At 31.9% G+C, this 1,148,792-nt stretch overlaps 33 protein-coding genes, 10 long non-coding RNA genes and 5 other non-coding genes across 82 annotated transcripts; 28 read left to right on the top strand and 20 right to left on the bottom strand.

Annotated features, from left to right (window-relative positions):
- Positions 1 to 3,234: 3,234 nt before the first annotated feature.
- On the top strand, positions 3,235 to 9,795 carry LOC143198606 (sensory neuron membrane protein 2). The gene is made up of 10 exons (XM_076407941.1): positions 3,235 to 3,278; positions 4,859 to 5,066; positions 5,368 to 5,528; positions 5,656 to 5,800; positions 5,858 to 6,139; positions 6,305 to 6,567; positions 8,737 to 8,936; positions 8,998 to 9,116; positions 9,200 to 9,331; positions 9,389 to 9,795. Exons 2-10 carry the CDS (start codon positions 4,941 to 4,943, stop codon positions 9,560 to 9,562), a joined length of 1,602 nt encoding a protein of 533 aa, XP_076264056.1. The 5' UTR covers positions 3,235 to 3,278; positions 4,859 to 4,940; the 3' UTR covers positions 9,563 to 9,795.
- On the bottom strand, positions 6,649 to 7,495 carry LOC143198610 (uncharacterized). Its single transcript, XM_076407947.1, has 2 exons — positions 7,114 to 7,495; positions 6,649 to 7,064 (listed from the first exon to the last, which is right to left on the bottom strand). The coding sequence occupies exons 1-2, from the start codon at positions 7,409 to 7,411 to the stop codon at positions 6,772 to 6,774; spliced, it is 591 nt and encodes a 196-aa protein (XP_076264062.1). The 5' UTR covers positions 7,412 to 7,495; the 3' UTR covers positions 6,649 to 6,771.
- On the bottom strand, positions 7,532 to 8,623 carry LOC143198609 (uncharacterized). Its single transcript, XM_076407946.1, has one exon. The coding sequence runs from the start codon at positions 8,562 to 8,564 to the stop codon at positions 7,743 to 7,745; it is 822 nt and encodes a 273-aa protein (XP_076264061.1). The 5' UTR covers positions 8,565 to 8,623; the 3' UTR covers positions 7,532 to 7,742.
- A 646-nt stretch (positions 9,796 to 10,441) lies between the features above and the next one.
- LOC143198605 (proton-coupled amino acid transporter-like protein pathetic) lies at positions 10,442 to 110,033 on the bottom strand. 6 transcript variants are annotated; one of them, XR_013006253.1, is made up of 6 exons: positions 29,300 to 29,507; positions 21,786 to 21,847; positions 18,136 to 18,279; positions 15,050 to 15,868; positions 11,241 to 12,359; positions 10,442 to 11,183 (listed from the first exon to the last, which is right to left on the bottom strand). XR_013006253.1 is itself a non-coding variant. In XM_076407937.1 (5 exons), the coding sequence occupies exons 2-5, from the start codon at positions 21,791 to 21,793 to the stop codon at positions 11,948 to 11,950; spliced, it is 1,383 nt and encodes a 460-aa protein (XP_076264052.1). In that variant the 5' UTR covers positions 21,794 to 21,847; positions 109,710 to 110,033; the 3' UTR covers positions 10,442 to 11,947. The 6 variants fall into 6 exon arrangements, 5 of the variants coding, with proteins under 5 accessions (XP_076264052.1, XP_076264051.1, XP_076264055.1 ...); XM_076407937.1 differs by lacking the exon at positions 29,300 to 29,507 and adding an exon at positions 109,710 to 110,033 and having other exon boundaries at positions 10,442 to 12,359; XM_076407936.1 differs by lacking the exon at positions 29,300 to 29,507 and adding an exon at positions 67,217 to 67,358 and having other exon boundaries at positions 10,442 to 12,359.
- LOC143198612 (uncharacterized) lies at positions 43,951 to 44,399 on the top strand. Its single transcript, XR_013006254.1, has 3 exons — positions 43,951 to 44,089; positions 44,152 to 44,230; positions 44,290 to 44,399. It is a non-coding gene; the product is annotated as an uncharacterized LOC143198612 (long non-coding RNA).
- On the top strand, positions 67,237 to 69,906 carry LOC143198613 (uncharacterized). The gene is made up of 3 exons (XR_013006255.1): positions 67,237 to 68,107; positions 68,699 to 69,717; positions 69,780 to 69,906. It is a non-coding gene; the product is annotated as an uncharacterized LOC143198613 (long non-coding RNA).
- A 4,148-nt stretch (positions 110,034 to 114,181) lies between the features above and the next one.
- LOC143198607 (proton-coupled amino acid transporter-like protein acs) lies at positions 114,182 to 172,689 on the top strand. 3 transcript variants are annotated; one of them, XM_076407943.1, is made up of 7 exons: positions 114,182 to 114,327; positions 154,204 to 154,347; positions 161,382 to 161,654; positions 170,981 to 171,341; positions 171,403 to 171,581; positions 171,838 to 172,013; positions 172,073 to 172,689. In XM_076407943.1, exons 1-7 carry the CDS (start codon positions 114,275 to 114,277, stop codon positions 172,327 to 172,329), a joined length of 1,443 nt encoding a protein of 480 aa, XP_076264058.1. In that variant the 5' UTR covers positions 114,182 to 114,274; the 3' UTR covers positions 172,330 to 172,689. The 3 variants fall into 3 exon arrangements, with proteins under 3 accessions (XP_076264058.1, XP_076264057.1, XP_076264059.1); XM_076407942.1 differs by lacking the exon at positions 114,182 to 114,327 and adding an exon at positions 145,310 to 145,653; XM_076407944.1 differs by lacking the exons at positions 114,182 to 114,327; positions 170,981 to 171,341; positions 171,403 to 171,581; positions 171,838 to 172,013; positions 172,073 to 172,689 and adding exons at positions 145,400 to 145,653; positions 166,118 to 166,472; positions 166,542 to 166,720; positions 170,164 to 170,339; positions 170,402 to 170,737.
- A 3,000-nt stretch (positions 172,690 to 175,689) lies between these two features.
- Positions 175,690 to 205,186, bottom strand: LOC143198601 (proton-coupled amino acid transporter-like protein acs). Of its 12 annotated transcripts, none has more exons than XM_076407923.1 (10): positions 205,047 to 205,184; positions 187,454 to 187,579; positions 186,971 to 187,006; positions 183,660 to 183,734; positions 181,291 to 181,441; positions 178,407 to 178,528; positions 177,995 to 178,355; positions 177,760 to 177,938; positions 176,830 to 177,011; positions 175,690 to 176,363 (listed from the first exon to the last, which is right to left on the bottom strand). In XM_076407923.1, the coding sequence occupies exons 2-10, from the start codon at positions 187,495 to 187,497 to the stop codon at positions 176,110 to 176,112; spliced, it is 1,404 nt and encodes a 467-aa protein (XP_076264038.1). In that variant the 5' UTR covers positions 187,498 to 187,579; positions 205,047 to 205,184; the 3' UTR covers positions 175,690 to 176,109. The 12 variants fall into 12 exon arrangements, with proteins under 12 accessions (XP_076264038.1, XP_076264040.1, XP_076264036.1 ...); XM_076407925.1 differs by lacking the exon at positions 205,047 to 205,184 and adding an exon at positions 189,636 to 189,747; XM_076407921.1 differs by lacking the exon at positions 205,047 to 205,184 and adding an exon at positions 188,711 to 188,920.
- Positions 188,508 to 188,579, top strand: TRNAA-UGC (transfer RNA alanine (anticodon UGC)). The gene has a single exon. It is a non-coding gene; the product is annotated as a tRNA-Ala (tRNA).
- Positions 205,187 to 205,718: 532 nt separating the features above from the next.
- On the top strand, positions 205,719 to 205,881 carry LOC143199204 (U1 spliceosomal RNA). Its single transcript, XR_013006378.1, has one exon. It is a non-coding gene; the product is annotated as a U1 spliceosomal RNA (small nuclear RNA).
- A 464-nt stretch (positions 205,882 to 206,345) lies between these two features.
- LOC143199236 (U1 spliceosomal RNA) lies at positions 206,346 to 206,507 on the top strand. Its single transcript, XR_013006406.1, has one exon. It is a non-coding gene; the product is annotated as a U1 spliceosomal RNA (small nuclear RNA).
- Positions 206,508 to 209,542: 3,035 nt separating this feature from the next.
- LOC143199227 (U1 spliceosomal RNA) lies at positions 209,543 to 209,705 on the bottom strand. Its single transcript, XR_013006399.1, has one exon. It is a non-coding gene; the product is annotated as a U1 spliceosomal RNA (small nuclear RNA).
- Positions 209,706 to 212,513: 2,808 nt separating this feature from the next.
- Positions 212,514 to 212,676, bottom strand: LOC143199216 (U1 spliceosomal RNA). The gene has a single exon (XR_013006389.1). It is a non-coding gene; the product is annotated as a U1 spliceosomal RNA (small nuclear RNA).
- Positions 212,677 to 213,436: 760 nt separating this feature from the next.
- On the top strand, positions 213,437 to 238,442 carry LOC143198600 (uncharacterized). 4 transcript variants are annotated; one of them, XM_076407918.1, is made up of 5 exons: positions 213,437 to 213,688; positions 234,689 to 234,889; positions 235,432 to 235,610; positions 235,665 to 235,934; positions 237,741 to 238,442. In XM_076407918.1, the coding sequence occupies exons 2-5, from the start codon at positions 234,731 to 234,733 to the stop codon at positions 238,012 to 238,014; spliced, it is 882 nt and encodes a 293-aa protein (XP_076264033.1). In that variant the 5' UTR covers positions 213,437 to 213,688; positions 234,689 to 234,730; the 3' UTR covers positions 238,015 to 238,442. The 4 variants fall into 4 exon arrangements, with proteins under 4 accessions (XP_076264033.1, XP_076264032.1, XP_076264035.1 ...); XM_076407917.1 differs by having other exon boundaries at positions 213,439 to 213,732; XM_076407920.1 differs by having other exon boundaries at positions 213,547 to 213,688; positions 234,731 to 234,889.
- A 6,356-nt stretch (positions 238,443 to 244,798) lies between these two features.
- On the bottom strand, positions 244,799 to 248,071 carry LOC143198599 (uncharacterized). The gene is made up of 2 exons (XR_013006252.1): positions 247,965 to 248,071; positions 244,799 to 245,141 (listed from the first exon to the last, which is right to left on the bottom strand). It is a non-coding gene; the product is annotated as an uncharacterized LOC143198599 (long non-coding RNA).
- A 58-nt stretch (positions 248,072 to 248,129) lies between these two features.
- Sec71 (ADP ribosylation factor guanine nucleotide exchange factor Sec71) lies at positions 248,130 to 256,346 on the top strand. The gene is made up of 10 exons (XM_076407915.1): positions 248,130 to 248,245; positions 248,316 to 248,559; positions 248,697 to 249,014; positions 249,067 to 249,562; positions 249,615 to 250,207; positions 250,401 to 250,693; positions 250,758 to 251,053; positions 251,487 to 253,985; positions 254,883 to 255,195; positions 255,254 to 256,346. The coding sequence occupies exons 2-10, from the start codon at positions 248,436 to 248,438 to the stop codon at positions 255,386 to 255,388; spliced, it is 5,067 nt and encodes a 1,688-aa protein (XP_076264030.1). The 5' UTR covers positions 248,130 to 248,245; positions 248,316 to 248,435; the 3' UTR covers positions 255,389 to 256,346.
- Positions 256,347 to 256,594: 248 nt separating this feature from the next.
- On the bottom strand, positions 256,595 to 259,224 carry Cp110 (Centriolar coiled coil protein 110kDa). Its single transcript, XM_076407914.1, has 6 exons — positions 259,122 to 259,224; positions 258,814 to 258,970; positions 257,727 to 258,754; positions 257,274 to 257,619; positions 257,010 to 257,195; positions 256,595 to 256,956 (listed from the first exon to the last, which is right to left on the bottom strand). The coding sequence occupies exons 2-6, from the start codon at positions 258,883 to 258,885 to the stop codon at positions 256,738 to 256,740; spliced, it is 1,851 nt and encodes a 616-aa protein (XP_076264029.1). The 5' UTR covers positions 258,886 to 258,970; positions 259,122 to 259,224; the 3' UTR covers positions 256,595 to 256,737.
- Positions 259,101 to 262,406, top strand: LOC143198595 (protein-lysine N-methyltransferase SMYD4). Of its 3 annotated transcripts, none has more exons than XM_076407912.1 (12): positions 259,101 to 259,233; positions 259,286 to 259,446; positions 259,512 to 259,743; positions 259,797 to 259,971; positions 260,026 to 260,176; positions 260,232 to 260,399; positions 260,462 to 260,756; positions 260,817 to 261,103; positions 261,159 to 261,339; positions 261,698 to 261,848; positions 261,909 to 262,197; positions 262,255 to 262,406. In XM_076407912.1, exons 2-12 carry the CDS (start codon positions 259,355 to 259,357, stop codon positions 262,373 to 262,375), a joined length of 2,142 nt encoding a protein of 713 aa, XP_076264027.1. In that variant the 5' UTR covers positions 259,101 to 259,233; positions 259,286 to 259,354; the 3' UTR covers positions 262,376 to 262,406. The 3 variants fall into 3 exon arrangements, with proteins under 3 accessions (XP_076264027.1, XP_076264026.1, XP_076264028.1); XM_076407913.1 differs by having other exon boundaries at positions 259,144 to 259,233; positions 259,319 to 259,446; XM_076407911.1 differs by having other exon boundaries at positions 259,139 to 259,446.
- Positions 262,407 to 263,812: 1,406 nt separating this feature from the next.
- On the top strand, positions 263,813 to 268,089 carry LOC143198594 (UDP-glucosyltransferase 2-like). The gene is made up of 5 exons (XM_076407910.1): positions 263,813 to 263,986; positions 264,771 to 265,156; positions 265,215 to 265,511; positions 267,161 to 267,383; positions 267,439 to 268,089. Exons 1-5 carry the CDS (start codon positions 263,833 to 263,835, stop codon positions 267,978 to 267,980), a joined length of 1,602 nt encoding a protein of 533 aa, XP_076264025.1. The 5' UTR covers positions 263,813 to 263,832; the 3' UTR covers positions 267,981 to 268,089.
- Positions 268,090 to 268,648: 559 nt separating this feature from the next.
- Positions 268,649 to 278,729, bottom strand: LOC143198593 (UDP-glycosyltransferase UGT5). Its single transcript, XM_076407909.1, has 6 exons — positions 278,439 to 278,729; positions 274,978 to 275,184; positions 272,607 to 272,977; positions 272,336 to 272,552; positions 269,833 to 270,052; positions 268,649 to 269,778 (listed from the first exon to the last, which is right to left on the bottom strand). The coding sequence occupies exons 1-6, from the start codon at positions 278,698 to 278,700 to the stop codon at positions 269,484 to 269,486; spliced, it is 1,572 nt and encodes a 523-aa protein (XP_076264024.1). The 5' UTR covers positions 278,701 to 278,729; the 3' UTR covers positions 268,649 to 269,483.
- Positions 278,730 to 280,412: 1,683 nt separating this feature from the next.
- Positions 280,413 to 284,810, bottom strand: LOC143198592 (lysophosphatidylserine lipase ABHD12). The gene is made up of 8 exons (XM_076407908.1): positions 284,654 to 284,810; positions 284,499 to 284,599; positions 284,335 to 284,435; positions 283,481 to 283,789; positions 282,178 to 282,431; positions 281,958 to 282,119; positions 280,575 to 280,705; positions 280,413 to 280,514 (listed from the first exon to the last, which is right to left on the bottom strand). The coding sequence occupies exons 1-8, from the start codon at positions 284,672 to 284,674 to the stop codon at positions 280,463 to 280,465; spliced, it is 1,131 nt and encodes a 376-aa protein (XP_076264023.1). The 5' UTR covers positions 284,675 to 284,810; the 3' UTR covers positions 280,413 to 280,462.
- An 800-nt stretch (positions 284,811 to 285,610) lies between these two features.
- Positions 285,611 to 288,410, bottom strand: LOC143199014 (uncharacterized). Of its 2 annotated transcripts, XM_076408728.1 has the most exons (3): positions 288,155 to 288,410; positions 287,928 to 288,101; positions 285,611 to 287,860 (listed from the first exon to the last, which is right to left on the bottom strand). In XM_076408728.1, exons 1-3 carry the CDS (start codon positions 288,345 to 288,347, stop codon positions 285,666 to 285,668), a joined length of 2,562 nt encoding a protein of 853 aa, XP_076264843.1. In that variant the 5' UTR covers positions 288,348 to 288,410; the 3' UTR covers positions 285,611 to 285,665. The 2 variants fall into 2 exon arrangements, with proteins under 2 accessions (XP_076264843.1, XP_076264844.1); XM_076408729.1 differs by lacking the exon at positions 288,155 to 288,410 and having other exon boundaries at positions 285,611 to 287,852; positions 287,928 to 288,048.
- A 924-nt stretch (positions 288,411 to 289,334) lies between these two features.
- On the top strand, positions 289,335 to 289,716 carry LOC143198589 (uncharacterized). Its single transcript, XR_013006249.1, has 2 exons — positions 289,335 to 289,468; positions 289,521 to 289,716. It is a non-coding gene; the product is annotated as an uncharacterized LOC143198589 (long non-coding RNA).
- An 80-nt stretch (positions 289,717 to 289,796) lies between these two features.
- Positions 289,797 to 293,477, top strand: LOC143198590 (uncharacterized). The gene is made up of 3 exons (XR_013006250.1): positions 289,797 to 289,926; positions 290,788 to 290,855; positions 293,340 to 293,477. It is a non-coding gene; the product is annotated as an uncharacterized LOC143198590 (long non-coding RNA).
- Positions 291,846 to 976,837, bottom strand: LOC143198586 (kin of IRRE-like protein 1). 2 transcript variants are annotated; one of them, XM_076407904.1, is made up of 13 exons: positions 976,647 to 976,837; positions 627,196 to 627,323; positions 550,872 to 551,058; positions 410,964 to 411,107; positions 394,583 to 394,777; positions 374,986 to 375,246; positions 345,559 to 345,849; positions 340,021 to 340,176; positions 337,104 to 337,265; positions 332,313 to 332,426; positions 314,776 to 314,809; positions 300,096 to 300,237; positions 291,846 to 292,410 (listed from the first exon to the last, which is right to left on the bottom strand). In XM_076407904.1, the coding sequence occupies exons 1-13, from the start codon at positions 976,699 to 976,701 to the stop codon at positions 291,988 to 291,990; spliced, it is 2,292 nt and encodes a 763-aa protein (XP_076264019.1). In that variant the 5' UTR covers positions 976,702 to 976,837; the 3' UTR covers positions 291,846 to 291,987. The 2 variants fall into 2 exon arrangements, with proteins under 2 accessions (XP_076264019.1, XP_076264020.1); XM_076407905.1 differs by lacking the exon at positions 291,846 to 292,410 and adding an exon at positions 294,391 to 294,570.
- LOC143198591 (uncharacterized) lies at positions 638,303 to 650,452 on the top strand. The gene is made up of 3 exons (XR_013006251.1): positions 638,303 to 638,318; positions 650,124 to 650,227; positions 650,323 to 650,452. It is a non-coding gene; the product is annotated as an uncharacterized LOC143198591 (long non-coding RNA).
- LOC143198588 (uncharacterized) lies at positions 950,064 to 951,865 on the top strand. The gene is made up of 2 exons (XR_013006248.1): positions 950,064 to 950,645; positions 950,702 to 951,865. It is a non-coding gene; the product is annotated as an uncharacterized LOC143198588 (long non-coding RNA).
- A 6,778-nt stretch (positions 976,838 to 983,615) lies between the features above and the next one.
- Tim10 (Translocase of inner membrane 10) lies at positions 983,616 to 984,119 on the top strand. The gene has a single exon (XM_076407906.1). It carries the CDS (start codon positions 983,763 to 983,765, stop codon positions 984,015 to 984,017), a length of 255 nt encoding a protein of 84 aa, XP_076264021.1. The 5' UTR covers positions 983,616 to 983,762; the 3' UTR covers positions 984,018 to 984,119.
- A 55-nt stretch (positions 984,120 to 984,174) lies between these two features.
- LOC143198584 (putative RNA-binding protein 19) lies at positions 984,175 to 987,567 on the bottom strand. Its single transcript, XM_076407903.1, has 13 exons — positions 987,474 to 987,567; positions 987,218 to 987,422; positions 987,017 to 987,165; positions 986,626 to 986,958; positions 986,403 to 986,571; positions 986,144 to 986,347; positions 985,893 to 986,084; positions 985,561 to 985,823; positions 985,368 to 985,503; positions 984,999 to 985,315; positions 984,742 to 984,944; positions 984,451 to 984,676; positions 984,175 to 984,390 (listed from the first exon to the last, which is right to left on the bottom strand). Exons 1-13 carry the CDS (start codon positions 987,507 to 987,509, stop codon positions 984,223 to 984,225), a joined length of 2,601 nt encoding a protein of 866 aa, XP_076264018.1. The 5' UTR covers positions 987,510 to 987,567; the 3' UTR covers positions 984,175 to 984,222.
- Positions 987,568 to 988,088: 521 nt separating this feature from the next.
- Positions 988,089 to 1,016,993, top strand: LOC143198583 (lysosomal alpha-mannosidase). Its single transcript, XM_076407902.1, has 18 exons — positions 988,089 to 988,311; positions 992,471 to 992,573; positions 992,643 to 992,724; positions 992,788 to 992,973; positions 999,460 to 999,665; positions 1,001,195 to 1,001,331; positions 1,001,381 to 1,001,517; positions 1,002,629 to 1,002,860; positions 1,004,091 to 1,004,290; positions 1,005,746 to 1,005,927; positions 1,005,987 to 1,006,192; positions 1,006,245 to 1,006,399; positions 1,010,929 to 1,011,111; positions 1,011,164 to 1,011,437; positions 1,012,681 to 1,012,816; positions 1,012,871 to 1,012,992; positions 1,016,553 to 1,016,702; positions 1,016,759 to 1,016,993. The coding sequence occupies exons 1-18, from the start codon at positions 988,204 to 988,206 to the stop codon at positions 1,016,981 to 1,016,983; spliced, it is 3,024 nt and encodes a 1,007-aa protein (XP_076264017.1). The 5' UTR covers positions 988,089 to 988,203; the 3' UTR covers positions 1,016,984 to 1,016,993.
- Positions 1,016,994 to 1,017,355: 362 nt separating this feature from the next.
- LOC143198247 (uncharacterized) lies at positions 1,017,356 to 1,018,724 on the top strand. The gene is made up of 2 exons (XR_013006186.1): positions 1,017,356 to 1,018,333; positions 1,018,396 to 1,018,724. It is a non-coding gene; the product is annotated as an uncharacterized LOC143198247 (long non-coding RNA).
- Positions 1,018,725 to 1,019,536: 812 nt separating this feature from the next.
- On the bottom strand, positions 1,019,537 to 1,019,887 carry LOC143198582 (uncharacterized). Its single transcript, XR_013006247.1, has 2 exons — positions 1,019,755 to 1,019,887; positions 1,019,537 to 1,019,695 (listed from the first exon to the last, which is right to left on the bottom strand). It is a non-coding gene; the product is annotated as an uncharacterized LOC143198582 (long non-coding RNA).
- A 1,305-nt stretch (positions 1,019,888 to 1,021,192) lies between these two features.
- On the top strand, positions 1,021,193 to 1,036,306 carry LOC143198581 (lysosomal alpha-mannosidase). The gene is made up of 18 exons (XM_076407901.1): positions 1,021,193 to 1,021,351; positions 1,021,412 to 1,021,514; positions 1,025,083 to 1,025,164; positions 1,025,223 to 1,025,408; positions 1,025,461 to 1,025,666; positions 1,026,536 to 1,026,672; positions 1,026,730 to 1,026,866; positions 1,028,731 to 1,028,962; positions 1,029,023 to 1,029,222; positions 1,031,736 to 1,031,920; positions 1,031,995 to 1,032,203; positions 1,033,184 to 1,033,326; positions 1,034,274 to 1,034,447; positions 1,034,507 to 1,034,777; positions 1,034,841 to 1,034,976; positions 1,035,622 to 1,035,743; positions 1,035,794 to 1,035,943; positions 1,036,060 to 1,036,306. Exons 1-18 carry the CDS (start codon positions 1,021,265 to 1,021,267, stop codon positions 1,036,282 to 1,036,284), a joined length of 2,985 nt encoding a protein of 994 aa, XP_076264016.1. The 5' UTR covers positions 1,021,193 to 1,021,264; the 3' UTR covers positions 1,036,285 to 1,036,306.
- A 738-nt stretch (positions 1,036,307 to 1,037,044) lies between these two features.
- On the bottom strand, positions 1,037,045 to 1,037,645 carry LOC143198580 (uncharacterized). Its single transcript, XR_013006246.1, has 2 exons — positions 1,037,238 to 1,037,645; positions 1,037,045 to 1,037,168 (listed from the first exon to the last, which is right to left on the bottom strand). It is a non-coding gene; the product is annotated as an uncharacterized LOC143198580 (long non-coding RNA).
- An 8,012-nt stretch (positions 1,037,646 to 1,045,657) lies between these two features.
- Positions 1,045,658 to 1,057,345, top strand: LOC143198579 (phospholipid-transporting ATPase ABCA3). 2 transcript variants are annotated; one of them, XM_076407900.1, is made up of 21 exons: positions 1,045,658 to 1,045,792; positions 1,047,672 to 1,047,996; positions 1,048,164 to 1,048,391; positions 1,048,451 to 1,048,578; positions 1,048,639 to 1,048,931; positions 1,049,467 to 1,049,710; positions 1,049,768 to 1,049,947; positions 1,049,994 to 1,050,200; positions 1,050,267 to 1,050,712; positions 1,051,283 to 1,051,448; positions 1,051,532 to 1,051,749; positions 1,051,808 to 1,051,965; positions 1,052,028 to 1,052,119; positions 1,052,177 to 1,052,517; positions 1,052,684 to 1,052,923; positions 1,052,990 to 1,053,266; positions 1,053,324 to 1,053,449; positions 1,054,683 to 1,054,934; positions 1,055,820 to 1,056,557; positions 1,056,612 to 1,057,063; positions 1,057,123 to 1,057,345. In XM_076407900.1, exons 2-21 carry the CDS (start codon positions 1,047,677 to 1,047,679, stop codon positions 1,057,153 to 1,057,155), a joined length of 5,139 nt encoding a protein of 1,712 aa, XP_076264015.1. In that variant the 5' UTR covers positions 1,045,658 to 1,045,792; positions 1,047,672 to 1,047,676; the 3' UTR covers positions 1,057,156 to 1,057,345. The 2 variants fall into 2 exon arrangements, with proteins under 2 accessions (XP_076264015.1, XP_076264014.1); XM_076407899.1 differs by lacking the exon at positions 1,045,658 to 1,045,792 and adding an exon at positions 1,046,766 to 1,046,921.
- A 532-nt stretch (positions 1,057,346 to 1,057,877) lies between these two features.
- On the top strand, positions 1,057,878 to 1,059,853 carry LOC143198139 (uncharacterized). The gene is made up of 3 exons (XM_076407148.1): positions 1,057,878 to 1,058,013; positions 1,058,069 to 1,058,095; positions 1,059,155 to 1,059,853. Exons 1-3 carry the CDS (start codon positions 1,057,965 to 1,057,967, stop codon positions 1,059,745 to 1,059,747), a joined length of 669 nt encoding a protein of 222 aa, XP_076263263.1. The 5' UTR covers positions 1,057,878 to 1,057,964; the 3' UTR covers positions 1,059,748 to 1,059,853.
- Positions 1,059,854 to 1,063,266: 3,413 nt separating this feature from the next.
- LOC143198578 (uncharacterized) lies at positions 1,063,267 to 1,065,491 on the top strand. Of its 2 annotated transcripts, none has more exons than XR_013006245.1 (4): positions 1,063,267 to 1,063,407; positions 1,065,085 to 1,065,153; positions 1,065,203 to 1,065,292; positions 1,065,348 to 1,065,491. XR_013006245.1 is itself a non-coding variant. In XM_076407897.1 (4 exons), the coding sequence occupies exons 1-4, from the start codon at positions 1,063,541 to 1,063,543 to the stop codon at positions 1,065,414 to 1,065,416; spliced, it is 615 nt and encodes a 204-aa protein (XP_076264012.1). In that variant the 5' UTR covers positions 1,063,424 to 1,063,540; the 3' UTR covers positions 1,065,417 to 1,065,491. The 2 variants fall into 2 exon arrangements, 1 of the variants encoding a protein (XP_076264012.1); XM_076407897.1 differs by lacking the exon at positions 1,063,267 to 1,063,407 and adding an exon at positions 1,063,424 to 1,063,927.
- A 1,372-nt stretch (positions 1,065,492 to 1,066,863) lies between these two features.
- Positions 1,066,864 to 1,079,815, bottom strand: LOC143198568 (luciferin 4-monooxygenase). 2 transcript variants are annotated; one of them, XM_076407885.1, is made up of 8 exons: positions 1,076,789 to 1,076,897; positions 1,076,614 to 1,076,732; positions 1,074,436 to 1,074,702; positions 1,071,611 to 1,071,873; positions 1,071,393 to 1,071,558; positions 1,068,758 to 1,069,054; positions 1,067,430 to 1,067,675; positions 1,066,864 to 1,067,373 (listed from the first exon to the last, which is right to left on the bottom strand). In XM_076407885.1, the coding sequence occupies exons 1-8, from the start codon at positions 1,076,805 to 1,076,807 to the stop codon at positions 1,067,098 to 1,067,100; spliced, it is 1,653 nt and encodes a 550-aa protein (XP_076264000.1). In that variant the 5' UTR covers positions 1,076,808 to 1,076,897; the 3' UTR covers positions 1,066,864 to 1,067,097. The 2 variants fall into 2 exon arrangements, with proteins under 2 accessions (XP_076264000.1, XP_076264002.1); XM_076407887.1 differs by lacking the exons at positions 1,076,614 to 1,076,732; positions 1,076,789 to 1,076,897 and adding an exon at positions 1,079,694 to 1,079,815.
- A 978-nt stretch (positions 1,079,816 to 1,080,793) lies between these two features.
- RhoGAP68F (Rho GTPase activating protein at 68F) lies at positions 1,080,794 to 1,083,846 on the top strand. 2 transcript variants are annotated; one of them, XM_076407889.1, is made up of 10 exons: positions 1,080,794 to 1,081,120; positions 1,081,176 to 1,081,298; positions 1,081,417 to 1,081,562; positions 1,081,625 to 1,081,779; positions 1,081,833 to 1,082,031; positions 1,082,088 to 1,082,206; positions 1,082,261 to 1,082,436; positions 1,082,531 to 1,082,728; positions 1,082,788 to 1,082,894; positions 1,082,951 to 1,083,846. In XM_076407889.1, exons 1-10 carry the CDS (start codon positions 1,081,081 to 1,081,083, stop codon positions 1,083,119 to 1,083,121), a joined length of 1,434 nt encoding a protein of 477 aa, XP_076264004.1. In that variant the 5' UTR covers positions 1,080,794 to 1,081,080; the 3' UTR covers positions 1,083,122 to 1,083,846. The 2 variants fall into 2 exon arrangements, with proteins under 2 accessions (XP_076264004.1, XP_076264003.1); XM_076407888.1 differs by having other exon boundaries at positions 1,080,795 to 1,081,120; positions 1,081,417 to 1,081,568.
- Positions 1,083,847 to 1,084,203: 357 nt separating this feature from the next.
- On the bottom strand, positions 1,084,204 to 1,085,111 carry LOC143198576 (adenosine 5'-monophosphoramidase HINT3). The gene is made up of 4 exons (XM_076407895.1): positions 1,084,943 to 1,085,111; positions 1,084,701 to 1,084,887; positions 1,084,455 to 1,084,648; positions 1,084,204 to 1,084,403 (listed from the first exon to the last, which is right to left on the bottom strand). Exons 2-4 carry the CDS (start codon positions 1,084,885 to 1,084,887, stop codon positions 1,084,335 to 1,084,337), a joined length of 450 nt encoding a protein of 149 aa, XP_076264010.1. The 5' UTR covers positions 1,084,943 to 1,085,111; the 3' UTR covers positions 1,084,204 to 1,084,334.
- Positions 1,085,112 to 1,085,517: 406 nt separating this feature from the next.
- LOC143198565 (armadillo repeat-containing protein 8) lies at positions 1,085,518 to 1,089,989 on the top strand. 2 transcript variants are annotated; one of them, XM_076407880.1, is made up of 13 exons: positions 1,085,518 to 1,085,711; positions 1,085,771 to 1,086,188; positions 1,086,244 to 1,086,360; positions 1,086,414 to 1,086,606; positions 1,086,660 to 1,086,753; positions 1,086,805 to 1,086,971; positions 1,087,031 to 1,087,251; positions 1,087,306 to 1,087,401; positions 1,087,455 to 1,087,605; positions 1,087,680 to 1,087,836; positions 1,088,891 to 1,089,022; positions 1,089,084 to 1,089,226; positions 1,089,329 to 1,089,989. In XM_076407880.1, exons 1-13 carry the CDS (start codon positions 1,085,676 to 1,085,678, stop codon positions 1,089,363 to 1,089,365), a joined length of 1,962 nt encoding a protein of 653 aa, XP_076263995.1. In that variant the 5' UTR covers positions 1,085,518 to 1,085,675; the 3' UTR covers positions 1,089,366 to 1,089,989. The 2 variants fall into 2 exon arrangements, with proteins under 2 accessions (XP_076263995.1, XP_076263994.1); XM_076407879.1 differs by having other exon boundaries at positions 1,087,668 to 1,087,836.
- An 818-nt stretch (positions 1,089,990 to 1,090,807) lies between these two features.
- Positions 1,090,808 to 1,097,685, bottom strand: Vps8 (Vacuolar protein sorting 8). The gene is made up of 16 exons (XM_076407876.1): positions 1,097,486 to 1,097,685; positions 1,097,226 to 1,097,417; positions 1,096,973 to 1,097,169; positions 1,096,738 to 1,096,921; positions 1,096,552 to 1,096,686; positions 1,096,331 to 1,096,494; positions 1,095,874 to 1,096,274; positions 1,095,335 to 1,095,497; positions 1,095,078 to 1,095,277; positions 1,094,878 to 1,095,022; positions 1,094,640 to 1,094,825; positions 1,094,449 to 1,094,584; positions 1,093,716 to 1,094,396; positions 1,092,528 to 1,092,701; positions 1,091,553 to 1,091,754; positions 1,090,808 to 1,091,498 (listed from the first exon to the last, which is right to left on the bottom strand). Exons 1-16 carry the CDS (start codon positions 1,097,549 to 1,097,551, stop codon positions 1,091,203 to 1,091,205), a joined length of 3,522 nt encoding a protein of 1,173 aa, XP_076263991.1. The 5' UTR covers positions 1,097,552 to 1,097,685; the 3' UTR covers positions 1,090,808 to 1,091,202.
- A 603-nt stretch (positions 1,097,686 to 1,098,288) lies between these two features.
- Positions 1,098,289 to 1,099,601, top strand: LOC143198574 (uncharacterized). Its single transcript, XM_076407894.1, has 4 exons — positions 1,098,289 to 1,098,660; positions 1,098,714 to 1,098,849; positions 1,098,922 to 1,099,053; positions 1,099,106 to 1,099,601. Exons 1-4 carry the CDS (start codon positions 1,098,386 to 1,098,388, stop codon positions 1,099,286 to 1,099,288), a joined length of 726 nt encoding a protein of 241 aa, XP_076264009.1. The 5' UTR covers positions 1,098,289 to 1,098,385; the 3' UTR covers positions 1,099,289 to 1,099,601.
- Positions 1,099,602 to 1,100,340: 739 nt separating this feature from the next.
- Positions 1,100,341 to 1,106,398, bottom strand: Sk2 (Sphingosine kinase 2). Of its 4 annotated transcripts, none has more exons than XM_076407882.1 (8): positions 1,106,355 to 1,106,398; positions 1,105,497 to 1,106,210; positions 1,104,423 to 1,104,733; positions 1,104,133 to 1,104,329; positions 1,103,945 to 1,104,046; positions 1,103,675 to 1,103,793; positions 1,103,373 to 1,103,617; positions 1,100,341 to 1,101,407 (listed from the first exon to the last, which is right to left on the bottom strand). In XM_076407882.1, exons 2-8 carry the CDS (start codon positions 1,106,196 to 1,106,198, stop codon positions 1,101,320 to 1,101,322), a joined length of 1,764 nt encoding a protein of 587 aa, XP_076263997.1. In that variant the 5' UTR covers positions 1,106,199 to 1,106,210; positions 1,106,355 to 1,106,398; the 3' UTR covers positions 1,100,341 to 1,101,319. The 4 variants fall into 4 exon arrangements, with proteins under 4 accessions (XP_076263997.1, XP_076263998.1, XP_076263996.1 ...); XM_076407883.1 differs by having other exon boundaries at positions 1,106,286 to 1,106,356; XM_076407881.1 differs by lacking the exon at positions 1,106,355 to 1,106,398 and having other exon boundaries at positions 1,105,497 to 1,106,334.
- A 10-nt stretch (positions 1,106,399 to 1,106,408) lies between these two features.
- On the top strand, positions 1,106,409 to 1,107,688 carry LOC143198572 (uncharacterized). The gene has a single exon (XM_076407892.1). The coding sequence runs from the start codon at positions 1,106,506 to 1,106,508 to the stop codon at positions 1,107,607 to 1,107,609; it is 1,104 nt and encodes a 367-aa protein (XP_076264007.1). The 5' UTR covers positions 1,106,409 to 1,106,505; the 3' UTR covers positions 1,107,610 to 1,107,688.
- nonC (serine/threonine-protein kinase Smg1) lies at positions 1,107,680 to 1,146,732 on the bottom strand. Of its 2 annotated transcripts, none has more exons than XM_076407874.1 (16): positions 1,146,069 to 1,146,732; positions 1,145,837 to 1,146,016; positions 1,145,596 to 1,145,779; positions 1,145,399 to 1,145,533; positions 1,139,999 to 1,145,339; positions 1,139,794 to 1,139,926; positions 1,139,639 to 1,139,740; positions 1,139,325 to 1,139,582; positions 1,139,060 to 1,139,244; positions 1,113,753 to 1,114,021; positions 1,113,465 to 1,113,693; positions 1,113,211 to 1,113,414; positions 1,112,526 to 1,113,151; positions 1,112,174 to 1,112,423; positions 1,110,289 to 1,112,106; positions 1,107,680 to 1,109,275 (listed from the first exon to the last, which is right to left on the bottom strand). In XM_076407874.1, the coding sequence occupies exons 1-16, from the start codon at positions 1,146,223 to 1,146,225 to the stop codon at positions 1,109,198 to 1,109,200; spliced, it is 10,149 nt and encodes a 3,382-aa protein (XP_076263989.1). In that variant the 5' UTR covers positions 1,146,226 to 1,146,732; the 3' UTR covers positions 1,107,680 to 1,109,197. The 2 variants fall into 2 exon arrangements, with proteins under 2 accessions (XP_076263989.1, XP_076263990.1); XM_076407875.1 differs by having other exon boundaries at positions 1,146,075 to 1,146,558.
- LOC143198571 (histamine H2 receptor) lies at positions 1,130,005 to 1,137,702 on the top strand. The gene is made up of 2 exons (XM_076407891.1): positions 1,130,005 to 1,130,845; positions 1,137,179 to 1,137,702. Exons 1-2 carry the CDS (start codon positions 1,130,144 to 1,130,146, stop codon positions 1,137,581 to 1,137,583), a joined length of 1,107 nt encoding a protein of 368 aa, XP_076264006.1. The 5' UTR covers positions 1,130,005 to 1,130,143; the 3' UTR covers positions 1,137,584 to 1,137,702.
- A 62-nt stretch (positions 1,146,733 to 1,146,794) lies between the features above and the next one.
- Alg1 (ALG1, chitobiosyldiphosphodolichol beta-mannosyltransferase) lies at positions 1,146,795 to 1,148,471 on the top strand. The gene is made up of 5 exons (XM_076407890.1): positions 1,146,795 to 1,147,435; positions 1,147,491 to 1,147,735; positions 1,147,795 to 1,147,971; positions 1,148,021 to 1,148,135; positions 1,148,187 to 1,148,471. The coding sequence occupies exons 1-5, from the start codon at positions 1,146,894 to 1,146,896 to the stop codon at positions 1,148,395 to 1,148,397; spliced, it is 1,290 nt and encodes a 429-aa protein (XP_076264005.1). The 5' UTR covers positions 1,146,795 to 1,146,893; the 3' UTR covers positions 1,148,398 to 1,148,471.
- The last annotated feature ends 321 nt before the right edge of the window (positions 1,148,472 to 1,148,792 follow it).

The following is a 1,148,792-nucleotide window of genomic DNA, read 5'->3' as shown; positions in this document are numbered from 1 at the left end:
TATGACGATAAACTACTAAGTTATAACATGTCAATTGAAAAGTCCCCGGCCTACCATAGTAAAATACATTTTTTTTTTTTGGAAAATTGTTTTTTTTTAATTCAACAAAATTCCCTCCAAGAGTGATACACTGATTATAGCGACCCCGCAACTATTGGATACCATTTTTGTAGTACGATTTATCCTTTGCTTCAAAATACGCCTCAGTTTCGGCGACCACCTCTTCATTCGACGAACATTTCTTCCCATCGAGCATTCTTTTGAGATACGAGAACAGGAAATAGTCGCTGGGGGCCAGATCTGGAGAATACGGTGAATGAGGAAGCAATTCGAAGCCCAATTCATGGATTTTTGTCATCGTTTTCACTGACTTGTGACGATAGTCGCTGTTGATAGTCCTTACTTTTTCAAGGTAGTCAATGATAAATTATTTCATGCGCATCCCAAAATACAGACGCCATAACCTTGCCAGTCGACTTTTGCATTTTTCCACGCTTTGGAGCGGGTTCATTGTGTGCAGTCACTGCGTTCATCGTCTTCGGTCCTAATTGCACCACGTCTAAACTTAGCATACCAATCCTTGATGGTTGAGTTTTCTGGGACAGTGCCCAGAAACTCGGCATCAAGCCAATCAAGTTTTTGCGTCAACTATATTTTTTCCCTTCAAAAAGCAACATTTTATCAACACGCAAAATTCCTTTTTATCCATTTTTTTCACAATAACAAAAGTTGCTTCACTCAAAATGGTATAATTCACAAACTAATGATCCGACAGCTGTCAAATACACGCATATTTTGAGGGTTAGGGCTAACTAAAAAATATATGGAGCATATGTTTATTATAAAAAACATACATTTAATTCTAGTAGCGTCATCTACCTGTCAGGCCGGCGACTTTTCAATTGACCTGTTAAACATAATTGAAGAATTTTGAGGTTATTTTTACGAGTTTCGTATTAAGGTACATTATTTAAGTTTCACGTGAGTCATTTTCCAATATTTTTTTCTTTAATTCGCAAGCCTCAACATTTATATCAGGGAATAAAATATATAGAAAAAGACGGAGACAATTGCTTGGAGCTGTTTTAATATGTTAATTGCTATTTTCAAATAATATACTATAATAAATTATGTTAAGATCGCGGTTAGGGCAACAGCCAAAACGTTAAAAATCAGTCGAATGAAACTAGTAGAACAAAACATAGTAACTAAAAGTACACGACTGAAACAGCCGAGAGTAAATAGTAATATAATCAGTCGGACCGAAAATAGCGACAGAAAACAGTCGATAGTAAAAGGTAGTCAATTACTAAACAGTCGATAGTTGATTTCAGTCGATAGTTCCCAACACTAGCTAAAATCCTCCATTTGCGCGTGACTTATTTGTTTTGGTCGCACTGGACGGTTTGTATGGGTACAGGTTTTATTTACAATATTATGTTATAATTAGACATTATATCGTTTATCGATGGTATCAGGTCCACTAATGTAATTCTAACATGACTAAAAACTCTCAAACGTGTATTTTCGTTCCAATTCGAATCTTGTAAGGTGGAAACCTACCAGTATAGTCTGAACATCATTAATTTATTCATAACATACCTTTATTATCCCTAAAGTATAAATGCCATAATATCGAGGTACATAACACTGTAACACTTAAGGTTAAGCCTCATTTGTTTGTTTATTATGTATATGGACCCTAATAATTTTGTTCTTTTTTCAGTTACCAAATAATTTTAGTGTAGTAATATAAGTGTGCATGAAATCAGTATATGTTCCTACAAGATTTAAATGCCAACTAGACAGAAGGAAATGGGCTTTTAACTGTACCCACTAAACATTAATTGTGCCATATATTCTCAAAATACAAAGAAAAATATTAATTAAATTGGCTTGGATTAGCATGGCCCCTACGCAAGGATGACTGTATTTGGATTTGTATTTAATCCATGGCTATCTCTTTGCAGAAACTTCTTCCCACCTAGCACCAAATTCAACTTCTCTAGAAATCAACACAAAGTCTCATCACAGATTTCATATAATTTGTAACCACTTGTCGCTAGTTTCTCCATCAACATACATTTCCAAAGATAGATTACCTACATAGCAAGACATCTCCATGAGGAGTCTACCAAAGGATAATTTTAGCTCTAGCAATATCTTCACCCTATTGAATCAAGTAAAAACCGAAAAATATAAATATCAATACCTTTTCGTATTCTCTGACGGCTCCAAGAGCATTGACTACCTAGGGGCAGCATTTACATCAGTGATATCAGAAGGACACTTCAAATTCCCCACCTCATCGAGCATATTGACGACCAAACTGTTGGCCATATATAACGCCCTGATCTCAGTACAAAATATACAAGATAAACAAGTAATGATCGCCTATGATTCAATGAGCTCCTTAAAGAGCCTCAAACCATCTTAACATTTTCACCCAATAGGAATACTTATCCGTGAATCAAGCTCTGAATTGGAAAAGTGTGTATGTGTTTCTTCGGGAAAACTGGTCATATTGCCTTTAGAGGATCGTAGAACAGTAAATTCTGATTGGTACACAACTATTTGTTTGCTAGAAGTCTTCGGAGAAATAAGGAAAACAAACAAGAGACGCCGGATTGTTCTTCATCATGGCAATGGGAGCTCTCACACATCAGCTCAAACAAGAGACTATTTGAGTACTCAAAACATTGAATTGATGGGTCGTTCACCGTACAGCGCTGATTTGGCACCCAATGACTTCTTTTTGTTTCCATCCGCGAAGAATAAACTGCGTGGTCGACGATTTTCATCGCCCGAAGAAACTATTGAAGCATTCAAAAATCAGGTTTTGAAGATAACTCATTCGGAATGGAATAAAAGCTTTGAGAAATGGTTTAAAAATATGTAAAAGTGTATCGATCACCGTCCTCAGTACTTTTAAAAACAATAAAAATACATTCGCAGCTTAACTATTGGTTTTTTCCTATTCCCGAAATATAAATAGTGACCCTCGTACTCGCTAGAACTTAATATTAAAGCAGAATATTAAAGGCATCCATACATTTTGTGCATATTTATGTTGTAGTACATCTGTGATATATGGCGCATTTAAAATAACAATTTGTTTTTATTTAAATAATTAAAAATATGACGTAACTTGTTTTATCGTTATGCAATACAATCAATTAAATAACAAAAATATAGCACTTATATCGCCATTCGTTCAACTTGTCCACGTTGAGTGATTGTGCTCTGAATATATATATTTTTTTGAGTGCTAAAGCTACGTTTTAATTTTATTTCAAAAGTGTTTATAGATTCACAAGTCATTACAATAAAATTTTTGATATACTGTTATTGTTATGTATTATATAATCACTCACAGAAAGAAGTTTGTACCTAGGCCAGTTTCTAACCTTTTGGATTAAAATTAATAACCAAGGACATGAGTAGCAGAATCAGTGAAGAGATTGTTGTAGATAATAAAGGGTTCAAAAAAATTGCTATCATAATATCAGCATCTGAAAATACATAATCTTTTAGCGCATGGAGTGAAGCTTTGTTTGATATACACCTTCTATTATATATGCACACCCAATGCACGTCATCAACACCGTCGAACCTATTGCCCAATTCAGTTTATGAAAACATAAAATCCCATCTAAACTCGTAGCATTTTCCTTCCTCATTTTACTAATTAGCATTACTATAGGTCTATAAAATTCGATTTCTGTGAACAATTCTAATCTACAAACTATTGTTGCTGTTTAATTAACTGTCGTTTAAGTGCTTCAACAAATATGCATTGTACTATAATGTTAAAATAAATTATATTTCATAGCATTACTTTTCTTTCATTATTTTATTTACATTAGTATTTTGTTGTCGGAGTCAAAATAAACGAAAACTTAAATTTGTTGTGGCAACGTTGCATTTTAAATGTCGATGACGTGCATTGGCTGTTGTATTGGAACGACTATATTTCTTTTACTAGGTGTTTCACAAAACTGTTAATGTCAACTGCGTAGTGGCGTTGTAAATAGTATCTATTAAATATGATTATCGGCTAAGTGTGTTAATTGAAACGCTTACTATCATTAAAGAATTAACATAAATCAATTAAATGTATCCACTAACGTTCTAACTAAAAAAGCCCAATCATTAAAAAAGCCTGCTTATTATTTCTTTCCTTGAACAGACATTGAGTTTACAATTGCCTCTTCATTTAATGAAATAACAACCCAACAAAACTATCAATTATCTCTAGAGAAGATTAGACGTCAAAATTAGACAAATAGATGAGAAATAATTGATTACGCCCACGGGATAATAATGGAATATATTTCATTATCAAATACGATACGTAATCTGCAGATAAAACATTTGAATTATATGTTATATATTGTCTAATTAGATAGGTCATAGGCATTATTTTAAAATAATAAGTTTATAAGGTTTTGATAACAGTAATATTTAAACCCTTTGAATCTAATAAATATAATTAAAATGTTGACTCATAAGAACCATTAATATTCTATTAACATAAAATATGCGACCCTCGCATCCGCCATATTGTCATCACATATTTTAATATCTATCATGGTTTTAATAAAATCTCAGTTTGATAATTAATTTCATTACAATATCAAGATTAACTTGTAATATATACCACAAAATTATATATGAAGAACAGAATTATTAATAAAGAAAAGCACGGATAGTGTGTATGAACAATAACATCATTTCTATTGAGACAGTCAAAATATAGAAGGCTTCACCTATCTAAACACATTCTTTATAGAAACAAATAAATCGCTGATAAATTTATATCTCTAAGAGGTATCTCGATAAAGATAATTCTTTGCAGGTGCAGAATTTTGTTTAGTCCTTCAATTGCTACTCGATCAGAACGTCAATCTAAACAGCCGCAACGAACAAAACAATTGAATATGAATTTGATTTGCTCTTTAAAATGTACGGTATGCTGGGCAGTACTGGCAGCTTTATTTTTTGGGGGATCCTTCCTATTTACCTTTTGGGGAGTTCAGAAAATAATACGCTCACAAATCATCAGCGTAAGTACAGATGAATAAAAAATAAAAACTGTATATGCTACAACATTAATTTATGCTATATCTGTCGGCTTTCAATTAATTAAAATGTTCTCAATGGCAGTGGAAGCCTGAATATATTATGAATTAAATTATTTTTTAAATACGTCACTTTATAAGTTATTTTAATTTTGCAGGAAAATTAACTAAATTAATCAAATTATAAGCACTGCTGTAAAATAAGTTATTTTTCTAAAATCAAACTTTCTTGAAATTGTGTAGTTAATTTTAAGACATTGTAAATAGTTAATAATTTGTGTTCCAGCAAACTGCTCTGATAAAAGACACCGACCAATGGGATCGGTTTCTAGAGCTTCCGTTTCCTGTTAGTTTTGTGGTTCGATTTTTCGAACCTATTAACATTGATGGTATATTATACAATAATGAAAAACCGATCTTAAACGAAAGTAAACCCTACATTTATAAGTAAGTATTTTGTTTATCAAATTTGTAACAAATATTCTCATATATATATATATATATATAATATGCGTTAGATAACTAGCATTACTATAACATAAAAATATATTTTCTATTTATCTCTTTATTGTAGATTGTACATCAAGAAGGAGAATCTTCGATACGATGACGATGAAGAGGATAGTGTTAACTACAATCGAAACATGATTTTTGAATTTGATAATTCCTCTGAAACTCTCGATACTGACGAAATCACCATTATAAATCCCATTCTACTAGTAAAATAAATATATTTAATAGTAAAATCTATCATATTGCTGAACAAATATTTTCAGGCATCCCTACAATTATCAAACAATATTGAGAGGTTAGCATTGGCAGGTTGTTTAGAAAAGCTCTATAAACCAGACTTGAAACCCGAAATATTTATCAGCGTTCAGGTTAAGAAGTTCCTTTTTGATGGTTTAAATTTTGCTTATGCCAATGATACAGATCTTGGAGTTGCTTGTAATTTTGTAAGAACGAAAATGATCAGCATGACCGCAGATTTGCGAAATATAGAACATATCGATGAAGGTGATGGCAACGATTACTTGAGGTTCACCGTTTTCAATTATGTAAGTTTTCTATACAAGACAGTAATGGAAATTGTACCTCAAATAATATGGTTCCATGGTATTTGCCAGATCCTAAAATTTATCTGCTAATTTTTAGTATGAATATTTCCCATATCTACTCTAAAAAAATATTAACACACAAATTTCTATTAAATAATTTTTTAGAAAACCCAAAACTATGCAAAATACAGTCCTGATGGTCGGTTTACAATAAACAGAGGTCAAACTGACATAAATCAACTGGGACAAATAATAAGATGGAGCTCCGGAACCCTCTCCATAGATGGAACTTCATTAAATATTTGGGGGACTAGAACATCCATCAATAATGAAAGCTGTGCGGCAATTAAAGGCACTGATTCAACAATATATAAACCACAAATTGAAGAGAATGAAAATATCTATGTATATAATACTGATATATGCAGGTATGTAATCACCAAATTTTACAAAGCAAACTATATTACTTAATAACTGAATAAAATCTATAATTATTTATAAAAATTAAATTAAACCATTTAGAGTTTATTATTAATACAAGACACTGTTTACTATATAGCTAACATTTAAATTAGTTATAATCCAAACCTGGCTAATTAATATATATTTAAGACAATTGTATATGAAGAAAGTTACCAATATTTTTCAAGATTCTTTACCAAATCTTTAGGATTAGTGCTTGGTCCATGTCTTTCAACAGGCTGTCCATTTTTGTCAATAATAAATTTTGTGAAATTCCACTTTACAAAGTTTCCCAATATTCCTCCTTGCTTGTGCTTTAAATATTGATACAAAGGATGAGAATTACTTCCATTAACATCGATTTTATCAAACATGTCAAATTTCACATTTCTCTGTGCCACAAATTGACAAATTTCCTCATTACTTCCTGATTCTTGGCCACCAAATTGATTACATGGAAAAGCTAAAATTAAAATGTACATGTAAAATGTATGTGAGTGTATATTATTTACCTAAAATTCGCAGCCCTTTAGATTCTGCATACTCATCGTACAGGTCAACCAACTCCGCGTAATTATTTTTTGTATAACCACACTGTGAAGCGACATTCACAATAATACAAACATGTCCCTTGTATTTCTCTAATGAAACAATGTTGCCCTTAATATCTTTGGCTGAAAACTCGTAAATAGATTTTGCCTCTTTATAATTCTCTGGATTTGTCATCACGAAAGTTGATGAAGCTGCCGTTACTAAGTAACCGAGTTGTTTAACCGTGTTTCGAACAAGCCGAAATGCTGGTAAAATCATTAACGATTCGTATTATAAACGTACGTTTAGACGTATAGTTCAGAGGTCAATTATAGACATCCTGAAGCTTTTTTTTGAGGTTATGTATCATACTAGCCTAACTACCAAATAAAGAACTAATTAATTTTTTATTTTTATTAAATAAATTTGAAGATAATTTTAAATGTTATTTTCATACAAACACTTTTTAAGTTAAAACAAAAGTCAACTATTAGAATACCACACCAAATTTAAAAGAAAGAAAACCTTATATCAGATACAAAATTCAAGATTAAACTTAATTCATTTAAAAATTAGATAAGATAACTGAAAACTCATCAAAGGATACAGTTTACCAAATTTTTTCCAAATCTTTCAGCAAAGCGAGTGGTTTCACTGATGGTTTAAACCTTTCCACTACTTGTCCTTTTTGGTCAATTAAGAATTTTGTAAAATTCCAATCAATATTTTCTCCTTTTGGTCCTTGCTTGTTTGCTTTCAAGTATTTCCATAATGGATTTGCATTTTTTCCATTTACTTCAATTTTCTCAAACATGTCAAACTTCACATTTTTTTTCTTTGCAAACTCACATATTTTCTCATTGTCCCCTGGTTCTTGCTTACCAAATTGATTACAAGGAAAAGCCAGAATTCTTAAGCCTTTTTCTTTATTATACTTGTCATATAATTCTACAAATTCCTTGTAATTGGATGATGTGTGACCACACCGAGATGCTACATTGACTATAATACAAACATGACCTTTGTATTTCGTCAAAGAAACATTTTTGCCGGAAATGTCTTTGACTGTAAAGTCATAGATGGAACTCTTGGAATCAACTTCGTTATTTTCAACCCCAGAATCATCACTGCTTTTAAGACGCTTCACTGCTGGCTCATTTTCATCTTCAGTTTGCTGTTTGGTTTTTCTTCCTCGGCTAGCTGGCTTCGGTTCAGGTTTTGATATTTTTTGTTCATTGGTTTTATTCTGCTTAGCTTTTGGTATTGGCTTAGGTACAATTTCTTTATCTACTACTTCCACTGGTTTTCTTGTCCTTAATACTCTTGTGGAAGGTTCTTCAGTGGGTTTAGGTGCACTTTTCTTTGGTTTAGGTGACTTATGGTTAGATATTTCGTTATTTTCAACTTTAGAATCTTTCTTTTTAGGCGGCATTATGACTTCTTCGATATTTACTTTATCACCGCAATTAAGGTTATGTAGCTAATATGCCGCCAAAATATAATTTGACATCTAATATACAAGGTGTGCAAGACAAATGTTAAGAAAAATTATTAACTTTTTAATTTTTTTAATATCAATACTAATACTTATTTATTTATTTTAGAAGCGTTCAATTAGAATATAAAGGCAATAGAGACTCATACAACGGCTTACAAGCCTATCGCTACGAAGCCCCAGACACAATATTTAAATCATCAACCAATAATCCTGAAAATGATTGCTTTTGTACTAAGTCAACTAGAGATATAAATAATGAAGAAAATTGTTACTTAAACGGAGTTGTAGATTTTAAACCATGCATAGGTATATTTTTGTGAAACCGTTACATTAAAAATATATATAAATATATAAACATATTTTACAGGGTCGCCTATATTAGTTGCTCAACCACATTTTTTAAACGCTGATAATAGTTATCTAGAAATGGTAGATGGTCTTTCACCAGATAAAGAATCACATGGAATATATCTTCTTCTAGAACCGGTAAGATTGATTTGTATAATATTTTGTTCTTAACAAATTTAGGATATCATATACCTTCCTATGTGTTCATTTGAATAATTTAGAACACGGGAACTCCATTGAAAGCAAGAAAGCGAATGCAGTTAAACTGTGTTTTGAAAAAGGAATCTCTTCTGTCTAGTATAACTCCCCAAAATATGACGGAGGTGGTGTTCCCGTTTCTTTGGTTAGAGGAGGTATAATATAAGATTTGTGTAATTATTATTTAATATAAAATTGTTTATTTATCTTAGGGAGCCGATTTACCTCAGAAATACGTCGATATGGTACAAAACCAATATTTTGATAAAGTGAAATTGGCACACATAATAAGCTATGTATTAATAGGAGTTTCAACCGGTACTTTAACTATATGTGTGTTCTTCCTTTTACGAAAGGCATGTGTTAAAACAAACCCAACTGTTTAGTTAAAACATTTGGTACACCCTGAAAGACTGCTGTTAATAGTGATAGTATATTGATAAGAGTTCCGGTATCTGAAACTATTTTGTTTTGTTATATTTATTAATTTTTGTAATAAAATATTATAAAAATGAGAAAAAATTGTTTATTATAAGAGTATATGACGAATTGTGAATTATTGCAATAATAAGTGTATACTTTATTTTTTAATAAATTTTATAATACGATTTTCACTAGGTTTAATTATGATAGCTCCCTGAAAATATATATAAGTGTATTCTTAACATTAGCTTAAGTAGGGTTGGATATATACATAATACATAATGGGGTGGGGGCGACTAATTTGGTCACCATGCCTCATGTATATACAGTTGCATAAATTAATGTTAGAATAGTTGCCTTGAAATATAAAATTGTATGGACGTTACGGCACATACTCTTGCTAAAGCCCCCAGGGATTACCCCGCCATCTTGATTTATTCGATGTTGTTGCTTTAATTACAGAACAATTAAAAAGAAAAGAAAGATTTTCTGTATTTCGTGGCATTAATAGAATTGCTTGTAAAGTATAAACATAGAGCGGCTCAGTTGGAACCAGTGTTTTAATTGCACTGGCACCTTCACCATATCGATTCTAACAGTAGATTAGTATTATTTTTATCTGGGAAATACACACTGATGAATTGATCCCATACTCGTCTTGCTTGTGTATTGATACAAGTACAACAGTACAGTAATAATAAACTAAGATTGTACTAAGCATACCTAATGAAAGATGTAATTAATTTTAAAAAATACCATGTCATATGCCTCAAAAATTATAGCTGATTAATTTTGCTAAGGGCACTACTACTTGATTATGGGTTTAGAAATGAAAAGCATACAATTGAAAACAGTTTTTTATTTTAAAAAATATTTTTAAGAAACTAGAACTAGTAAACTTTTACTAGCGATACAAAAAAGTCACTCCCCAATACTTATTCTATGTTAGGATCCATGTTCAAAATGTTTCATCTGATGATTGTGTATAATAATAATAATAAATACATTTTAATGTAAAGAAATGTATTATGACGAGAAAGATGTTGAAAATGAACCCTGTTTCTGTCCATTGTGTTGGCTTGGCGGTAATTTTTGATAAAAATAAACGCAGCTAAGCCAATGGAACTTGATTTTTGGCTGAAGCACACACAGAAACTTTTATTCGAACTATGAATTTTTATCATTCTATGAAAAAAACTATTTTATTGTCATTTTTTCAATTGACCCGAGTTTAAATATCAACACTTGGTATAAATTATCAACAAAGCGGGGGATGAGTGTTTGTGCTTCGATTTCTGTGTGCTATAGCGCTTTTTTTAAGGAACATATCCGAAAATGTCCATCACACCAATCATCAAGGCCGTGCAATAAGGCACCATGTCATACATAGTTCCTTTGGAACCAATTCCGTTTAAATCGTAACGCCTCAACAATTGGTTTCCTTAGTTCTAATAATACTGGTGCTACTAATATATATTTTCAGCTTAATAAAAGAAATTAGTATGATATAATAAAAACACTTTTAGTCTGTGGAAACCAATAGTTGAGTCATCACGATCCGAGCTTATGTAGAAACGCCTAAACCTAGAAAAATCACAATCACATCAAATAGATATAAATTATGGCCGATGAAATTCTCACTACGTTAGATGCAAAAATGAAACGGAGACAACATCGCCAATTTTTTTTCTTTGCGATTGATTGCCGGTTGTCAAAAACTGTCAAAGCAAATCCGACTTGATGATGCGTATTGCTGGTCATCTAACCTACGGATAATAATACTAGGTTTAAAACTAATTTGCCTTGACGTTTCAGTGTTTTTTTAATTAATAAATTATATGAAATAATCATTGAAGATGGCGATGTTCTTTGAGATGAACGTTACTCTGTGTTGAATGTCACATTGTAAAAAAGAAACTGTAACAGCTATGAAAATTGTTCTACTTGAAAATAAATCACAGATCAAACTACGATCTTGTAGTCTAAAGCTGCTCCTAATTTATGAGACGCATAGCGTTATCTAAACGTCACTTTGGATACTTTTTGGCATGGAGATTATGTTGCTATGCTCTGTTTCCGATGGTTTGGTTTGAAGGTGTGTTCATTTAGCGGTTAATCAAATTTGATCAGTTCTATACCTACTGCCGTCCAATCGAGACTCGATCGTGTTAGCTCGCGTACTGATCAAATCCGACAAACGTTTGCAGACAGGGAGTCGTAGAACCACGTTCCCGTAGGAGCGGATATATATAATCGAGTTTACCGGGGGTTTCAGCCACGATTTTAAATCGCTGGTCGATACGACTCCCCGCGGGTGACTTCCGAACAACGCCAGTCTATTAAGTTCGTCAATACGATTCGATGATTTCGATGATGCTGACGTAGGTGCCAGTCACGAACCCGACCAAACCGAAAACGATGAGGAAGATGTTCTTGTACAGCCTCCAGTTGAAACGGCCCAATCCGGGATTCTCGTAGAAGGTGATTAGATCGATGGTGGCGGGGAAAATGAGACCTAACATAGAGAGGCAGACGGCGCCCACGAGGGAGATGAATGCGCCAAGGTTGGGGATGAGGATCGCGAGGACCACGGTTAAGATGACCAGAACGATTCTGATCGTGTAATTGGCAAAGTTCTGTTTGTCTGCGCTGAAATTGTTCTTCAGCGCTTTCCAGATGATTTCCATGGGTACGTAGAATTGGAGGGCGTAGGTGAAGAAAATTGCTACGGCAATCATTATTTTAACGGACTGAGCCAATCTGGAAATAAAAGAAAAATAGTTAGATAAGAAACATTCTGATATGTTAATACTTTAATACTATCCTAAACTCTACTCAATATTTGAATTTAAATGTGTTGACAATTAAAACAAACTATTTCGATTCGTTCTGCGCATGCGCATTACTACATTCTATATCTAGTTGTGTTTATTTTTAGCTAATTTTATGGTTATGTTTTCACTTTGTTGTTAATTTAATATCTTAAATTCCGAAAAATATAACAGAACACTAGTTTTTTTATTGGTAATCGACGAAATAATCAAATTATAGTGAATCTGACTCGACAAATTGAATTTATGAATATATATTAATCCCAGTAAACATCTGTTACTATATTATATATTACTCAAAGTTCGTAACAAAAATTAAACTATGAATAAAGATTACAATATATTCTAGAAGTGTAATATCAACAAAGTTATCAGGATAAGGTAATTTACAAAGTTCATATAATGGCAGGCAATGTAAAATGTAACTAGTTATCCAACACCCTTAGGCATATTTAATTTGTATATACCAATATTAATATAATGGTTCCTAGAGGTTACTAAAAAAAATGATGTATAATAGCATGTACATTTGATAAAAATATGTATGGAATGGGTAATAATACTGTTGCAGATAATATTGTACATGTTTGAAGTATGAAAAGTATGTACTAGAACAAAAATGAAGTTGAAAAGTTACAGAAGAATCTAGATGTACATAGAATATTTAAAGCCCATTTGTGTACTGAAATATATAAATACAGAGGAAATACATGAATACTATATGAATATACATAATTAAATATATCGATGATGTTACTTCTTATATATTGTGCATTTTTTACATTGATATGTCAGGATTTGCGATCAAAAATAATTTTAAATAGGCATTAAAAGATTAATGAAACAGTTTATAATTGAAGTTTCAACAAATTTTAGTTCATTAAAATAATACATTTTTAGTTTTATCTTGTGTCATTTTTTCTTAACTTGTTCTACATACTATAAGATCAAAATATCTTTCATCGCTATATATACATATATATTGATATATTTAATCTTCTATATAGAATTCATAATCGAATAACACTAAACAATATGCTGAATGGATTTTTAAACATCAAACATTTAAATAAATACATTTTTAAATAAATGTTTGAAATTTAATTCATAAGTTAAATAAACTTTAGGACACCCTAGTTGTAATAAAAATATATACTTTAATATGGTAAAAACTTTTCATCAACAACATTTAAAATTTAAAATATTTACTATACGCTGATTATTTTTCTTATAAATATTTAGCATAACGTTGTTGATAAAAGTGACTAAATAGCTATTGTTTCATTATTTCTTCACAAGCTTAAATTGTTTTTATTTCTGTATATTTTTTGTAAGTTGGCGAAAGAGTAGTTTCAAGTTGTTTTCCATCGCAAGAATGCTTCACCACAAACATTTTTAATGGCTTTGCAAACATTGAAAGACATAAGACACTTTTGATGCATGTATAGACCACATCTTGCCTCGTCCGATTATTATTTGTACCAATCTCTGCAAAATTTAGTTAATGGTATTAATCGGTTATTGTGAAAATCCCTTTGTTGAATTTCTGGTTTTACAGTAACGGAATTGTATTTAACAGAAATGTGATGAAGGCACATATACGAGGGTAACTATTTATATTTCGGGAATTGGCAACACTGTTGTCATGTGAGTCCATCTGACGGTTCCATTGTAAAGTTTGACATTTTTGACGCTATACGTACCATAGAAAATACGTACTTAGATTATTTTCTCGCACGGACGCTATTTGTTTATTTTATATTTAGTTAAAAGTTTCGTCTCGACAAAAAATGGAACTGAATCGTGAACATTTGCGTGCGATGATTTTTTACGATTTTCGATGTGGATTATCACAACAAGAGTACATCAATCAACTTAATTTGACTTTTGGCGATGAAGCTCCATCAAAAACCACCGTGTATCGCTGGTTTAGTGAATTCCATCGTGGTCGTAGTTCGCAGTTTGACGAGTTTCGTGAAGATCCGTGCCAGAAAATATCGAAGCTGTGCGAAATGATTAAGCAAGATCGTCATGTCACCTATTGTGAGATTGAGACATCCCTAAGCATTAGTTCCACCAGCATATATGCGATTTTACATGAACAGTTAGCTGTGCGAAAGTTATGTTCGCGTTGGATCCCACACAATTTGATAATCGGCTCGTGCAAAGAAATGCTTCTTCGAGAGACGTTTATAAAATCGTAACAGGTGACGAATCATGGATATATTCGTATGAGTCCGAAAATAAGCAGCAGTCGACTGTATGGGTGTTCCAAGATGAACCGAATCCAACAAAAGTTATTCGCGCACGAAGCACTTCAAAGAAAATGGAGGCCTATTCCTTAGGGAAAACTGGTCATATTGCAACAGTGCCTCTAGAGGATCGTATAATGTATAATATGAAAAAACCCGAAATTACCTTTCCTCTAACCTATTATTTGTTATATATGATTCAATTTTTTGTTTCAATTCAATTTCTAATGGTATGTAAATCACCGAAATATTACTATAAAATTAGTCTAGCTAATTTATTTATATATATGATACTTTCAGAATATGATATTTCTCTAAAATAAGCGCTTGTAATATTTTTTTAAATTGTAAACATGAAAGTACTTACATTTCATCTTGAGGCAGATTTAGAGTAACACTACCCTCGGTTTCTTCCCCATATTTCAAAAATCCAAAGAATCCAGTGGAAGCGTAGAGGATTACGACAAAAGTCATACCGGTATTAAGAACTCCAGGGCATCCGATGAAGTGTTGGGGAGTTTTCATGTTGTTTTCTAGCGGCATTACTACACCAATACCTTCCAAAGCGAAGATAGCGGTTCCGAAGAAGATGGGTAGTTTGGTAACGCTTTCAAAAGCCGGTTGAGAATCGATAGATGGAAGATCGGTGAAAATATAGTAGAAGGTGATGCCCATGCCGGTTGCTACTAGAACGTTGGCCATCATTGATAGGGGAGAGAGATATTTCAAGTTTCTGATTAGGTTTATGACGATGAGTAGCGGAAGCATTGCGGCCATGTAGTATCTCAGATCGTAGTGCTGTTCGGCTATCGTATAGTAATCAACTACCTGCTTGAGATTCTTAGCGACAAACACCACGTATACGCAGCAGCAACCCAGCAAGTCGATGACCAAGAATAAGTTAATACTAGCTTTGGCAAATTTGGCCCAAGGACGGAAGGCGGCGGGCCCTTCCAAGAAGGCGGCCTCGGCAACTTCGGCAAAACCCAGACTAGGTACCTTGGTACGACGACTTAGCTCGTGCGCACTTTTAACCAGTATGTGTACGCAGTAAGTGCAGATCGCTCCAATAGCAAACGTACTGATTAGTCCCAGAAAGAGTCCAGCATTGGCAAATGCGAGTGGCATAGCGAGAATACCACTACCCAAGCTGCCTTTGAGTAAGTGGATAAGAGTATCCCAGTCCCTAGAAAAGAAAAAAAGTATTAAAATTTATGTTTCATCACGTATATTTCTTCTAGCAATCATCTTTCATTTATTGAAAACCAATATATAACAGGTCAATTGAAAAATCCCCGGCCTACCATAGTGAAACACATTTTTTTGTAAAAATTAGTTTTCTTATTCAAGATAATTCCCTTCAAGGACGATGCACTGATTATGGCGACCCTCCAACTTTTCGATACCATTTTTGTAGTACTATTTGTTCTTTGCTTCAAAATAGGCCTCAGTTTCGGCGATCACCTCTTCATTTGACGAAAATTTCTTCCCAGCGATCATTCTTTTGAGATCTGAGAACAGGAAATAGTCGCTGGGGGCCAGATCTGAAGAATACGGTGATGAGGAAGCAATTCGAAGCCCAATTTGTGGATTTTTGCCATCGTTTTCACTGACTTATGACATGGTGCATTGTCTTGGTGAAGCAGTACTTTCTTTTTCTTCAAATGCGGCCGTTTTTCGGCGATTTAGTCCTTCAAACGGTCCAATAACTCTATGTAATAGTCGCTGTTGATGGTCCTTCCTTTTTCAAGGTAGTCAATGAAAATTATTCTATGCGCATCCCAAAATACAGACGCCATAACCTTGGTAGCCTACTGTTGCGTTTTCCCACGCTTTGGAGCGGGTTCATCGTGTGCAGTCTACTCGAGTGCCTGTCTATTGGACTTCGGAGTGAAATGAAGGATGTTTCATCCATTGTTACATATCGACGCAAAACTCTGGTTTATTACGCTTCAACTTTCAAAACTTTGGCTAAAAATGAGCTTGCGCGGCACTCACTTGGTAAAGAGCTTTCTCATACCCAAATATTCTTGAAAGATATGATGTACACGTTCAATTGATATTTTTAGAGTGTCTGCTATTTCACTCAATTTTAATTTACGGTCATTCAAAATCATTTTGTGGATTTTTTTAATGTTTTCGTCGGTAACAACCTCTTTTGGGCGTCCACTGCGTTCACCGTCTTCGATATTCATTTCACCACTTCTAAACTCAACATACCAATCCTTGATGGTTAATTTTATTGGGGCAGTGTCCGGAAACTCGGCATCAATCATCATATTGCTTCAAAAAGCAATATTTTATCAACAGGCGAAATTTTTTATCAATTTTTTTCGCTATAACAAAAGTTGCTTCACTCAAAATGCTGTAATTCATAAACTAATGATCCGACAGCTGTCAAATTTATACACGCATCTTCTGAGGGTTAGGGCTAACTAAAAAACTTGGATTTCATTCTGATAGCGGGGACTTTTCAATTGACCTATTAACTAGGCTATAACAATTGACAAGAGTCGAAAAATTCTAATGGAACTTCCGGATATTGCTTTTAAAATGAAAGAATAATTATTATTTCAATTTATATATTTAGATGAGACGTGAATATTTCAGAATGAGAGTTCAATATGTTAATAAAAATGGTATATACAACAAAAGTTGATGGAAAAAGCTAAACGCTGGAATAACAATTGATTAGGATATATTAGTCATAACATTTATTAATAATTCATTGCAGATATTTCTTGTACTTCATGCTGGAAACAGGACTGGTTAATAACACCATCAGTTTGAACGAACTGGATTAGACATATTGAAAAAGAAATTGACAAATGATGGAATAGTGAACAAATGTTAAATAGATTAGAAATTAATAGCTTAGTTAGACACCTGAATGAAACTTTCTGAATATATATATGATTCAATGCTGCTAACTTCTATGATGAGAGTGGAAACAACTAAAGGTGAATATATAATTAATATATGTTAATTGTAGGAAATATTATTGTAGAGTGTAAACGATTTATGTGTACAGATATGTGTGTAATTGTTTAGAATATACATGAGCATTTGGTTAAAATGTATCAGGGGAGCATAAGTAATAAGGGGAGAATAAGTTTTGCAGATATGCCAAATGCATTAAGGAAAATGCAGTGATTAAATCTAGTTTTATCAAGAAAGATGTATACATGTATTAACAGAATAAACTAAGCAGAAATACAGTGATATCAAAATGTCTTTACAAACACTGTACGAAAGGACACAAGAACTAAGCATAAAAGGTAAATATGCTCTCTAATGAATGTAAAATATATTACTTGGATATACAATTGTTAACCTAGAACTCTAACCCATAGGTTGCATGGAAAAGAGTTCTATGTAAAAATAATCAAACACAACCCTAACCTATAAACTATTATAACTGTGTACTTATATATAATAACATAGATTACTTACGAAGTGGGATGTGCCACCTTCCTATGCTGGAACGGGTCATAATCTCCAACCTCTGGATCCTGTTTCCGGTTGTCAAACAGTGGAACGGTGGATCCATTAGCCGATGCTGTCTGTACGGGCACTCCGGCTTTGTCGGCTTTATAACTGTAATTTGAGACCGGATTAGACGGTGACCAAACGATAAAAGACCCTGTTTACACATATGCACAGTTCCCAGAACGAAAATCGACTTGACTGACCGGACAGATAATGAAAATGTACTGATGATAATGGGTAAAAAGCAGCATAAATACTTACGATTCTTGTAGCTGTGTAAACTGGGCCTTGGGACATCGAGGTTTTTTTTTAAACATAAAAGGGACTGATACAGTGTTAGTTAGAAAGAAACTGGTCTCTGTTTTTTGATCGCGCTCAGGGAGAAACGATTTTCGACGGGATGGGGGTATCTGGGGATGAGGGGATTGTTGTTGTTTGTTTGTTGAAAGGCGGCGAACGGGATCGATGGGAGATGGGCATGGACGATAGTACTGTTGAGACTATTATTTGAATTAAAATGGTTTGACTGTTTCTTGTGGTCAAATAAAAAATAAATAATAAAATAAAATTTGTGCAGTTGTACCGTAGACACTCCAACGAGAATTCCCGCAGCTCCCAATCAGCAGCATAACCTAGCTAGGCCTAGCTATGCCGCACACAACCACGAGGGCCGTACTTCGTATGAGGGCTCCGAAAACTAGTGTTGTGCCAATATTGATTGACTAAACTTACAAAATATTATCAAAACAACACTGGGCAACCATGTATAAACGCATTGGCATCGACGATTTCATATATTGCGAGTAACTGCGCAGGACGCACGGTTCAGACATCGTAAAAGAGGGGATTGCCGAAGATAAGAAAGCCGTCTTGATAGTTACGGCAACCATGAACACTTACTTTGACAGACAAACATCCCGATTAGCTTTACATGTTCATACTAGGTTTAATAAAACACATATTAGTGTTGAATAACCTTAATTGAATCGGCAATTACTTATTTCATAGATTCTAACTTTAAAGAAGTCAAAGTGTAAAGAAGATAAGGGAAATCTTTATTATCACTCAAGTTAATCATAAATATTTTTGATGAATTGCTTTGTTGTCGTCGAGTAACTTGACATTTTGGTTAATTCGTAACATAACCAAACATTTTCTTTTACATACAGACAGAGTTATAACCATAAAATATAAAAATATAATAGAATGGGTACTTAAATGGGACACTACATTTTGCGTGTTCGAATCACTAGAGGTTATAAGGAAATTTGCTGTGATAGTTGTTATTTTTGTAGCATTCAAGGTAAATATTACTTGTTTAAGTACAAAATCATAATATGCGTATTATATTTCAGGATGTGACGGTTCAAATAAAAATAATTATTTTTCAAAGTATAGGTCTAGCGCAGAAACGGTTTTTAAAAGTAAATAATGATAAACTTCGGGAAATCTTTTATGATCTACTACATGAGGTTTTCGAACAGGAACATAATTCATTTAAATTCATTAAAATATATAATTGTATTGAGATATATAAAATATATTTTCCAATTAAGTACCTATAGAAATAAATAAAGAAGAAAAGAAAGTTTGTAAAATATTGTATGTTTAAGTATGTCTTGGACTAATTGATTTTTTTTAATAAAATTTAAGGCAACAACAATGCACAATTAGAAAGTAAGTTATTAGTTGCCAGATTGGATTTTGTTTTTGATGTATTTTGAAAATGTTTTATACAAATATTATAACTAGTATGAAGTAGGAACAAAATTTGGATACAACTTTATACAGGGGAGAAAGCATTCTAAATTTGTCTGCTTTATGGGCATAACTTTTGTTTATTTTACAAGAAGTCTAATTGTGATATTATTTAAGTGCTTTTTTAAATTATACATATCCGAATAGTAATAATTAAATAACGGATACTGACGAATTTTAATTAAAATTATACATTTGAGGTGGTTTCCAAAACAATGATGTTTACATTTCAAAAAAGAAAAATTGGATCAACGAGTTCAGAATTCTAGAGTTATCACAGTTACTGATTATTTTCGATTGGATATTAGAGTTCAATTGGATATATTAATGCATATGTTTGTTTATTTTAGAATGCCAGAATTTTCTTGTCTCAGTGCGTTAAATTCTGTAATGTTATAATAAATTTCATTGTAACAGAAGAAAAAAGAGCTGAAGGAATTTCCAACATGTTTTTGAGCAACCTTGAAGCTGATGACATCGATATAAGTAACTGTATAGGTCAAATATATGATAATGCTGCTATTATGGCTGTAAGACATTCAGATTTTCACCACAGACCACCATCACCACAAAGCTGGTAGGATGTTTGAAAGAATTGAAAATTTTGAAAAGATCTGAAAAACAAGGCTGTTCCCTTCTGAAAAAGTCATTAAATTAAGTGGAATCAACTCCAATCCACCAAAGCCAAATTGCAATTGCTGGTAACTGGCCTGATCTACTGGAATTTGAACACAATCTTAATGTTCATGGTGTATCCTTTTGGCTGCTTCATCAGGAAGGAGCTGTTATATAAAGCGGCTGTCTGGAGATGTAATATATCCAGGATTAAAAGTTGAATAAGGAATTAAAAGTATTAAACAATTTCTTGGAACCTTAAACGTAATATTACGAGATCACTGGAAGTTATACTGCCTTTGAGCATAAATCATGTGACCCTGGTAGCCTATCTACAGCTGTTCTCACCGTGTATAAATCAACACTAGCTTTACATGTGTATGAGGACGAGACAAAACAATTCATCTCTTTAAAATAATCAACTTTTTTTTCTTATATTCGAATACAATTTAGTTCGAGTTTCAAGAATTCTGTTAAAATTTAGTTGATACTTTTTCAATAAACATTTTTTATACTATCGTTAACATTGTTTTTTTTAAACAAATCTTATTACAATTATAAAAATCAACGATGTACATAATCATCATTATGATGACATTATATGATTCGCCCCTGGCTTAGGTTCATGTTAACGATAACAGTTTAGTTCTGTCAGAAGTTGGTAATCGGTTCTCCATATCTTTTATGATGTCTATAGAGAAGACGAATTGTAGACGAGATTAGTAAAAATTATAGACAGTGTGGCAAAAAAAATTAAAAGGTATAAAAGGACCAGTAAGTGCTTGTGACTTACAATGCACTTTATCACGTGAAACTTAACAAAAGTAAATAGAACAAGCATAGATCATGCCGAAATGATTCGATGGAACATAATCTGATAATGATCGAAGCTTCTTTTTCAAAAAAAAAAAAAACAGCGTATCATAAGGTCAAGTACGTACGGGTCCCACAATAAAAGGAAGTAAAGCACCCTAACATATATAAATATATATGTACGCCTGCAGATATACATGGTTTTCAAAAATAATACTAATAAATCAACAATCAATAAATTTTTCTATCAAGTGTACATCAACAAAACACATTATCCTGTTGTAAAACAATGAACAAACTTTATATGAATATAATAATTCTAACTCGAAATACCTTGTTGAAAAAAGAAGCATTGCAATGTTCGATGGATGATATTTTTTAAGGTTTTAATTTGTGATAGAAAACAACATGGAACTCCGTTTACTTACTTTGCCATAACGACTACGTTTACACCGCCCGATTTTTCGTCTCTCTGGGCGATCAATTGCGCCTGAAATAAAAAAAAAGTTAATTAATCAATAATCTATTAAATTTTTATTAAAAATATCGATACTTTCTAACATTTTTAAAGAATATCGATATTTTTTATTTTCCGATATATCTATGGTCTACTTAAAAAGATACTTAACGTATTTCCTATCGCAATTTTTATTAATAATTAATTAATATATAATTTAGAATCAGACAGTATATCCCTTCTTATTTTATTCTTGTTAAAAAGAGATACAGTTTGTCTGATACGCTCGAATATGTAACCTAATCAGTCAATAAAAGCCATCTGTTAGTCAAACGTCTGCAAAAATTTTCAAAACATTAGTTATAAGCCTCAAACGTTGTTTGACGCTTTGCTTGTTTAAATCCATCTCAAATATTAGATAGTCAGTCAGAAACAGCGTCCCTTATTAGTTACTTTGAACACAATTGAGATAAATAGAGGTCAGATTTAAGGAATGTATAAAAAAGTGAGTAGTTTTTTTAATACAAACAAAATTTAATACAATTATTTCAGAGGAAACTGTTAGCCTGAAAGGCATCCACCTGGGATAGGATTATGCTAATGAGTGAACTAACTAGAGGAAACTAAGGAGAAATACAGTGATATCAAAATGATTTGGCAAGGAAACACTGCATCGAAGAAAACAAGAACTAAATGTAAAAAGATAAGTATGCTCGGTGGTAAAAGTAAAGAACATTACTTGGATATACCTATTGTTAATTAGATGGATAAAGCCTCCACGGTATATCACTACATGAAATAAATGCCCGACTTCATAGGTGGTGTGAGAAATAGTTTAATGTAGATAAAAAAATGTCAAACATTTCTCAAAGATCGTAGAGAACCAGATGACGTTTGCATCCTAGACTTGTAAAAATATTGAATAAAAATATATCTAATTTTTTTTCTAATATATTTTCTAGTCCAAGAACTATTTTTTCGTCTTCGACTTTTTTTTGGTTATATTTCCGGTTATATTTTATCAAATAAATTATCAATATCGTTATAAATACGAAAATAAAATCATAAATCCATTACAAAACGCAAACAGCTTGGGCTTAAACTAAACCAAATGTAATGGCTGACAGGGCGTAAATCTAAATTGTTATTAGATAACAAGGTTTTGCGGTATAAGTCAATACGTAGGCAAATTTAACATAGATATCCTATAGAGGTTAAAATAAAGTGTCGCGAGTGATCGTCGATGCCCCATAATACGTGTCCAATAAACTGATTCAACGCGATATCCTCTTAGAACCCATAACGAGTGTGACTCGAAGTATTCTGAAAGACTATTAGTGCATCCCAATGCACTCGCCAAACAGTTAAATGTGCGTGATGACAGTGAAGTGTGTAGGCTCAAACGCAAACTACCATAGAAACTGATTAATAGACACATAGAGTGAGATTTAATAATCTCTAGAATAAGTTAGAATAGTCTTTAGAATAAGTTAGGATAGATTTTAAAATAAGTTAAAAAGATTTAGAATATAAGTTGTACAGCAGGTCACTTACTGAAGTGATCTTCTACATGTTAGGATGGTTATATTATATAACGGAAATCATACAGTAATACTTATTGTCCACGGGCAGATTGTTGACATTCTAAGAGATTAATTTAAAAAAATCCATTAATTCCATTTCAGGCGATATTTTTGCGATTGTTGACTACTGTCATTGTCCCAATTATTAATAATAGAAATATTAATTAGAAATTTGCTTCGCCAGACGACTAATGTGAAAGTACACAATCTGTACGTTCACAATAAGATATTATGCATTTCTAATCTGCATTGTCCCGTGCTAAAACGCTGTCTACATTTACTAGATTCTTTAAGATATTATCACCGATTATAATACACAGGAAGAGGATAAGGTCTGAGTTACTTGGTGGGTAGATCGGAAACATTCCGAACTAGGATGGGCACGAAGATCTATTCACTTCTATCTATTTTTAACTATAAGAAAATTTGCAAAACGTTGCTCAGGTTGCCTGTAGATATGTCTAATTTTAACCGGAAATTAGTCGCCTATTTATAAACTAAATTGGGTCAACAATATTATGGTTTTGTAGACTCGAATTTATGTTGTGTTTATATTTTGTAAATTGTTTTGTTTTTGTTTCATGGTCAATTTTTTTAGACGCAGCCAACATAGAACTTTACTCTCTATTAACGGTAATATGTACTAAGCTGTAATTTGTTGATGTTGTTATTTGTTATTAATATTATTTATTGAAAATTAAGTATGCAAATGAGTTCTTTGATTGCCATTATAATTATGAACTTTGTACCATGAGAAAATAGATTTAGTAAAATATTGAGTGATAGCTTTGTAAAATTTTAGCGTTTTATGTTAATTTTATATGTGATTATTGTATTGTACTATTGTGTTGCTGCTATTACACTGATGATTGCAGAAAAGATGTTCAAATACTTCGATTTCTCTTAAATACACAAGATGATGGTGAAAGAAAGTGAATGAAATATCGTAGATTTATAGTCTCTTTAAATAATTTTCAGATATTCCATTGTCAGGGAAATATTAAGTGCTAATATTAAAATAAATAGTTATTCCTTTACTATGTCAAACACTGAATATAATTATTTAATTGCTTTGGATGTTGATTTTAGCACCAATATATCGTGAAACATTTTATGTTAGGTGGAAATACTTCTTTTATGAAGAAAAAGCATTTAGGTATATAGCGTATTAAATAGTATAACAAAAATAAAAAATATATTTTTTAATAATTCAGAAAAAAATAGATCTTAAGACATTTAGAAAAAGTATTTTATATTTTATATGCATATGGTGTTGAGACTTACTTAGATTTAGACTGTTTTATCGATCATACAGGTTTTTTGTGATAATGTGTGGCGTAACTCTAAAGACGCAAAACAAATGAAGATTGGGTGTGGTGTATTACCACACCCATACAGTACTCTAAACATTTCTCCATACGGTTATTATTTTTAGTTAAATTTTTGATAATTAATTCTGACGAAGCAGTCAAAACCGTATTGTTCTGTTGTTAAGATTGTTCGTTCCAATCTACTAATGACCACAATCCTGATATTATTGCCAATATCAAATGGAAACAATATGCATTCTATTTCGACTGTTATCACTTGCATTCCCAACGATGTTGGTACCTTTAATGGTAAAGAGAATCTACCCAGAACCAGTTATGCAATGGGCGGCCTTTCACTTGGATATTCGCGTCATCAGTGGCGTACCGTGGCGTTATCACATCGAGTCTCGACCATGTTAAAGAGAAAAAGCATTAGAGAAAGCCGAGGAACATTTGCAATTCTAAATTCTGCGACGGGTCATATCGTTTTGCGTCGCATAAATTAATACGGCCAAAGTCTACCATTTTCAAACGTTCAGACGGAATCAGCTTAATTTACAAATGGTGCTATTTGGAAATATTTACGTGCCATTAAAGCGAATTCGAACACGCGTCGTATCAGCAATACAGGTGCGATTTTTTTCGCGTTGTTGCCACAAACAATAACCATTATAATTTAACAACATAAACATTATAGTGGAATGTTTTTGTCTGATCAATCTTTTATATGTGTTGTGCATAAACGGTCGCTAGATGGCGCCGGATGTACGGGTTATGACTAACGGTAATTGTTAGCGAAGATAAACTCCATAATGCTTTTTGAAATTCTATATAATGCTACGAGAAAGTAAAAGTTGCCTTGGAACCAGTTTCTTGGAATAAGAACGTTTGGTCAATAGGGATTGATACTGAATAGAAACGGGTCCATAAATAGGTATAGAAGACCGTTTCATATTTATTCTTGTGAAAACAGGTTTAACCATCCTGTGAAAGGAATGTCGGTTATTCTCTCAGCAAGATATTGAATGGGTAACTTTTTTTTACCTGAATCTATTTCACGGAAAAATCCACATGAAAAGGAATGTTCGGATAATGCTTCTTTGGTCAGTGATTAATGATGAGAAAATATTTTAATGGGATTGGAGAATTCCCAGAAAACAGAATATCGGGTACCGACGTATATGCTCGGCGACACTACGGTGTATGAATCCTCTATTGTGTCATGCATTTGTGCGTGTGGAATTTTGCATAACGTTAGTATTCAGTCTATGAAATGTGTTAAACAGTGGCTTACATACTTAACGCAATGCTGTCTAGAATATTTTAAATAATAATTGGCGACATGTTCGTTATTATTTTGTCTTAATGAAACCACATCGGCTCGTTATAAGATCTAAATAAAAAAGTTAATGGATATAACGACGCCACTGACCTAGCACTAGGTTAGTTCGCATACTATTTAGCCGATCACGTGATCCAAGGTTGATCACATGGAAATTAGTCACGGTGGCTGCTTTTTTGCTTTTCTACTGTAGTCTATTTTTAAATCCATTTAGGATCGGCCAGACGAGATTCTTCCAGCTTTTCCATCTGATTCAGGAAAAGGTACGTTACACTCTCCTTCGATTTATCCACGTCGTTGCCGATTACGCGGCTTGTTTAGCTCAAACGAATGAATTAATTTACACAGTGTCAATTATTAAAGCACTGGCGTGGCTGTTTTTTTACAGATATATGCATTCAAGGTAAGGTACATTTGATAAATAAAGTTCCGACATAAGCGGCAATAAACGAGCCACCGTAGTTTCCTTACAACAAGAGACCACGAAGAAGAAAGTAGAAATGCTAGATTGAAGCTGTAACGTATTTCCTGGTTTAACGATATAATTTTCAGGAAACCGAATGATGCGGAACCAAAACGAATGATGCAATGTACGAAATTTGAGTATTGCCATGACTCAAAGGGCGTGGTATCAATTTAAGTAACATAAAAGATAAATACTACTTAAACCATCCCGGACGGTTGATTTCTACCGGTCGAATTAGAATTATTTTGCCATTTCCTCCAAGTTTATTTACCGATGTCAATGATCGGTATGGTTAGAATTAACGGTATTGTTGATTTATATTAAGGTCATCTTCAGCGATGTAAAAAATGGTAGTGTCGGTGTTGATTTGCGGGATGGGACGTCAATGATGACCTTGGTCCGACGGCGAAAAGGAATTCCACACGCTATCAACTTACGCAAATATTACATAAGTTTTTGAATTACATGTTTCTATTTTTAGTTCACAGTTAAAATATATTACTTTAATGATCTGATAAAATATGTTATTAAATACATTCAATCTAAAATTAGACAACTACTGTCAAAAAGCTATTGCATTGCATTTTTGAGAATTAATCTTTATCCATATTAATTTAATTCATTTTATTAATAATTGACGCTACTTGTTTTTTCCAAGAAGAAGAAATCTATTATCGGTATTTTCCTAAAATTAATTTAGTATCTATGCAACTCAACAAACTACTACGTCTGCGGAACGATAGTCATAAAAATCGGCAATAAAGTTCAGTAACAATAACGATTGTACCTGAGCTTAAAAAAATAAATAAATAAAAAGTTCAATTATAATTTGCAGTTTTGTTTATTGACTCGATTCACATTAATTATACTGGGTTTTATTTCATCTGAATCCAATATAGTTTTAGCGAAAATGATTAACATTAAGAACATTTATTGCTACATATTCTATTGATTTTGGTTTTAGTTGACGTCATAGTTTTTCGTAAAAAGATGTACCAGGGATTCTACGAGATTATTGCCATATTATATTTTCAAAATATTTTGTCGTCATTCTGATTGACATATACTGTTGCATAAATACTCAATAATGGAAAAATATATATTTGATATATTTTGTCTGATGCTTATTCAACTTCTTCTTCTTGTTCAAAGGTAAACATGTATAAATAAAGTGTACAAATTTAACGTTAATTCTATTTGACTTGTCGACTGTTGTTGTAACTGTAAGTCAGAAATTTATTTTAATATAAATGTATCAGTAACCATACAACCGGTGGTAATCTCAACTGATAACAGAAGTAGTAACTCGTTTTCATAGTAGTTAGGATTATTCTTAGTCATTTTATTTCTCAAGTTATTTTGCTAAGTAAGTATGATGAAACTATTATCATTTATCAGTTTCTAATAAAAATTAATTTTAATGAATCAAAATATTTCTGATAAGATGTTTTAGTCTACTATGGCAATAACATATTGATTTGCATTCAATATTTGCAATTTTACAGAAAACCACAACATTGGCGTAGAATTCATTTAATATAAAGCATAATTAAACGATATTAAAATGAGAAATTAAAAAATTACTAATTTCAACGAACGACACTGGTTTGAAAGTTCCGCGATAGATTCTTCTTTACTTTTAAGGATCGTTTTAGGATAAAATTCACTGATTTTTACATGAAAATTTAGAATAACCACGTTTATTGTTATTGTTTAGCAACTCTTTTGGCTTTTGCTTGAACTGTAATTCCCTAATTAACTAATTTTATGACGGATTTCATATTATGGTTTTATTATATTAATTTCACTGTATTCAAAAACGAAAAATAAATCGATATTCTAGAATTGTCTAGATTAAAGATCGAAAAGAATTCGAATAAATTTCAAGTTTCAATTGAATATTGGGAGTCGCACGACCATGTACAGGCTGTCTACTTTACCCGGTACTTTTCCACTGCCACATGGGACTTTGATAAAGGTTTTTGCTGTTTTTTTTTGGTAGTTTGTATAGCGTCATATCTGAAAGTATTATGACTGCTTATCGCGAATGTGGGTTAGTTCTTCTATTTGTATTCGGAAGTTGATTTTGCCACAATGCCACAGTCTACTCGTTGGTTTTATTGGTATGTTACTGATAAAAGTTGGTAAAGTTTCGCGTAAATATTGTCTGTGAGTTGTTAACGTGCTGTTCGAAAATATTCACACGGTGCCAAAAAATAAAAAAAGCAACATTGTTGGAACTAACAGTGTGGAAGCGGCTAAAATATATATTATACAGTGTAAAACAAAATAAAAGGCAAAAAGAAAATGGCCGCCACTGAACCTCTCTTTTATTACCCAGTACTTTTCCACTCGCTTAAAGCCACCAGCCGGTAAAAACCTCGAGTTTCTATCAACTTGGGGTACGTTTTCGAATTTCTCTCTGTCCTGTTCGGTTTTGTTGAATGTTTTCTTTCTCAGGCGATAAAAATTTCGTAATTTAATAATTCCTTATCGAGGCTGATTATTAAATGGGCCTACGACCATCTGCTATGATATCGATTCTAGGGCTTATTGATAAAACAACCGGCTGATAAAAATTTAAAGTACGCGATTTTAAGAACATATAATTGATAATACTAATAATAACCGGCAAAAGCGGACACCGTATAAAATTTTGTACTGATGATGTGAAACTTTTGAAAGCACTGTACTTCTGGCGCAAAGCCTGGTGCGATTCTCGTTTCGTCCCCCCGCGAGAGGTTAAACTACAAACAATCCCCTGAAAAACTGTCATAAAGTTACCTTTTTACAAGCGCTTTGTAATGGTGCTGAACTGTTGGAGGTCTTTCCCATGTTGCCACTTTTGGAAGTCGTTCTTCGTTCACCAAAAAATTCACAGAGGACGCGAGTCGGCGCGGTGTTGTCGGCTTGAAAGACGAACTGAAAATAAATGGCGCGAGATTTGGCTCGACGGACCAAAACGTTGAAAAGGGAATGTGGCGGGGATATGAAGGCGCCACAGAGCTTAAACTTTATATATATGGGTTTGCGGGCACGTTTTTTTTTGCGTAAATATTGACACCAATCATTCCAATTTTCGACAATTAGCGATAGATTCATTGATTCGATGTAATGGCGGTTATTTTTAAAAAGGGTACTTGTAATAGGTGCAGTCCCACTTGAGAAATTAACCAAGTATAGTTTATTTACAATACGGCAGGTATAATACATAAATTTAAGTTATTATTTGTTTAATTAAGGAACCCTCTGTATATTTCAGATACAGTAATTATTATAAGAACAAAAAGTGATATTTTAATATTACTTTTTATTTGTTTAATGCTTAAAATGCCTAACATATAATTACCGAATAAGACTCAATATTCAATAATTATACTAGGTTCTAAATCATTATTCATTCTTTTAAAAACAATCTGTATATTCATAATGTGGTATTTTAATATTACTTTTTACTTGTTTTATGCTTAAGATGCCTAATATATACTTATCGACTCAAACATTATTTTTAATATTTTAAATATTATAACTCTCTATTATTTTTAAATAAGATTATTACGCCAATCATATATATATATATATATATATATATATATATATATATATACATATATATATATATATACATATATATCAGAAATGTCATTTTGTTGTCTACTGATAACTACTACTGCTACTAAAATTGTTGCTGTATCTTTCCTATTCCCATGCATGAGCATATATTTTGTTAATATGAACTAGAATTTGTCAATACGATTGTATTGTTTATTTGAACTTTTTTCTTTCATATTGCTGTGTTATTTTTGTTGATCATTATACATGTTCTCTTTGTTTCTTTGATTTATTGGTTCTTTAAGTTCATCCTTGCAAATTTTCCAGTTTCTTAACATCATTACTATTAGCGTTCTCTTGACGCTTTGCATAATTTTATGTTTTTGTTTTGATGATACCCTATTCGATAACCATTTATTTTGTTTTCACTTTCATGTTTCTATTTTCTTCTGTTTCTTTTTTGTTTTCAACAGCTGTGGTTAATTGTTATCGTTTATCTTGTCTGTTTTATTGTTTATATTTTTTAATACTTTCTTTTCTTCTTAGTTTCTTTTAATTTCATTTAACTTTTATCTTCTAAACTTTATCTTTATTATCTCCACTTGAGATTTTGTTGCCTAAAAAGCCTAATATATACCTATTAAATAAAACACTATTTTTAATGTTTTAAATATTAAAATTCTCTATTATTTATTAGGTTGTGTCATACCAACTTGTATGTTTGGAAAACATTTAGTACAATGAAAATTTAAGTTCGGAGTTAATTGCCGAGAGTTTTTGTTTAACTTCTTTAACTAGAACATATCTTCAGATGAGTCACATAGATGGCATTTTAAAAACACGTGGTAATTCTGGTTTAATTAAAAATAGTTTTCCAGAGATGCTTCAAAAGCTAATCACCCCTATGGTGTCACAAAACGGCGCTTCATTATCATAATGCAAGGCTTATGAATAAGAAAGTTGTAGCCAATGATAGACAGTATATATTGTATTAAATTGTCTCATAACGCTTAAAAATTAAGAGAAAACCCCAAAAGCTAACTGTGCAACCCTATAGCATTGAATTGTGACAAATATCAGTCAAAATCTTAACAATTTTAGATAATTAGACGTAAAATATAAAATAAACATAATAAAATTTTAAATAAACATAATAAAAATAAAATAAATAAATGTAATATCAAAAATAATTTATGTATTAAATAAACAATGTATAATACGAATATTATTCAATGTTTTATACTTTCATTTGATAACCATTTTTAATTTTTTATATTTTGCAAAGATATTTAACTCAACTAGAAAATATAACTATTGAAAAATAGTCGAAACATGTTATTAGATTCAAACTTATTTTCTTTGCGAATACAATTATGAAAATATTTTTTTTTCCGCATCATATTGATTTAAATTTCATCAGAAAGCTAGTGATTATGCCGATAAGAAATTCCATGTCATATCAAGTTATCAATATTTTGAACTGCTGTTTTTTCCACTTAAAATGTATATTCATTTTAAGACAGATAGTTAAAGGTCGACGAGTATTTTTCAGAATTTTCTATTACTGGTTATGATCAGTTTACAAGTGGGTCTCAAATTTATAAGATGATGACACCATAATAGAATCTTCAATGTAGATATGATAGAATCTATATTACAATAATTAATAACATAAACTGAAAGGAATTTTTTGCAAGTAAAAATGTACATTCGCACGAACTAAAAATAAATCGACACATTTTTAATGTAAATTCCTGTGTGGCTTCGTTACTCTAAAATATATTTGGTCGTTTTCTCTTGCAGCTTCACCCATATTATTTTTGTTATAACCCTGTACATTATTATTTTGTTGGTGAGATGAAAATTATGAAGCGGTGTATGCAAGTTTAGCAATGTAAAATTTTAAAAATTAGCGTTTTATCAGGATTTGGTTCACACGTTTTTTTTAAAATTTGATTGTTGTTATCTATATATTATTTAGCATAAGATCAATTAATATATACGTAAATATTGGAGATTAATATGATGTTGCATAAGCATTTTGCATTTGATGTTTATAGTCCATTCAAAGCTTTTTAGTAATGCGTCGTGGATATTTGTGACGTCGAAATATTGCAATGTTGCTGCACCAACTCTGAATTTCAGATCAGTTTGGCTTTGACGTAGAAAACATTCTAATTTAAATAAAATAATCGACCAAAATATCAAATATAATATCAATAATATAGTTTTAGTTTTGTTTGGTGCTATTAGCCTAGAATATATAACAGTTTTCCATCATAACGTCACACTTTGATATCCTTAATAGTTCTATTTATTCTTAATACAATATTTTAGATATTAGACATCTAGATTAGACATTTAGAATCTAGATTAGACATTTAGATATTAGTTACATCTGTCAGTATCAATACAATATAAGTAACTCAATATAATAATTTGTAAAAAATATTCTTCATATTTAATATTTTCTTATTATGTTATAACAATTATGGTTTATTGTATTTATCAAACTATTATTTTGGTTTATAAGTTACACTTTTTCTTAATAAAGTAAGGAATATACTGTTATAAAACAAAAAAATAAAATCAATTAAAATGAATCGATAAAAACATTAGGAATTATAAATGTGGCAACCCAATATACGTATAATTTATCATATAGATTTTCTGGGCTGATATTATGGTCTTTGTTGCTGAAACGGAGTATTAAGATATCATCTTTCCTTATTATCGTAAATTAAATGCATTGCATTGCTCGCCATTTTAGCCATGTGTGAGTGCGGTTTCCCAAGAAGGTTTTATATTGCACGGACCTGTTTTTCACCTTGTCCTATAAGGACGGCACGACTTTTTAACTACGGTGACCTACAGCGTTTTCATTCGGTTTTATATCTGGACCCGATTACCTTAACTTTAGAAAATCGATTTATTGGAAATTTGATTTATTTCGATCGTTACATTTCCGAACTGTACCGACGCTGTGTCAGGTGTTTGCGCAGGCCCAGTTGGTTGTTTTTCGTAAAAATCGTGAATAATTATCACAATAGCACTGAATAAATTTCTAATTAAGAACACAGAAGGTCGAATTCAAATTACAACCAATTTTTTCGAATATTTTTATAGTCGTTGCTTTGAGAAAACTTATCGTTTGTGTTTATTACAGGTTTTTCGACTAATTCTTGAGGAATTATTAACGATATTAAAGTATTAGAAAAGATTAAGTCGATTATGTTATTGTGACACCATAACAATAGTTGAGATTTATATTATATCATTCATCTGTTATAAATAGAAACAAAATGTTACCCCATAATACGTAATAGACAAGCAGAACGTCATTTGATGACTAATTGTGATAAATTAATGAGTACTATTAACACCCATAAAAGACGACATCAGCTCGATTCAGTCGAAAGTTGATGCTGTCGAGATGCATTATATATTATAGTATATTTATTTTGTGTCTTTAAGTAGCGAGTCCCGCAATTTTGGATAATCGAAATAGCTCTGGCATTTTTTATTATGGAGGAAATCTTTAGAAACTACTTTATTTAATATTCAACCTTTTCAAATGCTTATAAAAGTACACTATGCCTTGTTCGCAATTTTTCTGATAAGGAAATCATACGTCACGATTCATCAGTCATTGTTGTGTAAAAGGTTCAAATGGTATCGTGGTTAATGGCTAGATATATATCAACATCGACAGTGCTGATATACTTATCTCACTAGGCTTGTGAACTAGTGAAATAAACTCTAATGAAACTAGATATTTATTTTATTTTACTAGGTATTTATCTCTTGATAGTTGACCGCAGCGTATTTTATTTATCTCAATCAAACATTTTTTATTCAAACTACCAGAACAACAAATTGACTATTTAAGTTAAAATTAGAAGCAAAATATACAAATAAACACAAATATACACTATACAAGTTTATGTCATTTGGTACGTGTTGTCCAGTATTGGTATAGCTTCCACGTTGCTATGATTTAGCAACCTTGTTTCATATTTTAGGGAGATATCTTGGATAACCTCGTAAATTAATTTGATTTCGACGTCAGTGTTTAGTGCAAGTCCAAATAGATCTTGATTTTTCAATTTCATTTAAAGAAAAATGAAACGGAAATACTAGGATGTCACTGGATATTGTTAGAGCGTTCTAAAATATCTATATCCACACTATTGACACCAAAACACAATAAAAATATTCGACATGAAGAACTACACATCATGAGATTGTGATTTATTGATTGTAAACTGTAATCATCTCAACGCTTGTTAGCTGATGAGCACTTGGTATGATGATGGCGCGATGACGAGCAATTTCTAAAGATAGGTTGTTTCACTATTCGTAATATGAGAACTGATAACGTACATATATTTTCGCATGACGCCTTGAAATTGATTTAAAAATCTTTAAAATTAAGTTACAGTCTTAAAATATCACCTTGACAGTGTGACCAGTTACTAGCAAAGCTGTGATTGAACAAAACTCATGTCAAGTAGATGATTAACTTAGGAAATGCAGGAACCATGTGATTAAATCTTTGTAAATATATATCTTAAAAACTAATCTGTATAATAAAAAACTAGACACGATCTTGGTTGTAATTGGACGGTACTTCGATAATGCTGGTATAATTAGAATGAGTTACACAAGATTACCTTTTATGGATTCTTATTTAAATGAGATGGCTACGTCAAAAATCCTTATAATTTAAGGGACTGGATATTATATTTTATGTTTCATAATGTAATTTTTTAGTTAGTTTCTATAATTATCTAGTCTCCTTTGGTTGATTTTTTTTGTGCAACGACTAAATAATTTAAACGTTATAATCTTGCATCCCATCGATATAGGTATAGTTTTGTCTATATATATTTCAGAATTTAGATATGGAGGAGCCTTTTATTATCTGCTGACAACTATTACTGCTACTACGAATTTTTCAGTCTATTTTTATTGTTTATTTTGACTTTTTTTTTCTTCCATATTGCTGTGTTATTATTGTTCGTCATTACTCATAGTCTCTTTATTTATTTGTTTAATTTGTTCTTTAAATCCATTCTTGTAAATTTCATAATTCTTAAAATCATTCGTTCTCTTGACGGTTTGTATCATTTTCTGTTGGTGATAGCCTATTCGATAACCGTTGTTCTGTTTTTCACTTTCATGTTATTATTTTCTTTTGTTTCTTTCTTGTTCTGTGGTTAATTATTAACGTTTATCTTGTCTTGGTTATTGTGTATCTTCTTTTATTGCTTTCTTATCTTCTCTAACCCTTACTTCTAGTTATCCCATGGTTAGTTCCTTTTCATTTTAACCTATATAGTTTAAACGTGAGGTATTAAAAAGAACCACAGAAATAATATAGCGATAAAATAGCAGAATCTTTTTTATAATCTTAATACATATAAAGAAAGAAAAGGAAAGAGTGAGATAGGAGAATGGTACTAGTGTTCCGAATAGTATAAATAATGCAAAACGGGTTTGTATGACATACCACTTGATCTACATCAGGAGAAAATTCAACACGCCAGTCAATTAGTTTAAGGAGAAGTAAACAATTTAATTGGAGATCGCCACTCGTTGCATGCCCTATTAGTGTCAATAATGTTGACGTTTCAGATGTGTGCTGGCTTACACGCCAACATTATCGAACTTAACGATAAATGTTCTATATAGAAAAGGAGGTATGATATGAAATTATTAAAAAGTAATTGTTTGAAGTCAGAAAGTTTCAGTCTTATTCTTTCTGTATATCTTCAGGCTGTCCATTGTTTAACCTAATTTTATGATACAGAAATTGTTGTGACGATAGGTTAAGCCAAAACACAAATATAAATTTAGATGAGAATAATTCAGATCTACAGGATAAATAATCATATCTATAACATCATAGATATGGAAATAGTTCAATGTAAAGGTAATACAAAATGTTCGATGTTGAAATATACTATAACTGGTAACATCGATTTTATTCTATTAATGTTTTGGCTCAAAACAAACTCTTACTTAAGCTGTTACTTAAATATTAGTATTTAAAAATTATTTTAAGTTATTTAGTGATGAAAAGTAAGCTCAAGTGATAACGTAAACAATACCGTGAACCAAAATTTACTGGTTTACTTCTGTTTTAAATATACAAATATTAGGGATATTTATAAATAGAGAGAAACGATGTGACAAGTAATTAAAAATGCGGTTGGTTGACAAATTATTCTACAATTTAATTAAAATATAAATATTTTCTTCTATTTATTATAATGTCAGCAAGATTTGCTTTTTTTTCTGGTTATTGATGCTTTATTATCATGACTCACCATACATTTTTAATGATATTTCCTCTACAATATTTAGCTAGTCCAGTAAGTCAATGAGTGTAGTGAAAAAAATATTGCTTGATATTCAGCTGAAATATTAGAACGCATAATCATAAAGTTAAAGTTGTTATTCTTTCTGTATATTTTCAAGCTGTCTATTGTTTAACCTAATTTTATGATAGAGAAATTGTTGTGACGATAGGTTAAGCCAAAACAAGTGATAATCAGAAACAGCAATGTCATATATATAGCAGGCGAGGTCTTATCGAGGTTCTAATTGGACATTTTAGCGCAATAAAATTTTTGTTTGTGTTCGCTTTTGTTCGGAATGACTAATCGCAACTTATAATTATTAACTAACGTTTTCGAACTATCGACCGAAAACAGTCCAAATAGTTGATAGTCGCAAAACAGTCGAAACAGTTGATGTGAGATAGGAAAGGACGGAGATAAATGCTTGGAGCAGTTATTCTTTATATTCTCCAATGTTGTCTTTATATTCTCCAATGGCAGTATAAGCGAGACAGAGATGTATATATAGTCATTCACGTGATAACTTTAAAAGAGAAAAGAAAAAAACTAATTTCTATTATCATGTAATAAATAATATAATTTTAAAGGAAGTAGGATTACTTTTATACTGAATGTTCTGTGGATATGTAAAAAGGAATGGAATAATATCACCACAAATGTTTTATCGTGTTTTAATATATTAATTGCTATTTTTAAATAACATAGCATAATAAATATAAATAGTACAATATAACTTAAATAAAACCTAAGAAGTAATGATTTTCAATAACCATAACTACTAAATAAAATGTAAACATATACCTAATCATTGAAAAATCTAATCCATGGTGAAAAATGATCGTACAATAACTACCAGACCCTTTTTAAATAAAAGTTTTATTTATTTTTGAACAGAAATATTTAGTTATATAAGTTACTGTGAATATTATCATGTTCAACTTTTCTCCCTTGAGGCGGTTTCTTCGATCGTTAATTATTTGTCCAGATTTTGAAAAAGCTCGTTCCCAGGGGACAGATGTTGTGGGTATAGAGGAATATTTTACTTGTAACTGATATAATTCAGATAGTTTCATTTTATGGGTTTGCTAAAAATCCAATGGATTTTCTAAACGCCCAATAAATGGAATTTCCAAATACTGCTAAATCTGTAAAGTTGCTGCAGTACTTGGAGTAATTACTTCTTTCATTCTAGCCATTTTTTTATCAAAATATCTCCAGATGTCAATACATTCTTGGTCAGTAGTTTTGTCTTGAATTTCGAATTGTTGAACTATATTTGTATTTTTTGAAGTTGGAAGATGGAAGATACCTCTTTTGTGATAACATTTTGTATCGGCTCAGCATTATTTGCAATACCAAATCCTGCTTTTTTAAATCTAGGATCTAAAAATGTGGATTTCCCGTATATCGTATCCATTTCTAAAATTGCCAGTCTTTTATTGAGGACATCTAATAGACAATTTTGTAATTTTTTCCCCATTCACTTGTTAAAATCCTGAATTTGATGGAATCTTGCAGTGCTCTTATTAACCATATAATTAAAGATATGTTGGTATATCTTTCACCAGATAACTCGGTGGTCATTATTTCAATGGGCTTTAAAAGTTGAACACATTCTGTTAAGATAGTCCATTCGTTAACAAATAAAAACTGTGGTGCTCTTCTTAATAGCCAACAAAATATGAAAGTAGAGTATTCCTATCAGAAAATGTATTTATTACAAATATTTAAAATACTTTATTCACCACCTTATTGTTAACATTTTTAAAAGAAATTTGACAACTGCTACTGTAAAAACCTCTTCAAATCTTTTGGATCTATGCTATTTCTGAAACCATTGGAATCTAATTTTAGTTTTCAAGATTTTAGGAAAAAAGTTTCGACAAACAAGATGCTTGGACAAAAATCGTGAAAGTTTATCAAAAAACTATTACCTATTATACTAGACCAAAGTATTATCTGTTATGCCAGTCAAAAGTATCTTACTATTTATCATTTACAATTTAATTTTTCTGCCCTCGAAAACTAGCGTTCCAAAATGCCGCTATATTAATTTACAATATATAGTTATGCACAAGCAAACTACAAAAAAAAACATAAAACCACATATATTACATATAAATCTATATAAGCAAAAATGCGGCGCATTACTTTCAAGGTCGCGGCTAGGACGGAAGGCCAGAACGTTAAAAATCAGTCCAATGAATTAATAGAACCGAATATAGTAACTAAAAGTAAACGACTGAAACAGTCGATAGTAAATAGTAATAAAATCCGTCGGACCGAAAATAGCGACTGAAAACAGTTACTAGTGAAAACAGTCGAACCAAAAATAGCGACTGAAATAGTCGATAGTAAAAAGTAGTCAATTACTGAACAGTCGATAGTCGATTTCAGTCGATTGTTCCCACCACTAGTATTAACTAGTGTTGGTCATAATCGATATGTTATTGCTACCATCGAAGAACTGCATGATGACCTCGAGATTAAAATGATCTACGAAGTCATCCAAGATTTAGATATAAGAAGCAAACCACAAAACTTTTAAATTGGGAAATACATACTGATATTAACTTTAAATGACGTGTGGTTAATTAGTAAAAATAAACCAACAACTGTAACTTATCAATTCAATTAGGTTTTGGCAAATTTTAATTAGCTAAAAATATACGTTTTTAAATAAATACATTTTAAATGTACTGGAATTCTCAATTACCGTAACATATGGCAGTATAGCTGCAGTCCTACACATTTTAAATATATCTATGTTATAGATCTATGGAATCCAGTTCTCCATAACTGCGAGAAGTAATATAAATAAAAGGCAAAATTTTTAAAATAAAGAATAAAAGAGAATCGCAGACATAACCGAATAAAACTTTTTAATAGCATCTATCTTCATCACAATTCTACTAAAATGTGGTAATATAAGCCAGCCTATTAGAACACTGGTTTAGCAAGCAGATGTATATCTTAGGTGCTTTATAGAAACCCCTTAATTCAGAGAATATCACAAAATAGTCATAAATATTATAAATAATGATATTTGAAAAAATATTATAGAAAATATTAGGATTTATCGATGTCTTAGAACAATAAAAAGGTTTTCTGCTTGATACAATTGGAAACATTTAGGTATCTCAAGGAAATTCTCATTCATTAATTTAATTTGGAATGATTTGAAATAAAACTAATAGATAATTTTGTTTATGTAAATATGTTAGGACAAATAGTTTTAACTCGAAATTTTAGGCCAGAATAGCACCTTGAGAAAACTCCACTGTTACCTAAACAATAACAGTAGAATGATAATGTACTTAATATTGTTTGCTGACAACCTTCGGATTTTTTTATACCGATAAGAATATATATTGCAGCATAAGTAATAACTCTCTTTATTTATTGTTAAGCCAGACATAATATTGTTTATTCGTACATTCTATTAGTAATTTTATTTCTAAAAATAAATTATATGTTTCTTATGATTATATGTTCGTCCAATTTAACTACGTATTATGTAAGATGGTTAAAGAGCATGGAATAAAATTATTGTATATATTTATAAACAATAGTAATGATTCATTGATTTGATTTTCTTGCTTTATTGTTAATTTACTAAAATATTAAACTTATATAAGTTTGACAAAGAAACATGTTTAGTTTTATATTATATAAATTAACTGTACTTAGAAAGCTTGCTCATTTGCTGGTTTTCTCTAAAATATAGAAACGTGCTAAAAATTATGGTGTTAATAAGATATTAAAACAAAAGAGACAAAAATGGTATATGACATAGTTGTAATTAAAATTCAGAAATAAAATAAAAACACTATTTGCGTTAATAAAAGCAGAAATGGAAAACTATACTGTGACGATACATTTATGAAATTTAATAACATATAAACATATAAAATTGTACGAAATTTTGTGTGGTTTCTAAGTTTGTTAATGATTTCCCCATTTATTCATTATTATTTTTCTTTGATGCAACACAATTAACTGGAAGAGTCGCAGAAAGTGGCTGTGACTGAGACGTGGTGAAAGTTTTAAAGATAACTTTAGATGTTGAATCATTCTTGGCACATTTTTCCCCCATAATTAGGCTCTCTATGATGGGCGTGATTACGCCGCTGTCCTATTAAATTATTAAATTTGTATATATCAATATTATCGTTTATTATTAATTTAGGATTATTGTTAATATTTCCTCAAGACAAGCAAACTGAAGTGAGAAATGCTACTGTGTATGAGTAGTTTATTATATGAAAATTTTATAATTGAAGAGTAGGCAGGATTTCGTTCTGTTTTCCAGAAAGTATTGTGGTACAAACGTTTTGGGATATCTGACATTTACTGTTCGTGACATAGTTAACCTTGTATAGCCACATGGCTTGACAATTAGTGAAGAAAAGGCCAATATATTGACAATTGTCGATTTACTTAATATAGTAAATGTTAACGGCAGCCAAATAGAAGAAATTGAGGAGTTAAGGTACTTAAGATCAGTAACACAGGGGGAAGAAGGTGGGATATACAGCTGATGTACAATTGCATTTGTAAAAATACATGATAGGAAAGCACTATCCCAAGCCAGGATGGTTTTGGTCCATCATCAACAGTGGAGGAAGTTGGTGAATAATATTCGAAGCACTGTGACAACAGCAGCGTATAGCTTTAACAGAAGACCTATCTCCTCATTCTATTGTCCATACAGTATAGCGAAAAAATGGACAAGGGAAATTACACTGGACCATCAGGTAATATCGAGCTACGGATTAATGGCTATACGGAATATACATTTAGATGAGAAGAATTCAAATCTGCAGAATAAATAATCATTTCTATAACTTCATAGACGTGGAATTAGCTTAATGTAAAGGAAATGTTCGATGTTGAAATATACTATAACTGGTAACATCGATTTTGTTCCATTGTTTTGGCTATATCAGTTCGAAACAAACTCTTTCTTAAGCTGTTACTTAAATATTCGTATTTCAAAATTATTTTAAGTTATTTAGTGATGAAAAGTAAGCTAAAGTGATTTATAAATAGAGAGAAAAGATGTGACAAGTGAGGAAAAATGCAGTTGGTTGAAAATTATTCTATAATTTAATCAAAATATAAATCTTTATTTCTGTTCATTATAATGTCAGCAACTTTTGCTTTTTTTCTAGGTATTGATGCTTTATTATTATGACTCACTATACATTATTATTGATATTTCCTCTACGCTATTTGCTCTAGCTAGTCCAGTAAGTCAATGAGTGTAGTGCATATTATCAACAAAATATCCCTTGAAGTTCTTTAAAAAAATATAGCTTGATATTCAGCTGAAATCTTTGGACGCAGAATCATAAAGTTAAGGTTGTTTACGACAATAATAAACTTGTTAGGCGTCAAAAAAGAGAGATAAAATCGTTGAAACTTGAATAGTGATAGTGGAAGTGGCTAGTGCGTAATATAGTCACGTGAAAAAGGTGATTATGATGTAGAACGTGTTACAAGATGTTCGTTTTCTATTTTCAGATGAAAATATTTTTTGTTTACATGTGACGCGAGAATAATTAAATCATGAATAATTTAATAACCAGCTAAAATGTTTTTTTTGGGTATAATTACAGTCCTATTAAACCAGATGATTAATAGTGAACAGTTTTCCGTGAGAGTAAAATAAATATTTCACTTGTTTTAAGTTTAGTAATTGTATTTCACGTAAGGTTCATGAATTATTACCATTAGACATTTTTCATTTCTTAGATGAGTGGAAAATGACTTTGAAAATATGCCAAAATATGGTAAAATATGCCGAAATGTGTTGTTGATTTGTAACCGTCTTTTTATGTCGCCCAAAAATAACATTTTCTCGATATTAAAGCACGGCTTTAAGATAAATTGTTAAGTATTTGAGAAAACGTGTCAAGGTACTCTGGAATAATGATATATTTGATTTGATATAAATAATAGTGAGTTGGATTAATATTGTTTAGTTTTTTTTTGGGTTAGGGTTGACATAACCTGGAAAAGTTAAGTTTATTGTTGCTTTTTTTGCTTTAATGTAGTTTTAAATATATCGAGACACTTATAAATAAACAACATATAGTCTGTTCAAAGATATTTTGTACATACGTCATCTGAATTTGTGACATAGTTTATACTGTTTTTACTATGACAGTTTAGCTTTGACAAATAACAAAATTCTAATCTACATAAAATAATTGAACAAAGATGTTATCAAATATAATTTATTTTAACATTATAGTACATCTAAAAACTACAGCTTTATACAGCCAAAATAGTTTATAGGTTAGAGTTATAACCTCTTATTACTATTGATTTCAAGAATTTTGAATACGTCTGACAACCGGACGACTTTGACAGGTTTATTCATTTAGGCGTTCGAACTAATCATAAAAACATTGAGTCACCTTTTAACTAGAATAAAATGAGAAGGAAAATATTGTCTGATTCTAAAACGAATTTACAAATTGCGGTAGGCAATACATTAAACATCTTGATGGCCTATGTACAAAAAACTTTGAATAGACTATATGTAAACAGTATCTGTTAGATGAATTTCATTATTATATATACTGAGCTTAAAATTTGAAAGAAATGTTTGTCAGTTAATGTTTAATTAATTTAATGTTTTATTTTGCTATATATATAAGAAAATGAAACATAACCAGATTACGGAGAAAATAGAGATTTAACTTTATAGGCAATTCTGGAGAAATGTTTCGAGACTTCCAACATCTAGATGTTAGTACTTTGAATTTATTACTTGTTTTAATCTCCATGTTAAGAGCCACGAAGGCGTTTTATTGGTTCAGTTTCTATGGTGTGTGTTTTTATTTTGAGTATTATTTTTTGAGTGCAGAAATAAAGATTAGTGCTTTTAGCATTTTTCTATGCTTCCGCGGTTAAAACTTATATCAAAGCTAGTTCGTTATAACTAGAGTACAGAAATTATACTGAAATTATATTATATTATACTGCAGATGCATTGAACTAAACTTTCTCAAATTAAAGAAATTTAATATAATTTTGGATTCACCGAAAAGATACTTTCTACATACCTTGATGGTAACTCTAATCAAGATAAAATTTATGAACCGTATGATGATCGAAAACGGTGAGTAGTTTAAGATAAAAATAATTGATTACAATTTCTTATCTGTGAATCTGTTAGTATGGAAAGTATCCATAGAAAACCTAGAGATATGTGGTTCTTTGAGGGATATAAGTCATCACTTCAAACACTGTTAGGAAACATAGGACTTAACTAGTATAAAGATACAACTCATATAATAATATTAAGGGAGACTTATTTCGATATATGTACAGACACAGGTATTTCAAAGGGATCCAATTTGTTCAGTTTTGGCAAGACGCTAATTAAAAAGTAAATTGTTATTATGTGATTCATTAGGTTTTATCAATCATATTTTTTTAATAATTAATTGCAGATATATTGTTCTTCATGCTAAAAACAGGAATCCAGCAAGAAGAGACCAGCAAGTGGTCGGCAAAGGCTGTAATTAAGAAATTGGCAAATGGTGGAATTGTGAACCAGTATTAGACTGGAAATTAAAGGCTTAGTTATTAACCTGAATAGTGGCTCAGAATGTGACAGTTATGAGAGTGGAAACAATTAAAGGTAAGTATATAATTAATATAGATAAACTGTATGTACAATTTTATAAAGAAAAAAGTACACAGATAGTAACAGAGCAAACTAAGAAAAAATATACTGATGTCACGAAAATGCAGTAACGAAGGAGACAAGAAACACAAAAAGGTAAATATGTTCTCTAATGAAAATAAAATACATTACTTGGATGTACAATTATTAATTAGGTCGATTAAGCCTCCAAGACACACTATAAGTTGTTTAGAAAAGAGTTCAATCTTAATAGAATAAAATAACTCTAACCTATAAACTATTGTGGCTGTTTAATTAACTGTGGTTTAAGTCGTTCGATAATATATGTATTAGATATATTGTAATGTTAAAATAAATTATATTTTATAACATGTTTTAAAATTATTTCATTTATATTAGTATGTTGTTACATATCGAAGCTAAAATAAACTAAAATTCCTAAAATATCAACGTATCAATAAAGTGAGATGACGTAGGTTCACTGCTATTTTGGATAAATATGTATATATAAAATCATTAAATATGTTGTAAAAATATTTGTCCACCATGTGAACCTCACCCTTCCCTCGAAGATACAACAAAAAAAAAAACTTGGGAGTTGACTGTCGACGCCACCACCACCTAGTTGTTTGGCATTTTTTATAAACAAAATTTTTTGGGACGTAGCCAGAACAGACGACGCCGGTTCTACGTTTTCGTGTGGCGGTGACGTAGTCCGACGTCATCCCACGCACATCTCCATTATTCCCGAATAGGTCCAAAGACGGTCTAGTTGAATTAATGTTGTTTTCGATGGGATAGAAGACAAATGTGGGTCAAAGGAGTGTGGGAGTCGACGGTATGAGATATTTCCGATGGTAGGATATTTATTCATCGAGTTTTATATTTTATATAGTTCTTATTTTATTTTTATTGGAAATATATATTTTATGTTCTACTTTATTAGATAGTTTGTCAAACTTTTTATATTTTAATTGCAAGCAGACATTATAGTACAGTGTTATCTTCTAACAGGTCAATTGAAAAGATCCCTGCCTGACACATAGATGGCGCTACTAGAATTAAATCCATATATTTTTAGTTAGACCTAACCCTTAAAAGATGCGTGTATACATTTGACAGATAAAAAGAATTTCGCGAGTTGATAAAATATTGCTTTTTGAAGGGAAAAAATACAGTTGAAGCAAAAATTTGCCTTGATGCCGAGTTTCCGGATACTGCCCCAGTAAAATCAACCATCAAGTATTGGTATGCTAAGTTTAGAACTGGTGAAATGAGCACCGGAGACGGTGAACGCAGTGGACACCCAAAAGAGGTTGTTACCGACGAAAACATTAAAAAAGTCCACAAAATGATTTTGAATGACCGTAAATTAAAATAGAATGAAATAGCAGACACTCTAGAGATATCAACTGAACGTATACATCATATCATTCACGAATATTTGGGTATGAGAAAGCTCTCTGCAAAGTGGGTGCCGCGCGAGCTCACTTTTGACCAAAAACAACGACGAGTTGATAATTCAGAGCAGTGTTTGAAGATGATCAAGCGTAATAAACCCGCGAGTTTTTGCGCCGATATGTGAATGAATGAAATTTGAAAGTCTCCTTTTACCAACTATGGGTATATCTGGACTGGGCCTAAAGTTTAACGTGGGCTCCGAACCACGGTTCTCAGCATTAAGTCTACCGACTGGCGAGTGACCAACTTTAGAAATCATCTTAGAAGACATCCGGTCTTACACAGCCTGGTTACTGGCGTGACTGGGATCATTTTCCTTGTCGGATTTTACACTCTTGCCTAGAATATTCACAAATTTTAAACAACCACAAACATAAATTTACGGCTATGCCCATCAGGATTCGAACCTGCGGCTATCGCAACAATAAGAGGACCGTCCCATTGCCTTTACCACTGCGCCACCAAGCCGGCTTGATTTAATTTGATGTTTGGTGAACACAGAACAACTACGAAACATTTTCTTGCTTAAAAACTAATAGTAATTGATATGGTGTTAGAGATATAGTGTATCGTTTTACTAGGGGTGGTACTCTACCCCTAGTACAATGGTGGTACCCTGGTGGTACTATAAGTTTTAACTCATTTTAGGTTTTATTAGTAAATGCAGTTCTTAACAAAACGCACTACCCACATGTTGCATGTAATAAATATGTTAATACACAGAATTGATAATTAAAATGAATGTTGCAAAGAATATAAATGATTGTAAATAGCATCATAGAATTTAAATTCCTCATTTCTTTGTGAGTTATTGGTTCGCACATGATAACCGCATGGAAATATCGACCACTAGGTGATCACTAGTATAATTTAACATTATATTATTGTTTAATATCTGTATTTGTGGTATACCACTAAATTGAAAATCTATAATTTATTAGAGCATACTCTAGAACTGTAGTTGAATTTTTTATTATATTTTCATTTATTTTTTCAACATGTTACTTATACATTAATTTATATTTAATATATTTTAATTTATTTTAAGTTGGGAACGGCTATTTCTATATTTTTGATTATTTTCAGTCATTCCAATGGATCATCAGCATTTATATAACATTGCTTATATAAACTTGCATAAATTTTCGCATAAATTCGTCATGTGATATCTTTAAGGTGAAGCAGATGACGTAAATTAATTTAGCGACTATTTCGAACTACTTTACAAACTCCTTTTTGTTTTCCAGAATAATTACAAGACAACCAGAGTATTCAGTGACGCTATCATTAGTATATTCGCGTTTAAATTATCATAATCATCAACGAGTCAATAATAGTTGAATTCTTTGGTATATTATTCCAACAAAAATGACTACTGTAATTTCTAAATAACTTTTGAATGGTTCTAAGGACCATGTTAAGACTTCTACCAAATCCATCGATTAATTTAATCAATCTAAGCCAAAACCATTATAAGGTACCTGCCTCCTTATTACAATTCCACACCAGATATTCTGATAAAAGACTTTTCGAAAAATTGATACATCTCAAAAAAACCAAAATAGTGGGTTTCTTCTGATGAACGTGGACTAAAGAGCGTGGCTAAAGCTGCGTTTGTCGCAATTTTTACGATTCCCGTGGTGTTATTCATATTTAATATCTTGAAGGGGGTAACGAGATTATCGGCAAATATTATACAGAGCTGAAGACAGACAGATTTCAAATAAGAACAACTGCATTTAACGAAACAAAAAGCGTATTTCCATCAAGACAATGCACGGATGCACATGTGTGTTCTTCAGATTTAGTCCCCTGGGATTATTTCCTGTTTCCAAACTCGAAGAATACGATGAGAAAATATCTCTTAAAAACAAACGCCTATTTTGAAGACCTTGAGAAAACTTATTATTTGGAAGGAATAAAAAAGTAGGACGCAATATATTGAGTTAAAGGGATATTATGTTGGGAAATCAGACGCTTAGCAAACAGCCCTTGTATATTTTAAGTATGTTATTTTGTTCAATGGAGGACTTGTGTAAAAGGGCACAAATGCAACCCTTTTATAATATAATATGCAGAAGACAAGGCTCTCTTTAACGTTCCGAAGAATTAACATTGATATTGTAGAATTGTATAATAGTAATTATTTTAATATTCTATCTTTTATAACAACATAATTTGATGATTAAATTTAATTTAATTTGAGAGTTTCAAAGACATCACACGTTATGTACCCGATAGGGATATCGGCTGCGGAGAAAAATATCGGTATTTCGATAAATGGAATAGAAAAAATCGATATTTCTTTTGCAACAACCAAGAAAAGTATCGATATTTTACTTCATTCATTTTATTAAAAAATAAAAATATTGATATATCGATATGGAAAACTAAAAACATTTTAAGAAGTAGCCGTATATTTAATAAACCTTAAAAACAGAAGTATGGAAGTGCAATTTTGCATCTATTTTAAAGACTAAAACTAATTAAAAGGTTTTTTAACACGTTTAATAATAATTTTTATTTTTTTCTCGAAAAAATATCGAAACATTTCGGCTAACAAAAATACAAATATATCAGTCAAAAAATATCTGCCAAAGACATCGGTATACCGAAATGTTTACGGCATTCCTAGTGTTCAATAACAATGGAACTAAAACCTATTTTGTGATTTTATATAAGATAATGTTCGTTAATAAATAATTAATAGTTCAAATATTGCCTATTTACTGATGGCTCTTCCTCTGGTCTTAATTCTAAGCCTTGTTGAAATTAGACATTTTAAAACCTCTATTTATTTATGGTAAAATAAGACAATGTCATCCGTGTATTTTGCGTTTTTTTATAACCGTCTAAAATATGCGAATTGCAATGTCAACGACCTGTTGAATAAATATAAAATGTTACAGTGAAATCTATTTTATGCGTTGGGTTTTTAAATTTCTAAAATCATCTCGGACCAATCCGATACCCGCTCTTGCCAAATAATTATAAATAAATCCTAAACTTTGAATCCTTGCAATTAAATTGTTCCATATTGTTTTTTTTTTCGTTAGCCAAAACACCGCTGATGCTCGTAGTGATCATAAATCAATCAAATTTTAATTGTTATATTTGTAGAGGTTGTATATATATAGTTTCTTCCTTCCATACGGTTTATATTTGCGCGTGTGGGCGTACTTTCGACGGAAATCCACAAATCGCACATACGTCATCACTATTCTCAACTAAAAAAAATATATGATGCTTTTCCGGATGAACGGGTAACGTCATAAGCATCTTGATCATGTACTTTGGACATCGTCCAAACTATTTCGCGGTTCAATGTTTAACTTCGCCATTTTGAATCATCACATGGATATGATCAAGCGACAATGTCTGGAGATGTTACATTAAAATACATGCCACATTCTGAGAAATATCACACTCATAAAACTGTATATAGGACAAGAAGATATACGATTATTAATAACAGCTGCAGTAAAAACAATAAATGTAGTAATATCTCTGTCACTATTTTTAATGTGCACTGAATTTGACATATAACTTCATTGAATTAGTTCAAATAATCTTACTACCTTTAATTTGAAGAACTGCAATATTGATGTGCTGGTGGAGCTTCTGTTTATAGTTTTTGATAACATTATTGACAGCTTTTTTAGGTCTCTATGGATCTGCCGTTACGAATGTACCATAGAGCATCAACAATACCTTGCAGTGCCTTGTTTTACAATCTTGGTATGATATTTCTATTGCTTTGGTTGGTACAACACCATTAGTCTACACTGGTTTCAAGACTTGCCAAAGTTTACCCTTAATATGCGATTGCATCTTTTAGACGGTCCAATTATTTACATTATAAGTTAAAAATATTTTTAACAAAAAAAACTTCGATTGCAAACGATGGCACCGACTTCAAAATGATTAGTTGATAGCGATTGAAATAATATTGCAAATAAATAAATAGGTGGGTATTAAGCTAAATGTGTGTATAGCCGGCTTGGTGGCGTAGTGGTAAAGGCGATGGTACGGTCCTCCTACTGTTGCGACAGCCGCGGGTTCGAATCCTGCTGGGGCATGGTCGTAAATTTATGTTTGTGATTGTTTAATATTTGTGAATGTTCTAGGCAAGAGTGTAAAATCCGACAAGGGAAATGATCCCAGTCACGCCAGTAACCAGGCCGGGTAAGACCGGATGTCTTCTCGGATGATTTCTAAAGTTGGTCTACTGTCGGTAGGCTTTAATGCTTGAGGACCGTGGTTCGGAGCCCACGTTAAACTTTAGGCCCAGTCCAGATAATATACTCCATAGTTGGTAAAAGGAGACTTTATAAAATATATATAAAAAAATGTGTGTATATAGTAGAATATAAAATACGTGTAGTAGTGGATAAGTTAAATAACGCTTTTGTTTATTATTATTTAGTTATTACAACGATTATTATGTTCATATTTTATTTTAAAATGCCCTTTTTGTGTTAAAAATCTACGTTTGATTATTTCTTAATCATTAGTGAGTTCCATATTAATTTTTTGAAGTCTGTTTATGGGTTAAAAATATTTTGTTTCTGTCTTTTTAGTGTTAGATATGTACTCGATAAACTGCTCAGTTATTTTATGTAATATTAGAATGGGTAGGCCAAGTGAAGGTGCAGCCCGTATGAGGAAAAATAGGAATAAAGAAACAATGCTTGAAAACAAGAAACGCTTCAGGCCCCATGGTCCGTTACCTAGCCTAGGTGATTTGACAAATATTCTAACTAAACAACAGCGAAAGTTATTGTCCCCGTCGGGAATCGAACCCTCGACCTTCTTTAAGGAGCTAAACGCTTTAACCATTACATCATAGAAACGTCTACAATATTTCTACGAGGTTTTATATGCTATAGTTAGTGTTTAAAAAGCAAACTGAAGGGCTTTTGCACTGAACGACTTCCGATTTTCCGTCACATTAGTTCCGCAATAACATTATACACAAATACCTGATTATTTTAGATAAAAATATGTGAAAAAAAAACAAATATATATATATATATATATATATATATATATATATGTATGTATATATATATATATATAGCCGAACATTGAACCTCCTCCACTTTCGAAGTCGGTTAAAAATGCTACTAAATCACAGCAACATTCAAACGTTAAAAGATTGAAGTAATCCAAATTACACGAGCTTGAATAAAGTATTAAAAGGGTATTGTTAATTTTAGATTATTAATTATAAATTTAAGTTAGCCTAACTTAAATTTAGATTCGAACATACATACTCTATTTATCTCGCATATTGTAGTAAGCATGTCTATTAAAAGATGTTATAAAAATGCATGGTATTCGCTTAATTATTAAATTCCTTTAGAAGCTTATTTATTTCGAATAATAATGTCGATATAAATGGTTTTAAACTATTTAGTTTGGTATGATACAAGTAAATAAAATGTTACCTACTTCTGTCACAGGGCACTAAACACGGAGGATCAAGGATACAAGATCGTCTGGTCTCTACAACGGTTCTTAATTAATTACCTTTATATAATGTGATTTTAATGATATTGGAGATTAGATACTTCCTTTCTGATAATAAGAACTACATTAAAAATATAATATCATACATACTTCAGATAATAATTTGTCCTCCATATGTTAATCATTGTTTATTTTCAATTTTATTGAGATGAAGAATGATGCTGAACAAAAACATTAAATAAATACATGTATTTTGCTTTTAAATTATTATTGAAATCACATGACGATTTATTTGGTTGATCTAGATTATTTATACAATTGTCTATTAATATTATAAGGTCAATTAACATTTAATCAGTGTGAAATGTTGAATATTGGGTAAAAACGTACCTTTTTGATGTTATAAATCTCAAGCACTTCTCTTAGACTAGACTGGATCGGGTTCTCGAATCTGATGAACTAACAATAGTTGTTTTTCTGTAGTATTGTTTCAACAACTTTAGGGACTAATTCAGGGATTATTTATCATAATATAACACATTGTTAAACATATACTTTTATTATATGATGATATTTAATATTATTAAGAAATAAGATAATGTCGAATCTTTTAATAACGGCTTCTTGTTTGAAATGTAAGAGCCTTGGAAATATTTTTTTTGTTTCTTGTATCCAGGTGATTATACTTGTGCTCAATTTTAATTTTAAGTCAATTTCTTTACAGTTTCAAATAACTGAAATCTTATCTAACCATCATCGTTGTCTAACCATTAGTTGTGGGTACGAAAAACATGCTTGGTGAGTATGTACGTTTGATAAAAATATATGAGGAGCATATAAGTACTGACAGTGTTAGAGGTAACATTAAGTTATTGAAGTTTGTGTTAAATACAATGACAATAAACGTCAATCAATCATGTTTAACTTAAAGTAACAAATTTGCTAACAATTTTCTTCGGTAATGTTTTTAGCAATCCAGTACAAACATCACAAGAAAGTTGAGTTTAGTTAAGTTGTTAAAAATCACATTGTAATAATATGGATAGACATAAACTATATAGTGGCAATCTGTTTGGTTTTATAAACAAACGTTCAACAAAGTACATAAAATCATAGACGTCGTTAGGAATTTGAATTAGGGAAAAACCTACGAAGATAAAACAGTTTACTCAGCTATATTACTAGATTTAAACAAAGTTTGGCATGTAGGATTTATCCAAATAGTGCAGAAAATATGAACAAATTAGCACGCACACATACTTCTAAACTCTTAAATGAGCCAGATTGTTCAGAATGAAACAAGAGGAAGTCAATAAAAGAAGCTAAAATAAGTGAATACAGGGTAATATGCTGGGACTAATCCTTATCAGTGTCAATGCCCAATGTCCAAACAATGTCACTAATAATGTATTAATAAAAAAATGTTTTATGTTATATTTATAAATTATTCATATCGTCAGATGACTTAAAGTGCTGATTTATATAATATTCAATATGATAAGGTTCAAACATATAAAGAAATATAAGAAATAAAACAATATAAAAACATTTAACTTTATCATTTTATTATAGCGACATTTCTTTATTCTTTTTTAATTGCAATGTACTCCATGAATATGTATTTTGCGATCCAGTAAAAACCTGTATATTTCAGTTTAGTAAGATTATCATAACCAATAGAAATTTGAATAAGCGTTGATTATTATTAGGAAATAAACACAATGATGCCTTTGAACTAACCTCCCTCGTAGCAACACCCCGCATACATTTAAACAGAAGAAACTGTCCGTATCGCGTGACCATTTTTAATCAACTGAACGTATTTGTTTTGGAAATAATGTGACTTTGAGATATGTTTGAAGATTAATGAGTGCACTTGTTCCATAGTACTTCCATTGAACAATGATAATTAGCATAGTTTAGATAAAGTGTCATATCGTATTAATTTAATAATTGTTGTCTATTTCAAAACAATTAAAACTACTTCAAAATTCTCTTTATACAAATTGTAATTTAGTGGTGCCATATAAAAAATAATAGTTTTTAACATCATCCTCAATCCATTGTCAGTAGTCTACTTCTCTAGAGTCTCTGCTTCTCTTCTTCATGTAATTTTCAGATCTTCCGCCCATCTTTCACTTCTTCCACTTATTGCAAATATTTGAAACAAATCGCTTCATTTCTAATACAATCTTAGATTACATCAGTCTGTAACAGTGCTCAACTCTCGAAAATGGATGATTTTAGTCATGGCTGTAATTTTTCCTCTTAAAAACGCAAAAACTCCTGCAACTTGGCCTAAACGTCTTACTAGTTTAGCAGTAGATGCCACTTTGTTCTCGCAATTGTATAACGTTGAGATTTACAATAACAGATGATCTGTCATTTGTCAATACTTTTAATTACTTTTAATTTTTATTTGTTATTCCTCAAGTCACATGGTTCTGCAATATGAACTACATCGAAAGTCAAAGTCACAAAATTTATATCATCAAAAATTATCATCATCAAAATATCTTAAGCCCAAAAAACCTGCAATGAACAAGACAACCTTCAAAAAATTGTTTATTCATATATTGCTTTTATATTTGTTTGTTCTAACGTATAGTCTATTCAAAGTTTTTTTGTACATACGTCATCAAGATGTTTAATGTATTGCCTGCCGCAATTTGTAAATTTGTTTTAGAATCAGTCACACTGTCACAATCAGAACCTGTCAAAGTCGTCCGGTTGTCAGACGTATGCAAAATTCTTGAAGGCAAAAGTGAGAAGAGGTTATAACCCTAACATATAAACTATTGAATTTTTATAATTAACTGTCGTTTTTAGATGTACAATAATGTTAAGATAAATTATATTTGATTGATGATTTTGTTCAATTATTTTATTTCGATTAGAATTTTCTTGGATGTCAAGGCCAAACTGAACTAAAACTCAGAGTTGATGCGACAACATTGCGACGTTGCAACAATGACGTATGTACAAAATAACTTTGGACAGACTATATATATCGTCATTTATATCCTTCATCATATTTTGCAGTTCTCACTTTTATAATTCAGTAATTGTCATCTGTATTTAGTAATTTGTTTATTTCAACATGTGAATGTAGGAAATGAGTTACCATGTAAATACGTACATTGGCTATTTGAAGACGATACACAATATAACGTTGGGAAAAGGTAATTTTGGTTTTTCTTACCGGAATTATTTGAAATATCATATATTCAGTAATACTTATTCATTATTTACTATATTTCTTACTTCCGGAATAGGATTATCGAAAATTGTGACTTCCGACTAAGAAATTAGATTTGTTTTGTTCGTGTTCGTATTTGTTTTGTTTGTGTGTAGATTCTTAATTATTTTTTGAAGGAGGTTCAATTTTTCTGTTAAAAGTATTGTATATTTTTCATTTTAATGTTAGATTACTGCCAAGTAAAATTATAGCCCGCATGAGGAAAAATAGGAATAAAGAAACATTGATTGAAAATAAGGAAGGTTTCAGGTCTTGGATACTGGATGCTTTCTAGTCTAGGTGATTTCACAAATGTTCCTATCAAACTAGAACAAAAAATATGCTGCTCTGTTAGGAATTGAATCATCAACCTCCACGTGTGAGCTCAACTTTCTAACCACTACACCATAGACATAGTTATCTACAACGTTTCTGCGACGTCTCATTTGATATGATTAGTGCTTAAAAAGCAAACTGACTTACTTTTACACTGAACTACTTCCGAATGTTCGTCACATCAGTTCAGCAATAACATTATATAGCAATATCTGATTATTTTAGATAAAAAATATGTGAAAACTTTGTACGTGTCTTTGAAATTTGAAAGTTTCCCTCTTTTTTGCCCCTTCACCCTATCAGATCTTGATTTGGTTCAAAAATAAAGAAATTATTTTAAAAATCCGTCCATAATTAACGCAGAAATCGGCGAATATACAGTTTCAGAGTTTCAATTTATGAATCGCTGCTGATACGAAGGAAAATTGAAGATTTTCTGAAAAGAATTATTATGGATGATAATTTAATAACGTAACCTATAACAATAATATGTTAAAAAAGTCTTGGTTGAAGCTAACGGACTTTTGCAAGGTCTGTATTGACCTGCCAAACAAGGTGAAATTTGTTAGAACATTTTTTAAATATTCTCTTAATGGAGTAAAGTTGGCTTCAAAAGAGAGTTATGAAAATCACTTCGCTTAGTTCCTCGTCCATACATTTCAGAAGTATTACAGTGATATCGGATTCTTGATCAATTTTGACAGAAAAGCGACAAGAGGCTTTGAATAACATAAAAAAAAGAAAACATATTTCATTAACCCAATATTCACTTATTGATTGAATAATGATAACTTTATTTAAATTTTATGTGAAAATACCTTGTTATGGCATTGCTGTTATTTGCTTTGTGTTCATTATCATTCTACATAGGATTTCATATATTTTTTCATGAAAATCTTTAATCAAATTAACATTTTACCGCTGAATATGAAAATTTACGTATTACTTAGTATTTTATATCACGAGATGATAATAGAAATGTTTATCATATTGCATTTGAACACGTGTTATATCATAATCGCTTTTTTGGTTATAATAATTAATAAGTTAAATAACAAAGTATTGCGTCAAAACAATTAATATTTATTACGGAAAGTTCTAAATAAATGATTGTTCACAATAACGTAGGGAAAATGTTACGTACATTTAGCTTTTAACTGTTCTCTAGACTTCATTCACTCAAGAAAATCATTCTTAATTACCAGAAGATGGATTACGTCCCAGTCAATTAACCGAGAGTTTCTTAAGACAATAAAGGAATAATTAGTAAAAACAGTTTAACATTTTAATTTGTTTCGAAAATATATTTTTAACGCTTGATTATCTGACTTAATTATCTCTGGAAGCAATAGTTTATATAATTCGATTCAGAACAGAAAACAAACGACGATTGATACAAAAACTGTTCGGAACTATGAAAGGAACGTCCTTCAGGATGCCAGTCTCTTTTTATTTGGTACAGAAAGGGAAAATTCGTAGACTCCTGGACGCCTCAGTGACGTCAAGAGCGTCCCGTTTCGTAATCGAGGTTAGTTACAATCGATGCAAGTCGGAGATGAACCGTTTTGAATGTAAAAAGTTTTGTATCAGTTATATGCTATTTTCATCCCTATTATATTGTGTTTTTAATTAATATTTTGTTCAATATATAGAAACTAGGCATATTATAATTTATTAGAGCTAATTAGATAAAACAGAGTTTTCAAATAACTTGACCATTGAACATTAATAACTTACTTAAAAGAAAATTTGAGTTTAAAAATGCCCCAAAAACAATATTTTAACTGCAATATATTTAAACACAACTTTTTAAAAATAAACACCACAAATTAGTTCTAACACCATATAGCATCGTCTAATGAGTGTGAAAATATTATTTATTATATTAAAAATTAGAAAAAGTTTACTTACTTAAACTTCGAACCCCTTAATTCGATTGTTTAAAAATATATTTTTGCTTTTTTTATATCTATCTGAACTGGATTTACTGTTTAACGTGGGTTCCGAACCAGGGTCCTCGGCAATAAGCCTACCGACTGGCGAGTGACCAACTTAGAAATCATCCCAGAAGACCAGGGACCTGGCCGGTAATCAGGCTGGGCCCTTACCTAGCCTGGTTACTAGCGTGATTGGGATCATTTTCCTTGTCGGATTTAACACTCTTGCCTAGGATAATCACAAATATTAAATAATCATAAACATAAATTTATGACTAGTTATGAAACATGTCCCAGCAGGATTCCAACACGCGACTATCGCAACAGTAGATGGGCCATTCTATCGCCTTCACCACTGCGCCAATCAAGCTGGCTATTTTTGATATTTAAATGTTAGATAATTTTTACAATTTCTAACTCTTCAATCTGTGTTTATTCAAATTCTTCTCTCTTCAAATTAGTGATGTAACAAAATAATTAAAATATTCGTACGATATATATACATAATAACAATACTAATTCTGTAATATGAATTTGGCGATGTTAATTTGTTTGATAGATTCAAAATTAAAATGTTTAGTAATGTTCGGCATGTTATATCGAGGCATTTTCACTCATCTAAAGTTGGAAAAGGGTTAAAAATACCTTTTTTTGTTATAAAACTTCATTGGTCAAGAATCGCTTTGTTCTTATTAGTGTAAGAGTAACTTAGAAGAAATATTGTCTCTGATTTTCATGTTTTACTAAATAACAGTAAGTTATTCAATGTAGTAAATTAACACTAATGTTTGTATCCTACAGTTTTAAAATTATAACGCACTTATTCTACGATAGACATTTTCGGCTTAACATCTACGTCATAGTTTTTAGTGTACTTTTATTAATAACTTCAATGAACTAGATCAAACTCTCTAGAACTGTCTTTAATCTTCTGACTAAGCCATCATTATCTAGGAGCTGGAGAACGTTAACAATGATGTTCTGATGTATTCTTTGTTTATGCCTTTGGGCATAGTCCTTGATAACGCTATCGACTATTTCTAGCCTTGGGTCCTTAAGTAGGTTCTCATTATGACGAATGTACCATGGAGCATCAACAATACCTCACGCCATAGTTCAACACTATAAGTGCACACTGGTTGCAAGACTTGTTGGTAAAGTAAAAGTTTGTTATATACTGACTGAATATCTACCATTATTAACCAGTATGCATTTCTGAGTTTAGCATCAATGGTCGTACCAAGATATTTGTTGATAATTTCTTATGCTTGATTCTTTTGTTGATAAAATCAGTATGCGCTGATTTATGTAAAAAAATAGTGAACATAATTATTAATCGTTTTATTTTAGTTTTTTATTATTAATGTACATAAAAATTGGAAACTATTTGTAAAACTTGTGTTATGCTTTAGAATGAGTTTTCCATTATGTAACGATTTCATTTACATTGTTACCTTTGTTCTATAAATTTTAGACCTTGGTGAATGCATCCCACCCTGTTTCTCACTACAGTTTCCTCGATTCTTATGAAATGTATCTAGGTGGCTATAGATAATGCGTGACTTTATGCTCATATTTGTTCCTAAAACACCAAATCTCTTGCTATAGTTACCTAGAGCTTCACAGTCAGAGTCAGTTTTGTTTATTTTGCTGTGTGTGTTATATTGATATTATATATTGTACTAGGATATGTTGTTTTCAGTTATATAACAAAATGTATTTAATGTAAAATGAATTTATTTAATTTTAATTAATGTGAATTGTAGGTAGTCTTGTTTGACAAACATATTTATTGAAAGAATTATTTTTAGAATTGTTAAATTATTATATATAGTCTATTAAAAAAAATTTTTATTCTAACGTCACCAAGATGTTTAATATATTGCCGGCTGCAATTTGTAAATTCGTTTCAGAATCGGACAATACTTTCCTCCTTATTTTATTCTAGTTAAAAAGAGTCACAATGCTCTCTGATTAGTCCGAACACGTGAATGAATGAACCTGTCAAAGTCGTTCGGTTGTAAGACGTATGCAATTTTCGTTATGCCTATTTCATTAACTCTAACCTATAAACTATTGTGGCTGTGTAATTAAATGTAGTTTTAGATATACTATAATGTTAAAATAAATTATATTTGATAACATTTTTGTTCAATTATTTTATTTATATAAGAATTTTGTTGCAGGTCTAAGCTCAACTGTACTAAAACTCAGAATTGATGCGGATGAACAGTTCTTGACTTTAGTGTCATTGATACTGATCCGAATAATAACAGAATCCTTGAAGATTTGCGACTAATTGTTATCAGTCAGATGGTATTTTTTGGAGAATGTAAAATATCTCCTAAATGATGATATCATATCTAAATTGTAGATTTTGTTTTACTTAAGATGCTATAGTGATTGGTACATTTATCTGATACTTGAATTTGAATTAATTTAGTTCATATGACAAGGTATTTTTGAAATAAACATGGCTGTTAATCTCGATCACAACCAAAATACAGACCGGCCTTCGTTATAAAAATAATTTATTTGTTTGTCAGTTTGCTATCGGCGATTTTCTTACTGAAGTTTGAGGGCGTGTACATTTCGTCATATTCGAATAGTTATAATTAGCGTTGGGAACTATCGACTGAAAACAGTCGAAACAGTCGATAGTTGATAAAATATAAAATAGCGACTGAAAATAGTAATTACAATTTTCAGTCAAATGCACGGTTCGACTGTTTTTTTCCATTATTGATGTCAGACGAAGATGTATGAATTCTTGTCAGTATAAAATGTGAGATAGAAAAGGACGGAGATAAATGCTTGGAGCAGTTAATTTTAAACGTCTTTATGTCCAATGGTAGTATAAGCGAGACAGAGAGGTATATATATTCATTCACGTGATATCTTAAAAAAAGGAATAAAAATTACTAATTTCTATTATCATGTAATAAATAATATAATTTTAAAGGAAGTAGGATTACCTTTATACTGAATATTCTGTGGATGTATAAAAAGGAATGGAATAATAACACCATAAATGTTTTATCCTGTTTAAAAATATTAATTGCTATTTTCAAATGACATTGCATAATAAATATAAATAGTAAAATACAACTTAAATAAAACCAAAAAAATAAAGATTTTCAATAACCATAACTACTAAATAAAATGTAAACGTATACCTAATCGTTAAAAAATCTAATCTATAATGAACCTAAAAATGATCGTACAATAACTACCAGACCCTTTTTAAATAAAAGTTTTTGTATTTTGAACGGAAATATTTTTAAATTACTGTGAATATCATCATGTTCAACTTTTCTCCCGTGAAGCGATTTCTTCTAAAAAACTCTTTCCAGCGGACATATGTTGCGAGTATAGAGGAATATTTTACGTGTAACTGATATAATTCAGGTAGTTTCATTTTATGGGTATGCCAAAAGTCGAATGAAATAGTAGAACCGAAAATGGTAACTAAAAGTAAACGACTGAAACAGTCGATCGTAAATAGTAATAAAATCAGTCAGACCGAAAATAGCGACTGAAAACAGTTACTAGTAAAAACAGCCGAACCAAAAATAGCGACTGAAATAGTGGATAGTAAAAAGTGGTTAATTACTGAACAGCCGATAGTCGATTTCAGTCGATTGTTCCCAACACTAGTTATAATATTAATCAGCGTGTATTATATTTTATTATGCATCATGACAATGAAACATTGGGTGTAATATTTATATATAAAACAAATAAAAATGATTGTCGATTTATATACGTTGATATGTTAGTGAGATAGTTAAAACGAATATGTAAAATACGAATTACAATCGTTTATTATGTGCTTGCATGTGTTCTGGTCATTTTTTTCAATTTAAAATGGTATTTATTAAGAAAAATTCGTACAATTTATATGAATAAAAATATGTCATTTTTAGAACTTTTCCTATTTGGTTCCTTGAACTGGTAATCTGGTGAATACATTTCCTATTCGAGCTGCAATAGTATATTCTCCACAGCTCTTGCAATGTGTGACCGAGAGTTATTATGTGAGATGATGACTGCGTATGTCATTAGTTTCTTCGTTCAATAAATCTTGGATTTGTCTTCTAACACTGACATCAATATCATAATATTTAACCAAAAACGACAATTGAGAAATGAACATCATTACCATAATTTTCTGAAACTGCCTAGTGGCTTCACCTGTAAATTTCTATAAATCAAACAATAAAAGTAATGAAATGACTGTTTCATGATTAGTATCTGTATACAATGAACATAGTTTAGTTATGTCAGAATATATAAACAATCGATTATAGAATATTAAGGCATTACATGTAATTAGGTGAAAAAATGAAGTGTTAATATTAAATAATTTAACCTAATTATTACATCTGACAATATAAATGATTGGACTCAAATTTGGAAAATAAAAATTAATGAAAGTAAATCTGGATGTGCAATTTACGTATAATTAGAGTTCACAAGCGCCAATAAAATATAAATAATACCATAATCACTTCCATATAGCAACAACGCTAAGTATCTCGGAATTAATCTAATAGTGAATCCTCCACAGCTCTTGCAATTTGCGACCGAGCGTTTTTATGTGAGATGATGACTGCGTCTGTTATTTTCTTATTTCTATTTTGGTGTAAACATTGCTGTTGCTCTGAATGAAAAACCAAAACATATCCAACCTTCACTATAAAAATAAATTATCTATTTTTCAAAATTGAAGTCGTTTCGAAGGTGTGTACACTTCGTCGTTCTGAAATAGTAAAAATACTTATTTCCTGTGATGTATCACACGCCAAAAACGTAGAATGTTTATAAATATCCACGTTTCTAGCAAAATAGCTATAATTAAACATATTTTTATATACCGTTTTAATTAATATCACCCTGATTGTTGATTTTGTTTGACAAACATGTTTATTAACGAATCGTCGGTTTGTAATATATTTGATTGTTTCTATTTTGACTTATTGATGGCTTAGTGTAAATTAAATTTCATGGGGGTATATTGGAATACGTCATCATCCTGTTAATTGGTGTTAAGCGACAAACAATCTAATAATGGAGCTATTGTGCAAGTGATCGTGAATCAATTTGCATCGAAGTGTAAGAAATCGTCACAACGTTAATGAAACTTTCTTTGAAATGGGAAAATATCAGTCATTTATCGTTAATATACAATTAGCGGTTTCTGGGTAGTGTTAATGTTACGACAGCAACAGTACTGCTTCTAAATACCGGACGTCATAAGATATTAATTATACACCTCATAGCAAATTTAATTAACAAAAGTATGTTTGTGTTTCTTCGTCAATATACTTGTTTTGATTAGCCATCTACCCATTTAATAACTTATATTCTTATGACTAAATGTGTACAAAATTGTTTTGATAGTAATAATGGTCATAATAAAAATACTTTGAGATAAGCAACCGTTTGAACGACGAGGTAATTGCAAGCCATACTGTGAATATTAGTTAGATACTTTTATTATACAAACAATACACAAAGAAATGTTTACCCTTCAATTTTTCGTATCATTTTGATTATATTTGCATCTCAGATCGAAAAGGTATGTTTTGAGGTTGTTAAAATGCCACTTAATACATTATAATCTCACAGAGTAGAAAAGGTTTTTGGACCTGATAATAGGAAGTAGATCCAAAACTGTTATCCGTATGATATCTGCTAATCAGCAATTTTTATGTTAATAAAAATTAGTTTTTATTGTCAAATTTATATTTGTATTTTTTCTTTAATGGGGCAGTAAAGATATTATTACGTACTATATACTGAAGAATTGTATAATTATATTAGGATTGTTCATATAAAATTTTAGATGCCAATTGATCTACTGTATGAATATGTGGTTATTCTAATTATTATGAAATATCATCTAAGACAGCTAATCGGAAGTTCAGTTATGTCAGAAGATATAAAAATCGATTATAGAATATTAAGGCATTACATGTATTTAGGTGAAATAATGAAGTGTTAATAAGAAATGATCTAACCTATTACATTTGCTATTTTTGTTTTTGGTATTATAATTTGATATTTGCTGATGATACTGCGATTCCTGCTGTAGGGGACAGACAAGTGACAATATAAATGATTGGGCCCAAATTTGGAAAATAAACATTAACGAAGGTAAATCTGTGCATGTGCAGTTTCACCAATAAAATATAAATAATACTATAGTCACTTCCATATAGCAACAACGCTAAGTATCTCGGAATGAATCTTGTTACAAAACTTAACTGGAAGGAACATATTAAAAAAGGAAAGAAAGAGTTTAAATATAGGAAAATATATTGGTTAATTGGAAGAAAATCCCGATAATAAATTGTAGGTTAATCGGCAACGACTAGTAACAATGTAAAAAATTAATTTAAAAAAATTAAATTTTTTGAAAGAATTAATGGTTTTGACATGAAACCCTTAAAATTGCATTTTCACGCATTCATAACTTCTGTTCTTCCGTTTCTAAACTGTGGAAATCTGTTGCTGAAGCCCATAAAACATTTTTAAATAGTTATGATGGTGATTCTGCTTCGTTACATTTAAATTCTTAGTTTTGGTTTGAATGACATAAAAGTTACAGTTTTGATGCCAAGGGCGAAGAACTGTCTAGACGACCAAGTTCGAAAATAAATTGTAAAACTTATTGGAGGAATCCCCAAGCCAAACTCTGAAAGAATCAACTATATTCAGATGATTACATATGATGGAAAATATCCAAAAACAGAGCTACCATCTATCATACAAAATGGCATCATGAATTGACTGAAATTGTTATATCGAATCGTCTCAATGTTTCAATTTTATTGTTTGCCATCAACAAAAGAAAAGTTCCATCCACGAAGGATTAAGCCCATATGATCCATCCATATTGTCATCCAAACGGAATATTCGTAACTAAAAAATCTTGCTGTGCATATTGTGGGATCAGCAATGTGTAGTGTAACATATTACGGCCTGCTAAAGCCGATGAAACTGTTAAGGCAGATGGTTAACGACGTCAATTGAACAAATTTAATTACTTATTGTTGCCAAAAAGACCAGCAATATAGTGAACAGACCCAAAATAATCCTCTTTAACATGTTGTAATTTGGAGAGTCAATATAAGAATCTGAAACTAACATAGCTAACTAACCCATAAGTACAAGGGTAAGGTAGACAGATCCTGAGTAAGGGCATTATATAATATGCAAAATATGTGAGGAAATAATTGAATAGTTTACTTGCAGCTGTACATCGTTTCTTGTATATTTATGCTTGTTACTATAATAAATCGGCGATTATATAAAAAATATTCTATAGAAAATAAAAAAGGACCTGTAGGAATAACGGAGAAAAAAAATCGATAATAAATAAGATAATGATTCCATTCCAGGTACGTATTACGCTATAACGGAATAAATAAGGCATTTGTATAATCAGTGTTGCTATTTCCAGTTGACTCCAAGAAAAAGAATTTGAACAAAAATACACGGTACGAAGACTTATAAATAAAACCCCAGTATTCGCGAAAAAATAAAATGCCAAAAGAGCATGCGAGGGAAGGTGGAAATAAATGTCCTACAAGATATAACAAGGTCTAGAGAGGTACATTTATTGGACTGGGAATTGAAATTGAAATAGTAAAGATAGTTATTGCAACGATTATTATGTACATATTTTATCTTAAAACTTTTTTTGTGTTAAAAATTTAAGTTTGTTTATTTTTATTTTTTTTAATGAGTTCTTTACTTATTTTTTGAAGTCGGTTCAATTTCTTTGTTAATTTTTTTTTCTCTTTTGTGTTAGATATTAACTCAATATATTACGCAGGTATTTTATGAAGTATTACAATGGATAGCCCAAGTAAAAGTACAGCCCGTATGAGGAAAAATAGGAATAAAGAAACAATAATTGAAAATGAGGAATGTTGAGGCCCTGGGATCTGCTACCTAGTCTAGGTGATTTCACAAATGTTTCAATCAAACTAGAACAAAAAAGTTACTGCCCTATTAGCAATCGAACTCGCGACCTTTGCGTGTAAGCTTAACGTTTTAACCATTACACCATATAAACAGTTGGGTATAACTTTTCGATAACTTCTCACATGATATGGTTAGTGTTTAAAAAGCAAACTGAATGGCTTTTACACTGATTACACCGATTTTTCCTCACATCAGTTCAGCAAACGTTATATACAATTACCTGATTATTTCATTACATTTTGATTATGGTTGTTTAAGAAATGTTAAGATGCTGCTAAATTGTTAGTTTTTGAAGAAAATTAGTTCTAGAATTTAATGAACAAACTAGTAAATAAAATAATCCATGTTAAAAACCAATAGTTACTTTAAAAGCAATATTTTCGTGCTAATTTACTCCAAATAATAAGGCAGTGTTTCAGTAATATCGTGAAATAAAATCAAAACACGATATCAATCTCCATTGACAATACTGTTTTATTATTTTTAGGTAAGGAAGAAGCACCAATTAAGCTGTGAACTTTAATTAACAGAATTAACGATTTGTGACGCTGTATAAAACTGAATGAGACCAAAATTGTACGTAGCAATTAGATGTATTAAAGAATCATATTATTTTTGTCCAATTTTGTAGCTCTTTAATATAAATCATGGTAAAATTTAGATATTCATTATTTAAAAAGGTAATGGTTGTATGTACGAAATTCAATGCTGTCAGCGTATAGAAAATTCTTTTTCATTCAATTTTATTAGATATATGACATCTAGCTGTGCAAATACGTAATGGTTACTCTAAATATAGTGGTGATGATATACAGTGGAGAAACGATATCATTATGTTAATGTTGTTTCCAAACTCTTCTCACTTCTCACCGTCACCACAAAGAAGATAAGTAAGTCCATACGATATTTTTTTATTGGAATAAATTGTTATTAATTGAGCAGATAATGATGACTGAATGATTAGAGTATATATAATTAAGATTAATATTTTATGAAGTTAAGTTATAGGGCATGGAAATTATATGATAAAAATAAACTGTTTTGTAATAAAATAGTGTTGATAAACATCTGACTATATTGCTGTTATGTTGTAAGTTATTTCATAAAGCTAACTGTAGGAAACGCTATCGGATTATCGATTTTTCTTGATGATAGCGCATATTATTCTTGTTTTTACCTATAAATAGGTGGTTTCATCTAGTTTGCTAGTAGTAATACGGTAATATCTCCTTTATTTGAGAGTTATAATAAATTTGTATTGGAAGTGTAAAAATCAATAATATAAAAGAATGTTATTAAGTGTTTTTGTTGTTAAAAAGAGTTTATTTGAAATACTATTTTAAACATATCGCTAGATACTACTTTTATTCGTCTTTCATATAATATGTGATTCCTGAATGGGAAGAAATGTTCATTTTTACCGCGTACGTCATCGATTCGAAAAGGCGTGTACTCTGATGGAGTCAGATATGGAAAGTGCGGCGGGTACAATAAAACTTCCCATCCAAGTGATTTCAACACTTCTTTGATTGTTATCATGTCTTTGAGCGTACTATGGACTTTTCGATTAATGCGTAGTTCAAATTAATGGGTTATTATAGGTAGCGATCAGTATTAACTGTTCTTTCAGGTTTTAACAGCTCATGATATACCACTCCTCCTTTATTCGTTTAGAACTTATAATTTGAGCATTTCTCAATATTTCATTGATCGGCTTTGAAGCAGCTTTGTAGTGTAATTGATCACAATAAAATATCGAGAATAAAAAAATATATTAGGGAGTAGATATTTTGTTTATTTTATATTTTTTATTATTTGTTTATTGCATATTAGTCAATATTTATTTATCATTCCTAGAGCCTCTAGAGATTTGACTACTGCTGATGAACTCCCAATGATTCAAATAATTTCTGAAGAGTTAATTGATATTGTGTAAAGTATCTGCACAGCAATGTCAATCCTATAATGTTGAGAGATACTAAATCATTTTCTAGCAAATATTCTGTAAATACATAGGTTTTGTGATACGCAATATATGGTGATGATAAGAAAAACAACAAATCAAAGGTTTATTCAGTCCTAATATTCGAGAAATGGCCACTAAATTTTAATTTATGAGTTAATGGTGAAGCCAAATTTCAGCACAACAGTTACGTCATCAACATCGATAACTAAATTAATGGGTAAAATAATAAACCAGTTTAAGGAGGATAGTGAATATGAAAAGCTGAAAACCGATGTCATCGATATGCTTCATATCCAACTTAGCAACGAATCGTTTACAAGCTTTCAATGCAGTTAATATCAATGTCCTCTAAAACAGTTTAATAACGGTGCAAGTCTCAAAGTCCGAGTCGAATAGATTCAATAAAAAGTGACGTTTCACGCTCGATGATTTCGAATAAATAGATTTCTAATAGGTTTATGTTCGGATTTTCGTGTTCGAAAGTTAGTGAATGCAAAATATACTATTTAAGCCTGTTAATAATCAAGAATGATAAAATACTGACCATAAATGCTCCTAATTTCATTTTAAAACTACAAGGCGCTCAATACAAACATGTCAGTGTCAAAATTGATCGGGTTTTAAATTAAAACTCACTTCTTATTAACATTAGGATAAATACAACGGCGTCAGCAATAAAAATTGTAAATCGTTCACCGGAAACATTGAAACAGTACCTTTTTAACGGGTATCTCCTGCAGTTCCATGGTGGCCTGCGTCTGGATCGGAGGTAGAATAGACGCTCGTCACCCTAACCTCACTGTGACGCGCGCCGTACACGGTTTCGCTTCGGGGGAGGCGGAAACAAATGAAAGACGGACCGAAAAGGGTCTGGACAAGTAGGGCCGGTCTGGATCACGCGAATCGCACGCCGTTTCCTACCGCAAGAACATTGCCAAACGACTAAATTTAAATGTCCACCGGCGTCGACTGATCATTTTAGATTCGGACGCGTCTAATATTAGACACGTGAGACCCTAATCATAATGGTCTTGGCCGTTTATGCAATACCACCGATCTGTTTTGTTCCTGACCGACTCTGGACGGTTATTCCGGGGAGAGGCGATTGTGTACGTCACGAACCGTCAGCCTTAATACGTTTTGTGTTTTGTTTTATATCGTCACTATGGAATTTTCCAGATTTCTTCGGAAAAAGATTAAATTTAATTAAAGTAGTTTTAGGATGAAGTCAAAAATGAAAAATAACTTCAATACACTCGTTGATCTGCAATTTACTACCTCATTCGTCGCCCATACCTTTATTTGTGTTTCACTGTTTGGCGGGGTGCAACTTGTATAGTTTTGAGCTTAATATCAGTAGAATAAAATCACATCTGATGAAAATCATAACATTGCATACTTATGGCTAATGAAATCTGTTAAAAAATGGAAAAGTAACTACCGGCAAGCCAGGTAAGTTCTTGGAATCTATGATTCGTCTGTTGGTGGGCTACAAAGTACTATCTCTTTTCTGGGAATTACCTTTTTTTCATTATTACTTTGGCGGACTGTAACTTGTATGGTTTTGATGGTAATATCAGTATAAAATCACATATGGCCTATTCAAAGTTTTTTTGTGCCTACGTCATCAAGATGTTTAACGTATTGACTGTCGCAATTTGTAAATTCGTTTTAGAACCAGAAAATATTTTACTTCTCATTCTATTCTAGTTAAAAAGAGACACGATGCTGTATGATCAGTTCGAACGCGTAAACGAATGAGACTGTCAACTTGGACCGGTTGTCAGACGTATGCAAAATTCTTAAAAGCAATAGTAATGAGAGGTTATAACTAACTCTAACCTATAAACTATTGTGGCTGTATAATTCATTGTAAAACTGTGTGTTAAAATAAATTATATTTAATAGTAATTTTGTTCAGTTATTTTATTTAGATTAGTATTTTGTTGTATGTCAAAGTCAAACTGAACTAAAACTCAGAGTTGCTGCGGCAACATTGCGACGTTTCGATGTCTATAACGTATATACGAAATAACTTTGAATAGAGTATATGTATGTATCAAATCATAATATTTCATACTTAATGGCTAACTAAACCTATTTAAGAAATGGACATATGCTTTGATGTTTCAGGAAAAATCTCACTATAAGTAGGAGCGTTTTCTTGATTAAAAAGTATTTTAAATTGTATTGGTTAGGGAAAGCGTCTAATGATGATTGTGATGTTCCTCAAACCAAAATTGAACCTTTTTTTCTGTGTGTATGAGTGCATTAACATCTTGGAATGTGACATTGTATGGTAGTAAAATGCTGGACATGCATGTAGGTAAAAATGTGTGGTTATTTAATAGCATTTTGTCTTTAGAATATGTTAGATTAATTTTATTAATGTTACTATCATTGTCCATATTGTGACCTAATTAAAATGTACATATACATTTTACACATGACACTATATATGACTCAAAATTAACTCGCAGCATTACTAAATTACCTTAAAATAAGAACTAAGTATGAAATAAACCAAATTTGCCGCTATCTAGACGAGACATAATAAAAGTGAATATTAATGATGTTGGGTAAGTGTTGCAAAATGGAGAGAAGTCCCGAAAATAAAATAATACTGAGCCAAAACTCTCATTTAATGCTTCACAAGAAATCGCACGAATTAATTGTGCCGCGGCAATTCTGATTTTCCGTCAAAATTACAATTTTATATATACCTAATTTATTCTTAAATCATTATAATTATTATGCTTTACGCATTCCAGGGAATTTTATTTTAATAATTGAGATTATATTTTAATTTAGTGTGGATTTAATGTAGAATGCTAATTTTAGATTTGGCAGGCCGCATTCCAACTTTCACATAGTAATTCAACTAATACAATGAATGAATTGTGCGGTTATGAAGTTATTTGGTGAATTGATACGATTTTATTTAAGTACGTTAATACCGTGCAAGAAATAATTATAATTTAATAATGATCTAAAAACTTCTTTCAATTTCAGTGGTATTTAAATTGTATAGATTTCGTATTGTTTTCTTTCAGATATGATTCAGAAAGAAATTCTAGAATATTTAGAAAAGAACTCACAGGAAACATTTTCCTAACAAACAAACTCCTTATCGTAATTTCTTATTCATCTTCGATATCACTATTTTCACTCGCCATTATTAGAGGCACTATAATACTTACGGAAATATATAACACTGGTAAAATTTAATATTAATTTTATTTATTATCAATATATCACTTCTTGAGATATATTAATGAGACAAAAGTCAAGTTTTTATTTTAATGTCCCTTTAACTCTTATTAAGTATTCATTACCATCTAAAATTGACTGATTGATTGATTTCCCTAGTGCAGAGTGTATATTATGCTTATCAAGTCACTGTTTGCTGTTAAAAGTATTTAGAAATAATATTTAATTCACACACAAATTAGGTATTTTTGACTATTTTGATATATACTGTTTGAAAGTATCACGAATTGCAGGCTAGTTGGCAAATACTATATGAAAACGTCTTTGGTTGTAAAAGAAAATAAAATTAAAGAGTAAAAAATACAGAAAAGTAAAAGTGGCTGCAGCCTGGATTAATATTAAAAAACAGGAGATATATTAAGGAGTTATTGCCCAAATAAATTTTGATTTTAACAAGTTAAACACAATTTTATAAAAATGTTAAAAATTATCATCCTTCAAAAAATTTAATAAAAACCTTTTTTAAACTTTTATGTTGTCAGTATTTCTCTTAGGGTTAAAAATAGTTTTCCATAGTTCAAGAGAATGGTTTAAAAACAAATTTAGATTTTTAACAAAAAAAAAGGTTTTTAAATCGTTGTAATAACTAAATAAAAATAAACAAAAAACTTATTTAATACATTTACACAATTTAGATTAATATGTTACCTACCTAAACCTATTTATCTATTTACAGTTTTATTTTAACTACTACCACCTGATAACTTTGAAGTTAGTGCCGAGCAAGAAATTACATTTGTTTTGTTCGAAATTTAATTTTCTGTATATGACTCAGTTGGTGGTAGTTAAAATAAAATTGTAAATAGATAAATATATTTAGGTACATATTAAGCTAAATTGTATGTATATAGTGGAATATAAAATACGTGTAGAAGGTAGATTAAATAAGTTTTTGTTTTTTTTAGTTATTATATCGACTATTATATACATATAATAAGTTTGTTATATAATAAGTTTGTTTATTCTTTAATTTTTAGTGAGTTGCTTACTTATTTCTTACTAAGTCGGTTCAATTTTTGTTAAAAATAGTAATAAAGAAACATTGATTGAAAATAAGGAATGTTTCAGGCCCTGGGGTCCGCTACCTAGTTTAGGTGATAACTTGATTCGAATGGGACTACCTCCGAAGTGCACTATTTGGAATAAAAAAAGAATTTTGAAAATCGGTCGGTTATAATTGACAGAGAACTCGGTGAACATACATTAAAAAAAATACACAACCAAACATAGAACCTCCTCTTTTTCATAACATAAAGTGCTCAATTATATGGTCTAACTTGAGAACTACTTTGATAGATTATTACTAATTATTACCAATGACTCTAACATATAGTTATGTCAATGATCAGTTGTTTTCATGCCATGCAAATTAACATATTCCTTCAAACCTAGCCAGGAGTCTTACTAGATCAATACGCTGTTGATTGTTAAAAAAATGAAAAACCTGTTCAATATCTGTTACCACTTAATTAGACTCAATATCACCATTTGGCATCAAAAAATTCTATTTCAAGTTTCATCAATTCAATTTTCGACCTAATATTTAACCATTTAAGTTGTATTACAACATTATTCATCCCATTTATTAAACTTAAATCACCAGTTATGTTTAAATCGCCAATGCATTTTTATATTGTTGAAATAATTCATCATATTAGCATTACCAATCAATACCTTTTCTTGTGCTTTATTTTATCAATATTACATCAAGTACCAGACGAATAGCGCTAACTGTAGACTAAATGTTGATGAAAAGATTTAAATGAAACATGAAATAAAGATTAAATAATTCAGAAAAGTACAATTTCATTGTTAGAATATTGTTTTCTTATTTATGAAACGCTGAACAACTGAATTTTTATCGCAAAAGTTCAAGTTCTTGACCCAGCAGTAAATACATATTGTTAAACTAATCACCGATTTGGAATAACTTTTGGCAACCGTTCCAACATGAGTGCCAAAAGAACATTAATGAGCTTTATTATACTAGATCTTTTTTGTCCTGATGGCAGTAAAAAATATCAAGAACGTCATATAGTTTTAGTTTAGTTTACTTTGATATGTATTACGTCTTATTTCTAGCTATTTATGTGTGTGTGTGTGTGTGGGATTTGGGGAGGCCACGTGATAAATTAAACGATAATGATTGTTTGTGGTTAATTTAGTTATTTTTCAAATTTACTTTAACCATTTTGAAGGATTCCCCCATATATAGAGTTTTGACACATTTATTCAATTCAATTTCTGGAATAAACCTTCTTACAGTTGGGATTAATCTCCATTGACTTAAGAGTTAAGTTTAGGTTCTAATCAAAGGTTCTAGATAACTTTTTTTATTAATATTTATTGGTAAGATCTGGGATAGACAAAATAAAAAAGTAACACTATTTTACACGAGTGTTGTGTTGATGTTTATTAATCACGTCCTGTTCATCCACTGTCACATATCGATGCAATCATTTCGATTTGTTACCTTTAATCATGGTCAAATACTGCTCAAAAAATGTTATTTTGTTATCTATACGATGTTAACAACTTCCCTTTTCGATCATTCAAAATGATTTTGTGGATTTTTTTTGATATTTTCCGGTGTTACCACCTCATTTGGACGTCTACTGCGTTCTACATCATCGGTGTCTCTACGACCACATTTGAAGTTAGCAAACCAACTTTTTATTGTTGTTTCTGATGAAGCGGGCTCCTTATAACTCTATTCAAGCCATTGCTTCGCTTAAACGGCATTTTTGACATCAAGAAGCCGTGCAACAAATTTAAACACAACAAAACAAAATAATTGTCACTCTTAACACAATAACTCACAAACTTATGTGCACTTAAGTGCTTCATGCCGTTCCGTACTATATTTCAAATAAAGTGATACAACGCGATATTCCTCTTGAACATACAACGAGTGTAATTCAACGCGTTTGTGTGAAGTACTTCGAAAGAGTGTCAGTACATCCCTACATAGTCGCTAACCAGCTAAATAAGCGAAGTGCGTAGACTAAAACGTTTAACACCGCCTGATCTGATTACTGGACATATATAGACTTTAGAATAATTAATTAAGATATTATTTTATACAGGAGATCGCTTAATGAAGTGATTTTCTACATGCCATGTAGATATAATATAGACATAAGAAATACTTATTGCCTATAGGGCAGATTGTGGAATCACAAAGAGTGAAAAAAAAGTTCATTCTAAAAACTATTGAGATGTATGTAAGGTAGTTGTCGGTTTTATTTTACTTTACTGTAGCTACCATTCAATGCATGTAAGATTTCTTTGCATCTGTATGGATGTAATTACGCATACTACACAACAAAATATTAATTGTGTAAATATTTGCATTTGAATCAAGTGTATGAGGATAGAATAAGTACTAACGTTGTTGGAAATTATATGGTAAGTAAATCAGGTGAAAATTAAGTCAGAAAGTAGAAAATAAATTCCTCCAGTTTTCTAACCTACTTGAAATTTAATTAGCGCTTTTATTTAATTATTTGAACTACAAAACATATTCAATATACCTCAACGAATCAAACTCAATTCCAACGAATTTCTAAAAATGTTTCTTTATATTTTAAACATACCAGTACAACTAAAATTGACAACCGGTAACGAGGCATCTAGTAACAAGTAAAGAGGAATTAACAAAGGTGACCCTTTCCAGTACCAAAGATATCGGTTTCACATTGGAATGTATATTAGGAGACAATCTTTAAAGGAATTTCTTAGAAAAACCCGCACCATTCACATCTTTAACCTGTGTGGTTAATATTTATGAATTACCATTGATAAAAAATGTGTTGAAACACTGTTGTCAAGTAGTTACACAATATGGGCAGTGTTATAAATGAAATATAAGTGATTGTTGAAAAGCATTTTTGTATCAAAATGTTTATAGTTTCAGTGAGTTGTATTGTTTGTATAAAATGTTTTCTATCAATTTTTACACACTTTTCTAACCAAAAATTTAAAAAAGTGTTTTGAACACGTTTATTTTGAAATATGCAATTTCTTGTTAAAAATAAATAAGTTGTTATAGAAAATGTCAAAAAGATAAAAAATAAATAATATAAAGGGTGAAGTGGGTAAATACAGAGAACATTTTATTTTCCTGCAGTATTAATGACGTAGGTGTTTCTGGTTGATTAACTGGGAATTCCTTAAGTGGTATAATTAAGTTTTCGTCTTTTTGCAGCAACATATAATTGACATGGACGGATTTAGAGCTATTAAATTGTATTTCCTAGTCTTGTTGACTGTCACTTGTAGTTTTTCTATAGCTCTATATAGATATGTATATATTTTGTCATAATGATTGTCACCTACAAATGTTCTGTAGTACTATTTCTTGAATTGTTAGGATATTGTCAAGTTATAACTGCTAAAGTCCAGCCGAAATTCGTTTAAAAAGTGAGAATACCTCTTCTTTTAATTTTTTTTTCGATACGAAGATACGACTCCAGAAAAAAAACAACAACAAAACGCCAAAAAGTGGCCCTAAAAGCTGCCCTAAAAAATTATTAATATTAATTTTAATTACTACTTTTATTACATGTAATTTACTTTTCATACGATATATATTAACATAAAATGAATGCAGGTGTATGAACATAGAGATAAAACAGGTTTAATTTGTTATTAAAGATGTTTTGAACAGAATATCCTTGAACATGACACTTGGCAACATTGTCTAGTAAAAGTTAGGCTCCGAACTAATATCAGTCAAATCAATTTTCAGATTAGGCTCAGGTAGAAGTCACGGGAACTACTGAGTGTATACCTCAGTCGCTTTCATTAGGTTACTACAGTGTCCGCGGACATTCCAGAACTAACACCATTTTCTTATGTTGAAGGTCATCATCCCATGTTATTTTTTTCATTATTAACTAGTAAAATTAACACATTACATATTCAAATTATAAATCCGTTATATTTCATAAGGAAGGAAAATAAATATTCTTTGTTGCGTTGGTTTACATAAATTATTTCCTTAATCTCAATAATGGTTTTAAAATATTTCGCTTGCAGTAAGAAAGCCTTAGTTCCTTCCTGAATATAGTGTTACAAATATATGTGTAGAAGTATCCTTCGCTCATTTGAATCGTAGTTATTTAATGAAAATAATTTGTTAACCGTTTATTATTATTATTATTTTGATAATATTATAATTATGTAGCTAAAATAATATTGTAAATAAATAAATAGGTTTAGGTAGGTATTAAGCTAAATTGTGTATATATAGTAGAATATAAAATATGTGTAGTAGATAGGTTAAATAAGGTTTTTGTTTATTTTTATTTGGTTATTAAGATGATTATTATGTACATATTTTGTATTATTTAATTATTCTTTACCTTTTAGCGAGTTCCTTATTTAAATTTTGAAGTCGGTTTAATTTTTTGTTAAAAATATTTTTAACTCTTATTCTATTTTGTTACTCAACAAATCAGTTACAGCATGAATTACTTATCTCTAATATAATATTATGGGTGTTTAATACGAACTACCTAACAGCTTGTAGCTGCTTATCTGAATAATGTACTATATATTTTCTGCGTTACATAAAATTTAATTTTCTTTGCAAATAATAAAATATGTTTAGAAGAAGATTAATTAATATAGTTATAAAGAGCGTAATAACATATATTGATATATATTATTATCGTTATTATGTGTTAATATTCTTTAAGTAGATTTATAAGCAATGACCAATTTATAACATACACTCACATACCTTTATGTCTGCCAAATTTGCATATTCATAGTCTTCGTCGTGGGTAGTTGTGTGTTATATTTCAGACAGATCTTTTCTCTTTTAATATTCCACATGCCAAGGACGTTTTTATAGCGGTTTCCTATTAAATATTAACAAATCCGAGTTGACTTTGCTATTGTGTGAAAATAAATTCATTTGTAGGATATAGTATTTAATTTGAAATAATTTGACTTTTATTATAAAATATTAAAACATCTATTGCTGTTAATAATAGTCTTCTAACCTTTGACACACTATTTCCACTTGAGTGAGAATGTGATGTATAAATATGTCCTGTAGATCAAAACAAGTGATAGACTGAGGCAGCTATGTCTGATACAGTACAATATGAGCCAAAGTCACAATGATCAACTATTATTTTAAATTAATTTTTTTTTATTTATTTTAGTGACATTTGAAAATATTTCTTTATTTTTCGTTATATGTCTAGGTCTATTTTTTACAATATCATGATGATCATGTGATTTTACGTCAATGTTAACGTGCCTTATACGAACTATTTAGCAGCTTGTACCTGTTTATCTGAATGAATATGTTCCTTGGATTAAATTGTTTGTTAATCAAAATTATACTTTTAATTTCTATATTTCTATTTGCAAAAATAAGTTAATTTTACATATAGTTGCCATGTTATATTGGTGTCATTATAGGTAAGAAAAGCTGTTTTTTAAGATGACAAATGGCAGTGAAATGCTTGGTTGTAAATGTGGTCAAATTTGCTTCCTAAAATTCAAACCAACTGCTCTCGCATGCCCGGTTACTTGGCCAGGTATAACCAGATATTAAGAAGATTAAGAATGCTATAAATATCAAATTTAACATTTTCTGTTTATATTTTTTCAGTATTGCTTTTTTTATTGATATATCATTTTTTATCTGTGATAGTTAAGGTTAAACGTGTCTCCATACTAATATCTGCATTATTTATATTTTTCGTCTTGATTATATATCATGCAAATCGTTTCTCATTTTAAATTCGTTCAACCAAGGACATTCGTTTCGAGTTCCTGTTAATATTAACGAGTCTAATATTATTTTGGAATAGACTATCTATTCTGTGATAAAATTAATCATTAAATATAATGTAAAACCATTAGCAAAATATATCAGATTTTATAATTATTATATTATTAGGTTTATATAAATAGGTGGTGGACGAGTATAGATTACAAATGATACAGAAATATACGGAAAAAATTACTGAAATAAGAGAAATTGTTTTGAGAGGTTTCAAAAGTTTGAGAATATTGAATTTAACATATAAGCCAAGAAAAAAGTGATAATCTAAAATGTATGTTGATGAAAAAAGCAGAAGTTAAACGAAATCATCATCGAGAGGAGCAATAATTCTTCTCGGCAAAAAGTGATATGATAACGTTTGACCACATCTTCCCTTGGCGCTACAGCCCAAACCGGGCCTTGGCCTCCTTTATCTTCTATATCCATGCCTCCTTCTGCCACTGTTCTTCATACTCGGATGTCCTAAAGCTCGCGTGAATCTTCCCAGAGTTTCCAGTCTTCCCACTGGCCTTTTTCCGTGCATTCGACTATCTAAAATTATTTTTGGTAACACCTTGTTTTTCCTTCTTAACACATGCCGTTACCACTGTAACCTGTAGTAATCTTATGAATTCTGAGAGTGGGAGTTCTTCAGATAGATTATATAATTTCTGATTGGAGCTAGATCTCCAAATGTTATTGTCCCTAATGCAATCTATTCTGGCCCCAGAATGGTCCCATTATCTTTAACAATACCTTTCTTTAAAAGACATTGAGTATGTTTTTGTTCTTTTCGTCATGGTCTACGGTTCATTTCTCTAGCTTGAGATGGGTCTTATTATTGTTTTGTAGACTCTCAGTTTGTTATTACCATGCAGGTTTTTACATTTTAGTACGTGGAACAATGCGAAATAGGTTTTATTGGCTATGTTTATTCTTCTGAGAATTTCTCCATCTTCCGTTGAGTTCAGTTCCACTCCCAGATATTTAAAGTCATCCAACTACTCAATGTTGTTGTTGAAAATTATATGGGAAGTAAATCAGGTGAAAATTAAGTCAGAAAGTATAGAAATTCCTCAGTTTTTTGACAAACTTGAAATTCAATTAGCGCTTATTTTAAAATAATTTGAACTACAAAACATATTCAATATACCTCAAGGAATCAAACTCATTTCCAACGAATTTCTAAAAATGCTTCTTTATATTTTGAACATACCAGTACAACTAAAATTGACAACAAGTAACGAGGCATCAGTAACATTTTATTTGCAGACCATTGTTTAGCAGGTAACAAGTAAAGAGAAATTAACAAGGTGACTCTTTCCAGAACCAAAGATATCGGTTTGACGTTCATGTATATAACGAGACAATCTTTAAAGGAATTTCTTAGAAAAACCCGCACCATTCACATCTTTAACCTGTGTGGTTAATATTTATGAATTACCATTGATAAAAAATGTGTTGAAACACTGTTGTTAAGTAGTTACACATTATGGGTAGTGAGAAATTTCAAATGTTAAAGTTATAAATAAGATACAAGTAATTGTTAAATAGCATTTTTATATCAAAGTGGCTTTATTAGCTATGTTTATTCTTCTGAGAATTTCTCCATCTTCCGTTGAGTTCAGATCCACTCCCAGATATGTAAAGTCATTCAACGACTCAATGTTTGACCACATGCACTATAAAAATATACTATTCGTCAGATATTGCTTATTTTGATTAATACTTCATATCACATCACGTGTAGAGGCTGTTAGTTGGGTATAACATGAGAAAAAATATATTATACCGACGATTTTTTGGACAAATGGATATCTATTAACAATATTCAAGTTCTGTTCCTTCAGGATAAACACTTAATGATATACATAGAAACGTTTCCGGGAAAATAGTTTACGGTGTAAACGTAACCAATTGCTAAAGTATAACCGCATGTAATTATTGAAGCCGTCATTAAACAAAAACAATGCCCCATACCATAAACGGTATTCGAACCAAGTTCTATTCGCGCGACCGGTTACCAAACCAGCTGTTTCTTACTCATCAGCGGAGGCGATGAACGCCATCATAAATGAATACGAATTACTAACGTCGAAGCTGCCTTTGAAGAGCAACGAATTGCCGTCTGAACTTTGGCCTAATAATCAGCGGTTTCCATAACACCAAACATAAATCATCGCCTAAGATCCAATTTTATCTCAACAATTCGAACCTCAAAACCTAGGCCAACGTTTTACAATTTGTGAAATCCAATCTCTGTTGTTGATTTATTTTTAGTTTATGTTACATCATTTCGAAAATATACATATACGCATACCCGAATACCAGGTTGCTCAATAAGTTCGCATAAACGAAACGACAAAAAAGAGACAATAGCATTGTTATTTTTTAGTATGATTTCTTTCAATTCTAATAGACTTATTGGAAGTATCCTGTAATTTACGAATCTTATCACTGCAGTCAGAGATGTGAATTAGTCTGTATGCAGTAGCAGCTTTTCACAAAACAAAAAGTTTAACATATAAAAACAACCACATGCCAGAAAAGGTTAATTTGGTGAAAATGTCGTCACTAACTTAGCTTACATTAGCTATGCTTAGTACAATCTCAATTTACAAATAATTTTTTGTTACTGTTCTGTTGTACTTGTATTACTAGACAAGCAGGCGAGTATGCGATTAATACATCAGCATGTATTTCCCAAATTAAAATAAAACTAATCAACTTAAGCTAAAATTAAGAATACAGTTATATACTAAACAAGTTCGTGTGGTTTGGTTCGCTTCAATCTTCTGATTTTCTGTGTCTTGTCCAGTAGCTGTATTGCCTCCACGTTGCCGTGATTTGGCAAACTTATTTCATGTTTTAAGAAGAAATCTTGGATCACTTCGTATATACATTTGATTTCGATATCATCATGCAGCCCTTCGTTGGTTACGTCGCTGTCAGCATTGGTAATTCATCGTAGAACTTTGTTTTGGGTGCGTTGGATTATTAGTTGGTTTGATGTTTTAGTCCAACCCCATATTTGCACCTCATATGCCCAAATTGGCTTCATTATTGACTGATAAACGAACCTCTTTGAGTTTAGTTCAAATTGAGAGTATAAGAACTGCGAAAATGATTATATTCTCTATAAACCGTCAATTTTTGCCTAAAATGTTGCCTTCAATTGATACAACAGATTACAATAATAACTCGAAAATTGGCATTTTACCTGTTTAAAGGTATTCAGATACTTCATCGAGCACATTGATGTTTTATTTTTGTACATGCTCGTTTCTAGCATCTTTAGTTGTGATTTCACTGAGTAGTCACATTATTATTTATTTACTTTTTTAAGTAATACGAGTATTTAATACGGAAGATTAATCAACTCGTCATTGTTTTTGGTCAAAAGTGAGCTCGCGCGGCACCCACTTTACACAGACCTTTCTCATACCGAAATATTCGTGAATAATATGATGTACACGTTCACTTGGTATCTTTGGAGTGTCTGCTATTTCATTCAATTTCAATTTACGGTCATTCAAAATCATTTTGTGGATTTTTAAATGTTTTTGTCGGTAACAACCTCTTTTGGGCGTCCACTGCGTCTCCCGCCTTCGGTGCTCACTTCACTACGTCTAAACATAGCATACCAATCCTTGATGCACGGCATCAAGCCAAGTTCTTGCCTCAACTGTATTTTTTCCTTTCAAAAAGCAATATTTTATCAACACGCGAAATTCCTTTCTATCCATTTTATACACAATAACAAAAATTCATTCATTCAAAATGCTATAATTCACAAACTAATGATCCGACAGCTGTCAAATTTATACACGCATCTTTTGAGGATTAGGGCTAACTAAAAACATATGGATTTAATTCTGGTAGCGCCATCTATGTGTCAGGCCGGGGACTTTTCAATTGACCTGTTACATTAAAAAATATATATGAGCAGATGAACACAGAACCTCTTCCTTTTTGAAGTCGATTAAAAAGGCCCAACATCCATTTGGTTCTGATATGATTAATTACCATAATAATAATTACTATTTAATTACTATTAATATCGAGATTTTTTATATTACTATGACTCTATATATACTGTATGTTATAAAACAATTCAAAAATTAACTGAAATCAATCCGTTGGTGTATTTTATTCTGGCATAAATGCATTATAAAGATGCAAATCTGATTCGTACTTTATTAGTTTTGGATATTAGGTGTCATTACTAAAAAAAAACGTTCCTCAATTATCGACAGGTATAACTTCTATTCAATTCGAATTTATATCATTGTGAATGGTTTTACATATTGTTTCTTTGACCGAGTTTATACTCAGCGGCTGACGCAACGTTAACAATCGAAAAACAATATTTATATATAAGACTGAAGATTCATTTTAATTAAAACACTCTAATAAATATTTATTTCCTAGAATTATTTATATTAACACACATAAATATTTAAATATCCCAATTATTAAGAGTCGGTTTAGTTTACAAACATAAATTTAGTTTAAAAAGAAACAATAGGTATTATTAATTTCTTTTGAACTATTATAAAAAATGAGCATGACATTTTACAGAAAAGTTATATTAATTAACACTTATGTGATAAATTTAATGTTGAACAACAAAAGTCAAGATAAAATTAGAAACATTAAGGACATAAAGAAAAATTTTATCTAATGAAGTATAAAATATTTAAAAGTGACATTAAAATTAAGTCACGAAATAATAATTGTTTGGGCCACAATAAATCGATTTCAAGAATAAGGTGACACGTTACCTAATCGTTTTTTTTTTCAATCAAGATTGTAATAGTTACGATATCCACGTGCCACTTGCAATACAATAACATATATTGTTTTGTCTTATTACTGGATACAATACAAAGAGATCTTTGTAGATGACGACTAAAATTCTCCGTCTTATATGAAATTACATAGTTTATTAATTAACTACAAATTTATATTGAATATTAACAGCATAATGGTGGCATAGTTTAGTGCATTAAGTACTTAGCAATCTTAAAAAATTTTCTTTTAACTTTTATTGAAGCATTTTTAAGAGTATGCTACAGCTCGCTTAGTTGTTTTTGTCGTTATACGTTTGTTATACCTTTCCAAATTATATATGTTATATCGCAGATACTGTATATTCGAAGAAACAAGACGGTCTGTTTATGTTAGGACTGGATGGTATGAGACGTCTAGACATAGCGATTTGGTTTATATTAAAGTAGACTTAAACTCAGTCAGTTCAACAGTCTTCACTTCCTTCCATAAAATAAAATATATTTTTAAAGTAAATTGAAATTATTTGTTATTTTAGACATTTCAAAACTTGTATAGGATGGCAATAAATCTTAGAGTAACGACACGTAATACTAACTGTTATCATATTCCAAAAAAGGTAGGTACTTCTTTGGAAAAGATAATGTAACATAAAGAAATGTTTGTTTCTGGTGGTTCCTAATAATAGAACAAAACTTTTTCGATCTATAATCGATTCACGTATTTTTGAAGAAAAAATCACATTCATAGCTTATTTCAAAGTTATATTTTGACTTACTTTTTATCACATAGTATATTTTATAACGAGAATTCAATAATACCTTATACCAGAAAAACCTAACAACCAAATACTAGTTTTTTATTGGTAATGAAAGAGGATACGCTAAATTTTTAAATATGGCGGCTTGGTTAGCGCAGTGATAAAGGTGACAGAACGGTTCACCTACTCTTGCGATAGTCGCGGGTTCGAATCCTGCTGGAGCATGGTCGTGAATTTATGTTTGTGATTGTTCTAGGCAAGAGTGTAAAATCCGACAAGGAAAATGATCCCAGTCACGCCAGTAACCAGGCTAGGTAAGACCGGATGTCTTCTGTGATGATTTTTAAGTTGGTCACTCTCGAGTCGGTAGGGTTAATGCTTTAACGTGGTTCGGAGCCGACGTTAAAATGTAGGTCCAGTCCAGATAAACCCCTAGTTGGTAACAATAATTACAGTATAATGTGTTAAAGTATTGTATTTCGTCTTTAGTTAAAATAAGGCTTCTGTGTCAAGTACAATAATGAAATGTTACCAGTTTATAGGGATGTTGAGTTATGTAGTTGTTAAATATATATAAGTATAAATCAAGAGAAAATAAACCACGTTGTCGTATACAGATTATTCATTAATTTGTTTATATAGAGTCTATAAAGTAATAAAGCTGTTTGTTGAAGTAATCTCAGAATATCAATTAATAACCTAAAATCTCAACACAATGTATTCTGGATGTTGAATGTCACAACAACTAAATTGCCAGAAAAACTCAGCTAGTAGTAATCAACAAATATTTTATTATTTACAAATGCACACGAATTAATACTTGTAATTTACCGATCAAATGTATAAAAACGAATGAAATAAAGGTGCAAAATGAAAGAAAACCATCCGGTACGCCTCTGTAGTCTAACAGTATGTCTACAAAAAGACAAGTAATGGAATATTCCACTCACTTCATTCGCACATACTGTACAGAGCGACAGTTGTGTTGATTTAGGTACGGTGCATGCTTTATTCGCGACTTTATTATACAGGGTCGAGTTTAAACAGCTTTCACCGACACCATCAAGGCTAACAAACGAACACTAGCGATTTCGTTGGAGTTTGATGTTCGCTTATGTCTTGACCTATCCTCGGCGAGCTCAGGAAATATTTTTTTTATCGTTTCTTGGCCAAAGTCGTCCCACAAAACATGTGGTTAAGCAGCACGCGTTTCCTGTGGGTTTCTGTTACTATTATTCGTAACGGTAGCTGTCTTATATAAAAACCATATAATATTTATAATTTTGTGAGTTTGTTTCTAGAAAACTAGTCTTCAAATTCAAAATGTCAAAATCAAGTGTACACTATAACTACGTATAGTCTATTCAAAGTAATGTTGTACATACGTCATCTAAATTTGTGACGTCAAAACGTCGCAATTTTGCCGCTTCAACCCTGAGTTTTAGTTCAGTTGGACTTTGATATACAACAAAATTCTAATCTAAATTTAATAATTGATAACAAAGATGTTATCAAATATAATTTATGTTAATATTATAGTAATCTAAGAACTACAGTTAATTATACAGCCACAATAGTTTATAGGTTAGAGTTATAACCTCTTACCACTATTGCTTTCAAGATTTTTGTATACGTCTGTCAACCGGACGACTTTGGCAGGCTCATTCGTTTACGTGTTTGAACTAATCGGACAGCATTTTGTCTCTTTTTAACTAGGCTTGATTCTTGTCTATATATATTCTTGACATATACATACAAAAAAACTTTGAATAGACTATATGAGTTTGTACACCATAAAAAAGTTTTAATATTATCTTGGACTCAAATTTAAATAGTCAAATGTTGCTTTAAGTGTAATCTATGCGCAATCAAAGGCAAAACACAGTCTACCTGAGAAATATAATGTCTGAACGGCGTGAAATTCTGCCACAAATAATAAATGAAGCAAAAAACAACTTCAGTAGCACAACTACAAAATTAAGAAACGATAACAGTAGCTACTACAGTTGAAAAAAGAAAGAAACTGGGTGGGAGTGGAACTCAAATGCAACTGTACATAGAACAAACACGAGAGATTATTTTTCTATATTGGAAACATTAAAAAAACATTTATTTGTTATAACAGGAACAGTAAAAAACAAGGGGGCAATTGAAATATAACTAGCTGGATTGTGAATGTACCTTTCAATGATATAGATTTTTCGCTTTTCTGCAACACTCATTTTTTTGTTTAGGTTTATTTTGTGTAAAGCAACATCTCTCACCTTTGCGTACTATATCTAGCTATCAACTCTTAATAGGTCAATTGGAAAGTCCCCGGCCTGATATATAGATAGAGCTACTAGAATTAAATCCAGATTTTTTTTTAGTTGGCCCTAACCCTCAAAAGAGTCGTGTATAAATTTGACAGCTGTCGGATCATTAGTTTGTGAATTATAGCATTTTGAGCGAAGCAACTTTTGTTGAGACGGAGACGGATATACAATCATCATAATGCACAATCTCAAAGGATTAGTGCATGGAAGTAGTAGCGAAAAATGATAACGAATTTTATATTAATTGTTTAGATAACAATAAGCCCCAAAGCCAAGATAATGAAATGAAATTATTTGTTTTTACTAAATTCGCTTTTCACATGACTTAATTTCCCGTAAAATAATTAAATTTACACGTGAGTGTTGTCTTTTATATTTCAGGATTTGAGATTTTTATTAAACTATGTATGTACTGATTTATTATTGAAGAACCTTTGTATGCATTTCTGTCAATTTTTGAAGCAGCTTTTTATTAGTCAGATTTACGCAATAATGATTTATAATTACAATAATATATATCAATAAATCACATAAGGATTTTAAAGTATCACTTTGGAGTACAGCATAGGTGTTCACTGGAAAAACATGAATAACTAAATAGAAAACGTTAGAATAGTTCTTTCTGGTGCTTTATCATTAAAAATTAAATTTTAAGTTATTAAATGTACCGATATTGAGTTAATCCACGTCAAAAATAGTGAAAAAAAAGTAACTGCATTTATATCGACCTTCATAATTAGATTTTTTTCAAGTTCTTCAATTCATTTTATCACAATCCAGAGATACAAATAACAATCGTATAAAACTATTAATATTCAAGCTTCCATAATATTGAGATTTCACCGTTTTGTAACTATAAAGCATATGGCACAATACATTCTATAGAAATTGGGATTTGAAACAAAAGAAACAGTCATGTCCTAAGTATATACAGTAAACCATCAAGCATTATTGCATATTATTTATGCATCATGTGAAATTGGTGATAAAATTATTTGAAATGCCATTTTTAGATGAATCATTTGACATTTCATATTATTACTTATTAAAATTATTAAAATTTCCTAAAAAAACTTCTCTAGTGACCAAAGACGGTTATATAGACAAATTAAAATTTTAAAACTAATCAAGGTCAAACCGAAGAAGTAAGACCCTCTAGAGATAAATCTAATATAATGTGATATTGTATGTAGGCTACTAGCTAGACAAAGACTGCATCTCTATCAACAAGAGGTTAAAAAGTTTATTAGGATATTGATTTGCGACTTACCAGTCTAGTGCCCAATTATAAAATAAGACAGCTGGTTTTTGTTATCTATAATTGCAGCTGTTATCAAGAAAATTATGTGTAAATTGCTGAAGGGATTCAAACCTATTGAATGATTTAAGAGTGACATTGAATTTGAATGACAGAGACACCAAAGATAAAACAGGTTTGAAGTTAATAATTGTAAATTTTAAAATATTATTGTTGTATCATAAAAAAATGATAGCATATTAATAATTCAATACCATAATTCCATTTTGTATACATTAATAAGTTTTTTATCTTGAATAATATGATGCATAAGAGAAGTTATTCATGTCCGAGCCTACTGTTTAACCTCAGAACCTCAGGAATCGATTATATTGGAATGAATAATGCAAATAAAATAAATATACTTAAGAATAAACTAAATATTTATATTTGACTGATTCTCCTCACCATTCTGATATAGCAATTTATTAACAATAAGAGTATTAATATTTTATATTAATTTTTTGACTCATTTAAAAGAACAAGTTGATGTTAAGATTTAAAGGGGATAGTTAATGTCGACAATTGATAGGCGCCAAATATATTAAAGGTAGATAATTACGAAAATAGGACAGTGGAAGTGAGAAAAAAAATAATGGTATATTCAAAGTTATTTTGTACATACGTCATCTAAATTTGTGACGTCATAACGTCGCAATGTTAGCGCATGAACTCTGAGTTTTAGTTCAGTCTGGTTTTGACATACAAAAAAATCTAATCTATATAAAATAATTCAATAAAAATGTTATCAAATATAATTTATTTTATCGTTATAGTACATCTAAAAACTACAGTTATAGGTTAGATTATAGGTTATCTAGGATAATAGGTTATAGGTTATCACTATTACTTACAAGAATTTTGCTTACGTCTGACAACTGGATGACTTTGACACGCTCATTCGTTTACGTGTTCGAATTAATCAGACAGCATTTTGTCTCTTTTTAACTAGAATAAAGTGAGAAGGAAAATATTCTCTGATCCTGAAACAAATTTACAAATTGCGGCCGACAATACATTAAACATCTTGATGACGTATGTACAAAAAACTTTGAATAAACTATAGTTTCATAACTTTCAGGCAAATTTAAGTGATTGTCTCAGTTATGACGCATGACAATGTGAATGGATTATTAAACTGTGAATTTTAATCATTTATAGTAAATTGACATTGGCCTTATTACAGAGTGAATAAAATTTGCCTATATTGGTACGAGTATCTGTGTAATTATATACAGGACTATAATACAAAAAATGTTTAAATATATTTATTTGGCTTATAGGTATAAGATAATGTTAGAACAAAAAGAAGAAATTCCTTTAAATGTTCAAGAAAAATTCATACAAGAAAATATGGAAACTATGGAAAATATGTTTTGCCATAATATATAAATAATTAAGAAAATAAATCTCAATGAGAAAAGTAAATGATAAGAATAAAACGAAAACACAAAATAAACAACCAAAATGTGCCTTTTGAAGATTATGAAATATGAACTTTTCCAGTTTTCAAGTTAACAGGATATAAAATCTGATGCAAAGCAAAGAAAGAAACTTAATCAATAAAATTGCAGTAGGACTAACACATTTATGATTTACTAGATTATTTAAGTGATCTATATCAATCAATAGTAATCATTTAAAAAGATAACTTATAACCAATCCTGAAAACTATATTAAGAAGTTTGCAAGCAAATAATAGATAGGGTAAAACCTGCTTAAATATTGCTAAAAGGTCAGTAGTAAGGATGTCGGTCACCGAGAAAAATATCGATAATTTTTTGCGAAATATATTAACCTTTTTATCAAATCCTTCCAATAAGCACTAAAATACACTAAATCTTTAAAATTAAGTATAATATAGATATAAGAGTATGTCGGTGAAAAAAATATCGTCCAAAAATATCGATATATCGATATATAGATATATCGATATTCTTCGGCATCCCTAGTCAGTAGTGACCTATAATTTTTTTTAAATTATATTAAAAAAACATTTAAATACACTTGACATTAGCGGCTTTAGTAAAGAGTTATGGCAATCTGTAGGCCATTCCAAATAATGACATTTATTAAATTACTTTCCTAGTTCACAATTGTAATAGAGATTTTAATAATCTTGATATTATTCTTGATATCAGTTGTCATCATAACATAGTATTTTAATATTCATCACTCTTCATTTTACGTTAAGGGTATTATTGGCACTAGAATAAGATGAGGTAATTTTCATCAACCAATGTAATATCAAAAACGATGTTGTTGTCCAACTCAAGGTATAATTTAAAATAATAACAAAATGAGCTTCCTCTCCTTACTATCGAGTCAATCGGTTATATAAAACCGTCGCTGCAGCCGCGATTCGATCTGATTGATGTCGTTATGTCATTACTAAGCGTCTCCACTTAATGAATAACTGGTGCCCTCTCAACAACACTGTCGCAGTTTCGTAATGGGTGCGTAATGCAAATAGGAAGATGACCGAAATAGATTTGGGTAGGTGATAGTAAATGGCCCCAATGATGACCTACTAAAAACAATTTGCTTTAATTTCGCTCAATCAGCCAGCAACGTTTTGGCACAATTGGTCGCCCGTGCAAATATTTGTGGATGGGAACCCTCAAAGTGCGTACGACGAGTAATCATTTTGTTCCGCTCGATTGGATAATAGTCAGAGATAATATTCCTGACCTTGGGAATCACCAACGCTCACGAATTGGACCAGAATACGTTTTTAAATCGCAGCGTTGAAATTATTCCTTATATCTGATTTAGTTAATCAATATGTAGTTATTAGAATTAGTAATGAACAGATTCTTCAGAGACTTCTATGGCGAGGTCGACCTTTTGGGTGGTGAACGCAACGAACGGCCCCAAAAAAGATATGGATCGAGATCAAAGAAAGTAATCGCCAGTCGCGGTCACAATACATCACAGAAAATTCAACTTTACTTGGCAAGTAATGAAACCGTGATATGTGTGACAATGAATCTTCAGTCAATTCGTTTGATAGCAATTTCCTATGATGCCTTATATCTGATTTAGTTAATCAATATGTAGTTATTAGAATTAGTAATGAACAGATTATTCTGAGACTTTTATCTCGTGGTCGACCTTTTGGGTGGTGAACGCAACGAACGGCCCCAAAAAAGATATGGATCGAGATCAAAGAAAGTAATCGCCAGTCACGGTCACAATAGATCACAGAAAATTCAACTTTACTTGGTAAGTAATAAAACCGTGATATGTGTGTCAATTAATCTTCAGTCAAATCGTTTGATATCAATTTCCTTATTTTTGGGTCTTTCTCATAGCATGTAAACATCTGGGTATAGTTTACTCATCAACTGCTAAGTTGTATAAAGGTTCATTGAGAGTTTGAGCAAAGTTTTCATCCAATAAGTCTTAAAAGTCATTGTCTCCGAACTGTTTTGTTCCTTCAGGCCATGCTTTCTCATTAATATCAAAATCGCAACTTTTAAATTGATGAAACAATAATTGATAATTAGGATATGACGAAGCAATGAATCGCCGTTAGTTCGTAATAGAGCTGGATAGATTTCGGCACCAAACTTCATCAAATCAAGCAGTAAAGTTAACGAATGTCGAAATTGAAATAGCATTTTCAATAAAACAACTTTTGTTATTTTGAAAAAAAAATTGATAAAAAGGAATTTCGCGTGTTGATAAATATTATTTTTTGAAGGGAAAAATACAGTTGAAGCAAAAACTTGGCTCCCAAACTTTTTTTCCGGATGCTGTCCCAGGAAAATCAGCCACCAAGGATTGGTATGCGAAGTTTAGATGTGGTGAAATGAGCACCGAAGACGGTGAACGCAGTGGCCGCCCAAAAGAAGTTCTTACCGACGATAATATTTAAAAAATCCACAAAATAATTTTAAATGACCGTAAATTGAAATTGGATGAAATAGCAGACACTCTAAAGATATCAACTGAACATATACATCATATCATTCACGAATATTTGGGTATGAGAAAGCTCTGTGCAAAGTGAGTGCCGCGCGAGTTCACTTTTGACGATTTGATGATTCGCAGCAGTGTTTGAAGATGATCAAGCGTAATAAACCCGAGTTTTTGCGTCGATATGTGACAATGGATGAAACATGGCTCCATCATTTCACTCCGAAGTCCAATCGACAGTCATCTGAGTTGACTGCACTCGATGAACCCGCTTCCTGTTCTCAGATCTTAAAAGAATGCTCGCTGGGAAGAAATTTTCGTCGAATGAAGAGGTGTCCGCGATCAAAGTGATGCCTATTTTGAAGCATGTTGAAAAAAAAACTAATTTTGCCAAAAAAATGTGTTTTATTATGGTAGGCCGGGGACTTTTCAATTGACCAGTTAAATGAGAAGGAAATACTGTTTGATTTTAAAACGAATTTACGCACTTCATCTCACGAGGCAATATGTTATACATCTTGATGACCGAGTTCGCTGTTATTTTGGATAGACTATATACCTGTCAAAAATGAATTCATTTATATGTTGTACCGTGTTATATATGGTTGAAAACTTGTACCCATATATGTTTATTGACTTATTTCTATCACACTCTATTATATCTTCATATAGTAAATAGGAACTAATTGAATATGTGAATCGTCATGTCTACTAGTTACAAAACCAAAACACAGACCGAAGGCATTTTGTGTAAATAGAACGTCACAATTGTATGGATCAATTTATCATTGGCTTTGCGTTAAGTCAATCAATCGTTTCGCAATGAAGAGAATTGGCCGGCTCATTTATGGGGTACAGATGTGCGGCTGACCTAGGACGCCTCTCAAATTAAATATCATCAGAGAGACCAAATATTTAGTTGACATCCGACACTGTCACGACATTTATCTCGTCGACGGAGTTACCCGAAAATTTTCGACGCCAATTTACTGGCTCTATTACGCACAAGACGGTCAAAGGAACCGGTTTGAACCACGACACCCATTTGGTTCAATTACTTTCCATTTATTTGATTCGTGTGTCGTCTGAAATGTTTTGCCAAGCTCGATAGTCTGTTTGCATCGTATTTGATAAAGAAAAATGCGACATTAATTTATTATTAATAACTTGTAATGGTAATCATATTAACTAGTGATTTCCTAGTGGTCGAAATTGTACCACAATTTATTAAGTTAATTATGTCCCTCACATAACAGTGTAAAGGGAATAAACTGTCAAAGTCACATATCTTGCTATATCAATCGTTAAACACCTTAATATTTATCAGTATTTTAAAATATTTACAAATTTACTGCTAATAATTCATGATTTATTTTATTTGTCGTATGTATTATGCTATCTATGTTTATGCAAATTATGTAGTTGGTTTAATTTTAAGTGCTGTATATTTTCATTAATTCATTTATGATTCACATAGCCTTTATTTTTATGTATGTTTCTTACCAAAAATATATATGGCAAAAACAATAAATACACCAGGCTGTAATCATTTCTTTACCTAAATTTTTAAATACATTTTCATCGTTCTTTGCCTTTACCTTCTATGCCTTTCACTTATTTACTGCCTTCAACTCTTTCTTATGTCCCACGTAAGAACCAACAACTCACCAACAACTGAGGAATTAGACATAAAGTCACATAAAATACAATTACATGATAGAAAGGTATCTGATTAATACAACAGGTGGAATAATTTCATAGACCTTGCATCATGCAAAATTAATTTTAAAAATGTTTTAAATGTCAATGATTTCATTTTCTTCAGTCTTCAGCTATGTTTTTTATCTTCAATTCAAATTCTTAAACATTTGAAAACTTTTACGACAACTTTTACAATTTACATCATTAAAAAAGTCATTTACTACAATTTTGAATGTTTCTTTATTTTGATTTTTGTTTATTGCTAACAAAATGTAAATGTCACTCACATAAAATAATTTAAATAATAATTTATTTTGTGTATAATATCAACCCATCAAAAATAATAATATGATGAAGTTTTATTACCTACATGTTTTTTATGATGTTATTTATTTAATTTATAATAGCAATAAAAATCATTTCGTTCATAAAAAGCTTGAAATTATATCAGAAAGGGACTGAACTCATAATACCTGATTACTATCTATCAAAGTTGAAACATATCTCTTAACTCTAATTATTTTATGACTCTTCAATGTCTTGATTACATAATATCAATATTATTAGAACCACAAGTAAACAATTAAGTAAATGAAGTTCATATGTATTCAATTAGATAATCCAGGGCTTTACAAATTTGCTAAATGTGTAACACAAATCCTTATTAACTAATTCACCATAAAAATTTCCGGATTTTTTGCAATATAATACCACTTATTTAATCTTAATTTATCTAAACAATGTTAATAGCTTTAGTACATAGTAACATCGATAATGCGTTGCTTCTATATAAACAATTTTAGTATGTTTTGTCAGTAGGACAATTGAACCATAAAAAGAGTCTCGTTAACTGTTTTATATCCATTATAAACCCGTAAGTCTATTGTTTTTTCCATTAATGCAATCTTGAATCTTTCTTTGATAACTTGATTCAGTGTATAGTTTTATTTCATTAGTTTTTCTTATTTTGGGCTTTTTCCTATTAATCGTTCATTTGAACAACTCGGGGTCTTCTGTATATTTTGAATTTCAGAATATCTGAAGTATTGGTAAGATAGATATCACAGTTTTGCGTGATGTTAAATATATTCTTCAATGCTGCACTCTGACAAATTTAGATATAGAGTAGTAAGTTTCCAAAATTATTACAAACCGCCTTGGTGAAGCTCGATTGCTTCTGATGCGATAGCCGTTAGTTCTTCATTAACACCTCACACGTAGTTTGTCTCATTCCATCCCAACATCGATCTCTCCAAATTGAACACACAACAACCAGTATCAGTTGTAGTAAAGGATCTAAAGGAATTTCTACATTTTCTGTGTATAAGACAAGAGCCAAACCACAATTATTGCAGAAGAAATGGTTGTTTGTTAAGAGGCCAATTGAAAAGTCTCCCGCCTACTATAGTAAAACACATTTTTTTTGGTAATATTAGTTTTTGTTATTCAACATAAATTCCTTCAAGGGTGATACACTGATTATAGCGACCTTCCAACTTTTCGATACCATTTTTGTAGTACTATTCGTCATTTACTTCAAAATAGGCCTGAGTTTCGGCAATCACTTCTTCATTCGACGAAAATTTCGTCCCAGCGAGCATTCTTTTGAGATCTGAGAACAGGAAATAGTCGCTGGGGGCCAGATCTGCAGAATACGGTTGATGAGGAAGCGATTCGAAGCCTAATTCAGGGATTTTTGCCATCGTATTCATTGACTTATGACACGATGTATTGTCTTGCTGAAGCAACACTTTCTTTTTCTTCAAATGCGGCCGTTTTCCGGCGATTTCGTCCTCATACGGTCCAATAACGCTATGTAATGTCGCCGAAATTTATTCCATGTGGATCCCAAAATACCGACGCCATAAACTTACGACTTTTGCGTTTTGTCACGCTTTGGAGCGGCCTCATCGTGGGCAGTCCAGTCGGATGACTGACGACTGGACTTCGGAGTAAAATGATGGAGCTATGTTTCATCCATTGTCATATATCGACGCAAAAACTCAGGTTTATTACGCTTGATCATCTTCAAACACTGCTCCGAAACACGACCTGTTAAATAGGACAGTTTGATCGGTCTATATTAGTTGTGATCATATCGTTCTCATTGAATTGGTAACTATTTTGGAGAAGGCGAAGAAAGGACAACATAATCTGCACACTATGGTTAGATACCACCATCAAACTTTATAAATGTTAGATGTTGAGGATCATTACCGAAGAAATTTTATTTTTAATGAAATTCATATAACTTTTTTAATACTTGCTTTTGATATTGATGATAAGAAAGTTTGGCAGCCCCAATCATATTTCGAGAGCACAGTTACGACTAAGTGCTATGTTAAAAATTGCTTGTATTCTCAGCGATATTCCAAGAAAAGGAATCAGATTGATAAAAACAAAGTCACAGTTATAGAACATCCCCCTTATCACAAATATCCATATTACCTCTTCTTTTAATGATATTCCTGATAGGCTGACTGATAATAAGTGGACAGAAATCTATTAAGTGTAACAATGAACGAAAATCACTTTTTTTCTAAATTTTAAAATAAACATTCTGCATCACTCTTTCTATTGTGGTGTTATAAATAATGAACCTTCCATGTATTTACATTCTGGACATTTATAAGTTTGATAATTGTGTTTTTAGCTTAGAATGACAACTTATTTTGTAAAAATTTATAATTATTAAGAAAAATTAATTAATACACGTTGTTTATTACATTATATTGAATATAATATTTCCTATTTGCCAAAGATCGAGAACTGAGTAATCAATCATGATTGATAGACTTTATCTATGATTTTTGTAAATTACCTGGAAACGGATTCTATTGATTGATTGATTCTTTTGGTTTTTTTACCGAGTAAATATGTCACACATCACATGTCACCCGAATCTTAATATTCGATAAGCAGTAGTTCCAATCCAGTCCAGATAAATCCTAGTTTGTAAAAAGGAAACTCTAAGATATCAAATGGCGGAAACTTTGTTGTGTTTCTTTTGTTAAAAAGTTGTTAAATTTCTTTTGTTCAAAGTAAGCTACAAGTTTTATTCGATTTATGGTCGTTTACGAGCTCTGATAGGTGTCTTATGATGATTCGATAAATCAAAATCTATTAGTGTAAAACAGTGCAACTGAATAAAACAAATTTGAGAAGCAAAATTGGTGAAGGTCACATTTAATTTAAAAACCAAGTTGAATTCAGTGAAAAACATCGTTCAGTCGCCGAAAACAGATGGAATCATACCGACGGTGGTAAATCGAGTAACTATTAAATCGAGTACAAAAATGTTTTCTTTGTGGCTTTCGCTCGATGTTTCTTCTTCGTCAAGGTCAATATTGTAGCCATCGAGATGTTTGGCTCAAGTCTAAAATAGTGTAATCTCGATATGGATAGCGAAGATGTGCTAAAAATTTCACGGTTCATGTATTTTATTATACAGGGTCGGACTTATAGTTAATATTGACCATGTTACATCCTATTTTTAGTAGATATAAAAAAATTCCGCAAGAAATATTTAAATAGACATGTTTGTATTGGAGTTTATTATTTTTGTGGCCGTTTAAATGGTATAAAAATAGTCAAAAAAATTAGTCGTTTCCTATCAATTGTCCCTTATATTGAAAAACGACAGTGGTTTATAACTACAAATATTACTACCCCCATTAATTTTTGATTACTTAGAATTGACGGCTTCAACTATTTCTTTTCAAAACGGCAACATATTTCTCTTGAACAGTTAAGTGCTATCTGTACTTTGACTAAAATTACCACTAATTTAAATGAAATGTAATAATCCAGTCTCCACTACAACTCTAAAGAGACGTTTACTATTTGCTAGCCTAAGATGCGACAAGCAGTCAAAACACCTATACTAAAAATATTTTGAACCAAAAAATTTAACCGACTTCAAAAAATAAATAAGGAACTCACTAAAAAGTAAAAAATAATCACACTTAGATTTTTAACATAAAAAAACGTTTTAAAATAAAATATGTACATAATAATCGTTGTAATAACTAAATTAAAATAAACAAAAAACTTATTTATATATATATAGACACAGTCGAATCTCCTCCTTTTTCGAAGTCGGTTAACAAGTATTTATTAAATAATATATATTAGAGGGGACTAAAACACATAAAAACTGGAATAATTACCATGGATAGATATGTCAAAATGTTTTTCTATTCAGATTCAGGATCTAATAGATGGTAGTACATTTATTAAATTTATATATTAAGTGTACTTACTTATTCTAAAATAAATCTTAAAAGTTAATCTGCAATGAATTGATGTAATTGAGAATGTCTAATTCTAACAACATAAGTATCACATCACATTTGTTTATTCCTTTTGCTTTTTCTTTATGTTATTTGGGAATAAATTTTATTTTATTTACTTAGCTTGAAGAAATATGTTGATAAAATACTTTAATTATATAAAAATACGTGGTAATGTTGACTTAAGTGAAACTATGTCTCAGGGATTCCTTAAAAGCTTAAGGAATTTAACAAACATGTATAAAGACACGGAAATTGATGTTTAAACCGAACTAAATCAACTTGCGAGATCGTTATAAATTAAACCTGATATGATTTACTCAAGAAGTTGATTAAGTTTCATTCGATTCACGGTCGTTTACGAGCTCTGATAGGTGCCTTGTGATGATATATATATATATATATATATATATATATATATATATATATATAGCCGAATCTCCTCCTTTTGTGAAGTCGGTTAACAAGTATTTATATACTAGAGTGGACTAAAACACATAAACACTGGAATAATTACCATGGATAGATATGCCAAAATAGTTTTCTATTCAGATTCAGGATCTAATAGATGGTAGTACATTTATTAAATTTATATATTAAGTGTACTTACTTACTCCAAAATAAATCTTAAAAGTTAATCTGCAATGAATTGATGTAATTGAGAATGTCAAATTCTAACAACATAAGTATCACATCACATTTGTTTATTCCTTTTGCTTTTTTTTAAATCAACTAAATCAAATCAACAACTGAACTAAATCAAATTGAGAGATCGTTATGAATTAAACCTGATTTGATTTACTCAAGAAGTTGATTAAGTTTCATTCGATTCACCGTCGTTTACGAGCTCTGATAGGTGCCTTGTGATGATTCGATGAATCAAAATTCATTAATGTAAAGCAGTACAATTGAATAAAACAAATTTGAGAAGCAAAATTGGTAAAGGTTTTTTTTAATTTAAAAACCAATTTGAATTCAATTAAAAACATCGTTCAGTCGCCGAAAACAGATGGAATCATACCGACAGTGGTAAATCAAGTACAAAACTGTTTTCTTTGCTTGTTTTTATTGCAATGATTTTGCAAATAACAACTTTCATTCACATCTTCAGGTCTATAAACAATTTAGTGAAATATCAACTGAAATTCTTGAATGGAGACTTATCCTATCAACTGTCTTCTCTGATTGAAGACAAAAATTATAACTAACTATGGACAAAGCTTTGAATTAAAATAACGTCATTACTACCAAAAAGCTTATCTCCATATACTTATTTCGAAGACAGAAATTCGATTTACACCAGTTAAGAGAGTCTCGCAGGTCAGAACAAATTGCAACCGTCTTGTCCAGCGGTTTAAGGTTCCGTCTCTATGATGGATGCGTCAAAACTTTATTCTTAATTATTGCCTAGTTACTAATCTAACAGTCTAGAGAAAACCTCTTTCCTATTAATCAGTCCTGGTGGTTTATTTAAATCACCTACCCCAGTAGCATTAGCTGTTGGCAGTAGAGAGTAGAATTAATGTTGTAGTCAGGCTCAAGCAGCTCCTGATGAATTCCTTTCCAATCCCACCAAAGACTTATCGTCACCATCCATGGAGTCAAAGTTAGCTCTAAACCCTTTTCTGAAGCTGCTTGGAGCTTCACCTATGATGCTTTTACTACATTAGTGTTATGCGTGATCCACTTTTCATCCTCCGTAATCATTCGTTTCCAAAATAGATTGACGTTCTTTTCTCTTTTCCGAAAAAAAAGCAAAATATTACGAAAAGAATCTTTTAGAATCTCAATTTTCAAAATTCAGTAACTTTTCGCTGAGTAAACAAATGAACTACCTTCATATATAGAATAGTTGTATGGATTGTTGCCTTTTCATTGGACTACATTATATTTTCAGTGAATACGTTTTATTTGAGATATGCGATTATAAATACATATTAACACATCTATAAAAACATTATTTAATTTTTGTTATCACAATTTTTTTAACAAAATAATTAAATTAATTTTTCTTATTAAGTGATTATGATCTAGCTTTAGGAATATATACCAACATACATAAATAGAAAACAATACAAAGCAAAATATAAAATAAGACATACAAATGCATTGTCTAACAAACATGTAAATATGATTTAATTAAAAAGTTACATTTGACATCCTAATCATCAATTTTATTTACTTTATCTAAATTCTCTACTAGGAATAAAACACAAATGAAATTTAGCTATTGCTTTCAAAATATATAAAAATATGTTATTTAATAAAAATATATAAAAAAATAAAAATTGATTAAAAATGTGTTTTTTGTCATTACTGCCAAGTGAAAGATGAATAGACCGTCTGGTATAAAAATAAATGATGTTCCATATGTAACAATTAAACAAAAGTAACTATGGAGTATTTTCGAAAGTTATGATGGTTTTAACCTTTATTTTTGTAACATTTATATAAAAACGTTGAAGTAACTGTTGAAGACTCGAAGTTAAAGAAGTCTACCATTGAAGAAGATTTTTCAAAGTTCCTCGATTTTGTACAAAAGTCATTTGCGATGTATAAAATAAATTAATCACGGCGCATTCGCCATTTGGAATTTTATTTATTTTTGGTTTTAGATGATACTGGTCCTTTGAGTATACATAAAATTATTACCATTGCTGGTAGCGTTACCGCGGCACTGGTTCTTGCGATTTTATTAACTGCGTATTATTCCATTGCTCTAGCCGGCGTAAGTTTGTTGATCCGGTGGTCAATTTCAATATTAAAAGTTTCACCTTACATAAAAAAACCGCTTACTTTGCCTTCCAACCTATTGTTTTACGAATCATTTGTTTCAACCAGTAGCGCACGCAAATTGTTAAAGTATCGTTCTGCAACTTTTTTATAATTACATCAGATATTTCTGTTTACATATACATGTAACTGCAACTGATATCGTTTTTGTACGTAACAGGTATCGCATCAGAATTGCGATTGTTATCTATCATATATTATCGTTTAATGTGACCCTCCTACGCCTACTTAGTAATGATTTAAACATTTGCAGGATGCCTAAAATTCGTTGAATAAACGTAAGCGCTGATGACACGATATTAAGTGAGGTTATTGCTATTTTTAAGTCTTATACGTAGTTAATTAATGAAAAATAGGACAACAGTTTAAAATTTAAGCATAATGACAACAATATAATGTTATTTCGGATAATATTGTGTAAATGCTTACGTAAACACATTATCCCTTTAAAAATACATTTACTAAGATTTTTTTTACAATATATGGTAATCGAAATACTTTCCATAACCATTTTCTTATCTTTCTGGTACAACAATATACTGTGTGGACAGAAGATATGCTGGTTTAGTAGCTATCCAATCTTCAATTCATTTTCGTTCTTCTCCAGGATTCATTCGTAATCATGTGCCAGCCAAGTTAAATGCATTGATCTTGACAACTGGTAATTTATTATGGGCGTTATGGGTGAATACACTGGGTATTATGCTGTACACTACACCTTGCTGATTCTGAGAACATCATATACAAAACAAAAGTTCATGGTCATGAATGTTCCACTTTGGTAAGATGAAGATGGCTCTTCTAACCCACTCCACGTTTCATCGCCAATCCCAATACGCCATAGGAAATGTTTCTTCTTTCTGACTGGCAAGCAATAGGATCATAATTTTCGAGATGATGATATTTTCAGTCTATTCGTGTGGCAGTATTCGTGTAACTTTCCTATCACACGTAAACATATGCAAGACACTTAATTAATTAACAAGTAAGCTGTCTGAATGTTCTTGGAGAATTTGGGCTCGTTCTTCCACATTGACATTAAAATGTTATACAGAAAAAAGTCAAAACTATTGCATTTAATAATTAGAGTATTTTATAGTTTTTTAATCACCTATTGTTTATATTACCAATAGATATCGGTGATAATAATATATTAACGTAGTTAAAGCAAATTTGCTAGGTATTTTGCTAGGTTATGTTATGTTATGTTATTAGAGGTCAGTATTAATTTTTTCTAGTTTTTATAAACTGGCTACGAAATTATAACATCACAAAATGTATGCGGCTTCTGCCTGTAAAGGTCTGATTTCCCTATTCTGGCAACTCACATTGCAACATACTTTATTTCAAGACGCTTGTACGATATAATACAACATCATGTTAGACAAAAAGCAAAACACATTAGAACCAAAATAAAACAACTATACTGGTTAGTCGGAAGATACTCTCAACATGATCTAAAATCAAAGAGGTTGATTTATAAGACAATAATAAAACCAATTTGGACCTATGGGGTAGCACTAAAAATTCAAATCAACAAGTCATCCAACGCTGTCAAGACAAGGTTCTTCGATTGATTACCAATGTTTATCGCTACTTAACCAACAAAGAGCTGCACGGTGACCTGTAAATCAAATGAATTTGCGAAGTTATCCAAGATTTCGCCTTGAAACCCGAAAGAAGATCACTAAATCGTACTAACGTGGAAGCAATACAAGTGCTGTGCAAGATGTGAGGAGATTGAAGAGAATCAAACCATACGAACTTATATAAAGTGAATACCTTTAGTGTAAACTGTAGCTATAAGTTATTATAATTTTATAATTGGGGAATACATACTGATATATTTTATCGCACTCGTCTTGCTTGTGAATTAATCCAAGTACATAGGAAAAGTAGTAATAAATTAATTTATAATTAAGATTGTACTAAGCGTATCTAATAAGGATGTTATAACAAAAAAAACGATATAATACGAGAAAACTGACAAAATAGTCTTCCGAACAGCAACAGAGTAGGTACAGATATTTGCCACTATATGTTTGATAATTTACTGTTACCGTTTCTTGAATAAATAATACACGGTGAAATAATCTTTGTATTGTTAGCTTCCTACTATCTTACTATATTTTTCACATCGAATTTCATAATGTAATCGTAAACTAAACTTAAAAAATACCATCTAACAATTACTCTCGCAAACTCCACGTTGTTGGAATCGTTTTACTCACTGAAATGACAACTAGGAATACAGAAAATTCGGAAAAATTAAAGCATGCACAAAAAGTAAATCGCCATTATGTCTGTGTGGTGCCCTTCAATGTATGCTGATTTTGAATATCTTCTTTTGGACGCTAGCCTCTGAGCTAGTGAAGTTAGTTAGTTAGTCAGTCTATTGATGGTCTGAGGGATACTCAGCGGGTATTCGATAAAATTCGGCATTCTCCGACTGATTTTGCGAAATATTTCTATACAAATTTTCTTCTATTCGTTTAAATATATTATAGATGATGATATTTATATCAATATACTTGTCGAACCTTTATCAATTGAAAATATTATATACAAACTTATTTGTAACTTTATATACAAAAAAAATATATTCTTAAAATATATATATAATTTACAGTAACTGGCAACGTGGAAAAACAAAATTTTAGTACGCAAGTCCCTATGCGTAGACTCTTGTTATTACGTGCAACTGTAATCGGTATAAAAGGGCGAAGTTCAAAATATACCCCTACAGCTTAAACTTTAGTATACTTGTATAAAGGGGCGTTTTGTTTAGTAAATAATAAGCGTGGAAAATAGTAAGAAATCAGTAGAAAGAACATTGAAGCAAGGTATATTCGAGCCTTGAGTATTTCGTTTTAACCGGAAATTGGTTTAGACCGCCTTCTAGTCTTCTTGATTATTTCGCAACGCCTCTGCTTACTTCCCTATGACTGACAGATTGAAAACTACGCAGTTTGCTATGTAATTTGGCAAGCTGCGGCGCCTAGTTTTAGTTCATTGTTAAAGGAGATCGCACACTGAACCGTTAAAGGTCATCAGTTTGTTTACATTGAAGTAGAAAGGATTGTATTAGCCTAAATACATTTGCGCATTACTAAAAAAGCAAAATCGCTTGACAAGCCTTTCTATTCGATGAAAGATGACCGACTAATTGATCGTAATTTTATTTTCATTTATTAGAAATTAGAACAGTTTTATATTGTCTTATAAAATTTTGGCCAGCTTAATAAATACATTTAAACTCTAGACTACTCTAGTCTAAAAATTGGAAAATATCGGATTTTTACCCCTTTATTATTTTTTTATTTCTTCCTTCTTACGATTATAGTTCATTTTAATATAACTTCAATAATATTCGGCTCAATTTTTATTTTAACTACACAATAGGTTATTTTATTTTTAATATAGTTTAAAGTCTCCTTATTACCAACTAGGGTTTATCTGGACTGGACCTATTGTTTAACGTGGGCTCTGAAGCAGGGTCCAGATTAAGCCTACCGACTAGCTAATTACTATTCCAGAAGATATCCGGTCTTACCCAGCCTGATTACTGGCGTGACTTGGAATTGTTATTCATTGTCGGATTTTGTACTGTTGTCTATAAAAACATTTACAATCACAAACATAACCATTCCCCAGCAGGATTCAAACCCGCGACTATCGCAACCTATCGCAGTACCGTCCTGTCGCCGTAACCACTGCGCCGCCAAGCAGGGACACAGGAGGTTATGTTTAGCTTCTTGGAATATCATTTTTACAAGTAGCATTATATTTGTTTTTAATATTAATTTTAGAGGAGTAAATAATTAAAATGTGCCTAAAAAATTTGAATTTATTAACTAAATTTTACTAATTTATATTTTATTTTAAAATATATAGATTGAAACTAGAATAAGGGAATAATGTAATTGGTTGTCCAACTTAATAGTTTACAGGAAAAATATGTATAGTCTATTCAAAGTATTTTTGTACAAATGTTATCAAGATGTTTAACATATTGCCGCAAATTCGTTTTCAAATCAGACGATATTTTCTTTCTCATTTCATTCTAGTTAAAAAGTGACACAATGCTGTCTGATTAGTTCGAACACATAAACGATTGAGCCTGTCGATATCGTCCGGTTGTCAGACGTATGCAAAATTCTGAAAAGTAATGGTGATAAGAGTTTATAACTCTAACCTATAAACTATTATGGCTGTATAATTAACTGTAGTTTTTAGATAACTATAATGTTAAAATAAATTATATTTGATAACATTTTGTTCAATTATTTTATTTAGATTAGGATTTTGTTGTATGTCAAAGGCAAACTGAACTAAAACTGCGAGTTGATGCGGCAACATTGCGACGATTTGATGGCACAAATTTAGATGACGTATGTACAAAATAGCTTTGAATAGATTATATATGCATTTAAGTAAAACGAATATCATTTCAATTTAATTTGGTCATGTATGACGTTTTAATTGTTTAAAGGTCCATATTTCGTTGAGAAGTAAGTTTAATTAACGGTATTGTTTAATTTATTATTCAAGCGGTTTCTTTTTTAGAAGGATTTCGTCACTATGAACTTACAATAATTAATGTTTGCAGGATATTTATTGAAATTAAAAAACTTAACTCAAAATGAGATCAAATTTATGTCAATAAATACTTATTAGGTTACTTAATTTTTTTATCTTCTTAGTGAAGAAAGACTAAATAACTTAAAATCATATAAATAAAATCCTTTAACTAGGGTGTCGAAAACATAAAAGAAAATGTCATCATGACATTTTCATTTGATAGCATCTATGTATTGTGCATATTCCAAAGATGAATAATGTTGTGTAAATAGTGCCTATATTTCTCTTATATTCTTAAATTAATTAGATATACCTTAGTGTTACATAACTTTTATATTTACGTTTTACGTTCTTTACCACTATGTGAAATTTAAAAATTGCCTTATCCTTATAATTTTATTGACATTATCTCCCCACCTTGAATATATTATTATTTTTATTCATATTTTTTTTATATATATTTTAAAGTCTCCTTTTACCAACTATGGGTTTATCTGGACTGGACCTAAAGTTTAACGTGGGCTCCGAATCACGGTCCTCAGCATTAAGCCTACCGACTGGCGAGTGACCAACTTTAGAAATCATCCCAGAACATATCCGATCTTACCCAGCCTGGTTACTGGCGTGACTGGGATCATTTTCCTTGTCGGATTTTACACTCTTGCCTAGAACATTCACAAATATTTAACAATCACAAATATAAATTTACGACCATGCCCCAGCAGGATTCGAACCCGCGGCTATCGCAACAGTAGGAGGACCGTCCGATCGCCTTTACTACTGCGCCACCAAGCCGGCTTATTCATATTTTAATATTGTCCTATGTACAATTTGACGTATCGCCTTCGCAGTGTTTTCTTATTCTTCAATCAAATCTAATTTCATCAGATTTCCACAACCATATATGGCAAAATAATAAATAAGTAAAAACATATCCATAGACTTAGTAAATAGCTCATTAAACTAGAGAAAATAATCAAAATACGCATGTACAGCACGAACCAATCAAATACTAAATCTTGTTCGTTTCCCTGTAGTTACAACATAATAGTCCATATAAAATGGTTGTTTTTTTAAATATTCGACTTTATCGAAGTGTCACTGTTATTGATTTTAATTATGTTCTTCGATGATCGAAACATGTAGAATGCCCAAAACGGTCAGAGAGTGGATGGTTGCATACGTCGACGGTATTACATCAGAAATTCGCGTCTAGGCATCAATTAAAACAAATCACGTCGTGTGTGGCGACCTTTCTCGAGTCTAATAAACTTGTTACGACAAGAATCAATTCCGTTGGCGGTGAGTTTAATGAAATGTTCTGGTTCAAACCGGATCTCTTGAAAGCTAAAAATATCCCAGTACTACCATCGCCTTAAGTCGGTCTAAATCAGAACCGTCTCGGCCTATGCGGATTTTTTTATTATAGCAAATAATTAAAGATTTATATATAGCGATAATAACTATATTCGGAGCGTGGACTAAATTTGTATGGGAATTGCAAATGTCAAATACCTAATTTTTCGTTATCTATTGGTTTTTAGTTTATTCAAACTGTTTATTTTTTAGTAAAAAAATTTTGACAGATATATATATATATTTGACAATATATTTTGTGTCAATATTAATATTATATGGCAATCTATAATATTTTATGGCAAAAATTAACAAATTAAAATTGTATTAGTACAAGTTTTGTTTAAATAATTCCATGACACAATTGAAATTATGAGTAATATTTAAATTAGAAACCTGATGATTCTAAAAAATTAACCAAATATGACAAATATATATTGTTGGTTGGAATAATATTACGAAAATATTTAAACATTGACTTTGAATATAATAAGAACACAAATTTACTCAATTAATTCAACTGACATATACGTTTGGTTTGGTTATGTTCAACTATACTTTTATTGAAGGGTTGCCTTTCAATATATTTGTATTTGTTTTCTTTTGTCTTTAAGAGCCGAAGTATATGTTATACAATTACATAATGAGTTTCAACAGGTCAATTGAAAAGTCCCCGGCTTGGCACATCGTTAGCCCTAACCCTCAAAAGATGCTTGTATAAATTTGACAGCTGTCTTATTATTAGTTTGTGAATTATAGCATTTTGAGTGAAGCAGCTTTTGTTATTGTGAAAAAAATTGAGAAAAAGGAATTTCGCGCGTTGATAATATATTTCTTTTTGAAGGGAAAAAATACAGTTGAAGCAGAAACTTGGCTTGATGCCCAGTTTCCGAACACTACCCCCGGAAAATCATCCATCAAGGATTGGTATGCTAAGTTTAGACGTGGTGAAATGAGCACCGAAGTCAATGAACGCAGTGGTGCCAAAAGAGATTGTTACCGACGAAATCATTTAAAAAATCTCCAATATAAAATTGAATGAAATAGCAGACACTCTAAAGATATCAATTGAACGTGAACATCATGTGCAAAATGGGTGCCGCGAGAGCTCACTTTTGACCAAAAACATCGACGAGATGATGATTCAGAGCAGAATTATGTTGGATAAAAAAAATTATTTTGTCAAAAAAGTGTTTTACTATGGTAGGCCGGGGACTTTTCAATTGTCCTGTTATACGACGGACCCAATAAGTAATATAGATAAAACTTTTAAATAACAAAGCCACGAAAGATGATATATTTTATAGTTGTCAAAATAGACGTCTGTTAATTAAAAATTAGTATTGTAGGATAAAGTTTCTGCTGAAATAATTCCATGACTATCGATATTAACGAGTGAGTAATAGAAATCTAAATAATAATAAGAATCACGAATTTCATAAAGTAACTAAACCAGTTAGTAAAATGTGATAAATAACCTATTAATATGTGTCATTAATTGACGTTTGTTAATGAACTTTGATACATATACAGAATTATTCGGAAAATAATCATAGGAAATAACAATTTTGATGTTTCTTTTCATGAAAATTGAATTAAAATTCAATTATGCCACGTAAAAATTTTACATTGTCTATTGTGGCTGTAAAATATAATATATAACATTTTACTGAAAACAGGTGTATTATATTGAAATAAATTCCAAGTAAAATTCGGCTGTGGGTTTTTTTTTGATGAATGATACTAGTTATTAGATTGTCTAACCGGTTATAACCAGATATTCGCACGCAAAATAATCAATAAGTTGCATTATCCCTGTACAATTCTTGATGGATTAAATTATAAAAACTACTTTAAAACAGTTATTTAACAGGCTCTGACTAGAAATTGTTTCGATTTTTTTCTTTCAGTTCCAATTAGAATCCTTGATGTTTTATTTTAAATGTCACTTTTTTCTTAAATTTGTGACAAAAAAGTTCTGATTTGTTAAATTGATTTTGTGTTATCGTTTTTTATTTTAGTCTATATTTTAGTAGAATAATTATATACATTTATTTTCGCCGCTATATAACGTAGGATTTTTAATGCAATTCTAGCCACAACATAATTATTTTTAACGAATTACTATATTTTATTCGAATTACTATTTTTATATTATATTTTATTCGGCGGTTTACAGTATAACTATTTATTTAGTCAGTATTTCATTATAATTATAATATTTGGAGAAGAGAACTCTCATAGTTGTAAAATTACCGTTGACTAAGAAGTTAAATTTGTTTTCTTCGATAGGTTTTGAGACACAGACTTTGATGATGTATGTTATTGAATGTACCTCGTCAATTGTTAAACATTCAACGAGCCAACTGATTGCTGAGATCCTCTTCAGCAAGGTAATGGTAATATTTCAGCTTTTGGGATTATGACAGTTTCAGCTATCCCCAAACAACTGGCACATGTTTTAATCGAAATACTACATTGATCGAATTATTATACAGGTGAATCCGTGTTGTATTATGTAGGTGTCCGTTTGAAAGAAGTTTTATGTGTATATCAAGATTTACCGAAAATGTATACCAAACTATTGGAGTAAAGCTTCGAACTATTATTGAATAATTAATCCATTCTCTAGTATAACAAGGAAAAATAGAAAACAATTTTATAACAATTTATATAAATACTATACTGCCCGTTAAATCCAACTTAAAACAATAATCAAAATTAAAAATACAGCATCATTGAAATGGAACATTCAATGACTGTAATTTTCGCAGTTCCACCCAGTTAATTATTTTTAGGTGGAACTAATGGCAAATAACTAATTTCACAAGCGAGCCGGTTCAAACCGGATTAGCGAAAGATAGCGCACACGTAATACCATGAAAAAAATTATAGGATTCTTTTGAAAGAGCGAGACCGTTTTTTTTTCTAATGTTGTATATCAAGGACAAGAGATATCGTTGTGATTGTTTGGTCAGATGCCCCGGGATAAGATTATGGTTGTTTAGTTACAATGTCTAGGGAAATTTCGTCATCTCGTGTCATCTTCTCCGATTGATTTTCATCTGTCTGTTTCTATATGTTTATTACAAAAAATTTTTAATTACCATCTTTTAAAATGTGTTACTGTAAACAGGTGCGAACATTATTGTTTTTCAAAATATTGTTTATGACTAACTACCGTTGCTAGGTTAGAGTTATAACCTCTTATTACTATTGTCTGACAACCGGGCGACTTTGACAGGCTGATTTGTTTACGTGTTCGAACTAATAAGACAGCATTGTGTCTCTTTTTAACTAGTATAAAATGAGAAGGAAAATATTGTCTGATTCTAAAACGAATTTACAAATTGTGGTAGGCAATACATTGACATCTTGATGACGTGTGTAAAAAACAAACTTTGAGTAGACTATATGTAGATTTCACTTACAGAAAAAATATTATTTGCCAGTTATAATTGGGCCTAGAATAATTCCCGACATGAATATATCGGAATATTTCGTCATGTTGCTGAATGCTACGTGCTAAGTGGAAAGACCATGTAAGATGGCGACAAGCAGAACTGTACACTGAGCCCAGAAAATGTGGTGCTTGCTCGGACGATAATCTCTATACAACAAATGTACGGATGTAATGACCTACAGTACGCAACTGAAGTAATATACAAATTTCAGTACCAATATGGTAAATTTATAAGAACAAGCCAATAAATTAAACTCTTTATTAAGTGGAATGTATAAAGCCATAGTTCTGAAAGAAGATCATTTTATATTCTGTAATTGCTCATTGGAATTCTGTTAACCTAAAAAGTTATTTAAATTAATAATTTAAGTTATTAATTTAAGAAAACATGAGATGAAAGAAAACAGCCATCATCATTCCGTACCTTAGAAAGTCTTTTTTATTTACTGATTAGAAATTACTTTATGAACAAAAATAGACTGTAAATTTCATTAATTTTTTTTTTCACAATAGTTTCATTAGTATCTATATGCATGTATTATCTTTTATACAGTATTAATTTCAATACTTCATATACATCTTGGGTATTTCAATGTTTTCGTAAGACCAATTAAACATTATTTTGCCACTTTCCTCCGCAAATCTGGAACCATGACTCATACGACAATCAAACATAAATTTCAAAATTTCCGCTTCCATCCACTTATCATGATTGTTTACATTTCCTGAATGATATTAAATAAACTCAGCAAATAATGTATGTTATATTTAAATATAATAAGGAAAATTCAAAACTGTTAACGAATATTGTACATAATAAGCAACTTAAATATAAAAAATACGTCATCAGTTCCATCTAAAGCGCCATCTCTCCGTTGGCATATATAATATTCGTGTCCTGTCTAACTAATTTTAATTTTGTTGGGCTATGTAAAAATTCTGCAATTTAGCGAACTATATTAGTGTAGTAGTTTTATAATTATTATTATTATTGTTTTCAATTTTCATTAAACGGAGCTGGGCATAATTACATTAACTAATCACTATGTAGTATGGAGGGTTGCATATCGTCTATATTACTTCTTTCATTTTAAATAATATTTAAGGAACTAATTTTACTTCCTTAATTAATTAATCTATTATTATTGTACAATTCTCCATGCAGCATTATATTCGATAATTTTGTATCGTTTAGTGTTGGGAACTGCAATTATATATAATAGGGTAATTAATAGATTATTTTGAAATATAGCGGGTGGTATATATAAATGTAAATATGACGTTTCATTACTAAGTTTTTGTTCACTGACATAGAATAATTGTATGTTATCTCATATTATTTAAGTCATTAGAACTTCATAATTAATGCAAATAAAAATAATGAATTATAATATTATATACCTAATTCAAGGCGACATCTATGGTCTCTCATAGTAATTTGTTGGGTTTCAGGTACTGTTTTACAGAAACCGAGAAGCGGTTTGCTGCTAGTTAGCGAATATGGAGCATAGAGGGCACCAGCTACTTGTTATTGAAAATTAGGTCTTCCATTGAACTAGGGTTCGGAAGAATTCTCATAGATGTCTCTTTAGATTGTTTAGGAGAAGATTTCTGTAAATGAGTGTTTTTATTTCAATTCGTAACTTTATATAATGTAATTTTCTTAACTTTGGTGCGCAGTTTCTCATAAAGAATGTGGTTTTTTCCTTGTGAAAACGTTGAAACATTTATCGGCGATAGTTTTCAGAATTTATTTATTTTACAGAAAAAATATTATGCGATATATTCCCGGTCGTCCAACTGAATTTCTCGCTGAATATAATTTCAAAATGCTGTGATTTTAGCATATTGACTGCATTAAATATATATTTGTTGTACTTACCGAAAAAAACAGATGCAAAATATATGGAGGTCAATGAGAGGAGCTCACAATAATCCGATTGGTCAAAATAGCATCCGCGGAGAGATTGAAGCAAAGAACTGCACCTGCAACATTCAGGAGGGCCAATAACGCGAAATTGGTCACCGAGAAAAAACACGGCGCAACAGCCGAGTGGTTTACAAGAACAGCCGTTGAATTTTCAGTTCGATATTTATTAAGTTTGCGGTAACCTGCGATGAAAAAGGAGAAGTGGCACTTTTCAGTTGAATCAACGATTTTTTTCCTGCCGACTTGTGGAAAGACTTGCGCTTTTCTATGACGACTGGACATCACGACACGATTCATGGTTTTTATTATGCGTTTTCCTTCATTCTACCTGCACCGACCACCGTCGGTTCATTAAAAATAACATTAACGTTTCAAGAACATCTTTCGAGGAATTCATTTAAAATGTTAAAGTACAGGTTTTATGATTCTTTTAACTATTTATTAATTTTTTAATAGTTGAGAAATACTGTTATTTTGTAGATTGGTTTTATTTATTTCGTTAATGTTCCAAAATATATCACTGTTTGCTCAGAATATCATTTTGTACTTAATTTTTTGAAAAATATATTTTAAAATCTAATTTTTGCCAACCAGGGATTATCTGAACTATATCTACAGTTTAACGTGGGCTCCGAACCACGGTCCTCGGCATTAAGCTTACAGACTAGTGAGTTACCTATTTAGAAATCATCCCAGAAGACATCCGGTAGGTATTACCCAGACTGGATACTGGCGTGACTGGGATTAGTTCCTTGTCGGATTTTCACCCTTGCCTAGAACAATCACAAATATTAAATAATCGAAAACATACATTCACGACCATGCCCCAGCAGGATTCGAACCCGCGACTATCGCAACAGTAGGTGGACCGTCCTGTTGCCTTTACCACTGCGCCAACCAAGCCAACAATTATTTAATTAATTTTAAGGTTAAATTAGTATACAATGCTAGTTATTAAATATGCAAATCAATAACTTGGATTATAAAATTTTGAAAGGTCATGTCGTATGATAGAGCCAGTCACCAAAATAACTTTCAAGTGGTTAACCGATTTTGTATTAGGTTTTTTTTGCATTTTTTTACACACTCAATCTCCAGATGGGGCACATGCAACGATGACTTAAGCAAATGTTTAAGCATGATACAAAAATTGCAACAACAGATATTTATAATTTTCTACAACTTTTTCCCATCTGTTTGGCAACATAACAATAAACTGTTGAAAACCTGATGATTTGACAACAATACAATCATTGAGGTAGATGAGCTATATCTAATAAGGACTCTGTAAGTAGTATACGCTGTAGTTTTTTATATACTTTCCAGTTTCGGCGATCACCTCTTAATTCAATCAAAATTTTTTCCCAGCGAGCATTGTTTTGAGATCTAAGAACAGGAAATAGTCGCTGGGGCCCAGATCTGGAGAATACTGATTGTGAGACCCTGACTTGCGACACGGTGCATTTCCTTGGTGAAGCAGCACGCTATGTAATAGTCGCTGTTGATGGTCCTTCCTTTTTCAAGGTAGTCAATGAAAATTATTCCATACGCATCCCAAAATATAGACGCCATAAATTTGCCAGCCGACTGTTACGTTTTTCCACGCTTTAGAGTGTGTTCATCGTGTGCAATCCACTCGGATGAGTGTCGATTTAACTTCGGAGTGAAATGATGGAGCCATGTTTCATCCATTCTGATATATCGACGTAAAATTTCGGGTTCATTATTCTTGATCATCTTCACTGCTCCAAATCATCAACTTGTCGTTGTTTTTGGTCAAAAGTGAGCTCGCGCGGCACCCACTTTGCACAGAGCTTTATCATACCCAAACATTCGTGAATGATATGACGTACACGTTCAGTTGATATCTTTGGAGTGTGTGCTATTTCATTCAATTTCAATTTACGGTCATTCAAAATCATTTTGTAGATTTTATAAATGTTTTCGTCGGTATCAACCTCTTTTGGGCGTCCACTGCGTTCACCACATCTAAACTTAGCATAGCAATCCTTGACGGTTGATTTTCCTGGGGTGGTGTCCGGAAAATCGGCATCAAACCAAGTTTTTGCTTCAACTGTATTTTTCTCTTCAAAAAGCAATGTTTTATCAACACGCAAAATTCCTTTTTATCCATTATTTTCACTATAACAAAAGTTGTTTCACTCAAAATGGTATAATTCACAAATGTTCACAAACTAATGATACGACAGCTGTCAAATTCATATTTTAATTTACAATGAACCAATTTCGAGTTCTTGTACTTGTGGGTTTCTTTGAGGTGTATAGAATGATGTAAAGGAATAGGAGAATAAAATCTACTGTTGCGAAGAAAAAGAAGAAGGAAAGAAGAGGACGAAGAAGAAGAATAAGAAGAAGAAGAGGTTTATTTTTCTTGAATCCGTGTAAAATGCCATTGTGTTGTGTTGTATTGTCCTGAAAGGAAGTCCTAGAAATCAGTTGAAAATATTCAAACAGATTTTTTGTTGCGGACTTGTGTAATAAATGGAGTGTGATCCACGTTAAAGAGTTTTTCTAATAACTATAAATAATGGAGCTTGAATATAAAGTGATATGGTATTTTAAAAGACTATTATATTATTATGACGACACTTTACTGTCTATAACTTTCCGTTGTTTTTCTGATAAGAAATAAATTTTGCGTGGAAAACTTTTAGATATTGTTTGGCTTATGATTCCCCTTTTCTTATTAATTTCTGATATTATGCTATACATGTCTAGAACCTTTACGTATTGTTTGTTTTATGAATCATAGTAATTACTCTTTTTACTAGGAATGTAATTGATATTAATAATTAATACGGCAACTGTTAGAACGTAATATATGTAAACAACATTTTTTAAAACTTATCTCTCTGTGATCTCGAATTCTGAATTAATGAAACACCATCTGCAGGAATTTTTATTGTATTTATTTTGTTTAATTAAGAAATAGGTGATCTATAGTTTAAGTCATAGAAATATCATCGATAATAATTCGCTATCTCAATATATTGATTTAATTATCTTCCATAAAGAATGTTAAAAATAATATGTACCATATACTTTTGGTTAAAACAGGTAAACAGAATTTTAACAAAGACTCAAATTTTGCTTTCGATACTGTTGCGATAGACGCGGGTTTGAATGTTGCTGGGGCATGGTCGCAAATTTATGTTTGTGATTGTTTAAAATTTGTGATGTAAATAGTGTAAAATCCGACAAGGAAACTAATCCCAGTCACGCCAGTAACCAGGCTGGGTAAGACCGGATATCTTCAGGGATGATTTCTAAAGTTGGTCACTCGCCAGTCGTTAGGCTTAATTCTGAGGACCGTGGTTAAACTGTAGGCCCAGTCCAGATAAACCCGTAGTTGGTAAAGGGAGACTTTAAAATATATTTTAAAAAAATGGCTTCCAGCTAATAGATCCTATTAAATTGATGGTCCTGAACAAATATGAAAAAAATAAAAAACAGAAGAGATTATTTGTTCCAAAGTTCTTTGTTTATGATATTATTTATATTTTATTGTTATATATTTTATTATTATATTTTATAGTTATATATATTTTTATACTATATTTATATTTTATACATAATTTGCAGTTTTGCAGATTATATTTATTTCATTCATTGAATTTTATTTAATAAATTTATTTCAAAAATTGAATTGTTTTTGTTTAAGTTTCATTGGTCAATTAAAGGTGACATCAAGGCAATCACGTGACAAAATTTATCAAATAGCCGATCAAAGGTCTTCACACCAAAATTTTTTCCGTACAGGTGCCTATAATGGAGATTTAAATTGACCAATCGAAGCGAATTTAGCCCCATCTAGATGTTGGGCAAAGCAATGCATTTCTCCAGAGGCCCCTATTAAGTTGACTCTCTATTACTCTATGTTTATATTTTACTCAACATGACACTAGAATATGAGCATTAAGACTAAAATACTTTTTGTTAAGATCTTTAGTATACTTGATAGCCTATAAGTTTATGAATAGGTTTTTAAGAATAAGATTAACATAATAGTTATGCACAAAACAATTCGTAAAAAGGTAATTTAGTGACTAATACTTATTTAACAAATAATTTTCCGTTCCCTAAAACATTATTTATCTTTTAAGTTTTATCTTACTTCCAATAATCGTTTCCTGGTAACATCATTTATCACAGAAACTTTTTTGGTGGAACTTTCCACTCCTAATTAATTAATCCGGTACACAGTATAGTTATTTATAAACATTTATAACACAAAAATCATGCAAAAGTGACGTACTATGTGAAACACGTAATTTAATTACTTAATAATACGTAAAGTGGCATCCACGAAGAAAATATGCCACCCATAACCTCTAAAATTACTTGTGTAAATACGCTTATGTTTGCACAGTGTCGAAAATAAATCAAAATTTGTTAAGTAGTGGATGAATTTATACCTTTTAAATAAAATAAGTCATCTCATAAAAGTTTTAGACGGATTAGTACTGTCGGAACGATAAGATACTTTAGTAGTGACTATGGCATCGGAATTGCATGGATTGTACCACAGGGTACCAGTACACGAAACGAAGTGAGTTACAAATAATTTTTTTTTATTCGTGTTTCTATATATAATGTTTTTTTCTGTTTATTTTTTCATTTTTCTTTTGTTACAAAAAATAGTTATATTATCATATTTAATTTAAATAGTTAAGTGATAAAGCTTTTAAAATATCAATTATATAATATTATAATATATATAGTAATCAGATTACTATAAAGACTGTTTTAATAAAAGAAAGAAGGGACGACTTGAACGACTGGACTTGAAGGGCTAAGAGTTCTTCCAACAACTTCTATCCATAGTCTCCAGGGCATTATGATAAGACATTTTTTGAATAACGTTTTCAATAACTGGTGATCTAACGTCAACCTGTTTTTATTTTTTAAAGTCTTGCTCAACTTCACTTAAATGGATGAACTGAAAAGTGAGCAGCTTTATGATCTCCTTGGTATAACACTACCGACTGCAGTGATACTGTTTATCCATATTTAAATCTTATCTATCTACTACCACCACGATTTGGAAAATCTCAAGTATTAACGTACTTTTAACTTCATAGAACTAAAAACATATCGACTGAGACTACCAAATATAGAGAAGAAAATTTAATTTATGTAACATTATAAAAATGATACGTATAACACTAATTTGCTCTATTTTCCTTGTAGAATTATCGCAATATTAGTGTAGGACTGAATTTCTTTGGAATTAAATTTTCGATAGGATATTTTTACAAATCATCTGAACTTTTCCACTAATGACTGATAAACTATATCGACTTACTCTTAATATTGTAATACCACTTCTTTTTAAGTGTTCTTGGACATGTTATTTGCCTGATTTTATTCAGAATTGCAATTTTTAGGTTATAGTACACACTAGACATAAGCGCCTTCTTTTAGAAATCCCTATAAAAGCTTAATTATGATTATAAATATAAAGATTAATTCATATAAAGATTAACATTATTACAGTTTAAGTAAGTTAATATCCGCAATGGTTTCTCACGGTTTTACCAAAACCATATTTTTATTACTATTTTATTTTACATTAAAAACATAAATGAATTATTAACTATTATAAACGAAAATGTATACATAATACAATTACTAACTAATGATAACTGCTAAATAATATACAACTACTAAAATAGAATAGTAAAAATAATAAAATAAATCATATCTATTTTTAGCTGTTAAAATAACATATCTTTTAGTGCTTTGTTAAAATTATAAATTAATAGCCAATTTTGCAAAATAATATATGACCACCGCATATATCAACTTAAAATATTATTATTAGCAACAGAGTAACTGATACAAATGTTGTCTTTTGTTATTTTTAGTCAAATTTATCACTCTACTATGAATATTGTATATATACGTTAATTGTTTATAATTTAATTATCAACAATTAGTCACTGATGTTTTGTTTTTTCACTGTTATTATTGTATGTACCTGTTAGATATGACAAGTCATTTATTAACTACAAATTATACTACATCCTTCTGAAAATATTGTATTTATTATTAATTTGCGTTATAGTGTATCTAAATCTATACATTATATTTGAAAAGCTGATAAGATTTATATTTCATACATATATAACTCGTAAATTTATTAAAATTAACCATTTTCCAATATTCCATATATCCGTCAAAATTGTGAATATATTAATAGTCGGAATTATTTTTTAATGTATTATTTATTAATAAATAAATAATGAATTTATAAAATATGTTTTCGCCGTCTTTCGAAGAGTGACAAGCACACCCCTTCAAACCAATGAAATGCATAGTTTATTTTGGTACAAGTTTTCCAGAAATTCACGATTTTCTACGTTTATGATTGTTTTAATGGATTAATATTAAAATATTTCTCATAACCAATAGCAACTTAAAAAATTCTTTTTTTGTTGTTAAAATAATAGATTATAAGTAAAGAAGTCTCTCATGGGTTATAATTTACAAATGAGCAAATATCTTCCTAGTTTACCATTGCCAATACTTTTAGTCATTTGCCTACACAGTTTGATAAAACAGTGACTTTAAGTGAAATATTTTTTACAAAAAGGCATTTACTTTTATAACCTAACCTCCTTTTAATTGAATACAATAATAGGTTTTCTCAAGGCCTGAAATAGGCGTTTGTTTCAGAGATGAGCACAGAGTTTCAGTCATGCACCGCTTTTTTTAGTTTTGGAGATAGAAAATCGCAGAGGGATAAATCTGGAAAATATGGTGAATGGTGTAGCAATTCGTAGTCCAATTCACCCACGTGTGAACCCGTGTATTATCTTGATGGGGCACTTTTTCTTCGCCAAATGTTTTTGCTTGAAATCGGTATCGAATCTGTCAAAAAGCCGGCTTGGTGGCGCAGTGGTAAAGGCGATAGGATGGTCCCCCTACTGTTGCGCAAGCCGCGGATTCGAATCCTGCTGGGGCGTGGTCGTAAATGTTTGTTTGTGATTGTTTAAAAATTTGAGATTGTTCTTGGGCAACAGTGTAAAATCCGACAAGGAATATGATCCCCAGTCACGCCAGTAACCAGGCTGGTAAAGTTGGTCACTCGCCAGTCGGTAGGCTTAATGCTGAGGACCGTGGTTCGGAGCCCACGTTAAACTGTAGGTCCAGTCCAGATAAACCCCTAGTTGGTAAAAGGAGACTTTAAAATATATATTTAAAAAAAGAATCTGTCAAAATGGCAAAACTTTTCATTTTTGTTAAAATCAATGTCAATTGCTGTCAAATACAAACTAAATGATGTGTCTTGTTGAAAATCTCATCCCAGTCCATTAATATATGGCAGAAATGGTATATTTAAAGAAGCATTGTCTTATTAAACTGCACACGTCTTAATATAGAGGAACTTCCACTTGGAACAATTTCGTGTGCATTCTTTGTAATGTGATATGAATTAATTCAGTAATATTGCACTATCTTGAAAACTTTTTAACATAACATGATTCATAGTATTTATAGAACATTTTACGAACAGACAATAACGATTTAATAGAAATGACGACAGTACTGCAACCACTAGAACAAACAGGAACACCAATTGAACGTTTACGTTGTTTCCATAACAGTTTTTACGTCTACGAAAGGTCATTTTACTTTACTACGGATTACTACAAATTCAATTGAACAACAACAAATGCCGTCCCCACTTTAATTTTTTTCAATTCCTACGTAGTGCTGCATGCATATTGTTTTATTAATATATTTTGCACTGACTTTATAACGCAACAATATGCTTAAGGAAATAACAAGCAATTCACCTCATTGAAAACAATTGAAATGATTGACAAGAAAGCAGTAATAGTTCTTGGTATTGCGTAGATTCGTTCTTCTAGCGTCATTGATGTCGAACTAAAAACAATTTTTATTTTTTTCAATCTTAAGGTTTACTTTTATATAAATAGGATTTCAAGTGCAACATACAAAATTTCAAAAATATGGTTAGGGTTGGGATTAGTAATATAATATATATATATATATATATATATATATATATATATATATATATATATATATATATATATATATATATATATATATATATATATATATATATATCAATAAGATATATAATAAGATAATAGGGCATAAGATAATAGTGGAGTACAGTTAATCCATTCAATCATTAATTTGTCAAAATACCGCCCAAAACTTTGTATTGTTTCTTTTTTATTGTTTTTTCGTAATTTTTTGGTTTAGTTCTTAGGCAGAGTAATACAAAAGTGGCGCAAAGTAAAGTCGGATCTTAAAATTGACCAACCGATCAAATTGGGAAGAACCAAAATTACGATATACTTGCTTTTGCAGATTATTTGGCGATTCTAACTCAAAACACTCAAATAGCTCAAAGATAAATAGATTTCAAAAGTAGATCTTCAAATTTTATTTGAGAAAACAGTGTTTATGACTGGCAACAAACTAGCACCAACATTTTTAGAAACTAAATAGGACTGAAAAGGATCGCTAATACTATCCGTTGTCAAATGTCAAATAACAAAACATGTATCTCTAAATATATAAAACTGAGACATTACAAAGCTGAAGCTCTCATTTTGAATAGGTGGGGCATTTCAGAGATCCAATAGAAATAAATAAAAATTATTAGAAAAAATTTAGGCACAAAACACACTGAAGAAGAAAAATGCAGGCAAAGAGCAAATGACGAGGTGGAAAAATTATTTTGCACACATGCTAAAGTTTTAGGAGCATTTTGAAAGATTGGAACCAAGCAGATTTACCAGACATGCAGTGGATCTGAAGGGAGTAAAAATAATACAATAATAAATACAGGATAGAAAGGTTTTTAGACGGAATGTTTGGGACTGGGTAGTGGACCAGACAGAGAAACCTAGGAAACCTGGAACCAAATGGTCAGATGAACGAAAAAGGGTCCATTCCGAGAGAATAAAAGCAATATGGACCAAAAGAAGAGGAAAACATACTGAAATGTGTGATAATTTATTAATATGATTGTTCAAAAGACAGACTGTCAAATCCCACCAGGAAAATGATCCCAGTTATGCTGGTAACCAAGATGGACAAGACCAGATGTCTTCTGGGATGATCTTCAAGTTAGTCAGACTCCTTCAAGTTAGTCAGATATAATCAGTATAATAATTATCAAATAAAATTGAATTAATGAAAATCAATAGTATTCCACAAAACAAACACAAAACCAGAAACTGTTGGATTATGGTAAATCAAGATGGTAAAATATCAGCGCTAAAAGGGGTTTGAAATTAATTTTTTCCAGCATCAATGAATACCGGATTATTTCAAAAATATTTTTCAAAATCAATGTTTTGAAATGTGATTATATTTATGCACTTTTCATCAATCAAAAAAAAAAGTGAAAAATCCAGTGACAAAACGTGCATACAATAGCAATTCGTCTTTCGTTTTCAGAAACTCAGAAGCCACCTTTCAAGAGTTCGATATAAACATATGGAAATAGTTATTTGGGTGATTTATCTGGAACTATTCCATTTATAAATTAATAAAATCAATCAATGGTAATGACAATTAATTAATATAGGCTGACGGTGGCGTCACGATTGATTAAGCTTTTATTAGATGATGAAATGACATGAACTTGACATATAAAGATATCAACGAGATTCTAAATACATTTTAATTAGAAAACAATAAATTAGTAGGTGATTAATAACACATGTACAATCGTTCTTTTACTACGTTGTAAATTTTTGATATGAAAATAAACTCGATTTATAAATATAATCATTTTAGGTTATGTCAGATTGTCCAAATATTATTTTGGCAAACATTCTGAGATCCTGTTCATCATTGTGATATAAATAGTATTGAAAATGCTAGTGATTAATTATTATTAATTAAAGTAATTATTCATATAGGTATGTAGAGAATTAAAAAAAAAACTTCAATTTTGTCCAACGATTGTTGTGAAACACGTGTAACCTTGGGATTATGGCCAAAATATTTGGTACGTACTGCATTTATTTATTATAATATATAATTTTTCTATAACCATAAAAATGAACTCATCCGAATGACATATATGAATACCATTTTCCCCGACGTGTTTTTATTGTTTGGTTGTCTTGAATGAAGTTTTGTTATGACGTAAATTGTAGATCAATTAAATAATTTAATCGACAATAACATATCCCAGAGACGTTAGCAATTTTTTAAAAAAATATTAGACTATAATATATGGTTTATTTTATGATTGTTCTAATTAATTAATTACAGATTATCAAAATAAACATATTAACCATAGGCTAGAAAATCCTTTTTCTACATCTTACTAGATGAGGATATAATTTCAAGCTATTTGATTGGCTACACTTACATGGCCAAGGCATTTGATTGATTCGTTTAATTTCTGTGGCATATTTGTTTGTTTTACGCCATTTTGAAAGAAATATACCATGTTCTGGACAAGACTGAGAAAAATACGTTTGGCATTTTAACACAAACAATGGATGGAGAAATGAAAGGAATACGCTCGGATATCGCTTTTTCTGCAGAAAGCAACGTATGCAAAAATATACTTCCCGACATAAAAGAAGGCGGAGCGCAGAAGAGATAAAAATTAAAAGTGTATTCCATAAAAGAAAAATCCCTGGCCAAGATAAAATAGTACCAGAAATATTGTGAAAATTAATCTCCCATTAATTTGTGTTTAACTTCTCTTATAGTAATTTTCTCATGAGACATGATACATTTAAAATTGAGAATTTAGGATATTTGTGATTTTATTTTCTTCATTTTTAGATAGCTCAAACGGGAATGGCATTTGTTTTCATAATGAATAATCTATAGGCTCATATATAGGGCTATAGGGGTCAGATTTTCCAAATATTCTTGAATTCCTTGGTTTTGTTCGGTTTGGATTACAATACTTGGCGTTTTTGTTCCTTGATTGATAGAAGAAGTTTCATTATTAAACTCTCACTGGTTGAGCTCTGGAATAGTTGAAAACGGATTATAATTCCAGACAGAAAATGATATTCAACTATTTTTGAATAAAATGTTACGTAAATTAGCACCTGCGATATGGTAGCTATGGCGATAGGCCTTTTCCGATCGATCCTAACGAGACGCAACTGTTTGGTATAATATATGTTTACGATAATATATCTGTACTCTGTAAAAAATTAATATGTTTACAGTCTAGTAAAACCGATTAGGATTTTAATTTTAAGTAGTCTAGCAAACATTATCGAGATAAATTAGAGATATAACACATTAAAAACAGTTCCTTTAGATCTAGGGTTCAAATACTAGAGGAAAATTAATGAAGTGTTTTGAAAACATATTATTGTAAATGATCTCCTAAATATTATTTGTAGAATGATTGAGATTTGACTTTCAACTGTCATCGTTTTTTGTTTTGTTCTAATCAACTTTCAGGGGTACTCCCGTTATTCCAGTTTTCTGAACCCTATCCAACAACAAATCAATGAAAGTCTACCAGTATAAAAAACAGTACATAAATCAGAGATAAAATTACCGAAACAATCAGCTAATGATTTTTCATAAAGCTTATGATATGGCGTAACATATATATTTTTTAATATACTCATTTAAAACAAACTTTATTATTAATGATCTTGTGATGGATTCTATGAAACGAAATATGCACAATAACAAAATAATTCTTGGATATAACGTGATAAGTATTTAAGCATCTTAACAATATCAAGTTATAAATTGACTATTAAATAACAACGATTATTATTATTCATTAAAGACCCGTCAGCCTCTCGGACTTTTTAGGTCGTTTTTCGTTGTTACATGTTTTATACTACGTATAATTTAATAATAACATTTATAAATTAAAACTAAAACTGCCGATTAAAACTAGGTACTTATCTAGGAAGAACCATTGGCCATTACTGAAGTCTCTAATAAAATTAAATAAAATAAAAGGTTATTGGCATATTTCAGTGTTTTTACCCTTTACTATACTTGACCAAAACATCCTAGTTCATTGTTAACTTCGGTATTAATGGGATGATATTTTGTAATGGGCATCAAAAGATCAAGCATTTTTTAGGAATTAATAAGAAAAGCCGTTGAAGGTCGTTGATATATATATATGTATGTATATATATAGTTGGTATTATCTGAAAATTTGAGGAATGCTTGATACTTAAAGAAATTAGAATATAATTTACTACAAACTATTGAATATAGAAATAAATTTTGATAAGAATCTGCTAAGTGTACCAGCAAATTCCTGTAATAGCGCTAGCGCAATAGAAATAAATGCAATATTTTATAGTAATCCATTTGTATTGACGTACCGATCGTTTGACATTGCAAAATTTAATTATACACCTTCAGTTACTGCTAATTACCGTAATTAGTTTTCACTTTTCAATCAGTAACTCCATCTATTTGTAAATAGTATGTGTTAAAAATTATCAATTAGAAAAAATAAGGTAATTCAAAATATTTTAGTTGCTGCATTTATTTTATTAATAAACATTGATTGATTGAAACTCTGCAGTATTTTGTAATACTGATGTGTACATAATATTATAAATGGTATTTAAATAAATACAGAGCAATAAGTATTGGGTGCTTAAAACTTGCTAATTGCTTCGCTGGATAGTTCTGAATTTTTCAAATTCGAATCATTCAATTCGAAATCTGCTACTGTAGTCCATCAAATACTTTTATGAACTTATGGTGACGCTATATTATAACCCAATTATCACCTTTGGTTTCAATGATTCAGATATTTTCAAGTCAATAGCAATAAACAGTGCGAAATATACATCTATATCTTGGATAGAAAATACTCGTACACCTAATTGTTTAATATGTCTTCAAAGTATTATTTATTCTTCAATAATTCACACGCCAAAAAGGATGAAAGGAATTTTATAAATATTTTCAATATTATAGATGATAATTAATTCTAGCATCTTGATTCTGAATTGAAAGAAGATTCCCGAAAGAAGGTCTTCCGCTCCAAAGCTAATTATTATGTTGAAAAATCGATTAGTGTAAATAGATGTTTCTATTGATTACCCTCAAACTTCAAAAATAGCGGCGTTATTAGAATAAATATGTTCAAGTGGGTGGTATTATACTGAAAAATAAAGTCATTGTCACAACTGCAAATTTTTTCAACATTTCTGTTATCGGGATTAATCCAAAAAATGAGCAAATTGTTACCTCGGAATTACTGTCGACTACTGGAATATTATCTTTTCAATAGAAAATTTCGCATGAACACTTAAACCTATTTCGGCTGGAGTTCCACAAGGTATTGTCTTGGGATCATTTCCATATCATTATCATATCTATACTGCTGATATTCCAACAACAAAGGAAACAGTACTTGGAACATTTGCTGACCATATAGTTATATTGGCAAAAGATATATCTTGGTCTAAAGCTACAGAACAAATACAAGTAGCGGTCAACAAGATCTACAAATGAACTAGAGACTGGAAAATATAGCTTAATAGCTCCAAATCTGTCCATGTTAATTTTGCGTTGCGGCGAATGGAAATGATTGATTGAGTGATTTCTCAAGCAGAATCAGCTAAATACTAACTGGTTAAACTGGAAACATCATGTGAGACAAAAATCAGAGTAAATTAGACTCAAAGTCAAGCAACTGTACTGGTTAGTCGGAAGATACTCTCAACTTGATCTAAAATCAAAGAGATTTGTTTATCAGTCAATCATAAAGTCTATTTGGACCTATGGGGTGCAAATATGGGGTCGCACTAAAACATCAAACCAACTAGTAGTCCAACGTATCCAAAACAAAGTTCTACGACTACATTCTTAATTTCCATTGTTTATCGCTACATAACCAACGAAGAGCTACACCATGATCTTGGAATCAAATTGATACACGAAATGATCCAAGATTTCGTCCTAAAACATGAAATAAGGTTGCTAAAAATCACAGCAATACGTGAAAGCAATACAACTACTGGACAACACGCAAGAAATCAGAAGATTGAAGCGAACCAAACTACATGAACTAGTTTAGTGTATAAATGTATTTCTAACTTTAGCTCAAGTAGATTACTTTTATTCTAATTTGCGAAATACATACTGATGTATTAATCCCGTACACTCCTTGCTTGTATATTAATGCAAGTGCGACAGAACAGCAATAATAATTTGTGAATTAAGATTGTACTAAGCAGATCGAATGTAATTATAAAAAAGTAATTAATAAAAATAATTGTTTCCACGTTGCTGTGATTTATTAGCTTGTTTTCATGTCTTGATGCCAAATCTTGAATAACTTCGTAACTCCATTTGTTTTCTTCTGTTCGTTGGTTACTTAGCGATATGCATCGGCAATCCATCAAGGAACTTTGTTTTAGTGTTTTAGCAGCGCTGGATTATTAATCGGTTTGATGTTTTCGTACAACCCCATACTTGTACCCCATAAAAATTTTAGTTGAAGCTTTGACTGATAAACCAATATCTTTAATCTTAGATCAAGTTGGGCGTATCTTCCGACGACTTCAATATTAAAATAAAATGGAAGCTATTATTAATTTGAAAAACCTCAAACATTAACCGATCAAATATAAATATAATTTTTTTATAAACAGACTGGCTATGCATTTATTTTGTTCGTTTAAAATCACGAACAAAAAATAATTGTTTTCGTAAAAGCGTTAGCGATGGATTCTCTGAAATGAAAAAAAATTGAAACATTGTTTGACTATAACGTCATGGGTTTTCGAATGTATTGGTCAAGTTATAAAACAACTGTTAAATTCCATACAAATATGGTAATTTACTGTAGATAATTTAGCAAATAAAATTTACACGATGAAATAACAAAAGGGTGTTAAAAATAATGGTATTATTGGATTAACTATGTAAAAATTGACTAGTATTATTTCCGTAAAGTCCGTAAATTTTTTTATGTGTATTAATTTTGTCCTTCCTTACACTGTATTTTATCATAATATATATTCAAGTTTTCCTTCATATTCAGATTGCATCCGCCATTATATTTTTATAACTGATATTTATAAACCTTCAACACGAAACACTACAAATAACGAATTCAGAAATTTTGAACCGAAAAATTATATTTTAATGATGTAAGATAAAGGATTTATGGTTTGTTGTTCGACCTTTTTACATTGCAAAGTCAAAGAAAGGTTCTGAGTTTCATATCCGACTTTTCGATCAAGAAATATGCCAGTTCATTGAACTTATGCTTAAGTCTGTATTTTCCTTTTAATAAAATACTTCATTTGAATACGTGCTTATTTAGAAAATTCATATACAATAAATACGAGGGTAACTAAATGTTAAGCCTGAGTAATGAAGGGACAGTAATTTATTAACGAAAGTGGCTTTATTGTTTTCCCATGTATTACCTATCCACTAAACCAAACCAAGTCAACATTTGTAATACACTTTCCAATTTGATTGAACATGGTTTGAAAAGTGACGTTCACGTAATAGATTAATCAAGGTTATTTTTGTCAATGTTTGTATATGTCCATGGTGTCTCTTATGCTTCGTCAATTTTATGTAATGTCATCTTAAAGACCTACACTACATCCTTTCTGATTTGCTTTGGACAACATTTTTTTACTATCCGCGATTTTTTAACAATGGCGATTAAGTGGCCAACTACAGCAGAGCCTCTGAACGTTTAACACTGCTGCTGCGACAATATTCTGAGAAAATATAGGATCTTAGTGATTCAGTAATTCAAAAAAAGTTTAAGATTTAAAAGAAAAAAGACAAGAGACAATTTAGTGAGACCAAAGGAATATGGATTTTTTTTTAAAATGATTTTATTATATTGTCAAAAAAGAACAACACGCTCATTGCTCATTACCGAGAAAATATGCAGATAGATATTATTACTAGATCTACAAAAAGATCTAGGTTAAGGCAAAATCACATTTCTATAGTATCAATTGTTTATATTTGATTTGTATTAACAAAATTACTTCATGGAACATAATTGAGATTATGAAGTTTCCATTTTTCATATTTGGTCCCTGCGTCACACAAACAAATGTGCATTATCAGAAAGCTAGAAAATTTAGTCGTTTCTAAGTATAATTTTCATATTATATCAGGCCTAATATCAAGCTTTAGATTTTTTCAATAAATAATAAGAAAATATAATAATATAAATACTATTTTCTGTCTGTGTGTTTAGCATCTTTCAAAGTGTTAGTCCAAAGACTAGTCAAAATGGTATGATTGTAAGTAAGTCACCGATAGCCACAGCCTCTCCAATATCAAAGATGGTAACATTAAGATTCAGAATTGTAAGTAGATGGCGTAATAATAGAAACATTTAAGGCGATATATTTGAACTTGGTACTAAATCGTACTTAAAATTCAAAGTGTAGTATTTCCAAATTCGAGTGAAGATGATCCTTAAAATTGTTTATGAACAAGGAGCTTTTCTAGGGCTTTCTTTTTTCTCTTTTTCTCCTTTCTATATTCTTTTTATCCTTCCCAGCTGAATAGAGTAAATCTTAAACATGCGATCCAATGTTATGGGTAAATGTTATAAGTTACGCCACTTACTGTGAATTTCTTCTTTCTCAACCAAACAAATAATTAATTAATAATTGAAAGATGAATGAAGGGACTCCTTTCTCCCCAGAAATTTGGTTTTTCCTGTTAAAACGTGGTTTTCCCTTACATATGTTAATACGAAACAAAAAACAAAATTGAAGAAATTACCTTTATAGATTGCTAATATTGTTATTGCTATTTGCATAATTGCTTTTAATATGACGTCAACATTCTATCGAAATATAGAAAAAACCTTTTCCAAACTCCCTCATTCAGATTCATTACACGCATAAGCTGTTTGTTATATATTTTACATGAATGATAAAGATAATAATGAACCAGATTTTGAATAACTGTGGAGCAGTAACCTGCAATATGTTTTTATTCCGTCCGTATGATGTAACAAAGATGATGATTTTCTTTTTGCTCATTTATTTTTTTCTTATACGGCAGCTGCCACAAGATCCTTAATAATATTTTGTCAAATATGTGGTACCCAAACAAAAACTAAACAAATAATTGATTAACTATTCAAAGACGAGTGACGGAACGTCACTCTCCCCAGATATTTGGGTTTACAAAATACAAAGTTGAAGAAATTACCTTTATAGGTCGCAATCATTGGTATTGCTCTTTGCATAATTGCTTTGAGTATGACGTAAACATTTTACCGAAATATAAAAAAAACCTTTTCCGAAGTCACTCATTCAGATTCATTAATTCATTACACATATAAACTGTTTGTTATATATATATTACATGTATGATAACGATAATGATGAACCAGATTTTGAATAAATGTGGGGCAGTAACCTGCAATATGTTTTCATTCCGTCCGTATGATGTAATTCCGCTAATATTTCGTGATATACTCGTGCCGAAACTTATTAAATATGGTTAAAAAACGCAGTAGATTATATTAAGGCAATTTTATCGCACACACGATGACTAAAAATAGCACCACGACAATAACCAAAATTTGCAAAAGTCCCAGGATCCGGTCTAAACCAGTAAAACGAATATATGTCCTCTAATTCGTCGAACTGTTATCGATATTTCAAAGGCAATCGACCAAATCTAAATATAAACTGGTTAAAAGTGGATTTCACCGACGGAATGTGTACATTATTTTGTAATATGACTTGTCATTAGCTTACTACTAGACAGCGCCTGATCATATCGAATGGTCAGGATTAGACTTGAGGTCAACCGCTGGAGTTTAGGTGCGTCGTTCCATACTTAATGAAGCGATGAAATGGAAAAGGTCACTAGGTCTCTTCTAGAGTACACACTCGTTGAGTTTTGATGTATCGCAATCAAATAAAGATTATTTATTTATCTGGGCAAATGTTAGAACTGAAACCAAACCGAAATTTATAATTTTCGCGTTTGATATTTAAGTTTTGCATCATTTTTGCCAAATAAAAAACATAATTTAATCAGTAACAGTGTAAATATTATAGGATTTCTTTCTATTTTTATTTAATAATGCAATATTGATAAAATAACAGGTAAATATATGTTTATTAGTTAGCCCTAACCCTCAAAAGATGCGTGTATAAATTTGGCTGTCGAATCATTAGTTTGTGAATTATAGCATTTTGAGTGAAGCAACTTTTGTTATTTTGAAAAAAATAAATAAAAAGGAATTTCGCGTGTTGATAAAATATTGATTTTTGGAGGGAAAAAAATACAGTTGAAGCAAAAACTTGGATTGATGTTGAGTTTCTGGACACTACCCCAGGAAAATCAACCGTCAATGATTGGTATGCTAAGTTTAGACGTGATGAAATGAGCACCTAAGACGATGAACGCAGTGGACGCCCAAAAGAGGTTATTACCGACGAAAAAATACACAAAATGATTTTGAATGACCGTCATAAATTGAAATTGAATGAAATAGCAGACACTCTAAAGATATAAACTGAATATGTACATCATGACTACTTTGAAAAAGAATGGACGATCAGCAGGGCCTATTACATAGCATTATTGGACCGTTTAAAAGACGAAATCGCCGAAAACGGCCGCATTTGAAGAAAAAGAAAGTGCTGCATCACCAAGAAAATGCCGTAACATATGTCAGTGAAAACGATGACAAATATCTGAATTGGGCTTCGAATTGCTTCCTCATCCACCGTATTCTCCCCTGATCTGGCCCCCACTGACTATTTCCTGTTTTAAGATCTTAAGAAAATGCTCGATGGGAAGAAATTTTCGTCGAATGAAGAGGTGATCGCCGGAAATGTGGCTTATTTTGAAGCAAAGGACAAATCGTACTACAAAAATGTTATAGAAAAGTTGGAAGGTCGCTATAATCAATGTATCATCTTTGAAGCAAATTATGTTGAATAAAAAAAATTGTAAAAAAAAAAGTGTTTTACTATAGTAGGCCGGGGACTTTTCAATTAAGCTGTTATATTAATAAAAATTATTAATTACAGTAATATAGCTAGTAGAAGTTGGAGGGGATTCAAATATAGCTCAGGGCATAAATAGTTTCGAAAAGGGAGAAAATTCTATGAATTCTGAAAATTTTCATATTTTAGAATCTCCTTTTCACCAACTAGAGTTTATCTGAACTGGAATTACCGCTTAACGTGGGCTCCCAACCATAGTCCTCAGCATTACGCCTACCGACTGGCCAATTTAGAGATCATCCAAAACACCCGATGATTAATCTCATGATTAGGATCATTATCCAGAGTTTACACACTTGTCTCATGGATAATCACAATTATAAACAATTACAAACATACATTTACCACCATGACCCAGCAGGGTTCGAATTCACGACTATCGTAAGAGTAGGAGGACCGTCCCCTCGCCTTGACCACTGCGGCCTCAACAGAACTGAAAATAAGCAGTAGCTAGCCTTGCATTTTTTAATTTGATTTCACTCTTAGGTGTAAAAAATAATTTTGATAGATTTTAAAATCCCATTGTAACTATATCAGATTAACTATTCTAAAAATGAATACATATTTTACTTAGATGGTAGTTAATTAAGTTTATTGATAGTTAATTGTTAAATTTGTATAATAAATTGTAGGAATTCACGACTCAGTTTCTTCGTTTCTTGTTAGTTAAAAAATAATTTTGGTTAATCCTGCAATAAAAGTGAAACTATTGAATAAGTATAACCGAAAGTTTGACCCCGATCGCATAAGTGTGATGCTTACTAAAAACAAACCATTTGAAGCCTTTCGGCTATATTCCAAAATATCTAAGGACTTATCCAATGACCCACATCCAACTGTGATTGCTCTAGCTTCACCAACATCCATGAAATTATTGTTCAATATTCATGATGGTTTTGGCCTTTTGAAAATTACGAATAAAATACATATCAAAATTCAACATTTTCATTGTTGAGAAAATATGAAACCTCTGTTTTATATAATTTGTTTACAGGTATTTACTATTTTTAAATCAAACATATGTTTGTTTATTCAAAATGAATAAAAAACAATAACTTTCGTATTATATAAACAAAAATATTACAAAAATATTTCCCTGTCATCAGAAAATATTTCTCCAGACTTCGCTATCACTAAAATAATATATGTAAAACAGTTTCAGCAGTAATGTCAATGTCATATGTCATGTCCTGGCCTCGCATACATTATTCTTTATTAATATATAATAATGAAAACATATCTAACGTCTACTTAATAAACAAATCTGTTTTAAAGAGACATAACGCTCTATTATTTGTTACAAGTTTCTGTTTGACTTATAATAAACATAAATAAATTACAAAATACATAATTTTTCGAAACTATAAGAAACAGCAGCTTACACCAGAGTTCAATGATCTGACATAATTTTTGGGCAGAAGAAAACTGACCACCTTTCCATTTTCGTTTGCAATCTAAAAAGGTCGACAAGTTTTGTTCATTTCAATAAAATACTTGTACAGTAAACGTAGCGGATAAAACGATCGTTAAATATTGCATATGCCATTCTATCTCGTTATTTATTAATAGTTTAATTATAATTACTTTAAAATCTTATTTTTATGTAGTTAATAGAAATTTTATTTACATTATAACAGGTCAATTGAAAAGACCCCGGCTGACCATAGTAAAACACATCTTTGGCAAAATTAGTTTAATTCCCTTGAAGGGTGATACACTGATTATAGCGACCCTCCAACTTTTCGATACCATTTTTGTAGTACGATTTGCCATTTTCTTCAAAATAGGCCTCACTTTCGGCGATTACCTTTTCATTTGACGAAAGTTTCTTCCCAGCGAGCATTCTTTTGAGATCAGAAAACAGTAAGTAATCGCTGGGGGCCAGATCTGGAGAATATGGTGAATGAGGAAGCAATTCGAAGCACGGTGCATTGTCTTGGGGTGAAGCGGGACTTTCGTTTTCTTCAAATGCGGTCGTTCTTCGGCGATTTCGTTCTTCAAACGGTCGAATGGCGCTAAGTAATAGTCGCTGTTGATCGTCCTTCCTTTTCAAGGTAGTCAATGGAAATTATTCCTTGCGTATCCCAAAATACAGACGCCATAAACTTGCCAGTCGATTGGACTGCGGAGTGAAATGATAGAGCCATGTTTCATCCATTGTCGCATATCGATGCAAAAACTCGGGTTTATTACGCTTGGTCACCTTCAATCACTGCTCCGAATCATCAACTGGTCGTTGTTTTTGGTTAAAAGTGAGCTCGCACGGCACCCAGTTTGCACAGAGCTTTCTCATACCCAAATATTCATGAATGATATAATGTCACGTTCAGTTGATATCTTTAAAGTGTCTGCTATTTCATTTAATTCCAATTTTCGATCATTCAAAATCATTTTGTGCATTTTTTTAAATGTTTTCGTCGGTAACAACCTCTTTTGGGCATCCACAGCGTTCGCCGTCTTCGGTGCTCATTTCATCACGTCTAAACTTAGCATATCAATTCTTGATGACATTTTCTTGGGGCAATGTCCGGAAACTTGGCATCAAGCCAAGTTTTTGCTTCAACTGTATTTTTTCCCTTCAAAAAGCAATATTTTATCAATACGCGAAATTCCTTTTTATCCATATTTTTCACAATAATAAAAGTTGCTTCATTCAAAATGCTATAACTCACAAACTGATGATCCGACAGCTATCATATTTATACACTCATCTTTTGAGGGTTAGGTCTAACTAAAAAACATGGATTTAATTCAAGTAGTATATATGCAATAATCTATGTATCACGCTGGAGACTTTTCAATTGACCTGTTAATTCAGTAACATTTATTCATAAAGAGTAAGATAATATTTATTTATGTAATACAGTTGATTATTTATTATAACAACCACAGCCAACTGAAGGAAATTCTTAATGATTATGTAAACTATCGGAACAATTATTGGCAATGAGTGAGTCAGAATACTGCAATATGATACAACTTAGAATTGATCGTCAATCTTTTTTACAAACTAAATTTAAGAATAATGTCTTAATATACATTAAAATGAAGAGAAACGCAAGGTATATAATTTGCCTTGATCTCAACGACCAAGCTCTGATGCTTGATTATATCACATGATTCCTAGATGTGCTATAAACAATATGGAAAATATAAAACTGATATTTTGATTTAATTGAAGACAAATGAAAGTGAAGTACAAGAAATTAATTCTTTGATATTTGGATATTTCCAGATTCGAAAGGAAGCATATGAACATTTTAGTGTTTTTAACAATTTAATTATAAATGAATAATTAAATTAATATTAAATTTATTGTTGTTTTCTTTTGGGCATAATATTTAAACAATCTTAACATGTACTCTTTCATTAAAAAAAATATACGCGATATTCAGGTTAAGGCAAGCAAGGTTTTTAATATTTAAAAATTCCTACTTTTAGAGACATCTGTGATGAAATAACAAAACTAAAAGTTAATGATTCACGCATAATTTAATGTTTCCATTGAAAACTTTTCATATCAACAACATAATAGTGAAAATATTCCATAGTTACGAAATGGTGAAAGAAAATGTAAACAAACAGGTTACGTTTGTTCGTATAAATCATTAAGTGAAATTCCTGCATATTTAACTCATACATACATATCTCATTAATACTAATAACTTCATACGAAATCAGTCGTTTTATTGATATGTTTAATTTAAGTTATATTAATTATAGTTATATTTACTAAATATTATATTTTGTTACAAAATTGAAACGATATCTATGATCAACCAAGACTATGCATTTATGCAATTTAACTAGAAAACTAACCTACTAGCCTTTTTTTCTTCTTTTGCAAGCTTGACCTAAAGACTTCTTTTAAGAACGGTTTTATCTAATCAATTGTTATTAGTAAGCTCTTGGCTCATTCACTCATTCATAAAATTTTTACGTGTAGTTATCAGTATTAGAGCTCAAAACCACATCGTGTTCCACAAAAACGTCAGTCGACTTGAACGGAATTCTTAATGAATTAAAAATGGTTCCAACGTTGGAATCATAATAACTAATAAACCGATATATATCGGTCCCTGAGCAAAGCCTACCTTGGCAAATGTCAAGGAATATTATAAATAAATATTATATTTAGGTTAGTTGTTAGGGACGACACCTTTGTTATTAGTATGCTAAATTTTCGTGCTCTGAGGTCATAGACGTTACTAAAAAGGTTTACCTTTTAACATTTACGTATATTTTTTGCAATGTAAAAACGCGACGTAGTGGTTGTTTTAAATTAATTTTCTGTAAAAAAGATGAAATTGTTCCTCAAAAATGCTCAAAACTATAATTAACACAAACAGTGATAGATCTCACTAGAAATACTAGATAGATTACTTAATATTAAAGTTGGTTCTCTTACTTGATCAATAGATGATAGATATATATTAGCAAGAAATAAAAATATTTGCAAATTTTACAATAGTTCAATGTAAATAATGTATTTGAACTAAATATATCCCTTCTTTCATATTTACAATATTTAGGGTAAATGATGTGGCTCGGTGAATGGAGGTAAAACGAAATGAAACAGTAGTGTTTACATTATGTGATCGTTATTTATTGGCTATATAAAAAAAAGTGAAAAATACAACTGATAAAACGGATGGCAGCGGTGTTACCTGAATACGAGGCTTGGGCAGTCGATGGTGGCACGTCTAAACCAAACGATGGTTGAGCAGAGAATAAATCGAAATACCCTTCAATAACATCCCCGATAAACGTCTCGGGGTTGCCGCCAGCTGTTTGTTATCGGGTTCTAGTTGGCGCTGCTGGCACCCCGCCCGTGTTCAACATCTGGGATTATATTTCTGGGTATTTTGTAGACCGTTATTCCACGATGTAAAATTCGACATGCCTCAAGGTCGCTACAAATATATTCATCAAAGAAACAGTAAATGTAATTAAAAGATTCTGTGAAAGTAAAAAGCTATATTTTAGATAGATAAGTCCTCAGATAAGATTCTTCGTAACATAAACCTTCGATAAGTTATTATATGGTAGCCTTGTTCATAAACATCTAAAAGCTGCTTGCTGATCTGCGATTTTTTTTGCAATAAGTATAAAAAATATCGAATTTTACAAAAAAAAATATATCGATAATTTTAAGGAAATATAAAAATTGTGAAAGATTAGCCTAGAAAAATATATTTTTTCCTAAATTTCTTAAAGAATAGTGATACTTTTGATAAACCTTTAAGATTAATTATCAAAATTCCCTAAATATTTAAAATTAAGTACAAATTTTAAAGATTTGTTAAAAACTGTATTTATTTTATTCTGAAAAAATATCGAAAAATATTCGCCAAAAAATATCGGCCAAAAATATCTGATATTTTTTCTGCATCCCTATTTCAGATACTATCACTCATGAAATATTATCACATCAATATCGAAGTAATATAACTCTTGTATAATACCAGAGCAGGAAACAAAATGAAAAGAATCAAACCATTTGATTTTATATAGAAGCATAGCAGTGTTAATACTTAACATTATTTCAGAGTCTAACCGAGGGCCGATATATACCTAGGTTTAAGTTATTGTAAAGACAAATTGTAGTTAAGTCGGCAACCAAGAGTAAAAGTGTAATAGATATTTTTTGTTTATATATATTTTTTGATATCGGAATCATTATATACGGATTTTCGATGTCTTTTGAAAAATATTCCTGTCATCCAATGAAATAATTAAAAAAATTACAAAAAATTGAAATAATACGAAAGAGTATATTAAAAATTGTGGAAATATATGATAAATTACGCCTTTATACATATATAATCTATTTAATCACTTGTGGGAAAATGTATTGAGTACTTTCTACATAATTGACTGTCCTCTGAAGAGTATGAAATTAATCACCAATCGATACGTGCCACAATGAGGAAATCATTCTATGACGTTCGAGTGGAGAGTGTTGAGCGAACAACGTTTTGACACTGTTACTTACTGACGTCTCGGACGTATTCAGAACACTTGAAATTCTACTCGAACCGATATCTAGATCACCATTTTCCATCACAGCTTACCTTTTATCAAGTTTACTCCACCTTTAGTCGAGCTAGGTACTCGAATTAATTTGTTTACTTTAAAAATGCAGCATATTGTGTTAACAAATCAACAAATAGCCGCAGATAAAACGAACACCTCTCTGTCTATACATCTCACGATGTTTATACAAAATTTACGCTAAACATATTTACGTTTAATTATTATAATGATAACGTTTTTGCGGTGAAGCAACCAGTATAGAAAAGATTTGTTAAGCGTTTGCAGATATATTGTTACATATAGACGAATGGATTTAAAATGTGTGTTATTTAGAATGCTCCATTCACATAATTTTTCTTTTTTTGATATATTTTTATCCATGGTTTAATTATCCATGTTGGCAATGTTTATATCAATTCCTTTAAAGTTAGTTTATAATTTCTGTCTTGTGATATTATTATTATTATTATTATTATTATTATGAGAAATAATAACGTATTATATTCTACTTTCGTTGGAACATATTTGTTGTTTAAAAGTATTTCCATTTTACGCTTTCTTACCTAATAACTTTTATGTTTCGTTCACCGAAATATTAAGCGTAGTTTATTAACGCTTTAGACTTGCGCTAAGTTCCATTGATTTCAAATTTCTAACATATGCCACATTTCGATATCGTTCTTCTTCTTGTTTATTACTTCTATGTACATTTTTCATGTAAAATTATACTTACAACAAAATCTACACTATTTAATATAACATGCTTTTATCCACCTATGAAAAATATGCTCAAATAAAGCACAATTCACCCTTTCACATACAAAAGAAGAAATTCACACTTCATTCTTGTATTGTATTTTGTAACAAATTTAATTAAATCTAATCAGACGTCCTAATTCTAAGAAAGGCATATCCGTTTTGTCATTCTTAACTTCCTTGGAGCATTGGTTTTTCTTACACCTGTCAACATTCTATCTGTTGTTACACCAAATTTTCATTTTTAACATATATAACATTTTCTCACGCGTAAAATATGATGGCATTTTAATCATAATTGATGGTCAGTATATGTTTCGAAATAATTTGCAGATAAACTACAAATTATCTATGAGATTTTAAAAACATTAGAAATAATATTACTACCTCTCTTTTTTTTTATTTGAGCAATGTACCACATAAATAGTCTCTATTCTGTATTCCCCTTAACTTTCATGCTTTTGGATGCTAGAAAAGATGCCCTCACTGTTAATTCTACATTTATTCCATAATTAATTAGTAACATTAAGTGTATTTTCATTTGGTTTAGATCTTCATGTAATGGAGAAAGGTTTTAATATATTTTGGTTGAAGCAACGGTAGTATTATGTGTTATTTGCATAAGCCTTTGGTGAAAATTAACCCAAAACACATTTGAAATAGATAGTTTTTCTTTTAAGATGACCGCAACTGAATTATTTATCACTGTAACAGTAAAAACAATACTAAATTCGAATAACACCAAAACTGCAACATCCTAACTTCAAGTCTTTTTTAATTAAACATAATTCCCTTCAAGGATCATACACTGATTATAGCGATCCTCCAACTTTTTGATACCATTTTTGTAGTACGATTTGTACTTCAAAATAGGCTTCACTTTCAGCGATCACCTCTTCATTCGACGAAAAGGTCTTCCCAGCGAGCGTTCCTTTGAGATCTGAGAACAGGAAATATTTGCTAGGGGCCAGATCTGGAGAATATGGTGGATAAGGAGCAATTCGAAGCCCATTCATAGATTTTTGCCATCGATTTTACTGACTTGTGACATGGTACACTGTCTTGGTGATACAGCATTTTCTTTTTCTTCATTATTCTTCGTAATAATAATTAAGTTTTGTGTGAGCTAGATAAAACTAAATAATGATGCAATATCTAATAATATATCTTAGAATTGTGCTGATGTTCTAGCAAGTTATTACTGAAAGTCATATTATATTGATAAGCATTGTCTTACTTTACATGTCTAAGTCATCCAAATTCATTAAATTAGACACCTGTGGTTTTTTATCGGTTTTCTATTATTCAATTCTGCGACCAGGGTGTTCAATGATAACCTTTAAAGTTTATTGTATACTAGGCTACACAATAATGCTACATAATTAGGTATCTAAAAGACAGACGCAAGAGGGTGACTCAATTATGCGGGAAAATGATATGACTATATGTAAAATCTATACCTAGTTGACGTAAAATTAATTCGTTTTGGTGGTTGTGGTAACAGGTTGTACGTCAATTTCCAAGATCTGTATCATGCTAAGTGAATTTCTTAAAAAAGAAAACCTTTCGGTAAATGTCTATTGTAATATACATTAATAAACAACCAATATGTTTCCAGAGGATTCTCTTTTTACCAATACGAGTTTTACTTATTTTTCTTTGAATTCAGACCAGCAAAAGAAGAACTATTTGCTAGAGCAATAATTATTCTGTACCATTTTTTTCAAAATATGAACCATCATTTCTAAATCGTTTTAAAATATCATAAGTAATGTATCCCTAATGTATAATATATTTTTAACAGAAAAATTGAACAGACTCATAAAATAAATAAGAAAGTCATTAAAACGTAAAAAATAACTTAGATTATTAACATAAAAAAAAACGTTTTAAAATAATATATGTACTTAATAATCGTTGTAATAACTAAAGTAATAAATAAAAATATACAAAAATCTCATTTAACCTATCTATTAAACGTATTTTATGTACACACAATTTAGCTTAATACCTACCTAAACCTATTTATCTATTTACAATATTATTTTAAGTACTACCAACTGATCATTTTGAAATCGGTATGAGCAACAAATTAGATTTAAGCTCCTACAGTTGCGATAGCCGCGGGTTCAAATTCTGCCGGGGCATGGTCCTAAATTTATGTTTTTGATTGTCCTACGCAAATGGTGTAAAATCCGATAAGCAAAATGATCCCAGCCACGCCAGTAACCAGGCTGTGTAAGACCGGATGTCTTCTGGGATAATCTCTAAGTAGGTCCCTCGCCAGTCGGTAGGCCTAATGCCGAGGCCCGTGGTTCAGAGTCCACGTTAAATAGTAGGTCCAGTCCAGACAAACCCATAGTTGGTAAAAAGAGACTTTAAAATATACAAAAAAACAAATTTTAGATTTGTTTTCTTCGTAATTTGATTTTGTGCATATGTCACAAAATTATATCATTATTTTTGCATTGCTTGGGCTCAAAAGAATGAACATACGTAAAAAATATACAGCCAAACATAGAACATATAAATAGGAAATTAATTCGTTTAAAATAACCGCAAAACTTTCTTAAAATGTCTTGAACTACTTCTTTTGTAATTATTTGCAATTATCTCCAATTATAAATTTAAATCAAACAGTGTAATATTTTATTTGTAAACACGACTACGTTTAGTTATTTTTTAACGTACGACACATACAACCGAAAGAATTTCAAAGCTTCAAATCTGACGTAAAACAATTAACGATTGATGTAACAACTGAACCAGCTTCAAATGTAATAGGTCGTGCGAAATCGTTTGATGTTTATTAACGTTATTCACTCCATATTGTCTTTGTTCATCTGCGCTACTATACTGAATGCCACAAAAACAGTATTTCGTGGTATTTTCCATTACAGATCTATTTAATTATAGTTCGCAGAGATAGAAAACACGAATCTCATTATTTGATTTAATTGTTGTTTTAATTGCAATAACAGCTGTAATTCATAAATAAATAACGTTATATTTTTTTATTGCAGCACAGCTCTAAGGATTTTTATTCAAAATAATCATTGTTTATTATTAGACAGTGACACAAAATATATACCCTAATATACATTGCTAGTATGATCAAAATATCTTAAGACTTTAGAAAGAAAATGCAAAGGAATTATTTATTTTCTAAATTCATCCATATAGATCATAATCATTCTCCCTGGATATTTCGGTTCTACTTTAGTCTCATAAGTTGATTCAAACTGATGTCCTCGATGTGCTTTTCAAGAGAATTTGATTTGTTGATAAAAAAATCATGAAGAATCAGTATTGGGTGAGACGGCAATCAATATAGTCTTCTTAGGACAAGTAGCTTACAATGCATAATTGAAAATTCATTATTAACACACTACGACTGTTATATATTATTATTTTTAGGTTATAGTAGTTCAAGACATCTTTAGTGTTTTTCATTTTGCAATCACAGCAACATTTTGCGAATCTGCGTCCTAGTTCAATATTATCAAAGAGTTGCAGTATTTGGCTATTATGGCGGAAGAGCCTTTCATCATATCTTCTTGCCAATCTCTTAATATCCTCTATGAGAGTTGAAATCCGAAGGTCTTGGTATAAATATTTGGTCCTATATTATCTGGGTGCATCCACAATACTTCCCAGGACATTATTGTGAAATATTTGTTATCTGGTGAATATGATCGATTGTATTTAATATTTCAAAACTTTTCCAATAAACATTTAACCAGTACCCTAAACTGGGGTTACTTTAGGCCACTTGAGAAAACAGATTATAAAAGTTCTCTATAATGCTACACTTTAGTAAACCAAACAAACTTGTGGCTCCACGTATTCTTAAGCTATTCTGGTGTGCTCATAAACATTTATGAGAGAAAAATAGTGTCACAAACGTTCTGAAAAAATCTAGATATATGTTAGTCATCTGTTGACATAGAACAAGTAAATATTTTTGCATCATGTATTTGATTTATTATTTAGTAACTACCACAATATTTTCTTTTTATAACAAGACATAACCATTGAAAAAGTAATAATTCCTTTAAGTGTCAAAATTCACAAGAGTTTGTTGATTACATTGACAAAGAAACATCACGCAAAAGAACAACTATTCTCAAATGTTTCAAGAGAAGTTGGACAATTTGTTGGGTTTACTTGTGAAGGGGAAATATTCCCAGGGGAAATAATCTGCTTCATGGACTAACAGCGACAATTAAGTGAATGCAAAAATCATTGAAAGCGTGGAAATGACCCCAAAAACTAGACCAAATGGCCTAGTCCTGGGACGACGTATTAACGTATGAGGACCCATAAACCATAAATAAAAATATCAAAAAAAAAGAAGATAAATTGCTTATCTATATAAGTCCAAGTAATGCAATATTACTGATGTAGATCCTTTTACACACCTTTGAATCTAATGGAGCAAAGTTATCCCTCCATTGGTATGGTTTGCGTCACATTCTAATAAAAAATAAAAATACCTGGATTACTTTTTTTTCAATTTTTTTCTCAAAATTTAGTTTTACGAACTCGCCTTCAGCATCTACTACAGTTCTGGAATTCCATTAATTTTCCTTCATGGCATTTTGTTTTATTTATCCCAAAAGTGGAACAAAGTAACTCCTCTAAAAATTAAAATTCTCTAATATTTAATAAAAAGTTTGATAGATATCTTTATCTGCGTGATGAAAAATATATGATCGCGACATCTTAAATATTTAATCTACTCCACTCTGTTGGTTGAATAATCATAATATTTTTTTTAGCTAATTGGAAAAAAAATCTATAAAATTTTTATATACTTCAATGTCTATTGATAAAAACCGATATTGATTTCTCTAAGTTGGCGTTTGATTAATGATAAATCCGTTTGTTTTATTGGCGCACAACATCCGGCATTCTTGATGACAGAATAAATAGTAATGTCAACGGCAAAAGAACTTAATAGCGGCGTCAGTAATCTTGAACTAATAATTTTTATTATATTGCACAGATCAGGTAAATACTTATATATATATATATATATATATATATATATATATATATATATATGATTACAATGAAATTACTAACTTTGAAATGATATAGACGGATTTATTTTCATTATTGACATAAATTAATAAAGTTGATTCTACTGCTACTGCTTACGAGCTAGTGGCTAATCTTAAAAGAAGAATATGAAATATTTGGGGCTCTTCCGAAGAAGCTTTGTTTAAATAAGTTAGCTATCAACTGAATATAATCAGTAACTTATATTATTTTGTTCATTTATTCCATTGTTTATCATTGGTTTTTTATCTAATATGTCCTTAAAATGTATCATTTGCCACACAGGTGAATTGAGACTATTAATATTGAATATGAGAATGAACTACAGCCTTAAATATATTCAAGTCATTATTGTCATTGAAGTCATTGAAGGTAGAAACACTGCCTTTCCAAAGTTGGTTCAAGATTAATTATTTAATAGCAGTTAAAAGTTTAATAGTAGAAAAAAAAATCTCATCGATCAACAATATAATGTGACCTGAAACAACTAAATGTTTTACTTTTCATTTATAACCAAAAATGTAAAACAGTTCACTTCTTGTAGCGACAGGCATAATAAGCATATCAACAAAATATCTACATTGCAACAAACGATGGTTTTCTGACTAAAATAGTGGCCAGAATAACAATAGTTATTATAAGTGTTTCATATATAGAAAAATTTTGTTTCAACACTTGTTATAGAATACCAATATCAAAAGAAGTAGCTTATTAAATGTACTTTCCTTATTACCTAAATTGCTTATTATACAGGTACTTTACTGCATACTTCTACAACATAGCATAGTTTTTCAAACAACCTCATAATATGTTATATTTAGATCAGGAAAGAACATTTGGTAACATAGTAGTAATAGTATCGTTTCCCATTATGAAAGTGTTCCTTACTACTAATCTAACCACTAAGAAAAATTACGCACTTCACGAAATTCCTCGAACTAAAATTACACTGTAAATAGTAAAATTCAGTATCTTCATTTTGATAGAAATATAACTAGATATATTACTATGGAATAAATTATGTTAGACAGGTCTTCCATAGACAGAAATAACTTTTTTACCTTATATCACTAAATTTGTTATTATTTATTATTTCAGGGTCATATAGAACTCTTTAAAAAATTAAATATTCAGAGTAAAATAATACTTTTAGGATAATAAATCTTATTTTAAGAAATAAGAAACATGCTTGTTATAATAATAGTTATTAATAAGTAAATATTTTAAAAAATAAGTAGTTATATTAAAAAAAATGTTATTATGGTAATTTAAATGGTATAAATCAAAAATTAAATACTTATTGCTACTTCTAGCTCTTCTAATTCTATTGCTATTTACTTTTTTAACATAATTTTTATAACTGGATCTGTTATAAAGTATTATATGTAGTAAGTATTGAGCAATGCAGTAAAATAACTTTTTATTGACCAAACAGATCATTAACCAAACAAGAATTATTACAGTAACAAACAACATAATTATAAACACGTAGCTGTCAGTGTTTTATGACAAAAAAAACTTTAACACAATTGATTACATTAACACAATTAATTGAAATTTGGAACAATTTGAAAAAATTGAAAACATTTTGTCAACAAATATGACATAAAATATTACATAATAAAATTTTATGTAGAATTTTTTCCAAAAATCCATTGTACTATACAACAAAAAGATAAGATAAAAAGCATAGATTTTTTATAACCTAAATATATCATATTTTTTAATTGAAAATTAGAGCTACTTTACGAATTTCTTTGATTACGTCAATATTTCATCATATATTTCATCATCATTATCATCATCATCATCGTCTGAACTACTAATGGTAGCTAATTAGTTTGTTTTCAACAGCTAGTTGTTTTCTTTTACCTGACAAACAAATCACGAACGCTTAAATATTGTATGTAAAACGAATTTGGCGCTCATTATTGATTAGTTTTCCAACGAGCATAATATCTGGATCATCAATTATTATTGCTACAATATCTCATTGAGAAGGCAACACGTTTGAGAAGCGAATACACATCTTGCCTGTTCAATCAGACAAGTCATTGAATGCGAATGAGTCCTAAATTCTAATGTTATTTTATCTAAATGAATATGTATATGCACATATATTTTATTTGAATTCAATGTCGAATTATCAAAAGCGAAGCAACACGATTATTGATTGTTGAATAAGATTTATTCTTGTTATTCAGAATTTGGAAGCTGTAAATACACTAAAGGAAAAGGCGCTGAAATAGCCCATTCAAGATCAAAACATCATAGAGTGCATGTGTTTTTTTATTCTGACCTAAAACCCTCTGGGCTTACCAATACACTAAACCAAAATTGACTCACCGTTGACCCATGTGGGTCGTTACTGCTACTGCATTAAATTTGGAGATATGGTACCCGTTGATCGGACAGCCGTTATTGGGCACGAGGACCCGGCGAAACAACAAATAGTGAAACTAACAATATGTCGTATGGGGGCAAAAGTTATGACTGCAGCGACGGATAGGGTGGCTTCAGCCTGGAAAAGGGGGAGGTTAGCGATGGCTCGGTGCTCCCAGAATGTCGACCAGCTTGCGAATAAGCGCGTTTTCAGAAGAACTTGAGGTCAGTTGTTGTTTGTGGAATGATTGAGATATGAAGTGCTTGATATCTGGAGTGTCAGTTTCCCTGTGGATTTGATTATTTCCGACAAACCATGGAGCGTTTAAGATTCTCCTGAGGAGCTTATTTTGGAAAACTTAACGTCGTTTCAGCTTGGTTGGTGTAAGAAACTTGAAGTAGACATTAGATCCGTAGAGGAAAACGGGCCGAATTAACATCTTGCAAAATAAGCATTTGATAGAGATGGCATCAGTTATTACGAAATAGTCCGCTATGGAAGTACTTTTTCGTTTTAAAGGTGATTCTCCGATACCTTTGACATTTAACAAATACGCCCTTGTATATAGCTAACAAATTGACAGGAAAATATAGAAAATTCAGTGGGAGCTTTTACAGATGACGTTATAATAATAACTGATACTAAGAGATGGATCTTAAACAGATGGATTATGACACTAAGAGAATGCAAAATGAGAATTCGGTATAAAAGCAAAACGAAAATGATGGTGATGAGAGAGCTAGAAATAATAAGTATCCAAATTAAGAATTAAAATTAGAACCAGTAAAATCCTATTAGATATCTGGATATAGAATTCGAAGGTGATGGAAGCCGGGAGAATGAAATGAATGATAGAAATAGAAAAACCTTGAAATTGTACTTTTCTATAGATAGCAAATCCGTTAACAAAAGTAAATATTGAGTAAAAATAAAATGGAATTGTGCAAAACAATTTAAACAGCAACTCTAACATTCGTTGAGACTAGTGTTTATTGCCAAGGACAGAAAAAAGTAAAATACAAGCAGCAGAAATGAAATCCCTCAGAATAATTTTGCTTATTATTCCATGGTTTATATTAGCGAGTTTTCATCTTCACAGATAGTTATTATTATTTTAAGTAAATATAACATGATTTAGCGTAGCATGTAGTCATGTAGCACTGATTCTTGATTATGATTATTATTCGACTGCTGAGATCCGTATCTTAAATCTTTTTTTTAATAAATTAGCTCATTGTTCTCAATTATATATTTTTTAGTAACAGCACTGGATTTTCACACACACATGTGCACTGCCAGTTGTAGTTGTGTTGTCTTGAAGCGGAGTTGGCGGACTAAAATGTTGTCGACTTGTTCGGTGTTTTTCATAAACCTCGCTTGTATTTTGGAAAATAATCGAACACCTATGAGGTACCGCTTTCCTCGTGAATTAGAGTGTTATTGATGAAGCAAAGGGCCATCGCGATCATTCGTAATATGATATTTGACCTCACCTTCGGAGGCTTTAAGTAGCCTGATGAAGTGAAACTATATCAAATTGAAACCCGTACAATTACACGGATCTGATTAGAGCTTTGTCCAGCAATGTATTGATGCAGTGGAGGGGCTACTGTTCCTACATATTAGGGAATAGGTATGATAAGCAATACTATTAAATTTGCATTACCCCAGAATAAGTCAGGGTTGTAACAAAGTTGGATAGGACAACAAGTAAAATGTACACAAGAACACACGCTGAAGTATACAAGACATATAAAGAAAATGCGAAAAGCCAGGACGAAGAAAAAAATCAGAGGACTATCTAGGAAGAATTTATCAGAGAAAAACCTCAGAAGAGAGGAAAACCTCATTTGAAGTAAGACTGAGAAAAAATAGACAATAAATAGAATTTATATATGGAACACTGAAAACAGAAAAACTATTAATTTACTTTAAAAACTGATAATGAGGGTTTTTATCTATTAGAAAACTGACCAAATCCTTCCAAACTCGTTCACCATTCAGGTCTTAGCTCACCTCCATCAAAACAAATGGCCACAGGGATGAACATGATTGTTATTCCGTCTGGACAGCTTATATTTGTTATGAAGATTGTGTTTAAGCATCTACTGTACCTTCGTTCTTCGTTCTAAAAAAATTAAAAAATCGTCAATCTCTATGATCTCGATATTTTTGGATATAGGGCCCAAATCCTTAATAAATAAATTGTTACCTATTTATTTAACTCGAATAAAAGTTATTTCAGGGAAGAATCATCAGAAATCGCGTTAGAATAATGACAGATTATAGGAAGTCAGAACTATTCATCGGTAGCGGCTAACCGATACTTGTATCAAAGGAGAGATGGAGAAAACGCCACTATATATTAAAAAGACTGGCGGCGATCGCGATTTAAACAGTTTCGTACGAGATTCCCGACGGATTCGCCAGTAGTAAAAACGCGGACAATTCGGCGAGCACCGTTTTTTCTCAGTCTCATGAAAATCCCGACTACCTTTAATAGTTTTTGGAGCTTTTCTTTTCGGAATCAAAATCAACGATTATAACGACGTATATACTGGCTTGTGTGAAAACTTTTTTAAAACATGAGTGATAAAAAAATTCACAGTTTGAGGGTGGAGGACAGAAATGACAGTTTCAATAGGTAGGTTCATCATTTATTTACTTTTTATATATAAATTATTAGTTTTCTTTGTCAAAATTATACATTTATATTAAATATTTTTAGCTTAACATGTTAAAATAATTCAGTAGCTTTCCACAATATAATAACAAATAAATTACAATTCTTATAAAATTTCTAACACAACTGTCAATAATTACACATTCTTATTTAATATATTTTCTTTAGCCTTTAGCTTTTATTAATGTTATTAAGATACTCAAACATTAGTTATTATTTTGTTTGTAGAAATTATAATATTTTAGATGATGCTTCACGTATCACAATCGAGCAATAGTAAAAATAAAAATTAAAATATTTACTTTTTTTATTTATTAATATTACTAAAATATCTAAAAAATAATTATTTTTCTCTGGTAACATTAAGAATTTATATTTAATATTTTATATGCTAGTTAAAAGCAATGAACAACTAAGAAACCATTCTTTTAAAATACCCAACACAAATTTTACATATATCTTTCTGGTTCTTCTAAATACAAAATTGAATTTTAATGAATGAATTGAATACTTGTTAAGACGTAAAAAAATATTTCTTCATTTTAATTAGCGTTAAGATTAAGCTTAATTATTAGCCTCTGGGAATTCTACAATCACGCACTGTTAAAATTTTGAACTTTTGATCATTTGGAGTATCACGCAACAAATAAATTATAACAATATTTTGTAGAAATTTTTTAACAATGAACAATGTCTTGTTTGTTAAGAACGTTTAATATTTTTTATATTTCAGATGCATTGAAATATTTTACAGTCAGACTTTATCATTTTAATGAATTCATATGTCAATAAACGTACATAATATTATTTTTGATAATGCTTGAGTGAAATAATAAAACAATTATAGCCTTTAATGTATATATAAATATTTTATATTTAAGTAAACAGTTCTAAATATACTGCTAGCCATAAATGAAAAACTTTTTGACATTAAAATTGTATATAAGAAAAAGTTTCAGTTGTCGTTCGACCTTCGTAGAGTAAAGACGTGTTTGGAGCGACGGTCAGTGTAATAAATTTGAAAGTGTACTACCTGTGCCACAAATGCGATTTTAAAAAATAAGTAAAAACCGTGACGACAATAACAGTGTTAAAACTGCGCGTTAAATGTTTAGTGAAAATGTGTTTAAAACGATGGTCACTGCAATAAAGTAACAAAGGTAAAATTTTGGGGGCTGTTAAGGGTCGGAGGTGCATCATCTGTACCACAAATGCGGCGTTATAACGGTTCTGAAACAAATACCGGTACTGAAATTTTTGTAAAAACGTGAATTAAACTATTCATTAAATAAAAATGATTAATAGAGAGAACCAGAGACTAAATGAGATGGAAACACAATCCTCAACGTCAGGTGAAGCTTATCTGGCACAACAGAATCAAATCTTTTGTCAAGAAAACCATAAGAGAACGCAAAATGAGCAAGCTCTCTATAATGCGTATATTAACGAAAAAACAGCCCGACGGAATCTGGAAATTGCACTAACAAATATGCAAAAACAATTAGATGCACTACAACTCCTAATAAAAAACCAAAACACATACAATCCAACTAGCATTCCCGTAGTGAACCAGTGCACTGAAAACAAATTGCCTGTAAACTATGAAACAGACGAGGAAGAATTGCAAAAAGAAGTAGGCTGGATAACAGTTAAAAGAAATAAGAAACGAAAAGCAAACTACACACCTGAAGCTTCACCACAACAACCAAAAACCATTAAAGTACAAGAATTGAATAAAGAAATAAAAGTGCCGAGACCACCTCCAATTATAGTAAGTAATGTCACAGACTTTGACTTGCTATATGAAACAATGAAAACAAATAATATACTATTTAGAGCAACAACATTAAACAATGGACAAATCAAATTAAACGCCGAATGTCGTAAAACTTTTACGAAAATTGCTGAGTGCTTGGAATTCCTAAAATTACAATGGCACTCGTATGAAGATAAGCAAACCAGAGACATTAAAGTAATGGCAAGAGGGCTTCCACCGACAGCTAAAACTACTAAAATAGTGGAAGAGTTAATAAAAAATGGACTTAAATGTACTGACGTCACAAATATCCTGAAAAAAGAACGAAATAAAAATAACAATGGAGAAATAGTTGTCCAGAAGAAGCCTTTACCACTGTTTATGTTATCATTCCAACATAACACGGACATAAAAGCAATTTATGAAATTAAACAAATTCTAGGAGTCGAAGTAAAAATAGAACCTCTTAGAAAGGCAAATCTTGTGCCACAGTGCAAGAGATGCCAATTACATGGACACACACAAAAATTCTGTAAAAGGGAACCAAGGTGTGTAAAATGCTCAGGAAAACACATCACGGGAGAATGCAAAAAACCCAAAGGAACAAAAGCGAAATGTGCGAATTGCAATGAAGCGCATCCAGCAAGCTACAGAGGATGCGTAGTTGCGAAAACATTCCAAGAGAGAAGAAATAAAATCAGTCAGGCTAAAGAGCAAAAAACAGTGACTCAAAATAAACAACCAAAAATGTACAACGAAATCAACGATGAAATGACCTATGCTCAAAGCATAAACCAAACCGCTCAAAAAGAAACAAAAAAAGAAGACGTTACAACCAACGAACTGCTATTGAAACTTATAGCAAAGCTGGACAACCAGGAAAAGATTATTGAATCGTTTTCTGAAAGATTACTTAAACTCGAAAACAATAGGGCGGTGGCCTCAAGAACTAAAAATGGCAAGTAAAGACATCCGCATCGCAATTTGGAATGCTAATGGGATTCAGAAACATCACGCTGACCTACAAGTATTCCTAGAATTGCAAAAAATAGATATTTGCTTAATATCTGAAACCCATTTGACAAAGGAATCCTTTATTAAATTTAGAGGATATTACTTTTACCACACCATTCATCCAGCTAACACAGCAAGAGGAGGAAGTGCAATAATAATAAAAAATAATATATGCCATCATCAAGAACCCGGACTCAGTTTAGCAGAAAATCAGGTAACGGCAGTAACTGTTATATCTAGCAAATACAGGGTTACATTAGCTTCCATATATAGCCCTCCAAGATACAACCAAAAAAAAGAAAATTACTTGAATGTTCTAAACAACCTAGGAGAAAAATTTATAATCGGTGGTGATTTCAATGCTAAAAATACAAGATGGGGATCTAGAATGACGACAACTAAAGGTAATGAATTACATAAAGCAGCTGCTGAGCTAGGGTGCAGTTACATGTCGACAGGAAAACCAACTTATTGGCCTACCGATCCAGAGAAAACTCCAGACCTGTTAGACTTCTTTATAGCTAGAAACATAACCACTAACTACATGGAAGTTGAAGAAAATTTTGACTTAAGTTCAGATCACACACCTGTGATTTTGACGCTGAGTGAAAACATTATAAGAAAACAACAAAATCCAACATTAACCAACAAGAGGACAGACTGGGAAGGATTTGTTGAAGAAATAAACAATCGAATTCAACTAAATGTTCCCCTTAAGACAGAAGACCAATTAAATTATGAAACCGAAAAATTCGTTGCAGACATCCAACAGGCTGCTTGGAATAACACTCCAGAAATTAAAACTTCAACCAAAGGAATAAATTACCCGAAAGAAATCAAGGAAATGGTAGCTGAAAAACGAAAACTACGGAAAAAATGGCAGCAAAATAGAACACCTGAAAATAAGAATATCTTAAACAACATAACACAAAGGTTGAAGAGGGAAATTTTGGAAATTAAAAACAATTCCATAAATAACTATCTACGAAATTTAACAGATGACAAGAACACAGACTACTCGCTCTGGAAAGCCACTAAATACCTAAAACGATCCTGTCTACATAGTCCTCCGATAAGAAACATGCATGGAAGTTGGGCACGCAGCAACCTGGAGAAAGCAGAAGCATTCGCTGACCATTTAGAGAAAACTTTCAAACCAAACGAAAGTGAAATTGAACATACTTTACCGGACATAGACGGCGAAAATTCGACAATTCAATTAACAACTCCGAAAGAAGTCACCAACGTTATTAAAACTAACATCAAGCCAAATAAATCACCAGGCTATGATTTAATAATAGGGCAATTGCTGCACAATCTGCCAAGAAAGGGTATTATAAAGCTCACTAACTTAATCAATGCAGCATTTCGACTGAAATATGTCCCAGACGTTTGGAAAATGGCTGAAATAATAATGGTTCCAAAACCTGGAAAATCACCAAATGATATAAAAGCTTATCGACCTATCTCACTGTTACCGATGATAGCTAAGGTATTTGAAAAGCTCCTCTTGAAAAGATTAAAACCAATTATAGAGAGAAAAAACCTAATACCAACACACCAGTTTGGGTTTATTACCAAACATTCAACGATTGATCAAGTGCATAGAATAACAGATGTTATTGAAAAAGCCTATGAAGATAATAAAGTATGCTCAGCTGTATTCTTAGATGTAGCACAAGCTTTCGACAAGGTATGGCACAAAGGCCTCGTCCATAAGCTACAGAAAATATTACCGAAGCAACACACCGAACTATTAAAATCTTACATCACAGCCAGAATGTTTAGAGTGAAACAAGAGGAAGCTTACTCTACAATAAAAGAAGCTAAAGCAGGTGTACCACAAGGAAGTGTACTGGGGCCAATTCTGTACCTACTTTATACATGTGATATACCACAAATCGAAAACATTACAATGGCTACATTTGCTGATGATACTGCTATTCTTGCTGTCGGAAACAATAGCGAAGAAGCAACCCGAAACCTACAACAGGCTACTGACGCTATAAATAAATGGACCCAAATCTGGAAAATACAAATTAACCAAAACAAATCTGTGCATGTTCAATTCACCTATAAACAGGCCGCGCTTACACCATTGACCATAAACCACACTGTCATACCATACAGCAATAATGCTAAGTATCTCGGAATGACACTTGATGCAAAACTACGGTGGAAGGAACATGTCAAAAAGAAAAGAAAAGAACTTGAGTTAAAATATAGAAAAATGTATTGGCTAATTGGAAGAAAATCTCAATTAACTATACATAATAAATTACTTCTATATAAACAAATATTAAAACCTATATGGACATACGGAATACAATTATGGGGATGTTCCGCAAAAAGCAACATAAATCTAATACAAGTTTTCCAGAACAAAGTCCTAAGAAGCATCGTAGGTGCACCCAGATATTACCGGACCATTTATTTACATCGAGATCTTCAGATACCGACTGTCAATCAAGAAATTAAAAGAATTGCAAAGAGACATGAGGAGAGACTTCACTCTCATGTTAATTTCGAAGTATTACAACTCTTGGACAACACCAAAACCGGACGCAGACTCAAAAGGACCAAACCATTTGAACTTGTGTAGTGTGTTGTAGTGTAGTGCAGTGAAGTGCATTAGAAAAAACTCAAAGTGTTAAAACAATTATTATTATGTTAGAGACTATGTAGGACTGATGAGTCCTATTAGATATATACCTAGATTTAAGCTATTATAAGGACAAATTGTAGGTTAGTCGGCAACGACTAGTAACAATGTATATAATTATAAAAAAAAAAAAAAAAAAAAAAAAAAAAAAAAAAAAAAAAAAAGAAAAAGTTTAACAAACTGCCAATTATTTAAGGTAGAATCACGTATATTTTCTACAATTACGAATATAAATGTTATTGTTTGGGTATCAACAAACAACACAACAATATGATAATTAAAAAAACAAAACAAAAATTAATATACAATAAACTATAGGCACGTGTTCGACATCTCTACAGGCAGACTTAGAAAATCATTCATTATTAAATATTTTATTATTTTATAGGTTTATCAGGTTATAATTGTCGTTTATTTTTAAATCGCCTACGCTCATTTATTTTTTGGAAAAATATCTATATTACGTAAGATTGTCCAATAAAAATAGAATATTTAAAAAAAGAACATTAGTATTGCTGGATTTTACTGGCTACTAATGTGACAGTTAGTTAAATTTGAAAGTATTTTTAATGTATAACATAGAAAATATTTTGAAAATTCTGGACACAATACACATTCGACATAATAAAAAAAAATATAAATAGCCTAGGACTATTTCGATCTCTATTCCAATAAATCATTTCAAGAACTGAAAGAAATCTGAAATAATCGACCTAGAACTCATTTTCATTACATAATTTTACTGAGAATTCTACTAAAAAGATGTACTTTCATTCGTCGCATAATTATTTAATGGATAATTAGATAGTTGGCTATGATTTATACATGAATGTTTTCATTTCGTATTTTTATCAAAATTGTAATTAATTAATTTTTGTAGTCAATGAATAAAACGCATGATATGAAGAAATTTGGACTTTTGATATACATTACACTAAAATGTGAAATGTCATCATAAAAAAAACTTTCCATGATATAGAATTTTTTTATTATCCGTACCGTGTACGACTCTGTCTCGATGTAAAACAAACATTATATCAAACAGTCGGGGAAACCAAATAAAACAGTTCATTACGCCGAGAACGTAAATAAAATCGAAGAAAAATTGGGTTTGTGTGTATTTTTGTTGTATCAAGGATAAGTATCGAAATCTGAATTACTTGTTCAGGTAAAATGTTTGGTGGAATTACCAGTTTGGATAAGTCCTAGTCTTTTTGAAATTTTTTATTTAAAATAAAAATATAGTTAATCATTATTTTCTGCCATCCTCTCTTAAAGCTTCAAACTAATGAAAAAAAAAACATCGGTTTAACAGCTGATATTTTAAGGTTTGTAAAAATGATGCACCATACGTAAGAATAAATTAAAAATTCTCGCATTTGGTGTTTAGGGAAGGCACATGCGATTATTGAAAAACACAAATGCAGCTACAATATGTCACTATTAAGTTTAGACGCATTCCACCATATTACGACAAAATAACCGAGTTATTTATGCTTAACTTGAATGATCACGATGTTGCTGAACTACGGTTGCAACACGGCTTTTCCACATACCATACAGCTCGTGCAATAATTCAGACAATAATCGTTTCGATAGTCAGAATTTACCCTCTATACCATATGATTCAACGTCATTTCATTTCATTTTATACGATTATTTGAAATCAAAGCCCTATGCCAACCAGCCTACAACTACCGCTATATAGCATGTATATAGTATACCATACTACCACGAAGTTTTTTCTCTCATGTGCTATTCTATACAGAATCCTAATTTATACACTACTAACATATGATGCTTCAACCATGTTTTAGAATGCGGACAGTGTTGTCTTTGATTTGATTTGATTTAAAACTATTTTTAGAGATTTGGTAGTCGCTTATAGTATTGGATCCCTGCTCTTATGGCATTTGATAAATAGTTGCTATATAATATTGATAGGCATTCTTATGTAAAGAGATGTAATGTGATATTATGTAATATGGTGATGAGTTCATTTCCTTGATTTACAAATTTGTATCATAGTTTATAATATATTTTATACGTCATTGTGTAACGAGTTACTAAAATTCCAATAAATATATCGATTTAACTGATTATAATTTGATATAACAATTAATTTCAATGTCAAGTTCAATGTTATACCCATTAAATTTATTTGATAATTTTTTGCAATGTCTTGATATCCATATTATGTAGCATTATTATTTGTAACTGAAATATGATGAAATAATCATTATCAAACAATAATCATTATCAAATGTGTAATACAATGAACTGATCAGTTATCTAATATTTTGTCAGAATAATGTCCTTATCAATAAATTTGATTGCTTCACTGTTATAATTCAATTATAATTGTTCAAAATTTGTTAAAAATTGCTACCTTTTAATAATATTAGTAACACATGGGCTGAAAAGTCCCGAACCTAACACATAGATGGGGCAAGGTTTATAGCATTCACCGCTTGTTCAGTTAATACAAACCTTCAAAGGAGAGCTGTTAAAATTTCATGATATTCTACCCATACGTTACACTGCTTCTTGATGGAAAAAAATGCCGTTCAAGCGAAGCAGTGCCTTAAAAAGTGTTATAAGGTCTGCGCTTCATCAGAAACAACAATCAAACATTGGTTTGTTGACTTCAAAGGTGATCGCAGAGACACCGATGAAGCAGAACGGAGTGGACGTCCATATGATGTGATAACACCAGAAAACATCAAAAAAAATCCATAGTATCGTTTTGAATGATCGAAAAGTGAAGTTGTATGACTGAGCTAACATCGTAAAAATATCGAGAGGACGTCTTGGTTTTATATTGCTTATTTTATGAGCATTTGATTATGAGAAAGCTCTGTTCACTCAGTGTTCACTTTTGACCAAAAACAAGAACGTGTTGATGATTGTGAGCAGTGTTTAGCCATGTTTAAACGTTTTTTTTTGCGTCGATATAATATACATTAGAAGATAGTATCAGTGTACATTCATATAATTCAGAATCTTAGGCATTATTCTACTTCTTACTAAATCTCTTAAGCCTTTAATTAATTCCATCAATGTTTATTTATTGTTTCAGTTTCTCTGCAGCTATCAACTCCAGAGAACAACTGACGCCTAAGGAAAATGCCCACACCTACGTACTGGAATTGAACGAATTGAAACGAAAAGAAGCCGGTGAATACAACCCCCATGAAAATATCGAAATAGAACATCCCACCACGTAAGTATCATTATCACTATTATTTTATTAATTCCTTTATTCGTGTAAATCTTCAAATTTTCAAAGCACTTTTGTGCTATATCGTTATCGAAACTACTTGAGTTCAAATGGAGCAAACAACAATTCAAGAATCATTCCGAGAAATTACTTGACGATAATTAAAATTCATTTGTCCAGCCAAAATGTATCAGGAATTTTCATATGAAGACCGAAAAAATAAACTGATAAGTGAACTCTAAAATGAATGTAATCTAATCAAAAAATATTGTTAATTAATTGTGTTTATCATTATCTTATTGTTTTCATATTATCAGATAATTAATTGAAATTTTTAGAAAAAATAAAATCATCGGATTCAAAACGTGAAACAAAAAAAACTAACGTAATTTGCGGGGGGTCTCCATATAAGTATTTTGACTAATTAAGATAAGATTATATAATGTTTTTAATTACTTTACTTACTACCAATATGAGGTGAATTTCGATAATATAACAGATGAATTGAAAAGTCCCCGGTCTACCATAGCAAAACACATTTTTGGACAAATTAATTTTTTTTTATTCAACACAATTCCCTTCAAGGGTGATACACTTATTATGCGACCCTCCAAATTTTCGTCGCTGGGGCCAGATCTGGAGAATACGGTGGATGAGAAAGCAATTCGAAGCACAATTCATTAATTTTTGCCATTGTTCAAGATAGTCAATGAAAGATATTTCATGCGCATCCCAAAATACAGAGGCTATAATCTTGCCAGCCGATTGTTGCGTTTTCCTGCGATCTGGAATGGATTCATCGTGCGCAGTCCACTCGGATGACTATCGATTGGACTTCGGAATGAAATAATGGAGCCACGTTTCAGCCATTGTCCCATATCGATGCAAAAACTCGGGTTTGTTACGCTTAATCATCTTCAAACACTGCTTCGAATCATCAATTCGTCGTTGTTTTTGATCAAAAGTGAGCTCGCGCGGCACCCACTTTGCACAGAGCTTTCTCATACCCAAATATTCTTGAATGATATGATGTACACGTTCAGTCGATACCTTTAGAGTATCTGCTATGTCATTAAATTTCAATTTACGGTTATACAAATTCATTTTGTGGATTTTTTAACTGTTTTCGTCGGTATCAACCTCCTTTGAGCGTCCACTGCGTTCACCGTCTAAGGCTGTCTAATGAAATTAAAGATTTTTCATCTAAATTGCTAATGAGCTATGAAGTCTATTTTTTTCTTAGTTGCCACGTCAATAAATAGAACAGTCAGTTTTGGGGAACACAGAATCCTCAGTTAATTCATGAAACATCATTGCATCCACTAAAAACAACTCTATGATGTGGTATTCATGCTGGAAACATTATTGGTCCCTATTTTTTTGAAAATGTCCAAAGTGTTGCAGCTACTGTTATTGCTGAACAGTACCAAGACATTATTCGAAATTTTCTAGCGCCTGAAATGGAAGAGTAAGGATTAGAGAACATGTGGTTTCAACAAGATGGGACCACAGTACACACAGCTCATTCAACAATTCAATTATTGAATGACGTTTTTTCATGAAGAATAATTTCGTGGTGATTTAGCATGGCCAGCCAGATCTCCGGATTTAACAACATTACACTTTTTCTTATGAGGTTTTTTAAAATCACAAATTTATGTGAATAAGCTCCAAATAATTCAACATCTGGAAAACAATATTCGTCACGAAATTGAGGAAATTCAGCCTCAGATGTTGCAGGATATCATGAAAAATGCCTTTAAAAGAGCGGAAAGTTGCAGAGCGAATCGCGGTCACCATTTAGCCGATTTAATTTTTCAATCATAACGAAAAAAAATACTAAGACCAGATAAACTTTTCATGAAAACCAAACTTACTTATCTTTTCTTTGAGCAAAGTTATAGGTAATCAAAATGGTATCGGGACTTTTGCCGCACGTTTTATATATGTTTTTCGAACATCTGTACACCATAATCTATTTTTATTTTAACGAATTTTTATTCGAAGATCAAAGTTTTCCCATTTTATTTCCTTGACCTCAATTTTATAACGTCTTAGCCAATTGTTTATTGAATTCTATTCTATTATATTGCTGTTTATATTTTCAATTTCTATATAATATTTTTGGGAACCAACAAGTTTATAAACACAATCAAATCTCATGAAAAAATCGAGCATTAATATTCCTTCCACCAAAAATTATTTATAGTAACGAGGATATGACATTGTAATACATTTTACAAGGTTACGAAACTACTAATAGTTTTTATGGACGTTATGGTAAATTTGTTAGATTAAAACGGAACGATAGATGGGCCTATACACTGTGAGCTTTACATTTATCACGGAACCTTTCTGAACAAGTAATCCTATTTAAAAAAATGTCGAAATATAGGGTTACGTGTTCCAAATTATTAATAAAAACCAAAAGTAATAGGTTATAGGTAATAAAATGTATCCAATTTAAACTTCTAAATATCGGAAACCGTGATGACATATAAAAATGAGGATAATATCAAAACACTTATTAAAAATCAATTAATTATTAACATTATGAAAGTTATGTGAGTTGATAAAAAATGTAAATATTATGTTTAAGTGCTAATATAGATAGGTTTTCTTAAATATACTTGATAACGTATATTGGATGAGATTGTATCATTAACACACATGGTTTCTATAAAAATCTTTAAAGTTATTAAGAAAAAAATTTTAGTGTGTTTTATTTTGTTAATATATTATTATTAGTCGTTGTCGATAAATTTACTATTCGTTTCTACAGTGACCTAAAACTAGGCACCTATCTAGGAAGACCCATAGGTCTTTGATTAGCGTCTAATAAAATAAAAGTTAGTGCCACTTATAAGATTAGATTAATTCCAAATTGGTTGGCACTGTTACTATGTGGGATAATAGTATTATTCATATATTAATGATATATCAACAATTTGGTTATAGGTACATTAATTCAATATGCATTGATTTGCTCTCGTTGACTTTTATTTCCATGGTTACTTCTTCGCTATTGTCTCCAATAGCAGTGTCATCAGCAAATGTAGCCATAGTAGCATTTTCTGTATATTATACATGTTTGTAATATCATATCTTATGAATAGAATATTTAAATTTAATTTAAATTAAAGTTGAATATTGAATATTATTTGTAGCGTTGGGAACTATCGATTGAAAACAGTGGAAATAGTCGATAGTCAAAAAACTAGCGATGGTAATTACTATTTTCAGTCAAATGCACGGTTCGACTGTTTTTTTTTTAATTCATGATGTCAGACGACGATGTACGAACCCTTTCCTGTATAAATTGTGAGAGAGGAAAGGACGGAGATAATCGCTTAGATCATTTAATTTTATATGTGCTTATATTTTCCTATGTAGATGTATATATTCCTTCACGTACTAACCTTAAAACAGAAACGGAAAAAAATAATTACTCAATACTATTAACATGCAATTAATAATTTCATTTTAAACGAAGTAGAATTACTTTTATATTTTAATATTCTGTGGATCTGTAAAAAGGAATGGAATTTTTCTATGGAATGGAATAATACCCCACAAATGTTTTATCGTATTTTAATATGTTAATTGATATTTTCAAATAATATACTATAGTAAATATTGATAGTACAATAGAACTTAAACAAAACCTAAAAATTAAAGATGTAGAACAACCATAAATACTAAATAAAAATTAAACATATACCTAATCATAGAAAAAAAACTAATTCATGACAAAATTAAAAATGATCGCATAATAATTACTAGAGATTTTTTAAATAAAGTAAATTCTTTATTTATTATTGAATGGAAATATTTTTTAACAAAAATCAAGAGACTACTCGAAATATTATAAGTATTGCCATAGAAACAGGCAAAAGTATTTTACTATTTATCATTCACAATTGTAATATTTTTACCCTATTACATTAACAATCTTGAAAGATCGTTCCAAGATGCTGCTATATTAACATACAATATATTGTTATTTACAAGCAAACTGCTAAAAAAATCATAAAACTATATATGTTACATATAAATCTATGTAAGCATAAGCTAGGACGACAGAGCCAGAACGTTGAAAATCAGTCGAATGAAACTAGTAGAACCAAAAATAGTAACTAAAAGTACACGACTGGAACAGTAATAGTAAATAGTAACAGAATCAGTCGGATCTAAAATAGCGACTGAAATAGTCGATAGTAAAAAGCAGTTAATTACTAAACAGTCTATAGTCCATTTCAGTCGATAGTTCCCAATATAAATTATTTATTATAGTATTAAAAAGACAAGTCTTCAATCTGTTTCTGTTTATATTACGACAATTTTTCTTTTAATGTTTAGCTGCTTTTAATATTAAATGCATTTAAGAGGCAGAATTTAATATAGTTGCCAAATATATGCATTGGATGCAACATAGTATAAATGATGCCACCGATTGTAAGTTTCTCGAAATTATTCAATAGTCCTAATTGTTCCTGCAGTCATTTTAAAACTTTTGGAACTCAACCTTGAATCTTTTGAGCCCTCTGTGATCTTCCATGAGATTTATTTTCTACTGAATAATTTCTTCGATTATAGATCAACTGCGTTTAGTATAATCATTATTATTATGATTTAGCTAGATGGACTTTAGCTAAAGGGAAACATTCATTTCAACAAAATATTTCGAAAGGTCAAAAATATTAAACTTCAATGGGTATCATCCCTGCTGTTCTTTACGAATTCGACAGGAAATTTCGGACTTTTTTGATCCTCCATCCTTTGATCCATTACCAGTCGTACATCAATAATTGTTAGCAGTTGATCAGGATTCAGACCTGTTGTTGATAAAATGATTTGGAAAGAGTAGGTATCTTTCATTTACTGCAGGCACTGCTTTTTATCCTTTAGACCTTAAATTTTTAAGTTTTTTAAATTGTACTTAATAAGTTATTGGAATTGCCATCAATCAGTTTTAGATTTTTACTATTCCCTTCAATAAATATAATGTTCGCAAACACCATACGGTACCAATATATTCGTTATACCTTGGTATAATATGAAAGTTTCTTTGCTTTGTTCTTAGTCAATGGTCGATGCAAAACGTCGGGCATCCGTTCGGATAGTTCATAGTACAAAGTTATAGAAATATTAGTGTTATTTAAAAGTATTTTTTCAACTAAAGTTTACCTGGTCTCGACCTACTACTTAATCTGGGCCACAAACTATGATAAAATATTAATTTATGAACTATTTCTCCAGGTGGTTTTTGTTTGAGAAAAGTCATTCATCACCATTTCAGTGGTAGCAGACTGAATATTAAGTCGCATATAATCTGCACTATGTTTTCAACCACTGGTACATTCTAATTCATGTTAATGAAATGAAAAACATTATTGAATACCAGTCTATCTGCTTAACAACAATAAATTAACACATCACACGAGACGCAGTACCGAACCAGCTTGGTGCAACTGAACGTTCATTGTTGTAATTGGTCGTGAACGATCTTTTTTCTTCTAAATTTAGTTTCGTTATTGATGGCGATTGTTTTAGTCTATTGGATAATCGAATAAACATCTATTAAACATAGTTGCATAATTTGACAACGAATTATTTTTCGTTAATAAAATTGCACGGACGGGGTACCAGTCGGTCATACATCAGTTTAAATTGGACACAATTTTTTAATTAAATTTATACGGAATACATTTATTCGTTGATTATTTGAATTTATTAATTGAATCTCTTGCGAATTGAATTACAAATAGAGTTGGCTAAGTACTTGTGATTGTTTTGTAGATGTCTAAATAAAAAGTGTTGATTTTTCATGACTGCACCCTAAAAGCTGGTCTAAGTACTTGGGTTTCACATGAACTAACAGTGTAAAAAAATCAGTGGGCTTAAATTTTCATTTATAAATCTCTTCTAAAATTAAATAAAATCAAATTATTTGTATATCCAAGCCTAGAGAAATAACCAAGGAAAATAATGCTAGTGTTTGGTGGCCTTGAAAAGGAATTGCTCATCATGAGCTGCGCAAAATGTAAAAAAAATGTATGTAAAGCCGGTTTTAAAGGAAGCTTTTGAAAATCAGAATCATTCAGTTCTTCGCTCAAGAACCGTCAGAAATCAGATCAGAACCGTTAGTGTCACTAGTAAAGTGGCAAAATTCATCGATTGAAACTGTATCTATATTATTAATGAATGTTTGAAATTTACAAGGGATAGACGAAATAATTGAACACCATGCAATATACTACACCTTGTTATATGTTGGCATCACAGTGTACGAGCAGCAGCATCCACAGTAATGACAGCTGGCACAAGACATGGTGAAACATCATCAGCGAAGAGGAATATTGGGCAAAACCCAAAATTGACCAACAGAAACATTAATTAAAATTAACAGTAATTGTGGCTAGAGAACATAAAACTAGTGCGGAAACTCACTTAAGTAATACTACTAAGCCAAAGCCAAAGCTAAACTGGGAGAAAAAACAATGGTACAATGTTCATAAAACTTAGGACACCTGATTAGTAGAATGTGATATGGCCCAATGAATCATCGTCTACATTGTTCCCTACGAAGCCTACTTTCTGGACTGCCTGTTTCCTACGGTCAAGCATGGATGAGGTTCTGTTATGATTTAGGCAGCAATATCGTGATATTCATCTAGTCTTCACATTCACATCACTGGCTAGTTTACTGAGAATGAATATTTAGAAATTATCTTACTATGACCAGCATATTGCTACCAAATACTGGCATATTCCAATATGACAATAGGCCCATACACTCTACTAAAAAAGTTCAGTCCTGGTTTGAGGAGTATTAAAATATCATCAAATCTCTTCCCTGACCAGCCCACTTGCCAGATCTCTACATAATTGAACCATGATGAGGAGTTTTTGATCTCCAACATATCCAATTCTTGTATATGAATAGATTGGTGTTGAAGAACATGAAAAATACCGAAATTACTTTTCGAACTGAACCAATATAAATGAGCATTTACAGATAATGATTTTTTTTTCAGATTCTTCGAAACTCTCATCCACTTGTTGAAGAGTAGTTTTGGTACCGGTATTCTGGCTATGCCATTGGCCTTCTCTCATTCCGGATGGGTGCTAGGAATCATTGGTACGGCAGCAATCGGCTTATTGTGTACGTACTGTATGCATATGCTCGTGAGGACTGAGTACGACTTGTGCAAAAAGAAACGAGTTCCTAGTTTGACGTACCCGGGAACGGCGGAGGCGGCTTTATTGGAGGGGCCCAGCTTCTTAGCGAAATTAGCACCATATTCTGGGTAAGTAGATTTTTTTTGGGATATCACCGTCAGTTTTTGGTGTATGCTTGGTTGGACAATTTTTAAAATTGTAATATAGTAATATATCACTATTAAAATGTGTAAGTTTTTTATAAATTCTGGTGAAAGCATCTGTGTTTTCAAATAAAAATTCGTGTATTGGTGATAAAAATTCTCTAAGCCTATGATACAATGGTATAAAGTATTCAAAACGATCAAGAAGCTCAAGCAATCTAGCACCTGATTATTTTATTACTTAATAATACAAGTTGTTGACAACAGATTATTTTGAATTCTTAACGTTAGCTTAAGTAGATTAGTTTTATGTTAATTTGGGAAATACATACTGATTGATGATACTGATAATCCCGCACTCGCCTGTGTATTAATTCAGAACAGTGGTAACAAATTAATTTGTAAATTAAGATTGTACTAAGCATATCTAATGTAAGATGTAATTAATAAAAAACAGATCATTTGTAGTGGAAGTTGGTAAAACGCTTGCCAGCTGTACAAACAAAAGGTGGAAAAAGTGGACGTTCTTTAGACATTGTTGCAAATCAAAAAAAATCAAATTCCGGAAAATTTCCGGCTCCTAATTGTTTCCTAATTTTTACAAGAAAGGTCCTAGTGTTTTATCACTGGCGAGACCTTAGCCTATCAATGAATCCCTATCAATATCTTTAATATTACCTCAATGTTAATACTTTGATATTCCCCAACAACAATATTTTAATGCCTCATTAACCACCAATGTTATCTACAAGGAAATTAATTGGGACATCCAATGTTAATGTTAATGAGAATAGAACAAAGACATGTCTTTTAGAAGTATTTTTAGTATTTAGCAAAAACTCATCGAATATGATCAATTTTGATTATATTAGATCTACGTCTATGCAAATCAATTTGACCCACCCAATTATAAGCAAAATAAGTCATCCGAGGTTATAAAAGAAAAATCAACCTGCGAAAAATACCTGAAAAATGTTATCCATTTTTGACATTCAGACATATTTCCGCGACAAAACTTTAGCACACCACGGATCTTACACTTCAATTAAAATTCTTAAGCTTTCGACGATTTGTATACAAATTACATGAAGACTGTTTTTGTCTACTTATAGGTTTCTCGTAACAAAAAAAAACGCGACAAAACTATAGCACTATTAGGCAAAAAAAAATAATTATAAAAGAAGTGATCAATACTTTAAACGTTTAATTCAATAATGGATATATTTTGCTCTCTTTTCACCACTTCAATCAGTCCCTTTAACTGCGTTCCACATAGATTCTTAACGTAATCTTGGTTCAACTTTCCTCACTCATCTTGGATAGCTCTTTAGTTGTCGAACACTGTTCAATTATTTACCATTGAGTATACAGTACGTGCTAGTGTACCCCAGGTATTTTCAATAATATTCGAATCAGGGAAGCACACTGGCTACTTTAAAATTTGAATATTGTGTTCTCAAAAATAGACTTTAAAGAGTTTTGCATTATGAACAACAGCATTGCCTTCAAAAATATAATTCTGACTTCTGAATTTATGTTCCATGTTCCAAGTGTTTATCGATCAATTTAATATGATTAATTTTTTTTCAGAAATGAATTTTAGCTCAGAATAACGGTCAAAACATAACACTTCCTCCGCCTATGTGAAACTTAAAATCATCTTAAAGTCTTTTCTTAAATTATCAGAGTAATACTTACAGATAGTAGATCACATGATGGGCCTACAATAAAGGCTACCAAATAAGTATTTATAAATAAATTAGTTATTTTGGGTTTTTAGATAATATTATAATCTATTAAGGGATAGGACACATTAAGCATTTCACAGCCTAATGTCAGTTATATTTATTTTTCAGTTCAAATCCTGAACTAATTATGAGCAAATGATATTTAGTAAAAAATAATACATAAGAAAATTACTGCATGTTATTAAACAATCTAAAACACATTTAAAATAGAAAAAATTGTTGGCAATCTCTATAGACTGTTTTTATTATCATTCGATGTGGTTGTTTTTCCATTCCAATATTTTTCTCAATAACATGTTGAACAAACATATTTGTCCACTTTGGCATACAGTATATATATTACGTTTGTTCTGACGAGGAAATATTTTTGGCAAAATAGCAACGAGTAAGCGACAGTACTAAAAGTGGTCATGTTTTAGACAGTTTTCATAATAGTTTCGGAAATAATATTGGAAGAAAAATTTAGACACAATCAATCTGTTTCTAAAATTCACTATGCTATCTCCTTTCTTCCAAATATTTTAAGTAATTGGTTATCATAAAATGAACTAATTAAGACAAAAATATGGATTTAATAGAGAAAATCGTCACCAAAAAATGAATACAAAAGCCAAATCGAGCAAATCTGAAAAAATTATTAGATATTTTTTTTTAATGATATTAAATCTTTCTCGCAAAAAAAAATAAATGTTACTGGACATCCTGAACATTACATTCTCATTTATACGTTTTTTGTCATATATTTGTCCAAATAATATAATATTCTGTCAGTTTTCTCTCATTTATATTTCTTTTTTTCGTCGTTTATCCCTCTTTTAAAGGATGAAGTTATGAGAATTACTTTCTTGCTCTTTATTTGCCATAAATTAATTTATAGACATTTTGTTCTTCTTGTTATGTAGGCTTAAATATTTTTCATGAAATTGTTATTCATTACACGGTATTACTACTTTTCTGTAGTAAAACTACATTTCAAACTCAAGCCCTAGCAAACACTATTTTTATAACAACAACATTCCCTTCAAAAAATATAATTCTGACTGGCAATTTATGTTCTGTATCTGGCTAAGTATTCTTCGGTCAATTTAATATTATTAATTTTTCCCAGAAATTAATTTTATTTCAGAATAACGGTCATAACATAACACATAAATTGTTATTCATTACACGGTATTACTATTTTTCTGTCATCAGTAACACTACATTTTGTAACTCAAGTTCTAGCAAACACTATTCTTTATAATAAGGTTTCATCAATTTAACATACAGATCAATCGTCTAACTTTCCATGATAATCTGACATCAACAACTGCAAAATCGACATGCTATTATTGGAAGAACCTATATTAGAAACATTATGTGTTACTCATTTGAGAGCTATATTCCCCCAAATATTTTCAAATAAAAATAGCATATAATTTTATAGTCAAGGAACCAATAATAAATTAGTTTTTATAAATATTTTTTTCATTTCTGAATTGCAAATTACAAAATAAGGGCATACTCAGTATTAATATCAATAGCAATATATAAAAGTTATATTTTGTGAAATTAACAAAACAAAAAATTATAATTATAGGGGTATTAAACAAAAATACTATTATTTTACATTAAAACCTGTTTTATTTTACGAAAAGTAGAATCAACTTGTTGAATGTCACTGAGGGTCTATTGGAAAACAGAACAAACCCGTCTCACTCGTTCCCCATTGGGGTATTTTTTTAAAACAGATGACCCGATAGTCGGAACCGTATAACATAACACCTCCTTCCTAAAGAAACGGCTACAAAGATGTACGTGGTCGTTATACATTCTGGACATTGTTATATCATCATCGATCAACATCGATTGTACCTTCGTCCGCCAATTTTCCTGTGAATATCTTCGAAATGGCACTGATTCTGCCCATATTTCCATGGTACCCCTCTACTGAATGGTTTTCCAATTGTTGGGAACTCCAGATTCCAATAGTCTACGGTTAAGAAACTGAACTACTGCAATCTGCTTTTGGTAGCCATTCACCATGAACAACAAGCAGCAATTCGGTGCGCCTTCGGCGGCCTTATACCTTGAACTATGATGCATGTACTGGAATCCCACTAGGGGTACCTTCAGTCCACCTTTTGTGGCCTTACAGCTTCAGCTGCCATACTTTTGCCCGAACTCCACTTAACTACATCAAGAAACACTTTGAGTAACTGCGGAACAATTACCAATTCAACGTCAACAAGTATTTTTTTATAATTAAATTTACTCCGGTTAAAAAAGTGGCCTTGCTAAACGGCGGTACAAATCGACACTGCAGGTCTATTAGAAAACAGACCAACCTGTGTCACTCGTTCACCATTAGGGTAGTTTTTAAAAACGGATGGCCGGATCGTCAGGTCCGTATTACATGATATAAATATATTGTTCTAAAACGAAATATGTCATTATTTATTAGTAACAGCTTTATTAGTTCTTCTTTTTGTGTAATTATTAATTATCATACGTAAAAGAAAACATGTTGTTTATAATTTACAGCTTAATTATTTGGGTTCTATTTTCCGTGAAGTTGCGTCCAGCTTAATAATGTTTCTTTTGTGATTTTTCTAATTTGTATAGTTTGTGATTGTGCTTCGTGTACTGGAACTATCCATTGTAAATGTATGCAACTATTCACAGCTTAAAATAGAATAGCTGACATAAACTATTTTTCAGGTTAATATCCAATACTTTCCTGTTGCTCTACCAACTAGGTTCTTGTTGCGTTTACACTGTGTTCATCGGTCAAAATATTTCCAACGTATTGAGCAACTATTACGATATAGATGAAAAACTGATAATGCTCGCTACCTTATTACCGTTAATTTTAATCAGCTTCGTCAAGAATTTAAAATTCCTCGCACCTTTAACAACCTTCGCCAACTGTATAACCGCGGTTTCCTTCGGAATCATCTATTACTACATATTCAGGCACGATTTCAATTTCCACGAAAGAAATGCAATAGGCCAAGTAAGCAACTTTCCTCTGTTCTTTGGTACGGTGTTGTTTGCTTTGGAGTCCATAGGAATGGTAAGTAAAACCGTTCAAATCAACGACACGAAGGTTCAAGGTTTTTTCATTTCATTTTATTACCTATAGATTATCCCGTTACAAAACGAGATGAAAAATCCAGAAAAATTTATCACGCCTTTGGGAGTATTAAACATCGGTATGGTTTGCGTGACCACCCTGTATGTCACGACAGGTCTATTTGGATACATTGCATATGGAGATAGTGTTGACGGTTCCATTTCGTATTCCATTGATAAGACAGAAATGTAAGATGTTTTTACCATTAAATTAATAAACATATTGGTCAATGCTAAAAATATTAACTAAATATTGCTTATATAAAAATTAACAAATGAATCACAATCATGATATCCAGCAATTATCCAAATATAGATGAACTAGAAAGTTATATAATCAAGGAAGATATAACACATTACTCATCTAGTTTCCGGCATGTTTCAACATGATTCCTGGCTTACATTAATCTTTAAACGATGAATGTTTGATACATGATAAATAGTTACAGTTATAGTAATGTTATTACTTTTAAAACAATAGTCAAAAACAATTTGGTCACTATGTAGTGACTTTATTTTAATACCACTTATAAAACAATTTTCAAAATCGAACTAACGAATCTAACCAAAAAACGATATATTAGAAGATATATGTTGTACTCTAGTTAAGATAACGCCACGCCATAACAATCATGACATAACATGAAGAAAAGAGAAAAGAGTGAAACTATTTCAAAAGTTGTGCTTATGATGAGTTGTGACCAATACAACGAATTGACATACTTGATATAGAAGAGCCTTTTGACCAGCTTGAATATGATACGTTGTTAACATTTTCGATATTGCTAAACTCTCGTTTCAAATTCTCGCATTTTATAAATCTGCAGCCGCATTAAATTCGATAAGATAAAGATAAGAAAAGATAAAGGTGAATTCGATTTTTGTTTCGAAACACCACCAATAACTTACACACAAACAAAAAGGAGAAAACCGATATTAAAGATGAACTTTCTTTATATCTTGCTGTAAGAACTTTTAAGAGTAAGAACTCCAAAAATAAATGTTTCTCGAAATGTGGCAAAAGATGCAACCTGTTTAAAGTTACTTACCAATTGTGACCTCAAGTGAGCCGTCCAAACGCCTTTCTTCAATTCATTTTTAAGTTCAATGGCTGGTAAAAAATGCCGAATTATGTGTTACATATTTTATTTATGTGTTATATATTTTATATATTTTTATTTATTCCAAATTATATAAGTGATTAACGCTTAAAAAAACTAAAAGGACATATTGGATTGATTTACGCTTAATAAAAAGAAATATCCGTATATGTCATTGTTCTAAACCAATAATTCGAGTTAATTAGATTTGAGCCATAGTTATGATATAATGAGATACTAGTTAATGCCATAGCTTCCAGAAAGACCCTAGCCACAAATCTGGAATCTACCGAAATATTCAACTCTCCATCTCTTAGTAAAATTGATAATTGCTTGGATATAGAAATGTTAACGAGCTCATCACACCGAATGATGCACCAAATGAAACCAAACCAAACACCAAACATCAGCACCAAATGATGATGATGAATGAGATGATGATATGAGTACATACTACTACACATCTGACTCAAAAAAAACTACAGCACCAATTCAAAGCAACCCAAAAGAAAATGCTCCACAAAAAAGGATATTCTAAAAAAACAATTTTCTTATTTAGAACTAGGACTTTTCACTAATATGTTAATATAATTTTAAAAGCACACTTTCAATCGCATTGGACATAGCCGGCATACTTATGTAAATATTTTACCAATAATTGTCAATACCACTTACGCTGCATATTATTCATATGTCCTCTACATTAATTTATCTGCTATTTGTTCTATCAAGGATTCATTTGTTTTAAAATGGTGTAACGAGTAATGGAATTTTTATCAAAAGCAGTTGTTATCGCTTTTTAAATTACACTATTATTATAGTACTATTACTACTGTAACAGCATGTTCTATGTTAAATTGTGTGGAAAATAAATTTTAATTTCGTCATAATTTTATATTTAATTCAATTTTAAACATTATATTAAAAATTTTGCTTTATTACTACAACACTGTATGAGTCAAGCAATATTACATATAATAAAATAATTGACATTTAGTGTATACCAATATGTCTTATTATATAGGATTTGAATAAGTTTTCTTGAATTATTTGAAAATATTTCACTCGATCTATGACTTTCGTTGTCAAAGAGACGGCATTACATAAAGATTCAAGAAAGATTCATAAAATAATTTAAAACGGACACCTTATGTACATTAAACTAGTTGAATTTAACTTGATTGAGACTATTTTGACAATTGTTTTAACGAATCTAATCCAAACACTGAAACAAAACGAACCCATACACAAACGTGCTATATGATTTGTTTAATACATTATTCTTTTTAATTTTTTTAAAAATCTGTCAGTAATTATGAAAACAAAAGCAATATAAACTTATTCAAGATCCTAGATAATTAATAGGTCAATTGAAAAGTCCCCGGCCTGACACATAGATGGCTAACACTTAGATGATACTACAATTCCATATGTTTTTTAATTAGACCTAACCCTCAAAAGATGCGTGTATAAATTTGACAGCTGTCGGATCATTAGTTTGTGAATTATAGCATTTTGAGTGAAGCAACTTTTGTTATTGCGAAAAAAAAATGGATAAAAAGGAATTTCGCGTACTGATAAAATATTGCTTTTTGAAGGGAAAAAATAAAATTGAAGCAAAAACTTGGCTTGATGCCGAGTTTCCGAACATTGCCCCAGGAAAATCAACCATCAAGGATTGGTATGCTAAGTTTAAATGTGGTGAAATGAGTACCGAAGACCGTGAACGCAGTGGGCGCCCAAAAGAGGTTGTTACTAAAGATATCAATTGAACGTGTACATCATATCATTCACGAATATTTGGGTATGAGAAAGCTCTGTGCAAACCTACCAAAAACAAAACAACCAAAAACAACGACGAGTTGATGATTCGGAGCAGTGTTTGAAGATGGTCAAGCGTAATAAACCCGAGTTTTTCATCGATATGTGGCAATGGATGAAACATGGCTCCAATCGACAGTCATCCGAGTGTACTGCACTCGATGAACCCGCTCCAAAGCGTGGGAAAACGCAACAGTCGGCTGGCAAGGTTATGCCGTCTGTATTTTGGGATTCGCATAGAATAATTTTCATTGACTATCTTGAAAATGGAAGGACAATCAACAGCGATTATTACATAGCGTTATTGGACCGTTTGAAGGACGAAATCGCCGAAAAACGGCCGCATTTGAAGGAAAATAAAGTGCTGCTTCACCAAGACAATGCACCCTGTCAAAAATCCATGAATTGGGCTTCTAATTGCTTCCTCATCCACCGTATTCTCCAGATATGGGCTTCAGCGACTATTTCCTGTTCTCAAATCTCAAAAGAATGCTCTCTGGGAAGAAAATGAAGAGGTGATCGACGAAACTGAGGCCTATTTTGATGCAAAGGAGAAACCATTCTACTGTATCACCCTTGAAGGGAATTATGTTGAATAAAAAAAACTAATTTTGCCAAAAATATGTGTTTCACTATGGTAGACCGGGGACTTTTCAATTGACCTGTTAATTAATAAATATACATTTCTGCTGCAATCGAACTCTTTTTTAGCCCAGCGCAAGTATGTAAACTGATGCTTGCTTTTGCTATCTACACATCTTATTCTCTTTATATGTACGTTTCTATTGAAATAATTTGGAACCAAGTCCTGAAGGACAAGTTTCAGGAAAGCAAGTATCTGTCATATTGGGAGTATGGCTGCAGAGTTTTCTTGGTACTTTTTACTTGTAAGTAATTTAATATATGCGATAGAAAGTATATATTTTCATCAACATATACATTCTTCCAGTTTCTCTAGCTATAGCAATACCCTACATAGACTTGTTCATATCGTTAGTAGGAGCTTTCTGCATATCAGCGTTGGGATTAGCTTTTCCCGCTATATTCGATTCAAGTTCTCGGTGGTACCAATTGAATGGATGGGAAAAAGTTTTCGTCCATACGAAAAATGTCCTCATCACTATATTTGCCTTGTTCGGTTTAGTTATTGGTAGTTACACAAGTATATTAGCAATAGTGGATAAGTTTTAACCATCTCAATGATTTAATATATTAATATATTTATTAAATATGACATTATAACATTATTTTTATATGACATTTAAAATATAATTGTTTTATTTTATTTTTAATACCTTTATTTTTTCCATTTATAATTTTAGTGATATTATTACGGTTAGAAAAATTGTTTTAATATGATCTTTCAGCAACTAAAATATCCTTTTCTTTGTTCTAAATAAACGTTAAAATAAGAAACTGTCAAAACAGTTGAAGATACTGAAACTAAAGAAATCCAACCAAGCAAGCCACTAAGAGTTAACGCAAAAAATTACTCATATCTTATATCTTACAATATTATTTCTTACAGGACTATAAGTAACACGTTTTTGCTCTTGTATCAGTTGGGAACCTGCTGCGTATACACAGTATTCGTAGCTGAGAATATTAATTTTGTCTGCAAGTACTATATGGCCACTCCCATCGATGAAAGATTAATTATGCTCATGATCTTGCTACCTTTGATTTTCATCAACTATATCAGGAACCTGAAATATTTAGCACCCCTTACTACCATAGCTAATTGCGTCACTCTGGTTTCTTTCGCAATAATATTTTACTATATAGCCATGGAAGGTATTACATTCCAAGACAGACTACCAGTTGGTAATTACAAAGATTATCCTCTTTACTTTGGCACGGTTTTGTTTGCACTCGAATCTATTGGAGTGGTAAGTTATTTGACAGGCTAAAAGTCGTGCAATGAAGACTATCCTCATATGAATGTTTTAGATCATGCCACTGAAGAATGAAATGAGGAATCCGCGACACTTTGGAAGTCCCTGCGGTGTACTGAATATTGGTATGGCTTCGGTGGTGACCCTGTATATCTTAACTGGACTTTTTGGATATCTAGCATACGGTGCAGCTGCTGGACCGTCAATTTCATATACAGTTGGAGTGGGACAAATGTAAGTCATACTACAGGATTAGTTTATTTCTTCAACACTTAAAGCATAATCCTTTCGATGTCGTTTCGAATTTTGTATATGTATTGACAATCCGTATAAAAACTACATGATATGAAATGCAATGAATAGGCCATTTATTCTCTATTTGTTCATTTAATTTTTAACTATCTTTAACAACTTCAAGCATGATAAGAAGAATGACTTGTAATGAGACTTTGAAATTTTGAAATATGTCATAATGTAACTTTGATTTCAGTGCTGGACAAGTGTGTAGGTTAATGCTTGCCTTCGCAATTTTCACTACACATGCTTTATCCATGTATGTGGCGGTTGATATAGTATGGACACAGAACTTGATGAAGAAATTCGAGAAGAACGACCATCAGCTGTTCTGGGAATATGCCATAAGGACAAGTCTAGTTGTTTTAACATGTAAGCCCTTGCTCCATACTCATTTTTGTACGAGATTCTAACTATTTATATTATTACAGTTTGTCTGGCAGTCGCAGTTCCTTACTTAGACTTGTTCATCTCTCTCGTGGGCGCTTTTTGTATATCATCACTAGGAGTCGCTTTTCCGGCCATAATGGATTCTTGCAACCGATGGAATGATCCATCAAGCTTGAAAACAGTTTTGCATCATGTTAAAAACATCGGAATTGTTTTATTTGCAGTGTTAGGTTTAGTTGTAGGTACCGCAACTAGTATAGAAAAAATTGTAGAAAAAATTACAGAGGCGGCTGCGTGATATAACAAGTGTGATATATACTTTCATATAGTATAGTATTTATTTCTGTATAATATTGTACATAGGCGACAGTTTCAAGGGAGCTATTGTCTAAATCCTGAATAGAAATAGTCTTTCGACTATGATAGTTGTTCTAAATAAGAACAACGATATTAAAAAAGACATTGTGATAACAGTAGTAACAAGTAAGCGAACAGTGTCTGTACATAGCTGATAAATGTTTAATAGTTTTTATGATGATCAAAATAGTATTTTGTCAAAACCAAGTATTTGTAATTAGGATAAATATCTTTGTTATGATTGTTATTATATAGTAAATATTTTGTAAATAAAGTTATTTAAAGTAGTGTTAGAAGATAATAGTGTTTGTATCATTCCTGTGACATCGGAAACTTAATATTAGGTGCTTTTTCTCTTTAACAAGGCATTTATTTAAAAAAATTAGACATTTTTAATACATTTTATCTATCTTGATAACACGAATGACAACGAAGTTATGTTACCTCGATCTGAAGAAGTCATAATTAAAAAGCATTATGTCTCGGGACTGCAGTTGGTGTAGCAAAACTTGCCATTCGGTAACAGTATAAGTAACAGTATATCTTTCCCAACGCTTGTAAACATACGGCCGAGTATTATCATGCAAGGGTTGATTTATCAACTGGTAAACTGTATTCAAGTTCATTGCGTGTTTGAGTTCAGTTTTGCTCCAAAAAGTCTTGCTATTAATTATCTTTCAATTGTCTTACTCCTTCTGGCCGTTCTTTGACACTGACATGAATATTATCATTTTTAAATTTTTAATCTCAAAACCCACCATTGGTATATCTTGAAGCAGCATCACCATAAGTTTCTAAAAGTGTTTAAATCAAGCAACACAAGTAATGAGTCTCGAGAATGCATTTTTTCATAATTAGCATCAGTATATCACCACATAGTATAAAACAAAGTCGCCTTTTCTGTCCCTATATCCCTATGTGCGCTTAAATCTTTAAAACTACGCAACGGATTTTGATGCGGTTTTTTTCAATAGATAGAGTGATTCAAGAGGAAGGTTTATATGTATAATACATGCATAATATACTAAGGCAACATTGCTAATTTTAGAGGTTTCTAACGTGATGTCTAACCCTACGAGTTAGATCAAATTAATGTACTACAGTATTGTACACCATAAAAAGGTCTACAAAAAAATAAAAGTCCGCGATGGTATATGTTTATCTTTTAGGGATAACCCACATTAACCATTTTTATTGTTTACTTTTTACGTGAGAAAATGGTTTATTTACGAAGCTATTTTAAGCAATACGGCATTAATCCTTATCGAATTAAGTACCTTAAATACAGTGTGCAATTAATATAGATCAATATGGTTCCTACAGCATGTAAATTAAACAAATATTTTCGGAGATATTACAAATTTAATTTTACGTTTAAAAATGTGTAATGTAATAAAAATTGTATGAATTTAGATATTCCAAAGATAGCAGGAAATCTTCATAGTAAGTATAGGGGAAGAGGAATTGTTTTACTCCAAATTTAATACGTGCAGGCCAAGGGCAGTAATGAATGAACCAAAAATACTGGATCGATTTTAATCATATTTTCATTGAGTGACATAGGCATATATATTTTATGCCCGTGCAAAGTCGGAGCGGGCCGCTATGTTTTTATATACAACGTTCATATTTTTTCTGTAGTGTATTTAATTTAGTATCAGCATTGCACCCGTGCGAAGCCGGGGCGGGTCGCTAGTACTGAATAACTCAATAACTCTAAATGAGAAACCGTTATTTTATGTAGAAAAATGTCATATTTTAATGTATATATAGCTTAGGTTGTTTAATAGTTGTTTACCTTTATACCTCGAAATTTCGCCAATAGATTTCGCTAACTAAGATGAATCAATACATCTAACCAAATAAAAATGAATAATTATTGATAAATAAACCTTCACTCTGTACTGTCACATACAATAGTTTCTTTATTCTGTTGCCTCAATATCTTTACTTGACGATACACTTTGTTTTAATTTATTGGCATTGTCCCTGTCTTTTAATAGCTAGATTGAGACTTTCTTTGGTGGTTTTCTTCTACGGTACATGTATATAAGCTATTCAACGTAGTTTTGATCCCCTCCTTCATCAAGCTGCCCGCGATGCAGCAACTATCCACCAGGCAATGATAAAAGGTCGAAAAACAGGAGCCATATTCTTAGATGTCTCCAAAGCTTTTGACCAAGTATGGCACCACGGCCTAATATTTAAAGCTAAAAAATTAGGTCTACCGGATGACTTAATATCCCTGATAGATTCATACTTGGATGGTAGGTCCTTTCAGGTGAGGATCGGTGACGCAGTCTCCTCTCGTAAACAAATCTCCGTAGGAGTTCCGCAAGGCGCTCCATTAGCCCCAGCCATATTCATCCTTTATATGGCTGATTTCCCGCTCTACAAACTTTCCCACACCGCATTTTATGCAAATGATACCGCTTTCTTCACAACCGGTTACTGTCCCGACGCAATCCGCAATAGACTCCAAGTACAATTGAACCAAGCGATAGCGTGGTACAAATTCTGGCGGCTTCAGATTAATCCGAGCAAAACTCAGGCTATTCTGTTCCACCACAAGAAGGAGTTTCGCGCCTATCGCCTCCAAATCGATAAAGTCCCTATCCCTTGGCTCCAAAAAGTCTCATACCTCGGTCTCCAGTTCGACCGCAGATTTCAATGGTCTGCCCAAATCCAGCACGCCATTTGCAAAGGAAATGGCGTGTACAGCCTCTTATTTCCTCTACTCTGCAAAAATAATAAACTCCCAATCCCACAGAAAGCGACTCTGTATAAAATGCTAGTCCGTCCAATCTGCCTCAATGGAGCACAGGTGTGGTACAGGTATGTCTCGGAGAGATAACTTGAACTGCTCCAAGTGGTCCAATCCAAAAAAGTCCGTGCGTTACTCAGAACCCATGGTTTATGAGGAACGTCAACACAAATCTCAAATCAGGCATCCCGTTTGTGAAAAATTTCATAAACATGCTCAGTGTGAGGTTCTCCATAGGAACCTTAGCCCACGTCAACACTTTAATAAAATCCCTACCCGTCCACAAACCCCGGTAGTAAACAAACTACGGTAGTCCCAGTCGTAACCCAGGGTCTCTGTCGCTCGCAAAACAAACATATCCCGACCCTGAAGCGACATCAGCCGAAGACCATTTAGTTTTAGCTGGTCAATCTAGAAAACGAAAAAAAAATTTTTGATCCCCTTCGAACCATTTTATTTCCTCCAGCCCTTCATTTAATTCGTCTTTCTTTATTGAATTAAACTCAAGCAAGTAACGAATTACAGTAAAACAATTGGTATATAAAAATCTTTATTTAAAAAATGTTTTCACATACTTATTAACATAAATAAAAACACAAAAAAAACAATTAACCAACAGTTAATTTTAACATGACTTAATTTCATCCTAAAGCTAACAACCTAATATAACTTGCTATTCGTTTTGTGAAAGCAGTCTCCTGCTAAATACCCAGCTATGTAAGCCAGAATTCCGAATAAGCCCGAAGATGCTATAAATAAATAATTAATTAATACATCTAAAGGTAATATGTAGTGAAAAAAATTAACACTGAAGTGCATTCGGTTTTGTTGGTGCTTCACAAATTCGAAACGTAGAAAAAAATGTTTTATTAGGCGTCGTTTTGTACTTCTAATAGTCGATTTAATAAAACTACCCTTGTCTTTTATCAGTTTTACATCTAATGGCCGGATGATTCGTTAATATTCTCCGGAAGCAAGTTTACCAGCGATGGCGTAGATGGCGCTGTAACTGCCGGCCGAAAGTCCTATGATACCGACCACAATCAAAAGCATGTCCTTCCAGAAAAGGGCGCTCTTTGGATGGGATTTTTCTGGCCAGTTGGCACATAATTCTATGATGGCTGGGAAAGCGATACCCAAAGCAGACAGGCAGAAGGATCCTACTAAGGATATGAAAAGGCCTAGAAGTGGAACGGTCATTGCCAAAACAACTGCAACAGAAAAATATTTGAATATAGTTAAATGCTGCACTGATTTATAACTCTTTCGCAAACTTAATAAAATATCCTTCACCATTTCATCGATTAATATTCAAATTAATTTATTTAATTAAATGTAAATAAGAATGACAACATATAAATATTAACTATCTTTCATCAAACTTATCATATAACATGTGTCACATGTTTCTACTAAAAAAATATAGTTTTGTCTATAACGAAGTAACACATTTGGTTAAAAATACCTTCACCATTACAACAATAAATAATTAGTTTAACAAATTTGAATATGAATAACAACTTTATTCACGTAGTACACAATGACATTATATTTGATTTACATAAATGCCATTAACTTTTCCCAGGCACAATATCCCCAGCGCGTCCACCATTTGTTTTGACAAAAAATTACAATTACTCATGTAAAATTTTAGATAAACCATAAAACAATACTTACACGTTATTATAACGCATATTATCCGCAACATATACTCATACAGAGTCTTCTTGGTCTCGCTGGCGTCTTCCAGTCTCTTAGCAATATAATTGGTCCACATAATTTGTACAGGAACATAACCTTGGAGACCGTAAGAAATATAGATGGCTATTGAGTAGGAGATAATAATAATCTGAGCCAAACTAAAATAAAAAAAATATATCAAAAACGTAAAAATAATCCAGCAATTATTTCATTTTCATATGATACGTGTGACTAATAATTTGAAATATACAAGGTGGAATATTTGTTTAAGTAATTAAAATATTGAAAGTTGTTTCCCTTTATTATTGCAGAGATTGTAAACACAAATACGTTTTTGCCGTTTTCTTGTCACAAACTAAATTATTTATGTATGAATTAACCCAAATTTTGGTACTTTCATATAAATTGAGATGCAGCTCAGTCATACATTTTCACTCGAAATCAGTAGCAGTAACAAAAGGGAGCAATATCCAGCGACATTTATAGGTGTAATCATTCTTTTGCTGTAAAATTATTTAATCATCTTTCTGATGTTAAAAACGGTTCCTTCCTATCAATGTCCAGCTCAAACATTTTAATAGCAATTTAGAGCATTCCCCATGATGATTTTGTTCGGTTTGAATTTTTCAACTTCGTATAGCATCAGTCTTCCACTATTTTTCTAGTTCTAGTTACTGTTCTGGTTTTTCTAGTCTCATTTTAGACATTTCTCACATTTTAGAAATTAATTTTTTGTTCTGTTTGTAAAACAATTCATATCTTATAGTGGAGGTTGTGCAATAACATATCTAACAACATCGAACACAGTATATGTCAAAATAACGTTATTTTGAACATAAACCAACAAATCATCCACCCTATATATTTTTCTGACTCGATCCCGATTTTTCAAGAATATTCACTTACAGTTCTTTGATAGGGAAATTCATCGTGATGCTGGACTCTATTTTTTCTCCATATTGCCAATAACCCATCATTCCCATTCCTACATAAACCACGGTCACTAATCCCATACCAACATTCAGCACACCACAAGGCTGACGGAAACTTTTCGGCGTAGCCATGTTGTTTTCCAAGGCTATTACCTAAAATCATTAAATAAATCTGAAATGATGTATCATGGTTGTTGAGGAATACTTACCACTCCGACGGCTTGTAGCGAGAAGAGGGTCGTACCAAAATAAAGCGGATAATCGACAATACTGCCAACCGCAGGTCTATCACTGAAACTATCCAGGTTCTGGAAAATGTAGTAACAAACAACGCCGAAAGTAATCAGCGTTATAATATTAGCCAAAATTGAAAATGGAGCCAGTAGTTTCAAGTTCTTGATGCAGATGATGAGGACAAACGGAACGAAGATCACTAACATGTATATATACAAACTCAGTTCCTTAGACGTGTACACGTCACCCACGTATTTCAAATTCTTTCCTACGAAGACCACGTACACGCAGCAAATGCCCATTTGATAGAAGATTAGGAAGAAATTGGTTAAACCCCTGCAAAAATTAGTGGTAAAGTGTGTTAAAGGATCTGGTAAATTTCCTTACGGTGCATATGGAGCAAATCCTCGAAGACATGATGGTCCCATTTCACAAGCTACTTTCATGGAATCAGGATAGGTAAGCAATGCCACTTTTAGCTTCTTGCATAAGATATATTGAGCTTTAACCTATAAAATAAACGTATGTAAGTATTCAATATTATTAACCATATTTGGTTTAATGAATGTTCGGTTATTCGATAGTTCGAAAGGAGTTATATATAATTCCGCAACTGCTCTATTGGCCTGATTAAGTTCCGTTGGATTTCTAGATATTTCCTGAATTCGAGAAATCACTTCAAAAGCACAGTTTTTAGTTGATTGAAGAAATTAAAACAAAAATAGAGAAGTATTTAAAGGACAATTAAGAAATCCAATTTAACAACTCTTTTGACAACTAGAAAAACATTGACATCATTTTGTTGGGCAAAATAAATCACTTGTTGTCGTTTTATTTCAAATATTTATCTGTTATTTTTACTAATCCCAATATGTTTTAATTTGGTAGCTCTAAATATAATATGTCTCATAAGAATGTTTATAATTATTTAGCATGAAACAAAAAATAGTGATTTTTATCTCTAGAATAGTAGAGGTAAGCAAGATCACTGGGAACTAGATGTGCCTTGAGAGAATACTTAATTGTTGCTAGAGCCAGTATAATTAATAAGCCATTGTTAAGTACAGAAGAAATCATGCTACCTTCACTACCTAGCAGGTTAGGTATGATATAGTACATCACAACGTTGCACAAGGAAGGATAATGCTTTAAATACTGAGTAAACTAAGTATGGAAAAATGAAAGCTCAAAGTATTTGATGGGATCATAAAGAAATTGTAGAAAAGATGTTGGGCAAGTTTTAAAATTATAAGAGAAAATATGAATAAGTTTCTAAGAACCCGGGAAATTATAGTAGGAATAGGAAGGTTTCCACTAGGATTCAAAAATAATGACAAAATGCATAATGGTCATATAATGACATATTACTACTAGTCATTAAAAAGAGATTGTTCTAAAAAAAATTGTGAAAGAAAATCTTCTAAACAGTATATAAATGTTTTCATTTCAACTTTTATATACATTGATTAAACATTTTAAAAAATCACTAAGTAACAGTTTTCTATTTTATTATTGTTTCTTCTCATAAATGCAACACTGCGGGCAAAATATAAGAGAAAAACTTGAAACAGATCAAGGTACTAAAGAGTGGTTTGAAACAGATAGTTAGTCCTCGATAAAGAGAGAGAGAGAGAGAGAGAGAGAGAGAGAGAGAGAGAGATAGAGATAGAGATAGAGATAGAGATAGAGAGAGAGAGTCTAAGAATAGTTTGATTAAAGAAAGTGTTATAATTATTTTTAACGATATAAAAGGCATGTTATTCCTAGTTTATCCTTACGCATTGATAAAACAATAAACTCAACTATTCTAAGTATATAATGGTAAAAAATATCCAATTACAAAACAAAACCAATTTTTATGCAGTTCAAAAAAACCCTCGGCCTGATTCTTCGCTGAACATTCACCCTATTCGCCAGACATAGTTCCTTCTTACTTCTGGCGGTTCCCACATCTCTATAACCATTTAATTATTAATAAAAATGAATTAACTATAATTCAACAGACAACGAGGAACAAAACGAATTTTTATTGCTGTTGTAAAAGGTCATACGAGGCAAATTTTAATAAATAATATGCCCGATAAATTCAAATTTTTAATTTCAATTTTATAAACGTGCTCAGAAAGATTCGTCATAGCACCAAATATTTTATTACATTCATTTAAAAACTTAAATTAAGAAAAGCAAATATTCTTGAATTCTGAATTAAGATATATAACCGATATAAATAAGTCAAACATTATTTTACAGAGATATCAAAGGATAACAAGTTTATTACATTTGATAGATCTTAATACCACTATATTTACTGTATTATGAGATATTTTTTATTACTGTACGTAATCCTATATAATGTATTAATATTTTAGTATTTTTAGATGTACAAATATTATTTCTTTTCTCTAAAGTAGGAGTCGTTATATTAAGAACACCGTTATTTGATGGGTTTACCAGCAGCCTTTCACTTTTAGTTATTTTAACCTGTGTTCCAAATATAAACAAGTACATATTTTACATTCATTAATTTTGGGTATGTGGGGTTAGGAAATTACGACCTATTACAAGTTGTTTGCAGTTGACATCTTGCGAGAAAATAAGACTATAGTCTATTCAAAGTACATACGTCATATAAATTTGTGACATCAAAACGTCGCAATGTTGCCCCATCAACTCTGAGTTTTAATTCAGTTTGGCTTTGAACAATAAAATTCCAATCTAAATAAAATAAAGGAACAAAAATGTTATCAAATATAATTTATTTTAACATTATAGTACATCTACAAACTACAGTTAATTATACAGCCACAATAGTTTATAGGTTAGAGTTATAACCTCTTATCACTATTCCTTTCAAGAATTTTGTATATATCTGACAACCGCGTTCGAACTAATCAGACAACATTGTGTCTCTTTTTCCGATTCTGAAACGAATTTACGAATTGTGGCAAGCAATAAATTAAACATTTTGATGACGTACAAAAATACTTTGAATAGACCATAGATTTCATGTTACTTAACTTAAAATTGTGTGCTCGAACATTGTATTTTCATCGTTATAACCGATTTAGTCAACTCTGTTCTGGAGAATGGTTATTCTTTTGAGTATTTCGAAATTTGGATGAATAATTTAACATAAATTCTCTTTAAACATATTTTTAGATGCCCAAGATTCAGCTTAAAACAACAAAAAAGCTCAAAAAGGTCAAAATAATATTTGTATATCCAGTGGATACATTAATTGAATGGGGTTGTTAATAAAGAAAATACTTACTAAAACATGTAAACAGTAAGCACAAAGAGCTCCTATAAGAAAAGTAGAGATAATCCCGTTGATCATTCCCGATAGTTTGAAGGCTTCTGGCATGGCCAAAATACCAGTTCCAAGACATCCTTTGAGCAGATGTATTAGCGTCTCGGTATTACTACAAATAATATCGTCAGTATAAAATAGTAAACTACAACAATAAGACTGTGATCAGAAAATAGTTAAGCTTTAAAAATCGTGATACTCATTATAAATTCCTGTGTGAGTGCTTTAAGAGGCTTTAAATGCTTTAAAATTAAGTTGCTAGACTATTGGGCCATTATTTTGGTTCTTTTATTATAATAATAATGTGCCATCCTAGACTGTTTTGATAGTTCCCGAATCATATCAATTGACAACCACTCTATTCAAAAAAATCGACGTACTCTCAAGATTGAGCTGCATTTAAACTACTTGTAATTAAAGTACATAATTGAAATACAATACATATTTGGTATTTGTAATTACATCAGTTCTAAAACATATAATTTGTAATTAGTATTTCAAATATCTGACGGTGAGGTATTTTGTAGTTAGTAATTCAAATATTTATAATTGCCTTTAGCGATCTTAATAGATAGTTTTCCTGAGAAAAATCGTGACTGTTAAATATATCAATCTTGCCATATGTCAATCAGTAAAGGTAACAACACTGCACCTGTATTGTACCTCAAATTGTCATGTGTCTTTTCAACCGCCATTTTCATTATAAGAACCAGATTAGATTGACTGCAAGATTTCAATATTACACCTAACTGTTATTGCATCGTAACTAAAAGGGAGCTATAAAAAAGGTTTGACACATTTTTTAAGTTGTCACCATTGGCGTCGTGCCATTATCTCAGTTACAAAACACGTTGGGTACTAGAAAGTATCACAACAGACGACAAGCAAATAATTTAATATCTGCTACTTCTATTAGTATAGTAAAGAAGATAATCATTTTATAGGGTGATAGTGGTTAACCACAAAGATCAAAAGTCCCAAAAGAAATAAAAGACTTAAGAATTAGCTAGCTTCCTAAGTGATGAAAGCAAAAATGAATTGACATAACTTATTATAATACACGTTTGTGCTCATCAGGATACGTAGAAAGATTTTTTTATTTGGCAGTTTTATTAGTTCCCCAACAAGAGGCTGTCTGTATGATAGTACATTTAAAAATCTAGTGTTCATGAAAGGAAATTCTTCATTTACTAATTATAGACTGGCTGGATTAGTTCTATTCTATTTACATTAACACCTGACTGTATTTTGTATTTTAAATGTCAAATACATGACTTAATAAAATATTTTTAAGAAAAAAACTGAACCGACTTCAAAAAATAAATAAGGAACCCACTAAAAATTAAAAAATTTAGATTTTTAGCACAAAAAACCTATTAAAATAAAATATGTACGTAATAATCGTTTGATTATTTTTTAATTTTTAGTGAGTTCCTTATTTATTTTTTGAAGTCGGTTGAATTTTTTTCTTAAAAATATTTTATTTTTCTCTTTTTAGTGTTAGATACTTACTCAACAAATTACGCGGTTATTTTACTTAATATTACAATGGGTAGGCCAACTTAAGGAGCAACCCGTATGTCAAAAAATAGGAATGGAGAAACAATAATTGAAAATAAGGAAAACTTCAGGCCCCGGGGTTCGCTATCTAGCCTAGATGATTTGACAAATGTTCTAACTAAACTGTTACAACAAAATACCCTCCGCGCCGGGAATCGAACCCGCGACTTCCGTTTGGAAGCTAAACATTTTAACCATTACACCATAGAAGCAGTAGTCTACAATATTTGTACATCGTATCCTACAGTAGTGCTTAAAAAGCAAACTGAATGGTTTTGCACTGAACGACTTCCGATTTTCCGCCACATCTGCACAGCGATAACATTATACACAAATATCTTATTATTTTAGATAAAAAATATGTGAAAACTTTGTACGTGCCTTTGAAATTTGAGTGTTCCCCCATCAGATCCTGACATGGTTCCAATGGGACCACCTCGGAAGTCCACTCTTTCGAATAAAAAAAGAATGTTAAAAATCGGTCCACAATTGGCGGAGAAATCGGCGAACATACATTTAAATATATATATATATATATATATATATATATATATATATATATATATAGAATATATATATAGAATATAGAACCTCTTCCTTTTTCGAATCCGGTTAAAAATGTTTTGTATATAGTATTTTAAATACATGTGAGATAGTATTTTGTAATTTGTATGTATTTGGCATATGTATTCACCAGCTCTGCTTACTATTTTCTGATCAGCAATTTAATAAAATAAACTTCCATTCTGCAAAAATAGTGTTGAACTTACGTGGTGGGATTCTCTATCTCTCTATGAAGATGGGGATCATAATCATCTAACCCTTTCTCTGTTTTATTGGGATCCCTAGAAATAGAACACATTATAGATGCATTATAATGATTACAAACATTTTATTCCTAGAAAATAAAAAGGCTGCATAAGATCCCCAACCCTTTACCCTCATCGAAAGCATTATACAACCTACGTAACATGAATTAATAACAGAGAAACATAAACTATGTGCTAACAGTTACTGTTATTTCTGTCCTATGAATTTAGTTAATAAGTCACTGATTGTGAATCACGTAAATATGTTCGTAGGCGCAGATCCAACACTTTCAATGAATTATAACTAGAAAATACATATAATTTCGGCGAAATACTAGCTAGACTATTTTTATATCGACCACTTAAATTCTCCTTTAGTCGCACTCAATATACAAATGTTTCGCGGTCTATTGAACGTATAAGATGTAAAATTTCGGAATATTTGTAGACCAGCCTATGAGAGATTCAAAATACGAGGGCGATCCGATAAGTACTTAGCATCACCGCCACATGGTGCCACTATCGCAAGATCATTTACTATCGTGTAGTAATTCTCGTAGCCGTCTACTGTCGAAATTTCAGCTGAATCGATCTCGTAGCTTTGATTTGACAGCGGGTGGAGGCAGACGCGTCCGCAGATTTTAGAAAAATGGAAAAAGAGTAATTTCGGTCGATGAATGGAACAACTGGAAAGACCTTGTTTGCAGCTCAACTAACATCTACCAAAACCACTAATGTTAGACACGTGAGCCATAAGGGAAAATGTTAAAAACTTGAAAGGCGTCTCTTGCATGTGTTGATCAAACACAACATACAAAGACGTGCATTTCAATGATGAACTTTTTTCTTGAACTTTCTGAAAATTTAAGTGATGATCTGACCGAAACGGTGAATGCATAACGCTACGGCCCACAGTTGAACAAACTGTACGAAAATATGATACAAAGAAAGCAAATCCCTTTAATGACGGCATTTATATGATACCTGAGAAATGGTGTATCGTCAAGGTTAAGTTCTTTGTTGATGAACGTATCTGCACGAATACATATATAAAATAAATTTGCTGAAAATCTGTATAAATTCAATTGAAGACCTAGTAAAATATGTTAAGGTGTATGTAACAACTCAGGTACTAACTTTAAAAATATCTGATGTATTTCAATAATTAATAATGAAGCACACTAATTTAGTTACTTTTATGTAAGTGTTCCACAGTCTAGCAAATAGTCTAAAGAACAATAGGTTACGAGCTTTGACAGAAAAATTATTTTTATAGGAAATATATAGACAGCTTGCTTAGAATTCTAACATATCGATAAATAAGCTACAATGATTGAGAATTTATAGTTTGATACAAGTTTTCAAAATGCTTATTTTAGAATATTTAGGACACTTAACCATTATCCCCCTTTATAGTTTCAAAAGTTTTAAAAGACTCTACATGCATTAATATCTTTTTCGTACTGATTTTATTCTATTAAAATCACACATTTCCAAATCTGATGAGTAAGAAGGATGTCCCATAACTATTTCCAGATATTATGTTTAATAGTTATATCTGCCGTATAAAGTGGTTTGTGCTTTATTTAATATATCAGGTAAATAATTTTCAATATGCCACTATATTTTGTTCTTCTCACCATCATATCAAAAAGTAGTTACCAGACCTAACAGGTTAATTGAGAAGTCCCCGGCCTCACACATAGATGGCGCTATCAGAATTAAATCCATATATTTTTTACTTAGCCCTAACCCTCAAACGGTGCGTGTATAAATTTTGACAGCTGTCGGATCATTAGTTTGTGAATTATAGCATTTTGAGTGAAGCAACTTTTGATAATGTGAAAAAAATCGATAAAAAGGAATTTCGCGTGTTGATAAAAGGAAAAAAATACAGTTAAAGCAAAATCTTGGCTTGATGCCGAGTTTCCGGACACTACCCCAGGAAAATTAACCATCAAATTACATAGCGTTATTGGACCGTTTGAAGGACGAAATCGCCGAAAAACGGACGCATTTGAAGAAAAAGAAAGTGCTACTTCACCAAGATAATGCGCCGTATCACAAGTCAGTGAAGACGATGGCAAGGAATCCATAAATTGGGCTTCGAATTGCTTCGTCATCCACCGTATTCTCCAGATCTGGCCCCTAGCGACTATTTCATGTTTTCAGATCTCAAAAGAATGCTCGTTGGGAAGAAATTTTCGTCGAATGAAGAGGTGATCGCCGAAACTGAGGCCTATTTTGAAGCAAAGGACAAATCGTACTACAAAAATGGTATCGAAAAGTTGGAGGGTCGCTATAATCAGTGTATCACCCTTGAAGGGAATTATGTTATGAATAAAAAAAACTAATTATTCCAATTTTTTTGGAATAATTAGTGTGTTTTATTATGGCAGGCCGGAGACTTTTCAATTAACCTGTTATACCTCTAAAGGTTAGGGATTAAATAAAGTCTTGACTTAATGAGTGTAAATAATATATCTATCGAACGATCAATAAGATCCAATGTTTATATATTAAGAAACAGGAAAAATAAGACCAAGACCACATTAAGTTCTTACTTATTAGTTCTCACTTCTTAGTTTCCTTAACAGTTCTGTTTCTTCTGGGAACACTAAGGAACTTAACATAGTACCAAAACCTTCTTCGAACCACATGCTGCTTAATCCCAACCTAAAGAGTTGCACCACAAACAGAAAAGAGCATGGGAGGTCCTTTATGAGTGTGGAAAAAGATAAGTGATAAGTAAATAAATCAAAGAACGTCAAAAATGTACGCTATATATAGCTGGGCAGTCGATAGAAACTGTGCAAGTCCAGTCAAAACTGAACAACCGAGCAACATTTAAAAAAAATGTGTCATAATACAGTTAAGACAGTCATCCAGTTCTAAAACATTCTTTATTGCACTAATATGTTCATAACTAACATCAGTTAAAAGAGTCATGAAGAAATCATAGTTCGTTTATCTTTAACACCCTAATTTCACAAATGCAGTCTATATGAACGGATAAAACATTCCAATATTTAATAAATAACTACTTATTTCGGCAGTTGACTATCTACATTTATTTATTCTCAATAACTTCAGCTTAAATCTTTTCTGTCAAAGTTCGCATTATTAAAACTACACAGTCTGGTAAAAGTGAGTCCAGAAATAAAATTCTAAGAACTAGACAAGAAGCAGGTGGAAAGAGAGCAAGCACTCAGACGTCTCACTGTTATACCCTTCACCAAATAAAATAGTAAATGAAAAATTGTATCTTTTACCCGTCGTCCAGAAGTTGCGAAGCCTCATTGGCATCTCTGAAAAAATCACCAGTCTTTGTCATATCTCAAAGACACAGAGTATAGACGTCTACTAGATATAATTCGAAGTTTATTTACAATAAATATTATTTATATTTATTCAATGAAACTAATTAATGTAAAAAATATGTCAAGTTTTGAATCACAACTATTTTTAACACTGATTTTATTTCAACAGTTAACTACTATTTTTTGTAGTAAGTAAATAAATAAACAAAATATATGATTTGAATAAAAAATTATACACATATTCACACACGTTTAGTATAAATAATATTAAGTTTCAAATATATATGGATACTATTTTCATTATTATCATTACTCATTATTATTCGATATAATTAACTGTAACTGAATTTTAAAAATATTTGTTTATTTGGTTATTTTCTCTTGACATATTTTCAACTTTTCTAACAGTACATCAAAGAACAATGTTTCTCTTACTTGTTAGCGCCAATGGGCTCCATCTTTAATGTTTCCTGTGTCATCTTGAATAATATTTCTCAAAAAGGTATATGAAAATAATGGTCTATATACCAAATATTACATATCTTGGGTCTATTCGTTTGTCTGTAAAAAATAAAATAAGTTAAACGATGTTGGTAAATAAATATACGCATGTAGAGATAGTTTTTATTAACAAATATTCTCAATTATCAATCAATTAAATTGTAATAGTAGATGACAAGTTCTAACCATATCAAATTTTATATTAAACGCACATTAATCAATATTTACGTATCAATAAATAACAATAATTTTAAACCAGTCAATTTATTAGTAGCTTATAAATGAATTAATTAAAATCCATAATAAGCTGTTAGACTTAATCGAATCTTCTATCATATAAAATAGTAATTATTTTATAAAATACACAAAATTAAGGCCAACATTATTAAACAATAAATAAAAAAAAACAATTGCATACATAAATAACTATTCCAATAATGCGTATAAAGGATATAATTATTTTTATAATCATATTAGTGTCTTATAGTAACAATTGTGAACATTACGTTGCCTTAAAATAGTATAATACTCATAAACAATTACCTTGAAATCTAGTCAAACTAAATGAAATAAAAGAAGTAAATTTTAAAAAATCATTTGTCAAAATGAATTATTACTCAGTCAAATATGACATATTATCGTGCATATTTCAGATTAAGTAATATATAACACTTAAAAAAGAATATCTTCAAATATTTTCAAACTAAATAACAGTGATAGAATAAAGAAACACCATATATCAAATATAAAATTATATTTATATAAAAATTATATATTTCTGTATATGTAATGTAATACCGGTGATACTTAAAAAGGATAACATTATTTTATTTTCAATAATAAAAGAAAAAAATCGTTGTAAAAACTTTAGTTAAAATTTAAATACGGTATTAAATTATTACTAGTATATACGTCCACAAAATACATATATTTCACAACTGTTTGAATATATTAGCTAATATAAATTGTTACATAATCACAACCTACAGGGGATGTAGCTCAGTGGTAGAGCGTTCGCTTTGCATGTGAAAGGCCCCGGGTTCGATCCCCGGCATCTCCAATTTTTTTTAATTAATTTAAATAAAAAATTTAAAAATTAAAATAGTTTAAAACTAAATTTTATTATAATATATAAAACATGAATTTTAAACAAATTGTGAATCCCATGCAACTACCATGCAATTTTAATACCTCTCGAAAACCGTTATGATTCTCGATTTACCCTAGTTTTAAACTAAAACACTCCCACTGACACTAAAAGACAATTAAACTTCAATTATTCACTTGTTCGGAACTTTTTTGAAGACCCGACGCTTATCGTACAGAGCAAAGCTCGTACGAGAATTACAGTAGATGTACAGTGCAACTTTAAACTCAGACTGAACTGAGGGACGGAGACGCGGGGAAGCCGGTGCAGTGTGGGACATAAATTGTTGAAAGATCTTGTCGATTTTTAGCCTATATTATTAATAAGCTTAAGTATTTATGATACGTGTAGTAAATATAAGGATATTGATAAAAGATAAGTGTTCTGTTTGGTTCAATAATTGCATAAAAATATAGGATCACAGTTTTTTAAACAGAACCAAACCGAAAACAGGTGTAAAAAAATTTATGGTAATATTCATCGGTCTTAAACAATATATAATTATATAGATAACAAATATATATAATTGTACTTACTACCTTAAATACTAAATAAAAAAATTAAAACTGTAAATTACTTCGATGTTTATTTTCAAAAAATGGTTCTGGCTGTTCTGGTAGATTTATAGTGACAGCAGATATGTCAGAAGGGTTAAACAGATGACAGTAAAGTCAGTATATATCACTTTGAGTTTCTTACAAAATCAGTATATTTTATTATTAAATTTTTGTGTTAACTAAGCAACATATATGCATTTTTCAATTTCTTGCTTTAATTGAAAGAAAAGCGTAGTGTAACAAATGCTTGTAGAAGCTTACGAAGTTCTTATAATAGTTCTGATGTTTCAAGAATAATAATAACTGTAATATTGAGGGCAAGCCTATGAACCAATAATTAAACGAAGAAAAAAAGTAAGCATTACTTGACAAAGATTTAAATTAAACCCGCAGAAAAAATACAATGACTTACCATGCATCTGATTCAAAGGCATTTTCTATTCTAGGATCATTTTCTATTCTAGGATCATCAAGAAAATCGAAAAATGTCTGAAAATACGTAAAACCAACATTTTTTTCTGAAATAAATGTATTTGTGATCATAAAGAGATTCAACTTGAAACTATAATCTGAATAGATAAATCCTTATACATGATTAAATTAATTAGATACCAATTTTTATAAATATATTTACACTACTGAAAAGTTGTTTAGAATATTTTCACAAATATAACACCAGTCAAGATGATTTTCATAAAATACCGTAAAAATTATAATATACTTTTGCTTTATATCATATCTCAGATATAAATGTGAGTTAATTTTGAAAAAACTGCGTGCATTACCATCCCCTCGCAAATTATTTCTTTCATCTGTTATCCTTCACTGATTTTCGTACATATTGATGTACTACCCAGCTTGAATCAGTCACGTCATTACCTTTTAGATTTTTTCATTAATAGTTTATCATTTCAAAAAAAAACATTAAAACAATACGATATGTATATGTTTTGTTTGATTATACAATATATAATCAAACAAAACTTTTAATTAAACAAAAGAAATAAATATATTGAGATCTGAGACAAAAAATTTCTTAACTGTACCATTCATAAATGGTAAATAAAGAGTTTTAATACGTTATAACAGAGTCCACATTTACAGTTCGAACGTCACATTACACTTAGAAAGACGAATGTTTTGAAATATCTCGAAATTACAATATATGTTATCATCATATTATTTTATATTGCTACTTAACATCAAAAACCGCATATATACATGTTATATAATGCCACGAAAACAAGCATCATCTGATTTCTATAAATATTTTTATATTTGGTAAACGAAAATTCCTAAAAATCGGATATTATTTTATACAGTGCTGCACGTAGACAAATAATAGTAGTTGAAAGAACCGCCTTATCTTAAAACGGCTGACCTTATATATATTTTTAATATAAAGAGTGGGGACTGTTTATATTCATCAGGATATTCAAAATTTATTAATAGACAGCCACCATCAGTTTTTTAACGTGACCTGATTTCATCGATGTTGATACAGAACGGGAACCGAAAAACCATGCAATAGGAAGTATTTGTAGTGTTCATATTCAAAACAGTTATATTTTTACACCATTATTCCATGCTATATTTTGACAACATGAACAAAGTCCCACTCTGCTCCCAATTCCCCTACAGACTTTACCCTACCCAGACCCAGCACCGGAACATCTTCGCATCGCATTGCAACTAACCTACTTGATTCTTCGAAGGGACAGACCTTTTTATGTTTTGGAAAGCTTTCGAACACCTAACAATATTCGCATTGGGATCCGTCCCGTTATATTTAGCGACGGGTATTACAAAATCGTTTTAATTTAGTTATTGGTCCAAGTCCAAACAGATAATTCTCTTGCAGTTTTTCCGTTATGCACCGTTGCATTTCGGGTCTGAGAATGTGCTGATAATGTTTCCAGTTGTTTTACTAAATAAGCTTGGTTATTGGAGTCCTACACACAATGGAATTTGATTATTGATATAAATAGAAGAGTTTGCGATAGTTTCCTGTATTTATTGATAACGCCGATTACGTAAAACTAAAACGCAGTCAAAACAATGAAAAAAAATATGCATGAATAAAACATTGTTTTCTTATGTATTCTCATATATTGTCAAGCGGTCCAGATAAACGTGATAAACTTAGATGAAAGTAGCGGAGATATTATAGATCACGATGAACGAAATTAATCAGATATGTCGTTTCGGACGCATAGAGAATTAATGAATTCAGGTTATATCAATTCGTAGTTTTAGCTAGACATGTGTGTAAGTTATATGATCAGGAATTTCTGATGAATTATTGCCCTTGGGTGTGTTTGTGTACGTTTCTATTTCATTGGCAAGAATTTGAAGACATTTATTATAGCGTAATTATATTTGCATGTGAAACAATGGGTGGTATTTTTGAAATAGCGAAAAACATCTGCTCCATATTCATATTAGGGATGCCGGCCGCCGATAAAAATATCGATATTTCGATATTTTTAAAAAAATATCGATATATTAGAGAAACGACAAATATCGACATTTTTTTGCAATATATATTAAGATTTTTTAATGAACCCTTACAATTAAGTACCGATTTAAAAGGTTAGCCGATTTGTTAGCCGAAAAAATATGGATATTTTTTCAGAACATTTTTCGACTTTCCTAATTCACATAATTGAAATTGAATTGTGCTGATTAACTAATCGAAGAGATTGGTTAGATATATTTATCCAATATACAAATCAAGTAATCAATTAATTTGTAAATTAAGATTATACTAATCATATTTAACGTAACATGTAATGAAGAAATCATATAACAACCAAACAAAATTAAAATAACTAATTATTCTTTATTCTCCATCAAAGCAGTGTAAGAATGGTTTCAATATTCAGCTTATTCGCCAGATTTAGTATCTCTTTTTCTTTTGTTTGACTCCTAGCACATCCCAAAAATGTGTGGGGAACGATTTTCAACAAACTTGATAATATGAATAAGGGACGTTTAAATAAACATGCGTTATAACTATATTAATGTGATGAAAAATGTGGTAACATAATGTAAAGATCGAACAGGCAGTACTGCTGGCTCAATTCTATGCTAATATAATTTTTTAAATATTTTATTAATTAACCATATCTAATGTAAAATGCATTAGATATACTTAGCACAATCTTAAGTTACAAATTGATTTATTACTATTGTTCTGCTGTACTTATATTAATAGACAAGCAAGGCGAGTACGGGACTAATATATCAGTAAGTATTTCCCAAAATAAAATAAAACTAAACTACTAAGTTAAAATTAAGAATAAGTGTATTCACTATACAAGTTCGTGTGGTTTGGTTCGGTTCTATCTTCTGATTTCTTGCGTATTGTCCAATAGCTGTAGCTTGCTTAGACATTACTGCGATTTAGTAGCTTTATTTCATGTTTTAGGTCAAATCTTGGATCACTTTGTATATCCATTTGATTTTGAGGTCATCTTGCAGCTCTTGCTTGGCTACATAGCGATAAGCATTGGTAAATAGTCGTAGAACTTTGTTTTAATTGTGTTGAATTACTAGTTTCACTGAATTCCGTATTCGATATTTTGAAATGTGGAAAGATGAAGTACCAAGAATATTGAAAGTACCAGGTTACTATCTGTAAGAGGTATCCGTAGGTAGTATCCCTCTGTTGCTAAAAATTTTAGCTCAAATGTTATACGTATATTACGACTGATATAAAGAGTGTATATATAAAGAAACAAGGTGTTGGTTTTATATTATGACTGAACGCAACGTCTAGAGATAAGGTTTTGACTTATATTACAATATATTTAAGCCTTCAATATTATTTCAAAAGTTTTGATTGCTTTCGACCCTACACATTTCATAACTCGTATAGATTTATTTGTCATCGATCAGGTATTTACAAGAATATATAAAAGGGTGAGGGACATTTTAAAAATCCTCATTAATATTAGTTTGTTTAAGTTACCTATATTTGTTTATTACATATATAAATTGTTGATATTACAAATAAATAATGCATCATTTTGTTAGAAACTATAGCGTCATGTCGTTCACCCTAAACCTTCAAAATTCCGAATGGTAAAACTCCCATTAAGTATAGTGACCTAGATTAGCACTAGGTTTCGTTTTTGCCACGAAGGATGAAAAGCTCTATAAAAATGGAGGTCAAAGAAATGAGAAAGAGGTCAAAAGGTCGTCGTACGAAACGGAAAACGATATTAATAGCCTAACAAAACGTTTGTTCGATAAGTTTCCTGCCGTATAAGAAATAGGACTATTGGGTACGTTATTAAGAAACAATGAAACAAAATTTATTCAGATACTAACAGGTCAATTGAAAAGTCCACGGCCTGATACATAGATGGCGCTAATAGAATTAAAAAATGTGAGTTACTATGGTAGGCCGGCGACCTTTCAATTGATCTGTTAAGTGTTGAAAAAAAGTTGATTTAACCATTATAATCCTGAAATGTTAAGAAAAACAAGTAACAAAATATTTCTTACTTATTTTATAAAAATTTATATAAAGTGTACATACTTTATATTTTATAAAGTTATTTTTAGTAAAATATGGTATGGATATAAAAGAATATCTTGACCTTTAAATGGAAGGGACAATCCAGTATCTCATTCAAGGATAGAAAAACATTTATTCTTGTTTACATTATGTTAGACAACAGCACAGCCAGTCAAAATCAAAGAACTGTACTGATTTGTCAAAAAATACTCCCAATATAAATATGAGGTTTCGCTAAAACATTACACCGATTAGACCGATCAAAATCGAATGGATTCACAAAGCAGTTCAACATTTTGCCTTAAAACATGAAATAAATTTACTAAATCACAACAATGTGGAAGCTACAAGTAATCTAATTTAATTTTATTTTGGGAAATACATACTAATGTATTTATCCTGTACTCGTCTTATGCAATAGAACAATAATAATATAATAATAAATTTATATATATATATATATATATATATATATATATATATATATATATATATAACAACTAATATAATATCCTAATAGAATTATAATATAGTCAAATTTCAGTCAGACCAAAACCGTATGAACCTAAAGCCCAAAACAAAAATACTTTTTTTGTACCACTCCATGCTTACACTTATCACAAAAATGGAACTGTCTATGTATTTGGTAGGAAATGCCTACAGAGACCTATCCACTAATATAAAATCGAAATTATAATACTCATCAGTATACTTCGGAAATATGCTTCAACGTTTCCTCATTGCCTCTTGGGTGATAGAAATGTTTATTACAAATATTATTATGAAGAATTTAACAGAATATTTACCAAAGTACTGTGCGATCTCCACAGTATTTCAGTAATAAAACAATGTTCAATCAACGCTATAGCTTTTGTACAACGTGGCGCAAAAGTCCCGCTACCATTTTGTTTGCCAATAACTTTGCTCAAAGAAAAGATAAGTAAGTTTGGTTTTCATAAAAAGTTTATTTAGTTTTTACATTTTTTATCGTTATAACTGAAAAATTATATCGGCTAAATGGTGACCGCGATTCGCTATGCAATTTTCGGCTCTTTTTTAAGAAATTTTTCATGACATCCTGCAATGTCTGAAGCTGAATGTTTTCCCAGCCTTAGGATTGCATTGTACTCAACCCGTTGATCAGGATATCTTGGTAGCAATTTTTGAACCAATTTAATTTTGTACTGGAACATATTCAAATCAGTTTTTAAAATTCGCCTTCAACAGCGTGCAAAAATGTGTAACTGGGAACCACGTCTCCAAATTGATGTTTCTGGAGACTCTGCAACACTATCGCACACCAGAGCTACTATTTTCAGCGTTACGAGACGTCCGTTGTCTTCCAGAACAAGGCCTGTCTACTGTCGTACCGTAGTGTCGAGAATTCACATGTATACCATAAATTGTGATTTTGTGATGCACTGGACGATTAGGGTATTTTTGACGCAATTTCCGTTGAATGGTAATAATGGAACAATTATTTTCAATAAATATATATTTCTGCTCGTTCGTATGGTATATATTTGTCCATAATAAAATTTGGACATCTACATAATACAATGGTTAAAGCGAAACTGAGCAAAACGTCACATAACCAAGATCGCATGCAATCAAAATAGTAGCAGGACTTTTATCCCACTTGTTACTAGCATTTTTCTGCTAAAGTTTAATACCACCTAAAAATCACATAATTTTCAATAGCGGTGTTATTTATATGTCAGATTGGAGACTTATTGAGTGAAAGAAGATCAAATGATTTAGTTTGTGCGATGATATTTACAGAAAGCCCTGTTGATGTTATTTATAGAATGTATATTCTCAGCAATCGTCTTCAGTATTCTTAAACTGCATAAGAACATTTATGTGCTTTTAATATTCTTTTATATGAAAGGGTAGAATTTATTTAACTTAATTATTTTTAATTTGTTTAAAATTATAAATATATTATATCACTTCTTAAGATTAAAATCTGCGTTGTGATAAAAATAATTCTTGGTAAACTCTGGTTATCTCTAGGAATAAATTACAACTCGACCTTATTCTATAGATTATAATAAGATGAAGAAGCTTATCACCATAGGTCCTGGTTACCACAAGCTAAACAGACATGGTAAAACTGAAAAGCCTAAATTACATCAACTATATGAACAAGAAAATTATTTTTTACAGACCATTGTCACCGAACCATAATCTATTGAACATTAAGTTAATATTAAAAAAATATATAGATTTAATGTAGTTTCATTAATTATCGCTCCTGTGGCATTTTAAATAAACGCACTTTTTATGAAACAAACCAAGCAATTATATGATATTAAATAATTAAGCGATGTTGGACCATAAGTAGGTGTATGACATTATCTTATTTAACAGTGAAATGTTGATCATTAAACTGGTCTGTCTAGAACAAAACGTTTGTCTGAGACATATACAAATGAAACAACACCAATTTGTTAACTTAATAGCAATTAGTAACAAAAATAACTATTAATTTCAAATACTAATGATGTAGTGAACATGTTAGTATAATAAAAAGCTATAGAAAAAGATACAGTTATTAAACATAAAAAGCTATACAGTGTGACAAAAAAATAATTAAAAATAGTGATAAAATATCATGAAGATTCGGCTAATTTTTCAGATTTAAACCACAATTATTTTCAAATAATAAAAGTGTAGACAACTATTATTCATTATCAATGACAATTTATAAGATAGAAACTAATCCATAGTATAGTCAATCAATCAATCATATTTTAATGGAAGTTGGCTAATATTGATTTTCCTGGTATTCACTTATAAGCGACAAAATTCCATATATATTAATTTTGAGGCATTCTAGATGATTTTCAATTACTATATATGACTCGTATTGTATATTTTCGAAAGAATATTTAGAGTCTCGCACAAAAAGGCATTCTCAACACTTCAAACCTATTTTAGCTTGAGTTCCCCAGGGTAGTGTCTTGGAACCACACCTGTATCTACTCTACACTTATGATATTATAAAAAGAACAGTACTTGGAATATTTGCCGACCACATAGTTATTATGACAAAAGATATATCTTTGCCGCCTAAAGATCTAGAAAAAGTGTAAGTAACAGTCAACAAGATCTCCAAATGGACTAGAGGCTGGAAAAAGCAGTTTAACAGCTCCATCCTATCCATGTTAATGTTAGGTTGCGACGAAATAACAAAACCTAATTACATCACTTGACGGAGGCCCGATTCCTCAAGTAGAATCAGCTAAATATCTCGGCACCCATCTCGATGATAAGCTAAATTGGAAACATCGTGTTAAACCAAAAGCAAGTCAAGCAACTGTCCTGGTTAGTCGGAAGATACTCTCAAAATTACCTAAAATTAAAAAGATGTTTATCCGTCAATTATGTCAAATACCTATGAGGTGCAAATATAAGCTTGCACTAAAACATAAAACCACCTAGTAACCCAACACCTCCAAAACAAAGTTCTACAATTAATTACTAAAGCTTATCGCTACATAACCAGCGAAGAGATGCGCTATGATCTCGAAATCAAATGGATTTACGAGTGATTCAAGATTTCACGTTAAAACATGAGATAAGGTTGCTAAATCATAGCAACGTGGAATCAATATATATACTGGACAATACGCAGGAAATCAAAAAATTGAAGCGAACCAAACCACAGGAACTTGTTCAGTGTATAAGTGTACTCTTAGCTATAGCAAAATACATACACACTGATGTATTAATCCCGTACTCGCCCTGCTTGTGTATTAATGCAAGTACAACAGAACAGTAGCAATATATTAATTTGTAAATGCAGAATGTTCTAAGCATGTAACATGTAATTAATAAAAAAATCACCAATAGATGTCGTTGCTCAGTATATATACAAGGACCTAATATAAATATCTGTGGAGTTACCTGAGCGTAATTTATTAATTAATTATAACGCAGATAGTATAATTACTGGGGTTCGTAATAAAATAATTCGTCAATAATAAGTTAATGTCGTGAATAGTGCGCGATAAAGACAATTAAATCAGCAATTCGAAACTTGTTGGCCGAGAATCGGTTACAACGTTGACAAATTAGACCTTTCGAAATGTCGCAGGTCAGTTATAACAATTTTGGACGATGCGCCGAACATTATACAATGCATTTTTCCACCGTCCGTGCCAATATTAATTTTCGCCGACGCTATCGACGATTAATTAGCCTCGGGGAAGTGAATTCGAAACGAAAACAGTCATAAAAAACACCGCTGATTAGTTAGCTTCAAAATATTGACGTCTGGCCACACTAAAAATCTCACATAACTTGGACTTTGGTGTGACCAGCAGCAGGCTTTTGCCAAATTCGCCTCAAAACGCCTCCTTTTTTGTTTCTTCCGTTAACTTAGACTTTGGTATTAGCATGTACGTTGCCAATTAGTAAACCGTATGACTGCACCGTGGGTAGCGTCAAGCAGCAGTTTATTTTTCATTGTTATCGAAGGATTTTCAATAATAGTGAGATAAAAAGAAAATAAAAGAGAAGGAAGCTACCGTTTACATTATTAGACGTAATCGTCAAACATTTTTAGCATAAAGCGGTCATCCACAGACTTTTATACATTTACGTATCAGCCAAGAAGTTTAGAATGAATCAAATATTTATTTTTCATTGTTACTAAAATATTTTCAATACTAGAATAAGGAATACTCAATACTAAGGAAGTTTACGAAGACAAAACACTGCTCACTCACATTCTTGGATGTGAATGTTAAAGTAAATATTTCTTCTTTAGTTAAAAGAAGGAATCTGCGTTAAGTACAGTAATGAAATGTTACTAATTTTCTAGGGACTTTCGAGTTATATAGTCAGATATATACAAGTCAAGAGAGAAACCACGTTGTCGTTGTTTGTTATTGTATATAGATTAATTCATTAGTTCGTTTATAAAGAGTCTTCAACTGTTTAGATAGGTGTACTAAATAAAGTTATTTGTTAAAACTAATCTCAGTATATCATTCAATGGCCGTAAAATCTCAACAGTGAACACTCTGAACCAATTATTGATCTTCTCTAACACACTGCTAGAACAGATGTAGCTGGGTTTAAGTATGCAATGTTATGATTTGACACATATAGTCTATTCAAAGTTTTTTTTATACATACGTCATCAAGATGTTTAACGTATTACCTGTCGCAATTTGTAAATTCATTTTAAAATCAGACATTATTTTCCTTCTCATTTTGTTCTCGCTAAAAAGAGACACAATGTTGTCTGAATAGTTCGAATACGTCAACGAATGAGCCTGTCAAAATCGTCCGGTTATCACACGTATGCGAATTGTTTTTTATTTTAAAAAGGTATATATGGTGATACATGTGTTGATCAAACATTTTTTGCGTCATCTTATGCAACATTTTCCCATTTTTCTGGCAAAATAACGATGCCGTGTCGAAAGAACAATGTTGGTTTGGAAGCAATAATCTCATTTATCCATTTTCGCACTTATGTGGCGTATCAAAGCAAATGAGACAAAACCTACCCATATGACAGTCACCCTTCATAGAAGAACATATCCCTCAGTAAAATTGAATAATCATGAACTTCCGCAAGCAGACAACGTTAAATATCCGGGCTTAAACTACACCAAAGGTATTGGCTGATAGGGCGTAAATCTAAATTATCATTAGATAACAAGGTATTGCTGTATAAGTCAATACTTAGATCCATTTGGACCTATGGTATTGAACTGTAGGGTACTACTAGCAAATATAACATAGATATCCTCCAGAGATTCCAGAATAAAGTGTTGCGAGTCATCGTCGATGCCCCATATTACGTGTCCAACAAACTGATTCAACGCGATATCCCCTTAAAACCCATAACGAATGTTTTTCGAAGTGTTAGTACGAAGTACTCTAAAAGATTATTAGTGCATTCCAATGCATTCGTTCGAACACGTAAACAAATGAGCCTGTCAAAATCGTCCAGTTGTCAGACGTATGCAAAATTCTTGAAAGCAGCAGTGATAAGAGGTTATAACTCTAACCTATAAACTATTGTGGCTGTATAATTAAATGTAATTTTTAGATGAACTATAATGTTAAAATAAATTGTATTTGATAATTTTTTGGTTCAATTATATTATTTAGATTAGAGCCAAACTGAATTAAAACTCAGAGTTGATGGAGCAACATTGCGAGGTTTTGATGTCACAAATTTAAATGACTTGTGCACAAAATAACTTTGAACAGATTATATGTATAAAGCACAAATTTGACTTTACTTGATTTACAGTATCGCAACCATCACTACAGTAACCATCATCTAATATCTAATTTCCACTAAATATAGGATATATATGCAATAATATTTAAACGTCTACTATGTCGATGAACAAATTCAAATTTTAATACAGAGTTTCTGATGTTGTCATCTGATTAATCACAAGCAATTTGTATGGTATTGGTTAAATTGTACTCTCAGTATTTTCTTGTTCTAAACTAAATGTTCCAACAAAACTAGAAAAGAGAAAATTACTGCTCTGTTGTGTTTCTCACCACTATCAACAAAAAAATCACTCAACAAACTATATTAGATTATATACTAAGAAATTAGAAGAGAAAAGCATTATATGGTACCGCTCCTGGATAACAACGCACAAACAGACTTTCGAAAACGAAAATAAAAGGTTAAGGTTTAGCCGTGACGCAAAATAAATGTTCGGTACAAACAAAAGCTATTTTTTTCTCGTTGTTTACTTATAAATATATCTATCCATCGGCTTAGTAAATAGCGAATCGAAGACCTCGATTAAAAACTGCAATTTCCTGCAACTGGCCCGAGAGAAGACATTAATGTGCAGATTGCATCGAATCTCTATAATTCGTGATTCGAGTGTGCGTTAATCAACGAGAAAAAAAACAATCGAACTTCATTAGATATCTAGATTAATGCGTAGTGAGTTTCCGCATACTATACATGTTGGAATGTTTTATGAAATTGTTTTTGATAGCATTTAAATAGAAATGTTCTGCGTCATTATCTACCAGTAATTCAATCAATCTAGATATGTTTAAATTATTATATAGGATGCTAATTAATAATAACGAAAAGTCAGGAAAATTAAATTCAGTAACTAAATCTAGTCGGCCGTTAATATGATATAACTTGTTGTTCCATGGCTTATGCGATTACGAAATCATGTTGTCATATTTATATCGTTTTTAATACCAAAGTTTGCCGTTTTATGTACAAGGCTTACGCGATATCATTTTAACATTGACCTAGTAGATAAAAACAATTATTTAATGATTTTTAATTTAATGTCGGGGTAATTAAAAGGTCGATATTAATATTGTATTGAAATAATACATTATAATATGATTAAATTAATTGTATGCCTTAGAATGTTGTCGGTCGCTGTATTGATGGAGTATATTTTGAAAACATATTTCGTTTTTTTTTCTTCTCAATGAAAAATCATTGTATCCATTGATAAACTTTTCTTAATAATCACTTGTTTTTTTGTTTTATCACTAGCATATGCTCCGATTATTTCCGAATTTTTTTACTTTAAAAAGGTATTTATGGTGGTACATTTGTTAATCAAACATTCTTTGCGTCATCTTCTGCAATATTTTCCAATTTTTTCTGGCAAAATAGCGACGCCGTATCGAAAGAACGATGTTGGTTTGGAAGCAATAATCTCATTTATCCATTTTCGCACTTATGCGTCGTATCAAAGCAAATGAGACAAAACCTACCCATATGACAGTCACCCTTCGTAGAAGAACATATCCCTCAGTAAAATTGAATAAACATGAACTTCCGCAAGCAGACAACGTTAAATATCTGGGAATGCATATTGATCGACGCTTGACATAGAAAATATATATAGTGACAAAACGCAAACAGCTTGTGCTTAAACTACACCAAACGTAATGGCTGATAGGGCGTAAATCTAAATTATCATTAGATAACAAAGTTTTGCTGTATAAGTCAATACTTAGACCCGTTTGGACCTATGGTATTGAACTGTAGGGTACTACTAGCACATCTAGCATAGATGTCCTCCAGAGATTCCAGAATAAAGTGTCGCGTGTCATCGTCGATGCCCCATATTACGTGTTCAACAAACTGATTCAACGCGATATCTCCTTAGAACCCATAACGAATGTTTTTCGAAGTGTTAGTGCGCAGTACTCTAAAAGACTATTAGTGCACCAACTGCATCAAACAGTTAAATGTGTGCGATGACAGTGAAGTGCGCAGGCTCAAACGCAAACTACCATACGAACTGATTAATAGACCCATAAAGTCAGATTTAGTAATCTCTAGAATAAGTTAGAATAGTGTTTAGAATAAGTTAGGACAGACTTTAAAATAAGCTTGAATAGTATCTCGAATGAGATTATAACTTATACAGTAGATCACTTACTGAAATGATCTTCTACGTGTTAGAATGGTTATATTATAAAACCGAAATCATATAATAATATATATTGCCCAGGGGCAGATTCTTGATGTTCTAGGAGATTAATAAAAATTAAAAAAAAATCACACTTCTTCAGCCACTAATCAAGTGGTAATTAAAAGGTGCTATGCCCGGTAAGTACGCTGGGTGTGGCAGAATCTGCTCCCAATTGAGCTGCTACATTGTACCGTTCTGTATGTCTGTTACGGTTAAATTAGTTCAATTGATATCTACACCATGCTTTGGTGTCGATGTTTATTACTATCCAGGACTAACCCATGACATATTGTACTTGGGATTGTAATAAAACAATTTTTCCTCGACAATGTCAATAGGTTAAAGGAAACGTTTCTTATTTGCCTTCAAGCAATAAAACCACGAGGTTAGAACCCTTCAAAATGGAATTTTCAGTCAATTCTTATGGAAGCTATTTTACCCCCTTTTTGATCTTTCCCATCTCATATAAACATCTGCAAATATTTGATTAATCAATTTCTAAGCTGTCTGAAAGTTTGTTGAGAGTCTGTGCTGGACCCATGGTGCAATAAATTTTGTAATTCATTGTATTCGAGCTTTTTTGTGTTTTCTAGGCCATTTTCTGTAACTGACATCAAAATCACAGCATTTTAAACCGGCAATAAAGATATGAGGGAGCAACATCACCATCTGCTTATAAAAGTGTGTAGCGACCTTGAGGCACGTCGAATTTTACAAAGTGGAATAACGGTTTACAAAATACCCAGAAATATAATCCCAGATGTTGAACACGGGCGGGGTGCCAGCAGCGCCAACTAGAATCCGATAGCGAATAGCTGACAACCCCAAGACGTTTATTTGGGATGTTATTGAAAGGTATTTCCAATGATTCAGTGACCGACCATCGTTTGGTTTAGACGTGCCACCATCGACTGCCCAGCCTCGTCTCCAGGTAACACCGCTGTCATCCATTTTATTTATTTTGTATTTTCTACATTTTTTACATTACCAATAAATAACGGTCACATCATGTAAACGCCACTGTTTTATTTCGTTTTACCTCCGTTCACCGAAACCCTAAAAGTTTTTTATGAATTTCAACAGCAAGTTCCCTCAAATCAAACAGCAAAAGTAATGAATGTCGGAAATGCAACGTTTGAGCATTGCCTGATTATCGTCTATACCCTCCGAATAACTCGATAGTACTAAATGAAAAATTGTACTTTTGTCAGAGAAATGTCAAAAACAACTAATTTAATAGTTATTTACATTGATAACTCGAATTTTCAGCAATATCGTTGATTACAATTAAAATTGACATGCTAGCACCTAATTCAACAAAGTCAAACTAGAGGTCCTTATTTAATCTCTACGATCGTAATATACGTATATAAATAGACACTGTTAAATGCACTTCACTGTATTACAGAAAATCAAACTATTTAATTACAAATGTAGATCTAGCAGGCCAAGCACTGAGGAGTATTTCATTCGAGAGTTTCAGTAAAAAATTAATAATAATGAGAATTAGATGGAATATCCTCAAAATATTTTTTTCGGAAGGTACTGAGATCTTATCAAAAGTCTTTTTTGTATCCAAAATATGTTTATATAAGAGAATAATATTAGGAAACCGTGATCATTAAAAGTACTTATTTGTAGTGCCTTTGGGTAAAATTGTGCCACGGGTAAGTCATGATTATTTTATTTATTTTGTTTTTGACTGCGTGTAAACTAAGAGTTAGGTATTAGATGAAATAAGATTATTGTAATTCTGTTGTAAGCGCCGATTCAATATTACAATATTTGATTTAACAAAAAGATAACACAAAATAAGAGCTCCTATGGTATTTTAGGGCATCGAAAAACAGTGACTAAGAGTGAATACACATAGAAAATAATTATTACCTGTACTTCAAACTAAAAACACAAACAATTGCGACTGTATCTTTTCATCTTTCATAATGAGATTTCAGCCAAAATTTCTTAATTATATTATATTTAACAAATTGGATGCTACAGTCACTGGATTCACACTACTTCATATAAGGTGTTAATTATTTTTTCCATCTGCTTTTTAGATTGGTTTGCATTTATCAAAGAAAAAAATGTAATAAACAACGATATTTGTCAATTGAGGAGTAAGAGCTATCATAGAGCAATGTATTATGAAGCAAATAGAAAATTTATGAAATTAAATTGATAATTGTCAATACCAAAAAAGTTCAATTATTTTATACAAAAACCTAAATTGCAAGCTTTCCAAATATTGAAATATATCCTGACTTTATAAATTATTTCTATTTTCTCTCCACAATTAAATTCGAAAAGCCGTATACATTCTGGATCAGTATCCAGATCAGGCCGGTTCTAATAAATCACCTAACCTAAAAACAGCCGAAATATAATGTGGGTCACAGACCTTTACACTTGTTCGTCTAACAGCTCTAACAACTTCGCATTTCTCCCCGCAGTTTATCCAACTTATTCAATTAAACTATGCTCTACAATTGCTACGTATTTGCGTATCTATTAATAGAATTAGGGCTGAACGAAACATTTTTGTCAATTACCAGATGACCTTGTTTCTCGTGGTTGGACGCTTCCACGGGCCTCTGGATTTGTTTATTAAAATTGTTAAAGTGATATTACGAGAAACGCTGGGAAATAAATAGTGGTTTTGTAGCTCTGATGACGGGATTAATTGTGGTTACCTAGAAAGCGGCCATAAATAAAGTGCGGCAAATAAATTAAGGCATCTAAATAGCTATGGGTAGACGCAAGCTGCGAACACATGCGGCTAATTGTTTATTAACTACGTATGCCGCGTGCGACATCTATCAGTACCCCGCACGCCACTTACCATGCATTCCTTAATTGCATTTTAAAATAACAAACGCTAAATATGGTTCCGTACTATTCAGACACACCTCCCATGAAAGAATAGACGCCGTCATGACGTCGTACAGTCGCCATTTTTATATGTTCAACTGGCTGTTTACTTACTATATAATTCACAGGATAACATATTTTGTCAGAACACCAGCAGCGCCATCTTTCAAATAAATATTCAAACATATCAAAATGCTAAAAATGTCAATCAAATAAATGTTACATTCACTACTATTCAATGATAAATAATCTCAAAATCACTCAAAATACAAGTATTTAGTCATCTACTGTATATATAAAGATCCATTAATTATGAAATGACTTAATCAATAAAAATGCAATAGTATAAGTTGAGATTATGCAACCAATAATTACTATATATGCACAGAGCTTTTTATATTTAAATAAACTGCATTTATTAGCCCAATTTTTTTTAAATGACAGAGATTTTTGTTAACAAAATTTTAAAATGATAATTATAAATCAATTATGAAACTAAATTTAATAATATGAAAAATAAATAATAACACGTAACAATTTTACGTAACAATATTAAACCACTTATAGATGTCGTGTAGATCGAAATACTACCCTTTGTATGCTATAGAATTTATTCAAAACCAAACGGCAATGTACAGAACACATACTTACCTGGCGTAGAGGTTACCGTGATCATGAAGGCGGTTCCTCCAGGGTGAGGCCCTACCATTGCACTACGGCTGGGCTGACCCCTGCGATTATCCCTAATGCGGATAACTCGGGCGCGTAATTTTTGGTAGTCGGGACTGCGTACGCGCTGTCCCGGTGTTTATTAATTTAAATTTAGTATTTTCTAATTTTTTTCTGTAAACTTTGAAAGTGTTATTTATTTTCATGTTTTGTTTTGTAGTATAATTCAATATAGTTACCGTTCATATTTTTATTCCCAAAAGCATATTTTTAATTTTTACTTTGCTTTTGAATAATGAAAAAAGTGCTTGTGCCTGATATTTAATTAATATTCGTTTACTTAGTTTATATTTAACCACACTTAACATACTTTACTCTTAACACACATTTTATCACAATCTATGAACGTTGAAATAAATCAATCAACGATGAAAACATTTTAAAGCGTTCTTAGCCGGTTTACTACAATACCGACCATTAATTTTACAGTACACTCTACCCTATAATACTTCGATGTACGGATAGAGGTCGCCATATAAAACAAGTCACCGTTTGTGATCTATCTGAAAATATAAAATCAGTTTGCTGATGCTCAAAACGCATACTTACTTGGCGTAGGGGTTACCGTGATCACGAAGGCGGTTCCCCCAGGGAGAGGGCTCTCCATTGCACCGAGGTTAGCTTGACCCCTGCGATTATCCCTAATGAGGATACTCGGGCGCGCAATTTTTGGTAGTCGGGACTGCGTTCGCGCTGTCCCGGTAGTCAATAATTAAACATAATTAATAGTAGTACCAATGTTATTTAAATCTAATTAATTTCCCTCTGACTAATTATGAAACTTTTTCTTATTCTATTTCTATTTTGTTTTTCTATTGCAATTGGCAATTTTTATCTTTTATATTGATCATATAGTACAGTACACCACACACAGTGTAGTAAATTTACAACACCATTTTTCCCTTTCTTAATACAAGTGAATACCCTCGCAAGGGCTGAAAATTTCCCAGTTTTGCGTCACAGTCAGTCGTTAAACAAAATTCTTACTCAGTGAGTAAGTAGGTTGAGGATTTCAAGGAATAAAGGGAACTTAGGTAGGTTTTCCGAGTTAAACAAGTCTGATATAGAAGTCTTGGAGAAGTTAAATTCGGTTCTCAATATGCTTTGCATTCCAAGAGTTATGACATATGGAATGGGTGAATTTACAATAATTCGGTAAAGAAAACTTGACAGGATCTTTTTATTAAAGTCTACTTTTGTCAACTAGCTGTTTATCTCGACTAAACCTACAGTTCAATGTGGGCTCCGAACGGTCCTCAGCATTAAGACTGGCGAGTGATCAACTTTAGAAATTATCCATCCCACAAGATATCTGGTCTTACCCAGCCTGGTTACTGGCGTGACCGAGATCATTTCCCTTGTCGGATTTTACAGTCTTGCCTAGGGCAATCACAAATTTTAAACAATCACAAACATAAATTTACGATCATGCCCCAGTAGGATTCGAATCCGCGGAATCGCAACAGTAAGATGACCGTCCTATCGCCTTTACCACTGCGCCACCAAGCCGGGTTGACAAGATCTATATAGGAAAGAAAAATAGAGAAGAAGAAATCGTGTTTTATTGTCCATAAACTGGTCTTTATGTCCTATTATGAATATATCTATATTGTATGACGTGCTGATACTAGCTGTCTAAATGAAATACATTTTCTTGCAGTATTAGTAGCTTTTGAAGCGAGTTATGTGCGTTTACAATTAATGGGTCACTATTAAACAAATGCATGAACAAATAAGAATTGCCACTTCTACAAGGTCGAGAAAAATGACAAGTCTTTACGAGGTTTTTAATTACAAACTTGGATTTGTGAATTATTTATTTACAATGAAGGGCAACTAATTGGTTGGGTTCCGATTGAACAAACGAACAATATCCGGAATCTGAGTTAAACATGAATATGGCTTTGTACAACATAACGTTGTATAAGACGTTAATACCACGGAAACACAATATTCTAATTCCCTGTGTATTATCTCCACCCTGCTCAAGTATATTTCCCCAAGCAATGCTAGATATCCTCCTGGGATTGATGTAACCTAATCTAACTTGAGATAATTAGATATTGTGTTTTTCTGGGAATTTTTATCAACAGCAATCAAACAAGCTAAGGGATCAAAGATACGTTATCTAGACTACTAACTGATGATTCCAAGAAAGTATTGCCGTTAAAGCTGAGGCATGCCGAATTTTACATCTTACAATAGTGTCCTACAAAATACTCAAAACACATTATGCCAGATGTTGCGGAAATATAACGTCCGGACGTTGATCTGGGATGTCCTTAAAGGGTACTGGCCATTATTCGGTACAGACGTGCTAGCCTCGTAATGTTTTCTATTCCTTTACATTTTATATACCGACAATAAATAAATTTCACACTCTGTAACCATCCCTGTTTTATTTTGTCCTACTTCCATTCACCAAGCTATAATCCCAAAAAGCAAAAATATTCTTCCTTGTTTAGACGTGCAGATGATTTAATAGAAATCTTCTATCGATTTAACTAATTAACAGGTCAATTGAAAAGTTCCCGGCCTACCATAGTAAAACACATTTTTTTGGCAAAATTTGTTTTTTTATTCAACATAATTCCCTTCAAGGAGTGATACACTGGTTATAGCGACCCTCCAACTTGTCGATACCATTTTTATAGTACGATTTGTCCTTTGCTTCAAAATAGGCCTCAGTTTCGGCGATCACCTCTTCATTTGATGAAAATTTCTTCCCAGCGAGCATTTTTTTGAGATCTGAGAACAGAAAATAGCCGCTGGGTGTCAGATCTAGAGAATACGGTGGATGGATGAGTTTTTGCTATCGTTTTCACTGACTTGGTGACACGGTACATTGGTCTTGGTGAAGCAGCACTTTTCGACTATTTCGTACTTCAAACGGTTCAATAACGCTAGGTAAGAGTCGATGTTGATGGTCCTTCCTTTTTCAAGATAGTCAATGAAAATTATTCCATGCGCATCCCAAAATTCAGACGACATGACCTTGTCAGCCGACTGTTGCGTTTTCCCGCGCATTCATTCCCACGGTTCATCGTGTGCAGTCCACTCGGGTGACTGTCGATTGGACTTCCGAGTGAAATGATGGAGCCATGTTTCACTCATCGACACATATCGACCCAAAAACTCGGGTTTATTCATCTTCAAACACTGTTCCGAATCATCAAACCCGTCGTTGTTTTTGGTCAAAAGTGAGCTCGCGCGGCACCCACTTTGCACAGAGCATTCCCATAGCCAAATATTCGTGAATGATATGATGTACACGTTCGTTGATATCTTTAGAATGTCTGCTATTTCATTCGATTTCAATTTACGGTCATCAAAATTATATCATTTTGTGGATTTTTTAAATGTTTTCGTCGGTAATAACCTCTTTTTGGGCGTCCACCGCCTTCGGTGCTAATTTCACCACGTCTAAACTTAGCATACCAATCCTTGATGATTTATTTTCCTGGGACAGTGTCGGGAAACCAGGCATCAAGCCAAGTTTTTGCTTCAAATGTATTTTTCTCTTCAAAAAGCATTGCTTTATCAACATGCGAAATTTTTTGTTGACCATCTTTTTCACAATAACAGAAGTTCTCTCACTCAAAATACAAGCTTTCCAATTCTGACTGACTGACTCAATCAATACTGATAAAAATAATTTCAAACTGTCTTGTGTCACAATCACCGACAAATAATGCCATTGAGAGAACCAGATAAGGACTTCATTTGGAGTTATATAACACCGGGACAGCGCGTACGCAGTCCCGACTACCAAAAATTACGCGCCCGAGTTATCCGCATTAGGGATAATCGCAGGGGTCAGCCCAGCCGTAGTGCAATGGTAGGGCCTCACCCTGGAGGAACCGCCTTGCTGATCACGGTAACCTCTACGCCAGGTAAGTATGAATGTAACTCCTTCCAGCGGCAACTCAAACTCGCATGAAAGATGTAATGGAGCGAAATGTAGACTAGAGCGCCCTCTAACATTAGTAATGTTAGTTACATCTTTCGAAAAATCTAGTCATCTGTACCTAAAAGTCTCTGAAAGTTATCCAAAGATACGTAGCAATTTAATAGTAAAACAATGAATATAATTTAAACTGTTGTATTAAAATTTCGTTGCGGCTGATTGATTAAAAAACTGACTTAAAAACTAATAAGGCTGTGTTCGTTTTTTATTTATGAACTAAAAGAAATCTGAACCAACACGCAACTCTTAAAATAATTGGCTAGCTTAACAACTAGTCAAATGTTAATGGACATTTATTACTGTCAATTAACGTTTTCTTCACAAATTAGACTACGAAAAATCCTCAAGGAGTTCCTTTTTCGTCTAGATTATTATTTGTACATGAGCATGCGACCTGTTAAATTTAAGAATAAGACAAAGAAAACGTTGAGGATACATTCCTCGGTACCATCTTGTTCATCGAAAAATTGTAAGTACTATCTGTTCATATTTTTAAAATAATCCAGAGTTTAAAAATATATTACACACATCTCAGGAAAATAGTGTTACTACGGATCTGGATCATTTGGATTAACCATGGATACTGTAGAAAAACAAATAAACATGATGGGCATTAAGGACATCAGTAAGATGATTAAGATCATTGGTGAAGATAATTATTAGTAGTGTAAATTAGCCTAGCACATTTGCATTTTGCTTCCAACTTAGTAGAAACAATTATACCAGTACAATAGTGTGCGCTACATGCTTTGTTTTTCAGCTATCTTTGCAGTATTAATACTATTAAGGTTTAAGTTGCACGTGTGTTATTGCTTTGAATGATTGTTGATTGCTTAATTGTTAAATGATGCATATATAGGCAAAGGTTTTATTTTGTAATAATAGTATTCTAACTACTATATCTGTAACCGTACTATTTAAGTATAATAATACCAAGAATATTAATCTGCTGCTAAGTATACGTGTGATTTATAATACTGGCCATCTTACCGTAATTCACAATTTGGCATATAACTTATATCCTTTAAAATTTCCAAGTAAATCAAAACATATTCAGCCATACATTGAACAAGTATTACATATCAAGCAACATAAACTAATTCGTACGGCTAAAATATACACTAAATAAATAAAGAAATGTCTCTTACAAAAGTAAATGTGAATGATTCTAGGTCAGACATTGGCAAATCATTTTAAGTGAACTGGTGGAGTGATTCGGTATCACTACTAGTGTCCTCAAGATGGATCCGTTATGCCGATCAATCCATTCTGCATCTATATGAGGAAGTTATAATTAGAAGGCGCTAGGTTTGATGAGTATGTTGGGTGTGCCAGAACTTCCGTTTCCAGCTGTAAAAGTGCTTCCTTCACAGTTCTTGAAACCTGTGGTCGAGTGTTATCACACAAGAGATTGACTTTTCGTCTGCTAGCCGCTATTGCTGGTCTTTCTTGCAACAACGTATAATTTAATTTGTTTGTACCTTGTACATCTACACCTAGTTGGATGCACCGTAGCAAGACTTTATGGGACATGCATGTTGCGCTTTGGTGTCACTGGTTATGGCTATGCCGGATGAACCTATGAAAACAGTCATAGGTTCTTGGAAATGTCGTAGCAGATATATTTTTCATCCACAATCAAAATGGAAATAGGAAACTCCTCTTCTTTACCAGGTAATTAATTTCAAACGATATTTGTTCTTTTAAAATGATTCCAATAATGATTCGTGTATACATATCGAGATATACAGAGGTAGATTTTTTGCAATTTGCATACTTTTCTAAAAAAAAATGGATATCTTACAAGTCAATTATTTCCATTCGAAATGAAGGCCTTGAAAGACTAAACCACTATGCTATAGATTCCGTTCATTTTACTTCAGCAGCACATCATAAGGCTATTTAAATTAAAAAAAAAGTTTTTCTCATTTTCCATATATATTAATACCTATATATATATATATATATATATATATATATATATATATATATATATATATATATATATATATATATATATATATATATACTGGCTACATGGTTATGTAACCGATTATTACCCAACCGTAAGACAGCATTCCAAAAACTCTATATCGTATGTACAAATAGACTTAAAATGCTAGGAAATGTTTACTAAGTTTTCTTCTTAATAAAATATATTCCGAGACACAAGACATGTGCAGTACCTGCATAAAGGGTATGAATTATAAGTTAAATTATTTAGAGCTTTTAATGTTGTTAATTATTATATAATTTTAATTCCCTCTGATATATAAAGACAAAAATAAACACTTTTTCCACTCCTAGGTAGTTGTTAATGAATCAATTAGATGACGAGAGGAGAAATTGTGGGTTTGGTGTATAGGCAACCTAACTAACTAACAGTAATCTTATACCAATTAAATATGTAACAAGCGCCAAATATATCTAAATTATAACTGTAAAAGGGAAAAGTTAAAAATATATATACGAGAATGAAATAAATAAGATTCTGAAAATTAAGTAAAAGCTAAGTAAAGGTATAAAATTATTACAATTAACACATATGCAATAACGGCTACCAAATAAATACTACTTACGATCGAAAGTTAAGAGTTATTAACAAACGAATTTTATAAGCTAACTATTGTTACTATATAAGCGACCAAATTAAATAGCATATTGTAAACCTACAAAACAAAACATAACACTTTCAAAGTTTACAGAAAAAAATTAGAAGATATTATAATTAAATTAATAAACACCGGGACAGCGCGTACGCAGTCCCGACTACCAAAAATTACGCGCCCGAGTTATCCGCATTAGGGATAATCGCAGGGGTCAGCCCAGCCTTAGTGCAATGGTAGGGCCTCACCCTGGAGGAACCGCCTTGTTGATCACGGTAACCTCTACGCCAGGTAAGTATGCTTTTGCCGCCTTCGTACGGCAACTCATGACCACGTTGTAGTATCAATAAGGCAACATATAAAACGCAGCGCTCTCTAGTAATGCCCGAACGAAATAAACGTATTCTTACTTAAAAGATTTTATAGTAATAGTAAAATTATTACACAAATAATTATAATATTTATTAAAGTTATTTCGATATTACATGTCAATATTAAATAATAATTAAGAGAGTTTTATTAATTGGCATCACATGATATAAGATTGTGACAAAGAAACTGTTCAATCAGATTCGAACGTACAATAGTAAGTAATGTTTCGAAATGTTATGTACAGAGGGCGTCCAATGCCCTCTACATAACATTCCCCTTCTATACGTCTTGGGAATTAGCTTATCTAATATTTTCCGGTTACAGGAAGTTTGTTTATTTAAAAATAGAGAGTATTTAAGAATGAATTGGCAACTAAATAGAATTATTTGAATATGAATATGAATATTATTTGAATATTTCAGGTTCAGATTTTTATTATTATTTCGAAAATAAACTTATATAAATGTAAGGACGTGATCTTTCGTCAAATGACAATCTACATGATGTCTATTGTACACCTGACCAGAAAGAATTCGCCAACGACCCGTAGCCATCGGTCGCCACTTCTACGAATCACTAGATCCACTTGGCAGCCTTCGTAGGCCATGACGTAACAAGAATAATTCCCCACGCTTAACCAGCACCAGGTAACCTCAACCATCATCAAACCTACCTTTGTAAGGTAAAGCACAGTCGATGGTTGACCACGCGTCTATATACCCACGCAGGTGTCGATTGTTTGTCGCGAAAAGTGAGAGTTCTTTTTTACCACACGGTGGTTCGGTTTGTCCATATCAGTGACATGTGCTTGCTGGTCTTGGCCGAAGGGCCGAACTCTTCCAGCTGATGGTGAATGCGCTTCACCGTTTCGTTTTACCTTTGTTGACATTTAAGTCACACAGCCTTCCACCCATTTCAGATTCGACGATGACGTGATACGTACGTATACGGAGTTCTGTACCGATTTGGAAGTTTGATAATCAGTACGTAATATTAACTAAATAATTAACTAACATCGTGAACAATCGAGACATAAAAATAACCTTCAGCTCACAGAAAGCAAAGCAAAGTCAGAAATTTAAATACGCGGAAACCAATTCAATTGTCTCCAACTCGTTAAAATTAACTATTATAACAATTAACTAACATTGTTAGCAATAGAAGAGTCGTGAAATACACAAACATTATAAATGCATATAATTTTAATAACATTGCAAATAGTTATATTTTTATATCTAATTAAAAACGTTAATATTAACAACTATCTATAAATATCTAATGTATACGCGGATAATGATTATACCCAAATTGTTTTAATTATGTGAATATAATCATAACTACGAAATAAAATATTGCAACCACTAGAACGAATTATTAATAATTTACCAAATTACAATATGACTAAGACAACAGAATGATTAAAATGACATTGAAAGTAACAAAATTAGGAAAAATAATATTCTTACCACTTAGTTTAAATATTAACTTCATTCCAAGCACTTTCAACTCATCCTAAGTGAAATTATGAGGATCAACGAAAGCCAGAAAGTCAAAACTATACTTACCAAGCGTTTTTTAAATAAAAAATAAATAAACCAATATCACCGCCAAATTTTGATAAGTAGAATAGGATTTAATATGTATCATCATAGACATAAACTGAAATAGCTATATTGACAATTAAAAATATATTAAACCTCAGGCAGAATATATTATATATCATGACACCACTACTTAAAATATAAAAACAACATAAAAGCGGTGAATAAACATTAAAGCTAATATATTAAGTCTTTCGCTAATAACAATTTCCAATCTCGAGTTTCACACCAAATAAAATTTACAATTATAAACATTCATTTGCAACTCGAATGCAAATCATTTGATTACATTCTACAACACTTACATTATTCATCTTATATACATAGGTATCTTATAAAAACCGTAATTAAAGAATTATTGATTACGGTGTCCCACTTAGAATAGATTGCATAACAGTACGAGTTTCACTTTTTATGTATTTCATTGACTCATTAACTGTTTTGCACTCAAACTTTCTTGGTCCGACATCAGCTCTGTATTAAATAATTCTGATTTAATACCATTGCCTTACATAATGTCAAACGGTTTTGGCATATATGCACCTTTCTAATTTTAACATTCCAATACTAAGCGTTCAATATAGAAAGAAATTATATTCCGAGAAAGATCAGGGTCAAAAATTAGCAATTCACATATAATACTGTCGATAAAAAGTTAGGTTAGGTACTGGGCTTAAAGAAAATTTAAATCGTTGTAATGAATAATGTCAAACACATGTTCTGATAATATGTAGAAATTTTATTTGACTAAATTGTATCATTGAATACATGTACTTACAGTTAAATTTACTAAAACAGTTAATAAGCTTCGGGTTTGACATATAACAAATGACACATGTCAAAGTTTAATGACAATCACAGAGTATATTACTCCATGATGATGATGATGTCAATTTAGCGTTTCTGCAATAATAAGGAAGTGATTGTTAAAGATCCTTTTGAACAAGAATATCTTAATGAATAAAGTTGAATATTGTATAAAAGTTTTTTTTTAGTTAAACACAATACTTATTGAAGGGTCTTTTGTTATTATTTTTTTGTAATGTTACTGAAGCTACATTGTTGCAAGCCAAAACAGTACAAATTTATCTATGCGAAGTGATAGTCAAAATTAGACCAAATCTCAATTGTTTTTATATAATTTTATAGTACGTACCATTTATGTTTTGAAAGGACTGAAAACATGCACAAAACAGTATTTTACTGAATGAAAATTTATTTTAGATGAAAATTATCTTTATCAAAAAATATATACATATACCGAGAATATAAAGTTTATAATAACTATATTTTTATGATTATATAAGAGCAATGATTTAATCATGACATATATTGACAATGTCAATGACAATAGTGTTGTCAATGCCGAAATAAAACGCAAAAATAAACCAATAGAGGGTATTGTAAACTGCTATCAATGACAAAAATTAGGTTAGCTATAAACCAAAATTGATATTTTACTGATGTTTGATGAGTTATATATAATGAGAAAATTAAATTTTTATTAATTTATCCAAACATATCTTTTTTCTTTAATTATATTTAGTGGAGAATAATATGTAGCTATTAACAAGGAATATCTACAGACAAAACATTTTGTACAGCCTTCAAGAACAGTCATTTTCCAAGAATTTCGATAGTAGGCAGCCCGAAAGAATGCAAAATAAGCTGAATGTTTTTTCAATGAAAAATAACCTTTTCAATCTTTATTAAAATATGGTAAATTTTCGGTATTATAACGTTTGTTAATCATTAAAATTATTTTTGAAAAAATAGTTTTAAAATTCATATAGTGAGTTATTTTAGTAATGTTAATTATCTTTTTCAAATAAAACTGTGTTGCCTCGCAGTTTGATACTTCGTATCGTTTCTAATCACCACCCACATTATTATTGTTCGTCGGCAGCGTAAAAGTCTGGCTACAACGGGTCTTTTCAGCAGAAAAATCAGCATTTGTAACGTTCGTAACAGTTCACCGTTATACCGGAATGATTAGAATTTTGATTCGTTCTAAGAGAAGGAAAAACTTGACATGGCCATAATGGGTATTACATTTTTAAATGTGATTAGGGATAATATATTAGTTTTAATTTAAAGCTTCATTGTGAAAAACACAATGTATTTTATTCAAAGTACTTTTTCTCACTTTTCAAGCAATTTGCAAATTCCTCGAAAGAACGATCGTGATCATTCATAAGAAGTGAAGCTGCACAGACAGGTTATGACTCGTATGCTGGAACAAATAGTAATCAGAAGGAGCGAGGTCTGAAGAATATGGCAGATGGGGTAACACTTGTAGGGTTGTTTTTAAACCTACTGCGTAAAATAAAATTATATAACATCTTAAATATATAAAAACAGAGATCAAAATAAATGATATAACAACTACTTACTCAATAATTTTTTTTATAACATCTTTATTAGATACGCTTAGTACAATTTTAATTATTATTATTATTACAATTAATTTATTACTACTTTTCCTATGTGCTTGGATTAATTAGCAAGCAAGACGAGTGCGAGAAAATACATCAGTATGTATTCCTCAATTATAAATTACGATTCTTCAATTCAATTACGATTATTTATTAATTATTAACTTACAGCTATAGTTTACAATAATAATACACACTAAATGTTCACACAAGTTCATATGGTTTTGTTCGTTTCAATCTCCTGACATCCTGTGCGCTGTCCAGCAGTTGTATTGCTTCCACGTTAGAATGATTTAGTAATCTTCTTTCGTGTTTCAAGGCGAAATCCTGCACAACTTCGCAAATCCATTTGATTTCCAGGTCATCGTGCAGTTCTTCATTGGTTACATAGCGATAGGCATTGGTAATCAATCGAAGAATCTTGTTTTGACAGCGCTGTATGACTAACTGATTCGAATTTTTAGTGCAACCCCATATTTGCACCCTATAGGTCCAAATTGGCTTTATAATTGTATTATAGATCAACCTCTTTGATTTTAGATCAAGTTGAGAGTATCTTCCGACTAACCAATATAGTTGTTTTATTTTGGTTCTAATGTGTTTTGCTTTTTGTCTAACGTGATGCTTCCAATTTACCGTCAAGATGAATTCCAAGGTATTTTGCTGATTCTGCTTGAGGAATCGGGCATCCATTGAGTGATATAATTAAGTTTTTATTATTTCGCCTTAATGCAAAATTAACGTGGACAGATTTGGAGCTATTAAGTTGAATTTTCCAATCTTTTGTCCATTTGTAGATTTTGTTGACTGCCACTTGCACTTTTTCTATTGCCCTAGGCAGAGATATATCTTTTGCCATAATAACTGTGTCATCAGCAAAGGTTCCAAGAAGTGTTTCTTTTGTTGTTGGAATGTCAGCAGTGTAGAGCAGATACAGGAGAGGTCCTAAGACGCTACCTTGTGGAACTCCAGCCGAGATATTTTTAAATGTCGAGGACGCCATTTCGTGCGATACTCTAAATTTTCTTCCGAATAAATATGACTCCAGCAATTGACAATAGTTACGCGGTAACAATTTGCTCATCTTACAGATTAATCCCAAATGCCAAACCCGATCAAAAGCTTACTCAATAAATGGCAAAATAAATAATGCAAATAGGCGTGCGAGATCTAGATGGTCGTGGTGGTCGGGTGATAATTCTGCAAACATAATAAAACGTACAAACGTGAAATTAAAATATAATTGACATATTACGTAGATAGGTGCTTCTATTGTCAGGTAATTAAAATATAACGGTACTGGTAGTCAATAGACTGGCATTTATATTAGTATAACAGTGACAAATAAAGACGATGACAATGGTAGGCAATAAAATGATAGATTAACCAGGATGGTTAGTATAAAACAGAGAATCCTTATAAAACAGACAATAACAGTAACTGACAGCAATGATAAAGTACATATGTAAATGTGTCAATCAATAAATAAGCAACTCCATTGCTATGTGCACTCACTTCTCCTAACTCCGACTATGATGAACGTGCAATGCGTACAAGGGAAAAAGCCAAAGGTAAACACGCTAGATACGCTGTCACCAAGAGCTGGCAGGAACCACATTTGGTGGTGTTTATGTATGCTTCAGATAGTCAATAAACCACATATAATGGATGTATATAGCCAACAAACAACAAATAATGGATAATAACGATAATTGATAGCAATGATTAACTGTGCTTGGATTAAGAATGACATGTGCATAACAATAATGACGTGCAAGAGATCAAGGGGAGTAACGCGCGAGATCTGCTGCCACTATGGTTAATAGGCCTCGCTAGGATTAAGCTAAATTCTCAAAATAAATAAATAAACAGTACAGTTAGCACACTTCTCTAGTTCCAGCTATGATCGACCTGCAATGCGTATAAGGAAAAAATACAAGCTAGATACGCTGCCACCAAGAGCCAGCAGAAACCACTTTCGGTAGCGTTTATGTATGTTTCAAGTTATCCATAGATCATAACTACGCATTAGTTACTTTAGCCACTTTGACGTTAGTTTAGCAACCATAAAACTATTATCCTTGATTTGCCATAGTCTAAGAATTATGAAATAATAAAATTGAGTAGAATAAAATATATAACGATGAATGGATAAATAAATAAATCAGTAGAGCATAATGAGTAGAGAATTATAAGTAAAAAGATTTAATCGAATTTAATTTGATAAAACTCAGCTTGGACGGCACAAAACACAATAAAATAAACTGGACGATGAGACCGTAGTGACCCTGGCCGTCGCGTCTTTAGGAATAGACTTTTATGAAGTTCCCTAGGTGAACATCCCTAGGATATGATCACATCTGGCAAATACAGCCCCCGAAGAAATATCAACATAAAAATTAAAACGTCTAAAACATAGAACTAAGAGAGGGAATTCTAAGTACTGGATATATTCGGAACGATTTATGATTTCCTTGAATCCTACATATCTGTATCATTCAAGTAAATTTATTGTCATATTTTAGGAAAAAAAACGATAAGATATCAATCGAACAAATAAAACTCGGTTTTACACACTTCACGACACTTCAACCACCCAAAAATTAAAAGGTCTAAAACATAGAACTAGGAGAGGGAATTCCAAGTACTGGATATATTCGGAATGATTTATGATTTCCTCGAATAATTTATGATTTCCTTGAATCCTAATCTGTAGCATTCAAGGAAATTTATTGTCATATTTTAGGAAAAAAAAATCGACAAAATATCAATCGAACAAATAAAACTCGGTTTTACACACTTCCCATTTTAATATTTCCAAGTATGTTTTCACTGATTTTGCAAGATGCTGAAGAATAACATTGTGGTATTTTTGCTCGTATTTTACGCAGGGCTTTTTTGGACTTTGCTTGGTCTGTGTCCAAGAACGCCCTTTGCCTTCGGTGTCAAAATCACCACTTGTAAAACAAAATATGTACATAATAATCGTTATAATAACAACATAAAAATAAACAAAAAACTTATTTAAACTATCTACTATACATATTTTATATTCTAATATATACACAAAATATAGCATAATACCTACTTGAACCTATTTACAATATTATTTTAACTACTACCAAATGATCAGTTTGAAGACTTCATCACATCTGGCAAATACAACCCCTGAAGAAAAATCAACAATGTTGCCATTCGTGGTTATTATTTCTGTTAATAAATATTCGCAAGGGTAACAATCATACAATTAAAAAGAAGCAGCAATCCCGCCTAGTTCCTTTACATTATCGTTCAAACTAGCGTTGGGAATTATCGACTGAAAACAGTCGAAACAGTCGATAGTCGCAAAACAGTCGAAACAGTCGATAGTCAACAAAAAAAGTGACTGAAAATAGTAATTACTATTATTGCACGGTTCGACTGTTTTTTTCCATTCGTGATGTCAGACCAAGATGTACGAATTCTTGAAAGAAAAGATTAAAAAAATTACTAATTTCTATTATCACGTAATAAATAATATAATTTTAAAGGAAGTAGGATTACTTTTATACTGAATGTTCTGTGGATGTGTAAAAAGTAATGGAATAATAACACCACAAATGTTTTTTCGTGTTTTAATATATTAATTGCTATTTTTAAATAACATAGCATAATAAATATAAATAGTACAATATAACTTAAATAAAACCTAAGAACTAATGATTTTCAATAACCATAACTACTAAATAAAATGTAAACGTATATCTAATCAATGAAAAATCTAATCCATGATGAACCTAAAAATGATCGTACAATAACTACCAGACCCTTTTTAAATAGTTTTATTTATTTTTGAACAAAAATATCTTTAAAGTACTGTGTATATTATCATGTTCAACTTTTCGCCCGTGAGGCGGTTTCTTCGATTGTTAATTATTTGCCCAGATTTTGAAAAAGCTCGTTCCCAGGGGACAGATGTTGCGGGTATTGAGGAATATTTTACGTGTAACTGATATAATTCAGGTAGTTTCATTTTATGGGTTTGCTAAAAATCCAATGGGTTTTCTAAACGCCCAATAAATGGTATTTCCAAATACTGCTAAATCTGTAAAGTTGCTGCAGTACTTGGAGTAATTACTTCTTTCATTCTAGCCATTTTTTTATCAAAATATCTCCAGATGTCAATACATCCTTGGTCAGTAGTTTTGTATTGAAATTCGAATTGTGGACCTATATTTGTATTTTTTGAAGTTAGAATGGAAGATACCTCTTTTGTGATAACTTTTTGTATCGCCTCAACATTATTTACAATACCAAATCCTGCATTTTTAAATCTAGGATCTAAAAATATGGATTTCCCGCATATCGTGTTCATTTCTAAAATTGCCAGTCTCATTGATGACATCTAATAGACAATTTTGTCATTTTTCCCCATTCACTTGTTAAAATCCTGGATTTGATGGAATGTTGCAGTCCTCTTATTAACCATCTAATTAAAGACATCGTTGGGATATCTTTATTTATTTATTTGTTATTACTGACCTTTTGCATTCGGTGAAGGTACGATAATCTCGAAGGTCATAAAAACAATACCAACAATTTAAATGCAAGATTGATAACCAGTCTTCTTAAAATACATACTAAATACATACCCTGCATTTAATGGTTTAGCGAGACTTAAATGTTCAGTCATAACGACTATCAAGGTTAACATGTGCTTCAGAGTGATGTCATCGCTACGGTTGTGGAAACATAATATTTATTTTGTTTTATACAAGACATTCGCTATATATGGTGCAATTTGCGACGCATATTATCAATTACATATATAGAACAGTTTAAAATCCTAAACAAATAAAAATACTGATCAAAATAAATTATAGTCGGTTGGTGGCGCAGTGGCAAAGGTAAGCTAGGTATTACATAAGTTTATGTAATACCTAGTTTACGATAGAATTTCCATTCATTTAAATAAACACGAAATGATTAATATTAATAAAGCTATAAAAATTGTCGACTTGACAGTCGCAGAGTAACAGCGATAAGACGATTCTCATACTGTTGCAGATTCGAATACCGTGTCTATACACAAAGTGTAAAGTGCGACAAGAAATAATAATCCTAGTCAGTAAATTTGGAGTTTCCTCTAGGATAGTTCCTAAATTGGTCAAGTTAAAGTGATAGTATCTAGCATTCCAACTTCAATAAAAATCAATATTTAGATTCCTCCTATAAGATAATCAAAGAATGCTGAGAACTAATCAATCGTGTCAATTTATATAAAATTTGGTTTTCGTTTTTTAAAATTTAAGTGACATTTTGACACCTGATAAGTTTACCTAGTTTCTTTTTTCAATTAAAATATTAATTTAAACAAGTATGAATTGATACCTATATATAATACTTGATATTTTGATGTTGGAAATCAAATAGAAGATAAATAATGAAAAACTGGAGCATACATTTAAACTAGGGGTATTGGCCACCGAAAAAATATCGATATTTCAATATTTAAAAAAATATCGATATATTGCTACATCGACTATTGCTATTGCTATATTTTTTTGCTACAAGTATAAGAAAAATAAATATATAAGAAAAAATAAAAATTGTGATAAACCTTTAATTTTAATTTTAATCTAATTCTTAATTTATTCAGAAAAAATATCGGCTAAAAGAAATCGATATATCGGCCAAAAATATCGATATTTTTTCTGCATCCCTAATTTAAACATCTTGTCTTCATAAAAGGAAATTATTCTTTTACTGATTATTAATCAGTTCGACAGGGATGTCTAAATATAATTAAGAGATATTGTATCTGTTAAATATATGATTTATATCGATACAAGAGACAGTGTAAAAGAGAAGAAGAAGAATGAGTAGAGGGCGGTGTAATTTGTATCGAGTCTGTTCAAAAATGTATAAAAGAGCATAGATGTAAATAAAGTTTCTCTTTTGTTTCAAAGTCATAAGTGGTGTTATTAATTCGTAACAGTATCTTTTATTTTATATTTTTTTAATAAATTTTGTTTTTCGAATTTTAAATATATACCAGATAGTGTTATGTAATTTGGAATTTAATTAAAAAATTACAAAGACTGTATTTTGGCCAGTTCTGCTCATAGGAAATAAATTCGAATTTTTCTATTAGCATTTGGTCTTCTATTGCATATTAAATGCCTTTATTCGATTTCATATATTTCTGTCTCGATATTAGTGTGCAACTTAACCAAGGTATTTCAAATAATGCTTTTTAGGGAGAGAAGGTTTCAAATAAGTAACAATTGGGCTTTCAGAGATAATTTTCTGTTTCATTTAGGAGAACAATTCCCAATTTCTTATTAAAAATACTAATTTTAGGGTAAATGATGTCGTAAATGATACAATATCTTTTAATTATATTTAGACATCCCTGTCGAACTGATTAATAATCAGTAAAAGAAATATATATGAAGACAAGATGTTAAATTTTTGGCCGATATATCGATTTTTTTAGCCGATATTTTTTCTGAATAGATTAAGAATTAGATTATTTAAAGGTTTATCACAATTTTTATTTTTTCTTATATATTTATTTTTCTTATACTTATAGCAAAAAAAATATCGATATTTTTTTAAAAATATCGAAAACAATATATCGATATCTTTTTTTATATTGAAATATCGATATTTTTTCGGTGGCCAATACCCCTAGTTTAAATGTATCCTCCAGTTTTTCATTATTTATCTTCTATTTGATTTTCAACATCAAAATATCAAGTATTATATATAGGTATCAATACATATTTGTTTAAATTAATATTTTAATTGAAAAAAGAAACTAGGTAAACTTATCAGGTGTCAAAATGTCACTTAAATTTTAAAAAATGAAAACAAAATTTTATATAAATTGACACGGTTGATTAGTTCTCAGCATTCTTTGATTATCTTATAGGAGGAATCTAAATATTGAGTTTTATTGAAGTTGGAATGCTAGATACTACCACTTTAACTTGACCATTTTAGGAACTATCCTAGAAGAAATTCGAAATTTACTGACTAGGATTATTATTTCTTGTCGCACTTTACAATTTGTGTATAGACACGGTATTCGAATCTGCAACAGTATGAGAATCGTCTTATCGCTGTGACTCTGCGACTGTCAGGTCGTCAATTTTTATAGCTTTATTAATATCATCGGTGAATGGAGGTAAAACGAAATGAAACAGTGGTGTTTACATTATGTGACCGTTATTTATTGGTTATATAAAAAAAAGTGAAAAATACAATTAGATAAAACGGATGGCAGCGGTGTTACCTGGAGACGAGGCTTGGGCAGTCGATGGTGGCACGTTTAAACCAAACGATGGTTGAGCACTGAATGAATCGAAATACCCTTCAATAACATCCCAGATAAACGTCTCGGGGTTGCCGCCAGCTATTCGTTATCGGGTTCTAATTGGTGCTGCTGGCACCCCGCCCGTGTTCAACATCTGGGATTATATTTCTGGGTATTTTGAAGACAGTTATTCCACGATGTAAAATTCGACATGCCCCAAGGTCGCTACATAATTATTTGTCACCTAACATTAATTGACCATCATTGTTTTATACTCCTATTGTTTTTTTATACTTTTATGACTATATTACTGACCACGCAAGATATTTGTTAGTGTTGAAATATTACATTATCTAATATTATATGACAATTTATCAAGCTATAGCTCTAATTATTTATTTAAAATCGTTTCAATTCACTGATGATATCTGTATACCATATCGATAAAAATGTTTTTCCTCATAAACCATTAATATTTTTAGGATTATTTATACATTCTTAGTGGTATAACTAAAGGTTAATCACCTGAAATGAATGAATATTTGTAAACAAGGGTTTAGCCAAAATCAGCAGTATGTATTATTACCTGAATATGATAAATAAATGGTGCCTTAATAAAACTCTTCAAAAGTCCTACTAATTATGATCGTAATAATATGATATATATATATATATATATATATATATATATATATATATATATATATAATATAAAATAATTAGATTTACTGGACAATATTTAAAACATCAATACATATAATTTCCATATATATGCATCCCCATATTTTTAGTTTTAAGAGAGTATGAATATTCTTATTTTAGAAACGTCGTTAAATATTTTTGCCCTTGCTTTGAATTGATTTCGTAAATTAGCATATATATGATTATTGATAAAATATTGATATTACCAGAACAAAAACTTTCAATTATTAGCAACCAATTGCCTTCTTTATTTGCATTAGATATGCTTAATATAATCTTAGTACTACTGTTCTGTTGTATTTGCATTAATACGCCAGCCAGACGAGTACGGGATTAATACAGTACAATAATCAGTATGTATTTCCCAAATTAAAATAAAACTAACCTGAGCTAAAGTTAAACACTAAATTATACACTAAATAATTTCGTGTGGTTTGGTTCGCTTCAACTTTCTGATTTCCTACCTGTTGTCCAGTAGCTGTGTTGCTTCCGCGTTGCTGTGATTTAGCAACATTATTTCATGTTTTAAGGCGAAATCTCGGAGCACTTCCTGTATCCATTTAATTCCGAGGTCATGGTGCATAGCAATAAGCATTGGTAATTAATCGTGGAACTTTGTTTTGAGTGCGTTAGATTACTATGGTTGGTTTGATGTTTTAGTTAACCCTATATTTGCACCCCATTTGGTCCAAATTGACTTTATGATTGACTGATAAACCAATCTCTTTGATTTTAGGTCAAGTTGAGGGTATCTTCCGGCTAACCGGTACAGTTGATTGACATTGAGTCTGATACTTATTCCTAAATATATTCGACATCAAAAATATATTCTATCAATTTTTCAAAAAATAGCTTCAAATGAAAAGAAATCATTCAAACTAATTTATAGGTCTAATATATTTGGCACAATTCGTATATTTCGAGAGAGGAAACGGAATAATTTCTGGTTTCGTAACCGCTTTTCTTCTTTTGTTCTTTCTCGGTCGAATTTCTCGAGCGAAAATGGTCGTCAACTAGACGAATTAACCCGCGAAAACCAAAACGATTTCTTTGGAAGGATGCTCCGACCCGTTTCACACGAACGCCTTTTCTTAGTTTTGCGTAACAACGTTTCCTAGAATCTGTTAATTCGGTAATGGGAAAACAAGAAAGAGTAAAGCTTGAGAATCTAGCCAGCAGTATCTTTTATGATGCCGTTTCCCAGGCTCCGTAAATACGTTATTTTTTTTTAACTGAAATATAATTTCATTTATTTTATCATTACTTTATATTATTATTTTTTATTTTAATTTTTTTATTTTTTATTTTTTCTGTCAGGTTGTTTATTTTATTAATTAGGATTCTTCCTTGATTCCTTGACGTATCACTCAATATCGTTTAAAATTCAATTTAACATATCAATATGGGATTAATATTGCAAAATATATAATATATAACATATTTTTACACAGTTAATTGTAAAGTTAATTTTACTTAACTAAACTAAATTTGAAATTAATCATATACATTATTCAACGATATAAATATGCAGTGATAAGATAAGATAAGAAATAACATACAAAAATAACATATTTTCCCTAGAAATAATTGTTTATATGTGAAAAGCCGAATTTATTTAGGTATTTTTATATTATAAAATCAACAAATATTTATAGTTTTGTAAATATATAATTAGTTATATAGTTATATTTAATAAATTTATTTTGCATCTTAAAATCTAATTTTAAAATAGAACCGAATTTAATATTGTTACCAAAAGTTTAACTCAAGAGATGATATTAAAATATCTATTACAATATAAAAGAAACAAAGGGTGCTATCGATTTTCAACAAAAAAATTGAAAATACTCTGTTCAACTCAACAATTGTTGGAATCAATGTGAATTCACTCACAATCATAAATATCTATTACCGTATCAGTTAGGGTCATTGGATCAGCTGATAGGGTGGGGTTTAGTGGGTAGCCCAGAGGCAGCCTCCACATAACCAGTCCAACTCGCTTATTCTTGCGGGTCTTCCCGACCAGGTATCCGTAACAGGATTGCCCTACCAGGTTCCAGGCCAAAAAAAAATATATCTATTACTTGAGTAATTCTAACCTGTAGAATTATGAATATGCATAAAAAAGCATTACTTGACCATAGAGTATCTTTCAATTTCCCTTGAAGAGAAGTGTTGGAGTTTGCAGCAGCAACACGTAAATTTAATTGATTTACAATAATAAAAACAGGCAATTCATCTTAATTTTCAATATTAGCAGTAGCTGTATTGCTTCTACGTTGTTGTGGATCACAAAATCTTGGATCACTTAGTGTATCCCATACTTATACTCCTTTTGGTCCAAATTGGCTTTATGACTGATAATCAACGACACAAATATGCAGTGAAAAGATAAATAATATATAATAAATAACATACTTTTCATAGAAATAGTTGTTTATATGTGAAAAGCCGAATTTATTTAGGTATTTTTATATTATAAAATCAACAAATATTTATAGTTTTGTAAATATATAATTAGTTATATAGTTACATTTAATAAATTTATTTTGCATCTTAAAATCTAATTTTAAAATAGAATCGAATTTGATATTGTTACCAAAAGTTTAGCTCAAGAGATGATATTAAAATATCTACTACAATATAAAAGAAACAAAGGGTGCTATTGATTTCCAACAAAAAAATTGAAAATACTCTGTCCAACTCAACAATTGTTGGAATCAGTGTGAATTCACTCACAATCATAAATATCTATTACTTGAGTAACTCTAACCTGTAGAATTATGAATATGCATAAAAAAGCATTACATGACCATAGAGTATCTTTCAATTTCCCTTGAAGAGAAGTGTTGGAGTTTGCAGCAGCAACACGTAAACTTAATTGATTTACAATAATAAAAACAGGCAATTCATCTTAATTTTCAATATTAGCAGTAGCTGTATTGCTTCTACGTTGTTGTGGATCACAAAATCTTGGGTCACTTAGTGTATCTTATACTTATACTCCTTTTGGTCCAAATTGGCTTTATGACTGATAATCAACGACACAAATATGCAGTGAAAAGATAAATAATATATAATAAATAACATATTTTTCATAGAAATAGTTGTTTATATGTGAAAAGCCGAATTTGTTTAAATATGTTTATATTGTGAAACCAACAAATATTTAGATCTACAATCATAAAAACAAAGGCAATTCATCTTCATTTTCAACGTTTACTGCAGCGGTATTAATCATATTACCAAATGTTGAGGGATGTGAAAGAAAACCTGCATTATAACAATATAATAAGGTTTTTTCTTCGAATAGTGAGAAAATTTTGTTAGATTCAATAATTGATTAGTTATTTAAAACATCTCGATATTTAATTACTTAGCGTTACATATTTGACCGTTCGAATATCCGTTTTTTTTTTCCACCGAATTGACCAGCTTTTTCACCAGCGAATCCTTCAGGTCTTCTAACTTATGAACCTTATGTCCTGTACTTACTAAACCACTAAAATAATTAAAACTAACTTCTAAACTGGCAAGAAGTATATCCAATTGCTAAGGAATGTCCACTGTATTCCACTGTTATTGTGAAAAAAATTTGATAAAAAGGAATTACGCGTGTTGATAAAATATTGCTATTTGTAGGGAAAAATATAGTTGAAGCAAAAACTTGGCTTGATACTGAGTTGCTAAGTTTAGACGTGGTGAAATGAGCACCGAAGACGGAGAACGTAGTGGACGCCCAAAAGAGGTTGTTACAGAAGAAAACATAAAAAAATCCACAAAAACATTTTGAATGACCATAAATCGGAATTGAATAAAATAGCAGACACTCTGAAGATATCAACTAAACCTGTACATCATATCATTCACGAATATTTGGGTATGAGACAGCTCTGTGCAAAGTGAGTGCCGCGCGAGCTCACTTTTGACCAAAGACAACGACGAGTTGATGATTCGGAACAGTGTTTGAAGATGATCAAGCGTAATAAACCCGAGTTTTTCTATCGATATGTGACAATGGATGAAACATGGCTCCATCGTTTCACTCCGAAGTCCAATGGACAGTCATCCGAGTGTCATCCAAAGCGTGGGAAAACGCAACAGTCAACTGGCAAGGTTATGGCGCCTATATTTTGGGATACGCATGGAATAATTTATTCAATTTCATTGACTACCTTGAAAAAGGAAGGACCATCAACAGCGATTATTACATAGCGCTTTTGAACCGTTTCAAGGACGAAATCGCCAAAAAATAACCGCATTTGAAGAAAAAGAAAGTGCTGCTTCACCAAGACAATGCACCATGTCACAAGTCAGTGAAAATAATGGAAAAAATACATGAATTGGGCTTCAAATTGCTTCCTCATCCACCGTATTCTCCAGATATGGCCCCCAGCGACTATTTTCTGTTCCCAAATTTCAAAAGAATGCTTGCTGGGAAGAAATTTTCGTCGAATGAATAGGTGATCGAGACCTATTTTGAAACAAAGGACAAATCATACTACAAAAATAGTATAGAAAAGTTGGAGGGTCGCTAAAATCAGTGTATCACCCTTGAAGGGAATTATGTTGAATAAAAAAAGCTTTGCCACTTAAAATTTGCCAAAAAAATGTGTTTTACTATGGTAGGCCGGGGACTTTTCAATTGGCCTGTTACTATATAATCTCATCAGTAACATTTCAATGCAAATAATATATTACCTCAGATTTGTTTTTAATATTTGCCAAATACTTTGGGAATACCATTGTTCTACATTAAACAATGGCCGTAGTACTTTCTAAGATTAAAGTGGAGTAAATGTCGGACTGTTTATCAGCATTACATATTGAAATATGAAATAACCGGTATAACCGGCGACGTAATAATCCATAAGACTTAGAATGTTAATGTTTTTTTTTCTCAGTCAACGAGAGTAGATTTAATTAACTGGGTCAAGAAATATTTTGTATTTTTTTATTGTTGAAGATCAGGTCGAGTCATTATTCTCTCAATGAATGATTTGTTTCTTTTTTTTTACCGACTTCAAAGAAAAGGGGGAGGTTCTATGTTCAACTGTATATATTTTTTATGTATGTTTTCTCAGTCAATTGTAGACCGATCTTCAAAATTGTTTTTTTATTCGAAAGAGTGAACTTCCGAAGTAGCTTTATTAAAACTAAATTAGATTCTGATGGCAGAATCCGATGAAATCGAGGGAAATGTAATGTTAATGCTGAGCTGATGTAATGGAAGACACAACTCCTCAACGGTTAAGAGTTAGAGGATTTTTCTTTAAATATTATGGGGGCGTACAGACTAATTAATTGTATACTTTGAAACTCAATTTAGTTAATCTGTCTTTGGGAAGTTTATAGTAAGAGTGTGCTTAACAAAGTCGTTCAGTGTAATAACCGTTGTTTGCTTTTTAAGCAGTAACCATATTATATGAGAAGCCGTAGAAACATTGTAGACATCTGCTTCTTTGGTAGTCGCGTTCAGCTCACACGCTGAGATAGCGGATTCGATTCCCGGCAGGAAGAACGACTTTTTGTTGTTATTCTACTCTGGCTAGAATAAATCTCAAATCAGCTAGACTAGGTAGCGAAAACCGAGGTTCAATTTTTTTAAATATTTTATCTTTATTGAGGAACTAAGACAATAGGTCTTTGGATGATCAATATAAATTAATCTTATTTGGAAATAATGGTATTCATCGCCATTTTAGAATGTTATCTGTCATATATAGGCATCGCTTTCACTAACAGTAGAACAAAACACAATCGAGTGTCATTTCAAAAAGAATATAAAAGATTTTATACGTTACTTGTAATTATACATGGGATTGAGGTTCTACAGGTGTGATCTTGTATTAAAATATCTACTACTGGAGGAGGAATGTGTCTACTTCTCAACCAATAAGCTGTTGTTGGTACCGCAAGACTTTCTTCATGAAATATCGTCACAGTTGGCGATCGATTTCAGGTGTTCGGGCTTCAAAATCCAAATTCTTTCAAATATTCGTTCGTAAAAAAAGATTAATTATTGTTGCTGAGTACTTTGAATGCCTTCCAAATTGAAGTATTAAACTGACGTAAATCATAACGAAAAAAGCACTTTTACAACTATAAATCCTTGTTTTATTTTCGATGTATCACTCTTACTTCTTCGAACTCAACATCCTACAAAATAAATGTTGTAAAAGAGAGTATTAATAGCAACTCTTTTGAAACCTGTCTCTTCAGAAATTAAAAATAATAGTATATTAGAAAACATTGTCAAATGCTTATTTTACGAGATGTTAATTCGGCCCGTACTCCTCTACGGACCTAATGTCTACTTCAAGTTTGTTACAGCCAACCAGATGAAACGGCTTCAAGTTTTCCGAAATAAGCTCCTCGGGAGAATCTTAAACGCTCCATGGTTTGCCGGAAATAATCAAATTCACAGGGAAGCTGACACTCCAGGAATCAAGCACTTTATATGTCAATTCTTCCACAAACTACAACTCAGATCAAGTTCTTATGAAAACGCGCTTGTTCGCGAACTGGTCGACATGCTGGACTTTCCAGGCTGAAACGACCTCATCCGTCGCTGCAGTCATAGCTTTTTCTCTCACACTACATTATCCAGTTGTGCGTTAACTCAAGTTCGCGAATCTATAGTTAGTTTCACTATCTATTTTTTCGCCGGGTCCTGGTGCCCAATATCGGCTTCCCGGTTAGCGAGTGTCATATCCCGCAGTAGCAGTAGCGACCGACAGGGCTCAACAATATAGCTCGGTCCAACTTGTCTCTCCAGGTCAAGTCTCCGTGACCAAGTATGCATCATGCATTCCACCCTTCTGGTTTTAGGCTAGAACAAAAAAAAAACATTGTGGAACAACCATACATTTGTAAATACCCTTACTGATCCAACAATCTATTCAATGCTCAATAAATATTTCTTATGATAATTATTATTAACATTAGTAACATGACAGGTAAAAGATTTTATATCTCTATTCTATTATAGATCATCAGATCGGATGATTAAAAACGTTTTAGTCTACTCACTTCCCTTCACTCAAAAACCGCTTTAAAATATCATAAGTCGTATGCAAAAAGTCAACGAATGTTAGAAAGGAAAACTGCTAATATATATTATTATTAATAGAAACGTTTGAGTCTATTTGTTTTATAAATTCATCGCATCTATAACATAATATTTTACAGTGAGAACTTGTTTCATCGTAGAGAGAAAAGAAATCAGATATGCTCTCCCAAAAAGAAAGCTTCGAGGAATATTATTATAAAAACTAAACAGAACGGCACAACAATTACAATTAATACAAGTTAAGAAACGTGATCCACTAGACAAAATTACATGCCTAACGAATAATAGAGCTATTATACTGTCATTACCCTTCAGAAACGTGCATTAAAATTTGAAGCAAACAACATTTTTGCATGTAAAAAGCATTAAAGTTAATCTCTGACCCAAAAAATATCGAGTCGTCGAACCCCATGTGTCATTACGGTTGCTATTCGATTGTTTATCAATTTATTCGGACGAGGGATAGCAGAAGTCACTTAGGAAGCATTAAATCACTTTCTCCTTCGCGACTTCTATTGTTTTATTTATATAAACATTTGCATTGCAAAAAAGATTAGTGAAATTATGGAACAGACGGAAAAGAAATACGGTTGGAAGCGCCAAAGCTATACATACTAAGAGAGAAATTGTCCTGAGACCTTTCATTATGATATGAATATAGATTTATTATTATTATATTAAACAAAGCAATAAATATGCTAATGTACATCCTATATATTCAGGCGTACCTCAGAATGTTATTGTAAGCTGGGAAGTCTAAAAGTCAGCACCAAGAGCAACAAGGAGCCAGTATGAGCGTTTAGAAAACCTCCAACCATCCTAAATAAAACATAAAATCAGCTAAAAATTTTAACATATCAAGATTAGTAAAAAACAACCAAAGCCTCCAAGTCACCTTTGAAATTCTTTACATTCCAATATATGTGAACTTATTCATATTCCATAAGGCAATGCATTAACCTATACCCATATTTTCTCCTGAGCTATAAACATTTTCATAACGTTTCAGTAAGTGATTTCGTGTGCAAATCAAATACAACCCAAATATTATTCTAGCCTAGAGTTGATATTTGTCCATTAATTCTATATAAAACTAACACTGGTTCGAAGTACTGTATGTCCGATACATCAAAATTGTTTGTTTTAAATTTACTACCTCATTACTTTTTAAAATTATTCTTAATATTTTCCCTCTACCAGGTTACAAAAATACATCTGATTTTGCTTAATTGGCTTTGTAACAATTTTTTTTATTAAGATGCGTTATCAGTATCTTTTTTGTGCCGGCTCGGTTGGCGCAGTGGTAAAGGTGACAAGACGGTCCACCTACTGTTGTGATAGTCAATGGTTCGAATCCTGTTGGGTTTAATATTTATGATTGTCCTAGACAAGTGTGCAAAATCCAACAAGGAAAATGATCCCAATCCCGCCAGTAACTTAGCTGGGTAAGACTGGATGTCTTCTGGGATGATTTCTAAGTTGGTCACTCGCCAGTCGATAGGCTTAATGCCGAGGACCGTGGTTCTGAGCCCACGTTAAACTGTACGTCCAGTCCAGATAAACCATCGTTGGTAAAAGGAGACTTTAAAACATGCAACTATGTTTTTTGTCATTGAGTACATATAACATGTATTCATTTCACTATTTAGTTGGTATTTATTTTAACGGATAAAGTTCAATTTTCTTATTTCATCTGTTATTTATTTGGAAACAAACAGCTAATATTCAGATAGTTGTTAAATATGCAGCGAAAATTGTCTTAAAATATACTTAACTTAATTGTAACAACCTGTAGTTTTTGTAGGTTTAACTTCGTTCATGCGTTGCAAATCTATTACTGTATTGCAGCATTTTTTGGGTAAAGGTCCACTAATGAGAAAGTATTTCCGATCAAAGAATAAAAACAAAACGCTTGTTAATTTCCATGACTTCCATTTTTTGTTGTGTTTATGTTCTGTTTATTTTATTTTCAAAAAGTACAATTAATTTGGTCACGTGAATATTGTGGAGCAGGATCCGTGTTTATTTTAATTCAAAATTCGTTTAGTTTTTATAAAAACAGTTAAAAACAGGGTTAATTTTGAGTTGTTTTTGTTTATTCAAGGCTTTATTACGAAATATTATATATATTATCATTTTTCAAAGTATTCCCCATCTTGGCCCTACTTTCTCTGCTTTTTTAGCAGTAACTGAATTCGATTTTAGATAAACGACGTGTTGTTTTAGTTTATTTGAGATTAATCTTCATAAACATTAAAATTCTACTCAGCTAATGTAAGAGTACAATGTATTATTGGCTCTAACAAAGAACGTCCCTCTTTCACTTAAGAACTATATTTATATAGCTATTGTAATAGATACCGATCTCACATGAGGTTCAATTGGATTGAAAACTACAATTATTTATGTTTTCAGTTTATATGGATGTACCTTGATATGGAAGTCCAACAAAATCGCTATGTTATAAACATACTAAGTTTTTGTTGTTGGGATTAATATACAGTTTTCACAACAAAAATCACATTAGCACATAGCATAAATATAATTTAAATAAAATATAATTTTCCACCAACGATGCTTTGTTATTTGTTGCTGTTTACACAAAATTGAGCAAAATAAAACACAAAAGAAATTCAAACCTTTAAAAAACTTTTATTTCACTAGAAAATTATTTTATTTTAATGGAAAAAAGTTGCAATTTATTGGAACGACTATACAAACCATGTTATTTACATTATATTTATATTATACTTATATTATAACCATTATATTATAACGTATAAAATAATCTGGAAAGATTTTTCTTAATAGAAACCTTCTTGATTTCAGAATATTAAGTAACACATAATTTTCTTGAAAATTTTATAAAAGATGGCTCGAAAAGTTGGAAAGAATCACTACATCGCTTCACCGTTCAGGCATAACGAGTCCCCAACGCCGGTACACGTGTCAAGAAGCGCTGCCTACTCTGATGGCGAGGAAAGCCACAGGGCACCATCCGAACGAACTCTATCCGAATATACTTCAGTGGTAAGTTGATTATTTTCAGTTTGCAAATGATCCTTGTAGTTTACTCCAAAAACAATAGAATTGCTTTCAGTTTTTATTATTGACATCTAAAACAAAAGAGAAATTAATTATCGTGGGCTTTCAAGCATTATTTTATACTTTGATACCTTAACTAAAGCGAACAGCATCAACATTTTATTATTTTTTAATAGGATGTATTTTCTTAATCGGAATCGAAAATAACAAAAATATGATTACCCAGACCAACAACTAATAGAATAATAAAAGGATAATTTTTAAACATATTGCTCAAGATGTGCAAAAAGTAATGGAAAACTGGATGTCCAGATTGCATTTTGATTTTGAGGTTTTATACCTTCATAGAATATACAAATGCACGTTTTCAGGGACAAAACTTCGTCATTTTCGAAGAGGTATAAATCTATGACGGTGTTAGTTTCGCAAAATATAAAATATATCATGTATAGCTTTGAAGCTTGATGTCATTTGAATAAAATGACTGGTAAATCTATTAAAAATAAATATGTTTCTATACGTTGCAGCCATACACGATAGTGAACGAACGAAATAGTAGAGGATATTTGAGTAACAGCAGCCCTAGACAGAACGGTTACACTTCATCGCGAGCGCCCTCTGCTCTAAGTAGAGGAAGCAGATATGATGACACCGGTTCTGATATTTACGTCACCAGTGGAGCGTACAGGGCACCTTCGGAAATTAGGTAATAAAATTACCGACATTGTATACGCTCACTCTAATCTTTGTTTTCTTCTAGTCGCACCTCCAGAGCCAGAGCGCCTAGTCATTACTCCTACAGATCTGGGGTTGCGCCGTCGGTGGTCAGCAGGACTAGCCGCAGCACGGTGAAGACGGGTAGGGGATCCAGGAAAGCGGGGATGACTGTAGAAGCTATGGCCGCCCCCAATCCTTTTTGTCCCAACATCAAGGGTATGTGTTGCCTGATGCTGTTGCTTAACTTGGGCATAATCCTGGTCACGCTCGGTTTCGTCATTGTCATTCAGTTCTTCGAGCCATTAATTGTCTGGTAAGTTTAATTTAAATACATATGAATAATAAATATTGTAGATACAGGGGATTGATAAAATAATACGAACATCTGACATATACCCAATATTTATTTATTGTTAAAATAGTGAGCCAACATTTACATTTAAAACAGCTGCCATTATTCACAAATTATATTCGTAGAGTGTCTGAGTAGTTTCCAAAGGAATGTTATCTCATTCTTGTACTAAAACATCCACTAATTGGTTCAAATATGTTGGAGACCTACTGTTTGTACAGTTGTACAGTTCGTCGCCCAATTTCACAGTAAATTATCTATCTGTGGCATATGATTTCAGTAGCTAGAAGTACAGATAACAGTTCAATTGAAAAGTATCCGGCCTGATACCTAGATGGCGTCACTAGAATTAAATCCATATATTTTATATTTAGCCCTAAGCCTCAAAAGATGTGTGTATAAATTTGACAGCTGTCGGATCATTATTTTGTGAATTATAGCATTTTGAGGGCACCAATTTTTGTTATTGCGAAAAAAAATGGATAAAAAGGAATTTTACGTGTTGATAAAATATTGGTTTTTGAAAGGAAAAAATACAGGAAAATCAAACATCAAGGATTGGTATGCTAAGTTTAGACGTGATGAAGTGAGCACCGAAGACAGTTAACGCAGTGAACGCACAAAAGAGGTTGTTACCGACGAAAACATTAAAAAAATCCACAAAATGATTTTTCATAACCGTAAATTGAAACTGAATGAAATAGAAGACACTCTGAACATATCAACTGAACGTCTACATCATATCATTTACGAATATTTGGGTATGAGAAAGCTCTGTGCAAAGTGGGTGCCCGCGAGCTCACTTTTGACCAAAAACAACCACGAGTTGATGATTTGGAGGAGTTTTTGAAGATAACGTAATAAGTAAAGCGTAATAAACCCGAGTTTTTGCATCGATATGTGACAATGGATGAAACCTGGCTCCATTATTTCACTCCAAAGTCCAATCAACAGTCATCCGAGTGGACTGCACACGATGCACCTGCTCCGAAGCGTGGAACAACGCAACAGTTGGCTGGCAAGGTTGTGGCGTCTGTATTTTGGCATGTGCATGGAATAATTTTCATTGACTATCTCGAAAAAGGAAGGACCGTTATTGGGCCGTTTGAGGGACGAAATCGGCGAAAAATGGCCGCATTTGAAGAAAAAGAAAGTGCTGCTTCACCTAGACAATGCACCGTGGCAAAAATCCATGAATTGGACTTCGAATTGCTTCCTCATCCAGCGTATTCTCCAGATCTGGATTTCAGCGACCATTTCTTGTTCTCAGATCTCAAAACAATGCTCGCTGGGAAGAAATTTTCGTCGAATGAAGAGGTGATCGCCGAAACTGAGGCCTATTTTGAAGCAAAGGACAAATCGTATTACAAAAATGGTATCGAAAATTTGAAGAGTCGCTATAATCAGTGTATCACGCTTGAAGGGAATTATGTTGAACAAAAAAACTAATTTTGCCAAAAAAATATGTTTTACTATGGTAGACCGGGGACTTTTCAATTGACCTGTTAGGTTTGAAAGCTTGATATATATCGAGAAATGCAACCGGAGACTATTTTTTATGACTTAAATATGCATTTATTTCACTGATAATATAAATTTGAAGAAATAACCATTTTATTTCAAGTCTTAATTATATTTTATTACAACAATATGCCAAAACGATGGATACATTAACACCACATCAAACAGCCTTTGTCGAACTATACTGAGCAACTTATGATTATTAATACATAGCGAATTTAATTAATATTATTTTATGTATTTTAGGATCTTCGGAATCATCTTCCTAATCTTCGGTTTCCTGACCCTGATCGGTAGCCTCGTCTACTGCGTAATGATCTTCCGCGATGCCAAATCCCCCAGTCAAGTAAACCCCGACGAGATGTACTGGACCCACCACTGGTCGAAATCGATAGGAGCGTCTCCCGAAATACATTATAAAGCTGAAGAAAAATATGGAGATGACCGGTACAGCGATCGCTATTCAGTTAGTAAATTATCTGGAAAATATTCAGATAGAGAAAAGAATGGACGCTATTGATCGAATTACATTGGACACTCTAATAAAACAATATAAAATGAATGCTAAAATTGTACATAATTTTATTGTGTATACTATATAAGATAACTAAACAAAAAACGTTAAATCACATAGGGTTTAGTCTAAGCTTTATTTAATTCCAATACAATCACTAATATTAGATCGAACATTAATACATTCATCAAGATGTATAATTGTTTTTATATATAGAAACTAAATCTAATTATATATGTGATTGTATGTTATACGAAACTGTCTTCATCGTACTTATCATCACTAAAAAGAGTGAAAATATACCCCTAACATTGCTTCAAAACCTAATTATCCTCTAATGTTACTTAGGTCGAATATAAATCTAATACCGATGTGATTTTTTAACGTATCTTATAAAATTATTGCTTAATTAAAATAAAATATATTTTTTACAATCTGACTTAATTATTTGTATGTGATTTGATTGCTTAGATACCGTTTACTATCTCTTCTCCAGCTAAATCACCAATTATTTTAGATTCTGGAGAGCGCGGGTCAATCAAACCGACCACAAGCAATTGTCTTTCATGGCAAGCGAGATATTCATATCTTGTGATCGAAAAACCCCATATTATTTTACTACAGAAGATTCAATATGTCAAATTAACAATTCTGTCCACCTCATAATCTGTAGAAAGAAACTGGATAGGCAATTATTTTGTCTTCTAAAATTGCACTATAATAACACACAAAGGAAAAACGAAATAATATGCAATAAGTAAAGGTACAATAAGTAAAAGTATAATAAAATCTTAATTTATAAAATTAATTAATTAGTATTGTTGAATTTGCTTCAATACACAATACTATATAAGTTCATGTTATTTAATTAGATTTATTCTTTTGATTTCCTCCTTGTCCAGTAGCTCTATTGCTTCCACGTTGCTGTGATTTATTGATTGTGAAGTCATTGTGCAGGTCTTCGTTGAAAACGTAACTATAAGCATTGGTAATTAATCGGAGAACTTCGTTTTAACAGCGTTGGATTGACAGATCAATTGGAAAGTCTCTGGCCTGACACATAGATGGCGCTACTAGAATTAAACCTCAAAAGATGCGTGTATAAATTTGACAGCTGTTGGATCATTAGGTTGTGAATTATAGCATTTTGAGTGAAGCAACTTTTGTTATTGAGAAAAAAATTGATAAAAGGAAATTTCGCGTGTTGATAAAACTTGTTTGACCAAGACAATGTACCGTGTCAGAAGTCAGTCATTTCTACAGTTCATTTCATTAGCAAACTTTATCTATCATTTCATCGAAAATTAATGTCGAAATATTTCTAATTATACCTACCAATACATTATCTACTTATCGTAAAGCTTCTACAGTTCATTTCATTAGCAAACTTTATCTATCATTTAATCGAAAATTAATGTCGAAATATTTCTAATTATACCTACCAATACATTATCTACTTATTGTAAAGCTTCTACAGTTCATTTCATTAGCAAACATTATCTATCATTTCATCGAAAATTAATGTTGAAATATTTCTAATTATACCTACCAATATAATATCTACTTATCGTAAAGCTTCTACAGTCGATTTCATTAGCAAACTTTATCTATCATTTCATCGAAAATTAATGTCGAACTATTTCAAATTATACCTACCAATATAATATCTACTTATCGTAAAGCTTCTACAGTCGATTTCATTAGCAAACTTTATCTATCATTTCATCGAAAATTAATGTCGAACTATTTCAAATTATACCTACCAATATAATATCTACTTATCGTAAAGCTTCTACAGTTCATTTCACTAGCAAACTTTATCCATTATTTCATCTATAAACATTCTTTTCAGTTAATTTCGACTAATTTAGTTACAATGTTCTTACCACACTTTATGACTACGATACTGTCAAGTTATCAGTGTTTTATTATTGTCACATATGTGAAATATTAAATATTTGCACAAATGATTAATAAGACAAGTAAATAATAAGTATTAAACGTTCCTTAGTGTAGTATCTTTTCATAGATGTTAAAAATATTAGTGAACTTTCATTGTTCATCATCAACAAATACGTTAATTTTCATTTTCAGGCTATTTTTGATGATCAGCCGCAAATAATATAATCCATCAAAAACCATATTCCTCCGCCGATTTTTCATATGTAAATGATGTAATGTTATAGTTAAGTTTTAGAACAATCCGATTCAGTTTACCTCAATATATCAAATTTGTGGTACATTCGATTCGTTTCCTAATGGTGATCGGTAGCCTGGTCTACTCCGTAATGATTTTCCGTGATGCCAAGTCACAATTGATCAAAATCTATAGAAACGTTTCCCAAAATACATTATAAAGCTGAAGAAATATATATGATTTGACGATGACTGATACAGCGATCTTTTTTCAGTTAACAAATTATATGGAAAGACTGAGATAGATAAAATAGTGGACGACAATGAATATTTGTACATAATGTTATTGTGTATACAATATAAGAACCTAAACAAAAAAATTTTAAACACACAAGGTTTAATTAATGGCTTTTAATGTATATATAATCACTAAGGTTAGATCTCAGAATATTAATAAATTCGTCAAAATATATAATAATTTTTATAATAACCGTGCTTTAAAATTTAAGATTATATTGAAATGTTACTTAAGTCGAATATAAATCTAATACTGATGTGATTATTAACGTATTATTTGCTAATTATATAGTTAGGTACTCTCTTATTTGTTAATTTCTTATATATCGTTGCGAAAATTTTAATGAAATTCAGAAAAAAATAACAAAATGTTTTTTTTTTGACAATCGAAGAAATGAAGAAATTTATAGCGAAGCTGAGACGACAAATATAGTGTATGATATGGAGTAATATTAATAAATGACTTATAAATATATTCTAGATGAATCAGTACTAACTTTATTTCACATAATATTGTACATGTTTACATACATACATTGTATATGCGTACATACAGAAATATAGTTTTTAATTATTTTTTGATAACCATTTAAAATTGGTCTTTAATTTTAAAAGTTTGTTAAAAATATCGCTATTTTTTAGTATGTATAGAAGATATACATATATTTTTGGATCGATATATGAATATTTTTATTATTTTCTTAAACATCTCCATATATCTTTTGTAAAATATCGATATGTTTTTAAATATCTATGTCATTGTAGATTCCTAATACAAGGTATATTTAGAGCACATTAGTGATGTGCCTAATGCAGATGAAATATATCAGTACTATGTGAATATACACATAATTGGGTATATCGATGATGTTAATTCAACGCTGAAATATACTATATTTGAGATCAACTATGTAATCAATATTAATAATATTTAGATTGTTAACCGAACGACTAAATAGTCAGGGTTGGACAGTATTTGAATTGCTTAATTTATGCGTCATTGCATCATGTCATTCAAAATCTTACAATTTATGCCTTGGAGGAAAAGAAGCTTAGAAAATTACGAAAAAAAACATGAAAAAATGCTTTAGAATAATACATGATGCAATAATATACATAATACAAGACTGTCAGTACTAGTAATGAAAATCATAGTTTTATTGTTTCTGTAGACAAAGAGAGTCATTAACCACATACATGACCAATGGAGTTACGCCAGCTTCCTAAAAGATAAGAGCAAAAAGCTTACCAAAACGTATTCTAAATTAAAAAGTCTTCATATAACACAATATTGTGCTCGTCAGTGGAAATATTGTTTTCTTTACCAAGTTTTATTCATTTCCCAACATTTTGCCTGTTTGTCTGATAGTACATTAAAAACCCAGTCTTCACGAAAGGAAATTCTATAATCTGACAGTATTTTGTAATTTGTATTTTAAATAAAAATAGTTAAAATAGTATCTTTTATATTTCAGATGCAGGACTTGTATATTAATTGTAAAATCTGAGATATTATTTTGTATTTTAAGTGTACCAAAACGTGTACTTTGTCCAGCTATGAACCTTATAAAACAATGATATTAGCGGACTATTTCATAGTTTAAATGAGCTTTGCTATTATTATTGATAGTTTTTACTTCTATATAAAATTAGTAATAAGAGCAATCAGCATAAATAGTTTTTTTTATTTTATTTTTTTTTAGTCACGTCAGCCTCTTGGATTTTTTAGTGACTAGACCTACAGCTTAATGTGGGTTCCGTACCAAGGTCCTCGTCATTAAGCGTATCCACTGGGGCGAGTGACCAACTTTAAAAAACATCCCAGGAGACATCCGGTCTTACACAGCCTGGTTACTGGCGTGACTGGAATCATTTTCCTTGTGGGATTTTACACTCTTGTCTATGACAATCACAAACATAAATTTACGACCATGCCTCAGCGGGATTCGAACCCGCGACTATCGCAACAGTAGGAGGGCCGTACTGTCGCCTCTACCACTCGCCACCAAGCCGGCACATAAATAGTTTTCAAATAATTTAATTAATTTAATTAATAGATGAATCGTTTATGCAAACAGGCATACGTAAATAATATTGTTAATTTTATTTAATTAATGATAAAATATACGCGTATTATATGATTGCAATATACAGTAAAACCAGTATACCGCAAATATGATAAAAATACTTGACGGATGTGATTTTGCATAATAGAAAAAGATGTGTAAAAACAAGTTTAATTAACAATATATGATTGAACAATAATTTCATCATTTTAAACGATGCTCTACCACACACAGATCCCAACAATTACCTCTTTCTCTCTCAAAATGGTTACGAGAAAGAAGTTAAATATATAGAATATATAAACATTAGAAGATTTCCATAATATTTAATGCACAATACATAGATTGTCATATGGGGGTTTAACTTAAATAGGCGAAACCGAGGAAATGTTTTGTGTGATCCTCGGATACAGGCACTGAGACCACTTTTTTGATTGGTTCGTTTGAATTGCCCTACAGGCATTTGATTGGCTCATTTCTATAACGCGACTAGCTAACCCGGCAGACTTATCGGCAGATAATCCGTAATTAATTAAAAAAATGGTCGGTATGAATGAATTTTTATTAATATTTTTCGATTAATTACACATGATGTTTCATACTTAAAAAACAGAGTTTTCCTGATATAATGGCTATTTATAAGGTTTCAATAAGATTTTTGCAGACACACACAGTTATGATACAGTTTGTTAATCAATTTTTTGTTTTGTTTTGTGGCGGTAAATAAATAAAGATGACGGTTTCCCGACGCGCGAACACTCGACGTTTAATTGTCCATGCGCGAAACAGGGAAACTCCAAGTTGATTCCCCAAACTTCCAACGACTGGCTTTGAGATTTATTTATGGTCATCGCAAAAGCCAGACCTACTGGAAATTGTAAACGATGAAAATCGAATGGTAAATCCGTTGGAATCATCGGTATACGCGGGATCAAGACATCCTTTCCTTTGTATTTTCCCTTTATGACTGCTGCCTCAATGACGTTATTCATCATCTTTTTCACAGCCAGTCCTGTTCCATTGCACAGTCGAGGTTGATTAATGTTACGCAGCATGATGACAACTGATCCTACTTTTAACTGTCATGTAACTGTAATTTTCTTGATCTGTCTCTTTCTGGTCATCAGTGCTGGTCATTGACGGCGATGACCTAAGTCAGGTCGTCTCCTCCGCGGCATCGTAAATTGTAATTAATCAAAGTGAGAAAAGTTCTCGCGCACTAACAGCAGTAAAACGTCACTATAACAAAAAATCAACAACAAAAAAGAGCACATAATTTGAAGTGTCACTAGAACAAAGTATTACCGAAGTTAAGAAAGTTCTCGCGTAGTTTGTCGGATTCGATCCTCGACATATATATATATATATATATATATATATATATATATATATATATATATATATATATATATATATATATATATCCGAGGTCATAGTGCAGCTCTTCGTTGGTTACGTAGCGATAAGCATTGGTAATTAATTGTAGAAAATTGTTTTGGGTGCGTTGGATTGCTAGTTGACTTGATGTTTTAGTACAATACATACATCCATATTTGCACCAATAGGTCCAAATAGGCTTTATAATTGACTGATAAACCAATCTCTTTGATTTTAGATCAACTTGAGATTATCCTCCGACTAACCAGTAAAGTAACTTGACTTTGAGTGTAATTTGTTCTGCTTTTTGTCTGACATGATGTTTCCAATATAACCTACCATCGAGATATATTCCGAGGTATTTAGCTGATTCTGCTTCAAGTGGTATAATTAAGTTTTTGTCAATTCGCCGCAACGCAAACATGGACAGATTTAGAGCTATTAAGCTGTATTTTCCAGCGTCTAGTCCATTTGTAGATCTTGTTGACCGCTACTTGTACTTTTTCTATAACCTTAGACAAAGAGATATATCTTTATCACTATTATTTGATTATAATGTTTCTTGAATCTCAAAAGTGTTGTATATAGTATATAAATAAGAAATAAATAAGACGTCGTTTTAATTGAAAGAAACAGCCCAAGCTGGCTAGATTAAGGATGGTTGTGTGTGACTTTGTAGAAGTTATGAAAATATTACCGACAATTTAATACCAATGGCAAAACTACATTGATAAATATCCAATTTTCAATATACACTGAGCCAAATGTTGTTGCCCTTTAAGCAGAGCCTTCTTGCTATGACCACATAAAATAATTCTGCAATTATATGTATTGAGTTAACCCTCAATGGCACGATATCCCAAGCTAATTTTAAACACGACTTGTTAACAAATGTTAAAATAAAAGAAGCGTTGTTTTTTGTTAAAAGTTATTTTATTTAAGATCAAAATTCTTATATTTTATTAGAATAATCGACACATTTTAAGATCATAAAAAACATTAGTAGAATTTTTCAATGCAAAAACTAGTACAAGATGAGGTAATGTTGATGATTGCTTGATTAAGATGGACTGTAGCCGCATGATGTGCAACGTCTCCTTCTTAAGCTGCAACAACAAATTATCCCTAATGGAAAGCATAGGAAGCACCACAACCATCCACAAACTGTGTATCTTGTAGACCATCCATTGTTATGACATACTGGACAGCTGCCAGGCAAATGCTGTTGTGGTGTTATAACAACGTCAGGCATTATGTCTGAAAACAAATAATATAGCTATTATTTTAACTATTATTTATTATTTTGAAATAACCAATATAAATTACTAGCGACCCGCCCCGGCTTCGCACGGGTGCAATGCTGATACTAAATTAAATACACTACAGAAAAAATATGAATGTTGTATATAAAAACATAGCGGCCCGCTCCGACTTTGCACGGGCATAAAATATATATGCCTATGTCACTCAATGAAAACATGATTAAAATCGATCCAGTATTTTTGGTTCATTCATTACTGCCCTTGGCCTGCACACATTAAATTTGGAGTAAAACAATTCCTCTTCCCCTATACTTACTATGAAGATTTCCTGCTATCTTTGGAATATCTAAATTCATACAATTTTTATTACATTACACATTCTTAAACGCAAATTTTAAATTTGTAATATCTCCGAAAATATTTGTTTAATTTACATGCTGTAAGGAACCATATTGATCTATATTAATTGCACACTGTATTTAAGGTACTTAATTCGATAAGGATTAATGCCGTATTGCTTAAAATAGCTTCGTAAATAAGCCATTTTCTCACGTAAAAAGTAAACAATAAAAATGGTTAATGTGGGTTATCCCTAAAAGATAAACATATACCATCGCGGACTTTTTTGTAGACCTTTTTATGGTGTACAATACTGTAGTACATTAATTTGATCTAACTCGTAGGGTTAGGCAGCGTTTTTGCTAATTGCTAAATAAGCCTAAAAAATAGGTTAATTTACGACATCACGTTAGAAACCTCTAAAATTAGCAATGTTGCCTTAGTATATTATGCATGTATTATACATATAAACCTTCCTCTTGAATCACTCTATCTATTGAAACCGTATCAAAATCCGTTGCGTAGTTTTAAAGATTTAAGCGCACATAGGGATATAGGGACAGAAAAGGCGACTTTGTTTTATACTATGTAGTGATACAGTAAACCTAATATAAAGAATCTCAATAAAACACATTTCTCAATTTAAGCAAGCTAGTAAGAACTAATGCAAAATATACATTACGAATCCTATTTTTAAAAACCTCTTTGTAAAGACTTTTTAATCATTGATAGAAAGAATTACACGGGTCTAAAATAAAATAAACATTTCTTGCACCTGGGTTTTGCTTAACATATTCTGATACATATAGAAGCAGAATTATATGAAAGGTGCGATTGGACATCGAAAATATTTGCATTCAGAAAAGTTATAGCGAGAGTTATAGGCCATTTTTGATTTTCGCGCCTAATTAACGTCAGCCTTTGCGCGCTTGTAACTGTCTGAAGAGACGTAAAGGGCGGGGGATAATGTTTTCGCATCGCTAATGTATACAACACTAAATTAAATTACGAACAAAAGAAATCTAATTTGATACCCGGCACCTTGACATTAATATACTTTTGTTCTAGTTTGGTCGATTTTCCGTCACATCAGCTTAGCAATAACATTATACCCAACTATATGATTATTTTAGAAAAAAAATATGTGAAAACTATGTACGTGCCATTGAAATTTTTCCCTCAATTTCTCCCCTTCCCCCCAACAGATCCTGATTTGGTTCTAATGAGACCACCACGGAAGTGCGTTCTTTCGAATAAAAAACGAATTTTGAAATTCGGTCCACAATTGACGGAGAAATCGGCGAACATACATTAAAAAAATGCATAGAGTCGAACATAGAACCTCCTCCTTTTTTGTCTGTTAAAAATATCGATATTTTTTCGGCATACCTATCTTTCTCTCGAATAGTATCTTGATGTAGTTTAAGGACGAATGTTATTGTACGAATGTACCTAGTATAATTCCACGAAAATAACCATTATAATGTTTTGTTGATTATATTTTATTTAGCAAGAAATAAAAGTATTTCTTACGACTGATACGTCTGAATAGTAAATGTGTAAGAGTATTCTTAAAATAATAATATATTAAAATTTTGATATCTATAAACAGACATCTGCCATTGAACAGAATGAACAACTTATGACAGATTGCTTTGTTTTCCGGTTAAATTCAATTGGACATTCAAAATCGACATTAATGTGAAAATACATTTTATAACCAATTAATTATTTCCTTAGAAAAATATATGAATAACAGCCGCGAATAAATTAAATATGTATTTTATAAAATTAACAACTGATAACGAAAGCCTGAAAAATGCTGATTAAATAAAATCTGCGATTACAGGAAGGCATTGTTTATATAAGCTCCAGTAAGTGAGTATAACAGAAAGATCATTTGCAATATAAAAAACGTTTATAACCATAGAGTTCTTGATATTATTACACGGGTTTTTGTTAACATTTATAAATAAATATAATTAAATATTAACCCAATAAATAATAGCAATTCCAATAATAAAAGCGCATTTCATTGATTGGTCAGTATTTTTAACTAAATTTAGGTGATTTTTTTTTCCTCATAAACTATATGATGGCATTATAACGGTTTGCAGAGTGATGTTAATTTGTTTTAGAAATATTTTGAATTATCGTCGACCATTTTGTCAACTTTATTATTTCATTTTAAACGGCGTAATGTAAAAGATTGATTTAAATGAATTAAATTCAAACTAATCAAATTAACATCAAACAAATTAAACATATTCAAATTTGAATCTATTAGAAACATGACATTTATAAATTACTTAAACACTAAATTATTAATCAACGGCTTATTCAAGGTTCCTCAATGTAAGTTAATCACTGGCTTAGCATGGCTATTAATACATTTTAAGAAAGTTTTATTTATATAGCAATTAAACTCAAAAAGTCCACCACAAGGTAATTATTAAGTTGCTTACTATTAATTACTTGCCTAGGTACTCTTAAACACCACACAAGAAACGTTAACAATTTAAGCTATCGATATATGTAACTGAGCGTCACAAAAAGCTTGGTGATATACACTAACAGCGGTTTTCAATATTTCAACTTTAAAAACCTTTGAAAATAAAGTAACCGAATATGTGGCGCCATCTAGTTGGACATTCGTTAAATATACTTTGGCAATATACAACACGTCGTATGTCAACTTCAAAGACGTTTACAAAATCATTGCTAAATAAACAATATTTTTCTACAAATTGATGATTTAAAGTAAGTTTTGATTTTACCGGATAAAAAAACTGTTTTTAAATAGTTCGTATTTTGTATTTGGTTCGTTTAGGTGTCGATACAGTTCGTGTGTAATTGTGTGAACAAATAAGCTACACGTCACAAGAAAATGTTTGCCCCTTTGATTTATTTAAAGGGTATTTTATGGTGATTATTGTTTCGTCGGTAAACAATGCAATCTAATAGCAAAACCAGAGAAATGTTCATTTTAAGAGCTTTAGAAAAGATACTTAATGATAAAGAAATTAGAAGGTCCCATCATTCACAGCTCAAAAGAGCATGTGAAGCTGCTTTAGGTATGTGTCAGTATAATGAAATATTTATATAAAGAAAATATGGAATGATTTTTAAATTGTTGGGCGAGCTATTATAACAAGTTTTAATTAGTGCATATCTTATAATATATGCATACATTATAATTATATATTTTTAGAGGAACTTAAAAATGAGACCAAAAATGTATCTTCGTCAGAAGATGAACAGTCAGATAAAGTATCTGATGTTTTACCATTACCAAAAAGTGGAGATGCAAATGTTCTCACTACTGAAAAATATTTTTTACCCTTTGAATTGGCATGCCAAAGCAAATCATCAAGAATTGTTACCACAGCATTGGATTGTTTGCAAAAACTGATTGCCTATGGTCATTTGACTGCAAATGTGCCTGATTCAACCACCCCGGGAAAATTACTCATTGATAGAATTGTTGAGACCATTTGTTCATGTTTCACTGGCCCCCAAACTGATGAAGGTCAGCTTTAATCAAATTATATTTGTCAATAGTTATAAATTTTTTTTTAAAGGAGTCCAATTGCAAATTATAAAGGCTCTTCTCACTGTTGTTACCAGTCAGCATGTTGAAGTTCATGAAGGTACAGTTTTGTTAGCTGTTCGAACTTGTTATAACATTTTTCTTGCGAGTAAAAATTTAATAAATCAAACAACTGCCCGTGCTACACTAACACAAATGTTAAATGTCATATTTACTCGAATGGAAAATCAAGCCCTAGAAGCAGAGGTACAAGCTGAATTGCAAGCAAATGAGAAAATAAATATGACAAATGGAGAAGCAAAATTTGTTAAAGATAATATAAAGTCTGAAAACGGAGAAGCTGAACAGAAATCAGAACTTAAAGCAGATATCAAAGAAAGTGAAAAAGTAGCTGTTGAAATATTAGACAGTATTTTGGATGGAGTGATAATGGATGTAGATAGAAAGATAAGTGTAGCTGTATCTGTAACATCAGTAAATAGTGTTGAAGAAACTGATAATAAAAGTGTATCTTCGTCAATAACAAGGTATGCTAAATTTAATTACATGAATACTTTTCTAATTGACTAATTTTTATAGAATACCATCTCAGGAAAGTTTAAACACCAATAGTGAAAATGATTCTGCAGTTACTGCAAAATTTACTCACATACTTCAAAAAGATGCCTTTTTAGTTTTTAGAGCTTTATGCAAACTTTCAATGAAGCCTCTACCTGATGGTACCCCAGATCCCAAGTCACATGAACTTAGATCAAAAATTCTTTCACTCCAATTGCTTCTCTCCATTTTACAAAATGCAGGACCTGTGTTTCGTTCAAATGAGATGTTTATCATTGCAATAAAACAATATCTTTGTGTTGCTTTGTCAAAGAATGGCGTTAGTTCAATTCCAAAAGTGTTTGAATTATCATTGGCCATCTTCTTGGCTCTATTATATAATTTTAAATTGCATCTCAAGATGCAAATTGAAGTATTCTTTAAAGAGATATTTTTGAATATACTAGAAACTTCAAACTCATCATTTGAACACAAGTGGATGGTAATACAGGCTCTAACTAAAATATGTAGTGATGCCCAGTCCGTAGTTGATATTTATGTAAATTATGACTGTGATCTTGCAGCTGCAAATTTATTTGAACGTCTAGTCAGTGATTTATTCAAAGTTGCTCAAGGTAAGTACATAATAACTAACAGTCTCTAAAATAAAGTATTTATTCAAGTAAGATTAATATATTTAGAAAGATGTATTTAAGGCCAGATTAATATAAATAATAAATATATTAAAAGAACAGTTATTTAAAATTAATCATGCCTATTGAATGTCTCGTGTTTCCTATTAATGTTTTCATTACAAATGTATTTTAGGAAGACATTCACAAGAATTGGGTGCTTCTCCAAATCAAGAAAGAACAATGAAACTTCGTGGCTTGGAATGTTTAGTCTCAATATTAAAATGTATGGTAGAATGGAGTAAAGATCTCTATGTAAATCCCAATCTTCAAAGTACTGTCGGAGAAACACAAGATCACAAAGAGAAGGATACTGCATCCCTAAAAAGCCATGGAGGTAGTATAGAAAGTTTAAATTCAAGCGACAGCGGAAATAAAGAAGTATTGGATTCGCCAGAGCAATTGGAGGTGTTGAAGCAGCAGAAAGAGGTTTGTTAATTGAAATAATGCATTAATTTAAATTTTATAAACATTTGTTCAATTTTATGTGTAGGTATGGGAAACTGGTATAGAAATATTTAATAGAAAACCCAGAAAAGGCATTGTCTATCTTCAAGAGCATGGCCTATTAGGGAGTACTGAAGAAGAGGTAGCTAAATTTTTGCACAACGAAGAGAGATTAGATAAAACCAATGTTGGCGATTTTCTTGGTGATAATGATGAATTCTGCAAGGAAGTTATGTACACATACGTTGATCAAATGGAATTTACCAATATGGATTTTGTAGCGGCATTGAGGCACTTCTTAGATGGCTTCCGTTTGCCTGGAGAAGCTCAAAAAATTGATAGGTAATATTTATTATGTATAGGCGTCCAAAAGAAAGTTAACCTTGATTACCTTACTGGCTGAATGCAACTAAGTGTTACATATGTGACGATTGGAATCTTTTGATTTAGAATCGAGTCCCAATAAAGATCTATAGTTGCAAGCATCTATAGCAATATACAAATTAAAGTACCATTATGTCAGTTAAAGACAGAGGACAATGAATGGTCAGATGAAAATCATTTTCATCCTAATGGACACAAAAATTAACTGCGATGTTGACGCCAAGAATTATCAACTCTAATATGATGGAAAATAAATAAATTCCCTAAATATGGGCGTAATTAATTGTTTTTTTAATCAGTATCCTAAATATGAACTTTCTTTTGAGACACTTTATTTAATGCATTAATTAAATGTTCTTTCTTAAATTTATTTTAACCCATTTTTTTATAGATTAATGGAAAAGTTTGCTAGTAGATACTGCGAGTGTAATCCAAATAATGGTCTTTTCTCCAGTGCCGATACAGCTTATGTTCTAGGCTTTTCGATTATCATGTTAACCACTGATCTGCATTCACCACAAGTCAAAAATAAAATGACAAAAGAACAATATATTAAATTAAACAGAGGTAATACAGATTGCAAAGAGGTGCCTGAGGAGTATCTATCTCAAATATATGACGAGATAGCTGGTCATGAGATTAAAATGAAAAATACAGTGAACAAACCGGGAAAACAACAAATTAATAGTGAAAAAAGGCGAAAAATTTTATTCAATATGGAGATGGAAGCCATTTCTACCGCGGCTAAAAATCTGATGGAGTCTGTGTCACATGTTCAAGCACCTTTTACGTTGGCGAAACATTTGGAGCACGTTAGACCTATGTTCAAGATGGCGTGGACATCTTTCTTAGCCGCGTTCAGCGTAGGTCTCCAAGACTGTGATGATCCTGAAGTAGCCTCATTGTGCCTTGATGGTATTAGATGTGCTATTAGAATTGCTTGCATTTTTCATATGAGTTTGGAAAGAGATGCTTATGTGCAAGCTTTGGCCCGATTTACGCTGTTAACCGCTAATTCTCCTATTATGGACATGAAAGCAAAAAATATTGATACTATTAAAACTTTGATAATGGTGGCACATACCGATGGGAATTACTTAGGGTCGTCCTGGCTAGATATTTTGAAGTGTATCTCGCAACTAGAGCTAGCTCAGCTTATAGGAACTGGCGTTCGTCCAGAATTTCTTTCAGGTCCAGGTCATAAGCCTCCTGATCCAAGCTATAAAGAGCATATAGGCCAAACCAGTTCCCAAAGCGTGGTTGTTGCGGTGGATAGAATCTTCACTGGTTCGACTAGGCTTGACGGTGACGCCATCGTAGATTTTGTTAAAGCTCTGTGTCAAGTGTCGCTTGACGAGTTGGCCCATCCAGGACATCCGAGAATGTTTTCCTTGCAAAAAATCGTTGAGATATCTTACTACAACATGGGTCGAATTCGATTGCAATGGTCAAGAATCTGGCAAGTGTTAGGAGAACATTTTAATGCTGTAGGATGTAGTAGAAACGAAGACGTGTGCTTTTTTGCAGTGGATAGTTTAAGACAGTTATCGATGAAATTTATAGAGAAAGGAGAGTTTTCAAATTTCCGTTTTCAAAAGGATTTTCTCCGTCCATTCGAACATATCATGAAGAAAAATGTTTCGCCGGCAATAAGAGACATGGTCGTACGCTGCGTGGCACAAATGGTTAATTCTCAAGCTAACAACATAAAATCTGGCTGGAAGAATATATTTTCTGTCTTTCATTTGGCCGCCGGCGATCAGGACGAAGCCATTGTCGAGTTGGCTTTCCAGACATCGGGAAAAATCATTACCGAACTGTACAAAAAGCAATTTCCTGCTATGATAGACTCTTTCCAAGATGCCGTCAAGTGTCTGTCTGAGTTTGCGTGCAATGCGAGATTTCCGGATACCTCCATGGAAGCGATACGTTTGGTGAGAGCGTGTGCTTGCAGTGTTGCTTCGGCGCCGAATTTGTTTGCTGAACATGGTGGAATGGAAACTGACGTAGCCATAAGTGAAGACGATCGAGTGTGGGTGAGGGGCTGGTTCCCACTATTGTTTTCATTATCCTGCGTTGTTAATAGATGTAAACTAGATGTTAGGACTCGTGCTTTAACGGTTTTGTTTGAGATAATAAAGACATATGGTGACACTTTCAAAGGTCATTGGTGGAAGGATCTCTTCAAAGTCTTATTCAGAATATTTGACAACATGAAACTACCGGAAAAACATACGGAGAAAGCCGAATGGATGACGACCACTTGTAACCACGCGCTATACGCCATTGTGGATGTTTTCACTCAATATTTTGATGTCCTGGGACCGTTGCTATTAGAAGATTTATACGCCCAGCTACATTGGTGCGTCCAACAAGACAACGAACAGTTAGCCAAATCCGGCACTAATTGTTTGGAAAATCTGGTAAACTCCAACGGGCACAAATTTACTGAAGCGACTTGGGAAAAGACCTGTCAATGCATGTTAGACATCTTCAACTCTACGATACCTTCAGCTTTGATGACCTGGAGACCAGATTCTATTAAAACGACAGCCATCATCGAACAAAACGGAGATGTTAACGTGAAAGGTATACTGAAACGTTCGGTAAGTTTCGCCGATCAACAGGCGCCGAATGCGGACGTGGCGCTATTTTTGAGTTTGGAAATCAAAAGTGTAGTTCAACTAGAATTAATACAAACTATCGACAATATAGTATTTTATCCGGCCACTTCACGAAAGGAGGATGCAGAAACTTTGGCTCTAGCCGCTGCCGATATGACCGGCAGCGGAAACTTGACGGAATTCCAAAGAGAAGAGCAGGGAATGTATAGGTTGCTTAGTTCTTCTCATTTGTTAAAGCTAACAGAATGCTTGCTTCAATCTCACAGGTAAGCTTTAAAGTAATAGGAATAAATAAGGCTTTAGCTTTTATATATGTGTGAATTCATATAACATATTAAATTGTGAATGGGTATTACCGCTTCTAAAAGGCCCTCTAGACTTTTTGAAGTGGATCAATTCGTCCCCGTGTTTAGTTTTGCTTAACACTTCATGCTTTTTCTCTTCTCCATCAAATGATACCAGTTATCTCATTCATACAGTTCAAAAGACAAATTTTACTCAGTATTTCTATCTATTTCCTTATGTCATAGTTCACTATTCTGAATTGGCAATTGAATTAGTTTGATAAACTTTTATTGTTGGTGATTTTACTTCATCTATGCTTGGGTAGATTTTCATGTGTCAACAATTTAATTTTTTTAAATTTTATTATCTTTATTATTGTTATTATAACATACAGTATATCTAAGATAACTATTTCCAAATGGTGAATAGGAATTATCTTCCATTGATGACCATCTATTGTTAAACAAACAGTTTTCTTTCATCTCATTATCTCTTGTCTTTTGAATATGTGCTAACACTATTGGAATCGCATTTTCTAAAGTGTACAAATTACTTCTAATTAAACGATGCATAGGAGAAGTCATGTATTTTATTCTTAGTTTTTCTTCAAGTTGTCATGTATTTGTAATCATACTATATTACTCTAATTACTATATTATATATTCTAATTTTTGTCTTTTATCTCGGTATCCATTTCCTAATACTGGTTTTGCTTTGAATTAGTATCATATTTATGAGTTTGACTGAATGAAAGAACTCAATTCCTATTACGTTCAGTAATTTACATTTGTTGGTGAAATAGAAAGGTTTCCTCAAATCGGCGTCTTTTGATGTAATCCTCTGTATTATTATTTCAAATTAAAATATATCTATTTCAGGTTTGCTAAAACATTTAATGTAAATCACGAACAACGAAATATATTATGGAAAGCCGGGTACAGAGGATCAGTCAAACCTAACCTATTGAAACAGGAAACTCAGAGCTTGGCCTGTTTACTGAGGATTCTCTTCAAGATGTATTGCGACGAGGGTAGAAGACAGGATTGGGATGTGATAGAGACAAAGTTGATCACTGTCTGTCAAGAAGGATTCGACTATTTTTTGCAGTTGCAAAGCGAAGCTCACAGGGAGGCGTGGACGTCTTTACTTCTTTTGGTCTTAACTAGAATGCTTAAAATGCCTGATAACAGAGTAAGTAACAATGTGTGTAATAATTCAAGTAGTCCCGATTCGAACCTAATTTTTCCAGTTTGCTGTGCATATATCAAAGTATTACCCCCATCTTTGCGAAATTGTATGTTTCGATCTTAAAGCCGAACTCCGATCCATTTTGCGCCGAGTTTTCCTGCGGATAGGACCAGTGTTTCATATAACTTCTACTTAGCTTGACTTCAATTTGGCCTTGTTCGAAAGTATTTTTCTTACATAAATAGTGCAAATAGGATTCATTGATCGACTGCTAGTTATGAGAGAGAATATTGTACGTTCAAGGTATAATATATATAAATAATAAAACCGATGCATATGAAGGTTGTATGACTTCCATAAGGTGTCGTTTATAATTAGGTGCAATCGAGTAGTTGTGTGTGATAAACATAAATATATTAAATTTTTATTGTTTGTAAGATTATCGTAAACATTTTAAATGATTGGTCATAAAGAAATAGTGTGATAATTATTTTATTGAAATTATTATATTATCTAATGCTATGAAAAGATACTATTTTCCATATTGTTATATTTCAATAGTGTTAACACTCACAGTTCTAACATCAGATTTATTTAACATTAATATACACACTATTCCTCAATAACCATCACATATTTTACCACATACTGTAAATTACCCGATAGAAATTTAAGTGAATATTGTATATAATTTAATAAATAGTGTAATAATCATTCCGTACTATGTACTCCCATTTTTTAGCGAATTAGTAATAAATCTGAAAAGGGATAAAATTTTACGTGCCTTCTAATAGTGGTTGTATGTTTATTAGATTTCGTTCAGTATTTTTAGCACTAATATGGAACACCTTAAAGTCTTAAAACGAACCAGGAAATACATACAAATTTAAAGTGTTCCATAATACACGTTATATTATATAGAAATTGAAAAAAATTATAATCCTGGGAAATTCTTTGTTTTCAATAGGCATTATTAATCCCAGACGTTCGAGCCTTGTATATGTTTCGTGTAGAAATAAAACTTGTAACTATTATTTATTGAAACACTTTTTTTATGTATGTTAAATTTTTTGTTGATTGTACCAGATTTGGACTATAACGTAATTGTTTTGTCATTATTAATTAAAACTGTAATAAACGCTTACATCAAATAATTAGTTCTTTTTTCTGTTGCAACTTGCCCTGTAGAGAACTAATTATAAAATAATATTTTATGGAACTATGATGGTGGAGTTCCATTACTCAGAAAGTTACTTGAAGTATTTAAACTTGACTTAAAGCTGGTTTAAAAAGGTATAACTGTTTAAAAATACAGTAAATTTTTAGACTTTCTAATACTATAAAAATGCATAGGATTGAAAATTTAGGAAGCACTAACTTGTGGTAAAGAGAATAAAATGTATTTTCTGGTATAAACTTTTATTTAGTTACATATATAAAAAAAGGCCACGGTACCGAAGACACTGTCGTAGTAAGGCCAACTATAATAATAAAATAAAATACTACTTACTCCTCAGCACTACTGAGTTGTCTATTTTTTGATTATTATACTTTGGTGGGGCTTGGCGTTTTCGAGCTATTCTGACTTAGAGTTAAGGACTTGGACGATCTACTGGAGTGAAGAGAGCGCGCTGAGTTTTTTGCTGAAAGAGCTTTTTTAAGTTTTTCTTGTTGACGTTGTCGATCAGCAGCTATAATCAACATTTTCTCTGGAATAGACAACTGGAAGAATATATCGTGAAACGAATATAGAGCAGCAGATAACTAAAAATTGCCATATTAAAATGATATATCTGATAATCGACTTATCAAACTACTTGATTTATTAATCTCCGATGAAGCTCTACATCTTTTTCGTCGATATTGTCGGAATTGTGTAGTTCTAAAGCACACAACAGTACTTCTTTTACTGTTGCTATTAAATCTTGGACTTTGTCAGTTTTCAAAAGTCTCCTTGTTAGATAACCGCGGACGTGTGCTCCTATAACACTTGCTGCCCATTCCTGTCAGTATGAAAAGTAATAAAAACAATAAAAAAAATAGAAATTTATAAATCTTTATTGGGTCATTAAAAAACTTACCTTTTTTAAATAATTCATAGTGACAGGATCAATCCCTGGAAACAATTCCTTGTTACAATTGTGTGAACTGTCATGGGTAATCACACCTTCCCAATATCCATTTTTATCTTTCATTACACCAATTTCTACCACTTCTTGTGCATCAGCCTCCAAATCTATTACCTTCAAGGAAGGTGTAGAGACTGCTGTTAGAGGTTCAGACTCACTACCAATACTATAATATAAAGATTGAGTGGGAGACATAGAAAAAGTACTACTACGAGTAAGCTTATCATTGCCACATGTACTGTAGGGTTCTTTTATATTACTTATGGCAGAATTTTGACTCTGAGACCTTTTGTAACTTCTGAAACACACCAATTGAAACTATTTTTAAAACACAAAATGTTCTTTATTACTTTTAAAATAACATGTGCTGCTAAATATAGCAAATTGTTAAAAAAACAGAATTACCTGTTACTTTTTGTTGATTCATTAGGACTTACAAAAACTTCAGAAACAGAAGATGATTTACGTGGAGTAACATTAAGTTGATCATATCTTTCCAATCTGTCTTTTTGTTCTTCATGCTGCTTCTTCAACAATTCAATGATCTGGTTTGCTGCACTCTCTGGTATATCCTTTAATATCTGAACTAACTCGCTATCAGGTTCAAAATTGTCAAATGGATCTTTTTTGAAAAATATTTCTTTCTTTTCTTCTTTCATAGATTTACTTTGATTTGCTATGTGTGTGTTAAGAGTTATTTGTTGCACTGATATATCAGTTTGATAAACTTCTATTGTTGGTGATTTTACTTCATCAATGCTTTGGCTAGATTTACATGTGTCAATAATTTCATTTTTTGTGGAATTTTGATTATCTTTAGTATTGTTAATAAAACATACAGTATTCATACTTCCAAAGTCGCTACTCTCAAATGGCGAGTAGGAATTATATTCCATTGATGCCCAATTGTTAGACAATAAACTATTTTCTTTAATCTCATTATCTCTTGTCTTTTGAATATGTGCTAAAAGTATTGGACTTGGATTTTCTAAAGTGTACGAATTACTTCTAATTAAACGAGGCTTGGGAGGAGTTACGCTGTTACTGTTACTTATTAATTCATTTTGAACAGCATTATTAGCACAAATCTCTTCATTACATCTTTCATTGCTTTTTACTCTATCACAGCTCAAATTATCCATATTAATTTTCTTTATTCCATTGTTATCATATTGTGATACATCTATAACATCCAATGTCAGTTTTGCTAATTTACTTTCTTTTTGTAATTTAGATTTATCAGGTATATTTAAAGCTTCTATGTGACTATTGTCTCCAAATGTAATTTGGGAGCAAGGGCTCATTCTTTCATTCAAACTTGCCAACAATTCATTTAAATCTTTCTTTAGTTTTTTGCAATTTTCTAAACGTTGTTCTAATTTAATAGCTTGATGTTTATATTGTAATAATTCTTTTCTTAATTGTGGAGTAATCTGGAATATATTAATAACTCTATTTTAAATTATTTAATTTATTGTAAATTAAAACATACCACAGGCGGAAGTATCGGAACGCCATTAAGTTTTATAAAAGAAATATACGTTGGTTTATTATCCTTACTCATTTTTTAAAACTAATAGTAATGAATTATCAATAAATTATTATTTTCCCTCAATTTGTTTGAAAATTTTGACATATCTTTGTTTAACCTATAATGAAAAATTAAATTATACTAATCTTTAAAATTTATTAATGAATTTTTAAAACATATTAATAGATTTTTGGAATATTAATAAAAGTATTAAAATATTTAATTATAAATTTAATATCAACAAAAAGTAGTAGTTCAATTGGACTCACGGAAAAATATCTGTCACACTGACGTCGTATAACCTACTTTATAATAAGGCCGTTTTGAGAAAGTAATTCAGGTTTTGGAAATACTAACTATTTTTATTAGTATACTCTCGTGGTATGATACAATTTACTTATCTTTATAAGAAAAAATAACCCTATAGTTTAAGTGTATGGTATTGGAAAGTTTTACTGTTTTTAAGGAATTCTTAAAATATTCTAAATAAAAGAAAAACAAAATGGATTGTCTTCTTACATATTATACAGAGAAATTGACCAAAATTGATGGGAATATTTTTGAAGTATTCAAGAAGTTTTATAGTCTTGACTTGTAAGGAGGCTTGTTTATTATGTGGACATTTGACACCCATGTACATTTGTTATGTGTATTTTTAGATCTCCAGTGGACTCTTGGTTAGAAACCCAGTTTAAAAACAAAGTTAAAAAGGATGATACATTATCTACCTACTATAGACAAGAAGGAAATAAGTGTTATGCAAGGAAAGATTTGTTAAAAAGTTTGGAGTTTTACACAAAGAGTTTGTGTTGTGCAACTCCCAATGGTAGAGAATATGGTCTGGCTTTGGCAAATAGATCTGCAGTTTCTTTTGAAATGAAAGAATTTGAAGTATTATAAAGTAAAAGTGTTTAATATTATAAATTATATTGGTCCATTTTTAGAATTGTTTAAAAGATATAGAGCTATGCTTTAAAACAAATTACCCTAAAGATTTAAAACCAAAAATTTATCTAAGAAAAGCAGAATGCTTTTATGAAATTGGGCAAAAAGAGAATTTAGATAAGTGTGTTAATGACGCTCTAAAATTTTTAACAACAGAGAATATGACAGAAAAAGGTTGCATTGCATGCATTAACTGGAAATTATTTTTTTCTCTGTGATTTATTGTAGATAAGCATATTTTAAAGTTAGAGCAAATGAAAAAGTCAAAGGTTAAAATGAAAATAGCTGATTTATACAGAGAGAGTTCTAGTGATCTTCCTGAATTTGACGAGGGTGAAAATGAACAATTTGTTTATGCTTCATCTAAAATTAAGATGCAGTAAATGTATATATGCTACCACCAATTTCAATAATTAACATTTTACAAATTTTAGTTATGATAAAACAAAAGGAAGGCATGTAGTAGCCAATAAAAATATCAGAAAAGGAGACGTCTTATTTATTGAAAAAGCATTTATCTTTGCACCAGTGTTTAAAGAAAATAAAGAGTTCTATTCATTTAAGTGTTACAATTGTTTGAAGGATATTATAAGTAGTATACCGTAAGTTGTATTCTATCTTTGTACACTGCACAATAGTTTTATTTTTAATTTATATTACAAAGTTGCCGAACATGTACATTATGTGTTTACTGTAATGAAAATTGTCGAATATCTTCATGGACTGAATGTCACAAATGGGAATGTGAGGGAATGCAAGCAAATATTTGGTATGACTTGGGTATTGGTTTCCCAGCATTTAAAGCTGTACTGAAGGGTGTAAAATCAGGATTCAAGAATGTAAAAGGTGGTTATGAAGAAGATCTGAAATATTTTGGATCTAAGGACGATAATTATCCATACTTTAATAGATTGGTTTCAAATATTTATAAAAGTAAAAATGCTGCCCCTTATATTGTAGTAAGTTCATACTAATTTTTCATTTATTTAATAATATGTGATACATCTTATTGATTACAGATGGCTGCAATTGTGGTAACATATCTAAAAAAGTACACAGATTTTTTTACATGGTTTTTGAAACAACAGAATTGTCCAAAAGATGATTTTAACAATTTGATTCAATATATTGGTGGCCTTATCACAAAACATATTGCTCAATTATCCTGCAATTCAAGTATCATTGAACATTGGACATATTCATCTACTGATTTATTGTTTCCTGACATTTTAATTACAATAGCTTGCGGTATGTTTCCGTCAGTTAGTATAATGAATCATTCGTGTCGGCCAAATGTTACAAACTTGTAAGTGGATGTAGCAGAGAAAAAATTAAAATAATTTTTTTAACTTACTTTTCAGTTTCATCTGTGATACAATAGTTGTAAAGGCTTTGGAAGATATACAGGAAAATGAAGAGATTTTCAACTGCTACGGCATAGATTATAGAGGTATGAATAGAGAACAGAGACAAATAGCCTGCAGAAGTTTGTACCATTTCGAGTGTAAATGTGTCATATGTAGCGATCAATCAAAGGAAGTTGTGAGTGTTGCGTTTTGTTTATTTTATTTTTAATATTGTGTTTTTTAATTTGAACGGGACGACGTGGTAGCTTCTGGCGTGTTTTCGTTATGTCCGTTTAACTTAATGTTTATGAAAACGACACGAAAAAATGTATCAAACACTTTTACATATTAGACAAAAAAGAAAATAGAGGGGGTACAGAACTTATTTCGTCACATTTCAATATCGACCCGCTTTTATTGAAAACCATAGATGAGAAGAAACCAACTATTTTTGCTTAAATATAAAGGATAAAAGTTGAATAAGTTAAAATTAGTGAACTGAAAATGAAAGTTTTGAATTATTTTAGAAAATATATTTTGTTATTTATTATTAGGAAATGCTTGATAGCTACTTATGCCCAAAATGCAAGGGACTTGTCCCAGAAATACCAAATGTTTCGTTTATGTTCTGTCTCACATGCGGTGAAGAATATTCTTTAAGACCTTTTAGGAAGATCAATGAGGAAGCTCAGAAATATTTAGAAAGTATGTTCAATAAGTTAAATAATTTTGTATATATTTTAATTTGATAATTTTTGATTTTAGGTGAGGATGCAAACCAAATAGATATCTTAATAAAGAGCTTGAAAATAAGGGAGAAAATATTATATAAACATCATAAAGACTTTGAGGAGGTTTATTATCGGTTGTACAGTTACTATGTGGAGATTGGAGATGCAGAGAATATGTTTAAGTATTTTCATCTGTGGTTGGAAAATGAAAAAGCCAGGAGGGGAGAGAACTCCCGAGGTATCGGCACCAAATTATACGAAGCAGCTTTAGCTATATTGCATTGCTTACAAAGTGGACACCCAAAAAATTGCACTAATCTTAAGTAAGTGAAAATTAATGGAAAAATATTTATGAATGTGATTGTTAACGTTATTTTCAGGGCTTTTTTGCAAAATGTAGAACATATGATTAGAGAAGCGAAAGTCGTATTAAATTTGTATTATCCAGCTTATATAACTAATAGACTGAGTAGGAAGATACAGTTTATATCAAATAAGTAATTTTTTTACAGTAATATACTTTTACTAACACTATTGGTATTTTATTTGATGTCCCCTATGTGATTTTATCGTTTAGTGTTTTTTTTTTAATCTAAAATCAAGTTGAAGCTATTTTTTCCTTTTTGATGATTCTTTATCCCATTTGTTATAGTTGCTTTAGTTTTATTCCTTGGATTTAAAGTTTTAATAATGCCAAATTTATTAACTGATTCTGAAATGATTTTATAGTTTTTACGAGAACAAAGGATGGGGCATAATAAGATACATATTTTCCAAACCGACGTCAATTCACAATATTTCCGTAATCAATCAAGTTGTTGATCTCATATAAAGGGATTTAATCCTCCGTGTATTATGAACGCTAAACTTTGTACACTTTATAATTAGATTTTTGTAATGTGAAATGTATGTAATTTTTACACAGTGTTATGAAATTATGTTTATATCTATTTGAAAATAGGTCTTCATGAGTTTAGTAAATTGAAAGCCTGTATCTGCTTCTCTATGAGATATTTTTTCAACATTCGGTAGTAATTTTCTATGATAGAAATGCTTTGTTTTAGTTCTAGTTTGTCGAGTAGCTGACGGTGTAGATGCATGGCTTACTCTGCGTTTTTTTTTACAAAGTTAGGATTCTATTTTTTCCACTGATGTTACTACAATGTTGAATGAGATGTCCTTGCGGGAACATACGACCTTTAAGCAATTTCATCGTCGATTTTTATGAAATTAAATATATTTTCTAATGAATATCATTGTCTGTGTAGTGTATCAGATCATCCTAAACTTCAACATTAAAACAGTTCTTTTCCACCAATTTATGCATTCTTTATTATATTTATTAAGTAAGCATAATTTCTCGCAAATAGTATATTCCCGGTATAAAAAGAACATGCTATTTGAACAGGCGTTAGAATGGTACTATATTTCGATGGTTATAGATTCCAATTAATTTATACATTAAAATATTATTATATGTATTCTATTATACTCATATGTACTTATTGACAACTTGTTGACCTTAAATATACTCTAAGTAAATAATGTATACCATATTATTGACTTTTTGATTATAATCAGTTTAGATTTTAATCTAAGTATAAATCAAATTGGTTTTTGATTGTTAATAATCATAAAATATCTTATCGATAAGATCTAATTTGATTTTATAAGATTGATATTTTAATTAAGATACTAAAAGGGTATTAAATCGCTCTATGTGGTATGAAAAATATCACTAAAAAAGTCAATAATTATAAATCAATGCTATTTATTAAATTATCATTATTAAAGAATCACGTTAACCTTGCCTAAATTAAAATAGTTCGTTCTGTAACCCCGTATATTATTTTAATCCCTTATTCAGGTAATCGCTTTGATAACATAGTTTCATATAAATTAAAATCAATGTTTGAATTGATGAAATGAACAGTTCAGCTGGCAACCGCATTAAAATAATGTTGCTGATTACTATTTGTATTCAAGTCTCCATGATTATTGGTTTTCTCTGTAATCAAACAGATTCGGCCAAAATTTTGGGAATTATTCCTACTGCAGCTTTTAGTCATCAAATTGCTTATATGAAATTTTGGCGAGAATTATCATCTAAAGGTAAGAGCAATATGTATTATTAAATCAAGAATAACATATTTTTGAAACGAATAATGGTCTTGATGTTTTTTAATTTTTATTACTGGTTCCGCCATGTGCCAGTTTTGGTTCCTATACTTGCATGATGTGAATAAATAAGTTTTGATAGTTTTTTACAATTTTGAAAATTTATTCAGACAATTTTGTATAATATGTATTTTATTAGAAGTATTACATATCGTTAATTACGATATACGTCCAGAAATACATTAAATTTTTGTTTACTTTTTGGTAAAAATGAAAGGATTAGTGGACAAGTCGTAGTCGGAAGGAAAATTGTCTGTGGCGGGTAGGGTATGGTATTTATTACAGATTTTCACGGATTTTACAAAATGTGACTTAACGCTCCCATGTTACTCTATTATTTTTGCTTTCTATGCCAGATCGTCTACAAGTTATTGAAACCATTCCCGATAACTTGTTTCATTTAAGTCAGCATTACCATATGCTTTCAAAATCAATGTACCAAAGTAGTAATGTAAACATTATTCCCAAATTATGTTTATCACATGGCCAAAGAAAAGAAACAAGTGATGCTCATTCAAGTATGAAGGTTATGTTGTTGAGAGATGTCGAATCTAATGCGTTTGAAATTAGACAGTTTTGTATTACTTAATTGGTGGATATTGACCTCTTGTTTTATCGAATTTAAACAGATTTATTTAAATACTTAATACTAACAACTCGTAATACTTGAATATATTTTGTAGATTTTTTAAATATTCATACGGTTTAATTTTTATAGGTCACCAAGTAACTGTGTTGACAACAGATCCTCAGAAAAACACATCTTTAACGAATTTAACAGAAATTGATTTGAGTATTGGATATAAATTCATCAAAGAAAAACACAATTGGCCAGAAGTAATAATGCAACAGACCAATCCCTATAAGTTTTTAAATCACATGTTGCAAATGATGTACGAAGCGACTGAGCTGTACTTACAGTTGCCTGAGGTTCAGAATTTAATCAACAATAAAAGTCTGCATTTTGATTTGGTAATGGTAGAGGCGGTTTTTCCGGAGTGGTTGATATTTGGAGAAATTTTCAATGCTCCTACTATTATGTTGATGTCGCTAGATGGCACTGTTCAGATTCACAGGATGTTCCAGAACCCAACTCATCCAGTTGTAGGCTCGCAATCATAATGTTTATGTTTATTCAAGTTTAAGGCAGATTTTTCTTTAGGTTTATCCAGAGATTTTTGTTCCGTTTGTTGGACATCTTTCTTTTACGGAACGGCTGATATCCACGGTACTTAGTTGGAGTTTTGATTACGTAAAATCGCAGTATATGGACAGACGTCAGCAGATTATAAACACATATTTCAGAAATATCTCTAATTCTATTGATACCTTCACGAATAAATCCAGTTTACTATTTTTATGTGTAAATCCAGTGTTATTACTACCAAGGCCATATACGCCGAGAACAATTGTTATTGGTGGTGGAACTACAATCCAAGAACCGAGAGAATTGCCTTCTGTAAGTTGTTCTGAAGAAAATTACTTCTACTTTGAATAAGTTTTTGCTGTTTTATGGAAATATATTCTTTATTAAAAAAAGGTCGTAAGAACATTAAAAGTATTTTCCGATATTAATTATCGTACTTTTTTCATATTTTTGAAGTCACGAAAACGATTCATAATTTGAAGACATATGAGGTATCTAATTTGGTGCTTTCTAGAATAGTTCGAGGTAATGTTTATGATTGAGCACGATACAGACATTTTTAACTGTAACAGGTGAATTGAAAAGTCCCCGGTCTACCATAGTAAAACACTTTTTTGGCAAAATTAGTTTTTTTCATTTAACATAATTCCTTTCAAGGGTGATACATTGATTATAGCCATCCTCCAACTTTTCGATGCCATTTTTATAGTACCATTTGTCCTTTGCTTCAAACTAGGCCTCAGTTTCGGCGACCACTTCTTTATTCCACGAAAAATTCTTCACAGCGAGCATTCTTTTGCTTGCTTTGAGATCTGAGAATAGGAAATAGTCGCTGGGGAGCAGATCTGGAGAATACGGAGGATGAGGAAGCAATTCGAAGCCCAGTTCATAGATTTTTGCCATCGCTTTCACTGACTTGTGACACGGTGCATTGTCTTGGTGAGTAGCAACAACGTCGAACGTATTGCCAAATTCAGTTTATAAAAACTTAAAAATCCCTTTTAATCTATTTCTCATTTTACAAATCAGCATTATTCTAGTTAAGAGACCGGACATGTAACCAATTCGGTCGATTTGTATTGGTCGACAGAGTTGTCATATGTAAATGTACATATATTAAAACAAGTCTAACCTACAAACTATTGTGGCTGTTCAATTAACTCGTAGTTCAAGTCGTTTAATAATATTATTATGCATTAGATGTACTATAATGTTATATTTCATAACATTATTTTTGTCTCATAATTTTTTTTACTTTAGTATTTTGTTGTCGGAGGAAAACTAAAACTTGGCGCAGCAACGTTGTATTATAGGTTTAATGACATTGGCTGTTTTATTGGACCACATTTACAGTATATTCAAAGTTATTTTGTGCATATGTCATCTAAATTTGTGACGTCAAAACGTCGCAATGTTGACGCATCAACTCTGAGTTTTAGATCAGCTTGGCCTTGACGTACAACAAAATTCTAATCTAAATAAATTAATTGAACAAAAATGTTATCAAATATAATTTATTTTTACATTATAGTATATCTAAAAATTACAGTTAATTATACAGCCACAATAGCTTATAGGGTAGAGTTGTAACCTCTTATCACTATTGCTTTCAAGAATTTTGTATACGTCTGACCACCGGACGACTTTGATAGGCTCATTAGTTTACGGATTCGAACTAATCAGACAGCATCGTATCTCTTTTTAACTAGAATAAAATGAGGAGGAAAATAGTGTCTGTCTGATTCTAAAACGAATTTCCAAATTACGACAGGCAATTTATTAAACATTTTGATGACGTATGTACAAAAAAAATTTGAATAGACTGTATATGTCGTATACCGAATTTCCAGTTAATTACCTTTTGAGTATTTGTAGCGCCCTCTATCGGAAAACAGCCAAAACTTATTGAAGGTTCCATACTAAATATATATAAAAGCAATTTTAAATCAATTTTGTTTTAGGATGTTAAACAATTTTTAGACTCATCTGAACATGGAGCAATTTTGTTCAGTTTAGGAAGTAATGTCCAATGCGAAGATCTTGGCGAGGATACTATTAAAGGTTTCCTAAAAGTATTAGGTGAATTACCCTACAATACATTGTGGAAATTTAAGAATAAGTTTAATTATGATATACCAAAAAATGTAAAGACCTACGACTGGCTTTTTCAACAAGATATCTTACGTATGCCTGGTAATATAACGTTAAGCAATAATATTTACTTTGAAAATATATTCAGGTCATCCAAAAGTGAAGCTATTCATTAATCAGGCAGGTATACAAAGCCTGGAAGAGGCAATATACTTCTCCGTTCCAATAATAGCTATACCGATTTATGCCGATCAGGAAAATAACGCTAAAAGGCTTCAACAGAAAGGTGTCTTAAAACGGATACTGTTAAAACCTGAGTTAAACTCGACTCATCTAAAAGAAATAATCGTTGACATGATGCAAAACAAACTATATATCGAAAAAATGCGAAAGTTAAGCCAGTTCTCAATGGACCAACCAATGGATGGTATTCAGAAGGCTATTTGGTGGACGGAATATGTTATAAGGCACGGGGGAAATGTCGAATACATGATTAACACTGCTGCAAGTCAAACACCATTTTACCAATACTATTTAATTGATGTAATTGGATTTTTCTTAGTGGTGGGACTTATTTTATTGGGATTATTGATAACTATCTGTAAGATTTTTAAACGTTTTATAATATTCATAATATTCAAGGTAACATTTAATAAAATCAAACTAGAATGTAAAATGAAACAATCTTGAGTTAGCTGCATTTAGTTTATAGTTTATCTATTAATTAAAATAAGAGTAATTTGTCTTGTGTGTAGTATATAAATTATTCAAAATCGCATTTTTTATTATAGAATTCTCATTAGAAAATAAGGGAATTAAATTGTATAAAATTAATAAAACAATATTGAGTTACAAAATCTTTTAATTACTTAATATTACAAAATAATATGCCTCTCAAATAAATATATATAGTCATTTCAATAAAGCATCCAATACCAGTCATCAGTACGGTCGAACGTATTGCCAAATTCAGTTTATAAAAACACTCTCATGTTACTCTATTATTTTTGTCTTCTCTGCCAGACCGTCCATAAGTTAAAAAATATTCCTAAATTATGTTTATCACATGGCCAAATAGAAGGAATGAAACAAGTGATGTTCATTCAAGTATGAAGGTTATGTAGTCGAGAGATGTCGAATCTAATGACATATGAATCAGATAATTTTGTATTACTTAATTGGTGGATATTGACGTCTTGTTTTATCGAATTTAAACAGACTTATTTAAATACTTAATACTGACAACTCGTAATACTTGAATATATTTTGTAGATTTTTTAAATTTTGATATGGTTTTTATTCTAGAATTCTCATTAGAAAATAAGGGAATTAAATTATATAAAATTAATAAAACAATATTGAGTTACAAAATCTTTTAATTACATAATATTACAAAATAATATGCCTTCCAAATAAATACATGCCAGTTATCAGTACGGTCAAACGTTTTATAAAAACGTAAAATCCCTTTTAAACTCTTAAGATATTTTAACACTTAACCAAATCGTTTTATAAAAGTCGATTTGTGTTGGTACTGGTCGACACCATTGTCATATGGCAATGGAAATATAATAAAACAACTCTAACCTACTACAAATTGTTGTGGCTGTAGTTTAAGTTCTTCAATAAATATGCATTAGATGTACTATTATGTTTCATAACGTTATTTTTGTTTCATTATTTTATTTAGTTTAGTATCTTGTTGTCAGAATTAAAATAAACGAAAATGTTTACTAACTAAACTATAAAACTCGATTTGTCTCTAAATGTCCGCAAAATTCTTCAAAATATTAGTGATAATAATTCGAGGTCATAAACTGGCAAACATTGTTAACCAAAAGTCAATTTTGATGACGTAAATTGAACGGGTTATATATAAGTTAGAATAAAAGTTTGAGTATGTTTTTGAAAAATTATTTTTTAGTGGTTTAATATTCCGTAAATGTTGAGGTTTTAATACCTTTGGGACATCAATCTTTGCTAGATTATTTATAATATTCTTGTAGATATCATTTGATTTACAATATTTTTAAAGAAATTACATTAGCCGCACTCTGGATATGGAATTTTTGTTATCTTAAATTAATACCACTGTATTATTACTATTATTTTTAAAGAGCTCAAACTTAAATTCTAGAATTTAGATTTATATTTTATGATAATAATGTTATTTTAAATGAATATGTTGGTTTTTTATTGATATTTCTTTTTCGGGTTTGTGGATTTTTTACTTCCACCCAGAAGACGCGTAAATAACAATTTAAATAATTTCCACAGCAAGTAGGTGACGATAGAAAGAACGCAAAGCAGTACAGCCAATACATCTAACATCCAGTACTCCCATAAAGGCATGTCTAGAGCTGGATTTCTGAAATGTTTTGCTCCTTTGTGTCTTATGACGTACTCTGTCCACCATACAGCTTTGTCCACGTTGGGTATATCTGTATCTCGAAATATATCGCCAAACTCTTCAGCTTTCTGCCGGTATCTACGAAAATTGCGTCTTTTATGAATTGGTGAGGTTGATTGATTGATTACTCACATTGGATTGGACATCACTTCCAATATAGCCTCACTGACAGACTCCTTAGTGATGTTGTGCTTGCTGATTTTCACACCATATCCTAAAGTAATCATTCTTTTGACGTTCATGTGTTGGTCACCAAAGAATGGTATTCCAATCATGGGTTTATTGAAATAAATTGATTCTTGCATTGACTGGAGTCCTCCTTGTGTTATAAAGACCTTCACATTTGGATGCCCTATCAAAATATAATGAATTAAATATATATAGTCTAGCCATTTTTTTTGTACATACGTCATCAAGATGTTTAAGGTATTGCCTGCTGCAATTTGAGTGACAATTGAGACACAATGCTCTCTGATAAGTACGAACGTGTGACCGAAGCAGTCAAATGTATGAAAAATTCTTTAAAATAATACCGATAAGAGGTTATCAACCTGCAAACGTTGTTTTAACGCTTTACTCTGACTGAAAATTTCGAAGCCGGGCAAAACAGATCGTGTCTCTAATTAGTCACTTTGAACAAGAAAAAGATAATGGAGACCACTCCCCTTGCCAGTAAAATTCGTTAGAGAGCATTTCTACTGTTAAATATTAATTTGCTGTGACTTTTATTGAAAATATTTTTAACGTGTTGCAACTGCACTGAATATTAGTATGGATACGGTCACTGAAATATCTCAAAACATGAACAGTATAATCAAGATCAGTTGACGTTAGCTCTATCAGATATTAAAAAGAGTGAGTAGATTTTCAATACAAACATAGTTTAATATAATTATTGTAAAGGAAACTGTTCGTCTGAAAAGAATCGAAGAGGTCTAATGGAACTGCCGGATATTGCTTTTAAAAGAATACAATTTTTAAAAGCATACAATGAAATGAAGGAAGACTTATTAAGACAATAAAATGAAGGATTATTTCAATTTATGTATTTAGATGGATAGAAAGACATGGATTAGAGAGATGGATATTTCAGAATGGGACCTATATACTCAATGGTCACTCATGACAAGATGATAATAAAAATAGTGTTATGATAACAAAAATGGATGGAAATTGTACTTCATGCTGGAAACAGGAAGGGTTAATAACAGCTTCGGTTTGGATGAACTTGATCAGACATATTGAAGAAAACATTGACAAATGATTGTGAACAAATGTTAGATTAGATATTAACAGTTTAGTTATTCACTTGAATGAAACTTTCTGAATAATATGACTCAATGCTGTCAATTTCTAAGACAGAGTAATGAGAGTGGAAAGAAGTAAAGGTGAGTATATAATTAATATATGATAAATGTAGGAAAGGTTATTGTAGTGTGTAAAATATTTGTGTGCAAAGATATGTGTATAATTATTAAGAATATACACGAGCATTTGGTTAAAATCTATTAGGAGGGAAAGAATAGTAACTGTTTTGTAGATCTGGCAAATGTATTAAAGAGAATGCAGTGATTAAATCTAGTTTTATCAAGAAAGATGTATACAGGTATTAACAGAACAAACGAAGGAGGAATACAGTGATATCATAATGTCTTTACAAGGAAACACTAAATGTCACAAGAACTAAGGGTAAAAGGTAAATATGCTCTTTAATGAAAGTAAAATATATCAGTTGGATATACAATAGGATGGATTAGGCCTCCAGGAGATATAACTACATACACGCCTAGAACTCTAACTCATAGGCGGTATGGAAATGAGTATAATGTAAATATAATTAAACTCAACCCTAACCTACAAACTATTATAGTCCTTTGATAATATATCCATTAGATTCAATATAATGTTAAAATAAATTATAAAACAATATGGTTGTTTAATTATTTTATTTAGATGAGAATGTTATTGTATGTCAAAGCCAAACTGAACTAAAACTCAGAGTTATATATATGGTCTGTCCAAAGTTATTTTGTACATACGTCATTTAAATTTATGACGTCAAACGTCGCAATGTTCCCGTATCAACTCTGAATAAACAAGAATAAAATGAGAAGGAAAATATTGTCTGATTCAAAAACGAATTTTCAAATTGCGGCAGGCAATACATTAAACATCTTGATGACTTATATACAAATAAACTTTGAATAGATTATATTTATGTTAGATATATGTCGTTCGATAAAAAATATTATACATTTTTAAAATTAAATTTGTCGGTAACATTTTTGTTTTTATTTCATTTCTTAAAAGGACTTTTCACAATTTAAATTATTTTCGGAGATATAGCCGTTTTAATGATGAAAAAATAGAAGCTACTTTTTTGGAAGCCTTGGACATATCTCCAGTTCTACTAAATCAATTTATTCGAAATTTGGTAAGCTTTCTCTGTATATTCTTCTATTGTATAAAGTAACACTATAATAAAAATGAAAGCTCATCATCGGCCTGTAGCTTTTTAGATTGTTAGTTTTTCACTTTTCTTTCCTTTTTTTAGCCAACCCTTATCTAAAACTTATCCAGACAACTGTCGAACAAATATACAATACCTCTGTCTAGTAGTATATTTGTTACTTACTTAGTATATCTTGTTGAGGTAACCACTTCACAATTTTAACATTGTCGGGTATATTGGGTACTGTGTGATCCAATTTCCACAATACCCGATATGGAATCCTTTTAAAACCATTCACCAGTTCGGATTTGACAGAATCATTTAAAAGCTTTCCCTTAATGTTACTTCCCAAGCTGAAGTACACAACACCTTTTGTATCATTCAAAAATTCTTCTATTTCCTAAAATAAATATTTTTTTTTATCATTATCATCTTCATAATAAGATTTCCTTACCTTCGGTAATGCCTTTGGTGGCGATATATGCATACCATTTCCTATTGTAATAGTGTTGGGCATCAAGGCTCTTACGTTGTGGAATATTGGATTGGTAGCCACGAACAGCATGCTCATGTTGTTTTGTATCTCCACCATAGATGGCAAATCGTTTCCGAAATATTTAGACAACATATCGTGATCGCGTTTGTAAGAAACTACGTAAATATAGTATTTGTAGACGATCGCCGATAGGAAACACATCAGTCGTTCGTAAAACGACATATTGTTGATATCCTCAATGTAAAAGTTGGGATCCGGGTTTATTAAGGGATGGGTGGGGTTACCAACTACATCGTGGAATTGTATAGAGCAATCTAGAGACGCTACACCTAAAAATGTATTATTTGTTGGATCAGTGAGAATGTATTTTCGATTTTTTCTATACAGGGTTTTTCATTAAGGGAGTTCGAACTTGTTGCAAAGCAAGTTGTAAAGATACCGGTTTTATTTTATGATCTGACATTTTTTAGAAATTTGACAGCTATCGGATCATTAGTTTGTGAATTATAGCATTTTGAGTGAAGGAACTTTTGTTATTGTGAAAAAAAAATGGATAAAAGGAATTTCGCGTGTTGATAAAATATTGCTTTTTGAAGGGAAAAAATACAGTTGAAGCAAAAACTTGACTTGATGCCGAGATTTCGGACTCTGCCCCAGGAAAATCAACCATCAAGGTATGCTAAGTTTAGACGTAGTGAAATGAGCACAGAAGACGGTGAATGCAGTGAACGCCCAAAAGAGGTTGTTACCGACGAAAACATTTAAAAAATCGACAAAATGATTATGAAGGACCGTAAATTAAAATTGAATGAAATAGCAGACACTCTAAAGATATCAACTGAACGTGTACATTATATCAGTCACGAATATTTGGGTATGAGAAAGTTCTGTGCAAAGTGGGTGCCGCGCGATATCACTTTTGACCAAAAACAACGACGAGTTGATGATTTGGAACAGTTTTTGAAGATGATTAAGCGTAATAAACCCGAGTTTTTGCGTCGATATGTGATAATGGATGAAACATGGCTCTATAATTTCACTCCACAGTCCAATCGACAGTCATCCGAGTGCACTGCACACGATGAACCCGCTCTAAAGCACGGGAAAACGCAACAGTCGGCTCGCAAGGTTATGGCGGCTGTATTTTGGGATGAGGATAGAATAATTTTATTGATTCATACCTTGAAAAAGGAAGGACCATCAACAGCGACTATTACATAGCGTTATTGTACCATTTGAAGGACGAAATCGCCGAAAAACGGCCGCACAAAAAAAATGTGCTGTTTCACCAAGACAATGCACCGTGTCACAAGTCAGTGAAAACGATGGCAAAAATCCATCAATTGGGCTTCGAATTTCTTCCCCATCCACCGTATTCCCCAGATCTGACCATCAGTGACTATTTCCTGTTCTCAGATCTCAAAAGAACGCTCGCTGGAAAGACATTTTCGTCGAATGAAGAGGTGATCGCCCAAACTGAGGCCTATTTTGAAGCAAAGCTATAATCAGTGCATCACCCTTGAAGGGAATTATGTTGAATAAAAAAAAGCTAATTTGGTCAAAAAATGTATTTTACTATGGTAGGCCGGGGACTTTTTAATTGACCTGTTATCAATAATTGTGAACTCCCGAAAGCAGAGCATGTTAAATATCTTGGCATGCACTTAGATCGACACCTAAATTGGAAGAAGCACATATTCGCCAAACGGAAACAACTTGGACTTAAACTCTACCAAATGGGCGCAAATCTAAATTATCATTAAATAACAAGATATTATTGTATAATACAACGGTTCTATTCATCATACAACGGTTCTAAAATAAAGTATTGCGTACCATGGTCGATTTTCCGTTTTAAATGAAGTGATATAACGCGATATTCCTCTAGAACCAATAACGAGTGTAATTCAACGTGTTTGTGTGAAGTATTTCGAAAGAGTGTCAGTGCAAATATGTCTAACACCATCCGATTTGATTATTGGACATATGTAGACTTTAGAATAAACTTTAAAATAAGACTAATTAATTAAAATAGTATTTTGTACAGGATATCACTTAATGAAGTGATTTTCTACAGGCCATGTATATATAATGTAAACGTAACAAATACTTATTGTCCTTTAGGCAGATTATGGAACTAGTAAATGAATGGAAAGAATAGTAATAATAAAAAAGCTGCATCAATGAAATTAATCAACATTTGTGCAAAACGGTCATGGATCATGACGCTATGCGCTTCATGATTCATGTAATACATGTCTAATGTAAATTTTGGGATACGCTCTATATCTATATGGCACTGCAATTAATATAACATAACGCAACTCACCGATAAACGGAATTTGATATTTCCAACTAAACGACATCATATCTACCAACAAGGCTTCCACTATCAATAGATCAAAGCGGTTATCCTTGTTATTAAGCAAATTTTGACCTTCAGGACTTTGGAGGAATTTTTCCATAACTTCAGTAGCTGCTAACCTAACTGCCCTTGCGGTTTCAATTAAACTAATCGAGTCATTAGCGGCAGTCTCTATAACGTTAAGTACCTTATAAGAATGTTGTTATATCATTAAATAAATTATGAAGATATTTTAAACGAATATCTTAAGTTAAGTTATAGATTTTTATTACTTTATTTTAAAAATAAAATCGGCCTTAAACATTTTGATAGTCTCGCTAACTTAAATGACGATGAAATTAACTTCAATCCCAATGATGCTGCAATATCCCCAAACATATAAAACCAGGCGTGTTAATTAATTTCCGATTTTTGCGACAGATTTCACTAGCCCTAAGTATGCAATGTTATGGCCATAGAGAAATGGAGATTTAACTTTATATGAAAATTTGGGGAAAAGCTTCGCGACGTCCAACATGTTGACGTCGTTACTTTTAACTTATTACTTGTTTTAATCGCTATGCTACGATTCGATTGGTTCCCTTTGTCTCTAAAGCGCCTTTATTGTTTTTTCGTGCGCCATTTTCAGTGTGCCGAACCTAAGGAACAGAGCATTTGGATTTTTAAAACGTTTAGAGATTAAATTATTTGTTGAGATGCGGGAGAGAAAACAAGGTTGTAAATTAAATTCAATTTATTTTCTCTCTACCTTGAGTAAATATTTTATATTTTATAGATAATTTACAGTTTTACGGATTATATTTATTTCATTCCTTGAATTTTATTTTATAAATTTATCTCATAATTATTAGTCAGGTGCCAAATTTTATCAACGAGCCAATCAAATGTCTTCTCAGCTAAATGCTTTCCTTACAGGTTTCTATAATGGAGATTTAAATTGACCAATCAAATTAGTTGGGCAAAGCAAAACTTTTCTTCAGACCCCCTATTGAGTTGTCTCTCTATTACTCTATGGTTATGACATATGTGATTTTATTTTACCGACATTAATCTCAAAACTATACAGGTTAAGTTATATCAAAATAACAGCGCTATAGATTTCTTTTTGGTTTCATAAAAGGAAAAAGTCATTCAAAGTTATCGTTTGCTTGTAGATACCATAGAATAAAGAATTTTAGAAGTGAAAGTTATATGGAAAAATCGGGTACCACGTTTAAGCTTTTCGGAATCCCCGTTACGTGGCTAAATTTAAATGTGTGTTTCTCTCTCGTTCGCCTTCGGTATTAATAATTCTAACCTAAGCAGTTAACGGTCACAAGTTTTTCGGTATGTGTTTTTATATATATTTGACAATTACATTAGATTATTCTGTGTATTTTAATTTATTAGTGTAATAATAAGAAAACCTTAAGGAGATCTCTTACGATCTCCTATCTAAGTCCAGAAAAGTTTGTAATCATTTTAAAGATGAAAACTATAGACCAAAATGTGGAAAGCAATGACTGAAACAAGATGTAATTCCTACTAGTAATTTAAATAGTAAGTAGTTTATTTAGTAATGATTTATTGCATTGAAATAATTATGCAATATTTATTGAGATTCCTTACGCTTACTACAAGACAAGGTAAATATGCCCCCAATGGCAATATTACAACCACGTAAGTTTTTTTGAGATTTATAGATATATAGGAGATTCTTCTACCCCAACAAGACCTAGAAGTAAGTACATAATAAGAAACTTATGTTTATTATTAGAGAACGGAGGTTCTAACTTGAAATTTATATGTTCATTTACAGATAACTCAGCCTGTCCCATCAGCTTCGTTTCAGGTTGGATGAAGAACTAATGGCTTTATCCTTATTGAAATGCAGTGGCAGAGGATATAAACAATTATGGAAGATATTCTGCTTGCCTTCTAGAAGAACATTAATGCAGTTACTGAATAAGATTCCTTTTTGTTGCTGGAGTGGTAACCTCTAATTTTGGTCGTCAGTTCAGAAACTTGAGAAACGTTATGACTGTATAGACCGAGCCGCAATTGTCATTTTTGATAAAATGTACCTCAATTTAGGTAGGTTGTTAATTTACTTGATTCTAAAAAATAATACAACAGAACCATTAATAGTTATATTATCTTACACAGAAAATAATATCAGTAGATTACGTGTTTTGGGTAGTGGAGATATCTCTGTGATTATATTAATGTCTTTATGGTCAGGGAAAATTAATGTAATTGTAATATATCAATAAAGTATATTTAAATATGTTTATTTCTCTATTTTCCAAGTAAAATTAAAATAATTTTTCTTAATTTCCCGCTAACATTTTTTACTATATATTTTTAAATTTCCCGCCGTAACTAACTGTCATACAGCGCATGCGTAAGCGCCCTCACATGGGGATTCCGAGCGTAACTTAGAACTAACTTTAACATAGGAGATGCGCTTCTAAGTTTCTTTATTCTATGGTTTCTTCTATTCTACTGTTCAAATGTGGTGATTTCAACGCTGAACACCAAGAAAATCTTAGTAGAGCGAAAACGCTTGGAATTTGAACGATTGAAGATACGGAATTGTATAAGTACTTGAATGAAGACACAACACAAAAACTCAAAAAGAATTTTGATGTTAGTCTAGTTGCAATTTGTGGAGAATTATAAGCCATGGGAAAGGTTCAAAAGATAGGAAGATGGGAGCCACATTAATCGAACGATAGTCAATCAAAGGTATGAAAGGAAGTCATTTCTCAGTGATCCCAAGAGAAAAAACCTGGCTAAGCTAGCCCGTCGACTGCAAGTCCCAATCACTTTTATCGTCAAGACCTTGTTCTATATCAGGTGGGACTAAGTTGGTGCCGTATATTATGGATTGATCACACCTGCATAAACAGTTAATGCCAATGGGTATCGACAGCAAATGATCTGTTAGTGACGTCTTCTCATACAACAAAACCAGTCAAAAAGTGCTGCAGTAACTTGGATGGGAATATCTATCGCACCTGCAGTACTCTCCAGACCTGACTCCATCAGAGGACAAGTTTAAAAGTGATTCGATGAATGGTTTAGCTAAAGGAGAAACTGTTCTTTTGGATTGGTATCCCTAAATAGCCTGAGAAATGGGTAAAATGTATCAATCCATTTGAATAATAATTATCCATTGTAAATAACGCGTGTCCTTTAGAGAACAAAAACGGAAATGAATTATCGACACGCCTGGTATGAGATATTGAGGAATTCTTATATTTTAGGTACTTGTTAGGTACTGAACTTTACCTATTTAACCCAACTGACTTTTATTCTCATTTCAATCTATTCAATTGATTCTCAATAACTTTACAGCATATTATAAACAATATGGAACGCTCACCGAGGTTACTAATGGAAGATATGTATGTTGTAACATTTTATTTGCGTTGGAATCTTACCTACGCACTTATAATCTTCTAATACTTTGTACCCATAACTTATATCAATTTCTTGAAAGTTCTTAAGTGCGGGATCCTTCAAAGGGTCACTCGTAATTAAGGTGATGTTATGTCCTCTCGCTGATAGAGCCCTCCATAGTGGCCTGAAGGGGATTTGATGACTGTAAGAAGGCACCGATATTACAGCGAGTATATTCGCAGCTAAACAAACATTTTTCAAGTAAATCAAACCGAGCAAACAAGTCAACGTTAACCGCAACATGTCGGGGAACGAACTACGGTGTAGATTTAATTTGTTTAACGTTAATTGTAATTTATCTAGAGATAATATTTACAGTACGCTAGAAACTGTCAGGTTGTGTATTACAACAGGTATTTAGGCGAGAGAAAAATAGTAACAAGCAGCTGAATAATGACACTTGAGTTTTATCGCTTAATGACTTATCTGGCTTTTAAGTGAGGCGATCATTATTCTACCTAATCTTTAGGGAGAATCTTCACTTTTCTTGATCACTTTTAAGACGGAAATATTCATGCAAGACATTGTTACTTAATTGTATTTATATAGCAATTTAAAACAATCATGGGTAAAATTAAAATTTAAAAGTAAATTTAAAGTAAAGTCTCCTTTTTACTAACGAGAGTTTATCTGGACTGGACCTACTGTTTAACGTGGGCTCCGAACCACGGTTCTTGTTAATGCCAAGAACCGTGGTTTGGAGCCCACAGCCTACCGACTGACGAGTAACCTACTTTAGAAATCGTTCCAGAAGACATCCGGTCTTACCCTGCCTGGTTACTGCCGTGACTGGGATCATTTTCCTTGTCGGATTTTAAACTCTTGCCTAGGACAATCATAAATATTAAACTCATCAAATATTAGGAAATTCATAAGACAACGAAAAGTGGAAAAATAATTTTCCTACGCAAAAACTTGTAATTAAAGTATAATGTGAATTATTTTTTAGTGCTGGTTAGGCTCTTTTATCTCTTAGTGAAATATTTTAGCTATTATGTTCTCATCATGATGTTTTTGAATATTTGTTCAATATTGAGGATTTTTCCAAGCATATTGACCAAGACCAATTTATTTTTTGTAGAAAGCTTGAAATACTTACAATGTTGAAACGAAAATGATGTAGACAATGATAATCATATCTAGTACTACTTAATGGGTAAAATGTATCCATCCATTTGAATAATAATTATCCATTGTAAATAACGCGTTTTCTTTAGAGAATAAAAATGCCTGACAGTAGAATGAAATAATGCCTAACAATAATGTTAGGCATTATTTCACTCTACTGTTAGGCATTATTTAACATTTTTTGTAATTCGCCTTTAAGGTATACATTGCAAGATTTTGAGTTATTTTGTAATCGCACATAGTCTATCTGAGCAGTAGTTTCATTCTTTTATTGAAGATATCACATCTTGGGGCGGTTGTTGCATCGCCTTCAAATAATACAATACGAAATCGGACCCAGTTACCGAAAGATAGGCCAAGGTTGAGGATAGTATCTCCTCATTAACAATTCCAGCGGCGGTTTTAAATTTGTACTCATAATACTTTTGTTTATTTATATTTTTTGTCTTATAATACTAACAACATGGCTTGGTGTTGCCAATATACAAACACTACTAAGCAAGCAATAATGATAACGCTATACAAATTTAAATCTAAAGCTTAAAGATGACTCTAGGACTGAAACGTTGACATAATTGAAAAATGACATAAACATTAATGTATCAAGAACAAGAATTAAAAAAATAGCGAACCAGGCTAGATTTACTAAAACTATTAAATTTAAACTTTCTATAAATTATCTCACGGTAGTTGAGGCTCTTATTGGCCATTAACAATTTTGTTTGTATCTAAAGTAATACCAGAAGAAACCAAGAGTATAACTTTTAGCAGTTTATTAAAACACCAATCTTTGCACATGTTTGACAGATAGAAGGGAAAACTAATACTTATTTTAATACATATATTTATTTTACAAAGATAAATACAAATTATATATCTAGCTTAATCTATTATTTTGATTGAATTCATTGCACATTTGAATAAAATCCCTAAAAATTAAATGTTTCGATTATTCATTATATATTTATCCTAATAATAGTCCTTCTTACTCTATTAGGTGCGGTACCGATGGATCAGTTGTAACATCATTGTGTCCATAAGCCTTGTCAGCAGGAAATGAGTGAAATGTTATGTTACCTTGTTTATTTAAATTTCTCTTTTCTATAGCTGTGTGATAAAGCTAAAAAAATCATTATTATTAAAGAAATTTGATTGATTGCACAAAACAAGTCACCAAAAAATTGTGTGTAAAATATTTTTTTAAACCAATTTTATGCTTGACTCTAAATATTCTGGTTGTAATGTATGATTTTAATAGTTCGGTGTGTTGTTTTGGTAGCATTTTCTGTAGTTTATGAACAAGGCCTTCATTTCAAACCTTATCGAAGGCTTGTACTATATCTAAAAATATAGGTGAGAATACTTTTTGACTTTCGTAGGCTTTTTCAATAACATCTGTTATTCTATGGACCTGGTCAATTGTTGAGTGTTTGTTAATAAACCCAAACTGGTGTGTTGGTATTAGGTTTTTTCTCTCTATGATCGGTTTTATTCTTTTCAACAGCAGTTTTTCAAAACCCTTAGATATTACTGGCAGCAGTAATATAGGTCTATAGGATTTTATTTCGTTTCGTGACTTTCCAGGTTTTAGGATCATTATAATTTCCCCCATCTTCCAAATGTCTAGGACATGTTTTAATCTAAATGCTGTATTGATCAAGTTGGTGAGTTTTATAATTCCCTTTCTTGGTAGTTTTTGTAGTAATTCTCCTGTTATTAAATCGTAACCTGGTGATTTCCTGGGGTTAATTTTCTCGATTTCTAAGATAGTTATTTATGGTTTTGTTTTTTATTTCCACTATTTCTCTTTTCAGTCTTTGGGTTATATTGCTTAAACTACTTTTATTTTCAGGTGTTCTGTTTTGTTGCCATTTTTTTCGTAATTTACGTTTTTCAGCTACCATTTCCTTCACTTCTTTTGGATAATTAATTCCTTCAGTTGTACTCTTAATTTCTGGTGAAATATTATGTCTGTTTAATATGTACTGAATGACCAGAGGGTTTAGTTAAAATTATCGAAAAAACGTTTTCATCATTGGCCTTTCTTATTAAATGTAACTATTTTTTTAAATAGTCATATTTTTCTGTTGGATAGTGTACATAATCAGAATAAAAACTTGTTAGACTTGATTCTTATAAAGATAATGTCCTTTTTTAACTAATAAGGTAGTAATTTATTTTACTATTATCTAGAATCCTTTTCTATCGCTCTGAATAACTTCAATAGATCTTGCATCTCGCTATAGCTTTAATATGTTTACATGAAACAATATCGTTTTAAATTAACTGTGTTTTTATTTAATTAAAATTTCGATGATGCTTTTAACTTAGGTATTTTTGAAATTTTTAAATGTAATAAAAGCTATTCTTACTCTTTCTCCAAAAGTCCATGGTATAACACCGTCATCCTTAGCATTCATTATCATGATAGGGCAGTTTATGTTTAGGATGTTTCTTGATGATTCGAAAAGAATACCATTTTCTCCCACCGGTCTTACTATAGTGGCATTAAAGTATGCAAGCCATCCGAAGACCTAAAGCAAATAATTAAACGGTATTGTTATAAGGTACTCATTTGAAGTTTTATCGGACCTTCCCCATGACATGTGCTATTTCGTCCGCCATCGAGGTGAACGGTGCTTCCAAAACCAACCCGTGGGGGACGAAGTCTTTTTTCTCCTTTAAGGAGCTTACGGTGTGACAGCTTATTCCCGTACCTAAAGAGTGTCCCCAGTAGTATATGTTCGATTTACTGTTGATTTTTCGCAACCAATCAAAAATGTGTAGATTATCGCTAACAATAGCATCTTCGGATAACTCCACATCTTCTCCAGAATCTCCATAACCTAAAAATAGTAATTTTATATCATATCACCAATAGCCTTGATAATACTGTCCAACAAAAGTATATTGAATATTTCCTCCACTCAATGAGTCAATTATTAGACATTTCATCAGTTCCTTTGAATTGTAATGATAATACATTCAACAGGAACCTTTATCATGGAAAATCTGTTTGACGTTTAATATTTTTCTGTTTTTTTTTTGTTTTAGATATTGTTACAAAATTGATAGATGTAAACTGCTCGATCGTTGCGTTTGTTGAAGCTCTTCTAAAAATTTCGTTCATTCTGGACAAAATCGAGGTCTTTCGGACTAATTACTATTCGCTATACGATAATGGTTAATTATGTACTCTTCAACTATCAAATAATTTACAAGAACTTAGAAGATTGTTATTGTTATGTATATATTGATAAATAATTACATATTATTTAATTTTCTCTTTTTTCCTTTCAAAATTATTTTAAAATGAAATGTGCTTATAAACGGTTCTTTATACTACATGTTTTATATTATAGGATGTCAAAAATGCACCAAAAAAATTGTAACTTGAGTCTCAACGGAAATGTTAGGCATATAATAGGGTAATTTGCGAATTCAAGATGATTTATTCTTTTTAAATTACATTCTTCAAATATATGTATAATTTGCAAGAACTGACAACGTTGCAAATTCAAATACTTTTGCCCATACAATAATTCTCTAGAACTCACAAATTTTACAACTCAACAAAAATTGATCATTGTTCTATCCCTCCCCTGCCCTTGGTATCAGCAGTATTATCACATAGGGATTAAAATGTTACAGACTTTGACCAGAATCTTTTACGCACATCATTATGATACAGAATCCACTTTTCATTATTACAAAATGTTGAGAAAAAAAATTATCTTCGTCAAACTCCATTATTCGAGGGCAATAATTTCGAACTCACTGTAGTAGGGCTTCATTGAATAAACATTACTAGAAATATGCGACTTAAAGCAATCTATTAGGAAAAACCGAAATCACTTTTTCGTAACTATATAATATATTATCGATCATCTCTTACCTCTATGATCTATGGCGATTACTAAAAAATATTTTCTGAACAAAGTGTACTGACTAATTGGTTTTGCTCTGTTGGCCGCTACACCATGTAAATAGAACAATATGTCGCTTGATGTATTCTGAAGAATTTCGGTGATGTTGATGGCATTACTAATTGTCGTTGGATAATTCTCCGGAAGAATTAGCCAAGCACCGATTTTGGTAAGTTTTTCTGTGTCATAATAATCCGGCACAGTGATGTAGAAATTCTGGACGTTCTGAATTCCGTAAGACCCAGGATCGTTGAAATTGGGATTCTTGGGCGAATTAACTGAAAATTAATTTTAAATTACTTTTTTAACACCTCGTTATATTGCTAATCATCTGATATTGTTCTATTATACATTTTTCAAGTAGTATTTCGTCGAATAAGTCATTTCAAAATTTTACCTTACATCACTTGTCAAGCCTTCTTAAAAGCTATGTAAACAAGTGTTCCTGGTCAAATGGAAATTTTAGAGAAGCAGAAACTGATAATACATGACGTTTTATTATTATTAAAGTTGTTATTTTTCATAATATTTAAATAAAATTCATTTATTATTTTCACTCATATATTTTAATGTATTGATAATATGGACTCAATTTATATTATCGGTACTCTTTAATGTCCAACAGACAGTCGTCAATCAATCATACATTAATTAATGACTACATACTTTTTAGATAAAATATTCTCTTTGTTTATTTTAATAGGGAATTTTAAAATATATCGTTTATTATTTTCTCAAAATCAATAAATTTAATTAAAATATGATCGTCAAACCAATTTTATATTATACTCGTATCATTATAACAATAAATTAAAGTACTTACTCGGTATAAAAGTCATAAATCTCTGTAATGTGTAGCATAACCAAAATGTAATGGGGAATACCACAAAAATCAGCAAGAATACCAAAAGAACTAAGGCGAAACTGCGAATCAAATAAATGTCATGATAATAAAATATATAAGCGTCCTGTTACTTTATAACATACAGTGCTACAAGACTCCATACCAGTATCATTTTCCAGAGAGGCCACTTGCGATCATTACTAGGTGAATCTATAGAATTATACGAGTCCTCCGAACTTCTCTTCTAAAATAGATTTAAATAATTTTTGCACAATATTCTTTTATGCTTTTGAATTACCTTGCGTTTAAACCAACACATGTATAAACTGTGAAAAAAAAAACGAAAGTAAAGTTACTTGCACGAACCCTTAAAATACAATCAAAGAATAAACATGATACTTATCGAGACCTGCTCATGATCTAATAATATAACGTCTGCGAAAATTATCTAAACATTTAGGATATAACGTATGTAGTAAAGCGGTTATCGGGAATCTGATAGCCCAAATCAATGATTCAATTTTTTCCGATTATGGCAGATTTTGAACAAAACCGCAAATATTGTTTAATGATTAGAAACACGAATATTCACTTAAAACATATTTCTTTTAAAACAATTACTCATTATATAAACAACTAAGTCATCTTAATATACAGTTCTTAATTATACAGAATAAAGTACAACAATAAACATCTCGTAAAAAATATTTTGAATTGTTAACACAGATGTATATGAAACGTTATTATCTAATTCTAAAATTATAGGTTAAGGAGTAAACAGTAATAAGTAAATAATATATAGTACTTCGTCGTAACTAGAAGACTTGATTTCCTTAACATTTTATAAGTAAAACATCTGAAGATCACAAAAGAAATAAATTATAAGGCCCTAGTAGTAGTAAAATAGGCATAATTTATCACGTTATCTATTATTTAATTGAAATTATACATTATATATAAGAAAGCCATGATACCAATATTAACATACCGCGAAAAACAGTTTTTTTTTCAATAAATTGAATACTCATGTTTGAAAGAAATATAAATTTAGTTTTGTTTTCAGTACTGTCAATAAAATACCAAAATTTTATATTAATATTTACCTAGTCATAACATTAATAAATTGCGAAAAAAAATTAAATTAAGTAATCATGTTACTGTCAATAAAATCCAAAAATATTTATGGTTTTAATGATTTTTATTCAATATAGTGAACGAAATTATTATCAGGAATTAACATAAACTAAAATAAAGCTTAAAGTATTAAAAATATTTATTTATGTGAAAATCATAAAACAATACATTTGTGTCTAAACATTAGGATTTCTTCTATGCCTACTATCAAGTGAATTCAGTTCTTCAAGGTAAATTTTCTGCTGTATAAAATTTCTAATAGATGTCATTTGGTTTTCCCAACTATAATAAAACCAGTCATCAAAACTATTGACATTATCAAATTGTAAACCATTTTGCCACAAATTATCACTAGCCTGTTGATAGTAATGATTATATTGTTCATGATAATGTAAAGATCCCCTTTGTCTTCCTAGATTTTCACCACTTGAAGAATATGGTTCAAGTTTTTGATTATTTATGTTTGATACTGATGAAGGCACATTTTCTGGGATGTTTTTCATTGCAGGTTCAACAGGAATCCATTTCATGAAGCTATAATCATCTTGATCTTCTTTACTCTGTATTACATTTTGTCCAATATGTACTTCTATGTCTTTCTCCATTTCAAAATCATAATCCTCTTCATAATCATCCTCTGCGCAATATTCATTATCTCCTTCTTCTAATTTAGTGTTAGTTTTCTCTAATTTCCATTTCTCATCCGCTGGAATTAATTCCTGCCACGCTACTGAACTGCTGATTGTCTGTGATTTATATGCTGTTAAAAATATATTTTCCAAATCCAAAGTTTCCTGTTTTTTATCCACATCAAATACTTGATGATATTCTTCGTTTTCTTTTGCTTTTAATACACTCAAATACTGAGCTAAATATTCGGTATCATTATTATCAGTTTCGGCGTTGCAGATTGATTTTGTTACACCAAACAGTGCTTTATTTCTATAAAATAACTCTTGCTGGTTTGGTTCATTCTGCGGAACTCCGAAACTTACCGACCTTTTTCTCTTTTTTTCTTCTTTAATATTATCACTGAAACCCTCAAATGTTTGGTTGGCTAGTTGTTGTAATATAGATATGGTATCGATATTATCTTTCGATATTTCGGCGTTATCTACCCCACTTTCAGATGATTCTGATTGATCATCTTTTTTCTTTAATTCTGAATCTAAATTATCACTACTTGTTACTTCTTCCTGAGTTAATTTTGTTTCATTTTCTTCATCTGTTATATGTTTTAGCTCTTGGTTAGCGGATTCTGTAGAATTACATGTAGTTAAATCAAGTGTACCAGAAGCCAATTGTTGTAATATGTCTCCAGCATCAACAGTAGAAAGTTTGCTTAAAACAGCTTCTTCACAATTTTGCTCATGATCATTTGATTTTGGTTTCAAAGTCTTCTTCAACTTTGTTAACTTCTTCTTCATTTTAATAACTGCAGTTTTACATTTTTCTGTAAAGTCCTTTACATCAACAGGAACTATACTAGTCAAACTCTCATGACTGGAATTTTCTATAGTCAACTCATCATTTAATACTGGTATTGATAAATTTGGTCCACCAATGATTCCCAGAATGTTTTGTAAAATATCTAATTCCTTTCCTAATAGTGCTAAATTTATGCATATTCCAGAGGATCCATATCGACCTGCCCTACCCATTCGATGTAAATAGGTGGGTGCATCAACAGGAATGTCATAATTAATTATTAAATCTATATTAGCTGAATCGATACCTCGTGAAGATAGATCAGTAGATACCATTATTCTACATTTAAAATCTTTAAGGCTGTTCAATGAATTTAACCTGTCATCTTGCCTTTGTGATGAGGAAATATATATGCTCTTCCAACCATTTCTATTAAGGAAATTACTAAGAGTTTCTGCTCGTGACTGATAATTTGAAAATACAATGCACTGTTTGAATGGTATAGTAGACAATACACGTAGTATCTCAGCATTTTTACGTATGATTTGAGGAACAATACACGGGTTTGCTATTACTATTCTTACAAAGTGTTTTAAACCCAATAATAGTGGATTGTCAGACTCTATAGATGCACAGGTTGGGCTCAGCATATAATTTTTTAAAAACTCTTTTAACTCATCAGAATATGTCGCACTACTCATTATAATTTGTTTTCTATCTGGTAAAGAGTTATAAATCTCATTAACATCATTTTGAAAAGAATCTTCAATTAATTTATCAGCTTCATCTACTATAAATAATTTAATTGATGTGGTACATAAATATCCATTTTGAATCAAATGTTTAATACGTCCCGGTGTACCAACGGCTACATGACAAGATTTACAGTTAACCTTGTCCAGTTCTATGGAGAGACCACCAATAAAACTCATAACCTGTAACTCTAAAAATTGTATCATATAATTTGTCAATTGTCAATATTAAAATTGTGATATAAGTTAATACTATACCTTCAAAATATTTTCCAAGAGTTTTTATTACATCTTGTATTTGTACAGCAATTTCCCTTGTAGGGGAGAGTATCAAGACCTGAGGTTCCTTTTTATTTAATTTAATCGTTTCCAATGCAATGATACTAAAAACTAATGTTTTTCCGGTGCCAGATTTAGATTGAACTATTAAATCTAGAATGTTTTATGTGAAAATTATAAACATATATAAATATTCTGATTATTACCAAAACCACAACGACCCATAGGAAGTGCTTTTTTTTGAATAGGCGATGGTTTTTGGAAACCTGCATCTGATAAACCTTTTAATATATTTTCAGGCAAAAACAATGACTGAAATGATATATTTTCATCTAAAACTACATCTTTGGTTCTTGGTGTGTTCTCTAAAGAATGTGCTAATTGCACGTGTTCACTCATAATTATATAAATTAACCGAAAAATCAACACAGCTAACTTTAGAAACTGAATGTTTATTTTGAAAGACTTTAAGGTTAAAAATTAACATGAAGTTAGATACAAACAATAACGCTAACCATAGCACAAAGATTCAATCACCAAATTTTAAGATAATATTTCGGACTTCAAAGAAACATTACAATTTAATGCTCCATCGAAGTTTAATTAAACTAGTTAAAGTTAATAATAAAGGAAGAAATAAAAGGCAAAATTAGAATATCAAAGCATTAATATATCCAATATATATGATGAATATAAAAAACAATAGAAAAATACCATGGCAAACTGGCAACATTGCGGATCGTCAAATGGTATCAATAAATACCATTTATACCAGCGGCTATTTTCTGGATACATTTATATATTTGAGATATCATGAGAAAATAAAACATTTAAGTTCTAGTTCAGAAATTCAATATACCATATATATAATATGGAATCCATTTTACACACAGAATACATTCTAGATACAACTTGTTTTTTGGCAGGCTGAGAAAACAAACGAGGGGATTGATTGTTTTAAATATATTTTTCTGTTTGATTAAATAATAAGGAGCTGATTAAAATAAAGGAAATGATATTTTGTTTGTTTTTATTTGAAATTGAACTTTGGTTGTTAGGCCGCTATGATAGTACTTATGGATCTTGGTTTTCTAAATTTTATATTTTTGAGTTTTGTAGAAATTATTAAGTTATTAATTTATCCTCGAACTATTTTTTTGTTATTGCAGATAATTTAAATTAATTAAATTAAGAACGATTTAATTTAGCTTTCATGAACTTTCTGTAACTATACTTTTAAGAAGTAAAATAATTATTTATTGATAAAATAAATTTAATTATAAATCAATTAGATTTTAAAAAATCAGAAAACCTTTAAATAATTAATAACCGGTTAGTTATATTTGCAAATGTGTTTATTTTCTTGATAAAAATGAGTCTGAAATACCACAATTAGTTTTTATAAAGTTTTTGTGCCCAAACGGTTTTTGTCATAAATAAATTCCTACTGTTAAATGTTACAATATTGTGTTGCTAGAATACAATTTGTTGAAGTAAGTTTTACCTTTAACAACAATAATGTTAGTTGCTACTTCTCTATATATGCCTGTTCCTCAAAATTATATATTTTAGTTTGAATAACATCGAATATAATGGAGAAACCAAAGATAACAAAAAAAGAAGATAATGTTGTTAAATCTAAAGAAGCTCCAGCATCTCTAGCGTATATTCAACCGATTTACGGGCGTGGTTTGGAAAGAAGAACAAAGTCTGTTTCAGACCTACGTAACACAGATGAAGAGACAAAAAAGAAGCAGCATTGAAGATATAAGTGTAGTGTTTATAATCAACTAAAAATTGATCTGTTGATATAAATACAGCAAATGCTAAAAGCTTTTGCTGGTTATCTTGGTGCAATATTTGCTATAATGACTTTTTTAATGTGACTTATAGTTTTTCTTTGTTCATATATATATACAGCTATTACAATAACAAATTATGACTTGATAGACAAATACCATGAAATGTTAAATAAATGGTAAGTTGTTATTTTACTGAATTTCATTTGTCTAATATTACATTCTAATATTTCTTACATTTGTTTAATATTCTCTTTTGATTCACATTTAATCATGACAAAGGTGAATGCATTTCTATGTTGCTTCATTCGTTTTAATAAGATGCGAATATATATTTTGAGCTTTTATAGTGATCTTTGGATTCATTTTGTTTTAGTCTACTGAATATACAGTTTTCATAAAATTTACATATAATTACATTAAATTTGCATCAAAACGTACAATGCGGTCTTAATAAATAAATCTCAAATTATTATTGCATTTTTATACAATTTTGTATGGCAAAATTATTTAGTGTTAGGTATTAGTTAATCTATCTGTTTTTGTTTGTATCTGTATATATTTCTGCATAATAGAGTTATTCAGTGTATGAGTAGTATTAAAGTAATTCGATGTATAAATATTTATATTTACAATTAGATATCTTGTTCTTTCTAATTTAGGTAGATTAATTATTTCTAAAAAAATTATAAAAATATATAACTCTTAATCACCTAAGATTTCCAAATTTATAGAATTGGATTTAGTTCATGTTAGAAACGTATTTTTTGGTATTTTTAACATAAAAATGCCAGATATAATTAGAGTAAAATATAGACATTAGTATTAGAATAATTATTGTAAAGTTTATCGAGAAAATTAAAAGAATACTCTTACAGAATGCTTGTTTAATTTTCTTAAATATGCTTTTTTGATTCACATTGATTTCCTTAATCTTGACAAAAGGTGAATGCGCTACACTGTGGTCTTAGATGGGCTTGACCAGGACATAGATATAATAACTTTACGGCTACAAAATGTAATCTTGATTTTTTTTTTAGGAAAATAGTATCACATTTTGTTTTAGAGCAGTTACTGCCTGTACGTCCCATCTGATGAGTTTATAAAGGTAATTATTTGGTTTACTCTATAAAGAGTAATTAAATTAAACTACATCTTACTTCGTTAATTTATTGTACATATAGGTTACCATCTAGACTTTACAGAATATAATTAACATTAATCAAAATTAACGAAACAATTTTAATCATATAAAATATGCTTATAAGAAACATGTTATGACACAAAATATTAATATATACCAATCTCGAACAAAATGTTAGATTTATATTATTAGACTTGATTCGATTTGTTATTAAACTTTTTTTAGAAGTATTCATTTATTTAGATTTACATTTAAAGCCTATAATAATAACATTATTATAAGTATTTATTGTAACATCACATATAAGAAAATCTAATATTTCTAACAATTATTTTATTTAGCTTAAATTCGATCCTACATTTTATAATATATTTAAACATATTAACGTAAACAGAGACACCTAAGGATAGGTAGTTTTTTTACAAAAATATAAATATGTAGACCTTAACTCATAAAAATATTTTACATAAATAACTGAACTGTTAGATGGGTTGTGTTGCGTTGAATTCAGGGCATTTGAAAATATTGATTTTTATTTTTTAAAAACCCAACTTATTACAAGGTGATCGTTTTAATGAATGTATGCTGCCTTCTTTACTGCATTATTGATGACATAACAGTTATACATACAAGTCTATCTCACTGTTTTTATAACTGTACATCATAAGAAAAATAAAAGCAATATATTAAAATATATATATTTACAAGCATAATTACTAATTTCATTTTGGTCTAAAGACATATTACAACAGCACTGTCGAAACCAAGAAATCTAATTTGTTGAATATTGTTAGTGGAAATATATAGCCCCTGTTATCGATAAGTAGTATGAGTACATAACAGCATAAATACAGCAGATGGTGGTTAGTAGTCAGCGGGTTTACATAAGATTTTTGTTTAGTAGGTAAAACGAAATTTTCAGTCTTTAAAATACTTAAAACTATAGAGAAATGTTAGTTAAATGTTCACAAATCTTCGAAAACCCCCCGAATCATATTGTACTCATTCTACCTTTTGATAATGTTTTTTGTTCACCAACTCGTGAATCATATTTCGCTCCCATTCACCATGGTTAGGCAGTAATCTAGCTCAATATTTACAATTCTGCATGATCTAAACTGTTAGTCTGATAGTAATAACCTTCCGTTCCCATGCTGTATCTTTTAGGAAACACGTGATCGTAGTACTTTTCGTTTTCGGGTTGCAAAGGTTTTGGTCTGGCTTTGGTTTTTCGTCCTGTTCCCGATCTTCTCCTGTATTTACTCTCGATCGGAAGGCTGCGCCCCATGGTCATTGTCGATGCGTAGGACCAGTTGTCGTTGGGCTCCGGCAGTTCGTAGCGGCTGAAGCTTCGATATTTTGCTGATTGGTATGGTTCCAGGTCATCGGCCAGGTTGAGATCGTTTTGTTTTATTGTAGTTGTGGTGGTGGTGGGGGTAAGGGCGCGTAGGTATCGTTGATGGGAAGTTTCTCCTAAACTACTTCTACCATTGAATGTGTGTGTGGTGGAGGGATGATGCTACATATATTTACAGCTGAGTTAATTTTGGTGTTAGTTATTCTGTTACATAGTTTTTAAAAATAGCCGTACAAAAGTAACAATGAATAATGAGTAATAGATTATAGCCTAAGATACAATGTTGATTATATTTAAGTATTTTATCGATGATGTATCCATTGTTATTTTTGCGGTTGCACTAAAATACGATTTGCCGAAGACAAACCTTTTAAACATACATTCAAATCGATTCGTTTACAATATTCTTTGGACAAAATAAAGAAATAATCTACTTAAATACCAGATAACAACCGGGACATTCCAATCTCACAACAGTCACCACTTAATATCGAACCTAGTTATACCAACACCAACAAAGCAAGAACGCAATTATCTAGCTAATAACTATAATGTATGTATAGTCAATCCGAAGTAGCAGTGACCTTACATCATCAAGATTTATAATGTATTGCCTATAGCAATTTGTAAATTTGTCTTAATACCACACAATATTTTCTTTCTCATTTTATTTTAGTTAAAAATAGATGGAATGCTTCCTGATAAGTTTGAACATGTAATCGAACCATATACATTTAAAATTGCAGTTAATATTTTTGATTACTCTGGTTGAAATTGTCGAGGCCAAATAAATAGTCAGAAACAGATTAAATCTCTAATAAATAACTTTGAACAGAAGCAAGGTCATGCAGGCCCGTTCTTACCAGTAAAATGAGACAGAGAGGTAATTATATATTAAGCTGTTGGGGTTTTTATTGGAAAGATTTTTATTGTGTGTGTTGCAACTGCACTGAATATTATTATGGTCACTTATTAATATGGATTCATCGAAAATATCTACATACCTTGCTCTATTCAAGATTAAATTTTTGAAATCTATAAAAGGGTGAGTGGCTTTTTAATGTAAAAATAATTTAATGCAATCATTTCAGAGATAATTGCTTCTGTGGAAAGTATCCATAAAAACATAGAGATTGCAGCTTTTTGATCAGAAATAAGTCATCACTTGTATATAGACATAGGTATTTCAAAATGGAACATTATCCCCTTGGCAAGACGCTAATAAAAAGAGTGAAACAAAGCAGAAGTTGATGGAAAAACATAAAAGTTAGTAAGTAAATCATAATATTTTTTAATAATTCATAATTTTAATAATATTCAATAATACCAAGAAAAAGTGATGAGAGTGAAAACAACTAAAGGTGAGTATATAATTAATATAGAATAACTATAGAAAGTCGTATTGTAGAGTGTCAAAGATTTATGTGCATAGATATGTGAGTAATTGTCCAGAATATATATGATCACTTGGTTAAAATGTATGAGGGGAAAATGGATATTAACTGTTTTGCAGATGTGACAAAGATATTAGAGAGAATGCAGTGATTAAATTTAATTTTATTAAGAAATATATACTCAGGCATTAACAGAAAAAAATTAAGGAGAAATACAGTTATATTATAATGATTTGACAAGAAAACACAGCAGCGAAGGAAACAAGAACTAAACTAATAAAGGTAAATATGTTCTCCAATGAAAATAAAATACATTACTTCAATAAATAATCGTTAATCAGGTGGATTAAGCCTCCAGGGGATACCATTCTGAACCAAGAACAGACTGCAATGAAATATAATAAAATCTCTCTAACCTACAAACTATTACGGCTGTTTAATTAACTGTAGTTTAAATATTTCGATAATATATGCATTAAATGTACTGTAACCTTAAAATATCGAATTTTTGTTTCATTATATTATTTACATTAGAATGTTGTTATATATCAATACTAAAATAAACAAAAATGCGTAAAATGTCAATATAAAATGTGGCGACATTGCATTGTTTTGACGTCCTAAATTGGGATGACGCGAGGTCACTGCTACTTCGGATAGACTATACATAACATTTGTTCTTTCAGCATCTATACATATAGTACTAATATTCCTCGCAAATCTCTGAATAAAATGATGAATAGTTTTCGCTATATGTCGCTCGTGATTAAAGGGAGATTGGATTGGCCTCAGCGTATCCAGAAATGGATGATGGGTGACGTGTTTTGTCGGATGTGATAGCGCTGCCTCCAGATTCCGAAGCGACGGACTGGATCCGGTTTTAGAATCATGTGAGGTGGTGGTTTGAGAAAGTGCTGAGGACTGGGGTCTGTGTGAAAAGAAAGTGTCAGTGTCAGAGAATCGGTGTATGTACATAAGTCGAGTTTTTGTTATTGGGATTCTCGTGGACCAAGTTTCAGTTGGGTTATACGATTATTTTAAGGCAATCTTACTTAGATTATTAATTAGAAACAGTTGAGTAAGTGTTACATTCCATTTGACTGAGTTTTAGTTAATATACGGATGATTTTGAGCACTTACATTTTTAATTCATAAAAGAGTCTATAGTCCTTCTAATTATACAGTCAATACACGTCATGAATCCGTCATCAAATATAAAAAGGCAAAATTACTTTTAAACTCTAAGCATTTTAGTTTTTATTTTACTAATTATTATTATCCTAGCTAAAAAGAGACTGATGGGTCCGAACATATAAATAAACAGGGCTATTAAATTCGATTTGTGTTGGTACTGGTTGACACTGTTGTCATATGTAAATGTAAATATAGTAAAACAACTCTAAATTGCAAACTATTGTGGCTTTTAATTAATTGTAGTTTAAGTCATTCGATAATATATGCATTACATGTAATATAATGTTAAAGTAAATTATATCTTATAACTTTTTTCTGCTTTATATGTAATTGTGTAAGGACTATAGATTGATGCTATGACAATTAAGGAAAAGTGAACATATCTTTTTGCTTGTATAAATTGCTAGAAATTATTTTATGTTTTTATATTTATATTCTTAATTGTAGTAAGAGTTTAATTTATATTTAGTGTTGTTTTAAATATGACTTAAGTATAACAATTACATAATTATTTAAAGGGTGATTATTATTAGAAACTTGGACCACGAATCAATTAAAAAAGCTCTCAAGTTAAATCCAATGTCCTTTTTGTGATAATAGCTCTTTTTCGCCTTTAACACGGTAACATTTTTACCAATCCGAGTCCTTTTTCAAATTTTTGACATCCGACTACGACTTCAATTATGATTTTTATTAAATTCTCACGGCCAAATTTATTCTACCTCGGATGCGATGGACCAAGAAAGCTAGGGAGACGTTTTTTCCAAGCCACTGGAAAGAATATACTAATAAGGAAATCTACGCGACTTCCTTGAGAAAATCCATTTTCTTTCAGCTTCGTATCGGTTAATTTATGAACGGTTTATTTGGTTGGGATGATTTATTTTAGTTTCAATTCTTTTGGTCAATTTTTAAAATACCGAATATTAAAAGTAAATTAAGAATTGCTTTTAGATGCTTTTCAATTGAATATTCAAAGTAAAATAATATTTTAATGGCAACATTGAAGAATGGATTAATTGAATTACGCAACTGAAGGCACGTTGTTTTGTTCAATAAAATTTTTCACATCACCGGGAACTGGTGAGACATTTCAATAAAACTCCTATTTTCATTTAATTAGAATATGATGGTGAATGCGTCGGTAGACAATTAAAAATAATGAAAACTAAGTTTTTCACTAGTTGGAGTTGGAATTTCACATATGAATACCAGTTTTTATTTTCAATAACCTAATCTACGTTCCTGTTACTGTTTAGATTCTATGCAATAAAAATAACAATTAGCTAATTGGCTATAATAATATTATAGAGTAAAATGGCGAATGCGACGGGTAAAGCTGACAAAACCTATTTAATATATTGGAGCTATTAATACATTTCAAGTTATAAAAAGACTCTGGATTACTTTGGATTTGCTTTTTCATGTATTTTTCTCACTCAGGTTAATTAATCGATTGTTATTTGTTAATAAATTCAAAATTTACTTAAAATAAAAACAGACAAAATCACACGTTGTTAGTAAAGAGTGCAGAGGTGCGTATGTACAAGGTGCAAAATGTAGTGCAAAAAATGGTATCATATCTACTTGTTTATGTACATTTTTGATCAGCTAAGGTTTCCAATTAAGTTCTAGAATTGGATTTAGTTGATAATATAAACTTCGCTTTTTTTGGTATTTTTAAGTACATCATACAAAGGTATTAGAGATTCTTCAACCCTGTTTCACATAATAGCGGTGGAATGAAAGGTGGCGAACAATTATTGTCAAGTTTATCCCGGAAATTAAAAGAAAACTCTTGTACAGGGTAACACTATGTAATTATTTAACATAATATTTTATAAAAACTACATAACATGACAAGTTAAATGTCAATTATTGTATTACAACATTTATAGCAGTTAACGTGTAACATGTTATAGGTTCACAGTAACCAGCTTTTAGTGAATACCCTGTACAAAATTACTTTTCACGGAAAAGAAAAATCTCTAATTTGGAGTTTATATTTATATATAAATCAACATCTAAAACGCAAAACAACAATTTACATTAAGTCAAAAACAAAAAAAATATCGTGTTAATGGAAAAACATGATTTAAAAAACGTAGGGAACAGTTTGGACAGAAACTAAAAATTCTACCAAATGTTCGGAAATGTACATCGGATATGTGACAAAAAATCGGGCCTACTCTATTGTATCCTCTCTTATTTAAATGAATGTACAAAATGAAAAATAAAACACAACTAATTTACAAAATAAAATTGTTTTTTGGTTGACGCTTTGGCATTGGTGCAAAAATGGTGACAAAAGTAGGCATAGATAACCAGTGCTAACTTGATCCTTATTTTGTTTGGTAACTATCATTTCTTATATATATTTTCGAATATGATCCACTTTGACAGTGTTTTTTTTACATTTTTATTTTTCTAAAAATAAAATTAGGGAAACAAGCACTTTTGCTGTTGCTTAAAGTATATTTTTATCCTATATTTGACCAATGAAAGGTTTATTATTTTGATGAATGAACATTTACAAATTTGATTCATGGCTCATTGTGATTAATTTGATAATAACTTATATGGAATCTGATTTAACTAACAACTAATTAGGTTCACTGTTTGGCTTCTTTTTGAAAATCTCTTAATGTGATTATTATTTTACAATGTTAGTTTTAATCATTGAGAATTTAGTTTGGTTTTTGTGTTTCTCATTCTCTAATTTGTATGTTATCGAAACATTTATTCAATCCTAAACAATAAGTGCATATTTACGCCATAATTTAGAACGTGGTTGGGATCCCCCAACCAAATTTTGTGTAATAATTTCAAGAATTATGACGAGATGGCATCCGCAGCTGCGCTTACGCTCGAATGACACACAATACGTTTGTATTAACCCGCAAAATTCGCCCAATACAGTTTACACTGCTAATGCGTTGATATATTTTCGCGAATATACAGATTCAATTCGTGAACGGATTAACGAAATTATGCTTTTAACCCTTGATGTCGTTAGGATTCTTGCGATTTATACGATTTTTGGTCTTAAATATTGCATTTTTCTACAGAAACTTTTTTGTTTTTTTTTATTTATAGTGTAGTGTTGCCCATGGAAAAAATAGAGATTTAACTTAACTGAAAATTTTGGAGAAATGTTTCCCGACATCCAACATCTACTAGATGTTACTACTTTGAATTTATTATCTGTTTTAATTGCTATGCTATATTGAATTTTTCTACAGAAACTTTTTTGTTTTTTTTTTATTTATAGTGTAGTGTTGCCCACGGAAAAAATAAAGATTTAACTTTACTGAAAATTTTGGAGAAATGTTTCGCGACCTCCAACATCTACTAGATGTTACTACTTTGAATTTATTATTTGCTTTAATTGCAATGTTGAGAGCCACAAAGGCTTTTAATTGGTTTATTTCATTTCTATGATGCGTTTGTAGTTTGTTTTGAACACAATTTTAAGTGGGACTTACATAGGGAAGAGCGTGTTTAGTAATTTATAACGTTGAGTGATTAAGTTATTAGTAATTAGTTCATTAACATAATAGTAGGTAGAACAATATAATTATACTGGATGTATGAAGTGTTGTGTACTCTGATGCACAGCTAGTAATGAAATATAGCACCGTTTTCCTTTGAAGAACTATCCGGTTATGTTTAAAAAATAGGTTGTTAATATTTAAAATCCCAAACTGACTGGATTGAGTATATAAGAAATATATGATCGTCATTGCGTGTTTTGCTGTTGTAAGTTGGAATAAGTTTATTTATATAAATAATCATTAAAACATATACGAAAGTAAATTTGGGCATGTGCAGTTCAATTATCAGATCGTACAAGCACCTATAACATTAAATAATACTATCATTCCATATAGCAACCACACTAAAGATAAGCTTCCGAGATACGGAATGAATCTTGATGCAAAACTTCGCTGGAAGGAACATATAAAGAAGAAAAGAAAAGAACTGGAACTGAAATATAGGAAAATGTACTGGATAATTGGAAGAAAAACACAATAATTAGTACGTAATAAATTGCTATTATATAAGCAAACACTGGAACCTATATGGACATATGGAGTGTTGCGTAGTGAGATGCATATAACAAAAAAATACAGCAGTGACATGTATAAACATTATTTCACCAAAGACCGAGATGGGGCCGATGGATCGTCCCAGTTATATACCTAGATTTAAGTTATCATAAAGACAAATTGTAGGTTAGTCGGAAACGACTAGTAACAATATAATAATTAAATAATAATAAAAAAATTAAAACATATGTATTTTTTGCAATTCCACTGAAATAATGGTTTCTGATTGTAAATCTTTTTAGGAAAGATTGACTGTATCATTTAAAGCGCTCATTATAAGTTCATTTTTTTCATCTTATTCTCCTCTAGAAAATTGGAAAGAGGATGAACACGAGGGCGCTTTAGATAATTTGCATTCTTTATTAACGGGGGATGTATTACCAGGAGCTGAGAAATTGCCTTTATACTTTTTCTTGAAATTTCCGTTCTATATTGAAACTTGATCTTCAATTTCAGATATTTCTATACGAATAAACTAAATTTTATGTTGTATCATAGTATATATTCCACGCAAATTGATAAAACTTTTGAACAAATAAATTAATTGTTATTTCTGCATTTCATCGAGTTCTTAGTGGCAAGGCACCTCGTGCCCCCAACTAAACAGTTTAAATATACTGTTAGTAGACCTTAGAGCTATCTCTTTTATTTAATTCCTCAACTTCTTATATATATATGAACGGGCGATTGTAACTCCATCTAGATATTGGACGTTGCGAAACTTCTCTTCAGAGATTCCTATTAAATCTTTCTCTCTATTATTCTAAGGTGTTGCCTTGGCAGCAAAAGTTTTGTTTCTAAAAAAAAACATTTTTGTAATTTTCTAGATTTATGTTTTTAGAATTTAAATTTATTATATGAAAACTAAAATTTGGCATGAATTAAAAGAATGTGTTAATAATATAACTAACATTTAGTGCTCATATTCGCAAATATCATTAAAAATTGTGAACTGGTTCAGTTAGCAACGGTATTCGATGACAGTGGCGGTTCGGTTGGGAGTACGGCCAACAGTGGCGTCGGCCAAGTCCGAGGCCTGGTGTTCGAGCACCAGGTGTCGGACAGCGGCGCCATTCTTGGTACTACCCGTTAGCATCGTGCAGTGCTACACTCTAGTGGGCGGTTGGAGAACCATGGCAGCCAGACGTACCTTCATGGCGTCGGGATGGCCACCGCCCCTCGGCCCCGTGGTGTAGATGGCGTCGGCCGGTATACCTCCAGGTCCAATGCCTGGCGGTTGGATTTGATTGTTGGTTACGTGGTGGGCGGTTTTTTCGATATCGAGTTTTTGGCTGCAAATAAACGGTATTAGTGAAGATAATGATTAGTCTTAGATTAGATGATAAGTCTATGTTATGACGTCCAGAAAATAATATCGATTCTTGTAATGTTGAACTTTCTGGACTGTATAACAACATTTTATACGATTTTGTCACGTAGATATGAGACATTTTAAGACAATAATTAAACAGTTGTAAACGAATTACATTATTATTATTATGATATATAACACTCTAGTATCAGAGTTTGAATAATATTATAAATTGGATTTACAACAAATCATGTTAAAGCCAGGCTTCACCTTCCAGTATATTGAATTTCCACGAAGTGTGAACAAACATGTTTTCAGTGCACTGAAATTGCCAAAGCTTCTTTAATTTGAAGAAATAGGCGGCTGAAGGTCATTGAATGCTTTTGAGGCTTATGACAAACATGTTCAATCCATTTTAACATCTGAATACAGGTCTCGACTTTTTATAAGTGGTGATTTTTTCACCGAGGGCAAAGGACGTTCTGGATAGCCAAAAAAATTTGAGACCATTACTTGATGATGATTCGTGTAAAGTTCAAGAAGAATATATAGAATTGTTGACAGTGATACAAGAAATAATTTCCAATTGCCCGCAGAGCGTGGGATTGATCCAAAAGGCTGCTTCCGGATTTGTTAGTTTTGATTACCACTTCTTCCGACATATGAGTAGTAACTTGTCTCAACAGTGCTTCACCTGTTAAGAAGATACCAAAAAATGGAACGGTTTGTGGATAGCCTCAAAAGATCATTCGTTCTTTCGATATTTCGGTATCCGTAGTTTACCTAAAAGATTGGAAAAAGTAGGGGCTATCGATGGACAATACTTGGAAAGCTTTGAAGCTACACATTGAAAAAATCCTTTTGGTGGGTGGTGAGTTTTTAATATTAAGAAAAGTGTTAAAAGATATTATGTCAGTTCATGTTAAGTACATATTAATTAGCGTTGGGAGCTATTGACTGAAAACGACTATCGACCGTTTAGTAATTAACAACTTTTTACTATCCACTATTTCAGTCGCTATTTTTGGTTCGCCTGATGTTATTACTTTTTACCAGTGACTGTTTCAGTCGACTGTTTTCAGTCGCTATTTTCGGTCCGACTGATTGTGTTACTATTTACTATCGACTGTTTTAGTCATGTACTTTTAGTTACTATTTTTGGTTCTACCAGCTTCATTCGACTGTCATCGAACTTTCGAAAGAATATCGACACTGTCGGTATAGCCCATTTTTCTACAAATATGTCTGTTAATGGTGATTGAATAAGTTTTATTTAGGTTAGTTTGTTAGTTGGCTATATAAATCGTCGCATTTCTGATCTCTGTTATCAGACAGATTCTGTAGATCAGACCCAAAAAGCAAAAGTTTCAAAAGTGCATATCGGTGTGGAAACAGCGACAGATTTGACGTAGGCAACTGTTGAGGCAACACTAATTAAAACGATGTTTCTCGTAGCCCCTATTGTGACGGAAATTGGAATCGTACGGGTTGCTGTGTCAGTGGGTAACGTGAGCAATGCGGTCGTTTGTCTAGTCGTAACGATGCACAGAAGAGATTATAGCCGAACAGGAGATAATGCACGTTCTTATGCAGAAAGAGATATAAAGCGAGTAACAGTAGTGCCGTTTTATGAGGCACAGTTTGCTCTGCAAGTAATTATTTTAATTAATGAGTGTGTGAGTTGTTTTGTTGGTTTTATACTTTTTGGGTGAACTGCATATGTTAAATCAGAAATATCAGCTTACAGTTATGATTGAGTTAAACATAAATTATTATTACAGGTGTTAAAGTACAAAGTACAAAGCGTTCGGGTAAAATGAAATATAGAATAGATATGATTTAAAATTAAACAACTCTACTCATTAGTTGGAATATCCTTTTAACTTGACATAAGGTAGAAAAGAGAACCAATCACAGTTAGTTTATTCGATAAATATGGGGTTGCACTATCTGATAACGCTCAAACATGTAAACGAATGAGCCTGTCAAAGGCGCCCGGTTGTCAGACATATGCAAAATTCTTGAAGGCAATAGTGATAACAGGTTATAACTCTAACCTATAAGCTAATGTTGCTGTATAATTAACTGTAGTTTTTAGATGTACTATAATGTTAAAATAAATTATATTTGATAACATTTTTGTTCAATTATTTTATGTAGATTAGAATTTTGTTGTATGTTAAAGCCAAACTGAACTAAAACTCAGAGTTGATGCGGCAACATTGCGACATATTGACGTCAACGATGAGGTAAGTTCATTGTTTTATTGAACGAACTGTATCTCTATAAAGTTTAATATAATTTTACAGGTTAGAATAATAAAACACGATACGATAGTTTGCACCGACGTTTTTTTCAATTCTACGTCGCCATCTCCGATTTCTGTTTCCGATATTCTGCCATTAAATTTGGCGAAGTAGAGAAAGAGAGAGCGAGGCCGAGAGAGAAAAAAAAAGCCGGAACCGGTCTTTCATCTTCCGTAGTGAACCGCAACGTCGTAAAATAAAAACTAACGGATCAATGGCGGACGAGAGAGGAATTTTTAGAATTTAATTATGTGATGAAAACGATGGAAATGGCGGATAGACCGGGAGGGTGTTGGATACAGCCAGCCAGACCCAGACAAACCGAATTATCCGAATTTCATAGAATTTATTGATCAGAAAGCTCATCCCCCCTGTGGGGGGCGGCAAGCCGGGAGAGGGGTAACATTGAAACGGGCGGATTTTATGCCGGTTTTATCAACACTTTCAATTAACTGTATTGCGAGCCATTTGTTTTTATGAGATTTGGAAATATTCCGGCTGGTGAGAATTTACGATGCGACGTGACGCTCTATTTTTATCCCGATCATGGATGGTTAAGCTCCATTGAATACTTTAACAAACGATAAAATATAACAAATAATAAACAGTAACACATTAGTTTTAAAAGTATGAACATTATTGATAATAACTTATACTGACATTTTTTTACTTTAGATAGGTATTTATGGAGTAAATACTTACACTCCACATAAACATAACATGAAGAAGGAGCAACATTTAATAATACTTAACCATGCTGGAGAAATATTTATTGTTGGAAAAAACTATATATATATATATATATATATATATATATATATATATATATATATATATATATATATAGAGAGAGAGAGAGAGAGAGAGAGAGAATTTATTGTTTAATTATAAACATATAGACTAGGGTTCAAGATTAATCACGATCAATGGCAAAGAGCTAAGACTGACGATTGGCCTACTGATATTGATAAAATTCGTGAATAGTTAGATTTTTTTATAACAAGAAAAGTGTCTTTATACAAATAGAAGAGAACTTTGAGCTCAATACTGAACATTCAGTCATTGTGTTAACCGTAAGCGAAAATATAATAAAAATATAGGGATAATTTTAAGTAGGACCTTCAGTGCAATATCAACCTGAAAATTAGTCTTAAAACAAGAGAGAAAATAGAGGAAGAAGTTGAAAACCTTGCGAGAGTTATTCAAGGAGCAGCATACGAAAATACTAAAGTGATTACACACATAAGTAAAGGTATAAAATATCCAGCAGAAACTGGAGATCTAATTAAAAGTCAGAAGAAGGTGGCAACAAACTAGGGATTCTACAGATAACACTAGAGTTAACAATAAAACTCAAAAGCTTAGACGAGAAATCCAAAAACTAAGGGAAGATTGAATAAACCTATATCCAAGGAATAATATATAAATAGGCCAATTACTCACTTGAAGAGCAATCAAGAAGGGTAAGAGGTTTGTAACATCTATATCACCTATAAGAAGTACCAATGGTCCATGCAAAATGGACCCAACAAAAAGCAAAGCTGATAGCTGAAGTCTGTGCTCTCAATCGTGGCTGTAAATAACTTGTATGTGTCCAGTTTTTGTCAGAAATGTTCTAAATATATAGGTAGTTTACATAATTTAAATATATTTTAATTTTTAATCCAATCCAACAATACTTATTTTTTTGGTTGTATTATTCTGACTATTGCAATTAAATGTGTTATACGATATATTATTTTAATATTTGTGCCTTGTTTATCTGCTCCAAATAATTATAATGAAATAATAAAAGACTCACAAAGCTTCAAATAGTATGCTATCATATCTATATATTTCTATATAGATTATATAGCTATCTTTTGTAGGATCTACAATATCAGATATGTATATATTAAATGTATACTAATATTACTATTTTACATTCTTACCTTTACTGTAGTTCCAATCGTTATCTCAGTTAAATTTTCATATTATATGAATTGAAATTGCTTGAACTTGTACGGTTCAACTACACCGATATTGAATGAACAACTGAAGTGTGTCCACATATTCGATATAAAACACAATCTCACATATCTGAAGATTGTTTGCAGATCATAAAAGAACGACAATGAGCAAAGCCCATATATATCGAAAAATGCCTATGCATCCAAGTTTGAATACTTGATCCAAATTAGTAAATTTTAAAGGCCCAACACTAATAATGCCCCTTTAAAATTATTACTGTTAATTATTTAATAAAATTATTTAAAATTAGGTTAGGTATCAATAAGATTTTACCAATTTTAAATTAAAATATGTCCTTACATTGTTACAATTATTGCATCTTTTTTGTTACATAAAATGTTCTTAGCTTACTTAGTATTGAGTGGTTAAGATGAAGACTCTTTTAGAGCATTCTTGTCTCTCTCTTTAAGCCAGGCTCTCTAATGGGTTATCTAAAACTGGAGTAAGATTTGAACTTGTGGCACTTCAGTATAGTATTTTTTAGTCCGTCTAAAATAACAGTGAACTGACGTCATCACGGCGTTAAATTTGCAGAGATGTGCAAAATATGGAAGTGAGCCCTGTATAGTGTTGTATCAAAAAGTTGTGTTGTATTTTCAGCCTAGATAGATTTGGAATAATTAAAATAAACTTTTTCACAATAAACCTGAATGTAGAAGAACATTTCTGGCTAATTCACAGTCCATACAATTTACTCGGAACTTAAAAGAACTTCACAAGACGCTTTAATTAAAATACTATTCGCGAACTTGGTAAATTAATAATTAGCCTTGACAGCGAAACAAAAACGCCGCATAACATTAGTTTGGCATTTGCTTCCGTGCAACCTCCGCGGCCGCAACAACCTCCAACAATTTCCATTCCCATCTCGTCGAGTTAATAGTTTCGAAAACTCACTTCAGCAAAATCCACGCAAATACGTCATATGTCAGGCAGTCTGGAGCAACCTCGGTTCGCCTGCATCAAACCCACCCTTCCCCCCTGTCATCGCGCGACCGTGCGCCCTTCACGCTCGGCAATTTAGATTCCCCATCTGATGCAAGCGTCTGCAAGTTTTCGAAAGATAGAGACGATGACGCCGTGTTATGGCAGTTTAAAATTATTTCACGTGAAAGTCGCGCCTCTAATATTATTAGACATGGAAATGCGACGAAACCGTCATAGAAATATGAATAGAAAATTCTAATTATAATAATAACCACAATAGGGTTACTGCTAAGGGACCATTCATTTATTACGTAAGATGATTTGAGGGGTGGTGGATAGACCGTGTCTTATTTTCTAACAAAGTGGATTGGGAGGAAGCTTTTATAGTTCAATAGAGAAGTTTTATAGTTTTTATAGAAAAAATTCGAAGTTAGAAACCCTATTTAGATTCCGTTTTTGTAGCAAAAAGTGTACCTGGAAGTGCATCCAATAGAAGTGAACGACGTAACAGATCAGTGGAAAAGTCCCCGGCCTACCATAGTAAAACATATTTTTTTGGCAAAATTTGTTTTTTTTATTCAACATAATTCTTTTCAAGGGCCATACATTGATTATAGCGACCCTCCAACTTTTCGATACCATTTTTGTAGTACGATTTGTCCTTTGCTTCAAAATAGGGGTCAGTTTCAGCGATCACCTCTTCATTCGACAAAAAATTCTTCCCAGCGAGCATTCTTTTAAGATCTGAGAACAGGAAATAGTCGCTGGGGTCCAGATCTGGAGAACACGGTTGACGAGGAAGCAATTCGAAGCCCAAGTAATGGATTTTTGCCATCCTTTTCAGAGATTTGTGACACGATGCATTGTCTTGGTGAAGAACACTTTCTTTTTATTAAAATGCGGCCGTTTTTCGGCGATTTCGTCCTTCAAACGGTCCAATACTGCTATGTAATAGTCGCTGTTAATGGTCCTTTCTTTTTCAAGGCAGTTATTCAAGAAAATTATTCCATGCACTTCCCAAAATACAGACGCCTTAACCTTGCCAGCTGACAGTTGCGTTTTCCCATGCTTTACACCTACAGTGTAGTCCACTCGGACGACTGTCGATTGGACTTCGGAGTGAAATGATGGAGCCATGTTTGATCCATTATCACATATCGACGCAGAGATTCGGGATTATTACGCCTGATCATCTTCAAACACTGCTCCAAATCATCAACTCGTCGTTGTTTTTGGTCAAAATGAACTCGCGCGGCACCCACTTTGCACAAAGCTTTCTCATATCCAAATATATGTGAGTGATATGATGTATACGTTCAGTTGATATCTTTAGAGTGTCTGACCGTAAATTCAATTTGAATTTACGGTCATTCAAAATCATTTTGTGGATTTTTTAAATGTTTTCGTCGGTAACAGTAACTTCTCACGGAAGGCGTCCACTTCGTTCACTGTCTTCAGTGCTCATTTCACCATGTCTAAACTTAACATACCAATCCTTGATGGTTCATTTTCCTGGGGCAGTGTCCAGAAACTCGGCATCAAGCCAAGTTTTTGCTTCAACTGTATTTTTTCGCTTCAAAGAGCAATATTTTATCAACACGCGAAATACCTTTTTATCAATTTTTTTTTCACAATAACAAAAGTTGCTTCACTCAAAATGCTATAATTCACAAACTAATGATCCGACAGCTGTCAGATTTATACACACATCTTTTGAGGGTTAGGGCTAGCTAAAAAACATATGGATTTAATTTCACTAGCGCCATCTAAGTGTCAGGTCGGGGACCTTTTAATTGACCTGTTATCACACCGTCGAATTTTGATTTAGAACTACTTAGACAGGTACACTTTTATTGGGAATTTACAGTTCAATTATTATAGGCAAGGAATCAAGATGCTGGAGAAATAACAAATGTAGCAAAAGTATATGATCAACAATGGTATTCTTGTATTATTTTTACAAATTGAAAAATGTACTGATAAGGAATGTTGTGGTAATATAAGGGGAGATATTCGTAAATTCCTTCCGCAAGAGTTTCTTCCTCCACCATGCTTATTACGGTGTGAAACTTCAGTCATATTTCCCATCCCAGAGGATGTTAAAACATTTAGCTACTTTACATCTTTGTTGGCATTGAGAATATTCTTTTCACCAACTTTAAGCTCCCTCGATGCTAAACTTTTTTAAGCCCAATGATTTTCTCTACAATTAGACAGCAACACAACAAAAATACCGCTCAATAGCTCTAAATCTGCCCATGTTAATTTTGCGTTACTGTGAAATGATATAAAATTAATTATATCACTTGACGGATGCCCGATTCCTCAAGCAAATATCTCGACATATGATGGGTAGGTTAAATAGGAAACATCATGTTAGACAAAAAGGAGTACAGATTAGACTCAAAGTCAAGCAACTGTACTGGTTAGTCGGAAGATACTCTCAACTTTAGCTAGAATCAAAGAGATTGGTTTATCAGTCAATCATAAAGCCAATTTGGATCTACGAGGAGCAAATATGGGGTTGTATAGTCGATGGGATGGACGATTACCTCGAAATCAAATGGAAACACGAAGTGATCCAAGATTTCGCCATAAAACATGAAATAAGGTTGCTAAATCACAGCTACGTGAAAGCAATAAATCTAATAGACTACATGGAGGAAATCAGAACCAAACCAAACTTGTAAAGTGTTATTTTTAACTTTAGCTTAAGTAGTTTAATTTTATTCTAATTTGGGAAATACATACTGATGATATTAAATTAATTTGTAAATTAAGATTGTACTAAGCACATTCAATATAATAGGCAATTAATACAAAAAAACTGTTTCCTTTAAAAACATACTAATCTAAGACATTGCGAATTGGTTGACAAATCATCCAGGGCAAGTTATTACCCAATACCAAGTTTTAGAAAGATTTGGAAAAGCTCATGCAAGTTAATACAGCAGTAAATGGATGTCGGAAAAGGGAAATATTTGAACTTAATAAAAACATCTTTACTGACCCACTACATCTTTCTTATTTAACCCGTGCCAAGTGCCCGTGCATTATCTTTGGTAAATGATGTCTCATCACCTTCGAACTTCACAGACACCGCAAACCCAATTATATCTATTCCATTACAGCGATTATAAAATTCTTCATCCCCACTAATATAGTACCAGCAGATGTGTAGCTTATCCCAATCATTAAACCACCCTCAACTTCATATAGACGGGACAAAATCATGATAATTACGACTTCATCGCATAAAAAAGAAATTATCGGTCGAAGATATATCCAAAAAAATTCACAAAATCTATTTTTGGTCTCTGTTAACAAATAAGAGACAAAATGATGACACTAAATGCCCAGTATGCCTTAAGAGCTTTTTCGAAGACAAAAAAACGAAGAAAAAATGATAAGACGCATTAAATGCCAATGGATGAAGAAAGACCCCCAGGACCTAAATTTATTTGTACAACTTCTAGATCTAGGCTGACTAAATTATCAAGTACTAATTTTTAATAATTTTATGTATATAAAAATGGATTGCTGTTCTCTAAAACTCAAGAACTGCTGGATCGATTTGACTAATTTCAGTCATTAGATTGGATACCAACTGACAGTCACAATATCATCATCAGACATGACAAAATACCTGGTGGCTATAATTATTGTCGGAAAAATTTTGCAAGATAGATGTAGGAGATAGGAAGTTTACCGAGTCATCTAGTTATGAAGACAATTTAAGTTCACGTACTGATTATTGTGATCTCAATACCGTCTCTGGGATGGAATTGGGTGAATTAGGAAACATATTTTTAGAATTTTTACCTTGTTAAAACTATCTTTACAGAATTTGTAACAGGGTTAACAAGCTATTGATTATTTTTAAGAATAAATGAGTAATGTACGTAATATTTGAAGCTTTATTATTTTACCTGTATTTTTTTACAAAAATAGGCGATGTTCGGTGACTATACCTTATTACATTTTATTTTGAACTTGATAATTAAAATAGTGTGTCAAGCAAATATTTCTTCGAAATAACAAGCAATTACGAAATAATAAAAATAGATTCAATTGATGTCCCTAGCTATCTTGTCCACGACAACTCGCTTGAATTTAGACTCTTCACCAAAACACGGGTCTCTCGAAATAAACTAATTTGTAACTCATACTTTGACATTAGCGTCCAGGCTGCCGGGACGAGTGCTTTTTCTAACGAGCCACTTCAACGCAAAAAAAAACATGCCGTTCGCAAAAAAAAACACCTTCGCCTTCCTCCCCCCTTTTCGCTTCTCCAGATCCATTTGCGAGTCTCAGTCCTGAATCTCAATCAGTCCGGTCGCCTCTCCAATTACCTTCTAAATGTAAAACAGCGCCATCTGCGTCCTAAATGCACTTTTAAGTTGGGAGCCGAAGGCGTTTTCTCGTATGTTTTTTTCCCTCGTTTCGTCCGTTTCCTTCCGCCTCGTCGTCTCATGGAAATTGTTTCGATTGGTGCTTATCAATAATTCGGTGAGATGTCAAAGGGAACGCGCTCGTTAATAAAGCGCTACTGACGTAGCGTTTGACGTTTTCGAGACTAGGAAAACTTAGATATGCTGCATTGTTTATCTAGCAGGTTCTTGAATATGTTCGTCAATTAATAAAACGCATTTACATTTAGAAAATTGACGGTTCTTAGTATAACTTCCTTTGACTTCGACACACGAATACCAAAAATCCTCTAATTTTTTAATTATATGGAAATATGTTTCCTAAACTATTGTAAAGTAATTTCTTTATTTAATAAAAATGCGAAATAATAAAAACTTAATTATATCACTCAATGGATGCCCGATTCCTCAAGCAGAATCAGCAAAATACCTTGGAATCGATCTTGACGGTAGATTAGATTGGAAGCATCACGTTAGACAAAAAGCAAAACACATTAGAACCAAAATAAAACAACTATACTGGTTAGTCGGAAGGTACCCTCAACTTGATCTAAAATCAAAGAGGTTGATCTATAATACAATTATAAAGCCAATTTGGACCTATGGGGTGCAAATATGGGGTTGCACTAAAAATTCAAATCAGTTAGTCATACAGCGCTGTCAAAACAAGGTTCTTCGATTGATTTCTAATGACTATCGCTCTGTAACCAATGAAGAACTGCACGATGATCTGGAAATCTAACGGATTTGCGAAGTTGTGCAGGATTTCGCCTTGAAACACGAAAGAAAATTACTAAATCATAGTAACGTGGAAGCAATACAACTGCTGGACAGCGCGCGGGATGTCAGGAGATTGAAACGAACAAAACCATGCGAACTTGTGTGAACATTTAGTGTGTACTATTAGTGTAAACTATAGCTATAAGTTAATAATTAGTAAATAATTATAATTTTATATTTGAGGAATACATACTGATGTATTTTCTCGCACTCGTCTTGCTTGTTAATTAATCCAAGTACATAGGAAAAGTAGTAATAAATTAATTGTAAATTAATATTAATAAAAATTGTCTCTAGTCAAATAATTTTTTGAGGTCCTTAGTCCAAATGTTGACCAGTTGTTGAAAAAAATTGACCAGGTTGGTTATCTTAGGACAAAAATTTTTCTTTTCTGTGTCAGTTGTGCCCTTTTTACGAATATGTGCATACAATTACGTTAAAATACAACACGTTAGACACAGATCACTCTCAGAATCAAATATATATACTGGTTAGTAGGAAGATACTCTCAATTGGACCTAAAATCATATCAAAATCAATCTAAAACAAAGATATTGGTTTATCAGTCAAAACCTATTTAGATTTATGGGGTTAAAAAATCGTATTGCACTAAACCATCAAACTAACTAGAAATACTACAATTTCAAAATAAAGTTGTTAGATTAATTAGTAGTGCTTATTGCTATGTAACCAACGAAGATCTATACGATGACCATGAAATCTAGTGGGCTTACGAAGTTATGCAAGATTTCGCCTTAAAACATGAGATAAGGTTACTAAATCACAGCAACGTAGAAGCAATATAGCTACAACATTCAGAAAATGAGAAGATTTCAGAAAATCAAATCCCATGGATTTGTGTAGTGTATAAGTATTGAATTTTAACCTTAGCTTAAGTAGCCTAATTTAACTTTAATGTAGGAAATACTGATGACAATGATAATAATAATGATGTATATAAGTTAAAAAAAATGGAAGGGAACTATTCTATTTTACGGAAAGAAAAGGCAACTTCTTGAATGGTGATACAAAGCGATACTGAGGGACTATTGGAAAACAGATCAATTCAACAGCAACTATTTATCGACAGATAATTAATGGCAACAAAATAAACATCTTTTAACTTTTCGGAAGGCGTAAAGTTCCCTCCCTTTACGCAGAAACAATATAACATACAGGAGGAATTAATAAGTTAAGTGATCCAGATCAATGATGAACAAAAACGCAAAAAGAAAGATTAATAAAAAAATTATAGAAAAAGGAAAAATATAAAGACGAAAGGTGAGAGCCGGTGTGAACTAATCAGCTTAAAACGATCTAGAAAAGTCATTTAAAAGCTCTTCGTGGGTACTTGTGATTCATCTTTCTATATGATTAAAATTTGTCATTTCAGAAATAATAACATATATTTAGCTTTAATATTAATATTTTAAAACTTGCAGGGAGCGATTATATACCATAATATCTGAAATCACTACATGTACAAATATTAATATGCCAGTTGCAGAGATACCGTGCCGAATTATTCGCGATACCAACGAGCATCGGTTCCAGATAAGGCAGATATTTATTTAACGAAGGAAAATTCGTTTATATTAAAATTTAAAACCGAAATGATCGATAAAACTGAAAAAAAAAACGAACAGTTATCGTCGGCGACATGAAGCAGGATACTTTCCTGATAAGTCCGTTTCAAATTTACAGCAGGACGATAGCGTCGTTTCCGACCGATATAAAAAAGTAACAAAAAAGTGTTTGCTTCGAAAATCAAATATTGATATATTATAATATGTGTACATGTTTGTTGGACCAAACACTAAAATTACCCCTCTATGTTATTTGTTGTCAAATATATACAAACTGATATAATATTTTCAGGTGCTGAAACAATTGTTATATATATATATATATATATATATATATATATATATATATATATATATATATATATATATAATAAAATAATATCAGAGACCAATAATAGCTTAAAATAAATGTTTCAGACACAAAAAAGGCCAATCTCTATATACTGTCATATGTCGAATTGAATAATGACCATTAAATACTGATTAGTTCTAAAAACAGCTGTAGTTCTTTGCGGAATAGATGAGTGAATAGATGAACGCAGAGTGTCCGAATAGTTTCTAACAGAATTTTTTACCATTCTTATACGAAAATAGTCGTCAAATGCTTCAATAATGTAGATGGAAATTTACACCTGACTTTCTATTCTCAAACTCCCCATTACGGTTCAATTATTTTGAAGTCTGGTGATTGAGTTGGCTATAGAAGATGTTTGATACCTGATACCTTGCTCCTTGTTTTCTGATGCTCCTTAAACCAAGATTAAATCTATCTAACTGTGCCTGTATTTACCATACATTTGGTGAAAAAAGTTTAAAAAATCCAGATATAACTAGTAATAAATTATTTGGAAAAGGCATTTGACAGAGCAAAAGCATAAACATTGTGGGTTATTGTAGAACAAAGAGGTGTAATGAAGTAATAAAACTGCAAGAATAATTTAGGAAACATGAAAAATACCATTTACCTTAATGAAATCAGCATGAAGTTGAAAACCCCAAGTAGGACTAAGAGATCAAAAGGAAATTCATCATAATGTGAGAGTCTGAACTAATAAATATCCAAATTGATGATCCAAAAATGAAACAAGTAAACATAAAATTAGAAAAAAAAGCAAAAAATGATCCAAAAAGCAAAAAAAAACTAATAATGTAAGAGCAAAATACCAAGAAACAGTTGTACAGTATACTAAAACCAATAAAAGTCCAATAAATCGCAAGGAAAAAGAACAGAAACAATATAATATAGAGGAGAAATGAAACAGATAAAATAAAAATAACCAGAGAAAAACTTCAAAGAATGAATAAGTCAATGGATACAGATGATTAAAATTGATGAAGAATGCTCATCTAGAGAATCTAGAAAGATTATTTAGAAGCCTTTCATGGGTTGCCTATTATTTTATATTTTTATTAAACACTCAGTAACATATTTTTAGCTCTAATGAAAATTTTTTGAAACTTGCATACAAACTCTGTGTATAGAAATTGAAAGTAAAAGTGTAATGAATAATTCATTAATAAAATTAACTAACTAATTCGGTTACGAGATGTGGTTATTGTCAGAGAGATTCAAGTAATATACAAGCAGAAAAAATGAAATAGCTTAGAAGAGTTAGGAGTTCAACACAGATGGATAGGATGAAAAGTAAAGAAATAAGAAAATATCTCAATATATAATCAGTGGAAGACTATATAGTCTCCTTTCTATGGAAACTCATTTGGTAGTGAACTTACAGCATATAGGGCACGACAAGACAGATAAAACTAATATGGGAGGCGAAAACGGAGTATTGTGAATCTCATATTCTTTGAGTCTTCAAATAAATCTGCGATGAATGTATCATATAAATATTTAAAGTATTAAGGAAGGAAAAACCGCTCTGGAAGCAATCTTCTTGGTGTCTTTTGGGCTAGTTGTGGTCTAATATCTGCATTTTCGCTTAATTACTCAATGTGTTTCAATATTAAATATTAAGTTCGTTACGCTGCTTAGGAAAATCTTTAACAATTTATGTAAAAGTACGATTCTTTTCTCGATATTTGATGCGATTGAATGCTGTTGAAAGCACTGTGGGTTTGCAATAAATAAATAATAGACGGCAAGCGCAGGTCCCAGCATTTGTCCATTGAGTCCAGAACCATTTTTCTTAACCAAGGTTTTTCTCTAATCCACTTAAGATTACGGTGTTTTAAACCAGCTTAAAACTGCAACTTGGTAAGCTACGGCATCATTAAGCTGGGTTTTGATTGTTAACAATATTCTATTCGTCAAATGTAGGCATTTATTCAAAAAAGTTTTTCTGATGTCCGATTTCCTGTCTGTCCTTGTATGCATCCCACAAGAACCTGTGAATTACTTTTCAGCCTATCCCCGTAGCAATATTCCGCGGTTCATTGTGGCGGTCGTTTGATTTTTCGCCTTTTGCCATTTTATTGACATTTCGCGGAAGTTGTGATCGTGGGTGCGTGCGGCACTTACCCGTCTATTTCCGATGGTTTGAAGTCGCCTTTTCCTGAAACATGAAAAACACGATTTAGTGGGATGTGTGAAGAGGAAGCGCGGATGGAATTGGAATTGGGACGGCGAGCACGGAAAACTAATTATAAATTGATTCCCAATCAAATTCTATTTAACGTAGAATTTGAACGTTAAGGCTCGCATTCATTTTTAACGGAGGGACTTTTACGTTCGCTCGCTTTAAGTGTATTCATTGATTCGTTAATTATGTTGGTATTATAAATTAATTAATAGGGATTTTTAGAATTACCGTTCGAATTTATGAGCCTAAAATATTTTAACCGTTCAATTGTTTCTAATATTTAGACCTAAAGGAACTCTTGGTCGATTGTCATATATATATATATATATATATATATATATATATATATATATATATATATATATATATATATAAACAATATTGTTGTTCGTTAAGACTGAAAAACGGCTGGACGGCTGGGATTTTGCTGGCTGGGAATAACTTCAAGGAAACTGGTAAAACCCACAATTTTTTCCCATGCAAAATCATCAATAGTTTAACTGTAACAAGGCATCGACATTTTTGTTGATTGTTATATAACAGATGGTGCAAAGTGCCGCTACTTGCTTATGTATGTGACGTTTAGTTCAGTTTCGCTTTAACCATTGTGTTGTGTAGACATCCAAATTTTATTATGGATACGTCACAAGAACGAGCAGAAATAATGATAATATTTATTGAAAACAATCGTTCCATTGTTGTCACTCAGCGGAAATAACGTCAGTTCGGAGACGTGGTTCCCAGTTACACATTTGAAAATGTTCCTGTACAAAATTCAGTTAGTCCAAAAATTGCTATCGAGTGATCCTGATCAACGAGTTGGTTCAACAGTACCAAGACATGATTCGAAATTTTCTTCAGCCTGAAATTGAAGAGTAAGAACTAGAGGACATGTAGTTTCGGCAAGATGGGGCTACAGAATACACAGCTCGTCCAACAATTCAATTATTGAATGAGGTTTTTCCACGAAGACTAATTTCTCGAAGTGGCGATTTAGCATGGCCAGCCAGATCTCCGGATTTAATCGCAGGGGATTTTTTTTTGAGCTTTTTTAAAACGAAAAGTTTGTGTGAATAAGCCCCAAAGGATTCAGCATTCAAAATTCAGAAATTCAGCCTCAGATGGTGCAGGATGTCATGAAAAATGCCTTAAAAAGTGCAGAAAGTTGCATAGCGAATCGCGGTCACCATTTAGCCGATATACTGTTTCAATCATAACGAAAATAAATGTAAGGACCAAATAAACTTTTAATGAAAACAAAACGTACGTATCTTTTCTTTGAGCAAAATTATAGGCAATCAAAATGGTAGCTTTTGCCCCATGTTGTATGTATAGCTACGTTCGGAATTACAGTTTATTTTTTTTAGTTTACCACGATTTATACTTCATACAAATATAGAGTCACAACTTCGCAATACTGTCGCATCAAATTTGAGGGTCTGCTTATTTTGATAAAATACCAATGTAAATAAAATAATGAAACAAAAATAACAATACAAAATATATAATTTATTTTAATATCATAACACATCTATTGTATATATTAATTTTGTAATAGTTTTTTGTAGTATGTAGTGGAATAACCTGAAGATTTAATCTGTTACTACCGGTGTATATTTTCCTTCATAAAATTAAATTTAATCACTGTTTTCTCCCTAATGTATTGCCATATCTGCAAAACAGTATTAGTTTTCTTTTCATAAATTCTAACTTAATTCTCATTTGTATTCTGAACAATTACACATCTCAATATGTACATAAATCTTTCAGGCTATACAATTATCAATAAAAATATATCAATGAACATATTGTCCTTAGCCTTTTCAGATAAATCAGGTTAATGTTTAATGTAAGTTTGAGCTATTTAAGTGCCATTTCCATGAAGTATAAGTTACTTTATTTAAAGTATGATAAGAATTGTTGATTTTGTCTTTCATGTGGGTGAGTGTTGCTAGCATGAAGCTAAATTACTTTACGATTTGCCAACGCAGTTCATCTGTTTGATAATTTGTATGATTAATTCATTATCTTCTTGATCCCTGATTTTTATTGACCAGGACGTTCTTTTTGTCAAGTCGTCAATCGAAGTTACTCTTTGTTGTCCCTAAGCATTTATCGTTGAAATATATCAATAACGAATATCACGCAGATAGTGTTTTGTTTTATTTTGTAATTCTTCATACTTTCAAACCAAAGAATAATATGCTAATTAAATATCAACAATTTTACATAAAAATAAAAGTAAAACTACATAACACGATAACATTAACGAACCTGCAACCGTATCTCATGCGGTATATCATAAATTAGTCATATATTCACAAATTACAATAAATCAAAATTATATTCTTTCCACGCCAAATAATTCAACTTTAATTTAATATATATATATATTAAACGTGTTAATGTGAAATATTTAAAATTAGCTACACATCATATATATATTATACGATGTATATTATTTGCTAATGTTTTTTTGCTAGAGAAAAAATAAACAAAACAGCGTTGTTCCTATAAATTACATAAATATCATCTCATTAAATCTAATTAATTTGTATCATTATAATATTAACAATATGCAGTTTTTACGTATATCAAATATGTTTGTTAGAGAACACTTGATACTGTTAATTACTATTATTAAATTAAATAAAATAATTATAATATTTGAAGTTTTAAAAGGGATACATTACAAAATACCATATTAATTATAATTGGTTTTTATATTATCATTTAATTTTTTAGTGTTTTTAATGACTATGATATTATTATACGCAAACATTACTTTTGGTTGTCATTGCTGTTTGTGATAATAGGTAAATCATATCATTATAAATTATGTATATTATTAAGCAAGTTTAAGTTATATTGCATTGTACCTAGGCTTGATGAAATTGTTCGAGTGATGAATCTTCATTCTCAATATCAGAGTGTCCAAAGTTTATCTAAGTAATAATAATAATCAATTGTGAAAAAGGCATTCGTTGAAATATGACATTTTTACTATATATACCTTCTGTCCATCTGGTACCCATCCAAATTTTATATTTGTTAATGCTTGTTTCTTAACACACTTTTTATGTATATATATTATCGTGTGTTTTATATATATGTCTCTTGCTCTGATTTGTTTTATACATAAATTTATTTAGATCAAGCAGAATTCGAACCCGCTACAAGCATAGGAGGACCGTCCTGTTGCCTTGACCACTGCGCCAACCAAGCCACATAGCGAATTAGAATCGTAGAAACAGAAAGAAGCTTTTTTTTTGGAAAGCTGCATTTCTAGTAGAAATTATATATTTTTAGGAAAAATCAAAAACATTATAATATTAGAAAACTGTTTTTCCATTGATTAAATTATTATCATTTTCTAATTGTATTTATATATATAGTAAAATACCAACTCCAATAGATAACCAAAATCAATTTCTGTACATTTTACGTTAATTTTAGACGTAATAGCTTCGGGCTGCTGCTGTGTTTTGTCAATTTCAACCTTATTTGAACTGGGAAATTTCGACGTTTACCTTGAAGAGCTTCTATAGGGATAATGTTCAGCGGAATCTCATTAAACGAAATTAAAAAGTCTGGAGGATGCATTCGAAATGTGGCGTGAAATTGAGTTGCCGTCCAAGTGCTGTCTTATAATTATTTTTCGCCGGATTTTCTTATGAAAACGGGCTCCGTACATTTAGATATTTCGGATCGTCGGCTCTCGCGTTCTTTTCGTTTTCCAACTCTTTCCGAAAACAGTCTTCTACCGTTGCTTGTTTGACGTGCCTGTTCGGATCGCTGTAGTAAGGAAGCACCTAACTTATTCGATGTAGTGTTTCTGGAGATATTTTAGATGACGTGTCCCTGTTCTGAATATATTCCAACTGTTGTTGACTGTAAAATGTGAGGTATAACCTACAAGTGTTACTTCAATATCCTTCCAATGCGGTCTGTTGTACCTTGAAGAAATATGAAAACTGAGGACTAGCGGATCTTTTTGCCCATTTGGATGATAATTTTATTTATATCTCTCCAGATATTTCCACTTTGAGGAATTGAGGTGGTTAAGTTCTTTCATTGCTATAGCGTGACGTAGCCTGAAGTTGTATTCTAACCACTAACTAAAAATTAAAATGTTTTGGACTCGAAAATAGGCGATGATAATTATCTATATTCGAAATTTTTTATGTCTTATTTTAGAGATACAAGTAACATGCCATATTGACATTAGCTGTAATATTTATTACTACGTTAATATTTCACAGAAAAGTGTAAATTCAGTGAAAAATTTTGTTGTACTTGATGAAATCGTTTCTCATCTGATGCTTATTATTTTAAGTCACTAGGATATGTCATTAGCTTTACATATATACCACAATATATGTTCGGTGATATAACGAGAACGTTTAAAAATAAAAACGGCCAATGACTTGTTTTTTAGTACCGCGTAAAAAATAAGACCTATCAGTAAAAAAGATAGCAGCGAAATATTTCAATCATCATCTACGAAATATTCGAAATATTACAGTTTCCGGCAGCTTGCGAGTTGCCACTTCATTCTTAATTTATCAGCGGAAAGGAGAAGATGAAGAGAATGTGGAAGAAAAAACAAGCCTACAATATTCCATGGTTTTGATGTTGAATAGAAAACGATTGTCAGGATCGATGCGATCTGTGTCAAGAAGAACTAGTATTAAATATGTTTTGATATACAAAATAGTGTGAAAAGAAGTTTTAGTAACATATTATTTTTTAATTAGTCCTTTTACTTTATTATGAGAAAAACATGATTATTATACATTGCGTTCGAATTTCTACCACAGAGCTAATATACATACGAAAAATGCAAGAGTTATTTTATAATGGAAACCCAGAAAAATCCCTTATAAGATAAACAGATTACAATGTCTAATAAAACCCAACGCCCAATAAAATTAGTTCAGACGATGAGAATTATTAGGGCGTATGCTGAACGATGGAGAGGGATTTTTTTCGGCTCTCGCAAAACATGAATGTCATCGAGTTTAAGCGACAGGTCGTTATGGCGGCTATTCGGGTCATGGGTCTAATTTATTTTTTGGAAAAAATGGCCCGCAGTGACGTGTTGCTCGTTCCCAAATTAACGGATCCAAGTGGTTAATTAACTATGATCCTGGATTCATGAGGGAGAAAAAAGTTTTTATTTTGGTTTTCTCGATTTGGAGACATCGATATTTCATAGAGGATTTATCTATAAAGTTGATTTGTTTTTTTTGTAAGGCTTTGCTTACCAAGGTCGTTTAGTAAAAAAGCCATTCATTTTGCTTTTTATATACTGATAATATTATATGGGAAGCCGTAAAAATATTGCAGGCATCTGCTTCTATGGGGTAGCGGATAGAGCGTTCAGCCCAGACGTGGAGGTCCAGCGAGTTCTTTTGAGGAAACGACTTTTTGTTGTTGTTCTAGTTTGGTTAGAACATTTGTCAAATCTTCTAGGCTAGGTAGCGAACCACGGGGCCTGAGCCGTTCCTTATTTTCAATCACTGTTTCTTTATTCTTATTTTTCCTCATACGGGCTGCATCTTTACTTGGCCCACCCATTGTAATACTTAGTAAAATAATGGCGTAATTTATTGAGTAAATATATATGACACTAAAAAGTGAAAAATAAAATATTAAAAAAATGAACCGGCTTCAAAAAATAAATAAGGTACTCACTAAAAGTTAAAAATAATCAAACTAGATTTTTAACACAAAAAAACGTTTTAAAATGAATTGTGCATATAATAGTCGTTGTAATAACTAAATATAAATTAAAAAAACCGTATTTAACCTATATAGTATATGTATTTTATATTTTAATATATACACACGATTTAGCTTAATACCTACTTGAACCTATTTGTCTATTTGAAATATTAATTTAACTACTACAAACTCATCAGTTAAAAGTCGGTGGCCAGTCCAAACAATACAAGAATAATAATATGAATTTGTTCCTTACAAATTTTACACAAAATTACGAACAAAATAAATCTAATTTATTGTTCGTACCGACATCAAAGTGATCAGTGGGTAGTAGTTAAAATAATATTGTACATAGATGAATAGGTTTAGTTAGGTATTAAGCTAAATTGTGTGTATATAGTAGAACATAAAGTACGTGTAGTGGATAGGTTAAATAAAGTTTTTGTTTAGTTTTATTTAGTTATTACAAGGATTATTATTTATATATTTTATTTTAAAACGTATATTTTGCGTTAAATATCTAAGTTTGATTTTTTTACATTTTAGTGAGTTCAAGTCGGTTCAATTTTTTTATATTTCATTGCTCTTATGTTGTAAATATTATCAAAACAAGTATTAGTAGCATAACATGATTTTTAAATTATTCTGTTTTATTCATCACCGGTTATGTGGGAAACATGATTAAGTTAATAAATTTTGATCCTGTCACTAGTATCGATAAATTCTCATTTAAAATTATAAAAAAAAAATCTTTCCCAAACCATTATTTGTTTTTCATTTTCCAGGTTTAATTGTAATCCCATATAGTATTAAAAGTCCAGCAATTTCGACAGTTTTTCGCCCGTATTCGAACGAAGCGTTTAATTAACTTTCTATGGACGAACATCAGATAAGAATGGGCGTTATGAAAATTGCCGATTCCGAAGCGAAATAAACCAATTGTCGTGCTGGATTACCGAAACGGCATCATCATTCGTTGTGCGATGGTAATAGCTCGCGATTCCGTTAAAAATATTTTAATTGTCTGCATAACTGCGTAGCTCTCTCGGTAATTTAATATAAATACTTGTTTATTTTGAAACTCTATCTGATACGGTACCGGAATTGACATATTTAGCATTTTGTTTTAATTAAATATATTTCCACCGTGAATAATAATTAAACAAAATAGGGAGCCATTCATATTTATCAACTAACTTTAAACAATAGTTGTTTTATATAATTGTGTTTTAGTCCGTTATTATTATCTTTTCGCGTAAATTAATTTGCAACGAAAAATGTCATTAACGTCAGTTAACAAATTCAATTAACAAAATCAATAAATTTTAATATCACTGTTTCGTATATACTTCATATATATGTTATATCGTGCGACTAGTACTATTCTGGTAACGGACTGTACTGCGATATGAGGAGCCGTGTGTTAGGAATGATGTAAAGAGTGGGATGTCTAAAAATAAACGCTTAGAAGAGGAGTTTTTATATCTGTTCTGTAATAAATAAAGGCCCTCAGTGTCTGTATTGCCATTCATCAAGTAGCTTCTTCTTTTTTCTGATTAAACAGTTTCCAAAATAAATTGATGCTTTTCCTGCGATTAAAAACCGTTCTCATGTTATTAATCGATTTCAAAAAAGGAGGAGGTTCTATGTTCGGCTGGATATATTTTTTAATGTATGTATGTATTTTCAAAATTCTTTTTTTATTGGAAATAGTGCACTTCAGATGTGGTCCCATTGGGTGGAGGGAAGGGATGGAGTAAAAGGGACGTACAAACTTTGCAAAAAAAAAATTGAATTCACTTCAAAAAATAAATAAGGAACTGCGTGTTAAAAATCTAAGTTTCATTATTTTTTAATTTTTAGTGAGTTCCTTATTTTTTGTCGGTTCAATTTTTTTGTTAAAAATATTTTCTTAACCGATGTAGTCGGTACGATTCCGGGCAGATCATAAGGTAGTTTTCTTTTGAATTAATCCAACTAACCGCACCGGCAATTGTTCTACAGTTATTCGAAGCATTCTTTGATGTAGTTAAGTGTAGTTCATGCAAAAGTATCGTAGCTAAAGCTGTAAGGTATATATATATATATATATATATATATATATATTTGTTTTTTGTTCTTTATTCACTATATATTTGAAGATAATATAAATATCTCATCAAATCTTATCTGTTAGCATTTTCACAAATATTTGTTAATATATTGTGGGATGTGGATGATAATGAAGTTGTTATTATCCATATTTTTGTTTATTTGTTTGTACAAGCGACCCCTGAAGCGACTGAGAAATATCCTTTTTGACCGCTGCAGTTTCTGTTGCTATTTTATCCCTATCATGCATCTTCTATCCATAGTTTACCGCGTCACCATCTTCTCAACAACCGTGTTTCTTAATAACCGCAGTAGCTGCCGCTGTAGTTGCTACAAAACACACGTGCAAGCTTTCCTAAAATTTGTGGCTGCAAGGAAATATTCATATGTATCTCAATAGGTACAGTTACAGTTGTCCTTGAAAGCATATATGCAAATACTTCTGTAGAAGACTCATGACTCAGACTCAGACTCATGAGAATAAGGTTTTTGTGTGTAACAGCTCCATTAATAAAACATAATGTAAATATATTTATTGGACAATTCTTTGTTTTTGTACGAATAACTGTAATGTTAGTTCATGTTTATTGAGGTGTATTTTTATGAGGAGAATGTAAATAAGAAATTACTAATAAAATGTTCTTTTTATATATTTTAAAGTCTCCTTTTACCAACTAGGGGTTTATCTGGACGGCATCTACAGTATAACGTTGGCTCCGAACTACGGTCCTCGGCATTGAGCCTACCGACTGGCGAGTAACGAACTCAGAAATCATCCTAGAAGACATCCGGTCTTAACCAGCCTGGTTACTACCGTGACAGGGATCATTTTCCTTGTCGGATTGATGCACTATTGCCTAAGGACAACCACAATTGTTAAACAATAACAAACATAAATTTAGGACCATGCTCCAGGAGGATTCGAACCCGCGACTATCGCAACAGTAGATGGACCGTCCTGTCGCCTTTACCACTGCGCCACCAAGCCGGCCTAATATAATGTTTTTTATAATTGTTTTTAAAGACTTTATAGTTAGGATTTTATTTAAATAATCCTAGAGCTATCTAATATTTTCATGATCTAATATAGTTGTCATTATTTTAAATGCTAACAATATTACTTTTTCTAATTTTCATTCTTTATGTTCCCATTAATCGAATAATGGTATTCTCTACAACAATACTCTATTTTCATTCAAAAGGAATCTTTTCAACTCTCGTGCAAGTCTTTTAATGTCTAATAGATTTCACAGAAATCCCGGGAAACTTTATATTTTTTGTTGGATTTACCGTCAATGATTTATACTAATAGTTTTAGATTACTGTAATCCTACAGATTAGTAAACAACTAGTTCATTTTTGTGAACATTTATTTTTAAACAATAATTAATTAATAAGTGTAATAATATTTTTGGTAGATGTTATAAATTACATTCTTTGAATATTCTCGTTGTAGATGTTTATATAGATGTTTAGTTAATCGATTACTTTGTGGCAAGTTTAACGAGGTCATGATATGTTATGAAATAGTCTATAACAAAAAACATAATAATAATTTCATCTTAAACTTTTAATTTGAAATCCAATCAGAAATATACATTTCGTATAATGACATTAAAAGTTTATTGTTTTTTTAATAAAAAAAAATGTAAAAGGAATTCGGTTGTTGCGAATTTGAATTTGGTAAATAGTTTGGTTGATACTTCGTTAACTCCAATATTAAAGTTAAAGTGGGATACAAAAAGACAAGAGACAAAGAGTTAGGTTACTCTATCTTAAACAATAATTTGGCGCTTTTATAGTTATTTTGCAAAACGGAATGAACAGTTCTCTATCTCTAAAAAACAAGTTTAAATCATGATTTGGTTGGAATAGGTGTTAGAATCAATTTAACATTATAGTAGTTTATTAGATTTACTGTTTGTATTAACAACTTTTAAACATATTTTAGTCTCGACTGAAACTATTGTTCAATCTGGGCTTCGAACCACGGTTTTCGGCATTAAGAATATAAATTGACAAGTTAGATATCATCCCTGAAGACATCTTTTCCTTTATGAACAATTATAAATTACAACCAGGCCCTAGCTGGAATTGAGGTTTAGCCGGAGGACGGTTTTATCGCCTCTACCATTGTATTATTACCACTTTTGCTATAAAATTAAAAAAATTACATATCTATTTATATTATACACTAGCAGGCTATAAAAAATTAAAAAAACAATGTCAAGACCTGGATTCGAACTAACAATTTCCTGTTTAACAGACAGGTGCTTTATCAAACATTCTATTGAAGCTTTGAAATGATTTCGAAAACAATACTGACAGTGACAGTTTCTGCAAATTACAAAAATTTGTTACTAAAATAACAAAAAAAAACAAGTGTTTCACAGGTGCGATGTTTTGTGAAACCTTACAGCGAAAACGCTATCAACGAATATGTCTATTTATGCAAATTAGTAATTCATTTTGAATTTCATTTATTTCTATTTGTTCAGAATCAGATATTTTATATGAGGCTGTTGGATTATGAGGTTTTATATGAAAATGTTTTGTTTTCTAATATATGGTTTAAAGTTATTTATCGCGTATTTAATGAAACAATCCTACAGTGCGTTTGAAAGGTAATAGTCTGTAAAGCATTTTAGATATAAAGTGTGTGTTTATGATGATGACTTCGTTTTTGTTTTGAAAAAACTTCGATATTGGAGATGAATCTGGGTCTGTACTGCCGGGACCAGTTGAAAAAATCGATGGAACTTCTGTAAATATCCACCTAATTGACATACTTCATTTCGTAATATTGCTATGGAATTCAACATTAACCATAAAACAGTTTTGAACCCTTTATATAAGACTGGATCGCAAAAAGCTCGATATTTTTGCTTTACATGAATGAATCGTTAAAAAATTGAGTGAAAAAAGCTTCTATATAGAAAGTTCTGCAAAAATCACAACTGGTTATCCTAAATGATATATTACATAATAGGCTGTTGTGTACGCAGTCTAGAAAAAACCAAGATGAAACATAACGGACTATTGAGTGCTGACAAATTTGACAAACATAAAAGTTCCTTCTAGCCCTAATATAGTCAGTTAGTTATTCTTAATTTATTATTATTGTTATAATATCTCTTACAGCATTCATAAATTTATCCATGTTAGCAGCTTGGGTGGATCATACGACCAGTTTTATGATTTATGTCTGATAACAATTTTGCAGTAAAACACCAGATATTGGATTGTTATTTTTATTATGTTATTATTGCTACATTTCTTATACTTAGTCGATGATACTGTCACCTTTATGATTTTATCTGATAAAAACTTTGAAGGAAAGCACCATATTTAGAATTGTAATGTCTACTATATATATATATATATATATATATATATATATATATATATATAATATTTATTTATTTAATTTTAACAGATTATATATTTCATTTATTGAATTTTATTTCATCAATTTATTTGAAAAATTAAATTGTTTTTTATTTAAATTTTTTAGACAAAAAGCAAAACACATTAGAACCAAAATAAAACAACTATACTGGTTACTCAGAAGATACTCTCAACTTAATTTAAACTCAAAAAGTTTGATTCATAAGACAATCATAAAGCCAATTTGGACTTATACAAACCCTGGTGCGAATATGGGGTTGCACTAAAAATTCTAATCAACTAGTCATCTAGCGCTGTCAAAACAAGATTCTTTGATTGATTATCAATGCCTATCGCTACGTAATCAACGAATCAACGAAGAACTGCACGATGACCTGGAAATCAAATGGATTTGCGAAGTTATCCACGATTTTGCCTTGAAATACGAGAGAACTTTACTAAATCATACTAACATGGAAGTAATGTAACTGCTGTGCAACGTGCAGGATGTCACAAGATTGAAGCAAACGAAACCATACGAACTTATATAACGTGTATACCTTTAGTCTAAACTATAGATTAAGTTATTATAATTTTATAATTGAGGAATATATATTGATGTATTTTCTCGCACTCGTCTTGCATTTGAATTAATCCAAGTACAAATGAAATGTAGGAATAAATTAATAATTAAGATTATACTAAGCGTATCTAGTAAAGATGTTAACAAAAAAAGTAAAATTTTATAGGTCTACTAAATGTGAGGGTGTGTTAACAGCAAAATGTTTCTCTTACAGCTGCCTATTATGAAAATTTTGATTCGTCAATCAAATTACTTGAATGGCCGATATAACCCCATCTGGATGTTGGGCAAAGCAAAACTTTTCTTCAGAGTCCAATATTGAATTTTCTGTCTGTTACTCTATGGTGATGGAATTCGATATATTGTTTACATTTGTTTTGTTGTTTTATTTAAAGAAGAGTTTTAATATGCGTGTTAAACCTGATCGAACACTTAATTCTGTTATTTTTGTAATATGCAATCCAGGTGATTCCAATAAAATAAAGGAACACCTTTAATCCGATACTTTGATTAAGATTGATCGTTGCAAATAAAAAATTGCCCGATGTTGAAAAAATAACGTAAACACGCCGACTAGTCTCCGTAATTCGCTTCTTTGTTTTTTCCCTGTTTATTTTCCTGTAGCATAATTAATTTTCTTAGTACTTACCCGTGCTCGTTCCTCTAATGAAAATGAAAAATGTTCCAGTGAAAACACGTTTTGAGTTTTAGAAACGGCAGATAATTGATGACCCGAGCTATGCTCCATCGCCCAGTGGAGGGCTTAAGTGAGTGGCGCCGAGAGCGTCAGAGGAGAGAGTGTGTATGTGTGGCAAGGAAAGGGTTTAGTCTAATCATTCCTGTAATTTCCTTCTATTAGGTATTTTAAAATATTCTGATGAGCACTATCTATTAGTGAACATGCGAAGTATCAATGGAAACAACTGTTGAATAACCTAACCTAGTTGTTAAATTTGATGATTTTAATATCTCTTTATAAAAAGAATAGTTTTCCATTTTGCTAAAGGATGTTAATCATCGAACGTCTTAAATTAAATAATAGACATTCATTTCTTTAGATTTGGAGAAGCCTGCTGCTGCAGACCACCAAACATTTTTAGAAACTGTTGATGATAACGCCTCGTTATATTCTAACCGAAAATGTGGTTTCGATGATTTAAAAGTGGCAATTTTGATGTTAATGTTAAAGAATGATCTGAAGAATCAAATACGTTAAAAAATAAAGAATTGCAAACCTAAAAAGAATGAAAACCCAGTTCAAAATCTCAAAGCACTTTCAGACAACTTAGTAGTTGATGAATCTATTGGTTTTAATAGTTTATGTGTGAAATCCAAAAGGAGAGAAAATAACTACTACATGCCACCACATTGGCATTTTTCTGCTTATAAGGAAAAAGGAAAGCATAAGGAAAATATTAAATAAAGAAAAGTTTTCCACCTATTATTTTCTATATATAAAGTGTAGACAATCCCAAATGTAAAGAGTCGTGAGTTAGTTTAGAAGAACCACCCATATTGCTACAGAAGCGGATATTCATGGCGATAAAGTCTTGAAAATATTACTTCAGATGTATTTTTGCAAAAAAACCTATATAAATAGCAACTAAGTAATTCTGCTGCACCTACCGTATTTTCTAGACATATTTCCAGAGTATACCTTCTGATTACCACTTATTGAGACTGATGCAGTAAAATTGACCTGATCATGGTTTCAAAATACTGCAGAAGTGCGGAAGAAGAAGTTTTATAGATACAGTGTCGACATGATATCAGAAATATGAGAGTAAGTATTCTAACATGATGGAAAGCTCTTTCATTAATACATTTTGTTACAATTATTTACAATACATTCCTTTTGAATGCGAAAAAATTAAGTTATCGGTGTTTCTTTGTTATATTATACGACTAGTATTGTACTGGTTATGGACTGCAGTGTGATTTGAGTGGTCATCATCAAGAAAATTAGAAGTTTTTGTTCTCTAACCCCTTTCACATATTATAAAAGGCGCAGTCGCTAGTATTTCGATTTTGAATTCATTGAATTAACTGGAATTAAACTAATTATGAAGGAGAGGAGTCAGGTTTACGTTGAATTGGTAATTGCACCGAAGCATTTCTTGGTGTAGTTAAATTAAATTAATCGGCTGAAGATGAAAGGTCACAAAAAGCTGATTGACGGTGTTCAAGGACCCCTAGCGATAAACTATTCCAACTAAGAAACTTTCAAGCTTTGAGAAATAACCATAGTTTGTGGATTTCTGGCACATACAACGCAGTTTAAGGTGTAAGGCCACCAAAGACGGACTGAAGTTGCTGTGAATTAACATAATCTACTAGAATTTCGCCAGCACCTTACAGTTCAGGGTGAACGGCCACCAAAACTCGAATGTAGTAGTTTAAGTTTTTTAGCCGTAAATTATTGGACTCCGAAGTCACCAAAACGTGGAAAACTATTTCATAGGTGGACACCATGGAAATTTGGGTAGAAACAGAGCAATTTCGATGATCTTCAAAAGCAAATTGGCGGGCGAAAGTATAGGTGATACTCAAATATAATTTTATTAGAACTACAAGCTGGCCAGACGGGACAAGGACAATGCTCCCTGTTGTCTTTTCTTTAGATGGGGGATGTTATACGATTAAACTTTACATACAGAAAAAAAATATGTAGAAAACTTGTCTTAATTTGCCTGATAAGTAGTAAAACTGCGAAGTTGTGGTTAATTCCTGTGATGATTTTCTCCTCTTTTCATTTCACATATAAATTATTAAAAACAGCTGATTCATGAACGACTAAGTTGTCTGAAAGTTCTTTGAGATTTGGAAGTGGGTTTTCATTCTTTTTTCGGTTCGAAATTCATTATATTTTAACGTATTTGATTCTTCGAGTCATTCTTTTTGTCATTAATATCAAAATTGTCACATGTTTATCATTGAAACAACGGTTATATATATATATATATATATATATATATATATATATATGTATGTATATATATATATATATATACATATATATACTGAAAACATGTTAATTAATTCAGTAAAATGTAAAATAGCTCAAGGCTTAATACCTAGCACGATATTTTCTATGAATATTCGATCTGATATTCGACCCAATATATCTCGTATGATGTCAAATAATCCCTTTATCAGGAATATTCGATAGAAAGGGACGAAATATGGCAAAAACCGTCCGTAATCTTTGTGAGGGAAGAGGGGGGTGGTTTTAGGGTTTGGCGCGACATATTCGCGCGGGTCCTCTCGGGACCCCTCAGCCCCAAATAGCGCCATCTTCCGGCACGAGATAAACTATATCGCCCAATAAAAATGTGCGCCTTTCTAATCTTAATCCGCTACATTATCGGCCATTACGGTGCTGGCGTCGCGTCGGGGACCTATTAGCACCTTTTTTTCGGGGACATTTTATCATATCCCCGGGGAATTGGCGGGTACACAGTGTCCATTTCGACTGTACCATATGTGAAAAGGGAGAGATGATAATGACGTTTTCTGCTCGGCAATTTGCGAGGAAATTCTACGGAATATCCTTGACCTCCATTAGAATATGGCCGAAAAAAGTTTTCGGTTTGTTGGATAAAATATTTTTTAACGTCGTTCTTTTCGATAAAAGTCCGTGAACCGTCGGAAATATCTTAACAGCGTAATTTTGTTAAAATTACATGTTTTGCACATCAGTACTGCTCTGTAAGAGAGATCAAGAGTTGTCATGCAAAGTTTTACTTTTGTTTTAATATGTTACTAAAATAGTCTGTTGATAACAATGATACAGAGAGGGACGAAATAATAAGAATATTTGATATACAATATTTATTTAGTAATAAGGCGTTGAGCTACCATTTTCTTTTAAGACCTCTGCAGTTCAATATTTCTTGGAGGACGTGTTTTCCACCAACTTGAAGCTCCTCCGTTGGCCAAATCTTTTTACTTTAGTGATTTACTCTAAACAAATATTGAAGAATATCTACCAACCATGGTCTTTATACTTGAATTTGCGAGTGACCAAACCCAGGTTTACGTACGTTATGTAGGTGTACAGAATAATTTACAGGAATGAAAACATTAAAACTGATGATGTGAATCAGATCTACTTTAAAGCTTCTTGTTATCGATCTATGGCTAGAGACTGTTATATTGCATTTTATTATATTTTGCGATTTCCTGAGGTCCTGGAATTATAGGGTTTTAGATGAGATAGACGAAATATAATATCTAGATGTAGCAGCGTAGTATCTAATTTAGTAATTTTCTGGTTTAAGGGTTTTTTATGTGTTCAATTTTTTAAAAATAGACTGTAATTGTTTGGACTTTATTGAGGAAAATATATGTAAAAAAAATCATTAAAATACTTGACCCCATTACATGTACAGTTAATACAAGTTTACCTGTAAAGTTTAAAAGTATTACATAGAAACTTAGAACTGTTTGAATTAATAACAAGAAAGAAAAACTCACCTTCATATTATGTATATTATGTTTAAACAATACATATTTACACAGACATTTAATTTTAATATTAACAGGAATGAAATTTTGTTTTCTTTTCCTATAGTAATGCGATTTAATGAACAATATTTTGAGTTAATTTCTAGAGGGATTATTTGCCAACCCTTGAGCATGTAACATATAGTTATCCACGCAAGAAGCAAATTTTTGACATTCCTGATTTTTTCTATGTTATTTTCTCTTCCATATATTTATTTATTAATGTTGGTGTTGAGGTAATGAATGGTTGTGTGCTCTCGTATTGTCGCTTATAAAACGTCAAAGATAAGACATTTCACTGAATGCTCGTTTGAAATGTCGTGAAGCAAAGCGTATAATACATTGAAATATAACCTTTAAAACATTTGGTATCAGAAAGTGCTATTAATTTTTCATTTTATATCATATTTTATGGCCTTACTGATTTTAATTCTAGTTACTTTTTCTATTATACGCCTATATTTATGTGAAATTTATATTAGCAAATTTTATTCGATTCAACTCGGTTCATCTTTATTTCCCTACTGTCAATTCAATCAACTGAAGTTTGTATTATAGTAATTTTTCTACAGCTATCAGAGTAATGTATTTACATTTAGTTACGATCAAGATTATCAAAATTATTTTCCGTTATTTTTTTTCAATTATTATATAAACCAACTTGACAAAATACTGCTTTATTTGAACCAAAAGTGGAGACGCGCTCTCTTTGATGAGCTTTGGCTTCGTATTTTTCTAATAAGAGACGGTAGATCGTGTTCGGGAATTTTGTTGTGGGGGGTGGGGGATTGGTAGATTGGACATTGAAGAGAACGGAGATCGGGAGGAACGGTCGCAGCTTTAATTAAAAAAAAAAACAGGTGGCTATCTGATTTAGGTCGTACGAAATTCCCGAGTAGTTTGTGGCATTCCGCTGCTGGTTCAGAGCGGCGGTTTTGCGAAAAACTCAACCGTTTGAAGAGACGCCGGCGTTTTGTTTCGAAAATAGCATCTTAATATTTCGGTGTAATCAAAACCAAATTAAACATTGTTTTATAAGCTTCCTTTGGTCAGCTGTGAAATCTTTAGGTCAAAATTGAGTAATTTTATTTATTAATAAACTTGTCATGAGTTTTAGTAAAGATGAGAAGATGAGGATGGCTAGCATTATATAGAAATATTCATTACACCTAGTATACTTACTTGAAAAACAACATTTTTCTGCTCTAATAGCATAAATACAGGCACAAATCATGATGAGGAAGGCGACAAGTAATGCTCCAGCAACGCTCACAAGAGTGCTCATTTGAAGTGGTTCTGAAAAAAAAATCGAAAATGTGTAGCTTGTAACGAGTTTTTTGAAATTCTATTGGAAATATTGGAATTATGACTTAGAATGTGTTAAACATCGTCTACACGTCACTAAATTGCAGCATATATCGAAATATAAGCTCCATATTCTTTATCTGATGTGATCTTTAAATAAACAGGTTTAGCAAACAATCAAAATATGTTAGTTAGTCAACGACAAGAAATTCTTAAAAAAAACAAAATGTTTGCGTTTTCCCAATCCTTTTCGTATTAGTTAATAATTCATGGTTAATCAAGCTCATATTTATCATAAAGAACATTAAAAGGACAATAAAAAGTACTTTTTTTGTCAAATTAATCGCTGAATAACAAAAAAGAGAGGTTCTTTAATATACTTCATATTTATATTTTTCGTTTCCATATGTTAACAGTTATTTACGGAAATATAGATATTCTACTAATGGTTTTATTTTTATATTATTCAGAAACAATACGTTATTGAGTGTCAATATCAAGTATTTTTGATCTAGAAATTGTATTTATTCAGTTATCTATATATAAAATATATTATTTTAGACAATAAATATATCTCAGTGAAATCACAGTGAATTTAGATTTACGCTCCATAAAAAAATACAGTTTGTTCAGTTAAAGCCAAACTTAGATGTTTGTTGTTAAACTCATTTAAGTTTAAGGGTCGATCTAAATACATTTACAGGTATTTTGTACGCAGGGAGGGTGAACATTACATGAGTCATGAGTCTCATTCACCTTAATTCACTATGTTTTCCGCTAACAAGGTTTCTTGTGGCTGATATTGGTAAGCGAGTAGGTTAGCTATATGTAAGAGCTCTAATAATGGACCCACGATACTGCTTTGGAAAACACCTACATAATATTTTTCTTAATGTCGATATTACCAGTATAATCTAGAGGAGAATCTACACGCTGTACATTTGGGGCTTACCTACATTTAATAAAAATTATGTATTCTGCACTTGCAGATGACACTGCGATTCTAGCCATTGGAAATAACAACAATGAATCAATCAAAAGGTACAAATATTTATTGCCAAAATATAATGCTGTAAAATGCAATACAAAATAATCAAGCACAAGCCAATATATTAATTAGCAAGTTGTCCGGTTTAGAAATACATTCATATATCCTGGCAACTTCTGATGTTAAAGGTGAAAGCCACATCTTAAGAAAAAATGTGAAGAACTCAAGCTGGAATACTGGTTATTGGGTAGATACTCAATACTGTAAATATATAATAAGCTTTTACTTTATCGATAGGTCTTGAAACCACTGTGAACTTACTCTGGTATTGTATTAGTGAAAGAAACAGAATTATCATATAATGATACTTTATGGTACATTCCTACCGTCGATAATTAATTAAAGGTAGAAACTTTCAGTAATGTAATCAATGACTATACATAAAAAACATGAAACAGAGGCTCCTCGGCATATCAATGTTGAGGTTTTCCAGCACCTACATGATGACGGGTTAGTCAGTACATTAAAGGAAGTAAAACCATTTGATCTAGTTCAGAGAAGTTATAAGTAAGTCAGTGTCCATTAAAAACAGCGACTTAGATCTTGAGCCCAAAGTATCTATCAGAGACAAAATGTTAACTGAGCTTGACCAGAATTAGTTCTGACCCCACATAGTTATCAATGCCTAAGGGCTTTAAACAAAATACTTGATCGAATGTGATGTTACATATATTATTTGTCTCTTTTTAAATCTCTTAGTAACTTGCAACCATATAAAAATACTAAAACACTATAGTATTATAAATTTAAGTTTGACCTTATTTTCTCTGGTAAATTAACAATTTAACAATAAAGAACTGATTATATGTTATGAGAGAGAATTCAGAAACCGTACCGTCCTGCTGTAGTAATCCTGATGGTAAAGGGTTAATACATATATTCATATAATCAAGAAAAAGTTCCCCGGCGACAGGGGTAAAGGTCATTGCGTTTCACTCAAGCCCCGATAAAAATCCCCATAAAAGAAAATCTAATAGGAGAGAAAGAAGCGGACGACTCTATCTACATCTTGACGTCGTAAAAATGTCCGGCGAGCGACTCTGGCGACCTCCGCGACACCCCAACTTCACCAGAGGAAAAACAATCCGCTCCGTAGCCGTAGCTCGCACAACCCTCTCCCCCCAGCCACACGACGACAAACTCGTCCGAGCGCCATCTAAAAGATAACGAGTCTTATCTTATCGCATCTTATTTCCTCGACCAATCAACGTAATGGAAGGATGCATTTGAGATGCAACGCAAAGAGCTCCAGCACGGGGCCAGGAGGGGATGCGGTGTACGGGAAGGGGAGCGGGGAGAGGGTTTATGACCTCTCGAAATTAAAATACGGCTTTGCAGGGTGCAGATTGAAAATTTTCCGTCTGCTCGAACGAGATGGAGACGTTTTCATTTTAATATTCGTCCGACGAAGTCCGTTGAGTCGATTTAAATCTGGGAAGATGGCTGTTGGGACGATGGAAAGAGTGGTTTGGGTATTATTAAGTTCGGAAATAAGAAACTTCGAATTGCTATGTTTCAAAAAGCTTGTCTTCTTGTTATGCCTATATTATTTCAGGGTAATTTCAGCTCGCGGGGTATCTGTTGCCGGTGATGCGAATTATAAATGTAAACTGCTGTTTAATTTGGTCAGTTACAATTCTTGACATAATTAACAGTTTCCCATGTAGTATCATAGAGTAATTCAGTGTATACAGATACTACAAATCACAGAACGCTCTAAATTGTACTGTTGTATCTATTTGAAGCTGCCAATATTCATCAAACGGTTTTAGAAATATATGTTGATGCTGTTTCATCATACTCTAATTTCCAGTTTTGGTTTCAACTATTTAAAAGAAACTATTTTGATGACAATAATAAGTAATTGCCTGAAAGAATGAAATTGTTCCAATTGCTATAAATTGTAATGAGAGGTCAATTGAAAAATCCCCGGCCTGACACATAGATGGCGCTACTAGAATTCAGTTCATATATTTTTTAGTTAGCCTTAGCTCTCAAGAGATGCGTGTATAAATTTGACAGATGTCGGATCATTAGTTTGTGAATTATAGCATTTTGAGTGAAGCAACTTTTGTTATTGTGAAAAAAATGGATAAAAGGGAATTTCGCGTGTTGATAAAATATTGCTTTTTGAAGGGAAAAATACAGTTGACGCACAAACTTGGTTTAATGCCGACTTTCCGCACCCTGCACCAGGAAAATCAACTGTCAAGGATTGGCTGAAATGAGCACCGAAGACGGTGAACGTAATGGACGCCCAAAAGAGTTTGTTACCTACGAAAACATTTCAAAATTTCACAAAATGATTTTGAATGACCGTAAATTGAAATTGAATGAAATAGCAGATAACCAAAGATATCAACTGAACGTATACATCATATAATTTACGAATATTTGGGTATGAGAAAGCTCTGTGCAAAGTGGGTGTCGCCCGATCTCACTTTTGACTAAAAACAACGACGAGTTGATGATTCGGAGCAGTCCTTGACCAAGCGTAACAAACCCGAGTTTTTGCGTCGATATGTAACCATTGATGAAATATGGCTCCATCATTTAACTCCGAAGTTCAATCGACAATCATCCGAGTGGACTGCACACGATGAACCTGCTCCAAAGCGTGGGAAAACGAAACAGTCGGCTGGCAAAGTTATGGCGTCTGTATTTTGGGATGCACATGCAATACTTTTCATAAACTGCCTTAAAAATGGAAGGACCATCAACAGCGACTATTACATAGCAATATTCGACTGTTTGAAAGACGAAATCGTCAAAAAAACGGCCGCATTTGCAGAAAAAGAAAGTGCTGCCTCACCAAGGCAATGCACCATGTCACAAGTCAGTGAAAACGATGACAAAAATCTATAAATTGGGCTTCGAATTGCTTCCTCATCCACCCTACTCTCCAGATGTAGCCCCCAGTGACTATTTCCTGTTCTCAGATGTCAAAAGAATGCTCGCTGAAAAGACATTTTCGTCAAATGAAGAGGTGATCGCCGAAACTGGGGCCTATTTTGAAGCAAACGACAAATCGTACTATAAAAATGGTATCGAAAAGTTGGAGGGTCCCTATAATCAGTGAATCACCCTTGAAGGGAATTATGTTGAATAAAAAAAACTAATTTTGCCAAAAAATTGTGCTTTACTATGGCAGGCCGGCGACTTTTCAATTGACCTGTTAGCCCTTAGATAAAAGCCCTAGTAAAACTTTCGAAGAATTTTCAGACCTCTTAACTGCTAATGGAAAATAGAAAAATATTATGTCAAATAATTTGATAAATATAAATTGTACCAATTTTACCCAATAAACGCCTTTTTGCACTGAAGAACTGGCCAGACTAAGTACAAGCACCGTACAGCACCTTCTCACTAAATCGTTTGAAGGGAGTGACATTTATCATATAAATTAACACTCAAAACATTTTGATTATATATATCAAATACATTTTTTCACGACAAACATAGACTATATTTCTCTATATTTATCTAATCCCAATCTCTAACATATAAATACTACAACATTCTGTATATTATCTTACATAATTAATATACTTAAACTCATTATTGGAAGCGTTGAAACTGATATAATTGATGAATATATATAGTATTGATATTTTACTAACCATTTACGTAAAGTTGAACTGCATGTGTGTCCTTTCCTTTGTCATTTTCCACAAGAAGATAATACGTTCTGGAATCGGTGGCTGATGTGTCTCTAACATGTAGAGTTGTCAAGTAGCAATCTTCTCCCTGTTCTTGCGTCACATCGTCGACCTTGAATTTACCTGAAAATCGAAGAAATTATTTATTTTAATTGGTGAATTATTAAATAATAATAATGTATGGAAAAATCCACGACGGTTATTGAGTTTTTTTTAACCACCAGAATATAAATATTTAACTTGAGTAAAACTCTGTATCAGTACGAGTGTGATTACCATAAAAATACTTAAAATTTATGTGTTTGTTTAAAATGTATCATATATAATTGTGAATGTGTGTCTGGTAACCATGTTGTCAGCGTTATCTGTTTTAATAATATATAGGTTTTCTTACTTTACATAATTATATATTGCTGGACAAAAATATATGGTAATTTTAACTTTAATTTTGGTCTTAGTAACTGAACTTGTACAAACAATGTCACTGTCTCTTGTGTGAGTTATCATTTGATGGTTCGCGAAGATTAATGGAAAATCAATGAAATCAGTAAATCGAAGCTTTTCTCTATACGATACATTTTGTGCTTTATTGATAAATCCATTAAAAATTACAAACTATGTCATATTAGAATATATAATAAAATCTGGGATACCTCAAAATTTTTGTTGGTTTGTCTGAGTACCATACTATTTCACATACACAAACAATCAACGCTTATAATTATTATGGTATGCTTATAATATACCTTGAGGATAATTACACTTTGTGATATCATCATATATGACAATAATCGCAAAAAAGTTTTAAATATCTATATTTCATCATGTTTCACAATAGGTTAAGAAAGAATTATATTTAACAAACATACATTTACAGGATTCGAACCCGCGACTATCGCAACAGTAAGAGGACTATCCTGTCACTTTTACTACTGCGCAAACGAAGCCTGTACATTTCATTATTAAACTTCCAGATACTTGTGATTTTCAAAGTTTAGTTATTCCGTTTTTAATTTCTGTGTATTGAATCCGTATTTGGCTGCAGTTTTCCTAAATGATCATTTATATCGTTTTGCTCGTACAATAATTTACAACATTTATTTTATTTCCAATACGGATAAGAAATAAAGTATATGAACTTTGAAAATAGAAACAAAGAGAGCACACACCCACAACGTAGAATCGACACGAAAAAAGACAAAACAGTAATTTCCCGCCGCAAATGAACCATTGCCTGGAAACGGAAGGACGGCACTTTTCCAGGAAGTTGTCGTTGGCGATGGGACAACGACAGAAAGGCCGCCGAGAACGAGGAACAAGAAACAATGCCAATTCCATCAGGTTTTTGTTCCGCCATCTTTTGTTTTACGATAATTTTTCGAAAATAATGGGTTCTAATTATTTTTTTTTCTTTCCTTGGACTCTTCGGGATCTAATGAGATTGTTTTGTCGGCGGGGCGGTAGATGGGGCTTTCTCGTTGGCGTTAGAATGGAAGAATTCATAAACAACTTCGAGATTAATTCAATATTATCTCAGATGAAAAATCTGGAAACTTTTGTTGGCCTATATTTGTATATTTTTAATTGAATGCAATATACAAAATATGTAGTTGCTCTTTTCTGTTCAATGCCTCCTTTTAGTGTTAACTTTAAGTGTTTAAGTATAATTCTGTAATTTAGAGGTTTTTCATAATTTACTAATATATGACATACAATTATTAAATTCAGTTTGTATATATTTATTCTACAGTATACAATGATTCTATTTATTTAACTGGTACCAAAGTTTAAAATTATTTTTAGTAACTATATTTCGGTATCTGCTAGTTTCAACATTTTAGGATGTGTTATTAAGGTTTATAATTACACTGAAATATTGAAATATTATTGGATGAATATATCAGTTCCTATTGTTTAAAATTACAAGGGACCGCTGGCAATACATTGTTATTGAATTTTTATAATCATCATCAAGTATAATTAAAAAGGTGGATATAAGCAATATGCAGTACTGCGTTGTTTTTGTTTTTTACAAAAGGTAAATTTGTCCATAAAAATATTTTCGAGCAATTTGAACACAATTAATATTTTATGAAGAAGGCCGCTGCAGAAACTCATTGCATTTTTGTGAAAGATTATGGGCAATACAATGCAAGTTCCTATAAATATCTAGCAACATGTCAATATGTGAGTTAATACAGTATTCGTTTCACTTATTTTAGCTATGATTTTGAAACTTTTGTCTGACTTAAAGAAAAGATTAATTGAAAGATTTGATAACAAACTTTGTTCTTCCCTTTTTTCTATTTTTTATCTATGTATTAGCTATGCACCTGTTGACATTGTGACCTATAGTGTTATTGGCACATTATTGCTTATATTTCTGTACTATTATTTTGTTAAAATTTTATGTGTAATATCTGATAATATCTTGGAAAATGATTTTTTTCAATAGTTGAGAATGTCTATGAAATTCTTTAAAATGTAGAAGTTATCTATATCTTACAAACCACTGCTACCTTATTAAAATAGGGCTAAATAGATTGAAGCTATTTACATCAAACTGGGCATCAAAAAGCTCCATACTTGAACTTCTCATCAATTAACATTTTATGAATTTCTGCAAATAACTAAATGATATTCAGACATTTTTGAAACGAACAGTTACGGAAAATGACAAGTAATATCCTATGATAATAACGTGTAAAGAAATTTGTAATTGAAGCTCGTAGAAACTGTAAGTGTTTGAGGATATTGAAAGGTATACTTTCATCATGAGATGCTTGAACCTGGACTAAACCATTTATTCTATGCTTCACTGTTCAATGTTCATTTCACTGTACATTTTTGAAAATTACATTAATGGTTTTATACTAACCCATTTCGTTTCCAGCTTCTAATCGTAACGAACCCCATTCCCATGCTATTGATCTTGGTCTTGGATCAGCGCAGACAATCATACTAAGGTCAGCAGGTTGACCACTTTCGACGAAAACTTCTGGAGTGACTGCTTGTTTTATAACCTGCGGTGCACCTGAAATAAAAATATAATTAAAGTCAGTTCTGCTTATGGAGTTCTGTTTGTTATTGTTTTAAGTTTCTGTTTTAGCCTATGTAATTTTTTGTCATTCTTCCGAGGGTGCAGTATGTTGAGGTAGCTGTATTTCAGGTTTTCATCTTTTCGATAAAATAAATTCAATAAAATAAATTAATCCGAAAATACGAATATTTTAAGTGGAAAACGTGTGCTGATCTCAAAATAGCTACGCTACGCTACTTGGTTTTCAAGATGGATTCATTAAATGCTCTTGTTTTATTTACATATTTGATAGCAGGACTGCTGGTCAACTTAAAGATTGTTCAAGACGAAGGGATCGTGTGCGACATTAAATATAAAATACTTGCATATGATTGATACTCAAGATGTTATTCTACCTTCACTACGTATAAAAAATTTTACGAATAATTTTGTGAATAAAAAACGGTGAATAGCTTTTATTTTTCAAGTATATAGAATATAGAAGCCAGAAGATTATTTATATGAAATTATATATTGAAATTATATTTGTTTTAGATATATGTAAGTATATTTTTTAAATAACGCCACTGTAGCCAACAAAATGACGATAATTGTTTTGCAATACATGCAATATTCAATTTTCTTATGTTTTATTGAGTTAAAATAGTCTTAGCTGATGATTTTACCATAAAAATGTCTACCAAATTAGGAATAGCTACTGTGTGGTCTCTCTACACACAATAGCCTACTAATTTAAGCTCATAACGAACTAAACAACCGCATATTTTAAATTAACATATTTTTATACACTATGGGAGCACTTCTAAAGTTGAATACCTTATAAGATAGCTAAAGTTTAAAAACTTTCGTTAAAATAGAGATGAGTTGTCAGACCAAGACGACTAAAGTAGTTTAGGTCCAGTTAACTCTAATATAATCTTAAGATAAAGTTAGGGATAAACTTATATGATATTAATTTCGAGTTGGACGATGTTTCAGGTTAGTTTTAGAATGGGGCACCTGAGAAATTAAACCGTTGAAAGCCAGGTCAGCTCTGATAAATTAATTAGGTTTCGTCGGAGTTTTGGTCTAATAGATTTTGTAGTCTTGTTGTGGAAATCTTTTTTGATATAATAATATAATTCTGGATAACTGAAAATAAACATTTATCTTGATTAAAATAAAAAATATTTGAACTTGACTTTGACTGATGCTGTTGCTGATGTGAGTATATTTTATGGGCTATCTGTACAGATGGTATATTTGTCTGTAACTCGTTCTCTTTATTTTGCAAACAATCTCATCTATACGTGCGACTAGTTTTACGAAAATGGTGCATCTTCCAAAGATACATAAATTATCAGCTAAAGACACTCTGGCCTTCGGCACTGTAATTTCTCATGTGCCCCATTTTAGTATATAGTCCAAATTTGAAATTAATAACTAACTTCCTAACTTCATCCCAGATTAAATTGCACTTTAGACGATCCAGAACGTTTCCTTACAGGGGATATTCTCAATATCATTCTATTATTATAATAAAGTTTCTGCTTTATTTCGGATATTAAACCCTGTTTATTTTTAAAATAATTATGAGTAAGAGAGATTTAGAGAATTAGGAGAAGAATTATTTAGATGAAAGATTATTGAGTTAATAATATTAATTTTTGTGAATTACAAGTTATTGATTTTGTCTATAAATGTATTTATTATTTATTTAGTGTAAAGCGAACATGAATACATAAGGTGCTAGATAAATGTAAAGTTTAGTTTTTTGAATTATGCAATTTTATTCAATCATGTTTGTATTTCCTTTTTTGTTTGCATGTATATTCTTGGTGCTTTATTCTACTTACGGTATCTACTTATCTGTTAGTGTACTTGAAAAAAACTTACTGTTTTTTATGCCTTTTATTTCTTTTCCCTTCTTTGGGACATTATTTCGCTTTATATTACCTTTGTTTTTTATGCGTCTTTACTCTTATTTCTTTTATTCTCTCTCTGTGTTTTCCTTTTAATATATTATCCAATTATGGCTTTAATGTACTATGTTTGTCTTCTTTGTGGTCTATGTTGAAGCGATTTGTTTATAGGTTTCTCTCATGGTGCGTTCTACTAGGTGTACCGGAAAGTCAATACCGTTTTTTTTTTCTAAAAAAAACTATGTAATTGTCAAAAAAATTGAAAAATTCATTTATTCAAAGTATTGGGCATTTGATTCTATAAATTTTGCCCATGGTTCAGGCAATTTATGGGTGCCATACCAAAAAAACGGTTTATCATTTGAGCAAAACGTTTCATAGAGCAATTTTCTAACTTCTTTGAAATTGGTGAAGTTCTGCTCTGCAAGCGCGTATCTGAAAGTCTGAAGAGTGTGATGGGTGCAATAATATGTCCCATCCAAGTGATTTCAACGCTTCCTTGACCAGTTTTGCTTTCTGAGATGGCGCGTTATCGTGCTGTAAAACTACATTACCGTGTTTACGGGCCCATTCTGGATGTTTTTCGATCAATGCATGGTTTAAATTGATCACTTGTTGTCGGTAGGGATCACTATTAACTGTTTCACCAGGTTCCAACTGTTTGTAATACATCACGTCACTCTGGTCTAACCAAACACAGAGCATTATCTTACGATCATTGATAACATTATCTTACTGTTATATTGCTGATTGATGATTGTGTGTCCTCGATCTCTTGCTCTCTTACTTCAAATGTTATAAGGATTTTTCTCCTTATTTCTGTCTGTAGTTCTTGTATCTTTTCTTAGTATCTTTCTATTATGGGATTCATATTTTCTCCTTCTACAATTTTTTCCGGCTTGATTTTCTGTTGTTTAATTCTAGTTTTCCTGGTTTATTTAATTTCCATCAGACGAATTTATTTTGTCATCATTTTGTTTTGGATTAGGTTGCCTATTAGGCTGATAATTATTTTGGTTCATATATTCGCAGATTTATGTCAGAAAGTGACATGATATGATATTTTATAGGCTAAATTCAATGTAGTAGTCAATATCTCGATATTTCTCGGAGACAGAGGTTATTAGCTCCTATCAAATAACTGCTTAGTCTCAGTGTCATTTTCCCCCATTCAAAAAGGCATTATGTGAAGAACACAGTAGTTTTTAAAATGATTAAATGTATTCATTTGAAGATTAATGTCATGTAGAAAATGTATGGGTTATTCAAGAGTGCCTATCTAGCGGTAAGCCAGGCAATTATTATTATAATACGCTATAAAAATTATATTCTTCAGAGGGTTTAAGGATACTTATTTTAATTTAATTACGAAATAATTTTATAACTAAACCTTATACTGTTTGATAATACAAGTCACGATATACATGTCCAAATTCTTTATTAAAACATCATCTTCTTCGGGTCTCGTCTTTTTCCTCCTTCACCGAAACGTTCCCGAACTTTCCAACTGGAAAATGTCTTATTAAAAGTTATTCGCATCATTATATAACATCAAAAATCACTTTTCTAGTTAGTATGGAGACCGTAATATTGCAGGATTCTGGCCGGACGGCAAGAAGATCGCGGACACAAAGGAGAGGCCAATAATTTATTTTTGCGTTTTTGCCGCTGTCGTTTGCCGTCTAGACTTTTAAGTAGCAGACAAGAGAGGGAGAGCAAAAAAACGAGTTGTTTTAATGAAGGTATCTCGCTGATTAATTTGACACCGTTTGGTCTATTAAACATCGGCGGTTTATTTAGCGGAGGAATTGAATTATTCCGAATTATCGACGTCGAATGGATGCCGGGAAATTCTGTTTTCGATGTTCGTTTTTTTTTGTTTCGTTGTGTCGATCATATACATGGTCAAAATTGTTGAAAACTAACGAGCATGACCTTTGATATTCGATTATCGATAGTGCTGTTTATATGGACTAGTGATCACCCAGTGGTCCAAATTAGACCATAATTTATTTAAATTAGATTTAGAATAATTTAAAAATGAGTTATGTTACCGGATGTGCCGGAAAGTCATTTCCATTTTTTTTTGAAAACAAAGAACAAACTACATACTTTTCAAGAGAATAGGAAAAATATTTATTTTAAGTATTGGCTATTTGATTTGATTGATTTTACACGCCTTGTACATCTTTCAGCATTTAATCGAAGTTATTCCAAACATGTTGTTTTTTCTATGAGCAAAACCATTCATGGAGCCATTTTTTATCTTCTTCGAAATTGATGAAAAGATGATGATGCGAAAAGTTGATAGTCAGATGGACCAAGATCTGGAAAGTACGACCGAAGTATGACAGCTTTTTCTTTATGAGACGGCACGTTATCGTGCTGCAAAATTACTTTACCATGTCTTTGGGTCCATTATGGACGTTTTTTCATTATATATATTTTTTTGCTTCAAATTAATTATTTGTTGTCGGTAGGGATCACTATTAACTATTTCACCACGTTTCAACAGTTCGTAATACACTGCTTCACTCTGGTCCCATCAAACACAGAGCATTCTTCAGAGTACAGTCTTACGACCAAAACAATTTGGTCCTAGAGCTTCCCTAGGTGAAACTATGATTTTTTGGTTGACGGTTGCTGGAGGAACTTAGTGAAAAAAGCTGTTGAGTGAAGAAGACTTGCGCCTAGTTGTTGAGAAGTAGATACTATCCTCTAGTGCCGGTTATGGTTTGATGATGATGATGGTGAAGTCTCTGGTCTTTTAACAACGGCGCTTTTATGTTGGTCCGGAATTTTTTTTGTTTTATGTTAGTTAGGAACCGGCGGAAGTCATATTGTGTTAGTAGCGTTTATTTGTAATTTTGTTCAGTTATTGATGTTAAATTACTATGACAGGTTACACTATCGAACAGCAAATAATAAAGTAAGTATATGCTAATAATGAATATTAATATAATTTAAGATTAGCATAAATGAAAGCGAACCATGCACCAGAACCATTGAACGTAGAAAAATAAAGAGCAAAATATTGTCAATACGTAACACACAATTTGTTTTATTCTATTTTGACATCGGCTGGCTCTTCTCGATATTTTGAAGATAATAATGTGGGTGCAGATCACATAATCTTTGATCTGTTTGGTTTCGTACTTAATGTTTTATTTATACAGGTAATATTTTGCCAAACATGATTTCTGTTTTTTCTCATTATTATGTGCAATTTTTTTTGTATTTATGATCAAAGATTAACGATAGGAACTTTGGCATCATTTTTATGGTAATTGGAGTTTTATGGTTACTTATTTCTCAGTAGATAGAAGCTATTGAGAAAATATCTAGAACTAGTAAGTAATATTCGAAGTTAACAGTGTTCTGTTAACAAGTATCTGAAGAGGACAAAGGCAAGCGAGAAACATTTGAGTTGTATTTGAATATTTGTAGCACAAATATTAAAAAAAACATTACTTACCATGAACTTGAAGAATTATTGGTTCACTAATTTCGCTTTGCTCCTCCCCTTTGATGATATTCGTCACCTTACATCTCCATTCGCCTTGGTATTCATAGGTGACATTGGAAATATGCAGTTTTGCTTCTCTGCCTCTTTCAATAATACTATCGGCAGTTGCTGACGTTCTCCTCTGTATCCATTGGTAAGTGGGCGGAGGGTTTCCTTCTCCCAGACATTCAAAATTCACGGGCGAAAATAAGGTGGCGGTTTTAACTCGTTCTCTACCAACACTTATGATTTTGGGACGATCTGTAAAAAGAAATTCGCTTCTATAATAAAAACAATTGGTTTTCTAATAATATATTGTTAATTTTAGAAATTAGTAATTTTGAAGGTGTTTTTCAGTTTGTAGGAAATGATTTAAAATCAACATTAATATTATACAAACGTGTGAATTCACAAGTATATTTCAGTTATCACAATATCTTCCAAGATTTACTCGAATTTTTGATGAAGATAATTGAAGATGTATTTTTGATTTTGATTGATTTTGATGTTATGACATTCATTGAATTTGTTTCTAGAGCTCATCATGGAACAAGATCATAAGTATTCACGCTGATGTTTTTGATGCAGAATTTCATGGGTCGAGTATTATTATAGCAATTATATTATTATAGCATTATAGCGCTATAGCATCTTCTTCATATAGCAATAAGTATCTCGGATTAAATATTTATTTAAAACTTCACTGGAAGGTACATGCAAATAAGAAAATGAAAGAACCGGAGTTGAAATATCAGAAAATATATTGGTTAATTGGAAAAAGTCATTATTATCAGTCCATAATAAATTGTTATAATTCAGACAAGTATGGACATATGTATATATATATAGAAAATGCATTTAATAGAAAAACAGAAAAGTATTGTACACCAGACACCGATGGGTCCTACTTAATATACATCTGCATTTAAGTTATTGTAAAAACAAAGTGTAGATTAGCTGTACTTTGCCACTAGGAGGCTTTGTATGTAAAGAATAGGCATTCAATAAGGGTTACATTTATTGAACTGCCATTTCCATCCATTTTGCACTAAAAAGTCTTTTTATCAAAAAAATTTATACAAACATTTTTCATAGGATTTTTGAAATTTTGGAAACTAATATCACTAGAAGATTTTTCTGTCAGAAAGGACAAGGTCTTGATATTCTTAAGTCGTTCCAGATCAAGATATATTTATGAAAAGGTTTCATCAGATTTTAGTATGTAAAACTAAATCTCGACAGCATATTGGCGATTTATGTGTTATTATTTGATTATACTATTATTTCTAAATGCCTGTTATTCAAGTCATATACGAGTAGCACTCATTTTACCATCTTTCGGATCTTTCCCATCGCTTGAATCGTTCATGAATCGCGATTCGACTCATATTCAACTTTTCTGGCAGTTGTTTTTGAGTTTGTGTTGGTTTTTCATCTAGTCCATGACCTACCAGCATCTTTGTTTTTGTCTTGATTAAGTCTCTAAGTAATTAGCAAACAATGACTTGCAGTGACCTTTTTATTTTGATGAAATTCAAATTACAAAGAAAAAAATTAACTTTTTCTCCAACCTATTATATTTCAAGGAAAGTATTTTTTTTCTCTTTTGTGCATTCATTGAAAAATATATCCCGCTCTAATACAGAGATCTGCTCGTGGGAAGACCGCAGTTGGCGTTCATAAGTGATAAATGGAGATTTTGAACCGGTGGTAAAGCCAAATTACCCGGGCCGTATTAAACGGCCGACACAGGTGGAAATTTACACCCTTTCACGGGGTAATAAAACAAAAACGCCAATATACGTAAGACGTATAACGTGTTTAGTCATGTCTTAATGCTGCTCTCGCGGGATCCAATTTAATTAGAGCCTTTTTGAGATGCCGCCTCCGTACTAGAATCCATCCCCCGTTCCGTTCTATAGATCCTTAATTGAGGGTTAATTTTTGTTTACGTTCAGCGCTATATCATGCCCGTATGTAAATACGTTTCCTGTCGTTATTAATGACACCTTTCATGGCGTATTTCAAACATATTGAATTTCAGTAAATTTAATTACCTTTCATAATATACATATATATATATATATATATATGTATATATATATATATATATATATATATATATATATATATATATATATATAGATCTATTATATCTATTATATATATCTATTGTAATATTTTTACCGAGTATATAATTGGAGTTTTACCGAGTTTGACCCACTGGCGTTTCTTCAGTTTTGTTTTTTCCTGGTCACATCAAACAACACGCACTTTGCTCTGCTTTTAAGGCACTGTACTATACTACCTCAGAAAGTTTGGTATTTCTCACTATTCCACTTTGATCTAGCAGCTGGATTGCTTCGATGTTCTCGTGGTTATTAAGCCGTTCTTCATGCTTCTTTGCAACATTTCTGATCTACTTTATTTATAGGAAGTTCTAAAACGACACAGAGGGTTTTTTTGTTTTGAAAACAGACCCAACTCATCTCACTTGTTCACCATTTAGGTAGTCTCAAAACAAATTACCCTTGTACAGGGCTGTAGCTTATGTTTGTTTTAAAATAGATTTTGAGTATTCATTGTAACTTCGTCCGCCAGTTTACTTTTATACAATTTTGAAGTGGTACTGATCCTAATCAAGACTACGACTAAAAAACTGATTTATTACAATCCGCCTGTGGTAGCCGTCTGAATGTTTTTGTTAAATTAGAAAGAAATAATTATGTCTATATTCAAGGTCTCCTATATTATTTTTATTAATCTCTTAGAACGCCAACAATCTGCCCGTGGGCAATAAGTATTATTATATGATTTCCGTTATATACTATAACTACCCTGACATGTAGAAGATCACTTCAGTAAGTGATCTTCTGTACAACTTATAATCTAAATCTTATTCTAGATACTATTCTATTTATTCTAATTTCTATTTATTATGAAATCTCACTCTATGTGTCTTTTAATCAGTTCGTATGTTAGTTTGCGTTTGAGCCTACGAACTTCACTGTCATCGCGCACACTTAACTGCTTGGTGAGTGCATTGGGATTTACTAAAGTCTTTCAGAGTACTTCGCACTAACACTCCGAATCACTCTCGTTGGTACTTCGCACTCTCACTCTTGATGGGTTCTATGGGGATATCGCGCTGTATCAGTTTGTTGGACACGTAACATAATATGGGGCATCGACGATGACTCGCAACACTTTATTCTGGAACCTCTGGAGGATATCTATGTTAGATTTGCTAGTAGTACCCCACGGTTTAATACCATAGATCCAAAACCTTGTTATCTAATGATAATTTCGATTTACGCCCTATCAGCAATTACATTTAGTTTAAATTTAATCTCAAGCTATTTGCATCTGTTTACTATATATTTTTTCTATATCAAAAGTCGACCAAAATGCATTTCCAGATATTTAACGTTATCTGCCTGCGGAAGTTCATGATTATTCAATTTTACTGAGGGACATGTTCTTCTACAAAGGGTGAATGTCACATGCCATACGCCATGTTTTAAACCACAATACGACTTTGTTAAGATGAAGTTCGAGGTTTCTTGAGGCTGATATTTTATCCTCGTGTGATGATAAAATCGTTGTGTTGGCAGCATATGCAGTAGTGTTTCTTGAGGTCGGTAGGTCAGCTGTATATAATAGATATAACAATGGGCCAAGAACACTGCCTTGTGGAACACCCGAATATATTGGGTGTAGGTCAGTGTATTCGTCACTCTGTTTGACATTAAAATGTCTGTCTGTGAGGTATGATTTCAGCAGTGGAAAGTACATATGGGTCAAAAGCTATTTCAATTTAACATGCAATCCAGTATGCCACTTCTTGTCGAAGGTCTGAGAAATATCGAGAAATGCACCGGTGCAATATTTTTTATCGTTTAAGTTATTGTTAATTTGCTTGACTACTCTATGTATTTGTACTATTGTTTCGTGTTCATTACGAAAGTCAAATTTATGGTTTGGAATAGTATATCTCTCTTCTGCGATTATATTGAATCTCTTAAGTGTAAGAATCATAATGATTTGAGCCTTTTTCCAAGTGCTAGGAAAGTAATTGAGTCTTACCATAACATTAAATATAAATGTTATAGTTGATGAGTACTTTCCTGAGAGCTCTCTCTTCTTCCAGTAATTAGGTCAACACCAGGAGCTTTTTTAGTATTGATATCTTTGACAATTCTTTGTTTTACTTTTTTAACAGAAAATTTCTCATGTGGCAGATCCATTTGTTATTTTCTTCTGTTGCGGATATTTCAGACGGATATGGAAGATCTCTTTTCTAAAGAGCGAGAAGAGCAGACTGGATTTACAATCTGTGGCGAAATCTAACTTTTGGTCAGAAGACGCAGCGAACACCTCCGAAAAAGATATGGATCGAGATTATCGAAAACGATTGCAAAAATGATAAAAAGAGTTGTTGCCTATCGTCCACTGTGGCGAGATCATAAATAAAAATCTACTTTTTAAAGATCATGAGAAAATATATAAAATTTATTGTTTAGTAAGGCTGTTGGTTGTAAAGTTTCGAATATATTTTAATTGGGCGATTAAATGAGTATCTGTTTTAATTTAAAATTTAACAAACTATAACTTCATAAATAACACATTTGAGTGTTTGTACTGGTAAGCTGAATAAGATAAAATACAAACAAGACTGCTATTTAATTAGGTGTCATAAGAAAACAAATTAGTAATCAAGCAAGTTTGGTGGCCAAGCCAAGGTCTAGCTCGCTTTAACCTAATATGTCGGAAATCTGGGACGTCTCGTTAGCCGTGGTTCGGCCGAGTCATTAGCTGGATAATTTCAAACAAGGCCCACAGCTACACCGACTTGGTCCTGTAACCATTAGCGAACTTTCCGGCACTCGAATAGATATTTTGCCCTATGCAAAATAGTTACAAAGTTCGGTTTACTCTTATTGACGAATGTGGACCTCGTTATGATTTTGTGTAGAAACTTTTCAATTATATTTCATTGGATAAATATATATAAGTTATGAAACGTATATAGTTTAAAATATAAAAAGTTATTTTAAAAATATTGTATTTAAATGGAAATAATATAGATGTACCAGACACCAGACTATTTTATTACAATGACCTGTACCCGTATTGACTCTACCTTGGTTCTCCAGTTTGTCTCTAATGATCTTCGTTCGTTTGTGAATCGTTTTGGTGAATCCAAATTCTAATAGTCTTTGGCTGAGCTACTTCAATGCTAGGGTATCTTAGAATATTTAGCACTGAGGAAATGACCAAACAGATATACCTGATCGTTTTCCCATCTGGACAGCTATCACCTTTAATAAAATAATTTCTGAGCATCATCTATTAACAGTTTTCTAGGTATTGGTTTTCCCAAATCTGATGGTTGAGAAACTGTGCTTTTGCATCTGCACTATTTCCAGTAAATTTGGTAAAGAGATGTCATAGAGGAATAGAGATTTAACTTAATAGGAAATTTTGGAGAAATGTTTAGCGACGTCCAACATGTAGATGTCGCTACTTTTAATTTATTACTTCTCTACGCTATAAGCCGCGACGGAATCTGATTGGCTCACTTGTTTTTTCTATGGTAAGTTTGTTATTTATTTATTTTGAGCGCCATTTTCAGTATGGCTGTCATAAGAAATAGTGCGTTTAGAGATTAAATTATTTGTTCATTAGTATATATAAGTCGGTAGTACAAAAAGTAAAGTGAATTATTGATCTAAGAAGTGTTGTGTATCTGGATGCACAGTTTTTGGAGCAATAGTTGCAGCTCCAATAAAATAAGTATTAGCTCCTGAATGCAAATCTATTAAGAGTAGGTCAACCAATATTCAATACACGAGGAATATTGCTGTAAAATGTATTGTTCAAGTAAGAACAAATTTGTTGAAGTGACATCAATTTAATAATAATAATGGAATCAGGAATACACATCCTCGGCTAGTATGTTTGAATCGTTTAACATAAGTTGATTTTTTTCATCTCATTGGCCTTTAGCAAATTATGAAGAGGAAGAACATGAAGGCTCTTTAAATAATTATAATAGCGGGGGATGACTCTATAACTTTCAGATGTTCGTATATGAATAGACGAGCCAATGCAATATCTCATGCCCCAGAATATTGTTTTATTAAACTGTCAGTAGGGCTCTTTTAACCTCTTCTTTTAATTAATTTTTAATTTTTAAACTCTTATTTTATCCCGCGATATTGTCACGTCGATAATATAACAAATTTTTGTGAAATATCTTTATAAAATGTAAATTCAAAACCTTTTATTTTAATTGTACACTACAAAATGATTTTCCATATAGAATATTACAAATAATAAGGTGTGCTAAATAATTTTGATAAAAACCATAATAGATATCTAATAGATTAAATTGATGGCAATAAACAAATATGAAAAAGGAAAAAGACGGAGGAGATAATTTTGATTTGTAATGCATCAAAGTTTTTTGCTTATTTATTAACCACTCAAATTACTTGAATGGCCAATTATGCGACCTCTGGATGTTGCGCAAAGCAAAACTTTGCGCCAGAGTGCCCTATTGAGTTGCATCTCTATTACTCTATGAGAGATGTTTCTTTAACTAACTTAACGAGTGTTAAGATAATCTATGTTTTCAAACGATAATAGTTCACGATGAACTGTAGCTTAAGCTACTTGAGTTTTTACAGTATTATACTTTTGCTTAAGAATTTAAGAAATATCATAAATCAATGAACTAGGGATGGATTCAAATAAGGAAAATAATTGCCGAAAAGATAACATCCCCGTTGAATTTTTGCTAACATTTGGCAATTATTGAAGCAGTTCTATTAATTTTAACGATACAGAAGCTGGTTATATAAAATACTTATATATTTTCTCTTCTTTTTTTGTCAATGATGGAAAATGTTACTTTTAAGAGGCTACATTATTAATAGTATATGACTGACTGTTTTTAATGGTTAATTTTGTTTTAATGTATAGTTTTAGTTATATTAATTAATTAAAATATATTTCCCTTGTTTTATTAGTTTTTTAAATTACTTTTGGTCATTTCGCAACTTTTCATTTTCTTTATTTTTCACTCTCTGTTTTTAGTCATTTGGTTTCATCCATTTTTCTTTTCATTGTGCTTGTTTTCTGTATTTTTGTCGTTCTTTCTATTTTCCATTGTGCTCTTTTGTATCTTTTTATTTCTTTCAGTTTAAAAATAATAATATATTCTAGTTGTGAACAATATCAACAAAATTACCTGGTTAGGATAATTTTCAAAACTCACATAATGACAGAGATTGTAAAATTTAACTAACATTTTAGGATATGCTATGTTATTATTTATTCATGATTCCTAGCTATTAAATAATTTGGCATTAAATATGTATATTTGGTAAGAATATGTAAGGAATTGGTACTGCTACTGTTACAGCTAATATTATATATGTTTGAAGCATGCATTCTTGCTACTAGATAAAAAAAGTTACAAAAGAAAAATCCAGATATACAAGAAACGTTTAGAGCAGACTGTTGGTATGAAAAAGAACAATGGTGATAGAAATTCAGCGATACTAGATGCTGTTACTTCGATATTTATACCGCATTTGTCATCAACTTTGTTTTTTTTCGCTTTCCTTAATGTTTTCAATACCCCCAGTTAAAAACTTTTATTTATATTCTATTAAGTTAATTAGTGAAGAAGAAACCGATAAAATAAAAGCAAAAAAAAACTTAATAAGTATCTATCTGCCGGCTTGGTGAACACTGTTAAAAATGACAGGACGGTCCTCCTACTGTTGCGATAGTGGCGGGTTCGAATCCTGCTGGTGCATGGTCGTAAAATTTATGTGTGTGGTTGTTTAGTATTTGTGATTGTTCTAGGTAAGAGTGTAAAATCCGACGAGGAAAATGATCGTAGTCACGCCAGTAACCAGGCTGGGTAAAACCGGATGTCTTCGGGGATGATTAATAAGTTGGTCACTCGCCAGTCGATAGGCTTAATGCTGAGAACCGTGGTTCGGAGCCCATGTTAAACAGTAGGTACAGTCCAGATAAACCCTCGTTGGTAAAAGGAGACTTACAATGTAAAAAAATGTAAAGTATCTATTAATAAGATTTTGATTTTATTTTCAATTATTTTTAGTAATTTAATTATTTTAGTAATCGAAACATTAAATGAGAAACATTATTGTTAAATTTACTTCTCAACGAAATAATAGCTTTTCAGTAATAAAAACGTCATGCTGAACCAAACTAAATTGAGATGTTATTTTTATTTGTGAGTGCACATTTTAATTATGTACTACATGCTATTCACTTCCCTGTAGTCTCATAAATACAAATGCAATATTGTTAACCAAATAAGGACAGAACTAATTATTATTCCTGATATAAAAATCTATAGCGTTTTCTAAAGAAAAGTGACAGTATTAAACATAAATATATGCTAATTATTTAATTGTCAAGGAATAAAATAACATTAAAAATCCGATATTAATTTCCTGTTGAATTTTTACGAACGAACGTCAATTTTCCGTTTGCTTTATCGCTCGTTTCGATGAATTTTGCGGGTAAAATCAATTTTTTAATGTTTTGTCTATGAAAAAAACCCGACACAACACAAATATACTCGATATCCCGTCAACGGCGGCGCGAAATAAAAAAAAAATCAAAAAATTTCTCCGTTAAAACCGTCATTCGGGATTATTTTTTGTGCGAGCGCGAATGGCCGGTACTCCAAAATAAATTGATTCCAATTGTGAATGTCAATTAAAGTAAATCGGATTCGAGCCAAGTTTACATGTAATCAAATTTCAGCTCGCCTTTGACTAGGGATTAACCGGTATAAAAAATACTTCGAGCAACACGGAATCGGTAATTTAATTTAGGCTCAGTTGAGTGTAATTGTGGAAAAATGTCCTTATAATCGATATTTTACGTTTAGGTTTTTTTAAATTGTTTATTTATTACATTGTTTTCAACACGACTAACCTACAAACTTGTCTTTACAATAACTGAAGTACATTTTGTAAATCAATTTAAAGCTTTCTGATAAACTAATTTTTTTTGTTTTGTCGTGCGTAAATAGACAAAGATGACGGTTTTCCGATGCGCGAACACGCGACGTATAATTGTCCATGCGCGAAACAGGGAAACTCCAGGTTGATTTCGCAAACTTCCAACGACTGGCTTTGAGATTTATTTATGGTCATCGCAAAGGTCAGACGTACTGGAAATTGTAAACGCTTAAAATCAAATGGTACATCCGTTGGAATAATCGGTATACGCGGGATCAAGACATCCTCTCCTTTGTATTTCCCTTTATGATAGTTGCCTCAATGACGTCATTCATCATCTTCTTCACAGCCAGTCTTGTTCCATTGCACAGTTGATGTTGATTAATGTTACGCAGCATGATGACAATTGATCCTACTTTTAACTTCCAATTGTGAGGTGGTAATCCAGGAAATTCCAGTGAATTTAAAAACTCTAGTTCTAGTTTTTACAAAACTCTGTTAATGTGGTTGTGAATATCATTTGAATCACTTTGTTTATTTATTTTAGTTATGCATGACGTTGTATTCTAGAAATTCCATTACTGTGTTTAAATTATTTTAGACAGAACGGCTAGGTAGTATGAATAAAATAAAATCTGACTAGTACAAGATTATTTGGAATGCAGAGCCACAGTCATTATAAGAGGATATTATTTTAGTATCTCTTGAAACTATAGTCTGAAAAATAAATTTGCCTGCAAGAATATTTGAGACATATCTTGATATCTTGGAAAAAATGAAGGATTAGTACCTCGAAACCTCACGAAATAACTCTAAAATTACTGTATTTCCACAACTTTCATATATGTTTCCAACAATAATATATTAAAGAATAATATTACAATAACCCTTACTGAACCTCTTTTCCATCATCAATTGTGAAATAGTTTTCCACAACTCGTTAACGCTTTTATATAATTTTTTTTAATTTTTAATCATTAATAGATATGAAACACATATTTATCATTCAAAAACATCCTTGTAGAAATAATTAAGCATAAGAAAAAAACAGAGTTATTCTGTCGAAATCATGTCATTCATAATCCCATCAGCTTATCCTACTCTCGCTCAAATTTGAGGTTCCTGGAACATAATTCTGTTCCTCGACAAGAGCTGAAAGTCATGCGGCAAACAATGAAACTAAGCAAAGTGTTGATCTGATTTTGAAACTTGTTGATTTTGATGTCAGTTGTTCATATTATTTTGTCGATCCCCTGCGTATTAATTAAAATATTTTCCTTTTTTTTCTATAATTTTCGCATTTCTTCAGCATTTCGAGATCGTGTGCCGGCCAAGCCAACCCGAGCCATGACGGTATTGAATATGCTACGTGCAGATCACCGTCGTGATCAGACCTGCGTCGAAGTTAGTTTACGCGCGCCCTAAGTGTAAAGACAAACAAGATAATTTGCGAATTTTTGCTGCGCGGATTGCACTAATTAATGTCATTAAGAGATTATCCGGACGTTTATTACAGAGAACTGTAAAGCCTCTTTACGCCGCCATATGCATTATACAGTTTCAGTTGGGGCTCCAGTTTGAAAGCGGCGGCTTTATGTCGATTTAACGGCCGTATTTCAGCGGCATCCGTAAATCCAAACTAGAACAGACACTAATAAATGGCGAGCTGCATCCGGCGGGACGAAGAGAGTGGACTGGGGGGCCGTTGCAGCAGTTAATATCGTTTCGAAAAACCTGAACGGTATGACGGTAGATAAACCGTGAGATATAGTACATTGCAGATTTATTGCAATTGTCGTAAACTGAGGACATTCGATGTCACACTCTTTTGAAGTGTAAATACAGGAACATCCGTTTTACGTGCAGTTGCTTTTTGTTCAGCGTATAATATTTACGGAATTTCAATCGCAACACTGTTAAAAATTATAATAACCAATTATATAAAATGATAATTGTAATTCATTTAATATTAGGTATTAGGCTTTTATATATTATGACTATTTTTCTAATTCTAATACAGTAGATAATTCGCCGTTTCTGTTATGAAATGATATTAACACGAAAAGTAAGTGACTTAGGATATTATTAAATAATTTTATTTAATTTTGAACAGTATTATTTAAGATTTTGTATTACTTGTGGTTATTCTGGTATTGTTGGAGCTATAAAAGAGTTATGTTATTTATTATTTATGATTATATAATTAATATGTCCGTTTTACCGTAGGCTTTGAAGAAAGAAAACAAAATCGAATATGTGCGAAAATTTGTTCTTGCTGGTAGAGGAACTGGTAGTAATTGAAAAGGATCCGAAGACATAGCACATCATTGTATTAGAGGTAATTGCTAAAATTTATTAAGATTTTTTTGTAAATTTTATTGGTATTAACTTCCCATTTAGACAACAGCATTAAGAGTTAAAATTAATGATTGAATTTCTCATTTATTGGTGAGTTTTTATTTTTGATGTGGGACATAAAGCAAAGTAAGGCAGTAGAATAATGAAAGTCATAGAATCAAAGATCCTCCAAACGCAAATAAAATACAAATGCGGATTTGTGCATGGCAAATCAAAGCAAATGAAACAAAATCTACCTACAGTCTTCTCTAAGTAACAGTGGGATTATGTCATCATGTCGTCGAATGTTTTGCCTATTACAATTATTTTACATCTAGTTTTATATAAATTCGTTTTAAAATCTGACCGTATTTTTCTTTCTAATTTTATTTTAGTTAAAAATAGAGAAAACGCTATCTGTTACGTACAAACATATATCCGTCTGTAATTTGGTTGTTAAATGTTTGCAAGATTTCTAAAGACATTAGTGATAACAGAGATTATAAACAGGAAAACGTTATTTTGACGCTTTCTATTATAGTGTCTCTAATCAGTTACCTCTTACAGGAAGAACATAATGGAGACCTCCTCTTGCTTACTACTAAAATCACTAGAAAAGAAAATCACTATCTACTAAAAACAGTAGAACGCTAAATATTGATACTATAAAATATTAAGTTAATGCGGTTTTATTGGGGATATTTTTAGCCGGTTGCTGTTGCACTGAATATTAGTATGGGTACTAGAATTAAAATCTCTCCAAAAGTACAGAACAACATAATGTTACATTCGCCAAAATGAAATGTATGAAAAAAAAAAAGAAACCAATTATTTCTATAGTGTTTTCTCAATACAATGATAATTTAATACAATTTAATACAACTATTAATATGGGTATTTTTTCTTTAAGTGAGGCCTATTCCAGTTGTGAATTTGTAAACATTAATTAAATGTGTGTGTTTTATACATTTTGCTTTATTAAATTATTAATTAGAAATATGCTATAGTGGTTGTATATCTAACTGTAGTTTAAGTCCCTCAATAAAATAGGCATTGAATATGCTATAATGTTAAAATAAATTATATTTGATAGCAATATATATAAATATTATATGCTGCCCCATATGCTGCAAATGATGTTTTGCCATGTCAATTATTTCTAGAGAATATCTAGTGTAGAAAAAAATAACTAACCTATTGGAAGTGTGTAAGGATGTGGTATATGAGTGAAAAACGCATGAAGCGCTGTGAAAGATGAGGGAATATAAAATAACAAAACATCCAACATTAATTTTTAAAATTTTTTCAAATGCGGCCGTTTTTCGGCGATTTCGTCCTTCAAACGGTCTAGTACCGCTATCGAATAGTCGCTGCTGATGTTCCTTCCTTTTTCAAGGTAGTCAATGAAAATTATTCCATGCGCATTTTCCCACGCTTTGGAGCGGGTTCATCGTGTGCAGTCTACTCGGATGACTGCCTATTGGACTTCGGAGTGAAATAATGGAGTCATGTTTCATCCATGGTCATATATCGACGCAAAAACTCGGGTTTATTACGCTTGATCATCTTCAAACACTGCTCCGAATCATCAACTCGTCGTTGTTTTTTGTCAAAAGTAAGCTCGCGCAGCACTCACTTTGCATAGAGCTTTCTCATACCCAAATATTCGTGAATGATATGATGTACACGTTCAGTTGTGGATTTTTCAAATATTTTCGTCCGTGACAATTGTTGATTTTCCTGGTATTGCAGCCGAACTCATAACAGAACTTTTCCCATAATATTAATTATTAATAAACAAGTAATAAAGGTACTTCAGAAGATATTTGATACGAGAGTTATAATTGACGCATAAACACTAATAATAGCCGAAAATTGTAGAGGAATTGAGAGATGGCTTATTGTTTGAGAGAAATAGGGGATCATCTTCGTTGTCGTCTCTATTCCGTGCTGTTTACTGGGTGAGAAGTGACACCGGTAGACACATGGAGGGGATAACTTACCAAATGATAATAATTGATGTTGTCGAGCGGGATAAAAATGATAATAATAAAAATATAAAATATATTATAAAAATAAGAAATATAATAAAAAATAAAAAAATTATCAAAAAAAAAAATTGAGGTGGACACCCCTTGTCACTTAGGGGTTTGAAAAATAGATAGTAGCCGATTCTCAGACCTACTGAATATGCATAAAAATTTCGTAAGAATTAGTCAAGCCGTTTCGGAGGAATATGGGAATGAACATTGTGATGCATTTTGGATCTCAAATGATACCAGAATATAGAAAAACGTAGTAGTTATGGTAGTAATACACAACAGTACGAAAAATAATAACAATTGAAGTTTTGAATTAATAATAAACTAAAGCTACATAATTAAACCGTAGCCCCTATAGGTTTAATTAACGAATATCATACTAATTAAATTCGTCAACCACGTCGAATAACTCAAAGCCGTAACTGAAAGGTTTCTTGTCGATTCGTCACCCCCAAAACCCGGGGAATGAAAAACGCGTATCAAAGAAAAAAAATTAGATTCAATTAACGGAACGTCTACGGAGATGTAAGGGAGGCTCGCCCTTTGTTTGTGTGAAATCAAGTTTGCCCTGTTCGCTAGTCAGTCATGTTTTTGCTCGCGAAATAATGAAACGTAAAACGCTTAGGAAAACAATCTCTGTCGAGCGGCGTGTGCTTTTTGTTGCCGCCTACCGGGGACCGACAGTCCCGTGTATCTACTCGAGGATTTCGGTCTGAGACAAAAGACAAACATTGTTCCGGCGAAGAAACACAACAGTAGGGCGGCGGCGAAGAGTAAAGGGACGGGTGAGGAGGTGGTGCGAAAGGGCAAGGCTATTTGCTTGAGGCGTGCGTTAAAGGAGCATCATTTTCTTTCGAGTTGATAAAGGGGGATGTCTTTGGAAATTCCTTTAATGAGATCATCGACGCATTTAATTAGTTTAAGGAGAAGTTTTGTAATTGCGTCAAAGTTTACACGTAAACATTGTCGGGGAGATTGGTTTTTACAAGAGGCGGTTTACTTTTAAAGCTTCTAATTAACGACTTTGTCTCGTTTAACTTCCTGCGAGAATCAGCGTTGAGTTGTTTTGTCAACATATCTGATCAAATAGCGCTTGTTACCGAAATATCGCCCATGGAATGCGGAGTTCGTTAAAGTAAACTGAAATTTGAAGTAAATAAATTATATTAATGCCTAAGATATTTAACAATGAAATGTAAAAATATATTTATTAACAGTAAAAAAGTATCTATTAGATTTTTATTTAATATTATACAGTTGTAATTTGTAGAATATTTGTCTTTTGATACTGTTAAACTTGCTATTTCTCAAAATATAAATAAACCAGCCAGGACAGGAATAATTACTAGAACTAGAGATGGAAGTAAAGGAAAATAGTCTAGAAGGTATTTGGAGTAAGGGACAAGACAAAGGTAACATTCCCATTCCTAAAATAATTAGCACTAAGCATAGTCACCAGATCCCTATGCTTTCGAAAACAATAAAACAAAAGCTGTGTACTTTCACAATAATGGCATTTTTTTCTAGATAGCGGCGCGTAGTTTATCTAAGACCACAAAATCGAATAAATTACTTGCAAAGAATTGTTTTTTTTTAAATATCTTTGTAATTACGGACCATTTAGAAATATACAACAAAAACAGTTATCTTATATAACAGGTCAATTGAAAAGTTCCCGGTCTACCATAGTAAAACACATTTTCTGGCAAAGTTAGTTTTTTTATTCAACATGAATCCTTTCAAAGGTGATAGTCTGATTATAGCGACGATTTGTCCTTTGCTTCAAAATAGGCCTCAGTTTCGGCGATCGCCTCTTCATTCGACGAGCATTTCTTCTCAGCGAGCATTCTTCTAAGATCTGAGAATAGGAAATAGTCGCTAGGGGCCAGATCTGGAGAATACGGTGGATGAAGTAGCCATTCGAATCCTAATTCATAGATTTTTGCTATCGTTCTCACTGACTTGTGATACGGTGCATTGTCTTGGTGAAGCAGCACTTCCTTTTTCTTCAAATGGGGCCGTTTTTCGGCGATTTCGTCCTTCAAACCGTCCAGTAATTTCAAGGTAGTCAATGAAAATGCTTCCATGAGTTTTCCCACGCTTTGGAACAGGTTCATTGTGTGTAGTTTACTCGGATGACTGCCAGTTGGACTTCAGAGTGAAATGATGGAGCCATGTTCATGGTCACATATCAACGCAAAAACTCGGGTTTATTACGCTTGATCATCTTCAAACACTGCTGCGAATCATCAACTCGTCGTTGTTTTTGGTCAAAAGTGAGCTCGCGCAGCACCTACTTTGCACAGAGCTTTTTCATATCCAAATATTCCTGAATGATATGATGTACACGTTCAGTTGATAGATTTAGAGTGTGTGATATTCATTTAATTTCAATTTGCAGTCATTAAAAGTTATTTTGTGGATTTTTAAAATATTTTCGTCGGTGACAAACTCTTTTGTTGATTTTCCTGATATTGCAGCCGATATCATAACTGAACTTTTCCCATGCTTGACAGAGTAAGCAGGTAGTCTGAAAGGAAGGTTTCTTTTGGGGTAAGGTTTCCGCCCCAATCAGTAATTTTTTGGGTTTAGTACATTATTGTTCTTTGTTAAGTATATTTTGACAAACAATCTAATACTAATCTAATAGCTGGATATTTAGTTTAACTGATAGTGTCAGGTTTATTTGTTATGGTTTTTATAATTTTCCAACAAAATAAAGTTTTTTAATTTCATGGTCATTCCTGGAAAAAGGTAATATTTACAGCTCCATTTTATCCCTTAAATTGGTGTAATTTGATGTCTATATGATGTTACAAAATATATTGTTTTACATTACGACCGTATACGAATGAGAACGCTATTAAACCTTTTTAATTGATATAATTTTATTCGAAATTATCCTTATTTGCGACCGTGGGAGGGCGCGCAAAATATGGCGCTTGTTGAAGCGGTTCTTTTTGTTGTAATTACTCAAATTAATGGGGCGACTATGAAAAAGAGAACCACGTTGGATTTTTTTTCGCAGAAAGCTTTGTTCCGTCACGGCGACAAAGAGGGAGGTTTTTAGGAACGACAACTAATTATTTTTGAATTTGCAATGGCAACTTTGTTATGCGGCATAAGCTTTGTCAACACAGAAATGTCAATTACCGCGATTAAATGACACGGGTTGCTTGGAGGGTAAGCCAGCTGGTTGTTTCGTTTTGTCTCGCCAATGGTCACACTATACGTAACACGTTTTTTTATGTTGGCATTAAATTGGCTGAAATAACGAGCAGTCATCAATAATTTGCTTCGTCGGTATTTCTATTTACCGGTATGATTGGGGAACATGATGATTTCTTTTATGTGCCAATACCGTTAAAAAAACAAACTGTTAAATCTTTTTTTATTATTAGTGATCGCCTATTGGTTGAAATTCTACACGATTTATTAAGTTAATTATGTTTATCACATAAAAGAGTAAAGGAAATAATTTAAAAATGATATGTTATGCTACTAAACCTTAACTGCTACTATAATATTAATTAAAGTAATATATAGTCTATTCAAAGTTTTTTCAGTAATTCATCATGGATATTTGTGACGTCGAAATACTGCAATGTTGCCGAATCAATTCTGAGTTTTAGTTCAGTTTGGCTGTGACATACAAAAAATTCTAATATAAATAAAATAATTGAACAAAAATATTACGAAATATAATTTATTTTAACATTATTGTAAATCTAAAAACTACAGTTAATAATACAGCCACAATAATTTATAGGTAAGAGTTAAAATCTCTTATCACTTATAGTTGAATAGACTATATAATTATATAATCTATTTGTTATATTTTCGAATGATTAAATTTCGTATATTAATGGAATGTATTTGCAATAACTAAACTAACTATTCATTTTTTAAAACTTAGGTCTCTAAAGTAAAGGATCGAAATAATTGATACAATGTTTAAAAAATAAATGTAGTCAGATATCTTATTATATTGATCGTTAAACACCTTCATATTTATCAATACTTGATATTTACAAATTTACAGTTAATAAGTCATAATTTCTTGAAACTATTTAGTTAGTTTCATTTTAACTGCTATATATTTACATTACTTTATTTATGAGTTCATATTGTTATTATCTTCTTTCTATATTTCGCATCTAAAATATATATTGCAGAAACATAGAAGTTATACTTAAAATATTTTTATAACAATAACAGTTATTTTGTAGATGTAGTTATTTTGCGTTGCTTTATAATGGTAAGAAAATTATACCAGGTATATTACTTTTTACGTATGTTTCTCCAAATTTATTTTCTATAAAATGTAGACGATAATTATTTAAATCTTCGAAATATTGTTTATTGTTTTCTGTGATTTTTATCTGCTCGATCAAATAAATGGACATCGAGAGGTTTTTATGAGTCGCTTGAGCAACGGGAGTTTGACTATTGCAGTGTATTAGTGTGATTTTTGTGTTTTTTGCCCAGTAAATGGTATTTGATCGATCAATTGTTTTCTGTAATATTGTAGATTTGGCACCCAAGTAAATAGAGGCCCGTACTCCTAGAGTAAATTAAAAAGATCTATGGAAGGATCTATTTGTCGTAGATGAAGTGGGTTTATGGGTTCCTTTTTTGGTGGTAGTTTAGCACTGAAATGTATGTTCTCATACCTTGATCTACTATGTTTTAAATTAATATATGGGGACCTAAATTTGAACTTTTTGCTCTTTGGTGGAAATGTTTATAATTAATTTTTTAAGTGGCAGAAATAATTGTGATTCTTAAACCTGGGAAAAAATCAGAAGCTGTCTCCTGTTATCGTCCTATAAACCTGTTACCTGTGATCTCTAAACTTTTTGAAAAACTATCCATTAACAGATTGAAAATAATGACAGAGGGGAGAAATATAATTCGATACCATCAATTTGGCTTCCGTAATAAACACGGAGAAACAGAACAGATACATAGATTAGTCAACCAAATTAACAAAAACCTAAACGATAAAAAATATTGCTTCATTGCATTTGTCGGTATTTCTCAGGCCTTCGACAAGGTGTGGCATACTGGACTGCATGTTAAATTGAACAAGCTCTTGCCCCATACGTACTTTCAACTGCTGAAATTATACCTCACAGACCAGACATTTTATTGTCAAACGAGTGATGAATGCACTGACCTACACCCATATATTCGGGTGTTCCGTAGGGCAATGTTTTTGGCCTACTGCCCCATATTACGTGTCCACCACTGATTCAGCGCGAAGTGCGAAGTAATCTGAAAGACTATTAGTGCACTCCAATGCACTCGCTAAACTGTTAAATGTGCGCGATGACAGTGAAGTACGTAGGTTCAAACGCAAACTACCATACGATCTTATTAATAGACACTTAGAGTGAGGTTTAATAATCTCTAGAATAAGTTAGAATAGTCTTTAGAATAAGTAAGGATAGACTAAAATAAGTTAGAATATTATCTAGAATAAGAATTAGATTATAAGTTGTACAGCAGATCACTTACTGAAGCGATTTTCTACCTATCAGGACAGTTATATTATATAACTATAATAGTAGTTATTTCCCACGAGCAGATTGTTGACGTTCTAAGAGATTAATAAAAAATAATAAAATTTTAGCTGTGCTGCAAGCTATTATTGTTTGTAATGATTATGTCTTTATTTAGCAGAACTAGAAATCTCTTTTATATTATTTGCAGATTCGAAAAGTTTTTTATGGCGTTTAAGTAAAATTATCCAATAAATAGGCTAGGTAATTAATTATATTCCTAAATTTGACGATGATGATGATTAACCCATAATCCGTTTTTGAAAATGTGTTTCTAATTTTAGATTTATTTGTATCGGTTGCTGATGTTGAATGTGCAGATGGTTAATATTCTTTAACCGATCAGGCTGTATATTCGGATTAAACGAGTCGAATTAGGCGGCCAATCCTTAGAGGATTATCGAAATTTTCACCCGTAAATTCGTTTCATTATCGAAACGAATGTCCCGTTCGATAAATGAGCTTTAAACCGCACGGAGAGTGTTCGAATGCACAATCGGAAAGTTCGGGGTGGACCTTCGAGCGTTCGCAGAGGACTTTATGGGGCAGTAGCCATAATTCCCCCCTCGAAAAAAAGGTTTATCGGCCCGCGAAGTTTCCCCAACGAGAAAAGAATCCGTTTATTCCTTTTTTTCGTGGACTTTTTGTAAAAAATATTGTGTGTTCCTTCAAAAGAGTATTCTATATATATTTCTTTAGTGCCAATAATAATTGGGACCTAAAGAAATCAATATTTGCTTCAGAAGATATCAGCAGTGTGATTTGGTAATTTTAACAGCGAAGACATTTAATAATTTCATTTCAATTTCCAATTCGTTTTGAATTCGATATAAGGATTAAAAAACTACAAGACCGATATTTGATAATAATATGAAAAATTTTGTATATCAAAAGGTGCTTTAATGAAGATAATCAACCTGAGTGCAACCTATGCAGCATGATACATAGTTTTAATACAACTAAGATATACATTGAGATTTACTTCTTTATGGGTACTATTCTAATTATATTATCATTCTAACTGATTGAACGAACTTTTTTGTATTTATATTATTGCTCTATGTTCTAAGACCTGAATGAAGTTTAGAAAAAGTAACACGACATTCATTGAGTGTGTCATATCATCGATGATTCAGTGAGTAATAATAAAAATAAATTCCTAGACACAGAGATAATAGCTGATGACCGAAAATAATCGAAAATGTTGAAGAATAAAAGAAGGGATGGAAACAAGAATTTAATAAGATTTAGATAAATATATCATAGAGATACCTGATCGACACTAAAGCGATATTAAAAAAGAGGTGATAATAAATAAATGAGAAGTAATGAAAAAAGGGACTAAAGGACTTGATGATGCAACATAAACAAAAGCATAAAAAGAAACAAAAATGTCGAATAAATTAAATGAAGAGAATCAAAGGAATTATTGTGTAAGGGTTATTATATACGTTTTTTGACAAATCATTGATGGTGAAATGGAATTAATAATATTACTGATATTCATATTAACAACATTGATAGACTAATTACACATAATTTAAATGTTTTCAGTTATTTATCGTATGTTTGTTAAAGTAGACTGTTTTATATTGTTAGAGATCCATGATTGGTTCTGCGAGTTTAGACGGAACTACCTACCCTTTTTACCGATAGATTGGATTACAAAAGGACGCTTGATACCACTTCGTACAATTCACATTTCTTATAATAAACGTATTTCTCTTAATATTAACAAAACAAGAGGAAACACAAGTGAATAGTTGCCGACTATTAACTGCTGACAAATTTGACAAACATAACGCGCCCTTCTACCCTAGTCTAATTGTTGTTATTTTAGTGTTATTGTTATTGTTATGATATGTCTTAAAGTGTTCGTAAATTTATCTTTCTTAGGATTATATGACCACCTTTATGATTTATATTTGGTAAAACTTTAGACTTATTTATTATTGTAGCTAATCGATTTTTGAAGAAAAAAAGAGTTTGGATAATTTAGTTAGCTGTTTAGATGTATCTAATGTTTCGAGACTGTAACATCTGTGAGTATGGCTGTGTTAGCGGCCTATGGTTGATTCTGTCAGTTTGGATGTACTATCCACTCTTGGCGTAGATTAAAAAACGATACATTTCGAATGTCGAGGATACATTTCTTGGTACCACTTCGTATAATTTACATCTCTGTTGTATTAAATGAGTAGGAATGTTTGATTTGGCTGTCAGAATGTGTGGTTGTCGATGCTATTGCTTGTTCGAATACTCACTACTATTTTTGTGAAAGGAATTGGAAACGAAAAGGGTACTGAAAATACTGACTGAATAAAAACTTGTTTATTCCAATCTTAAATACTAGATATGTTCTACGGCAGGATGAACATGATATTAGGTTAGGTTAAGGAAGTACGGAAGCGCTATGGAAGTGGTAGTGTTACAAAGGATTAGAGAAAGAATGTAGTAATCGCATGGTACCAATCCACCAGCGTTGCCAACCATTGAATTTAATGTAAATGTAATAGTGGTTGCCAAAGGGTTGTAGCTATCGCTACACCACTCTCCTCCTAGTGGAGCTGCCATGGAACGTACCTACATGCGGTGCAGATTCTTGAGCGTACCCGCAATTACGCAATCAATCGCCCAGGGACTGATAATGAGATGGGGATTCAACGTTAGTAAAGTTTTTTACAGGATCATCTGCCATCGAAAGAGTAGCAGGACGTAATTTATCTTGTGGCGTTCCGATTTTTTTAGGGTACCTATAAATGTGCTGCCTTACGTGTCGCGTTTCGTGATGCAAGGGTGTTTATGTGTTGATGTTTTGCATGATGGGCTTCTGTGGTCTTCGTAAATCGCGCTAGTTTCGTGGGATAACGTCGACCATGTGATGGTGATAAGTTCCTAGTGCTATCCTTCCAGAATGGGTCGAGCACCTGTAGAGAGGATCTTGTTGAGTTGGTTTATCCGTTAGGTATTTCGATCACGTCGTGGTCACCAATTATAGGAATGTTTGTTTTATCGGTCGGAATATTTAGCTGTCGATCCGATTGCTTGTCCGAATATTCACTACTCTTTGTCTGAAAGGAGGGGAAGTCGCAAGGGAACAGAAAACACAGGCTGAATAAAAATTTGCTAATTTCGATCTTACATACTACATGTGTTCGACGGGAGGATGGACAGGATATTAGTTACATAGAGACATGCATAGAGAAGAAAGAGGGAGACGTCTTCCTGGTGGTTTTTTATAGAAGGGAACCGCATGGTACCAATCCATCGGCGTTGCCAACTTTTGAATTTAATGTAGATGTAGTAGTGGTGGTCTAAAGGGTTGTAGCGGTCGCTACAAATGTATTTCTCTTAATATTTACGTTTTTACGTAATAACATTATTGCTCTAATTAGTCGTTGTCTTAACACATTATTCACATTTGCTGTTTTGTAATGATTTAAAGAAAAGTTTTAATACATTCACAATTTATATTAATATATTTTCTGATTATAAATATGGGACGTTTAGAACGAATTCTTGAATTAAATATGTTAAATTATTACTGACCATAGACTGAGGGTAAAACATACAATATTTTTTCCATGTAGCTTGTTCTCGACTCATACATAAATTCTAACAGCGTCTACCAGGCAGAAAAACGAAAATAACCCACGACCTCGGTCTAAACGTCCTCAGCGATCAATCTTTATATATCGTCACGCTCAGAACAAATAGGTGAAATTACAAATTAGATTAGGCGTTTAATTTCCTCTCACTGGCGCTGGTATTTATTTCAACCACTTCCGTCCATTAAAGCAGCGACATCATATTTAATATATCGCGTGACAGTCGAATGACAGATGGGACTTCGAAACGGTAATTATTCCGCTTTAGTTGTGACCCGTTTATTCCCGCTACACCGGTAAAGTTTCATGTGTACGTCGGAGGAATGCCCCATTTTATTTTTGCCCATTAATTAATGCTGCAGCGGTCGTTACGGTGGACCAGGACGTCTCCTGAAATTACATTCAACTACAATTTGTTTAGTCATGATTCAATGGTTAATTTAGATAATATTATAGACTAATATATATATATATATATATATATATATATCCATATAAGTATTATTCATCGATATCTGCTACTTTTTCCCATGTTTCATGCATATTTACAAATTCTATATCGAAAGAATGATTTTATGTTTTGAGGCTATTCGTGAATTCGTGAATTGACGCATTTTTAGGTGTCTCAATATGAAAGGAAGCCCTGCTCACAGAGCTCACAACTCATACATCGAAAGAAGCAGCATCAGAAAGGAGCATAATCTGAAGAATTCGGCGGGTGAGGTAGCATATCTAATTGTAATGCTTGTAAGTACGTTTATACCGAATTTGTAACATGCGGTCGTATATTATCATGCTGAAAAATGACATTGTTGTGTTTTTATTCGTATTCCGGCTGTTTTCTGAGTGAGTAATGCCTTCAAATTTTCGCCTTGGATTTTTTTGGTTGTCCGGAAAGCTACTTATCTTCAACTCAATGGAGCATGGTTGCCATAAGCTTTACACAGCATTCGATGACCTTCAGTCGCCTTTCTGTTCAAATTGAAATAAAAAACTTGAACTTCCCGCAAATATAACTTACTCGGTAACAATTCAGACATTTTAAAATAATTTTGTTCACACTTAGACCTGATATATAATATTATAATTACATCATAGATGTTCTATAATCATCAGTAAGTTTAGAAAAATGAAGAGTGGAATTTATAGCTAAAATAGCTATATTTTCCACTATAATTTCTTTACATTTCATTTTTATAACGTATTTTGAATATTTACGAATAAAGATGATGGATTCACCAAAGAGAAGACATTCATATGAAGTGGGTGACGAAATCAATATCACCCTGATGTTAGCTCTATTCGCGATTAAATTTATGAAATGTATAAAAATTGTGAGTAAGTTTTTTGATATAAACATAATATAATACAATTATTTCATAGAAAAGTCTGTTCTTTGGAACGTATGCTTAGATAACTTAGGAATATGTAGCTCTTGACACCTCCTATCAAGGCAATTCCTGATGGAAACAAGAATGGTTTCATCTTCTACGACTAATTAGTGTTTTCCTCCAAGTACAAGAGCAATAATGAAGAAGTGAATTAAAGTTTTGAAGATACCATGCTGAAGAGCGTGATATTTAAAACTATTACTTAGAAAATATAAATAAAATATGCCTCAGAGTATTACGGCTTTCTCCCTATCACTGTATATTAAATCCAATCCAATTAGTATAGGGTATGGTAAATAATACACAAGCAATAACTTTCTGGATATGTTAGAAGAAGTATCCTCTGCAATAACATCTTTGGTCTGGATGAACTCCATAAGACACGCCGAGGATGAAACTAAAAGATGGTAGAATTGTGTTAAAAACAAGTGGAAATTAAGACTTGTGATTCAAGGGATTTACTTGAATAGTGACTGTATATAGAACTTTAGGGATGTAAGCGCGGGAACCAATAGCAAAATTATTAGCATGAATCCAGTTATTTAATCAAAAGTTATATAGGAATAGGTAGAAAATTATAGTAAAAATGTATGCAAGTAGTAACAGAAGAAAAACAGATGACATACAGTGCTATCAAAATGATTTAACTGTATCTCAAGTCCTTAGATGTAACATGATAGTTAAAATAAATTCTACTTGATAACATTATTTTATTTATATTGGAATTTTATTATTTGTCACAATCAAAATTCAAATTTGATGCGACATGTTGACGTTATACATTATGATGACGTACATTGGCTGTTTTATTGGAATGTATACAACAACTACTGTTAATGTATAATATAATAACTAATATCCACTGACATACCTTAAATAACGAAAATGACAACACACAATAAACAGCATTAAATATGACGATAATGTTGTATCAATCCCGACGAAATATGCGCGCGATTTCGGTTTCACGCGATCGTCACTATTTATTCCCGAATAAATGACATAACAATACAATCTGCTTTTTATTTTCCCTTATGGAAGCGATATCGGAAAGCCACGGGAACATGCCACATAAAAAATTACCGAGCTCTATCTAGTAGGTCCTTGTAAAAAGGCCTCATTTATAATTCTTATTCGGGTTTTGCATGATATATTTCATGTTCAGCGATTTCGAGATGGATATTTATTGTATTCATTCGGATCGTATTCGAGTCGCACCGAAAACTTTTCAAATTGAACGAGACAAATGGTACCTTTTTTCCCTTTCAATATCGGATGACGTGCTGGCTTCAGACGTGTCTCGTTTTTTTAAAATTTAATGTATTTTCCATAATGCATGTATATATATATATATATATATATATATATATATATATATATATATATATATATATATATATATATATATATATAACCTATAGTTTAACCTGTGTTTTGGGAGAATCATCTGCTATCTTCAGGCCTTGCCTTCTCAGAAAACCAAAATAAATTTGTCCAAGACAAAATAATTATTTATCATAAAAAAACTTATTGAGAATAATTTATTTATAAAGACAGGTTGATATTGGATTAGCAAAAATTCTAATAATTTCTTCACGTTTGGGAATAAGTATCGCAGTTCTAGAGATCTTTTAAGGTGGATTGAATGTTTTCACAGTTCTCCAGCTTTAACCACCTTCCAGTATTAGGAAGTGGCTCAAATAGCAACTGTTACTCAGTAAACTAAGAGAATAATAAGGAGACTCTCCTCATGTCTTTGATTCCATTCCGATGTTAATATCGAAATTGTAACTAGTGGAGAATATCAAGATAGGAAGTAGAGTGTAGTGAAGTGAGGAGTATTTAATAGACATAACAACAGTGTAAACACATAGACAGAGACTAAGGTGATGGATCTTCCTATGTATATATATTTAATTTAGGCGATCGTAAAGAAACAATTGTAGGTTGGTTGGCAACGACTAGTAACAATGTAATAAAGAAATAACAAAATAAATTAAGTAATGCACCGTTTTTTATTAAAATACAACGAAGTTTAACTAAAACTGTGAGTTATGAGAAACATAATGTGAATCATAGTGGTATGCAAAAAACATAGTAGTTTGACCCGCTTGAAGATTTGAATAGGTGTAGAAAGACAACATTAAAAGAACAACGAAGTCGTCATTTATTATAACCGCGACCTTCTATTTGGGTAAAAATATTACCATTTCTAATTACGAGGGCAATCGATCAGGAATTTAAAAAAGTGTATTCAGAATGACAGAAAACTGACCCGAAAGTGAAATAAATATGAAATACAATACATCAAATCTATTGTAAAGCATGAAAATAATTTGGGAATGTATATAAATAACTTCAAAAATCAGCTTAAAATGAGCTAGAAAAGTGATTAATGTCAAACTAGCTGAAAGTTGCAATGGATATTTGGACGAATTAAATAATTTAATAATTAAGAAATAATTTAAGCCCTGGCAATTAGAATATATTAGACCTATTTGTAAAGATACTTAGTAAGAAAATCGATTGAATTCTACACGGTATAAGACATACAAATTACACTACAACCGTTGCAGCATGGGTGAATGAGATCAAAAAGACTATATTTCTATAGAAATATAACTTTCATTTGTTATTGTAATGTTTATATATTGATAAATAAATTGTACTTGTATACCTTAAATATTATTTCATTTTATTTTTCTTATTTTAATACTAATTGTGTTTATAAAAGGATCTATATATTATATTTATTATATTACATTATTACATTATATTACAAAGGTTATTTTTTGAATTAAATATAATGTATTCCATCTATATTATATTCTTCAAATTTATGTACAACTTACAAGAAGTGGCAAAATCTAGTGTCAGGCATTTCAACAATTAAAATCTTTTATAAAAGTACTCCAAAACAGTTTTTACTACGGAGGAGCTATAGGAGGTGTTATCCAATATAGATAGAATAACCAAATGACGTACAATAGTAAAAAGATTCGTTAGTAAAAAAATAAGATTCACAAAGATATCACCATCACTGACCAATCCCATGCAAAAGCCGGCTTGGTTGGCGCAATGGTAAAGGCGACAGGACGGTCCAGCTACTGTTGCGATAGTCGCGGTAAATTTATATTTGTCATTGTTTAATATTTTGATTTTTCTGGTTAAGAGTGCAAAATCCGACAAGGAAAATGATCCCAGTTATCCCATTAACCAGGCTGGGTAAGGCCGGATGTCTTCTGGGATGATTTATAAGTTGGTCACTCGCCAGTCGGTAGGCTTAATGCCGAGGCCATTGGTTAACACCAGTAGGTTAAAGGAGACTTAATAAAATATGGACATTAAATAATCTATTAAAAAATTTAACCATTTAAAAAACTATGCTTAATATTTTACTTTGAACAAAATTTTTAAAATGTTTTGTTATACTTATGAGTTTAGAATGTCAGTGCCTCGAAAGTACATATTTTTTTCATCAAATATTATTGTAGAACCTCCAAATTCGAAATATGTCTCGTAGACAGAACCGTTTTGTATTTTTTAAAATTAATTAAGCGGCCTTTAAACATCGCCGTGTTTTTATAAACCGGTATTTTTTTTTGGTCGTCGATCAGAGCTGGAAAAATTTCCAGACCCCATCGGGCTGGTCCTTGTAAAGCGAATCATTTATAATTCTTATTCGGGGCGGTTTTGCATGAAATATTTCATGTTGAACGGTTCCGACTGGGATATTTATTGTATTCATTCTGATCGTATTCGAATCTCCGGAGAAGTTTTAAATTGGACGAGATAAATGGGTTTATTTGGTACGGTCAGGATTGAAAATTGATTTTCCTTTTCGCTGCGGTCCGGATTATTAATCTAATACTCACGTTTGACGTGGTCGGGAACGCGCGCCGAATTTCCAGTCCGAAACGTTGTGTATAATGTTCATCGGTTGCTGTTTCATGTATTCTATTTTTAAAAGAAGTATCAATGCTTTGTGACTGCGAGAATGCTGAAATAAGTTCATTCATTCAATTTCATGACATCAATAAATACTTTGTTCAGGTCAATTGAAATGTCCCCGGTCTGACATATAGATGCTGCTACTAGAATTAAATCCATATGTTTTTTCGAACGAAGGACCATCAACAGTGAACCGTTTGAAGGACAAAATCGCCGAAAAACGGCCGAATTTGAAGAAAAAGGAAGTGCTGCTTCACCAAGAAAATGCACCATGTCACAGGTCAGTAAAAACGATGGCAAAAATCAATTCATTCACCGTGTTCTCTAGATCTGGCCCCAGCGACTATTTCCTGTTCTCAAATCTCAAAAGAATGCTCTATAATATATTATAGCACATGAAAATTATGATCAAAATATATTAACTTGAGTTGTGAAGGTTTACTTTCTGAGTTAAATATGATGTATTCTATCTATATTATATTCTTCAAACTACAAAAGGTGAAACGTTGTGTATAATGATCGGTTGCTTTCTCATTGATTCTATTTTTAAATGAAGTATCGATGCTTTGTAACTGCAAGAATACTGAAATAAGTTCATGCGTTCAAGTTCATTAATAAATACTTTGTTGATTGGACCAATAATAAGTGAAGCTAGTGATCGCCCTGTGGTCGAAATTCGACCAAAATTTACTAAGTCAACAGAATAAATTTAAAAATGATATGTTACTAAAATTTGTAAACAATTTTCCGTATATTAAAACATAATAAAATAACTGAAATATCTCAAAAACTAAAACTCGCTAACCTTCATAAATGGCATTTAGTTTAATATAATTTCAGTTTCAATAGTCAAAAAGTATTGATAAGTTTAAATTACTACACCACTGACATTATAACAAAGTATCATAAGTAATAAATAGTTAGAATTATAAACGTAAATATAGAATAATACATGAAGTAATATATGTTTGTGTATTAAAATAGAGAATATATGCATAAAACAATTTTGATATTCATATGTTGATGTTGGTAGCTATTTTAAAGGGATTTATTTTCTTTCCAACTCGTTATATCTGTTTAAGGAATTAACCAATATTGTTAGAGGCTTTTATTTTTTTGCATCTATAGAGTGCATGAAGTCATTAAATTATTTATAGTTGAAAGTAATATACTATAGAATTTATAGAAATAAGTAATTTCAAGTCCGGAAACCTATAATAATCAATTACTTGTTTAATTATAAAGCAATGTTTAATTATAATTAAAATCATTCGTTGTAATAGTACACTAAATCCTATTTCATATAATTCTAATTTAGTTTAATACAGACATATATTTATGCAATAATAGTTAATTAAATGGATTCCACGTTGTTTTACATTAACTTCAGTTATAATATGCTATTAATAGTTATTACATCTAATTCGAGATCTAAAATATGTTCAATTTTATGCGCTTTCATTATATATTGAAAATGTTCATTCACTTACATTTGACATCTACCTGGACCCTGATGGGTACGGAATCGCCAGCCTTGTTTCGAGCGTGACAAGTGTACAAACCGGAGTGCTGTCTGATTGCTGGACTGAACTGAAGCAGTTCTTGTAGGCTAGCTGGTTGATTTTGACCTTCGCGTCTCCACACTACCGATGCTTTTGGATTGGCACTCACCACGCACCGGATGGCTATCGAGTCTTTAAGGTCCTCAATGTCTGTTGTTGGTATACCCACTAGACGTGTTTCGGGAACAACTGTAATAAATCAACATTGTTACTATATTAGTTACAACAGTTACTATTTGATCTATTATCACTATCATACTTCTATTATATATATATATATATATATATATATATATATATATATATATATATATATATATATTTACGCCTCTTTATCATCGGTCATGGGCAAGGGTCATTTGTTTTAAAACTACCTGAACGAGTGAAATGAGTTGGTCTGTTTTCTAATAGATCGAAACCGCGACACTGAACGTTCTCTCTTTTTTGCGTTAAATAAAATAGTACTTTAAAGTAAACTAAGGTAGTAAACTAGTTGGTATGAGTTCGGGAAATCATGAAGTTGTTCTCTTTGCAATTCTATCAATAAATTGGTATCAAATTAATTATCAAGAAAAGACGATATATTGATGATGGATCGGAAATCATTCCGATACTATTAATAATTCCTTGGTATATCGTAACTGAAGCTGTAAGGTCACGAAAGGTGAATTGAAGGTGACTAAAGAACGCTGAGAGCAAATTATTCCAAGTAAGAAGCATTCAAGCTTTAAAAAACAACCCTAGCTCGTGGACTCCCGGCACATGCATCAGAAATCAAGCTGTAAGGTCATCCAAGACGGACCGAGGTTGTTGTGAATTAACATAATTTACATGAATTGCAGCATAACCTTGCAGTTCAGCCACGGCCACCAAAGACAATTTGTTGTAGCTTAATTCATTAATGTCGTTGACTATTGGAATATGGAGACACCAAAACTTGGAAAATCAGTCCATAGAAGGATACCGTAGAAATTTAGGTAGAAACAGTGACATTTCGAAGAATTTGAAAGGTAAACTGGCGGATGAAGGTATAATCGTTAATCAAAAACAATTTTACAACTATATGCTGTCAAGATGGAGTAAAGACCACGTACATCCTTGTTTCCGTTTTTTTAGGAGAAAGGTGTTATATATTGTCGCGCTACGGCTGTGAATATCGCGGACTGCACATGGGGTCCATCTGTTTTAAGACTACCTTAATGGTGAGCGAGTGAGAAATGTTTAGGTGGTTTTCTAATGGATAAAAACCCTGAGTGCCGTTTTGGGTAGCCGTTTTTTGTATAGTCGCATATTCTATCCATAAATTAAAATGGTATTTTAAATAAAACTTAAATTTTTGTGTTTTAAAATCTTTTTATAATTCATAACTTTTTTACATATCATATATAAACAGATCTATACACATATAATATAGTAAACAAGTAAATGATTGTACAAAATCGATAATCTCCGAAATATACTCAAGAAATGCGTTGGCATTTGGCCTAAAGGTTACACGCTTGTTTTTATGTACTTATATAAATAATACTGCTGTAGGATGTAAAATATATTTTGTTCATTTTTGAAATGTTGTTTTGTTATATATAAAATGTTTCTTCAAATATATTTTGATGTTTCTGAGACTTAATTTGTAAACAACTTGTTTAAAAAACAGGATATCTTGAGTTTCAGTTTGGAGCCTCACTACAATTTTTTTATTGTTAATTTGCTTCATGGATTTCTTTTCCATTTGTTTCTTTTGTCCATTTTCCCTTCTTTATTATTATGCTATTTTATATATTTCAATGTGGTCATAGCTTAATTTTAATGTAGTTGATTAACTTTTTTTTAAAAATTTATTAAACCTGGTTTTCATCTAAATAATACATAGCGGATTAAATTTAGGTTGGCACGCTTGTGATGCGAAAGCTATGTTTTGGTTCCAATACCCACTATAAATGTGTTCACTGCCGAAATTATAAAAAGTTCAGGAAGGACTTCAGATTAAATTAATTTAATATTTTTCCTCATATTAGCAACAACAAGAAGCATATAGAAAATCAACCAAAGAAGAGCAAGAGGAGATGTGTATTTGCTTCTCCTTGTGCTTTCCATTTATCTAGACTGAGGCAACGCAACGTTTTGATGGATAATTTACTAGTTATAAATATTAGTTATAGATATTAATTAAGTCGATTTTGTCGAATTTTGAATATTTCCATACACTGTTGCGACAGTCGCGGGGTCGAATCCTCTTGGGGCATGGTCGTAAATTCATGTTTGTGATTGTTTAATATTGGTGATTGTTCTATGCAAGAGTGCAAAATCCGACATGGAAAATGATTGCAGTCACGTCAGTAACCAGGCTGGGTAAGACCGGATACCTTCTGGGATGATCTATAAGTTGGTCACTGGCCAGTCGGTAGGCCTAATGCCGATGACCGTGGTTCGGAACCCACGTTAAATTGTAGGTACAGTCCAGATAAGCCCCTATTTATATCGTTTAAGATTACTGTTTAATGTTATTGCTGTGTTGAATTTGTTAAATAAGCCTCATTTGCCTAAGGTCTCTGGGGTTGCACTAAAACATCAAACTAGTAATTCAGCATTTCCAACATAATATTTCTTTATTAATTACCAATGCTCTAATTGAACTGAAAGTGCAGCTGAAAACATCATATAAAGTTATTAATTCGCAGGAACGTTGAGCCAATATAGCTGCTGGACAACACGTAGGAAATCAGAAGATTGAAGCGAACCAAAGCGCTGGACTTGTATAGTATGTAAGGTTTTAATTTTAACTGTAGTTTAAGTATTCTTAAGTCAATTTAATTATAATTTGAGAAATATATACTGATCTATTTATCCAGCATTCATCTTCGTTAAGTATTAATGCAAATATGGCAGAACCATAGCAATAAATTAATTTTATAAATTAAGGCTCTACTGAGCACATCTAAAAAGTAATAAGAAAATTAACTAGACTGAACATCCATAAAATAAAATTAATATTTTGTTAATTCAACAATTTTGAATATTCTATTTCAACGACATTTGAGATAAACCTCGCAATTTAAATTTTACAACGGAAAATAGAAATAAAGTGTAAAATAGAGCGGTTTTTTTTTGATACGACCGGCTCTCCAAATATTTAGCCATGGGCATAATTAAATCAACGAAAGCCACATGACTGGTCCCATAGACAAATAGACATTAAAATATGTATATATGCCGAGGGTGAATTTGAATTTTAAATGAGAGCGACGCGATGGTTCTGGACGTGTTCGAATTGTTAAACGAAAAGATATCTATATCGTTAAATTGAAATTACTTCAGTTGGTGGTACGGATTAATTAGTAGGCGAGGTTGCGAGTTAGGGAAGGTTCTGTTTCTAGTTAGTTTCATAAATTTTACATTATATTTCATATTATACGTATTGTTTTTAACGGGCGATGCTTGGTTTTAATTATTCTGAAATGGCTAAATCATGTGAGGATCCATAATATATTCCTAAATACACTTGGGTAGCCATAACCAGTTTTGTAATTTTATTGAGTGTAGCTGAGACACTGAATGTATAGCAGACGATTTTCAGTAAATAGGCTTCTAGAATGGAGAATGGTAAACCACTAAATCTACCGGTCACGTTTGATTGTTTAATAACTGTATTGGGTGAATATTATGGGAGTTATTACGTTTTCAAGAAAATTTACGTATATTGTTTTATGTGCTTGAATACCTCATCTGCACCGGAAAGTCGAAGATGTGGCTAGGTTTAAGTATGCATTGTTACGTTATGAGCAAAAAATTAGATTTGTTTTACTCCTTGTTTATTTATATGTACAAGTCAAAAAAATTATTATTGTTGTACTGTTTGGGCTCAGAACTCACTTCAAACTGATCATTTGGTAATAGTTAAAATAATATTTTAAATAGATAATAGGTTCAGGTAGGTATTAAGCTAAATTGTCTGTATGTCTTAGTAGAATATAAAATACGCGTAGTAGATAGGTTAAATAAGATTTTTGTTTATTTTTACTTAGTTATTACAACGATTATTATGCACATATTTTATTTTGAAACGTATTTTTTGTGTGAAAATCTAAGTTTAATTATTTTTTTACTTTTTAGTCAGTTCCTTATTTAGTTTTTGAAGTCGGTTCTTTTTTTTTTAAATATATTATTTTTCTCTTTTCAGTGCTAGATATTTACTCAATAACTTACGCAGTATTAAGTATTACAATGTGTAGGCCAAGTAAAGATTCGGCTCGTATGAGGAAAATTGGAATAAAGAAATTATGAATGAAAGTAAGGAACCTAGGTGATTTAGCAAATGTTCTAACCAAACTAGAACAACAAAAAACAGTCGTTGCCTCCGTCGGGAATCGAATTCGAGACCTCCGCGTGTTAACTGAACGCTCTTACCACTACACCATAGAGCCAGCTTCCTACAATATTTCTACGGATTCCCATATGCTATGGCTAGTGATTAAAAATGAACTGAACGGCTTTTGCATTGAACGACTTTGGTAAGCAAACCCTTACCAAAAACTCCTGAAGGATATGGCGGTCCGCTCCTTGATTTCATCATCAGGAGTTGTGCCTTCCGCCACATCATCTCAGCAATAACATTATACGACAATATCTGATTAGTTTAGATACAAAAATATGTGAAAACCTGGTACGTGCTATTGAAATTTGAGGCTTTCCCTCGATATCCCCAGATTCTACCATCAGATTCTGACTTGGTTCCAGTGAGACCAACTCGGAAGTGCACTCTTTCCGATAAAAAATAATTTTGAAAATCGGTCTACATCTAACAGAGAAATCTATGAACATTTATAAAAAACATACTGTCGAATATAGAACCTCCTTCTTTTTTGAAGTCGGTTTATATATATTTTGCATAGGTTATGTATTCATTTCCTGTATAATACACTAATCGGAAAATACCAAGAAAATGTCCGAAATAATAAAGGTAATTATGCTTGATTTTTGTGTTCTATATGATCGTAAAAAGCAGACATGAATAATCAATCAATATTGCTAGAAAAACTAAACAGACGAAAAAAATTGTGGACACAAGAGTGAGACGTGAAGCAGAAATAGGTACTGATCGCTACTTAGTAGTGATGACTATAAGGCTAGATAGTCATATATAGAGTCAATAAAGAGGGGTTCACAATTTCAAACTATAATAGTGTATAAGTTTATAAGTAGCGTTGGGAACTATGGACTGAAAATGACTGTCTACTTTAGTAATTGACTACTTTTTACTATCGACTGTTTCAGTTGACTACTTTTAGTTACTATTTTTGATTCTACTAGTTTCATTCGACTTATTTTTAACGTTCTAGCTTTGTCGTCCTAGCCACGACCTTCACAAAAATGTACTCAATATATGTTTACATAGATATATATATATATATATATATATATATATATATATATATATATATATATATATATATATATATATATATATATATATATATTTATAATATAGAAGCGATATTTTTCAAGAATATTATAATAGGTTAAAAAGATTAAAATTATGATTGATAACTATTAAAATATTTTTGACTGTTTTTATGGCAATAATAGGTAATATTTCGATTACTTTCTCAATTTTTGTTAAAAATATTTCCCTTCAATAATAAATGAAGCATTTATTTTATTTAAAAAAGCTCTAGTTGTTATTATGCGATCATCTTTAATTATGTCATGGATTAGTTTTTTTATGATTAGGTATATTTAGGTATGATTAGGTTCAATTTTCATTTACTATTTATGGTTATACTACATATTTAGTTTTTAGGTTTTCTTTAAGTTCTATTGTATTGTCTATATTTATTATAGTATATTATTTAAAAATAGCAATTAACATATTAAAATACGATAAAACATTTGTAGGGTATTATTCTATTCCACAGAAAAATTCCATTCCTTTTTACAGATTTATAAAACATTCAAATATAAAAGTAATTCTACATCGTTTAAAATGAAATTATAAATTGTATATTGGAAAATATAAGCACATATAGAATTAACTGCTCCAAGCAATTATCTCCGTCCTTTCGCCATTCACAATTTGTACAAGAAAGGGTTCGTACATCTTTATCTGACATAACGAATTGAAAAAATAGTCGAACCGTACATTTAACTGAAAATAATAATTACTATTTTCAGTCGCTAGTTTTTTGACTATTGACTGTTTCGACTGTTTTGCGACTATTGACTGTTTCGACTATTTTCAGTCGTGTTCCCAACGCTGTTTTTCAGTTATAAGAGCTACTACATGATACAATAATCAGAAGATATTCTGAAACTTGACAGATAAATGAAACAGTAGCGATGACAGAAAACAATAAACTGAACAACTTTGGAATTATTTTAAGATCTCATTATTGTATGTGTCGAAATTGATAGGTAAAATGACCAAAAGAAGATCTCACTAAAAACAAAAGCATGCTAGCCGGAAGAAAAAAATGGAAGTAAAGCGAAATAAAAAAATGGATACAAGCTGGAGAAAAGATGAAGAAAAACATTAAACAATGTCAAATAATGAAGAGATGAAAGGAATATTTTCAGGAATTGTTAACAGGAAGGAAGACGAAAAAATATACCAACCTACAGAAAAGAAAAGAAAGTGAGTGGGTAAAGTTAATTTTAAACTTTGACCCTAAAAACTGAGAGGTTTAGCGTACAAGTTTATTACGGCCAGACCTATATAAATGGTACAAAAATATAAAAAAATTACTGAACATGTTTCTTCAACATCAACTTGTTTAGTAATAGTGTAGTTAATAATATTCTTATCGAGCCATATATTAGAAACATCTAGTCCCCCGTCATACTAAATCTATATCTACAGGAATTCTAATACTCGGCTCTAAATTGAAATCTCCAGATTCTATTAATAAAGGAATACCGTCTGCAAATACCAATATTGGCATGGTTCAAGGTAACGGGATTTCGTTCCGGTACTCCGGAGGTATAACTTTACAAACCAACTTTCTTGTCAAAGTTTAATTGATTATTAAAGAGGTTTGCATCTACTCCGGTGGCAGGAATTCGCCGGCCAATTACACTATTTGTTCGGTTTAGAAATGTCCTCGTAATATTACTTAAACAAACAAAAGGATCAATTCGTTTGACGATTACTGTGCATGTTTGCTGTTTACAAAGGATTATGTTGTACGTGTTGTGTAATATTCCTCCAATATTTCACATAAATATGTGACACTTATATCGATTATATGAAATATTAGGGGCTGGCGTGTACTTTGATCAGCGATATCTGGTGCTAAAAGTACAAAATACCAATACAAATAACTGTTAAAAACTTTAACTACCTGTTAAACCCGTTGAATATGACTAGCATTGGGAACTCATTTTCATTTGATGGATCTATCGAATAAAAATGACTATCGATTCGAGTAATTGTAATTGAATTTTAGTATGGACTATTTCATTCGAATGAAAGCATAGAAAAATAAAACTTGGGAGGCATCGTGACCATATTTTAAGCTTTGGGACCACCAGAGGGCCGGATGTACTATAAAATAAAGAATGAACTGATATATTTATTGCTTTTAGTTTGAAGTTTTATTGTCGATAATTTGGTTTTATAACAACTTTTTATAGAATTTAAGTTAAAGATTTGTTTAAATATAAAAAATGGAACAAATGTTTTATTACGTGATGTAATGGTTAAAATGGAGTATAATTTTTAAAAGTAAACAAAGACAAAGTTAAGGGAATTGTTTATGAGCTTCGAAGGTTTGTTCTTTGATTATTTTCGGACTAGATTATTACATATCCAAACCTTAATAATTCTAAATATGGATTGCTTAACCAAGGTGCTTTTTCATAATTGGAATTTAAATAGCAAATATTTTAATATGTTTCATGGACACTATTGAATTGAAATATATAATTTTTGTTTATTCACAGATCTCTTATTTGAACCTATCGAAGAGGACAGAAGTTATTCACTTCACATTAGTATTTTTAAATAGAACTAGGTGTATATGATGCTTTTTCACACGAATGAAATAGAGAAGCTGGAAGACTGAAAATTATAATGCATCTTTCTCCAAAGATTCTTTTAAAATATACGAATCTCACCAGCACCAAGAACTAAACATATATGTGGTAATAATGATGTATATTTCAATGTATATTGAAATCTTCTATGTATATTTCAATTTAAAGTTATATTAGTGGGCCAATGAACAATTTTTTATATTTGTTTAGACATCACATTGTCAACTTAGATAGTTTTTTAAAGTATTTTTGAATTCATGTAATGTTCAAATTTAGGCAATTCCTGGGGTACCAATTTCCCTCCTTTTGGATGTATCCCACCACCAAGTTGTCCTAAAGGCTTCTGGCAAGTCGTCTGATCTTTTAATTGATTGATCTTGATATTCATCCAATAAGTTTTCCAATTTATTTTCATTGACCAAGTTCTTCCAGACCGTTCTTTGTAATTGATACCAGAATAGCCAGTTTCAATTATCTAAAATTACAATTGACTTTTGGGGTACGATGGTGCACTGACACGAGAGTTTCCAAAATTGTTTGATGATTTTCGTCAGCAGATATCTTCAAATGAAACAAAAAGTAATAAATGTCGCAGATGTAATTGGGCATTTCATCATTGGAGTCTATATATACTAAATGACTCATTAACAAAACTATATTAAGCAGTTGGTTTTGATTGACACTTCGTAGTTTCCCCAACTGATATCATTGATCAAAATAAATATGAGTTCAATATCCTATACACTTTAAGATATTACTTTAGAAATAATATAATGAATGTTTAATAATAATATTAGAAGATTGTTATGTTTTAGTGTTTTTTACCATTGTCAAATCGTTTGTAAATGACAATTGACACAATGGCATATAGAAATTAAAGGTTAGTTAGGCTTGTATAAAAATAAAGTCTACATCGGGAACTGATAGAATATCTTACTATTTAGGAAATAGGCTGAAAAAATAATTGTTTTTTTTTTATCGGGAATCTTAAACCCTTTAACCTTCTCCACAGCAAATAATTTATATTCAAACACCGACCACAGTACGTCGTTCCCTGCGAGTTGAATTTTCCTAATGATGCCAACTGGTCTGGTGTTTTTATGGTCAATAAAGTCGCGTGTACATTTTAAAAATATCATTATTTTCGCAACTTTAACGCCCGATTGTTGATTGTGTTTTTCCCCGCTGGTGGCGCGTTAAATATGGCCTTTTATTGTGGCGATTTCTTGTCATAAGTAATTTTTTCCACCGCCAGGAAATATGTGCCACCGTAAAGTCGGCCAGTTAATTTGCAACATTTTTGTAGTTCCTTTTACGGCTGAGAAGGCGCGCGTAAAATATCTTAAAAGGGTCTGGGGACAAACAGACATTATCGTAAAAACGGGGACAACGTGTCAACTGATACGATTTATAAACCGTTTATTGTTTAAAGTTATTTTAACCTTTCATCGATAAACAGCGCTATAAAAGAGGATGTAAAAGTTGCGACGGATGCATTGATAGATAAGGGAATCGAAAATACTTTGCTCTATAAACATTTATGGTTCGTTTGATTTGATTTGATTGTAGCGTAAGGATAAACAATTTTTGTTACTATATTCAGTATTAAGGGGTATTTTTAAATATCAAGCTCCAAAACTAAAAGTCACGTTGCCTTGGATCCACAGTTTTTGAGCGAAATTAGTCGCGGGTTCGAATCATGTTGGGACCTGGTTGTATATTTTTGTTCGTGATTGTTTATATTTACGGTTGTCCAAAAAGCAAGGATGCAAAATGCGACAAGGAAAATGATCCCAATGACGCCAGCAATCAAGCTGGGTAAGACTGGATGTCTTCTAGGATAATGCTTAAGTCGGTCACTAATCAATAGTCGGTCAATTAAGTCGTTAGGCTTAATCCGGAATACAGTGGTTCGGAGCCTATTTTAATAAGGGGTTCCAATCCAGATGAACTCTAGTTGGTAAAAATAAGACTCAGAGTATATATAAAACAGACAAAATAACAGAAAAAGTCCTAGGAAGGATTGTTAGTTAGGTTGATATTAGTTCATTTCTCCTATTTATTCTTGCTTAGTTGTAAAATGTTGTTGAATCATATCTGATTTGTATGCGTTTTTTATATTTAAAATAATTAACAGTTTATATCAATTCTGCTGAGAATGGTTTCAAATACGATTGTAAAAGGTGTTAAGGTAAAGGAAAATGGGTAAAATACCCAAGAACACGAATACGTTTAAGAAAGGGATGATATATACGTCAGCATTTTAGAAATAGTGAGAAATTGACTATTGGCCAAGGAACACACCCTACTGCATACGGAGTACCCGATGCGCCCGTATTAGTGAACCAAAGTGTTGGTGAGAAGTGAATTACCGGTCAAAATTTACAATAAAAAACATTTCAGTTGCTGTCGTTAAGGACTAGGTTTAGTATAGGAGCATGGAATATATCAGATGACATGATATAGGTGTACTTTGTTGAATTTGAAATATTAACAAAACACATATCAAATATCACATACTTTGTTAATGATCTTTATACTAGTTGTTTTGGATTACATATTGAGATCTACATTTATCAAAAAAAGCGTTGAAACTGTTGGAAACACTGAAATAAAATATTTTTTATTGGATCTGTTGGGTTCATTTCACTACACCATGCAGAAATCTAGAAAGTGAACCATATTGCCATATTTTATTGAAAAGGAAAAATTTATTTATTGAAATAATGTCGCAAAATATCCTAGATTCTATTTATCAGTCCTGTATCTCATATACTTTTTAAGTATACCCATCAAGTCTCCTTTCTACGTAATCTTCCACTGGTTCTCTATTGAGCTATATATATATATATATATATATATATATATATATATATATATATATATATATATATATATATTTCTTTGTACCTTGATATTTATTTTTTTTAAAATTTTTCTACGAAACCTTGATTTCCTATTTTTTGCATCTCCAATATGGATATTCATTTGTTCAGGCTGTTCTTTAATTTTGCTTTGTCTACTAACATTTTACATTCTATTAATATCTTGGTTGGTGATATTGGTCTCGTGCAAATATGATGTGAATGTAAATCTAGTAATATGCGGTTCTTCATTAACATCTATAAAATGTATTTTAAATGTCACGTAATGGAAATTCAATTTGCACCAAATGCCATTTTCCCAACATTCTTAAAAGAAACATATCAAATTATTAAATTGATTCTGCAAATATTTATTTATGAGAATCTTAAATGGTCTGTTGGTAATGATTTAAATATGGTTAATATTTTACTTGGTCAGCAGAGGTGAATATACAAATTACCCTTGGTTTATAGGCACCTATGTTTATATACAGAGAAAAGACATACTTCTACCATTGTATAACAAATTAGCTATGATGAAATAGTTCATCAGACTGTTGGATAATAAATTAAAAGGCTTCATAGGCTTTATCGTCTTTGAGGACTTTCATTACAGATGCTTTATAGAAGTTATGACTTATGCCGAAGAATAATAGATAAAAATAAGAATAAATATAGTTTTTTAATCATTATTTAAACATATTCATAGATGAATTGTCTGTATAACTATTTGAATTCACTTTTGTAGTAGTATTAAAACGTAAATTTATAATTAATTTATTAGAACCTTAGAAATTATTGGTACACTTCGTATTGAGAATATTTTTATTTTAATTTCAATAAGAAAGTATTTACTAAAAAAACGGTAAAGTATGTCAACTTTTGTCAAACTGAATGCTGGTCTGTTGATTGTTTCTCTACAGTCGTAACTACAATACCGAAAGGGCTGAAACTATCAAAACCAATATGATTCGGAATTTCCTCGATCATCTTCGGGTTTTGGGGCAAATAATAAGAAAACGGAAACCCTACCGGAAACAGGGAAACATCTGCCGTTGAAATCGGCAATTGTTTTCTTGACACCGACCTTCGTCCACGGACCCCACCCCTGCCTTCTTGATTTCGATATGGTTCGGTTCGGTTAGGCAACCGATATCATCACAAAGATCGCGACATAGCCACGACCATTCAATGACTTATACTGTTTAAAAAAGCTAGAAAAAGCTTTGTTTATTAAAAACATTCTGTATATTTGTTTTTATAAACGTTGGGAACTATTGACTCAAAACTAGTCGATAGATAGAAAACAAGCGACTGAAAATAGTAGTCGAATGCACGTTTCAACTATTCTTCCATTCGTGGTAATAGATAGGGATGTACGAATTCCTTTGTACTAATTTTGAGAGATGAAAGGACGGAGATACTGTTTGATTCTCTATGCTGTACAGATCAGTTCATTTTAAATAACTTTAAATTGCAGCGTGATTAATTAGCACTGTGATAAAGGGAAAGTAATAATAATTCCAAATATATTTCATCGTATTTTGATGTTTGGAATGATATAAAATTAGTTTTACATTTTATATATTTGACTTGATTGTAAAGAGGAATGGAGTAATGACCCCTAACAAATATTTAGTATTTTCTCAAAAAATATTTATCAACTATATAATTACCGCACTACTATTAAATAAAATAATGATTTTATTTATTGCTAATTAGTAATATTTTAAGATTATTATTCGTTGAAATTTCAATTAAAGAAGTTTTAATATTCAAAAGGTTTGAACAAATATCGAGAGACTTAGAAAATTGAAAAAGTCGACAAGATACATAAAACACAAATGCAGAATTATTTCACTATTTATTAATCAAACACCTTTTTACTCTATTACGTTATTAATTAATATTGAAAATGCCTATATGCTGCTTTATTTTTGTACATTGTTATTTACATTTTTTTATCATTGTTTATAAACAAAATATAAAACAATATATTTACGTTAAAAACCAGTCGTGACTGAACTAGAAATAACTGAAACTAATTAGACGGAAAGTATCGACCGAAACAGTCGATAGTCGTTTTCTGTCGATAGTTCTCAACGTTAATTTTTGTATATCTCATTTTAATAATAATTGTTTATTTTAAAACAGTATTAATTGAAATATATATATTTATATACATATATATATATATGTATATATATATATATATATATATATATATATATATATATATATATATATAATTGTCAAAATACCTTGCATCATTTTATTTATTTATTAATGATTCTTATTAATTCAATAAGAACATAGATGTAAAGAAACTTTTGAAACAGGACATAAGTTCGCCAAATATCACTAGAAACCATCGAAAATCAAGTAAGTAAAGTCTAATGGGGCTATGGAGCTGGCGCTATGTATATCTGGAATAAATTTTAAGTCTAGAGAGAGATTTATCTTTTTAGTGCCATTGGTGCAGTTTGGCGCCAGCACAATTTATTATTCCCGAAAATTGGGGAGTTATTTGTCATTTCACGTTGGAAAATTCGTTGTTTGTTTTCTTCCGGGATTGGTTAATTAACTTCGTGATCTGGGGTAAACAGGCAATAATTATTTTATTGAAAATACTTAACCCGCTTTCTCGTAGCTGAAACTGTCGTTTCTTTTTATTTATATAATTAACCTCTTTCATAGATACTTAAATTTGCGAGTTTATGTAAAATTAAGTGTTTCATTTTTAACATGGTTACAATAAATTATATTTTATAAAATCCATAACACTTAACGTAAACAGTCTAGGCAATTGTAGTAATATTAGTAAAAGCAACTATTTCAGTCAAAACAATAGCACGAGCACAATCTATATTCAAATAGGTCAGACTCAAAGAAAAGGGGCAACAGAGGTTCGAAGTGTAAATAATTATCTTGCAAAACTTTGGTATAATTCTCCACCAATATTTACACGTGGAGTATATATAGTACACATTTAGAGTAAGAGAGTTTTGGGATTCTTTATAACGATTAAGTTTTATTCAGGAAAGTCCAAATAATGTATTAGATGCCATTGTTGGTCTAGATATTTTTTTTATTAAAAAAAATATTTATTAAGAAAATAACCGAGGTAAAATATATACTAATCAAAATATTTTAGATTACTTTATACACTGTTTCCTCATATTTTTGGCATTATCGTGTCGAAAGAGCGATGTTGGCTGATGCAGAAAATGCATCGATCATTTAATGACATTGTAATCACAAGGTAATATTCTTGGTGGGTGATTAATAACGTTATGACTACGAGTACATTTTTAATAACAGTTTCATTCAGTTTTAGAACATTGTATAGAGTAAAGCTTTATGGTCATGACTATTCTGCCTTAGTGTCGGTGTGAATATCCATTTTGAATTAACCCATAACTTAACCCAAGTTGGAATTGTTTTAGTAGATTCACTTTCACCAGTGACCGCAATACTCTGCGATAAACTCTATTGGTTTGCTGGACAAACAATGCAAACATAATATCAGAAGATACATTTCAATCAATTTGTGTGGTAGATATTCCCCCTTCCTCCTTTTCTTTCGCTTCTATCTCATACCACTGTCTAGAATGGTTAATTCATCAACTGCTAAGATGATTGGAAGTTTATTGAGAGTTGGAGCTGAATTTTCATATACTATTCAGAAAAGTACCGTCTTTCAGCTCTTTTGGGCCTCCACTGATATTAAAATCAGTATTTTTAAATTATTGAAGCATCATCCTGCAATCATTTCATAAGCTTTGACAGTTTTATATATATAGATACTTCTGATTAAAATCTATGATATATTTATGTAGCTGTACATATTATAGCATAATAAATAGAGTCATACTAGACATGAAACAATTTTTTGATAATTGACTTGTCGGAAATAGTTAATAAAGTAACAAAAATAACTTTTTAATAATGCTTTTTGTCGAGGATAATACAAACTTCAGTATTCTTTAAAAGTATAAAAGATACATTTCCCAGTCTAACAGCCAGTGTCTGTAAATGAGACGACAAAAAATTTACCAAGCCCACATTGGTTCCATTGTTTGCTTTTGTGCTCAGTCGAGTCTTGAAGACTTCATTTGCATGAATCCACTTTCTTTTTTCCTGTAATTTTTCGCAAATACGGGATAGAGCGTCAGACGATCTTAAAAATAAAACTAGAAAGGAAATAAGGAGAGACAGTGAATAGGAGAAAATTAAGAGAGATTTAATTTAACACTTAATGTGAAACTATATACTACGTTTTAAAAATGTTTCTTTTACGAGGGCTTACTTTTATATTTCGACATTTGGGATAAAATATAATTGCTTTATTTTTAGGACTGTTTTTTTTATTTTCATTGATTAATGCAGCTACAGGGTTTATATTACGACAGTTCATATTTTAATAATATGTTTTGATCAATACAACAAGCTGCGAGATTACTGCGTATATACTATATTGTATATTGTACTAGGATTACTTATGCTTAACACTTTGAAATTCGAAATTTATCAAAGCATGAGGAATCTGGAGAATTTATGCAAATGCATGTTACATTCTTAATCACTTTTGAAAATACTTTGAATGCTTTGGAGACTACATTATCCTTTGTCAAAGTTTACATCCGTGGAAAAGATAATATTAGGAGAATGCAAATTCAATCACCCCGGCAGCAAATTATATCAGTACGCATAATAAAGAATATGTGGATGGAGTATATTGCCTAGTGCATTTATCTAATGTTCAAGGAAGATTAAATTTTATGATAAATTACCTTAATTGTATGAAAATAATTTAGTTAGTTTTTGCGCCATAATTATGTTTCATGTTGTAAAAAAATATACCAATTTTGCAAAACTTTCTTTAAGGCTTTGGTTAACCTAACTCAGATGGCGGCAAAAGTGATCAAATCATTGATTGCAATTGTAGAGCCACATGGTTTGAGAGTTAATGAAGAAAATAACAAAGTGCTGTCAACTGATAGAATCCAGTCAGATAAAATGCAGAAATTCTAGTACTTGTGATCAGTAAGACAGGAAAAGAAAGTAGTAACTACCATCGAAGTAATAAGTTGAATATGTTAAGCTCTAGGATTCCCTAAAAGGGTACGTGTGGTTCCACCTCTTTCGACCGTTTATTTTGTCAATTCTTCTATATGGCTCCAGGTGCTATAGTCTGGCATCAGTAAGCTTGAGGACTTACGAGCACACAATTGAGAAACACATTCAAATATGGTTTATGTTTTATGTCATATGGTTTGGATCTATGTGTAGAATGGAAACTGGACGAATTCCTTACATAATTTTTGATGGAAGATACAGTGAACAGTCCCAACAAAAGCATAGATGTTGATCATAGAAACCGATATGAAAAACAGAAACTAACACAGAAGGGAATGACAATATAAAACAATATTTTTCTTCTCATTTTATTTTAGTCAAAAAAAGGACAAAATATAGTCTTATGCGTCCTAACATGTAACCAAATTTATCCTATAAACTTCGCATAGTTGTCAAATATGTGCAAAATTCTTCAAAACATTAGTGATATAAAATGTAAGACTTTATAAACCGGCAAATGTTGTCGTGTTGCTTTGTTTATTTTGGTAAATTTCAAATCGCTGTTTAATATTTGTAATTACTCTAATTAAAGATAAATGAAGATAATAAATAATTAGTCAAAAGCAGATTACGTCACTACTCAATAATTTCTAACAGGATTTAGGGTTCCTTCTTATCAGTAAAATGCGTTAAAAAGAAAAAGAGAGTTAAAGAGAAGTTCTTACCTATTATTAAAATATCAATATACTATCAACATTTAAGTAAATGTTTTTAATGTGTTACAGCTGAACTGAATAGTAGTAATTAAATCTGTCAAAAAAAAAGAAAAACAATATAATGTTGGATTCACCGAAAAGAAAGCGTCTACATACATTGATGTGGGGCCTATTCGAGATTAAATTTATGAAATGTATAAAAACAGTGAACAGATTTTTCAATATAAATTATATTGAAAATATATTTTATATTATATTCAATATATAACATAAAAACTTAATACAGTTATTTTAGAGATAACTGTTAATCTGGAAGGCATATATAGAATACCTAGGGATATCAGCTCTTTTAGGGGTATAAGTCATCCCTTCACACACCGTTAGGTAAAATTAACTCAAGTAAAGGTCTAACGGAGCTTTCAGTTATTGCTTTTAAAATAATATAGTTTTCAAAAGCATATAAAAAAATTAAGGATGATTTCTTATTGCAAGTTCTGTGTAGAAATAGATATATCATAATAGAACATTAAAACTCTTGGCAAGATGCTAATAAATAGAATCTAAAGAGAAAAATATGAAAAAATATAAAAAGTCTTAGTTCTGGTTTGAAAATCAGCTGTTAAAGGACTAGAAGGAACTATCAGTTAATATATCATAATAGTTAAAAATAGTAGCAGCATTAGGTTAATTTTATTGGATAGACATAGTACATAATATGAAGGTTTAGCACGTATTAATGTAGAGTCTTTAACATATCTGTAATGTTTTATTATACGTTTTAAATGAATATAATATATTTAAGAGTAAAACAGGAAACTACAAATATATGTGTGCACTATTTCTTGAAGATATATTCAAGAATAAAAATGTTTCTTTGAGCTGAGATGGATTACAAAAGCCAGGTCTAAGATAGCAAGAGATCTAGACAACCGCTTTCGATCTATTCTACTCTAAAACGATCTAAATGTGAATTCTTGCGACGGTACAGCAGCCGTCCGACCTGAGATTTATGTAACACCTGTACAATATAAAAGATTGTTCGTCGTTGTTGCAGATATGAAAATACTAGAGGCGTCCCGTCGACTAAATATTTATGATGCCGTATATTAAATTACTGTAGGAATACGGGATGTTGCAGTTTACTCTCTGTTATTAAGTTTGCTTTTTGTGATTTATATAAGATATAGATTTTTTTATTTATTTATTAGATTTGCTTGTTATATCTCTAGTAGTAATTATTCAGTAAATATATACTATAATGTGTTTAAAATGGTTAGAGTAGTTAATGATCTTTGAAAATCTGAAACACGATGATGAATCATTCTTCTTTGAAATTATGATTATCCATAAGACCTAATGGCAAAATCCGACAAAAAATGACCCTAGTCACGCCAGTAACGAGGCTGGGTAAGACCGGATGTCTTCTGAATTACTTGCTGGTCGGCTTACTAGCGAGAACTCTGCTTCGCACTCCAGGTACACCCTAGTTGGTGTAAAAGAGACTCTAAAATATCAAGAGGAAAAAAGGAGAGCCAAAAAGAAAAGAAGGAATTTAAAGAAATGGTTAAAGGAAAAATACTTGGGATAATATATCCCGAATGGTTTGAAGCCATTTAAACTCTTTAATGAGCTTAAAAGGAATTGAAACTATTTCCTAAAACTTATCCTTCGAAGCCCAAAATAATAAGATTAATTACATTAAACCTTTGAGGTTTTGTAGAAATAATTGTATTAGCATTTAATTATATATAAATATTGATATATCATCTATTCTTGTGAAATATTTTGAAATATATATTTTAAAACTAAAATGGAATATTTTTTGTTTCAATGGTGCAGTTTGTTCCGACCGGAAATTTAGCAGGTATGACTTATGAGTTCGTAAATTATCTGAGTTATTTGTAATTTGAACGTGGAAAATGAAAGAGTTGAAGAGCCTCGTATTTATTCTTTTTTTGCCAGAATAACTTTATTAAATTCTTGATCTGGGGTAAACAGGAAATAATTATTTTATTACATCTCTTCATCTGGTTCGAAAATATGAAATTTAAGTTATATTAATTGGGAACAGAGAGATTAAGAGCCATTTTTCGTGCTTCATTTTTTGTTTTAAATAAGTTGAACATATTTAACGCCCAAAAAAACTAATCTATACTCTATTTTTTCCATAGTATAAGAATATCCAACCATATGTTAATAGAAATACTATTAAAACTAAATTCATTTAACGATGTTAATTTTTTCAATGTTAATTAATAATATTTACTCAATATTACGTAAAGGATCATTAGGTTAAGTAACAATATTAATTTAAATTATTTAATAAAATTAATTTATTATATATGAATTATGTACTTTAGCAACTGCCGAATTTATATATTATATTAAGATATATCTGCTCTTACTCAGCAATTAGTCATCTTACTCTACTATGGAAAATAAAATATGTACATTTACAACCATATCTCAGGGATTTGAACCCCGAGATTGTCGCAGTTATACTGGTAACACTGCTAGTACCAAGACATCAGAACCATCTATAGCTAACAATCTTGCTAAATCCTTAAACACAATTCGAAATTTAATAAAACCGAAATTCCACTACTTATTTTGGAACTTCTGAGCTAAAACCACCTTAAGGTCATTTAATAGGAAAAGTCAAAATTACATTTTACCTAATCTAATGTTTATATTTTTGATAACAGACGTTTATTTAATAAGTTTTGTTTAATAATTTATAACGATTTGCCTTGAACATTTAATAATATTTTTTGTATTGTAATGATAATTTTACTATGATATTTACATTCTATTGTAGACAATATTATAGTTACTTACACATAACGTCTAGTCGAACTTCAATACTGCTGGACTTCGTAGAGTATGATTCATGAACTGCTACGCATCGCAGCATTCGACCATGATTATCTTTTGATATTGTGAGTTCCAGTACCGAGACAGCAAGCCATGTTCTCGGATTGTCCAGTTCTGTGGTGTTGGTTTGACGTCTCGTTGGCGTAATTTCTTGTTGATCTGAAACAAATCACAATAACTTTATATCAATAGCTATTTATCATTAAAGAAATGTAACAAATAGTCAGGGGATGATAAAAATTAATCAGATTTCGTTTGTTTAAACAATGACAGCGGTGCTTTTCGTTTCGCAGTTTCGTGGTATCAAAATTTTACTCCACTCGGGTAAAGTTCATGAATAGTTGAAATGCAAACACAAGTCTTGGCTGAAGCCATTTTATATGCAAGGAAGTTGCTTGGGTATGTATTTAGGGGTTTCGAAAAAAATGTTTCAATGTGCTTCCTTGAAAGAAAAGTTTACCTGCAACTATATATTTTTTATAAACTATAGCCACATCGTTTGAAATATTTGTCTATTATAATTAACATTTTATGTCAACATAACTATTCCTTTATGGCGTAATATCTTTTGCGAAATAATTTCTATTATTTTAAAAAGAACCTGGTTTATTAGTATTGGTAATAAATTAACATGTTTTTTTGTTGAAAAAAATTACTTTTTTAAATAACATCTTTGTTAGATACGTTTAGTACAATCTTAATTCACAATTAATTTATTACTACTTTTCCTATGTACTTGGATTAATTCATAAGCAAGACGAGTGCGAGAAAATACATCAATATGTATTCCTCAATTATAAAATTATAATAACATATAGCTATAGATTACACTAAAGGTATACACTTCATAGAAGTTCCTATAGTTTTGTTCGCTTCAATCTCCTGACATCCTGAGCGCTGTCCAGCAGTTGAATTGGTTCCACGTAAGTATGATTTAGTAATATTCTTTTGTGTTTTAATGCGAAATCTTGGATAACTTCGCAAATATATTTGATTTCCAGATCATCGTGCAATTCGTTGTTGGTTACGTAGCGACAGCCATTGGCAATCAATCGAAGAAGCTTGTTTTGACAGCGTTGTATGACTAGTGACTATAGGTCCAAATTGACTTTATAATTGTATTATAGATCAACCCCTTTGATTTTGGATCAAGTTGAGAGTTGAGATCTTCCAACTAACCAGTATAGTTGTTTTATTTTGGTTCTAATGTGTTTTGCTTTTTGTCTAACGTGATATTTCCAATTTAATTTACCGTCAAAATGGATTCCAAGGTATTTAGCTGATTCTACTTGAGGAATCGGGCACCCCTTGAGTGATATAATTAAGTTTTTATTATTTCGCCGTAATGAAAAATTAACGTGGATAGACTTGGAGCTATTAAGTTGAATTTTCCAATCTTTCGTCCATTTGTAGATTTGGTCGATTGCTACTTGCACTTTTTCTATTGCCCTAGCCAGAGATATATCTTTTGTCACCAAAGGTTCCAAGTAGTGTTTCCTTTGCTGTTGGAATGTCAGCATTGTAGAACAGATACAGGAGAGGTCCTAAGACGCTACCTTGTGGAGCTCCAGCCGAAATAGTTTTAAATATCGAGAACGCCACTATATCGGTTCGAGTTCTTTCAATAATCCATGTGAAATGTCATCTAAACTAGGTGCCTTTTTAGGATTCAGGTCATTAATTTCAGTGGCAATTTCCGATGGAGAAATTAGATTTAAATCGACATCGGGTTGATAAACAGGAGATGTATCCATGGCAGAATCTATATCATTAAGTTGAAATATGTTAGCTAAGTATTGTGCAAGCAATTCAACTTTTTCATCGTTGCGTCGAACCCATTCATTTCGATCATTTTTAATGGGCGGTACTCTTTGGTCTGTTAAATCTTTGAGTTGCTTTCCATAGCGAATAATCTTTTTCTGCTTGTGGGCTTAATTCACTTGCATACTTTTGAAAGCTATTCTGTTTATATTCTTTGATCTTTTTGTTCGTCTGATTACTAGTTCTATTAAAAGTAGTTTTGTTTGCAGCATTTCTGGTTCTGTGCCACACTCTTGCTTTTCGCCTTTCTTTTATCATTTCTCTAATTTCGAGGGGATAAATTACTTCATATTCTGCTTTCTCTCTTGCTATTGGGGTAGATTCTATTGCAGCTGACCGAATTTGTTCAGTTATATTTTCGGTTTGTTGCTCAAGATCATCTATACTTTTATGTCTTACTTTTAAACTGATTTGTTCCTGCAGTGTTAATCTGAATTTGTCCCAGTCAGAATATTTGTTGGTAAGATTAGGCTTTTTTGCTTCTCTTAGGATTGTCGCACCCAGTGTTAACAATACTGGAGTGTGATCAGATGTTAGATCGCACAAGCTTCAAAAACATAATGTCGGTTCCAAAGAAAAGTTGAGGAATAAAATATATCTTCAAAAAATATGTTTGTTGTATATTCTATTGCAGATAATTTAATTTTAATATTAGTCATTTATTTTAAAATGTATGCAATAAAAATGTAGGCGTTTATAGAACAACAGTAAATATAGAATATAGATAGAGATGGAAACAATTTTGAACAAAAAACCTGTTTTGACTCCTTTGGTAAATTTAAAGCCCCCCTTTATAGAGTAGATTCAGCTTTATCAACAGAAAACTAAATCAGATTTTAATTCAGCCCAGTTTATTAGGGAAACTTTATTAATTACAGGTTAGTTCATAATTTTAAATGGAACATTACGTTTAGTTAATCAACTTTTGATTGCTTTTCATGAAGATTTACGGAAATTGCACTCGAGAGTGATGTAGCAAACATTAACTGTTCGGGTGGCTTTGTGTTGTAGATAACTTAAAAGTGATTAAAATAACAGTAACAGAAATAGGAAATTTTTACCGTAATTTAGATGAACAGGATTCGCACTTATTCTTTCTGTATTAATAACTTTTGTTATAGAGGTTTCTCATAATTTAGTCTATTATGATGTGCAGTTTCTTTATTTCCGTATATATTCGAAATTAAATTCTGAAACCGTAAAATATTTGAACCTGGTATTATTTCTGAAGTTTGATTCATTGTGTCTGTATCGTAGTATTTAAAAATTGAAATACATAAAAATTAAATGCATAAAAATTTATTTTATTTCATTGGTTCGTAATTATAAAATAATAATAAATTAATAATATTTTATATCAAAGTATTTACATGATAATCAGAATTTATGATGAAGAAAATAATTTCGATTCTGGGCAAGACTTACTTTCATGCATAGCTATTTTATTAAAATATTTTTCTATAATATAATTACATTGTTCTGTTAAATTGTTAATAAAACAACTGTAACTTTTTAACAGGAGACTAAATCAGGTTTTATTCAGTCCAGTTTATAAGTAAATGTATTGTAGATAAACTAAAATGGATTAACAATATCAGAAATTTGAAATTATAATCATAATTTAGTTGGGTACGATTCAAAAATTTTTTTTTGTTATTAACTTGTCATATTAATGTTTATCATAATTTAGGCGGTTATGATTCGCACTTTGTTTTTTCGGAATGTACTATGTTGTATTATGTCTTTGGTTTTTCGTAATAAAATTTTCTGATGTTGTGTATGTATCGTAGTGACCTTTTGCAGTTCATTCAACTCTGTTGGGATAAACTACACTCATTGTGGTGTGAACCGAGAGGGAAAAAATAGGAAGAGAAGTTATCGCACGTCAAATACACATCGTAGAAGGATCGGACAAAGGAAGCGATATTGTCTTTCGATACTGGCGGCCTGTATTGAGTTTTGCCGTTTGAATAGCGGCGGTATCGGCACTTGACCCGGATAACTTTCGGCGCCAGGCTTTTTTTCCAAGTCCAGGCGAAGGCGTACAGTTGTCGACGACGTGAAGGAGATCGTATTGTTGTTTTATGGTTTTTGCGGAGTTCGCTTTTTCAATGCGAAATATTTTTGATATTTTTTGTGGCTTTTTGGCGTCCGCAGTTTTCAAAGTCTTTTTTTAAAGTTCCGTTCGTGAAGTCGAACAGAAAATGGGAATATTTGAAGTGGAAATAAAAGTTTGGTTTGTATGACCATTAGGAACATACAAAACCGGCATAAAGATAATTCTATAGCCCGAAAGCTCTTTGTTATTTTAGTTTTGAACATACGGTACGATCTTTTATTTAAATATATTTTAAATTAACGGTAATTTATTTTATTCAAAACAACAGTGAACTCACATCATCAAGATGTTTGATTTGTTGCCCTGCTGTAAATTGTAAATTCATTTTAGAATCAGAAAATATTTACCTTCTTACTTTATTTTAGTTAAATATAGATATTGCGCTGTATATATCTGATATGCTGTATACAACGCTGTCTGATACGTTCAAAGGTGTAAGCGAATTAGCCTACGAAAATTGTCAGGTTGTCAAACATCTGCAAAACTCTTAACAATATTAGTTATAATAATGACAGGTTATAAACTGCAAACTTTGTCTTGGCGCGTTGTTTGTAATCATAAATTTAACATCGCTGTTTATTATTACTTTGATTGAGAATACTCAATTTCGACAAAACATATTTTGCTTCTAATCAGTTACTTGGGAATGAGACGAGGTAATGGAGGCTCCCTATTGCCAGTAATCTTCGTTAGGGAGATACGCACTTTTATTGTTAAATATTAAGTTGCTGCGGATTTTATTGAAAATATTTTTTAGCGTTTTGCAGTTACACTGATATATCAGAGTAAACTAAAATTATATTTTTGAATACACCGAAAAAAAAACGTCCTCAAATGAAGCGGGTAACAAATCAAGATCATCTTGATGTGACTTCTGTCAGAGGTCAATTATATAAAACGTATAATAACAGGGAGTAGTTTTTCAATATAAACGTAATTTAATATAATTATTTAAGAGGAAACTATTAGTCTGGAATGTACCCATAGAAAGCTTAGAGATATGCTGCTCTTTCAAGGATGTAGAGCATCCTTTCATACAGTGTTGGATAATTCAGGATATAAATCATGCAAAGATAACCTACGAAGAGGTCTAATGGAACGTCCAGACATTGCTTTTAAAATAATATAAATTTAAAATTAATAATATAATATAACAATAAACAATATAATAAAATCCAGGAAGAGTTACTACTCAATTCGTTTGTTTAGATGAGACAGGGATGTTTTAGAATGATACATTGGGTCACTCATGGCGAGATGATAATAAAAATAGTTTGAACACAACAAAAGTTGATGGAAGAATTTAATAATACTTCATTGCAGATATATTGTCCTTCATGTCAGACACATTGAAAAACAAACTGACAAATGATGAAATCATAAATAAATGTTAGATATATTGGAAATTAACAGCTTAGGTATTTACTTCAATTATACTTTCCGACTATGGGATTATGATTCAATTATGATAATTTCAAAGACAGAGTGATTAGAGTAGGAAAAATTAAAGGTAAGTATATACTATTTGATAATTGTAGGAATTCTTATTCTAGAGTTCGAACGATATATGTTCTTAGATGTGTGTCTAATTGTTCAGAATATACATGAACATTTGGCTAAAAATTGCGAGGAGAAAGAATACTAACTGTTTTGCAGATATAGTAAATGCCCATAGGTCGTATGGAAAAGAGTTAAATGTAAATATAATATAAACCAACCCTAACGTAACAACTGTTATTACTCTATAATTAATTGTAATTTTAAGTCCTGCGATAATATATGCATCGGATGTATTTTTGTTTCATTACTTTAATTAGATTACAATTTTGCTGTATGTCAAAACCAAAATGAATGAAAACATAAGCTGATGGGGCAACATTACGACACATTGTGAATTCAGATGGGCTGCGTTCGCTAGTTTATTGAACGGACTATATAATATAATTTTATAATAAATATATAGATAATATTGGCCTTTAAAAAATAAAGGAGAATGCAAATGCAACAAATATTTTTAATGATGTGCCTTCATACTTTTAACATGTGCAGTAGAGATTTTAGTAGGACATATTGCTATCCATATATTTTATTACACGATGAAATAAAAGACGCTGAAGGAGCAGGATACGGCTTATGGTGGGGCAAAGTAGGCGAGACCAGTGGGTCAAACATCAGCACCGTAAAATGGAAAACAAGTCAAGAAATTAAAAAAGTTTTACTGGATGGAACCTGGTGTTTTACGAGATCCCGGCCATTTTTATTGGCTCTTCTGGAGTTATTGGAGTTATTAAAGATTCGGGGTGGCTGGTGTTGTTTGGTTATATATTTTTTCTTGGTCCGCTCGGAGATGTAGCGGTATAAAAGAAGGAAAAAGGCAAACATACTTTTATTGGTTTTGTTTTTATATAATCGCCGTTCCATAGAATCCAAATATTGCAGATTTCCAGTATTTCTTTATCGTTTTTATTGTTTTAAGAAATTTTGTTTTCCCGTTCCATATGATTTTATGGATTGAGATATACCAAAATCGATTTTTTAAAATTTTCAATATATCAGTGTGTATTTCATCCATTCATAAAGTGAGAATATGAGAATCTTCTTTCTATAATTCAAATCTTAACTTAACGAGCATTTTCCAAGAAATTTTGCAAGATCTTGGAATGGTCAAAAGTTAGATAGAGCTAAAATTATATACATACATGGACATACTCGTAACCATGTTTTGCTCGTCCAAATCACAAAAGGGTCATAAGTAAAAAGAAAAAAGGTTTCTTTTCTTTATTTCGGTTTGAAAGTTTGCGGCATCTTTGTGACATGTTATATTTGTTTTATTTCTATTTTTGGGTATAATTGTAGGAAAAATTATTGTTATTTCGTTATTTTCCACAATGTCAAGGTTCAAATAAAATTGATTACTTTCCAAAGAACTCTGCTCTACCCCAGAAATGGGGTTTAAAAATAAATAATGATGAACTTCAGAAAACCTGTTAAAATTTCCTACATGAAGTTTTCGAACAGGAACTTATACTCATTGCATTTCAGACCGATAAGATGATTATAGACCCAAATGTTGCAATTTTTAATTTAATCTTAATAGTAAGTCCTTCATTAAAATTTACATCGATAATTGAATTGAAAGATACAATATGTGTATATTCACAGAATTTCTTAACCTCTCAAAAAGAAAAATATGGTTAGAATGTAAGTATTGGAATCAGTACTTGATCAGCCCAATACTTTTCCATAACTTATATTTCATAATATTATTAATATTTATATTTTCATGGTAATTTCGATGTGTATTCTAATTGTGATCGAGTAAATATTTACCAAGAAAAGGGTTGAAATACATAGTGGTTGTTTATGGTGAAGTATACATTTAATGTGCTGGGATTTTCTTTAGTTTTATTATTAACAATGCAGATTAGAAAACGACCTTGTTTGGGTCATCAAGTGTGCGATGAGCTACCTCACGTGCTAACCATAGTGATGACGAGCGAGAATGATAATAGTCGTATTGGTATATCACAATTACGTTTGATAGTGACTGGAATTGAAATGGATAGTGAAAGAGTGATTCCGCAGGAGCAGTGCTACTGAGAACGAGCATCATTTCATTAGAATTCGGAAATTGATTTAGTGCCAATAAAACAGTGCAGTTTTATTGCATCTTATTGTTAGATCAGTCACTTGTTTTTACAATCCGAATGGGGAAATTGATTGACGCGAGATCACAATTCTTCACAACCAACAAATAGTGAAGCGAATTATCATTCAAGCACTACAAACGTCTTAATCAAAACAAAGATTTAATCAAAATATTCAAAGCAACATTGGACCAGATACCATCTGACAGCCATAATATTGTCATCAGACATGATAACATTCCTGCAAAACTAAGTACGCTAGGAGGTTAAAATTACCGACAATCGTTCACCGCCCACAAGTTTAACGCGTTATTTAGTAAATTTTATGTTGTTTGAATCTTACAAAGTCGCACCCTATTAAGGTTGAGTATAAAAATACATAATTTAAAATTACCAGTCTGATAGAAGATATATTTTTAAACCATACACAGTTCAGAGAACATCTGTCACCGATCGACAGTTTTAAACAAACTTCTTTGCATCATATTACTATAAGTTATGAACAAGATGATATCCATTTCATCTCTTGTAATTTTGAAACATTAGTTTTTTAACAGCCTAACATAATAATATTTAGTTTTATTTCTACTTGCTATTTTTAATATTTTTAAAAATATATTAAATATAAAACGTTTTACACCAAATTTACTTTGCCAGAAATATTACGAAGAGTATTACACCTATATTTGGAGAAATGTCGCATATATTTGAGGTATATAATTATACGTACTGATATTAAATGAGAAAAAGAGTGCTGTATTCCACACGCAGTTCCCCTATGCGTATATATTTAAGAAATACTCGGCAACCAAGGCGAGTTATTTGATGTCTACAAAAATATAACGTTTTCCTTCACCGAGCAATATTTAATATTGCCGCGGGCTTTTATACCGTCTGTGCATTTTACACGGTGTGCCTTGCATTGTTACTATAGTACCTTCATAACTCAGCGACGTCACGTGGGTTAAACGTGAAATATTTACTCACTTTTACGGTCTTTTGCTCTTTGGCTCTTTGTTCGGTTATCTACCTTTATAACAACTTACTGGAAGAGATCACTGATATTTTTCTTAGAAAGGGAATCATTTTATAGTAAGGATACCATAATAAATTGTTATAAATAAGTGTTATAATACATTTATCTCGTATATATTGCATCTCGTCCACTGACTTTTGTATTCCTTTAAAAACAGTGTTTATTTATGTTGTGGGAAGTCATTACCTTGAACAAAATTCTTTTTGTCGGTCAATCAGTAACCGCATTTTGTCAGTCCTTTCAGTAACGTCATTTTGCGTGTGTAGTTATGAACCTGTGAGTGTGATTTCTCCACTGGTACATTATTTTGTGATTATTCGTCTAAACGTTTTATTTTATTTCTATTCTTATTATTATTTGCGCATATATTCTGATATTTATCACATACTGCCAATACTGTAGTGATTATATTTCGGCTTTCTAGCCAAAAAGTATCTGCCTTGTAATATATTCACAGCCTTGTAAGATGTAAAGTGATTGAATAAAGTATGATGATAAAGTTCAATCTTTTCATATAGAGGAGTCTAGATGCGATTTGGGTCCATTTATAATTTGTACTTGATAGTTTGCCGGTTACCGTTAGTTATTTACATTTCTTAAACAATGATCTGGTTAAATAATGCGTCAATAAATTTATGTTTAACGTACTGGCAACAATTTTACAAGCATTTTACCATAATATGATTAATTTTAAATAGAATTAGCATAAGTCTAAAGTGTCTACGAAAAAGCAGTTTCTGATGAGGTGAGTACAAGTTGCGAAAGGATCGCAGATGGACTAGTCTCATGTGATACCAATATTTCATCATTAGAAAACTTATCCTAGGTAACCAAAACTCGGATCAGTAAAAAATATAAAAGCATTTTCACACTATGACACCCAAGGGCGCATCAAGTTAACGGAGGTGTATTCCTTTTCAATTATTTGGTAATACAAATTTTAACCTGTTATTGCAGTCTTGATAAATTCAGTCATTTTAAATTGGTTATCTTAGATTTTTCGAAGTTTTAAAGCTAACATCATTATTATTGTGCCTAAAGAAAATGTATTGGTTAATTAGTTAATTGGCACCTTCCATGCGTTGTATCAATAACAAATATTATATAGTTAATTTAAGAGTGTAACATATAAGTCGTGTTAATTTTCTTAACAAGCGAGTACCTCTTAACTAAGAACGATTTTAATTTTTTAATATATTAGATTAATTAATTGACTTATCATAATCAAACAAAGTGCCACTAGTGTTCATACAGAAATGTTCTGTTATGTAAATATGTTTTGTTATTTTCGCTATATCTTTAGGCCTCTCTGATGTTGAAATTTGCGAACCAAAGGGAAGTTCTTCAATATCATCATTTTCTACAGGAAATCAAAGAATATCACACAATAACATACCCTACCTAGAAATCAGCTCGCTAAAGTAGGAATATGGAATTTAATTAATATTTCTCAAATACAATATCAAAAGGAAACTTTGAATATTTGTTTATTTTAAAACTTTTCTATGTTAAGTATCATTAATGGTGTCTCATCAAATGTTTTAACCATAATTTTATCATCACTTTAAAATCATTCACTTCTAATCTCATTTCAACAAACATATTTAACATTGTGTTGCTGAAGCGAAGATGCAATTAATCAGTCAAAATATATTTGAAGAAAATAATACTGGTATATATTTTATACTTTTATCTTTACACAAAAATATAGATACTAATTTTTTTTAGCTTTTGTATTTATCTTGCATCTAAAAATGCCAGAATTTAAGGCTCTAGGATATAAAAATATTATTTTTTGAGGCATTTTAATTGGTATAACAAACTACTTACGAAATAAGAATGTCAGGAGATAGGAGGAAAGAAACAGATATAAGCAAAAATAATAACGTATTAACTTTTCTTGTCTTTACAAATCTATATCGAAAAACCAGTATTTCTTTCAGTCTATTCAAGAGGACATTATTTTTCATTAAGCCAACATCCCAAATCGGTTTAGGTCAAGGCAAATATTTGGACGGGAGAAGAAGGTGGAAAGCCTAAGACAACACTTACCGAATTATTAGATTACGACCGTTTCTGATGTGTTTGGGATTAGACGACGGGACGGTGGAAATTGAAGAGGTGGTCGAAGAAGGAGAAGTGGGAAAAAAACTTTCTGGAAAATCAATGATGATACTTTATCAAGCGGTAATAAGTCTATCGGAAAGGTTAATCTGTTTCCATTTCGATTGTATTTATTGCTATCGGTTTGTTCGTTTTGGGCGGCTTTAAGTGAATGGTAACCGTTTTCTTAAGTGTTATGTTGTGTTTATGTGATTACCTGGTAATAAAAATGGTTTTTGGTCATAAATTTTAATGGGTGATGAAAATTATATAATTTTGAGTAATATTATGATAATTCTAACTGTATGAAGCTCTAGAAGCAGCAGGTATATCGATATCAAAGTGAGTGAAACCAGCGATTATTCAGAATAGTAACGTTTCATTCCTATGAAACAAAAACGGAAGAGCACCAATAAGAGTACAACTTCGAAAAATAAAAATAAACTTTTTTAATAGACGAAGAAAATTTGCTCAATTCTGAAAAAACGTATTCTGGGCAGCAAAAGAATACAATTAACAAAAATGTATATTTGATATTAAAATTATTTCAAACTAACCTAGTCTCGTGAAAACTTTTGTGTCCATGATATGAATATCTAAGTTTTACAGAAATTATTAGTCATATGACTTTTTAACTGATTTAAGCTTATGGCGATTGTTTAGTACAAGAGTATATTTTGTTTTATTAATATTAATATAATGAAGAAGTTATTTCTCGTAAAATTTTTATTTTATATGTTATATGCTATCATATGGATTTATAAACCCGCGGAACGAAGATAATTAGACCAGGCAACTTAATATTATCACCAATATGTCTTTTTTGCAGTAAATAACACTCGATAATGGTATAGCAAACTCTAATTATTTGCTTGGCCATGTATTGTACATAATATAAAATTAATTAAATTAACAGTTTTAGAAATATGCCGTTTTTAGCATAATTTATTGTGGCCCGATTCTCATTTTTTCTTCCTGTATTAATAACTTGTACTACAAATGTGAATCATAATTCAGTCTCTTATGATTCGAAAAAATAAGTTTCGAAAGAACCACAGTGGTATTCACTTTGTCGTGTATTGTAGGCATCGTAAAACTGATCAAATTAACAATTCTAGATATATGGAATTTTTCGCATAGTTTAGTAAAGCACGATTCGCAGTTTCTCTTCTTGTATAAACATTAATCATAATTTGTTTGCTTATGATTCGCATTTTGCTTCTTGGATATATATTTGATATTAAATTATAAAATACCCAAATATGCTGTTATTTCAGAGGTCAGATTCATTGAGTCTGTGGTTTAGTGATCTTTAGTAGTCAATTAAATCCTGTTCGGGTGAACTACACTGATTGTGTTGTGAAAGGCTTATAACTGGCAAATACTCCTCTGCTGTTTTCGTGGTTGGGTTTATAGTTGATGCAGTAGAACTAGAAACCTGCGAGGATAAGTATAAGCCAGTCTTGAGTACCCTTGGCTTATTCAATGCCTGTTATGGAAGTCAATATACACAGTGCATCAATAAAGTGTTAAAAATATTTCTGTGATTTTTTTGCTGTTCAGAAAAATATGTAGTACTGAGATTTACCTCATTCATATATTATCTATATATTATCAGTAAAAAATGATTATAGAGTAAAATTAACTCTGATTGGACTAACCCATACTCGACAAAGATAAATCTTTGAGTTGAACAGTAACTTGATGGTCTTAATGGGAGAGTCCCCATTAGGCAGTGGATCTTGTCTAGATAATCCTTAATTCTCCAAAATATTTATTTACGTTTCAACAAATAGAGTGTGAAGGTTTTATCACACTATAATTTTTTTTATTCGTGTCTGAATAAGTTTAGGTTTTCCGATTAACCGTTTTCCATATTAAAATATCCCCCATTCTATATGGAAAAAAGGGCGAGGGCCATTTCTCTCACGTGGGCTATGAAAGAACTTCGCCCTCGTCTTTTATAGTTCTTATCCTTCGCCGGACGAAAACTAGACCGTTCCGAATTCACGGGAAACCGAAACCAATTCGGTAAAAAATATTATTTCTCACCCTCCGGCCTCCCGAAATGATATAATATGACGTTTGTGTGGCTTCTGATATTTTCCTTCGGTATGTGTTTTGTGCGGTTCGAACCTCGATTGGCGAGGGTTCGAAATTGGTCGTTATTTTCCGAATGGGTAGTAAAAACAATTCGTTGCAGACGGAGCTATTTATGTCCGTTTTCTCTAGTCACCACTTCAATAATAGATAGCCTGATATATGGCCCGTACTTTTTCTGTTGCTTTTTCTATATGAGGTGGTAAAAAGTATTGATGCATATCAATTTTTATGGGAACGTTTTCTGTAGTGAGTTATCGGTTGAGTATATTGCCGGTTAAGATAAATATTGTACATTTTTTTGCTTTATTCGTCGAGACATTCTCACATTTGAGACAAAATAAGTTAATTTGTACATATATTGTTATATTTCTGTATTTTATATATAGTTCTCTCATCAATCATTTCTATTGTCTTATTATTAACTCTTTTTTAATGAAAAAATATCTTTTATTTCTTTCATATTTTTTTTGGTAGTTAAAACTAGTCTTTAACGTAGATTTTGTGTGATGGTACAGGGCTTTAGGTCTACTGAATAGTAGTGGATACTTTGAGTAACGTATTGTCGGAAGTTTTCGAATCATTGAATGATCTTGCTATTTAAAGTGGATCGGAACTAAAATCAGTTAAATGAAGCCGTTTTTGTTTAGTTTTTGAAACTGATGATCTATCTAACATGATTTGCTTGTTTATATCTCGTATAATATAGCACGCTTTTATTAGTTAATTAAATATATTATAGTTAGGGTTAAGAAGTCTATTCATTATTAAAAAGTACTGATATTACGGTAAATGTATTTCTACAAAGACCTTTGTAGTAAATTGTACGCTAGAGCAACTAGAACTTAAAATTGATTAAATTAAGAATTTTGAAAATATTCTATTTTTAACATAATTTACTTGGGCACGATTAACACTTTCTCTTTTTTTAACAACTTGTGCAATATACAAGCATTGTAATTCAGTCCCTTATTACTCACAATTTTTCAAGATATTCTCTAATGTCCAGTATTGCTTGCTTGTTTAAATCTCATACAAAGCTACTATTTAAATTATTTAATTTCTGTATTGTGTATTGTTTTCAATTTATTGTTATTTTACATATAGGGTTATAGATATACGATTAAGATAAATGAAATAAAATATGATGCTGTTACAAAGTCACCCATTCTTATTAATACACCATTTTGATCAATGACGTCTAATCTACAATTTGTTTTTACTATATCTCCAAAACTACATATATACTGCTACAAGATAAAATGATTATTGATAGCCTGTGTCTAGGGAATGTATCTTTGTCTGTAATTAAAAAGTGATAATATTATATAAAATAATATATGATTTAAATATATATTTTTATTAATATCATATATAAAAGTAGACTTAATTTAAAATATACTGGATTTTGCGGAGATTAAGCTTACATGTTTAAATTGGGATCCCTCAAAATTGCACACTGATTCGAATAAAAATTAAATCAACTCCCGTGCTTATTGAACGGATATCTGGAGCTTCTGGCAGGAGCCGCACTAAATCCTTTTACGAATCAAAGCGCACGAAAAATATTTTTTGCCGAATTGGTTTCGGCCGTTGCAAAGTATGACGGAAATTCGATGACCTTCAGCATTTGAGGGGTCGAAGCAAACGGACTATAAACGGCAGGGATGACCGACAGATCGTGATATTGCCCCATTCCGTAACCCACATAAGGAAATTTGTTTTCATCTTTTTTACCCTCAAGAGGGCAGAATTTTAATACGAATCACTTAGGATGTATGGATGCTACCCAGATCTAGATAGACCCCATGATTCAGGGTATATTTAAATATGCTTTTAAATTTGATTCCAATGATATATTAAAATATTGGATAAGCTGCATCATATTTTAAATATATTCGTTAAGTACTGTAAAATTGTTTTATTGTTAAAGTTTATAAGACGAAAAAAAGTAATACCTGACAATAACGACATGGAAGACACAGATGTTATTGAAAAGGCTACAAAAATAAAAAAGGCTGCTCATCTATATTCTTAAATGTGGCCCAAATTTTTGAGGAGCTTTGGTATATGGGGCTTATTTACAAACTTCAGAAAATGTTATCAAAGTAAGTTAAATCTTAAATCCTCATATTTTAGCCAGAATAGTTATAGTAGATTGTGCAATAAAATAATCTAAAACAGGTATACTTAAAACGTTTGTTCACTGATAGTTTTTTATCCACTATAAATAATTTTACAAAAAAAGCAAATCAGTGCATTCTGAGTTCACATGGAATTAAATTGCATACAAAATAATTGTGATATAATTGTGATACAAAATAATTGTGAATAAGACCTCCGTCCCATATAATAGGAATATTAAGTATCTTGATGCAAAGCACCTTAAAATACACAAAAGAAATGTATATAAAATATAAAAAATATAGTGGTTATCTCAAATAGTCAGGTATCCGTATATAAAGGTAACCGAATTACAAAAATGTCCTTGATAGGAGAGCGAATAATAGAAAATTGTCTAAAATCTATAATCTATTTTCTCCCTCAGTAATGTTATTAACAGATATTTGTGCACTATTTACAGTGCAGTATAATCCGCAAATCTGCAAATCTGGACTTCTGGCGACATCACTAGTACAGGGATTTCAAATCCAAATCCAAACGTGAACGAAAACATAATGCAAAAAGCGAAACGAAATTCATGTTAATATGAAAAACTGAAGAAATTGCGAATTGAAATTTAATTGTGCGTAATCAAGGCATTTAGAACATGAAATGACGCCAATTCTTAATTACTAGGGCTATTGTCATTTGGTCTTTACATTTGCGTTGGACTTCTCTTTCCTTGCCTTGGTAACGGTCCTTTTCCGTTTCTAGACTTTTTGTAAATAGTTTTACATGATATCAGGACTTTACGTAAATATGGTTCGTTCTATAAAAATGTTTCAATATGATGACTGGATGTGTATATATTTCAATATGATCTCTATTATGTTTATCATGTTGATTTTCACTCCGTTTTCGTTTCAGATTTTCAATAAATTTGTCTAGTAGAATGATTTATGTTTCCTAATTTATATTTACTTTATAAACGTAAGTACAAAATTTGCAATTATTAAAATGTGCGTACAATTTCACACTTAAATATTATTTTTATGTATATATTTGGCTTTTGAAAGGTAATATATATTTTGCTTCACTCAAAATGCTATAATTCACAAACTAGTGATTCGACAGCTGTCAAAATTATACACGCATCTTTTGAGGGTTAGGGTTAACTAAAAAACATATGGATTTAATTCTAGTATCGCCATCTATGTGTCAGGCCGGGGACTTTTAAATTGATATGTTACGTTTGATAATAGTTACCAGTTAAAAAATAAAGTGTATGTACTTGCAAAAAAGTGTATGCGCATAGCTTGCCAGCAGAGCACGGAGGTATCAAAATTAACATATAACATATGCTATATTCAAAATTTTGAATTCTTTAACCTAAACATAAATATAACACGGACTTACCTAAGAACCATTTCAGCACTGGAGGGGGATTTCCGTAATGCGAAACGCATTTTATCACCGCCACCTCTCCATGGAGCGTGGTGAGATTGTGGCCGGGCAGAACCTGCGTCCCATTGAACTCAATTCTCGGCCTCTGCGGCGGCACTGCAAAAACCAAAACCCGTTATTAAAATACCGATTATAAATTTCGACTTGTGCTTTTGTCGTAATATTCGGCCGCTTGCCATTCTACCAGGCTCCCCATTTTCATTTCGACAAACGTCGACCCCGAAATAATATATTAAGCGATTTTGTCATTCGGCCTCGCTGTTTATTATCAGCGTTATTATTTTTCGTAGCCAGTAAACTATGCGTGAAATATATTCCGTCGCACACAAAAGAAGAGAGGGACAGAACGATATAAAATTGAAATAATGCCCAGGATGTACAAATTCCCCCGTGGAAATATTACTTTCCGATTGGGTGTAATGGAAAACAATAAAAAAAGATATTTATTGGAATTTTCAACAGTGTATTTAAATATTTATTTGTTCGCAATATGTATATGTGTTTACTAAATCAATGGATTAGTTTTTATGATCCCCTTACTGGAATAGTAAACCAAACAAGTTCGAATGCTGTTAGTCGCAAGATTATATAGTGAAACGTCTCAAAGAACTTTCAGACAGACGTTAGTGGTTGATGTACCTAGTTGTTCTAGGCGTTTAGAAGAGACGAGAATACACAGAAGGAGAGAAAAAGGTTACCGCATTTCTGATTTTCAAAAATGAATTTACTGAAATAATATGAATCATAAAAACACTTGTTTAGCTAATCAAGATCTATACCGAGGCGGAATATGCAAAGCCATAAAGTCGTGCTATGTATATGGAGGAATCACCGTGGTGTAGAGAATGAAACTGTTACAGCAAAAACTGATAATAGCAACAAAAGTCGTCGTCTTGCTGGGCTACTTATTGATGTTATTGTGAATACCATGCTGTTGTAGCTCAAATGGACAGTTTTGCCGTACGCTTGCCGCTTGCTTAATCGAACGATTACAAAAAACTGACCAGTGATTAGAAACTAACATGGTATTGTTATGCTATCAGAAGGTCGGGTCAAACTTGAAGGAAACTATGAATAATATTATGATTCATATATATTGTAGAAATGTTCCTCAATAAATGCCTTTTTTAGTATGAAAATTATTCATTGTAATGTTAAAGATATGCAGTTCTTTGAGGGATATAAGTCATTCCTTCAGACACATAGAATTTAAATACTCTATGTGACCCACGAATAGGTCTGGTGCAACATCAATACAATTCAATTTATGTATAGATAAAGGTATTTTAAAATGGAACATTAGGCCACCCTTGAAAAGGGGGCTAATAAAACAAGTTTAAAAACAATAAAAGTTGATGAAAAAAAGTAAGTTCATTGTAGATATATTGTTCCTCATGTTAGAAACAGGAACCCAACAAAAATAATCTAACAAGTGTTTGGCAAAGGCTTTAGTTAAGTTATGGTTTGCAAAACATAAAAAAGATACCACGTTAAAAAGTGAATTATTTGAAATTATTACTTGGTAAATATAATTTTGATGTTTAATGTATTTCATATACTTTACTTTTACCTCAAAAATGATACATAGTAGTTAAGATGGCTGACGAATATGGCCACGGATGGTAACATCTTCCTCCCTATCAGTGTATATTCAATGAAATCGTATTGTTATTGCATGTCGCAAGATTTGCTAAAATAGACAGGCAGGCCAAGAAAGATATTTAAGTATAGACTGTTTGGATATGTGGAAAGGATTGTCTAACTCCATCAGGTACACAGAATAAGGAATTAACAAATGGTAGAATTATGAACTAGTGTTAGATTGGAAATTTACAGCTTAGTTATTGACTGGAATATGGGCTAAGAATGCGACAGTGACTGAATGAAACTTTCTGGATGTGAGATCATAATCTGTCAATGCTGACAATACCAAGACATGATGATAATAGTGGAAACTGTAGATAATAGTAGAAACTGTGTGCTGTTAGTTGTAGAATATCGCATTGTAGAGTGTGAAGGATTTATGTGCCTGAATATGTGTGTAATTACTCTAATAAACTGGCTAAAACGTACGAGATGAGAGTGAGTACTAACTGTTTTACCGATATGGCAAATGCATTAGAGAGTATGTATTGCTTAAATGCACTGCATGATTAGATGCGCTATGTCTGGTAAATATGCCGCACCCAGCATAATTACCAGATATAGCGCCATCTGATTTCGACGCTTGATCGACTACAAAAACTGACCGATGATTTGAAATCAACATGGTAGCGCTATGTTGTTAGAAAGTTAGGAAAAAGTTGAAGAACCTATGAGTAATATGTTGATTTATATATATTGGAGAAATATTTCTGTAAATGTCTTTTTAAGGTGAAAAAATATCAGAACAGAGGCAATTATCTAATAATATCATTTTCAGAACTGTACACTTCTGTCTTTTATATTTGTTACAAGTCTAGTATTCATGGAGTTTTGGTCTATTAATAATTAGTTGATAATTACCTCCGTAACTAAATTCATATTAAACGGATCTCGGACGAATTAGTTGCTGATGATAAAACTCGTAAAATATCGTAATTAGTGACCTGGTGGAGAGAGAAACTTTGTCAGCGGTCCAACGGCTAACGATCCTCCCAACAACACCAGCGGACGAACAACGTTGTAGTGAAGCGCGGCCGACCAAAAACAGCTTAATAGATGCAAAACTCGGTTCCGCAACCGGCTTATTAGACCATCGCTAAAACTGAGATAATCTTTATGCAAATTTCGGACGGCGGGAATTTTCCGGTTAATACCGCATTTCCATGCTAATATCAATAACAACATTATGGCCACTTGCAGCCGGTCGAGAGGGGGCGGGTGGAGTCAGGGGTTCGAGAGATGTTGCATGTAATATCGACATTGTTGTCGGCGGGCATGGGTGGCTACGTTGACGTGGCTTGTTTTCCATGAAACTGGATTACTGTACAGCATTAATCGTATGATGGAAATGATAATTATAATGACTTTCGATGTTCAAGTATTTGCTTCAATGCTATTTTGATATTTATGTTAAAAATTGTTTTTATTAAGGAACTTTTAATAAAATACTAGGTGACCTGGTGAATTTCGTGTCACCATGCAATAGGTAGACATATAAAGATACATAATCTATCCAAAGAAGCTCTATATATATACATCGAAATATTGCAACATCAACTGTGAGATTTCGCTCAGTTTAGCTCTCACTTACAACAAAATTCTAATCTAAATAAAACAATTAAACAGAAATACTGTTATCAAATATAATTTGTTTTAACATTATAGTAGAACTAATGCATATATTATCTAAGGACTTAAAACTACATATAAGTACACAGTTATGGAAGTTTGTAGGTTAGGGTTATGTTTGATTAAATTTACAATAACTATTTTCCATATCACCTATGAATTATAGTTCTAGGCAGATTTTTCTATGTAGTTGTATCCTCTGGAGGCCCAGTCCTGTATATCCACGTAATATATTTTGCTTTCATTAGAGATTATATTAACCTTTTACATTTATTTCTTGTGGCTTTCGGTACAGTGCTTTCTTGTAAAGATATTTTGCCTTAGATTGTTCTGTTTATGCCTGTATACATATTTCTTGATAAAATTAGATTTAAATACTGCGTTCCCCTTAGTGTATTTGCCTTATCTGAAAAACAGCTAGTATTCTTTCCCTTCTGATATATTTTAACCAAATACTCATGTATATTGTGAAGAATTACACACATATCTATGCACATAAATCTTTTCACTCTGCAATAATATTTCCTACAGTCATATATTAATTATATATTCACCTTTACTTGTTTCTACTCTGATCATCCTATCTTAGAAATTGGCAGCATTGAATCATATCATATTCAGAACGTTTCATTCAAGTGAATAACTATGCTTTTAGTTGGAAATATATCTACGATTTGTTCACATTTTCACATTTGCCAACTTCTTCTTCAATGTGTCTGATCCAGTTCATCCAAACCGAAGGTGTTATTAACCATTCCTGTTTCCACCATGAAATACAATAAATCTGCAATGAATCATTGATAAATATTATAACTAATAAAACCTAATCAATTTATGCAACATTTGCCTTTTTCGATCAACTTTTATTGTCATAACACTATTTTAATGATATCATCTTGCCATGAGTAACCATTGGGTATATTGGTCCCATTTTGAAATATTATCTAAATGCATAAATTGAAATAATTAATCATTTTGTAATATGCTTTTAAAAAATTTATTATTTTAAAAGCAATATCCTTCTTATAAATTGACCTCTTCGATACTTTTCAGGTTCCTATGAAATGAAGTTATTAAATTATGTTTGTATTGAAAAACTATTCCCTGTACATATCATATATTTAATATTTGATAGAGCTAACATCAAGTTGATCTTGATTCGTCACCCGCCTCGTATGAGGACATTTGTTTTCGGTGAATTCAAGATCATATTTTTGATTTTTTGAGATATTTCAGTGACCGTGTCCGTACTCTAATATAATATGAAAATACTCTCTATCGCATTTTACTGGCAAGAGAGGGTCTCCATTATCTGGTTCCTGTTCAAAGTAACTGATTAGAGAAGCAATCTGTTCTGTCTGTTTTCGGAATTTTCAACCAGAGCAATAATAAGCACATATTCGAAATTCATCAGAACAAGCAAAGCGTTAAAATAGCGTTTGACGGTTTAAAATATCCTATCACTATTGTTTTAAAGAATGTTGCAGACATTTGACAACCAGGGTCCAATACAAGTCGAATGTTACAAACTGATTGGGTCTCTTTTTATTAGTCTAGAGAAGGAGAAATCCACTCCAAGTTTAAAACAAATTTGACATTTTTACAAATTGTATTTGGCAATGTATTCGACGTTATCTATGATGTAGATTGGCTATTTTATTGAAAAGACTATAACAATCATACATTTTGCCGTTTATAAATAAATTATATTATGTGTGATTTTAAGGAGTTAATTATCAAATTACCATATCAAAATAAATGTTATGAAAATAAATATGTTTATAAATTAATATAATATATGTTATTATAGCAGAGATTTTCCAAATTAGTGCTAATTATATTCATTAAAATTTAGTCAGAAGCTTTTTTCATATAATGGGTGAAATTAACATATAACGGCATTTAATTTGGTGATTTTCATACTTTTCAATAATTTTTTCTTTGATTTTAGTTAAGGTTTGATTGGTGACTTAAATTTTTTTAATTATATCTTACAATTTTATCATATATTACCAATTCTTTTATTATAAATTGACTTAAAATTGTTGATTATAAAATAAAAGTATAATTTTGAGTTTTAAATGATAGTTCCCTGTTTTCTTTATCTATTCATTCATCTAAATGGATATTAGATGTTCCGTAGTAAACCTATTAGCGATATTAACCATTAAGATTTTATTATACGACCCTATACTCCCACTGCCGGTCTGTTTGTTGTTATTTTTTTCCCCTGAATAAAATGATTAGTTTACGAACCACGCCCGATACCCGAAGTTATGACCCATATATTCTCATCTCGTGCCACCGTCGAGTCCCCTTTTCGTTTCCGGCGCTTAGCTAATGATGTTAGACCCAATTTTATCTGACCGTTGCTGGACGGCAACCCCATCGGCAAAAACCACGTATGTAAATCGAAGTGCGGATCCGAAATTTGTTTAGTCCGTCAATTTGAAGCTGGGACTATCGCTGGTCCGGCCGAAATGGGATTTTTGGCCGATAAACTTATAGAGGCATCACGGCCATTGTTTTATAAGGTGGCGTGGGGAGGGGGGCAAGGGTGCACGGGAGAGGGTCGTTCGGTCGCGCTAGTGGTGATGGCAAGTTTGGAAAATTGAATTTTCTGATGCCGGAATGCCGGGTCGAAAGGATAACCCAACTATTATATTATATTTTCAACTTGTACAAAGCCGTAGTCGAACTATTTTGAAGTTAGTTAATTTATGTCGGATTGTTAATTATTAAATAAAAATTTGAGGGAGTGAATATTATATTTGGTAGATATATTTGTAAATTTTAGGTTTTATTGAAATAATTTGTTCTCAAAGTATTGTTAATAATATTCCAATGACAATTAAAATAGCCAAATAGATACAATAAAAACAAATATAGTATCAAAACAACATTTGCCGGTTTATAATCTCTAATTATCAAGTCTAACTTCTTGAAGAGTTTAATAGACATTTGGCAAAAGGTTGTGGTGACGCCAGGCATCTTATCGCGAACTGGCCACAGAATAAGATTGACCAAAAACGATCAAGCGCACGCAGAAAAATAGACAGCAGATTCATTCATCTTTCAACGTCCAAGCATCTTACATTCAATCAACAATTATCCATTCAATAATCAGATATACATACATTTTCATTAGTTAATTAGTTGTATAATAGTTAGTGTTATTAATAAATTGTTAAGGGAACATAGTTTCATTCAATAAATTACCCGAAGACCTCCATAAGTGGTGACCCCGACGTGATTCAAGGGTGTTTATGTGTTGATGTTATACATGATAGGCTTCTGTGGTTTTCGTCCATCAGGCTAGTCTCGTGGGATGTCGTCGACCATGTGATATTCATGGATTCCATTCCTCGTGCTACCCGTCCATGTCCATTCTACGTGTCAAGCACTTGTTGAGTGGCTTATGTTGAGCTGGTTTACCTGTTAGGCTCTTTGATCACGTCGGGGTTACCAATTGTAGGAATGTTCGTCGGGTCGGTCGTTCAGTCGCAATGTGTGGCTGTCGATGCGATTGTTTATCCGAACACTCACTACTGTTTTTGGAAAGAATTTTCACGAAAACTAAAAACACTGCTTGAGGAAATACTTGTTTATTTCGTTATTGAATGATATATGCGGTCGACGGGAGAATGGACAGGATATTAGGTTAAGGTAAAGGAAGTACGATAGTGCTGTAGAAGTAGTACTTTTACAAGAGGGTAGAGAAAATAAAAGAGAACGAGACGTCATCATGTTGGTCTTTTATATACTGGAACTGCCTGGTACCAATCAACCGGCATTGGCAACATTTGAACTTGTTGTAGGTGAATGCGTGGTAGCCTAAAGGGTTACTAATTGGGTTACATATTACGATGTATCAGACTGTATTCTATTTTTTTAACCAGGACAAAATGAGAAGGAAAAATCCGCTCCGACTTTAGAGCAATTTTACATTTTTACAAACTACTATTAGCAATATATTCGACATCAGCTATGTCACTATATACTATATATATGAGGTTAGTCCAACTGTTATGTTATATTTTCCACTTATACAAAGCCATAACTAAACAATTTGTAACTTGGTTAATATAAATCGGATTGTTAATTTAATAATTTAATTTAATAATTGTAAATTTTACGTATTATTGTGAGAATTTGTTGACTCTGATATTTTTCATAGATAGCATTACTAATTCTATCCCAATGTCCACTCACCCAAATGGATGCAATCGGAACAATAGGATACAAGTATAGATATATGCGTGAAAACAACGTTTGCCAGTTTATAACCATTAATTATTATATCTAACGTCTTGAAGAATTTTACAAACCTTTGGCAACATGGTTCGTCAATACTAACCCAAATCCAATTTATAGATTAATTTGGTTAAGTGTTCAGACGCATCGGATTCTATTTTATCTCTTTTTAACTACGATCAAATGAGAGGAAACAATCCGTACCCAGTTTAAAAGGAATTTAAGAGTTTTATAAACTGCAATTGGAAATACATTCGACCTTATTTGTGACGTGGATCGGTTGTTTTATGGAACTGGCTAAAATTATGTAGTATATTCAAAATAACAGTGAAAACTCACGTCATCAAGGTGTTTAATATATTGCCTATTGTAATTTGTAAATTCGTTTTAATATCAGAGCATAGTTTCCTTCTCATTTCATTATAGTTGTCTAGTACTTTCGAATATATAACGGAATCTGCCTACGAAATTTGGCAAGTCGTAAAATGCCTCAAAATTAAAATTAAAAATATGAGTAATGATAATTACAGATTATAAACCAGCAAACGATATTTTTGGCCCTTGGCATGTTGTAGCAAATTTCAAAAAAAACTAAGGAAATTCAGGAAAAGTTCAGTAATATCAAAATAACCTGACAAAGAAATACTGCAATGAAGGAAAGAAGAACTACACGTAACATGTTACTTAACAATGGTTAACTAGGTGGATTATACCTCCACGAGATACCTTTATATTAAAAAAACTCAATCCTAACCTTTAAACTATTGTGACTGTATCATTAACTGTAACTTAAGTTCTTCGATAATATATGTATTAAATGTACTATAATATTTAAAAAAAAACGATAACTTATTATAAAACTTATAACATTATTTTTATTTCATTATTTTATTTAGATCGGTATTTTGTTATGTGTCAAAGCCAAAATGAACTAAAACTCAAAGTTGAGGCGGCAACATTGCGACGCCTTGACGTCATAAATTTACATCGCCTGTGTTCACTATTTTATTGAACGAGATTTAGATAAGAATAACTATAATCAAACTATTTTAAACTTCTATTTTGCATTAGAGTTGAAGGATATATTTTAGGCTTTTTTCGGTTGTTTTGGAGTTTTCTTTTTACCAACTAGGGTTTATTTGGATTTAACTTACTGCTTAACGTGGGCTGCGAACCACGGTCCTCGGCATTAAGGCTTCTACCTGGCACTCTTGCCTTTTGGACAATTGTAAACATAAATTTACGACTGTTCCATCAGGATTCGAATCCAGTAGGATGACTGACCTGTCGTCTTGATCACTGCGCCAACCAAACCGGTTTTGGGTTTTATTGTGGGAATTTCTTAATAGCAATGTTTCACAAAGTATTGCTGATTGTACCGCTATGTTCAATGAAAATGTTGATTCACGAGATCAAAATCTAATAACTTCAGTGCATTGCAATGATGCCAAATAGATACAATCGCAAAAAGTATAGCGTCAAAATAAACCGTTAAAACAAGTTAATGTTGTAAATTTAATCGATTTACTTAACTTTTTATTGAAATAACTCATTTGTATGGTAAGAAAGCTAGCGGTTAGCAATTAATAACATCTCAATAAGTTAATAAATGGCCAATAATTCGGATATAAACAACAATAATGTTCTCATGTCTAAAATAAATACCAATTTTTGATAAAAAATATGGCGGGGAGTGATTTATATGTCATATAATTTATTGTATTTGTCTGTTGAAACTTACTCAGAAAAGCTTCGAAATACTAATATTGTTTTAATAATAACGAAAATAAAAACAACGAGACCCATGATTGTAATGAAAAAAAAAAAAACTAGTACAAAATACTTCTTTTCCATTAAGACCAATATCTAAATTACAGATCACTTTACTGTAATGTGGTAGGCCGTGTTGCTTTATTTTTTAAAACACTATAAATTATGAAATTAACTGAATGTTCTTTTGTTATTCCTCATTAATATATATCAGAATCGAAAGGTAAACGTTGGTGACAAGGATAGATCGACAATCGTTAGGATATTATTAGATAGCGAAAACAAAAATATATTATTTTAATTAAATTTTATTTTCTTGTTTTGTCTGTTGTTTTTGGAATAAGCTCATGTGATTAGTGATAATACTTGGTAATATTTATGACAACAAACAATCTTGTGTTCAACATGTAAATAATAATTCAGGATATTTATAAAAATGGATATCAGAATGTGTCAGTTATCTAGTTATCTGTAAACAAGATGACCTTAATTTATAAACCATTTTTGGGGAGTGGTTTAGAGAGTTTAAATACTGTTAAAAAGACGGGTCGACGACCATGTGCACTCACTTGGTTGTGTCTTTAGGAAGGAAGTGTTATATCACAGGACTGTTAATGGGCCTGACCACGAAAACTGTGTATTTGGAGACGAGGAGGGATGCGTTCAAAAATACTTTGAAACAAGAAACACCTAAAATTGTAGATATAAAATAGTTTAAATTTAAGTAATTAAAAGATGCTTTAATTTCAAATGACTTCGGTTTACAAATTCGTGTCAACTTTTGGACCCGAGCAGATGAGAACAATTCTTAATATAATAAAATTATATGATGCCGTGAACTCATATATTCAATCTGTATTTTAAGATTGCTTCAAGTTTTCGAGTTCAAGCATGATGGCAGCACTAGCTTTCATAGGGACTGTCAGTTGATGGCGTTGCTTTAAGCATCATTTGGAAACATTTTTTTTTGGTGTGATTTTTACTTGATTTGGATTGGCACGTGTGAAAAGGCAGAAATAACGTTGCAAAGTCGACTTAAAGTGTTTTCGTTACGGTTGTGGTTGTTATGAGCTCGAGCGATAAGCAAGGTGAGCGGTCACACCAAGATATAGCGAAAATCGAAAGACAATACCAATGTTGGACCCTAATGAGTGAAAAAGAACTTAAATGAAACTAATTCTAAGGAATGGTTCAGAGAATTTATATACTGTGAAATTCCAATTCACTGGTTTTCATTGGCGGTCAGTCTTGACTATTTTCCATATTTTAACAGTTCATACATCATTAACTTAGGCTGACCAGACACGGAATTGTCTTGACACCAAAGCGTTCTGGCCTTGCAATCGATGGTTCGACTTCGCCAGGTAATAATCTTGACCCATCGCTTGGGATTTTTGAAATAGATCAATTTTTCATCACCCGTTACTATTCGATGCAGAAATTACTTCCTCTCGTACCTTCAGTTCATGTGGTACCCATACTCCCATCTCTTGGAACCCATTCCCATCACTTATAATAATTCACAAATTACAACCTGGCTTAAAATAATTCCTGTGATTCCGCATCTTCAAAGGTTTTCAGACTGTCAGGACTGACAGTTTTTACGTGTTTGGAGTTTATTTATGTTATGTTTATTTATAAGAAAAAAACAGATATGCATTAGTTCGGAACTTTCAGAAAGCTAATTTCTAAGATATCTAATTCTAGGGAATGGTTCAGAGAGTTGAGATACTGTGAAATTCGCATCTGCTGATCAGATGGGAAGAAGACCATGTGCACTCAATTGGTGGTTTCTTTAGGAAGGAGATGTTATATCACGGGACTGTTAAAGGGTTTGACCACCAAAAACATGTATTCGAAGACGAGATGGGATGTTTATATTAAGGTGATAGTGAGTGATACGTCTGGACATAGGTAGTTAGAGTTATGTTCGAATAGATTCAGCGCCAGTGAGATAATCCTGTGTTGTTTTCTATCGTTCTTCAATAACTAGCCTCTTTTCTCCTTAAATAAAGCAATATTTTTAGGTAAGATAATATATGTTTGTGTTTTAAACTCTTTCCAATTTTATGACTTAAAAATAGTTTTTGATTATAGAAAACCTAATGTGGCTATTTTGGTAATATATATTCTAATTAAACATGTTAAGTTGATGTAAGACATGACCCAAATCTCAAATTACAATCAAACAACAAAGAAAAAAAGAATTAGACGTTCATCTTGCAGACCTCGTGCGTTTAATTAATTTCTGACTTTTGCTACTACTGTAGCAACGAGTTCCGACGTTTTGCATGCAATTTACCAATGGCAGGTAATTTAGCCGGTCTAATTAGGTGCTTAAAAATACCATTTTGCTTATCTCGGATGCCCTGCGGCTTCCTACTCTATTTTTGACCACGTACTTGAGCCTTAATTAGGGCGATTTCATTTAAAAATACAATGTTGAACGTTTTTCTTGTTTAAACGAACGTAATTTAAAGTTAAACAGATGTAATTAAATAACGAAGAAAGTTCCTAGATGGTTAGTTTAATGATTACCTGACGTTACAGTGGCCTATTAGTTGACAATTAGGTTAGTATTATATCATATAATTGAATAAAAAAAACAATTTGAATTTTGTTTTTAAATTAACTAAATATTCACAAATTAATTACAACTATATTTTTTTTGTGTAACGTAAATTATTGCGTGTATAAGTGACGTTGATTAAAGATGTTTTTTTTTTCTCTAATATGGATATTTTCTTTCAGGGTATCGCTGAGGAGCCGCAATTATTGCAAGCATAATGCCTTATATTAGAAAACTTGGTGCTAGAAACGGCAGATTTATTGCACGGGCTATAGTTATATATAAGAAAAATCTAACTCTATATAATCTATCTCTAATCGTATATCTCTACCTAACTTTTACAAAGCTATAATCAAACTATTTTGAAATTGGTTAATCTACATTGTTAATAATTAAGTAAAAATTTGAAGGATTGAAAGTTAGAGTTGAATTATATATTTGTAAATTCTAGGTATTTTTGCTTATTTTGGAGTGTCCTTTTAACCAACTAGATTTTATTAGGACTGGGCCTACTGCTTCGGAATTCGGAACGTGGATTCCGAACCACGGTATTAACCCTACCGACCGGCGAGTGGCCAACTTAAAGATCATCCTAGAAAAAATACGGTCTTATCCAGCCTTGTTATTGGCGTGACTGGGACCCTTTTTTGGAATTTTCTTTGGCTAATTATTCCTGCGGAGACCCAATAATTGCAAACATAATGCCTAATATCAGAAAATATGGTGCTTGGATTTTTCTATGATGCACTGTGATGAACGTATTCTCATTCACCACATACCCAATAGTTGATAAGGTATGCTACACTGAAAATTCAACTTAGTTTTTTTAAGTTTAAGAAATATTATACACATTATTTATAAAATATAATACCATGATATAGTTGTTCAAGATAGATGATGAAATTAAAACATATCCAACGTAACTGTTGCTTCCAAATTCTGATTGCTTTTTGAAATATTAAAGGATGAAAACATATTAGTCTCTGATTATTATCTGATATATCCATGAATTTTTCGACATTCAAATTCAGTTCTCAAAAACTGGTTTTTCCGTAGAGCTTGCGAATATGAATAGGAAATACATTTTAGTTAAATAGCAACAAATGTTTTTCAATTAAATGTCTTTCTAAAGTTAAAAAATCATGAGAATATAAGTTATTACCTAACAATACTTAAAACTACGACCCATTTAACAAAGTTTTAAGAAAACTTTTAATTACGACGAAAGTAATGTTATAGTCAACTACATAAATGTCTGTGCCTAAAATAGTTTTAATTATCATAGGGCTTATACTAATTATTGCCTAAAAAGACGTCATTACATAGTTTTGTAAATAATAGGTACAGTTATATAATTAAGAATAGAAGTATACAATTAAATATATAATAAAGAATTAGTAGGTCAAGGGTAGTCGGAATATAATATAATATAATATAATATAAAGTTTTTAATGCATTTCCGCATTATAAACGTTAAAAGTTTTCACAAACGTGGACATTTCTAGCAAAATTCTTAAAATTATTCCTGAAGCAACGTCTAAAAGTCTTGATATAAAGTAATTTCAATTTAAGATACTTAGTTGAAAACAATTGATAACATAAGTTTCAAAATTTGGGTCAACTGTTAGACCAGAGATGTTCAAAATTCAGATCTTTAAACTGGCTTTCTAGTATTCCAGTTCGCCCATGGTGGCAGCACTGCGCTCTTAAAACGGCTGTGAGTTGTTGACGTTGCGTTAAACATCATTATGGATCTTATTTTTGCGGTGTGATTGTATTTCGGAGCGTGTGAAAAGACAGATACAATATTGCAATGTCAATTAAAAGTGTTTTTTTCACGGCTGTGTCTCGATAAAAGTAGAAAGATCGTGATAAATGCTCTCAAAGATGCATATTCGCAGTACTTTGGTATTACTGTAGTAAAACTTCATAAGCCATTAGCACCGAAATTGTTTTGAAACTCGTGAAGTACACTATTGTACAAGTGATGACTTGGTGAAGATGTACATACATTCATTTTCTGTACAAACGTTATGTATTTGTATTATGTATCTAAGTACAAGTACAAATAATGCCATAAGAATATGTATTATTGTATTACTTTTTTATTATTATATGTATTATATGTATTTTTATATATGTACATTAATTTGTATTATTGTCTGTCGATATCTGCTACGATACCGATTCCCATCTTTTATGTAATTTACGGATTGCTTTTCGAAACAACTATGTATATATTGATGCTAACTATGTATATATATATATATATATATATATATATATATATATATATATATATTGAAATGAAGCGCTGGTCATACAAGTTACGACTCACATGTCGAAGCAAATAGTAGTCATAAGGGTTAAGTTCTGGAGAATATAGTGGGTGGGGTAGTATTTTCCATTTTTATAATATTTCCAACTGTTGTGTTTTCATTGGATTTTCTACATGTGATCGAACGTTGTCATGCTGAACAATAGTAGTGTTATGTATAATCCTTGTTGCTCGTTGTTGCTTGTATTCGGGCCGTTTTTCGCACTGTCCTTGTCTCAAACGTATAAAATGTAGTCGATAGTAATCCCATCGATGGTTTCATCGAGTAATGTCTACAAATAGTCGTCTTGAAAATTTTTTGTCTATCCAGAACGCCCTTGGTCGATCCTGTCAAAATTATCACTTTTAAAACGTCGAAACCAGAATTCATATAATGTAATCGATAGAGCATGGTTGCTATAAGGTTTATCCAGCATTCGATGACCTGCTGCCGCCCTTTCCTTCAACTTTCAAATCATCTTCAACTTAAAATTTTATTGTTTGACTTCAATAAACAGTAAAATATCTCTCAAAATGCGATTTGCTGCGTTCGAATCCAACGCATTTTAAACGCACTGAAAGAAAATATAATATGTTATTTGTTCATGCTTTGAAATATAGAAAAGTTGTCAACGATGTGAGGCTTCAACATGAAGTTGGTTACCAATGTACCGAGTGCGAACAAGTAGTATTATCTGTTGTAAATTCTTCAAAAAAATAATTTATAGACTTGATCATATTATAGAAAAGGTAGTGATAACGCCCATAATGTGTTGATATTTTTGAGATACGAAAAGTTCGTACCTTTAAATTGCTCGTGACTTCCGCAGATACATCACGACAGGCTCAAGATGCAGTTTCGAGAGAGCTTTAATTAACGCGGACGGTGGAGCCGGCACACCAAGACCTTTCGCGACCCGAAACCGTTGCATCACTTGCCGCGGAAACTTTCCATATTAAACTAAACAAATCAACGTAATGGCAATAACAAGCCTTAATAAGCTAATTCTAACTTTCCGCGCGGTCCGGGACCCGGGTCGTCTCGCTCATATTTATTTAACGTTCACATTTATCTTCGACCAATTTCCATTCGCCACGGTGCGATGGGATTAAAATTGACAAGCTATAATAGGTGGCGGCGATGCAAATGCACATCAGTTCTTAGTAATGATACAATAGTATGATTGTAAATCTATTTTTACGATTTTTTAAAATTTGCACCACGTGGGGCAAAAGTCCCGCTACCATATTGATTGTCTATGACATTGTTCAAAGAAAAGATAAGTAAGTTCGGTAAGTTTATTAAATATAGTGACGAAAATTGTCTTTAAGATGTTAAATCGTTTGGGGCTTATTCACATAAACTTTTGATTTTTAAAAAACCCCGTAAGAAAAAGTCTAGTGCTGTTAAATCCGGAGATCTGACAGGACATGCTAAATCGCCCTTCGCGAAATTAGTCCTCGTGGAAAAACGTGAATCAGTAATTGAATTGTTGAAAGAGCTGTTTTTGCTGTGGCCCCATGTTGCTGAAACCACATGCCCTCTAGTCCTTGGTCTTCCATTTCAAGCACAAGAAAATTTAGAGTCATGTCTTGGTACCGTTCAACAGTAACAGTAACGGAAACGCCTTGATCATTTTAAAAAAAATAGGGACCAATAATGTTTCCAGCACGAATACCACACAATACAGTTGTTTTTAGTGGATGCAATGATGTTTCATGAATTAATTGAGGATTCTGTGTTCCCCAAAATCGACTATTCTGATTATTAATATGGCTACTGGGTAATTTAGGCGAAAAATCTTCGATTTCACCAGACAGCCTTACGCACTACTGTACACAACTCGATCAGGATCTCTCGGTAGCAATTTTTGGATTAAGTGAATTTTGTACGGCAATATTTTCAAATCAGTTTTCAAAATTTGCCTTAAACTGCATGCAGAAATGTGTAACTGGGAACCACGTCGAATTGATGTTTCTGGAAACTCTGCGACGCTATCGCACACCAGAGCCACATTTATATTGGTCATTGGTTGTCAGTGGCGGCCAGTATTAACTATTTTCCGTATTTTAACAGTTCATACATCATTAATCTAGTCTCACCAGACACGGAGCAGTTTTGACGCCAAAGCAATTTGGCCTTACAATCGATGGTTAGACTTCGCCAGGTCATAATCTTGTTTTTTTATGATATAAAAACAGATATGCATTAGTTCAGAACTTTCAATAATTTCTAGGATGTCGGTTCGCTAAGAGTTTGTGAACAATTAAGGATAAAACCAGGTGTATTTGGGGACAGGACAATGCACTCGAGATAAGGAGGTCACTTTCTTGTTCTATTTACTGTGGATTATTAAAGTAAGTACAGCCATCAAAAATTGTAATATTCCTGGTGACAGATTGAATACTTCGATTTTCGTCCTCGAAGACGTGGTTATTTTGTTTTAATAAATACACAACAAATAAATACAAGTAACTTTTTAAGTTAGAATTCACAGGAATGTACACGGAATTCTACAAATGTAACTATACATATTTGGAATTAAACTGACAGTGACAATGTTGGCAATATTATTTTTATTATTCAATATACTATTGTAAATTAATACACACTGTATAATGTAACACATGCTATATCCCACAAAAGAAGCTTAGATGGCAAATATCTACGAGGTTGGATGAATACATTAGTGTTATTGGAATTAAGTCCAGTTTAGATTGATCTGTCGAAAACATCTGGTTATAGTTGTTATTTTTAATTTATTATTCTATGTGTGGCGACGCAAATGTATGTTACTATAAAAACGTCACTCTAAATGATACACACCAGCTGAAATTAAAAGTATTTTTGTTAATTCCTGGAACGTTATTTCAGGCACCTGTGTCTAACGGTGACTCTGAATCATTCCCGTAAATGCACACAAAAAATCATCAAAATCTGTCCAACCTTTTAGGAGTTTAATTACATATACACGGACCGAATAATCATATTTATAAAGATAATAATGTTCTGTTTAGTAGGTAAATTAAATCGAACTCCTTACTATTTTACCGACTAGCGGTGTACCAGGAAAATAATTTACTTCTTTTCTCGCATCCTCATTATTCACCACTCCGATGTAAATTGTTTGTAACAAAGTCCACTAGCCGCAAATGGAATTGGTTTAGAAGGAACGCCACGCGGTTGAAAAATCCAATTCGAACTGTAACCGACAAACACAAAGCCGTAAACTGATTTACATTCGGATTGGAATCGGCAGCGGTCCGGACCCATCTGCGACTAGGTGAGATGGACGACGGAAAAAAGCCGCGGATAATTATGCGACAAGCGTCGCCTCTATTTTAATTCCTTGTGAACGGAGCCTTACCGGATTTAATCAGTCCGTCTGTTTGGTCGAGGACGGTTTGCCAGTGAATCAATGTTTGATTAAGCCGGGATTGAGGGAGCTATTTTTATACTGTCCATACGAGGAGTCGAAAAAGGGTTATTGTTTTAAAAAATATTTATAATTCTTTCTACATATCTTTAGTCATTTACAAAACTAACCTAAAAACTGATTCGTCCCGAACTTTAGGTCGACTGGTCTTGGAGTAAATGCCTATCCGACATTGTTTTTGCTAAATACATATACAATTATCTATCTATTACACAGTCTATCCAAAGTTATTTTGCATATACGTCATCGTAATTTGTGACGTTAAAATGTCGCAATATTGTCGTATCAACTCTGATCAGTTTGGCTTTTCATACAACAAAATTCTAATCTAAATAAAATAATCAAACAAATATTTTATCAAATATAATTTATTTTAACGTTATAGTACATCTAATACATATATTATCACTGTTAACTCATAAGTACACCGTTATATGTAGGTTAGGGTGGTGTTTTATTATGTTTATATTGAACTCTTTCCCTTACCAACTATGAGTTAGAGTTCTAGGTGGTTTTTTTTATGAAGTGGCATCCACACCATACTTATCCACCTAATTAACAATTGTATATCAAAGTAATATATTTTACTTTCATTAGAGAGTATATATACCTTTTACGCTTAGTTCTTGTGTCCTTCGGTGGAAAGGAGGAAGGAGTGTTTCCTTGTAAAGACATTTTGATATCACTATATTTTTCCTTCATTTTATTATATGCTTTTAAAAATTGCATTCTTTAAGAGCAATATCCAGAAATTCCATTAAACCTCCTCGATACTTTTCAGACTAACAGTTTTCTTTGAAATAGTTGTATTAAATTATGTTTGAATTGAACAACTACTCACTGTTTTTCTACGTTTCATATATTTAATCTCTGATAGAGGTCACATCAAGCTGATCTTGATTCTGTTTTCAATTTTTTAGAAAATCAGCCTGCTCCTTATCAAGACTTAATAGAAAATATTAATTTGAATAGTCCAACCAGCTGCTCAAAAAATAGTTAATGTGTAAAAGGTATTAGTTAGTTAGGATTGACTTAGATACTTATACTATAGTCAGAAAATATTTCTTATATTGCTATCAATTTAAAATTCAATTGCTAATTTAAGGAGATAAAAGAAATATTTTGTCTCAGGTCCCAGCTCATTATATTTGTTTAAGGAATCTTTACTACAATTACGATTGCTTACAGAATATATTAGATTTATTAGAGTACATGGAGTCAGGCGAATCTTTCGTCGTCATCCTTCATCTAGTATATTTGTAAAATCACTTAAAGCACTCATCATCATTTAATTTTTTTTGTACTATTTCCAGATAAAATTGTCAAGAAAATGAAGATGAAACTATTTAACTTTTAGAAAAGAACGTATAACCGTATGTCTACATTCTCGATTACGTAGTTCCATAGAGTAAGAACATGAGACTGATATTATTATTACATTGCTTCATGGAATATTAACAAGAAAATACTTAAAGTTTGTTTTTAGAATAATAAAACTAGAAGACAGAACTCTAATTGATCCCTTATAATTGATGGCCCTAAAGAAATACGAAAAAGGGAGGTGTTATAGGCTATTTCGATTATATTGCCTGAAGCACTTACTATAGGAGATTCGTTCACTTGAACAAGCTAAATATTTGGGTCTTTACTTGGATCAGCGGCTATCTTGACATAATTTGGATCAACCATAAATAAGAGTGCATTGCTTTGGAAGCCTGCCATTCCCACTTACACAATGACAGTAATATGTTTGCAAGTAATCAGTGCGTCAACCTAGATATACGGAATTCAACTATGAGACACCGCAAAATAACAATATCGATGTTTTAGAGAGATTTCAGAGCAAAGCATTAAGGAACAAATTCAATATTCCCTAAACTATAAAAAACAAATACATGAACAAGTACTAACTCATACTAATGAGATATCATTTAAGAATTCATTAGCTAGCTAAGAAAAGCTAACACTAAGTGGGGTGAATGGAGAAAAAAACACACACAGATAAATATATGTAACATCTCCAGCCTCAGCGGCAGATTTACATAGAGATATGGGAGCTAGATCCGTCGATAGAATTTCGTTCATAATAATAAATAAAACCAAAGAGATATAACATAAGATGAATAACAGTGGCAGTAGATTAGCATGGAGCCGAAGAGGACAAAAACTAACTAAAAAACAAACCTAATCAAAGAGAGAAAAAAACAGCTAAAAAACCTAAATTAGCTCTTGGAGAGAGTGTCGCAGATGTCGATTGTCCGCAATTGTTCTGTTCTTGGGTATTGTTAGTTTTCTAATTCTCAGATCAGTTTCTATGATTTTCATACACATCTTCTCAGAGCCGTTCGCTGAGTTTTCTATCTAATAGATCAGTTTCAACATAGAAATATGTGAGTAATTCTTGTTCATTCGATGGGCACGTCCTAACTATTGTAATCTGTGCACTGACTGTCGCATTTTAAAAGAATTACTTCATTTGTTACAAAATCTCAGAGAGAAACATGTACATTTTGCTTTAACTTTCGCATTTGAGAGACCTGTGAAAGAGGGAAGAAAGAGAAGGTTTGCAGACGTGACATTGTAACAGTATCTAAGTCTTGGAGCCACATGGAAGAATTGGCCAGATAAGTGTTCAAAATAGTTTTGATTGCAATATTTCTTTTTTTCTGACATTAAATTATGATGATAATAAATCCATTTTCTAATTATGTTACTACTACGTAAACTTTAAGATATACTTGAAAAAATCTGTTTTATAAAAGTATTACTATTTTGTAATTACAATAGGATTTTATCAATTTATAATACAAAAGTATATATTAAATATTACAGGGTAATTGAAATATATGGATATTACGTTAAGCATATTTTTCAAAGACTATTCATGTTCGAAATACGAATAAAACAATTGACTTGTCCTAAAAATTGGACGTAATTATTTTTGTTCGAAAGCAATTATTAAATATCAAATTAAATTTTCTGCGACTGTAGGACGAAAAATGGCGAACATAAATATAATTATTGTTTTGAAATAGTTTTATTTTATTTGAACGGACGACAATAAATTCGTAGAAAGGACGGAAAAGCATATATGAGCAGATAATTAATGACTAGTATAGTCAATAAGAGACATTTTGATAAATATTGTACGTATAAAACGGTAAAATATATGGTATGTGAATATATTTATAAAGTATATAATACATCAATATTAAATTGTTAAATTCATTTTGTAGATTTTAGCTTAGATACCCTGATAATATTTAAATTTAACAATGAAGAGTGAAAAGAGAATTGAAACAATATAGAGATTTAAAAAAAAACAACAAAAATACAGTAAGCTAAAAGACGGCTTAGTTCATCAAATCAATCCACTAAGTAAATAACAACTAAAATATGTAATAATTTAATGTGGAATAATAATTATATGAAAATGACGAAAACCAAAAAAAAAATATTTAGAAATATTAAAATACTGTTCGTGACTGTGAATGTTAGATGTTATATAGTTTTTAGTCACGTCAACCTCTTGGATTTTTTTTGGTGGCTGGACCAACAGTTTAACGTGGGTTCCTAACCATGGTCCTCGGCATTAAGCCTACCGACTGGCGAGTGACGTGCTTTAGAAATCATCCCAGAAGACATTCGGTCTTAGTCAGCCTGGTTAGTGGTGTGACTGATATCATTTTTCTTGTCGGATTTTACACTCTTGCCTAGAACATTCACAAATTTTAAACAATCAGAAACATACATTTTACGACCATGCCCCAGCAGGATTCGAACCTGCGACTATCGTAACAGTAGAAGGGCCGTTTTGAAATTTGACAACGCCTTGCATTTCTGTGGTTGCAGTTAATTCGAGAACGAATTAAATAGTTAGAATGTCCATGTAAGCATTCATCCTGTATCCGAACAATTAGGGATAACAAAAATCTGAATTGATCCTTATAAATAGTATGGTATTCACTAGGAGACAAAAGATTTTTACAGATTTATGAAATTTCCAACACCAAAAGAGAAAATACCCAAGTCTCGGACTCAATCAAGGACCCAACGATGGAGCTGGACCTCTCGAATCAGGCATCCCGTTTGTGAAGAGTTTCACGAACTTGCTCAGTGTAAGGTTCTCCATAGGCGCCTTAGAACACGACAACATCTTTAATAAATCCCTACCCATCCACAAACCTCGGTCTCAGTCGCCCGCAAAACACTCACTATCCCGAATCCGAAACGACATCAGCAAAAGACCATTTGGTTCTAGCTGGTCATCATGGTAAAAAACAAAAAAAAACTCGACGGTCTCTTTTTTTCTCTCAGGGCTCCCTTGAGTAGCTGTGTTGTCAACTATAAATTGTCATTCACTCGAATAAATCATAAATAATTCCGTTAGTTTCTATCAAATTCACCATGTGAAATTCCTCAATTCTCATATAATAATATATAATATAAGAGTAGTAGACTTTAACTAGTAAAATGAGAAGAAAAATGCTGAAAAGACTTTAAAGTGAATTTTACATTTTAGCAAACTTAATTTGGTAGTGCAGTCCCTTCGATCAAATAGTGAACTCACGTCACCTGAATTGATGACGTCAAAAGGTCGCAATGTAACGAATCAGCTCTGAGAATTAAACATATTTACCTTTTGCGTATAGTTCTTGTTTCCGTCGATATAGTGTTCCTTGTAAAGTCATTTTGATATCACTGTATTTCTCCTTAGTTTGTTCTGTTACTACCTGTATACATCTTTCCTATTAAAACTAGATTTAATCACTGCATTCTCCCTAATAAACTTGAAATATCTGCAAAATAGTTATACTTCCTCTCCTCGTACGTTTTTTTGATTTTATGTATTTGATCTATGGTCTCTAACATCAAGCTGATCTTGATTCGTCACTCGCTTCGTATGAAGACGGTTACCTTTCGGTGAATCCAAGATTATATTGTTCTTGAGATGATTCAGTGACCGTGTTTATACTAATATTCAGTGCAGCTACAACACCCTAAAAATATTTTCAATAAAAATCGCAGCAAATTAATATTTAACAGTAAAATCGCTCAAAACTGATCGGAGACGCAATCTGTTTTGTCTGGTTTCACCATTTTCAATCAGAGTAATAATAAGTAGCGATTTGAAAATTATAAAAATAAGCAAAAAGGTTAAAACGACGTTCGTAGCCTGTGGTTATTATAATTAACATTTTGAAGAAGTTTGCAGACGTTTGACAACAACGTTTCCTCTTCCAGGCTGGTTGGTTTACATGTTCGAACTTATCAGACAGCATTGTGTCTTTTTTTAACTAGAATAAAATGAGAAGGAAAATAGTGTTTGACTCTAAAACGAATTTACAAATTGCAGTTCACTGTTCTTCTGAATATACTATACTAGCGACCCGCACCGGCTTTGCACGGGTGCAATGCTGATACTAAATTAAATACACTACAGAAAAAATATGAACGTTGTATATAAAAACATAGCGGCCCGCTCCGACTTTGCACGGGCATAAAATATATATGCCTATGTCACTCAATGAAAACATGATTAAAATCGATCCAGTATTTTTGGTTCATTCATTACTGCCCTTGGCCTGCACGCATTAAATTTGGAGTAAAACAATTCCTCTTCCCCTATACTTACTATGAAGATTTCCTGCTATCTTTGGAATATCTAAATTCATACAATTTTTATTACATTACACATTTTTAAACGCAAATTTTAAATTTGTAATATCTCCGAAAATATTTGTTTAATTTACATGCTGTAAGGAACCATATTGATCTATATTAATTGCACACTGTATTTAAGGTACTTAATTCGATAAGGATTAATGCCGTATTGCTTAAAATAGCTTCGTAAATAAGCCATTTTCTCACGTAAAAAGTAAACAATAAAAATGGTTAATGTGGGTTATCCCTAAAAGATAAACATATACCATCGCGGACTTTTTTGTAGACCTTTTTATGGTGTACAATACTGTAGTACATTAATTTGATCTAACTCGTAGGGTTAGGCAGCGTTTTTGCTAATTGCTAAATAAGCCTAAAAAAATAGGTTAATTTACGACATCGCGTTAGAAACCTCTAAAATTAGCAATGTTGCCTTAGTACATTATGCATGTATTATACATATAAACCTTCCTCTTGAATCACTCTATCTATTGAAAAAAACCGCATCAAAATCCGTTGCGTAGTTTTAAAGATTTAAGCGCACATAGGGATATAGGGACAGAAAAGGCGACTTTGTTTTATACTATGTAGTGATATTCGACGTCATCTATGACGTGCATTGGCTGTTTTATTGGAGGGACTATATATTGGACGGTGTTCATATTATTTAAGTTATCACCGTTGAACTGTAAATAATACTTCTCCGTAATTTCTAATAAAAGTCATATTATCATAGTTCCGTTGCGTTTATGTATTGCATCTTGGGACTCGATTAATTACGAAAATTAATTCGCAATCGACGTCAAAACGAGTTTAGTCGACGTCCTCCGATGTTTCAAAACAATAAATCTCGAAATTAAGTAGTGACGGTATGAAAGCGAGCCGGGAAAATTATTAAGTAAAGATAATCGGTTTGTCTAATGACGAGGACGCGGCATCGAAACTTTGTCGTTATCGATTTTGCAATCAGGCCGATTTCGAATCGAACCGGTTTCAGCATCATTTGGCAACCTAAATTTAACAAATTATGTATTAATTGCTTTGCTGAACTCTCGCCACGATCGACACCGATATTGGTTCGCTACGCGTCTTGGTTCCTTCTAAGACGCTATTAGTTCAATTGCACAACTCTCAATTAGTTGTGGTGCATCCATCGTTAGTAACGGTTGTAATCCAAAGCAACGTCCATTATAACTTCCTTTTTTATTTTCTCTTATTTATTTGAAAAAAGTGTATGTGAAAATACAACTAGGCAAGAACAAATTACCAGCTAAAATTCGAACGGATCATATAGTATATCCAAAGAAGTTTTAAACATACGTCATCCAAATTTGTGACGTCAAAACGTCGCAATGTTGTCGTATCTGACCAACTAATCTCTAATCTAACTAAAATAATTACTCAAAAATACTATTATCAAATACAATTTATTTTAGAATTATAGTAGATCTAATGTATATATTATCGAAGGCCTTAAAACTACGATTAATTATACAGTTATAATAGTTTGTAGGCTAGGATTGTGTTTGATTATATTTACATTGTATATATATACATATTTATTGATAAAACCAGATCTGACCACTGCATTCTCCTTAATGCATTTGCCATATTTGCAAAAGAGTTACTATTATTTCTCTCTTTACACATTTTAACCAAATGAATATGTATATTCTGAACCATTACACACATATCTGTGTACATAAATCTTGTACACTCCACAATAACGTTTCCTACAGTTATCGTAAATTATTTATATTATCACCTTTACTTGCTTTCACTCTCATCACCCTGTCTTAGAAATTGGCAGCAATGAATCATATCATATTCAGAAAGTTTCATTCAAGTTAATATCTAGGCTGTTCACAATTCCATCATTTGTCAATTTCTTCTTCAATGTATCTGCATGAGTTCATTCAAACTGAAGGGGTCATTAACCATTACTGTTTCCAGCATAAAGTATAATGTACCTGCAATAAATTGAAAGAAAAAGTCTTCCTTTATTTTATATGCTTACAAAAATGATTTTAAAAATTGTATTCTATTAAAAGTAATATCCGGAAGTTCCATTAGAGCTTTTCGATACGTGACTAAGTTTCCTCTTAAATAATTATAATTGTATTAAATTATGTTAATATTGAAAAAACTACACACTGTTTTTATACTCTTCATATATTTGATCTCTGATAGAGCTAACATCATGCTGATCTTGATTCGTCACCCGCATCGGTATTTTCCGGCAAATTCAAGATTATATTCATTATATTCATTTTTTGAGATAGTTTAGTGATCGTGTCCATACTAATATTCAGTGCAGCTGTAACATTCTAAAATATTTTCAATTAAAATCGTAGCAAATTAATATTTAAGAGTAAAAATGTTTACCTATTTAACGAACTTTATAGGCAAGAGGCTCTAAAGGCTCCATTATCTGGTTCCTGTTCAAAGTAACTGGTTAGAGATGCAATCTGTTCTATCTGGTTTCGATTTTCAACCGGAGTAATTATAAGCAGCGATTTGAAATTGGTCGAAATCAGCAAAGCATTAATACAAAGTTTGCCGGTTTATAATCTCTTATCACTATAGTTATGAAGAATTTTGCATACGTTTGACAACCGGTTCAGTTACACGTTCGAACTTATCAGATAGCATTGTGTCTTTTATTAACCAGAATAAAATGAGAAGGAAAATATTGTCTTATTTTAAAACGAATTTATAAATGGTGACAGGCAATACATTAAACATCCTGATTACGTATGTTCAAAACTTCTTTGGATAGAGTATATATTATGACGTGGAAAATAGTTTACCACGCATCTTCTTTAACTTATTAACTAATGTCAAGTTTATATTACATAACAATATTATAAACGTGTAAGATTTAAATATTCCTTCCACTGAAACTATCACTGAGCATATTAATCATAAAAAATATAAAGCTGATGTTTTAATATATTTACTACATAATTGTATAAATTTTATTAAAAGGTGATCTAATAAATAAAATATTCGATATCTTACCAATGACAAGCGTCAAGCAACAGTAATTGGCGAAGTAGTCTTTATTTATAGGCACGATATAGCATGAATTAATGTCAATAACTTTTCCATGGAGAAACATGGAGAGAGAGAAGTTTATTTCTTTTTTATTGCAATGTATTTTAGTTCCCAAATATATTGTTATTTTATATCTTACTAGATGCGTATTTAACTTATTTATTATAGGATCAGATTCGTATAAGTGTTATCGTAAAAATTTATGTTGATAACACAAAACGATAGTAATACACACAAATAGTCGCTTGATACAGTCATAAATAATAAAAATGTGTATTGGTTTCGATGTATTAGAATAGGTGATTCTATATAGTTGACAGAGAATGGGCATCTATATATGTTATGGTGCTACCGTATCTGCTGTATTACCCAGACGTTTCACCGTCTGACTCTATATGAATTCACTGAACTCACTGAATTAATTGTTTATGGGGAATTATATACAAAGATCTCAACGATTGTCAATTAAATCCTAACAAGGTTAGATTACGAAAAGCTAATACTAATTATCTGGTTTCTTGTAAACCAAATAGTTTTATGTGTTTTAGTGCTATATTGTATGAACCCAAATGTTGTCACCGAAGTAAAGTAAACCGAAAGTAACTAAGCAAAGCGGTACTTTAAGAATTCGTATGAGAACTTAATTAATATTCTAAAGTATGTCTAAACACATATTATATAAAGTATTGCAGTTGCATTTATTCTTATTATTTATAAGGGGATTATTGAAATAAACTTCAATTACAATGTGCATTTTATTTAGCACAATACCAGATACACTTTTTCATACTACAAAGCTGCTAAAGGTTTATAAAACTAAACATTCACCATAAAATGTACACAATTTAAAACCTTTTGCGGCGTAGTTATTATCAGCTACTCATTATCTATCTCGCTATCATCAATTTTGCATTCCTGGTCCTCGTATTCTTCTTAAAATTATTACTTCACACCATCGACTGTTTGCATTGATATATCCCCGATGCATTTTTCAGTTTTTCTTTTCTTTCTGTTGGTAGTTTAACACCGATTTCTTAAGTATCAAATATAAAATAAATAATTCAAATAAAACGCGTAAAGTGCGCTAAAATGTTCATTCCAATGAATGCGGAAACAATGGTTGGGAAACGTTAACTGACGTCACTGTTTCGTAACGCGATTTGTATTTAAACTATAATTATGCAGTAAAATTTTAAACATTCATTTCTACTAATATGTAAGTAATTGTACTTATAGAATTTAATTTATTCTAGAATTTGGCTGCCCTGTATTATTATTATAAATTAATTTTTTTGTGATTGTATATTAGAGACATTATGGTCATTGTTTTGTCACCCACCGTGTAGTTCAGGGTTGGCATTTAATGAAAACTGATTATTCCAAACTGCAGATTTTAAAATAATTATTTTGGGGAAAGAAGCTTAAGGCTCTGATCAAATGAAGAAGTTGTTGAATATGAAGACTATTTTAACAGCAAAAGATTTGAAACCAAATTTATAGATGAAAAATGTATTAATATTCTGAGTCACTGAAGATACCGTATCACTTTTGAAGGATAACTTATATCTTATTGCGTCATTAGTTATACGTGTTTATAAAAGGTCAATTGAAAAGTCCCCGGCCTGACACATAGATGGCGCTACTAGAATTAAATCCATATGTTTCTTAGTTAGCCCTAACCCTTAAAAGATGCGTGTATAAATTTGACAGCTGTTAGATCATTAGTTTGTGAATTATATCATTTTGAGTGAAGCAACTTTTGTTATTGTGAAAAAGTGGTTAAAAAGTAATTTCGCGTGTTGATAAAATATTACCTTTTGAAGGAAAAAATACAGTTGAAGCAAAAACTTGACATGATATCGAGTTTTCGGACACTACCCCAGGAAAATCAACCATCAAGGATTGGTATGCTAAGTTTAGACGTGGTGAAATAAGCTTGAATAAAAAAAATAATTTTGCGAAAAAAATTTGTTTTGCTATGGTAGGCCGGGGACTTTTCAATTGACCTGTTACTATTAAGACTACTATTAAGACTAAAACTATACATATAACAACGAAAATTCTAAAATTCTTAATAACAACAAACTGTAATTATTTTTAGGCAATTTCGTTTCAAAGTATATTTCTTCATACTCCTTTTTAGTGTTTAAAAATACAATCCACTGAAAAGCAGGGAAGAACAAAAAGACTGGCAACAATTAAACGTAAGACCACTCGCTCAGCCACCAGTAGAAACTTTAATTTAAACAGCTACGTCGTGCCGTTTTGGTCTCGCTTGAGATGCAATTCATTAAGCGACACTATGATTTATTTTCTTCGTCCTGCAACCATTCGTTTTCATTGTTTCGGATAGAAATGACTGTTGTTATATATTGAGATATTTATCGTCGTACTTCACCTCGGAGAGTTTAACTCTAGAAATGCAAACCCTTTTATAATATCCATTTTATTTGAGTGGTCTGCTTTAGAATTGTATTATTAATTTATATTAAAATAATAAGATTAAATATTTTGTTTGTTGGCTTTAATTTGGTTATGTTGTTTTAATATATTTGAGATTGAAGCATGTTCCGGAATGTTTTAAAATGGAACAAATATTTATGCATAAAAAATTGGCAAACCGGTAGAACAAGTAAATTCCAAGACTATTTTGTCTCCCTGTTTGATGAAAACGGGCATACCTGAAGGAATGAAATTTGGCGCGGTTAAAGCTTATACCTAAGAGCGAAATATGTTCAAACAAAGCAACCTGGAATAGCTGTCAGATCGGTGAAAAAATATATTAACAAATATTTGAGGCTTTGACAATTGCATTGCCAGCTCTAACTTTTATATGGTAGATTATTCGTCGTTTTTGTTGAACTATTAAATAATTACGCCAAGTATGGATAAAAAGTGATTAAGAATGGTATCATTATCGTAAAATTATATATTACATTTCCTGTAGAGAAGTCGAATTACTGTGACTATTTTATCGAAAGGTATATGCAGCTGTGAAAGAAAAACTATAAGACATATGCGAAAATTTCATGCCAACATAGGTTAACACAATTCGAGAATAGCTAGAATCGATATCCAGAATATCGTAATCAGCTCTTGATCTAATATGATGTTTGGTTTACAGAGAATAGCTAAGAAAAAGTACTAGAAAACTAACTACATAATTTACATAAATGAAATATATAGGACAAATAAAGAAATTATTATAAGGTATATGACTATATGACATTATAGCGTTCGAAATGTATATGGATCATTTCCATTATTTACTTTATACACATAAGTTTTGAAAAATCAATGGTTAATATAGTGAATTCAGATAAATGTCTTTAATATACACTTCCAAATTGTAAAAATTAATAAGTTGATTATGTTCTTTATTAATTTCAAAATTGTTTTATTTATATAATCTTTCAGGAAGGAATCAAGATCAGCTTGATTTTAGCTCTATCACAGGTAAAACACACGAAATGTATAAAAACAGTAAGTAGTTTTTTGAATCGAAATATAATTTAATACAATTATTTCAGAAAAAATTGTTAGTCTGGAAAGTATCCATAAAAAGCCAAAAGATATGCGGCTATTTTAGGAATGTAGAACATCCTTTCATACACTGTTGTGTCATTTCGAGCATTTCTTTTAAAACAATACAATTTTTAAAAACATACAACAAAATGAATGAAGAATTTTTTTATCAATTTGCCTATTTAGATGAGACATGCATATTTCAGAATGGCACATTGGGTCACTCATGGTAAGATGATAATAAATGTATAGTTTAAAGAAAACAAAATTTGAGGGAAGAAGGTAAAATTGGAGCAACTATGGATTAGGGTTTAATAACAGTTTTAACAGTAACAATAAAGCAATGCTTTTCAAATATTATTGGCAATCAGCTCTCGCCAGAGCCGTTTAAATTTCCCGATTTTCTTGCTCAACTTTCCGGAATCTAGTTACGTATGAGAAGCGTTCGACGTAGTGGCGAAAACTAACGGCGAAAACTCGCCAACAAGCTGACTGACATTTATTCCAGTTAAAAGAATGGAACGAGTGATGGTGGCTGCGAGAAATTTCATTTTGGCCGACGGAAAACTTTCGCAGATGTCTTTTCGACATTTTCGGTTCGTATTTTCGACGGGACCGGCCCCGATGGAAACGACTGGCGTTTTTTTTTCAGTTGTCGGGGTTTTTTCCCTCTCGTATTATTTGAATAATTACGTGCGAATTGGCGGAGGCGCTTTAATGAAGCCACTAGCGACATAATAATAATTCCTAAAAAACAGTTGATAGATTTAATTTGACAGTTTGAGCAAAATATACGCTAAGATGTTTAGATTATTTTGTTCTTATCCAGAGTCGTAAAACGTTTTTTATTAAAAAAAAATGTATTCACTATGTTTCTTAAAATTTTGTTTTACCTGATTTGGATAGCATGCGTCTTATACGTACGTAGAGCATACGTACATCAGATACAAAACTAACCCTAATAGCTCAATTGCGCTACTAGAATTAAATCCATATGTTTTTTTAGTTAACCCTAAGCCTCAAAAGATGCGTGTATAAATTTGATAGCTGTTGGATCATTAGTTTGTGATTTATAGAATTTTGAATTAAGCACCTTTTGTTATTGTGAAAAAAATGGATAAAAATCAATTTCGCTTATTGATAAAATATTGCTTTTTGAAGGTAAAATGCAGTTGAAGCAAAAACTTGGTTTGATGCCGAGTTTCCGGAGATTACCACAAGAAAATCAACCACTAAGGATTGGTATGCTATGTTTAGACGTGGTGAAATGAGCAACGAAGACGGTGAATGTAATGAACGCCCAAAAGAGGTTGTTACGGACGGAAACATTAAAAAAAATCCACAAAATGATTTTGAATGACAGTAAATTGAAATTGAATGAAATAGCAGACACTCTAAAGATATCAACTGAATATGTACATCATATCATTCACGAATATTTAGGTATGAGAGAACTCTGTGCAAAGTAGGTGCCGCGCAAGCTCACTTTTGTCTAAAAACAACGATGAGTTGATGATTTGGAGTAGTGTTTGAAGATGATCAAGCATCATAAACCCGAGTTTTTGCGTCGAAATGTGATAATGGATGAGACGTGGTTCCATCATTTTACTACGAAGTCTAATCGACAGTCATCCGAGTGGACTACACGCGATGAACCCGCTCCAAAGCGTGGGAAAACGCAACAGTCGTCTGGCAAGGTTTTGACATCTGTATTTTGGGAGGCGTATGGAATAATTTTCATTGACTACCTTGAAAAAGGAAGGAACATCAATAGCGACTATTGTATAGCTTCATTGGACCATTTGAAGGATGAAATAGCCGATAAACGGCCGCATTTGAAGAAAAAGAAAGTGGTGTTACAAAAATACAATGCACTCTGTCACAAGTCAGTGAAAACGATGGCAAAAATCCATGAATTGGGCTTCAAATTGCTTCCTTATCCACCGTATTCTGGATCTGGCCCCCAGCGACTCTTTCCTCTCCTTTCTCAGATCTCAAAATAATGCTCGCTGAGTACAAATTATCGTCGAATGAAAAGTTGATCGCCGAAGAGGTCTATTTTGAAGGAAAATACAAATCGTACTACAAAAATGGCATGGCAAATTTGGGGGGTATTGTCGCTATAATCAGTGTATCACCCTTGAAGGGAATTATGTTGAATGAAAAGTGATCTGTGGCCTTATTTTCTTATTAAAGTATAGTCTAATCTTTCTTATTTAAACAAATCAGTGGACTATCTCAGAAAGAAATTTTTTTCTTAAATAACATTCTCCTATAAAAATGTATAAGTCATTTAAATATAATATGACGAATTTAATTTACTGCATAGTAGAGATGATTCATAATATGTGTGTAAATATATTTTCATATCTGTTGGCGAAAATTCGTTTTATCAATGCAAACAATTAAAAACCTGATTTTACTTTCAAATCCAATGGTTTTGAAATATTTCTTCATAAAAACACTTTTTCATTTAGTACAGTTGAGTTATTGTGTGTCCATGATGCTAATCATGGAAATTGAAATTTTCATTTTAGACGTTCATTATTTAATTGTTTGATTTAAAAAAAATGATGCCGAAGTCAATCAAACATATTTAGGAACATATGGTGATGTTAAGGTAAGTCATTCACATCGATTCTCAAGAGGAATATTCATGTTTATAAAATCTTGCTGTATATATGGTGGTATCAGGAAGATGTAGTATATTATCAGCTATTAAAGCTAAATAAAAGTGATATTGCGGATATGTACCAATACGTGTTACTACTTATTACTACTTTTCCTATGTACTTGGATTGATTAACAAGCAAGACTTATTTATTAATTATTAACTTATACCTAGACTTTATACTAAATGTATACACATTATATAAGTTCGTATGGTTTTGTTCGCTTCAATCTCCTGACATCCTGCGCGCTGTCCAGCAGTTGTATTGCTTCCACGTTAGTATGATTTAGTAATCTTCTTTCGTGTTTCAAGGCGAAGTCTTGGATAACTTCGCAAATCCATTTGATTTCCAGGTCATCGTGCAATTCTTCGTTGGTTATAAGCTATAGGCGTTGGTGATCAATCGACGAACCTTGTTTTGACAACGTTGACTAGTTGATTTGAACTGTTAGTGCAACCCCATATTTGCACCCCATAGGTCCAAATTGGCTTTATAATTGTATTATAGATCAACTTCTTTGATTTTAGATCAAGTTGAGAGTATCTTCCGACTAACCAGTATAGTTTTTTTTATTTTGGTTCTAATGTGTTTTGCTTTTTGTCTAACGTCATGGTTCCAATTTAATCTATCGTCAAGATGGATTCCAAGGTATTTATCTGGCTGTATAGACTTGATGACAAAAAGATACTCGTCTTCACCTTAATTTCTGACTTAGATCATTAAAATCAGTAAAATATGTGATTAGCACTTTCAAAGTAATATACTATAAAAGTCTTTCGGTAACCTTCAAATTTGCATCAGAGACAAGTTAACAATATCTCAAACAATTGCAGATACAAGTACAAATTTATCAACACCGATTTATCAATGCCAAATATCGCCGAATGTACTAGTAAATCTATAGAAATGTAATTCTTTAAACATGATAAACATTATCGACCAGTATATAGAGTATTAATTAGCATTTATCTATTTATTATTAGGAATATAATTAATATTCCGAGGTCTCGATTAGAATAAGAACGGTCTTATGTTAAATTAGATTAGCATTACTGCGGTACACATCAATCCTAATATGTTCCCTCGGCATATACTCATCAAAATTTAAATTAGCAATAACGCGCGACGTTATGCTGAATCAAAACAAGGCGGATTCGGTTCGGAATTGACAGCGATGGCCTTTACAACTTTACCTATTTCCTCATTAAACTCGATAGCGCAATGATAGGTCGGAACCGTATCCGACATGAATATTCCTTGCGCTTGTCCGGGTGGCAATTTCCAAAAGACGCTGCTTCAGTTACAAATGGAGTTCAGTACGGCGAATCTCGATCTCAAAGGCGAACTTAGTTGCTTAGATTTTAGTTTGGCAGTTTCTGTAAATCGCGTATTGATATAGTTTGTTTTCGATTAGATGGAAAATTGCGAACTTGGAGTATGAAACAGACAAAATTTTAGACAAACTAATCTTAAGATTTAGAAACAGAGTACAACATAGATAAAAGAAACCTTGAGACTTTTAAAATATAACTCATACGGATTATTTTTTCCAAACTTTTAAACAGTTGTTGACTTTAATTGTTATCTTGGTATAATTAAGTAACTAAGAACCTGACGTAGCTATAGTCCATCCAAAATAACAATGAAATCACGTCATCACGACGTCAAAAATGTTGGCTATTGAAGTTCGTAAATTGGTTTGGTATATTTTCCTCTAATTTTATTCTAGCTAAGAAGAGATAGTGATATGTTTAAACATGTAACCGAATAAGCCTATGAAATTTGCCTAGATGTCAAATGTCTACAAAATTATTTAAAATATTCGGCATAATAATTGAAGGTTGTAGCAACGTTATAGCCAGCAAACGTCTTGCTGCCTCGCTTGATTCGATAAATTTTAAATCATTGATTAATATTTGGATTACTTCGATTGAACTTTACGAAATTACTACGATCGATCAAATTTTGGGGTTTTATTGGAAATATTTTCTAACATATTACAGCTACGTTCAATACTAGTATGTAGATACTGGAATTAAAATCTTTCAATAAGAAATAATATTAATATTATCATAATTTAATACAATTATTTCAATGGAAATTGTCTCCAGAAACGAAAATTGTACTCAGAAAACTATGGAATATAGAGCTCTTTGGGGGAGAACTATTTCAAATTATTACGCGATAAATATAAAACAAATGTTTATGCTTTATGTAATTAACTTTTTATAGACATAGACCTGAAAAGGGTTAGGGGTGCCAAAGAATTATTATAATGAACATGCTGGTCGAGAGAGATATACAATGAAGAACAGTTTGGACTTGTGTAATAAATTGGTTTGGATTAACTCCATCAGATACACAGAAGAAGGAATTTACAAATGGTGGAATCGTGAATAAGTGTTTTATAGATTAGATATTAACAATTTAGTAATTGACCTGAACTAGGATTTCTATAGTGAAAGTGGCAGTGAGTGAAATTTTCCCGATATGGGCTAATTGCCCTATACTGATAATTACCAAGACGGAAGTATAAGAGCAGAAATATGAAGAATGGATAGTAATTGGATACATGTAAAGGTAAATATGCTTTCTCATGAAAATATATTACTTGGATATAAAATTGTAATTAGGTAATTAGGTAATTAGGTATCTCGTAGGTGCTGTGGAAAGGAGTTAAGTTAAAAAGTTAAAGGTTAAGTTCTTCGACGATATATGCATTAGATGCATTATAATTTTAAAATAAATTAAATAAGATAACATTATTTGTGTTTCATTATTTTATTAAACATTATTATATATCGAAGCCAAAATAAATTAAAATTAAAGTTGGTGCAACAACATTGCGACGTCATACATTTTAATGACGTGGGTTCACTGTTATTTTGGATCAAGTCTAAATCAAGCGACTCAATATACAATACAATAATTAATCCAACAAAGAAAGAAGATGATATAGAAACACAATTATCGTAACTAGGGCAAATATTTGTTATATATTATTTAGGTTTATTAAAAACACATATAAAACAAAATTGTTTTCGCAATATCCTATAAAATATTCAAGGTAATTGTGTTTAGTATCCGATAAAACTCTCACCTGTTCTCGTAAATTTTTCTAATTTGTTTATTTGACTGGAATGAAGATTTATGACGCTCTCTAGTGGCTTTTTTACGCCTTTCTTCTTATATTTGCTTTCCCCCAAGATTAAATAAATATTCAAACGTTCCATCTACCCCAGTAATTTGAAAAGCGTAACATCCAATTAAATGTTTTTTCTTACACTGAATAAGGGAACAATGAAAAATAACATTATATTATTGATGTTAATTATATTATATCGAAACAACGGCTTATAAACTGAAATATTTTATACCTGAAATTCTCAATATTGGCTTTAGTTTTATTGAAAATGTATGCTTTTTGTCGGAATACATTCTGAAAGCAGATTTGAAATGTTTGTCTGGCCAAATTGCCGAGAGTACTGTTTCTCACGGGAATAAGGCAGTTGCAGCTAGGGCTGTTTACTCATAGCAGCCGTTTTCGAGAAAATTTCTGTTTATTTGACGAATAAATATAATAGTAAAGGGTAGCAAATTACGGAACCCGCTTGAGCTATTATTGAATTGGCATAAAGTTACATAAACCAAGGCTAAAATAATAAAAAGAAATTGTAAAGGCAACAGGCCGATATTTGTTCATTATTATAATATATCTCAAGTTAATAGATTAGTAAATGGAATCATCTTGCCCCTAAATATTCAAATAATATATATCGGCAATAAATATATTAACATTTAAGATAAGATTTCATTTTCATGGTTTAGGCATTCTTATCATTTTCGCTATTTTTCATATTATAAGTAAATATTTTAGTATAAAAGGAGCATTAGCTAAATGTCTAAATTTTACTACTGCTGAAATTGAACACAGAAGCTTCATAGACTTTTCCAGCTTAACAATGAGGGACTTGAGGAAAGCGATTTTAAATATTTGGTGGGATTGTAAAACAAGTGCCCATCATAAGATATTTGAGAGTTACTAGCGTGAGAAACAAATACGACCGAATCAATAATTAAATCGACAATTAAAGGAAAATATCGAGAATTATTCAGTAGAAAAAAGCGACAAGAAATTTTGCAACATTCACCATATAATTCGAATATTGCATCATCCGATTACCTGTTGTTCTGTTCTTTGTTACTGTTACTTCAAAAGTGGCTTGTATAAATATCAGAAGTTTTATAGTGATGAAATAATGGTTTTAACAGAAAAATGGAAAAATGGCACTATCCCACAAAACATAAGCATATTACAAATCTTTTAATTTCAATTATTAATTAAAAAAATTGCGTTTAGATTCCATAATTCATGATAATATTATAAAAGGACAGCTATAAATATTATAAAGTAAACAATAGATCTGCCACTCAATTTTTTTTTGTTATTTAATTAATATATTGTTACTAGTCGTTTCCGTCTAACCTACAATTTGTCTTTATGCTAACTTAAGTGTAGATATATAACTAGGAGGACCCATCAGCCCTAACTCAGTCTCTGGTAAAATAATGTTTACACATGTCACTGCTGAATTTTTTAATTTATGCACCTCACTACACAACGCTACACAAGATCAGATGATTTGATTCTTTTGAGTCTGTGTCCTGTTCTGGTGGTTTTCAAAAGTTGCAATATTTCAATATTAGTATGAGAATGGAGTCTTTCCTCATGCCCCCTTGCAATTCTCTTGATTTCTTGACTGACTGTGGGTATCTGAAGGTGTCGATGTAGGTAATCATTCCTATAGTATTTCGGTGCACCCATAATACCTCTTAGGACTTTGTTCTGAAAAATTTGTATTTTATTAATGTTACTCTTTGCAGAACATCCCCATAATTGAACTCCGTATGTCCATATAGGTTTCAATATTTGCTTATATAATAGCAATATATTGTGTACTGATAATTCCGATTTTCTTCCAATTAGCCAGTATATTTTCCTATATTTCAATTCCAGTTCTTTTCCTTTCCTCTTTATATGTTCCTTCCAGCGAAGTTTTGCATCGAGATTCATTCGGAGATATTTAGCGTTGTTGCTATATGGAATGATAGTGTTATTTAATATTATTGGTGCTTGTACGGTCTGTTTATAGGTGAACTGCACGTGTACAGATTTGCTTTTATTAATTCTTATTTTCCAAGCTTGTGTCCAACTATTTATATTGTCACTTGCCTGTTGTAATTTTCGTGAAGCTTCTTCACTATTGTCTCCGACAGCTATAATCGCAGTATCATCAGCAAATGTAGCCATCGTGATATTTTCCATTTGTGGTATATCACAAGTATAAAGTAGACAAAGCATTGGTCCCAGTACACTTCCTGCTTTATCTTCTTTTATTGTAGAGTAAGCTTCTTCTTGTTTGACTCTAAACATTCTGGTTGTGATGTATGATTTTAATAGTTCGGTGTGTTATTTTGGTAGCATTTTCTGTAGTTTATGAACAAGGCCTTCATGCCAAACCTTATCGAAGGCTTGTGCTACATCTAAGAATATAGCTGAGCAAGTTGGTGAGTTTTATAATTCCCTTTGTTGGTAGTTTTTGCAGTAATTCTCCTGTTATTAAATCGTAGCCTGGTAAAGGTAAAAGATAGCCCTTATTAAATCATCGAATTTTCAGCTTCTATATGCCACTCAAATAACCTAATAAAACCATAGTACAGTTATGTTAAAAAAATTATATAATAACCGATCAATGCTGCGGTTAATATTGTGAAAATTATTAATATTATAAAATATAAAAATTATAAAATTATATATAAAGATTGTTTTTTTTCCGAACATAATATTCAAATTCAATTTAGTTAAACAATGTAACAATGCTAACAGTTAAGATGATATCTAAGATAACTGGAAAAGGTTAGGTCCAAGTTATGTTAAAAAGCCTATATGAAACACTGATGAAGGGACTGGCTGAAATAGTAAAAAATTGAGGATTTCTCAATTAAAAATTAAAACTATTTATCAGTTATTTTATATCCTTTTACCTAACTGTGCTATAGTTTTGTCGGAGTATTCAGGTGACAAATGTATTATTTACTTATGGATTCCGAGTAAGAAGCTTATAAATAAACAAGAGCTGCCCGCTTGGTGGCGCAGAAGTAAAGATGACAGGACGGTCCTCCTACTGTTGCGGGAGCCGCGTGTTCGAATTCTGCGGGGCATGGTCGTAATTTTATGTTTGTGATTGTCCTAGGCGATAGTGTCAAATCCGACAAGGAAAGTGATCCCAGTCACGCCAGTAACCAGGCTGGGTAAGACCGGATGTCTTCTGGGATGATTTCTAAGTTGGTCACTCGTCAGTCGGTAGGCTTAATGCCGAGGACCGTGGTTCGGAACCCACGTTCATTCGAGATAAAACCGTCGTTGGTAAAAAGGAGACTTTAAAATATTTAAAAAAATAGCTGCCTATATTCAAAACCTAGGCATTTATATTTATTAAAAACTGAAATTAAAATCTGAGGTTAGCTAAATTTTTGTCGTGCATGCAAACTCTTTTTATGCAATATTTTCTCTCCTATACGATTTTGGAGACAGTCTAAATATAGTACGGAATGGTGAAAAGCATCATAAATATAACATTTATAATTATAATGGAAAAGAATGGAAATACATAATTTTCCTAATGTTTAGACATTATTATATTGTAGGTGTGTCATTGTCTTCGTTAATATACGAAAAGAGCATCATCCTGTGCAGGTCTGCCTACTCAGCGTGTGGGATGATACGTACACGTAATACTCAATTCTTCATCATTTGATTCGTGGGCGAATTCGGCGATCGGCGCGCGATAAATTCCGGAAAATTGTGAAAGCCGAAAATCACTTCGCATTTTCTTTGTTTTCCGTTATGAAAGGCTGCCATTGTCAGAACGAGGGCAGGAAAAAAAGGCCCGGAGCACACTCGTACAAAAACAAAAACAAATGGCGCAGGAATTTCATATAACGGAAACGATATAAATCGTGGGCGACGTGGCCGATTACTGTGAAAAATTAGTTCGGATTTCGTCACGAAATTGATCGGATATCGGTGCGATTGATTGTTCGTTCGGTTTCTAATTGATTTTTCGACGTCCTTTTTGTTACCGATTTGATTCCGGCCCCTGAGACGGTTCCCGAGACGGGGGGATATTAATAAAACTGTTTTGCCAAGCGATGTAATCATTTTGTCGGATTGCCTTTATTCGTTTTGATACTCTGTGGAAGATTGGTAATCGAAAAAACACGACAAATCAAAAGAAATCGGTTTAAAATATATGACGTCGATATGTTGCCAATCGCAGCTTATGAAAACGTAAAATTAATTTTAAACTCGGAACGGATTTTTAATTCTTATTTTGTACTTGTTAAAAAGAGATAAAATACGAACACATATATTTGATACATGCGAATCGGACTATAAAATTTAATTTGTATTGGTACTGATGGGCAAAATTTCCAAATGTCTGTAGAATTCTTCAACTGCGATAACTGGCAAACGTTGCTAACCAAAAGTCAAAGCTGATGGACTGTTTCGTTGGACAGGCGTCATTTGAGACAAATGAATATATTTCTAGGTGTTAAAAAACAAACAAAACTTGTACCACTCAAGGAAAATATAAATAGTACCGAATATTTATGATATTTGAAAGCCAGCAACCAACTATATCAGTAATTTCATATTTTAGCTGGTAATTCTTAATCTGGAGTATTTAGAGGAACTAGACGGGATTGAGGCTTCTTTCTATTTGTGGTGTTTGTTGTGTTTGCTAGTACGAAGCAGCAGAGGCAATTTTCATGAGTGATAACATAGTTGATTCTTTTGCGTGGCTTTTAATACTAGGCGTGTTTGATTGACAAGTCCCAGAAACTCTCGGGTTTCGTAACTTTTGGGTTTTAAATTGCAATTCTCAGAACTAGTATCTTTATTTTGCGAGTTTCATCAAATGGTTAGTTTGTTTACAGAGTATTCCAGTTTTCTTTCTAATGATTCTATTCATTATATTCTATTTTATACATGTATATTTCTCATAATTCTGAAACTGCGTTAAAATAAACATAATTCCGCTTCTTGGTTATAACTATAAAATATAAGTTATAATTATTTTAGTCAGAAACTGATGTTAGACTTATGGATTGCTATTAATTTGAAGTACACATAAATACCATTAATGTCATTTTGTGGTTCCTGTTCAATAATTCTCCAAAATCGGTATATAATGATTTTTTGGGTCAAGATGAGACATATATTATAAAAAATAAATGCTTAATATTTACTTTATTAAATAAAATGTGATAAAACAATGCCGTAAATTTATAACAGTTCCCAATGAGTGATGATCTTCTTTGTTTGCAAACAATCACCATCAACCTTGAATATATTCAGCAACTGAAATAATCCATGGAAATAATCTAAGTAAATTATGTTGAATGGGGTGGACATAGTACGAAGTTATCACAAGTGCCACGATATCATGGCATGAAGACGTATAATTCATTAATTAGTGGCAAGTTAGAACCAATCAAACTTTTTAAACTTGAAACATATTGTAATTATTGGAATTGGAAATTTGTGTAGCAATCCTGTGTGATCATTATTAAATTCTTTAATTTTCTCAATATGATTACGTGCTCATCGTAGCACTGAGCATTTCTGTTAGGTTTGTACGATTGTGATAAATGTTTTTTTTATGAGTTCAACTGTAGAAATTGGTATTGTAGGGCATGATTTGTGTGCACAGATATGATTGTAATTGTTTAAAATTAAATATGAGCATTAGGTTAGAACGTATAAGGAAGGAATGAATACTAACTGTTTTGTAGATATGGTAAATGCATTAGAGAGAATTCAGTGATTAATTTTATGAAGAATTGTGTACACAGATAGTAGCAGAAGGTAAATATGCTCTCGAATGAAAGTAAAATACATTTCTCATATATATAATTGTTAATAAAGTGGATGAAGCCTCCAGGCGATACCACTACATAAAAAATGCGTCTTGAAATTCTACCTCATGGGTGGTTGGGAAAAAAGTTTAATGTAAACAAAACAAAACTAACCTACAAACTATTATACCTGTGTTCTTAATTGTAGTTTTAAATCCTTCGATAATATATGCATTAGATGTACTATAATGTTAAAATAAATTATATTTGATAACATTTTTGTTCAATTATTTTATTTAGATTAGAATTTTCTTATATGTTAAAACCAAACTGAACTAAAAGTCAGAGTTGGTGCGGCAACACTGCAATATTTCGATATCATAAATATCCATGACGCATTGCTAAAAAAACTTTGAATAGACTATATATCTAAAAAACTGTTTTCAAATATTAAAAGCCGCTTAACATTTTTTGCTCATTAACATATAAGTTTAATAACTGCTCCATATAGTCTCGTTAAATATTCCCTTACACCAAATCCTCTATATATGTTTACTTCGGTTTAAATTAAGCACTAATTAAACCCTAAAACACCCCGAAATATCTTGTTAGTTGATCCCGGTACATGTTTCACTTTGAACCGACATTCTCTGGGACAGTAACAAAGATTCTTTGACCTAGTTCCCTCAACCCTTCATCGCTCACTAGATTACCACTATGCCACGCCGGTTTCCGTTCGTTCAATTCCGTCCCGTCCCATTCTAACCGCAAAACCATCGCACCGCCACCGCGGTAACGGGAAAGAAGGAGGAGGAGGAAGAAAAAACGTAATATTTCCCGGCATGAGCTCCCAGGAAAAAGTCGAGTCGGCGACATATGGACCCTCGAAATGTCGAAAATAAGTCCGAAGGCGAATGTTTGTGCCGGCGGTTTTGCAGCGGCGCTGTTTAATACGGTCGAATATATTCATGAAATGTGCTGGGTGGGTTTCGATATATACAGGTGGCGGCCGCCTACCCTAAAGGTAAATTAAAGAGGGTTGGAAATCAGATGCAAATAGTGGCGCTGGATTGTTATCAAGTAGCCTGGGAAATAATTCTTGGCTTTATATTTGGGTTTTCGGTGGTATCTCGATATATTCTGGCTTCTAATCCGATGGCAACAGCAACAATACTATTTAAATTGTATTATCTATTTTATACAAGATATACTCTATTCAAAACTCACGTAATCAAGATGTCGAATGTATTACCTCTCGTAAGTTGCATTTATCGTAGTTACAAAGAGATACAATGCTGTCTAATAGGTTCGAACATATAACCGAATCAACCGAGTCTGCAAAATTCTTGAAAACGAAAAAGAAATAATAATTACAGGTTATAAATCGGCAAAAGTTGTTTTGGCGCTTTGCTTGTGTTGACAAAATTTAAATCGCTGCTTATTATTCTGGTTGAAAATGCCGAAGTCATTGGAATAGAGTCAGAAAAAACAATAAAATCGTGGATTAACCGAAAAGAAACCGTCCTCATACGAAGCGGGTGATGAATCAGATCACCTTGATGTTAGTGTTGCCAAAGGTCAATTTTATAAAATGTATAGAAACACTATTTCATACAATTATCTCAAAGGAAACTGTTAAAATGGGAAGTATCCAGAGAAAACTTGGAGATATGCAGTTCTTTGAGGGATGTAGAATATCCTTTTATACACTGTTAAGAAACATGGGATTTAAATAGGGTAAAAACAATCCACGAAGAGACTCAACTAAATTTTCACTGTCACTGTCATTGCCACTGTCGTTGTCACTGTCATTGTCAGTGTTATCGTCAGTGTCATTGTCAGTGTCATTGTCAGTGTCATTGTCAGTGTCATTGTCAGTGTCATTGTCAGTGTCATTGTCAGTGTCATTGTCAGTGTCATTGTCAGTGTCATTGTCAGTGTCATTGTCAGTGTCATTGACAGTGTCATTGTCAGTGTTGTTGTCAGTGTCGTTATCAGTGTCATTGTCAGTGTCATTGTCAGTGTCATTGTCACTGTTATTGCCACTGTCGTTGTTACTGTCATTGTCACTGTCCTTGTAACTGTCATTGTCATTGTCACTGTCATTATCACTGTCATTATCACTGTCATTGTCATTGTCATTGTCACTGTCATTATCATTGTCACTGTCATTATCACTGTCATTGCCACTGTCGTTGTCACTGTCATTGTCACTGTCATTGCTACTATGATTGTCACTGTCATAGTCGCTGTCATTGCCACTGTCATTGTCACTGTCACTGACACTATTACTGTCATTGTCACTGTCACTGTCGCTGTCATTGTCACTCATTGTTACTATCATTGTCACTGTCATAGTCGCTGTCATTGTCACTGTCATTGTCACTGTCACTGACACTATTATTGTCATTGTCACTGTCACTGTCATTGTCGCTGTGGTTTGATATAAACAAGAAATTGAAGGAAAAAACGAAAACTAAATATACTAAATATTTGAATTGGTTATTTCAAAACACTAATACATAAATAAAACTTCACCACCCTATATAGATGTGCCCCGCAGTTTCCATTGGCTGTTTTATTTTTATTCGTTTAAGGACGAAATCTAATATCCAATTTAATCTAAATAGGTTGTTTTTAGTTTTATTTATTTGCTTATCATGGTAGCCCTTGGTATAATTTTCTGTTTATTCTTAAGTGTTTAAAATATTCTCATATTTAGAGTAATAAAAAAGTAACCGGACGGTCTTCCTACTCTGATTATAGTTTGGTTTGAATTTTGTCTAAGCTATGGGTGTTTTATTTTGTTGTGATATGGAGTCAAAAGTGTAAAATTCGACAAGAAACAAAAAATGAGCGAAAGCGAAAGATGTGTATAATACATATAAAGTTATGTGTATAATATATAGAATATATATAATAATAAGATAGACAAAATATATTAAAAATAATATATCCAAAATTGTATAGAATTGAAATATTTTTATAAATTATGAGAAGCAGGTTATACATTTTTAAAAATTTATATTAAACTATTTTTAAAATTATAAACTATGGCATATGTTTGATACACAAATGACTACAAAAATAACTAGAGTGTAAAATTTGATAACATAAATGTTCAATGTGGCACCGCCGTGTAAAAAACTTCGCACTTTTGCAGCTCTATAAATGAAAATTTAATATCCCCTTGATATATGGATATTCATACTGTTTTTTCCCAAATGTCATTAGAGTTTGCTGCCGTGGCTTGGGGAAAATATGAAATTTTGCAGGATTTACGAGAGGAGTAGATATAATTGTGTTTTGTCGGCTTGTTTTTCTCAAGGCTTTATTAAAATTGTGCTACCCAGTCGAGCGCTGAGTCGATTTAGTTTGTTTAACGGTTATGGCGGAGGCACAAAAAAGGTCTTATATAAGCGGCAAAAAGCAGCGTCTTATGCTGCGACTCAGTCGGGTGGCTTTCCCAAAAAATAGTACCTTAATGCGTAGGAAAAAACTTTTCATTATTCACTATATAAATCAATTTTAGCAGGATAATTTTAGATATATTTAGGGGACTTGCCAAAAACTTAGTTTAATATTAATTGCATAATATTCGAAAGCAACTCATTAGCATCAGTCATTTTCCATCTTAAGAATCTACGAAGTCGAATACTTATTCGAATGATTTTATTTTTGATTTAATTAACTTCTAATATAAAGTTCGGGTAATAAGGAAAATGAAAAAGTTGTTTCCACTACGTCGACCTCTCGAACTCCAGCAAACTATAAGCTATTTGTCAAAACTTATAAACTAATTTCAGTGCTCTGCGTCCAAGCTTTAATTTGAATCGAAACTGAAATAAGGGGTATAGTAAAGTTTCAGCTATTTTAGCTCAATCTCCACGCTCACTAGATTCGATTCAAAATAGTATTATTAGGATTGATATGTAGAAAAGGATAGTGGCGTCAGTAATTTATAGGTGTATATATTCACTTTTGTTACGATGTTAAAATAAACTTTTATTCAAAATAATTCGTAGGATTAAAATGGTGTTTACGCTGATACTGGGTGATGAAAAATGCAAGCACCTAATATTATGACGTAACGTTTCCACAACAAGAACAAAGGCATTTTTCCGTAATGTGTAAAATCAACAACATAGCTATGCTTTTTCTTTTATTATACGTTGTTAATTTACTCTCTGACATACCAGATTGCACACGTCTGATATAGTGGACTAATGAATATTAGTTTTATGTTGACTAACTTAATTTGCATACATGAGAATTTAAATTCAAACATGCAATTTATTAAAATATGTGTACTTTTGTAATCCTGGTGAAGTAACGTATGATCCAGTGCGCTTTGTTAGCGTACTAATTTTAATTACTGTTTTAAAAATAAGCTCTTCTGAATATTAGCACGTTAAAATGGTAGTTTCACAGAAAATTATTTTACTGCACATGCGAAACTTGAATATGGCAAAAATAACACTAGAAAATAAATATGAATATGGAAATAGACATAAACACAGCATCAATTTTATTTTTTTGCCAAAATTTAGCTATTTTGTAATAGATGACTGATTCTTGAAGTAAATTTTAACTCTACTTTTAAAATGATATGGGCATCATCTTTTTGATTTTCTTCAGATTTGTTAGTGAAATATAAATGAAACCGTAATGTTATTTGGACAATCTTCCAAGCCTTTGCTATTTTAGTTCTTTAATTAATGATGGGTTTTTAAGTAAGTTTACGTTCATTTCTTAATTCCTGTGGGAATCATATGTAACTGTAATGTTATTTGGAGAATCTTCAAAGCCCTTCCCAGTTTAGTTATTTAATTGATGATTATTTTGAAAGTAAATTTAAGTTTATTATTAAATACTGTAGGTATACTCTTTTGGATTTTTTAAGATTTTATTGTGAAATTAAAAAAAAATTGTACTATTATTTGGACAATCTTCAATGCTTTTGCTATTTTAGTTCTTTAATTAATGATGTTTTTTTTAAATAAGTTTACGTTCATTTTTTAAATGCTATGGGCATCATTTTTTGGATCTTTTAAGATTTCATTGTGAGATATACAAAAGACTGTAATGTTATTTGAGTAACCTTCAAAGCCCTTCCCAGTTTAGTTCTTTAATTGATGATTTTTTTAAAAGTAAATTTAAGTTTGTTATTAAATACTGTAGGTAAACTTTTTTGGATTTTTTAAGATTTTTTTGTGAAATCTGAAAAACATTTTAGTATTATTTGGACAATCTCCAATGCTTTTGCTATTTTAGTTCTTCAATTAATGATGTTTTTTAAGTAAGCTTACGTCATTTTTTAAATGCTATGGGCATCATCTTTTCGATTTTTTAAGATTTCATTGTGAGATATACAAAAAACTGTAATGTTATTTGGAGAACCTTCAAAGCCCTTCCCAGTTTAGTTCTTTAATTAACGATTATATTAAAACTAAATTTAAGTATATTATTAATTACTGTAGGTATACTTTTTTGGATATTTTAAGATTTCATTGTGAAATTAAAAAAAATTGTAGTATTGTTTGGACAATCTTCACTGCCTCTGCTGTTTTATTCCTTTAATTAATGATGATTTTTAAGTAAGTTTACGTTCATTTTTTAAATGCTATGGGTATCATTTTTTTGATTTTTTAAGATTTCATTGTGAGATATACAAAATACTGTAATGTTATTTGAAGAACCTTCAAAGCCCTTCCCAGTTTAGTTTTTTAATTGATGATTTTTTTAAAAGTAAATTTAAGTTTGTTATTAAATACTGTAGGTAAACTTTTTGGATTTTTTAAGATTTTTTTGTGAAATTTGAAAAAAAATTTAGTATTATTTGGACAATCTCCAATGCTTTTGCTATTTTAGTTCTTCAATTAATGATGTTTTTTAAGTAAGCTTACGTCATTTTTTAAATGCTATGGGCATCATCTTTTCGATTTTTTAAGATTTCATTGTGAGATATACAAAAAACTGTAATGTTATTTGGAGAACCTTCAAAGCCCTTCCCAGTTTAGTTCTTTAATTGACGATTATATTAAAACTAAATTTAAGTATATTATTAATTACTGTAGGTATACTTTTTTGGATATTTTAAGATTTCATTGTGAAATTAAAAAAAATTGTAGTATTGTTTGGACAATCTTGACTGCCTCTGCTATTTTATTCCTTTAATTAATGATGATTTTTAAGTAAGTTTACGTTCATTTTTTTAATGCTATGGGCATCGTCTTTTTGATTTTTTAAGATTTCATTGTGAGATATACTAAAATTTGTAATGTTATTTAGATAATCTTCAAAGCCCTTCCCAGTTTAGTTCTTTAATTGACGATTCTTTTAAAAGTAAGTTTAAGTTTGTTATTAAAAACTGTAGATATACTATTTTGGATGTTTTAAGATCTCATTGTGAAAGATGAAAAAACTCTAATGATATTTAGACAATCTTCAAAGCCACTGCTATATTAGTTCTTTAAGTGATGATGGGTGTTTTTAGGTAAGTTAGTTCATTGTTTAAATGCTATGGACATATTGAATTTTTATTTATTTCATTGAAAAATATTTAAAAAAACTGTAATGTTGTTTGGACAATTTTCAAAGCCTTTGAAAATGTAGCTCTCGCAATTTATCAAAACTTAATAAACTAATTCGAAATGCTTGCGCGGTTCTGCTTTAGTTTCAATCGAAATCGAACTCCCGCAACAAACTTCCAAGTAGAACTTACGGTCTCGATTCAACGTGGCATAATTAAAATTGATATGGAGAGAATGGCGAAATAAGCTACTGTCGCTACTTATTCGAACTTTCGTAGGTGTGTTCACGTGAAATATAATCGTTTTGTCTCGCAGCCCCTCTTGTAAGACGTACATTGTTTAGGGGGCGCTTCTCAGTCCCGTTTCAGTTGCCGACATTAAAGTTTGTCGTTTTTTGGTCCGTTTCAGGACTTTAAGATCGTTTGATGGAGTTTAATATATATTTAAGTGTTACATGGCAGTTAGGAGATCTGAGTTGGAGAAGAGTTTATGTTAGTCTTGTAAAAGATCTCGTTTCGAAGCTTTTAACGTCATTTGTTCGCGATAATATTCCGCCACATTGTTTCACCAAAAGGTTTCCGTTGCTATAAAATATATGGGGCATTAAAAAGTATGGAAAATATTTTATGGATCTCCTTTATTATATTATTATATGAAAAAACACACAAGAAAGATCAGCTGGAGCTTTATCGTGAGGAGACTGTTGAGGCGATTGCTGCGAATCGATATATTTCCCTATCAGGAGGTATAAACATTCACAGATTTTTCGTGGACTAGGTAGGAGCTTAGTATCAAACAAATAAATACTCCTACATTATAATGAATCATAAATTATTATTATTCCTTGAGCCCATGTATTACATTGTCACAGGTATTAGTTTACAAATTATGGATGGTTTTAGTGAAGCCAATTTTTAGAAAGCTATGCTTGACAAATCTATAAAATTCTTAACAATCTGAATCTTACATCTTTTAGGGGGAACTTTGATATAATCTGGTTTAATATAGATTATCTATTCATGGGTATAATATTTTATATCTTTCGATTACTTTTGGCATAAAGCCTCATGTTCTCCAGCGGAGAGGACTAGATTCTGAGACAGCAATAAGACGAGTTTAGTGATTGCTATTCCTATCTTTCTAACAGCAAGAATTTCATGTATGCTAATATAACATGTAGTTCTGGCAGAGCAGAACATATTACTGATTTTAATTTATAGTCATGATAATTAGGTTTCAATTCCTGGTCTTTCTACACTTTCAGCAATTGTTTCCTCGTTTTCGAAGACGACAGATGTCTCGTAACGCTGGAAATGTGACTCTGGCGAGCGATAGTGTTGCAGAGTCTCCGGAAACATCAATTCGGAGAAGTGGTTCGTAGTTACACATTATTGCATGCAGTTTTAGTTGAATTTTGAAAACTGATTTGAGAATGTTCCCGTACATAATTCAATTAGTCCAAAAATTTCTACCGAGTGATACTGTTCAATGAGTTGAGTACAATAGTACAATCCTAAGGCTGTCTAGTGTAATTGAAGATTTATCGTCCTAATTGATAATGAGCGATCAAGTCAATTTTCTTCTCAATGACCACGTCAATAAACAAGACAGTCGGTTTTGGAGAACACATAATTCTCAATTAATTCATGAAACATCATTGCATCCTTTAAAAACTACTGTGTGGTGTAATATTCACACTGGAAACATCATTGGTCCCTATTTTTTTGAAAATGACCAGGGTGTTGCAGTTAGTGGTACTGCTGAATAGTAGTAAAATATGATTTGAAATTTTCTTGTGCCTGAAACTGAAGGGAAAGGACTAGCAAAAATGTGGTTTCAACAAGATGAGGCCACAGAACACACAGCTCGTTCAACAATTCAATTATTGAATGATGTTTTTCCACGAAAACTTTTCCGCGAAGTGGCGATTTAGCATGGCCAGATCTCCGGATTTAATAGCACCTTTCTTACGGAGTTTTTTAAAATCGAAAGTTTATATAAATAAGCCTCAAACGATTCAATATCTTAAAGACATATTCGTCACGAAATTGAAGAAATTTAGCGTCAGATGTTGCAGGATGTCATGAAAAATGCCTTAAAAAGAACCGAAAGTTGCATAGCAAATCACGGTCACCATTTGACCGATATAATTTTTTAATCATAACGAAAGCAAAATATAAAGACCAAATAAACTTTCTGTGGAAACCGAACTTACTTATCTTTTCTTTGAGCAATGTTATAGGTAATCAAAATGGTAGCGGGACTTTTGTCTCACGTCGTATTTTAATTTTTGTTGGTGTTCTTTAAGGTTTTACCTTTTGGTATGTTTTGTTATGTATATCATTCTGATGTATATCACACAATTTAACCGTTTTAATTGTCCGTTTCACAATTATCATAAAAACAGTGCAAAAATAATTATAACTTGCCTCAATAGAATTTTGTGTTGAACAAGTAAATAAAATATTAAAAGATACAGATCTAGAGTATGCTTTCAGTATGAGGGAACAAAAAGATAAAAACTTTAATACAACTTATTTACGTTGATATCACCAAAGAAATATAAAAAAGTGAAAAGGCACTATTGACAATATTGATTATATTTGCCAGGAGATATGGTGCGTTTTGAAATTAATTTGATTTCAATATTTACATTTGATTACTCTTTATTTATATACCTTATATTACATTGAAATTATATTCCGGTTTTATTCCAAATAGGTCAGACGATAGGGTTTAGTCATGTGATGCGTACGAAATCCTCAACTAATGAAATTCCCTCCTAATAGAATATTTTCTTTACAGGTGTCTGTAATGGTAATTGAAACTAACCAATGAAACGCAGCGAAATGGTGTTCTCAGGGCCTTCCTGGTAAGATCACGCAAAACAATTCTGAAAGTGTATGTATTAATACACTATAAACTCTATGGACCTTACTCAATTTGCCAGTTATAGAGCATTGTTACGTTTCCATATATTGAAATCGGTTTATGGTGAGTGACGCTCGAAATTAAACAAAATCGAGTTAAGCGACTCCCAACGAGTCCTCCGGAACGAATGCCGAAGCAGACGGAGCGCTACCGAAAATTCCATTACCGAGAACTACACATTAAACTTGTCGGTAAAAACAAGGCCCCTAACTAAGTTAGCTGTCCCATATGTCGGCAATTTCGGGACGATACAACGGCGGAAATCTCGCGAGCTCGCTGAAACTTTCGTAGAACGGTGCCAGAGTCGGCCGCCTTTCGGAGGCCTCGCAACACCAACCTGTCTGTTCTTCGTTATTCGATAATAAAGTACATCAAAAACTAGACATTAATGGTGTTTTTCTCGAAATAAAATGTTATATTGAAAAAGTTTATGAAATGTGGCTAATCTTTTAAACTTACATATTTCTCAGTTTAAGTATAGAAGTCTCACAAATTTTTGATCGGATATGCAATATGGGACTAATCCACAAGATAAGCATATTCTTCATTCACTACGGAGAGAATCGCATGTTTTCGAAATAAAACTTAGAGCTTCACATGGAAGGGCATTCTCAACATTCAAAGCTATTTTGGGTGGAGATCATCATTATGAAAAAAGACGTATACCTGCTAGTGTTAAATGTTAAGTGTTAACCAAACCTAGACTAAACTAGCTACTTCTAGTCTAAACTAGCTTCTAATAGCGAGCTGCCATTTGTTTCTTTTTTTGTTGCTAATTCACTCTGCGTCCTGGTTGCTCACAGATAATGATTTCAGCTAGACTCTTTTGCGAATTAATGAAACACTTTACTTTACGCTACTTAATTTATTTGCACTAAATACAATTTAAGTGAACCAAGGCGATCTTGACTTTACGAATTATCGCGTATGTTGAGTTGAACAAACTTAACTGAAAGAGTGAAAGAGGATTAGAACACTCTGTTTCGAACTATTTAAGGTGGCATGTATGTCACGCCTACTCCCAAGAATTTGCCAATTACCTTCTTATCTAGCCAATGGTCAATTATAAGTGCTTTTACATATCAAACATGATCAAATACTGACAGATAATATGCAGGCGAGAGGAAAATACCACCATAAAGTTACAAAGATACAGATGTTATAAAAGCGATATTTTGGGAAACGACTGTTAGAATTTTATAAACATAGTTATCGATTTTACTCATTTTTCTCTCCGATATCTTTACTATTTAGAACTTAAATTACTTAAACATAAAAGTGTTTGTTCTGGCCTAAAACCAGGCGGTGGAATGCAACAGGTCGCGGAGATTTGCCCTAGAGTGACAAGTTGGACGGGGTATATGGGACTGCCTCTGGGCTTACCAATACACTAAACCGAAACCGCCTCTCATAGTTGACCCCTGTAGGTTGCTACTGCCACTAGTAGATAATCAAGAAAATTTGGAAAATTAATAATTAATTTTCTTAATTAATTAAGCTTAATAGATTCAAATCTGCCCATGTCAGTTTTGCGTGGCGGTAAATTGACAAAAAGTTATTTATACCGCTAGACGGTAATTCTATCGAAATATTTAGGAATCGTATTGGATCCTCGACAAGCGGCCTTAAAATCAAAGAATTATACTAGTTAGTTTGAAGAAACTATCAACTCAACCCAAAATTGATGAGGTTGGTTTATCGGTCAATTATAACGCCCATTTGTACTTATGGTGTTCAAATATGCGGCTGAATTAAGATATCGAACCAAGTAGTAATCCAATACTCCCATAACATAATTTTTTGACTAATTATCAACGCTTATCGTTACGTATCCAACAAAGAACTACATGATGACCCCCAAATTAGATAGATTTACTAAGTTACACATATTTCACCATAAATGTAGCAATGTAGGTTGAATCGAACCAAAGTACCTGAACTTTTATTCGCTTTAGCTTAGGTATTCTAATTTCTTAATTTGGGAAATACAAACTGATATTAGTGCGAGTACAACAGAACAATAAAAAATAAATTAATTTTAGCCGGCTGGGTGGCCCAGTAGTTAAGGCGAGAGGTTCTCCTACAGTCGCGGGTTCCAATCGTACTCGAACATGGATGTACTTTATGTTTGTTGATTGTAATTGTACATTTTTTTATAGGCAACAGTAAAAAATCCGACAAGGAATGACTACATCGTTAAGCCGGTAATCAAGCCGGGTAAGACTGGATGTTTTCTGGGATGGTTAGTCACTAGCCGGTCGGTAGGCTTAATATATATAATACTTTGTTGAAAGTGCTTACGAATATCTGAGCTGCTATACCTGAAGAAACAAGTGCAAGTACAATTTTATTTTACCACTGAATCATTACCAAAATCAAATATACTAAAAAAGTTTTCCAGATACACCAGGCGCATCTAGCTAACATTCTATCAGTTCAGTCAATCTTTCACTACATTCATGAGTGTGTTGAAGGCATTCTTTTGCTAATTTAAAAGGGGAACATTTCTTTGAACGGCTTTTCTCAATGCTTTGGAATTGTATTGATTTTCGAATCTCAATTCTTCATAAAATAGCTTGAGCATTTGGTGTTATCATTCCTAATTGTGTTAATCCCTTGTTAGTAATTATAAAGTACATATCTCCAATTAAAATTAGAGCTTCATTGTGAATTACTTTGTTCGAACGTTAGAAAACCATCAACATTATTTAAATATGTGCCAGAAAAGAATAGTATTGTGAATCAAAAAGCAAACACAATCAATATTATGTTTCAAAAATATATTTTCTTAAGTTATTTCTTCGATTTTGAATTGAACATTCGTAGCTCTGGCAAGACAAAGTCTGTCGGGTTAGTGTGATATAGTTTCAATAAGTTCAACAGTCTTCTTCGGCTATTAAGTGAGTTAGCCTTGTATATATTTAAATTAACTCCCTATTTACTCCAACTAATGCCAACACATCAAACACCACGTATGTGTTTTTCGGTATAATAAAATATTCCGAATCCATAAGTGCAAACTCATACTTCCGAAACTATTTCCGCTTATATTAAAGCCTAACACGTCTGTGAACTTGTCCATAATCAAAGTTGGGGAACTCTCGAGCCCGGAGCTTCAGTCAACACCGAAACCTTTTAATCAATTTGGCCCGCGGTGTCGTCCCTCGCGTCGCAGCCCATTAAATTGGGACAAATTGACGCTTCCAAAGTGGTGGGGAGTAGTTCGCATTTTTGTCGCAGCATTGTAACAGTGTTTTTCGAATTAATTAATGAAGCGGAAGCGAAGCCTCGACACTTTTCCGCGGTTTTCATTCAAAGTTGGCGGTTAGATGTTCAGGATTAACCGCGAAGAGGTATAGAAGCTTTTAATTATATAATTTGGGATCTGATATTTCGATAATGTTTTCTGATAGTGTTGTAATTGATTATTGTTATATATTCACAAAGGCCCCCTTTATCCAGATGTCATTGTAATTAACTTTTCGAGCTATTCTATAGGTCTGTTCGGTATGTTAAGACCCATCAGGGTATTTCGTAAGTTCATTTCTTTGCTTGTTCCTTGGTTTGTTTGATTTGATTGCCAATTTCCTTGTACATGACATAAAGAAGAGTACGTATGGTATTTTCTATGTTTTTGTGACTAAATTTCAATATTTTCAATCAATATTTTATGATTTTATGCATGTTTGTGGTAGCGTATCCTCGATGGATGCAGGAATTTCGGTGTACGCGGTAAAATTTTAAATTATCTGTGTTAACCATTTATAGTACTTCACCTAGCATTGTTTCTAAACTTTTTCCCACAAATTTTTTTAAATAATTCACCTAGTTACTGACAAATATGCTCAAATAAAACGGTATCAAAATTATATTATATAAATGTGATTACATTACATAAAGAAATTGAATACAAGGCCTATTAATTAGTTTGAAGGAACTTTTTGTAAATTTGAAGCTTTATTCTCTAGCATCGATGCAGTATATTTTATTTAAAGTATTGTCCATCAATAGCTGCTAGTTTTTTCTATCTTTCAGGCAATTTACGGATTCCATCTCGAATGAACGATATATGTCTTGGGGCTATCCACGAATTAGTTCATTTTTTGGTATCTTCATTAGAAGTGAAGCATTACTCGGACATGCCATGACTCATATATCTGAACAAGTAGTAAGCAGAAGGAGCAATGCATTGATAATACGGAGGGTGTAGTAGCACTTCCTATTTTAATCTTTCCAAATATGTTTTGCATCATGTTGCTGACCTTTGTCATGCTGAAGAATATATTGTTGTGTTTTTGCTCGTATTTCCGCCGTTTGTCGTGCTGAACTGGGTTTGAACGGCTCAATTGCACTAGATTTTCATCCTCATTGATTGTTTAATTAGGTTATAGTATACCACATTAAGATGATCCTACCAAGAACAATGCATTATCTTGCAACCATGGATATCCGGCTTTGCCGTTGATATTAATGAATGACCAGGTGATTCCCACAATTTTTTTCATTTTTAATTACCGTACCGGATCCACTTTTCATCACCAGTAACAATATGATTCGAAACACTTTTCTATTTTTATCGTTGAAACAGCATTTTACACAAGGCCTTTCAATGTTTCTCGGTTTATTATCGAAATTATTTATATTGTAACATATCGAGATAAATAACACTGTTGATAAATTTTGAAGTTAGGCTTTATTTGTTTTGATTTAGTATGTATGACTCTCTAATAATTTTATTAATTTTCCAGTTAAAACAAATAATATGGAAAATCAGATTTAATTTAATAGGATAATTTTTTTATAAGTGTGCCCGAAGTCAGCACACACTCCTACAAATTTCGAATACCAATCGGACAAGAAGAAAATGGGCTTCTAACTGAACTCACTGAACATTCACTGCTGTTCACTACTGAAGGACTATATATTCTCGTACTACAAAGAAAAATATTAATTAAATATATGTCTTCAACAAGTTTCATTCAAATCGACATGGCTAAATTATAAGAAGCTAATACCAAATATCTGGTTTATTGAACATCAGTAAGCTATAATTTACCAGTTTAACGGTAATTTATGATATGTTTAATCGAACAATATTATTTTGTCAATTTTTCAAAGTATGTTATCTGTGGTTTGTGGTGGAAATTAGATTCAAATACTTCGAGGAATAAACATATACAAAATATGAACTTACTGATGAACTGAAAATAAATGTTGCCACTGAAGTCAAGTCAAGTAAAAGAAACTAAGTAGAGTTCTAGTTTAAGAATTCATAGGATAACTTAATGAGTTAAAGGGTGTCTAAGCTGATTGCATGTTATTAAGTTCAATGTATAAAGTATTTCAGTTGCAGTTCTTTGACAGTTTGAGCTGGATTTTCATTCAATAAGTCTCTCAGGCTTATTTTTGTGATTAATATCGAAATAATAATTTCTAAGTCGTTGAAACTAAAACTTACAATCGAGATATGATGGAATAGCGCTATTATAAGTTCCTGAATGTGTTTAGTGGGTTTCGGCAACACGTTTCTTCATATCAAACAAAAACATTAGTCTTACTAATACATTATTTATCCTCTAGCACCTTCATTTATTGAACGCAAGAAACATATTAGAATAGCTAACATTAAATGTGTAGTGGTATCTTTACCGTGTGATTCAATAAGATGTTTTTTTTTGTTATATTTTAGAGTCTCCTTTTTACCAAGAAGGATTTATCTGGACTAAAATGTTGAATCGCATAAAACTGTCGTGTGATCAAATAATATAACACGATAATCCAATACTAATACTATTATGAATGAAATATACTAATATGAAATATTGGAGTTGCAGTTATTTGACAGTTTGAGCTAAATTTTCATTCAATAAGTTTTTTAGTCCTCCAGGTGTCTTTTAGTTATTAAATTAACGAATATTGTCTTTAAGATGTTGAGTCGTTTGGCGCTTAATCACATATACTTTTGATTTTAAAAAACTCCATAAGAAAAAGTCTGGTGCTGTTAAATCCGGAGATCTGGCTGGCTATGCTAAATCGCCACTTCGGGAAATCAGTCTTGGTGGAAAAACGTCATTTAATAAATGATTTATTGAATGAGCAGTGTTTGTTATGGCCCCATATTGCTAAAACCGCATGTCCTCTATTCCTTGCTCTTCCATTTCAGACACAAGAAAATTTCGAATCATGTCTTGGCACCGTTCAGCAGTTACAGTAACTGCAACACCTTGGTCATTTAAAATAATAGGGACCAATGATATTTCCAGCGTGAACACCACATCATATACTTGTTTTAAGTGGATGCAATGATGTTTCCTGAATTAGTTGAGGATTCTGTGTTCCCCAAAACGAAGCTTAAATTTATTGACGTGTCCACTGAGAAGAAAATTTAGACGAAAAATCTTCAATTTCACCAGACAGCCTCATGATTACATTACTATACTCAAATCGCTGATCAGAATTTCAGCAATTTTTGGAATAACTACATTTTGTACGGGAACACTTTCAAATCTGTTTTAAAAATGCATGCGAAAATGTGTAACTGGAAACCACGTCCTCGAATTGATGTTTATGGAGGCTCTGCAACACTATCGCGCACCAGAGCTACATTGTCAGCGTTACGAGAACTCCATTGTCTTCCAGAATGAAGCCTGTCTGTTGTCGTACCGTATTGCCGAAAATTCGCATGTAAACGATAAATTGTGGTTTTGTGAGGCAATGGACGATTAGGATATTTTTGACCCTATTTCTGCTGAGTGGCAATAATGCAACGATTATTTTCAACAAATATTGTCACTATTTCTCTCGTTCTTGTGGCGTATATTTATCCATAATAAAATTTGGACACCCACACAAGACAATGGTTAAAGCGAAACTGAGCTAAACATCACATTACCAAGCGACACTTTTGCCTCACCTGTTAGAAACTAAAATTAACCAGCGGAATATATTGTAATGTTTCTTCATATCAAACAATAATATTAGTATTATTAGGATTTTTGTTGAACGCAAGAAATATATTTGCATACCTAATATTAAATTTGTGCGTCTTTACCGCATCATTTAGTTAGATGTTTTCAATCCGAATCAAACTGACATATGATCAAAAACTGTAACCTGATTTCAAAACTACAAATAATAATTTAACTTGAGAACATCTCTAAAAGTTTGTCCAAAAATGCTGATAAATGTCGAACAATACGGACCAAAACCGAACCGGTTTTGTAGATGCGAGAGGATACCGGTCGCCGTCCGCGGAAAGTAAATATCTTTTAATATATCGGTTGTTTGGGCGTTACGTTTATAAATATACCGACCGAGGCGCTTAAAACTTGGACGAACTTTGTTGTTTTTAACGCTCGAAGTTACATTGTCCGATTTGGAAAGTTTGTCGCGAAGTCGAGCGCGACACAAAAGAACGAAAAAAGAATAAATCTTTATGCTCTCGCCGTTGAATGGTGTCCAGAGCTCGGCATAATTCGGAAGCGGGTTTTCCAGGCTCGGTGTAAATAGCGCGAAAGACTTTCCTCTCCGAACTTTTGCAAGAAAAAGGGGCTTTATTTTCAATAGATTGTATAAAGAGGACAGGAGAGTGCGTCTTTTTATTGAAGATAGAGTTTAATCAAGCCGGTTTAGTTTTTAGTGAAAATTAAACGAATCCATTTAAATACTATTTGTAGTTTAATCAAATTTTAATTAAATATCTTGAACGATAGTTATTTAACTGTTGTGATAGTTGTTCTGTCTTTAATTTGAAAAATTGGCTTCACTATTTAATTCTTTACTCTGAGATACTCTCATATTTTACCAACGTTATCTATTTGTAAAAATGTGTATCAACGTAAAATATCAAAATAAATTTATCTCTAATTAATTACATCTTACATTAGATAACAGGTCAATTGAAAATTCGCCGGCATAACACATAGATTGCGCTACTAGAATTAAATCCATATGTTTTTTACTTAGCCCTAACCCTCAAAATATGCGTGTTTAAATTTGGCAGCTGTCGGATCATTAGTTTGTGAATTATAGCATTTTGAGTGAAGTAACTTTTGTTATTGTGAAAAAAAATAGATAAAAAAGAAGTTCACGTGTTGATAAAGTATTGCTTTTTGAAGGGAAAAATACAGATGAAGCAAAAACTTGGCTTGATGCAGAGTTTCTGGATACTGCAACAGGAAAATCAACCATTAAGGATTAGCATGCTAAGTTTAGACATGGTGAAATGAGCACCGAAGACGGTGAACAGCGGTCTACAGCGACTATTTCCTGCTCTCAGATCTCAAAAGAATGCTCGCTGAGAAGAAATTTTCGTCAAATGAAGAGATGATCGTCAAAACTGAGGCCTATTTTCAAGCAAAGAACAAATCGTACTACAAAAATGGTATCGAAAAGTTGGAGGGTTGCTACAATCAGTGTATCAGTCTTGATGGGAATTATGTTCAATAAAAGAAACTAATTTTACAAAAAATTGTGTTTTACTATGGTAGGCCGTGGACTTTTCAATTGGCCTTTTAGGTTTAGTACAATATTTATTTACAATTAATTCATTACTGCTGTTCTGTTGTACTTGCATTAGTACACTAGCAAGGCTACTAAAACTACTTAAGCTAAAGTTAAACATACACTTATACAATGAACAATTTCGTGGGGTTTGATTTGCTTCAATCTTCTGATTTCCTGCGTGTTATCCAACAGTTGTATTGCTTTCACGTTGCGAACTTTTGGATCACTTTGTGTATTATTTTGATTTCGAGGTCATCGTGCAGCTCTTCGTTGTTTGGTGATTCTGTTTGAGGAATCCGTCATGTGATATAATTAAATGTTTGTCAATTCGCCGCAACGCAAAATTAACAAGTCTCTAGTCCATTTGTAGATTTTGTTGACCGCTACTTGTCCTTTTTCTATAGCCTTAGACGGAGATTTATGTTTTGCCATTATAACTGTGTCGTCAGCAAATGTTCTAAGTATTGTTTGTTTTGTTGTTGGAATATCAGCATTATAGAGAAGATATAAAAATGTTCCTAAGATATTACCCTGTCGAACTCGAGCCGAAATAAGTTTAAGTGTGGAATACAAGAAATAGGTCAACAAAATCTCAAAACAAATGCGGATATCAGGATATATTTATCACTTACTAAGAGGACTTTTACCACTAACAGAGGAAGATCACCAATTCTTACAAATTTATTTTATGGGAAATCCATATGCGGAATTGGATGGACGTTGTACTCAAAATTAAACAGTGGAACGAACTTTAAATTCTCCAAAATAGCATTTGAAGTTCATCGTGTCACCTAGCTTGCAATAAATATCCTATTAAAGTAAATAAATAAATCAGAATACATTCAAATGCATAATAAATTATATAGCGTAAAGCAATGAAATGAAATAATAATTGTATAGTCCATTACTGGACCAGAGTTTATCTGACATGCCCTTGGTTACTTAGTTAAAAAGGATCAAAAACAAAATCAATCATTATATTTGGTTAAATAAATTTTACTCGTATTTATCAACCCCGATGAAGCCGACGAAAATCCTAAACAACCATTCATTATTTTCCACTCAATATAATCGATCTGTCAAGAAATAAAACCGGCTAAAGGATGGTCGTATTCAGGCCTCGCCGAGGTAAATCATCTTTGCTTTATCTACTGTGTCTCGGGAGAACGAAACTATAAAAAGGGTGATCCGGCGCTTGCAGGGAGAAAGGAAGGAAAACCAGGTAGTCGTTTTTCCGAATAATACCGATACATTTTTAAAAACATCTTCGGTTAAGCCCCGGCCTGATCCATCAAAGCCTATTCAAGGCCGGATTTATAGTCATCAATCTCTTTATCGAATAAATTTCTAACACGCGTTCTTTTTTCATTTGGGATGAATAACAAACGGCGAAAGAAGACCGAGAGAACTTTTTAAGCGGTTCGGATTTGAGTTAATGGGCTGAGAAATCAGTCCGCGAAATTGCCTGTTTTAAAGAATTCGACGGAGATGGGAGAAGTGACGGGAAAATTTACTTTGGCGAAGACGAAGAGGAAATGTACCCGAAAATCGTAATAGAATAATAGAAATATGTCCCAGTTTTCAGTTAATTTTCCATTCCAAGCGATTTTTTTAGCACTCGGTAATAGGTATGATGATTAGTTTTGGTGAACTAGTTTGAGACAAGTCTGTGTATTTACATTACTTGGAATACAAAGCAACTTGGCATCAAATTAATAATATTCATATTTAATTCCATGTTAAGACTTAATTATTTTCTTAGCACTTGGAAAGTGGCTCAAATCATTGTGATTCCTAAACCTGGGAAGACATCAAAGACCTCAAGAAACACTACTGTTGAAACATATGTAGGTATGACTGTACAGCGGTTTTATCACCACACGAGGATCCAAGCCACAGGAAACCTCCAACTTCATCTTAACAAAGTCAAATTCTGGTTGAAAATGTGACGTATCAAAGCAAATGAGACAATATCTACCCGTGTGACGTTCACGCTTTGTATAAGAACATGTCCCTCAGTTAAACTGAATAATTACGAAGTTCTGCAAGCAGACAACGTTAAATATCTGGGAATGCTTTACGATCGACATCTGACATGGCAAAAACATATAGTGACAAAGCGCAAATAGCTTGGGATGAAACTAAAACAAATTTACTGGCTGGTAGGGCGTAAATCTAAATAATCATGAGATAATAAGGTTTTGCTATACAAGTCAAAACTTAGGCCCATTCGAACTTATGGTGCTGAACTGTGAGGTACTACTAGCAAATCTAACATAGATATCCTTCAGAGGTTCCAGAATAAATGTTGCGAGTCCAACAAACTGATTCAGCGCGATATCCCCATAGAACACATAACGAGTGTGATTCGGAGTGCTAGTGCGAAGTACTCTGAAATACTATTAGTGCATCCCAATGCAAACGCCAAACAGTTAAATGTGCGCGATGAGAGTGAATTGCGTAAGCTCAAACGCAAACTATGATGTGAACTGATTAATAGACATAGAGTGAGATTTAATAATCTCTAGAATAAGCTAGAATAGTTCTTAGAATAAGTTACGAGAGATTTTAAAATAAGTTAGAGTAGTATTTAGAATAAGATTTAGATTATAAGTTCTACAGTAGATCACCTACTGAAGTGATCTTCTACATGCCAGGATAGTTATATTATATAACTGAAATCATATTATAATACTTACTGCCCACGGGAAGATTGTTGACGTTTTAGGAGATGCAAGTTTTAACCACAAGCATAAACCACCATTCAAATATAAGTATTTACTATATTAACAAAATCTGGTTATGTTTAAAAATTCTTATAAAGGAACACTCGAGGTAAATAACACTACTGATAAAATTTGAGGTTAGGTCAAATTTGTTTTGTTTATTGTCTATGAGTCCCTAATCATTTTGTTTTTTTTTTCAGTTAAAACAAATAATATGGAAGATTATATTTAATACGATGTGACGGACTCAGCTTTACAAGTGTGCTCAGCACATATTCCTACAAAATTCGAATGTCAATTAGATAGAAGAAAAAGGGGCCATTAAATGAGTTCCCTGAACATTCACTGCTGGTCACTACAGGACGAACATCAAATATCTACTTTATTGTACATCAAATAGTTCAATAAGCTATTCTTCAGGTTAACGTTAAGTGATACATATTTGATTAAACAATGTGATATCATCAAGTCTTTACATTGCTATATTTGTGTTATGGTAGACAACGGCCAAATGTTTGTCACTGAAGTCAAGTAAAGTAAAAAGAAAACTAAGGCGAGATTTAGTTTAAGCATTTATAGGAGAATTTAATATGTTAAAGCATTTCTAAACACAGATTTTGTAGATTACTTGATGAAATGTTGCAGTTAAATATATTCATAAGCTTGTAATGTAGTTATTAATATAAACCTTTTTGATAAAATTTAAATTACAATTTGTGTATTTAGATTGAATTTAGTTTTTGAATTTAGTGTAATATATGGCGAGGAAATCTGTTATAACGGCGGATATACCTTTTTTTCCACATAGCTGTAAAGGTTTAAGAAAATCAAGCATACATTCTCAAATGTATATGGTTTAAACCTATTTTTTTATTGTAGGTCCATTTGTGTTGTATTATCCATTATGTAAAATGAATATTTTGATAGCTTTGTCAAAGAGAGTTGCATCTGCATCTTAAAATTTCCGTCATAAAAATTTTCATATTTTATCATAATATAGGTTCGCTATCGATACAATTTTGATCTATCTTAAAAAATATGTGACATTTATTGTTGTGCCAAGTGTTATATTGATAGTATTTTTACTTGACTTTGAATGGGCAGTGTGAGTGGAATACTCACTCACTTCATTTCTATAAGAGTCCTAATATTCTTTTCACAGTAGTCACCATCGACGATTCAGGTCAATTTTAGGTTATTTATCATAACGCTTTTGATTTCTGTTTGACTTGAATATGATATGATTTTTAAAGATTTTGCTTTTACTTAACATTTGTAATTTAAAAATAAATATTTTTTTAGAATATATCTATGTTATAAGTTATTATTATCAATAAATATTTTTGTGATTCTTTATTATAATCATCAGCTCATTAAAATAGGTCAGATAATGTTTTCTTGCTTTAATATGTTTGTTTTAAAATACGGATGACGATCTTATATAACAAAAACTCGTAAAAGATAAACCGAGAGCAAAGAAAAAACAAAGAACTTTTTTTTTGAGAAAGTTTCTCGGATTGTTTTGTGACCTTTCCATTTCTCTTAGAAGTTTAGAGCCGCTACAAATTAAAGTTTAATGTCAAAGAATAAACAAAAAAAAAACATTGTTAAAAACCAGTTATATCAACTTTAAATTATAATAAAATATATTTTATAATTATATAGGGTGGGCTATTTGTGTGGAGAAATTATTTTCGATTTTAGTTTTAAAAACTTAAAAGCAGTTATTTTAACGTGGACAGAAAATAATGACCTGAGGAATTAAAACTCAGTGGACGAGAACTCTTCTCAAACTGTCAACGAATACTCAGAAATCTTAGCAGATGATACATATTAGTAGATGAAATCATATGTTGACATTTCTATTTAATATCAATGTTATATACAGCCGGCTTGGTGGCGCAGTGGTAAAGGCGATGGGTCCTCCTACTGTTGCGATAGCCGCGGGTTCGAATCTTGCTGGGGCATGGTCGTAAATTTATGTTTGAGATTGTTTAAAATTTGTGAATGTTCTAGGCAAGAGTGTAAAATGCGACAAGGAAAATAATACCAGTCACGCCAGTAACCAGGCTGGATAAGACCGGATGTCTTCTGAGATGATTTCTAAAGATGGTCATTCGGCAGTCGGTAGGCTTAATGCTGAGGAGCATGGTTCGGAGCCCACGTTAAACTTTAGGCCCAGTCCAGATAAACCCATAGTTACATGTACAATATCTAATATAACAACAATCTTAGTATTGATTTATATACTGTACTTATATATATATATATATGTACTTATATATATATATATATATAAATACCCTATATATATATATATATATATATATATATATATATATAGGGTATTGTAGTTAGGAAGTAGTGATAGTAGGAATGTGAGAATTAAGTGTTGTTTGCTTTTAATGAATAATAAATAATAGGCGAATCAAAATTAAAAGGACAAAAATATTTTATTAAATCTAATTTTAATACAGATTAAATCTATTTATTATACATTATTATCCATAAGGATAATGTATAATCATATGTAAGTAGTGTATAATCATACGAGTGTATACCAAAGAAAAATTAAAAATAATGTTGTATTAATGTTGAGTTATATTTATTTTAATAAAAAAAAATCATATTGTTGAAAATAGAAACTGTAAGGTTTTGTTGTATGTTGGAAACATTTTATTTAAATAATGGTATAGTAGTTATGATAGTTAAAAGTATTGCACTGAGTTATATTTAAGCAAAGTTACGTTAAACCTATAATTTATTAAAGGGAAATCATAACTCGTAATTCATAAGTGACGTTGAATATAATGCTAATTGCAATAATAGATATTTCTGGTGGGCCATGTTGCCTAATATCTGCAAAATTCTTCAACACATTAGTGATAATAGCTAGAGGCTATAAACCGCCAAACGTTGTAAACCAAAAGTCAAATTTGACTCGGTAACATTGCAACGTGGTGACATCATACATTTTGATGACGTGCTTGGGTGTTTTATTGGACGGGCTATATATACTTAATGCAATTAAAATAATTTTGTAAACTATCATTTAAAACAATATTACAATTATTCGTCTAAGTCACATAGCATGTTTTCATGCAATTACGAAATATTTACTTAAAAGTGATACTTAAACGTAAAATATTTACTAAAAGGTATTATACAATTATTATTTTGGTATAAGTATTTAGGTTTACTCATTTTTAGGTACCAAAACAACTCTAATTCTTGTTGTTTTAAATACAGTAATTTCATTTCCATTTTCTCAACACTTGTGGTTATTTCCAGCAGGAATTGATTTATGGCGACAGCCACGGCCCTTTAGGGCACCAGGAATTCACCAACAACAACTACAAAGGTTGGTAACGCCGGTGGATTGGTACCATGCAGTTCCAGGCCATAAAAGACCATCACGACGACGTCTCGTTCTCTTTTCTTTTCTCCATCCCTTTGTAATAGCACCACTTCTACAGCTCTACCGTACGTCCTCTACCTAACCTAATATCCTGTGAATTCTCCCGTCGACCACATGTATAATTTAATATTAAAAATAAACATATTTTTTCAACCAGTGTTTTCAGTTCTTGTGTAAATTCCTTCCAAAAATAGTAGTGAGTGTTCTGACAATTAATCGCAGCGGCAGCCACACATTTAGACCGACTGACCGACTCGACGAACATGCCTACAGATTGTTAATGTATTTTATGTATGTTGGTTAAAACTAAAGAGGAAAATAAACCCCTAAATCGATCACGGTCTTGATGACGATGACCGAAATCCAACATAATTTCTAGTCATTTTGAAAATAACGTATTATTATTTTGAAGTATTAGTTAAACTTTTCAACACGCTTCCCACATGCATTTGGATGCAAACTTACCCTTATTAAAAAAAACCTTTTATTTGTTTAAGACCACTGTGATAAGAAAGAAAAAAACATAGAATAATATGGGACGGACTGAAACAGATAGTGACTAAAAATATCACATCACAATAAAAAAATGATGCTCACGCGACTATAGCTCAAAATTCCTTCTAATCCATCAATGCCTATTCAGGTCGGATTTATGGCAATCAATCTTTTTTATCGAATAAATTCCTAACGTATTTTTTCTCCTCTTTAGATAAATAACGGGCTGCGAAAGCAAGATGGGAACTTTTTAAGCTGTTGGGATTCGGGGTAATGGGCTGGCGGATCAGTCGGCAAAATTTACTGTTTAGAAAAATTAATGGAAGTGGGAAAGAGGCGGCCCGGGGAAAGAAAAAACTTTCCGAAAAACTTCTGTATACGCATATTTATTTTTATTATGACTTCGCGTCGTATATCATGGGGAAGTCGATAATTTAGTATATGACTTGAATGTTTGTGTGAGATATTCGGTTTATTTTTACATCGAGAAGATAATCGATGAGTGTTTGTGAAGAGGTGTTAGATATTCTTATTATATTTCGTATTGTATTTGTTTTGACGTAATTATGTTTGTCTATATTTAAGAAAATTGTTTAATTTTAAGAATAGGAAAATATATAATGTCTATATATAAATATAAAGTTATATCACATCGGCTGGTTGTCGCGTACTTCGGATAATGGGGATACATGTACCACGAGAAAACGTGTGTGTAAAAAGTTAGACCTGGTGGAAAATACTTTATTTTGGTCATAAACACAAAAACCCAAAAGGCCAGAGATCGTGGAATAGCCTAGCATTTTTTCGTTAGAGTTCGTAAAGTACGTGTTCCATTCGCGTGAGAAAGTCTAGTTGGTCTTCCCCGTCCTGATAATTTGAACTAATCGGGATGCAGAAAAAGGTTTTTTGAACCAACTGTCTCAACTACCACCAAGAACCCAAGGGAGGAGCTTCAGCTACAAAACACAATGTATCCGCAATAAAACACAAATACTTACCCGTGAACAGAGCGTTAGAAGCAGACTTTGTAAAAACAGAGTCAATATTGGAAGCCAAGAATCAAAAATAAGCCAAAGAACGATCAAGAAGTATCAATATTTAGCCATAACAGAGAGTGAGAAGTTGAGTTAGTAAGAATAGAGAATAAGAAGATTTAGTCAGAACGGAGAGTGGAAGTAAAAAATCAAGAACAGTCAAGAGTAAGAAACAAAATTAGCCAAATAACATGAATTAAGAGTTATTAAATGTCAAAAGTGAGAACAGAGAGGGAAAGTCATGAATTAGGAAACGGTCAAGAGTGGATATCAAGATTCAAGGGCAGTCAAGACTGAAGAACAGTAGAATTATTATGTCATGTGTATACTTAACAGTAGGGTTCGATGATCGAAATAGCATTAGCCAAACCAGACAAATTATTGAGTAAATAGTACTGAGCAATAAAATTAAATTAATAATTTATTCACAATTACTTATTAACTTTGTATTAGTTATATTTCACTTCCTTTACTTTATGTACCTAGTGGAAAACTAATTAATTAGTTAATCAATTAGTAGTTTATATAAATAAACTTGTCCTTGTGTATTAAAGTAAACTTGTCTTTATGTAAACAAGAGAGAAAATAAAATGTATTTTATTTGCAACATTATTTTCTCTCAATTTGTATATTTAATGTTATACTATAATTATTATACCTCCAAAGTTTGGTTCAAAATTATGTCATAGTTTAGAAATATTTTATTAACAATTCATATGTTAAGTGATCGAGAAAACATTTTCCTACTTACCAAATTATTATATATTATCGCAAGCCATTTATTTTATTGCCTACCTGAAAAAGGAAAATATGAATTAGACATGTTTTACTTAAACTGAGGGTTTAATTTTGTACGTGTAGACTTTTTGCTAACACTACCTTAAGTAAACTATGTATAAACATAAAACTCGTCATCATACATTAATAAAAATGTAACCAATCTTTGTTCGTCTATGGGAATTCCATAAATGACATATATCTCGATCTAAATGATGACCTCGCATGTTTAGGCACAATATAAAACTGTACCACGAAGAAAACTTCAAATAAAGCCTCATGAAAACCAACCGACAGATCCAAACCGATAAGAAGTTATGGGGATAATCAATAGATGCTTGAGCAACTTAAATATATCGTTCAAGACTATTTCTATATAAAGAAAGTTTTTACAATGATTATTTTAAATCTACTTGTGCTTTTGAGGATTATAAGATAATAATTAAATTAAGTTTATGATGTTAAACATTGACATTTAAATATACTTTAATTATTTTTTACTACTTTTTAAAATAGAATTACATTAAAGAATATAGAATTACACTCCCTATTAACAATCATGCTGCTGCCTTTCCCACTATATTACCCAGCTGATTTGTTATAATTATATAATATATCTATCCAATAAAACAGTCAACGCACGTCATCTAAATTTCTGACGTTAGCTTAGAATATTCGATTTCCACGTTTGTCGATTCGTATCCTATAATTATTATTACTAATGTTCTGGAGTATTTTATGGCAATTTGACAGCAGTATCGACTAGTACCAACACAAATCGTATTTTACAGATGGAGTCGGTTATGTTTCGATGCACTAGAGACCAATCTGTACCTTTTTAACTAGGGCAATATGAGAAAAAAAGTCCATTCCGAGTTTAAAATGGGTTTTTTTTGCTGTTGGAGCTGTAATTAACCATGTACCATTTTATTAAACAATGTGTAAGTACAGATTATTTCTGGTTTTGTTTCAGTAATATTTAGGAACTATATCAACCGATGATAAACATATTAAAGAAAAGTTTTATTCTCTCTCTTATCTTATAGATGAAAAATTTTGTTGTTCCGGAATTTCATGGCATTTAAAGTCATTGTTTTTCTCTCTCATGTTCTTTGCTCATCTTAAGACAATAAGTTGAAATATTAAGGTTCTTTTTATGGATATATCAACTGTATTGGACTGTCACTGGAAAAGTAAGTTCGTAAGAGGTGGTACTAAATTCAGGAATATGTGGCGATCCTTACGACCCTTTAGGCCACTACGTATTCACCTACAGCAAGTTCAGAGGTTGGCAACGCCGGTGGATTGATACCATGCAGTTCCAGGCTATGAAAGACCATCACGACGACGTCTCGCCCTCCTCTCTTTTTTTTCTCCACCCCCTTGTAACAGTACCACTTCCACAGCGCTACCGTACTTCCTTTACCTTAACCTTATGTCCTGTTCATTCTCCTATCGACCACATGTATCATTCAGTGTTAAAATAAACAAGTTTTATTCAACCAGTGTTTTTAGTTCTCATGCAAATTCCTGCCAAAAATAGTAATGAGTTTTCGGAAAAACAATCGTAGCCACACATTTTGACCTTCGAACATTCCTGACGAACATTTCTACCAATATATACTATGTTGTTCAGCAAGTTCGCGGAAATGAAAATAGATATTTTACTAAGATAGCTCTTACCTTCATAAAATTGTTTTTCATGAAGGATATTTTTTGAGAAGAAACATCTAGAAAAAAAAGTCTAGAAGTTTACCATTAACAGTTTCTTGATCAATTTTTGAACAATAAGAAGGTTTAGAATAACAATAATAGCCTCGTGATTAACATTTAATGATGATAACATTTTTAAATCATATCTTGAGTCACATTTAAGAGTTTTTTTCAACCACTATATGTATGTAAAGTGGATAAATAAATTAATATGTTTTACATTTTTTACAACATACTATAGACCAACTGTATATTGCGGTGTTTTATTTGAGAAATTTATTGAAACAGAAATAAAATATCTGACATATATAATATAATAAGTGGTTAATTTATGAGAATATAGTATTTGGTCTACGTCAATTTAAATGCTATATGTGTAAATAAATTAAGGTAAACCGATATTGCCTAATAAAAACGTCTTCTCTAGACACATTCATTCTTTTTTGTCGAATTAATTTTTTGTGCTTCGTTTTAACGGGTTGTATTTAATGAATTTCACTAAAAACAGCACAGCTTATACGAAACAAAATATAATACCATTGATTTGTTAGCATAGCTGTGGACTTTTGACTGTAACTTATTTTGGAAAGTAGTTAATTGCATTATTATAATTGCTCCGTCCTATATTAGCCGGCCTACTCACACCCCACAAGCTTCTTCTAACTATATAAAATTGGAGGACTGTAATTTGAATTATATTACAGTCTGGTATACCAACTGCTTTTTACGGTGAGAATACAGTGGTAGTTAATTTTACCTTGATTAATTAGAAGGTACGAAAAGATACATTTTATGGATATATATTGTCTAGCGAGGTGATGTCGAGCGAGATGTATAGTCTTTCGAGTTTTTTGTGATATTGTTAAACTGATAGTTTAAATCACTTTGTATAAGTTTGACTCAGTTAGTCTGAACAGCCAGTTTATGTCACATAGTTTGAATCAGTTTGTATCAGTTAGCCTGAACAGTTAGTTTCTTGTACCAATATTCCGATACTAATTTAACCGCTCATAAATAATAGAAACCGTCTTCATAACTGGCGAATAGTTAAGTGATTGATTGTATTAGTGTTTATTGTATCGATATTAATTCTTGGTTATTATAAAGTTTATTTAATAAAGTTGTGTTAATTTTTAAAGACCATCTCTGATAAACTTTCATAATTATCTGAAAAACGTGTTAATATGCTTCATAAATTATGAATATTTAATACGCCAGTAGATTCAATTGATTTCGCCTTAAAGACTAGATGTGTCGATTAATTACGTTTTTGTAATATTAGCGTTGGGAACTGTAGACTGAAAACAGTCGATAGTCAAAAACTAGTCAAATGCACGGTTCGACTGTTTATTTCAATTCGAGATGTCAGACGATGATGTACGAACCCTTTCCTTTATAAATTGTGAGAGAGGAAATGATGCAGATAATTACTTGGAGCAGTTAATTTTATATGAGCCTATATTTTCCAAAGGTACTATAAGCGAGACGGAGATATATCTTCACGTACTAACTTTAAAAAAGAAAAGGAAAAAAATAATTACTGAATACTATTAACATGCAATTAATAATTTCATTTTAAACGAAGTAGAATTACTTCTATATATAAATGTTCTGCGGATCTCTGAAAAAGAATGGAATATTTCTATGAAATGGAATAATACCCTACAAATGTTTTATCGTATTTTAATATGTTAATTGCTATTTTCAAATAATATAACATAATAAATATAGACAATACAACAAACAGAACTTAAACATGTACCAAAGATATAATTAAAAATGATCATACAATAACTACTAGAACTTTTTAAAATAAAGTAAATGCTTTATTTATTATTGAACAGAAATAATTTTTAACAAAAATCGGGAGAGTAATTGAAATATTACCTATTATAAAAGTAAAAAGTATTTTACTATTTATCATGTACAATTTTAGTCTTTTTACCCTATTACATTAACAATCTTGAAAAATATCGTTCCAAAATGCTGTTATATTAATAATAAAATATATTGTTAATTGGAAGAAAACTACTAAAAAATCATAAAACTAAATATATATTACATATAAATCTATGTAAGCATAAATCGGTACATTTTTGTCAAGATCGTGGCAAGTACAACAGAGCCAGAACGTTAAAAATCAGTCGAATGAAACTAGTAGAACCAAAAATAGTAACTAAAAGTACACGACTGAAACTGTCATTGGTAAAAAGTAGTAAAATCAGTCGAACCAAAAATATCGACTGAAACAATCGATAGTAAAAATGTAGTCAATTACTATACAGTCGATAGTTTCCAACACTGTAATATATTCCACTGGCCATAAGTACTCATTATTATGGTACGAAACTCCTCGAATTATTGGATACACCAAGGACCACAAACGCGTAAACGCTTACAAGCGAAGAAGAAATCAAAATACGGGAAGATTGGTACCACATGAATTCAGTGACAGCTAAATATAATTTTTTTAGCGACGGTTTAGGAATAGAATCAAATACGATCGAGAGTACTAATTGCTATTGTCGAAGAAAATTTAGAAGATTGTTTTAGTGATTCACCGGGTCATAGTATTGAATAATAATTTATTTCTAATCAAAAATTCGTGTTTACCTCTCCTATTACCACGCCACGTAATAATCATTATTATTTGATAATATAGAGTATGTATACAAGTTGTATAGTATGCTAGTTTATTATTTAGGATTCGATTAAAATTGTGGTGGTCTTTTGAGTGTTTATCCCGTTCTCGTTGGGAAACTTCTCGTTTTGCCGCTTCCAGCGGTTCCAATGAACGTCGATTTGTAGGCAACTTTCCCTTGAACCCTCTATTTGCTCGTATTGAATGGGACCGAAAGGCATGAATAAATATATCGGAGTTTGTTTTTGTACAACGAGCTGGGTGTATCTGATGTAGTGCCACAAAAAGTTGATTAATGTTTTTCTATCATACTGAAAGTTGTTGGGTATTAATAATGATACGGGTATTATTTGTAGAATTTCAATTAAATTCTCAACGGGACAATTTAGTTAATGAATGAAATAATGAAATATTGTTAATTATGAAACCACTGTAGAATTGTTTATGTTATAATTGAACATAATGTTAGAACGTATATTTAAAAACTTTTGTTTTTTTTCGAAATTCGGGAGGTTATTTTTAAATATATATTCATTTGTTAATTTGTACTTTTTCCTGTATTATATTCCTATATAGTCTATTCAAAACAGTAGTGACACGGAAGACTTGTTAAAACGTCGCAATATTGCCGCAGCAACTCTGAGTTTTAGTACACTTTGACTCTGACATATAACAAAATTTTAATATGAATGAAATAATGAAACAAAAATGTTATGTATTATAATTTATTTTAACATTATAGCACATCTAATGCATGTATTATCGAAGGACTTAAAACTACAATTAATTATACAGCTATAATAATTTATAGGTTAGAGTTGTTTTATTATTATACATTGAATTTTTTTCCACACTAGTATAGGCAGGATTCTAGGAGCGTTTTTTTTATGTAGTGATATCCCCCGAAGGCCTAATCCACTTAATTAAGAATTGTGTTTAATTTTCATTAGAGAGCATATTTATGTTTTAAGCTTAGTTCCTGTTTCTTTCGATGCAATGTTCCCTTGTAAAGTCATTATGATATCATATATTTCTCTTTAGTTTGTCCGGTTGCTACCTGTATACATTTTTCTTGACATATTTTCTTGAGTAAAACTACATTTAATCACTGCATTCTCTTTAATGCATTTGCCATATCTGCAAAACAGTTAGTACTATTTCTCTCCTCATGTATTTTAAACAAATGTTCATGTTTATTCTGAACAATAACACACATGCTCATAAAGCTTTTACACTCTAATATAATTTCCTGCAATTAAAGTATCTTAATTGTATACTGACCTTTAGTTGTTTCCATCACCCTGTCTTGGTAATTGTCAGTATTGAGCCATAAACTAACATTCATAATCAGTGTCACTTTCAGAATCACTAATCAAGTGAATAACCAACACCGGCGGTTTGTAATTTATTAAAACAAAGTGTTAAAATAACTTTTGCTGGTTTATAACCTGTGATTATAATATTTTGAAGAATTTTGCAGACGTTTGACAAATTGAATTTCTCGGGAACTTCTCTAACAACATTCTATTCCTTTTCAAATATAATAAAATGAGAAGGATAAAATTGTCTAACTGTATGACGAATTTACAACTTTAGACAGGCACATATTGACGCTAGTATTACTATTGTTTTGAATTGACTATAGTCTTGTCTTGTTTAGTTACCTTTTAATGTTGATGTGAGTAAATTGGGAAATGCACGGACGTATTGGTATCTATCTACACACAATCTCTTTTACTCTTATATTAGTGTTATCATTTCTTCTACACTCTTAAATTTTAACTTATTAATACATTGTTTTATACCTATATAGAAAGGTATTATAGAAAGGTTATATACCACTTCTTAGTTTTGTATAGATATATCTTCCTTTCGGAGTTTTTTAAGGACTAGACAATGGCAGTGTTGGAGAATAACGTGTTGTACCAAGTATTTCAACAAAGATGCGATGCAAAAGATGAATCGGAGGCCATCAGATTTAAGTAATTATTCAATTGAATATTGAAATTATTTAAATTTTTATTATTTTAATATGTCTAAGGAGAGAGGCGAGAGAAAAACTAAAGTGTGAAATATGAATAATTGAATCTTTTGTCTGCGAAATTGAATTGATTCAGCGCCGAAACTATTATGTACGTGAATCTTGCTGTGGGCTAATGGAAAATGACGGAAGGGACCGCAAAAGATCGAACGAACGCCATACGGCGCGGCGATTTTATTCGCGCGATAAATAACGGGAACAACAGCGCCCCCGGCGGTCAAGAATATAAATCCGGCAACATATTGTGAACGCGGTCCTGGGTGGGTGGTTATTCGGTTCGGTTCGCGGTCTGTAAATGCAGATATCCTCCATGATGCCCCCCCAACGCCCTCGTATATCACGACGGAATGGAATTATATGAACAGAATTTGATATAGTACCTGGACGTTGCCGGAGCAAAATAAAATATATACACGGACCGACGGGCGTCGCGCCCCGGGGGGACGGAAGGGTTCCGCGGAAGAACCCCGGAGCTGGTAATCTGTTATATTAACGGTGAAATAAATTAGATGTGCTCGGGGGTGTCGCCAATTTGATTTACGAGAGGCTGAAGATAAGATTTTTGACGCGCAGTATCGCTTTTTGTTGATCACTCATTAGTAAAACATACAAAGTAGAAATAACAGAATTTATTATGACAGAAATTATCAACAAAAAAGTGTGTAATAATTTCTTGCTTTCAAAGTTGCGAAGAATTTGAAGAAACCCATTTGATATCACGGTGATGAAAAAGTATTTTTTTCTAATTGAAGGCTTTGTTATTATTTATTTCTCTATCTATTAATTACCTATTAGCCTCTTGGGCTATTCGGAGTCGATTCCAAATATCCCATATTATAACAAACAATGAACAAGTAAAATATATAAGGAAAAATTTCTTCTACATATTAGTCGGCGTAACAAATACATTACCTCCCTTTTTGAGAAAAACTGTAAAAGCTGGATATTGCCATAGTCAAAACTTACACGGAGGAAAAATTTGTAGGTCTAATATTTTTGTTTAATATACGCTACAAATAAATATATTCCAATAAAACGAAAAACGTCCAAATCAAGCAACCAGGAATAGGGATCAGATTGGCGACACAAAATATATAAACAAACGCAGCAGGTAGTCGTATGGGCTAACAGTTTAGCTCGCCGACAATAACGTCCTAGGAGAGAAAATTAAGCGAGTGTTTGAGGTCGCTAATTAACACGACTATAAATAAATTAATTAAAACAAAATATATTTAAACAAGTATTTTAGGTTCTGGCTAACGCGCTGCCAACTCCAATTCTCCAACGGTAGAATATTCGTCGTTCGGGCTGTACGTAAATAAACCACGGATGAAAATTTTCAAAATCAGCATTTCATATAATTTGCGGTCTGATGACCTGAAAAATAAGAAAAGAAACATTGTCTTTGCTTAAGGACGGTTATTAATTGATATGGTTCTGGAGACATAATACATTGTACCGACCTTGAGGCATGTTGAATTTTACATCGTGGAATAACGGTCTACAAAATACTCAGAAATATAATCCCAGATGTTGAACACGGGCGGGGTGCCAGCACCGCCAACTAGAACCCGATAACGAATAGCTGGCGGCAACCCCGAGACGTTTATCTGGGATATGATTGAAGGGTATTTCGATTCATTCAGTGCTCCACCCTCGTTTGGTTTAGACGTGCCACCTTCTACTGCCCAAGCCTCGTCTCCAGGTAACACCGCTGCCATCCGTTTTATCTAATTGTATTTTGCACATTTGTTTTATATAGCCAATAAATAACGGTCACATAATGTAAACACCACTGTTTCATTTCATTTTACCTCCATTCACCGAGCCACATCATTTACCCTAAAACATCATTGTACTAGATATAATTCTAAAGAATTTTCTCCACATTTTAGTAGTACTGATTTCTAATTAAGTTCAGGTTTCATAAGTAAATGTATTTCTTAACCAAGCACTAACCCAATATTATTTAATTATGAATATTAACAGTTATAAAATAATTTCATAGAATTACTCATTTGTTGGCGAGTTGTTAGTTCCCACGTGGGACATAAGACAAAGTGGAAACCAGTAGTTAAATGAAAGCCATAGAAGACAAACTAAAGATGAGCTATCTGTAAGAGCGAGATTGAAGATTGAAATAAATAAGCAAAGAACAATGCTATTTTATTTGAAAAATTTAGGTAAAGAAATAATTCTGGTGCCTGGTGTAGTTATTGTTTTTGTAATATATATTTTAGGTAAAAAATATGGTTAAAAGATAAGGAGTGTATAATTAAATACATGAATTAATAAAATTACGCAGGAGTTAAAATTAAACTAACAACATAACTTGCATACACAATTGAATATATAGGATAAATAGAATAATTTATGAATTATTAACAGTACATTTGTAAACATTGTAAAGCATTGATAAAGGTTAAGGTGTTTAACAATTAATCCAATAATTTATGTGACCCTACCGCATTTTATTCTTTATGTATAATAGTTAATTTTATGTTTAACTTTTTATGTATCAAATACATCATCTTATATTGAAATCGCAGTATGAAAACAAGTATCAGTAAGATATTATTTTTAAATTAGACTTAGTCTATTGCTCTATTATTAGAGAAACATGATTAATTTGATATATTTCGCCCACTGGACGCTCACCAATAGTAATAAATATAAATATAAGGTTACAAATGCAATGCCAACGCAAAAAAAAACGGCTGCTATCATTACACATTTGGTAAAATGCTGGCTACTGCCAAAAACTTTATTAGTCGATCCAGATTTTTTAGCTGAAGTCACTGTTCAATTGTTTCCCCCAAATTGAACAGCCACCTATGTGAACGGTAAATACAGCACTAAATCAATACATGTCTACCAGTCAGTGAGATCAGCAACCTTTAGTTGCCTTTTATTCTAATTGATGTAAAAAAGTAAAAGTTCTCGCAAGTACGACTTACTCGCTACAAATTTAGACATTTTCAAGGCATTGAAAAGTGAGGCTTCAAGATGAAGTTGGCTGAAAATGTACCCGATGCCATTTAATACATAGTAACGCAAGCCCTTTAAAATTAATTTCTAAAGCCTGTATATCTAAAAATAACGTTTTTATTTTTGAGATAAACAATTAAGGTCGCCTTAATTTCTAATTGAATCGATATTTCTGAATAGAAAAGAGAAAAAGGCAAGTAAATGTGGACTTGCATAGTAAGAGAACAACAAATCAATATATCACAGTTCTACCATTTGAGAACTCGCTCCGGGAAAACATTTCGCACTTTAAAAACTTCTCCATTAGGATCCTGTCCGGTCCAGTTCGATCCCGTTAAAATATCGACGACAACTCCCGAAGCGGCACGCGAATGGACCGGAATTTATCCAGATAGGACGGAGCTATTTGTCCACTTTTTAAACGTTCCACAAGACGGAATACTTCGGCAAACAGCTTCGTTTCAACGACCGTATGGATTATTTCTGTGTCGTTTCGACTAAATGTCGAACACGACGTGTGCACAAAAGGTTTGTGGTGAAAATATTTTACGATTTCTGTGGCTGGATATCTGCCCGTGTTTTATTATTTCACTGGAGGACGTTCTGGCTGAAAATGGACTTTGTAGTTAATTTTGTAACGAGATATGTTTTAGGAAAGTATTCGAAAAAAGAGAATTATTAATAGAAATATTTCATGCTATTATTTGATTAATAGTTAACTAAACTTATCACTACATAGTATAAACAAAGTCGCCTTTTCTGTCCCTATATCCCTATGTGCGCTTAAATCTTTAAAACTACGCAACGGATTTTGATGCGGTTTTTTTCAATAGATAGAGTGATTCAAGAGGAAGGTTTATATGTATAATACATGCATAATATACTAAGGCAACATTGCTAATTTTAGAGGTTTCTAACGTGATGTCGTAAATTAACCTATTTTTTTAGGCTTATTTAGCAATTAGCAAAAACGCTGCCTAACCCTACGAGTTAGATCAAATTAATATACTACAGTATTGTACACCATAAAAAGGTCTACAAAAAAGTCCGCGATGGTATATGTTTATCTTTTAGGGATAACCCACATTAACCATTTTTATTGTTTACTTTTTACGTGAGAAAATGGCTTATTTACGAAGCTATTTTAAGCAATACGGCATTAATCCTTATCGAATTAAGTACCTTAAATACAGTGTGCAATTAATATAGATCAATATGGTTCCTTACAGCATGTAAATTAAACAAATATTTTCGGAGATATTATAAATTTAAAATTTGCGTTTAAAAATGTGTAATGTAATAAAAATTGTATGAATTTAGATATTCCAAAGATAGCAGGAAATCTTCATAGTAAGTATAGGGGAAGACGAATTGTTTTACTCCAAATTTAATGCGTGCAGGCCAAGGGCAGTAATGAATGAACCAAAAATACTGGATTGATTTTAATCATGTTTTCATTGAATGACATAGGCATATATATTTTATGCCGGTGCAAAGTCGGAGAGGGCCGCTATGTTTTTATATACAACGTTCATATTTTTTCTGTAGTGTATTTAATTTAGTATCAGCATTGCACCCGTGCGAAGCCGGGGCGGGTCGCTAGTTGATGATAAATTAACAGAAATTATTTCTCTTTACTCTCCTTATGTGATAAACATCAACAGCTGTAGTTCACTACTTCACTTGCCACTAGAGACAATACCGAAGAAGTAACTAGCAAACTACAGCACAAAAGTAATAATATAACAAAAATGTTTGCAAAATTGAAAAATAAAACCCAACAAGTGCATATCAGTGCATATTGAATTCACTGACAGTAGCAATGGTAGATACCTTTATATGAATATTAATATAAATCCTCGTAGCAGTATAGCAAAAAGAAAAGAAAAGAAGTCAAATTGAGATACAAAAAAAACTATTTCATATTTAGTAAAAGATCTATATTATCCGTACGTAAGTTCTTGCGGGTTAAGCAATTACTAAAACCTATATAGACCTATGAAATTCAGTTATGGTTCTGTTAGAAGTAATATCAACCACAAGAATTTTATAATAAAGCCCTGAGAAGTATCGTGGATGTAGCGACGATGTAGCGATGTGGGACGACAAGTAAAATAGTACAGGACCTTAATAGCTAGATACGTTGACTCCCTCATTCACAAGAAATATATAAGTCTAATTGAACAGAATTGATTTAAATCTACATTTAGAACTTAACAGAAGAAAGTTAGTTAATGTGATAAAAATTGCAGCTAAACAGCAATATAGTTACAGCTGGTTATAGATTTATGATTACAATTGCAAGGCCAGCGAAATAACATTGAAGAGCCATAAAAAGCTTTACACAGAAATACAATAGATTACTAGAATGTCAGAAAATAGTCTGAATGGCATGGTGCGAAAAATAAATAGGATAAAGGAATAATAATAAAGCATGAAAAGAAAAAAAGAAGCAACAATATAAGGTTCATTTTGTAATACCTATAAATAAATATTACAAAATTATCATCATGTTATCACTCACTACTTGATGAATGAAAACAATTTTATTCTAGTGGGCAGGGCCTTAAAAAAGATAACATTTTTACCAACAAGTATATTGATTACGAATAAGTTCATATTAATAGTGGAGAAACAAATCAAACAACCAAACGTAAGAATCCGAATTATAGAAGAACTAACCGAATAAGCTCAGCCTGCCAGCCCAGCGTGCGCATAAGGTTTTGAGTTTGCAATGTTGCCAGGTATTGAATGTACAGATATTTGAAGAATAAAATATAAATAGAATAAATTATCATGAAATCACAAGTTAACCTAATATAGTAGAGCTAAATATTTCTGTTCCCAAGTTAAGGTATTATTATATATTTTTCGTCAGCTATAATATAATAACGTAATATGAAGGACTTTTATAAACATCTTACATTTTAAAATATTGATGGAAACAAAAAGAGAAAATAAAACAAAATGTAATTATTTATCAATACGTAAACAATGAATTTCTTTGACATGCAAAAACAGCACGGAAATCTATCTCTCAATTCATTCATTAGAAGCAATTAATGAAACTAAAATTGAGATGCATTAAGTTTAACTCCTTAATGCACGTGCATGTGATTTGCATCAAAATTCATGCCATGGTGAATGTTGGTTGTGGGTGAATTCAATTTGCACTGATCTTGTTCACTTTTATTCTCCATATATGGGTTGTTATTTTTAACAGAAAATAACGCAGTATCAGCAAATATGGACATAGTAACATATTATATTATTGATATGCGATATATATAAAGCAGGGTAAAAGTAGGACCGAAAGCAATGCCTTGTGATACACGTATTTTTGTTTTTTTTTGATTGTTGAGTGAGCTTTTTCTTGTTAATTATAAACATCTTGCCTGAAATGTAGGATTTCAATGTGTTGGTTTCTACTAGTCTCTTAATCAAAGGTTTGTGCAATGTGCAATAATATAGAGAGCAAACTTCTTTCTCTTCGACAAAACTTGAACAATATATCCAATAAATATTATAGGCATAACTATTAAAAATGTTGCAGTATATTAAATTAAAACTAACATAGGGCAGAAAAAAATGAGGATCTTATGAAATTTATCAAAAAGGCGAGCGAGGCCGTCGCTTTTATGTAATTTATGCAGATCGTACCGTCCCGAAATAAAGCGACAAAAATTAATATCGAGCGATAAATCCGGGAGTTTTATCATCGGGCCCGTTTTGTTTCAACAGACCGCGGCCGATTTCCTCAGCGTTCGCCGTTCGAACCCACGCCACGCCAAGAAACGAAATCCGACCACGTTAAACAGCAACAGAACGTGATAGAACACGTATTTTATTGGACGTTGTTACTGGTAAACGGCGGGAATTTCGGCAGCTCGCCCATTTTTTACCGGTCGCCGGCGGAATAAATTTAACTGGTACGTTTGTTCCCGTCAGGAGAGACTAATGGTCACCCTGGATCCTTAAATAAATGGGTTGGCTTTAAATTTGCACGGCGTTTAGTGACGGACCAACGTTCCGTTTGGGGCGTGTGTACGTTTAAGGGTGGTTTTAAGTGATTGAACGGCGAATTTCTTCAAATATTACTCATGGATATTGATTTTAATTTTACTATCAGACTTACATAAGTTATACAGTGTGTCTTGTGGAAAAGCTTGAATTTATAAGCGTTGTTAAGTGATTGAATGCATTTTTATCATCGATATCTATTGGTAAAATCGTGATCATCATCAATCTCAGCCTATTTTTCGACCAATTTAATTCCGCATAATATATTTGCTTCAATAAATATATCTATTTCAATACAAATATCTGCACCTTAATTGTTATGACTGGACTAGTTTTTAAGACAATTTTAAAATCGCTTTCTATGATTGTTGAGTTGTTAAGGAAAGAAACAATGTTGCAAATGAAAAAAATGAGTTCGTTTATTTAAATGAATAATATAAAAATATATAAAATGATATAAAATTATTACGATTGTTCTGACTATTCTTATTTCTGGACTTGAACTACACTATTTCTGCTTTGCCTACTTTTCTTTTCTGGTGGAATCTTCCGGATAATTTTTCTGTTCACTGTGGATGGACTTGTGTGGTGGACTTTAATATAACTTTGCAAGTCTTGCAACTTTTGATCAGCATCATGGTTACTTTGCGACTGTTACTCGCGATTGCGAAAATTCTTTGCGACAATGTTTCATTTAATTTATTCATTTGACGTTGGTGGAGCTCATAATATCTATCTTACCATATTGCTAATCTCTCCATAAAACTATTCATTTTCTCAAACTATTCTTAAAATACATACAAGCATGAAATAACACGTCTTTTGAAAAGTCCCCGGCCTATCATAGTAAAACATGTTTTTTTTGAATAATTAGTTTTTTATTCAACATAATTTCCTTCAAGGGTGGTACCCTGAATATAGTGACTTTTCGACTTTTCGATACCATATTTGTAGTACGATTTGTCTTTTGCTTCATAATAGGCTTCAGTTTCGGCGATCACTCCTTTATTCGACGAAAATTTCTTTCCAGCGAGCATTCTTTTGAGATCTGAGAACAGGAAATAGTCGCTGGGGGCCTGATCTGGAGAATACGGTGGATGAGGAAGCAATTCGAAGCCCAATTCATGGATTTTTGCTACGGTGCATAGTCTTGGTGAAGTAGCACTTTCTTTATCTTCAAATGCGGCCGTTTTTCGGCGATTTCGTCCTTCAAACGGTCCAATAACGCTATGTAATAGTCGCTATTGATGGCTCTTCCTTGTTTAAGTTCGTCAATAAAAATTATTCCATGCGCATCCCATAATACGGATGCCATAACCTTGCCAGCCGACTAAGCGGGTTCATCATGTGCAGTCCATTAGGATGACTTCGGAGTAAAATGATGGAGCCATGTTTCACCCATTGTCATCACATCACTGGCCATCTTCAAACACTGCTCCGAATCATCAACTTGTCGTTGTTTTTGATCAAAAGTGAGCTCGAACGGCGCAGAAAGCTCTGTGCAAAGTGGTGTGCAAACAGAGCTTTCTCATATATTCGTGAATAATATTATGTACACGTTCAGTTGATATATTTAGAGTGTCTAGTATTTAATTCAATTTACGGTAATTCAAAATCATTTTGTGGATTTTTTAAATATTTTCGTCGGTAAGAACCTCTTTTGGGCGTCTACTGCGTTCACCGTCATCGGTACTCATTTTACCACATCTAAACTTAGCGTACCAATCCTTGATGGTAGATTTTCCTGGGGCAGTGTCCGGAAACTCTTTGCTTCAACTGTATTTTTCCCTGCAAGAGCAATATTTTATCAACACGCGAAATTCCTTTTTATCAATTTTTTTCACAATAACAAAAGTTGCTTCACTCAACATGCTATAATTCATAAACTAATGATCCGACAGCTGTCAAATTTATACACGCATCTTTTGAGGGTTAGGGCTAACTAAAAAACGTATGGGTTTAATTCTAGTAGCACCATCTATGTGTCAGGCCGGGGACTTTTCAATTGACCTGTTAATAAACTTCATACATGCGGACTTTTCGAAACGGAAGCTAGTAAACAATACAAAGAAAAACGTAGTTTTAAACTAGGAATAAAACAGTTCTTGAACAAGTAAAAATCATGGCGAAACTTTTATGTTTCTTAATTATATTCAGCCCGTCAAGACCGCACTAAAACTTTTTCCTCTTTCTCATTTACGTCTCGGGATTTCAAAAGAGTTATTACTAGCCATTGTCTGATATCTCAATTTTGTCGCTTTCTAGAACACCACAATTTATCAAAGAGTTATTGTCTATTTATTTAAGTTATTTAGCGTGGAAGATCATTCTGAATAGAGAACTTGTTATATCAATTTATTTATACTTCTATAAGACAGTTTTTCTAAATAATAAACAATGTTTTGTGTATTTTTTGAGCCTCAGTCTGTGGTTCCTTACAAATCACAGGATGTACAGATATATCTAAAAGTGTTTTATATAATATTGAGACTTAATTTTATAAATTAATAATTTTGTAAATAATTTCCTTCACTGTTCTGCGCCATAGAGGTTTATTTCAAAACAATAATACACTGTATTGCATGTTCTAGACTGTTTGTTTATTGATATTTCTTGATATGAGAGCTTCAATCCGTGGGTGTACCTCCCATTCCTCTACGTGGATCTTTTGCTAAGATTGAGAATGTCGCATCTCTTGAGCCTCACGTACTGTTGTACTACTTCCTGCTTCACTGTTCTCATATTGATATCCTACATGTACCTATTGCTTATACTTTGAGGAATATGGAGCATGTTTCTTGACGCCAGGTTCTCGAATATTTCCAATATTGTTGTTGTTTGCTGTGCCCCATAGTTGAATAACGTGTGTCAAGATTGAATTAATGATGGCTTTTTATACTATCATCGCTCCTATTGCTTAAACGGGTCCAGATGTGCTTTTGCCGATTTAAATTACAATTCTTTACGGGTTTCTTTTAGAATGTTTTCATAATATAATTTTACCGCCACGCATTTTATCTTACACACTTATAAGTATGCAAGTAATGCTGATGGACTTGATTTGATTTATCTTTATTCTCCACTGGTTAGACCATTTATTTGTTTTAGTTAGGTGGCATTGGAGTCATTGCATCATCACTAGTTGGAAGGTCTACAGTATAAATCAGGTTCAACATCGGTTCCTATGGGACCCAGCTAGCGTATCTCAGCGCGTTAATATTCATCAAAATATTTAAATATAAATCTTCCTCGCTTGACGTAGCATGAGAGTACGGTATAATATGTGAGGGAAAGCGTCTCTTTTAGCTTGAATGTCAGCTCATCATGACAGACAGATGATGATGTTCACAGTACGATGTTGTTGTTTAATTATTCCATGATCTTATCGAAATCTAAACTGGTGATTGTAGATTATGTTGTTTTTGTGCTCCTTAATTATTCCATTATTTTACCGAAAGTCTATACTGGTGGCTTACCTAGTTTAAGTTGTCTTGGTGTTCGAGTTTAAAACAGGTTTTGAAGGCTAATTTTTCAAGAGAGATGGGTTGACAAGATCGTAACTTGGTTTTCTGAGAAGCTCTTTAGTGATGCACACCCTTTAACTGTAGGCGCATTTGCAGAAGTGATTTAAGGTATTCTTGTTTTTGGCTCTGTGTTCCTGGTTAGACTCCGATAATAGTTGAAATACTTTACTGCATATAGCCAGTAATTGTACTGGGTTTTTCTTTATTTGATCTTGGTATTTTTGGAGGTTCTGGAGATCCTTTTGAGTGTTTTCTTTCCGTTTATTAAATAATTATTTATTTAAAGTATTGTCAGTTAGATTGGAGTTTAATAATTCCTTTTGGCAATTTTGGGTGGTTTTCTTCTTTATCATTAACTTATTAATTAAAATTATTAATTTTTATATTAATATAAAAGACAATATGCTGTACATTAAAATACCTTCGCGGTTGATAAAAGGTTGCTATTTATGTCCAAGGGCCAAAGTCTGTTTTATGTTAAAGCTGAATAAACATCGTCTGCGAGAATTTAAAATATCATGGCATGACAAAGCAGCAATTTTATTATTTTCCATTATCCAGTATTTCATAACAGAAGAGATAGTATCAACAACTTAAAAATATTGCAGGATTCTAGGATATATTTTATATGTCAGGGCTTAACACTGACAAAATTAACTTGTGATATCTTATTCCTTTTAGTTTATATAACTGTCTGGTGCAGATTAATAACGCAGATATATTGAGATATATTATACCGTATAACAATTCTTTTTGCAATAAATGAATAATACAAACAGAGAAAAAGTAATTTAAGTAAGAGACAATGAATTATATACAAAATAATAACCATACTGTTTAACGTGGGCTCCGAACCACGAATGGGAATCATCAGAAGACATCCCAGAAGACATCCGGTCTTACCCAGCCTGGTTACTGGTGTGACTGGGATTTCATTTTTTCTTTGTCTGATTTTGCACTTCTGCCTAGGACAGTCACAAATTTTATACAATCATAATTATAAATTTACGACTATGCCCCAGCCGGATTCGTATCTGTGACTATCGCAACAACTAATGGACCGTCCTATGTATCTATTAAGAGATAATAGTTCTGTTAAAATATACTTTAACATATATCTATGAATACATTAAACATTTAGGATAAACCGGCCACTGAAAATAAAAATAAGAGAGAAAATATGGTTCGCTTGAATCTATAAATAAAAAGAGGTGGTTATGCATTTCACACGGCGCGGTTATTAAAATGCGTCGGAGTTAGAATACGTCGAGATTTTTCAAAGGAAAGTCCTCAAGGGCTTACAGATTAATATTTAAGATGATGTGAGTAGCATTGTTCAGTTGGCACTCAGTACGGAAGCTAGACATAAAAAATTGAAGATGATTTGCATTTAAATAAGGTGGGAACGAAGTTATGGTGTTGGCATTGTACCGTAAAACTTTCTAAGTTTAATAAAATAGTAGATTATGGACAGTACTGGGACCTAAAAATATTTAGTTAGGTTTATATATTTAGTTATTATATTGATTGTTAAATTGGCTTGCCTTATACCGTTTAGTTCAATAAGAAATATATTTGGGGCTGTAAATAGTATTTCCTTAATAACACATGTACATAATTTTAGGGGTTTCATTTAATAGGCTATAAAGAATCTATATTTTAAAGAAATTATTAGTTAAAATGTTGCGAAAGCAACTTGTATCCTATAATAATTATATCCAAGCAAATAATTCCTACTATACTCTTTATCAGGCAGTATATTTAGTTGAAACATGTTTATATATATAATATTTAATAAATCTAAATATTTAGTTTTTCTCTAACGTATCTATTTTATTTATACTTACTATTTTATTATATTTTATTTATACTATATTTTATTTATACTTTTCTCTAACGTATATATTTTTGTGTCAAACTAAAACGTTTTTTTTACATTCTACTTCGAATTTGAAATCAATTTTACTTAAATTTAACGGGATAAGCAACGAACGGAGACATTTTAAAATAATGAAGACTGTCTATCTAAAATATACTAAAACTTAATACTTTTAGGTTTGCCTTCGTTAGGCATCTTGAATTTTTAGATTAAACTAACCGGATATTTCTTATCAAAGAGATCAAGGAACTTTGCTTGTATTTTGAAATATATTAACAAGTTTAAATGAGAATTAGATTGCAAAGTTCGTTTTATTACTCATTATTTCCTGAGATGAAGTTTATAGTTTAGAGTCATTGATTATTAGGTTAAAGCGTAAAGAAGAAACAGGTGATATTCAAATGTTGCACAAATATGTTAAAATTACAGGAAAGTACTGTCGAATGGGCTCTCTTTGACACTGTTTTAATAAAATTAATGTTAAAACAAAAACTATTTGGTAGAGAGCGTATAGAAATTTTATACCACTCGTTTTATAGCCTAAACCTAGATCCTCGTGAATATTACCCTTTTCGAAAGTTTGTCTAAACGGCGCTAATAAACTGCCCAAAAGTTAAGAATATTTTTTTGAACATGTAAATCAGTAGAATAAGACAGTATATATATATATATATATATATATATACGATTTCTTATAGCAAATTATATATATAACAGAAATGTGTTGCATAAATTGCGTGTTATATATAAAAACTTATATATATATAGGTTTTTTTAACATTAGGTGTAAAAACCTCTCTCTATATATATATATGTTAAAATTCAATCAACATAAAAATTCGATCTCGAGTGTTAAGTTTTTAGTTTTTACTAATAACACGCAATTTATGCAACACATTTCTGTTATTTAAAGAATAATTTGCTAAAAGAAATCGTAAATATTCCATCAATGGGTTTATTTAAGTTTATTTAAATGCATACCATTAATAATTCATAGCGCTTTTCAACAAGGAATTGCCAGTCGAACAATATCCCACCCCATTGTCCCTTTAAATAATTAATCGGCAAGCACTGGTGGAGTTTTCTTTTGAAAAAGTCCGGGCGCATTCCGACAACAAGACATCCTAATAATGACGCCGTCTGACACACAGAGAATTGTCGAGTCTTTAGCTTTAAAATTTTAAAGAAAGCCTGTTCTCTCTCCCCTTTTTTCTGTGCGTCCGAATAAAAAAAAACGTACGATTTTACTAACGGCGATAAAGTCGTCTGCAGACCCATTCACTGACTACTCATTTTTCGCTCTAGTTTTAAATACCGCGATTTAAAATAATAAATAGTGGACAGTTTTGGAGGTGGTTTTTGAGAGAGACACATTTAACCATTTGACAAACTGAGTTTAATTTGTTTTATTAACCTCCTAGAATATCAACAATCTGCCCGTGGGTAATAAGCATTATTATATGATTTCAGTTATATAATATATCTATCCTAACATGTAGTAGATCACTTCAGAAAATTTAAAGTTACTCATTCAATTTCAATCTCCAGTTATCCAACTTATCGACTGCTCATTATTCAATAGTTCTGTATGGAGATAAAGCTTTTATCATAATGTCTGTGAAAAAAAAAATCGCCAGTATAGAGCTAATATAAATTTGAATAACATAAATATGCTTAATATTTTATCTTTTGATATGGTTCCACTGTCAATACAGTTTTCACAGATAAAGACAAGTCCTTTTTTTGATGGTTTAAAATTGGAACATTTATTCGAACATTATTTCGTCTAATGGCATTATAATATTTTGAAAAATTTTTTTGCATTATCTAATCGTATATTACATATCATTAGATATCGATTAATTAAAAATGGTGAAATTTGAGAAATCCTGTTCAAGCAGATCCCAAAATTATGAAGAAGAATAAATGGCCCTGTATGATGATTTGTACCAAATACACGAAAAGTTTAACTACCGAGTCAGTAACTGCTGGATGTGGAACTGCTCAAAACAGAATATGAGTTAGAAAGAGAGATGTTGAAGGGCGATATCGCATGTGTTTATCCGCATAATTCAGCGTTAAGAAAATTCTTCCTGTATCCTGTTATTAGTAATGATCAAAGCTGAATCCAGCAACATAATTTAAAGTAGAAAAAGCAGAGTACACCAACAAAGCTTCCTCCAAAGGGGAACCTTCATGAACCGCAGTTATAATATGCCTGAAGGAAGAATAAAAATGAATACTGTGTTCATTCGTATTGAATGTATTTGGTACCATTTGTGTACGTATTATTATATTGTAGTATGTATATTCTATCACAAAAAATAAAAAATTTAATTTAGATTATTTTTTATATGTAAAATTTTTAAATAAGAAAATGCACAGTTCTAAAATAGAATAGTCACCCAAATAACTATTATATACAAGATATTTAACGATTTGTTTTAAATAAATTACTATTGATATCATTAAAGTTTAATATATTGAGAAATGAGTTAAAGTTTCATATATTATCTAATGGATAAGGTAATTAAGACTACCTTGTATTTTACTAAAACTTAAAATTCAATCAGTCTGTAAACCAAAACGAAACTTTTCCCACAAAGCCTTTATAAAAGCGATTAACTACGGAAGAGAATACTAAGCTTCAGCAAATCTGATTGTTATTGCTGTCGTTTCGCGTTTGTCATTTTTTGAGGAGGGTTCCTTTTGTTTACTCTTTTCATTTTTATTTTGTCAGTTTTTCAGTTTTGTCAGTCAGGCTTTAGGATTAACAAGTGGTTAATGACAAATATCAGTATTTTAGTGATTAGGTTCGTTTAAAATGAAAATGTAAGAAATTGATATACGTATCACTGTAATCAGAAAAAGTCTTTTTGGGTTCAGAATAATAGAATTCCTTCTATGTGGTAGGATATAATACCACTGTTTTTTTTTGTTTTGTAACATTTACTGACCGCTGACGTTTGAAGGTTACCTATTGTAATGATACAGATGAAAAACATTGTAATACCAACAGAATCTCTCAACCATATTTTTGTAGGCGAATTTCAAAATTTGATGATTACTTGGGTATCGCCACATTGTATTTTCTGCGTCGTCAAAGACCCTATTGGTTATGGTGAATTGCTATAATATATTGTTCTACCATAACCTTTATAACTTAAATACACAGGGTCAGTAAAAATGCAGGAAATATTAGATACGAAATTCATTCTTTTTGAACAATCGGTTCTCGAAAAACAAGTTTAGCGCCCGGTTGATATCAACCTCTCTAAACTATTCAAAAAACTATACATTAGGAGACTCAAAATAATCGCAGAGGGGAGAAATATTATTCCAGACCATCAATTTCGCTTCCGTAATAAACACGGAACAATAGAACAAATACATTGAATAGTCAACCAAATTAACAAAAACTTAAACGATAAAAAATACTTACTGAAGTGATTTTCTACATGTCAGGATGGTTATATTATATAACTGAAATCATATAATATTATATAATTATTACTTATCGGGGGAAACCTTCTCAAATACTTCTCGTAGTTGTTTAAAGTATGTCCGCAGCGTTTTACAAATCCTTGGATTATTTGTGCACAACTCTGTACGTATTTATACAGCAAACATAAACGTTATAAATTAAATTCTAAATATGGCGTGTTCCTCAAGCGGAAATAATTTTAATGCGAATCGATATATTATTAATGGAAATGTAATTAAGTTAATTTTGATATATTTATCGAGCATGTCGTCGTACAAATGGAAAATGTGTCATACATGGTTAATGTCCAATCGAAAAAATATTATTGATGTTGAAATAAAGTTTCATGATATTTATTAATCGTGCACGTGCTTGTGCAATAATATCATCATTCAATGTTTTGTTTCATTTTGATTAATTACTTTCTATTTAAGTCCTCGAGAAAGTAAAATTATTTTTTACTTATTCAGAAAACATTTTAAATAAAAACATTATAATTGTCTATATAAGAAGAGAAGTTAAATATAAATTACGTTCATTAATAATAATCATTAATAATAGGAAAATATAACTAAACCATACATAGATATTTTTGTATATAAAGTTTTTTTATTTATTATTGCCAGTTGTTGTTATGTTTAAAAATAAAGATATGATAATTCTTCACTATGATGTAAAATATATGAGGGTATAATTTGGAATTAGTCGAAAATTGTTTTTTTTTTAAATATTTTAGAAACGTTTTTATAGCAACTGCATTAAGCCTAGCGATTAGCGAAAGACTAAGTTAGAGGTCATCCAGAAAATATCCGGCCTTATCCAGCCTGGTTACTGGCGTGAACCCACGATTATCGCATTAGTGGGAGGACTGTTCTGTCGAATTGACCAGATTGAGTCAGCTGGCAATGAAAAATAGTCTTTCAGGTTGATAACTTCTAAGTATTATAATTAATGTTTTGAAGAAATTTTTAGACGTTTGCTGATATGGCTCACCATTACTAACCAGATATTACCAACAGCATTCTATCAATTCTTTATTAGGATAATTATTCTGATTAATTCCACTTTTACAACGAAATCATTTTGGAGTGGTTTGAGAATTCTCACTCGTCTCTTCTTCTAGACTATCTCTCAAGTCTCTAGGAGCAAACGTTGACTTTTAGCACTGATATCTCTTTTAATTTAGTTTTTATTAATTATTTTTATTATTATTCTTACATTAGGTATGGTTAGTACAATCTTAATTCACAAATTATTTTGTTACTACTATTCTGTTGTACCTGAATTAATAGACAAGCAAGATAAGTACGAGATTACATTACGTATTTTCCAAATTAAAATAAAACCAAACTACTTAAGCTAAAGTTATGCTAAGTATATCCTAAAGTATCTAAAATATCCTAAGTTCCCTAAAGGTGTGGAATTATGGAAATGATTACATCAATAGGTTTTTTTTCATTTACTAGGTTGACCTAGTTAGAACTAGCTAGATTTATTAGCTAGAACCAAATGGTCTTTGGCTGATGTCGCTTCAGGTTCGGGGAATGGTTGTTTTGCGGGCGACAGAGACCCTGGGTTACGATTGGGACTGTCGTAGTTTATTTACTATCGGAGTTTGTGAACGGGTAGGGATTTTATCAAGGTGGTATCGTGTTCTAAGGTTCCTATGGAGAACCCCACACTGAGCATTTTTATGAAATTTTTCACAAACGGGATGCCTGATTCGAGGTGTGTATTGACGTTCCTCATAAACTGGGGCTCTGAATAACGCGCGGACTTTTTGGATTGGAGACCTGTACCACACCTGTGCTCAGTTGAGGCAGATTGGATGGACTAGCATTTTATACCATGTCGCTTTCCGTGGTATTGGAAGTTTTCATTTTCTGCAGAGTAGTCGAAATAGTAGGTTGTACACGCCATTTCCTTTGCAAATGGCGTGCTGAATTTGAGCTGTTCTTGGAATCTGCGGTCGAACTGGTGACCGATGTATGAAACTCTCTGGAGCCATGGGATAGGGACCTTATCGATTTGGAGGCGAATAGGCGCGGAACTCCTTCTTGCGGTGGAACATAATAACCTGAGTTTTGTTCGAGTGTAACTGTAGCCGCTAGAATTTGTACCACGCTATCGCTTGGTTCAGCTGTACTTGGAGTTTGATCTACATCAATAAGAAATGATTATTGTCTCAAGATCCATTCACTGGTGAATACAGCGGGTAAGATATAACTTTTCACTTCAGTTCCTGTTCCTTTTTACCAGCCTGTGTAATTACTTTCGATTTTACTTCTCTTTTGTTTGAAGCTTCCTGAAAACTATTAGGAAGTAAACACAGAGAGAGTTTATTGATCTTATATTCGCTCAATAAACGAACAATACAAGAAAAATAATAATTAATTAAAATTGATGATTCCGACTCCTTTCTATTAACGGCATGGATCTTCGCCGATGCTCTATTTACTAGACAACCGATATTTAGGAGTGAGTTGAAAGATACAGAAAGACAAACAACGATAATTGATCGAGACAGGAAATTAAAATTAAATCACACTCGGAAATAAGTAAATATTGACAAAAGAGGCGGCTTTTTCTGGTAAATTTAATTGACAGTAAACAAAAAGCGACACCATTAAGAGGTTAAATTATTTATTATTAACAGATAATTTGTTTCATATCTTATAAATTGTATATCCATAGAATTTAATTTGTTGTATTGTATTACTTCGAATTTTTTATATATTATATTCTCCTTTTTACCAACCAGGGTTTATCTGGACTGGACCTACTGTTTAGAGTGGGCTCCGAATCAGGGCCCTCGGCATTAAGCCTACCGACTGTCGAGTGACCAATTTAGAAATCATCCCAGAAGACATCCGGTCTTACCCAGCTTGTTTACTGGCGTGACTGGGATCATTTTCCTTGTCGGATTTTGCACTCTTTTCTAGGATAACCACAAATATTAAACAATAACAAATATAAATTTACGACCATGCCCCAGCAGGATTCGAACCCGCGGTTATTGCAACAGTAGGAAGACCATCCTGTCGCCTTTACGACTGCGCCAAACAAGCCGGCATGAAATATTTATTGAAAATCAGATTCAGCTCAACGAGACCTTAATATAATTTGAGAATATAACAATAAATAATAATATAGCGAGTTATGTCTACAGTTGTGCAAAACACGTTATTCATGATAAATTACGTTTAATTATGTTGATGTATAGTAAATATCTAGTTCTACATAATATTAATCTCTTAATGCTACAGCGTAAACAATATTTTTTGTTAGCCTTTATTTAGCCAGTACAAACAAACTTGATGGTTTACCCACTCGAGAGCATGCAACGTATAATTGTCCGTGTGAAAAACATGGTGTGCTCAAATCTAAGCCACAAACAGACATTGTTTGGTCTTGGGATTTATTAATAGTCACTGCAAATGCCAATCTAATCGGAAATTGAATACGCTTAAATTGAATTGACACATCTGTGGGTATAACGGAATTCGTGGTATTAATATATTTTCATCTCGAAACTTGCCATTTAAAATGGTGGCTTCGATAACGTTTTTCCATTAATATTTTAATGACTAATCACGTACCGTTGCACAGCCGTGGTGGGTTCAAATTACGAAGCAAAATAAGTGGAGATCCAGCCTTCAATTGTAAGTTATGTGGTGGCATGCCTGGCAAATCCTGTGAGTTCAAAATCTCTGGTGGAAAATTTACAGCTTCAGTGGCATCGCAAACTGTATCAATAGATTTATATGATACCAAGTCCCCTGACAATAACTGTTGTATTTTGAGATTCGAAATGTCAACGTCCACATTTTTTTGCCGCTAAAATTGCTCTTTCTACAAGCCACTCGGGATTTATGTAATTCGTATAACTTACCAAGTGATAATAATTGATGTTATCAAGGGGGATAAAAAATGATAAAATTATTAAAATTACTATTAAAAAGCAGGGGTTGGTGATAGCAAAGTGAAAATCTAAGGTTGTATGTATTTTTTGATAATACACACACCATGCCACATAATAAAAAATAAAATAAAAAATATCGAAAAAAAATTGGAGTGGACACACCTTATCGCCCTTTTTCGAAAAATGGATAGTAGCTGATTCTCAGACCAGCTGAAGATGCATAAAAGAATTCATAAGAATCGGTCAAGGCGTTTCGGAAGAGTGTGGGAACGAACATTGTGACATGAGAATTTTATATATAAAATTATTTAACACAATTACTTCAGAGAAACCTGTTAGTCTGGGAATTATCTGTAGAAATCTTAGTGATATGCAGATTTGTGATATATAAATCATCCCTCCACATACTGTTCATACACAAGAATCATATGATTTAAGAAGTGTTGACATAATCGACGAAAAGGTCTAATGGAATCTTAAGACATTGTTTTCAAAAGAGTACCATTTGTAAAAGCTATAAGAAAGATTTTTTATTTCTCTTTTTTTATTTTATTTTTAGGAGTCTAGGCGATACGTGGAGATGGATTTAAAAATTGGATACTTTTAATAAAACGTTAATAAATAATGTAAAGCGACAAAAGTTAGAATAGAAAACAGAAAAATTAAATAGAAAAAGTAAAAAGCTACTTTTCAACTAAAAGTTTACTTTTTTATTAATACGAACTTGAGAAAAGATACACTAGAAGAAACTAGTAGAAAAGGAACATTGTCTAATATAACACCTTCGCTTTGGATAAACTCAACAAACAAAGACAGAAAAATAAATTGAAAGATCGTGGAATAGGTTAACAAGAAATTCAATAGATTAGAATTAATGATTTATTAATTGGCATGAACAGTGATTCTGATAGTGAAAAAGATGGAATGAAACTACCAACACAGAGTAGTAAGAGCCGAAACCACTAAAGATGGGCATATGTGCATAGATATTTGTTATATATATATATATATATATATATATATATATATATATATATATATATATATATATATTAGAGAATTAATACTAACTATTATGCAGATTTGGTGGGGCATTGGCATTGGGGAAAATATAGCGATTAAGTCTAATGTTATAAAGGAAACTGTATTACACCTTAATAAATATCATAGTCAAGCATAAACATGATTTGCCAAAGTCACAGGATATAACATATATATATATATATATATATATATATATATATATATATATGTATATATATATATATATATATATGTATATATATATATATATATATATATATATATATATATATATATATATATATATATATATATATATTATATATATGTATATATGTAATATAATATTAAATCAGTTTTTATTAGTATATAAATCAGGTTTAAATCAGAACAACGGCTATAAAAAGCATCTTATAGAATACATAAATAAAGCTCCGGAGAACTTTTGAATATATGTTGAGACCCATAAAGTAAACTGTGTCTATTGAATCAACCCTCCCTTTGGCTCTGACATTATACTACTCATCACCCTCCATTATCATAAATATCACTTCCCCTTGGGAATTTAATACACCTTTATGGCAGACATTTACTCTCTTGTTAAGTCCTTACCAAGATTAATACGGCTCGTTTTCATTAATATGCGTCTTATGCTAATTTCCGTTCTTCTAACAGCAACTGGTATATATGAAAATTGAATAAAATTGCTCTTAATGTACATCAACAAATTAATTTGTACAAATACAAATAAACTATCATCGCGTATATTTATGGGTATTATCAGCATATATGAATATATTAAAGTTGAACCAGTAATTTATTTTATTATTTCAATGTCGTGCAAGTGATAAGTTTTATTTTATTTGATTGCAGCTGCACTATAACTAAAATATCTTGTATCCACCGAGAAAAAAATATCCACATTCGAGGTGGGTGACGAATCAAGATCAATTTGATGTTACATACTGAACATACTTTAAAATACATGAATACATACTTTAAAACAATTATTCGAGGAATGTGCTAGTCTGGAAAGTATCCGTAGAAAATTCGGAGATATGCAGCTCTTTTAGAGATGTAAGATATCCCTTTATACGTTGTTGTAAAATAACAAGACATAAAAGGTGTAAAGATTACTCATGAACAGGTCTGACGGTATTTCGGGACACTCATTTTAAATACAATTTGTGTAATTAGATGAACAATGAAAATTTAAAATGGAAAATATGCTATGTCTATAATAAAAATAGCGCAAATTCAAAAAAAGTTGATGGAAAAAGGGAAAAGTGATAATAACATTTCATTGGGTTTTGATAGCCAAAATATTTTTAATAATTAAGGAATTAAGGCTGTAATTAAGGAATGGTTTGTAAGATATACATTAAGTTTTGAAAAGACCATAATAAAACTACCATTAAATAAAATGTCTAGTTGAGCTTTATGTAATTTAATTTTTTAGGAATAGGTCTGAAAAAAGATAAATAATAAATCAGATGGTTAAACGATATAGCTATAGGGTATTACGTCGTCCTTCCTATAACTGTACATTCATTCCAATGGGACGGATATGGGGTGTGACAAAATTTATTATAATAGATATGCAGATCGAGAGATACATTCAAGAACTGTTTGGATATGCGGGAAGAAGCATTGTCTACAATAATACCTTCGCTTTTCATAAACTCCGTCAGAAACATTGAGTAAGAAATTGATAAATTGTGGAATCGTGAAAGATAAATGAATGAAGAAATGATGAAGAGTTAGATAAATTGGAAATGAACAATTTAGTTATTAACTTAAATAGCGATTCAGAAAGTGATAGAGGTTGAAATAAACTTTCTGGATGGGGAACTATGATCCAATGCTGATATTAATCAAGACAAGTTGATGAGACTAGAAACAGATAAAGCCGCATTTGGCTGGAATGTATAAGAGGAGAATGAATACTGTTTTGCAGATCTGGCAAATAAGGGAATGATTAAATCTAATTATACCAATTTTAGTGTACACAGATTGTAACAAAAAAAAACTCAAGAGCAATACAGTAATATCCTAATGATTACCCAACCCAACAATTTAGGAAACAAGAACTAAATGTAAACTCACTAATCACAGTAAAATACATTACTTGAATATATATATATATATATATATATATATATAGTATGAAATTAGTGTAATGTAAATATAATAAAATAACTCTAACTTACAAACTATGGTGGCTGTATAATTAACTGTAGTTTTAGTTCTTTGATAATATCAGGTATATTATAATTTTAAAATAACTAATGTTTGATGACATTATTTTTGTTTCATTATTTTATTTGGATGAAAATTTTTATCATATGTCAAAATTGATGCGGCAATATTGTGACATCTTGACGTCATAAATTTTGATGGCGTTAGCTCTGTTTTATTGAACGGACAATATATAATAATATAAATAATATATCTAAATATTATAAAAATAATGGGAATACATGCAAGCATCTAAAAGTTAAAATATTCTAATATTCTTCGTTATCTTCTAATTTAAAAACGCGGCTTTACATCAGTAGTAAGTAGTAAACAAGCAAATGCTACGTGTATACGTTATTACCTCTGATTATCCATCTTCGGTTAAGAGTGCTCCCATTGTCCGCTCTACTTTTTATATTCTCCGACCTCGCATAAACTACTAGCCAAATACCGATTGCCCCTATCGTGGAACAACTCGATTAGTTCAACGATTTAACTGCAGATTTATCGGCGTAAGCTCATTTTATAGTCTCTTATTTTAACTTGCTTAAGTAGCTTCCTTGTCTAATTAAACTCAAGTTGTTTCCACTTTGTAATTTTATTAAGCTCATAATTGGCCAAGAGATCCGACCGTTTTCGCTGATTGTTCCAATATAATGTCGAGAGACATAATATCTTTACTGCTGCATTATTAATAAAATTTGAGATAACTTTACTTTATAACATCGCTTGCTTTTCGCGTATAGTAAAAATTTCCTCCATAACAAAATCCAATATATTTTTGGTAGAAAATACTATAATTATAATTATATATGTTAATTGTCCCATAGCTTAATATAACACTATAAATATAATATTAAATATATGATTGGTCAGAAAATTTAATTTAAACTAACAAAAAAAGTAGCAGGTATCTTAGTTGTTGACATGTTATCCATTCTTTTTTATTTGTATTTTTTGTATCTTCAACATAAACATATTTTTGTATCATACAACACTTCAACATAAGAATATTTTTGTGAAAAAATTTAGTCGTTGATCGAAGTGCGCCTGTTCCAGAATTTTGAACTATTCATCAGAGCATGCTCCGTTAGTCAGATTGAGAAACATGAGAAATACAAGGGGAGCATAGTGTAAATTCTTGCCCCTCTCGAAATTGTTGCAGGCTTTTGATAAATAAACTGCAGAAAATTTTAAATTAATTCAGCTAGGTGACAGTTAGAACAAGGGGGGCAAAACTCCCGCTACTATTTTTTAGCCTATATCGGCCAAATGCTGACTGTGATTCGCTATGCAACTTTCGGTTCATTTTAGAGCATTTTTCATGACATCCTGCAACATCTGAAGCTGAATTTCTTCAATTTGGTGACGAATATTGTCTTTAAGATGTTGAATTTCTTGAGGCTTATTCACATAAACTTTTCATTTAAAAAACCCCATTAGAAAAAGTTCGGTGCTCTAAAATCGGGAGATTTGGCTGGCTATGCTAAATCGCCACTTCGCGAAATTAGTTTTCATGGAAAAACGCTATTCAGTAATTGAATTGTCGAACGAGCTGTATGTGCTGTGGCCCCATCTTGCAGAAGCCACATGTTCTCTAATACTTGTTCTTCCATTTCAGGCACAAGAAAATTTTGAATTATGTCTTGGTACCATTCAGCAGTAATAGTAACGCATTGGTCATTTTCAAAAAAATAGGGACCAGTGATGTTCCCAGCATCAATACACCACCATACCATAGATTTTAGTGGATGCAATGATGTTTCACGAATTAATTGAGGATTCTGTGCTACCCAAAGTCGACTGTTCTGTTTATTGACGTATTTGTTGTATTTGGACGTCTACACAACATAAATGTTAAAACGAAACTGAGCTAAACGTCACATAACCAGGATAGCGCGCAATCAAAATGGTAGCAGGGTTTTTGCCCCACCTGTTATTAATCTACTTTAGTATTGAATATATAATTGTAGTATAGATGCGAAATGAGTTCAGCTCTTAGAACTTTTCACTTAAAAAAGGCCTTTTTGAGACAAATTCATACAATATTCATTAATTAAGACATTTTCCATAATATATCACTTCTTTGAACTTTGAAAAATAAACTTTTTTAAATCTTAAACTCGGAACTGAGTTTCGGCCAAGGTATGCTGCATCTGAGCAAATACTTATGTATGAGATGATATGTATGGTATGTCTAGTGGGTATGCTTGGTATGTATGAACGTCCAATTCAAGACACAATAGTGTATCTTCCCAAATCTTGTAAATATGCCCGAGTCTTGCCAACCAAGTCAATGGTATTTGCTACTCGTCTACTTTTGCAGCGATACTGCCCTGGACTATCCCATGATATTTTGCGTATATTGTTGCAGTAGATTCAGCTTTGATCATCGGTTATTACACTACAGGAAACACTCATAGCATTTTCAGTCAATACGCGTGATAACCATTTTGAATATTTTTTATCAAAATAAAAGTCTAGAAACAGTTTAATTATTTATTGCTGTATTTCTCCAGAAACCTGAGAGTTCCACCTGGGATTCCAAAAATACTTAAAATTTATGATATTCCATTTAAACCTTTTAAATGGTTGCAAATGAAACCGACCATTGAGATATCCTGGAGCAACTTTTTGGAAGGGCTCGATGACCCTTGGAAACAACTTATATAACAGAAATAATGATTGTGGACCAGCGTCTCTGACTATTGTTATGAAAGGTAGAGAAATGTTGAAACTACAGGATTCAGCAGCTACGTTAGGTTGTTTAATAGTTAATTACATTAGAACTTTACCAGCAGATATTTATGATAAAAAAAATGTGGTAGATAAATAAAAATTAGTTCTAAACGCCAGAAATAATTCAAGAATAAAATGGATATAATTACGAACCAAAATGTCGAACTCAAAGATATATATCGCACACCAATCACAAAGATTAATGTAACAAGTTGCAAACAGTCTTGACAACATGGGAATAATGAGAAAGCACGGAGACTTCTAAGGACTTGTCACAATAACTCCAACCAACTGCGGTAATAAAAATGTCTTAACGTCGAGTTGAATTAAGCCGTTTAAAATGGAGCACATAAACCAGTACTCACTTCCGGCCGATGCAAGTAGGACGACCTGAAAGGGCCGAAATAAATCTGATAACGTCCATAATCCTCTTCGGCAATACAAATATCCAGAACTCATGAAAGGCGAGGCCATAAAAACGCCAGAGGACATATTTACCGAGGATCCGATACGGGGTAAAATATGTCTTTTTGTCGTGACGAAGTCAGAAACGTCTATTGGTTCTGGCAATTATGGATTGTCATAAATTACGGCCAAGAGACATCCAACAGTTTTTTTTTCAGGTTTGTTTGTAAAGCTATTTTAAGGTTGTATATAATTTGAAGCAACACTAGATACACTATATTCCTAGACTGGATGTAAAGAAAGAAAGCAGGAATATGAGAAATTGGTTGATACAATTTATTCTTTTCAAAAAACGAATATAGACATATCATGTACCAATAAATTTAAATTCTAACTAGTTCCTTCTTTTGGTTTAATTTCAGTTATACGACCGAAATTGATTTTTTAATAACTTTAAGTGTTATTAGGGACTATAAAATATTTTGATTGGGATGTTAGTGTCAGAACTTTTTATGAAGTGAACATAAATTCAGTTTTATATATTTTGTTGTCGTTTTCAAAGTATTTAATTCTCAATTGAAAGTAATGTTTCTGACTAACTATTTCATTATTTTACTGACTACTTATTCAATTCTAACAACCTCTAAATTAGTGCCGATATATTATAGCCCATTCAACGAAGAGCTGTAGCATTGTTACTAGCGTTGGGAACTATCGACTGAAAACAGTCGAAACACTCGATAGTCGCAAAACAGTCGAAACAGTCGATAGTCAAAAAACTAGCGATTGAAAATGGTAATTACTATTGTCAGTCAAATGCACGGTTCTATTGTTTTATTCAGTTCGTGATGTCAGACGAAGATGCACGAAGCCTTTCGCGTATAAATTGCTTATATTTTCCAACATGCAATTAATAATTTTATTTTAAATGAAGTAGAATTAATTTTATATTTGAATGTTCTGTGGATCTGTAAAAAGGAATGGAATTTTTCTATGAAATGGAATAATACCCCAGAAATGTTATATCGTATTTTAATATGTCAATTGCTATTTTCAAATAATATACTATAATATATATAGACAATGCAATAGAATTTAAACATATACCTAATTATAAAAAAAGTAGTTCATGACGTAATTAAAAATTATAACTACTAGGGTACAATAACTTTTTTAAATAAAGTAAATGCTTTATTTATTATTGAACGGAAATATTTTTTAATAAAAGTCCAGAGAGTAATCGACATATTACTTATTATTGCCATAAAAACAGTATTTTACCATTTATCCTTCACAATTTTAACCTTTTTCCGTATTACATTAACAATATTGAAAAATATCGTTTCAAAATGCTGCTATGTTAATATACAATATATTGTTATTTACAAGCAAACTACCAAATAAATCTACATATACTAACTAACTAAAAACTATGTATAATATATTGCATATAACTTTATATAAGCATAAATTTGGTACATTTTTGTTAATGTCGCGGCTATCACGACAAAGCCTGAACATTAAAAATCAGTCGAATGAAACTAGTGGAACCAAAAATAGTAACTAAAATTACAGGACTAAACAGTCGATAGTAAATAGTAACAAAATCAGTCGGACCGAAAATAGTGACAGAAACAGTCACTGGTAAAAAGTAGTAAAATCAGTTGAACCAAAAATAGCGACTGAAACAGTCGATAGTAAAAAGTAGTTAATTACTAAGCAGTCGATAGTTGATTTCAGGCGATAGTTCCCAACACTAATTGTTACCCAATTTCCCGGGCTTTGATCTTATTCAACATATTAATCAAGCTTGTAAGAGTCTGTGGGCGTTAGTTTTTCTTGTAGATTGTGAGTTTCTTGTTTCAGAATTTGAGTGTTATTATAAAATGTACTTTTATCTTCAATCATTTTTTAATGCTCTTGGAATAAACTTCGTAAAGCTTTTAACTGCTCTGTTTTTTTATGGTTAGTAAATGTTCTATTAGAAAGCAATTTAAGAACTTTCCAAAGAAGTAGCTTAGGTGGTTTTTTGTTATATTATCATTCATATTTAATACAACAGTTGAATTATTAATTATTAGTTATTAGATTATTTATGGGTTCAATATATTGATATGCTTATATGAGAGTAGCCAGATGGCGGCCCAGATATTATTTTATTTAGATCTTATTGAAAAATTATCAAACATTATAGAAAGAAAATTGTTTTACGTTTTTTATATTGACGCTTTATTTAATGAATACCAGTTATAAAATACATCTCTCTTAGTGGATAATATAAAATGGATTTTAAAGAGGATTTGTTATCATCCGAATTTAATGCTATAAAAATTGGCTCCAAATTATTGTAATGACTTCGAAGCTGATCCATATCAAGTGCTGGCTGGATGTAATAATTATTAATAATTGTAACGGCATATTGAGAACACTGTTCTTGTTTATATCAAGTAAACTATCAGTTTTAATCAAAATAACGCGTATATTAAGTTATGGTACGTTCCACAGTCTCGAGTTAAACCGGTCAATAAACACTGCAAGAGTGAATAACAAAACTCAGACAAAAAAAATCGACTCCAAAATTGAATAGAAGAAAAAATATTGTTTTATTAATTATTTTATTAATCTTATATTAGATATGCTTAATACAATCTTAGTTTACAAATTAAGGTATTACTATTTTATGTTTTACTTGCATCAATATAGAAACACGACAAGTACGTTATAAATATATCAATATGTATTATCATTATTCATAGAAAATGAAACTACTTAATCTAAAGTTAAGCCTAACACTTTACATCATACAAGTTTCTGCGGTTTAGTTCGCCTCAGTCTTCTGATTTTTTGCGTTTTCCGTAATATGTGTATTGCTTCTATATTGCTGTAATTTAGCAACCTTATTTCATGTTTGGCGAAATTTTGAACCACCTCGTGTATTTATTTGATTTCAAAGTCATCGTACAGTTCTTTGTTAATAACGTAGCGATAAGTATTGGTAATTAATTTTGGGCATCGTTGGATTGCTAGTTGGTTTGATGTTTTAGTGAAACCCGATTTTTAGCACCCTATAGGACCAAATTCGCTTCATAATTGACAGAAAAAAGTTGGGAGTATATTCCGACTAACTAGTACACTATCTTGAATGCTTTTAGTTTAACATAATATTTCAAAATTAACTGTAGCGACCTTGAGGCATGTCGAATTGTACATCGTAGAATAACGATGGTATGTAATGAAGAAACTAATCCCAGATATTGAACACGGGCGGGTTGACAGCAGCGTCAACTAGTAAACGATTACGAAGAAGGGTTGGCAACCCCGAGACGTTGGCATCGGAAAGGGTACTTTCGATCATTCAGTCACTGACCATCGTTCAGTTCAGATGTGCCACCTTCGACGGCCCAAGCATCGTCTCCAGGATACACTGCTGCCATCCGTTATATCTATTGTTATTTCTATATTTTTATAACTTCAATAAAATAATGGTCACCTCACGTAAACAACCACGCCTCCATTCATCGAGCTATATAAACAACACTAAATAACCTACCATCAAAATAAAACATTGGTAGAGTTTTTTACGAAATGGGCCTATGTACGGTTAAGAATCCCCAGATTTTATGGTAGATATAAACTTCCTTCAAGAAAAGAAAAAAAGATGTGATGCTTATAAAAGGTTTTATATTAAAAGATTATCTTATTTGCAAATGTTTAATTTTGGCGATATTACGTTTCAAATCAGACTAATTTGTATCTTCTTGTGTTGAACTGAAGATAACTAATCGTAATTCCCACCCTTAGTAATAATAATAAATACAGCATTGTCGAAATTGAGAAACATACAAACAAGCAACGCAGTTAAAAGCAACTCAACCGAATGGGAAAAGGATCGGTTATACGTTTTCCTGTAGGAATTTAAGGACAATTGACTGCCACCAACACATCGGCTCCATATCCTGACCCATTGTCGTTTTCTCAAATAAACAGCTACCAAACGAGCGTAAATAACGAAACTTTTCGTATGAAAAGTGCACTCGCCAGACCAATAAATTGCCAGACAACCGGATGGCATTAACAACGTCTCCCTCACGAGACCCGAATCGGCGTTCTTGTTTTTTTATCCCGCTGGTTCTCCAATCGCCGCCGCGGCAGACGCAGGAAGTGTCATCCGTTGTTTGCCGATAAATTTCTCGGGATGGCGGCTCGTCGAAAGCGTAAACGTTATTCCAGTCTATAGATGCAGTCGAAGGAAAAGTCGGACTTCGGAATATAGTGGTTGGCGATTGTCACTTATGTAAAATAGATCGGAACATGCCCTTTCTCTCCATTCAGAAGTTTATTTTCGTGATGTTTTGCTTTCCTCACTTCTGATGTGGAAAAAATGCAGCTCATACTAATCGAAAAGTGTTGGAGACTTGTTTTGATAATCAGTAGACACCCTGGTTGGTAAATCATTGAAATAATCGATGAGATTATTTTTATAATCCACAAGAAGCTCGATGATTGAGTTCTTCATTAACTAACAATAGTTATTTAATGAACCCAGTTTCCATTTGTGAATCGTTGCTAAAACAAAAAGATAGTCGAGATCATTTTTATATGAAACGATTATGTAAGAGCTCCAAAAACAGTTTTAATTCATCCATCGTATTTTCCGGAACTTGCAGCACCCAACTACCATTTGTTCCGGTCTTTGCAATGATTTTTAGTGGTAGCTATAAAGCTGGCTTCAAAAGATGCTTTAATTTGGTTCTAAGCGCAGGAACTTCAGATCGAAGCTCTGTAGTGATTATTTGTTACGCGCTACATTAGATATGTTGTTAAAGTAGAAACTTATATAAAGAAATTGTCATTTAAAGCATAAAAACAAAACAAAATGGACAATTTTGACAATATTAACACCGCATGTATCAATAAAATATTTTTAACAAACAAGTTGAACCGACTTCAAAAATAAATAAGGAACTCACTAAAAAAAGAAATAGTCAAGCCTAGATTTTTAAGACCAAAAAAAAACGCTTTCAAATAAATATATACATAATAATCGTTGAAATTAAATAAAAATAAACAAAAAACTTATTTAACCTATCTGCTACACCTATTTTATATTCTATTCTATACAAACTATTTAGCTTAATGCCTACCTAAACGTATTTATCTATTTACAGTATTATTTTAACTACTACTAGCTGATCACTGAAGTCCGTTCCGAGCAACGTATTGGATTTGTATTGTTCGTAATTTAATTTTATGTATACGTCACAAAATTGTATTATTACATTTGTAGTGAAAACAATATTGTAAATAGATATACATGTTTAGGGAGGTATTAAGCTAAATCGTGTGTATATAGTAGAATAGATATTACATGTAGTAGATAGGTTAAATAAGATTTCTGTTTACTTTTATTTAGTTATTACAAGGATTATTATATATATTTCTTATTTTAAAACGTGTTTTTCTTTTGTGTATTAAAATCTTAGTTTATTTATATTTTAGTTTTTATTTTTATTGAGTTCCTCACTTATTTTTTGAAGTCGGTTCAATTTTTTTGTTAAAATATTTTATATTCCTCTTGTTAGTATTTCATATCTACTCAATAAATCACGTGGTTATTTTATTAAATACTACAATGGATAGCTCAAGTAAAGGTGCATCCAGTATGAGGAAAATTACGAATGATTGAAAATAAGGAACGCTTCAGGCCCCGGGGCCCGCTACTTAGTCTAAGTGGTTTGGCATATTTTACGTCCAAACTAGAACAAAATAAGTTGAACTTTCTAACCGTTACACCATAGAAACAGATGTCTATAATGTCTATACGACTCGGCTTTTCGTTACATCAGTTCAGCAATAACGTTATACATAAATATCTGACTATTTTAGAGAAAACATATGTGAAACGTACGTGCCTTGACTTCCCATCCCCTTCACCCCATCTGATCTTCACATGGTTCCAATGGGACCAATTCGGAACTACACTATTTTGAATAAAAAAATAATTTTAAAAATCTGTCCATAACTATATATACAGCTCAACATAGAACCTCCTCCTTTTTCGAAGTCGGTTAAAGAAAGACGTTATCTTATATATCACTTGTTTATTATTTTTTTGCATATCTACATTGATGGCAATATGTTTTTAGCAGGACCTGTCATAAAACCAGTATATTTAATAGTCAATCCTTTCTAGAGTCACCGAGCATACGAGTAGATGACGTTTTGTTTGTTCGGCTGTCCTTCCCGTCTCCACTACATAATCTCGTAGTATATGTTTTAATCGACTTTGTTTTCCAACAGCGATTTATCTCTAAATAACGAGTTCTATTTAGTTCTCCGCTAGGTTAGAATGGGATTAAAAAGTTTTGCGAAATTGCGGTAACTATAATTTCACCCATGTATTTATGGATGTTTTTGAAACTGTGCTGGTAGAAAACCGTTTAAGATGTTAGTATTAAAAGTTTTCTGAAGAGCAGCTCATAATGGTATTAACCATTAATAGTAATTAATGGAGGCAACTAGCTGTTGTAAAAGGTGTACGTAATTAAGATTTGGAATGATGTAGTAAAAATGGTTTCAATAATATGCTTTTCAAGTATTTTCCCATGTTTCGAAGGAGAGCTTTGTCTTATTTTTACGGCTTCATTAATGGTTTAAAAGACTAAAAGAAAGAAATAATAAATAAATGTGTCCACAACGTATTATTGTTTGGTATGTATTTTGGTATTAAAGCAACATTATATGATTTAAATACTTGTATCATGCTTTAAATAGCACATACGCTTTGATTTACAGGTATATAGAACTTGAGAGAATTATACCGAAAAATAATAAGCGTTGTCGATTATTGTCAACTGCTAAATCTTTTCGCATTATAAGCTTAAAATTTAATAATGGGTTTTATGTATGGTAGTGTCTTGGGATCCCATCTATATCTGATTTACTTTGTCGATACTTCAACAACAAGAGAGTCAGTAACTGGAAACTTTTGCCATGACCCAGTCATTATGGTAAAAGAAATATATCTGCCTGTAGCTACAGAGAAAATACAAGTGATAAAATCAAAAATCGCATTGTGAAAAAAAATACCTGTAAATACATTCACTTGAGGGCTGTCCACTCAATCATAACATAACGAAATACCTCGGTATCCACCTGGGCAGTGGATTAAGCTGAAATTATAATATAAAGAGGAGACAGAGAGTATAAAAATAAAATATTGAACAGATCAGTCTCAAAAATCAAACAATTGTAATGATTCAGTTTGACCACAATGTCAATTTCGCCTAAGATCAAAAAGATAGTTTCATCAATCATTAAAGTATATTTGGATTTTTCGTATGTAAATATAGGACGACACTACAACATCAATTTAGTAGTAATCTTATTAGCTACTTATTTTGATAAGTTTGTTATACACTTTTTTAAATATATAAAAGATTTTATTTCATGTGTATTAAAATCTTACTACGATTGGTGCTATGTGTAATTATGGCCTAGCTCTAGCTGAAATAATTCATATTTAACATCGCTGATTTTACGTACTATTTAACATTATTGAAAATGTAGTATCAGATGGATGGTAAAAGCATGGTTGTTTTCATTTTATCCGGTCTTAACCAGCCTGGTTACTGGCGTGATTGGGATTTCTCGTCGGATTTTGCACTCTTTCTTAGAACAATCACAAAAGTTAAACAATAACAAGCATAAATTTAAGACCATGTCACAGCAGGATTCGAACCCGCAGAATCAGTCATGGTAAGAGTAACAGTATGGTGTTTCACCTTCATCCCTTTCGTGTAAAAGCTTCTAAGTGTCGTTTTAAGCGTGATACAAATGTTGATAAAAACAAACTCGAAAATCGATCCTGTTCGGATCTCTTCCACTACACCCGCTCATAATATTTACTCACCCCGTAGAACAACATTGTAGGACTTTGATAAATAACACAAATAAAGAAATACAGACAAATATATAAACAGGTTCGGACCGATATAGACCCAACGTCACGTTCGCAGCGAAAAGAACCCCGACCGTATTCCTGGCCGGCGATCCTTCCCGTCTGCCCTCCAGCCCCACCTTCCGATCCCCATTAAACAATGCATACGTGCCTCTCGGACCAAGAACGACATAAATATAAACAAAATATGTCGGAAGGGCGGTCCGACGACCAGACAGTTCGGTCACGTACGGGACCGTACGTTTTTATTCGGTCACTTAATAACTTGAAAGGGCGCCTTATTTAGTTGCCGGCTCGCATAATTCAGTTCAGAGATTTTCTTCCGGGTCATTAGCTGAGGGTTTTAGTGGCGGCCTCGGTTAAAAGTAAGGTGTAAGCGTTCGAGGTCGCAATTTGGGCTTCTGAGACGAGTATTTTTATTATTGCCGGATGAGTTTTACGGCGGGGCCTGTTAAATTATTAGGTGGACTTTCTTCTTGGGTGCGTGCTATTAGAATTTCATGAAGAGGTTTCGTTGTTTAATTATGTTATTGTTATTCCAGAAGTACCGGGTGGTAATTTTTTTTGGAAGAAAAATAAATAATTTTCAAGAAAAACGATTTTTTTATATATATATTTATTTCTAAGTCTCCCTTTACGAACTAAGGGTTTATCTGGACTGGACCTACACAGTTTCACATGGGCTCCAAACTTCGGTAGTAAGCCTACCGACTGGCGAGTGACCAACTTAGAAATCATCTCAGGAGACATCCGGTCTTACCCAGCCTGGTTACTGACGTGACTGAGATCATTTTCCTTGTCAGACTCTGCACCTTTGCCTAGGACAGTTACAAATATTAAACAATCACAAACATACATTTACGACCATGCCCCTGCATTATTCGAACCCGCAACACTAGGTGGAACGTCCGGTCGCCTTTACGCCACCAAGCCAGCGGAAAAATTTATTTCGGTATATAGCTTATAACGTATATAGCTGGATATTTGAATAAACTGGAATAAATATATATATATATATATATATATATATATATATATATATATATATATATATATTGCAATTTAAAATAATTTTCGTTTTTGCTGTAGACTATTACTCTGATGACATTTTGTATCAATTAATCTGCAGTTATATACATTCTCTATAAAAGTTATGTCATTCTTCCAACGGGTAGAGACTTGACATAATAAATAATGGTAATAGAAATCTTATTGACGTTAGATAAAGCATGTTCTATTCAAACTTGCGAGAGTGCACCTTCCAGAATGTTGGGTTTATCGATCCTTTAGATTCCCACATCTAGAAAAACACATAAGAACATTGTCATCTTTCACATTTTTGAAACCTCAAGGGTTGGATAAGGTTTACATATAGCAACAGTATTATTTTGTTGTATACGGATTGGTTTCAAAATATGTTACTTATAGTTTATGTATGTTTAAAATGTCGATATATAGTTATTGTTTTTTAATTTTGGTTTTGATAATGGTCTCGGACGAAAATCGCCCGTCTTCTTGATTTGTTGTTGACTGATTATTGATTTTAACTGTTTCTTTATTCTGACCGTTTGTCTGTGATGTTTCTCGACAACTGAGTCTTTTATTTCTGTTCTTGATCGATGACGCTTGACTATTATGTTTCTATTCTTAATTCTCGACACTTGACTGTTTTGTCTCTGTTCTTGATTAATATTTCTTCTGATTATTTCTTTCTGTTCTTAATTCTGATCCACACACACCTTGAATATCGTGGATGTATCATATTTTATTGCAGAAGATCCTTCCTCAGGTTTTTGATAGTGGCTGAGGATGCTGAGATCAAGTCTAATTTATACGTTCGATACCATACAATATTCCATATTGATCGTAATTGTTTTCCTACGCCCCAAATATCGTAAACAAATAAATGGTCTAATACACATATATTTCTTAAACTTAATTATAGTTGCGACAAAAGTCTCACTTGCGGCAAAAGTCATATTGGTTATGTGACAGTGAGCTCAGTTTCGCTTTAACCATTGTGTTGTGTAGACGTCCAAATTTTATTACTGATAAATATACGCTACAAAACGGGAATAGATAGTGGCAATGTTTATTGATAATAATCTTTCCATTATTGGCACTCTGCGGAAATTCGAAGACGTCGTTCCCAGTTATACATTTCTGTACGCATTTTAAGGCGAACTTTGAAAACTGATTTGAAAATGTTCCCGTACAAAATTCAATTTATCCAAAAATTGCTACCGAGAGATCCTGATTAATGAGGTGGGTATGCAGTATTGTACCTAAGGCTGCCTGGTGAAATTGAATATTATATATATTTAAATTGGCAATGAGCGATGAAGCCAATGAGCATGAAGCGTCAATAAATAGAACAGTCGATTTTGGCGAAGACAGATTCCACAATTATTATTCATGAAATATCATTTCATCCACTAAAAACAACTATATGGTATGGTATTCATTCTGAAAACATAATTGCTCCCTAGTTTTTTGAAGATGACCAAGGTGTTGCTGTTACTCCTGAACGGTACCAAGATATGATTCAAAAATGTTTTGTCCCTGAAATAGAAGAGTAAGGACTAGAGGACCTGTGATTTCAGCAAGATGGGGCCACAGCACACACAGCTCCTTCAACAATTCAATTATTGAATGAAGTTTTTCCGGATTTAACAGAAACAGATTTTTTCTTATGGGTTTTATTAAAAATCAAAAGTGTATGTTAATAATCCTCAAACGATTCAACATCTTAAAGATAATATTCGTCACGAAATTGAAGAAATTCAACCTTAGATATTGCAGGATGTGATAAAAAATGCCTTAAATGGAGCCGAAAGTAGAATAGCGAATGGCGGTCATCATTTAGCTGATATAATATTTCAAACATAACGAAAAAAAATGTAAAGAGCAAATAAACTTTCTATGGAAACCAAACTTACTTATCTTTTCTTCCTAACAACATACTTCCTAAGCACAACTCTCGTAAAAATCTGTTAGATCTGTTAATAGATCTGTTAGAATAAATCCGCATGAGCATCGCGCATGCCTTTCGTCGTATATGCCAGGATGGAATTCGAACCCACGAATTTTACAGGTCCCACGGTCGCACTCTGGCCATTATGTTATCACTCAGGTTAAACTAGTAATTCATTATATTTATTTCGGTTAGTAACTTTTCGAAAGAATATGTAATTTTTTAAAAAATCCGAACCAGATTGCAAAATAAATCTTCCCGGTTCAATTTCGCCGAATTTAAATACTTAACGGGATAAATGTCTGAAACCGCCTATTTTACCTAATTTATGTAAATTTTCGAAAAGCCCCATTTATTTGTCCACCCTAATCTGGAGATTATTCCCGATGTCGAATAATTAACGAACAACATTTCCGTTGGCGAACTTTTTCGTTGACCTTTCGTCCCCCCCTGAGCCCATTATTCCTTTTATCCCCGGTTTAAATTTTTAAGGTTTAATTACTCGAGAGACCGAGAATGAAAAGTCGGCGGTTCATCGGGTCCCCGTGGGTCGGGGCGACGGGGCCGAAAGTCGACTTTTTAATTTCTGACTTATCGCATTCAATATTTACCGGCGGCATCAAAAATGTTTTATTTAATTGAAACGCGACGCTAAACTGTCGGCCGTCCCGGGAATATGTACGAGATGATTTCCTGAATTTTTTACGTCGCAAAATAAAAATATCGAATGCGAAACGTACATAAATTTTAAACCACACGGTCTTAGATTTTAGTACATATAATTTTGTTCTTCATATTAAACTCTGGATTTTTATTTTTGGTGAAATATTACGGTATTAAAATATAAAAATTAAAACGTTTACTTATTGACTCGCAGATTTTAGTCCTCTAGATCCTCAGGGATTCTTGATTTTTTTCTTGATCATATTGAAGACTTTTTTATGATATTTTCGAGTTTACTTGTTAATGATTGTCGTTAAAATAACTCTGAAATTAGTACATCCTTGCGCTGTTCAGTTTTCAGTTGAAAATAAATGAATTAACAGGCCTATAAATTAAGTTTAAACGATTTAAAACAGATGTGGTTAGTCGGATCGCCACATTTGTCACCAACTTCATGTTGAATCCTCATGTCATTTCGTCGAAATATGAACAAAAATTGCTTTCAGTGTGCTGAAAACATCTGAATTTGTACTAAACAAATCGCGTTTGCGGGTAGCCTTGCTTTTTAACTTCAATTTAAAGGAAAATGTGACTGAAGGTGATAAGCTTATGGCAACATTAGCTTTAGAAGCTTATACCAACCTGAAGCTTATGGTACTGAAAAAAAAGGAGTATTTCGAACAAACAGGAATGTGAGGCGAATATTTTAAGGCATTATTCGAGGAAACCAACATTGGAGATTGCTATTGATAAGAATTGATGTATTTGAACTGACAAGCGATAAACAGCCGGAATACGGGCAAAGACACAACAATTTTATTCTTCAGCACTAATATAACACTGAATTACAAAACCGATGAAAAAATAATGGAAAACATTAAAATAGGAAATGCTGGCCTACCTGCAGTATTTTCTAGATCTTGTTTCTTGTGATCACTACTTGTTTCCATATATGAGTCGTGGCCTGTTTGAGTAGTACTTTACTTTTTATGAATTTTTATACCAAAATATAAGACGATTCGTGGCTAGCCTCAAAAGAGACATAGTTTTTTCGAGATGGAACCCGTATATTGCCTGAAAAATGGGAAACAATAGCGGCTATTCACAGACAGTAAAGCTTCAAATAAAAAAAATCGTATAAAATGATTTATAGTCCTAATATTTCAATCTAAACTACAGCATTGTCGATTGAAAAATAAAAAATAAAAACTGAATTGAGAATGAAGTTGTCTTAAAATAAATTATATGTTTTAAATTCAATTAATAAAATGTTACTGGATATTGTTCTTCTTTGAGGATAAAACAATGTTATTCGTCTTACTAATCTCTTAGATTATAAATGGATCTCTCAGATGGCATATTACCTTCGTTACTCTTATTTGTCTTATCTCTTTGCCTTGTCCGAAAGATAAATTAATTATGGAAACTACTTTATGAATGGACAGTTCTTGTATATTTATATAAGGCATTGGTCAATTGATTCTATATATTTTCCCACCTCTCATGCAATTTGGGTATGCTATATTAAGAGAATATTCACTCTTTTGAGCTAAATCATTCATCGAGCCATTTTTTTAGTTCCTTTGAAATCCGCAAAGTGCTGTTTCGCAAACATGTCTGGAGAGTATGACGGGTGCGATAAAAATCTCTTACAAGTTATTTCAACACTCCATTTGATTCGAGTAAATTTAACAAGTCTTTCAGCATATTATGTGTATAGGTTTCAACAGGTCATAAAATACGACACTTATCTGGACTCGCCAGACACAGTGCATTATCTTGCAACCAAAGCGATTTGTCATTGTAGTCGATAGACCAGTTTGTACCATGATTTTTTGGATTGGGATATTCAATGTAGAAATATCTGCAGAAATAAATAAATAAATAGTTTCAATTCGTGCTTCTGAATTAGCATTTTGCTGTCGGTTTCATAAAATTCATCTGACGTTCATCTCCTTCTCTTTTGGATTTTTTCCCATGGCTGGTAATCTTTCACAACTTCCGACTCGTGTCACATTCAACTTTTCTGCCAATTATTTTTGATTTTATGTCGGATCTATGTCAAATGTTACAAAACAAGGGTTATATATATATATATATATATATATATATATATATATATATATATATATATATATATATGTCAAATGTTGTAAAACAAGGGTTATTTTCATTTAAATTCATGGATATCCTTATAATCTCAAGATCTATTCAAACAATTCTATAATAAACTCTATTATTAACCCTAAGAAGTTAACTATAACTCGCTGAGGATTATCCTTTTGTGCGAACACGTTTATTTGTTGTGTAACGGACAAATCTAATTTAACTTAACGCAAAACTATCAGGCGAAGAGCGAGTCGGTCGGACTGCGCGGCAACTCGTCCGAAACCCGTTGGTTTTGAGCATTTGTCAGCGCCAAAAATCTTCCCAACGAGCAATATAACTTCGGAAATTAGCTCGGCTACGAAAAGCATTTCGATCGGAAACGCTAGACGCAAACCCGTCAACTTAACTGGGTAATATGAGGCGGTCTGCTGTAGCGGACCTGTCAGATGCACCGTCGACGTTCTGCAGACGGTTTCTCGTTGGGGATACGCTCGAGATTATTACGGTTTCATCCGGAACAAATTGAAGACATCTTGCATGAACATAAATTAAAAATTATATTTGAATAGGCTCTTAACGGCGCGTTAATATTTGTTGAATAAGCTGATAATTAGCAGATGATTTTTTACATTCGAAACGATATTAAAACCGAAAATGAGTGACTAAAATATTATTAAACAAATATTTTTAATTTTAAGCAAAGTTTTGTATTACCTACTCGTTTATTCCCGTATTTTTTTGAAACTATTAAAGAATTACGCCAAGTTTGGATAAAAAAATATTAAGAATGTTATGCTCACGTATAGTTATAATTTACATTTTCTTTACAAAGAAATCAAATTACTGTGCCCGTTTTAATGGAAGGTATATACAGCTGCGAAAGAATATGTGAAAATGTATTCCCAACATAGATTAACAACAAATATAATAATAAACGTCTATATATATATATATATATATATATATATATATATATATATATATATATATGATGTAATGAAAATACGCAGGAGCTGTAATGAAACTAACTTGATAATTTTCTTATCTTAGATGGAATTCATAGGACAAATAGAAGACATTTGCTATTAATAGAACATTTGTAAATATATTAAAGCATTGATAAATATTAAGGTATTAATACGATAAGATATGTGACTAAGAAGTCAATTGAAAAGTCCCCGACCTACAATAGTAAAACACATTTTTTTGACAAAATTAGTTTTTTTATTCAACATAATTCCATTCAAGGGTGATACACTGATTATAGCGACCCTCCAACAATCTTTGTAGTACGATTTGTCCTTTGCTTCAAAATAGGCCTCAGTTTCGGCGATCACCTATTCATTCGACGAAAATTTCTTCCCAGCGAGCATTCTTTTGAGATCTGAGAACAGGAAATAGTTGCTAGAGGCCATATCTAGAGAATACGGTGGATGAGGACGCAAAATTCAAAATTCGAAGCCCAGTTGATGGATTTTTGACACGGTGCATTGTCTTGGCGAAACAGCACTTTCTTTTTCTTCAAATGCGGCCGTCTTTCGGCGATTTCGTCATTCTAACGGTCCAATAGCGATATGTGATAGTCCCTGTTGATAGCCCTTCCTTTTTCAAGGTAGTCAATGAAAATTATTCCATGTGCATCTCAAAATACAGAGCCAAGTTTTTACTTCAAATGTATTTTTTCCCTTCAAAAATCAATATTTTATCGACACTCGAAATTCCTTTTTATCCATTTTCTTCACAAAAGTTGCTTCACTCAAAATGCTTTAATTCACAAACTAATGATCCGACAGTTGTCGAGTTTATACATGAAACATTTGACGGTTAGGGCTAACTAAAACATATATGGATTTAATTCTAGTAGCGCCATCTATGTGTCAGGCCGCGGACTTTTCAATTGATCTGTTATATGACAATTTATTCTTTGAACATTGTATTAATTATTATGAGAGAGTTTGTATACTCATATATGAAGCTTTCAAGTTGTTGCAGTTCTGAAAATTAGTTTTCTATAATGTTCATTGGCATAGCAATTTACACTTATTAATACAATGTTGATTATTCAAAGTTAAAGGGAATTAGGTTTAATTAAATTCAATCCTAAAAATATTAGTGAGCGTTGGTTCTAAAGACAGCTCGTATACATTTTAATATATACATATTTATGGTTTTAATTAATGAGATATAGTAAATACATTTCTGATGTTATATTGAATATATTGTAAAAAGAGGTTTTAGTAACATATAATATTTTTTAAGACCGTTTACTTTCTTATAAGATAAACCTAATTTAAAATATTGTGATTAAATTTCGACGATAGGGTGATCACTTGTTAGAGATAATTGAACAATACCAATGTGTTTATTGGCCCATATTCATCCCGATAAAATGAATGAAGTGCGGAGAATTTCTACCAGAAATTTATCCGGCGCAAAATATGTTAAAATGAAAAATACACCAATTTCTCCGGCCAAGATAAATACACGGTCTAATATACCTCGCAAAATAATTCCCCACTCATATTTCCTTTGATAAAACGGCTCATATTTCAGCCCGAACTGCAGTCCGATTACATCCGAATAATAGGATCTTGAGGAAGTTAAAGTAGATAATATTTTAGTCCCTTTTAATTAACGTTAACGTTCAGATGTACGGATCATTTTACATCTTGCATGGGCTGATAATCATCTCGCGGAATTAACTTTGGGAGCGTCGAGCGGGAAGGGTCTCGGGGAAGGTGTTAAGTTTCTTGGAGAAAATTGGATGTTGATTCGTTGAATCGTTTTAACGACGACAAGAGATAAAAAGTCTCGGAGATGGGTTTCTTCCACGTGTTATTGCACGTTTTGTGTATTTTGTTGTTATTTATAATCTTTGATTGTATATGAATTTGATGTATTTTTGATATAACCAGTTTATTTTTGAAATGTATTACCGTGTGGTGTCATTTTTTGCATTTCTTTTCTATATTTAAACGGGAATTAACGCTTTGACATTGATCAAAGTTTTCTTATAATATAATATCCAGTGTTAGATTAGTTTTGTTAAATAATATATCGTGGCAGGTTAGCAATTTTCGTTGCCATTTCTTTTAGTTCACAGTTCAGAACAAACTCTTCATATGACGCTTTCGAAGCTTGTGTTATGTTAAAGAGAATTGCAAATCAAATGAAATGATCAATGATATCTGTTACCTAGGGACCTGGTTGCCACTCTAGTGTTTTTCTTTAAATTCAAGTTGATAAGCCGGGACTAGACTACTAAGTTTTATTATTATATATTTTTTATATTTCTTTATTTTAATATATATTAAAAAATATGTAAACTTGGTAATCTAATCCAGGCTTATCAGCTTGAATATATATATATATATATATATATATATATATATATATATATATATATATATATATATATATATATATATATATATATATATATATATATATAAATTGAAGCGCTGCTCAGAGAAGTCATATCTTATATGTCGGAACAAACAGTAATCAAGGAGCAAGTCTGGAGAATATGGCAGGTAGCACTTCCTATTTTGTTTTCAAATATGTTCAGACCTGTCAGTTAGGCTTTGACAAAAATTTGGTAACATATGTATCTGATAATATTGTATACATAGGTACATATCTGAGCCTGAAAACTGAAATAAACAAGCATATAAATTTAATTATAGCTTCACAGGAAGAAGCCAATGTATTTATTGATTTTTCTTGCCTTTTTCGCCTTTCTCTCCATTCTATGCTAACTGGTGCGATATTTTTGGATATAACACAACCATTATTAATTGTAACATCATTCGTCTTTCCTTAGAAATATATGCTTTAGTTATATCTCCAGTATACAGTTTAGTTTTTGTATTAGTTACCTGTGTTGTTGTCAATTGATCGTTGGTTCTCCTAAAAGAGATATAACCTGATCCTTCAGCAGATCAAAAGTTTTTGATTCTTAGGATAGCTCATATGAAAAGATGAAACTCATTTAACTGTACTCATGTAGATCACAGGCTTAACTGCGATTTTTTTCAATGCTCAACTGCAAATAAATTGCAATCAATTATTAATGGTATCTAATGCTTCTAAGATCAAAGCATTTAAAATGAGTTTGTTTCTGTAATCTTTTCCTTAACAATCAATGTTTGCTTTATAGTACTTTTTATTTAATAAAACAAACTTTTCGCTAATGAGGCATCTTTTAGCATCTTAGGAGATGTGAAACTGTAAGCAAAACTTTATTAACGTGATGAGATAATGACATGATTTTCACAGAGTTCATAACCTAAGTAGTTATTTGAGTTTCCCATCAAACATAAAGAGGTTCAAGACCAAATAGATTGTTTTATTTAATTTTAATTCAATCAGTCTAAGAAGCACTACTTATTTGACAAAATTTCAAATAGAAATATCGACGCCATGTCGTATTCATTAATAATATAACAAAAACAGATTAAATTAGGGCACACAAGCTTTCAAAAACATCTATAGGACTTTATTGTTCTTCTTAAAATTGATAGTAAAATAACTTAAATTCCAAAATACAGATTATAATGGTTTGGATAGGTTTGTTGAATGGAGGGCTTGGAAAATTAGTTTTTTGGATTGAAGACACAACGAATTGCTTCGAAAAATACATGTGCCGAGATAATAGAATTTTATTTAAAAACAAAGAGTCAGATTGTTCGAGGTTAGGATAGTTCGGCCAACTGTGACGAGGCTTTCTGAGGAATATTCAAAGTCTTGCTGCACAAACAATAGATTGTTGGTGGAGAAGTAGGCCCTTTCACCGAGAGCTGACTATGGTTTGATAATGATGATGAAATGAATCATGAAAAGTGTTGATTTAGTTAATGTTGAACGAAGGGTTAAAGAAAGGAATACTTTATAGACTTGACCAAGCTGATCTCCTAAGTGAAAGACGCAATGAATGTTAAATGTCGTCGTTGGCGCAGTAGTTAAGGCAACAGGACGGTCATTCTACTGATACGATAGTCGCGGATTCGATTCCCGCCGGGCCATGGATGTTGTTTAAGTCTGTGATTGTAATTCTAAATGTCTTTAGGCAACAACGAAAAATCCGACAAGGAATCACCATCCGAGTAATGGCAATAGACAGGCTGGGTAACACCGGATGTTTTCTGTGATGGTTTCTACGTTGGTCACTGGCCAGTGGGTAAGGTTAATACCAAGGACCGTGGTTCGGAGCTCACGTTAAACTATAGATCCAGTCCATGTAGACCCTCGTTGGTAAAAAGGAGACTTCACAATATTTAAAAAAAATTCAAATATGTTAAAATCACGAACGATAAACGATTATTAACATTGTTCGAGACGAGAGCAGCTATGCCAGCAGTCATGAGATTTAGTGAGGAATCGTTAAAGTCCTACTGCATCAAAAACAGATTATTGGTTGAGAAGTTTGATTTTGATGGTGTTGAAATATCGTGAAAAGTGTTAATTTATACAGCAATATTGTATTGTCTAAGAGCAAATATATTAATGTAGTGTTACTTTTGTGTACTTAATAAAAGAACAGTTTATGTTCCAAATCCCATGTTAAAACTGAAAAAACGAAACTACTAAATCTATTGGAACAAAAACCGATTTTGATTTTGTTTCTTATCGGTCTCAAAATAATATCGGTCGGCGACCGAAAAACGAGAAAAACCACCTACGAAGCCCGGTAATAAAACTTGTTCAACACCATGCAAATACGTAGAATAATTTGCATAATGCCTCGGGAGGGCAAAACTTTTCGTTGGAGAGCGGTCCCGGAAAAGACATATGCCACTTCTCACTTCTACGATCTTTTTTCCTGCGCCCTTTCAGTTTCCTGCATTTAACCTCGATTTATCTATAGCGACCTCGTGTTATTTACATAACCCATTAAGAAGACGTATGTTGAACCAGCTTAGATTTTGAAGAAATATAGATGATTTGTTGTTGCGGTAGTTTCTTTTTCAAATGCTATCAACAACATTCTGCTAAACATATGTAGAAACTTTTATTTTTAGTGATTATATATCTCTTATATATTTATATATATATTTATATATATATATATATATATATATATATAGATATATATATATATATATATATATATATATACATATATATATATATATATATAGATATAGATATATATATATATATATATATATATATATATATATATATATATATATATATATATATATATAGATATATATATATATATATATATATATATATATATATATATATATATATATATATATATATATAAGCTCATATTTAGGGTTGTACTCCTTTCAGAGTTATTTCTCGGATACATTGTCCCAAATATACATTCGGATTAAAGGTGGTTCTGGAGCTTCGGGTACTTTCGGCCCTATCCGTATATTGGTCGGCCCAAACATATTTCGAGGCAAATGAAATGAAAAATATCGATGTTGACAAATATATATTAAAATGATATATTTAACCAGAATTTCTGCAATTAACATATATTTTGTTTTGAAATAAAAAAGAATAATAGGGTAGATACGTTTTTTTTACTTACAACTTTTTACTTTTTAGTACATAATATACAGTTCTTGCATTTAGCTTTGGCAACACTGCAAAATACTGTAAGCTATACAATTCGTTAAATAAGAAATGGATCTGCTCTGATTTATTATTAAGCATTTATTTGTTTCATTATTATAGCGTTTGCTACGGTATTTTAAAAAGTTCTGTTTTTTGTTATTTTTACGTTTATTGTTATTTGAAAAGAACGCCTTTTTATAATATTTAAGATTTTAGCGTTATAAGAGGTTTACAAATACGGAGCGACAAAGGTTCAAATAGAATAAATTAGTTTAATGACTTAATAAATTATGCGTTTTTTCAGTGAAAATGTTAAATTTGTATTAAGACATACTCAGCAAGTAGAGAAAGAAACACGAACAATGCACAACCAAAGTCGATGGCATATTGAATTCCGACAGTATCCTTGTCAGATTTATAATATAGATATTATCCAGTCTAATCTATATTTTAAGAAATTGCGAAAGCGTTGAAACTTCGAAGTCACAGGACAGTAAAGAAAATAGTTTTGTTGGCTACAATAATCTTCAGAAAACAATACTAGTTTAGTAGACAGCTGTATAAGTAGTTTAGTAATAGTATTTCTATAAGAATAATGATGTTATCAATATCTTACGACTGAAATATAAGTACATTATATAGAGATACGATAAGGCAAATAAGACTTGTAGGTAGTAAATTAATTAATATAGTAAATTAAGTCTATCTATCGAGAATACAAGAAAGAGTTAAGAATACTAGCAAAAATTAAGAAATATACTTCTATAGAATAATAATAATAATAATACTGTATCTTTTGATTTGATTACATCCTCTGATTTTTTCCTTGTTCTTGCGTACCATATTCTCATTATCTATGTTCTATCTTTACACTGTCTTCTTTACACTTTTTTAAGTTCGCTGATTCAATATTGAGGTATTATTTTACTTCTTCTTCTTTATTTTCCAGTTCATCTTTGTTATATACCTGCCTCTTTTTAAGTTTTTATTTCTGCTCTCTGGTCTTTTGTTTAGTGAAAATATCATCCTAGTTGTTGAAATATGTGTATTCAGATACTTAAAGAATTATGTAATATTCGGATAGTTAGATAATTGGAATATGTGTATTCAAAATACTGGCCGTTTGGTTCTATACATTTTGATCACATCTCATTTAATTTATAGATGCCATACATTAGATGCTCTGAAATGGGCAAAGTATTGTTCGGTAAGAATATACCCTATTGAGGTGAAAAAGTAGTCTTCAGATGGAGACAGACCTGGAAAGTGTGGCGGATGCAATAAAAGTTTCCATGCAAGGAATATCAATATTGAACATATTATAGACATTTTTCGGTTAATGGATAGTTCAGATTGATCCTTTGTTGTCCATAGCGATCAGTATAAACTGTTTCTCCAGGTTTTAACAGTTTATAATATACGACAATAATCTGGTCTCATAATATTAAGACTAATTGATTAGGCTTTGCCTTCGATTTTGCCTGTGATGTTCGTTTATATGTAACTTTGAAGTTTGAGACTTCATCCAATATCTCTTGTAATTCCGCATCTAGAAACCTTTCCGATGTACCAGCACGTTCTTCGCCTTGAACTTTGACACCAAAACGTTTGAGTTGTCGAAATCACGTTTCACATTAGCTTATGGTTGGAATATGTCCACCATATCTATTAGCGAATGGTGACTTTCAGCGGTTTTCTTATTGTGATGAAACAAGAAAAGTAATGCGTACTGCAAAGACACGTTTTTGAGTATCCAATTTAGCACTTAAAAAATGTATGAGACTATAATGTTTATTATGTTTCTTTTATGTTTAGTTTTGAGGTTAATTTAATGATTTTGAAAAGATATATCGAATTAAAACATTGCATACCTATAGTTTATCTATTACAAATACCAAAAGTAATTACCTATAATTACCTATAAAGTAATTAGATATATTTTAAAATAAAACAAATTAAAATCATACAATTACATTAAAGAATAAAGTATTTTTTGATTGTTGTTTCAACAAATGCAGAAGTCTTAAAATTTAATCTATATATAAAAATATATATGTATAAAAAATTCTTAATTATATCAAAGAATAATATATTTTAACTCAACATTCTACTGGATAATTAGATATATAGTTTAGTTGGATAAATCCCATTAAATTAAAAATATAAGAACTGCCCAAAGAAAATGATATAAAAATAGAGATAAACGGAGGTAGACGTTAAGCCGCAACACAAGAAGCACCAACAAAAATACAGGACATAAAAAAGATTACGGTACAGAGAAAAACGGATCGCACGGAACGGAAATTAGAGTTTCTAATGTGCGTTATATATAAAAATATATATGTATAAAAATTCTTAATTATATTAAAGAATAATGTATTTTAACTCAACATTCTACTGGATAATTAGATATATAGTTTAGTTGGGTAAATCCCATTAGATTAAAAATATAAGAACTGCCCAAAGAAAATGATATAAAAATAGAGATAAACGGAGGTAGACGTTAAGCCGCAACACAAGAAACACCAACAAAAATACAGGACATAAAACAGATTACGGTGCAGAGAAAAACGAATCGCACGGAACGGAAATTAGAGTTTCTAGTGTGCGTTTCTTTAGTCGCGAGTTCACTTAGTTAGGCGAGCTCGCGGCCATTACTCGTCCAGAACAAATCGACGCTTAAAACGGACGGATATATCGGTTGCGATTCCTCGTCCGCCCGCTCGGCGCGGCCCGAAAAGATAATGAACCGGTAAAATAGGACGTATTAATCCGGAGCGAGGATCTAATGGGTAGCACGTGTCGGTAACGCCGTGAAGGTGTATTAAATCGGGACCGGAGGGCGTCGGTATTTATGATGACGGCGCGTGACGCGTAGCGCCAGTCTCGCAATCGTAGAACGGCTTCATCCTCATCCCGCTACGGATAATCTATTGCTTTAATCTGACTATTGAAATAATTAACAATGGTGGAACTTAACGGTTACCTTCAATGTTTTATTTACGACCGTAAAAAAATACAATACACATATGGATAGTTCAGATTGATCCTTTGTTGTCCGTAGCGATCAGTATAAACTGTTTCTCTAGGTTTTAACAGTTTATAATATACGACAATAATCTGGTCTCATCAATATTGAGACTAATTGATTAGGCTTTGCCTTCGATTTTGCCTGTGATGTTCGCTTATATGTAACTTTGAAGTTTGAGACTTCATCCAATATCTCTTATAATTCCGCATCTAGAAACCTTTCCGATGTCTGGTACATCGGAAAGGTTTCGGTACATCGGTACACATTCTTCGCCTTGAACCTTGAAATCAAAACGTTTGAGTTGTCGAAATCACGTTTCACATTATATTATGGTTGGAAAATGTCCACAGAAGAGTGCCTACAATTTGAAATTTATTCCTCAAATTTTATCCTTCAAGTGTGCGAGTGGGGATTTGTAACGACAGCGATCGCGCGTAACCTAAAAGATCTATGAGATTATATTAAAGAAATAAAACACTTATGAATCAATATTATTTAATTTTTTGATAATTAGGAACTTTATTCATATTCATTTGAGGATATACAGTTGTCGAACGAAAGAAACTTAACTTTACATGAACTAACATACAACGTGTGGCAAAAGACCCCATTCCCTTCCTATAACTTTGCTCAAAGAAGATATAAGTAAGTTTGGTTTTTATAAAAAGTTTATTTGGTCTTAACGTTTTTCTTTTGTTCATTGAGTGAACATTTATATCGGCTAAATGGTGACTCTTTTCTGAGGTCTGATCTGAATATCTTCAATTTCGTAATAGATATTGTCTCTAAGATGTTGAATCGTTTGAGGCTTATTCCAATAAACTTTTGAATTTAAAAAAACCCATAAAAAAGTCTAGTGCTGTTAAATCCGGAGATTTGACTGGCTATGCTAAATCAACACTTGTATGTCCTAACTTGCTGAAACCACATGTTCTCTAGTTCTTGTTCTTCCATTTCAGGTATAATAAAACTTCGAATCATGTCTTGAAAGTGTTCAGCAATAACAGTAACTCTAACACCTTAGTCATTTTCAAAAAAAAAATAGGGACCAATGATGTTTCCAGCATGAATACCACAACATGCAGTTGTTTTTAGTGGATGCAATTATGTTTCGTTAATTAATTGAGGATTCTGTGTTTCCCAAAAACCGACGTTTATTGACGTGGCCACTGAGAATAAAACAGGTTTAGTCGCTCATTATCAATTTAGACAAAAAATCTTCAGTTTCACCAGACAGTCTTAGGATTGCATTACTGTACTCAACTCGTTGATCAAGATCTCTCGGTAGCAATTTTTGGACTAATTGAATTTTGTACGGGAAAATTTCAAATCAGTTTTCAATATTCGCCTTAAACTGCCTGCAAAAATGTGTAACTGGGAACCACGTCTCCGAATTGATGTTTTTGGAGACTCTGCAACACTATCGCGCACCAGAACCACATTTTCAGCGTTATGAGACGTCTGTTGTCTTCCACAACGTGGCCTGTCTGCTATCGTACCGTACTGTCAAAAATTCACATGTAAACCATAAATTGTGGTTTTGTGAGGCACTGGACGATTAGGATATTTTTGACGCAATTTCCGCTGAGTAGCAATAATGGAATGATTATTTTCAATAAATATTGTCACTATTTCGGCTCGTTCTTGTGACGTATATTTATCGATTTGAGTAGCATAATTATGTGATGATGTTAATACCACAGATTTACTGAGCACGTACTACACCAAAATGGCCAAGTCAGAAAATCCAAATTGACATGAATATTCAGGTAGCTTTTATCTGTAAAACAAGGATGAATTCCTTTTGAGTTCTTAGGCATGGCCACAATCAAAATTTAATGATATTTTGCCACATCGTCTACTAAAGGAACGTTGATGTACTACATTAACTCACGTCATCAATATGTTTAATGTATTGCTTGCTGATATGTTTAAATTAATGTATATTATAGAGACACAACGCTGTCTGATAATTTCGACCATGTAACTGAACCAGGCTGCAAAAATCATCCGATTGTCAAACGTCTGCAAAATTATTCGAGATATTAATTACAATAACTACAGGTTATAGACCGGTAAATGTTGTTTTAAAGCTTTGTATGTCTTGATAAATTTCAATTCAATGCTTAATATTATTCTGATTAAAAATGCCGATGCAAGACAGAACAGATAGCGTCTCCAATCAGTTAGCGAGGTAAGCATTTTACTGTTAAATATTAATTTTTCCCCGGTTTTAACAGAAAATATTTTTAGCATGTTGCAGATATTCTCAATATTAGTATGGATACGGTCACGGAACGGAAAATGTATCAAAAAATGAAAAATATAATCTTGGATTCGCCGAAAAGAAACCGTCCTTATATAAAGCGGGCGATGAATCAAGATCAGCTTGATGTTAGCTAAATAAAATTTAATACAATTATTTTAGAGAAAATTGTTAGTATAATAGGTTCAGAAGAGATCCAATGAAATTCCCAGACATTACTTTTAAAATAATACAATTTTTAAAAACATATAATAAAATCAAGAAAGATTTATTATGACAATTTGTGGCAAGACGATAATAAAAACAGTCTTAGGAATTTACTTATATTTTTTCACTTTTAGTATAAAAATCCTAACAACCTTTACTATGTTACTTCTATCAGAAAGTCTTATGGATCTGTAGCAACCTTGAGGCATGTCGAATTTTACATCGTGGAATAACGGTCTACAAAATACCCAGAAATATAATCCCAGATGTTGAACACGGGCGGGGTGCCAGTAGCGCCAACTAGAACCCGATAACGAATAGCTGGCGGCAACCCCGAGACATTTATCTAGGATGTTATTGAAGGGTATTTCGATTCATTCAGTGCTCAACCAACGTTTGGTTTAGACGTGCCACCATCGACTGCCCAAGCCTCGTCTCCAGATAATATCGCTGCCATCCGTTTTATCTAATTGTATTTTTCACATTTTTTTTATATAGCCAATAAATAACGGTCACTAATGTAAATACCACTGTTTCATTTCGTTTTACCTCCATTCACCGAGCCACATTATTTACCCTAAAGATCTATATGTGATATAAGGCATTAAGGTGCTTCATATTCAAGTGATATACCAACAATTGTATAATAATTATAAATTCGGTGATTTTGATTGGATATTTTACAAATATCTTCTAAAAAATCGACAGGACGTTCAGCGAAAATAACTTAACTCTCCATATTAACATATTCTAATATACTTACCATATTTCTCAACTGATTTTTCAGCAATGAAAATTAATTTAGCTCAATCTAGGTTTAAATTAAAACCGTTTTAAATCTTCCTGGCAAACATCATCATAAATATCTGGGCGGCTGAGCACAGACGCGGTTAAATCTAAAGGGGAAAAGCCTCAACAGAGTTAGAGGTGGAAGTGGATATGTTTAAGAGGCGGTAAAAGAAACGAGAATGGGCGATTTCGCTCCTCCGGGGAGAAAGTTTAATTAAAGAAAGACCTGGAACACTGATACGGAATGGCTTCCGTTTATGAAACGGGCACGGGGTTACTGGGAAACGGTGGAAAAAGGGTTGAGTTTGACACGAAATATACATTATAATTTATAGGAGCACGCGGCTCGAGCGACATTAAACGGTTACCTAAAGAACTTTTATTAGGCGGTTTATGTGACTAATATTTCTTTTTTTGTAATATATGGTTTTGCCATACATTAATATAAGAAAGTAATTGTTATTTTGTATCAAACCAGTTATGTTGTAACAAAAACACAATTCTTTCTACACCATGTGATTTGATTCACCATGACCTAGAACCACAATTGGATACGCTAGGTAGTACTTGTTGTTTTATTAAAAATATTCAAAATATAACAAAGACAGTAACACCACGTATCTTTATTTTTAATGATTTTTTCAGCTGCTTTGTAATTTGAGTGGATTGTAATAATCTCAATTATTACTACAAATATTATAAGACCATAGCAATTCCAAATTGACATAGTAATATTCACACAAATATTACGAATTCGAGGTATGGCAAGATAACAAAACAAAACAAGAAAATATGTTCTCAATGGTTAATAATAAGTAATAAATAAGAAATATACATATAGTCCAGCTAAAATAACAGTGAACTTACCTTACTACGACGTATAATTAATTGCCTATTGTATTTTGTATATTCGTTTCAATGCCAAACAATATTTTTCTTCTCATTTTATTTCAGCTAAAAAGAGATACAATGGTGTCTGATGGGTCCCAATATGTAACCCAATCAGTTTAAAAAAAATATCTAATTGTCAAATATCTGCAAAATTCTTCAAAACATTCGTGATAATAAGAGGATATAAATCGGCAAACGTTCTTTTGGTCTTGTACTGGTTTGGCTTTGACCCCCTTTACCAGAAAATTATTGAGTTAGATAATTCTGTATTGACATTAAATCTTAAATTGGTGGGGTTTTTATTGGAAATAATTTTAGCGGGTTGCAGCTCCAATGAATATTAGTATGGATGCTATGAGTAAAGTTTCTCAAGAAAATCAATATAATGTTCACCAAAAAGATAGCATCTATATACGAAATAATCTATATATAAATAATCAATATCACCTTGATATTAGTTCTATTATCGATTAAATTTATCAAGAAATATATATATATACATATCTATAGAAAACTTAGAAATATGCTATTAAAAACGTATGATTTAAATAGTGTGAAAATAACTCACGAAGGGTCTAAAGGAATTTCTTGGCCCTGTCTTTAAAGTAATAAAAATTTAAAAGCATATAATAAAATTAAGGAAGGGCATCTTAGGCAAGACACTAACAAAATAATGTGAAGGCAAAAAACATGGAGAAATGAACCATAAGTGATTGCTGCGGTTTAAAAATCAGCTACTAAAGAACTAGGAAGGACTTTGTTCCGCTGGACAAATTCTTAATTGGCTAAATTAAGTGAAAGATTCATCAGAGGAGCTTCTCTATAGCGAGGTATAGGTAGATAAGGTGTTCATTAATGTTTGCTGTGATATATTCCAAATGTTCAATATAGTAGTCGTGGAAGACGAATAGAAGAGGTGGAAGGTCAGGAACACTTAACATAATTTGTATATTTCTTATTCCTCGTATAGCGATTCTTATTACCGATATTCGTTAAAAGTTGACAAATAGAAATTTCTGTAACGTCTAAGAACAACTATTATAATAACTTTATTAAAAATAAAACAATAACTAACAGGTCAATTGATAAGTCCCCGGCCTGACACACAGATGGCGCTACTAGAATTAAATCCATATGTTCTTTAGTTAGCGCTAACTCAAAAGATGCGAGTATAAATTTGACAGCTGTCGGATTATTAGTTTGTGATTTATAGCATTTTGAGCAAAGCAACTTTTGTTATTGTGAAAAAAAATGGATAAAAAGGAATTTCGCGTGTTGATAAAATATTTCTTTTTGAAGGCAATAAATACAGTTTAAACTTGGCTTGATGTCGAGCTTCCCGACACTGTGTCAGGAAAATCAACCATCAGGGATAGGTATGCTAAGTTTAGACGTTGTAAAATGAACGCAGTGGACGCCCAAAAGAGGTTGTTACTGACGAAAACTTTATAAAAATCCACGAAATGATTTTGAATGACCGTAAATTGAAATTGAATGAAATAGCAGACACTCTAAAGATGTTAACTGAAAGTGTACATCTTATCATTCACGAATATTTGGGTATGAGAAAGCTCTGTGCAAAGTGGGTGCCGCGCGAGCTCACTTATGACCAAAAACAACGAGGAGTTGATGATTCGGAGCAGTATTTGACGATAACCAAGCCTAATAAACCCGAGTTTTTTTGTCAATATGTGACAATGGATGAAAAATCGCTCCATCATTTCTCTCCGAAGTCTAATCGATAGTCATCCGAGTGAACTACACACGGTGAATCCGCTCCAAAACGTGGAAATACGCAACAGTCGGTCAGCAAGGTTATGGCGTCTGTATTTTGGGATGCGCATGGAATAATTTTTATTGACTACCTTGAAAAAGGAAGGATCATCAGCAGCGACTATTACATGGCATTATGGGACCGTTTGAAGGACGAAATCGCCGAAAAACGGCCGCATTTGAAAACAAAGAAAGTGTTGCTTCCCCAAGACAATGCACCGTGTCACAAGTCAGTGAAAGTAATGGCAAGAATCCACGAATTGGACTTCCAATTGCTTCCCCATCCACTGCATTCTCCAGATCTGGCCGCCAGCGACTATCTCCTGTTCTCATCTCTCAAAAAAAGCTCGCTTTTTCAATTGAACTGTTATATTATAAGTCTCAATAAAAAATACCAAAATATACAATAGAATAGCCTCGAAACACTATAAGTATTTAAAATATAAACAAGTGGCATGTGTGAGGTCGAAATATGTTCGAGAGCTTACGTGGCGTACAATAGCGGAATAAATATTAGCGTATGAGTATGATTAATTCTAATGTTTCAGAAGAAACCCACTATTGTGACATATAAAGTATCAAAGGATTCTCAAAATTGAAATCATCATCAGCATTTTAATCTGTTTTTGTTTAATTTTATTCCCTACTAATAAAAGGTTAGTGTTAAAATAAATACTTCAATTTAACACAATTAAATCGTGTTGACTCATTATATACGTTTTTTAATACTACAATCTAAGCTTTTTTCATCCAAAAATTCTTTGGTTCTCGGGGGATTCCTAATTCCTCGCGGTATGTTAGAAATGTGGATATCCACAAGGACTAAGGGTATAACCTAAAGTACTATAACTGCTTATAAATTGCTAAATAATTGTAGATAATAAGTTGAGTCTCATACGCTTCCAAATAAAAATATAAAAACTACTTCCACTTATTAGCTAATTTATAATAATTAAGCAAATTCCATAAAAAATGAAGCTGTATAAATACATTTTAAAATATAATTTATGATCTGAACAAGTCTTTTGTTGTCTTTCAAATCTTTTGTTGATCAATTTTTTATATGTATATTTTAAAGTCTTCTTTCATCAACTGTGGGTTTATCTGGACTGAGCCTAAAGTTTAACGTGGGCTCCGAACCACGGTAATCAGAAATAAGCCTGACTGGCGAATGACCAACTTTAGAAATCATCCCAGAAGACATCCGGTCTTACCCAGCCTGGTTACTGGCGTGACTGGGATCATTTTCCTTGTCGAATCTTACACTCTTTTCTAAAACATTCACAAATTTTAAACAATAACAAACATAAATTTACGCCATGCCCCAGCGGGATTCGAATCCGCGGCTATCACAACAGTAGGAGGACCGTCCCATTGCCTTTATCACTGCGCCACCAAGCCGGCTTGTTGATCAATTTAACCATTTTATTTTATTCAAACAGGATACACAAACAAAACAGTATAATCAATATATGATAATAATTATGTATAGAACATTATATACTGTAATACAACATATTAGGATTGATTAGAGAGAAATTAATATAGACCGATTTAAAATAACTGACAGAATCTGTGATATTTATACCCTAAATATTATTATATTAATTGTATTACCCCAGCTATTATAATCGATGTTAGATGCTGTTCGATTATTTCAATTGATAAGCATTCCTGACGTGGATATGAACGTTGGTGCAAAATAATTGGAAAGGTAATATTATTTTTACTGGAATTTTTATATCTATGAAAACGTCATTCAAAATTAATTCACACTACTTATTTTTAAGCAACTGTTAAACCATATTGAACACTCCAGTTATAAATAGTTCTTAATTAAAAATAAATAAACACATTAATTCAGACACCCAAATATTAAAATTTAAAATATTATCGATCCAAAAACAATATTTTCTACGGGAATATTTTCCGGCAGACATTAAGTTAAGAAATGTTCGATTTTGAATCATTAGGACGGCATCAATCATAACTGATGTTAATGCATCCTAATGATAAAGAAACCTCCCGAAGGAAAATTAATGGTTAGACATATGTTCCTTAGATCACGATATATAAGAATGATGGATATAATTTTGCTCATGCCTCTAGAATGTATATGAGCCGATGGAATATTTTACTGGATGGTATAATATATAAAAAGTTGATAAGCACACTTTCGATTTTCTGAAGATATAGGGTTAGGGTAAAATAATTTCGATATTCCTTAGCGGGTAGCACTTTTGAAAGATAACAGTTGTAAGCCGACAAGATAACGTTTTATTCAGTGAAAATGCCCCTAAAAATTCTATAAAATATCGTGGTGGATCCATATACTTCATATCGCAAGTTCGCTGCGGAATCAAGAATCGATAATAAAAGAGTTTTGAACCATTTATATAAGACTGGACACCAACAGAATATCGGTAAAGCATGAATTAGTAGTGAAAAGTATAAAAGGCCTAGTTTCTATTAGTTTTAGCAAGTGAAACGAAACGAAATGAATCTATTTTTTAAATTGATGATTACTAACGATGAAAAGTGGATACGTACGATAATACTGTGTTAGAGGAAATGGTGATCGAAGTCTCTAAAAAACTACACATCCACCGTATAGTCCAGATCTTTCCCTATGTGACTGACATTATCGTATCTCCAAAACTCCTTTAATGATGTTAAGCTGGCTTTATACCAAACCATTAAGGCTGATTTTATCCTGTCTATTACCTATATATCAGATTTAACAACATAATACTTTAAGATTTTGTTATCTTATTTCTGATATGAATTTTAACGTTCCCAAAAATTTTTGTGGTACAATATCTTGAAAGTGGACACGAAGTAATCCTTTACAATATGGGTTGCTCCAAATGATGTCATCTGGTCAAAATATAATAGTTGTATAACTATTAATAATAATAACTAATTATATAATAGTTGTATAACTATTATATTTTTGAAAGTTGCCCCAGAATGTTTAGAATTACTTCTAATCACAGATCTTAATGATATCCCAGATCCTTACAATCCCAGATCCTTACAATATTGATGAAGGACTGTCATCTCGTTAAGTATATCTGATTTGACGGTACAGTAATCTATTTTTGTAATTTTTTTACTATTCTATTTTTTACTTTATTACTATCTATTTTTGTACAGTAATCTAAATTGCCCAATGTCATTGTATTTTGCTCGCTCTTATCGTGTTGTTGTTAAATTCTAAACATATCCAATTAATTTCCTCTCACAATTATGTCATATCAATACGACTATTACCATTCTCTGCTAGTCGCTGATCATCAGTGTGCCTATCACGTGAGGTAGCTTGTGGTCTATTTGTTTGACTTCGGCGAACTAAATAAGGTCATCTTGTCTTTGGCATTGCTAATAATAAAAGTAAATACATTTACGATACACTATATTGGTGACCACATAATAACAAATGTGTAATACGTTTACAAATGTACTCTTTATCATAATCAATCACTACATATTTCAACATTCATTTTCAACTTTATTTCAACTTTATTTTTGCAATTATTCTAAATATTGAATTCGTTATATATTCTAATCGCGCTTTGGTAATAATGACCGAATAGATTTGATCAGCTCTCAACATTTTTAGTCACAAGATAAATTTCCGAAAGCACCTGTAAATATTTGACCAAAGAAAATCGCCGATCTTTTGTGACAATGAAACTATTAATAGTAGCGACACTGACACTTTATATACGAAAAAAAAGTTGTTCTTACTATTTTCGTCGCAATTATGTCATATTTTCTTCCCATATAAACCTTCACTGGATTTACAAAAATATTTCAAAATCAAAATTGGTCAAATCGGTCCAGCCTTTCTCGAGCTTTAGCGAAACTAACAAGCAGCAATTCATTTTTATATATACATAGATTACAACAATAGTATATTCTGTTCATATATAGTCGACTGAATAAAACTTTTAATATAATTGGTTGCCTCAATATGGACCTGCAGTCCCTCCTAGTTATAACATAATGGTCAGGCAGCCAGACTTGGCTTAGAGCCAATAAGTACCCAATTTAAAATAAGTCGAACGTACAATTGCGATAATATAAAAAAAGTTACAGTTGCAGTTAGTAACATTCGTACAAACTGTTTGCCATCCCGTGTTCCTTTCCTACCAGTAACGTTAGGCACAATTACGTCCCCGAACGACCAATATTTTTAATAATTAGAACACGCCTGTTAATTGGCAAACCGTCTTAATTGGGCACGAGCTGTCGGTTGCCGCCGGCGGATAATGCCGCATAAAGTCCGCCTTCCACATCCTACGATGTCGAGCCGAATCTTATTTTATGAAACCAGCATGCCATCGCGCGGCTTAAATTAGAAACTCGGCCGGTTCGGTTTTCCCATAATGGTTTTCCCTTGAATATTAATCGGTAACGGTGGCCCGGACGGGTAAAGTTTTTCGTTGGAAAAGGAGCTTTTTCCACTTTCGTTCAGATCTCGGATTGTAGTCGTAAATGTTTAATTTTATGTTGGGTTAGGATCGGTATAATTATAGAGTTGATTTTCAAGTGAAAGTTAATTATAATATGGAAACAACGAGGCTTGTTATTATATTTTATGAATGTCGTATATTATTCTTCTATGCTACCGTGGAAATGTGGAGACAAAGGTGAAATAGATGGAGGCGCGATCAATACCCACAGTTTTGTTGTAAGCTTCTGTTATGTGTATTAAGCCACTGGTGATTGATTGCTGAAGGTTTAGTATATAAGAGTGCGTGTTAGAGTCTGTTCAAAATAATAGAGAACACATTTCAGGATATCAAACGTATTTGCCTATCAGATATTGTAAATTCATCTTATAATCAGACAGTATTGGTTCCTTGCCATCTTATTATAATTAAAACGTACTTCAATCTTGTCAGATACACCCGAGCAATGTAACCGAATCACCCTATAAAATACGTTTAGTTGTCAAATATTGGCAAAATACTTCAAAACATTAATGATACTAATTAGAGGTTATTAACTGACAAACGTTGTTTTGGGTGACTGCCGTAGAGAAATGAACCATATATGATTTAGATTTGAGGCTTATTGGTTACTTTTCAGAAATAGGTTAGAAAAAGATGGCTACAGAGAACGTCTTTCTCTCCATTTTTTCCAATCTATTTGATATGGGATGTATTAAAGAATTAATATAATGGACATGAAGGTCGAGGAGTATATATACTGAAGAATTGTTCGGATATGTGGAAAGAAGCATTGCCTACAATAACACCTAAAGACTGGTTGAACTTCATCAGACACACAAAAGAAGAAATTGGCAAATTGTGTTAAACGTTTAGTTATTAATTTGAATAGTGGGTCAGAAAGTGGAGAAATGAAACTTTCTGTATGTGATATTATGATCCATTGTTGACAATTGCTAACTGAGTGGGAGAATGGCAACAATAAAAGATGATGAAAATATCCGTGTGGATAGATATTAGGAATATACATGAGCATCTAGTTAGTATGTATGAGGAAATACCATAGAATAGAATACTGAATTACCAATGACGGTTTTGCAGAAATATCATATGTTTTAGGAAGAATATATTAAATTAATAAAATACAATACATTAAATCTAATTTCGCCAAGAAAAATGCACATAGAAAATAAGACAAGAAACGAAGGAGATGCTCAGAGATATCAAAATAACTTGTCAAGGACAGAGTAACAAAAGAATAAAGAATTACATGTAAAATGGTTAATATGCTCTTCTAACAAATATGTTAGTTTAAACAGAAGATGTATTTTCGTTCCTATATCTGCGAAAACCTCTACTGGTTGATGCATAGAGTTTATTACATGAAACTTCATATTCAATATATGTCGTGATACCATTCAAGTAGTATAGTTATCTTTATTTTTAAATATTACTTTATTTTGCTGTCCGTAATGGATATCTTTTTGATGTTATATAAATCAAAAAATCCATTAGTGATATAATTCTGACGGTATTGGAATTATTCGAAATCAAATAGAGTTCTCCCGTAAATAATTTCAATTGCTTTTTCCTTAATTAAGTAATTGATATCATGGTACGCGTTTACTCAATATAATAATGGAATTCTCTTGTTAATTTTCCTTAGAGTGTGACGTTCTTGCTTTTAGCGATAAAAAAATCTGATTATATTGTAATGGTTTTACAAGAACTCACTTGAACCGATCTATAAATAACAGCCACTGAATAAACAATTGTTCGCCTGTTTAATTTAATGTCTTCCATCACGCGAAACTAATAGGAGAAACTTTAATTAAGGCTTTGTGCTGCAGCTAAAATAGGACGCTCTTATCTACGTTTTTAATGTCATAATTCGAACTAAAAGGTGATATATTTTTATTTCGTTTTGGTAGGGAAATGGATTTATAATTTATAGTTGTAAACGGTTTAGTGAATTTATTAAAATTACTTCATATTATGCAAAGTGTTAATGTTTTCATCAACAAAATATATTCTTCATAAAGTAATATTGGCTATTGATTTAGTTTAGTTATATTACAATATAATATAGAAAAACATAAACACTCCTTTGTATAAAATCTTTATATACTCTTAAAGTTACGTGTTGACGTAATTATGTAGGAGTAGGTTTTTATGTTATTGTTACAATTACTGTAATTTTACCTTGTTCTTGGTCAAAATTACAACAGACTCGTGGTTTATATTATTAATCAGAACACACGTAGAGTATACAAAAAGGAATAGGTTCAAATTTAGGTTTGACTATTTATGTTAATATTTCAATTTGTGTTTCAATATATACGATAGTATATTTTCCAATATTTTGTAGTCTTTAGCGTTTTTACTATTTAAATCCTACAAGATGTGTACTAATTGGTCGCTCCATAGTTTGTTTTATCTACTGTTGATTATGGCTTTAGCTTAAGCTTTTAAAAAAAGATAGCTGTTCTACATTGTCTTTGTTCTTTAGTTTTTTACGCTAATTCTTCTACATATGATCATGGTTTATTTGACATTCAATACATATATTCATACATTTCGACTCCAGGTAAGGGAAAGCAATTTAATTCTGGATTGGCTACTTTTGCCTAATGATGAAGACTGTTAATGCCATACCAACTGGATAATTAACATAACTGGATAATCATATAGCAGACATTCCTGTTCCAGCTAACAAGTTGGTAGTATATAAATATTTGGTTTCCTAATAACAACTTCTACAAGAGTTTCCAGTGCTATAATTTGTATAAAAATTTAATTAAATTTCTATGTAGTTATTGTCAATTATTAAGAAACATAATTAATATTTTTAAGTAACCAGGTTGTTATTTTACGTTAAAGTAATATTCAGTTTCGAAAAATTTTAATACTATTTATAGCTTATAATAATTTGCACTTAAATATTTATTGGACACTAGGAAATGCGACCTTGAAAAGCCATTTTGAAAAGAATACACGAAAAAATCCGTATAATAAAAGCAATATTTTCAGGATTCGTAATTGTTGAAAGTTTAGGCCGCACCGTAACGTCGCTAGTGGCGCAAAGACAAAGTTTCGGAAATTTACACCGACAGCCACCAGTAATATCAAAACAAACGACCATAGTCCCCGTAAACATAAAGCATTCTTAGCCACCAGGAGCGACGGCTCCTGGCCCTCCCGTCCCGCAATTCCTGCGAAGAGCTATGCGACGCCACTACGGGAACACGGCCGAAAATGCCACCGTCACCGCCGTCTCAGCCGCGCTTATCTGCCTCTCGATTTATAACCGACGGGGACCTCCAGCGCTGACTGATGACAGTGACTATCAAGATGCCAGCCGTTCAAATTGGAACCGAACATTCCATCGCGTTCGGCTAATGGAATATTTTAAATAGTTCGGCGTCGTACAGTTAGCGCTCATCGAAAATAGTTTGCGACACATTTTCAGCGTTCGGTTAGATTAATTAAAACACGATCGATATTGACGATACCATTTCTGCGGTCAAACGTAATATTGCTAAGTATGGCAGTTCCTTCGTTGGCTTTCTAAAGTGTCTTATATCAGGTGCATAAAAGTGTATACAAATTTTTAAACCTTGCATGGCTATTTTGATCAATTTTATGTTGCTTAAATTTTTTGACCCATTTTTGCAGTCGAACATAATTTTGCTAAGTAGGATTCGCCTTTTGTAGTTTTTCAAAAATTTCTTATATCTAGTGCTTATGAAACTGCATATACAATTTGACACTTTGTTTGGATAGTCTAGTTAATATTATGTTAGGAATGTGTTTTTATAATTCACCTATATGTTAGTTTTCCTTTGATTTGTTCAATATAATGTCTTAATTGTCTAATAAACTTAAAAAAATATAAACTAGCCGAGTATATAATGTTTGTTTTTAGGTTTCTAAGGTATTTTATATTTTGTTTATATTAACATATATCAAACTATTATAAAAAAAGAAAAGAAAATATCAATTAAAAAGAAACCCAATATTGCTTCTCTTGATTGTTTATCCAAATTTTCCAATTCAGGTTCATACAAATATATACACAATTCTGACACTGTGTTTGGCTAATGTAAAAAAATATATTAGTTTCAACTTTTTAAATATTACAAGATGTGCACTTATTGGTCGCCATATAATTTGTTTTATCTTTTGTTTATTATGTCTTGCGCTTAAGCTTTAGGAAGAATTATATATTTTGTTTAGTTTTAATACTTGTTAAGCTATCACAAAAATACCGCAGTTAAAAAGGAACCCATTTTTTGCGTTTAAACATAATTTAGTTAAGTATGATACTCTCGTTGTTATAGCTCCAATATAACAAAATATTGTATATTCTATATATATTAATACTCATCATACTATCACATAAGAAATAAAAACGAGTGCTACAGTTAAAAAATATATTTTTGTGGTCAAACTTATGCTGCTAAATGTGGTAATCCCTTCACTGACTTTTCAAAACTTTTTATATCAGGTGCATAAAAAGTGAATACACGTTTTTGAAATTTAGTTTAGCTAATTTGGCCAATTATATGTTAGGAATGTGTTTATACGATTCAATTAGATGTTAGTTTCTTTTATTTAAATACGGTAAGATGTGTACCCATAGGATATACCACAATTTGTTCGTTCGAATGGTGATTATGTATTTTATTTTAACTTTTAAAAAAGGATTTATCTTTCCGGACATAAAAAATTTATCAATCTATAATAATAACAGCCATTTCATGTATCTAATATTTCTCTTACACTATTCCATATTGTTTGTATGTACAATAGGTACTCCTGCACATATCAAACAATCACATAAAAAGAAAAGAACATAACCGCAGTAAATAAGATTTTTATAAATAATTGAAGAAAACCAAAAATATATATGTTTAGCAAATATTAAGATCGAAAAGATTATACAAACCATGAAACTAGTTGTGTTGTGAACTATTTAAATATATATGTGATTCTTGCTCTACTAATAGGCATCGTGTACATTAGTGCACTCAAAGAAACTATAAGCTACTATAAATGAAACTGAATTAAAAGCTGAATTTCCTTAGGTAAAGGTAATTGGTTTTTAATGACACGAAATTTAATATTATGTTCAGATTGTTTCTATAACTACTAATGTCAGTTTCACTTTAAAATTATCTGGTGGTCGTAATTGATTACAAAATAAGATGATTTAAAAGCTACTCACAATATATATTAAATACGCTAGTGTAATATTTAGTAATAGTTAGTTTTATAATAATTTAGTTTTAACATTCAGAGGAGCATATATATTTAATATTCATTAGGATAATCAGAATAAGTAATATAAGTAATTGTGGAAAAATATATATTTCCCAATGTACAATTTTTTAACTTTTACATTTTCAGTAGGTAAGCAGTCAGTGGATTCAGGATTTCTTTGATTTTTTATTAGGAATTAGAAAAGAATAGGAAAAATCTGACCAATGAATAAACGAATACTACATTAGATGGATCTGATGACTTCAATATTTTAGCTTTAAACATATAAATTTGAATAAATCGATTTTTGAATACAGAAATTACTATTTTTTTATACCACAACTTGTGGTGATTGTATAAATTATCGAAGGCTTCAAATTAACAGTTAGCATCGTAATCAACTTACCTCGTACTACAAGTCTGACCGGATGGCTCGTCAAAGCATCCTGTGTATGAAAATCACTGGCTGTGACCTGACATTCCCAACTGCCATCATCAAACTCAAGTTGAGCTGCTCGCACCCATATGGAACAATCACCGTTTTGTTGACTTTGTGATGCCCATTCGTATTTATGTGGATACATTCCCATAGGCTAAAAATAATAAATAACTATCGTTAAAATACAATATACAAGTGTAATTTATAGCAGCAATATATATTCTTTATATTTGGAAATTTATGAGCATATATAAACATTTTCGCAATGACTATTTGGGCTTAGAATAATTCTTAAAAATGGTTCATTTTGTATAGTATAAGTTTTGTTATTCAATTTTGGTATCTTAAATAAAATAAATAATCCAGGGTTAAGTTAAGTTTGATTTAGTCTATTAGGTAATTATCATCTCGTATACGTTCTTATTTGCGCTATATTTATGCCCTGTGTACCATTTATTGAATATTCAATGTATTTAATATTTTTGTTGAAGTATTTCGTCGATTATTAAATATAGTTAGGTATACGTTTATAGAGCTAGTTTTCCATATATGTAAGCAATATTTTAAAATGCCAAATAGAGTTTTAAAATTGTGTATGCACTTCTTTATGCAGCTAATATAAGAAATTTTGAAATAACAACGAAAAGTTGATCATACTCAATGAAATTATGTTCGGCGACAAAAATGGGAGCGTCACTGTCGAACGTGTTTTCATTTCCCGGAATACAAACAATTCCTCTAGAGTATTAAACAAGCAGAGTCTCATATCGGGTTCGTAGTTTTTAATTTCAGTTAAAGTTACTGTGTTAATTTTAATTTAATATTAATTTTTTTGTTAAATGCAATTGAAAATATGGAAGTTTGAATTTTTAAGATTTATTATGAAATCATATTTAAAGTAAGAAGGTTATGGAAGATCAATATTTTAAAAATCTGTTAATATAGTACTTGTCATTGTCGACTAACTTACAATTTATATTTACAGTGACTTAGAGGTAGCTACGTAACCAGGAATTTTGGTCCTTACTTAATATCTAACGGAATAATAGTTAGAAGCACTTTCTAATCATTTTACCATACAGCACACTTTAGTACGCAACTATACATGATTACAAGGTTTGGTTATCTAGAGGCTCCTCCTAGTTCAGTGTTATCTAAGAGTTACAGAACTTTGGGAGTGGTGTCTTTCTTCCGGCCTTGTTTCGAATCTCTAAATTTGTTCTGTAATAGTTGGAATGCCGAGGCCTCAGTGTAAGTAATCTTTCTGATAGTATCTGGGTGCATACACAATACTTATCAGGATATTATTCTGAAATACTTGCATAATGTTGATATTACTTCTGGCAAAACATCTCCATAACTCAATTATACAACATTCAACTTATATATTTTTTTAAATTTCAATTCAAATTTTTTTATTTTAGTTTTTTTTGTTTTTTTCTTTAATGAATTTTTGCGTCAAGATTCATTCCAAAGTACTTAGCATTGTTACTATATGGGATATACCAATAATACTTTTTATTGGTATATGGACAATATTGTTGTAGGTAAAGTCAAGATGCACTGATTTACTCTCGTTAACTTATATTTATATATTTAACGTTTTATTTTCTCTAGACCCACTTATTTATATTATTACTAGCATATTGCAATTTTCTAGTTACTTTTGCGCTATTGTTTCTAATGAAGGGTCATCAGCAATTCCAGTCATAGTAACATATTTTATTTATGGTATGTCACAACGTGTAGAGTAGGTAAAGAACAAGACCCAAAGTGCAGTTTGCGGTAAACCTGTTTTTGTTTCTTTGATTGTTGAATACGTTTCTTCTTGCTTTACTCTAAACAAACTGCCTGAGAAATATTTTATGTTCTTTATACATGAGTCTTTTATGGCAGACTTTATACTAGGCTTGTGGGAGAGCCGGGTTAGCTAAGTAGACTTTTATATTCTTTTAGGAAGAAAGACCTGGAGGAGTTACTTTTTGGAGGAAATATGAGATCACTTAACAATTTCGAAAAGTATCAGAGAAAATTTAAAAACAACGTTGTAATAAATTACTGTAGAAATGTAATTTTATCCGAGATTTTTCAATTAGAATTCCATAAAACCCACGGCGGTTATCACTGTTTGATGTCGGACTGACTCATTTCAGAGGGTCGTCGTTTTGCAATAATAAAATTCGAAAAAAAATTTAAGTGCGCATTCATAGCGTTCTAGAACCCTTTGCCATAGTCAATTTTTATTGCAGCGGCAATTTTGAATAATTTTAATTAAAACCCCGTGAAATGCTTTTTTCTCCTGCCGTTCGACGCTGTGTCTGGCCGGCCTGGAGATCGTAAATTTTCAAATAATTTTCGACCGGTTTGGCAAAACGTTGTAGCGATTTAATGGGGTAAAAATCCGTCCCGCTTTGGAAATACACGTACGACTGGTAATCTATCGCTTCCGAAAAGGGCCAACAGCTGTTTTACCCCGAATAACTTTATATAATGCCAATTTTAAATATGATATATTATACTTAATTTTGCATGGCTAAATTCCAATAAACTGGAAAACCGCATTACCATTTATACATTTATATTTAACAGAAGATTTGTTTGATGTTATATATCATTACTTTTATGATAAAATACTCCTCTACCAGGTTAGTCGTTAAGTTTGCGGCTAAGTTTAATTCTAATCTTTCATTTCATTAAACTTTCAAAAAAAAATTTATTTAAATTCGCTCCAACATATAATTTTTAGTTTTAACTTTTAGCGACTACAAAGAGAATTTTATTGATTAACAATAGCAATTTATAAGAATGTGTTAAAATACAGAGAGTATAATAGAACAAAATTAATACTGGACTTCGATACATGAAATAAATATAAATGCTACTGATCACAAGTAATGTGTTATTGAAGTATTGGATATAATATTTTCGAGGAAATAAAAGTGCTTGGACAGGTATTTTGAATGAATATGTCAGATAATTCATAAGGGTAATCGAGATCAGATCTCAATGTGGGCAAAAATGTATATTCCATGAGAATGTGACATACTGCATCGCCAGAGAGGTAATATTACGGCAGATCTCCCCTAAGAAGATATGAGTGTATTTATTTATTTATTTTTTTGTTACTTATTTATGTTTTTGTCTTTATTTGTTAGAATTTATTGTTATAAATATTCTTCTTTAAAAACAGCCGATTGTTAACGGACATAATTTTTGAAAACATATAAAGCGTTGAGGAACGTAAACAGCCTAAAGTATAGACTTTGGGTTTTAGAATTGAAAGGACAATTTTTCACATCACATATGTAAATTGAACAGATATCGAGGGTATATGGAGGTGTGAACATTTTAAATATATAACTTTTTGGAAGCTTATTAAACTATACAATATGTATAGAATATTCTTCCAAGACTTTAGATAGATGGATATAAAATTTTAAGAGATAGCTTCTTCGGAAATTCCATCTACCGCCTTATGCTGTGTAATAATATTTTGTAACATATTCATTTTTATAAAATTTTCATAACCAGGGATGATTAAACTACGATTTACCGCTATGAGTCTGAATCAAAATAAAATATTAAGTAATGCTTTTTTGGTCCTCAGTCCAGTATTTAGACATTTAATGTTTTCAGCAAATGTGTATATCCCTGAAGGTGTCCTAAATCGTTGAATCAATTTCGATAACATTTTTTTTAAAACAACAACTGAAACCGTTAGGTAGCGCTGTAATTAGATTAAGTCTTAAACATATCCTTTATTTTTTAATTTTCCAAATATAACAGCAATATTTTACAGCCATATTTAGTAATATTTTTTATGTATATATATATATATATATATATATATATATATATATATATATATATATATATATATATATATATATATATATATATATATAACTAGATATATATGTCGAAATATATGTCTGAATCTTCAGAATAAAAAGACAAACATAAGACCACGAAATACTGTTATGGCATATGAAAAGAAAAACATGTGTTTATTTTTCCTGGACGAAAAAAGAAGGGAGAACTCAATTTACCATTCCTTGAGATCCTCAACCGACAATGCATTATTTATGGTTGTTTAGTTTTCGAACAAGCTAAAACCCTCCTATTCGGAAGCCATTATTTATGAAGCTATAAATAGCGGTGCCCGTCATTCAAGATTAAAATATATCAATCGGATTCGTCGAGCGAAAGCTCCGAGGAAAATTATAGGCGCGAGACGACGGCAAACTATTGAAAAGGAAATAAACAATTCTCTTGACAAGTATTGGTGCGTGTTCCCATTAGAATTTATAGGCAGGTAAAACAGGCGTACCTTTGCAAGTCCCGTCACAACTAATAAGAACACATATACGGTGTTGTTCTAGTTTGTTGGTCGTTCAACCAGATTTCACTCCATCTTTTTGATTAATTGATGATTTATATTATAACAACGGGAAAACTTTTACCGTTATATTATTTTTGTAAAACTTTAAAACCAGTACTAATTTATATTCAAATTAGTCGATACTTGTATACTTAAAAGTATACGAGAGTATGTGAGCATCTGTTGCAGTTAAAAAAAGAACAGAACAAAAAGAGTGATAATAAAAAATGCAATATAGATACAAGTCCTTGGTCATCACAATGGTCTCTGTTCAGACATGTTCTTCATGTTTTTAATGAGAATCAAGAACAATTTTCGAAACAAGCTTAAAATTGCTTTGCAAAAAAACTCATAGTTTCATATTAACTATACTAAATAGAGAAGAGATATATTTTCGATATAATTTCTGTTTGGATGCCGGCAAAAACATTTAAAATTCGAACAAGTCTAACAGGAACAGGATATCATTGGGCGTTATTTGGAAGAAAAACAATTGTTTTACAATATTTCTAAACGAAGCACAAGTTTAGCACCTGAGCTTGATATATAAATAAACCAAAATGCTACCAAAGCAATATATAGAGACATATACATCATATATCCCCAATAGATTTTTTAGAACTAACTAAAAAGAAGAACATTATGAACTAACAGAAATACAAGCAGAGGTTCCTCAGGGCAGCATTCTGGGACCTGTATTATATTTACTTTATACCAGAACTCTAGGAAGTTACGATAGCTTACGATAGCACTGTTAGGATTTGGCAAGATCCAAGAGGCACCAACAAAGAGACTAAATGCCACTAGTAATAAATTAATAGACTGGATTAAAAAACGGAAAATAGAATTAAATGAGCTAAAATTTTACCAAAAAGAAATTAAACAAACCACCAGTCTTGAAAATACATATTTAGGCATGACACATGTCAAATTAAAATGGAAGAAGCATCTCAAAAGTAAGTTAGCCGAACTCAAATTAAAATATAAGCAGCTGCGGGCTACTTGTAAGAAAATCCAAAATGCCAATTCACAATAAGATTCACAACTGATCTACAATCAGGTTTTCAAACCAATATGGCTATATATTATAGAGCTGTGGGGCTGTACCTTCGACAGAAATGTAAAGAACATTAAACTATTACGGAAAAAGGTATTGCATAACTACGATATGTACTCAGTAAATATAAATAAATGTGTCGTGACTGTCAAGGAAGAAATTAAAGGTTTGCTGGGAAACACCAAACTAGCTCCACTTGACTAACCAACATTTTATAAAGGATTTGAAGTTATTATTATTTAAAACGCGATTATTACTATTATTTAAAAATATGATAAAAGATACAACAATGTTATTCTTCAGCATGACAACGCACAACCACATGTTGCAAAACTGGTGAACATACTTGGAACTGCCATATTCTCCAAATATTGCTCTCGGTGATTATTACTTGTTCTGATATATTAGTCTTGACCTATCTGAGTAGCACTTCACTTCTTTGAAAGATTCGATGATGATTGAAGATTTTTCACACGTAAATACTGATACATATTTAGGTATGACACATGTCAAATTAAAATGGAAGAAGCATTTCAAAAGTAAGTTAGCCGAACTCAAAATAAAATATAAGCAGCCTCGGGCTCCTTGTAAGAAAATCCAAAATGCCAATTCACAATAAGATTCACATCTGATCTACAATCAGGTGTTCAAACCAATATGGCTATATATTATTGAGCTGTGGGGCTGTACCTTCGATAGCAATGTAAAGAACATTCAACTATTTTAGAACAAGGTATTGCGTAACTACGATATGTACTCAATAAATATAAATAATTGTATCGTGACTGACCGAAATTCTTACAGTCAAGGAAGAAATTAAAGGTTCGTTGGGAAACACGAAACCAGCTCCATGAAAATCCAGAGGCGCTCCGCTATTTGTACTACATTCTATTCACAGACTAAACAGGACTAAACCCTGGGAACTTGAACGTAATTGTAGGGGTGTAAGGTATGGGAACGGAGGTATTGATTGTTGCTGGACAGACTATAGTATGTAAATTATAATAATAATTGCTAGTACTAAATTAATGGTTGGTTTAAAAGACTAGCTTTAAAAATAAATAAATAATAACAAATATTGCCAGTTAGTTAAAAATGAATAAAATGAAGAGAAATCAGTGACATAAATAGCCTTCAAGATCTATAATATATATGTCTGTTTAAACGACCGACAATTGGCCCTTTTTTCGTCCCTTTTTATGATAAACGTGCAATATTCAGTAAACAATCATTTGTGGTGATGCTATAATGGGCAGAATGTTGTTTTACTAACAGAGAAATCGACCAAGTCGTTTAGCAGACTAACAATACAGTTCTCTCCCGTTATTGTGCCATTTCCTTTGTCGTTTGCGGTTTTATTTTGCCTTTGAGGGAATGTATTGTGCCGCGTAAATCTCAAAAGAGAATTTTACAACGTACAAAAAACTTTTAAAAAAAGCTTGTGTGGGTATTAGATGGAATATGTTTGTGGATAATCTTGAATGAGATTTGAGGGTAAAGAACGAGATGAGGTTATTGATTATTTTTATTGCTAAGTGTTTAATACATATTTTTATTAATTTTATAGTTAGTTTGGAAGTAATTATTTTATTGAAAATAAATATTTTGTCATTTATTGCAAATATCTAGTATAATATTAATTATCGATCAGTTAATGCTACTGCCGATTTGTGTTTGGGTAAACGAATAATTAAGATGAATAAGTAAAATAAACTTTGCATTATTTACACTAATATATATTAACATTACCATTATTATTTCTTTCTTGTAGTATAGCGACATTTTAAATATTTTCATATATTCAATTAATATGTTCAATTGTTAATATTCAAAATACAATATAGCTGCATGGTTGGCGTAGTGGTCAAGACAACAGAACAAACCTCCTACTATTGCGATAGTCGCGAGTTCGAATCCTGCTGGGTCATGGAGGTAAATGTTTGTGATTATTTACAATTGTGATTGTCCAAAAGGAAAGATCCCAGTCACGCCTGTAACCAGGCTGGGTAAGACTGTATGTCTTCTGAGATGATCTTTAAGTTGATCACTGGCCAGTCGGTAGGTTTAATGCCGAGGACCATTGTTCGGTGCCTACGTTAAGCAGTAATTCCTGTCAAAATAATTCCTAGTTGGTGTAAAGGAGACTTTAAAACATAACAAAAAACAAACTGTGTATAAAATATTAGTTTTTCGTAATTTTAAATTATCTTCCTTTTTAAGCACTTATTTTTAAAATGTTTGTAAAGCGTAAATAATAGTAGTAGAATAATGGTAACGGTCTTGTTGCTGAAACACTACTCCATTATTTAGTTCAATTTTAGATTTGTGCAAAGTTGTTACCCTTGTTTTATAAGTTAAATGAATAAACCAATACTGTTAATAAATAGTAGCTTTTACTGTATTTTATTCTTTTTAAATGTTCGTTGTTGAGACATTTTCGAGCATTTAGATGTATTCTTTCTTTGATGTTTGGGCTAAAATTTAAATTCCAGGAATGGAAATAGAGATTCGTTTTTAATAAAAGAATGCAATTTTGAAATTTTATATAAATATCTTGGAGAGACATTTTTAGTATACAAAATTAATTTTCAGACTAATAAATAAAATTTGAACATTTTAAAATTCTACAGGAATTTACAGGAATTAATTTTTTTTCCCATCAATTAAATATTGTTTGTATTAAATATAAGATAAAAGTTACTAAGTATCAAGACAACACTACAGCTAGCTAATAGGTGTGTTTATAATAGGGAGTTTTTTTACAGATATTTGACGTAAATATACTAGCGTCTTCGTTTGGACAACATTTACCAATGTTTACTTGCTTGTTTCTAATTCAAAATACGACTATTGTATTTATTTTATTTTGAAAAGGTTTTAATATATAACTCATTTTTAGGCAATTAAGAACTTTGGGGAAGAATTCTACATTTAGAGCCGCTAAAATCATAACTTACACAGAGGTATACTACTGATAAACAAGGTGACAAATATACTGAACTATATTCAATATTCTTACGTGTTTCGCAGGGAATTGGAACAACAGTCACAAGGAATCTCCAACTTCATATCATCATATCAGGTTATATATCAGGTTCGAAATATGAAAGCATCAAGACTAATGAGATGAGATCTGTTCAAGGATACTTCTACTTACCCTGTGTAGAGGGACTTAAACTAGGTACAAATTAACAATTCTTCTCTCCCGTGAAAAGATAATGTTAAATATCTGGCAATCAACTTGGATCGACTGTTAAGTTGAAGAAAATATACATTGATTAAGCGTAAACAACTTTGACTTAAATTGAATGAGATTAACTGAGTTTATATGGCGAAAATCTGTATTATTCTTAGATGACAAGGTATTTCTGTATAAGTTAAGTTGAAGCCCTGTATTACATCTGAAGTAATCTAAATCAACGCGAACCTAACTGTGATCGCGACTGTGATTCAAATTGACAACGCAAAGTTCTGAAGTATGAAGTAATAAACATATGGAATAATAATATAATCAAGTTCTAGTTTATAAGTCTCTACAAAAGATCATTTACTATATCAATCATCCACATTTCCTGCTACGAACAATAAAAATGTTCCATATAAGAAAGTATAATAAATTATTGATAATTCGCTATGGAGTCATATGTTGTTAATGTTTTTATGAAATTATAACACCCCGAAACAAAATATCCTTGAAAATCTAATTACCGAAGAGCTCAATTCATTGCTCACGCTCCATCTATACCCACTCACTTTGAGCGTTTCGAATCATCCATTAACGAAGTAAAGTACGTCCTCGTCTAAACTTTATTCTGAAACGCAACATCTGTCATTTCTCCGGTCCGAAATTTCGAGAAAGCAATTACCGTAAAACAATATACTTTAATTGCTTTGTTATCGAGAATGCGAAATCGTTAATTTGTTTTATAGTCTCTTAGAAAATGGAGCGGACCTGTCTCGAGCGTGCCGCATCGTATCGGAGACCGAAAACGAATAAATAAATGGTGAAACTTTCTTGCAATGCGGGAAAAATTGCAATCGTATTAACTAGGGTTTGATTGAATGTTTTGTTTGATTGACTGATTATTAATTTAAGTTTTTTTTTATATTTAAGTGTTTATGCGTGGGTTCGATATCATAATTTTTGGCCAAAATTCTGTAAACTTCATAATCAAACGATAATGTACACCGCATTAATGATTAACTTCTTTAAATAATTAAAAAAAAACATTGGAAAGTTTTAGTAGAAACTCATAGCTGTTGTCTGGGTGGGCAACATCATAGCTGTCCCATGAAGTGGACTACAATGATTAGATATACGTTAATAAATATACAGAAACACTGGTTCATTACAAAATAGTTTGAATAAAATCTGAGGTCGAAATCGAATCGCTAGAATGAAGGCTATTAGTTTTCGTAAGAAGCGTTAGGCACTTGATCGCCAACGCAACAATTCTATGGCTGGATAACGTCACATATCTAGGTCTCTACTTTGACTGACGGTTCGGTTGGCATCCCCAAATTCAGAATGGTTCGGGGATGGCAAACCTGCTATCTTCTCTGATCTTCCCATCTAACGGACTATCAAGTGCTTATTTTACAAGATGTTTCGGTCCGCACTGCTCTACGGATCTAATGCCTACTTCAAATTTGTTACACACACTCAAGTGATCACTTCATATTTCAGTCCTTTCACAAGCAACAACTTAGCTCAAGTTACTCTGAAAACACTCTTGTTCGCGAGCTGGTGGACATTCTGGGAGCTTAGCACCGCAGTAGTAGTATTGCTAAGCCCAGAGGCAGTCCCACCTAACCCGATCTAACTTGTCACTTCAGGGCAACAAATTTCTACAGATTTAAATTCTCAAATTGCTTTTATTTATATATTAAAATAAAGTACTCTGAATAATATCTTCCATATCGCATTTTATCAACTACGAGAGCCTAAACTTGCTAAAAACTATTTGAATCATGTTACGATTATCAGCCTGAGCTGACGCTAGAAGAATAATTCATACAATAGGTTGCTTCAACTATCTGAAAGGGACTATTGTGACAAATTTTCTAGGATTTATAATCACTTCAAAATTTGCTGTTTTATCTGCTGGTAAAACTGTTGGCCCATATATGGCTTAGTTTGATTGCTATTTATTATCATATATTCTAGAATTCAAATAACCTAATAAGTAAAAGTCTAGCGGGGTCAAATTGTGTAATTTTAGTGTCGAGTTTGCGTTATATATGTTAGATACCCATATCAGATATTATCTACATCTATTACACAGACAGGCTTCACTTTTCAGTGTGTATCATTTCGTCGAAAAGTGAATAAAATAAGTGCACTGAAAATGTATCAAAATGTGAAAAAATCTTGGAGCGAGTAAACCACATTTACGAAAAGTTTTACTGCTTTACTTTACTTTGAAAGAAGATTGGTTGAAAGTCACGAAAAGCTGTGTGAAGCTTGTGACAACCATACTCCATCGATTTCAACATTTTTTAAACAGGTTTCGACGTTTTAAAAGTGATGCTTTTAACACCGAAAAAAAGAAAATTCTGACCAACCAAAATTTTTTAAAGGATTTCAAGTTATTATTATTTAAAACGCCCGAAATACGATAAAAGACACAACAATATTATTCTTCAGCATGACAACGCACAACCACATGTTGCAAAACTGGTGGACATACTTTGAAGTGCCTCATATTCTCCAAATATTGCTCCCGGTGATTTTTACGTGTTCCGACATTTGAATCGTGGCCTATCTGAGTAGCACTTCACTTCTTTGAGACATTCCATGAGGATTGAAGATTTTTCGGGATGGAAACTACAAATTACCTAAAAAACGAGAAAAAGTATGGGTCACCTATGGACTATACTTTGAATAAAATGACTATACTTTATTCACAATAAAGCTCCAAATTAAAAAAAAATGTTATAAAAGTAATTTAGAGGGCCATATAAATAATATTTTAAACATATATTATTATCCTATTTTTAAAGCATATTCATTTTGCTTTTAATGCAGTGCCAGACAAAACTTAAAAATATAATTTAATGAGATTCTTTTGTAGTAGTACGTAGCGCAAGAAATTTAATCTGCGTTGTGATAAACAAGGCAATATGTTACCTTTACTGAAACGTACAAACAAAAATGGGGAAAAAAGAGTGGCGGTGCCGGCCATCAGAAAGAGTCGTAAATATGCTTGTAACGAGGTAACGGGCATCGCGTGGCTCATACATCAGAACAGTTTTGCTGAACAAAAAGTATAAAAACCCATCTTGGTATTTACGATGACATCTGGACATTCAAACCACATATTGTCTTTTGCGGCACTGTGTGCTATCCAACACTCATAAATTCATAAAACACCTCGATATGCGGTCTCTACTGGCCGAACGTTTTTCTAAAAAACAACATCTTCATTATGTTTCATTAAATGTTGTTTTTACTCTGTAAATTCAGACACAAGAGAGCAGAGAATTGGTCAGTTAAAAACCCGACATAATGGATTTATCAATATTAGTTTTATCCATAATGTAATATGTGCAATTATCTTAACTAGTGACCATTCAGAGCAATTTTTCGATGCGTTTGATCAACTTATTTGAATTGGCATCGCAAAGCTATATGATTGGTTCATTTCATTTCTATGACACGTTTGTTTAAGACAGATTTTCTATGTGCATGATATAGAGTAGAGTATGTTTACCATTTTTTTATATTTTTATGTATTTAATTTTAGAACTGTATCCAGTGTACATTCATTAGAGGTTAAAATACGGAATCAGTATATAGACTTAACCAAGATATGTACGGAAGAAATGTATAATATTCTATGGATCTAATACGAAAACATATAGTCAAATATAATTATTTATTTCAAAAAGTTTATATAAAAGAAGAAATACAACTTTTGAACATATTCTCTTATAAATTCATACAATTAAACATTAATACAAAATACAATTTAATTCATAACTAAACTTGTAGATGAACTAGTTGACTTTAAACATACAAATATAGTATATTGCTCCCAGTACAACGAAACCAAAAGATAGAACTTTAACATACCCCTTTATCTAAAATAGTAGCTAAATATGAAAAAGAGGGCGGTGGTGCTATAGACCATTTTGAATATCTTTTCCATAAGATAATGATGAAATGATGATCTTTTATTTATATAAGTTATATTTATATTTATAAATATATTTTGGTGTATAGTTTTAAGGAAATATGTTGTTATGAAGTTATTTTAATAAAATTTAAGATAAATATGATTTGCTTAAATTCAAAAATAGAACAAAACCGCTGTTTTCCAACATCTTGATTTTTTTCCAAGGGATTCTGCTTTAGTGCAGAAATGATTTTTTAATCAAAAATGAAGAACTTAAGGGAATTATTTATGAGCTTCTACAACACATTTCTGGGCAGCAAGGTTTGTTCTTTGTATTCCAGACTAGATTATTTCGGATCCAAATCAGAAAGAATATTACTTAAGCAAGATTAATAATTAATTAAGCAATTTATAATACATATTATGTACTGAACATATGAATTAATAATAGATAAATACGTAATAAGTGTATAGATTCATATATCCTTTGCTTGCTCTATAGATTAGGAAAATATGGCAAGTTTAACATCGTAAATATCAATCGTTCATCCTACATTAGAACATTAAACTTATTTAAAACAGCAATTTTAATTATTAGTTATTTGCGGTATAGCGAATTTATTTTAATTCATTAATAAATTATGCTATATCTTGAAGTTTCTTTATTAATTACCAAAAAAAATTTTTAAGTGATCTTCTGTATAAAATATTATCTTAATTAATTAGTTATATTCCAAACCTTATTCTAAAGTTTATATATGTCCAATAATCAGATCAGCTGGTGTTAAACGTTTTAGTCTACGCACTTCACCATCACGTCGCATATTTAGCTGATTAGCGAGTACATTGGGATGCACTGACACTCTTTCGAAATACTTCACACAAACACGTTGAATTACACTCGTTATAGGTTCTATAGGAATATCGTGTTTTATCACTTTATTTGAAATATAGTACGGAGCATCAACAATGGCACGCAACACTTTATTTTGAAACCGTTGAACGATGGATATACTAGATTTGCAAGCGGTACCCCATAGTTGGATTCCATATGACAAATAGGCTTGAGTATAGACTCATACAGCAACACCTTGTTATCTAATGATAACTTGGATTTGCCCAGTACTGGACCCAGTACACTACCTTGCGGAACTCCTGAATATATGGTGTTTAATTCGTTATGTTCATCGCCATGATTTACAGTAAAATATCTATCAGTGAGATACGATTTTAGTAACTGACAGTCCAGATGAGGGAGAACTTTCTTTAGTTTAACCTGCAAACCCGTATGCCATACTTTGCCAAAAGCCTTAGATATATCTAGAAAAGCAGCCGAACAATATTTTTTGGCATTTAGGTCAGTGTTTATTTTGTTTACAAGTCTGTGCACTTGTTCTATAGTCCCATGCTTATTGCGAAACCAAAACTGATGTTCTTTAATAATATTTCTTTTTTTATTATATAGTTTAGCTTCTTGGTGTATAGTTTCTCGAACACTTTTGAGATTATCGGTAATAAACTTATAGGCCGGCAGGAGGTCATATCTTCTGGTATTTTTCCTGGGTTAAGAATCATTAGTATTTTAGCTACTTTCCAGATGCTAGGAAAGTAATTAATTCGTAGCATAGCATTAAATATAAATGTTAATAATATCATACCCTTTTCTGATAGTTATTTTAAAATTTTACCAGTAATTAAGTCATAAACAGGAGCTTTTTTAATATTAATTTCTCTTATTATTGTTTGTTTAACTTTTTTGACCGTTAATTTCTCGTGCGGTAAGTCCAATTGAAATTGTTAATTTTATTTAAGTTTAGGCCATTACTAAACATCTAATTGGCCATAAAAGATTCCTAATAACTTAAGTTGCTAGTTGTTAACAACATAATGGTGCATCAAATAATAAACTAGTAAATGTTTATATTTACAAAGCAACGTTTTAGCTAAAATGCTAAATTTTTTACATTATGGTACTTGAAATGATTGAATTGATACTGGTTTAATCTTTTTAATCATCTTAAGCGACTAAAAACCGATTTTCTTGAAATTGTTGTTGATATCAGGAGCATTTTCGGTTTCAGAAAATTATAGATTGTTAATCGAGTATTTAAATATGAGGTAAACGTAAAAAAACACTATAACAAAAGACCAGAAAGGTAAAAGAGGAAATAGTTTTTACACCACTATTTTGTACAAAATATTACCTAAAGTACTAAACTGAATACGTTGTTTTCGCCAAAGATATATATAGCCTAAAAACCAGTAAACTTTTTAATGATCAGATTGTTGAGAATGTTTTTATACCGATGAGGAACATCGAACGAATACCGTAGCGAACTTTCCGGCAGTTTCAAGCTTTTCAAAAAGATTTACCTTCTCCTTCACTGAGTTGTCGAAAATATGCCGGCACGAAGGTGGGGGTGGACCGCCTTTGACGCACAGCCAATCTCACTCCGAATGCTTAAGTTTTCTTTTATTGCGGTAATAAAAAATCCCTTAACCCTCTTATTTCGATATCTTGACGTGTTTATAAGGAGGGGTAACGTTGTTGCCAACAGTAAAAACGGATTTATTATGTTTTCATGAAATTAGACAAAAAAGGTTTAATTAGGTGTAAAATTGCTATGCTTCATTACCTCGGCGAAAATGTAAAACAAAAATAATGTTATCAAGAAACACCGTCAGAATGTTTTTGGCATTTTTTTATCTCCATGACGACCTCTCTTGGTTAAACCACCCATGTGAAACAATAATTTAAACAGCAGTAGATCTATTAAATATAAAACAATGTTTATTTGGTCTTACTTATTGAGTAAGAAAATGTTAGGGAAGAAGTGTATGGCATACGGAGTACCATATGGTTCTGTGTTTGAGTTCCTTTATTTCCGAATAACCCTTAATAGATAGTAAATACGCCTATAAAAACTGTATTAATATGTTCTGAAATACTATTCTATATTCAAGAACATGTTACTAGAGAAAAATTTGCTATATAGAGTTTTATAGCTGCAGTACTGCTTACATCAACCTCTATTTTCTAGGAATATACTACCAAGCATATCTGTGTACTCTAAACTCTAACTAGGTATATATCCTCAAGAACTGTTTTTCATCTATTTGTACAAATTAAGTAATTATAATTTGAAAAACAAAAGGTTGTGCCTGGTGCGATGCGTAATCGCTCTTTTAAAAACAGTAAAATAAAAAAGCAGAACCACTTTTTATAATGAACACAATATATAGTATATATTTCAATCGTCTAGATAAAGTATTTCAACAATTTTTCGTCTAGATTTCAACAATTTTTCTGCATCGCTCTACTCCATTTTTTCTTTTTATAAATCATGCGAACATTTATCAAGTAATCAAGAACCCAGGTCTGGTAAATACGGTAGAAGCGGTAACACTCTCCATTTTTATGGTTCCAAGCAAGTTGTCTCCAGTTTTATAGTATTATAGTATAGTATATTAATAATATTAATTTATAATAGTATTCGATTGTTGTCATGCCAAAGAATGTTTTGTCTTTTCTCGTATTCTGTCCGTTTTTTGTGCAGTGCTCAACACAAACGCGTCAACAGCGTATAACACACCAAGCTGATCCCACCAAATAGAGAGCCTTGACTGGGGGAATGTATATTCGGGTTTAGTGATGATGATTTGATGATTTCTTTCGCAAATCATCAAAATGTATCCCTGTTTGCCTCACTAGTGACAATAGGATGCAAAAAACCTTTTCTATTTTACACATGGCCAAGCTTGACTTTAATTAATTCGGCATAAACATTCAAGTTTTTAATCATTTCCATGTTCCTCAAGCAATAGGAAATGGCTTCTTGCGTTATTTCCAACAATTTTGCATGGATCATCATCGAGTAATTCCCTCACGTCCTCGTCTTAACTATTTTGCATGTTCGATCGCTTTTGTCTTCGGTATCAGCATTAGTACTTTTATAACGTTCAAAACTAGTGAATACATCTTAAAATCAATGGAGCTTATTTGCCTTGAGGCGTCATTTTCTTTAAATTGAGGTAAAAAATAAAAAAAATCCAAAAACGCGATATATTGTGTACAGATTCAGACTTTTTGAGCGCACTAAAAACATTTTTATTCGCATTTCAAGAGTTGTATATTGTTGAATGAGAAAATGTTTTAAATTAGATGGTTAAGAAAAATTCTACATGTTTCTCTTCGAATTCGTATAACAATTGAAGTCATTAGTTTAAGATCCGACAATTAGTCCACAGCTGAGTAATAAATTCAGACTCATAGACTATTATGTTTTGGATATTTCTTTGAGTGGAAGGTGGACGAATTCCTTCCATACTTAGAAATTGATTCTTTGGAAGGAAGAGGAGAAGACTCTCAGAGCACTTGCGAGAAAGGTGTCCATCAAGATGATACAAAGCGATCTAAGAAATGGAACATTGTTGGACGCTGGAAAGATTGTATAATCTCCCAGATTGGCATGGACAAATTTCTGAAGGTATATATGATAAATAATGAAAACCGTCATTAGGATATACAGACCAAGAAACATTATAACATTAATATATTATTAAACACTGTTCTTTCCGAAAATAATTAGTAAAGGTTGTTTTTAATTCGTTACGTATAAGAATTAATAAACTACAAAATTACGAATATGCCTTCCACGTCACTAACTCTTACAGTCAGAGATATCAGCAAAGATAAAAGTCTTAAGAAATTCTAAAATTTATAGTCCGGTAAAACCATTGATGATCTTGTTTTGTGGGTTTTCTACTACACTTGGGACATTTTATATATCGATCTGAACGAAAACGAAAAGCGCTTTTTGCACACTTTTAACATTGTTAGATCTAGGACAATGTTTATAGCAGTTTCTTTTTTATGTTCGAGCTATAAACTGTTGGAAACTGAAAGCGACATTATATCGAGAAAAACGATAAATCAGCATGCGACCAAAGAAAGAGCGGCCGAAAACATTTTTCTATCTATCCGGGGGATCCGAAACAAACAAGCCCGTAGGACCACCGCGTGCTCCCTGCTAAATGTCCCCGTTGAATGGCAACAAAAAAAAACAAAGGTCTCCGTTTCCATACACTACATTTGCTTTTACGACGGTTTCTTATTAAATCACATAATCGACGTAACTGGACCCGAGTGGACGAGCCCCAGAACCGGATAGATGAACCTCGATAAGCAACGTTAAACAATGAAAATGAGAGATTGTTTGCTATCAACAGTTCTATAACTCAATGGTTTGTACATTAATACGATATATCAAATCTTAGTCTTGAAATGAGATATTTAAATTGAAATAAAAGTTTTTTCATCTATAACAGGTCAATTGAAAAGTCCCCGGTATACCATAGTAAATCACATTTTTTGGCAAAATTATTCTTTTTATTCTACACAACTCTCATCGAGCATTCTTTTGAGACGTGAGAATAGGAAATAGTCGCTGGGGGCCAGATCTGGAGATAACGGTGGATGAGGAAGTAATTTGAAACCCAATACATGGATTTTTGCCATCGTTTTTACTGACTTGTGACACGGTACATTATGTTGGTGAAGCAGCACTTTCTTTTTCTTCAAATGCGGACATTTTTCGGCGATTTCGTCCATCAAACGGTCCAATAACGATAGGTAATAGTAGCTGTTGATGGTCCTTTCTTTTTCAAGGTAGTCAATGAAAATTATTCTGCAGTCTACTCGGATGACTCTCGATTGGACTTCGGAGTGAAATTATGGAGCCACGCTTCATCCATTGTTACATATCGACGCAAATACTTGGGTTTATTATGCTGGATTATCTTCAAACACTGCTCCGAATCATCAACTCGTCGTTGTTTTTGTTCAAAAGTGAGCTGGCGCGGTACCCACAGTTGATATCTTTAGAGTGCCTGCTATTTCATTCAATTTCAAATTACGGTCATTCAAAATCATTTTGTGGAGTTTTCTAATATTTTTGTCGGTAACAACCTGTTTGGGGCGCCCACTAACTTCACCGTCTTTGGTGCTCATTTCACCATGTCTAAACTTAGCATACCAATCCTTGATGGTTGATTTTCCTGGGACAGTATCCGGAAACTCGGCATCAAGCCAGGTTTTTGCTTCAACTGTATTTTTCCCTTCAAAAATTCCTTTTTATCTATTTTTTTTATAATAACAAAAGTTGCTTCATCCAAAATGCTATAATTCACAAACTAATGATTCGACAGCTGTTAAATTTATACACTCATTTTTTGAGGGTTAGGGCTAACAAAAAACATATGCGTTTAATTCTAGTAGCGCCATCTATGTATCAAGCCGGAGAGTTTTCTATTGACCTGTTATATTAATCGGCTTAGCGAAAATTAGTTTTTTGTTGGCCTTTTTGAAAAAAGGGTGGCCGCATTCGAGCTACAATATTGTATCTTTGAAAACCATTATAACGTGTGGCAGATCATTGTCATGCAAAAGGAGGAATTTTAAATCATTATTGCGATTCCTTTTCCAGCAACACGTCATTAAATTTATTCAATTGACGTCACTAGATATCTGCAGTTTTCAACTAACAAATATTGCAATCACTGTAATTTTTAATCCTAAAATCCTCTAATTGTGTGTGAGCTATTAACGATTTTGTCTTAAATTTGGAAGGTCCATATATGATCAATGTATATGTTTTAAATGCCAGTCATAGTTTTTCATGGCAGTATGGGTTCGGGTGGTATATTTTTCAATAACTAGCTGAAATTGAGTGATAATAAAAATATTTTACAAAATAAATTGAATATGAAATGTAACAAATTTTCGATATCGCCAAAGTAAGATTCCACTTTTGAGTGGTAACCCAAAAATAAAATAAAAACTTGCATTAATATAAAACATGTGTTAAAATAGCCTCAACCAATTCTCATAGCGTCGTTAAAAGCACTTATTGGCGGTCTGTATTTTTTTTTAATGAACTAGCCCCTAAAGATATATTTCTTTTTTATTTTTAGAAGTGAAGCATTTTATCATCTTTTATTTATTATCAAATACATTAAAATTATGATAAAATGCATATGGAAATGTATTGTTAATTACTCTCTTTTAAGGAAAAGAAGTGGCATCGCTTACAAGGTACTGTTAATGAAATATTTAAACTTACTTTTAGTGTAAATTAATAGCTTTTCTGTATTCTCCCTTTCCCATTTTATAACTGGCGCTGTCGGTAAGATTTCTGGAATATCATAAGGCTGTTCTCTTTTGAATTCACTCAATTAAATTAAATGAATTATTAACAAAAGCCGACAGGGTGGCGTTCGTTCGGCAATGGTTCCACAGTTACTTGAAGCATTCCTTAGAGTAGTTTGGAGAAGTGGAGTTCGAGCAAACGTATTGTAAGTGAAGTTGTAAGGTCACTAAAGGTGGATTAAAAGTGTTCAAAGACTATTAGTATTAAACTATCCGAGTTAGACACATTGAAACTTTGAAAACCACCCCTAGTTTGTGGAGATCCGACACAGGCATCACAGCTCAAGGTGTAAGTCTACCAATGACAGACAGAAGTTGCTGTGAATTAACATAGTCTAGTGAAATTTGACAGAATACAACTTGAAAATTGCCAGAAGCTTGCAGTTCAGAGTGAACGGCTACCAAAGGCGGATTGCAGCATCTCAGTTTCTTGAAAATTTGAAAAACAATTCTGTAGAGGGATACCATGGAAATGTAGGTGGAGACAGTTCCATTTGGAAGATTTTTAAAGAAAAACTGGTTACTCAAAAACAATTTTACAGATATATTTGAGGACTACCTGAATGGTGAACGAGTGAGATGGGTTAGGTCTGGTTTGGAATAGATAAAAACAACTTTTCAATATATAATCCTGTAGTATAAAATATATTCCAGAAAAGTACAAACATATCTTAAATTATCTCGATTCAATAAATCGCTCGGCCCCCCCCTGCAGAACTAACTGAATTCCACTTCTAAATTTCTTTTATGGCCCATAATTTCCCGAAGATAATTTATGTGATTTAGTATGCCAATAAGCAGGCATTTTATTGTATATTTGTTTCCCCTAACTCTCTCTCCCTCTCCATCTTCGTCCCTCCCACGTAGTAGATTCAAATCGACGCGGCCCGTATCTCTTTTTACTAACCCCATATAAATCCGCGTTGTTTTCCTTTCGAAGCTTATCCCAGTTCTCAGGTGCGGCGCCCGGTCTCTACGTACGACGTGCTTGGGAGGACAAGGCGGGGAAGGAGGGTTGGTTGATAGTTCTAATATGGTCATAAATAACACCGCGTTTCTTTCCGGCGGGACGTTTCTGTTTATTTCTTGGATAATTTTCGGGGATTTCCGCGCTGACTAATTTGCTTCGCATACCCTTTGAGGCGAGACTAAACGGAAACTCGCGAAGTTTCATTTACTGTCGCGGTCTTGGAACAGCTTTTCTGTTTGCTGCTAGCTTCTTGATTAAATATATTTGCTGCAAAATGTAAAATGGCTTGAAGACGACGAAAATATAATTATTTGAATGAAAATTCCACCGTTATAATGTAAAAGTCAACGGCATAATAAAAATCCGACATTGTTTTAATATTTCATATTTCATTATTTCATGTTATTATTAAGGGTAAGTAAAAATGGTGATTGGACTTACAAATTCCTCGCAGAATATACTTGGCTACTTTAATATTACTCTGCTTCACCGTAGAAGTATAAGTCAAATGCACCATTCACCAAAGGCATAATTGCAATACGATATCGTTTTAGTATTCAATCTGCCGGCTTGGTTGGCGCAGCGATAATGGTGACAGGACTTGCCCTTGCGATAGTCGCGGGTTCGAATCCTTCTGGGGCATGGTCCCAAATTTATACTTGTGGTTGTTTAACATTTGTAATTGTCCTTAGGCAAGAGTGTAAAATGACCCAGTCACGCCAAAGTTGGTTACTCGCCAGCCGATGGGCTTAATGCTGAGGACCGTGGTTCGGAGCCTCCGTTAAACAGTAGTACCAGTCCAGATAAACCATCGTTGGTAAAAAGTAGACTCTAAAAATATATTAAAACATATATTTGATCTCTCATTATTTCCAGGTCAGATTTGGCTCCCTTTGATTCCTTTCATATGCCAAGGACGATTTTTATCAAACAATAAGATAACACCTGGGTATAATTTATTATTTTATTATTAAGTAAGTCTCTGAATATCTGGATTCTACTATAACAAATTAGGATCCCCATCCCTAACAGGACCTACAGATTAATAATATTTTTGTAAGAACAAAATCATGTTCATATTATAATAATTTTGAAAATGTGTTCCTTTTCCACACTATATTGTACTTTCAACCCATAAAAACCGGGCGAACTATCTTAATGTAAAAAATCGAATAGCTCATGGAAGATTCCAATAACTCACTACACCTTTTTCATTCATTTATTGATGGTTTTGCTTGTATATATATATATATATATATATATATATATATATATATATATATATTATTATATTCGTCCAGAATGCAGCCGAAGACATGGCAAAGTGATTTTACACCACAATAGCACAATAACTCACCGTCTCAACAACCGTGAGTGTTGAAAGCACTGGCGTACCCGCTGTACTCTTCAGACCTTGCCTCATTCCACAATCAACTTTTGGCATCACTGGGTCACGCATTTGCAGAACCAATTTTGAAGAAGTGAGAAAATGAGCTGGTTTTGCCCAAAGGGCAAACAGTTTTGGCAAGATGTATTGAATCGATTGACCAATATTTTGAGTTAATAAATTTTTTCACTTTCTTGAAAATTATGTAGTTTTTCTCGAAAAAAACACTTTCCGGTACACCTGGTATACGTTCTATCCGAAGAATATTACTCTGAGGGTACAAGACATATTTGGAAAAATAAACAAGTCTCTTTCTTTTTATATAAAAAAGAATCTCCATATTTGATATCTGAAAACATAACATAATTAAGGAAGCTGTTCCGAATCCGGCCTATTATTCGGAGGCGCTTGAATTCAAATTCCGAAAAATATGTTCTGAACAAGGTCCTAAGTAAGATATCCGAAATTTATGTAGCAAATAAACAGAGAATGAATGTTGTAGGTAAACACAATAGGAAAAAAAAACAAGAAATACAACGGTATTTACGTTGTTGCGTCGGATCTCAACCGTAGGTTGTTGTTTATGTTTGGGGGGTTCTACACCTGAGATCTAAGATAAAACCTGGGAGAAAAACAAAGCGGATTTATAAGGGTTAATAAAATGAGATAAGGTGCGGCAAGCGCCAGGACCGACAAGAAGTAGAAAAAATAGGGAAATCGGTCGATATCGAGTGCGTGGTTATTGGAATACTAAATCATAAGAATCATTTTGAGGGGATTAGGATGCATAAAAAGAGATTTTAAGGATAAACAGCGCGGTTTTCGATAACGTTATATTTATTTTATTGAGATTTAAAATATTTCTTATGCCGTACTTTGAATATGATGTGTATATCATGTGATGTGGACAAAATATGATATATAAGCATGTAGATTTGATAATAATATGTAAAGTATATATAAGAGTACTGTTGCGGACAATATTATACATGATTGAAGTATTCCAAGTATATAGCTACTAGATGAAAAAAACACAAAGTTGTAAAAGAAGAATCCAGACATACAAGGTATATTTAAAGTAGTGTTGGGAACTATCGACTGAATTCGACTATCGACTGTTTAGTAATTGACTACTTTTTACTATCGACTGTTTCAGTCGATATTTTCGGTTCGACCGATTTTACTACTTTTTACCAGTGACTGTTTCAGTCGACTGTTTTCAGTCGCTATTTTCGGTTTGACTGATTTTGTTACTATTTACTATCGGCTGTCTCAGTACTTTTAGTTACTATTTTTGATTCTACTAGTTTGTGCGACCTTGACATTATGTACACAATTTGTGCTTACATAGATTTATATGTAATATATATTGTTTTATGATTTTTTTGGTAGTTTGGTTTGGTAAATAACAATATATTGTATATTAATATAGCAGCATTTTGAAACTATATTTTTCAAGATTGTTAATACAATGGGCTAAATAGATTAATATTGTGAATGATAAATGGTAAAATACCTTTGACTGTTTTTATGACAATAGTAGGTAATATTTCGATTACTCTCTTGATTTTTGTTAATAAATATTTCCGTTCAATAATAAAAAAGCATTTACATTATTTACAAAGCTCTAGTAGTGATTATGTGATCATTTTTAATTATGTCATGAATTAGTTTTTTTCTATGATTAGGTATATGTTTAGTATTTATTTAGTATTTATGGTTATTGTACATCTTTAGTTTTTAGGTTTGGTTTAAGTTCTATAATATTGTCTATATTTATTATAGTATATTATTTGAAAATAACAATTAACATATTAAAATACGATAAAACATTTGTGGAGTATTATTCCATTTCTTTTTACAGATCCACAGAACATTTAGATATAAAAGTAACTCTACTTTGTTTAAAATGAAACTATTAGTTGCACGTTAGTAGTGTTCAGTAATTAGTTGGTACGTGAAGGAATATGTACATCTCCCTTTCACTTATACTATCGTTGGAAAATACAAGCACATATAGAATTAAGTGTTCCAATCGATTATATCCGTCCTTTCGAACATCTTCGTCTGACATCACAAATTGAGTAAAACTGTCTGAAAATAGTAATTACTATTTTAAGTCGCTAGTTTTTTGACTATCGACAGTTTCCACTGTTTTGCGACTATCAACTATTTCGACTGTTTTCAGTCGATAATTCCCAATGCTAATTTAAAGCATATTCGTAGTGTGAAAAAAAATGCAAAGAACTACATCAAAAATATGTGAATATACAAAATTATTTAATTATAATTATATTAATGGTGCTATTTCCATATCAAAACATACCATAGTTTTTTTTTATATTATTTTAATGTATTTAGTGCAAATATAGATATATCAGTTAATATATTAGTAAATATGTAAATTATAAGTATACATTGGTGGAATTTACTGAGTGGTAATTGGAGAGTAATTTTAAATGATGTCCATTGGTTAGGAGTGCAGGCTGAATTACTAAATAATCCAACATCCACTAATTTGACACTTAACATGTTTTATAGGCTTTTATTTTATTTTTATGTAATACAGGGATATCGGAGAATGACGACATTCTATTGACAAAATTCCTGCCGAGCGCCTTGTCAGGGGTAAAATGTCGGCACAATTTCCTGCCAGATAGATATTTATACGCCGTCGTTCTAATAAGATGGCGGCGGTAGAAGGCTTCTAGCCGGAGCGGTTCCGTAATAAATACTTGGACGAATTTATGTCACAATAAGGACCCGTACATGGAGTAACAGGTGCCGCGGACGACGTCAACGGCTGCATGTATTAAGTTTAATCAAATTCGCCAGATACGGCAACGATTATGCTTTACGTTTATGGAAGTTCGAGGAGTCGTATTCCACTGCGTTTTGGGCTTCATAGCTTCTTCGACGTGTTACCGAAAGGCAAATTTCGCTGTTATCTCTGAGGGCGTTTTGAGGTATATTTATTTGTGGCTAAAATGCCGGTTTTAGTTCGTTCTCTTCAGTAGTTCATTTAAATAACGTAATAAAATTTAATTAATTATATTCATTCATATTTTTATAAAGATATTCATTAGAGTTATCAAAACCCAAGGGCACCAACCCATCGGCCAATAAATTAAATATAAAAATGTCAAGAGTATTACAACTGCTCGCCAACAGTGGGTCCTACCACAAAGTTAAAGAGACAAAACCTGTTTAAAATAGTTGGGCTACATTTGGAATCTATAACATATTTTAAATGTATGTAGGGTGCACCAGTGGGGGTAAATCAATAAAACATTAATTAAATTGAGGTCTGAAATCTTCGATCTGGACATGAAGCACAATGTCAAGGAAACGTTAAAGTAATGGTGAATAACTAGTTGTGAACAACGAAACTCGCTGTTGTTAAATGATATTGTGAAAGCAAGTATTTTTCCTTCATTGTTCTGCACCATGGCAATTAGTCTGAGGACAATAACTTACTATGTTGTCTATCTTCTAAATTGTTTGTTTACTTTTTATAATAAAAGAACTCCAATATGTAACCCATCCCGCTACTTGAAGCTATTACTGAGATTGAGAATGTCGCAATTCCTGAGCCTCACATCTGTTGTCCTCCTCTGATGCTGATGCTTTAGGCTATACTGACTTACTCTCTGCTGCTACTGTTTGCACACAGAGAATCAGACAACATTTTTTCGTGATTTGAGGAATATTGAGCATGTTCCGTAGAGCCTTACTCTGGAACATTTCCAATAATTCAATGTTGATGTTTTTTATTGTGCCCCACAGTTGAATGTCATATGTCCTTGGCTTAATGATGGATTGTATACCATCATTTATCTTTCATAGCGTAAATAGGAATGGAGATATGTTAACTAACTCACCGAGCTAACTTTTGGTCTAAATAAAGGCCCAATTATTTTACATGTCCCGTTTTGGGATGTTATCTTTATATAGTTTGACTGAAGAGCAGGTTTCTCTTATCAGAGTGTAACAGTGGACTTGATTTAGATTTTCTTTATTCTCGATATCTGTATTTCATTTGGATTTCATTAATCAATGTCGTTAGCGTAGATCGCAGTCATTGTATTCTCACTATTTGGAAGGTCCGCAGTGTAATTCAGGTTCTAGCCACCAGAATCACCGGTACCAGTATGCTGCCCTGTGAGACAATCGATCGGATTTCTTGCATAGCAGAATATTGATCATTACATATAATCATGAAGCTCCTTTGTTGAAGTTAGAATGAGAATATGATATAATATGAATGTGGAAGCGTCTTTTTTAGTTTGCATGCCAATCCACCATATCAGACTTTGTAAAAGGCTTGACTTATGTAAAGAAAAGTAGCAAAGAAGTACAGTCCATTTTTCAGACATCTATATATATATATATATATATATATATATATATATATATATATATATATGTATATATGTATATATATATATATATATACATATATATATATATATATATATATATATATATATATATATGTATATATGTATATATATATATATATATATATATATATATATATATATATATGTATATATGTATATATATATATATATATATATATATATATATATATATATATATATATATATATATATATGCATTTATAGCCTTCGTGTAAGTACCTAAGTATACTTGTATTTGCTCAGTACTAGTTATCTTATCATTTCAATTGAAAAGTAAATCAAAAACTAGCCGCAGTTTATGAAGATTTGTATAGAGAGAAAAAACATCAAATATAATTGACTATGATATTCAAACTGCAAAAGAAAGTTTTAACAGGAAATAAAGCGCCACCCCATTCTTGAAATTATAGATAAACTGAACATAATTGTTGAACCTTTACTTAATTTTTTGTCAGCTTATAAAAGTTGTTAGATGTCATGTTAAATTATAAAACTATGTAGTTATATATTTTTTGTGGATGTGGATTTATTAACAAACTGTTCAATTTTCGCACTATTTAAAACCCTCATTACATATATCAAATCCATATAATTTTCTTTTTTGTCTATTCGAATGATATTTTATATATACGTGACATGTTTAATAAAAATACCATTAATTTTTTCATAAAGTTAATTTTGTAATAAGGAAGCGCCGGCAAAACCGTGAACAAAAAACATTAATAATAAGGACGGGAGAGGTTTTTTCTTACACAGTCGTAATATTTGTTTCACTTTCTTTGTTGGAGATATTTTGAAAGTCTTCAAATTATTATTTTTCTTTCATGTTAGATAAATACTCAACCGTATCCAGTTCCTGATATATAATCAAAATGGATTATATTTAATTAATACACTTAATGATGAGATGGGCAATATATATATATATATATATATATATATATATATATATATATATATATATATATATATATATATATGAATTATTATTTATTATTTATTATTATTTAAAAAAATGTTAGTAATTCAGAAATTGTTAATATTAATTCAATCACTACTTCATTTTTTGACCAATGGACCACTAATATTTATCTGGAAAGGAAATAAGCCAAAATAATGAACAATTTTTTTTTGTGTTATTTTACATTTTAAACTGTCCCTTTCACCAACAAAGGATCATCTGCACTGGACCTACTGTTTAAGATGGACTCCGAACCATGGTCCTTGGCACTAAGCCTGCCGACTGGCGAGTGACCAACTTAGAAATTATTCCAGAAGACATCCGGTCTTACCCAGCCTGGTTACTGACGTGACTGGGATCATTCTCCTTGTCGGATTTTGCACTAATTTCTAGGACAACCACAAATATTAAAAAACCACAAACATAAATTTACAACCCAGCAGTAATAGCCCAGCGCCCTGTCACCTTTACCACTGCGTCAACCAAGCCGGTTACCAAGCTAAGGCCAAGCCATTAGCATTATTAAAACTCCTATATATAATTTAAATTTGCATATTAGTTTTCATAGAGAATTTTTTTTATTAGACTCGTCATTTATATTTTATATGGAATTATGAATTGATTGAGATATATAATAAAAGTACTAATTATTTCATTGAGTAGTATCGCAAATATTCAGTTATTTTAAATTGTTTTTCGCTCAGTTTTCGAGTGTATATACTAGCCCTCAGCTAAATAGGGTGAATTTTGGGCAGCTTTGGAAGCTAAACAAGGTGCACTAAGAAGTGTTAATCTTCTTCCGGGAAACTTAAGAATTTTTGATGATATTCTTCAAACATTTCTTTTACAGCAGCATATGGCTTTAGAATTAATAAAGAAAAGAAAAAACACTTAAGCAATTGTTTGTTATTGCATATCTAAATGAAATCTGTTTAGGTCATCAGTAGTGGTTCAAATATGTCTTATCAATAATAGATGAGAAGTGGCATCTATCGCTGTAATAATACCCGAATCGGTTAAATTACAGCTTCTTTACTTCTCTAAGATGTTTCTTCTTTCAAACGTATAAATTTCCAATTATTATGTACTATTCCGATATTTGGACACTATTTCAATGTGACATCTATAAGCTAAAAGTGGTCTTTCAAACACGGTAGTTAACATAAATTCTTCATGTTTCTCTCAGAGATCATATTAGAAATGGAGTAATTTGTTTGAGATGCGAAAATCAGTGCACAATCAAGGAACAAATTTAGAGAATCAGATTACAATGGTTTGGATATGCCCGTGGAATGACTACTAAATGACTTACTGCCGATAGTATTCTATATCGTATCAATATCTAGGTCGCGATAAAGGTCACAAACACGTACATACCGTTCATAGTATACTTTAGCATCTTATCTAGGAACTTCTGAATTATTTTGACAGGCGCAGTCCCATAGCAGACTTTCATAATTTCACACAGGTTTTAGAATCTGCTGATGTAAAACAAGCTTGTTGAAAGTTGATAGCCAAGAGTCTCAGCCAAGTAACCAGTACATTTTCTAAAACTTAATGAGTTCGTTTCATTTCTTTTTTATATGCTCCTTCCATCTGAGCTTGGCATCCAGCGTCATGCCAAAGTATTTTGCAGCGAGGCATATGGAATTGTATGCCACTAATAAAGTCAAATTATAGCTTCCTCTTATTTATGAATTCAGTGGTTGTAGATTTTGCTTCGTTTATTTTGATTGGACATTTTTGTAGTCCAGATAGCAACTTTATTAAGAAAAGATTGGAGTTTCCGGGTTTAGCTCTCTACAGACTCTGCTACTGCTAATATTATCGTATCATCAACAAATGTAGCAGTTGTACTATATAATATTAGAGGAACATCACTGATGTAAAGGAGGTAAACACTTGCCCTTGCACACTTCCCTGAGGCACGCCATCCATTATCGGTTTCAGTTCAGAGTGTGTTCCTTCATGTTTAACACGAAAGTATCAATTAATAAAATATAATTTTAATAGCAGGTAGAGATGCTTAGGGACAAGTGACCTTATTTTATATATAATGGATATGAATAAAATAAATCGGCTATTAAAAATAAAACGAAAAATTCAAAATCAATTATCAAGTCGGTCGAATATCACCCGAAAATTTCAATTAAACTCCTCACCCTCAAAAATCTATTGCCCATCTGTTTTTCTCCATTTTCCCTCCAATCCGACCTTGTAAATTTCCATTCGGTCGACTTCTTCGCTGTAAATTTGCTCGTAACTTTGGCGAGGCCATAATAAAAATTTTACCCAAACTTTGATTAGTTATTTGATTGTTTTTCCGTTCGAGTGGCCGTTGCCGAAACTGAAAAGACTCAAAATGTAACGAATTAAGCCGGCGCGGAATTAGTACCGGTTTTTATTCGGATCCCCGCGGAATCAATCTCGATTTAATGTTATGGGCCGCCATAAAATTGTCGAAGATTGAACGTTTTTCTACCTTAAACTAATTCGATGCCAAGATGGTGCATAAAGGACGTTTGATCTTATAAATATTTCAGTTCTATCGAGAACATATCAACCAGATACTGTTGGTTTTTTATATAATTTTATTCAAAATTGACTATCTTGTCTGGAATTCATATAACGTTTGAGAGGTACCCTAATAAAATGTTATGCTTCCTTAATCATCGTTCGTATGAGATCAGAGTCGGTGTTTCTCCACTGCTTTTTACATTTTCCAATATATTAGAGGATGTAATTATCGAAAAAGTTTTATATACAAATATAAACATGACGTTCAGTATGATGCTACAAACTCCTTGACCGATCTGATGCTCGTCCATGATAGCGCTATATTCGTTAATAGAGATATCGAAGCTTCTAGCATTCTTCACCATATGACTCACATTACAGATCCATTTGCTTGAGAATTCCATATCCAGATGATTAAACTGCAATTACTAAATTGAGGAGCCAATCTCTAAACTTATTAGTGATATCTTACTTACTGCTAGCATACCCTTAATCTATCGACGATCAAAATTCCAAATCCGAGATACACAGATTTCACTGGCGGTCTAGTAATCTTATTAGAGAAACATTTGCAGAAGCCCTTCTTCATCCAGAAAAGAAAAGAACAGCTAAAAGCGTCGGAAAGATCCGATGAAACTTGGAGAGAGGAAATATGGGGTATTATGTCCCTCAATCGGTATTCGTCCTGGTGACATCTGGAGACCGACCTAATAAAGCTCCATCCTCAAGCTGCAAAAATTTCCCATTATTTGAAAGCACAACTAAATTGTTGTTATTCCGAAAATGGAGCCAAATCAACATCCTCTAACCACTATTCTATCATAATACTGAAGGTAAGCAAATATATCGACGAGTGCATCGACCTTGGAAACATGTAGGAAAGGTGAATCTTAGGGTACTTATGGGCGTATAGCTTTATCGAGACAAGAAAATTGTCATTGGATAAGTCTTTATCGTCTTAGAAATAATTACTAATCAGGCTGCCAGAAGAACAGTAGAGCCAACCCAATTTCTCAGTTAAAGATGCCCAAAGGAAGACCAATGAGGGACAAAATGCGATGTATCTAATGAAACGCAGTGTTCACACAAAACACGCGAGTCTTCGAATAGTCAACACACAGCTTTCAGAATCTTTAAGCAATGTTCATCATAGTCTTCATTAAACAGGACATTAGGTACTAGGGTAAGGGAGCGCAATTGTTGATGTTGTTGGTGGCACTTTGACAATATAAAGGTTGTCGGCACTAATAGTTTGGACCTGTCTAACATTTATAATTTATAAGTTTTATAGTAATTAAGTTTTTTTAACTTTATCCGCTTTTCTCTCATAATCGGAGAAAAAAGACGCGCAAAAGTAATTTCTATTTTACATCATAATTTAAATTTCGCACTATATCCAATTGCCTAAACTTTTATAAACTTATTACAGAACCCATTAATAAAGAAAAAGTACTGTCTATATAAATGAACTAGAGAAAAAGTGGGCTGAAATATTTTCTCGGCCATCTGTTTCAATCAAAAACCCTTGCGGGCGTAACATACATAATGAAAGAGGCCCCAAACAATGATCAGTTGTAATAAAATATACAAGAAGGAGCCCGGAAGATGGACAGCTTGTAAGTCGGGTAGGAATGTTACTAATAGAGGTCGAACACTTATCGCTACCGATCAGAAAAAATCCGACTTCATCTTTTCCGACAACGATACGTTCGGTCTTCTTATCTCGAGAACATCGTTGGGGGTTTTATGCAGACGTTCTCTTTTTATTTTGTACCAACCCTCGGGGATATAAATAGTTTATTTAAGACTGGAACTTTTGATTGATCCGAACGTTCGTGTACCTTTTTTCGGAGCATCATTCTTTCGTGAATAAGTAAAATGTACAGGGAGCTTCGAAAAATTGAGAACAATGTCGACTGAGTGTTAAATACCAGGCAAATGTCATGTTGGGTTCGGTTTTTTCATGTGTAAAAGCGAGATTCTTTTATTTATACTTCCCCTTTCTCAAGTGTGTCGGAAAATACTTTCCTGTTTTCAGATTTCATTATTAATTAGGCCGTTAAAATAATTTTAATGTATAAAAAACAGATGGTGTTGTATACTGTATATTACTCGCATAGGGTGCATATGTAACCAACTTCATGTTGGTGCTACACTTTGCAGTACGGGTCATTTCATCGCACTATTCGCGACTAGTTTTAATGCGCTGAAAATGTTTGAGGCTTTCCATTTGAAGAATAAACCGACTGAAGCTGATCGAATGTTGTGTGACGCCTATGTTATTAACCCTGTTCCATCGACTTCAACATGTGACACTGGTATCCAGGTTTTAAAATTCATCAATTTGACATCGAAAACATAGAATTGCTATACCACTCGCCATATTTTCCAGTCCATTTCCAATACTACATATTCCAATATATATATCGTCACATGTTTGAGCAGTGCTTCACTCCTTTTTTCACTCCAAAAATGGGTTTATTCGTACGATTCATAAAATACATCATTCTTTCGAGATGGATTCGATAAATTGTCTAAAACATACGAAAAAGAAAGGCCATACCTTTTATAAAAATTTTACAATAAAGCTTCGAACTAAAAAAATTCTTTAAGTCTAATTTATACGCCTAAAATGTGTGTAACCTTATGAGTTGATGTTTGATACATATATCATTTTATTTGAAAGGTGTTTGAAATGTTTTTTTGGAAAATTTGAAGTTCTGTACCCGAAATCATGCATTTGCGATTTTATTGTCTCGTCAAGAGGAAAAAGCCACTAAAAGTTATCGTTTACTAATGTAAATATGTGGTGAACATGTTCCAATTATAAGAACATTTGAAACATTGTTTCGACAATTCAAATGTGGTGATTCCAAGGTTCAAGGCAAACAACGCCTTGATAGTCCTAAACATCTGAAGATACTGAATTGCAAGACTTATTGGATGAAGATCCAATAGGAATTCCAAATTTTTACAATTGGATTTACACGCTGTTTATATATGATTACAAGCGATAGGAAAGATGAAGATGAAGGGTAGATGTATGACAATAAAATATCGAAAAATCATCAGTGCTCCTGCTTCAGAGATATGAAAGGAGATCGTATCTGCATCCAGTATTTATCACCTGGCAAAGCCCGTCCATCGACTTCAAGCAGAAACAGTTAGAACTGATCGCTGCCACCAAAAAAATATCAATTTGAATCACGCAGAAGGTGAATTTGCAATATCACAAAATGCCGCCTTATACCACAAAACCTGCCAAAATGTGTTGAAATCTCATATATAGTCTATTCAAAGTTGTTTTGTACATACGTCATCAAGATGTTTAATGTATTGCCTGCCGCAATTTGTAAATTAGTTTTAGAATCAGACAATATTTTTCTTCTCATTTTATTCTAGTTAAAAAGAGGCACAATGCAGTCTGATTAGTTCGAATACATAAGCGAATGAGCCTGTCAAAATAAATCAAAGTCGTCCGGTTGTCAGACGTATGCAAAATTCTTGAAAGTAGTGATACGAGGTTATAACTCTAACCTATAAACTATTGTGGCTGCATATTTAGATTAGAAATTATTTTATTTAGATTAAAATTTTGTTTTATGTTAAACCCAAACTGAACTTAAACTCAGAGTGGATGCGAAAACATTGCGACGTTTTGTGGTCGCAAATTTAAATTACGTATGTATAAAATAACTTTGAACAAACTATATATGGGTAGTTTTGTAGCAGTTTCCGTACTCTCCGAACATGGATCCCCTTTCTCAAAACCGATAAATGGTCATAAAAGTTCCAAGAAATTCTTTAAAAAGCTCTTTATTTGAAATGGTATCCATTAATTGCCTGAGATGTGAGAAAAATATATAGAATCAATTTTAACAAAGTCTTAGTTACCCATTGCAAATAACATGTTTTCTTTAGGGCAAAATGCAAAGGAATCACCGACGGATTTGCTAAATTTGTGTCAAACTCAAACAAAACTAATTTTCATTCAAGGAAATCGTAATTCGATTATTTATGGTATTTGCAATACGATCTGGTAATTCTATATTTTAAACCCAGTTTTTTTGTTTGGTGTATTTATATTTAGTGAGGAAGTTTCAGTGATAATGTGAACTGAACAAGGTGGGACTGACATGCTCTATTTTTGGTCTGTGTATATGTTTATTTAAAATGATGTTGTTTTTTATTTTCTATATTCAATTCTATTAAATGTCTGATCTAAAACAATTTAAGAGTATAATAAAATTAAATGAAAAATGTTGAAACCTGATAAGCGAAAATTATCAAATTGTCTACCATTTATTAGAAACTACGCAAAATCAATCGTGTTTTAACTTTACGACCTATAAAACCACGGATAATGAAGCGTCTTATTGCTTCCAGTTTTACGATTTAAGTGTATAAGGATTTTCGTGGATACATTTTGTCTAAACAGTATTCGAAATAATGTCCCTTTAATTTTTCCGTTTTAAAATATTATAAAAATTGTTCTGCAGCCAAGTTCGTTGGACTTCTGCTTTTTGACCGACTTCAAAAAAGAGGAAGTTCTATGTTGGGCTATATATTTCTTTTTAATGTATCTCCGCCGACTTCTCTATCAATTATGAACCGATTTTAAACTTCTTGCAGCCCTTCCGAGGTGGTCCCTTGGGACCAAATTAGGATCTGTTGAGGGAACAGGGGGAAATCATGGGAAACCCTCAAATTTCAAAGCCGCGTACAATGTTTTCACATATGTTTTATCTAAAATAATCAGATATTTGTGTATAATGTTATTGCTGAGCTGATGCCACGGAAAATCGGAAGTAGTTCAGTGTAAAAGCATTGTAAAGCAGTGTAAATATCATTTTGTGACATATACACAAAATTATTCTACGAACAAAATCAATCTAATTTGTTGCACATTTTCTTTGTGTTAATAATCTAAGTTTGATTATTTTTTACATTTTAGTGAGTTCCTTATTTATTGTTTGAAGTCAATTTTTCAATTTTTTTATTTCTTTTTTCAATCAATTTTTTTGTTAAAAACATTTTATTACATTCTGAATTAGAAACGTTTTTAAAACTTTTATAGTAGTACAATTTGTAAAGAGATAAGCTTATAACTTTGACATTTATTCATTTTACTGACGTGGGATAGCGATCCAAGGGGCCAGGCTATGACGTTATCGAATATAACATGTAACAACTGAAGAAGCAATATCTGGTTAATATAGTAGCTGGGGTAGACCTTGTTATATATTTAATTTATTTTTACTTGATATTTGTACTTACTTTAGTATAATATACTGTACAAATTTTTAATACTTTTATGTATACTATACTAATGATAATTTCCAAAATTTGGCAATGGCTTGGCTTAGCTTGGCTCAATATCATTTTGTGGCAATTTGAATTCCGAGGTCTCATATAATTTCCAGTATGCTATCTATCGCTCTATATAATAGGTAAAGAATAGTTTTGAATATGAAGTGAATTGTAACAATTAACAGCGCCTGGGGGATCATCCTCTTCCCCAGACCAAGTTTGAACGTATTTCTTAATATAAAATATGTACAATTAGGCAACTATGTTTAGCTGTCAAGTATATTCAATGCAGTAATGGTTAAATCAAATATATTTAATTTAAATTGGAAACGAAACTAAAGTTTTCTAATGAAATATAACGAATATATTTATTCACTTGAGTCGATTAGAAACAAATATTTAAAAAAACCTTTGAAAATTAGGGCCCTATTCAAAAATAATTTCAATTCATAAAATATAGTATCAAAATAATTCCCATGCTGCTCAGATAGATAACCAGCACAAATTGTTAATCTATATTCAGTTCTATAATAAAATCTCGGTTTGGTTGGTATATCGGTCAAGGGAACAGCTGTATACACCTAAATTAAACAATAGCGCAGAATCCGACATATAAAATCATCCAAGTCGTACCAGTAACCAGGCTGAGTAAGCCCGGATGATCTCTAAGTTGGTCACTTGTTAGTTGGTAAGTTTAATGCAGAGGACCGTGGTTCCGAGACTACATTGCCGTAGATCCATTCCAGATCTACCCTAATTGGTACAAAGAATATTCTAAAATATGAAAGGAAAAACTGAAGTAAATAATTTTTGTGATATATAACAAAAATATGTTTTAACCTGAGTCAATTAAAAACTAAATAGACTACTGTATATTTATATAAATTAAAAAAATGTATTACCCTTAAAAAACACTGCGATATTTAAAATAATTTTAATTGGTTTGATTTGATTCCCATGCTACCCTGATAGCCAGCACAAATTGTTGACGTATAATCAGCCACAGTATAAACTCTCGTCTCGCTGCCCATCATAAATGGCGCATTGCAACCGGAGTTATGCATTTTTGTTTGGAATTGCATCATTTTTGTTACATTTGCTTTTTTCGGTCGACTTGTTCACCGTGTTGCATAACAATTTATCTCGTAATTTCAGGGGAACGATGTTTTGTAACAATAATAACAAAACGTATTCGATGATAAATGTTGAAAAAAAGTATGGTGCCCTATTAATTTCGGTATTTATTTAGTCAGGTTTTATATCTGCATCGTATAATAATCGCCTACTTCTCTAAAGGCTCACACTAGACTAAATAATATAAAAACGCCGAAGTCGATTTTGTTTTTTTTTCCTCTCCCTCTCTTTCTCTCTCTCTCTCTCTCTCTCTCTATTTGGTAGCACTGATTCCATGTAAATAATGCGGCATGTATGTATTTCTCAGTTTAGATGGTCTTGTAGTCTATATTTCAGTGTATTATTCATTTGGTTTCAACGAACCATTTGCTGATCGATTAGCGTGTCTGATAAAAACATCTAAATTGTTTAATGCTTTATGAGCGAGAACATGCATAGTAGCATGATAGCGCCCACAAAATATGGAAAAACAACATCAGCAAAAAGGAATGGTGGGCAAAATCCAAAGATATCTAACGAACATTGAAACGTATTATCACCAGACCATATAAACTACTGCGACAAAAATGACAGCAGACCTCAGCACTAGCTTCAGCAATACTCTTTTGACAAAAAAAAACTTGGAAAACTTGGAACTAGACTTTTAAAGTGACCCAAAGCTATCCGTAAATAACTATGCGCTATAATACCTAAATGCTGTAACTAACTAAAAGATTAAGGTATGTGGAGATTAAAGTTGTTCAAATACTAGATATAATTGTAACTACGATAATTGAGGAGTACCGAAATTTAAAAAGTTATACTATAACCGAAAATTAAATATAAAAGCCAACAAAGGGAAACCATACAATTAGAGTACTTATATACCTGTGTTGATGCAATAAGTCACCATTTCAGTTCTTGAATAAAACATACAAACTCCTCATCTCGGTCATTAAACAAATAAACTTAAAAAGTACTATAAGTAAAGTATAAGTATAAGTTAAAGAGTACTATAACTCCTCTTATATCATACTAGAAACATTTATGGCGAATAAACAACGAAAAGAATATCGTTAATTACTGCGTCTGTTTTTTCGCCTGATGATGAAAAGTGACAAAGTTAAAACGACCTTATTTACATTAAATTACAAAGAATAGACAGACATGACTAACTCTCTAAATACTCTTAATTACTCATGAAAACTGATATGAAGACTCGGGAATAATTAGGCGGTTACGTCGCCTTTTATCTCCCATTGCTTCTCCCTTAGGTACCTTATACTGAAAAAGTAGGCTGACTTAAGTCTTCTTCTCGTTAACTGATTTCTAGGGAGGGAAAGATCTACCCAATGATGACTTTCTTGTCTCGATAAAAATATATACGCCCTTAAGTGACCTGAAATTTAAATTTCCAAGGTCAATATACTTCTCGATGTATATCTGCTTATTTACACAATCGGAGGTATTTTAGTTTTTTTTTAGGGTTAAAATGTTAACCTATTCCACCTGGCTCTTGGTGTCCGATATCTTAGAAATTAGCTTGTGTAAATGTTCCAAATTATATTTTGTTCGAGTATTTTTCTTGTCACAAATAAACTGGACATAAATAAACACCAAACTGATTTCTACAATTGTTATTAGCATGACATGTGTAAAATGTGATTTTCTTCCACTGTTAATTAGTTGTGAATTAACGACAGTCACAGTGACACCCGCATGATTTTAATACCCAAAACATCCAATGGAAAATAAAACGATTAGTTAAATAGTGTGATCTCTCATGGAAAATATAAATAAAACTTAATAATATTTAGTAAATATAGATAAAAAACTAACTCTATTCAATTTTCTAAAAAGAAAAGCCTAAAATTTGACGGTGAAAAAATTGTTTTCCTTTGTAACTGCGTGTCATGAAGAAAAAACAAGCATGCGTTTGGAAATATGAGCTGCGAATTTGTAATCCTCAGGAGAATACAAAGGAAATAGAAAGGTTGAATAATAAATGTGTGCTCGGCAGCTTGTTTAGCGTCGAGAAAAATGGGAATTCTCTCTTGTTTAAAATGTTCACTTGTGTATACCATGAGTTGTTCATAGGAAAAATGAATTCAAGAGTGAGAATCTCGGTTAACCAAATAGCTATGATCGTGATTATATATGATGTTTATTCTCAAGTTCTTATGAAGTCTCTTAACAACACTATATTGTTATTTAATGAAAATATTCCTAACTAGAAAATACATTCTCATGTTTAGCCATCTACTGAATTTACAAAGCATCACAAAAAGCGCCGACTAGATCTAGTCCATTAAATTTGTTTCTCGATATTGAAACACTCGCGAATCATTAAAATGGAAATAATGTAGATGTTTGAAGTTTATAAACGGATATATTATTATGTAGCACGTTTAATAAACTTTTTGTTGTAATTGGTGTACAATATCATCTTTGGGGTGTTTAAAAGCAGTGTTACATCAACATGTTTTAGCAGTTATTGAGCTACCAGATGTACCAGGATGACACCTTTTTACATATTTGCTGAGACATAATACCGCCAAATTTAAGAAGTGAATTTTCTGCAGGTGATGAGAAAGTTAAGGACGATATTTTTGTTGAATACATTAACTTGTAAAGGAAAATAAAAGAAAACTTGAATGCTGAGATATCTGTCAAAGAAGGAAGGAAGGGAAGTGGTGGATTCCCGATATAAAAATAGGTATCCTCCAGAGGTTTCTAATAAGTGAAAGGATAATAGATAGCAATATCATGAGACACTAATTGGTCGATTTCTAGATTTATTTTCCTGCTAGGTGTGTGTTTTCTTCAATGACTAAAAATACAAGCTCCATACAAACAAAAATCACACATTGTTAGCATATGTTTTATAATATATTTTAATATGTATTTAATTTATAATCTAATATATTTTATGTAAGCAAATAGATTAGATATATTCCTGCATTAGCTTGTAGATTTCAGCATTTGAATATTAGTTTCGACGTTTCAAAATTGGTGATATTGACACCGAAGATAAAGAGCATTCTGGGGACTAAACAAATTCGAAAACCAGAATTTGAAGGCATTACTCGATGAATCAATCAATGAGAATCGCTATTGATTATAATTAATAAGTTTGAGCCGATCACTGCACAAAGAATGGTGATTTTCTTGCATTGTTAATTAATAGGATACTCACAGTAACACCCACATGATTTTCAAACCCAAAACGTCCAATAACCAACTGAATAACCAACGGAAATAAAACGACTAAACAAATAATATGAGCTCTTACGGAAAATAAAAATAATTGATCAACCAATTACATAAATTTAATAATATTTAGTCAATTTATGTTATAAACTAACTCTATTCAATAAGAGGTGAATTTTCTGCAAGTAATTCGAAAACTAAAGACGATAATTTTTATTGAATACATCAGCTTGTAACGGAAAATAAAAGAAAACCTTGGTAGCTGAGATATCTAACACAGAAATAAGGAAGTGAGGAGGTGGATTCCCGATATAAAAGTAACTATCCTCCTTGCTCCTTGGTTGCTTTGTAGATCTATTTTCCTGGTAGGTATTTTTTCAACGTATAAGAATACAAACTCCACACAAATAAACACTTTAAATGTTAGCATATGTTACTAATAACTATTGTCAATTGCTGGGATCATATCGTTTCGGAAGAAAATTTCTCCGAAAAAGAGTCTCGTACGAAATGGTGTTCTCGATATTTAAAACTCTTTGGGCTAGAATTTCACAAGGTAGCGTCTTAGTACCTCTGACATCTGACATCTTCTGAATGATCGGTCGGTCGGATAGAGCTCGAATATATTTTGCAGAAGCGGTGAAAATAAGCTTGGAAACACTAAAACGGGAGATGCGGGAGACTCTCCGGATTCTCCAACCCTTGCTCCTTGTGACTACTATTTAATTCTACATATGACACGTGAACCGGGCTGTTTGATATATAGCTTTAAAAGATTCATTGCTGTTTCAAAATAGGACCCGTACCTTCCTTGAAATATGGAAAATCAAAAGGCTACCCTGAATAAAATGCATTTTATTGATTTTTCACAGTAAAGCTTCATATTATAAAAATTTGTATTAAAACCAAATTTTGGGGAACAATTCATTATACTCATCTCTGAGGATTTTGCAGTAAAAAACTAATCTCTAATATTAGCGATATTGTTTTTTCTTTGATATTACGTTGATAGCTCTACCAAATGTATTGGGTTAACGGGCGCAAATCCATGTTATCATTAGATAACAAGATATTATTGAATAAATCTATACGCAAACTTATTTAGTCATCCAACTATGGGGAATCCCTAGCAAGTCTAATATATCCATCATACAACGGTTCCAAACTAAAGTGTTGCGTGCCATCGTAGATGCTTCGTACTATATTTCAAATGAAGTGATAAAACGCGATATTGTACTAGAACCAGTAACGAGCGTAATTCAATGTGTTTGTTTGAAGTACTAGAAAGAGTTTCAGTGCATCCTAATGTACTCGCTAATCAGGTAATGTGATAGTGAAGTGCTTAGACTAAAACGTCTAACAACATACGATCTGATTATTGGACATATAAGACTTTAGAATAAGCTTTAGAAAAAAACTAATTCAATAAATCCATTAAAATATTATTTTATTATGCCATGTATACGTAATATAAACATTAAGAAGAATAAAAAAATAAGAAACGTTGATAACAATCAGCATTCGAGAATTTGTTCGCGATCATCTCTCCAACTTGAAGCTGCGACCATCGTCGGTAAATTTTACTCGTCAGTTTCTCGGAGAAATTACATTCTCCAGCGCAACGTCTTTATCCCCATTAACTCGAACGTAGATTAAACGCGGATCCGTCGTAATTGCAGCCTTGTTCGCGGCGTACGTTTCGCCGATTATAAATCACTTTTAATCTTGGCTGAAATATGCGGAATCACATGTTATAAAGAGTTCTCCCCCCCCGCAGGCGTCTTCCGAGAGAGGCCCGCTGCTAATGAAATTCAATTCGACAACGACGCCGGATCATTCGCGATGCCGCGGCGAGGAACTTGGACGGATTACTTCGAATATTTGTCGGTAGCTTAAATAATTTGCCTCAGTCTTTAAGTTTTGACGACGAATCGTCGTCTTCCCGGGATCGTTGTTTGACTTTGCTTCGGATTTGGATCGTATTAATCTCCTGACAATGTGCCACGTTCTCGCAGGATGGCATTCGGTTTGAGAACGCCCTCCTTAGAATATAAACAAAACGCTGTGAGGTGGTTTTAATGTATTTAGGGTACTTTTATTAATAGGAAGTAAGATTTCTGAATAATATAATTCATTCCAATGAAACAGCTAATGCACGACGTAGATGACATCGAATATATCACCAAGTAAAGCTTGTAAAAATTTATTTTTTTTAAACTCTGAGCAGATTTCTCCTTTCATATTACTAGTTAACATTAACTCTAGTTAAAGAGATAGGATCGGTTGATCAGTACTGACCGACACTGTTGTCATATGTCCGCATAACTATTCAAAACATTAATGATAACAATTGGAGTTTCTAAACAGGATAACGTTCTTTTGACGCTAGTTTTGCTATATTTCTAACTGCTGATTGATATTTGCGATCACATGTAATGTGTAATGTAATCACAATCACATCGATGTAATGTACATGCATGCACCGAAAAGGAATCGCTCATATACTAAGCGAATGACGAATCAAGATCACCTTGATGTCAGCTCTATTCGAAATCATATTTATGAAATTTATAAGCATAAGGATATGTAGCTCTTTGAGTGATGCTCATCTCTTCATACACTGTTGGGCAATATAGGATTTAAATGATGTAATGATAATTCTTTAAAATAAATTCTCATATTTCTTTTAAAATAAATAACATATAATAAATTTTAACAATAATTGTTAATTCAGTTTGCATTTGTAGACATATTTCAAAATTGACATTGGGCCATTCCTGGCAGGACTACTAATAGTAGTGTAAAAACAACAAAGTTGACGGTAAAAGTTAGAACAAAATTTGAATATATTTTATTTGTTATAATATTTTCATTATGTCATTGATGTTTTGGCCTTCATGCTGGAAACATGAATGGCTTTATTCCCAAAGCAGATTTAGTATTTTCCTCCAAGTTAAAGGACCACTACCATAGTTTTTCTCAGGCTTGAAGAACGGCTATTGAAGAACTTGGAGAAACCATCGGTTACTGTTATGAATAGTGCACTATACATACATACTGGTGGAATACATACATGTTACACTGGTGGAAAAGATCCCAAATTTATCGACAAATACTTTAATTATTGAATATACCATGTGGAAGTGTGATTTATTTCAATTCGTTACTCGATAGATATAAATGAATAGATTTAGAATTGATTCAAGTAAATGTCTATAATTTGTTTAGTTAATTAAATACTGTATTCTTAAGTAAGACAATGTTCTTATTATGTTTGTTGGCATATCTCTATCTATATGACTATATCCAGCGGGCACTTCTGTAATTATACATTGTTTTAATGATAAACATCATATATTCTATTTTGCTCTATTCAAACAATGTTGAATTACAATCCACCAAAGCACTGTTTCTGTAAAATTTGATTTGTTTCATATTAACTGCCTATCTCTATCTACTATACTCCTCTCCCCATTTCCCATTATAGTTATCTCAATCGATACTATGTAATCAATTCGAGTTTCAATGTATTATTCTATGAAAAATAAGGAAAGTTGTAGTCAATAATGAAAAATTCATCCGAAATAAAAATTAATATTAAACTCACAAAAAAAAACTCTCTATAGATTTAATTAATATTTTTTTATGTACATATATACATATTTATTGCCAATCATTTTAATTGAATTTTGTTTTTGTTGATAATTAAAATTTAATGCAGTCAGAGAAATTACGTAGTTATTAAAAGTCACAATCAATTATTAAATAAAATTATGGACGGTTGTTAAAAAATTAACTTATATTTCGATATCTCGCTCCAGCCACCTGAATAATTTACAAATTCTCAAATATTTACGCTGTTTGAGTTTTCGGAGGAACCACTGATTTATTCATATCTTAAAATATTATATTCGTGACTCAGCCCGCAAATTATTAACGACCAAAGTGAATCAATACAGCGTTTTGGCGTTCATTGTGGAGTCTAGGCATTTATTGACGTTATGTTTCATAATTTAAATACATAATATATTTAATCTGAAATTTTATAGAGCTACAGTGGATTATTTTTAATAGAATTTGATAAAATGTTATTCAGAATTTAACTCGTTTACAATAGAAATGTGAACATTGTGATAATACTCATCGAAAGGGAGCTATAAGTTTATAAACAAGTAGCTAACCCGGCAGACTTCGTACTACCTCAATCTTTAATTAAAAGACCTGATACGACATAGCATCTTGAGCATATTCGTGCATGTGGCGCGGGCTTCCTACGTAAGTGGCTAGGAAAATTGTCATTCTTCCCACATTATTCACATTGCCATCTGCATTTATAGCATCGCGGAGATGAATATATTCCTCTGATCGAAGCTGCTGTTGGTTCAAACGGATGTATGTCAATCGTTCAGTCTCAGTTTTGACATACAAGTCAACTGAAAATTGATGAAAAAGTAGTCGACACATCATAATGTGATTTACTTCACCTTCAGGAATCCTGAGACTGTATGAATAGACATTCACAGCACTAACTTTCTTATTGGTTTCAACACCTTTGATAGAAAATGATAATTTTTTGTTACTTATGTGTTACTTAGATGAATTGGATTTAAAAATATTATTTAGTCTTGTTCAATCTAGTGACATGTTACTTGATTTGCCGTTTTTATATTAAAATGGTATCCATCTTCCCCCTGCCAGAAGATCAAAGGATATTTAACGCATCATAAGTCATGTGTGTTGCGGTGTCCGGTGTCCTGCTCGATCAGCCCGAATGGCAATATTATGGCTGTCAGATGGCATCCGATCCAATGCTATTTTGAACATGTTTGCTAAATTTTTGTATGATGGACAAACATTTGTAATTTTTGGACAATGATTCTCTTCACTGTTGGATTATGAGCACAACGCTTATCAACTATCGCATCTGAATTGCCTATAAAATAAATTTGTAAAAATTGATGATCTGCATCTGGTAGTGGTAACAGCGCCCCCAATAAGTGATAAATTTGTCCTTGTATCTGTAATTTTTAAAGATTTGTTCAATAATTATTTCTGATATATATTTTAATACAAACTTGAATATTATAAAAAATGTTTGTAATACTTTATTGTACATCAATAAGTAACAAAAATAGAAGATATATAGTAAATAAGATAAAATGTTGTGGTATACCTTGAAAGTGGGCCTGAAATTATCCTGTATAACATGAGCAGCGCCAAATAATGCCATCTGGAAACAGCTGTTATATTTCTGAATGTTGGCGAAGAAGTGCTTAGAATTATCTCCAATCCCAAAAACTAAAGAGCGTAAAGAATCTGGTGGCGGGACCTATTGTGGCAATTTTACTTTGCCTCCAGCACAACATAATTCAGTAGATTAACCACTGTATTTTAACGCCTTGCAATATTTACAAATTATTATCATTTCCCTAATTGTTACCGATTTGTCGGTACAATATCTATTGCCGCATCATAGTGGAATGAGCTCGTTCCAGGATCACAGGAGTCGTGCTCGATGTTGTGTTTGACGTGCACGAACTCGTTGCATCCTAAGCATATCCACTTCATTGTCGCTCTTTAAAGAACGCAATTGTGACATAGCAATACGACTATTTTCTTGATCTGTCTCTCTCTGGTCAACAGTGCGTATAGCACGTGAGGTAGCTCTTCGCACATTTGATTGACTGCGACGACCTAAGTCTTCTTCTCCTCGGCATCGTAAATAGTAATTAATCAAAGTGAGAAAAGTTCTCGCACACTTAGCAGTAAAGTGTCACTATCACAAAACATCAATCACAAAACAAAAAAGAACACATAATTTGAAATGTTACTATCACAAAGGATCACCGAAGTTAAGAAGTTCTCGCGCACGTAGCGGTAATCGTCACTCAAAAAGATAGAAGGATGCCCTCTTTCTCTGATGTATCGATCGACATAGCAGATGGATCGACATATTAGTTGATTTTCAAATGTCAAATATTATGGTAGTGGTTAGAAATTTAATCTGTGACCAAAAGACATATTAGTTGGTTGTTAAATGTCAAATATTATGGTTGCGATCAGAAATTTAATTTGTGACAAAACTTAAGATTTATCAATCTATATACAAATAATATGATATATAGTTAACAACTGTAAAGATATAAAAATTCTAATTAGTTATTCATTTTAAAATATTTTTTGATTTGATTTCTGAACGACGGGGGATACATCAAAGAAAAAACAAAATTGTTGTTTTTATTTCATTTCGAGCATTTTCATATTTGTTCACCATTCAAACCTCCCCTGAACTTCCACAAGTAATTCAAGACCAAAATTATCCAAATCGGTCCAGCCGTTCTCGAGTTTTAGAGAGACTAACGAACAACGATTCATTTATATATATATATATATATATATATATATATATATATATATATATATATATATATATATATATATATATATATATATATATATATATATATGTATAATATTTTATATATATATATGCTAAATTATGTGAAAGGATATTAGGGAGAAAATAGGATTATTTTAGTTAAAAACTGATGTATTTAAGAAAACATAAAAAAGAGGGGACTGGTTGAAGAACAGAAAATAGACCCCCCCGTCTCACCCGTTCAGTATTCACGTGGTTTTTTACACAAATAGTCAGATAGTCAGGACTGTATTATATAACATCTATGTTAAATAACGCTATTGATATGATCATGTCTATGAAGATTGAATGATGTACTGAAACTGAGCTTGGGGAAATTTGTGTAAAAACTGTGCTATTCAGAAGACCGTCAGAGACAAACTGGCCAAGGAAGACACGTGATATGTGATACCTATAGATAATATTTTAACAACTGTAAGCTGCGGAGCAACGACCACGTACATTTAGGTCGTTTCTTTAGGAGGGAGTGGTTATATCACGCGGCTAATACGGTCTTGGCTACGAAGCCTGTGTATTCCAAGGAATAAGACGAAGTCTTTTGTTGAGACTGAGTAATGCGAAGAGTGAAACACCTAGACATAAGGATTTAGTTTATATCTGAACATATATAAACCTACAGTACCGATTTGTTTTGTTCGATAAACAATAATCAATAGTTTTTAAACTAAACAGTTTTGTTATTTTAAACCTTTTGCATTTCATAACTTTAATATATGGTTTCATAGCAAAAGGGTGAAATAATATCTAAAATATTGTAACATAATGTAGCGTAATTGCATTAATCCAATTGATATCTTTAAATGATGTGTAACGAACTTGTGATTATGGAATTAGGACGCCCATTTGTCACCACTGGCGCGTATTATTTTGAAAATTATAACAACACCAATATGAAGTGATGCATGCTCCAATTTAGTGAAATAATACGGTGGTTAGTTCATAAATAATCGTATTCAGAATCGGGGCGATATGATTTCTGTAATGGCAACTAAACCAGGTTGGATTTAATAATGATCCGAATTATTTATGTGGGTCTCGCTAATAGAAATTTCGAAAATTTAATTATATTGAATATTACACAAAACACAAAAATATTTTACTATATATAAAATAAACTCAGTAAAGTGCTTTTTATATAGGATTTCCTGAAAAATCACTCTTATCACGATAATATAGCTTACATAAAATACCAGAACCTAACGATTTTTCATTAAAAATTCCTAATATGTCCTTCTATAACCGTGCTATTGACATGTTTTAACTTCGTCAAAGTTTCTTTAACACCTACTCGGCTTGGAGGCAGATCAAAAGTCGTTTTAACTCAAATTTAGAATCTCAAATAAAATGATGAAGTAATATATGAAATAATATTACTCATTAATAATTAATTTATAATAAAACGTGAGCAATTAGATGTTTAATTATTGATATGCGTTATTACTAATAATATTATTGTATTGTATTCAAGTATTTTACTTGGCTACTGTGCGAAAAATTGCTATTGTGTCTAAACTCTAAATAAAACAAGAAAATATAATACAGGGTAGTCATAATATTGATTGAAAAATCTGCTTAGTGTATTAATATCAATATCATTTAATGTTAACATATGGAATACATTGGAAATGATTATTTATTAAATAATAATTTTTAATAGGCGTTAGCTAAAAGCTCTTTATAAATATGAGCTTGATTATTTTATGACAAAAGCAAAACAATTTAGGTAATATTCGTTGAAAGGCAACTACCAGGTTATAAACAATTTATATTCCCGTTTATATTCATATTCATTTATATTTATTTATTTATGAATAAAGGAATATATAATGATGACTAGTCCGAGTGGAAAAATCTAAATAATAAATATATAACGTCATAAAAAGGTTGATAACATACAGTGTAATTAAATAGTACATACTGATGTTCAGTGACAAATAAAGATACTATATTATTAACATAAACATATTATATAGGTGCGATTTTGTAGTAATTGCGCTATCTTTCGTTAATCTCGTAAACCGTATTGGTACAGTATATATTTATTTTACAACAAGAATACAATAGTAGAATCGGAAAACAGTAGAAAAAAAGGATTGTAAGATGCAATTTAACAGAGTAAGAAGAGAGACATGGGTTAGATTATAACGATACAGATGAACAGAAAAAAACGACTACATATGTGACCTGATATGTTACCAGAATACTTGAAAATTCTTAATTAGATGGAAATGACAATAACTAACGAATACCATGATGATAAAGGCAAAAACAATAAATGTCTATATTAAGGCAAAAACAATAAATGTCTATATTAAGGATGTAAGCATAAAATAAGTAAACGCACTTAAGTACCTGCGTATAGAATTCGAAATTAATGAAAGGCAAGAGATGGAAATTAATTAATATTAATGCCAGAATTGGAAAAACCATGAATTTTAACTTTTTATATATATAGCATTCATTATCAAAAAAGAAGTTTCAAGCAATATGAAATTAGAAGTATATAATGCAATTTACAAACTAACCTTAACATGCGGTTGAGGGACCTGGATATTATCAAAGAAATATAACAGCAAGATAAGAGCAGCAGAAATTCAGACTTACAAATGATACATAAGAAGAGCCAGGGTTGACAAACTTAAACAGAGACATAGGCCTCAAGACCACATAAAAAGGAGATTAATGTATGACTTTAATCACCATAATGGTGAATGACCAATCACCATCCTTTCTATCAAATAAGTGCCCAACAGTGGTTATTTGTTTCCATATCTATATTATAATATAAAATATACCAACACAAGTTATGACAAACCTATAATTCAACGGAATACCGCGATTATTACCGAAACATTTAAAATGCAAAACAATAAATCATAATCTTCAGCACTACATTATTTCTTTAATAACTCTCTGGTTAGCACTAGCGACAATAAAACACTGAAATTGAACAATATTTCATACATAATGAGACCGAAAATAACGAAATAATCTGGCGCTAATTTCAGCTTTCGTAATTACCAGCTAACATCGTTATCCAAGCAGGCACCACATTGAATAATTTATCCCTAAACTAGTTTTGTAACTTGTCAGGTCCAATAACTTTTTAATTCAATCGAGAGAATAATAAGCAAATATTTCGAAAATGTTTTCCGCGATATTAAATCGCCATTTTAACCCGAAACAAGGGGGAGCCGAAGGGGAGGGATTGAAAAATAACTCGCTAGCGAGTGTATGTTTTTTTTTCTGTTGAACGAACCAAAACTTTTTTCCGGTGGATCGTCGTACGTATCAGCCTTTTTCTTCGGTTGTAAAAGCCGAAAGTTTAGAAAATCTAATAAGCTATATATCACTTAATGAAAGTGACAGATAGAGATTTTCGCTCCTTTTTTCGACTATACATCATTCAATTCCGTAGCGGCAGAGAAGGGATATTTTGTGCTTGTTCGAAATAATCAGTATTGATGGCCGTTGGGTTGTCTTTAAACTAATACTATAAATAAAAGAAGTGGTCTCGATAACGCTAACCTAGTTCTGGAAATAAGGATAAATTTTGCACTGTGTTTCCATTTTTATATACAAAGGGTGATTCATAATTAGTTAGATATTAGATGACTTTCTAAACTTCGTATCACCAACATCTCTCTATAAATTTTTCTTCTGCCAGATGACATCAAAAATTGAACATCATCAGAAATCATTGTTCTGATGAAGAATCGTTTGTAGTTTAAATGAGTTTTTGTATCCATAGTATACATTTATAAGAATTGTTGGTTTTGGTAGTGTATTTAGTAGTGGTCACAGTGCTCCTAGTAAATAGTGTATTTGTCGTTGTATCTATACTTATTATTTAAATTTATTTTTATAACATAAAATTTATAGAATTCACAGTAACAAGATTTGTTTAAGTATAAGAATTAAATAAAGGGTGAAAGGAAATCTCTTATGATTCCTACATAAGTACAGAAATCTGTTACTTAGAACAACCTTAACATATTTAACCAAAATGCAATATGTAATTTTATTTTAAATTATATAATTATGTAAGTGTTTCATTATGATCGGTGTTATAGATAATATCTAGCGAAAAGGAAAATATCTCTACATTAGGCTCTCCGAAAAGAATTAGAATTACAAATATGTCTTTCAAAGCATATCAAAGTAATTTGAGAAATTTGAGAAATAAGAATTGCATACGACAAACTTTAATTAAGCAGTATGACACCTAAGACTAATAACGGAGGGTAATGTGGTATTATTGCTAACCCCATTTGTATTATGCAATATACATATATCTGTATTATTCAAATATGATGCCTTATCTGAATCTTTTTAACAGTGCCATGCATCAAAATTCATTAATGCATTTTTGATAATTAAAATTAATTAGTGAATGATTAAATTGTTTTGAAATCTTAAAACAACAAAATATATTTTATTAATTTCCCGTTAAAATTATTCCCGCTTGTCGCACCATGTGGTAGTTCTGAAAAACGAAACTTCATATATGGACTGTTTTCGATGTGTATCTTAGAACTTACTACCCCATAACCATTTGGCTGTATTAAAGGATAGATAATACGCAATACACAGAATTGCTAATTTTAATGGTATGTGCCCTGAACGTCATTTTACATATATTTTGGTATTTAAGTATAAGATAAAAAATCTTGGAATAGGGAAAAATACAGCACAGACTTTTAGAAATTTTTGTAGTGTTTTATGGTAATTACTAAAAAATCTATTGCCGATGCTACATTTTATATTACTGTTATTCTATAAGTTATATAAAGTAGGGCAAATATAATGTACATCAAGGATATTCAAAATTAGCCTGTGTTAATGATAGAAAGGTTTCCCTTATTTAATGGTTAATTAAGAACTATTATTTGAGTTAACTGACTTAGTTATTTAAGTATGAATAAGATCGTTATAATTCCATTATCGTTATATGCACGTTCATAGTTTTTCTTACTAACTTTATTTAAACAATTTTGTAATTTAAATATATAATTAACAACTGTGTTACGTCAATGTAAATTGTGGAAAGACTACCAACTGATTTAAATTTTATGGAAAACATCACCATCATGATAATGATCAATATAATAATTATTAATAATCATCATTAAATAATCATAATTATTGTATGGTAAAATAGCTATAGATGATGTTTTAAAAATATGCCTCTATTACGCAATAATGGCGAAGAGGTGGGTGAAAAGTTGGAGCATTTTGTTTGTTATTTAATATTAGGTGATATTTTAACCAGACAGCACACTTGAAATACTTCTAGGTTAAGATATATTACAAATGTCCATACACCTAAGCACCTAAGTAGTCCTCTAGAGAATCATAGTATAAAACAACTAAACTTTGTATTCAATACGATTCTGTATTCAAGGACAATATTGTCGAAGAACCGCGGAAGAATGACTTCATATAAGCACCACAGGTGTCCTGTTTTATAAAGTGTACGAATAATTGTAGAGGTTTCTCTTGTTCCTTTGAGAGTTTATTCAAAGTATGGATCATCGTTAAGTTAGTTGAGTAGATCATCGCACTGAAGACTACCTTTCAGAGTTGAGTCTAACAACATATGGTAAAAGCTGTCCGTAAATGAAAGGATTACATTCTCGTCATTTTTTGTTATTTTGAAGCCCTTAGAAATTCAAAGCTCGACTCAATTAAATCAATTACTGTTGGTAAAGCTCTCCAGTGATAGTTTTGTTGATCGAGTATCTTACAGTAGATCTTCTCGGATCGAACGCACCACAGCTTTTGCTATGAGTATTTGTCTGAGCTAATATGTTTACAGCACAAAGAAAGTATGTTATAGGTTTCTAAAGGAAAGTAATGACGTTTTATATAATAATATAATCAATAATAAATACCTCTGTGCTACATAGTGGTCTAGGTATCTGACTATATGTATAAATTCTTTCTATTTTCTTTAACTCTGTTCAGTATTCTTGTTTCGGCTGGGATTTTTCCTCTCATCTAAACTATTTCTCTAATATATTCATCCTAGGTTTCTTTAGGTCACTTTTTCATTTTTCTTCTATCTTTGCTGTTCCTATATTATATCCTACCTATATTATAATTACTAGATCTTCGGTTGTTGATATTCATTGACGAGCCAAACGATAAGTATAAGTGATAAGATGACCCAATGTGATTTAATAGCAGATATTTGAACTCCAGGAAACCCTTAATACACATATAATCAGTGCTTAAAACATATTTCCTTAGCCGTTTTGTAATAGTAGAGAAACATGAATTAAGCACATTTGCATATTAAATTAACCACAAAATAACAAAGTTTATTGATTTTTTATATTGTCCCAGTTATAATAAAGTATAAATTACCTTGTAATGAATATTATTGCACAATTAAAACTACAACTATATGACAAGATATATTATTGTTCAATTTTTTATGTACTCCGTGAAGATTTTTAGGTTTGACTGAAATTTTGTGAAAACTTCCATCTTCTATAAAAATACATTATTCTCAAAAAATTCCTAATAGACTCTATTACAAAACTTTATCCACTAATTAATTTCCCCAGGGTGTACACTTTTTAGAAATTGAATTGATGTCGGATTGGGATATTAGAACTTTATAAACTTATATATTTTAATGATCTACCTTCCTATTTTTTTCGTTATTGTAATTAATTATGTAAAGTTAAATTGTTTTTTATTGCTATTATAGAGATTAATTAAAAATTACTTTAACCATTTTTAATACCCTTAGTGATTGTAACAATATTTTCGATTGGATACGAGCATTCGGAAGAATAAAAATAATACTCGAATACCTTTGAAATTCGGAAGAATAAAAATAATACTCGAATACCTTTGAAATATTTTGTAATTTATTTGGCAGCAAAGTTAGAATTTCTCTTCTCTATGAAAAAATTAAACACAATTTAAAATATTCTGGTCTCATTTGTTGCCTTAAATAAATCTTATATGAATATCAGTATGATATGGAGGTACAATCATCATATTAATATGAATCTAGGGTCATCTAAATCCTGGTAACGTTTATGGACGGTCTTGGATTTGTGCGTAAATATGTTAGGACTTGCTCGATGGTTTAGTTAATAATTCTTTAATTATTTATAATATTTATTTATAATGTTTTGATCGTGGATCGTTAATATTTCCATAAAATAATTAAATATTCATTGAAAAATTATTTGTTTTGCACAAGGACGTTGTCAGTCACTTATGTCAAATTACGATGGCTAACAGGATTGAATCACCGAGCGTTCGAATAGAAAGCATTATTTTCCAAAAGAGCCTATTCTAGATTAGAAATGGGTTTTGAAATCTAGATGAGTGCTGATATGATCTGATGAAAGGTTTCAGACATTTCAGACCTGATAATAGGGAAAAGCGTTGCTTAGTCAAGATGCCACTCCAAACTTAAATTTTAATAGTAAGTATTTTATTATAATCAATGTACATGATTAAATTTAAATATATAACATTCATTTAAAATGAAAAATTGGCCCTATAAGTTCTGTGTTGAAATCAGCAGAAGTTGTTCAGTCCACATTAACTTAATTTAGCATGCCGAATATTACTTGGAATGTGATTTGGAATGAAATCCGTAATTCATAAGGCCGTTTTACAAATTCGGCTTAAGTTAAAAACAGAGCCTAAAGTGTAAAATTTCGATAGCCCATATCTCGGGAACTATAAGAGATAATTCAATTTGGCAATCGACAATGTAATTAGCATGGCGAATATTACTTAGAATGTGATTTGGAACGAAATCCGTAATTCAATTTTACAATTTTGGACTATATTAAAAACAGAGCCTAAAGTGTAAAAATTCGATAACCTATATCGCGGAAACTATAAGAGATAATTCAATTTGGTAATCGACAACGTAATAAGCATGCCAAATATTGCTTGCGTAAAACCGAATTTTATTGATTTATATTTTATCGAAATTTATTTTCTAAAATACTTAAGTCCTCATTTAATAAACACTCTCCATAATATTTTATAAGAGAGTTCTAATTCTAATTCCTGTATTTTTTACAAATTAATTCTTTTAAAATTAATTTTCTGAGCTACCGTTAAGATGGTACCATAAAAAGAAAAAATAATTAAGGGTACTTTTTGTTTTGGTGGATAAGGAAAATGTATAGAATTTTATATGGTGATACTTTCATATTAAATGCTGTAGCAATGCAATCTTTATTACTTTCTGATTGTGTATCATCAATCTATATATAAAATATTTCATTATTTAGCGAATAGGTATTTATCTTGTACAGGGTTACTGTAAGTCACTAATGTCAAATTACCATGGCTAATAGAATTGAGTGAATGATATAAACGTATAATGAGTCCCTCTATATTAGATCCTACTTATCCTTAATAGAGTGATGAAATATCTTTATATTCTGGTTGCCATTTTCAGAAGTAATAGTAATTTGACATAAAAATAGATTTCGATTAACTAAATAGCACAAGTTGTTAGTAGAATTGGCGGAGGTATGGTTCGTGTCTCCCTCGTGTCTTTTTACTGCAGGCAGATACAGAAAATAGAATTAAGTTAGTAAATTTAGCGTAAAGATATGAACATTCGTAGCAGAGCAATTTTTTAAGCCCTCCCCATCCTCTCCTGCTATAACTACATGACTGTCCCCCGGTCTGGCTGCTGCAATTTATTACGCCAAGGACTGTCCGTAAATTATTTTCCCGCTTTCGAATTATTGTTCTTTTTATGAAGCGCCTGAATCATAAATTACACCTAGCATGCAAACAGAATCACCTTGTACACATGTACCTTGCAATGAAGTAATTAAATTTCATAATATTAGAAAAAAAAGTTTTCATTGAGAACTACTTACCATTTCTTCCATGCATCAATATTAATCCGCGATAGTTTCTTTAAACATATGACAGAATATGTTATAAAATCACGCATTTAAACCAGGCACCATCTAATGACACAGTGATGCTGATTAGTTATCATTGTGTAGTATGCATCAAACATAAATATAATTTTGACATCATTATATTTTCGTCAATTAATTAAAGGTTACTGAAACTAGGCTTATTACTAGTGAGATTGTTAATCTTGAAAATATTTAGAGACTGTCATATACATATCTGGGCGATCTGGTGTAACTAGGATCGCTATATTTGTCAGATTTTTCAACTTGGATAAAACATTTTTGCTGCCAAAAACGCGCTAGCGCAATATTAAGCTTTCATTGGATGCCAATTAGGCTCCAGCGCGTTATATGTGCAGTAGTCATTCTAAGCCTTGTATTTCGTTCGGCAGTAGCAGTATCAATGTGCAAATACAGTTGTATCGACATTATCTGAAGACTATAGGTGAATAATTTATGTGTTTGGTTTTGATTTTTGCCTTTTTGGTTCATATGTATTACAGAATTGCATATGAAGGGAAAAATATTGATATGTCAAGGCCCTTTCGTCCTAAAAGTGGAAAAATAGATATGAAACGTGCCCTAACTTTACAATAAATATTCAGGCAATTTTATTCCAATTTCAAACTTTCGTTTGTTTGTCATAAAAATATTATTATGGGTTCCGTCCAAATCTACTTCCAGATCGGTTATCAGGGAACATGTTTTGAAAATACGAGAGGAAAGAAAGCAGGAGAGGTAATGAAAAAACAATGTAAAAAATGTTATTTACAAAAAAAAAAAAGAAAAGGCACTATTTATCTATGCAGTACATGTCCTGGACATTCTGGTTATTGTTTAGACTGCGCAAAAAATAGTCAATGAGTCATTAGTCAAAACTCTTATGATATATCCGAATAGGTTTTTTATATTTTATTCCATCCTTGTGCACGATGCTAAAATGTTATTCCTAGCCCTTTAGTAACATTAATTTCTAGTACTGCTTCGATGTTAGTGGATCTATTATCATAAATTGATTTAGTATTTCTGAAAGTTTTGATTAATCTCTTTATTGCTGTGCAAGGTTAATCAAAATTTGAGTAAAGTGACCAACACAGTCGGGTTTACCAACACAATAAAGTTACAGAATAAAAACAATCAACAAAATTTAACTAACAGTCGAAGCAAACAAGCTTTATTTGCATTTATTTCACATTAACCATCAGTAAGTCGATAAATCGTCCATCCAAATACTCCGATGTTTATCATTCAATTTTTACCATTTCACCAAAAACTAGATTTTGTTTCGGATTGGCCTCGCTTCCTCGTTAATCATAAGCAGATGTTCGAACGGAACGTCGAAAATCCGAATTATTAACGAATTAAAAACTTATGGCTCGTTATCTTTCTGGCAAAAGCTATCGTTGCGTCACGACATAAAACGCATTTTATGGCCCCGGATGACCGTCGAACGGCCCTCGGTGCGATATGGATGGCGATTTTTTGCCCACACCCCCCCGGGGGGATGGCGTAAAGTACATTTGCGCTGTCAATTTCAGAGATAGTGTTCGTAACGTAACCAACGACCGGTCGTGGTTTTTGTTTCTGTGTGCATCAGACGGTTCGTTGGTATGGCATATAAAGAAAAATGGCTCAACAATTTTTTCACACAAAGGGTCCGATTTTTTTTGCTATTTTTGTTCAGTTTCAAGAACTAGTTAGTCTAACTAATATGAACCACCAATGTCATAGAAAAATCACTAGAGAAAAAAGTTTGTTCTGCAATATATTTAAATGTTGCTCAAGCTTTCGATAAAGTTTAAAATACTAATAATTAACCAATATTGAAAAATTATAGAATGATACTTCAGGGTCAAGCAAGAAGATGCCTAACAGATCCAAATTGAAGTCTCCGGCATGTCATAGTAAAACACATTTTTTGGCAAAATAAGTTTTTTTATTCAACATAATTCCCTTCAAGGGTGATACACTGATTATAGCGACCCTCCAACTTTTCGATACCATTTTTGTACTAATATTTGTCCTTTGCTTCAAAATAGGCCTCAGTTTCGGATTTCACCACTTCATTCGATGAAAATTTCTTCCCCCCTCCAGTTTATTACACCTGATCATCTTCAAAAACTGCTCCGAAGTATCAACTCGTCTTTGTTTTTGGTCAAAAGTGGCTTCCAGCCAGAAAAGGTTTGTTTAGATTAAAATATAGAAAATGCCCCTTCATAGTAAACTCTAAATTTCCTTTCGAAAACTTTGTGTATCGGCACCAAAGCCCAAATCAGGTGAAATTATTGTGAGATATCCAGGATTGTTGTAGGGCAGAATATCGTAGTCGATTGTTGAGTTGTGATAGCGAGTTAGGCACGCAAAACTCGAATAACTTCGTAGTTAGAAATTATGTTTTAATTTAGATAGTTTAGGACAGATGGAGATACCATCAACTGGAACTTGGATAGTTTTGGTACGATAGAACCTCGAAACCTACTTATCTTATATGTGTTTGTTTTCGATAAGGCTAAATTATTTTTAGAAAATTGTTCGTTTATTCAACAATTTCCGAATGTATGGCATAATTTTACTATATACAAACCTTGAATTTAATAAGGGAAGAACTAAATTTGAAGAAATAAATAAAACGTTATTTTCACCCAAACAATGATGCTCCAGCGGTTGGACAAATTGAAGAAAATCGTCATTAAAATAGCTCAATACAATGCGTATCATAATTTCTTGTGATGAATAAGTTTTAATTGGTTTTAAAATAACAGGGCATTGTAGAACTAGAAGAAATGCCACTAGTTACTTACCCTGAATAGCAACCAAAATTACTAAAAGATCAAGAATATTATGATATATCGCTATTATAAGCAATAAGTATGGACCACGCCAGACCAAATCAAATCAAACATTACTCCAAAAGAACTAACCCAGGAGGCAAGGAATAAGTTTTAACCTCCAGGAAACAACTAAAAAAATAATTTCTTAGTTATATACTGGATATTGCTGGATGTTTTTGTTACTAAAGCTTGGTAAGAATTAAATAATAATCAATACCTTTTTTTAAAAGAATTTTCGTGAAATTTGTTGAAATAATCTTAATAGAATCATGTATGATGTGATAGGTGAGCTGCAAATATATATATACTGGGCTGGTTTTCGAAGGCAATAACAGTGGATAATTTAAATTCAAATAAAACGAAATGTTATCGCCTTGATATTACAACCATAATATATTTGAATATAACGATTTCTTCATCTATTATAGTTAGGATCTCCCTAAAATCGATAAAGCGAAACCGTGGTCTCGTAAAAATAAAAATAAAACTTATTATGTCTTGATTTTGGTAGTACTAAAAATATAATAACACGCTCTAACATTAAATAGATTTAGTTTTACTGGGCCTAATAAAACATAGTAAAGTTTTTTAGGATAACGACTATAAAAATAGCATAGTCTTGTCATAAAATAGAGTCCATAAATATTAATTTAAAATTAATGTTGGTTTTATTCCCATTCATCGAAAAATACATGTCTGTAGGAAGAGAATAGTTTGACAGCTGATAGTTTATGATTAGGAGAAAACAACAAAATATTGAATTCTTGTTGAACGTATGTTCTATAAAATTGCTCCATCTGGGAATAAAAAAAATTCCGGAAGACTAGACACGTTTTACGTGAGGGTGTTTGTGATAGCTCCATAATATCAATTCAGAATCATGAATAATTTCTGGAGTAGAAGAAACTTCTTAGTATTTAAATATGTTTCATATATGGGTTTAAATTAGTAGTTAGTTTCACCTTACGAAACCATTATCGATGACTATTCAATTTAATTCTAGATTATCGATGACTATTCAATTTAATTCTAGATTCTATTAAAACTCCAGTCTGATGCAATCTTTGCAGAAAAATCGTAGAGTATTAACATTGTAGTATTTGTGAGGGTAATGGATCTCGAGCGAAATTGAACCATTTTTAAAAGGATTAATAATGGGGGACGCATTGTACTAAAATGATGTTAAAACTAGATCACAAACGACTTCAAAGTCCGGATTCACGTCAGATAAGATTATGCTGACTAGTGAGATTTAAAGGGAATTGTCTGTTATGAGGTGGTGTTGTCGCCTTGCCAATCTCTTGCGTCTATCTTGGACAACAGACGCGAGCGTATCGAAAACTGGTCAGTCAATAAAGAGTATTTACTTGATAGATGAGGAAAGATAATAGAAAATGACAATAGCTAATGCTGTTTATTATCTTATCCTTTCTCACAATTTTTTGTCATCATTGTTTGATCACCTGCCAGTAATTGTTTCCCTTGTATGAATAATAGATATGATGCATTATTTTCGTTCTTTTGTTGTTATTATATAAATTTTTTATTACCTTTCGGAGTCATTAAGTTTCGCTGACTAAATTAATTACCCTGTGAATATAATACTGCTCAATAAAAAAATAATATTTTATTTTGAATAAACTTCGGATTCCCCTGAAACTAATATAGTTCTCGAACCATATTATACAACTCTAATTAGCTTATTTTATTTCGCTAATTTTTTCTTGAATTGCACTTTTTACGCAATATGTTCTTCTTTCAAACACTTTAACATAAAACATTCTATGCTACTTTCACCAAAAATATTAACAAATTTTTTGTAATAACAACGGTTAATCCTTGATAATTAAAAAAAATCAGATTATTTGTGTTGTGACGTAATAGGTTACAATTAACAAATATTGATTTTGTCCAGAAGATGACAATATAGAATATATAGTCTATTGAAAGTTTTTTTGTGCATACGTCAACAACATGTATAATATATTGCCTGCACCAATTTGTAAATTCGTTTTATAATCGGACAATATTTTCCTTCTCATTTTATTCAAGTTAAAAGGAGACAGAATGTTTTCTGATTAGTGAATGAGCCTGTCAAAGTCGTCCGGTTATCAGACATATGCAAAATTCGTGAAAACAATAGTGATACGAGGTTTTTAGCTCTAATCTATAAACTATTGTGGCTGTATAATTAACTGTATTTTTTAGATGTACTATAATGTTAATATAAATTATGTTTGATAATATTTTTGGACAATTATTTTATTTAGATTAGAATTTTGGTGTATTTTAAAGCCAAACTGAACTGAAACTCAAGGTTGATGCGGCAACATTGCGATGTTTTGATGTCACAAATTTTAATAACGTATGCAAAATAACTTTGAAGAGACTATAGATAATCAAATGACGTATTGAATGTAAACTATATTCGCACCTATATATGGTACAACTTAGCCAATGTTGAGCCGCTTATAATAAGAAGGTTGGCCCAATTTTCAATCAGTCATTAGAGTTTTTGTTTTATTATATAATTTTATAATAGGCTACAGACATAGTAGCTTACTAATCTTGTTCATTATAATCTTTATTCATACTATTCTAAACTATTTAAACAAAATAGCGAAAAAGATAAAAGATAGGCAGACATTTATTCGTAAGTAATTCAATATCAACATTAACTTTGTTACATTGTATGGAGAAGAATTGGGACTCACTTTGATCGCTATGAAATTAATCGATCAGTATCTACAATCAACCAACCAGTCATTGCTTGCAATAATGATCAAGAAGTCATTACTGACAATATAATAAACCAAATATCATTTAAAAGAAAACATTTGATCAGATTTTTCAACTTTTAAGCAGTTTTAGTGCTGCATATATCTACTGTAGTTGCTCTAATTTATAAGAACGAATTGGAAAACATCAAAATTAAGTAAATTATATGAATTAATTATTATATACATAGCAGGTTGTTAGTAAAATGTCCTGGTTTATAAAATCTTCTTGTTTTCTATTATCTATTGCCAATTGCTTGAGTGGTATATTTTTCAAATAAAATTTACAGCTTCATATGGAGGAATATGTTTAAACCTATTTCGGATGGAGTATCGCAGAGTAGTTCTTTGGACAATTCCTGTTCCTGTTAACACTGCTGACATCCCTCTAAAACTATTGATCTGTAGAACTGTAATCTACCTAAAACTATAGAAGAAGTACAAGTGACAGTCAGGATGATCTACAAATAGATCAGAAACTGGAAAATATAGCTTAGTAGCTCGAAATGTGTCCAAAACAAAGTTCTCGGATTAACTACCAATATTTTCCATTATGTAACCAATGGAGATCTGCACGATAACTTGGAAGACATGAATATCTATTAAGTTATTCGAGATTATGCCTTAAACATGAATTAATGTTATTAAGTCACAACAATATGAATTAAGTCCTAAATTGAGATTATATTAAGCATATGTAAAGTAGGATATAAAAGTAAAAATATGAGAATAAATCCTATTTAAAAAAAAATGAGAAAACTTGCAGAAATAATACTTGACCACTTAAAGTCAAGAAACTCATGATGGATCTACAAAAAATCATTTAAAATGAATTCACACTTTTGGTAAATTCTTGAAACCTAGTCTAAACTTGCTACATAAAACGCCCAAATAATAAATTATACCATATTTTTTTGGTCATTAACCAAATGCCATTTGAAAAATTAAAATTCGTGGGCTTTCCCCGCTCAGCTGGTATTTTTGCATTATTACCCATGCCATAAATCAAACCGGGAACGATAATAAACTTTGCATCGACTAAACCGACGCTCCGACTGGCTTTTTCCTGCAATTTTGCTAATTGTGTATTTTGCTTATCGGAAAATCGCTCCATGTCTCGATGAAAACCATTAATTTAAATTATAATTTGCTCAAATTTGCATAACCCAAAGACCATATAAAACGGTTGGTAATATATAATTCTAAAGCGAACGACGTATTATTAATATTTACTGAAATATTACTTGGATTTTTTTAATAATTAAATGGAAATCTCAAAGCAAGTTGCCAGTGATTATTCAAGCAGGCGACATGTAACGACCAGATTATAAAAAACGATATAAATCTCCAGAAAACATTTAGTTTGTCTCACAATGATCAAAAAGAAGACTAAAAGAAGTCATGGTGCATCGGCGAGAATCATGGTAGTGGGAGACCAAGAAGTAATATATATCTAAATCACTACATAGTATAAAACAAAGTCGCCTTTTCTGTCCCTATATCCCTATGTGCGCTTAAATCTTTAAAACTACGCAACGGATTTTGATGCGGTTTTTTTCAATAGATAGAGTGATTCAAGAGGAAGGTTTATATGTATAATACATGCATAATATACTAAGGCAACATTGCTAATTTTAGAGGTTTCTAACGTGATGTCGTAAATTAACCTATTTTTTAGGCTTATTTAGCAATTAGCAAAAACGCTGCCTAACCCTACGAGTTAGATCAAATTAATGTACTACAGTATTGTACACCATAAAAAGGTCTACAAAAAAGTCCGCGATGGTATATGTTTATCTTTTAGGGATAACCCACATTAACCATTTTTATTGTTTACATTTTACGTGAGAAAATGGCTTATTTACGAAGCTATTTTAAGCAATACGGCATTAATCTTTATCGAATTAAGTACCTTAAATACAGTGTGCAATTAGTATAGATCAATATGGTTCCTTACAGCATGTAAATTAAACAAATATTTTCGGAGATATTACAAATTTAAAATTTGCGTTTAAAAATGTGTAATGTAATAAAAATTGTATGAATTTAGATATTCCAAAGATAGCAGGAAATCTTCATAGTAAGTATAGGGGAAGAGGAATTGTTTTACTCCAAATTTAATGCGTGCAGGCCAAGGGCAGTAATGAATGAACCAAAAATACTGGATCGATTTTAATCATGTTTTCATTGAGTGACATAGGCATATATATTTTATGCCCGTGCAAAGTCGGAGCGGGCCTCTATGTTTTTATATACAACGTTCATATTTTTTCTGTAGTGCATTTTAATTTAGTATCAGCATTGCACCCGTGCGAAGCCGGGGCGGGTCGCTAGTTGAAGATAAATTGAAGGAGATGTATATCTTATCCACAATGTTTTGAATTGTTTATAGATACTGAATTCCTAATTGGTATTTCTCTAATCAAAAAATAAATCTTCTGTCGTTAACTCATGTCATTATTTATTATTTTACATTATAAATTATCTTTTAGACACGTTTAGATAGTCTATCCATAGCAGCTACTTTTTCCATCTTTCAGGCAATTTACGGATTCCATCTCGAAAGAAGGATGTATCTTTTGATGCTATCTACGCATTGGACCATTTGTTAGTATCTTCATTAGAACTTAAGCGCTCACAATTAACAATCAGAAGAAGAAAGGTCTGCAGAATATGCCGTGAGAGGTAACACTTCCTATTTTAATATTTTCAAGTACGATTTAATAGGTTTTGTAACATATGGTCGAGCGTTGTCATGCAGACAAATAAAATTGTTGGGTCTTTGCTCATATTCCGGCCGTTTCTCGCGCAAAGCTCCGCTCAAATGCTTCAATTGTAGTCGATAACGATACCTATTGATGCTTTCATCGTGTAAGTCCTCATTCTAAAATTATTCTAGCTGTCAGGCTCTTTGCCTTCGGTATTAATATTACAGCGACCTTGAATAACTGTCTACAAAATACCCAGAAATATAATCCCAGATGTTGATCACGGGCGGGGTGCTAGCAGCACCAACTATGAAACGATAACGATTATCTGGCAACCCCGATATGTTTATCTGGGATGTTATTGAAGGGTAGTTTCATGATTCAGTATTTGACCAGCGTTCAGTTCAGACGGGCCACCACCGACTGCCCAAGCCTCGTCAACAGGTAAACCCAGCGCCGACACGAATTTAAAACCAGAGCCAAAACAATTTCATACCAACGAAATTATGTATAAAATCGTTCTAGTATTTCATAATATTGCGGATATAATTATTCTTCTTTGTGCAAATGCAAATCTAGCTCAAAATATGTATATATGAAACAACTTAAACTAACATTTCTAAACTGACAAATATCTGAACGCCTTCATGAATTTGCTTAAAATTTGATGTTTGTTTATTTTTATGAATTATTTTTCATTTCTTTTTTTTTAATTTACGTGACACTTTACTACAAACAAACATAAAACTATACACATCATGTATATATATATATATATATATATATATATATATATATATATATATATATATATATATATATATATATATATATATATCCGTTATCAATTATCAGATGTCGACCTTAGAGATCCAACAGACTTCAGCAGACTTTTTCGATTTCAAGATGGATCATCCCAATACTTCTTCTCCTTGTCCCATACGGCCGTTATCGAGGCCGTGTGGACGACATTTGTTATTCTTTCCTAACGGGGATGTAGCAGTGAGATTGTTTGTCATTAGTCTTGTTCCTCCTGGAGATATGTTATTTTTTTCCTTTCTGATCATCCGAAAAAACGACATATTCGGGATGGAGGCCTCATTAAAGTAATGACGACCGATAAGAGGTCAAATTATGTAACTTATGTTGTAAAGGTAGGGGAAACATGTTGTTAAATATAACAGAGTAATAATATATTATTTATGATATTCTTTAATTATAGTAACGTGAATGCAAAAAAATGGTGAAAATACCTAACGATTAATACATAAATTAATACGATTTATTATTAATTATTATAACAATTTAGTAAATTAACATTAATCATCTATTCGTTTATATACTAATTTGCTACGGTTTTCAAATTACAAAGATACTTATTCTACGATCGATACTTTGTGCTTAACATCTATGTCACTGTTTTTAATAGATTCGCTGAACTAAATCAAATGGTTTTATTCTCTTTAATTTTATCACTAAGTCATCATTATCTATGAGCTGGGGAAATACAGCATTGATATGCTTATGGAGCCTCTATTCATGTCTTTGGGCATAGTACTTGATAACGTTATTCACAATTGCTCATTACAATGTACCATGGAGCATTAAAATATCTTGGAGTATCTTGTTTTGGAACATTTGTATGATATTTCTTTTAATTTGGATGACACAACCCCTGAATTGAACACCATAAGTCCACATTAGTTTCAAGACTTGTTGGTAAGGTAAACATATATTAAATACTTAAGTCATGCCAACATATTTGGCTATATTTCTTTACTGGACTATTTGTTGATTTATATATATACTAGCTGGTGCTTGATTATTTTGTAGGTGAAGTCAATATGAACTGATTTATTTTCGTTCATTTTAGTGCGCCATTATTCTGTGCAGCATACGGTTAATAATAGTAGTAACTGCTTGTAAATTTTGGCTTATTCAGTGTTGTTATCTCTAATCGCTACGATGCAGTGTGATCTGTAAATATAGCAACAACCCTTTCATTGAATGTAGCAAGTCCCCAGTGTACAGGCAGATAAAGCGACAGGTCTCATTACAATTTTCTGTGGCATATCTAGTTGCATTTTCCTCAAGTTAGAATAGACATCATCTTCTTTGGATTATAAATACTTATAGGTATGATTATAATGGAACATAATTCCATTATTTTTTATAAATTTATAAATATTACAAAATATAAATTACGATATAATAAACATTTAGTATCATATAAAATTGTATTGAGTTACACTGTTATAAATATATTCATTTAATTCCTAGTTTAGTTTAATTTGCTATTTTTAAACGCTCATTAGCTTTTACTAAAATGAACACTATTTGTATGCAACTGGTGACGGTCGATGTTAAAGTAATTATGGCAGAGTACGTGTAGCCATGAACGTTTCAAGTGTATTAAATGATCACAAATTAAATATTTAATTACATAACCCCATTAGAAAATTTATGAATTAACATAGAAGTACAACAAACCATTTAAAAATACCAGGTTGTTCAATAACTTCAGTAATATTTAATTTTCAACATGTTCCTAACCAATATTTTTGGTTTAATTACTATATTTTATGAATTTTAAATTAAATTAACTTGGAAAAGTTAACAACAACAAGTTGTATTACCAATAGGTCCTAGAGTCGGTGGTAATAAAACATCTGAATGCCTAAATATTGTGTACCGTTCTATCACCATGAATAATGCTTGCGCCTACTAGGATGATCCTGATTGAGAACCAGATATTAAGTAGCACCGCAAACTCAGCTTTCCAGCTTTCAGAGTGAGTAAGAAAATCTTATTAATTTTTGATGACAGAAAAATGGTTTCGGTTCTAGATTTCCTCTGAACTAGTAAGAAAACTTGTAATAAAATCTGTCCTTGCATAGCCAGTTCAATTACTTTATTTTATCCAATACCTATTGTTTTAGAATGGATTTTAGCAACATAAATGTTTAACAAGTGCATTAGTATATTATTATTAAATAATTAATGAGCGTCTAACTAAAATAAGTGTTTTTCATGTAATATATATCATCAGTAGTATATATATATATATACTACTGATGAAAAATACGGCAAGCATATCAAGGCAATGGTGATCAAAAATAATCGAGTAACCTTGTTGATATCAAATATTCGATATTATTTCGCAGCTATCGTTTTCAACTATTTTGGACCTTCTGACCATTCGTTAAACTTTTGAGCTTCGAAGACGTTGATTTAATACAAAATTTGTAAAACCACGTAACTGATATAAATTTGATTGTAAAAGAATGTCTGGTTATAGATTATAGTACTTCAGGTATACAAGGTCTGTTTTCAACTGTTAGGCAACCGAATACTTTTTACTGTCCAATTAAATATTTGAATATTTCATTCGTTGCTCTTTTCAGTAAAGAAAAATTTTCTTGGAATGAAATATTAGTTACTAGTTTTATACTTTTATATACTGACTAGATTTTAGCATTCTAGCTCTGCTGTAATACCTATCCATCTTAAAAATAATGCGTGAACTGTATGGCAACATTATTATCATATCTATTAAATATATAAAGTAGATATGATAATAATCTGCCCCGTTAATTGCTAATTTTGCGCTTATCGGTTAAATTTCTATACGTAACAATGAAGATCGGTAATTTAAATCACAATGGACGAAGTTATTTTGTTAAAGTGCCTATTCAACGAAACCCATTGATGCCAGATAATAGGACTTGTTATAAGTCAATTAGCGTCAGCATTTATCTGAACTATTAACACCGTGTGCCGTTTTAATTATTTACACCGATGGTGCTCTTTTATTAGCCAAATATATATAAAATATTTTATCCGACCAGTTTGAATTGTTAGTTAGGTTAGTTAATATGTAACAATAATATTTCACAATGTATATTTCTAATAACTAATAATTCTTGGCTGAAAATAATTTCACGTGTTTTAATGCTTTTAAAGTAAATTTCAATACTGATGTAGTTTCAGTGATATATATAATATATATATATATATATATATATATATATATAATATCCCTATGAAATTATATTGAGTTACCTCGTCCACTGCTTAATTGCTTTTTTCTTAATGCAATATCCTTCTGAGCATGGTCCAAACAATTAACTGAATTTAAAAATAATTTATTGACCGAATATTATTGAGAATTAAGTGTTGTGCATAATTTTGGCAATTAATAAAACACAAGATATATAGAATGATTTATTAATGAACTAAAATATACTTTAATGTCATTTAAGATGTCTTTAATCCAAAAATATGTCACACACTTACATAATAATTCATATTCTTAAGATAATTATTGTAACATTTTATCCTGAAATCCACTACGTAGTAAAAAAAGAATTTAAAATTTACATTAAAAAAATATATGTAAAATTAATATGACATTATAGACATGGCAGAACCTAAAGCAGATAGCTTAAAGACTTACACATAACATAATAAAACAATCTTGATGGGCTTGTCAAGTGTGGCATGAGATATAGCATAGCCTCCATAAACTTTATCTTATGTTGAGTTTTCCATGACATATTATAACAATAATTGACATAATTGTTGAGTCAATAATGTTTCTGATTCACATGATTTTTTATATATATTTATTTATATATATAAAAATATGTTTATATATATATATATATATATATATATATATATATATATATATATATAAAAATATGTTTATGAAAGTCATACACGACATATTCTTAATAGAGATAATTTGTTGTTTTACATAACCTATATTTTAGAAACGATCTCTCAGAACTTTGCTTTCTGTACATCCGGTTACACTTCTTAGAATGAATCTCTATTATATCGAACTAATTATGATTATAATAAAATTACACAAAAATTGAAAAGCGCAGAAGGTGGCAGCCAAAACAAAAAAATGTACCATAGGAATGACATGAACCAATCAATTACTCAAAAGCTTACAAATATTAATTATCATTCAGGGCGCGAACCCACTTACTGGCCCACCGACAGTAATAGAGTCCCAGACCTGCTACTTTTCTATATTCAAAAGACATCTCATTATATTAAACTAGTAGAAAAAGCTTATGCGAACTAACATCAGATCACACTCCATTATTCTTAACAGTGGACAATCTTAAGAAAAACGGAAAAGCCTAATCTTACCAACAAACATACTAATGGCACAAATTAAAATTAATGCTGATAGAACAAATCAGTTTAAACGTAAAACTCAGAAGTACAGATGATCTTGAGCAACAAACCAAAAAAATAATAGAACAAATTCGGTCAGCTGCAAAAGATGCTACCCCAATAACAAGAGAGAAATCAGAATATGAAATAATTTACCCTCTCGAAATTAGAGAAATAATAAAAGAAAGGCGAAAAGCTAGAAGAGTATGGCACATAACCAGAAATGCTGCAGACAAAACAACTTTTAATAGAATTAGCAATCAGACGAATCAAAAGATCAAAGAATGTTAACAGAATTGCTATCAAAAATATGTAAGTGAATTAAGCCCAAAAGCTGACAAGGATTATTCGCTATGGAAAGCAACTCGAAGATTTAAAGGACCAGTTATTCGAGTACAGCCAATTAAAATGAGTTCGACAGAACGATGAAAAAGCTGAGTTCTTCGCACAATACTTAACTAACATATTTCGACGCAATAAAAAAAATGCACCATAGAAACGACATGAACCAATTAAATTCCTGCGCGACTACTACCATAGCGATTCAAAGAATTAATATCTAAATATTGGACGTCGCGAAACAATTCTCTAAATTTGCCTATAAAGTTAAATCTATCCATCCCAGTCACGCCCGAAACCAGGCTGGGTAACACCGGATGTCTTCCGGGATGGTCTCTAAGTTGGTTATTGGCCTATCGGTAGGCTTAATGCCGAGGACCGTGGTTTGAAGCCCACGTTAAACAGTAGATCCTGTCCAGATAAATACTTGTGGGTAAAAAGTAGACTTTAAAATATATTTAAAAACATTAATCAAATCTCTATTTTCTCTGTGCATATGTGAGCATCCAACCTGTATCAGAACAATCAGCGATAACAACAATCTGAATTGGTCTTTGAAAATAATATGGTATTCCCCAGGAGACAAAAATTTTGACGGAATTATGGGATTCTCAACACTAAAAGAGAAAACACCCAAGTCCCGTCCTCAATCAAGGACCCAACGATGGAGCTGGACCTATAAAAACCTCGACACAGAAACCTCGTAATATTCGACGGTCTCTTCTTCGGGCTCTGTTGTCAACTGTAAATTGTCAATCATTCGAATAAACCATAATCTCGTTAGTTTCTATCACTTCACCACGTGCCCATCCTTCGATTCTCGTATATATATATATATATATATATATATATATATATATATATATATATATATATATATACCTCATTCGTTTCATGGGACGTTCAATAATCTTGACATCGTAAAAGCCGCCCCAAATCTCCGGCCTTGTCTCCATTATCAATTATCTGATGCCGACCTAACAGATCGAACGAATCCCCAAAGACTTTCCTCGAATGCAAGATGGATCATCCCAATACTTCTTCCCCTCCGTACTAAACGATCGTTATCGAGGTCGCGTTGACGACATTTGTTATTCTTTCGTGGCGGTGATGTTGCCGCAATAATGTCCGTCATTAGTCTTGACGATGGAGAATGATGCGGGCGTTCGGCCTAAGATATGACTCTTTTTTTTGTTTCTCGGTCATCGGAGAGAGCGACACGAACCGAACCACCCCATCGTTTATGCGATTCAGGGACCGATAACAGGTCGGAATGATGTCTGACGAAGTAGACGTTCCGTCTTTATTTAGTTTCGAGGGTTTCGGCGAACTAAATCGTTTGTCGATGCAAAACAGAGCATTATCTGGAATATTTTATATTATTTTTTGAAAAAATGGTGTGTTATAACTGATAAACTTGAATAATTTGGTGAAAATGTACCTCAAAATGGCATCTTTAAAATATTAATGGTAATTATATTTATTAATTTGTGTTCTCTAGAACTATGTGTTTAAATCAGCGTTGGGAATAGTAATTAATATTTCCTCAAATGCGCTTGTCATGTAGACTTACACTTTTAAATGGATAAGATGGAGAAAAATTTTCTTATCGTACTAATTTTGAAACAGAAAAGAGCCGATGTTATACGAGGGAGAATCAAATATAAACGGTAATTTTGTAAAATAAATGTATTGATCAATGTCATACACAAACAAAACATTTAACATTTTCCAATAGACCTTCGTGCTCTATACATCTTTGCCACCGATTTGGGGGCTTGAATACTCCCACTTCATAAAAAGTTTGAGGACGAGTTGTCAGCGAATTGCGCACGGGCTCGAGAACCCAACGAATTGAAATTAATTTACATATATGAATAATTTACAAGATCTCCAAGAACCATATAAATAAACATTACCATAAAAAGATCAAAATCGTTTAGATCAATCCCAGCCAATATAGTTAAAACCAAATAAAAAAGCTACCACTATGTATGAAAGCAGTTTTTCTAAAAATATCCAAATATGATCAACTATGATCGCTACTATTGTTGATCCACAAATACCATTAATGAATTGACTACCTCGAGCTTTCGATTAACGTATTGTACATTTACTCGCCTAAAATTAATGGATTATCGTACTTTTAACCTGATAGAAATCTCAGTCAGTTAGTGGAATACCAATTCCAAACATGTTTTATCGTATTTTTGTAATCGTACTTCAGTTGACCTGAGTTCAATTTTAACATTGAGAAGACTTGAACTAACACTGAAAGATATAGAATATATAAAAATTCAATTAAATTATATATATATATATATATATATATATATATATATATATATATATATATATATATATATATATATATATATATATATATATATATATTTAATTGAATATGTATGTTTTTGCCCTAAATTTCGATATGTATCGCCGTTGAACATGTCGCCTCTTCTTTCCATTAAACAAATAAGTTTTCCAGGTAATTCCAACTTACAGTTTTTGTTTCGTAAATCCTTTTTACATATGAATATTATTATTATAACTTGTGATTCATACTCAAAATGGGTAATTAAAACAATAATAATAATTGTAATAATTTAATTTTAACAATAGAGAAAGTATTTCCGGGTATTAAGTCTCATTATCTCGTGGTCCTGATTCCACAACATATGATTTTATTATAAAAAAAAATAACACAGAATGTTCATATCAAAATCAATAGAAGTAAGTCATCGAAAATCTACAAGGACGTACAAGTCTGATATTTGTAATATCTGGCATAAGTCAATGTTTCTCTACAAGGAAGTAAGAATGTTTTTTGGGTATAATAATTATTATTATCTATAATAATAATAAACATATACTCTTAATCCTATGTATGAATGGCTTAGTTGGAGAAACTCAAAATTCGCATATTTCAAAGTTGTTATAATTCGATTTATCCGGTATTGTACACAGATTCTAAACTGAATCTATAGAACAATACCATGCTGAATCCAAGACAATTAACATCTTTGAAGTTCTTGATTAAAGGTCGGGAAATCACTACCATTCTTGGAAAATAGATGATAGTGCTGAAAAAATCAATTCTTGAATAGTTCTGCTGAAAATATTGACAGTTAGTTTCATTATTTAGTATACATACACATTTGATGTAGTGCTATAGTTTGTGAAAATAAAGCTTTCCAAAAAATTACGTCTTTCAGAACTTGGATAGACAAACAATTTTAATTTGAAGGTTATGTTGTTGATAGGTGTGCTGTTTTGCTGAACTTCATGATCTAATACTATAGCGAATTAGATATAGGGAACACATATTTACTTTTATTAATATATTGAAATAGTCAAGAAAAGAATGAAAATAAAGCTGCATTAAGTTATTTCACAGTTTTCAAATGATCACCGAGTTTAATATCAACAACAGCAAACATAACATTACATAAATCCGAATGCAATATATCATACCATAAATGTTAATATTAAACCACTCGCAACAGAAAATAAAATAAATTGCTATCTATAGAAAATAAATGAAACTCGCATTTCCTTCAGTCTGGTAGTCACGCTACCCGAGTATTATTTTATTCTCGTTTTTTTTATTTGTATACGGTTATTAAGTTTTAATGGCATATATCGCACGCAATTGGTACCGAAACTCTTTTAATAACAAGAAATGTGTTCGCAAGTGTTTAATCTAGATATCACCATAGATAGCGTTAAATAATTTTTGTTGTTTACTTAATAATTCCAAAATTAACTGGACTTTTTTATTTTAATGACTATCCTTATTGGAAAGAAATAAAAAGTGAAATTACTTTTTTGATGCAGTAATTTTATCTAGTTAACTAATATGAATTAAATTTAAAGCATCCTTATTTCATTGTTTCCTAACACCTCCGAGCATAGCTGTAACTTCTCTGAACTTATATCCTAATTACTAATTACGCTAAAACTAACCAGTCACCAGTTGCATTCGTATAATAAAATTTAACGAGAGATTAAATAGATCGCATTACCCAGATGGAGCTATAATATCTAGTCTTTTCTTCACTTACTTGCCTTAATATGATAGTACAATTAGTTTGTAATTTAAAATTAATTAGCTTATTAAAATATAATATAAAAATTTCTATATTAGGTTATGACTTTTGTTAAAGAATAGACGCAATTACTATACGTGTTTTATTGATTGATTGGACTGTGATCTTAGACTAAGAGTCTATCTTTCAAACCATGAATTACGGGCTTAAAAGTTTCAGCAAATTTGATCGATTTTCATATACCCGGAATCAGCAGCTTTGTAGAAATGTCAACATTGAAACTATTTCAGCCTTTTTTAATACTTCGTTATCATTTCAAAATTATTGCTTGCGTTTCTGTCCTTTATAATGTGGGTGAGGATGAATTTGGAAGGGGGATCTTATGTTACATAATTTCCTTATATACTCAGTTTCACCAGCTTCGTCAGACCTTATTTGATATTTATCAATAACAATCGTTACAAGTGGTTTAGAGGGTCTATGTATGACTTACATATGAATGATATGAAGTCTTTGAGTGAATATGCAAAGGGTATTTAAAAAATCTTTAGCCTTTGCATTAGGGAGCAATATATCGCGACAGTGCACAGTACAAGTTATCCTGTAACGCATATTTAAAAAGTTGAATCCCAAAAATGAATGTGGTTCAAACAATATCTCATATAAGGGAAAAAACAAGATCGTGTTAGAACAATAAATCAAACATCAATTATGCGAAAATAACAGCTTAATTATAAATGTAGTAGACCGCTAAATGGTGTCATATAAAAGTATATGTACATCCTATTGTTAAATCATGTTTTGGTAACAATTTACCTAATAATACATAAAATATAGCAAGAGGGAAAACTAGATATATTCCTAAACTAGTTCGTCACTAGTATTTTTACATTTTTTAAGAATACGTTATACCTAAACTTCTAATAAGGACATAAATATATTTAATTTTGGTCAACTTATCATTTTTGTACAAACCATTCAAAGTTAATGTGAGAAATTAAAAAATTGGAGGATATACAGTAAAAATTCAGTATGTTGTATTGGAAGATATCATTTGATCGAGTTCGATTTAGTAGAAGCTGTATACATTTTAGTATGTTAGCTATAGCGAGAAATAATTTAAATGAATTTTTAGATATCAGAAATTGTACATTGTGTGAAGCAGTTAAATAATACTTGAAATATTTTATACTTCCTTTCACCCCACTATGGTTGGAACTTGGATTTACCAGAATCTCGACAAGAACTTACATAGATTTTCTCGAAGATGATGATTTTCAAGATCGATGTCTTGATTTCAAGGGAGTTATTTTCTCGAAAATTGTCAAAAATGTTTCCTTTTTATACCCATTTACCTTTTATATTAGTCTATAAGAATTCTAAAGGAATCTTTATCACAACACAGTTACCTCCAAAATGGTAAAACAATAAATTATACTTATTAGTGTAATCTTTCTATAGGAATAGGCTAGGTTTACAGAAGAATAACATAGCCCAAAGGAAATCAGAAATATAAAGTAGATATAGTTTATTCGTTACATTTAGCTCGCCATATCAAGTTTATTCTTGAGGCTTCTCTCATTTAAAAATAGTTTTTGCTGAATATAGGTTCGACAATATAAATCTTCTTTTATGTTCTCGGCATAATCATTTTGGGGCAAACCGAGACACCTGAAATTTATAAACCAAGTAGGAATAGACTTTCGACCGGTAATACAATATATATATATATATATATATATATATATATATATATATATATATATATATATATATATATATATATATATATACAATATATATCAAGCTCTCACCGGAACATTGCCAGCTCCAACTTTTATACGGTAGATTATTTACTATTACGTTAATTTGTAGATCAAGTAAATTAATGTTGCAAATAATATTAACAGTTATAAAGTAGTTTCACAGAATTTTAATTCTTCATTTGTTGGTTAGTTGTTAGTTACCAAGTGGGATATAAGACAAAGTGGAAAGCAGTAGATAAAAGAAAGCCATATTCTTTTCCAAAAGACATTCATTTATTATTCCATATGTTTATAACAAAAAAGTTAAGAAAGATCATGCTGTGATGTTGTCGCAGTTCTGAAAATAATCTCATTTATGATTCTTTTAATATTATTTTTAGTAGTGTAGTAATTTACACCTACTAATATTTGAGCAGTGGTAAAGGCGACAGGAGATTAACTGTTGCGATAGTAGCGGGTTCGAATCCTGATTGGGCATTGTCGTAAATGTATGTTTGTGATTGTTTAATATTTGTGATTGTCCTAGACCGGATAATGCTTAATGCCGAGGACCGTGGCTCGGAGCCTATGTTAAGCTGTAGGTTGTTAACTCACTTAAAAATTCAAGAAGTTGACGTAACTAAAATCAATAGAACTTTACTTTACTATAATCAACGATAGCTCTCTTGAACATATTTCGAATTAAAATTAGCAAGGATTAAAACGATACCAGTTTCTCAGTTAGTGGCGAGACAAAAATTATAACGTAATGAAGAACGACTTGTTAATATAACGTCAACTAAAATCAAGTTAGTCAATTAAACGGAGGGGGTAACATATGCTACGTACGGTTCAACTGATATATCGTTGTTACTTCGTAATGGTTCGTTATGGTCGGCGCACATGCAAGCCCGGTTATAGATTCTAGGCATATCTAATTACCGTTACTATATTAACGCCAATAATTCATTCCCAGCGTTACAAATGTTATTGGAACAAGGATTACTATCCGTATTGGTGGCTTTTAATGAGATATACTTATTGTTTCGCGTCAAGATGTCAAAACAATGATGGATGGTTTACAATTTAATTATACCATTGGAAAATAAATTGGGCAGCTCTAATAGGATTTAGGTAATTTGGTAACAATCGATTGAATCGAATTTGCAGATTAGTGAGTATTAGTAAAAATATTTTTTTCAAAATTTTATAAACTCATACGAGCTCCATGTGGATAATTTGTTTTGTGTGGATAATTCCACGTAAAAGAATAGATCCAGAATTTTAAAAGACAATTTTGAAATAATATTATGTAGTTATTCCATATATGTAGCAATGCAGCATATATTAATGCTATTTGCTATACTTGAATGTTAACTTTAACTATACCAAATAGAACACTTCTTCCTATTCGTATATTCATATTATTCTTGTAATATATGTATAATAGATAATAACTAGATCTTTAGTAACTCATAGAAACTACAAATCACAAAGCATCCAATAATAAAATGATATTTTAAAAATATTATATAATAAACATTGTTTACACGTTATTACTTGAACATTTTTCAGTATATCAGTAGCAATTGTAAAATTCGATTTTGTTTAAGATACGCTTCGTCTCTTACCTTATTGTCCTTTTGCCATGAGCATGAGCCCCTTTTATTGAACACTTTACATACTAACAATGCATCCTGGCCAGGATTGACTTCTGTGTAAGCTGGCTGCTGCTCGAACCTTTGAACAGCTACAATTCCTGTAAAGAATAACAAATTTAGACACTTTATAGGTATAATTGGGATATTATGACATCCATCACATAGTACATAAATAGAAATAAATGGAATTTATTCATTTGACCTGTTTAATTCACCCTGTATGAAAATTACACATTACACGTGAATGCTTCATATTTATCATCTTTTTAAATATATTTCGAACATATTTGTTGTTTATTTATAGTGGAATATCCGATATATTAAAACGAATCACATATTTCCGTCAGGGAATACCAAAATTTAATATATCCGGGGAGGCAAACATTTTTCAAATATCATCCCGAAAGTAAAGACTGACCATAACATTTTGACGGGAATATATTTGCAAAAATGCAAAAAATAAATTGCATGCCCCGAAAAAATTCATATTGTTTTAATTTCATTTTGAAAGGTTCAGTTTTTACATGCGGGAGAAATATGAGCCACAATATTTTGTAGTTTGTTGTTAATTATTATATAACATTTACATAGGTCAGCAATTTGTTCGGATTAGCCCTTTTGATATATTCGGGAAAATACTTAATTGTTATTTCGTTATCGTTATGCTAGTTGTTATTTTAATACGTAGCGTTCAATTTGTAATGAAATATTCTCTATGAAATATTATTTAGATCATTTTATAAGGAGAATTAATTTAAATATCTAAAATGCAAACCGTTAATGGTAACAGTTTCAAAGAGATGAAATAATTTAAGTTAGACATCGCACATAGCCCTTACAAGAAAAAACAGTAAACTTACGTCACATCAGGATAGAAATATACAGTTTACATGAGGTGTATATTAATCCCGCAATGTTTGTAGGAAAAACTAATCTAATGTCAAACTAATCCTTTAACAAAAATCGCACGAAGAATGTCTAGAGCGATGTTAGGGTTGTCCATTGTTTCTGGCAAAACAGGCATAAAAAATTAAAGAAAAATTCTGTCATGTAAAATTGTACATCACTTAATATAGATCTCGTCCTTCCAACGGTCCAATAACGCTATGTAATAGTCGGTGTTGATGTTCCTTCCTTTTTCAAGGTAGTTAATGTAGTCAAGGTAGCCATAACATTGCCAGCGGACTGTTGCGTTTTCCCACGCGTTGGAGCGAAATGATGGAGCCATGTTTCATCCATTGTCACATATCGACGCAAAAACTCGGGTTTATTACGCTTGATCATCTTCAAACACTGCTCCGAATCATCAAGTCGTCGTTGTTTTTGGTCGAAAGTGAGCTCGCGCGGCACCCACTTTGCACAGATTTTTTTACTGTTTTCGTCGGTAACAACCTCTTTTGGGCGTCCACTGTGTTCACCGTCTTCGGTGCTCATTTCACCAGGTCTAAACTTAACACATCAATCCTTAATGGTTGATTTTCCTTGGGCAGGGTCCGGAAACTCGGCATCAAACCAAGTTTTTGCTTCAACTGTACTTTTTTTTTATCTTTTTATCCATTTTTTTTCACAATAACAAGAATTGTTTCACTCAAAATGCTATAATTTACAAACTAATGATCCGACAGCTGTCAAATTTATACACGCATCTTTTGAGGGTTACGGCTAACTAAAAAACATATAACTATTTCGAAAGTAGTAACGTACAGTAGTACCACAGTACTTCTATAATCTTATTCTAAAATACTATACAGGCTTTAGTATGTGCTTGTTAGCGGCAACTTTAATATACGGATACTAATAATGACATTTTTAATTCAAGCTCTGTTGTTTACTTTTTAATGTGCTGCTTCTAACCATTATACGTTAAAATTTATTCCAAGATACAAGTTTATTACTATTGGTTGTAGGAGAAATTATTCCTTAATTTAGTTGCACTGATTTACTCTCGATGACCTTTATTCTCTATATCTGGTTCCACTTTTTTATTTCTATTTAATTCTTTGTCATTTTCTCCAATAGCAGTGTCATCGACATATGTAGCTGTAGTTACGTTTTCTGTTTGTGACATGCCACATCTAAAAAACATGATCCAAAGCATTACCTTACACCACACTGGCTTGTGTTTCTTTCATTGTAGTGCAAGCTTCTTCTTGTTTAACTCTAAACATCTTAGCTAACATACAGGAGTTTCAGCATTCAACGTATTGCTTATAATGGTAATATTTTATGGAGTTTAGAAATGGGGACTTGACTTTGGGGATGAAGAGTTTGTGCTACATCGAAGAATAAAGTTGAGAAAACTATTTTTCTCTTCGTAAGCTTTTCCGATGATGGTTGTAATTCTGCATGCCTGGTCAATTGTTGAATGTTTGCTCATAAAATTAATGTCAGGTATTAGATTATTTGCACCTATATATGATTATAATTTCTTTAACGGGAGTTTTTCAAATGCTTTGGATAATATTACTAGCAGTGCATTTGGTCCATAAGAAAATATATTCATTTGGTGTTCTTTTCAGTTTCAGAATCAGAATAAATTCAGCCAAATATCCAAATATTATTTTCCAAATATTCAGGACATGTTTTGATTGAAATGCTCCATTAAAAGGTTAGCTGTCTATCTGGGACCAAATACTTACCCTAGAAGTCGACCATGTTTTTTGTGATTACAACAATAAAATAAAGTTTTTAACGTGTATCTAGATTTTAATATTAAATTATTTTAATTAATGTATAATGGGAATGAATCAACTACTAAAATAGGATAAAAAATATTCAGCAGAAAAACGAGATAAAAATAACTAAGTAAATGTTACGACAAATAAACAGAATATCTATCAAGTAAATTGAGGAGTCAATAGAAATAAATGAACGACCATAAGCTAATACACATTTTCACTAAAACTCATAAAATAAATAAAAACCTTATTCAGATAAACGATAAGAGCTCACCCAATTTTTGCGCAGTCTAAACAGTAACTAGGATATCCAAGACATGACTGCATACATAAATAGTGCCTTTTCTTTTTTTTGTTAATAACAATTTTCTCATAACGTTTCCTGCTTTCTTCTCCTTTCGTATTTTAGCCTTTAATAACCGTTTTATGACTTACACATGAAATACGTAAATTGGAATACGATTGCCTGAATCTTTATTGTAAAGTTAGGGCACGTTTCATATCTGCTTTTCCACTTTTAAGAAGAGAGGACCTGACATATCGATATTTATTGAAATAAACATGAATCAAAGAGAAAAACGAAACCAAGCACGTAAATGACTCAGCTATAGTCTTCAGATAATGCCGATACAACTGTACGGGCACATTCCTAATGACGAACTAAATTAGAAAGAGAAAGCTTAGAAAGACCACCGCACATATAACGCGCTGGAGCGTAATTGGCGTCCAATGAAAGCAACATATTACGCGCTAGCGCGTTATTGGCAGCGAACGTGTTATATAAGTTGTTGAGTTTTATAATTGCCTTTCTTGGTAGATTTTTCAGCACTCAGTATTGTTCTTTTCTTTGGATTGACGTATCTATCAAATAATGGCAAAATTATCCATCGAAATATTAACGAAACGCTAGTTTACTAGGCGAATGGAATAAAATCGAAGTCGAAAGACGCCGATTGACAAATATGTCGCGTCGCGAAACCGTAGGTCCGATTTATCCGACTCTCTAATGGAAACAATCTGAATAGGATCCACATATTTCACGGACATCTCATTATTTAGAAGACGGTGGTCCTTATCCGACGTAACGCGGCTCCGATGTAAACAAGGCCCAGAACACGGGATCCGTTCGGGATCTTGCGAGATGCGATTTATCAAAAGAGCTTAGCGTCGTCGATGTTGATTTATTTACGGCCACGTACGTCTTTCGCCCTCCTACTTCGCCTAATAGAAACAATCGTTCCGATTCGATTTTTTTTATGTTTTCACGTCCCGGTCATCGGGACTCTTGATCCGCTACAAGATGTATCTGGATCGGACAATTCGGTCATTTTTTACGGTCGTTTCTTCCGATCTCGTTTTATAGATTTTTCCGCATCGCCGAAGAGAAAGGAAAATCGTCTAGTTTTACGAGGTCGTTATGTCCGAAGTTTCTCGTTTATCATAAATACTGTATTTGTCGGAATTCGAATAGGCAAATTGTCATGTCGGACAAGTTTCGTTCAAGTATTCGATAAGATTTCTTCGTGATAGTTTTTGCGTGCGCCTTTAAAACAATCATGATATACTATTTAACACAACCATGCTCCATCGATTTCAACATGCAAATACTGGTTTAGATGTTTTAAGTGATGATTATTATACCAAATACTATATGAAGACGAGGATTTCAAAGCATTACTCGATGATAATCCTTGAAAAACGCAAAAAGTATATGCAGAATTATTTGTAGTAATACAAGAAACTATTTACAATCACTGAAATAACATGGATATGATTCAAAGAAAGGGATATTTTGTGTCATATGAATTTAAGCCAAGAAACATCAAAACTTGTTTGGTCATGTGTGAAATGCTACTTCAATGGCACAATTGGAGAGGTTTCTCTTTATTAATTAAAATTATTTTATTTTTATTTCTTTCTATTTTTAAATTATTTCATTACGAAAATACAAAGCGAAAAACATCATGGAGTAATCAACCAGCAAAGCAGAGTTGCTAAGATTTAATGAAACCATTGGAGAGCATCGCTGTCGGCTACAGTGTTATTGTTCAATATTAAAAAGCTCGACTAAATGTTGCAAAACTAGTTAAACCGTACGTTAAAATATTAAAATTGGAACTGCCCTTCCCGCCGTATTCCCCAGACCTTGCTCATTCTTATTACTACTTGTTTCGCCAAATGAGCGGCTATCAGTCTAAGCAGCTTTTTACTTCTTATGATGATCGTTGAGAAGAAATATAGTTCTTTCGAAACGTAGAAAAAATCGATGGATAATACTTTAAATAAGATGTATCGTACTGATTTTCTACAATAAAGATTCAAATCAAATAAGCCCCTTAAAGTTAATTTATAGGAAAATATTATAGAACATTTATAAAATAAAGAGAGACAAGGATAGTTTGTTGAGATACCACAATATGTCAATTATATGCTGTTCAAATTTTCACCTTTTTCTGTTTGTTAACAAATCTTTTATATATTAGGTGCTTGCATGTATTTTTATTAGCGACATCTATTGGTAAATAAATGTTGAACAACCTAATCAGTCTACCGAATCCATTGGCAAATTCTACACTTGCTTGTTCACTACGTAAAATGACAGTTTCCTATTTAGTATTTTTCAGTAGTTCGGTGTATTACAGATATTAATGATTTTGATATGAATACTATAGAACGGCTTAATACACCAAGAAAGATCGAAGACATATTTGACAAGAAAACAGGCAGGTTATATTATAGTATGTCCCACTCGAGAACATTCTTGGGGGAATGTTCGGCAAAGTTGTTCCTATTTGATTGCTATTCATCCCAGTTACTGCAACACCATTTAGTGAATAAATCGTTCAGAAAATAGAACGATGACTTCATAGTCCCTTAGTTACGTGATGAAACCCGTAAATTAAATCAGCTCTAAATAGTATAGCCCGTTCACGTCATCAATAGCTACTACAGCTACAATGAACGTAGTCAAAATGTAAGATGTCAGCAAGTCAAAATGTTGCCGAATCACATTTGACTTTAAGTTTGCAACTGTTTGCATGTTTGCAGTTTGCCTGTTTCTATCTTCTAATTAATATGAATAGTTTTATAGAATTTTGTGAACATTTGGCAACATGGCGCGCCAGTACCAACCCAGAACGGATTATATAGGTTCAGTTCGGTACATGTGCCGACGCTTTTTGACAACGATAAAATGAGAACGAAGAATCCGCTCGGGATTTAAAATGAATTTTACATTTTTACAAACTGCAATTGGCAATATATTCAACGTCATCTATGACGTACATTGGCTGTTTTATCGGACGGGCTATAGATAACACATCCAAGATAAAGTTCGCTATTTTCTGTATTTTTATATCAAATAACTTGCTATGAAATAAACCATACAAATAACACACCTAAATATCCATCAGTCTAAATATTTTATGATGCGCCAATTTAAAACGAAAACCTACAATATGTGTATATTTTTATTTAATTTTTAGTAAAGTGTTTTAACGCATTCGATATATTGAAACGATTTACATACTTTCGAATGTTAAAACTGTTTTCCATATTCCAACACGTAAATAATTTTCGAATATCATTCAAAAATAAAGAGGCCTCTATTAAAATTGACAAAAGCAAATGAATTGGGAAAATGTTACAGTACCACTTGTTTATCGACAAAAATTCCTCTATTTTTCCAAATGTAGCTGTAGTAGTATATTTCCGTTATATTGCAAACGCGGTAAAACACTGTCGATATTTAATATTATACGCAATACTTTACTAATTAACTTTCGTTTCTGGTAATACTGGCGTAGTTCAAGTGCATTTTTGTATTTACGGATAGCTGACGTGAATTCCTAAAAGTGTTTAATCGAGGAATATTGAAATATTTCATCAAGAAATACTGAACGAATCCAATTTTAATTAACTAGAGTTTTTTTAACCCTATTTTCGAATATTCCAATTACCATTCGTTCAATAAAATGTTATTACTGTTGGAAAGTACGATTTAAAAAAAAAGTTAAAAACCGAGCATATTTGAAGTATTCACATATACATTACATTGGAAAAATTTGAAGCTTCTAACATTTACATACATAGGGGATTTAAATTGGAATATGTTGATATTGTCAGCCTATGGTAGCTGTATTTAATATTTTATTCAGCCACTCATAGCAATCATATCTAAATGCTAACGCTTTAATATCAATACAAATGTAGTTAGAACGCCAACTTTGCCATCTATACAAAGTTTGCCCCTACTTGAATATGATCAATTATTCAAATTCCATTAAAAACAAAAAAAAAGACGTAGGTAAAATGCGGTCCAGCAGGAAAGTACCATAAGTTTAATTATCAGTTTTAATTTTGTTTTATGGAAACCTTAGTTTCCTTGGTTAACCTCAAAATATGTCTCCTACTCCTATATATGATAAAATATTCCGAAAGGAAACAATACCAAAAACTTGAATTAATGTATTTAAAATTAAGTATATTTACATATTTAGAAGGGTTTGTTCTTCTTAAGGTCAGTTCTTACAATAGCATAAAAGCCTGATAGTTACCAATGCCTGTGGTCATGAAATCATCACTTTATACTATAGACCATCCCATAACTCCATTTATTTAACTTTGAAATTGTGCTGAAAAGCATCAAAGTGCCATTTCACGAAAGCACCAATCCACCAATCAGTTGTAATCCAATTTTTACATAAGGTTTGTGTCTTCAAAAGTTTACCTAAAAATTTCAGATCCTAATAAAATATTTCCTATCGGATAGGCCAGATGAAGCTACCTACTAGCTGTTTCGGCTTCACATTCTGCTTTAGTAAGAACTGCCGATGAATAAGTTTCTTAAGAAAGTTTCGAAATGTTCTAAGTGTTGATGGTCGGTTGAATGGTTGAAGATTAAAGCAATTTATGCAAATGAAATGTTAAAGATCTCCAGTAGGAAAAACTTTTAAAAAAATGTATCATTAGATTTGGAAAGCGTACCGTTGTGAATTTGGTGAATATTTTTTAATCTTTTGGCAATCTGTTAGAGATTATGATGACGTGATTCTCGTGCAAATTTCGAACTATTTTGTAAAAAGACCAGTGATGATCATACTGCCAATCAATCTTTTTTTATAAAATAAAGGGGTTCAACCACTATGTTATTTTTAAATTCATAGTTTACCCCCCGGCTTGATATACCGCCAGTATATGTTTTTTATGTTTTTATCAAGATGAATTTGACCCACATCGTAAAATATGTCGTTATATGTCTAAGACTTTGCAGGTAATAAGAACGTTGAGTTATAACACGTTGCTACAGGAAAGAAATATTTCTACTAGTTCATTGCATGCCGGCTAATATTAAATACAACCTGGAAAGATCTCATACCTAGATAATAACCGGGAACTACACTTATAACAGTCTGTTTTATAATGTGTAGAACTGCATTTTGTTTCTTCTTTATTGATTTAACAGAGGACAAAAGAATTTCAATAATAGTATATGAATGAAACATGTCTGTACATATATGGTGTTTTGTGCGTTATTATAGCTGTATCAGTTATAATTTACGTATCATAGCTAATCAATAGAATAATTGTTTTAGTACAACACACTTTAAAACAACCGTCCTTATACATTTATTTTTTAAAATTTTTTTTTGAGGTTTATTACCTCAAAACACATAAATCCTTCTCATAAAGTATCGCTAATATGTCATCTACGAGTACTCTGTATAACATAGCATTAGGTACCTTAAGTAGTCTGTTTATTTTATTTTATTATAGGCCTTTATTGAGAAAAAAGGCTACAATATATATTAATCAAGACTTTTTTCAACATTTTTGAATATTTGCCCCATCTCTATCCATTTCTACATTTCTTCAGCATATCGAAAGTCTGTTTTAACTAAGCTATAGTGCATCAATCTGTACAGGTGATAACTACAATGTACTACAAAAGAGTACCTTCGGTAAACTATTGCAACTTTGTGTTCATTAATCACAGTTGCTGGTATTTTTTGAAATAGTACATAGTTTAGTTTCCTTAATTTGTATTAATATATAATATGTATATTGAAACCAACTGTTTCGACAGAAGATTTTTTTAATCAAACAATAATTTTACATCTTTAATGTATAATGACTCCATAATGCTGTATGTAAGTTATTTTACGTAGGGAAATGTCAAAACCTTCGAATTTATCAGTCAAATTAGATTCCCTAAAAGTCGGTTATTTATTATTCGTTAATAGTTCTATTTTTTCTTAGCTATTTCTTATATTGACCAACCACAAAGTAGATTTTATCCCAGAAATAGTAATGAATTATTTTACCTTTCACTAAAAGCATCATTAATCAAAACATGACAGTCTATTATTTGCTTTGTTATTCAATTATGTACTGGCTATATTGAACAACCAATTGTGTACTAAAAGTAGCCTCAACGGTCATTTTGAACAATTGAATTAACTATATTTTCCCGTTGATCCCAACCTGATGATTGTTCAGCTACAATTATAGGACATTATCAGGACAGATTAAAAACTAACTTTAAAATATTTTAACGATAATTAGCGAAAATAATAAGGTTGATTTTGATTTGCCTTATTTTGTTTAAATTTATTTTATCACGGTCTACCAAATCTACCAATTGTTGGGTGACAAACTTATAAAAAAATCATCCAAAAAATATCTGCTTGTACAAAACCGGATTACTGGCCTAACTGGAAAGGCTTCTTATCCGATTGTATATTCTTCCTACAAACATAAAGTATAATTATGCCGTGGTAAGATTCGAATTTCCGACCAGCACTTAGCGATAAAAGGACATCTCTCTCACTTTAACCTAGTTAACACGGCGATTACCAGCTGAAGTTTACTTATATTAATTTTAACATGAAATGAATTCATATTGTTCGTCCAATTAAACAGCGTCCTAGATGATATCGAATGTAGTGTCAACAGCTTGTATAAATCTAAAACTCGTTTTAAACTTACAGCAGATTTGTCCTTTTCAATTTATCTTAGTTAGAAAGAGACATAATATTATCTGATGCGTGGGTTAGTACTAATGAGGCATCTTGCCAAATATTTGCAGAATCCTTCAAAGCATTGGTGATAATAGTTATAGAATATAAATCGGCAAATGTTGTAAACCAAAAGTAAGGTTTAATGTGGCAACATTGCGACGTACAGGTGCCATATATTTTGATAACGTGTATTGGCAGCTTCGTTTCATTTTAAATATTTCGTGACACTAAATAGAAATATAAAGTTAATTGCAATAATATTGCTAGTAAAAAACTAGTTAGAAAACAAAAACAAACAATTTGCTATTGCCAATATATTCAACGCCATCTATGATGTATATTTGCTGCTTTATTGGACGGACTATAGACGACATATCCAAGATCAAATTTGTTATTCTCTATAGTTTTATATCAAATAATTTAGTGTGAAATAATCCATACAAATCAATCTAAATCATTCTAAATAGTTGATAATGCGCCAATTTTAAATGAAAATCTAACATATGTGGAAGAGATTTACATACTTTCGAATGTAAACAGTTTTCCATATTTCAACACGTATCTTATAATTCGTAGGTAAAGTATTATTCGAAAATAAAGAGGCCTCTATTAAAATTGACAAAAGCAAGTGAATTCGCTAAATCTTACAGTACCACTTGTTTATAAACTATAAAAAAAAATTTAAAGAATATGAATATGAGAACCTGTTATTTCAAACAATTTTTAGCTTGTATAAACCTACAGCACTAACCGTATAATCAGCAAATTGATGATCTGAAGCAAGCGGAACATTTAAATATTTCTACTTGACGAATCCAAGTTCAATATTATGACGACAAACACACCCAGTTAACTGCGATAACACGGCAAAATTGCGGATCGCTTGCAAAGTTAATTAGTCGCCTTTTGTGTTCTGTGTGTGTGGCGCGGAAATTGAAACTGTAATTGCGATATAATTGAAAGTTTGTCTTGCACTAATTAACTGGTCAACGAGTGGGCATGTGTGGGCTGCCGTGCAAAAATCCCAGTTAGTTTAATTCGAATTTGTGGCAATTTATTATCGCAAACAACAATTCAAACGGATAATATTGCTTCATTGATTTTATTAGCATTTAGATTGTGATTAGTTTTTTTTATTGTAGCGACCTTAAGGCATGTCAAATTTTACATCGTGGAGTAATGGTCAACAAAGTACCCAGAAATATAATCTCATATGTTGAACACGGGCGGGGTGCCAGCAACGCCAACTAGAACCCGATAACGAATAGTTGGCAACCCCGAGACGTTTATCTGGGATGTTATTGAAGGGTATTTTCAATCATTCAGTAACCGACCATTGTTTGGTTTAGACGTGCCACCATGGACTGGACAGGACTTGGACAAGCCTCCTCTCCAGGTAACACAGCTGCCATCCGTTTTATCTATTTTGTATTATCTAAATTTTTTATATTGGCAATGCATAAATAACGGTCACATACTGTAAACATCACTCTATCATTTCGTTTTACCTCCATTCACTGAGCCATCTAATTTACCCTAAAGTGGTGAACCAGAAGTGAACTTTCGCAAAATTGGGTTTGGACTCGTGAATGGAGGGTACGTACAACAAGGTGTATTTTACGTGGCCGCTATTACTTTTTGTTTCGAAGTTTTCAATATTTTTAAAACTATTCTTTTCCGATTTTACTTTTGTTTGTTCAGCATTACATTTATTCAAACATTTGTTCCTCATTAAATTTTATTTTAGTGCTGAAACAATGGACCTTAAATTTCATTTCATTATTTCCATCTATTTTTTTTTTTAATTTTTTGTCCAAATTTTATTTCTTTCACAATATTTTGAAGAGATATTAACATCACTATTTAATCATTAGCGTCTCGACTAAACATTTCATTCAACACTCTGTTTAAATCATAATGTCTTCCTTCGCTCGCCGTCTCCGTCATATTGGCAGACATTTTGATTTGCAAGGCTTTGGGCAGCTTCGGTCGGATACCGTCGTTATTTGTTTTTTCTCAATTACCGTAATTATGTAGCTGCGGATGTGGCTACGGATTAGTCACAGAGCAGCTCCAGAAGCTAGGTACCGATTGCAGTCACGGTAGACTTGTCATGTCTTCGCCGTGGTACCAGAATTGCCAACGTCTCATCGTCGAATAAAATAAGCTACCACGTCGTCGAACAATCAATCCTTCCACAGCGTCGATTACGGGAGCCCTGTCCGAAAAATAGCTTGTTCTCAACGTCGTCGATGGACCAAAGCGACGATGAAGCAACGGTATCTGTAAAACCGAAAGATATCAACAGCCGTACCAGATCGCAACCGTACCAAACCCAACCGTTTTGATTTAGCATATTCAAATATTTAAAATGCTCTTTTCATGCATCATATATTTTTTATTGTTTAAAATATTTGTATGTAAAATTCTGGCAGGGGAGTATTGTAGTGACCTTGAAGCATGTCGAATTTTAGATCGTGGAATAACAGTAACAAAGTACCCAGAAATATAATCCAAAATGTTGAACATGGGCGGGGTGCCAGCAGCGTCAACTAGAACACGATAACGAATAGCTTGCAATCCCGAGACGTTTATCTGGGATGTTATTGAAGGGTATTTAAAATCATTCAGTAACCGATCATTGTTTGGTTTAGACGTGCCACCATCGACTACCCAAGCCTCGTCTCCAGGTAACACCGCTGCCATTATTTATCTAAATTTTTTTATATTGCCAATAAATAACGGTCACATAATGTAAACACCACTGTATCATTTCGTTTTACCTCCATTCACCGAGCCATCTAATTTACCCTAAATTATAAATGTAATTTTAATATGATTTAATATTGTACGTGTTATATATTATAATAGGGATTAGATAATAGTAAATTCTTACTTCAAATTTGAAAAAGTTACTATTGTTATAAAAATTTCATACTGCGTTTTACATTAGATATGCTTAGTATAATTTTAAATTATAAAATAACTTTTTACTATTATTCACAATTAATATTCAATAAGCAAGCAAGGCAACTTAAACTAAAATTAAGAGTAACTCCCATAAATTCAACAATTTGGTGTGGTTTGATTCGCTTTAATCTTTTGATTTCCTGTGCTTTCATATATTGATTTTACGTTGCTATGATTTCTGTCATGTTTTACGGTGTTATCTTGTATAACTTCGAGGTTTTGTATTATATGGTCATCATCCCGCCAATTATTCGTTGGTTATGTCATAATAAGCATCGCTAATTAAGTGAAGAAATTTGTTTTGACAGTATTTTATTACTAGGACCCCATAAATATAAATAGGCTTTATAGTTGACTGCTAAACCAGTCTCTTTGATCTATCAAATTGGGATACTTTTCCGACTAACCAGTTCAGTTATTTGAATTTGTATCTAACGTGCTAGACTGTCCATTGTGATGTTTCCAGTTTAATATATCCTCCAAATGGATAAAGAGTATGAGGTATTTTGCTAATTCTGTTTGAAAAATTCCTTATATCTCTAATGATATGTCGTTTATTATTTCATGTCTCCACGGTATTTTATGGTCTTTATTCTAATTGCAGATCTTATGAACCGCCGCATATCCTTTTTTATACATTTGAAAAAAATCATTACTTATATTATACTTTTTTATAGATCTAGACCGACCAGGTCTTTTACCATAATCACTATCTCGTATGCAATTGTGCTATATGTCGTTTCCTTTATTATTCGGATATCAGCAGTGTAGAGCAGATACGGTAGATGGTTCCAAGGCACCATCCGATGGAGGTCCGGGTCCGGTTGGAAATAAAAAATATGTGTGTCTATTTTCATTGATGGTATTTCAATTAAGGAAAACCATAACGGTGGGCAATTCCCTCCTGAAAAAATTTGTTAAATTCTTTTAATCATTGATAAAGTGATTCAGTAATTAATTTCAAACTGATTGTGTAGAACTTTCTCTTTATGGGTTGAAAGTTTGGTAAAGTACAATATATTTACAGTTTTCTAGTAAATTTTGATGAAACATTAAATAAATCAAAATCCAAAAATCCAAGGAAATGAAATTTTTATATTTTGAACATATTAATTGTTTTATTCTTTTAATTGACATGATTAATGGAAGTACGAATTGGACCTCGTCATTCACAAATGAGGAAAATGGGATTTTTGCCTATAATTCTCATCATTATATCAAGTCTTTCATTAAAATCTACATCAATAATCGACATGAAATACATAGTATATGTGAATTCATAGATCATTACCTTTAATCTATAGAAATATGGCTAAAAGATAATTATTGGAATCAATAGTTGTTCAAACTACATTGGAATCTTCGAAAAGAATTAGAACTATTTTTTCAAAAGTGGATAAAAGACTTAAAAACTGAAAATGATAATATATATTTCTCCCCAGATGCTTTTAAAATAGACGATCTCTACCTTCAGCTTCAGGCCGATAAGGACCAGTACCTAGTACTTAATACCAAAACGACTTAGAACTAAGTGAATATATGATAATATTGCTAATAGGGATTATTACATATTTTTATGATTCCAGTATTATGTTATTTTATCTAAATGTTATTTATGGTACCAAGAACCTATTTTAATTCATTTGTGTGCGAAACTATCTCTAGACTTTTTTACATATTGGTAAAATTTTATATAAAACACCATTTATGGTTAAGGCAATATAACAAGAAATATAAAAATGGGTGTTCCTTGTTCTAGTGGATGAAAAAAAAGGATTGCAAAGGACAAAGAATAAAAAAAATTCAGGGGTACATATAACATGGATAGTGTCCACTTAAGTACCTTATAATAACACAATTCCATAAATATATTTAAAAAAATGGAGGCCTCTTAACCAAAATTGTAACATGTAACTACAATATTCGGTAAATTCAAATATTGCATTTTGATCAATATTGTATAGTAAATATGTATTTTTGACAATAACAATGTAGAATCAGAAAACAAATGATCATGTTAGATATTGTTTTTGTATTTTGAAAATAAAATATCCCCGAGTAGTATATGAAGCTGCTAGGAGCGCCCTCAGGTGGTTTAGATGAACAAAACTCGGCTAAAACTTGATACAGGGAAGATCATTCTAAATCTATCTGCTCTATAGTCATAGTTTTATTCCATAAAACTTTAAAATTTAAATATTAACGGGATTTCTTAATGCATCCTTCAAACATATATAATAATTATTTAGATATCGTATTATTTTAAGTAGATGGGGTCACTTAATATACTGAAATCAATTAACAGTATTTAATTAGAACATGAAATTTTGTAATTAGTTTCCATTTATAACTTAATCCAATAATAAAGATACAATAGCGCCCATTCGTTTACACAACGATGGTATATTTCACGCAGCAATGTTATTTGTTAAGATGCCATAATAGAAAGTTACGTGCAATAAATTTAATGGCTTTATATTTTCGCGAAAGTCGTCATCGTAGTCGGAAGAAAATGTTTCGAAGTTAAAACGAAATAGCGCCGAATGTTTAATCAACAAAAGGACCCTTTGTTTTTACATCTCAAACAAACTCTTCATAATTACAATATAATCAAGTTGAAAGGGGCCCGAATAAGTCTTTGTCTTGCCGTCCTTTGTCGCCATTAATCTGCCAAAACAACAATACGCAAGTTAGATGAGTACACGCAGCGACACGTACCGACGCAGCAGCTACGCGAATTTTCCGAATTTTCCTCCATTCCGCTAATCGGCGATCCAACAAAATTCGAACGTCTACCGCGCCTGCCTACCTCTCGGTTTCAATTAGCCTTTTCCCAATAAATTAGCCTATATCCTCATTTAAACCGACGCATTATTTAAGCCCTCTCCCTTAAAGACCCTAATACAACTGAGTCTGACATAAGCAGGCTTAATGAAATACATCTATTAAGGCTAGAGGTTATATTATACCTGCAGAATTCGACCGTATTATCTTCGCATATTGTTTCCTACCATTATTCCGCAATTATATATTCTGCATTAGGTTTTTATTTTATTTTGAGTTTGTTTATTGCTAGGTTTCTTTTTTTCTGGATCGATGAATCGATTTTCATGGTACAGCAGAATAACTAATAAAAACATTGAAAAATTGGCAAAAAACATAAAAGACAAGAAAATATATTTTCGTGGGTTTCGTACCTGTCAGGCATTTAATGTTCATTCCTTTCATATAGTAAACTATTCCTTCCAGCGAACTTGTACATGTGTTTACAATTGCTATATAGAATGATAGTGTTATTATATATGGAATGATTGATGATTGGTCTGAGTAGCAGCCCTCAATATAATTAAACCATTATGAGGAGTTTTAGAACAGAAAGTTAGCAGGAGTCCGTCTTCAACATCATTGAAGCAACTTTCGGATGTTTTGGTATAAAAATGGGAAGAAATTACGTTTGACACATTATTAATAAATAAATATCGTGTTTATATTTGGTATTCATATTACTTTGCCTATCCTCTGTATGTCTTCATCTATAAACCGACTCTTGACCACCAAATCAACTATTCTTGAAGTATCATATTTACACATATTTACTATTTTAATATGAATTTAGTAAGATTTTCTATATGTATGTGCTATAAGTACAGAATATATAAAAAGTAAAGTTTTATGGATGTTAGTCACGTCAATCTCTTGAATTTTTGTGACTGGACCTACAGCTTAACGTGGGCTCTGAACCACGGTCCTCGGTTGAAACCTACCTAGTGAATAACTAAATTTCAAGAAATCATCCCGGAAGGCATTCGGTCTTACCCAGCCTGATTGGTGGCATGACTGGGTTAATTTTTTTTGTCCGATTTAGTACTAGAGTACCTAAAATAATCACAAATATTAAATAATCACAAACATAAATTTACGACCATGCCCCAGAAGGACGCAAACCCGCACTGCGCCACCAAGCTGGCTACAGGATATATAGATATTATAGGAGAATAAAAAAAGTTACCTTTCCTATGCTATTTAGTGCAAGATATTAATCAGTTAATTACCAGAATTTTGTAATACAGAAAATAACAGACATTGCTGAAAGGTATATTTGTTGGGTCAAATTTATATCGTAAATTTGCAGCCTTTGTGCTGTTTATGTTGTTAAATAAAACCTAACAGACAAGGGATAATTAATGGCCGTTTCATTCGGTTCATTAAAGCAACGTTCTCTGTAATTATGCATCACATTATCAATGTATTAAAAAGAGCAAAGGCTTCATTATTAGTAGTTTGAATTTTAATTAGATGTAATAAGAAATAATAATAAAGCACGTGAATGTTTGTATCTATTTATACGTATTACATATTTATAATTATATGAAATATAAAAACACATTTTGGAGAACAAAATATAACCTACGTAGAATTAGAATAAATATATATATATATATATATATATATATATATATATATATATATATATATATATACATATATATATATAAATATATATATATATATATATATATATATATATATATATATATATATATATATATATATATATATTTGTTTTGAGGAAACCTAAAAGACAATTGCTTACAACATTTGCTTATGTAATTTTTATGTAGTATGGATTAAACAAATATAACAAAATATTAACTTAATAAATTGTGGTCGAATTTCTATCACAGGGTAATCACTAGTTTCTATAATTGTATTAGCTTTATTACTTTAGCATTTGTTATTGTCTCCATAAATTTACCCATAAGTGGTTCCGACTGTTCAGGATATATCTGTAAGGGGTTATCTGACAAACAGTATATCTCTTAAAGCAATATTAGTTGTCTTTATCGTGGATTAATATTTTAGCAAATAGGTATAATGAAAAAATATATACAAATTTAACACCATAACGTCATATTACAAATTGAACTAATATAAATAGTATAAATGAAACTAACTATATAATTGGCATAGTTGTGACACACAAGACAAAGTGAAGATATGAAATATTAACGATAATTTTATTAACATTTTAAAGAATTGACAAATATTAAGATGTTTGACGGTAAATATTGTCATATCTGACTAACCAACATTTTATTGTCTCAACATTTTATAAATTATTTCGATTATTTACTTTATGAACTTAAGTTTTAAAAAAGCAATAGGCAAATTAATGATTGTAAATACATTCCTTTAAAATGATTTTCTAAATTGTAAGTAAATACCTCATTGTATTCGTTATTATTTTTGTAGAGACGCTAGAGCCAAATATCAATTTCTAATTTATTTTAATCATATATTATATGCTTTAATATAAAAATATGCATTAATTAAGTTATTATTGCATATTTATGTTACTAACATAAAAGTAAAGAAGGATCAGGTATACATATTTGATGCTCCGAAGTTGTTAGAGGTCTGAAAATAATCGGCTTTGTTTTAATATTCAGTGTCATAATAACTTAAACTTATCAATACTTTGTTGGTTATTGACAATGCAAATTAGGTTTAATTGAGATTAATGACTATATGACATTTTATTCTTTGAACCTTGTATCAATTATTATTTACTTTATAGACCTAAGTTTTGAAAAATCAGTAGTTTATTTAATGACTGTAAATACATCCCATTAATATACATTTCAAAATTGTATAAAATAAATTAATTTATTATGTTCTTTGTTAATTTAATATACAGATTAAAGTCAAAAGTCATTCTCAAAATTGTTTTATTCATATATTATCTGTTTTAATATACAAACATGTGTTACTCCATTTATTATTCCATACTTGTGTTTATCATATAAATATGAAAAAAAATATTATTTATAAGTAATGTTTGTTGCTCTGAAGTTGATATACTTTTCAAAATAATCTTAATTGTGATACTTTTTATAGTGTTCAATGCCGTTAGTAGTTAGTTATTAGCTCTAGATATATATATATATATATATATATATATATATATATATATATATATATATATATATATATATATATATATATATATATGCTTTAATATACAGACAATTATTGGCTTAATACATTTCAGGGTTTTATACTACAAATTTTTATACTCAAAATATTGTAAAAATAAAATTTAGTAATAAATAATTTCCAAAATGATCCCTTTAATCTGTTGTGAGAGAAACATTATTAACTTAATAAATGAAGGTCGAGTTTCAACCACAGAGCGATCACTAGTTTATTTTAATTCGTGTTCTCAAGGAATATAATAACTTTTAGTCTCACCCCCGTAGACTCCGGAAATTCAGAAGGAATAAATTGTATACAGCGTAGTTAAGAAGCTATTGCGTTTTTTAAAAGTTCCTTGTCGTAACATCGAAAACAAGGCTACACCGGCAAGGTCCCCAAGGTAAATTAATTTTACTTTACACGTCCCGGTTTAATAAATCCCCGTTATCTGGATTCTCGATGCAAATTAGGCCGCCTTGATTTTTTACCTTTGGGCCGTCGCGCATACAAAAAGGAACAGCTTTATTTCCTTATTACCCTGCCGTTTTCTTTTGTTTTTGTCGCTTCAGTATGCCGGCGCCCCTTATTTTTTCGCCATTCTTTCCTTCTATTTGCCTCCTCAAGTTCCTCTAAAAAGGCGCTCGAACATTATGTAATTCCGAAGCGTGTGTTTTGGCGCATTAAAAATGGGAAATTCTAAAAGGCTTTTAGTTTCACTTCGCTCCCGCTGCTTTTCTATCTGTGTATGTGTAATTTTTTTGTTAGCGAAAAAAAAAGGCGACGGTGTATTCATCCGGGCCTTTTCAGTCGAGTACACGGGATGAAAATGCTTTAGATAAAATATTTTATAGAGCAAACACGTTTGAAGATACTGTATGAGAACTGTTAATTTAGTTCTAAATATATATAGAAGAGAATCGGTATTTTAGTTTGTTTTTGTATACACTGGCCCTCACTTTCAACAGCAGCTTTGGAAGCTGAAAATATTCTCTTAAAAAATGTTAAATTACTCCAGGCATCTCACGATGTTTCCATCAGCCGCGCACAAGTTTCAGTGCGAAATAATTTGTCAAAATTATTTAAAATCCGACTTACATTTCGTAAAGGAAATGTCACTTCTCTAGAGCTTTGCAACATAATAGTGGATAAAGTTACGCAAAAAGCATCGAGGATTCTTTTGAGATCTGAGAACAGGATATAGTCGCTGGGGGCCAGATCTGGGGAATACTGTGGACGAGGAAGCAATTCGAAGCCCAATTCATGGATTTATGCCATCGTTTTCACTGACTTATGATACAGTGCATTGTCTTGGTGAAGCAACACTTTCTTTTTCTTCAAATGCGGCGATTTCGTCCTTCCGTTTTCCCTTTCGTTTTTCGGCGATTTCGTCCTTCAAACGGTCCAATAACGCTACGTAATAGTAATAGTCGCTGTTGATGGTCCTTTCTTTTCAAGGTAATCAATGAAAATTATTCGATGCGCATCCCAAAATATAGATGCCAGAACATTGCCAGCCGACTGTTGCGTTTTCCCACGCTTTGGAATGGGTTTATCATATGCAGTTCGCTCGGATGACTATCTATTGGATTCCAGAGTGAAATTATGGAGCCATATTTCATCCATTGTCACATATCGATGCAAAAACTCGGGTTCATTACGCTTGATCTTCAAACACTGCTCCGAATCATCAACTTGTCGTTGTTTTTGGTAAAAAGTGAGCTCGCGCGGCTATTTTGCACAGAGCTTTCTCATACCCAAATATTCGTGAATAACATGTACACGTTCAGTTGATATCTTTGGAGTGTATGCTATTTCATTCACTTTCAATTTACGGTCACTCAAAATCATTTTGTGGATTTTTTAATGATTTCGTAGGTAACAACCTCTTTTGGGCGTCCACTGCATTCACCGTTTTCGGTGCTCATTTTACCACGTCTAAACTTAACATTTTCTTCGGACAGTGTCCGGAAACTCGGCATTAAGCCAAGTTTTTGCTTCAACTGTATTTTTTCCCTTCAAAAAAAAAAAATTTATCAACACGCGAAATTCCTTTTTAGCCATTTTTTTCACAATAACAAAAGTTACTTCACTCAAAATGATATAATTCACAAACTAATGATCCGACAGCTATCAAATTTATACACGCGTTAAGGGTTAATGCTATCCGAAAAACATTTGGATTTATTTCTAGTAGCGCCATCTATGTGTCAGACAGAGACTTTTCAATTGACCTGTTATAGAGCAATGTGGCTAGTGATTTAATGAAGTGAAGACCGATATATTGACAACTGACGGAACATATTCTATAGCAAATTTTAACGGAATCCATACTGAGCAATTAGAGGCACTTGAGATCAGCAAGAGGGGACAAAAGTGGTATCTGCAGCTGAAGAAATAAGCCGAATCGTCTGCAGGAGCCTATAATTATCTGAGACCATGTATGTTCAAGAATGTGTCATAGAACTCTGTTTATTGCATGGTGCATGGTTGGAATTACTATATTAATAGTAATTTGTACATCTATATTTTTGTAATAACTGTTTTGAAGGTAAAATTTTTGTTAACTGAATTACGGAAAGTAGTATTGAAAATATAAAGGCAGGCGAGTACAAGATAACTGAAGAATAAGGTAGGTAACTGGCTGACTCTTCTAAAATTACTGTATTTAATGGGTTTTATTCTAATATTTACTCAGTATTTTTTTGTATAGATGTATATAATGGATTTTACTCTATATTCACCAGATTTCAACAGCCCCTAATACACGACGTCACTCTACATCCGGCCGGCTTCATCAGGTATTAACCATGATTACTTGCGCTTAGAGTTTTCAAAATAAATCTACTTTTTATCGGCCTTCACTATTCGGTGCAGAAGTAACTTTCAATAAGATAACTTTTGCAGATTCGCATCATCAAACTTTTTCGGTCTAGCAGGACGTTGTTTGCCTTTCACATCGAAATGACCACTTTTGGCTTTTCGATGTGCCATGTTTTTAAGGTTGGCTACAACAGCATTGTTACCGTGAGTTTCTACCAGCTTTATTTTGATTAAATAAGAAACATTATGCATGCCATAAATTCACGTTTTCAGGCTCTTAACATTTTCAAAGATGTATAAATCTATGACGGTGTTATTTTTGCAAAATATAACACATATAGCTTTGCCGCTTGATGCTATTAAACTTAAATGACATATGCGTTAAATGATAATATCGCATACTTAAGACAGTAATGACTTTCCGGTACATCTGGCATTTATCATCTATGCATTCTGTTGACATTTTAGGTTTAGCAATCATATTTTATCGTGTATTCAACCAAGTTTCGATAGAATGACAGTATACGAATAACAAACGTGTTGGACTACCTCAATAGAATCCTAACCCAACGCAAAAACGTTCATGGCAAATATCCGTATCGTCTCGTATACAGAGACATCCCCAAAGGCGAATTAATTTTGCTTTATTCGTTCCAGTTTTATAAATCCCCCTTATCTCGGCCCTGGATGTAAATGAGATGGCCTTGATTTTTTCCACCTCTGCTTCGGTCCCTACCGTTATGGGTATAAACAAAACGGCTTTATTTCCTTATTATTTCCGCGTTTGCTTTTGTTTTTTCTCCCTCCCTCTCGCTCTTCTTCATGGTTTAGCGTGCAGGCAGCCTCTATTTTTGTTCTTTTTTTCCTGCTATTTGGTCCCTCCAGTCACCATAAAATGGTCTCTCGAACATTATGTAATTCCACAGCGTGCGTTCTCGCGCATTAAAAATGGGAAATTTTAAAAGGCTTTTAGTTTCGCTTCACTCTACCGCGTTGCTTTGCTATCAGTGTAAATGTAGTTATTCTTCTGCTGGAAAAAAAAACGCGCTCATATATTCATCATTTTGTTTCCTTCGAGGCCACTAAAAAATCACTCTGGAGTGAAAATATTGCTAACGGCTAGAATGTAAAACTCCTAAATAAAAACTAGACTAACATATAGTAGAATATTAGGAATTTAAGAATATATAGTTTATTATAATTTTCTTCTAGTACACCAAATTAACTACGATTGTGTTATATTATTTCTATATTTTTAGTTTATAACTACTGTCTTTTTAATTATAGTATACTTTATTACATAGTATTATTTCTTAATTATTTTTAAATTTTGTAGTACACACACGTAATCTGATGGGAGCTATATATGGGTGAAAATGTGTAGTAACAATTCTCATTCAATCTATCGTAACTTTAATACCTTCGAACTTTGTAGGTACTACAGGCCTTTTTTTTATTGACATGAAAATTGCCAAAATGTTCTATGGATTATATGTTTGACGGACTTTGCAGCAGATTTATTCAAATCAAACAAAAAAAGTAAGGACTGACAAAAAAGTAATTTTGAAATTACAATCATTAGCACCTGTAGTGATTGAACAAATGAACAAAACTATAAAAAACACTTATTTTAGATAGACAAATATCAAAACCATAGAATTTAATAGTTGTTCGTAGACAGTAATGTAAGAAAAGTATGTTTAGTGATGTAATGTAACTGTTGAAACTTAATATTTTCATCAGTAGGTATATCTGATCGAATAGACATGTAAATACCTAATAAATTGTGGTACTTAAACCTTAGATCTTGTGGTTATTAAAAACTGAACCTAAGTAAATGGACATGGAGTTTATTATAGGTAGAGTTACATAAAAATTATTATCTAGGAACACAAAATATACTAAATAAGTTATATTGTCTAAAACTACAAATTATAGAGATTATGGATGTTATAGAAATGAAAGTAGTAGAAAATGTAGAAATTACTCAGGTTCTTATAAAGTTAATCAGGATATTCTTTCTCCACTCCGCATAAATATGTTTATTTATAAATTAATACATTAATACTAGTCTGTCAACCAATTTCCATAAAAACTAAACATATATCTAGGAGAAGCCATTCATCTTTACTTAATCTCTATAGTAATAAAGCTCTTATATTTTCCCTGCTGCTTTTTTTGTGTTAAATACACTGCAATACAATATTAGATCAAATAGTTTGTTACTTTTAAGTCTGTGTAGTTCAAATACGAGGATGTTCCACAAGAAGTAATATATAGATATGAGGGTGGTTCAAATATGATAGAGACAAACGCTGTAGATGGTGTGCATGTATGTTTTCAAGGTCGTGGCTTGAGTATGTGGTAGCTGGGTCTCCTACGAACAGTGTGGCGTACTTTTATTTGGGAGTTCATATTTCATGCATGTGCTACGACCATGAGTGAACGTCAAGTGCCGATCGCCATAGCGCAACGCATTGTTATTCTTTTTTTTTAGTATGGAAAGGCGTTAAAAAAACGGAATTTTTCTGCGTTTGCCAAATCAGTCCGGTAGTGAGTGTTTGAATAGGGCTGTCGTCTTTAAATGAACCATACCATACCATACCATACCATACCATAAAGAACCAAACCGATTGTAACAAGTACAATATGCTCATAGAGCTAATTTAAAAATTAATCAATGTTTCTTTATTAAAAAATTTTATTTGTTGTGTTGTATCTTATCTTCAGTAACTTTTTGTTATTTTTAGTAATAAAATATGAACTTTATTGTAGAGTAAGTTTGTTGGTTATTTTCTACTAAATCGTAAAGTTTCCCAGCCAGCCAGTAAAGTTGAGAAAAAACGATGCTGTTTGCTACTTCCAACAGAAATCTGACAGACCTTAGATATAGCTATTTGCATAAAGACGAAGAAACTTCGTGAATAGATACGTCCAATGCGAATGTTGCCGGTCGAGGCCGGACGCTGACCAAAGTTTCCGTACAGAGACCGCGCCAGTCCTTCCTTTTCGATTCGTTCTCGTTCCGGATGTGTGCTTAGTCCTGTCTCGGTCCGATTAACAGCTTAACATACTGCAATAAGCATTCGTGTGTGGCTTTTCTTCGAAATTTGAGCCGAACTTCGGATTTCGGCCTCGCATTCTCTATTTACAACTTTAGAAAACAAACACAGAGGCTCTCCAGCTGGTTGGCTTTCTCTTACTCAATTATGAGAAGAACACGATTAAGTTAATAAATTAGTGAACTAGTAAGTAAAATTGAAATATACTATGGTCTAATTATGTTATTCTCAAAAAAAGTTGATTTTTATTTTATATAGAAGACTTGTTTTATTACGGGTAACAATAAAATTGCATCGGATACCTTGATATATTAAGATATTCGTATTCAAAAAAACAATGACGACACATTAATAATCAATGCTCCTCATGTCCTCTAATTACCATATTCGATACCGATAAGCAATCCTTCGGAAATTATTTCTTTAAATTAATCTTGGCTCGTTTCTACGACGAGCCAAGTCGGCACAATGAACTATTGTAATCGTTCAACTTTTTACGTCAGGACACCGCTGGAGAAAATTATTAACTACCCCTAACGGAGCGCAAAAAAAAACAATATAAAGCCGTCGGTTATATTAACTTTGCCGCATAAAGAACCGTTAATTTTGCCATAAATTGCGGTAAAATCGCGGTTGAAATTGTAATAAAACTTAAACGGTCGCTTTTTACAAGTGTAATAAAATTAGTTTTCGCTTGCGGTCCAATAAAATTACAACTTAAGTGGTCAGTATGCTAATTGAAAGCAAATTACCGCCGAAATATCGGAGATTTAGTCGTATTTTGCTGTGTTAATCTACTTAAGCGGGAATAAACCGACATAAAAAATGAAGAGAAGGTTGTTTAACGACCACTAAAATTATTTTTTTTGTGGTTAATTGCCTTAAAATAATAAAAAAATGACTTAGTTAAATTTAAGGTTCAGGCATGTTAATGTAATCTTAAAATATCTTAATGGAGATTATTTAGTGCCACATACTTCAATTATAAACATATATCTGCCGAACGTTGTAAATTCGTTTAACAGTCAGACAATATTTTCCTTCTTAATTTATTATATTTAAAAAGGGATAGAATAACCGATGAAAAAAAACCGTTTGTCAAATGTCCGCAACATTCTTCAAAATATTATAATTATGGATTATAAACCCGCAAACGTTGTTTTAACGCTTTATTTTAATAAATTTCAAATCGCGGCACGATCAGTAAAATATCTCAAAAATTAAAAAACAATATAACCTTAAATTCATCAAAAAGAAACCCTGTTCTTGATGTTAGCTGTATCAGAGATCAAATATACGAAATGTATAAAAACAGTAAGTAGTTTTATCAATCGAAACATAATTTAATACAATTATTTCAGAGAAAATTATTAGTCTGGAAAGTGTCCATAAAAAGCCAAAACATATACAACTATTTGCGGGATATTGAACATCCCTTCATAGACTGTTGGGTAATAAAGGATTTAAGTGGCGAAAGATGACCCACGAAGGGGTTTAATGGAACTTCCGGAGATTGCTTTTACAAATATATAGTTTTTAAAAACCAATGACAAAATCAAGGAAGAATTCAATATTAACTTATATATTTAAATCAGACATGAATATTTCAGAATGGTAGATTGGGTCGCTCATGGCAAGATGATAATAAATATAGTGTAAAGACAACAAAAGTTGATGGAAGAAGGTAAACGTTGGAATAACTGTTGATTAGGATTTGTTAATCATAACAGTTATTAATAATTCATTGCAGACATATAGTTCTTTATGCTGGAAACAGGAATGGTTTTATTCCTGGTGTAGAATAAGTGTTTTCATTCAAGTCTAAGGTTGACTACCATGGAGAATATGAATCATAACTTGTTTTTACAGTGGCTTGAAAAACAGCTTTTACAAAAGTTGGAGGAATCATCAGTTATTGTTATATACAATGCGCCATATCTACCACATATATATTACACTGGTGGAGAAAATCCTAGCATGTGCATCAACAAAGGCCGCAATTAAGGAATGGCTTAAAGTACATAAAATAAGTTTTGAGGAAACCATGTTAAAGAATGAACTATTTCAAATTGTTACTCAGTAAATACAAATGAAATATTTAATTGTATTTTATGTAATTTACTTTTTTAGAAATAAGCCTGAGAAAAGATACATGGTAAATCAGATTACTAAACAATACGGCCACAGAGTATTACGTCTTCCTCCCTAGCACTGCATATTTAATACAATTAAGTTGATATGAGGTATTGCAAAGAATTATTTACAATAGACATTCAGGTCGAGGGGGATATTCAAACCAGAACTGTCTGGATTGATGGAAAGAGGCATTGTCGAAAATAACACCTTCGGTTTGTTTGAGCTCGATCAGACACAGAAGAAGAAATTGAGAAATGGTAGAATTTTGAGCAAGTTTTTGATAAATTGGAGATAAACAACTTAGTTGTTAACTTGATTAGCGTTTCTGAAAGCGACAGTGATTGAATAAAACTTTATGAATGTTGTTTTATGATTCAATGCTGACAATTACCAAGACAGCGTGATGAAAGACGAAACAACTAAAGGTCAATATATAATTAATATGATTTAACTGTAGGAAATTGTATAAGAGAGTCTGAAAGCTTTATGAGCATGTGTGTTATTGTTCAGAATATACTTGAAAATTCGGTTAAAATGTATGAGGAGAAAAATGATACTAACTATTTTGCAGATATGGCAAATGCATTAAGGTAGTAACAGAACAAACTAAGGAGAAATATAATAATATCGCAATGACTTTACAAGGAAACATTGCATCGAAGGAAACAAGAACTAAGCGTAAAACATAAATATGCTCTCTTATTGTTAATTAGGTTGATTAGGCCTTCGGGGGATACCACTACACAAGAAAACGCGCCTAGACCTTTACCTATACTAGTGTGCAAAAAAGTTCAATGTATATATTATAAAACTAACCTATAAACTATTATGGCTGTATAAATAAGTATGAATCAATCAGGGAGATTAGGTCATTCGGTAGACCAAGCTATTTCGCTTTGAATACCAGACCATTGTGCCATACTTGATCGAAAGCTTTGGAAACATCTAAAAAGATGTCTTCGGTTTTTTTTCAGCAGCTTATAGTTATAACAAAACTACTTATGAGTATCACTTGTACCTTTACCTGTCGGTTTTTCTTTGATCTGTTTTTATAGAAATTCCTATGGTATGCTCTATAAGGAATGGTTTCTCAAGTTTTGATAGCAGACAAACTGAGCTAATACAATCCGTCTTTCGTAGCCGTACGTTCTGCACTGCAATGTTCGTCTAAATTCCAATAAACTTTAAAATAATAATATACTGGATACCAAACAATTCTTCAAAATTGCCTGTAAAATTAATTTCTATTTTTTGTAACTTTAATTTAAAAAAATTCTATTGTAAAAGCGTGACAAGTAATATTGCTTGACGAAATCAACATCACCGATCAACGTTTCTCGATTTGTCGTCAATGACGGCCGATCCATAAACAAATTCCTAATTTGTTTCCTTTAGAAAACCTAGCACACCAGAAACCGGCATCAGAGAGCCAAACGAATAGAGGAAAAAAGCACGAGCCGAAAGAAAATCTTCGAAATTGAAACGTTTGCAACACACGAAAACGCAAAAGGCCTCTCATATTTTATCCGCCAGAAAAAAAAGCTAAAAGGTAAAGTAAAATGCCCTTTTCCAGGCCATAATCCGAACTATGCAAGATATATGTTCGACATTAGGGCCGGTCGACGACTTTTTTCTGTTTGCGTCCCTCTTTCTCTCTCCCCCCCCTCGTTTTCTCGCTCTCGCGCACCCACTACCCACCGTCCCATCCACCATGTTTGTCTGTTCGGGAATCCAGCAAAGAAAAACCGGGACAAGAAACAAATCGAAGGGTGTGTTTATTTCCGCCAAAAAGGAACGACTATTTGCTTTAAAAATGTAAGCGTCGAGAAAGCCGCCGAGAAAAAATATAACTAGAAACGATGAACGGCAAATGGACGGGGTGTAGGGACAAAGAGGGCGCTCCTGGAACAATCTTGTAACCAAATAGAGTTTCTGAGTGAACAGGGGGGAAGGATGACGATGATGTTTTTCCCTCTACGGCGTTACACGGTCGAGAATTATTGGAAAATACTTTAAAAGTATTTTGAAGGCTTTGCTGAGGCTTACCATAAAAAAAGTAAGGGATGAATGAGGTAATAAGGGAAAGGAATAATTTATCTTATGTTTAGTCGAGCAGATGGTATTGATATATTATTTAGCATGAGAAATTGGTATCTGAGATACTTAATGTATTTGTAATTTATTTCCATATTGTAATACAAACGATTTTAAGGTATTAGGTGATTGCATGTAACAGGTCAATTCAACTCGCGCGGCACCCACTTTGCACATAGCTTCCTCATACCCAAATATTCGTGAATGATATGATGTACATGTTCAGTTGATATAACTATAGTTATATCAACTGAACTATTTCATTCAGTTTCAATTTACGGTCATTCAAAATCATTTTGTGGATTTTTTTCATGTTTTCGTCAGTTACAACCTCTTTTGGGCGTCCAATGCCTTCAACGTCTTCGGTTCTCTTTTCACCACGTCTAAACTTAGCATATCAATCCTTGATGGTTGGTTTTCCTGGGGCAGTGTCTGGAAACTCGGCATCAAGCCAAGTTTTTGCTTAAACTATATTTTTTCCATGCAAAAAGCAATATTTTATCAATTTCTTTTATCTATTTTTTTTCACATTAACAAAAGTTCAAAATTTCACCTCAAAATGCTATAATTCACAAACTAATGATCCGACAGCTGTCAACTTTAAACACGTATCTTTTGAGGGTTAGGGATAACTAAAAAACATAGAATTTAATTCTAATAGCGCCATCTATGTGTCAGGCCGTGGACTTTTCCAATCGACCTATTATATATGTGGTAAGAAAGACAATGGTCAAAATCGATGTATTTTGGTATGAAAGCAACAAAAATCGACATTAAACGTTTTAGAATATATAATTTTTAACTTATGTAACAAGCCGAATCCAGGCGTAATTCGTTTTTTAATATAACATAATAAATGTTTTTCTACATTAATAATTCCATTCAATGTGGTAAACCAATGACAAATTCCATTAGCCTCTCGAAACAGAAACGCGGAAAAAAAGACGACCGACGACCGGCATTTAGGAAAACAGACCTGGTTCGTAAAAAGGACCGCCCACCGTTGAATAATAGAACTAAACCGAGAACCATTCGATATAATGACGGAATATAGCTGAAAACATTTCGGCCGGCATTAAAGTTATCCGCAGACAAGAGCGCGCAGATGAATGGAAGGACCTACCCGCCGGCATTTAAACGAATTTAAATATAAATGAAGTTAATTGAAATGAGAATTTCTATTGGCCGGCTAGGGTCTCGCCGTTAGGACCGTTCAGGCTTTGGTTCGCGATGGAGTAGACCTTAAAAATGCGCGACGAATTCGCAAGGATGGCACGTCGGTTTGTTTTAACAACGAATAATGAGGAGGACGGCTAATAATTGGACATTCATTACATTTTAAAGCCGGTTAATTAAATCGTTTAGGTTACTATGAAGTTTTTATTAAGTTTATGATACGCATTTAATAGTGTATAATCTAGGAATTATGAGTTTATATAAACTACTATACTTAAGAGCTCCCCAGATTTATCAACTACTAGATGACTTGGTGAACTTCGTATCATGTACTATATGACAAATTTTCTCTGGCAATAATAAATCGCTATGCTTAATGCCTAGTATTCTAGTTTATTGAATTCATTCGCTCGAACATTACAATCACTCTACCTCATCAGTTTAGCGTTCTCATTTCGCAGCAGTTTAAACAATTCGCAAGATACATAAAATAATATTTTTTTCTTAAATAAAGTTAGAGCTAAACAATGTAAAAATATATTTAATTTATAGGATTTTAGTTTAACTGTATGTTTTCCACTTGATTAATAGTTTGAAACGTACATCTAAAATACAATTTAGTACTATTTACAATTTAGTTAAATAGTTTTTTACTTTTGATCCAACAACAAAATTATACCCCATATTTAGTTACGTTCCTCTAATAGCCAGTGCGACCATTGTCGATGAAATAAAACATAGAGTATTATATAGAATATTAGCTTAAATAGACAAAGTTTAAATAGCAAAGAAATTTGCTTCGCGTGTTCTAACCAATACAGGTACTGAAACCACTTTTTGCGAGGCGTTTAATTGGTTCGTTTGAAATGTCCACACATAGTCTTTCGAGTAGCTTACTTCTATAACGCCATTGTTTGTTTCAGCTTGTTTATGTCGCCATTTTTGTGTGCCAGATATAGTGTATGAACAGCGAGCTTTTGTGACTTGATTATAATTACTATTGTTTGATTATAATGTATCTTCAGCTTTAAAAGTGTTGTGTCGAGATGTCGTTTCATATATATTGAACCAGTGTCTAAAATGATAAATAAAGAAGCAAATAAACAAATACTTTTAACCTTTCTTTAGTACAACCAATTTAAGAGGATTTATCTATTTAAAAGTTTTCCATCTTCCTTTTCCTTTTCGTTTTTATATTGAAGACAAACTTTTGTTTACCTATTAAAATTCTATTAATTTGATTAAACCAGTAATGCACCTTATCAATATTTGTAACATTTTATACTGACAACTTCTATGGTTTAAAATTCATGTTTTTAAAACGTTATCTGTTAAAATTGCTATGACGTCATTAATATGGCAGATAATAGGAATGTTATAAAGATAGCTCCAATAGCGACAAACAGTATTATTAGACAATCGTCAGAGACCTGGTCAGTGGAGATAATTGCTTGGTTCTAAAAATTAATCTCATATTATTTGTCTAGAATATATGTATTCATATATACCAAAAAAAAACTTTTTGAATGGAAAACTATGTGTAATGATTTTTTTGTGTAATCCCCGGGCACATGACTCTTCTTGAATCGAAGGTGTATTATGACAAACTAATTTTGACTGTAATTTAGTCGCAAAAATGTAGAAAAATACTAAACGTACTCTCTATCTCATGCCCAGAGAAAATGGCACCAAAAATAAACAAACAGGCTCATCATAGAACGCAAAAACAATTTCGATTGATATTTGGCTCCAGCTAATGGTGTTTGCAATAGTTCTGATAACATATAATAATAGATGAGAGACTTTTTCTGGTTCGCAATAAAGACCGGTATATGTCAACCGACATTTCCTGTTCTTTATCGAAAACGTGACATTTTGCTTATAAGTCATTTTCTAAGTTAAAATTAAGAAAATTGTAGACGAAATTTCAATAATACAGTTATACAGTCATATGTTAGAAATGTTATTTTTATTATTATTCAATACATTGTTATAATTTAACACACACTCTCTATATCCCATGAAAATGCCAAGTCAGCAAATATCTGCGAGGTCGGATGAATACATTAGTGCATTAGTACATTAGCAACAATATTACTATTAATATCTAGGTAGTCATGTAGGTTATCATGAAAATGTGACTCTGACAAATATATACCGGTCGAAGTCAAAAATATTTTAAAATATCCTGTAACCCTATCGCAGCCAGCTATTTAGTTTAATATTGAACCTAAAAGAGTACCGAATTAATCAAAATACAAACAAAAAAGTCATCAATAACATTCAAATACATACACACGAAGAGAGTAATTATATTGAATATAAATATATATTATTCGAGGAGTATTGGATATTCCTTTATAATTATTTTCAGCTTCCATTGATTTCTATTATACAGACTTAACGAATAATAATTATTTTCCCGAAGCCATAATTTCTCATTGGGATTTTTGTAATTGATTTTCTTGATGAGGCACTTTCTATGGAAGCCGTCGGCCTCATTCAATCTGATGAGTAAATTAACGAACATTAAATTAATTATTTCGGCTCCCTTTTTTTTATCGCGAATAATTACAATCCAGCTAATAAGATTCTTATAATTAATGGATGTTTTATTCAGAAGCGAAATAAAAACACCATTTAAAAAATGTAGTATACTTTCTGTCATTTGGAAAACCGACTGAAAATATATGCTTCTACATTGAAGGGAGATTTGAAAGATATTTGTTAATTAGCTTGTTTACAATAGTCAAAACATTTTGTAAGATATTATAATAAATACGAGATAATTAATAATTATTCTAAATATTGCAGTTTCATGCTCTGGCATCGATTGCATGTAAATAAGAACTGAATAACCCTAAACCATTAAAGCTAAAACGATAAAGATAAAGGTTCTATGATGGTTACATGAAAAGCAAATCGTAAAAATATTATGGGGTTATGATATCAGTGGAGCCATGCAATGTATACATATTTTCAAGGATTAGATCCACTTGTAACAGGAAATGTAACTGAATAATTTACAACGTTGCCTATAGTTCGGTGTAACGAAACCCCACAAAATATATCTATAAATAAAGGAATATTTAATTGAACATTAGACTTTCTTCTAAATAAAAAAACAGACTAACACTGATTTTCCTCTAAAACATTATTATTTCGGTTACAAAATTTATTATTCTTATTATTAATTCATTATTACAGTGAAAATAAAAATTAATCATAAAAAAACACAAATTAATAAAATGGTTTGGATCACTTTAAATATATTCGAATGCTTATTTCTTAGTAATAAATTATATCACTAAATTATCAAGGCCCATATTAAATTGTCTTCATGATATTAATTATTTAGTCCCTGTCGAATTATACCTATAATATGCAAATATTTAAGACACAATTTAATGTTGTAACGTTTCACATTTTCAGAAAGTATATTTATTGATACCAATATTGCAAATCAATATGTTGTGGTATTACTAGATAACTATATATTGACGAATATAATATTTTCCAATATAAAAGAAGACTATATGGAATGAGACTTATAAATTTAGTTTAGAATATGAGTTAGATTCAGCTTGTTACATAACTTAAAAATGATATATTTTAAGATTTTTAAAGTCGACTTTCGTTGCTTTCATACCAAAATACATCTATTCTTGTCTTTCTGCATTGTCTTTGAGCATTGTTTCACTTTCCATATATATAGTTGTGAAGAACTGCGATTATGTACCTTTTTTAACTTTTTTTCTTTTCTATTCTGTTCGAGTTATAGCAAGGTAATGAAAATCACATCCATTATAAAGAATATTTCCCTGAATCAAATGCTACCAATTTGTATACGAATATATAATGTAACAATCATTACAATATCAATATAATATATTTTATGGAATTTTTATATAATTTAAAATGTATTAAGTAAAAAGTTAAAATGTAATTTAAAAATTAAGGTAAATATTCATTTATATCATCCCAGGATAAATGTATTTTAAATCTTTTGTCTTTGCCACAGAAGTAAAACAAATTGGCACTTTTTCCATATATATCCTGAGAATGTTACAATTTAGCTCCATTTTCTAGCTACCGTTTATTTATGTTTTCTCTTCTTATTATAAAGAATTTTGTTCTGAAGAGAGTAGTAGCATAATCATTTTTATAGAATTTTTAGTTTTTGAGTGAAAACTTTAATTTTAAAAACAAGTTGATTTCTGTTATATCGTATATCTTAAAAAATATAAATTCTAAAGAAATTTAATATAGACAATCTTTTATTTCACCCCAAAGCACATTTATTTACTTTATACTATTATACTAGTCGTATAGTGGCATTAGTTGGAGGTTTTGAAATAATTAGAATTATAAAATATAAACAAATCAACGCTAAATTGTATGTATTATACTACATACACCAATTTTTTATGTAGAAATGAATAGTTTTTTACTCATTTAACTGGAAAAATGAACCATATAATTGTTAAATTCTTCCATCATTTAGTAAAATCGTAGGCAGTTTTTTGGATACCATATATGTAATTGCTAACGTATTACCTCATATTTGTTCAAATATATATATATATATATATATATATATATATATATATATATTCGTTAAGTCAATAAAGGTATTAACCTGTTGCCAGAAAAAATCTTATCGCAGCGTTACAGGAGTGGGTTCAGTTATCAGCAGTGGAGCAAATTAAATAAGATGGTTTCGGCTAGAGAGGAAAAAAAATTCGGTGGAAAAATAATCGACGCCATTTTGCCCAATACGTGACCGGACGGACCGTCAGGAATCGGTTTACGTCCTGCGAGGGCGTCGAGCGTAAAATGGCAGGAGCGTTTCGGCGAAATTGAAATGCCAGAATTATTGGTAGTTAATGTAATTGGGGGTGTTTGGTGACGTGGCTGGGAGAGCAGTCCTACTGGGAGTTGGAACTCGGGTATTTTTATGATTTAGCACGGATTCGTGGGCCCGCGGGATTATTGAGATTGATTTTCAAGATTATCGTAAATATCGTGTACCAAAAATGGCTTGAATGTATAAAAATAAATAATGCGTATTATTTTAATAGGCAAAAGCGGTGAAAATAAATCTCGACTCTTAAAAAATACTTTATACTCTGAGATGTACATTCTTAAAGTAATTAAAATTCAGGAACTAACCATACCATACGAATTCGAATGGACAGAATGTTTGATTTCCCCAGATTTATGATTCTGGTTAACCATCGCCAGGGTAAACATTGTAGCGGAGTTAGAAGCTCAACTAAAGTTCGTCATAGTATTGCTCCGTATTTTGTCTTAATGAGAGTAGGGAGATGTCTTGAAATAAATGTCATCGAGATAGTAGTATGGTTTCTATTGTAATAGATATAAACAGTCAGTGTCGATTTGTATTTCCATTCACCAAATAAAATAAAAAGTTCACATTTCATAAGTGCCGTAGACGGTACGATATTTTGGAGATCATAAGGCGGTTCACTTTTGAATATATTTAATTGCGGAATAAAATTAAACACCAAAAAAAGACCGATTAAAGCTGGATTGGTAATCGTTCCGCAGTTATCCGAAACATTCCTTGGAGTACTTAAGTGGAGTTTGAACAAAAGTGTCGCAGCACAAATTATACGCTCAATGGCGTGAAGGATTGAAAATGCGCAAAGACAGTTAGCCATAAATTGCTACAAGTAAAAAACATACATGTTTTGAAAACACTCCATATCCAATCCTTTCAATCAATTTATATATATATATATATATATATATATATAAATTAGTTTTCATATTTGAACAACTAACAAAATATCCGAGAACCATATAAATAAATATTACTATAAAAAAGACCAAAATCATTTAGATCAAACCCAGCCAATATAATTAAAACCAAATGAAAAGCCACCATTATATATAAAAGCAGTGATATCCCCTAAAATTCTCCTAATATTACCAACTATGATCGCTACTATTCTTGATTTACAAACTCCATCAATGAATTGACTACTTGGAGTTTTCGATTAACATATTGTATATTAAAATGTATAGATTATCGTACTTTTAAACTGAAAAAAAGCTCAGTCAATACATCATTATTTTTACAAAACAATAATTTATTTACTTATAATGCATTGTATTTTCCATGTCATTGAGAGTTTTATATTTGGTTTACTTGATCCAGGTCTAGTTTTGTTAGCAAATTTAATTATTCCATAGTACCAGTGTACAGTGTTCTTACATCTCAGGAAAATGCTGTCTAATTTCTTCTTCTCTGAATATCACATTCTTCGACTTTTACTCTCAACAAATTGTAGCTACATCTTACCTATAAAATAAAATTTAAATCATTACTAAAATATAATATGTTTAAATTAAATGTCTAATTATTACCAGTTACTATAAATTTTGCTATTATTCTTGATGGACAAACCTCATTAATGACTTGACTACTTCCAACACAACAAGATTCATTTTCTTCTCTGTTCTTGTTATCACTAAATTTTGACACTTGTTGAGACCTATTCGATGTCGTTGAGAATGATGTGTTATAAATTTGGTACCTAACATTCCCACTATAACTAAAATTGATGCTGTTTGGATTTAAAATATAAATATCCTAGACTTTTTTGTTGTTTTGACTTAATCGACTGTACCAATCGACTCGAAAAGAACTTACCGTTATTAGAAAAGAATGGCATTATAGTTTATTCTTTTCTATGGATTATTCTATGCAGAAGATGCGAATACGCCAAATCTGGAGTTAGATATGAAGTAACGTCTCCTTACTTAATTTAATGATAAATACGTGCATCCTTTTGGTCGACTATTTAGGAGGAAGGCGTTATATCGTGCAAGAAATACGGCTCTTGCTCATATACAAGCTCTTGCTCCGTATATTCGAGGAAATGTAGCCAAGTGGAAGTGCTTGTGCGAAGATTGAATGGTACCGTTCAACAGATCGTCTGATCATCCCGTAAAATAATAGTTATTGTGTTACAAACACTTCATATATATATATATATATATATATATATATATATATATATATATATATATATATATATATATATATATATATATATATATATATTCATTTATATTCATTTGCAACATATATGCATCGTTTCTAAATGATTATAAAATTAAAACATATTTTTACTAATATTATTTAATCAATAACTAGCATATTCTAATTATTCAGGTGAAAACGCATAAAACATCCAACAAACTTATGCGATTTTAAAAAGTAAACCGCTCACTTTCCAAACGTACGGGACCGTTTTCTTTATTAAACTGTTCATAGATTTACAGCCTCGTACTTGCAATTTGCCGCGAATAGTTCAACTTTATTATGCTGTTTAGTTTTAGTTCGTGAACTGAGTTCGTATGACTTTGGCGTCCTGGCGACACGTGCACCGAAAAGGCCGAAAGAGGAATAATAAAAAGGCGCGGAAATCGTTATTCGGGAACGATACCTCGGACCGGAGTCCGTGTAGTAGCCGCAGTTTAAAGGAATTATTTGGATTTTCCCTGACTTTTATGTATGTTAAGGTCGTAAACTGATATTGAAACTGATCTTACCTTGTTGATTTTTCCAAATGTTCACGACTACTTCTCTGAGACAATATAACAAGGTGTATATCAGCAGATATTCTGCAAATATCTTCATTATGTTATATTTACTAAATAATCAGTAATCAAAAGACATCACTAGTCGAATATACAATACTTTGGCATATAGCATCATATTATATTATAAGTTATGACCACAAAACACGAGTCCTTCCGGTAAAAGAGGCAATGCCAATCACAGAATCACAGACGAATATACTGTCAAATTCTGACATTGCTTTTAAAAAAGATGAATTTATTATTTCAATTTATATATCTAGTCAAAGAAAGTGACTTACTCAAAGAAACTTAAATATCGTTTTATTACTTGCTATTATGTTATCTAAATGTTACTTAACGGTACTAGGATTCCATTTTAATTTAATAGTGAATAATGGTGTATTTTAATTAATTCTATTATGTCCAATTATATACCGAAAAGCCATGCAAAGTGGAAGAATCCTGAACAGAATATTCCAATTAGACAAGTAACTATTAATTGTTTGGTTTGACGAATGACTAAAGTTAGTAGAATTTAAAGGCCAATGTTACATATATTTTTATATTAAATGTAGGGCTGGAAAATGTGTCATTAATGTTAATATGCTTTTGTAGCACTTAATATCATAGATGCTAAAATGTCATATATTCGTATTTAACATTGTTTTATTGAGTTAATAAACATTTTTCTATATCATATAAATCAATATTAACTTCGCAAATCAGACAGATTTTTCTGTTTATAAAATATTTTATTCAAATATTAACTAGTAACCAAATTTTTTTTTATTTAAATATACATATTTTTAATTCCCTCTCTTAGTACGCCGTCTGGGGATTAAGATGCAAAAAATTATTATTTACAGTTAAGCTTTCGCGAATTTTTTCTTATAAATCCCTTTTTACATTTACATCTTCATTGTGATTATTACTTACGTTTAATTGTGTTTGTTTTTCACATTTCTAACCAATCAAATAATAATATACATAATAATTAACGCTAACACATAAAGAATAACGAGAACAAATTGATAAACATTTTATTAAAAAATTATGAATCGTCATGGTCTCTATTATGTTATATATTCAACATGTATAAAAGTCATATTGCAACTACACTAGAGTCATATCAAACATAATTAAGATAATATCAAACAAAATTTAATTAGTTAGTTTATTATTATACATATATATATATATATATATATATATATATATATATATATATATATATAATTGGTAAAAGGAGACTTTAATACATATGGCTTTATCTGGACTGGACCTACAGTTTAATGTGGGCCTCCCAACCACGGTTCTCGATCTTAAACGTACCGACTGGCGAGTGACCAACTTAGAAATCAACCCAGAAGACATCCGGTCTTACCCAGCCTGGTTCATTTCGGGTAGTGTTTTTGGAACCTAACAAAAAATAAAACGTATTTATTTTAATAAATTCACAACCCATTATGGACGATGTTTTTCTCTAAACTCACTGAACGACTGAACTTTATCGAATCAGAAACAAAGTCAATTAATTTGATTTAAACAATTTAAGCCTTTAATGGTGTTTTATTTATAACCGGTAGAATTTTTAAAACTAATTTATTATCAATTAAATTGACGAGACAAAAGCTCTCTATTAGCAATATTGACTTATTTCAATATGTTATTTAATTTAAATTTCTAATTCTTAAATATTAATATTCTCTCAAATGTCAGTGATGAACAGAGTTTAATTTGTAGTAATTGTTGCTTAGCTTTTATAAATGTTTATGTTAACGAGTGCACCATTAGGTACCATGTGAATTAAAGTCTAGAAATATTAAATTTTATCACTTACTACAGCGGAAGAATATAAAGAGGGTTTTGCAGCGCATAGTTAAAGGAGATGAAAGTGAATGAAAACTGATCATTCCTTTAAAATAGATATTTTAGCTGAATCCCCAATATTTAATGTCGATGTTATTTTTTTGTTCAACTAAAGTGTATCGAAAAATTCCTAACGACAAAAAAACACAATATTCGCTGACGTAAGAGCTTAAATTTACGAGAATATTTTTAAAAAGGAAAATAACAAAGCAGCAAAAATAAGTGTTGTATTATCGGTCGAAATATAACTCTTAGATAAGCCAAGAAAAATGGAAAACCTAAAAATAGCTTTTAAGCTGATAAAGTTCATAAGTTACGTCTAGAATAGATAGGGTTACTTTCTGCAAAATGATGTTTTAGCTACACGACAATCTATATTTTAGAAAGTTTTTTTGAGCTTATTATACTCTCCTTCAAACAACATAAATTATATTATTTTGCAGGCGAGAAACCCGAATTTTCCAATTCAATCCAATTAAATCACACTTCGTTGGCAGGATTGGCTTTATTAATAAAATAGACTATATTGAAATTAACTACGTTAAGTAAAATGCTATGTTTTATTAAAATTATATTGAATTTGTAATTATAATTTCTTCTATAACAATCGTTATTATAACGGTTACCATTGAAACACATTTTGGGTCAATCTAAAACCCTTAAAATCATCCATTGGAAGTTTAAGATTAAAATTATAAACAGTTTTAGTAATTTCAGGTCAATTAATGGACTACTTTCGGAGTTTATTCGATGCATGCGGAAAAGAATATAATATATATTAAAAATGTTTTTTGAAAGCTGGTATTACCAAAAAACAGCCGCAAAGATTAGGTACTACAGGACGGATTACTTATACTGAGACCTTAGGATACCGAATGTCATTCGGGAAATCAAGAGAGTCGCAAGGAGACAGTGAGGAGAGACTGTATTCTTATGTAAGAATCGACGTATTATAACTCTTGGATAACACCAGAACAGAATACAGACTCTAGCGAATCAAGCCAATTGAGCTTCAATTGTGTAGTGTAGTGAGATGTATTTAATATAAAAACATCAGTATTGATATAAAGGCATTATTAGAGACTAAGGGGGCCGATGGGCACTTCTAGGTTTAATTTATTACAAAGTTAAACTGTAGGTTAGTCGGTAACGACTGGTAATGAAGAAATTCAAACAAATTCAGAGACGCAGACTTCACTGGTTTGGCTACGTTTGTCGAATGAAAGGCGAACGAATTTATCAGTCTCCTATCACGGAATGGATCATTTGAGTGGAAGACAAACAGGGAATAGCTTCGAAGAAAGCGTGAATCAAGATCATCGTAAACGATCTGAAAAAGAGGAGACTCACATTTCACAACTATGGCGAGATATATTGAAGAATAGTCGAAGTCCTTCAGTACAAATAGAAACTTATTAGTTGAGAAGTAGATAAATTCCTCGAGTGCTGACTATGAATTTATGATAATGATGAAATGATTTCAAATGTTTATTTGTGCAGCAATATCGCGTTATCTAAGAATATCTTAGATTTATTATCGTATTTTAATATTAATTAATTGCTAATTTTAAATAGTATACTATAATAGATGTAGACAATAAAAAAAACTAGGAGGAAACCTAAATACTTAACAAAAACAAAAGATGTACAATAACCACAAATACTAAATAAAAATTAAACATATACCTAATCATAGAAAAAAACTAATCCATGACATAATTAAAGATAAACGAATAATAACTACCAGAATTCTTTAAGATAAAGTAAATGCTTTATTTATTATTGATCGGAAATATTTTTTAATAAATATCGAGGGAGTAATCGAAATATTACCTATTATTGCCATAAAAACGGTCAAAAGTATTATATTATTTATTATTCACATTTACAACAGTATTGAAAAATATCGTTCCTGCTATTTTAGTATACAATATATTGTTACTTATAATAAAACTACCAAAAAATCATAAAACTAAATATATTACATATAAATCTATGTAAGCATAAATTGGCTACATTTTTGTCGAGGCCGCGGCTATAACGACAGAGCCAGAACGTTAAAAATCAGTCGCATGAAGCTAGAACCAAAAATTAGTAACTAAAAGTACAGTACTGAAATAGTAGATAGAAAATAGTAACAAAATCAGTCGGACTGAAAATAGCGTTTAAAAACAGTCGACTGAAACAGTCACTGGTAAAAAGTAGTAAAATAAGTCGAACCAAAATTAGCGACTGAAACAGTCGATATTTACTATCAGTAGTAAACTATAAGTAGTCAATAACTGAACAGTCGATAGTGGTTTTCAGTCAATAGTTCCCAATGCTAATCTTCGATACATTTGGTATAGTTTAAGTGCAAGTAAGTAAACATAAAAATCTAAATCGGCATCTAAAAATTTGGATCAGATCAACAGAAATCCACCGATCAGATAAATAAAAAGAAAATATCCCACGGTTTAACATCTCCCATGCTGTATAAATATCGGAGGCGCTAAACCATAATTCTTACGCCGTTTTCTGCTATTGCACATTAAGAATCGGTTCTAATCTAGTATAAACAATGGCGCAGTCGGCGAATTCAACACGAACGCGTTCATCTTGCATGATTTATGGAAAGTGGGGCAGATATTTAATATTCCTTTAATGTATGGAGGACGACAGCGCGACGCGTCTCCGCGCCTAGTTTTTCGTTGGACGCCTCTAGCGCTAGCGTCGGCATTAGGCGATGCTCGACTGTCGTTCCGAATTACTCAACGTGGATGGGGACAGAGCGAAATCCTTGATCCTTAACTCGAGGCAATCTGACAGCTGAAGTATTCCTGGTTATTGAAAATATCGGTAATACCGAGAATATTGGAGAGAATTAAATAGATAGAGCATATAATTTTGGTTTATGTTAAGGAAAACACGATATTACGAATAAAAGAATACTAAACAAATATTTTCCACCACTTACTAGTGCGGGTGTGTTATGTTTGTTGTCTATTTTTGCTTTCAAAGAGTCTCCTTTTTACTAAATGAATTGGGCCTACTGCTTAACGTAGGCTTCGAACCATAGTCCTCAGCATTAAGCTTACCTACTGGCCAGTGACCAACTTGGAGATCCGCAAGACATACGGTCTTATCCAGCCTGGTGAATGGGGTCATATTCCTTGTCCAATTTTACACTCTTGCATTTTGCATAATCATACTTACCACAAATAATAATCACAGATATAAGAATTTAGAACCATGCCTCAGCAGGATTCGAACCCACGACTATCCCAACAGCAGAAGAACCGTTTTGACGTTTTAATCACTACGCCAACCAAACGGATACAATAAAACTCTTAATATACAATAGAATATTATTTTATTGAGGGAAAGAAACGACATGTTGAACGGCGATACAAAATCATACTGAGTATTTTAATCTATTTGAACGTAAACCAAATTGCTTAATTAGAGACATGTCACTCATCACCAACTTAACATAAGCACTCGCCTTCGAATATACAATTTTCGTGCTCAGGCACGTTAACAATAACGTGGTATAACACCTACCTCCTAAAGAATGGATCAAAAAAATGTACGAGGTCATTGTCCCGTCTGAATTGGGTAAAATCGAAGAAAGTTATTTCATTTGCGTATCAGAAACAATGCCATTATGCATTCTATTGTTCTGTTGCTACTAAACTACCCGTTTCATGTCCAAAATCTCAACATATCATCAACTTGTTTAATATATCCGCAAAAATTTTCAAAATTATGGATCCCATCACAGCATTGTGTAGTTTCCTGGAAAATGGTTGTAGTACCTATTACCTCTTCTGTTGATGGCTTTCCATAAAATTTTTGGAAGACATTTATATGGTATTTTAAAAGCAAAAAGTATTAAAGAGAGTTAACTCTAAATCTGTATATAATTTTCGCCGAAGAACTGATTTCGGTATCATTATTTACCCTTTTATTTTGTCGAAGAACTAATGTTCTAAACTCAACTTTCAACCATATTACTTGCATATATAGTGAAATCTTCAACTTATATACCAATATTCTGTTTTTCAATTTCGATGTGGCCAATTTTATCTAGTATATGGTCACTATGGATATAACGTAGCTATGATTCTAAGTTAATACAGATAATATATTGTGAAAGCAACTCCAAAAAAAAATTAGGTCGGTCTTAGGTGATAAAATAAGAATTTTGTTTATCTAAACTATCTGAAAAAAAAAACACAACTCACATTATTATAATAAACTTTTAGACCAAATGCTTTCAAACATTGGTAAGAACAAACCCGGTTGATACATGAAAAAATTATAATTATTTTTCATCAAAATAAACAGAGTTGTTCACACAGCGCAAAAAAAATAACATAAATTAACTTATCAACAAATTGTTTCAAAATTCTGCGCGTTCCCTAAATTTATCTCCTTCTTATTTCTTATCGAACGAATAACTAACGCAGTAGTTTACTTGGAAGTTGCTGCAAAAATGGAATAGAAAAATTAGAGGCCTGTCGGTATCGTAAATTTGGGAGAAATTATACTCGCTAACAATGCAAAACATTGATAACAATTTGGGAGACATTCAACGTTGGCAGAATTAGAGTATTTAAAATTAATATACATAATATCTAACGTAGGGGTGTAATGTTATTTAGAATATCTTTGTTCAGTAAAGACAGTGATGTATATCTATTAAGAAAGGAGACATACACGCTAACTCATGGGGCATATACATAATTAATCATTTAACTAGACGTGTACTAAATTTTTGGTAAAAATAGCACTAAAATAAAACCAACCGAAATAATCCTGTTTATCCAGTAGCCCAGAAGCAAGAAAAGCCCATCTGTAAAACAGCAAAAGGAAATATAAAACCGCCCATTGCTACAGAGCTAGCAAACTAACATTAGAAATGAATTTGAAATTGATTTTTCTGTCGTTTGGGTCCTTATCAGCGACGCTCTGTCCCGCTCATCCCAATTGTGTCAGTTCGCGAGAATCTTTCCACAAAGGATAAAATGTGTGATTAATTATCTCGAAACCAGCGAGCTCGTTGTTATTGACATATTTTTTCTCGTTAGAAATGAAAAATAAAAAGGAATATTGTCGGGTTGAAAAAGGAAAATATAAAAGCAGACCGAAATATAAAAAAAAGATTTCAGGAAAAATACAGTAATTCAATTTTTTGAAACCCATTTCTATCTGTTAAAAAGCTCATGGAATTTGGAAAAAAATCATTTTTTCGTTTGTTCATATATTAATGTATTGTAAGAATATGCCCTTAAGAGGATTTTTTAAAAGTATTAAGTATTAAGTATAATTATTTTCGGAGACATATAATCAATCCAATAAAACAGCTAATGCACGTCAACAAAATTTAGGATGCCACAATGTCGCAATGTTGCCGCATTAACTTAGAATACAATACTTGAATTTAGCTATGATCAAAATTAATATAATTTGAAATACCCAGTTGTCTGTGCTGCGGTTTTAACATCATCGATTTGGTTTGACCGTTTTGTTTTGGTAAATTTGCTCAGCCTTTCCACAGCCCATTGCACTACGATTTTTTTTCAAGCAAAGTAGGAACCAAATACAGCATCTTCAACGTTGCGAAGGTAAATCCGACCCGCTAAAATTCGAAACAAGAATTTATAGGGCATTACGTGACTCGTTCTGTCGCTGGTGCCGATATTTACGATTTGGGCACGGCGCTTAGACAGGTCTGCAGCGCCATAAACAGTGACAAAGGGCCGCCATACCTGATCTAATCAAATGCGAGGTGGGGGAGACGCTGGCGCGGTACGACCCGACGGCCCATTTTTCAATGATTCTTTAGCCGCCAGGAAAGGTCTTACTGGCATCTCGGGTGGGATTTTTCAACTACGTGCCCCGACGACGCGACAAGAAAAATGACCGGCGTTTCGCCGAAAAAAAAAAGCAGCGACCAGCTTCTGGAAAGGTCAACGCGAAATACATCATTGATCGAATATATATATATATATATATATATATATATATATATATATTCGATGTAACAGTGAACTCACATCATCAAGATGTACAACATGTAATCTAATCGGCCTGCAAAAGTCATTCGGCTGTCCTATGTCTGCAAAATTCTTCATAACATTAATAAGACGTTATAAACCGACAAAAGCTGTTTTGGCACTTTACTTGTTTTGATAAATTTCAAATCGCTGCTTAATATTTGTAATACTCTGATTGAAAATGTCGATAAGCAACCAATCAGAAATAGATTAGGTTTCTAATCAATAACTTCGAACATGAACGAGGTAATGGGGAGCTGTTCTTACCAATAAAATGTGTTAGAGGGGTAACTATTATAACTATTAAATATTAAGCTGCTGGGGATTTTATTGGAACTAGTTTTATTGTGTTGCAACTGCACTGAATATTAGTACAGACACTGACTAAAACCACTCAAACAAAGAATAACTGTATAACTTTGTGTTCAAAGAAAAGGAAGTATCTACATACCTTGATGATAGTTCTATTCAAGATTATATTTATGAAATATATAAAAACAGGGTGTAGTTTTTGTCTATAGAAAACTTAGGAATATGCAGCTCTTTGAGGGATATAAGGCATCACTTCAAACACTGTTAGGAAGCATAGAACTTAAATAGTATATAGATAACTTACGAAGAACTCCAATGAAACTTCCAGATATTGCTGTTAAAAGAATACAATTTTTATAAGCATATATTAAAATTAATGAGACCATCATTGGCAAGAAGCTGATAAAATGTGTGTAAAGGCAACAAAAGTTGATGGAAGAAGGTAAAATAATAACATCTGGTTAGGTTTTGTAAATCATAATATGTTTTAATAATTCATTGCAGATATACTGCTCTTTATACTAGAAACAGCAATATAACAAAAACATACTAACAAGTGGTCGGCAAAGTATGTAATTAAGGTAATGGCTTGCAAAACATAAATTAAGCTTTGAAGATACTATATAGAGTATTTCAAATTGTTACTTGGTACTGTTTTGGTAACAATACTGAAAAAAGGTACATAGCAGTTCAGATGTCTGAACTATATGGTTCCAGAGGTTTTACGCACGCCTCTACCCTATGACTGCATATTCAATCAAATCGAATTCTTATGAGATGTTGCAAGAATAACTATAATAGATAAAAAGGGCAAGAGAAATATACAAGCAAAAACTATTTGGATATGTTGCAAGGAGATAAAAAAAATTACAAATGGTGGAATTGTGGAAGTGGGAAATGCGACAATATTTCAACAAACTTTTGACGTCATAATTTAAAATGACGTGAGATTTTACTTTGGATAGGCTACATATACAGGCACCGATTGATAGATCAATCTTTCCTAATAAAAATTAAAAACTGGTCTAAGAGTACCTGAAGTTTAGAAGAATAATACAATTTTTTTCGTATTAAGTAAGCACTCCTTATCATTTCGTGTTGAATTTTTGTTTTGTTCCTCAAATTTATATTACTCTTTTCACAATTGAAGTTACATCAATAATTCAATCGTTTTCTAAAAACTTCATTTAAGATATTTTATATGATAAACAGATCAATGAAAAAGGCATAACTAAATATTAAAATAAAATATAAAAGTCTAAGAACGTAAAAGGAAAATATTAAAACCTATATTGCACAGAAAAAAGTCACGGTAGTTTCTGTCATAACGATGCATCCATAATGATTACCAAATTGTTTATTAATGAAGCAAAAACAATAATTGGCCATCAATCTCGTTTCCAATCAAAAAGAGAAATTGATCCTGAAGAAAAACAATAAAGCTAAATGGACAAAGACGCGAATGAACACAAACAGGGGGGAATCTTTTCTTTTTATACGACTTGTTTTTCTTTTATGTGCATATCTGTTATTTGTACTTATTGTTTGTGAACAAACATAATCTAAAACGAAGTGACAGACGTTTTTAAGAATGAAATAAACATTAAACAATTTTTTTGATGGTAGGGGTAAAGGATTTGATTAAATTATCTATAGCGTTTTAAATATTTATATATGCAAGATAATAAAATAACAGAAACTGAAAGAAATTGCTCTTTCGTCAATGTTTATAAAATCGACATTAAATGGAGATCTAAATGCAATTTTGTAGGCAGCTTTATCAGGGCTATGTCCATATAGTAGACAAAGGTATTTCATCGATTTTCAAGCGCAGTGCTATATAATACATAAAATATTTAATGATTTATCGGAGATTGAAAATATACGGTTATTGATAGCATATTTACATAAACCAGAAACTTCGTATCTGTTATAGGGGATTACGGATTTAAAAGGAAATTGAAATGCAATATATAAAGTGATTGTTGCCTTGGTCGGCGCAGTGATCAAGGCGATAGGATCATACCTACACCCGGAAACTATCATATATAATTTAGTAAATAGACCACAAGCAATTTCCTTGTTTTCATGTTCTTTGTTTTCTACAAACTTCTAACATTACCATGTATGATCACGACTGGATCTTTTCTGGGATGGTATCTAAGTTGGCCGCTGGCCAGACAGTTAGCTCAATGCCGAGGACAGTGGTTCGAAGCCCGCGTCAGTAAGTCCAGTCCAGATAAACCCTCTTTAGTAAATATATAAAAAAAACAAATAAAGGAAAAAACGTTAAAAGTTATTTACGAATAACAATAGTCCCAATAATAGTAACAATAACCAAAATAGAAAATTAATTACATATTAATGCTGTAAACAAAGAATAAGTGAATAAAAATTAATATTAATAGTACACATTAGACTATAAATATTAAATTGACCCACTGCTTAATATAAAGACTCGTGATGCCGGCAGGCATGGTTTAGTAATACGTTTGGCCCAATTGGTGTCAGCTAAACAATCAGGAAAACAATTGGCAAAAGTAATTTTAAAGATCCTAAGCATTATTTTACAGCTATTTATTCGGCTGTCGAATGACCAATTTTGTTAATAACATATGGTATCCTTCAAGTTACCAGTCTCAGCCAACAGGATGGTGTGTACTTATTATGCTTCAGACTTATTTTTCAGCTATTAAGTTAGAGAAGTACTATTTGTCCCATGTAGTGTTTACATAATTTAGATAAGTTTCTTTAGTAACCGATGCGGTACTGTTGTTTGTTGAAGAAAGGGGTGAACTGCAAAAGAATATTTTTCAGCCGTCTTCTGTTTCTTTTTTGCATATGAGCATTCAATGTTATGTTTTATTTGAGGGATATTGCAATTTATATGAATATTATTAATTTCCTTCAAGCTGTATCCATTTTCAGAACGGACATGCTTGAGGTTGATAAATATATTCTCTAAGGAGCCTAAATTTGGATAGGATATAACCATCATGATATAACCTATCTGTCAACCTAATATTTCAACAGAGCTCTGTCTTTTCGTCGAACTAAAATGTTTTAAAATAGAACCTTGGGATTATTTTAGAACTTCCTAGCGAATTGTATATTTGAATGTTGGAAATTTGTAAATAACATAGGTGCAGTAGTTCGGGTATAATAGTAGAACTGGAGAAATGTGGATAAAAACAGTGTTTTATGATAGAACAAATTGCTTGGAGTTAATTTTAATTTTCTGATAATTCTTCTACTGTTTCAAAATGGGGACTTTGGTAAAAGGTGAGAGTGTGTCAGAAACAATGAGAATATCGCCTAGGTTGACTCAAGTAACCCTTGTTTTGTCTATAAAAACAATAGAATTTCTAATCAGATACGGCTAGCAGTTACAAGTTAGAGAAGTTTAGGTTTATTGTCCTTATTGAGGGTAATTTTTCCAGGGTGGATATATAGATATGATATATAAATATATATGATAACATATATGAGTAATATGGAACTCATGTTTTTTAGTTTAGCAATTTTTGGTTTGAAGTTTAGTACATCGACATCAGTCAATTAGAAAAATAATTGTTGCAATATATCATTGTTCATAATTAACTTGGAATGAAGCTGTTATCAAACAAAGAAACCGTATGCCATTACATATATACATAACAGCATTAAGCTTATTGTAGCTGCGAGAAAGTATAACTTTACATAGTAAAATTAAAATAAAACACACGCAAAATCTCACAAAATATGGCATGCACAAACCACCTTTTTAATTAGTTAATCCTTGTTAGTCGCTAGTTGCAGTTTCATTAGAGCGTTTATGAATAAGTAAAGGAAAAATTGCATATCCGTATCCACTTTCCGGCTTTGTGTGCGCAACCAGCAAATGTTTGACCAACGAAAATGTTTCTGTTTGGACGTAAAGGGGCGCCTGTTGAAATTTTACGTTTTGTTTGCCCCGAATATTCATGGAATTATTGTTTTGTCCCACACAAAATCGACTATTTAACTATTCTATTTTAGCTTGGATAAATATTTGAACGAAACGAACAATACTGTTTACTGAATATAATAGTTTAGGCAAATATATCAGATACAACATTATACAAAATGATCTTTACTAAATTATACTGTTTTCCCCGTGAATGAGACACAAAGCGAATATCCGATAAATTGGCTGAAAAAAGTTTTTAAAAAAAAGGTTTCTTTTTTTTTCAAACTGTGGGTTTGATGAAGGTCACTTATCAATAGTCATATAATAACCATCACTGCCTTTTTTTGGTTAGAAATAATCGTTGCAGTGCTAAAAAAGTCCGTTGCTGTTCTGCACTAAAATTGAAAGTGTAGATAACAAAAAATATAAATATGGAATGGGAACCTAAATAGGCACACTCGTAACTAAGCGCATCTCAATCACTAGAGGTTTGGAGTTTGAAACTTTTTCCTTATAATGTTATTTTCGTAAAATTTAAGGTAAATATCATTTGAAAAAAGCAAATATATAATAAGACTGTTGTTTTTGAGGGTGTGAACGTTTAAATAAAACTATTTTTTCCAAGGAATTCTGCTATAGCACAGAAATGGTTTCAAAAGTAAAAATTGATAAACTTCAGGAAACCCCTTATGACCTCCTGCATCAAATTTCCGAACAAAAGTCTTTTTCTTTGCTTTCTAGATCCACCAGTTTATTATAGGTCCAAATATGGAAGAGCACTGCTTAACCGAGATGCTATTACTAACTATAATTTCCACATTTATTTTATATCACAGCACTTACTCTGTCCACATTAAAATCTTCAAAAAGAACTAGAAGTTCAAATATAATTTTATTTTCAAAGGAAGTAAATTGAGAGTTTGATTGAGGAAAATCTGAAAACTAACACATGTTTCTCCACACTAGGCTTTTAAAACAGACGAATATGTACCGTTAACTTCATGCTGATAAGAAACAGACAGCATAAAATCATAAAGACTAAGAACTGCTGTAAGTGTATATGTGTATATGTGGAAATATTGCAAGCAAGGAATGTTATATATATTTTTATCATTCTTTTTTATGATATGTTATAATAAAAGTAAATAAATCCGCTTGGCGCGCCGTCAGCTGGTTTATACGAAAAAAATAAGCCCACAACTTTATACAAGGGAGATCGCATTTTAGGTCTGTCAATTCTATTGACTGTATCTACGAAAGTTCTTTTGGGAAAATGATTTGACAAGGGAATAGTAAGAGATAAACGGAATAGTATTCAGGGTTCGTAGAGAAATTAAGATCATTATAATTAAAATTAAGAAATTACATCATTTTCTAAATGTTTGAACTCCTCACAATATGATTAACAGTAGTCTTCATAGCAGGAACATATTTATTTTTAATAAATTTTAATATGATAATAACATTTATCATCATTTAAATGATGGAGTCTTCATGATTTAATCAACAAGGCAATCGAAGTATACAAAACTTTTGAACCTGAGAACAGCATGGATCTACAAGTTTGGGAGTGCTGGTGATTGTAAATAGTTATAGGAAACATCCTAAAATCCAACAACAAATAACCATTCTACTCATATAAGTAACCAGACTCACCAATCAAAGCCTTTGATCACTGCCTAATCGATAAAATTAATGCCGACAATGGTATTATTAAATGAAACCAAAGATAAGAAGTTAGTCCAGCCCTGATAAACCCTTGTTAGTAAAAATGATGCTAAGAAAATTGTAGTTTATTTATATAAAAAGTTGAGTTTTACTTCATTATATAAATATGAAAAAAATGGTGCCATTTATGTACTTTAATACGAATCACGTTCTAGTTGAATACAAGTCTAATAGACGTGTTTCTTGTCTCTTAAAAAATTGTCTGATCATTTTTAAAAATCAGAACTTACTGAAATGTTGAAAAGTGTCGAGAGAATAAAGACGATAGAAGATGATTGTTTTGCAAATGAAAGCTCCGGAAAAAGTAACAAATTATCTAACTTACTAACATTATTTACTTAAATTATTAACAACAGTGTTAGTTCATAAATACTAGAAGTAGACGAAAATAAATAAATGCGTTAATATGTTAAATTCTATAATGCCCGTCAATTTTCCAGATATTGCTCCGTTCCTTTACCATTTGTTACATAAATTCTTACACCCAATAATATCATCCATATTAATAAATAAATTGAGAAAGTATATCATATATTTTTGTACATATATTTCTTGTATCTTCAATATATTTTCAATAAAAATGTAAAAGAACCAGACTGATCTATAACTTACTATTTTATTTAAAATATCATTAGTGAGCATGAATATTTTATATAATATATCAAATTTCTGATATAGAAGATCAAAAGCCCATTAACTTTTTGTCAAGTGTTTTTTACTTAAAATACATTTTGGGAGACCTTTTCCAGTGTCACATTTATTATGTCTCTAAGTTCTATTAGCTTAAATATTAGGAAATTAAATTCATAAAAGCTTAAAAGTTTATGAAATGCTTATATACTTGTCATTCAGTTTAAATTTTATAAAACGAAATAAAAAGGAAAGAATCGTATAAGCACCAAATAAGAGTCTTTTAATTCAAATAGGCAAGAAAATTCATATGAGCTATTTCTTGACTACTTTTATATTGTGATACTACTTCGATACATGTTTCGAAATATGAGTGAATGATCGATAAGATTGATAAGAATACAAAGTGGGACTAGGGGAAATATTTTACTACCGTTAATTATGGATAATTAAACCATTTTTAGTTCACAATTTGACGGGTAAAACATTTTTATAAATATCAGCTGAGATTCTGCATATATTACTTTCGGACAACGAATTATCAATATATTTTTGGTTGGATATATTCTATTTCCTTAATAATGCAGCTTTTTTAACTATATCGAAACACTTTTTTCGTTCGTATCGTCTATATGGAATATATTTTTATGTTATTACCCAATGCTAAAATGATTACCAAAAGAATTATACTGGCCGCAGCTATTATTAAATATGCTATAGACAGTGTTCAGGGTTATTTTAAGAAATATCAATATTAAAAAACAATTACCTTTTCTTTTAAATAATTTTCAGAGAAAATGATGAATAATACCAATTATCCACTTGTTATGTAAAATAAAACATTTTATTTAACCAGTTTGTATCACTATAATGTAAAATATTTTGCTACAGTTTTAACTCAATATATTATTTGTATTATTAATATATGCCCCTAAGCTATTAATAATTTGAACCTACAACTGAAAACAATTTTTGATAAAATACATCGGTAATGTCATTACATTTAATATAATGTGATATATAATGATGCCCTGATATTTCGATGGTTATTTTGGTTTCCATAATATTTGATAATAATTTTACTGCCATCCATTCAATACGTTGTGTAGAGGAATTATTTATGTCATGCGGTTATATATTATAAACAAATTGAATAAAGTGTATTTAGAATATTATAGAATCCGGTTCCCAAAAATTTGGAATGGAAAAAGGAATAATAGAAAATTCGTTATAATTTCCACTGCAACTCTATTGTTAAGTTCTCGTCCGAAGAATATCTCTTGATACCAACTAAAGATATTTTTAAGAAAAGTGAATTATAAGAAATGACAGGAATCTAAATACAGAGAATATGTTATGTTCTGAAAACAAAAATGATTTCGCTGTTTTTGGCGATGGTGTGATGGTTTTAGGAAACTCTTCTTTTAAATGTTTAAATAATGTAGAAGTCAATTAATGAAATATAATTGTCATTTTAATAGTTTTAAAAATACCTACTTAGCAATATTTATGTATGCCCCCACTACTAGATCCTTTAGAGTTAAAATATATGGTACTGTGTGCGTATTATTTGCAATGATTGTAATTTCCTTTAATGTCCTTAAGAGGATGAGAAGTCACGTTTCTAAGTGTTCTAGTCTAAGTTCGAGTGGTTTTGAAATACTATATATATGTATATATTTATATATATATATATATATATATATATATATATATATATATATATATATATATACTAGCGACCCGCCCCGGCTTCGCACGGGTGCAATGCTGATACTAAATTAAATACACTACAGAAAAAATATGAACGTTGTATATAAAAACATAGCGGCCCGCTCCGACTTTGCACGGGCATAAAATATATATGCCTATGTCACTCAATGAAAACATGATTAAAATCGATCCAGTATTTTTGGTTCATTCATTACTGCCCTTGGCCTGCACGCATTAAATTTGGAGTAAAACAATTCCTCTTCCCCTATACTTACTATGAAAATTTCCTGCTATCTTTGGAATATCTAAATTCATACAATTTTTATTACATTACACATTTTTAAACGCAAATTTTAAATTTGTAATATCTCCGAAAATATTTGTTTAATTTACATGCTGTAAGGAACCATATTGATCTATATTAATTGCACATTGTATTTAAGGTACTTAATTCGATAAGGATTAATGCCGTATTGCTTAAAATAGCTTCGTAAATAAGCCATTTTCTCACGTAAAAAGTAAACAATAAAAATAGTTAATGTGGGTTATCCCTAAAAGATAAACATATACCATCGCGGACTTTTTTGTAGACCTTTTTATGGTGTACAATACTGTAGTACATTAATTTGATCTAACTCGTAGGGTTAGGCAGCGTTTTTGCTAATTGCTAAATAAGCCTAAAAAAATAGGTTAATTTACGACATCACGTTAGAAACCTCTAAAATTAGCAATGTTTTCTTAGTATATTATGCATGTATTATACATATAAACCTTCCTTTTGAATCACTCTATTTACTGAAAAAACCGCATCAAAATCCGTTGCGTAGTTTTAAAGATTTAAGCGCACATAGGGATATAGGGACAGAAAAGGCGACTTTGTTTTATACTATGTAATGATATATATATATATATATATATATATAGTGTACAGAACATTTTCGTTTCGTTTCTTTATTACGACATAAAAGTATTTGGTAACACTCAAGTTTGTAACAGTTAACAAAACTTTTAACAATGGTTAAACGAGGACAAATTTTGAATTTCTGGATGTATGACAATCAGGATGCGAAAATTGATAGACGTGCTCATAATCTAACAGCGAGGTGACCGATTGTCCAAGAAGAACAAACGTTCCTTCATCAAAACAACGATTTATTCAAAAGAGTATTGGATCGGATGCCATCCGACAGCTATAATGATGTAGACGTAAAATCTGCAAGTTCACCGGGATATCATGAATAAGGAATGTAATTTTTAAAAAATTGCTGCTCTATGAACATATTGAGTTAATTAATGCATGGCTATAAAAAAATCCAAAAAAAATTAAGTAACATTTGTGAAAAATTGAGGGGAGAATATTTCGAAAAACAAACAAGAAATTATCCGGATAATATTTATGACAAATTCGCAACGGGCGCACCTTTGACATTTCGCCGGGTAATCGTTAATCAAATGCCTATTTTTAGCCAAACGGATGACGTTTCAGCTTGTCCCACAAACTCCCGGAGGGTTAAAATGCGCCTACATTTTTCATCTCATGCTAAATTAAAAAAGGAGAGGAAAAAAAGAATACATTGATGTTTCTCGAGGCATGCGACCGACTCCGAACTTTTTTCCCGCCGCCGAGGAGAGCCGGCCGTATAATGAAATATTGAGACTGCGAGAAGAGTTTGAGGGGAGGACAAATTGGGTAATCAGCTAACAAAAAGTTTGGCTCGGGACGCGTAAAGAACATTTATGCAAAATTTAGTAACTTTTTCCTTTTGTGTCTATTATAACGGGAGAGAATGATGCCCTTGTTTCTTTTATCGATCACGCTTCGTTGCTTATCATTCGGCTGACTATAAAAGTTCAATATTTACTTTTTTTCGGTATACTTGAGGTTATATAAAAGTTTTCCAGTAATCTTGAAAACCCAATAAACCGCCGTAGTATAATAAGAATACGTTCAAAATAGTGATATCTTCTATACATACAAAAATGAATTGCTGTTGGTTAGTCTCGCTAAAATTCGATAACAGCTGGATCTATATAGCTAATTTTTATTATGAAATATTTGTAGATGTTCTGGAAAAGTTTATGTGGTGAAAAAGTATGAAATATTTGCGAGGAAAATACTAAAAACGACAAGTTTGTTTTCTCAAACACCATCGCTGTCACTATCATCAATAGTTTCATTGTTAAACGATCGACATTGTATTTGCTTGTCAAATATATATGGATGTATTTTCAAATTAGTTTTGTAACTAAAATTTACGAGAAGACGAATTGGCTTACGTCGTCGAAATCAACCAAATGTTCGACAAAATATCTCATGTGTTAATCACCTTGATGACAAGCGATGGACAAAAGAATATAACAATCATGTTGGTATGTTAAAATTACGTTATAAAATGACAGCGAGCACGACCGCAGACATGGTGCCCTTGTGAACTAGGACCATGCAGCCTTCCACTACGATCTGGAATAAATAAAAGTGTGAACAAATTTGATACAATAGGGAAATGACAATCGTTTGTTAATATTGTAAGGCATTAAAACGCAGCAGTGAGTCTATTCTATTATTTTGCGCCGCTGAAAAAAATAAAATTGTTACAACTGGGCTCATCACTAGGTCCTTTACACTCATTGGTTTCTGGGATTTCACGCCAACACTCGATGTATTATATAACAACAGCTTTTTGGTCGTCAATATCTAATCCTAAGTTAACAGTAAATCAACAAAATCTTAAAAAATCGCAGATATAAGGACAAATTCATTCGTTTTAGGTGCGGTGATTATTAATAAACAAAAAGATTATTAATAAACAAAAAGCCTATGTATGCCAGACACAGTAACGTAAATTGGGTCTGCGGGAATTTATATATAACTTTTTATGAGATTCTTTTCTAATAGCGTCGGGATAACTTCAGCGTCAGTTTCACAAATTGTTTAAAATTTTGCCTAGTGCTTATGATTGTTTCCTTTGCATTCCTATAACTTTGAGTATGTTTTTAGGAAACTCGGATTATCTTTAGGAAAAATATATTTTTGATACATTTTCACACTACGTGGCCTTTCATCGTCTTTTTTTTAGAATTGATATGTTTCTATATTATAAGACACAATCGCTATTGATTTCTGTCAATAAGAAAAACTATGTTGGATTGGCAGTTAAAATAAGTGATTGGTTAAAAGTTCTTTTGTTAAATTTTGTTTGATCTTGACATTGTACTTTGTAACTTCATATTACAATAAGTTTAGGTGGATGTAGTCTTATGTTATGTGGCAGTTTAGGATTACTGAAAAAGTGCGAAGATGGATCGATGGTTGAATCACTGCCAATTAATATAATTTTGCCCTTAGAATGAAATAATAATAACAATAAAAAAAGCACCCAATAATATTATATTTCAAAATATATTTCAGTTTATATACTCAAAAAATATCTTTATGATATATCTCAAATAAATTGAACCTATTTTAATCTACATGTTAATTAGATACTTGCAAATTAATATTCCTAATTAAGTTTTAGCAACAAAATATTAGATATACGTGACATTTAGAGGTAGATGTCTAGACCAGATTATAAAAAAATAGGAAAATTTCACAAAACACTTATTCAGATGGCTTAACGTTACATGAAGCATTCATGAAAAAATTAATTATATCACAATATTCTATAATGAAGTGCGTTCTAATTTTACGGTATTATTTTCAGAAAATATACATTCGAAGGTATCTTCCGTGATCGACCATTACCTTGATTATTTTGATTACAAACAAACAAGATCTCGACGAAGCTTTAATTAATGGACCGCGTGAGTTAATGATTCGCCGCCATGAAATATTATTTAACGCCTATCCAGAGCGCCAAATATTAATAATCCATCATGGGACCGCTCCATAAATCGCGCTGTCGCTTCCCATTTGCATTCGGCGATAAGATGGATCCAGATTCGGGAACTCCGGAAAATTTGCATTTGTATATATTTTCCGCGGACGCGGGGTGTTCACTTCGCCAGCTAGTTCTCCGGATCCGGTGCAAAATTTAACTTTATGTCAGATTTGCCGGCAGGATAAAAAGATCTGGCCCGGTTCGTTTCCATTGTGATTTATATTTTGTCGGCGTTTCAAAGAAAAGCCCGATAGTCAGAGTGAGATAATATTATTTTTGTAGTTTGAACTGATAAAGTTCAAATATAATCAAGAGGCAGTATATATGCAACTTGCATCCTTGGATATTTAAGCCAACTTCACCGCCAAAAAGTTTAAAAAAATAACATGCCAAACCAACTGGTGTAACTTGAGAATCAATAACTGAAATGACATGAAATTTTTATGCATATGTTATGTAAGACGGACCAGATTATCCGGCCATCTGTTTTTCTAACTACCTGACCTGAGGTTGGTCTGTTTTGACCCTAAATGTCGATATGTATCACTGTTCAACCAGTCGCCTCTTCTGTTGGGTGCAATAAAACAGTTTTCAAGTAATAAAGTCTACTGAACTTTCGATTTTTTAGTCAAGCACGTTGTGTACAGGGAAATTAAGCTACCCATTTTTTATTTTAATTTGCATTTGGTTTTTCAAAATGCCACTAATTAGACGTACCAACTTACAATCTTCGCAGGAATTTTGGGCTGGCCAAGGTGTTACATCAAAGAAATTGGTCTATTGGGATAGCGTTTAATAAATTTGGGAGAGATAAAACATCTGGACAGCACGATGCAAAATTTATGAAATGATTGTAAATTATTTTGATTATTCTATCAGCAGAATACTGAAATACCAATCACAATCAAGTAGTCAATCCTAGGGAAGTATGCCAAATCACTCAAATTAAATATTAGATAGTCGATTTAAAGAAGGTAATGGTGAAATTCCTTTACAGATCGTTTCCATACATACATTGATTTCCTGCTAATTTTTGGAACTTTGCTAAATCAAAGACATTGAAACAAACATTGTTCAAAATTACAAAAATCATGTTTGGTTGAACTAAGAACTAAAAGTTTAATATCAACGAAATGAAAAGTCTGATTCCGAATAAGAGAGCTGGCTTATTGATGACATAGAAATTGGTTGCTTCCATAGCTGAAAAAAATAACACAAAGTATATTTACAATTGTGAATTATTTTAGTAATAAACAGCAATATTGTTTACTATTAATTTAATATGTTTATATAAAGGATTGAGGATAATAACTCTAAGATATCTAGATAGGTTTGCATAACGTGTAGATTGTGGAAAACCAAGCGGCACCAAGCCTAAATAAATTTAACAATTGAGTATTTTTAACCAGTTAAAGATTGTTATATTGCATGTATACAATATTTGTCACATTATGAATGTTATTGGTGAAAACTGTAGAAATTGAGACTCCAATAATAAAGAAGTTATTAAAGTTTTTACAAACTTTTTCCGATATTGCTATATTCTGTCAATTTACTTGTCGCTCGAAGAAGCAAGAATCAGGTTCCTTTAATATGTTCCTATATCTCTTTTGCAAATACATGGTTTAATACAAGAAAATAACTCAAATTTAAAACAGTTTTTAAAAATTGCTGTACAAAACAGAAAATATACCGAGGCAAATCTGGATGTTTCTTCAGAAAATCTCTAATTTATATAACACAAATATATTCAGAACAATTAGGGGATATCATAACATGTATCTAGTGCCATAGGAATGATAACATATACATCAATACCTTCAAATGCTAACTGCCGCACAGGAGATCAAGAGAAATATAAGAGGAGGAAACTGATATATAAAAATGTAACGTACTAAACAGTGTTAGGTAACTTTCTATTTTCTTAGCCACTACGTAAATTAAGTTCCCTATATTAGTAGTTTTGTTGATACTTTTCAATGTATATAATATATATATATATATATATATATATATATATATATATATATATATATATATATATATATATATATATATATATATTTAAGGTATATGGTAATATACCATACCATAATAATAATATAAAAGTATATAATTTAAGGTATATATTTAAGGTATAAGGTATAATAATAATGATAAAATACGATACTACTTAATATTCGACACAAAAAATTTGCCAGAGTGCTTAAAAATTAATCGTCTATAATGAAAAAATTAATTTGTTTGCATTAAGCCTTTTCATTTAAATTTAATAGCTTGGCAACACCAAATCATCAAACTACCGAATTAGTCTTTTATATAATAAATCGTTATATCACAAATGACAAGTTGATTTTTTATCTTTTTGGTTGCTTTTCTATTACAAACAAATGATAACATTTGAACCAATAAAATTAGTACATTTAATTGTATTAACGATAATATTGTATGCATTTTAAAATGTTTATCCGTATATTTCGGGAACTGTAAATAAGCTTTAACAAAATTAAAGATCTCGCAGCCAGATAAATTATTTAATAGAGTTACCAACTAATCGGTTTTTGGGACAAACAAATTTTCTGTATCAATTGACACCTAATTGAACGGAATGGAGGCCGCGGTGCTCGAACCAAAGGCAACCAAATCGACACCGAAGCGATACAATAATCGAGCGAAATTTAAGCCCTTTGCAATCGCTGAAACAGAATGCAAATTTTCATTCGATACAAACCGAACACAAAGGACCTCTCCATTAACGTGATATCGACCATTGTACTCTAACATTCCGATGGCAAAAAGGAAGCAAATCGATGAACTTGCCCGAGTTATGGACTGCTATTCTTTTGTTCTTTATTGTCGGAGATAGGTGACCCATTTAGCAGTTTCCTTTATAGGTCGTAGACCTTGATAGTGGAATGTGACAATTTATTGTAAATATTTCAAGATAAAAACTCGGTTCAAATGCTAACTGCCACACAAGAAATCAAGAGGAGGAAACTGATATATACAAATTTAACGTACCAAACAGTGTTAGGTAACTTTCTATGTTCCATTTCTTAGCCATTACGTAAATTAAGTATCCTATACTAGTAGTTTTGTTGATACTTTATATGTATACATATTTGCGTTATACATTTCTATAAGCCTTGTAATAATAATGTATAGTATACGATACGATATAACAACTATTTACTAATACTTGTTTAGTTTAAACATAACCCAAATATGTATGTATTATGAATATATATATATATATATATATATATATATATATATAAATATAAATATTTAAAGATAAGAACTCGGTTTATGAAGTCAAAACTGGTCTTGATTTTTGTTTCTGTGCTTGATTTTTATGTTCTACGATAGCTATATTACGATATACCAGTATTTTGACATTTGAATAACATAACATAAAGAAAAGAAAAGCATAAAGCAGTATGAAACAAACTTTGGCCTATTAAGAAGAACATGTTTTCGACAACTATATATTTAGACATATTTCTAATTAGTGCATTAGTGCAAACTGAGAGACGTTTGGATCCCAATTGTGAGAAACCAATGTCAGTCCCCCATATTCTGACAAAATGTAGAAATTTATTAACTATCAAAAGAATGTCTCGGCTTGTTTGATTCATTGGGGGATGCGTACTTGCTTCAAAATCTACCCACATTATTTGATTTCATTAAGAAAATAGATCTCTATTATAAGATTCAGCTTTATCATGCACAAGATATGCTTCATTTTAAGATGACTTTTATCTATATACAATTTTATTTATTTATTTGTTTCTCTAGGTATTTGTATTTTTTCGATAATTATTTTATGTAAGTTTGTAAGTATTTCAGAGGAAAATGTCTGGAAAATATCCATAGATTGTTTAGCTCTATGATATATGGTCTTTGAGGCATGTAGAATATCCATTCGTACTCGTATTCTGTTACAAAGAGCAAAGATAACCCACGATGAGGTTTAATAGAATTTCCAGACATTGCTTTTAAAAGAATACAATTTTTAAATGCATATAATAAAATCAAGGGAGACTTTTTATTTCAATTTGTATATTTAGTTGAGACATGGATATTTCATAATAGCCACACAATCAGACAATAAAAGTTGATGGAAAAAGGTAAATGTTAAAAGGAATAGCAATTGATTAGATTGCAATTCGTTGCAGATATGTTCCTATTATTAGAAAGTTTGACTTTGAATAATTAATAACACCTTTGGTTTGAATGATCTCGATCAGACACATTAAAGAAGAAATTGACAAAGGACTAAATCGTGAACAGATTTTAGATTGGAAATGAACAGCTTAGTTATTCACTTGAATTAAACTTTCTAAATATGGGATTACGGTTCGCTACTGACAATTTCCAAAACAGGGTGATGAAAGTGGAAACAACTTAAGGTGAGTAATAATAAATATACGATAACTGTAGGAAGTTGTATTGCAGTGTGTGAACGATGTATCTGCAGTTATATGTGTGTGTATACAATTATACATGATCATACACACAAACGAAGAGAACAAGAACTAAACGTAAAAAGTATATATGCGTCCTAATGAAAGTAAAATACATTACTTGGATATACAATTGTTAATTAGGTCGATTAGCCCTACAGGGGATACCACTACATAAAAAAGAACGTCTAGAACTCTACCTCATGGGTGGTTAAGAAAAGAGTTCGATGTAAATATAATAAAACAACTCTGACCTATAAGCTCTTATGGCTGTATAATTAACTGTACTTTAAAATATTCGATAGTATATGTGATATAATGTTAAAATAAATTATATTTTATAACACCATTTTTGTTTCATTATTTTATTTAGATTGTATGTCAAATATTGCGACGTTTTTTCGTCAAAAAGTTAGATGACTTGTATTCACTGCTACTTTCGATAGACTATATATCGCTTTACTAGTACCCTTAATTATATCGGTTTGAACAGTAATACAAGCCAAAATAAACGGAATAAAACTGGCGAGGGGAAGGGCAGGGTAGCGAAAAAGGTCAGAACGGGTGGCAATAACCATTCATTTTCGAGTTGTCTCGTTAGAAACGGAAAAATTCGATTTCGGACTTGTAATTAATAAAGTTAGTAGTAATTGATTATTCTCGTTGCGAATGGGAGCTCCAGTCTGAGAATTCCGTATGGATCGGTTTTGTAGAATTTAATTTTAACTTTATGAATTGATTTTTTTCCGCGAGAGAAAGAGAGAGGATTTAATTAGAACGACGAATGGCTAAATTACGGGACTTAATATCTACAAATGTAAATTATGAAGGTATTCCAAACAATGGGGAATGTTTTTCGTGATTTAATGCGCTTGTATTAGAGATATGGATATAAGGATATGGGTATCCTAAACGCATATATTATGTGTAAATTATATATTTTTGAAATGTAATGGCCTCTATTAATTAATTCACGTTGTGTTTAGATCTCGTTAATATAGCATTATACAGGAAGTTATAAGTCGACCGAATATTTGATTCATTGTTAAAAAAGGATAATATCCTTTTAAATCCTTGTTAAGAGACTGTTTGCTTATTTTTAAGACCTATAGGTTTCACAGTGCCATTATCGCACAAATGAACCGGCCTTAAATTTTTATGATGTGTTTAAAATAAGACTAATGCATATAAGCTATTCAAAATACTGTTACAAAAAATAAGTAATTCACATCGTCACGATGTTGAATATGTTCCCATTTGCGGTTTGTAAATTCCTTTTAAAGTCAGGCCGTATTGTGCCTTCTTTTTTTTTAATTAAAAAGAGATACAATACTCCCTAATGCACCTCAAGGTTTAACCGAATCAGAATAAAATTTACATGGTTATCAAATATCTTAAAAACATTAGTGATACTAATCAGATGTTATAAACCAGTAAACGTTATTTTTGCGCATCTCATCAATTAACATAGGATAGTATAAAGATAACCCACAAAGAAGTCCAGTGGAAGTACTAGACATACAAGATAAATTAAAAATCAAGTTGACGCAGCAAGACTGCGAGGTCACTGTTTTTTTCAATGCACTATATTTGATTGAGTATTCCAGTGTATTAAAATAATAATTATTTGAGGAGTTTTACGACAATAACGGTCCCTTTTATGTTTTTGAAGTGACCTGTTGTACTATGCATCTTTCAAATTGTTAGATTGAGATTATAACTGTTTGTATATATTTTGCGCAATTGTGATTGAGAAATTGCGATATGGAGGATATTATTCAGAATAAATAATAAATATAAGCGATTCAATTATTTAAATGTATTGAAATCACCCGTTATAATTAAGGTGTCGAACTTTTTCAAAGAAAATTCAATTTTAATTTTAAGTTGAGCCGAAGTAGCATTTCCGGTAACTTCCGGCTTTAATTATTTTACAAAAATGCAGGCAGATATTTATAGTATCATATAGCTCAACAATTTTCTGTCCATTGTTGGCCTTTTTTGTCATTGACATTTTTTAACCACGTCACCTCAGATTTTATTTCAAGTTTGAATTTTGTAATAACTAAATATTTCTATATATTTATTAACTTATACCCAATAATGTTTGGGTAAATATAAACATGTTCAATGGCGATTAGACCCAGAAGGATATATTCCGAAGTATTCGTAGTGCCATTCAACAATTCAAATAATTTTCTATCAATGGGACAATATTATCATTTGATCAAATGGCTGTCATCAAAAGTAGATCGAATGTCCTCAAAGTTAGTCCTAATCATAAGCTTTTAGAAATACAAAACATCCATGCTTTGAAAAACATCCCTAGTCCGTGGATTCCTGGTGGAAGAATCGTAGTTCAGAGTGTAAGGGTACCAAACAGGAACCAAAATTGCTGTGAAATAACATAGTATAAGATAAGCAGAAGATTGCAGTCCAAGAAGTGCACCGAATGCAGATTACAGTGACCCAGTTACTAAGATATATACTATTAGAGTTGGAGACCAAAAAACTTCGGATATTATACCACACATACTATACCATCAAATGTTAAGAGTAAAAATGATGCAATGCAGAAAACAACGCTTAGAAAGAAGGGTCCCATTTACATTAGAATAGAGTTGAACAGTCACTGTCGTTCATGCATTTGGTTCAATAAATCACCACTTTCTTTTTGTTAATATAAAATGGGGGATTTATTTTTAGACCTTGCAACACGTGACAAAAGGCATTATATTCAACTGACGAAAAACCAAATTTCATTTACCAACGGAGCCATGTCGGTGTCAGACAATTAGGCGTCATCCATTTCATTTTTTACGGTCCAATTAAGCTGGAAAGTTTTAATTTCTGTTTGGTTTTTATTTAATCGTAAGGTGGCCGGCTGAGGTAATGAAAAAGTTTTTTTTTGAAATCGAAAAAGTTTTATTAGAAAGTTTCGGGCGTGCTTAAATAATGAGCTCTGTTTGGTCCGCCGGCTATTATGATCCTTCTCCATTTTTTTCTTCCTCTCCCGCTGAAAGGGTTTCGGCCTGACGCTTTAAAAAAAGTCGTTCGCCGACTGATTTAAGATAAGTCTGCGAGGGAAGTATGATAAGGGGAGGCAATTACGGCGAATTCTGTCATTTCAAGGGCGAATGTTTCGTCAGTAGGGGGATTTGGCGAAAATGATGTCGTGAAACAAACAACTTTATCTGACTGATCTAAAATCATAATAAAACGCGATCAGTGTTTCAATTAAAAGGAACCGTTTGAATTAGATTAAGAATTATTGCGGATGTTATCTAGTTCTACGAAAAATCCATATAGATCTTATCGGTATATAATCTTAAAAGCGAAGTAGAGGCTCACCGATGTGAAGTCCGTCTGTAATGAACAAGACAATAAATCTAAATGGCGAAAAATTTATTAAGGCCTTTCCGCAGTTTGACGTCGATTTATTGCAAAACAAGAACAATTTAGGACGAAAATCATCTAGTACACTGTAAAATAAAAGTTGAACCCACAAAGAAAAATAATACTATTCCCAAATGCACAAACTGCCAACAGCTCAGGCATGCTAAATATTTCTGCAGAAGGCAACCTAGATGTGTGAAGTGTGCTGATAAATACCACACAAATCAATGCAGAAAGCAACGGAATAACGTAGCAATATGTGCATTATGCAAAGCAAAAGGACACCCTGCCACTTATATACTTATAGACTTACTTCAGCTAAATAAAAGTAGTACAACGATTAGACAAATCGACATAGCTTAAAAATTTTGCAATGCCATCTGTCATTGAAAATAAACAACCTGAAGAAATAGTAATTCCATCGGCTAAAAAGACAAGAGACAACAAAAACTCTAGTGATAAACAAATTGAAATAAAAACACAGGAAACTGTAATCAATCATCCAACCATCGTCGACATGATGAAATTCCTCAATGGGCTTTAGTCTGAAATGTGATACAATTTCAGTCAGTTGGTAAACAGAGTAGAAACACTGTAAAAAATCCCAAAACAAGACAAAGAAAAACAAAGATGAGTCATTCGTTCTTAAGAATTATATCATAGAACGCTAATGGGCTATATCAGCGAGTGCGGGAACTGGAACTATTTCTGAGAACATATCACACAGATAGAGCTTTCATATCGGAGACTCAATTTAAAAAAATTACATTAAAATACGAGGTTATCATGCCTCTATGTTGCTGGAACCTGCAACCCAGCGAACCTGCTCGAGGCTGAACATCTCAAATTATAAAATAAATTATACAGAGGTTTCCAAGTTGTATCGATCTGAACAAGTGATAATCAAAAGGCACTATGTCTGGTGGGAACTCTGGTTGTAGCAGAACTGGTCATCTATTTTGGGACTCTTTTAATGAGCGTCTGTATATATGCTGTATCTCGATAATACTAGATAAAAAATTGTTATTTTATGTAAAGAAACGTCAAAACCATCGAATATAGATAGATTAGGTTATTCAATAGTGTTTCTTCTTCGCACGTTTACCAATAGATATATCTGATCAAAAAATGTGCAAGCACCAACAGTTTTAATTGGAAAAAATCTGGAAGAAGAAATAAACCATTTGTATTTTTGTCGAGGGTATTTATTTTGAAAAATAATCGTATACAGAAAAGTTCAAGCATGTTTAAAATATTGCGGTTTAACATATATAAATATAATCAATTACTTAATTTTCGTTTAAAATCCAATCATATAAAAGTACAAGAGCCAACTGATATCAAAGACAACTTCACAAACTCGATAAAAAGAAAATATGTTTTCAATAAACCGGCGAATATTTTGAGATGCTGTTAACAGAACCATAGGATTCCGATTTACCTTTGAGCGTTATGAGAAAAAACAACATTTTGAACGTTATTTAAGATGGTAATTTAATAGGCATACCGGATGCTCGTTTTTTCTCGATACGAGAAGCAAAATATATTAGATAGGGATCTGTCGTCGCGGTAACAGACGATGTCTTCGTAATTAATGAGTTTCATGGCTGACACCTCCCGCAGGGATCGCGTTCCTCCCTTCGTGAGGTCGCTAACGATGGTTTAAAGTCAATTTTTTTGATGCTTTGCCGTTACTGGATCTTCTTCTGCGCTAGAAAACGCGAAAAAGCAAAAATCCACTGAAGTCAGCTTTAGGTATGGAAAAGACTATCCTTATACAACGGTTACAAGAATCTATTTTAATAGAAAGCATAAATATGTTATATATATGTATTTCTATATTAGATATGTTTATATAAATATTGTGAGAATTTAGAACACTCTTATATAAGCTATTAAATACTTATTAATGCAGTTTCAAAAACAATAAGGGAAAATATTATCATCTAATTACCACCATCAATAAATACAGGATCGACCAGTCCCCAGCACAGAAAATCATAAGATAAAACTGGTAGACCAAGAAGTATGATAAATCAAGAAGCAATAATATCATAATGGTGTGGTAAACTATGAATTGTCAAAACCAACTATAGTTATAATTGAAAAATTGATCGAAATATTTCGACTATTTCTTATTATGATTAATAGCTGATGGCTAGGCTCATGTCTTAGGAATATTCAAATAAATGGGATTTTAAAATAGTCGGATTATGCAAGATACGTCACTTTGCTAATTATGAATAAACTATTTTTCTATCAAATTACAATACCTAATAAATTCTACATGCTAAACCCAATCACTAATAATGAATTAACTCAAATCAGTCAAATGAATGCTTCTTTGGAATTTTAAAATAAAAATGTTATCAAGTAACTTTATAAGAAAATAATTTACAATTAGTATGTCGAAACAGTAAATTATACAATAGTTTTTAAAGAAAATGGGTCATTTTCTTTATCATTACTGGACCAAGTATGTTTTACTATATTAAACTACGTTGAAATTAATTCACTTTAAACAATTTATGGAGAATTTCTAAGTAATAAAAAGTCTAGAATACTATTTTCCGTAGATATAAAAGAGGGCTTTCCAAATAAATATTATTTCAGAGAAATTAAATTGAAATTACCTTAATCTCGGAATACTAAATGGGTTTCTGCTTATTCTATAATTCTACCATCAGGTTTTACCTATGCTGTGCTAATAGATGCGGTAAATACCCTTAAAATTGAAGCTCCATAAGCAAAAGTTTCAGAAACTTTACTGGAAACTTTCGTTAAAACCTATAAAGTTGAAGCGCCAACTTTAAATTAAATCAGCCTACTCAAATATTTGTTTTATATCAGACGGGTTCGTTTTTTGTTTTGGAAACTTCCAAATCGAAGGAACGTTTCATTAATTTGGCATAATGCTACAAAACACATAATATTTAAAAGTTGTTATCGAAAGGTATACGAAAAAAAACTAAGATAAAAATGAAAACTGTTCCAAAAAAAACAGCAGAGTTCAAACTATATAATTCCTCTAACACAGTAGCAATGACAGATAAAAGTATTACATGATTCGATTAGAAAATAAGAGTTTATATAAAATATATATTGTTATTGAAATTTAAGGGTAATGATTATTTGGTATTAAGATTCAATTTTAGATAATAAAAATATTAAGAGAATTCCATTGTGTCTTCCATTTTTGTTATTATGTGTTTTCAAATACGATAATTCACCATACGGTAATTAAAACTATTCTAAATATATAGATTTTGGGTTAAATAAATCGTTTCTAAGTAAAAAAAGTGCATTTTCTTTAAATACTAAAAATTTGGCACGATCAAAAGATTATCATATAAAATTGCTGAGTTTTGAAGGAAAATCAACCATAATAACCATAAAAAGCATTACGAATTTAGTCCAATATATAATAGCATCTTTTTTCTATTCACTACTAGTCTATTACCATCTGTGAGGCAATTGTTCTTAAATAACGATATTGATCGACAGCAACAAAATATCAAAGCCTATGGAAAAATGAAGGGTAAATAAAAGAAATTAACAAGATGAGAACGAATATTTGGAAAGAGTACAAAAAATGGTTACTAAATAGGGTATGTTAATTACCGGACAAAGCAACGCTAATAGAAAATATTTTATCAATAAACCGAAAGGAAATAAAAACAAGAACTCATGAAACACAAACATGAAACATAAACAGAGATAGTGAATCGATACAAGAAACGTGAAAGAAAGGATGTTAATGGTACAGAAGAGTTCGACAAGTGAAAAGACATAACATGGAAGATGGACACAAATTGAGCTACTCAAAATAATCTAGAAGTCATCTTCATCTAGAAGCATTACTTCCCGTGCGTCGGGTATTAGATCAATTGTTTGTTCATTACTGGCGTATATGAAATCATCTAAATTAGCTGACATTATGAAATATAGGGGATAGATAAAATAATATAAACATTTTATCGCATAACCATAACGTTTAATGTTTCACTAGCGCAAGTACTCACGGTAATCATAGCCTGCACAAAACATGGTAAAACATCATAAACGAAGAGTAACAGTAAGCGATCTTGGACCCACGAACATTACAAAGGATTCTAGCTAAACAACATAAATCTACCGTGGCAAAAATTACAGCATAACTCCCACTTGGATAATGCTGTTTGGACTAAAACAGTAGGGTGAGGTGTGATGGTGGTGCAGCGATAATATCACTTAATGATTGAAGTAATGCAATGTAATTTGATGAATCATCTTTTATATATGGAGAGCCAAAAAAGGCTACGACTGCCTGCTTCCTATAGTCAAGCTTCAGGAACAATCTATTATGATTTGGGTGGCAATGTCGCGGTAGTCAGCTGGTCTTCCCACTCATTCATATCACTGACGGGGTTGCTGCAAACAAACAGCTCGTAGTTCTTACTATTACTAAAATATTGATGCCAAACACTGCCATATTCTAAGATGACAAAACGTCTATTCATACTGCTAAAATGCCCCAGTCATTACTTGGGCATCATCACAATATCTTCAATGTCATCAAATATCATCTCTAGACAGCATAATGGCCAAACCTAAACAGATTTAAACGGTTATGGGGAATTTTAGAATAGAGAACAAGAATGAATTCTATTGGAAAATATTGAGGTACTCTAGAAATCTATGGTGTTCTTCCTCTTTTTGCAACAAAGTCAACATACTTTGTACACCCAGTATTTCATTTTTGTGTTATTATTTTAGCATTTTTGAATATTCGTATTATAACTAATATTAAACAATTTGGTTTGCTTGTTATTCGATATGAAATAAATGCGGTTTGAACAAAAATACAAATATATGTTCATAAATAATTACAACGCGAACCAGCGGTGTGCCTCGTCGTTTTATCCGTCAGAAACGTTGTGTTCATCAGAACCGACGGTACGCACCGTCCACCGCAGATATTTAGTTATCAGTCCCGTCTTGTTCGCAATAATCTGAACAATTTATTCGACGGTGTAAAAATTAAATATTATTTTTGGTCGTTTCGGCAAACAGTCTCGTCCGAACATTTTTATAAAAATACAATCTGCCTCGCTACCGTTTTTTTTGACGTGCGACAGTTCGGTCTTCGTCCGCATTAAATTTGTTTATTCGACATTGCGAAGTAATATCTTAAAGCCACAAATTAAAAACGAACAAAAAAACGCTTTTCTATCTTTCCGAAGCAAATATTTATTCAGCGGAAAGCCCCGACCGTCTACCCAGTTTCCATTAACGTGATATTTTCCGTTTTTTTTATTCGTGTTTGTGTTCTAAAAACATCTCCTTTTTCCTCTTCTTATTTGTACTCGTCTCTGGCGTCGTCAAATTGAAGGCGAGTTTAAATTCTTCTGCCCTATGATCTCACTTGCGTGTTTATTTAGCGTGGGCGGCGATCCCTTGTCTGCCTCGCGACAATTAGAATCCAAAGGGGACAGTTACAGTCGGAAATGATACTGAATTTTAATGATTGCTATTTTGTTAAGTAGAGAACAAAAAGTGAACTTCAGAAATTCGTTCATTGTTTATTTATAGTTCTAGCGTATGTGAACTTGTTGCATATCTTTTTGTTTATTTATACCGCTCACCAATCTTTAGAAGAGTAGCTGCAATTTTTTTTCTGTCAGTAAATGTTTTTATATATCTTATTTAAATCTTGAATCTTGCACTGGAACTAGTCCATCTTCAACTTTACTTTGTCTTATATTCCGTGTGAAAACTAATAACCCATGGATCTATTTTATAATTGTTCGTTTATTAATTTAATTGTTCGTTAATTCGTTTTAACTCTTGATTTACAAACTAGCGTATTTAATAACGGCAATATTGGGTTAGAGCTTTTTGTTAGGAAATTAATTTACTAATGAAACCTTAACTTTTAATAACTTTTACAAGTACCGCTAGTACAATATATATTATGCCTCCATAGCCATATTATTTACTAAGAGTTCTTAAGAAAGAATAAGTTTTCTTTAATGTATTGTCATTCCCGAATTTTGTTAATCTATGTTGGGTTAAAATTTTCACATATACCGGGTTTTTCTTTCACAGTTGTATATCCCTTCCAATAAAATGGACACATTAATAAGTTCTCTCTATAAAAATGTGACTTTACATGATCATATTATTTAACAATCGTTTTTTACCTAAACTTGTCATAACTCAGTTTCAGCAAAAACAAACCAAACCGAAAGTAACATAAAATCTTAATAAAAACTGCTTAAAATTAATAAATTCGTTTAATAACAACTTAACAAACTCAACTTCGGTTTTTATATCATTCCGAATGTAAATTTCGATATGTTTTCGCGTCGGCTAGGTCTAATGAAACTAAAATCTAAATTACCTGTTTATATATTTGATGGCACTGATATGACAGCTCAAACTTCTTATGAATGCCAAATCTCACGCCTTATAGTGCCCTCACTTTCCTCAAAAAGTGACGCAAAATTTTCGCTAACTCGTTTAATATATAGAATTTTACGTATATAACTAGAGAACCCCTAATAATATTTGTTTTGCAATTTTTAGAAAGAAAAGCTGTTATAAATTATTACCCTCAAATTTATCTACAATATATAATATCTACTTTAATGCGCTAACAGTGGTTTTAACACATTTTTCATTAGCCACCACCAGACTGAATAGTGTTTACTACCTTAAACTACCTCACTTTCACTACCTTAAAAACCATACTATAGAAGATTAAATTCTATAAATAAGTAAATAATTCCGTTCGAACCTTCATAGCTTAGAACAGAAGTGTCGCTTTCTCACCAAGTTTAAACAAGTAATTTTGTTTACAATTATAATGTAAAATGTCTTCCTCATTAGTAGTAAATAAGCAGTATTTTAGGACCTGTTCTTTATCTATTCTGTATACGTGACATACAATAAATAGAAAATGGTACTAAGGCTTTTCAACTGATGCCACTGCGAATACTTGCTACTGGAGACAATAGCGAAGAAGTAACCAAAAACTGCAAGTCGCAGGTGATAATATAAATAGGTGGAAACAAAGATACAGAAAATTCAACGAGAGTAAAAGGTTGAAATTTGAAATTACTGTTATTAAATATAGAAAAGACCATATTCTTTTTAGTTTTTAAACCATTCACATACGATCACTTGAAATATAATGTCACGTTCAGTAGTAAATCAAAAGTTTTAACATTTATATTATTTCAACTTTCTGCTATAGCTCCTACATTCCATGTCATGTATGTATCTGGAAATAATGGGCCATATTATTTCTATAAAAAAGGAGAATTAAGTACCATTATATGACCTGATTCCCTGAAAACAGTTTCGAAAGGGCAAATACAAAAGCTAAAAAAGTTTTTGTTTTCGGAATCCGTCTGGAAGAATCATTTCTTATCTCCACTATTCTTCTTCAATTTTCACATGTTATTTGAAAATTCAGACAACTCAAAAATAATTAAATATGTAATAAGAGAAAAAAATTGCTCCACCAATAAATGAATAAGAAATAAAAAGAATAATTTGAATAAAATAAAACAGGTAGTTTGTATAGACTAACATACAAAAGAAAAATACAAATTGGTCTAATGTTGATGTCAGATATGCACCACTAGTAGGGCATTGAGTGTTCATCAATAAAATAAATAACCCTCATACATATTTATTCAACATTTTACAGGAAATCTAAAGTCGTATTTATTATGTAGTTTAGTCAAATAAGCGGAATCGCAAAAATACGATTCAACTCGTTCAATAAATAACGGCACAATAGACGCTGTCTTTGCCGGTCTCATTTTCCAGGTTTATATCCGGCAACAAAGAAAAACATTTGTAAAATGATGGAAAGGGCTTGCCGGGGAGAATATTTTACTTTCGCGTACGAGGCCCGATTTCATTCTCATCACATATTCAGTTCACAATAGACGCGTTTATATACAGGTAAAAAAGCCCATGTCCCTTCTCCGATAAAATTTGCTATTCTTTGAGCGTTTTATATCTAAACAGGCTCGATTTTGTGCGACAATTTAAACTAGGAACCAGAGTTTCCGACAAATTTATTCCTCGGATAATAAAGAGACTTTATTTAAGAGATTTTTGTGTTCGCGATTTGGCTTTCTTATATATTTCACGATTGACGTTTCCCATTTGTAAAGAAATTAAAGATACTTTCGATAAAATGCTCGTTAGAATTTTAATAAATATACCCGAATTATACATTGCTTCCAAGAAATAGTGAAGTCACGTTATCATGGCGTCAAAATGTATAGCCTATTGCAGTTTGTAAACTTCTTTAGAGTAAATGATGTAGCTCGGTGAATGGAGGTAAAACGAAATGATACAGTGGTGTTTACATTATGTGACCGTTATTTATTGGCTACGAGGGAGACGAGACGAGACTTGGGCAGTCGATGATGGCACGTCTAAACCAAACGAGGGTTCAGCACTGACTGACCGAATACCCTTCAATAACATCCCAGATAAACGTCTCGGTGTTGCCGCAAGCTATTCGTTATCGGGTTCTAGCTGGCGCTGCTGGCACCCCGCCCGTGTTCAACATCTGGGATTATATTTCTGGGTATTTTGTAGACACTTATGCTATGACACTATCGTAGACACTCCACGATGTAAAATTCGACATACCTCAAGGTCGCTATACTTCTTTTCGGTCCAGTTAAAATGAGATACAAACCTATCTGATACGTTTGATCCTGTAACCCAACCAGCTTATAAAATTAGCCTAGTTGTGAAAATTAGCCTGTCCGCAAAAATCTTCAAGACATTTGTTCACTACATAACTAATTTTCAAAGTCACAGATTAATATTTGCAATTTCTCTGACTGAAAATGACAAAGCTAATAAATAGTCAATTTCAGAAGCAGATTGCATCTGTCAAATCAACTACTTCTATCAAGAACGAGATAATGGTCAGTTAATGTGAGTATACTGCGACTTTGTGGGTCATAAATTTTGATGATGTTAGATCACTGTTATTTTTAACTAACAGTAAATGTACAGCTAGTTTAATATTGAAGATACTTATTGTTTTTATAATCCAAATTTTCTTACGTTACACTAATTTCAAAATTGGTTTATGCCATAACAGATTTTTTTTGTATATTTGAACCCTCATACAAGGACTCGAGAGATTCTACTTAACACGTTCTTTTCATTTTTGTTATACTTGTCTTAGATGAGGTCCACATTTACAGACTTCATGGCATTTAATTTTATATGTTACTACTTCTAATGTATTTATAGTTCTATGAATGTTACTACTTAATGCATAATGAACAAGTGAAATAATCTTCAATCTATTTCATCACATAAAATACAAATATGATAACAACATTGATGTTTAATTGTATATTTATTATCAGTTAGAGATAATATTAATACAATTTTATATTTACCTTTACAAACTATTTCGTACAATAGTTTTTAGATTTATTAATCCTTTTGAAAATCATAGTAACCCTTCAGTACTTCATGTACTCGTACTTGTAATAGCATACCAAATCGAAAACTTTTACGCAGTTACATTTTCTTCGAAATAGTAAACACATCCCTTGTAAACATTATTTACAACTTATATCTTCCAATTGTAAGTTCCTTCATGCAATCTTACTTTGCTGACCTTATTCGTTTGACATCATCACTATTTTTTCAATCAATAGTAAATGACCAATCAAAGTTTTAATGCATAACAGATTAAATTTATTTAACATTAACATTAACAGTGGCGTTACCTGTGTATAAAACCGATGTCCTCACTACTTTGGAAAGTAGAACAGTGTCTCCTGTTTGTTTTTCAGAAGATAATTCAAAAATATTCCACTATATACTTTAAGTACTAATATATACATAATCCATAAGTACTAAATGCGTTTGCAAAATTCGCTAACAAACTAGCTTGTTAAAGTTGGATTACGAAATGCAGTTTACTAATTCCCTAATTATATTCGTGAATTTTAACCATAACCAGTTAATAGCAGCAGTAAATAACCATAAATATAAGGCCTTACAGCAGAAAACGCTTATCATAAATTTCCGAATTATAACAACTTCCCTCAAAAGTTTCGGTTAAAACCTATAAAGTTTGGAGCTTTCCACTTTAAACTAAATCTGCCTATTCAAATATTTTCATTGTTGCTAGCTGTATGGTGCGTATTTTCATCGAAAAAGCTTTCGCGTTAGAATATTCCGGTTCGTGAAATAATAAGCTCAAAGAAAATCGCAACAAAAATTTGAAAAATATATAAATTAAAAGAAAAATTGATGGGGACAATAAAAATGGCTCTGGAGAAAACGAGCAAATTTCGAGAATGACACGAAATAGTAATTCCTATTACAACCGCATTTAAAAATCCGAAAATCGCTTACAATAGTGATTTTACTTAAAGAAATGACAGAGGTTGGCGAACTGAATACCAAAAACTCCAATATTCTACTTACGGTAGTAATTAGTATGCATAATCTATTGATAATAAGTATACATTAGTCTAAATTCGACAAAAGTAAATCTAATCAAAATTAGGCAAATCGGAAACACAAAATGAAATATTATTAGTGGCATTTTAGAAGATCTAGTTGGAGCATATTTTTAGAATTCGAAAAAAACATTATTTTAGAAAAATAAAGAAATTATATTAGAATGAGATTTTAGAAATTAGTTAATTTATAAATCAAATTTCTAAACTAAAAATAGAATAGTTAGAAAGTCCGTTTTTAATATTTCCAAAGCTCAACCCCTTAAGAATATGCTCTTAAGATGATTTTCGGAGATGAATTTTTTCGAAGAACTGTCAAAATGTCAGATGTAACTTTGTTATGATAGAGGAATTTATATAGAAGGTTCGCACTAAATTTTAAGTAAACCGCGGTTTAGATTTCGTGTCACTAAAAACCATTGTTTACTGAATTTTCTTAATGAAAGAACTTCAACCTCTTGAACTAGCTCCTATCACTCTGTGTGAGTCTATTGCTGGGTCTGGGGATGTCAGATCAATCCAACTTTACACAAACAATGAATAAACAAACTGCTTAAAAGGTGGACAACACAGCGCGCAGAATAGAGAAGGATATATATATATATATATATAAATATATATATATATATATATATATATATATATATATATATATTTATATTTAATATATATATATATATATATATATATATTTATATATATATATATATATATTAAAAGTTAAGCTTTTAAGCATTATGAAAGAAAAAACGATTTCATAAAATTTTTAGACTAGAAACATCCCTTAATGATTATTATTAATGATTATTGAGAATAAATTGAACTAATTTTTTAAAGAATTTTGATCTCAAATATATTACAATAATTTAGTTAACTATGTACCTTTTTTGTTGCCGAAAGTATCTAGTCACTTGTTTTAAAGATGTTGCTTTATTTTCAGCGAAACACCAAATAGGGATGCCGAAATATCAATATATCAACACTGTTTCAAAAATAAATTAAAAAAAAAATATCGAAGCTTTCGACTAATGTTTTTTTAACCCATATATCGATATTTTTGTTAGCCGGTATATTTTTTTTAACTAAAAATATTTCTTAAAAGTGCCAAAATGCATACTAATTATTTTTAAAAACACTCAAAATTTGTACTTAATTTCAAAGATTCGCGGCATTTTGGTACTTAATGTAAATAGTTTGTTAAAAATCGCACTAGTCTTTAAAATATTTAGGGAGTATCGATATTTCTTTGACCTGAGATTTGAATTTTTTTTCTTAAAAATATCGATATATTTTATTCTAAAATACGCCTATTTTATTCTCCGATATATCGATATGTCTATAATTTTCTCGGTGGCCAACACTATGTCGTATGAATGCTTTATTCGAATCGCTTTCAAAAGCTTTTTGGATTGCTCTCAAACAAGCGTTCACATATTCTCATATTAATTATGGCTTTTAAGCGTTTTCTGTTAAGCGATCTTCTTTATATCATAAATCAACCGAATCATAACTAAGTTAATGGATGTTTTGCTTCTCGAATTCCAACCCAATTCTTAATTATATATATATATATATATATGCAGTTTCAGCTGCATAATTTGTTTTTATATTAGGTTCCCGGCTCATGCCATGATAACTTCGGTAGCGTGGAATTAACGGAAATTTCAAATATATAAAAACTTTTGGACCACTCTCCAAAGCCAGTATCAATTGTATGTAATCTACAGGTAACGAATATTCAACTAATATGCGAATATCTCCATTCTCGTGGAAAATTTCCATGACAAGTAAAAATTTGTCACCGATGTCGAGCCGTGTTGTATTTTATGTTTAGATCGTGCCGGATTCGAACCTAAGGGAAGGGATATTTATAGAGGCGCGTCCCGAAATGACTGCCACTATTTCGTATTTCGGAAACGAAATATTTGCGGTGTTGTCGTTCGGTCTAAAGCTTAGGTATATCCTTCGTTTAACTGAGTAAAGGTCGATTTGACTTGGGCATTTTTATGCCTGATATATGAATTCATGTTTACGAAAGGTATATTTATGGTGACAATAGCTTCAATAGATCATAGTAAATCGACGATTGTTATACATATATATCGATAAACATATGCAAAGACACACTCTTGTTTACGAACTCTTTGGATAAAATATTGGAAACTAATGTGTATTTTACGTAAATGTTTATTAGTTTAATAACTAAGGATTGGTATTTTGCAAAATAGCGTTTCGTATGTATGATTTCTCATAACATTTCTCCATAATAGGAAATTAGAAAAACAATAAAAATTTCGATAGGATCATTATTACTATTAATTTTAATAGTATTTATATATAAAAAATGCAATACAGCTATTAATAAAGCAACTTTTTGAATAGAATTAAATCTAATGTGACAGATTCATTTTATGATCTTAGACAAAATATTTCAAATAATTTATCATAATTTCACAATCTATGATTCACCGTTTCTACTGCTTAGTTTTATATTTATATATTGTTAGACTGGTTTAGAATGTTGTATATAATTTTATTTATTACTTTACGTTACATTCTTGACTAAGTTATAACAACTACAATCTATAGCCATATCCAAGGATTTTGCTTTTTAAATTTTTTTGAAAGGCTTTCATTTTCTAATATACCAAAATCATCAACTGGTTTTTTGCTATTGTAAGTATGTCGTGTGGCTGCAATATATTTGTGTCGTAAAACACAAATTAAAACATATATTGTGGATCTACTGAAAGGAATAAAAATATGTAAATAATGATATTAATTTGGGACTGATCTTCAATCTAGAAATTCATTTCATTTCTATATAATATAATATAATACAGGAGATCGTAAACATTTAAAATATCGTAAGTATTGAAATTGGAATATGTCGAGCCTAAGTGTTATAGAGAATCAAGTAAAAGAACTGGAACAATTTGTCTGGAATAGCTATATTCTACTTTATTCGTAGGTAGTAATTTCTTGTACTAATATTATAGATCAATGGTACTTAAACTCCTTAACTTGCTTTTGCATGAAGTGTCTGTGCCATGAAGAATTATAATGATGCCTTATTTAATGCAAACTTTGCCGCACCTAATTTAAGTTTTCATTTATTTTGACTCTGACAACAAAACCCTAATATAAATAAAATAGTGAAACAAAAATAACGTTATAATATAAAATTTAATGTTAAATTATATTTATATAAATTATATATAATATTATTTATTTTAATATTATAGTACATCTAATGCATATTTATTGGAGGACTTAAACTACAGTTAATTAAACAACCATAATAGTTACGTTAGAGCTGTTTTATTGTGTTTACATTGGCATATGACAATGGTGTCACCAGTACCAACACATATCAAAGTTTATTTTGTTTTATAAAATAAATTTGTCAATACCTTCGACTGTGTTTTTGGCGTGCATTGGCTATTTTATTGGAAGAAATAAAACATAATTTTTTATTTATGATTTATATATGTGGCTTGATATATTTTATGTATTGTAAAAAATATTCAAAATCGTAACACATAGTCCGCCTGAAATAACAGTCAGCTTATGACATCAAAATATATGGCGCCACAGTCTTATTGTTTCAACAACTTTGACTTTTAGTTTATTTTCTGTCCGAGTCGCAATATGTTTCCAACGAAACTCGAAATGAAATAGAAAGAGAATATATTATCACTACTGATCAATATAGTCCTGGACTACAGCAGCAACAATTGTGCCGCATTAAAAGCTATTGGGCCATTATTAAATACAAAACAAAAATTCCAAAATGAACCCATTAAATTTCCAACGACTGTTCGTAAAATGCGTTGCACAATACAAATCGACCAGCGACGTTGATAGTGTCAGTGTGCGGCAGAGCGTCAGTGCATTATTTAAAAACTTTATTCGCAACAGAAAAAAAACAATACGAATAGCTACCGTGGTTATTCACTGGAAATCGGACGGTCCATATGTGAACAACGAGTTTTCGTTAATGCAGAATGAATATTATTCCCACGGACTTTATGAAACCAATGTAAAATGTTCAATATTATTTTATTTTATAACTATTTTTTAAATAATTTTATATCAAAGTGTTTAAATTATAATATATCAGAAACAGGGAGTATATTTTGATTTATATCTAGAGCTCGATAAAAAAATACCATTAATTTTTCATCATTATTGTTATCGCTGTTCTTATCAAAAATCCTAGACTTTGATACTATTACAGCTTGACATCAATAAGCTTGAGGTATTTGTGGTGCGATATTTAGCGCAAAATATACCTATTTGTCAATGAAATGGTATTAGAAATGAACTAATTAGCGTAAAACTCGATTGGACAAACATTACACACTTGAAGAACAGAAGAAGAATTTAGAGACGCTGATTACAATAGCTTAAACATCAGACTCAACCGCAGACTTGAATGGCGTAATAAGCCTTTTGGGTAGAAGACGCAACGAAAGCTTGAAAAAACACACAGAACAAGCTTATCGAAAATGATCTGAAGAAGAGAAAAGTAACATTGTCCAGGGTAGGAATAGTATGAATCAAGTGGCACCAACAGCATCGTGTTGCTTGAGGAATACACACTCCCATTGTGCTGTTATGTATTCATCATGGCCATTATCACATATATTTTACTACTTTACTTACTATTTTACTAATATATTGTTTTTAAGATTATTATTCACTATAGCTAGCTTCCAAATGCTATTATGCCAAATCAGAGTTGAACAAGACAAGTGATATTGATGCCTATAGATGTATACCCAATAACACGATTTCCTTATAGATCAGAATAACCTCTTAATGAAAACATTACTGTAGGGGAATGTATTGTATATGTTAGTGGTTTTGACAGGGAACACTACTGACATTTTAAATAATAAACACAGAAACTAGACTAATTGAAAGAATCTGTCAAATATTTTTGATGTGTGGCAATACTAACTTGCTCTCATTTTCTGTTTTTTCTTTCGTGGACGATGACAGATTGTTTTCGTTCAAAAATGTACGTATTTATTTAATTTTCATCCTATATAATATTAATATAGTGCCTATGAAAGGTAATTATTTTGGTCAGACTGTGTTTTGGTTATATTTTCATATTCGTTCCTGTGAATATCAAAGTTTATGTACTTATGGGTTGCCCTCATGTACAAATTTCAATTAGAATATCTTACAAAGCAGCCAATAAATTGATGCTAGTATACCTGATATTTAAGAAATCGCCAGTGAAGTATATCCCTTTATGTTAAAACAAAAAATTCAATTAAAAGCTTTGAACTAATAAGTATATGACCCTTTAAAGGAGATATATTAACTTAAAAAGATTTTTTGTGCTGTTTTCTAGCCATTGATCACATTTACTGATAATCCACAGTCAGTCCGTCGCTGAAGAGACCGCAATCAACTGCAATCAAGATTAAAATCTTGCTCACTACTAAGAGACCCAGAAGCCTAATAACAGTGTATATGAAGTTATGAAGTGCATATTAATGGAATTTATATAATTCATCAACATTACCAAGATACAGAAAGTCAATCTGCAAACAGGTGCCTTTGTTAATTAAGAAATATCCACCCTTAAGAGGACTGTTGATGAGTCTAGACAAAGTAAGTTATAAACAAGTCACACCGACAAGACAGCTTATTTCACAAATAACGCCAGAATATGTACGCCATATCTTAAGTTACCTCAGTAAAACCAGAAACTCACACCACAAAAACTACTCAACGAGGAAGAAAACCTCAAGAAATCATCGATCTAAACCAATCAAAAAACCGCCTCAGTGAGTAAGGCGGAGAGTAAAAGAAAAAGTGAGGAAAAGAACAAAAATAACAACAAACAACACTTACCGAAAAAGACAAAATATTTCTCAGAATTGCTAGCAAAGGTTGTCCCTAGCCAGATAAAAATTTATTCTACAGAAACAGCATCGCAATTTTGCAAGATCAGCAATTACTCTACGCCAAGTTCACTATGAGATTTAAAATATCTGCATAAATGTGTATCAAGATTACATATAGGTGATGTTCAACTAGATGATGAGTTGGACTTTGTATATCAGAAGTGTTATATTTTAGATGACTGTGATTCCAGATACCTGCGATGATTCTGCCTCAGAAGTATATGAAAAATATTACGATGCCAAAACAAGAAATTAATAATGGTCTACTTAATGTTAAAGTTGCTTTATAAAGACAGACAGAGTGAGTCTTTTGGGTACAGGTTAATTTTTATCTCATTGATTAGTTCTCTTGGCACCAGTGCATATTTGCTTGTTGCTTCTTATAGGTCTTATAGGTATTACATGCATCTTAGACTTTTCAACTGCTCTCCAAGATGTACTCACTCGGCCATCAGCCCCTTTATATTCTGATAGTTCTTTCTATAAATAATAATTAAATCCACTAAACTTTACTTTCACTCAAATTTAGCGAATATCCGCCTTCCCCTACAACAACAAATATCAGAACCAGAAACATATGAACGTTATCTCTCCCACATGTGTCATCGTTCTCATTACCCAAAGTAGTTCGCAAAACCGAAGGATCTCGTTAACTAAAACAAATAAAAACAAATCTCCCCTTGAAAAAATTATCTATCAATCGTACGGCTTTTCCGCCAACGGTTTTCCGGATCATTCGCTTCCTCTCCGATGACATGACGGCGGCGCCGTTGACCTTTTCCGACTTCCTTTTTTCCGGGGACGACTTGATTTTTCGTGTGTTGTTTTATAAATCGACGCCGAGTCCAGGTTTCTAACGGAAGAAGGAGTCGGTTAATTTTGTGACGGTAGATATCGGGGGATCCTTTTCCCAGGCGATTTCGATTTGTTATCGAATTGGTCGAGATTCAGGACGTGCATCCTTTGCGGGAAAAAATTGCGTTTGTTTTTGTCGTCTGGTGCGTGATGAGGTAAACAATCAGGTTATTACATTTTCCCAATACAATATCTCGGAATGATGTAAGATGACAGAGTAATAACTTGATTTTATATTGTTATAAGGATACGTATTTTTTAAAGTGTGCTAAAATACAATGTTTTCAAAAATATAGTACTTACTAAATAAATGTGCCATAATCGGAATATTGCTGTAGACCTAGCTGCTAATAATACGATCTGATTGAAAAGCCTTGCAAAATTACCAGTAAAAAATAAATTTATTTCAGTTCAGATACAAGGGATTGATCAAATAAAATAAAACACCTGACATATAATCAACGTAATTCCGTTCAAGGGTGATACACTAATTATAGCGACCCTCTAACATTTCGATGCGATTTTTGTAGTACGATTTGTCCTTTGCTTCAAAATAGGCCTCAGTTTCGGCGATCACCTCTTCATTCAACGAAAATTTCTTCCCAGCGGGCATTATTTTGAGACCTGAGAACAGGAAATAGTCGCTGTGGGCCAGATCTGGAGAATACGGTGGATGAGGCAGCAATTCGAAGCCCAATTCATGGATTTTTGCCATCGTTTTAGTGACTTCTGACACGGTGCATTGTCTTGGTGAAGCAAGCAAGCCGTTTTTCGGCGACTTCATCCTTCAAACGATCCAATAACGCTATGTAATTGTCGCTGTTGTAATAGTCCTTCCTTTTTCAAGGTAGTCAATGGAAAATATTCCATGCGCATCCCAAAATACACACGCCATAACCTTGCCAGCTGACTGTTGCGTTTTCTCACGCTTTGGAGCGAGTTCATCGTGTGCAGTCAACCCGGATGACTGTCAATTTGACTTCGGAGTGAAATGATGGAGTCATGTTTCCTCCATTGATACATATCAACGCCAGAACTCTGGTTTATTACGCTTCATCAACTTCAAACACTAATCCGAATCATCATGTCGATGTTTTTGGTCAAAAGTGAGCTCGCGTGGCACCCACATTGCACAGAGCTTTCTCATACCCAAATATTTCTGAATGAAATGATGTACATGTTCAGTTGATATCTTTAGAGTGTCTGCTAATTCATTCAATTTCAATTTACGGTTATTCAAAATGATTTTGTGGATTTTTTAAATGTTTTCGTCGATAACAACCTCTTTTGGGCGTCCACTGCTGTCAACGTCTTTTTGCTTCAATTTTATCTTTTCCGTCAGAAAGCAATATTTTATCAACAAGTCAAATTCTTTTTTATCCATTTTTTTAATAACAAAAGTTGCTTCACCCAAAATGTTATAATTCACAAACTAATGATCCATGATGAGCTGTCAAATTTAAGCACGTATCTTTTCAGGGTTAGAGCTAACTAAAAACATATGAGTTTAGATAAGTGGCGCCATCTATATCAGACCGGGGACCATTATCAATATTAAAATAACCGACGTGTCTGCGGAACATTTAATTTTTGATAATTAAGAACCATCACCTGTCTGATAAGATTCCAGTTAATGGTAACGCAATTTTGGCATCTCAAGCATTTCTCCATAAATAAATAAGAAAATTTCATCAAGCATAAGCCACAAAAAATATGTATGTACGTCTTCTTATATTTAAAGTTATAAAAAAGCACAACAATATTTTTAAAAATAATTAAAATGTAGTTAATTTGGAACAGACCCAAAATAATATCTCATCAAGCCGAAACCGGCTTTAGTTCCATTGTCAGAAAAAAAAGCTCATTAAAAAAAGCCTCATAAAAAATGACAATGCAATTGGATGAATAGCTCGGCTTTCAGTGCGATCCATTCATTGGCCTTCGACTGTTATTGAATAAAGCAAAAAATCCGAAATGAACCCATTAAATATCGAACCGTAGTTCACAGAATGCGAGCCAAAATAACCAAATCGAGCAACTGGTACAATTTTACCAGTATGCGGCAGAATACAAATACACCATTTTAAAACTTTTCAGTTCGAAAACGAATACAACTGATGACGACACATAAACAATATTTTGTAATTTAATTTTGCGATGTAAAGTATTGTTTAAAAAAAATTCTTCTATACATTAATCGCATTAGCGAAAATTTTGCCTCCCTTTTTGTTGGCAGAGTTAAAGTATATATCGAGGAAGAATTTTTAGGCATCAAATATATGTATAATATGCACTATAAATAAAAAAATAATTCAATAAAACAAAAGACGTGCAAATGAAGTAACCAGGAATAGCCCTCTGATCGGTAAAGCAATATATTTTAGGCTCTGATCGACGCGCTGCCGGCTCCAACTCCTATACGGCAGATTATTCGTCGTTTCTGTTGTACGTAGATAAACTAGGGATGCATATATTTTAAAATGAAAATCTGGCAACGTTGTACTGGACCGGCCGGTAATTTTGAATCGGAAGATAAATCCCTAAATTTTACATCTAAAACGGTACTAAAACATAATGTGAGTATGTTAAAATATTATTCGACGAGGTTTAATATTAAGATGTGTTATTTAATATTTTGTGAAACTTTCCCTTAAATTATATATAAATATATGCTGTTTAAAAAACGTTAGTTATAATGTTACCTTATAGTTACCTGTTAGTTCTAAAGATGGTAATGTATCCTTTTAATTAATGTTATATATCAAATACAGTTTGGTCAATATTGTTTGGTCAATATTGTTTTGGTCTTATGTTGAAAATACTGCGAAAACAAGTTTTAATAACGTATAATTTTAAAACTATTTATGTTCTTCTGTTATGAACGATATATATTAACTAAATAAAATGTGATCAAATTTCGACCACAGAGCGATTACTAGTCTCTATAAACTGGATTTCTCAAAGTATTATATGCGACAATATAACTTGTCATAAATTAAGCTGTGAATGAGTTCTGAGGCTTCCGATGTCTTAAATTATATATTTCGACATAGCTGACGGACAGCTAACTGAGACCAAAACCGAATGAATTTCTATGGTATAGAAACTATTGAAGCATAAATGTGAAGTCCGAAAATTTGTTTTCATTGATACCACATAAAGACATAGCAAGAACTATTTTGAAAAACTGAAGTTGAAAAACAGACTCTTAACAAAAATTATGTAGTTATCTGGTAAAAAACTGCGACTGAAATGTATAATGTCAGCACTGTTGCCATAACAGGCTCCAGATAAGCATCAAACCTCTGGATTTTTCCTAAAATGAATATTTGTTTGGATTATCAAGGCACATTCCTTCAACTTTCTCTAAGCGCAAGCAAACTTCCTAAAAATATCGCTCTAAGCTCTAACTTTTTATATTCCTAGCAATCCATCCAAAACATCTTTTACCAGCCCTTAATAATTCAAAACTTCGACTCACATGAATGCAAAACTGCAAGAACTTTCCAGGTAATGAAAAATTAATTTGTAGCTCTAGTAGCTCTAGTACTATGTAAGTTCACTGTAAATGTTAAAGTTATTTTATGGTCAATAGTCACAGTGAGTATCAGAATACGTTTTAGAATTTCATCGACTGTCAGAAATTCTGGACGGTATGGCATTCAATAATGATTAGAGGCCGGCTTGGTGGCGCAGTGGTAAAGGCCATGGGACGGTCCTCCTACTGTTGCGATAGTGGCGGGTTCGAATCCTGCTGGGGCATGGTCTTAAACTTATGTTTGTGATTGTTTAGTATCTGTGATTCTCCTATGCAAGAAACAAGTAAAATCCGACAAGGAAAGTGATCCTAGTGATGCCAGTAACCAGGCTGGGTAAGACCAGATGTCTTCTGGGATGATTTCTAAGCTGGTCACTCGCAAGTCTTAATGCTTAATGCGGAGGACCGCGGAGTGAAGAGCACGTTGAGCAGCAGTCCAATGCAGATAAGCCCTAATTGATTTATCAATCCCAAAAGGAGACTCTAAAATCTAACCAAAAAAGACCTGCAAATATATTCATCAATTTATTTCATATTTAATTATATATTAATATAATTTCGACCCATCAGTTTCAACAAAATGAATTTAAACAAAATAAGCGATCTAAAAATTCCATAATAAAACTTAGCTCATCGCCGAAGAATATGATGAGAATTAAATATCTTGCGCAAGGTTAATTTAATAAGGCAGGTTATTCTGAAGGGTATAGCATGATTCAATGGCCATTAGAGAGAATAGAGAATCTGTTGAATTACCTTTTCCACTTATTATTTATTTACAATATTGATGGTCTTACATTTTTTGTAGTATTTGGCCCTTAGTATTATACAATAGAATATTTCCATTAAAAATCAACAACGTCTCCTTAATTCTCGTAATGATTATATATAATGTCAAAAAATCTTTAGTGAATAAAACCATACATTTATATACTGTATATAAGATAGACAACAAACACACGATATAATTTGTTTATTCTTGTTTATTATTAACTGAATATCGAAAACTATGTACGATGGGTTTCAATAACAAACTTTATTATTATTCCTGTTAATATAGCATGCGTTGGTGATCCAGCAATTAAAATACTGGATAATATACATAATTTAATAATTATAAGTAACCAGATGGATAACATATCCGCGATTTAACTTATTGTATTCTATTTTAATACAAAATAAATAGACGGTATATAAATATTAATGATTCTACATATCTACTGCAGTTGGCCGGTCAATTTTTTTAAACTCCACGCCTAAATTTGAATAGAAAGTCGGACCAGATTTCCAACAATTTAAAATTCCAACGGTGTTACCGCGACTGGCGACAGATTTCAATCCGCTAGCAGGATGTGACCGAAATCCCATCACACACCCTCTGTTGGAAGATTGTGTTCTTTGTGTACACTAGGGGAATTGTCAAAAGATGTCACTGCTAATCCCTGATAGGTTTGTGTAAGAAATGTATTGGCAACATCTGATGTAAAAGCATGATAAGTTTGGGGAATTTCTGTATGTCGTGATGCTTACATAAATATTGAGAGTCCTTGCTACAGAAAATATATATAAACAAAATAATATATTGATACTGATATACATTACAGTGGTGGATTTATTCGATCTAATTTGAAAATGAAATGTTACTAAAACTTATTTTTGCTGTATGTTCAATATAAGATCAGAAATTTATTGGATCTATGCAAACTATCTCAAGAACTAACATTCACTAACAATTTTTAAATTGCATTTAATTAAATATAATTCCCATTAATTTTCAATAAGCAACAAAATATTAATAAGCGTAAATTACTACGCCACTGATCATATATAATATTATTTTCAAGACTCTAACAATTTGAAAGCATCAATTATAAGTACACATGATCTTTGTTTACTTCTATATAATAGATATATACTATAGTTATATAATAGAATAATAAATTAAGTAGTACGTGTTTGTATATTAAAACAACTAATATATGAATATATGCTTCAAAGAATAATAAACACATTTAAGTAATTTATTTTTTACAATATTGAAAAGTATATTAAAGGAATGGAAAAGGAAGGATGGAAGTAATCAAAATAATTCATACAAGGTTCAAAGAATAAAATGTCACATAGACAAGTATCTTATTACATTAATTATTAAATACATTAATATTTATCAATGCTTTAAAATGTTTACAGATTTACTATCAATAATTCATAATTTCCTCTATTTATCTGGTGTTCCATCTATGAAAATTATGTAGATTCATTTTAATAAAGCATTTCTAAAGAGAAAGATAGTCCGTTAGGGCATATTACATCATTTTTAGTCTGGTTTTTGGATAACTTCTAGAGGTGTATTATTTGCTTAGTTGTATTTTATTACTTTTTATAAGGCTGACGTAAAACATCTAAACATCTGGAACAGAATGCCTACTTCGTTAATAACTCAAATATAATATAGTTTTTCTCTAAAAGATGGCTTCAAATTTCTAGTAATAGGAAATTAATGAATCACAAAGTTAATCTTTGAAAAAGCAATTGCTGATAATTTCTCGCACTGACGTCGTTACTTATCATTACATTAATTATTTAAAATCCGGCTTGGTTGGCACAGTAGTAAAGGAGACAGGCTGGTCCACCTACTGTTGCGATAGTCACGGATTTGAATTCTGCTGGGGCATGGTCGTAAATTTGTGTTTGTGATTCTTTAAAATTTGTGATAGTCCTAGACAAGAGTATAAAATCTGATAAGAAAAATTTTTCCAATCACGCCAGTAACCAGGCTGGGTAAGATCGGATATCTACTGGGGTGATCTCCAAGTTGATCATTCGCAAGTGGGCAGCCTTAGTGCGGAGAACCGTGGTTCGAAAACCATATTGAGCATTAATCAAGTGTAGATAAGCCCTAATTGATTTATCCATCTAAAAAAGAGACTAAAATTATGTTGAGACAAAAAAAGACTTAAAAATGTATTCACCAATTTATTTTATATTTAATTATATATCAATATATTTTCGACCTATCAGTTTGAACGAAATCAGTTTAAACAAAGCAAAGGATCTAAGAATTCCATAATATACCTCAGCTCCTCGCCAAAGAATATGCTGAGAATGGAATATTTTGCGCACGGTTAGTTTAATAAGGCAGCAATGATGGTCAGTGAGTTGATCGGTCGTGGCATTTCTGATAGCTCCAATATCCGGATTGTTTGCCTCGAGAAGGAAAACGAAAAGGCAGGCAGGAAAAAACTCGGTAATTGGTTAGAGAGAAGAGAATTTTATTTTAAACGATCGCTGTTATTAAAAATGAACAACATCCGTATACATATTTGGCTAGAGCCGTTTTAACCTCGCTATAAGTCCTATATAGTAAATTTTCTTTTTCAATTCAGAAACATCAGAATTTCAACTTGAAATGAAATATATTTATTGACACCGAAGCAAAATGTTCTGTTTATATGAACGACTTTTATAAGTACCTTTTAGAAACCCCGATCCTCATTAAGGACCTATTATTCCAATATGTTTATGCAAACCTTAGAAGAGAAAACTTTAGATAAATTAAAAATACAAAAATATTATTTTTATATTTGTTCTATTTAATTAAAGCTGCTTATTTCATAGCAGTAATGTAAAGGTCCATGTTGCTATTTACAAAGTGATGAACACACATCTGCATATACATATTCATCACCCCAATACACAATTCTTCCGAATTTATAATTAATATTAAGTCATCAAAAAATAAACCTCTTAAAACTACTAATTACTCTAATTAGCTCTAAAAAAAATAAATTATTTCAGAATTTTACATTATTAGTTAAGTTTATTATTCTTGAGGCATTCTGATACATACACAATCTCCTAATATATTTTCTCCGATTTTGCAACACGTGGTCAAGCATTATCATGCTGTAGAATAACAAATAATTAATTTATAAGTTTGATATTACAGATTATCCAATTAAATGCCATCTCGAAGCCTAATTTATTCAACAGTAGAGTTTAAAACTCATGGCCATCTTAATATTCCATAACACATAAAATATAATCAAAATTGTATGACTAAATTTAATTGGAAACTTTTAAAAGCTTTTAACTAAAAGAAAAATTTCCTCGGAAGGACAGACTATGGCAAATTTTGATCAAAATAAATGCTATGTCAAACCGGCTTCATCAGCGGGTTTTTGCTTAGAAATCAGAAAATATCTAAGACACTATCTAACACTTGCCTCAGTTTTTTTTAAATGTACACGTAATATTGTTCTTTTATTTCCGTATAAAATCAAAGTTTTTCAATAGAAAATTTTATTTACAGAAAAAGAATATTTAAATATCCAGCTTATTCAACAGATTTGGTCCCCTTTGACTATTAGTTTTTATCACATCTCAAAAACTGCCAGTAAAAGAGTATTTTGTCTTTCAGGAAACCCACTAATGATTTTGAAAGAAAGGAAGAAAAGAATCACCAGGGAATTGAAATAATATTTTAACAAGTGCATTGAATATGAAGGAAATTAAAATATGTAATAATTTCTAAAATTATATGATCGTTTCTCTCCCTTCCGGTTATTGAACAGAATAGTATTTATTATTTTTATGTATTATATTAGTATCTCAAAATTAAATAAACAGCGTCATAAGTGAAATAAGTTCTATCAAAACATTTTGTACGATATAAAATATAATAAGGTAAAAAATCGATGTCCAATTATATTTATTACGTAAATAAATGAGCTCGCTATATAATAGAAAAATAACGAAATATCAACAAAACAGCAGACCCATTCAATTACACAGCATAACTTTATTTTTGATTTATATCAGTAACTCACTTTTCTACTCTATATATTATAACATAATGATATAATAAATGTATGGTGTGGAATTATCAAACTCAATGAGCCTATTTAACAATTTAATAAAAACTAATATAATAAATAATATAATTTAGTAAATTAAATAAAAACTAAATGATTAATAATTAATAAGCCAAGTGTCTTAAATAGATTTTTATGCATATTTTGTCAAATAATCTGACAAGTGGTCAAAAAAATTACTCGTGTTTATGGGGTTTATGGGATTTTAAAAAATATTTTCAGTGGCATTAAAAGCTATATATCATCTACATAGATGACAATAAACAATATAATAAACCCAAAAATAAACAAATATCGACAGTGTGGATATCCAAAGACTAGCCAAGCTCAACAAAAGTTATTTGTGGCAGAAGCACATCGACGTATACGGATATCTGTCCCTTCTCCATTACCACGCGCAACTGATGGCACACAATGACTTTTTTCATTCAACGCATATTTTGGAGTGGCTTCAATTTCGATCATATCTGAAAATCTGCTATGGAAATTATTTCCAACGCGTGGGAAAGTAACTGACAAGAGTATTAAGTGTCTATATCATTCTGATCACGTCTTTACTTTTTTAAGTGTCATTAAACATCTCAAATGGAAAAAAACCTTCTGATCTTGCAAATGTTCGAACACGTTTCGAATGATGCAGTGAAAAATAACTTAAGAAACATTTATTACAACATACTTTTATAGCAACAATAACTATATATAATAAATATTTCCATCAAATAGAATTATTAAGCGATATACTATCTGTAAGTTATCTGAGGGATAAAATTGGGTGTTTATTCAACAGGTCTTTTAATTCATTGACTTGGAAGTTGTCCTAGTCACTAACGTGAACGTAATAACTTTAAATAGCTGGAACCTAAAAGAACGATCGGAACATGATGATGGGACTGTATCACCATAAGCCTCTAAAAGTGTTTGATAGGATTCTAAAGCAGATTTCCTTACATCAAACAGCAAAAGTAATTAAGCATCAGTTACAGGCTATTTCTCATTTTTTGTCGCAACTATACATAGAATATTCCGATTACATTGAATTACCAAGTGATAAACTATCTAAATTTGAGAGATGAAATCGAGTGTCCATCCGGTAAGTCTCTCAATTCATTGACTTGGAAATTGTATTCCTAGTCAATGATATGAACATAATAACTTTAAATTGCTGAAGACAAAAAGGACGATTGGAACATGATGTTCCAGAGGATGGGACTGTACCACCATAAGCCTCTAAAAGTGTTAGATAGGATTCTAAAGCAGATTTGTTTACGTGAAACAGCAAAAGTAATGAATAACAATTTTTTTATTGTTGATCCAAAAATAACGGTTTGTTACACTCATACTGTGTATTTCGTCATAATGTATCGGCGATTTGGGATCATTTTCCTTGTAGGATTTTATAGTCTTGCCTAGGACAATCAAAAATCTTAAACAATCACAAACATAAATTTCCGATCATACCCCAGAGATTCCCCCAGGATTCCAACCCGCGACTCTTACAATAGTAAATGGATCGTCATGTCGCTTTTACCACTGCGCCACCAAACCAGGTTATTTTTTTCAATTATACGATATGGTTAGTTGGCAGTCAACACGTGTAGTTTTAATGTCAATTGTATCTGATACTACTAAATTATGCAGCAACATAACAGTGCCGGTATTATTGTAAAAATCCATAATCCATTTTAAAATATTCAGTTGGATATTCCATAGAGTTAAGTTAGGAATAATATTTAACAAGTAACAACAATTAATATTTAAATGAACGTAACATAAATAATTATCGCAAGGCATACAGAACAATAAATTTCCCCTCTTAATTGGTTATAATAATTTAAAGAAACGCTGGGATTCCCAAACAAAGGGGTGCATATAAATAACTGTTCTCGTAATTATGGGGTGATTTAGGGGTGAACTGTTTGCGCTGATCTGGAAACGTTTGAAGTTGCAGCAGCGCCGCTATGCTTATAGATTAAACATAGGAAACGAGAACCAATTAATATAGTCGGTGCGCTAACAACTGACCGGAATAACTCAGTGGAAATAAAACGTCCGGCCATTGGGAAAAAGGATCGTGGAAACGTTCCGGTCTGGGGGAGCCACTCGACGTGCCCACTTAGTTAAGGAAATTTCGGGGTATTCGCTATTTAAATTTCGGTCAGTGCAGTTTATTCGGCTTACAATTTCCAGCTATTTACATATTTTCCGTATTTTCGTCGGGGAAAAAGGTAAGGAAACGTCCGAAAATAGCCGCATCATCTCAGATAGCGAAGAGCAAATTCCTTTTCGGAGCCAGGGGCGTAGATTCTTCTTCAGTTCGGAGCGTCTCGAGTGTCGTTCCCTTTGACGCGGTAAATAAATTCGTTATTTTGTTTAGTCGGCAAAATACCGGAATCTTCTTGGTAATTTGGAAACAAAATATGTGGCAGTCAGTAGGGAGTGCTTGAAATAAACAGTAATAACTTTTGTAAACATTGTAATGAAGTTTTATACAGCTATATAAAAAATTAGTCAACAAGAATAATTACACATGTTATATACAACAAATAGGCAATATCACGATGGCTACATTGGCTGATGACACTGTGAGTTTTTGCTGTCGGAGATAATAGCGAAGATGCTACACGAAAATTACAACAGACAGGTGATAATATAAATAATTAGACCCGGGCTTAGAAAATAAAATGAAAGCAGATCTTTGCATGTGCAGTTCACGTATGATTACGCGGCTCAACCGCCAATAATAACGTAACATGTAAAAAAGGAAAGGAGAGATCCGGATTTAAAATATAGGAAAACGCATTGGTTAATAGGAATAAAATCACAAGTATCAGTACATAGAAAATTGCTTTTATATAAGGAAGTACTGAGATCGATATGAGCATACGAAACACAATTACGCAAAAAGCAATATAAATACAAGTTTTCCAGAACAAAGTTTTGACAAGTATTGTCGGTGCACCAAGATACTACAGGCCTGATCGAGACTTTCAGCAGATAACACATGATGAGACATAATGACAGATAACAGGTCAATTGAAAAGTCTCGGCCTGACACATAGATGGCGTTACTAGAATTAAATCCATATGTCTTTCAGTTAGCCCTAACCCTCAAAAGATGCGTGTATAAATTTGACAGCTGTCGGATGATTGGTTTGTGAATTATAGAATTTTGAGTGAAGCAACTTTAGTTATTGTGGAAAAACTGGATAAAAAGAATTTCGCGTGTTGATAAAATATTGCTTTTTGAAGGAAAAAAAATACAGTTGAAGCAAAAACCTGGTTTGATGGCTAGTTTGCAGACACTACCCCAGGAAAATCATCCAGCAAGGATTGGTATGCTAAGTTTAGACGTGGTGAAATGATTTCCGAAGACGGTGAACGCAGTGGACGCTCAAAAGAGGTTGTTACCGACGAAAACATTTAAAAAATCCACAGCATTTTTTTGAATGACCGTAAATTGAAATTGAACGAAATAGCAGACACTCTAAAAATATCAACTGAACGTGTACGTCATATCGTTTACGAATATTTGGGTATGAGAAAGCTCTGTGCAAAGTGGGAGCTGCGCGAGCTCACTTTTGACCAAAAACAACGACGAGTTAATGATTCGGAGCAGTGTTTGACGATGATCCGATACACCCAAGTTTCTCTCGATATGTAACAATGGATGAAAAATGGCTCCATCATTTCCCCCGAAGTTTAATTGACAATCATCCGAGTGGGCTGCACACGATGAATCCGCTTCAAAGCCTGGGAAAACGCGACAGTCGGCTGGCAAGGTTATGCCGTCTGTATTTTGGGATATGCATGGAATAATTTTCATTGACTACCTTGAAAAAGGAAGGACTAGCAACAGCGACAATTACATAGCGTTTTTGGACTGTTTGAAGGACGAAATCGCCGAAAAACGGCTTTCTTGCTTCACCAAGACAATGTATCGTGTAACATGTCAGTGAAAACGATGGCAAAAATCTATGAATTGGGCTTCGAATTACTTCCTCATGCAGCTCGCTGGGAAGAAATTTTTCAGCATAATGCTCGCTGGGAAGAAATTTTCGCCGGATGAAGAGGTGATCGCCGAAACTGAGGCCTATTTTGAAGCAAAAGACAAATGGTACTACATATATGGTATCGAAAAGTTGGAGGGTCTCTATAATCAGTGTATCACCCTTGAAGAGAATTATGTTGAATAAAAAAAAACTAATTTTTCCAAAAAAAAAAATTTTACTATGGTAGGACTTTTCAATTGACCTCTTAGTTATAACGTTCTAATACAACTTTAGAACAAAAATACTAAACAGGGAAAGTGAAGAAAAATAAACTTGAAAATCATATAGATTTTTTTATATTCTAGTGATCGCTTCTATCAAAATCAGCTATATAATGCCAATTTTAGACCAAAAATCATCAATGAAGAATTGTCCGAATATACACCATAGTAATTTTAATAAAAAGACCTAGATAAAAAAACTATTTTGTCATTACCTCACTCAAAACCTGTTTAATTCGGTCTAAATATGTATCCGGCCGTATAGGCTACCCATAACTTTGTGAAGTTTTTAAATATGAACATATTTATCTGAAAATTGCTAATCTTATTCAAACCTATTACGAATTGTCCATTAGCTATGCGCTAATACAAAATGATTAATTTGAAATCCGAGCCTGTGTTGGCTAAAGAGGTATCGCGTCTCCACAAATTTCCAACATAGTAGAGCATAAAATTATGAGAAAACCTATTAAAACAGGCATGACGTTCAATACGATGCTACAAGTTATTTGCTGATGATAAAGCAATATTCGCTCATACAAATGTTGAGAACTTCAGCATACTTCATGTTTATAGTTCGCACTGCAAACCCATATGGGTTCTGCGTCAATGAAGAAAAGATATTTAAATCACAACGGGATCCAGTCTGAGTATGTTCGGTTGTTTAAATATTGGGATCGATAATAAAGAGAAAGTTGCATTTACCGGCGATTTAATAAGCAAAATCGATCAGGTTTTCGAAGCTTTTGCTTCACTAAAATGGTGCTTGTGGAAAAGAGGAAATATTATAAAATAAACTAAGAGCTGTGTCTTTCATCCCTCAACATATGATACTTAAGCCAAATTTTACATGTCAATTTTACAATCCTATTAGAAAAGAAGTCATAGCGACAACGAAATTGAACCAAACCAAATTCAGAGATACAGACTACAAAGCTTTGGACATGTCTGTAGAATAAAACCACAGACTCCACAAACTTATGTTGCGAAATCGACCTTTCCGGTAGAAGATACAGAAAACAAATTCAAAAGGACACGGATTAGGAAAATTGACAGGACAGGAACCAATCAAACAGTTATCTAATTAATCATCTTTCAGCTTTTTGTTCAGATACTTTTAACTAAATACGAAAAGAACGAGAATCCTTTTAATTCAAACAAATCCACGATACAATATGGCGAACGATAAATCACCGCGCTAATAACAGACGGACAACACTTGCATCGCCTGCTCTAAATTAATAAACGTTCATCCTAAAAACAAATGCGCCGACGAGTCAGGGGAATTCATCATCGTCCGAAACTTGAAAAGGATCAAAAAACAAATAACTCCCCCCACCGTCGCGCTACTGTAGGTTATTCGGCGAGGCCCCACTCATGGTGGTTCAGTATTTACGACATATTTATTTTGGATTGGGTTCGGCCGCATACATCGTATTTGAATGAGAGGGAGACGGGGGGCCGAAAATATTATTTCGAACCTACCCCGCATTTCGTGGAAAATTGGATAACTTTAGTACACATGTGCCGGGGCAAGAAAGGTAAGAACAAACAGAAGTTACGCTGGCAATAAAAACGTATGGGGATCGAATGGCGTCCCTCGCAGTTTCATTAAATATCAGGTGAAAGGCATTAAAAGGAAATAACCACGTTATTTCCAATTTAGTATGAAACAAAGGTTTCTTCAATGTGCATGGATTAGTTTCGTATACATAATTGCTTTTATGGTGATTAAAATTTAGTGTTATATTAAATTTTATTACATACGGTTAGAGCAAGTGCAAGATCAGAAATATTTTTGACAGGAACCTTTATTTAACGTTTATATTGTCAGAATACGTTACTCCACAACGTCTCCGGATTTGAGCTCCATTTAACATTAACACAGAGAATAATCCGTATTATATATTAATAATACGCCTGCGTATATTACTTTTTCTATCCTGATTATTAGATTTAATGTCGAATATATTTATATATATATATATATATATATATATATATATATATATATATATATATATATATGAGCAGGCAAATAGGTTCAGGGGGTAAATAAAAATGGTAAAATTTGGGAAATAACACAATTTATTTAAAAAAATATGGAATAAAACGAAATAATGCGGAATAAACAAAATATAATTAATAAATGTCCAGCCATTCCATTCTTATAAAAATTAATTAAACATCATTATTTTTTATAAATAAATATACACACTTTTTTAAAATAATTGATTTAATGTTGCAACTCTATATAAGAACGGAAACAAACATTGAAATGTTGTTGTAATACACTTGAAATAATAAAAATTATTTATATATGCCTTTCCATTTTTATAAAAACCCCATATTTAAATTCATTTATATATTGGGACAATTAACAAGATCTCCAAGAACCGTATAAATAAACACTATCATAAAAAAGACCAGATTCGTTTAGATTAAACACAGCCAATATAGTTAAAATCAAATGAAAAATCCACTACTATATATGAAAGCAGTGAAATTCTCCTAAAAATCTCCAGATATGATCGCTACTATTCTTGATCCACAAACCTCATTAATGAAATGACTACCTCGAGCTTTCGATTAACATATTGTACATTTACTAGCCTAAAATGAATGAATTATTGTACTTTTAAGCTAAACGAAATCTCAGTCAATACATTATTATTTTTACAAATCAATAATGTATTTACTTATTCTTTTATATAACAAAGCATTGTATTTTCCTTGTCATGAGATCATTAGGGTGTCGTTGACAGTTTTATAATTTGTTTATTTAGTCCAGGTCTACTTTTGTTAGCAAATTTAATTATTTCATAATATCACTGTACACTGTTCTTACATCTTAGCAAAATGCTGTCTAATGTCTTCTTCTCTAAATTTCCCATTCTACGATTTTCACTCTCAACAAATTCTATCTAGATCTCACCTATAGAATAAAATTTAAATCATCACTAAAGTGTATTATATTTTTAAAAAATGTCTAACCATTTACTACAATTTTTGCTACTATTCTTGATGGAAAGCCTCATTAATATTTTGACTACTTCCAATACAACAAGAATCATTTTATTCTCTGTTCTTGCTATCATCAAATTTTGGCATATTCTAACTATACGTACTAATGGCTAACATTCCTACTATACATAAAATAGATGCTGTTGGAATTGAAAAACCTAACCTTACATTCGGCACTTATCCTGGTTCTTCCATATTTTAAAGTCACTGTATGTAAAACCACCAAGAATAATACAATAATTTAATATTTTGTTGTTATTTTGACTTGATCGACTGTACCGATCGACTAGAAAAGAATGTACCGCCATTAGAAAAGGAAGACAATATAGTATATTCTTTTCTCTGGTTTATTCTATACAGGAGGGTGCGCATGTGTCAAATTTGGAGATTTTGTGTAGTAAGATGTTATATTCTGTTTGTCGCCCCTTCTATATGTATCCTAAACTTGAACACTGTTACACTGTAGACTTGAGAGCCTTTGGTCTTGAGGCTTCTTGCATGTTGTCCAGCAGCTATATTGCTTCCACATCGCTGTGATTTGTATACTTCATATCATATATTAATGCGAAATGTCGGATAACTTCATGATTTCATTGGGTTTCGGGACCATAGTATACTTGATTTTGTACGATATCTGTTCAGTTTTGTGCCGTGAAAATCTATTTCAGAATAATAAGTCACTGTGTTGTCCATCTCCTAAACTGTTGGTTTATAGTATTTTTTACATTAGAGAACTTTAATCTTTCGGGCATCCTTCTACATGAATCTGTTGTTGAAGCTAGGAGTGTTACATCCCTTGACCCTCACGTGCTTTTTTGTCCTCTTATTCTACTCAGCACCAATGTCAGCTCATTTGTGTGCTGTACAAGTCTCCTCTGATACCTTACGATTAATTAACTTATTTTCCTGCCTTACTGCTCTCACAACGAGATATATCTGTTTCTCATAATTGAGGTAAATAGTATTGAGCATTAAGCATTCGTTAAAGCTTTCTTCTGGAGCCTTTCCAGTATTTCTGTATTGCTGTTGCATGCTGTATGCCATATATGCCATATATGCCATATATGCCCCATAATTGAATGCCATATATACATGTGATTAGTATGCAATAATTTGGTTCTCATTGCTCAAATGGGAGTGGCGACCTGTTAACTAATTCACACTACTTAAGTCTTCTGCCGAGGCAGTTAATCGAAGAACTTTGTTTTGGCAATACTGAATTAGTGTATGATTTAATGATAAAGAAATCTTTTTGATCTTAGGCCAATTTGGGTGTATCTTCTGAGTAACAATATCAACTAAAGTAAAAGTTTTTCAAAAACATTTTGTAAAAATAAATAACACAAAAATATTTAATTTTATAATACATTTATTAAAGATTGTAATAGAATATAATATATAGAAGAATACGTCATCTTTTAATATCAACAGGTACAAGAAAATTCTTGATAAAACAAACTAATTTATGAAAAATAGTAGATCAAGGTACATAAGATACCCATCAATAGACACTATAAAAAGGTTAATCGATATTTATTAAGATAGCATATGTGCAAATAATAAGATATGCAGAGAGGTTAGCAGAAAGTAGACTAGTCAGACTATTGTTGAAAGAATATATACCTTCTTGCGAAAATTATGTACAAAAAGCAAACACTGCGAGGTTTACATATTAAAAATTATTATTAAATACTATCAACATAGCATAAAAGTTTTATCTGTTTTAACTGTAATTCGAAAAATAGATTAAAATGTATATATGTGAACGATATACTGCAAAAATATATAATACTAAAAATTTTTGTTGATTGTTACTTTTGCTATTTATACCACTTTCAGTTATGCAACGGCAATTATGCAATTCTTAATAGGAGCTTATGTGGTTAGCTAGAATATGACAAGACTTTTGGTTGTTATTGAATAAACTAAAATTGTTCTTAATGCCGACCACAACAGAAATTATGGCCCATATATTTATATTCAAATTCAGATTCAGATACCTATGGTTGACAGCCTGTACTACTGGACACCAGTGGTGTTTTCTTGTGGGATCTCGCTGGTAAGACCTAATAAAACACCCTTTAATTCAACATAACTCGACAAATATTATAATCTAATTTAATTAACATGACACATCCAGCTTGTTCCGTTACATGTCAAAAAAGAAAAAACCCTTATTGGAAAACTCGACATAAGTGTAAAATCTGTAATAAAGGTTAAGCTTCCTTTAATATATTTAAATTTAGAAGGCGTAATTAAAATATGATACCAAACCGTTTTTAGGCCAAACCACACAGAAATAATAAATCTCTTTTATTGGGCATTTCTTCTCCTTATTATTAAAAATGGAACCAATTAAAACCAAATGCGCAAATAACCTTATTTAACGCGTTAAAACAAAAAATCCCTTAATTGACTATACATTTAATTGGGTATAATTTGTAAGTCTCATATTTTTTTTTGTTTAGTTACCTCAAGCGATAATCACTCACTTTCGTGGACCGCTGATGTGAACAATTTAAAAAATTGAATAATGTTCTATAATGCCCAGCATTCTATTCAATATATTGCAGCACAGTAGCTTAGAATAACGTAACAGTTCTGGTGCATTAATTAGTATGTCTATCAATCAGTATGATAACCAGTACAGGTATCATACCAACAAATTATCCAGAGAAAAACTGAAGCGCATATTTTACGATTACAGTATTTTGTATAGTTCAATTAATGTACTAATTGTTTTTTTATTGTGATATTTTACGTGGAGAAATCAGTATTTTCTAATCAGTAGTCAGTTCTATTTTCTCAATTTCAGGGTTCTTCGTCAGATAAACTAGAATATGTGGTTGAAAATAATCAATTTATCTTTCTATTTAATCATTTATATGTAGATTTAAAAAAAAATTTTCTCTTTACTATATTATTTGAGAATCACAACTTGTAAAATCATGATCGAATTTCGATCATTGGGCGATCACTAGTATTTATTAATATGTTTACAAAAATTAATTATAAAAACACTAACCACGTATATTTTATTAACCCAGTACGTATCAATAACATCCATTAAAAAAGAATGTTATTTATCGAAACCACTGGGTATCCCAAAAAGTAAAAACAACTGGCGTGCAAAAAATTCGTTGTAACTGTAAATCTTCTTTATGGGAGTTTTTATTTCATTAAAAACGGAAGCTATTAAAGCCAAAGCCACGAGGGTACTTTCCCTCTCGCTCTCTCGCTATCCGTTTCTTTCTCCTCTGCCTAATAAGCAAAAAACCACGATCGAATTTCCGTTTAATTAAAGAAAATTCGTTTGTGAAACTCCCCGTCTTGGCGTTCTTCCTCAGATCCTCGGCCTCCTACGATATACAAACGGGTCCGCTTCATGGTGAAGATAAGCAACACCAAGGTTACGCCTTAACTAATCCAAATTTAAAATCATTTGTCCATAGATGGCAGTTTAATTAAGTACCGATTCGTTTAGAAATAAGAATTATATTATGGCCATCTTCTTTTAAGAGGGTGTTCTAGTTTAGAAATTGTAAAAATCCATTGTTCAATATTGTCAATATAAACCTTGAAGAATATGCCTTGAAGAGGATTTTTTTTTTAATTTCAATTATTTTCGGACATATAACTGTTTTAGTGACGCGGTATCTATAAACGAAACTTACTTTTTTTAGACTATAGACATATCTCCAGTTCTACTAAACCGATTTAAATAAAATTTTATGTGAACTTTTTCAATATATTTCTTGGTCGTGTGAAAGTAAATAAAATCTAGTTACGTCTGTTCAAAAAATTACATTTTTAAAACTTTAGAAACTTTTTAGGAAGCACTATAATTTTTCAATAAGAGGAAGTCGATGTTGGCTGGTTATAGCGGCATAATTTTTTTGGCATCTCTACATCACTTGTTGTTCATTATTCGGTGACTGATGCCAAACCATCGTGAGAAGTTACACTATTGAACAGTACGTTTAAATGATAAAATTGGATTGCTAATTTTGAAAATAATTCATCTGTAATAACGATGCATTCACAAAAAAGTACTATTTGCTACAGATTTTTGCCTGTGTTTTTTATCACTTTTGATTCAAATTGATTATTCTAAAAAGTTGTAGTTAAAATAACTGACAGCAAAATAGATCAAAGTTAGATTATATTGAGTGAAGAGCATGTATTTATATTATGTAAAAAGAAGTAGCACCTCTGTAAGAAACTACTCTCGAACATAAAATTCAAGGCAATATATGGTTTTGATATATCTGCACGCTACTACAGTTCAGTCACAAATAATTAAAATAGTGGGGCTTTAAAGACATAACGATAAAATTGATTGAAAAGGGATTTACCATGATTTTACTCATTGTTTGGAAAAATACAATGTAATAAAATAGTAGTATTGATAGTTATCATATAGGCCGAAAGGAAAAATAAATTATTTCACTATGATAATACACACAGCGGTATATCTATCCAATTTAAATAACTAAAATTATGAAATTATAATGAATTACATCTACCATATTCATCGCTTTTAGTTCCATTGACTTTTTATTTTCAAACCTAAAAACTCGAGCGATCAAAGTTTACGTCAAAAAGTTTAGGAAAATGACAACACTTTCTATGTATAACTGCTAATAGTGAGATATATGCCGGTCCATAATCATCCAGTGTGCACAAACATATATTGACCTAGGACCTACATAGTGATGAAGTGTTAACGTTACTAATAGTATTACCTACAATATTTATAAAATTTCTTCAATGTATGCATAGAATTTTAATAAATTCTTATGAAACACATGATAGCTCCATTAGCGTTGTAACTTCCATACCTACTTGAAATATTTTAAAAATAGGAGATTTTGATGAAAACATCAGGTAAGACCACAAAATCGTTTGTTATTTGTTATAGGTCAATATTTTTTAGTAAATTGGACAAAACTGGATGTGGACGTAGCTATAAGAGAACTACAAGAAAGAACGTAAAGAAGCTTATAAGATATAGAGCATGGGAAAATATAGGATGGACAACAATGTTAATAAAAAAGAAAGCAGTAATCGTTAGTGGCATATATATTTCTATGTTTAAAAAAGTAAAAGTTAAGAAAGTGTCGGATTATGACACATATGTAACTGAAGATTAATATGGACTTATATTAGTTATATTACTTATAGCGAAATAATTTGCATAGTAACTCTTATAATTGTTGATGGATTGGGCTGCCTCAACAAAGATCTTGTGACCAACTTTTCTTCCAGAATCAGTTCAAGTTTTTAACGGTTTAAGTTGAGACTGTCAGCGAATCGATCAATTTTTGAAATATTCAAAACAAGTGAAGCGCTTCTTAGGCAGGTCATGGCTCATGTTTCAGAACAAGTAGCAATCAAAAGGAACAAGGTCTGGAGAATACGGCTGATGGAATAACACTTCACATTTTAAAGTTGCCAAGTATGTTTTTAGCAGTTTTGCAACATGTGGTCGAGTGTTGTCATACTGAAGAACAACATTTTTGCGCCTTTGTTCGTATTCCGACAATTTTTCACGCGGCGTCCTTCTCAAATGCATCAAGTGTAGTCGATAGCGATCCCCATTGATGTAGTTTCTTCAAATTCTCGTCTTAAAATATGTTTGGTTGTTCAGGACGATTTTTGTCTTCTATATCAAAATAATCGTTCTTAAAATGTCGAAGCCTATTTACATGTTACGTTATTATATGTTAACGTGAAGTTGATTGCCTGTAACCGATACGGTTAATACACAGTAACAATATCAGTTGTATACCCTTAAAATTAATTTCTAGGCTTGATAAAAAATTCGAGATTTCATTTAACGACGAGTGAATGCTGCCTGCCAGAGCGTAATTTAGCACATTAAACATCGATCAATTATCATGAATGAATTCAAGAAATAATTAAACAGAAAAAGTTCCAAACTTATGGAGAACAAGAGAGAAAAATCTCGTAACGCCATTAGACGTTTCCGGACCATTATTTAATTTAAATTCCGAAGGTAATTCTGTCGTCTCTCAACGAACAATAAATTGCATCGCGCCTTATTATTCACAATGGCGATGCAAAGGAGGGGGCCGAAATCTAACGCCGGACGAATCTATCTTTATCAAAATTTATTGCCGAATGTACGGAATATATGCAAAACCCCCGGTTTACATGTAAAGTTGGATTTATGACCTACAGCCCGTCCCTCTGGTTAATTCCCGACGCCTCCATCTCTCCAGCGCCGAACTACGGCTTCGGTCGGCGAAGGAATTGAGGAGGAGGTATTAGCGAGGAACTTAAGTGGGGCATTTTTTGCTAGGAAACGCTCTTAGGGCTAAATTAGAAAAGTGTTAGAGGCAAATTTACGGAAAAACAACTAAATTAATTAATTTTTAATTTTATCATTGGATAATCATTAAATAACGCAATGACTATTGTTACAACAAAAACAAATAAGACGTCAAAATTAAAAAACTTATTTTTACAACCTGTAATTTTAATCATGTGAAACATAACCCATAAGTTTCTTCGACATGAGATGGACAAAATAACATGAACCAGTATGGTTTTTAAAGCAGCCCTCATACCAATGAATTGGTTTAATTATGTTGGAGACTAAAACTTACTCCTCGAACTATGTTCTAAGACTCCCCATAATAGTTGAGTTATATTGAGATCTGGCGGTTTTTGGCAACCATATTCATATAATAACGACACCTCCCCCATGCTTGAGTGTAGAAAATAGTCCGGGTCGTAGGCTTTTTTGGGGTTCTCCACACACAAATCTGGTATTTTTATTAAATAATATAAACTTCTTATCATCAGTCAATCAAATAATCTTCTAATCATCAGTTTCTGGTCATCAAAACATCAAGTTACTGTTGAGTTTATGTTTTCTGGCCTCATATCCTCAGTTAAGTTTTGAGTTTTTCCCATTATTCCTATCCACTGATAATAGTTTACTATATTTTATGTATGCTGTCACAGTGAATACTATAGCTCTTGAAAACTTGTACAATTCAGCTGCTCTCACTACAGATGCTGCTGCTAACCCAGCACCAATAATTTGGCCATTTTCGAAACGCTAGAGATAACATACGTCATCGATCGCTATAGAAACAATTATTACTGCCAGATAGTCCTACTACGAGTTATGCTTTCTACAAGCTCTTTGAATGAGGTGAAGTCATTCCTTGAAAGAAATCGTAGAATTTACATTGTCAAAATATAATCACGAAAAGATCTAATGGAGCTTTCAAACATTGCTTTTGAAGGAATACAATTTTTAAATGCATATGATAAAATTACAAGCAAGGTGGCAGCAATACAGCTACTGGACAACACGCAAGAAATCAAATGGTTGAAGCGAACCAAACCATACGAAATAGTTTAGTGTATAAGTGTATTTTTAACTTTAGCTTAAGTAGATTAGATTTTACTTTAATTTGGGAAATACATACTGATGTATTAATCCCGCACACGCCTTGCTTGTGTATTAATGTAAGTACAACAGAACAGTAGTAATAAATAAATATGTAAATTATGATTGTACTAAACATATCGAATGTAAGATGCAATTAATAAAAAAATATGACAAAAATTCAGGAAGATTTGTTATTTCAATTTGTGTGCATGCATAGACATTTCAAAATGAAAGATTAGGCTACCCTTGGCAAGAGTCTAATAAAAAAAAGTGTATTGACAACAAAAGTTGTTCGATTTGAGTAGGTTTTGCTCCTCATAATTTTTTCGGAACTCATTGTAAATATATTGCTCTCTATACTGGAACTAGGAATGATAGTAGTATAATGACATAGAATTTTTTAAAAATGAACTGCAGTAAGAATTGAAGAGAATAACGAGGCACAGAACTAAGGTAGAGAATAAGAGTACAATATAAGAGAAGAAAACAAGAAATTATGTACTCAAAATAACAAAATTTATAAAGATATGAAGAAAATGAAAGGGATAACTGCTAATATAATTAGGGAAAAGAGAAATGAATTTAAATAATGAGATGGGGACTTTCATGAAATTAGGCACAATACCAAAAAAAATGCAAGTAAACTGGAAGAAAAATATATCTAATGGAACTAGAAATAAAAAACGATAAAGAATTGATTATGAAAAATAATAATAAACTGGACAAATTAGTGGAGAGGAAATACATTAGTGAGCCAGAGGAGGATAAACAAATTCAGGCAAAAATTAGAAGCTAAGCAAGCAAGAGAATGGAAGATGTGGTCATGTAAACCGGAGATGGAAGGACTGCAAAGAGACAATAGAAAGACAGGTTAACGGTAACACAAAAAATTATTGATGAGGCCAAAACGTGTGGAGCAGTTTGAAATGACGGTGATGGCAAAAGGCAAGATCGCGACGAACAAAGAAAGTAGAATACAGGAAAAAGGGAATACAAATTTGATGATTACTACTTATATAAAAACATTTGCTGGAAAATCCGTTAAAATTAAGTCAAACGCCTAATATATGACAATAAAAACTTTCGAAATTTTGCCGACTCTGTGGGTTTAGCTGAAATAATTTCGCTAATTTAAATAATTTTCATAATCCGAATGTTTGTATTTCCTAGCTGCGGTAAACGGATCGGGGCTACAGAGCCGACCAGGTTATGGGATGGCACTAAACAGTCCTATTTATCTGCAAAACAATTTGAAATTATGTAAACGGCATCGTGGTTGCGGACCTCGGGAAGCGACCAGAAAACTGATTTTAACTAGAGATGTTCATATATTACTGATGTTCCACATACATATGGGATGACCCAGAAAGAATAAGGTTCTTAAGTATTGTAATAAAAATGTTATATTATATAAATTATAGCTAAAACCAATTCATTTTCACAATCGTAAATTAATCAAATATAAATAGATTTTTTAAAGTTGACTAAATGATGACTAACATCATAAAATTTGACTGAAAAATACCATATTTGTATAAAAAACTTTTTTATATTTTAAAGTCTCCTTTTAACAACAAGGGTTTATCTAAACTGGACCTGCTGTTTAGCGTGGGCTTCGAACCAAAGTCGTCGGTATTAAGCTTACCGACAGACGAGTGACCAACTTATAAATTATCCCAGGAGACATCTGGTCTTCCCTAGCCTGGTTACTGGCGTGACTGGGATCAATTTCCTTGTCAGATTTTGCACTCTTGTACAAACAGATATTATCACAAGCCTAAATTTACGACCTTGCCCCAGCAGGATTCGAACCCGGGACAATCCCAACAGCAGATGACCGTCCCGCGCCAACCAAGCCGGTACAAAAATGTTTCCATATCAAAAACACCTTTTGTACTACTTTACGGTGTATGTTATGTATATTTTCTATTCTCTCTTTCTCGTTCTCTTGCTTGGCTCGGAAATGTTCCTCTCTTCTGAAGTATTTCTCTAATATATTAATCCCAGGCCCACAAAATATGTTGTAACGACTCATGATATACCAAAATTCGAATATAGTGCTAAAAAGGTATCAAAAAATCACTTAAAATCAAAGTGGTAAGAGGTGCAGACAAAGAACGCACATAATACTTTTCCTTATATAACTTACAAAATACCTTACATTTAATGCCGTCAAATTACAATAAGTAATTTATTTTTGGTTTATATCCCTATCTCAGTTAAATAAATTAGAGATAAAAAGTATATTGCTTGAACTAAATAAAGCTTTAAATAAATATGTCTCATATAAAAATGCTGATCCGGTTATTTCAATATTCTTGTTTTTATAGTGTTTCGACGGCAGCCATTTATGAATTCCATATTTACCAGGCAACATAAAAGATATGATATGATAATAGTAAGCCGAGCTTTAGGCGCTTCAGCTCTACATCCATATAAATATTTGCAATAGAATAACGTTGAAAGGAATCTTTTATCTGAAGGTTTAAACCACTACAAATAGCAACATTGCTTTTTATGCGTGTTTCGTATATATTTTGTAAAACGTTATAAATAAATGAAAAGTTTTAAATATATTTATTAAAATATTAGGAGGGGTTATTATCTTTAACTATAGCAACAATATCATCCATTTCGATACGATATTTCATTGTTTTCTATAATTGTTCCTTCTCTTCAAAACTCTTGTTGTTATTTGATTACATTTTATTTCTCTAAATAACAGAATTCGTTGCCATATATTAAGGATATATGAAGATCAATTATCAGTTATTAAATTCGTGAAATATTTTCTTAATAGAAAGGAAAGTTGGTCGAAAGTTGTTTCGAAAGTTTGAAAACATGTTTTTCTTTAATATTATTGTGTATGCAAATGCCAGTAATGAATCACTCAAAATTTCACTTTTACTCTTGTTTTTGATATTTTTTGCCGAAGCTTATCAAATACTTGAAGATACTCAGTTATATACCAATTGTTATTTTTGGTTTCAACAATCTAGAAGTGGAATCAATTTTCTCGTCAGTTGCAATCAACTGCCTGGATGATCAAAGAAATTCGTAGAAAACAAATTGCAATACTTATTGGATGAAAACACAGCTCTAAAGCTCTACTGCTAAAGACATTTCAAACTTTGCTGTTGAAAATCTAAAAACCTACATCCAAGAGTACTAAACTAAATATTAAAGATAAATCATCTTAAAAACCATTTAAAGAGCTTCTAAAAATGCATTCCAAGATATCGCAACTGGTTAACCACCAGATGTTAAAATATATGTAATTATAATTCTGAATAATCAGAGGAAGACCAGGAAACCATGGTGCCGTTGTAGAGCTTGTGGCAAATAGCCTCAGTCTCATTTATATATTAAAAAATATTTTATGATTAATGTTTCTTTTGATATTTTAAAGTATCATTTTTACCAATGAGGGTTTATCTGGACTGAACCAACAGTTTAACGTGGGCCGCGAGCCACGGTTCTCGGCATTAAGCCTACCTACTGACTTGGACCAACTTAGAAGTCATCCCAGAAGACGTCCGGTTTTGCCCAGCCTGGTTATCGGCGTGTCTGGGATAATTTTCCTTGTTGGATTTTGCACCCTTGCCTAAGGACAATCACCAACATACATTTACGACCACGTCGCAGCAGGATTAGAACCCGTGACTATTGCAACAGTCTACAGTCAGTGCGCTAACCAAGCGGGCTATTTTTATTGAACATTATACTTTGTTGATTACTTTACGGTTCAGGGTTGTTTAAGTTTCTGTTATCAAGATAAAATTAAATTAACTGTTGTGTATTATTATATGATAGTTCTCATTACACATATGGAAGTTGCTTAACCCTCATTGCTAGGTAATGGGTTACTACTGTAAAAAACGCGATTTTAACTAACTACGGGTTTAGTTTTTTAATGTTTGCTAGTAATAACTGAAAGATAGATAACTAGAGAAGTGATTAATATCAGCAGAAAGACTAAACTGGTATTTTTTTATCTTTTCCTTGCATGGTTCGTATTACACCACTCTCTCCTACATTTTTATATAAACTATAAAATGAAATAAAAAATATAAAATGATAACTAGAGGAGTGATTAATATCGGCAGAAAGACTAAACTGGTATTTTTTTTTACTTTTCCTTGCATGGTTCGAATTACACCACTCTCCCCTACATTTTTATATAAAAAATACTATTTTCAGGGTTTCAACGCGTAGAATTATATTTGTTACTCTCAACGTATGTTTATATACTCCACTCTATATGTTTTATATGCTCAAATGCGTCGAGTCTATCCGAATTTCGGGCTTATCGAAGAAAAAACAGTTCCATTGTTTGCCCCCGACAAAGAATGGCGTCAATTTCTTTATAGCGTAGCAGCGGTGTAAGCCAATGACAAAGAAAGTAAGATAAATTTTAGCTTTCGCCGTGAAATCCTTTAAGTTTATCAGTGGTAAGACGGAACTTAAAGGATATTAGATGAAGTCGATGAAAGGCATGCGGCAATTTTAAGTGAATAATGAAAAGATTAGACCGTGATGCGACAATTGAAGCTTAGATTTTTTATCTCGATATTTCAGATTACCTTCGGAATTATGCCGATGAAGGCGGACGTTTGTCAATTCTCGGATTTGAAGTATTTCTGTATAGAATCAGAGTCGATTTGTTCCCTTTGTGTCAACTAATTACGTTTTCGCAATAATATTTCGTTGTAACATTAAGTTTTTGTTTATATTTTAAATATAAGAATATTTTACTTTAATGAGTTTTCTAATGCGGTTAGTAATTAATGTAGAACTAATTTAAATATTAATTAAAAATCTTAATGAAAAAGTTAGAATGGACATAAATATAAAGAATTTATTTTAAATATATGCCACTAAAACACAATTTTGTTTTTGTTTACTTCACACATTTTAACTTGTTTTTTTATCACATTTCTTTTATTATTGGGGGGGGGATACAACTTTCGCAGGCATTATATTGCAACGTTACCAGTTTTTGTAAATTGTATGTATATATCAGGAATTCAGAAAGGATAGAAAATTGGATGACATATACATTGGATTTAACAATGAACGTAACATTTTTGCATAATAAACAAATCGGTGCCGGCTTGGTTGATGCAGTGGTAAAAGTAACAGGAAGGTCCACCTACTGCTGGAATAATCGCAGTGGTAAATGTATGTTCGTGATTGTTTAATATTTGTGATTGTCCTAGGCAAGAATGCAGAATCCGAAAAGGAAAATGATCCCAGTCACGCCAGTACACGGGCTGAGTAAGGCCGGATGTCTTCTAGGATAATTTCTAAGTTAATTACGGGCCAATCGAAATTTTTAGCTTATGCAGTAATGTAATGTAAATAAATATATATATAGGTAGATATGTCATGGAACTTTAAACGGCTCGACCAATTTGATCGAATTTTTTTGGGCCTTTATGTGTATACGAGAATGGTTTATATTTATAATTAGATACGGCAAATATGTTAGAGTGACAATTTGATGGCCGTTGATATTTGTCGAATAAATTAAATATTATAGTATGTCGATATACTGTTTGTAATGTGAAAGAGCAAAACGTGTTGTTTTCGAGAAATCAAGCTAAACTGATCTTAACTCCCATAACCCTAATATCATGTGGGGTCGCATATATTCGCTGACTTAGTCCCTCCATGACATATACTGTGTGCTACATTATAGAGTATGTTAATTTGAAGTAATACATTGAATAATAAAACTAACGTTGCAAGCACATAGTAATATTTTGATAAATTATCATAAATATTGAAAATATATGCATTTGCCTGTTCCTGTTTGGAACTATTTTGCTGGTGAATTAGCCTCAGGAGAGGCTTATGTAAACCGACTGTCCCAGTTTTTTTTGGAAATAAGGACAAGGGATGATTGTTTATATAGTATAACTAGAAGTTCAATATGCACCAATTTGCTTTCGTTAGCTTTTATTCTCCAAGTCGGTCCAGTTATTTATATTGTTACTCGCCTGCTCTCATCAACAGCGAATGTAGTCAAGGTTATGTTTTCTATTTGTGGTATCACACGTCTAAAGTTGGTACAAAATTGGCCTTAATACGGTTTCCTACGATACACCTGCTTCGCCTTCTTTTAATGTACAAAAGGATCCCACTTGTTTTACTCTATTCATTCTGGCTGCCACTTATATTGTAAATTTTGAAATATATCAATAAAATTATCAATTTTAATCCTAATATGTTATTTTAATTAATTTCGTTTACATTTTTCTACTATAGAAACTTCTATGCAATAAATCTAATGAAAATATATTGTAAAAACATATATTAGTAGTACCTATATTATCTGGAACTTCATCAAATATGATTTCTTTTAGAATTATATCTACTAGTTCGAATATAATCATATATCTACCTAATTTTAAAAAAGACGATTTACCAAGTAATTTTCATGTTCTGCGTGAGTTATATCAACATTGAATGTAATAAATACATTAATATGTGAATCAAGAGTCAAAAGAATTCTTATAAAAAGTTGGCATATATTTTAACATGTTTCAACAGTCAACAGTCAACAGTCAATAGTAGCATAATTTTTAAAATACTCCCTTTACTCTCTTATGGGAAGAACATCATTAACTTGTTAACAAAATGTTGAATTTCTACTTCAGTTCGATCACTAGTTCTATATCCGACTAGAATATCGATTGCAACAAAACAGTGTGATCTTGTGATTTAACCGACACAATTCCTTCAACATTCATTAGTAAAGTTCCAACAATGTCCGCCTCTCCGCCCCAGCTGTCCATTCTTAACGAGCGTCAAACCCACCCGCCCAAAAACCACTAAAAACTTACAGCCGGAAAATCCGGAACGACCCAAAACTAATCGCGAAGAAATTAAAGGGCTATAACAATCCAGCGACGGCTTAATAGTGCACGCGGACTATGTCCAGATCCGAATCTGCTCGACGGTCGGGGGCGGAAAGGGGCCGACGAGCAATGGCGAAGCCCGATCTGATAAAGTGGTCGAGGGTCATTGAGCAACGCTCACGGGCGATACACGTAATTAATTATACTCGGCCGAACGTTGATGGATCACGAGCCGCTCCATACAGATTGTGTCATCGATTAAGGCGCGTTTCTTGCAGTATGTGTGGCGTACGGAGTCTATTGGTAATGTTAAATGGGTGGAAAGATAGACGTTGATAACATCCTGGAATGCATTTTATTAACGCTTGGGTTGAAAAGTTCCGGGCGTAATAAAGAAAACGCGAGTGTTTTGTTTAAAATTGGTTTTATTCATCAAATCTCCGTCAAGAGCCACACAAAATTTCAGCGCCACTCGACCATTTCAATGCCACTTTTGTGGAACGCTCTATCTTTTACTTCAAAATAAGCTTCAGTTTCAGCGATAAGCTCTTCATTTGAGCGAAATTTCTTACCTGTGGGCATTCCTTTGAGGTCTGCGAACAGATAGTAGAGCATATCGAAGTTAAATTCATTTAGTTTTGTAATTTTTTTGATCAGCTTATAATATGGTGCGTTGTCTTGATGAGACAATTTTTTTCTTTGCTATATGCGGTCGTTATTTTTTTATTTCATCCTTCAAACGCTTCAATAACGCTATATAATATTCACTGTAATCACATTCACACCCATCCCAAAAACACCGAGTCTATAACCTTTCCAACCGATTCTTGTGCTTTCGTGCGCTTTGAGCAAGGTTCACCAGTTACTGTCCACTCAGATAACGATTGTTTTGATTACGTAGTAAAATGGCGGACCCATGTTTCATCCATTGTCACATATTGACGCAAAAATTCCGCTTGGTTACGTTTAAACATGGCCAAACACTGCTTTCTCATACTCAAATACCCATGCACGTTCTTTTGATATCTTGGCGATGTTAGCAAACTCATGCAACTCCACTTCTCGATCATTCAAAACGGTTTTGTGAATTTTTTTGATGTTTTCTGGTGTTACCACCTCATTTGGACGTCCACTGAGTTCTGTATCATCGATGTCTCTACGGCCACGTCTGAACTCAGCAAAACAATGTTTTATTGTTGTTTCTGATGAAACGAGCTCCTTATAACACTTCAGTCACGTCATTGCTTCGCTTGAATAGTATTTTATTTCTATCAAGAAGCAGTGTAAAATTACACAAAATTGTTTTTGAGCCATTGTTTTGAAAATATCAAAAGTAGTGTCACTCTTAGTATAATAACTCACAAACTTATCAGCAGATTATCTATAACCAGAACATATTAACATATTTTATTTAACATATGGAAGTAAATGTTTCGTTTTTTATTCTATTTGTACTTGTAAACCGTTGACCTCAATTTTTTCGTGAGAATCAAAACGAAGTTGTAAATTATCTGGCTTGCCACTGTACTTTAATGTAATTAATGTACCCATCACTTTTTCTCGTAATATAGTCCACTGCGATTTTTTGATCCTACCATATTCTCAATGAGGAAGATAATAAACAATATTATCGATTATTGAAAAGAAATGTATTGGAAAAAGTGTGATATTGCTATGGCCAATGGTTCCCACCAATGAAATTAATTTGAAATCAATGAACCAAGTTAATTTTTGGTTTATTCTAGATAAACTCACAATTTACAAACTAATACAAAACTCCTTAGTCATCAACTTGGCAAAAGTGAAATGAAATGTTCACTAAAATGCCATTTATATGCATGGGAGTAATGAAAGTTTGGATCTCTCACTGGATTCGTACCTCCATGAATAGTGATGGTAAATATCTGAATTTATAAATTGTGGAGATCTTTCAAATAATAAAATAATTCCACTCTATATGATGGAGCCGTTATAGAAATTTTTTATTAAGAATATAATACTTTAACACTGTTAGGGTTTCAGCCACTAAAAAACAAATTAAATTAAAATTCTTTAAATAAAGGATAGATCGATCGAAATCAAAATAAATGCCATCGAAAAAAACAAAATTGGTTGTCAAATACTCGATATCGTTACGAACATTTTATAGGTTATAAAATTTAAGTCTCAAACCGATTTAATATAAAAGACAAGGACACAAGCCCCCAAGTAAAGAGAAAAACAAATACAAATCAAACAATCTGTTATTTATCAGAGAAAAAAAGCAAACCGTTTACATTCCAAGTATGAAGCCATCCCGATAAATCCTTAATTCCAGAAGCCGGTAAGTGATTACGTAAGGGAATGTCCAGGACGATGCCAGTCATCCCCCTTCGATCAGCGGAAATACCTGATCGTCGACCGGCGACGGACCCAAGTCACTTCTGACACAGAACAAACGCCCCTTCGACCCTACAATTACCGAACTATTTAATAAATACCTTCTTGTCATCGGGGTTTACCTTTCGTCGACGGCAACCGGTACAAGGATTTTCAATTATCAACATCTGACCCAAGTTTTCCTGTAAAATGTAGCTGTTCGTTTACGTTTAGTCTTGGGATATATATATATATATATATATATATATATATATATATATATATATATATATATATATATATATATATATACATATATATATATATATATATATATATTATATATATATATATATATATATATATATATATATATATATATATATATATATATATATATATATATATGGCCGGGGTAAATATGATTGAAACAAATACTCAACGAGACAGTTTTTCTAAGTATTTCCTCTCACTAGTTGCGCAGTTTGTCCATCTTTCTGGAAGTTTTTTGATGCCGATATCAAAGAATTCCTTGGGCAACTCGGACAGCCATATGCGCACGAAATCCTCTACCTCGTGGTCCAAATATGTGGTGGTCATAAGGTAATAAATCCGGACTGTATGGCGGTGTTCCAGAAGCTCTCATACTAATTGCGATATCGTATCGAGTGTGAGATGCGAGGTATGGAGGCGCACGTTATCCTGGGAAAGAATCGCACTTCGTGCTGGAATGCTCCTCCGTTTCGATGTCTCGCCAGTAGTGAATATTCGTGTTAAAAAACCGCCCCCCTCCTCCTTGCATCGCGTCAGCAAGCGATCACAAACTTTCAAGCGCGTAAATTTTTGGTGGATTTTCAACAATTTAGGAAGGCATCGCGCCGTTATTTTGAGATATTGAAGGTGTTCGTGAATGATTGACTCTACACTACCAATACTGATGCCGAGTTCAGCCGAAATATCTCGAACATTCATTCTACGGTCCTCCAAAATGCGAATACGAGGCGAATATTGTCTGGTGTGATGCTGGTTCGCGGTCGACGATCATGCGACTCATTCTCGACGATTTCGCGGCCATCCTTGAATGCTTTGGCCCATTTTAACACGGCAGCTCTATTCAGGCACTCACTACCAAACTGATTTCGCTAACGCAGGAAAATTTCGGTCTTTTTAACGCCTTCCCACATTACAAAACGAATGACAATATGTTACGCTACGGCTTGACATTCATTCATAGTCGTATCACGGGCGTGATACATGCACTTCCGACGAAAACTATGATATACTGTTCGAAAGGAACCCAGCTATCACATACTCAAGTCACACCCTTCAAAACATACATGCTACATCTATACCGATTGTCGCCATCATATACATACATATATATATATATATATATATATATTATATATATATATATATATATATATATATATATATATACATATATGTATATATATATATATATATATATATATATATATATATATATATACATATATGTATATATATATATATATATATATATATATATATATATATTAGTGTTGGGAACTATCAGTTTTACTGAATAACTGTTTCAGTCGCTAGTATTGGTTCGACTGATTTTTAATGTTCTGGATCTGTTGTCCTAGCCACGACCTTGACAAAAATGTACCCAAAACGTAATATATAGTATTTATGATTATTATACATTATTAGTTTTTAGGTTTTGTTTAAATTCTATTGTATTGTCTATATTTATTGTAGTATATTATTTGGAAATAGCAATTAAAACATTTAAATACAATATAACATTTGTGGGGTATTATTCCTTTCCATAGAAAAACCCCATTCCTTTTTACAGATCCACAGAACATTCAAATATAAAAGTAATTCTACTTCGTTTAAAATTAAATTTTAAATTACATATTATGTATAATTATTTTAATAGTATTCAGTATTTATTTTCCTTCTCTATTTTAAAGTTAGTTGGTAAAGGAATTTATACAACTCCGTCTCTCTTATACTACCGTTGGAAAATATAAGCACATATAAAATTAACTGCCCCAAGCGATTATCTTCATATTTTCCTCTCTCACAATTTACATTGTTACAAATTACACTGAGAATGTTCGTGAAACTGTTCACAAACAGGATGCCTGATTCGAGGTGTGTTCACATTCCTCATAAACCATGGGGCATTGGGTAATGCACGGACTTTTTTGGATTGAAACACACGGAGTAGTTCACTTATACAACACCTGTACTTCGAAGAGGCAGACTGGACGGACCAGCATTTTATACAGAGTTGCTTTCTGGGGTGATTGGGAGATGAGTCCTAGACAGTCCAAACGCGTCCTTTTGTAATCGACGCCAAGGGTGGAAAGGGTAGGTAGTTCGGCCAAACTGATAGGAGAAATTATGGGTCCCCAACAATATAATGATCCATGGAACTTAATGGAACTCGCCATAAAACTTACACGGCTCATTTAATTCGAACTTTTAGCGGATCACAATTTCTTTTCATAATTACCCAATTCATTTATACATTCGAATAGTCTCACCAAGCATTCCGTTCACATATATTCATTAAACAATTATAAGTCTAAGACAAAATTCAGAAAATTCCAAGTTAATCTTGTAATAATATCATTATAATCAGCATAAATAGAAATCTGGAATTCTCAACAATATTTTCAATAAATAACAAAACTTAGTAATGACTCTATGCAATGTGAACCTTCACAATTTATCTATTGGTTAACAAATGATGACAGGAAAGAAAAATATGATGATTTTTTTACAAAAACATAAAGTATATTCAAACATTCAAATTTGGAATATTTACGAGGATTATTTATTATCCATTTGTGGATCGTTCTTCCTCCTCTCAGTTGAGATAGACGTAATTTTCTCGACGTTTCTGCGACCACTCTTGCGAGCGCGAGTATTCGCCGAAAATGCCGAAACGAAAATTGAACAAATATAATCAGCAACTCAAAGTAACTAACGAACGTTTCCCGACGAACGCAAAACGATGTTTATACACAGTTCCGGGCCCCACTTAGACTGAACTTTAACGGGACTAGCTAGCGGAGGACGCGCTATTTTGATGATGGGCTTCAAACTAAGGCCGGCCTTATTAATATAACAGCTTTTCGTCGTAATTAAAGCATCTGGAAATTTCAAGCACCATCAATTCCCGAAAATATCGCCGGTTTTACTTCGGCGGAGGGTTATAAACTGGAAAAGTTGCAAGTACAACATCAAAAATTAAAAACGTTTGCTCTAAAATAGTTATTTATTTCGTAGTATATAATTCAGTTCACTAAACTGCAAACACAATAATCATATGATCATCCAGTAGTTAAAACTCGTCCCCTCGAAAAATTAATTTAGATATGATACTTTATGTTATGACCATATTTTAAGCAATTCAGAAATATATATATATATATATATATATATATATATAATATTAATTCAAATTATATATGCGTGTATCTAGAAAATTCAGAAAGTAGAAATAATATTTAAGAAATGGAGTCTAAAAGATTTATTAACTTATTAATTAATGAACAACCGATAAAAGATTAAAACATTAAAATAACATATATAATAAAATACCTGTATATTTAATTGTATTAATTAATATATTTACCAAAATTGTGTAAATCAAAGTATGGTATTAAAACAATAATAAAGGCAAGCGGGCTTGGTTGGCGCAGTGATAAAGTCAACAGGACAGTCAACCTACTCTTGCGATAGTCGCGGGATCGAATCCTGCTGGTGGGGCAAGGTCGTATATTTATGTTTGTAATTGCCCTAGAGAATAGCGTAGAATCCAACATGGAAAATGATCCGCGGAACGCCAGCAACCAGGCTGGGTAAGACCGGATGTCTTCTGGGATGATTTCTAAGTTGGTCACTCGCCAGTCGGTAGGCTTAATACCGAGCCCACGTTAAACATTAGGTCCAGTCCAGATAAACCCGATTGTTAGTAAAAAGAAGACTTTAAAATATATATAAACAAAAATAAAGAGAAACATTGTAGAATTTTCAATATTTATATGTTTATTTCCGTCCTTGTTCTAGTTCAGTTTTCCTTATATTTTGTTACCGCTTTTTTTTCCTTCAAATTCTTATTGTACTTCGTCTTTCTAAGTTTCACCAGTGTTAATGAACATATCCAATTTATCATTTTTTTATACTGTTCCAAACCTGTGAAATGATTTTTTGCTTTTTTTTGGATTATTAAGACACTGTGCATCCATTAAGTTACTGCCACCCTTAGCGATTCATCTTGGGCCACAGCGAAACTGTCGTTATAAATGTAATCATCGCCGCAGTTAGGTCAGTGACGAGAGTAGTCCTAAATCAATTATTGTAGAAGAAAATATTGATATTGTGCGCAAAAAAATACTGCCAGATCCTTACGTGAATTACGATGATATTGAACCATTAGCATCAGTAAGATATCGCATGAATATTTACAAGAGCTCTAAAAGTTTTAAATAATTGTAAATAAATAATCAAGAGAAGATAAGAAAAAGTGTGTTAAGAGTGGACAAAGTCTTATGAAAATCGGCTCAATGGTGTGAAAAAGTATATTGATCATCATGAAGAATACTTTAAAAAATAATAAAGCCATTATAGTTAATGCATTTTTAGGCTAATTTTCTGCTGGCTGTATTCATTATAAGGTTCAATATCTACATAGCAACCCTCGTGTTCGTGTAGTCCAAATGATATGAGAAACAAAATACTAATCGAAAGTGCATCAAAGAATACAACTTCTTCTCAAGTAGTTGCAAATATAAACGTACAAGAAAATGCGAGCAACACAATGACTATAAAAATGAAACCGCCGAAAGGAAACGAAATTTTAATTAAACACTTCGGCGTGAAAAGGATCGGCGACAAAAAAGTTCTTGCCTTTTAACCCTTAACGTAGATTAACTGAGGCCTTGCTTTGTCCCATAACATGTTGCCGAGTGTTCCTTTCTGAATAATACAACTCTCACTCGGTGAAAGGCTGCAACTTCGAATCGGAATTTCAACATGGGCGGTTAACCTCGTACGCTTGACAAAAAAACAGCACTATTGTTTTCCATTTCCCTTTGCGGCGTGGAAAAAAGCCTCCGACATCGAAAAGGTTTTCGAGCAGCAGCGGAAAATAAAATGCGGGACCTGTTTCGACTGCCTCCTACCCGGTAAACAAAAAATCGGAATACTTTCCGCGCAAATCGCTTGGGTTTTTGTTATATACCTTGCCGTAATATGGACCATTTATGCATAATGAATATCTTACGGTTTTTAAAGTAAACATAAGTTCCATTATAAATAATACAGCTATACATAGGAATAATTTATTTTGACGTTACAAACAAATAACCAGTAAAAAATACCAGATGTGGCTATTAAATAACGAAAGGAAGAATACATATATATAAAAACATATTTATTGTCTCCCCTCATTCCTTTTGATAGCCATATCGTTCCACCATGATTCTCCATTTTTGGAAACATTTCTCGAAGTCTTCCTTCAAAAAGCGTTCGGATTTCACCTTCACAGCTTTAAAATACTTAAACACTGTTTATTTTAATGCTTACTTTTACTTTAAAATTTTTATTTCTTGATTGGGTAATCATTCCTTTGCTTCCAGTATAGCTAGTTCATACTAAAAAAATATCGATATATCGATATATATTATATTTTATATATATATATATATATATATATATATATATATATATATATATATATATATAGCAGGTTAAATGAAAAGTCCCCGGCCTACCATGGTAAAACACATTTTTTTTGGTAAAATTAGTTTTTTTTATTCAACATAATTCCCTTCAAGGGTGATACACATACACACACACATATTTTTGTAGTACAATTTGTGATTTGCCTCAAAATAGGCCTCACTTTCGGCGATCACATCTTCATTAGACGAAAATTTCTTCCCAGCGATCATTATTTTGAGACCTGAGAACAGGAAATAGTCGCTGGGGGCCAGATATGGAGAATACGGTGGATGAGGAAGCAATCCGAAGCCCAGTTCATGGACTTTTGGCATCGTTTTCACCGACTTGTGACACGGTTGTCTTGGTGGAGCAGCACTTTCTTTTTTTTCAAATGCTGTCGTTTTTCGGCGATTTCGTCCTTCAAACGGCCCAATAACACTATGCAATAGTCGCTGTTGATAGTCCTTGCTTTTTCCAGATAGTCAATGAAAATTATTAGATGCGCATCCCAAAATGCAGAAGCCTTAACCTTGCCACCCGACTGTTACATTTTCCCACGCTTTGGAGCGGGTTCATCGTGTGCAATCCACTCGGATGACAGTCGATTGGACTTCAGAGTGAAATGATGTAGCTATGTTTCATCCATTGTAACATATCGACGCAAAAACTTTATTACGCTTGATCATCTTCAAACACTGCTCCGAGTCATCAACCCGTCATTGTTTTTGGTCAAAAGTGAGCTCGAGCGGCACCCACTTTGCACGGAGCTTTCTCTTACCCAAATATTCGGGAAAGATGTACACGTACAGTTGATATCTTTAGAGTGTCTGCTATTTCATTCAATTTCAATTTACAGTCATTCAAAATAATGTTGTATGTTCTTTTAATGTTTTCGTTGGTTAAGACCCTCTTATGGGCGTCCACTGCGTTCATCGTCTTCGGTGCTCATTTCACCACGTCTCAACTTAATATACCTATCCTTGATGGATGATTTTCCAGGGACAGTGTACGGAAACTCGGCATCAACCCAAGTTTTTGCTTCAACTGTATTATTTCCCTTCAAAAAGCGATATTTTATCAATACGCGAAATTTATTATCCCAATATATCACCGATTAAAAAATGGATAAATTTTTTTCACAATAACAAAAGTTGCTTCACTCAAAATTATACGCGCATCTTTTGAGGGTTAGCTAAAAAAACATATGGTTTTAACTTTAGTAGCGCCATCTATGTGTCAGGCAGGGGACATTTCAATTGACCTATTTCTCAAAAAGATAGATATTTCCCTAATCGTTGTAGAAAAGAATAATGTTAAAAAATCGAAATATCAATATTTTTCTCGACAGCTGACATCTACGACAGCCTAGTTCAGACACTCCAGTGTTTCAGGTCAAATACTATTTTTTTGTTTACATCTTTAGGCGCTGTTTGTTCTTATTAGATCTATTATCATACTTACATTTATATGTATTTAATATGACTTTGTCCTTCATATATAGATTTTAGAATGAATGAAGAGAACACTAAAGCGGTGCAGCAAATGTAGGAGTATTTAGAGTTAAGCGTATCATTTACAGGAAAAGAAGATTGAACGAATAGTATTTTTTGTACAGCGTTTGTACAGTTTTTTGTACAGTTAATGATAATTTATTTAATTTATACAAAATTTTGAATTTATATATAATTATTATATATATATAATATTATATATAATTATATTAATTAATATATATATATATATCAACTTATGGATTGTACTAAAGTGTTCATTAAGTTTAAGGGCCATTATATTTCTTCATTATATGAAGTAGACACAATCACAAACAGTGGACCAATACTTTTCTCAACAGCAAAACATTTACTATTGGGTATATTCGTAAAATAAACATCAATGGGTGAAAGTTTACTGTATAACAGTTTTCATTATTTTTACAAGAGCTATCTTAGTTTTAAGATTTAGCTTCCTTTGAGTTCTGACTTATCTTTTTACGACTAAACTAACAAAGAAAATGTCATTTCTACATATAGGCATGCATTTTTTAATTGCTCTCTCTGGAAATTTTTGTATCATTTTAACTTCAACTTACTAAATGTTCTAATAATATTAATAATTCCCGAAACGTATAACGGTAGGGTTAATATTAATCTGGATTCAGATATTTCTATTATTATAGTTACATTGCTAGTGTTACACCTATCCTGGCTATGTTGCAATCCAAATAGACAATCATGTCTTTAGTAAACATACATGTATACGTCCACAGTTGCAACTTATCTGAACGGCAAATATTTGAACCCACGTAACTCACGTTAGCTTGACACTTACTTTACTGAGCAATGTGATTCTCATTCTTGTATTTGTTCGATTCTAATGTTAGTCATGCAATAAGCTAATTAAAATAACATCTATTAAATAGTAGAGTGATTATTCAATAGTAGTTTTAAAGCTGATATAATTTTGTTGCATCTATATGCATATATTTTAATTCATTTAGCTTAATTAATTAGTAGCAATATAACTGAACCGTCAAGGAGAGTTTTAGAGTAGATAATGAGGAATAGATTCCCATCTCTAATATCATTGAAAAAAATTGCGAATATTGTGGTACAATAATTGGAAAACATTCTGTTGGAAAATATTGCGACAATGACTGGCGCAGAGTAAGAGGCAAACAAAGGTGTTTAACAACAAAAACTTTTATTTTACTTAGATCTATTTATTTTACGCAGAATAGTGGCGACTTATATATGGTCATGTAAACGGTACGTTTAACTCTAAATCTCTTGCATTTGCTGCAACACTTTAGTGTTCTCTGCATTCATTCTAAAATCTATATATGAAGGACAAAGACATATTAAATATATTTAAATGTAAGTATGATAATAGATATAATAAGAACAAAGAGCGCCTAAAGATGTAAACAAAAAAAAAACAGTATTTTGCCTGAAAACGATTTTATATTAATGAAAAGAAGCGAAAAAATTGTTGAAAATAATTTACAAACAACATCGTTGATTCCATCATATTCTAATACAGAGGAAGCTGTTAATTCTAACCTCTTCACACGTTATACAATGCTTTGTTATATACGAAAATAAACATCATAGTGCTTCAAGAAAGTCAATACCGGACGCAATTTTAATACAAGTCTGTAAAACATGTCTAAGGGCTGCTTACGTTTTGTGAATTAATTTTTCTTATTTTATCATAGGACAATATTACTAAAACGAGGTTTGAAAAACATTATTTTATTTACAAATTATAAAGATACATATTTTTGTATTTAGTATAATATCACTAGCGTTCACTAAAACTTTTATTTGTCCCAGTGTCCTCCTTTTTGTACATTTTTGGTTGCTGGAGGAATTTGAAATGTCTCTTTGAAGCGTCCAACAATTGTCTGATCTTATTGAGATGCTCCATTGTCTGTGGTGTCTTTTATCCATCTTTTTAATGTTCTGATGATACTTTTAGCAATTTTTTGACGACACGTTTATGGCCGGGGTCATTATGATTGCCTAAACATATCTCTATGAGTTTCTCAAAAACAATTCAACCCTTTGAAGGATGTAGCATGGTCATGATTAGTTGTGGGATAGTCATGCGCCATCTAATGACTGGTCAGATGAAAGCATATTCCCTCACCTTTGCTTCTGAGAGACCTGATAACTGAAACTTTGTATCTGAAGCTCTCTCCATCTTTGGGAAGTTATTTTAAAAATTGCTTCAACAATCTAAACCTCACGGGCAGTGGTAGTAAAAGAACTTTATGTTCGGGTACCAAATGATCTTGGAGAACTACCTTCTCACCAAGTGTAGCTTGTCGTTCCAGCAGCACGCAATAATTTTTTTAAATCGCCTTGCAACCATTGTGTTCATTTTCATTTGACAAGAATCGATTTCAAGCTGTAGATTTCTTTCAGGTGTGTGGAATAATCTACAAAAATGAAATCATAAAAACGGATAACGTAAAACATAACTGTCAAAGCAAGACGCCATTGTACTGTGTCTTATTAGCATACCAAAATAATCACATAGAAATTATACGAAAATAATAAAATAGCCTTCTGTAGCTATTTTAACTCTGTGCAATCAATAAAGCAATACATTTTTCTAGCCAATTTTGGAAGAGAATCAATTTAGCTGAGTACGGCGATTGCGCCAATTATATCGAAACCATAACAATCCCTCAGCCTTGGGTCTTGGTCTCGCTAAAAGCTTTCCAATTCGGCGAGCCAAACGTCGAGTGATATACGAGTCGACGTCCAAATTCGCATAAATTTAAAACCTAACCGATAATGTTATTAAATTTCCTATTTATGCGGCGGCTGTCTCCGAGAACCGAACGAAATAAATACAGAACCAGCGCGCCGTGACCACCTTCAGGTCTTATCAGTTCGATTTTCGTTTCGCATACCTCGAAGGTGGTTACGGAGGTGGCGACTCCATTGATTCGGTCTTATCGTTAATTACATTAAGGTCTGAAAAGAGCTGGGGATTGCTACACAATGAGCGTTCGACCGCAACTCGATTTATTTTTATACCTTGAATAACAGAACTCTATATTTAGAAAGAAATCACTTTAGATATTCTGCAAAATTTATAAATAATTTGAACATTGATCTGAAGACAATTTACTCTTTGTCAACATTACAACTAAACTTATCTGTTATAAAACCAAACATTAATTTCGAACTATCAATTTTTTGTCAATGCCCTTTTAAAATTGTCCTGTCAATGTGTCAATACAAACGAAACGTACTTGCTCACGCAGCCCGCTAAAATCACTTATCTAAGCCCGAGTGGTTTCATCCTGCTTTTTCGCCAGGTTTAGTTTTATTAGTATTCTGACGAGATTCAACCGTATATTCAACCACAAGGAACTAGGGGTTGAGAGTATTTGTAATGATTGTCTGATTTTCGGGACATTCTCCTGCTTACTTTATTATTACATTATTTTGGTGAAACAGTTCTCAAACATGAGTGAGTTCTCAGGCATCTAAGAGCATAATGTAACAGGTCACTTCAAAAGTCTCCAGCCTGATACATAGATGGCGCTACTAGAATTATATCCATATGTTTTTTAGTTAGCTCTAATCCTCAAAAGATGCGTGTATAAATTTTACAGCTGTTGGATTATTAGTTTGTGAATTATAACATTTTGAATGAAATAACTTTTGTTATTGTGAAAAAAAATGATAAAAAGGAATTTCGAGTGTTGATAAAATATTGCTTTTTGAAGGGAAAAAATACAGTTGAAGTACAAACGTGGCTTGATGTCGAGTTTCCGGATACTGCCTTAGGAAAATCAACCATTAAGGATTGGTATGCCAAGTTTAGACGTTGTGAAATGAGCACCGAAGACGGTGAACGCACTGAACGCCCAAAAGAGTTTGTTACCGACGAAAACCCTTAAAAAAAGCACAAAGTGATTTTGAATGACCGTGAATTGAAATTGAATGAAATAGCAGTCTAAAGATATAACCTGAACGTGTACATCATATCATTCACGAATATTTGGGTATTCTGTGCAAAGTGGGTGCAGCGCGAGCTCAACAGCTCAACAGCGACGAGTTGATGATTCGGAGCAGTTTTTGAAGATGACCAAGTCCAATCGACAGTCATCCGAGTGAACTGCACCGATTAACTCGCTCCAAAGCGTGGGAAAACGCAACAGTCGGCTGGCAAGATTATGGCGTCTATATTCTGGGATGCGCATTGAATAAATTTCACTGACTACCTTGAAATAGGAAGGACCATCAACGGCGACTATTACATAACGTTATTGGACCGTTTAAAGGACGAAATCGCCGAAAACGGCAGCATTTGAAAAAAAAGAAGGCGCTGCTTCACTAAGAAAATGGCATCGTGTCACATGTCAGTGAAAAATATGGCAAAAATCCATGAATTGGGCTTCGAATTGCATCCTCATCCACCGTATTCTCCAGATCTGGCCCCCAGCGACTATTTTCTGCTCTCAAATCTCAAAAGAATTATCGCTGGGAAGAAATTTTCGTCGAATGAAGAGGTGATCGCCAAAACTGAGGCCTATTTTGAAGCAAAGGACAAATTATACTACAAAAATTGTATCGAAAAGTTGGAGGGTCGCTATAATCAGTGTATCACCCTTAAAGGGAATTATGTTAAACAAAAAAAATTGCCAAAAGATGATTTACTATGGTAGACTGGATACTTTTCAATTGTCCTGTTGTGAAAGAGAAAGGAAACTGTGTGGTTAAATTTTAAAAAATGATTGCTTTTAATGAAGGAAAATGACAAAAATATTAGAAGACTTAAAATAACTTTTACCTACTTCTTTGTATTACTAAAAAGGCTCAACACCCATCAGATATATATATATATATATATATATATATATCAACATCATAAAAAGACCACAAAAATATATTTAATGGCATTGTATCAAATTAGATTTGTTGTTGTTTTCAGTTACAAGATAAGAACTTCCATTGATTTTTATTGGCGGTATTGGAGGTATTCTTTGGCGATTATATAAGAATAATACAAGCACCATTATTATTAAATTACCTTGAACCCATAGTTTTAGAGCAATTTATCTCTTATGAATTTTTTAATTTCTTTCTAAATGTAATTAACATAACAAATTCTAGTTTTGAATTTCTCTTTTCTGCTTTAAATTTAGTTTATTAGATTTCTTTTAAATATACTGGGTGATATAAAACGATACTCTCTTTCGAAGCCATCTTAATCTCTTAAGCTTTAAAATTCAGACTAATATTAATTATTCTCTATGTATAATATATCTAGAAAAACAAAGTATATATATATATATATATATATATATATATATATATATATATATATATATATATTATACATAGAGAATCTTCTTCCTATTAAGCTAATGCTACACATGACTAATTATAATACATCGCCATTTCTAAGCCCAGAGCTCCAGCAACAATTTGTCCTGCGAACTTTACATACCCGGTATTACTGCAAACTAATGGACATCTCGTATTTTATCGCGGATCAAGGTGGCCGTGCATAATGAATAGCGAGAAATGATGACGGGAAGGAATCGTTAACATTAAGATGCCTCCGACTTACAGACTAAGGTTCTGTGTTTGTGTCATAACGGCATAACTTAGATGCAGTGGCAGGTCTCTAGCCTAATTGGGGCATGTACTTGTTGGACACTAATTGATAGCAACAGTGAATACAATGAATGTACAGATGCAGTAATTAAATATGTAACAAATAGGTTATCTTTTTGTCCTGTTTAGTTATTTTACAATTCTTATTACCTTATATTTGTTCTTGTTTATAGAGCGTCACCATCTTTTTCGTTAAATTCTTACCTGAAAATAAAAATAAATATATGAATAATAATAGTAGTTTAATTTTAAAATTTTAATAGCAATTTTTAAAATAGTGACATTATTTTCTTGTACTCTTCTCATATTGCACATAACTCTTTATATATTACGCAGTTTTTAACAGATTAATAGAACAATAGATTGAAAGTTTACCTGTATTTTTCAATTCCAACTCACCATTCCTGTTTGATATCTTTTAAGTTAACATTTAATATTACCAAACAAGCATTTCTGTCCTTCAAGTTTTTAGTTATAGTTTATTATACATTTGTCAATAATAGTTATTAATAAGGTACGCTCGTCAATATTAGTAACAACTGTTACTTTATATCAGCTGCTTGACAGTTTATATTTTCATTGACTGTATTTCCAAAAAAACATAAAAGTCTGAAATACTAGATGAAGCACTTCTGGGCACCATATGTTGGGTTCAGCTTGAAGAGTCCCAATTATGGTGGTACTAGGTGGTTATTACGGTCATACATGAAATGTTGATATAATTAGGCATTGTACGTGAAAATGGCGTAACTATAATATACCTACACCCTCATTCTACTGATTATACACCTAAGAGAAATGGTTAATAAATAATCAAAAACGAGTCGTGGCATCATGCAAGATGAGAGCAGAAAAGCAACGGAACGAGAGGAATGAAATACTAACAAGAAAAAAAGGGACAGGGGGGTAAAAAAGTTATAACAGCAGCAAACATCAAAATTAAAGGCAAGCGACAAAAAAACTGTCTTCTGACGAGGAAACATCCGATGACGACCAATTTTTGACCTCTACTGACGAAGATAGCGAAAATAATGAGGCACATGAATGTCCAGTTTGTTATAAAAGCATCCACCAGACAGAAAAATAATGTTTCAGGCTTGAAAGCTACAGCGTAGAAAATCCAGAACCGAAATGTATCTGTAGAACTTGTCTGGAAAAATAGCATTACTTATTACATACTAATGATTGACGAAGGTCTGGTTAGATTATTAAATGCCCAAAAATATTTTAAATATTTTTATTATGTTGTTAAAGATGCCTTTGGAGAATTTGTAAATGAATTTTAAGTTTCCTCTATTTATTTATTATTATATTTATATTATAACGACTCAACAGCCTCTCGGGCTTTTTAGGGTTGGGGTTTACAAAATTTTTTTACAAAAATATTTTACGGTATTGGCAAAAAATACAATAAATATAAAGTAGATCTTAGTAGTACACAATGCATATAGCATATCAAATAGATATGTGTATATATAAAAGGTATAAAATTGTAAGAATACAAACAAAAAGTATAAGGGTATACATACACCATACAATGCACAAACACGCATACCGACCTATTAAGATCCGTTTTAACAGTAAAGGTTATATTTCTATGCAGAAAACAGTACCCCTTAGAAATGACATGAATATATCCAAATTTCGCAGCCTAAGACAAACCTCCTTGTTGTTCCCAATCCCGAACCTTAGTCTTTGATTTGTGTATTTATCGCACTCAGTTAAAATGTCTTAATGTAAGTTCAAAGTTTTCACATATTTTTTACCTAAAATAATCAGATTGTGCACAATGTCATCGCCTGGATGATGCGGCGGAAAATCGGAAGTCTTTTTGTCTCAAAACCATCCAGTTTGCTTTTTAAGCATTAACTGTAGCTTTTTTTGTGTACTAGTTAAAGCGCTTAGCCCTAACAATTTTTTGCTATTCTAGTTTAGTTAGAATATTTGTCAAATCACCTAGGCTAGGTAGCGAACTCGAGGGCCTAAAGCGCTTGTTATTTTCAATCATCGTTTCTTTATTCCTATTTTTTCCACATACGGGCTGCACATTTGCTTGGTCTACCCATCGTGATATTAAATAAAATAACTACGTAATTTATTGAGTAAACATCTAACATTAAAAAGAGAAAAATAAGATATTAAAAAAATTAACCGACTTTAAAAAATAAATAAGGAGTTCACTAAAAATTAAAAAATAATCAAACTTAGATTTTTAACACAATAAAAAAAACATTTCAAAATAAAATATGTAATAATAATCGTTGACTTTGAAGTCGGTGCCGAGCCCAAAAAAATACAAAAATAATAATATAATTTTGTCACATATACGAAAAATTAAATTACCATCAAAACAAATCTAAATTAATATAACTGTTTTGGCACAGCACCACATTATTATTACTTATTTTATTTTAAAATGCTTTTTTGTGATAAAGATCTAAGTTTGATTTTGTTTTATATATATCTTAAAGTCTCCTTTTACCAACTATGGGTTTATCTGGACTGGGCCCAAAGTTTAACGTGGGCTCTGAACCACGGTCCTCAGCATTAAACCAACCGACTGGCGAGTGACCAACTTTAGAAATCATCCCAGAAGACATCCGGTCTTACCCAGCCTGGTTACTGGCGCGACTGGGACCATTTTCCTTGTCGGATTTTACATTCTTGCCATGCCCCAGCAGGATTCGAACCCGCGGCTATCGCAACAGTAGGAGGACTGTCCCATCGCCTTTACCACTGCGCCACCGGCTTTGAATATTTTTTAATTTTTAGTAAATTCCTTATTTAGTTTTTAAAGTCGGTTCAATTTTTTTGCTAAAAATATTTTATCTCAATATCGTTCCGATTTTAGTATATGTACTGCTGAAGCGAGTACAGTTAAATCTATTGATTATTTTTATTTTTAGTAGTAAAATTGGGAGTAATGTTAATATTTTTCTCTCCTTATATACATCTGAGAACGATTTTCATCTTCTCAAGAAACTGATTTGGTCTACCTCTACCTATATATAATAAAAGAAAGTTTTGGAAATCTATAACTAGCATTTTATATCGCAGATTAATAAATTCTATTTGAAACTAAAAACGCTAAATAAACGTAAAAAATTCACATCAATCGCATAAAATCGTAAAAGCGGCAAAATCTTGAAATATTGTACAGGGACGCAATTCGTTTGCCATAAAATTATAAACTGGAACTCTTACATTTTCCATCTCCGCTTAAAAAATAACTTTAGGTCCGATATTTTTTATTGATCGTTCTCTAAGCTACGTATCTCGACTGGAAAATCGGAAGAATGTCGAGGTATTTCAAAATTGCGTAAAAACTTCGAAAGAGAAATAAATTTTATTAAACTTTTTGGAGAATTTTCGGTAGGCGGGAGCTTTTTTTTTGTTTAACGTTGGATTTTTATGTTGAATTAGGCCTTTTTACGGCGCAAAGTATTATTCGAAGTTTAACTACTTACCGAGGAAGGTATTTTAATTCAATCATTAAATGCGATGCGAGGCAATGCGGAAAATGTGTTTTTCATCCTCGATAACTCTTAAATATTTCGCTTTCAGATTTCCCTACTTAATTTTTTGTCAATGGCTTTATTTTTTTGTATAAAGTCAAACCTGTTCCGTTTTTTTGTTTTATTATTTTTTTAAATTTATTACGAAATTGTCACATCAATCTCTTGGCATTAATCCAGTGTAATCATAGTTTATTTGTTTTTTTTTATATATATTTAAAAGTCTCCTTTTACCAACTATGGGTTTATCTGGACTGGGCCTAAAGTTTAAGGTGAGCTCCGAACCACGGTCCTCAGCATTAAGCCTACCGACTGGCGAGTGACCAACTTTGGAAACCTTCCCAGAAGACATCCGGTCTTACCCAGCCTGGTTACTAGGCGTGACTGGGATCATTTCCCTTGTCGGATTTTACACACTTTCTTGTAAATTTACGACCATGCCCCAGCGGGATTCGAACCCGCGGCTATCGCAACAGTAGGAGGATCGTCCCATCGCCTTTACCACTGCGCCACCAAGCCGGCTAGGTTATTTGTTGATTGTTATATTGAATTTGTTTTTTTTTTGTTATATTTTCGAGTATCCTTTTTACCAACTAGGTTTTATCTGAACCAGATCTATTGTTTAACGTGGTCTCCGCACCACGGTAATCGCCATTAAGCCTACCGAATCTCAAGTGACCTACTTGGAGATCATCCCAGGCATCCGCTCGTACCCAGCCAATTTCCATTGATTTTTCCATAGGTATTCTTTAGCGGTTATATAAAAATAATACAAGCAACATTATTATTAAATTACCTTGAACCATTAGTTTTAGAGCAATTTATCTCTTATGTATTTTTTTAATTTCTTTCTAAATATAATTAACATAATATATTTTAGTTTTGACTTTCTCTTTTCTCTTTTCCTCTTAGCTGTCTGGTAATAGCTGTCTGGGAATAGCTGTCTGGATGCTCCATAAACTCCATTGCGACACACTTTTTAATTTTCTTATTCAGTACGAACACTCGAAACGTTTCGAATGGCCACTAAGTTGTAAGTTTTATAAAGGAGCTATCTAACAGTATCAAAACTAAATGACAGAAAATATGCATTTTTTGAATATAATTTTGTAACATATAATTTTGCATTCACCTAATAAATAAAACAAATAGGAGATTCTGCTTTTTGGAGCGCATAATAATCATACAAAAATAATTATTCAATTTAGTTATTTACGAAATACATGTATTTGTGGTTAGGATAGAATAGGATTTCAGGTACTGTTTAATTATTAACGGTTTTTAAAAAGCTTTATGTCACGCTAGAGTATTTAAATATAAATTGTTAAATTTGAGAGTTTTTGCGGTCGTATTACAAATACCAATACATACATATTTAGAGATTTCATTTAACTATAAATATTAAATGTATTTCCCTGAACATCCGAGAGTTTACGTTTATCTTTTGATATTTGAGAACAAGAACGCTTAATAATCTCAATTATTAAGGGTTTTAAAAATATAATATAGAAATATAAAACACATATGTTCACATATGGCTGCAACAATTTGTGTATTGTTTAATTAGTGTCCCTACAGCTCCAAGCATGCTATTTGAGATGCACATATATTCATTATTTGACAAATAAGAGTAACAACAGAGTGATACTATCAAATGTGCGAATTTTAAATATTCGTTAGGTCTTCTTAATTTTTCTACAAAGCTTCTAGAAGAGCTTTCTACGAGGTATTAAAAGACATGAAAGATGGTTGAAAACAAACCTCAAAATTGATCTGTAGGTATCAGTTTCGTTTGGTTTGAAGGTTTTATTTAGATGGCCAGCAAATACATCTGCTTTTTCTTAATTGCTGCTTGCCTAATTTCCACATGGGTCTCTTATAGGTGGAAGTAATCTTTTCAGGTTTTTTTTCCTGGTCTTCTGTTAGGTTGCTCAGATAGTTATTAATAGATTTAACCTTTCAACCTTTGAGTTATATTGTTTAAAATAGTTTTACTTTCAGGCGTTGTATTTTGTTGTCATTTTTCTGTAGATATCATTTATCAGCTACTTTCTGCTTGGTTCTTCTCGGACAATTAACTGTTTTAAAAGAGCTCTTAATTTCTGGAGTATTATTCTAACCAAATTGTTGGATATCTACAATGAATTTTTGTGGTTCAAAATTTAATTGTTCGGCAGTTGTATTTACCCTATTTAGTCGAATTCGACTGTTCAATTCTTCAGTATATCACTCTCTGATTGTTCTCTTGTTTGTTAATGTTGAGTATTGTTATTTTCTTATTATATTTTCACTGAGTGTAAGAATTACTGGTGTGTGATCTGAACTTAGGTCAAAGTTTTCTTCGACGTTTAAAAACATTGGCGCTATTATCATAGAGTAAGGATGGCATAGACGATGAACCAATATTAAACTTATAAATACGTTTTACAAGATTGTTTTAATTTGCAGTTTTATTGTGAAAAATCGGTACAATGTAGTGTTTCATTCAAAGTAGTGTTCATAGATAGTTACTATTTTTTCTTGTATTTCAGGCAATTTACGCATTCCATCTCGAAAGAACGTTATATCTTTTGAGGCTATTCACATATAGACCAATTTCTTAATATTTTCAAGTGAAGTACTGCTCAGACAGGTCACGACTCATATTTCAGATGGTGTAGAGAATAAGGGGGGTAATGTAGCACTTCCCATTTTAATGTTTCCAGGTAAGAATCTTTAAAGAGTACATCAAATTATAATATGCATCAATTAATGCATGCATAAAATTAATAACATACATATTTAATACCATGCTAAGACTTAATTACTTTCCTAGTCCTTGGAAAAAGGCTGAAATTATTATGATTCTAAAACCTGTGAAAAATTCAGAAGACGTCTCCTCTTATCGTCCTATAAGCCTGTCACCTGAGTTTTAAAAAAATTATACATTAAGAGACTCAAAATAATCGCAGAGGAGAGAAATATTATTCCAGACCATCAATTCGGCTTACGTAATAAACACAGAACAACAGAACAAATTTATTGATCAGGCAACCAAATTAACAATACTTAAGCGATAAAAAATATTGCTGCGCTCAATTTCTTGATATTTCTCAGGACTTCCACAAGGTGTATACCACACTGGACAGTTATTTTGTAAATGTAGTTATTTTGCGTATAGATATATTACTTTTTACGTATTTTTCTTCAAATTTGTTTTCTATAAAATGTAGATGATAATTATTTAAATCTTCGAAATATTGTTTATTGTTTTCTGTGACTTTTATCTACTCTATCAAATAAATGGACATCGAGAGGTTTTTATGAGTCGCTTGAGCAACGGGTGTTTGACTATTGCAGTGTATTAGTATGATTTTTGTTTTTTTTTGCCCAGTAAATGGTATTTTATAGATCAATTGTTTTCTGTAATATACTGAAATTTTGTAGATTTGGCACCCAAGTAAATAGAGGCTCGTACTCCTAGAGTAAATTAAAAAGATCTATGGAAGGATCTATTTGTCGTAGATGAATTGGGTTTATGGGTTCCTTTTTTGGTGGTAGTTTAGCACTGAAATGTATGTTCTCATACCTTGATCTACTATGTTTCAAATTAATATATGGAGACCTAAATTTGAACTTTTTGCTCTTTGGTGGAAATGTTTATAATTAATTTTTTTAGTGGCTCAAATCATTGTGATTCTTAAACTTGGGAAAAAATCAGAAGACGTTTCCTGTTATCGTCCTATAAACCTGTTACCTGTGATCTCTAATATTAACAGATTCAAAATAATGACAGAGGAGAGAAATATAATTTGATACCATCAATTTGGCTTCCGTAATAAACACGGAGAAAGAGAACATATACATAGATTAGTCAACCAAATTAGCAAAAACCTAAACGATAAAAAATATTGCTTCACTGCATTTGTCTGTATTTCACAGGCCTTCGACAAGGTGTGGCATACTGGACAGCATGTTAAATTGAAAAAGCTTTTTCCCCATACGCACTTTCAACTGCTGAAATCATACCTCACAGACAGACATTTTATTGTCAAAAAGGGCGACGAATACACCTAATATATTCGGGGGTTCCTAATATATTCAGGGAAGAGTTATTGGCCCATTGTTATGTCTATTCAATACAGCTTACCTACCGACCTTAGTAAACACTACTGCTGCAACATATGCTGACGATACTGCGATTTTATCATCAGAGGAGGATCCAATATCAGCCACGAAAACGTGGCGTATCAAAGCAAATGAGACAAAGTCTACCAATGTGATATTCACCCTTTGTAGAAGAACTTGTCCCTCAGTAAAATTGAATAATTCTAAATTTCTGTAAGCAGACGACATTAAATATCTGGGAATGCATTTTGATCAACGTTTGACGTGGAAAAAAACATATAGTGACAAAACGCTAACAGCTTGGGATTCAACTAGACCAAAGGTATTGGCTGATAGGACGTAAATCCAAATTATAATTAGGTAACAAGGTCTTGCTCTATACGTTAATACATTGGACTTATGGTATTGAACTATCGGGTAGAGCTTGCAAACCTAATATAGCCATCCTCCAGTAATTCCTTAAAATAAGCGATAATAGTATCTAGAACAAGATCTACTGAAGCGATCTTCTACATGTCAGGTTAGTCATATTATATAACGGAAATCATATGATAATACTTATTGCTCCCGAGGAGATTGTTGAAGTTCTAAGAGATTAATTTTAAAAAAATTTCCAGGTAGTTATGTTGTATCAACAATTTTGTACTATTGCTTGTCTTCCGGTTTTTCGCGCAGTACTCGGACCAAACGCCTCAGTTGCAGTCGTTAGTGATCCCCATTGATGGTTTCATCAATACCTGGAATCATTTCTTGTCGATTTATAATTCATCACTGTCTAAGGCAATTAACGGATTAAACAACCGCGTTCTCATCATCCCAAAGTTACTGATTACCGATTCGACTTTTGCTTTTTGGTTTATATTCGGGATTTATTAAAATTTCAAACCCGAAATGAGTTTCAGGTAGTTCGAACGCAGGCGGGAGAGAGTCACAAAGCGGAGCAATAAAAGCTCCCTTTTTATTAAGTTTTTTCTTTATATACGCAAAATTACACAATGTGGCCGTGTCGTCTATTTCGTGGTCGGTTTATTAAAAAAGACGCGGCGGGGGTGAATTGAGGACGCCCGGTGAGGGAGGGGGGGGCGGCGGGGATTAGGAACGGGAGAACCGTTTCCACAGAGAACCTGGAACGATAAAAGCCGAAAGTCAAACGATAAGAGATTGAAAAATTGTTAAGAGCTTGTGTTTTTTATCTTGATTTATGAAGAATGAACGGAACAAAGGATTGTTATATTCGACTTTATTCTCGTTTCACTTTGGATCTTTTATTCCCCGGAATTACTGTGAGATTGGAGCGAATTTTTGCGCTAAAGGTAAAAATATTAAATATCCGTTTAAATGCTGCTGGCACCTGTGTCGAGAGCAATTTCAAAAATGTCGTCCTCTGATTTTTTTTTTCGAAAAATCGGAATTATTAATCAGTATAGATTAAAGCTATTCACAGTTCTTAGTTCAGCCTGTCAGTCAGTGAGATATAAAATTTATTACTTACAAAGTTATTTACACAGATATTTTTGCCTTTATGCTTTTGATAAATATAAAGTAGAGTAGAGTAATTTGTAATAAAATATCCCTAAGTGATATAGATGTGTTACTGTATATAGTATCTATCATCTTTTGCTCCAAATATACCCTTTTTTTCTATCTCTGCTCACTGTATCGAGAGCAATTTCAAAAATGTCGTCCTCTGATTTTTTTTTCGGAAAATGGGAATTATTAATAAATATGGATTAAGCTATTCACAGTTCTTAGTTCAGCCTGTCAATCGGTGAGATATGAAACTTATTACTTACAAAGTTATTTACACAGAGATTTTTGCCTATGTTTTTGATCAATATAAAGAAGAATAGAGTAATTTGTAATTAAATATCCCTAAATGATATAGATGTGTTATTGTATATAGTACCGTCATATCTTGCTCCATAGATACCCTTTTTTCTATCTCTGCTCAGTTTTCTTACTTCGGTCGAGGTTTTTCTTCACTACTAGAAGTAGTTCCCTAATACATTCAACTCAGATTCTCTTAGGTTGCAGTGTGGACTTATCTTATAATCCTCAATAATTCACAATCGGTCCATAGTTCCATAGTTCTTTGTCATTATTATTTTCAACTAAGCTAGTCTCTTATTTCAATTTCTTGGAATTTTTTGTGGCATTATGTCGAACTTGCGCTTGTTAATTCATTCCTATCAAAACTAAAATTGTGATCATCTTATAATATTTGTTTAATTATAAAAATAAATTATTTTATCCAAATAAAAAGCCAATTTTCGACCAGGACAACAGTCATCTATTGAGTCCGCGGGTACGTTAAAATAAGTATTCTTTTTTAGCTAGTGATATCGATTTTAATTACTAATGTTTACCATTAAAACGCTTTTACAGCGAGGTAATTAATATCGCTCAAAGGTGTTTTGTCTTGTTTTACCTTTACTCCAACTACGATGGCGGAGCTTTTGATGGTTTGAAGTGCACTTTAAATGAACACTGAAATTGCATATAACTTAATAAACTTGTATTAAACATTATAGGGGGTAGAGTTGAACGAACTATTAAAAAGTGAATTGCGTAGCAATTTTATTATGTTTTTTGTGCTGTGTTCTATAAAATGTGTTTTCCTCGCAGTAAAATTTTATTATTAGTTATACTACACAAGATAGAAATTATTCTCATGCTTAAAATTAGTAGTTATAGGAATAGTCGTTTGTTCACTGCTTAGGCTTTAGGACTAATGCTATTCTATTTAAGTGTATATTATAGATATATTAAATATCATCTTCTATACGAGGCACTGTGTTGGCATCTTTACGTGAAATAAAATTCAATCTGAATATCAATTTTATCGTCTTTAGTGACCGCCTGAACTTCAATGTTTTCAATCAATCAATGATATCATTTCAAGAAATTTCAATGGTCAGAGATCCTCTGATGAATTTCGTTGTAACTTTGGTAGTCTTGCAACTTACATGTGAATATTTCAGAATGAAAGTCAAGTACTAATTGAACTAATGGAGCTAGTAGTCTTTTCGGTCAAGTCTCAATGTTCCCATATTCAAATAGCTTTTGCGGTTATGCAACTTCACTTAACCTTCAAGCCAAAAGATTCAAGCCTGCTTAACCAAAAGCCTTATGATCTTATAACTATATAAATAATCTACGGTTAGATCCTAATCTTATCTTTTCTATCTCAAAAAGCATTTCTAATAAAATATATCTAAACATGTGACTAAACCATCAAAACTGCTATTGTTTTTATTTAAAACTTAGTCGAAAGACATATAAGAGCAATTTCTTTACGAGCTGATTTCCAAATCACAGCAAAAACATGTTATGGTTCATTTTTTAATGGTAATCTCCATTGAATTTGGGGAGAAACACTAACTGTGTGCCAAGAATAAAACCATTCCTGTTTTCAGCATGAAAAACCTTAAATTATAATAAATTATTAATAACAGTTATGACTAATAAAATCTAATACACTTTTATTATCTAAACCCTTTTTATTATCATCCTACCATGAGTGACCCAATGTCCCCTTCTGAAATATCCATGTCTCATTTAAATATATAAGTTAATAATAATTCTTCCTTGATTTTGTTATATGTTTTCAAAAATTGTATCTTAAAAATTATGTTTTAAAATTAATGTCTAGAAATCCATTAGATCTCTTCTATACTTTTCAGACTAACAGTTTCCTCTGAAATGCTTGTATTAAATTATGTTTATATTGAAAACTACTCAATGTTCATACTCAAAAAATTCAAACATTTGATTTCTGATAGAGCTAACATCAAGCTGATATTGAATTATCACCTGCTTCGTATGAGGATGGTTTCTTTTGCAATGAATCCAAGATTATATTGTTTTCAATTTTTTGAGATATTTTAGTGAGTGTGGCCATACTAACATTCAGTGCAGCTGCAGCACGTTAAACATATTTTCAGTAAAAGCTGCAGCAACTTAAAGTAAGATGGAGCTTAAAGTAATAATAAGCCGCAATGTAAAATTTAACGAAATAAGCAAAGCGCTAATACAACATTTGACGATTTATAACCTGTAGTTACTGTAACTAATGTTTTGAAGAACTTTGCAGACGTTTGGCAAACGGGCCACATCGAAAGTAGACGCAAAATAATTAAAATATATATCTAGATGTATTAGCTGGTTAATTTATATTTAAGTCCTCTACTTATTATAACATAGTACCGAAACAAAAATATAACACGCTATCAACATAATTTGTCCCTACACATATCAAACCTATATAAATATGTAGTTTTTATAAGCTATTAATAAGACTTAACAATTTCAAATTGATTAACGAAAGTAACGTTAATACACTTTAGAGCAGAAACCAATTTCCTTTAAATATACAGATATAGTATTACTGAATTGATTGTAAACATTTGTCTGTGACAGTACTACGTATTCCTCATAACTTGATGTATAAAACGTCTAAAAGGATCTCAATTTGTTTGAAGTGTCCGCAAATAAAATGATACAAATTAATACAACGAATCCAAAACGATTCCAAAAGGTAAATTCATCAATCAAATGTCCAACCATCAGAGCCAGATTATTATGGAGACGATTAGACGTAATTGTTTTAGAGGTATGAGGTCCGCGACAGACAGGGGTGGACATTGATGTCTGGCTCATCGAAATTGGGGCTATTCGAGAGTGCTCTGCCGTGTTTATCAGCAAATTAACGACCGGCAAACTCGCTAGTGTTTTGCATTTTTCTGGCTATCGATGAATGTTTTCACAGGTGACGTGTACATCGTTACCAATCTCTGTCGCGTGCTTAATAAAGGTTAAGAGCCTATTTCCCAATAATATCAATTTATTGCTCCTTGAAAAATTGCGTAACATTTTCAATTTAGATTCAATATCCTCACTTGCCTTAAAATAATGTTCTCGAATCTGTTGTTTTTTTTCTTATAAAGTACCCTGGCAGAGCTAAATCAAGTTGATACGGCAATTTCATATAAATATTTTGATGGAAAAGTCGCGACGAAATAATGTTATAATAAGCATTAATTTTCTTCATCTACATTTCTACAAACCGATCAAAATATTTTTCTCAGGCATGGTTGACGCAGTGGTCAAGGCGACGGGACATCTCATGCTGTTCAGATCCTTATCACACTGGGGCATGGCTGTATTTTTTTTCATGTGATTGTCCACAAGGCAAGAGTGCAAATGATTCCAGTCATAACAGTTATAAGGTTGGGTAAGATCGGATATGCATTGGGATGGTCTCTAAAGTAGATCACTCGACAGTACCTAGACTTAACAGTGCGGTGCCCATGTTAAGCACTAAGCACTAGTCCAGATAAAACCTAGTTGATAAAAAAGAGACCTTAAAATATACGTTAATAAAACCATATTTCACTTTCTACAACGTTTTCCTATATTTTTTTGCAAATATCCTCCCCAACTCTTTCAACAAGCGACAAATGAGATATAAAAAGAAGCGTCGCTAAACGTTTCTAGAAGTGTTTGATGATATTGAATAGTATATTCCTTCAAATCAAACAACACCACTTTTGACTTTGCCATGAATAGCTTCTTTTTGTACTAGAAAATAAATACTATTCAGAAATAATATTGGTCTTTCTATAATATATGATGTGTTAAAAAAGTTTATTGAACAGAAACTGAAAAAACCTAAAAACAAAATGCGAATCGTAACAAGCTGTGTTATGATACACTTTTTATATATAATATATCTAATATATTTAGGAGCTATTTTTATATTATGTTTTCATATATTTTAAAGTATATATCTAATACCCTTAATACTAATTTCTTTAAAAATTATCAGACAGTAGTTATAAATTATATTAGATATGTTCATTAATGAAAAAGAATATCTATTATATAGATTTTTATTCATTTTATTCATTATTTAAATATTTTCACATATGCTAGAAAACTAGTACTACCTATTAATAATAAGGGTCTATTTTATATGATGTGTTAACTTGATAGAAACCGAAAAATACATAAAAAAGGTCAATCATAACAAGGATTGTTATGATACAATATTTATAATTTATATCTGACATTTTTAAGATCTCATACTTTTTATTAAATTTTTTAGGTTTTAAGTCATGATTATTTTTTACCTGGCAAGCAATGAAACTGTATCTTCAGCCAATTCGTTTAGTAGCTTTTGAATTTGATTTTTTGTCATCGCAGAAAAATTTACTTCAACATCTGCAAAAGGTTCTATATATGTCTGAAAGTTAACATTTAGTGCTGTGATTTCATTTCAACATTTTCAAGACAATGCCATATATTTTTCTCATATTGGTATTATCTCTTTGATTCACTTATACTACAGAAACTTACCCGTACAATGTATTTTATTCAGGCAAATTATGGATCCCATCTCGAAAGGACTATGTATCTTTTGAGACTATCCAGGAATACTACTTCGGGAGCTTCATTAGAAGTAAAGTGCTGCTCAGATAGGTCACGATATATAGAAAGAGTAGTAATCAGAAATGATAAAGTCTGGAGAACACGTCGAATGGGGTAGCACTTCCCATTTTAATGTTCCCAAACATGTTTTCATCTATTTTCGATCATTTTATCAACTTGTGGTCGACTCTTGTCGCATTTGGCGAAGTATTCGGCTGAAACACATAAATTATACTCGACAGCAATCTCCATTGATGATTCCATGGAGAAATGCCTTCGAATCTTCAAATCCGCGTCCTTTTTTGCCTATCAAAAAGTAGTCACATGTTGAAATCAATGGAGTCTAATTACCATAAAAATTCAGTAGCATTCGATGAACTTCAGGCGATTTTTTATTCAAATTAAAATAAAAAAGTAAAACCTGCTGCAAATAAAATGTATTTTTCACGCTTAGACGACAATTATGTTGCCGAGGATTCAACATGAAGTTATTAATATTAAATGCACAGTAATACCATTTATCGTAAGTATAATCGAATATATTTTATATTTAAACTGAAAATTCTGTAACAACGATCCATCAAAAAATATAGACCATTGCTTACAACACCAGCAAAAAATAAAGAAACAGGATTCCGTTCGTTTTAAAAGGATATATGAAAATAGCCTGAGGATGTGTCAAGACACGAACGAGACTTGAAGGCAAATGGGGAGAGATAAAGTTCTGAAAATATATAAAGGAGTAGTTGATGTTTAATTCATTCGTGAATGCCCACGTTCGAATGTTATTAGAGGGGTGTCCCGATTCTTTTTATACCTACTTCTATATTTGTTTACAAGAAGAAGCCTTTGGAATATATCAGTGATGACCAGAATCCCAAATTAAACGGTTTATTTGAGAATGTGTCAAACCACAAACAATTACTACTACAAACTACAATACTACTACACAAAAACATGTTGGAAAATTAAAAAATAGGTCTGATGTGTATGAATGGTATTCTTTTTGAATTAAATGTTATATTTTCAATTTTACTTTGAACTTTTTTGTAGAACTCACAAAATGTTAAATTTCTGAAATAGTTTCTATAGTTTTAAATAGTTTATATCATTTCGTTCTTGCATAATGATAATGATTTTTATTACTTTAACCGACTTCAAAAAAGGAGGAAGTTCTATGTTCGTATGTGTAATTTTTCTCTTATGTATATTCATCGATTTCTCCGTCAATTGTGGACCGATTTTCAAAATCCTCTTTTTCTTCGAATGAGTGTGCTTCCACGGTGACCCTATTGGAACCAAGTCAGGATCTGATGGTATATATTTCGTACAATGTTTTCACATATTTTTTTATCTAAAATAATCAGATATTTGTGTAGAATATTATTACTGAGCTGATGTGAAGGAAGACACAACTTCTCAATGGTTAGGAATTAGAGAATATTTCTTTAATATTATGGGGACATACGCACAACTAATTCTCTACTTTGATTTTATTTAAGATGATGATGATGATGATGAAAGCAGGGACTGGACCACTATACATTTCTGATAAGTTTGATAACATCTGATAAGTTTGAAGTCGGTGTCGAGCCCAAACAGTACAAAAATAATAATATAATTTTGTGTTATATACACAAAATAAAATATTATTTATTTGGGTCCGATCAACTTTTCTTAAATATTTTATAATAATAAGAATTACCCAATTTAATTTACCACAACTTCATTATTTCAGAATATTTCTTGGCATAATTTCTTACAATGTTTGTGATAAGATATAAAGATATTATTTATATTAATATCTATGTATATTATATTTATATTATTAATATTAAGTATTATTTCTATTGAATGTTAACAAGAGCTTCTTTTGTAAGTGTAAACATATTAGCATCTACTTTATGCGTTTTCAATATAAGGTTATCGTTTACATTAAAATTACGTTGAGTCTCTTTTTACCGTGAATTGAATAGGTAATTTCATATTATTTTTAAAATATAACAGTTTCCAAATAAATTACAAGGTTTTTCTTTTATTCTTATATATTTCGTAGCTAATAAAATTAAATGGATATAGTATAATCAGGTATCTGATTATATAATTAGTGTAGGCCTTTTTTCGATTTCAAAAAACACTTTCGACAATGTGTTCATTTAATTAGTTTGGAAAAACACTTAAATTGCAATATGTTGAATGTGCTCTTTAAAAAAAATCAATTTGATGCTGCATTACTTCGTCCATAACGTTCGGGTTCATACATTTTTCAAGATTAACTTTATTTTTTATAAATAATCCGAATTCTGCGAAATCCATTTCGAGAATGTTGTTCGTTTGCGCTTCCAAATTCCCAAATACTTTAATAAGGCAAATAAAATTAATTATACCAATTTGTATTACTAACTACGAACATAATTGAAATGTTTGTGTCTGTGTTATATGCGATCAAACAGATAATGTGAATTAGTTTAATACAACGTAATTTTGAACGAAGTATATGATTTATACATATATATATATATATATATATATATATATATATATATATATATATATATTTAAATTTTTAGACACGTTCCACAGTTATTAAAAAAAAATCAAAACTACAAAAATTTATTAATTTTGAATCAAATCAGCACGGAACAAACTTAACTTTAATTATATAGGACTTATCAGTTTTACCTACTTCAATTTTAATAAACTTAGACCTTTTGGCCTGTGTAATCAACGCACTTGCTCTTGACTATGTAAATCGAATGCCATTTAACCAATTTTTACATAAAAAAATACCTACAATATTTTTGTTTGACTCTCTTCTGCGCCATAGCAATCTGTCCCAGAATGTTAAGCCGCTGTGCTGTCCTATCAATAATCTGTTTGGTTTCGCTTCCATTCCACAAACAGCTTCCATTAGCTGCAAGTTGTTCACACGTGATCCAGATGGACTTCTGCCAAGGAAATCCGCTCGAAAAAAGTCCAAAATGTTTATCGTGTCCTAATTCTCACATGTACGTTACACGAATAATCTTGGTTTGATTTTCCTTTGTTCTCCGCTATTTAAACCACTCTTCAATTTCAGATAGATGGTATTGAAATTGAGAGGGAGTAGTTTCTGGGTTAGATTGGACAGCAGTGTCGTCATTGTAACCCTGTCCTCTGTCACTTAAAGCATTTATTCTATAAGGGAATTAAAGTTCGAACGTATTTATGGACATTATTTATATACTAGTAGATTTTGGTCGCTTAATAGTATTGGAGTGAAGAAATATGGTAATATTTCATCTAACAGTAATCAAAGAACACATATGAGAAGAAAATGTTTTATAAGTTTGTCATGTTGCTAACTCCTTCGCGTCCAAGTATTCCTGCCATTTTATTAATAAACTTCATTTAGTAAAGTCGTGTTTAATTTATCCGCTATACCTGAGAATCCTTTAACAATTACATGCAACTCTACGCCGTCAAATTTGCATTTCAGAATCTCTATCTTTAGAATAACTTTACATTCGAAGACAATTTAATTCGGTTCTACTGATTTGTCGTCAGGCTGCATTATATTAGTTTTCTAGAACAGTGTCTTCGCTCGTCATTTAACAAAGAAAAGCAAATAGGATTTTCACAGCCGAATGACACTATTCTGTATAAAGCCTTGAACAATAGCAAATTCTCGCCTTTGAATTTACAATGTTTAAAATTACAATTATATAAAGAATAAACTGTTATATAAATACGCTTAAATTATTATATTAATTGATACTATCTAAAGTATTATAAATAAGTGTTAACCTTTCTTATTGAGAAGTGAACATTTATTATGAAAGAACAAAATTGCTAGCCTAATTTTTGATATCTAGACATGAAAATGAATTGTTTCACAGACAAATCCTGATGGTAAGTATCCATGTAAGTTTCCATAATCGTATAGCTAAACTACATCTTGTTTCTCATAAGAACAATGATATTTTCTATCAACTAAATTAATTAACATTCCTCATTTATGTCAACCTTACTAGATTTATATTTTTTAAGAATTAAAGATAATTGTGAAAAATCTCCATTATTTGGTCCACGACTAAAAGTTTTAATATATTTTACTATATGCAATTTATTAGAAAACATTATTTTATTTAACTGAAAGCAGAGGCAACTTGTTGAACGCCGATACCAAACGACACTGAATATTCTTATCTATTAGAAAACAGACCCCTACATCTCATCTCACTCGTTCACTATTCAGGTAGTTTATTCAGGCCGAACAGTCAGGTCCGTATTATATAACATAAATACATAATGGCTTCAACATTGCGTTATTAATAGATATCGTATGTTACCATATGATGTAATATATTGATTACATATTACTACATACGACTCTGAATTAGACATATTGACGCATTTGCAGTATACAGCATAGTATGTTAATTAAAATAATATTCAATAATAAACAAAACTAATAATCTGTACAATATTTTACATGAGGCTTTTAGTTTAAAACCATCCTCCAGTATTAATTCACAATCTGTCTACAAGAAAATAAAATATGCTAAATTGTATAAATATTTCACACAACATATATCCCATTTTATCTTGCAAATTATAATTAATTAAGAATACCTTATGTGACAGTGTATTATTGTAAAAATAAACTTATGGTTCAAAATATTAGTCAAGAAAGCGCTAAGGTTTTTTTGGGATTCAAACTGAACCTAATTGGTAAAATAATACACGTATATCATTGTAAAATTCATGGAGCAAAACATAGTTTCAAAAATAATACAATCGATCAAGCAGAACCAACACTGAAATAACTCAACTCAAGTACCAACTCTTTAAATATATCCGATTTATATGATATTTGATGCGCTTAAATCAACACTCATCTGATACCTTAAAACACAGGCAAATAATAGCTGGAAAGACTAAACTTTCCAGGCATTTATAAAAAACTCTACAATTACCATAAAATTAAAATGCTTAGAGATAGAAACTTATAGTAAAAAGACTCCGCGGACCGAAACTACTCGATATTCAATACTGAAAACAATCTTATATATATTAATATATTACTATATTAATATTTTGCCTCCCTTCTTGAAGAAAACGGGGCCACAAAAAGGCGTGAAATTTGGCAAGATTAAAGCTTAAATCGAGGAAGAAATTTTAAGACTAATATTTTTCTGTAAAACGCACTACAAATAAATATATTCCAATAAAACGGAAAACGCGATGAACACTCAAATCAGTGACTTAAAAGATTTTTTTTTTAAATTTAATTAATATATTGTTACTAGTCGTTTCCGTCTAACCTACAATTTGTCTTTATGCTAATTTAAATCTAGGTATATAACTAGGAGGACCCATCGGCCCTAATTCAGTATCTGGTGAACTAATGTTTATACATGTCACTGCTGTATTTTTTAATATATGCACCTCACTACACAACACTACACAATATCAGATGGTTTGATTCCTTTGAGTCTGTGTCCTATTTTGGTGGTATCCAAAAGTTGCAACATTTCAATATTCGTATGAGAATGGAGTCTTTCCTCATGCCCCCTTGCAATTCTCTTGATTTCTTGGGTGACTGTGGGTATGTGGAGATCTTGATGTAGATTGTATTTGGGATTAGTTATATTTGGGTGCACCCACAATACCTCTGAGGACTTTGTTCTGAAAAATTTCCACTTAAAATATATAAACAAATATTTTAGGTTCTGGCTGACACTCTGCCTGCTCCAAATCTTACCCGGTTATTCGTAGTTACTGTTATATATTGATCAACCACGGACATGGAATTTCTAAAATCAACATCTAACAGTTGTACCGCAAAATACCGGCAACCAATTTTGAGTCAGAAGATAAATCCTTAAATTTTACATTTAAAACGATATTAAAACTAAAAGTGAGTATGTTAAAACATTATTAAGTGAAGTTATTTAATTTTAAGTAGTGCTATTTAAGCGGGGCTATGAGCTATTTGCGGGGCGAGATCGAAGAATGGCACAAATAAGCAAAGAACAACGCAATTTTATTCCAAAATTTAGGTAAAGAAATTATTTTTTACCTAAATCGTCTTGGTGTATTTATTGTTTTCCAATATATATTTTAAGTGAGAAATATGTATAAGAATAAGAACTATATGAATACATAAATGAAGTAAAGCAGAGACAATATGCAAGAGTAAAAAATGAAACTAACAGCATAACATTTTACAGATGGAACAAAAGGCAACAAATAAAAAATGGTTAACTATTTTGGCGCATTAATATTTATTAAGGTGTCTGTATTATAGTTGATGATTGTAAACATAGCTTTTTAATATACATTTCCAAATTGTAAAAATAAATTACCTAATAGTATTCGTGATTGTTCCAATATACATGGTAAAGTCAAATATCAATTTCATAATAGTTTTATTAATATATTGTCTGTTTTAATAAAGAAACATGGATTACATATCTATTATTCCATACACAGGCCGATCACTAGTATTAATAATGTAGAACAATTCCCAAAATTAGCTCTAAACCACTGAAAATCTTTCAAAATTGTACTAAATCTAATGCTATAATCATCTCCAGTAGGAAGTAATTCTTATCTATGTTTTGATAACAAATCAAGTTTAATGATTTGATGGAATTGATTTTTCCCTAAAATTTTCAAAGAATAGCGGTCCTAGCAACGTTGTATTGGTGTGTGAGCGGAGTGAGATAAGTCTGTTGTTTTCCTTCGATTTTCCAAACAAAAGAAAATTGGATTTTCCCTGCTGAACGGCACGTTTGTCTTCAAAGCGTCGAAGTTCGAGTTCCAGGGCCCGGCGAAAATTACGACGATGTAAATAACGAAACGACTGCATAAAAGACAAAGAACTGTTCACCTGAACTGAGACATTACCTCTTTATACGTTTCCTTTAGTTTTCTTTCACAAAAACTACATGTTCGTACTTTAAAGTCTCGAAAGGCTCACAAACTTTTACGTTATTAAGTAAGTTTTGGTCTTTTTGCCCATATTTCTTGCGCATAATAATTTTAGCCTATTATAAAGTTTCTTTAAAATGTTTTTTGTCTCCTTGATATAAGTTGTGAGTCTTCGGTAGTCTAGATGTGAAATAATCTAAGCAATATTTAATGCTTTGTAATAATTATTTTGCTATATTAGCTTCTGTTAAGATATTAAGAAGAGAAAACAATGTTTTAAATGAAATAAAATTTATTTTCTCTCTTCTTTATGTAAATTAATGGACCAACATGAGTTTGTTTATTTAAATAAATAATGTAAAAATATATATAATTAAATATGTTAAATCGATACATAATGGTGAAAGAATTATGAACTAGATGGATATTAGTTACTAAAACGTTTCGCTGCTTTTGGATAATACTGATTCCGTCATCCAACCCAACTGATGATTATACGATCATATAAGAATTCTACTGTTCTTAAGTATTGACCTTTATTCTTCATACTTTTTCTTTCTTCATAATTTGATGCTTTTATTCTCACTGTCGATACTTGACAGTTCTGATTTTTCTTGAATGCTGTTCTGTCTGTTATTTTGCTAGTGTTGCACTGTTGATATTTTACTGTTTCTGGTCTTGGTCTTCATTATTTTTTTCACTGCCTTTCATTGTTCGAATTCTGTTATTCTTCCGAATCCTGTTTTCGCTACATTCTCTTGTGCTCAACTCTTTGGCGACTTCTGTTATTTTGTTCTTGACTTTTGCTCTTAAATCCATCTGAATCCTGGCAAATTATGTAGTCATCTCTTCCTTTTGATTCGAGTAACTCAATGCGCAGTGTCTTATCGTCGAAGCTTCTCCCTAGAGTTCTTGGTGGTAGCTTAGAAAGTTGGTTCAAGAAACCATTTTTTTTTAAGATCATTCGTTCAGAATTTCGGGGAGGGAAAAGTTCTTCCAGCTGGGCACTTGTAACGCGAATGAAACACATTTGTTACGCACCATAAAGGGTCATCTACCAGGTCTAACTTCTGAAACATTTCGTCTAGCCTCGGTATCTCAAATCCCATTATTCGGAACATTCAAGAACGAGACTAATGAGACATAATTTTTGCTAGACAAGTTTTTTCGGTTTGCTCGGTGCAATACATGCAATACAACGATACAATGCAATATTTTAAATTGTCTCAAGTCATAGTTATTTTTCCATGCCACAAATATTACAAGAAACAGTTAATTGGTCTAATAAATTAAACCCCTAAACTATACAGAGGAAAAAATATAACTACTTCGCAACAGCTTCATTTAAAGAAGTATTTTTATCCATAAAGCAACTAAAATTATTTTTCTCTAAAGTTTATTTATATGATCAACTTTACATCACATATATTTTTATTAATAAAAGCCAAGATCTGCCGAAAACCATCCGTCATAGTTGACAAACAAGTAAGAGCCAATCAGGATCTTCGAAGTCGTTTCATCCGCGTGAGCATATTCGAAAAATGCAAACAGAACGTCTTAAACCGACACCGATGTGCTAAAGCACGTTTCAGCCTCGTTCCAAAACGCCTGGAAGTTATTCTAGCTGATTAATGAGGCGACATCGTAATGGTATTGGGTCTGTCTCCTGGCTGAATTATTGTGTGTGGATTAGTTAAACTTTTTTGCTGAAAAACGATAACCATGGGAATTCTAAAAGAAAATTTAGATAATATTGATACGTTAAAAGTATTGTTAAAATTTATTTTGACCTTCATAATTTAAATTTTTATATATTTTATAATAAAATATAATTATTAAATAATATTTAATTAAATATATAATATAATTAAATTATTTTAATTTAATATAATTAAATTTAATAATTTATATTGCAGAAACATTATATAAAATTAGCGAAATAAATGAGTTTGCTTATTTAAAAAATACTGTACTCATTTGTACTTAAAAAACAATATAATAAAGTTAAAAGGCTGCTATCATAATTCTTGGTTTTATGATGGACTTTTCTAAAACTTGCTTCATTTCGATTATTTCGAATCTAAAATTTAAATGATATTTGACTGAATATGTTTTAAGCCAAAATTATTTTTGTCGCCTCATTTTCCATAATATGTGACTATTCAGCTCATTATACATTTTTTTTACTCTTAGTACTACTCTTATTTCAATTTCAATATCCGCTTCTCCGATATATCTCCATCTTAGAATGTCTATAATATGAATTTAATATAGAATGTTATAAAATAGTATGCTAAAGATATGTTGGGCATTTATAACCAATATGATAACCAATATGATAATATAATATGATAGATATATTTAAAGCCTACATAATGCAGATACAGTGTGTGCACATGATGATATAATATGAGAGGGACATATCATAGAATTATATGATAAAGATATGTGGAGTATATAGTATGATAGTCAATATGACGGAGATATTTAAAGTGTAGATAGTGTAGACTATATAGATATTGGTGATGATAAATCATCATATTAGAGGACATATTAGAGTTATAGTATGGGAAGGATATGTTATAGAAAAGTATGGTAAAGTTATGGCGGAGATATAGTATGATATATCATATAATGAAGATATTTAAAGTGAAGATAGTTTAGATAATGTAGATATAGAATATGATGGAGATATATTAGAGATATAGTTAAAAATAGATATAACATAGTAGGATAAAGGTATTTCGGGGATATGGCCTGATATATCACTCTTATCGTCAACTCGAGATATTGCGACTTCAGACCATTCAAAAGCTCAGGAATTATCCATAGTTAAGATTTTTAAAAAAATTTACTAGCTACAAATACATTCTATCAATAATTTTATAATGCTAACCCTAAATATTATAACAATGTTTCGATGAAAAGTTAATTTTAATATTTCTCTTAGTATCGATTTTCCATGTAATCGCGTTATCTAACAATTTTTCATAATGTTAAAGTGTTAGGGGGGCATCCGGCCTCGAGATTTTAATTTCAACTTTCCAAGAGTTTCATATCAATTTTATATAAGTTTGGAGGGAGCCGAGGCCAACAACAAATAAAAAATTATCAGTCCGTTCGGCAATTTTGAATGATTTATTATGACTTCATACCTCGGATATCAATTAAGGCGGATAAGGAGGGGCCGATGGTGGTGAGAATTCGGGGGAATCGACGGGGAATAAGTATCGGTAACGCCGAATCGGTAATTGTGATTGAAAGAGGTAGAAGAATGAGACTTATTCTTTATTTTATACTTTTTTTCGCCGGATAGGAGAGGGAAATTAATAACGGTAAAATATAGGGTAACTTTTATCACACCTGCGACCTACTTTAAAGGCATACATCATAATAAATTTTGTAATATTTTCATTATTCAGCAAGACGCGATGATGCTTGAAAAGAAATTAGTCAGTTTTATAGGTGACAGGGCGGTGTTACATAAGGGAAGACGTGAAAAGCCGGAAAATAATAAGAAATATTACGGGCAATATAGCTATTCCTGAAATTAAGCCGGGAGCTATAAAAGACTAACCAAATTAAAAAATATCCACGACAAAAGATAAATCATAAAAATATTTCTAAACCAAGGCCAGCTTGACTAACTATCATAACTCTATAACTATATAATTATAATTGGAAGATTAACTAAATTTACGTTGGTCAAATTACGTTAAATTTGTTATTTATATTTGAGCTTGTTAACATCACACAAGTTTACAAATTTGAGGTCAAGTTATGGACCCGAGCACATTCTTACTGTTCTTAGAAATATTCGTAACACGTATAACTTTTACGACAGCTGTCAAATTTTTAATTGTAAAACAACTTATTAAATATTATTTGGAACTTGTTTTTATGCACTATCATAGCACGTGCATTTATAGACGACAAATGCACAAGAAACGCAGTCAATTTAAAGTATTTTTGTAATGTTTGGTAATGTTTTAGGCTAAATAAACAAGGAAAAATCATGGCAAATGCGCTCAAAAATAAATATTTGTAGTACTTTGGATTTTCTGTACCGAAATTGTTTTGTAAGGCGTGCAAATCTAAGCTGTACAAGTGGTGACTTGATGAAAACGTATAAGTCATGTAGGTGATTGCTACCTTTGCTCGATAAATGTCATCGGCATAATTGAAAAAAATAGCTTAGTATAAATATCGACAGTTTCAAAGTCGGTTCCACGTACGAACAGTGGTCCATTACCAATTTGTACAGATACAAGTGCAAAAAATGATTCATAAACTTCGCCTTCACCACAGGCGAGAAATGAAAGCGACTTCGACTTGATATGAAAAAACTAATAGCTGATGCAAAGTTTACAAAATGTTTAACGCAAAATGTTAAAGCAGCAGCATGGGCATCGTTTCAAAATGCCTCACAACTTTCTCGATAACCACAAATCGCCGGCCTGCAATGATTTATTGCAAAATTGCCACAAGGTTGAAACTCGAGTACTTTTCAAAATACATGCTCTGCATTCACATCTTGATTTTTTCCTGGAAAACTTGGACAACCAAGGTAACATCAACGATTTTGGGACAAAAGCTTGATGACCGATTACTGTTGGCCCCTAATGCGTGAAGATTCCAAGCAGTTAAAAGACTCACTTCACCCTCTGTACATTTCTGATTTATACTTTTTAATTAAATAAATGGCTGTTAATTTACTGTCTATTTCGAAAACTAGAATCAATTTTTAAAAAACGGGCTACTGATTTGGGTTTAGCCGCTCCAAATTACCTTATAAACAGATTTTGGTTTCTCAGATTCAAAAATAAAAATACTTATATCATTAGAAATAGGGCAATGGTGAATTTTGTATTTTACTTTGCTGAAATGAAATATGAATTAATCTATTAATTTAAGATTCAACTATTAATGTGTACTGGTTATTTCGATTCCTTGTTTAGCACTGAGTAGAAATAGAAGGCTGGTTTATAAAAATTAATGGTATAGTATATGTTAGGTATAGTATAGGTATAATATATAGTCCAATCAATGTCAATTACATTGTTTTGACATTATTCAAATATAACTTATGTGAATTCTACTTCAACTTATAAACTTTACATCTTGTTTAAGTGTTTTAAGTGAGATAATTCTGTATGTACATATTTAAATCTCCAAGCATCTATAAATTATTTCGAATGTATACCAAATTCTTCTAATTAGTAACAAAGAATCAAGATATCGCAATGAAAAATTATACAAAAAGGAAATATGCATACATACATTTATTAAACACGTCAGGATCTTTCTGATATTGTTAATACTGTCAATGTGTTCACATAATATTATTTGATAGTTTAGTAATGTTTCTTTATATCCTTTTCTGTTCTTTAGAGGAGACATCAATATTTAGTTGAGCAATGCGCTCAGAAAAATGACTTTGTCTTGATACGTCTAGGTTAAAATTCAGTATATTAACTTAAACTAATATCCCTTATGCAGTATTTATAATCCTTAAGAACTCATGGTTTAATTCAACCAATATACGACATCACCAAGAAGATATTGTTAGTATCTGTGTTAGTTAGGAAGCCGCGAATGGCCTAAAGGAAACCTTTAGATTTAAATACCATTATCTGAAAACTGAATACGTTAACTTCTAAAATAAGTGACCCAAAAAGCGAATAAACTTATTGAACTAATAAATATCGCCTCCAGATCGATAACACCTTCCCAGCGAGTCAAGTTAAATATATTGATATGCCTTTAGAGTAAAAAGAATGGATATCTTGGGGAAGCTAGGTAAATAAAATTGTGTGCGCCTCGCAGCGGCCATACTTATAGCGATATATAATTGAAATCTCGTTTCGAACATGAAAAACGGCTGCAGCGAAGCGGAATCCGCCCGGTCTGGAGATTTACTCTTCGGACTTGATTAAAGAAAATGTTTAATGTGCCGCTTCTCCACCGCGCTATGCATGGAGCAGTCAATTAAAACGATTTATAACTACAAACTGCATAGTCCGGATGATTCATAAAGTTTTAATAGGATACTTGCCTAACGAGTGGTTTTTATTGGGATGGATTAAATTAATATTATATAAAACTTAAACGTGTCTCATTTTTTTGAACTATGAGTGACGCACATCTGTTTCAATTAATAGGTGAGTACTGATCATCTTGACTAACTGCACTAGGCTAGAGTCCGTACCAAGACTTTATTAATATTTTATGTTGTACTAGAAAAAATAACATTGTGAAGAAGAAAAAGTAAGGAAAGTCCCAGTCGTGTGTCTATACTACATATTGCCTCTAAATTATTAATTAATAAGAACCTGACCCCACAGATATTGGTGGCCAAACATGAATCTACAAGAATAGGTAGCCGAAGAAATCAAACTCCCCCCTTCAACCATAATTGTAGTTTGTAGAGAGATCAACCGTAATTGTAGTTTGTGAAGGTTAAAGCTAATTTTGATCGAATTACTTAGAAGTATATAGGAAGGAAAAAATTCCACCACTTAGTCTATAAATTAACGTATTGTTTCGTTGAAGGCATATAAAATATATTGAAAGCAAATACACAAATATACAAGTAAATCCCAGCTAGTGAAAAATTTCTGAGTATACACGGAAAAACTGTAGAATAAAAAGACCACAGAGATTAGAATAGCTTATAACAGGTAATGCAAACAAATCATCCCCACAATAACTGTAAAACACAGTAAATTAAAACACAGTAACCGCATCTGTTGTCTGTCTATTTGGAAATCGCATATCACTCTTAATCAAATTCCATATCCCATCATCTCTCAGAATCTTTAAGGATGATTGGAAAGTCGGGTTGGGACTAAGGACGGTAATGATAATTTTTTAAATTGGAAAGGGATTAGAAAGAAATTGATCAACATGACCTGCTCAAATCTATCCAAACAACTAATACAAATGAAAGTATTGTATACCATTTCGTCATCAATCCTCGACTATTTACATCTTTGCTCTATGATAATTTATTACAAAAATATGGTAAATAATATAATATAGGCAAAAATTTTTAAGCGCTGGTTACTACAACTTAACATATTTCAGATAGTGAATAATGATAATTTGATATATAATAATGATGATAACCGAAAGTAGAGTTGAAATCAGATGGGAAGCATGTATAAGTGTTATGTAAATTACCAGGTTATTACCTAATTACCTAATTAACAAGTACGTATCCAGTGACTTTACAAAATAACTTTGAATATTTCACAAGTTTGATCACCTATATGTTTCTAAAACAAATATTGCATTTTTCATGCCAGATTGAAACACCTTAAATGAGGAATATATCATTATTATCAGCGATAATTGTTCATTTTCAGTGTATAAATCAAAATAAGAGTCGGTCGAATATTAAGACCTACGTCAGCTCTTAAACTTACGCCCTAACTTTGTCAAGTGTTATTATTAAAACTATTTGTTGTGCACCTGTTTGCTCTCGAATATATAAAAAAAACCGGCAAAGTTAAAGGCTATTTTATTTAGAATAAACTTAAGTTACAAAATAGATCGGTGTAATGGCAATCTTTACAGTATCAAGTGACACAAACTATGCAATACATTGAATAGTTACCTGAATATTCTTGAAGACTCAATGTTAAATACGTTTAGAGTGATATGTCATATTTCATTATCCACTATTCCTCCTTTGGTTACCTATTACTGATAGAGTAGACTAGCTTAACTATTTTTTTCGCAAGCTGATTAGTAATTATTTCCAGTGAGCAAAAAACAACTCAATGGTTAAACCCTTGTATCCAAAATAGAAAGACGTCCATAAATCGTCTGATATTCACCTTTCCCATGAGTTTCTAAGGTTGACATGGATTTTGATACCCATGTCCTTATTTGTATAATCCGGAGTCTTCAAATGAATTGACATGTTAACGCATTCCATCTGACTAAGATCGAGAGTCTCATTCTGTCCGAAATACAGGTGGTTTCGTAACTAATTTTTACTCAAATTTATACGAAATCTAAGCAATCTGCTATCTAAATGTTGTGGTCTAACGCATTTTTGTTGTCATAAATCAAGTTTATATGAACAAACTCCAAAATCATTAATACATATTTCCTATTTCCTACATCATATATATGCTAAACTACAACCAGCAATAACATAACAAGTTTTTTTTTAATTTAAAATGAAACCCAACATAACTATTTTAAAAAAGATTACATACCGAATGCAAAACACACAACAATTAAAAATACACCCACGTGCAAGTTGAACAATTAATTTAACGTGCGAAAAAAGTATTTTCCAGAAAGATAGGGTTTCATTTAAATTAGAAAATCAGTTTCGTTTCAAAAACCACACATTAAATAATTAGATTCGTAATGTGGCAAAGTCGGCAACATATTTTCCGAGGTCCACGAAACAAAAGCAAAAACTAGATAATGAATTGTGGCATTAAAAAGGCGAATTTACTTTATAGCGCCACTGTGGCCCACGATCATTTTTTAGAGTTTGTTCTCCCGCATAGATTTTTGTCCGAAAATATTTTAGCCTATTCTACGTATGATACATATATAAAATTCAAATTCAATTAAATTATAGCTGTAATACGAGAGTAGTAATTATTATTTTCTAGTATATATATATATATATATATATATATATATATATATATATATATATATATATATGTACACATGTAGATGTAGTTGTATAGATAGATATAGATATACAGATAAATAGATATCGAGGACACATTCCTCGGTACCACCTCGTTCAATTCACATCTCTCTTGTAATAAACGTATTTACCTTAATATTTAATGTGTTTTTTATGTCGCCCTTATTGTCTTAATATATTGTTCACATTATATATACTACTATTTATTGTTTGAGCCATGGCAATAACGAGTGTTGTTAGCCTTATTAGAAACGAATTCGATTTGACAATTTTAACAATACCACTTTTTAGAACATTTTGTCATTTGCGCTCAATTTGTATTATCTACAGTAAACATTTTATCATCAGTGAAAAACGAAATTAATGTCAGGCGAAAGAAAAATGCTTGTTCACGTTGGCTCACTCATAATTTGACAGAAGTTGCTTCAACCGGGCTGGAAAAACTTTTAAGAACATTGATTCAACGCATGAAAAATAGATTATCGCCAAGAATACTTCTAAAAACAGTAAAGCCATTTTTGTTAATAAATTACTGCCTATTTATTATTGGACTTGAAATATAAATAGCAACCCTCGTATATATTATATATATATTTCCGCGGGTGCTTATATGTTGAGCTAGTATTCGCGGCTTCCTTACATGTTTGGTTCTTAGAGGATCTTCTAATTCTTCAACGAAATTTTGTTAGAATATCATCTTTTCAAACTAAAACCTGAAGATAATTTTAAGTATAACGTTAATGTTAGGTGTTTACATATTATTTTGATCGGCGATATTGACATTAAACTATTAATTATAAGACTTGTTGGACGAAAACCCAGTCAAACTCTCAAAAAGCTCTCAGATTACTTAGCAATTGATGAATAAACTATTTTCAGGCGTTTACATACGGCAGAAAGTACCCCAGAAAAGGAAAAATGGTTACCACACTAGTAGACTGAAAATGCAGGTTCTGATTACCATTTGTTCAGATCGATACGGTATCGCTGCACTGTATCACGATTATAGCTCAACTTTCACGGCACATACGATCACATGATCTGACAAACTAACATCGTTCTTTCGACACAGTATTCCTACATCGCCAGAGAGATGGGACAAGTTAAAGCCAATATGCTGTTTAATATATATTGTATAGACTCTTCTCAATAAATGCCGTCTTTGTCGTGAAAAAAGATCAGAACATATGCAAACATTTATTCAACGAAACAAAAATAGTTTATGAAATATTTTAGAGTTTACAGGTGTTTTCATCCGATTTGTATTGAGAGTTTTGTAAAAGCTCTTTTTGCTTGGTTAGAGGTACTAGCCACTATTTTTTAAAAAGAGCACAAAAAACGTGGACCTAATGGAAACGTGAATATTTTAGTTCGACGCTGATAGTTAAATAATTTATAAAATAGTCCGAAGCGAATATAGCAAGGCTTTCATTCGACAGAAGTATCGAGAGATAACACGATATATGCATGAACTATGTCGAAGCCATTTTCACTAGTTTTTATTTATTTCAATTTGATTTTCAATATTCCATATTCAGGCAGTTTTATTAACGGTTAATGTTAGCATAGTTGAGCTAATAAAATAATCATTAAAGTGTATGATTTTCAGCAAAACTAGGAAAATATTTCAGTGATACAAAATCTCAAAATGACACTCGGCCTTTATATGCAATTTACCAATCGATACTTATATTTCTATATAAATATAATTTATAATATATACTATTATCCATTCAATAACTTTTTATAAAGCATAACTATATTTCATTATAATCTTAAATCACAGAACAATGATTGATTTATTGATATTATTGGTTCAGACTAGCCCTAACACTTTAGTATTTTTTAGAAAATATTAACACAGGCAAAGAAATATTAAAGAAAACTGAGAGGCTAGAACCCTTCCGTCAGTTCCGCGTTCCAAGGAACAATTAGCAGGTCAATATTCTCATAAAATTAATGAAATAAAACAAGCAACCAAACTTACATAACATAATGTGTACCGAAACAAAACGAATATCTAAATAAGTAAATAAATAATGAGGCTAGCTATAATGTAAAATTAGATTTTAAAATAAGGATGAAGTAAGTTGGGCAGATCTTGAGGAAACGATACATCCATCAATGAATGAGATAAGCTGTGACTGCCTACTTCCGGCCTGAAGATAAATTTTCTTAAAGCAAGGAAGACTGACATTGATTCTTCACAATTAGGACACATAACACATTAAAAACGATTGGGTAAATTCGCAGTGTCTCATCAGCAGCCTGTTCAATTTTATGTGTAAATATATCTTTTCTGAACAGATGGCAGGAGAAAAATGTCCTTCCTAATGGGCCAAAACTTATTTCCTTCCTCCAGTAGCTCTCACTCGAGCTGCACCTTTCTACCCTACGACTTTTAAATGGAGAATGGTCTTTATAATATAATTTATTTATAATTTGTTGACAACTTATAATAGGGTCCTAAATAGGCGAAATAATCAGCTTATTCATTCCGCAGTATGCCCTAGGAACTGTAGATCCAGACGAATACGATGCTGTTTTATCGAAACCTAACCAAAATGTATAATTCATAAATGTGCACCACTAGCGGATGTGAAAATAATACTTTATCAATAGTTTACAGTGAGTTTTGTGAGTCATAGCATAGCTTAGTATAAGCCAAGTTTTATTTGGCAATGTGAGATTACATGGTTTAGAGTCTTTGTTATTGGGAATATTATGGCTGTAAAAAAATGGAAAAAGAAGAATAACAAAAGAGTTCATTATGATGTCTATAACGTATCGTAGCGCTTACTCCTCTGGTAGGATCTGAATAAATAATGTCCAACTTATTTTGATAATGGGGAAAGTCCATAGCGGCTCATATGTTGAATCCTGGCTGCTGCCGTGTGATAGCCATTCTCAAGGCAACTTTCTATATTGTGTCATTCTTCGTTAATAAGTGATTGATGCTGAATTATAAAAGTGAAAGTTAAAATCTATGTAAAAATCTAATTACAGATTAATAGGTCCTTAAATTCAAAGATTGATCAATGCTTAGTTTTCTGCAGGACAAGTACTTCATAATATTAGGATCTTTAGCTGTTTTTGGCTTTGATGTACTCTAGAGGAGAGATAATAGTTATTTCTAAGGCCCAATATTTTAGCAGAAGCTCTTGTGCTACCAAATTATTATCCAAAGTGATATCTTGAATGGTTTTTGGTTCTTCAAAAATGATTTTCACGTTGAAATTTTAAAACCTGAGCAGATAGATCATTAAGAAATTATATGGGCTGGCAGCAAAGTAGAAACTTGATGAAGAACAAAAGGGGGTTTAGCAAAAAAATTAATGTTGGACTTGCAGGGGTGTAATGTAGTGTAGTGCTGAATGTAGAATATTCCCTTTATATTCCAGGAGCTTAATTGTTTACTAATTATATATATATATATATATATATATATATATATATATATATATATATATATATATATATATATTGTATTACCATGTATTGCCTAATACCAAATAACGAATAGCTGATCATAATAAATTGATCATTTTGATACATGGTCTTAACTGTTTGATACGAAAGCCCTCTGAAAAATTTCAATAAACGAAAGCATAGATATGGTTCACATTACATAACTTACACTATGGAAACATAAAACAATTTAGTGTTTTCATATAGTCATCAATATTCATGTCTTTGTGAAAGGGTAGCTGAAGGTGATAAAATATTACGCTACTAATGGATACGAACATATCCGTTTTAGAGCTACATTTTCTTGGTATTATGTGTATAAATAATAGCCGGCTAAAGCAAGTTAGTTATTACGGCCTTAATATGATGCCGTAATATTTTTATGTTGAAGTTTCTTTCGCGTTAACATTCGCGGTGTGGAATTTTTAAAGCTGTAAATATAAATATGGCTGCCCTAAATTTTGCACATAAAAGGGCGGCATTTTACTATCACCGTTAGGGCTCTATCATTTCGGGATCGTATTCTCTTTATAAAGATATGGAATATAGTCAAATTTTAGGGGTCGTTTAGAATGCAGCGCAAAAGGCGACGGTCCATTTATGGTCATTTTTCGTGATTTCACTGCATTAAATGGCTTCATATTCAGAAATAGATGACTTGACTTGACACTGTGTCTTGAGTAAAATTACACTGTGTGAAAATGTTTTTTTGTTCTATAACGTTAGATCAAATGGCATTTTACCTTTTTATAGTTATAAATTTAAGTACTACGGATAAAAAAAGAAAATATGAACATTTTAAATCATATTTATGTATTTATATTATTAATTTTATTTAAAAAATAGTAATATATATTTCCAAATAGAGAGTGGATAAAAATAACTCAGGTTTAAGTGGTCAGTAGAAAAAAATTAACCATATATACTACAAGAAAATGATATATTAACTTTTCATCTTTTGACCAGTAGAATGGAGCAATAATCTGCTAATATTTGAACACTCCATCTTCCTTGAATACGCCCTTCTATCTGTAATATATCCTGGTGAAAGCGCTGTTCGTCGCTCACCATTCTGGTATTAAGGGTGAAAACAATAGAGTTTGTTTCAAGGCCTATAGCGTATTTCAGCGCCTAGTCAAATAGAGGACTTAGAGAACTGTCTGTATAAACAACTTCAAAATTTGGTACTCTGGTAGGATTTGTTATAGGATATTATTAAAAACTTGGCATTTTCAGCTTTAAGATTGCATAAAAATCCATACATTTCTTTACGGATAACCAAACCGCTAATTTTTTTGCGGTAAGGTTTTTATAAGCGTTATTTTGTGGGCCAAGCAAAGCATTCTTTTAATTGAGCATCACTTAATTTAGAGAAAACAAGTACAATCACCCTTTAAGGGTGGAAGAATCACATTTTCTTGTGTAATCAGAAGTTCACATTTAATGTTTGATTTACTGCAAACAAAGTTAGTCCTTTTTGTCCAATTATTTAACTTCAAAGTGGTTTTTGGTGTCTCTACTGCCTCACAAAAAGAGAAGACTACAATATTTCTTGAACCTCCTTGTACCTCAGGTAATATAGCAACAACTTCTAAATCAGCACAGACTTACAATTGTATTCTTTATATTTGATTGTGTCTAAAAATAGCTTCATGTTTTCATACGTTTCTTTTAAAATCACTCAATATGCAATAGGTATGGAAGGATATCGGCTGTTATTGTGGAGTAATTCAGCTTATAAACGTAAATAGTAATCGCACTATTACTAAGGAAGGTTACGTGTTAGACAACCATATCGATAGACAGTGTTTTTAACAATTGAATAAGGAATTCAAAACATGCAATCTTATTTATATTACAAAAATTAAGACACTTAGCCCTATGAACGTTTTTAGGTATTAATTTTTTTATTATTTAATTATTACATTGTTACTAGTCGTTTCCGACTAACCTACAATTTATCTTTATGATAACTTAAATCTAGGTATATATCTCAGTATCTGGTGAAATAATGTTTATACATTTCACTGCTGTATTTTTTATTATGTGCACCTCACTACACAATACTACACAAGATCAGATGGTTTGATTCTTTTGAGTCTGTGTCCTGCTCTGATGATATCCAAAAGTTGCAATACTTCAATATTCTTATGAGATCCGTGCAATTCTCTTGATTTCTTAACTAACTGTGGGTATATGAAGGTCTCGATGAAAGTAGTCACAATATTGTAATTGTCTGCCCACAACACGTCTCAGGACTTTGTTCTGAAAAATTTGTATTTTGTTTATATTACTCTTTACAAAACATCAGCATAATTGAACTCCGTACGTCCATATAGGTTTCAGTATATGCTTATATAATAGAAATTTATTATGTACTAATAATTGTGATTTTCTTCCAACTAGCCAATACATTTTCTTATATTTCAATTCCAGTTCTTTTCTTTCCTTCTTTATATGTTCCTTCCAGCTAAGTTTTGCATTAAAATTCATTCCGAGATATCTAGTGTTTTGATTTTAGTAGTTCAGTATGTTGTTTTGGTAACATTTTCTGTAGTTTATGAACAAGGACTTCATTCCAAAGTTTATCGAAGAATATAGCTGAGCATACTTTTTTACTTTCGTAAGCTTTTTCAATAACATCTGTTATTATGTGGTGTTGGTTTTAGGCTTTTTAATCTCTATGGTCGTTTTTATTCTTTTCAATAGGAATTTTTTAATAACCTTGGATATTACTATCAGCAGTAATATAGGCCTATAGACTTTTATTTCATTTGGTGACTTCACAGGTTTTAGGATGATTATAATTGCTGCCATCTTTCAAATTATTGGGACATGTTTTAACCTAAATGCTGTATTGATCAAGTTAGTGTATTTTATAATTCCCTTTCTTGGTAGTTTTGGCAGTAATTCTTTTGTTACTAAATTGTATCCTGGTGACTTCCTGGGTTTAATATCAATTTTAATGATTTTGGTTAGCTCTTTCGGCGTGACTGATTCAATCATCCAATTTTCTATGTCCGGCAAAATATATTCAATATTAGATTTGTTTGGTTTGAAAGTTTTTTCTAGATATTCAGCAAATGTTTCTGTGTTTTGGTGATCGTCACGTTGTTGCGATATATTAACTCCCTGTTGATAAAGCAGATATTGTTACTTATAATAATAGATAAAACAATATAAATATCTGATATACACATAATATTATTTATTTATAAGATGTCGAACCATCATTTGCTTTAAAAATAGCTGCAATCCTTCGGGTAATAGATTCGTGGATTCGTGGTCAGGAAAGATGTTTGAAAATATCTTGATGCTCGTAAATCCAAGACTAAATATTTTAAGCTATTGTCTCCGTGCAATATGACAGTGTTTGGAAGCAATATGCTGATCATAGTAAAAACTTTATTATTAGGGATCTTGACACATTCATTATCAGTAATCCGGTCAGTGATATGAATGAGATAACTATCTGAATAGCACGATATTGCCGCCTAAACCTAAACGGAACCTCCCCTATACTTACCTCTAGTAATCAAGCTGTCCAGATCCTAGGTTTCTTTTGGGGTTCTCCATACATAAATCCCAATTTTTGTAGGAAACGGTGTAAAGGATAATTTATCGGACCATAATACATTCTTCCACTTATCAAGTATTCAGATTATATGATTCTATTAATGTTATCATTGTGGAGCTTCCGCGGTTTTTGTCGGAACTGTATTATTCGTGTGAGTGTCGAGTTCTACTGTTAATAGACAGACACAGACTTTTGAGCAAGAATGAAAATTGAACTTTTAACATAGGAAATCACTTACTTAAACATAATGTATGTAATAACTGCCATAAGAAGCATTTGTTGCCCATAGGATAAATTATTGAACCTTAGAGAAATAATAATAACAATAAAAAATTGCATGGAGCATAAAGCCTCATTTAACTACTTCGCGTTGATAACTCTAATGTTTATTACACAGAATCCCGTTGCAGGACCAGTTGATTTTGTTTATGAACTGCAAGAAATAACTTCTATAAAGTACTCGACGTATAAGCACAAAATAAACGCTCGCGTAATTTCATAAAGAGTTAAACCGGCCAAACGGTAACTTTTGTTCTAGCATGAGCCGAGAGTCTTTTACCATTTTTAAAATGCTCCAACGTTTCATAGTCCGGAACTTTGTAATTTTAACAATAAAACCTGATTTAGTTGCATTTTTGTTAGTCACACACAGATTGTTTCTTGGCTTTACTCTGAATTTCATACGGTAATTTGCAATAATATGTATACCAAATTCACTATAAAATATAGTGATATATTTTTAGCAGAGTCATTCTAACAGTATTCGTAGCGTAACTTTTATACATTTTTTCCTGAGATTTATATATATATATATATATATATATATATATATATATATATATATATATATATATATATATATATATATATATATATATATATATATATATATATATATATATATATATATATATATGTATATATATATATATATATATATATATATATATATATATATATATAAGTATATGTATATACATATATATGTATACATGTATATATAGATATATCCATAAAGGCATTTTTTCCAAACTCCAGGGAATTTAAACAATTACTAAACGAAGTTTTGGTCAGAAGAAGATAATAAAAACTGATATAAAAATAAGACTTCCAACCTATGGACGCTGTACAAGTTTCTTTACCAAAAATTAGACATTAAAAAAACAATAGTACAATAAATCAATATACATATACCCTAAAAACTAATTATGAAAATGTATTAAATTATAGAAATTTAAAATCATTGTTTTTGTGTCAAATACCGCGCTTGTAATTGCCGAACGGGTAAAAACGTTAAGATTATCCGCCTCATTTGCTTATCAACCGAATATAGCGAAACAAAAAGAACATTACCAGGTAGGCACGGCCTTCACGCTAACAGATAATGAATAAATTTGTATACATCATTATGTTTTAAATTGGTCGTTAACGAAAAAAACAAGAAACTCCGCATAAAAGGGACAAAACACCGCGTAACCCAATTTAAAAATACGTTCGTTAAAATTAAGATTATGGGGGCTTCTTAACGCGCCACTCTGCAAGCGGGCAACCGAAAACCCTTTTGATAAATTTACATCGTTTAGCAGGCGACTGAAACCGTTCAAATAAAACATTATCTTCAACGATCACTATTACCCTGTCACTACCTAAAAGTCTACTAAAACGTTTATTCTCTAATGACGATATAAATCAGTGCTTCGGCTTGAACAGGCCCGACGTACGAAGTCGAAAAGTTTCTGTATTCGTCTTCAGGATCAATCGTTTGGAAAATAAGACTGCGCCATGTTGTATTCTCATTTTATATGAATATACAAAAAAGTTATCTTCGTGCACATAAATAAAAATGAGAAAAGCTATTTCCGTCTATTAATATGTTATACTTTCGGATTATATTAGTTTATGCAATTTTGTGGAAAAAATAGAAACACCGATCAAATGTTTGGGATATTTGTTTTTAAAAAAATATAGTTTCAACGAAATTAAAAAAAATATTAAAAGACTATTTGGTTCGTTATGCTTGTATAATTCGTATATAACTACATGAGGAAATATTTCGTTTAAATATACTCAGAGGACATCTTAGCATACACTAATTTTCGTCATTTCTACACACATTTTTGCTGTTACAGCTGTGGTAGGGCTGCTTTTCTCTAAAAAAAACAACGGAAAACAACATGAATAGGTTTACACACCATACCTGTGATATATTTGTCAGGATAACTACATCATATTGCTCAGTGTTTTCATATTATTTAAAATAAATAAACTTTTGTTCTTTAACAATTTATAAAATTAATGTTATTAAATTATAATACTTTACTTATAATTCATACTTTCCACGATTATTGTCTGGTACTAATTTTCTCTGTTAAGTAATAAATCTTATATATAAAATGCTCATGTCACAATATTTCATTCCCATACTTCTCCGAAACGGCTTGACCGATTCTTATGAAATTTTTTATACATATACAGTAGGTCTGAGAATCGGCTATCCATAACAACTTTGTTTTTGGATATTTTTTATGTGGCATTAAAAAATACATACAACCTCTAAGTTTTCACTTTTCCAACCCCTGCTTTTTAATAGCCATTTTAATAATTTTATAATTTTTTATCCCACTCGATAGAACAAATATTATCACTTGGTAAGTTATCCCCTCCACGTACCTTTCGGTGTCACTTCTCACCCAGTAAACAGCACGGAGAAGAGATGACAACGAAGATGGTCTCCTATTTCCCTCAAACAACAAGCCTTCTCTCACCCCCTCTACAGTTTTCGGCTATTATTACTGTTTATGCGTCGAGCGTAGTAGTTTACATAACATAACCTCTAAAATATTCAACACGTGTCACGAGTTCCCGCAAACAACGGCTATCGAATTTTAAGTAAAAATTATTTCACTATTAATAAATCTCAAAGCCAAGTAACGCCTGTTTGTGGCTTAGATTTGAGCACACCATGTTTTTCACACGGACAATTATACGTTGCATGCTCTCGAGTGGGTAAACCATCAAGTTTGTTTGTATTAGCTAAAGATGTGCTAACAAAAAATATAGTTCACGCTGTAGCTTTAAGAGATAAACATAATGTAATGAATTAATGATATAAATAATTATTACTTAAAATAAATTACAATAAATTAAAAAAATTAATGTTTGGTGTTTTGTTATTTTTATATTCCCTCATCGTTCACAGCGCTCTATGCCTTTTTCACTTATTTACCACATCCTTACACACTTCCAATAAGTTAGTTTTTTTTTACACTAGAAATTCTCTAGAAATTATTTACACGAAAAGCGACGTATGCTAATAATTATGCTCGGCTAATAATTATATAAATTAATCCAGGAATAATATTGTAGAGTGTGAAAGATTTGTATACATAGATAAGTTTGCATATGGGAGAATGCAGTGACTAAACTTAATTTTATCAAGAAAAACCTACAGAGAGAATAATAGAAGAAAATAAAGAGAAATATAGTAGTACTAGCGACCCGCCCCGGCTTCGCACGGGTGCAATGCTGATACTAAATTAAATACACTACAGAAAAAATATGAACGTTGTATATAAAAACATAGCGGCCCGCTCCGACTTTGCACGGGCATAAAATATATATGCCTATGTCACTCAATGAAAACATGATTAAAATCGATCCAGTATTTTTGGTTCATTCATTACTGCCCTTGGCCTGCACGCATTAAATTTGGAGTAAAACAATTCCTCTTCCCCTATACTTACTATGAAGATTTCCTGCTATCTTTGGAATATCTAAATTCATACAATTTTTATTACATTACACATTTTTAAACGCAAATTTTAAATTTGTAATATCTCCGAAAATATTTGTTTAATTTACATGCTGTAAGGAACCATATTGATCTATATTAATTGCACACTGTATGTAAGGTACTTAATTCGATAAGGATTAATGCCGTATTGCTTAAAATAGCTTCGTAAATAAGCCATTTTCTCACGTAAAAAGTAAACAATAAAAATGGTTAATGTGGGTTATCCCTAAAAGATAAACATATACCATCCCGGACTTTTTTGTAGACCATTAATTTGATCTAACTCGTAGGGTTAGGCAGCGTTTTTGCTAATTGCTAAATAAGTCTAAAAAAATAGGTTAATTTACGACATCACGTTAGAAACCTCTAAAATTAGCAATGTTGCCTTAGTATATTATGCATGTATTATACACCTTCCTCTTGAATCACTCTATCTATTGAAAAAAACCGCATCAAAATCCGTTGCGTAGTTTTAAAGATTTAAGCGCACATAGGGATATAGGGACAGAAAAGGCGACTTTGTTTTATACTATGTAGTGATAAAAATGCTAGACACCGAAACACATCAATGAAAGAAACAAGAACTAAATGCAAAAAGGTAAATATGCTCACTATTGAAAACCAAATTCAATACTTGGATATATAGTTGTCATTTACGTGGTTTTGGTCTCCCGGAACTAGCGCTGCATACAAAAATGCTTCATAGGTAGTACGGAAAACAGTTCTAAATATAATTAAAAAAAGTCTACAAACTATTGTGGTGGCAAATTAGATAAAACACATTTCATTATTCTTCTGTGGCGAACATGACGATCAAAGTTGTAGGGATGAAGCAACTAAATTTCCTCTCGTCTATTTTGCTCGACTAGAGAGAGCGATTAAATTTATTAGAATGCGCTCGTTTTCATCGCCAGACGCGAGTGATAAACGGTCCGTATTGTTTAAATTTTTAATTATGTCGTTCGCAGTGAAGAAGCGAAAGGCGGCAGACGGCGCAAACGTATCCGGCTTTGTATATCGGTATTCTCAGCTTGGCTGCTGCAGTTCCTGATCCGGATGTCGGAGTTTCCACTCTGACTATTTTCTATTGTCGCAGTTCGAATGAGAGAGAGAGACGCGCCGGGAAGTTGATAGGTTTCATTCACACTATTTTATTCAGTTAGGAAAAGTTAAACAAATATATGTTGCGTTTGGTATAAAATATTTTGCTGTTTTGCTTTAGAATTTCCAAAGCTAATTTATCTATAAACATTTTAAAAATAATAAATTAAATTAAAATGAAACTTCTTTTTTTTAATATCCTTTTTTCCAACGGTGGTTCATCCGGACTGAAGCTAGTGTTTAACGGGGGCTCGGAACTACGGTTCTCGGTATCAAGTCTACCGACTGACTAGTGACTGACTTAGAAATCATCCCAGAAGACATCCGTGTGTGACTGGGATCATTTTCCTTGTCGGATTTTGCACTCTTGCCTAAGACAATCACAAGTATTACATAATCACAAACGTAAATTGACGACCATGCTCCACCAGCAGGATTCGAACCCGCGACTATCGCAACAGTAGTGAGACCGTTCTGTCGTCTTTATCAGTGCGCCAACTAACCCGGTAATATTTCTTTTGATGTTTATGTTTTTATTGTCTCTCTTTTATTATTCATTGTCTTCATTGTGACTGTCTTATTATTCACCATCTTAATATATTGTCTTATACATTGTTAATAATAATGATTTCTGTAATAGTAAATATAATGTATAATAATAGTAATGTATAATATATAATAGTATATATATATATATATATATATATATATATATATATATATATATATATATATATATTGATACAATGTATTGCTTTGAATAGGTAACTATCAATTTCCTTCTAGTTATATCATGACAAAGCAATTTATGACACATAAGCCAGTATTGTTTGCTAATTTTTCATGGAAAAGTGAACTCATATCATTCAGTTTAATGACAGAAAAAAATTGTCATAAATGGCGTGGGATACTACAATGAAAATAAATTTCAAATAAAAAACCTTTTGACATTATGTGAGGAAAATCGCACATTACAGGTTTTCATTTTTAACTTCACATACTTTATTTGTTTTTAGGTCCATTCGTAGCTCACGTTATACCTAAAAAGAAGAATCAATAAGGCAGCTAGTATATACAACCCAACTCTAATAACGAAAGCACTTATATTATAGCAGCACAGTACGCGTAAATACTTTCAACACAAACAAAACCAGTCCTCCCTTGCTTGGAACGACGCGATATCATCCAGACGCCAATTTAATAAATGGAAACTAATTCTTAATTAAAAATTGGGTCAGTGGTGTCATTATTATCTTAATGTTATATAAAAATTGAAAGAAACCCGCGTTATATCTCGAGAGACAATGAAGACAGAGACGACAATTGCTATTATCTTCAACAGTTAGAGAGTTTCTAAAAGTAGCAATCTTAAAATGTTCTGTTGTATCAAATATTGCTTTGCAACAGTAACAGTATAATATTTTACAGTACTTAGTTTTATAATCAACTAGATGACATAGCGAAGTTCGTCTCACTCTCTACTACCTTGAAACATTTTTCCGATAATAAGGATAGCCCATTGGTCGATTGTCAGTGAATTAACCTCCTTCGCTTACTCAGTGGAAGGTGTTTATCAGGCCTAATGACAATATTATGGCTGTCAGATGATCTTAGTTAATGCTGTTTTGAACATTTTGACTAATTCGTTTTTCTAATGAAATATTTATGGTTTATAACATAACTCCTAACAATTTCTGTATATATATATATATATATATATATATATATATATATATATATATATATATATATATATATATATATATACATGATAATAGTTTTATGTGCACTGTCTGTATTAATACTTCTTGTCACACTCTACTTTTACTGAACATTTTATATAATCTATGCTCTGCTGGATGAATCTCACAACCGACATATTTGGAATGTTATTATAAACTGAATTTCGAAATTAATTATTGATAATCAACAAAAATTCGTCGTTCCAGTTGATATAAGAAAAAATACTATTCCACCAAGACGACACACCTATTCACACAGTTCAAAAATGATCAACAAAGTTGGTTCCAATTATTTCAACGTCTGTCTTATTTGCCTAATTTAGGTCCCTTCCTGTTCTGACATCAAAAGTTATTCCGAAAGAACGATTCTCACCAAACGTAGAAGAAATAGAAGCAGTGGAAGGATATTTTGTAGTTTAGAAAACTACTACAATGAAGAAAAGTAATTTTAAATAATTTTAAATTAATTTTTTATTTAGATTTCTACAATTTTCGAAAATATAAATTTCAAACTAAAGACTATAATACTCATAAACGTGTATGCAATTGAAAGTATATGCCATTAATCTAAATATATATGAATAACAGTCTGGATTCATTGCAGCATATAATATTAACTACAGTTTCATAATATTATATTCTCATATTATGTTCCCTCTAGCGCTTAATTAACACATAATCCATTGAGAGTTTTTTAACTTTTCACCGCCCTAATGGAAAGACTAAAGCGTGGTATATCACGCTCTGCTCATTTTTATAGCGTATTATGAAAAATAAAACCAGAATTGAGCAGTTGAACGACACGTGCTCTATCGCCATCTGTACATTGTCGACGTCAAGACTCGTTACGCGTTTACCAGTTTAAAGTGCGCTTTTTTTTCAACCGACTCTACACCACTAACGACGAAACATCATCGTCTCTCGAATTTTCGAAGCCGTAAAATATATATCTGCTTGTAATTGACACTCGAGCGCAACTTTATAGTGGCGCGCTTATGTTGTTAGCTAGCTCGGAGGGTTCTAAAAGAGAAAAACGAAATCCTGTAGTAGCTTGAAGCGGAAACGCTAAAATGATATCAGACTGTGTCTGTCGATAAAAGAAAATGCACATTTTTGGATGTATTTTATTATAACAGGTCAATTGAATAGTCCCCGGCCTGACACATAGATGGCGCACTGAAATTAAACCCATATGTTTTTTAGTTAGCCCAAGCCATTAGTTTGCAAATTATAGCATTTTGAGCGAAGCAACTTTTGTTATTGTGTAAAAAATGGATAAAAAGGAATTTCGAGTGTTAAATATAAATATAAATAAAAAAAATTGCTTTTTGAAGGGAAAAAATACATCGGAAGCAAAAACCTGGCTTGATGCCTAGTATCTGGATACTGCCCCAGGAAAATCAACCATCAAGGATTGCTATGCTAAGTTTAGATGTGGTGAAATGAGCACCGAAGACGGTGAACGCAGTGGACGTCCAAGATAGGTTATTACCGACGAAAACATTAAGAAATCCACACAATGATTTTGAATCACCGTAAACTGAAATTGAATGAAATAGCAAACACCCTAAAAATATCAACTGAACGTGTAGATCATACCATTCACGAATATTTGGGTATGAGAAAGCTCTGTGCAAAGTGGGTGCCGCTCTGTCTCACTTTTGACCAAAAACAACGACGAGTTGATGATTCGGAACAGTATTTGAAGATGATCAGTCGTAATAAACCCGAACTTCACTCTGAAGTCTAATGGACAGTAATCCTAGTGGACTGCACACGATGAACCCGCTCCAAAGCGTGGGAAAACGGCCGGCTGGCAAAATTATGGCGTTAGTATTTTGAGATGGGCATAGAATAATTTTCATCAACTACTTTGAGGAAGGAAGGACCATCAATAGCGATTATTATATGGCATTATTGAACCGTTTGAAGGACGAAATCGCCCAAAACGGCCACATTTGAAGGAAAAGAAAGTGCTGCTTCACCAAGATAATGCACCGTGTCACAAGTCAGTGAAAACGATGGAAAAAATCCATGAAATGCGCTTCGAATTGCTTCGTCATTCACCGTATTCTCCTGATCTGGCGCCCAGCGACTATTTCATGTCCTCAGATCTAAAAGAATGCTCGCTGGGAAAAAATTTTCGTCGAATCAAGAGGTGATCACCGAAACTGAGGCCTACTTTGAAGCAAAGGACAAATCATACTACAAATATGGCATCGAAAAGTTGGAGGGTCGCTATAATCAGTGTATCACACTTGAAGCGAATTATGTTGAATAAAAACAACTAATTTTTCCAACAAAATCGTTTTACTCTGGTAGGCCGGGGACTTTTCGATTGACCTGTTATATTGTACCTATTAAAGTGCATAGAATTTTTTTGGATCAAGATGACCAACTAGTTCGAATTGGTCTTTTGCTGATATTGTTTCAGATACATGAAATTTCGGTTTGCGGGCGACAGAGATCCTGGAAAATTAGAGAAAGAAGATTTTTGTTGTTTAAGGTAACGAAACGAAAATTGTAGATAAGATTCCGCAAATTTAACAAAAAAACTACGATTTTGAGCCTGAACGGATTAAATGTCCTTTAAAATTCCTTAATTCTTCAATATTGTTATTAAATATTGGTTTAATTTTAATCCTAACAATAATTAAAGGCATTAACGGCGAGAGAACAAACAAAAGGATAGATAATTAGTATCCATTTCGGAATCCGACCAAAACAAGGGTACCGCGAAAACTGGGAAACAATGACGCTCGGAGCGGAAATGACCACCTCAAAAACACCCGCCCAGATCTAATTATAACGTTTTATTGCGAAATAACGAAAGGTAACGCCCTTCGCCGCTTTAAGATTTTAAATTTCCGAAAATCCGACGGCTTCGAAGAAAAAAATCGTTTTAATAAACGAGCTGCCAGCAGTCGGCGGAACGAACGCGAAACGAAAACGACCAATTAAACAATTCCTGCGGCTTTTCGTGGCGGATTCGCGGCCCAGACCCGGGCAAGCCCTTTTACAAGCTTCGGGAATATTCGCCGCGTAATTGTCCGTCGAAAAACGGCACAAAAGAAGGTGAAACGCCGTTATAAAAGAAAACAGGGTGGCTTTTTATTTGCGCTTTTATTATGTTGTACAAACGCTACAAAAACGTCGAAAAGTAGGCGGCGGAACGACCAATTTGTTTGGTAGATGGCGCTGTTTCGGGATGGCTCATCGGAGAGAGGAGTGGATCTTTTTTATCTCACGTCGAAACGTTTATCGCCGTTTGATGCCTTTTACTTGTCAACTGTGTAGTTCTCTCAATATTTTTTATTTTTTTTTTAAACCGAATTATGTGTTACTCTTGTTTGATGTCGATTAAAAATAATTTAAGTTCGGAACTTTTTGATTTTTTTGTTATACTTGTGCTGTACTATCTTCGACGTTTATTAGCTTACAAAGATTAGATAAACTGATATGAACACCACTTCGCATATAGCCTATCCATAATAGTAGTGAACTCACGTCATCAAGATGTATAATGTATTGCCTATTGCAGTTTATAAATTTATTGTAATATCAGACATAATATTATCAGATACGTCCGAACATGTAATCGAATTAACCTATCATGTTCGTTTAGTTGTCATATATATGGGAATTTTTTTAAAACATTAGTGATATGAGACATAAGAGGCTACAAAACCGACAAACGTTATTTCAGCACTTTCTCTAAACAGTTTGCGTCTTCTTATTACCAGTAAAATGATCTAAAGAGGTAAGTATTGATACTGTTAAATACCAAGTTGCCGTCATGTTGGATTCACCGAAAAGAAGACGTCTACATGCCTTGGTGTTCTATTCTACATAAAATTTATGAAATGTATAGAAACAGTGAGTATTTTTTTTCAATATAAACATAACTTAATACAATTACTTCAAAAACAGCTGCTCGAATTTATCTATAGAACACCTAGTGATAGATAAAAGCTATTCCTTCACACATGCATAAGATACATAAGACTTAAATAGTATAAAAATAACCCAGAGATAGGTCTAAGGGAACCTCTAGATATTGCTTTTAAAAGAATACAATTTTTAAAAGTATATAATCAAATTGGGACGATTATTTTATTTCAATTTGTGTGTGGACATCGATATTTCATGCTGAAAATGCGTTTATGTATTTAAATATATTATCCTTTTATAATATTAACTTGTAAAACCTCTGCTTGACGTGATTTACATATTTGGTTGACAAACTAGCCAGTAAAGAAAATTAGACTATTAACGTAAATATCAAGAAAACAAAAAAAATAAAATATTTTATAATTTATTATTAATTTAGGATAATATAACTCGTAATAGTCAAGGACGTGTTGGAAAAATGCCAAAATAAGTTTTTAACTGCACAAACAACAATAGTATTGACAACAGAAAGAATAATAAAAACATAATTTATAAATAAATTGTAAAAGCTGCAGTTACTGAAAGTGGCTAAAACATGGGTATATGGGTATCAATCGAACAAAGATAATCTGCCTAATTATTATATAATAAATCCGCTATTACGATCAGTTCATTCAGAAATATTGATATAAGATACAAGGAGATATTAAAAATATTTTCGAATATGAAGAACTACTATTATTGACAATATTAAATTATTAATAATAAAGATTGTATAAATATAAAATAAAATAAACATATTTTTACTACCTATAAATCTCGTCGTATGTCTCTCACTAAGAGACCAGGAATAACCGAACATGCAGTAGACTCAAGCATGCGCAAAGATTAAACCGTTAATAGTTTCAGTACAATGTTGAAAAACAGTAGACAAATGAAGTTTCCTCGGCAAGCAATTGAAAAACCAGGATCAGGATAAAATACTTAAGAGATGTACACCATTTTGGGGCTTAAATAATAATCGAGACTTTAAAATAAAATAAAACGCTCCAAGATCATTGTTTCTGACACTGCGACGCCCGCAAATCATTCAACGCGCCAGGTAATAAAAGAACTGATTATAGGCCCATTTTTTACGATATATTCCGTGTGAGGGAGAAAGGGAAACCGTTCAAAAACGATCATCCTTGCGAAAAATTATTAATGTCTCGCTATTGAGGCCCGAAAAGGTGGCGTTAGGGTGTATTTCTGGCGCAGTTAGAAAAAAGAATGGCCGATAAATATTTTAACGACAGTCACTGATACCGTTTTCCGAATATGGTTCGTAAAAATTTGATTGTTCTTCTCGCAGTAAGTCCGCAAACAATGCCATTACTCAGCCACGCTGAAAAATAACTTGGAGAGTGCCGGAAAGCTCTCAAATTCCCTCCCCCCATTATTGGACCTTTGTATTCATTGACAGCCCTTTAAAATTTATGGTTTTGACAATTGAGTGCGGTCCAGGTCTAGCGAGATAACACATAATTCTTACCGCTGCGTGGGATGGGACAGAAAGAATATATAGTGGCGAGGAGTGTCGACTAAACGTCAAAATCATTGACAGAGGACTAGGGACAAAAGAACAATTACAATCTCAACGCCAAAAACTACTGTATTAGTTTTTTAGTTTAATAAATTAGAGCGCTATAAATAAAACCATATAGCTTGATTACGGGTGATCATATAATTTAGTTTTTTACATAATTGTATTTTTTTATTTCAGAAAAAACTATATAATTTTCAAGAAAATACAAAAATGTATTTACTCAAAGTGTAGGCCATTTGATTCTATATAAATGACCCATCTTTCAGGGGATATATAGATGCCACCATAAAAAAATGTTTGTCCCCTAAGCAAAACCATTCATCGAGTCAGTTTCTAACTGGTTCGAAAATGACGAACTTCTGCTCTGCAAGAGCGTGTTCCATTGATACGAAAAGCTGATAGTCAGATTGGGCAAGGTCTGGAAGATGGCGATACAAGATACAAGATGGCGCGTTATCGTGCTGTAAAATCGCTTTACCGTGTCTTCGGTCTCACTTTGGACGTTTATCGATCAATAGATGGTTACAATTGAACTTATGTCGTCCGTAGTGATCATTCCTAACTATTTCACCAAGTTTCAAGAGTTTATAGTACAACACGGCACTAAGGTTCCATCAAACATAAAGCATTCTCTTGCAAACCAAAACTATTTGACCTTGGAGTCGATCGCCTGGTTTCACCATATAATATAAAGCTTCATGTCAGTAGAACAAACTGATATCTGTGTCAAATTATAGCATTGCATACTTAAGCCTTTCGACTTTCCGGCACATCTGGTACTATTTAACGTGGTATATATAATAACACATACATTTTGTGTTATTATTTGTTCATATTATTAATAATACATAATATAATAAAAACATAATATAAAAAATACAATAAAAAAAATATATTTTGATAAAAAATCTGTCCCTACTTCTTATATTTAGCTTGTTAAAATTATAATATTATAGAAATGTTTCATAATTTTGTCTTCGTTTGAAAAATATACAGAATTATTTTCAGAAAATTAACAATGAATAATAAATTTATTCGCAAGGATCAAAAATGCATTATAAAACAATAAAGTATATGTAGGAAACTAATAGTTAACTAATCCATTACATTAATAGTTCGTAAATATGTTTGTATTGAGAGTAAAATAGAAGCTAAAATAAATATCCCACAGAGTAATGGAATATATAGTATAATGAGTTACAAGTAGTTATTATTTAAGAATTAAAGTAATACAAGCGTTCCAATTTTTTTCCCGATTTTTTCTAGAAAACCACCCAAAGAGCGTAAACGAACTTGATGCAAGTTGTTATATAAATTTAAAATACAACATAGAGTCGCAACGCTAGGTGACCGAAACATATATATGTTTTATCAATCATCTACATGTGCTGCTGTAGATAATGCTTAGAGAAAACTTCAGGTTCAATTAAATGCCACAGTCCAATGGTTAAATTTCTGGAGGTTGCAAATCAACCCCCAAAAAACCCAGGCCATAATCTTTCGCAATCAGAGAGACATCCACGCCTACCAGCTGAGAGTGGAAAAAATCTCAATCCCGTGGCGACAAAAAGCCACATATCTCGGCATCATCTTTGACCGTAGATTCCTATGGTAATCACAGATAAATAAAGCAATCTCCAAAGGCTATGGTGTCGTCACAGTGCTTAACCCTCTCATCTGTAGAAAAAGTAAATTGTCTCCGATGATTAAAGTTTTGCTTTACAACCTGCTTATCAGACCCATCATGTTATATGGATTCTAACACTTGGTATTGGTTTATCAGGCCGGAACTAGTGGAAAAGCTTCAGGTAATGCAAAATAAACTCCTCAGGCAAACTCTGAACGCGCCATGGTTTGTCATAAATACCCAAATTCATCGGGAAACTGACACACCAGAAATAAGACGGTTCGTTTTCTCCTTATACAAGAAATTCCACGCAACCTCAGCTCTCTCCAACAATTCCTGCATCAGATCCCTGTCAGAGGCGTTCCCAATCAGGTAACCCCAAAGACTATCCCCCCAAAACCGGTTCTTCATGCCGCCAAAGGTTCTCATACCCCAAAATAAAGCGCTTTCACGGGCAATCCTCTCTTATAAATTGAGTTAACATCAACAGGAAACCTTTTCAGATGGTAAATCAAGCCCAAAAAAAAAATCTGCAAGTGCAAAGACCATCTGTTTAAGACTATCTGAATAGTGAACGAGTGAGGTGAGTTTGGTCTGTTCTTTAAAACAACATCGGGCAAAAGCCTCGCTACCATTTTGATTGCCTATAACTTTACTCAAAGAAATGATAAATATGTTTGGTTTTCATAAGAAGTTTATTTGGTCTTTACATTAATTTTTTCTTTATGATTGTAAAATTTTATCGGCTAAATGGTGACCGCGATTCGCTATGCAACTTTCCGCTTTTTCTAAGGTATTTTTCATGACATCCTGCAACATCTGTGGCTGAATTTCTTCAATTTCATGATGAATATTATCTTTAAGATGTTGAATCATATAGGTTCCAATATCCATATAAAATTTGATATTAAAAAGCCCATAAAAAAGTCTAGTGCTGTTAAATCCGGAGATCAAAATGGTAGCGGGACTTTTGCTCCACCTATTACATAAAAACACTCAGTGTCGTACTGTATCGTCGTTCAACAAATCGCCTCTTCTCGTCTTGAATTATATACGTTACCAAAATAAAAAAAAAATTTGGTGTCACACAGTGGAGTAGTAGAAATTCTGTAAATTTTTTTCTATATGTACTCATTCTTTTTGCTTAGGTCGGGAATTTTCCTCTCATTTCGAAGTATTTTTCCGATATATTTCTTTCAGATTCACCTCTCTTGTGTCCATGGAATGTAAATATACCCACCAAAAAGTTGTTTCCCTTCTATATACTCTATCACTGATTTAATATTGTGGTTTTCCTTTTTTCTTACCTTCTTATCCTGTCCATCTTTGTTTCACCAGCGAGTCTTCTGAGTAATTTCTACTAATTATGCAAATCTCGTACCCACATTTTTATTTCTCCATATTTGTATCCCTATATATTTATTCCCTAAATTTGAGCTAGAAGTAATATATATCTAAATCACTACATAGTATAAAACAAAGTCGCCTTTTCTGTCCCTATATCCCTATGTGCGCTTAAATCTTTAAAACTACGCAACGGATTTTGATGCGGTTTTTTTCAATAGATAGAGTGATTCAAGAGGAAGGTTTATATGTATAATACATGCATAATATACTAAGGCAACATTGCTAATTTTAGAGGTTTCTAACGTGATGTCGTAAATTAACCTATTTTTTTAGGCTTATTTAGCAATTAGCAAAAACGCTGCCTAACCCTACGAGTTAGATCAAATTAATGTACTACAGTATTGTACACCATAAAAAGGTCTACAAAAAAGTCCGCGATGGTATATGTTTATCTTTTAGGGATAACCCACATTAACCATTTTTATTGTTTACTTTTTACGTGAGAAAATGGCTTATTTACGAAGCTATTTTAAGCAATACGGCATTAATCCTTATCGAATTAAGTACCTTACATACAGTGTGCAATTAATATAGATCAATATGGTTCCTTACAGCATGTAAATTAAACAAATATTTTCGGAGATATTACAAATTTAAAATTTGCGTTTAAAAATGTGTAATGTAATAAAAATTGTATGAATTTAGATATTCCAAAGATAGCAGGAAATCTTCATAGTAAGTATAGGGGAAGAGGAATTGTTTTACTCCAAATTTAATGCGTGCAGGCCAAGGGCAGTAATGAATGAACCAAAAATACTGGATCGATTTTAATCATGTTTTCATTGAGTGACATAGGCATATATATTTTATGCCCGTGCAAAGTCGGAGCGGGCCGCTATGTTTTTATATACAACGTTCATATTTTTTCTGTAGTGTATTTAATTTAGTACCAGCATTGCACCCGTGCGAAGCCGGGGCGGGTCGCTAGTATAACTATAAACAGGGTTGGGCTTAAATTTCCTCCTTGTGTTTCTTGAGTTTTCAAGGCTTTTGTTCTTATATTATTTCCATGACACGAAATATATATTTCTTGAATTATTTTTGCAAGCTTATTATTTATACCTATTCTAAAATTAACTAGTTTCCACTATTTATTTATAATAAATATTTGGCCTTATATAATCCCACCCATATGGTATTCGCTTTGGGACTGTTAGGAGTATGTGTCTTTTTACTAAGCCTTAGTTTACTACATGTATAACTATATGCTGTTTATCTTCTGCAAATTTTTAAAACTTCGTAAAAATATTTTTAATTTTCTTCACTATTTGTCTCCAAATTGCATCCAGGCTTCCTCATTACCTCTTCTAGCAATCGTTTTAATTTTGACCTGGTTTTTTACATTACGTAGGTTTTGGCTGACCTTTCGTTCAGATTGAATCTCGAGGTTTTCTTAATTCTTCGGTTCACCATGTTATTTATGATATCAAAAAATAATTCACAAATATCTCCCTCCTATGCTTATAATATAATTTTAATAAATAATTCCTTAACAAAGCTCCCAGTACTATATGATTAAGATTCTTTAAAAATAACTAAATATACAATAAAATAATTCATTATATATTAATATATTAATTCCGAGTTCATTTAATTAAAGAAATATTATTTTTCGACCAAAATAAAGCACACAATCATTTCAATATTCGCAATGCCGACAAGTTCAAAAATAAAAATAAACGCTGAAAAACATCCCAACCCGGAGGGAATTCACCTTAATTTAAGAATGTTTAAAAATATGCACTCGTTGGAATTAAAAGTATCCAGTCGTAATTTCTCGTCAATCCCATCACGGTAATCTCTTTCGTTTTCCCGGGGTTGAAACACCAATTAAAATAAATCCAAACAATTCACAATATCCGCGGAATAATCGGACCGGAATGAACCGGCCAGCGATAACTTCGATATTCCGGAATAAATTATTACCAAAATGCCGACTTCGGAATGTTTTTAAAACCATTAAATGTTCACCATCTAATTTATATATTCGTATCTAATTTTGAGTAGGCATACCCTAACACTACCGAGTATCATCAATTTTATACAATCCCACAATATAAAAGGGATCCTTCAACATTTCTTGGATACAGTATTTGTACGTATTTTGATCAGAGATATCTATCAGAAAAAAATACCAAATATCAATGAAAATAACTTTCATAATAATCTACACTAACTCTAATAATAATTGTTCTTAATGATAATTCTCCACGAGAAATAACAGTATCCCATTTAGTATTATCAAGTTATTCAGGCAAATGCTGACTATAGATGGCTAAAGTCACTATTGTCGTTGTTTCATTTAAAAATATCTGCCACCTAAATCCATCAATTACCTTTAGAAATTAATAATAATGCTTCTCGTTCATATATGAATTTTCAATTTTGCTTTCAATGATTTAAAGGGTTGATTTTGATATTACTAACAAGGAACGACCTAAAGATCCAAAAGAAGTCTTGGATGAAACATAGCTCAAGCTCTCAAGAACTAAAAAACAGTCTGAAAAACTTTCAAACAACTTAGCAGCTGATAAATCAACTTCTTTTAGATGAACGATGGGAAAGATCCTGACCACAAAATATTGAGAATTTAGAAGGGTATCTTTTATGGTCGCATGTGAAACAGTGTTTTAGTTTGTTCATTTGCGGCTAGGTGGCTTGAAGTTTAAATTTGGCAACAAAGCTAAATTTGACATATTCAGCTTTTAGAAGACCGTTCTAGAAGATAAAAAGTACGTGTGTTTATATTTGGTGGAAATCACCAAGAAGTTACTGGATGTTTTCCACTTTTTGGTAACTATATACTTCCTATAGAAAATATTTGATTTATATACTAAGAATTTCGGTTTAATTTTTTTTGACAAAGCTTTTGCGTTTTTTCGAATTTGATGCATTTTTCAACGTAGCTGACAAAGCAAACTTAAAAACTTATAAGCTTTAAAATTTAATTTAAATATTCTTGTTTTATTAGCTGTGTTTTAATAGTTATTTTTTAGTAAAAATAATTTGTTTAAATCTAAAGACATCTCAGGTGTTGTGTCCCAGGATGTAGTACCGTTTCAAACACATGCACATCTTTTCTGGGGGTCCTGCTCTATGTCAGAAATGGTTTTTTGCAATAAATAATGAAAAACTCATGGGAATCTCTTGTGAGGTCTTAAATAAGAGAAAAAGGGTTTGTATTATACATTTTACATATGCTGAATAGAAACCGAAATGTGGAAGAGTATTGCTTAACAGGGACGCGGTTTCCAATTGTTTTTTAAATTGTAACTCTTTTATAATGTTAACTAGATGTAATTGATTTGAAAAATACAACATGCCTCTATTTCAGCAGTGGCATAGGAACAGGAAAACATTGATCTAAGTATGTCAGGAAACGTTATTGAGTTCAACAGTGAAGTTATTGAAGCCCGGCAGTATGATAGATGTATTTTTTTCTTTTTCTGGTAACCGTGGTTAGAAAGATAATAGTTAGGTGTTGTATGTTTTGGTTAATGATAAGAGGGAACAGAATAGCAAAAGGCAAAAAATAAAACATTTCTTTATATATATATATATATATATATATATATATATATATAAAGAAATATGAAAAAAATGCATCATACTGCCGGGCTTCAATACCCTTCTAATATCTCTATATTTTGTGATCCCGCCACACCATTACAAAACTCTGAGAAAATGTAAATATGGATTGACAATTCGATAGTTGCTAAACCAAAAATGTTCTCTCACCGCTATGATGCCAGAGAGAGGGTTATATTCTAAATAATTCTCTATGTCTAGTAGAACCATAGAATGAGATAAAAGTAGTTAATATATCTAATTGTTACAGTGGATGTTAAAAAAATTACTTAATTAATTGCTTATTTGATATTATGTTCCATATTATTCCCAAACGAAAATCTGCATAAGGATCTGGAGGCAGAAAATGTTGATAACTTTATCAAGGACTATGCTCGAAAATATGAACACAGGCTCCATCAAAACATCAATATTAAGTTTTTCCAGCTCCTAGATAATGTTTCCTTATTCAGAAGTTAAGAGAGTAAAACAATTTATATTAATACAATGAAGTAATAAGTAAAACTCCAAAAGCCCAAAAGATCAATCAAATAGTTAGAAGGTAACAAATAGTTCATTATTGTTAATTTTGCAGATTGAAACAAGTATAATAAATAAGAAAAAAAATTGGTAATAAATTATTTTTAAGGTTTAACATTACGACTTCCGCATTTTTCGACATCAAATCATAGTAACTTTTGACCCAATTTTATTATATTCCACTGTGGAATGGCCACGAATGACATCATTTTTGTTTCAGTTCTGAGAGCGACAGAAACAAATGTTTCCCCTTACTTACAGGATTTCATTTTTTTTTCTTTCGTTCCTTAAGCAACATTCCAATAAATCTGCTTCCGAATTGATGCTGCATAATTTCCAAGTTGGATTTATTGAATCGAAACTGGAGATCGTGGTACGCCTTTATATCGTATTGATTTTTATCAAAAGAAAACTCCTTCAAGTTAGTGTATTCTCCGTTTATTAATGAGTTGGGTTTGATTGTGGTCTTCACCACTAATAGAATTGTAATAGATGTTAGTGATATATGTTGATTTTTTACGAAACTGGAAGCTATTTATTTTCGAACCAAATAATAACTTAATAAATCTATAATAAATACACTATTTTCAGTGAAAAAGAAATACTATCAAACTTTGATTTAATAGTTACAACTAAGGACTCATATGGTTTTACAGGAAAAACAAGTGATACTGCAAAAAATAAATAGAAAAGTTTGAGGAACATTATAATAGATTTAGCACTATTTTTATACAGTATATAATAGTACGGTGCCTATTACGTTAAATCTTTTATTTTTCCCAGGAAGACAGATTTTTGTACATTTTCGCTTATAAGAAGAATTTGGAAAGTCTCCCCGAAGAATCCAACAGTATCCTAATATCATTGAGATTCTCTACTTTCCTTGGTATCTTTTCTTCATCTCTTTAATTCCTGGTGGAATCGTTCCGGAATTTTTCGGAAAGTAGTCGAGGGGGGAATGAAGAAAATGTAGTTTTAATCTCATAAGGCATCCTAAGGCTCCAAATGCTTCTATCATTCTTTTGACGATCTGTTTAGAGTTAGCAATTTTATGATCACTTAAAAATGGCTCTATGATATTTTTAATTAACAGCAATCTATTCTTCTTTTTAATTTCCGTCATGGTCGTGATCAATTGAGGCCTGGAAACTAAAACTATGTATTTGAGATAATTTGCATTCTTCAAACTTTAAATAAATCCAATTGTTCATCAGTTATAATCAATTGTGTCTTGGTAATTGTCAGCATTGAGCCAATAAACACATATTAGGCAGTTTCATTGAGTTATTGACACTTTGACTATCGGAATCACTGTTGAAGTTAATTACTAAATTGTCAATTTCTAAAATATTGAACGCTTGCTCGCGATTTCACCATTTATCAATAAATTTTTCTATATGGCTGTTGGAATTTATAATAATTCCGTCCCCCCTTATAAATTTAACACAATTAAGTATGCATCCATAGGGAGGAATGTGTTATCCTATGTGGCCATATTTTTCTGACATTTCATCTAGAATGTATCTTTTGTGTAATAAATGAGAAGGAAAAGTACGGTCGGATTTTAAAATGCTATAGACAATACATTCGAAGTTGTGATGAGATGAGTTCACAGTTATTTTGAATGAACTATCGATATACCTGTTGTATTTTTGTCTTTTTTTGTGTTTCTGTCCATTATTATGTGGAATATTAAGTTCTTTGAGGTGATAACCTAAATGTATAGAAGCATGAATACCGCCATTCTGAAGAAGAAAAATTTTAAGGCTTCTTTGCCACTAATGTTTGATTAATGCCTTCATCACTTATATAGCAGTTAAAAATACTTAAAGAACTTCATTATAATAACAGCGTGTGTGTAATGAACTTTTATCAATTAATTAAGAAACAACCCGTTGTTTTTCTTTGCTTCTGAAACAGTTACATTTTGCTTAAAATGTTGAATACAATATTATTTTCATTTGGCTCGCAACCCCACAAATATCAGTTCAATCCTGAAATATACTGAACTTAAACCTTATAAACATTCGAGGAATGGTGCTACGCTAAATATTTAATGTATTGCTTATCAACCTTCCCTCATGTATAACAACTTCATAACTACTTCTATTTTCATAATCTAAGATATAAGAAAAAAATACATATATTTGTTGAATATAGATTTCTTATGACAATCGTATAGGTTTAGAAAGTCATACAAACAAGCATTCATTTTTACTGGTATATATTAACTGTACTCACTAAAATATTACTAAAGATTAAAAATTCTACTCTTATCATTCCATTTACCGTTACAAAATTATTCAAATAAATCATTAATGATCCAATTTTGTATCGATCGCCTATATATAACAAAATTCTATCGACCTAAGTAATTTGTTTAATGTCGCAAAACATTTGTCCGTGTAAACGAAGCAATTATCGAATCATTTCAGACAGTTTACACTGTACGTGTTTGCGTCGGCGACACCAAAACGAATCTTAATCCGTTCAATTCAGCTCGAGAATGTGGCCCTGCTTACGCTTAAGTCTGCTGACTACTACTCGGAATAACATTAATTAAATTTTACTGAGCCCGCCAGTGAATAGATCTATTGTAGCTATATACGATTCAAACCGTATCCGATACTAATCCAGTCAAGCCCTGCTACACGTTATGTTATTTACCCTATTCGGTCGTTCCACATTGTATTTCTTACCTATTATTAATTATGTGTGTCTATATAAGTAAATCCCACATCTAATCCTGGTCGTTTATTATAACTAATTTGATATGACCATCCGTTTATTCTCAATATATAATTTTATTATCGTCTACATAGATTTTTAAATACTGAAGAGGATACTTTAGTTTAAAAATTTGAAAAAATCGATTGTTTTTCATATTTCCAAAGATTAAGAATAATTATTTTTTAATTGAGCACGTGTTTATCAAAACTATTTTTTGCGAGACGATCAATTTCGTTTTTAGAGTCTTCTTTTTAACAACAACAACAAGGCTTATCTCGACTGGGCCTACTGTTTTACGTGGGCTCCGAACCACGGTCCTCGAGTGCCCAGTTAAGAGACCAACTTAACGAACTCAAGAGACCATTGGAGAAGATATCCGGTCTTACCCAGTCTGGTTACTGGAGTGACTAGTTCCTAGTCGGATTTTTCCTATTACCTATAAAGACAATTACAATTGCAATCACAAACATGAAGTACATCCATGCCCCAGCAGGGTTCGAACCCCCAACAGTGGGGAGGACCGTCCTGTCTCCTTCATCACTTTGCCAGCGAAGACGGTCTTAAGTTCTACTGAACCGACATACTGGAAATGTGGGGTTATCCTTCTCTACATATTCTTCTATATACAAACTGAAGCCACAACTAAATTAGGATTATTCCTATTTTCAAAATGTTGGTGAATGTTAATATATTATTTTTCTATTTGGGTTCAGATTCCTGCGAAGTTTGCAATTGTGTCAATGAGGGTGCTCCATTTTCTTGAGACCTACCACACCAGTCTAAACACTTTTTTAAAAAAATATCTAGTAAAAGTAGATAGAATTTCTTTAATTGCTAAACTAGCATACTCTTCTAAAATGTTAGGCGTGTAAGATAATTTATACTGTTCTTTGGCACCAAGCAACAGGCAAAATAAGTTGCATAAGCTGTCAGAAGAAGTCAGAAGGTTTTTAAAGGCAGTTAATAAATAGCATATCTAGTGATATGCAATGAAGAAAAATGTATTCAACAGCACCGAAATACATTTGCTGTATTTCATTAAATGCTTGCATGTATTCTAATCATCCTTTTACTTTAAAAATGCATTTATTGTGAAAGGTTGATACATTAATAATACTGTAAATAAATGATACTTTCCATCATATTCAGAAACTTCTTACCGTCTTTATGATAACTGAGCCAAAACATTAACTTAGCCGAAATAACGATATTTATGTGGAAGCGATCCAATTTATTTTCATACATTTTCAGTATCGAAACAACTGGAAATCAGAATTCACTATTCTTGGTGTCACAACTCTTGCAAAGTATGACCGAGTCTTATCATGAATGATTTTATATCTGTTAGTAGCTATCCCTGGTATTTTTTACGGAAATACGTCACTAAGTTTGTTCAATTTACTTCTATGGACGTATTCAGTAGCTGTTTTATTTAATTATCATTAGTTTTAGAACATGATCAATTGATCAGTTATTTGATTTGCACCAAGCTTCAAGTAGCACGTGTCAATAATTCATGATAGTGTGACATTTTAATGAATTATGCTTTAAGTTTCTTTCCCACTGATATTTCTAAAATATAGTTTCCAGTGACTGCTATACATCAGCATACTTAAAACAGAGCTATTTGAATCAAGCCAAATAATGAAGTGATTACAGGGGTTGATTCAAATCAAAAATGTAAACATACTCTACATAATACAGCGTACATTAAAGAAAAAATTAAAATATTTTATTGGGCTTGCATAGTTTGTGTTATAATACAAATAGCAACTATTTTTATCTATAGTGACTAGTGAAAAACAACTGTCCTAATATTTTTCCAGTCCTATCTCAAATTTGATTTATTTAAAGAGAATAGAAAGAAAATAATTCATTAAAATTCCTTGGCACAAGCTCCTACTAATAGTTATCTCTTCTGAAAGCTAAATGATCGTGAAACACCAAACCTTTTTGACGTAAAAAAAATATATTGTATCAAAACACTGGAAAACTTATGTAATATTTTATAAACGTCCTTATATTATTATCGTATATTATTTCAACTTTGTTATGCTACATACAACAGAGAAATTAGAAGTAAAAGAGTAAATATCATGATAAAACTTTAACCGACAACAACATGAAGAAATATTGAACTCAAGCTAAAAAGAAACCTCAACTACGTCTAGGAATCGCAATTCCAGTCCAGCTAATTTGAATTCCCCATCCCAATCTATTTTTAAATATGTAATTCAAAGTTATTCAATTTTATTGTTAGAATAATAGATATAATAATAGAAACATAAAATAAAACATTGAAAAATAAAACACAACATAATAAAGCAATCATTAATATTATACAGCATCTTGTAAATATTTACGACTAATTAGGTTTTATTAATCAACAGTTAATGCAAAAGCTGAATACTAATCATCCCAATTTTTTTCAGGGAAAAAGAGCTAATACCGATTATTAATCAAAGTCCGTTTTAAGATGTTTTTCTTTTCCATCAGGCTTCTCCAGTGTTACAAAAGCGCCGGCGAAAATATCGAATCAGCCAGTCGAAGATTTATATCTATTTGCCACTCCAATTCGTCTCGAGTTCTTTTTTTATGAATTATGAACGTCCGGGAATAAGTATGGCGGACGAGGCTTGATGGAGTGTCGGCTCGAATGGGATGAGGTGAGGGTTTCTCCGCAATGGAGCCAAGCCTCGGTATTTAGCCCCTTTCGGTTAATTTAACTGGGTTTTTGCCCCTGGCGTTGCTTTAATGTAGCTGAAATTCAAAATTGCTGTTGTTGTAGTTCAGGCGCCACCACGGATCGTAAATATACTAAAAAATTTTGGTGCCTTTCATGAGATACTCGTAATGGAATGTTTTGTCGCTTTTTGTTCGTTTTTTTCTCCTATTTTCAGGTTCTGATTGTAATGATGTTATCGTCTGAGAAGAGATTCGTTAGTGTTTTTTTATTACTCACGAGGGTGTATATCCATTTATTTTCCCTTAACAAAACATGTTCAAGGAGTTTAAATCTAGGATGACAGAGAATTTTTCTCTCAGTAATCTTAAAAATACCACTGCGATTTTTGCCTGATCAAACTGTCAACAAGTAATATTATTTGAGTGTTATGCACCTTTAACATGAAATTATATACCCTGAATAATCGGAAATATACGACGTTAACTACCGTCTTTTTAATAATTGTGTCACACACTATTTTGTAACTTATGACATTCGGTAACCACTATATAAAACTAATTTAGATATGTCGGGATTGCTATTCTCAAAAATCAAACAACACCTTTGGAAACATCGTTTTCACTCGACTAAACATAAATAACCAACCAGACAAATTTCTTTTAACTTCCTTTATTATGGAACGAATCACTAATAGCACCTTAAAAATCATATTTGTAACAATTATTATACCTCATGTTGTCTAGAGTTACGAAGTACTATTTTAAATACAACGACAATATAGTATGTAACTTCCACTATTTAGTACATCATTATCGTTAAAACATATGTCTTCATTTCTGCTAGTTTATTCTCTATAAAGATAATAAATGAAAAGGACCCGAAAGCCATGGTGATAGGAGGGCCAAAGATAATAAATGTCACAGTTCCGTGCTAGCTCTCGAAGAGAACGGTCGTGTCCGGTCCGCCGAACCTACCTGCGCTTCCGAGAATTACCCGAAACTTTCCCTAAGACGGTCGACCCGTTATCACGTTTCACCAGTGCCTACGTAAAAAAAAAAGCGTCTGTAAGCGCCGAAAAGGCGTTTTTACAGACAAGGCAATGGCGTCATGTACGTCAGAGCCGACGTCGCCTCCTGAACATAATCCCAGTGTTTCAAATTCAAATGGACCATCTTCAGAAGACAGCCGAGAAGTGCTTATAACGGAATTGAGAAAACAGAACGAAGACCTGCGAAAGCAGATAGCTGACCTTAAAACGTTCGCAAAAGCCCAAACAGACGCCCTGAACAAACAGACGGAAAAGCTGGAAAAGAGCGAAAAGGCTTCCGAAGAGCTCAAGGAAGAAATAAAAACTCTCACAGCTACGATAACACAATTCATGAAGCATCAAAGAGATGCCATGGAAGTAAAGATTCCCGCTGCCATAGAAATTCAGTCCCAGACACCAGCTAAACCGACACAACACTTAGACCAAACTGAAGACTCAGAAGACGGTTTCACCTTGGTGGGAAAAAGGAAAAGAGGGCCCGTCACTCCACCTCAGGAAAGCCAGCTGCCGAAGGCCGGCAACAAGGGAAAACAGGCTCCCAAATCACAACCCAATCCGGTAGCCAAGCCAGCCACTAAATCTACCCAATCGAAAGCCAAGGCTAACGTACAGCCTTCGATTACAAAATTTGCCACCAGACCAGTACAAAACAAGCCGACCACCAAGACGGCCCCACAGCCAGTACCGAAACAAGTTACCACAAGACCAACCCAAGACCAGCCTGCGCAGGTAAGTAGCCAGGTCACTAAACAAGTCTTAACCTCCACAGAAAAAACAGTGCCAACCGTTTCGGCGACTGTTTCTCAAAGTCCCCCAAAGGAAAAAATTCCGCCTATAGTGCTCCGTGATAAGAAGAGGTTCATGGAGCTCATTAGAATTACTAAGGCACAATCAATAGACATTATAACCCGAAATAAAAAGGACGGCATTTTCTTATTCGTCGCCACAAGCGACAATTACCGTAAACTTACTACCCTGCTCGAGGAAAGGAATTACCCTTACCATTCCTTCTGTCATCCGGAGGAGAGAGCATTCCGGGTAATAATAAAAAACATCCCAGAATCACTCTGCATTGACGAAGTACGTGAACTTCTCTTTGATCAAGGCTTCCATCCCAAATTTGTGCAAAGATGGAAATTAAAATCCGGGACAGAACTACCAATTGTTCAGGTAGTTGTCCCTCGCGAAGAGCGACAGATCATATATATGACCAAACTCGGCGTCATCACAGTGAAGGTCGAGGTCCAGAGAGGAAACGGCCAGCCAGTGCAGTGCTTCAACTGCCAGCTTTTCGGGCACTCCAGCTCATATTGCCGAGCCCCCCCACGGTGCGTCAAATGTGCCGGGCATCACGACACTAGATCCTGTACCAAAATCCCAGAAGCACCTCCAAAGTGCAGCAACTGCGGTGAAACTCATACCGCAAACTTCAGCGGTTGCACCTGCCGTCCTGCTCCAAGAAAACCAAAAATTCCGACCGAAACCAGACCTCCACAAGGTTCTGCATGGAGTAACCAAGGTGGCAGAAAGCTAGCCCAAAAATTAGCCAGCGCTACCCAGCCTGCTCCAACTCAAACTCCTGCTCCAACCAATACACCGGACCTTAACTCCACAATGCAGGCGTTTACTGACCCGCAGGCTTTCCTACAAGTGATCGCCCTGGCTCACCAACTTGCTCGTCTTTTTCCAAATGTCGCCGCCTAAGCGGCAACACTTACCTGTCTCTATAACTTTCAGCAGCCTTTAACTCTTCGAAATGGCTGTTCCGAAATCTCTTATACTGATGACATGGAATGCAAATAGCTTACGCGGAAAGCAAGCGGAATTGGAGGACGTCATAACATTCTATGACGTCGACATCGTGCTCATCCAGGAAACTTTCCTGAAACCTTCGCATCGTCTCTCTTTCGAACACTTTTTTGTCTACAGAAACGATAGAACTCCGGGTCGAGGCGGTGGAACCGCCATTCTCGTCAGAAAAGGAGTCAAACACGAGCTCCTTCCATCGTTATCAGTAAACAACTTCGAAACAACCTCCATTAAAATCGATATCCAAGAACGTCCCTTCGTGATTACATCCCTGTACAGGAAATCTTCTGCATTCAACTATGCCGAATACCGATCACTCGTCGAAGGAAAATTTCCGAAAATAATAGGTGGCGACTTCAACGCCCACCACCCCACCTGGGGGTGTTCCAGAGCGAATCCCGCAGGTAACGCCATCGTAGCTCTAAGTGCAGATCTGGGCTACGGTCTTGCCTTGCCAGATGAACCCACCCATCACCCTAGTACAGTCTCTCAAGGCGCAGCAAGAATCCTTGATTTCTTTATTCTTCAAGACGTAAATCGCGATTCCGAAGTTCGAGTCCTTGACGAACTAGACTCTGATCATCGTCCGATCCTTCTCAAACTCGGAAACTGCGCCACCACTCAAGTCCCACTAACAAGATTCAGGAAAAAAACCGACTGGAAAAACTACCAATCTCTTCTCCTGAAATCCGATCCAATTCCGAAAATTAACACACCAGAACACCTCGAGGAAGCCGTACTCAAGCTAACTCGCGATATTCAGTCTGCTCACGAATCTTCCACAGTCAAAATTTCATCACAACCCCAGCCGTGGAAAAACAATCTTCCCGCTTCTCTTAAACGTGAAATTCGCATCAAAAACGGTTTATGCAGATTAGCTCGATTCACCCTTGATGCTGCAGACAAAAGGGAGGCGAACAGAGCATGCAAGAGGGTAAGGGCGGCCGTCTCGACTTGGCGAGCAATGAAATGGAACTCATTTCTCGCGGACCAAAGGCTGGATGGCCCCCCTTCCTTCTGGCGTGTCTCCAAATGCCTCGTGGGGAAGACGCACAATGTCATCCCTCCCCTGAAGTCAGCGGTTACAGGAAATTTTGCAGTCACTGACCAAGAAAAAGTCGAGCTCCTTGCAGAGACCTACGAAGCTCAAATGAAATGCCTCCCACCCGCACAGAACACTAAAACTAAAGACATTGACACTGTCATCAACGAATCCAACTCCGTCAAAAGACCAGTAACCCCCGCCTTTCTTCTCAACCATTTTGTATCTCCAAAGTCTCTACAGACTATGATCGGCAAACTTCAAACCAAAAAATCTCCAGGTTTCGATGGAATATCGATTACCCAGTTAAAAAAGCTCCCGCATAAGCAACTCGCAGAACTGGCAAACATTATTAACTCCATCATGAGACTGCAACACTTCCCGGCGTCTTGGAAACACGCACATATAGCGGTTATACCCAAGAAAGGAGCAAAATCATCTCCATCTGATTACAGACCTATCAGCCTTCTCAGCGCCATTTCGAAGCTTGCCGAGAGGGCAATACTCTACGCTCTCAACTCTTTCACAAAGGAAAACAACATCATTCCAGATGAACAATTCGGCTTTCGCGCTCACCACTCATCCGTCCATCAAGCTTCCCGTCTGGCTGCACACATCCATCATGCTCTTGACCAACGTAAAAAGCTTGGAGCAGTTCTTCTGGACCTAACCAAAGCCTTCGACAAGGTCTGGCACGACGGATTGTTCGCAAAGTGCGTGCGGTTAGGCCTCCCAGAAGACCTAACCGCTCTCATCAAGTCCTATCTCTCGGACAGATCTTTCCAGGTCAAGATCAGGGCGTCACTTTCCAGTCGTAAACAAATCGATGCTGGCGTACCTCAAGGTTCCCCGCTGGCCCCAGCCTTATTTAATCTCTTTATTTCAGATATGCCGAGAAAAGAGCATATTGACGTCGCCTTTTACGCTGACGACACTGCTTTCTTCACGGCCGCCAGGTTCGAAGTTACAATTCATGAGCGTTTACAGAAGCAGCTCGATCATGCGGTCAAGTGGTTCAAATTCTGGAGGTTGCAAATCAACCCCCTGAAAACCCAGGCCATCATTTTCCACAAGAAGCGTTACGCACTGCGCGTCTCGCAACTTAAGATCGACACCGCAATAATTCCATGGCTGGATAACGTCACGTACCTAGGTCTTCACTTCGACCGGCGGTTCGGTTGGCATTCCCAAATCCAGAAAGCAATCCAAAAAGGTTCGGGGATAGCAAACCTGCTATCTCCTCTGATCTGCCCTTCTAGCAGGCTTCCCATCTCCATCAAATGCTTATTTTACAAGATGTTAATTCGGTCCGTACTCCTCTACGGATCTAATGTCTACTTCAAGTTTGTTACACCCAACCAGGTCAAACGGCTTCAAGTTTTCCAAAATAAGCTCCTCAGGAGAATATTAAACGCTCCATGGTTTGTCAGAAATAAACAAATCCATAGGGAAACTGACACTCCAGAAATCAAGCACTTCATATCTCAATCATTCCACAAACAACAACTCAGCTCAAGTTCTTCTGAAAACGCGCTTGTTCGCGAGCTGGTCGACATGCTGGGAGCTTAGCACCGCGTCACCGCTAAGCTCTCCCCCTTTTCCAGGCTGAAACGACCTCATCCGTCGCTACAGTCATAACTTTTGCCCCCATACAACAGTACCCAGTTGTGTGTTAACTCAGGTTCGCGAATCAATAGAATCGCCGGGCTCTCGTGCCCAATAACGGCTGCTCGATCAGCGGGTGCCATATCCCCAAATTTAATGCAGTAGCAGTAGTGATCCACAGGGGTCAACTGTGAGGCGGTTTCGGTTTAGTGTATTGGTAAGCCCAGAGGCAGTCCCACATAACCCGGTCCAACTTGTCACTCCAGGGCAAGTCTCCGCGACCAGGTATGCGTCATGCATTCCACCGCCTGGTTTTTAGGCCAGAACAAAAAAAAAAAAAAAAGATAATAAATGTCCAAATTGAAGATAGAGAAATAGAACAAGATACAAAGCAAATTTATAAACCTATCCTAATATTCGGTGGTGATGCCTCTGCAAGGCCGAGATACAAGTAGCAGAAGAAGAGTACATAGAAAGGGGACAATTCAGTTGGTAGCCACATTTAGACGACATATAGGGCAGAAAACAGGTAAACAGAGCATCGGTAGATAGAACGGACAGGAGAAAAATCAGAGAGTAATATAAGAAACGTGGATATAACACAGAAATATTTCAAAAGAGAGAAAAAACGCTTACCGAAGAAAGAAGACAGGATACATCACTTATACATTAATATGTTTAGTGCACACCTAAACTATTTTCAAACCATATCCTTCGATCTAGTAACCATATTCATCAAGCATTGTCCATTTCCAATATGCGTATAACTTAGTATATTGGCAAAATTCTTTAATCTTTATTTAAAAGCTTTACGGAAATTAAATATATTCTTTCTGCTACATGCATTCGATTATATGTTGAATGTAGAAATAGCTGATATTGATTTTTTAAACCTATATAAAAATAGATACCTTTGTATTGAACAAGAAAAATGTATATGAATTTAATTTAAATATGTCACAAGCTGATATTAATATGACTACGAACGACGAATTTTCTCGAATGGTCATAGAAAAATATTAAATATAAATTTATATATGCTGGAATAAAAATAAATAAGAAAAACTATGTTGAAATTCAAATGTTACGTTTATTTAAGGATTGGGATTGTAATATATACCGGCACTATAACTGACGTGCTCTGTATATCTGGGAAAATATAGCAAAAGAGTTATATAAAACGCAAGATGGAAAAATAAAGATGCTTTCTGGAAAATATACATAAAAAGTTAAATATACTCCAATAAAACTGCAATTATATATGATTGTACTAGCTTTCTCTTTATTGTACCATTTTCATGATAAAAATTTCAAAAATTTCTTTCAAAAAATATTCAAAGCCATATTATAATTTGAAACAATCTAACATAAATCGTTAAATTTAGGAAATCCTTCAAATGTCATTCAAAATGTTACATTATATTTGTAATAAGTTGATGATACTAATACACTTCAAATATCAATCAAATTTAGTCTTTATACATTATAAGTTTAATTTCTACATTTGTGACTCTATATTATATCTGTTGTAGGGATCAAACTGTTTTTAGATCAGTATTATTTTATTTTAAAAAATGTTGTACAATATACACAATTGTTAAATTCAATGATTTTGACATTTATGTATATTTTACTTTTATGTATAAATAACAATTGTCTGTTTAGTGCTATTGCGTTATTCAGTACATACAGATATTAATCATGGGACCCTAAAAATTGAATTCGTTACTTTTATTGTTTTATTCTAGAAAATCTGCTGTTAAAGATAATGAAACACTTCTAGTCACTTATGGTGATGTAGTTTTGTTATTCTAAATTATCTACAACTTACTAATGGAGACCTAGTGGAAAAGGAAAAACAAGTCAAATATGTTTCTGCTTCTATCATTAAATAGAGGGATACGATATATAAATTATGCCAGTCAGAGTACAAAAAATAAACTATTCAACAATATCAATGAACCACTCGATTACTAAATTCACTATCTTGAAACACTTCCGTACGAATGAAAAAATTATTTTTCTTATTTTTATTAAAAGAGATATATATTGGAATATATTAGAAATTAATTTCTGTTCTACCTAAACTCAGTATAACTTGTAGCAATAGTGAAGAAAACGTTCATAAACAGATCTTGATGTACCTTGATATCAGGTAACACAAACTCTCACAAAACCACTTCAGTCACCAAAAACAAAGGATTATGAAGCTTAATTAACACACACCTCAAATTGTTTTAAGCTCTATCGCTACCGCCACGAAAGATTCACCAACCTCGAGCTGCATTTTAGATTTTGAGGGCACCTCGAGCAAATAAACTGTGCTCAATTATTCCGCCTCTTCGGCCCTGATCCTCGCGACAAAACTTTTCAATTAATTTTTACGCTGGCTAATGATTTTCGGAAAACGAAGCGAGGAGGAAAATAAAGCGTCTACCGAATCGACGCTTGTTATTAATTAGAAACACCGGAAGTTCTCAAGCCTGAGGAGTTCGTTCGAAAGTTTTTCAATGGGATTTTTCGGTTTGTTCCTGGATTCCACGAAAACGAGACCTTCGGCATTAAACCGACTAAGCTGGACTCGTTAGAACCTATTTTTTCCTTTTAACTAACGAGTAGATAAAAAGATTTAATTTCATTCATCAATAAATATTGATGAATTGATGTAGGAATATTGGAACATTTTAAATAAAACAGTATCAAATATCATTAACTGTTATTACATCGGAGTAAGATAAAATATTTTGATACCCTAGACTTGAATAATACGTGAAATAATATTTTATACTATCTTATAAAAAATCATATTTTAACATTGGTCTATCACCCACTGATAAATTATGATTCAATTTAAATTTTATATAATTGATCAATAGTAATAATAAAAATAATTAAAAACTACTATTCTACTAGTCTTTACAGGAATTCAATATGTATAAACATTGGGATTTTGGAATAAAACTGCTCGTTTGATACAAAAACTCTTCAAGTATTATTCCAGAAATTTAGCAAAATATTTATTTAGACGATATTACAGAATATCGAATGAAAGGATATAAAAGAGTTTTATGTTTTAACATTGGCCTATTACCCTCTAAATAATAAATTATGATATACTTCAAATATATTTTCATTTTCGAATATTTCTTTTTATCCCCCATTTCGTTTGCTGCACAATACACCATTCGTTTGCACAATACAAACGTTTCACTACTTGGATGTTCAACTGCCCACAGAAAGTCGAGAAAAGTTACAATGCACAATCATTTATAAACGTGTGTATTTGAGACTTTTCTTTGATGTATAATCTTCAGTTTATCTTCTTAAAATTAATATTTAAATCGACATATAATCTTGATGGTAGCCGATCCTAGATTAACTTGCTAATTCGTCGAACATTTCCGATTTCATGCTCCATTTTCATTCCACAACGAACGGCGTACATTCGAAATATCCTTTCCACCTAGCCAATCGACGGCTCGCTATATTAGAGGTATTGGAACCGCTGAAACATCGATACTGAAAGTGACTGCTTACTTGTTACTTAATATGATCGCTATGCAGCTCGATGTAGATTGTATTCACGTAACCAAGGAAAAGAAGGAAAATTGAATTTCCTGGATAATTTTTATAGCTATCGAAGCTATAGAGTCAGTAAATTAAGTAGTAATTTAAAAATATTAGGTTACAGTTATATCTTATTTTCTAGCTTTTGAAAAATATTTCAATAATGGCGCATTCAATACTTTAATTCATGGTTTGTAATCGTACATTGCCAGATGTAATTTTTTATTTTTCAATTAATTAACATAAAAATGAAAGCATTAAACCATATAGCATGATAACAAGAGATAATAATAAACAGTAATCTTTCATGAACAGAGTTTTTGATGGTTCCACTCTACTAGATATTTTTTTGATCTGGTCTTATTTGATTAATTTCTTCTCTGATGTCAAACTGGAGTTAATTTTCGCAACCCTTAAGGACTGTGGGTTGCAAATAAATTCAGCCATGAAGTGGTTGAGTACGAATAAGTTAGGTACTGAGCAACAATACCTCTGAAATGAATGTGATAGAGATATTTTGAAATTCTGCTGTGTCTGTAGCGAATTTCTCGAAAGAGTATCTGACTTGGAATTAAGTTTAGACTAAGCGTTGAACTATTTTAAATATATGGATCTAAATAAAAGCTTGATAGAGCTGCATTGCTTTTTTGCAGATGAGAGAGTTAAGGACGGAGTTAAAACGTCGTATACTTTGGTAATTGATTTATTTATTTGCGCATACCACGTGGATCTATGATCACGATAGAGGCTTACAATGTTACACTTAATTTTAACCAATATTTTACTTTATCAATTGTATTCTATGTTGATACCTTATGATGATTTAATTTTGGAATAAACACCAATTCTAGCAAAATCTTCTAATTCACTTCAGTATATTACTTGACAAATGCTTATCACAAAGATATGTCCTAACAAAATAAAAATAAATAAAACAACCAAGTGAAAAAGGTCAAATAAGCTTTATTCAGTATTGTTTTATATTAGTTATGTTTTATACAATCGTCAAGGATTACTTTCGCTAGTTTTAATACGTTCACTGCTTCACATACCTTCACTACTTTGTTTTCTTTCGACGGCAAATGGACGTTATTGTCAGATTCTAAAAAATGGGCATATATTTTATACATATTGCTTAAATTTAGGGAAAGAAAGGATTTACCAAAAAATGATACAGCTACTCTGTCCATAATTCGAATGAAAGAAATAGGTAAAATATATAATGGTGAGATCAAACCGCTAACATTGACATTCTTGAGGTATCCAAACTCGCGATATGATATTTCAAATTACTGGTCGACAATTTTATTTAAACTACATTGTCACTAATCGTTAACCTATTATAAAAGTTTTTATCTTAAGATTGGTCTATAACCCTCTGATACATTGTGATATATTTCAAATTTCATCCAATTAACCAATAACTTTTTACATCACAAAACCAATTGTTTTCTTTTTGCTTAATGTACTCCTTTTCAATATGTAGGAATATTTATTATGAAACCACTCCTTTCTCATTATATAATTATAAGGACTATTACAAGGGCTTTGCGAAAAATTAATTATCTTACTGCAGTATGCCGGCTTAGTGGCATACTGGTAAAGGCACTGGTAAAGGCGACAATACGTTTCTTCTACTGTTGCGATAATCGCGAGTTCGAATCCTGTTGACTCATGGTCGTAAAATTTATATTTGCGATTGTTTAATATTTACGATTGTCCTACGCAAGAGTGTAAAATCCGACAATGAAAATGATCCTAGTCACGCCAGTAACCAGGCTGGGTAAAACCGTATATCTTCTGGGATGATTTCTAAAGTTGGTCATTCGCCAGTCGGTATGCTTAATGCCGAGAACCGTGGTTCGGAGCCCACATTAAGCTGTAGGTCCAGTCACTAAAAAATCCAAAATCTTGACGTGTCTAAAATCAATAGAATTACTCTTACTGCAGAATAATATAAGAAAAAATATGACAAATTTTAATTGGGATTTTGTTCAGAAAAATATGTGTTTTATTTATATTACTTATGGTGGAACATTCATTACGTTCAAGCAATTATTTTCATATTTAAAATGCAGTTCAGTTTTCTGTCCTTTTAATGTACTCCTTCTGTTGAACGTAAAAGACTTATTTAAATATAATATTTTTCTTATAATACTGTAATATTGTAAATAATATAAAATATAATTTACAAAAAAATTGTCGAAATTAGTTCACAGTCTCTATAATTATTCAAATTTATATATAGGAGCATGAGGACCTTTAGTATTTTAGGAATGCCACCAACAACGCTGTGGTGATTACCCGAGAATATCAAATGATCTGAATTCAACATACGACCTGACAACGCTTTCAGAACCATCGAAAGCGAGTTTGCAACAACGATATGTCGAGCTGAGATGATGTTTTATTCACCGACCACTTAAATGCACAGAAAGCATTACCCTCGGTCACCCTTTCTGTCTGTGATGTCTCTCAATTCCATGTCATGTTTTACCTCTTTTATTTTAAATGTCAGTCGATTTATTTTGCCAATAAATAAATAAAGTAACACTAAATATATAAAACACGGGAAAATACTTTGCCATACAACGAATTCTTGTTCCTATATAATTCTGACTGGAAAGTTTTGTTGCAGCATTTGGCTAACCATTCACCGATCAATTTTATAAAACAAATACTACAGATTTTCCCATAAATGATTGTTATAACTCCAATTCTTTCAAAATTTATAATATCATCATTTTATTATGTCAACATGCATTTAAATATGTAAACTAGTTCATTATTTTTTGTTCCATTTCTAGTAAAATAACTTTTTCTCGGTAGATACACTATTTGATCCCAATTGTTGTGATATATTAATATTATTTTAGAGTGAGGCAGGATTTGGAAGAGGAGTATGGAGGTAAGGTAAAGTTAGGCATGGGTTTCACAACAATCCTAACTTGAGTAATATCAATAGAAGGGATAAAAGCTGTGATCCGAGCTTTTAAGTAATTGAAGGAAGGTTGTAAAACTTTTAAGATCTTACTTTCAAAGTCACAATCAATGCGGAAAGGAGAATGAACTACTTCTGAAGATCTTTAGCGACGAACATAGAGAAAAGTTTAGTCAAGGTATGTAGGTGATGGGACTGAAATAACTACGACTGGAATCTAGGCTAGTACAATGTTGACAGTTTACGTCTGAAGATCAGAAAAACAGAAGAAGGAAAAGTTAAGAATTCCCCGTTGTTTCCACCGTTTGGTTGGTATTTGCTAATTTTTCCTCAATTTGAAACCTAAATCTCATTAAAAAGGAACAATTTAAAGGAAAAATGCACTCTAAATGTTGTTAGAATATGTAATTCATAATCATTATCTCCAAAAGGAACTTGCCACTTGGTTCTTTTTTGACTTAAGATCTGTATTTATTTATATTTTTTGCGTTTCTAGTATGAAATATAGTCATCTCATAATTTAAATGACATTTGGAACGTTGCTATTAAATACATATTTTTCATGAGTAAAATTAGATTGTATACCATAAAAATATAGCTTTCTTTCTTTTTGGCACTTGGTTCGATAAGTAATTATTTATATTTTTTGGTTGTCTAGTATGAAAAATAATCACTTTATAACTGAAATAATATTTGGGACTTTGCCATTAAAATTAATATTTTTCGTGGGTAAAAATATAATTCAAAAACACACCTTAATGAAAACTACATATTATTTTTATTTTTATTAATCTTAGAACTTTATACTCTTAGAACATCAACAATCTGCCCATGGGCAATAAGTATTATTATTTGATTTCCTTTATATAATACAACTGTCCTGACATGTAGAAGATCACTTCTTATAATCTAAATCTCATTCTAGAAACTATTCGAACTTATTTTAAAGTCTATCCTAACTTATTCTAAAGACTATTCTAAGTTATTCTAGAGATTATTAAATCTCACTATATGTGTCTAACAATCAACTCGTACGGTAGTTTGCGTTTGAGCCTACGCACTTCACTGTCATCGCGCACATTTAACTCTTTGCCAAAAAATGTACATATGACACACTTTTCTACCACTCTTTTGACATTTTTACCATCAATGTAAGTTTGTCGGTGATAGGACTGAAATAACGACGACTGGAATCAAGCAGATTGCTAATAGTTTACATGTGTGAATCAGTAATAATAACAGTAGAACGAAACTATGAGGATTCTCCGTTGATTCAACCACTTGGTAGATGATTTTTCAACAATTGAGAATAGAAAACTTACTAAAAGTGAACGGTTGCACCATAAATGATGTTGCAGTAAGTAAATAATATTCAGCACTGTTTTATTAAAAGGAACTTGCATCTGTTGTATACCATAAATATATAGCTTCCTTTCTGTTTTGATACTTGGTTTTCTGACTCAAGATCAGTAATTATTTGTGTGAAAAATAATAATCTCATTTCGTGAGTAAAAATCGAATTAAAAAAACCAACTCAAATGAAAATTAAATATGATTTAATTCTTTTCTCATTGTAGAATAAAATAATGACCTATATACGATGGAAATGCTTCTAGTTACAACACTATAAAACCTATAATCTATTTTTATCGATCCGCACCTATCAGTCATATTTGCTACGCGCTATCGGCTGGTTCCGCTAACAGCCAGATTCCCTCTGCCAGGTTAATCCTGGAAATGGATACATTGTTAATATAAGCCATTAGCGCGTCGACTTCCGCGCAATTTATCTTTTACGACCGATGAAAATGGATGCCGTTCTCGGCGTCAAAGAATAATCGACCTGATGCCATGACTATCCCGTTGTCGTTGTCAAGTTGTCGTCGTCGAGGGCGACATGTTTTCCAACATCGATTCGATGTCAAAACCAAGTGAGACATCCACGAGATTAGAGAGCACGAGTGTTAGGGGAAGAATTTGATGAAACTTGTTGATAATATCAAGTATATATATATATAAATATATATATATATATATATATATATATATATATATATATATATATATATATATATATATATAGTATAAATATATATATATATAGTATAAATATATATATATATATATATATATATATATATATAGTATAAATATATATAATATATAAGGTGTCTAAATAGCCTAGTCGGAAGTCAGCAGTCGTCTGTTGTGGAATTTTTTTATATATTTTTTAAAAAAAATTCAAAAGTGTTAATTCCATTCGATAAACTTCCATCAATCAGCGTATCTTTCAACTGCAAGCTGAATGAACACAACCTGATGATTTTAGCTACACACTAATGCCAGATATCTAAGCAGAGGTAGATTTTTTTCAGGAATAAAAAGGAAACTGCCAAAATGAATTTGATGAAGCTTAGTAACTTACCTTTTCTCGCCGATTTTATTTCTACCTTAACTATTTTAAATTTAGATGAAGAAGCCTTAGGAGAATAGAAAATATATTATGTAGGATTGGTGTATGATAAACTATTGTTCTGCTTGTGATCTGATGGTCTGGTTGGATAATATTGTAGAAAATGATGCAAAATATTTTCGATAATAACTACTGTAGACATTTTCTCATTAAATCGCTTTTTAAAGTGAAAAATGATCTGAATATGTACAAGAAGCTAACACAATAATGCTGATTATAGTATAATAATGCTCAATTTAAATACTTAAATTCGAAAAATATTATTATTGTCGGGTTTAAAGTGGGTAGATTTGAACAAGAACACTCATTTAAAATCAAACTTTAATTTATTTTATTACCAAAAAGTTCTATATGTTTTGTTTTCATTTGAATATGCACCCTTTTAGATTAATTTACAATTTTAACAATATAACAATTTCGTACATGTTGTACAAGTTGTAACTGTATCACTCAAATTGTTCGATGCTGGTTGTTAAGTGTGTGTTATGTCACTTAATACAACGTATAGTAAGTTTAAATATAGTTGCATAATATAAAAAACTGTGTATTTAGAAAATCAGAAATTATACAGAAGTAATAAATCAAGACTTAAAAACGATATAGAAATAAGAAATTATTCCAGTACTCTATATGTGCTGAAATGCTGCATTATGGGGCTGCTTGAATCTTTCGAAATTGGTTCAATTGTCCTTCCTTTTTATCCAATTTATTCTTCAAGAAATCAAATTCGGAACTGCCTAAATACCTTAATTTGTCTAACAAATCTGAGATGATTAAATTGGAGAATAGTTTATTAAACTGCAATAATGAAGATTCGTGAATGATAATACGGCTTATAAAAGAATTAAAATTTTCCACAAAACTGGAGCTTGACAGAAACTTATAAAACACTAAAATCTATGGTCCTGTCATTAAAAAAACATGATTAGAAACTGCAGGTTTCTCAAAATAAGAATTTCAATATGGTTCTGAATATACCATAATATTTTAGAAATACCAAATATGTAGAGAAACAGAGATTGCAACAGTATTTGTATTTCTAAAGTTATTGCTATTAATCAAAACAATTGGTTATTGTATTGTTATTATTAGCATTATTTTACTTAATTCTATTATTTTAATAAGCTCATTGAAAAAAAAAATTGTAGACCAAACCATTGTCCACGGGATTATTATTAATATCAGTAAGCAGTTATTTTTTAGATAAGGTTGCTGAAGATCTACAAATCGTGAACGACGAAGTAATCTATAGCTAGAAATTAAGATGATATTAAAGCTGATATTCTCCCAAACGCAGTCCATTCATAGAAACAAAAAATAATCCGAAGTGAATGGCTAAAAGGATGCTTTCGGCCGATTAAAATCAAGTTTCGGATCATTAACTCGCAGGACCCCCCAGGTATCGAGGAGATGTCGGTCATAAATTATTCAGGTCCTGTTGCGAGCTACCCGGTAGCAAAAAGTTTCATCGTCGTCCATTTTCCAATTATTTTAAGGCCGACGGAAACGCTTCGACGGCAAATTCCGTCCACTCGGACAAATTCAATTCGGGCGCGATCGGAAAACGGAGCGATTGCCGATGCTGCTGCATCGTCGGTGCACTAGCCCGGTGGCTGCTTCGCGTTTTTCAGCTTATTGGTCTGCAGGAATACGTTCGGATGAACTCCCTTTTCATCTCTCGTTTGTTTATTTCATTTCTTTTAAGTAATATGTACCAGTATATTTCTCGTATTTCGTTTTTAATAAAAGTAATTTAAAAAAATATATCAGGTCAATTGAAAAGTCCCCGGCCTGGCACATCCTTAGCCATCTTATAGAAAGTTTAGAGGTTTAGCACAGTAGACTCCCAAAAGAGGTTATTAGCGGCGAAAACATTTAAAAAATCCACAAAATGATTTTGAATGGCCGTAAATTGAAATTGATTGATTGAGTGATAGCAGACACTTTAATGATGTCAATTGACCGTGTACATTACCATTCAGTAATATTTGGGTAGGAGAAAGCTCTGTGCAAAATGGGTGCCGCCCGAGCTTACTTTTGACCAAAAGTCGATGTGTGACAATGGATGAAACATGGTTCCATCATTTCACTCCGAAGTCCAATCGACAGTCATCCGAGTAGACTGCACACGGTGCACCCACTCCAAAGCATGGGAAAACGCAACAGTCGGCTGGCAAGCTTATGGCGTCTGTATTTTGGGATGCACATGGAATAATTTTCATTGACTACCTTGAAAAAGACAACAAAACAGCGACTACTACATAGTGTTATTGGAACGCTGCTTGCACCACTGCACAAGTCACTGTCAAAAGTTAGTAAAAAAGATTTTAAAATCAATGTATTGGGCTTCGAATTGCTTCCTCATCCACCATATTTTCCAGATCTGGCCCCCAGCGGCTATGTCCTATTCTCAGATCTCAAAAGAATGTTCGCTGAGACGAAATTTTAGACGAATGAAGATGTGATCGCCGAATTGAGGCCTATTTTGAAGCAAAGGAAAAATCGTACTACAAAAATTGTATCCAAAAGTTGGAGGGTCTTTGGAAAGGAAATTATGTTGATTAACGACCGGGGACTTTTCAATTGGCTGTTATTCAAGCAAATAAATAGCGGCTTTCAATTTGCAGATTTTAGATGTGGAATTATAATTCAATGCTGACGGCCTCAAGGCAGGGCGATGAAAGTGGAAACAACTAAAGTTTACATTGACTTTGTTTGGTTGACGTTGGATTGGCTATCGTTCCACGGATATTCGAACCGTTTCTTGGAGTAGTTCGATTAAAAGTATCACATCTAAAGCGGTAAGGTCACAAAAGGTGGATTGAAGGTGCCCAACGACCTCTTACCATAAACTACCGCAAATAAGAAACATTCAAGCTTTGATTCCCAGCACATGCATCACAGTGGAAGATATAAGGGGATCAATGGTGATCTGAAGTTACTGTGAATTAACATAATTTCAGAGTGAACAAGCACCAAATGTATATTACAGCAGTAGCTCAGTTTCTTAATCGTATTCTCTTGGTTCTTATTATTGGAATCTAGAGTCATCAAAACTAGGAAACCATTACATAGAGAGATACCATTATAATTTGGGTAGAAACAGTTCCGTTTCAAAGATCTTCAAAAGCAAATTGACGTATGAAGGTACAGCTCAAACGTAATTTTACAACAAATATAAACTGTCCAGGCTGAATAACGATCATGTACGTGGTCCTTTGTTCAGGAGAGAAGTGTTATGTTATACGGCCCAAACCATTCGAACATCTTTTTTTTACTATCTGAATGATGCAGATGTAAGACGGGTTGAACTGTTTTTACCCTCAGTGTCGATTTGTATAGAAATACAACAAGCTGCCTCTTCTTTCCGTTAAATAAAATAACATTGTCAAGTAAATTAGCAATTTTGGGTTATAAAGTCCTTTTTTAAACAGATATATTGTTTTTTTAAATATAGTCACTAGACGTAACCTGTTTACAACTTATATATTAATAAATATATAAATATTGCCACAAAAGAAACAAATAATCGAAATAACTCTCTCAACACAGAAAAAAATATCGCAATTTAACTAATTCCAATAATTCATGCGCCAATGTCATCACACAGTGCGTCAATATGTCTATATATTCATTATTTCCTACTTCACGTATTCGACGAGAAACCTCTCGTTTCTATCACGTAGTTATACGGATATTTTTATTTACAAAACATAGATAAAACGAGACTCTCGAGAGCGAAGTTCCCCTAATTGAAAACCTTCCGACATTCCCAAGACGGCCACTTGTTTCGTTATCGTGTCTAAAGAAAAACATCATCTAACTACATTTTTACGCAAAAAAAGAAACTTTATTTTATTTCGAATCCATTTTCCTTTCTTCGGAAAATAAATCGACACGATGTTCATCATATCCATCCGCATTACACGGGAGTATTCTTGAATTTAGCCGAATTTCCTTTTTACATCAAACAACTATAAGGGGAAAAAGCTCGAACGTATCTAAACGCGTTCGATATATCCCAAAATGGTATTAAAATTGAAGAAAAAATGGTAGGAATGGTTAAAGTATAATACAAAAACATAATTTATTAGACCGGTTAGTGTTCTTTATATATTCACGAAATTAAGCTGCATAACTTTGTTTTAAAACATATAAGTATATTATTACTTGATGCTTAAATATCATTATATAATAAAATGTTCTAACAGAAGGTTTATCAAAAAACAGTTTCTTCGTTAAAACTTAACATATCTACGTTGGCTCTATTATTACCAGAGCAGAGAAAAGATGCTAATTACAAAATATAAAACTTTGCAGTGAAGCAGTGGTTCCCATACATCAATAAATTCCGAATAAATATGTGTCTGTAATCAAATATGTATTTTAATGCCAAATTCTCCTGATAATCACATGTCAGATGGTAACGAATGTATAAAACAATCAAAAAAAACCTAAAATCCCAAACTATATTTTAAAAAATATTTAATAAATCCTATAAAATCAATTCATCGACATTTATATTCGAGAGACTGGTAAATAAAAGTGATTGATGAAATACCATTAAAAACTATGTTATAAACAAACAACACGTCAATTAAAATCGACAAAATGGATAAAATTGCATAGTACTATAGAGCATATAAATATCATCTAATATAAATAAATGAGAATCATATTTACATAAATTATGTCCTGGAAGAGTTTTTACGTAACTGGGTGTTATTGTAAAATGACCGCTATTAATGCATCAAATCATGCGAATGTATAGCAACTATACGTCTCAATAAGATCTAAATAGCTCGATGTACATATTTAGGGGCACACAGTGATTGATGCATTGAAAGGTAAAAGATTTAGCACGACCGTCACGTCTCGGTTATCAAAAATATTACAGTCTTAGGAATAAGAAATATTACAGTAACACAATTAACGTAATCCGAATATTAGTTTTAACTATTATTATGTACATATTGAAAAAATAATTACCCGCCCATTTCCAGATCAAATTAATTAAATGAGTTTCATAACCTAAAAAATTATGTCCTTGAAGAATTGTTACGTAACCTACTCTTATTGTAGATTTATCTATTATTTGATTAATTATGGAGTTTTATCCACACCCAAATAGTATAATAATTACTCAATGTACGTATTTAAGTATATTAAATATTGATGCATAAAAAAGTATATTTAACTCAACTGTCATGGCTGGGTACTCCGAATTATTACTGTTACAAAAATAAGCAATATTGAAATAAGAGAATTAACCTAATCAGAATATAGATTTGACAATTATTATGTATTTCATGAACTTAATTATCTTCATTATATCATGGCCTATCTATTAGCTTTTAACTAGTGTTGAAAATTACCTTCTACTATCGACATTTCATTAGACTACTTTCGGTCCAACTAGTTTCATTTGTGAATACTTCACTAGAATAGTTTTTAACATTCTGAACTTGTTTTCATTCCGCGAACTTGAATATAATGTACCAAATATATGCCTATGAATATATAAGGTTTTTATGTTTTATTTATAATATGATTGTAAATTTAATTATACAGCATTTAGTAACTCCTTCTTTCAAGATTTATTGACATTCATTTTGATTCATAAATGTAAATAATGTTGTCAGTATCTATGTTATCTTGGCAAGTATTTATCCGTTTTATTGAATTTTTCGATCTTATAAGTCACTTGAGGTTTGTTCAAGCATATTGAATGTTGACGTTCAACGAATAATAATTTTAAAATATTCCTGATTAAGAAAAATAACACTATTACGTTATTTAAAATTGGTGCTGTAGTTAATGTAGTGGAATCCAGCAATTGTATATTTCCTTTTCTCCATCTCACCGATGCTACAGTTTAAAAACATTCATAAACATTAAAATGTAATAGAAAGAAACTAATTAGTTTCACTATTTTGTGTCATTGCTACTTCCCAAATATTAAAACACAATAAAACAAATTTGAAATCATTGTTCTATTCCTCTTTTTATACTGTTACTTGCCAATTTATCTAAACTGAATTGCTCTATACAGCATGAAGATCTAAGCTATTATATCTGTCCTTTTTTCTTTCAAAATTGTTACGGAAAGGAATATGTATATTGTACTCCCTCTGTAATCACAAATAGAAAAATAGTAGAAGCGTGCTTTTGACTACTGACTTTGAAACAGTAATTATTATTTTCAGTCGAGTACTTTTTATCAGTCGTATTGTCAGCATGTTTCATTGAATAATATATGCTATACATAATATTGTTACATTTAGATAATATATTATATGAAAGAAAACAAACAAACTGACCTTCTAAAGGGAAAAACCCCAGCTCGTATAAACGGCGTTGCGGGTCAACGGATCCCTCCTTACCTAAAACAGAAAAGAGGAAAAAGGTGAATAAATCAAAAAGTTTGGAAATATCCACGCGAGAGCGCGCACCCACACACGTTCACGTGCGATCGCTCTACCGGATGAAATTTCATTAGTTTTACGAACTTTTCCGATGATTGTTCGCAGGATTTCAACCAATTAAATAAAGACAAGTCGGTTCGGTTTTTAAAACCAATTCGTCGGAACGAGCGAAACTACGCTTGGAATTGTTCTTGGAATGATTCCCGTTTCCGGTACGGTGCCGCTCGGCGCGGGCAGGACGTGGAAAAACACTTTGGAAGTTTCTTGAACTTTGCGTATATTAAGCTTAACGGTTCGGTTATTGGCAAAAAAATTTAATCCGTTTATAAAATCAGGTTTGAAGCAGATAGCATAACTTTTTACATATAGTCCATCCAATAAAACAGCTATCACACGTCGTAGATGACGTCGAGTATATTGCCAAATGCAGTTTCTAAAAATGTAAAATTCGTTTTAAACCAGGAACGGATATACCCTTCTCATTTTACCCCTTAATTCTAAAGAAATAGAATGCCTGGTGATGCTTCGGGACATGTAACCGAATCATCCTAATAAAACTCGATCTGGATTCGTACTCGTCTACAAAAGTCTATGCCATGTTGCCAAACGTAAGCAAACTTCTTCAAAACATTATTAATTTGTTATATGACCAAGTGAAAAGTCAAATTTGATACAGCAACATTACGATTTATAGACCAAATAAGTTTTAATAGCGTGCATTCTCTGATTTACTGGGCAGATTATACAGTGAGCTTTTATATAACTATGTTAAATTCAAAAATACATGCACTCTCTTTGCTTTTGATACTAAATATGTTCTGTCAAATATCACAAATATGTCGATATCCAATGTGGCAAAATGCAGTTTCTAAAGTTAAGAATTGTTTACGCTGTATACACACTGTCACTGAAAACATATCAAAGTGTAGTCGAAAAGTAACCTGGTAGAAGAAAAATGAAGCACTGGTAGTTACAACTTAATATTGCAGGACTCACTTTCTAATATAAATTATAGATTCAAATAGAAGAAATAATGCGGAAATTAGAAAACGTTTTTGCTACTCGACAGCTCTGAGTCAGTATAGTTCAATATCTGTTTAGAAAAAAAGCCAAAACTTTGCCTCCCTTTTTGAGGAAAACAAGAACACCGAAAGGCTTTGTCACTGTTAAAGCTTCTAGGAAGAATAATAATATGCCATACAAATAAATAAATTCCAATTAAGCGAAATACGTCCAAATCAAGCAACTAGGAATGGCAGTCAGATCAGTGACATAATAAATAAAAAAATATTTTAGGCTCTATTTTCATTGGACCTGGCCGACCTGATGCCTGCTGTCAGCTCCAATACTAATACAGTAGATTACTAGCCATTTCTGTTGTACGTAAGTCGACTATGGACTTGTAATTTTGAGGTTGTGACGTAATTTAGCATCGCTGTACCGCAAAATAATGAATGATCATTTAATTTTAAACAGTGTGGTTTAAGATTTTGAACTACTCGTGTTCATTCCCGTGTTGCTAGACCTATTAAAGTGTTACAGTAGTTTTGACATAACGATTAAGAAAAGTATAATCATATAAATGTACATTTTACATTATCTGAAGGGAAAACAAATTAATGTGTCCATTGTAGCGAAACCGAGAATTACAATTAGTTGCATATCTGGTGAACTCAAACCAGATAAGAAAAACTGTTCTTGATTAAGAATTGGTAGTAATCGATAAGGTTCTGGATAAATAGCATATCTAGGAAATACTTACTGATATATTTATCCGTCCCAACGTCCCAACGATTATACCAAGGGTTTTGACGAGATGTACAAAGGATCCGAAAAAGCTGTCATAAAGTTTTCAAAATTGTTTTTTTTTTATTCAGAATAACCACTGTAATCATTAGGATATTACTAAAGGATACAATTAAATATTTCTGCAATAATAACTAAGAAAGGATTGTACAAGCCAGCATATTTAAAGCCAATAAATAACTCTATTAAGTCACGGTAGGCGATGAATAAATATAAAAATAAAATTTCCATTAAATTAGAACTGTTAAAATATATGAAGTTTAAAGCAAATTTCAACACTTTTTTATTATCTCTTTGAACGGCTAATGGGCCTGCCGACACTGACAGCGAAACGTAAAGTTAATCCGCTACCCAAACTGCTCATCTATCATTCCATCAGTTAATCCAATTACAATATTTATACAACTTTTAAAATGGAAGCTAAATCAACTGGTTATTTGCCGATAATTCAAACGCGAGGCTTTAAACGTTACGGACAGAAAATAAAAAGCGAAAGAGGAGGCCGATTTTCGAAAAAAAAGCAATTTGGTGAACGGATTTATCGGGGACGATCGCCATCGACAGATAGTTATAATTTCCAGTTCGAGTTAATGAAGATAAATGTTGCCTATCGAAAATAAACGCGGGTCCAATTTCGTTCGAACGTTAATTAGAATGCGACCGCCGCAAATTAGACGGACTGTCACGTGGCGGGACCGGTTGACCAGATGAACATCGGTCGCGGCACGCTGCGATAATACGTGTTGGTCACGAAAACAGTCGACCATAAAAAAACAATTAACGAGCTAATAAGCCAGACTGTTGTCAAACAGAGAATCGGAAATGCTACTGTTAAAATGTCAATATTTGGTTAAAAGCATTATATTTATGTAAAAAATAATATTTGTGGGTAAAATTGTAAAACTTCATCTCTAAAAATTAAGAACCTATACATTAGGTAATTGAGATTCGTTATTGTCTAGTAGTTTTGCTTAACTACGTTTGCATTAAGATAAAAATCAGATGCCAAAAGAAGATATTGGTAAACATTGAATGCCCTAAGTTGTCCAATTTAAGAGGTTATTTTTAACCGATTCCAAGAAAGGAGGAGGTACTACGTTCGCATGTAAATATTTTTTTATTGTATGTTCGGTGATTTTTTCGTCATTTATGAACTGATTTCCCATTGGAACCATGAACCAGGATCTGATGAGAGAAGGGGGGCAATCGAGAGAAAACCTCAAAAAATTTAAAAGGCACGTACAATATTTGAACATATTTTTTATATAATATAGTCAGATATTGTGTGTGTTATTGTAAAAGTGTATAATGTTATTGCTGAACTGATGAAAAATTTGAATTTGTTCAGTGTAAAAGTTAATCGTTTTGCTCTTTAGGCACTAACCATATCATATAATACGTTGTAGACCAAGTGATCAGCTTGAAGTCGGTGCCGAGCCTAAAAAATTATAATATAATTTTGCGACATATGCACAAAATTAAATTACGAACCAAATAAATCTAATTTGTGGATCGGCCTTGACTTCAGAGCTATCAGTTGGTAATAATTAAAATAATATTGTAAATAGATAGGAAAATAGGTTTAGGTAGGTATTAATCTAAATTGTGTATATATAGTAGAATATAAAATACGTGTATTAGATACGTTAAATAAGGTTTTTGTTTATTTTTTTATTACAACGATTATTATGTACATAATTTGTTTTGAAAACGTTTTTTTTGTGTTAAAAATCTAAGTTTTATTAACCAATTGAATTGTAATCACAGCAATTGAACTTATTATAGGTTTCATACAGGACTTTGTATAAGACGTATGTAATAATAACGTAAAGCTGTCGAAATGAAAGTCTGAGTTACACAGTCCGATTAAAACTGTCCATTTTTTCTGCCGTTCCTGATAGTTTTAATTGCCGGGATTTTGATTTTTCCAATACTGCAACTCTTCAAAACATTTAACACAATTTTAAATTTAAAAAAAAAACAGATTCTGCCCACCACTCAAGTGACAAAATCCTTGAAGTCTCTACGAATAGGTATGCGTCATGCATTCCACCGTCTAGTTTTAGGCCAGACCAAAAATAACAATCTAATACACCTAGTTTCCAACTGTAAATAAGTGCTGAAAAAATATAAAATCCAGCAAATTTAGTGGACAAGAGATCCTTCTCAAAAGATTTCAAAATCAGCATTAACAGCAAGGAAAATGACCCCAAATGTTTGACGGAACTTTAAAGGAATTATTCACCATAAGCAACTTGAACAAACCATTAAATTATTTTTTCAAAAACAAAAGACCAGAAAATACTATTAACAAGGAAAGGATTTCTTTCGAGCAGAAAAATATTACTTTCTGTGATCTCTTGATATAGTTAAACGGAATTCGAAAAAAGTAGTGCAGCTGAAAGTGTAAGGGCACAAAAGGTGAATTGAAGATTCTCAACGACCCCTAGCCATAAACAGTTCCAAGTAAGAAACATTTAAGCTTATAAAAACACCACTAGTTCGTGGATTGCCGGTCATGCATCACACTTCAAAGTATGAGGCCACCAAAGGCAGATTGAATATGCTGTGAACTAACATAGTTTACTAAAATGTGAACAGAAGCTTGCAATTCAGGGTTAATAGACACCATATGCGGATTGCAACTGCTCAATTTCTTAAATTTTGGACTATTGGAAGCTATAGTCACCAAAGCTGGCAACCAATCCTTAGAGGAATACCATGAAAATTTTTGTAGAAATAGTGCCATTTCGAAGACCTTCAAAGGCAAGCTCGTGAAAGACGGTATAGTCGGTAGACCAACAAAATTTTACAATAAATGTAAGCTGTACAGACGAAATAACGACCACGTACATCTCTTTGGCTATTTCTTTAGGAGGAAGGCGTTCATGGAATTTTCTTGGAGTACTTTGTCTGGCCGTTCTACAAGTTGCATGATCTTTCCGTTATATAAAATAATATTTTCAAGTAAATTAATAATTTTTCTTTCACCCATTATACCTTGTTTAATACTATTTTAGTACGAGTGCTCTATACATTTATCTGAAGTAAGAAGTGCTGTTCGTAAACTAAACCAGTTCTAGTTAAATCAGTAATAAACTCCCATCGGTTCACGTAAACCGGAATCATAATATTAGATAGTTTATATTAATGAGAATAATGCTTTCAACTCCCTCGTTATTCCTCTTCAACGGGCATCGCATTCGCCGAACACATTTCGGATTTCGAACCGAAAAGTTATCAGATCCCGAGTGGCGGCAGCCAGCAACTGTCACAACATCATCCCGAAGTATATTAAACGGCTTAACATGTTACACCCGTTAATTTGGCGTGACCCGGCGCTGTCTTCTCTTTGTTTACGGTCGATTATCTGGCTGGATGGAATCGGAACAATGCCGATGCGGATGAGAAATGACGGATCACCGGTTCCGGAAAAGATTCGCCGACACGCGTTTATATCCGCGCGAAGACTATGTCGGCGCTCGTCCCGCATTTATTGTTTCTTAATTCGGATTACGACGTGGAAACATAAGGGCGAACAAAGATGTTTAATTACTTAACGGGTAACGTAACAAATTAGCAAATAAAGGATCTTTCGGTTAGAACATGTGCGTGTAGCTATAATTCATACTAAACATCCTTGTTGCAAATAGTGACGGATTTATCAAGTAAAAAAGCATGACTAAGTGATAAGTAAATATTAAGCAAATGTTGTCTCTTTATTTCAGAACTGTCGTGAAAAGAGCACATTGACGTCGCGTTTTACGCTGACGACACTGTTTAAATCCAGGAAATTTAGTGGTCAAGAAATCCTGCACAAACGATTTCAAAATCAGCATTAACAGCAAGGAAATTAACCCCGAATGTGTGATGAAACTTTAAAGAAATTATTCACCATAAGCGACTTGAACAAACCATTAAATTGTTATTTCGAAAACAAAAAACCAGAAAAGATTATTAACAAGGAAAGGATTTTTGAACACGGCAAAAATAGAAAACGAAAAATTCTAGCTCAAAACTACAGCTCAGCCGAAAAAATGAGAAAGTCAACAGCCCGATCAACTATTACTACTATTGCCACACCCTCAACATATATAGTAAACTTTAGGGTAAAATGATGTGGCTCGGTGAATGGAGGTAAATCGAAATGAAACAGTGGTGTTTACATAATGTGACCGTTATTTATTGGCAATATAAAAAAATATGAAAATACAAATAAATAAAACGGATGGCAGCGGAGTTACCTGAAGACGAGGCTTGGGCAGTCGATGGTGGCACGTCTTAACCAAACGAGGGTTGAGCACTGAATGACCGAAATACCCTTCAATAATATCCCAGATAAACGTCTCGGGGTTGCCGCCAGCTATTCGGTGTCGGGTTCCAATTGGCACCCCGCCCGTGTTCAACATCTGGGATTATATTTCTGGGTATTTTGTAGACCGTTATTCCACGATGTAAAATTCGACATGCCTCAATTCGCTACAATACTCCCCTGCCAGAATTTTACATAAAATTACTTCAACAAAAATACAAAAATGTTTGCAAAAAATATCAAATACAAAAAAAACATATACCAAACAAAATGTGCTGTGTAAAGTGGGCTTTGAAAAAATATGATAGTTCGAAACGGTTGTGATCTGGTACGGTTGCGATCTGGTACGGCTGTTGATATCTTCCGGTCCTACAGATACCGTTGCATCATCGTCGCTTTGGCACTTGAATGTGGTCCATCGACGACGTTGAAAACAAGCTATTTTTCAGACAGGGCTCCCGTAATCGACGCTGTGGGAGGATTGACTGTTCGACGACGTGGTAGCTTATTTTCTTCGGCGACGAGACATTAGCAATTCTGGTACTTCGGCGAAGACATAACGAGTCTACGGTGACTGCAATCGGTACCTAGCTTCTGGAGCTGCTCTGTGACTAATCCGTAGTCACATTCGTTAGGTTAATTCAGAAAAAACAAATAACGACGGTATCCGACCGAAGCTGCCCAAAGCCTTTCAAATCAAAATATCTGCCATTATGACGGAGACGGCGAGCGAAGGAAGACATTATGATTTAAACATAGCGCCGAAAGAAATGTTTAGCCGAGACGCTGATGATTAAACAGTGATGTAAAAATATTCCAAAAGATTGTGAAATAAAAATTTTGACAAAAAAAAAATTTTTAAAAATTAATTGGAAATAATGAAATTAATCGGAATAAAATGAAAATGAATCTTGAAGGTAAAATTGAAAAGGAATAATTAAAAATATTTAAAATTTTGAAACAGAAAATATAACGGTCACGTAAAATACACCATTTTCTACGTACCCTCCATTCACGAGTCCAAACCCAATTTTGCGAAAGATCACGTCGGGGTCACCACTTTAGGGTAAAATGATGTGGCTCGGTGAATGGAGGTAAATCGAAATGAAACAGTGGTGTTTACATAATGTGACCGTTATTTATTGGCAAAATAAAAAAATATGAAAATACAAATAAATAAAACGGATGGCAGCGGAGTTACCTGAAGACGAGGCTTGGGCAGTCGATGGTGGCACGTCTTAACCAAACGAGGGTTGAGCACTGAATGACCGAAATACCCTTCAATAATATCCCAGATAAACGTCTCGGGGTTGCCGCCAGCTATTCGGTGTCGGGTTCCAATTGGCACCCCGCCCGTGTTCAACATCTGGGATTATATTTCTGGGTATTTTGTAGACCGTTATTCCACGATGTAAAATTCGACATGCCTCAATTCGCTACAAAACAATATGTATTCTATTAGAATATGTATAGGTATCACGTTATTTTATAGGCCTTATTATTTCCTATTACGTATCTAGTTTAATTTAATATCTCAAGCAGTTTAGCTAAGTTCTAACAAAAACTTAAATAACAAGATTTTAAACTTTATTTTAAAAACTAAATAATTAGCCGAAAAAAGTTTTTTATTAATCTCTTAGAACTTCAACAGTCTACCCGTGGGCAATAAGTATTATTATCTGATTTCCGTTATATAAGTTAACTATCCTGAAATGTAGAAGATCACCTCAGTAAGTTATCTCATGTACAACATATAATCTAAAATTTATTCTAGATAATATTCAAACTGATTCTACAGTCTCTCCTAACCTATTCTAAAGTCTAAATCACTGTAGAGATTATTAAATCTCACTCTATGTGTTTGTTAATCAGTTGGTATGGTAGTTTGCGTTTGAGCCTACGCACTACACTATCATCGCGCATATTTAACTATTTGGCGAGTGCATTCGATACACTAATAATATTTCAGAGTACTTCGAACTAGCATTTCGAATACCACTCGTTATGGGTTGTAAAGGGATATCGCGCTGAATCAGTTTGTTGCAGGTATAATATAGGGCATCGACGATGACTTTATTCTGAACTTTATTCAGGAACATCTGCATGATAGCTATGTTATATTTGCTAGTAGTACCCGACAGTTCAATACCATAGATCTAAATGGAATTGAGTATTGACTTATTGAGCATCCAAAGAATGTGGCGAAAGGCCTAGTTGTAGAAAAAATCTTTGTGGATAGCGCCTTTATCTGTTAGTTTATCTTTGATAATGTCCCAAATAGCGCTGTGTATACTTGTTTTATATTAATTTTCCATGGTACAACCTTTATGGAATGGGAAAACCAAATTTTGGTGGCTCTTAATTCTAATATTGATGCAATTTATTTGTTAGCCCTACATCCTGAGTTGTGATAGTTGTATCGAAAATCCACCGCCTGGATTTGTTTTTCAAAGATTTGATATTTTCTCTTTGGAATAGTTTATGGTTAGGGTGCTTTGACCACCTTAAGTCCAACTTTTATGACTAGCGAGCTTCAACTGCGATGCTTTGATCCAAACTCTATTTAACTGCATTAAAAAATGCTTCGAGTAAAGATGAAGCGATTTCCAATCCAATGTCAAACAAATCTAGTTTTCTTGATAATTAATTTGTTTCCTCTTAATATGATTAATTAAATAAAAACAACTTTTACATTTACAATTATAAAATGTGAAGGGAGAAGTTGAAGTAGCAAAAGCTTAACATATGTTATATCCTGGCCTACTCAAGCGATAGCAATACCTACATGTACTGACATTATTCACTAAAACTTACTTCCATCAGGCCAAACTGTTAACAACTTATTTGATGAAATTATGAAGTATGTAACTCCATACAACTTACAACTATCACCTAAACTCTAAAAGTCTTAAAATTTCCTGATCTCATTCAGAGTACCTGATAGTTCTTGATTAAATAAATTGTTGCCTTATAAAGAACCATAAATGTCAGGAACAAAAACTCCGTTTATTTAAAAGTTGGTCATTAAAGAGCGCTAGAGAAATAGGAGAGGATTAATAGTTTGCCGGAGTTTTCTCACACAACAACCGGCAGTTTTCCATCGGTTATTCCGCTGCATTGCCCGAGGCCAGTCTATTTTAGGGAGCCGCGCTGCAAACTACCGCCACCCTCATCTTTCCGTATTTTTTCATCTGTTTGTTCTCGTCTCGGTCTCACAATCTCAACTCAAATTTAATTAGGATGATGTAGCTGTTCCTGAAGACTCCCGCGTCAGTTTGTCATGACAAAGAACAGAAGTTTTGTGTACTTTCCAGTTTCTCTTCTGGCGTTCCATCGACTCGCGAAAAAAAGGAATCAGATTGGGCTTGTGAATTATTTAGAAAGAGTGCCTGTAGTCAGTTCTTTTGGTACAAATCCGTTCTGACAAATGTGAATGTTGGGAAAGATTTGAAATATGTTTAGAATAACATTTTTTCCTTTTTTCTTTACAACATATATTTCCGTAAATTGGTTCTGAAAGATAACAGAATAGTGGTCTAGAAAAATACAATTATTAAATGTAAGAATACAATAAATATAAGGATATGAAATTATACAAAACAATGAATTCGATATAAAAAGATATATGAATAAAACAACATGAAGATCGGATATAACAACTAAACAAAATCAGTAATAATTTTGGATAAAAAATTGGTACCCAATGAATAATAATTGAATCTAAAGAGGTTGCAAAAAATAAACGAGAATGAATAAAACGAAGAACAAGAAGAAAAGAATTAGAACAAAAAGAAGCTGAGAACAAATATATGGAATAAATTAATAAAACATAATATATAAGCACACAATATAATTTCGATTAATTAATTTTCTTTAGGATCTATAAACTTTCGTTAGATACGACTATATTTCTATAAAAAGGCATAATTATTTTGATATATCTATCATTATATCAGGGACATATTCATGTTAAATAATAATGTAAAAACAACAAAAAATCACGTGTCCATAATAAATGTCAGTTCATTGCCGGCTTCGGTAACCTAAAGTAACAATTGAAATACCGTTAGTTGTTAATTGAAATACCTAGTTCATTATCTCAGCTATTATTCTACCTGTAAACTTCTGAACCATAAATGTATAGCTTTGTAAGTATTTTCAATAGTATTGTTGTCCATTCTAATTACATTATCTTGTCTGTGGACATTGCTACAGGCACTTATCACTAGTCGCTATAATTTTCTGGCTACCATATATCTAGGAAGCTGTTTCATTTGGTTTTACAGGATAAAATAGTATATAAAGAAGTAAATTAAAAGGTCTGAAACCTACAAATTTTAACGCATATTTCTGCGCACATGTTTTTGAAACAGACGAATATGTGCCTTCTTCTTTTTATTATTGGCAAAAGTATGCTCAAACCCTCAAACCAAATTAACAAAAATTGTGATTCAGATATAATGTCAGCAAATGGCGATCTTTTTTACAACGTCTAATTGTTTTCAACATTCTGTGCAATGTAATGAAGAAAAATCTGGTGGATGAAAATATAAATACGAAGCAAAACGCAAAAATGAAAAATGTTGCATGACTACATATATGGAGAATGTCCAATTAAGTACTAATTAATTTAGTGGCCAAGTAATATCGGTCTTTGCGCGCTGCCACTGCCAAACGTGACATAAGAGGCCGAGAGACACTGGTTTTAGCATTGCTAATATATGTACAACAGTCTGTATGTTTGTATTTACGTATTACAATGCATAAAGTGTTTAACATATTTTTTACTAGCTCAAAATGGCTTCAAAAGTTTTTCAGCGAGACGCTAATTCGTTTTACTATTTTTGCAGCGAATTCATTAAAATAAAAGGAAAAAGTACGACTTAAATACTAATTTGCCAAGCCTATCAAGCTTACTTCAATCTACCTGTTAAAAATCAAGTTAAAAATGGACTCCACATGTGTCATGCGGAGGATGAGTTTATTTTCCTTTCTTTTTTATTGCATGGAACTAATAATTAACTTATATGTTACGTTTTATATAGGCTGGTACAGAGGTGAAAAATGAGCAATGAAGTTTGCAGTGCCAAAAGTTTGGAAAAAACCAATTAACCATCATACAGATTGTTAATAATTGTAAAGCCTCTTAAAGAACTAAAAATAGCACACCAGTCAACTCTGAAGATCTCCATGTCTTAATGAGAATCTTAAATCTTGGCATTGTGGTTAAAACAATGGAAATTACATGATACTGATGTTCGAATACCCAGTATACTGAACGCATGATGGGGACTATATTTTGGTGTAGATAAGGGAAACTTCTATTTAACATGGTAGGAAAAATAAAACTGCGCATTTTTAAAGATTTGGACAAATAAATTATAAATGGAAGTTCGTTATAATTTAATGAATCATTTCTAGATACAAATTTAACATATTTTTATTGAGCTGATTTTTTAAATATTTCCAGGTATAACAGCAACAAAAATTAGGTACATATGCCCATACGCAAAAATTTCGTAGACCATTATAACATGAGAACTAATAATTTTCATTTTTTATACGAAGAAAAGGTAAAAATTATACACGTCCTTTATTATTGCAACCCGATGTCGGCTTTCCGAGAACGCTTACGTCATCCTAATTAAATTTGAGCCGAGATCGAGAGAAAGAGGAAACAAACCGTAAATGAAATAGAACAGGCGGAATGCGGCGAGGTAACTGTGGGATGTGAAAAAGAAACCGACCCCCGAGGAATGCAGCCGAACGACAGACGAGGCACGCCGGCTGTTGTGTGGGAAAAGTCCGGAAAACTATTAATTTTGTCCCTTTTTTCACGAGAGTTCTTTAATGGCCAACTTTTAAACAAGCGGAATACTTGTTCGTGACGTTTATGACTTTTTAAAACCCCCAGCAAGAAACTCTCGGCCTAATAATAACAGGTAGTTCATAAAACATGAAATTGTGAATAAAAACAAATAAGTTACATGGATTTTATCACTCAAAAGGATCGTATAAATTTTAAAAAAGTTCAGATTTTATATATAATAATTTTATTAAAACTGAAACTTATTTAGGATATTATGTAACATATTTAGAGAAATGGATATTTCACAATTGAACATTCTTGGACTACTCTTGACAAAACGCCAATGAAAAGGGTATAGAGCACGAAAAAGTTGGATGGAAAAAGGCAAAAAAGAGAATAGCATTAGTTGTTACTTACAATGTTATATAGTAATTTATTGCAGATATATTGTTGTTCATGGTGGAAACAGACATGTCTTTATCCCTGGAGTTCGGTTGGTGTTTTAGTCACTCGTTAAATTGACAGATGCTGGAATCGTTAACAAGTGTTCGATAGATTAGAAATTAATAATTTGGTAGTTGACTTGAACAGTAATTCTGATAGTGAAAATCATTGAATGAAACTTTTTATTGCCAACACAGAGTGATAACAGAAGAAACAACTAAAGGTGAGTATAAAATTAGAATAGTGTAGAATATCATTAGTTTAGAATTTATGAGGAAAGAATTCATACTAACTCTTCTGCAGATATTGTAAATGCATTAAGGAGAAAGTATTGATTAAACTTATAAAATTAGGTTATATGCACAGGCAGTAACATAAGAAACTCTAAGCAAAAAACACAGGAACGGAGTAAACAAGAACTAAAGGTAAAAAGTTAAATATACTCTATAATGAAAGTGAAATACATTACTTGGATATACAATTGTTAATTAGGTAGATTAGGTTTCCATGGTATCTCATTACATAAAATCTAACCCACAAAATATTGTAGCTGTTTAATTAACTGTAGTTTAAGTCCTTCAGAAACATATGCATTAGATGTACTGCAATGTTATAATAAATTATATTTGATATATTTTTGTTTCATTGTTTTCTTTACATTATTACTCTGTTATGTCGGAGTCAAAATAAACCAAAACTTAAATTTTATGTGATAATTTCATTACACATTTTAACGACTTACATTAGATGTTTGACTGGAACATAATTAATTTAATAACCCGTCCATTACAGTAAATACTTCAAATACTACTAGAATACTTCAAAATTGCCATTGATATCTGCAATTTTCTCTGAAAATCACTTTACACAAATTTTTAACTTTTCTAATCATTCACTGAATTATAAATATAGCACACTATTTATTTTCCTATTAAACTTTCTAAATCAATTTAGAATACAGCAAATGATAGCGTGTACAGCCACGAAACAAGCTAGAAATTCGGAACAATTTTAATACACGCAACATTAGTAGAATATAAGCTTTTTCCAATATAAAAATAAAAATAAACGTAAGTTTGTTGTGGTAGTGACATACGTTGTTGATGCTAATGGATATGAATTTTAGATCAACTCAAACGAAGTAATTAATATTTAAATATGAACAAACTCGAAGAATTATGAAAGAAAAAGTTCACCCCATATTCATAACTTCTCGGGGCAAATAAACAATATCAATAGTTTTAAGCTTCAATATTTCTTGACCAGTAGCACAACATAAATTCAAGAAATATTGTAATATAGTCTTTCGTTGTTCTTGGAATGATTACAATTCAAATTCAAATATATAGAGCACATAAAATCATACATCAAAAATAATGCAACGTTTTTCTATATTTATTATTATATTATTAATTATTATTATTATATTTATTATTATTTTATATTTATTATTTTTCTATATTCATCTGGGGGAAAGTCTCGCTATTTTTTGATCACTGTATCATGTATATTTAATAGAGCACATGAAAGCATAAACCTGAATATTTCTGTTAAATGGCTTTAGGGTAACATTTAATTACTGTAATCAATTTTCTATTTGGAATATTAAAATGTCAACGGCGTCAAACCGATCTACATCGAGTTGTAATTATTAGTACAACCGTTCCATTAAAATGTCCTAAATCAATTTCGCGTATTTCTTATTAGCGTCGGAACGATTTGTAGACGAGGAAATAATTATTTCGTTACGAGTCGTTTGGTTTGTTCAGCTATTTCGTGTTGGAACAATAGCGTGCAAATGTTACCGATTTCCCATTCGACGTCGTTCATCGAGAATTAGAGGCGCGAAATGCGATGCTCATTTCTAGGGGTGGTAGATTTGCAACGGAGCAATCACGATCCGAAACAAGGAACGGATAACAATCCTCAATAATGCAATTATATGATTTGTATACACAGTAGATAATAACAAAGCTCACTTTTCGAAACGTATGATTCAAAAAACATTGAATGATTTATATATATTATCATATAAATTATTCAAAACATTAGTGGTAATAATAAAAGTATCAACTAACAAACATTGTATGCAAACGGGGCTTTACAAATTTGGTAATAATGCCAAAGCAAATAAATATTCACAGTTAGAAACACATTGCGTATTTAAAAATGATATAACGAAGGCCCCCTTACCAGTAAAATGCATTAGAGAGGTAAGTTATATAAGTGTAACCATTAAATATAAAGTTCCTGTGGTTTTATTGGCACTGTGACCGAAATCGCTCAAAAAGTGAAGAACAATATAAAGTTAGATACATACGAAGCGGGTTACGTATCAAGATTTCCTTGATGTTGGCTCTATTTGGTATAAAATATATGACGTGTTTGAAAAAGTGAGTTATTTTTTTTACATTCTCGATTTAACCATAATAGAATAAAATTATTTCGGATATAACTATTAATCTGGGAAGTATTTTCAATGAACAGAACTTTAGAAAAAAATAAAACGAGTATTGTCACTATTTTTTCCATGTTAAACGTCGAGCAAAATGCATTCCTAGATGTTTAACGCTGTCTTCTTGTGGGAGTTTATAATTATTTATTTTTACTGAAGGACAAGTTCAATATATTGTGTCTCATTTGCTGAGATTGGCCATGTTTTCAACCACAATTCGGCTTTGTTAAGATGTGAAGTTGGACGTTTCTTGTGGCTGATATTGTATCCTTGGGTGATGATAAAACCGCAGTATCGTCAGCTTGCAATGGTAGTGCTTTAAGTCGGTAGGTCAGTTGTATACAATAACTATAATAGTGGGCCAAGAACAGTGCTCCGTGGAACACCTGAATAAATTGGATGGGGGTCAGTGTATTCGTCACCCTGTTTCACAATAAAATGTCTGTCTGTGAGGTATGATTTGAGTAGTTGAAAGTGCGTATGGGGCATTTTTTTTCAATTTAACATGCAGTCCAATGTGCCGCACCTTGTCGAAGGCTTGAGATATATCGAAAAATGCACCAGAGTAATATTTTGTATCACTTAGGTTTTTATTAATTTAATCTATGTTCGTCGTTCAGTTTTTATTAAGAAAGCCAAATTGATGGTCAGGAATAATATTTCTCTCTTCTGTGATTATTTTGAGTTTTTTAATGTACAGTTTTTCAAAAATTTCACAAGAGGCTTACAGGAAGATAAGAGGAGACGTTTTCTGATGTTTTCCCTAGTTTAAGAATCATGATGATTTGAACCACTTTCCAAGTGCTAGGAAAGTAATTAAGCCTTAACATGGCATGAAATATAAACGTTATTAATTTCATGCGCCTTTCTGAGAGCTCTTTTAGGATTCTTCCAGTAATTAAGTCAAAACCAGTAGCTTTTTAGCATTGATTTCTTTAACTGTTGTTTGTTTTACTTCCTTAACAGTAAATTTTTCAGGTGGCAAATCCATGTGAAACGGAGTGCTAAGAAAATTAACTATGTTATTTTCTTCTGTTGCGGATATTTCAGACAGGTACGGATTAAATACTTTTATTAAGTGTTGAGAAAACTCCCGCTTTATCTTTATCATTCCCAGCCCATGTATTATCAATTTTAATAGGTGGATTATGTTGTTGATATTTTATAATATTTTTTTACTATTTTCAATATTACCAGATGGTTGAATATAATGTGTATTTTAAATCAAATTAAATTGTGTAAGAAACTGAGAGCACTATCTTTTCTATATATATATTTCTATATATATATATATATATATATATATATATATATATATATATATATATATATATTTTGTACTATGTGACGTTAGAATAAACAAAACACATTAAGAGTATGATTATCTCGAACGAAAACATTTTCATGATTCAGATAATTTCAATTAACTTTACACTCACCTAATGATTTCTATCCATGAATGATTTGAAATAGTAATTAGCAGGAAAATTAAATGGTTAAGCTTTAATATAACATTTTACATGTATTTGTAATTTAATGGTGATGTCGAAAATGTTAGGAATGAAATAAAGACTGTTTCCCCTTACAACTCTCTAAGCTATTTGTTAATTTTTATAACCATTAACAAATATTTAAATTTCAAATTTCTTGATTTGCCTTAACAAAAGAAAACAAAAGCTATCGTACACCTAATTAGCCACTAAACTTGCCCAAACCTTTGAATGGGCATCTCAAACAGTTTTCGAAAAGTTCTCGTTCTTATATAGACTACGCTAGAGTAAAGCAAAACTTAATCACAATATTTTCGTGCCAGTTTTCATTCTATTATATTCGATCTCCGAACTCGACTATGAAATTTTATTAAATAACTCGAAGCAGACGAGGGAATTAAGAAAAAGTTTGCCGGCAAACATAATTAGAGCCTTCAACGGTAATTTAAACAAAAGCCGAAGGCAACAAAACTTTCGACGGAAAATAATAAATTTCATATCCGAAGGAAAATTTCATTATATATTCCGCGAAGTAGTGTAAATTTTATGTTTATTTTGAGTAAGTATTGTCTCTACAACATTATTGTATTTTGTTGGGTTTCCTAAATTTTATTAATAAATTGCTACAAGTCGTTCTCAATGAACCTACGCATTGTTTTCCATTTTCATGAAAATTGATATTTATCTAGAACCGCTTCTTCCTTCCTTCTTATCCTTTATAAGAATAACATCAAGTATCTCAAAAGAAAGTTTATATATGATTGATTTATTTAGAAGAGCGTCAACACAAAATGAAGTAATTTTTAAATGATAAAATTATATCCTAAATAGGCCCGTAAATTACTCTTAAAAAATTCTTAAAGAGTTTGTAAATTTAAAGCTATATTGTGAAAAACCGTAGCTAGCCACTATTTTCTCATCGTTCAGGCAAATTACGGATTCCTTGTCGAGAGAACGATATATCTTTTGACTCAGACATGTTACGACTCATATGTCGGAACAAACAAATGCTAATCAGAAAGAGCAAGTCTGGTAGATTACAGAGTGTGGTGTCGTTTTGGCCACACTAGCCATTTTGAAACGTCCAAGTATGTTTTCACCTGTTTTGCAACATGCGGTCGGGCCTTCTGCTGTCAAGTCATGCTGAACAATAACAATATTGTCTCCTTGGTTGCATTTCGGCCATTTTTTGCGCAATATTCGACTCAAATGAACCAATTGTAGTCAATAGCAATCCTCATTGATGGATTCACCGAGTAATGCCTTCAAATATCCGTCAATTTTTTCTGCCTGTCCAAAACACTCTTATTTTCGGTATCAAAATCAAAAACAACTTTTAAAACGTCAAAACCAGTATTCACATGTGGAAATCGATGGAGCATAGTTTCCATAAGCCTCACAATGTATTCGATGACCTGCCGGATTTTTTTCAATTGAAATAAAAAAGAAAAACTTCTCGAAGATGCGATTTACACATCTGTTGTTCACACGCTTCAAATAGTTACATACTGAGCAGTGAAGTCTGTCAGTAAGGATTCAACAAGAAATTAGTTATAGATGTACCGGACGCGATTTATGACATAGTAATAATACCTGTTCTAAAACCGTTAAAATAAATTTATAAGCCTAATATAAACCAAACGCATAGTTAGAAATTTAGAGTTCCTAGTGTTTGTATTTCAGATTGGTGGCTTATTTATAGAGTTCCGTTTATTTGCAAACTTTGAGAAATTTTTCACTATATCAAATCTGAGAAACAGAGACTGAGATTTTCATTTTTCAAATAACAATTGACGTTTAAAAAAGCCAGATCTATTTTAATGTCACGATATGTCATTTTACCTTATAGACAAAATTCTCAAAATCAATTACTAAAAAGTCAACGATTAATTAGTATCATGAAAATCTTTCATGATACATTAGTTTTTTGATATCCCATTTTTATTTCAGATCAGTAAGTGATTTTAAACAAAAAAAAAACAGATACCAGAAAAATATCGTAATAACAATATTGTTCAATATCACAACTGTTGGAATTAGCAAAAACGTATCAATTGGTAGAGGGCAAAACTAGTGAACAATATCCCGAAATATAAAATCCAACCCTGGTATATCATAGTTGAGAATATTATGCGTCGAGAAACTAGCAGCAAATAACTGTAGATACTATTACTCTAGTTAATAGCATTATATGAGATACTAGATAACCGAATACATATATTCAACCTACATATATGCAATAACCACTTCATCGACTGTCTATCAATTAAATCTCGCCGGCAAGTGTCTCGTCAAATATGATGACGATATATCCGATCCAATGCTATTTTGAAGATTTTGACTAAGAAACCTTTGTAATTCTTGGATAATTCGATAGTTCAGTTCACTGTAGGATTGTGAGCACAGCGCCAGCAAATAAAATTGGTTTGATATTAGCGACTGGTAGTTTTAGTCAATGTTCTATATTTTTAGTCACAAAATAAATTCACCAATAAATATTTGATAACCAACAAAAGTGTCGATCCTTTATGACAGTAAAACTATTATGTGTATTTTCCTTTTTTCCTCAGAATTATTTCACATTTTTTCACCATATAAACATTAAATTTTGTGATAAATAAATAAACATATCTTTACACACATGCAAAACACAGAAAATACAAAAAAAAAACATAAATGAAGATTACTACACGGAAACGTTTATTGTATTGCAAAGTACTCATTGTGTTGGTGTTAAATCTTCGTGACGAGACCCTTGCATGTAAATTTTATCGACGCCTGGATTGAATGATGTATCGAGAATTAGAGGTTAGAAACACGACGTTCATTTGGCAGCGCGATAGCTGAAACACGAGCAAATTGAATAGGACATGGAAAGATAACGATCTAAAACATTGGGTTTAATAATGGAGATTTCCTGAATCGTTGAATTCGAAAGGGAAGTTAGATGTTCATTATGTGGCAAAGAAACAATTGTTAAAGAAAAGATAAAACAAGATAATAATTGGTATGTGACTCACTTTTTACAGATATTTCACCAAACTTATTTCATATATAATCAAAATAGACAACACTGAATTACAAATACTTGTATATAATACGTCTGTAATAAGTATAAGGTGGGGCAAAAGTCCTACTAATTTTATTTCCTGCCATTTTGGTTATGTGACGTTTAGCTCAGTTTTGCTTTAACCATTTAACCATACGAAACAAGAACAAGCATAAATAGTGACAATATTTATTGAAAATGATCGTTTCATTATTGCCACCTAGAGAAAATTGCATCAAATGGTAGCAGGACTTCTGCCCCTCCCTATAGTCTCTATAAGTCTGGTAAATATCCCGTATATCGGAAAACTGCCTATTCTAGTTTAAAAAGGGTTTTCTTTTAAATAGCCAATATTTTGATATAGTTTTACTTTGATACGATGGAGGGATGTGTAGCGAAAATTCACACCAATTATCAAATAAATCAGTGGAATAGTACTTGAGATGTAATATCAATTGTCTTGAAAAGGAAATGGAGGGATGTGTAGCGAAAATTCACACCAATTATCAAATAAATCAGTGGAATAGTACTTGAGATGTAATATCAATTGTCTTGAAAAGGAAGTTTCATAAAAAGCGCGTTTAAAATGTCTTTCATAGATGCCGCGTCACTAAAACAGCTATATCTTCAAAAATAATTTAAATGTTGAAAAATATTCTTAACAGCAAAGGGTTAAGCTTTGAAAATACGAAGAAAGTCGATTTTTTGGCTTTTCTATACTAGAATACCCCCATAAGAATTTATTGTAATCTATAAGGGAATCCTGATTGGGTATGTGTATATTAATCGACTTCGAAAATTTTGCCTCCCTTTTTGAGGAAAACGTTTGCACCTGGAGACTTTTTAAGCCTAATATTTTTGTGTAATAAGCACTACAAATAAACGCATTCCAGTAAAATGAAAAACACTCAAATCAAGCAACCTGGAATAGCCGTCAGATTGATGACGCATAATATATATAAACAGACCAAGTAGATGGCCATATGCTCTAAGGGTTTGGGATATTTTCATAGAATTTTAACTTCTTCATCATATTCATTCTTCTTCTTTCATAGAAGTCACATGGGATATAAGACATAGTAGACAGCAATAGATAAAGGAAAGGCATAGAAGACAAACTAAAAAAGAGTGAAATAAATAAGCCTAAAGCAATGTAGTTTTATTTAAAAATGTAGATAACAAATTATTCTTCTATTGAGCCTGGCGAATTTATTCTTTTGTAATATATATTTTAGTTGAGGAATATGGATAAAAGATAATGACTATATAAATACATAAATGAAGTAATAAAATTATGCAGCAATTAAAATGAAATACAAATAAACAAATAGAAGAAATTATGAATTATTAACACTACATTTGTAAACATTTTAAAGCATTGATAAATATTAAAGTGCTTAATGATGAAATAATTAAGTATCGACCTAAATTTTGGACAATGGGATCAATAGTTAATTTAATCATTTTATATACATTCTTTTAATATAAATATCTAAAATGTAAGAAATAAATTACCTAATTGTGTTCGTTATTGTTTTAACATGCATACTTAAGTCAAATATAAATTTTAAAATTGTTTTATTGATATATTATCTGTTTTAATATAAAAACATATACTTTTTCATTTATTATTCCATACTTATGTTTATAACAAAACAGTAAAGAGAGATCATGAATACCTATACTTGATGCTCTGGAATTATTATAGTTTTGAAAATAATTTTAAATTAGAATAAAATTAGATTTAACTAAATGTTATTGAATATTAGTTTTTGAGATAGTTTGCATATATTTTAATATATTTTAATATATAGACATGTATTATTCTAATTAATGCCATGTATCAATTATATTTTTGATCTTATACTGAAAATACTGTTATAAGTTTTGTAACATATATCATTTTTCATGAAAGAAATATGATTAAATTAATATATTGTGGTCGAACTATGGGCATCCAAATCAACTGCATCATTCAAATCTGATTTGATATCATAAACTAGCATAGTAGATGGTAGAATAGATGATATAATTAGTGCTGGAAAGAGAAACAAACTTGGTCCTTCTTAGAAGTAACGCACTAACGAGGTTTCGCTTAAATTTAAACGAAATTTTAAAATATTAAGTTTTGAGACACCGTATATAATCATGAAATTATTAAAATATTCCAGTTAGTCCCTTTAGTACCACTCCAAAAAGGTTGTAAACACTCTCAAGAAATGTCGACGATTCATCAATAGTACAAGTGGCTCCATAAATTTATTTGCCACCCGAAATATCTCCAGATGCTATCCCGCTTTTTCAATGTCCAGATCCGCGATAAGACTTCAAAGTCCGACCGACATAAGGAAATCCCCTTAAGAAACCCGAACCGGAGAAGGGGAAAGAACCGTGGCAAAAACTCGGCACTCGTTAAACGCTTTTGAAAAGAGCTGTCGATGGAGATTTTCATCAGTGGAAAACGGTCACACCTGGACTTTCCCTAGGGCGCGCGGGGTTTTATTAATCGCTGGCGGGGCAATTTTTTTCAATCTACATGTTGGTGTTCCGGAGTAGGATTTGCCTAATTGCTGCTGAAAGGGGATTTAGATACGAACTGACAAGAAACTGGTCGTTGCGTGAGGATTAACGAGGGTGTGCGGCGATCAATAACCGTTTTTATTGCCGGCATATACTTTTTTTTCTCTCCATCACGGGAAGTATTACAGAGAATGGATATTTAACACATCTTGTCTTTGCTTTATTAATATATAAATGAAATAGTGATCGCTCAATGATTTATTCGATTATTAAATTAATCATGTTTTATTTTCATACACAAAAAGAATAGTTTAAAAATGATATATTACTAAAACTTATTATTTAACATTAGCATATAGTCCTTTCAATAAAATAGCAATTGCTCTTCACAGATGACGTCGAATACACTGCCAAATTTAGTTTGTATTGTAAAACATTCGTTGTAAACGCGAAGCAGATTTTTCCTTCTCATTTTACTGATTCGGAACATATCACCGAATCTGTTTATAGAATTCAATTTCTCTTGGTAGTGGTCGACACTATTGTCATACGTATGCAAAATTATTCAAAACATTAATGATAATAATTAAACATTAATATCATTATTATGTTATATTATATCATATCTGAGACAACTAATGATGACTGAAAATAATATTATACAGTTGAAAGATTTGTGCGCATAGATATGGGTGTATTTGTTCATAATATGATCAATACTAATTGTTTGCAAATATGGTAAATTCACTACAGAAAATGCAATTACTAAAACTAATTTTATGAAGAAAATGTGCACAAGTAATAATAGATGAAACTGAGGAGAAATACAGTGATATCAAAATGACTTGACAAGGAAACAAGAACTGTACATAAACATAAAAAGATAAATATGCTCTATAATCAATGTAAAATATATTACATAGATATGCAGTTCTTAATAAGGCAAATTAGGTCTCCAGTGGATACCATTACATGAAAGATGCACTTAAAACTTCTGTAAGTGTAACTGTAACCTACAAATTACTGTGGCTTAATGTGGGGACCATACATGTCGCTGTTTAAATAATTATAGTATAAGGCCTTCAATAATATATGAATTAGAACAATTATATCGTTAAAATTATATTTTATAACGTTATTTTAGTTGCATTAAAAATAAACCAAAAATTAATATTGATGCGCCAACATTGCGACGAATTGACGTCATATATTAATAACGTTTATTAACTGTTTTATTGGAAAGGAATGGATAAATTGAAGCATACATAAACACCACCGAAAGTGGTTTCTGCTGGCTCTTGGTAGCAGCGTATCTAGCGTGAGGCTCTTAGCTTTCTCCCTTGTACGCATTGCTCGTCCATCATAGCTAGAGCTGGAGGAATGATTGCACAAGTAACAGTACTATTCATTTATTTATTTATTTATTTTGAGAATTTAGCTTAATACTAGCGAGGCCTGTTAACCATAGTGGCAGCAGATCTCGCGCATTACATCCCTTGATCTCATTACATGTCCATTATTGTTGGTATTAGGCTATAAGCTGGTACGTCGTGCGTTATTTTCTTTTCGTACCGTGTGCACATGTCATACCTCATCCAAGCCCAGTTTATCATTGCTATCAATTATCGCTAATATCGTTATTATCCATTATATGTTTTTTGTTGACTATAAACGTCCATTATATGTGGTTAATTGACTATCTGAAGCATACATTATCAGTAACCGTTATTGTCTGTTTTATAATGATTGTCCATTAATTATTGTCTACTTTGGACTAAGATTATTGCTAAACATCCTGGTTAATCGATCATTTTATTGCCTACCATTGTCTTCGTCTTTATTTGAGATTATCGATATCGTCCTTTATCAGTATTTGTCGATATATTCATTTATCCATACCATTACGATACTATTATAACTGCCAGATTATCGATATCGTCCATTATAAGTATTTGTCGATATATTCATTTGTCCATACCATTACGATACTATTATAACTGCCAGTAACATTATATTTTAATTACTTGACAATAGAAGCATCTATTGTACGTAATATCTCAATTATAATTTAATTTCACCCTTGTTATTGAAGATTCGTTTCTCAGGTACGTTTTATTATGTTTGCAGAGTTATCACCCAACTACCTTGAACATCAAGTTCGCACGCTTATTTGCATTATTTATTTTGCCGTTTATTGAGTAAGTAGTTCTTATATCATTTATTTTGATCTCTGTTTTTATATATCTAAGATGATTGATTATTTTATGTTGTTTTATTAGATATAATTTTTATTTTACGCCCAGGGTTTAAAAACAACCTTACACAATCATCCATATTTACAAAGTAAATAGTGCAAATTAATTATTTACGATTTGGAGCTGATTTATTTCGGCCGAATTGATAAGAAAACGCCCTGCTTTTAGTCAATTCCTACCTTAAAAGCCAAATGGGGCGTTCTAATGGAAACAAAGAACGAACTTAAATCGTATTTAATGGACTAGCCAGACTTTTCGAGAAAACACGGGAAATTATTTGATTTGTGTTAGCAATGCAATATATAATATTTATGTAACATCATCAAATAATTAAATTAACGAAAGGCTCTATTTTTTTACGATCTAAACGATGCTAAAACGCAAACCACAGATCAATGAAATTTCACGAAGTTTTCGGTATCAAAAAATGCTTTGATGGCAAATACTCGGGAGCATTTTTGTCGTTTTTCTTCTGGATTCTGTTCCGACAACGATTTGATTTGGGCTCTAATCAAACGCAGATGTTCTGGCTGACGGATATTTCAGTAGACGCGACGGCAGTCGATATCAGAATCCGCTCGTACGGCAAATTGTGACGATTGTCAGCAGATCTCTATCGAATTACGTTACGCATCATATAATCTTATGAATGGAGTTTTTATATAGAAATCATTCAGGTTAAAATATAATATATTGTTAGATTATAATTAGAATATCAAATATTATTAGACCCTTAATGGTATTTACATTTACTGAATTGGAAAAATGTTAGCATTGTTATTACATTATATGTTGACAATATTATTTTCCTAGATGTACTCCAGAACTACAAGAATAAGTAACATATTCGTTGTGATTGGTTCTATGTTTTGATCTAAAATGTTCTATATTAGTTTTGTTACTTTCTGTGTAAAATTTTTAATGACTTTTGTTATTATTATAAAGTCAAAAAGTGTCCTTATAGTAAAAATTATTTGTTTAAATATAAAATACACACAAGAGTTTACCAGGAAGTAATTATAGACATACAGGACACTTTTTCCAACAAGTCCGGACGGACGATGTCGACGCAAAAACTCGGGTTTATTACGCTTAATCATCTTCAAACACTGCTCCGAATCATCAATTCGTCGTTGTTTTTGTTCAAAAGTGAGCTCGTGCGTCACCTACTTTGCACATATTCATGAATGATATGATTGGAGTGTCGGTTATTTCGTTTATAACGTTTTCGTCGGTAACAACCACCTTTGGGTGTCCACTGCATTCACTGTCTTCGGTGCACATTTCACTTTGTCTAAACTTAGCATACCAATCCTTGATGGTTGATTTTCCTGGGGTAGTGTCAGGAATCTCGGCATCAAGCCAAGGTTTTGCTTCAACTATATTTTTATCCATTTTTTTCACAATAACAAAAGTTGCTTCACTCAAAATGCTATAATTCATAAACTAATCATCCGACAGCTGTCAAATTTATACACCCATCTTTTGAGGGTTAGGGCTAACTAAAAAATAATAAATATGAATTTAATTCTAGAATAATGTTTAAATAAATTATATTTGATAACATTATTTTTGTTTCGCAATTTCATTTACATTAAAATTTTGTTATATGTCAAACCCAAAATTAACTAAAAGCCAAAATTAATATAGCAACATTGCAACATCTCGACGTGAGTTCACTGTTATTTTGAACAGACTATAGGCTTATTTGAAACCGAGTTTCTACAATCATCAATGTTACCCAAAACTTTTTCCTAATCCGAAAAGCTTATTTGAGGCCCGTACACCCTGCGCGAATAAAAAGGGGACCGGAGGAGTACGGGATCGTTTTCTGGAAAGGCGCCGTTCCGTTCCGGGCCCTTAATCTCCCCCGAACCGATACTCCTTTTTACACATTCGTTCTTAGTTCGCAAACAATATGCTTCATTAGAGGCAGCCGAACGACAAAAAACGTCCCAACGGACGGCCGCGATTGTATGCGGGCGGGGCGGGAGTAGCAGGTCTGGCTTTTTGTAGCGGGGCAACGTCGTTGCCGGAATATATTTAGTCCTGAAAGGGGATTTGTTATCCCGTGGCCTGTTTTTGCTAGTAATCCCTTTTCCTTTTGAGAGGCGCATGATGTATGCAAACGAGATAACCGCCATTCATTCGGTAATGTTATCGTATGCGAAGATTCGGCGTTACGACGCGGATGCCGAGGAGGGGTCCGTGGCTCGAGGAAAATTATTTCGGTATGGGTCGTGCGCTGGATGACGCGTTACTGAAAAGGCGCTTATCGACTACATTGTTACGATTATTATGACAAATATGGGATACGGTTCAGTTTTAGGCGCTGTCCTGACCGACCGAACAAAAGATTGCGTCGGATGGAAGGTATCATATGCAATAAACAAACCTAATAACGTTTGTTGGATTTGTATTTAACTCCAAACTTTGTTAGTGAAGAGTTGTTGATTACAATATACAAGACAATAGAATGAATATGTTTTTTTATTTAAAAAGCATATAATATATAGATTAATGTATTCTCCTTCTTATAATGGATAACCTCTTTGATAGTTCATAAATGGATTTAGAGCCCTTTTACGAAATGGCGTTACTATCTTCTTTTCTAATCGCCTTGGTTAGCCACAATTAAACTTCAATTAGACTTTTAATTTAATGCGTATTGCGTTATGAGTAACGTTAAGAAATAACTTTACCGTGTCTTCAGGCCCATTCTGTGCGATTTTTGATCAACGCATGGTTCATATTAATTATTTGTCGTGGATAATGATCTCTATTAATTGTTTAATCAGGTTCCAACAGTTCGTAATACACCGCGCCACTCTGGTCCCACCCAATATAGAGCATTGTTTTGCAACTAAAGCGATTTGGCCTTGGAGCCAATCCGTCGGATTCGTCGAATAACTCCACTTTCACCCGCCACTACCCAATGCATAAATAACTTCCAATTATATCTTCCAAGCAGCACTTCACAGACGATTTTTCGATTTTCCATTTACCCGTCATTCAACTGATGTGGCACCCAGCATAAGGTTATCAAGTGAGATTGTGTTGAGCTTAAGGTCCCCTTTCAGTTACAATTAAAGATAAAACAAAGTTATCAACGAAGGTCTTGCCAGATATGCTACTGTGGCTGGAGATCCAAATGAGCACGATGTTGTTTTGTAGAGACATAATCAGACTGTATTATTCAAGAGTTTACACTACTAGTAGATTTTTTTAATTATTGTATTATTACATTGATACTAGTCGTTTTCGACTGACCTACAATTTGTCTTCATGATAACTTAAATTTAGGTATTACCTAGGAGGACCCGTCCTATCTCAGTATCTGGTGAAATAATGTTTATAGATATCACTGCTGTATTTTTTATTATATGTATCTCTGTACACAACACTACACAAGATCAGATGGTTTGATTCTTTTGAGTCTGTGTCCTGTTTTGGTGGTATCCAAAAGCTGCAATTCTTCAATATTCTCATGAGAATGGAATCTTTCCTCATGCCCCCTTGCAATTCTCTTCATATCTTGACTTACTGTGGGTATCTGAAGATATCGATGTAGGTAGACAGTCCTGTAGTATTTGGGTACGCCCACAATACTTCTCAGGACTTTGTTCTGAAAAATTTGTATTTTGTTTACTCATCCCCATAACTGAACTCCATATGTCCATATAGGTTTCAGTATTTGCTTACATTATAGCAATTTATTATGTACTGATAATTACATTTTCCTATATTTCAATTCCAGTTCTTTTCTTTTCTTCTTTATATGTTCGCATTAGTAGGTGTGAGAAAAATACGTTCAATGCGTATCGATAATTTGCACTGAGTTTTGAGAGTCTGTCAGGTTTTAGCATAGTTATTAAATGAGATTATTAGTAGTATCCTATGTTGCAGACATTTCAGCTACAGTTAAAAAAGAAACTAGCAGAAACACCACATCAGCACACATTTTGAAGTTCTCTATCATTTGTACAAATAATTGTAATTAACACAAGAAAAGGTCTAAACAGTTACTAAAATATAATAAAATGGAATTACGTTTTTAATAAAGCTTCTTAGTAATGATTACTCTCGAGAAACTACGCCGAGCTCTACAAGACTACGAAGACCATTCGTTGTAATTTAAAGGATTTTCATTAAAATTCAATTGTACAAATAACCCTAACAATTACTCCTACAACGGCGACATTCTTCGGCGCTTTATAATCAGTTATATTCGCCGCGTTCACCAGCACGATTTTGCAGAAGTATTTTAATTTTATATTACCGCCCCTACCCGTTCTCCACCAGCCGGTTTTGTTTCAGCTTACCTTTGAAATCGACCGTCTTATTTCGGAATTCGGAGTGAATGCCGAAATACCGAAATATAATTTCGTCAAACGCCAAAGTCTCCTAAAGTAAATTATGTATTTTATATGATTATAAAAAGGATCTCGCACCTGTCGAAAAGGTGGCAGTTGCTTGATTAATAATTTTCTTATGCTTTTGATATTAATAATTACTTTGGGTTTGAATTATATCTTGCCAAAGTATATATAGACATATATAGAAAATAGTTTATCGCTATTAGATCACGCAACAATCACTAGACTACGCAATAAATTTATAGAATAACAGCATCGATAGGAACGTAGGTATACAAAAAACCCTAAAGATATTATCCCAAATGACGAAAACACCCCATACATCCAGCAATGACATCCAGCAAATGATAACATAGATCTCATTTAAGGGCATGTTCGACCATTCAGTCGCTGACAAGCATTCAGTTCAAACGTACCCCCATCGACTGTCCAAGCGTCCTTATCAGGTAACATCTAGTATGTAACTAGGAGGACCCATCGGCTATAACTCAGTCTCTGATGAACTAATGTTTATACATGTTACTGCTGTATTTTTTTTTAATATATGCACCTCACTTCACAACACTACACACGATCAGATGATTTGATTCTTTTTAGTATATGTGCTGTTCTGGTGGTATCCAAAAGCTGGAATATTTCAATATTCCCATGAGAAAGGAGTCTTTCGTCATGTCCCCTTGCAATTATCTTGAATTCTTGGCTGACTGTGGGTATCTGAAGGTCTCACTTTAAGTAATCAGTCCTATAGTATTTGGGTGCGCCTACAATACCTCTCAGGACTTTATTCTGAAAAATGTGTATTTTATTTATGTTACTCTTTGCAGAACATCCCATAATTGAACTCCGTATGTCCATTTAGGTTTCAGTATTTGCTTATATAATAGCAATTTATTATGTATTAATAATTGTGATGTTCCTCCAATTAGCCAGTACATTTTCCTACCTTTCAATTCCAGTTTCTTTCTTTTCTTCTTTATGTGTTCCTTCTAGCGAAGTTTTGCATCAAGATTCATTCCGAGATATTTAGCATTGTTTCTATATGGAAAGACGGTATTATTTAATGATATTGGTGCTTGTATGGTCTGTTTATAGGTAAATAGCAAATAAATAGATTTAGTTTCATTAATACTTATTTTCCAAGCTTGTGTCCAATCATTTATATTGTCACTTGCCTGTTGTAATTCTCGTGAGACTTCACTATTGTCTCCGACAGCTATAATCGCAGTATCGTCAGCAAATGTAGCCCACGTAATATTCTCCAATTATTTTATATGACATGTTTAGAGCAGATAAAGCATTGGTTCCAGTACGCTTCTTTGAGATATACCTGCTTTAGCTTCTTTATTGTAGAGTAAGTTTCTTCTTGTTTAACTCTAAAGGTTCTGGTTATAATGTACGATTTTAATAGTTCTGTGTGTTGTTTTGGTCTGTCATTTATGAACAAGGCCAGCATGCCAAACCTTATCGAAGGCCTTTAAGGAAGTAGTCTTTTTCAATAACATCTGTTATTCACTGGACCTATCCTACCATATGAGAGAAATAATATATTTCACCCTATAAAAGCCGCATCAATTGTTAACGTAATATATGATCGGAAGACAACCGCGGCAATAAAATCCGAATATCTTCTGAAATATAACGTTATTATGACGATCTACCCCAAGCTATTTCGCGCCAACCTTCACCTTATTTCCGCCACGACAACCGCATCCCTCCTATATCACATCGCGCATCTGACTACAGCCACCTCCAGATGAATATGGATAAGGCCGATTGTATCCCCAGCCACTGTCGCTCGAAAACAATTTACTTCCTCGCAAACGTATACCAATACGTTGACAGTTTCATTAATACCGACGCAATTAATTCACCAGCCCGGGGAATGATTAATGCCGGAGGAAGAAACTAGGGGGCCACTGGTTGGTCGCTTTATTGGTGACGCCAGGTGGATTTGCGTCGAGGCACGGAGACGGGGGCGCGGGGACGGGACGGGGGGAAATTGGACCGTTAAGAAATCCAGAAAGGGAGAGGAATGCCGAGAAAACGAAACCTATTGATTGGCACGGAGCGGAGTATCTTGAAGGCAATTAGTTGATAGAATGGGTAATCTTGAGTCTATCTTAGCCCGGCCTGTTTAAATTGGATCAAATTTCCTAATTAAATCTTGGTATTTCGGATCGTTCTCGCGTAGTTTTCTTTCGGAGTTGTGAAAGAAAAGTATTTTAACGGTATATATTCGTTAGGGATCAACCTACGCCGAGGTGCATGACCTTCCAAACGTCAGTACATTAAATATCAAGTTTATCAAGTTTAATAGTCATAAACATAATTAAAGTATTTTCAAAACCCATCAAAGGATGGTACAATAAAATTGAAAAATTTAAAAAAGGCATTGACTACGTTATAAAGACAGTATTTTAAAGCCTAATAACACAAAATACTACATCTTTAAATTATTTATTTTATTCTAGCCAAAATCAATCAATTTTTCGAAAAAATGTTCATTCTATAGGAATGGATTCTTCAATATATTTCGAGTGCTTCGAAAATATACAATAATTTTATCAATAAATTCCACCAGGTTAATTTAGATGATGCATTGAATAAACTGATTCAACGTCAAGCTAGATTTTTTCTTACAAAGCTGTTCGATACTTTAATTTTAGTTACAAAATTTTCAAGAGAAAGAAACGACTGCTTACTGAATGAATTTGAACGCACGATATATATAAGTATCCTTTTTTAAGGATCGAATTTTAAGCTCGAATGGATCCACATTATCGTTTCTGCTATAAATTATCTATTAAAATACAATATCAACTGATGAAGGAAGCCCGAAAAACAGTGTCCCGTCCAAACATATGTCTAGCTGGCAAGCTGCATACCCAGCTGTTTTTTTTTTTTGGATGGAACAATATATATCAACAATAAAACAAACATTATAATATGATTACAATAACATCCAGTTAGTGGTTTTCTTGTGATATGTTCATATAATATTAAAAGGTTTTTAAGAAATCCTGCAGCCCTATAGCAGCGCCATCTATCGTGTACGGTTGTTAATCTAAACCTTTCTCGAAACCATATAACTATTCGGCCCTTTGTTACCTTAATGGAGAATATATAAGACAGGTCGGTCTGTTTTCTAACAGATAAGAATCCTCAATGTCACTTTGAATCGCCATTCAACAGATCGCTTCTTCTTTCTGTAGAATAAAACAATTTTTAAAAATAAATTAATTGTCTTGGTTTTCTAAACCCTTTCGAATATTATAACTAGCCCTGTCGATAGAATTCTGGGTATATAAAAGGCTGTTCTCTTTTGAATTCAATAAGTGGAAATCGAATTAATTATCAAGAAAAAAAAGACAGGTTAATATTGGATTGGCAATTTCCGCAGTTCCGTAGTTACTCAAAGATTTTCGAGTAACTTGGAGGAGTTCAGGCGAAAGTATCGCAACTTAAGCTATAAATTTATAAAAGGTGGATTGAGCGTGTTCAAAGAACTCTAGCAATGAACTATTGCAACGAAGAAGAATTCTAACTTGCAATAGTTGTTTCGAAAATCCTACTACACGGATTCCCGACACATGCATTATAGTTCAAGATGTAGGGCCACCAAAGTCGGACTGAAGTTGCTGTGAACAAACTTAGTCTAATGATATTTGGACAGCTTCAGATTCTTAACTGTAGACAATCGGACAAACAGGATGGATCAATTTACTTTCTAACATAAGGATTGATCACGTATTGTGTACCCGCCTTATGCGCCGGACACTAGTCCTTGTTATCATAAGTTATTTCGAGAAAAAGCCTATACATTGAATTAAATAAACATCAATCTGATCATCAAAATAGATCGCTTGCTACCTCAAAAAATGTCAAAAAAGGATTTTGTCCAATTTTTTTAAATGTCCTTATTTCAATTAAAATAAATGGTCAAATCTTCTCAGATTATTTTGATTGGCTTATATTTTCATATTTTACCATTTATATATATAATCCAACAAATTTTTCTTAGATGCAATAAATCGACGGTTTTCCATTAACAAGAATAACAATTCTGTAGAAAATCTGATGTGAAATTAATTATGAAAATAACATGAAACTTAGAAAAGCAGATACGAATTGACTTAGAAGTTTCTAACCAACAGAATGTTCGAACTTCTAGCTGTTGTGGAATAAGTTTATAATAACATCGAAATTGAATTAATGGGTAAATATTCGAGTTAGGGTGACAAAAATTGTCGCCATCTTATCACAAATTATACACGTTAAAATCTCGTTACATTAATAAATTAAAATAAATCAATATGTCACGTACTGTTTTTAATTAATATACGAAGGGAAATAATGAAATGAAATTGTTTATTTTTCGTATTCGTTAAATTAAGAAAAACAATAATATTATTAAATTAATTTTATAGTAAATATTTAGCTAGTTTAAGTACATTTCCATGTTGCATCATGTTTGAACTTTTTAAATATTGCCTCCAGCTTATTATACCACATTTACAGTTTATTTTTACAGAATATTGAGTAGTGACTTGAAATATGTGACACTTTCCATATTATATTATATCCTAAAAATTTAAATTCATACGTTTAAGTCAAATATTTAACACACGAACTCTAGCCATATATCCAAAAATATAATTAAATAATTTTAGAACATGGGAACTATCTATTAATAATTAAAATATCTATGTGAAAATACATTGTGCATGCAGTCGAATTAACTTATTGTCAAGACTTACGCTAAAAGATACCAAAAATGCCATCAAAAAGTTGTTGGACTGTACCATATTAAAACCATTAAACTGCAAGAGATAAATCGTTAAACTAAGGAATGAATCGCCAAAGTGATATGCAATGGTGGAGAGATTTTAAATTGTTTCTAAATAGAAACTGGAGGTAACGATATAAGCTAAACCAAATAAATTAAATATACGCAATATAAATTTCAGTTATACAAACAAATTAAAATACCACTAATCAATATTTATATTCATATTTTTTACAATTTAGCAGTTATCAAACTAGTTTCACAATGTAACGATTTTCCCGATTTTAACGAACTACATTAAAGGCTATGTCAATGATAAATACCTCCAACTTTTAATACTCATAAATATAATAAATTAAAATAATCTATCTTTGCCGACGGCCTTACTTTTCACATATTGTTTCAAAACATTACAAAAATTGCCTAATTTTTTGTAGGTTCTATTGATCTTTGGGTAAATTTGTACGGAAAAGTCAGGTTACCATCAGATCAATGTTGATTTTGTATAAACAGGTAGTATCTTTCGGTATTAATTACAAATAATGTATGGTTAGACAGTGATACAGAAAATGAATGACAAGGAGCTCCAAACTTATATATTCTACAACACAGTATTTTAAAACAGAAATTTGTAGAACATCGGATGCAAAACCTCAATTTAGACAATCACCCTTATCGTTATACACTAGGTTGAACTCAATAAAACACATAACATTCTCTGAAATAGTAAAATATAAACCCGACTTAAATAATACAACGAAACCCATACTCGCGGGGTTTTCAAAGGATCCCGTATCATCGCCGCCCTCTGAAACTTCTCGAATAAATTTCCGCGTAAATCTTCGAGTTGACGTCTGGAAGTCGGCATGCGCTCTCCAACAATCCACCACTTATTCCAATCCTGGAAAAGTTCTAATCCTCTACAGGAAAATCCAATCGAATGTATCTTTTATATACATGCAAATGTTTTTAAAAAATATTCTAGTGTCTAATTTTAAACTTAGTCTATAAACTTTAGAAACCTACTTCAACTTCTCCAGACCAGAACTCTCCATACTGTTTAAAACATTTCTCTTGTGTCATCAATAGAACTTCTCTATCGATCTGATAACAAATTATACGCCTAAAGTCAAAATGTATCGCAAATGATACACCAACCTGATACATAGAATATATACACAATACATTTTTTAGAAGATCATCTTTATCTTTGTATGATTTAGTTAACAAATATACCATCAAATAAATTATATGAATCTTCCTGTTCATTTTTATTGCAGATCCTCCTCTGATAACTTAATTAAATTATAAAATCCAATTTTGTATGAAAGATTCACGCACGTTATCTTGGAACATAAAATACTACTATAGCTAGCACACTATCGTATTACCGTTAAGGTTTACAATAACAGTTGTCAATACATTTCCCATTTCTACTCCTCCTTCATTAATCTTCAAGCCATATCGCTTCATTTTCTGTTGTTTCAACATTAGCTTTCCACCATTTAGCTATTAAAGTATCTGAATTTGATTTACTGTAACAATATGAATTTTAACTGATATTTGGATCCCTAATCAGCCTCTTAACATCTCGAAGCCCGTTGAAGATTTAGTTGCACTGATGCACAGAAAAAATTCTAGTCAGGTCACCAAACAAAGCAAAGGTGTTAAAATGCCACCAAATAACAACCAAAGGGTAAGAACATCGAGCAATATAGATGATAAAATTATCAAAAATGGTGCAAGATAGAAACTCAACAACTACTAAAAATAAAGTGAGAAAAATTGTGCAGACAGACATAAATGATGACAACATAAGAGAAAAAGACTCCAAAACTGTTCTGGAAAATCAATAATTAATGAAATAATAACATAATAGACAGTATAAAAAATAAATATAAACAACACAATAAAAAGAAAGCAAAAAGGCTACACAAATAAAAATATCAAAATAACAACTCAGAAATATTAGCAACGATTCTAACAGAAACAAATAAGTCAAGAGAGCTGAAAGAATCAACATGAAGAAAAGTAAATATTGAAATAAGACAGGACCTAATTTGCTCCAAAGGTTCATTCGTTTAACTCAAATATTCACCATTCAAATTATTCTGTATTTTAATTAAACTTATTCTTCTCCTTACACTTTAATTGTACTGAACTGCAAAAAAACTATTTCATCAACAATCAATTCTTATAACCATAACGATTAATTTAAATATATTTCCTGTTTAAAATATACAAATTAATAAATTGCTTAGTATGAAAGTACATACTTTAAAAAATCTGTTTAGAAAATTCTGCGGCTATATATTTAATTAGATTTAGTCATTTTTCAATTTAAATTTCTCATCAACAGTAACAGTATCTCTCAGTTCCATCTATTTGAAAGTCTAATTCTAGCCAGACTGAAGCTAACATTTTTCACTATGCCCACCGTGCTTGGTAAATTATTCGGAGGAGCTTTTAGACGAAACTTTTGGCACATTAAATCTTTCGATGTTAAAAATGCAATGTGGAATTTAGCTTACATTGATGTATAAGTATATTCTCGAATTGAGAGATCTGAATTACTATTACTATTACTATATACAAATTACTTATTACCTATTAGAAAATATTACAAGAATATATATATTTAATAAATTAATAATTATTATATATAATGATTTAATTCTAAATCATTCCACAATGCCTTCTTTCTTACAAAAAATTTCATCAATTCTTTCTTCAATCAATCTTTCAAAAGATTGTTTCCATAAAAATAAAGATTTTTAATGTAAATCTTAGAAAGATTAGTTCTCCCAAAGTCCTCCCAATCGTGTTAATTTTAGAACTGACACAGTCGATAGGATTCTGGGAAGAGAAATATTTTTTTAATTCGTTTAACTTGTACATCACGTTAGACAAAAAGCAAAACACATTAGAACCAAAATAAAATAAAACAAGTGTACTGGTTAGTCGGAAGATACTCTCAACTTGATCCAAGATTTAGAAGAGAAGTTATTCAAGATTTCGCCTTGAAACACGAAAGAAGATTACTAAATCATACTAACGTGGAAGCAATACAACCGATAGACAGCGCGCAGGATGTCAGGAGATTGAAGCGAACAAAACCATACGAACTTATAAAGTACGAAATATAAAGTGTATACCTTTAGTGTAAACTATAGCTATAAGTTAATAATTAATAAATATTTATAATTGAGGAATACATATTGATGTATTTTCTTGCACTCGTCTTACTTGTTAATAATCCAAGTACATAGGAAAAGTAGTAATAAATTAATTGTAAATTAAGATTGTACTAAGCGTATCTAATAAAGAGGTTATAAAAAAAACTTGCGAGAAACAAACAAATATTGAATAAACGAAAACGAGTTGACATCAAAATCAACAGCATAAGGTATAGAATCACAATCCATGATGAAAAATGGGTTTATATTAAACTATACTTATCAAGTACTAGTAGTCAAGTCATAGTATGTGTTTTGATCAGAGATACTTGCTGGTGAAAATACGAAAACATTTGTTAAATAACGTAATATAACTGTAAAATTCTATAATTTTGACATCTCTGTACATAAAATTACAATTTTCCATTTAATATTATTGAGTTATTCAGTGAACCCAGACAAATTTTCGAAATACATTACTCTGTTGTTTGATGTGAAGTCATCTCCTACCAAAGCTCATCATTCAAACCTTAAATAGCTATTGCTACCAAAACTCAAATTCTATCTAGTCAGATTTGGATGTAAAACTTTTAAATTGGTAATTTCGATGTAAACAACAAAGTTGTAATCCAAAAAGTCACTAAACCTATAAAACCAACTAAAACTTTTGGTCACATTGTCAGTTGCTGTCAACCATATATCTCCACACATTTGTATTCGATACGTTAGAAAATCGGAAAGAGGAAATGGCTATAATACGAGTTAACTGAAAATATCACTTCGAACCATTTCAATATCAACTTTACCAGTTGCTTACCATGTAAAACAGAAGCATTTTCTGATTGTGACATGCAATCAAAACGTTGAGGTACTACGGTATTCGCAAAGTGTTATAGATTAGCCCAGGGAACTATTCATATTGTCTCAGAAACGGAATATTCAATGGCCGTAAAGCATTGATGTGCTGTGGTGGAATTAGCAAAGCCTACTCTATTATGAAGTATCAAAATCTGATGAAACTGCTACTAAATATATAAAATGACGTCAATCAAGTTAACTAAACGACATATAGTTGTAAAAAAGGCATGACAATACTCAGCCACACGTTGTAAGAATTGTGAATTGTACGTTATTGTAGCTAGAATGAATATTTATTCCATTTTTTGTTTCTCGTCCCGAATTCACGATTGAACATAATTAATGGTGAACAGCTCATAATGATTAAACACCTATCATCCTTCTTGTTCAATACAATAGTTTGTTAAGCTTCTCCAGACTTCAAACGCGATTTATACCTAGAATTATATCTGCATATTTAGAGTTTCCTATAGATGGTTAGTTTTAATATGACTAAATTGAATAAGTATTATTAGAAATATGCGGGTTTAAGCAATTCGTCTAGTGTATCAAATCAAACAAATCCGATATTGTCTTTCAATAAGTCACATCAAAAAGATTTGTAGAAGATTTTTCGAAATTTCGAAATAATTTTTTTTAACCATTTTTGTTAATTTATAAAAATAGTAAAAATCAAAATGATAATAGTAAACAATAACAATTATCGGTACAATTTAATCCTGTGCCTTAGAGGAATATATAAAGAAGATAACGCCAAATACAATTGTCGTTTTTAGAAGACACGTCACTAAAACAGATATATCTATCTTAAAATGGGTGGCGCAGTGCTAAAGGTGACAGGGCGGTCCACCTACTGTTGCGATTGTCCTGAATCTACGTTTATGACTGTTTAATATTTGTGATTGTCCTAGGCAAGAGTGACAAGGAAAATGATGATTCCCAAGTTGGTCACTTGCCAATCGGTAGGCTTAATACCGAGGACCGCGGTTTCTTAGCCCACGTTAAACTATATGTCTAGTCCAGATATACCCCTAGTTGGTAAAAATATGTAATATATATATATATATATATATATATATATATATAGATTATTTCCATAATGCTTCAACAAAAAGAATCTTCAAAAATAAACACTTAAAAATGGACTTCATACTAGACGAGCCCCTTAAAGCCATCTATTAGGAAGAACATAAATGCCCGCTTCCCAAACCAAATATATAAAAATGTTATATAGTAACGGTCTTCGACTGTAAAACTTTTTACATTTTAAAACACCAAGCCATTTTAAATTCCGTTTTATAAGGGGCACATAAACACAACAGTTTTCGGGCTTTATCCTACCCGAGCACTTTATACTTCTCGTCGAGTTTTATACTTTTCAAGGAGTCCTCGTGAAAGTTATAAGATAAAAATTTAACCTTGTCAAAAACTCCGCCTCAAATTTCTCATATAAATTTCCACTCAAAGCCGTAGGTTGACACTCGGAAGCCCGTCGACGATCCAGATGTTATTTCGACCCTGAAAAAGTTCTAATCCATAAGCCAGCCAAGGATAATTTTGGTATCCCACGTCAAAATTTTCCGACACATTTTCCGAGCAGCTTTTAAATTCGAAAAGTATTAACACACACGTACTGACTCGTTTAATATTCGGTTAAGGTATTATGAACGATATAAAATAATGAAATATCTATTTTAACAGTAATCTGTTTGTAGATAGGATTTCTGGGATTTTGTTTCAACTCAATGTATAAGGTCGTAAGGCAATTTACTGGGTCCCATACTGTATCTCCAATACACAGCAGGTCTAAATACCACAAATCTCACTACTGGGAAGCATATGTAGACGACACAGCAATCCCATGAAGATCCAATAACAATTAAACCATGTTCCAAGCAAATGAAATAAAATCTATCTATCTATAGTATATTCAAAAATTGTTTGTACATACGTCATCAAGATGTTTAATGTACTGCCGGTCGCAATTTGTAAATTCGTTTTGCAATCAGACAATATTTTCCTTCTCATTTTATTCTAGTTAAAAGACAGTTTAGACACAATTCACTTTGATTTAAAAACACATGGCTTACATATTATAGCTAGTAAAAACTTTCGATTATTTCGATAATAATCTACAACCATCTAGTAATATTTCTTTCGTATTGTTCTTAGCCTGGAATTCAATACTATTTAGAAAACTGATAAACTGAATAACTGATGCAACAATATTCTCTCTCGAGAGTAACAAAAAAGTATAAAAAACCTCAACAACATAATCCACCCATTGAAAACAATACCTGGGCTAGGAATGATAAAGATAAAGCGCAAGTTTTCTCTAGACATTTAAAGACAGTATTTAATTGACTTTCTTAATACTCCGTTTCAAATGGATCGGTCACATGAGAAATTTATTGTCAAGGAAGTAAAACAAACAATACATAAAGAAATCAATTCTAAGAAAGCTCCTGGTTTTGATCTGATAACTGGAAGTATCTTAAAAGAGCTGCCAGGAAAGTGCAACAAATTAATAAAATTCATATTTAGGTCCTTGCTAAGACTTAATTACTTTCCTAGCACTTGGAAAGTAGCTCAAATCATTATGATTCTTAAACATGGGAAAAAATCAGAAGACGTCTCCTCTTATCGTCCTATAAGCCTGTTGCCTATGATCTCAAAATTATTTGAAAAATTATACATCAAGAGACCCAAATAATTGCAGAGGACAGAAATATTATTCCAGACCACCAATTTGGTTGTTGAAATAAACACGACACAATAGAACAAATACATAGATTAGACATATATACATAGATATTGCTCCGCTGCCTTTCACGATATTTCTCAGGCCTTCGACAAAGTGTGGCATATTGGACTGCATGTTAAATTGAAAAAACTATTGCCCCAAATGCACTTTCAACTGCTGAACTCGTACTTCACAGATAGACATTTTATTGTCAAACAGGGTGACGAATACACTGACGTACACCCAATATATTCGGGTGTTCCGCAGGGCAGTGTTCTTGGACCATTGTTATATCTATTGTATACAGCTGACCTACCGACCTCAAGAGGCATTACTGTTGCAACATATGCTGACAATACAGCGGTTTTATCATCACGCGAGGATCCAATATCAGCCACAAAAAACCTCCAACTTCATCTTAACAAAGTCGAATTGTGGTTGAAAACGTGGCGTATCAAAGAAAATGAGATAAAATCTAACTATATGACAATCACTCTTTTTAGAAGAATTACCCTCAATAAAATTGAATAATGATGAACTTCCGCAAGCAGACAACTTTAAATATCTGAAAAAAACATATAGTGATTAAACGCAAACAGCTTGGGGTTAAACTAAACCAAATGTACTGGCTAATTGGGCGTAAATTTAAATTATCATTAGATAACAAGGTTTTGCTGTATAAGTCAATACTTAGCCCCTTTGGACCGATGGTATTGTACTGTGGGGTACTACTAGCAAATCTAACATAAAGGAGAGGACTCCAGAGGTTCCAGAATAGAGTATTGCGGGTCATCGTCGATGTCCCATATTACGTGTCCAACAAACTGATTCAGCGCGATATCCCCATAAAACCTATAACGAGTGTGATGTCGTGTGCACTCGCCAAGCACTTAAAAGTGCCACGCATTAAATGATATTGAAGTGCGTAGGTTCAAACGCAAACTACCACACGAACTGATTAATAGACACATATAGTGAGATTTAGTAATTTCTAGAGTAAGCTAGAATAGTTCTTAGAATAAGTTAGGATAGGTTTTAAAATATGTTAGAATAGTGTTTAGAATAAGATTTAGATTATAAGTTGTACAGTAGATCACTTAGTGAAGTGATCTTCTACATGTCAAGATAGTTATTTTATATAACTGAAGTTACATAATAATACTTACTGCCCACGAGCAGATTGCTGACGTAATAGGATTACTAATTTTAGTTTAATTATTTTATTTATACTAGAATGTCACATTTCTCCATACCGAGGACGATAAATATATTGCTATGCATCTAGGCCGACGACTAACATGGAAGTAACTCATACTTACTAAACGACAACAACTTGCCCTTAAACCTTCATCCCTAATAGAAAATACCCAATAATATATACCTTCATAGACTCGACCAAATATCAACATTAATTTATCTAAAAAAGACTACCCAAGAGTGAAGTAAACTCACAGAGCATCCGAAACTTGTTCACTCAGATAAATCCCTCTAGAAGAGACCATTTTTAATAAACTCATAACCATTTATTTGGAATATATCTTTATGGCAAAGCCCCATACCGAAAGACTTTTGTCGTTTATGGCCTCCCTGTTTTTCCAAAGAAAAGTAAGTCCGCATCTTACTATATGAGTGTGTTTATACATCCGTTACAAGATAAGTTTATATGAGTATCATAATATTATAAAATGCATAAGCACTTTCTTTCGTCAGTGATATTCTTTATTTTGTATTTTTTCTTTATTTTATTGTAAGAAATAGGGTATAGTTTAAATTTTATTCTACTAAATGTGACTTAAAATTATTATTAAAACTACTATTATCAACATTCAGCTTCTAATAAAATTTCAAAATAATTTGGTGAAGGTGCTGGTTTTATTGTAGATATTGACATTGTTCGTATATTTCCCGATAAAAATCCTGAAAAAAATACACTTAAAGGACTAAAAAACTACACTTAAAGAGATAGAATTAATTAAATTATTTTACTGATAATCTATATCTGAAAACATGTTTATAACTTGAATATTATTTTCTTAACAATATATTATGATTAGTAAGCTGGCAAGCGCCTTCTTGAAGACGAAATATCGAAAAGTTATTAACAATGGTGGCCAAATCAGATATAAAACAAATTTACACTTTTTAAGACCTGCAAATATTTGAAATGTTCCCAAAAATCTCAAAAGATTTCAAAGTTTCGAGGCTTTGTACTTCTCAACGACCCCTCAAATAAATTTCCTTTCACCGCTTCCAACGAGGCGCTTTGATGTCACTCGACAGCTCAACTCCGAAAAAGTTGTAATCCACCCACTGAAACGTAGGAATCCCGCCAGAACTTCTGAAATAATTAGATATTTCATGTTGCATACAAATATATATTTTAAGAACTTATTTTGTCTGAAATAAGCTTAATAGATTCCGATGTAGTCAAGTCAATCAAATTAATATGCAGTATTTATATAACTATGTAAGGTTATTGATTTCAAGATGTAACATGAAGAACTGTGAATTAAATTGCAAAAATTTTCCATGTTATATTATAAATAATAACAGGTCAATAGAAAAGTCCCTGGCCTACCATAGTAAAACACATTTTTTGCAAATTTATTTTTTTTATTCAACATAATTCCCTTCATGGGTGATACACTGATTATAGCGACCCTCCAACTATTCGATACCATTTATGTAGTAGATTTGTCCTTTACTTCAAAATAGACCTCAGTTTCGGCAATCACCTCTTCATTCGACGAATATTTTTTCCCAGCGAGCGTTATTTTAAAATCTGAGAAAAGGAAATAGTCGCTGACGGGCAGAAAACGGTGAATGAGAAGCGCTATTCGAAGCCCAATTCATGGATTTTTGCCATCGTTGTCACATTTTCATTTTTCGGCGACTTCATCCTTCAAACGGTCCAATAACACTATGTAATAGTCGCTGTTGAAAGTCCTTTCTTTCTCAAGGTAGTCAATGAAAATTATTCCATGCGCATACCAAAATACAGACGCCATAACCTTGCCAGACGACTCTTGCATTTTCCCACGCTTTGGAGCGGGTTCATCATGTGCAGTCCACTCGGATGACTGTCGATTGGACTTCGGAGTGAAATGATGGAGCAATGTTTCATCCATTGTTACATGCCGATGCAAAAACTCGGGTTTATTACGCTTGATCATCTTCGAACACCGTTCCGAATCATCAACCCGTCGTTGTTTTTGGCCAAAAGTGAGCTCGCGCGGCACCCAGTTTGCAAAGAGCAACTTACCCAAATATTGCTGAATGATATGATGTACACGTTCAGTTGATATCTTTAGAGTGTCTGCTATTTCACTCAATTTGAATTTACGGTCATTCAAAATCATTTTCTGAATTTTTTAATGTTACCACCATGTCTAAACTTAGCACACCAATCCTTGATGGTTGGTTTTCCTGGGGCAGTGTCCGGAAGCTCAGCTTGCACGTGAATTTCCTTTTTATCCATTTTTTCACAATAAAAAAAGTTGCTTCATTCAAAATGCTATAATTGACAAACTAATGATTCGACAGCTGTCAAATTTACACGTGCATCTTTTGAGGGTTAGGGCTAACTAAACATATGGATTTAATTCTAGTAGCCCCATCTATGTGTCAGACCGGGGACTTCTCAATTGACCTGTTAACATTATACCCAAACATCTGATTATTTTAGATAAAAAATATATGAAAACGTTGTACGTACCTTTGGAATTTGAGCGTTACCCTCGATTTCCCCCCCTTCCCTCCAACAGATCCTGAGGTAGTTCCAATAGGCCCATCTCGAATAATTTCGAATAAAAAAAGAAGTTTGAAAATCGGCCCTCAATTGACGGAGAAATTGGCGAAAATACATTAAAAAAAAAAAAAAAAAAAAATATATATATATATATATATATATATATATATAAATATATATACCAAAATACAGACGCAACATACAGACAATGTATATATATATATATATATATATATATATATATATATATATATATATATATATATATATATATATATATATATATATATATATATATATATATATATATATAAAAATATATATAAATATATATATATATATATATATATATATATATATATATATATATTATATATATATATTATATATATATATATATATATATATATATATATATATATATTATATATATATATATATATATATATATATATATATATATATATATATATATATATATACAGCCAAACATAGGGACTACATACAGGGACGCCATCAAACAAAAACACTTATCGAACAATGTAGTTAATCCATATTACAGGCTTAATCTCAAATTGCTGTTGGGTGTTTCAATTCCATTGTCCTGATCGATCAACCCGTTATTGACTAGTACAAAAAAATAAATCGTTAAGTTCATGGGGGTACTCGTTTCTATTTATTTCCATTCGTCCGAAGAGAGGGAATTGAAAAATATCGGTTCGAATGCGGAGATAATAGACGCGCGGACCAATATCGTGAATTTTTCTTCATTAATGCCGAGAAAATTCTATTGACTAGAAAAATAACAGGTTTTCCCATTCGAGTGGAATTAATTCGCATTTCGGCCGTGAGGCGCTCACTGCTTTGTTGTCGTCCAATTTGTTTTCTGCTTCTGTTTCATATCATTTCGGTTCGAATCTAACGCGCCAAAGAATGCTCCTCTTTTCAATTTAAAAAGCGGCAAAAAAATGATAGATTTACACGCAAAAAATCGTTTATTTTCCCAAAAAAGCACGTATATGCGAGACCGTGTCGTTATTTTTAGAATGAAACCAAATCATCGACCACAAAACTGTTTTGGAATATTTACACAAAACTGACTACAGCCATTTTATAACCGCTGATCAAAAATGAATCACGTACGACAATCGAAGGAATCAAAAGTCGATAGAAACGCTTGTGAAAACATTTATGTGGCAGACTGCTAAAACTGAGTCATCAGCTACTTCTAAATAGTCATGCTCAACTCTACTTGCGTCATATGACAGAAATTCAAATGCGAGTCGTGCCTTTAATGGGCGTACTCTGGAGTACATGATATGTTGAAGAGTACTGAAACCAACCTCTCAAAATTACGCGAAAAGTGCCAATGGGGCCGTAGGGATTTTTCAAGAATTTTAAAATCGACAGAAACCAGTGAAAATTCGGCAGTTTCTAAATAAATATGTTGCTATTCTTATGGCGAAAATCCCAAATTCACCATTTCTTACCATTTTCGCGTTAATGTCAAAAAATTGAAAAACCGGCTATTAGGCAAATTGATCAAAGTACTGTGCATCATATCTCATAAACTAGTTGAGGTAATTCAAAATGCGAGTCGTGCTTTTAATCGGCGTACTTTTGAGTACAAAATATGTTAAAATTAACTACAGAAACAGCAAGAAAATTTACGGTAGGCAATTGAAACAAGAGGGACGGAGTTTAGGAACAGAAAATAGTTACCAAAAAAAAGACTATATATCAATTTCTAGATCGCGATGGAAGTAACAAACGCGTAAATACCAAGGCGTATTCACAATGTATTTCAGCACCTTATTCTGAAACCTTCAAATCACTTGGACATTTGAGTCACCCATGCAGCCCAACAGCAGAATTCCATAGGTCCACACTGCTCTCAGTATCTGCTGATATAAAATAAGCTTGTAGTAGCTTGATAGCTGGGAGTTTCGTCCAAGCAACGAATACATATATACATTCTATTTTTGAATTCAATATATGTATTAAATTTGATTCGCCATTTTTTAGTCCAAAGGGCAGCTTCATCAAGAGGCGATTAGAGCTTCCAAGTTAAGCTCTCTACAGTCTCTGCTACTGATAATATTTCCGTATCATCAGCAAAGGTAGCATTTGTGCTATATAATATTGTGTGGAGATCACTGATGCAAAGACGTTAAAGCAATGGCAACATATTTTCTTGCGGTAAGGGCGCCCTTATCGATTGGAAATCAGAGTATGATCCATCATGTTTAACACTGAAGTATCGAGTAATCAAATAAGATTTTAATAGCAGGCAAAAATTCTTAGGGATAAGTGACTATTTTATGCAAAAGACGTTCATGCCATTCTTTGTCAAAAACCTGTGTAATATCGAGAAAGACAGCAGAGCACACACCTTTGTTTTCTAGATATTTTTCAATTACATCTGTAATTGGATATAGTTGATCAAATGCTGAAAATACTTCCTGCAAACCAAATTGGTGAAATTGGTGCTTAAAGATAGGTTTCAGCCATTTCACAATCAATTTCTCAAAGAATTTAGCGGAATCAGGCGGTATCATTCAACTTCAATTAGATTTTTTCCAGGTCTTGGCATCATTATGACTTAATTTAATCAGATACAAGTATTAAACAAGCTTTCTTTGAAGCCTTTTAAAAATATCTCCCGTAACAAGCTCATGCGGTGGTTAATTTCTTCAGAAACTCTCCTGCAAGAGTTCCGCAAATACATTTGCTTTTTCAAAATTATATCACATATATCACAATAAAATGGAAATTCTAACTCTGCCTCACTTTTGAATCCTGATATTTGATCAAAAATAATAACAGCTACCCGAATAAAACGTACGGCGTTCTAAAGCCCGGTAATGAAAATTAATTCCGGCCGAATGGAAAACCCAGTTATTTTTCTAGTCAATCGAATTTTTTCGGCATAAATGAAGAAAAATACGCCGTAGCGGCACCGGTATCGGTTCCATTACTGGTGCAATCTTATTCGATATTTTCCAATTCTACTCCTAGACGAACCAAAAATAAATAGCAGTCAGCGAAACTATCGGGAAATTTTGCCGGGGCGAGTTTTCGACCGCCGCTTGTTTTCTTGCGGTTCGTTTCGTTGATTTATATTTTTATTGAGCGAACTAAAAGATTGGCCGGCACGACCGGAATGTAATTTATTTAAAATCAGCCTTGGGAAAACTGTGGAATTTCTTAGCCGACCGCCAAACCAGATTGTGGTTGTTTTCTCCATCGAATCAATGATGCAATAGAGAATACAAAAGGGCAACATTTTAATTTGAACGTCTATTACAATAACATTGTTAACAAATGACGATTTTTTTATATATACTGCTACTTAGCGACCTTTTTCCTTGAAACAATAATCTGTTATGTTATCAAATTTTCATAGGTAGATCTATATTATAAAATATTTAAAAAAAATTAACCTACTTAAAAAAGTAAATAAGAAACTCACTAAAAAGTAGCGTTGGGAACAATCGACCGAGGACAGTCGATAGTCGCAAAACCGCCGATAGTAAAAAAACCAGCGACTGAAACTAGTAATTACTATTTTCAATCAAATTCACGGTTCGACTGTTTTTTCAATTCGTAATGTCAGACGAAGATGTACAAATTATTTTTCTGTATAAATTGTGAGAGAGGAAAGGACAGAGACAATTGCTTGGAGCAGTTGATTTTATATGTGCTTATATTTCACAACGGTAGTATAAGCGAGATGGAGATGTCCATATTCCTTCACGTACTAACTTTTAAAAAGAAAAGAAAAAAAATAACTACCGAATACAATTAACATGCAATTAATAATTTCATTTCAAACGAAGTAGAATTACTTTTATATTTAAATGTTCTGTGGATCTGTAAAAAGGAATGAAATTTTTCTATGAAATGGTATAATACCTCACAAATGTTCTATCGTATTATAATATGTTAATAGCTACTTTCAAATAATATACTATAATAAATATAGACAATACAGTAGAAATTGTATTTACAATAGAAATAAAAAAAACAAAACATAAGTAAATATGTAAATATTACATATAAATCTATGTAAGCATAAATTGGGTACATTTTTGTCAACGCAGCGTGTAAGACGACAGAGCCAGAACGTTAAACCAGTCAAAAGAAAGTAGTCGCTAAAACAGTCGATAGTAAATAGTAACAGAACCAGTCGGACCGAAAAAAGCGACTGAAACAGTCACTGGTAAAAAGTAGTCAATTACTAAACAGTCGATAGTCGATTTCAGTTGATAGTTCCCAACACTACTATAAAGTAAAAAATAAACTACTCACGAACGTTAATCCGCGATTTCGGTTCACCAAATATTTATAGTACATAGGTATATAGAAATATTATATAAATATATAAGTATATATAGAAATTAGCATGTGCATCAAACTCGAAGAACCAATTTGATTTTAATGTGCTTATAGTTTAGCAAATAATAAACTATAGGTTTAGCTGTTTATGGAATTTATTAGTTATTCTACATATTATGCTACATACGTCAAACATTATATCTAATTATGTCGAGGGCATCTGAATTATTTTCAAACCATAGACGAAATAAATATTACCTATCGACATATATACCACAAAAAATAATAGCGTGTTTCAATATAAAAACGCAACAAAATTAAATATAATTTACTGAAAATAGACTGAAAATTCAACTATTCAGTTAGTCACGGTTTATAAATCATGTCATTTAATTTTCAGTGAACACCGCTATGGAGATACAAAGTTAGGTTCAGCTACATTCTTAGATGAAGCACGAGCCTTCGATAAGATTGGTACATGGAACTATTAAAATCTTATATCAGGCTCGGTAAATGGCAATAATTATTTGTAAATAACAGTAAAGGGCGAAATAAAACAGTGACAAATACATGATGTGACCGTTATTTGTTGTCATATCTCATTCTCGTATTGATTTGGACACATCCCCAGTTTTTAAAGAAATGCTTTAGATGTGGAATTGTGATTTTCTTTGGATTATATATAGTAATCCACATCTTTGTACTTGGGCACCTTTAGAAACCGAATACATTTGAGATCGAAGCCGGTGTTCGTTAAGAAGATTTTGTCCTATCTGCGTCATTCCAATAATGGATACAATTACGCGAAGGTTTTTAAAAACATACATGGGGTTCAATATGATGTCCAGTACTATAAAGCTTAAGATTTAATGGCATATAGCTTGAGAGTAAAATATTGAGAACTGACGGATCGCCTTTTATTTTATCAACAATATTATCAATATCAATGCAGTTAGAACGTGCAAGAGCTCATATACTGAAGATTATACGTACATAAGAAGAAAGTGGAAGAGAGGAAGTATACATACAAGTCTAAGATACACCTCTTTCAAACGCATATCTTACCAATTCTTCTGTAGATTTCAGAGATTTGAATATTGATACAGTCTGACATTTGTGAGCTTGAGACGTAGCTCTAAAGGTGATTCGAAGTACTGAGGTACCATTAGCAGCGAATAGGTTGGTAAATAAATACTCATGATGATGATGATAATACACTGTCAGTATAGAAAACGAAAATAAATGCATTAAAAAGAAAAAACTTTGACTGGGCGTAAAATGACAAGTTTCAGGGGATCCAAAGTCGCTAGAATATAATTATATATTTTGTTATTTTTTCATAAAATGACGCGTTATATATGAGTAACAATGCAAGTGTATCGGTATGTGAATCTCCAGATATTCCAGAAGTTCTTACATGCCCATCCTATCATAGATTCGCAATTATTTAGCTAATGCACATGAGTCGCAATTTCCCGTGCTTAGTCAGATGACTTACTGAGATAAATTTGTTCTATCGTTTGTTCCATCTTCCTGATAACATGGAATTGCTGCATCAACAAATGTAAACCAAAAACAAATTCAGGGTGACAGCGATCCACTTTCGCACTTCTTGAGCATTCTAAATCCGTCTTCCGGCCAAATCATACTACTTTAATCGAAATAAGTAATAATCAGTAGGTGCTGTGTCTGGTTAGTACGAGAAGTACGAGCTGTAACCTTTGCAACATTTGCAATAAAACAACAACTTTGTATCCGATATTTGCTGTTGCTGCTCTTTTTTTTTGGTTCCGTTCATACTTAGCATTTTCTCTAATAAGCACCTTTCATCAAACCCCTAACACTACCGAAGAACTCAATTCTAAGAAATGTAATATCACAAACATGATTATAAAAAGAACCTATACTATCCACACTCAGTTTAAGTTAAAAAAAAAGATTTAAAACTATTTGTATGAAAAAAGGACTGAGCAAACACTCGGTAGTCCCGCAATTAGGAACAAACACTTTTTCTCAGGTTGCCAAACCCATTCCAGCTATCGCTTTGTTACCAATAAAATTAACAGAAAATTCTAACGTCAGAGACACAATACGGACGTCTAAAACCACAGTTAATAAAAGCCATTTCCGTAATTTCGACAAACAAAAACCGTCGAATAAATGCCACCAACCCATAAAGGGAACGACCGGTTTTTCTTTCTGATGTAACTCCAAACGGGACCGGGAATGGTATGCATGCAAGCTGATAAGGGGCGTACAGTAGTAATCTGAATAGTCGAGTTTGTTTCTTCATATAACTTTACACTTCATATTTGCCCAAGTCGGGTCTCCGGAGAAATTAGATTCGATAATAAACTTTTATATCAGTTCAGCGGAACGGCGGCTAGAATGAGGACGGCCAGAACGGAAACTCTGCCGGGATTAAATCGGGGGCAAGCGGAGGTTGATTGAAACCGCTTCGACAGTTAAAGTTTGATAAGGGATTACTTCGTTATATATACAAGATTAATATATCCAAGAGTGTGTTCTGTCTTTTCTTATTTTCTTGTTACAGTATGATGTAACTGTTCAGGATATCAGAGAGATAAATTAGAAACATTGTTAAATGTATTTATAAAATTCTTACATGTATTTGCCAAAATACCGTTTTTATAACATCTGCCTCTCTGGCAGAATATTTTGTTGCCACTGCATGGTCTCTAGTTTACTTGGGAAAGGAAAATCATTATAAGTGTACAAAAATACCGTATAGTTTCAGAGTGGGTATGACATACACACCACCTTAAATAGAGCGAACCAAGAGTTTCGCATTATCAATCTTCCTTCATAAGCTGCACACGTTGCAAGAATTCACCAGGATTCATTAACAAAAAACAAAAAGTCGAAAAACTTGAAGCCATCTCTTTAGGTGTCCAAAGCTTTCGATTAAATATGGCACCATGGTCTAATACAAAGCGAAACAGATTGGTCTGCCGAATGACCTAATCTCCTTGATAGATTCATATTTGGACGGAGGATCCTTTCAAGTGATGATCGGTGACGCAATCTGCTCTCGTAAATAGATTTCCGCAAAAGTCCCGGAAGGTGCTCCACTAGCCTCAGCCCTATTCAATCTGTATATGGCTGATTTCCCACTCCACAAATATTTCCAGACAGCATTTTATGTAGATGATACCGCTTTTTTCACAACCGGTTATAGTCCCGACGCTATTCGCGATAGACTTCAAGTCCAGCTGAACCAAGTGGTTACCTGGTACAAATTCTGGCGGATGCAGATAAACCCGAGCAAAACTCAGGCTGGTCTGTTCCACCGCAAGAAGGAGTTCCGCGAATATCGCCTCCAAATTGATAAAGTCCCCTGGCTCCAGAAAGTTTCATCAGTCATTGTTATGGACAATGTACCAAACGCAACAAAACATTTCATCAACTAATTAATGAATTGCTTAATGACATTTTATGTAATTTGCTTTTTTAAGAAGTAGGCATGAGTAAACATATACTGTAGATGAGATTATGATCTAATGCTGACAATTACTAAGAGGGTAAGTATGTAATTAATATAGAATGATTGTAGAAAATCATATTGTAAAGTGTAAAAGGTATGTGTACTTAGAGATGTTTGCAGCTTTTCAGAATATACATTGCCTTTCTGCTAAAGTCATATTTTAACAACGTGCATTAACTCTTTTATTAGATGGACTGTACAATGTAATATCATTAATAAAAGAAACCTTTAATATACATACAATATTACATTAAAAGCAAATAAATACATGTAATCAAATTAATCTAGCTTTCGAAAAACTTTTAAAAAAGCTAGGTTGTTATTTTATTTTATGTTTATTTTCATAAATAACAGTAATCACACTATATATGTGTTATACTATATTCTGGTTATATGCTAACATCAAATAGTTTTTATTGAAAGGACTAGTGCAATATATATTAAACAAGATATTTCCTTCCTTCACCTACTACTTTTCCTTTTCCTCTTCATAGCCTAAAAACATTTTGGAATGAATTATCAAAAGGATGACTTTGCATCTATTACTCGCTATTAATAGTTTTTTTTAGAACAATGCGTCATTCAATATATTTAAATGATGTCTGTAAATATCTGTAGTAACAGATTCATTTGGTTAACAGCTTTTAATACACTACACATTGCTGACACCACCATATATCCAAATGAACCTTATGGTCATGAATATGATGCCATATATACACCGAATATGTATGACTCTCCTGAAACTAACCAATAATTTATTGCAATTGAGATTAGCTGAAGATACTCTTCTCATCGCCCATCACAATACGTCACAGAAAAGGGTTCGATATAGCATTTTCCTATCCCCTTGCAAGTCAATGTGTGTAAACCACCACTTTCGGAATCGTTGAAACCAAAAGCGACAATTTTATTATGACTAAGCAGCATTATCATAAATTTATAACCGAATTTGATAGGCTTTGGCAGCACGTTTCTTCAATTTCATGAAAACAATGAATGTCAAATTAGCGTACACTGAATCAGTCAATAATAATTTTAAAAAAAACTATTATTTTTATATGTGGTAGTGCCAAAACCAACGAATTTAATACCTTGATTAGATTTCCTAGTAGTTAACGCTGATATATACTGAATACCAACAGATACAACTTTTAATATAAATTGCATTTATGCCAATTCATATTTAATCGAAATCTAATTAATCTTGTTTGCTTTTCATTTAAATATAACAATACTCTTCATTAGTTATCTTCCATATTAATGAAATATTTTCACATCGAAAGTTCCGGCATTAAAAATGCTCAAGCAGACGCTAAAATGGAAATACCGCATTCCAGGTTTCATATTTTATTCGTATTTTTCTATCTATGAATCATAAATGGGTTTTGTTGTAATTTTTTCAGTTGCTCGAAAGTGTTGCTCCAAATTAATTCCGCGGTATAAAAATCATCGGACAGTTTTTGGACCCGTACAACATCAACAATGGATTTAAATTGTAAAAAAAAATTATAAATATGATTCTTCTGTCTGTGTGTGACACTAAACTCCCAAATGGTTAAACCGATTTTTATGAAATTTTTGATGTGTGTTTATATAGATTCGAGAATCGCTTATATTTATAATATTCATAGGTGAGTCCTATGAGGTAGATAGCGCTGCGTAGTAGAAATAGGTTATTCTATCCAAACAAAAATCCAATGCTCTGTTCAATATATAATTAGTATAATAATATATATTAATTCAGCCTTAATAAAATGAACTTATACAATTAGAGTTGCAATTGCTTCAAAATAGGCCTCAGTTTTGGAGATCACCTTTTCATTCGACGAAAATTTCTCCCAAGCGAGCATTCTTTTGAGATCTGAGAACAGGAAATAGTCACTGTAGATCTGGAGAATACGGTGGATGCGAAAGCAATTCCAAGCTCAATTCATGGATTTTTGCCATCGTTTTCACTGACTTGTGACACGGTACATTGTCTTGGTGAAGCAGCACTTTGTTTTTCTTCAAATGCGACCGTTTTTCGACGATTTCGTCCTTTAAACGGTCCAATAACGCTATGTAATAGTCGCTATTGATTGTCCTTCCTTTTTCAAGGTAGTCAATGAAAATTATTCCATGTGCATCCCAAAATCCCAGACGCCATAACCTTGCCAGCCGACTGTTGCGTTTTCCCACGCTTTGGAGCGGGTTCATCGTGTGCATTCCACTCGGATGACTGTCGATTGGACTTCGAAATGATATGACGGAGCCAGGATTCATCCATTGCCACATATTGACGTAGAAGCTTGGGTTTATTACACTTGATCATTTACAAACCCTGCTCCGAATCATCAACTCGCGCGGCACCCACTTTGCACAGAGCTTTCTCATACCCAAATATTCGTGAATAATATGATGTACACGTTCAGTTTATATCTTTAGAGTGTCTGCTATTTCACTCAGTTTCAATTTACGGTCATTCAAAGTCATTTTATGGATTTATTTAATGCTTTTGTCGGTAACAACCTCTTTTAGGCGTCCACTGAGTTCACCGTCTTCGGTGCTCATTTCACCACGTCTAAACTTAGCATACCAATCCTTGATGGTTCATTTTCCTGGGCAGTGTCCAAAAACTCGGCATCAAGCCAAGTTTTTGCTTAAACTGTATTTTTTCCATTCAAAAAACAATATTTTATCAAAACGTGAAATTTCTTTTTACCCATTTTATTCGCAATAACCTAATTGACCTAAAAGAAAATGGTATATCCTCTTCTAATATTAACAATTATTTTCACGATATACAATTATATAGCGTATGCATTTTCAGTAAATTAATTTAATTGAAATATCGTTTATAAACACATGAACTCTATTTGTTACATTTAATATATGCATGTTTATATCAATAATACCAATAGCATTAATTAAAATCAAAATTGATAAATATAATAAAGTTGCATTTTGTATAACAATATGAACGTGAACCTGATACGTACATAAACAATAACGAAAATGGATGTACATAAATAATGCTACGAGGGTTGTGTTTTCTATTAGGTATATTACTTAATTTTTGCAGATTTGTTCTTAATATATTTTCTACGTTTGTTGTTGTTTTGGCGATACGAAATAGCAGTACAGCAGATGATATCTAAATATTTGCTGCTCTGTAAAAGTAATTATAACACTGTAAAGAAGTTATTAAACAAAAAAACTTCAAAGTACAAGTACTATAGAATGGTGATTTACTGGATAAAAATATATATCAGACAACTGCTATATGGCAATGCTCAGCGTCACATTGTTTATAACTTTAGATCAAAAATGTTTAAGCAATGAGTATATTCAGCAGTTTTGGTTATACCTGATTAGTATTTAGTGTCTTGTTTCTTTTTAGTGATAGTGTGTGCGATTTTTTTCCTTGAGATTTTCTAAATAAATCGATTTTGCGTTTAATAGGCGTCTAAATAGGAGGAGGATCTATGTTTTCTGACGCCGATTTCTCCGTCAATTAAAGGCTGATTTTCAAAATTCTTTTTTGATTCCAAAGAGTGCCCTTGTGAAGTGGTTCCATTGGAACGTAGTTAGGATCACATGGGGGAAATCGAGGGATACCCTCAAATTTCAAATTCACGTACAATTTCACATATTTTTTATCTAAAATAATCAGATATTTCTATTGCTGAACTAATTTGACGAAAAATCGGATGTAGTTCAGTGTAAAAGCCATTTATTTTGCTTTTTAATTCCCAATAGAGCAGCAATTTTTTCAAGATATGTCAAATAACCTAAACTAGATAAATGGCCCCACTGCCTGAAATATCCCTTATTTTCAAAATCTGTTTCTTTATTCCTTCTTTTTTCTCATACGGGCTGGGCGTATTTTCACTTGGACCATCCATTGTAATACTTAATAAAATACCTGCCTAATTTATTGAGTAAATATTTAAAACTAAAAAAATAAAAATAAAAATATGTTTACAAAAAAAATTGATCCGACTTCAAAAAATAAATAAGAAACTCACTAAAATATAAAAAATAATCATATTTAGACTTTTAGCAAGAAAAGAAGAATTTTAAAATAAAATATATACGTAATAATCATAATAACTAAATAAAAAGGAGTTTGTAGTCGATGTTGAGCCCTCAAACACTACAAAAAGTAATGATATAACTTTATAATGAAATTCACTTAGAAATTATTTAATTTAGGAAAACATTCATCCCTAATAGACAGTATTACATTATATGGTGTTAGATTTGTTTGCAATCAGTCCAAGTTAAAAAACATTACTTTTATCTTCTATTTATATCATATAACGTAATGTACTTTTTATTGTAAATCCAAAGAGATAAAAATATATTGCCGGCAACGCTTGAACGGGTAACATTCTATTATTCGCGGTCGAACATATCCCGCTTCTTATCCCAGTATGGTCGTGTATCTATATTTTGCTCCAATAAACTCGAGAAGTCTCTGGAAAAGTTGTTTTATTTTTCGCGGGGCGAACTTATAAATAAGGCTGTAGACAAGTCTCTAAAGGGATCCAGCTATGGGAAAGTTTTAATGTATGATACTAAAAGCGCACTATTTAAGTTGAGTTTTCGAAGAAATTATTTCGAGGATTTCTTCGCCTTTTTGCGCCGGTATACCTTCCTGGGGGGATATTGCGGCATAAATTTACGTGAAGAATGGGCCGTTATTTTTCGCTTTTGACTTAATTTTTGTTTTTAAGTGAACAAGCGGAATGAATTGCGCTAAGAAAAAAAGAATCTCGATTGCTTCATATTCCCATATTTGTTTATTATTCCATACTCCAAGAAATAAACTATAAATGTAATAAACTGGCAATATGCCGCGAAAACAATACGCCGCATATTTACCAGACTTAACCCCATGCGACTACTATCCGTTCCGGTCACTGCAACTGCAACTTGATGAAAACTTTAAAATTCTCAATGATTTATATAATAGTGTCATTAACTTATTTGCTTTGAATATTTCAAGCAGAGAGAATTATTTGAGAGAAGAGCCGACCTACGAAAAGGCTTAAAATCACAGAAAGCAATAGACAAAATTGCAACCGGAAACCGTAGACCTGAAGTGCAAATTGGCTGGAAACTAAGTATGATGTAAAACTTTCTATATAACTATCTAGGTTTATTAGTGTATAAAAAAGTTCTCTTTATGTTTATGAGACTTGAACTCAGAGTTTTATAATTTAGAGTGCCAAAACTTATTCGCATGAGAATTTAAAAATTGTTGAACATTCGAAGAATGTCTGGAATAAGAACGTAATAGAATAAAATCCATATATTCTATCGTTCCAAAGAATAAAATCAAAAAATCCATCGTTCTTATTCCAGACATTCTTCGGATGTTCAACAATTTTTAAATTAACAATACAGCTGAACATAGATCCTCCTCCTATTTAGACGCCTATTAAACGCGTAGAGGCGACAGGACGGTCCACCTCTTGAGCACTGTTGCGATAGTCGTGGGATCGAATCCTGCTGGGGCATGGGTCGTAAAGTTATGCTTGTGATTGTTTAGACATTGCATAGATATTGTTTTAGGCAAGAGTGTAAAATCCGACAAGGAAAATGATCCCAATCAAGTCAGTAACCAGACTGGATAAGACTGTATGTCCTCTAGGATGATTTCTTGGATCACTTGCCGGTCGGTAGATGATGACGAAAATTCTACTAAATGTTATATTTTAAGCATGTCCTTCAACGTTAAACCTACTGCGTTATTATTATGACAGAATTATGGAGTCTAAAATCTTTGAAAATCTGTATACGAAGTACAAAACTAATACAGTATGTTTTAATAATAGAAACCTGAACCACGTATATGAAGTAAAATAATTTATTTAAACATCTCTAACCTGTAACGTATCTGTGATATAGATCCCTTGATACAGCAGATTTCCTAAGCATTATCCACCATATCCTATCTTATACATTATCGATTTTAATACCTAGATTATATCCAGATCTTAACAATAACATTGTGTCTGATATGTAATTACGTAAAAATACAGACATAAATAAAAATAAAATTAATAATTTTACTAAAAAATCAATAATTTAGGGTACTATCATCGAAACTGCAAGTGCAAATTGGCTGGAAACTAAGTATGATCTAAAACAGCGAAGTTTCTATATAACTATCTAGGTTTATTAGTGTATAAAAAAGTTATCTTTATGTTTATGAGACTTGAACATAGAGAACACACTTATTCCCCAGAGAATTTAAAAATTGTTGAACATAATGTCTGGAATAAAAACATAATAAAATAAAATCCATATATATATATATATATATATATATATATATATATATATATATATATATGGATTGTTAGAATGACATTGGTTAAATGATATAGCCTAAAGGTTAACTAAACGTTTAATGATTAACTAACTTATATTAAATGCTAAATACCGATATTGACCATGTAAGGTCTTCTATCTTTATCTATAATAATGACTTTTATTGGAAATTTCTATGGAATTTACAATCCCACAGAAATATCATAAAATAGTTTTTGTAATATGACAAAGCCCCAAGGCCCATTATTAATCTATAAATAGTTGATGGTTAATATCCTTATCAATTATTTATTACTAGAACCCTTTAATCTATAAGAGTAAGTAATAATAAAATTAGTAAATTATATGTAGCAACAAATAAACTATTTAAGTTACTAATTAGTAATTTGCTCTTTGCAATTACATTTTCTTCAATTACATCAAATTATGTTTTGTATATTTTTGTTTACGGAAATTTGACAATTGGAAAAAGTACCCTCAGCATGGAGTTAAAGAAGAATAACAGTTTTGAAGACATTAACTGAAACTGAACTGACCATCGATCACATTATACATCATCAGATATCGATACATTTTCATTTGCTTTTATAGTAAAAATAAATTCAGTCATTTTATCATTTCAAAAGATATAGTAAGAAAACCAAAACTAAATGTGCTATTTTATTACTATATAAGGTTTTTTTTCAGTTAGCGTTTATCTGGACTAAACCTATAAATGTTAAACTGACATCGGAAACCAACCCAGAAGATATTCGCTCTAATCCAATATTGGTACTGTCATGATTAAGACGGTTGAAGCTTATCTTGAATTTACATTCTTACTAATAGTCGATAACATGCATAACTTAAAAAAGAACCCTAGAGTGATTCAAAATCACGACTATCAAATAAATAATTAATTTTCGCCAGGCATTGTTTTTGTATAAATATATTTATATGATAATAATCCATTAACAAATTTATTCGTTAACATTGCTGTTTTATTGTTCATCTATTATATTGTTACTAGTCTTTGCCGAATACCCTACAATTTGTCTTTACAACAACTTAAATCTAAGTAGATGTCTAGAAGGTCCCATGAACTAACACTGTTGTTTTCTTTTAAATATACCTCACTACATTACACTACACCATCCAAGAGGTGAAATACTTCTATATTGACACGATAATGAAGTATCTCCATCTCCATCTCTTAGCGATTTTTTCTGATTTGTGTTGTTTTTCTTTTTGGTGTAAGTAACCAGTGCTGTAGTATGCATATAGACCTACAATACTCCTTCGGACTTTGTTCTGGAAAACTTATTGTGTTTATTTCACTTTTCGCGGAACATCCCCATAATTGAATTGCATGTTTCCATATATATTTCAATAATTGCTTGTAAAATAACAATTTATTACGTACTGATAATTGTGATTTTCCACCAATTAACCAACACATTGTCATATATTAGAAAAGTGGATTTATTTTGAAAATCCTAAGAGCAAAAATTCATGGTTATCACCTGGCGAAGGTGGTTAGTCAACTCCAAAGCCAAATTATTTTGGTCGCAAGACAATACACTGGGTTTGGGGTAGCGTGATGTATTACGAACTGTTGGAACCTAGTGAAATAGTTAATAGTGATCGCTACCGACAATAAATGATAAATTTGAACGCACTTGGATGGGACATATTATAGCACCTACTGTACTCTATAGACCTTGCTCCGTGCGGCCATTATCTTCTCGCATCGATGGAACACAAGCTTGCAGAACAGCACTTCACCAATTTCGAAGAAGTTAGAAAATGGTTCGATGAATGGTCTTTCTCAAAGGACTAACAGTTTTTTTTTTGGGATGGTTTCTATAAATTGCCTTAAAGATGGACAAGATGTATAGAATCAAATACCCAATACTTTGAATAAACATATTTTTTCATTTCCTTGAAAATTATGTAGTTATATTTTTCGAACAAGAAAACTGTAATTAATTTCCGGTAGACCTTGCAGATCTTGGAATATAACTGAACATACTATTTTACCTTCATAGTTAACATTGTATAATAACAACTATAAACACGTTTTAAATCAAATGATTTTTTTAAGTTCTTTACTTAACATTATTAATTAACGAAAATTGCATAAAATAAAATCAATTTTAAAATTAAATTTTTACTAGGAGTTCGCATACGCATTATCATCCAAACCATTTAATTCAGTGAACTGATCAGTTCGGAAACCGATACACCGCAGGGGCTATTCCGAACTAGATGAGAAGCTTCCCCAAGGAATTCGGCAACAACACTACTCCCCTCCGGGCGTCGACGTTCCAATCCACGCGGGATATATTTAACTCTCGCTCAAGAACATCCCATTAGGAGAGAAGGTGCGCGCCCAAATGGACCGAACTCGGGAATTTCCATTAAAATAAGTTGGGGCTCGCGAGGTTTTTAATTAAACTTTCGCTACGTTTCCGGTGCCGTGGTCTCGTTTCGCACGTCCGAACTTTTATTATTGCGTTTCTAGTTTAAAGGTTAATTGAATTGTTGTTGTGCGATGGCTATTCAACAAGTTTTCGCATTTAAGGAATGAAACGAACAAATATCGCAAATCCGCCGACAATTAAACAAAATATCCGTTAAAATCCGAAAAATTTTCGATAAATCGATACAGTTTTTGAACATACGTCGTATAAATCGTTGAAGAAACAATCCCTCAACAGAAATTTAACACTAAAAATGCCACTAAAAAATACCACAAAAAACTGAAATAAATAAGTAATAAACGAAAGGAAAGATTATATAGGAAAATATTCAATTCTCAAAACAAAAAACTGAAAAAGGAAATAATGTCGAGTATGGATGACGATAAATGATTCAACTTATACAATCAGTACCAATAACAAGTCAAAACAGTTGATTTTTTTGGATCGCAAAAGAGCTTCTGAGATGATTGATAGAACAAACCTAAAAGAAATAATGTACTAGAACATTAGGATGAGTAATATAATTTTATTTTGCTTAATAATTCATCAATATTTGACATTATATTTGCCATTTAAACCAAATAGTTTTTTTGTGCATCCCAAAAGGTTTTTTGAAATAGAGAACGCTGAAGTAAATGTAATATTCGAATATATGATGTATGAATCCTAAACATAAATCTTAGTGTGCTTAAGGAACAAATGAAGAGCTATATTAAAAGTGTATTTGTGGTTATTGTCATAAACAAGGATCCATACTTTTCCCAGTTCTTGACGTCTGTACTATAATAATATGCAGTAGTTGATTGATAACAGCAAAACCCTGCCTGTTCTCTTTACCCTACTTTGGGTTCATCTCTTACGAGATACACTATTTGTTTAGCACATTTATTTACACATTATTTGGTCGTTGAAAACATTAATTAAATATGCTAGTACATTGGCTCCATAAAACTATATTTAAAAGATAGTACAAACTTTTCATATTCACATTTTGTGATTGATTTTTCGCTTATGACGTCAAAAACGTTTTTTTCAATATAACGAAACCAATTTCCAAAAGTGGTTTGAGCTAGAACACACAAGAATAGGAAACAATCTACTGTAGTTTTCTTCTTAAAAAAATAATAAAGTAAAATGCCACCAATTACGCTTTTTCAAGAATAATACTTTATTTTTTAATGCATTGAAACAATGTTGTTATAAAAAAGGAAAAGAAATCTTGCCTATACATCATATATAAAATATATTAAATAAAAAATAGCTGTAATATTAAACGCAATAATTAAGTAAAAATTATTTTACTTCGAATATATATTCCGCTAACCAACGCAAATAAATGCATTCAGAGTTTCGCAATTTAATGAAGCTTTAACCCTTTTAACACAAGCAATTTAACTATCGCAAAGTCTAATTAATTTATAATGGAGTTTCGATACTTCTTCTGGTTAATAAATTTAAGTACGAACTTACGCGTTCATAGCGAACGGTATCGTGAATTAAAACCGTTATTACATCGAACAGATTCGTAAGATAAACATTTCGAAGATTACATAGTAAGCTCTGATGAATTTTTAGTAAAATATTGACGGAGATTCGCTATTTTTCTATCGAATTTTATGGCGTTCCATAAAGCCCGAACGGATCGTTAGCGAAAATGTTGGCTGTCGCGCAGGAATTGAAAAATGACATCGATTTTCGAATCAGCGAAACATGGCTAATTCGTAGTGTCAACAGTTTGAGGATTGTCAAACAATAGCAATTATATATTTCATTTTTTATCCGAATATTTGCACAATCATCGGGTATTAATAGAAATGCCTGAAACCATGAAGATTTAATGATGAAGAAAGAGATCACTATTTGTTATATTTGATGTATTTAACCTAATTATATAAGATATAATTCAATTCACATACAAAAAGCAATAATTTACCAGCTGTACTAGAAAATCAATACCAATTATTTTCCGTAAAATCTACATAATTTTCAAGAAAATAGAAAAATGTATTGGCCATTTTATTCTACAGATCTTACCAATTTTTGATCGAGCCATTTTCCAACTTCTTCGGCTTAATTGGCGAAGTGTTGCTTTGCAAACTCGTACCTTATTGATGCAAAAAATTGATAGTCGGATGGGGAAAGGTCTAGAGACTACGACGGGTGCGATAATATGCAACATCCAAGTACTTTCAACGTTTCTTTGACCGGTTTTGCCTTATGAGACAGCGCGTTATCTTTCTATAAAATCACTTTACCGTGTCTTTGGGCTTATTCTGGATGTCTTGCGATCGATGCATGGTTCAAATTGGCCGCTTCTTCACTATTAACTCTTTCACAAACGATTTTTTTATTTTCCATCATTCTATTGATGTGGCTTTTTCCCATTTCTCGTAATCGGCTCGTAATAATAATGTTTTGGGACACATTTAACGCTTTTGTCAATTGTTTTTGAAGTTGGGTTGGGTCTTCACCCAATAACCCTTTCAGTTTCGCATCTTCAAACTTTTTCGGTCTACCAGAATGTTCTTTGTCTTGCACGTCGAGACCACCACTTTTGAATTTTCGAAACCACGCTTCACGTTGTTACTTTCGCAAAATAAAAAATATATATAACTTTGAACAAATCATAACATTGCATACTTACGCGAAGCGACATGTGTTTGAAAAAATGGTAATGACTTTCCGCTATATCTACTATAGGCTTACTTATAAGAATTTTGTAGTAAATACAATAAGTACAAGGCGGCTCAAGAAAAAATTCTTCACAAAGAACCTTAATTTGTAAACTGATAAATTCGAAGAAGATATTAAAGAATTTTTAGAAGAATGAATTTACATTTCTACCTATATAATTCTCAATGTTTTTTTTAATAATATTGGAGGTAGCTAATACCTCAATTATATCGACCTAGATGTTGGAATACTGGTCCCTATCGAACCAATGTTCAAGCTGAAGTCCCAGTTACTCAGGTACATCAATCGTAGAAAAATTCGTCTTGCTGTTTGGGGCATCTAGTAGGTGGTTTAAAAATTACATTGATGCTGATTTCCCTTGAGTTTCTTGCTAGTTCGGTCTGGTATGATTTAGTTCGATTGTTGAAGAGCTAGATAATTTGTGGGATGTATAATGGGTTAAAAAGGTTTGATAGTAAATGTTGACAATTAAAGTAAATTAGGAACAGTTTGAGTTTTTTTATCTCATGAATCAAAATGACGAGAGGGTATACATTTATATAAATCAGATTGAAATTTTTAGTAGGATAGCTAGAGCCTTATTTTCAGAAAGGCAACATAACCGTAATAACCGAATAATTTATTCGTAACCCAAATACTAAAATATATAACTCAACGAAAATTCATGGAATAATTGTGAAACTTTTTATAACAGAAGGCAACGCCCCAATCTGAAAAAAAGACCTGAAAGTGAAAGACGCCCTGAACTGAAAAAGAAGAAGAAGACCATTAGTAAAAGCCCGGTTTATTTCATAATATTTCATAACATAGCATTGCTGCCAAATATTGCCATATTCCAAGATAATAGTGCTCCCATACACACAGTCAAAAAGGTTCAATCTTAGTTTTGAGAAACATCAGAATATCATCAAACAGCTTTCTCAGCCAGAACAATCGCCTAAACTTAACATAATTGTACTGGTATGGGGAATTTTAAGGCACAGAATGAGGAGTGGATTTCAACCTACAAAAAATTGGCCATTTAACAAAAAATACATATTACCAGTCAATTCCGCGAGCAGTGACAGCTGTTTTAAAAGGAAACTGCAGATCTTAAATAAGTAAATATTGTGTATGTTATTTGTCCATCGCTTGTACTGTGGTTTTAGGAATAGTTAATGTATCACAAAGGCAAGGAGCAGTAATATAAGGTGAACTAGGGCTATCTGAGACACTTTACGATTACAACTTATTCTTACCAGAGCAACATCACACAACCTACGAAAACTTCAAAAATATGGTCGACTTGCATACATTCCAAGAGGAACAATTTATTTTACGACATGGCAACCGTAATCTGACGGCAAGGTGAAAAAACAGTGACTATAGACAGACAATATGTCGATTAAAATATTAGGTGACGTTCTTTCACAATAAATGTTAATTTCCCATTTTAAAAGTGTAGCGAAAACTTTCTCTTAATATATATTGTATTTGTACATAAACTGTTGTGCGGCCTGATCAAACGTGAATTAAGTCGGAATGGATTTACAAATGGATCGCCATCATCATTTTAATACATTTCGCCGGATTATGGCCCCGCATCCCAATTAGTCGCGTTAATGACGATTTCAATTAGGAGAATTATTTATTTACGAATAAAACTCGGCAGAGATTAATAGGCGTGCTATACGGACGGGTGGAATAATATCGGACTGATATACGTATTACTATTATCTCACGTAATTTGCATTGATCTATTTACTTTGCTTAGGTTGGGTAAAACATATACATAGTACTATTACTACACAAACTATAATATAATCGAAAGTTTATGGCATTGTATCAAATTTTAATGAAATTTCCGGAAATAAAAATAAATGTGTATTTCGCACAGTTTCAGTATACTGTACAAAGATGTTCGAAAGATCTTTCCACGAAAGAATTTTTAAATTACAAGGAGAGTCAAATATCGGACGGAAACAAATCTGGCCTATAAACAAGGGCAAGCGCATTATATTGATGAAAAATTAAATTTTTCATATATAAACTGGCTATCTCTGACAACTAAATATTTCGCCAGTTTACAATGTAATCTGAATTTATTATTTCACTAGTTTCTAACTAATATAAACTCGCATTAATTATTTTAAAACCATATTTGAAAGTGTCTTTATACTATTAAAACCTAATAACATACAATGCAGACAGCTTGCTGTTCTGTAAAGTTTTGAAGTAAAATTTGACCCAAAACTAATGAAATAAAAACAAGTTATTAAAATAAAATTGAGAATTGAGCAACTATAACAGACAAATTGGTAACGTCTAATATCAAAATTTTTAACAATATTGGTGTTTAGATTAGATTTAAAATAGTATCAATAGTTTTTTAACACATTCGTATTTTAAATTTGTACAAAAGAACTTAACTAAGAAAAAAATAAGAACAAACTAATGTTTCCATGCTGTTTATTACCTTAGACCTTCATCAGCTGTCAGTTAATCATCACTACCTACTAATTGCAGAGTATTATAGTTCAAAGTATTTAGTGGGACGAATAATCAGCCATAAGCATCAATAATGATATGCAATACTACACAAAATAAAGGTCTAAAACCTGACTTACCGGCCTGGTTGGTGCAGTGGTCAACGCGACAGTTTCTTGTAATTGTAACGCTCATAAACCAAGAGCGCAAAATCAGTCAACGAAAATCATCACAATCACACCAGTAACCTGGCCAAATAATTTACATCTAATAAGCTAATATTAATCCAGTATTTGGCAATCAATCGAGTAAAGTTTTCACTGCCTACGGCAAACTTTTAACCACAATTATATTTGAAACTTATTTTGTTATAAATACCTAGGAGATACTAAAAGTAAGAATCACCAACGGATCTTATAGTAAAGGTAATGTATAACATTAAATCCAGAATAATTTTGTATTATAAATATTGACTAAAGGAATTGATAAAAATAAATTAATTAAAAAATATATTTTTTTAATAAATTTCTTTATTTTTAAAGGACAATATAAATCCCAGACATATAATAGATCGGTACATAAATTATAAAGAATATCTCCTTATTTAGGTCTCACCTACTATCAATACTTATCTTCGAAAAAAATAAAATGTAACCTCTTCTCTAGCATTATATTCTATAAATATACTAAAATATATAGGCTGCCAACATGTATCCGAAAAAACTGTCATTATTTGTCCTGTCAGCAATTTTTTTATAAATAATTATCAATAACAGTACATCAGCGGTACTTATGATAATAAATAGAACAATATTGCTTTTTAAACATTGAAAGCTTTAATATTATATTGTGACAGGTGAAATATTATCTATTTTCTTCTTTTTTTTTGTTTATTGATGAACCAAATATCGGCAATTTCATAATACCCTTTGATTTCCTTTTATTTAAAAAAATTAATAGAGGATAAGAATATAAACTAATTAATAATAGCTAATAATAATAGTTATGTATATACTAAATTAGTGGACAGTTTTAGGCCTAAACAATATATCTGTGGTCAAAACAGTGATAATAGTAATGTATTATATTTACTAATAATAAAAATAATTACTGATTTTATCGAATTGAATCAAATGGAATCATCGGATTATTTTCTGTTGAAAAACTCACCATATTTACATTTAACCCCAATAGTTAAGTATCGATAACCAGACTCTTTCAAATAAAGCTAAATTATTTGCACACATATAATAAAATGCGATCACTAGAACCAGAATACCTTCTGGCATTGCAACACTACAGAAATAAGGTAAACTTATATTTATATTAATGAGTATCTATCGAAAGAGGATAGACAAATTCGGCGATAAGAAGCGAGGAGGGGGGAGAGAGAGAAAAGGGTAAAACAGTAAAAACAGAATAAATGAAATAACCAAAATGATAATAGAGGGACAGATGTGGCCAAGGAACATGAAAGTGGAAGTACTGGAAAGAGACAAGAGGGAGAGGTATTAAAAAACGATTGATGGGAAGGAAACGTAGGGAAGAGTTCGAGATGACGATGATGTAACCTCTAACAAACACCTACGTTATTGAGTGGTATAAAAAGTGTTTTATTGACTATATATGTGTGTACAATAATAATTAGTACAACGTGGGGTAAAAGCCCCGCTACCATTTTGATGGCCTATGACATTGCTCAAAGAAAAGATAAGTAAGTTGGGTTTACAAAGTTTATTTGATCTCTACATTTTTTTCTCGTAATGTTTGAAAAATTATATCGGCGACATTGTGACTGCGATTCGCCATGCAACTTTCGGCTCTTTTTGTGGCATTTGTCATAACATCCTGCAACATCGGAAGCTGAATTTCTTCAGTTTCGTGACGAATATTGCCCTTAAGACTGGCGCTGTTAAATTCGGAGATCTGACTGGCCATGCTAAATCGCCACTTCGCGAAATTAGTATTCGTGGAAAAACGTCATTCAATAATTCAATTGTTGAACGAGCTGTGTGTTTTGTGGCCCCGTCTTGCTGAAACCACTTGTCCTCTAGTCTTTCTCTTTCATTTCATTCATTGCTCTTTCTTTTGCTCTTTCATTTCAGGTACCAGAAAAATTCGAATCATGTCTTGGTACCGTTCAGCAGTAACAGTAACAGTAACTGCAACACCTTAGTCATTTTCAAAGAAATAGGGACCAATGATGTTTACAAGACCACACCATACCGGTGGTTTGTAGTGGATGCAATGATGTTTCATGAATTAATTGAGGATTCTGTGTTCTCCAAATCCGACTGTTCTGTTTATTGACGTGGCCACTGAGAAAAAAATAGTCTTCATCGCTCATTATCAATTTAAATGAAAAATATTTGGACTAATTGAATTTTTGCACCGGGACATTTTCAAATCAGTTTACAAAATTCACCTTAAACTTCGTGCAGAAATGTATAACTGGGAACCACGTCTCCGAATTGATGTTTCTGGCGACTTTACTACACTATCGCGCACCAGAGCCACATTTTCAGCGTTACGACCTGTCCGTTATCTTCCAGAAAGAGGCATGTCTGCTGTCGTACCGTACTGAAAAAATTCACATGTACACGATAAATTGTGGTTTTCTGAGACACTGGACAATTAGAATCAATCTTTGACGCATTTTCCGCTGAGTGGTAATAATGGAACGATTATTTTCAATAAATGTTGTCACGATTTCTGCTCATTGTGGTGGTGCATATTTATCCATAATAAAATTTGGACGTCTACAATGGTTAAAGGAAACTGAGCTAAACGAAATGGTAGCGGGACTTTTGCCCCATCTGTTATAATAATTAAGTATTTAGTAATTTAGTTCCCTACTACATAAAATATACTATTAATTATCGAATAACACAATGAAGTTAATTATAAATAATTGGCCTTAATAATAATCTCCTAACATCTTCATTTATATCAGCAAATTCATATATACCAGCGATTTTATCTGCATAATGATTTCGAGAAACTTTGAAAACTTATTATAACTCAAAATCGATATACAATATTTTAACTTCCGTTGTATCGCCCATATTAACACATCCTTATTAAGCGAAAACCGAAGTAATCTAGTAGGCTATTTCGTTATTCACGTTCGTCAGCCCGGCCCGACCGTACCAGCGACGAAAACAAAATTGACTCCGGTCCTCGGAAAACAAAGCCAAATTAAAACGTTAAAGCCACCTCGCTTTACCCCCGCTCCCTCCCGCCGCCGGCCCGACGTTCCGTTCGCCAGTCCCGACGACATAATCAAATTTTTAAAGCGCAATAATTGCTTCATCAATATTCTCCGGGGGCGGTTTTTTTCTCGCTAAAATTCAACCCCTATCCGAAAAACGCACCGCTAATTAGGACTCGTCAGCGATGTAGATGGGGGGGGCTCGATAACCGAGGGGCGTTGTGAGAGGGGCGGGTGGTCGGTTTAGAAGTGTGCTCCGTTCACCTGCCGTCCCGTTATGAATATAAATGGGAGTCTGATTCGGAACCGTGGCCGCCCGTTACCTCCTCCAGCATCTCGAGGATGGGGCCCTTTTCTCGCCCGCCGACCACTACCTCTTTGTTTTAATACTTGTGTATAGAGCGAGCACGTATCGGTTTAATTAGTCGGAGAAAGTGGAAATTCGAAATTGAAATTAAAAGGGCGGGTTAATCTAAAATTCAATTTCAAAAAGGGAATAGTTGACGGGCGATGGTAGAGGAAATTGAGTACTCTATCTTCAAATGAAATAGAAACTTTAAAATGCAGCCATCATGAGATTATTTATAATAGCGCGATGTTTTGTTAAGTGTACGTTTCTTTAGGGTACGTGTCCAGCCTTGTATCGTAAGATTGGACGTGGACATATCTCAAGAACATAACTTTAAATATCGGCTAATTTGTATTAATATTTTTATTACTTTATTTGAATTTATACTTGTATCTTGTATATAGTCCTTTCGATAAAACAGCCAATGCACGTCATCAAAATGTATAATGTTATGGAATTTATAACATAACAAAATAATATTTACATTAGCAGCAATGAAATAAATACAACTTTATCAAACATAAATTATTTTAACATTGTAGTACATCTAATGCATATATTTGCGATGGACTTAAACTATAGTTAATTAAACAGCCACAATATTCACCATATTGAATAATTTAATTATATGCCTTTAAAAATTGTATTTTTTTAAACCAATGTTTGTAAGTTCTATTAGACCTATTTGTAGGGTATATTTACACCACTTAAATCCTATTTTTACTAACAGTTACTGTACAGACTTACAGTTTTCTCCGAAATAATATTTATATAGAAAAAAATACTGTCAACGCTTATAGTCTATTTAAAGTTATTTTGTACATACGTCATTTAAATTTCTGATATCAAACGTCGCAATGTTGCCGCATCAACTCTGAGCTTTATTTCAGTTTGGCTTTGACATACAACAAAATTCTAATCTAAATAAAATAATTGAACAAAAATGTTATCAAATATAATTTATTTTAACGTTATAGTACATCTAAAAACTACAGTTAATTATACAGCCACAAAAATGTACAGGTTAGAGTTATCAGCTCTTATCACTATTGCCTTTAAGAATTTTTCATACCTCTGACAACTGGACGACATTGACAGGCTTATTCGTTTACGCGCTCGAACTAATTAGACAGCATTGTGTCTCTATTTAACTAGAATAAGATGAGAAGGAAAATATTGTTGTCTGATTCTGAAACCAATTTACAAATTTACGTCATACATTCATCAATTTACGAAATTACAGTCAATACATTAAACATCTTGATGACGAATGTACAAATAAACTTTGAATAGGCTATATATTAATATTAAATGCAGCTGAAACAGGCCAAAACACATTTCCAATAAAACTGCATTAACTTAATATTTAAATATATCAACATTTGCCCTCAACAACATGGCCTATTCCTGGCAAAAGGGAGCCCCATTATTTCATTCCTGTTCGAAGTAACTGATTAGAGAAATCAGTTGCTATTTGTGACTACTTAAGGGTTTTGCCATTTTTCAACCAAATTATCAAAAAATTTTGAAACTTCTGAAAAAATTTATAAACTGCCAGTTTATAAACAATGATTTTTATCACGAACGGTGTCGGCCATTACCAACACAAATAGAATTTTATAGACCGATTCAGTTATATGGTCGAACGTATCAGAATTCATTCTGTTTCTTTTTAACTAGACTAATGCTAATTAGTAAAATGAGAGGCAAAAATCCGCTCGGCTAAAATGAATGTTACATTTTAACAAACTGAAATTTCATATTACTAAACAAGTTTATTCTGAATGTGAAAATTACTAACCCTAATGCTTAATAAAATCCTGTACCCTGCAACAGGTGCTATATTTTAATGTCAAATTTACCAGCTACTTTATATCAAAAACATTCTACCACGGTAATTATCTTATATTTGCATTAATTTATATTTACCTTCCCAAGTTTCGATTATCTGATACCAGACCCCGTCACTCCTGTCTTACCTGCAACAAAAATTAAAATATCAGCAAACAACATGGCAACACTAACCCAATCAAATCAAAATATTTGCTTGAAATTACTTTGTCCAAACAGTCGTCCCTCCTCTCTTCACCCCGATCCCAATCTAAAAGCACTCAAAGCCAAATAAACCAGTGTCAAACCGGAGTCGAAATTGGCGAAGTTATAAATAATTGAGGGTGGCGCCCCCTTGCGGTCGCCGAACCTAATTAACAACAAATAACCCTTCGCCAAGAGCGGGCGAAATCAGATTTGCAGCCAGTGGACGAACTTTTCAACTTTAACGGGATTAAGTTTAATGAAATGGGCAAAATGATTGAATTAATTGATTACAAAAAGGGGTCGTTGGAGGAACAGATTCAGACAAGAGTTTATAAATATATATATTGAAAACTAGCTAAATTTTATTTAATACACGTAAAAGCCTTACAAAAAATCTCACTTAAATGTCTTGCAATAAAGTGTCAATCATAAGCTAATAAATTATAAATGAGAACAAGCATTTTCAAAATTCTTTTAAAATTTTAAAAATTATAGAAAAATGTGTATAAAAATTGAATTAGAAATATAAATTGATATATACGTCGATGAAAAATTATGGAGTTAGTTTTGGTGAGATATAAGCTTTGTTTTAACACCGATTGACAATTTCGAGCCCAACCCAACAGTTGATTGAACAACATGATTGGTGAAAAATCTACCATTCTGTTCGATACGACCTTGATTAAGTAAGGCTTTTCGAACGGAAATTCCAAGAGTTCATCACAAGAATCGCCCTTTTCCTTGATATGTTATTGACCGGTTAACTCCTACTCAGACTCTGGAATATTTGGTGCATACATATTGTTTTATCCCTCAAGCTCCTTCCTCAAGCTCTTGGTGGTGGTTGAGAAAGCTGATTCAAGAAACCGCTTTCTGCAGCCCGATTTGTTCAGATTTTCAAACAGAGAAAGACTCTTCTAACGATGACTTGGATGGTTATCAATGTCCTCTTGAAATTAGCTATAGCCACAATAAGGAGTCTTGCGCTTGCACCCCCATTAACTGAAGTGACAATCCACCACAATCTGATGAGTATAACCATGTGTTCTCAAACTCGGTCGGCGCCTGTATCCGCATTGACTTTGATACTCGACTCCAGACCTCTGATACAATACGATATTTTCTCATCATAATTCTTTTCACATGTCACAAGTTATATTAGAAATATTTAGAAGCCTAATAAATTAGACTCTTAGACCTATCTAAATTGACATATATATGTACATTTTTCTTTATAACTTAATAGGTAATTAGAATATTTTTGCGTCACAACAAACCGAGTCATGCCTAATCAGACGAGGATTTTGTTCAATACTGAATCCATATACTGATCTATACAAGCTTTAAATAAAATCTAAAATAATAAAGATTAAATAAAAAACATCGGGCATATACACTAATTCTAAAGGATTTACAACAGATGGCACCACTGTGTATTCAATCGTATGAGGTACATTTTTAACGACGACAAATGCCGTACATTCGTTTGTCGGTATTTTAAAAGTGGCGATTTTAACACCGAAAGCAAAAAGCATTCTGGACAACCAAAAAAATTTTAAGGCAATACTGGATGATGATCCGTGTGAACGCAAGAAGAATATGCATAATTGTTGTGAGTAACACAAGTAACCATTTCCAGTCACGAGAAGAACATGGGAATGAAACAAAATCTTGAATATTTTGGGCACTATTAATTGAAGTCAGGTTTTTTTGGATCTGCTTATCATTGGTGGTCTACTAGGACAAATTAAAGAGCAAAAATCATATGGGCCCTGGTCATGTATCAACATCAACAGCAAAGTCCATCGTCAATGGTTCCTAGCACTAGCTATATTTGGTAGGATCAGCTTATTGTGATAAACTACGAGCTGCTAAAACCTAATGAACCCATCAAAAGTAACCGCTATCGACGACAATTGGTGCGTTTGAACCGAGTACTACGTGAACACAGCCAGAATAAAACAAGGAGAGCAATGTTTCAAAACCGGTGAAAATATACTTAGTAACATTAAAATGGGAAGTAATACCCCGCAGCATCTTTGAGATCTTGCTCTTTCTGATTACTACTTGTACCGACATGTCAGTCGTGACCTACTTGAGTAACTTTACACTCCTTATGAATATACCTAAAAGTGGGTCGCTTCAGCCTCAGAAGATACATCATATATATATATATATATATATATATATATATATATATATATATATATATATTCATAAATCTGTAAATCTGATATATAGGCTTAATAAAACTTGCCCATATATGTAAAATATAAATCTCACAACTTATTTGTAAGGTTTATTACTTTCGGACAACCCTATAATAATAATTCGAGTCTGTCTAGGCTCAATACTCATCTCTCGACCTGTAAGCGCAGAGCTCTCGAGTCAAATAAAGGAAAAGCCGCGCGAAAGACTTCCGCGTCCATAAATCTAGTCGACTACGCTTTTTCCTCATTTTCTTGAATCCGCGCCTAACGACCCCCCTGCCTTTCCCCCACACCTCTCCAGCCTAGTCCGCGTCCTCCGATTCATTAGCTCTTACTCTAGGCGTGGGCCTGTTGTCAAAATTTAATTACCCTTCCCCATATCTGGAAAATTAATCTTCGTTATGAGCGCCGCGACCGGCGAAAGGGGTGGGAGGTGGCGTGGAAGCGGCTGTCGAGGCGGCGACGAGGATGGCGGCGTTCGTGCCCGTTTTTGCCGGTGGGGGGAAGAAGAAAAAACGCCATACTATTTATTTTCTTTGGTGGTGCACTTTTGACTTTTCCGGATAATTAATGGTCAAGAATGAGAATCGTCCGGGATTAGTAATATCCTTTTGCGGTCATTTATCACACATTATTTCGGCGGAAGTAAGCTCGCGGCGATAGTAACCATTAAATATATCGTCTGACTTAACACTACCAAATGATGGAAGAAAATTCTAGTAGTCTATTAGAAATAACAGTGAACTCACGTCATCACGATGTCGAATGTATTGCCTGTCGCAATTTGTAAATTCGTTTTAAAATCAGACAATATTTTGCTTCTCATTTTATTCTAGTTAAAAAGATATACAATGTTGCCTAATGCCTCGAATCAATCTATAAACATCGCCTGGCATTCAAATATTTAAAATTCCTCAAAATATTAGTGATAATAATTACCGAACAATAAGCTGACAAACGTTTTAGTGTTTAACTTCTTTCGAAAAATCCTTGTTTAATATATGCTATTGAAAAATCTAAATCCATTAAATAATCAGCAGCATTAATAAATTGACAACAAATATTTTAACAATATTTTAAAACTTAAAAATGATCATTAAACAACTATTATAATTCAAAAAATAAGCGACGATATTGAGCGACAGAACACATTAAGGCAACGAATTAAAAAAATCGTAATGGGAGGCTGAAAATGTATGAATGCACGAAATTTAGAGTCTAACTAACTAACTAACATACTAGTTTTTACATATATACATCAGAAAGTAGGTACATTTTCATAAACACGTTATCAATTTTACAATAAAGTGTTTATCATAAACACATAAATTATGAATGAAAATAATTACTTCCCAAGTATTTTTAAAGCTTAAAATGATCAACAACTGTAATAATTGAAAAAAGGCGATTTAGAATGAGAGGGTGAAAATATGTAAAAATGCAACATTTACAGTTTGAAACTACCCTAATAGATTTTGTTGTAGAAGAAAAGAGTGAGATGTATTAGTGTTACAATAAAGTGTTCATCATATCCTCAAATATTATGAACGAAAATAGCTATTTTAAAAATAAATTTAAAAATTCAAAATGCTCAAGAAACAACCTATATAATAGAAAAAATCATAATGGGAGACCAATTTTAGAGTTTGAAGCTAACATATAGAACTTCCGATAACATAAACATAATAATAGACAATACAAAAAACACGTCATAGAAAATGTGATTTGTAAAAATGTAAAATTCGTTTTAAACTTGGAGATAATTTTTATTTTCCCCCTAGTTAAGAGAAATACAAAATGCATATAAAATATAATCTGTATATATACTGATAGACCATATTGCCAAACGTCTACAAAATATTTCAAAACATTAGAGATAGTAATTAGACGTTACCCGGGCAAACTTTGTAAAACAAAACTCTAAGTTAATGTAGTATTATTCCGACATCCCGACATCATAAATTATGATGCCATGCAATGGTTGTATTATTGGATAGACTAAACTATTTTATAGAATTTTATAAACGTAAAAATTGTCTGTTTCACAATAAGTCTTCATCATAAACTCATAAATTATGATAGAACATATTTGTTTTAAAAATATGTAAACAGCTCAAAAGACAACTAAAAATTGAAACATGATACTAAGTTAAAATACAAAGCCAACCTGCTAGTTTTTGTTAAAAAAGAAAAAATATAATCAAAGGCTCTTAGAACGTCAACAAAATACTATAATTATATGAAAAAAAATGTAATCCATATAATTATAAAAACAGATGTAAAAATTAAATTTCTACCCAAAAATAACTTTTACCTTTGCCTACATATGATATAAAATACAAATTAGTACACCAAATTCCTTTACATCTAAATATAAATATCTAAATTACATTCCCCAAAACCGTTAATACAAACAGAGAAAGGAAGGAAGAAAAAAGCTCTCGATTCAGCCTCGAACACGGCGTAATAACGTCGTGAACAGGCTCTTAGCGGTATAAAAGTGAGCGTACAAGCATATTCCGTTTAGCTAGTACGGCCGAAACCCGAATATAAATTCGGCGTTCCTTCGTCGATCTCCAAGAGCAACTGGTGCGAATTTATAAAAGGGCTTAAAAGGCGTCCTCGTCGCCGTTCGCACGGAATCCGTTTATTTCTCGGTTTGTTTTAAGGAGAAAATATTACGTTTCCCATTATTGAACCGTCAAAGGAATTTGCAATTTCGCAAAATCCGTTCGGCAACGATAGTAAAAAACGTCGCTCGATGGCGTCAAATCAAAGCCAAAGAAATAACGATCATCTTAAATCGTTATCTGTGTTCCCGAAGCGTGAATTGAAGCTTTCGGTTACCGTATAATTAAAACCAGTTCTCTTTTATATCAAATCTGAGCTATGCGTATACGAAGGCATCGTTAACACGCCTCGATTAACAGACAAGCTTTTGTCGATGCATCGCTGACATCCTGTTATGTATATCAAATAGAAAAATCAATATATGAATAAATCAATACATAGTAATTATTTCTTTTTTACGTTTAATGTAGGCATGCCTTAAATTTTCTACAAATAAGAGAGAGTTTCTTTCGTTTATATTTTCTTTATAATTATTTCAACAAATACAATAAAAGCAAGTGTCACTCAATGAAACTATACTTGCGTACTTGATTTGAATTTAAAAAAAAATAAGTGCATGTAATTTAAATAAAGACTCTCTAAATTACTTAATTTTTAGACTGCGATAGAACGCTTTAAGACATCGACGAAAACAAGAGAGAAACCTTAGAATTTAAAACTAACCTACAAGTTTTTATAAAAGGAAAACAATATCAGAAACCTTGTCGTGAAATCATGCCAGAATATATAATTATACACATTGCAAGCTAAACACGCTGAAATTTTCAAAACAGGAATTTTCAATTTTACAATAAAGTGCTGATCAAATACTCTTAAATTATGAATGAACAATATTTTAAAACTTAAAAATACTCAAGAAACAACTAACATAATTGCACAAATAAATTGACCAATTGAAAATAAATATTAATAATTAACATGTAATTTAAAGAAAGACTCTCTAAATTACTTAATTTTCACAATGTATATCAGTGCCGATATATTTGATTATCAAAATAAATTATGTGTGTATCGATTATGTGTACATGTGTTTAATGTCGTCGACACATACAAAGGTATGAAGTCGAACTTTGTTTATTGTGATAGCTTTTAACGTTTTATTTAAGAAATATGATAATGTCGACTTAAAAATTATTAGATGCGTTGTCAGATTAGAACTAAATTAAAACTCACCATACATTTCAGTGGTCGTGAGGTCAGGAAGTCGTCAAGAGAAGTAATTATAATTATTAAATATTTGTGAGTTGTAATTTGTGAACAAATATGTTTCTAATAAAAGAAAGATGATGCACAAACAATAATGTAAGCCACTGTAAAATGAATGCAAAATGTTAATTTTACAGTGCTTTATATTTTTTATAATGGCAACCAATAGTTTATATTCAGATAATCAACAACATACATAACTGATTATATAAAGATAATAATTAGCCAAAGGTTAACAATTATAAAATGGTATACTATGTTTAATAGTTCCTAGAACACAAATCAATACATAGTAATTTTTTTTTCACTTTAAGTCTAAGTATTAATTAATTTTCAACCAATATAAGCTCGAGTATATATTTTCTTTATAATTATTTGATGCATCATTCAAGCAAACTATAAATCCTATTCAATATTTGTGATAATGGAGAGCCAACGAAGACCATTTTATATCTTCAAATTTTAACTCATTATTTTTCTATTCTGGAATATATATGTTATGTTTAAAATGATTTTTTGAACAAAACTGGTACCCTTGGTAAACTGGTACTATACTTATCCCCTTTACGCAGTAATATATAATTAAGAAAAATTTTAATACATTGGTATATTTTCTCATACCGCTAAAGGATATTCTTAAAATTCTGCGCAATTGAAATAGAATTTAATAAAGCAATAATACATAAATAAATACAAACAAGTAGCTTAATGAAAGGTTCTCTGAATTACTTAATTTTAAAAGTGTATAACGGTACCGGTTTGTTATTAGATGTGCTGACAGATTAGAACTAAATTAAGGCTCACCATATATTTCGGTGATTGTGATAGGTCAGGAAGTCGTCAAGGGAAAGAAATTATAATTTTTGGATATTTCTGAGTTGTAATTTTTCAACAAGTATGTTTCCAATAAAGGGAAGACGAACAACAAACAATATAACTGTCAATAATCTAAGCTGCAATAAAATGAATGCAAAATATTTCTTTAGAGTCCCTAATTTATATTCCTTGAGTTCCAATCATTACAATTTTATAATATTAAAATATATTAATTATACGTTCCATAACAGCTAATTTTTGAAGTCACAATGTCTCGTATTAATGCCTTTCTTTTTATGTTTATTTCCACTGTGTTTTTAACCTGCCCAATATCATGAGTTCATGAATTGAAAATGATTTCCTTGTTGGAATTTGCACTCTTGCTGTATGGCTAATAACAACCATGTGCAAACATGCTCAGATGGGATTCGAACCCGCAACTATCGCAACAATAAGATGATAGTTATGTCACCTTAACCACTACCTCAACCAACCCAGCTACGAACGTTGAGCAGCTCCAACACTAAGATATCACTTTATGTATGAACAGATAGATCAATAACAACAAGAAAAACTCAGTAAAAACAAACTAATTTTATATTTTGTAAATCTAAAACAAACATTACTCATACAAACCTAAGCAAGCAAGAAGTTCATCAATATTATAACTTTTAATTTGATTTAATTACACTTAATTAAATGAATTTCAATTCAACCTTGGTCCTATTTCAGTCCTATTTCATATTTTTTAATACAAAAGATGTATTTAACAAGAAACAAAATCAGAGACAATTAATGCTGAAACGTTGCCATAACACTATACACCATTCTAATAACCCAACTCAAATGAAAACTCGTAAATATGCCTTAAAGACTCGTTATTGATAATATTTCGTCAATTAAAATAATATTTTTAATAAATAGGACCATTTAAAATGATGGTCTTTTAATCGTTTTTTGCAAAAGCATAAAATTCTATTAATTATAAGATAGCTAGGAGCGAAGCAATTTGGCTCGACAAGTGAAATAACAATATCCGAAAGGTTTGTTATATATCTCGTTTTAATTTGTCCCATCGAATTCTTTCGCTGCTGCCATCAAACGGATCTTGCGATATTACAAATACCCGGGGGAGCTTTACATTCGTAAGGCTTTGCTTTCCCTTTAAAATAAACCGAAGAAATAAACGGATTTTCCGAAGGAAAACCTCCCTTTTATAAATTCACACCAGTTGCTCAGAAGAAGGTCCGCCGAAGGAATTTATATTCGGATTTCGATGTAGCAACCAAACGACATATGTTTGCGTGTTCGCTTTTATGCCGCGATGGCAGCGTGCGCTTGATGTTATGTGTAGTTAACTCCGCACAGATTTGGCAATTTTTCTCTTAGTAATAAAATATTAGGTACAGCGTGTCGTAAAAGTTAACATATTTAAGTTAACTATAACAGAAGAAAATTTGAAAATAGTATATTATTAGAGGTCAATTGAAAAGGATAAAAAGGAATTTCGCGTATTCACAAAATATTGCTTTTTGAAGGAAAAAAATACAGTTGGAGCAAAAACTTGACTTGATGCCGAGTTTCCTGACGCTGCCCCAGGAAAATCAAACATCAAGGATTGGTAGGCTAAGTTTAGACATGGTGAAATGAGCACAGTGGATGACCGAAAGAGGTCGTTACCGGTGGAAACATTAAAAAAATCCACAAAATGATTATGAATGACCGTAAATTGAAATTGAATGAAATAGCAGATACTCTAAAGATATTAACTGAACGTGTACATCATATCATTCACGAATATTTGGGTATGAGAAAGCTCTGTGCAAAGTGGGTGCTGCGCGAACTCACTTTTGACCAAAAACAACGACAAGTTGATGATTCGGAGCAGTGTTTGAAGATGATCAAGCGTAATAAACCCGAGTTTTTGCATCGAAATGTGACAATGGATGAAACATGGCTCCATCATTTCACTCCGAAGTCCAATCGATAGTTATCCGAGTGGACTGCACACGATGAACCCTCTCCAAAGCCTGGAAAAACGCAACAGTCGGCTGACAAGGTTATGGCGTCTGTATTTTGGGATGAGCATGGAATAATTTTCATTGACTACCTTGAAAACGAAAGGATCATTAACAGCGACTACATACCGTTATTGGACTGTTTGATGGACGAAATCGCGAAAACGGCCGCATTTGAAGAAAAAGAAAGTGCTTCATCAGAACAATGCACCGTGTCACAAGTCATTGAAAAAGATGGCAAAAATCCATGAATCGGACTTCAACTTGCTACCTCTTCCACCATATTTTCCAGATGTGGGCCCCAGCGATTATTTTCTGTTCTCAGATCTAGAAAATCTAGAAAAGAATGCTCGCTGGGAAGAAATTTTCGTCGAATGGAGAGGTGATCGCCGAAACTGAAGCCTATTTTAAAGCAAAGGACAAATTGTACTACAAAAATGGTATTGAAAAGTTGGAGGGTCACTATAATCAGTGTATCACATTTTAAGGGAATTATGTTGAATAAAAAAACTAATTTTTACCAAAAAAATGTGTTAAATGTGTGCAACAATGTTAAAGAATGAATTATTTCAAATTATTACTCGGTAAATATAAATGATATATATTTAATTGTATTTGAAATTATTTATTTTTTAGAAATAAGCTTGAAAAAAGATACATGGCAGACCAGATTTCTGAAACGTTATGACCACAGAGTATGAAGTCTTCCTCCCTATCGCTGCATATTTAATCCAATTATTGCAAAGAATTATTACAATAGACATTAAGGTTGAGGAAGATATTCAAGCCAGAACTGTCTGGATTTATGGATGGGATCAATCAGACACATTGAAAAATAAGTTGACAAATGATAGCGTCGTGAGCAAGTTTTTGATAAATTGAAAATAAACAGCCTAGTTATTCACTTGATTAGTGTTTCTAAAAGTGACAGTGATTGAATAAAACTTTATGAATGTTGGTTTATGATTCAATGCTGACAATTACATTACATTAGACAGGGCAATGACAGAGGAAACAACTAAAGGTCAGCAAATAATTAATATTCTTTAACTGTAGGAAATTTTATTATAGAGTGTGAAAGCTTTATGACTATGTGTGTTATTGTTCATACCATAAATGAGCGTTTGGTTAAACTGTATGAGGAGAGAAATAATACTAGCTGTTTTGCTAATGTGGCAAATACATTAAGGAGAATGCAGTAATTAAATATAATTTTATCAAGAACGATTTATATATATATATATATATATATATATATTTCAAGACGTTTTTTTTTCTAGCACTCTTGCCTCGACCCTTTCTAGGACGATCGTTAGAAAGCCGTCCAATTTCCTGACCACGCTGACCCTAACCTTTTGCCCGTCCCTTCGAGCTTACCTCCATCTTATCCGTCGCACTCTTCCATATCGTTCCCGGCTCCGAAATCGTTCACCAGATATTCAAAGTTTTACACGATTTATGACGGTGTCGCCTCCCCATGGACGTGAATGTAAATAAAGGAAAACGTAACAGTGGGAACGGGCCGAGATGGATCGAAGAAAAAATATCTCGCTCCGTAAGTGGTTTAAACCGTTTAAACCTCCTCGGGGGAGGAGATGCGGCGGGATCCTGTTTGGTTGGGGAGCATTAGGCCGCGCGTGGAGCTTTAACTTAATTAAAATTTTCGGTTGGTTTTGGTTCGGGTTTTGTTGAATCAGGCGATTTTGTCGGGGATAATATAAAGTCTAATGTTAAGTTTGATAGGATTTCCTCTTTACAATTTGTTTTAATTTTAATGCGAACTAGGGGCTCGCCCTGGAATATGCGAGAAATTCTGTTTGCATCTGTGGAATTATCAGATGATATTTTAATGTTTTCTTATGGCAGTTCTGTCCGATGTTGGCTTATTAAAGTTATTCTTTTTTTTCTCTACACGCTTTCATATTGTTATTCTTCGAAAATCGTCTTCGATCCACAACCAGGACTCGGAGGGAGAGTGCAAGTCAACCAGTACGTTGCTCTTGATCCCGAGCTGTTATTTAAATTTTATTATGAGTAATTATTCATCAGACACCTCATGATACGTATTCATTGGGATCAGAGGGATCTGATATACAATGAATCTCTAAACCCTAATGAACAATGTCTTAATGATATGAATGGACTCAAACTCTGAAATTACAGAATATTATTAAGATAATGCACGGTTGATTTATAGATTGCTATTGAATGTTGGGTACATTTAACAGGTGATTAGAATCTTGTAAGGAAAGAGGGGAAATAGTAATGAATAATATTAACAATATATTTTTGTAATTTAATTTTAAATTAAAATCTAATATCTCTAGCAAACGATTATAGTTTTAATAAAAAGAATTGAAATTGTCAAATGTTTATGATATTAATAAAATGGGTGGGTAAAGAATAAGGAAATGTTGAATAGATATAAAGGACAACATGTAGGATAAAAGAAATGTCGGTGGGAAGCCTATATTTCTGATAAAAGAAATTCGAACAACTAACAATAAAGTTAGCTACTCTAAAATGAATATAAAATATACATGTGGCTTACATTAGTTCATATTGGTAACCAACACTTTATATTGGGATAGTCAAAAATTTAACAAAATGAATGAAGATAGAATAACCTGGAAATGAGCTTAAAATTAAAATAACAGACACCGATTAACGGAACCTGAGTATTAATATTATGTTACTAGCATAGTATTACGTACAATGCATAGTATTAAGTAATGCCGTCAAAAAATTTGTTTCATACCTTCAGCGCATTTTCTTTAAATTATTTTTTTGCCCTTATCGCCATGATATCTCTAGATCTATATGAATCATTTCAGCCACCACCAAGAATCTGAGGTAGAAGCTTCGACAAAAATACACGATGCTTCGAGACTTATAATCAGAATTAGCGAGAATAACTAAATTAGAAAGAATTAAAAACAAAAGAACAAAAGTTGCCAAATAATTCAAAAACTAAGAACAGAACATCAGAATTAGTAGAAGAATTGAAAATTGGGTAAAGAACATGAATTAAAAAATAGTCAAGAGAAAGAAAATTTAATCAGAATTAAGTTAATAGTAACCAATTCACTTCATAATTCTTTTCACCATTACGTAACGATTTTACATATATATATATATATATATATATATATATATATATATATATATATATATATATATATATATATATATATATATATATATATATATATACGTCTTTGTCCATTAATTAACGCAAAGAACAAAGAAAATAGCAACTCAACAAGTGTAAAACTTTCACGTACAATAGGTCCGGTTGAGAAGACCTAGAAAAAACATCGCCTTGATTCACTTCAGTAAATAGATAGATATTAGTAGTAAGTACAGCGAGTGCTTTATTATTTACATAAAACTCTAGTCGAAATTGTCAGCAGTGAGCAATCAAGGCAAATTTAGCGTCAAATAAAAGGGCTCCAAAGGCAGTCTACTACAATAGCAATATACATTTTGTCAGTCAAGTGTCATTAAAAATAGAGATCACTATCATTATTTTTGTTTCTTTCTTGAAAATCACTTTTTCTCCAACATTTAATAAATAATTTGTCTTAATGATCAGTTATTAAACTACCACAATTTTTATTGAGTTTAAACCCCCAGCTGGAACTCCGACAAGAGAAAATTAGTTTCGATTTGATCCGGTCTTCGGGCGTCAGACAGCGTCACATGGTCGCAAAACCGCACGATTCCGTCGTGGGTCCTCCTCCTCCTCCTTCTCCTCCACCTCATGCCGGCCCGTCGACTTGCCGATTGCAGTTGCGGTCCGACGATCGTCCCTCCCTTTCGCCGTTATTGTCGACTACCCACCCGGGCCCTAATTAACGACAGATCGGTGACGATGGCCGTTCCCTATCGGACGTCCGCAGCCGCAAACTTTCTACTTACTTAGTTTCAATTACGGGCCCGTGTTCCGACGTTACCAGGCCCAGGCCCCCGCCGATAACTTCGGCTTGTCGGTAGACTTGTTTACGGCCACGTTCGTTAACGTTGCCGTCGATCTGATTTCGGATTATGTCCGGCCGTTTCGTCCGCGCTCGAAACGGTTATGAAAAAATTAAAGCCCTTAAATGCAGTGGCCCTTAACAGGGTCGCTTTTTATACATTAACCTTAATTATTGTCCATACTCCATTAGTTTCAAAAGCTTAAAAGACTCCACTGTATGGCATTAAATGTATACAGGAGATAGACAAAGTATTATGAACACTTTCAAGTTCTATATGCATTATATAGCCCGTTCAATAAAACAGTGAATCCACGTCATTTGATTTGATGACGTCAAAACGTCGCAATGTTGCAGCATAACTCTGTGTTTTAGTTTCATTTATTTTGGCTTTTACATACAACAAAATTCTAATCTAAATAAAATACAAAAATGCTGTTATAAATATAATTCATTTTAAGACTATAGTGTATCTAATGCATTTGTTATCAAAGGACTTTATTTATTATTATATTTATTTTAATTCTTGTTTAATTCGATCCAGTATTTCCTTGTAAATTAATTTTGATATCACTATATTTATCTTTAGTTTATTCTGTTACTACCTGTATACATCCTTCTTGATAGAACTATATTAAACCACTGTATTGTTCCTAATGCATATGCCACATCTGCAGATCAGTTAGTAATCTTTCTCTCTTCACACATAACTAAACACATTAACTAAACGCTGATGTATATTCTGAACATATTTATTTCACACATATCTATGATCATACATTTTTCACACTCTACAATAAGGTTTCCTGCATTTATTGTAAATCAATTATATACTCTTCTTCATATTCAGAAATTTTCATTCAGACAACTGTCAACGAGATGGGAAGATGGATGCCACATCAATTGAATGACAGGCAAATGGAAAATATCTATGGTCTATAAGATGATCATTCAAAGGTATGATCGGAAGTCATTTATGCATCGCATAGTGACTAGTGATTAAAAGTGGATTTATTTTGAAAACACTAAGCGCTCCGTGTTTGTTAGGACAAGAGTGGCGTAAGGTATTACAAACTGTTGAAACCTGGCGAACCTGAAAATAGTAATCGCTACCGACAACAAATGATCAATTTGAACCATACATTGAACGAAAAACATCCAGAATGAGTCAAAAGATACGGTAAAGTGATTTTATAGTATGATAACGTCACCTCATAAAGCAAAACCGGCCAAGAAAGCCACGAAAGCGCTGGGATGTCTGTCTCACTATTAACTTTTCACATCAATGAGACACGCGCTGGCAGAACAGTACTTAACGTGTTGCAGCTGCACTTAATACTAATATAGGCACTGAGAGTGGATGAATACAAAGAATGGCGCAATACAAAACGAATGACTAATGAAGATCAACTTAATAACTTCAAGACAAAATTTATAAAATGTGTAAAAACAGTGAGTAGTTTTTTCCATTAAACATAATTTAACACAATTATTCCAGATAAAAGTGTTACTCTGGAAAGTATCCATAGAAAACTTACGGATATACAGCTCTTTAAGGGATATAATTCGAGGGCCCTTTATATATTGTTGGAAAATAAACGATATTAAATAACTACTCAACCTACTCAAATACTGAACATAACAACTTAAACGGATTTTTGTAACATGTACCATTTTAAAATTATGATAAATAAAATTACAATAAATAAAAAAACACAGTATGAAATTTTAAGTCATATTTATTTGTATTATTAATTTTGTAAAAAAATAATAATATATATTTACAAATAGACAGTGAATCAAAATAGCTCAGGTTTAAGATGTTAATAGCAAAACGAGACATATATTCTGAAAGAAAATGACGAAATATTCACTTTTCCTCTTGTGGACAGTCGAATCCTCTTTTATTACAACTAATATTTCAGTACCCAATCTTCTTTGATAACGATGTTATGTTTGTTTTAAATCCTGGTGAAAGCGTTTACCTTATTCGTCACTCACAATTCCAAGATTAGAGAAGAAAAAATCAAAATGGAAATGCAAGGAATGTATTTTCAAAGACAATCTACACTCCATCGTTTTAAATTTTTGTAACAAGTAATTCACTAAAAACTCGAAAATCCGTGAATTACTTTCTTTAACCAAGCAGCTAACTCTTTCGCGGTAAGATGTTCATCGAATTCATTGTTTTTAATAAATATTCCTATTTTTGAGCCAATAAAAATGCCTTCTGTTAATTTAGCAACACTTAATTCAGAGAAAATGGTTTTCAAAAACAAAAATCCCTTACCATTTTTATCCATGGCCTTGACAACATTTTTCATTAAACCAAATTTCACATGTAAGAGTGGTAGAACCAAGTTTTCTTATGGAATAAGAGGTTCATATTTTTTTTTACTTATTACTTTTTACCAAAATCAAAGTCAATTCTTTTTGGCAAATATTTAACTTCGTAGTAGTTTTTGGTGTCTCTACTGTTCCACAAACAGAAAAAGCAATAATATTCCGTGAAACCTAGCTGTGCTCAAAGAAATATAACAACAACTTTTAAATCAGTATAATCTTTCCAATTTTATTCCTTGTATTTGATTAATTTTAAAATTAATTACATGTTTTCATACGTTTCTTTTAAGATTACTAAATATCCAATAAGTATAGCAGGATATAGCCTGTCATTGTGGAGTAATACAGCTTTTTAGCGTAAATAGTATTCACACTATTAGTAAGGAATGTGACGTGTTAGACAATCATATCAATAGAAAATGTTTTTAACAATGGATTAAGGAACTCAAAACTATATAATCTTACTTATGTTAGATAAATTGTGTCACACAGTGCTATCTTATATGTTGTTTCAGCTTTGCATGGCCGCTACAGTCAGCATTAGGCCAGTTTAGATAGTACGTCGCGCGTTGTTGCAGTCTTCAGTCCCTTCGTACGATTTCTGTTTAATATTTCCTTGTTTTTGCATACTCACTACTCACTGATATTGAAGTTTACACGGAAACAGCCTATCTAAATAGACAATAAATAGTAAAACATCAGCTCTAACTGACAAATAAATTACGAGGCCTTAAACCAAACCGAGCACCAATTAAGGCAAATCCCGAAACACTTACCTACGACTAAACACATTCACGTGGCTCGTCTTTATCTATGTCCGATCTGGACCAACCCGCCACATTTTCTCCGGCCTCCCCTTCGATTCCCCGACAGTTTCCAGGTACAAAACACGAGATCCCGGCACGACAAACAATATATATCGCACGCACCGAACGGAAATCTCTTCTGTTTGTAAAACAAATGCCGTAGCAAGGCCGCCGCCGGTTCGCTACGACCTGCCGTACTTTTCCTAATGTTTTTTAAATCCCCTAAATGTACGATTAGGCCCGGCGAGCCGTCCGCCATTTTACGAAGACCATTAATATCGTGGAGAAAAAAAGACGGAAGATCAATAGGCTGGAAAACAGGCAAACGATGCATCAGCTTGTGGCTTTAATAAATCGTTCGTGATATATCTTTAAACAATGTTAAGTTACGCTAATTTAATATATTTTATAAATAGAAATAGAAAAATACTTTAGTACATGATGTTCCAAAGGATGATTTTTGTTGCATTTTTCATTTTTTACCATCGATAAAATATCGTAGAGAAAAAAAAAGCCACCATGAATGAGAATGACAAAATACATACATGTTCCAAAGAATGGCTATTGTTGCATTTTTCATTTTCTTCATTCGAAAAAATGTGTTTAACCGAGAAATCGTCTGTAATATCTTTTAAAACAATACTTAGTTCTGGCATTTTGATTTAATTTTTGTTTAATTAAATAAAACCCTTGTGAGATTATAATACCATGATGTTCCAAAGGATGATTTCGAAACAGAAAAATGCAGAGCAAGCTTATGGAAAATTGCATAGCGGTTTTGATGATAAGTGAACGCCAATGTATTAACTAGGTTTGCCGACTGTTGAATATATAGATTAAATCTTTTGTGTTACCATCGATAAAATATCGAGAGAAAAAAAAGCCACCATGAATGAGAATGAGAAAATACATAGATGTTCCAAAGAATGACTATTGTTGCATTTTTCATTTTCTTCATTCGAAAAAATGTGTTTAACTGAGAAATCGTCTGTAATATCTTTTAAAACAATACTTAGTTCTGCCATTTTGATTTAATTTTTGTTTAATTAAATAAAACCCTTGTGAGATTATAATACCATGATGTTCCAAAGGATGATTTCGAAACAAAAAAATGCAGTGCAAGCCTATGGAAAATTGCATAGCGGTTTTGATGATAAGTGAACGCCAATGTATTAACTAGGTTTGCCGACTGTTGAATATATAGATTAAATCTTTTGTGTTACCATCGATAAAATATCGAGAGAAAAAAAAGCCACCATGAATGAGAATGAAAAAATACACACATGTTCCAAAGAATGACTATTGTTGCATTTTTCATTTTCTTCATTCGAAAAAATGTGTTTAACTGAGAAATCGTCTGTAATATCTTTTAAAACAATACTTAGTTATGCCATTTTGATTTAATTTTTGTTTAATTAAATAAAACCCTTGTGAGGTTATAATACCATGATGTTCCAAAGGATGATTTCGAAAAAGAATAGCGGTTTTGATGATAAGTGAACGCCAATGTATTAACTAGGTTTGCCGACTGTTGAATATATAGATTAAATCTTTTGTGTTACCATTGATAAAATATCGAGAGAAAAAAAAGCCACCATGAATGAGAATGAAAAAATACACACATGTTCCAAAGAATGACTATTGTTGCATTTTTCATTTTCTTCATTCGAAAAAATGTGTTTAACTGAGAAATCGTCTGTAATATCTTTTAAAACAATACTTAGTTCTGCCATTTTGATTTAATTTTTGTTTAATTAAATAAAACCCTTGTGAGGTTATAATATCATGATGTTCCAAGGGATGATTTCGAAAAAGAATAGCGGTTTTGATGATAAGTGAACGCCAATGTATTAACTAGGTTTGCCGACTGATGAATATATAGATTAAATCTTTTGTGTTTCCGAAAATATTCAACGCAAAGAGCTCAACTAGGAAGTTTTCGTGCACCCATCATATAAGAGGTACCTCTTACTGACCATTATCATTTTGTTCGGTGTCCCTGAATGGTGTAAATATCTCATTTTAAAAACGACCTGTAAACATTTATTTGATTGATTCAGTTTTTCAGTAAAATTTCAAAATCTATCGAAAAAGTGGTAAAGGTTCATCATTCGAAATGGTCCACATATTATTGATTGGTATTTGAAATTAATTTTATATTATATATTTTAAGAACAAACAATTTCACCAGCCGGCTTGGTGGCGCAGTGGTAAAGACGATGGGACGGTCTTCCTACTATTGCGATAGCCGCGGGTTCGAATCCTGCTGGGGCATGGTCGTAAATTTATGTTTGTGATTGTTTAATACTTGTGAATGTTCTAGGCAAGAGTGTAAAATCGCCAGTCGGTAAGCTTAATGCTGTGGACCGTGGTTCGGAGCCCACGTTAACATTTAGGCCCAATCCAGATAAACCCATAGTTAGTAAAAGGAGACTTTAAAATATATACCAAAAAAAAATAAAAAAATTTCACCTTCCTAATAAAAATCAGTTAACACGTTCACAATTCCAATTCGAAAAGAAACAGGAGTGCATTTGTAAGATTAAACCGAACTCGATGTGAATGCGATTGTATTTTTTCTATTATTATTTTCCAGAAGAAAACCACATCCAGTCTTTCGTTTTCTAGGGTACAAAAGGAAGCGTCTGGACCAAAAACCGACTAGAGAGCTCCGTTCGTACAGACTGACCGTTCGCAATAACGACAAAAATGGCTGGTGTAATACAATTACGTGTAAGGCGATGTACGCGATCTTTTGTTGTAGCAAACAACGAGCAAATACGTACCGCAGTAATAAAAAAATATAACTTTATATGTTATCGTATCGCCATAACCTAATTAAGTAGATATTAATTTAATAATCTGATGTGCTGATTTTCTTTTATTTAATAATATATAATTACTGGTCGTTATTGACTAACTTACTAAGTTCTACAATGATTTAAAACTTTATAATTACTTATCTAGGGAGACTTACTGGCCCTTACTTTGAAATAAAATACAAGTTAGTGGACATTTTAAGTGCTTTTACCATTTTATACATTTGACTACACAACTGTATAAGTACATTCAATATATCATCCATATATACATACAATAAATACTTTAGCATGTGTACAATACATACAATACAGGGTTTCATTCTCTAGTATTATGTTAATAGCACTTTTCTAACATTTCCATCATTTGGATATCTCCATAACTTAATGCCATAGGTCCATATAGGTTCTAATATTTGCTCCTACAGTAGTAACTTATTATGTACGAATAATTAAGATTTTCTTTAAAATTTTATTTCTTAAGCAATATACTCTTTGTAATGTAATTAAAGGTTTTTCTTTTTGATATGCTTATGAATAAAAAGCGCCATTCCATTTAATACACGGTATCTGTAGATAAAATATTTTTTTAAAAATTGAACCGACTTCAAAAAAATTAACTTACGAAAAAGGAAAAAATAATAACTTGGATTTTTCATATAAAACCAACGTTTTAAAATAAAATGTGTACATAACAATCGTTGCAATAACTAAATAAAAATAAATAGAAACCCTTAACATGTCTACTACACGTATTTTATATTCTACTATAAATACACAATTTAGCTGAATACCTATCTCAACCTATTCATCTATTTACAATATTATATTAACTGCTACCAACTGAACACTTTGAAGTCGTTAGATTTGTTTTGTTCGTAATTTATTTTGTGTTTATGACACCAAATTATATTATTATTTTTGGATTGTTTGGGCGGAAAACTACTACGCTGGTGAGATCCATAAATGGGAATACGGTTGAAATAGGCATATTAAATATGTGGGAAAACAATGAAAGATATTTTTATAACTATAATTTCCTAATTTATTTATTTTCACCGATTATAATACACGCAGAATACTAACAGAGTGCAGTTGCAACATAATAACACTCAAAATGGATCAAGTGGGAGTACCTAACCGACTGGCTACATCCACCAAACATTGCTACTTGCGGGCTAAAGCTGAACAATACGGCTACAATATATTCTTGAGTTTACATAAAACATAATCAAAAAATAACTGGCAGTCCTTGTCGGCATAACACATGAACGTCATATTACAGTCTGTAATTTCTAACTAGAGAATCTAGTTATAATAATAATAATAATGTGCATGGCAGCAGCACAAACAAATGTTAGTTTGACTGACGACAACAGACGGCGCTAGCGTCCCATAATAGACGGTAATCGTCAGAAGCATAGCTCAAATAACTGCATTAATTATACTATTGTGTCTTGGCGGTGGCATCCAAATCAGCCGACATTGTGGCAAGACGATGACGACGACAAAGACTGCGGCAGCGACCGGTAAACAACAATCAGTCACGGAGAAAACGGAAATTGTTTTACGGGCACGCGTTCGTATCGCTATTGTTCTTGATCCCGCCCATAATAATTTCACCGTTTAACGCTCATACGCACAGTATATTAGATTAAGGACAATATATAGATGAACGAAATGAATTGAGAAACAATGTATGCGAAAAATCACATTTATTTGTATTAAGGGGGTATTCCAGTCTAGATATTAAATGATTTTTTTCATGTCAAAAACGTTAAAAAACAGAAACTTTTTCGTCAAATTATTATTGTCCATTTTTTTTATACTAGACAGAAATAAATAGAAGAATGATTAGAGAACATTCACACCGAAAGTCGCTATTGGTGGAGCAGGACTACTCATGCTGAACAGTCACTCACTGAGCATCAATGACCACATTTTAAAGCAATTATCTGGGAGAAAAATATACAGAGTTTATCTGAAATATCGAATTTGTGCTACTTGTGCAATATCGACGAAAATAGAACGGTGTCCAAAGAAGAAAAAGCAAAACAGGTATTTATTACAATCTGACATTAGTAAGACTATTGTAAAAGACTAATATGATAATTCTAAAAATATAATGAAAATCAGGAATGGCACAAAAACTTTTTTCAAAAAAATCCATATATTTTTGGACGATATTTCTTGACGTTTCGTTTTAGCTGTAAAGTAAAATATCGATAGTATAAAACTAATATATATCGAACTCTTGTATTGAATTTTGCACCCCCCCCCCCCTCCAACGGTAATCAAGTAGATTTTACACAGAAAAATAGGGTTGGAGTCAAGGAATTTCGATATTATTATAAATAATAGCAACATTTTTTGATATATTGACTATTTTGAAATATTGAAAGGCCGATATATTTTTCCAAGGCCAATATTTGGTAAAAATAAATCGTCATCTAAACCATCTTTACCAAAAATAAACTCTAATTTTTAAACATCACTGGTTACTATTCCATGCAGAAATGCTTTTCATTAACTTTCATGTTTCTTCATTCTTCTTCTTTCACACTTATTTTTCTTCCTTTGATTTTTGTTTTTTCTAATTGCTTGTCATTACATACTGTACTGTACTCATTGTCAAACTGAGCGTAAGCCTACCATCGGCCTACTACGAATCATCATGCTTGAACTATCGAAGCTACGTTTCAAATGAACTTGTTGTTTTGTTGTTTGTTGAACACTGTTTGTAGCATGATCATTGTAAATCTTTACAAGCAAATAATGACTTCAGCGGCTTTTTCCTTTTGAGGAAAGAAGAAAAGTAACGCAATCCTCAAATGCACGTTTACAGTTACCAATCTCGTCATTTTCAAAAAATTATAAACATATAACGCTCTTATTTTAGTCGAACGCAACTTATATAATTTTGATGTTCAAGTCAGTAGAATCAAATGACATATGTATCAAATCACAACATGACACCGGAAAATAATTATCGACACGTGACACGTCAAAAATATTAACAACCTTATCAATCTCAATTGCTCACACTCCAACTTTACCAAACTTTTATAAGTTTTATAGTTTTTTTCTCGATATCCGACAAAAGAAATAATTCAATGAACACTCCGAAAGTTTCGAATCGAATGAAAAAATATCGCGACATCTAGTTGTCCCTCAAAAATTGAACGACATGAATAAATTGGGCCCTCTCCCCATTTCGCTTACCTATTTCTTTATCCTCTAAACCCCCCTCCCCCTTTACGATCGGTTCCTCGACAATATTGTGGATTGTTTTTTCCCTTGTTTAGTTCCCCGGCCGTTATTGTGATTGTTTCGGTCCCGTCTTTTGGCTTTGATTGTTTTATTGGAGGATGATGTGAGTGCAAAAACTTATTTCCTGTATATGGACGTCCGGCGTAGCGAACAGTTTTTGACAAGCCTCCTGGAAAATTGACGTTGAGAAAAACAAACGGTTTCGTCGTTTATAAATGTGGGAGGGATAACGGAAATCTCCGTAAAGCATTTAGTTAACAATTTATAAGAGAAGTTTGTTAGTTGTGATTATATGCTTGTAACAACAACATAGGATCTAAAATATTATGAATAAACAATAATCTATATATTAATATGCTAAGACAAAGTTCTGGCTCTTTTTTAACAATATATTTGATACACCAAGATAAAAACAAAGCTACAATATATATAGTCTATGCAAAGTAGCAGTGAACTTACATCATTTCAATTTATGACGTCAAAACGGTGCCGTATTTAGCATTGATATTTTGGCAATTTTAGTTTATTTTAGCCACAATATATAATGGACTTAAACTACAGTTTATTTAACAGCCACAATAGTTTGTAGGTCAGAGTTATTTTTTTATATTTACATTTAACTCTTTCATAAACCACCTGTTATATCCCCTGGAGGCTTAACCCATCTAATTATTAATTATACATCCAAGTAATGTATTTTATTTTCATTAGAGAAGATAGTAACCCTTTTATGTTTAGTTGTTGTTTCCTTCGTTGCTGTATCATCTTGTCAAATAATTCTGATATCACTTTATTTCTCTTTAGTTTCTTCTGTTACTACTTATGTACAATGTATTGTAAACTCTTGATAAAACTAGGTTGAATCACTACATTCTCTGTAATGCATTTGACATATCTGCAAAGCAGTTAGTATTAAATATCTCCTCGTACATTTTAGCCAAAGGAGCATATATATTCTGAACAATTACACACATATCTATGCACAGACATTTTTCGCACTCTACAATACGACTTTGTAAAGTAATCCTATATTAAATATAGACTCACCTTCAGTTGTTTCATCACTCATATCACTCATAACACCCTGTCCTGGTATTGTCAGCATTGAATCATAATCGTGGAAGCCAGTATTTAAGTCAATAACTAAGCTGTTAATTTCCAATCTAACACTTTATCACAATTCCACTATTTCTTCTGATAGAGTTTATCCAAACCGAATAGTGTTATTATAGACAATCATTTCGATATATCTAAACAGTTCTTGCCTGTATATATTTCTCGACATGCATATTTACTGTAATAATTATTAACAACATTCTATAACAATTTCTTTGATTGAACATGCAATGATAGGGGGAAAGACGTGTTACAATCTGTGCCATATTATTCAGTCATCTGATCTATAGTGAATATTTTCAGGCCTATTTCTAAAAACAATTACATACAACAAAATTAAACATTTCATTTACATTTACCAAAAGACAATTTGCAATAATTCACCCTTTATCATGGTACTTACGGTCTTACGTTTTAAGAAAATAGATATATTGTACATCAGATGGATGAACAAAATGGACACAGAATACTGCAACTTCCTATCCATCACTATCCATGTTTCCAGTTTCCACCCCAATAGCTTCCGCAGTATTTCTTTTGGCTATATAAATCAATGCTTTCTTTAATAAAAATGTTTATATAAAACATATGAGAAATAACAATAAAATACACATTCCTCATTTTTCTGTGTTGTGTTTTTGCACCATTTTTCGAAAATCATTTAAATAGTGGTTCTACCGCTGTCAAAACAAAGTTCTTCTATTGATTACCAATGCCTATCGCTATGTAACCAACGAAGAACTGCACGATGACCTGGAAATCAAATGGATTTGCGAAGTTATCCAAGATTTCGCCTTGAAACACGAAAGAAGATTACTAAATCATACTAACGTGGAAGCAATACAACTGCTGGACAGCACGCAGGATGTTAGGAGATTGAAGGGAACAAAACCATACGAACTTATATAAACTGTATACATTTAGTGTAAATTATAGCTATAAGTAATAATTAATAAATAATTATAATTTTATAATTGAGGAATACATATTGATGTATTTTCTCGTACTCGTCTTGCTTGTGAATTAATCCAAGTACATAGGAAAAGTAGTAATAAATTAATTGTAAATTAAGATTGTACTAAGCGTATCTAATAAAGATATTATAAAAAAAGTAGTTCTATAGTGTCAATATTAACAAATATGACTTAATGTAAATTATATTGGTAATTCAAAATATAAACGCAAAATGTTCCCATAAATATTAATATTTTTAAAACGAATTCACAATTTTTTATTAATCATAGTTCTCAATTTTTAATTCAATAATTAAATTAGTAAACAGCATATTAAAGATATAGTATATCGGTGTAGAAAATAAGTTAAGATGAGTCATCAATACATTTAAACAGGAAAATTAATATACAGCATAAATCAAAATTCAATATTTATTACATCCCCAAGCCCTCGGCTTTGTCATCAAAATATCGGTATTAAATATCATCATAATTAATTTTGTTTGGACCAATCCAGTATCAGTTATAATTAGGTACCCGAAAGATAATTTCGATATTATAAAATTTGGATTTGAACTGTTTTCAGTATATTACATACCCTGTCAAATAATAAAAATACCTTGGGCTCCAAAATATTCCTATTCTCCAGAATTTTCATCTTCGAACCAAAAATCAATATAAAGATTTGATATAAATCAAATAATATAAAACAGTATCGATTAACTGTAGTTTTAAAGATACAAGTAATATTTTATATTTAGATTTCATTGACATTTTAATTTTGGCATATCATTTAACTATTAAAATACAAATAATCAATCTCTCATCGATCATTCTGATAATATTTTTACTGTAACCGTTGTAAAATATCTTATCATCGAAATATGTACATAAACCTCCTCACAGCTGCATAATTTGACAAGCTTGTGAAAACTGACTAAGGTCACTATTTTGGTAAGAGACCAGGATAAATTGTAAACTTGACATTGGAATTACAATGCAAATCGATTCTATCCCAAGTTTAAATCCTGGAAACAGAAAATTAATAAAAAATGGAAGAACGTCAAGGGTCAAGGTTGCAGCAGTGGAAACTTCTGCAGAATGAAGTCAGTACATACATGGAGAAGTATGTTTTTAAGAGACCTACTTCTTATTTTGAGAAGAAAAAACAAATAAAGCAAGATCTATCTTTTCTTTATCATGTTCACTTTTCACCATTCAATATTACTTTTCTGAAATAACGATAAACTAAATATACTTTAAATATAATAAAAATAATTTGATATTTCAACAAATCAATATTTGTAAACAACGCACATTTAAAAACTATTTTAAATAATAGTGTAGGAGATTTAATCAATAATATTAAGAAAACAATTAGCAAGCAGCTCATTATGTAAATTGATAATAAGGATTTACTCCATATTTAATTATATTGTATAATAAGAAAGTTTTAATTTAATCACCTAATATTGAGTAACTAAAGCGTTTAAAAATGGAAAATTGTTAAGCTAGATTGTGAATAACTACTGTTACTTAATATAGAAATAAAAAATGGAGAACATCTACTACCCCAAAGATATCAGAAGCTAATTTTATACTACTAATATTACAGAAGGTATTTTAAATACAAATACCAAACAAATTAAAGTAGTACTGATCATAGAGATCGCCTACTTCATCACTTACCAGTTTACATTAACAGCGTAATGGGAAATAGTTAAAACTTTAATATATTGGCAATGCTAAGAGCACTATTCGGCTTTTAGTAAGGTCTTTGGATTTGCGTGAAAACTCAATATTCGACATGCTCTATGTTAAGATTAGAACGTAAACGCGATTAAATTATAATTCTCAGATCTTTAATGGTATTAAATTAATTTATATAAAGACAGAAGTTGGCTAAGGAGATTTATTTAGCTTATGGTTTTCATTGAAGAGTTCCGTTCGATTTTAACATGAAGTATATCTAATATAGGTTTAATGTTGTATTCTAAGTTTGATAGGAACCCAAAATAAACTTTAAAGTATTTTTTCTGGTACATTGCTTGTATTATAATCTATGAAAACAAGCAGTAAACTTACGTCATCAATATATATAATGTATTGATTATTGCACTTTATAAATTCATTTTAAGACTAGACAACATTTTTCTTTTCATTTTATTCCACATAAAAAGAGACACAATGCTGTCTGGTGGTCTGGTAGGTTTGAATATATAACCGAATCAGCCAGCAAAAGTCGTTCGGTCATCAAATGTTTGTAAAATTCTTTAACACATTAGTGATTAGAAAACAAAAAACGTTGTTTTGACACATTGCTTGTTTTTATAAATTTAAAATCTCCGCTTCATATTTTTGATTCTCTGGTTGGAAATGACGATAAGGGAACAGCATATAATTTTGGATTCACCGAAAAGAAAGTATCTACATTGATAAACGTTGATATTTGCTCTATTCAAGATTAAATCTATGAATATAATACTGGCTTTTCTTGATGGTAGAAGGAGTTTTTTCATAGATTACCTCTAAAAAATAAAAAAGCAAGGAATTTTTAATACATATTATTCAACTGTAGAGCTACATTGAACATATATTGCTTATCCTGATTATATATTTCCGCCGATGAATAACTTAAACCTTAGCCAAGCAGCACTTCACTTTTTAGAAGAAAATACGAAGAAAAATCATAACTAAAAATTAATTAATTTGAATAAAACTTCAAGAATACCTCAAAAACTCATTTTGGGCACCCTATCCATTTATAATCATTTATTTTAATTAAAAATCAATCAGAAGGAATTAATATCATTGTCGCTCATTGAGAAATATTCCCTCCTTACTTATTTGTCATTTCCATATTCTGGTTTCTGTTAAACAATCCCAATCCCAACGAATGTTAAGTACGATTTCGTTTTGCATTTTAAATACTTCCATTTCCTCCGTCAAAAAATCTAGACTTATGTAAAACTTCGCAGCCTTTAATTGAACCGAATTAGAATTTGAGATGGGTCGCAATGGAAGTGACTAAGACCGCCAGACATTCAAATCTGCAGCGGATTTTAACAGTTACAGTTAATTTTAGGGAACTAAAACATTAAAAGCACTATACTGTGAATACTAAACTTTTTCAGAATGAATTCTTTAAAACAGATCTGCGACAAAATACATTTGAGAGGTTTATACCTTTGAGAAAATATTTAAAGCACAATATTTTTGGAGTTACAGTAGTTACATGTATGATTTTATTCTTGTGTAGTGACTCTTGTAGTAACCCTGGTATCGACATTTTTGTTTATAAAATCAAACAATTAAGAAAATTTTAAGTTAAGGATTTCCATTATCCCCACTCATGGTACAATTTTCTTACTTACTTGTGGTTACTCCCGTATTGTTCGAACTATTATAAATATATGGTAGTTACGACTTAACGATTAAGAAAATCATGTAATGTTACATTATTTGTAGAAACAATAAATGAATATGTCCATTTTATCGGAAGGTATATTCAGAAGTGAAAGAAAAACACAACATATGTGAACATTTCATCCTAATATATCTTAGATTAACAACATTTCAGAATAACAAGAATGGTCTGTTCTCTATTTGCAGGGTGTTTAGATTTTCGCAAGCAGCTTTTTCAGATTCGTAGTATAATAAACATCAATACATTTTTAATTTTAGGAATTTTAATTTTAATTAATTGATCACTGGTGGACTTAACTAACTAACTATATAATTGGCCTAGATGAAACACATACAATAGAAGAAATTATGAATTAACAGTAATTTGGTAAATATTTGAAAACGCTAATAGATATTAAGATGCTTAATAATTAATGCAATAAAATGTGTAACTATGAGAATTTTTTCTTTGAACCTTTTATGAATTATTTTAGTTATTTACTTTAGATACTTAAGTTTTGAGAGTCAATAGATCACTTAATTAATATAAATATATTACTCTAATATAATTTCTATATTGTAAAAAATAAAGGGCCTAATTTTGTTCGGATTGTTTTAAACAATATACAGATATGCATTTCTTAAAATTATTATTAAAGTAATGTAACATATATGTAAAAGTAAATAAAAATCATATATAAGTTGCTGCAGTTCTGAAAATAATGTTACTCATGATACTTTTGTTATGTTCAATGATGCAGTAATTTAAACTTATTAATACTTTGTTGATTATTAACACTGAATAGAAATTAAGTTGCATTAAATTCCATTAAAAAAAAAGTTAGTGATAGATAGTTTATAAGCTAGTTTACATGTATTTTAATATAGTCGTTGTTACTGTAATTAATTTTATATATGTTATATTGAAAATATTATCAAAACAAGATTTAGTATATTTAATATTTCATGTTTAAGTTATAATCTTAAGTCTATATTAGATAAACATGATTAACATAACAAGTTGTGGTCAAATTTCGGCCACAGTTAGATCATTAGTTAGTAATAAAAGTCTAAAAAAGGTATAATAAAACTCTCCCTAAATTAGATTTCTCCTATATCACGCCATCTAATATTAAGTTTCAGAAAGTTACTGAAGAACAAGCAACAAATCCGTGTAAATTACTGCTGTTTAGCGGTGAAATCATAAAATTAATAACAACGCGCGTTTTGCATACATATTTACTACTAAATTTCTTTCTTTCGTATATAAATTAATTTCAAGCCATAAACTGTCCCAGAATTATAATTTCGCCGCGTTAATATATAATCTTAACTTGCCATCGCGCCGTAATGCTTAAGCTCCACGCAATGCCACTTTGCCTTCAATAAAAGCAAAATGGCACTGTTATCAGCACAAATACAGAATATTAGGGGTTTTCGGCCGTTTCCCATTCCGTGGCGTCGCACGGAATACTACTAGGCAAGGAAATATTTAATATTTTTAATTAGAACTGCACGTAATTTAAATAAAATGAATTTTGTGAAATAATATTCAGGTATTAGGTAGTTCCATGTATTGGTGCTAATCATTTTTTAACTTTAAAAAGGCCTTTAAGACAAAAAATGGGACAATATATATTAAATTAAATATATATCATCAATTTCAACATACAATATACATACACACAGCGTGAAAGAACAATGCTTCATTGAAACAATCCAACTATCACTCCATTTTCGTACTTATAAACTGCATCGCCCTGACCAATATTTCACCGACACTTCAAATTTAAACAAGAAGGTGTCAGCTAAAAATTACAGCTATTGCTGAAATTCGTAGTAAAGTAGTTCCGTATGGACATACAGTCAGATATCTTGGCATGACCGCTAACACCTTTGACATGGCCACAAAAAAATTGAATAAATGTATAAAAAATGTACTGGTTATTGAATGGATATTCAGCATTGTTAATATATAATAATATTTTGTTTTGCCAAGAACTCTTGAAACCAGCGTGGACTTATGGTGTTAAACTCTTGGGTTGTACAAGCGTAAGCAATACAAATATCATAAAAAAATTCAAAATAAGGTACTAGTAACGTTGAGGATCTATGGTACATTCGTAACGACAATCTACATAAGGTATATCCAAACACATAAGCAGAGGCTCCATCAGAGCATATCAATGTTGAGTTTCTCCAGCACCTAGATAATAATGGCTTTGTCAGAAGATTAAAAAAAAGAGTAAAACCATCTGATCTAGTTCAGTGAATAAGTATTTTGCAATTTAATAAGTATATAGCAAATTAGGATTCAATCAAATACCTTACTAGTGTTAATTTGCTCAGTTACTATAATAAATAAAAAAAAAATTTTTTTCTTTATAATTTTGATCTGAATACTCGTTATTTGTGGCGAACTTTCTCGCGATTGACACATTTCGATCAGGAATCCCCACTCTGCCCGCCGTATTCACAGATTCAAAAAACAGATCGTTCTCATTGCATGTAAACGTCTGGAATCAGCTAATTCATCATCAACTGTTTGTCTAAAATCTGACTGTTTGACATTTTCAGGAGCATTTTCATTTAATAAATATTACAAATTATTGTCTTTGAACTTTTTTGGGTTCTATAGGCTATTCTTTATCATTAAGATTAAATTATTCACTTTTAAGCCAATATGACAGAGCAGCATTACAATAATAAAGATTGTTTAACAGTCATTTCCATTAATAGTTCGCATTTTCACCAATAGATGTTAAAAAAATCATGTTGTAGAAATGTTGGTTTGTTGTTTATATCTTGACCTTGTTTGTTCTGTAACACCCACTACTCTCTCGTGGAAGGAATTTGAACGTGGTCGACGGAAGGAAAAAGAAGATATCAGGTCAAGTTTGGGCGGAAGCGATACAAGAAAGATGCTGCCTGGTCTTTTATAACCACATACTACCAATCATCTAACGTTACCAAGCGGGGGTGCATTTGTAGTGGCTTGGCTTAAAAAGTTGTAGCACTGACTGCAATATTATCACATAACAAAGCGTCATTTTATCAGATTGAATATACTGTTTACTTTTTTTTTAATTTCGAGCTGAAATGTTATTTGTAGCGAACCCTCTATCTCCAATTTCAAGAAATAACTGCTGAACTGCAGGGAGTGGACAGACAGATTTATTTTTGAAAAATCAAGAAATGTGCAAATGTACAGTTTGTTGATGTTGAGTTCCCATTATGAACCATTGTTCCTTGCAAGAACCACTTACTGTCAGTCGATGCCTAATGACCCAACAGCAGAAAACCCCTATACCCTATATTACTAATCATGAACGTCAAAATTTTAGGCTGTCAGGGACAAACCCTTTTATTAATACCAAAATATTGATTTCTATTCAAACGTCAAGACTGAATTCCTTTTGACTTGGTAGCCGTTATTGTGTGGGTTTATTGATATAAAAATATAAATAATATAACGCTCTTATTATTTATTTACGCGGTATTGATTCTATATAGCGATCGCTATAAAATTCGTATCTAAAAATGTCCGTATGTACGACATAAAATATATCCATGGCTTTATATTAAACTTACAGAGTAGGAATTATTCACATATCTTCGAATAAATTATTAGAAAATGCTCTGCCACTTTGGCGCATCATGCACAAAGATATTCTTAAAGAATTTAAAATGGAATTTGCAGGTATACCCGGAAGAATACAAGAGACCATCGGAGTACAAAGTTGGCAGAGAGCTATAACATGAAGTTTCGTGTTTTAATAATTCATATATATTTTTAATTTTTTTATTAACTTTTGATGTTGTTTGATGACATCCTTATCATATATTTTAAACATATAACGGGAATAGATAGAAGTTTACAGTTACAATAGCAAAATTAATTAAAATCTATATTATATATTCTTTCTCCATATACAAATTCCTTCAAAAATATGTCTCTGGTACGTTCTAAGTTTGCTTAGGTCACCCTCTGATTTTTCTCCTCTCCGTTCTTGCTTCCCATATTTTATTCACCTATTTTGTGTCTTCTATAAGCTATGAGTTATAAAAAACTATTTTGAGGCTTAATTTGTAAACTGCTTTGTATTTATATTCATGAATATTTTATTTATAGGGAAGCACAAATTATGTCTTTTTTCAATTCTCGTACTTATTTCAATCTCCTGTCTTCCATTACTTTCTATTTCTGCACCAACATATTTAAATGCAATGACTTGTTTTACCCTCAATTTGGATATTTATTATTTCTATCTCTTCCATCACCATGGCTTTGATTTTACTTTTATTCATTATCACTTGGCATTGCCTCAGTTCATATTCGATCTGTTTAAGATCTTCTGTAAATATTCTGCACTATCAGTTGTTATTATTACATTCTCTTAAAAATCTCTTACATACACACATTTTTATTTATTTTCCATATTTTTTACAAATTGAGAATAATTGTAATTATTAGAATGAAGTAATCATGATGGTAAATATAATATCATAATAAAATTATGAAAAAAAGTATAACTTGTTGCCACAATACTTTGGTTTGAAAAGTCTCACCTATCACAGCTAAGCTAGATTACATTGATTTTTTGTTCATCATTCGTCGATATGCATTGAAAAAAACAAGTATTTATACATAATCTAACAATAAAAAATTAAGTTATAAATTTAACATAATGTAATAACTAAAATATATAATAATTAAATATGAAATGACTTATTTTCAGTTACAATAATAGCAAGCGCTTTAATTGAAATGGAAAATTCACATTATCACTATTTCCTTTCGTGAAACCCAAATCTAATTAATGAATAATTGTCTGTCAAACGGTGTTTTGTATAGGTAGAATAACTAGAACAAAGCCTTTTGTTGGCAATATTTCCACAACAATGGTATAGCTAAACCGTAAAATTGACTAAAATTGCGTTGTTTCACAATAAGATTTAATCGATTATCAAGTCGTTGTAATGTTGCTTTTCTGTTTTCAAACACCTCAACTTATACGTACTCTTCCTCAAGAATATTATCAGATCTATTTTTTTAAAGCATTTACAAGCTATGATGTTACTGTGTATTAAATCGCATCGGGTAGATTTGTAACCAACTTCATGTTAAGTAAAAGGCAGATGAAAGTCATCGAACGCTCTGTGTAGCTTGTGACAACCATGCTCTATCAGTTTTAACATGAAAATACTGATGTCGACGTTTTAAAAGTGGTAATTTTAACCGACGACAAAAAGCGTCTTGAGCAACCAAAAAAATTTGAAGACGACTATTAGAAGACAATACTCGATGAATGCATCAATGGGGACCGCTATCCACTACAATTAATACATTTGAGTTGAAATCTGCGCCCAAACAGCCAAAATACGAGCAAAGGCACAACAATATTATTCTTCAATATGACAACGTGCGACCACGTGTCGCAAAACTAGTGAAAACATGCTTAAAAACATTAAAATTAAAAGTGCTACATCATCCGCCGTATTCTCCAAACATTGCTCCTTCCGATTACTACTTTTCCCAATACATAAGTCATGACCTGTCTGAACAGCACTTCACTAGTTATGAAGATACCAAAAAAATGGATCGATTCATATTTTCGATTCATTCTTTCAATATGGACAATGCTTTGAATAAAATAAAATGTACCGATTTTTCACAATAAACCTAATTTATAGGCCTAATATAATTATTAAAATTGTATCAGATATTTGTATCCAGGCTAACGAAATATATTTTACTCCCAACCAATGTTTATATCGATCCACTATCAATGAAATTTTTATTTAAACTGTTACTCATTCCGTATAAATATATACGAATTACATCTAGGCCAAATAGACTCGTTTCTAAACTAGTCACGGAATTTCTATCGCATTTAGAATATTTTATCAATCCTGAATAATTCATCATTATCTCCTCACTAAAGTAAATAATAAAATATATGGATTACCTTCATTAAAATTAAACGAGAGTTTATTGCTTAATCAATTTGGAAATGTTTCTGCAATTTGAAAATAAATAGAAAAGGAATAAAATATCCCTGTAACTTATCATATTTTAATAAGTTAAAATTAGTTCAAATGTATTTTAACTTCAATTCATTGTTGTTTCTTTTAATTTTAAATAAATTGTCTGGGATATTTCCGAAACGAAGGCTAAGAGATTAAAGTCAAGTACTCTCGGTTCCTGAATTAAAATTGTGCGCCTGCTTCCACTTAGCTTAAGTGACCTTTTTTGATGTGGAAAACGTCTCTCGTATCAAACTTGTTAAAGATAACACCGTCTGGGTACAGCCACTATTTTTCAAAGTACAATAACAAACAATATATATGCATATAAATAGTAATTATCATTTTATATTTACAATTTTCTGCATGCGATCATACAAGTATATTCAAAAATTTTCCAAGCCGGCTTGGGGGCGCAGTGGTAAAGGCGATGGGATGGTCCTCCTACTGTTGCGATAGCCGCGGGTTCGAATCCTGCTGTGATTGTGATTGTTTAAAATTTATGAATGTTCTAGGCAAAAATGTAAAATCCGACAAGGGAAATGATTCCAGGCAAGCCAGTAACCAGGCTGGGTAAGACCCGATGTCTTCTGGGATGATTTCTAAAGTTGGTCACTCGCCAGTCGGTAGGCTTAATGCTGAGAACCGTGGTTCGGAGTCCACGTTAAACTTTAAGCCCAGTCCAGATAAACCCATAGTTGGTAAAGGGAGACTTTAAAATATATTTTTAAAAAATCTTAAATATTATTATAAATGAAAAGGAATATAATTTGAATGTATTTCTATATGATTATATTTCTTGTAGATATTGCAGAACGATATGAAATATTTTAAAGTAAATTGTATTCAGGAAGATTCCTTGGCTGTTCAGGCATTTCAATGAGACACTTCAATGACTAGATATTTAATTAAGTGTTGATTATCAACCATTATCAGTTTTCTTTCAATCCGACTTTATAAAAGATTTAAAATTCAATAAATAGTTTTAATTAAACTGTGTCAACATTTTACATAAATCCAGTTGTATATATTAAATGAAAATAAGTATCAAAATTAAATTAAAGATGTAACAAAGTAACAAACATTAAATGGGTCAAGTTTCCATTTCTGCATCGCTGCTAAGACGAAATGAAATCAAGCAACAAAGATCATGATCGGAACTAGGAAACTTTATAAACGATTTCGAAATATGTCTTAACACCAATGGCGTCTATTGGCTACTGGGATTATCTTCCATCATAACAAAACTAAACAACACACAGCGAGTTGACAAGAATTGAGAAAGATTGGCTGTCAAATTTGATGCATCAACCGTATAGCCCAGATCTTGCGACATCGGATGCTTAAAAGATGACTCTAAAAGCATTTGGTTTAGTATTCCACACAGAAATTTCAGAAATTATATAGTGATATTTATATATGTATACTATTAACAGAAGAGTAGCAAAATAACATTGATCAAAAAGCCCCATATAGTGTGTCCAAAATAGCCGAGAGTTCATCTTCTTAACGTCCAATTTATTGCAGTTCGTTAATTAATTTTAAAATTAAATTATATTTTTCGTTATTTTAGTTAAAACTGATAGAGTAATAGCTGAGACATCCGTACATGTAACCAAATCAGGCTATAAAACTCGCCTAAACTATAAAACGTTTACAATGTTGTTCAAAGCTCAACTTATAATACAATAAATGACAATAAATGTTATTTTAGCGCTTTGTTTATTTTGATATATTTCAAATCGCTGCTTATTTTATAACTACTCATACTAAAAATGCTAAAACCAATAAATAGTCAGCATTGATTACGTCTCTAATCACTTACTTCGGACACGAACGAGATCATGCTCAAAGTTGATGCGAACCCTGCTATTTTGTGATATTATAAAAAAAAGGAATGATATTTTTCCTAACCATTATATCTCTGTGAGACTTTTCTTTCAAACGATGCTAACTAGCAAATGAAACTGTGTTTCTTATTCTCGTGAACTTTTTCCCTTGAAAATAACGATGTGCTAAAACCATTCTACTTAGGTCAGATTCGGTTCTTGCCTGCCGATGGCTCTAAATCCAGCTAAAAGTTTTGATTAAATAGCGGAACGTGCGCCCCTTTGCTTAGTTTTACGTTTTACGCCATCCGAATAAATTAAAACACCACAGTGAGAGCGTAAAACTGAGCACCATCAAATGGCAAAGCTCGTTGAAGAAGATGGATCATTTATTTGGTTATTAGGAATTCAATATATCGATCGCCTCATCATCGGAATAATTTTTATTACTATGTTTTCATTGATTCATTCAACGAGTGGCATCTATTGGTGCTAAACTTGCTTGCTATATAAACTAAAGTGCCTGTGTTTTGAACTCTTATCCTGCCAACTCTTCTATATGAGTCACTGTTGGACAAGGTTGAGGCCTTTCAAGTACCATGCCAAGGTAAAGTCCACGTTTTTCTTCCCGAGATCGTATTAGAAATGAATGTAGTAATTTAAATGCTACAATTAGTCTGGACATGTCTGTCGAATGAAAGATGAACAGAACTCATATACTTCCATGACGAAATCGACCTTTTGGTTGGAAAAAGCAAAGAACAGCTCTAAATAGACATGGATCAAATTCATAAAAAGTGATCTGAAAAATAGTATAATTACTTTAAGATGAACTTTTCGATCAGTGACTGAGTTAAGAAAAGATGTCCTCTATTACCCAATTTGATTATTGACTGAAAAACTGAAAATATATGTCTTATAGTTTAATTTACAATGTTACAAACAAGTAATTAGGATAATTAATACGAGTATGGAATACATATGTCCTAACCAAAAACCCTATTACTCTATTTATTACCATTCCTAAGTATATTACTATAATATTAACTATTTTATATTTAGAAATAATGTATTCCCGTGAGGTATCGTTAAATATAATGACGGTTTATAAATTAAACCTTAACGATTAACCTTTCACGAAAATATCTTATGAAAAAAATAGATTTTCCTAGTATTTTGTATTGTCTCGTACAAACTACAACCGAATAATGTGATATATATTAAAGATCTATTATCAGCCACACAAAACACAAATGACGACATGGTTTAAAAATTGCTTTGAATAGCATTTAACAAATATAGCTCCCCAAACGTGAATAAACTCTAACAACATGGTAGGAAAGTACTAGGTAATAATTAACTAATCAATTAATTAAAACACTGTTGAATTTCGAACGCAAACAACACATTATAGCAAATACAAGATGTCCAAAGTATTTAGTTAACTGATTTGCTCTTAGACGAAAACAGTAAGCCATACATCTAAAAGATGCTCCTTAAATATTAATTACACATTTGAATTCACTATAAGAGAACTTGTTTTAAATTGTAATGATGATGGTTTTCTATCTTTTAAACCAAGAAATATACAATGAAGCATGAAACTCAATTGATAATATGCGATTGATGTTTATCCCCAAAGGATTAATACAATTAAGAATGACAAAGTTCTAGTATTCCTTCTAAAATTATTATTTCATTTATAGTCATACAGTACAGTTACTATCAACTAATCGATTATGCGCAAATTTGGTAAAATAAAATTAATTTTTCAACTGTGAAATCTAAGATCAATAAGCCAAATTAGATTGAAGCACGTTAAAAAGTTCAAACGTTGGATTGCGAAAGTTATGTTTAGAAAGTGACGTCAGTGTTTCCTAGAGCTTCTGATTGGTGACTTAACATGTGGACGTGTGGATGTGACAAATGTGGATTATATTATATGTGGCAAAGAATAGCTACAATAGATATGCAAGTGGAGAAATATATACAAACAAGAATTGTGCGTATATGAAGAAAGGATTTTCTACAATACCAACCTTCGGTTTGGATGAACTCCATCACACGTACAGAAGTAATTCACAAATGGTGGAATTGTGAACTATTATTAGATTGGAAATTATCAGCTTAGTTATTGACTTGAATAGTGGTTCAGAATGTGACAGTGAACGAATTAAACTTTCTAGATGTATTCTAGATGGGAGTGGAAATAACTAAAACCAAACTAACACAACTAAAGATGAGTATATCACAGGTCAATTGAACAGTCCCCGGCCTAAAAGCGTAAAACACATTTTCTTGGCAAATTACCATATATTACCATTATAGTAGTACGATTTGTCCTTTGCTTCAAATTAGGCTTCAGTTTCGGCGATCACCTCTTCATTCGACCAAATTTTCTTCCCAGCGAGCATTCTTTTAAGATCTGAAAATAGGAAATAGTCGCTAGAGCCAGATCTGAGAATACGGTGGATGAGGAAGCAATTCGAAGCCCAATATACGAATATTTGCCATCGTTTTCACTGATTTTTCATGCGGTGCATTGTCTAGGTGAAGCAGCACTTTCTTTTTCTTCAAATGCGGGCGTTTTTTGGCGATTTTGTCCATAAAAAAGTCCAATAACGCTATGTAATAGTCACTGTTGACGGTCCTTCCTTTTTCAAAATACAGACGCCATAACCTTGCCAGCCGACTGTTGCGTTTTCTCACGCTTTAGAGCGGGTTCATCGTGTGCAGTCCACTCGGTTGACTGTCGATTGGACTTCATCCATTGTCACATATCGACGCAAAAACTCGAGTTTATTACCCTTGATGATCTTCAAAACCTGCTCGGAATCATCAACTCGTCATTGTTTTTGGTCAAAAGTGAGCTCGCACGACACCCACGTTGCACAGAGATTTCTCATACCCAAATATTCATGAATGATATGATGTACATGTTCAGTTGATATCTTTATAATGCTATTTCATTCAATATCAATTTACGGTCATTCAAAAACACTTTCTGGAGTTTTTTTTATGTTTTCGTCGGTAACAACATCTTTTGAGCGTCCACTGCGTTCACCGTCTTCGGTGCTCATTTCACCACGTCTAAACTTAGCATACCAATCCTTGATGGTTAATTTTCCTGGGGCAGTATCCGGAAATTCGGCATCAAGCCAAGTTTTTGCTTCAACTGTATTTTTTCTCTTCAAAGAGCAATATTTTATTAAAACGCGAAATTCCTATTTATCCATTTTTTTTCACAATAACAAAAGTTGCTTCACTCAAAATGTTATAATTCAAAAACTAATGATCGGTCAGCTGTTTAATTTATACACGCATCTTTTGAGGGTTAGGGCTAACTAAAAAACATATGGATTTAATTCTAGTAGGGCAATCTATGCGTCAAGCCGGGGACTTTTCAATTGACCTGTTGATTTATATGGGATAAATGTACAAATAGTATTGTAGAATGTAGATCATTGTTAGTTCTTTGTCAAGACAATTGCTGTAACAGCCTGAATTATCGATGTTACATATACGAGTTAGTTAATTTTCCACGTTGGCGAACGTGTTCGAAAACTGATTACCGCATCAAAGGCCTAATAAACGAGATCGAATCTCGTGAAAGCGCGCCGAACATCTCCCGTACCCCCCAACCCCACCTCTCGCGACTCACCGCCAGGACAGTTTGCGAAACGGTCGAAGCCGTCTAATCCTCACGAAACAAGGCTTAACGGCGAGATTAGAACGCCAGAGTGGATCCCGGTCGTTTATTTGGCCTGGTCAGGCTGGACCCTAATCCGCTAGAACGGCCATGTGTGTCCCCGACGTAACGTGCGCATAACAATCGGACCAATTAGGGAGCGCTGCGGAGGTGTAATGTTGCACGGGTATGAGTTAGGATTGGTCCGAATCGGTCCGTAAACGTGTTAACTCTTGGTTTTGATGGGTGTCCTGAAATATTCGCGTAAGAATGCGTACAAACCGAATTAAATTTTCCGGAAGCATGTCACATCTGCCTGCTTGTTAGCTGATAACCGCCCGCTTCGCTGGGCACAGGATACAAGTTGATTAATCTAAGTATAGAAGATGCACAAAATCGTTAATGTCAAGACAATAATAACTAAAATGTGAATCTCCTGATTGCAGTTGTTAGAGCTCATACACATAACTTAAACAAAGTAACAGGTGGGGTAAGAGTCCCGCTACCATTTTGATTGCACGCCATATTGGTTATTTGACGTTTAACTCAATTTCGCTTTAACCATTATGTTATGAAGAGGTCCAAATTTTATTATAAAGACGAGTCGAGTACAGAAATGCAATCCTAAGGCTGTCTGGTGAAATTGAAAATTTTTCATCATTGAAGATAATGAGCGATGAAGCCCATTTTCTTCTCAGTGGCCACGTCAATAAACAGGATAGTCGGTTTTTGGGGAACACAGAATTCTCAATTAATTAATGAAACATCATTGCATCCACTGAAAACAACTGTGTGGTGTGGTATTTATGCTGAAAACATTATTGGTCCATTTTTTTTAATGACCAAGGTGTTGTTGTTAATGTTACTGCTGAACAGTACCAAGACATCATTCGAAATGTCTTGTGACTGAAATGGAAAAGCAAGGACTAGAGGACATGCGATTTCAGCAAAATGGGGCCACAGTATACCCAGCTCGTTCAGCAATTCAATTAACGTTTTTCAACGAAGATTAATTTCGCGAAGTGGCGATTTAGCATGGCTAGCCAGGTCTCCGGATTTAATGGCACCGAACATTTTCTTATGTGTTTTTGTAAAATCAAAAGTTTCTGTGAATAAGCCCCAAACAATTCAACATCTCAAAGAAAATATGCGTCACGAAACTGAAGAAATTCAGCCTCAGATGTTTAAGGATGTCATGAAAAAATGCCTTAAAAAGACCAAATAAACTTTTTATGAAAACCAAACTTACTTATCTTTTCCTCGAGCAAAGTTATAGGCAATCAAAATGGTAGCGGAATTTTTGCCCCACATGTTACTAACTCTGGAGTAGAAATTTGGAATTTAAAGTATTTACTTCTTTGGTTCCAGTAGACGTCAGTTGAAAACAGAAGTTATATTAACATATCGTCCATAAAAATGTAGCATAAAAGTGAGAGCAGACGACTTTAACTATATTTTCTCTCTAAGAGCTTCTGCATGTACTTCATGATTACCATATATAAATCTTCTACCAACTTATCTAGGTCTTCAGTGTGACTTTTATAATATTTTGAATTGTTACCTTGTTTTAATTGTTATTACTAAATACACATATAAATATCTTCCTTCTTCTTTTGCTATTGACTGAATGTATTAATTTAGTTGCACATCGTCGTCGTTACTTATATTTAAACCAATGTACCTTCTTTTAACTGTCTTCATATTATCAGCATTTGTGTGCTTCTCTGTACGGACTTTGTCCTGACAATAACAAACACAAAAAAAATTTCTGATTTGTTGCAGTGGTTGAATAGTTATGATCCATTTTTATTTATATGGATAAACATTTTCTATGAAATATTATTATAGTATTTTCATCAGATTAGTGCTAACTGAAAAGTGCAAATGGTTAAATTGGATTGTGAAAATGAGATGGAAATAAAGATGTACTTTTTCGTTTTCATATTATTATGTTTTCGTCGGTAATAATCGCTTTTGGGCGTCTACTGCGTTCGCCGTCTTCAGTGTTCATTTCAGCACGTCTAAACTTAGCATACCAATCCTTGATGGTTGATTTTCTTGGGGCAGTGTCCGGAAACTCGGCATCAAGGCAAGTTTTTGCTTCAACTGTATTTTTTCCCTTCGAAAAGCAATATTTTATATTTTATGAACACGCGAAATTCCTTTTTATCCATTTTTTTCACAATAACAAAAGTTGCTTCACTCAAAATGCTATAATTCATAAACATAGAAAAAATAGAAATTTCACGGTATAGGCGACCTTGGGGAAATGTTTTGTTTAGTTCAATCAACTGTAGCGCTGCGATCGCAAATTGTGATTGGCAGTTTAAATTCCAGGTGCCGCCACTAACATGAAATGTGATTGGTCGATCAAATTGTGTGAAATCAGCATTTTCTATGGGCGTCCATTTTTATGTTTGTTGTTTGTAGGTTATGGTTTTTGTTTAGATCACGAAATTTTCGTTTTACGTTGTGCATATTTTCTGTTTTACATTAATTATTACGGGGTAATAATATAAAAATTGATGACAATACGTCAGTGTAGTAAAAGATGTAGTGTACCGGGGTAAAATTCTACTACGGAAATTAGACATCGTTTCCCAAAGAATGATCTCGCTCCTTTCCAAAAATGGGTTGATCAAGTAAATAGTAGTAAGTTACCTGGATAAACCACAATGCAAATATATCAACGTCATGGTGTTTGTTATGGACATATTAGTGAAAAATTTAGAATTATCCTTCCTTCACGAACAGGTATTTGGGTAAATGCATATCCATCATTGGTTTTATCAGGTACATATAAAATTATCTATCTACTACATGTCTGTTTATATATTGTTTGTTTACAGAAATTCAAAAACTTATGAAGATGTTAGTAGTAATAAAATTCAATTAATCTACCAAATTGTGCGTATGTTGTCAGTGTGATGTCTCTACATAAAGAAGTCTTACAAGAAGGTAATAATTAATATAACTGGATAATTAGTAGTAATAAATACTACTTTTAATTGTAAAATATCCCTAAAATATTTGCAATACTTTAACTTTTTAGAACAATCACTGTTCAATCATTTTATAGTAGAGGAATTATATATTTAAATTTGATTGCCTTGTTAAGAAAATATTTGTTATGGTGCCATCAATTAAAAATTTAATTGCTACTTTTAGGGGATTTATTAACTTAAAGAAATCTATTTTGTCTAATTTTACAAATAACTACATTTGTTTAACAAATCTTAACCAAGATTGCTTAAAGATTTTTGTTGGATCTATTAGAGGTCATAGAGGTAGAAACAGCATCCTTCCCCTAGTATGTTCGAGAAATTTTTAAAAGGGCTCATCATTTCAATTTTTTCACATCATTCTCCCGGAGAAAATTGTGAAGAAGATGAACATGTTAGATAACTTATATTCTTTTTTAACGGGAGATCTAGTACCACTTGAGGTTGTTAAATCACCAGTTGAGTCTATATTTTCAGTTCCAGAGAATTTTGCTCTGAGGAAAACAAAAGTCTAATATTGTATTTTAGTCTTATTTCAGGCTATTTAACAAAACTTCTGAAAAAGAGACAACATGCAATATTTGTCTATATTCTATATTAAGTAGTTCCACTGATTAAATACTCTAAAATCTAAATATTTTTAAAAAACACATACATTTTTAGTGTTTCGACTGTCCAATCCATAATGATTTTCAAGACAAAATTTTAAGTTATTCTGAGGTTTGATTGTATTTTTGGTTTGATGAAGTTAATGTAATATCAACAGGAAAGGATTTAAAGTTTACCTTCAATATATCAAGATAAGTTAGAACTCTAATAGATCCCATAAAATTGATGGCACTAAACATATATGGGAAGGCCTTATAGAAGAATTATAGATATTTTAATATTGCCTAGAATAGAGTTCATAATTGTTTTTTTTTTGCTTTTTGTTTATATATATTTATATTATTTACACTTATGTATATTTGTATAGGATTTTATTTTAATAAATTAATTTTAAAATTTAAATTTGATTTTTATTTAAATACTATTGGCCAATAAATGTGACGTCACAAAATAATCAGGGGAAATGGCAGACCAATCAAAGCAAAGTATTTTCCTTACAGGTTTCTACATAACTGTTTTAAACTAACCAATCAAATTCGCGTTGTCAGCGCCGCCAATGATTGGACTAAGCGAAACTTTGCCCCACTACTTACCATTGCAGTTGCACACCCCTGTTCATAAACTAATGATCTGACAGCTGTCAAAATTATACACGAATTTTTTGAGGGTTAGGGCTAACTGAAAAACATATGGATTTAATTGTAATAACGCCATATATGTGTCAGGCTGGGGACTTTTCAATTGACCTGTTACTATACAAGAAATTATGTTTCGGAACCTTAGACTTTCCTTCATTACCTGCCTTAAGCCCGTTTCAAGTTAATTAAAATTATTTCAAACATAAAAACTAAAAAGCCTAAAATATAAACGAGAGTTAATAAAAATAGAGGTAAAGCGAGCCCCGGAAACTACTTTCAATTCACCGCCGAGATTTTTCTGACGGATAAAATTATTTTATGTTAAAACATAGCGGCACTCTCCTCAATCTCGTAAACGACAAAAACTTTAGGAATCGTAGTTCCTCCTCGGTCCGCGCAACCAACGGCATGAATTTAAATTTATATCACGCACCTGTGCAGTAATGACGCCGCGGAAATAATCCGAAAGCTTTTTAAAAAGTGGGAATAGGTTATTGCGGAAGCGATCCTGAAGGAAGGTGCGGAGGTTGGCGGTGGTGGTGCCTCATGCAATCCGATCCGGGTCATCGTAGCTTTTGAATTGGTAATTAGAATCCGTAACGGCAACGTGAATTTATAATTCGATTTAAAAGGGCGACTGTTATTGTTCCGATACAATTACTTTCATTTGTGGCAGATTAATTAACGTTACCAGGTGATTTGATTGGTGCAAATGTGAAGTACCAATGTAAACACCTGTTAAATTTAATGAATTTAACATTTTTCCGTAGAAAATAACCGTTTTCCTTAATAATGAGTTATCAAATGCAGAAACGCATTATTCGATAATTATATTGAACACTTAAAATTATATTTTTGACATTTATTACTCGTGTTGTTTAACTTGAAGAAATTTTCTAGGGAAAACCATCTGACCCTCTTAGAAATACAACAGTCTAATTATGGAGAATCCTAGCATGCGCACAAGAATTTGAATTTGCAACATTGACAATTGTTTAAAGATTATACGAACATTTGAAGAATATAATATAAATAGAATAAATTATCTCGAATTCGCAAGTCACTACAAATTATTTCATATTATCTCTTATCTCTTAATCTATCTTAATATATATATATATATATATATATATATATATATATATATATATATATATATATATATATGTATATATCGAATATATATAGATCACGTAAGTCAACTATAGATAATGTAATAGATTGAAATCCATAATTGCTTATCGAATGGAAAACCATTGTCAATGTCAGATTATGATCAATGCGTTAATACTAAGCCTAATATAACATCCAAATTACATATCAGCTAATTTTACATGGCCACAATATCTGTGCAAATTTAAAACAAAACCTAATAACGAAAATTATTTTAACAAAAATATAATTGGACATTTTTTTAAACATGTAACATACAGTATATTCAAACTTTTTTCAGTAAGGCATCATGGATATTTGTGACGTCGAAATATTGCAATGTTGCCCAATTAACACTGAGTTTTAGTTCAGTTTGCCTTTGACATACAAAAAAATTCTAATCTAAATAAAATAATTGATCAAAAATATTATGAAATATAATTTATTTTAACATTATAGTTAATCTAATACATATATTATCGAAGGAGTTAAAACTACAATTAAGACGCAGCTATAATAGTTTGTAGGTTAGATTTGTTTTATTTACATTCAACTCTTTTCCACACTATCCATGAGGTAAATTTTCTAGGAGCGTTTTTTATGTAGTGGTATTCTCCTGGAGGCCTAATCCACGTAATTAACATTTGTATATTTGAGAAACGTATTTTACTTTCATTCGAGAGCATATTTACTTTTTTCGTTTAGTTCTTGTTTCCTTCAATGGTGTGTTTACCTGTCAAGTCATCTTGGTATCACTTATTTTATTTCTTCTTCTGCTATACGTGTACATCATTCTTCATAAAATTTATTACTGAATTCTTTCTAATGCATTTACCATATCTAGAAAACTGTTCATTGTCTCCTCAAACGTTGTAACCTAATGCTCATGTTTAATTTTGAACAATTACAATCATATCTGTGCATACAAATCTTTCACGCCCTAGAATAACATTTTCTAGAGTTATATTCAATCAATTATGTGCATATCTTTAGTGATTTCTACTCTCATCACTCTGTATCAGGAGTTTCTAGCATTGCACAGCATTATCACATATCCTGAAAGTTTCCTTCAGTCACTTTCACTTTCCCACTAATTGTCCAATTCAATCACTAAACTGTTAATTTCTAGTCTGTCTGAAACATGTTCACAATTCCGCCATTTATCAATTACTTCCTCTGTATGTCTAATCGAATTCATCCAAACCCAAAGTGTTATGGTTGACAATGCTTCCTTCATAATCGAATGCTATTGCAACTTTTACCTTTTTCCATCAATGTTTGTTGTCTCTACACATTTTTTGTTACCGTCTTACCAACAGTGCCACAATGAAGCATTTTGAAATATCCAAGTTTCATCAAGATACACAAATTCAAATAGTTTATCTTTCTTGGTCTTATTTTATGTCTTTAAAAATTTAATTCTTTTTAAGGTAATGTCTGGAAGTTATATTAAACCTCTCCGAGGGTTATCTTTACACCATTTAAACCATATGCCCTGTAAGAGTGAATAAATGGATGTCCAACATCCCTCAAAAAGCTCAATTTTCTTGTATGTCAAGGCCTCGACGTCACAAATATCCATGATGCATTACTAAAAAACTTTGAATACACAATAGTTAAATTGATTTCTCACGTAGTTTAATACGGCAAAGCAAATTCAAACATTAATATTAATCTAAATTAAATTAAATTATAGTATGCCGAATACAAACGTATGAGCTAGTTTTGTGATTATTATAATGAGAAAAAGAAAAGGTAATTTCGATATATTTTTTTTTGGTGTTCTTGTAATAAATAAAACACGTGTCGTATTAATTATTATGTATGACATTCCGCTATAGAAATATTAGGATTTGTTTGATTTTTCTATAATAATCGTCAGTCAGGTAATGTTAGACATACTTTGTTTTATTTTGTTCTGAAAGTCTATAACAAAAGCTTATATTTTTCTATTTCGAGTTTCTCAATGTTATCTTTTTATCAAGCTATCAAACATTCTTCAGATTTACTTGCAGAGGTGGATACTTAATCAGAAATTCATTAGCTTATAAACAGACAATGTTTATCTTTCTCCTTTATGATTTGTGCATTACTTATTATTACACCGTAATAATATGTTTTACTGTTACCCCGCGTGTTTCAGCGTTCTGATCCGCTATATTTGTATTATAAAATGGTATTATGGATGTAAAAAACATAAAGACGTAATATCGCATGTTTTTTTCATATTCTGTTCTTATATATAAACGTGATACATCCATATTTGTAAAAGGGATCATCCCAAGTCAAAGGAAGTTGGTGATTATTTTTCAACTCTTTCACTCACTTTGGTGTTATTCAATATCTACATGGCGGATATCTAGTTTTTTATTCGCTCTTCTTCGATATCTCGCATAATGACCTGCCGTTGGTGTCCTTTTATTTGTTTATTGTTACTAATTCACTCTGCGTCCTGCTTGCTCATTGCTGACGATTTTATCTAGACTTACTTGCGAATTAACAATTATTTTCACTAATTACAATTTAAGTAAACCAAACCGATCTATCATTTACGATTTCCATCTAGACTTCTCGACTCTGACCTCACACATTATCGCAAATTGTAAGTTTAACGTATTTAAGTGAAAGAGGGAAAGAGGATTAAAACACCTTTTCGGGTCGAACTATTTAAGGAACTCCCAAACCAAATTGCATTTAGTAATGCTGTTCTAGCCAATGGTCAATTATAAAGGTTTTTCCCGATCCCAAAAAAAGCCACAGAACATGTAGCGGTCACAAAACATCATCAAATACTGATCGACAATATGTCGAAGAGACCAAATTACAGAGAACATAATTAACAATTTTACTCAATTATCTCTCCGACATCATTAACAAGAACTTCCATCCGTAGCTTTAAAAGATATATCTCTGCCTAAGACTGCAGAAAAAGTACAAGTAACAGTCAACAAGATCCGTAAATGGACTAGAGATCAGAAAATACAGCTTAGTAGCTCCAAAGAAATTTGTTAATGTAAATTTTTCGTTGCGTCAAGCAGAATCAACTAAATACCTCAGAGACCATCTCGATGATAGGATAAATTGGAACATCATTTTAGATAAAAAGCAGAGCAGATTAGACTCAAAGTCAACAACTGTACTGATAAGTCGGAAGATACTCTCAGCTGGACCTAAAATCAAAGAGATTAGTTAATCAGTCAATCATAACGACAATTTGGATTTATGGAGCTTAAGGAACAAAGTTTTACAATTAATTTGCTTATCGCTACGTAACCAATAAAAAACTGCACGCTTATCTCCAAATCAAATGAATTTACGAAGTGCTCCAAGCAACAACAACAACAGCAACAAAATATAAGATGTAATTAATTAAAAACATAATTATCGTGTCTCGAATAAATTAATGTGAAACCTAAAAATTACTTTTCAATTTTGGTGTACATTTACCCCAATCATCTCGGATTCCCCCTTTACCACATAATTCCCTCCACTACAACAAACAATCTATCAATTAGGTTCGATTTTTTGCCTCGTCCCCACTCGCCAACAGATCAATTTCCTGAAATGGCCTTTCCATTCTCCTAACGTCTTAAACCAACCCCATCTCTTTCGCAGATCCGGGCCTGATGCACGGATATCTACGAGCTGACCCCGAAACGATGGAACTGCGGGGGAGTTTAGCGAGCTACCGGATCCGGTCGCCGGGGATATGGTGTTAATGAAGCGACGTCGTTTTTGGAGGGACCGAATTAGTTTTGCTAGTGACAGAGACGAACCAGAAGCGGCTCGATATTGGGTCTGACAATAAGAGCAGTTTTTAAGATATATCTTCGTTTTTTATTCCTGTAAAATATTACATCAATTAAGCTTTATTAATAATTGTAAGTATTTGTATAATACATACTTTTTTTATTGTTAAGAATTAATATCAACATTTGGTAACCATTGATTATGTTCACAGAATGATCAATGTCATAGAAAAATTACAAGAAGAAAATAAAATTTGTTCTGAAATATTTTTAGATGTTGATCAAGCTATCGATAAAGTTTGATATGATGGTTTAAAGCATACGATTAAAATGCTTCTCACTCACCAATAATCAAGCATTTAATTCATATATAACAGACTGATATTTCAGAGTCAAACAAGAAGTTGCCTATTCTATCTTGAGGAAAATACAAGCACGCAGCGAAGTCTATATTGACCAGCGGTTTATCTGCTGTACACTGAGGACTTACCTACATTCAATAAAAATGTTCTTTCTACATTTGCAGATGAAACTGCAATCCTAGCCATTGGAGATAACAACACTGAATCAACCGGAAAGTTACAAGCAGTTATTGTTGAGATATAAGGCAGGACAGAAAAATAGCGCATGAAAATTAATCAAAATAAATCAATTCATATTAAGTTCACCAGCAAAAGAATCAAGGACAAGCCAGTATATATAAATCAACAAGTAGTCACGTATAGAATTGTCAAATTTCTTGGTATTACCGTTAATATTAAACTCAGGAAGAAGTCACATGTTAAATAACGTGAAGAACTAAAGCTGAAGTTCAAAAACATGTGCTGGTTATTGGCTAATTATTCAACACTGTCAGTATATAATAAACTTTTCCTTTACCAACAGGTTATTAAATCATTGTGGACTTATGGTACTCAACTCTGGGGTTGTACCAGCTAAAGCCATAGAAATATACAAGAATTCCAAAACAAGGAACTGCGAGGTATTATTGGTGCTTCATGGTACATTCGTAATGGCAATCTGCTTAAGGATACGAAGGTAGAAACTGTCGATAACGATATCAAGGACCATGTTGAGGTTCTCCAGCTCCCAAATAATGATGGCTTAATCAGAAGAGGTCCAAGCCATTTGAACTAGTTTAGTGAAGTTATTAGTGACAGGGTTAAAAACAGTGACAAAGAGATTAAGCCCAAAGTGCCCATCGTAACATAGAATAAGAACGTTGTAATTTTAAAACAGTAACAAATTAAAATAAAAACAAAGTTCTTAGTATTAATCTACTAAATTAATTACTAGATATTATATAAAAGATAAACCATAAAATGTCAATTAAAATGAAAAGTTTAAATCATAAAATAAAGACACATAGAATGAGTTGTTAAATAATCACTGTTAATTTGTAATAACTATGATAATGTGTGCATCAAGAGTTACAATTAATATTGCAAAGAAAAAAAAATAGTCTAATAGAATTTTAGTTCCTCATTAAGTGGTTAAACAAAGACAAATAGCAATAAAAGGCAAATTAAAGATGCTCTATCTGCAAGAGCGAGATCGAAAATGGAATAAATAAAAACAAGAAGAATGCAATTTTATTTAAAAATATATGTAAATGGTAAAGGAATTATTCCTTTAATCAGACTGGTGTATTTGTTGTTATTGTAATATAACTAAAATATATATGCGAGAAATATAGAGAAAAGATAAAGGCTATAGGAATACATAAATTAACTAATGAAAATATGCTAAGGTTAAAATGCAACTAATTACATAATTTGCATAGATCGAACACATAAGAGTTTAACACTATAAGTTTTTAAAAATCAATAGTCATTTTAATGATTTAAATGCATTCCCTTAATATACATTCTCAAATATTCTCAAATCCCAATCGTACTCGTAATTGCTCTAATATACACGCTAAAGTCAAATATCAGTTTCCAAGTTGTTTTATTCATATATTCTCTGTTTTAATATATAAACATGTATTAATTTATTTATTATTCCATGCTTATGTTTATAACATGTGCGTAAAGAAAGATCATGCAAATGTATATTTGATGTTCTGTAGTTGTTACAGTTCTGAAAATAATCTTACTTATGATACTTTGTTATAATGTTCAGTGGCGTAGTAATTTACACTTATTAAAACTGTTGAATATTAGAACTTAATGGAAATTAGAGTTAATTCAATGTCATTTAAAAATGGTTACTGAGTGTTAGCTCTTGAGATAGTTTGCATATATTTTTAATATACAGACATTTATTATTTTAATTAATATTACATATTAAATAAATTTCTAATCTTATATGGAAAACACTGTGAACACAAGTTTCAGTAACATCACTACTATCTGAGCATCTACCCAGTATTGGAACAAATAATTTAACAGATTAGAGAACAACAATCTGAATTGGTGTTCGCAAATAGTATGGTATTCCCCAGGAGACAAAAGGTTTTTATAGAATTATAGAATTCCCAACACTAAAAGAGGGAACACCCAGGTCCCCCCTCAATCAAGGACTTCTTCTTTCAACGATTTCCTTCTTTGGGTTTGCTCGAGTAGCTGTGTTGTCAACTGTAAATTGTCAATCCCTCGAATAAATCATAAATAATCTCGTTATTTTCTGTTAACGGTCACCCCACGCCCACCCTCAATTCTCATACGTATATTTTTAAAAAGAATATATATAGATAAATCAATATGTTGAATGATCTACCGGTGCAGCCTTATCTAAAACGCACCTAAACTTCCGATGTTTTCCACCCGCATACCGTCGGTAGTTCAACAATAGCTCCGTTCTCAATCGCAGTTCGAATATACTTGCAGAACGATTGGAATTCTTGACGGAAATCCGCGCCAGTCCCGGGAGTTATTCTGGTTGACGTAGTTGGTATGCCTCGGCGAACGCAACGTTTATGAGCGATTTTACACGGCAGAACGGCGAAGGGTTTGCGGCCAATTTATCCTCCATTTCAAGGGTTAATTGTAGAGGTTTGAAAACAAACCGTGTCGTTTGTAAATGTTAGACGATCTGTTTATGGACTTCGTTCTCGATGAAATCAATTGTTTCGGAGTATTACAATAATTAAATATAGTCTATCCAAAATAGCAGTGAAGTTACGTCTTCAAGATGTATAATTTATTGCCTATTGCAGTTTGTAAATTCATTTTAATACCATCTAGTTAAAAAGAGATAGAATGGTGTCTGATAAGTCCGAACATGTAACCGAATCAGCCCTGAAAAGTCGTTTGGTTGTCAAATGTCGATAAGTCAAATAGTGATAAGAAGTTATAAATCGGCAAACGTTGCTTTGGCGCTTTGCTTATATTAATAAATTTCTTTACACTTTACATTTTTAGTATGGGCTCCGAACCACGGTCCTCAGCATTAAGCCTACCGACTAGCGAGTAACCAACTTTAGAAATCATCCCAGAAGACATCCGGTCTTACCCAGCCTGGTTACTGGCGTGAGTGGGATCATTTTCCTTGTCGGATTTTACACTCTTGCTTAGAAAATCCACAAATATTAAACAATTACAAACATAAATTTACCACCATGCCCCAGCAGAATTCGAACCCGCGGCTATCGCAACAGTAGGAGGACCGTCCCATCGCCTTTACCACAGCGCCACCAAGCCGGCAAATTTCATTTTTAACATTTATTAATATTATTTTCATTAATAATTTTCATTTCATTTTCTATTCACCGAAAGGAAAGTATCCGTATACCTTGGTGTTTCAAAATGGAACATTAGGCCGCCTTGGCAAGACGTTAATAAAAAGAGTATAAAGAAAATAAAAGTTGAGGAGAGAAAGTAAAAGTCAGAATATTTGATTAGGTTTTGTAAAACATAATATTTTCGTAATAATTCATTACAGATCCATTATTCTTCATGCTAGAAACAGAAATCCGACAAAAAAATAACAAGGTGATGGCTGTAATTAAGGATTGGCTTGCAAAACGTAAATAAAATTTTGAAGATACCATGTTAAAGAAAGAAGTATTTCGAATTGTCAGTTGGTAAATATAAATGAAATGTTTAATTATGTTTTATGTAATTTACTTTTTCAGAAAGAGACCTGAAAAATATATACAGTAGATCTGAATAATAAATAGGCTAAATAATATGTCCACAGAGTGTAAAGTCTTCCTCCCTATCACTCCATATTCAATCAAATAGAATTGTTATGGGATATGGCGAAAAATAACTACAAAAACGTACAGGTCGCGAAAAATATACAGGCAAGAACTGTTTGGGTATCTACAATAACATCCTTTGATTTTGATGTACTCCATCAGACACGCAAAAGAAAACATTGACAAATGGTACAGTTGTGACCTAGTGTTAGATTATAAATTAACAGCTTAGTTATTGACTTGAATATTGGCTCAGAATGTGACAGAAAGTGAATGAAATTTTCTGGATATGAGATTATGATTCAATGCTGACAATACCAAGACAGAGTGATGAGAATGAAAACAACTAAAAGTTGTATACGGGTAGTAACAGACGAAACTAAGGAGAAATACAGTGATATCCGAATTATTTGACAAGAAAACACAGCAATGAAGGAAACAAGAACTAAACATAAAAGAGAGATCAAACCTGCGATTATTGAAATTTTATATTATTATTATTTAATTAATACATTGTTACTAGTCGTTTCCGTCTAACCTACAATTTGTCTTTATGATAACTTAAATCTATGTATATAACTAGGAGGACCGATCGGCCCTATCTCAGTCTCTAGCGAAATAATGTTTATATATGTCAGTGCTGAATTTTTAATATATACACCTCACTACACAATACTACACAATATCAGATGGTTCGATTCTTTTGAGTCTATGTCCTGATCCGATGGTATCCAAAAGCTGCAATATTTCAATATTCTCATGAGAATGGAGGCTTTCCTCATGTCCTCTTGCAACTCTCTTGATTTCTTAACTGACTGTGGGTATCTGAAGGTCTCGATGTAGGTAATCAGTCCTATAGTATTTGGGTGCACCCACAATACCTCTCAGGACTTTGTTCTGAAAAATTTGTATTTTGTTTACGTTACTCTTTGCAGAACATCCCCATAATTGAACTCCATATGTCCATATAGATTTCAGTATTTACTTATGTAATAACAATTTATTTTGTACAGATAATTGTGATTTTCTTCCAATTAACCAGTACATTTTCCTATATTTCAATTCCAGTTCTTTTCTTTTCTTCTTTATACGTTGCTTCCAGCGACGATTTGCATCGAGATTCATTCCGAGATATTTAGCGTTGTAGCTATATGGAATGATAGTATTTTTTAATGTTATTGGTGCTTGTACGGTCTGTTTATAGGTGAGCTGCACATGTACAGATTTACTTTCATTAATTGATTATTGAAATAATGAACCCAAAACATCCATAGAAGGGTCTCATCATCTCAGTTACTACTTGCAAATGTTAAAATAAAAATTAATATAAAAGCTACAAAAAAAATCTCAAACGAATGCTTTGCCCAAACTTTAATACAAGTAACGGGCGCACTCAACTAAGACCACTTCAATGACCATCAGTCGCTTTACGCGTCTGATTAATGCCGGTTTCGTCGTAGAGGTGAGACCGCCATCTCCGGCTCCGGCCACTTTACTGCAAGGTTACGCCGTAATTGTACCCACCGCCCCCCGAAAGCCTTCTCAACAGTTCCGCTCCGGACCGCAAACTTATAACGTCAATTAAACGACGATGGAGCAGACCGTCCCGGCCCGGAGGTGCCGTAATTGCGAGACCCGTGGAGTCCGCGCGCGGGCCCCTACGCCACCACCACCGTCAGACGGGGGGTGGGCGAATTGAGCGATGGCGGGCGACCTTTGACGCGAAGAAAAGCGCCCTGTAATTGTTTTAAGTTGACTGTGGCCCGGGGGACGGGCCGAGGGAATGGGATTAATAATGGATGTGGAATCTCGCAGAAAGGTGTGTTTAGGAACAGGTTGGTGAAATGAGATCAAGTGGTTAAATTTAATTTGCCACGGTTTTGTATTCGACTAATATTTATCAGGGAAATATAATGTGTCAACTTCATTATACTGTCCTTAGTTATATAATAGGAACTTCTGCCTGATTTTTCTATTCAACTTATTCAGATTTTTGTAAATAGTCGGTATATTTTATCTATAACTATTTCAATTTTACAGTAGCTTGCAGCTTGACCGATTCGGCTTATTACCCCGGCTTTTATGTTTAAGTACTTGAATTTCTGCAGTTACTCTAACCAAATTCATTGAGACTTACTATAATAATACTTACTATTAGTACTTACTATTAGAATAGTTTTCCGAACTTTGGTATTTTTTTCATTAATTCTCAAGCCATTTGATTCGGAATGAATGAATATGAATATATGAACATTGCTAGAAACCTCAACATCTGTATCAACGAATATAAAAAATGTATTCGCATAATACTATATACAAGAGCTATATTGGCCGACTCTAACCTCAAGTAGATTAGATCAATCATTCCTCACTTGCACACAGCCGATGGAACCATCGTAAGATGTCTCGGAATGTTTAATAACTTTTAGTCGAACATGTTCAGCTCCCAAAGTTGGCCAAAAGTGAGAACCAGAGTATACAGCTTAAAGCAGAGTAAAAATCAATAGAAACGACAATTACACCCTTTGAATTCTCATTTATATGACCTCCCCGGTAACTACCTCGATAATTAAAATTAGATATCGTTAGGTCTTATATAGAAGTTCATTCTAGAAAATTATAAATATAAAATCTCGATTCATTAAAAACGTTCTTTTAGAGAAAGTTAGAGTAAAATGACAAGATCTAACAATGTTTACAATAAAACCTTATATTTGAAATTAAAATGGAATTAAAAGTGCTGGTTAGTGCTTTTTACCAACTAACACCCATCCATACAAAATATTTTAAAATGTTGATATTAAAAGAAGTTTTTGTTATATTTAAAATCTCTGTCTCCTTCTTGCCAGTTAGGGCTTATCTGGATTGGAACACATACATTTACAACCATGACCCAGCAGGATTAGAACCCGCGACTATCGTAACAGTGTAAGCATGCCGGCAATATTTGAATTACTAACGTAAACCATAAACGCATTTGAACAAAAAATTATTTTATGCAAATTATTACATTAATTACCATATCAGATCATATAAATCGTTTCGTAGGTTATCTAGCCATCGTCACCCGACTTTTGGACCACCTGTTGGCCATTGAGACAAGTCCCCTATATTCAATTACTTGCGGGGTAAACGACACCAAGCTGCGAAGCAGCGGCAACAACAACAACAACAAAAAGTCGCTTCCGGCAAATGAAGAGGCCCATCTTTGTGGGAACGGATGAGGTCGAAAATGAAAGCCCACTCCAGGGCTATTAATAATCTTAAACGATCTCGGTCAGAGAGATAGCGTCTGGAACGCTTTTGAAGCCACTGGGCCGCACGTGTCATAAAAAACCGTTTGCTTTAGACCAGGGCTATAAAATATCTGTAAAATTGGAGTAGCTATAGATAAAATGTATCGAGTATATACAAAGATCTGAATAAGCTGATTTATATATTTAAATTCTTATTTTATTAAAATCTTTTATAATTTTATATTTATAAATTTATTTTTATTTATATATCTAAATGTTACTACAGTCGGAGTAATAAGTTGATTCGCTCAAGCTATAGTAGCTCCGAAAAAGAAATGGAGTAAGATCATAGAAAGCGATTTAAAGAATATGAAACTAGCTTTGTCCTAGGCCTCAACAGCAGCGTATCGGAAGAGAAATAGACAGTTTCTCCAAGCTCCAACTGTTGATGATGAAAATTTAAATTAAATATAAAATGGAGTAGTTTTTGAGGACGGCTTATATTGTAAAATTATGTATAGTTTATCCAAATCTAATCAGTTTCTACGAACAGGAACGAGATAATGGAGGCCCTCTCTAATGAATATTAGTATGACACGGTCACTGAAATATTTCAAAAAATTAAAAACACCGAAAAGAAACCGTCGTCATACGAAGATGGTGACGAATCAAGATCAGCTTGATGTTATTACTATCAGAGACCAAATATATAATATGTATAAAAACAGCGAGTAGTTTTTTTTAATATAAACATAATTTAATACAATTATTTCAGAGGAAACTGTTAGTCTGAAAAATATCGAAGAGGTCTTATAGAACTTCCAGAATTTGCTTTTAAAATAATACAATTTTTAAAAGCATATAATAAAGTAATAAAATTATTATTTCAATTTGTGAATTTAGATGAGAAATGAATATTTCAGATTGGGACCAATATACCTAACCGTCACTCTGGCAAGATGATAATATAAATAGTATGAATTCAGTGATTAGTTTTATCAAGAATAGTGGATACAGGTACGCAGAAGAAATAAAAAAATACAGTGATATCAAAATGACTTGACAAGGAATCACACCATCAAAGGAAACAAGAACTGAACACTCCATAAAAAAACGCACCTAGAACTCTACCCTACCTATACTAGTGTGGAAAAGAGTTCAATGTAAATATAATAAATTAACTCTAACCTACAAATTATTGTAGCTGTTTAATTCACTGTAGTTTAAATTATTCTACATACGTTATATAAACTTGGGACGTATGTACGCAGGCAATACATTAAATATATTGATAAGCTATAGATATCTATAAAGGATTATATATTATATTTATTTTCACATTTTTTAAGTTATAAACGAGAATCCACTCGATATCACTCACTACATTTTTTTATAGGAAAGTTCCCGATAGTTTTTCCTCCCATCTTTTCCATTTTTCAAACACGATCCAGCGGGATAAACCGTAACTTTTCATCCCTGTTTGTCGTTCGGCTATTATAATATTTCGGGCGAGACTTGAGGAAAGTTCCGCGCTACGCCTCAGCAACGGTATCAAACGCCAGTTGGAGCACTGCTTTAAATTCAGCCTTTTTCTTCATGTCGGCACCGCTACCCTTCGTAAAATTTTCAAAATTATTCAGAGTGAATTGCGCGAACGTATGCTAATCGTTATGGGAAATTTATTGGACCGTTTCGGAAAGATTTAGTTGTTTGTGCAAGACATATATGAATATAAATACGACAATAAACGTTTTGGGGGAGCATTTTTGAAAGGTCACATGTTTAAGTAAGTTTGTAGGAATGTTCGTCGGGTCGGTCGGTCGGTCGAAATGTGTGGCTGCCGCTGCGATTATTTGTCAGAACACTCACTACTATTTTTGGAAGGAATTTGCACGGGAACTAAAAACACTGGTTGAATCAAAGTTGTTTATTTTAACTTACGATTGATACATGTGGTCGATGGGAGAATTGACAGGATATTAGGTTAAGTAGAGGAAGTACGGTAGCACTGTCGAAGTGGTACTGTTACAAGGGGACGGTGAAAAGAAAAGAGAGCGAGACGTCGTCGTGATGATCTTTTATACCCTGGAACTGCATGGTACCAATCCACCGGCGTTGCCAACCTTTGTAGTTGTTGATGGTGAATTGGTGGTGGCCTAAATGGTCGTGGCGGTCGCCACAAGTTAAACTAAACAGGCTATAGCGTTACGTAGTTTTTGCATTATTCTCTACTATTCTGTATTTTATTTTTCTGTGCGTCCATTTTTCTAAATGCAACTCACCGCCAAGGCAACTCAAAATTAAAATCCAATGCCGAAATTTTAGCACCAGTTTTTAGGCAGCTCAATGAGCTATCACCAGCCTAAAATTCTGATATGTTTGGTTGAACAATGTGAACATTATGTGCGTATTATGGCAATTGGAAATTTTCGAACAATACGTGTAGTATCCCACTATTGTCACTGAAGCCAAGAACGGTAAAATAGTTTAAACAGATGTTTTGTACAAGCACTCAATGAGGTGTTGTAATTACATGTTCTCTTATAACCTAGTAAGACTATTATTAAACTAAACCTTAAAATTACAATTTGTTCATATATACATCACATATGCATTTCATTTTCTTGATAATTATATAGTTTTTTTTTCAAAAAAAAATGTGATGAGATATAGTTTAATATTCACCAATCATACATTCCTCCAGATGAGCATACATACATGACTTCAACTTTGTTAATAAAATATAAGACAACTGTGTTCAAACTCTTACTATCATTATAAAAACAGCTAATTCTATGTAATTGCAAAAAGAAGAAGAATGTTTCTAACAGGAAGACAACAACGAACGCATGTTATAAACAGGTGACTATGTAGGTCAGGAAGAAAAAGTCGAACAATACAACAAGTTGTTAATGCTTCAGTTCATCTAATTGCCAGTTCAACGCGCGGAATTGAAACTTATAGCAGGCGAATTCTAAGCGGGTGTTTTACATGAGCTGTCCACGGTTGACGGGGCAGGTTAAAAACCTCTAAATAACAAAAAAACATACATAACACTACGTAAATCACGAGGTACGCGTGCGGCGTTAACAGTAGCGCACATTTGACTCTAAACCTATGGGAATTTCGAAACAATGGCTTATTCATCGGTTAAAACACGCGCTACGGTCGCATTTCTCTATGAAATTCCAGCTTATATATGGTAAATCATTTGGTTATACTAATTATGTGTCACAAAGTGCGTCATATAATCGACAGTCATGCTGATTGTCATTATAATGATATTAAAATAACTTCAGTTGGATTTGACAAATTTCCTGCTATTTTTGGACAGTGGTGATTCATTGTTATATTCCTATTAATTCCTTAAAAACAATTTACACTATTTGTAACGTATTTGACATTATGGTAGCATTAACGCATTAATTAGTAACAAGTAATACTATCATCTGATTGTAACCAGAGTGTGATATATAATGTTAACTTAATACATGCTAAAATATAACATGCTATATGAGAGCTGCAACCTAACTGAGAATACAACGTATCTCCTTGAAAATATAATCATTTGGTCACTTGGTCCCTTTCCGCCCTCCTGGTCCCACTCTATCCTTAACCCAACATGGAAGAAGGGTAAACCCCGGACATGTCCCTCGTACTACGTCCCATTTCCCTCAACGACCATTTGTGTAAGTGTGTGTATCAGTGTGGGTTTTGGTTGGTCCACAGTAAATCATTTGGTGAGGTTAGAGAATTTTCTTTATTATTTAATTATTACACTGTTATTGGTCGTTTCTGGCTAACCTACAGTTTCTCTTTATGATAACTTAAATCTAGATCTATAACTAGGAGGACCCTTCGGCCCTATCTCAGTCTCTGGTGAAATAATGTTTATACACGTCACTGCTGTATTTTTTATTATATGCACCTCACTACACAACCTGATTCTTTTGAGTCTGTATCCTGCTCTGGTGGTATCCAATAACTGCAATACTTTAATATTCTCGTGAGAATGGAGTCTTTCCTCATGCCCCCTTGCAACTCTCTTGATATCTTGACTGACTGTGAATATCTGAAGGTCTCGATGTAGGTAATCTGTCCTGAAGTATTTGCAGAACGTCCCTATAATTGAACTCCATATGTCCATACAGACTTCAGTATTTGCTTATATAATAGTAATTTATTATGTACAGTAATTGTGATTTTCTTCCAATTAGCCAATACATTTTCCTATATTTCAATTCCAGTTCTTTTCTTTTCTTTTTTATATGTTCCAGCGAAGTTTTGCATCAATATTAATTCCGAGATATTTAGCGTTGTTGCTATATAGAATGCTACTATTATTTAATATTATTGGTCCTTGTACGGTCTGATTGTAGGTGAACTGCACATGTACAGACTTACTTACTAAAAAATATTTACTAGTCCAACATAATTCTTTTGACACGGTATTGCCACGTTGCCAGAAACATAGAAAATAATTTAATGAGAACTATGGAAATATTTTGATTAACACATATTGCGCTAATTCTGCTCAACAACAGAATACAGGAAAGAGCCTCATAGCTATATATAATATACCTATTTTCAATGAAAATCTACTTTCTTATTAAATTAAATCTGTTAAATGTATTCAGGCTGAATTAATGTTCAATCTAAAAGAAAGGGAATATAAAATTTACAATTCGATTTCTATTATCCGTTCCTTGATTTCCATTAAAATGGAAACTCCATTCGGATGTTGAATGTATAACAATTTATTTCTTATAACGGCACCAATACAGGTTACTATAGCGTCGAAAGTGGATTCAGGGCAATTTGTTTTTCTTGCCGTTCTTGCTCCTTGAGAGGATATATCGCGAAGAGAATCGAAATAAAAATATATGATTTGAATGGCTGACTCAATTTTATAAATTTACAGATTTCGTATAGATAATAGAATATAAATGGACATATAGTATCAGCATTACCTCAGCAACATAATAATAAGCAAAACAAATGAAGACTAGTAATCTAGATTTAAAGTAGTGTTGGGAACTATCGACTGTTTAGTAATTGACTGAGTACTTTTTAGTATCGACTGTTTCAGTCGCTATTTAGGTTCGACTAATTTTAGTACTTTTTACTAGTGACTGTTTCAGTTGACTGTTTTCAGTCGCTATTTTTGGTCCGACTGATTTTGTTACTATTTACTACTGACTGTTTCAGTCGTGTACTTTTAGTTACTATTTTTGGTTCTAATAGTTTCATTCGACTGATTTTTAACGTTCCAGCTCTGTCGTCCTAGCCGCGACCTTGACAAAAATCTACCCAATTTATGCTTTCATTTATTTATTTATATATATATATATATATATATATATATATATATATATATATATATATATATATATATATATATATATATATATATATAGTTTTATGATTTTTTTGGTAGTTTGCTTGTAATAGCAGCATTTTGGAACGATATTTTTCAAGATTGTTAATGTAATAGGGTAAAAAGATTAAAATTGTGAATGATAAATAGTAAAATACTTTGACTATTTTTATGGCAATAATAGGTAATATTTCGATTACTCCCTCGATTTCTGTTAAAATATATTTCCGTCCAATAATAAATAAAGCATTTACTTTATTTGAAAAAGATCTAGTAGTTATTGTGGGGTCATTTTTAATTGTCATGAATTAGTTTTTTTTTCTATAATTAGGTATATGTTTCATTTTTATTTCGTATTTATGGTTTTTGTACATCTTTAGTTTTTAAGTTTTGTTTAAGATCTATTGTATTGTATATATTTGTTATAGTTTATTATTCGAAAATGACATATTAAAATGGCAAATTAACATATTAAAATACTATAAAACATTTGTGGGGTATTAATCCATTCCATAGAAAAATTCCATTCCTTTTTACAGATCCATAGAACATTCAAATATAAAAGTAATTCTACTTCGTTCAAAATGAAATTATTAATTGCATGTTAACAGTATTCTGTAATTTTTTTTCCAAATCTTTTATAAAGTTAGTACGTGAAGGAATATGTACATTTCCGTCTAGCTTATACGACCGTTGGAAAATATAAGCACATATAACATTAACTGCTCCAAGCAATTATCTCCATCCTTTTCTCCCTCACGATTTATATAGGCAAAGGTTTGTACATCTACGTCTGACATCACGAATTGAATAAAACAGTCGAACCCTGCATTTGACTGAAAATAGTAATTAGTGTTTCAACTGTTTTCAGTCAAGAGTTCCCAATGCTAATTTAAAGAGTAGTGCTAAAAATACGATAATAAGGCGAAAAGTTACAAAAAAAACAATGATAGATAATGCAAGATGGAGATGGAAGTCTGCAGGTGCCAAAACAGGAGAATTTTAAGGATGACCGAGCAAATCGTACCCTAAAACTCACAGATATCTTATCGCCTTATCTTAAGACACATTTATATATATGTTATTATCCTGGTGAATGATGATGTTTTTTCTTAATAAGGACCTTTCTCACGAATTTTAATCTATCCATTTTATGATGGGCATCAATAAGTATCGCTATCGAGTATAATTGATACGTTTATGCCCAGAACAGAGCGAAATATGTCGAACTGAGACACTTGCTCTTCGCCATGACATAACTCAATCATACATTTAACACCGAGGAAAACATACTTAAAATATGAAATGGGTAATATTAAAACGTGCGGTATTCTCCAGACCTTGTTCCTTCTGATTACTAATTGTTCCGACACACGAGTCGTGACCTGTCTGAGGAGCGCTTCGCTTCTTATGAAGATGGATCCATTCGTAGATAGCCCCAAAAGATATATCGTTCTTTCAAGATGAAATCCATAGAAAGATGGGAAAAAGAAACGGCTATTGATGGTCAATATTTTGAATAAAGTACATTGTATCGATTTTTCATAATAAATATTCAATTTAGAAAAAAAAAATTTTAAACTATTTTATAGGCCTGATACAATAATTTCGAAATAATATTCCTCACTTCCAACTCTCTTTTACGCAAAAGGTTAAGTCGAACTAACTTTTTCTTGTGGTATGAAGCCTTGGTTAAATACTGACTTCAAAGGAAGTATTTCACGGAAAACTTCTTCTCTTTACCGAACCTTTTCCATGCAAAGAAAGAATTAAGTTACTAAATAAATTCGATGTGGTCGGTTTACTTCCCAAGACAAATATAACATACGACTATAAACTTTTACCTTAATGATTTTTTCGTCTTTCTCTCTGGGCAAGGTTTTAAAATAAATGTGATTATGTGAGTTAAAATATTTAAAATTAATACGAATATACATTATACATTATAACAAATATTTTATCACTTTCTTCAAGAAATTATTAATTTAATTCTAATATAATACAACAAATTTGATTTTTGTCTGATGAAACTGAAAAATCATCTGTAATTTAATTTGTGTACATTCATAAAACATAGAAATATAGAATGGGAAGTAAAATAGTCTATAAAAGCAAGAAAATCAGCAGAGAAACTGTCTTTCCATCTAAAATGTTGTAGGCCATCATCTTATATTTTTGTGTATAATTTTAAAAAATTATCATTTCTGTAGCATGTAAGGCAACATAATTTTTTAACGCAAGAACGTTCTCTTTCCTAACGTATTCCACTCTAGCAGAAATGGTTTTTAGAAGTAAACGATGATAAATTAAAAGGAAACTTTTGTGAGTTTGTTTTTTGCATTTCAGACCAGATGTAATTTAGTTAACGAGATGTAACTTCTAGTTGTAGTTTTAATAGTTTTCCAGTAAATTACACATCGATAATTGAACTGAAATACATAATAGGTGTCTATGCACAAATTATTTATTTTAATCTATTGAAAATAAAAATATGGCTATAAATTCAACATAGGAATCAGTAGTTCCTTAGCGCACATCAGAATCATCAAAAAAAAAGAAATAAATGAAAATATAATGTTTTTTGAAAGGAACTAAATTCATGGTTTGAAAATTACATGTTTCTCAATAGATACTTTTGAAACAGACGAATATGTACCTTCAGCTTCCTGCAAATAGGATGAAATCAGACAGTACAACACCAAAAACACTAAAAACTAAGTGTTTAATTTTTTAACCCTACTACTATAGTTTTATCTAAATGTTCTTTAACGATATCAGGAATCTATTTTAATTTAGACGTTTTTATTTGTTGACAAAAGTATATACAGAAACCAAATTAATTATTAGTTCAATTTACTTTTCCCCAATCTATTACACACGGTGTATGCATAATTAATAAACATAATAAATTTTAGTGAGGTGTTACAGTCTAGAGTTATGAATTGTAGTTATTTTTTTAAGCAAATTTAAAAATCCAAGAAATATTTTTATTTTCAATTTTTTTACTAGATATTTATTAATGTTTAAAGACTACATAAAAGAAAAAATGTGAAATAAGTTCAGGCTGATGAACTTCCTGCTAATATGAACCAAAAAAAGAAAAAATTCTTAACATAGAGAGACGATGTTTCCATACAAAGGTTGAATAATTTTTTGCCAATTACGGCTGTTCGAAAAAAAAATTTCTCTTGACATTTAGACAAAGCCACGTGTTGTAATTTACGAGAGTAGTGGAAGTATATTTAGGTTAATCTTATGTTTACAAAAGTTTTATTGGGCAAAAATAATTTATTATTTAACAAAGAAAATTAGCAACTGACAATGCCAATTTATTTTCTGCAAAATCAGAGAGTTATAAGTATAATGACAAAAAAATGTATACAGATATGACCATATTTCGTTCTTACCTCTGGTATAATCTTCAAACAAATTCTATGTTTATGTTATTTAACATAAATCTAAAAATCGTGTGTAAAATGCTGCTTCAAAGGTATGATCGAAAGTTATTTCTGCATCGAATAGTGACGGGCGATGAGAAGTGGATTTATTTTGAAAACTCTAGTGGAAAAATCATGCAAACCCGGTCGATCGGCCAAACAGTTTTATGATCAGTTTATGATCTATGATCAGTTTGAACAATGCATTGATCTAAAAACATCCAGAATGGACCCGAAGACACATAAATCAAAACCGGTCAAGAAAGTGTTGAAAGCACTTGGATGAGACATATTGTCGCACCCGCCGTAAATTCCAGACCATGTCCAGTCCGACTATCATCTTTTCGCATCAATGAGACTCTCGGGTAAACAATAACGCGTTGATGTGAAACCTATCAGGCTAGTTTAGAATGGATACGAATGAGCAGTTCTAACCTAAATATTAACATTAACTTTGTCTATTTATTTTTCTGTCCATATGCTTGTAACATCCATCATCGGAATTCTAAAAATGTCCTGTAAATACATACAATTACAAAATAATAATATTTTACTAATAATTCATCACTATAATAACAATAATAACGAGTATCTAACCACTTGGTGGCGCAGTGGTAAGGGCGACAGGACGGTCCACCCACTGTTGCGATAGTCACGGGTTCGAATCCTGCTGGGGTATGGTCGTGAATTTATTTTTGTGATTGTCCTAGGCAAGCGTTTAAATTCCGACAAGTAAAATGGTCCCAGTCACGCCAATAACCAGGCTGGGTAAGACCGGATGTCTTCTGGGATGATTTCTAAGTTGGTCACTCGCCAACCAATCACACATGCACCACCAAGCAATATTACTATGACTTTACTGTGGAAAAAAGTAATTTCTAGAATAAATCGCTTAAAGTTTCATTTTTAGATGCTTTACTAAACCGGATATATCTCTGAATATAACAACTTTTTAAAGGCATATTCTTGAAGGGTTAAGCATTGAAAATATGATGAAAATAAATAAAATCGATTCCTTCAAATTTACAGACTAGAACATTAACTTTCTTTAAAAATACTAAGACTAACTGTTTATACTTCCTCTCTGTCTATATTCTTGTACCTCCCATCATCGCAGTTCTAAAAATATCCCATCTAAAAACAGAACAGTTCGATGGATGAAGTTCAAGAACTGCCACGCTGGTCTCGAACGGCACGCGCCCCCCTTCCCCCGCCTGCCGATCGACGACCGTTTATTTTAAATCCAACCGAAAGACTGCACCCGAGCGACCTCCCCAGGCACCAATTATTTTCCAGACCGTCACCAGTCGATCCACTCTCCGCCACTGATTACCAAGCTCGTCGAGCGTGGAACCTACCGTACCATACATCCTCTCCTTTCTTCCACACCCCGCCAAGCCCGGCCGCATTATACATTTTTTCCAAGTATTATTTTTAGGAGACTGAAAAAAAAATTTTGACGAACGATATCATCGATAAAGAATCGCGAAAAACAAAAGCCGATACCGTAAAAAAATAGACAATCGCTCGGTCGTTTATTGTTCGCGATATCGAAATGGAATTACGTTAAACCGTCTTAACTTCCCTTATCAACTTTATATGGTTCTGTTATTTTTGCCTGCTTCCTTTGTCATCGGGAGGAATTTATTGGAGTTCGTTTGAAAAGGGTCGTTGGAGAACTTCCTCTTTTTACTTAAATTATGCTCGGATCAATTGATAGAATTATAGAACACAATTTTTTCCTTCAAATATTATACGAGGGCCACTATTTATATTTCGGGAATAGAAAAAAACAAACAGTTAAGCTGCGAATATATTTTTATTGTTTTTAAAGTACTCGCCACGACGATCGATACATTTTCGCATACACTTAAATCAATTTTCAAATTCCGAATGAGGTATCTTCAAAACATGATTTTTGAACGCTTCAATAGCTTCTTCGGGCAATGAAAATCGTTGAGAATCGTTGAATAAACTGCGCGGGTTTATTCTTCATGGATGGGAACAAAAAGAAGTCATTCGGTGCCAAATCAGGGCTTAAACAGTCTCTTGTTTGAGCCGATGCATGAGAGCTTGCATTGTCATGCTGAAGAACGGCATCTCTTGTTTGTTTTCCTTATTTTACCGCAAACTACTGGCAAACAAATAGTTGTGTACCAATCATAATTTACTGTTCTACAATCCTCTAGAGGCACTGTTGCAATATGACCAGGCCATCATTTTCTTTGAAATGCTTCGTGCGCGAACAACTTTTGTTGGGTTTGGTTCATCGTGGAACACCCATACAGTCGACTGCTGCTTACTTTCTGGCTCCTTCTTCGGAGTATATCCATGACGTCACCTGTCACGAATTTATAAACGTCTTTCGAAGCACCGCGATTGAATTTCTTAAGCATTTCTTTGCACCACTCGACACGAACCTTTTTTTGAGCGATTGTCAAATTGTGTGGGATCCAACGCGAACATAACTTTCGCACAACTAAGTGTTCATGTAAAATCGCATATATGCTGGTGGATCTAACGCTTAGGGATGCTTAGGACTAATTCACAACAGCCGATTTTGGACGGCCTTCACGCAGCTCGTCGGGCAGCGAACTACGACCACGATTGAATTCACTAAACCAGCGATACACGGTGGTTTTCTTGGTGCTCAATCGTAAAAAAACATCGCAGGAAAATGTTCACGATTCAGTTCCATATTTTGCCGAGACGAAACTTTCAACTAGATATAAAATAAACAAAGAGCGTCCGTGCGACAAGATGTTCTGAGTATGTATATCGTCAAAAATGTCAAACTTACTTAAAACCTTTTTACTTCTAAATTTCATCATATTCTATAGAAATACATAGAATATTGGCAAAAAACTTAATATTACTCATATGAAGAAAACTATATTAATAAATTAGTATTAGGCCTGATACTTTCCAGTCATCGTTTTAAATAAACCAAATAATTTTAACGAAATAAATATATAATGAAATAACAACATAATTATAAATATGAGTATATTATTTAAATAAAGGATTTTTTAATAAATCTATAGTATCTGTGCTATAGACTACATGATGTAGACATAAACTAGTATAAAACGTTTAAACTTCCCTAAAAATCGTAAACGACAACTCCGAAAGGTCAGTTAAATCAAATAGATCCCAGTATTTCCCTTTCCATTTCGAAAACATATCTACCAATTTTAATTAATATTATTCAGCTTACAAATTCTCGATAACAAACATTTATGGTGACAATTAACTGAACCAAATAAAAATCTACTATACCATAATAATCACAATAATGTAAAAATGTTACTAAAATGTAAAATTTTATGTTATTTGAAATATTACTATTTTTATGATAATTTTACGGAAAAAAAAATTTTTCAAATTAAAAAAAAAGGATTTGACAGAAGTAAGGTTAACATTCGAAAGTAAACGTCTAATTGCACAAACCTTTTAGAAGAAATTCCCAAAAGAAAAATCCAAGAAGCGCTCTCGTGATCATCATTGTTCTAGTAGTAGTAGTTCAAAGTCAAAATTCACCAATAAGCATTATATCACTACACCCACACCAGAAAAGTCCAACACGACCCGCAAAAAAGCCAGCGCCAAACTCAAACCGATATAACCAAAATTTTCTTCTACAATCCGTCAACTTGTTCGACTGTCATAGGCAAAAAAAAATGTAAACGGTCTTTATTCAGTTCTACCGTTCAACAAAATAAAATATTCTTATCGAAAAGTTTTTTGGTAAGTTTTTCTACTCGTGCTTCGATGTTTTCCGACGACAGGCGTCCCGAGCACACTTCGATTGTTGGTTATCAGCGCGCGACTGCCTCAACTTCGGCCGCGGCCTTCTGCTATCCCGAATTTTCAGTGTGCGAGGCAGCGCGCAAGGGTAGTTTTCGAGGTGACCGGTAAATAGAAAGAGTAGGTATTATTTTATATTAAGAGGCATTTACAATAAATGGACCCGACAGTTGCCGATATATTCGAGAGGATATAAAGAAGTATGACATTTTTAATTCAATTTCATTATTTTTTCTCCAGTGTTAATAACAGTTTAAAGGCAGTCAATTAAGTAATATTGGGAAAAACTGGGTAATGTTTTTTTTTAAATTAGTTTTTGTTAAAAATGACAGAGGTGAAATGTTTTTAAAATAATATTAGATTTGCAAGTCTGAAAATTAATTAAAGATAAAGTTAACTGATATTGTTTGGGTATATAAAATATATGTATGTTTACGTATTGTCTACACAATTTCAGTAATTAATTTTTTTTTTATTTTTATTAAAAAAGTGTTCCCATATATTTTATGAATTTAATCTTTTATAGAAACTAATTGTTATTAATGCTTTTTTTCCAAGACGATTTTTTAAATTTAGATACAGAAATATTTGTAGCAGTTTAGTAGATTTGTGTAGGTGGTTTCTATCATTGGTGGTTTCCTCTTCGAGTAAAAGCAGACGGGCTAACAGGCCAAATATCAATATTATTTATATTAATTACAGCTTACACTGGATATGCTTAATGTAATCTTAATTTATAAATGAATTTATTACTACTGTTATGTTGTAGTTGCATTTAGACAAGCAAGACAAGTATGGGATTAATACATCAATATGTATTTCCCAAATTAAAATAAAACTAAACTACTTAAGACAAAATTAAGAATATTTATAATATTCATATAAGAATACTTATACACTATACAAGTTCGTGTTGTTTGGTTCTCTTCAATCTTCTGATTTCCTGCGTGTTATCCAGTAGATGTATTGCTACCACGTTGCTATGATTTATCAGCCTGAAGTATATATCCCCACTAACTGCCATCGAGATATATTCCGAGGTATTTAGCTGATTCTGCTTGAGGAAACGGGCATCCGTCAAGTGATATAGTTAGGTTTTTGCCATTTCGCCATAACGTAAAATTAATATGGACAACTTTGGAGTTATTAAGCTATATTTTCCGGTCTCTAGTCCATTTGGTGATATTGTTGGTCGCTATTTGTAATTTTTCTACAACCTTAGGCGGAGATTTATGTATTTTTCAGTGATAACTGTGTCGTCAGCAAATATTTAAAATAATGTTTCTTTTATTGTTAGGATATCAGCAGTGTAGAGGAGATACAGGAGTGGTCCCAAGACATTACCCTGAAGAACTGCGAGCCTAAATTTTCCTTCGAAGAGATATGATTCCAGCAATAGACAATAATTGCGCGGTAGCAATTTGCTAATTTTGTAGATTGATCCTAAGTACTACACCAAGTCAAAAGCTTGTGAGACGTCCAGGAATATTGCAATATTTTTTTTCTTCGAATGCCTTTCCTACAACCGCTGTTACTCTGTGCGCTTGGTAGATTGACGAGTGGTAATTTCAAAATGGAAACTGGAAATCTGGTATTTCTATAAATGGTTTAATACGTTTTAATAACAGCTTCTCAATTAATTTTGCTATAGCAGGTAAAAGCGGAATAGGTCTGTAAGATCCAAAGAATTGAATAATATTTTTTTGGTATTACAAACAAACAAAATTTCTTATGATAATATATATTGTGTTTTTTTTTAAAGTTCTATATTCAGAATCATGAAAATGTACTTTTTGTTGAAATGTGTGCTAATAAAACTCCTCTGACAGTTATGAGCGACGAAAAAACACGGCAGGATATTTTTTAATTTCGCCTTTTTGATGAAAACAAAAATAAAGTTAAATAATAAATAGAAATAAAAACCATCTCCAACATATATATTTTTAATGTATGATAATTACTAAAACACTGTCTTGGCCGGCTTGGTGGCGCAGTGGTAAAGGCGATGGGACGGTCCTCCAACTGTTGCGATAGCCGCGGGTTCCGAAATTTATGTTTGTGATTGTTTAAAATTTGTAAATGTTCTAGGCAAGAGTGTAAAATCCGACAAGGAAAATGATCCAGTCACGCCAGTAACCAGGATGGGTAAGACCAGATGTCTTCTGGGATGGTTTCTAAAGTTGGTCACTCGCCAGTCGGTGGGCTTAAAGCTGAGAACCGTGGTTCAGAGCCTACGTTAAACTTAGGCCCAGTCCAGATAAACCCACAGTTGGTAAAAGAATACTTTAAAATGTATTTAAAAAAAACACTGTTAAAATTATTTATTTTTGAACAATAAATATTATATTAAACGTTGGGATAATACGATAAAATAAGGAATATTCGTCTAGTATTTAAATATATATTTCATAGTGTTACCGCCTGAACTGAACTGAATTGATTTTTGACAATATATACTATAAAAATAAGTTTTATTTTATTCAAAGCATTTTCCTTCGTTCCCCATTCTTTATCCTCTCTTCGCGATTCGCGAAAGCGATCTAAAAATCGATTCAAATTTTGATGCCGTTGTTAGAAATTAACCGACCAAGCTGTGAAGATACAAGGTAGCAGTGGGAGTAAAACTAAATCTAGATCACAACTATAGCTCACAATAGATCACTGAGGGCTGATCCCACCAAATACCAACCATTAGCTTCATATCAGGAGTTTTCGATCTTGTCGTTGCGGTTATAGTTGTGGCGACCGCCACGACCCTTTAGGCCACCACCAATTCACCATCAACAACTACAAAGGTTGGCAACGCCGGTGGATTGGTACCATGCAGTTCCAGGGTATAAAAGACCATCAGGACGACGTCTCGCTCTCTTTTCTTATCACCGTCCCCCTGTAACAGTACCACTTCCATCAGCGCTACCGTACTTCCTTCACCTTAACCTAATATCCTGTCAATTCTCCCATCGACCACATGTATCAATCGTAAGTTAGAATAAACAACTTTGATTCAACTAGTGTTTTTAGTTCCCGTGCAAGTTCCTTCCAAAAATAGTAATGAGTGTTCTGATAAATAATCGCAGCGGCAGCCACACATTTCGACCGACCGACCAACCCGACGAACATTCCTACATAGTCTACATAGAAGTGAACAAGATATAATATGTGAATAGCTAGTTCTGCGCATGCTTATTTCTATAATCTACATTATTACTAAGTTTCTAAGCAAGGACTTAACCATTCCATGCATTCATATCAAATTATGGTTCTTACACTCATTCCTTTAGAGGCACATAACTGCTAACTGATATGTCAGATTAATTTGAGAACCGAAATTTGTTTTTGAAATTTGAATCCCCATCGCTTTTGGGCATACTAGAATATACAGTTAAACATCACATGACGTTCTTCATTTCATTAACCAACTTCAAAAAAGAGAAGGTTCTATGTTCGGCTGTATATATTCTTTTTAATGTATGTTCGCCGATTACTACGTCAATTGTTGGTCGATTTTCAAAATTCTCATTTTATTTGAAAAAGTGCGCTTCCACGATGATCCCATTGGAACCAAATCAGGATCTGTTGGAGGGAGGGGGGGAAATAGAGGGAAATGCGCAATTTCAAAGGCACGTACAATGTTTTCACATATTTTTTTATCTAAAATAATCAGATATTTGTGTATAATGTTATTGCAGAGATGATATGATGGAAAGTCGGTAGTCGTTCAGTGCAAAAGCCATTCGGTTTACTTTTTAAACACTAACTAGCATATAAGACCTTGTAGAAATATTGCATACAACTGCTTCTATGGTGTAATGGTTAAAGCGTTTATCGCCCACACGGAGGTTACCGGTTGGATTCTCGGCGGGGATAATAACTTTTTGTTGTTGTTTAATTAAAACATTTGTCAAATCATCTAGGCTAGGCAGCGGTCCCCGGGGCCTGAAGCGTTCCTTATTTTCAATCATTATTTCTAGCCGGCTTGGTGACGCAGTGGTAAAGGCGATGGGACGGTTCTCCTACCGTTACGATAGCCGCGGGTTCGAATCCTGCTGGGGCGTATGATTGTTTAAAATTTGTGAATGTTCTAGGCAACAGTGTAAAATCCGACAAGGAAAATGATCCCAGTCACGCCAGTAACCAGGCTGGGATGATTTCTAAAGTTGGTCACTCGCCAGTCGGTAGGCTTAATGCTGAGGACCGTGGTTCGGAGCCCACCATTTTAGGCCCAGTCCAGATAAACCCATAGTTGGTAAAAGGAGACTTTAAAATATATATAAAAAAACCTTGTAGTAGATAGGTTAAATAAAGTTTTTGTTTATTTTTATATAGTTATTACAACGATTATTATATACATATTTTATATTAAAATGTTTTTTTGTGTTTAAAATCAAACTTTGATTATTTCTTAATTTTTAGTGAGCTCCTCGTTTATTTTTTGAAGTCGGTTCAATTTTTTTGATAAAAATATTTTGTTTTTAATATTGTTCGTATTTAGAGCATTCTTCATTATATATTTCCTATTTCAGAGCCATACAGCTTGAGAATTAATAAGGAAAAGACCAAAGTTTTATATTAAACGCATCACTTGCTATTGTAAATATTAACGAGATCCAGTAAACGAGTGCATAAGTTTAAATACTTAGGATCGAAAAAAACAGAACAGAACGATAAATAGAACAGAAGAACAAAAACAGAATGAACAACAAGATGAGAGAACCTTTGAAAATATTAAAATAAAAACCAAAATCCATCTCTCTTCTAACCGTATCTTTTGTATAGCTCCAAGACTTGCACACTGTTGAGATCTCTGAAATACGATGCTTAAGGTAAATTCAGTAATGCAGATTTTTGTAGAATCCTAACCGGTATTCGGCAAACTTCGGTAATTTCCGCCTGATTTTTCCATTTACAAGCAATCGACAGACAGAATCCAACGAACTACGACAGCCATTTTGAATTTTACCCTTGCTAGGAGCTATATAAGGTTAAATTTTTGTTGTTTATAGTTTATTTGTTCTTCTACTGTCCGTATCTTGATTATAAACGGTAGACATTAATCATCGATTTGTAATCTTGTTCAAAAAAGCTATTATAACACTTTTAATATAAACATTTGAAGACATTCCATCCAGGTGCATATCAATTTAATTTTTATTTTGCAAATTGTCCTAATTAAAAAGAGACAAAATGCTGCCTGAACAATTTGTAAAATTTTATTTGTGTTCGTACTGGTCGAAACAGTCGTCAAAAGTAGTGTTGGGAGCCAAAACACTGAGTTAATGCGGCAACATTGCGATGTTCTGACGTCACAAATCTTGATGACGTGTATCGGTTGCTTTATTGTACAGACTATATATCTTAAATTATGACGTTAAAACGGTGCAATATTGCCGCATCAACTCTGAGTTTTTGTACATTTTGACTTTGATATATAACAAAATTCTATTCTAAATATAATAATGAAACAAAAATGTTATCAAATATAATGTAATATATATGTTTCCCAGTGATTACTAACTGCTTACAAATATAAAAAGTTCTTAGAAAATAAAATTACGTCTAACACATATTTAAAATATTAACAGAACCTCTACCAAACAATATCAGATATTTCTGAAAAGTTTTTTGATTCTCAGAAACAATAAACACAACATGGAATTTAATTTCTCTAGTAAATTCGAAGTGACAAATGCTATTAGCCATATACTTATATTTATATATGAATAAAAAAGGGAGTGAAATTCTATACGATACCCCGATTCTCATTTTATTTAATATTAATTAGTCTTTCTGATAAAAGTCAAATAATATCATAAATATACCTTCCAGAATATATAATATTTCATGAACAAAAATGAATTATAAAAAATTTTATATGATACAAGAAAAAACTTAGTTCTTAATTAAATTAAAAATATTTTCTTGAAATATTGCTTGCGGCCTCTAACGTCACTGTCCCAAAACTGTAAGGATTATAAAGAAATCTATACCGTGAAAAGTATAAATCTATACAGAAATCTATATGTACAGCTATATAGAAATCTATAAGCAGAATATAAAAATCTGTACCCACGATATCGAAATCTATATGTCCTATACCGAACATTCAAAATATCTGCGCTAGGTGTCGGAGTATAATATATTAATCCGTTTATTTTTCGTATAATCAAGTGCAATTTTCTAAACAATTTAGCTAAGAGGACTTCATCATAATACCTATGTATTATACCGAAATTTAAAGGGAAAAAATGTATACATCTCTACACAAAATGATATAGATTTCTATACATTGGTTATCGTTATATCCAGGATTTTGAAAAAACTTACACTAGGTGCCGCTATATAATATATCAGTACAGTCAAGATTTTCGCATGGTCGAAAGCATTTTTAAAACAATCTAACTGAGAATATTTGTAATTATTACGTTTTGATGTCTAGATAATGCCTTTAGGCCGACACCCTAAAATAGGAATTGGTTGGTAAGTTTTTTTATTCAGAAGGGTAACATATAATAGACCTAACCTTAATGTAATTTTATTAAAATTTAGCACTTTTTAGGGCTGTGTGCACGTTTGGTGGCTTGTATTTATTTTACGTGTCAAAAAAAAGTATCGAAAAGCAACGATATGAGAATATGAAAACAAGGCAACGCATGAAGGAATCAAATAAAGGCGAATACGAAGCAAGCTATAGAAAATTTGCTTCATAAACCTATAGCTTTTATCTTGAATTAATCTATCTTAATTTTATATTCGTTTAAAATGTCAGTAAAAGAGCAACAAAATTTACAGCTTATTCAAGAGCTGGAAATTGAAATGATGGCAGACATGTACAATCGCATGACAGCTGCTTGTCATAAAAAGTGTATACCTCCAGTCTATAATGATTCCGAAATTGCTAAAGGAGAAGCAGTCTGCATAGACAGGTGTGTAGCCAAATTTTTGGAGATTCATGAACGCATAGGTAAAAAACTTGGACAATTATCTATGCAAGATGAATCATTACTGAAAAAATAATAATTACTTATTATTAGTAGTCGAATTAGTACATATTTGTTTGTAATGTAAGTCCTTTGGTGGAGTACAAAGTTGTTTATTAAATGTTTTCTTAGTAAAATAGTTTTTTATTAGACATAATATCATGATCTTTTTTAATGATAAGAAAAACCAAAAGTATGCTAAAACATTTATTTACATTTTAAAATACATTATATCAAATGTATCACTCCATACTGAAAACACTTTTCTTTGATTTTACCAGTTCTTTTGTACCAAAGTGGTCTGCTGTCCTTTTCCGCAGTTCCTCTACACCTTCCTCAGCTTTTGCCCATTCTAACACTAATCTCCTACCATACAAATGAGTACTTTGGCAAAGAGCTTCAAAAGCTTCCTAAATAAATATTGATATTACATAATAGGTTAATAGAATTTATGACAACAAAGCAATTACCTTTGCATCAGCTGATGTAACATAATCCACAAAGGCAAAACCTCGATGAGAATCAGCGCCAGGCGCCATTTTCTTTGGTAATCTCAAATCCTTTATTTCACCAAAAGCAGTAAACAATTCGAAAATTTCCTTTCTATTTGCTTGAAAGGGAATATTCTTAACCAAAATTTTTGAACCAGTCTGCTTACCAACTTTCTTCTCCTTCCTTATAGTGTGCACCTCATTTCTAATATAAATAATAGGAATTTGAATATTAACAACAGCATAATAACAATTTTACACGGGACTTACTTCAATGTCCTTTCAGATCTCTTCAATTCTAATGATTTATTGTCCAAAACACTCTGTTGTAAACTTTTTAATGCGTTATCGGTGCTTTTTTTCAAATAGAATTGTACAAATCCATATCCCATCGACAATATTTCTCCAGGATTATTTTTATCCCTTTTAGTCGCCACCGTAGCATATTTTACTTTACCACATTGTTCAAAATGCTACAGATCATACAAAAATATATATACTGAAATAAACATAAATGATAAACTAACCCTTTTCAGTCCCTGATTGGTTGTTTTGAAATTTAGATTCTTAACAAAGATTGTTGTATCGGGTTCAGGTTCCTCTTCTTCACTGTCAACGTTTTCTTCTATATTATTAGCATGATCTGGGTTTTTATTATCTTTTTCTTTAAGATCTTCTGTTTTTGCCTGTTGACTTTCTTCACTAAGTGTAGTTTGTGCTTTTCTATCAGTAAGTACATTTTCTGGAGCCCATTCTAAATATAATGGCACATTTTTGAATTTAGAGTAGGCCAGTCTAGTGAATGCTTTTCTTGCTTCTGAAGGTTCCAAAAACTCAACAATAGCTAAAAATAAAGCGTTATTAATTATATAAAGCATGATATCAATTATAAGTACCAGTTATTCCACTTGGTGGTAATATAACTCTACCAATTTGACCATGTTTCTCAAATATTTCCCTTATTTCTCTGGCTTCAGTTTTAGATGGTAAGTTTTTTATTAAAATTAATGTTTTAGATCTATTTGGTGATACCTAAAGCAATCAAAAAGTAATAATTACAATAATAAGACACAACAAATAAAAACTTACAGAACTAAATGCATCCAAAACAACACCATGCTGTTCTAAATATTTCCTTGTTTGTGCAACAATTTGTGTTTCACCAAGAGCCAATCTCACAGCAGCACTTCCTTTCCCATCAGGGCCTACAATAGCTTCTTTGGAGGTACCATAAGTGTCTGCTATCACTTTAGCAACTGCATCATGTCCAAGAAAGAGAGCATTCCAATTGTGGCTAGACCCAGCTTGAGACTTTTCTTTTGCTGCTTTTTTCTTTTTATAATTTGAAGTATCTGAAATAATATTTATTACAAATAATTATTAACACAAAATTGATTGCAAATTTGAACAAATCAGTATACCTTCCAAATTTTCGTTATCTTTATCAGTAGCTTTACCAGGGAGCAAATGCAGCATCCTACCCTGCAATATTGATCCATCTAATTCAGAATATGCTCGCACAGCATGTTCAGGCATCATAAAAGTTACTACACCAAATCCTTTCATTTTTCTTGTAACAGAATCAACTGGTAAATTTATTTCTGCTAAAGGTCCTAAAATAAATCAAATATAGGGCCAATCAAATAATAGTGCACAAAAATAAATTAAATACCATATTTTATAAACAACTCCTCAATTTCCTTCTCTGTTGTAGTATAGGACAAGTTCCTAATAAATATTTTACCAGATTCAGCAATGTCTTCTTCATTTTTTAAAGCTTCTTCCTGATTCTTCCATTTACTCCTTTTAGGATCACTTTTTGAATCTTCACAAGGTCCTTTAACTTCATATTTTGTTACCAGTATTTGTTTTCCCTCTGAAAAGTATATTTAAAAGTTAGGATTTAATAGAAGCAAGCACTATATACTTACTTATAAAGCTTTTATCCTTTAAAAGTGCCTTTTTAAAAGACCTTTCGGTTTTAAAGCCAACAAATGCAATACCATGTATCTGTCTAGGTATTCGAATACTAAAAGGTAGATTTGGCCTGAAGAACTCCCTAATATCTTTTTTCTTAATTTTATATGGTAAATCTTTTAACTAAAATGAATAATAAATCACTTATTTTGCTTTATATAAAAATTGTCTACATACCTTTATATTAAAAAGAGTTAGTTTTTCTTTTACTTTTTTTTCAGTTTTTTGCCTGGGTTTTCTTTCTATAGCACCTAACGAAACTTCCTCAGATTTTGAACCCTTCATTAACATCTTCATATATTCCAAATCTGATATTGGTTTTTCAGCTAACTTGTCATGTGTGCCTTCTTCATCCATATCTTCATTTTTAATGTCATTATCAGAATGAGTTCCTGAATCATCACCATCTGAATGAGCTTCCTCCTCATCTTTTTTTCTCTTCACTTTCTTTAATATTTCACAATTCCCATGAACTTGTAGGAATTCTTCAAACATTGGATCATCTTTGTACTACATATGTAATAGTAGAGATTATTAAAAGTTACAGTAAAAAACTACAAAATAATACCTTTTCCAATAGCTCAAGTTCAGTATCTTTTTTCTTTTCAACTTTTTTCTCTTCAGATTTTTCTTGAACTTCTTCAACTTTATTAATTCTTTTATAAGCTGTACTGTCAGTAGCATACTTGCTCCAAGCTTTAGGTTTACTAGAATCACCTAAAATATATCATATAAATACTAAATTATAAAACCATATTTTAATTCATACCTAATAACGCACACTTTTCTACAGAAATTTTACTTGTAGTTATAAAAGTTTGGTTCAAATTCTCTATAGCAGTGTCTGCTTCACTTTCATTTTGAAAACCAATAAAACCAAATCTTCGAAAATTACCTTCCGGTGTATATTTTAGTTGAATGTCAGTAATAGTCCCATATTGTCCAAAAAGATCACGAATTTTTTCTTCGGATATCTGCAACAAACATGCATTAAAATATAATAATAATCATAAAAACACACATACTATCTTTGGTAGATTCTTTACGATTAAACGAGACATGTTTACTATAGAAAGTTAGGTTATTTGTATTTACTTAATGACAATTATGACAAGACTAATAAGCACGTGTAATTGACATTATTGAAAAGAATTATTACAGTTTCCTGCATTTTATTGCCAGCAGCCGACATCTAGTAGCAATAGAGATAGTCAGTTCAAGTACCAAACACCGATAAACTGTAAATATTCTAAATTTACACGTTATAAAAAAAATGCATTTAATAGGTAGGATTAAATTCCAGACAGATTATTAATAGTAATAGTTAAAGGAGACAAATAATTATAAAATTTTATCAGACATATAACTACTACCTTTCAAATTGTTTAGTTAGTACTATCTTAGTTTAATTATATAGATGACGCTGCCTTATAATCGGGGAAATAAATTGAATATCCTTCAAAATGAAACTTAGTACGTTAAAAGATACTTTATTAAATTGCACTCGTATAATAACCTAAAACAAAAATACAAATCTTTTACTTTTTCTCTTTCCATTTTTAGATGAGATTAGATTCTTATCTGGTAGTAAATTATAAACATCGAATATTTGAAGGTGGGAATATTTTTAATTATCGGTTTTAAATTTTGTGATAATAATTTCATAATCAAGTTGAATTTCACATAATCGATAGCAAATTTAGACGCGATCATTAATGTTGATTGGTAACAATTTGTTGCCGCACTATTTAAAAAATGTACAAGGTTTATGTTTGTTTATCATCATTGCTGGCAATATCTATAGTGCAAGGTGTTCCCGTTAGAACAGGGGAAAAAGAAAAAATTAAATCATGTGGTTATGAGGTAAATAATTATTCTATTTGTTTATGGAGAATATTAATATACTGAAATAAAAACACATTACGTAATAATTATTAGTTTAGATGATTTTAAGTAATTGTTATTAATTTAAATGATTTGCGTGTTATTACAAAAATCTTTTTTTTACCAAAAAGTAGTTGTATTAAGTTACTTTTTGTTTATATCTTGGTCTGGTATACAATTATTATCGTCTTTGTTTGCCTTAAGAATGCTTTATACTGTTTATACTGTGTTAATATAAAACAATACATGTACGTAAAGAAATATATAAAATTAAACTAAATTGTTTACTTATAATCGGAATCAGAAAACATTATTCAATGTAAATCTTTAAGTGTCCAATTAAGTTATATATATGGTGGACCACAATATTTTTTACCATTTCTGAACAGAAAACATTTGAGATAAAAAATAATTCGACTACGTTGAGGTTTTGGCATACTAACACCTTAATAATTCCTAAAAATCTAATTATCTCATTTCTCTTTATTCGGGCCTAAATATTGAAATGGTGACCTTCAGCTATGTTTGTGATGCTTATAACTTCTCAACTACCTTATCTGTACCATCAAAACACAATTAAAAAATAATTAAAATATTTTGATAAGCGATATCTATTGGAAAAAATGCGAGGTATAAATGTAAACAACTATTAACCTAACCCAACCGTTAAATTCTAAGGTTTTAATATTACTTACAAAAGGTTCATACGGTTCTCTAATTTCCATCCATGGAATGCCCAAAATTGAATTTTCGATTACTTTTTTATCTGGTTTTAAGAAATCTACTATCAAAGCCCATCAAACACATTTAAAAAAATCAAGGTTCGTTAATGACTGGGCCTGGAGTCTGAACAATGAATTTTGAGGGTTATTTGACGAAAATCCAGTTCAAACTCTCAAATAACTTTGAGACAGTTTCACGATAAATGATTTCCAGATGTTTACTGAGATGTGGAAAATTCGAAAGCCTTGTAAGACAAAAAACGAAGAATTTTCTATAGAGTACTGTGTCTGGTGATGGATAAACGACAAACTCTGGATAACTAGATAAATATACGCCACAAGATCATCCAAAATAAAATGTATACGTCTACGCAACACAATTTTAACCATTGTGCGAATCTGAGCTATACGTCACATAACCAAGATGGCGCGCAATCAAAATGGTAACCCCACCTATTACAATATTTTTGTAACATCATCATTCCTATTTTAACTTATTTTGCTTTACATTATTTTCTATGCCTATCCAGATTTGATTCATCAATTGGTTAGTTGTAACTATTACTGTGGTAAATATCAACTATGTTAAAATGACGATTCTTTCTTCCTTCTGTAACACATCCCAAATCATTTTCAGGTAAATTTTCAAGATGGTTTATCTGAAATAAAATAGAGAATGTACTGATTATTATAATGATTATAATTAAAATACAATTCGTGGAACCCATTTTTAATTCGTTCATATAAAATTTAAATAATGACAGGTAAAGTGTCACTATTGCAGGAATAATCAAAAACGAATTCGCAAAAAACATTAATTATCGGTTCTAATCTACATAACTACAAATAGTCTATTCAAAGTTATTTTGTACATATGTCATCTAAATTTGTGACGTAAAAACGTGGCAATATTGCCGTATTAACTCTGAGTTTTAGTTCAGTTTGGCTTGACATACAATACAATTTTAATCTAAATAAAATAATTGAACAATAATGTTATCAAATATAATTTATTTTTAACTCTATAGTTCATCTAAAAACTACAGTTAATTATACAGCCATAATAGTTTATAGGTTAGAGTTATAACCTCTTATCGCTGTTGATTTGAAGAGTTTGGCATACGTTTGACAACCGAATGACTTTGATCAGGGATGTGCAACTCCATTGGTAAATAGTGGAGCAAAGCTTTGCTTAGTTCAATTATTGGCGGCGCTGACAACGTGAATTTGATTGGTTAGTTTAAAATAGTTATCTAGAAACCTGTAAGGAAAATACTTTGCTTTGATTGGTCTGCCATTTCGCCTGATTACTTTGTGACGTCACTTCTATTGGGCAATAGTGTTTAAATGAAAATCAAATTTTATTTTTAAAATTAATTTATTAAAATAAAATCCTATACAAATAGAGATAAGTGTAAATAATATAAATATATACAAACAAAAAGCAAAAAAAAAAAAATTATGAACTCTATTCTAGTCAAAATTAAAATATCTATAATTCTTCTATAACGCCTTCCCATATTTGTTTAGTGCCATCAATTTTATGGGATCTATTAGAACTCTAACTTATCTTGATATCGTGAAGGTAAACTTTAAATCCTTCTCTGTTGATATTGCATTAACTTCATTAAACCAAAAATACAATCACACCTGATAATAACTTTTAAAATTTGGTATTGAAAATATTATGGATTGGACAGTTGAAACACTAAAAATATATGTGATTTTTAAAGATATTTAGATTTTAGAGTATTTTATCTGTGGAACTACTTAATATAGAATGTAGACAAATATTGCATGTTGTCTCTTTTTCAGAAGTTTTGTTAAATAGCCTGAAATAAGACTAAAATACAATATTAGACTCTTGTTTTTCTCAGAGCAAAGTTCTCTGGAACTGAAAATATAGACTCAACTGGTGATTTAACAACCTCAAGTGGTACTAGATCTCCCGTTAAAAAATAATATAAGTTATCTAACATGTTCATCTTCTTCACAATTTTCTCCGGGAGAATGATGTGAAAAAATTGAAATGATGATGTGCCCTTTTAAAGATTTCTCGAACATACTAGGGTGAAGGATGCTGTTTCAGCCTCCATGACCTCTAATAGATCCAACAAAATTCTTTAAGCAATCTTGGCTAAGATTTGTTAAACAAATGTAGTTATTTGTAAATTTAGACAAAATAGATTTATAACCACCGTAACAAATATTTTCTTAACAAGGCAATCAAATTTAAATCTACAATAGCTCTACTATAAAATTATTGAACACTGATTCTTCTAAAATGTTAAAGTATTACAAATATTTTAGGGATATTTTACAATTAAAAGTAATATTTATTACCACTAATTATCCAGTTATCTTAATTATTACCTTCTTGTAAGACTTCTTTATGTAGAGACATACATCACATGACAGCATACGAACAACTAGTAGATTAATTTAATTTTATTACTAATAACATATTCATAAGTAGGTTTTTATTTTCTGTAAACAAACAATATATAAACAGACATGTAGTAGATAGATAATTTTATATGTACCTGATAAAAACAATGTTAGATATGCATTTACCCTAATACCTGTTCGTGAAGGAAGGGTAATTATAAATTTTTCACTAAAATGTCCGTGACAGACACCATGACGTTGATATATTTGCATTTTGGTTTATCCAGGTAACTTACTACTATTTACTTGATCAACCCATTTTTGGAAAGGAGCGAGATAATTCTTTGGGAAACGATGTCTAATTTCCGTAGTAGATTTTTACCCCGGTACATTACATCTTTTACTACACTGACGCATTGTCATCAATTTTTATATTATTACTCCATAATAATTAATATAAGATTTCAAAGATTTCTTGATCAAAACAAAAAAAAACCAAAACCTTCAAACAAACTAAAAAATGGACGCCCATAGAAAATGCTGACTTCAGACAATTTCATCGACCAATCACGTTCCATGTTAGTGGCGGCACCAGGAATTTAAACTAGCCAATCAGAATTTGCGATCGCAGCGCTACCTTTGATTGAACCAAACAAAACATTTTCCCAAGGTCGCCTTTACGCGTTCGAACTTATCAGACAGCATTGTGTCTCTTTTTAACTAGAATAAAATGAGAACGAAAATATTTTCTGATTCTAAAACGAATTTACAAATTCCGGCAGGTAATACATTAAAGATCTTGATGACGTATGTACAAAATAATTTTGAATAGACTATATATCGATCTATGCAGATCGATATAATCGGCTATATTACAGTATGGAGGGTTGCATAACAATATATTAGAGACAATCTGAAAATATAATACTAACTTTATATCTATATCTGAAATAGTTTGATACATTATAGAGGTTATGTCCATACCATTACATCAATATAAATAAATATATACTTTTTCATTTTTCAAGTCCTGTGTACCAATCAAAGAGGGTTATGTTAACATACACCTAATTCCTCATAGCCACGATGATGTTGGATGGGTTAAAACTGTAGACCAATTTTATTATGGAAGTAAGAGACAATTAACCTTTAATATTTACATGTATTAATGTATTATCTTTGACACACACTAATTTTCAGCTAATCTTGAAATGTATCCAGCTGCAGTTCAATTCATCTACGACAATGTCCTGAGATCGGTACAAAAGAATCCGAACAGGAAGTAATGTAATTACGGGACATAATTAGAACCAAAGAATCTCACGTTCTATCTTTTTTGTTCCAGGTTCATATATGTAGAGACCGCATTTTTCTGGAAGTGGTGGTTGGAACAGGGAGATTTTGAAAAGAATTTGCTGAAAGAATTGGTCAATAATGGCCAAATTGAATTTATCGGTGGCGGATGGTCTATGAACGACGAGGCTGTCACAAATTATCAATCGATAATCGATCAGATGTCTTGGGGATTAAGGTAATTAATGACAGATTAGGAATATTAAATTGCGACACAAAAATAAGCGATTTTAAACAAGAATTCTTATTGGTTAAATGATAAAATACTGTGGATATAAATATTTGATCAGTAATACCTTTTGCTGAACATGTGAAATGTTGATGTAAACAACTGTTAATTCGAAGATTTTAAATATAAATTAATAGAGAGGAAAAATTTACAATAGGCGTCACTGGAGAAAAATTTCGCAGCTTTCAATAACTATAGTCCTTCCAATAAAACAGCCAATGCACGTCATCAACACCATCGAACGTATTGCCAAATTCAGTTTATAAAAACGTAAAATCCCTTTTAAACTCGAAACATTTTTCTTTCCCGTTTTTCTAATTACCATTACCCTATTTAAAAGGAGACAAAATGAAGTCTGATGCGTCCAAATATGAACCAAATCGATCTATAAAATTCGATTTGTATTGGCGCTGATTGAGAAAGTTGTCATATGTCAATGTAAATATTATAAAACAACTCTAACATACAAAATATTGTGGCTGCTTAATTAGGTGTAGTTAAGTTCGATAGATATGCATTGGATATACCATAATGTTAAAATAAATTATATTTTATAAGGTTATTTTTGTTTTATTATTTTATTCACACTAATCAAAATAAACGAAAACATAATTTGGTGCGACAAAGTGGCATTATAAATTTTGATGACGTTCATTGACCGTTTTATTTGAAAGACTATAGATAATTAACTTATAGTCCATCCAAAGGTGGTGTGAACAAACGTGATCTCAATGTATGACGTTAAAACGGTGCAATTTTGCCGCATCAAGTACATTTTGACTTTGACATATGACAAAATTCTAATCTAAATAAAATAATGAAACAAAAATATCAAATATAATTTATTTTAACATTATAGAACATCTAAAAACTACAGTTAATTATACAGCCACAATAGTTTATAGGTTAGAGTTGCAACCTCTTATTACTAATGTTTTCAAGAAATTTGCATACGTTTGACAATCCCGATTGCCAGGTTGGTTCGATTACATGTTCGAACTTATCAGACGGCTTTGTGTCTCTTTCTAACTAGAATAAAATGAGAAGGAAAATATTGTCTGATTCTAAAATTTACAAATTGCGACAGGCAATAGATGAAACATTTTGATGACGTATATGCAAACAAATTTGAATAGACTATATATTTAAAATATATTTTCTTGGATTCGGAAAGATATCCCTTTCAATTAAAGTTCAAATTTTAATAAGTTTATTGGTACAAATGTCATCTATAATATATTATATAAGCATTACCAAAAGCTATATATAAAAATATTTAATTTTGAAATAATTTTTATTATAGCAAAGAAAAAAGAAAAACTCAATATTAATAATAAAAAATATAATTTATTTATCAATTTTTAAATATTGTATTACAAAGTAGTATCATGAAATTATCATAAATATCTGATAAAAATATTTAATTTTAAAATAGTTTTATTATAGGAGAAAAATAGAAAGTTAAGCTATGTCTGATAACAAATATAATATATGTATCTATATATAAACATTATAAAACAGCAACAAAATAAAAAAATAAAATGATTTATGACAAGCAAATCAGATATGCTACGATTTTTACTAATCAATTTTACTAATTTTTACCACCGTATCTTGCTTTTATTTTTATAGGTACAATTTTAGCTAAAATATACTGAATTAACTATAGAATTCAATATAATTTCCCAAATTACTTTAAATAATAAAATTGATACCCACCTGGATAAAATTTCTACAAATGCCTATTCGATAGTTTAACAACTAAATACCTTATTTTTTATAGCCCACTACATTAAACTAAAATACGGACAGTGTATAATGAAAGGACAATATAATACTTAACTCTGTAATCTCTGTATGTAAAATAATGGCATTAATACAATACAAATGGTTTATTCATCCCAACTCACAAAATGAAAAATTAATTGGTAAAGTAAATAAAGTTTTATATCACTCACATCACAAAAAAAATGAACAAGTCAAGCTAAAGTACAAAAAAATTTACTGATTATTGGGTGGATATTCAATATTGTCAATATAGAATAACGTTTTGTTTACTAACAAGTCTTGAAACCAGTGTGGACTTATGGTGTAATGAAATTGTTGTACTATCTTGAAAAGGTTGTACTATCCAAAGTAATACAAAGATTCCAATACAAGACACTACGAGATATTGTTGATGCTCCATAGTACATTCGTAAAAACAATCTACATAAGAACGTGAAGGTAGAAACTGTCGATAACGTTATCAAGGACTATGTCCAAAAGCTCCACCAGCACTTCGAAGTTGGGGTTCTCCAGGTCCTAGATAATGATGGCTTAGTCAGAAGATTAACACGAGCAAAAACCATTTGATCGAATTCAGTGAGGTTATAAGTAAAACTCGGTGGATATTAAAAACAGTAACATATATGTTAACCACAAAATTTATATCGTAGAATAAGTATTTTGTAATGTTAAAATCGTAGCAAATTATAATAAAACCAAATAGCTGATTCGTGTTAATTTACTATATTACTATAATAAATAATAAAAAATAAAAACCCTGATATAAATAAAACATTGCATTTTATTGCATCTCCTGCAAATGGCAACGTTGCAAAATCAAGCGGAAATTGCCGAGGTTTACCGAATGTTGGCTGAACGTTCCTGAAAGTAGCCACTACTCATCTTATCGACCAGTATCAATTAAATTAAAAAAAACTAGATTTATTTTTTCATATGAATTTATTAAATAATATACAACAACATAAACATATGATTCTTAATGATAACTAATTCAAAACCCAGTAAAGTTCACATTATCAAAATATTTACATTAACGAACATTATTTAAATATGAAGCGATTAACATATATATTATAACATATATAACATATAACATAACATTTCAATAGCGATAATAATTTTTTAGTTCACAGAAAAATAATCTGTAATTTTAGTTTGCATCAATTGGTGTTTAACATTGCTTTTCAATGCTTCAGCCCGTAATTTACGAAGAACTAAAATATCTGTATATGATAGTTCTTTTCTTGCGGCCCAATCTAAAGCTTGGTCAAAAACTTGTATAGCTTGCGCGTCAGTAATAAAATTTCTAACTTCTATGGGAAAGTCCTCGTCGTCCTCATTGTTCATATCTTCCTCCTTATTATCATCGTTCCATAAATTAAATTCAGGTAGAGTACGAACAATGTCGGGATTCACTATTTCGTATGCTGGTATTGGTTTTGGTTGTACTGTTAGCTTCCTACCAGACATAGCCAGCAGTCGAATTCCATATCTCGTTTTAAAACGTTGTAGCCATCCATCGCTAGCTACGAAATTTTCAGTCTCTTTCAACTTAACAGTAACGTATATGTTAACCACAAAATTTCTATCGTAGAATAAGTATTTTGGAATGTTAAAATCGTACAAAATTATAATAAAACCAAATAGCTGATTAGTGTTAATTTACTATATTACTATAATAAATAATAAAAAATAAAAACCCCGATATAAATAAAACATTGCATTTTATCGCATCTCCTGCAAATGGCAACGTTGCAAATTCAAGCGGAAATTGCCGAGGTTTACCGAATGTTGGCTGAGCGTTCCTTAGAGTAACCACTACTCGTCTTATCGAGCAGTATCAATTAAATTTAAAAAAAAAACTAGATTTATTTTCTCATATGAATTTATTAAATAATATACAAAAACAACATAAACATATGATCCTTAATGATAACTAATTCAAAACCCAGTAAAGTTCATATTATCAAAATATTTACATTAACAAATGTGATTTAAATATGAAGCGATTAACACATAAACTATAACATATATAACATATATATTTTTTAATTCACAGAAAAATAATCTGTAATTTTAGTTTGCATCAATTGGTGTTTAAGATTGCTTTTCAATGCTTCAGCCCGTAATTTACGAAGAACTAAAATATCTGTATATGATAGTTCTTTTCTTTCGGCCCAATCTAAAGCTTGGTCAAAAACTTGTATAGCTTGCGCGTCAGTAATAAAATTTCTAACTTCTATGGAAAAGTCCTCGTCGTCCTCATCGTTCCATAAATTAAATTCAGGTAGAGTACGAACAATGTCGGGATTCACTATTTCGTATGCTTGTATTAGTTTTGGTTGCGCTGATAGTTTCCTACCAGACATAGCCAGCAGTCGAATTCCATATCTCGTTTTAAAACGTTGTAGCCATCCATCGCTAGCTACGAAATTTTCAGTCTCTTTCAACTTTTCATTTAACATTTTAGCCCTTTCTTTAAGTATTTCGCCGCTGATCGGGACATGACATTCCCTTTGCTCCAAAAACCACTCGTAAAGTGAATTCTCCATTCTAGGCGCCCTTGCATTTTTTAAAGTTCTCCGGTTTCCCGAGCCTCCAAACGTCTTGTGGGTTCTCTGTAATATTTCGGTTTTCAATCGCTTAATTTTACAGATTGTCGCCTTCGATACTCCGTATTTTTTAGCCAACTGTGTCACTCCCGCTCCCAGTGCGACTTCCTCAATGATTTTCGCTTTGTCACTTAATTTTAGACACTTCCTTTTACAGGATGTGGATGACATAATCGTAAAAATGCTCAGGGTGTGAAATATACCAGTTTAAATCGAAAAATTAACTGTATTTAAACCCCCACACGATCGAACGAGTGTCACGGAGTATACTAACCGTCGGGCGCCACGTTGCTTCTAGTCCTGTTTACATTATCGACCGTAGAGATTGTTTACGTTAGCGCGCGATTCAATTGATCCTACGGCACGAATTTTGTGTTTACATTAACGTAATGTTTACATTATTGAATGTTTACGTTATCGGGCGTATAATATATATATATAGGAACAATAGATAACATAATAAATTAAAAAAAAACAGCTTTATAGCATTTTCACTAATCGCTATTTTCTTATATTGAAAACCAATTTCTTGGCACTATTCAAAATGTGATGTTATCAAATTTACCTTTAGATTAATATCGCTATTATTCCTTTACAATACATTTTTAGTTTGCACTCTGTCACTTATTTGTTGATAAGTTGCTGAAAAATAGGTTAACGTCCTGCAAAAAAAATATGTTTCTATAAAAACAAATGCAATAAAACAGCCAATCTACGTCATTAAAATTTGTGACATGAGCACATCGCAATTAACTTACAATTTTGGTTTATAACGTTTTCGGCTGGTAACCTCTAATTATTATTACTAATGTTTTGAAAATGTTCGTAGGCATTTGACAACAACAACAACAAAACCAGCAAAGTGCCAAAACAATGTATGCCGGTTTTTAACCTATAATTATTATTACTAAAGTAAAGAATATTGCAGACGTTTGATAATCTACATGTCCGAACGTATCAGACAGCATTGTATCTCTTTTTAACAAGAGTGAAATGAGAAGCAAAATATTGTCTGATTTTAAAACGAATTTACAAATTGCCACAGGCAATACATTTGCATTGTGATGACGTGAGTTTACTGTTATTTTGAATAGACTATATATAATTAATTATATACGTACCAGGTGAAAACTATGCTAACACAGATGTATGTAAAACCATTTTTAAATAGAGTCTCAAAACTTATCCAGAGGAAAACCATGTCTCATTTATTTACTTTGTATACATCCGACTACACAACATTTCTTAGATCGAAAATATACTGGTAAACGCAATTTATCTATGTTAGGTATTCAAAAATAACTTCCAAAACAAACAAATAAGCGCTTTAGATAAATGAGCCAATCTAACGCATAGAATAACGATTCAAACAAACCGATAAATCTTATCAAAAATGTAGAGACCGCTACGACCCTTTGGTCACTACATATACATCTAGATTAAGTTCAAAGGTTGGCAATGCTGGTGGATTGATACCATGCGGTTCCCGGCTATAAAAAGCCACCACGACGACATCTTTCTCTCTCTTCCCAACCCCTTGTAACAGTACCACTTCCATAACGCTTCCGTACTTCCTTAACATATCGTAATATCCTGTTCATCCTCCCGTCCACCACATGCTGTATGTAAGAACGAAATAAACAACTTTTTATTCAGGTGGCTATTGTCATAGGAATTCCTTCCACAAAAATAATATATACATGTTCGGACAAACAATATAGTCGAGAGCCACACATTCCAACCGACAAGACGAACATTCTCACAAAAGGGCGATTTCAATGTCGTCTAGATAGTGGACGCTGTGAACCATTCTCCAAAGTCGCCTATAAACTTAAATCTTTATTTACTGTGTGGTTTTGACATTTGTCTACATATTTTTCATTTAGTGTTATTATATTACTCAATGTATAAACGGACGCTGATCTTAGATCGTTGAAAACTGTGATTATATCATTACCCACCATTTAGATTTCGATCTCAAATTATTCGTTACTAGGTGATGAACATTTTAATTGATAATATGTTTGCATTTCAGACGGCTAAGTGATTGTTTTGGCGAATGCGCCCGGCCAAAGATGGGATGGCAAATCGATCCGTTCGGACACAGTAGTGAGATGGCTTCGATATTTGCCCAGCTGGGATACGATGGTGTCATTTTGGGTAGAATCGACTTCCAAGATAAGGAAGTCAGGCTGGCTAATAAATCCATGGAGATGGTCTGGAGAGGAAGCCACAGTTTAGGTTAAAGCCAATGTAAAATTAGTTTATAGAATATTGTATTTTTTTATTTAAATAGAACTAAAGCTAAAAGGTTGGAAAAAATTGTTATAGGAGGACTACATTTTCAAAAATATGTTCTTCTGCAATTACTCCCAACATAATATCTTACAAAAATCCATTATTCTTCTAAGATATTGAAAACTATTTATCATACTTGTTTTTGTTCTATAACTTGTTGCCATTTTGGCTATGATATTGTCAGATGCTTGGAGAACTGTACTGTCTGCACAATTGCTGTCATGGAGATCACAGTTGGCCGCTTCTAAACGGTTGTTTTCTTCATATGCTCCAATGTAATTTGAGTTTGGCAGTAAATAAGCAGCTGCCCATGTGTATGCAATTGAACTGCTAAATGGTTGGACCGATTGTGATGAAATTTTGTTCTTATGTTTTTGCTGATTTGAGATTGGTATAGATTCACAACCGGACCCGGTAGATGGCGCTGTATTAGGGTTCCAGGATTTTTTATCTTTTAAACACTATTCGTTTATAAGAACTTATCACAACAAAATTTCTCTGTTAATATATATAAGATATTTTTTACCTACATTTTTTCGGCTGCTTAAACAAATATATATATATATATATATATATATATATTCAAATTAAAATGTGGATATTAAAAATCTAAGGGTAGTAAGTAAATAGAGTACCGAACTTTTGTTTTGAGATTTCCTCTCCTCGATCATCAAAAATGGTTTTGGTGAAAATTATGACTGGAGTGGACAAAGTTCGATCCCAAAACCTAGGGTTTTTGAAGAAGAGAATGGAACTTTTGTGGCTTAATATAAATATCCTTATATCGATTTTACCAATCTGCCTTCTTTTTTTAATAATTAATTTGATTCCGATTAATTGAACCAATTCAACTAGAACAGCCTTATGCTATCATTGGAAATCTAGCGATTGCATTTCATGTAAAAATAACTGTAAGTGCGTATATCACTGAGCCCTTTATTACTTTTGAGTGTATGTGTTTGAATGGGCCCTGGGGTGGTATATATTTAAAATGAACCTCATAGATGACGCTGTGGTAAGATTCCAGGAACACTTTTTAATTTATCTTTAATCTTTACTCTCTTATTAATTCACCCATCGTCCATCTTTTAAGTGAAGAAAGAAGCCCAAAGATTGACTTTTCTTTTGAATGGTATAATTAATTTCAACATTCAACCAATACTATAAGGTCGTCACAATTACACGTTAACAATGGCGTTGTAATGATGGAAATTAAAAGTAAAGCAGCGAATGCTTTCCTGCTGACGTGACAAAAACATGGCTGAATTTTAATCTAAATGAAAAGTCTATAGTTTTCAAATCTTCCAGTTTACTATATTTAAAAAATAGTGATAGAAAATGTTTTTTCGAACTTTATTTATCAAATATATTTAAAAATCATCTTCAAATTAAGAGAATTTTGCGGGCTAGTGGTGTCTTTAAATCCAACTAGTACCAAGCGCTTAATTTATTACATATTTCATCATTTTTAGGCCGACCTAGCGATATATTTACGAGCATTCTCTTTAATCATTATGACGCGCCAAGAGGCTTCTGTTTCGATATATTATGTGCCGACAATCCCTTGGTCGATGACGTCAATAGTGCAGAATACAACATAGCTGAAAAGGTATGTTTAGAAAAGATATTTTATAGCTTGTAAGCATGTAACATTGCAGGCGGAAGAATTTATAGCTGAACATATTCGACCAATGATGCAAAGTTTCCAAACAAGCAATGTCATAATTCCGATGGGACGGGATTTTGCTTACCAACAGGCTGAAGCTTGGTTTACTAGTATGGACCGCTTAATCAAGTAATATATATTTTTATTAATGTATTATTACTACTTGTTGTCGACTAACTTACAATTTGTCTCTAGTGTGACTTAACACTAGATACCAGGTGTACCGAAAAATCATTACCGGTTTTTCTAGGAGATGTCGCTAGGATTAATTATGCAATCTTATGATTTGACTCATATGTTATATTATTCTAATGACATCAAGCTTCATCGCTATAGATGTTCTATTTTCCGAAAGTAACACAACAAATGATCAATTTGACAGCACTTAGATGAGACATATCGCACCCACCGTACTCTCCAAACCTTGCCCACCGGGATACACGCTTGCATGGTAGCACTTCACTTCGTCAAGTTCGAAGAAGTTAGAAAAGGGATATGACCAATATTTTGAATAAATAATTTTTACCATTTTCTTGAAAATGATGCTGTTTTTTCGGAAAAATTTAATTATTTTCCGGCTGGCCTGGTACTTATGACCTATTGGCCCTTATTTAATCTCTAATACAGCAAAATAAAAATAGTAGTAGCAGTTTTCACCATTATTGTCATTTAGTAAACCTCACTACACAACTATATGAGATTTCTCTGAGTCTGTGTCTTAGTTCAGTATTATCCAAGAGTTATAGTATTATCCAAGAAGAGCACAGTATTTCCTTATGTCTTGTTGCGAATCTCTTAGTTTCCTCTATTGTAGTTGGAATCCGAAGTTCTCGGTGTAAGTAATTATTCCTATTATATCTGGGCGCACCTACAATACTTCTCGATATTTGCTTCTGAAATAATTGTATTCTGTTGATATTCTTTCTCGCAGAACATCCCTATAACTAAATATCATAGGTCTATATAGATTTTAGTATTTGCCTATACAACAGTAACTTATGTACAATAATGTAGATTTTCTTCCAAATAACCAAGAGATTATCTTGTTTTTTTTTGGTGATGCTTCTTCCAACAATGTTTTGCATCAAGATTCATCTCAAAGAACTTAGCATTGTTTCTGTACGATATAATAGTGTTATTCATATTTATTAATATATGAACACATGTGTAGTAGGTCAATTATATGTAGAATATGCACTGATTTTTTCTAGTTGATTTTATTTCTCCTTGTCTATTGTAGGTACGTTAATATCAAGCAAGATTTTAATGGTACCAAATATCATATGATGTACTCAACACCATCGTGTTATACGGCGGCTGTCCATAAAGAATCCCAAGGCCAATTATCGTCCAAATTAAAAACCGACGATTTTCTACCTTATGGTTCCGAATCCATGGCTTACTGGACCGGATATTACACATCGAGACCAACCTTGAAGAGATTCGAACGTATTGGTAATAACTTTTTACAGGTAAATGTAATTAATTAGAACGTATTGTACGTCAGTTATAAACCCAAATTGGGTGTAATACTTAGTCATTGGCTTACTCAGATAACAGATAACAATACTTAGGCGCCTGCATGTATTCTGAACACTTATTCCCTTTAAAATTAAAACATATGTTAATCATCTTTTTTTTCTATTCTTGTAATAATATGTAGGATACCGTGTCGAGATAATAATGTTTGTTTGACAGCGATCCAATTATCGATTAATCTTCGTACTTCTTCAGTTTTTCGAAATCGTGTGCCAGTCAAATGTTGTTGCATCAACCTGAACAACTGGTAATCAGAAGTTGCTATATCTGGTTAGTTCCTTAGGTGCGGAAGAATTTATCGTTCGAGTCATAAACCAAGTTGCCGAGTTCATAACTCTTGCAACGTGTGACCAAAGATTGCCATGCAAGAGGGCTTTGCATTTGTTACTCGCTATTTCTTTTTTCTTTTTTCTGTAGCAACAAGTTACTTACTTTATTCAGTTGACATCAGCAGACATCTGCAGCAATAGTTTCATTTGGTTTTAACAGTTCATATACACTGGGCCTTGTTGATCCAACTTTATGGTCATGAATTTTCCGCTTCTATGTCGATGTGGATGGTTCTGCTAGACTAACCCATGATTTTTTGCACTTGGAAATACGTTAGTAGATCCACTTTACGTTGGCAGTTACAATGCGTCTCAGAAAAATTCTTCTTTTTATTATAACAAGCAATGAAACCGCAATGTTGGTTTAATTAGGTCATTGTCTTTTTACAGAATTATAAAGTATATGCATTATTACAACAAAATTGCATTTAATGTGGATAATTAAACGCATATGTTGTTATGGTAATTCTGTAGTTTTATTTAATTAAAGAATATTGCAAGATAATAAATCACACTTGACTATAAAATAATTTACACAATCATATATCTTTAATACCCTAATTTATCTACCGGACCCTATTTATAGGTTTCAAAATTCAGAACTAAAAATCTAAATCATATGTTTTGATGCTTTGGTTTAAGATTTATAGTTTATTTACTTAGGACTGATGTCATATGTTATTATATTTTGGTACGAATTTAAATCTGACACTAGAATTTCTGTTATATCTTTATAACTGTTTCATTTTTAACAGAATTATAATTTAAAAAAAAAAGTAAACATATCAAGATATACAATAACATAAATATCGTGATAAAACGTTGATATTTTAGATATGTAAACAACTCTTCACTCTGGGGAATATACCACAATCAGAGGAACCTAAACTTAATAGCTTACGCGAAGCCATGGGTGTTATGCAGCATCATGATGCTATCACTGGTACAGAGAAGGAAATTGTTGCCTACGATTATGCCAAAATACTTTACGAGGGAATAGAGAATTGTGGAGATGTTAGCACCCAAGCTCTAAAGTAAGCACCATTTTGATTAATGAAGCATTATTCGTAACTTAAAAAACTAATATAGTAAAATCTCAGTAAGAAGAATCTCCTTTTCGTGTGTGAAATTATATTAAAAGTTATCTCCTGAAGCAACCATTCATTTATTTTATTATTTATTTCTAACAAATTTACAATTGACACCCATCATTTATGGTTCATTGATGATGAATTACTCTTCTGTTCTGTCAATGTACGCCTAACTTAACTTAAAATGTTGGTGCCTTTTAGCTGATAGCCCTTTGAATGTCCATTTGAGATACCCTGGTGTTTCTTCGATGACAATCATAATTCTAACTACTTTACACCTTGACCAAAATATTTTAAAAGTGTTTATACTACTGTCGATAATACAACCCCATAGTTCCATCTCATATAACCATATTGTTTTTAGTTCTTGATTATCGATTAATTGATCTAATTTTGTACTGATTTTTCAGGTTTTCTTAAAACAATATATCATCTTTTTTATTCTTAACATGTTCTTTGCATTTCAAATTGACTTCAAATATCATTCCTAAATATTTAATTTTTCGTATGGTATAACAATACTGTTCCACACTGGAGGATTTTTAGTATTAATGAAATTGTTGACATCTCTTTATATATAATTGTTTTTTGGTTCTTAACTGCATCCACTAAAAATACTGTATCATCTGCGAATATAGCTGTTGTATTTCCTTGTATTAATATTAGCTTTATACATACACATGCGCATATACAGCTTTAGAAGCTTTTTTCAGTGTACATGCCAAGTCTTCTTTGTCCAAAATTTGTGGAAAATCTAGAAAACTGCAGAGTGTATCTATATTTCTCAAAAAAAGAGTTTAACCTCTTAACCCCTTTTTCTTTCTTTATTATTTTTTTGATTGTTATGATCATTATAAATATGATTATTTTTCTAAAAATTTCAAAATAATTATTGATTAATATACAAAGTAATTATTTCAAATTGTTTTCAGTCATTATTGGATTATTTGGGTTAAATTTATTCTTATTTTCTAAGCCAGTCCTTAGCTACATACATTTTCGGCAAAGAAATGTAATTTTAGTTTATAGACTTTAGCGCAGAGTTCATTGTTATTTCTTATAAAAGGGAACATGTGCTATTGGTATTCTATTTCTTTTGTTTTTTATCTGAAGCAATTAATAGATCTAATTGTACAGTGATATTTTATGCAGATAGGGGTTCATTTTTTTTTTATTTGCAGTTTTCAGTTTTATACTTAGATTATTATGTTTTTCACTTAAGACTAATAAAATGGTAAATGAATGATCTTGGATTTTATGAATTATTTCAAGAATAATTATTTACTTTCACTACACCTCCAAAATGAAGATATCCCCCTCCCCTTCCATATAGAATCTTATGTACCTAATTCTAAACATTTATAAAATGACACTTAAGTATTTTGCCTGTATTTTTAGGAAGTTGACCAATTCCAATAAACAGTTCACTAGTTGTTTATTGGCCAATATCAGTGAGTGCAGAATATCGGAAAAAGCAGAAACGTTCGTAGTGACGTTATACAATCCTCTATCAAGACCGGTTAGCAAAGTCGTGAGACTACCGGTGTTAGGAGAATCTTATTCTATTACTGACTATAATGGTTTGTAATGTCGCCTATTATCACCAAACTTGCTGCTACAACTACTGATTATATTTAAGGGGAAACTGTAAAAAGTGAACTATTCCCCATACCAACTGGTGCCAAACGAATAATAGGTCGAAATAGTAATGCGACGTTGGAATTAGTATTTATCGCTAAAGACGTACCACCTTTAGGATACAAGTCTTTCTATATACAAAATAATCACGGAGATGATATCGTAGCCGAGGATTTATCTTGGTTCTTTTCGTATTCCAATAATAATGTGAGTTTAAACGAAGTAGGATAGTTTTTAACAGCTTAATATGTCATTGTAGGGCGCCAGTTTTGATGTAGATCCTTCCACCGGATTAGTGAACAAAATTGATACGAATGGCGTATCTTTAAATTTAAATCAGACGTTTTGGTTTTACAATGGTACGAATGGATGGGGACACTATGGCATTAGGGCTTCGGGAGCTTATATCTTCAGGTAAGAATGTTTTTCTATACGTTTTAATGCTTTACAACCGAAATTACCAAAAAATATAATCGGTTTGGGGAAGAAATATTTCGATTTTTCGTGTTTTTCAAATAAAACTTATACATATAACTTTTCAACTATATTCGCGCTGTTTTGGTCAATAAAAATAACATTTCTGATAAATCCAGAGTTCCGTCGTTATAGAAATCTTCAGATTTCTAAGAGAAGAGCTGAACCAAATAATTTTCACAAGCCTTTTCTGAAGTCAAAAACTCCAAAAACGGAACAAAAGGCTGTCGGACGGAGTAAGATCCAGGCTATAAATGGAGTTCAAAGCTTCCATCAAAGAATGATAATCAAGAAAGAATTCCATCACCTTTCTCATTGATTAATTCTGAACGATTTTTAGAACTTTAGTTGTAAATACCAGCTTTCTTGGCGGCAGTACTCTTTCAAGCTTTGACCATGAGCTTTTCAGCAAAGATTCTTATATTGATACTCATTTCATTATATTTTTCATTGTTTCTGTTAATACGCTTCTGTTAATTAATGTAAAATCTAACGTTACCAAGCTTGTGTTGATATTCACAGCTCATATAAATGGTTCAAAACTGTTTTATGGTCGATGTCTTATTTCTTACCAATGTCATGAGATGGAATATGTTTATGAATACTATATTCTACCTCGATATGTTTATGAATTTGATCGGTTTTTTCAACGATTGGCCGGACAGGACTAAAACGAATTTGTTTTGAGGGATTTTTTAACACTTTTTCTTACATGTTTGTAAACAAAGTATTAGAACCCTACATAAAAAGCATCTTCTCATTTACGGATTTTTCTATAAAAAATAAAAGGTGGCATTGATCTGAATAACTGCAAAAGAGAAGAGGAAATATATCAGGCAAATGCGTGCCTGTTTGTTTAATCGTCATAATTTATCGACCTAATTAAAACCACTTGAATGATGAACGAGTGAGACAGATTGGCCTGCTTTCTAACAGACCGTCAGTGTCGTTTTGTATCGCCGTTCAACAAGTCGTCTCTCCTTTTGGTAAAATAAAACAGTTTTAAGTAGTTTAATAATTTCTTTTTTTTAAAAACTTCTTCTCCTTTTTAAACATATATTCTATGTTTGTTTTATAAAATTTAAGCTTTCAAATAGGATCAATAGTGTTCTAGCACTCGATAAAGTTCATTAAATGAAACAGGTAAAACTTTGCAAACCAAGACCTGACTTGAGTAACGGAATGCTAACTTCTTTACTCGCCTTTCAAACGCAAATCAGAACTCCGACTATTAGTCATGTAATAGTGCAGATTTCTTCCTAAAAAGGTTCGTTCAGGTGTAGTCCTGCAACCACAATTGTAAACGGCTTTGTTCTGTTGTTCTGTTTATGCTGAACATGTTCCATCAATAAAAAAATATCGCATTGATATCGCAAAAAATGTCGAATGAATACCAGTAAAATTTTAAAATATTGAATTAGAGGCATTATTGCACCAAAATTCGCATCATTCACAAGAGAAACTATCTGAAATTTGAGAATGAATCCAAAAATTCGCAACGCTTTGAGTATATCACAAAAGTAAGAAAGTTGGGTTCTGTATAAAATGAAACCAAAAAATGTAAAAATATTTTTTATAATGAAATTAGTGCTTGAACAATAACATTTGCAGTGTTTTTTTGCATAGAAAGGTGATGAAAAACGAAAAGTGTGTTAAAATGCAGAAAATCATATCCAATATTCATGCTAAAAGCTAATAACACAGAACCAACTCAGATAAGTTAATGAAATCATCAATAATCTATATTAAGATAAGAATTCAAACTCAGACGTGAACAATACATCAAAAGACATGACAAAGTGATCTTTCAGTATAGTAATATTCGACCATATGTCGGGAAAGTCTAGTCTATGAATAGCAGTTTACACCATCTATAGTCTTTCCAATAAAATAGCCAATACACGTTATCAAAACCATCGAATGTATTGTCAAATTCAGATTATAAAAACGTAAAATCCTTTTAAACTCGAAGCATTTTTCTATCTCATTTTATTAATTAACATTACTCTAGTTAAAAAAACAGAATGAAGTCTGATGCCTTCGAACATTTAACCAAATCGGTCTATAAATTTCAATTTGTGTTGGTACTAGTCGATACCGCTGTCATATGTCAATGTAAATATAATAAAACAACTCTAACCTACAAATTATTGTGGCTGTTTAGTTAACTGTAGTTCAGGGGTGTGCAACTGCAATGGTAAGTAGTGGGGCAAAGTTTCGCTTAGTCCAATCATTGGCGGCGCTGGCAACGCGAATTTGATTGGTTAGTTTAAAATAGTTATGTAGAAACCTGTAAGAAAAATACTTTGCTTTGATTGGTCTGCCATTTCCCCTGATTATTTTGTGACGTCACATTTATTGGCCAATAGTATTTATCAATATCAATAGTATATATAAAAATATAAAAATCAAATTTAAATTTTAAAATTAATTTATTAAAATAAAATCCTATACAAATATACATAAGTGTAAATAATATAAATATATATAAACAAAAAGCAAAAAAAAAACAATTATGATGTCTATTCTAGGCAATATTAAAATATCTATAATTCTTCTATAACGCCTTCCCATATATGTTCAGTGCCATCAATTTTATGGGATCTATTAGAGTTCTAACTTATCTTGATATATTGAAGATAAACTTTAAATCCTTCTCTGTTGATATTGCATTAACTTCAATAAACCAAAAATACAATCACACCTCATAATAACTTAAAATTTGGTCTTGAAAATATTATGGCTTGGACAGTTGAAACACTAAAAATTTATGTGTTTTTTAAAAATATTTAGATTTTAGAGTATTTAATCTGTGGAACTACTTAATATAGAATATAGATAAATATTGCATGTTGTCTCTTTTTCAGAAGTTTTGTTAAATAGCCTGAAATAAGACTAAAATACAATATTAGACTCGTTTTCCTCAGAGCAAAATTCTCTGGAACTGAAAATATAGACTCAACTGGTGATTTAACAATCTCAAGTGGTACTAGATCTTCCGTTAAAAAAGAATATAAGTTATCTAACATGTTCATCTTCTTCACAATTTTCTCCGGAAGAATGATGTGAAAAAATTGAAGTGATGTGCCCTTTTAAAAATTTCTTTCTGTTTAAAAACATACTAAGGGAAGGATGCTGTTTCTACCTCCATGACCTCTAATAGATCCAACAAAATTCTTTAAGCAATCTTGGTTAAGATTTGTTAAACAAATGTAGTTATTTGTAAATTTAGACAAAATAGATTTCTTTAAGGTAATAAATCCCCTAAAAGTAGCAATTAAATTTATTGATGGCACCATAACAAATATTTTCTTAACAAGACAATCAAATTTAAATATATAATTCCTTTACTATAAAATGAATGAACATTGTTTGTTCTAAAAAGTTAAAGTATTGCAAATATTTTAGGGATATTTTACAATTAAAAGTAGTATTTATTACTACTAATTATTCAGTTATATTAATTATTACCTTCTTGTAAGACTTCTTTATGTAGAGACATACATCAAATGACAGCATACGGATACGGTAGATTAATTGAATTTTATTACTAATAACATCTTCATAAGTAGGTTTTGATTTTCTGTAAACAAACAATATATAAACAGACATGTAGTAGATAGATAATATTATATGTACCTGATAAAACCAATGATGGATATGCATTTACCCTAATACCTGTTCGTGAAGGAAGGATAATTCTAAATTTTTCACTAAAATGTCCATAACAAACACTATGACGTTGATATATTTGCATTGTGGTTTATCCAGGTAACTTACTACTATTTACCATTTGATCAACCCATTTTTCGAAAGGAGCGAAATCATTCTTTGGGAAACGATGTCTAATTTCCCTAGTAGATTTTTACCCCGGTACACTACATCTTTTACTACACTGACGCATTGTCATCAATTTTTATATTATTACTCCATAATAATTAATGTAAAACAGAAAATATCGTTGTGCATATGACGAAAAATTCATGATATAAACAAAAACCATAACCTACAAACAACAAACATAAAAATGGACGCCCATAGAAAATGCTGATTTCACACAATTTGATCGACCAATCACATTTCATGTTAGTGGCGGCACCAGGAATTTAAACTAGCCAATCACAATTTGCGATCGCAGCGCTACAGTTGATTGAACTAAACAAAACATTTCCCCAAGGTCGCCTATACCGTGAAATTTCTATTTTTTCTATGCTGTAGTTTAAGTCCTTCAATAAATATGTAAATATGTAAAATATTTAATTAGTATTTTGTTATTAGAGCCAAAATAAACGAAAACTTAAATTTGGTGCGGCAAAGTTGCATTATAAATTTCGATGACGTGCATTGGCTTTTTTATTGGAAGGACTATACAGTAAATCTTTCAAGATTCTTCGTTAAAGATCAACACTTCTCATACACAAAATTATCCGAATATAGTAGTCGTACTCATTATTTAATAACATCATTAGGCCAGAACCATCCGACCCAATAAAACTGTTATCCGAAACGGCGAGATTCGAAGTCTACAGAGGCGAACTAGTGACGGAGGTCCATCAAACCTTCAACGAGTACGCCAGCCAGGTGATCAGGGTGTACGAAACGGAACAGTACGTCGAGTTTAACTGGATTATCGGCCCCCTTGAGATGGAAGAGTAAGACAATCACGAGCAAATTTCACGGAACATCTTCATAACATTGTTTTAGTTTACATGGAAAGGAGGTAATTACCAGATATACCACGGATTTAAACAACAAGAAGGTGTTTTATACCGATTCGAATGGGCGTGAAACGATGAAGAGGGTGCGGGATTATCGACCAACATGGGATGTGGAAAAAATCGAGAGAGAGGCCTCCAACTATTACCCAGTGACATCGAAAATATCTATCAGGGATGAGGAGAGAAACGTTGGTCTTACGGTCCTGACAGAACGAGCTGAAGGTGGTTCGAGTCTGCACGATGGAGAAATAGAATTAATGGTATGTAATCACCCCAATCATTATTATACGTTCATTGAGAAACACTATATTAATTAATTAATTAATTATCTATATTTTTATTTGGAGTACAAATTAGTTCGGTCCGTTTGACGGTCATCAAAAATACGTTTATTTCAAAATAAAATAAATAAACAGATTAATCCCACCTATCATTTAAAAATAAACTTGTCTTTTTTTCACAAAAAGTGAAGTAATGACCGTAACAGACAAATCATGATAGAGTCGGAAACCATTAAGTAATTAGAAGGAGCAATATTCGGTAAATATGACGGGTACGATAAAATACCTATCTTACAGAGTCATTTAATTGTCTTATGTATCATTCCCATGGATTTAAATAATTCTGAATTAGCATGTGTTTTTTTTGGTCTGGTCTAAAACCAGGCGGTAGAATGCATGACGCATATCTGGTCGTGGAGACTTGCCCTGGAATGACAAGTTGGAACGGATTATGTGGAACTGCCTATGGGCTTACCAATACACTCATCCGACACCACCTCACAGTTGACCCCTGCGGGTCGCTACTGCTACTGCATTAAATTTGAAGATATGGCACCCGCTAACCGGGCAGTTGTTATTGGGCAGGAGAACCCGGCAAAAAACATATAGTGAAACTAACTATCGATTTGAGAACTTGAGTTAACACACGACTGGATGCTGTCGTATGGGAGCAAAAGTTATGACCGCAGCGACTGATGAGGTCGTTTTAGCCTGGAAAAGCGTATGCTGGCGGTGACGCGGTGCTAAGCTCCCAGCATATCCACCAGCTCGCGAACAAGCGCGTTTTCAGAAGAAATTGAGCTGAGTTGTTATTTGTGGAAGGATTGAGATATGAAGTGATTGACTGATTGAGATGATTGATTTCTGGAGTGTCAGTTTCTCTGTGAATTTGATTATTTCTAACAAACCATGGAGCGTTTAAGATTCTCCTGAGGAGCTTATGTCACCCAGCAATTAAGATTAGATAACAGAAACTTCGACATATTTGGTGCAGCGTATAATTATAAAAGCACCTTTTGTACCATGTATGTTTAGTATCTATTATCACTTACTCTATACTGATTAATCTATACTGATCGTTCATTTACTTTTTACTTTGAGCAGAAAACGAATATTTCTCTATCAAGTCATGTAGACCACAAATATCAACACAGTAAATAACTATAACTATCTAAGAAATGAATTAACTTGTTTATTTCTAACTGTTTGTAATAATTTACAGTTGCTACGAAATACCATGGCGGATGATCAATTAGGCGTATCTGAAGCTCTAATTGAATTGGCTTATACCGAACCTATCATGGTTAGAGGATCTCATTACGTAGTGGGTGCAAAACTGGAAAACAATTCTGAAACAGGTAATTTAAAATCCAAAAAACAATCAATTCCCTCTATATCCAACATATTTTTAGAACCAAACTTATCCACGTTAGAACACAAAATAGCCGACGAAAAACTTCTGGATTCTTGGGTATTTCTCTCAGTACCAGACGAAATTACTTTCAATGATTATAAGCAACAACACAAGATGATGGTAAGTCTTATTATTATTGAAATGATTTTGAAATTATTTGAACATAAACTCTAATTTTTGTACTATTTCTTACTGAAGCAACTTTATTCTCCTGAATCTTGTTTCTGCATCGGTGCTATCGTGAAGCCAGATTTATTTAACGTTAATTTTTGTGGTTTCCTGGAATTTATCTGTAGATCTTAAAAACAAAGCATTAGCTATATTTCCTATTATTTTATTCTGGAATATTTCAACGATTAACGAACGCTTTCTTTGCTTTTACTGCTAGATTAACATATATTATAGACTTTACCTATATTTATTCTACAAATTCTCTTATCGATTTAAACACATGCTTATATAGTAACATATTAACACATTGGGAAAAGCTCAAATGATTGCCAACTAACCAGTCTGTTTTGTTGAATGTCATACTAATTTCCAGTCCTTAATTTTTAACACACAAGGAATATATCCATCTATGAAAAATTAATGATATATCTATAATTTTTAACATACAAGGGTATCTATTTTCACATACTCTATTCAGTATTCTTACTTCACCCAAGTTTTTTTCTCTCTTCTGATATATTTCTCTTATATATTACCCCAGGTACGCTTTGGTTGACCTAATGTTTGATGTTTCTCCTCTCTGACATTCTTTCTCGTATATTCTTACCTGTCTTATGTTCTCCATATGCTGTAAGTGTCTCCATCAACTAAGTGGTCTCCTTTCTATGTACTCTTTCAGCCATTAAATATTGATATCTTTTCTTATTTCTTCACTTCTCATGCTATCCATCTTGGTAACACCCCTAACTCTTCATTTCTGCTGCTTGTATTTTACTTTTATCTTTGTGCATTTCCGTTTTAATTTTGCTTAATATTTTCTTCTTGTTAATAAATTTGCTAGTAGACAGTAGACATTTTAAAGTGTCTTTACAGTTCGAGTTAACACTAACAGAAACACCGGCATTTTCTGCAGTTAGCTGTTCAAGAGAAATATGTTTCCTTTCTGCTATTTTGTGCGCGCGAACGTCACAAAGTAAACTGAATCAATATTTTTTGAAATTGCAAATGATTAGATTATATTTAATATAAAAACAGTGACTGCTGGCGTGTTTGATGCAGTAGTAAAAGCGACCGAACGGTCCACTTACTCTTGCGATAGTCGCGGGTTCAAATCCAACTGGAGCACGGTCGTAAATTAGTGTTTGTGATTATTTAATATTTGCAAATGTCCTATTCAAGAGTGAAAAATTCGACAAGGAAAATGATCCCAGTCACACCAGTAACCAGGCTGGGTAAGACCGGATGTCTTCTGGGATGATTTCGAAGTTGGTAGGCTTAATGCCGAGAACCGTGGTTCGGAGCCCACGTTAAACTGTAGGTCCACTCTAGATAAACGTTGGTAAAAAAGATTTATTGCAATATCTTTTAATGTCAAATAAGTATAATAAAGTATAAGATTTTCAAACTTTTAAACGATAAAGTACGCTCTCTGGAAACAGTATATCCATCATTTTGTTGAAATTACGTGTTCATATCTAATAAAATAATCAGTTAATTAACTTTATCGTAAGTGATTTAATTAAAATATTGTTCAAATTTGTTTTTTTCGTAATTGTTAACATTAGATTTATATGATAGCATAATCTAACAAAAATTTTGTTGTTGACGATAAGTATACTATAATATATATTAATAAGTATACTATATAAATAGGCCTCGTCAATAATGACATACCAAAAGTATTCAGATATCGGAGAGATCCCTTTTGATCTACTTTTTTATTTTATAACTTTATGTTCTGGATTAAAATTCCGTATTTATAAGAACATTATTTTTCATTTTCAAATAACATCTAAATATACTGTTTTTACAGATTGTTCAATAAATATATCGTTATCTAAAAATTGATAAAAATACACTACTTAAAATAATACTTCCTCATAATATAAAAGGCTACGAATCGATTCATTTTTTGACATATTCATAAGAAGTGAACCACAAGTCAGACAGGTCACGACTGATATATTGGAACCAGTAGTAATCAGAAGGAGTAAGGTCTGAAGAATATGGCGGGAAAATAGCACTTCCCATTTTAATGTTTTCAGTTATTTTCACCGGTTTTGCGACATGTGGTCGAGCGTTGTAATATTGAAGAATAACATTGTTGTGGAATAACATCATCCCAATTGTTTAAAACGGTCATATAAATTTCAAAAAAAATTTGCATAAAAAAGAGAACGAAGATATTTTTTTGGCAGAACTATCACTGATGAGTTCTTAGTTCAACCGTGAACAGAAATGTTGCAGAAATGCAATTTACCTGGCTTTACACATCTCCCAAAACAAAATTGTGCTAGAAATGTTCAACTTCGTAAAAATAGTATAATTAACCGACTCCAAAAAAGGAGGAGGTTTTATATTCGACTGTATGTTTATTTTTTATATATGTTCACTGATGTCTCCGTCAATTGTGGACCGATTTTCAAAATTCCTTTTTTTTATTCGAAAGAGTACACTTCCGAGGTGGTCCCATTGGAACCAAGTTGTTTATTAAAGTGTTTTCACATATTTTTTATCTGACATAATCAGATATTTGTGTATAATGTTATCACTGAGATGATGTGACTGAAGACACAACTCCTCAAGGGTTAGGAGCTAGAAGATTATTCTTTACATACTATGGAAACGTACATATAACTAATTGTAGTGACCGGACCGTTATAACCTTCATGAGTTTTTGAGTACTTTTCATTAAGGGTTTGCTTTCCAAAGTCGTTCAGTACAAAAACCATTCAGTTTGATTTTTAAGCACTAACCATATCATATCGTAAGCCCTAGAAATACTGCAATTGCCTCTATGGCGTAGTGGTTAGAGGGTTCAGCTCACACACGGAAGTCACAGGTTCGATTCTCGGTGGTGACAACGACTTTTCGTTGTTGTTCTAGTTTGGGTAGAACATTCCTCAAATCACCTCTAATCGTTCCTTACCTTCAGTCATTATTTCTTTATTCCTATTTTTCCTCATGCGGTCTCCACCTTTACTTGACCTGTCTATTGTAATACTGCGTAATTTATTGAATAAATATCTAAGACTAAAAAGTGAAAAAATAAAATATTTTTACAAAAAAAAATTGAACCGACTTCAAAAAATAAATAAGAAACTTACTAAAAATTATAAAATAATCAAACTTAGACTTTTTACACACAAAAAAACGTTTAAAATAAAATTTATACCTAATAATCGTTGTAATAGCTAAATAAAAATAAACAAAAACATTATTTAATCTATCTACTACACGTCTTTTATATTATGCTATATACACACAATTTAGCTTAATACTTACCTAAGCCTATTTATCTATTTGCAATATTATTTTAAATAATACTACCTAAATATAATACCAACTGATCAGTCTGAAGTCGGTGCCGAGCCCTCAAAAAACACAAAACAAAATTAAATTACATATAAAACAAATCTAATTTAATATAACTGTCCCTTATTTATTTTTCCTGTCGGTTTAATTTTTTTTATTTGTAAAAGTATTTGATTTTATTTTAATATTCTTAGTTTTCTGGATTGAAAAAAGCTCTTCCTGATAATGTACATATCATGACGTTAGAACCTTGGAAAGATTCGACATTTTTACTAAGATTAGAGCACACATTCGAGAAGAACGAAGATCCAACATTATCACGACCTGTTCAAGTCAATTTACAGGTAATCGCAATATATTAGGCCATTTTCATTACATCAAATTTTAACGACATTTTCAGGATCTATTTACACTTTTCGATATCAAAAAAATCCAGGAAACTACTTTAGGTGGAAATCAACTACTGAAAGATAACCAGAGGTTAATGTTTAACTCACCAGATCAAAGGGAACTTGAGAACGACAATCACCAAGACGACGAATTATTAGAAAAATATGTTGTCAGTTTAAATCCCATGCAGATAAGAACGTTTATTATTAGTATCGAGATGAGAACCAATAAATAAAAATGATTGATCTGTTTTATTTTACTGCTCAAACAGAATCGATGTTATCAAAACACAGAATACGTATTTTTATTTGTCCAATATTAGAACAGATTTAAATTAAATGCCAAGATAACACAATGCCAAGATAAATTTATTCATTATTTTACTAAAAAATATAAAATTCTACAAATTCTGTACAATGGATACTATGGAATATTTTTTATATAGAAATTCCTAAAAACAACCTTCAATCTCCAATGATTCCTGTATCACTATATATATATATATATATATATATATATATATATATATATATATATATATATATATATATATATATATAGATATACTAGCACAATCAAATTCCCCTTATTTAGTAAATGTGCAGAAACATGATGGATGGTGTCAAAGAAAAGCATATTTTAACAAAAATTATAACTTGTATGTGAAATAACTCTTTAGAAATAGAATGAACAACGTTCTACAGCACCTAAAAAATTCTTTAGTGTTTACACATCAAAATTAAATTACAAAAGCTTGTCTCTTGTGTAGAAAGTGTATCATAAGCAAGAAAATTATGAAATGAAAAAACATGTGTCACTTATATTTATACATGTTCGTGATGGTGAGCCAATCAAAACATTTCTAAAACTAATTATTGAAAATGTCATTACAGAAACATCTAGTAAAATAATTACAACCTAAAATTCAACTAACAAATTGACTATAACAATGACAAATGACTGATAACTAACGTGCTTGGTCTCAAGCATTAATATTTTTAAAATATTTAAGTTAAAGCTGATTTTTGGGAAATTTACAAAACACTTCTATACTTTTCTCATGAGGCTATATCCGATTGAAAGTACGAATTTTCAAAATAGTACGTAGCAATTCTTCAACTGAACATTTTTTGAACAAAATTTTAGAAGATTAATTCTGCAAAATCTCCTTTATTCACAATATTGAATGATCTCAATCTCTCATTTTCATTTTTTAGTTGCCTTTATCTATTACCTAACAGCACATGTTGATACGAGGACAATTTGATAAGTTAGTGACTTTTTGAATAAAAGCTATTTTTCTCAGCAAAATGTGCTTTATTTCTCAACACAATCTCCATTTAATTAAATACATTTGGTTTGACTAGAGATATATTACGCTTGAAATAAATTAGTTTTTTTTTAATAATAGCTGTATAAATTATTTTAGGCGTCTAACATAATGTATTATGTTTCTAATGTGCAAGAAATTAGGAATGAAACCCGCCATATTTGGGACCAAACGACACTTCCTTCGGCCTTCAGCATCTGGTGGTGCTAATAAACCGATATATTTCGAGAAGCATATTGGAAACCCATGAGAAAGGTTAATCTTAGGAAATTTTCGGATATATATTATTATCATTAGATAGGTCTTTCCCTCCCTAGAAATAACAACTAATCAGGTGATGAGTAGAATAGTTAAGCCAGCATAATTTCTCAGGATAAGGTACCCAAGGGAGGAACGATAGGGGATAAAATGCAATGTATCCCTGTAATTAAACACAACATTCAGAATCTTCAAAGTACTCACAGTCTTCTTGCAAAATATACGAGTCTTCAAACAAAATCGTCAAACACAAAACATTTAAGTACTTGGTCAAAGGAGCGCACCGTTGGTGCAACCTTGACAGTGTGAAGGTTGGCGTCACTAATCGTATATATCCGTCTATTCTTTGTAGTTTAAATTTTATAATAAATAAAGTCATTTTAACTGTTTTAAAGTTTTTCTTTTATAATTGGACACCCATAACCCATCCATAACACATGGATACAGCACATCCTCAGGTCTTTCATTAGTTTTTGTGATTTGTCTCGAATCGAATAAAAACTAAATGACTCAGCTTGCTCAAAATCCCACATTGGAGGCTCAAGCGATCCACTTAAAGTTACTGTGCGGAAAATCAAGAAGTCACTGATTATCAAACATTGGCAAAGCTTCAAACGCAGAACAAAAATGTCTATTATTTTCTCAATAATTTTGACTTACTATTTGTTCTAAAATTTTAAATAAAAAACAATCTTGAATATAAATTGTTCATTCCATGTTATCTATTGAAAATATAGTTCTTCCAATAAAGCAGACAATGCACCTCATAGATGACGTCGAATATATTGCCGAATGCAGTTTGTAAAAATGTAAAATTTGTGTTGGTACAGGTCGACACTGTTGTCAAATGTCTACAAAAATTCTTAAAACATTAGTAACAATAATTAAAGGTTCTAAACCGATAAACGTTCCAAACCAAAATTCTAAGTTAAAGCGACAACATTGCGACGTGATGTTGTCTTAAATTTTGATGACGTGCATTGACTGTTTTATTGGATAGACTATACAGTCTTTTCAATAAAACATCTAATGCGCGTCATAGATTGCGTCGAATATAGTATATCCAAAGAAGTAGTGAACATACGTAATCTCAATTTATGACAACAAAACGTCGCTATGTTGCCGCATCAACTCTGATTTTTAGTTTATTTTGTCTTTGACATATAATATTCTAATCTAAATAAAATAATAAAGCAAAAATGTTACCGAATATAATTTATTTTTACATTATAGTACATCTAATACATACATTATCGAATAATCAAAACCACAGTTACAATTATACAGCCCCAATAGTTTTTAGGTTAGTTTATTATTGGTAAAACTTTTCCGTACGTATCCACTGGAAGACTAATTTACCTAATTACCATTTTTTTATTCATGTAATATATTTTACTATTATTAGAGATCATATTTACCTTTTACCCTTAGTTCTTGTTTCTTTCGGTACATTGTTTTCTTGTAAAGTCATTTTTATATTACTGTATTTCTCCTTAGTTTTTTTGCTACAACCTGTATACAACTTTCTTGATAAAATTAGATTTAATAACTTTATTTTTCCTAATGCATTTGCCATATCTGCAAAACAATTAATATTCTTTCTCTCTACACACATTTTGGCACAATGCTCATGTATATTCTGAACAATTACACACATATCTGTGCACATAAATCTTTCACACTTTACAGTAAGATTTACTATAGTTATCGTATATCGTATATTGTCAGCATTGAATAACACCATTTTAAAATATCCAAGTATCGTCAAGATACACAAATTCTAATCACATATCCTCCTTGATTTTATTGTATGCTTTTAAAAATTCAATTATTTTCAAGGCAATGTCTGGAAGCTTTATTAGACCTCTTCGAAGGTTATCTTTATACCATTTATATCCTATGTCCCCTAATAGTGTATGAAGGGATGAGTTACATCCCTCACAAAGCTGCATATCCCTAAGTTTTTATGCGTACTTTCCAGACTAACAATTTTCTCTGAAATGATTTTTATTAAATTATGTTTATATAGTAAGAATTGTTTGTGTACTCACTGTTTTTACACATTTCATATATTTGATCTCGAATAGAGCTAATATCAAGATCAAAAACAAGCGAAGCGCCAAAACAACGTTTGCCACTTTATAACGTCTTATTATCACTAATGTTTTGAAGAATCTTGCAGTCATTTGACAACCGAATTACTTTTGCAGGCTAATTCGGTTACGGATGTTCAAACCTACCACACAGCAAAAAATTTTTAACTGAAATAAAATGAGAAGTTAAATATTGGCTAATTCTAAAACTAATTTACAAATGACGGCAAGCAATACATCACTGCTTCTTTGGATAGGCTATACTGCCAAATATAGTTTGTAAAAATGTGAAACTCAGAGCATGTAACATGTAACCGAACCAATCTATGAAATCAATCGTGCTGGTAGTGGTCGAAAGTGTTGCCAAATGTCTGCAGGATTCCTCAAAACGTCAGTAATAATAATTAGAGGGACCTTTTATTTGGATTTGGAAAGAGAATTTTTTTTTCGTTCTTGATTTTCTACTGGTCGTCAAACGTCGAGAAAGTTCCTCGTATATTATTCAGTTATAATTCAAGGTTAAGCTACCTAACTAACAATTATATTTCATTGTATAAAGCTACGTATTTGTTCATGATACATTTTATAATATATGGGTCATGTCAAACCGCAGCATAATATAATAATAATTCATTATTTAAATGAAGTATAATAATTTTCGAATTTCAATTTACTTACAATTACTGTACATAACGATTACCGATTCAAAATGCCAAATTTATCAAAAACAAAACAATCGTTTATACGATAATGTTACGATAAGGAATCATTAGAATCGTTAGTAAATTTCAGAGTTATCCATCAGTCAGTTAACGCTCCGATTGCATTTCCGAATATGAGTTGTTTGGAACAAATATTATTGTTGCTGATGGTCACGCAGATAAATTGTGTGCCAATATTCCAAGAGAGATGTGGTTATAAGGTAACGGTTTATTCAAAATGTAACGTTCTGATTAATACGTCGCTGTTCACTTGTTTTTAGTCGTGTACACCGATAAAATCCGGATACGTGAATATTCATCTTCTTCCTCATAGTCACGATGACGTCGGATGGGTGAAGACAGTGGATCAATTCTACCATGGAAGTAAGACATATTCTATTGAATTACTATAATATTCTAATAAAATATAATAAAATATAATAATAAAATATAATAATAAACTATAATAATAAATAATATACTAATAAATCAGCTGAATGAAATATAGTGTTGTCCAGTGATGGCGGGTCGATGTCCTGTGCGAAATATCAACCAGGATTTCTGTTTTCATTAACTTCGGGCTCCTAAGTCAGTGTGTTTTATATGAGCGCAGAGTTCAAGGTTTAGCTTGATGATAACAAACTGGGCGGTGATTTGGCGTCAGTGATTAACAGTGACCTACAGATGATTGGTTTGGTTGAACACATGCGCACTTGAAATGAATAACATTTCAATTTAGTTTGGTTATGTGTAGCGTTTCTATATTTTAAAGGGTCATATTTCGTTAAAAAAATAAATGTAGTTAAGGATATTGTTTGCATTATTATTTAATATGTCGCTATTTCAGAAGGAACACATAATTGAGAGTTGAAAAAACTTTGTTAACGTGGTTGGAAACGTGTTATGTTGCTCAAATTTACTAATATGCCTTTTTCTTGGCTAAATAATCTAATAACAAAATTGACGCTAAATCTTGATTAACGAATATTCTTAGCAAAGGTATATGCTTAAACATCACATGGCCCCATATTCGCCGAAAAGTTCTATAGAGGCCATCTATATAAGGGCAACTCAAAATATGCACGAGATTTAAATTGAATATAAAACATAATCATTATCTTTTAAATTGTTTTTTACTGATTTGTAAAGAATCAAACTCGTAGAATATAGAATATATTATGGGCTAGCACTCAAAAAGGAGATTTAGTAGTGTTAAATTCCATTATCTTAAGAAAGAATCATATCTCATGTAATTTTTGAATTGTTTCACAAAAGTAAATCCCAGTGATGTAACTAGCTCAAAATTTACACCAAACAGTCGGATATTTGTTTCTCGACAGTCATATATGAGTTGCATAAACCGCAAAAGAGGCTATTTTAATAATAAAAGATGTTATCGGAGTGACGTAACCTCTTAGCATGATTTTTATTGAGAAATCAGATTTTATATGTTTCCTCTTAGAAGTATATGATCATTATGCTTTACTCAATAGGTGTTCATTAAACTTCATCATACACAGATCCTTCTGGGATCCTTGAAATTTACGATTCTTGTCCACGATGCCAAATTGATATTTCTGAACTTTGGACACACTATTTCAATACAAACATTAGTATCATGCAATTTACAAATTTAAATCAACATGCCCACTATATCTTGTATGAAATTTCATTTGTCTGAAGCCTAATGTGTCAGACTATTTATGGGTTTTCATAATTTCCCTCTGAAAGGGCGAACAATTCGAAAACACACTGCGAAATCTCTTATCTCTCACGCCTTATTTCACAACTACAGCTACATGAGATCATATTTTTTAATGGTTATCTTAACTTCTGTAATACAAATGACATGCTGGCTGAGATAAAACGAATTATTGAATATTTTGTTGAATTAGAAAGCTTTTGCGGTCCCTTTTTCTCAGATTGAATTTCATTCTTTAAATAGTTTTTCCTGGTTCATAAGATTTGTTTTCTATCAAATTCACAGAATCTCCTTATCTTAAAGTACGTATTTTTTTTCTGTAAACAGAAAATTATACAAAATCATCACACATTAGATAGGGAAACCATTAAAATATATTTGAAAACCCCAAATCTAGAGAACAGTTAATGTTGACATTTCCTTCACGCATAGCATCCTCTAGTGATTGAAGTCCGGACTATAGGATCGATGCATGAAAATTTACCAGCATATTTCCCTTGATTTTCAAGTCGTGATCGAATTTTTTTGGTATCCAATCTCCCCCGATATTTTAATGAATTTCATCGACACTTTCAGAAATTGGATATCTTGAGCGTGAACATAATAGATATATATATATATATATATATATATATATATATATATATATATATATATATATATAATTCTGGAATCTGAGTAGACTGAAAAATATTAATTAACGAACCTTTTAATTGACAAGAGACAGTATTTTAACAAAATATATCTATGTCTCTAGGCACGAACAAACTAATATGACTCACAGAAGCAAAAGTGATAAAGGGCTACATCAAAATACAAAGATACACAGATTTGTGCATGTATATTTCAAAAAAACAGCAGAGAATTCAGAATTTGGATTTGGGAGTGGCTTGATAATTAAAGTTTTTAGAGTCATAGCTACTTTAAAATGTGTTGAAAATCGAGTGGCTGGACCTCTATTAAGAGGTTATAGAGGAAGAAAGAGAGAAAATCATGTCCTGTAGACGGAAGCTAATATAGTTCGTCAATAGTAACTTCATAGTTGTGATATTTAGTAACAATTTAGTTAAATACAGTGTTATAATATAACGTTTATTTCATTATCATTGATGTTAAAAGAGATCACATGATGGTCAAATGACATTAGATATTAGTAAATGAATCATAATTATAATCCAAAATCTGTCGAAGTGTAAATCTGTAATTAATTAACAAAAAGTATTATTTCCTTAGTATTCTTCCAGTATTGCCTTGAAGAAATGAGAGTACTGCTGTGTACTCTTTTTTGGGCTTATATTTTTCTATTTCCCCTTCTAACTTCTTATTTACATTCTTTAAGCTATATTAATTTTAAGAAGAGGTATCTATCAGATAATTATTTACATTCATAATTAATAACACATTTTGTTTTCACATTTTAAAACTGGCACAGTCGGTAGGATTCTGCACATATCATAAGGCTGTTTTCTTTTCATTAATTCAATGACAAGAAAAAAAATCAAGAAAAAAAGGCAGGTTGGCGTTGGACTAGCAATTGTTCCGCTGTTACTCGAAGCGTAACTCAGTATAATTAAGTGGAGTTCGGGCAAAAGTCTCGCAGCTGAGGCTGTAAAGTTACCAAAAGTGGATTAAAGGTGCTCAAACACCACTAGGTTCTAGTTCCCACTAGCCATAAACTATTCCAAGAAACATTCAAGCTTTGCAAAATACCCCTAGTCTCTGGATTTCCGGTACACTCGTCACAATTCAAGGTGTAATGTCACCAAAGGCGGACTGAATTTGGTGTGAATTAACATAATCTATTGGAATTTCGACTAAAGCTTGCAGTTCAGGATGCTACCAAAAGAGGGCGGTAGTAGCTCAGCTTCTTAGTCGTAGACTATTGGAATATAAAGCCTTCTTCTTTCTTCAAAGGCATAATGGCGGGCGAAGGTACAGGCGATACACAAACTTAATTTTATTACAACTATAAGCTATCCAGACGAGACAACGACCACGAGGTATCTAAAAACAGACGTCGGAATGATAACTTGATGTGTTTACCCTCAGTGTCGCTTTGTCCCTTTCAAGTAGTCATCTCTTCTTAAATAATTATGTCATAACTGTCATAAAATATTTTTAAAAGTAAATTATCAGTATTTGTTTTCTAAACCTTTTGAAATATTATAACTTTTATAGCTTTATAAAATAAAGTATATTTTATCATCCAAAACAAAAGTAACACTACATTATGTTATTTCTTATTTTCAGCCAATTATAAATCTTACCGTGCAGCTGTGGCCTATATATATGACACCGTACTAACTTCAGTCAGAAGAAAGAAAGATAGAAAGTAAGTACCATTAATTCGCAAAATCTTCACACTACTGATCTGATGTGATTATTTTCAGATTCATTTATGTCGAGACGGCATTTTTCTGGAAGTGGTGGATGGAACAAGACGAGGAGGACAGGAACGTACTTCGCAAGCTAGTAAATGATGGACAAATCGAATTTATCGGCGGAGGATGGTCCATGAACGACGAAGCAGTCACCAACTACCAGTCCATCATCGATCAAATGGCCTGGGGCTTGAGGTTCGTGATATCGCTCGCTTCCCGGATGATTTTATGAGTTGAACATTCGCAGGAGGTTGAACGAGACTTTTGGCGAATGCGGCAGGCCAAAGTTGGGGTGGCAGATCGATCCGTTCGGTCATAGCAGCGAGATGGCTTCGATATTTGCCGGTTTGGGTTACGACGGAGTGGTCTTGGTGCGGATCGATTACGAAGATAAAAGACTTCGATTAAAAAATAAACAACTGGAGTTTGTTTGGAGAGGCAGTAATAACTTAGGTAGAAACACCAAGAAAACGAACTAAAATACATCTATAATCTATTTAAAATAACAGTAAACTCACGTCAACAATATGTTTGTTGTATTGCCTGTCGTAATTTTTAAATTCGTTTTAGAATCAGACAATATTTTCCTTCTCATATTATTCTATTTAAAAAGAGATAGAATGCTGTCTGATACTTTCAAACATGTGAACGAATCAGCCTGCAAAAATCGTCCGATTGTCAAACGTTTGCAAAATTCTTCAGGTTACAAATCGGCGAACGTTGTTTTAATGCTTTGTTTCCTTTGACACATTTCAAATCGTTGCATATTATTACTTTAATTGAAAATGCTGGAGTCAAACAGAACATATTCTGTCTATAATCAGTTAATTGGAACAGGAACGAGATAATGAAGGCCACCTTTTGCCAGTAAGAGTAAGCCTCTTCAGAGGTAAGCATTTTACTGCTAAGTATTAAGTTTTTGAGGTATTCTGGTGTGCAATTGTTCAGAATATACATGAGTATTTGATTAAAATGCGTGAAGAGAAAGAGAATAATAACTGTTTTGCCGTGATTAAATCTAGTTTTAAACAGTTAATTATGTATGCAAACACAACAAACTAAGGAAACAAGAATCAAACGTAATAAAGTATATACGCTCTCTATGGAAAGTAAAATATATTACTTGGATATACAATTGTTAATTAGGTGGATTAGGCCTTCAGGGGATACCACTAAATAAAAAAAAACCCACTTAGAACTTAACTGATAGGTGATCGATAGAAGAGATGTTGCAGCAACATTGCTACGTTTTGACGTCATCAATTTAGATGACGTGAGTTCACTGTTTTACTGAACGGACTATAACCAGTTTCTCTTATTAGGTAGATCTAGTGATTTGTTTACCAGTATTTTACCAGATCATTATTATCCGCCGAGTAACTTCTGTTTTGATGTATTTTGTTCGGATGAACCGCTCGTTGACGATACGGAAAGTCCCGAATACAACATTGAAAAAAGAGTATAATACAACATCAAGTATAGTGTAAAGCAGACTAAATCGTGTTCTCTCTAACAGGGCGACGAGTTCATAAAACGTCACATTGAGCCCTTACTCAACAGTCACCAGACTAGCAATGTTATGATACCGATGGGAAGGGACTTTTCATACCAGGACGCTGAGATGTGGTATAGGAATCTTGACAAACTGATAAAGTAAGTTACTATGTAATGTTAAACTGCCTAGTATTTTTGTAAATAATTTCGTTCATTATCAAGTGCTGTCCAATTATCATCCTGAGGAGTAAAACATCATTATAAAATCATTAAGTTAAAACATTTGTACTTTTTCGGTACTTTTTTTCTGATACAATATCCGCGACAAAACTTTAGCGCACTAAACATGTTTCATTGCAACTCTTAATAAGAATAAGTTATTAACTTTTAGATCGTACGATTAAAAACGTTAGATCGTTAAAAAAAATTTAATTTTTATTTCAATAATTTTAATTTTTCAACTCATCTTGGGTAGCACTTTTTAGTTGTTCTAATTGGTTTACCACTTGGATACACAGAACCTGCTAGCTTAGTCCAACAATTTTCAATAATATTCAAACGAGATGAGGCGCTGGCCACTTAATTTGTGTTCCAACTTTAGTTAACTGCTCGTTGATCAATTTAATATAACTTATTCTGTTAAAGTTCCCAGAAATTAGGTTTTTTTCTGCCTTTCGTTCAAAAGTCATACCAAGCCAATACATAACATTTACCTCCACCCAACTGTCCAGGAGTAAAAATCATCTTTTCTTAAACCATGTTAGTAACACTTATAACCATCAGGTTCATATAAATTCAATTTATTTTCAGCCGAAAATATTACATGAACTTGTTTCCATAACATTTATTCTTCGGCAAACAGTAAGCATTATTTCTTATGTTTATTATTTTCACTTAAAGATGGTTTCTGTAAAATTTCTTCCTTAAATGTCTAGCATCCTGTAGAACCCCTTAAATATTTTTAATATTTGTTTTTACACCGACAGGATCACTTTCGTCCGCTTTTAACATTAACAAGGATTTGAACAAATCGCAAAATTGCTCGTCTATCTTTATCACTTATGATCCTTTGCTACCTTCCTGAAATTTTTAATAAAATTTACCTGATCTTTTAATTAGCACAGTTTCATCGAAACGGATTTCCTGCCTTGTCCACTATGGATGGGTTTTAGCCGTAAATCAAAACTAGAATCCAAAAAGTCGTATGAAATGGTTCTGAATCTAGTTCACATTGACAAATGGGCTAAAAAAAGTGCTAGCGCCAATTTTGTTTTGGGATACACAAAAGGTTTGTTTCATGACTTACCCTTAGACTGGTATATCAATAAATCCAGAATTTTATTGAAATCTTCAGGACTACATTATACATTACTAGACTATACTACATTATACTACAGACTACATTAATCTAGCAAACTTAATCACACCGCTCAATTGTCATCACCCAGCGCTAAAATTAACGAATTCAAATTCGATAATAAAGCAATTATCCAACTTATTCGCCAGATTTAGATCCCTGTGAATTAGTTCTCTCAAAAAAAAATACCACAGCGAAAGATATACCACAAAGAATCATTGACATAAACAACTACTTTTTTCATTTCACTTTTTCTGGCAACTTAATGAACTTCCTAGTATTGCTATAGCCCTTCCGATAAAACAGCTAATGCACTAAAAAAAATTACGTGATATATACTGCCAAATGCAGTTTGCAGTTAAATTCATTTTAAACTCGGGTCGAATGTATCCTTCTCATTGTACCCCAGTTAAAAAGAGACACTATCTCTGATTCGTCAAAATAAGTAACCGAATACAATTTGTGTTGGTACTGGTAGATCCTGTTGTCAAATGTCTACAAAATTCTTTAAAACATCAGTGACAATAATAAAAGTTTAGAAACCGGAAAACGTTGTAGATCAAAATTCTGAGTCGATGCGGCAACATCGCGAGATGCTGATGCTCTATTATTGAATAGGCATATTAGATGAGTAACATTTACTTATAATTATCGATAAATATTTAGGCACATCAACAACAAGCAGGAATTTTACGGAAAGAAATATCACGCCTTTTACTCAACGCCCTCCTGTTACACTGCGGCTGTTCAGCAGGAATCCGGAGGAGTTCTATCCTCGCCTTTGAAAACGGACGATTTTCTACCCTACGCGTCAGACCCTCACCAGTACTGGACCGGATTTTATACCTCCCGAGCTAGCCTGAAGCGCTTCGAACGAGTCGGAAACAATTTTCTCCAGGTGAGCGTATAAGATCCCATCGGACGCCAGAAGCCTCAACTAAAATTGTTTATTTAACAGGTTTGCAAGCAGCTATTTACGTTAACTAATTTACCTAGAGAAAACGAACAAAAATTGAATAAGCTCCGAGATGCTATGGGTATAATGCAACATCATGATGCCATTACGGGGACTGAAAAAGAGTTTGTAGCCGCTGATTATTCCAGGATACTGTCTATTGGCATGAAAAATTGTGATAGTGTTACTGAGCAAGCATTAGCGTAAGTGCTACTTCGATTTTTTTTATTGCTGAATTATATCTCAGTAATATCACTAAAAATAAAATATGGACAATTCTTGTTCAAGGATTAATATTATGCAGTCCTAAATTGCTAAAAGAATTACTAATGATTTTCATATTAAAACCTGGTTCTATCAACTCGTTTACTCTAGTATTAACGTGTATACTAGCACCGTGCCTTGCTTTTGTTCAAAAGTCACACTATGTTATGGTGAAGAAGTCTTTGTTCGTGGTTCTGAACATGTTGTTTTTAATGGTCTGGTTAATAATGTTCGTTTCCAAATTTCTATCAAGATCACTATCCTGAAATTACCAAGGGGCAGTAACAACACTCTTCAATTATGTGTTTTAAAACCGTTATGCTACCATTATGCCGTATTATGCTCAAATTGCTCTTCTTGAGACTACCCCATATTTGGGTGTCATGTGTGCATATATCGGGTATCGCATTTAGAAAATAATAAACAAAATGAGCATATTGCTACTGCATAATTACTGTCGACTAATGGAATCATGTCTTTTCGAAAGAAAATTTAGAGCCTCGCGTGAAGGGCCATTTTTAGCACTTAAACCGATTTCCGCTGGATTTTCACAGGGTAGCACCTTAGGACCACTACTGTATCTGCTCTATACTGCTGATATCCCAACAACAAAAGAAACAGTACTTACAATATTTACCTACGTCACAGTATCGTGGCAAAAGATGTATCTCTATTTAAGACTGTAGAAAAAGTACAAGTAGCGATCAACAAGATCTAGATATGGGCTAGAAACTGGAAAATACACCTTAATAGCTCCAAATCTGCCCATTTTAATTAGATCACTTGACGGATGCGCGATTCTTCAAGCAGAATCAGCTAAATACCTTGGCATACATCTCGATGATAGGTTAAATTAGAAACATCCTGTTCAAAAATGACAAAAATCTGAGCAAATTAGACTCAAAGTCAAGCAAATGTACTGGTTAGTCAGCAGATACTCTCAACTTGACCTAAAATCAAAGAGATCAATTTGGACTTATGGTGTGCAAATATGGGGTTGCACTGAATCATCAAACCAACTAGTAATCTAACAACAAAGTTCTACGATTAATTAACAATACGTATCGCGACATAACCAATGAAGAGTTGCACGATGACCTCGAAATCGAATGGATATACGAAGTGATCCAAGATTTCGCCTTAAACATGATATAAGATTGCTAAATCACAACAACGTGTAAGCAATACAGCTACTGAACACGCAGGAAATCAGAAAATTGAAGCGAACCAAACCACACGAACTTTTTTAGTGTATAAGTGTAATCTCAACTTCAGGATAATATATAAAGGATAATATAATAATTAATCCCATACTCGCCTTACTTATGTATTAACGAAAGTACAACAGAACTGTAGTAATAAATTAATTTGAAAATTAAGTTTGTACTAAGTATATCTAATGTAAGATGTAATTCATTGAAATAAATATGGCATATGGATTCAAGGATTTCTTTATAAAACAGTACCGTACTGAATATAAATAGGCCCGAATTTCTTCCATATATCCAACACATTCTTCTAAATAGAAAATCACTTCGGAAAAATTTAATATTTATTATAGAAGGACTGCTTTTTATATGAAATATCGTCATATAATTAACTAAATTATATTGGTATTCATTAATAGCATCAATGAATTTCAATGCCATCAATGATCGTCAATCATCATTGTGAAAATTCTACTTGCAGGAGATTTCTCATGCTAAATTCAAGAGAGTTTTCTGAGCTACGTGACCAACCTTTTTTGTTAGCTCATTGTATTCAAATGATGGCTATAGCATTTCATAGTCACCGTTTCACTACTTTCGATTAGCTTATTATAAAATACCCAATTATATTCCACAAAATATGAGAGATCTTTAAATAAAAAATTTTATTTTGCTGTCGATGTCCTGGACTGTTCAAGATCTAGATACTGCTTTTTCTATTCTAAATTCTTGTAAAAAATATAACTTTATTTCGCTTAACAATTTTTTATAAAAATCATTTTTTTATGGGTAATCAGTGAAATTCAGATCATGAAAATCAGTGTTCCATCGTCTGACCTAGATTGTATTCGATCAACATATGTAGTATCCAACTTCAGTTTTGAATAAATGCTATTTGGTGACTCCTAGCTGAGCCGAAAGTTCTTGGTGCCATTAAGTTGAGTCTTGAGCGTTAATCCAGCAACACTTGTTTTCGTATCTTCAAACTTCTTGTCCAAGGTGCAGGTAATTACTAGGATCTATACCACAACATAAACCACCAGCTATAATGCACCAAAAATACTATTTCCTTCTTGAAAATCACATAGAACGCAGTTCTGAATGTTTTAATAATTGTTTTAATTTCAAATACCGAAATATAAGAAGGGATCGAAACTCGAAGGCGTATTCTATTTTTTCCTGAATCTCCAACAAAATTAAAACAATATCTTAAATAATTATCAATGTTTACAATTGATTTTCAGAAAACTCGTCAATATTGAATCTGAAAACTTCCAGTCTTGCTTACTGTCAAATATGAGCCAGTGTGCAATAACAGAAAAGTCGAATCAGTTTGCTGTAACAGTGTATAACCCCCTTAGTAGGACCGTGAACAAAGTCGTTAGATTACCCGTAAATGAAAAACTCTACAGCGTTATAGGACCTGATGGTAGGTAAAACTCTAATATTCCTTTTCCTATCCCCTATTCCTATGTAATAAAAAGTGATTAAAACATCCAACAGGTAAAGCTGTAAATACTCAGATTTTGCCAATATCAGAAGGAGTGAAAAATCTACCTGGGAGGAAAAGTAACACGACATTAGAGCTAGTATTTGTTGCTGAAAATATCCCGCCTCTTGGATACAAATCTTATTACGTCCAAAAATATGCGGACGGTGATATAGTTACCATTCCAGACCAGATAAAAACGCATCAAGAAGCTAATGGTAGTGTAAGTATCAAAGTAATATTTAAAGTATTAAAATTACAGATCAATAAAATAGTTCAACAAAACCAGTCAATGAACGTTATAAATGACATCGAACATTTTGCCCATAGCAGTTTGTTAAAATGTAGAATTCCTTTTAAACCCACAGCAGATTTTCCTTCTCATTTTATTCCAGTTAAAAAGAGATACAATGCTGTCTGCTACACCAGAATATTTAACCGAATCAGCCTATAAATTTGTAATCGCTTTGCAAAATATACGTAAAATTCTTTAAAGCATTAGTAATAATAATTAAAAGATATAAACTGGCAATCGTTGAAAACTAAAATTCTAAATTAATGCATATGATTCAATTATTGATTATATATGATATCTGAATCAATTTCTTTTATGATTTCCATAATTTTGCTTTCCACGAATGAAATACGTAAAAATGCCATTTCGAACAGTTTCAACATTACAGTTTCATTGCTTACCAGAACATAAGAAGATTATGGATTATTCATGGATTAGTCCAGTAGAGTCATCACAGATAAACGGAATATTCATGACCATAAAGTCCTGCTGTGCATACAGCGGGATCAAGAAGGTGAAACCAAATGAAACTGTTACTGTAGATTAATTCCAATTGAACAAACTGAACAACACAAATTGTTACAAAAAGACCATCAACAGCAAGTTAAAAATACAAAGTCTTTCTCAATCATGGCAACTCCCGATCACACATTGCGTAAGTTGTGAATGATACACTGTTGTAGAAGTTCTGCAGTACTCAGCATTCTCTCCAGACATAACGCCATCTGTCATTTCTTCAGCTAGGTGCGACATGGTTTAACTGGCGGACGATTGACAGAAACCAATCAATCAATCAATTAATTCAACCGATTAGAACCTTTGCAAAAAAAAACGGTTAAAAATACTTCTTTCCATAATCAAAAATAGTATCCGAGATTCTCAACCAATTCTTTTTTTTTTACTTGCAGAATATTAACTTTTACATCGATTCCATAGCTGGTATCGTTAATCGTATAAATTACAGTAACATTGACTTAAAAGTTGAGCAAAATTTTTGGTACTACAAAGGAGCTACCTCGGGATCTAGACCAACTGGGGCATATTTGTTTAGGTAACTATAACACTTGATATTATATTGTATTATCGTTGTATTAATTTATTTTACTGCAGACCTGTTCACAATTTGTTTATCATAGTACGTAGTACTTACAATTACAGTGCTCTGAAAATTGCCTGATGCAAAATGAACAAAAAAAAATTTAGTTTAGATATTTTTTGCTTTATATTATTTTTTTATACTAAAAAATGTCAACTGATCGGTTACTAAGAGATTAATTAATATTTCATCTGAAGAATAAGGATGCTTTTTGACCAATTATCTGATATTTTTCTCAGGTTTGAAATGAGTTTCACAAATTATCCCTTTTTGGTATTATTATTCATTCTAGCAATCTATAGCGAAACGAACAGCTTATGCTAATTAAAATTACAAAACATTTATTCTTCTATAGACACTTTTGGCTTGACATCTACGTTACTGTTTTTTATGTGCACTTTACTAAGTTTTAGTAGCAACTTCACTGAACTAACACCAAATGTTAAACTATCATTAATATTCTGACTAAGTCATCATTATCGATCATCTGTTCATATCTTTGGTCATAGTACTTGATAATGTTCTCTACTTCTACTTTTTTCTAGCTTCTACGTTTACGTATACGTACGATATGACCCTAGAGTTGAACACACTTTCCACACTGGATATATTCTTCTTCGAATTCAATTTCCTCAAAATTATATATATTTTATTTTATTATTAACGCACTTACTACTTTTGCTGCTTTTTCTCGATAATTGATGAATATATTTTTTATAGTATCTGAATGTAATAATGGATTGATAGGTAGGATGTATTTATCATATCAGACACACATCCATCTTTCTCATTTATATCAAGGATTTCCTTGAAGCTTTCGTTGATCATTAAACAATCCATTTTCATTCCAGGTCATAATTTTGAATGTATTAGAAATTATCTAAATACTAGTTTAATTTCAGACCCGATGGAGAAGCACAAACGATCGCTAAAAATGCAAAGTTCAGCGTCTACACTGGCAACATCGTCACTGAAGTACATCAAAAATTTTCCGACTACGTCAGTCAAGTAGTACGAGTTTACGCCCACCAAAACTACATAGAATTCGACTGGATAATTGGGCCTTTAGAAAGAAGGTAGGATAAATGGAACACAGCACACATAACAGCGTTTTATTCGCATATTACCATTCCAGTACGGGCAAGGAGGTGATAACAAGATATTCGACAAACCTAGAAACGAAATCTACGTTCTACACCGACTCAAATGGCAGAGAGGCTATGAAGCGAGTCAAGAATTACAGACCAACCTGGAAGAATGACGTTAGTGATGCGGAGACGTCAAATTACTATCCGGTTACATCAAAAATCGTGTTAAAAGATGAGGAAAACAATTTGCAATTTGCAGTGTTGACAGACAGAGCAGAAGGCGGTTCCAGTTTGAAAAATGGGGAAGTAGAATTAATGGTAAGCAGGCCTGCAACTTCATTTCAAACTCCACCCACTAATAAGAATGTTATTTGGTTTTAGTTGCATAGAAATTGCCTGAGAGATGATGCTCTAGGAGTCGAAGAAGCCCTGCAAGAAAAAGAATTCGGTAAACCCATCGTAGTACGTGGATCACATTATGTTGTTGTGGGTCATGTTGAGCCGGCTACTCAGTCAGGTATGATCAAAAGTTACGTATACTTAATTCAACAAGCATATTAGTGATACATGAGGGGCACATCTGTTAATTTTTTTGGTCATTGTTTAAATTTCACTAATTTCAATAAAGAAATTGACTGATCTCTAAAAGATTCAGTCACAGTTATAATAACTTCAACTTGCCAACATTTTGGTCATCAAACAGTGAAAACCACATATTTAATGCAACATAAAAAACTTTTTTATAAAAATTACGTTTAATATGTAAATTAATGTTGACTCATTAACTGATATTTATCATCGAATGAAGAAAAACATTGTGAAAAGACGATATTTCTTCTTCTTATATCCCTTATAGATAAATTCATTATTATATTATATGATAAAAAATACTTATACAACCAAAACAGTGCGACCTTACAAATAAAAAGTTTATATTAGGTTCTTCCATGCATCTTGGTTATATATATATATATATATATATATATATATATATATATATATATATATATATATATATATATATATATATATATATTGAGTAAAAAGGTGATCAGATTACAAACAAGAGCCTAATTTATTAACCTAATTATTAGGTTAATTATTTATTAACCCAATTTAATTTATAAAGTTGTAAATAAAAAATAATTAACCTTTTTTTTAGAAATTACAGCTACTACAATTGAACATAAACTTGCCGAAGAAAAACTATTGGATTCTTGGGTGTTTGTGTCTGCAACAGAAGCCAAATCATTTGATCAGTACAATAAAGATCGTTTACTAACGGTAATCTTATGGGAAAATCCAAGTCTTCTTTATATTAGCAAATCAAATAGTTTTCAGGCCTAAAACGGTCTCTGCCTGATAACGTCCACATCATGACGCTAGAGCCATGGACGGACTCGACATTTTTGTTAAGATTAGAACACACATTCGAAAAGACCGATGATCCAGTACTATCACAGCCAGCATCTGTCGATCTAAAGGTATATACGGCTTTCAAAATTTTAATACAAAGGCTCAGTTATTACCAGTTACTACCATACCATGAGTATCATCACCAATACCTTATTAAATAAAATCTTTTTTATCAAATTCTTAGGAACTTTTCACGACCTTCAAAATCAACTCCATTCGCGAGACGACCCTTGGAGGTAACCAATGGCTCGAGGAAAACAGAAGACTGAGTTTCAGAAGCACCGACCAAGACGACGGTAACCAAGAAACTGTAAATTCCGAGGCAAAAACTCTGTTAAGTGATCTTGTGGTTTTACTACAACCAATGCAGATTCGGACATTTGTACTCTACATATCAACTAACAAATAAATAATATACTAATTTAATCTAATAGTGTTCTTTTATTTAAGTTATTTTAGTGCAAATACATTATTGGTGTTAATAATATCATCTACATCTAACCATTACTTTTTCACTCGTTGTTGTCGTCAGATTTCTAGGAAGGTTGCAGTAGTGTCTACCCACCAAGTCTACCCATCAACCTATACATATTTTCACTTGTTTTTCATTTCATATATTCATTAGTATTCATTCTATTATAATGGTAAAAATGCTGTTTTCTTATTTCACTTGAAAAAATTACCAAAACTCGTGCTAGACTAGAATACTCCCTTCTTTTGCATCATAAATTCAAATTATGTCATTCCCTAACCCAAAAACTAAAAGGCCTTCGAGTACATTGTCTTCAGTTGATTAAAATACTTCAAAGTCGATTTCAGAAATTGTACCCAATGACTTTTTCCAAATCTGGAACAAAAATGGCGCAAAAGTATTACAACAAGTAGTCTTTTATCATGAAACAATATATCAAACTGTCGATAAGGAATATTACTTGAGTGATGTTTGTCAGTAATCTCAGCGCTATCTTGATGTAAAATTGTTTGTTAACGTGTCTGTATTGTTAGTTTTATACTTTTTTTAAAAAGTCGTTTTGTATATGCATTCATTGGTCTAATTTATGATCCATTTAGATAATATTTTTAAAAAAATTGTTGGGCATGTTATAAGAAATGAATGATAGTATATTTTTCACATAAAGCGAAATACCAGGTGAAATGAAAAAGTGAAATAAGAAAACAGTATTTTTACCATTATAATAGAATGAATACTAATGAATATATGAAATGAAAAACAAGTGAAAATATGTATAGGTTGATGAAGGGGGTAGACACTACTGCAACCTTCCTAGTAATCTGAAACCAAAAAAAAATGCTTATCTATCTAGAAGTGATGCTATAGTACAAAGTAAAAAAAAAGCAAACCATTTTTTTCGCCAAATTATGGCTCTTCGAAAAAAAACGACATTTCTTTACTATTTTTGACATTGCCGACTTTTTTTGTAGTATATAGAGAGAAGTGCGCTCGTATCTCCAGTAAATCGATATAATAGCACTTAGAATATCTTATCAACCGCCACGAAAAAGGCAGTTTCGAGAAAAACGCGTTTAAAACTTTGTTTTTAGATACCACGTCACTAAAACAGCTATATCTCGGAACATAATTTAATTTTTAAAACATACTCTTAAGGATACATTCTTAAAGACTTTTGAAATTTAAAAAAAATCGATTTTTCCAACTTTGTTAACATGAGTAAACTAACATTTCTTCGAAAAATGAAAAAAAATATCCTTATTGATTAGAACATAGAACCTAGGCAATATTTTCTTGCATAAAACTAGGACAAACATACTGTATACCGTTATACATCGATACTGTTATCCAACATCTGGAAATAACCAACTTTTTCCAGGCAGGCGCACATTTAAATTTCTATTTGTTTGAGGTTTGGATTTTCTAACCTTTCCGGTTTATTTATTTGAGCGAGTCGAGAAAATGTAGGTGAACTGATTCGTTTTACCCTTTCCTTATCTACATCATAGAGATTGTCACAATAAATGGTAAGTTGGTCAATAAAAACTCGGATGATTAATGAAACTCAAAACATTAATAATCGTTATTAATATTACACTGATTATATGATTATTACGTTTTCTACAAATTACTATACGTTATTGATTTGGTTCTGTTATCTATGGCTGCTAAATAATTTATTTTTCAGAAAAATTAATGAGAGTTAAAAGTAAAACTGACAAAATATTTATTACAGTTTAATTAGTTTTGTTTACAAAGCGGTGCAGTACTGAAAAAAAATAGAAAATTGGGTATGAAATAAATAAGCATTTTTAAATACATTTTTCTATTAAATAAATATCACAAGGAAAAAAAATTCCTTATATATAAAAATAATTAATATTTTTAAAACCATTTTTTAATATTCATCCATAATAAAGAATTATAAACTGTGTCTTTGTAAAAATATATTTGCAATAGTATATGTGTAGAAACTCTTTTAGTATATTTTTCTTCAATTAAGTAAAGTTCAAACCAAAATACTGCTGTTTATTATTTCTCTATGACATATGAATATGTGCTGCGAAAAGTTCGTAGCGTTATTTAATAAAATTCAATTGATTTTTCTGGTGTGATAGTGAAGATATTTAGTGCAAAAATTTTTTAACACTAGCGATCTTCACATCACTTGGGATTAATAAATCAGTATGTATTTCCCAAAATAAAGTAAAACTAAACTACTTAAGCTAAAGTTAAACATACACTTATATATTATACAAGTTCGTGTGCTTTCTATTTTCCTGCGTGTTGTCTAGTAGCTGTATTACTTAAACCTTGTTTTAAGGCGAACTCTGGTATCACTTCGTATATTTATTTGACTTTGAGGTCATCGTACAACCCTTCGTTGGTTACGTAGCGATAAGTATTGGTAATTAATCGTAGACCTTTGTTTTGGCTGCGTTGGTTTACTAGTAGGTTTGATGTTTCAGTACAACCCCCTTTATAAAGTATACCCCATAGGTCCAAATTGGCTTTATGATTGACCGATAAACCAATCTGTTTAGATTTTTAGATCAAGTTGAGAGTATCTTTCCGACTAACTAGTACAGTTGCTTAATTTTGAGTTTAATCGGTTCTGCCTTTCATTTATGTTTAGGTTTCGTCAATTCGCCGTAATGCAAAATTAACATGGGTAGATTAGAAGCTATTAAGCTGTATTTTCCAGTCTCTAGTCCACTTGTAGATCTTGTTGACTGCTACTTTTTCTACAGCCTTAGGCAGAGAAATATATTTTGCCATAATAACTATGTCGTTGACAAATCCAAGTACTGTTTCTTTTGTAGTCATCAAACAATAAAAATCTTGTGAGACGTCCATAATATTGCTGGGCAGTACTTCTTTTCTTCGAATGCCTTTTCACCAACCGCTGTTACTCTGTATGCTTGGTCGATTGTCGATTGGTAATTTCGAAACCCAAACTGGAAACCTGATATTTCTATAAATTGTTTAATAGGTTTTAATAGTAATTTCTCAAGTAATTTTGATATCGCAGATAGCAACACAAAGGGTCTATAAGATCCAACTTGTTCTGCCGATTTGTCGAGTTTTGTAAGCATAATTGTTCCTTAAAATTCAATCTTAAAACCTTAAAATATTCCGAAATATTCTTCAATATCAAACAGGCATATGTATGTTATGAATACGTATGTCAACATGATGAGTTCTTTTCGTGGCAGCTCTTTCAGTAACTCAGGTGAAATATCATCAATTCCTTTTTAGGATTGAGGTTGTCAATTTCTGTAGCAACACCCATTGGAGAAATCAGATTTAAATCTACATTGGGCTGCTAAATAGAATTTGTATCTATTGTAGATTTTATATCATTCGTTTGGAAATAATTAAACTTTTTCATCGTTGCGTGGAACCCACTCATTTCTGTCATTTTTGATAGGCAGTACTCTAATAATTGGTCTATTTAATCTGTTGCCCAATTGCTTTCCATAGCGAACACTCTTTTTCTGCTTCCGGGCTTGGTTCAGTTGCATATTTTTCGTAGCAACTCTGTTTATATTATTTAATCCTTTGATTTAGAATTTTATAACGATAAAGCTTGTTTGAAATTCCAGCAACATGTATTCATTATGATTTATTTCTGCCCGAAACTGTATTTTAACTTCGAATATGTCATTTGGAAGCAACATTAAAACCAAAACCAAAAAATGCGTTAAAAAATATTCCATAGTTCATCAAGAGTCAGAGTTATAACTAAATCATAAATAACAATGTGCATAAATAAAAAAATATATATTCTCATGTTAAAATAGCCTTAAATTTTCAGCTGTTATTCAACAACTTGAATGATAGATAAGAAATAGATGGCGTAGATCTTATTGAACAACCTAGTGTATATTTGAAATTTATTCAAAATAGTTGAACGTTATGAATAAGATATATCTGATGATTCAAGGATTAGCAGAATAAGTGAAACATAAATAACAACGCGCGTAAGTGAAATATATATTCTGGGTTTGACAGGAAATTTGATAAGGCGTAAATATTATCAGTTGATAATACTGATGGCATATGCCTTATTAATATTTCGATCACACAATTGTGCAAGTCATTTTCTCATATTTCGCAAAGCTATTATTAGGAAACGATGATTCTTCAAATTTTTCAAACTATTATATATCTAAACGTTATTCCGAACAAATATAAAATAAATAAAAAGGACTATTATAATGTATATTTTTCCCTTAAAGAAAAACAAACAAATCAATCAATAATACGAAGGTTGAGATATTTATTTCTGTATCTAATAAAGATCGTCGGTTTGGCTGGCGCAGTGATCAGGCATTAAATTCTGCTGGGTATGTTTGTGATTGCCCAAGAAGATATAATGCAAAATCCGACGAAGAAAATCATCCCAGCCACGTTAGTAAGGGCTGGGTAAGATCTCCAAGTTGGTCACTCACCAGTTGGAAAAGAATCTCAATGTTAACCTAAAACACACGGGGAATTCCACGACATACTCCAGGAATGACTTAAGAAAATTGGACTCTTGGTAATGCAAGCCCGCATTGACGCCCAACAAAGTGCTCGACCCTGTATTGTCAACAATAGAATCTATTGAGGATTGACAAAATTGACATTAATAATTTTTAAAAAAGCTGCTTCCTATTTGGTTCAGAATTGTAGATTTACCTTAACATTCACTGACTTACCTTATACTTATCTTATATCCTTATATCGTATATATAGCCTTATCAAATTTCTTGTCAAACGCAGAATATATATTTCATTTACGCGCGTTGTTATTTATGTTTCACTTATTCTGCTAATCCTTGAAACATAAGATATATCTTAGTCATAACGTTCAACGATTTCGAATAAATTTCAAATATGCACTAGGTTGTTCAATAAGATCTACGCCATCTATTTCTTATCCATCATTCATGTTGTTGAAAAATAGCTGAAAATGTAAGGCCATTTTAACATGAGAATAAATATTTTTTCTTCATTTATGCACATTGTTATTTATGCTTTAGTTATGTTTAGTTATAACTCTCGTTCTTGATGAACTATGGAATGTTCTTTAAAGCATTTTTTGGTTTTGGTTTTAATCAGTTGCATATATATATATATATATATATATATATATATATATATATATATATATATATATATATATATATATATATATATATATATATATAGATGGCGTAGATCTTATTGAACAACCTAGTGCATATTTGAAATTTATTCAAAATCGTTGAACGTTATGACTAAGATATATCTTATGTTTCAAGGATTAGCAGAATAAGTGAAACATAAATAACAACGCGCGTAAATGAAATATATATTCTGCGTTTGACAAGAAATTTGTACAAATTTTTACAAGAATATATATATATATATATATATATATATATATTACCATTACATATTGTCGGAAAAATATGTATAATATATAATTTTTTTCTTCAAATGTGCCATTACATAACAATACATAACATATGATATCATATTTTTACTATCAGTCAAGTATAGTAACAAGCTTTTAAAACAGTCTCTCATAAGTTGTTTTTTAAATATATGACTTCATTACAATTATTGAATAAATTACAATTTTTTTTATTAATTCCTAATGGATTGTATTTTAATTTGTTTATTAAGTTCTATCTAGATAAATAGATCTTTACAGCTTATCCAGCTTCAACACCTGCAAATGTTTAAGAAAAACAATAAGTCATTCAAATTACAAAGTCTTAAGAAACTTTGTCAATATTTATTAGCGCGCTATCGAGTAAACGAATCGAAAGCAAATATAATCAGAGCACGGCACTCATAATATATATATATATATATATATATAAAACATACAGTGTTATCAACTTTTCTTAGATTGATAGATTAGATGAGAAAGACCTGAGAAAGTGACGTTGTTACGTTCTGAAGTCCTCCTATTATATTTTAAAAGTGTAATATTAAATCTACATGTTATTATTATTATCAGAAAACTGTAGTAAATGTACAGATTCAGATTTTCTAACTAGCTACTGACTTTTCTGACAATCTGCCAGAACTAACTATCCTGACAGAATGTAAAATAATTTTAGCAAACCTGTATAAATCATATCGACCACCTTCTGCTAAATAATTAAAATGTATGAGCTATTATTATAACTTTTTTGAAAGCTTTATATTTAATTAAATTGTTAAAGCTTTCCACGTAAGCCGATTGGTATTGTTTGCAGCCCTATGTCAGTCAAGTTTCGTCAGTGTTACGTTTTGTTGTAACTTAATTTAAGAAAATTTAATTAATTAAGACGAGACATGAAAAAAGTAATGTTTTGTAGAAAATCATTAGTATAGTTAATTAGCTTTTAGAAACATAAATAACGAAAAACCATACAGCAAAATGTATATAACATATATACGTATTATAGTAGACAGGTAATTACATAGGTTGTATTTTATGAAAAACGACGCATTGTTCACTAATAACATACACAGATATAGAAATAAGCAATTATACTTATACTCCAACATATCGTAGGTGCAATAAATATTTTCGTTGGAACAAAATCAATGAAAGCACCAATTGACATACGAATTTTTGTTACCTTCGAATTTTGTATAAATTATAACAGGTTCTCTAATTAGGAAAGTTTGGCTATGGAAAATTTAAAAACGGTCTGCAGTAATACTGGAGAAAAAGTGCCATCGACCGCTGAAATAATAAGCTGAATCGGTGAATCTGTAGGAGCATTGACTTCTCTAATGATAAGAATGAATTTTGTATAAATTATAACAGGTTCTCGAATTAAGAAAGTTTGGCTATGGAAAAATTAAAAATGGTCTGCAGTAATACTGGAAAAAAAGTGCCATCGACCGCTGAAATAACAAGCTGAATCGGTGAATCTGTTGGAGCATTGACTTCTCTAATGATAAGAATGAATTTTGTATAAATTATAACAGGTTCTCTAATTAGGAAAGTTTGGCTATGGAAAAATTAAAAATGGTCTGCAGTAATACTGGAGAAAAAGTGCCATCGACCGCTGAAATAACAAGCTGAATCGGTGAATCTGTAGGAGCATTGACTTCTCTAATGATAAGAATGAATTTTGTATAAATTATAACAGGTTCTCTAATTAAGAAAGTTTGGCTATGGAAAAATTAAAAACGGTCTGCAGTAATACTGGAGAAAAAGTGCCATCGACCGCTGAAATAATAAGCTGAATCGGTGAATCTGTAGGAGCATTGACTTCTCTAATGATAAGTGTGGAAGAGAACTATTACAATCAAGAGTGCCAAATGTACCGGAAAGTCATTACCGGTTTTTCTAACGATGTTTTTCTAATATGTCGCTACACTTAAGTATGTAATGTTATGACTTGACACATATGTTACTTTATTCTACTAACATCGAGCTTCAAAGCTATATCATATTTTACAATAGTAACACGGTCATAGATGTATACCTCTTTGAAAATGTCAAGTTTCGTGTCTGCATTACTTTTAATTTTCCTATAAGCTAATTCTAATCGTTTTCTTTTATCGCATGCATTAGTTGTTTATTGTTCCTCAATTATTGGTTGACCAAGGCATTGAAATGTCTGAAACAAAGATAATCAAACCAATTGTGAAAGTCATATTCATTTAAGCACATATCGCCTTAAACACCACACAATTTTCGATGAAACTCTAGGAAGAAAAAAGCAAAATATGACCTATAATATTACAAACATTTTAAAAATATTACTACTTTTTAAAACATATCGATATATTTCTTGGTTGTTGTAACAAAAATTTCGATATATTTTTCTCCATTATATCGATATATTTTTGAATATCCAATGCCAACATCCCTAGTATACTTCATCAATAGTAGTACGGGAGCTAGCAACGTAGCGTAAACAAGAATTTCAGGTAAGCTGATGTTTTGATATATCATCTTTTTCACTCTCTTGGTCAGCACCCTGGAATATCTGGCTGACGGCAGGGGTTGCGTTTACCAGTGCACATCCTATCTGTACAGTTACAAATACTCAATTTTTAAATTAATTAACAATGGATAATTTTTTTAATAGTAGGTTTAACAAAAATATTTAATTCATTGCGAAATATTTTTACGATTGTTTACAATGTGCCAGACACTTTTTTTATTTATAAAAAAAATCAAATTATTTCAGTTCGGCTTGATTTTTATATGGCATTATTTAAGTATCAAAATACGTAAGATTAGTACACCAGACAATAATTCTATTGTTAAATAATAAGGAATACTGATTCATAAAATAGGTATGTTGAAAGAGTGCTGTCAGTAGGGGTGGCGACCGCCGAGAAAAATATCGACAAATCTATACGTCGATATTTTCAAAAATATCTATACATCGATTTATCGATATATCGGAGAAAAAAGATATTGATATTTTTTTTGCAATATATATGGATATTTTTAATAAACCCTTACAATTCAGTACCAAAATTATTATAAAAAACATTTGAAATTAACAACCAAAATAAACTAAACTTTAAAATTTAAAAACCAATTTAAAAAGTTTATTAGAAATAATTATATGGTTTTTTATAATGTTGAAGAAATATATTTAATTATTTTTAAAAAATTAAAAATATCGATATATCGGTCAAAAAAATATCGGCTAAAATTATCGATATATATCGATGTTAAGCCTATCAAAAGTTATTAAAAAGTGATCCATTCTAAATCTAAAAATTGCGTATTCTGTCTACAAGTACGATGCGGACTGGTAAACGCAACCCCCGCCGCAAGCTAGATGGGCCAGGTGCTGATCGAGAAACTGAAAGAGATGATATGTCAAAAGATCAGCTAACCTGAAATTCTCTCTGAAAAACGTTGCTAGCTCTTAGACTATAAGTTCAGTTATTAGGAAAAACCGAAATTATTTTCCCAATCTTATAAAACTTAACATATATTTATTATGGATGTTATCTTTCAAAAAAATCATGTTGTTAAATTTTAACAAAAATGATGAAATGAAAACTAAAATGCCACCTGGACATCCTCAACTTCTTACCTATATTATTCAATCTTCTGTGTTTTTCGTATTAGTTATCAAGAAAAATTATTACGTATTATATTAAAATAATAACAATACTTTTAACCGCGGTTGTGCTCCAAGCATATCAATTGAAATACTCGCGATTGTTTCATCAAATTTGAATGGATGACATCGTTAGGCTCATTTTAGATTGGCAGTCCAATATTATTATATCTTATCTAAAACAAAATCATCCCATGCGCCATAACATTGGAAACAATTCGATGCAAAAAACAAAAAATTGTCAGTCTAGGATTGAAATCCGCCAAAAAAGGTACCGGTCGCAGCGCGTCATGGTTAATGTGCCTCTGTAATTAATCACCGGTAGTTAATTCATCATTAGAAACGGTTTGTTAACCAAAGACGTAAAGTAAAAAAAGGTAATTTTTGTTTTTGAAAAATAACCGTAAATATTGTCTTGTCAGCCTGAAAATTTATTAAACCCATTTCCGCAGAATCCGTAAAACTGTAATTAAAATTAAGTTTCCAATAATTGTCATAAATTATCGGTAAGATAAAAATGTTATGTGTATTCTACATAAATTTGATAATATTATAATAAGATAGGAAATAGGTGTAGTTCTAACAACACATAATAACCATCTAATCTAATCGTAAAACTTAAAACATATAATATAAAACATAGTGTTAGGAACAAAAGAAATTGACAGACACATTAATACAACGTTGAGATAAGGCCTTTAAAATAATTCAATTAATACTATATAAATTGAAACAAAATATATTCTTAATTAATTTTATTTAAATAAGGTTATTTCATTTTCTATTTCACATTTTTATAAAACTTATCTATTTAAAGTAACCAGTTATTTTAGGATAATTTCAATAGAACACTTGAATCGCGAATTGGTATAAAATTTTATCAACAGACAACATTTATAGAATATTTAAGAAATCTAATCGCATTAAAATATTTCAAACAATTATATTTTAGCGCAAATATATCTCATAAAGTATTCTACTATAAATAATACGACTAAATTAAATTATATATTTGAAATTCTCTAAAATTCCAAAAATACATAAATAAGGAAGAAAAACCTTGAAAACGTTTCCTATTATACTTGATCAAAAATGTATTAGAAATTATTGGAAATCAAATGTTATTTTCCACGTAAAAACGTTTTGAATAGAAAATAATTGTCTTGTATAAAAACTTTAATATTTAATATATTATTTGCGTAGACTTCCTGTAACACAATTATGCTGAATTATATTAAAATGGAATATTTTTTATTTTTTCCGTTATTATGATATCTTAAATATATTACTATTAAAATTACCTATGTTACAATTTTATTTGTGTCTCTAAAACAGTTGATGTAAAACTAGTAATATAACATCAATGCGCATATTCATCAAAACTATAGCATATCCTAACCTCTATTTGTTTTTGTTCATATTACGTTCTAATGTCTGAATCATCGCATTATAATTACGAATTGATAGAAAATGTGGAAGATGAAACCGTTTCTTCGCACTTTTCAGGTAATTTTTTTCCATAATACGTTTAATTATTCACTTAGAAATAATAATTATCGGATCCCTACTAACCCTAAACTCTGTTATTGTTTCGTCTCACATTGGAGAGAGAGGCGTTTACTGAAAACGTTTCGTCATTCTACAAATCAAGGTCGTCGATAACATCACAAAAGCAGAGGCGTATTTTTTTCTAAATAACTATCACGCAAATCTATACAATTAATCGAATATATGAACCGATCATTGACTTAAGTAAACAGAAGCCTATTTTTCTGGCGTGCCAAATGGCCCTATTAAAGATAACACAAATTAAAATGTATTTCCAAAATAAATATATTACAGATTGTTTTTTATCAACAATTTAGTTGTTTGCAATAGATGATATAATATTTATTATAGGTATCTATACAATGTTATTTATAATTAAAAATATGGAAACAATATAAATCACCAAATGAATCAATTATACTTTATTTATAAATAATAATATATAATATAGGCCCTGCCAACCTAAAATTCAAATACTACAAGAAACATTATAAAAATACTCATGTAACAGTAGTTTCCATTTTATGCATCAAATTCATTAAAATCAACAAGTCACCATTGTCACATCTGACAAATAAAAAAATTATCTCTCAACGAAATTTAAAATAGTTAATAATAATATAAAAATGCTTTATAAATCGATATATTTTAGCTATGAAAATAAACCACTTTTTAACAACTCAATAATGGACCGTTTATACTTTTCAGAAACCATGGGCACAAAACTGCGCAAGTTTCTGTTGCTCATGTGGAAAAACTGGCTGTTGCAGTACAGAAAGCCGATTCAGACACTCATAGAAATCCTAGCACCCGTTCTTTTCTCCATTTTATTAGTGCTGATCAGAAGCTTGGTTGATCCAGAACCGCACGATGCGGTCATCTACAATCCCTTCTGTACTTTCACACCACCGAGTAATATGAGCCTGTCCATATTAAGTGCTTGCAATGTTTCAAACAGCGGCAGCAACCTAGCTCGCTATTTAAAGAAAATGAAACAGGCAAATAGCGGGGAAGACGATAGTGACAGCGTATTGTAAGTACATTTCAATTTTCTATGAGAATATATGAGAATTCAAAAATACACCAGTTTTTGGTACAAAAAGCATTAGATAACGGAACTTCCTTAGGTTTTAAGTGTTTGTCATTTTAAAAAAATCGCATATAAATAATAAGATCATTTGATTTTCTATTTTGTTTCAGCGGTACATATGAATTGATTTACTCTCCACAAAATGATGATGTGGATGAAATAATGAATGCCATAACGTTACTGAATATTTTCAAAGATGTTAAAGCATTTAACAATAGTGAGTCTCTGATAGCATATTACACGACTCAAGGAAGCAAGAATATATTTGCCGGTATTTCGTTTGATGGCCACATTATAGGAAATACTAACCAAAGAAATAAATCCACCATTAGTTTACGGTATGTATTTATAATAATAAAATTCTAATTAATAATCAAACTACTGATTTGAATCCTAGTTTTCCTGCTGAACTCAGATCAACGAGCGCATCTCTGGAACAAAACGACTGGCGAACGAATTTAATTTATCCGGTGTATCAAAGTAGTGGCCCGAGGACGCCTGAAAACCAAACTGGTGCAACTCCAAGTATTATTGTCTACCGCAGTACTGAGATCTTTATTTATTTATGTGCTCATTACTTTTTAGATTATTTTTTGGAAGGTTTCCTCGCGCTACAACACGGTATATCATTCCTAGTAATCTTACATCAAAAGGGAATTTTAACAAATATGGCAGATATAAGCAGCATTTTACTAAACGATGATGTACCTAAACTTCCATTTATCTATATGAATAGGTTCCCATACGCAAATTGGCAAGATGATCCATTATTAACACCTTTAAAAAGCTTTGTCGGTATAATATTCATGCTGAGTTTTGTATACACTTGTATCAATACTGTGAAAGCAATCACAGCTGAAAAGGAGAAACAATTGAAGGTTTGTATGATAATAGATTTAGCTAAAGGTCTAACAAATAGATCTAATCTCTAAAATGTAGCAAACAAATTTACATAATTCTGTAAGAGAGGTTGAAACTGCTCTTTCATTTTTTTATGGCACATCTTGGAATTTTTTTTCTGTTTATCATAATTTAATAACTGTATTATTTGGCGTTCTGTTAACGCAAAAAAACTTTGTGTGGATGTCTGAGTTTTAATTTTTAACAGTTTTAAGTGTTTTCTCGGACTGGAAGGAATGCGATTTAAAAACGCATATAGATATTCCATCACTGTAATGCTAGAATGCTAGTGACTTGGCAAACATAAAGAGATACTACCTGAGAAGTTGTGATCTGTACAGTCTAAACCTTGCTTGTTATTACTTCATTTCATAAAAAGAAACGTGAAAATAAGCACTCAGATTTTTGTCTTAAATCTTAGAAGATCTACAGTGGCAGATAAGGGATTTTACCATATCCTCCGTGAAAGAAACTTAAATGATAAAGCATTATAGGCTAAAAAATTATTTTTAGGAAGCAATGAAAATTATGGGTCTACCAAATTGGCTTCATTGGACTGCTTGGTTCCTGAAGACTTTCAGCTACTTAATCGTCTCAATCATATTGATGGTTATTATGCTAAAAGTTAGGTGGTACAAGAACACTGATTTTACCGTTTTCACGTACGCAAACCCTATGGTCATTTTGCTATTCCTGTTTTTCTACATCTGCGCAACTATCACCTTCTGTTTCTGCATCAGCGTATTCTTCTCTAAAGGTACGCAAACAATGTTAAACCTTAAAACAACATAATATTTTTTTCTGTTACTCATAGCAAATACTGCAGCAACGATAGCGGGCCTAGCATGGTTCTTATCTTATGCTCCCTATGGTTTTATGCAGCAGAATTACGAATTTTTATCATTAAGTACTAAACTGGGAACCTCGTTGGGTGCCAATACGGCGATGGCGTTTGGATTCCAACTGATACTGATGTTTGAGGGGACAGGAGAAGGTAGTTCGATATTACTGTGCTTCTTTGAACTAAGTTGATTTTTCAGGTGTTCAGTGGAATAACATATGGAGGACTATTACCCCTGATGATAACTTAACATTAGGACATCTCATGACCATGTTAGTACTAGATTGTTTCATCTACTTGTTAATAGCTTTGTATGTCGAAGCAATATTTCCTGGTGATTATGGCATACCGCAGCCCTGGTATTTTCCTTTCTTAAAGTCATATTGGTGTGGCAAAAATTACATAGGTAAAATATCATAATAATTAGTTTAATTATCCTAATTATTACTATGATTTCAATAATTATTATCAGCCGTAGAAGATTTAAACCCATCGTCTCCAAATAGCAGCGAATTTTTCGAGAGCGAGCCGAATCTCAACGTAGGAATTCAGATCAAGAACTTACGCAAAGTATTTGGAAATAAAGCGGCCGTTAGAAATCTGTCACTCAATATGTACGAGGATCAAATCACGGTCCTTCTAGGCCATAATGGTGCAGGTAAAACCACCACTATGTCCATGTTGACCGGGATGTTTCCCCCAACTGGTGGCACGGCTCTTGTTAACGGTTACGATATAAGAACAGATATAGATGGTGTGAGAAATAGTCTGGGATTATGCCCTCAACATAATATCATCTTCGATGACTTAACTGTTGAAGAACATTTATATTTCTTCAGCGGTCTGAAAGGCCTGAGAGGTCAGGAAGTTAAAGATGAAATTGATAAATATGTCGAGTTGTTAGAATTGCAGCCCAAGGTAACTATATTATTATATTATATTATATTTATATATTATTATAGATCATCAGGATGATATTACAGTTTTTATAAAAGCACTCATACTCATGCGTATCATTATTCTTAATTACTGCAAACCTATTTTTATCAATATTTTAATTACACAATTAAATAACCCAGCCAAATGATAAAAAATTATTATTAGAGCATTTATTGGGATGGCAATTTTAGCCAAAAAATAATTTTTAAATGCACAGTTATGTAAACGAGTGTAATTGGCGTATATAGAGCAACTCCACCCCACAGGATATTCACAAGGTGGCAATTAATTCACGAACGACATGTTCAAACAAGATGGCGCTATGGGATATATTTTGCATACTGAGGGTATGGTTATCTCTAGGCAGAAGTGGCCAAGACCATACGATTTGCTCCCTGTAGAGTTTTCCTTAGAAAGCTGCCTGAAGCCAATAATTTGCCAATCCTCTAAAATCAATGGCATCAGCCACTGATGCAGTAGAGCTTGTTTCATTCAATTTGAAAGTCTTACCCTTACTGAAAAACGCTACATTCATGGGTGAATTTTTAGAGAAAACACAAGTCCAGTACATTGTCCGGAGGCATGAAAAGAAAATTATGTGTCGGTATCGCATTATGTGGTAAATCAAAAGTAGTGATGCTAGATGAACCCACAGCTGGAATGGATCCATCTGCTAGGAGAGCTCTATGGGACCTTCTTTTAAAACAAAAAAGTGGTATGTTGAACAAATCTAACACAAACTGATTACTAAAAAGTTGCATCAGTTAATTTATATTTATTTTTGTTTGTCTGTTTTAGGACGAACTCTACTTTTAACGACGCATTTCATGGACGAAGCCGATCTTCTTGGAGACCGAATTGCCATCATGGCGGGGGGTGAGTTGCAGTGTTGCGGCTCTAGTTTCTTCCTTAAAAAGAAATACGGAGCCGGATATCATCTGATCATGGATAAATCGGTTCACTGTGACCCCGCTAAAGTAACCAATCTGTTGCGTCAATACATACCCACAATTGAGGTAATCCAAACCAACTTTTCGGGTAGACATTTTTAACTTTTTATGCTGTATTTCGTAGGTCCATAGCAATATCGGATCCGAACTGACCTATCTTCTAGTCGAGAGCCAATCTTATTTATTCGAGAAAATGCTCAAAGAATTGGAAAATCATAGCCAACAACTTGGGGTTAACAGTTACGGCATATCGTTGACGACCTTAGAAGAAGTTTTTATGAAGTATAAATTTACGATTATTGGGTTTTTTAACAGTGTTATAATATATCCTTTATATTTTTTAGAGTAGGAGCCGATCATGGTCAAGAAGAACTATACAATTCTAATGATTTGGAATTAAACGAAAAGACTGTGTTTGAAAACTTGCAAACCAAAGGTGAATGAATTGAACACTTTTTGGTAATAATTATTTTTTACATTTTTTCCGTTATAGTTGATGTAAATTTGGCACCACAACAAGTGTCAAATACAAAGTTTCTTATAAACCAATTCTTGGCTATGGCAATGAAGAAGGTGTTGTCCACTTTTCGATCTTGGGTTCTTCTCGTCATTCAGATTTTTATGCCAGTTATATTCTTAGTTTTGGCTATAGTGATGGTTCGCCAGCAAAGTCAGTTTGATGATTTACCCGCCATGCCTCTGACCATCGATAAATTCGATTCGCCAGTTGTATTAGTCCAAGGCAACAACAACCCTTATCAAAATATATATGAGAACAATGCTGGACGGGCAAGTCAGACCGTAAACAGTATCGTCGACACAATGTTACAAGTGGTAATGTAGTTCCTTAATTCTTATTATGATTCAAATTAGTAACAAAAATAATCCATGCAGTGCTATATATATGCAATCATACTTTAAAAAAAGAGCACTAAAATCAATAAACATTGTTAAATCCACATTGATATTTTAAGAGTACCTGCCACTTTTTATTTTTCAGACGAAGAATACTCCATCAACAGCAAAGAGAAGCTATGTAGTTGGTGCCCAAATGGAAGACATTCCATCAAATACATATTTTGACACAAAATTAACTGCTTATTTCAATAATGATCCATACCACACCCCCGGTGTCACTTTGGGGCTTGCTCTAGACGCCACCTACCAAAAAATATTAAATTGTACTAATTGTGGATTAGAATTTGTCAATCATCCCCTTCCATATAGTTCGGAGTCTAAAGTTAGTACACAGGCTGCAACTGGAAATCATTAACTGTTCGTGATCTTTCGTTCTTTTCTATTTTAGATAAACCAAATATCAACAGGAAATAATATGGGCTTTCAACTAGCTTTTAACATCAGCTTTAGCATGGCATTCGTTTCGTCATTCTATATACTATTCATAGTTCGCGAACGCGTCTGCAACTCAAAACATCTACAATTTGTCTCTGGAGTGAAAGCATACGTCTTCTGGATAACTACTCTTCTCTGGGACTATCTTACTTATTTGATTACAGTAATAGCGCTGGTGATTACCTTAGTCTGTTTTCAGGAAGACGGTTTTAAAACATGTGCTGAAGTTGGTAAACTTTAAATGCATTCAATATTATTAATTGTATAATCTTAACTAATCTTTTCAGGCAGGCTATTCGCGATATTTGCATATTTCGGCTGGTCTATGTTACCGATGATGTATATTGCTGGATATTTATTTGATGTGCCGTCGACAGGTTACACTAGAATGACACTTTTTAGTATCTTCACAGGTAAAGTATACTATTGACTACATATTTTCACAATCCTATTTTGAAGTTATAGAGCATTGAGACAAGTTTTGACAGTCCAATATCTGGATTAATATGGCGAGTGGAGTACGTTTTCTTAACAATTGCCATGTCTTTTGACTCGTTGGCGACATCTTTATGCTTGATTTTCTTCTCGCAATGAGATGATTTCAAATCGCTTGAAAGAGTAAGTTCCAAAGTTTAAGGCAAATACATCTTCAGTTTGGCAAAGATTTTAGTCCAATAACGACTCAAACTTTTCTGGCCGCATTTCACAGAAGAGATTTTAGATTATGATCTTGACACACTGTTGCATCGTTGCAGTCAGGGGTAAAGACATTTTCTTGTCATCCAATGCCTTTCTATGAATGGTACAATGCGTCTATACACATTCCGGCGCTACCACCTTTACTCTTGGATAAAGCCGACACACTTCTTCTATTCAATATTATTTTTGTTGATATAATCATTAATCAAGTAAAATATTTCTTGGCATTCTTTGCCATTGGCAAAAAATTTACAAAACAAAAACTCAATAGTATTCTCAAAATCATATCGTAGAAAACATATCAGATTTGCATTATCGGATATGTGCTTTCATCTATTTGCACGGAAAAATAATGACATGATTTCAGATGGCTTGCGGCTGTTTTTTCAACGTCATCTGCTATGTCCAAAATCCTACGCTTTACCGTGTTATTCGATAACGCTGACGGACTTATCGTGCTTTGCTGTTTTTTTTTCGTACAATCGAGATATTTCAATTTTTAGCAACTGAAGTATTATCTTCTTAGTAACATTTGGATAATTGAATTTGGTAATTAATTGTGAAATTTCATAAGAAGCCAGGACAAAATTATGAGCTTGAGTTCTTCAAGATATTGTCGGATCCATGACCCCTTTTTATTTTTAAAGATTCATTTACTTGTTCATCGTGCTTGCGTTTGTTGAAATCAATATTAGAGTTTGTAGTTGGCTGTACTGACTCACTATCACTCAACTGTTGGATTGCGACCCAGTATTTTATTTTAATGGCCCGGTGCCGGGATGCGACCCAGCATATAGGATAGCACTGAACTATAGCAATCAATTTCTCCTAGCCGGATTTTAACTTGATACATGTTTTTATATTGTAATATTGCCAATGTAAAAAATACAGATGAATAAAATAAATTCTATTTTCTTTAATCAAAATACAATATTTTTAAATTTTAGGTGTTGCAGCATTCCTAATAGTCCAAGTTCTTGCAACTCCTGGCCTTGACTTAGAACACATCGGAAATGCCCTTCACTGGGTTTTCTTAACTGTCCCACACTATTCCTTAGCAACGGGAATACGTGATACTTACACCTTGTACTATTATAACAAAATATGTAACGATATTTATGAACAGTGTTTGATAATTAACTCAACTATTACATATGATGAATGTATTCGTGCCGTCCACGCAGAGTCATATTGCTCTGGTAAGATATAATTTATACGAGGGTGGTTCAAATATGATCGAGACAAATACTCTGACACCTTTATTTACTATTGAAAAAAATTACAGTTTTTCTAGGTATTTATTCTCACTAGTTACGCATTTTGTCCATCTTTCCGGAAGTTTTTTGATACCGATATCGAAGAATTCCTTGGGGCAACTCGGACAGCCATGTGCGCACGAACTCCTCTACCTCGCCGTCGGTGTTGAATCTTTGGACAAGCATGTGGTAGTCGCAGGGTGATAAATCCGGACTATAGGGAGGATGTTCTGTAATTTCGATATTGTATCGAGCGAATCGCACTTCGTGCTGATATGCTCCTCCGTTTCGAGCGATAAACAGGTTTCACGTGTGTTTTCAGAAAGTTAGAGTGGTATGCAGCATTAATGGTACGTTGGGTGCGCAGGAAATCGAAGTACAGGACGCCCCGCCGTTCCCAAAACACCGTACACAGCACCTTACCCGTGGACGTGGTTGTCTTCGCTTTCACTGGCGCCTTGTATGATTTGGCCCATTTAAACACGGCAGCCCTACTCAGGCACTTACTACCGAACTGATTTCGAAAATGCAGAACAATTTCCGTCTTTTTAACGCCTTCTCACACTAAAAAACGAATAACAATACGTTGCGCTACGGCTGTCGGAAATGACGTTCACTCATGATCCTAGCACGCGCGTGAAACATGTGCTCCCGACGAAAACTATGCCACACTGTTCGTAAGGGACCCAGCTATCACATACTCAGGCCACGACTTTCAAAACATGCATGCGCGCCATCTACAGCGTTTGTCTCCATCATATTTGAACCATCCTCGTATGTAATTTAAATGTAATGGTATGTAAAAATATGTATGGCTATATTTTTCAGGTTTGGATGAACACTATTACAAATGGGAATCACCCGGTATCGGTCGAAACGTTCTATTCTCCTTCAGTGTTGGTTTAGTGCTATTTATCGGCCTTCTTGTGGCGGAGTATGAAATATTTTCACGAATAATATTCATGATCAGACAAAAATGGTTCCCCAAATATCCCATAACTAATCCAGAGGAGGACAGTGACGTTGTTGCTGAAAGAGCAAAAATTACAGATACCCCCGAACCGGATCTTTTCCACTCCTACACTATGGTCCTGAAGAACCTTACCAAATATTACGGAAAATTCCTGGCAGTTAACGGTCTACATCTTGGAGTGAAGAAATACGAATGTTTCGGCCTGCTGGGTATAAACGGAGCAGGAAAAACAACCACGTTCAAGATGCTGACGGGTGACGTATGGATCACTCGAGGTGATGCATGGATTAACGGAAGAAGCATTAAAAGCAATATCAAGGAAGTGCACAAATGTATTGGTTATTGTCCTCAATTCGATGCTCTCTTGGATGATATGACGGCCAGAGAAACGTTGGTGATGTTTTCTTTATTACGGGGCATCCCCTACGATTACTGCAACTTGATAGCGGAAAAACTGGCTACCGATTTCGATTACTACAGGCATCTGGAAAAGAGGGTTAAAGAATTAAGCGGTGGCAACAAAAGGAAATTGAGCACATCGATAGCCTTAATTGGTGATCCACCAGTTATATATTTAGATGAACCTACCACAGGTTAGTATAATTATAACAAATTATAATAAAACTGCTGATGAAAATATGTTATAGGAATGGACCCAGCTACCAAAAGATACCTGTGGAACGCTCTGTGTAAAGTCCGAGACAGTGGAAAAACAATCGTTTTAACATCACACAGTATGGAAGAGTGCGAAGCTCTTTGCACTCGTTTAGCCATAATGGTCAATGGAAATTTTAAATGTCTAGGTTCCACACAACACTTGAAAAACAAATTTGCCGAAGGCTATACTCTCACGATAAAAATCAAAAAAACAGAACGTAGTGGTAGTGAAACACCTCATAACACCAATGACATAGAAGGATATATTAAGGAATACTTCCCCAAGGCAATCTTGAGAGAGAAACACGACGAACTGTTAACTTATTATGTTATGGATAAAAGTATACCTTGGTCCAGGATGTTTGGTATACTAGAAGAAGGAAAGAAACGAGAACAACTAAACATTGAAGATTATTCATTAGGACAAAGCAGTTTAGAACAAGTAATTTTCAATTAAAGTTACGACGTCCCCCAGATTTAACTTTTTTATTTATTTTTCAGGTATTTCTTACATTTACAAAGCATCAACAGTAATATGTGATAGTAGTTTTATTTTATTGATATAGAATAGAGTATTATTTGCTGACAGTACATACAAATGCCTTAGGAAATGTGATTATATATAGCTAATATATATTTAAGTTGTAAAACAGTTAAATTATCTATTAAAAAAGAGATGTATACATTTATTTTTCTTAAAATATATTGCATTTCTGTTATCAAACATTTTTTTCCTTCAAAGAAATCCCAGTACCATTTTGCTACAATCGTTATCCCAATAATATATTACATCAATTTATGCAAAAGAAACGATATTGCATAACGTTGGATCGTAAGTAATAATTTCACAATAAGTGATACAAATGTCTTGGATAGTTTGTTGTCTGATGCGTCGGAACATGTAAATTAGTTTAAAATATTATTCGGTTTGGGTTGTTGAAAATGAACCACGTTGCCAAATGTTTTTAGAATTCTTTAAAACATTTATAATAACAATTGGAACTTATTAACCGACAAACGTTGTAAATCTTAGTTATCTTAGGTATCAATATTTGGTAAATTCCTGTTTAATTTTTTTATATTATTTCTGAATTACTTAACAAAAACTACTGAGCATGCGCATAAAATGCATTTAATTCACTAACTAAAATTATAAAATGTACAAATTTAACCAACTTTTAAGCGGTACCGTATAAGAAATATTTCAAAAATAATAAAAAATTTATGTCCCATTGAATATTAAAAAAACAAATAAAATCGAGTCGATTCGAAATTGATTCGAATTGATTGATTGATTGATTGAGATTGATGTATTGTCGATTATTATTTTTGCGATCCAAAGCATGATATTAACAACACTAACCGGATACTTTCTGTCCAATATCATACGTTGTAAGTTTATGAAGTGTACGAAGTGTTTATAAGTAATATAACATTTTATTTTCAGTAAAACCGGATCTAATTGCTACAGAAGGTAATTAAATTAGACTGTTTAGAAAGTAGTGGCGATCTTCACTGGTCCCCATTTAATAATCATATAGGAACTATTATAATACGTTTTACCAGTGAAAAATAACTTATTATATACAATGGATTATTATTATGCACGATATTTTTTATATGTTAAAACTAAAACAATTACTTATCATCGATAGCCATCAGGAATTATGAACGCTCAGTACCGAGATATTATCTTCAGTGTTCTAAATTGGCTTGATAATAGTGGCCGGTAATTTTTCAGTATCCATTTTTAGGCACAAAATAAATTTCCAAAAGCATCCATAAATAACTAACACTACCAAGTGTCAAATATACTAACTGTGTCCTTTGTGACATTGAAACTATTGATGACAGTGACAATGACACTTGTATGGCAACACGAAATTGTTGTTTTTACAATTTTTCTCACATTATTCCAGGTTTTCTCAGCAACTTTTAAAATTTCATACAATTCCACAAATATTTCAAAATACATACTATATATTACATTTCGAAAATAAAGTTCACAATCGAGCATAATTATTTAGGATGATAATTAATTATTTAACTACATATCTGCCTATAATTACACTGAATATTTTCTTAAATAATAAAGAGGAATAAGTATTTGGTGAGGAAGTAAATTTTCAAATTGGATAGAAGACTTGAATTATTAAGTAAGTCATTCCAAGTAAGTGTAACTGAATTATTAATTAGGCATTATTATAACTATTTGAATGCCTAATGAAAACAAAGTAAAATAATATTTTCTAGAATACCAAGCAGATTAATTGGATATTCTTTACAGCAAGAAACATGTTAAAGTATTTTTACTATTTTCTAAGCTGCTTAAAATTTTCGAAACCACAGCTAATAGGTCTAAATATTTTTAAATAAATGAGATGAGATGAGAATGAGAATTTTAAGCAGTTTTAGTGCAGTCAACAAAAAAATCCAAGGTTATTTTTAATTATATAGCGAAGCTAAAAATGCTACATAAATTTAAATATCATAAAATAAATATTGATTATCGTAATGCATAAATAATTTTCAGAATGTCAGTCTCTATTATACGACCTGGACTCCATTATTGGGCCATACCACGGTACCCGAGACGACGAAAAAGAAGAATACGTACCTGACGCTGTCATTCTGGAATTCCTCAACATGTCCATAGAACTCCTCGGCGATCAGAAATTTCTCGAACTCGAAATTAATCCCATAGAACCTCTGTTAAGGTTCTCGTTATTCTTAAGGTCCGAACAATTAGAGAAGGTTCTCAAAAAAATGTTAGATTCGGTAGAATCGTTTATAATGACACCTCTCGAATCGGACAATCATCTGAAGAAGTGCCAGAAAATAATGCCAAACCTATATCAATCCGTGGAAAGTGCTTTGAACGACACGAATAAAAGATGGTCGGATTTTATTGTCACGCCCATGGTAAATTCTACTTTTATGTTCAGCAACAAATTAGAACGCTCCTTGGTATTTTGGCAAGATATTTTTGACGGTATAGTTTATGTCAAGATTAATATTATCAAATTATTACAGTCTCTAACAAAGTTCACTTCTCTGGGCGCCACTAGAGGGCGCTTTTCAAAATTAGTTGAGATTGCCAAAAATGCGGTTATGTGTTTTTTGTAATGTATAATATTTTTCGTTAGATACATTGATCTGTACAAATATTTCTAGAAATAATTCTTTATTTAAATTAAATGAAAATGTTGAATAAATCATATGTTACCCATTATGCTTTGTATATAAAAAATTACGTCAATATTTATTTATTTTAATGAATATGCATTTATACTCTATCTAATAAAACAGTGGCATGTTGCCAAATGTTTGGAAAATTCCTAAAAACATTAATGACCTCTAATACTCACTAATATTTTGAAGAATTCCAATGAGACATTAAGGTCAACCAATACCAACACATAGGTCAATATTATGTCTCTTTTTAACTAGAGTAAAATGAGACCCATAAACCATCGAAATTTTATAAATTTAAATAATACTTGAAAAATATTGTTAACTTACCTATTCCAATTTTGGTTTAGATATATCTAATCTACTAAATATTTTGAGCAAAATCATATTGTTATATATGGCAGTAACAATATTTTAATTACATAAAAACCGGCTTGGTTGGCGCAGTGGTAAAGGCGACAGGGCGGTCACCTACTGTTGCGATAATCGGTGGTCAAATCGTTCTGAGGCATGGTCGTAAATTTATGTTTGTGATTGTTTAACATTTGTAATTGTCCTTAAATAAGAGTGCAAAATCCGACAAGGAAAATGATCACAGTCACGTCAGTAAACAGGCTGGGTAAGACTGGATGTCTTCTGGGATGATTTCTAAGTTGGTCACTCGCCAGTCAGTAGGCTTAATGCCGAGGACCGTGGTTCGGAGTTCATGTCAAAAACTGTAGGTTCAGTCCAGATAAACCCTCGTTGATAAAAAGGAGACTTTAAAATATATAAAAAATACATAAAAACATCTTAATCATACATTATCAACATTATTTTGAAACGACGAATCCAATGCTATAATTTTTTTATAGATGAAGTGAATTACTTTAAGCATCACTTCTTATTTTTATACAATGTAGCGAAAATTACATAAAGATACAAATCAAAATCTCATCATAATCAGGTATTCGATTTTAATTGTTATAGTGATTTTATTGGAAACGCTTTTGTTATTATAAAATTAATGGACTGCGCTAATCTGTTCTTCTAGCAAATTTATTAGTTTATCACCGCCTCAAAAGAATGTTCTAAGTGTTTATGTTCAAAAAAAAAGAAGACAATTTAGAGAGCAAAGACAAAACTTTCTCTGAAGAAAATATTTAAAAAATCAGGAACGTTGGATTGTATATATCGTCTTTTAAGGTTTTGTTAGTTAGGCTCAAGACTTGATTGAGAGATGTGGTTTACTGAAAATCTGTATTTAATCGATAAAAAGTTAGATAACAGGTCAATTGAAAAGTCCCCTGTCTGGCACATAGATGGCGCTACTGGAATTAAATCCATATGTATGAAAAGATGCGTATATAAATTTGACAGCTGTCGGATTATTAGTTTGTGAATTATAGCATTTTGAGTGAAGCAACTTTTGTTATTGTGAAAAAAAATGGATAAAAAGGAATTTTGCGTGTTGATAAAATATTGCTTTTTGAAAAAATCCTCAGGAAAATCTACCATAAAGTATTGGTATACTAAGTTTACACGTGGTGAAATGAGCACGGTGGTGAAGACGGTGACTTCACGCAGTGAATGCCCAAAAGAGCTTGTTACCGACAAAACCATTTTAAAAAATCCACAAAATGATTTTGAATGACCGTAATATCCGAATTACATCATATCATTTACGAATATTTGGGTATGAGAAAGTCTGTGCAAAGTGGTTGCCGCGGGAACTCACTTTTGACCAAAAACAACGACGAGTTGATGATTCGGAGCAGTGTTTGAAGGAGATCAAGCATAATAAACCCGATTTTTTGCGTTGATCTGTGACAATGAATGAAACATGGCTCCATCATTTCACTCCGAAGTATAATCGACAGTCATCCGAGTGGCCTGCACACGAACAGTCGGCTGGCAAGATTATGGCGTCTGTATTTTGGGATGCGCATGGAATAATTTTTATTAACTACCTTGAAAAAGGACAGCGACTATTACATAGGACCGTTTGAAGGACGATATCGCCGGAAAACGGCCTCATTTGAAGAAAAAGAAAGTGTAGCTTTACTAAGACAATATACCGTGTTACAAGTCAGTGAAAACGATGGCAAAAATTCATGAATTGGGCTTCGAATGGCTTCCTCATCCACCGTATTCTCCAGATCTGGCCCTCAGCGACTATTTCCTGTTCCCAGGTCTCAAAAGAATGCTCGCTGGGAAGAAACTTTCGTCGAATGAAGAGGTGATCGCCGAAACTGAGGCCTATTTTGAAGCAAAGGACAAATCGTACTACAAAAAACGTATCGAAAAGTTGGAGGGTCGCTATAATCAGTGTATGACCCTTGAAGGGAATTATGTTGAATATAAAACTAATTTCGCCAAAAAAATTTGTTTTATTATGGTAGACCGGGAACTTTTCAATTGATCTGTTATAATAATGATAACTAAATAAAATTTGAAGCTACCTAGATTAATATCTCGTTGAAACAAGATTTTATCGTATGTAATATTGAAATAAAACCTACATTTTCTTGTATTATAACGATTCTGTATAAAGCAAACACACAAATTGAAGAGACATTGAACAAACATAATTAAATGAAAGGTTAAATCCAACATATTTGTTTATCAGTAAATATAATAATAATCTGGTGACTCGTAATAAATTATAAGTAATAAACAAAATGTTTTTAGATATCTGAATATATAAAAACACCACCATTAAGTGAGTATGTACCAAACATGAGACTAAGTTTGAGGTACCCTTTCATAACATTTCCCAAAGTCTCAGACTGTATTGTCTGTGCTATAACGCCAATTCTTTTGGCAATTGGGATGTTTCGCTATGAATGTCCACACAGAAAAAATAGCTCCATGAAATATATTGTAAAAACTACCAAGAAAAGAACGATTATTTTCATTTTAAGGAACTGGGCTATCATTATCACTTAGTTAGTGCACATTCACAATGATTTATTTTTATGTTGATGATGTTACAGAAAAAATGTTGCAGTTTTTAACTTGCGTAGTGACGTCACTATGTACAACTTTTTTGTAACTTTGAAGTGTTATATATAGAAATTGATGTAACATATCTTATAGAAAGTTTCCATCTTTCTTGCCGCATATATTTTCAGGAGATGCAAAAATAGACCTAATATTTCAATAAAAGCTATTGAATCATTAAACAAAAGCAGTGATAATAGGAAGCAATAGCAACACTTGTTATGCAACTACAGTTTATGTTCAAAAATTTGTAAATGAAAATGACTACCCAAAAATAACTGCAGTATTTTTTGCGATAACCAAAGTATATTTTTAATTTACTTAAACTCACTTGTTTCTCTTTTCTTTCAGTTTTAATTATATTTATATGTTCGCATTCCATCGTGACCAACTCAGAAACAACGCCGTGACAGAAATCGTAACAATGTTCCGAATCTCTTGGCTTTTCTATCTGATGGTGTCGTTCGTGATGAACAGACAAATGATGGCGAGTTTTCACAATGGAATGGACGCTCTTATGAGACAGTGTAAAAAAATAGGACTGCAAAACTTCATAACCATAAAGGATACTGAACAATTCCAATATGGTTCGTTGTTCTATGTCATTTTAATGTACGTATTTTCTATCGTCGTATTACTTTTGTCACTGAATGTATATGGATGGGGCTTCTTAAACCTTGCCAAGTCGTTCACCAACGCCATTGATGTACTTTACGGAACAATAGCTATAGTTCTTATATATTACATGTTTGTAATCTACGACAAAATTTTCCGAAGGATACTTGATGCTATAAGAGATGACTTTGAACTGCGGAAAATGCGATTCGAATACGATATAGCGCCAAACAGGTGGAACTATTTCGCAGACAAACTGAAACAATATCAAAAAATATACCCGGCTTTTTCTCTAAATTACGAGTATCAGATAGTCGGCTATGGAAATTTCTTTTTTATTATCTGGCATTTCATATTGGCCATTATCTCGCAGATATTTTGCATGTCATACTTGGTAGTGCTCATATCGGGAAATGCCGATTTTAACGCTGAAATCTTTGGAGAGTTTATTTACTGCATTGGTTTGATTGGGTTTTCTTATTACATCTGTAAGAAAAGTAGTGATATCACTAATTTGGTAAGTTTACACATATTTTTCAAGTAACAGGTCAATTGAAAAGTCTTCGGCCTATCATAGTAAAAAACATTTTTTGGCAAAATTAGTTTTTTATTCAACATAATTCCCTTCAAGGGTCATACACTGATTATAGCGACCTTTCAACTTTTCGATACCTTTTTTGTAGTACGATTTGTCCTTTGATTCAAAATAGGCCTCAGTTTCGGCGATCACCTCTTCATTCGACGAAAATTTCTTCCCAGCGAGCATTCTTTCGAGATCTGAGAACAGGAAATAGTCGCTGGGGGCCAGATCTGGAGAATACGGTGGATAAGAAAGCAATTCGATTCCCAATTCATTGGCTATCTATCGATGCAAAAACTCGGGTTTATTACGCTTGATCCTCTTCAAGTACTGCTCCGAATCATCAACTCGTCGTTGTTTTTGGTCAAAAGTGAGCTCGCGCGGTACCCACTTTGCACAGAGCTTTCTCATACCCAAATATTCGTAAATGATAGGATGTACACGTTCAATTGATATCTTTAGAGTGTCTGCTATCATTCAGTTTCAATTTACGGCAATTCAAAATCATTTTGTGGATTTAATGTTTTCGTCGGTTGGGCGTCCACTGCGTTCACCGTCTTCGGTGCTCATTTCACCGCGTCTAAACTTAGCATACCAATCAGGAAAATCAACCAATTGATGGTTGATTTTCCTGGAGCAGTGTCCGAAAACTCGGCATCAAGCCAAGTTTTTGCTTCAACTGTATTTTTTTCTTTCAAAAAATAATATTTTATCAACACGCGAAAGTCCTTTTTATTAATTTTTTTCACAATAACAAAAGTTGCTTCACCCAAAATGCTATAATTCACACACTAATAATCCGACAGCTGTCATATTTATACATGCATCTTTTGAGGGTTAGGGCTAACTAAAAAACATATGGATTTATTTCTAGTAGCGCCATCTATGTGTCAGGCCGAGGACTTTTCAATTGACCTGTTAGGTATTCATATTTTTTGTTTGTTTGTGAAATTAACGTACTGGAAAGAAATCTAGTGTAGTTGAACTATAAGTTATGAACTGTCATTAAAATCAAATATTAAAACAAGCTTCCTTCTACCTTATAAATTATTAATATCAATAGGGTAAGTATTAATTTAAAATATTGATTTCAGAGTAACGATCTTATATCGTACATTTATAAATACCCTATAACGAAGCTAACGCTGGAAGAAGCTAATTTGGTATGTATTACACTCTACTGCAATTTAAATGACTTAATTTTAATTATAGGTTGAATCGTTGTTGTTAGTTCTACATACACATAAACCTAAAATGGCAATTTTCGATATTTTTACAGTTCGAAAAAGTATCATCCCATCTGTAAGTAGTACAGCGTATTTTTTTATGTTTTATCAACATTTTCATTTATTTTAAGGTGGTAGGACAAGTGGTAACATATGGACTGGTAGCATTGCAATTTAACATTTTAGATGCTTATAAATAATAATGTCAAACTATTCATGCTTATTTGCTCCTTATTATTAACAAATGTTCAAAATAAATAAAGTTGTAAATGTAATTATCTTCAATTTTTTTGTATGGAAATTCAATTACTAAAGCCTTTAACATATTTCGATTCATTTTTGATAAAAATATATATTTGCTGGGTATTTCGGATATTATTTTAGCTTATATTGAGATGTTAAGTATTCATTACAATTAAGCAGTTACAGTACAGTAAGTACAGTTAAGCTGCAGACCTCCCAAAAAAACCAAAGAAGCTCCCAAAAAATAATTATAACAGCTCAATTGAAAAGTCCCCGACCTGACACATAGATGACGCTACTAGAATTAAATCCATATGTTTTTTAGTTTGCCCTAACCCTCAAAAGATGCGTGTATACATTTGACAGCTGTCGAATTATTACTTTATGAATTATAGCATTTTGAGTGACGCAACTTTTGTTATTGTGAAAGAATGGATAAAAAGGAATTTCGCGTGTTGATAAAATATTGCTTTTTGAAGACAAAAATTCCGGTTGAAGCAAAAACTTGGCTTGATGCCGAGTTTCCAGACACTGCCCCAGAAAAATCAACCATCAAGGATTGGTATGCTAAGTTTAGACGTGGTGAAATTAGCAGCGAAGACGGTGAACGCAATAGACGCCCAAAAGAAGTTGTTACCAACGAAAACATTAAATCCACAAAATGATTTTGAATGACCGTAAATTGAAATTGAATGAAATAGCAGACGCTCAAAAGCGTGGGAAAACCCAACAGTCGGCTGGCAAGGTTATGGCGTCTGTATTTTGGGATCCGCATTGAATAATCTTCATTGACTACCTTGAAAAAGGAAGGACCATCAACAGCGACTAATATATAGCGTTATTGGACCGTTTGAAAGACGAAATCGCCAAAAAGGGCCGCATGTGAAGAAAAAGAAAGTGCTGCTTAACCAAGACAGTGCACCGTGGCAAAAATCCAATAATTGGTCTTCGAATTGCTTCCTCATCCACCGTATTCCCCAGATCTGGCCCCAGCGACTATTTCCTGTTCTCAAATCTCAAAAGAATTCTCGCTGGGAAGAAATGTTCGTCGAATAAATAGGTGATCGCCGAAACTGAGGCCTATTTTGAAGCAAAGGACAAATCATACTATAAAAATGGTATCGAAAAGTTCTAAGGTCGCTATAATCAGTGTATCAACCTTGTAGGGAATTATGTTAAATAAAAAAATACAAATTTTGTCAAAAAAATGTGTTTTAGTATGGTAGGCCCGGGATTTTTCAATTAACGTGTTATAATATCACTAAAATACTAAAATATTTTGTATTATTTTGTATTACATGCCAAAAAGTAAAGCCCCCAAACACTAAGCTATTGAATTATATTTTTTTATCCAGCATTAATACAGGTAACAAAAAAATATAGCTGAAAAAAAACAAATACAACTACAGAACGTTATAATAAAGATTTATTATAGACTTATAATAACAATTAGTATCCTTAATTTAATCTAAGAATTGACTAACATTTAAAACTGAAAATCTTTGGTGGCAATCATCAATAATTTGCAATTATTTTGATGTATAATATATATAGTTGGATAAAATAGTTGATAAACAGTGCTATATATCTATATATTCGTTTTATATTTATGATATTTAAAAGTTACACTTACAATATCTACTGTATCTCACCATTCAATACCATTTCCTTCATGTACGCTCTCTTTATTTTCCCAGATGGTGTTAAAGGAAAACTCTCCACAAATTTGACACCGCCTCTCAATTTATGCGTATCATTCACCCTTTTGGCCACAAAGTGTTCTATATCTCTCGAAGGATCTGTATTTTTGTACTGATCTTTTAGCACGACCAAAGCTAAAGGATGCTCGCCATCAGTTTGGTGAGGTATCCCAACTACTACCACCTGCTTTACGGCAGGATGTTCCTGGATAACCTAAAATCCAACATCTGGATTTAAAATGTCTGAGCTGCACTTAAAGCGTGCCGTACGTCTTCCAGAACAGCCGGCGGGACGTGCCATGACTGATATTTGAGCATTTCCTTAATTCTTCCTACTATGTAGAAACAAGCATCTTCGTCATAGTAAACAATGTCACCAGTACATAGCCATCCATCTCCGTCGAACACTTCAGATGAGTCTTGACGGTAGTACCCATTGAGGAGAAACTCCGAATATATTCTCAATTCGCCTTTTTCATTGGCTCTACAGGTTCTTTCGTTTTCAAGGTTTACGACCTTAAAAACGATAATGAGCGGAAATAAGAGATTTTTTTCATGTTCTCAAAACTTAACCCTTTAAGAATATGCCCTTAAGAGGATTTTTTACATTCAAATAATGTTCGGAAATAAAGCTGTTTTAACAAATTTATAGACCCTCAATTTCCGAGATATTATTCGCTAATGAAACACCGTCATAGATACACCGTCATATATCTTTGAAAATGTTAATGTTCGTGCCTGAAAATGTGTATTTGCGACACGCATTAGTTTCCTTATCTGAACAAAAGAGAAAAGCCACCGAAGGCCATTTATTTGTTGATATAAATGTACGGTGAGTATGCTCTAACCTAAAAATCATCTGGCGAAGCAGGACGATCGACTCCGAGACCAAATCGTTTTGGTCGTAAGACAATGCTCTGTTTTTGGTGAAACCAGAATGGCATGCTGTATTACGAACTTTGAAATCTGGCGAAACAGTTAGTAGTAATTGCTACCGACAGCAAATACTGAATGAACCCGAAGACACGACAAAGTGATATTACAGCGCGATAACGCGCCCTCTCATGAAGCAAAATTGTCCAAGGGAACACTGAAAGCACTTGGATAGGACATATTATCGCAGCCACCATACTCTCCAGACCTTGCCCCGTTCGATTGTCAACTTTTCGTGTCAATAGGACACGCGCTTGCATAGCAAAACTTCGCCAATTTCGAAGAAGTTAGAAAATGGCTCGATGAATGGTTTTCCTCAAAGGTTTTTTTGGAATGACATCTAATTGCCTGAAAGATAGACAAGATGTATAGAATCAAGTGACCAATACTTTGAATAAATAAATTTTTCCGTTTTTTTTGAAAACTATGTAGTATTTTCCGGAAAAAAACAGTAATGACTTTCCGGTACACCTAGTATATCAATTGTTTTGAAGAATAAAGAATGTTTTGGTCACGAATACAGGAAAGGGGCCAAATTGTTTATGCTGTAAATAGCCAAGACTTGAATATGTTGAATATACTCTATTACCAACCTAATAATAATAAATATGTTCGGTCTTTTGTTGTTGTTGGGGTTGTTTGGGGCTACTGCTTAACTAACTTACTTTATATAGAAATCCAGGCATCGGTCTCCCGCATGAAGAAGGATTATTATATAGCAACAGCCGGTCCCTCGTCCGCACTATGTTGAAGGCCAATGCAACTCCGCCAACTTCAGTTAAGCCGAAAGCTTGACATATGAAGGTCCCCGGGAGTAGTTCTCGAAGTTCGAAAATTTTATCGGCATAAAATATAGCGCCCCCTGTGATAACCACGGAAAGGCTTGATGTGTCTATATTATCAGGTCGTCCCACAGCGATCATTTGGTATGCATGAAACGGTGCCAAAAAGGCATATGTTACCTACAAACACATTTTAATTAGTTTAATGGGATTTCACAATAAATTCGCGATGAAAAATATAATGTTGTATGACTAATAACTAATAGACAACGAAATTAATACTGATAATCTTGTCCATTACTTTTTAAAGCTTTTTAATCTCAAGTAACTTAAATATTAAAGTATTAAATTACCTTATCGATAACAAGACTCTACGAAAAAAGTTGTTTGTCCTAAAGTTATATCCTATTTAGTTAGTCCTATTAGTTATGAACAAAAACGAAAAAAAAAACCTTTTTTTGGTATAAAGTTTGCTTTTGTAATAGTTATAGTGATAATACTCATAGTTGACTTTTTTATAAATTTTATTTATTTTTAATACATTTAGAAATACCGCGCGATCAGAGTGGGGTTTAAACGTTCACACAGCGCTGATAGATGGCACTAGAATGACAAACAACGATCAGGTATTTTGTACAAATCTAGTACACCTTAAAATATTGTCGCAAAAGTGTAAATATGATGCTGACGCATTTTGTTATGTATGTAGGCAATTTATTAAAGTTCAAGACGTAAAATACGAATTAAAAACGTCTCACATTCTCTGTGAACCCTACGAAGCATATTTTAACTATCCTGTTCGGAATCAAGACAAGCCATGGGCTCCACATGTTGCTTGTAATAATTGTAAGCAACATGTATTGTAATAATGTTTGGAAGGTAATTAGGAAATTTTAATTAAATGGTGTAAAGTTACGGCTGATGAAACTATTTGTTAAAAAACGAGTTTAAATTAAAAGGAAATAAACATTAGTTCAACACTATTAAGTAACAGGTCAAGTCAATTGAAAATTGAAAAGTCCCCGGCCTGACACTTACTGTAAAACTTGGTAAAAATAATTAAAATGTTCATTTAAATGGTTTCAATTTCAATTAAAAATTAACACCACAGATTTTGAAAAATATCGTTCAAGAGGTTTCGCTAGAGGCGCTACTAGAATTAAATCCATATGTTTTTACTTAGCCCTAACCCTCAAAAGATGAGTGTATAAATTTGACAGCCGTCGGATCATTAGATTGTGAATTATAGCATTTTGAGTGAAGCAACTTTTGAAAAACATTTGAAGCAAGAACTTGGCTTGATGCCGAGTTTCCGGAAGCTGCCCCAAAAGAGGTTGTTACCGAAAAAAACATTAAAAAAATCTACAAAATGATTTTGAATTACCGTAAATTAAAATTGATTGAAATAGCAGACACTCTAAAGATATCAACTGAACGTGTACATCATATCATTCACGAATATTTGGGTATGAGAAAGCTATGTGCAAAGAGGGTGCCGCGCGAACTCACTTTCGACCAAAAACAACGACGAGTTGATGATTCGGGGCAGTGTTTGAAGATGATCAAGTGTAATAATGCCGAGTTTTGAAATATGTGACACTGAAAACATGGCTCTATCATTTAACTCCGAAGTCCAATCGACAGTCATCCGAGTGGACTGCATACGATGAACCCGTCCCAAAGCGTGGGAAAACGCAACAGCCGGCTAGCAAGGTTTTGGCGTCTGCATTTTGGAATACCATGAGGAAGGACCATGAACTGCGACTATTACATAGCGTTACTGGATCATGTGAAGGACGAAATCGCCGAAAACGGCCACATTTGAGGAAAAACAAAGTGCTGTTTCACCAAGACAATGCACCGTGTCAAAAATCCATGAATTGGGCTTCGAATTGCTTCCTTATCCACTGTATTCTCCAGATCTGGCCCCCACCAACTAGTTCCTGTTTTCAAAACTCAAAAGAATGCTCGCTGGGAAGAAATTTTTGTCGAAAGAAGAGATGATAGCCTAAACTGAGGCCTATTTTGAAGCAAAAGACAAATCGTACTACAAAAAAGGTACCGAAAAGTTGGAGGGTCGCTATAAACAGTCGCCAAAAAAATGTGTTTTACTACGGTAGGCCGGGGACTTTTCAATTGATCTGTTATGAGTCTTGGATTTGCTTCTGTGATCCGATCAAAATAATAGGATTCAAATATCTGCCAAAAATTATTTACGTCACGTTACCAAAAACGCGTCACGTAACGTAAAACATGATTATATGATAGTGAGACTTTTAGTCAAAGATATAATAATAACCAGCCATTTCCAAGAGTTTGCATTTAATGAAAAAATCCGAAAATATCGGACCCCACATGTAATGATCCAACAAAACTGAGGACAACGTATGAACAAGTTTCTTTCGCGAGGAACTTCCTTTAGTAAATATGGCTCAAGATCATGAAAAATTATGGTATTTTCAAGATTAAATTCTTTATTGCCTACCCCTTTGATAAAATTAATATGAAATAAAAATACCTTATATTTATCGATTTGATACCAGATTTGGTCGGCATCAAATTTTTTTACAATTAACCTGGCACAGCCAACTAGTATTATGGATGTCATATGAAACACTGTGGATATCCAATAAAGTGTCGGAAACGACAAGAATACGGAATCTTTATGCAATAAGCCATAACGACTAAAAACACGTTAAATTAATAAATGGGCACAAGCTAACAAGGAAGACCTACTGTATCAAACACCCCTGGGAGTATAAGGCTTTGTGATTGACACAGATCCCTTTAGGTAGACCCGTAGTGCCACTACTGAAAAATATCACGGCGGTTTCGCATATATCGTCAATTTCCACTGGCGTGAAAGCTTCTTCGTCTTGGTGATGCTCGAGGAAGTCGGTGAAAGCGGTATGTATACTTTTGTCAACGTCATCTCCATAAATTACCAGTTCAGTTTCAAGAGCTGCTTCTTCGAGGGCTCTTGATATTATTCCAATAATCTAAATAACTTTTCTTAATTAATATAAAGTTTTTATTAGTGTTGGGAACTATCGACTGTTTAGTAATTGACTACTTTTTACTATCGACTGTTTCAGTTGCTATTTTTGGTTCGAATGATTTTACTACTTTTTACCAATAACTGTTTCAGTCGACTGTTTTTAGTCGCTATTTTCGGTCCGACTGATTTTGTTACTATTTACTATCGACCGTTTCAGTCCTGTACTTACCTAGTTACCTAGTTACTGTTTTTGGTTCTACTAGTTTCATTCGACTGATTTTTAACGTTCTGACTCGTGTCATCCTAGCCGCGACCTTGACAAAAATGTACCCAACATATGCTTGTTTGCTTGTAAATAACAATATATTTTATGTTAATATTTTATCATTTGGATACGATATCCAAAATTGTTAATGTAACAGGGTAAAAATTTTTGACTGTTTTTATGGTAATATTTTCGTTCAATAATAAATTAAGCATTTAAATAATTTCATTAAGATCATTTTTAATGTTTATGTTTAATTTTTATATAGTATTTATGGTTATTATACATCTTTAGACTTTAGGTTTTGTTTAAGTTCTATTGTATTGTCTATATTTATTATAATATATTATTTAAAAATAGCAATTAACACATTAAAATACAATAAAACATTTGTGGAGTATTATTCCATTCCATAGAAAAATTCCATTCCTTTTTCCAGATCCACATAACATTCAAATATAAAAGTAATTCTACTTCGTTTAAAATTAAATTATAAATTGCATGTTATGTATAATTATTATAATAGTATTCACTAATTATGTTTTTCTTTCTTTTTTTTAAAGTTAGTTCGTAAAGGATTTATACATCTTCGTCTCGCTAGTACTACCGTTGGAAAACATAACCACATATAAAATTAACTTTAACAAATAAATAACTCCGTCCTTTCCTCTCTCACAATTTATACTGGAAAGAATTTGTACATCTTCGTCTGACATCACGAATTGAAAAAAACAGTCGAACCGTGCATTTGACTGAAAATAGTAATTACTATTTTCAGTGGCTAGTTTTTTGACTATCGATTGTTTCGACTGATTTCAGTCGGTAATTCCCAACACTAGTGTTAATACATATCTTCATCAAGGATGTCATATAAAATGATAAAAGCTGTCTTTGAAACAGTAAGGAAATATACTATACGAAAGTCTATTCAAAGTTTTTTGTACATAAGTCATCAAGATGTTTAATGTATTGCCGGTCGCAATTTATAAATTTGTTTTAGAATCAGACAATATTTTCCTTCTCATTTTATTCTAGTTAAAAAGAAAAAATAAAAAATACTGTCTGATTAGTTCGAACAGGTAAAAGAATGAGTCTGTCAAAGTCATCCGGTTGTCAAATGTATGCAAAATTCTTGAAAGCAATAGTGATAAGAGGTTATAACTCTAACCTATAAACTATTGTGGCTGTATAATTAACTGTAGTTTTTATATCTACTATAATGTTAAATTAAATTAAATTGGTAACATTTTTATTCAATTATTTTATTTAGATTAGAATTTTGTTGTATGTTTTGATGCCACAAATTTAAAGGAGGATGTGTACAAAATAACTTTGAAGAGGCTATATATATGAAACATAACATTCAAATGTCAAACTGATTAGGAAAAAAGAATACTTGAGGTTATATTGTTGACAAATATCAAATATTACTATCTTACTTTTTAAATTAGAAAATTTTACTTACTAATGGATATTTCTGAAGAATCCTAATCGGTATTCGGTGAACTTCGGTAGTTTCCACCTGATTTTCCTATTTACAAGCTACCAACAGGCAGAATCCAACGAACTACAACAGCCATTTTGGATTCTACCTTGGTGTTGGATCTCTGTTTTGTAAACTTAATAGTTCGAGAATATATATATTATACTCTTCAAGTATACGGATAATTTACGAGAACAATAACTTTGATTTGTTATTGTAATGTTTATGTATTGATAAATAATTATATATTGTTTTATTTTCTCTTTATTTTTTTGAAAATTTATTTAAAATGAAAAATATGTATAAAAGGTACTAAAACATCTTAACTTTAATCTCAACAGAAATATTAGGTTAATTTGCGAACTCAAGATAATTTATTACATTCTTCAAAGGTACGTAAAATTTTCACCAACTGGCAACGTCGCAAATTCAAATATTTTTGCGCAAACCAGGATTCTCCAGAACTAGCTCTTGTAAATGGCACAAGCAGTACTTGAAATACTAACGAGATAATTTTGTTTATTTGAAAGGCCCATATATACCTTTATGTATGGAACAGAACATTAAAATGTCAAATTCAAGTGGAAAAAAGAGGATACTTGAGGTTATGTTGTTGATAGATGTCAAATATTACTATTTACTATTTGATGTTGTAAATTAAAGAATTTTACATTACTTAGTAGTAGAGTGTTCTTTTGTTGTAAGCAAGAGATTTATTTGTACACTAAATACTATACATACATAATACAACAAAAATATTAATAGTAATAGTTGTTTTTCTCAGTTTAACGAAATACTTATTTGATAGAACTTACCTCTGGCACAATAAACATAATTTTTGGTTTAACCATTTTTAGTAAGTAAGCTGCGTCTGTAGAGGTAAAAGATGGATCGAGTGAAGCCACTTTTAAGCCCAAGAACGTTGAAGCGATAAATGGCACGCAACTGTCGCGATGATTGTAAGAGGACAGGCACACCACGTCATCTGGGTTTAAGTTTCGTTGTTGCAAATGTAACGCCGTTCGTACACAACGTTGTAATAGTTCCTCGTATGTGTCCGTTTCTCCGGTATCAAAAATATACTAGAATTAAATGACTATATTCGTTCAATATATTAAAACAAACTCAATAAATGATTTATAGTATATCCAATAAAATAATCAATGCACGTCATCAAAATGTATGACGTCAGCACATCGCAGTGTTACCGAAGTAACTTAGAATTTTGGTTTACAACGTTTGGCGGTTTGTAATCTCTTATTATTATCACTTTGAAGAATTTTGTAGACATTTGACAACAAGGTCGACCAGTATCAACATAAATCGAATTTAATAGACTGACTCGTTTATATGTTCCGACGCTTCAGACAGCATTATGTCTCTTTTTTACCGGGGTAAAATGAGAAGGAAAAATCCGCTCCTAGTTTAAAATATATTTTACATTTTTACAAAAGTTCGTTTGACAGTATATTTGACATCATCTATAACGTGCATTGACTGTTATTGAAAGCACTTTTCACTAGAATATTTTCTTTTAAATGAATGAATGAATTAAATATTAGCCGAAATAATTGTAAATATTTTGACAGTCTACGTAAATAAAAATGACAACAAAGCATAAACCCCTATTTATTAGCTAAATGTTTTTTTTATCATACAATAAATTACAAATGCTACCGTATAGGGGAAATTTTGTCAGATCCAATCGAAGGTGGCGCTGCGATGGCTTTTTAAATCACATCGATATTTTTGTAGGCTGTCAAATATTTATGGGTGCGTTAGTAAAATTATTTTGTAACTAAACATGTTCAATAATTTGTTGAAAATGTTGTCAAATGTTTCATAGAAATATGTATATTTTTTAAAAGGTATATGGATTTAATAAAGCGAAAATCAAGTGAAAAATAATGAATAGATAATGGTTATATAACAATCAATATAAATAAATATCCAGTTATATAACTTTTACGCTTCCCAGAAGACCATGTCAAATAGTCAACTATGGGGAACCGCTAGCATGTCTAATATATCCATCAAACAACGGTACCAAAATAAAGTGTTGCGTGCTATTATTGATGCTCCGTACTCTGTTTCAAATGAAGTGATACAACGCGATATTCCTCGAGAACCAATAACGAATGTAATTCAACGTATCTGTATGAAGTATTTCGAAAGAGTGCCAGTGCATCCCAATATACTCGCTAATCAGCTAAATATGCGACGTGATAGTGAAGTGCGTAGACTAAAACGTTTAACACCACCTGATCTGATTACTGGACATATATATAGAGTTTAGAATAAGCATTAGAATAAGACTAATTAATTAAGATAATATTTTATACAGAAGATTGCTTAATGAAGTGATTTTCTACATGCCATGTATATATAATATAAACAGAAGAAATACTTATTGCCAGTAGGGCAGATTGTGGACTCACGAAGAGTAAAAAAAAAATATTTATGTCCATTCTAACTTTTTCATTAAGATTTTTAATTGACGACATATGTTGACTTTAAAATAAGACTAATTTTCTACATGGCATGTATGTATTACCCTCTGGGCAGATTGTAGAACTATATATATATATATATATATATATATATATATATATATATATATATATATATATATATATATATATATATATATATATATATATATATATATATATATATATATAAGATATATATATATATATATATATATATATAAGATATATATATATATATATTATATATATATATATATATATATATATATATAAGATATATATATATATATATATATATATATATATATATATATATATATATAACTAGCCAAACACAAACACCATACGAGTAGGTTAAATTTATTGACAATCGACGAATTGGTTATTGTTATCCGAGAAAATTTTCAAAATAGATGTAGGTGATCTAATATTCCTAATATAATTGAGAAATTAGTCATACGTTATAAGCTTTATGATAAAAATAGGTAAACCTGAAATTACCTGCGCTACCCTATGTTTATTCTTTTTCATACTTGAAAAGTATTCGCTGCCTATGCATCGCTTTTTACCAATACGTCTTATTTCCCCAGATAATACGTTCGACTCGTCTAGTATCACCTCTAAAATATTCAGAATCATTTTAAGCATCGATTTAGGGTGGATTTAAAAACGTTACCGTCTGGTAGCTGCTCCATTTTTACGTCCGATATTTTTTTTTTCAATTGATCTGTACAAAACGCGATTATTCAGATATCGATGACTATAAACTCATATTAGAAAACTGACATTATATGTAAGCTATTTATTCATTTTTGAACAATCGAAAAATCGTGCGCTTTCTGGGCAATTGTAAGTTTGTCACGCCAACGATACAACAATAATAATGTCAGAACTTGATTAAATGTTATATTACTTGTAGAATTACAGAATGAAGTGAGTAAAAAAGTAATCCATGACCCTAACACTTGCTGTCGAGTATCAATACAGGGAGTATTTAAATCAATCTACTGGAATTGTCAAAAAGGAATACTACAAATGATTAGAAACTGGAAATTTCGATATATCCAAAAGATTTCAACAATGATTAACAACATTATTTTGGCCTTACGGAGCGAGTTATGAGCTAGTTATTAGAGTTATTTGTCATTAAATATTTGATCCCAGAATACGTATCATTCATAAATTTGAAATATGGACCATTTTGTTATTTTTAATGAGGGTTTGTTGTGACATATTTACATTTATATATATTTAAGAAAAATGTTTAATTTTAATTTTATTTTTTAAGGAAAATTGTAATGTTTTTCTTTTGTACAGTTTAGAGATCTCATTTACTAAACCATTTAGCTGTTTTTTGTAATATTGGAGACATGGGAAAGGAATTGTGACTTGAGACAATTTATTTTATTACTCTTAGTGGTTTTACTATCTGCCCAATAGGCAATAAGAATTTTTTACATGCTATATATGTATATATATATATATATATATATATATATATATATATATATATATATATATATATATATAGCATGTAAAAAATCATTTCATTAAGTGATCTCCTGTATAAAATACTATCTTAATTAATTAGTCTTATTCTAAAGCTTATTCCAAAGTCTATATACGTCCAATAATCAGATCAGATAGTGTTAAACGTTTTAGTCTACGCACTTCACTATCACGTCGCATATTTAGCTAATTAGCGAGTACGGTTAGGGTTCGTTATAGGTTCTAGAGGTATATCGCGTTGCATCACTTCATTTGAAACATAGTACGGAGCATCAAAAATGGCACGCAAACCACTTTTGCTTAATGATGGATATATTAGATTTGCTAGCAGTACCCCATAATTGGGTTTCATATGACCAAATAGGTTTGAGTAGAGACTCCTACAGCAATACCTTGTTATCTAATGATAACTTGGGTGTGCAGCTGGTAAGCTAATACATTTGATATAATTTCAGTCGAAGTTCTTTCGTTTATAGAGTTTGTGCTTCTTCCAGATTAGGCGTCGATCTAAATGTATACCAAGATATTTAACATCCTCTGCTTGGGGGAGTTGACAATAATTAATATTCACTGGTAGATATGTTCTTCTACGCAGGGTAAAAGTTATATGGGTGGAGTTTGTTTCACTGGCTTTAATGCACCATGTCTTCTTCAACCACCGTTGTATTTGCTCCAAGTGTGTTTGTAGGTTCATTGATGCTGTGACTGGGTCTTTATGAGATGCTAAGATCTCTGTGTCGTCTGCGTATGTTGCTACATTAGTTATTTTTGTGATGGGTAGATCGACTGTATATAGAAGATATAGTATTGGACCCAGTACACTACCTTGCGGAACTCCTGAATATATTGGACGTAATTCGGTACGTTCATCAGTGAGATACAATTTGATACGAACTGATAGTCCAGATGAGGGAGAAGTTTCTTTAGTTTAACCTGCAAGCCCGTATGCCAAACTTTGTCAGATGCCTGAGATATGTCTAGAAAAGCAGCCGAACAATATCTTTTGGCATTTAGGTCCATGTTAAATTTGTTTACTAGTCTATGCACCTTTTCTATAGTTCCATGCTTATTGTGAAACCCTAACTGAAGTTCTAGAAGAATTTTTCTTTTTTCTATTATATAGTTCAGCTTCTTTATGTATACTTTCTAAAAAACTTTCGAGATTATCGGTAATAAACTTATAGGCGGGTAGGACGTGACTTCTTATGGTATTTTTCCTGGTTTGAGAATTATTGATATTCTATCTACTTTCCAGATGCTAGAAAACTAATTATATATATAATATTTTATATCCTTTTCTGATAGTTCTTGTAAAACTGTACCGATAATTAGATCATAACCAGAAGCTTTTAAATATTAATCTCTCTCATTATTTTTTGTTTAACTTTTTTTACCGTTAATTTTTTATATATTTTTATATAGCTCAGACTGGAAAGGTTTAAATATTTTTTAAAGTGTTTTGAGCAAATGTAGGCCTTCTCTTTATTGCTTCTAGCCCTATTATTTTCATTTGTTTTAATTGGTAGATTATGCTGCTGGAGTTTCTTAAGCTTTCTTGTTGCTTTCCACAACGAATAGTGTGTAGCATCAGTTGGTGTCAAATTTTCTTGTCATTTTTCTTAAATACCTTGATTTTGTTCATATTGCATTATTAAATTATTTTTATTCTCTTCAGTGCTTAGATGACAAGATGTAATTAACGGCCACAAGCCTTTGCTAAGCGTGCGCTTTAGAATGACTCTAAATCGATCCTTCCATGGGTCAGACACAAAAGCCCCAGACTGAAAAATATCTGAATGCAATCACACTGTTCCCAAAAAAGTTTGCGAAAATAATTTGAAAATTCTTGCATAAACATGGCAAAAAATATTTGCCTAGTCACGATAAGCATAGAAAAATATAACCTATTATTGCTGAATTACATAACACGAACCGATCTTAAGCCCATTAATTTGTCTTGAAGCCGTCTTTACTTATGCATCCGCCACAATTTTTATTTACATTTAAACATGACTTGAATAATATTAAATAGTAAAGCTATTTAGAGAAAACATTGATTGATAAAGACTTACCATTGGCGGAAAAAGGGTATTGAATCAATTTCTTAACAGAAAGGTATATGAAAAATGCATGATTGCATGTGGAACTGCAAAATAACCCTAATTATCAATACGTTGAAAAAATGCTTACATAGATTCTATAGCACTAATCAGAGCCTATTAAAGAGAACAATGTAATTATTCAATTATACATGTTTTCCCAACGTTATTGAGGCAAATATATGAAATAAAACAACGAATTTAAAGCAATGAATTTATTAGTTATTATTAACAAAACATTAAACTTCTTCGTAAAACCTCAAGACATAGAGTTGACATTGACATCTCTGAAATATTGGAAGTCCATTTCTAATAATAAAATATTATTGGCATATGGAGAGACGACTAAAAAACGTAGACCTCATTTATTTCTTTAAGTATTATCTATTCTAAATATACTGTATAAAAACTTTTGTTATTGGTGATACTTGTTCCAGTTATTTATTAATACATTATTTTTTCTAACAATATATTTGTGATTAGTTACTTTCTTTACAAGCTTTTTTATTTTTAACTTTCTAATCCAAAAATATCATAGTGGATAAAAGTGCGAGATACTATAATTATTGAACGAATTAAATTCTGCAACTGCTCAGATTAAATACTGAATTGCATCGGAACATTATATTACTATTATAGAAATAATTTTCCATAGAGCCCTTCTGAACATCTATTGATCAGACTTGATATGCAAATAGATTTTACTTAAGATATCAGCTATGTATATTTTTCTTGTATCAGGAATACTATATATGATTATAAAACATTGCATATAACATAAAGAGCCTCTTTATGCTTTTAAAGCAATTAATGTCTATATTCTTAAAGTAATTCATTTCTCTATGTCTATATTACTCAAAAATTGATATATTCAAAATAAAAATGTTTGTAATTGATGTATGTTTGGTTATATAACACAATGAAAATAAATTCATTATTTTACAGGAATATATTGATTATAATAATCGCTTTAATGTTTTTTTTTGCAGTAAGATTACATGCGATATTAACAAGAGATAAAAAATAACCACAAAGCTAATCAGTTTAATTATAATAGGCAAATATATTTGTTTTGAATTTAAACTACATTCAAAGTTAAACGCAATGCGCAAACCACCTACAACTTTTATATGTCTGTCAAATGTCAAACAATAGTTTGAAGAAGTAAATTAAATATTGCTAAAGAAAATATACATAACCAGCTTGTTGCATTTAATTAAAATTTCTAACGTTTTTTACACATTCCATTAAATGGACAGAGAATATTATTAGTTAAGTAGTAAACCAATTAACAGCCAACAACAAAACTGGGTGTGTAAAGAAATGTTTATAAATCGAATTTCATAGAGCAATTTAAAATATGGAATCACATAAATTTAGTCCAAGTAAAAGTGGACCAGGTACACTTATGTTTCTTATTATTAATATCGTTATACATAAATATTTACTTTATAGTGAGTGTCACTGGTGATAATGATGAACCTTATCCAAGCTTATCAGATTATCATGATTATGAACCAAACCTTGAGTTTGATGATTCAGAACTGCATCAAAGCCCAAATTCAGGTTCAATTTCAGGTATGTTGATAAAACAAGTATATTTACTAAATATATTTCAACCACAACTAAAATTGTTTGTATATATGTTATCATGTTTGTATTGTATTTAGTTTTAGTATACTAAATTATTTTTTAGCTGATTTTATTCATATTGAAGCAAATGGTATGATGACCATGGCATCACCTGTTGCTGATTTTACTGATGACAATTACGAAGAAGAATTGGCAGAAGCTTGTGAAGAAAATTTTGATAGTTTGTTTACAACATCATCTTATCCTGAAGTAGGGGTAAAACTATTAACAGAATATAATTAGTAAATGAAAATTGATAATTCATTGTTTAGGTGAGTGATGTTAATGGACCTGAACAATTTGCAGATATTGAAAGATACAGTATAGTTGATGTCAAAGGAGATGATATTGTAGGCCGTAAGGTTATTGTAGTTTATGCCTATCGATTGCCACCTGTTTCAGAAATTGACCATGGACTCTTGCTAAAGTAAATTAAGTCATTTTGATTTGTTGTTTCTTAAAATAAATTTAACATTACAGCTACTTAAAATACACCTTAGAATCATATGTTAAACAAGATTACAGTCTTATATACTTTCATTATGGACTTACCAGTAAAAATAAACCTTCTTTTACTTGGTTAGTACAGGCCTATAAGGCTTTTGATAGAAACTATAAGAAAAATTTAAAAGCACTTTATCTTGTTCATCCAACAGGATTCCTCAAACTAGTATCCCAGGTAAACAATTATTCATTATATTATTTAAGTAAAATTATTAATATATTATATATTAGGTGTTAAGGCCATTCATAAGTGCTAAGTTTGGAAAAAAGTTAAATTACATACATAATTTGAAGGATCTTAATAATATTGTGCAGATATCCAAACTGGATATTCCTATAGAAGTCATTGAGTATGCAATGAATATTTATAATTGACTAGTAGCACTAATTGAAACATTTTTTAGACATGATAAAAAGTTAAATGGTAGTTCTCCAGTGCTATCAGCCCCTGACAATCAGTTAGATCCTGTTATACCAACTCAACAGTTTGGAGTAACTTTGCAATTCATAAGAGATAATTATAGTGTCTCTATACCACCGATTGTTAGACATTGTGTAGAATATCTGGATCAACCAGACGGTAAGTTAATCCTTAAAATAGTCGATATAGAAAGAAAGGACAATTTAAAAATGCAATTGGAAACAAAAGCAATTACTTTAAATTATCTCTTCAGCCCTAGAAACTGAAGGTATATTCAGGAGATCTGCTAGTGTTATGAAAGTTCAAGCATTAAAAGAGCAAGCTAATGCTGGTAAAGCACCTCCTTTTGACACTCCACATGAAGCAGCCTCATTATTGAAAAAATTTCTCAGGGATCTAAAAGAGCCTTTACTTACCTATGAGCTATATGATGAAATAATTCAGTTCCAAAGTAAATAGTATAACGTTACAAGTATCAAAAAAGTGAACATGAATATTTCTCTTTTCTAGATTGGAGTAAAGAAGAACAATTAAGAAATGTTTCAATATTAGTTATGGAAAAACTGCCTGAAGATAATTATAAGACCTTAAAATATGTAATTGGATTTCTATCAAGAGTATGTAAAGAGTATTGCATTAGATTAATTATTACTAATTATATTGGAAATTGTAGGTAATGGAAAGATCTGACCTGAATAAAATGAATGCACAAAATCTAGCTGTAGTTTTCGGCCCCAATTTAGTGTGGTCAGAATTAGTGTCTATGTCATTAGCTGCTATCGGCCCTATAAATATGTTCACGCAATTTTTGCTGCAGCACCACAACGAAATATTTATGATTTAGAAATGAACTATGAAGGGAAGTACTGTGATTTAGATATGCTGTTTTGGTCTGTGTTTTTGTTGTTATTGTCAAACTAATAGTTTGCACTAACTTCCTGGTGAATTACATACAAATGTACAAATAGAAACATTCTTTTTAAGTATTACTTTAGTCTTTAAGACATGATATATTCAGTTTGTAAGAAGTAACCATTAAACAACGCATTTATTATCATTATTATGTGGTTATTTCATGCAACTAGAAAAGCAGTTTAAATGAACTGAAATTTTAATTTATATTCTAACATTCTAAAGTTATAACTTATACTTTTCCAAATCGTAATTCTGAGAAGAAATAGTATTAAAATGTGTAAAAAACAATTATAAAAACTATATGCATTGCTTTCAAGGATAATTAACAATTTTTCAATGAATAAAAGGTAAAATGGTTTTGTAAATGAGTGTATTTGATGACTAGAATTAATGGAAATTAATTATCTAATCACATGAAAAAAAAAAGAAATATATATGTATATATATATATATATATATATATATATATATATATGTATATATAAATGTAACGTTTCTAGAATTGTATCAGATTTTTTACACAATTTAATATGAAGCAATCCCATGTAAAGATTAAAATATTTTTTTTTTGCTTTATACTGATGATTTTTTAATCCTGTATAATATTTGAGGCAAGAATAATAAATATTTACACAATAAAATTGTGATAAGAAATATTTACATTCTATTCCTTTTCAAAAGGTATATATGTATTTAAATGTTAGGCTTATACAAATTCTAAAATACTAATAAACTACATATGAAGACTTATAGATGAAATGTTGTAGAGTGTATTATAGATAATATATATATAGAACATTAGTGATTTTATATTGAAAAAAAACTGTGGAAATCGTGCTCATCTTTGTAAGGAAGTTTTTTCCCGTACAAATTTGAGACTATACTAAAAACTGTAGTAAAAATACCAAAGAAAATATATTCTTTAAATGAAAAAATATTAGATTGTCTATTTTGGTTCTGTTATAACTTTAATGCATTTAGTTGAAGATATTATTTCCATTTTTTAAATAATTTTGTATAATTAACAACTTTATTTTAACATAAAATGTATCAAATCAAAATTAAATAAAACATACTTCTGTATATAACCAATACCACCTCAATATATATATAAAGAAAAATTAATAATATTGCCCATAACTTCATTGATCATTATTGCTAGTGGAACTTTCACCTATTGACTGCTTTAGTCTTCCTTTTATTTGGCTAGCCTAAAACATATAGTTTTAAAACAAGAAGAACATTTGTTTCCTAATATTTACTGTAGCGAACCACCAGGTATTAGGTTTAAACATAATATTGTGGAACATAGACATACTGCTTGCTGGTGAAATAAGGTGTAAGTGTAAATGATCTACTGTGTTAAAAGGCGGTACGTGGAAACCCATTCTCAAGTCATTTAAGTCACCACCTTCCTGCTCAATTACATGCTTACCTCCACAAATCATAGTTTCCACTAGTAAATATATACTTTAATTATTGTATTTTAAAATTAGCAAACAACATACGTAAATTCATATGCTCAGCTTTGTTTAAACTCTTAACATTTCTTAGATGTTGCTTTGGCACAGACAAATAATGATGTCTAGCAACTGGGTTTATATCATTAAATACAACTATATCATCTGACTCGTATTTAATAGCAGCTTCGGCTTCTTTCCGTCCAATTTTACAAAATACACAGGTTGTAAACATCTAATAGAATTCATTACATTAGCCTTGTGTTTTAGTACCTCACATAAATACTTACTTTGAAGTACTATTGCTTTATTTAGAAATATATCATCAACGTCTTGTTGTTTAATTGGTGTCATAAAAGAGCAAGAATCGCACTTTTATGGAATGCTACAATATGGAATATTTTTATACAATATAATGCAAAAAAACAGCTGATTTTGGCACCAAATATTGACAACATTTTTGTTCCAATGTAATCAAAACTATCAAACAGCAAAGGGATGTTCAATATTATCGATATTTTTAACCGATATATTGTTATTATTTTCACCCCATATTTTTTTAAAGCAATTAAAGATCTTTCTTAAACATCATAAAATTGGTACTTAGTTTTAAATGAATTTTTAAAATATCGCTCTTGCAAAACTTACTTCGATATCTTTTTTCCTCATACCCTAACAGTATAGCCAATGGAGAAGTTTTAAACTAAGAATATTAACAATATTTATTTGATTTAAATATTTTATTTTAAAAATGTTATTTATAAAATAATATTTTATTTATTAAAGTTACATCTACTAAAGTATCAGATTAGGAATACTTTTTTATACGGCTAAATTAGTTTCTTAGTTTATTTTCATCCGTGATTGTCAATTGTCACAATTCTAGTAAATCTGTCGGCAAATATACGTAGAACGACCGGAATCACCTTCAGAAATTCATAAAAACTTAACAAATTACGCATTTTTAGCTTACACAAGCAGCAAAATCTTAAGTTCTTCTAAGTGTATTACTAAAGAGTATATATGTTATATAAAATGCAGCCATTTACCGCTTTTATGGTAAACACCATTTAACCTCAATGATTTAGAAAAGTGTAAATTTGGATTTGATTTTGTAGAGTGTGGAGAGTTCTCGGTCTTATATTGATGATTTATATTCCCAAGATTTCAACAAATGTTTAAATTCGATAATATGCATAAAACATTCTGTAATTGGGTCAAACAGGCAAAAAGGAAGTGTTATAGCACAAGGTATTGTTCCAAGATTAATATATCTACTCAGAGACAAAAATATGAAGAATTCAGTTAGAGTTGAAGCAGTAATAACGTTAGGTTCCCTTTCAAAAGGAACTTCAGACCATGTAGAACTGTTAATTAACTCTGGTGTAGTTCAAAGTCTGCTAGAACTTTTAGATGAAGATGATCCACAATTAATTGATGTTTGCTTGTGTTGTTTAAGAACCTTATCAAGCCAAGAACATCACCCAATAAACAGAAAATTTAGTGAGAAGAATATTCAAAAATTGCTCTCTTTCGGTAAGTAAATTATATCATTGAAGTTTTAGTTTTTTTCTTAGAATTTTAATTTTAGTTGGTCCTAAAGAATCTGTTTTAAGGCAAACATGTATACCTACTATATTAAATGCTTCTTGCAAGACAATAAATGAACAAAACATGTTGTGCAATGTTGGGACTCCAAGCATACTAGGTATATATTACTGTTCATCTGATATTTTATATTTTAATATGTTAACTTTAAAGCTTCATTATTATCCCTGGGCCAGCCTTCAATTGGAACACCTGTGTGTGTTTGTTTAGCATCAATGTGTTTTAACAACCCTAATGTTGCCAAAGAAATTGTAAACACAGCTTATAAAGACATAAAAATTCCAATATATTTGTCATCATTAGTATCTAGAGAAAAACCTACAGAATTACAGTTGGAAGCGGCTAGGTATTGTCATGTGAGTTTACACTAAATTTAATGCTAATGTTCTTATTTTTTAGATGCTTAACGAATTTGCATAGAGCAGGTGCTTTATCAGCTCATGACCCTATAATTACTTTTAAAGCATTAGCTTGTTTAGTGAGACTATGTCAGGTAGGAATGTTTAAATATAATAATCAGTTATGTACATGTGAAGTTTTTCAGTTCGAACATTTAGAATCTCATAGAGTGTTAGCAGCTGAAACTTTAGCTTATTTAACAGAAGTTGATAGTAATCTCCAGCAAATAGCTGCTATAAGTAACCAGTTAGTGAATGCTTTAGTAGATTTATTAGAGAAGTCTAGTATTGCAGCAAAAACAGCTGCGTTTAGGTAAGCTATATGGTAAATATTTAACTATATTTTTTATTAATGTTTATTAAAATTTGTAGAGCTTTTGCATCCCTTGGTGCTAATGATGAAGATATTAGGAAAAGAATTATTGACACTAAGTGTCTAATGGAAAGAGTAGTTGAGGGTTTAGCTGATGATAATAAAGATGTAAATCTAGCAGCTGTAAGGTGTTTACATTCTTTAAGTAGGTCAGTACAGCAATTGAGAACTACTTTTCAAGATCACTCTGTCTGGAGGCCTCTGATGACATTACTCACGGGTAAATATATCCTAAAAAAACTTTTAAAATAATAATCAAGAAATATTCTTGCAGAGGATCCAAGTCCAGAATTGCTTTTAGCTGCATCATCGACATTGTGTAATCTTTTATTGGAATTTTCACCAGCCAAGGAGCCAATATTGCAGCAAGGTAATAAATTAAACTTCTTACATCTATGTATATTTAGTTATTTGTTTTTCAAGGTGCAATTCAGCTTTTAGCTAACCTTACATCTTCAAATGAGCCAGCACTCAAGTTAAATGGAGTATGGGCTTTAATGAACTTGGCATTTCAAGCTGAACAGAGGGTTAAAAGTCAAATATTAACTACTTTGGGAACTGATCAGATTTTTAGGTAACAATAAGCATATTAATAAAATATTTGTATATGTAATTAAAATAAAATAAAAAATATAGTTTTATATTTAGGTTGTTAGATTCAGATCCTAGAGTATTAATGAAAACCCTTGGGCTTCTAAGAAATCTTGTATCACCCCGAGCTCATACCGACACTATGATGGCTTTACATGGGCCACAAATTATGCAGGGTGTGGTGTTGGTTTTGGAGGGACATCATTCACCAGAGGTAACAATATATCACATTAAACTATTATAATGTATAACTCTAAATACAAAACGGTCCCACGATTGTTTATTTTTAATGAACGGAAACCCTTTATATATCTTAAAATTATTGATTTTCCATGAAATTCTCTAAAGGTGATAATTGTATCATTTTAATGTTTTTGGCGCTATTTTATTGGAGCATCAAAGAGTATAAAAATACACATAATAAAAAGGTGGCATTTTTAGGCTTCTGGTGAGTCATTAAAAAAAACAATCCTTGCATATACCATACATTCCTTGATCAATATCTATAAAATTATACATAAAAATTGACTTTTTAATACGATATTCACTATTTTACTATTTATTTGAAAATTTTCATCCCAAAAATAACGAAATTGTCGGAAAAAGAACGAATAAAACAACTCTGCCACTGTCTCGTTTTACCAACGAAGGTTTATCTGGACTGGACCTACCGTTTAACGGCGAGTGACCAACTTAGAAATCTTCCCAGAAGACATCCGGTCTTACTGGCCTGGTTACTGGCGGGACTCATTTTTTATTTTTTCATTCTTACCTAGGACAATCACAAACAAATTTACGACCATGCCCCAGCAGGATTCGAACTCGCTACTATCGCAACAGGTGGACCGGCCTGACCACTGCGGCAACCAAGTCGGCATATTATCCTATTATTAGTTCCAGATATAGTTAGGGATATGAAATTATTTCGGATTATTCCACAGTTTCTATTATCGATATAGGTATTAATATCTGATAAATGATAAAATATCTGATAATTTTTTTGGAATTTTTAAAAGAAAAATACAAATAGATAACCATTTCGTTCTATAATCACGGAAAAAGACAGAAACATCTTAAGAGTGATTATTATAGCTAGTAAACAACATATTTATCGTTTTTAATGTATCTCATTTAGGTTCTTTATGTGATATTTAGACTTTTTGTGGATATACTCTCAATCGATATGAAGGGTTTTCCTTGCTTAGTTATGCTAGTACGCGCGATTATATTTAATTCATTAATTAAAATGTAATTTTATGACTTTTCAGATTAAGGAACAAGCACTTTTAATTCTTTCAAATATAGCTGACGGTGAAAGGGCAAAGGATCATATAATGTCAAACGATGATGTACTTAAAAAACTTGTAGATTACATGACGCATCCTGCTCCTTGCTTACAAGTAAATAACTACATTGAAATGACATAATAGAATCTTCAACGTAACCAATTCTGGTTTTCAGGAATCAGCTGTATTTTGTATTGGTAATCTATCGAGGAAGGGGGAACCAGGTGCTTTAGAAAGGCAAAAGAAACTAAGAGATTTAAATGTCGTGAATATTTTAGAACAATTAATGGCGACATCCGATACTATACTGTTTAGCAGGTATGTAGATTCTAAAATCTCTCAAATTCCTTAGTTTGCGTTTAATGATCAAATAGCCGTTTCGTTTAACAAATGAACTACATTTCGGTTTTTATTTTTCAGAGTTAAAACTACATTCGGTAACTTTATTGACATGTAAGGCAACAACTTTTCGCAATCTTCAATATTTTCAATTATTAGGATAAATTAAATACAAAAGAATATAAATGAGAAAGACTAGAAAATATCCAACGGTTTGGTATTTAATACTGAAAATGGAAGAGAACGTGATAGACTGATTAAGCAACAATTAAGTATCTGCTTTATAGATAATATCCAAATTGTACAAACATAAGATTGACGCCAATTTTAGAATAGGCTCGTTTTATTGGCAATGAAAAAAAAACGTGTTTATATCCGCAATAGACAAAAATTGCTCTAGTCACTCTAAGTGAACATAATATTTATTGAACAGACGGTAAGCGAAGAGTGTATCTATTGTATTTTTAATTTCTTTTTAATTCTTCAGATGTGAATTCGCTGTTAAATATGCAATTCATTCTAACAATAATATTAATTTGTACTCTAAGTGACCACTAATTGTATCTGCAATATATTCCTTTATGTCGGGAAATAAAACACGTTATGACATTATCTTTTAATTTATGATTTTTAATGTTATGTGATAATTTCTTAAAGGATCGGTAGAAATACATTTTTACCTTAATATATTCCTTTTTAAGTCACAGTCAGGACTATGATAAAAATAAAATAATTTAAACTACTGGTTGTTTTAATCTTGTTCTTAACATATGAACTTTGAAAATTGGTTTCTTTAATTGAAAAGGAGAAGTTGTTGATATTTCCGGTCTGTTTCACAAACTTTCTGCACTGCTGATTGGTGGATTTTGATTTCCCTACAATTACAAGATATTTAAAATAATACGTAACAACTTGTTAGAACACTGTTGTTTTGTTAATCATCCTGTTCTTCGACAATTTTAACACAGCTTTCTATAACCGCATTTTTAATTCTATAATTTCATGATGTGGGTTTTACAACTTTCGCAAAATCTCAACAGGCCGTGCCTTATTAACCAAAAGATTATTGTAGATTATTAAAATTCCATTTAGTTTTTCCAGAATAAATAAATAATCATATAATTTGTTGATGACCTATTCTATGCTAGGAAATATTTTATTTAATATGCTGTTAAGAAAAAATTGTCGCACTAATTTTGAGCTATATGGTATTTTAAGGCATGCATTGATTTTTTTAAGTTATACTCATATTCTTATCTTTAAATTATTGTTTATTATATTTTGTATCAAAATTATTAATAATCCCTATTCCAATATTTTCTTTACATATATACTGACAAAAATGTTAAAACCACTTAAAATATGTCTGACGCATCTTATGTGTGAATTCCATCAGATCTATATTAAAAAAAAGATCTATGTAGTAATCAGAAATGATTGTTGCTATGATGACAAATATAATCTCTTCAATGTGCATGTACCTTTAAACTACTGTTAAATATTTATATGCATATACACAAGTACACCCTGTTGCCTATTATATGAAATAAAACAACCTTATTCGAATAAATTATAACTTTATCGGTAACATATAATACTTTTTCTATGGACAATAAAAAATATAATATCACAATTTAACAAAGAAATATTTTTTTATATGTAACTCATTGTAGTTTATTGGACTTAGAAACCAAATCAAAGTTATACGGAAATAATTTTATATCTAAAAAATCTGGAAAAGATAGTGCATATCTGAACTACATAAAGAACCCTATTTAATATTGGTCGATAGTTTCGGGAATATTATTAATAAAAAAATGATGATTACAAAAATTGGTATTTGAAATGGGTTCCAAGTTTTCTGTCTCTTCTCAATACCAAATGACTAGGTTTTTTTAATAAAATTTTATGTGAAGACTGTGATACGAAAAAATTATTTAGCCTAAAGAAGTAAACTAAAAATGGCCTTCTAGATCAGGCCTTAATATGGTCTTCCCTCTGTGCTGGCTTTTGGTCACTTCTTTTTTCACTTTGGGAAATTGTGTTGCTTTTTTTCTACATATTAAACAGCAATCGTTTGATTCGCTGAACTTAACGCAATTTGAATGAAAACTATGGCCGCAACCCCACACATGTATACTCAATGGAGTTTGCAGTTCCTTTCTATAGGAGAGGGACTTCTGACAAAGATTACATGTTAAATTCGAGACGCATACTCCTTTACCATTGGAGTGCAAAGTTTTTGCTAATTCTGAAAAAATAAATGACGAACCAAAACAGATCTACAGTCAATCAGTCACCTTACTATAATGAAGATCTTTATCTAAAACTTTTTGAGTGGTTTTGATTAAACTGATGTCCTGTTCGTAATCGTTCAGCATACCCTGTACCAAAAGTTTTATGTCCCCATAATGAGCGTTTGAAACTAAATCCAAAAGTTGATCGGGTCGAACATGAGGAGCTGCAGCATGTAGGAGTTGCCGTAGGGAGGTCTTCTTTAAACTTCTCTGCAAAATACATTTATTTTTTACTTGCACATGGTCAGGTGTCTCAAGAGAGAGGTTTATGGCATATTTAGTGGTTTGGTTCAAAAGTTGAGTGTAAGAGTCTAAAAATTATTTATTAACTATTAAGACACAATTTAGGAATTGATTTCTGGAAAAAAAAATTTCTTAGACTTAATTATTTTAATCTAAGAAGCTCATAGTTTTCTAACACAACCACTTTTTACGAATTAAGGCATTTGAGATTGTTTTCAGTCTACTAGTGACCCTTGTACACTACTAGAAATCAATACCAATAATTTTCGACATTTCATTTTAGTAGATTGAGTTAGATTAAATTATCTAAGTTTCTATCTGCATTAAATTCATCTAAGAAACCTGCAATTTTAAAATCACTTATACCAACAATGTATGAAAAGTGCCATTGCTATTATAAAGAGATAATAATAAGTGCAAAAATAATTATTATCAATTGTTAGGCATTATTAAACGAACATACTTTTATAATTGTTATCCTACATTTTATGAACACAAAGAATTGGCATTTTTAAGCTTTATGTTATTAATTTCCAAGTAAGTAACAATGGAAGCCAAATAAAGTAAACATGTTAATTAGAATGATATTTTAATTCCCAATTAATCCTTCATTGTTTTCTGAGAGCCAGTATAATAACAATGATTTGATTATCAAGTGTTAATTAAATCATTTTTCTTCTCTGATTCGTCAGATAATATAAACTTACATTTGAACCACCTTAGAATATATTAATACCAACCTTGCTTTGTAAAAGAGTGAGCCACAATGATTGAGCTCCTTCGGGATCAATGTGTTCAGCTCCTCTAATGCATAGTGCTACAGCTTCATCAATAAGATCATTTGCTAAGAGAATATTCAACGCTTCGATCCATTCTCCAGATTGTTCTAGGAGCAATGATGTAGCAGCATGGACCTAATATTATATTCAAAATATTAATTTCTATTTTGAAATAATTTTGAATGTGTTTATGTACCGAATTTATATTTGCTTGCTACCACATATATTGTATTCTATCATTTTCCTTCATATTATTCCAAATTGAGTCTTTTATATTGTTCTTTTTTTTCATTCAAGGTAATTAACATTTATTATTTATGATAGTAATACTCAAAAAGTTATAGCAATGTTAACCGGATTGCAATGGTATATTGATGATAAGTTTTGCGGAAAGAAGAGTATTGAAAGATATTTAGTGCAAAGGTAGAATTTGTTTGCCATCACTTCATATCTGACCATAAACTAGAAACACTTTTAATGCTAAGCACAATGTCAGCGAAAGCGACATAAAATTAGAGAAAAGAATATTTGTAGATTTCCAAATATCAGAGCTCATAACGTTGAATACAAATATTAATAAAGCTAACAAAAGAGTATGCATTGCTTTTATATAAACCTCTCATAATTTCTTTGAGAAACAAACTGATAATTACCAAGAAATGATTCAAAAACTTCTTTCCCCTTATGACACTGAAATGTAACAACATATGGAATTACACGGCTCAAAACGATTTTTTAATTTCATCCCCAAAATTACTGGTCGTTAGATTGAACATGATGATCAGGGCATATTTTACATAAAAAGACGTTACTATTAAAAATAGATTTGACGCGAAACTTGAACCGAACATATGAAAAAAACAACAACAAAGTGGTCAAAATTTTATTATCAAGATGGATTTATTGACAATTCTACTACTTAATATTTTTAACTTTATAACTCTTTTGTAACTATTACCGCTATCAACAGTATGTATAAGTAAAGACAGCGTTCTATTAAAAAAGGATAATATTGCATAATTATTGATACAATTTTTGTAGTCTTAAATTTTAACTCAAGGCATGAAAATAGAAGAAAAAATATCGCATATAATTATAATGACTTGGAATCAATTTAATATATAGTTATTATAAAAATGTAACACTCACCCCGTATTTTTTCGTGATTTCCAAAGCTTCATCTCTTCTGCACATACAAATTGACACAAAATCACAAACACCATCCTTATCTTTAACACAGAGTTGTTCCAAGTAACGCTCAGCCAGTTCATGAGGTAACTTAACATCATTTGAAATCAGAAGGCTTAAAAACTTGAATGATAAATCTGTATCTTCTTGCACTATGCTGCACAAACTCTCGATTAAATCCAAAAAGTGTTCTATTACTATATCCGTTGTTTTTTCACAATTCACTTCTAATAATGCTTTAAAATTTACTAGAAATTGTTCTTGAACGCATCTTTCAGGCACCTGAATGTAACTTAATATATAATTAAAAACCTCGATTTTTCTAACTGGGTCTTTTAAATAACATTCCAATATAGTTGTGTAGTTATGTTCCATTTCATACAACTGTTCAGCTACACGATAACACCTAGAATTTAACGCCATCTCTAACAACTCACTTTTATCAAAGTGACTCAATTTCTGGGCTTGCAGAAGATCTAACCACGCCTGTTCTTTTTCAACATGATCCCTTATACTCAAAGTATCTTCTTTCACATTAGTTAATATTTCTATAACGGAGCTTAATGTAGTTTCGTCTATAGTTAAACTGTCGGTTATAACCATACGTGCTATAAAGCAAGCAACATTTATGATCTGACTATCCTGAAAAATTATAATGATTATAATAGCTACAATAAATATAGAATATGTATACCGTGAACTCTGGCGGTATAACTATTAGTTTCATGATGTTGATCAGTCTTTGTCGTTGAAGAAGACCCATTTCACCAGAGAACTCTGCTTCTGTAAAAGCTAGTTCTATAACATTTAAACATTCTCTAGTATTGTATCTGAAATATATAAAATTCTTTAAAAAATTCTTAGCAAAAAATGTACGCTTGCTACCTCAATAAAGCTCTCAAATATGGATAACTTCCTTCATCTGGTTGGGCGTTCATAGTGTGTAATGTCTCCAAGCACCGCAAAACATCATATTTCACTCTTGGAATGTCATGCTCCGGAATCGTGCCTGTTGGGTAACCAAGACCAGCTAGACAGGATGAGACATATACCAACATGGTATTTCCTAACCTAAGAATAATTCAGAGCAACCAAGAGAAATATAAAGACAACTATATCTTACCTATTATTTTGTGGTGTTAATTCTGTAAGAAATTCAGTTAACGGAGCAGCATAATCTCCTAATGTTCTTGTAGTGATGTGAATCCATGCATTGTAAAGTTTCAGTCTTTTACATACTTTTAAAACTTGATGAAGATCTAAACAACCTACAATAAATTGGACATTGTATATTTCCATATAACCGTGTGAAGAGTTATTTACTTATATCTAATGAGAGAAGAACACTTTCTAGCAATTGTGGGTCTTTCTGTTCCAAATGCGACACTAATGTTTGTGAAACAGAAGGCCATACATATTTTAATCCTCCATTGCAGATATGATCTGTTAATAAAGTGTAAAACCAATCTAAATTGTTTAAGTCTATAGATACCGCTTCCAGGAGTTCATTGCATAAAATGTCCCTAAAAAATAGTGAGGAATTAAGATCAGATTTTAAGAACTTAAGGAAATCTACTGACGTTTTTCCAAGTTTTACACAACAACTTATTGCTGCACTTAGGCTATCCTTATCAACAGTGTTTTGATTTAGATTTTTCAAGTATTTTTGTAGTAACTCCAATGTAAATCTTTCTTTGTTTAAGCCTTCTTCAGTTGCTAAATTCAAAGCTTCTGACCATCTACCTACCAATGTTTTATTTATAATATTACAAAAAATAGATTATAAAGTTTTTCAATAAGGGTGGATCGATGTTGGTTTGAAATTTGGCAAATATTTGCGTGTACACGCAGTTTTTACGATATAGTTCGTCATATGCCGGAAATAAATGAATAAAAAAATACTTAATAGATCACCTACTATTATAAATCTCAATTACGTCAATTTAGAGAAAGCACAGGCGTTTAAATACTTTGGGTCAGTAACACAAGAGAAGAAAGTGGCATCTACAAGTGAAGTGATAAGTCGAGTCGGCTAAGATCCAGGGGATTTCAAAATTTACGAAATTTAATAATAATCTATTAACAGGCCCTTATTGTAAAACCCTATACAATGTAATACCTTGGTCACTTAGATAGATAATTCTCTCTGGCCATGTGCGTAACTTTACCATATGAACTGCCTTTGTACCAAGAATCAATAATTGTGTACCTCTGCTACTTAAACTATTATAACAAGCTCTTTCACCAGCTAATGCAAATGCTTCACTAACACCTCCCCCAACTGCCAAGGCCTTAAAATGAGCAGAATTGTACACTAAGCCAGCACTAGATACTTCCAATAACTCCAATTCTCTTTGAGTTCTAACTTCAATTAATCTTAAATTTTCATTCGTATCCAATAAAGCTAAATGTCTTGTACCCAACCAATGCAAGGCAGTTAAAGTGTAAGGCAACTGCACATTCCTCAACGGCATCAATCGTATTCTGTTATTGCTATTTGAACTAAAATTTGTTATTAATCTAAAACAAAGATAATATGAAAACAAACATATTTCCTATATCCTACCTTATCCTACCTAGTGTAATGTAAATAGTTCCCTCTTCCCCATGCCAAAACTGGTTGAAATGCTTTTCCAATAGATACTAATTGCCAAGAAATAAGAGGCAAAGATGAAGATATCCTAGGTAATTGTTGACTAAAGTGCACTTTTAATCTTGGCCGAACTGATATCACAATAACCTAAAATATAATATTTCCAAAATTGTATGTTTGTTCTAAATATTATTAACTTATAACCTTTGACAATGTAGCCATAGCAACAAGGACATGCCTACTTAAAAAGTTAATATCATGCCCTTGTATTAATGGTTCAAATACACAAACTTCACCTCTAGCACCAGAAAATAAACATTTGGAATCCCATGTCCTTACCTACAAAACACTTTATAGTATATTTTTCTGCTAAAATAAAGGGATATTTACTCCTAATCTCCTACCAAATCCTAATGAAAACACACAACCAGAAGAATCACCACATAAGGCAAAATTGCTCAGAAATGTGAATCTCAAATGTAACACAGCTGTTTGTGGTGCATGGGCATCTGGTAATTTTCTAACAATATCACCACTTTTTGCATCTAACATTGATATAAATCCCCTTTCATATCTTAAATAATTCTTTTATTATATTAGTAAATAGTAATATTAAAATTCATACCCTACTAATAATCTACTACTCTCCAAGTTAAATGCTAAAGCAGATATTGCACCTTGATCTGACATGTTAACATCATGGTAACACCAACATAGATTTTGTTCTGAATCAAAAGCTAGAATATACCCATGAGAAGTACCTACTGCTACGTACTTCAGACTGTTTGTTATTACTGTTGGTAGACCAGCACTCACTCTTTCCTATCAATTGAGTGAATATAAATCAGTGCACTTTCATAATTAACCATAAACTTTACCAAAGCAGAAGCTATTTGATTTGAAACTCCTTGCAATATAGTATGAGACATCATGGAACGGAACCTTGTTGTCATACTTTGAAAAGAATGTAAGGAAGTTGTATCACTTCCTTCCTCTGATTCCATATCCCATAATACCTTCTCTAACGAAGGAGGTGTTACCTCGGGAATATCAAACTCCAAGTCATTGATCTAATAATGAATTTGTATTTTAACATCAAAGAAATCTTGTAAGAGAAAACATAAACATTAAAACCAACCTCTTTGATATCCAGCAGCGATTCATCCGAATCCTCTATTATAAATTCATCGCTCTCAGAAGTCATGTTTGTATCTTTATTTTGATACTAATCCGGCATTTAAAATATAAGAAAATATCTTATTTAAAAAGTATTTTGGGGGAGGGACATTCTGTCAACATTAGAATAACTTGATTAACGATCATTGACAAATCAAAAATATTACTTAGGGAAATTTATAATCATCTAATGGTAACACTGGATATGGAAAGTAGTTTTATCTATAGCGTTGGGAGCTATCGACTACAAAAGACTATCGACTGTATAGTGATTTACTACTTTTTATTATTAACTACTTTCAATAGTCGCAACCTTGAAAAAATGCCCTGTTTGTAAGTAATATTATTGTAATAAAATGTACATAATTGATAATTAAATATATAATAAATTATTTTATTTTATTTTATTTAAAAAGATGCGGTAGATAAGTGGTCTATAATTTTATATGGTTTTATTTTGGTATCTATATATTATATTTATAATATTTGGTTACTAAAAAATAGTATTTCAAATATTATTAAAATACAATAAAATATTTGGTAATTATTCCTCTTTACAATAATAAATCAAAATTAAACTGTTCTTTGGCAATTATATATTTCCTTTTCCCGCTGAAAATTAATACGGGAAGGAATTCGTACATCTCCATTCTTTACCTGAATGAATAAAACAGTGAATGCCTACATTTTACTAAAATAGTAATTAGTATTTTAACCCGATTACTTTTTGACTATCGACTGTTTTCAGTCGATAGTTCCCAACGCTAAATTTTATCTATATATGTTCTTGTTTATTTTATTATCACCCGGACAAGATAAATACATTAAAACAAAATAAGCAAAACTTCACAAAAACTTAAAAATGTCCCACAGTGATAGTGAAATAAAAGATGATTTTAAAGACAAAATTCGCAAGCAGCTCAAATTGGAATTTAAGGCCAAAAAAAGACGTAACACACCAGCAGATGTATTGGCTCTAAGAAAACGACTTCAGCCTTTATATGAAGAGTATAGGTTGGTCCAAGCCGTCAATACGCACAACACTGAACAAGTAAAACAACTTCTAAGTGAAGGTGTTAATCCCAATAGTACAGATAGTGAACTGAGGGGTGCTCTTCATGTAGCAGTTAGTAAGGGGTAATAAAATTATGTACAAAATCATATTTTATCTTATGTATTTAATATTTTAGTTATTCAGACATAGTCGAATTATTACTTAGTTATGGAGCAGATCCTAATAAACGTGATATGATTCAAAATACCCCATTACATTTAGCAGCTTGTGTTCATAATCTTCCCATTATTTCTATGCTGATTAATGCAAAGGTATAATAAACATTAAATTATAATATAAAACTAATAAGATATAATTTTTTCTTTTTAAAATTATTTTTGTAGGCGGATGTCAGTTCTTTAGATCTACATGGCCGCAATCCTCTCCAGCTTGCTACAAGTAAACTCCAGATATTAAGAAGAGGATGGAGAGATGGATCAATTGAAATGGTAAAATTAAGAGAGGAGCTACAACAGGTATATTTATTACTACTTTAGCATTAGAACATTATTTATTTTATAATTATAGGTTGTGGATTTGTTGTTATCATTCTTGATAAGTGAAGTAGAAGAAAAAATAGGAAAGCTAAATAGGAGTAGAGTAAATGAACTGCAATTAATGAAATTATCTTTAAATTCGGGATCAGCAGAACAACTAGACGATCAAATGTCAAAACTTTTGGATGACATTGAGAAATTACAAATAAAATAAGATGTAATACAAAGGTTTTTGATACACTTCTAAGACTCATATTAATTATTTTACATAATTTAATTGTATGCATTTGAATTTTGATTTGATATTTGAATAAAAACTGTGTAAGTTTTAAAAGTTCATCAAATCTGTGAGTGTAAGACTAAATTGGTATTATAGTATCAAAAAATTTAAAATATTTATATAATATATTAATGATTTATTACAAAATATAATGGTCCAAAATACTTGATGTGTAATTTAGGAACATGAAAACATAACTAAAAGTATTTCATATACATTTTTTTAGTAATAAAGTTTTTTTAAGTTATTTGTTTTTTTTTGACAAATCTTTAATTGCATTTGAGATGTCCACGTCAGCAGATCCTAGTATGTAATTAAGAACTTATTGTCAACTTAGAGCCTCTGTGGTTCACACAACAGGAACCGGATTTTATTGGATTACTTTCACTCTAAAAACAGAAACTTTTAAACGAAAATGTGCCTCATCGCTAAAAAAAAAATGTCACATCTCTGTATATAATATAATATTCACTTTTTTTTTAATTAAAAAAGTTTAAAATTTGCGTAATTTGATATTTATGGTTATTAAGATGCATTATGCCCCAGACGACCCCAAATGATAATCTCCTTTTCTAACGTTGTGCGTCTCCCTTATGTCACATGGTCGATAGTATAAATGAAAAAGTCGTCGAATTTGAATGATTCTGATAATTCATAACGGCGCATACAAAACGATCGTTACTCTCTCATAATGTATGTATTTGTCCATAAAGCCACGTATTAGACCTTTTCTACGTTCGTTTGATCTCCACACATTTTGTTCACCATTTATTAATTATAAATGAGCCTGTGTTTTTTTTCAGAGCAAATTTCTTGCGTGACAAAAACTCCCAAATTCACCGGTAGAGTGATGTTCCATTAGTACAGCTGGTTGCCTACTTACTTACTAGGTTTCCAGTACCATCGGCCAATCCCTTCCATTAAAACTGTTCTGATGCGCCCTCTACATTTAATAATATAATATAAAGATAACAAATGATACACTGTTTTGATATACAGAATGTTTTATTTCCAACTTTTATATGAAATATTACAACAAGAAAACTTCATAATAAACTCTGGCTTAATCAAAACTTGGCATAGACTTTTTACAGCAGAGAAAATCAACTGACAGAGGACTTTATTAGAGTAAGTATACGATCCGCCTTGCACCAACTTCCCATTATTTTGATTTTAACGTTACAAATGTTACGCCGTTCCGAACAATTGACTTGAGTGAATCGTTGGTTCGTTTACACGTATTCAAATGTAAATATTTGGCTAGATATATATGTTCTTTTATGAACAATATAACACATTTTAATACAATAAAACATTTCTATTATACACAACTGTGAGGTATCTGGTAATAAAGTGAAAGGCATTCGTAGGCGACTAGAACTTTGATTATTTTAATTATTTCTGCCATGACCAAGTAACCCTACTCTAGAAATTTAGTTTTTTCACAGCCCTACTACAGGTATTATTGCACCTTCCTTAAATCAATATTTTTAAATCCTATTTGTCAAAATAAAAATGTCATATAACCTGAAATAATAGTACATTTGGCACATGATAAATGCACTACTGACTTTTAAATGCTTCGATTAACGCTAAAATTTAAGTACTTTAAAATAATAGAATTAACATAAATATCGTAATTAATTTTAAAAAAAATGTTAAAATCTTATAATACTGTTGTGACCCTCGATAAATAGCTAAGTGCGAATTTAAAAGTGCTATTAGAGAAGTCTATTTCTAACCCAAACCTCTTATAATTGTCGGTAGGACTTAGCTATGTCTAAAACTTAGGTTGAGCATTGATAAATGTATTTTTTAATAATAAAAAAAATGAATGAATATAAAGAAAAATTAAAAGCTGTCAAGCCTTAGTAACAAAGGTTCTAAAGTAGACAAAATCACAACCTTGGGTTTTCGCCTCAGCTTACAACGTTTTGTGTGTCTATAACTAACGGAATGTTCGGATCAAGGAACCATCACTCGGCCTAATTCTGGAAATATTTCTGCTTGAATAGGGCCATATTCTACATGCTCTCCATCTACAGTAATATACCTAAAAATTATAAGTAAACATATAGAACACTATAATTCTTTTTAAAATAGTTGTAAATGCAATTATGAAAAAAATTAACACTTTTTACACTATTTATGCATCACTTAATTTAAGCTTGTGCATACTTCTTGATCGACGCCACCAACGTATCGACCAATCGCACCGTGATTAAATATATAAATGAAAAAACGTCAAAGCCAAACTTCAGAAGCTTTCGTGTATTATTGCATACCAATTGCATAGAAATGTAATTGTAATAGTATATTGGTTGATATATACATGATGAACAATCCATGAATTTGTAGAATGGAGCTTGTGTAAAGAAATTTTACAGACTGTGCTCAGATGCATATTAAAATTAAAGTCACTTTCTCAATTATATATATTGTTTTAAATCACCAATATTACACCGTAAAATTCTGATTGGTGTTTAATTAATCTTTTATAATATTTATTATATGCGATTGGTATTGAAACGTCCTTTGTCTTTAAATAAATAATTATATATAACTAGCAGACCCAGTCACGCGCTGCTGTGGCTAAGGTATACGTTAAATTATATTATAGTAAACTATTTAATGTTATGAAATTATTATTTGCAAATAAAGACGAAAACGTTATAGCAGGTATTAAAATCTATGCGATTGAGATTTGAACTTGAGGCCAAAATTTGAAAACGTTCGGTACAAATTTTCGTAGAGTTGATATTATGCACAAATCAACATAAAATGTTAAATTTCATATTTTATTAACCTTATATTCAAGTTTGTAGCTAATTCTTTATTTTTAACAATAATATTTATTATTTTTAATTACAAACATTTTCAATTTTAATTTAATTCAGCACTAATCGGTAAACAATATTCTTGGTTAACCTGTCTTTAGCTAATACAAATAGATTCGATGGTTTTTCCACACGTGCACATGCAACACATTTGTTGCCCATAGGAAAAACATGGATTTTCCAAATTTGAACCGCAAATGGACATTATTTGGCCTTGAGACTTATTTACAGACATGGCCAAAGCTAAACGAATGGGAAACTGCGTAATTCTGAAGGGTATCGTATATTCTCATGGTATCATTGGAATACGTGACAACAGGACAACTGCTCCTTTAAACTTTACAATCAAAATAGTTGCTTCAGTAATATTTCCGGTGATATTTATGATGGCCAAACGTGTACCGTTGTTACGCAGAAGAATAATAGATGAACCAATTTTCAACTGAAGATTATGTGGTGGGATTCCGGGAGTATCTAGAGAATTTAAAAATTCAATTGGAAAATTTACACTTTCATTTTAATGCAAGTGTCGGTCAGGAGAAAAACCACGTTGCTGTTATAGATTATTCATTTTTCGTTTATAGACTCTTCTAAAGTTTAGATAGGTGTATTAAATCAATAAAACTGTTTGTTAAACTAATCCCGGAATATCAATTAATAACCTAAAATCTCAACGCAACAGTGCAGAAATTTTCTGGCGGCTTAATGCATTGCGTATTTTATGGTATGGGTTGTAGTAAATTTTTAGCATAAATTAAACGTTTGGACTTTTAATATAGCGCCATCTACTGGATACTTACTCAATCCAGTTGATAAATTACATCATCCTCCATATTTTAAAATCGTATGGAACACTCATAGATAATTATATAACTGTCATATAATAAATAAATAATTTGAAATAAAAATATATCAGGACTATAAATTGAGATCTCTCAAGTTACATCAAACTTGTGTGTGCAACATCTGATTAAAATCTTTTCAGTGGTTAAAGAGTTCGTTGCGGACAAGGAACGTAACAGTTATAGTTCTATATAAAGATAGAATAATAAACACGTTTTAGTTTGGATGAAGTACTGTGGTTATAGTGTTAAAAAAAGTGTATTATCTAATACTAATAGCAAATGCTGAATGTGTAATATTAAAATATCATTAACAAGTTTTACTAGAAAAATTCTTACCCAGATTCGCTCATATCAGGTTCGATTCTAAACGCACTGACTGGAATTAATTGTATATAATCGCCGGAGCTTCGGTTCTCGTTATTCGCATGAGCCCCCGTGCTTAGACCTAATAGAAACTGTAATAGCTGCGCTCTGCTGGCACCATATCTAACAATCAACAACCAAATTCTACCATCATTCAGGCTAGCTTGTGGGGCAAAGAGACAATCTTCACCTAAATGTGTCTGGTATGATGCATGTACCTTTAACAAATTAGCAAGCATTATTAGGCATATATATATAAAAGATAATTTTCATACCATAACAAATTTTCCATCCATACATTCCCAATTATCTGGCATTGGACTTGTTAAACTTGGTAATTGAGAAGCTGGTCCATACATCCTTCGGTTTTTGTCTCCAGAACTAGAAGTGTCGCCTTCCCGAACAAAAGAAATAAATAATAAAGTTTATTTAAGTATACACCAAATCGGGGATTAAAAGTTTTCCCCACACCATACATGGAACTGATACACAATCATATCATCAAACACAACTGAATATGAACACACAACTTTTAAAGCATTTACCTAAATTACTGTCAGTTGTCGATTGATACGAACTACCACCAGCAGAAAAATAGGCGCTCTTTCTGGAGCGCGCACTATACCACGAATCTACCCTGGGCCGTCCTAAAAACAAAAGACGGTTCTCGGTTCGTATTGACGACACAAAAGCAAGAAGCAACAATCAAAATATTCTTTGAATCCATATTTACCTTCTTCCGTTTCTAGATGGACTTCCGAAGGTAAATCGAGGATGCTGTCGGCGTTAATTGGGCTGGCAAATCTGTCGTCTGGTTTCGATATCGGTGTATCTGACGGTAGATACCAAAGTTTTCCTTTGTATGATCTTAGGCCTAGAAGGCGAGCCACCGACCAAACTGTAAAGCGTGTTCCTCCAAGCATTCTTAGTCTGTCAAAATCAATTTTAAAAATGTAGCCATAAATATCAACAAACATATATATAACAAAGTATAAATGGCTTAACAAGTGTTGTCAAATATACCTTTCACTTTCTATATCAATGTCAGATAACAATCCCCAACCAACAGAGAGGAAAGAAAATAGAATCTGTGACATCGTTTCTACCCGTACCAGGTCCATGGGTTCGCTAGTGCCCCGAACTGCTGCGAGGGCAGCCGGTAACGTCGGGGCAGGTAGATAGGGCTCAGATGCATAGTGAGCTATACTTCGAGCTAAGCCATTACCGGATCCGCCAGGAACGACACCTAATGGTATAGATTTAATCGCTTCAGCCCAATCAAATCTTTCGAATATCCCATTTAACACTTCAAATACAATACCATCACCGCCAACCTAAAATTTAACAATTATTATTTTATGATATGCATCGAAAATCGGCGCAACATGCAACCAAATAGCCTTGACATTAAAAAAAAAACATTAAAGGTCACAATTATAAACGCAATAAAATATAATTCACTTAATTTTATATACAGTAGTTATTTTAATTGCTTTTAATGGTTGGGCACAGCTGCATTTCCTTATAATTAATCTTAATTGAATTCTCATATATAATTCAACCCACTGTAATGTTGTACACCTTGAAAGAATACGCTAGAAAGCCGATAACTCAGTAAATAAAGTATAAATAATTATCTTGCATCATGCACAGTATTTTAGAGCAATAGTTTATGCAGAAACACTACTACTGTATTATATTTTATTATTAAAACTATTATAAAATTTGTTAATAATACTAATGTTAGTAATATATTTAAATCACCTAACAAAGTTCAAAAATTACATTAATAATAGTGTCATAACAAAACCTTTTTCTTAAAACAAAAATTCGGAATTTAAATCAGATTATGGTATCTGTTTTAAATCAATTATATTTAGATAACAATAGCCGCATAGCTTTATTATCAATAATATATATACTGTATATGTGTATTTTTAGTAAGAACTTTAATGTAAATATGAAATGATAACCTTTTATCAAACATATTAATTTTTATGATTTTATGTAAGCATTGTAAAGCAAATAACAGCGCAATAAAGACTATTCCAAAGTTTAAATGTATAACATAAATATATTGAGTACATCAATACTCACCACAACTATGCCTGTCCACTGAAACAAATTTTGTGTCCTAACAAAATCCCTTGCAAAATTTGCAAATTTTGTCATGTGTAGATCATAAGGAATTTCGGCTTCATTTAAAATCGGGGCAATTTTTTGCTGAAATATCTGCTTCCCTTTTCCAGCACCACTTTTTGGGTTACATAAAACTAGTAATCTTCTTGTTTCTCGATGACGTGTTGTTAAATTAAATTCACTTAATGCAGAAATATTTAAAGGTTCACCTTTGATTAGTTTTTTGATTGCACATCTCCACCTTTGGGCTTCTTTATTATTGTCATCATATTTATCAAATGATCGAAACCTTAAAGTTATTATTGTCCTTTCCCTTTTTTTAGCTGCTCCTTTATTGCCTTGGATAACATATGCATATATATAAAGATAAGCGCTGCTATCTGAATCATCTGAGTCTGTGGAATTTTCTTCAACAACCTGTAAACTATCAGATCTTGGCAACGATTGGCAAGTACAATTGTTTGCTTTCTTCTTACTCCTTAAACACTGACACCCAATTATGTCCTTAATATAAATGACTTGTTCTTTAACATTTTGCTCTGAATCTTTTATTAAATGCAAACCTTTAGGCGTTAATCTTACTTTGAAAATGTTACTTTTCTTTGTTAGAACGTAAAATGTTTCTTCTAATAAAATTCTCTCTTCTATTATTGAATCCATTAGTATGTTGATCTGAAAGTTGGTTAAATAATACTCTTCACTTTTTAATACCTCGTTTATCTATAAAATGTTAATAAATCAATTTACACATGACGTCGTTAGGCTTTTGAAAATAGCAATAGAGAGGTACTTATCAACAAATAATAGTGATCTTACGCTGAAAAAATAATATAGACTTCCTCATATTTAGGTTTTGACATTTATCAGCTGTTATTTGCATTATAGGTTAAGAAGCTGTTGAGTGTTGGGATGTTACTGGGTGTATAGAACTAAAAATTGTTATTTTCTTTTTACAATCAATTCAAGAATGGATTTGGATTTAGATTTTAGTGATGATAAAGTTGAATTGTTTTTAAAAACTAAACTTGAAGAAGTCCGTTTGCGTAAGACGTCGCTTCAAGAAGTTTTACTAAAGAGAAGAGAAGTTAAACATTTGCAACCATTAAACGAATCAAATGTAAACATAGACAAGAATGTTTGGAAGAAAATATGCAATAACAAGTATTGTATTTGTTATGAAATTTCTAATTATGCTGGTCATGTAATTCAAGATATTAAAGCTATACTATGGCAAAATATTAATGAAAATTTTACTTATAATATTGAACTCTTTGGTGAATGTGATTTACTAGAATGTCAACAATCTGAAAATTGTAGGTATATTACAAATTCTGTAATAAAAACAAGTAGTTTTAAATCAAAAGCATATCTGGTTGTTGTATTTGACGTTCCCTGTTTTCTGAATGAATTAAATTTGATAATATCTGGGAATTTAATGTTCAAAATTGATTCAAAAGAATATCAACTGCAATTACATGATGTTTGTATATCTCCATCTGATTTTAGTTCTATGTTTTTACAAATAACAAGTGATTTAAAATATATTTTGACAGTGCAATGTTGTAGTAATGAAGACACTTTAGTTTTAATTCTTCCTGAAGAATGGGATATATCCATCAGTAATACATTTGAAATTCACTGTTCATTGATGAAAATTTGTATTTCTTCATGTTCAGATTATTTTGTATCTTATAATGTATCTAAATTATTGGATAACTCGTTAATAAGGGTCCACAAGGCTGAAGAAAAAAGATATTTTATTACTGTATACACAAATAATAACAATCAGTTATTAGCATTATTACACCATTTGTATAAATCAATATCAAATATTGTCATTTTACCATTGATATACTATAACAGATATTTGTGTAAAAATGCTGTATTTTCTAATGAACTTTTGCAAGAATTTAGTAAAAGTTTAAGCAAAGAACTGGAGGTTACCTATAAGTATGTTCAACAAAGCAAGTCCCTAACACAGGAAGATGTGTTATCACTACAGAAAAGAATTCATGGATGTGAACGATATACTGATGAATTATTTTTGAAGCTTAGTAATGTAAAATATTAAATAAAATAAAATTAGGTATTCTTTGTAGTTCTGGTTTGTGGGTTGCATTGGTAAAAATAAAAAAACAAAGTTATGATTACATCTATTTTTATTTTAAATAAAGCCATTGAAGAGTAGCAGGTATTGACCATTTTCGCGTACATTATTATCTGATTTAGACAGAACAATTATAGCCTGCTACCATTCCACAACTTAAAACCACTGACATACTAATTCAAACATTTTTAAAAAGAAATCCTAGCTTTAAGATTAATATAAGAATGTTATTTATTTGGTTAGTAAATACTACATCTAAAACAGGTAATTTGACACTAGAATTTTATCAAATTTTAGTTTATTCAAGTGGTGTCTCTCTAGAATTACTCCATATTAAAAACAGCGAACTTCAAAATAACAAAGACATTTATATATATATATACAGTATGGCATGTAAAACTTTTAAATTTAGAATGAGTTAAAAGATAATGAGCGAAATAGAGAGAGAGAGAGAGAGAGAGAATGGCTAAGGTCCAAGAAATACACCACTTAAAACAGCTAGAAAAATATACTACAACATTAAATAAATTTTAAAGGTGGATGCTTCTCAAAGCAAACTGCATTATAAATGATATTCAGATAACTCAAAAAAATGAGATATTTGGACTATATTAACTTTCTATAGCATGTTGATACATGGAAATATCTTGGTGGAGAGGGGTGGGTGGAAGAAGACATAAAATCTTAAATTTTGATTATAGTAGGTTATAGTATGCCCAACAATGCAAATTTTGGACTTTAATATGATATTAAAGCTGAAAAATATTTACTACAATAGTGCAAATAAACATATAGTTTATGTGTGCAGAGCAGTGATGAGTAACTTCTTGTTGCTGCCATGATAGATATCCCCATGTATGTGTATTGTAATAGTCTATGTTATATAAAATAATAAACATATAATTATTATTATTATAAATTTAATCCAAACACCTCACAACTATGCCTACAACGTCTAGTGATAAAATTCAATGAAACGACCGTGAAATTCTTGGTCAAATTTATATTCAGATCAATATGACAACGTTAAGTCGCTTGAACCCGTGACGAGCGAAAGAATTCTGAATTAACCGTCTCGACTGTCATTCTGACAACAATAAATGGAAAAATAGCGCGATTATTTAAATAATACTCAACTCCAAGCTGATGTTCGGCTGATGCGACCTTACGACCTCGTATGAACATCTCTCCTTACAGGCAAAACGGCATGATATAGTGGGGATCGCGCGCGAGAACGACCATCGAAAAACCGTCAAAGTTTTTTGACGTTCGGTCGGACGCGCGTTCCCCGTGACGCCCCGTACGCAATAAAATGGGCGGAGCCAAACACCGACACCGAAATTTAACAAGAAGGATAGACGGAGCGTCGCCCCGTCAGCTGATGAGTCGCGCCTCTCGAACTCTACTGTTGGTGGTCGGTAGACGTGTGCACCCAGTGGTTGATCACAGTCCCGCCGCCGCCTCTTTACCGCTCGATTGTATTCGACTTGTGAGAGCCAGCGCGCGCCCCTCCGGACCGTCAGCCCAGGGGCGCGACTTCTCGACGATCGTGTCACACCCACGGCGTCCAACCCTCGTACAAAAGGGCGAGGTTTTCTAAACTGGTGGCTTCACGAATAACATAATCAACCTGAAAACGATGCGAGTTATCAAAATTATGTACAGCAGCCAATGAAATATTTGACCCATCAACGCCAGCCATGCTCAAAAGAGGTTCTCAATTAAAACAATAAAATAACTATTCGTTCTTCCTTAATATTCAATTCGGGTTGTTTTTCTTCAATGCTTGAACAAAATAAACTGACAATACAATTTGAAAATGTAAATAATATAATCCTTCCAATATAATAGCCAATGCACGTCATCAACGCCGTCGAACGTATTGTCAAATTCTGTTTGTAAAAACGTAAAATCCATTTTAAACTGGAAGCATTGTTTTTCCTCATTTTACTAATTAATATTATTCTAATTAAAAAGAGAGAATGAAATTTGATGTATCCGAATATGTAATCAAATCGACCTATAAAAATTGATTCGTGTTCGTACTGGTCAACACCGTTTGAGATTCCAAAGTAAATATAATAAAATTAACCTACAAACTATTGTAGTTGTTTAATTAACTGTAGTTTAAAACCTTCAATAAAATTATAATGTTAAAATAAATTATATTTAATAACATTTTTTGTTTCAATATTATATTTACGTTAGTATTTTGACGTCAGAGTGAGAATAAACGAAAACTTAAATTTGGTGCGGCAACGTTGTATTATTATAAATTTTTATGATGTGCATTGACTGTTTATTGGAAGGCCTATAGTTGTAATAATATAAATATGAAACGCTTTTTATTATGACATTTTGTTGCTTTCCATAGATATTTTAGTCATTGTTAAAAATAATTAAACACACTTGTGTTAAAATCTTTATACGGCTTAGAATATACAGATACAGAAGAGTTTTTTTTAGAAGTATCATGACAAAAATGTTATTTATATCCAAACGTAAAAGTTGAGTTTACTACGGCACGTTATATAACATATATGCAGAGAAGAATTAAAAAGCTCTTAACCCGAACTGTAAATTAATTCAATCACTCTATTTGATTTTAGGCGTTAATGGACTAACGTTAAATAACACACGCACCTGCTCTTGAGCGGTACATTTTCTTCCCGGATCTGGATCTCGACCTTCCAGTTTCATTTTCACTCGCCTCCACACATTAACAGCGTAACCATTTCTCGGTTGCACTTTGTTCTCAGTCCGATCCTGGTCCTCGGCAATTACGCAACTCTGACGGCGCAAAGACGATCTTGCACTGGAACCCTTCTGTTCCTGAAGCGCTAAAACGCCTTCGTAGATGTCTTCAGTTTGTTCATTGATGTATTCGAGATGTTGCATCACATCTTCGATTACGTTTTTATTCACCGAATGATCTTTAAATACGTTGAACAAAGCACCAAAATGCTCGACGTATTTTTTGTAGCTTTGAATGAATGCCTGCGTAGCCACACTGTAGTCTTCTATCTTCGACATGATCTTTAATAAGCTCTTAACGTCTTGCATTAATTTTGTATGATTATTATACAGGTTTTTGAAGTTACCCATTAGAGCGGCTAAGGTGTCAGTTTTAAGAAACATTTCATTCTTCTTATCAGACAATGTCTTTTGACAAATTGTAATGATTTCAGTAATGAGACCAGATAGCTGAAGAAGCCATTTGGGATCCTTGACCATGTCCAAAGTAAGCATATTCAAAATCCTCTCCTCAGCTGGTTGCAAGTTTTCACTCTTGGATTCACTATATTGACAAGCAATACGCCATTTCTCAAAGCTGCTGAGAAAGAGCTTATCAAATTCTTTGGTAGGATCTACTGTGTTGGTTCGTAGTAGTTCATGCTGCAATATTACATTGCATGATGTTAACACATTATCCACTATTTTTTGTTCAATCGTAAGGGATGTATCCCTCGATTTGACGGCAGTTTGAAAAGCTGCTAGTATCTCTACAACATTCGGATTTGCACCTTTAGCCCAATTTAGGCGTTGATAGGCTTTATCAACCAATTTTTCTTGCTTCTCCTTAGAATCAATCAGTTGCTTGTATGTAACCCTCAGTCCAGTCAATTCTGTTTGCATTTCCAAGAGAAACTTAGATCGCACCGATTTCAGATTAGTTAACAGAAGCACATCGTTGAACATCAAATTGTGGACAGCTATCTGACTTTGGAGACGATATGCACTGGATTGTAACACAGAGAGTTTCTGTTCTATCTTTTTTGGTTCTTGAATTTTATCCCAAGCTGTTTTTAAATTCATCTCTAAACTCGATGCCTGCGATACAACGTTTGCTGTGAAAGCTCCATCTTTAATCAATACATTATACGCCTTGTGGTACAATTCATCCAAAGGAACCTTACTTTCAGCTCCAATATCTTTCTGTTCAATTTCATGTGTCACATCTAAATGTAGATCTTGCAATATGCAACAAATCGCGTAAGTAATAGCTTCGGGGGTTACACCCAATAACTGTCTGGATATAAAATCTGCGATGTACTGCTTTACGGGTTTAGTTAACTGTTCATCTGTATAAATGACCGTTTGCCTGGTGCCTTGGATATTGGCACACATTTCTTGAGCTAAAGCGAAGAAATCGGTAATAGCCATTATTCTTTTTAAGAAAAATATACTCTCTAACAGGGCTCGAATTTTGGGATTGAATATGTGTGGAGAAATATTTTTGGCATCTTTAACGTGATCCAACTTTTTCCAAGATTTAGGTATATCCAGACCACCTAATATCGAAACCAAGTTATTTATTTCTTGATTGATTTTTTCGAAAAGCCCATTGAAGCCCATCAACAGCATTTTGCCATGACTTAAAGAATCGGACTGAGTTGGTATCAGGTCTAAAAATCTCTTTTTCGTTTCAGATACTTTTTCAAGTACAAGATCATACGTGGTCTGAAAGAAAAAAAGCAAATTGTCATTTTGAAACTTCATTTTCCTACCAAAAAGTTAAAATACTTACATGGACATCTACATGCATTAAAACGCAAGTTAATAGTTTTTCCAGTTGAGTTACCATTTCTGGTAAAGGTATGTCCGCTTGAATAATAACGGCATTTAATTTGTTGATCATAGATAGTACAGTTTCATCATCTCCTTGGATTTTCTTCATAGTCTCCGGTAGAATGATAGTGTGAAAGTTAAAATTTAGATCATATAGACCTTTGTAAATAGCATGGGCGATTTTAATACCATTAATTATTTGGTAGAATCTAAAAAAGATAATATTTACTTGAGTTATAATTACGCTATGATGGCATCATATGAGAAATGAAACAACATCCGAAAGGAGCGCTTCCTTATTACTTAATTACCTCATATCATCTGTATCCTGCTTCAGAGGGACATTATTAACAACTTCCACGGCTTTCATACTGTGCAATAATAAGTCATCTAAGAACCAATCGCCATCTCTGGACGTCAATTTGATTAACCAATCACCACTTCTATGAGCGGCAATTTCCAACGTTAAAAAGGTTCTGTTTAAGATTAATAGCGCTCCGGACAAAACGAACTTTAGAGCGCTCTCCGCTCCTTTCTCCTGACTCAAAAATGATACTATGTTTAGTTTGGCATTTCCATAGAGTTTTTCCAAAGTGGTGGGTGGATCCTTGGTTCGGATAGTCGCTAGTTCGTCGAAGAGTTTATTAACTTGAAGCAGTGTATCTTTGTAAAACGTATCGAGAGTTAAAGCCACCTTAAGGATGTGTGGATTATTCTGCGACTTAATCTCGAGGAATGATCGGATTTTTTCAAAAACGATATCACAGGCTCCAGTGGTTTTCGTTTCTAGGAGATAATTTGCCCATTCTGCGTATAGATTTGTTCGGTGGTTTTCTAGGTATGATTTTGGACACTGAATCAATAAGGACATATACTCTTGAGCGATTTGAATACATTTCCTGGTCTGACAGTTAAGACTTTGGGCAAGTCGAAAAACCTAAAATACAGGGTATGACGTAGGTATACAAATCGACGCTAACATTATTTAAAACCCACCTCAATTTCCGACTGTTCACATTCTGATATGACATCATCTTTTCCTGCATTGTGGAGAAACTCTTTCACCAAATCGAATATATGCATGCTATCATCGGGCATGGCAAATTTTAGCCACTGGTTGAACTGTTTCTCATAGGAAGTGAAAATGCTGTTGAAAGCTTTCGAGTGGGAGTTACACTCTTTTATGAAGTCGCATAAACCCTGAAAAGCCGACTCAAGCGTAAAGAAATTTAAATAAGAAATCAAGGTACCTTTTTGGCTGTGTTTACGGCATCTTGGCTCTTCACGTAATTGTCATACAACGATGGAAGTTTAAAAAGCGAATGTTTCTTGGGACCCTGGGCTTCGGCTTCTTTTACCAACGCCAATTGTTGGTGCAAGTCCTGTAGTTCGTCTTCAACCTTCTCTATCTCTTCGTTTAATGCTAAGCACGATTTGAAATTATCTTTTAGTCCTGGTATCTCGTTTAATATCTCCACTCTGGAAAAATATGACAGGTGAGTAACGTATGATTAACAGGAAGTTCATTCTGTACTCACTTATTTTCCTGCCACTCGATTTTCATTTCTGTACATCGCACGTCAAACATCGCCAAAGTAACTTCTCTTTCCAGCTCCTTTTTGCTCTGTCTACGATTGGCTTCGGCACTTTTGGCACCTCCACCGAATGTCGTACCAGCTAACACTTCGCCACCTACCGTCCAATCAATGAGAGGATCGTAAACGAATGCTTCTAATAGCGTTAGGAGAGTTTCACGCCCCTTTCGCATAATCTTCATAACATTCTCAGATGCTAATCTAAAGATACCCTGAAAAATGTAATACAATATTTAGAATATATAAAACAAAAACTAATATACACGCGTTTGAGTTATATTAAGATACTTTTCGTCAATAATCCAATTAGGTATTTATTTACAGAATCATGCATTAGAAAAATAAACTATATTTAATTATATATATATGTACTTTAGTGCATGATAACTGAGTGGGTGGTTTTCTTAATATCCATTTCGTCAGATTATCATTATTTCTTGACTTTGAAGGTACGTTTTTAAAGTAGAATTTTAACGGAAGATACGAAACGTCGGATGGTTAAAGAGTCACCGAACAGTTAATATTATTGAAAGTGGTGGCCATGGAAATAGTGGATAACTCTAGAAAGTGATAGGGCTGAGTTTTTCTCGCCAAAATGAGCCGAAGAAGGGGTGGATGATCTTAGTACGCTGGTAGGGTTGTGATGGGTTTAACCGATCACCGTTTCACTCTTCCTTGCCAATATTCGAATAGAATCCCCCTGTTTGCAGGAATGTCGTTAGGGTAATTATGTAACTTGATGAGATATATTTCTGGAGGCCTTCAAGGCCTTAAGAGAAGAGTTAACACAGACTGAGCGACAGGACGTATATAAGGTACTGTAATTTTTGATCTAATTTAAGGGATATGTAAGGACTATATACTATAGACTGTAAGTTTTGTTTTTTCTGGTTATTAATACAGCAGTCAAATGTAACTCTTAAGAAATTACAATGTCATATGTCCTTTAGATATTTTGATAGGAAGATGGCACAAATTAGTATACATAGTATTCGATTTAGTGGCGACTTTTATTGAACATAAGAGACTTATACGGCTAGTATTTGATAACACTTGATTCTCAAATAGAACATTGCACATCTGTAAAATAATTTCAACGTTTATTTACCAACATTCATATCTACTAAATCTGTACATACGATATATGGAGTTCAACGGAAAGGAAATGTCTATATACCTGTCAAAAAACGGGGAACAACGATAAATCATCGTACGGTTCCCGTGGGACGATATCTGCGATCGGGTCAGATAACTATAATTCGTTTTTATTAATTACCAACACCATAATCGACTGATAACGACCGAAGCTAAACTCGGAACAGCGTTCGTTTTCGGCTAAATTAATATGTCGCTGAAGTGTTTATTGCAATCCGTCGGCCTTCGATCGATTTGCACACGAAAAAAACGACGATTCACTGCCTTAGATTAATAGCAATTGATACATTTAGTATCGGAATTTTAAACTCGTTTATTACCATGACAAAAAATCAGTAGAGTTACAAATATAATAAAGGCATTATTAAATTATAGATAGCCCTTAAAGAAACTATATATAGTGCATATACGAGGGTGATCCGATAAGTAATACAATTGATACAAGTAAAACATTGGACGAAAAGTCCCAGGCCTAACACATAGATGGCGCTAGTTTTATTGCATTCGCCTCTTTTTCAGGTACTACTAACCTTCAAAAGAAAGCTGTTGAAATTTCATGATATTCTACTCATAAGTTTGTGTTATTATGCTAAGAGTGACACTACTTTTATTATTTTCAAAATAATGGATCAAAAACAATTTCGTGTTTTAATTTTACACTGCTCCTTGATGGAAAAAAATACCGTTCAAGCGAAGCAATGGCTTGAACAATGTTATAAGGACTCCGCTTTATAAGAAACAACAATAAAACGTTGGTTTCCTGACTTCAAACGTGGTCGTAGAGACACCGATGATGCAGAACGCAGTGGACATCCAAATGAAGTGGTAATACCAATGATCGAAAGTTGCATGAGTTAGCTAACATCTTAGCTTTCTCTTTTTTCTTCTTCTTCATTTAGCTTTCACAGGTATAAGACAAGTTTGTCATGTTTTTTGCGCTCAAGTCAGGAGCAGCAAATAAAAATATATGAGATTGTCATTGTCACAGGTTATTAGAATGTTAAGATTACCACTATTAGGTTAGGTTTAGGAAGGTTAGAAGGTAGTGTCATCTATATGTACCCTCTAATAGTTAACACTAATATTTTAAAGAATTTTGTAGACATCTGACAACAGGGTCGACTAGTACCATTACAAATCGAATTTTATAGATTCGGTTACATATTCCAACACATCAGAGACCATTCTGTCTCTTCAGGGTAAAATGAGAAGGAAAAAACCGTCCCGAGTTTAAAACAAATGTTAAATTTTTACACTGCATTTACAATTTACAAACTGCATTTGGCATACTGCCCATCTTGGCGCCATTTATGGCGACTGTTTTATTGGAAGAACTACACAGAGTGATGCACAACAAAAAACATTCTTGCAAGTTAAAAAGCGAATTATTTAATTAAAATATTGTTTATTATTATTTTGAGATCTGAAGTCTGGTTGAATTTGTGTTGCTCTTGCACAGATGGGGTTTCAGCTATGATTTAACATAAAATAATTTGTGGCTTATGTGAGAATAATGAATGCAGATATATTAGTTACATATTATTTTTTTATATTGCAGAGAAGAACACTTAAAAGGACTCATATATCATTGATCAATGTTTAAAATTTATAGGAATAGGAATACAAATTATATAATAGATATTATAAATTAATTAATATATATAGGAATATAAAATTTATAGGACTTTTTTCCAGTTGACTATTATATCCGGTACATACAGTATAACAATCATGTGTAACAACCATAAAATAAATTTCAATACGAAATAATTGTTTACATTTTGGCAGCTTACAATTATCAAATACAAGAGCAGTAGTACTTAAAAATATAATAGATACAACAATAGGAACAAAGTTATCTTAACATTAGTTTCATTCAATTAAATATAATTACATTATTATATCGAGACAATAGACACACAACACTAAAGAACAATCGAAATTACTTCAAACCTTATTATCAACATTATCGAAAGTATTAGGTGTTGGAATTAGTTCGTAGCGTCGTATAAGAGATGTCATTCTCCTGCTAAAAATGCTGTTACGAACTCTTACCATCTCATCCTGCTACTAGAATGCCCAATAAATTGATGAAGTGCCATCAGTGATGAAATTTACGAAAAAAGTTAAATGCATAATGGCTGTTTCACTTTAAATATTTTGAACGTTGTTTCATCACCGTCACTAAGATTTGGGTTTATTTAAATTATAAAAATAATAGGCTACTGAGTGATAAGAAACCGATATCATAATGAAACGAGTCGTTATATTTCAGACTAATTTGACACAAAAAGTAATGAAAAAAGGTTTACTGAAGAAATAAATAATTCCCTATCAATATAACGCACCTATTCAAGCGGCATATTAAACAATTATGAAGAACACACACTTAAAGAGTACGAATTGTTGCCTAATCCAGTTTATTCACCATATTTGGCTCTGTTTGACTTCATTTCGGCTTTTTTCGTGCATGCAAAAATGATTTGTTTTACTTCTGCGAATTTATAGAACAAACTATAAATACGTTTTAATGTTGTATTCCTGAAGAAGGAATGCAATAATAATGGATGTGTATATTGTTATATTAGCTTGTATAAGAATATGTAGATACTATCAGATACTTTAGTTAATATTTCTAATATGGCATCGGCATCAATGTTATTTTTGCGATAACGTACTACACCCCCTCCATCAAGAAATAACAATACAGTTGCTGTTCACGTGCCTTACTATATTTATATCTAATTATATTAATGATAGTTTTACGATAAAATATTATTTTGTCACTAAATTAATGAGTTTTTCAATATAAGCACGCAACCTGATTGAAATAGGACCCTGTTTGGAATAAACTGTGTTAAAGGATAGTATATGTTGCGGTTTCCTATTAAAGTACTATAGATATGTAGAAAAAAATTCTAGGGCAAGTATCACTTATATATTTGTTTGATTTATGATCAGGGGCATATATCAATTCATCCCTTTTAACTAAGACCACAGAGTGACAGCGGTTACTGAAAAGGCGCTTGAAGAAAATAAATACTACCCTTCGTTGTTGTTACCACAGAACTATTGTTAATTTTTAGAATCGTATCTTTTCGAAAAAAGAGGCAATCTCAACATTTAAACCTATTTTGGCTGGAATTTTGCAGAGTAGTGTCTTGGAACCACTCCTGCATTTGCTCTTAAAACAATGCTTGGAACTTTTACCGACGACACATTTATTATGGCAAAATATATATCTCTGCCTTGAGCTGTAGAAAAGGTATAACTGGCAGTCGACAAGATCCACAAAAAGACTAAAGCCTGGAAAATACAGCTCAATTGCTCGAAATCTGTCCGTGTCAAATTTGCGTTGAGGCGAATTCACAAAAACCTAATTATATCACTTGAGGAATGCCCATTGTCCAATGATGGAAAGAACATGTTCAGATCGAACTCAAAAAACTGTACTGATTAGTCGGAAGATACTTTCGACTTGACCAAAGCTCAAAGAGATTGGATTAATCAATTCATCACTTATGGAATAAATATGGGGATGTACTAAAACAACTAACCGAATAGTAATCCAACAATACGATTGCACGATGGTCAAATAAATGGGTCTACGAAGTTATTAAACATCATTTTTTAACCAAATAAAATATATGCAATTTTTTTAAAGTATAAGTTTATCTGAATCATTATCCATTTTCACGTAATCTATCGATTTATAGAAATTTGTATCTTTGGGTAAGGTCCAATCAAGGCTAAAAAAACATAATATATACACCATAAAGCTTTGACTGTAATAATGACAAATAATTTTTGAAGATTAATATAAAAGATACTGTGTGAAAACTCAGTATAGAAAAAAGTACAATTTCAATAGTTCAATCTATTTTCTTATTAAAATGGGACAATTCCCTTGAAATGTCAATTCCAAACAAACCTTAACATAACATTTCAATTGTATTACATTATTACATTTAGTGGCAATATATTATAAAAAGTATAGTTATTTGTTTTTGTTTCATTGAGGAACCATTAGGAGAAAGGTAGGTGGATCTAGGACTTACAGACACAATCTGATTGAAATGAAAACCAAGAAGTATTTAGAAGAGGCCTTCCAAAATAGAGTAGTAATAGTTGATTCAAAATGTCAATTTGAAATAAATCTTAACGGAATGCGCATCTTCCTTTAGGCTAATCATGATCCATTTTGGTGAAATTTTCATGCAGCATGTCGACAACCAGACAGCCAGTGGTTTGTTTCATAGAGGAACTGTTAACATACTGGAACTGGAAAGATAGGTAGATCTACTGACCTATTCAAAACGGAAACCAATAAGTATTTGACGGCTGAAAATATAGAAGAGTACAGCAATAGAGATTTTTGGAGACTTATTTCATAACAACTGATAACAGTAACATTAATGATGATGAATAATCATTAATAAGAGACAGGATGACACGTGAGATACATTAATATTCAACTAAGGTTTCAATATTGAATTATAATAGATAAAGCATATCACCGCATAGATTGCAATGATTGTAACGAATACTTAATAGAGGTTTATTATTATGAGCAGACAAGCAGGTAATCAGGTCAACACTTGCAACAATCAATGTCTCCAACCCACTCGCAATACCAATGCATTCAGTCGATTTACATTTGTTCAATAAAACTGGATGCGACCAATCAGCAATTCCGTCGGGAAACACTAGGGAGCTATCGCCCGATCGACAGGAGGGAGTATCCTTATTCTTCATTTCGAATAAAAATTTAATCGACGGCGGTTCGATTCGCGGTCGAGGACGACGATGACGTCATCGGAAAGAAACGAATAAAAATTATGACGTATGAAATTTCCAAATGTCTCACCAGGAAGACCTCGACCGAAGTAACATCTGAAAATCGAAAGACGATCGAGAACTGAATTTATAATTAAGTACCGGCAAAGCACCACGTTTATTAGAACAGTTGAAATTCAAAATAAATATTAATTATATATTAATTTTATAATTAAATATAATTAAATTTATATATAGCATAGTTTATATATATATATATATATATATATATATATATATATATATATATTTATATTTATATATATTTATATATTTTTTATATTTATATAAAATATTTATAGAAATTGTTACTTGAAAACATATCTTAAAAGGACTCATTAGGCACATTAAGAGATTTTTTAATTTATGACCTGCTACTGCAATGACTATAAGAGATAGATCTTTGGCCCACATTAGCATGGTAGAAAATCATGGGATATGTCATAATCTATGTGTTACTTAAATACGTCAAGATTAAATGCCAATCTAACACGTAAAATGAATTTTATTTTACTACTAAAAAGCCAGGATTATGTTAATGTCAACTCTAAATAATATAATATTTGAAAGCATACGTATTCAAAATAAACATTACTAAAAATAGAAGAATTTGAATTGTAACTTTAAATAGAAACAGGTTACCAAATTGTGGCATAAATATACATTTAAATTTGAATGTTGTTAATATTAATATTAAAATAGTTTAATAATAATCCATTTATTTTTAGCAGCATTTTTAGTTTACTCACCAAACCGTACGTCCTAGTATAGCAGTTATTTATAATGGATTTTCGTTGGATTTTTAATTATTGCATTATTTTAGTTTATTTTAGTCACATCAAAAATTAATCAAATATTTTGGAATCAGTCTTCTTTTTGCCAACTCGGGTTCCGAACCATGGTCCTCATCATTAAAACTATAGACTAGCTAGTAACCAACTTAGGCGATCATCCCAGAAGATATCCGGTCTTACCCAGCCTAGTTACTGGAGTGACTGCGATGCCATTTCTGTCACAATTATAAATTTACCCAACCCTTGATTCGCCTTGATTATTCCGCCAACCAAACTAAATCAGATTTAATGAAAAAATAACAATAAATACTGTATTAATTCACGCCCAATATATTTCATTCAAAATATTGTCCTTCGATAGACGCTACTTTTTCCCATCTTTTAAGGAATTTACAGTTTCCATTTCGAAAGAACGATGTAACTTTTGAGGTTATCTACGAATAGGCCCGTTTTTTGGTATCTTCATAAGAAGTGAAGCGCTGTTCACATTGTACACTACTCATATACTGGAACAAGTAGTAATCAGAAGGTGCAAGGTCTGGAGAATACGATGGGTAGCTTAGCAATTCCCATTGTAATATTCTCAAGTTCGCATGTATGTTGCCATGTTGTCATGCTGAAGATTCCGGTTGTCCATCACGCAGTGCTCGGCTCAAACGCATCAATTATAGTTAACAGTGGTTCCCGTTGATGACTTCATTGGGTTTTAGCAACTTAGTATACTACATCAATCAAATATCATCAACTAATATCACCAAATTCACACCATTTGCTTGACCACATATTTTTTTCGCGTTAGATTATCGTAATGGTTCCATTTTTCATCGCCAGTAACAAAACGGTGCAAAAAACCTTTCCGATTTTGCCGTTGAAGCAACATCTCACATATGACCAAAAGCTTTTCAACGTCTGATCTGCCATGATTCTGATGCAATATCTGTTACTCCCAACAATTCGACATATTCTTCAGGAAGGTAGTAATGCCTCGCTGTCAAATTTTTGTGACTGTTCAAAACACTGTTTGCCTTCGATGTCAAAACCATCATTTTTAAAACTTCGAAACCAGCATTTACATTTTGAAATCGATGGAGCTTGGTTATCAGAACCTTCACATAGCATTCGATGACTCAGCCGCCTTTTTCTTCAAATTGAAATCAAAAAGTAAAACTTTCCGTAAATGCGATTTGCTCGGTACAAATTCAGTTAGACGAAATAACATAGTGAAGAGTAAAGCTTGACAGTGAGGCTTCAAGATGAAATTGCTCGCAAATGTACCCGATATGATTTAATAGGCAGTAATATCATCTATTGTAAATCCTTTAAAATTAATTTATAGGCCTGATATCTTAAATTTACATAAAAAATACTTCTATAGATACGTAAAGATATATAAGTAAAGATACATAATGCCCAAAAATTTAATTTAAACCCATCAACAAATCGGGCAGCGGCTAATTTTGAAAAAGCTGCGCCAGCGATACTAGTCATATTACCCCGTGTTAATTAAGGTCGTGTAATTTCGCGCGGCGATAGGTAACATGCATTACATGTGTAATTTAGCACTCTATTAGCAAAATTGAGAGATATCGATGTAATTTAATCCTTCTGTACGCGCCTATATACACTGTTGCTAATTTATTGCCTCGCCACCAGGCACCGTAGACACAAAAATAAACACACAACTATATCGGAGCTTAAGGTAAAACCTCCCCGTATCAGATCTATTGCGCATTTGAGAACAAGAACAGATCATCGATATATCGGGAATTTAACACGTCGAAAGTTCGTTTTTCGTTTTCCGATTATTTTCAATAAAAAAAAAGTTACTATAGGTTATATTTTTGTAATGCCTTTAAGGGTCTAGCAATTTGAAAAAAAATCCGCCAAATACTGATAAGATTTACCTTAGATGATGTTACTCTGTATTAAATCGCATTATGTACACTGGTAACCAATTTCATGTTGAAGCCTCCCTTACAGGGCTCACTGTTCAATATGTCATTTCGTCGAAGTGTGAACATTTTTTCAGTGCGTTGAAAATATCTGAATTTGTAGCGAGTAAATCGCATTTGCGGAAAAATTGAAGACAAGTATTTGAAGGCATTACTCAATGAAACCATCAATGGGGATTACTATTGACTACAATTGATGACTTTGAACAGAGCACTCAGCGAAAAAAACGGACAGAACACGAGGAAAGACAAAACAATATTATTGATGACAACTCTCGATCACGTTGCAAAATCGGTGAAAACATACATCCATACATGGGAATTACAATGGAAAGTGCTATCTCACCCGCCGTATTCTCCAGAACTTGCTCTTTCTGATTATTACTTGTTTCAATATATAAGCCGTAATCTGCCTGAGCAGCGCTTCACTTCTTCATAAAGATATCAAAAAATGTGTAAATTGGTAAATCCGTAAATTGTCCGACAGATCTGGCTATCGATGAACAATAAAATACATTGTACCAATTTGTTACAAAAAAGCTTCACATTTAAAATCCTTTAAAACTAATTGATATACCTAATAGTAAAAATACAATAGAAAAATACATAGACACCTCCATACATAGGTTCAGTAGAGCTTATGAAGAAAAGTAGAAGTAAAGGCAACCAAAAAAACGAATTTATAATTTCGTTTTAGGATGCCGCGTCACTAAAACAGCTCTACCTCCGAAAATAATCCAAATTTTGAAAAATGCTCTTAGGACATATTCTTAAAGGGAGAGTTGAGCTTTCAAAATCGGAAAAAAACGATTTTTTCAAATGCCTGGACTAGAATAACACTAAAGTTTCCCTGACCTCACTAGTAAATAGGCTGTTGTAACTCAATTTGGCGAGATATTGTACTTTATTTTAACATCTTAAGAAGAAATCGACATTCGAGAACGTTTCAAATGATTTCGTCGAATAAAGTATCATCTTATCTTATCAGTACAGTACCAATAAAAATTATTAAAATAAGAATAATGGTCATATAAACCTAAGATTCACTGTTAACAATGAATGATATTCACCGACTATATATTATAGAACAAAAAAGGAATAATAAACTGTATCCTTAATATAATAATAATAGTCCTTAAATATATCTGCTTGTTTTTCCATAAATTGCTACTTAATAGCACCAAAAGTTCCGATTATTAATTTTACGGAAGTTGACTATAAAATTAGTCTATTAAAAAGACACGGTATTTCTAAAACCAGGAAATAAAAGTCACGAAGTTCTTCCTGTTCGCCGAAAAAAACATAAATAATTCTAAATTATAACAAAAGCAATATTTAGTTTAACCGAGGAATATCGCGGAAAGACCTAAGAACGCGATCATCATTCGTAGGTCATTTTTTCCACCAAAAAAAATCAATTATATAACAATCTTCGCATTTGCGGTGGTCAAATAGAAGGAAAGCTCTTCCGGTGTATAATAAAAAAAAAACAGCCTCCAAAACATTCAACAGGTCGACAAATCACGAACTGAACGCGTCTGACCTGGGGTAGGGGACGAGTTTGGAGTCAGAAGTAGCGTGACTTTCGGAGCGATCAGTCCATCGGCCTGTCGTACCAAAAAAAAGATCGATACAATTCGCGTATTCCACCACACGAACCGAGTATTTGTTTACAATTGGAACCCACACATCGACGCGATTGGATAATTTCATTTTTAGAAGGTAAAAGAACGATATCAATCACATTTTTTATATAAAACTCTGTCATCGTTGATAAAAGTTAATTCAATAGTTTAATAACAACATAACCACTTCTGATATACATATTTTTTCATAATTTTATTTATACTATATTGTGTATTTATACATAGTTGTGATATAAATTAAATTTAATTATTTCTTTAATGGCAAGTCTATATAAGAAATGTTGGCAGTAGAAAATGGTTATGAAATATGGTTATAAAGGAATTAATCTTTTACCAATATAGTTGAGCAACGTGAACTTTGGATGTTGGATGACTACTCTCAACTGTGGCACGTTTGTACCTCTACCGAAAATAATAAATTAGAAAAACCTGTCATTTTATTCGCAATCGACTTGTTATAACAGGTCAATTGAAAAGTCTTCGACCTGCCATAGTAAAACACATTTTTTTGGCAAAATTAGTTTTTCTTTATTCAACACAATTCCCTTCAAGGGCGATACATACACTGATTATAGCGACCCTCCAACTTTTCGATACCATATTTGTAGTACGATTTGTCCTTTGCTTCAAAATAGGCCACAGTTTTTTCGATTACCTCTTCATTCGACGAAAATTTCTTTCCAGCGAGCATTCTTTTGAGATCTGAGAACAGGAAGTAGTCGCTGGGAGGTCAGATCTGGAGAATACAGTGGATGAGGAAGCAATTTGAAGCCCAATTCATGGATTTTTGACACGGTGCATTGTCTTGGTGAAACAGCACTTTCATTTTCTTAAAATGCGGCTGTTTTTAGACGATTTCGTCCTTCAAACGGCCCAATAACGCTATGTAATAGTCACTGTTGATGGTACTTTCTTTTTCAAGGTAATCAATGAAAATTATTCCTTGCGCATCCCAAAATACAGACTCATAAACTTGTCTGCCGACTGTTGCGTTTTCCCACGCGTTGGAGCGGGTTCATCGTGTGCAATCCACTCGGATGACTGTCGATTGGACTTCGGAGTGAAATAATGGAGCCATGTTTCATCCATTGTCACATATCGACGCAAAAATTCGGGTTTATTACGCTTGATCATTTTCAAACACTGCTCCGAGTCATAAAATCGTTGTTTTTGGGCAAAAGTGAGCTCATGTGGCACCCACATTGCACAGAGTTTTCTCATACCCAAATATTCGGGAATGACATGATGTACACGTTTAGTTGATATCTTTAGAGTGTCTGCTATTTCATTCAATTTCAATTTACAGTCATTCAAAATTATTTTGTGGATTTTTAAAATGTTTTCATCGGTAACAACCTCTTCTGGGCGTCCACTGCGTTCACCGTCTTCGGTGCTCATTTCACCGCGTCTAAACTTAGCATACCAATCCTTGAAAGTTGATTTTCCTGCGGCAGTGTCCGGAAACTCGGCATCAAGCCCAGTTTTTGCTTCAACTTCACAATAACAAAAGTTACTTCACTCAAAATGCTATAATTCACAAACTAATGATCCGACAGCTGTCAAATTTATACACGCATCTTTTGAGGGTTAGGGCTAACTAAAAAACGTATGGATTTAATTTAACCAAGGGCGAAAAAAGGGTGTAAATTGCATACTATGTTTATACACTGTTTTTGAATAAAAGGTACATTATAAATTAAAATCTTAATCTTAATTGAAGATTTTTGGATTTCCGCGACGTATTTGTCGATCTTATAATTAATATTTTTATGTTTTTATAGATTATCCGCCATAGATTCTCTCTATATCTGATTAAACTATTGCTAGACAGTTCTGTCTTCTACAATCGCTTTAATGTCCATGGTATAGGGAAGCGATCGACTTGTTGGCCACCCCTAGTTAGAACCACTATACCCCCCCCCCCCCCAAAAAAAAAAATCTAAATTTTACGTCTATAAACGTCAATCCATTTTCTGGCAAATTAAAAAAAGGAAGATAATTACAATCAGTTATTTATGTATTGGGCAATATACGGAGAGTTATTGTAAAATCATTTTATACTGAAGCTGTTGTATAACGACCGTTTTTCTTTGGTTGTGCAGGTGCATGCTCTCAAATTAATTCTAAAAAAACACAAAATATCCAGCCAACTTATACCGCATGTGCAACACGTAAATTATACCTGTACAGTCTCGGTAACAAAAAATACATTGTGCGTTAACAGATTGTAGATTATGCAATTTTATTATGCGATAATGGTAGATTTGAACTACTAAAATAAAATTATATTACCAAAAAATATTCCTAATTTCTAAAGGCCCATGATATCATAGACTGTATTATTTTTAATTGAATACATTGTAGTTATTAGCGTAATTAACTGAATTCGAAATAGTTCTATAGCTCCTAACACGAACAATCAATTTAAAAAGTATTTCACGTTTTAATGAGAAATTAATTTTGTCATAACGTTAATTGAACGATTCGTAGTACCGAGCGAAGAACCCGCTTTGGTTTCGGTATTTCTATAAAAAGAAACATTATGTACATACTGTTTATTCAAATACATAAAAAACAATTCGGTTATTCCAGGAAACCAATTAAGCTTGGCTGCAAATACAAGAAGCTGAATATTAGCAATTTCCAGAAAAAAATATTTATTTTAAATATTATATAGCAAATAATATAGAGTAATAGAAACAGGAAGTAGTAGTACCACAGCTACTATCTGATGTGGGTTTGAAGTCAGGATCATCAAATCATGTTTTATAATCAGATAGAAGTTCGAAAACTGAGTCCATGAATAGTATATACAGTTTAAGTATAACAACGAAAACATAAGTGATATACGAGACTATATCAACAAGGATTATTTCCAGTTTGTAAGTACTTCCAGAACTGTGCTGAGTGTCTTCACTTTTCTATAAAGCTAATTCTATACTAGTTTGATAGGAGAGAGGTCTGGCGATTGTGATGCCCATTTCATTATTTACAAAAATTCGTCGTTGCGTTTTTGCTCTAGGAAAAAACATAATTTTGACGAAAGTTTAGAATCAGTGTCTTATTGATATGAGTATTAATAGTGACTAACTAACTAACTAGTCCTAAACTAATAATTTTTGAAATTTTAACAAACTATAATCAATATAAAAGTAATGCCTAAAATCGCTAATTCTAAGAAATCAATAATTGCTGGTGTACGTAACATTTGTGGACATAAAACACGTGTCTTTGTTTTTAAACAAGGAACAATTGATATGAAACTAGCGATTGTGTTGATTATTCATATAAGAACGATCGTAAAAATAATAAACTCCAACAGCAACATATTAATTATGTTATTTTTATTATTTCTGTTGCATTTGAAGGTATCGAAATTGGCATTAAACATCCCTTAAAACCAAGGGAAAAACGATTCAGCGGAACGAAAGATGACAAGTGGCCGGATAGATTATCATCAAGTAGTCAGTGTTTTGATTAATCGATGCAAGGATTGAGTCGTCGCCATATACGCCTGATTTCGCATCGTGTGATCTATTCAGAAAAATGCGTTTGTCGACGACTAGAACATGTTAAACCTACGTGGACGCCATAAAAAAGGTCAACATTGACATTTCGGACCTGTGTCTAAAATCAAGGAGACCTATTTTGAATAAAATAAATAAACCGGTGATTGTTTTGAATAAATTGTGTTCATAATACAAAATAAACAAACAGTAAGTTGCCCAAAATGTTAGATCAAAACAGTGGGGGGCGCTTTGCGGAAAATTCAATCGACTGAATAATCGAACTTCTCGATATATGAAAAACACGTGCTCAATACATACTTGTCATCTGATACCGTTTCATAACGACATTGACTGAATCACGGATTATTATTATGCGCACTGACACGCGGAAAGAAAACCGTACAACAATGTCGAAACTTGCCATGCCGGTTAGTTCATTCATTCATGTTACTTGTAATATCGTTCGATTTGAATTTTGTAATTTATACGTAATTAGAACGAACGGAAATTTATCGCGATTTTACCGCGCGAACATAGCGGCAATTACCATAATTCAACGAACATATCAATTTCTTGGACTGTGTCGAACGAACAATCACATATTTATTGGAAACTAAAATGTATTAATCATCAAAATTACATTAAAGAATGGCATTTCCTGGTGCATTTTCGGTCTATGATACAGTTAATTGTATTCTTTTTTGAAATAATTCAAAGAGAAATACTTAAGCATGTATTAGTCTAAAAATGTGAAAAATTCGATTATTTCTCATTCATATATTGAAAGTTTTTCATATTCTATATTGGGCATATTTTTAATGGGTTAAGCTTTGGGAATATGAAATAAATTGATGATTTTGAAATATCTAAATAAAAATACCCCCTCAAATTTGGGGTTAGTTGCGAGACGGTTTAGATGTCACGTTTCTAAAACAGCTATATTTCATATAAAATTTTTAATATTAAAATAATTTAAATTTTGAAAACTCCTATTAAGGAGCCTATATTCTTAAAAGTTTATGGTCTCACTATCATAGACGAATTCAGCATATACCACCGTGATATTAAATTAAAACAAAATGTTAAATGGTCTTCGCACTTCAACTCCGAAGCATATTAATATTATTTACTCAAAATACAAGATGATTTTTTGGTAATTGGTTATTAAACTAATAAAACAATTCTCACATTATTATTGTAATATTTTAGACCAGCCGAATTCAAATATTCGCGAAAAGAACAGTAAATTAAAATTAATTCATCTCCTTCTGGCTTCCGATCACATGATTAAAATTGGTGGGAAAATACTCCAGAAAAATGCGATTACTTCTAGAATGAATCTAATTGGTCCAGTTTTTCAACAAGATATTGACCCTAAATATTCGTCAAAACTATGTCAGGAGTTCTTAAAATAAGAAAGAAACGAAGAAATATTGCAAATAATGAAATGGGCATCATAATCGACAGACCCCCTTCTATCGGACTTAGTATGGAATAAACTTGATAGAAAAGTGAAGAATCGATGTCCATCGAGCTGAGGATAATTGTGAGAACACTTACCAAGTGAGAAGTAAACTTTGTGAACAGATCATTAAAAATAAAGGTAATCAATTTGATGAGGTAAAAATTTAACGAAAGATGTAAAGTTTTTATAAAAACTGACTTATTGTTTCCAAACCTTTGAACAATAGTGTAAAAGAGTGTATACAGTTATTAGGTCTATGAAATAGTTTTAAGGGAGTTTCTTTAGCTTGAAGCTCTATTGTGAAAAAATCGGTAAAAATCGGAAGAAATAGAACAAGTAGTAATCATAAGGAACAAAGTCTGGATAATACGGCGGGCGGGATAGCACTTCCCATTTTAATATTGTCCACGTTCCAAATATATTTTTACCAGTTTTGCAACATGTGGTCGAACGTTCTCATGTTGAAGAATAACATTGTTGTGTCTTTGCTCGTATTTTTGTTCCATTAAACAAAACATTTTTGTTTAAACTTCGACTAATATCTTCGTTACCAATATACCCGATGCGATTAATATACAGTACCACCATCTGCTGTAAATCTTTTAAAATGAATTAATAAACCTAATAAAAAAACAACAGCAGTTAATGTGTTTTTAACTATAAACATAAGTATTATACAATCGCTATAAGAACTTGAGTTTTTTGGCTACCGATTACTGCAAACAATGAACATGCAATAATATTATACTCAATTCAATATAATATCAAATTCTACATTATTTTCAACGAACGAAATTGATAATATATTACGTTTTTGTATGGTTCCAGTTAAAAACGAGCGACCGCATCATCCGTGACGTCATCCGAAAATCGAATCGCTCGACGACCACAAATAAGCGTCAAACGCCTCCCCGAATGCCGCCTGCATCTTGAAAATGACCACCAAGCGACCGTATCATTGATGAGACCCGGGCAATATGTTGACGAGAGCGTACCAAACGGACAATGACACGTGGGACTGTTTCGAGTACGAGCCGTACTGTGGGAGCACCACCTGGTTCGTCATCAACATCTTCACGACCATCGTGGCCCTCGGCGGCAATCTCCTGACCATCGGGGCGATCCTGTTCAGCAGGAGATTGAACGTGATGATCGCCAACCAGTTCGTGTTCAGCCTAGCGGTCAGCGACTTGCTGGTCGGGTGCAGCATACCGTATCACATGGCCTTCTACATAGTGGACCATTTCGGATCCGGCAGACTCAACTGTCTGATGAGATTCGTGCTGATATCGTTCGCCTGTTCGAGTTCCATCTGCAACTTGCTGTTCATCGCGACGGACCGCTATGTGGCGATAGTTTATCCGCTGCACTACGCCAGACTGATCACGAGGAAGTCCTCTATAGTGTTGATAGTGATCGGGTGGTGTTTGAGTTTTTCGATCGCGGTGGTGCCGCTGTTGTGGAACGACTGGCATAGGGACGTGAAGTGCGAACTTGTCGAAGTGATACCGCACAATTACATGAACTTCGTCGTCTGTCCCATGTTTATACTGATCTGGGTGATGATGTTCCTGCTCTATAGCAGGATCTGTAGGGAGGCGACTGGTCATGCGCGAAGAATGAGAAGTGCTGGTAGCAGTCTAAGCATATCAACATTAAAAGACTCCAAAAGTATACAGGTATGTACAGTATTTTACAAATAAACAATTACAAATAAAATACGACATAAAAATGATGCCAAAGTACTAAGACATGTTAAAATATAATAAAACATTCGATATACTTGAAAGTGATTTCTGTAATCAACTTCAAGAAGTGCTTGGTTCTGCTCCAGTAATTGATTTATCCGCTTTGACTGAAGTTCTCAGCGTAATTATGCTATGAAATTACTTATAATAACATAAATTAATGGCGTTAAATGACTTTATGATGGGTAATTCACACTTGCTGAAGTACGATTCCAAGCCTTGGCAATATTAAGTGTTGTTGAGCTCCACCTGACATTTCCAATTCCACCTTCCATACAGCCCTAATTTAAGTGCATGCAAAAGTATATTATTGATAATATTTCAAAAAAAAAAAGAAAGCAATTTCTGTTGGTAAATTACTGTCTTTACTTGAACTGGAACCACCTTCATTACTGGTCTAGATAAATGAGAATAGGTGCTGGAAAAAGACCATAAAACCACCAGACGGGATGGTTGTGATCTCAGTGCCATCAAGACAATGCATATTCGTTACCAGTTTGATCAAAATGATTTTTCTCTTCAGCCTTGAAAAGATCTGCGCGCAATAATAATGTAAACTCAACAATTTTCGAACAAGAAACAATCCGTGTGGGGAATTTGTATATTTGTTGTTTGTAGTTGTGGGTATTTTCGGACAATGTATCAACAAATTTACATTACCTATATACATGAAATAAAAATAATTTAATATTTTTCAAAATGTTACACAACGTAAAACTTGCCTAACAGAAACGCGTTAACGTCGACCTTTGATTTGGTTACCGAACGGTACATAAAAACGAGATTTCCTTCAGTCATTTATGTATTTACTTATTAGATAATCTTTCGACAGAAACCCAAAACCCAACAGTGTGTATTTCTATAAAAAACCGAAACAGAACAAACAGAAAAATTCCAGTAATTACTGTATGAAGTCTTCATAACACCCAGTAGGGATATCAGCTACCGAGAGAAATATCAATATTTCGATATATCGGAGAAAAACAATATTGACAATTTTTTTGCAGTATTTATTGATATTTTAATGAACCCTTACAATTAAATACATAAATACATATACTTAATTTTTTTTTAATATCGAGAAATATCGTCTAACAAAAATATCGATATATCGGTCAAAAATATCGATTTTCGAATTTCTTGGGCATCCCTACCACCAACTGCATATGATCGATAAAAATAAAACCATTAAGGAAATATTATGACATATAAGGAAATATAAATAACGTAAGGAAATCTGGGAGCACATATTTTCGAAAATACGACTCGAATGTCATGCTTTATTCCGGATTGCAGTTATCTAATGCCCAGGTGATGAATGGATCTAAAAATGCCTCGAGTGTGTGCGAATCAAACAGATTGATGCCAGCTAATCACGGGAAAAAATCAGAGGTGTTAAGGAAATAATATTGCAATAGTAATCACTACATGGTTCATTAAATTTCCGAAATTCGCCGATAAACTCGTTATACGTTATCAGTTGATTAATAATGTTATTCATCTTTTTTTTATAGGTCAAAACGATTTCCCAAACGCCGATACAAAACTACCAAAACATTAAGGCGCGTTCACACCGGGACGATATTCCGCAATTCGTTCGAACTTATTTTCAGGCCAATAAATTGGTTTTATAGGATTATTTTATTCAAAGTATTGTCCATCGCTATGTATCTTTTCAGGCTACCCACTAATCGATCCATTTTTTGATGTCTTCATAAGAAATGAAACGCTACTCAAGACAGATAACGATTCATATATCGGAACAAATCGTAATCAGAAGGAGCAAGGTCTGAATAATACGTCTGGTAGGGTAGCACTTCCCATTTTAATGTTTCCAATTATGTTTTCACCGGTTTTGCAACAGGTGATCGAGAGTAGTCATGCTGAAGAAAACCATTGTTGTGTCTTTGCTCCTATTTTGGTCGTTTTTCGCATAACACTCAGCTCAAACGCATCGTTTCATTAACTAGCAGCTTACAGTATATCACACCAAGCTGATCCCACCAAATAGAGAGCATAAACGTGGAGTCATGGATATTCACAATAATGTTAATATTGATGCATGACCAGGTGGTGTCCATGATTTTTTTCACTTTCGATTATTGTAATGGATCCAGTTTTTATCACCAGTAACAATACGATGCAAAAAACCTTTCCGATTCTACCGTTGAAGCAGTACTTCACACATGACCAAACGCCTTTTAATGTCTATTCCCATGTAATTCTCATGTTCTTCAGGCGATTAGAAATGGGTTCTTGTGTTACTGCCAACAATTCTGCATATTCTTCTTAAGTTTAACACGGATCATCATCGAGTAATGCCTTCAAATCCTCGTCGTAAAATGTTATTAGAAGCCTAGAACGATCAAATCGATATTAAAATGCCGAAATCAGTATACACACGTTAAAATCCATGGAATATGTTTGCCATAAGCTTTACTCAGCATCCCATCATCTTTAGTCGCCTTTTTCTTTAAACTGGAGTACAAATTCAGAGATTTTCAACGTACTGAAAAAATATTTTTGCTAACTCTTAAAAAGTAAACTAAAATGTAAATGTTGAATTTATATATACTACGCTGTAAATAAATGATGGTATTTCAAGAAAAGTGACGTTGAATCAAAACTTGCAATGAAATTATCTATTTGCGAATAATTACCTTAGATTTGGGAAAATTATCATGTACAATAAGCAAGCAGGAAACAATATCATTCCAAAAACCATTAATTTCAAAAATGACCACGAGCTAAATACGTACGAATACAGTACAAGGACCTTCAGTTAATCCAAAATCTTGAATTATTTTTACACTACACTGACTTTGACCATTTATTTCATATTTTACAAGACTTGAAGTGTGAACACCGAGGTTTCATTTCACATATAAAATATTCCTTGTCACCTCGACAATTCAACCGATGACAAAGAGTGACAACCAAATATCATCCAGACACCAGTAAAGTTAATTAATGTGGCGAATTGCTTCAAAGATTCAACGAAAACTCAAAGTCCGGACACCTCATCGTTGCATACATACCGCCGATGAAAAAAACAACACAGTCAAGAACGGTATCATATCGATGATACAGCTGACTATCGTGCTATCTGGGGTGTTATTATCGTCGATCGGGACGTACCTGGTGGTGGTCTTAGGGGCCCCCGAGGAGGAAGAGGACGGCACCAAAATAAAGGACGAGTTTACTGAGTACGGTCCCATAAAATCGTACTTGCTGAGGGCCTACAGGGAGCTGTTATACTACAGGCTGCTCCTCAAGGAGCCTTCGAAGGAGAAACTGCTTCCGGATTCCTTACGCGAACCGTACCTTCAGCCTAAATACACTCTGGTAATGGAGCTGAAGAATGTTCTCGTACACGCCGAATGGACACGTCGCTCAGGATGGAAGTACAAGAAGCGCCCCTTGATAAATTACTTGTTCGAATCCCTGAAGGACCATTACGAAATCGTGATATTCACTTTAGAACCGGGAATGATCGGGTTCCCGCTCATCGATGCCATCGACCCTCAAAACCACGTCGCTTTTAAGTTGGTCCAGGACGCGGCCCAGCTCACCGCCGGTCGCTACGTGAAAACCCTGCACAACCTCAACCGGGACCCTTCGAAAGTGGTATGCGTCGATTGGGAAAAGGCGGGGTTCCGATTCGACCAGGAGAATCTGTTCTGTATGAAACCGTGGAACGGCGACGAGAACGACACCGCCCTCTTGGACCTGGTGACATTCCTCAAGGCCATAGCGGACAACGACGTGGATGACGTCAGGGAGGTGCTGCAGGTGTACAGCAAATACGACGATCCCATCCTGGCCTTCCGGGAGAATCAACGGCGGATGATCGACCAGCTCGAGGCCGAAGCGAGGGTGGAACGACAGAAAATCGAGCAGGAGAACAAGTGGCCCATCTACTTTAAAATTCCGATATGAATATGTTGTTACTAATCAACTAGGCTCAGTTTTTTGCTCGTATTACCAATAAAAATGTTTTTCCCCGAGTAAACGCCATGTTTAAGAAATTAACGTCGAAAATAGAAAACAGCGAAAAAAATCGAGAAAGCTCGTGTAAGTCGTTAGCGTATACGAATTACCACGAATTTCAAAGAGTATGAAAATGACCGCGTTGTAATTTTGCACGAAAAATATCCGACTAGAATTAAAACAACAATCGTAACGTCAAAATATTATTAATTTGATTAAAATTATTGTATACTTTTATATATCAACTGAAAATAGTAGAAATAGTCGATGGTCACAAAACAGTCGACCTTATCGATAGTAGAAAACTAGCGACTGAAAATGTAATTACTATTTCAGTTAAATGCACACTTCTAGTAGTCAGTTAATTTTAAATTGGCAAGTGTGGCAGTATGAAAAGTGGAAAGGAATAATGATTCCAAATATATTTAATCGTATTTTAATATTCGGAAAATAACAGTGAAATAATATAAAAAAGTAATTGGTTAATTTCTACTTCATTCCAACAGCTATTAGCTCACTAACTTTTTAACCGTGCAATAACACGGAGATATACAATTTCTTTCCCAACTTTCTTTGGTAAAGAAAAGGAAAAAGATAATTGCTTTAATGTATTATCTTCAAAATAACAGTTCCATTTTGAATGATGTAAAATTATTTTTATATTTTGAATATTTGACTTGATTGCAAAGAGGAATGCAATAATGACCACTAAATATTTGTGTTGTATCTTTTCAATCTGTATCAACTATTTAACCATCGCACACTTAACCACAATAATAATTGTATTTATCGTTAATAGGGAATATTTTATTATTAAGAAGTTTGTTATTCGTTGAAACTTGAATGAAAGAAGTTTTAAACATTCAAAAAGCTTGAACAAACATCCAAAGGTTCAGAAAGTCGAAAAAGTCCATCAAAAAAGACCTGACGATTGTCAAAATAACATTAATGCAGTCAAAATTATGTTTCTATTTATCAATCAAAATGTTCTTTTTAACTTATTACATTAATAAATAATCTTGAAAAATAGAGTTCCGAATTTGAGTTATATTAATGTACAATATATTGATATTTACAAATTATTATTACAAACAAAACATAAAACAATATATAACAATACTCGAAAAATATTCGAAACAATATTCGAAAACAGAACTGAAAGTAGTTGACTGGAAAAGTCAATAGTAAAAAAAAAGCAGCAATTATTAAACAGTCGATAGTCGTTTTCAGTCGATAGTTCTCAACGCCCACTTTTATATTACCTATCACAAGTTAAACCAATTTATTTAACTACATTTTTTGTTGAGAAAAACCTAGTTATATATATCGCCAGGCATTTTAATAATTTATGATTATTCCTGTTTACGCGAGAGAGTGTAATAGAAATATCACTAGCATAGAGATGCATCTACATCGAAATTATTTACGTCTAAAATAGATAGATGGTGTAGCAGTAAATATTTTCCACTATTAGATTCAACGATTTTAACTAGCTAGATAAGTGTTCGTTTTATTGCAGTTGCTGATGTGTTTTGGTTATTCTTTTAATACATCTACTAAAAGGATTAATACATCCAATATCTTTTAATACCGATATAAATAAACAATATTCACATCCTGTAATAAAAATAACAAATAAATTCATTCATTAATATAATGCACGTATGGAGAATCCACATAACATTCAAGCATTATTAATCGTTTGAAATTCACTCACATATTCCTCTAAAAATAAATACAAGGGAAGTTCAGCTTAAAAACACCGATATCTACTGTAAATAACCAGGACCTGATTAATTGATGAAAACAATGCTGTTACTTTTCATCTAAACGAAAATTACATGATCCATCAAACAACTCTCATTATTTACGAGCAAGCATCTGATCAATATCAGAAAAACCTCCAAAACAACACTTATCCCCGATGTATGTCAAGTACCACAAAGCGCGTCGTACCTGACCTCAAAACTTACTCAAATTAGGGCTATACCGCGTGAAATGTAAACAGATTTCAGTTGTAACAGCAAATTGAACTTTACAAAAAAACCGTAGCGATGAAATTATCTTTGGCTTGGGAAACATATAGCTGGGTCAAATTTAATATTAGTAAATATGTAGCGTATGTTAAAAGTCCTTGTCATAACTCACAGGTTATTGATGCATTAAATATGTTGTATCTAAACGATGACTATTATTAGTGCAAAAACCAAATAGCTCTAAAACACATTATTGAGAGATTAAAATTGAGACAAACTAATTTTTTATGTTTTTCAGGTGATGTTAACAATCCTTGGTTGTTTCACCATCTGCTGGTTGCCGTATTTTGTCATTGCGCTGTACGCGCGCCACAACAAAGAAGCTAAATCAGCGCTGCTCTACGAGATTGCCTTCAACTTAGCCGTAGCCAATTCCGGGATGAATCCGGTGATATACGCATGGAAGAATCAAAATTTCCGCGCGGCCTTCTACACTCTGCTACGATGCAGGTCGCCTAATGGTCAAGGGAGTGCCCAGTACGTAACCAATCATGTGCCCAGCAAGAAGAACTCTATATCGAACAGTGACGAGTTTAGGTGCGCATCGGTTTGTGATAAAGTTGAATTGACTGTGAGCGATGTGAAGACTGACGGAGACAAGAGCAGTTTACGAAGCAACGGGACTGTAGTCGACAGCGTCTGACTAAAAGGGTTATAATTGTAATTATTCAGCTAAATGTGATATTGTTTTAAATTCTCAATATGTTGCGTAAGATATTAATTGTAATGTTAATTTTTTACATGCATAAAGCTTGAAAATAACACGTGTTTTAATTTTTTTTTCAATAAGACTTAATACCATTTACACAAAAAAAAACAACTTTGCATAAAAGTAAAATTTCCTACATATTTAAACCCCGAATAGAAAATGTAAAGTAAATCAAATTATGGATATTGCCATGAGGAATGTGTTGAAGGTTTCCAGTGCGAATAAATAATGGTAATTTGGCAAACGAGAAAAACATTAACTCGATTGTTGGAAATATAAGGGGATGTAAATTATATACACGATAATAAATTGAATTTAGATATTGCTTCCGACATTTGTAGAACACCACACGCAATCCAGTAACTTACAGTTCGTTCTCAGCCGTGTAAATAAATTGCAAGGACTATGATGCCGTGAAAAAAATTAAAGAACATTTATATTTGAATATTATGCTGCAATAACATATACTCGAACGTATATGTACATTAATCGGATTAAAGGTCAGATATGGAATGTAGAATAAAATTTACTTTACGGATTGCAGATATCACCTATTGACGAAATTTTCTGTCATGTCTTATTGTTACTCCTCAATAGAATAATAGACATTAAGATCCATTTAAGATCACAAAAATAACAATATATGTATTAAAGCACTGAAACAGAAACATTATTGTGTAGAAATTATCAGCAAAATTCTAGTTTGCTATATAACATAGCTCAAATTTAACAATCTTAAAAATTAATAGTGATGTGCCTGGAAATTAATTTCACTTAAAGCTACAGTTTTTTTGACAAGACCGCCTACAACAAACTTTATGCTTTGTAATCAATAACTTGTCCAGTCATCTCATTTATCAAAAATTAATTGACTGGAGTCTGGGCTCTATGTTTTTAGCAATTTAATTGGATATGAGGCAAAAACTTCTGTGTAAATCGAATTTTATGAACTAACTGTACATTAAAACTTTATGAGTACCCAACACATTCTGATTAGGGTTGATGATGGCCAAACTAGTATACATGACATGTTTCGGGCCGTTATCTTATCGTAGTGACTAATACGTTTTTCCTTAAAAATCATTTTTGTCATTTTAAAATCGTTTAAAGTATCTTCAAATATGTGCAAAATACCATATATGAGTAACAAAAGAATGTGCCCATAAAGAAACGTCTGAAATATTTATTTGTTTCACGATGTAAGTGCTATTTTAACATAAGCTAATAAATATTTTATATTACACGACACATTAAGACCCTTTTTATTATACAGTATTGCATAATAATAAGGAAATATTTTGACAAAAACAGAACGACAACTAAGTCCCTATGTGCAAAGTTTACCATACGATCTCTAGTCCAATAAACTATAATAATACGAAGAAATAGTAATAAGAAAAAGGTACTTACTTCAACTCCCGTTACTCCTAAAGCGTCTCTGATATTTGGTGTGAGTCTAAAAGGAACCTTCTCTGGTACTCTCAACGTTTTTCCTTTCTCAAAACAAACGTTGTAGTCAATATGCACTACATCTCCAGTTGTTAAATCAATAAGCATATTGTCCAAGTGTCGATCACCCAAACCAATTATGTAGCCTAAAAATAAATTCAATTATGTTGCATGTTTCAATAACAATTAAAAACACATGACATGAACTGTATTTAAATGCACTTACCTATAATACTCATAACAGCTAAACTGTATGAGTACCGTTTGACCACCTGCCACCATGAATTAGCTGACACTGAATTACACCATAATTCCTTTGATAAGAGATCGCTAGGTGTTTCAGCCATGAGCTCACTAAGAACTTCCTTCAACACGCTCAATTGCCACTCCTTTCTGTTATCAATATTTTTAACTCCGTGTTCTATTAGTTTGTTGTAGAAGAGCTCAGATGGTCGAGGCACTGTTGTGTTAACATTCGACGAAACTGATTCAAACAAACACAAATGAGAAAACGAAGAAAATTGAAGAATTAGAACCTACCTTTTACATTAGGTTTAGCAAGCTCTCGTTGCTGCCATCTCTTATAAAGGGCAAAAATAGGTGTAGTACCGTCAACCCAAGATATTAGTCCAGATCTTGGCCCTTAAATAACAAATACATATATTATAAGCCATATATTATTTGTAATTTGTTACCTAGTGGAATTACGGAATAATGTCGAGCCCTATAGTAATTATGACCTGCAGGATCAGCATTCTGTGCCATCATAGTATTAGCAATGCTCAAAAACTGCATAATTCTTTCATCTAGATGTAAATCTTCCAAACCCTTAAAAAATAAAAAAGTGTAAAGTATTGTTGAATTCAACGAAGAATATTTTAAAACGTAAACATTCAATACCTTGAATAAATATGTATATGTATGCCCATCTGATCCATAAAATACTAGCTTTTTGGGTTTCGTTTTTGTTGGAAGTATCGATACAGCATTGCTCACGTGGGATATAGTGACATTTTTTTTAGACGTAGCTAAACCAGGCATAGCAATCAACGTTTCTTTAATAGAATGTAACACTGGTGAAATATCTTGCATCTTCAACGTATACGACGCTCTTTTGTGGAACTTTTGTTGAAACTTCTTCTGTAGCTGCTTTAGTGGCGATAATGACTCTTGAGGTTTCTCCGGATGGTCAGGATTTTTCAATTTTTCAATAACATCTTTAATGTCCGCCATATACTTTTCTTGGAAATATTTTTCGTGTGGGGTTTCTGGTTCAACACTCGTCACATCGTTCAGTTGTTCTAACACGAAGATAATCGGTTTGATAATGATACGATGTTTCTCCGCAATAAGGGATGATTTTTCTTCCTTGGTAAGATTAATATTTTCGTTTACTTTTTCGATTTCGTATTCCAGTTGGTATTGTCGTTTGGATATTTCTGACTGGTGTTGCGCCAAAGTGCCTAACCATAATTCATCCCAAAGCAAGGTAATTCTTCGTAATTCCTTGACTAGTGTTTGCACTTGGGAAATTGTCTCGGGATCTTGCTTGCTTAGTGTATCTACCATAGTTTTGAAGCAAGCCTGGAGGCTATTATCGACACCTTCGTCGTTGTCACTCTCATAGTTATCCTCTTCATTCTCCAGATCGTTCTCTTCTATGTCATCGTTGTTTTGCGAAAGACAATCTTTGGGCAGTTTAATATCTCCAAATTCAAATTTCACACCGCCCTCTAAAGCACCAACCACAGCTGGAAAAGTGATCAGTTGTGGCGCGTCTTCAGCCACACGGCATAACAGATCAGAAACTCTATGCCTGACGTAATTTTCCGGGTGATTGAGTCTGGAAAACAACTGTGGAATAATGACTTTCCATGGTTGAGTTGGCGTTTTTTGAAGCCCTTCTTCCAATATATTTTGAAGTTCTAAAGCATATTTAACAATTAATCGTAATAATCGTAAGGTCACAGTGATGGTGGTACATTCAGTGCTTCTAGAGTAATTATCTGTTCCTGTTACTAAATGAAGGTATTTAAAGTAAGCTTCAGCGCTCAGTGCATAATAGTTGTATATTCTCTTTTGGGTATTCTTCCAAATTTGCACCAAACTACGTAACTGTTCTTCTGAAGCGTTCTTCAAGGCGCCGACAGTTTGAAGTTGAGCTTGTATCATATCCGACGTATTGATCTCATTAGAATCAATGTCTTCCTCGTCAATAATTGCTCTAGTTTGAGACAAAATTAAAAATATCTTCGTAAAATCTTCTTCGGGCGTTTCAAATGGTAATAAAGCCCTTATTTCTACGCAATGCTCTTCAGAAAGCTTATTTTTGATGTCTGAACTGTGATCAACAATTTTCTTTCCCCATCTGTAACACCAGGTTCCAAAGGCATTCCAACTCTTCGCCAAACCCACACACTGTTGCACACTAAATTGCAACAATTTGCCTATAGCCATTTCATTTAATGGGATGATATTGGTGGTTGTAGTTTCAAGCATGCCAATTTCAGGCAAAACCATTACAAGTTTTCCTAATGGACTGTTCATTTCGGCTATATTAACGTTCTCATTATTTTGAAGCCAGCCGGCTAATTTTAATAATATTTTACTGCTAATTTTCCTATGTTCTAAGCTACTGTACAGTTCTGCGTATTTGGAAATAACAGTGGATACTGAAGCACATAAATTGAAAGCTGTCTGTCTCGTATCTTCACTTGCATAGCATATTTTTATCACTTCACACATGGCTCTTGCTGTATCCAATGTCCATAAGTTGATATCTGAGACGATTTCCATATTAAAAGAGCTCATCGATTCTGAAGCAAATTCAACGCCTTTATCTTTAAAAAATTTGAATATATGCCTGGTGGCTAAATTCAGATTCTTCTCCTTTCGAGCTCGTTTAATGATATCGAGTCTTAAGTTGCTCGAAAATATGTTAAAGCCTTGATTTTGAACTTTAGCGAAATATTCCGACCACCAAAGAATCTTCCGTAACACCGATGTATCAACCTTTTCTATCTCATTTTCAAAATATTCAGATACCAAAAATACAGTGTGAGCTGGTGCACTTCCTGCTACATGTTTCAGTCCTGTAGCCACGTATTGAAGTAGAGAATAATTTTGTAGAAATTCTGACGGTGCTAACGGAAGCAGGTCCTGTAAATTTTTCTGTATGGTGTCTATACTATTATTTATTTTATCGGTAAGATCATCACTTCCTAATGCCAAAGAAAGGGCTATATTATACAAATTTGTTTCTGATGTAGTCAAATTCTCATACAGACTCCAGGTACTATCTTCTTCTTTAATTTGCCATGTAGAAAGCTCTATGAAAGCATGGTTATCTGTCTCAAAATCGTACAAATTCTTGTTGCATTCCCAATCAGTTGTATTAAACCAATATTTCTTTCCATTTTCGCTAATGTTTACTTGGTTACTCTCCTTCCATTTGAATAATTCTTTCCAATTGTTAGACTCCTTGTAACACAAAACAACTTGATCCTGAATGAAATTGTAGACATCTTGATCCAGTTTCTTCTCCTCTTTCTCCAATAGCGACTCTTCCAAAATCTTTTTGTATCCATCTGCAGCCAGTTCATACTTTCTTGATGATTGTTCGGCAGCACATCTTATCCACATAAATCTTTTTCCAGTTTGCATTTTACACCACGTATATAGACCATATAGAGCTTCTGGTTCTTTCAAATTAAGAAGGGCTAGAGTTACGAACATCGCCACTCGCTCAAATTCAGCTGATAAAGACTTTTCTTGTGCAACCAGATCATACAAAGCATTCTGTCCATGTTTTAAAGCAATACCGCTTTCACCACAATGTAAAGCTATGTGCATAACTACCATAGATATTCTAGATAACCACTCGTTGCATGTATTGGTATTAGCGATAAAAAACGATCTTACCGTTTTGTTAGGCTGCGGCATGGCAATGGCACAACCTTCTGAGGCATTGTAAATAGATTTTGAAAGATGTTCAATAAAATGTAGTAACATACGGACCCTATTCCCATCCTTTTCGTTCAGCCTGTCATTAGTTCTTTTCATCATGACTAAATCATTTCCTAGCTGAATCAGTGCAGAATCAAACTTCGTAAAAGTCTCTATAGGTTTGCCTAACGGTGTCCTCAGTTTATAGTTGACACAATATTGTGCTGCCTCCAAGGTGCACCAATCACTTAGTACTTGCCTCGATCCCATTGCCAAATCATAAAAGAGCTCCATATTCATTTGGGACTCACTATCCTGTGTCCAACATGATGTAAATATTTCTTCCAAAAAACCATTTTCGTTTTTTCCTTTGTTTAACAAATATTCCATAAATTTTTTAAATTGCTCTGGATACATCTCACCATCAACAGAACCATTCAAATGCAAACTCTGTGCAAGATAAATCATGTAACTATTAAATGACTTAGAGTTACATGGTTTCTGCCTGAAGCTCGTTACATTATTAATTTTATTGATCTCTACAACAGCCACATCCCAAGGAATACTTGATGATAGTTTCGAATAACGTTCTCTAATTACAGGATGATTTGATGTCATATGCAGTTTGCACAAGTCACAAACATTTGTTAAAAATATATTACTCCAGGCTAGCTGCTTATTACTAAGCAGTTTCTCTAAATTATCGGACACGGCTTGAATTATCCGAACATTGAAATGGTATCCACACTTGACCAGAACATCAGTTACCAACGCAAATTTTTCGTTTAAATAAAATGCTTCTAAATAACTATCTGAATTAATTAATATGTCATTGAGCCATTGAAGCAACAAAAGAGTTACCTCTGGAGATGTTTCTACTTTCAAGGTCCTGTAGAGTACATCTAAAATAACTGCGAAATTTCCAGAATTCGGAGAGGTGCTCGGTACGTCATTGATGTTCAAACCTTCTGTGAGAGCGAATCTGTTAATCTCTTGTTTGCTAGACACCAGACTACTATTCGAAATAAAATGATTGTAGCATTTGCAATGAGCAAACAATAAATACAGTAAACTGAACTGGATATGAGGAGATTTTTTCGCCAAGATGGGATCATGAGGTCGAAGATTTACGCCAACTAACTCCAGAATACTTGGTTTTAACGCCCACATTACTATAATGGAACTAGCATTTGCTAATTGTGACAAACACCTTAGTAAAAACATTATTGCTAACTCCTCATCGCCTTCTTCATCTTTGAATGGATTATTCTGCACTACACCTTGGAAATCAGACACTATCTTCTTATAAAATCGTTCTAAATCACCCAAAACATATCTGTAGGCTTCTTGTAATAGGGAAACATTTTTCAAATTCAACAAAGCTTGATAGATGCATATTACTGCATTTTGAATATTGCTATATGGGGATGAACGTAGTTTAACAATATCACTTTTGGGTCCTATTAACTTTTCTATCAATTCCACAGGGAGATTAGTGGATAGTTCTTTAACTACTTTTGCTATTAATAGCAGCACACATATAACAGTATTATCAGAAAAATCATTAAATAGAGTAAGCTCCAAATCAATTAAGTTGTAAATAGAATTGCACAATGTTTGAGGTTTTGTATCTAAATAACTCAGTAAAAGTGAAATACAATCATTAGCAGCTATTACTAAGTTTTCATGAACAAAATTATCTAGAGCATCACCAACTGTTTTTATGATAGTCACTAAGCAATTAACAATAAACTCTGTGGTTACTGAACTGCTATTGATAGGATGAAAGTTAGTGCCAAGGCATTTCAAAACTGTATTTAAGGCTAAAATAAGCACTGTTACATGATCTAGTGTTTCTGGAGAATTCAGTTCAGACCCAAGATTAGTAATGTCTTCTAAAAAATTTTCCACTAAAGAGATTGAAAAGTTCATGTTGCATCTAAAATGGTTTGATAATTTCTGGAGACTCTTCGATATAAACTCAACAATAGATAGAGGTTGAGTATGATCAACATGCCACCCAAATAAAAGATCAATTGTATCTCGAAACTGAGTATAAAATTCATTTGGGTACATTTCTACAACCAACACCAGAATTTCTAATATAGCTTTAAAAACTTCTGCATTCTCTGTCATTTCTATGGATGTAACTAAATTGTTTATTACTAGAGGAATGTATTCCTCTAAGATTGGCTTTTTCATTTCCATATGAAAAGTTTCTTTAAATGTGGACATTAATAAAATCTGCATCTTTTCATTGCTATCTTTCTTTTTCATAAATAACCAAGTACAATATCTACAACAAAATTGTCTTATTATTGAACAAATCAAACAACTAATAATACAAACACATACCTGTCAAAATCTCCTTCTTGTCCCATTATGTAACCCATTCTACCCAAGGCTCTGGCAGCTTGTTGTTTTGCCAATAAGCCTGGTGAAACATGTAAAATTTCATACATAGACTCACCCAAAATATGAAATGCTTTTCTACAATCAACATGAACAGAAGTTAAATATTAAGTTTAATTAAGAAATAACAAAAATATTACCGAATGTAAGGGGCATTGTCAGCCAACAATAATACTTCCAGTAATTTTTTAGAAATCTGCAATGAATTATCTTGATTTGTTTCATTATTTAAACGGCGCAATAATTTAGAAATCCGGGTATCCTCTGGTAAACTCAGTTTTATGTCAGATTTCTTTTCAGGCTCATAACATTTGCCTCTGTATCCTTAAATGATTCATTAACATTTATTGTCTATTTTAGGTTATCACATGACAATATTACCTCCAGATGTATCATTTCTACTATTTTCATATTTTCTACTGCCATAATAATTATCTGAATATTCTCTATCACTTCTTCTAGTGCTATCTCCTCGTCGCCCTCTAAAACCACTTCTACTGCTAGCTGTGCCCCCTCTGCTAGGTCTGAACTCAGTTGATCTAGTTCGACTCCGATTTGATGCTAAAATAAATCATAAAATTAAACTTTAAAGAAAAATAACAAACATGCTCACCTGAACCTCTATATCCCCTATCTCTAGAATAGTTGGAATATCTATCAATTATTTCGTGATCTCCACTCTCATCTGAATGAGAATAATCTGTATCTGGGACATCTCTGCAGCTCTTCGATGACTTGAGCTTATAGAGAGAAGTACTACTGGATATCATGTTATTTCAACATCCCGAAAATAAAAGCTTGTAGTTTTTTTGGTACAAAATTTGTTATAAATTATATCAGTTTTCTTCCACTGAACCTAACGGTTCAAAAAATAAAAAACGTGGGTTTCTCTACCTAAAGATTCTACACTTTTGGTGCATCAACTGTCAATTTTTTTTGTCAAAGTCAAAGTCAACGAGCCCTTTACACCCAAACAACATCAACTACACACTATTGCACAATAAACCTTTATGAAGTCATCAGTACTAGACATTGACTAAAAATTTTAACGGAAAAGCGAGAAACCAAACAACTCTTAACACCTGCATGTTGCTAACCTTACTGCAACTTCTTACATATTATGACGTCAAATTTAAAAGAAAATATGGCAGTATCGCTTTAATTTTTATTTGTCTAATATATCTTTAATAACACAGTTTTTGAATTTGATTAAAATAATATGCTTATGAAAATAAATTATGTTTACTTTTGGTTTGAAATAAATTAATAATGACCTTGGTTTAATGTGCATTTATTCACATCGTTCAATTTTCCATATGTAATATATACATAATTTTCTGTCAATGTTGTATATGCCAAGATAACGTATCCGAGTACATGAATTAATCAAGTTTGGTTTTGTCACGTATTCTTTTTAACACATTTTTATTTAAATAGAATGGTCGAAGAAAAAGAAAATGTTTGTATAGTAGTACTGGGTGATATTGGACGAAGTCCTCGTATGCAATATCACTCATTATCTTTAGCAAAAAACGGTCATAAAGTTGATATATTGGGCTATGGGGAGAGTGAACCTTTAATAGAAATCAAGTTATCGCCATCTATTTATTACCACTTTATGGTTCCTGTACCGCAAGTACCAATTAAATTTTTAAATTATGCTTTTAAAACAGTATTTCAAGCTATAAATTTGTTATTTTTGTTAATTAGTATTAGAAGTCCTCATATTCTAATGGTACAAAACCCACCAGCTATACCAAGCCTTATAATTTGTTGGCTATTTGCAAAAATTATAGGTGCTAAATTTATAATTGATTGGCACAATTATGCTCACAGCATTATGGCACTTAGTTTATCAAAAAAACATATATTGGTAAGACTAACAGAAAAGTGTGAGTCATTTATAGGAAAAAAAGCTGATTATAATTTTTGTGTAACAAATGAAATGAAAGATGATTTATTGATAAGATGGGGTATTAAGTATGTTTTAATTTTGAATGTGTTTTTTAACATTTATAGAAAATATTGTTTTTAGAGCTACTACACTTTATGATAGACCTCCATTAATATTTAAACCAATTTCACTGAAAGATAAGCATGAATTTCTTATTCGCCTTGGGCAAACTTATAATGTACTATTAGATGGTCCCAATTCTACTATATTTACAGAATTAATTGACAATGAAGTTAAATTGAAAAGATCTCGGCCTGCTTTTATTGTATCTAGTACTAGTTGGACTGAAGATGAAGATTTTTCCATTCTTTTTGATTCACTTCAAGGTAAATCTGATTAGTAAATCATATTTAGTGCAATTGGAGATTGAAAATATTATTTATAGAATATGAAAATGAAATTGTTAATGGAAACCTGCATAGATTACCTACTTTAATATGTTTTATTACTGGCAAGGGTCCCATGAAACAATATTATATGGAAAAAATTGCTAGACAACACTGGAAACATATTCAAGTCATAACACCATGGTTGGACTTTAAGGATTATCCATTAATACTTGGTAATATCATTTTATTTGTTTACAAAATGAAAAAATAGTATCCTTTCAGCATCTGCTGATTTGGGAGTTTGTTTGCATACCAGCTCCAGTGGTCTTGATTTACCAATGAAAGTAGTAGATATGTTTGGATGTTGTCTCCCAGTTTTGGCTTATGATTTCAAATGGTTTGAAATGTTATTTATACTATATAGTTTTAATTTAAAGTTAAATTTTAGCTTGCACGAATTGGTCATTGATGGCAAAAATGGTTATACATTTAAAAATTCGGAAAATTTATCAGCTCGTATTATTTCGTGGTTTGAAAATTTTCCAATTAACGAGAAGAATTTGGAGACTGAGAAAAAATTCAAATCAGAACTTGAAACAATTCAATCTTTACGATGGGAGGAGAATTGGGAAAAAGTAGCTTATTCAGCATTTCACTAATCTGAACATATTCATATATTTTCTGTTAACTGATATTCATTGTTTTATACTTTTCAATAAAATTATACACTATCTTTTGAAATTATTTATCTTAAGAAGATGGAAACACATTATAACCTCTTATTGCCAATGAAATGTTCGGGTAACATGAGGCCTATTCGTCGTATAGCAGGTTTAAATGGTTTTGAATTAGCAGCTATTGTGTTTGTTGGAGTAGTTTCAGGAATATATATTTGGAAACCCGTTTTTAGTAAAACTGTAGTTACTAATATACCACAAGAAACAATACGGGAGGAATCATCAAAGGGAGACTGAATTCAATATGTCAAAAATATCTGAATATTTGGCAATTAAGGGAAATCAGTATAGGGGAAATACAAAGCTACTACTGTTTG

This window comes from Rhynchophorus ferrugineus, unplaced genomic scaffold (assembly GCF_030347505.1).
Source record: "Rhynchophorus ferrugineus isolate W39M unplaced genomic scaffold, kcgeb_rfMv2 rfM6, whole genome shotgun sequence".
Classification (NCBI taxonomy): Eukaryota; Metazoa; Arthropoda; class Insecta; order Coleoptera; family Curculionidae; genus Rhynchophorus; species Rhynchophorus ferrugineus.
This window is presented reverse-complemented; position numbering and strand designations above follow the sequence as displayed.

Excerpts from the sequence above, each read along its gene's own strand:
- LOC143198571 (XM_076407891.1), top strand. The coding sequence starts at position 1,130,144 with ATGTTGACGAGAGCGTACCAAACGGACAATGACACGTGGGACTGTTTC. Across the intron at positions 1,130,846-1,137,178 it reads AAGACTCCAAAAGTATACAG|GTGATGTTAACAATCCTTGG; the intron begins GTATGTACAGTA and ends TATGTTTTTCAG.
- LOC143198609 (XM_076407946.1), bottom strand. The coding sequence starts at position 8,564 with ATGCCGCCTAAAAAGAAAGATTCTAAAGTTGAAAATAACGAAATATCT.
- LOC143198607 (XM_076407942.1), top strand. The coding sequence starts at position 145,595 with ATGAGTGATAAAAAAATTCACAGTTTGAGGGTGGAGGACAGAAATGAC. Across the intron at positions 145,654-154,203 it reads AGAAATGACAGTTTCAATAG|TTTCTCTGCAGCTATCAACT; the intron begins GTAGGTTCATCA and ends TTATTGTTTCAG. Across the intron at positions 161,655-170,980 it reads AAATTAGCACCATATTCTGG|GACTATAAGTAACACGTTTT; the intron begins GTAAGTAGATTT and ends TATTTCTTACAG.
- LOC143198572 (XM_076407892.1), top strand. The coding sequence starts at position 1,106,506 with ATGGATTTGGATTTAGATTTTAGTGATGATAAAGTTGAATTGTTTTTA.
- LOC143198594 (XM_076407910.1), top strand. The coding sequence starts at position 263,833 with ATGTTGCTGATTACTATTTGTATTCAAGTCTCCATGATTATTGGTTTT. Across the intron at positions 265,157-265,214 it reads AGAACCCAACTCATCCAGTT|GTTTATCCAGAGATTTTTGT; the intron begins GTAGGCTCGCAA and ends ATTTTTCTTTAG. Across the intron at positions 267,384-267,438 it reads TTTTCAACAAGATATCTTAC|GTCATCCAAAAGTGAAGCTA; the intron begins GTATGCCTGGTA and ends AAATATATTCAG.
- LOC143198600 (XM_076407918.1), top strand. The coding sequence starts at position 234,731 with ATGGCTCGAAAAGTTGGAAAGAATCACTACATCGCTTCACCGTTCAGG. Across the intron at positions 235,611-235,664 it reads AGGGCACCTTCGGAAATTAG|TCGCACCTCCAGAGCCAGAG; the intron begins GTAATAAAATTA and ends GTTTTCTTCTAG. Across the intron at positions 235,935-237,740 it reads TTCGAGCCATTAATTGTCTG|GATCTTCGGAATCATCTTCC; the intron begins GTAAGTTTAATT and ends TATGTATTTTAG.
- LOC143198593 (XM_076407909.1), bottom strand. The coding sequence starts at position 278,700 with ATGTTGCGGTTAACGTTGACTTGTTTGCTCGGTTTGATTTACTTGAAA. Across the intron at positions 272,553-272,606 it reads CACCAAAGGCATTACCGAAG|GAAATAGAAGAATTTTTGAA; the intron begins GTAAGGAAATCT and ends TATTTATTTTAG. Across the intron at positions 269,779-269,832 it reads GAAGTGATGTCCAATCCAAT|ATACCGGCAGAAAGCTGAAG; the intron begins GTGAGTAATCAA and ends CAATTTTCGTAG.
- LOC143198568 (XM_076407885.1), bottom strand. Across the intron at positions 1,074,703-1,076,613 it reads ATAAACATAGGGTAGCGCAG|TATATTTTTGATACCGGAGA; the intron begins GTAATTTCAGGT and ends ATTTAATTCTAG. Across the intron at positions 1,067,374-1,067,429 it reads CGCCGGCTGTTCTGGAAGAC|GTTATCCAGGAACATCCTGC; the intron begins GTACGGCACGCT and ends GTTGGATTTTAG.
- LOC143198578 (XM_076407897.1), top strand. The coding sequence starts at position 1,063,541 with ATGTTTGTAATCTACGACAAAATTTTCCGAAGGATACTTGATGCTATA. Across the intron at positions 1,063,928-1,065,084 it reads GTAGTGATATCACTAATTTG|AGTAACGATCTTATATCGTA; the intron begins GTAAGTTTACAC and ends TATTGATTTCAG. Across the intron at positions 1,065,154-1,065,202 it reads CGCTGGAAGAAGCTAATTTG|GTTGAATCGTTGTTGTTAGT; the intron begins GTATGTATTACA and ends TTTTAATTATAG.
- LOC143198605 (XM_076407935.1), bottom strand. The coding sequence starts at position 29,350 with ATGGGAAAGACCTCCAACAGTTCAGCACCATTACAAAGCGCTTGTAAA. Across the intron at positions 18,280-21,785 it reads AACGTAGTCGTTATGGCAAA|TTATAAAGCCGACAAAGCCG; the intron begins GTAAGTAAACGG and ends CTCAAATTACAG. Across the intron at positions 15,869-18,135 it reads AAGGTGGCACATCCCACTTC|GGACTGGGATACTCTTATCC; the intron begins GTAAGTAATCTA and ends TTTCTTTTCTAG.
- Alg1 (XM_076407890.1), top strand. The coding sequence starts at position 1,146,894 with ATGGTCGAAGAAAAAGAAAATGTTTGTATAGTAGTACTGGGTGATATT. Across the intron at positions 1,147,972-1,148,020 it reads GGATTATCCATTAATACTTG|CATCTGCTGATTTGGGAGTT; the intron begins GTAATATCATTT and ends GTATCCTTTCAG. Across the intron at positions 1,148,136-1,148,186 it reads TTGGCTTATGATTTCAAATG|CTTGCACGAATTGGTCATTG; the intron begins GTTTGAAATGTT and ends GTTAAATTTTAG.
- Sec71 (XM_076407915.1), top strand. The coding sequence starts at position 248,436 with ATGCAATCTAATAGCAAAACCAGAGAAATGTTCATTTTAAGAGCTTTA. Across the intron at positions 250,208-250,400 it reads TTTATTCAAAGTTGCTCAAG|GAAGACATTCACAAGAATTG; the intron begins GTAAGTACATAA and ends AATGTATTTTAG. Across the intron at positions 255,196-255,253 it reads TTAAAATGCCTGATAACAGA|TTTGCTGTGCATATATCAAA; the intron begins GTAAGTAACAAT and ends TAATTTTTCCAG.
- LOC143198565 (XM_076407879.1), top strand. The coding sequence starts at position 1,085,676 with ATGTTATATAAAATGCAGCCATTTACCGCTTTTATG. Across the intron at positions 1,086,607-1,086,659 it reads TTACAGTTGGAAGCGGCTAG|ATGCTTAACGAATTTGCATA; the intron begins GTATTGTCATGT and ends CTTATTTTTTAG. Across the intron at positions 1,089,023-1,089,083 it reads ATCCTGCTCCTTGCTTACAA|GAATCAGCTGTATTTTGTAT; the intron begins GTAAATAACTAC and ends TCTGGTTTTCAG.
- LOC143198595 (XM_076407912.1), top strand. The coding sequence starts at position 259,355 with ATGGATTGTCTTCTTACATATTATACAGAGAAATTGACCAAAATTGAT. Across the intron at positions 259,972-260,025 it reads AGAGAATATGACAGAAAAAG|ATAAGCATATTTTAAAGTTA; the intron begins GTTGCATTGCAT and ends GATTTATTGTAG. Across the intron at positions 260,757-260,816 it reads ATGCTGCCCCTTATATTGTA|ATGGCTGCAATTGTGGTAAC; the intron begins GTAAGTTCATAC and ends TATTGATTACAG.
- Sk2 (XM_076407882.1), bottom strand. The coding sequence starts at position 1,106,198 with ATGGATTCAATAATAGAAGAGAGAATTTTATTAGAAGAAACATTTTAC. Across the intron at positions 1,104,734-1,105,496 it reads AGTGGACAGGCATAGTTGTG|GTTGGCGGTGATGGTATTGT; the intron begins GTGAGTATTGAT and ends GTTAAATTTTAG. Across the intron at positions 1,103,618-1,103,674 it reads TGGATGGAAAATTTGTTATG|GTACATGCATCATACCAGAC; the intron begins GTATGAAAATTA and ends AATTTGTTAAAG.
- LOC143198574 (XM_076407894.1), top strand. The coding sequence starts at position 1,098,386 with ATGTCCCACAGTGATAGTGAAATAAAAGATGATTTTAAAGACAAAATT. Across the intron at positions 1,098,850-1,098,921 it reads CTATGCTGATTAATGCAAAG|GCGGATGTCAGTTCTTTAGA; the intron begins GTATAATAAACA and ends TTATTTTTGTAG. Across the intron at positions 1,099,054-1,099,105 it reads TAAGAGAGGAGCTACAACAG|GTTGTGGATTTGTTGTTATC; the intron begins GTATATTTATTA and ends TTATAATTATAG.
- Cp110 (XM_076407914.1), bottom strand. The coding sequence starts at position 258,885 with ATGAGTAAGGATAATAAACCAACGTATATTTCTTTTATAAAACTTAAT. Across the intron at positions 257,620-257,726 it reads GAATCAACAAAAAGTAACAG|AAGTTACAAAAGGTCTCAGA; the intron begins GTAATTCTGTTT and ends GGTGTGTTTCAG. Across the intron at positions 256,957-257,009 it reads ATCGGAGATTAATAAATCAA|TTATCTGCTGCTCTATATTC; the intron begins GTAGTTTGATAA and ends GGCAATTTTTAG.
- LOC143199014 (XM_076408728.1), bottom strand. The coding sequence starts at position 288,347 with ATGAGTGAACACGTGCAATTAGCACATTCTTTAGAGAACACACCAAGA. Across the intron at positions 288,102-288,154 it reads TATGGGTCGTTGTGGTTTTG|ATTTAATAGTTCAATCTAAA; the intron begins GTAATAATCAGA and ends AAAACATTCTAG. Across the intron at positions 287,861-287,927 it reads TCTTGGAAAATATTTTGAAG|AGTTACAGGTTATGAGTTTT; the intron begins GTATAGTATTAA and ends TACAATTTTTAG.
- RhoGAP68F (XM_076407888.1), top strand. The coding sequence starts at position 1,081,081 with ATGGAATCACATAAATTTAGTCCAAGTAAAAGTGGACCAG. Across the intron at positions 1,081,121-1,081,175 it reads TCCAAGTAAAAGTGGACCAG|TGAGTGTCACTGGTGATAAT; the intron begins GTACACTTATGT and ends TTTACTTTATAG. Across the intron at positions 1,082,207-1,082,260 it reads ATTCCTATAGAAGTCATTGA|ACATGATAAAAAGTTAAATG; the intron begins GTATGCAATGAA and ends AACATTTTTTAG.
- Vps8 (XM_076407876.1), bottom strand. The coding sequence starts at position 1,097,551 with ATGACTTCTGAGAGCGATGAATTTATAATAGAGGATTCGGATGAATCG. Across the intron at positions 1,096,275-1,096,330 it reads AACTATTTACATTACACTAG|ATTAATAACAAATTTTAGTT; the intron begins GTAGGATAAGGT and ends TCTTTGTTTTAG. Across the intron at positions 1,091,499-1,091,552 it reads AGATAAAGATCTTCATTATA|AATTAGCAAAAACTTTGCAC; the intron begins GTAAGGTGACTG and ends TTATTTTTTCAG.
- LOC143198579 (XM_076407899.1), top strand. The coding sequence starts at position 1,046,846 with ATGTCTGAATCATCGCATTATAATTACGAATTGATAGAAAATGTGGAA. Across the intron at positions 1,048,579-1,048,638 it reads CCAAACTGGTGCAACTCCAA|ATTATTTTTTGGAAGGTTTC; the intron begins GTATTATTGTCT and ends ATTACTTTTTAG. Across the intron at positions 1,051,449-1,051,531 it reads TCTTTTAAAACAAAAAAGTG|GACGAACTCTACTTTTAACG; the intron begins GTATGTTGAACA and ends TGTCTGTTTTAG.
- LOC143198583 (XM_076407902.1), top strand. The coding sequence starts at position 988,204 with ATGTACAAGGTTTATGTTTGTTTATCATCATTGCTGGCAATATCTATA. Across the intron at positions 1,011,112-1,011,163 it reads GGCCCCCTTGAGATGGAAGA|TTTACATGGAAAGGAGGTAA; the intron begins GTAAGACAATCA and ends ACATTGTTTTAG. Across the intron at positions 1,012,993-1,016,552 it reads AGCAACAACACAAGATGATG|TTTTCTGGATTGAAAAAAGC; the intron begins GTAAGTCTTATT and ends TAATATTCTTAG.
- LOC143198139 (XM_076407148.1), top strand. The coding sequence starts at position 1,057,965 with ATGATATTAACAACACTAACCGGATACTTTCTGTCCAATATCATACGT. Across the intron at positions 1,058,014-1,058,068 it reads TCTGTCCAATATCATACGTT|TAAAACCGGATCTAATTGCT; the intron begins GTAAGTTTATGA and ends TTTTATTTTCAG. Across the intron at positions 1,058,096-1,059,154 it reads GGATCTAATTGCTACAGAAG|AATGTCAGTCTCTATTATAC; the intron begins GTAATTAAATTA and ends AATAATTTTCAG.
- LOC143198586 (XM_076407904.1), bottom strand. The coding sequence starts at position 976,701 with ATGATGATCACGAGAGCGCTTCTTGGATTTTTCTTTTGGGAATTTCTT. Across the intron at positions 337,266-340,020 it reads AGAAGCTGGAAACGAAATGG|GTAAATTCAAGGTCGACGAT; the intron begins GTTAGTATAAAA and ends TTCGATTTTCAG. Across the intron at positions 292,411-300,095 it reads GCCATCCCGACGCCATGAAG|CATCATCCCTCCACCACACA; the intron begins GTACGTCTGGCT and ends AAATATATGTAG.
- LOC143198592 (XM_076407908.1), bottom strand. The coding sequence starts at position 284,674 with ATGTGTTGGTTTAAACGCAAG. Across the intron at positions 284,600-284,653 it reads TGTGTTGGTTTAAACGCAAG|AAGAGAAGTTCGGAGGACTC; the intron begins GTAATTCAAAAG and ends AATCTATTTTAG. Across the intron at positions 284,436-284,498 it reads GTATGGAGTCTTGTAGCACT|TTTCGCCTTAGTTCTTTTGG; the intron begins GTATGTTATAAA and ends TTTGATTCGCAG.
- LOC143198584 (XM_076407903.1), bottom strand. The coding sequence starts at position 987,509 with ATGTCTCGTTTAATCGTAAAGAATCTACCAAAGATA. Across the intron at positions 987,166-987,217 it reads AGAAAAGTGTGCGTTATTAG|GTGATTCTAGTAAACCTAAA; the intron begins GTATGAATTAAA and ends GATATATTTTAG. Across the intron at positions 986,348-986,402 it reads AAAGGATAAAAGCTTTATAA|AGGGAAAACAAATACTGGTA; the intron begins GTAAGTATATAG and ends TATACTTTTCAG.
- Tim10 (XM_076407906.1), top strand. The coding sequence starts at position 983,763 with ATGTCAGTAAAAGAGCAACAAAATTTACAGCTTATTCAAGAGCTGGAA.
- LOC143198581 (XM_076407901.1), top strand. The coding sequence starts at position 1,021,265 with ATGAGTTGTTTGGAACAAATATTATTGTTGCTGATGGTCACGCAGATA. Across the intron at positions 1,021,515-1,025,082 it reads GGATCAATTCTACCATGGAA|CCAATTATAAATCTTACCGT; the intron begins GTAAGACATATT and ends TCTTATTTTCAG. Across the intron at positions 1,035,744-1,035,793 it reads ATAAAGATCGTTTACTAACG|TTTTCAGGCCTAAAACGGTC; the intron begins GTAATCTTATGG and ends CAAATCAAATAG.
- LOC143198576 (XM_076407895.1), bottom strand. The coding sequence starts at position 1,084,887 with ATGTTTACAACCTGTGTATTTTGTAAAATTGGACGGAAAGAAGCCGAA. Across the intron at positions 1,084,649-1,084,700 it reads AGCTGAGCATATGAATTTAC|TGGAAACTATGATTTGTGGA; the intron begins GTATGTTGTTTG and ends TATATTTACTAG. Across the intron at positions 1,084,404-1,084,454 it reads ATACCTGGTGGTTCGCTACA|GCTAGCCAAATAAAAGGAAG; the intron begins GTAAATATTAGG and ends TATATGTTTTAG.
- LOC143198610 (XM_076407947.1), bottom strand. The coding sequence starts at position 7,411 with ATGATTTTACCAGCATTTCGGCTTGTTCGAAACACGGTTAAACAACTC. Across the intron at positions 7,065-7,113 it reads TAAAGGGCTGCGAATTTTAG|CTTTTCCATGTAATCAATTT; the intron begins GTAAATAATATA and ends TTTTAATTTTAG.
- LOC143198601 (XM_076407923.1), bottom strand. The coding sequence starts at position 187,497 with ATGACACAGGAAACATTAAAGATGGAGCCCATTGGCGCTAACAA. Across the intron at positions 178,529-181,290 it reads CTTACTGTTTACATGTTTTA|GTTAAAGCTCAATATATCTT; the intron begins GTAAGTATTTTC and ends TTTATTTTATAG. Across the intron at positions 176,364-176,829 it reads AATATGCGTTATAATAACGT|TTGTTTTGGCAATGACCGTT; the intron begins GTAAGTATTGTT and ends TTTCTGTTGCAG.
- LOC143198606 (XM_076407941.1), top strand. The coding sequence starts at position 4,941 with ATGAATTTGATTTGCTCTTTAAAATGTACGGTATGCTGGGCAGTACTG. Across the intron at positions 5,067-5,367 it reads TACGCTCACAAATCATCAGC|CAAACTGCTCTGATAAAAGA; the intron begins GTAAGTACAGAT and ends TTTGTGTTCCAG. Across the intron at positions 8,937-8,997 it reads AGATTTTAAACCATGCATAG|GGTCGCCTATATTAGTTGCT; the intron begins GTATATTTTTGT and ends CATATTTTACAG.
- nonC (XM_076407874.1), bottom strand. The coding sequence starts at position 1,146,225 with ATGATATCCAGTAGTACTTCTCTCTATAAGCTCAAGTCATCGAAGAGC. Across the intron at positions 1,146,017-1,146,068 it reads TAGGGGATATAGAGGTTCAG|CATCAAATCGGAGTCGAACT; the intron begins GTGAGCATGTTT and ends GATTTATTTTAG. Across the intron at positions 1,145,780-1,145,836 it reads TAGAAATGATACATCTGGAG|GATACAGAGGCAAATGTTAT; the intron begins GTAATATTGTCA and ends GAATCATTTAAG.